The 953,108-nt window shown below is 39.3% G+C and overlaps 5 protein-coding genes across 11 annotated transcripts; 4 read left to right on the forward strand and 1 right to left on the reverse strand.

Moving 5' to 3' along the window:
* The first annotated feature begins 17,294 nt into the window (after positions 1-17,294).
* PLAU (plasminogen activator, urokinase) lies at positions 17,295-25,893 on the forward strand. The gene is made up of 11 exons (XM_036735775.1): positions 17,295-17,384; positions 17,734-17,834; positions 18,547-18,580; positions 18,735-18,839; positions 19,355-19,529; positions 20,855-20,946; positions 21,149-21,341; positions 21,621-21,769; positions 22,909-23,049; positions 23,412-23,560; positions 24,810-25,893. Exons 2-11 carry the CDS (start codon positions 17,781-17,783, stop codon positions 24,969-24,971), a joined length of 1,254 nt encoding a protein of 417 aa, XP_036591670.1. The 5' UTR covers positions 17,295-17,384; positions 17,734-17,780; the 3' UTR covers positions 24,972-25,893.
* An 81,797-nt stretch (positions 25,894-107,690) lies between these two features.
* VCL (vinculin) lies at positions 107,691-221,294 on the forward strand. 3 transcript variants are annotated; one of them, XM_036734651.1, is made up of 22 exons: positions 107,712-108,002; positions 152,017-152,087; positions 168,239-168,389; positions 169,079-169,187; positions 170,943-171,065; positions 178,375-178,535; positions 186,449-186,539; positions 188,451-188,598; positions 191,208-191,361; positions 192,083-192,258; positions 197,355-197,545; positions 201,792-201,991; positions 204,167-204,295; positions 205,976-206,125; positions 208,004-208,112; positions 209,239-209,541; positions 210,629-210,753; positions 212,319-212,504; positions 214,689-214,874; positions 217,049-217,252; positions 217,633-217,737; positions 218,929-221,294. In XM_036734651.1, exons 1-22 carry the CDS (start codon positions 107,835-107,837, stop codon positions 219,073-219,075), a joined length of 3,387 nt encoding a protein of 1,128 aa, XP_036590546.1. In that variant the 5' UTR covers positions 107,712-107,834; the 3' UTR covers positions 219,076-221,294. The 3 variants fall into 3 exon arrangements, with proteins under 3 accessions (XP_036590545.1, XP_036590546.1, XP_036590544.1); XM_036734650.1 differs by lacking the exon at positions 214,689-214,874 and having other exon boundaries at positions 107,691-108,002; positions 218,929-221,289; XM_036734649.1 differs by lacking the exon at positions 214,689-214,874 and having other exon boundaries at positions 107,713-108,002; positions 186,446-186,539.
* Positions 221,295-225,258: 3,964 nt separating this feature from the next.
* Positions 225,259-246,092, reverse strand: AP3M1 (adaptor related protein complex 3 subunit mu 1). 4 transcript variants are annotated; one of them, XM_036735184.1, is made up of 10 exons: positions 245,491-245,593; positions 238,373-238,431; positions 237,566-237,841; positions 236,694-236,865; positions 231,662-231,799; positions 230,881-230,966; positions 230,317-230,450; positions 229,284-229,491; positions 227,844-227,988; positions 225,259-227,332 (listed from the first exon to the last, which is right to left on the reverse strand). In XM_036735184.1, the coding sequence occupies exons 3-10, from the start codon at positions 237,836-237,838 to the stop codon at positions 227,232-227,234; spliced, it is 1,257 nt and encodes a 418-aa protein (XP_036591079.1). In that variant the 5' UTR covers positions 237,839-237,841; positions 238,373-238,431; positions 245,491-245,593; the 3' UTR covers positions 225,259-227,231. The 4 variants fall into 4 exon arrangements, with proteins under 4 accessions (XP_036591079.1, XP_036591081.1, XP_036591078.1 ...); XM_036735186.1 differs by having other exon boundaries at positions 238,326-238,431; XM_036735183.1 differs by lacking the exon at positions 238,373-238,431 and having other exon boundaries at positions 245,491-246,092.
* ADK (adenosine kinase) lies at positions 245,984-875,397 on the forward strand. 2 transcript variants are annotated; one of them, XM_036735188.1, is made up of 11 exons: positions 245,984-246,119; positions 319,820-319,894; positions 334,212-334,265; positions 477,597-477,675; positions 585,575-585,747; positions 591,511-591,619; positions 721,715-721,885; positions 808,201-808,236; positions 816,235-816,349; positions 854,727-854,813; positions 874,601-875,397. In XM_036735188.1, the coding sequence occupies exons 1-11, from the start codon at positions 246,055-246,057 to the stop codon at positions 874,723-874,725; spliced, it is 1,089 nt and encodes a 362-aa protein (XP_036591083.1). In that variant the 5' UTR covers positions 245,984-246,054; the 3' UTR covers positions 874,726-875,397. The 2 variants fall into 2 exon arrangements, with proteins under 2 accessions (XP_036591083.1, XP_036591084.1); XM_036735189.1 differs by lacking the exon at positions 245,984-246,119 and adding an exon at positions 307,924-308,083 and having other exon boundaries at positions 874,601-875,105.
* Positions 835,535-836,141, forward strand: LOC118828520 (actin-related protein 2/3 complex subunit 4-like). Its single transcript, XM_036735190.1, has one exon. The coding sequence runs from the start codon at positions 835,535-835,537 to the stop codon at positions 836,039-836,041; it is 507 nt and encodes a 168-aa protein (XP_036591085.1). The 3' UTR covers positions 836,042-836,141.
* Positions 875,398-953,108: the final 77,711 nt, after the last annotated feature.

Below are 953,108 nucleotides of genomic sequence, written 5' to 3' on the forward strand. Positions count from 1 at the left end.
TTTCTCCAAGAGGCATGCTGCTCAGGGAAATTCTCTCTTTTTTTTTTTTCTAGAAGATCTGATGCCCAAACTCTAGAGATTAAGGTTACACTCTAGCAAATCCCAAGCTGGTGCTGCCCAAGACCCTCTCTTCCTTTAGAAGACTAGATTCCAGAATCACATGACCTAGAAAAGCACAATTCTCCCTCCTTTTTACAGGAGGCTGGGGCTCAGGGGCATCGTTCATGAGCACCTGCCTTGGGCTTAGTGGTCAAACGCGACTGATTCTGCTTTGTATTTCTGCAAGGACCCTATCATCACCCCAGCTTCTGCCATCTCTTCGACTGGAAAATCCCCTGCCAGGTCTCCGGTCTCTGACTTAGGCTCAAAAAAGCTATAGGCAAATGTACGTCATTCTCACCTTCTTCTGCCTCATTTCCACCATTAATGGCTCCTGGGGGGAGAAGACAGCAAGCCCAGGTTTTCCCATCTGCCCACTTACAGACCACATCTCTATTCTCCTCCAGTTTATCTTCTAAATGGAAGAAAAGCGAAAAAGAAAACAAAATAAGAAAAAGGGTTGAGCATCTCCATTGACTCACTGTTATAGCCAGCTCAGAGGCAGGACTCCTTTAGACAAAGGTCCATCTTCCCTAGATTTCCAAATAGACAGTATGGCCTCCTGTCACTGGAAACCAATCAGGAGTTGTCTTTGTCCTCTCAACTAAGTGCCAATGGTCAAGTCCAATTCTATAGGCAAAGAGTTATGCTCATGTAGTCGTACTTTGGGCAGGTAGATAGCACAGTAGCTAGAGCGCTAGGTGGCGCAATGGATAGAGCACCGGGCATAGACTCAGGAAGACCTGAGTTCATATTCAGCGTTAGACACTTACAAGCTGTGGGCAAGTCACTAAACCCTGCTTGCCTCAGTTTCCTCATCTGTAAAATGAGTTGGAGAAGGAAATGGCAAACCATTCTAGTATCTGCCAAGAAAACCCCAAATGGGGTCATGAAGAGTCAGACATGATTGAAACAACTTAACAACAACACTCTTCCCTTACAGATGAAACAACAGATATAACTTTGGTAACTCTCTGGTCATGGATATCAAGAAAGGTTTTAAACAAGGAGACATATACTCACCAAAAAATGTTGGCCATTATCATGGAAGATGCCAAGTGAAAACTCCAAATAGAAAAAGGATTCCCTAGGGATGACAAGAGATTCCATATGCTCCTGATTTGCATATGATAATGCTATGGCATCAAGCCCTGTATATTATAAGACTCCTTAAATGATACTCATAATGAAAAAACAAATGGATAAAGAATGCCTAATTTTTAAATGAACAATCTGATCGTCCATCAGTTCATCTATCTTGGGCAAGCACTATGGATAGACAATGACATGGGTTAGAGGATGAGAAGAAGCTAGATTGCCTTTGGGAAACTTCAGTGTTTTGTTTTGCTTTTTACTAACTCCAAACTTTTCCCTGAAACAAATGTCTATCTTTTTCATTTCAGTGTCTTCTAGCGATGCCATATGTCTACGAGTTATGAATACCAGTCTCTGAAAACTGAAGTCGTGGTTGATCCAAAGGATCATGGAGAGGCTCAAGGGAAGCATAAGCAGGCTGTGACATATTAGCAATGAAGACTTGTAAGGAGAAGCAGCCTAAAGGATAGCATCAGAGGGATATATGACTGAAAGGAGGTGAGCTGATCACATAGTGAGAGTGAGGGATGACAGATGAATAGCTTTCATGTTCCACTGTTATCCACATAGTGTCAAGAGCTGGAGATAAAGTCCCCAGAACATTGGTGTAATGGAAGGAGTATTGGCTTTGGAATCAGACGGCCTGGGTTTGCGTATCAGCTCTGCCACCTAATAGTCCATAAAGTCATAAATGACTTTGGACAAATTGTTTCAGCTCTCTTGGATTTAGTTTCTTCATCTGTACCGTGTATGTTAGACAAAATGGCATCTTATGGCCTTCAGCTATAAGTCCATAAACTTATGAACCTATAAACACTGGATTGCCTTCTGCAGAAGATTTATGGGTGGATATGGACAAGAGTTCCAAAGGGTGGAAGTCGTGGATGGATTGGGATGTGCACCATTGAAGGGATTATATACATTAATGAGACCATGGAGCTATTGAAAGATCAAAGGAGAGTTTCCAAAAATGAGATGGGCTGCCTTACAAGACGATAGGTTCCCTCTACTCTGAAGCTGAGGTTTGAAGCCTGCCAATTTACAGGGTATATTATAGAAGAAGAAATTCCTGTTCAGATGTGGTTTGTGCTAGATGGTCACTGAGCTCATTTCTGACTCAGAGATTCTGACTCAGAGATTCAGTGCCTCCCTTTATAGTCTATAGTAAAATACAAACTCTTCTGTTCAGCATTTAAAAACTTTTGCAATCTGACTACAGCCCATTTCCAATTTTATTGAATCCTTTCATGCAATATACATTCTTCAAGCTAGAATATAAGCTCCTTGAGGGCAGGACCAATTTCTTTTTTTCCTTTGTATCCTCAGTGCCTAGTATGTAGTAGGTACTTAATAAATGCTTGTTGGATGAATGAATGATTAAATGAATTGTGTGATTTCCTAGGAAGTACCTGCTATTCCATAATCGCAGAAGTTCCACTCTCTCAGAATGGTCTGGAATTTTCCTGAGGTCCTGTCATAGGCTACCATCCCTTAATCAAAGACAAAACACAGCAGACACTCAGGCAATTACTATTAATGCCTACAGAAGTGATGAAACTTCATTGTATTGGCAAAATGAGGAATAGAAAGGGTCAGTAAGACAGGAGAGAGGGAATAGGAATGTGTCATGTTTCTCAAAACCTCAGAATTTGTCACCCCTTTACACTAAAAGCCATTTGCATTCCTGGAAGACAAACTTTAGTGACTCCTTTGCCTTTTTTGGCTTTTATTTTCCCTTCTGTGAAATGGAGAAGAAAGCTGTTGCTTCTGGCCTTTCGTAACAGCAGGCCACATTTATGAAGGGAGAGCGTAAGGTAATATAGGAAAGGCACTGGAACCAGAGTCTGGGGAGACCTGAGCTCCAGGGCAGGTCAGTTAACTTCCCTGACCTTGAGTTTTGTCATCTGTAAGATGGGAATAATCACACCTGTAGGCTCCGGCTCATCAAATTGTTGTGAGGCCCCAATGAGATCATGCATGTAGACCTAAGAGCTATGGAAAGGTCAGCTGTGATGGTGATGATGATGTTTCAAACAGAGGCAGCTAGTGGCAGAGCAGATAGAGTGCTAGACCTAGAATCAGGAAGACCAGAGTTCGAATTCTGCCTCAGACACTAGCTGCATGACCCTGGACAAGTCACTTAATTGCTGTCTGTCTCAGTTTCCTCATCTGTAAAATGGGGATAATAATAGCACCTACCTTTTAGGGTTCTTGTGATGATAAAGATTGTAAAGCACTTTGCAAACCTTAAAGTGCTATATAAATATTATACAAATATATAAAATACTAGTTATTTTACTTTACAATATTTTTTTTACTATTACGATTTTATCACTGTGAGGAACGTGTTCCAGCAATGAAGATTAACACTGTTTCTGCAACTTTTAAACTTCTAGACTTAAAAAAGGGATTTTTAACCTGAAGTCTCGTAACTTGGTTTTAAAAATATATTGATATTCACATCTGGCCTCAGACACTTACTAGCTGTGTGACCCTGGGCAAGTCACTTAACCCCATTGCCTCCTTAAAAAAATTGATAATTGTATTTCAATATATTGCTTTCCTTTGTAATCCTATGGATTTTATTTTATGCATTTAAAAATGTTATTCTGAAAGTGAATTGATAGGCTTCACTGATACTGCCAAAGGGGGTCAATGGCAAAAAAAAGTGAAGAATCTCAGACTTAAACCATTGCCTGGGGCAGTGATGGGTCAAGGCCCAGGATCACACAGCCAAGTATTCTTCAGAGGCCAGGCTTGAACCCAAGTCTTCATGACTCTGAGACCAGTTCTCCCTGCACTGCATTCTCATTACCATCATTATTAATAGAATCATCTAGAGCTTTAAGGTTTACAAAAGAACCCAGCTTGGGGGTGCCTCGAAGACAAAGACTATGGGAAACTCCCTGTTCTGTCAAGTCAGAGTCCCCTCAGCCAAAATTCCTGACTTCAGGATTTCAACACCTGGCTGTGCACGTCGTGCTCCAAAAATTCACCCAGATCCTATTTTAGGAAATCTCCAAGCTTCTCTTCTTACCGGACTTTACAGAAAGCACAATTCTGCTTTGTGGTGCGCCCCAGCTGTTTGTTCCACTGATTTTGTAGCTGCCAGCCTTCCTGCTGCCTACCAGCTCCCTGGCACAGCTATCGATTGATAGCTAGCCCATTAGTGTACTTTAGGAACTAGGCAGGGCTTTTGTTACCTCAGCTGGAGCCTGAAGAGGTTGGACTATGCCAGAGGTTTCCAAAGGGTGCCATCTTTTCATGGGGTCCATGAGATCACAACAATTTTTTATATAAATACTAAGATGTTCTCATTTCTAATATAGTAAATGTTTTATGTATATATATATATATATATACACACACACACACATATATATATATATATACCGTATATTACCACATGGAGTATATATTATACCTATGTATTGCTATATATATAGTATATACAATATAGTATATACAATAAATATACAATCCACATAAACAAAAGCTCTTTGGGGGATCCTCAATTTTTAAGAGTATGAAAGTCTTGAGGCCAAAAGTTTGAGAACCATTACACTAGGTAATCTTAAGGTCTTTTCTAATTGTAACAATGTATGAACCCTTCCTGGTCTGGAGGGAAATTTTGGGCCCAGAGCCTGGGCTTGGACCCTGGTCTGCATTGGGGAGACTTAGAAAGTGAAGATTAGATATTATTGACATATTTGTTACAAGGCTTTCTTTTTTTTTTTTTCTTTTTCCCAGGTTGGAAGATGAGGGAGCAGGGAAATGAGATGGGAAAAAAAAAAGAAGAAAAGAAAAGAAAGAGAAGAGAACCATGGAGGCACATTTTTTTTAAATGCAGAGAAGAGAATATAAGGAAGGCTGTTAAGAAGCACCAACCAGCAGGACAGCCATGAAAAACTGTGGTTTGAACTTCATATACATATTTACATTTTAAAAAAGCAAACTGTGCATGAGATCTGCCCTTCATGTCAATCCTCTTATTATATTCTGCTATGCATATGAAAATGCCCATTTTATTTGGTGTTTAAGTTCAGAATAAAAATAATTTTTTTATAAAAATATGTTCCTGGCTAATGTTGACTAGACATAGGTCAAATGATTTTTCAGTACGATTCTTGCAAAGGTTCAAATCCACCAGGTGCCCCTTACTTACCTGGGGTGAGGCTAAGTGAGATGCAAGCCTGAAGGAAGTCAAGTTTGGGGGCCAGGGGGAGAGGGGTTGTGGGTTTTTTGCTGCTCACTCTAACTAGGCTTGCAGCTGGATAGATATTGCCCATTGGCTCGTCACGCTCCATTGACAGCAGAGCATATAACTTCAAGGTTTGGGCCCCTCGGCCTTTCGCTTCCCATGAGTAATGACCCAAGCATGTAGCTTTACTTGGCTTCCCACACAGCCCTGGGGGGTTTGGGGGGGAGCGGTAGGGAGGGTAGCAGGGAGGCAAACCAACACCAGCCTCTCCCGGATCATGTTTCACTGGCTCTAAATGTGGTCTCCAGGTCCCAGCACAGCTTCAATCCGTCTTAACCATTTAGGGCTGCGTAAACAGGGAGAAGGAGACCCCCACTGCTCCCAAAACTTCAGAAGTTCGTGTCCCAGTCCTCTGAAGAGGGAAGGGACCAGTTTGTTTGTCATGTGTATGAGGGGAAGAAAAGCTTCTGGCTGAACCTTGAGCTCTGAACCACAAAACCATAAAAGGACAGAGAAGGGGGTGACCAGAGGGGAATGGTGCAATCTTCCCAGATGTGAATCTTTATTATCATCAGCTCCCAGCTGCAGATCCTTATCTTCACCCCCGCCAAAGAGCTGGGGAGACGTAGGCCAAGGACAGAGTATCCTTCCCGCTTCTTTGCTGGACGCAGCAGTCCTAGGGCTGGACGCTAAAGATGGTTCGATCTCTCTAAGTTTGGGACAAACGAGAACCTTTGTAAATATTTGTTAGTCACTTAGCACAGCACCTGGCACATAGTAGGCGTACTTATTCCCGTTCCTTTCCCATGACAGTCCCCCGCCCCCAACATGCTGATGGCCTTCACTGATTTCTATTAATATCACAAGAATACCAATGAAGCACTTGGGCTGTCCATCCGGTATCCCTCACCCTTCCCTGTGACCAGTTTATCTGTTTTTGCTTATGCCTTTCTTTGATAACATCCTTTACTCCAGTTCACCTTTGTAGTAATACCTGGTTTGTCATGTGTTCTAGCCAGCTCGTACCCACCATGTGTGTTGTGATGATCCTCTGGCTAGCTAATAATCATTTCTGTCTTGATCCTTAGGAGGTTACAATGTTCCTTGAGTTGTAGCCATATTTCACCAACATAAGATCATAAATTTAGAGCTGGAAGAGATCTCAGAGACCATCTAGTTAAATCCTCTCATTTTACAGATAAGGAATCCAAAGCCCAGACTGATTCAGTGATTTACTTGCCCAAGGTCACAGTGTTAGCAAATGTCCAAAATCAGGATTTGAACCCGGGTCCCAGAGCTGGCCTCTAAGGAAAGCTGAGCATCGCAGAATCAGCACTTTTGAATTGTGGTGCTAGAGAAGACTGAGAGTTCTTTGGACAACAAAGAGATCAAATCAGTCAACACTTAAAGAAATTAATTCGGGTTATTCACTGGAAGGTCAGATACTGAAGCTGAAGCTGTAATACTTTGGCCCTTAAGGAAAAGATAGAACTCATTGCAAAAGACCCTGATCTTGGGAAAGATTGAAGGCAAAAGGAGAAGGGGAAGGCAGAGAATGAGATGGATAGATGGCGTCATGGAAGCAACAAACATGAGTTTGGACAGACTTCGGGAGGTAGTGGAGGATAAGAGGGTCTAGTACACTGTGGTCCATGGGATCACAAAGAGTCGGACACAAGGGATTGACTGAACAACAAAACCTCTGACTTCCAAGGCAGTACTCTTTCCTCTCTACTATACTGCTTCTCATGAATAGAAGGATTATTATCAGTAACTTCCTGGTGAGGAGTTTCCCTTTGAGTTCTTGGTTTCAGGAGAAGAGTCTCTAGAAGCCCCACCCCCAACCCTATCACATGCATGCATACTGTGCCCTCTCTTTGGCAGCATGAGATCTAATGTCATGTCTCTTTCCCTTACAGACAGACATACCTCCCTCACCACAAGCTATGGAAATTCTGTTCTTTCCGCATAGATTGGGTTCTATTCTGCACTGCCACTGAATAGTCCTTAGTACATATAGATGGGTCTGCTAATGTGTCATAGTCCTTAAAAGCACCTGCTTGTCTAAGACACAAAGGACCTCTCCCATCTATCTCTGTTGTGGCTTATTCCCACAGCACCCAGAACTACGGGTATGGGCACTCAGATGGCAGAGGTAAGGTTCAGAGAAGGAGCCAGAAAGGTTCACACAGGGAATCAGGCACTGAACCCATCCCTTCATCCCCAGTCTATTGCTGAACCTCCAGAGTCCCTGTATTTGTCTAAATGGCTTCCCAAGAACTATTCCCCAAAGTCAAATGATCAAAAGATAGGAACAGTTTTCAAAAAAAAAGGACTGTGAGCCACAAATGATCACGTGAAAACATTGTCCAAATCACTTTTATAAAGAGAAACGCAAATTAAAACAATTTTAAAGTTTCCTCTTATGCCATGCAAAAGATGACAAGAGTTAATTTTACAGTACTTCTGAAGAAACAGGCACAGATACATTATTGTTTAAGCTGTGAAGTCATCAAACTGTTCTGTATTATAATTTGGAATAATGAAAAAAAAAGCAATGAAACTGTCCAGATCCTTTTACAAAATGACCCCATTTCTGCACATATACCTCAGGGAAGCAAAGACAGGGAATGGGTCCAATGCATACAGAAATATTTATACCAGTACTCTTTGTGGTACTAAAGAAATAGAAATAAAATCAGTACCCACAGATTGGGGAGCAGCTGAAAAATGATGGTATATGTAATGGGGGTGAACAGGGGAGCCTCCAGATCTGCTGGATTATGGCATTTTCCACAGAGCTGATCCTGCAGCCTGACCTCTTTCAGTGGGCCCCACACTTGGGTTGCTTCCAGTGACACATGTGCTCTGGCCTTATGCTAAAGGGCATTCAAAACCAGAGGCTCCTGTTGGTCCCTTGGTCCCCACGATGGAGGGGGGCGTAGGGCTTGGCTCTTAGAAGATTGACCACTAAGTCAGCAGAAGCCATTCGTGAAAAGACCTTGAGAGTGACTCTCTCTCTCTCTCTCTCTCTCTCTATCTCTCCCCCTCCCTCCCTTCATGTCTCTCTGTCTCCTTCCCCCTCACTCCCTCCTTCTCTCTCTCTCCCCCTCTGCCTCTCTCTCTCTCTCTCTCTCTCCTCTCTCCTCTCTTTCTCCCCCCCACTCACTCTCTCTCTCTCTCCTCCCCCCCCCCACATTTTTTCTCTCTTACTTCTCTTAGAGTACATCATTTGGGACTCAGGTACCCTCTCCCTCAGACTTCCAGTGAGATGGAGACGAGATCTCTCTCCTCCCCCCTTGGCAACAATAGCAGCAGCATGCATGTGGCAGAGCATTGCCTGGGCAAACATGGGTTTGAATCTCAAGTCCCTGGCTACCTCATGTGTTTTGCACTTCTTTTCCTCACTAAAGGTGACCAAACAGTAATCCTAAGATGGATGTTTCAAGCCTTAGCACTCTTAGGGCCACTACTTCGTGAGCTCAAGATTGCTGGAGATATTGAGAGGGCCTAGGCCTGGCAGCAGGTACTCCCTGAGGCTATGCCCTTTCTTGGAGGACATGGCCACTGACAGAAGCATGAGCCATTTGTGCCTTGCTGGCTAGAAGATGTGGACCTTGAATAACCCGCTGCCTGGGCAATGTTGATCTACATGAAGGTGAAATGCCAGTCCAGCAGTTCCACAAGCTTCCTAAGATTCATTACTACAACCCAAGAAAATATAAGAGGAATGATGAATCATTTTCTCCAATGAAGGAAATTTTCCCTTCTGCCAATTGACCTCCGCTCAGGGAACCAAGAGATCCTGACGTCTCTAACTCAGAAGGCCACTCCTAAGACTTGGAATTGCCTACCTCGGGATTGCCCACTATTTCATATTTTAAGTATTTACTGATGTATGCTTATGTCTTATTACACCATGAACCATAGTCATCATCTCTGTCACTGGCTTTGAGTAGTGTCAACTTACTCCCCTATGGCTCCCCTCACCAATACAGTAAATTTCTAAACTAAAGCATCATTCTCTGCAGACTCCTTTCCTAGGTTTATGTAAGAGCAACCACACTGGTATACCCAGGATGGCTGCTGGTGCGGGTTCTTTTAACTGCTTTACTAAGGAAAGCAACTTTAAAGGGGTCAATGATCTTCTTTAATTACATAAAATACAAACAGAGGAAATACAAAGAAGAGAAATAAAGACCAATAGACAGGGCTCTACTGCCTGAATCAAAACAATATTGCTATATATACTTTACATTCACCACTGGATGAAGAGAGACTTTACCTCTGAGCAGTCAGGGCGCTCTGAACAGATGGCTCGGCCAGGGAATCACAAGATTCTTATATATACATACATATATATATACATATATACATATATATATATACATATATATGTGTGTGTGTGTGTGTGTATATATATACTCTTTTGGCTAATAGGCTCAGAGCCAGAAGGCATCACAACCCTCCTGATTCATTGCCTAATTAGCTTGGTACCAAAAGGTGTGGAAGCCTTCCTACAAGCAAGGAAGCTTTCCTTAATGGGCTCCATTGAGGCCTATTGATGGGAGGGGAAGATCTTATTCCCCATTAACCTTACAGTTTGTTGTCTCTCCTATTAGAATATAAATTCACTGAGGGTAATGGGGGCTGTCTCTGCTTTTGTATTTGTACTCTCATCACTTAACACAGTACTTGGCACATAATAAGGACTTAATAAATGTTTTTAATTATTCTTGCAAAAAAAAAAGAAACCACCATGTGTGCTTATAAGTATTTTTCAAGCATTTTTAAGGTGAAGGAAATAAAGCTGACATATATATGCATATATACATATATATATATATATATATATATATATATATATATATATATATATGATATCTATTAAAGAACTCTGCTAATCCTTTTTGGAGAGATCCTAGATGAAAGTCAAACCTAAGGTTCATACAAGAGATTTTCCTCAGAGTTTAACAATGAGGTGAGGATAAATGAACCAGAGAGCTAAAGGAAAAGTCTGGTGTTCTCTTTTAGGGGTCAAGTTCTCCCCAGGGCTTAATCTGGTCTGGGTATAACCAGAGCTATTGTCATTGTTCTGAAGATTGCAGGTCATTGATAGTTAACAAAAGGATTGATAGCTTTAGCAGAAGGGTATTCGATGAGGATTTCATCAAGGACATCCTGAGTCGATTCAGCTACAGAGAGCTTCCCTGCTTCTGAGTTGCCCACCATGATCTGCCAACCAAGCATCAGATGCTTTCTGGGCTCCTAATGAATGTTTTATCCTTAAGAGAAAAGGAAGTGATATCAAAAAAGGCTGAGTCAATTAAGTCTTGAGGATGATTTTAAGACCCTTGAAGGAAAAACTAGTCTAAATTTTATGGGAATAGAGTTAGGGTATTACGCCTGTCATAGACCTCTAAGTGAAAACAGAATATTTTTGTACAGTAAGAAATGACAAATATGAGGAATTCAAAAAATGTGGAAATATTTGTATGAATTGAAATAGACTAAAACAAGAAGAACAATGAAAATAAACAGATCCAAGAGAACAGTTACACAATGATATCAACAATAAAAGGAAATCAAACTCTTCATAATTGAAAAAAGCTGTGAAAAAGATAATGAAACTTCCTCATGTCAGGGAGATAGAGGATAACAAATACAGAGTATTGTATACATTGAGTAAAATATGGTCTCTGTATTAAATGTTTTTTCTTTTCTTTCCTTATCCCTTCCCTTCCAATTTTCCTTCCCTTCCCCCCCCTTTTCAGATACTGGGTCTCCCCATCTTGCCCGGGCTAGAAATGCAATGGCTATTCATGGGCCCATCTCATGGCATGGAGGCTTTGACTTGCTTCCTTTCTGACCTGGGTTGGTTTGTCCCTCCTTAAGCAACCTGGTGCTGTTATAGAAAATAAAGACACAAAGTTACATCCAAACAATTTACTTAGCAAGGCACACGAGCGCAGAAATAAATTGGGTCCAAGGTTCTTGGTCAGTGAAAGGACTGCAGAGGCTCATGGCTCTTTGGCTATTATAACATTTTTACATAATATATCTTGGGGAACAGGAATACATCAGCAAGGCTGTGATTAGATCAAGTGTGTGCTGAGGTCTCATCAGAGGGGTTTTACAGAAAACATTTGAAGGACACAAAACTCAAAGTGAAACTTAAAGTCACAGAACAGAAGGCTAGTCACAAAATAGAGTCACTTTGGCTTAATAGTGACCACCCTACTACCATGGAGCTCACCATATTGGTGTCAGGCTTAGTTATTGTTGTTCAGTTGTATAAGACTCTTTGTGACCCCATTTGAGGTTTTCCTGGTAAAATAAAGAGTAGTTTGCCATTTCCTTCTCCAGTTCATTTTACAGATGAGAAAACTGAGGCAAGCAAGGTTAAGTGACTTGTCCAGGGTCACACAGCTAGTAAGTGTCTGAGGCTAGATTTGAACTCAGGAAGATGACCCAGCACTCTATCCACTGCTCCACCTAGCAGCCAGACTTTGTCTAGACACCTGATCAGCTTTAACCTCATCGAAGCTCAGAAATGTCCAACTCAATCTACTAGTCTCAGCCTCCTCAAGTAACAAATTATAGACACGCCACTACGTTGCGCAAGATGTTTTTCTTTTCTTTTTACATTTTTAGTAGTATTTTATTTTTTCCCAATTACATGTCAAGACAATTTTTAGCATTCATTTTTACAAGATTTTGAGCTCCAAATTTTTCTCCCTCCTTCTCTCCCTCCCCTCCCCTTTCCAAAAATGGTAGGCAAGTTGATATAGCTTATACATGTACTATCATATAAAACATATTTTCATATTAGTCACAGTTGCAAAAGAAGAAACAAGTCATCAGGACAAAAACCATGAAAAGGAATAAAGTAAGTGAAAAAAATGTGCTTCAATATGCATTCAGAGTGCATCAGTTCTTTCTCTGGATGCGGATAGCATTTTCCTTCATGAGTCCTTTGTACTCGCCTTGGATCATTGTGTTGCTGAGAAGAGCCGAGTCATTCATAGTTGATAAGACTTTTTTTTCTTATCGGGTTTTCTTTGTCACAAGGGAAAGTTCAATGTGTACTTAAAATCATAGACTTTTTAGTTGGAAAGAACATTGTAGAATAACTAGTCCAAATAAAAAACCTGAGATTCCGAGAGATAAGCGATTTGCCCGAAGTCATATTTGAAGGCAAAGACTGTGTCATCCTGCATAACAGCTAGCTCCATACCTTGCATGTAGTGATTCCTTAATAAATTCTTGCTGAGTGGTAATTTGTAACAGTCAGAAGGAGATGCCTTATTTTGCCCTCAGATTCACACCACTCTAGTGTATAATTCAGTCTTCAACCCAGGGCCTCTCAGTTACTTTCAGCCCATACCCGAAGACTTCTCTTTTCAGCAGGTAGAATTAAGGTGCTAGGAAAAAGAAAACTGCAAAAAAGATGAGAAATTCACCTCCTTCCTTTGTTTGGAGAGGTGGGGGACTATGTGTGTAGGATGTTGCATGAGTTGCCAGATGTATACAAAATGTCAGTGGTTCTTGCTTAAATTGTTTTCTTACACGGAAAGGTTCACTGTAGGGAAGGTAGTATAGCTAGAAATGATTATGATAAAAAAAGAATCGATAAAACACTAATTTTATAGAAGAGAGAAAAGAAACCTCCCCATTACCACGTCATAGGATCGTACATATATAGGTGGAGGAGACGTCAGAGGCATCTAGTCCAACTCCTCATTTTACAGATGAGGAAACTGAGGTTTAAGTTAAGTGATTTGCCCCAAATCACATAGGTAGTAAGCATCGAAGGAGGGAGTTGCTGAACCCAGGTCCACTAGATTCAGGAGTCCATTCACTTTCTCCTGTTTCATATGTCATCTCATCTTGAGCCCCTTTGGCCTCTGTCTTCAAATGGTTCTGAACAATTGCACTTCATTCTCTTTGTGTCAATTCCATAGAGGGCACCACCATGGTATGTTACCAGACTGGTGATCAAAAGACCCAGTTGCCACATCTAGCTTCATAACTTAAAATTATAGACTTTTAGAGATACTCTAGAACTTTCTCTACCCCTTCGTACTTAAAATTGACTCGTTCAACGTCACACAGTTCCTCAATGCAGAGAGATGTGGTCAGATATAGTTGTGAAAAGTATCATGAAACATGAGATGTTTTTTCTTAACTGTTTTTCTTTGCCAAGAGGGAGGATTAGTGTCAGAGTCAAGACTGTTCTTCAAATATCCACTGAGTGCAAGACTAGCTGCATGGCCTTGGGCAAGTTCCTCAACTCTAATGAGCTTTTGTTTCTTCAACTATAAAATGTCCTACCTAACTCATTAGCTTGTTATAAAGATAAAATGTGATAATGCATGTGAAAGTGCTTTAAAAAACGGTAAAGTGCTGCACAAATGTGGTTTGGCGATCTTTATGGAGGAGAAACAGTGGTACAGGGAGGGAAGTCGACCTCCCAGGGACCACAAGCAGCCCAGTGTCAGGGCAAGAGCACTACCAGTCCGCTGTCCATATTGATCCATTCTTCCATTTAGCAAGAATTTATTAAGGGATTACTACATGCAAGGCACGGTGCTAGTTGTTAGGCAGGATGACACGGTCTCTGCCTTCAAATAGCTCTCGATCCTAATACTGTGTTCCGCCCGATAAAAAGGGCTTGGAGACCTTAGGATGGACCAGAGATAACTGGAAGATGCAGACCACAAGGAGAGACTAGGAAAACCAAGGCGATTATTCAGACTTCTTGGAGAAGAGAGAGTAGAAGGGAGAGGGCTGGGAGGCCTACCATAACGGTCTCCATGTCTCTTCAACCAGGAGGAAATGAGCTCATTCCTTCTCTATAAAATCAACATGACAGCCTCCAGCCAAGTAATCTGGAGTCATGAAGGCTGTTAGGGGATCTTCATGAATCACTTTAGAGTTATAATTTCTCAGGCCCTTGGGAATTTCCTGAGAACCAGGTGCCACCAGAGTAGTTTCGGGCAAGTCCTGTTTACATTTTGATCATGTTAATTTACAATCAATCAGTGACAAGAGCCCTGTGACCACAATTTGATAAATACGTGAATGGAATTCAAACAGGAAATATACATTTTTTACATGAACTGGAAAGGAACTCACAATCTTAGGTCCTATTGCCCCTCAGATTTTGTCTGTCTTCCAGGGTTTCAAGATGGTCAAGTTAAGTAAGATTTTATCCAAAGGGCACCAGATCCTGTGCCTTGGGACTTGGAAGAATTTGTATATTTTTCTACCTTTTGGAGGGCCATTACTAATGGCCTGGCATCCTGGGAATTTATTATCCAAACTGCTCTTCAGAGTTCAGCATCATGTGGTGGACTGAGCACTGAAGTTGGGGTTAGAGAGCTTGGTTTCACGTCAGAGCTCAGTTCTTTCCTGTTTATGTCACCTTCCCAATGTTACAACTTCCATTGTAAAATGAGAGTTGGACTAGATCAAGGGTTCTTGGTCTTTTTGTTGGGCTATGAACCCCATTTGGGGCACTGTCTGGTGAAGTCTATGGGCCCCTCTCAGGACGATGTTTTAAACGCATCAAACAAGATACACAGAATCACAAAAGAAGACAATTATATTGAAATGCAGTTACCAAAACATATTTTTAGAAAAAAACAAGTTACCAGATCCCAAGTTAAGAATTCCTGGATTAAATGATCTACCAAGTTCCTTTAAATACTACTGAAAATAGCTTAGCATTGTAGGGTTTACAAAGGTCTTTACATAAGTTATTTGATCCTCACAACACACTTCTGAGGTTGGTACCATTACTATTCCCACTTAGTGCTAAATCTTCATTTTCCTTTTAAATCTATGATACCAATTCTTCTTGTGGCTAGAGGGGTAGAGTACCTCTTTCCCAGCCCCTTGCAGCGACTGGTGATCAAAACAGCATCCCCTTTGTCTTGTTCTCATCACTTCTGACCTTTTAGAAACTGAGTCAGATGTAGGGGCTCAGTTTTCCAAGGTCATCAAAGATTTGTGGGCACAACCAGGAGAAACGGTCAGAACCTAGGAAAATAAGGCCCAGTATGCCCGCTCCACAACTGATCACCATGAGTAAGACCTCAAATCACAATGATCCAGCCCTGATTGTTAAGAAGTCTATCCTATCACAGTGACTAGGGCTCTGAAACACTCCAGGGCAGGATGAAGGAGTACCCACACTAATGAGATGTCCTGTACTGACTTGTCACCTCTCACCTGGACTATTAATAGCCTACTAATTGGTCTCCCTCCTTACAGGTTCTCTACACTTCCATTTATCCTCCACACAACTGCCAGATAAATATTCTTAAGACATATGTTCAAACAGGCCACTCCTTGACTGAAAAAATCCTTAGTGGTTTGTCTAGGATAAAATACAAGCTCTTCCAGGTGACACTGAAAAGCCTCCATAATCTATCTCCTGCCCATCTTTTCAAACATTTCGCATCATTCCCCTTCGCTTACTCTGATTCAGCTAAAGGACTATTTGCTGCCCCCAAAACTGGACATGCCATTTCTTGTCTCTGTGTGTCTGCTCAGGTAGTCTCCCCAATGCCTAGAATGTTCTCTCTCCTCTCTGCAAACTCTTAGAATATTTCTCTTTCTTCAAGACAGCTCTGGTGTGTACCTCCTTCTGGAGCTTTTTGTGATTCTCCCCCGCTCCGACTTGTTAGGGCTCCATCCCTCTTGAAATTACTCTGCATTTATCTTTATTCATGTTATACCATCCTACCATAACTTGACTCTCAGGGGAATGGAGGCTCCTTGAGGGCAGGGATTGTTTTGTATCCAGCCTGGTACAGCAAAATAAGAGTCAAAAGTTGCTGTTCTGTAGTTGCATCTGACCTTCTGTGACTCCATTTGGGGTTTTCTGGGCAAAGATACTGGCATGGTGGTTTGCCATTTCCATCTCCTGCTCATTTTACAGATGGGGAAACTGAGGCAGTCAGAGTTAAGTGACTTGCCCAGGGTCACACAGCTAGTAAGTGTCTGAAGCCAGATTTGAACTAAGGAAGAGGAATCATCTTGACTCCAGGGCCAACACTCTCTCCGTGCCATCTGGCTGCCCTTTGGGTTCAAATCCGACTCTTTTGCTTACTAGGTGACCTTGGATAAATCACAACCTCAGCTTCCTGTAAAATGAGGAATTTGGAGCAGATAATCCCCAAGGTCCTTTCCAGTCTGTGATGACAACCCGCGTGTGTTGTACATATTATAGCTTAAAAAAAATTTGAGAAATTGTTTAGATCCCTAGGGACCTGCTGAACCGGCGCCAGGGAGGAATCAACTAACTCATTAAAAAAGACGGGGAAGAAAGTGGGGGAGGAGTCAAAGCCAGGCAATACTATGGTAACTCTTTCAGTCCATTAACCTGCAGCCCCTAACTTTTACCTGTGCAGCTAGGGGGATCACTCTCTCAACAAGGATGCATGATGAATAATAGCCTCTACCACTGTTTTGCTTAACAACACCGTATGATTTAAGTAGTTGGAGGGTTATTACAACCTCCCCTCCCCTTTTAGCACAGAGGAGGAAATTGAAGCAATGAAAATTTAACGTGACTCTCCCACGATTGCACAGTTAGTAAGCCAAGACTCAAACCCAAGCCTTCTGGCTCAAGATCTCCGTCTTCTCTAAACTTCCCTGCCTCTCTCTGGTTCTCAGGACTCCCTGCCCCCTGCCTTAGAGAAGAAACGCATCTCCGGAGCTAGGGGTTGTGCTCCCATTCTGCCCAACAGAGTTCTGGGAGCTGGGGCTCGCAGAGGGAGGGAACAAAAGAAGAAAGGAAGGAGGGGTGGAATGGGGGAAATCTTGGTCCAGGGGCGGGGCCAAGGGCAGGGTGGAATCGAATATAAGGCAGCGCTGCCTCGGCAGAGCTAGACACTGAGACTTGGACTTGATCATCACTTACAGACTCGCTCAGTGTGAACTTGAGTTTGACCCCCGAAACAGCCTGAGCCTCTGATCGGTGAGTCCACAGCCCTGGCTGGGCGCGCCAGGCCGAGATGCTCGAGTCGCGGCCAATCCAGCACCACCCCCTACCCCTCTTCACTGGCCTCTCCTGGCTCGGGCTGAGTCACTGCCCTCCAGTCGGTCCCCCCGCCCTGGCTTCTTTCCGCACCGAGGGACGTTGATGCCCTGAGGACCGGGAGAAGCAGCGGGAGCTGGTGGCAGTCTGGGCTATCTCCTGCTGCCTTTCGTGGAGGGGGTGGGGCGGTGAGGGCTCCAGCAGCAGGAACCTCCCCAGATTAGAGACTCTGCCCCCGGATGGCAGGGTCCCAATGCTCCTCTTAGCCTCACTCTTCGTTCCCTTACAGGACTGAGTACCTGGAGCAGAAGAAGCCACCTTCCCACCCAATCCACCATGAGAGTCCTGCTCGTTTCTCTACTTCTGTGTGTGCTGGCCCTGGGCTGCAGAGTGAGTGTCCCGCATTGGCCCACAGTGGGGGTTGGAGGTTGGGAAGTTTGGGTTTTTAGAGTCTCTGAGGGTAGGGGAGGGTTAGATTAGGGGAGGTCTGCAAAGAACTAGGGAGCTGGAGGAGGAAGGTCATGATTTACCCATTGAGGCAATGTAATATACCCAGTGACAAACGTGGTCAGATTCCCCCAGGGGGCAATGGGCCATGATTTCAAAATGGGCAGCACAGTGCCCTGTGCATAATAGGCACTTAATGCTTTTTGGATTGAATAGCATTTAGGGAGGGAAACAGAGTGGAAAAGAAATTCTCCCAGGGAACTGTTGCACATGAAAGAAGGGGCAATGATTGGGAAGGAAAAACAGGGGGTAAATCTCAGGTCTGCAATGTACGTGATGGGGCTTGGGAAGCGGAGAGGGAGTGGGGTGGATGAGCGTGTGTGTGCATGTGTTAAAAGTTGGAGCACACATTAAAACTAAAAGATGGCATGTAGTTAAATGCCAAATGATGTGCTACAGATTGCGTGATAGAGAAATTAAGGAGAGATAGAGCTATGGTGGGGGTGGTTTTGGGATTGTCAGGGAAAGCTTCTCGGAGGAGGAAGGATTCGACTCTAATCCAACTCATCTGGATCTCAGCATCCCAGTTTGAGAGGGGAAAGGGCAGAGAGCCCTTGGAGACCCCTCTTACCCTTCTCATTCCTTTTTCTCTTAGGCTCGGAGAAAATCGGCTCATGAATCTGATTCATGTGAGTAGCTACCCCCCTGCATAGCCCTCCGCTACATGGATGTCCAGGGGGAACCACTGGGAGGAGCCCTTCCCCACTTTCTCCCACAAAAGCCCCGCCCAGTGATTCTCCCCCTTCCCACTGCCTTCGCTGACCACATCTCTCCCATCCCCAGCGGATTGTGGCTGCTTGAATAATGGCGTGTGCATATCCTACAAGTACTTCAAGATTCGTCGCTGTTCCTGCCCAGAAAATTTCATTGGGGAGCATTGTGAGACAGGTATCTGAGTCCTGCCTGATCCTTGACCCCTGAGCCCTGGCAAAGGGGGGAGGCTGTCTTAGGGATTTCAGAAGGGGATTCTGATGGAGAAAGGGAATGGAAAGGGATGAAAGCTAGGCTTAAGGACTGGACTTGTCATTTCATTGGTATGGGGAACTCCCAGGTTCCCAAAGAGGAAATTCTCTCTAGCAATAATCGTTAATTTCTCTGCAACTTAGAGCCTTTCACTGACAGGGTAAGTGACTTTCTGAGGGTCATAAAGCCAATATGTGTCAGAGACAGGACTTGAACCCAGGTCTTCCAGTTTTTGAGGAAATGGCCTAGTAGCATTTCTACTACAAAGCTACAAATTCAGAGTAATAACTAGAGACAGGGCAAGGTTGGAGGAAGAGACCGCTTCCCAGTGTCCTATGTTTCCATCCTGAACTGGAAGCTTGATTAAATTGCTTGTACTACATCTTGTTTCTGCTGTCAAGATTATCTCAATATCCCCTTATATCCATTTCATCCCTCAGATATTTCACAAAAATGCTATGAAGGTAATGGTCACTCTTACCGAGGAATGGCCAGCCGGGACATCAGGGACAAGACTTGTTTGAAGTGGAACTCACCCCTCTTGGCCTCCCAAAAGTACAATGCTAACCATCCAGATGCAATTCAGCTGGGTTTGGGGAAGCACAATTACTGCAGGTGAGAAGGAAGTGACCACTAGCATCTCTTTCCCCCTTCCCCAATCTCCCCCCAATCCCACCCCATCTGCCTCAAACAGCCACCCAGGATGTGCTTTTTTTTTCAGTTTTGCAATCTTTATTCCTGCATACAATAAATCTTTTAGAGAGCAAATTTCTTTGTTTCCTCACTCACTACACAACTTTAAAATGTATCATCCGTATCCTCTTTGATGTGACTCCTTCAGGAAATTCCTCTTATAGCCTTTTATTTTTATAAGAATGTTGGTCATCTTAGCTCTACCACACCAGCTCTTTGCTGAGGAGCCTCAGGATAAGAGTTTTTGGGAAAATCCCAAGGGATGAGGGGCATAGAGAAGGGCTCTGGGTAGATTGCCGGCTAGAAGTTCACTTCTCTAGAGTGCCTTGGAGGACAGACTTCTGATTAGGAGCACACCAACTCCACCCCCCTCCCAACTTCCCTGTTTCTACTGAACATACCACTATCCTCCCAGTCACCCAGGTTCCCATCCTCTGAGTCATTCTTGACTCCTCTCTTCTCACCCCCCCATATCCCATATCCAATCAGTTGCCAAGTCCTGCTGATTCTGCCTTCACAATATTTCTCACATTTCCTTTCCCTCCACTCATGTAGCCAGCACCCAATCAGTTGGTCTGCTTGCTTCCATTCTCTCCCCTTCTTCAATCCATCCCTCATCCCACCTGCCAAAATAATCTTCCTGCTGCCTCTAAGGCTGACCCTGTCACTCCCCTGCTCAAAATCCTTGCTAGCTCCTCATTGCCTCTAGGAAAAAGAAAATGCAAACTCCTCTACCTGGATATTCAAAGCCTTCCCATATCCACATCCAACTTCCCCCCTCTAGACTTATTTGACATTGCCCCCTTTCAGGAAGGCTACACTCCAGACGAATAGCACTACTTCTTATTCCCCAAACCCAGCAATCCTATCTTCTGCTTCCATGGAGGCTTCCTTCTCACTAGCTGTCTCCCATGCCTACTCATCTTTTTCTTTCAGAATCCATAGCTTCCTTCCAGCTCCAGCTCAGCAGACCTTTTGAGGGGCCCTCCACTTCTTTATTCTATAGCTCTTTGTCTGATCTCTTTGTGCTTTTGCACCTTTACCCTGGAACTTATCTTTGTTCATTTTGTATCCCACCCCCCACTCCCTATCCCACTCATTGAAAAGTCAGATCTTTGAAGACAGGGATGATTTCACTTTCCTCTTTTCATTCCTAGGGTCTAGCCAATTTAAGGGTAAACACTTGAGTTTTTGTTGGGTTGAATGACCCCTCTCCTATACTTCCACTTCTTCCTATGTATTTCCAGAAACCCAGACAACCGGAAAAGGCCATGGTGTTTTGTGCAGGTCGGCAGGAGGGCATATATGCAGGACTGCAAGGTGCCACAGTGTCCCACTGGTGAGTGATGAGGACCTGAAACTGGACACTGACCCACTGTTCAGTCACTTTCACCCAAGAGAACGGGGGATGAGATTGGAGGGAAGTAGGATGTGTGTAGAGTACTGCCTGGCCCTTAGTGACCTAGGATTGACAGGGAGAAGAGAGGAAGAAGAGAGTGGGTATCCTGCTTGCCTCATGAAGCCCCTGTCCTTCCCCACAGAACAAGGATTCCAGTGTGGCCATAAATCAATGACGCCCCGCTTCAAGATTGTTGGGGGAAACAGAACACCCATAGAGAACCAGCCTTGGTTTGCTGCCATCTACAGGAGACATCTAGGGGGCAGCTCTTCCTTTAATTGTGGGGGTGCCCTCATCAGTTCTTGCTGGGTGATCAGTGCTGCACACTGCTTTCCGTAAGTCCTCCCTCTATTCCCCACCCCAGAGACTTTCATAGATTCATATTGCTTCCCTGAGCCATGATTCCAATGTCCCCTGGCTGCCCCCTCCCAAAAATCCTATCCCCCTTATCTCCAAGGACAATGGCAGGGCCCTTCCCCTATAGCCATGATTCCAGAATGATAATCACTGCCCTAAGAATAGACTGAGACCAGGTCACTGCTGAGGGCTGAAGGGAATGGGGTCCTCCATCGGTGATTACTGGGTCTTGACATTTTTCAACCCTGTCTCTACAGTAAACTTAAAATGGGAGAGAGCTACTTTCTGTACCTGGGCCAGTCAAAGCTTAACTCCGAGACCCTGGGAGAGACTCGGTTTGAAATTGAGGAGCTAATTTTACATGAAAACTTTAGCACTGGAGCCATCGCTTATCACAATGATATTGGTGAGTCCAAGGAGGGGGGCACTAAGGGAGAAGATGGTGGGGAAACACAGACATCCTCACCCGCTACCATGGCATGAGATAGATGGGCTTGGGTGGTGGTGATGGTGAGGAGTAAGATCCTGGAGCTACCTGAAGACCTTGACTTACAACATCAAAGGGGGCATCTGGGTGAAAATCACAGCAGAGGCAGCTCTCCAGAAGGGATCCTAGGTTCTTCAGAAGGACCAGAGTCCTCCGGCCTTCGTCTGGAGGGTGGGAGCAGAAGAAAGAGCTGTAGAAGGGAAATAGCCTGGTCAAGGCCCCCTGCCCTTTAAGCTGGCATGGCATGACTTGAATTCTAGCTGACTTCAGAAAGAATGTATATAATCCGACCTAGGTGAAGAAAGAGAACCTTCTGTCTTGATTGACACCCTTGGCTCTTGGAGGCAACATGATGTAATAAATAGGGAGAAAATTAGATCTTAACTCGGGGGAACTAGATTCTTATCCCAAATCCATTATGACTGCCTAGGGCCTTGGCCAAGTCAATAAGTCAACAAGTATTTTTTAAGCACCTACTATGTGCCAAGCACCATGCTAAGCTCTGGGCATACAAAAAAATGGCAAAAAAAAAACCAAAACCCCAAAACCCAACCCAGTCCCTGCCTTCAAGAAACTCATGTTTCTTGTCTAATGGGAGACAACATGCAAACAACTATGTAGACACAAGATATGTGCAGAATAAATTGGAGATAATCTCAGAGGGAAGAAATTGGTATTGAGGGTGACCAGGAAAGGCTTCGTGCAGAAAGTAAGATTTAAGCTGAGACTTCGGGGAAGTCAGAAGGCAGAATCACTTCTTCCTTTGTTGCAGCTTCTTTATCTGTAGTTGTGTGATTCCGAGGGGCAGGGAGGCCTCTACTTGATCATCCCCCTAGAGTCTGCCATTCATAGGATCATAAATTTAGATCTCCCCTATTTTAAAGAGGAAGAAATAAGACCGCTAGAGGTTAAGTGATTTAGGTACCCAGGGTTACAAATCTAGTTAGTGTCTGAGGCAGGATTTGAACCCAAGTTCTTGTGACTGCAAGACCAGGGACCTATTCACTATGTCATGCTGCCTCTCTGCTCATTCTCCCCCATTCCATGTTTTTCCACAGCCCTGCTAAAGATCCGTTCCAGAACTGGTAAATGTGCAGAGCCCTCCAGAACTGTACAGACCATTTGCCTCCCCCCAGCGTATGGAGACGTACCCATTGGCAGCGAGTGTGAGGTCACTGGCTTCGGATTTGAAGAACAGAGTGAGTGACACTTGGGGCAAAGGTGGTGGTGGTGGGAGATCCAGGAGCATCAGGTCAAGCCAGGCAAGCCGACCTGTGTAAGCCTGGGAGGGTTCTCAGCTCGGAGCAAGAGAAGGTCAAAAAGTCAGACACTGAGAGGTTGGGAGACCTGCGGGCTTTAGGGAGAGATATAGCATGTGGTCCTGGGAGCTATAGGACAATGGAAATAACCCAGGCCCATATAGCTGTTTTGGGGTTGAAGAGGAAATGAATGTTCTCCCTGACAGAGACAGTGAGTCCTGGCTTAGGGGGAAGAGAGGTCAGGAAAGGACAACAAGAAAGAAATATTTTAACTCAAGCCATTATCCTCATTTTCCTCCCAGATGACTATATCTATCCAGAGTACCTCAAAATGGCAGTTGTGAGGCCAATTTCATACAGGGAATGTCGACAACCTCACTACTATGGCTCTGAAGTCACCCCCCAGATGGTGTGTGCTGCCCATCCCGAGTGGACGTCAGATGCCTGCCAGGTGAGACCCGAAGTAGTCCTTGTCTCCTCCCCTTGTGTCTCACCAAGGCTTTCTCAGCATCTCTCCTACACCTATCCACAATGAGGAAGGGTTTTTCTCCTCCATATACTCAGACCTCCCTCCTCTGGTATCCTCCATGCCCAAGAAGCCAAGAATGGCAGCTAGAAGAAATACTGATGTTGGGGTTGGTGATCTATGAGAGGCCTTACAAGGTTTTCATCAACACTTATATATTTAGAGTAACTTCTATATTCTTGGTTCTGTGCCTGATACTGTGGGGATACAGAAGTATAAGACATGATCCCTGACCTCAGAAATTTATTATTTAGTTAGGGAGACAAGACTTCTACCCACAAAATGATGAAAGCTAGAAGAAAGAATAGAGTTAAATGCCGATAGCATATAAATGATAAAAGGATTGAGAGGAAGAGAAGCGCAGGGTAGTGTCATCAGAGGGGAAGGATTTGACCTTGGCTTTGATAAATAGGTATAGTTCAGATGAGGGTAAATCATCTCCTTGCAGGTAGGAATAATTTCATTTTTTATTTTTTCATCGCTGGCACATAACATAGTGCCTGGCACATAGTAGGTATTTAATAAATACTTTTTGAGTGATTAGTTGATAGTCAGGAGAGAGGAGGGGGCATTCTAAGTAGAGGAGAAGGACATGACTGGATCTTCGAAGGCAAGAATGAATGTTCTATAGTAGCGAGACACTGAGACCTTGGCCCAACTAGAACAGAGGATTCATGTTGGGGAGAAATGGCGAATAAGGATATACAGGTAGGGTAGGGATGGATTATGGAAACCTTGAAGGTGAGGACCAGAATGTCATAAAAGGCTTTTAACTCTAGAAAACTCCTCCATCTCTCTCCTTGTCTCTCCCTGAAAGAGAGACAGAAAAAGTGAAAATAATAGAAGAGTTGGAATAAGGCCCAAGTAAAGTTTGTAAATTATACCCCCTGTATATTGCAGTCCAGCAGATGCTTGGAGACTTCACTAAAACACATGGTATTTAATTACCATGAAGCAAATACCATCATGACATGAAAAAATGGACTTTTCAGCCATTAAAAATGTGTACTTTTATAAAAAGTGACCTTAAAGTGCCCCTTTGAGCCACCCGACCACCACCACTTCCAAGCCTCTTCGAAGGCTCTCTTTATTGCCTGCCCTCAGCCCTGTTCTAGGTAGCAACTCTGATTCTTTTCCCCAGGAACTCACCTTCTGTTTCTTGTCTGTTTCCCAGGGAGACTCAGGTGGGCCTCTGGTCTGCCCCACTGATGGCCGTATGACTTTGGTTGGCGTTGTGAGCTGGGGCCTTGGCTGTGCCGAAAAGAACAAGCCTGGTGTTTATGCTCGTGTCTCTCACTTCCTACCCTGGATCCGGGCCCACACAGGTCCCATCTGAGGAGACCTAGGGAGCCTAGGAAGGAGAAGGCCATGCTACTCCCTCTTGCCCTGATGTCACCATTTCTGCCACGGACTCATTTCTACCAGGCATAAGGACCCTAAGAAGATATCCTCTAGAGAGATGTTCTCTGTATGTGGACTTCCTGCCAGGGAATATGAAAACAGATTTAACATTCAGATTGAGGCATAGGCACTAGCTATCTAGGACCTCTTGGCCAAGATAGGTGGATGAAGGGGTAGTCACCAAGGTCAGAGGTAGGTGATTTCAAGTTTTCACAGAGATTTTAGGTTCTTAAGAACATCTGGTTACTTACTAATGGTGAATCCCAAACTGTCTGGAGAGGAAGAAGTCAGCTCTCCAGAGCAAACTGCCTTCACCATGGAGTCTAAGTCCAGATGTTTGCAAAATGCAATTATGAATTGACTCTGAGCTCAGGGCCCTTGGAGTTCATGGGACTATGGCCAGTGTAGAAATAGACATCAGGGATGGGGACCCTAGTGAGATAATGGGAGGGCTCCATGTACACACCATGGACTAGTCAGGAGATAGAATGTTTGTGTCCCTATGCATGTGGCTTTGAATGTGACTGTGAGCATTAGAATGTTCTTTGGTCTTGGGGTATGAACGTGCACTTGGGTGTTTCTCCTGGCGACAGTCCTGGTCTTACTCCTGCTCTCTCAAAGTGCCCTCCTCAGTCCTGTTATGAGTGGGGCCAGGATGACTGTGACCGACACTGAATGTCTAGGTTTCTCCCAAACCCTTAGTCCTCTTCAATAATTACCCTCCCTGCTTATCTAAATCTTACCATGTGACATGAGGGCCGGCCCCTTGGACTGGATATTTAATAATTATTTTTGTTATTTATTTTTATTTTTGTAGTATCACATGAGTATCATTAATAAAAACAATTCTTTCTTCTGAAAGGCTTTGGCTCTCTCTTGGGGAGGGAGAGGATGGAAAATGATAGCAGGTCCTAAAAGGAAACGAGTTACCTCATGAGGTAATGAGTTTCTCATTTCTGAGGTATTCAAGAAGAGGTTGTATGAATACTTGAAGGTATTCTAAAAGGAACGTGGCTGCATTGGACTAAACAAATTTTGAAATCCCTTCTAACACTAAGATTCTCTGATAGAGCTATTTCCATAAAAGGAATCATCGGAACAATCTATCAGCTTCAAAAATTAAAAGGAAGTGATACCAGCAGCTGCCACCATTATAGTTCAGCCCTAGCTGGAAGAGATCCTAACTCCCATTCTGAGCCCAGGCCTATGACCTCAGCTGCCGCATTTGTCCAGAATCACTATCCACGATTTAAAAGCCTTTTATTCCCTAAACAAGTAAAGAAGTCCAGGAAAGGAACTCAACTAACTCTACCCAGTACATTCTCCCCCTTTAACAGATGAGAATATTGAGACCCTTAATGCAAGCCACAGTGAAGCAGAGAGGGGACTCTGGGATCAGGCTGCCATCCCAGCTAAATACCAGCTTCTGATTCCCAGGTCTCTCAAAGGGCACCCAGGTTCACCTGGGGAAGCTGAGCAGACTTACCTTGGGCAGGTAGAAGGAGGGCCTGAGGCCAGGGAGTGAGTATTCAGCCAGAAGCTGGAGAGCTCCTGACCCTAGGGAGGGCTTGGATTTCCTTGACACCACAATTACCCCAGAATTCCAAGAGAGGAGGTTCTTGGATCAAAGCCTGAGCTCCCAGCTTGCGTCAGTCAATTAACAGTTAAGCACTGAGTTAAACACTGTCAATATTCCAGGTTCCTTTAGCCAGAGTCCCTGAAAACACAATTCTCTATATACCATACACCTGGTGCAGGGAGATATATCTTATCCATGATATTGATGGAAGGATATACCAACCTCTACCTCCTCCCTCCTGCACCCCCCCCCCCCAAGGGAGGGGATGCATGGGGATAGGATTATTAACTTTGAGGGATGGTGGTGAGTAAGAGGCTGACATGGTACCCATCTCTAAGTGAATCATGATTCTAGGGGTAAGTTGCAGGGGACTCAGTACCCTCTTCTGCTCCATGTTTTTAGATGGCTCACATGACTCCCACTAAACCACTTGGTTTCTTCCCTCTGGTGTGGGATTAGAGTTGGTTGGGTTTTTGTTGCTACTTCAAGAACTTGCTCAGGAAAGACCCAGGGAGCAACCAAGGAGCGCAGCCCATGCAGGGTGGCTTCTTCAAGCCTCTTCCTAGTCTGTCTTCCCAGGGGGCCAGGAACCATCCAGTCCAGGCAAGAGCAGCTTGGGTGCCAGGGCTTTGTAGAAACTAAAAACAGGAAATGTGAGCACCAGGGACAGGTTGAGCAATGAGGCAGTAAACACCCTTTGCAAGCTCTTTCCCAGCCTACCCTACTACTCTGTCCCAGCTGCTTCTAACATCTTGATTAGCAATTGCTAGAAGTCAGCCTCTTCCCAAAAGAACCATTTTCCAGGAACTCGCTTCCTTGCTTCAGATGAAGCTAGGGTTCATTTCCAGGCAGTGTTCTCCCAGTCCAGGCGGGGATGGGGAAAGCATTGCTTTGCCAAGTTGTCCTACCATAGGACTTCTGGGCTAAGGGTAGAGTTAATTGCGACTTCAAATAGTTCTCCACATATACCCCACCTCAAACCTGGATCTCTATTCTGCTTTGAGGGACTATCCCAAAAGGAGGCCACTTTGTGCCACTAAGTTCAGAATCTAACATCCCTCTTGTGCTAACTTCGATACCTTCTGCTGCAATCTGGATTCCACTGCAACGATTTCCTTTTTCAGTTTTGCTACATCCTGAAGACTCGGTGGCCTTCTCCCCTGGCTGGCCTCTGGTTTGGTCTCCATTCATGCTTCACTCTCCACCGTACACCCCCCTCCTCCAAAAGGATATATCTGGGAGCTGAGACGTTGGATTGTCCATTTGGATCAAACATAGGAGAGAGGCGTCGATGGAGTGGTTGAAGCCCAGACACAGAGTAAGAAGGGAATGTTGCTGTGTCACAGCAAATCTGGGGGGAATCATAGAAAAGGAAGGTGACAGAATGAATTGGGAGGGAATAACTGACCCTGAGAACTCTGGCTCTCAAATTTAAGGAGGAGGAGGTCAGCAGAGAGTGAACTCTCCTCTCTCAAAGTTTTCCAGAATACTTAGTCTCTATTTCTCCTTTGTGCCTATTGCATTCTACCTGGTGTTGTATGATCCTGGCTCTAGAGCTGGAAAGGACTTCAGGAGCCATCGAGGTCAATCTCCTCATCACACAGATGTGGAAACTGAGGAACACAAAGCTCAAGTGACTTGCTCAAGGTCACATGGGTACTAAGTGGAAGAGCCCACATTTTCCAGTGCCTTCGCTCTGTTAATTATTTCCTTTTTATCCTAGATACAGCTTGCTCTGTATATATGTGTTTGCATGTTGTCTCCCCATTAGATTGTAAGCATCATGAGGGCAAGAACTGTCTTTTACTTCTTTTTGTATCCCACATAGTAGGAGCTTAATAAATGTTAACTGAATGAATGAATGAATTTGAACCTCTGAGTTTAATCCTCTTTTTATAGTATCATTTTACTTCCTTTTGGACTTGTCATATTCTTCCTGCTCCCTCACACCCCACTAGAATGCCGTTCTTCAAGGGCAGAGATAGTTTTTATCTTATTGTCTCCAGCTCTAACACGTTACCTGGCACACACAGTAGGCATTTAGACACTTGTCCGCGTTGAACTGAATATGAATTTGGCTAGCAAGATCAGAGGAGAGTTGATAGTTGAAGGATTTAAAAAAAATGTTCAATGGTATGAACAACTCCTGGTGTGGAAACTCCAATCACTGACTAAGAATAGCAACTTTTTGATTAATTATGTTTTAGAGAGATGGCTGGGGACTTAAAGATCTTAATTTATTTGCCCAAGCTCATATAAATAGGGTCAGAATAGGACTTGAAAGCTTTCTAGCCACTGTCTCTCAACTACAGCCAGAGACAAATCTATGGAGTAACAGAAATTTGTCTTCACTGACCTCTTCCTTTTTGTAACTTTTCCTGTGTCTCTCCTCTGAGCAGAGGCCCAATGTCCTTCTTTTGTCCAGGACAAAAAAAAAATCTAATTAATTCATACTGTGGTGTTAATGACTTAATAGTTTATCCAAATGAATTATTAACCAAAGATGGAACATCAAGCATCAGTGCAGGAGAGATTTCCCTGGGCTCCCAAATCACCTCGTAACTTTACACCTCCTTGCAAGGTCAAACATCCGTGGCCCTGCCTAGCCTGGGGAGGAAGCTGCAAAGAGCTTTTCCGTACCCTTTACACCCATGTAAGGGTAAAGCCTCCACTGATGGTCACTCCAGTAACAACCTCAAGCCACTTCCAATCCTGTGACTGTGGTTCTGACTCTGACTTCTCCAAAATCTCCCCTACCTTGTGACACATTGTCATTAGTTTAGGGGAAGGAAATTTTTGTGGCTTGGGTAGTGTCTGTGGGAGAGAGAGAGAGAGAGAGAGAGAGAGAGAGAGAGAGAGAGAGAGAGAGAGGGAGAGAGAGAGAGAGAGAATGAATAGGTTTGGGTATATAATAACAATAGGTGGGAGCAGCTAAGTGATACTGCCTAGAGTGCTGGACCTGGAGTTGGAAAGAACTGAATTCAAATTCTGCCTTAGGCACTTAGTTGTGTGACTCTAGGCAAGTCATTTAACTGCTCCCAGCCTCAGTTTCCTCATCTGTAAAATAGGTTGTTGTGAGGATCAAATGAGATAATATTTGTAAAGCAATTTGCAAATCTTAAAGAGCTATGTAAATGCTAGCTTTTATTTTTGGTATAGCACTCTACAGTTTACAAAGTATAGCACAGGTATCTTCTCATTTGACTCATTATGTAATTTCTCTGAGCCTGTTTCTTCCTCTTCAAATAGGGATGATAATTATGTCACCAGAGGATTAAGTGAGCTAATGTATATAAGGGGTTTTTTTTTTTTTGCTTGTTTGTTTTGTTTTGCAGATCTAAAGGCATCTTGTAAGTGTGAGGTATTGTTACTTCTATAGGAGAGGCCACCTGCACATGGTCACTGTCAGGTTCTGATTCTGACACCACAAACTGCTAGAGGGTGACTAGGTCCTGAGTGTATGGATAGTCTTGGTGGGCACAGAACCTGATTCTTCCATATTCCTTTCTGGGATCCACTCTGAACTACTGTCTTCATCTAGGGGATCTATCCAAAATGCTGGAAGTCTTCCATTAGTCTTTTAACATTGTGGTTATGAGTACAATTCTCTCTCCTTTTCCCTTGGCCTAGTCATATGACCAATCCATTTCCTTTTCTAGTCATACACGACTTAGATATAATAGTGAACTAAAAAGGATTTGTGATTTCATTAGTGTGAGTACTCCTACACCAACACTTACTTCAACCCTTTTTTAACTTAGTGAATTGTCTTTGGGAGTTACTATAATGGAGATTTTATAAGGTCTCTCTTCCTTTAATTCCGCCCCCCCAACACAGCAATTAGCATTCTTCCCTTTTCATATATACCCAACTAAATGTTTCATAAGTTTTAACATTATGACAATCACCTCTAACAACTTAATAACTTCGCAGTATCCAAATCAAAAGGAGTTAAATTCCCCAATGACGCAATTTTATCATTCTTTTAACAGCATTTCTTATAGAATGAGGTTGGGGGTGTGGAGAGAATGCAAGAAAACTAAGGAACACAGTAATAACATTCACAATGTCATGAATTTAAAACAAAAAATAAAACTTAGTAGTAGTCAGATGACATCAAATCAGTCAAATGTATTTCCAAATTATCTTACATAGAAAATCATTCATCTTATGACCTTTGGCATTTTATATTAATCATGTCTAAAATCCAATATAGTTATACAGTAAGGAGAAAACACATATTTAATTAGAGAAATAACAGAAATCAACATTTACATAGTGCTTACAGAACAACCCATCTAGTTAAGCACTTCACAATCATGTGATTCTCAAAACAACCCTGGGAGGTGGGTGCTATTTTTATCCCCTTTATAGATTAGTAAACTGAGGTAAACAGAGATGAGATTACTTTCCTAAAGTTTCACAAGCAACAAATTTACAAAGATTGGATTTTTCATTCATATTTTCCTCTTATAGCATTTTGCCTTAATGCCTAACTGCACTATAATTTCATTTCAAGACAAACCTTTACCACGTCAAACCTGGATTATAATCACAAAATCAAAATCTCAATTTTCCCAAGGGCCATGCATCTTAACTTCACATTACAGATCCACATTATATATTCTAGTGCCAAAGATCTAAAGTTGTAGGATTGTACACCCATCCCCCTCCTTAGGGTCCATGAGGATTTTATAGTCCTTACATAACAGCTAAAATATACCCTTTTAATGATCCTCCAAGGACAGGATTTTAATATACTATCTTCAAATAATTTCATGTTACAAATATATTACTATATAAAAAGTACAAAGCAGAGAACAAAAGAAAACTCACAAGGAAACAAAAAAGATGGACAACTCTGAATACAATTTGTAATATTTATAGACTTTCTTGAAACAGAAATTTATTGCTGTATACTTTGAATCCTCTCTTATGTTCTGCTGTGCATGTGGCAATGCTCTTTTTCTTTTCTTATTTTTCATTTAAGTTTCAATATTTAATTTATAATATTTCTTTTTATTGTATATTTAAGCTTTAATTTTCAAAAAATTAATAAAAAATAAAAAACCCAAGTATATTACTATAGTGTCCATATCATAAAGAATAACCACATACTTATTTTTAAGTTACCCAAACAATTAAGTTCTGTTATATTCTTCACAGAAGTAATGCAAAGCTTTTTCTTCCAAATTAAATTTCACTTATATTCAAGTTGCTCCCTTAAATGAGCTTTTTTTTTGCAAGCAAGAAGCAAGACAGTTCTTAAAAATTCCAACTGTAAACTTGCTTTGAAATTTAGTTCAAACTGACTTCTCCTTCTTTAACCTGTGGTTACATGATATTGAGTAGCTCTCAGGGGTATAACCCACCTGAGGGTCAGGATGGAGAAGTTGGTTCGGACTTTCCCTTCCTTTGTCCTTTCTCTCATATACATCTATGGCTATGCTCCTAAGTTCGTCTATAACCTTCTAATGTGACCTAGACCAGAAAAGGTATACGTGCAACTTAATTCTCAGCAGGGATTGATTGACAAAAGCAGAGTTAATAATTTCTGTATCATATGGTTGGGTAGATCTAGCCCTGCCCAATGCTTCTACATAATCTATTATAAACATGAGTAGGAGTCTCATTTTCTTCTTGACAAATTGCTTGAAATTTACTCCAGTTAATAATCCTACCTAAATTGGGGGGGGTCTAATATAATTTACAGCAAAATTTCTAATTGCAAAACATATACCAATTCAAAAATTTCTTTCTAAATTAATTTGTACTTAACTTTAATTTGTAAAATTCCCAAGTATTTAGACGTACCCTTCTAGTAACATTTATTTACTTTTTAGTTGTTCCCTGATTTACTCAAACTTTTCCCTTTTCCGTGTACCCAGGAAGGAGTTAACAATTAAGTTCTTCATCTCAGGGTGGATGCCAGAATCTATTCTTATGCTTTGGCACTGAAACACACCAATGCAAAACCCTTGGAAGTGCCATTCCTGAAATTCTGAAACTCACCAAGGCTCACTTCTATGTTTTTATAAATGATGCCAATCTTTCACGGTTTGGACTTTGTATTCACATAGTTAAAGTATAGGTTTTGAATTAGATTTTTCATAAAATGAAGGCAATATAGAATGCAAAACAACAAGGATTAAGTCCTTAAGTGCCAAAGCTATTCAAACTATCAATTGCAACCTATTTTTTTTCCTTCATTTTGGAATTTCACTGATAATACTTTCAAACTTTTGTTGTTATTCGGTTGTATCTGACCCTTTATAATCCCATTTTGGGTTTTCTTGGCAAAGATACTGGAATGGCTTGCCATTTTCTTCTCCACCTCACTTTATAGACACAGCTAGTAAGTATCTGAGACTGGATTTGAACTCAGAAAGATGAATCTTCCTGACTCCAAACCCAGCATCTATCCATTGCACCACTTAGTGGCACTTTCAAACTAGTTTCTCTCTAATCAGTGAAATGACCATCCTCTCTTAGCTGTAAAACAATAAATCTGTCACTCTCTAGGAGAAGAGTGATTAAAGGTCCATGCAATATTCACAGTTACGTTCTTAATTTCCTTAGAGCAAATTCTAAAGAATGTTAACTAAAACTCACTAAAATATTCCAGCATTTACAAAAACATTCCAACCACAATTTGGAAACTCACAATAGAGAACCTACATTTTAGTCATAAACTCAGTTTCTAATTAGCTTACTATGTCATGAAATTATGTGGTCTGAGGGAAAAGATTCCCTTTCTTCTTATCTATCTTTCTCCCTGCACTCCCAAAACTTGGCCAGAGCTTAGAAATGTAGAGAGAAAGGGGAACTATGGTTCTCAAGACTTAGAGAGCTCCACAGAAAGGTTCACATTCTTTTTCCCAGGAAAAAGTCCACCTGCAGTGTTAAAGATAGTAGACCAGACTTCTTTGGATAACAAATCAGATATGCTTCAAGGGTAAGAGATTTACTTGACACAAGAATAGAACAGTGATTAATAAGAAAACTGGATTTCTAAACTTAACTCATTTCAAGACAGCTGAATTTCTGATTATTTCACTAACTTACAATTGCATTACCCTGGATCCGTTATACAGCAGTGGGCTTTTCCAAACTTTTGTAGGCTAGTCCTCAAATGAGAGACTTGAAGCCTATTGATCTTGATAGACCCTACCAGATTTTATGCCCCATTGGCAGAGCCACAGAAAATCCAAAGACACCTCCATGTCACAATGAGGCAACAGAACATGATTTTAGCAGTAATAGCAAGTCAAAAATCTCAATCTATATTACTAAATCAAGTATGGTACAATGGAAAGATCTCTGAATTTGGAGTCAGAAGATTTGGGATTGGATTGCAGCTCAGCTGCTTCCTACTCTCTCTCTCTCTCTCTCTTATCACCCATATCTATTCAATTACCATGTCTTCTAAATTCTACCTCCACAACATCACTGGCATCCCTCCCTTCTCTCCATTCATATGGCCACCATCCTCATCACCTCTTACCTAGAATCCATTAGCAAGAGGCTCCATTAGAATGTGAGATCCTTGAGAGCAGGGACTATCTTTTGCCTTTCTTTATATCTCAAGACCTTTGCACTGCACTTGGCATACAGTAGGTGCTTAATAAATGCTTGCTGACTGCCTGAATAATTGGTGTCACTGCCTCCAGTCTCTTCCCCTATCTAATCTGGTGTCACTGCCTCCAGTCTCTTCCCCTATCTAATCTATATTCCATGAAACTGTCAAAGTAATTACTCCGGTAGCATGGGTCATTATGTCATTACCGTAGGATCCAGTACAAACTCTTCTATCTAGCTTTTAGCAACAACAACCACCAACATTTATTTGCAAAGCACTTTATGAATGTTATTTCATTCGATCCTCACAACAACCCTGTGAAGTAGATGCTATTATTATTCCTATTTTACAGCTGGGGAAACCAAGGCTGAGAGCAATTATGTGACTCCCCCAGAGTCACACAGCTAGTAAATGTCTGAGGTAGGATTTGAACTCAGGTCTTCCTGACTCCATATCCAACACTCTATCCATGGTACCAGCTAGCTGCCCCCACAAGCTGGCTCCTATTTATCTTTCCAGACTTAGATCTTAGATCACCTGCTCTCACGCACCCCAAAGTCCAACCAAAAAGGCTTACTTGCTGTTCAGCACTGATGACATGACATCTTCTGTCTCCATATCTTTACACAGGTGATGTCCCCTATTGCCTGGAAGGTGCTCCCTCCTCTAAGAGAACCCCTAGCTTCCTTTAAACCTCAGCTCCAGAACTATCTCTTGAATGCATGATCCCCTTTCTGAAATTGCCTTATATTTATCTTTTACTTTGTATATAGTTTGTATTCCTCTCATATATGTATGTATGTTTTCTCATATATGTATATATTTTCTCATATATGTGTATATATGTACATGTATATACGTATGTGCATGTAGATAGAATGTCAACTCCCTGAAGGCATGGACTGTTTCAGTTTTTTTCCCCTTTGTGTCTCCAGTCTCTGGCACATAGTAGGTACTTTACTGATTGATCAATTCCTGTGTGACCTTGGGAAATCCACCCTGCTGCTTTCAGCTTCAGTTTCCTTGTCTATAAATAAGGAGATTAGAGCATATCATATTTTAGTTACCTTCTAGGCTTAATTATATGATCCCGCCAAAACACAAATGTCTAATCTTAGTGGAAAGTCTGTATGAATACATATGTCTAAATTGTTTATGGCCCAAACTAATCTGTACAAAAGTTCTTTTGTATCTACTAAGTAACTGATAAAAGGGATTAAGTCCTGCAAGTAGGCAAAAAGGCCATCTTATGATGCCATTAGCAACTGGACATCTGTGGGGATAAGGATTCTAATAGTCTACTATGCCCTGAAGCATCACTGGACGCTGAACCAAAAAGGAAGGAAGAAACATGGAGTTAAAAGGTATGTTCCTCAAATGTTCAAATCCAAATTGGCTTCTTACACTGTCACTGACTGTGACCCGGGACAAGTCACTTAGATCCACCTGTAAAATAAAGAAGGTGGATTAGATGATCTTTATGGTTTGTGCTGGCTCTAAATCCTGTGGTTCCAGGGTTCATTAGGGCGGGGAGGGAAGAGGGGAGGGAAGATCATTCTAAGTTAAGGAAATGAAAAAAGGGCTTGTGGGAGAGAAGGCCAGGAGAGAGTAATTAGGTTTACTTGACTGAAGTAACGCTTGATATGAGGAAGATCACCAGAGTTGAAGAGGCAATATTTGAAAGGGCTTTGGAGCCCAATCATAGACAATCTGTAAGTAGGAAGGTCTACAGGGAAGACATCAAAAGTCCTTGGTGCTGGTTTGATCTGATGGAGGCATCTCTCCTCCAACTCTTTGATTTCACATTTGCTCTGGTCACCTGGTGCTTGCATGATTGCCACTTCCACTAACTTCATCCAGTTCCTACACCTGCCTCTTGTCTTCTCCCTTCCCCTACACAAGTTCATACAGAGAGGGGACCCTTCCCAGAGACCTTCTGTTAGAAACTGCATTTTCTCTGAGATGCCGCCAGGGGCTGGACCCCTACCTGCGCATGTCTACCAACAAATAATAACTAAGGATCGAATAACAGTGTATATACGAAAATGAATGGTGTCTCTGTATGTTAGTATTGTTGAAGCTTTTTAATAGATCTTCTTTTGGTCATTTATTTCAGTCATGTCCAACTCTCCATGATCCCTTTTTTGGAGTTTTCTTGGCAGGGATACTGGAGTGGTTTGCCATTTCCTTCTCCAGCTCATTTTACAGATGAGGAAAACTGAGGCAGACGGGGTTAAGTGACTTGCCCAGGAAATGTCTGAGGCCAGATTTGAATTCATGAAGATGAGTCTTTCTGACATCAGACCTTGCACTCTATCCACTGAGCCACCTAGCTGCTCCCAACAGATCTTTAGTAACCAATATAAAGTACTTTTGAAAATCAGAATTCCATGTCGTTTGGTGATTTGCCCCAAACTTTCCCTTCTCTGACCTCAAATATTTACTAATTGTCAGAGCCTCACAATCTTTGATTGCCAGGGTCCCATGACCTCTGACACAAGCTCATGTAGGACAGGTTCAGGAGGTGTCATACACGGTGCTGTCACTGACCTAGTGACATGTTCTCTGAACCTCAAACCACAGGCAGCTCAGCCTGGTAAGAAAGACATCTCGAGGGATACATACAACACAGAGGAACAGAGACAGGTGCAGTGTGAGAGCCAACCAGCCACACCAGCCCACTGCTGCTCTACCTCTGTCTGTGACAACAAAGGGACCTCATCTTGGCTGACCAGCTCCTTCACAACCTCATGCTCCCTATCTCTCTTCCTCCCTCTGTCTTTTTTTCCTCTTCTGCTCTTTCTTTCTTCTTTCCTTCCTTCTTTCCTGCCTTCTTTTCTTCCTTCCTTCCATCCTTTCTTTGTTCCTTCCTTCCTTCCTTTCTTTCTTTCCTTCTTTCCTTCTTTCTTTCTTTCCTTCTTTCTTTCTTTTCTTCCTTCCTTCTTTCTTTCTTTCTTTCTTTCTTTCTTTCTTTCTTTCTTTCTTTCTTTCTTTCTTTTTCTTCCTTCCTTCCTTCCTTCCTTCCTTCCTGCCTTTCTTTCTTTCCTTCTAACTTCCTTCCTGCCTTCTTTTCTTTCTTTCTTCCTCCCTCTCTTCCTTCTTTTCTTTCTTCTTTCCTTCTTTCTTTCTCTCTCTTCCTTCCTTCCTTTCTTTCTTTCTTTCTCTCTTCCTTCCTTCCTTTCTTTCTCTCTCTTTCTCTTTCTTTCTTTCTTTTTCTTTCTACCTTCCTTCCTGCCTTTTCTTTCTTCCTTCCTCCCTCCTTCCCTTCCTTCTTTTCTTCCTTCCTTCTTTCTTTCTTTCTTTCTTTCTTTCTTTCTTTCTTTCTTTCTTTCTTTCTTTCTTCCTTCCTTCCTTCCTTCCTTCCTTCCCTCCTTCCTTCCTTTCTTTCCTTCCCTCTTTCTTTCTTTCTTTTTCTTTCTTCCTTCCTTCCTTCCTTCCTTTCTTTTTCTTTCTTTCTTTCTTTTTCTTTTTTTCTTTCTTTCTTTCTTTCTTTCTTTCTTTCTTTCTTTCTTTCTTTCTTTCTTTCTTTCTTTCTTTCTTTCTTTCTTTCTCTTCCTTTCCTTTTCTCTCTCCCTTCTTCCTCACCCTCATTTCTTCACCCTTCAAGAGCAATCAGTTCTAAGACAGGAGACCAAACCAATCACAGCAGTCAAGAAATTAAGCTTCTCCCTTCATATATCAACTGGTCTTTCTAGTCTCCCTGCTCAGCTCCCTTGCTTTTCACCACTGCAAAGGAGACACAGAAAAACAAATGAAAAGGATGCCGAGCAAACTGAGGCAACTGAGAGGGAGGAAATGATGAGAGTTGCTCAGGTTAATCAAGGAAGGGAGCTTTAATCAGAGTTGGAGGGAGGTAGGGACAAGCAGACAGCATTCTAGATTTGAATCCCTGCTACTACCTATGTGACCTTAGGTAAGTCATGGCCTTTCTGAGCCTCAGTTTCTTTACTTGTAATATGAAGAGTTGGGTTAGTTCAGAGGTTCTAACCTTTTTTAGTTCATGGGTCTCTTTGGCAGTTAATGAAGCCTATGAACCCCTTCCATAATAAGGCTTTTAAACACATAAAATAAAGCACATAGGATTACAAAAGAGGCCAATTATATTGAAATACAGCTTTCAAAATAGTAAAAAAAAAACAAACAAATTCATGCACCCCAGGTTAAGAAACTCTGGACAAAATAGCTGATCTCAAAGGCCTCTGCCAGGTCTAAATCCTATGATTTTAGGATTTAGTGGGGAGATGCTCCCAGATTCAGGAAATGGAAAAAGGCTTATAGGTGAGGAGGCTGAGAAAGAGTAACTAGACTGGTTTGACTGAACCAGAACTCAGGGTACCCTCAGAGGTTTTTAACCTGGGCTCTATGAGCTATATCTACATCTATAGCTACATCCCCTCCACCTCTCGACTTTCCCCGTTGCAGTTTTGATATATTGCGGGTTGGCATAAGAAATTAAACAGGAATTTGGGGGGAGATTTTGAGGAAGCTGCAGATGACATGAGAAGGCCGACTGATGACATGGAGCCTACGACCACATACTTAACCCAACTTTTACAATAATGTACTGTAAACACCCCATAAAAGAAAAAGAAAAAATTCAGACTTCTCTGATTTGAGGAGAGGGCCAAAACATTTTACATGGATTTTCCAGGTAGAAAGGGGTGCTGGGCCCTCTAACCCCTAAGATGTGGAAGGGATAATTGCATGTATATATGTATGTGTATATATTTATATATTAAATACTTTAAATTTATATATATAACCATATTAATATAATTGGTTTCTTTTGTAATCCTGCATATGTTATTATATGCACTTAAAAACATTATCCCGATAAAGGGTCCATAGGCTTCAACCAGAATGCCAAATGGATCCAAAATACGACAAAGGTTATGAACAGTTTCTATAGAGGAAAATCTGTACAACTGAAGACACAGTGTTTGGAGGTACCTTGAAACCTAAGTTCAGTTAGAGAATCTCTGATGAGGAGAGTCTCCAAGGAAGGCACCAAGAGTCCTCCGGGCTGGTCTGATATAGACATCTCTCCTCCAACTCTTTGATCTACCATCTGATGAGTGGCAGCTAGGTGTTAGAGTAGGTAAGTCTTTGGGCCAGGAGCCACAAGACCTGAGTTCAAATCTAGCCTCAGATACTTCCCAGTTGTATGCTCTTGGGCAAGTCACTTTAGCACAGTACCTGGCACATAGTAGGAACTACATAAAATGCTATTATTATTGTTATCCCCTGTTTGACTACCTGATGCTTCATTGAGTACTCTTGTGACTCCTGCTCCTCCCCACTGGCTTCCCAAACACACCTGTGAGGGCCTGGTGCACATGAGGAAGGGAGACAGAGTTAGAGAACCTTTGCTCTGAGGGTCAGGTTAACTAGAAGTCAAATAGGCATTGTCCAGGGTGTCCTGGGGTGCCTGGTGAAGGACAGGACTGGTTTTTTTTTTTTTTAAAGGCACCATACAAAGGAAGGAAGGGAAGGGTGGAGTTAAAAAGACAGTGGACAGAGATGGGGGAGGGGATGATTGGTCCTATGCCAAGAGACTTGGGTCCTTTGCCTGGGGCCTCCATGCTCAGTTATAAAGTTGTAGAATTTAAAAGCTAGGAAAAAATATTAGAAATTATTTAGTCCAATCCTAGGGTACAGTTTGGAGCCTCCATAGGCAGAGGGGGGAAGAAAGAGTTCCAGCCCACACCCTCAGGGTCCTCAACCTCTACCCCAGGGCAGATTGATGTGTAATGTCTTGGCTGGCTCTTCTTCCTCCCTCACACCTGTGTGGTGACTCAGGCCCTCCAGGTAGTGCCCAACCCAGAAGGGAAGTGACTAAACAGCTAAAATCTATTTGGACTGGGCTAAAGGAGGAGGGAAGTGAGGGAAGTGGAGTGGAGTGTTGGATTTGATCCTCTCCCTCTCTAAGGTTTCACTAGGAGCTGGGAGAAAGGGTGGGGCCATTTGCATGTGGTGATCTTCAAACTTTTTCTTCCCCCTTTCCCCCAACCCCAGCAGGGTGTTCCTTAGCTTCTAGTCTCCTTTTCTACCCTGGGAGTAGACAGGAAGAAGAGGAAGTATTTGAAGCAAGCTCCAGGGGGTTATGAAGGAAAGAAGGGAGAATACCAGACTACCCAAACACACCTCTCCCTCAGGCCTCCCTCATCTTATTAGATGAGTTATAGTTATACAGGGAAATAAGGTGTGTATGGGGGCTGGGGCTCATCTCAACTCCTCCAAAACCCATGAAAGTCCAGGATAGTTGAGGCAAAGAAGATTGGGTGATATTTGGGCAGAATCAGCAAGAACAGATGTCATTCTAGGGGATATGCCTGACCCTGTTAAAGTGAAGTTACCTTGGAAATGCAAATGTGCTCAGCTTTCCTGGAAAACCATTGGATGGCATGCAATGATTGCCACAAACCATAGGGGATCCATGAAAGAAGGAAAATAAGGAGGATAAACAGCAATTTGGAAAATCTATATGAAATCAGACAAAGTAGAAAAAATGAAACCAAAAATGCAACAGGCACATTGATGGCAACTATTTAAAATATCTGAATGAACAATCCTTCTTATTGTTTGTTCTTCTTGAAGAGGACCAATGACATCAGGAGGGTGATGTCTTGACTTGCAAGTGAATTGGATTTAAGTGAGGCATAGCTAAATGCACAATCATAAGGGTCAAACAAAGTCCTAGAGTTAATTATGGATTGTTGATTTGTTTTTCTATCTTGTCTGATTCTCCATGACCCCATTTGGGGTTTTCTTAACAAAGACACAGAAGTGGTTTGCCATTTCCTTCTCTAGCTCATTTTTTTTTTTTTTTTTTTACAGATGATGATACTGAGGCAAACATGGTTAAGTGACTTGCCCAGGGTCACAGAGCTAGTAAGTATCTGAAGCTATATTTGAACTGGAAGGTGAGTCTGCCTGACTCCAGTCCAGGAAAGGGGTGGGAGACTCTATGTACTGTGCCACCCAACTGCTAATAGTTTCTAATAGGTTTCTGTTAATTTCCCAATGTCTGTGACTGTAATTTTGACAGTATGGGCACCCACTCCGTAAACCTACATCTGCAATCCCTCTATACCTTAGTTCAGGGCTGTCCAAAATAGGGCTGGCAGTGCAATTTATGTGGCTCACCTACAAGCATAGAAATTTACACAAATGCTTTAGTAAGGGAAGCCAAGCTACCACAGAGCTCTCACTAAAATGGCAAATCAAAATATATTGTCTATTGTTTCAATAAAAACCTAAGGTTAGACAGCCCTAACTTAGTTGATGGGCTTTGAGACCTGCCATGGTCAAAAAATTCATCATTCTATAGCCAACTTGGTGATGAGATTCTTTGAACTTAGGTTGCTCTTTCAATGTACAGTTTATTACCAGATATGTATGATCTTTTTTTTGTTACAATTTTTTTAAATGTAGTACAGCAGAAGGAGCTTCACCAACTTGGTTAAGTTACTCATCTTCCACGGGACCAAGATCCTCATCTCTACAATGAAGGTGCAACTTGAACTAGATGGCATACAAAATCCTTTCTGGTTCCGTCAATGATCTTATTCTAATGTTGCAGAACTAATGCTAGACCTAGGGGAGCTTCAGCACTGTCAGTCATTGTTCAGCATCTAGGCATGGATCCTGGAGGGAGTTTGTCTCTAGGAGGATTAGGCTCCCCTTTCTCACATTCTTTGACTTTCTAAGTCCCCCACCCCAGAGGGGAAATTGCTTAAGGTTTAGATTATGGCTTGTGTCTAGGACTCTCCAAATCAGAGACTAAAAGAAGTACACATTGTGCAATGTGGATTAGGACGGGGACAGGTAATTTATTCCTATGCACAAAAGGACTATTAAACATGGAACACTCAAAAGGGAGCATAAATTAAGCAGGATTCAGTAATTTGACTTATGACTACTGTTACACTCTGCTAGGAGGTGGAAGCTGATACTTCACATAAAGAAATTTACAATAGTACTAATTAGATATTTTCCATTTCACCTCAGCTTGTCACTGTCTTTATAAAATAGCCAAGCTTGGACTAGTCATATTCATGTCAGTGCTTGCCCTTGACGATTAACGGAGTAGTTGTCAGAGACATCTCAAACTCCCCTTCCCCCAGCCTCCATTCAGCTCAGTCCTCCAAGGATAACTTTAAACCTCTCAAACTCACAAGGTCACCTCCTATCCTGAACATATCTACCTTAGGATATACGTTTATCTAGAAGAACACAAAAGGGGAAAAAGCATCCAAGGGCTTTGATGCAAGCTTTTCTAGTTGCAGGTCCCATGGGCCGACACAATACCAGGGTATAGAAGGAGGGTAGTCCTTCCCCGACCCTCAGTGGAGTCACATGATACTACCCTGAGACAGCCAGAAAGTTGAAAATTTTTCCTCATTTCCAAAAGGATCTCTCATGTCATTGATTGGATGTTCTCTTCAACAATGAAATCACAATCTGTCCAGTCTTCCTGTGCCACACTTGTCCATGCTTTCCTATAAATAATAATAGCTAATGAATAAAGTGAGAGTCATCTGTACAAGATGCACCAAGAAGTTCTTGCTTTAAGATTTGGAAAACACTTTGCTTATATTATCTCATTGGATCCCCATAACGACTCTATGCAGTAATTGCTATTATGATCCCCATTTTACGGATGAGGCTCAGAGAGATTAAGTGACATTCCTAGGATCACACAGATTGTGTCGAGGGCAGGATTTGAACTCATGTTTTCCTGACTCCAAGTCCAGCACCTATCGCCTATGACTCTCAACAATAAATTCACCACAATTCACCCAATACACTAGAGGCCATTCTCAATTTCTTCTGACATTGAGAGGATACCAGTGGAATGCTCAAGCTGTCCACCAGTTATGCCTAGTCATGACCTATGACTGGCCCATTTTCTTTTCCTAGCATACATTTTATTGACGACATCTTTTACTCCTGTTCTTTAAAGTTCCTTATTTGTTATGTTTATATATATATATGTATATCTACATGTACATATATATTTATATATATACATATACATATACATATATATATATATATATATATATATATATATATGGATCATGAACTCAGTATCAATCCTACTACATGTCATAATCTGGTGAATAAACATTTTTCATCTGCTTGGTTTTTTTCCTATGTGGATGGTTAGTACAAACTCTTTGAATCTCTGCAGTATTCCAAGATTTAAAGTAACCAGTACAATGTCATTGGCAAATAAGGACATCCTTTTGAATACTGACCATCCTATTGGGAATTCCTCTTCAACTTGGACCCTGCCCTAGATTTCTTCCATCACAGTGGCAAATATATTTAGCAACCATGGTATCCCTGTTTTATACCTCTCCTGATATTTATGATCAAAGAGTGACTGAACAAAGTTGTCTCTGTTGCTGTATCTTTCAAATAATCTTGAATGATTTTTATGTATGAATAGAGGAGAACTTTTAAGGAGGTATTTTGTTCTAGCAAATCAAATGCTTTTTTTAGGTTATATACATATGTAGTCATGTAAAACATATTTCCATATTAGTCATGTTGTGAAAGAAAACACAGACCAAAAAAAAGCAAGAAAAATAGAGAAAGGTAGAAAAAAGTATGCTTCAATCTGGATTCAGACACCACCAGTTATTTCTCTGGGAATGGATAACATTTTTCATCATAAGTCCTTCTAAGTTGTCTTGGATCGTTGTATTGCTGAGACTACTTAAGTCAGTCACAGGTGATCATCTTACAATATTGCTGTTACTTTGTTACATTTCCCTATGCATCAGATCATGTAAGTTCTTCCAGGTTTTTCTGAGAGGATCCTGCTCATCATTTCTTATAGCACAATAGTTTTCCATCACAATCACATAGCACAATTTGTTCAGCCATTCCCCAGTTGATGAGCATCCCCTCAATTTCCAATTCTTTGCCCCCAGAAAAGAGCTGCTATAAATATTTTTGTACACACAGGTCCTTTTCCTTTTTGGTTTTTTTAATCTCTTTTTGGATGCAGCCCTAGTAGTAGTGGTATTGCTAGGTCATAAAGTGGGCATGGTTTTATAGCCCTTTGGTCACAGTTCCAAATTGCGCTAAAGAATGGTTGAATCAGTTCATAACTCCACCAACAATGCATTAGTGTCTCATTTTCCCCACATCCCCTCCAACATTTTTCACTTTTCTTTCCTGTCCTATTAGCCAATCTGATATGAAGTAGTGCCTCAGAATTGTTTTAATTTGCATTTCTCTGATCAATAGTGATTTAGAGCATTTTTAAAAATATGGCTATAGATAGCTTTGATTACTTCATCTGGAAACATATCATATGGTCATTTATTAATTGGAGAATGGCTCTTATTTTTATAAATTTGACTCTATTTTCTATATATTTGAGAAATGAGGTCTTTATCAGAGAAACTTGCTTCAGAATTTATTTTCACAGTTATAATTGCTAAATGTATTTCCCTCCATTCTATCCCCCCCTTTATTCTATTCTCTCTCTCCTTTCACCCTATCCCTCCTCAAAAGTGTTTTGCTTCTGACTACCACTTTCCTCCATCTGCCCTTCCTGCTGTCACCTCCACTTCTCTTATCCCCTTCCCCTTCCCTTTCTACTTTCCTGTAGGGTAATATAGATTTCTATACTCAATGGAGTGTGTGTGTTATTTCCTCTTTGAGTCAATTCTGATGAGAGTAAGGTCCACTCCCTCCCTCCTCACCTCGTCCATCTTCCCCTCCACTGTAAAAGCTTTTTCTTACCTTTTTTATGTGATATAATTTACCCCATTCTATCCCTCCCTATCTCTTTCTCCCAGTGCATTCCTCTTTCACCCCTTAATTTTATTTTTTAGATATCATCCCTTCATATTCAACTCACATCTTTGCCCTCTGTCTATATATACTCCCTCTAACTACCTTAATAATGAGAAAGTTCTTATGAGTTACAAGTATCATCTTCCCATGTAGGTATGTAAACAGTTTAACCTTATTAAATCCCTTATGATTTCCCTTTCCTGTTTACCTTTTTACGTTTCTCTTGTATTTGCGAGTCAAATTTTCTATTCAGTTCTGGTCTTTTCAACAAGAATGCTTGAAAGTCCTCTATTTCATTGAATATCCATTTTCCCCCCTGCAGGATTATACTCAGTTTTGCTGGGTAGGTGATTCTTGGTTGTAATCCTACCTCTTTTGCCCTCCAGAATATCATATTCCAAGCCCTCCAATCTTTTAATGTAGAAGCTGCTAAATCTTGTGTTACCCTGATTGTGGCTCCACAATACTTGAAGAGTTTCTTTCTGGATGCTTGCAATACTCTCTCCTTGACCTGTAAGGTCTGAAATTTGGCTATAATATTCCTAGGAGTTTTCCTTTTGGGATCTCTTTCAGGATGTGATCAGTAGATTCTTTCAATTTCTATTTTACCCTCTGGTCCTAGAATATCAGGGCAGTTTTCCTTGATAATTTCTTGAAAGATGATGTCTAGGCTCTATTTTTGATTATCACTTTCAGGTGGTCCAATAACTTTTAAATTATCTCTCCTGGATCTATTTTCCAGGGCAGTTGTTTTTCAGTGAGGTATTTCATGTTGTCTCCTATTTTTCATTCTTTTGGTTTTGTTTTATTGTTTCTTGATTTCTCATAAAATCATTAGCTTCCATTTGTTCACTTCTAATTTTTAAGGAATTATTTTCTTCAGTGAGCTTTTGAACCTCCTTTTCCATTTGGCCAATTCTACTTTTTAAGAAGTTTTTTCCTTCATAGAATTTTTGTGCCTCTTTTTTCCATTTGGCCAATTTTGCTGTTTAAGGCATTCTTCTTCTCATTGGCTTTTTGGACTTCTTTTACTATTTGGTCTAGTCTGTTTTTAAGGTGTTATTTTCTTCAGTAATTTTTTGTGTCTCCTTTACCAAGCTGTTGACTCATTTTTCATGATTTTCTTACATCACTCTCACTTCTCTTCCCAATTTTTCCGCTACCTCTTTTACTTGATTTTCAAAATCCTTTTTGAGTTCTTCCATGGCCTGAGATCAATTCATATTTTTCTTGGAGGCTTTGGATGTAGGACCTTTAACTCTGTTGTCTTCTTCTGAGTGTGTGTTTTGATCTTCCTTGTCATTGTAGTAACTTTCTTTGGTCAGAATTTTTTTTTCTGTTTTTGCTCATTTCCCAGCCTACTTCTTGACTTAGCTCTTTGTTAGAATTGGTCTCTGCTTCCAGGGTGGAGGGTGAACTGTCCCAAGCCTCAGGGGTTTTGTGCAGCTGTTTTCAGAGATACTTCTAGGGACCTGTAAGTTTTCAGTTCTTCCAAGGTGGTATGATCTAAGGAGAGGTGTTTACTCGTCTCCTGGCCTGTGTTCTGGTCTGTGAGTGACCACAAGCACTCTTTTCTGCTCTGAAATTGTGACAAGAGTTCCCCTTCTTCTGCAGCCACAAGCTCTGGTGTGCTAGTGCTCTTCCTCACCCTGGGACTGCCACCCAGGACTGTGACTGAGTATGGGCAAAGCAACAGAGTCCTGCCCTCAATACCAGCAAAAAGTCCCCTGTAATCTCCTTCTGATCAGTTGTTCAACCCCCTTACCATCTTACTATGGGCTGAGAGTTCTGGAAGTAGCCGCTGCTGCCACTAATTCAATGGCTCCTAAGGACTGCTCCTGGTTGCTGGGGCCCAGTCTTCACTGGAGGGGCCTGCACTGGACTGTGCTCTACTCTCACCTCAGTACGACAGACCTTTCCTACTGACCTTCTAAGTTGTCTTTCGCCGGAAAATTATTTTACCCGTCCTTTTGTGGATTCTCCCACTCCAGGAATTGTTTTATGGCATTATTTAAAGGGGTTTAGAGGGATTTTGAGGAGAGCTCAGGCAAGTCACTGCCTTTTCTCTGCCATCTTTTCAAATGCTTTTTTATGATCAAACAATCAACGAACAGTAAGCATGTTGAGATCTTGTATTCTATGTATATTTTAGTAAATTTTGTGATGTTTATGATGTGGCTTACTAGAGAATATTGCTTAAGAAAACCTATCTGTTTCTTAATAACGCTCTCATCATGATCCACTTGGTGTATGTGCAGATGATTGTCATAAAAAGTGTTATATAGATGGGAAAGTAGGAATAGAGGTTATTATTAGTCATTGATGTTCTCTCAGTCATCTTTTTATGTATTAATAAAATGTGATTTAAAAAAACATACCTTTGCTATCTTCCAATTCTTCAGAAGCCTTACAAATAAATCCATCGACACCCTCATAATTGTATAACCTCCAGCCTGTATTCTTTCTGTCTGCTTTTCTTGTCTTTATTTTCTTTAGCACCATTTCTACTCCTCTATAAATACAATTTATCAGGTCAGAGTTCAATGTTAGAGATCAAATGAGACAATATTTATAATGTGCTTAGCACAGTATCTGACACATAATAGGTGCTACATAGTGTTTATTACCCTTTCCCTTCCCTTCCTTCTTCCCTCTAGAGTCTAAGATTGGTGACTCTACCGTTCTTGATGGTGAAAAGTTTGAGATATATATATATATATATATATATATATATATATATATATATATATATATATGTATGTATATGTATATATATGTATATATACTTTGCTATATATATGTATATATATGTATATATATATATATATATATATATATATATATATATATATATATATATATATATATACTTTGCCATATATATACTTTGAGATATACACACACACACACACGCACACACACACACTAGCTTCCTTGCCAGGGATATTTAAGGATGAAAATAGGACCACAGAAAGAAGACAATGGAGAGGGTAGAGCCAAGATGGTGACTGGAAAGCAGGGACTTGCTTAAGCTCTCCCCCTGGTCCCTCCAAACACCTGTAAACATGGCTCTGAACAAATTCTAGAGCTGTGGAACCCATGAAATAGCACAGGGAAGCAGGGCTCCAGCCTAGGACAGGCTGGATGGCCACTGGGAAGGGTCTATCGCATGGAGCTGGGAGCAGAGAGGAACACAGACCAGCATGGGCTGTGCCAGGATCAACCAGCCTGGGAGCCAAGCGAAACAAGCCATAGGACCCTGAATCATTGAGTTGTGGCAGTTACCAGACTTCTCAACCCACAAATGCCAAAGACAACAGAGCAGGTTAGTGGAAAAACAATTAGACTGGAGTGAGAAGAGTGTGCAACCCCATCCCTGGGGACTGTGGAGGTAGTGCAGCTCTGTGGCTGCTTCCAGAGCTTCAGCTGTGGTTGCTTCTGGCCCCAAACCCACCTGGTGGGAGGAAGTAAGTAGCAGATCAGAGCTGGAGTGCAGAGCCTGCTTTGCCCTGCTTGGATTTGGCTCGTGGTCCTTGTTGGCAGTTCTTGGGGAAAGAGGAGTGCTGGTGTGTCAGAGCATGTTGTATAGAAGTAGCTCTGAAAACAGCAGTGCAGCCCCTACAGCTTGGGGCAAAGTACTCTCTACTCTGCAAGCAGTCATACCCTGACAAAAAGCTCAAGGGTCAAGTAGTTGACTGGGAACATGAACAGGCAGCAAAAATGTTCTCAGATTCAGACTCAGACTTTAAAATCTTTTTTTGGTGACAAAAAAGATCAAAATGTACAGCCAGAAGAAGTCAACAAAGTCAAAGAGCCTACATCAAAAGCCACCAAGAAAAATATGAACTGGTCTCAGGCCATGGAAGAGCTCAAAAAGGATTTGGAAAAGCAAGTAAGAGAAAGTAAGGAAAAATTGGGAAGAGAAATGAGAGTGATGCAAGAAAACCATGAAAAACAAGTCAACAACTTGCTAAAGGAGACCCAAAAAAATACTGAAGAAAATAACACCTAAAAAAATAGACTAACTCAAATGGCAAAAGAGCTCCAAAAAGCCAACAAGGAGAAGAATGCCTTGAAAGGCAGAATCAGCCAAATGGAAAAGGAGGTCCAAAAGACCACTGAAGAAAATACTAGCTTAAAAATTTGATTGGAGCAAGTGGAAACTAGTGACTTTTTGAGAAACTAAGATATTATAAAACAGAACCAAAGGAATGAAAAAATGAAAGATAATGTGAAATATCTCACTGGAAAAACCACTGATCTGATCTGGAGAATAGATCCAGGAGAGATAATTTAAAAATTATTGGACTAGCTGAAAGCCATGATCAAAAAAAGAGCCTAGACATCATCTTTCAAGAAATTATCCAGGAAAACTGCCTTGATATTCTAGAGCTAGAGGGTAAAATAGAAATTGAAAGAATCCACCAATCATCTCTTGAAAAAGATCCCAAAAAGAAAACTCCTGGGAATATTGTCACTAAATTCCAGAGTTCCCAGATCAAGGAGAAAATATTGCAAGCAGCCAGAAAGAAACAATTTGAGTATTGTGGAAACACAATCAGGATAATACAAGATCTAGCAGCTTCTACATTAAGGGATCGAAGGGCTGGGATATGATATTCCGGAGGTTAATGGACCAAGAATCACCTACCCAGCAAAACTGAGTATCATGCTCCAAGGCAAAATATGGATTTTCAATAAAATAGAGGACTTTCAAGCTTTCTCAGTGAAAAGACCAGAGCTGAATAGAAAATTTGACTTTCAAACACGAGAATCAAGAGAAGCATGAAAAGGTAAATAAGAAAGAGAAATCATAAGGGACTTACTAAAGTTGAACTGTTTTGTTTACATTCCTACATGGAAAGATGATGTGTATAATTCATGAGACCTTTCTCAGTATTAGGGTAGCTGAAGGAAATATACATATATAGAGAGACAGAGGGCACAGAGTGAGTTGAATATGAAGGGATGATATCTAAAAATAAAATAAAATAAAGGGAGGAGAGAGGAATATATTGAGAGAGGGAGGTAGGGAGAGATAGAATGGTGTAAATTATCTTACAAAAAAGTGACAAGAAAAAGCAGTTCGTTGGAAGGGAGGAGGGGGCAGGTGAGGGGGAATGAGTGAATCTTGCTCTCATCAGATTGGTTTTGAGGAGGGAATAACATACACATTTAATTAGGTATCTTACCCCACAGGAAAGTAGGGGGAAGCGGATAAAAAAGGGGGGGATGATAGAAGGGAGAGCAGATAGGGGGAAGAAGTAATCAAAAGCAAATACTTTTGAAAAGGGACAGGGTCAAGGGAGAAAATTGAATAAAGGGGGACAGGATAGGATGAAGGGAAATATAGTTAGTCTTTCACAACATGAGTATTGTGGAAGTGTTTTACATAATCATACACATGTGGCCTATGTTGACTTGCTTGCCTTCTTAGGGAGGGTAGGTGGGGAGGGAAGAGGGGAGAAAATTTGGAACTCAAAGTTTTAAAAGCAGATGCTCAAAAAAAAAGTTGTTTTTGCATGCACCTGGGAAATAAGATATACAGGCAATGGGTCATAGAAATCTATCTTTCCCTACAAGAAAGTAAGGGGAAAGGGAATGGGGGGGAATGGGGTGACAGAAGGGAGGGCTGACTGGGGAACAGGGCAATCAGAATATATGCCATCTTGGAGTGGGGGGGAGGGTAGAAATGGGGAGAAAATTTGTAACTCAAAATCTTGTGGAAATCAATGCTGAAAACTAAAAAATATTAAATAATAAAATACGTAATTCAAAAAAAAGAAAGAAAGCAATGGAAAAAATCTACATATATATAATATTTAAATATGCATATATACATATATATATTTGCATCACTTTGCATCAGTTCATGAAAAATATCCGCAAATATATATGTGGATGTATCTATATGTACACATATACACATATATATTTGCAGATATTTTCCATTTTCCTCTTTTTGTGGTCCTGTTTTCATCCTTAAATAACTTTGGCAAGTAAATTAATGTTTATCAAATGAAGTACATTTTAGGGTCTTTTGGATGGTAGTTGATTTATATTGAGTAAAATTCTAAATGAAATTATTATGGTTGATGTTTAAGTCTTTTCTTCCATTGATTTATACATTTTTCATTATGAATAACTTATTTGAATAGATCATGATTGAATTATTTCTATTGGATGCCATATTTTCCTGAAGAGATGAGAAACTTACTACCCATTTTTGAACAACTGGAGTTTTTTTTCTTTATATCCAGTTAAAATTTGTTTTTCTTCATCTTATGCCCTTTGCTCTTAGAAGTTTACTCAGAAGAAATCTAATCCTTTTCCCACACTGCACCTATCAAGTCTTTGAGGTCACCTATCATGTCCTTCCTACATCTTCTCTCTTCTAAGCTCAATACCCCTTGTTCTTTCAACCAAACAACCAGCAAACACTTATTAAGCACCTTCTGTGTTCTAGACACTATGTTAGGCATGGGAAATACAAAAAAACAAATGAAACAGACTCCGCTTTTGAGGTGTTTAAATTCTATTTGGGGTAAAAACAACATCTACAAAAAAAGCTGTACAAAGAAATACAAGGTAATTCAGGAGGCAGGGCAGGAAGCAACAGCTGAGGGATCAGAAGAGACTTGTAGAAGGTAGCAGTGCTTCAAAGCTCAGAGGAAGCATTCTAAGCAGCAGAGGTGAGTATGGAAGGCATTCCAGGTGTGGGGCACAGCCAGAACAAAGGCATGGGAATGAGTAGAGTGTAAAGTACACTAAATTTGGAGTCAAGGCCTTGACTTATTTAAGGGACATGGTTTTGAATCACCTTACCATTCTGATTAAACTCTTTTGGATGTGCTATAGTTTTTTTAACATTTATCCTAGCGTTAGATTTGGGAGGAAATTGGAGAGTGTCCAGCACCGGCGTGGGGTCGCCAGATGCCATGGAAGAAACACTGAAAGAAGAGGTACTTCTAAGATAAACTTTGATTACTTTTAAATTGTGCTGTCAGAGGCCCTGAGTGTGAAAGGGAGAAGGGCATAGGCTTCAGAAATGCTGCAATGAAATCACCCCTTTCCCACCTCCAGAATTCAGGGGTATATTAAATACTACTGGTTTCTAAGGTTTCTTCTAGATCTAGGGAACAACCTAAGGAGATAAGGGAAAATAAAAAATCATTTCAAATGGAGGACGGATTCTTTGTTGTTTTTCAGTCATGCCCCACTCTTCATGACCTTTTTTAGGGCCACCTAGCTGCCCATGGGGTTCTTAGCAAACTTTAGAAAAGATATATTTTAATACTATTGTTCCGTTGTTTTCAGTCACGTCCAACTCTTCATGACTGCTTTTGGTCTTTGGGGTTTTCTTGGAAAAGATACTGGAGTGATTTGTCATTTCCTTCTCTAGCTCATTTTACAGATGAAGAAACTGAAGCAAACAGGATTAAGTGACTTGCCCAGGATCACACAGCTAGTAAGTATCTGAGGTCAGATTTGAATTCAGGAAGGAGTCTTCCTAACTTCAGGCCTGGCACTCTATCCACTATGCCACCTTGCTGCCCATGGGCTTCTTAGTGAACTTAAAAATATATAATTTCATACTATAGTTGGATATAGTTGTTTTCCTTTGTAATTTTAGGTACCTTATTTTATGCATTTAAAACCATTACTCCAAGAAGTCCATAGGCTTAGAATAGCTAAGTCACTTACAACTCTTCATCATACAATATGGCTGTTACTATGTATGATGTTCTCCTGGTTCTGCTCACTTCACTTTGCATCAGTTCATGTAAAATAAAATATTATTTCTTTAAAAAGAACTCTATGAGCTTCACCAGACTTCCAAAGGGGTCCATGATACAAGAAGCCCCATACTAGTTAACCTTCTCATTGCTAAGGTATTGCGGAAGGGGAGTCAGGGAGAAGGAAAGAGAAGCACCACCAAGACACTGTATTACATACACATCCCTTGGCTGAAAAAGGCTCTGATCTTTCTGACATATCATCACTGCCTCCAAACTCAAGGTTTTGAGCAATTTTTAGAGTTCAAAAAATTGTGACACCCGGAAACCAAGAAACCACAAACAAAAAGTTGACCCCAAGCTTTTCATATCCTCTTTCCTCCCAGGAATGCTGCAGTTTCTGTTTTCTCCAAATTTTCTAATTTTCCCTCCAATCAGTATCTGGAAGAAAAATGGAGGAGGAAGAAGAATTGAGTAGCTGTTTCCAGTATATGCCAGAAGTGGCCCCTATTTCTTCCTGTGCCTCCCTGGCCCCTGTCAAATTCAGTCATTTGTCTGCACCTGCAAAACCCAGGATTGTGTGCTGAACAGGAAACGTGTACAATCTCCTAGGTTGAGGCAAGGAGTTGCCACAGTGGTCGAGGCTGGCTTGATGCTGGCCCTTTGCCTCTGTTCTCCTACTTGCTCTTGAGCTCCTATGGCTCTCCTGGTTCCTGACTGGTTGCCTGGATTTTTAAGCCCTCACATTGTTCTGCAACTTTTATCATCCGCCACCGTTTTTACTGGCTTTTGTGCATCTGGTCAGTAATCGTTTATTATTAAGCATCTATTATGCAACAGGCACTATATTCTAGTGCTGGGATCACCAAAAAAAAAAAAAAGGCAAAAGACAGTTTCCACGCTCAAAGGTTTCAAAGTCTAATGGGGGAAGACAATTGCCAACAACTAGGTACAAATAAGCTATCTATAGGATAAGGTGGAAGTTTCAGGAAGCTGGGGATTCCAGTAGACAGATTAGGAGGGAGACAATTCCAGGCACAGGGACAGCCAATGGAAAGGCTGAGAGTCAGGAGATGGAGAGTCTTGTGTGAACAGCAAAAAGGAGAATGTGACTGGATCACAGAGTATGTGGAAGAGAGTAAACTATAAGAAGATGGAAAGATGGAGGAAGCCAGATTATGGAGGACTTTGAGTGCTAAACAGAGAATTTGATTTTTGATATCATGGGCATGGGGAGCCAGTTCAGTTGGTTAGGGGGAGAATGACTCCACGCCAGGCCTCAGTACTTGAGGACACGAGAATGCCCTAGCTTTAGTTTGCCAACTAGTTCTGGCTCAGACACTTAGAGCTCACAGGCCTTGTCTACTGATGGCTGAAGGCTGACCTCTGGGTCATTTTTACCGTTACAATTTTGTTCTTTCCTCTTATTCTGCAATCTCCCTTATCCTAGGTCACATTGTCTGAAATTCTACCCTTAGACATTAATTCCTTTGGATTAAATATTGCTATTCTCTTTTAAAATGTAAATCTTCTTGGGAGAAGGAACACATTAAACTATTATTAAGTCCCTCACATCTTAGGAATCAAAGTTTTGAAGCTGGATGACCACTTAGACTTACTACCATACTATTTCCTGTTTTTCTAGGCCTAGGTCTGTTTCCTGGGTTTGCATTGAGGTTTTTGTTCTAAGACAAAAGTCTTTCTAGAAAATCTCATTCTGTTGATGGGGGTGCACTAAATGACCTCACCTCTTCTGCTGCTTCCAACTAGGCAGTTTTATGATTTAAGGAAAAACAGTGTTGGATTAGGTTCTGTAGCATGAAAGCACCGAGTGCAAGGTGGGTGTATGGGTGTGGATGTGGGGGGGTGGGGTGCTAAGGATGAGGGACAAGAAACGAGATGTGAAAGAGTGCAGAAGACACATTTTGCCTACTTCACATATTTTCTATCTATGATCTCAGCCTAAGAAGTTGCTACTCTTGGCAGAACTGAAGGGAAGGGAGTAGAGTTCAGACGTTGAGCTTGCCCTTAAGTGAAGGACACCCAAGCCTTACCAAAGGTGCCCAGTTGCTCTGGCCTCTGGTTCTCCCCCAGCTCCCCCTCCAGCTCCACTGGGAAGGTGAGGGAAGAAAGGCCACCCAGACTCAATCTTGGATAGAAGCCCCAAAGGCCCAAGTTGAGCAGGCATGTAAGATTTTCTAGAAAGACTTTTGTCTTAGAAAAAAATCTCAACAGAAACCCAGGAAAGAGACCCAGGCCTAGAGAAACAGGAAATAGTATGGTAGTAAGTCTAAAATTTCCTTATCAGCTAATAGGGATAAAGAGTCAGGAATCTCAAAGAGCTGGCTAGCTAGCTAGGCCAGATCATTGTACCTAATCTAAAACAATAACATTTTGTAGAGTTAAATGTAAAGTCTTAATTTTTAAAAGTCACCTTCACTGGTATAGGATGGGGGAGGTGTATTTAGATAGCTGTTCATCTGAAAAAAAACCTCTGGGGATCTTAATGGGTTGAAAACTCAATATGAGTCAAGAGTATAAAATGTCAAGAAAAAATGTTAATGTGATCTTTGTTTGTATTAATGAGCCATAGTGCTCAGGGTTATGGGGATGAAAACATCACTGTAATTTCCCCCAACTTATCAGATCAATGAAGTACTCGGTTTCATGTGTCACGTTTTGGGAAGGGCAATGATAATCTGGGGAGCATTCAGAGGAGACAAACCGGGATTGTGAAAGGCCTTGAGTTAATATCAAAAAAGGATTGGTTGAGGGAAGTGGGGGATGGAAGATTTAAAAGTGATATAATAACCGTCCTAAAGTATTTGAAAGGCTGGCATAAAGGAAAAAGGAATAGAATTGTTCTGTCTGGCCCTATATGACAGGGCTAGGTGTAGTGGGTGCAAGTTTCTTTTCTTTTTTTCCAGAGGTAATTGGGGTTAAGTGACTTGCCCAGGGTCACTCAGGTAGAAAGCATTTGAGGCTAGATTTGAAGTCAGGTCCTCCTGACCCAATGACTGGTGCTCTATTCACAGTACCACCTAGCTGCCCCAGAAGTTTCAAAGAAGCAAATTTAGCTATCCATGCTTGCCCTACTCCCCCCCCCCCTCCCCACACACACCCCTTGACTCAAGCATAGCTAAGGAGTGCACACAGTCACACTAATAAGAGAGGAAAGTGGGATAGAGAATCTGAAAATTATATGGGAGTTTGAAAGCAGGGAAAGATTGAAATGACAGCTTCTTGTGGCCCTGGGTGTGTTCTCCTTTCTCACTGCCTTGGTGGGACTGTGATAGCCAGGAAGTTTTGTGCTGGGCAGGGGGGGCAGTGTTGAGGAGGAGGGGACTCACTAGGACTTAGAGAGTATTAAAGGGACAGAAATCAAGGGGAAATGGATAAGCCTGAGGAAGAGAGAGGGAAAACTGGAGGTTGGGGGAAGAGCCATGATTGCGTGGAAGCAAAAGCATGCTTCAATCTGACTTTAGTCTTCTACCACTTTGATTAAAGTGAGATGTAGCTGTGGCAGAGTGTAGACCACACAGTCAGGGTTCAAGTCCCACCATTGGTATACACACGCTGTGTAACCTTGGACAAAGCTCTTAATCTCTCAGCGCTCTAGACAATTCTCTATGACTATAAGCCATAGAAAGGTGTCAGCCTGGACTGGTCAAGGGAACTTCCACATTAGAAGATCGTCTTTCTACTAGTGTACGTCTTGTAAGTGACCTTAAATGAAACACACGAAGTATGGAATGAAGCGGGGAGACAATGCGATGGGAGCCTGCGCTATGAGATTTGATCGGGTAATTCAGACACAAACTCTACCTGAATTAATGAGAAACCGGCCAGGGCGGAGTGACAAACAGCTACTTTCAGAGCCTGAGAAAAGCACAAAAGGAAATATCCCAGCCCTCTCTGAAGCGGGATTGTATGTACCACCTGTGGTGGATCGGTGCCCCCTGGTGGCAACATTAGGAAAAACTTCTAATAGAGCTCTCCAAAAGTACAATGGGCTGTTCGCTTCTGAAGATGAACCTTTATTTGAATCGCGATAGCCTTTGAAGTCCCTCGCAACTCAAAGATCTTGTGACATAGATAGAGAGATAGATAGATGGATAGATAGAGAGAGAGAGAGAGATAGACAGATAGATATCAATATACAGATAGAGGTATGAATATAGATATAGATAGAGGTATAGATTTTGATTTTGATATAAGTATAGATATAGATATCAGTATAAAATAGATATAGATATAGCAATAGATATAAATAGATGAAGAAGAGGGAAAGACAAAAACAGAGCAGGACTGAGACAGAATGTAGGGAAAACTGAGACCCTCTCTCCTCATTGGATGAGAGCAGGAGGAGGGAAGGGAGGAAGAATTAACTCATAGTCTTGTAGGATCTAGGGCCAGAAGGGACCTGAGAGGATAGATACTTCAGCATCTCCCTTGCAACCTCTGACAGAAGCTCAGAATGTTCAAGCTGAAAAAGACCCTAAAGATCACCTAGTTCAACTTCCGCATTTTACAGATAGGGAAACTGAGGTTCAAGGAGATGCAGTAACTTCCCAAAGTCACAGAATAAGTACAGAGCCAGGACTCAAATCTAGATTTTCTGATCCTACATCCAGTGTTCTTTTCACTAGCACCAAACAGTAGGTCAATAGATATTTATTAAGTGCCTACTATGTGCCTGGCACTGTGCTAAGCACTGGGGATGCAAAAAGAGGCAAAAGACAGTCTCTGCCCTCAAGGAACTCACAATCTAATTAGGAGATAACAAGCAAACAAATATGTTCAAACAAGCTACTTACAGGAAAAATAGGGCTCCTGCTCCTCTTGTGATCAACCTCTACTTTATGCTTCTTTCCAGCCTAGAACTGTGACCCAGACTGTTTATGGGCAATAAAGTTGCCAAATAGAGCCAGGTCCTGCACCCAGTGCTAGAAAAGGATTCCCTATAATCTCTTTCTGACCAGTTGTCCAACCCCCTTACTGTCTCTGGGATGAGACTTCCCAAAGCTGCTGTTGCTTTCTGTTTGGGGGTTTCCAAGGTGCTCCTATTGTACTCAGTCCAGCCCCCACCACAGTGTCACAGACCTTTTCTGCTGATCTCCTAAATTGTCTTAGTCTAGAAAAAATACCTTACTCTGACCTTGTTTTGCCTCTGCTGCTCCAAAATATATTTGAAACAGAGAGGAGTGCTAGTACTTTTGGCTGTAGGAGAACAGAGGCTCTGGTCACAGTTCCAAAGTCAAGAGAAGCACCAATGCTTGCAGCTACAAGGGAACAGGGGCTCTTCCTGGGTAAAGACCAGAGTGAAGATCAAGGGAGCAATGACTACTCCTCTCCCTGGATCAAATCACTTTGAAAGCACATTGGAAGAAAATTTTCACACACTCCCAGAATTAGCTCTGAAAGCAGTAGCAAGAAAAAGAAATCTGAAGCTTGGGACAGTGCCCCTCCCCCCATGCAAGCAGAGCCCAACTTTTATACGAAGTTCAAAGTCAAGAAATAGACTGGAAAAATGAGCCAACAACAGCAAAAAGAACCTGACCACCAAAAACTACCGTGGTTACAGGGAAGACAAAGACATAAATTCAGAAGGAGACAACAATGTGAAAATACCTACAACCAAAGCCTCAAGGAAAAATGCTAAGTGGATCCAAGGCTAGCAAGAATTCCTGGAAATGTTAAAGATAAAAGTGGCACAGGAAAAAAATGGGAAAATAAATAGAGTGATGCAAGAAAATTATAAAAGGAAAATTAATAGCTTGGTAAAAGAGGCAGAAAAAACCCTAAAGAAAATAACACCTCAAAAAACAACTGATATAATGGTAAAAGAAGCACAAAATTATTGAAGAATAGAACGATTTAAAAAGCAGAATAGGTCAAATGGAAAAGGAGGCACAAAAGCTCATTGAAGAAAATAACTCCTTAAAAATTAGAATTGGGTAAATAGAAGCTCCATGAGATATCAAGAAACAATAGAACAAAGTCAAAAAATGAAACAATGGAAGAAAATGTAAAATTTCTCATTGGAAAAACAACTGATCTGGAAATTAGATTGAGGAGAGGTGATTTAAAAATTACTGGACTACCTTAAAACCATGATCAAAAAAAGAAGATAGACATCATATTTCAAGAAATTATAGAGGAAAACTGCCCCAATATCAGATTTCCAGAGGGTAAAATAGAGATTGAAAGAAACCACTGATCATCTCCTGTAAGAGATCCCAATGAAAACTCCCAGAAATGTTATAGCCAAATTCCAGAGTTCCCAGATCAAGGAGAAAATATTCAAGTGGTCAGAAAGAAACAATTCAAATATAGTGGAGCCACAGTCAGTTTCACACAAGATTTAGCTGCTTCCATCTTAAAGGAGTGGAAGGCTTGGAATATGATATTCTAGAAGGCAAAGGAGCTAGAATTGCAACAAAGAATAACCTAATCAGCAAAACTGAATATAAGCTTTCAGGGGAAAATGATTATTTAATAGAATAGAGGACTTTCAAGTATTCCTTGATGAAAACACCAGAGCTGACTAGAAAATTTTATATTCAAACACAAGACTCAAGAAATGTATAAAAAGGTAAACATGAAAGAGTAATCATAAGAGACTCAGTAAAGTTAAACAACGTACATTTTTCTATGGGAAGATGATACATGTAACTCCTAAGAATCTTATCATTATTAGGGAATTTAGAAGGAGCCTACATAGGCAGAGGGCACGAATTTGAGTTGATTATTTTGGGATGATCTTCCCCCAAAAATGAAGGAGTAAGAAAAAAGGGTACACTGGGAGAAGGGGAAAGGGAGAGGTAGAATAGGGAAATTTTCTCACATAAAAGTAGCACACAAGGAAGAGTTTTTACAGTGGCAGGGAAAATGGGGTGGGGGAGAGCATGGCAGGCTATGCTTGAATCTTACACTCATCAGAATTGGTTCAAAGAGGGAAGAATATATATACACACTCAGTTGGGTATAGAAATCTATCTTACCCAATGGGAAAATAGAAGGGGAAGGGGATAAGAGATATGGGGAGATGATAAAAGGGAAGCCAGGTTAAGGGAAGTGTGGTCAGAAGCAAAACAGACTTTTGAGGAGAGACAGAATAAAAAGAAAGAGAAAGATAAACAAAAGAAGATAGAGGGAAATGCACAGTAACCATAAGTGTGAGTATGAATGAGATGATTTCACCCATAAAACAGAAGCAGATAGAAGAATGGATTAGAATCCAGAATCCAACAATATGCTGTTTACAAGGGACACACAAACAGAAAGATATACACAGAATTAAAATAAAGGACTAGAGCAGAATCTATTATACTTCAGTTGAAGTAAAAAGGGCAGGAGTAGCAATCATGATCTCAGACAAAGCAAAAGAAAAATCAGATCCAAATGGAAAAGATAATCAGGGACACTACATTTTGCTAAAATGTACCATAGACAATGAAGTAATATCAAAAATTTTTTACAGCAAGTTTCTCTAATAAATATATAAGGAAATGAGTCAAATTTATAGAAAATAAAAGCCATTCCCTAATTGGTCAAAGGATATGAACAGGCAGTTTTCAAAAGAAGAAATCAAGGCTATCTATGGTCATATAAAAATGCTCTAAATCACCATTGATTAGGAAAACACAAATTAAAACAACTCTGAGGAACCACTTTACATCTATCAGAAATGGCAAATGCTGGAAGGGATGAGGGAAAATAGGTACTCTAATAAACTGTTGATGGAATTATGAACTGGCCCAACCCTTCTGGAGAATAATTTGGAATTATGCCCAAAGGGCAAGTGTACGCACCTGTGCATACACTTTGACCCAGCAATAGCACTACTAGCTCTGTACCCCCAATAAGATCATAAAAAGGAAAAAGGACCTATATGTGCAAAAATTTTACAGAGCTCTTCTCATGACAGCAAAGAATTGGAAACTGAGGAGATGCTCATTAATTGGGGAATGGCTGAAAAAGTTGTGGCATAGGATGGTGATGGAATATTATTGTGCTCTAAGAAATGATGAGGGGTGTAGTTTCAGAAAAAAACATGTCGAGACTGATATGAACTGATACAAAGTGAAGCCAAAAGAACCAGAAGATCATTGTGCACAGTAAAAGCAAAGATCAGTTTGGGAGTCATCCGTGTGAAGATAACTGAATCCATGAGAGAGGATGAGATCACCAAAGGAGAGAATGTCAAGAAAAGAGAAGAAGGCCTGGGACTGAGGCTTGGTAGCCACCCACACTTCAGGGTCTTCTGGTGGATGATGAGCCAGTACTCTTGTGGTTGGGAGTATGTAGAAATGAGGTGTAGAGAGGAAAACCACTTCCCAGTGGGTGCTAATAATTGGACACTCATAAATCATCACAAAGGGAGGAAGATAAGCAATTAAGTTTTGGAAGTAGCATAGCCCTGAACCCAAGGAACCAGGCTATCTCAAGGGTCAGGAAGGTCCAAGAGGCATGGTACCTAGAATTTAGCAAGGCATGAAACCCATGGGGCCAAAATAAAGAAGTTCCTTCAATTAGTCCTTAGGAGGGGAGGGAGTGTGCCAAGAATCTGGGTCAGTGAGGCTTGGACAGAATTTGGTCATTAGAGATAGGCAAGCTGAGTAAATGAGGCAGTGAAGAGAACATAGACTTTGGAGTCAGAAAGACCCAAGTTCAAATCCTGCCTTAGAAACATATTAGTTTTGTGACCTTGGGCAAGTCATTTAATTTTTCTGAGTCTTAATTATAAAGTGAATAGGCTGAACTCAATGATTGCTCTGAGGCCCCTTCTAGTTCCAAATCTATGCTCCTATGAATGGAGACAGAATGGCAGAAGAAAATCGGGTAAACCTGCTGCTCTAGAAAGAGGCAGGGCAAAAGGAAAAGAAGAAGTAGAACATGGAAGCCATTCTCTCTCTGAGACACTATCTAGTGTTCTCATCCATCCTAGAAATAAAAATGTTAAAAATTGTTTTAACATGTAATTGGGGGAAAAATAAAGTATATATATATATATATGTAACATTTTTAACATTTTTATTTAGAGTTTTGAGTTCCAAATTCTATCCCTCTCTCCCTTCCCTCCCTCCTCCCTGAGACAATAAGCAATCAGATATAGAAAATCACCGAACTCGTAAATAGACTACTGAATACCAATTCTTGGTAGCTGGAAAAATCCACAGGGCTGGCAGAGTCTGGGTTTGGTACTGAACCAGACCACAAACCCAGACCCACAAACCAGACCCACGAACTCTCAACAGTACCCTGTTGAGAGAAGATTTAAGAAAGACAGGAGGATCTCTATGGCCTTGCCCCACAAAGTAGCTTCTGGTTACAGAGTCTGATATACAATCTATGGAGCGTAAGGGTGCATCCTTCAGGCCTGACATGCCGGTCTTCCTGTCGACTTCACTATAGATGCTGACCTGACTGCAATTAAGATGGGACTACCCAGCTAGCTTAGCCCAGTGACCCAGCATAGTCCTTTCTAGCCTCAGACCCCTCCACTGACTCATAGGTTCTAATCTGGAATCAAGAGGTGAGTAACTATGATTTGGATATGAGAATACTTTGAGGATAGGCAGGCTCCAAACCCTGAGGAACAGATGGCCAAGAATGGGTGGACGAGGAGCAGCTAGGCGACGTGGTGGAGAAAGGACTGTCCCTGGAGTCAGGAGGACCTGAGTTCAAATCCAGCCTCAGTCACTTATTAGCTGTGTGGCCTCAAAAAGAAAAAGAGCTGGTGGACCAAGGGAACCTGGAGCCCACGTCATTGGGTAGGGGTACACTCAGCCTGTCTCAATCCTGTCTCTCTGCATCCTCAGGGAAAGTCCCCGGCTGAGTGACGCTCTGCAGTGTACTCTTGCTTGAATTTCTTTAAATGAATTGTTAAAAAATAATTTACATATAATTAGGAAATATTTAGTGAAATAAATAAAATATATTTAAAAAACAGAAGTTTTAAAAAGCTGGGCCACCAAACAGTACGTGAGAATTCCTGTAGGCTGCACATTGACTTAGAAAATGACATATCAGTATTATCTATGTTTTATTGTATTTTGTTTATTTTGTTAAGTATTTCCCAGTTTTATTTTAATTGGTTTGGCCCACTCCAGAGTAGTGGGGGGCCTGCGTGCTCGATTCCTCTGCTCCAGACAGCTCTCTAAGACTCCAAGTTGAAAAGAAGGAGCAGAAACACTGGTAAAGGGAATTTACCTAACCTAGGAATTTCCTGTTCCAGTGAAATCGTAATTCTCATTCCTATCCCTTTATTTTTGGAATAAAACATTATTATTCAGTAAGAAATGACAAATATGAGGAATTGAAAGAAACGGAATATTTGCACGAACTGATTCAGAATGAAACAAGCAGAACCCAGAGAACAACATAAACAACGGCAACCACAATATAAATGAAAACATCATTAAAAGGAAATGGACCTCTGAGTAATGGAAAAAGTCCTTTGTCACAAAGCGAGGCGGGGGCGGGGCTTAACAGGACACAGTGTTGTAGACGTTGTGAGATACGTGTTCTGTGTCCGATGTTGCTACCGAATTGCTTTTCTTGGCCACAAGAGGGCCTTCGATATGAAGGGATGGAGGAACGGTGAGATGGAAAGCGACTATGCTATGGAGACGTAATAGAAGGCGTTGATCCGATGTTCCTATAGCCTCTCAGAGTACAAAGTGCTTAGTCTGACCCTTAAGACCATCCTCAATCTGGCTCCAGCCTATTTTTCTGGCATTATCTCCCTGGAATTTTTGCGCCCCTGCCTCCATTCTGATGTTCCGGCAAACCTGGACTACTAGCTGTTCTCTGAACTCACCCGGCCTTTTCCCTTCTCCTTACATTCAAGTAGGCTGCCCCCACCCCTGTACCTCCTCATACCTTGTACCTCCTCACCTCTGCCTCCCTGGATCTTTGTCTTCCTTCAAGGCTCACATCAGGTTTCACTTTTTCCTCACCGCCCTCCTGGATCCCGCCAGTTAAGTTTTCTTTCCTTCCTCAATTTTCCTAGAGCACCTAGACTAGACCTAGGAAGATTTCCCCCACTTAGGGGATGGATTTCCCAGTATCCCCTACCCTGTATTGTCTTTATCTATGGTCATGTCATTGTCCTCCCAACCACCATCGGTAGAATGTAAACCTTTTGAAGGCAAGGGTTGTCATTTTAGAAATCTCTGCACTCCAGATCTTTGTATATATCCTTCAATACGTTAGTAACCCAGGGATCTTACCAATATGGATATGTAGTACCTCCAAAGGCACAAACTGCAACCCTTTCACATGCTTATCTGTATCCTGTCAGAAACCCTAGGTCTATCAGAGGCATCTAGACGGCTCATTGAACATAGTTCTGGGCCTGGAGTCAGGACAGGTCTGAATTCAAATTCAGCCTCAGTCATTTTCTAGGTGTGTGACCCTGAGTGAGTCACATAACTTCTGTCTGCCTCAGTTTCTTCAACTATAAAATGGGGATAATAAGAACACCTACCCCTTAAGGTTGTTGTAAAGATCAAATGTAATATTTGTAGAGTGCTTAGCACGATGCCTGGCATATAGTAGGTGCTTAATAAATGCTTGTTTCCTTCTTTTTAACACCCTGTGGACACTAGTGTAGTGCTTGGGCTGTCAGTGGTCCCTCACCCTAGTACATGACTGGAACATCTCTAGTCATGAAACTAGACATGAGTCAAGAGAACTGGTTTTGGAGACAGGAAAGAAATGGGTTTGAATCCCGTCTCTGGCACTTTTCCATCTTGGTGACCTTGAGCAAATGACTTAAGCTGAGTCTCAATGTCCTCATTTGTAAAACAGGGATAATATTATGTAATTGTCCACTTATAGAGTTATGAAGATAGTGGGATGCTTCCTGGGCCTGTGATTTCATTGCTATGGGGAACTCCCAGGTTGGTAGAGGAAAGTCCTTCTACCAGTACATGTTGTCACCTTCTCTGCAACTTAGAGACTTACCTAGAGCATTGAGAGGTGGAATGACTCACCCAGAGGCATACCGCCAGTGTGTGACAGAATATGAATCCAGGTCTTTCTGATCCACAAGCTGTGGGAGAGAGGGAGGAAGGCAGGAAAAGAGGAGGGAGGGAGGAAAAGAGAGAGCAGCAGGCCAAGTCATTCCCTTTTTAAAGGTCCACTGAGTTACTGACTCTTCCTTCAGAGTCACACATGACTGAAAGGACCACGGGCTTTGTCGTACCCAAAGTGCTCAGGTGCTGGGCTGGCACCCATGGATAGACAACAGCAGGGAAGGCTGTGAATGCCCTGCTACCTAAGGAAATCCTGAAAAATTCAACATAATCGAGAGTCAATGAATATTTATTAAATACTTATTATGTGTACACATATACACACATTCACATACATATGTATACATACATATTTACATACATATATACATATATACACACATATACCCATTTATACACATATATCTATATAAACACACATACACATTTATATACATATAGCATTCAATCTTCACCATAGCATACTAAGTCCATATCTGATTTACATTGTACATTAAGTATCTTTCTAACCCCCCTTTTTGGGAAGTCCCTAGACATGAGCTAAACCTAAGCCTTAAGTCATTTTTTTTTCATCGAAGTGTTGAGTTAAGTTGCAACGAACCAGAGTTTGAGAAAAGGAGTTGGCCTCTTCTTTTAGGAAGTCTAGCTTCCCTAAGACTAAACCTGCCCACTCTACATGGAATCCAGAGTAGATGGGATCCTTTAGTGAACAGGGAGAGGATGCAGTGTCCCAGCAACTTGGGTCCAGCAGTGGTTCAGATTGAGGCTTAGAAAGAGGGAGCATCATGCAATGGAAAGATCAATGAATGTGGGATAAAGGACCTGACTTCAAATCTTGGTTCTGCTACAGCTTCTCTGGGCCTGTTTTCTCATCTATAGAATAAGAGGAATGGATGAGATAATATTTCTGACTTAAATTCTTTGAGCCAATGATCCTAATACCTCAGAGGAATTCAATCAGTAGCTATTAAGTACCAACTCTTGCATGGGACTATTCTTGTTGTGGAGGATACAAAATAAATGTAATGGGACTCAATTCCAGAGATGTGTTGAACCAACTCGAACCAAGTAGATGCTTAAATTTCAGTGTCAGCAACCACTATAAATCAGGGCTTAATTTAATCTTTTGTTGATTTCTAGACTTAAGAGAGTGATGGAGATAAATGCTAATAATGCCAGTTAAAACTGAAATTGTGTTGTACACACAATTTGTTTTGGAGAGCTGGCTTTTAAGTATTTGCTAGTACTAGAGTCCTTGGTTCTCACCCTCAAAAGTTCATGATTAGAATCACAGTCTCAAGGAATTAGAAGAGGTCATCTGGTCCAACCCATACCTGAACAAGGATCTGCTCTACAGCATTCTAAACAAGAGGGCTCTTGGAGAGGCCTAAAGATGGGTGGCAGCATAGAGCGGTGGACAGAGGGCTGGATTTCATATTAGAATATCTGCGCTTGAACTCCAGCTCCACTACTAACTGGGATGTGGGACCTTGGCCAAATAACCTGTCTTATTGCCCTTCCTTCCCTCCTGGCTCAAGTTAAGAGTCACCTTTTCTATGAGGCCTTACCCGATCTTTCTTCCTTCTGTCCTCATCCCTAGCCCCGCGTCTGTGTGTGGTGCTGACCTTCATCCTGACTATTTCAGGGAGATGGTCTCAGGTAGGTAGAAAAGCCTGTATCCTCCTGGTAGGGTGTAATTAGTGTTCTTCTGTCGCCCTCTGCTGGGTGCAAGTGGGATAACTGTATGTAAGTTGTGCTTTTGGGATGAGGTTCCTCATTAGACTTTTAAGTCATAGGTTTAGAGGAGGAAGGAACACAGGAAGATCATTGAGCCCGACTCCATAATTTTACAAATGGGAAAACTGAGGCCAAGATTGGGGAAATGAATTGTCTAAGGTCACTCAGTGGCTAAGTAGTAGGACCAGTACAGAAACCCAGGTTCCCTGACTCCCAATTCAGTACTCTTGACGGTTCTGAGCATCGCCTTCCCACTCCCGACTCCCACACACACCTGTTTAGTTTCCCCACTCCCTTGGGCGGGGAAGAGTTAAAATATTTATCAGGTTAAGGAGAAAAAACATTCTCTAATAACGGTCACAGCTTATGAGGATCCAATGAGATAACATATGTAAAGTGTTTTGCAAACACTAGAGGGCTTTAAAAAATTCTACCTTAAAAGTGCTCTGGGGGCAGCTAGGTGGAGAAGTAAATAGAGCACCAGCCCTGGATTCAAGAGGACCTGAGTTTAAATCCAGTCTCAGACACTTGACACTTAGAGCTATGTGACCTTGGGCAAGTCATTTAACCCCAATTGCCTTGCCTTCCCCCCCCCCTCAAAAAAAGAAAAAGGTACCCTGCACCAGAATTATCCTTGGATGTTTGGCCTCCCATACCCTAGTTCACTGGCTGATTGCTGTGGCTTTGGGGAGTGGAAATGCCTGATTCTGCTCATCCGTACCTTTTTGCAGGGTGAGGAGTATATTAAGGGGGTCAGGCACAAAGGGTTCTTTGGGTCTAGTGACTTGATAACGGTAGCAAGGGCACTGATTTAGGGATCAGAGGACCAGCCTTTGTTCCTTACTGCCTGTGTCATCTTAGGTAGGTCACAACTTTTCTCTCCAAGGTACTTCCTGGCTCTAATCTATGATCTTTATGAGCCCAAGACTCCAGGTTCTTGTAAGGTATTCCTGGGAGATGCCTTAGCTGAATCTGGTCAACTCCAGGGAAACACCAGATTTCTTCTATCTTAACAGCATGTTGAAGGTTAGTTGCCTTAGATAATTCCTCCTATTTGTGAGTATCTTGTTATTTGAACTCCCAAATAACTTCAGCTTACCGTGTTTATTCTTACCAGCCATTTTCAGCTCTGTGTTCCGCTGAGCTGCTTGCCTGGAGAAAAGAGACCAGGCTTAGCCATCCAAGTGCTAAAAATTGAGGACCACTTTGATTTTGTGTATTAGAGTTGTAACTAGAGTGGGATGAGAAGGGCTTTTTCCCAGGGCAAGAAATTTAGGAAGATGCTAACAATTTCATTTTCAGGCATGAGTGGACCTCAGCTCCCAGGACTCTACCCCCCAACCTCATTGCCCACATCCCAGGTGAGACCACCCTCTGCTGTTCCAGGTACAAACATTATTAGTTATATTTCTGGTTACTTATGAGTACTTGTTACTGACTGCAGCTAGATGGCACGGTGGATAGAGTGCCAGGCCCGAAGTCAAGAAGACTCATCTTACTGAGTTCAAACCTAGCCTCAAACACTTATTAGCTGTGTGACCCTGGGCAAGTCATCTAATCCTGGTTGCCTCAGTTTCACCATCTGTAAAACAATCTAGAGAAGGAAATGGCAAACTACTCCAGTATCTTTTCAAAGAAAACCCAAAATAGAGGTCACAAAGAGTCAGAAATGACTCAAAAATGACTGAACAGCAACATTCAGAACATCTATGTGTGACTATATCATGTACATGAGCTGTGTGAAGGATAGTTCTGTGCGTAAACCAAAAAATGGAAGTATTCTCCACCAAACCTTTTATTTATTTATATCTGTGTATTCTTTCCTGGGTAAAGATAACTAGTAAGCGCTCCTTGAAGTTTAATTAAAAGGATTTTTAGGAAAGAAGGTACCAGCTCCTTTGTTGACAGATTTAAAGCTAATACCAAATTCACCTCTAAGCTCTGATCATCACCCCTCCAGCCCATCCCCCCCGCCAGCATCCCAGCATGTTTTTCCAATTTTAGGACTAAAGTATGAGTCAAATTTCCTGTTTCTGCAAAATCAATCTGTTCATGTAAAACAATCTGGTCATTTGCTTCAGTCAGCTCATGTTTCTTGAGGGCCTCTCTAGGGGTTCCAGAGATTCCTCCTTAAGCTAGACAGTAGACATGGAGATGCAGGTGTTGGTGTTAGGATGGGGGTGGGAGGAGGGAGAAAATAGGGAGGAAAGACAAGGAACACACAGTATCTGACTTTTTAAAAATTTTTTATTAATTTATTTTAAACTTAAATACTAAAACTTAAATACAAAATAAGAAAATAAAAAGAAATATTTTAAACTTAAATACAAAATGAGAAAAGAAAAAAAGGATTGTTGTGTGCACAGTAGAACATAAGAAAGGATTCAAAACATAAAGCAATAAATTTCCATTTCAAGAAAGCCTATATAATAAATACTATACATTGTGTTCAGAGCTGTCCATCTTTTCTTTGCTTCCTTATAAGTTTTCTTTTGTTCTCTGCTGTGCACTTTTTACTTTGTTCTTTTTCCCCCTTCCTCGCCCCCCCCGAAAGCTACAATTAAGCCCAGATACACACACATATACATATACATACATAGATATCTATAATCATACACATACATACACATATGTCCATACGCATCTATGCAAGAGTATACCATGCTCGTTTGTCCTCTGTTTCTCTGAAGGTGAATAACGTCTTCCTTCATAAGTTCATGTTTTTCCATATTTGTCCTAAATCTACCAACTCATCATTTCCTACAACACAGCAACATTCCATCCTTAGACTGTCTAGTTATTTTAAATAGTCTAAAATAATATTGATTAATATGGCTGACATATAATATAGTTTTCCTATTTTTCTCTTTTGATTAAATCTATCTTAGTTTTATGACAGTATGATTGTTACCCTTGCTTTTTTTACCTAATGAATTCTACTCCTGATCTTTATTTTATGTTTGTGTGTCTCTTATTTCCTATACCTCCTGACTCCTGTTTTACTTCGATCCATTACCTTGCCCTCCTACTACTTAACCTACCCCTCCAAAGATCCCTCCCTTATTATCTCCTCCACACCCTAAAATCCTTCCCTTATTCTCTCCCCACTCCCTATCACTTTAACCTTTTATTTCTTTCTGAATTTAGAAGACATTTATGCCCTTCTAGATATTACGTATTTTTCCTTCTTTAACCCAGTCCCGATGAGAGTAGGGTTCCAGAACTATCAGTCCTCTTCCCCCACCTAATTCTTCTGTGTTTGCTCTTCATCTTGCATTTGTATAAAATACTCTTTTTACTTTTCCTGACTTTTTTGTAAATTTTTAAATTTTACACTTAAATACAAAATGAGAAAAGAAAAAAAAAAGCATTGCCATGTACAGAACAGACAATAAGAGAGGATTCAATGAATTTCCATTTCAAGAAAATCTGTATAATAAATACTACACATTGTTTTCAAAGCTGCCCAGCTTTTCTCTGCTTCCTTATTGGTTTTCTTTTGTTCTCTGCTGGGCAATTTTTATTTTATTTTCCCCCTCCTCCCCAAGAAAGCTACAATTAAGCATATATATATACATATACATATATGTATATACATATACATTATAGATATCTATAAACATAGACATATCCACATTTATACTCATACATATACATGTAAGACCATACTATGCTTATTTCCTCCTATCATGTATTTCTCTGAAGGTGGATAGCATCTTCCTTCAGAAGTCCAAGTCTTTCCATGTTTTTCTAAAGCAGCCAGTTCATTATTTCCTATACCACAGCAATATTCCTTTCTGGATTCAAACAGCATCTTCCTTCATAGGCTCTTTGAGGTTAATTTAGGTATCTATAATAGAATGATTTAGTTGCTCAAAGTTGTTCTTAAAACAACACTGCTGCTACTGTATACAGTGTTCTCTTGGTTCTGCTCCTTTCACTCTTCATTATTTCGTGGATATCTCTCCATGCTTTTCTAAAATCACTGAGCTCATCATTTCTTAGAGCCAAGTAATATTCCATCATGAACATATACACAATTTGTTTAGTCATTCCCCAGTTGACAAGCATCTCCACAACTTCCAGTTCTTTGCCACCACAAAGAGAACTGCTATAAATATTTTAGAACATGTAGGTTCTTTTCCATTTTCCCTAATCCTCTTGGGAAACAGATCTAACAGTGGTATGGTTGGGTCAGAGGATATAAGCACTTTAATAACTCTTTGGGCATAATTCCAAGTCTCTCTCCAAAATGGTTGGATCAGCTCACAGATCCACCAACAAAGAATTAAGATCCCAATTTTTCCACATCCCCTCCAACATCTGTCACCTTCCCGTTCTATCATTTTAGCCAATCTGATAGATGTAATATGATATTGATGGAATCCTAATAAAGCTGCCCCAGCCCCAATATTCTAACTTCCTTATAGTCCCACTGAACAGCAGACCCACTGCACCTACCTAGCCACTCACACTGCCGCCACTCAGTATCCTAACTTCTCTATATATGCTTCACCGCTCATTAAAACAACAAGTGTGTCCATGAACTCATATTTCTCATAGAACAGCCAGCATGTCCACGTGATGGGATCCCAGCTACTGCCTCTAGCTAGCCACTGCCTCCAGACCTATTCCTCATATTTTCCATAGAAGCAGGTGTGTCCATGCATTCAACAACAACTACATCCATCTAGTCTCAGACAGGACCATAGTATTCAATCGGTCAGAAAGCAGCACCACCAGGATGCCCAAGCAGGATGTGGACCCCAAAACAATACAAGGGACTTTCCCTAAGTAGGCACCTGAGCAGTAATAGTAAAGAATTGTCCTAGAGTGAACTTAGGATGTACAGAGAGAATTATTGTAATATCCTTATCATACATGCATACCCCCTTAAATGGGTTTTTCTGTATGCATTGTGGGTAATCTCATGTGCTTTCTGCTTTCCTTCCACCACGGCTAGGACCCCTCTTCTATTTTATTCCTTTAACAAACCCCTCCTGCCTTTTTAATATTCATAATTTCTGTCATGTAATTGCATCTTTACTCTATAAAAATTCATCTTGCTTTCTCTGAAGTTGCTGGTTCCTCTTGGAACTTAGCCTGCTTCATGAGAAGTGTCAATCTCAATAAATGCCTATACTTGGATTAGAGGTGGTCTGACTCCGAATTCTTTGAGATGGTTCCACCACAACACATCATGAAATCTCAACAATATCTCAAGGTTGTTTTAATTTGCATTTCTCTAAGCAATAATGATTTGGGGCATTTTTTCATATGACTATAAACTTATCTGATTTCTTCATTGGAAAGCTGCCTGTTCATATCCTTTGACCATTTATCAATTGCGGAATGATTCACATTCTTATAGATTTGAAAAAGTTCTTTACATATTTGAGATATGAGGCCTTTATCTGAGGAACTGTCTATAAATATTTTTTCCTAGCTTTTTGCTTTCCTTCTGATCTTGGCTACATTTGTTTTATTTGTACAAAACCTTTTTAATTTGATGTAATCAAAATTATCCATTTTATATCTCACAACACTCTCTGTCTCTTATTTGTTCACAAATTGTTCACCTATCCATAAGTCTGATAGGTAATATGTTCCATGTTCTTTAAATTTTCTTGTAGTATCTCCTTTTGTATCTAGGTCATGTGTTCATTTTGACCTTATCTTGGTCGAATGTGTGAGATATGGGTCTACACCCAGTTTCTGCCAGACTGCTTTCCAGCTTTCCCAACAATTTTTACCAAATAATGAATTCTTATCCCAAAAACTTAAGTCTCTACATTTGTCCAACATTGGGTCCAACATTTGTCCAACATTCATTTGCTGCTGTAGATCTTATGTCAACTCTGTTCCATTGACCTTTCCATTTCTTAGCCAGTACCAGATAATTTTGATAATTATTGCCTCATAATAATTTAAGATCTAGTACTGCTAAACCTCCTTCCTTTACATTTTTTATTAGTTCCTTTGATATTCTTGACCTTTTGTTTTTCCAAATGAATTTGGTTATTATTTTTTTTAGCTCTGTAAAATATTTTTTGGTAATTTAATTGGGATGGCATTGAATATATAGATTAATTTTGATAAAATTATTGTTTTTATTATATTGACCCTGCCTATGCATGAACAATTAGTATTTCTCCATTTATTTAAATCTGATTTTATTTGTGTACAAAGTTTTTTAGATTTTGTTGATATAGATCCTGGGTTTGTTTTTGTGGGAGGGAGTACCATGGCAATGGAAAGCATAAGGAATTTCCAGAGAGTCATGAATGAAACCTGGAGAGAAGACATGGCTGATTCTGGTGTCCTCAAAATAGGGGTTCTAGGAGCAACCAGTCAATTAGAGAAAGAGCCTAGAGGAGCACAGGGTTCTTTCAGTGTGAGAAGCCCAAGGTGAAAAGGTCTTTGTGACATGGTAGAAAAAGTCAAGAGTCAAGAAAACAGCCCAAAGAGGAGGAAACTGGCAGAGAGAGATTAACCAACTTGTTCAAGCTTATAAACCAGGTCTCAGAGTCATAACTAGCAAATCTGGCACCTAGGGCAAGCACCATAACATGCTCCCTAGGGCAAACATTAGGAAATGTGCCTTCAAATACATTTTTTAAAGACAAATTCAGTTCCTAGGTTTTAGAGCTGGAAGAGACCTCAATCCATTTAGTTCCATCTCTAGGCTTATGATACTATGACAAATCAACCCCTTCACTTTGCAGGTGAAAAAAACTGAGGTTCATGGACTTTTAAGTGACTTGTACAAAGTAACACGGGAGATAAGTGGCAGAGCTGGGTTTTGAATTCAGGTCCTCTTTAATCCAGCAGTATTTTCATAGTACCAGCTTTTTGTCGTGGTTGTTGTTGTTTAGTTGTTTCTGTTGTATCTGACTTTGTGACCCCATTTGGGGTTTTCTTGGCAAAGATACTGGAGTGGTTTGCCATTTCCTTCTCCAGCTCATTTTACAGATGAGAAAACTGAGGCAAACAGGGTTAAGTGACTTGCTCAGGGTCACACAGCTAGTTAGCATCTGAGGCCAGATTTGAGCTCAAGGAGATGAGTCTTCCTGACTCTAGACCTGGCACTCTATCCACTATGTCTCACTTAGCTGTCCAACCAATTTATCTTGTTCCTTTCAATATCTTGAATAGTCTCACCCTTGAGAAAGATCTCAGACCTCCTAACACGAGGTCCTGTTGGGGTTAGCCCATAGAGGAGAAACAATGATGCTGAAATACCACAATGCCAGTGTTGGGGCTACCACCAAAGGGAGGGATCCAAGCAGGACTGGCCTGGGGAGTAGCTTCCACGGAGTATAGCCAATTCGGGAAGGAGTAGGAGGAAGTAGCTATCTATTAGCCAGCTCTCTTAACCAATTATTCTTTCTAAGTAGATTTAAAGCTCAGTCTTTTCTGCTCCCTGAAGAAGTATCATCAGTGCCTTGGGATAAAGCCCTGATCAACCCGCTCTAGCTTCAGTTCTTCTAAGGCCATGACCTAAGTTCAGGGCTCTTTCATTAGAGCCTACCACTGCCTCCTTGATTGGGATCAGGCTCAGAAGGAGGCCTAATATCCTGGCCAGGAATGGATTTTAAGGCTGAATTTTTAATATATTGTGACCTCACAGCCTGCACCCTTGGCATATCCCTGAGACGAGAAGCCACAGGAGAATTTCCTCTAAGTTGGTTTGTGGGTTGTTTTTGTTGTTTTGGCTTAATTCTTGGAACAATAATCAAATTGATGCTACCGTTGCTACTGGAAAGTATGTAACCATCTATGGCCTTATGGCTTCCCTCACAATCCCCTGTCACGGCCTAAGAAGGAAGTAAGGAAATAAGCATTTATTAAGTGCCTACTGCAAGCCAGGTACTGTGCTAAACACTACAAATACTACATCATTTGGTCCTCACAACCCTGGTAAGTAAGTAGGCACTATTATTATCCCCATCTTACAGATAAAGAAACTGAGGCAAAAAGAGGTTAATCGACTTGCCCAAGGTCACACAGGTAGTACATGTCTGAGGCTGGATTTGAATTCAAGTCTTCCTGACTCTAGGCCCATCTCTCTATCTGCTGGACCACCTAGCTGCTTAGGCCAAGACCCCCTTTGCCTGGCTGCCATTCTCTATGTGTTATACCCCTTTATAAGAATGTAAGCTACTTGAGGGTAAGGATTTTCATATTTTTGTATTTGTACCCCCAATGTCTAGGATAGTGCCTGGCACATGGTGTTTAATAAAGGTTTGCCATTTGATAGTGATTGGTTGATTTTTTTAGTAAATGGTATTTGCAAAGCCAGTCTGATAGAGGTTCCTCAGAAGCATAGACAGGGAAGAGGCAGATTTTTGCTAATACTGTACTGTCTTGCTGCCAGTGAAATGATGCCCAGACTGATTATTATTCCATCCAGAGCTCTGTCCCCATACCTGATGTCTGCCAATAAAGACCACAGAGAGTACTGGTCTCTAGAAACCTCAACCTAAACCATCAGTTCCACCTTCTCTGTTGTGTCCCAGAGCCACTAGTTATAGATGCATGCAGGACCCAGGTCAGAGACTGGCATTTTGATCCCTCTGCTGTCAAGGAGGCTGAATGTGCATGGGCTACCAGTGACTAGAAAAAAAATAGCTTCCCATTCTGAACAGGAAGCAGCCATGGCAGCTGATACTCTGTGGCCTGAAAATAACTAGCCATTATCTCCCTGTGGCTTCTTGTTACTGTGACAGGGGAAACGCCGCTCCCCCCACCACCCCCACCCCGCCCCAGCTTTCTTGTAGTTATTCTAAACACTTAGTTCCTTGTTTAGCTTGGGCAGGATAATGTTACCCCTGGGTACTCCAGTACTACAGGATATCGCCCCTCCTAGTCCTGTCTTTCACAGGGAGGTTGGGGATCAGCTCCACTTGGGTGGCCCTTCCAGAAGGAGGCAAGAAGAAAGAGACTAATGTTATCAACAGCCATTGTGAGGGTGGGAGCAGAGGAAGGGAAAAAAATAAACCACACATGCAGAACTAAACAGAAAAAGAAATGGAGCTGAACAAAACTCCTGCTTTTTGTTCCTCCTCATGAAACCAGCCAGACAGGGCTGATATTTCTGGGAACATGTCACCAGGTTCTTCTTTTCACTGGTCATTTCTAAACTACTTTTCTAAACCTCAGTCCTAGATTCCATCCGCCTGACCCAGGGAGGCCAAGACAGCTTTTATTCTCTTCAAAGATAAATCTCCCCCATCTAGCCAATTAGCCTAGCAGGCTATAAACAAACAAACCAACAAATAAACAAACGAATGAGTGGATGGATGGATGAATCCATGAATGAATTTGTGGGGCTATTTTTTAAGGAGGAAAAACCTGGGCCTGGGGTCCAGAAGAATCACTGGTTCCTAACCCTGAGGAACCCCTGAAATTATAAAGCAGGCAGTTTGTTTCTGAATGCCCTTTCCCCTACTTTTCATTATCTATAGACTCTCCTATTTGGCTCCAATATGGCTCCAACCTATCTTTCCAAAGTGATTTTACATGACTATTCCTGTTCCTATAATCCACATTCCAGCTAAACTATCCTAGATATTCCATCTCTTTCTCTGTGCCTTTGCCAATATAATCCCTTATACATGCCTGGAATGTGCCCCCTCATCACCTCCACCTCCTAGAATTCTTAGCCCCCTTCAAGACTCAGCTCCTCCCCTCCCCCCCACCCTTTAGTCCTCTGCTGCTTCCTTTACTTGGGAGTATTTCATTTTTGTCTTTGCAGCACAGTGCCTGGCACATAGTTGGTCCTCCTTCTTTCTCAAAGGGGACCAATGACCGCACAAGGGTGATGCCTTGACTTGCTTGTGAATTGGATTTAAGTGAGGCAGAACTAGACAAAGTCATCAGCCTCACTCTCTCCTCCAGAGTCATCAGAGTGATGGCCCAGGAAGGTGGTGATCTGCATAGGTAAAGGGCATTTCCTCTCCTGGGAGTTCTCTATACCAATGAAAGCATATGTACAGTCTATCTATAGTATGTGTCTATTTATTGTATATGTGGATATGTTGTCTCCTCTGATAGAATGCTTTGTAGGCACTAACTAAAGGCTTATTTTATTGGACTTGAATTAACTCCAACTCCATAGTCCAGAAGTTCAGATCCTACCATGTCACTAAGGGAAATCATTTGAGAAACTCCATTGCTTGTTTAGCACAGTGTCCCACACATAGTAGGGGCCTAAGGAATGCTATTTGACTTGGTAATTCTAAGATATAAACAAGTTCATATGCTATTTCTTCAAAGTTCAACACATTTAATAAGTATGTACTATGTGCAGAGTATTACATTAGCCACTGGGGCACATACAAAGAATAAATAAAATTGGGTTCTCTTGAAGTTCACAGTTCAGTAGAAGGCTATGACAGATACACAGATGACTTGACTTTGAGATGTGATGCTAAGGCCCCACTCCAGTGCCTTATTGTGGTGTGGCGGTGATTCTGGTTTCTTGAGGCTATGCCAAGGGATCGCATGCTCCAGTAGCTACCATCCAGCTGGAAAGAATTCAAATGTGGGTCTGGCAACAGACCATTTCTCAATCATTTGAGGACCAGCCCAGCTAAGTCTCACCAGAAGGTTGTCTGCTGGGTGATGACTTTTTTTTTAGACATAGAAACTCAGGAAGGTAATCTCCTAAGGTATGGGGGGTTATGATGTCTTTCTGTGGAGATGGGAAGGAACCTTCAGCACCAAAATGACAGCTCCTTGGTGCTCTGAATGAAGATACCTATCTGTTGTTTCAATGGAAAGCCTATTCCCTTTAATCAATTTTTTATGACTCCATGTGGGATTTTCTTGGCAAAGATACTGGAGTGGTTTGCCATTTCCTTCTCCAGCTCATTTTACAGATGAGGAAAATGTGGCAAACAGGATTAAGCGACTTGCCCAGGGTCACACAACTGGTACGTGTCTCAGGCTGGATTTGAACTCAGGAAGAGCAGACTTTCTGACTCCAGTCCCAGACCTCTATCCACTGCTCCATCGAGCTTTTCTTAAGTACTTTCTAAGTGTCAGAAACTGTATACAAAGAAAAAGGTGAGACAGTTCCTGCCTTCAAGGAGGAAGAGCTGTTCCAACTGGGGAGATAACACATACATATAATAATAGGATGTTGGAGACCAATGTCCGAAAAAGGGGAAGAAATCCTTTAACCTCAAGGAATGGTCCTGACCCAGTGATGGAGTGGGACATATAAGTTAGCCCCTTCCATTTCTAGGGAGCATGGGCAGTGAGATGTCTTGATGGATAGAGCACCGGACCTGGAGTCAGGAAGACCTGAGTTCAAATCTGACCTCAGACATGTACTAGTTGTGTGACCCTGGGCAAGTCACTTAACTTCTGTTTGCCTCCGTTTACTCATCCATAAAATGATCTGGAGAAGGGAATGGCCAACCACTCCAGTATCTTTGCCAAGAAAACCCCAAATGGGGTCAAGAAAAACAACAAAAATTCTTAAGGAAAATGGAGGGCAGACGAAGAGGAGAGCAGCAGAGGAGGCATAACCCAGGATGGAGGAGACTACTGTGATCAGCAGCTCTTCAGGTTGGCCCTGAGGACTGGCAGTGCCCCAGGAAATTATAGAGGGAGAGAATCAGCCATGCCTGGTTACAGGTCAGGGATCATCTGATGGAGTTGTCTATCTGTCAGAGTCACTGAATAGACACTGGGTTTTTTGAAAACTGTCCAAAAATCAAGGCTGATGATTCCTCACACTTCAACCCAAACAGTCAGAAAGACTGAAATAGACAGAGACAGAAAGATACAAAGAAAGAGATAGAAAGAAAAGACTGAGACAGAGAGAAAGAGACTGAAATAGAAACAGAAAAAGACTGCGAGATAGAGAGACAGACTGAAATCGACAGAGAAAGAAAAGACTGAGAGACAAAGAGACAGAGACTGAAATAGAGACAGAAAGAGACAAAGAAAGAGACAGAAAGAAAAGACAGAGAGACAGAGACTGAAATAAGACAGACAGAAAGAGACAAAGAAAGAGACAGAAAGAAAAGACAGAGAGAGACTGAAATAAGACAGACAGAGACAAAGAAAGACAGAAAGAAAAGACAGAGAAAGAGACTGAAATAGAGACAGAAAGAAAAGACTGAGAGACAGAGAGAAAGAGACAGAAAGAAACAGAAAGAGACAGAGATTTAACAAATACAATATGTTATAATATATGTTCACCAGAGAGAATTTTCACTGGGTTTGAAGCTTCAGCTGAACTAAAAAAAAGTTATTGATTTATTTTTGTAACTCCTCAGAGAAAGAAAACATGGACCTCTAATTTCTAGAGACCAATGAAAGTTGGGTGTGGGGATGTGGTAAGAGGCTGGGGTTGTTATGAGAGAAGGTGCTTTGGCCATTTTTCCTTTCCATTATCTTTCCATACCCAGTTTGAAAGGATAACCATTCTAAGGTTAGGGGAGGTGGGGTGGAGTTGAGGAAGAAATTAGAGAGAAAGTCATACTTGAAAGGACGAGCTGGGAAAGTAGCGCCACCCACACCAGGGTGGGGACCAGAAGGAAAAAGTGACTAGCCTTCCTCACCAACACCCCATCACTGACGTATGTGTGTATGTATACCTATATAATATATTTGTATATATGTATATGTATCTATACATACATACATCAGGATAGCCATAGGGACTGGATCTGTGATTTTATGTGTAAAAGAAACTCCCGGATGAGGAAACCCCTCAACCCATGCAGTTTGGCACCTTCTTTGTCACTTATGGTCTCAGAGGTTGCCCATAACACTGAGAGGTTAAGTGATTTGCCCAGGGTCACACAGCTAGTGTGAGTCAGAGGTGAGACTCAAATCCAGGCTTTGTGACTTTGAGGCCAGTTATCCATCTCCTGGGCAGCTAGGTGATGCCACAGTGCATAGAGTGCTAGGCCTAGAGTCAGGAAGACTCATCTTCCTGAATTCCAATCTGGCCTCAGATACTTACTAGCTGTGTGACCCTACATAAGTCCCTTAAACCAGTTTGCCTCAGTTTCCTCATCTGTAAAATGAACTGGAGAAGGAAATGGCAAACCACTCCAGTATCTTTGCTAAGAAAACCCTGAATGGGGTCATGAAGAGTTGGACACAACTGAAAAACAACAAACAACAACATCCACCCCCTACGCCTCTGTCCTGAGAAGGTATTAATTTGTGTTGGCAGAGGGACTTTCCTCACTGGTAATTCCCCAAACCATTGAATTCACAGATCTGGAACAAAAATAAAATTCTTCTTTTCTCTTTCTGGTTTTCCCCAGATTCACCTCAAAATTCTATTGGTAGAGGATTACTTCTCTGCCCGACTATCTTGGTGTCAAAGGTCAAGGGCCATCTCTGTCTCAGCTTCCTTTTCTTTTCTGGGTATTAAGTAGCTATGGCTGCCAAACAGAAAGGGGCCACAGATTGCATCTCAACAAATTCTGCTTCCTAGAATAATGGCGCCAGGGAATAAGCCGGAAGCAGGACCCATTTTCTTGGGTGGGGCATGGAGTGTGCTGCCACTCCTGCCCAAATGCGTGGACTCATTGGGCACTGGAAAAAAGATTATACATTGAAAGTACCAGCAATTAATATTTGTATATGGCCTCTTTCTTAGTACCTTCTGCCCCAATTTTTGCCATCCTGACACAATCACTGTGGAAACAGAAAAGGGTCACTGAAGCTTGAGGAGCATTTTGTATTTTAGTCATTGTGGTCAATCCAATCCATCACCTAATACCTATCCTTCTGATTATAGTGTCTCCCTGCTGGTTCTTGGATAGCCTATAGAGTCAGTCACTGTGAATATATACTCCCAGTCTCTCCAGCTTGGTCCTTCCCCTAAGCTGGATCTTTTGTTCTGTTATTATAAACTTTGAGAAACCAGAAGTTACTTCACACCAAGATGGAGCATCCAAATAGGACTTCTGTAGAGAATACAAGTAGTTTGTGGCGCATCTCCCCAGGAGTAAGGGCATTTTTGTCAAACTGCAGGCATCAGAAAGCAAAAATTTTGTAGGGAGAAAGAGGCCTAGAGACCCTCAAATTACCCCACTGGACACCTGCTGGCTCCATTTATTCAGCCCTGGTGACAGCTGCATTCCAGGACTTGAGTGGCAAAGAATCAGGTGACCTCAAGATTCTTTACAAGAAGCAAGGGAACTTTCCATGGAAATACACAGTGACTCCTTGGGGAGCTCAGTGAGTGTCACATAATAAGTGTTTAGTAAAAGCTTGAATCATTATTGAATTGTAGAGGGGGATTGTAGATACAGAATTTTGCTTACAAATTTCAGATGTGGCCACAGTGTTGATTGATTTTACTTAACTGTTTTCCTTTGTTAAAAAGAAATGCTCCCTATGGGTGTTGAGAAGGTATATCTAGAAATGGAAATGACTTTGTTATACAACTAAAAGTCACCCCAAAAGTGTTCATTTTTTAAAATTTTGTTTATTTATTTTTACAACATTCAGTTCCACAAGCTTTTGAGTTTTAAATTTTCTCCCCTCCTCCTTCCTCCCCCCTTCCTAAGATGGTGTGCAATCTTATATAGGCTCTACACATACATTCATATTAAAAAGATTTTCACATTAGTCATGTTGTAAAGAAGAATTATAACCAATGGAACGAACCCCAAGAAGAAACAAAACAAAACAAAAAAGAGAGAGCAAATAGTATGCTTCAATCTGCATTCAGACTCCATAATTCTTTCTCTGGATGTGGATAGCTTTTTCCATCATAAGCCTTTGGAGTTGTCTTAGAACTTTGCATTGCTGAGAAGAGCCAAGTCCAACAAAGTTAGTCATCATTTAATGTGGCTATAACTGCGTACAATGTTCTCCTGGTTCTGCTCCCCTCACTTAGCATCAGTTCATATAAGTCTTTCCAGGTTTTTCTGAAGTCCACCTGCTCATCATTTCTCATATAGCACAATAGCATTCCATTACATTCATATACCACAACTTGTTCAGCCATTCCCCAATTGATGGTCATCCCCTCAATTTCCAAATCTTGGCCACCACAAAAAGAGATGCTATAAATATTTTTGTACATGTGGGCCCTTTTCCCATTTGTATGATCTCTTTTGGATTCAGCCCTGGCAGTGGTATTGCTGGGTCAAAGGGTATGCACATTTTTATAGCCCTTTGGACATAGTTCCAAATTGCTCTCCGAAATGGTTGTATCAGTTCAAAAGTGTTCATTTTTTGAAAAAGAAAAAAGAAAAAAACCAGGGGAGGCAGAGCTTCTGAAATTATTGAAAGAAAGTGAGGAAATTGGGAAACAAGTTCCCAGAAGTTGAGTTTAACATGCCTCTGGGAGATTTCAGAGACTTCACAAGTCTCTAGAAGGGTGCTGTCCTCTACTGGACAAGTGACTTCAAGGCAGTCAGCTCCTTGATTCTTTGAAACTATGCTCTATGACAGGGAATGTCATCAAAGTAGAGGAGTCTTCTTTAAGCAAACAATTTCACGTACCCTTTGATAGAGCTAGGGGTGGGGAACAGCATTAAGAAAGAGGAAAATGACTTTTCTTGGCTTTTCTTCAAGCAATTGTATTTTTAGACAAACCCATTAGTCTTTTTAGACTTTAGTTTTTCATTCTATGAAATAGAAATAATAATATCTGTCCTGCCTATGTGCTACATGTCTCTTGTGAGGGTTTCATCTGCTATGGGGCCAGGAGCTTCTTAAATATTTGTTGAATTGGATTGAACCCTATGAACCCAGATAAACCAGCTCTCTCTCTCTCACCCCCATTATCCAATCTGTTGCCAAGTCCATGAATATAGATATTCAGGCAAAACATACATAATTGGGAAGTTTGGGAGAGGGTAGGGTTGGAGGGGAAAGGTAATGTTTCTGTTTTTGGACATATATATATATGTATATTATATATATGTATATTTTTATGGGACATCCAGTTTGAGATGTCCAATAGACCATTGGTAGCACTTGAATCTAATGGAATATTACCGGGCTATAAGTAATGGTGAATACGATAAAGATAAGCACAAAAAGACTTAGACGAACTGATAAAAAGTAAAATAAGCGGAGTCAGGGAAATACTATACACAACAACTACAAAATGTAAGGAGAAAGAACACTCACAAAACAAATGAAAATAAATGTATAATTACAAAGAACAAGCTTGACTCCAAAGGAGAGATTATGAGAAGATACTCCTCCTCCCACTTTTGCAGAGATGGGAGGTCCATGGGTGCAGAACATTGCATAATATATTGTCAGACTTTTTTTGTCGTACTGATCAACTTTGATGATTTTTTTTTCCTCTTCCTCTTTTTTCCTCTTAAAAAATTCTTTGTAATCTGGTAGGAGGAAGGGAGGAATGCAGCAACTTAGGCAACATAAAAACAAGAAATACCAATAGAATTTGATTTTGAGAAAGCATATAGATGACATATATTTATGTATGTGTGTGTATATATATAATTCATATTTCTATGGTGTATTAAAGTTCAGAAATCATTTTGCACACATTATTTCATTTGATCTTCACAACAACTTTGCAAAGTGGAGGTTATTCACTTCATTTTACAGATGAGGCCCATAAAGGTTAGGTGACTTGCACAAGGTCACGCAGGGAGTGTCAGATCCAGGATCTGAACCCAGCTACTCAGATTCCAGCTCACTATTTATTAGACCACATTGTGCCAAAACCTACCTTATTTTTAGCACTTTAAATTGTACAAAGCACTGTCACCTAATTTCATCCTCACTGAAAAAGCTGCTGTGAAATAGGTGAAGCAAACATTATTATCTGAGTCTTCTGTAGAGAGGCTGAATGGCCCCTAGTTCCCTGCTTTTTCCTAACTCTCCATTGGCTGACTGTAGATGACTCTCTAAACTTCTCTAAACTTCTGATTGAGGCACTAGTTGAAGATGTATGTAGACACTCCTTTGAATAACAGCAATGTAACAATGGAGGAGGGGGGACAGGGTTCCCACTAGGACACTTCCCTTATGCCTTTGTGTAATCACAGCCCCAAATATTGTTTTATTGCCAGAACCCAAGTAGAAGGGTATGATTAGAAGTGCCTTCAAAATAAATAAATTAAATAAAAAAAATAACTAAAAAAAAAAAAAAGAAGAAGTGCCTTCAGAAGGATTCTAGAAGCAGTAAGGTGAATACCATTAGCTCAAGTCAGGATAGGGGGTGTTGACAGGTCTGTGCTATTTAAATTAAGGCTTAAGAAACACGTCCTTCATGTAGCTCAGAAACCAAAACTGACATCGCCTTCTGAGTTGGGGAAGAGAAGCCCATATCAGTTTAACAGCTGTGCACAAATTTGGAGATATGAACAGACAAGAGAAACTATAGAACTGCTTATACCTAGCAATTTAACTAGAAAATTATTTGTTGAGCACCTATTGTATGCCTGATGAGGAAAATTCACTTGGAAGGCTAAGAATTGAGCAGCTTTCCTGGGCACAAAGCAGAAATGTTGTGGGGTTTTTAATTAATTTTTAGTTTTCAACATTCACTTTTATAAGATTTTGAGTTTTAAATTTTTCCCCTTCTCCTTCTCTCTCTCCAAGATGGCATGCAAACTGATGTAGGCTATACAAGTACAATCCTATTGAACATGTCCACACTATAGTCATGTTGTGAAAGAAGAATCAGAACAAAAGGGGAAACCTATTAGAAAGAAAAAAAAAGAGAAAATAATATACTTTGATCTGCATTCAGATTCCATAGTTCTTTCTTTGGATGTAGATAGCATTTTCCATCATGAATCTTTTGGAATTGTCTTACTTAGATCATTACATTGCTCAGAAGAACTAAGTGTAACAAAGCTGGTCATCCTACAACGTTGTTGTTACCATGCACAATGTTCTCCTGGTTCTGCTCACTTCACTTAACATCAGATCATGCAAGTCTTTCCAGGTTTTTCTGAAATCTGCCTGCTCGTCATTTCTTATGGAACTATAGTATTCCACTACATTCATATACCACAACTTGTTCAGCCATTCCCCAAAAGAGCTGCTATAAATGTTCTTGTGCATGTGGGTCCTTTTCCCTTTTATATGATCTCTTTGGGATATAAACCTAGTAGTGGTATTGCTGGATCAAAGGGTATGCACAGCTGTGTAGCCCTTTGGGCATAGTTCCAAATTGCTCTCCTGAATGGTTGGATCAGTTCACAACTCCACCAATAATAAATTAGTGTCCTAATTTTCCCACATCTCCTTCAACATTTATCATTTTCCTGTTTTGTCATGTTAGCCAATCCCAAAGCACAAACGTTAGGACGGGCTAACAGAACTAGTACAGTAGTTCCAAAGATGAGGCTATCCCTGAGAGAGTTTAAGCTCTAGGATAGATCACACTGTGTTCTCTCCTACTCCCTCTCCACCCTTCTCTGTCCTAATACTTTTAGCCCAAGGAAATTACATTTAAATGAACATCTGTGGTCACCCTGCAGTGAAAGAGGTCAGCAACAAGCAGCTATAGTCAATCAATAAACATTTAATAAGTACCTACTCTGTGTCAGGAACCATGTGAGATGCTGGGGTTACAAATGCAAAAATGAGCCAGTCCTGCCCTTCAGGAGCTGACAGTCTGCTAGAATGAGGAGAAGGTTTTGGGAAAAGGACTGAGGTTGTGTGGAAGGTGTTGGTAATGATGGTGGTGGTGGTGTCAGTGGGAATATGAATGCTTCTGTTTTATCTGTATGAGTCTTGGGTGGTTTCTAGCCACTTCCTTCTTCCTCCTATGCTGGATAGTTATGGAACAGAGCGGATCTTCTAAGCTCTAGGGAGGCCGTTAGGAGGAGAACTAGAAGAGAGATGACAATTGACCAGCCTGTTCTTCAATTCATTTCATACAAAGACAAAAAAGAAAAAAGATGAAATAGTCTGCCCTCAAGGAGCTTATATTCTAGGAGATACAACACGTCATCGGATAAACAGGATGGTTTGAGAACACTAACAACCAAGAAGATCAGGAAAGGTTCATTAGATTGTGAGTTCCTTGAGGACAGAAACTGTCTTTTGACTCTTTTTGTATCCCTAGCACTCAGCATAGTGGCCAGCATATAGTAGGTGTTTAATAAATGCTTATTGACTTGACTGACTTTATGAAATGGTCTCTAAGCATAGCCCTGAAGGAAGCTGAGGACAGTTCTGTCGCCTCTGTAGCTTTCACCCACCGCTGGCTTCAAGAGGCCTTCTACGTACCATTTGTTATGGCTTAGCCTATCCAACACAGTTGAGGAGTTTCCTTTGATCCTAACCTGAAGCCTTCTCATCCCCCTTTCTGGAAACTACCAAATGCAAAGTGGAGCCTCAGTTTTATTCTATAGGCTCACAGATATAAAGCTGGAAGGAGCCTCAGAGAGATTAAGCAGTAGAACTTGAACCCAGGTCCTCTGACTCCAGAGCCAGTGCTCTTTTCTCTATATCATACTGTTTTCCTGCTGTTGGCTTCAGGCTTGTTCTCAGGTAAAATGCATTTGATGCCATGATCTAGTTACAGAGCAGATTACAGTACAGGTATACCATCTTTGGACTACTAGCCTCATTTCCTTTTTTTTTTTTTGCATATGGCTAGGATCAGGCTGAATTTTGTTCTTAAAGCAGCAGGGTCATAGTGTACTCTGCTATGACCAGGATGGCAGCAGGCCTGCATGCTGTCCCTTTAAGTTCATGGTCATGTTCCAAGTTGGCCTCTTTGCTGTTGTTCTCAGAGCCTCAGGATACCCTGGGGTTTGCTTCTTGTCACACTGAGCATGTCTCCTGCAACCTCTGCTGGGCCCACATTCTCCCATATTTGGGAGTTAGTCTGAGACTTGGAAAACCCATGTGGGTTTCTGTTTAAAATTCCAAAGCCAGTGGGGCGTATATTATCGTTTTCCTTAAGCCCAGCCTCCAGAAAAAGCATGAGTCAGAGTGAGATAAGCTCTTTCCCTAGGGAAGCTAGGTCTGCTCATAAGTAAATGTAATTAAGTAGGTCTGTTGCTCTTTTGAATTAATCACAGTTTGGAGCAAAGGAAAAAAAAAATCTCATGTTTTATTTTTATAATATTCCTGCCAGGGAAGATCTCCAAGACTAGGGCTGGCCTCATGTGTAGGTCAAGTAGCTGGCTACCGTGAGATTCAAGAGAGACTCCAGAAGGCTCCCCTTCTGGATCCCCCGTATTACTCCTTAAGAGGACCTTAAATATCTTAATTGGGTTGTACTATGTTATCTGGGCAGGGGTGACATATAATCCAGTTAACACATTAGCAGGGATTGTGTTATCTGAATAACTGTGTCAGGTAGCTGAGAACACTCTAGGGACAGCTCTGTCCCCACTGTCTTCAAGAAACCTTCTACCAGACCTTTCCCCACCTTCCTTGCAGAGGTAGGGAACTCCTAGATGTGGGATGCTGAACATAATGTCAGACTTTTCCAATATTTCCTTTTTAATTTTTTTGTTATAATTATTTTGTTATAAGTTAACTTTTTGTTATAATTTTTTTTGACTCTCTGGAAAGCAGATGGAGAAAGATACAATGGGAATTACAGGTAATGAAAAAATAAAATATTTTTAAAATATATATACATATGTATATAGATGTATGTATGTATGTATATGTACACACATACATACATAAATTTTTTTACAGGCCTTCCATCTACAGCTTGTTCTGGGCCTGGAATAGCCAGGGAATAGCCCAGCCTGGCCAACTCAGCTCAGAAGCACTATCCCTTTAACTGTCTGAAGTAATTTTGTTGCCTTTTCCAAACTGTACTGCTTTAAGTACTATTTTTTTGTTTTGCTTTGTTTTTTTGGAGGGGGAAGGCAGGGCAAAGTGACTTGCCCAAGGTCACACAGTTAGTAAGTGTGTCAAGTGTCTGAGGCCAAATTTGAACTCAGGTCCTCCTGACTCCAGGGCTGCTGCTTTACTCACCATGCCACCTAGCTGCCCCTTGAGTACTATTTTTTTGAAGGCACAACAGGGTGCTATGGAAAGAACGTTGGGTTTTGTGGAAGAGGACTTGGGTTCACAGCTCTTCTACTTACTACTTTGTGTAACCTAGAGAGGGCCTCAGTATCCCCATGTATAAAATAAGGGATTTGGACTATGTGAGGTATCTTCCAGCTCTAAATCAATGATCTTAAAAGCCACCAGATGAGAAATATGGGCCTTGCCCTAGAACCACAAGGGACTGGGGACCTGAAACAAGTAAGATTTAAGAAGGGATGGGAGTGAGAAGCAGGGGGTGCTTTTCGGTCCTATGGGAGTGCTGCCAAAGAAGGGTGCTCAGCAGCCAGAGAACGGCATGAGGGCACATTTATATAGCCATTTAAGGTTTGCAAAGGGCCATCCTCAAAAGCCTGTGTGGAGGTCAATTATTATCCCCTTTCAACAGATGAGAAAACTGAGACTGTAAGTAAAAAAGGGGTTTGTCCAGGGTCACTTACATGGCCAGTGTGAGAAAGGGAGATCATTTAAACGTCTCCTGACTCTGGACTCAGCACTCCACAGTGCTGCCTCTGATGAAGAGATGCCCAGAGTTGCAAGGCAGCCTGGAAAAGGAGGGGTGGAGAGGCATCAAAGATAAACTTTGCTTATGTCAGTTTTGCCTGGGATCAGTTTTATCCATGATGTCAGGCCACTGGGCAGAGTTTCTGGAGAGTTTATTTACTGCTGTTCCTTCCTCCAACCAAACATAGAAGTGCAAGACTCAGAACTACTTCCCTGGCCCCCCAGGAAATACCAGATGGCCCTCTGCGGGCATACGACTTGGGATCATAGACACAGGTCAATAGGAATAATGTCAAATCAAGTGTAAGAGAACATATGTGCATATCACTCAGGCTTCAAATACAGCTCTGGATGCCTGGGGCAGTGCTGAAAAGGAATAGCCTTGAAGGCAGATGATATAGGTTCAAATACTGACCTTGCCTCTTGCATAACCTGTGTGGTTTAGGGCACTTAACCACCCTGGGTCTCAGTTCCCTCAACCGTAAAATGAGAACTTGAGGCTGCATAGCCTCTGAGCTGCCTTTTAGCTCGAAACCTGTGGTCCTAAATAGGATTTTTTTAAAACTTCTGATTAGTATTCTTGTTGTTGCTATCATTTTAATTTCACTTTTACCCAATGTATTGAGCAGAGAGCTAGAAAAAAGAAATCAGAATAGAATGTTTGCTTTCTGATACAGAAATAAGCAAAGAGGACCTCACTTCCACCTCGTCCCCTCCAAAAAAAAGAGGGAGCCAGTGAGAAATCCTTATAGAGCATTTCCAGGATTTGGGTATTGTAAAGGCCCTGCTGATTGAGGTCGGAGCATTTTGTTTTTCTTCAATTTTAGATTATGTCCTTTTTCCCAAATAGGATGGAAAAGACTTTCCCTAATAAGGACATTCTGCTGGGGAGTGTGTGGCCCAGACAGCTGGATTTCCTGTGGTCCTAACTTAGTCAAGACCAGAAGCTCCTCAGATTTGGAAGCATTTAGGTCCTTTAGAACAGACTGCTTCATGGGACTGACCCAGCAGCATGGAGGTGGTGCGGAGCAGAGATTTATAACATTGGTTAAGGATAACTGCTGACTTGGCATGAGGGTTTTTTTGTGTGTATCCTTCTACCTTCAGACTTCCCTCTCTTCTTTTTCTCCCTCAGAACCTTGGCTTCCCAAAGTTTCCCAGTTCAGTGCCCCACTGGCACATTCCACGCCCCAGAATTTCCTTGGCACCCCAATGATCAGTTCTGTCTTATGATCAAAAATCCCATTTTTTTTTTAGCACAACTCTTTGCAGGCAGGTGTTAGATCACTAAGCTAATTTGCATTAAGGTGCGAATGATTTCATTGCCAAAGAAGAGACTTATTAACCCAAAGGAATCTCTAATTGGTATGATAGTGTGTCCAAGTGAACTGATTTAATCTTGTAGAAGGTATTTGGGGTAAAGGTGTCAAATGAGGCAGATTCTTCAGCATGATGCTTAATTATTTAATTCATTGGCAAATACCAGGATTTAGAGATGGAAGGGGCCTTACAGAGCCTTTAGCCAAATCCTCTCGTTTTACAGATGAGGAAATTGAGACCTGGAAAAGTGAAGTGACTTGACCAAGGTAACAAAATCAATCAGCTAGTATTTATTAAGCACAAACTATGTGCCAGGCACTATACTAAGCAATGAGGATATAAAGAAAGCAAAAAAAAACCAGCCTCTGCTCTCAAAGAGCCCACAGTCTAATGGGAGAGACCACATACAACTATGAACAAACTGGATCTATACAGGTTACATTAGAGGTAATCTTAGAGGAAAAACTTTAGATTAATGAGGACCAGGAAAGGCTTCTTTCAGAAGGTGAGATTGTAGCTGAGACTTGAAAGAAGCCAAGTCAGGAGGTAGAGGGAGGAGATAAGGAAGGAAAGTATTCCAAGCATGGGGGGCAGTCAGTGAAAACATTTAGGATCTGGAGAAGCAGTGCCTTATTCAGGAGCAAGGAGTCACTGAATTGAAGAGTACATGGAAGGGAGCAAGGTATAAGGAGACTAGAAATGTAAGAGGGTGTCATTTTATGAAGAGTTTTTATATTTGATCCTGGAGGTAATAGAGATAGAGGACCACTGGAGTTTATTGAGTAGTGATATGATTTGGTCAGACTTATGTAGAAGATCAATATGACAGCTGAGTGGGGATTGGACTGTAGTGGAGAGACACGTGTAGGTAGTTAGAACAACCAACAGGGTACTGCAGTAGTCCAGGTGTGAGACAATGAGGGTCTGAACCAGGGTGACTGTAGTACGGGAGGAGAGAAAGGGCCTATTTGACTGATACTGGTATGAAAGTAGAAACAAGATTTGACAACTGATTAGATACACAAGATGAGAGCAAAGACACCTAAGTTGTGAGCCTGGATGACTAAGAAGATGGTGTCAAGATACTATCAGGAGACACCCTGTTTTTCAGAGCTAAGGCTCAGCAAGCAAACTGTGCCCTAAGCTTGGCATAACAACAATTCTTTGCACTCATCTTCTGGAACTGATGGCCCCTGAGCTCAGGCAAGCACCAACACAGACCCTGTCACTAGATAACCTTGCCTGACTGTTGTTGTTGTGTGTCACTACTGTTGCTACACTACACTGACTCTTTGGCCACAAATATATAAACCAAGGTTCAGCCACACTAAAGCGGGTCCCCCCTACTAGATGCAGGGCACATGTGTCTGATCTGCCTCCTTGTTTGCAAGCCATTTCCCTCACTTTGAAATTAACCTGTTTGATCCCTGATTCTCCTGTCTCTAGCCTGTTTTGTTTGGCTCCAGCCATCCATCTACAGGTTAGCCTGCAGGGGTGGGGAACCTGCGGCCTTGAGGCCACATGTGGCCTTTTATGTCCTTGGATGTGGCGTTTTAACTGAGTCCAAGTTTTACAGAACAAATCCTTTTATTTTGAGGATTTGTTCTGTGATGTTTAGATTCAATCAAAGGGCTACACTTGAGGACCTAGAAGGTCACATGTAGCCTTGAGGTTGCAGGTTCCCCATCCCTGGTTAGAGACCGGTTTGGTTCAGTTGACAATGGTAACACTCTTTTCTTTAAAATTTTTTTATTTATTTCATTAAATATTTTCCCAATTACATGTAAATTTTTTAAACAATCATTTTTAAAAATTTTGAATTCCAAATTCTCTCCCTTCCACCCCTCCCCACTCCTTGAGAAGGCTGGAAATATGATTTCATTTATAGATGTGGGGCTCATGCGAAACATGGCTCCATATTAGCCATGTTCCAGAAGAAAATGCAAATAAAATACTATAATAAAGCTAAAGAAAATTTTTAAATGTATACTTCAGTCTATATCCAGAATTCATCAGTTCTCTTTCTGGGGGTGGATAGAATTTTTCATCATGGGTCCTTTGGAATTGTCTTGGATCATTGTCTTAATCAGAGTAGCTAAGTTTTCCACAGTTGATTATCATTATAATATTTGCTGTTACTGTGTACAGTGTTCTCTTGGTTCTGCTCACTTCACTTTGCATGGGTTCATATAAGTCTTCCCAGGTTTTTCTGAAAAGAGGATGGTAATATTCTTGACAGTATTGGGAACTTAGGAAGAAAGAAGGGGGTGTGTGTGGAAGATGTCTAGTTTTGGACATGTTGAGTTAAGATGTCTAAGGGACATCCAGTTTAAGATGTCCAATAAGCAGGGGATATATGAGACTAGAGGTCAGAGTAGAGGTTAGGGTCGTTACAAGTAGCGGAGATGAGACTCAGACTGAGGTCCAAACTTCAAATACAGTGCTCCTTCCGCTACGCCATTCAAAAATAGATATAGAATTGTTTTACCCCAAAGACTGCACTTCCTAAGCAGAGAGTGATTAATAAAATAAGGAGGGCAAATCAATTTAAGGAAGAGCTAAGAAGATAAAAAAAAAAACCTTCAGCATCTGTTTTAAGAACAAGTCCTGAAAAAAAAAGAACATTTTGTCACTGTTCTAAAGTCTTATGTCTGAGAAAAATTTTTCAATTTGTTAAAATGAAAAATGATGATACTTTAGAGTATTGTGTTAATAATGCCAGTTCCTTTGGCAAACATAGATCTGAAAATTCAGACAGCAAATTGCTGTTGTGTCACTTTAACAGTGATTTGATGAATTATCACTACAATACCAATTTAAACACAATGTATTTAAATTGATGGGCACCCAGAATGAAGGTGAAAAGTCCAGCAGATTTGAATAATTATGTAGGAATACAGTGATTTTGGTTGATGATGAGAAATGTAGGGCAAATGTTGCCAGCTCTACCAACCTCATCTGGTTTTTTTTCAGCCTCACTCCCAAAGTTGATTTACATGGCAACCAGGAGTGGTCAAGAATTACCATACTCTTGAATGCTATCCAACTTCTTTGCAGTTTGGCTAAGTGAAGTTTCTAGGATGTCTTGAAGGGGACCCAGGCTTTAGACCCAGGATGAGGAGTTACAAGGAATTTCAGACCACAACTAAGGTAAGATTTTAGACTGAGGGAGGAGCAAGGGATGTTTAAAGAACCAATTTAAAATACTTCCAAGGCTTCTTGGATGGAGTCGTGGGCCTGGAGTAGCTGTGTGACCCTGGACAAGTCACTTAACCCTATTTGCCTCAGTTCTTCATTTGTAAAATGAGCTGAAGAAGGAAATGGTAAAACACTCCATTATCTTTGCAAAAAAAAAAAAAAAACAACAAAAAACTAACTCCAAATGGGGTCATGGAGAATTAGAATTGAAACTACTGAACCACAACAAAGGCTTCTCTGACTGGGTGTAGCTATCTAGAATCTCTATCAGAAAAAAATCTAATGATAGCTGTAGCATTAACTAGGTAGCTGCTATAACAGTTGAAATCCAGCAGAGGGCAGCAGAGGGTGGCTGAAGACCAGCAGATGGTAGCAGACAGCAGCTCAGTGGAAGTAACCAGCAGAGAATATAGCAATAGAGAGAACAGGTCAGCAAAGAACACAAGCTCAACAGAAAAAGTAGCTCATTTTCTTCCACCAGAGGGCCATCAGCGGTTGACTTCACTGGAGACACAAGTTGCCTTGGCCATGTGTTTGCCCTAGTCACATGTGTTTCTCACTTGAGTGAGAAACTCTTTGTATATTCTCTAGTCATGCCTATTTTCTTAGAGCCAGGGTAGGTATGCAGTAGCTAGTGTAGGGTTTAGAGTCAGGGAGACCAATCTGGCCTCAGACACTTATTAGTTGTGTGACCTGGGTAAGTCATTTAACCCCATTTGCCTCAGTTTCCTCATTTATAAAGTGAAGGAGTTGGACTTGAGAGCCTCTAAGGTCCCTTCTAGCTTGAAATTTGTGATGCTATGATGACAATGTCCCTCCCTTCCCCATTGGTGGTATGCTAATTTCTGGGAAAGTATACTTTCTCTATATATTGTATATGTGGGATGGGAATCTTTTATTTCCCTTATTCTGCTATGCTACATTAACAAGCAAGTCAACAAGAATTTATCAAGTCCTTACTAAGTGCCTGGCACCATGCTAAATGACTAACTGTCTTTGCTTTGGCCTAATGTGTCTCATAGATGGCCTCATAAAAGTTAATACATAAGTCAGGACTTACAAGCAATCGTTTCTGGTTGATGCTTTCCCATAAGGTTGCTAGAATCTGAGGAAACTTTCTGCAGACCCACAAATGAGGAAAAAAAGTTCCCACATGCTACAACTACATTCCTTGTTCCATGTCAGGTAAACGTTAATTTATCATAATAAAATGACCTTATAATAAAAACTCATCCATTTTTTTCAAGTAATTCTAGAGATTTTAAAAGTCGACAAACCATTCCTGTCAAAGCACTTAGTTTGAAATCCAAATACAACTTATGACAACAAGTAAAGGAAGCAGCTTTGACTAACCAGAAGAAATGATTGTCATGTCACTTACCAGCCATACTAGGGAGAGAAAAGTTAAGTTCTGTAGCACTTTTTTTTTCACCCATTTCATCTTGATCCATATTTGACTTTTAAAATCAATTATTTTACAATATTTTAAAATATAATATTACACTTATGAAAAGGACAAAAGTGAATTGGTCAGTGGTAGAGTAGTTGGGTTTTTTTCTTAATTTTTTAAATCATTCTAAACAGAGACTTAGGTTGGCAACTATAAACACATACAACAAATAACTATTTTAACCAGATAGAACAGACCATTCATTAAGTGGCAAAAGGCACAAGCAAAGCTGTTTACCAGTTCCATATGCTCTCCCCAAATGAGATTTTAGCAAGCCAGACTTTCATTCTGTAAGCTATTTGCTGTCAGGTTCCAAATCATTGTAGAGAAGATCATGTTCTAGAATGATTTTTTTCCTCTTATGAATTCATTATTACTGTGATAAGAATAAGGCATCTCATGCTTTTGGGTAGGCTTAAGGTTTAGAGTTTCTCTTCATTTGGAAGATAATGATAAAACTCCATGGGAAATAGCTTCCAATATAGGGTCACACATGTAGGGAAATGATAGTATAGATATATATATATAAGTAGTCAGTGATGAGTAAGAGGGTCCCTCACTCTACGAATAGCCTTACCTACCAGTAAATGACCGAAAAGGGAGGTAAGTATAAGGGAGCAGCAATGTGTACACCAACAGCAATGTTCAAAAGAAAATTGACACAGTCTACCCAGAAGGCAACTCCCCTTCTTCTCTCCCTTCCCACTCCATCACCATTTCATCTTAGGTTGCAGAATGACTAAACACTTTTGCGAGAAAAGGACTTTCGGGGAAGGAGTTATGAGTTACCCCTTTGCTATGTGTATTTTATACAAGGGTGTCTCATTGCTATTGAATTCTTAATTTGTGAGAGAATGTGATGCAAGTTTTGAGAGGTTTTGTACTGGCTACTTTTATTATATTAGTACCTTTTCTAAAATCTAATTGGGGCTACTATATGATTGTTAATGGAGAGTAGGGGCTCAGGAAATACAAATGTTTAGCTCCCCAGGATTATCCCTAGAACTGTGAGAGATTAAGTAGCAGCCATACCTGTGGGGACACCAAGTCATGGGTTCAAATACAGATTAAACAGTGATAAACAGTGATATAGCTAAGCGCTAATAATTAAACAAATTAGGAAAGGCTTCTTGAAGGAGGTGACATTTAAACTGAGCTTCACAAGGAGCTAGAATTTCAAAGAGGTAGAGATGAATAAGGAGTAGTACATTCCAGACTGTATAAAGACACAGAGCATTTCTAGACTTGCTGCTCCATGTACTCTATATTCCAGCCAAACTGGCCTACTTCCTGAATTAAGCATTCCATCTCTGGTCTCCATGCTTTTGCATAGGCTGTCCTTCTTTCTTGAAATATGCTCCCTTTTCATCTCTACTTTTTAGAATCTCTAGTTTCCTTTAAGGCTAAGCTTGGGTGCCACGGTCTACAGGGTATGTTTCCTGACTTCCCTGGTTGTTGCTGTTCTCTCTCTCAAATTATCTTACATTTACTTATCTGTTGACTGTGAATTTCTTGAGGGAAAACTATTATTTATCATTTTTTTGTCTCTGTATCCCTAGTGCCTAACATATAGTAGGGACTTAATAAATGTCTGAATTGAATTAAATTCTTGACTTTCATTGTAAAATTTCTGATGTGTTCTGTTGGACACATAATAAAATCATATTTAGAAATACAGCAATTAAAAAAAACAAAAACAAACAAAAAAAGAAATACAGTAATTTTTTTAAAAATCACACATTTGAAGGAAAAGCAATGGCTGTCTGGTAAAACATTAAAAAGAATAATCTATACAAGTTAGATAAGAGAGATCAGAAACAATGGAACTCAATAACCCAGTGTTTGATAAATTACTTAAGAAAGAACTCCCCATTAGATAAGACCTTCCAGGAAAACTAGAAAGCAGTTAGTCAGAAATTAGGCATAGACCAACATAGTATTTCACAACAAATTCAAAATGTATATGTGACCTTTCTATTAAGTATCATACCACAATAAATTTGAAAAGACACAGATTATACACCTTTCACAGCTATGCGTAAGAGATACATTCTTGATCACACTAGAGTTAATGACAAATTATAAAAGATAGAAGAGATAACTTTGATTACATGAAATTAAAAAGCTTTTGCATAAACAAAATGAATGCATCTGAGATAAGAAGGGAAGCAGTTGAATGGGAAAAAAACCCCAAATTTTGTATCAAATTTTTCGGATAAAAATTTGGCATCCAAGATATATAGACACCTTATAGAAATATATGATCAAAAGTCAAAGGATATTAAAAGAATTCTCAAAAGGAAGTTTTCACACTATTAACAACTATACAAAAGAATGATCCAAATCACTAATAATAAGAAAATGTAAATCAAAACTGTCTTGAATTTTCATCTCACACCCTGGCAAATTGGCAAAGATAACAAAAAAGATGAGAATTGTCATCTATACTGGAGGGAGTGTGGGAACATAGGCACAGAAACATTTTTGGTGGAGCTGTGAATTAGTACATCCACTTTGCAAAGCAATTTGGAATTATGCAAATAAAGTGACTAAAATATCCATACCCTTTGATCCTGGGATTCCACTAGTAGGTTCCTTCCCAAGAAGTGGTAATGATGAAAGGAAAGAATCCACATAATCCATAATACTTATAGTAACATATTTTTTTGTAGTGACAAAGAACTTGAAACAAAGTAGATGTTCATAGATTGAGGAATGGCTTATCAAATTATGATACACAAATGCAATGGACTTTTACTGTGCTATAAGAAATGATACAGAGAAGTATGGAAAGACTTCCACGAACTGTTGCAGAATAAAATAAGCAAAGCCAAGAAAACAAGATGTGACCATGTAAATGTATCGAAAAACCACTGCAAAACAATCAAAAGTAAATGTTGCAAAACTACAAAGCAAAGGCATAGCCTCAATTAAGAGATATCAGAAGATACTCCCCTCACTTCTTTGTAGAGGTGAAGGTCCACAGAAGTGGGACACTGCACATATTTTCAGACTTTTTCTATATATTTCTTTTCTTCCTCTTTTTCTTTACTTTATAAAAGTATTTTTTGTTCTATGAGATAACGTATACCTGGCTGTCTGGGAGAGTGAAAGGGGAGAAATACTGGGAGAAATTTAGATGTTGTAAAAGCAAAAGATATCAAAAAAATTTTAAAGAAAAAACAATTCAATCCTATTGTAATGATATTTGTAATAATTATAATTATGTAATTTGTAATTATAACAGGATCGTAGATTCAGAACTGGAAGGGAATTCAGAGATTGTATAGTTCATCCACCCCACCCCTTATTTTGCAGATGGGAAAATGAGGCCCTGGGAGAATTGACTTGCCCCCAGATCCCATGGTTTGGAAGTAAAGTAACTAGGATTCTAGTCTAGGTCATCAAACTCCAAATCCAGCACTATCTCCACAGTGTCATGCTACCTTCCTGTTCTCCTTGTCATTTCACAAAATAAAAAAAATAAAAAGTGAAAGCAGGAGCACCTGGTGCTAGAAGTGGCATTGGCATAAATAGAAGCAGTATTTCTCTCTTTTTCAGTTGATTTTAATTGTCCTACTTTTGGGCTGGTGCAAACTATTCTGGAGAACCTTCCCTTTCCCTCCCCTTTTCTTTTTCAATGCTTCCTATCTTCTAAATGATGGAGAAGATCAAGCTGGGGAACAAGGAGTTTTCAAGGCTAAGGTACTGGCCAGAACAGGGGGAATATGGTCATCATGAGGGATATGGGGAGAGAGGCCAAGACTACTACTATTACTATTTCTACTACTACTACTAGCTATCATTGCTATAGCAATTTATGGTTTGTGAAACACTATACAGGATATCTTATTCAATCCTTACAACAACCCTGTGAAATAGGTCCTATTTTTCTCATTCGACAGATGAGGAAACTGAGGCTAAGAGTTGCCCAAAGTCGGGATTTGAAGTCAGATCTTGTGGACTCTAACACTTTAACTAATCCAACCTAATAACCCACAGAGCTCCCCACTTCACTTCAAATCCTTACCCGATCTCCCATATCTTCTTTCTACTTTAAAAGGAACAATCCTTAAAATCATAGTGAGTTGGGCAAATTTTTCATTAATTTTTCAAATTACCTTACCTAAATTTCATTAATTTTTCAAATTGCCTAAACTTTCTTCAGGTATCTGAATTCCTATGTGAGGATTCTCCCTTCACCAGTGCAGATTACAACTCCTCTGTACGTCAGTAGGTGATCTTGGAAAGATGCTACGGGTGAAAAAATTCATCACCTTGCAGATAATCTGGTGATGGACCTTTTCACTCTTCAAGCTTAGTTAAGCTGGCCTTCAGATGACATTCATATAGCCTTCCAGCCCAGAAAGGCCTGCCAAAACTTTTGTTCCTCTGGTAAAGCTTTGAAAAACTCAGGCTCACCTCTGAATTGCAACGAAGTATCAGAGAAATAATTCGGTAGTGGTTCTAATACATTGTCCAAAGGAATTCTGGGGTTCCCCCTCCCCCTCCTACTCCCCGTCCCAATCCCCACCCCCCTTCTCTCTTTCTCTCCTTCTCTCCTTTTTTGCTTTTCACTGAATTTGAGCCACCTACTTTTTTTTCAGGCACTGTTGCCCAGTGACACCTTTATTGTTTGTTTCGATTTTCCTTGAACTAGGAATAGTAGCACTTTAGGCCAAAGCATGAAGGTCCTACTCTTTGTTCAGCAATGGAAACCTGTCCCAGTGTCTATTGAGACAAATTGGGAGATTGTACCCGTGTTGACCTTGATTATGCTTCTGTTTCCAAACTAATGGTATGTTTATTGGATTACTGGTTATTGATCACTGATGTCCTTATTAGTGGCTATTAGAACATCCAAAGGGTGTCTGTGGAGTTTGGCAAAGTGCTGAGTTGACAGATGTTAGACAAAGTTTGGATGTAGCAATAGTTTATACTATAAACTATAGTATAGTCAACACTGGTAGGTGGTGGGAACAGGATAAGAGGTCAGGCTTGAGATGATAGCAAATGCCTCTGAATTATCCTATGGTACTGCTCTTTAGAATGAATTTGTCACTTGATGCATGAATTCTTTAAGTTCAGGGAATGGGGTAAAGTGAATTTCTGTTAAATAAGGAATAACTGTATTATAAAATAATTGAAAATCCACACTATCCACATGAGTATTACAGTTATCTCTTCCATATCGAGACTTTCTCCATTGTGATTTCAATATATCACAGGGTGGCTTAAGAAATTAAATGGGAATTTTGGAGGAGTTTTGTGGAAGCTGCAGATGACACCCAAAGGCCAGCAGAAGATACAGAAAAAGTTCAGAAACTCAGAAATGCATAAAATATATGTATATTATTGTATAATATCAACCCAATTTTATAATAAGGTACTGTAAACACCCCACAAAAGAAAAAGAAAAAATTCAGATTTCTTCTACGGTATGAAGGGAGGGCCAAAATTTTATGTGGATTTTCTAGATTGCAGGGGCACCATGCCCCTAACCCCCCCTTCCCCACTCCCACTATGTAGAAGGGATAACGGTATTTTTACAGGGGAAGGGTATATCTGAAGTATGATAGGATTAGAGATAATTGCCCTATGGCTCCCTCTTATAACTGGAAAGAACTTAGAAGTCATTGAACCCAAACCCCTCATATACCCATATGGTATTCAGTGAGGTGGGGCCTATGAGAACTGAGGTCTTGGGTGTATATATATGTGCCAAAGGACCTCAGTGCCTGCCGAGTTTAACAGTAGCAATGGAAAACCTCAGTCATCATAAAGTTCAATCCCAAGCAAGACTGGCAATAGCTGCAAGCCATAGCTGCCTCTGTGCCAAGGTCCTCTCATTCAAAAAAAATGGCATCAGCTGCACCCCCTAGCCCACCCTGAGTAGCTTTTGTCTTGTTTTCCTCATTAGTGTCTGTCTTCCCAGCTTCAAAAGGGAAAAGTCCAAGAGTAGGATGTGTAAGTATATTTATGCATATATGCTCTAGAAAAGTATTAAGAATAATGGACATAGTTTCTCTCAATTGGCTTTGCTCCCGCATTAGCTTGAGCTGCAGCAAAAATCTCTTTTCCCCTTTTGGATTAAATTTTACCTTCTTAGTCCTGCTCTACTCAGTCATAGCAAATAAGACTCATTATCTACGGCCATCAAATTTCTAATAACAACTGCAAATAGTGTATCAATGAAACTCAGCAATTAAATGAATAAAACTTCCACACTGCAGACTTGGGTGCTTTGGTTGGCAGCCAAGAAGGGGGAACAAAGGACTTACATGCAGTTATACCCCTGGATGGGAAGGGAAAACAGGAAGATAGTGTTGGATGGATAAATGAAAATGTTCCCCGCTCCAGGGACAGAAGGAGTAGTGAATGGACCTGTCTCAGGTCATCACATCAACTGTAACTTAGTGTTTTGACCTAATAGTCTTTTTTTTCCTCTAGTTGGTTCTGGCTTATCTACCTCCCACTTGTATCAAGTCAACAACTCTTCTCTACTCCTGATCTGATCATCTTCATGGCCCCTGTTTATAGCTGTCAGGTGAGCAACCGACTTCTGGGTCATCATGCTACTCCAAGTTTCCCATGGTCTAGAATGGAATCCCAAAGGGTGCTCCATTATGATTTCCCATCAGTCTCTCATGACCACCACTTTTCTACAGAAATCCTTCAAGTTTAATGAGACTTCTGGACCATCACGCATATATAATAATATCTCTAAAGGATGGGCAATCTGCAACTAATCAATTTTCCCCAATGGAATATAGACATGAACATTGGTACTTTGCTGAGAGGACACAGATACCTCCTGGTTGGGCTTTAAGGATCGAGGCTGTCCCAAGATGATTGGCTGTCTGAGATTCAGGGGGATAGACTCTCTAGGAAGAGCTGTTCCTCTGGCCTTTCTATAAAAGACAACACAATCCTGCTTCCAACTCTTTTGTCATCTGCCTTTTCCCTGCTCAGAGGATAGATTGCAGTATAACAGAGCACATCTAGGTCCCAGGGTTAAGGGAAACTTCATATGTAGATGGTCTCTCATTCCCAGGAACCAGTAAAATTTGCCTTGTGGCAGTAGCCCATGGGAGTCACATGTTTGTCCACAACTTTCTGAGCACAGTCAAGACCAGAGACATGAATTTCTGCAGAAACACATTGCAGAAGCAGACATGTGCTTTCCCACTTGGCCAAGTGGGGAATTTGCTGGCAATGCATCCTGCTTGGAAAAAGAAAAGAGTATTGACTATACAGTTCCTGAACCTTGCCCTCAGTAGAGAAATTAGAGGATTATCAAATTGTTTCTGAACATGGTCCTTCTTAGAGAAAGAAAAGGATAATTGACATGACCCCTTGAAGTTGGAGTGAAGGTGACTTGTGACTTAGGGAAGCCAAAAACCTTTTTTACCTCCCAGTATTAAGTGAATGATTCAGACAGTGCAGATTCAATGGGAAATTATGCTACTTGTTCCCTTTGTTCAGCCATGTCCAATTAGTGACCCCATTTGGGGTTTTGTTGGAGTGGTTTGCTATTTCCTTCTCCAGTTCATTTTACAGATGAGGAAACTGAGGCAAACAGGGTTAAATGACTTGCCCAGGGTCACATAGCTAGTGTCTGAAGCTGAATGTAGGTCTTCTTGATTCCAGGCTTGGCGCTTTATCCACTGTAGCCCCTAGTTTCCCCTAATTGTTCACTAGCACAAAAATATCACTGGAGTTCATGAGTTACATTATATGTTTTTTGTCCCTATTTATGAGCTCCTATGAGTCCTTTCTGTCTTCTACATTTACAGTGGAGTAAAATAAAGACTGTCCCATACATGGTTTCATTTGCTACCTTGAGTGCTTGTATGGAAGCTGGGGAACTCTTTTGCCCAGTCTGGGGAAATCTTGACCTGAGCTACACCTAAACTGTAGTTGCCAAAGAAAGAAAATTACCCTTCATGGGTCAGTGCACAGAACTGGCTCTGATCTGTGTGAGCCCAGAGTCTTTGGAGGGGTGGGGGCCTTACTCCATTGCTTACATAAAGATGAGTAAATAGTAGTGCATAGTTCAGTGGAAAGAACCCTGGACTTGGGAGTTAATGGACCTGGGCTAATTCCACTTACTATATCACACATTAATTAACCCCTACTAGTATTCCTCCTGTGGTAGCTAGATGGCTCAGTGGTTAGAATGCTCACCTGGAGTCTGGAAGACCTGAGTTCAAATCTGGCCTCAGTTACTTACTAGCTATGTGACCCTGGGCAAGTCACTTAATCATTTTTACCTTGGTTCCTCATCTGTAAAATGAACCGGATAAGGAAAAGGCAAACCACTCCAGAATCTTTGTCAAGAAAATTCCCAAACAGGGTCATGAAGAGTCTGACAGGACTGAACAACAGCACTCTTCCAAGGAGAGAAGTCACTTCAAAAGGACCTGAATCAAGACAAAAAGCTAGACACAAAGCATATACTCAATTTCCCAATGATTGGAAAATGTCAGAACAGGTTAATGGAATGGATTACTATTTTGTCCTATAAAGAATTCAGAATAACATGGGAAGACTTGTATGGAATAATGCATGGTGGAGGGAATAGAGCTAAATATGACATACACAATGCCTAAAATGATATATGTTTTTTTGTGGGGAGAAGGCAGGGCAATTGGGGTTAAGTAAGTTGCTCAGGGTCACACACTAATAAGTGTGTCAAGTGTCTGAATCCAGATTTGAACTCAGCTCTTCCTGACTCCAGGGCCGGTGCTCTACTCCCTGCACCACAAAGCTGCCCCTAAAATAATATATGTTAACCTGGAAGGACAAGAAAATTTTGGACAAATAGAATTGTCCGTATTAGCGCCATATATTCAAAGTTAAAGGATATATCCCTTCTTTCTGATAATGATAGATAAACTGGGGGGGGGTGTCATATACTTTGCAAGGGTCTTTAGGCACTTGTTGGGAAGTGACTGTTGTGTTAAAATGAAATATACGAATACTTTTTTTAAGGTACTGATAAGAGTATGAAACTTTTGGGGAAACTAAAACCTATTTTTTTTTGCCATGGATCTCTTTGATAGTTTGGTGAAGCCTATAAATTTTTCTCAGAGTGATGTTTTAAAATGCAGAAAATGAGGAAACCAATTATTTTGAAATAAAGATGTATTTTTTTCCCATCTAAGTTTATGTTGAGGGAAAAAAAAAGTTCATGTTTTTGTTCAATCATTTTCAGTGACCGAATTTGGGGTTTTCTTGGAAGAGATACTGCAGTGGTTTGCCATTTTCTTCTCCAGTTCATTTTACAGATAAGGAACTGAGGTACATAGGGTTGAGTGACTTGCCCAGGGTCACAGGGCTAATAAGTATCTGAGGCTAGATTTGAACTCAGAAAGATGAATCTTTCTTACTTCAGTGCCAGCATTTTTTTTATTTAGATTTTTTTATTTTTAGTTTACAACACTCAGTTCTACATGTTCTTGAGTTTCAAATTTTCTTCCCTTCCCTCCCCTGCCCCCTTCCCCCCCAAGACGGCATGTAGTCTGATATAGATTCTACATAAAGCTTCGCATTAAACTTATTTACACAATAGTCAAGTTGTAAAGAAAAATTGTGACAAAACCAAAAAAGAAGAGAAAAAAAAAGAGAGTGAATAGTTTGCCTCAATCTGCATTCAGATGCCACAGTTCTTTCTCTGGATGTAGCTAGCTTTTTCCATCATGAGTCCTTTGGAGCTGTCTTTGAACCTTGCATTGCTGAGAAGAGCCAAGTCTATCAAAGTTAGTCATCACATAATCAATATGTCTGTGGTTGTATACAATGTTCTCCCAGTTCTGCTCCTCTCACTCAGCATCACACCATGTAGGTCTTTCCAGATTGTTGTGTAGTCCGTATCTTCCCCATTTCTTATAGCACAATAGTATTCCATTACATTCATATATACAACTTGTTCAGCCATTCCCCAATTGCTGGGCATCCCCTTGATTTCCAATTCTCTGCCACCACAAAAAGAGCTGCTGTAAATATTTTTGTACATACAGGTCCCTTTCCCACTTGTGTGATCTCTTTGGGATATAGCCCTAGGAGTGGTATTGCTGGGTCAAAGGATATGCACATTTTTATAGCCCTCAGTCCCAGCATTTTATCCACTGGGCCACCTACCTGTCTGTCTAAATCCATTGACCTCCTGAAATTTATCCAAAGACTCTTTTGGTCTATGAACCCCAGCCCTATCATGCTATTTATGCCTAGACTTTTGCAAACTCAGCCACAAATGTCAGTAAATAAACCTTTATTAAGCACCTATTATGTGTCAGGCACTGTGCTAAGTCCTGGGGACTTAGCAGCCAGCATAGAATGTGGCTTTAGCAGGAGCATAGAATGATAGGGGCAGAGCTGAAGAGATCCTCTCCACAACACAACCCCATTTCTGCCCTCCTTACCTTGCCTCCCTCTGTTCTCTACCATTTGCTGGGACATTTAGCCAGTCACTCAATCTCTCTGGAGCCTCACTTTTCTTTATCTGTGAAATGGAGACAATGAAGATCGCTATTTTGCCCAACCTACTCGGGGTTGTTGTAAAGGTCAATTTATTTTGACAAACTCAATAAATGTTGAGTCCTCTATGTACTAAGGTGCTATTAGGCTAAAAGGAGATAATGTTTGTAAAGGCAGTTTGTAAAATGTGAAAAAAATTATATAATTTTAAGTGAGCATTATTATTACTGTTAAGCGACTTGCCCAAGGGCCTATGGGTAATAAGTAGCATAGCCAGAACTCAGACTGGCCTTGAGAATCTCAGTCTGGTGAACATTCCATTACTCTGCCTCCTTGTGCACTCATTGGAGGCAGCTTTAGCTTTATTCATTGATGGATTAGGCAGCCACCCACCCAAGGGATATGATTTGGGGGAAATGGAAGACTCTTAGCCTCCCCAAATATTTCTTTTTTTCTACCACAGGGCTTGAAATTCCAACATTACTTCCTCATTAGAGTCTCACATTAAAGGCCAGTATTACACTGAAAGTGTAGTCTGAGAGGGAGAAGGGGGGGTAGGGCTAGGTTGCCCATTAAGATTTTATCATATTAAAACACATTTAAATGTCAATTAATTCACTAATCATTCAATTAATTATATTAATGCAATTAATATAACTTCATTAATATATTAATCATGCGACTAATTTAATTTAGCTTCTCTTAGTTGGGTCTTGAGGCTAAACTCACTGAGCTGGTAACATTTGATGGGTGCAAGAGCCTTAGGAAAAGGTAGGGACTCATCGGTCTGTTTCGAAATTTTCCTGTCTCCTAACCCAACAGGGATCTCCAAAGTCATTGTTAAAATGGTCAGGGAAGATTAAGAAGTTCGTCTGACCTATCAGGATGAACCTGTGGGAATTAAGAAATCATGAAGTTATTTACTCTCTGTAGAACGAAAAAAGGAACCATGACTTTCTGAAAACACTGAACTTTGAACGTTTGTCTTCCTTGTCCATTTTGAACAGTCAAAATGGCACATGTCAAGTTAGATAGTTGTATTTACAAATTATTTTTATAGAACTCCACTTAGTAAAATGAGGCAGGAGGATGGGGGGTGGGGTGGGGTTTAGGAGAAGAGGAGCAGAACATGACCTCATCTTTCAGGTTAAAAACCGTCTTTAAAGTGGAAGGGGAAGTGGTTTCTCTTGTAGCCACACCCAGGGCAAATGGTGTGGTTTCCTAGGGTGGGGAAAGGGGAGTGTGTGTCAGCATTTGTTGGAAGGGGGACAAGCGACAGGGGAGAAAAACCCGTTGTGGTGGGGAAGGTTGTCAGAGAAGGCAGAGTGAGTGAAAATACTTTTGTATGTTGAAGGCTTAATGGGGGCAAGAAATGTGGGCCAGTGTCTAGAGGTGTGTCTGTGTGGAGGAGTCCCTGGAAATATATCCGGCCTACAGATATCTCTATGCCAGAAATATATCTGGCATGACATTACATTGCACAACCCACAAACTGATAGAGGGAGGAGCATTGCAGAGCTCCTTAGAGAGAAGTTTAGAAGAGTCTTGGGTTCAAAGTCTACTTCCATTTTTGACTCCAGAGGAGAGCTTTGGTGAACCGATGCCCGGGCTGTGCTTCAACAGATGGGAGAATATCAGTAGCTACCTGGCCATGTGCCCACTTCCCTATTTCTATGAGAATCCTTTTAATAAGAGAATGGGGAGGCTTTTGCAAACAATTTTTTACATAGGATCATAGATTTAGAGCTGGGAAGGATCTTAGAGGTAATCTAATCCCAACTTGTTTATTTTACTAATGAGGAAACCGATATCTAATAAATTAAGTCCAAGGTCATACAGGTAAAAAGTGAAAAGAGATAAGACATCGACCTGACTGCTCTGACTTCAAATACTTTCCATTATTACAGTACATTACATACCACATCTTTATAAGGTATTGCCAATGCATGTGTTAAAAGCCAAGTGAAATCCTCTACAGATGAAGCAAGGGAGATAATTTTGTTCCATAACTTTCCCTCCAGGGATTAATATCAAGAGACTGAGACCAGGACAAAAAACAAAGAGATGTGTGCCTACCAGTGTTGCGGAAGATATCCATCCCAGAGTCAAACTGTATACGGGATTTCCTATAGATGGTGAGGTCCTCCAAATGCTGTTTGCAGAGAGCATCCTTAATTCTTGCAAAGTATCCTAAATGAGAACTATTATCACCAAAAGAGCTTCATCATTCACACAGGGAAAACAAAGTGGATGAGTCTTGTTCCTTGTGAGGGAGAACCTTAAGAAAAAGGGAGATTTGGAAGCTCTCTTTGTCATGTTTAGTTTGAGGTCATTAGAACTAGAAGGGGCTTTAGATATTACCGTATAGCATTTGATATTTCAAGTGCTAGTATTTTAAAGAGCCCGAAATACTTCATGTATGTTAACTCATTTGACTCTCGCAACAACCTTGTGAAGTGTTATTATTACCCCATTTATGGATGAGGAAACTGAGGCAAATGGAGGTTTAGTGATTTACTTGGGTAGTAAGTGTCTGAAGTACTCAGGTCTTCTTCACTCCAAGTTCCCAACTCTATCTGCTGCACCACCTAGCTGTTTTTACTGCAAGTATTATCCCTCTTTTACAGGAGAAGAAACTGAGGCAAGTGACTAGTCACAGATTTAAAAGAGGAGGAGGTCTAACGGGTCATTCAAACCCAGATGTCTCAAGCATTCTTATGCACCACACCAGGTTGACCAGTCACTTTATTTTACAGATTTGGAAACTGAGGCCTGAGTCTACGGGGAAGAACCGGTGGTGAACACTTTATTCAGTGGGAGAGGGCGTAGTCGGAGCAGATAGCGCGGTTTCCCGGGGCTGGTGCGGCTGCAGCTCTACTGCGCTCCTTCTAGGGAGGGGGCAGGGGGCTGGGCCTTTGGGGGGCGGGGCCAACAGTCTCCTTGGGCGCTCCGCTCCCACTATGCCCTTATAAGGCGCGCCCCCTCGCCAGAGCTCGGGAATCCAGCCTCAATCCCTGCGGCGCAGCCCCAATCCTCGGCTCCGCCCCGCCCCCATTCCCGAGGGCGGGGCCGAGGAGAGGGGCCGCGGCCGCGGCGGGAGGGAGGGCGGAGTTGCTCGGAAGAGGTCCAATGAGAGCGGCCACCCCGGTCTGCGCGGAGCCGCGATTGGGCGCGGCGACGCGAGGGGCGGGGCGGCCTCGAGGTGGGTTACGCCGAGGGAAGCCCGGAGTCGGCAGTCGCAGCCCAGCTAGCCGCCGCCGGCAGTAGTCGCAGCTCTGGTTTCTTGCCGCCCGCCGGCCGGTCTCCGTCTACCCTAGCCCGCGGCTCGCCGCCCCACCCGCCGCCACCATGCCGGTGTTCCACACGCGTACGATCGAGAGCATCCTGGAGCCGGTGGCGCAGCAGATCTCGCACCTGGTGATCATGCACGAGGAGGGCGAGGTGGACGGCAAAGCCATCCCTGACCTCACCGCGCCCGTGGCCGCCGTGCAGGCGGCCGTCAGCAACCTCGTCCGGGTGAGCGCCGGTCCGGGCGGGAGGGAGGGAGCGGGCGGCCCCTTGGTGCCCCGAGCCCCCGGCGCGCCCGGCCCCTCCTCTGCCCCTGCCCTGCCCCGCCGCCTCCGCCCGGCTCGCGCTCCTGCTCCTTAACCCTTCGGGTCCCGACCTCCCCTGCTCCGGGCCCCCGCGCGGACCCCGGCCTCTGTCCTGCCACCAAACTTACTGGGACGCCGCGTCCTCACACTGCACCCCCCGCAGCGGGTGCACGAGTCCTTCTGGATCCTTTGTCCAGCCTGCCTCACTTTCCCCTTTGTGCTGAACCACCTTCCCGGGGCCAACCCTGGTGTTCGCCGCTTCTCTTTCTTCCCACCCCAGGGCTCCCCCTTCCCTCCTCTTTTCCCCTTCCTCTCTTCCCCTTTCCCGTTTTCCTCCCCTCCCCTTCCCCCTCTCTTTTCCTTCCCTTTCTCCACTCCTCTCCCTCCCGTTTCTTCCTTCCCTCTCCCTCCCTTCCCTTTTCTCCCTCCCTTTCCCCTCCCCTCCGGTCCTCTTTCCCCTCACCTCTTCTCCCCCTTTCCTCCTCTTCCTTCTCTCCCCTCTTCTTCCCTTCCCTCTCCTCCTTCCCTTCCCCCCAACATCCCTGAGTCAGTTTCACCTCTCTTACCACTTCAGGCATGTGTGGATCCTGGTATTGAGTCAGTGTTGAGTATGGAGTCAGCCCCATCCCGAAGTTCCCCCCTGTATTTTAAAGCTTCTTGTCCAGGTTCCCTTTTACCTGCTGTCAGACTGCTTCCTCCCCTTCACTGGCCTTTCCCAGGCTCGGGTCCCTCCCACTGTTCCTCCTCCTCCTGGCAGGAAGCAAGATGGAGCTGCCTGGAGAGGCCTGTGGGATGACCAGCTAGATCCCTGAGAGCAGGAAGGAGGGGATCCCTTGGGTTCCAGCAGCCTTCCTGGGTGGGGGAGCAGTCCACCCTCTCAGCTAGCGATTTGGTTTTTCCAGATGCCGTGACTAATTCCCAAAGTAATCGCTGTGGGAGGCTGAGCGCCCTGAGGAAGGGGGAACAGGGGGAAAGCTGTTGGCTGGATGACACACAGGCACCAGTGACTGAAGAGACCAGGGTTCCATGACCAGTTTCACACTTTAGTGTCTCTAATGTCAGAGAGGGTAGTTTGCTTCCTGTGGAAAACCACTCTGGACAAAAATTAATACACCCTACAGAGGGGGTGTACGTTTGTGAACATATAAGTGCTGAGGGAGCTCAGGGAGAGCAGGCAGGTTGAGAAGCTTAGGATCTGGGTGGGGCTTTGATTACTTACTGTTGGGGGATGCTTACCCCCAGTTTGGGTCAAGACTGCCCCACGGCCCTTGATGCTGTTTTAGTTAGGGCTGGACTGTCCCCTTAGCTGCTGGAGTTCCTCCTCTGGCTATTCAGGTCAGTAAATATTAAGTGCCTACTATGTGTGAGGCATTTCATTGGTGATCCCTGAATGTAAACCATTCTACATAGCAGCATCGTAACTGGGAAGACTTAAGTGGTACCATATGTGTACTAAACTAGAGTTCCTGAGGTAAAATCCTTATTTAGACACAAACTCTTAGTATATCAATGAAATAAGAGTTCCAGCATTCTTTTAAAATGCTTAGCTTTATGTTCTCTATATATTTTATGGAGCCAATATTGATTATAATTTTAAGGACACAGAAATGAGTTCATTCTTAGGTAATCACAGGAACTTCAGAGGATACCTGACTTTAAATCAGTACACTTCATTATTTCATAGCATTACTCCAGGACTACATTTTGCAGCGGTGTGAAAGAATGTAAACAAGCTAAGAGGAGTTAATGTATTATTTTAAGGAATATAGTTGTTGGGTTTTATTTTAATTAGCCCAAACTTAGAATTTCTTTTACCGTCTGATTAGATCTTGGCCTGGGTAAATCTTTTAAGAGAGATTTCCCACACTGGTTGGTTTCTGGATGAGGAAGTAGAAAAGGGGCCTAATACTATAATTAGTTATTAAATATAAGAGAGAAATATTCATTTCTCACATTACCCCATTTGATTCTAATTGAGAGACAAAGTCTCCTCAATGAATCACTAACTGGTGTCACAAACACTTCATCAAGGGTTCTCAACTATGGGGTTTATGATGGGTAACAGTGTGAGGGGGCAAAGGGAAAGAGATGATTGAACTGAAAAAAGTCAAAGGGGGCAGTCCACTCTCTATTAAGTAAACCTTACAGGGAAAATGTAAACAGTAAAAAAAAAATTACCTATTTAAGACTCAGAAGTTGCACCTCCTACAGCTGCCTGATTTTTGGGACACTGTCTGATGCAGCTCTCTGCTCTGGGTGTGATCTCAGGGCATTTTCCAGCTGCCTGTCTTCTTAGACTCAGGTCTCTTGTAGGGATTCTCTTTCTCTGTTAAAAATCTCTTACAAAATTGGTCTTAGCACAATTTTAAATTTACTTTGACAGTGAGTGACCAGGTCAGATGCTGAAAATTAGCTCAAACCTTAATGTCTGTTCTGTTACTAGAAAATCAAATTCAGAACCTTTTAAACCAGGGAATTTACATTTTTAGGTTAGCCAATTCTCATGTTGAGATACATACATACATTCATACATACACACACATACACATATACATACATCTCTCTACACACACACACACACACACACACACACACATACACACACACGTATATATGAATGAAACTCAGATATAAACAGAACATTAGGACCTAATTTTTATGTTTGGGCATTATTCCATTAGAAGGGTGAGATTCTACTAAAGAATTAATAACAATACTTTTTATAAGAAGATGGCCTCTAATACAAAAATGAATTCATTTAAAAGTTGCAGTTGTAACAAAAGGTTCTGGGATGGGATATAGAAATACATTTAGTAATACATTTCAAAATAGTGTATATCAAGTAGGTTATTTATAATAAAACATTTTCAACTTCTAGTCATTCAGATGAATAATCCCTAACAAAAGTGGATGTCTCTTTTAAGTTATTTACAAGCTAGACCACAAGCCATTCTTCTAAGAGAACTAATTGTACTTGTATTCCTTTCATTAACACAGAACTGAAACAGTTATGATATTTACTAGATAACAGAATCATATTCTGGTTTCATAAATCTTTGCATCATTTTCCTACTTTTCCCTATACCATTATGAGAATTTAAAGGGTCTTAACTTACATAGGAATATATAAATAGTGACAGATGTCACGGCTAAATACTTGGTTGTTTGGAATATAGAAAGGACTAAAATTCTAGGCCAAATAACTCAAATCTTATACCTGCATTATCTTATAATAACTCAGAAATTCTCCAGTATTAGCCTATAAGATTGTATTCACACTGGTCATCTGACATGATTACAGAAATTTGCTGTAAAAGAAGAATAAGGACATAACTATAAGGGAATAATGCTTCCCTAACTTTAATGTCAGTTGCAGGCAAAAGTTATGTAGATAGCCAATTGCATTGAGTCAGGCTAAAAGTCAGCCAGGTGGGATATTTTCCTTTCAAGAAATTTGATATTGGAGAAATTGAGTCAGGAAAAGAATCCTATCTTCACCCATGCGAAAAGTTGTTCCCTCCAGCCTTTTCCAGGAGAAATCCACCTGTAATTCATGGATGTAACACCCCAGAGGACTGCTGGCATCATGGGTCATTGGCTCAGTAGTATGCCTTGATGATTGGACCTGGAGTCAGACTCAGAATAAATATCAGTTACATACATACATACATGCATGCATGCATGCATGCATGCAGTCTTCAATAGCAAATTCTAATGATCAGCTTTAGGTGGATTCAGCTCTCCAGGATCACATAGCCTAGATAACAAGTATTGACTATATAACATCACATTGGTAGCAGTAAAGAGAGTCATAAACAATCACATCTTGCTGTAACTAGCACTCGTGCTAGGTAGATGGTTTTGTCATTCCGAAGTTCAACATTTACACAAATGATTTTGCTTTAAGGTGCTTAATAGCCAACAACAAAAGACTTGGGGTGTGTAAACACAGCATTCCTAAATTGTATACAGAGAACAGCTGTCTATAGTAAAACATGTTCAGGAATATAGTGTTAAAACTATATGTTATTCAGAATAGAGATGGATCAGCTCCTAATTTATGACTGTAAGGGCTCCTTAGAAAAACTCATGTGAAGGCTGAGGTGTGTAGGAATTTACAGGCGTTGACTGAGCTCCTCTTCGCAGAGGAAGGCCTGGTGGTAGGGGAAGGTCGGCTATTGGGATCAAATGAGCTAATGAGCATAAAATGTTTTGTAAGCCTATAATTTGTTAACTGTTTAGTATTACAATCATGTATTGAGAGACTAGAGGATCTCTGTCCTGAGCTCTAGTGCTTGTGCTCTGACTCACTCACGTGTTATATTTGTGTGCACAACCTGTTTTCCAAACTAGATGGTAAGTTTTTGGACAGCAGGGACTATGTGTGTACTTCATATGACTTTGTATTGCCCTCAGCACCTCATCAATGCCTTGCACATGATAGGAGTTCACTGAGTATTTAATTATAGAATGAATGCCCTAAAGGCCGTGAGAACAGCTCTAGAAGCTTCGAAGAGTAATGAGGGCCTAGATGAGGATGGTGATGTGGAAACAGAAGAGGATTGGGTCAAACACTGTTGAAGAATTAGGGTTTGGTGATGAATTTGAGAGTGGGAAGGTGGAGTACTTAAGGTTTTTTAAGGAATAAAATGCAGGTGATTACTTAGAAAGTAGAGTTTTTTTCTTTGTTGTTGTTCAGACATGTCCCACTCTTTGTGACCCCATGTGGGTTTTTTTTTTTTTTTTGGCAGAAATGCTAAGTGGTTTGCCATTTCCTTCTCCAGCTCATTTTACACATGAGGAAACTGAGGCAAACAGGGTTAAGTGACTTGCCCAGGGTCACATACCTAGTAAATATCTGAAGCTGGATTTGAACTCAGATCCTCCTGACTCCAGGACCACCTTTTAAAAAAAAAGTAAATATGCCACAACTCCTTTATGCAAATGAGTATTTTTTTTTTTTTAAAGATTCACCTTGGGAGTATAAATATAGAAATGCTGCAAAAAGTTTTTGGAGTTCCTTTTTTAAAATTGCCTTTGAACCAGCTTATGAACCACACACACACACACACACACACAAAATTAGTCTTATTCCTTTATAGTTAAACCTAGTTTTTTTGTCCCAAAGGATTTAACTTAGCTTGATCACCCTCCTAATTAACCAGAATTGGCTTCAAAAGGCCTTTTGCTTGTTGATAGAAATCACATCCACTCTCAAAGGATGAAAAGTCCTCTGACTGGAATAGTGCTTATTTGGATATTTAAGCTTCTGGTACATCTGTTTAAAAAATCAGTCACATCATAGTAAAGGGTGTATCTTTTCTTGTGCCTTTGCATGAGAAAGCCTCTTGTTATTTCTCTTTGGTTCTTTGCTCTAGTGCTGGGGGATGAGTTGGAGGAGGAATATTTATTTACTCGTCCTTTTCCTCAATCCCTGTGCAGTTCAGTTTTAATTTTGGTAGTATTTCTAATGGAGCAGTATAAAATCGCAGAGGGAGGTGAGAATGTTCAGAGCAGGGTGGGTACCAAAGAATGGGTGCAGAAGCATGGGGAGGGACAGCAATGTTTCAAAGGGCTCAGTTGATAATTTACTACTGTGTTTTGCAGCATGGCATATATATTGCAGTTTTTTCTTTTTCCTCTGGGGAAAAAATCCTTTGCCATTAATCTCTGTTTTGACAGTTTTATTTCATAATTCAGAGGATGTAGAGCTGGATGAGGCATTCAGGGGTAGGTAGGTGGCACTGTGGATAAAGCTCCAGCCTGTAGTCAGGAAGACCCTGAGTTCAAATCCTTCTGAGACCCTGGCCAAGTCTTTGCCTCAGTTTCCTCATGTGTAAAAATGCAGATAATAATAGGACTTACCTTCAGCATTATATTTTATAGGCATTTTCATTTGCACGCTGGAGTTTTCTAGTGACGAGGCCAGCACACAAACATTTTAAGCTGGTATGCTGAATTTGACCCCCTTTAAAACTTTGTTCCACTCACATCAGATGTGTTGTGACTTTACAGACCAGGGAAGTTTCACCTGGAAACCTTTGGCCCAGAGATGTTAGAAGAGCTAGCTAGATGTGTACCCCATACTCTTTCATTAGCCAGAATTTACTTATGCGGATACTTATGGGAATTAGGTTCATTTAAAAGTTTTCTTCAAATTAAATGTGACTTTAAAAGTTTGTTCATATTGATTTTATATAATTATAATACTGTGCTCTCCTAAAGCTATTTCATTAGATCAACATCTCTCAAATGAATTTGGTCCCTGAATAATTTCAGACTCTTAGGTTGCGAGAACTTTTACTCCATGGCCTGGGTGCAGATTGCTTGCTCCTGTCATAAATAGGGCTTAGGAAAACTCTGGTGCAAAAGAGAAGACATGAAGCCTATTTTCAGTCCCAAGAATGACTTCATGTATTTTTGATATCCAAGTTCATATTGTAGTAGGAAAAAAATCACTTAACTTGACATTTTCTCACAAAGTCCCCTTCTTGTTGTATGACATACTGTAGGGAACTAGGAAGTACAGAGTCCAAAAAGATGAAATGCTTGGTGATGGGGCCCGGTGCCCTGGAGCAGAACCAATGAGTTGGAGGAGGCGCTGCTGCCAGCTACGTAGCAGCAGTGTTGTTGCCTATGTACATGAACCTGTACATGTCTGTTAATGGCAACTTCTTTATAATAAACTTTTGGAGCCCAGACATTTGATACGATCACATTGTAGCACAACTAAAACGTTTTGGATTTGACCCGTGAAACTACACATACACACACACACACACACACACACACACACACTCACACATTCACACTCACACATTCACACACACACATTCACACTCACACACACTCTCACATACTCTCATTCTCTCTCTCTCTCTCTCTCTGGTTGAGGGTCGGGTTGCCCAATGTTGAGGATTTTAAAAAAAAGAGTCCAGTCTGTTTGGAGTTGTGGTTCTTCATCTCACTTTTAATTCCAGCTCCAAGGGCCACTTACTAAATTAACCACAGGAGAGTATTTGGAAATGCAGGATTTTACATCTTCTTGCTACAAATATCTTTTTTAGTATAAAGAAATGTAAGCCAAGTTTTGACTAAAAAAAGACATTTGGAAGTCTATTGGTTATATAGTTTTATGCCTGTTTCAATATGACTAATGCATAACTTTAATAAAGACCTTGGACTCCTTGAATTTTGTGTCAGGAGACAAATAGGAAGATTGGTTTTTTTAATTCAGGTAAGGCATTCTAGCCAAACGTGGCCAAACTTACTCATTAATCTCTGTCAAGAGAATGATAGTTGGGTGAATTTTTGTGTAACATTTAGCATTAGAGCAATTTAAAAGACTTGGTAACATTCAGTGAAGCAAATACAGGCTTTGAGCTGACTGTGTACCTAGGTTTGTCCCTGGGATAATAACATATACTTGTAAGCCAAGTTTAAGGGCAGGAAGGAACCTGGAAAAGCCACGTAGGCAGTCACTGTACATTTAGGTAGGGGTCCCCGTAAACTAGACTAATAATACTAGCTGACTTTTATATAGTGCTTCATGGTTTGCCCTTTACATAAATCGATTAATTGGATCCTCTCCACAGGCTTGTGAGATAAATACTGTGGATATCATTATCCTTTTCTCAGTTAAGGAAACTGAGGCTTAGACAAATTAAATGGCTTTCTCCCCGTCAGACAGCTAGTTGGTGTGTGAGGTAGGATTCAAACTCAGGTTCAGTCTGATTCGCAGTGGAGCCCTCTTTGTATTATTCCATTGCGCCTCTCCCGCATAAAGACTTTTGAGGAAAGAGATTGCATAAATTTCCTTGCCAGTCCTTCCTAATGTTCAGCCAGCCTACGTACACTATTAGGAAATTCACTTGGCATTTAGTTCCAATCCTTCATCGTAGGCAGGCTGGAAGTACAGCATGAGACTGAAAACCTCTAGAAGAACATTGACTCAGATGGCTTTTTAGAAAGGAGGCAGAGGAGGAAAGTGCCACTTCCGTTTTAAGGCTGTACCTCTCAATCACTAGGACTTCTAGGGTGGCCTAGCAACTCCTAATCATGCAGGGGTACACGTGGTTTATCAGGCTGCTTTTCCTTTGATTGTTTTCAGTGCGTAAGGCCTTTGGAATGGAGCATGTCCATTCCATTGAGAGTGGGAAGGGAAAGGAAGGTTGCTTTTTTTCTTTACAGTTTCAGAAGAAAATTAAAACTAATAGTGAAAAGAGAACTGGATGGGGAATGAGAAGACCTGGTTCATTTCTTGGTTATACTACTTCGTGCCTTTAAGTAAGGCACTTTGTCTCTAGGGGTGTTAGTTTCATCATCTGAAATCATCTCCAACTCTCTCTACAGATCCCTCATAATCCTATGATTACATGTATATTTAAAAAAAAAACCCAAAAAGAAAACATTAAAATGTACTAAATGTGTACATTTCAAATAGCAATATCCATGTGCTATTAGGAGAATGTGAGTTATTTTTCTAGGAGTGCTGGCCATTATGTATTCTTAGCTGAACCTGTGTTGGACAGTACAGCCTTCTGGATATGGAATAGGCCTCAACAACTTTGTGCCCTCATCAGCACTGTGTTTTAACTCAGTAATATCCACTCTCAGGTTGTGAGCTTGCTGGGAGAGCAGATAGAATATTTATTACTTTACTTTTAGATTTCTAGTCATAAAGTTTATAAGTATGAAAATAAACACACACACACACACAACCACGAACAGACACCAACCTAACCTCCTCTTTCTGTTTAGAATCTCAAAAAACCCCACCCAAACCCAAAACCTCAAAACCAAAACTATTTCAGTGGCTTGGTCAAGAATTGACAAAGAGGAGTGGGGTTGTTACGCAGGCTGCTGTTACACATCAAGGTTATTTTTATGATGCGCGTCGGAGAGCCAGTGAAACACCAATTTGTTAGTGCCATACAGAGTGAATTAAAGAGACGTCTGTGCTCTCCTGGAGCTCCTAAACCATTTTGTTGTTCTAAGGTAGACATATTATCAAACTGATCCATCTTGAGCAACCACGAGCTTGTGCAATGAAGAGTATATACTTACAATAGAGGTAGGGAATGAAGATCCAAATAAGTGCTTAGACCTAGACCAGTTGAGACTGGGAACAGACTGTCGCTTCATTTCCAGTTACTTGGAGATTACCTCATGAAATAGGTTGACTTTTCCAACAAATACCAGACTAAAACTTCTGAGTGTGTACTTTCTCTGATAAATTATCCGGCTATTTAAAGTAGAAATATTTTTAAATCTGGGCAGTTATGATTACAATAATAACACCCCAGCATTCTGAAGGTGGGAGCCATAACGAATAATGTATGCTACCAGGAGACTTGAGCCAACATAAAAAAAATTTGGCTGGAGCTTCTAGACCATCTGCACCATGTTTCTGAGCTACTCTGTCAAGCAGCTTTGTTGTTGAGTCATTTCAGTCATGTCTGACTCTTCCGTGACCCCATGTAGGGTTTTCTTGGCAAAGATACTGGAGGGGTTTGCCATTTCCTTCTCCAGCTCATTTTATAGATGAGGAAACTGAGGCAAACAGGGTTAGGTGTCACACTTGTCAAGGGTCACACAGCTAGTAAGTGCCTGAGGCTGGAATGGAACTCAGGTCTTCCTGCCTCTGGGCCCAGCACTCCATCCACTCACCCACCTAGCTGCCTGTGGTCAAACAGCTAGCTATTGTATAATTGAGTATAGACTTGGGATTATTTCTGGAAGATGAGAGTAGCACACCTTGTAATGTTTACTCTCTTTTGCTGCCATGTTCAAATGTTGGGAGTAGAGGGTAATGGAAGAAAGGACCGAACTGGGTTGCCATAATAGCTGGCATTTATATAGTGCTTTAAGATTCACAGAGTGCCTTACAAACATTACATAATTTTGTCCTTATGATAACCCCTGGAGCTAGGGGCTGTTGTTATGCCCATTTCTTAGGTTGGGAAGATGAGGCAGACAGGTTAAGTAACTTGCCTAGAGTCACCCAGCTGGTGAATGACTGAGGCTGTATTTGAACCTGGGGCTTCCCGACTATAGGCTCAGCATGCTTTGCATTGCACCACCTTGCTGCCTTCTGCTATAAATTTGGTTTCTAGTCTAAGCTCTTCCACAATTTGGTTTCTTACCACCTTGGGTAAATCACTTTACCTCTGTGGGCCTGTTTGTTTCCTTGTATGCAAACGGAGGGTATTCTATTCGATGATCTGTAAGGTGTTTCATAGAGTAAAGATTCCATGTCCTAGTGTCCATTCTTGATACTCACAAAGGGAAACAACAGTCCACAGAGTTATTAGTTTAACTGAACTCCTGCTATGAAGAAAACATTTCTTTCAATGAAATAATCCTATTTTGTTTTTTATTTCTCTGAGCCTTTTAAAGTTTTAAATATACCTCCAACTATCTGCAGCAACAGTAGCTAACAAAGTGACCTGCAGGGTGGTGGGGAGGGGAAGAGAATGTTAGAACTTAAATGTTTTGTAAATCGTCAAATTGTAGGAAATGGAATCCATGGCTTACTGTATGGAGAATTTCCACCATTGTAGCTTTCCACTGAATGACTCAGTGCTAAAGTGGGGCTAAACTCTACTGTGGTGGTTACTAAGCCCAGCTGCCATAATCTAAGTCAAAGTCATAGACTCTCTTGAAATAAGCTTCAGTTGTTCTCATGAGTAGGGTTTAAATGGAAGAAGGGAAATGGCCCATATCATTTCTAAAAATGGAAGAATTCTTTTCTCTGACTTGCTGTCATTACTAGCTTCCCCTTTCATTTGAGGGAGCTGTCTTCTTCACTGAAGGCTGGACTCTGGGGAGATCCTTTAGGTAGTCTTAGCCAGATGCAATATTTAAAAAATGAATTTTTGGTCTCCCTCATTTCCCTCTGTATTTTACAGAAGAGTGAGTCCAGAGGAGTTAAGTGATTTGTTCATAGTTAGTGGTAGTCACTTTAATTATTCAGGGAGTCAAGACAGACTCAGCTCTCCTAACTGCCACTTCATATGGCTTTCTCCACTCTCTCTGTCTGTTGTTTTAAAATGAAATGAAATACATTTCTCTAATTGTAACTCCAGGGACAGAGGACTCTGGGTAATAAGTCACTTACCCAAACTCTTTTGGAGGCCAGAGTTGTCAAACACAGTAGGCAGGTCCCCAAACCAAATTAAAATGTAATTGGGAAATATATAATAAATTAGATAAAAATACACTAGAACATAGAGAGTATTAATGTGATAGATATCACTGCACAAGGCAACTCTTTCAGACTTCAAGTTGCAGAGGAGAGGCTAAACTACATTGGTAGAGGGAGTTTGCTCAGCTGGGAATTCCCTGCACCAATAAAAGAAACTAGTCCTTGTCTCCTATCCAGGGATATATTACTTAACTTAAGCAACCAGAATTGTCCAATGTAGTCATCTAGTCATGTGGTCCATCTGCTTACCCACTACAAAAATTCCCCTGGACAGCATCCCTCCCTCAATGATCTGACCTCCACTGGAACAACTACGTTGGTGAGGCAGTCTCCGGTTGTTGAGTATCTCTGATTGTTAGGAAGCTCTTTCTGTTGAACTGTAATTTGACATGAGGCTTTTACTAGCATTTGGTCATACTTTTGCCTGTTGAATCATCATAAATCTATTCCCTTGTCCATTTGAGAGACAGCTCTTCCAATAGTTGAATATGACCATACTATTCCTCTCTGATCTTCCCTTTTAACTTTTATGCAGTAAAGCAGTTTGCCAGTGGGAATTTTCAGTGAAGTGACGGATGCCAAGGGATAGCAGTGTAGAAAACACCATACAGCCTTTTTAGGTTTACTTCTTCTCTGTGTGGACCAGTGGAGGCAATGCCCACACCAGGGCTGATGCAGACCCAATGGAGTGTGGGCTATTCACAGGAAAACAAACTACATACAATTATATTGTTAGTGACTCATTTCTTTGGAGCAGTTTTAAGAAATATTTCCCCCAAAATGGCTGTTAGAATTTTTTCTTTTTGCAGTTTGGGGGCTGGGGTTGAAGCAGGGTTAGGATTTTTAAAATTCTTAACAGTCATTTATTTTTTGCTTCTTGTTATAGACCCATACCAAAGATAAGGATCAATAGGGAGCCCAATAAAAGAGCAAGAGCAGCCCAGCCTCTTAGTCTCTGGATGGAGGTATCGATCAAGAGAATATATTTGAAAACAATGCATTCATTTCTGGAGTCACCAAATTCATCCCAGTTCATTAATGGGTTTAAAATTGTTTAACTGTTCCCTCTGTACTAAGTGCTAGGGATAGCAAGATTTTAAAACATGACAATTTCTACCATCTAGGATCTTGCTTCTAACTCATTTATATAGAGCTTTATAGTCTAAAAGGTGCTTGCCTCCCCATAACCAGATGAAGTAGGTCATGGAGATGTGCCCTTTTCACAGATGACGTACCAAATCATAGAGGTTAGGTAGCTTGTCAAACATCTTGTAGCCACTAACTGTCAAACCTAGGACCTAATCTTAGGTTTCTGAGTTCCAAGTTCTGGTTACTTTTGACTATGTTGTATTGTATCTTTATCAATTAAATGCATCAGATGCTGATGAAACAAATTGGTTTAAAATTTAAATACATAGTGCCCTTTATCTCAAAAGTAGATCAATAAAAATATTGAGTGTTATTTATACAAAGTATACAAATTTAAATGCATAGTGCTTTTCGTCTCAAAAGTAGATCAATAAAACTAAATATATCTATTACAAAAATGTAAGTGTTATCTATACAAACTGTACAATGTTATCTATGAAAAAGTGTTATTTATATCAAAATGAGGATAGTAAAGAGCATAGAAATTACTGACATCTTACTGAACACTTATCTTAATTAAAGTTGTACCTACAACTTTTTGGTTATATATAGTTCAGGGAAAAGTTCCAAACTATAGTCAAATTGTGGTGGGTGCTCCTATGGCAGCATCTGAAGGAGACCCTGAAAAAAGAATATGCAGAAACAAGCCAGGAAAGAGCTCTAATGTTGTTCAGTTGTGGCTGACTTTTTGTGACCCCGTATGGGATTTTCTTGCCAAAGATATGGAATGGTTTTGCCATTTCCTTACCCAGTGCATCAAGACAGACAGAGGTTAAGCGACTTACCTAGGGTCACGTAGCTATTTAGTGTCTAAGGCTGGATTTGAACTCAGGTCTTCCTGACTCCAGGCGCAGCATTCTATCCCGAGCCACCTAGGTGCCTAAGAGCTCCAAAGAAAGGGGAAAAAATTCTCACTGATTCTAGAGAGAATGGATAAAGCAAGGAATCGGCATTTTCCTTGTTAGGTGAGGTCAGGTAGCAAGTTGTAGTGGGCTCATATATTATAGTGGGGTCACATATACTCATATAACAAGAGAGAGAGGAGAGGGAGAAAGGGCAGAAGAGGGGAGGAGAGAAATTTTCTTGCATTCTGTTCAGTGAGCATATACCCCAAAGTAATCATGAGTTGGGAGATTGGAGTCTGCTGTTCCTTCAGGTACTCATCCCTTGGAGTTGAGTGTGGTTCTCTAATCTCTTCCATTTGCACAGTCTAGTCATTGGAGCTAATAAAAGCCTTGGCCTTAGCTGGCTTTCTCAACCTTCCTGGTCATCTAGAAGGTCCCTCTGTGTTTCCTTTGGTGTCTTTATATCCTCTCTTTCCTTATGGGAAAGCAAGAAAAGAAACCATTATGTCATGATGTAATCGCCCTCTACTAGAAATCACCAGCTTTTTCAAGAGTATTTTTTTCCTCTAATCATCTGTCTTTGCCTGCTTTGAAAAGAATTTTTCTATTTGAATAGAAGTCATGGTTCCTGCCTCTTTTGACCAGTAGCTTAGCTGGGAATAGTAAAAATTAAAATTTACTTTCAGTTGTTTTCATAGTTATTATCTCACATCTATACAGACTGTTGTCTTTTAAAGCATCTGCCCTTCACCTTCTTCTAGTTATAACTATTTAAAGAAACTATACTTTGCCTGATGGATGATTTAAGAGATCTTAAGGGGACTACCCATAATTTTCTTCTTATTCTGACCTAGAACCTAATCTCTCCATAAGGTGTGACTCTACTATATTAGAAAAAGTCAGCTCTAGGTAATGCAAACTCTTCCAGAAATTGTGGTATTTCTCCACCTTAGATTTATATCCGGCTCCCTAGAACTTCCTGGTCTTCTTGGTGTCTATTTACAGGCTCATGGAATTAGAGAATCTCAGAGTTAGAAGTGACCTCTGAGGTCATCTAATTCAGCCCACACTAGGACAAGAATCCTTTCTGTGATATGTGGGCATCATACAATATGTGGTCATCTGCCCTTTGCTTCAAGAGTCCTCTAGTGAAGGGAATCCACCTACTCCCAAGGCAGCCCTTGCCATTTTTGGACACCTCTAAGACAAAGTTTTTCTTTCAAGTGGAGATGTACCTCTTTGTAATGTTGACTCGTTGTTCTTCCTTCTGAGGCCAAGTAGAAAGGCTTCATTCCTCTTCCACTCCAAGACAGCTGTTGTGTCTCTCTATTAAGGCCCTTTTTCCTCTAAGCAAAACATCTCCAGGTCATTGAAGGGATCCTTAGATGGCATGGTGTCAAGTCCCTTTGACAGCCTGGTTGCTCTTTTTTTTTTTGGATGTTCTTCAACCGGTTACAGTCCTTCCTTAAAAGTGGTTCCCAGGGCTGAAGACAGTATCTAAGGATGATCTAACCAGGGCAGAGTACACATGGAGTGGGACTGCCATCTTGCTATTCCTGAACATTATTCCTTGACTCCTTGTACTAGTGTTTTTTGGGCTGTTATATACTGCTGACTGGGTGATATGCCAATGTGTTAGCTGTCCCTTATGTCTTTGGACCTTTTGCAAATTGGATAAACATGCCCTCTATGCATTTATCCAAGTTAGTGATGAACAATTAAACAGCACAGGGCAAAGGAAAGGTTCGTGGGGCACTCTGCCATCCACCTTCTAGTTGACATTGAGTCTTCGATGACAGCTCTGGGTCCTTCTGGCCACACCATTCTGATTCCATATACCTGGGCTGTTTAGACTACATCACTTCCTTTTTTTCCCACAAGGCTAGCATGAGAGCTTTTGTCAAAAGCTTTCCTAAAATGTAGGTAAACCATTGGGTATTCCTCTGATCTGCCTGTTCTGTAAATGTCAAGAGAACAAATGAGTCTAGTCCAGTCTGGCTTGTTTTTGGAGCTAAGTTAGCTCTTCATGACTCCTGCTGCCTTAAAGCTGTCTCTTTAATAAGAGGCTTTTTTTTTTTTTCCGTGAATCAAAGTTAAGTTCACTGGCCTCTAGTTTACAGACTTCACTTTCTTCCCTTTTTTGAGAATTGGACTATTTTCCTCTCAGTTCCTCTAGCCCTTCTCCCGTCCTCTGTGATCTTTCAGAGATCACTGACAGCGGCTTAGCAGCAAAACTCACTCATTCTTTTATTTCCCTGAGATGTATGTTTGGGCCTGGTGACGTGAACTCCTCTGGGGAAAGTAGGTTCTTTTATTATCTTTCTGAGCCATATGTGCCCTTTCAAGTTCATATATCATTCTCTCTGGTAGAGAGAAGAGAAGCAAAATGAGTTGAATTGTGTCTGCTGTTCTTCTCTCACCTATTGTCATCATGCCATCCAGCCCAAGCAGTGCTACTATCTTTCCCTTATTTGGTCCTCTTCTCTGTAATAGAACCAAACTGCTTTTTCCTTTTTTTTTTTTAAGCCTTACTCAGCAACTGTAGCTCTAGTGGTCCTGACTCTGGCTTTGTAGGACTGTGCTGTGCTTTTGTGTTCACTTCCAGTTACTTGCCTTTCCTTTCATCTTCTATATAAGTCCTAAAACCAATCTGTGTTGGTTGAGTTCCGAGCATTTCCATATTTGTCTGTTTGCCTAGCTTCCCCTGCCCCTCCTGATCAGAGCTGGTTCTCTTTGGGTCTTCAGCATTTATGGGAGCTTCCCATCCATCTTGGGCTGATGCCCCTGAAGAATTTTAGGCCATGGGATCTAATAATAATAATAACAATAATTAGCACTTATGTAGTACTTATTGTGTGTGAGACACAAATATTATCTCATATGATCCTCCTAACAACTCTATGAGGTAGGTGCTGTTACTATCCCTATTTTACAGTTGAGGAAGCTGAGGCACACAGTGGTTAAGTGGTTTGCCTAAGGTTACACAGCTAGTGAGTGTATGAGATAACTGTTTCAAGGCATGCATTTGACCATGTACAGTGATAATAATAATGATAAAGAGGCCTTTCTCACTGCCCTCTTAATTCTAGTGCCTTCCCCTTGTTTTTCATTTCCTCTTTATCCCGTATCTTTGTATAGATTTGTTTGCATGTTGTCATCTCCTTAGATTGCGAGCTCCTTGAGGTCAGGGGACTGTCTTTTCCCTCTTTTTGAGACCCTGACACTTAGCACAGTGCCTGGTACGTAGTAGGAGCTTAATAAATGTTTATTGACTGATCGCTTACTATGTGTCATGCAGTGTGTTAAGTGCTTTACCATTATGCCATCTGATCTCGCAACAACCCAGGGAGGTGGGTACTGTTATTACTTCCATTTTACAGATGAGAAAACTGAGGCAAATAAAGGTGAAGTGACTTAACCAGGGTCACACAGCTAGTGAGTGTGGATTTGAACTTGGGTCTTCATGACTCCAGGCTTGATGCTCTATCCACTGTACCGTCTAGCTGCCCAGTGTATGTAACATACTCCTTCCATAATTCCCATCTTCATTTCTCAACAGTGGGAGGTGTGCTTTATTAACTGTTCTTGGTATTGGTTTTTCATGGTTACTTAGAGTTTGGCTTCCTTTAAGTGTTTTTAAAATTTATGTTGAAGTAATTGTGTATATTTTGCTTATTTTATTCTGCATCAGTTCAGACAGGTCTTGCATTGTTTCTTTAAATTCCTCTTATTCAGCCCTTATGTAGCAGCACTGACTTGATTCCTTCTCAAAATACCATCTGAATCACCAGAAGTGGGTAGTAGTCCTCAGTTTTGTCAGATTCTGGAGAGATGTCCCTGGAAGACAGCCGGCTGCTCTCTTGTTACTATTAAACGGATGCGTAGCAAGCAGGTGCTGGCCCCTGGCTGCTCTCCTTTCTCTGACCCTTTTTGGATAATTCCTCTCTTGAGGGCATCTGTGAATCCATAACATTGTTCTTTGGAATGCAGGCAGCTGCTTCCTTCTCTGAAGTCCTGGTTCTTTCCCCCATGAGAAGAGCTCCCTTGCTTTCGTTTATCTCCACATGTTCAGTGCTTCCTCTTCTTTCCCTTTCTCTTCTATGTTACATTTTTTCCTCATCCTCTAACCTCCTGATTTATGCTGAGATCCTTGTCTTGCTCCTTTCTTCCATTTCAAAAATGAGGAATGTTTGTCCCTGATAATCTGAAGAATGAAGAGGTATTCCTCCTGCCCGTATACCTTCTCTTGTTAGGTGGTAGACTGACCTCTTCTATCATAGATTGTACTTGATTTCTGTATTCTGATGGTATTGAGAATTCCAGTGTCCTAGTGGTAATTTGCAAACACCACAGTTTCTACTAGCAGTAGTAATCTGACAAGACAGGAAAAGTTAGGTATATATTCTGACTCATCGGCAGTAGGATTTTCAAATTCTAAGTAATAATATATGTTTCTAATTTTAGTATATGTGCTGCTGCCAGAGAAGGCACTGATCACTCTCTGCCTTCAGATGAGTATTTTTGCTATTTTGGGATAGCTACTGAAAATTTCCAAGGTAAAAAATAAGGCATGGTCAAAAATAGCCATTGTCTCTAAAACTGTCATTTCTTTTGTATGTCTGTAACAGAAACATAAATGGTGTAGGATAGGCATGAAGAAATTGATTCAAGTGAGTTCATTTTACTTACCAGGCAGATATTGAAGGGCTAAGTCCTTGGATTCATATTTCCAAGATAAGTGATCAGTGTTCCTTCTGTGATTCCTTTTCAGAAATTCAGAATCCAGTGATTTTGCTCAGGGTTGTTCTCCCTTCTTAGAATGTTCTCCTTCCTCATCTCTGCCTCATGGAAGTCCTCACTCCCTCTAAAGCTCCCCTCAGGTGCCATCTCCCATATGAGGCTTCTCCTTAACCCCACCCGTGCCTCCCCTAGTGGCTCCTGAAATTACTTCGTATTTACTTATCTTTGTATCATTGTCCTTCCCAATACTCTTCCATCCACCAGCCCCACCTCCCCTTTCTGCACTGCCCACCCCCCCATATGAAGGAGGCTGTATCTCTAATGTCTGGTCATTGCTTTGGGACACAGGAGGTGCCTAATACTTATTGAATTCAATTGATTGATTTGGTTTTTGTCTCTGTGTTCCTACATAGCCTAGGAGACAACCTGCAGTTTCGTTGAGGGCCGATGTCTGTAGTTAATAATACAGAGCAGTGGTTCTCAAACTTTTTAATCTTGGGATCCTTTTGTACTCTTAAAATTATTGAGGACCTCCTAAAAAGCTTTTGTTTAACTGGGTTATAGCTATTGATATTAGAAATGGAAGCATCTTAATATTTTTATGAAAATAGTTTTGATTTTTTCAGACCCCATGAAAGGATCTCAGGGGCCTCCAAGGTCCCTGGACCGTACTGTGAGAGCCACTGATACCACTGAGGCTCTGAGAAATTGTAACTTTTCTCATTGAAATCTGTTATGTGTCAGATGATGGGATTTGAACCTAGGTCCTTCAGGGTACATAACTCATTCTAGTGCCTAATTCTAGTGACTTAGCTGTAGTAGGCACCTAATAAACATTGGTTGAATTGAATAGCCATCAGATGTGAGCAGCAAACTTTGAAGGCTGAGCATATGTATTTTTGATTTATAATCAGATGATATTTATAACGAAATTTATCTGAAAATTTTAGTGAAATATATAATTATTATGTGGCATGGTGTTTAGAAATAAGTGGTATCAGTTCATGTCCATGACTAATTGATTTTATCACAATAAAATATTTCTAGAATCAACTGTAGGGAACTAATCTGATTGCTGTCTGAAAACCCTTGCATTTGTAACCTAGGCTTCTCATGCAAAGCCTTTCCATGCTCTGGGTGCTCTAGGAGCACTAACGACCAGGGGGATCAGGAAAGGTTTCAAGGAAGAGGTAGCATCTGAGAACTAAGCCTCAAAGGAAGACAAGGATTTTAAGATTAGGGGATGTTGCATAAAAGGCAAAGGCCATCAACTCTTCTTTCCCTCCCTTAGCCCAATATTTACTTACCTTACATGTAGGATTCCATTCTACATTATAAGGGAAAGCCCTGCTGTTGTTCCACATTTTTTGGTTCTGTCTGATTCTTTGGGATCCCATTTGGGGTTTTCTTGGCAGAGATTCTGGAGTGGCTTGCCATTTCCTTCTGTATATTGTTTCACAGATGAGGAAACTGAGGCAAACAGGGTGAAGTGACTGGCCCAGGCTCATTCAGCTGGTATGTATCTGAAGCCACATTTGAACTCAGGCCCCTTTGCCTTACCCCAGTTTTTTTTAGCATACTTTTATCAAATTATTTTCCTGTGGTCTGTCACTGAGTTGTGAATGGCTAGGAGCCATCGCACTGTCGCTTAGCTCTTCCTCTGGTGTTTACTTGTCAATCAGCTCTACCCTAACTGTAGGGATTTCAGGGAGCCAAGGAAGATAAAGCCAAGAATCGTCATCAATTTAGAACTACTAGGGGAACTTAGCTATAGTGTAGTTCACATCTTTTATTTTGCAGATGATGAAATGGAGACCCAGAGACATTGTGATTTGCCCAAGGTAAAACTGGTAATAAATAGCAGAGCCAGAATTTGAGCCTTTGGTACCACACTCTTTTTCCCTTGTGTGTATTTTTTATTTTGTTTATTTTATTTATTTACTTATTTGCATGCATTTTTAAGTTGAAAATAGCAACTGGTTTGGACTTTTGGAGAAGGTGACTGGGTTAGTTAGGTAAAATTGTGAAATTTGGTAAACTTACCATTTTATATGCTTCATTCTCTTGCCCTCCAAAATCCTGCTGCCTTCTGGCTATTCCTGATGCCCTTCTTGCAGCACTGTGTGGAGACCTGGCCTCCTCATGTGTCAGAAGAGCCCTGTTCTCGTTCCTTCTTCAATCAGCCAAAGCTCACTTTGTGTCAGTTATAGTAGATTCTTGGGGTAGTGGGTTTTAGAGGTTCCAGGAATAGTGAAATCCCTCAACGTGTTGATGAAGGAGGCGGAAGAGGCAGAACAGGCCCACAAATGTTTTCTCTTTCCTTATGTCCTTGTCTTTCTTGTCCTTTTTTCTCTTTCTTTCCATCAGCATGGAGATAGGACTGAATAGGGAGCAGTGGTATAGTAGAAAGAGCAAGGCGTTTATAGTCAGAAAGTCTCAGTTCAGATATCACCTCTGACACTGCGGAGGTAACCGTTGGAACAATTACTTCCCCTCTCTATGCCTCAGTTTCCTCATCTGTAAAATGTAGGGGTTGGCCCAGATAAAGGGCTCTTAATGTATCAAGGGTCTGTGGATAGATTGCTTGGCATCTGTGACTTTGGGTGAAAAAAAAATAAAGGTCTTTATTTCAATAGAATTGCCTTCTTTGTAACCTTGTGTTTTATTCTGTGTGTTCTGAAAAGGTGTCCATGGGGTTCATTAGACGCTGCCAGAGGGTCTGTACCCCAAAAGAGGTTAAGAATCCATTTCCTAGACGACATCAGAGGTCCCTCCCAGCTCCAAGTTCTGTATCCTATTCTGTTTGTGAGGGAGAGTCCAGGAGTGGGGACTTCCAAAATAGTCCTCAGTTCTTACCTCAATTCTGGCATAAACACCTACCTATAGGAACCTGTTGCCACTTTTCTATATCTTTCTGGAAACCCCCTTTTCTTCCTACCTCTTTTTCAGTAGTCCTTTTCTTGTACCCACTCCCCAGTCCAGGGCTGGTGTTAGGAGACTGCCTGATTAAAGTAATGCACAGTGATGTGTGAATAAAACTTCATTCTAGAAGTGTTAAAAAGAAGCTTGTAATTGGTAAATCTTAGTTGATTGGAGTGGGTGTGGAAGATTTTCCTGAGCTCTTCCTAGGCCCCAGTTTGCCTAGTTAGCCAAAGAGCAAATAGAGCAAAACTTTAACGCTTTGCCTCCACTTTCTTTTTAAAAATAAATTAGAAAAATTAGTTTTTGTTAATATCACCTGTTCTTACACTGCCTAGATTCCCCCTTGCATTCTTCTTCCTACTCCCTTCCAGAGATTTTTCTCTTATGACAAAGAATTTTGAAGAAAAGGAAGAGAAAAAGATTAAGCGAAACTGAAGAACATTTTGGAAAAATCTGACATACGTAATGTTTGTCACCATGGAACCCACCCTCTGCAAAGGAGGGAGGGGAGAGATGTCTTATATATCTTTTTGGGCGGCTAAGCTTGTTTTTTATAATTTTGCAGCATTAGGTTTTGATTATTTTGGGGTTCTTTATTTACATTATGTAAAATATGGTAATGAGTTCCAGCCCAGTGGAAATGCACAGAATGAACTGGAATAATTCAACCACTTAACAGGGATTCATTGTTTGCACTAAACTGGACCTAGCTCTATCTTGTTGTGATAGCGTAATAGTCATTGGGTATTTTCCTGACTCTACTTATTTTACTTTGCATTGATTCATGAAGGTTGATCCATGCTTGTCATTTCATACAGCACAGCAGTATTCCATTATGGTGCCACCATTTGTTTAGCCATTTCTCAGTTGGTGGAAATCTTTCTTTCCATTTCTTTGTTACCACAAAAAGTACTTCTATAAATACTTTGGTGAACATGGAGTTAAAAAAAATGATTGGTTCTTTTGTTTATTGCCTACCTTTCTCAATAAAAGGATTCTGATGGGATCCCTTGGGGCCATGTGAAAGCATACGTAAATGTGAATCACAGGTGAAGTTGACTTTCTTAGATCAGATTCCTGGAGTGGGTACAGTCAGGTGCTAAGAGAAGAAGGGGCATCTTGGGGCTACTCATTGCTGTAGTACTTAAGGGCAGGAAATGGTATTTTAGACTTTGGGTAAGTTCCTACCTTTACAAGAACTGTGCACTTGTCTTAAATCTACTATCTGTATATCCTTAGGAAATATTTCAGTAATGTAATCTCTTGAATGACAGACAAACTGCATTTGTTATTTGTCTGAGGACCAGCCTAGCTGTTAATAATAATAATATTCATTTTTATACCACCATAGATTATTTTATTTGATCATCCCAACAGCTTTGTGAGGTAGGACCTAGGCATTTTATTTCCATTTTACAGAAGTTGAGAATCAGAGTGTCTTGTCCATGGTCACGCAGAAGGCAGGATTTGAATTGAGGATTTCAAGACTGCCTAGTGAAGTTCAGAGAGGCTTATCACCAGGGTGGCCACATGTGGTTATGGTCACTCTAGGAGATTGTTAGCTCAATTACAGAGTGATTGGGATTTGTGCTTGTGGATCCAGTATTTACCTCAGTGAAACTGAATAATTTAACCTATAGTCCAATCCTGGTGATCTATAATTTCCTTTTCAAAGGACACTTGTTGAGTTGTACTGGGCACTAAAGTGATTAAAGAGTATGGGTGTGTGACTGTCTTCATTCCAAAGCTGTCAAATAATCCAAAATCGGATTACCCATATGAAAATCATCCTCTGCCTTCTCTGTTAGCATGAATAATTGAACATTGATTGTGTACTGCAGTTGAAAATTTTAAATTAAATTTCTATTTAGAGAAAAATGGAGTTAACTCAAAGTTTATTCTACCTTTGTGTACATCAGCAGTGATACTATAACTTCACATATAAATTATAGACATAGAAGGAATTTTGGAAAATAGTTGTCCTTTTGCCTTTTTACCTTCAGACAGAACTCTGTTCAAGCCAATAGAAGTTTCATAGCCTCCTTTAGTTATTACATTGTTTCATATCTTTTCTTTTTCTTTTTTTTGAAGGGGGGAAGGCAGGGCAATTGGGGTTAAGTAACTTGCTCAAGGTCACACAACCAGTAAGTGTGTCAAGTGTCTGAGGCCGAATTTGAACTCAAGGTCCTCTTGACTCCAGGTCCGGTGCTCTACTCACTGTGCCGCCTAGCTGCCCTGTTTCAGATCTTTTCACTTTAGGAAGTTTACTTAAAGGAAACATTGTACAGTTCTGTAGGATTAGTGGATTGTGACGGATTAACACAATACTGTTGAGTACTTTGGCATCACTGGAATTTAGCAAGGCATTTGACATGAACAAGATGAAGAGATAAAGTTTAGATGTTAAATTATGGGCTGTATTTAAGTGAAATCAAGATTGACTGAACACTTGAACTCAAGGAATGTTGATATAACCTCAGAGGAAAGTGCTGCAGGGCTCTGTCCTTGGTCCTGTTCTGATCAATGTTTTTGTCAGTGATTTACATGAAGATATGACTGCCATATTTATCAGCTTAACAAGTGATATTGAAGGTTGGATCTGAGAGCTACTGTATTGGACAACAGAATCATGATCTAAAAAAATCTCAACAGGCTAGATAAATGGACCCCATTTTCATACGATGAAATTTAATTAGGGATAAGGGTAAAGTCTTGTTTGGTTGCTCTATTATTTCAGTCAAGTCCGACTTCGTGACCTAATTTGTGGTTTTCTTGGCAAAGATACTGGAGTGGTTTGCTATTTCCTTCTCTAGCTCCTTTTACAGATGAGGAATCTGAGGAAAACAGGGTTAAGTGACTTGCCTAGAGTCATACACAGCTAGTAAGTATGTGAGTCCAGATTTGAACTCAGGAATATGAGTCTTCTTGCCTCTGGGCCGGGCACTCCATCCACTATGCCACACTTAGCTTCAAAAAAATCAAGTATCCAATGGTCAAGACATGCCTGGGTTCCTGGAAAAGAACTAAGGCTCTTGGAGGGATGCAGGCTGAGTAGGGATCAGCATTGTGACATGGGAGCCCAAAAAAACTCATGTGAACTTAGGCTGCATTCAGATAGGCCCATTGTTTGGAATGAAGAATGTCCTCTGCTTTGCTTATATAGAACCTGGGGTATTGTGTTCATTTTGGGTTGCCACATTTTAGTTAGGCCATTGTCAAGTTGGAACAAGTCCAAGGGAGAGTGATCAGCATGGTGAGGTGACTGGAGACATAAGTTGAGAGAACTAGGGATATTTAACTTGGAGAAGATATTTAAGGGAGACATGGTAGCTATTTTTAAGTATTTGAAGAGTTGTCATGGAAGAGGGATTAGATTTGTTCTTCTTGGCTTCTGAAAGCCAGAAAGCAATAGATGGAAATTACTAGGGGTAGATTTTGGCTCGATTTAAGGAAAAGATTTCTAATAATTGGAGCTTTCCAACAATAGCTTGGGCTGCCTCAGGAAGTAGTCAGTTCCATCATGTCTTCAAGTGGAAGTTACATGGCTGATTGCCTGGGACGTTGTAGCAGGAATTCTTGTCTAGACATTGGACCAGATGACCTTCTGCTGCTTTTAACCCTGATTCTGAGCCTCCAATTCCAAAGTCTTTCACAGAAGTATCTGAATTGCCCCTGGAGTAGGTGCCCATGGAGTAGGAGACCTGGGTGTAGCCAACACTTAATGTATTGACACTTATGACCAAAGCATAAAATCTTAATTAAACAAAGGCAGCACAGTGTGTGTGTGTGTGTGTGTGTGTGTGCGTGTGTGAGTGACAAAGAGCATAAAATTTAAAGTAGGAAAACTTTGAGTATTAATTCTTGAGTTTTAATAGGTAATTACTACTGCTGTGTCTCAGGTTCCTTATTAACAAAATGAGGACTAGTTGATCTCCATACTCCTTTATGATTCTAAAAGTCCCTTGGTTTTAGTTCTTTATTTTTGTTGGTCATTTAGACTCTGTCTTTATATGTCTCTTTTGTGTCATGACGTGGTATTTATGTCACTATCATGAATGGTGTTTTTCTGCCCCTTGTTAATGTTGTTAATACCTTAAAGGATCCTCCATCTCATTGATTTGGACACTCATGTCATTGGCAGAGATCACAGTGAAAGAAATGATTATTAATAACCAATGATTTGGGGAGATTCAGATTTCCCCCTTTTCTTTTATCCTTATTTCAAGACCTGTCTCTGAAGGTAGAGCCTGATCTCCTCTATCCAGACCCCACCCAGGTGGGGAGGCCATTGTGCTCTGCTCAGGCTTGGGTGGGGATAAATTCTTTGAAGAGATTGCCCTAGGCTGGGCCTAATTTAGAAGTAAATGACATAATCTGAATTTGGGTCCAACCCCTCATTCATTCTCTGTAGTAATCAGAGTTGATTGCCACCCTTGGGAAACTTCTGTCTTCCAGTGGGTATATAAGCTGTAAGCCCACCCTTCTCTGCCCCCCATGATTGTCTTTGGTCTGTGAGGCAAATGACCATCCTTTTACTAAAATGCTGGCATTATTTAAAAAAACGATTAACCAGAAATTGTCTCTCAATCCTTTTAAAGCACCACTGCAGCACATTCACACCTTTTGGATTTTGTGCAGTTCTTGCCCGTGTCTTTATATGTCTTCAACAGGGAATCTATTATAGAAGTCCTTGCCTTTTTTTTTTTTTTTTGCTTATAGTAACTATTTAGATCATTTTATAAATCTAATTTGAAGTCTAGGGATAAGGAATGGACCTATGATTTCTTTGATATAAGGGCACTTCGATAGGAGGAAACCCCCTCAACCAGTGAACTTTCTCTACAATTCATAATCTAAGGAACACATAGGGCACTGACAGGGGGTGTGCCCTGTCATGGGTAGTACTTGAGTCCAGGGATTCCTGGCCTTGAGGCTAGCTCTGTCTCAAGGCCTGGCTGCCTTGCCTCTAGATAAGCAGATGGATTTTCTTGATAGCTTACAGAGAAGTGAGCTGTACAGCTGTAATCATCATTGAATATATGGGCTTTCTACACTTCTGTATTAGGAATAAAATGATAGTTTGTGTTTGCTTATCAGTTTATGATCCCACTGTCCTTTCCCAAACATCATCTCATTTCTCAATGAAGTAAACAGTGCAGATATTCTTATCTTCTTTTTACAAATGAGGAGACTGAGGCACTCAGGCCATTGAGAGGACGTGCCTCCAGTCCTGTGGCTAGGGAGAGCTCCCTGATCATGAGTCACAGTTCCCTCTGGGCCTCCACATTGCAGCTCACCATCTATTGAAGATTCTCTTGCTTGGGTTTTGGGATTAAGTTTTTCCAGACTTGGATGTGCCAACGATCAGCTTTCACAGCTCTCAAAGGCATGTGCATACATTAACTTGCTATTACTTCCAAATGTTTGAGTGTGGTTTTTTCTCCTCTTGTAGAAGCAGACTGTTCATATGTAAAACATGGCCATTGCTCTTTTATTTGTTGTGAGTGAGCCAAGCAAAAGCTAACATGTTATTGACATCACCTTGCTTCACAGTAGATGGATGACCTGAGTGGCTTAGTAGATAGTTAACCTGTGCCACAAGCAGGGGGTTCAGGGATGCTTCGGATTTCTTTTGGGTTGATTTCTATCCCTTTCTCCTCTTCCTCAGAGCCTAGTTTTAGAGCTTCCATGACTGCATCAGTTTTTATATAAATAAGTCCTTTTTTTTCTTACTGATATTTTTCAAGTATAGTCCCAGATGGGTCAGAGAAGTTTCACTTTTATAACTGTTCTTATTATATTATTTACTAGCAGATTCTTCTCAAAAATATTTGCACCAGTCTGCAACCCCCGCCAAAAATCATACATGGCCCATTTTTCTACAGCCCCTGCCAAAAATATATTTTATCTTTGGTTTCTATTTTTGTCTATGAAGGTGGTTTTGTTTGGCTTTGCATTTCTCTGACTGTTAGAGAATTTGAACAGCTTTTTATGTGGTTATTAAGTATCTGTTTTTTCTTTTAAAATATTTTCCTGTCCTTCGAGGAGTACATATTACTCTAATAGGTGTAGACATCCCTCTTTTAAATTTTTTACAATTAGTTTTTATTCATATCTTGTTACTTACAATCATCATAGTTATTCCAAGTATCCCTCTCCCTCCCCCTCCCAGAGGGTCATCCCATATGACAAATAGTGTTTTCAAGGGAAGAAAAAGAATCAGTGCAGCTGATCAGTACTTTGAAGAAGTCCAAAAACATATGCAATGTGTAGCACGTGTGGACTTCCCACCTTCACTGACAGGTGGATTGGGGATATCCTTTCATACCTCTTCATTCAAGGCCTGCAAGATCTTTTAATTTTGTTACATTTACTTTTGATTTTTTTGGGTATGTCACTCTCTACATTTATGTTGTGGTTACTGTGTATATTGTCTTCTTGGCTCTGCTTACTTCACTCTGCATCAGTTCATAGAGATCCCTGCTTCTCTGTATTCATCACACACGTCATTTCTCACAGCACAGGAACATTCCATTACATTCTCATATCACAATTTGTTTAATTGATGGGCATCTCCTTTGTTTCCATTTCTTAGCTATCACAAAAAGTTCTGCTCTAAACATTTTGATGTCTGTGGGGACTTTTGTTTTTCTGGCCTCCTGGGGATATAAGCCCAGTAATTGAGCCTCTGGTTCAAAGGGCATGAAGGTATGTCCATCTCTTCTTTATCTACCTCATTTACTATAAATATTTTGCCACGTTCCCTTTCTTTTAAAGGTAATATATTTTCTTGTGCAAAATTCTTTTATTTTTATGTATTTTGTTTCTAATCGTTTCTTCCAGTTTCTTACTGGGTTTTTTTCTCCTTTCCATATTTGAGACAAACAAATATTCTTCCTCTTCCCCAGGTTTCTTTATAATTAAAAATTTTTTAGCTTGTTGATCTTTATAAACTTTGCTGCAGTAAATAGCATGATGTTGGGATCTCTTTGCAACAGAAAATTACAGACACATTTGCTGATCTGTAATGTTGGAGGGAAGTTCTGCATTGGGCATTCCCTACCACCAATAAGTTATAGGTCTAGACCCCCAAATAGTGTGAAACGTAGATCCTCCCCATACTTTTTTATGTGCTAAGGAAACTATCCACATTTCCTAATTTTAAAAAATTGAATTCCATTTCTCAGTTTCTTATGTCATATTCTGTTTTTCTGTTGAATTTAATGAGTATTGTCTGGTTCCTTTACATCTGCCCAACACCTGAGAAAATGCACCTGAGAAAACGAGTCCTAAGGAAAGAATTTAGATGTATGTTCTAATGAAGGTTGCCTAATTTTGTCATTTAAAAAAAAAACAGCCCTAGATATCTTTCTTGTTTAGAGGTGTTTATAGAAAGGCATCTGTTAAGGAATGGGTTTGAACTTCAAATTCATGAAGCAGCCACTGACAATGAAAGTTTATATTCTTTATGAGTCTCTCAAGATTCCCTACTGTTGTATCCTTCATCTGAGCTCCCATCTTAGAAAAGTTTTTCCATATGCGAACCAGTTATATAGCCTTTTGCTAGACAATCAGCCATCTGGAGTAGGCTAAGGAATAAAGATAAAAAAGGAATTTAGTCTGGTGAATAAATACTTTGCTGGTATTAGCTTTAGTATTTTTGAAATTTTTTTTTGCTTACTAAAGGCTTAATGGATTATCAGTTTTGGCTAATATTATTTTCCCTTCTGCGCAGCTGAGAATTGGTCATTCATTGGCCTTCACTAATGCATTTAGTTGTAGTTGGTACTCACTGTTCATCCTCCTTGATATTTTGTGATGATAAGTGAAAAAGAAAGGAAAAGCCCCACAGTTGTTTCTTCTGTGGGCAAAGGCTGGGTTTAATATTCAGGTGTTTCAGTGATACAGTCTAGTCAGTGTCAGGCTCAGACACAAGTTGTTTTGGCTGGGATGTCTGACAGCCTCTTTATTTGTACATGTCTGCCGGTTTGGGTTGTAAATGTCGCAGATGTTCTCTGATTTCACTTTCCAGCAGGTTTAGAGGTGGGTCTGCTTTCAGTCTAGTTGAGACACAGTGTATTTGTGCATGCAGTAATTGAAAAGGAAACAGTAAAGGTCTTAAAAATCGTTCCCATCTTCCTTCTAAACAGCATAATTAAAAGCAAAATTATTGGTTCAGCATTGGTTTAACAGACAGGAATCTATTTTCTGAGTGTGGGAAGGGTCATCGTAAATCTCTAATTCTGTGATTAATGATCTTTGCTCTGCATAGAAGGAAACGTTATGTAAACATTTAAAATATCTCCAGGAGCATTTTTTGGGAGCAGTTTGAGGTGGGGTGGGGATAATGATGGCGGCCTGTGGTTGTTGTTGATGTAATATAACAGGACCTAATTTCATGACAGGCTGTTTGTGAAAAGTGTTTGCTGGCATGAATCAGGAAACCAGTGCTAATAGTTAAGTATTTTTACTGGCGTGGACCTAGGTGATAGGTCAGGCTACTTGTTAAAGACTGGAGCCAAATGTACTTACCATATTGTGAAAGTGGCACTCAGTTCAGCCTCTAATTAGAAGTAAGGTGCTTCTAAAATTAGTAACAAGAGTTAAATTAAACAGGAATTTGATCCCCTCAGGCATTTAAAAAAATTCTTACCACACCTGTAGTTGAAGTGAACATGTGTTCTGTCATCTTGTGTCTGGTTGATTGGCTGTCCAGTGGACATGTGGATAAGAAACTTCATTCACAGCTCAAGTCTAGTACTCATATTAATTTAACAGCCATTTTTGCTGAGCTTGGTATAATAGAGCATTGTAGTTGGTGTCCAAAGATCTGAGGCCTTCCTCTGCTACTTATTCATTTTATTGTTGCATTTCAGTAATTTTATTGAAAGGTAAATTCCTTTATCTAAGCCTAGTATACTTTATTCCATTTCTTCTGCCACTTGGAAGTTGATATTGATGAATTGGACAGGGGATTCTTTGGTGAATCAGGTGTTTGAAACTAATAAAGGAGTTTGACTGCAAAGCATGTTTATCAAGAAGTTGGACACACCCTTTGTCCTTTGGCTTGTCTTTATAGGGAAGGTTTTCTTTCAAGAGATTTTGACTTGCTTAATAATAGCCAGCATTTATGTAGCACTTGAAGGTTTGCAGTGTAGTTTGTGTACATTCTCTCATTTGGCTTAATTGTAGTCATTTCAGAAGTTAAGTTGTACTGATGAACCATTTGTCTTTTTTTTTTTTTTTGAGGGGGAAAGGGAGGGCAATTGAGGTTAAGTGACTTACTTGCCCAAGGTCACACAGCTAGTAAGTGTGTCAAGTGTCTGAGGTCACATTTGAACTCAGGTCTTCCTGACTCCAGGGCTGGTGCTCTACTCACTGCGCCACCTAGCTGCCCCTCATTTGTAACTCTCTCAACCCTGTCAATAGAAGTTCCATCCTTAGATGTTCAGCTAGAGGCTGGTCTTCAACAATCAGTTGGCAAGCAGACATTTATTGATTGTTATTAGGTGTTGGTTACTGGGGGTACAAAACCCCCAATGGAATGGTCCTTGCCCTTGAAGAACTTAAATTCTCTTCAGAATTAGTAAAATTTTAAGTTACCCTTTACTTGAATTCAGGAAACCAGTGCCTACTTGGGCTGCTCTAGGTTATCTTTTGGTGTAGCAACATTAGTCTATGATGTCATACCCCATCTGTATTCCTTTAAATGTAAAGCTCTATATTGAAAGCTCATTTCATACCCATCCTTTTACAAAAGCTGTACTATTAATATTAGCTTTTGCTTCTTGGGCAGAGTGACATTTCATATTGGTAGGGTGACAGTTGCTTATACAATGTAGATTTTTTTTAAAGGGGTTAGAGATAGACCATATGAATTATTCCACATAAAACTTCGTTATTTTGATGGTGGTAAAAATCTTATTTCCTAGATACTGTTTGAGGATCACTTAAGTTGATTGAACAGACTGATTAACACCTCTTATAGGATCTTACAGTAAAATTTAAATGTCATGTGGTCCAACCAAAATAACTTACAAGCATCATTGGATGACTTAGAGCCATAGGATTTAATGAGGTACTTTATGCTATTTTAAGGACTCATAACCTCAACTTTATACTGAAGTATATTATTCCATTTTTCTGAAGTTGATCTGCTTTAAAGTAATCTTGCATCCCAATTCAAAAAACACCGAAGCTTGTCTAGTATCAGTTTTAAGTAGATCAGACTTTGCCTTCAAAGTCACCTATAATCTATATGCTCACTTAATGCAGATGTAAATTCACCATTGTTTTTCATCCTTTTCATCATATGTTAGAATTTCACATTTGTATTTTAGTTTTGACACATACTTCAGAGGATCATAATTTAGTTCTAACAGTGTGTTCAACTATAACATACTAGTTTCCTACTCTAGTCCTATAAGGCCGAAAACACCAGTATTCGCTTCCTTGCTGTGTTTTGGGCTTCACAGCCTAAGTGGAATCTGGTTCTTCACTGTCAGAATCCTATTAAGGCCCTGTTTCAAGAATTTCTGTAAGATGGGCTACTTTGTAACAGTTCATCAGCTTATTTGTAGTATGTCTAAACAATCTGTTTCAACTCCAAGCGATTGGCAGAGGAAGCTTGTTGAAGTATTGAGTTAGGCGCTTGTGACGAATTCCTGCCAGGAGCTGTTTCTGAAGACGTTCCTCATGTGATTTAATCAGTTTTTGCACTCGAATCTTCAGTTGTAAACAGTGCCAGCACAGGGCCATGAGGTGATGAGAAGGCAGCCTGCTTGGCCTCTGGACTGTCGTCTTCATTTTCAGTCCTTTTCAGTTGTGTCTGACTCTCTGTGATCCCATCAGGGGTTTTCTTGGCCAAGATACTGAAGTGGTTTGTCATTTCCTTCTCCAGCTCATTTTACAGATGAGGAGACTGAGGCAAACAGGGTTAAGTGACATACCCAGGGTCACACAGCTAAGAAGTGTTGATGCCAGGTTTGAACTCGGGAAGATGAGCCTTCCTGACTCCTGGTCTTGTAAACTCTGTCCACTCTACCACCTAGCCCTGCCCCAAGTAGTCGGTCCCCTGGATAAATACAGAGGTTGTAAGAGACCTACTTGCTTGTCCTTGGTGAGTTCAAAGCCCCTGGCTCAAATGAACCACCTCTTTGGATGTGGCAGATGTGATGGCTGAGCCACTGTCAGTGAGCACTGAAAGATGGAAAAGAACTGGGGAGATAACTCAGGATTGGAAAAGGCCAAATGTCTTGAGGTTTTTTTTTTAAAGGGAAATTGCAGATTTAAAGCTGCAAGAGACATCTAGTTCAACCCCCTCATTTTCTAGATAAAGAAATTGAGACCCAGGGAAGTATACCAGTTGCAAAGAGAAGAGGCAGAATTTGAACCCAGGTCATCTGACTTCCTATCTAGGGCTCTTTTCATTGTACCATTAGAATGGAGCCTATAAATCATAGGGCAATCAGCATGATATTGATTCTTGGCAAAATTTTAGAAATTATTAAATAGCTCTCGTTGGTGACATCTAGAAAAAGAAGCAGTGATTACAAATGGCCAGCTTGATGTCATAGATAGCTCCTTCCAGACTAGCCTTGTTTGCTTTTCTAATTACTAATAATTAATATTTTCTATCAAGGAAATGCTATAGGTCAGACACAAATTGTGGTCCATAAGGGGAATGCACACAAACCTGATTAAAATGGGAAATACTTAACAAAATAAGCAAAGATACAGTTGTACGTAGATAATGTTAGTATGTGATTGTCCAACACAAGAGGTACCACCCGGGGAATTCTCATGTGTGGGTGTGCTTCAGTGACCTTGTTCCTGTTAGAGTTTGACATTACTGCCACAAGTAACATTTAATTCGATTTTAGCAAAGTACTTGACGGAGTCATTTGATGCTTCTGGAAAAGATGAAGAGATGTAGGCTAGGGGATAGTCTGATTGGGTGGATTTGGAATTGTTTGGTGGGCCAGACTCAAGGAAGGGTCATCAATAATTTGATGTCAGCCTTGGAAAGAAGTCTTTAGGTGCAGTGTTACTAGTGATTGGTACTTGGCCCCGTGCTTTTTACCGTTTTTATTAAGTGAGTTAAATAATGGCAAAGATGGCATGCTGGATGGCATCCAGTCTACTGATGACCTGAAGATGAGAAGGATAGTTGTCACGTTGGATCATCAGAATTCAAAAAGATCTTGAAGGCTCAATTAATACGCCTACCTTGAGACTGGGGACTGTTTTCATTTGTGTATCTCCAGTGCCTAGCACAGTGTGGGGCACAGAGGTATTTCATAAATGCTTATCGGTCAATGCTTATTGAACTGCAGCTGAGCTGAAATTTAGTGGAGATTAACATAGTGTCTCAGTCTTTAGTTTTACAGAGTCAGTTTCACCAGGTCCAGATGGTGCAGGTTTGTTTGGGCGGCGGCAGCAGCAGCAGCAGCTCATTTGAAAAGATCTGGGGGCTCTAGGGAAGAACAAGATTGAAGGGCAACTGGGAAGGTGAAGGAATGTGTACGGGCTGATTCTGCCCTGCTGCTGTCCGAGTCACTTATATCTCTAGGCCTCAGCGTCCCGCTCTTTGAAATGAAAGGGTTGGACTGGGTGACCTTTCGGGGCCTCCCTCGATTCACAGTTAAGATTCTGTGACCCTGTGGCGAGGGAGCTTATGGTCCTGGTCAGACCACATCTAGGATGTTTGGCTCATTTCTGGGAGTCACATTTTAGGAAGGTCAAAGTGCATGGTGAACACCTCTCCTTTGGGCCATGTGGAAACCAACTGAAGGAACTAGAGATGTTTAGGTTGGAGAAAAGAAGATTTGAAGGGGTGTGGAGGGGAAGAACACGTGATAGCTGTCTTTAATACTTGAAGAGTTGTCCCATGTAAGAGACCTTGGTCTGCTCAGCCTCAGAAGACAGAATTAGAAGTAATGGATGGGAGATGCAAAGAGACAGATTTAGGCTTGATGTGAGGAAAAACCTCTTAACAGTGAGAACTATCCCTGAGTGCAGTGGGCAGCCTTGGGAGACATTTGATTCCCCTAGCTGGGGGGGCCCCAGTGGATAGAGCCCTGGGGCCTGGAGTCCCAAAGACCCAAGTTCAAAAGTGACCTCAGTCACTTAGTAGCTGTGTGATCTTGGGCAGGTCACTTACCTGCAGTTTGTCTTAGTTTCTTCAACTGTAAAATGGAGATAATAACATGCCCACCTGGCCAGGTTGTTCTGAGGACCAAATGAAATATGTGTAAAGTGCCTAGCACAGTGCACTAGCACACAGTAGGTGCTATGTAAATGCTTATTCCTTTCTTTTTTCCCCTCTTCTCCTCACTGGAAGCTTTAAGCAAAAGCTCTCTGGCCTTCTGTCCAAGAAGGAAGCTGGGCTAGATGATCTCCAAGTGTCCATGATAGCTTTGAGTCCTCTTGGCCTCCACTGCCTAGGGCTCCACCCACATCCCTGAGAGATGCAGAGAAAAGCTATGGCTCATGTCTACTGTCTTCTCAGAATAACAGGTTCAGGTTAGCTGGTTATTTCCCATCCATAGAAATTGTATAAGATCCGAGGTTCCTGGGAACAACTTCAGAATCCCCGAAAAACTGAGATAATGCTTGGTACTTCTGCTCCCATTGGAAAAGGACGATTTGGGGTGGGGTGGGGGGCTGAATAGAGATTTTGCATCTGCCAAGCAAGTCACAAGGCCTGTCAGCCAGGGCATTGCCAGTGTGAAGAGTGTTGTTGTGGAGATTTACACCCCCTTCTCTGACCCTGGGCAGCTGGCATCTGATTGAGGAACCTTTCCACCAACAAAGTAGCTATCAGGCCTGCAAAGGCATGTTTTTCAGGGCTGCTTATTGCTGACCTATGCTTAGGGAAGGAAACAAAAAGGCTGAAACAGGTGGCTGGGACCTGGTCTTTTCTAAGCAGGCACGTGCTCCTGTTCACCTGTACTTGGTCTACAGGCTGCCATTACCATTAGAAGGGAGGATGCCAAAGAGAAGGCTTCTCTCTCCCTCTCGCTAGAAGTCCAAGGAAGAGAAGCATACAGTGGGAGAGTGGTCCAAAAGAATAAGCAGTGCCATTCCCACTGTTTTTATAGCCTGATCAGAGTCTGGCCGCCTTCTGACTCTAGTGGCCCCTCATCTCTGCCCCATCAGCAAAGAGCCAGAGAAAGGGTGGCCATCACTACGTCTCCATGGGAGATGACCCTCTCTGACAAAGGACTGTGCCCTGTAATCTCATCAGGTGAATAGAGGGGACTCAGGTTCCCTTCTCCCCTTCCTGCCCCCCTCCCCTCCAGTAAATTTAGGGTGCTAAGTGCTACTGAAACATAACAAGAGCAGCCTTTGGGCTTTTGTGATGTCATAAGAATATGGTTGTTTTTTGTAGTCTTTTGGCTGTAATTGCAGATCAGTACCACAGCAGAGCTTGAAGCTGATGATAGATATGTTTGCCTAGGATGAAGTTGAAGTTTGAGGCTGAGAGTGCTGCAGCCTGTATTATCATGTGAGAGTGGAAGGCAGCACTTTAGCTTTTAGAATCCTAGAATGTTAGAGTTGAAAGAAATCTTAGCAGTCGTATTGTCTGACTTTCTCATTTTACAAATTAGGAAAACAAGGCCCTGAGAGATGAGGAGGCTCACCCCCAAAGTCACGTGGTAGAGTCAGAACTCAAACCCAGATCTTTGTGGAAAAGAAACCAAATTACTCTTCCTCATTAAATGAAATCTGGTAAAATAGAACTAAGAATTGTTTTAGAAATACGATCAGCAACAGAAAAGGCTTCTACATTGAATTTTGATGGTGAAGCCAAAATTATCAGGTGTTATTTCTAAAAGAGTTGGGGATCATTAGCTTAAGTTTAATCCATGCTCCTCACATTAGCTTATTTAATGAGAGGTCTTTTGTCAGCCGCTGAGTTAGCTTTGCACTTTCCACGATCACACACTCCACACCTAAATCTGGCCAGCTGCCTTGTAAATGGATGCTCTGGGAGCAAAGGTGGCCCAGTGAAAAATAATGGTAGCGAACATCAATCTGTCACATCACTGCTGCTCGTTAATAACTCAAGCACTAGTTCTGTTGCTGGTGAGGCAGTAAAACCATCTTCATGCACGAAAAAGGCATGCATTCCTGTTCTCAGATCACTCTCTGCTGGATATGGGAACAGTTTGTTTTTAGGGTAATTGATTTAGGGCCTGAGGTTTGATTGATCATTCTAATTGGTAATTGGCTTCATTCAGCTTTTGTTGTATCAGACTCTTGAGCCCAGAGCAGGAAGGTGATTTGCAGGCTCCTTTAGTCAGTCTGATGGCCTTGTAGCTTGCTAGTGATTGTACTTGGTTAATAGTGCCAGATTGAAGGCTTGTGAGTAGAATCCAATTCTGTTTTCTGAATATCTCAAGAAGTCTCCCCATGACCCTCCTGCATCTTTGTTCATCGTATCTCTCATTTTGGTCATGTACAATCTGATGATAACCGGTATTGTGCAGCTCTCTAACTTGAGCTGCTCCTTCTGCATTTTGTGTTACTTTTCTGTGTTCTGTGACTTAGGAAGACATCTACATTAGCATATTTTTTAGTCTGGGCAGAGGCTTAAACACAGCCAGACTTTGTTTGTTGGAAAGAAACCAAGTCACTCTTTATTACTGAATCAAATCCAGTAGATAGAGGTAAGGATCATGTTGGGAGAAGTGATAACAGCCACAGAAGACAAAAGGCCTCTCACATTGAATTTTGAACTAAAGTCACATGTTGAACAAAAACTATTTAAATGAACTGCTCAGCCAAGCCAGGGCCCCTCCAGAGAACCGTGGGTTCTTGCCAAGATGCCTCCAAACCTCTTAATCACTCGGTACCTTCTGGCCATTTTAATGTTTCTTTACAAGCAGCAGAAGGAACTCTGTGAGCCTAAGGACTTTTTTATTTCCCACATAAATCTCTTTTTAGGTCTCAGGAGTTCTGAAGGCAGTTCTTTGGAGGAAAGTGAAGCCACAACAATATATCTTTGATTTGGAAGTGCACAGAACCAGTAACTCTGCGTTTCTCTTGGCACTAGTGCAAAATTTAAATGCACATTTGCATTACAATTGATTGAATCCCTCAGAAAAGATTTCTTTTTACTTATTGTGATAAGTCTCTATTGCTTAACTTGGTTAGAACTTGTGTTACTAACTGACCTTCTTTCTTTTTTCTTATGGGCCCATTTCCCTCTTAACTCTTAGGTCTGCTGCCTGTGGGAATGGAAATGCTTTTTATGTCTTTCAGAGTTAAAGAATTAAATATCCAGAGGGTAGGTGATTTACATAATGACAGAATGCAGAGGAAATATACAGGAAATAAGAGTTATAACTGAATGTGGTGATATATTTCATTCTAAAGTTCTTTTAGGTTGCCCAACCTTCCAAATGGACTTTGGGATCACAAATTCATAGGCCTGGAAGGGAACTTTTAAATCACTTGGTCCAGCCTCATTTTTCAGATAAGGAAATTAATAAATCAAAGAAGTCATGTTAGGCTTTCCTAAATATTTGCTCATTAAATGAATGAATAAATGAATGAATGAATGATGTGACTGTGGTAAAATACTCTTCAGGAATAGCACTAGGGCTAGAAGTTCAATTTCTCTGTTCTTTCCTCTGTAAAGATTTTTTTTTAATTCTTGCATCTTTTCTTTTATTATTTAACATTTTCAGTTTTCAACATTGATTTCCACAAGATTTTGAGTTACAAATTTTCTTCCCATTTCTACCCTCCCCCCCGCCCCAAGATGGCATATTCTGATTGCCCCTTTCCTCAGTCTTCCCTCCCTTCTGTCACCCCACTCCCCTCCCCCCTTTATCCCTTTTCCCCTTACTTTCTTGTAGGGCAAGATAGATTTCTATACCCCATTGCCTGTATATCATATTTCCCAGTAGCATGAAAAAACAACTTTTTTTTTGAGCATTTGTTTTTAGAATTGTAAAGATATTTTAAAAGTATAATTTAACCAACTGAAGGCCTTGATCTAGAGGCCTGCACAGTGATAAGTATTTGTGAAAATAACTGTGGACCTGTTTCAACATAGGCCTGTATCTCATATTACAAATCATACTTCCTCCCGTCCCTTATGAAACTTACCTAATAAAATATTTTTACTGCCTGTCAACTATGATGACCTATGCTTGTTCATTCAGTTATCAAGCATTCAGACAATGAATTTCTCTAGGTTGTTTGCCACGTAGCCTTTTTTGTTTGGAAAAGAGGGCTGCTATAGAAACAGTATTTGTTTTGATTGTTTTGGAATAGGCATATCATATGTTTCCTGGCAGCTAATAACCAATTGGATTAGAAGCCTGAAGCCCTGCTTTGGGTGTCTTAAGACCTCTTTTGCCAGTCAGGAGTGGAGAGGAAATGGCCTTCCTGTTTTGTCGATCTCCTGAACTTAGCCCCTTTGGGAGTTTGTGACTTGGAATTTTAATGATAATACAAGATCAGAATTTTTTAGACTGCTGGTTCTTATAGCAAGTTAGCCAGTCATGTTCTCTTATAAATGGAAAGAGTAGCATATGCCAGGACCTGTAGAAATCTAGGCGTGCACACCTGCTGAAGACAGCATCTGATTTAGAATTTCTGTTTTAATAAGCACTCCTCAATTAAACAAGTTTTTTTCACTTTAGCAGAATTAGTTTTATTTACCTTCAAATAAGGAGGTCAGGTATCAGGATAGAACAAATATTATTTTGTGTTCTGCTTTTTTAGTGTGATATCTTTCTTGATCCATCAATCAATGGATTACTCCAGTTATTGGAAGAACAGAATCGCATCCAACATTTGTTCTTACTATATGCAAGGCATTATGCCAAGTGAGGAGGATGTAGCTAAGAAAATGGGGGTCCTGCTCCAAAGTCTTTGGGCTACTTCTTGTTTAGCCCAGAATTTAAACTTCACCCTGCATTTAAATCCTTTTCCAGTCTGGCCCCCACCAGCCGCACTTAACTCAGAGGGTTTGCCCTGATGTTCTACGCAAACGGATTCTCGTTGCTCCCTCACACTTGGACTTCCATCTCTTCCCTCCACTTTTGCACAGACTGTTTTTCCTACCCGTTAGACACTTCTTGTCATCTCTGACTCTTGGAATTACCACCACGAATGTTCAGGTGTGTTAAAAGGTCCTTTTGGCTACATGTGTAGGACAAGCCCAGGAATCAGCAGAAGAGCAGCAGCTTGATGATGGCACCCTGGCCTGGCAGTCGGGGACCTGCCACTGCCATTAACTCTGTGTCACCTTGGGCAGTTCACCCTCCCCATACCTCAGCCCAGGGTCTGCACCTTGGTTTTCTGCATGAAGTGTATTCACAGAACGTCAGAGAGTAATAATGCACATAAGACATGGTAATAAAGCAGAGTTTATAGTTTTATAGCAAATAATACATGTTAGTGGCGTAGAATAATAATGCCAATAAAACCAAAATAAGTAAGTGCCAAGGGAATAAGCAACTCTAGGAAATTATAATAACTCACTTTTTTGTTGTTCTTTACTGAGTCAATCAAAGCAAAGCAAATGCTATTAATTTTCTGCTCATGGTTAACAACTTTTGGGTAACTGAGTTGGGGAAATTCCTGGGTTTCTTGGAGACTGGCAGGGTCTTGGTCCAGTCCTCAAACCAGGTCATTCCAATCTAGATCCATCTAGGGGAACAAGGAGGGAATCTGAGACAACTTTTTAGACAAGGGAAATCTAGGAATCATGTATAAGTCCAGGGTCCTGAGAGACTAGCAATAAGCTGACCTGGAGTGGAAGAGGAGATGGGTTTGCCAAGGCTGGTGTGCCTTCATTGTTCCCTGGACTGCTACCATTCCCCAGGCTGCTTCTGTCTGTATGGAGCACCTCCTCTTCTCCCTTAGTGGACCGCTGCCGTGACATCTTTCAGTGTAGTCTCATCAATAAGGGTAGCAGGACAGGATTAATATGAAAACATATTTTGGAGATAGAAAAACTGGATTTTGAAGTAATATAATCACTTGAACTTTAACTGCTTGCAAATGAGTAACTTCACAAATACTGTGAATATTCCACCTTCAGTGGATCTTTTGATTTAGAAGATATGATTAGAAAAGCCATGGCCGATGTCATATAGCTAGAAAAAGAAAGGAAGGGGAGACGAAAGAGTGTGGGCAGCTAATGCCAAGCAAGGTACAGCTACTGCTGTGTAGAAGGAATAGCGGTAGAGATGCCCAGATATTCATAGGACAAAAAAATTTAAGAAAGAAGCCAATGACAAAACTCATGGCCAAAGATGGCTCCCAGATGGGTGATGAGCAAGATGGGCTAGAGATCTAATGCAGAGAAACACACTTAGCCTCATTGTACTGAGAATTATTATTGAGGTATTACTGAGACTTTGAGGGATGTGACCTTTGCCTTATTTACAAGTATTAGGATTGTTACCAGGGTTTTCTTTTTTCTTTGATATTGAAGGTGAGGAGTGGGGGAAGGAGAGAAAATAAATGCTTATTATTTCCCGTTAGATTGTGAACTCCTTGAAGGCAGGGATGGTCTTTTGCCTCTCTTTGTAACCCAAGTGCTTAGCAGGGTGCCTGGCATATAGTAGGCACTTACTAAAGGTTTATTGACTGATGAATTGAAAAGTTGAAATAAAAATTAAAACATGGTAAAATATGAGAAGATTGACTAGAGAGCCAAAAAGTCTATCAGAGACAGAGATCTGAACTTGGAGCAGAGAGACCTGGGTTCACATTTTGGCCCTTAACACATCCCGGCCATGTGACCCTGAGCAAGTCACTCAGCTTCTCTCTGCTCCAGGCATCACACTAAAACTTTTGTGGTACAGTAGGTGTTGATTTGAATTGATAGAGAGAATTTCATTAAGGGTTTCCTGGAAACCAATGAAATCACAGGTCCAAACTCCTAGACCAAAAAAAGGGAAAAGTTAAAGGAATTGGCATCATTTAATACTGTAGATCAAAAGGAGAGGAATGATGTCATGGTTTCAAGTGTTCCAAAGGCATTTGCACAGACATCACTTTTTTATATTTCTACTGTAGACTGATTATTAAGAGAAATTATTTGAACCATACTGAGAGGGATAATGCTGGTTAGATATAAAGAATAATTTTCTAATAGTCTAAATTATCAACTGGTGGAATGAGTTACCAGAGGAGGATGGAGAGTTTGCTTCTCTTCGTATCTTAAAAATGTACTAAGATCTAATTTGACTAGGGATTCTATTTGAAACTGGGAACAGAAATTCAATGACCTTCATGTCCCCCTCCTGGTTTTCTGATTTTTAGGAGTACTTTTTAGAATGACTCCATTTGATACACTCAATTTCCATCTGAGGGCCAAATATATTACAAAGTTTATTGAGCATTTTATAAGAGGCTTTGGAAATGGGGAGAGAGCAAGTGTGTGTGTGCGCGCGTGTGCTCCTGCACGTGTAGGTGTGTGAGAGAGAGAGGTTTCCTTTGGGAACAATAAAACCATTTAGGTGTAGAAGAAATGAAACAGAAGCTTGATAACTTACCCTAAAATGATATTGTGTTGCTTAAACCAGACACACTAATTTATGATTTTGCCAATATCCATTTTAAGATTTCAGAAGCTAATTATAAAATACAGATTAAGGAGTTGCAGGATTTGTTTTTCTTCCTTCCCTTGTACTAGTCTCTTGTCCTGGTAAAACAACATTTTTCACTCCAGCATGCTCCCATTTTAAGTGTGGCACTTGATAGCATCATTTATTTTATTTAATGTACTACTAGGCCAAATCTGTTAAGAATGGACAGACTTCTCTTTTCTATCACAGGCATTCTTAGAATGATTCAGTATCAATGGATTCTACAGCGTTTGCCTCAAATTTAGTGTTTGTCACTTGAGTTATTTTTTAAACAGCCTTCTAAATAAGTACCTTAGGTAATATAACCTCAAAATGTAGTCTTTATTCTTTCTCTTTCCCTGCCACACCCTGTTCCCAAAGACAGATAAATAATGAATTAAAATGTTCATAAGAATAACTCATTTATGTAGTGCTTGAAATTTTAAAAAGGATTTTCCTTATAACTACTCTGTGAGGGATAATTACATACTCCCATTCCCAGGATAATTAAATATTACAGATAGCATAAAGGACAGTGGAAAGACACCTGGCCTTGAGTAGGCTGAAGTATCTTAATAATGATAATCTGTGTGAGGAACATATGAGATACGGTTGAAGAAATTCAGATCTGGAAAAGGAGGCAGGTTGGTCATATAGTGAGAATGAGAGACGGCAAATTGGATAACCCCAGGAGTACATGGGTGAGTGGTACGAAAAGAACAAAAGGAAGAACGAGATGGGCGGCTAGCTCCTGTATGGCAAAGAGTCACGGGATGAGAGGGCATGGAAGAGTGGAGATGTGCACTAGTGGAGGGAGCACTCATACCACTGTGATAATGGATCCATCAAATCATGCATTTCTTCCCCATCCTGGGCCAGTAGCTCTTTGAAACACTTGTAAAAGAATCGACTTCAATATTTGTTACTTTGTTTTCTTAGTTTTTAAAGGTCCATACCTGTCAGTTCATTACTATAGGGAACTCTTCTACCTTGGAAGCCCCTGGTGAATGGGCAGCTTATCTGAGGCAGAATTTGATCTCAGGTCTTACTGACTCCCAAGGCTGCCCCCCTATCCAGTAGACCATTTTGCTTCTCAGTGCCATAATTTGTTAAAGATTTTTATCTTTATTATATTGGAGCTTTACTACTTATTTAATTAGTCAACAAATACTTGAGTGACTTGTGGGAGGAATTTTGAGATATACATATTCTTTCATGTAAAGGTCTGTTTACACACGTGTCTTTCTTGGCCTACTCTACTTACGAAGAACTGGTGATTGGTATAGTCCTTTATACTTTGTATGTGAAGTCAATACCCTTGCCTTCTTGAGTGTTTTATTTCAAGAAAACAGAGTGAACAATACATTTGGAAATAATTGTGTCATCTTTTGGTCTGGGCAACTCTGGAGAACCAGCTGTTGACTGGAAAGGCTTTTATTGTGATACAAAAGCTCTATTGTATATGGAAGCAATGGATATTACACAGTGGAATATGTGTTTCCCCTATCTATTTCTGAGCTGTTAACTTGGAAGAGAAAAGCTTGGATTCATTAACTTACACATGACTTCTGTTGCCCAAGAATTGATTATGAATGTTTTTAAGATAAGATTGCTTGTGCATTTAGAAATTTTGTTTTTCTTTTTTTTTTTTCCCCTCTTTAAAATCTTTAGTAGCCATATGGTTCAAATAGCAAATTTAAGGAGTATTTGCTTCAGGGATTAAGAACACCATAAGTCTCTGCATTAAAAAAAAGTTGTGTTCATACTTCACGTACGATATTTGTGTGTTGTAGTAATTTACTATTGTTGTACCAGTGCTTTGTATAGTTAATGATAGACTCTAGATCCTAAATGGATGTATCATAATATTCTTGAATAGAGTGAATTTATAGATACCATGTGTCTAACAAATATCACATTGTTGGGTTATTGTGACTTCTAATAGTTTGATTTTATTATTATCATCTATATTTATTGTTTATGGAATCAGTGGGTAGCCGATTTAAAATTCATACTGCCACCTTGTTTGGATAGTTGTACTTAGCTTGCAAGTGATAACTTAGCATATTTTTAAAATTAAATATCCATATGAAAATTTGGTTATGTGACATAATCAAAGATCATTGTTGAATCTGACTGACTCACTAATTTAGAGGTACGTGGGTCATATTTGGTTATTGGACTAGTAATAGACATTAAATGTTTCATTTAGTTACCTAAGTAACTGCAGTATCATTGCTTTTATACCACTCTCCACTCTCTCCCCATTTTTGTGCTGAGTTTACATGGGAAATATTTATAGCAGGAGGTTAACAATTTTAACCAGCTTTGTAGAAGTTTTCTCTGAATCAAGAGACATTCTAATGATAGAAAATTTTTATAGCACATAGAATATGTACATAGAGTCAGATTTTCTGAGGATTTAGAATTCTAGATCTAAAGTGTTAACCATCACTCTTTCTTTCCTTCTCTCAGGTTGGAAAGGAGACTGTTCAGACAACTGAGGATCAGATTTTAAAGAGAGACATGCCTCCAGCATTTATTAAGTAAGTGACTAAAAATTCTACTGTGGCTACTTTTGCTAAGCAGAAGCTTCAATCTTGGCATTCTTGGGAGGTAAAAATAATTGACCTAAGAAGCAAAAATTCCTTTCAATAAACCTTGTGTCAAAAATAGGAATCGTAACTTCTTTTGATTCTCATGTTTGATTTCGGTCATTAACATTTTTACCATTCATGAGTTCTTCTGAGTTTTGCTTTTTATATCTGACTATGCCAAAATCCCACTTGGCATCATGAGTGAACCTGAATGCTTTTGCACTAAATGTTTTTGCAGATAGTCTGCCTTGTTGTACATGTAGCTGGCAAAGCTGGCTGAAGTTTTGGAGACTGCACAAGAGCTTTATGTTGTTGGTTAAATCTGCCTTTTGGCTGTAGTTTGTAACATTCAGTTTGTCTGTTGTCCCACTGAAGTCAAGACTTAAAATCAAGAATGTACGTGTTTTCTACATTGTGGTCTTTAGTTCTGATTTCCATGGGCTGTGGAGACAATACATATTTTTCAGTAATAAATGAGGATTTCTTTTTATTTTTTTGAATGGGTGATTCTGTAATATTCTTAGGATATTTCATTTCTGCAAAAATTTTATTCTTCATGTGTCAGAAACTAAGATACAAAAATCATTTGTTTTTACTGGATTCTTTTGGCATATCTATGGTTGGTCTCTCTAAAGAGATCTCTTTTTGTCCTAAAATTCTGATTCAGTTTTTTTACATGCTGTTCTGTCAGCCTAGTAATTTAAAAAATGGTCGTTGGAGTCAAATATTTTGTACAATTTAATTCAGCTGAATAGATATTGATTGGCGCTAGGAGGAGGATCTGAAGATGAATAAGGCAGAGTTCCCTTTCCCAAGAAGTTTATAATTTAGAAATATATATACATAATTTAGAAATTACATGTGTACAGATAAGTCACAATACAAAGTAGAATGTGATCTCCTCTATAAGAGATGGAAGGAGGAGGGATGGCTAAATTTTGGCAAAGAAGGTGGGTTGAGGAGAGTGAGGTGTAAGATCAAAAAAAGCTTCATGAAGGAAGTGGCATTCATTTAGCGTCAGCTTGCCTTCTCGTCTTACCTGAGGGTGAATATGTTTTCATTTAAATGGCAAAACCTTATTTAAGAGACTTGCACTTTATCACCAAAATGTTAGAAATGAACAAGTTGTTCAGGAAACTGCATGTCCAGGGTCATTAGCCATTTGCAGGCCTTTTTGCACAGTTTTAAAATTGTTTTGTACCCTAAAAATTCTCTGTGAAATCCTTATGTATCTGTCTGATTACATCATGCCTTGAATCAAAAATCTCTGATGGCTCTTCTTGTCTGTGACATAAAGTTCAAACTCTTTCTTATTGGCATTGAAGGGCTTACTACGTTACTTCCAACCTAATAAATACCCAAAGATTGGAGATGAAAGTATCCCTTTGAGGCTGTCAGATGTGTATATATATGCCAGAGAAATGACAGAAGGGATTGTTTCAGAAACCTGGGGGACATGTATAAATTGATACAGAATGAAGTAAGCAAACTTGGGGAACAATTTATGCAATTACGATAACAACAGTGTAAAGACTTACAACTTGGAAAGATTTAAGAACTCTAATCAATGCAAAAAGACCAGCCATGTATATGCAAGGGGACTGATGATGAAGATGATGATGAAGAATGCTACTGACCTCCTGACAAAGAAGTGAGGGACTCAGGATGCAGAATGAGACACATTTTTGAACATGGCTCATGTGGGAATTTATTTTCCTTCATTATTCATAATTGTTGTAAGGGTTTTGTTCTTAATTTTTTCATTAGGGGGAGGTTGGAGGGAGAAAAAGTAAATCCTTGTTAATTGAAAGAAATAAAATTAATTGTGAGAAAAAAATTGCAAAGAGACCCTAACAGGGATAACAGAATTTTTTTAAAAAAAGAATCTGAAACTGATGTTATATGAGCTGTAGTATTTAGTAAGAAGCCCATGAGAAAATCTCTTTGGTAAAGAGATGACTTCTTGAGAAGAGCTACACTAATCTGATAGCGCATTCATGGTCAGATGTTCACATATCTAACCAAAGAGAGTCCAGGGTTTGCAGAATTTGTTTAAGATTGACATAACATTTGACTGCTAGAGTATGAGATAATATACAGTTTTTCCTGATAATTGCTATCGGAAAAGTGCTGCCTGTAAAAGCAGCTTCAGCTGTGCAGCAATCATGTGTTACTGAAATGCTGGGGTGTGCCCACCATGTAAGCGATGTATGTTCCTTAGGAGGGTGCCAACAAGGTTGCCAGCTGTTGTACTTATTAGGTGATTGCATTTTACTGATTATTATCACCCACAATTTAATGAAACACTGTTAAGCAAGTGTTTCATTGTTAATCCACCATTCCCTATTCCAAGCTATGAAACCTTAGGTCATATTTGTTCATTTGCATCAAATAGAGAGTCTGAAGAGAGCTCAGAAGCCACCCAGTCTCACCTGTATATAAATAAGAATCCCTTTTAGAATATCCCTAAAAATGATTATCTTGTTTCTGCTTCAGTCAGTCATTCAAGCATTTGTTAAGTGCTGTGTGCCAGGCCCTGTGCTGGGCATTAGGGTTACAGAGAAAAAAAAATGAAACAATCACTACACTCAGGGGGCTGACTTTCTGTTGGGGAGACAACATATACATAATGTACATATACTGAATATGCAAAATAAATATAGACATAGGGATTACGTTTGTGATTTCTTGGTATAGAGGGAATTCCTGGATGAGGAGACTTCCACCACCAATGCATGTAGATACCTTCTCTACACCTTAAGAGTCTAGAAAGTTGCTTAGAACCCTGAGAGGTTCAGTGACTTAGACCTAAGATCACACAGCCAATATGGAACTTGAACCCAAGTCTTCCTGGCTTGGAGGCCAGCTCTCTGTCTGGCATACCTCACTGCCGATCACCTGTCTTGGTCTTATCTGCACATAGATGATGATTCAATGCATAGGAGCTGATGAGGTCACTGAGAGAGTAGAGAGAAAAGAAGATGGCCCAGGACTGAGACCTTAAGTACATTCATGATGAGGGGCCATGATATGGATTGTGATTAAGCAAAGAAGACTGTGGAATGGTCAGATAGGAGGAGAACCAAGAAAGAGGAGGAGAGCATGATCAGCTGGCCACTGTAGCAGAGAGGTCAGGAAAGATGAAGACAGAGAAAAGATCATTGGCAACTTGTAATGAAGTCAGAAACCAGATTGCAAAGGGCTTTTAGAAGAGGTGAGCAAATAGAGACAGTAAGTATCGCCACCTCAACTTCCTCACAACTCACTTTTCAGCCCTTAATCAAAACAACTCTCTTCAAGGTTAGAAGTGATCTCTTAACTGCCAAATCCAAGGCCTCATCTTCCTTGGCTTCTCTACCGTTGGAATGTCAGCTCCTTGAGGACAGGGACTGTCTTTTGCCTTTATTTGTATTCCCAGTCCTTTATACTGTGCCTGGTACATAGTAAACGCTAAATATACACTTGTCAACTTGCCGATTGGCCATTTCCTCTTTCTGTACACTTTCTCCTCCTTTGACAGCTCTTTCTTGGTCCTCTGCTTACCTTTCTGACTGTTCTGTTCCTTTTCAGTCTCCTTTGCTAGAGCATCATCATCTTTCTCAGTGCTGCTCTGTCTTAGCCTCTTTTCTGTTTTCTTTCTGCACTCTCTCCCTTGATGATCCCAACGACTCCCATTGGTTCAGTTGTCATCTTTGCGGAGATGACTTCCAGATCTTTATATCCAATCCTGATTTCTCTCCTAACCTCTCGAATTACCAGCTGTGTGTTGGGCATATTTTGCTTGATGTCCCGTAGGCATCTCAAACTTAACATATCCAAAACAGAACACATTCTATTTTGCCCTAACCTCATCCTTCCTCCAGACTTCTCTACTTCTTTTAGGAGCACCCCCATTCTCCCAATCATTCTGGTGGGCAGTCTTCTTAAGTCCTTCCTGGCACCCTCTCCCCCAACAGTCAAACAAGTCTTTTCAGTTTGACCTCCATGATAGGTCTTATCAGTTTCCTTGTCTCTGCCTCTGTTAGTCAGATTTTTATAATGTCCTCTACCATGAGAGATTCCTGATCTTTCCTCTCCATTCCATCTTCTACATAACTGCTAATAAATAATCATCCTAGGATACAAGTTTGATCTGTGTAAACTATGACCTTTACTAAGGCTGCCTTAGGAAATTCTTCACATTGAGACTCAATCGCAAAGTTTTATTTTTTTAATCTTTTTTTCAGAGTGTGTCTCTAGCTTGTTTATCTGCATTTGATCAGTAATTAATAGATTTCTGTTAAAGCCCTTATTCAGACAAAAGCTGTCATCAGCTTTCTTGTAATCTTTGTAAGAATTTATTATCTCTTCTACCAACTACCTGCCAACAAAAGAAAAAAAAAAGAAAATCCTCCTAACAAATATAATTCAGCAAAACAAAGTCCTACATTGGCCATGTCCAAAAAAAGGTTTTGTCTATAATATTGTCATCATGTAAATTATTATCCTGGTTGTGTTCACTTCACTCTACATCAATTTATAGAGGCTTTTCCAAATTTCCTCTGATATTGTCCATTTCATTATTTCTTATGATTCAATAATATCTCCTTACATTCACATATCATTATTTATCCATTCGCCTGTAGGAGGGCAGCTCCTTAGTTTCCACTTTTTGCAGTCATGAAAAGAGCTGGTATGTGATTATTGTTAGAAATGGGGATTTTCCTCTTTTTTGGTCTCTTTCTTGTATGGACCTAGTCCTGGAATTGCTAGGTCAAAGGCTATTGAGCAGTTTACTGACTTTGGGGCACAGTTTCTAGTTACTTTTCAGAATGGCTGCATCAACTTAGAGCTCTAATAACACTGCGTTGATTTTCTTGTTTTCCCACAACCCCTCAGATATTTGTCATTTTTCTTTTTTGTCTGTCCTCTTTGCCAGTTACCAATGACAGTCTGGAGGGGATCAGGCAGAAATATGCCACTTCTTTTTACCTTTCCTCTCTGATTCTGACTTTATAGACCTCTTCCCATCTTGCTTCTCTGCTGCATTGCTTTATATTCCTTTGATATAATCAGTAATCAAGTCTTATTAATTCTACCTCTAATTTCTTTCACATCCTTTTCACCTTTTCTCCTTTCCCTTCTAATTGTCATGATCTTTGTTCAGATCTCTCTCTCCCTCTCTCTGTCTCTGTCTCCCTCTCCTTCTATTACTCCCTCCCTCTCCTCCCCTTTCCCCTCTACCCCTTCTCCCTCCTTCTCTTTCTCTCTCTCTTCTGTATTTACTTCTCTCCCTCCATCCTGCACATCTTTGCCAGAGTAATGAAGCTATGATCACATTTCCCCATATTCAGAGCTGTTCAATGGCTCCCATTAACTGTAGAATAAAGTGTAAATACCTCAGCTTTTAAGATTTTCCAATTTGGCTTCAACCAGATTCACAATTTATGTATCTCTGTGATTTCCACTGAAGGCTTTTAAGTTTTGCTTTTTGCTATGCAGTTTGACTTATCATAAAATAAATACTTTGACTGTTATAAAGTATATGCTTGCCATTAAGAAAAAAGTTTTGTGGCATTAAAAATAAAAAGAATCTGAGGAAGCATCACACTTCCCCTTGTGTGTTCCCTGAGCAGCATCCTGCCTTTAGCCCTGGCTCTAGTTGGAACTTGTAATTCCAGTTTATTTCCAACTACTTTCATTCACATTGATCTCATTCTTCCCCAAGCATGCCCTTTCCTTCAGCGTCTTCTTACTTGCTTTTGCTCATGGTGTTCTCTGGCCCTGAAATACCACTCCTATTAAAACTCTAAGACTCAGCTCAAAGTACTGTTTGGCTAGTAAATTATATTACTATTTTACACTGTAAAATATTTTCATTTTCAGCCTCGATATTCCTCTAAACAGTTTGAGTTGGTTCTATCTTGGATTGTTCTGTGTGTTTAATAATGGTTACATTTATAGAGTATGTTATTATTGAACGATGCCATACATTAACCAGATTTCCCGGTAACTGGCCTATTTCAGACTTTTAATTTTTGTTTATTTCTTAACACAATTACAATATAATCTTGAACTGTAGTACTTTCATTCTTCAGCTGTAACAGGATTAAAGCATGCTTGTTTTGGCTTTCTTTTCACTTGAAATAATAGCCAATTTTCACGTTTCTTAGGTCTTTAGCTCTTGTGATTATCTTTTTCTTCTTTCATTGAGATCATAGGCCCAAACCAAATAAACAGATCCTCTAAATACTTAAAATTGTTTGTGGTGTAATTCACATTTTCAAATTGTCTTGCAGGTTCTTTTGTAAAAGACAAGAGAAGTGTCTATTTAGAATTCATTCTCATGGCCGCCATAGGCCACACACTTAACTGTGTGCAAGAGGAATGTGCTGGACATGTGTGTGTTTTATGTGAATCTGGGACCTTTTCTGTTCCTGATATAATAAAAGATACTGTCCCCAGATTCCTGTGGCCAAGTTTTCCTTAAACATTCCTTCATGTTTGGCAGCTGCTTCTCTGCAGTTTTGACCTGGAGCAAGCTCTCAGGCTCTAAATAGTTCACCTTTGAGCTTTCTTTCCATATTGAGCCCTGTTGGATGCCATTGCTTTTCACAAACTTCCCCAAATAAAACAATTTGTGAAATCTTAAACGTGATCTTCCCTCTGGTGAACTCTAAGTGATCTTAACCACTAGGAGAACATTTCTAAGCAGCCTGCTGATGAAGAAATCATTCCGGGCTTATGTCTTTTACCCTTCACTGATGATTTTTAAATTTAATAATTAGGTTTCCAGAGCAAAAAGACCCAGAGACATTTGATTCCTATGCAATGTAAAAGGACTTGAAGGAAGCCTTCCAAGCTTATCAATTGATTGATAAGTGTAAAAAAAAAAAGAAACAAAAGTTGGAGAAAACTGTTTCTTATGAACTTAAAAGGATATCGATGAAAGCTTCCTGAACGTTGGGTAGATTTTCAGTGGAGGCTCTATGGGAAAACATGGACAAGAATCCACACCCAGTGATGTGTTGTGGGAAGAAATGTCCATGTCCATGAGAGCACAGATCTGTTGAAATATATTAATGTATTTAAAATGTCTATAGACTACAGTAGTTAAAAATCTTATTGCTGGATCCCATAGAACAGTGGTATCAAACTAAAATGGAAATAGGACCACTGAACTATAAGTCAGGGTCCCTGTTCACCCCATATTGACTTAGAAAACCACATATTAGCATTATCCAAGTTCTAGTGTATTTTTATGCTGTTCACTATTTCCAGGTTACATTTTAATCTGGTCCAGGCTGCACTTGGGCCACTGTATTTGACACCTCTCATACATGATTTGAAGTCATCCAAATCCATCTCTCTTGCTTTCAACAGTACTGACCTTGAAGATAATTGTTTACTTTTTCCTTAAATATCTTCAAAGATTGATGATAGTATTTAGAACTGTAAGGGGCCATTAGAAATCATCCATCCCCCTTGTTTTACAAATGAGGAAAATGAAACCCAGAGAGATCATGGGACTTGCCCAAGATCACCCAGTTTGGTAAGGACCAGAGCTAGATGCAATCCCTGCCCCTCTATTCTCACTTTAGGGCTTTCCCCAAGGATACCCTGCTGCCTTACCTATCAGACTCATTTGGCGTTATATTTGGGAGCCTTGAAGTTCTTAGGTTGTTTCTACACGTGCAAAATTAAGTAAAAAATAGATAGGCCATTATCCAGATCCCAGAGTATTTCCAAAAAAGATCCAAATGGCCAAGTAATTCTCCAAATATAAAAACTACAAAGAGCCATATATTCAAGGCAAAAATATTACTTAAATTATCTTCCTTTTTTGGGTGTGGAACTTTCTTATAATGGTTTATGTTTGATAGCACTTGACAAAGCAGTCTGTGTGTGCGGCTACACAAATATAATACATATGTGTGCATGTAAGTAAATATGCATATATTACATATGGGCGTGCATGTGTATGTATGTATATGTTCTGTTTTCATCTTTGTAACTCTTTGAGGTAGATAGTGTGGTTGGCCAGTGTTTCCATTTTGTAGATGGAGCAAACTGAGACACCAAGAAGCTCAGTGACTGGCTTATCGTCACTCAGTTTCTAAATGGCAAAGCTAGAGTTTGAATGTAGGTTTTCTGATCAAATCCAGTGTTTTCTCTACTGATTTCACAGATGAGTTTATATCATAGACTGGTGTTTCTTTTTGTTCCCATCTCTTTCAGCTTGTCAAGATCAAATGTCTCTCTGGTTGAAGCAGTTTCTCGTTTTTTTGTCCTTTCATTTTGGCTATTGAGTCATATTGGTTAGACTTAGGAAATGAGGAATTTACATATCAGTACCCATTTTTTTTTTATCATTTTCTATTTTCAGCACCAACAGCTTGTTTAGATCTTGTTAGAGTTGCCTCAGTTGCTTGCTATATATTCTAATTTTTTTTCTTATGGTTGGTTTTTATTTTGGTCACTTCTTTACCAAGTGAGTGGCTTATTTGTATATAGACAGTTGATTTGTTAATAATCTCAGCTGGACATTCTTGTGTGTTAGAATAAGATTACCTTGGCACAGCTAAGTGGCACAGTGAGTGGAGCAGCAGCCCTGGAATCAGGAGGACCTGAGTTCAAATCCAGCCTCAGACACTTGACACATTTACCAGCTGTGTGACCTTGGGCTAGTCACTTAACCCCAAATGCCTTGCTTGTGCCTCTCCAAAAACAAAACAAAACAGCAATAACAACAAAAAAGAATAAGATTACCTTGACTTTTTTGTGATGTTATTCCTTATTCAACGTGTCCAGTGTTTTCCAACTCTCCCTTTTCTCTACTCCCCAACTTTTTTTTTGGAGGGGGAATGGCAGGGCAGTTGGGGTTAAGTGACTTGCCCAAGGTCACACAGCTAGTAAGTGTGTCAAGTGTCTGAGGCCAGATTTGAACTTGCCCCTAAGTGAGTATTTAAAATATATGACAGGGAGTTTTCTGTGTAGACTATAGGCCTTTTTCCACTCTCCTTTCTTACTCTTGAACCATACTTTCACCAAATATATTTTTCAACATTTTCTCTTTGCATTGAAGTAATTAAGTATTCAAAAACATGTTGATTTAATTATGGAGGGTATGATCGAGTTCTTTCTAGCATTCCTCTACTTCTCCACCTTGAGAACAGATGTTTGTGCAGAAGCTACAATTATCTCCATGCTGGCCTTTTGCAAATACTTATCCTGAGCCCTGTACTATGTGATGTGCCTCCTGTTTCCTGTTGTCATGGGAAGCCCAATGAAACCATCCCTGCTAGCTCCTTTGTTTGGCCCTCCTTCTATTTAACTGCAACTTCCTTTTATGTTCTGATTTCATTAATAGTAAGAATGTCAAAATTGATAGAATTCATTCCCTCTAGTACTATGTGTGTTGGTTAATTACTAGACCAGGATTTCACATTGAGAGAGTTCCCAAAGTAAAGCAACCAAATGTTCATTCATAGTCTAAAAATGGTGTGATTCTTAGCACCTTCTGCCTTTCCTTTTCCACCACTGAAGAGGGTCACACAAGACTAAGATTCATTTTGTATTTTTTTTTTGTTTCATAGGTTGACATGGCCAAATAATTTATGACTGAGTGGTCAGTTTACTAAGGAAATGCCTCCCTTCTTATGCCTTACTTGACTTAAATAGAATCCTAAACCAGATCTGTCCTAAGAGTGTAAGAGTACATTCACGCTTGTCCCAGTTTAAAATAAAAACTGTACATTTACTCTTGTCCCAATTTAAAATAATTTAGAAAGCATTTGTGGGTTTTTTTTCAGTGGGTTTTGGTTTTTTTGTTTGTTTGGTTTTGATTATGTCTCTATCACCATGTACATGTCTTGGCAGAGAGGGATGAGTCCTTATGTGGTTTTGGATGCTTTCAGTATGACTCACTGGTTTTTAATTCTATTTCCAAGTGTACACATACAGGTCTTTCCACTATCACTGTTTGACATTAATAGAATGAAAAGGCCTCTTTACAGTGTGCCGTGCAGTTTGAAAAGATCAAGAAGAGACTCGCTGATGAAGCCAGTGGTATCTTTTAAGCTTGAGAGCAAGCAGGCTGGAACATTTTGTTTTGTTTTACACGTTACCGTCTATCCTGTTGATTCTTGTGTTGTACACTTGCTACGTGGTGAACTCGCTCAAAGCCTATCAAATGTACACACACCATGTTCCTAATAACATGTGGGCCTCATTTCTATAAATTATAACTGTGTTAGTGACTCTAACTCTCCAGCCACCATTTCTGGGAATCATAATTGTGGGGGTGGCTCTAGCTCAGATTTCCAGATGACTAATAGGCCAGGATCTTTGACCTTTCTCAGAATGGCATCTTCTTCTGGAGTCAAGTATCTTGGTTGGTACTATAACACCAACAGAACAATTTAAATATTTCTGTTAAAATAAAAAGATAAATACTAAATGGGAAGGATACAGTGTCAGAGGATTAGAATTTATATATTGTTTTGTTCACAGCAGTCCTGTGAGCTAGATCAGTGATCTTAAACTCAGAAAGAGGGCCACTAGACTGTTCCTAAGGTTCTCTGTCAACAGTGTATTGACTTAGAAAACCATCAATTAGCATTCTGTTGTATGTTTATTTTTGTCTTGACTTTTGTCCTGCCACTGGACTTTGGTGACTCAGGAAGAGAGAGTGAGACTGACAGCTTTTCCCAGCTCTGCTCCAATTCATTCACAAGTCAAGACATTATCTGTGATGTCACTGGTCCTCTTTGAAAACAAAGGAGGAACTACAAGGACGATTTTGTTAAGTGTTTTCCAGTTACCATTTAACCAGGTTGGGCCACCCTTAAACTTTTCCAAGCTGCTTTGTCCTTGGACTTTGAGTTTGACACCTGAGTTAGATAATAGAAGTTCTATTATCCCCATTTTATAGCTGAAGAAAACAAGATTCATAGCCAGGGTCCTACACTTAGTATCAGACTGAGAACACAGGATGACCGCAGCACCAATGTTTTTTTATTTTATGCTGCTTCTCAATGAGAGAATATAATTTTATATTCCAACTCCTGCTTTAGACTTTTAAAATATTTATGAGTATTATTTATTGCTTTATTTTCCTTAATTTAAGGGAGATGTAATTGGTCTCCTTGCCTTATCTTTCTGAAACCCTTATAAGCCATTCTCCATTCATCTGCTAAAGTGATTCTCCTAAAGCAGATGTGACCATGCTGCTACCCTATGAACTTTGCTGGATCCCACTTGCCTCTAGGATCAAATGTAAACCTTGTCACTTTAAACCCGCTACAGCCCAGCCCCAGCCTACATTTCTGGCCTTATTATCAGTGATTCTCCTAAAGCACAGATCTGACCATGCTGCTGCCCTATGAACTTCGCCGGATCCCACTTGCCTCTAGGATCAAATGTAAACCTTGTCACTTTAAACCCGTTACAGCCCAGCCCCAGCCTACACTTTTGGCCTTATTATCAATGATTCTCATTCGTGGTACTTTACATTCCAGCCAAACTGTCCTTGCTGTTCCTCATGCTGGACCTTTTTTCTTCTGTGTCCACATGCTGGGAAAGTTATCTCTTCATCTCAGCCTCTTAGAATCCTTTGGTGGTTTTTTGTTTTGTGTTTTCCTCTCCAAAACTCAGCCATCATTTCCATGAAACCATTCTTGTTCCTTCACATGCTGGTGGATTTCTCCTCCAAATTACAGTGTATTTTTTTGCATTTTTTTTTCTTACTTAAATATGTTCATGTCTCCCTTGAAAGACTAAGCTCATGGATGGCGGAGACAATTTCATTTTTGTCTCGGTAATCCCAGTGCCTGGTGCATAGGAGGTGCTTAATAAATGCTCCTTGGTTGATTGTAGAGTATGTATGAAATAGGGGTCGAGAGGCAATTTGATATAGTGTAAAGCGTGCTGGATTTGTAGTCACAGCACCTGGGTTCAAATCCTGGCTCTTTTGTTTACTGTCCATGAAAACCTTGGGTAAAACTTCTGAGCTTCACTTTGCTTATTTGTAAAATGAATGTATTGAATTAGATGATCTCTAAGATCTCTTCCAACTCAACTCTGTGATCCTAGGATCATTCTGAGTGGGAATAGGGTAATACATAGGTAACCACTCATGATTTGTTCGCAGAAAGACTACTTACCAGTTGTGGGGGTCTGAAAATCCATCAGTACTCCATTCCCACTACTTCATGCACTCTGTAAGGAGCAACATATTAAGCCTCATCAGTCATATATATATTTAGTGTGAATTAATTCCTCAGATCGTTTTCAAAACTTAGGCCCAGGTTTTGATAGAAAAGAAGATGGAAGGGGCAGCTGGATGGTGCAGTGGATAGAACACTGGCCCTGGAATCAGGAGGACCTCAGTTCAAATTCACCTCAGACACTTGACACATATTGTGTGACCCTGGGCAAATCACTTAACCCTGATTTCCTTGTGAAAAAAAAAGAAAGAAAAGAAAATAAGATGGAAACATATGTTTTCAGAGCAGGGAGGAGAAGACTGCAACAGGGGGAAAAGGGTCTCCTGAAAGAAGAGGTAGTGGGGCCTTGAAGACTAATCCACTTCACAGTTTTGCCAAGAATAGTCCTACTATGGTACTGGGGAAGTAATCAGAGTTGTTGCAGCAAGGAGTTGCTCATGCTAACCCGGTCCCTTCTTTTCTTCTTTTTCCCTCCTTTCTCCTTCACACTTTAATTCTGCCCTCCCCCCAACAAAGCCTTGCTTTTAATCAAAAACACTGTCTAAATGAGTAGTTTTGATTGTTATGATGATATAAAGGGATAAGTATGTACCCTGACAGAATCCTTGTAAAGAAGAGGTCCCAAAACATGAATACCTTTTGTGCCTCTGCAGTTAGGTATTTATAGTGTTTTTTCTCAGTAGCACTTTTATCGCTTACAAATATTTTTATGACATCATATGTAATCTAATTGGATAGAAAATAGACTGTCACTTACGACCTTCTTTTCCCCGATTCTTTCCCTCAGATGCCTCCAATGCTATCTCCTATTCTGTTCCTGTCTTGAAGGAAGAGGTTTCTTTTCTTGCCAAGACCCTCCCCCTATTTGTACTTTTGATTGGTGCTGGCACTACTCTACCCCAGTGTCACAGGAATCCCACCCTGGGTACCAGCTTCTCACCTACCCTAGCAGCTGGACCCATCCTTCCCCTCTTCTGCTCCTTCCTCTGCTCCCCACCTTCTCTCCTCCAGCTACATTGGCATCTTTTCTGCTCTGTACCATGGCCTCTTCAAACACTTTGGTCTCTCAGGGTTTTTTTTTTCCCCAGCCTCCTCAACTCTTATGAACCTCTGTCTCCAGTTTATCTCAACCATGGGCAGGTGGTCATCCATTAAATTCTCTTCTTTTCCTAGACAGCTCCCCATAGAGACACACTGAATTTGCACCAGGTGCCAGAATTCCCAGTTACGCTGTTGCTCTGGATCTGAAAAATCTTCATTGGTTTTCAGCCTCACAAACTGTTCCCATTTCTCTTTTGTAGCCAAATTCATTAAAAAAAAAATAACCATTCCCATAGAAATGGTTCTCTCAAAAAAAATAAAAAATAAAAAAAAAAGAAATGGTTCTCTCCTGGGGATAGAAAGAAAGGCAAGAACAGTCCCAGAGCTCAAGAACCATTATCAAAGCTTCAAGGATGATTCATAGTCCTGGGCAAAAAGGCAGTAGGACCTTAGCAAGATTCCGAATGCCAGAATGGAGACTCAGAGGCTGACAGAGGTGGAAGAAACCTCTGAAGGCACCAGTTTCTGTCTGTACGTGAAGAAGAACCCTCTCTATGTAGTAGCCTGTGATCATTTACCAGTATCTCAATGGCTAAGCATAGTGGCCTTTTCTTAGTCATCCTCCTTTTTGATCTCTGACTTTTCACACCGTTGACTTCTCTTCCCCGCTCCCCTTCCATATATCCCATCCTCTTTTCATTTTCACGACCAAGACTTCCTCTGGCTCTCTTGTCTGTCCGACTGCCCCTTCCTGGTGTCTCTTGCTGAGTGTTACTTGGGTCATCATCCATGTCCTGCCTCTCCCTTTGGCTGCCCCCTCAAGGCTTTGCCCTCTTCTCTCTCCCTTGATGGTTTTGCTGGCTCCCTTGGACTCAGTTGTCTTTGTGCAGATGACTTCCAAATCTCTGTATTCACCCGAGTCCCTTTCCTGAGCTCTAGTTCCATATGAACGGCCTGCTTGACCTCACCACATGGATGCCTCCGACGCCTCTCAAACGCCATGTGTCCAAACAGAATTCATTATGTTTCCCTCTGAACCTAGTCTGTCTAGGTTTAGTTTCTAGTCGTATCGGAGCACCCACCATCCTTCCAGTTTCCCAGGTTCACAGTCTTGGTCATCCTTGCAGCTGTTTGGTCGAGTCTGTCTCCACCTCCCCTCCATCTCTCTCTCTTCCTCCCCATAGCCAATGCCGTCCGTCAGGCCTTTATCTGTGGATCTTTAGCGGACTGCCGAAGTAGCCTCCTCATGGGTCTCTGCTGTGTTGGCATTTCCCCTTGCTAGTCTCCTCTTCCACACAGCATCCAGACTGATATTCCTAAAACCCGGGTCTGACTGTGTCATTTCCCCTACTCAGGCATCTTATATGGCTCCCCATGGATAAAAGCTCCTCTTAGGTTCGAGCTGCACTGTTAAGGATTTTAACTACCAGTCTTTGCTGTCTGTTTGCCCAGGTCATCCATGTGTTCTGTGTTCCAGCCCAACTCATCTCCTTGTTCTTGTCTCTGCATGTTGTTCCCTGTTGTCTTTTGTCCTCTGTGCAGGCCCAGAATCCTCTCTTTTATCAGCTCATTTCAGGTTCTCCCTTCTACATGAGACCTCTTCTGATTGGCCCAGCTGTTAGCTCTTTCCCAGAAATTACTTGCAATTACTTTGTTTCTTTGAAATACATTTTTATTGGTGTCTTTTTTTTTTAACATTAAGTGTGTTTCCCAATGTGTGCCTTCATCTTAGCCTTCCGAGATGGCCCAGTGGATAGAATGCTGGACTTGAAGTTGGGAAGACCTGAGTTCAAATCCAGCTCCAGATATTTACTAAGCTGTGTGACTCTGGGCAAGTCACCTAACCTCTGTCTGCCTAGTTTCCTCAGCTGTAAAGATAATAATAATAGCACCTACCTTCCAGGGTTTTGAGGATCAAATGAAATAATATTTGTGTTATCAGATAAATGTAATTCTGCTTTCAAAGGGCAGTCCTTTGAAGTAAAAAACAAGTCTCTTTGCAAAAGGATACTCCAGTGAATTCTTCACTAAATATAGTTCAAAGAATATCAGTTTCCGATTCTTTTAAAACATAGTTCTATTTTCTCTGGTATTATTTGCTATTCGTAGTTTAGCCCTGTAAGCCTTTTATTTTGCCCTTAGGAGGCATTCAGGAAATGTTTGTAGAATTAATAACTTGTTAAGCCAAAGAATATTGAAAAATTGATTTTCAGTTAATATGCTTTGAATTCCTCAACAGAACTAACTTGGTATTGATCCTCTGCCATTTGTGGATCTTGCCTAACTCATCTAGCTACTCATGATACTAGTCATTGCATTAATAAAACAGACTTACAGGACCTTTCTGAAATGTCCAGTTAGCCAGATTACTGGAGAATTTATGGTTCTAACCTCTTACTTTCCCCTTACTAGCTATACTTACTTGTTTGTTTTTTCCCCATACATGTAAGTATTAAATATCACTATGTTTTGGTCACCTCCTTCAGATTTCCTTATTTAAAAAATCTTGATCATATCCAGGACATGACTCATTTGTACTATATCTTTACCAGGTTGTATGGGGGGGGGTGGTGGTGGTGTGGTGGTGGTGGTGGTAGGAAAACACTTTTGAAAATCCAGTCAGTTATCTTCATTTTTTGCAGCTAACAGTCATTGCACCAGGGCTTAGCACAGCAGTGTGCTATAATAGATGGCACATGAGTAAATATTTGTTGAACGAATAAATAAGCAAAGGCTTGACTGTTAGACTTTTTTTTAGAAGTCTACAGTAAAAGAATGAATGATCATTTGCACATGTTCTTCCTTTTGGCATCAGTCAGGGAGCATCATTAAGTGCCATTCTACTCTCCACAGGGTTGAAAATGCTTGTACCAAGCTTGTCCAGGCAGCCCAGATGCTTCAGGCAGATCCCTACTCAGTGCCAGCTCGTGATTATCTGATTGATGGCTCAAGGGGTATACTTTCTGGGACATCTGACTTGCTCCTCACCTTTGATGAGGCTGAGGTAGGTATTGTATTCTTGAGAACATTGAGTGTCTTCTTCCTCCATAGCAGAAAGGGAGAATTATGAGTTTCCACAGCAGGGACTCAGTACCCCAATTAGAAATACTTAGGTCCTTTTCCCAGCTCCCTTATTAGCTGTTTGGGGGGCAAATCCCTTTCTTTTTGGCCTCTGATTTTCCAACAAAGCAGGGATTATGTTTGCCACCCACTTTCTGAGGTGTTGTGAGAATGAGCCAATTATACACACCCACTCCAAACTTGATCTTAAAGTTATTGGCTTCATTGTTAGGAAATTTAAGTTTATTTAACATGGTGATGAAGTGTTAATTTCTACATATCAGTATCATCACCTGCTTAACTTAATATATCTTTGCATAAATTAACACATTGAAATTTATTTGAAGGGCTCTCAGTTGAGATGGGGTTAGACTTGTTCTGATTGGTCATAGAGGAATAGCAGCGATGGAAAGGTGTTTCAGGGAGGCATATTTAGTTTTGCTATAGGGAGAAACTTTCTTATAGTTCCAGCTCTCCAAACATGCGGTGGATTGCTTTGGGAGGTAGTGCGTTCCCCTCTCTAGAATTTAAAAGGGAAAGCTCCATGGCCCCTTGTTTGGGATTTTGTAGATTTGAGGCCAGGTCCATGTTGAATTAGGTGGGTTTCTGAACATTCTCTGATTCTCTTTTTAGGTCCGCAAAATCATCCGTGTGTGCAAGGGCATTTTGGAATATCTAACAGTGGCAGAAGTGGTAGAGACGATGGAGGATTTGGTCACTTACACTAAGAATTTGGGACCAGGTTTGATTCTCATAGTTTTCTCTACATGATCTCTGTTTCATCAAGAAGATAGAAACTCTTTCCTTCCTTCTCAAGCTATTTGTGAAGATCACGAAAATGTAAAAAGCAGAAAACAAAGGTTGTATGTAGTTGAAATTCATTTGTATTCTGCTGGGTTTCCATATCTTCCTTCTTGGTGATGGGACCATTTAAGATGGTTCGCTGCGTCTGAATGCTAAATATACTTTTTAAAAAGTTCTGTTCCTGTTTGGTAAAGTTACATTAAACCAGACGTGGCAGACGTAGCTTGAGAATGTAGGAAATAGTTTTCCATTGCTGTAATGCTGAAGGCCACCCTGCATTTTGACCTCTCTACTCTACATTACACAGCATTCCTTCATTGTTTGCCAGCTGGCCCGTAGCCCTTTATGACTCTTAGCTTACTAATGAGTCCTCCTACCACTGATGGATTTTGGTAGCCCAAGATTGAATAATGAGACTTAAAGAGAACTATAATGCTGTGGTTGTCTAGGTTTGTAAAAAATTCCTTATGCAAATAAAAATTAAAATTTAGAATAATAATCAAGCCAAAGAGGAGGAAATTGCTTTAAAATTATAGCTTAGAAACTTGTAGTATGAATCCAGTTTTACTTTATGACAATGATTATAGCCTAGAGGAGAGACTGGGCCTGCTGAGGTCAGTTGTATTACACAGAACCATTCACATCTCAAACCCCAAATCTTGAAAACTGGAGATGACCGTGCTGTTGATGGGACGTTGTCTACAAACATTGTCATTTCAGCATAACTCTGCTCTTGGGATTCATGTTGTGTTGTAATGAGGTCCTTTTGACGCCTAAGTAACCAAACTTCCTTTTGTGCAGATAGATACACCCTAGACTGAATGTGCTTGTTAACAGTGTTACATTGAAGTTAAAGCGTTGTAATTATGGAAATTTGTGTCTGTGCTAGATTCTCATAAAAAGTACTTCTGATTTGAATTGTCTTGGAAGAGCATTGGGCAGAAATGACTTTCCCTAAGTTTCTCAGTGATTTAGAGAACCGAGTCATTCTTTTGACTTATACTACCAAAATGTAAAGTGTTAGAATATAGATGAAAAGATACAAGGTGTCTCCTGGTATTATCATTATTTAATCCTTAACACATTTATGTAAACTTCTAAAGTATTCTTGGATATTAGATTGTTGTGTGTAGTGTGGGCAGGGCTGTACCCACAGTGCAGCATATGTGGACTGGGTGTATCCAAGTACCAACTGAAAGTACTCCATAGGCTCCACATTAATATTAAATATTTATAAATTTTATACAAATGTATATTTTATATAATAATTATATACATTTATAAAAATTATTTAAATTTTATAAATATAAATCATTAAATTTTAAATAAATATTGAATATTCAGTAGCTATTTCTGGGGCTCCATTAGTACAAAATTCCTACCTATACTTTTCAGAATAGACTACATTCTATACATTAAGCTTTAAAGGATTATTTATGTTGGGTGTGTAGAAATTTTGTTATATTGAATCAGTGGGTCTTCCATGTTTGTAGAATTTATGTATTTGTATATTACGTATATATTTATGTAATGGATAGTTATGCACACACATATGTATACATCTGTATCTGTAGAGAGATTGTTTGATTCTCATTGTTATTGTATTACTTTAATGAGAGTAGACCTGAACCAAGAATATAAATCTAGGGTGCATCCTACCACTCATACAGATGGTTTGTTTTTTCTGAGCTAGGAATGACAAAAATGGCCAAAATGATTGATGAAAGACAACAGGAATTGACTCACCAGGAGCACAGAGTGATGTTGGTGAATTCAATGAACACTGTGAAAGAGTTATTGCCAGTCCTCATTTCAGGTATTTACTTAATATATTTTCATTAGAATGAATTTTACGTGTATCATCTGAGCCTTTAAGTCACTTTTTTTGTGATAGATTTTATATTTCCTTAACTGCATATCACTTGCTGTCTTCTTGTCTGTCCATTTGTGCAAAAGCAAGGAATGATTGATTTGGTAACTAGACGTTGTGTCCAGCCAAGTGGTGATAGATTCGATATCTATGGAGTATATCTGGAGATTCAGTTGGTTACTAGTTGGGGATTCAGTTGGCTACTAGTTTTCTCCTTTACCTCTCCCTCAGCTGTAACCTGAAATTTTCTCATCCTTTGGTCTAGAGATATTTTCCTACTCTCCATAAAGACTCTGTCCCTGGCAGCTGGTATCTCCCAGACTTACTAGTAAATATCAGATACCCTGGGCTCAGTTTTCAGGTTAGGATCTTTCCTTATTGACTTCATGGAAACACTTGTTTTATTAGAGATCTAGATTGAAAACTGTAGAGCAGTGTATGCTAATATACCCTCCTAGAATTCTTTTTTCTTCTTTTTTCCAATTAAAAACAATTCCAAACTTATCAATAAATTTTTAAAAATCCATATATGCAATAGAATTGAAAAAGAAAGTGTACACGAATCTTTCTTTCTTTTTTTGAGGCACTCGGGGTTAAGTGACTTGCCCAGAGTCATACAGGTAATAAGTGTTGGAGGACATATTTGAACTTAGGTACTCCTGACTCCGGTGCTGTATCCACTGTGCTACCTAGCTGCCCCAGTGAATTTCTCTTAAAAAATCAAATACTGCTTGCTTTTTCCTTTAAGTGTATAATAAATTCAGCAGGTAACTTTCAAAACTATTCTAGTTGTTGATGTTTCCTTTTGGCCTTCCATCTGTTTTCTTTGTACGTTAAAAAAAATTTCCGTAGCACATGATCTGGACCTCCCTGTCCAAACTCCTGTTTGAACTGGCAGGTAGAGTGTCCACAGCTTGGGTGGCTTTTTCTTGTCCCCTCATAGTCTAGGAGCATTAAAAGGATTGAAGGGTGGTTGCTACTACAAGTCCTTTTCTCCCTCTCCTGGAGTGCTCATGGAGTTCCCATTAGGTATAGGAGAGCTTTCCTGCTGGACTCCTTATAGAATCGTGAAGTTGCCTTTTCTCAGCACCACTAATTTATCCTCAGCTCCTGATGCAAATGTTACTGGCAATCACTGCCAGGATGCTGATGAAAAAGTCCAAATCTTCAGGTACCCCGACTTCATGAGGTCTTCCTCTGGTTGTAGTGGAGTGGATGAGAAAGTGAGGGATTGGAATGAGGGTAGATTTATCCTCTCTTCTGTCCCTCTCCCTCCAGTCAGTTCCTTTTTCTCGACTTGGCTGAAGGGCTTCCACTCCTAGCTTAGTGCCAGATGCTCAAGTTCCCTGGGTTCTAAATTGCCTTGCTATTTATTTTAAAAATAAAAAACTCACAGGGCATGACCAGTCTCCTCAAACAATCTGAACACAGTCCTGGGGCATAATTTCACTTCATCCAGTGGCTTTCAAGGACTTCTAAATTGGTGCAGGATTTTTCACAGTATTTAAAATGTCTTTGATTGGTTGATTCAACAGAGGTGTTCTCACCTGGCTAAGGAAAGGAGGCACAGGGTCTTGTCATTTGTTCTATATGGGGTGGGGTTGACAGGAATGACACTTCTTTGACCCTCTTTTCTGTGAAAATATAGATTTTTTTTGAGGGGGGAAGGCAGGGCAATTGGGGTTAAGTGACTTGCCCAAGGTCACACAGCTAGTGTGTCAAGTGTCTGAGATTGGATTTGAACTCAGGTCCTCCAGACCCTAGGGCCGGTGCTTTACTCACTGCGCCACCCAGCTGCCCCTTGTGAAAACTATTTTAAGTGGAGTTAATCCCTATCTATTGAAAACATTTGTTGTTAGGCTAGATTCGGAACAGACTTAATGTAGAACTTGTCAGCCAGGATCATACCTCTTGGTTGATCTAGACCCTAGAAATTCAAAATCAGTGGCTGCTTTGTTGCACAAAATGCATTTTAGTGGTATGAAGGGTTTTGGAATTGTGATCAAATTTGGGGGGAAGAGGAGGATTTTGAGAAGGAAAAGGAGGATTCAAGGGGAGGAGGAAAGGAACTTGAGCAGACAACTTAATGAAGAATCGAAATTGAAGGACTTGGAGAGAAGGGCTTGAGTTGAAGGAGAGGCACTCAAAGAGGGAGAAACAGGGGAAGAGGAGGACTCAGAGGAAAGCTGTTGTAAAAAATATCATCTGGAGAAGGGTCTCCAAGAACCAGAGCAGGGGAACATGGTGGGTGAGGGCCAAAGGAGGCAGAAACAGAAGTGATGCCATCGTTGTAACAAACTCTGGATCACTTAGACTGAACAAAGAAATCAGTGGCGAGTTCAGGAAATCACAGCAGAAGCCTGATGTCCTGATGTGTGATATAGAAGCAATGGGGATGTCCATTATCTGGACTTCTGCTGTGGCTTTCTCTCTGCCAGAAACAGAGTGGTTAAAAATATCTTGATGTTCTTTATTGATCATTTCATCTTTCAGGAGGTATAGGAACTAAAAAAAGAAAATTTTGAAGATTTCTCTCATTAGCTGGTTGCTGGGGTGGAAAATTTGGGAATTCTAGGGGAAAACGATCCTTCTATATTAAAGTTCATTATAGACTACAAAAGAAAAACCAGGAGTAGTCTGACATGTTGAGATGTTGAGAGAGCAGATTTCAAAGGGTTCAAAGAGATTATTGCATAGAGTCCCACAGTTTACAATTCTGCAGGGAAGTCATTCACTCAGAAGAGAGCATAGAATTATGGATTTAGAGCTGGAAGGGACCCTCTCACTTTACAGATGAGATAAATCAGGCCCAGGAAAGGTTAGGTTATATATCCGAAGTCACTCCAGTAATAAATGGCTGAGCCAGCTCTAAGTCCAGGGCTGTTTCCATTGTATCACTGTGCTGCTCTTCAAAAGAGGACTTCTCAAGATGCCCAGAGAGAAGACTCTGGTGAGAAGGAAAAGATGGTCATGGGAGGTTTGGCTGGAGGCCATATGAATTTATAGGGAAATCAGCAGCCAACTTTAATTTAAGAAAGATATCCAAAAAGTGGAAGCAGGGACAGGCAATGGGAGGAAAATACAGAAGCATGGCACAGTTGTATAGGAATAATGTTCATTACACTCAAGTTCAGAATAAGCTAAGGAAGACGAAGCATAACAAAAGTCTTGTTTTAAAGCTTTACTGGAGAAAATTTTTTGTGGTTTAGGAAAATATGAAAAAAGATTACAAAAAGAAGAAAAATGGAAAAAAAATTTTAAAAATCATTTTAACAAATTGTTTTCTTAAGAATAATGGAACCATCACACTTGTACCCTGACATCCCTGCCCCTGAGGTGCTTGCAAAGGAAGTAGTGATGATATTAGAGAGAACAAAGATCAGTAGCCTAATCTGGAACACGTATATAATGAGTCTGTAGAGGAGATCAGTGCTGGAGGTGATACCACTGTGAGGGCATTGAGGGACCAATTTACTACGTGTCTAAAGGAGTGGGAGCAAATGAAGCTGGAAGCAAAAGAAGAGTGAAAAGCAAAGAGTGGAAGGAAAAGATAGTGAAGGAGTAGAAAAAATCTTATACCTTATTGATGAAGAAAAGATTAACTATCAGAGAGAGAGAGAGAGAGTGTGTGTGTGTGTATTCATTCACACATTGTCTGTCTATACAAAATCTTTTTGAGGGTCATCTGTATAAAATTGAATTCATCCCTAATGAGAGCACACCAAGCAGGCTTTTGCCAATAGTATTCAACGATGGATTGCATCTTCACCATTTCATAATTATTAAAAGATGTAGAGAGCGTAAGTTCCCATTGTGTTTATTTTTTGTTGATAATTCAGAATCATTCAGCTTAGCAGAACAAAATGCTCCCTCAATAGGCTCTTTTACAAAGTTTCTACCATATGCTATCAAGATCATTAAGATTCCTTAGAAGATGGAACAGTTGAAATGGCCCTGTTCAGTAACCACCTGATAACAAGCATCAGGTAATGTTCACCTAAGGTATTCATCACTGTCATGGAGGATGATCTAGCACAGCGTCCAAGTCAAGGAAGGATTCCTAATGAATGCTCCCATTTGTGTATGGTGTTGTAGCGTTTGCATCAAGCTCCAAGACAGTGGAGATCCTCTTGGAAGAGCTCTGTAATCACTTGAAGAAGTTTTGTCTGTCCATCCTCACAGGAAAAACCAAATAAAGAATGTCTTTTTCCCAGATTTCAGCATGCATCTGAATGAACACCTTAAGGACATGTCAGTAATGTGTATATATATCTGGTACAGACGATACAGGTAGGCCCAACGTTGAAAAGGAGGAAGAAGAAGCTGAGTTGCTTTTGTGAATTTGCAAAGCAGTTTAACATACCCAAAAGTTTCCTATGACAGAAAAGTCACGTCTATTCAATATAAACATTTTCTTGGTGTTCTGTATGCCTGTGAGACCTGGAACACTACTGCATCCACAGAACTAAAAATGAACATTACACTGAGGGTGATAGAAATGTACCTGATGGGAATAAGCTGAAACAGTTGTATGAAGTTCAATGAGAAAATTGAAGGAAGGTGAAGAGTAAAGCGTGTCATCAGGGAATATGTGACAGGAGGGGAAGATGGATCAGCTCCACTGGGATCCTTTGGGATGCTGGAAGAAAGCAGGGAGGGCCTCCAGCATGCTGCTAGGTGAATCTTCTGGGCGGATATGCACAGTCTGGGAAGGCCTGGGAAGTCCTGAGTCACTGATACCACCATCTAAGGATTGGAGCAAAGAGGTCAAGAAAGGGAAAGGAAGGACAGATAATGCAAATATGCCCAGTTCTTAATATGCTTCTATCTTCTCTGCCAAAGAGAGTGACCTTCATCCTGGAGAGCACAGGCCAAAATACATAGAGAGTTGGTGTAATATGGGTTGTCTGTAATCTCATCAACTTGGGTCCCTCCAATGTTGCAGGGAGTGGATAGTTAGCTAAGTAAGGAGATAGTAAGGGCACCTTAGGATCAAGAAAATAGTATAAGAATGAGGAGAAAGAAGAGAGCATGAGGAGAAGAGATATAGGAAGAGTTCAGGTTACTTGGCTCAGATGAACTACAGCCTTAGGTTTAAAAGCAATCGGGGATCATTATCAGTGATAGCTGGAAGGTTGTGGAGAACGAGAGAGATACTACAGGATTGGAGAAGGGCAAGTGTTTTCCTGATTTTCAAAAAAGGGATAAGATAGGAACTTGCAATCTATATGCCAGTGAACTTGGTCTTTGATTTCTGACAGAATTCTAGAGCCTGTTGTTAAAGGGATTATTAGTGAATATCTAGAAAAGCAAGTGATAATCATAGAATATGCATAGGCATACCAGACTAACATTACCTTGGGGAGGTGGGCAGGGGGCAGTTTACTGTTCTGGTCCTGAGAGGGAATACTATAGGTATATTTTACCTAGATTTTAGTAAAACATTTGGCAAAAGTCTCTTGTGCTGACCTTCTGCAGAATATGGAGACATGTAAGCCAGATAAGGATCTAGTTAGGTGGGTTTGAAATAAACATAAAGTAGTCTGTAGTTCAGTGTCCATTTGGTGGGAAGTCTCCAGAGATGTGTTTCAGGAATATGTACTTAGCTCTATGTTAGTTATCTACTCAGATGAAAGTATAGATGACATACTTATCAGAAAGTTGGGGTAATCAGAATTCAGAAAGCTTTTGGCAGGTTAGAACATTGGAATGCTATCTAGGAAGATGAAACTTAGGTATAAATTCAGAGTATTACACTAAGGTTTAAAAAATGAGTTCGAGAAAGGGGAATCCAGGTGGCTGGACAGGAGTGCATTAAAAAAACATTTCAAGATTTTAGAGGGCTTAAAGTTTAAAATGGCCAACATCATGGTTGCCAAGAAAAGCAGTTTTGTCTAAGGGTATGTTAAGAGTGGCATAATGTCCAGGACTGAGTGGATGATGTGATTAATTTACTTTGGCCTGGTCAAACTATACCCGGAGTATTGTGTTCAGTATCACATTAGGAGGGTCTCTGGTAAGCTGCAGAGAATAAAGAGTGGGGATGGTTGCTTTGAGTTCATGTTATAAAGATTGGTTGAAGGAACAAGGATGTTTAGACTGGAGAAGATAAGGCTTGGCTGGGGGAGGGGAGAAATAATAATAGTTTTTAAAAATTTAGGTGAACTGCTGTGGAAGAGGGAACAGACTGGTTTTGCTTGGCTCCAAAAGAGCAGAAGGTAGAAGTTGCCAAGAGGCCAGTTTAGGCTTAATTTGCAAGGGAAAAAACTTCCTAATAATGACAGCACTCTGGAAGTGGACTGGGCTCCCACAGGAGGAGTGGAATCCCTCTCATTAGTGGGCATCAAGCAGAGACTGTTGGGTCTGTGGAAGAGGCCCTTCTTGGGTAGGTATGAGTTGGACCAAATGGCTTCTGAGGGTCTTTCTACCTCCGAGCATCTGAAAGTCCTTTTTTCACATTGACTTACTAGGGAGTGTGTTCTGAGTCTGACTACACCTCATTCCAGAAGTTTTCACAGTAGAAAAAGGCACAGGGATTGGAGGAAAGATCCTTTCTATTCTGAATGTTACAATGAAGTACTAATTATGATTTTTTTAAAATTATAAAATAAAAAAGTTCTTGTGGGACAAATTGTGTCTTTCCTGCTTATTCTACATTTTCGTGTTTTATTGTTTTTTTTGTTTTTTTTTTGGAGGGGGGAGGCAGGGCAGTTGGGGTTAAGTGACTTTCCCAAGGTCACACAGCTAGTAAATGTGTCAAGTGTCTGAGGTCAAATTTGAACTCAGGTCCTCCTGACTCCAGGGCTGGTGCTCTACTCACTGCGCCACCTAGCTGCCCCTGTTTTGATGTTTTTAAAGGGGTTGAGGAAGCCAGGGATTAGGGAATGGAGGAGAGATCTAGATTTTTAATCTCTACTATCTCATCTCTGCCATCATTCTACATGAAGCTCAACTGCGGTCTGGTCCATGTTCTTTGGCTCTCTGAGGAGGCCTGGGTACTTTGTGGCTGTGAGTTTTGGGGTTGTATATACCGAATTATTTTCTTAATTTATAAGTGGTTATAGTGACGTTTTGTGTGTTTAGTCTTCTTGTGATGAGAGATTTCCAGGCTGGAGATTTTTATTGACCCGACTTGTACTCCTTTTTAAGAAGATGATTGCACATGCTTAATGTCCTTTGTACATGGTATAGCTAATCTTAGACAATGAAATTGAATTTCAGGCATAATTTCCTAACTTCTAGCATGTTTTGACAGCTATGAAGATTTTTGTAACTACTAAAAACTCCAAAAACCAAGGTATTGAAGAAGCTTTGAAAAACCGCAACTTTACGGTGGAAAAGATGAGCGCAGAGATTAATGAGATCATCCGAGTGTTACAGCTTACTTCCTGGGATGAAGATGCTTGGGCTAGCAAGGTAAGTATGAATTTGGGAGAAAATGGATGACCAGTTCTCAGGAGGAGGGGAGGGGAGGGTTGGTTAATTTGTAATTTCTTATATACAATCTTGAAACATTTTTATTTGTAGCATAAGACTTGTCAGCTCTTTATTTAGGTAACTTCTTTCTTTTGGGACCAGCTACTTCCTGTTAACCAAGATAGAATGAATATACAGCCCAGAGTAATGTTCCATTTACATCAAGGCTTCAGGCCAAGGCTCTCTCTGGTGTCTTGGGTGGGAAGATGCTTTTATAATGGGTATTTCCTTTAGGGAAGGACGGATGAAAGAATCCTCTTGGCATTGGTTCTTATACCACTTTTTACTGGTAGCTTTTGCCATGAAGCTACCATGTTGAGCTCGGTAAAGGCCAACCTCGAATATAGGATGCCTCCCCAAAATGAGATCTCTTTGAAAGGAACCTTTTATATAGGTTTGCACTGAAACTAAACCTGATTATAGCTTCACTAGGGCTCCATATAAGTCAGATTTGGGGTGAAAGTATAGCTTGTATTTGAACCATCAGAATAAGTTAAATCAGGATGCATCCTATTCAGAAGTCTCATGGAAAACTTTTTCCTCCACTAACTTTTGATCTTGAGATAATAATGGAAAAATTTTGGCATGTGACCTTTGATCCTAGGAGAAAAGATGTAGAACTCAGCTGGGGAATTTGTTTTCATATGAACTCTAGTTTTAGGAGTTTTTCAGGGTCTCCTTTTTTTCCTTTTGTTTTCCACTGGTCCTTTGACTGTAGGTAGATTTTCCCCCATCTCTGCCAGCTGTGGCCTTGTGCTGCAGGTTGTCCTGTTTCTCCCTGTAGTGACTATGACAGAGGCATCTGGTCTGGGGACTCTAACAAATTTGTTTGCACTCCCAGTGCTTACTGCAGGACAGATGCTTTTGACCGGGGTCCTGTAGCCCACCAGTGGCTGAACTGAATCTAGACCATCATAGTCCACTTCCTAGGTGGAATTTCTAACATTTTTCCTATGGTGCCAATTCTTTCCTCTGCCAAGTGGGGGGCCTGGAATGGACTGCCTGCCCTCTCTCCGTCTGGTGGTTGGTTGCATGAAACAGTCGAGGCTAATTTTACCTGATGATTTGTCAAGGGAGGTGTTTACACAATTCTTAGTTAGATTGTATCTAATTTCCATATTGAAACCATTGACGTCTTTTAGAGTTAACTTATCTTTGCCTTGAAGTACTTTGCCACTCTGACTTCGCTGTTATGACTTCTTTCTGCCTTTTTTTGTTTTTGTTCTCGTGTTTGTTTTATTCTTTTCTCACGTTTAGAAGGTAAGCTTTCTCCTGCCATCTAGTCTATTTTGCATTTCTTTTTTTTTTTTTTTGCTAAAAGAGAAAAAAAAGCATGTCTGTGAGGATTTGTGTCTTGTGCTGGCTGTGTGCAGTGCTTCTTTCCATGTGCCAGTGTGTGACACTGTGCTCGAGTACGCTTTAGAATGCCATTTAATGAGGATCTTGGGGCTTGTGGAAATCTAGGCAGTTCTAATCTGTGTGTTCATTTCAAGTCACTCATTTAAGAAACAAAGAAAAAGCAACACTGTAGTAAATCAGACTTTCTGGGTTTGGTGGACATGTTTGGGGAAGATTCCAGCTTCCTATTTTGGCTTGGTCATTTCCACTCATTCATTTTGAGTGTACAGGCGAGAGCAGGAGAGACCAGGAGAGCAGGGTGACATTGGAGTTATCTGTGGACTTGCTGTTGTGAAAAATTCCTTTTGGTCATTTATGCTACTTCTTACTCTTAATTCCTCCGCTATCATTCTCTTCTGGAAGGTCTGGAATGTTGCTTTGCTCAAGGTCTGTCTTTATAGTTTTAAAATGTGATTGATGGGTACTAGAAGCAGCATGGTTGAGAGTTTAGAGTGGTAGGCTTGGAATCGGCAAGGCCAGGGTTCAAATATCAACCCTGAGACTTACTTGCTGGATGACTCTGGATAGGTTATTTAACCCAAGGCAATTCCTTATGACTTACCTACAAAGATAGGGTTTGGATGCTGCTAGATAAAAATCCTATACTCAGTTATAGAGTCTTGATGAACTTATGTTTTGAAGAATAAAACTGGTGATATCAGATGAGCATACAAAGCTCTGTTCTTAATGTTAGCCCGGGGGTTCAAAACTTTATAGTAATTGCATAGCAAAGAAAGGATGTTTCCAAACTTTAATTGAGCTGTGAACATCCTTTATGTCTACTGGAAGGAGGAGTCTAACCACCCATGGTATTCCCAAGCTCTCATTGTTAACTCTTCTTCGTTTCTTGTAGGTAGCAGATGTGGAGTAGACCTTTCGTTCTCTAGCTTTCCTTTTTTCCAAGTAGTAATAGAAAAGAATAACTCATTGTCCATGTATGGTGACAGTCTGGCCTTGTGCTGATGTAGAAGGAATCAGTGAAATTACCCAAGCTAATTGTGGTGGAGAAATGCAATGTGGAACAATAAAAAGTGAATTAGACCTACTGATCTAATTTATTGGTGTCATCATGGATAAAAATAGTTTAGAGACATTTTTCACCTTAATGTAGTTTATTGAAATTGAAAATGGTGAGTAGCAAATGTACATTTCCTACATTTGGTATCTCACATTCTTTCCCCCCAGACCAAAAATAATTAACCTCTCTTGCCATATTCGTTGCCTGCTTCTCCATTAGTGCAGGCTTCTCCTGGACATTGATGGTTCCTCCAGAAAGTGTAAAATATTATTGGGGGTAAAAGTACGTCTTGCCTAATGAACCCATTTTTAAGAAGACTTTACTAAGGTTAGTCATTGTGCTTTTGAATCTGAATTCCAGTGACAATGCTAAGAATTTTCAAATGATTTACCAGGCGTGTACCATCAGTCTTATTAAAACTCATCAGTCAACTCAGAAATTCTAGCCTCATTTACCAATAGCCTCTTGTTGAACACTCGTTAGTAAAATTGTTGGAATACCAGTCGAATCCATCTCTGAAAGTTTTCTGTGCCAGCCTCTCTCATGTTCGTAAGGAATCATCTGAGTGCTGCCAGTCTTTTGTCATCAGCTTAACTCCTGCTATGATTGGTGAGGATGTGGGAGGAGAGAAGAGTCAGGTACTCTGTGACCAGCAGCACTCACACCCCATAGGCCCTTCTGTCTTGTTATGGGGAATCTTCTGCTGTAGTGCTTTGTCATGCACTAGGATTGATACTGGCCCAAAGTAGTGACAAAGCTAGTGGTCCTGCCAGACTTCACTACATGTTACCAAAAGTGGAAATATCAGCTACAAACTGCATCACCAGAATACTTACCCTTGCTGCAGAGATTAAAGATCCGAGGGCCGAATTTTACATTCCACCCCCCAAATAGAGAAGTGTATAGATTTCTCCAAGTCACTTGGTATTTTTCATTAGAAACACCATTATGCGAGATTTGCCACTAGGAATTTGAGTTAACCATCCACTTCATTTGTTTGTTGTATTTTATCTCTAAAAGAAGAGAAAAAGTTCAAATGTTAGAGAAATTGGCTTTTCCCCTTGACCTGAATGAACTCTGAATATCTGATTGTATGGTCTTATTACTTACATGTTGGCTATTAAAAGAACTCAATCTAGCATGAGGATATTCTTTTCAATAAGTGTTTTTTTAGCCTCATTTTTTGAGTAAGGCTGGGTGGGAGGTGTGGGTCCAGGGCCAGGATGTGTGATGATGGGTGGCATGGGGAGGTAGAGTGGCAACAGGGGGTTTTCCTTTTGCCCATTTGTCAAATTGGCAGGCACCTTGGTTATTTTCGGGTGAAGCCATTTCTATTTAAAAACGTGCTGTGGCTGAAACTGAGTTTCATTGTTACTAGAAAGATATTTTAAAGGGTGTCTTTATGTCTTCTGCCTTTTGCTAAATGGGAACAATGCCAAATCAACACAGGCTTTCTTTTTTTTAGTACATCTTATACGTTCGCATAAGGAATTGTTGGTAAGGGGAAGAAAGGCCAGCTGAAAGGATCCTGAATTTCCCACTTATTTCAGCCTTCCTTTGAGAAGGTACTGACAGGAAGCTGAAGGGTGTAGGTGGAAGGTAATTGAGATCCACCTAGATTGTACCTAGATCCACCTTCTTGAGAGCATAGAATAATTATTCTCTTCTAACATTGCTTTTCTTCCATTGTATCTGAATTTTTACCTTATATCTAAATATAGCTATGTTGTGTACAATGCTGCTGTAACAAATGTCACACCATAAATGGAAGATGGGATTCTTGGGAGATTAAAACACCAAGACGTATAGATACTTTTATTTTTCATAGAAATTAACTTTTGAAAGTGTGTTCTTTTCAAGAGACTATGGTAAAAATTCTATGTAATCTCCAGACATCTGCCCTTTTGGAAGCTTTGTTAACTAAGTGAAATTTTCAGCTTCAAAGTAGTCTTCTTCCAAATTTGCCACATATTTATGTGAGGAAAAACAAGCTGCTTAATTTGAACATCTTGATGCTGCCATCTCTCCCACTCAGTTGTAAATTACTCATTTCAGGAGTATAACATTCTTTCCTTCCTTCTAACACATTCACTATCCTACTTTATTAGGGAGAAAAATGAAAGGTTTTGTGAGGGGACTGAATAGATCTCTGGTTGTTCCTTTGGGGTTCAGTTTTTTTAAAGGCAGTGGAGAGAGAAAGCTGTCATCTGTCTAGGTCATTGATGATCAAGTGGTGGAAATTTGACACATAGAGATGAATAATTCAGGGCAATGTTCTTATGTAGGTACGTGTTGGAAGCTGAAAATCAGCCTGATAGAAAATTGTTTTTGACTCTCATGCAAAATCAGTGTAAGCCCCAAGAATCCCCTGCCCTTCATTCCTCAAACTATGCACACTCCTAAGTCCTGATGGCCTGGAGTCCCTCAGTATAGTATATAATGTAGTATGTGGTACAATATGAGGCCGGGCACTAAATTTACTTAATTTTCACAATGTGATTTCAGCCTCCTGAAATACATTTAGATAGACATAGGTTTCTTACTGAATACATAAGGTTTTTTTAGTGAACAACTGTGTTTCTACATTTATAGAACTCTTGTCCTCTAGGGAGAATGGTTTCCAGATAAACTATTGTGAAGCTGTTTGATGGTGTAGAAAGAACATAGCACTTGGAGGCAGGACACTTTGCTTCAGGTCTCAGCTCTTCCATGATTGGGAGCTGGGGACAGGTCATTAATGTTCTGTGAGCCTGTTTCCTCATCTGGAGAATGAGTATGATGGTTATTTTTAGTTTTTATTTTCTGCTTTATTTCGTTACCTTCCTCATTGGGCTGCTTTGAGGAAGACACTTTGCAAACTAGATAAATTGTTCAGAAGGGAGCTTTATCATCAGTTTTGTTCTTGACTCGGCAATATCAGCCTTTCATAAAGTTGGAACAGTTGAATTTTTGAGCTGGAAACAACGTCCATTGTTCAGTTGTGTCTGACTTTTCATGATCTCGTGAACCATAGCAAGCCAGCACTGTCCGTGGAATTTTCTTGGCAAAGATACTGGAGTGGTTTGCCATTTCCTTCTCCAGTGGATTGAGGTAACAGAGGTTAAATGACTTGCCCAGGGTCACACAGCTGTTGTGATTGTCTGAGGCCAGATTTGAACCCAGGTCTTCCTGACTCCATGCCCAGTGTCCTATCTCCTGAGCCACCTAGCTGCCAAACAATTTTTTTATGATGAAGAAACTAAGACCAGTGGTCATAGAGATTAATGTGTTCTCTCCAGATCACGTGGTAAATTGATGACAGACCCCAGACCTAGGCCTCCTCCCTTTCAGTTAGTTGTGCTCTTTTCACTGCCTTGCTGTCTTCCCAAGCAGGAAAGGGCCTTCACAGCACCTCATATCACCACTGCAGGTTCTCATTAGGACCAGAATTTGTAACACAATTGAGGTGTAGTTACCTTTTAACTAGAAATGAAGGAGAGGGCTTGCTGTGTAAGTGAATTGTATAAACAAGATTAGAAGAGTGATATTTAAATTATTTAATAAAACAAGGTTTAAAGTCTTTCACTATCACCTATTTACTTCCCAGTAATGTCATAATTACTAATTAGTCTGTGAAGAAGATCTCTATTCAACCTCAGACCTCTGCCCGATGGCATTTGTTGGAATAACAGGTTCTTAAAGTAATGGCTGCTTTCAAAATTGTTTAATTCACTTTTGCTGTCACCAGCTCAGGCTATCTTGTCCTCTGTAATTAGTCTTGGGGAGTGAGACTCTGCTATGGATCATTACGGGGAGAAGTAAGTGATCTCCCTTTGTTGTCCAGTGCAGGAGGAGGGCACTATGTGCGGATAGCGGACTCGAGTTGTTCATTTGCCTGATTGAGATGTGCAGCGTCAGGCTTGGGGTTCCCTCACACAGGTCCGTGTAACGATGGCCTCTGTTGGGCAGCGCCGCCGTGTGGTCAGATCTGGGAGCGACAGGGACAGGGAAAGGACAGGAAACATTAAGGATTTTTGGCATTCTGTGGAGTGTCAAGGGCTCACTGGAGCTGCTCTGAGGGAGCTACCATAGTCAGGCCTCCTCCTCCAGCAGAAAAGAAGGTGGATCTTAGATGAGGAACAATACTTTTAGAGATACTGAAGATCGCTTTTAAAAGGTGATTTGTCAATATTCTTATAAAGTCGCCTGAAAGAGGAAGTCAAAAACGTCTAATGTTTGTTCATTCAGCCCAAGATTTCCTGCAGAAATGGAGGAGGATTTACTTCAGTACTTCAGGCATCTCTGATCGTGTCTGCGTGGATCCTCCTTTTCTTCATGTAGATTTGATCCGCTGTGCAGCCCCTAGGCCACTGGGCCAAGAAGCTCTGTTCGTATCCTGCCTCAGACACTTGCCTAGAGTCTAAGTGTCATTATTAATAACTGATATCAATAGTAATAGTAATATCAGCCTTTGTCTGGCACTGTCTGAGCACAGCGCTTTACAATTGTTATCTCATGTGGTCCGCACAACAGCTCGGGGAGGTCGGGGCTATCATTGACCCCATTTAATAGGTGAAGAAACTGAGGCAAAAAGAAGCGAAGCCGTCTGACCAGGGTCACATGGTTGGTAAATGATGCTGTATTGGAATTCGCATCTTACTGACTCCAGGCCTGGCACTCTGTCCGCTGCCCAACCTTGCCATGTAATTACACTCATATCACTTAGTGTGAATTCTAGTTGTGAGCGATACAGTGAAACCTTTTTGATCCTTTCCTGTTTGGGGGGTTAAGGGCAAGGAACTAGTGGTAGATGGGATTAGGGGATGAGGAAAAGGGGAGAGTATGTAAAAAATTTGGATCTTAAATATCCTTTCTCTTACATTCTTCTTCAATAACTTTTCGCTATAGTTCGACATTTTCTTTTGTAGAATTCTAAATAAATTGTGCAATTAATACTTTTAATTTTTAGGAACCATTCACCTAGAGTTCTTGTGGTTTCACTAAAGCACAATGAAGGTTATTATCAGTTTTTATGTGTTTTAAAAGGCAAGATGTAAAATAAAAGTGCCTGTGACCCAACATACTAATGAGTCTCCCTGTGATTGGGAGGGCTTCCACCACCAAGACTGTGCAAGATGAATGTTGTTGGGCGGAAAGACTATTAATGAGGATTGTGTCCGCGGGTTCTCTTTTTGACATAGAAATAAAAAATCTTTTGGCTCCAGGGATTTTAGCAGTAAGGGACAATAAGAACTTGAATGTAATTAACAGAAGATTTGCATGCAAGGTATGCTGCATTTTGAGGACTGAAGTAAGAGTTGTTGTGTGAGCAGTACCTTTAAAAACTAAAGCTAATGCGGGAGTCTCCTCGCTATGTTATGTTCCTGCTGCGTCTGTCTACTCTGTATTATACCAGCACAGTTTTGGCAAGAAAATCACTAGGAATTTCTCTTCCAAGGACACTGAAGCCATGAAGAGAGCCTTGGCCTCCATCGATTCGAAACTGAACCAGGCTAAAGGTTGGCTCCGTGATCCCTCTGCCTCACCAGGTAAGACTTTGGTTGTACTTTTGTAGCTTTGGCAGTCCTAGGTTAAAAAAACGAATCCTAATATTTGCACATTCCGGCCAAGATTCCCCACACCAGTAGAGGTGCCTAGGCAAATAGGTGGTGCAGTGTTAGAACTCCCAGTCTGGAGTCAGGAAGACCTGAGTTCAAATCCCATCTGGGTGACCCTGGGCAAGTCACTTAATCTCTCTCAGTCTCAGTTTCCTAACTGTGAAATGGGAATAAGAATAGGCACTACTTCCCAGGGTTGTTTTGAAGACCAAATGAGATAATAAGTTTAAAGTACCATGCAAGTGCTAGTTATTCTAGATACAGTGTTCCGTAGTAGAGCAGCTGGGTCTGAAAATTGATTGCATGGCAGCCAGTCTTTCCAAACCTTCCTACGCTGGTCCTCCAATAGTAGATATGGCCACTACTCTTAAGTCTGTCCAGTTTGGTAGGCCTAATCTAATTGTCACACAATGATCCCTCTCATCTAAAACGCAGTCTCACAGACTGCTAGAGCTAGTGTGGGCTTTAGAGATCACATGTTCATTTGTCTATGACAAAGCCATGGTCCGTACACAGCTGATGAGGGGTCGAGCTGTGCCCAGAGCTCAGGTATCCTTTTAAGCCCAGGATCCTCTCTCCCATGACACATGATTTCTTTCATTCACCTGAGACCTAGATTCATCCCTTCCTCAGTCTCCTTTTACAATAACTGACTCAAAGAGAGCATATAGGAAAGGAATCAAGCTAGTCTTATGCCTGAATCTCTTGATTGTGAGTCTGTATTGTATATAAAATTAAGGTTACTGATTTGATAATCTTATTCCCCAGCAACTTTTAGTCTTCCTGTACGGATAGCCAAATAAGAGGATGAAGCGACTATTAGAAGCAAACACCCTGATAGCAGCAAGAAGGGATGGCAGACATTGAGCGAGGAAACAGGAGATATACCAGCTAGGAAAGCCCAGTAGTGTGGCACTTTCTTTTTTTTTTTTTTTTTTGTCACTTTCTGATGTAAGAGTAAACTACACTGCAGACTTAAAGAGCCTCTGTGGACCTCATTGTATTAGAATATAGTAAAATAATTAGTGTTTATAATGATGTTATGGAGTCATCAAGAAAATATTCGGTATACTCTGTTTACTGAGGCAGGGAATTGTGTGTTTTAGAAAATGTTTCTGTAAACACTTTTGTTGCTTCAGTTGTCTGGAAGATTAATTTATTCAGAGCATTTGATTGCCTGATGATTCCAGAAAAATGAGACCTGATTCTACTTCAAACAAAACATTGAAATCTCATTAGTTTTTCTATCCAGTTCTCCCAGCTAACTCCTCCCTTTTTCCCCTATTCCCTTTAGGAAATGGATCACTCTACCTCTCAGACATAGAAAGAACCTTAGAAAGGTAGAGCAGGACTTTTCACACTTGGTGGTTCCCTGAACAGGGAAGTGATTATTTTGGTTTAAAAGACTTCATCCATCTTTCTTATGGTGAGAGTAAAGTAAGATTTCAAGTATGTCAACAGAGTCCTTAAGCAGAATAGTTGATGTTGGGAACAGCTGGTTGCGTTTTCTATAAAGTTAGCAACCGAATCAGCTATTGAGCTGGACTTCACGGATTCCTTAAACCAATCTTTATAAAGGAGATTGGTGTCCCTAGATATTCTTAAATGGTCACTCTGGTCTTATCAGCCATAGTCTTAGCATAGGCTTCTTTATATCTCCAAGTGCTTGCGGGAATTTCTGTGGTTACAGGGACACCATTTGACTATTAGGTATTGGATTGACTATCCTCTATCTCCTCGTTCCAGTGTTTAAAAATACAACAGCAAACATTTCGTCTCTCAGTGAATGAATGACTCATGACATCAGCATGTAAATATCGTATGTCTCTTAATTGCCCATAGGAGATGTTGGGGAGCAGGCGATCAGGCAGATCTTGGATGAAGCTGGCAAAGTTGGTGAACTCTGTGCTGGGAAAGAACGCAGGGAGATCCTGGGAACCTGCAAAATGTTAGGGCAGATGACCGACCAAGTGGCTGAACATCGAGCCAGGTAAACTGCTGCTGCTGCTTCTTTTTTTTTTTTGGCAGGGCAGTTGGGGTTAAGTGACCTGCCCAAGGTCACACAGCTAGTACATGTGTCAAGTGTCTGAGGCCAGATTTGAACTCAGGTCCTCCTGACTCCAGGGCTGGTGCTCTACTCACTGTGCCACCTAGCTGCCCCTGGGTAAACTGCTTCTGGTTTCAATGAGCAACTTCATGAAGTAGGCCAACAAGAACTCTTGGTTTATTTAGTTTCACGCTTTTCAGCATTATTGGAAGTAAAGTGAATTTCAGTAAGATTGCTAGAGAAAGATAATTTTCCATTGGCCAGATAACACATTAGCTCTATACATTGTAGACTCGTTCCACAGTAAAATAAAAGGGTTCAGAAAACAGTTGCCAGAGGGTTTATATACCATTAAAGTTAATGTGATTGTAGCTGAGCTTCCTCCTTAAAAAAAAAGTTTCTCAGCCTACAAATGCTCTGTAATGAAGTTGATATGCAGCTCTGACTTCTGCACCTCTAAATGCATCTTGGAACTGAGTTGACATTTGTTGGGACTTTTCAGTTTCTTAATGTAGATTTAGAACTTTTATAAAAAGGAAAAGCTGCAAAAGCCGGGGGAATGGGGATCTTGAGTCCCCCATTAGGAGGAAGGAAAGGGACCATAAAGACAAATGATATTAGAATTATTTTTCCTGGTAGTTCTTTCTAAACCAGTGTCCTGGTTACACTGATTGGCATTTTCTGATTCATCAATTCTCAGATGTTTTTTCTGGACCACACCTTGTCAGCTTTCTTTTGATTGTGTAACTGTCCCTTTCTGTTACTCTGTACTCTTGGCATTTAAGGAAAAAATTAGTATAAACCTGTATATAGCCCCATTTTCTGAAGAACAAAATTAATTGTAAAGCAGTTCTGTTTTGGAGCACATCCAAAGGGATATGTAGGTACTGAAGTACAGAAGGATTTTTCTTATAAGACAGTTTTATCCATTGGGCAGTAGCCTAGGGTGAAGCTGTAGTATAGGACAAGTTTAAACACTGATTTTGTTACCAGAATGTCCTGAAAGACAGCATAGAATGCCCCCAAATGGGGCCTAGGCACCATCCTAGGTATTGTACATAATTAGAAATATAGTTGTCACAAGACAATTCTTACTTCATTTACACTAGAACCACTCGTTCTGTACCTTAAAAAGGAAGGAAATGGAACATAAATATAACCTCAAAATCTTAACAAGCCGTTTTAAAAAAAAAATTACTTTTGTGTCAAGGGTATAAATGGAGCTTCATAGAAAGTTCGAAAGCAAGTTGTTTTTCAGTCCTGACAAGTGCTAAGGAGGTTTGGCAGAATTGTGGGTGCCACTTTCTTTCCTCATGCTAATATCCTGTCTCTGCAGACCTTTTATCTCCCCAAAAGAAGATTTTGATGTGGAGTTCTCAAAGGTGCCTTTTTGTGGTTAAATGGTTGTTTTGCTATTTCTCAATAAAAAGAGAGAGACTAAGAATATCGAGTGATCTGTTATAGGAGGAAAAATCGAAAATATCAAGGTTCTCTAACTTGGAAAGATGAAAACTTAAGAAGATTGATTTGAAGGATTGGAGTTTAAATTATAAAGACCATTCCCTCAATCCTGGAAAAGCAGAACAAACCTTACACGTCCTCAAGGTTTGAACGAAAGAAAGTACTATTTTACATAGTAGATAATAAATTTTTAGAACACACTACTCAGAAACTAATACAATGAAATATAGAAAGTTTTGATCATTCCATGAATGACAGATTCATAATAAATTATCAAGTTAAATCTGACTTGAAAATTTGCCTTTGACCTGCTAAGCCTGGCTGTTCTTTGCCCTGGTCTGTTGAAAAGAAATCCAATCAGAGGAGTATGAGGCCCTTTGGCATTTTCCTTGTTTTATCTAATGGTAAATGAGAGTTCTTATGACAAGAGCACCCCTGGGCTGTGAGAAAATATAGGTTGGATAATGGGTTTGTTAGGAGGCAACTATCTTAGTGGAATAGCCTAAAACCTATTTAATGTCTTCAGTTTCTCACAGACATGCTTAGTTTTCTTTAACCACATGTCTTCTGACTGGGCTTGCTTGGCATGAGTAGGTCACAGAGAAGCAGAGAGTGGAGATTTTCAAATGAAACTATTGACTACTCTATATATCAGAAAACTGAAGTACTCTGGAAATGTCCACTTGCTAATAATGTTTGAAAGTAGACATTTCTCAAGAGTGTGCCACTATGGTAACAAAGGCCAGTATAATTGGGAACACAGTTTTCTTTGGAGTTTAGGGTAGATTATGTAGTAATTGCCAAGAGAAATTATTTCCTAATGTTTCAGGGTTTTTTGAGATGATTCCTTTTGTAGTCCTGGTTTTCCAAGTGACTTTGCCTCTCCACTGAGCTAATGATGTGTTCTTAAAAGCAGCAGAGAAAGCAGATGCCTTGCTTTGTTTATGCCTATGTACTCTTCCAGATTTGTCAAAGAAGGGGAAGGATACAAGTACATGAACAAAAATGATTTGTACTTTTCTGTTGGGTGGAACGTTTTGCGACTGCGTATTTGCGGGGTCACAGTGACAGCCTCTCTCTCTCTTGAATAGAGGACAAGGAGCCACACCCATGGCCATGCAGAAAGCCCAGCAGGTGTCTCAGGGTCTAGATATGCTCACAGCAAAGGTGGAGAATGCAGCACGCAAACTGGAGGCCATGACTAATTCAAAACAAAGCATCGCGAAGAAGATCGATGCTGCCCAGGTACTACTGTTGGTTTGGGGTGGGGGTGAGGGCAGAGATGTGTTAAGTGAACATCCCAACCTGTCTTTTCTCTTTTCCTTGCAGTCAGGAGGGGAAAAATTTATCTTGTTGTCAGTCACGACTGGAGGGGTGTGTTCTTATCCAGTAACTGATTCTTAGCTTCTGAAGGTTAACTTCAAAAATCACACAGCTTTAGACTAATGCTTTAGAATCAGGATCTTTATTTTGAACAATTGATATCAAGCATAGTAATGGGCACAGAAAGAATATAGTTTTGATGTTGAATAGAGTGAACATACAATCTTTCATTCCAGGGATTGTAGCTGTATTTGTTCAGAGTAAGTGATTTTTAAAGAAGCACTTAGCAAGGGGAAGCAGATGTAAAATTTATGTGACTGCACTGACCCAAAGTCATGTTATCTCTTGTGAAAATACTCTTATTTTCTCTGAAGAGGAATGGTTCCATTTTTTTCTTAAAAAAATAGAGATTGACCGGCTCTTAGGCAAAGTACCCATGTAACATTGTGTAAAAACAGGTCAGTCTTTTAAAAAAATGACTATACTTGTAATTGTAGTTGAAATAGGTCTAGTAGCCTTGCTAGACAATGTTAACAAGGTATAGTAGTTGGTTCTTAAGATTCAGTAAGTAATTTACTGTCAACATCATTCATTCGTTCATTGTTTTGTTTGTTTGTTTGTTTTGCCATTTCTTTATATGAAGAATTGGCTTGCAGATCCAAATGGGGGCCCTGAAGGAGAAGAACAGATTCGAGGAGCTTTGGCTGAAGCTCGGAAAATTGCAGAATTGTGTGATGATCCTAAGGAAAGAGATGACATTTTGCGTTCCCTTGGAGAAATCTCTGCTCTGACTTCTAAGTTGTCAGATCTACGGAGACAGTAAGTAATGCTTTTTCATTTGAGGAAGAATTTAAGATTTAATTAATACATGTGTACAAGCTTTTTCAAAACTAAGTAATTTCCTCCCAAACAAAACCAATTATTCAATTAACAAAACAAAGTTACGTTAAAATATCCCCAGATCCTATAAACAATTAAGCAAAACACCTTGGAAAGTGGTTGTGAATGATTGTGCATGCAACTCTACCCTTCTGTTACTTACTGTTTGATAAATGAAGCCCACATGCATTAACTTTGAGGGTAGTGGCAGCCTTATTTCATTTGTTCCTTGCAGGAATTCTGTACATTGATCAAACTGCTCTCTTCATCCTGAGGCAGGACAGTCTGAGAAGTAGAGTGATGGGCTTAGACCTGGGCTCTTGTCCCAACTCAGACCCTTACTGGCTGTATGACCCTGCAAAAATCACTCATCTCTGAGTGCCAGTTTCCTTATCTGTAAAATGAAAGGCTTGCCTGATGGCCTCGTGATGGCTTACAGTCCAATGGGGAAAGCCTTGATGGCTTTCCCAGCAGTTTTTGTCACCTCTAAATCTGTGACCCAAGATAAAGCACTCTGTAACCTTAAAGTGCTGTATGAATGTTAGCTGCTATTATTAGCATCACCACCCCCATTTTGTGAATGGCAAAACTGAGTCACAGCAAGTTTAAGTGACTGTCCTGGAGTCAGAGTTAAGTTAGTTGTGGAATGGTACCATAACCCATGTCTAGAACCCTGGACACCTGATTCCTCCACAAGTTCTCTTTTATATAATTTGGGTTTCTACTGACCTTAACAAGCGTCAGAGAAAATGGGTATTTACATATTCCTAGTAGAACAGAAAGCATTTTTACATGAAACTGCAGATCTCTATTATATATAGCTTGCTGTTCTTTTTAATTCTAATAAGTTCAACCTGTAGTTTTCAAAGCCGTTCTAGCTGTACTTCTTTCTGCCTTTCCCACTCTTCTATTCATTTAAAAAAAAAAGATACTTTTGCCTTGTTGATTTTGGTTCAAGAAATAAAGAGTAAAAAAGTGGGGAAAAAAAGATACCTCATCAGTGCCATTTTCCTTGTTTTCTTTCTGTTTTTTTTTTCTTTTTTTGGTTATCCTATCTTTATCCTTTCTTCCCTATTTACTCTTCCTCCCCCCCGTTTAGGAAATAAAATGAAAAGAAAAAGCCCTTGTAAGAAATAAGTATAGTTAAGCACATGATTTCCCACGTTGACTATGTCCAATAGAGTTTGTGTTATTTTGCCTCTTAAATCCATTACCAACCAGTCTTATCAAGAGGCAGGAATGTACTTTATAAACAGTCCTCTGGAGGTAGTTGGTCTTTGCTTTGAACAGATTCTCAAATTTTTCAAAGTTGTTGGTTTCTATAATGTTGTTTTTGTATGAATTGTTCACCTAGTTGTTTTCACTTCACTCTCCCATCAGTCCAGGTTTCTTTGAAACTATCCTTTTCATCATTTCTTACAACTCAAACATATTCCATTACATTCATAAGTGATAATTTTTCTAGCCATTTCTTAATAGATGGGTGCTCCCTTTGTTTCCAGTTCTTTGGTGCCACTAAAAAAGCTGATAAATGTTTTTATACAAATGGGTCTGTTTCTTCTTTCTTCGAGGTCTTTGGTGTATAGGCCTAGAAGTGATATAACTGAGTCAAACAAAGGGTGTGCACAGTTTAGTATTTTGGGGCCTAGTCTGAATTACTTTCAGAATGCATGGATGAACTTACCACTCCACCAATGGTGCATTGGTGTACCTGTTTTCCTGTAGCCCCTTCCACAATTATAATTTTCCTTTTTAAAAAATCATCATTGATAATCTGATTGATGTGGGGCAGACCCTCTGAATTGCTTTAATTCACACCTTCCTAATTACTTCTAAAATGATTTGGAGCATTGTTTTTTTGGTTTTTTTTTTTTTTTTTTTGATGGGGAGCGTTGTTTTAATATATTTGTTGAAAGCTTTGGATTTCTTCCTTTGAGAATTGCCTGTTCATATCCTTGAACCATTTATCTATTGGCAATGGCTCTTGTCCTAATATACAGGGTGTTCCTAAAGTCTGGACACATAGGCAAATGCATATTTTCAAGAAATGAAATGAATGAAATTTTCAGCAACATTTCATTTAATTGGAATATTAACAAATGACATCTTCAATGTGATTTCCATCATGTGTGATGCAAAAGTTGATGCGCTTTGCAAGATCCACATGAACTCAGTGCAATAACTCCACTTTGCCTATATGTCCAGACTTTAGGGACACCCTGTATTTGAGTTAGTTCCTTATATATTTAGGATACTAGCCATTTCTCAGAGAAGCTTTCTGCAAAAATATTTTTTCCCTTGTTAACTCTTTTCTGTCGAATCTTGCTTTGTTTGTATAAAAACTTTTACATTTCACGGAATCAAAATTGTCTGTGTTTTCTTCCGTGATCCCCTTCCTCTATGCCTTGTTTGGCCTCCAGCTTTTTCCCTCTCCATTGGTCTGAAAGGTAATTTACTTGTTCCTTCAAGGTGTTTATGACACCACTCTTTATGCCTATGTTGTGTATTTATTTGGAGCTGGGGACACGATGTGAGCTGTTGGTCTGTACCTGATGTCTGCTAGATTGCTCACTGGCTTTCCCAGCAGTTTTTGTTAAATAGTGAGTTCTTGCTCCATGGCTTGGCATCTTTGGGTTTACTGAACCCTGTGCTACCATGATCGTTTATGCTTTTGTATGTTATTTCCCTTGAGATTCTTGACGTTTTATTTTTTTTCTAGATGAATTTAATTATTGATTTTTCTAGCTCCAAAAAGCAGCTTTTATGTAGCTTGATTGACATAGCACTAATAATAAATTTAGGCAGTGTTGCTTTTTTTATGCAGCTAGGTGGCATAATAATTCCATGAGGGTGGCAGGACCTGACTATCTCCACTTGGCAGAGGGGCAGAGGAAGGCCGAGATAGGCAGCTAAGTGTCCTAGAGTAAAGGGCACTGGATTTTGAGTAAGGAAGACCTGAGTTCAAATTCTACTGTAGTGGTTGTGTGAGCCTTGCAAATGACTTAACCCATCTCAGACTCCATTTCCTCATCTATATAAAGGAGATGACAGTAGCACCCACCTCACAGGGACTGTTGTGAGGATCATATGAGACAGCACAGGCAGAGGCTTTGCAGACCTTGACGAGCCATGTAAACGCCAGCTCTGTTGGCGTGGCTTCCCTCTGAGCAACAGTATTTCTCCAGCTATTTACGTCTGCATGTCTGTAAAGAGCATTTTGTAGTTGCATTTGTATAGTTCCTATGTGTCATGTTAGCTAGGCTCAGAAGTATTTTAAACATTGTCCAGTTATTTTGCAAGGATCATTTGCTTTTTTAAAAAAAATCACTGAAATTTATATGGTGCTTCAGATTTTGCAAAAAGCCCAAACAACTTTATGTAAGTTGTCTCATTTAATACGTAGGGACTAAAGGTATTTGTGTCAGAGGCAGAATTCAAGCCAGGCTCTTCCTTAATCCAAATCTCACACCTTTGCAGTAGATTATCTGTATTCTCAGCATCATGAGAAGAACGGAAGTTGTATGGACGCTCCTATTGGCCAGATGTAAGCAGAACCAGCCTCTCCTTCCTCACCATGCTATGTCCTTTGTTTCCCAGGTGATGTCTCTTGTAACAGCTTCACCATCTCAGTTTCCTCCCTTAAGGGACCCTGTTTCCCATAAATCTTTTTAGGACTGTCTAGAAAAAAGGTCCTGCTTTCGTTAATTTCTTGCACCCTTCCCTATTGGGTTACATCAGGTGTCCTTGCTCCTTCCCTGCTAAGAAGCCACTAATGCAGAGCAGCACCTTTTAGGCAGCTTAACTTAGGCCTTCTATCTCCTATGCCATGTTGCTTCTCCATCCCTGAATTAAAAAACAAAACAAAACATTAATCCCTGTTAATCCCATTCCTTTTAGGTTGTCAGCTTTGACTAACATAATGCTGTGCACATGTGGTCACACACAGTGCAGTGTTTTTAATCCTGACATTCTAGGCTTTTCATGCTCTGGGATCTGATCTGCCTTTCCAGCCTTGTATCTCAATATTCCTTTCCATAATTCGTTACTTCAGACCAGTGTTAATCATGTACATTCTCTCTTGTGGATCTTTGCTCTCCTTCTCCCCTTTCCTGAAGTGCTCTTCTCACCTTCTGTCCAGTTACAGACATTTTACTCATTCTTTAAGGCTGTGCCCAAATAACTGATCTCCTCAGCCCCCAGTGTTCTCTCCCTCTTCTGTACTCAAGAAACCCTTAGTATGTGCACCATCCTTGTGACGCTTCACAGATTCTCCTTCAGAGTGTTACTTATCCTTCCTTATGTTTATCTTCTTTGTCTTTTACTAGATTAGAGGCTCCTTTTAGGGTAAAGACCTGTTTGTATCTCCTCTTAAGTGCCTAGCATGGTTTCTTACATATAGGGGGCACTCATTAAATGTTTGCTGCTGCTGATAAAATTTTAAAGATAATATTGGTGACAGTAGGCTATCTGTTTATGATCAGTTAAGTGTATTCTTCACTGAGAGCTGGACTTGAGAACATAACCAAATACTTGGGGGCCAAGTGGGTGGGTTTCAGAGAATAAGATGAGAAACTTAGAGATTTCTAGCCTTCCAGTGAAGAAAGCTATAGAATTCTAAGTCTTAGTGACCTTACCAGGACCTCTAGGCCAGCCTTCTACCTTCAGGTATTTAAGGCATTATGCAGAGAGGACAACCACTGCAGAAATTGTGTCTTCCTAAGACTGACTTAGCTTTTGGTACGGAATTAGACTCTTCAAATGTGGTTAGAAATTCCTTCTGACTTTATTATGAATATTTTTATTCCCATATTGTTGAAATTCTTTAAGTAACGGTCCGAGGCTGCATGTAAATAGCTTATCCTGGGCTATATGATGCACATGATGGTAAGAATGAATTTAATTTCTCTGTCTTCTTGGGAACTCCCCTTTTTTGGGGGGACAATAATGTATGTATTATTTTAACTGTGGTCAGTAGTGATTCATTGTCTTAATTTAGCTGGAATTTGTGATTTCAGTAGCTACTCTTTTATCTTCAGGGGGAAAGGAGACTCTCCTGAGGCCCGGGCTTTGGCTAAGCAAATCGCCACAGCCCTGCAGAACCTGCAGACCAAAACCAACAGGGCTGTGGCCAATAGCAGACCTGCCAAAGCAGCTGTCCATCTGGAGGGCAAGATTGAGCAAGCTCAGAGGTGGATTGACAACCCCACAGTGGACGATAGGGGTGTAGGTAAGGGGTGATGTAGATTTTGTTTACACTGTATTGTACTAAGTGAAAATGAGCCCACTTTGTCCAGCATTCTTGTACCATTTGTCTTTCCAAAGCTTTTGGAAAGTCTTTGGTCAGTGTCATTAGACTTGGGCAAGTCATTAGTCTTAACCTCCTCTTGCTCCAGTTGAACTGGATAACTGGATAACTTGGCTGCATATAGGTCATCACAGTATGCTCAGCTCCTAATAGCCATTTTGGATTTGGGATCCCCACTTCTGAGCATTCTGGTTTTTACCTGTTTACTCTGTAGGTTCTTCATTCCTTTGTAAAGCATCCACTTAGGTATGATTTTGGTAAGTGAAGAACAGGCTTTTGTAAACTTCCCGGAAGTATCCTGAAGTGAGAAGTTAAAAGGACCTGTTCGTATCCCCCCTCAAAAACAGTAATCATAATGTCAAAATAGAAAGCAAAACTGTCAGAAACTCCTAAAAGTTTTTAAAAAGTTATTCTAAATGTAGTAAACACCAGCAAAAGTATTCAGTATTCACTTCTATATATAAGAATATACACTGCCATGTTTGTATCCTTTATAGTTTTAAAAATATATGTTAGGGGCATCTAGGTGGCACAGTGAATAGAGCCCTGGAGTCAGGAGGACCTGAGTTCAAATGTGGCCTCAGACACTTGATACTTACTAGCTGTGTCACATTGGGCAAGTCACTTAACCCCAACTGCCTTGCCTTCTCCTTTCAAAAAAAAAAAAAGAAGAAATAAAAGTATGTTAGCTTTAAAAAGATGGTAATGAAAACATCCTTGTTTGCCTCCATTGCCCCTTTTGAACTCTTTTATCTTCTGTGTACTTTCCCCAACTTTACTACTTTTATTCGTATACTTAGTGTTTACATTTTTGTTCTCATGCTGCTTTTTTCCCTCTCTTATTTAGTATGTTATTTTTCCCCAATTACATGTAAAAACTATTTTCAACATTTGTTTTTAAAACTTTGAGTTCCAAATTCTCTCTTTTCTTCCCCTCACCCAAGTGACAGCATGTTTTATGGAGGAATAAATAGAGAAGACTGTCAAGGAGAATAATGAGGAAAAAGAGGAAAGGGGTCTCCGACCTGCCACATCTAAGCTGATCTTGTAATGTAGTAATTATCAAAACTATCTGGTGCTGGATCAGAGGAGCAGAATAAACAATCTGAAAGTAGAATCAGAGGCATAAAATGGCCCAGAATCTGATAAATCCAAGATTGCAAAACCATAAAGAAGGGCCGTAACTTAGCTGTTTTTTACACCTAGGGAAAGTGCATCCATTACGTGGAGGGAGAGCATGACCTTCCTGAAGCTCACCTATTTTAACTAATCATGCTTGCTGATTGAGTGTTGAGCTCAGTTGTTTCTGTATTTCTGAGGGCCTGAAAGTTCTGTCATCACCCTTCTGATTCTGCCATCCTGGGGCAAAGCCCTAGTGGGCTCCATTGGAGTTTATTGCTCTTGGATGTGTTGCTTTTCAAAAACAAACAAAAACTATTGGCCAAGAGTATGGCAAAAAATGGCATTAGAGCCACAACTCATGCCAGATTCCATCATACCTGCCAAATGGATAAAATAAATATTTTTTTAAAAAAATCATTAAAAAGAAGGAAATGGAATGATAACTTTATTGAAGGTGTGGAGAGGACAGAATTTCTTTCCTATTCAACAAGTAGAAAAAAAATCATTGGTAACAGATTTTATTACACAAAGATTAAGTGTTTTGCACAATAAAAAGCAACATAGCCAGAATAAAATGGAAAGAAAGATTGGGGAAAAATTAGCCATAAATATTTTTCATGAAAATCTGAAATTGTAAAAAATCCATTCAGAATTATCATGTGTAAGAGCAAGAGCATTACTCAGTAGATATGAGTGGGTAAAGGATATGAACCAGGTAGCTCTTTAGAAAAATAAACATGAATTATTAATAACTGCCTGAAAAATTGTTTAAAACTTTTATAATCAGAGAAACATAAAATAAATCTGAGAGACCACCTTGCATCTTTTAGTTTGGTGAAGATAGTTAATAAAAGTTCATTTCTATTTCAACTGTAGCACAGTAGGCATACTATCGTACTTTTGGAGATGCTATGAATTGGTGAATTGTTTTGTAAAGCAATATGGAAGTATCCAATAAGATCTATAAAACTGTAACTCTTGGACTCAATGATCCCATTAATAGGCTCTTTACAAAAATATCTATTGCTGCATTAATCATACTATCTAAAAACTTGGAAACATTCCATGTATCCAGTAATTGGGGAATGGCTGAACAACCTGTAGCACATGAATGTATTAGAATATTATCGTGTCACAAAATGACAACTATCAAGAATGCAAAGAATATTTAGAATCTAGATAAAGAATGAGCAAAGCAAAGGAGAGCAGAAGTTATAAGAAGCAGAAATGAGAGACTGGCAGAAGTTGCCCTGAAGTCACAGTAGCTTCAAGGAGCAGCCAAGGGGAATTTTTTCAAGGTGCAATAAGTGAGATTATAATAATATCCTGAAAGGACTAGAAGAAGAAATGGCTTAGCCCTCCCTCCCCACTCCAAAAAAGAATAAAGAGTTGGAGTTAGCTAAAGATTTTAGAATAGAATAATGATGAAACTGTTAAAAGTTGAAATTTTTTAACTAAAGGATAGAATGGCAAAAGGAACAGTGAGAACAGAGAAACAATCCCAGACAATAATGCAGTTGGAAAAAGGATTTTGGGCAGAATGCAGATGAAAGGAAAAGATCTGGGCAAAGACAAGGAGGATAAATCTAAGGGTTATTGAAGAATAGAATCTTATCATTTTATCAGGTTTAATTGGGCCCACACATATTAAACAACTCCTGTGTTTAGGGCGTTAGACAAGCTAGAGATGCAAAGAAATAGCCCCTGCTCTTAAAGAGCTGACCTTCTCCTGAGAGATACCCCATGATCACGTGTCCGTATAAATCCATAGAGAATAATTTGAGGTGGGAGAGCATTAGTAACTGGGAAGAAGGTGGTGCCCAGGAAAGGCATGATGAAAGAGGTAGCAGTGAACTGAGAGGCAAAGATGACAAAGGAGTACAATCCACACATGGAATATGTTGTGTGTACATTTATTTAAGTGTGGGATTGGATATTGAGCAAGGGGAAAACTTGTTCACGTTTGTTGGAAAGAAGAATGTGTAAAAAGGAGGAGTGAAAGTGGGCTGGAAAGGTACGTGGGGAGGGCTTTAAATATCAGTCTGAGGAGCTTCAGTCTCACCCTAGAAACACAATGGGGATCACTGAAATTTGAGTCAGAGAGTGATAAGGTAACGCCTAGACCTTAGGAATATTACTGGGGCGGCTCTTTGAAGGCTGGATTAAAGAGAGCAGACTAGAGGCAGGAAGACTATGTAGGATATTATTTAAATAATCCAAGTAAGCTATGAAGGCCTGAGTTAGGATAGGGGCTGTATGAGTGGAGAGAAAGAAATACATGCAAGAGATATTATGGGGGTGTCTTGATATCAAGAGTTATTATGGAGGTATCTTGATATCACTTGATAAGTGAGTGAGTGAATATAGGGGTGAGAGATGGGGAATGAGGATGACTAATATAAATCTAGGTAACTGAGAGGGTGGTAGTTTCCCCAACAGAGACATGGAGGACTGGAAGAGAAAAAGGTTTATGGGGGGAAGCTAATGAATTCCATTTGGGACATGTTGGGTTTGAAAAGCTGACAAACATCCAGTTGGAGCTGTCCAGCAAGTAGTTGGCAGTGTGACATTAGAATACAGGAGAGGGATGTTGGTTGATTATATAGATTTGGAAATTGTTTTCATAGAGATGATAATTGAATCCACAGGTGCTGGTGAGATCACTAAGGGAAAGAATGGGAAGAGAGGAGATTTTGGGTGACAGAGAGCCTTGGGGAATAAGGACAGGAATGGCGCCTCTGAGAAGCCCATACTGACATGGAGCCCAATTCTACTGAGAGGCACCAATGCTCCTACCCTTTGAAGGTTCAGCTCTGGCTTAGGATAGTAATGAAAAAAACATTTTATTGGACTTTCTTGCTACAGCTATACTTGGGGGTAGGCAAGGCAATCAGGGTCACACAGCTACTACGTGTCAAGTGTCTGAGGCCAGATTTGAACTCTGGTCCTCCTGACTCCAGGGCCGGTGCTCTATCTACTATGCCACCTAGCTGCCCTGAACTCTTCCCGCTCTTGAAGAAAAGTTTATGTTTCTTTTTTGGTCCAGGTCAGGCTGCAATCCGTGGACTTGTGGCAGAAGGGCATCGTCTTGCCAATGTTATGATGGGTCCTTATCGCCAAGATCTTCTTGCAAAATGTGACCGAGTGGACCAGCTAACAGCCCAGCTGGCAGACCTGGCTGCAAGAGGGGAAGGAGAGAGTCCACAGGCAAGGGCTCTTGCTTCCCAGCTACAGGATTCCTTAAAAGTAAGACTTACAATTAATACACTATTAACTTAATTATTCAAAAGAGTAGGCATCTTATTATGTATAGCATTTTATTATTTATAGTTTACAGTATTTGATGTAAAAGACCATGACCACAGAGAAAAAGAAATCTGTGGCTAACAGAAAATTCTTGACTCTGGCAAGAAATTTGGAAAATTACATTACAAAATTAATATAAGACAGTACTGGATTAGGTGCTATAATTGTAAGAAATGATAGGATCAATCAGTGAATAAGAAATTGTTAAGCACCTGCTCTGTGCAGACACTCTCCTAGGCACTGGGGGTACTAAAACAAAAACAACATGGTTCCACCTTCAAGGAGCTTACATTCTGTTGAAGGAAAAGTAAATACAAAATATATACAAGGAAAATCCAAAGTAATTTTTTGGGTGTGGGAGAGTGGAAGCCTTAGTAGCTCGGAGGATCAGCAAAGGTTCCTATATGAGGTGAGGCTTGAGCTCATCTTTGAAGGGAAGGAGGGATTCTGTGAGGCAGAGATGAGCAGGGAAGGCCCTCCATGAGGAAACATACCCCAGGCAGAGGCCTGCAGATGGGAAATGGCATGTCATGTGAGGAACAGCAAGGAGACCAGCTCAACTGGACTAAAGAGTGAATAAAGGCAAGACATCTATATCTATCTATCTATCTATCTCTCTATCTCTCTATCTCTGGAAGTGTGGGCTGGAGCCAGATTGGGAAGGGCTTCAAAATGACAGACAGTGGAACTTGTCTAGAAGCAATAGTGAGCTACTGGAGCTCTTTGAGCAGGAGAGTTACACGGTCAGACCTTTGCTTTAGGAATATCACTTTGGCAGCTTGATCAAAGACAGGTTGAACAAAGGAGAAATTTGAAGCATGGAGACAAGTTAGAAGGCTGTTGCAGTAGTCCAAGCCAGAGGCAATTAGTGCTCGAACTAGGGTGGTGGTTGTGTGAGTGGAGAGAAGGTTGGCAGAGGCTAGTGATGTGGATATAGACCCAGCCAGACCTGGCAAGAGATGCTGGCGGTGGGTGAGAGTGAGGAATCAAGATCACTCCAAGGTTGCAGACCTGGGGCATTGACGATTGAGACAATGGAGGTATCCTAGACATAAACAGGAGGAGGTTTGGGGGTGAGGGTTACTATAAATTTTGTTTTGCACACGTTTGTAAGACATTTAGTTTTAAATTTCCGATAGCAGTTAGTGTTGTGGACCTTGAGCTCTACAGAGAGACTTGAGAATCATCTCCATAGAGTTAAGGGTCAGCTCCCATGGGAGCCAATGAGATCACGGATAGAGACCGTAGAGAGGAAAGAGGACAGGACCTAGGCCAGAGCCTTGGAGTATTCCCATCATTGGGAAGGGCGGCCATCGATGATGACTAGCAAAGGAGACTGAGAAGAAGCAGCCAGGCTGCAAGAGAGAGCAATGCCTCAAAACTTGAGTGAGGAGAGAGGGTTTGTTTGGAGGGTTGTTAGCAGTGTCACATGTTGCAGGTAGGCTAAGAAAGATGTGGATTTTTTAAAGGCCATTGAATTTGGCAGTTAATGAGTCATTGGTAACTTTGGAGAAAACGGAGTTGAGAGATGCAGTGAGAATCCAAATTACAAGGGGTTAAGGCTCTTTCGTTGACCTCCAAGAATCTGTGTCTTCATGCTTGAGATGGTAAATATAGAAACAGATGTTTCTGTAACCAATTTCTATTAGGTAAAGAAAATCTAACATAAAAATGTTTCCTTTAATAATAATAACGCCAGATATAACATTAGGAAAACCCATTAGACATCCTTCACTATTTCTGTAGTCATTAGCAAGCCTTATTCTGTAGCTAGAGCTATTATGAGGAACCTGCAGCCTTTACCTAGACTGATCTCAACTCTTTAATCTTCATGGATATGGCCAGCAGAAAAACAAGGCGTCTTGTTAAGCTGACCCAAGCTGTCAAGAGAATATACAGTTTCACCTGGTATGTCTTATGTATTTCTTTTATTGGACTGTAAGCTTCTAGAGGTTGGAAACCATGTTTTTTTAAGTATCCTTTGTAGTTCCTTGCATGTAACTAGGTGCTCAATAGATTGTTGAATGAATGGCACAAGAATCTTGATTTGACAGACATGCTTATGGTTGGATAATCCTGGGGGCATTTTCATTTGTAAAAAAAAATATTTTTAAGGATCTGAAAACAAAGATGCAAGAGGCCATGACTCAAGAAGTGTCAGATGTTTTTAGTGATACCACAACACCCATCAAGCTGTTGGCAGTGGCGGCCACTGCACCCCCTGATGCACCAAACAGGGATGAGGTGGGTATATCTATGGCTTTCTCTGTTCTTCTTGTGAGGTGCTAGGTCTGTATAGAGCCATCCTTCAAGGGAATGAAGGCCTGAGGGGAAATGGTGCTTTTCAGGAGAGGGAAGGAGAGAAGATCATCTCATTCTTGTCTAATACTTTGTAATGGGTTCATTGGGCTAAAATGCACATTAAAGGGCATTAGTGGGTGAGCAAAAGTGGAAATTGGTGTGGAAAGGTTTGCATGTGCTTGTCTTGGAGGAGTTATATGGCAATGCTAGTTTTGTTTGTTTTTGCTAATTACACTCGTCTGCTTTAGTCATGATTTCCTCTTCTGTCCTAAATTACTGACTGGGAAAGTCACTTTAGAGTCCTCCAAAATGGAGGAAGGACCTGTCAGTGGTAGTGATGCTGCTACTGCCGCTGCTGTCCTGTACTTGGGTGACACTTTGCCACTGTCTTTTGTGACCTTGGGTAAACCACATGCATAAAAGGAAGAGATTGGACTGCATGATGTTTAAGGGCTTTAAGCTCTAATATTGTATGATTCTATGAAAAATCAAGACAAAAAGAGGTCATAGTCTAAGCAGAAACATCTATGGAAGAAGTACAGGGCACCATAATAAAAATGGAACCGGACAGTTGACCTACAGGCCTGCTGAGGCTGTTTATGCTTCAAGCTCTTCCCTAGAAGGGGTGTGTGTGTGTGTGTGTGTGTGTGTGTGTGTGTGTGTGTGTGTGTGTGTGTGTGTGTGTGTGAGAGAGAGAGAGAGAGAGAGAGAGTGTGAGTGTGTGTGTGTGTGTGTGTGTGTGTGTGTGTGTGTGTGTGTGAGAGAGAGAGAGAGAGAGAGAGAGAGAGAGAGAGAGAGAGAGAGAGAGAATGTGTGAAAGCTAGTTGTAAATGGAGCTCAGGGAGAAGGGAGTTGTCCCAAGTCTGCAGCTAATAAAGAAATAGGCTTGGACCCATTTCTTAGGATTGGTCAGAGTCCACTGTGCTACTGCCTCTGAGAAGAAATAGGAGCTTTTGCTGTTCTCATTCTGTCAAACAACTTGTCTTTCACAGGCTGTGTGGCCTTGCATCCTGTCTGGATGCCTGTCTGGCTCTGCTAGACACAAGTTAACTTAGATTGGAGAGCTGCAGCTTTCAGCAAGATCTTATTGTTTATTGTTATCTCATTTAGCAGTTCAGCATTTGCATCCAGTAAAAACTCACTGATGTTTCAGGCATATGCATAAACACACCCTGTGATGAGCAACCATTAGTCAAATTTCTCTCACATTGTTATGGAGATTATTTGTGGTAGTGTTTTGTGTTTTGAAGACCCAAGCACAGTTCTGAAACTCCATGGACCCACACAACATGGAGGGTTTTATTGTTAAAATATATTACATCATGCATTTACTTCTTGAGAGTCTAGAGACTGTATCTTCTTCACATTCTTTTAAGTTCCCTGTAGTGCAAGGCACAACCCTGTGTCCTCTGTGTACTCAGGAAATTAGGATTGCTTTGAAAATCAAGGTGTGTGTGTGTGTGTGTGTGCGTGTGTGTGTGTGTGTGTGTGTGTGTGTGTGTGTGTGTGTGTGTGTGTGTGTTAGCGTTAGTCTTATTCACCCAGGTTTAGGGTGACTTTACATTGGGAATGAGTCCTCACTGGCCTAAAGAGATAAAGGGTCAGAATGGTTTTTCTCCTTAGGTGTTTGATGAGAGGGCAGCTAACTTCGAAAACCACTCTGGAAGGCTTGGGGCTACCGCAGAGAAGGCGGCTGCTGTTGGGACAGCTAATAAATCCACCGTGGAGGGTATTCAGGCATCGGTGAAGACAGCGAGGGAACTCACGCCCCAGGTTTGGTTTGATTTGTTTCTCATTTAAAAATTAGGACAAACTGTGAGGAGTCTTCAAATCCTAATGTCCTCTTGTTTCCCTCTTCTTCTTCTCCTGTAAACCTGTTAAGTTGGTGTTCTAAAAATTAACTATGTTTCATGCCTTCATTCACCTTTTTCATAATATTTTACTGTTCATCTGTTGGGTTATTTGGGAGGATTGGAGAAAGATACAAGTCAGGCAAGAGTTAAAGTCCTAAAATATGTCTGTGAACCATCAGTTAATATGATTTAATGTCTCAGGTCCAGGGGATATTTTCTAAGGTTTGGGCTTTTTCCTATTCTACCAAATTCAAGTCACTTGAACAAAATGTTCCTTAAATACCTATGGCATGCAGGTTACTATCCTTACCTTTGAGGACTTTATAGGTTAGCAGAAAATAAGGCATAAATAACTCCAATCACCAGCAAGCATTTATTACAAAATGTTACAGTAAAAAGTCCCCTGAATGAGGTGTTGACTGAGAGGCTGTGGAAAGTACCTGGAGTTGGGATTTAAAGCACAGATAAGCATCCAGTCAGCCAGTGGAACAGCATTTTCTGATATAGAGAACAATGTAAACCAATCCTTGGAAGTAGGAAAAAGAAAGGGGCAATTTGGTGTTACCTTGGAGTAAAGGTGAGTAAGGGGGCTGTGGAGAGTAATACCAGATGGAAGAGTTTGATCTTCCCTCTATGAGGAGAGTTAAGACGTGATATTGGTAGAGCGAAAATATGATTTGCTCTGTGCTGAGTCCACTAGTGTGGAGGATGGATCAGAGGAGGTAGAGAGGAGAGACTTGTCAGGAGGCTTCTGCAATAATCGAGGCAGGTGATGATGAGATACTGGCCTAGGACGATGTCAGTAGCAGAGGAGAAAAGAGGGGAAGATTTGAGGGCTATTTATTATAGAGGTGGAGTTCCTAGGAACAAGTTACTGGCTATGAGAGGTGAGGGAGAAAGAAGATCCCAAGGTCACAGCAAGGTTTCAGTCATGGAGCCTGACTGATTGATCATGCCACAGCAGAAACAAGGAAGGCGGAAGGGATCACGGGTATTGGGGGAAAGGTAATAGAAGTCGTCCTTCACACTCCAAACCAGAGCCTCGAATATTTGTTTTAGAGTGAAAGGGGATCAACACCCCTACTAACTGCTTGTAAGTAGTTGTCTTAACCTTTTAATAGGGTAAACCCCCTTTTCCCTGGCCCAGAACTGCCACCTTGTGTTTAGTCCTAGGTTTTTAGATCACTTAGAAAAGAGAACTCTGTCTCCGTGTTTGAGAGGAACTTCCTTACAATATACAGAATTTCCCTGCTCTTGACACAGTAGCTAATTATAAAATTAAAAATTGAAAGTTACATCTTATTAGAAGTTCACTTCATAAATCAGTCCCCAGTGATTTCTTTCTGTGAATAGTGCCTTTCATAAAACACATGATTGAGGGCAACAAGACTTCCTGCTGGAGTTTCAGTAGATATCAGTTTTCTCCTTTTTCCCTTTTCTTTTCAAGGGGCTCGTGTTGTGTAATTGACTGGAGCCTATCCCAAAAATAACGTTATATTTGTTGTTGGCATTTTTGTTATTAATTTTATCATTGTGTTATTATCGTTCTGTAAAACAGGAGTTTTGGGGCCTGACTGTAAAGTAGAATTGTGTGTATACACAAGGAAAAAGTTCGAATTCAGACAAACCATATGTGGTGTGACTCCTCAGTGCATGTTCGGGGGTTTTGGCTCAAAAGAGCAAACTTGGGGTGAAGAACAGTAGCCTAGTTCTCCCCAGGCATAAAGCCACGTATCCTTCATTTTGTTTCTGCGCATGGAGATTGCTTCAGCTTTAAACATGCCTTTGCTGTTGGCAGGTTGTCTCAGCTGCTCGCATCTTACTAAGAAATCCTGGAAATCAAGCTGCCTATGAACATTTTGAAACTATGAAGAACCAGTGGATTGATAACGTTGAAAAAATGACAGGTAAAGCTTGTGGAAGGTGGCGGCTGTGCTTTGCTCTGTCCCTTGGGGTTTTGAAGGTAGAGAGTGAGCTTTTGGAAACCTGAGCAGGAATGGAGATGTGTCCTGGCTGTAACTGGATGAGAGGGGAGTCATGTGCTGGGCCCTCGACTTGGCTGTGCTTGGAGCCACTGAGCAGCCGCCTCTCTTTCAGGCCTTCCCCCACCCCCCCACCCCCGCCCCGGGCTGAAGAGAGGCCCTTTGAGGCCCTGGCGGTGCGATGGCCATTGTGGATGCCCCTATCTTCTCTTTGAATAGTGTCCCTGCTTGCCTCCAGCCCGGATCTGGTTTCAGTGGATGTGAGGGAGCAGTTTGTGGCTCCATTGAGTGCTCCTGTCATTTTCAGGGATTCATGTTTCATGGAATTACAATAGCAACAATTCAGCACAACCCATCTCAGTGTTTCATCTTAGCTATGTAGTGGGGTTGTTGTGTTGTGTTTGGGTTTTTTTTTTAGTAACCACCAGCAAACCTGAGCCTGCTCAGTTGAAGTGGTACCTCCTAGTCTTCTTCATTCTGAGCTGAGGAAGGGACAGGAGAGAAGGGAGGAGATGTGGGCATGAAGGCCTTGGGTTTAGAGGCAGCACCTCCTGTGATAGGGTCCCGCAGTAGCCAGAGATGAAAGCAGAGCTCCTGAGGTGTTGGAAACAAGGTAACAGAAACAAGAAGCAGGCTCTCAAGGGTATTGGAGTGCTCCTCATGGCTCATCTCAGGCAGGGGCAGCTGCCAAGAAGCAACAGATGGCTGGGGAGTGAGGACAGAGAGACCACGATATTAGCAGATAGTGCAAAGGTATTGTGGTGATAGTCTCAGATGCATCCCTTGCTTCTTCTGGAGAGCAGCAAGTTGTAGCTGCCGACATGGAAGCTTGGAGGCCATGGGCAACCGCTCTTATAAAAGCTGTAAGTCAGTGTGGGCCCTTGGCACAGACTGCCCTTTTCAGAGGCTGTATTCACCTGGAAGCTTGCGATGGTTGGGAAGACTTCTGTGGAAAGAGAGAGTTCTGAGAGCTGAAACTTCAGTGAAAATTGGTGTGGCCCCTTGGACTTGGGAACTTCTATTCTCAGTATTGTTCCCCTTTCTCTGGCAGGGCTGGTGGATGAAGCCATAGATACCAAATCTCTGCTGGATGCTTCTGAGGAAGCGATTAAGAAAGACCTGGATAAGTGTAAAGTAGCTATGGCTAACATCCAACCTCAGATGCTCGTTGCTGGGGCAACCAGCATTGCTCGGCGAGCCAATCGGATCCTGTTAGTAGCCAAAAGGGAGGTGGAAAACTCTGAGGATCCCAAATTCCGGGAAGCTGTGAAGGCTGCTTCTGATGAACTGAGCAAAACCATTTCCCCCATGGTGATGGATGCAAAAGCTGTAGCTGGAAACATTTCTGATCCTGGTAAGCAATAAATAACTCATCTTGTTTCATTTATTAATTTCAAGTATTATTAGATTGGAGCTAGAATCCACTTGCCCCCACTTAACATAAGCTACAGATTCATCTTGAGAATAAAAGATTGCATTTTCTTGGTCCAGTATCTAGGATTATGTACTTTACCCTTCCCAGGCCCTCTTTGCTCATGGAATTGAAAAATGTTCTCTCTACTCTCAGAATACAGAGTGCCTTCAAACTGAGCAGCTCCTAGTACTCTGCAGTCTTGATTAACTTTGACCGCATTCCATCTCCAAGAGATACTTGGCTAAAGATTTCATTTGTCATATATTAAACTAGTATAACTAATTTGACTTCTCCTACTCTCCTTATCTAGTAAAATGTTTTAATCTACTTTGTACTCCTTTTCATGGAGTAATCTGGTAAACTTAAGATGGGGAGTTCATACAAGATGACTTTCCCCATAGGTGTATAATAGTTGTCCTTTGACACCAAATCACACCAAATCATGTGACTTTTCCTTAGATTGGATTTGATATTCCCACCTTCTGCACTACTAAAATGGATTTTAAAATATTCATAATGAGAACTGTACACTCATGGCTTAGATATGTCTGGGTTATTCTGAGATCACACATTTACAGTCTAGTCAAGTATGACTAGTAAGACATAGAGCCTAGTTAGTATTAGGGGCAGGGGCTGATGCCACAACCCCCCCTCCTTTCACCTGTCCTTGTCCCAGACTTCCAATGTTCTTGAATCTATCCACAGCCAGCTCTCCCTTCTGAGCATGCCCCGCTCTCAGCTGGAGCTGAGGGAAGCTTGATTTGGGCATCTCAGGAGAAGAAGTGACATGCCAAAAGCTAAGTAGAGCGGAGAGAGGGGGAAATGTGAGAAGGGTTCCAAGGCACATCTGGCTGATGTAAATCGGATGTCATGTGTCCCTAATCCCAGTGTCATTAGGCATGCTCTGCAATCAGGTTCACATCCTCCGACTTTTAGTAACACAAACCAGTTCCTCTTCAGTAGATAGGCTGAGAAGCTCAGGCTGCTGACCCACTTGTTGGAAAGTAAGAGTGCTTGTTGTCTTTAGGCCTGCAGAAAAGCTTCCTGGACTCGGGATATCGGATTCTGGGTGCTGTGGCCAAGGTCAGAGAAGCCTTCCAGCCTCAGGAGCCTGACTTCCCTCCTCCTCCCCCAGATCTCGAACAACTCCGGGTAAGTAAATTCCTTTTGGGGCCATGACACAGCAGAGAGTTTATGATTGCAGTGAAAGCAGGGAACATGTGTGCTGCGAGATGATTCTGGAGTGAGAGTAGCTGGTGGCAGATAGCAGCAGATGCTGGGGTCTGACAGTGGTTGAAGCATGTGGGATTTCCTGTGTAGTTGGGTGCCAGCTTGATGAGCCTGCTGAGCAAGACACTGGCTAGTGGGGGCCATTGTCTTTGGCAATCCTGATTTTGGTGAATGAACATTATGTGCCAGGGACCATGTTAATAGGGCTGGGCCTGAGGGTTTCCCATTGTCTAGTTTGTCTGTAGTTGTCAATAGCTCTCCTCAAACCTGTGCATAATCCTTCTCCTGGCCTAGTAGGTATTCCTGTGAGTTGACCTTGATGAGGAATGAGGAACTTTTTATTTCTCTTTATTCTTTTGATTGGAAGTTGTGGTACTTTACCCTGGCCTCCTGGACTTCTGAGATAGCTGTTTCAGACTAACTGATGGCCTTTTGATCACCTACTTGGGGTATCTAAAAATGTTTATGAGGACATAATTCAAAATTTGTAGCTGTTTTACTTTCTAACTGGAACCAAAAAAAAAAATTGATAAAGTGATTTATAGACAATTTGTTGAAGCCACCTAATAGACAGTGGAAACAGCATTCTGTACGTTATTAGTTCAGGATGGTGGTTGGACAGCAGTAACTTTTTAAGTGAGATAAAGAAATAAGTAGCATTATTATTTTTGTATACATAAATTCTGAAGAGCAGCTTCGGAAAAATCATCCACTTGGTTTTGGCCCAGCCGTAGAAAAATGATAATTTGGTCCCTGTCCAACCCCTGCATTTAATTTTGGCATAAAATATAAATTTGTAAACTGGCATAGATTATACTGGACCAGACTGAACTGTTTGCTGGCAGTGAGTCTCTAGGAATGTGCCACTTGTATCCTTCCAATTAGGCTTTTGTCAGGAAGAACTGGGAGAGAAAGGTATTCCTAAGTGGTGGCTCCTCCTAGAGTCGTAGAATTTTAGAGCAGAACAAATGCTTAGAGGTCATCCGGTCCAACTCCCTCCTTTTCCAGAGGTTTGTGAAACCCAGAGGGGTGAGGAGACTCATTCATTCCTTCATACAGCTCCCTTCGTGATGTGGCTGGCACTGGAACTCGGGGTCTCCTACTTTCAGTCTAGTGTTCTTGCTATCGGACAACCCAGGAAAGCATCCTTGTACCAGTGATGTTGGTTTGGCTTTAGCTGAGCTGAGCTGAACTAAAACAATTAGTGATGGAGTTTTTGCAGGGAAATGTGAAAGAAAATTTGCCTCTGGTCAGGCTGAGACACGTAGTGCTTTATATATGTGCATGAATGGCTCAGGATGCCTGGTTATGTGGACAGGTGCGAACAGAGCTGGTGATATGTATAGATGTGAGCGTGCATGGTGTTTGTGCAGTGGCTTTTTCTTTTTGTGGTGGGGGTGGTTATTCAGCCAGCTGGTGGAATTAGAGGAAGGAGAATGCTCTCCCTTGTGGCTGCAGTTATAACAGAGGGATTGTCTCTCGCCTAGTTGACAGATGAGCTTGCTCCTCCCAAACCTCCTCTGCCTGAGGGTGAGGTTCCACCACCCAGACCCCCTCCACCAGAGGAGAAGGATGAAGAGTTCCCTGAGCAGAAGGCCGGGGAGGTGATTAACCAGCCAATGATGATGGCTGCCAGGCAACTCCATGATGAAGCTCGAAAGTGGTCCAGCAAGGTAAGTGTTGAAGGCCTTTATCAGATACTTTTCTTGTGAGAATAAGGACAAAGAGCCAAGCTTCAGAGCTTAATAGAAAGGATCAACATTTTGTCATATTGACTTGCATAGTCATTTTTTCTCTCTGGTTCTTTTGGTCCTCGATGTGGCTGAATTAATTTGAGAGTCTTTAGTGGCTGTTGGTTTCTCTTTCATGTGCTGGAGTTAAAGAATGGGATGCATGGAATTTGAGGAGGGGCCTCCTTGGGGAGGACATTTGTCCTGATACTGGATAAATTAGGTCCTTCAGAAATCAAATATTTATAGCATTATTTTCCTCATGTGTATAGGATGTGTTTGGATTCACTTGCTAATTATTAATGCCCTGAAACATGAAACTATTTCTTGGGTTCTTCTGTTGTTGTTAAGATGGTTCCATTTTCTTTGGTAGATTGGGGTCAGAGAAACCTCTTTCTTCTACACCTTCTTGCATATATCAGCCAATCAGCTTTAGTTTAGCCTTGTCACGGCAAATGTGGAAATCCATGTTTTATGATGAGGCTCTTACTGTCCGGGGAACATTCCTGGTAATTAATTCTTGCCTGTTTCCCAAACTGTGAAAACTGAGTCACTTTTCTGGGTATGAAAACAAGGTATTATTTCCAGTTGCTGCAAAATGCATTTCTAACCCAAATGGCAAACATTAACATGTCTAACTTTGTTCCTTTATTTCTTGTCTTGAGGTTTTTCATTTTTATCCCTTTTTCACATACCTCCCTCTCAGAAATACTTTGAATTCTTAGGTTGTCCTGGGCCGTCCAGTTCATGCTTCTCAGTTGCTATTCTCCCAGGCTGAGGGAGTGACTCTGTTCTTTTGCTAAGTGTTTTCCTGAGCTCTTAGATAGGATGCCATTGTTGGAACAGGCTTCCTTTACACTGATCTCTTGGCGTCCCCAGTGCTGACTGTTGTCAGAGGTTTGGAAGGCAGGAATAGTTGACTTTGAGGTATCTGAATCCTAGTGCTGGTGCTACTTGCTGGTAGGGTATGTGGATGGCTGGAGAGGTGGGAGGGGGAAGGACGGATGTGATACCCAACCTGAGAGCCAGTACCATAGATTTAATTAATTAGTCTTCACAGTCCTTTCTTGAAAATGATTCAGTTCCTTTTTGTCCTTAGTTGTCATTTGTAGGCAATACCAGACATTTCCCTAGCCTACAACTTTCCCCAGACATTTTATTACTATTTTGGATTAGTGCCTACTCTAGTTTGGGGGGACCACAGGCTAAAGCTACCATTTTTGAACTCTGGAGGGCCCTGCTGGGACCTAAACTCATCTGTAGCCTGTTGTCAGGCTAATGCTTTGCTTTATTTTTGAACTAGAGAGACACGGTCTGGAAGAGTGACTTGTGTGTTTTGAACCAGAGATGATAGAATGCCTGTCCTTGGAAATCTTCTCTTGTATGACTTAAGTACAGTATGACTTGTGTACTTAGAAGTCCATAAAAGCCCGCTTGGAGTTGGGGGGCTCCTTGCAGTCCGTGGCAGGGGCATGCTGCTTGATGGGCTTCACTTTAAGTCCACCCACGCCATTGTTTCCTTTTCTGCTTTTTTGCCCATCAGGATTTGGTGTTTGGTACTGTCTGATGTGTCCATTCTTTGTGTTCTGGGCTTCTGTTAACTTCTGTCTTTATTCCTGAAGGAAACAGCGATCCGTGCCTGGCAGCCCGAGCTGACCTGTGCCCTTTCCTGGGCTCTAATGTATAACGGTGTCCACATGACCTGATTGAGGGCTCACCTGGTTCTGCTCAGAGAAGCTTGCTAACCAAGCTTAGCCTTCTGGGCGCACTCATTTCCTTCATCTAGGATTGTTTTTGAGTTACTGTTTGCCCCTCAGAATGTTCTGTCATGAGTGTTCCTTTTGGTCCATTTAACTAGCAATAAGTATCAGAAAGATGAATACTGTTTGCTTAACTACTTTTATAAAAAAATTTTACCTTTTGCATGGTTTTGTAGGATTGGATGCTGAACGCTCCCTTTCCATGAATCTCTTTGATTCATCCCCTGGAGATTGTGATATTTTCTTCCTGACTCAGTGGAACGTTGGTTACTAAACCAGCTGAGGCTCTGTTTCATACTAGGCTCTCAAGTCCTCCTGCTTATACTAACTCTGTCCCTGTTTCTCATCCTTCCTGCTACCCGAAAAGCCGGGTAAAGAAGCCTCGGAGAAAGGTGTAGATGTTGCTGATGAGGTTGGGTTTCCTCTCCCCTCTGACAATGAAGATGATTATGAGCCTGAGCTGCTGTTAATGCCGACCAATCAGCCGGTTAACCAGCCCATTCTGGCCGCTGCTCAGTCTTTACATCGAGAAGCAACCAAGTGGTCTAGTAAGGTACTCATTGGTGTCCCTCCCAGTGGGGGATTGCTCCAGTTGCATCCGGCCATGTTCAGCACTGACACATTGCATCACCTGTGATCTGCGAGAGCCCCAGGAATTTGGATGGGGTGGTCATCTGTCTGTCTGCACCTCATTGTCAGAACTGAGAGTGGCTTCACAAGTTTCTTAGGTCTGTCAGTGCCAGATTAATGAAGCTGCATTTGTGTTGGGGGTGGGAGAGACTAAGGAAAGAGACTGGGTCACTTTTGAAAGGCTTCCTTTCTCCTATTTTTGTCATTTTTACCCTGCTGACTTTGTAGCGCTAGTTAGCATTTTATAATGACTTGCAAAGCCATGGGTGAGTCTCTCAATGAGTTTCCAATCCAGAGCCATTGTAGACTACTGAAGAAGTCACTGGACTGAGTCTTGTGCTTTGTGCCTCTGCTCTTTTCATCCATGGCTCAGAGACCAGAGTGAATCTGGACAAGGAATGGCTTTGGCCGAGTCTTTGCTGCCTTGCATTTGGCTGTATTGCAAGTGCCTGGCCTTCACTGGAGGCCACCCTCCCTTCATTTGTCCACCTATTGATCACTCCAGGGGGAGGGGCTTGATTCTGCAGGGCAGAACCAGCAAAGCCTTGTACCTGGGGGACTACATGCAAATCTGCATTTGAGATTCTGGTCACCAACTGGTTTTGTTTTCTGTCCTTTGGAACTGTTATGCTACAAGGCGCAAGGTGTTTGGTATGTGATAACTAACACTTGGCTGCAACATTTCCTAACCAAAGTCATAAAATGCTAGGATGATCATGGGTCTGCATTTAAGAAGGGGCCCTTCTGGTGCTCATCTGGCACGTTTCCCTGGGGTAGAATCCATCTTCTCTGTGGTATGGGGAGTGTGTGTGTGTGTGTGTGTGTGAGAGAGTGTGTTTGTGTGTGCCCTCACACATGAACACTTCTTTAGCCACCATCATGTCTAAAGTGGCCCGCATCCTAACTTAGATGACCAGGCGTTGTTGGTCAGTAGCACTTGTGACCTCTTACATTGCACTTCCTCTTTTAGGACCCTGTAGTGACATGGCTTGGGTACACAAAACCCAACTTGAAGACTGAGGGGAAAATTACTAGACCTTGGCTTTTTAAAAGGAGGTTTTCAGCATTAACTGTTTCATTTTCACTGTTCTACTATTCATGGGCATCACTACTGAGGATTTAAAAGCATTAAGTGAATGATTGGGTGAAATCCAGCCCCATTTTTCCTGTTAGTATGTCTCACTGGGTTTTTAAGAAGGAAAAGGCCTAATCCAAGAACTTTGTGTTGAGCGGAGGGTGCTGGGGGATTCTTTTTTGGCAGATGGAAGGAGATCGCTGGGGTAGTTTTAACTCTCACTCATTCATCTATTTGGCCTGCCTGATGAATCTCCAACTCTGTTTTTGTCCAGCTTCAGTTTCCCTGCCTCCAACTGGACATTTTGCTTTTCCTTTCCTGAAGAAACAGTAGGATTGACTGTTGACCTTCTTGAATGTGGAAATTTAAAAATGTCCAGTTCCTTTAGACCCTGTGACTAGCCAGAAAGATGGGAGGCAGCAGGGTGAGAGTTTTGGTTATCTGTTCTGGAGGTGATCCCCTCCCTTTTGCACGATGCCACCCATTGAGGTTGCAGAGTTCTTTGGTTTTAGAACTTCTGGCATTGCAGGGAGAGCCCATAACTGTGGTCGCCAAGAGAGGGTTCAGCAGAGCAGCCTCTTGGGTGGATGCTGGCAGGGCTTGAGGCCAGCTGCTGAGTACTTTTCCCCTCAGGTCAGCTCCCCTGCTTTCTCCGTGTACCAGGGCAACATGCCCCTCTAACCAGCCACTCAGTCATCAGTGTGATTAACTCAGGGTGCTGATGTGCTTGTTAACAACCCTTGAGGGGAAGTCCTCACGTCAGACTAACACCTAGAACTCATCTCTTCTCAGCTGTAAAGCTGGTTCCTTTCCATTGCTGAGTGCTGGGGAGAGGACTCCATCTCACTAATCTCTTTGGTCCATTTCCCCAGTGCTGTGCATGTGGCTCTTGAAAGGTTGATTTCCTGTCCTCCTGTCCCCTCAAGCAACCGACTACATCTTCTTTCCTCCATGTACTCTGGTCTCCTTCCCTAGCCTTACCAGCTGGCTGAGCTTTACTCCATGGTTCTGCTTCTCCTTAGGGCAATGACATCATTGCAGCAGCCAAACGGATGGCCCTGCTGATGGCTGAGATGTCCCGGCTGGTGAGAGGAGGCAGTGGCACCAAACGGGCCCTGATCCAGTGTGCGAAGGACATCGCCAAAGCCTCTGATGAGGTGACGCGGTTGGCCAAGGAGGTGGCAAAGCAGTGTACTGACAAGCGGATCCGAACCAATCTCTTACAGGTGAGAGAGGAGGAACAGGGAGCACAGAACAGCATGGAGTCCGGGGGGAGGAGGAGATGTAAGAGGCCATGAGAAATTCTGCTAGAACATTGGAGAGATTGGAGGAAAAGGATCCATTGACTAGTTTATCTAACAAAGGAATTTAATTGAGCCTTTTCTGACCAAATGGACAAGTGTCCCAGGCTGAGGGAACAACGTGGGGGGACATGGGATCTTTTGCATTATATTTTATATTAACAAGAATCTCTGAACCAGCATGGGGTGCCACCAGCAGGGTTATCAGTGGGTAGGAATAGTCACTAGCTGTCACCACCAATACTCCTTTTAAATTTGGCTTATTACTGAACAGTTCAAGTCCGTGGTCATTTTTTTCTCTTCAGGTGTGTGAGCGAATTCCAACCATTAGCACCCAGCTCAAAATCCTGTCCACAGTCAAAGCCACCATGCTGGGCCGAACCAATATCAGTGATGAGGAATCGGAGCAGGTGAGTATTATATGGACCTCCAGAATGATGAGAGCTAGAATGTACTGCCACTATTTTACTACTAGGGAGGCAGGCAAATGAAACAATAAGGCAATAAACACAACATCAGCGATAATCGTGAATATGCCTATGTAGTTCTGAATCACAAAGTATGAGAGACTCTCCATAAAGAAGGCAAAAGAAGTATAACATTTATTCAGACACCAGAGAACCATATTCCATAACCAAATGTTCAGCTCCCACAGCCAGTCAGCCCACTTTATCATAACAGCAAGGAACTTAAAACACCATATAACAGCCTGGAGTCTCGCCATCCCAAAACCTCTCTGACCCCCTGCTTGGGTCTTCCCCAAAACAAATTCACAGTACAGCTAAATCAGCCCGTTCAGTTTTAACAATCACGAGGGCAGCCACTAGCAGCCAGGGGGAGGCAGGGCTCTGGGCCTTCTCCCCACCATGCTGTTTCTACCACACGCCAGGAATTGAGCGAGTTAATATAGAAAAAGATGCTTAGAGATTTGAAACATATAACCACCTTATTCAGTGACAGGGCATTTGTTGAGCTCGGTCTCAAAAGAAGAAAGCCCTGGCCTGTATGGTGGACACAGGAAGTGTGGCACAAAGCCTTTGTCATCAAGGAACTCACATTCTTAGTCAAAAGATATTTAATTACCTTATTATAAATTTTTCATGTGTATTAAAAAGCAGTTCATGAGGACTAAATGCTTCCCAGTTCAGACAAGGGCTGTAGGAATCCAGCACTTTCATTGAACAGCTTGGAGCCAGTCTTGGGTCTTTTCTTACGTAGTTCTTATTGCTGTTAGCCCCAACACCCCCACTGTAGCATAGTGACTTGAGTAGGCCAGCTATCACTATGTCTGGGAGGCTGGGCAGGGCTGTAAGGCTGAGGCTGGTGGTCACTTATGTAGTAAAACTAGCCCTAACATTGGTGAGCCATTGGGATTGGAGCCCTGTCTCGGAGGGGCCAGATGTGCCCATGCTTGTAAAGATGGAGAATGTTTTCCTAGCCAGTCAGCTTGTGATCAGGCCCTTCCAGCCTGGGTGAAACCCCCAGTCTCTGTCTCCATCTCCATTTCCCTATGTAATAACACCTGGAGCCTGTGCTGCCAGGCTGCCTCGGTGTCTCTTGGGGTATTCCTAGACTAAAGAGAAATGTCTTTTTTCTTTTAGGCCACAGAAATGCTGGTTCACAATGCCCAGAACCTGATGCAGTCTGTAAAGGAGACTGTCAGAGAAGCGGAAGCAGCTTCAATTAAGATTCGAACAGATGCTGGTTTCACTTTGCGTTGGGTTCGAAAAACTCCCTGGTACCAGTAGCTCCGAGGGCAGCCATCACTCCACCCGACTCTCCCCCACACCCCAGTACTCCCATGCCTGGCTCAGAGACTCTTTTCTAAGCAGCAACAACTGTGGCCCAAGGCCCTGGCTGCTGCGGGCGCAGGGGTGAGGGTCATTCCCCAGCCTGTTTCCTACAGAAACCCCCACATTTGGTCTTTCCATATTAGAAAATGTTTATATTCTCCTTTGCTTTGGGGGACTGTATGTAATGTCTCTCCCTAGAAAAGTCTGTATTTTATTCTCAAACAGCCTCATGTACTCTTCTCCCTATAACTGGTCTAGGACTAATTACATAAGCTCAGAATTCATGTAAGGAACACTACCCTTGCACCCCGCCTGGATAGCCTCTGGATAGGAACCTTCTTTAATTGCCTCCTACCCCCGTACCTCACTCACATGCTCCCCCTCTGAGCCTGGGAGGCTTACCAGGCTGCTCCCAAGAAGGCAGTCCCTCTGCCTCAGATAATGTGTTTGCTGCTCTGTAGACTGCTGGTGACCATATTCAGCCCTAAAGCTGGTGCTCTTGTCCTGCCTTCTGCAGGGTCACCAAGCCCTTCTAAAGGTGGCCTTGCTCTGCGGGGGAAGGCAAACCTGGGCCCCTGCAGTAACCCGAGGCGGATGGCCTTAGCATCACTACCTTCTTCCCCCACCTTTCCTTTGCTAGTTTCCAAAAGCACAAACCTGAAGACTTTTTTCTCTTCTAAGCAAACCATGAAATAACATGTCATGGTATGAATCATGCTCTAAAGTGACCCATCCATTCCAGGGAAGATCTTGGAGCCATTCAAGGGGGTGGGGGTGGGGGGTGCCCTGCCTCTTGCCTTGGCCTGCCTGCCCACTTGCTCGGGTAGGGTTTCCCCTCCCAAACACTGTGTGTCCTGGTGCTCTTGTCTCTGCTGTTTTGGGGGCAGAGCAGCCAGGGCGTTGTCCAGTGGGGCCATACCTGGGCAATGCATGCTTTGTCACTGACCCCCAGAGGACTTTGCTGAGGCCTTTAATGAAATGCTGCATTGGAGTGCTTGGCCTGATTGTATTCCCTCCACTAATTTCTCTCCCTCCTTGATGGATTTGGAGGACATTTAGGTGCTTCTTTGTTTCTTGAACTTTGAAATATTCTTCTTTTCTAACTCAGCCCCAGGCCGACAATTGTTCTTTTTTGCCCCAGTGTTGTTTAGTGCAAAAGAAAGGCCATCTCTGAGCTGGGGCCTCTCCAGCTTGAGGAGAGCTGAACCAGCAGACTTAAGATTTTTTTGGTCTGGCAGTACAGGAGGCTGACCGTGAATTATTGAGGGGAGTCTCTCACACCTAAAAATGACTGCTATGATTAAAGCTGGAATGAGTCTTCAAGAGGTGCCTTCGGTGCAGGTCAGGGGATGTAGCGAGAGTGAGTGTTCAGATGAAGGGTCAGCCTCTTCTACCTTCCCACCTTGCACTGCGGTCTGAAGAAAGGAGCTGAGTGGGGAATATTTCATTCATTGCCCATGTCACCTGTTTCTTGGGATCCCTGCTGAGTACTCGAAACTCCTGCGTGGTACAGGAGAGGAAATCTGATGGTGAAAAGGACTGAATGAGAGCTTTAACCCGAAGGTCCTTGGTTTTCTTCACTTGGGTTGGATCCCAGTGTTGAATGTGTAAAATCTGTCTTCAGTTAGTCCTGTACATTTTAGGCTTCCTCTTTTTTTCTTTTTAATGAATGATGAGTGTTCTTGAGGTCCTAAGAGTACTTAGTACTCTTAGCACAGTGCCTGGCACATAGTAGGCGCTTAATAAATGTTGATTGATTGATCGATTGATAACAGAACTTAAGAGTTGGGACCTCGAGTCATTTATCTAGTCCAATTCCATAACTTCTTTAGTTGCTTATGTGATATAAATGCAATATTAATGCCTTTAAAAATGAATCTATGCCAAAGATCACCTTTTGTTTTATTAAAGATTGCTTAAAGAAAATACGAGAAATCATGTTTGCCATTTCAGTTCCAGGGTTCTAGCCACGCTGCAAATACACTGTGCCGGTTGTGGTTTTCTCACCACCAGTGTTCCAGATTTGGTGAAGCAGATTCAGAAACATCCCCTGAATGTCAGTTAGAAATGTTACCACTAAAATAACTGTGTTTATAAACTAGGATTTGTTATATGCAAATATTTTCTGCCACCTCTTTTGTTCTCTTAAAAATAAAATGCATTTGTATAAATAACTGTTTGAATAGATGGTGTATTATTTTAGCAGTAGTAATTTTTAGGTAAGACATTTGGGAAATATATTCAGGTAACCTGTAAAGTATTAATATTGTAGGATGGACTTGAATTTATTTAATTCTAATACCTCATCACAGTATGTCTAAGCATGTCAAACAAGGCTTTGAACTAAAAACACTTAATACAGTGCCTGGTTGATTATAAAGGACAGTTCTTGAGTCTGTCAGACTCATGAAGTGTTTAGAAGAGGTGGAAATGATGGAGATTGGCAGCAGGGGGAAATCAGCTGGGAAAAATATAAAGCCAGTCTACTGAAGTCTGTTTTCTGTCCTGGAAGTTTGAAATCCCACGCTCTGTTGCTTCAGTTTTTACAAGGATTTGTGTTAAAGGTATCATGTAAAAGATTTCTGAAGTCAGTCTGCAACACCTGGGTTTGGAGCCTCAGTTCTGCCTTGTGAGCTGCATTAGTTGGGCAAATGTCAATCGGAACCTACTTTATTTGTTAAACAGGGATAGTAGCATTCGTACTATTTGCCTAGGGTTTTAATAAGATTCAAATGAAAGAAAAAATAAGATGTGAATCGGCTTTCAAAACTGCAGTGTTAGACACTTGTTTTTCACGAACCAGAAATGCTCATGGTCTCCAGATCTACATGAGATGGAAGGGAACTCAGCAGCCATACGGTCCAACTCATAACAGAAAGGGATTCCCACTTTAACATACCCCACAAGTGATCACCTGGCCCCTACCAGAAGACCTCCAAAATGGAGGAGTCACTGGTGGTCTGGGGACCACTACTGTACCCAAAGCAATTGGGTTCACAGTCCTAGACCATCTCCATCAGGATCTGAGGGAGGAGGTGGTCAAGAAACTTGTGACAGTTTGACCTGCCTGGCACATTCTTGTCTTGCCTTTGGAGTTGGCAGTTGATAGGGATGGCTAGTTAGTCCCTTTTCTAGAGGTTTTGCTTCTAGGTCAATGGCTGTGGGGGCTGGGCTGAAAGCAGGACCTATGTGTGATCTTGAGGTTGCTGCCATTCCCGGGGCTCTAGGGCTACCTGCCCATTGGTAGTTTGTTGAGCCAGGGAAGCAGGGCTAGTGGTTTTGGGGGGGGACACTGCTATCCTGAGGCTCTGGGGTTCAGAGTTCTGGGCTGTTTCCATTTGGGTCCAAGGGTAAGTGGTATTCCCAAGTCCTAAGAGTTCTGTACTGTCTCCACCAAGATCTAAGGGAGGTGATCAAAGTGGTGGTGGTGGTGGTGGTTTGATGTATCTGGCACCAGTACCACCCATCTCTAAGGGTGCCTGCTACTTCAATTAGGCTGACCTGCCTTATCTGTAGGTGACTTTAAGACAAGTCGTCATATTTTCTTGGTCCTTCCTGTCTTTTCTTCTTCAGATGAAATATACCAGATTCCTTCAGCTTATGCTCTATTATTCAAGGCACTTCATGGTCTTGGCTGCCCTCCTCTGGACAATGGATGCTTATGTATGTCATTCAGTCAGTAAGTCAACAAGTATTAGTTGATGTGTTACTGTGTGTCAGGCACTGGTGCTAAGCTCTGAAAATACAGATACAAAAAGAAGTCCCTCCCCTCACAGAGCTTGCCTTCTAAGGAGGGAAGACAACATATAAAAAGACGGGAGAGGGAGATGGTGCCAGGCCATGGTAGAGGAAAATGAGCGTAGCCTGGGGAAGGAGATATGGCTGGCCTGGCATCCTCCTTAAATGGAGGTCCTGGGAGAGGCAAAGAAACACAGGTACTTATAACATGTGGTGAATTCCTTGCCTGGAGTGAGGTGTAGGATAGGAAGGGAAGTCTGGAATGCAACCTGGAGAGGAATGTCTTTGAAATGTAGCACCCCAAAAATGAACAGGGCGCTGCAGCTGAGAGCTGATGGGCTGAGTCCAGTGGAATCATCACTTTATTCCTGTTAGCTGTTCCTTGATTAAAGAAACCCACGACTGCACTGTTTCTTGGATGCCACACCATACTGAAAACCCCTGTTGAACTCAGTTCACTAAAGCCTCAGATCTCCTTCTAAAAGTCAGTTTCACAAGTATAAGATGGAGGAGTTATAGCTAGCAATTGCAAGGAGATTGGGGGTTTTGTTCTGTTAAGTTTGGATTCAGTCAAAGGGCCACATTTGAGGACCATCATCCAAGGCTTTATCCATGTTGGGAAAAATGCTAAAAACACAGGATCCACTATGAATCACTGCGGTGCTCCACTGAAGATCTGCTGCCATGACTCCGAGCCATCAATGGCTGCTTTTTGAGTCTGGCCTTCCAACAAGTTTTGAATCCATTTAATTATATTATCTACTCTATATCTGTCTTCTCAAAAAGTACTGAGAATCAGATCTAGAACAGTTGGCCCCTCTACTTTGTGAAAGATGAAATTCTCATGCAAGTTAAGAAGTTGGCAGCCCTTATAATGGAAATTCTTCATCATTCCTCTCTCCTGCACCAGGCTTGTGATCTGTTTCTCAAACCCCTCTGTTTCCTTGCTATCCAGGTGTCCTGTGGTATACACAATGACAAAATTACTTTTTTTCCCCCTCTATTGACCATTTTCTCTGCCTTGTGCCATACTTTACTGCTCCTAGAATTTCTCCCACATCAGTACACTGTCTTGGTATACATCACTCCTCCCACCTCTTTTTAACCTAGCCTCTTTTGAGTAAAGTCTGCCTCCAGAGCCATATTCCTGTACTGTTTGATCCCACCAAATCTGCACTTCATAAGAGGTCAAATTTGCCTCTACATTGTGTATTGCTTTCCAGACTTGCCTGGGGCTGACAGGGCTGACCTCCAGCTTCCTCTAGGGTGTTTAGGCCATGGCTACTCTTTGAGGAATCCTCAGTTCCTTCTAAAACAGCAGCAACAACGCCCCCCCTTCCCCCTTAGAATAGTTGGGACTCCACAACTTTCACCAGAGTGCCTTTCCCACCGATGAGTCTAATTTTGAAAAGAGTGCCTGGAAAGGCTAGTCTAGGTTAGGCTCCAGATGATGAAGTGAGAAGGGTACCTTCCTGTGAGTTTGTTTCTGTCTTCTCTGCCTCCCATACTGACTCCTGCCATTTAGCCCTTTCTAAACTCCGGGCCTGAAGCTCATCTGGATGAGGCGTTGGACTAGGGGATCTTGAAGGCACCTTTCGTTTATTTCTAATTCTGTACCAACTCAGCTCAATGAAAGTAGAAAGGATTTCTTGGGGGCAGCTAGGTGGCGCAGTGAGTAGAAAACTGGCCCTGGAGTCAGGAGGACCTGAGTTTAAATCCAGCCTCAGACACTTGACACGTATACCAGCTGTCTAACCTTGGGCAAGTCACTTAACCCCAACTGCCCTGCCAAAAACCAAAAAAAAAAAAAAAAAAAAAGGATTTCTTTACTCTTACTCTGTACTTTTTGGGCTGGAGGTGTGATTTAGTTGCTTTGCTAAACCAATCAGGTGCCTGTAACCATCTAAGCAGAGCTGTCCAAATTACCCTAGAGCATCACAGGGGCATACACAGCAAACCAAGCTTTCTGGGAAGCTAACTGTAATCTGTTGCTATGAAGAGCCAACCCATGATCTGTTCTCAGGACACACTCCTTTCCAAATATCAGGAAATGGAATATTTTTGGCTTGGTTTGAACAATGTGCTTTAGAAATCTAAGTGCTATTATTAAGCTCTGAACAGAGCTTTGTGTTTTGTGGGAAGAGTGGCTTTAATTACCTTCCACTACTCAAATATCTGCGGTCAGAAAGGTGACACTTGTTTTTAGGAGAGATCACATGCATGGCTGTTGACATGTCCAGAACTGATATTGACTAATGAGAACTGGGCAGGAGGGGATGTGCAGTTCAGTCTGACAGCTCCTCTGAAGTGAATGGGAAATGTAATTGTGTTTAGAGCAGAGCTAGCCTTGAAGCCTCGCACATCTGAACATTCAATCAATGCAATCAGTCTGCACAGTCATCTTGGTGCTTTCATCTCTTTATTAATAGTGCAGCCAGTGCTGGCAAGATACGTAGGAATCAGATCCTCCACCTGAAGAGTTTTCTCTAATTCTACCAAATAATACAATAACTGAATAAAGCAAAAGAATCCACCGGGGAAAGCTTGGCAGAAGAAACTTCTAGAAGCAAGGAAACTGCTTGCATACCACGGGATTCTATGCAAGAGACATCATAGGAAGAAAAATGCCTAGTTCCAAGTTACAGAAGATGGAAACTGGTTGGAATGAAGAATTCCAATGGAAGAAAGGAGTCCAATTATGGGACTCTGCCAAGGGATAGAAAGAGTGCAGAGGGATCACTGGACAGAAAAGCCTGAAGAGGCAAATGAATTGAGGTAATCTTAGACACGGCAAGCAGATAATTACGGTTTGGCAGTACTGTGATCACCCTAGAAATTTAAAAGAAACGTAAAGATGTCTTAAGTTTGAACTAGCATTTATGTACCATTCCCTTTTCTATCTATCTACTTTTGGGTTGAAAGTCAGGTTGGTAATATGAACATACTTGCCCTAAAGGGCCCTGAAGACAAGGGGAAATAGCTGTGTGTTGCTGAATAGTATGAGTTAGTTCCATGAGTCAACTCCCATCCCTAAATGTTGACTGACAAAGTACTGTTATTAAAAAGGTGTAAGACTGTGGCGGATGGGTAAGGAAACAGGGCTGAGAGAGGAAAGAATCCAAAGTGAGGTGTGGCCTGATTATACAGTTTGACTGGCAACATGTGAAAAACAAGCAAGGAGACCATAGCCCCCAAAACTTGCTCTTCCTCACATTTACTGAAACAAAGCCACTATGGTTGGGTCTCTAAAACCCTCATTGGACAAAACTACTTGGCCTTTAGCAATCTGAGACCACATCAACCTATATATGTTACTGCAATCTCACCAAAACATGCTAAATAAACAGAATAAAGAAGTGTAACTTTTTCCGTAACAATTCCCATATTTTCAGGAAAGAATCTGATGTGGGACATGAGGCATTCAAGGTTAACTCTGGCGAAAGGGCTGTTCTGATAAGACTTAGGAAATATGCAGAGTGACAGACATTACGATTTGAATTCTCTGTTGCTATTTAGTTTTTAGTTCTTAGTTTGCTCAGAAGCTCAAAATCTTGTGCTTGCTTTAAGTAATATTCCCTTGGATTCTCACTAAAGCATTTGTCCCCTTTAATACAAATGATTTCTGCTGTGCTAAGAGCTGAATCTGTGGCCCATAATTCAGGTGGCATTTACTGCAGCAAGGTCCCTGGAAATCAAAGTCTGAGCTTTACATAAAAAGTTCCTTTATAAAAATACAAAACCCAGTATTGTGAAAATGAAGCGGTCGTGCTCCCCACCAGGGTTGTCTGGGAAGGGCCTTTGCTACCATGCTTGCTTAATGGCACAAGTGAAAAGCTGAGTAAGGCAAACACTTGAAGAGGCAGTCTGCTGTAAACTGTTTGGGGAGGGAAGAGACTGATTGGGGACGTTCAAGATCAGTGAGGACAACATTTGGCTACAGCTATCATGTGACAGCAGAGTCTGGCTACTGCCCTGGGATTCTCATGCCTCCAGCACACCAAGGTCAGGGCCAGAGGACAGAGAGGTCCAAGGATGACTGCCCGGCTGCGCTCTGCTGAGTGTAGCCTCCAACCGTTCTGTGCCGTGGAAACAAGCGCTGTTTGCTTGTTGGCTCCGAAACATTCCTTAATGACAAGTTTAAAAATAAGCTAAGTCATTAGAAAAGAGTTCCTTAGCTTAAAGCTGTTTAAGAAATCTATTCCAACCACTAAGCTACTTTTTTTTTTTTTAAGAGAAGGCGCTCTACACAAATGCTGTAAATAATGAGTATTTCCCACCCACTTGGTACCTAACAGCAACCTAAGTCACTAAGCAGCAGATTGTAATGACACTTGGAAAACAGACACTGATCTTGTGGGATGTATGGCCTCTTCTCATGTCCTCACTTGAAATTTTCCAGCTTTCGTGATGTATTTGACTCCTTTAAATGGCTTATATTTCTCTCCATACATGTCAAGGCGATTTACTTTCAAGCCTGTGTGAAGAGGAAGAAAGGAAGGGAAAGACAGGAAGTGACTATCACACCAGTGTTCCCACTGCATAAATGTGCAGCACAGAATAGATACCAAATAGTAGTTTTGGAGGCTAAACCAAACAAACTGCACCCCACAAAGATGATGCAGCCTCCACTGGGCATCTGCTGTTCACTCACAATGTAGATAGGATTTCAAGGAGTATATTATTTGCTTATTACATATTCTGCTTTTAGGTGCTTGAGCAACATGGGCAGAATTTAGGGTTAGGGTTAGATGCTTGGGCAACACGGACAGGTCAATTAATGCCATAGGCGTCCAAAGAAAAACTGCTTTGCTAATAGGGGTGTGGCTACTTATCAGTGGTACCTGAAAAATTACAGTATATAGTTTAACTTAAAGGAAAATTGAATGGTGACACTTTCTGGAGATAGCCATCTCAGCTACCATGAACTGAGTTCAGCACCTCTCACCTTCCCCAAAACAAAGGACGATCAAATGTAATATCCTCACCTGAAATAGCAAGTTGCTGAATCTTGAACTGAATGTTGAGGCTTGGGTTTTCTTCTGGTTTGGGGGCTCCAGACTGTAAATTCACCAATCCTTTAAGACTTGGGAGCTTCTGGGGAGTAATCTTCCCAACATCCCATGTTAACACCTTATTAAATAAAAACCAAAGTGCAATAGCCTCAGTGAAGCAGTGAGAGATATTCCGAAGTCAAAGTAATAATGCTAGAAGCCTCCTCTATATAAGGATGCTTATTCCCTGAAGTACAATGCAGGGGATGGAAAACTGGACTGGACCCCAGGAAACCTGGATTCTAGACCTGGCTTTGTCACAAGCAGCTAGAAGACTTGGCAAGTTCCAAGGTCTGGGGGCTAATTGGTTCATTTGTACAATGAGGAAATTGGCATCTGTGATCTTTAAGGACCTTCTAACTCACTCCTATCTTCAAGTCTGGCAGCTCAATGACTAAACTACTGAAAAGGACCAGACTCCTCATAAATAACATGGGGCAGTGAATCATTTTTATATTTCTTGTTACTCATATGAAAACCCTTCACTGAAAACACATTCATACAATGAGAAGGAGCTATATATCTTAGAAGGGAAGAAAGGCATATTCTGTGGAAAGTGATACAAAAAGAGACCATAATGAATACTACCTTATATTTACACAGAATTTTTACATCTTAAAAGTGTGGCTTTAGCATTCATTATTTTAATCTAGTGAAAGCTGGAAATCTGGGGAATCAAATGGCATTAAGTACAGGTATTCTGTCTAAGGACCAGCTCTGCTTCCTGATAAAGTTCAGCTGGACCTCTGCCCTTTCTTCTGCTCTGCACCTCAGGCTCCCCAATTCCTCTTTCTGCCAAGCAGCCTCATGACACAACATGTACTCTGGCCTTAAAGGAGGAATGATATGCTTCCTTATAGCTTTCAGGAACTGGGCATATTTGTAATTCTAAGCTACGATGGCTGTTGTAGCCAGAGATTCTTTTAGTGAAAAACTGGAATTGTAAGAAATCTCTTGAAAGAAGACACAGTCACATTGTCCTTTGCATTTACTAAGTCAGTTTTCATCAAGTAATAAAGGAATAAAATTCAAGTTGAATCTTGCTAATGATGACCAAGCTTTTTCCTCCTTTCTGTAAATAGTTTTTGTTATAAGCTCATGATCAGATTAGTAGATATTAACTACTTTGAAATTGGTCACAAATTCAAGCAACAATGCCCCAAAGAATAAACAAAGCATGGATTCCCCTCAGGTCCTCCAGAGTCCAGTCAGACAAGCGCCTTTTTTCCTGCTTGGAAGTTTTTGTGGACAGCGGCATTCTCAGCTTACACACTATTAATGAATGAGAAATTTAGGTTGGAAGAAGACCCTGTGCGTAGCAAACAACTGATTGCCCAGTCACTCTTGGCTATGAATTACAGAGAAGCGGCTTACCTTAGTGACAGGATCAAATGTGTAGCTGCCTTGTGTAGGAGTTAAGTTCATGTTCAGTACGACTTTGGGCATGTGAACAGTCACTGTGATGCCTTCAATGGTTTTCCCCATGTTCTGCTTTGGTCCAATTGTAATATCGAATCTGCCACAAGAGCTGTTCTCCTTAAAGCTGATGTTATGTTTCACGTACACTGGAATTGCCACTAAACTAGAGGCAGGAAAGGGGTGAGGGTAAGAGGGATTATATGGTTACATGAACACACACAAAAAGAGACCCTCCTCTGCCACCCACTGTAGGACCTCAATTTCCTCATCTACGAAATGGGATAGTTAGAATGGCAGCTGCTCTGGTATTGCAGTGCTGGCTACCATACTGGGAGATAAGAGCAAAGAAGCAAGCCCAGCAAGCTGGGACAATTCACACCCCCATTCCCCATGCCCCATACCCCATACCCCTCCAGTTTAAAGACATGGAGATTCCACAGTCAGCCTGTAGAATTTTAAAGGTAAAAGTTCTCCCCTTGTATAACAGGCAAGGCCCTGCTAGTAAGCTCTGTCCTGGTGTTTCTCAGCTCTCTTCTGCTACTTTCAGGGGAGGAATGAACAAATTAGCAAAAAACTTATCTCAAAATGTTTCATCTCAAACTCAGCACAGAGAAAAAGACTGTGAAGTCCGTTCACCAAAGGTTCTTTGGGGACACTTTGGGAATCCTCCATATTTCTGTTAGGCCACAGAATGGGGAAGGATGCTAAAGGACTGCGGGAAGACCCCCATGATCTCTCTTTTCCTGCTGTATAGTTAGAAATGCTGATGCTCAGCTACAGACTTTTAAAAAAGGCCTATCTTCTCTTGCTTTTGCTCTCAATAAAAACTCACCTTTCTGGGTTTTTTTTTTTGTCTTGCTGCCTGCTTACTCAAAAGGGATGGGTTAAAGGAATCTTTTAAGACAAAATATCAACCAGCAGACTGAAACAAAAATGAGTTCAACCCAGGCAAATCAGTATGCATATACTCCTTGTTAAAACAACATACTTTTGTGAGCTGACACGGTAGGAAATGAGTCGGAAGTTTCCATCTGGAGGAATAAATGACAGGACTCTTTCTGACTCCCAGCGTTTGAAACGAATACAGGGGTGGAAGCTGACATCATCTAGAAGCCTTGGGTTCTACAAGAAAAACAGAGATTTGTATCCATTAACTTTTATAGATGAAAGTACAAGGACACATCTTAGGGAGAAGTGAAAAAAGTAAGTGGTTTTAAGTAATTCAAAATGTTAAACATCTTTAATACGCAGTAAAGCAAAATCATTATTACATAGTGAAAAAGACACTAAAAAAATCCTTTGGGGCTGAGTGGCCAGCTTCAGCTATGTCTATAATTCCCAGAATCTTTTCCTTAGGAAGGCCTAGTAATCAGGCAAGGAACCACTTTCTGAGGAGCTGCTCCAGAATTGTTTCAGTAAGACGACATTTGTAATTACTGCTGCCAGGACCAGGACCTGGGAGCAACTCTCATCACTTCCCATGGTCATTCTGGATGCATTAGGACCGCCTGCCATGGACACAAGACTTTGGAGAAGGAGAAATAAAACTTACCATGAAGGAGAGGGAGAGATCAGGCATTCCAGAGAGTTTAATGCAAGCATCAATGACGCCTTGAATTTCTGCAAAGACTGTGGAACCTAAAGCAAGGGAAAGAGACTAAACAGCACAGTTTTGCTAAGATCCTTTGAATCTGGGTCAGTGCTGGGGACATCTATGTATCTAAAGAAACTGAAGATACCCTCTGGGTGTCAAGCTCGATGAAAGCTTCATACCTCAATAAACAGATCAATGAAAAGAAGATCCATTCCATGACCTCACCTTCCTGAATGCCGTGGCCTTTTCCCAACGTGTCTTGGAAGCTAATGTTTCTGAGGAATATCATACCTATCATTTTATTTCACCATCAAACAATTTGGAGGGCTGTTCTACACAGGGGTTACAAATTATCTTCACAACCCGTCTCCTAATAGAATGCGTTATGCTTCTATCACTTCATGACGCTAATGGTCATGACGTACAAAGGCATAATAAATAGCCCTTTGAAAAGATCTGAGCAATGTGGAAGAAAGACGTCAGGGAATACTATGGAGAAGGGGGAAGGAAAGGGTCATATTAAAACTAAAAAGGCTCACTCAATTACACGTGCTTGATAGTCTTTAACTATGGTTCACTAAAATTAAAGCAGAATTCTAACAAAATATGAATGGCTTTTCAAAAAAATTATTTAAATTGGGTCAATGCCTTTTACCACATAGCCTGGGGCATCTCAACTCTGTATTCCACTTTTATCAATTTCTTTATTCTCCCCCCAAATAAGTTCAGAGGCACTTACCTGATTTGTCTATAATTGCATCTATTTCTTCAATTACATCAAAATAAGCCTCATTGTTTGTGTATTTCACACCTGCACGCCGCCATGGGATGTTGGAAAGTTGTCCTGTGGGGAGTGTGTCCCCAACATTACTACTGCCTGGGGATAGGGAGAAGATTAAAAATACCTGCTTGGAACGGTCCTCAGAAAAACCTTTCTCTAGCTTAGTTCACAAAAAAAACTATTAATAGAACATGTACTTTAGTGTTTAATTCTTGGATATGTATGTGTGTGTTCATCATGCATGTGTGGCCTCATGAGCTGGGGAAGAAATGACAGTTTTCAAGATGATTGTTGAAACTTCCACAGTAGCATGATCAAGTTTTGAGAGAACAGAAAACAGGACACATGGTCCTCCTCCCTGTGCCAAACCAGGCTGTATTCCTTTACTTTATCTCCTGCTTCCTGAGTGTTAACAGTACACTAACCTGATTCCAGGAGCTAAACAAAACTTCAGCCTACTGCCATGGACAGAAGAAGGGGCTGGTTGTTTCAGCACTTTCTATAAAGATTGTCTTCACTGAGAATCAAGTGATAACTAGGTTCTTTGGTATTAAGGCCAATACTACAGGGATGCAGGCAGGCAGAGCCCCAGGCAAGGTCAAAAAAGAGTAACATTCTTTTGCTACCTTGCCTTAAAAGCAATCCAGTCACGAGTGTGAGGATATAGCTGTCCTTCAAGAAAGGCAGAGTGGTGGAATAGAAGGAATAGAAGGAGGACTAGGAATCAAGACACCTGGAGAAGAATCCCCGCCCCCCCCCCCCCCCCAACTAAGTTTACCAGCTTGCTTCTTGGCCTTAGTTTCCTCACCTACAAAATGGAAGTTGAAATAGAAGGTCTCTGAAAGTCATTAGCATTCGATGATTCTAAGTCAATCTCAGCCTTCAGTTCTACATTTGTAAAATGAATCTATTTGCATTTTATCTCTTGTTTGCAATCCTTTAAAGCCCTGGATAATTTTTTTTTGAAGGGGGGAAAGCAGGGCAATTGGGGTTAAGTGACTTGCCCAAGGTCACACAGCTAGTAAAGTGTGTCAAGTGTCCGAGGTTGCATTTGAACTCAGGTCCTCCTGACTCCAGGGCCGGTGCTCTAATCACCGCGCCACCTAGCTGCCTCAGCCCTCAGTAATTTTGATCCGGCAGCTAGGTGGTCCAGTAGATAGAGCACCAGACCCGGAGTCAGGAAGACATCTTCCTGAGTTCAAATCTGGCCTCAGACACTTAACTAGCTGCGTGACCCTGGGCAGGTCACTTAACCTTGTTTACCTCAGTTTCCTCATCTGTCAAATGAGCTGGAGAAGGAAATGGCAAACTGCTCCAGTATCTTTCCCAAGAAAAGCCCGAATGAATTCAATTAGAGCCTGACACGGCTGAAACAACTAAACGACAGCAACAATCCTGATAGGTTGAAGTGTTGTCGTTGGCAGCGTGACATTTAATCACTAGATGGCCTGGAGTCCGAGGTGTGTTTTCCTTTTCTTTTAGCTGTGGTGATTTGTAGAGGATCTTGATCAGGGCCATTTTCTGTGTGCATTCAGGAGTTGTAAATTGTAACTAAAGCTAATTGAGCTAGTTAGTTCACATTCAGCCTAACGCTAGTCAGCCGAGCTAGAGGAAATGCGTAATAGCCAATGTAGGCCCAAATATCAGAATACCCACTCTCCAGGTGTGAACTACTTAATGTTCAGTCATACAGAAACAAGCGACATCCAAGAACCAATATGTAATCATCTGTAATTTCTTACTGAAGTTCCTCTTGGCCTCATGCTAAACAAGGACCTTCAGCATTCTCTCTTAGCATCTCTTACATCTATTCCTTTTTTTTCCATCTCTTCTACTCCCACCCTTGTTCAGGCCATTATCATCCCCTCACACCAAGACCAAGGCTTTTGCTTCTTAACTCATCACCAGCCTTCAGTCTCCCCAAACTATTTCATACTACTGCCGGAAAACTACTCTGGTCATGAAATGTTTCTAAGTTGAAAAAAAAAATTCCAGTGGATCTATGCTGCATTTGGCCAGGGATCAACAACTTTATATGAAAGAAGAAGAGCCATTATTTATTACATTCTTAGACGAACCCTAACTTTGAGAAGAGTAGCTTTGTATATGTCATGTGGCACACAGCACGATCTGAAGGGGATGCTGGGTTCTCCAAGGAAGTGTCAGGATATCACAAACTCGGAAAGGGTCTTGCCAAGGTGGAAAGACTCCAAATGTGAACTTGGTGACAGACTATGTTTATTGTCTGAAGACCAGCCCAGGTAAGTCCAGAGAAGCTCATCCTCCACTTAGACGCAGGATGATATGGGGATTTTTTTGTCCTCAGCAACTCCAGAATAGTATTTACTGAATTGTAAAGAGATTATGATCTAAATTGGTAGGAGTATACAACACAAAATTACAGATCCTTGAAACACTGGAACAAAAGCATTTATTAATGTGTGCTTTTCCCCTTCAATTAATGCCAGAGGTATTTTATACTACTTGGTTCACACTTTTTAAAAAATTGTGCTTAATTTGTACACGTTAACGTACCAGATTACTAACATGTATGCTTCTGTGCATCATGAGGAGTAAAACACAGTAGAGAAGGGACAGGTTTTTAAAGGCCATTACCTATAGAGAATCACTAAGTCTCCAAAGTCACACGATGATAAGTATAAATTCTAAGATGTTGTTCTGTAATTGATTTTAAAAAAGAATTTGACCCAAAAGAGCAAACTGCCGCTGTGAAGAAGGTTCTCCTCAGACAAGGTCTATCTTATGGGAATATTCACATTATCACAGACTCTATCATGATCACAGTGCCAGTTTTGTTCAGCCCTCCTCTGAATACAGAGCTCATGGGTGGTGCTAGACAAGGAAGTGAGACAACAGTATTCCCCAAGGTCGTGGAAGATCCTACGTTCCTTCTGGTAGTGAGGGTCTCCAAATGCTCCTATTTGCCAATGACATTATAGTATTTACACTGTGAACTAAGAATCTACACTGGAGAAACAAAGATAAAAACTCATGCTGTTCAAACTGTGACATGCAACTGGACACAGCCTATTAAGTTAGTTTATCAATACATGTATCTGAGATAAGTACTACAGACGGATAATGAACTAGGCCTAGGATAGAGGAAGAAATGGTGCTGGATTACATCTGGGATAGTTTACACACACACACACACGTGTAGCTTTCAATGATTCCCAAACTGTACTACCAAGTTGTTTGTTGTTCAGTCATTTCAGCTGTATCTGACACTTTGTGATTTGAATTTGGGTTTTCTTGGCAGAGATACCAGAGTGGTTCACCATTTCCTTCTCCAGCTCATTTTACTGATGAGGAAATTGAGGCAAACGGGGTTAAGTGACTTGCCCAGGGTCACACAGCTAGTAAGAGTCTGAGGCCACATTTGAACGCACAAAGACAGTCTTCTTGACTATCCACTGTGCCATCTAGCTGCCCACACTACAAAGGTACACCTTTACACCTTTAGTGCCAATCAGTGATGCTATAAAAACGAACACCACAATCCTAGAATAATTAACATTATAGATAATCGAAAGGGCAATGGAAATATCCACTGTGGGTGTTAAGCTGGCTATGGAATTTACTAATCAATACATATGCTCAAAGTTAACAAGTGATATTACTCTAGGAAAAGGAGGTAGGTTGGTCATGTAGTAAAAATGAGACACAGAGAGAACAACTGGAGACATTTCTATTTTTATGTTAGCAGCATATAAGCTCCTTTTTGTATCTGTGTTGATGTATTTGTTTTGATTTATATTACATACATATGCATATACATATGGACATGTGTATGTATTCAAGTACTATGTTAAGGCTTAACAATAATAAAGGCTTTTTTCAATTCATTTATCCATTCTATTGTATTCTAAAAAAAATGCGTTTGTTTTGCTAATTAATTCTAACATGTTTATTATGTCTTGCCTATTAGATGTTAAACTCCTCTAGGTAAGAGATCACACCTTAAACTTCTTTGTTGACCCAAATACAGTGCCTTGCATATAGCGGGTCATTAATAAATATCTGCTGACTGATCAGGCCCAGATTTTTGAAAATAACAATAATTTTAGCTCAGGGTACCAAGGGTGCCAAGAATACTTTTTAAAAAAAGGACTTTCATAGTTGTGTAGCATATATGATATGCTGCTTTATGAAATCCTTGTAGAGGTATCTCAGTTTCAAAACCCTTTTCTGAAAATATTCCCAAGAAACTGAGGCAGACAGAGGTTAAGTGAGTTACATAGGGCAGATTTGGACTCAGGTCCGTCTTCCTGACTCCCAGGCGCAGATCTCTAACCTCTGTGCTACCTCAGTGGAAATGCATTATATGACATTTCTTCTAAGAAGTCACATACTATGACCCACATTATCCTCAAATGCAGCCTCTGAAGTCTCCCCAAAGGAGCCCTGATAAATGTAATGTATATAGCAGCGTATACTTTGCTTTTGGTGGATGAATTTAATGAACACAAATCCTTGTCTGAGGACAGTAATAGAGTGCAAACAGTAACAGTGTTGTGATATTGGAGGAGACTAGAATCGATAACATCTGACATTTCAAAAACTTTTATAAAGAAACAACAAAAATATTTGGTTGGTTGGAGAGTAAGCTCCTCACATACACAGACTGTTTGGATGCTGAACTATTTGTTCAATCAATACAGCACTACTGTTAACCACTGTCCCTTAAAAAGTATCTACATATGCTGCTGCATATACTGGACCCGTGGTCAAAATCTGTTTAGCTTTAATAATGTTGTATTTTTTTTAGGGGGGGAAGGCAGGGCAATTGGGGTTAAGTGACTTGGCCAAGGTCACACAGCTAGCAAGTGTGTGTCAAGTGTCTGAGGTCCTCAGGTCCTCCTGACTCCAAGGCTGGTGCTCTACTCACAGTGCCACCTAGCTGCCCCGTATGTTTCTTTATAAAACAGTATTTTCATTTTATAGCTTTCAGTAGAACACTTGACCATACCTGTAATAGAATTGACAACCGAGCGCAGAATTGTGGGTGGTTTAATCAGTTCTTTTAAGATGTTAGATTCAGTTGCCAGAGGAAATCCGTTGTCCAACATTTCTTCCAAGAGCTCATATACTATGACCACATTATCCTTAATTGCAGCTTCTGAACACTCCCCAAAGTAGTCCTAACAAAATGTATATAATAATGTATGAAGGAAAGTGAATTCATTTTATTTGTGATAGACAAACTTACTTGAATGAACAGAAATCCCTATCTAAGGGCTGCAATAAAGTACAAAACATAAGAAACACGTTTAGTTATGATTCTACGTATTGTTCTCATCACTAGTAACATCTTGGTAGTACTTTTCAGAAGAGTTAAGACAACTAATTTCCATTAAATCTCACCAATTTACGAAATAACACTTTATACATGAGCCAAGTCTTGCATATAAACAATGATTATGTTGGGGGGGGTTTGGGGAGGGCAGGGGGAGAGGGCATTAAAAAGCACATGTGTGAGCAGCCTTATTTGCAGTACTCTTTAATAGACAAGAGGGATGAGGCCTTGACCTGTGATTCCATTGGTGCATGGAACTCTTGGTGAGGACCCTGTCTACCAGTGCAGGTTGGCATCTTCTCTGCCAACTTAAGAGCTTTAGATAGTGGCCTAAATCATGGAAAGGTTAAGTGACTGGGATGGAACTCAAATCTTTGTGGGTTTACTACTCACTAAGCCTCTAACAGAAGGTATAAAGGTTAAACAAGACTTTAGAGCAGAGGCTTAACAACTTAAGAACATTATCAACACTTAGGTGTCTTTCTATCCTGTGTCTGTAAAATCTTTACTAAATCAATTTAAGACATAAATGATAAATAACCAACCTGAAAAGTGTCTGCGACTCGATGCAGAAACTCAATGACGAAGAGCGGTGGCACCTCTGTTTGTATGACGGACACAAAGAAGAGTTTGTCCCTATAGATGCTGATGAGGTAGTGGTGAGGTGTTGAGATGACAGGTGGCACATTCTCAACATCAGCAGCTTTTTCCTGGGCTTCAAAGAAATAGTCACAGACAGACTGGCTCACGACACTCTTCCAATGTTTTTCCAGGAAGATGTCCCCGGAACAGTTGATGAGAAACAGACTGTGGATCATGTTCTGGAGGAAGAAGGTTTAAAACTCTTCTCATCAACTAATATTTACTAAGGGTTTACTTTCTTTTTTGTAGTTGAAAAATGCCATTATTATAGACCCTTATCTTTTCTAGTTATTTTATGTGAAATTATCTACCTAGGAAACCACCTGAAATATCATGCAGGGGTCTCAGGAGGGTCTTAGGAATGGGCCAACAGTCTGATCATTTAGTAGAGCACTACTGAATGTTAAATCACAAAAAATTAACACTGGGAGGAACATTATGGATCTAGCTTAGCCCAGAGGCCTCAATATGTAGAATAAAACTATTCACATAAATTTTGTAGTGTTTAAACAATACTACTTTGTTTTTGTTGATCCCTATTCATGATTTCATTGCAAGAGGGAACTCCCCATGAAAATATCTTCTACCAATGAAGGTTGGCAACTGTTCTGCATCTTAGTCTTCAGAGTTTTCTGGAGACATTAAGACATTAAAACAGCTTACCCAAGGTCAGTCACACAGACAGTATATTTCAGAGGTAGAACACGAACCTTCTGACTCTAGGACCATTTCTATTCACTTTGCAGTGATTCCTCTTGAACGATATTGCCTAGAATATTTTGAATAGTTATCAAATAACACTCAACAGTACGATAAAAATCACAGTTTTGGTGACCATGGGATGTTAATACATAAGTATAATTGCAACGAATAGTTTAGAGGGCTTAGTCTTTAAGAATAGTAGGTAAAATGGCTTCAGAGTCTGCAGAATGGAAGAGATTAACATCAGCTACCTGCTAAAATTTTCTTCTTGATCCAATCAGAGGGTTTGTCTCTCAGACTTGCTTTCAGATACAGTCTTATACTTCTGTTTGGGTGTGGCTCTAGAATACATGGGCTTAATGCAGAAACTCATTAGTCAAAGAGTTTCTATCAAGAATAAAGGATTCATGGTTTATATTTTGTTTTTATTTTTTGGAAAATCTTTTGGAAACCTTGGCTGAAGATTACTACTTTTTGTTTCTTTAAAACAAATATTCTTGATGAAAGATACATTGGAATGATAAATTTTATAAAATCATTTGATGCAACACATGCTAAATCACACAACCATCAAGCTGGAAAGGACTTTGGAAGGCCCCTGGTCCAAATTTCTCATTTCATAGATAAAAAAACTGAGGCCCCAAGTAATTTATCCCGTGCATATTTTAAAACCATACAAGATTCCTTGAAAGATGTCATATGAGATAACTTTGACAATTCATTGATTATAAATATCAAGCCAGGCATAAAACAGATACGTGAGCTTGCAAATAGGATTTGCCAGCAGAGTCCAAGTGGAAGAGAGATGCTCTATAGAAGGTGAGGCCCACTACATATTCCTTATAGCAGATTATACTGGGTAGATGGAATGAAGACATAGAAAAATGCAGAGGATTTTAAATTAAATCATAATCACTCAAAATGAGCATCTAGCATAGCTAGATGATCTACCAGAAAAAATCAAGTGGATGAAGAATGTCTCTTTAAAAAAAAATTTTTTTTTTTATTTTGAGGGGGGAAGGCAGGGCAATTGGGATTAAGTGACTTGCCCAAGGTCACACAGCTAGCACATGTGTCAAATGTCTGAGGCCGCATTTGAACTCAGGTCCTCCTGACTCCAGGTCTACTCACTGCACCACCGAGCTGCCCGGAAGAATGTCTCTTGTTTGACTATGACACTATAGACAGCACAAATAAAGCCTAAATAAACTAGTCTGTCTGTTCATCTATCTATCTGTCTATCTCTTGAATAATTCAAATGGAGAATGAACTTGGCCTTAGAGAGGAAGAGAGGAGACCCGACTGTCTTTGGGAACCTGGAGTCATTAAAAGTACTGCTCAAGATAATAAGAACAAAAGATGGTCAACTGGCACCTTTTGTTCTTAAATCAGCCACATTTCCCAATCTGTTCCGCACCCTCCCCTCTGCTCTGGAGCCACCTCTTATAACAAAGAATAGAAAGAGAAATTCAAACAGCACAGCAAAACTAATCATTAAATCAGCCAAGTCTAACACTGTATGGAGTGTTCCTTAGACAAATTTACTCCCGTCTCCCCCAAGGCAGACAGAAGTAGGTTCTCATCTTGGGGCCAAGTTGGCTGTAACTTAGAATTTTTTATTGCTTGGTTTGTTATTATTATTGTTTCCCACACTTTTATAGTACTTGTATATGTTACAACCTGATCAAACACCAACATTCAAGTGATGTTATATGACTACAAAGCATGGGATATAGTATAGGAAGAATCAAAATTATGGTTCACTCAGAGATGCAATGGAGAAGTGGGTGTAAAAGGGCTGTGGCATACTAGCAATGAAGAAACGTACATAAGAAGCAGCATAAAAGACATTAAAGAGACATATGACTAGAAGAGGATATGCACTAGGCAGGTAGTGAGAGAAAGGAAAGGCTGATAGAGAACTTGTGTTCCACTAGCACCCATGCAATGAGTGATCCCAGAGCAAAGATTCTTAAACCTTCTCCATATCATGGACCCCCTTTGGCAATCTGGTGACACCTATGCAATTCTTCTCAGAATGAGTTTTTTTTAATTGAAGGGAAAGCTGAATTTCAATTGTAGGTTAATGAAAATAAAGAAATATGTTTTTCTTTTCCATCCATATTCATGGACTTCCTGAAATCTATCACTGGACCATCTGGAGGTCAACAGAGCCTGGTTAAGAACCTCTGTCCTAAAGGAAAGAACACCACCATGTTGAATATTGAAGCATGCCTAAGCTTTCTTGGTCCTAATGTGTCTGGAAAAAAAATAAACCCTCCTGAGGGTCAAAGAAGTTCAAATTTGGCTTTTATACTAAACAGCTGAGAAGCGTAAGAATGATGCTTTAAACTTAGTACTAAAGATAACAGTGATAAATCTGGACTATTTGGCTGTATTGTACTCTGCAGAGACCCTGAATAACTGCCAGTAAAAACAGCTTTTATGTTAGGAAGATTTTCCAGGATGGAATTCTTTGACTACAAAATTAAACTAAGAGAGAGATGATAGAGCTCTGACCCTAAATTGAGAAACTCCAGAGTTTCTTTAGTGCACTGTGGTAAAAGAAGCATGGATTCATTTGAAGACCATTGTTTGGTTTATGTTGAGTGGTTAAGCAGATACCCCATGTCAGATTTTGCAAATATAAAATGGAGAATGTATAAAAAGCCTAATAGAACACCAGAGGTTATGTTCAAAACCACCTGAACAACTGTAACACAGATTGTCATACATGTTAAAGTAAAATGGCCACAGTGAAGAGTATCTATGGTAACTGGTTATTTTTCACTCAGCTGATTTTTCTTCTGGTCTACATAACCAATGTAATATTCTGTGGAGAGCTAGGCTCCTCAAAGCCTACCCTGATCCCTTGTCATGGTGAAGAGGTAAACTTGGACTCTTGAGGGCTATGGTAATAAAGCACAAGCTTTGGCAGGTCCTACCAGGCTGGAAAGGTTTGGGGCCCAACAATGTGCTATATGTCCATGTGAAGATGAACCTAGCTAAGTCTGGAGTGGATCACCTCTAGAAGATTGGTAGGTCATGAATTTTTTCAGCTATAGAAACTCATGAAGATGATATAGTAAGGGGTAAGGGCTTACAATCTATGTTGGTAAATGGGAGTAAACACATCACAGAAATAAGATTCTTGAAGTACTAAAGGTATTATCACTTAATGGAAACAGCAGCTCCCAAGCCTCAACTGTCTATAAAGTTGAAATTTAGGTTTTCCACTCATTCTTCCAGGCAGTTATCTCTCGCTGGTGATAGTGAATATCCCATTCCAAAAGGGGAAAATGTTCAGACTATCAACTCATCTGATTTCGCCAAATCTCTCTACTGATTTCTTTTTTCACATGTTCTCCCAGGGGCTTAACTTTCCAAAGTTCTGTCATATATTTTACAGTATCACAAATAGGAGCTCACATGTATGGTGTTTTAGAGTTTAAAAACCAATTTTAGCCAATTTTCATGAACAGTTTCCGATAATAGTTTATAAGTTACATGAACTTGATGGAATACTTGCAATTTTTATCCTTGGAAATAATGCTGAACTTGGAGTCTGCCCGTTACTAACTTTAAGATCTAGGACAAGTCACCCAGATCCTAGGGGGGAAAAATCAACTAGTGGACACATAAATTAGAAACTGTACAATAACCTTGTGGAGATGACATGATACATCATTGTGCTGCATGAGATAAATATGAAGAATATGGAGGTCTTTAAGACGATTCAAACAAATAAGAGTTTAGAAAAAGCACACCCAAAGAAATAATATGCATTGACTATAACTGTATGAATGAAAAAATGGCAACAAAACTCAAGTTAGCCACAAGGGACAATGCTGATACTGTTTGTTAAAGCCTTCCTTTCTTTTCACAGATGGAGAATTATAAAGACGTATAATTGCTTTTTTTGCATTGTTTAGTTTAACAGTTTTTAGGTGTATGTATTTCTTTTTGTGCCTCTCTCTTTATTCTATTAAAATAGAGCATCAATAAAAAGATTTTAAAAATTCCTCTTGCACTGTCACTTAGCTCTTTTCTATTCCATCTGCTGCCATTTTTAAGTTCAAGACATTAGCCTCCCAAATAGTCTCCAAACCTCCCATCTCCCTACACAGCTATGAAAACATCACTGCAATGACTTCTCAATGCCCAATGCAGTGTGGGGCAGTACATAAAAACACTAGATCTGGAAGACGGGTTTAAATTTTATTTTTGACACTTATTAGTGTCTAGGTTTTTATACATTCTTCAGTAGGAATTATATTGGAAAATCTTCTAAAAAGTGTCTTCTAACATACAGCATTCTTGTGATCTTGCCTTTCCTATTTCTCCTCTGATCACTTCTCCAAACAGGGCTACTGGCACAACCTTATGCTTTCCCCTCTCTCCACCCAAGATTAGACCCTACCCTTGTTAAAATCCTACCCATACTTTAAAGGCTCCCTCTGAAATCACTTAATGGGGTTCATTCACACGGCTTACAGGACACCTAGCATGTCCTGCCTCAAACTACAAAAAAACCCAGCATTTTAAGCACTTGAGTGCAGAGCACTATGTACACAGTAGTGAAGATGTAAAGTTTCAATAAAGACAAAGCTTGGGCTTCAAGGAGTTTACAATCAAGGAGATAAAATAGTAACAGACATCTAGAATAGGTAATATAGTACAGTAGAAAGAATGCTGAACTCAGATGTAGGAGAAACCAGGGTCCATATCCTACCTTTGGCACTCACTTAACTTGTCCAAGCCTCAGTTTCCTCATTTGTAAAATGGGCATAATAATACTTCTACTTCTTTATAGAAGTGAAAATACACAAAGATATTTTGTAAAACACCATGTCATAATACTGCATTGGTGGCTAAGGTGGGACTTTTTTACTGGTTTAGAAGGCTAAATTGTCTTTGATTGAACCTTACTAGGTGCAAAGCCCCAAACCCCTAATTACTAGGTGCCAAGCCTATGTGGGTGTGAAGCCCTTAGGGTCCTAAGGGGAGTTGCTAAGACCAGTAGGTGCCTAAGTTCTGGTCACTCAGTTTGATGACATCCAAAGACTATAAAAAGAGAGGACAGAGCTATTTGCTTGAGGATCTTACTCCTGGAGGAGTGTTGGTGGGACTCTGGGCAGCAGCTGTAAGAGCCTCCCAGCTAGTAAACCCAGATGTTGATGGTTTCTTGGTAACTATGAATTGTATTTGGTCTTTTTATAATGAATGTTTGTAATTTGTTTGTATTTGCTCTGAAATTCAGGGTGCTGGCTTTTTCCCCTGAACTAAGTGAATGATATTTATGTGTTGGACTGAAATAAGACTGTTAACCCCTTAACATTACTTGCCTTAGTAAAGCAGATCAAAAGAACCTGTGCTGGCAGTGTCCTTCTTGTTGGGCTTGTGTTGCTTTCACCCCCACAATAGCTGCTAGCCGAATTGTTGTAACAAATACATAATTACATAATAATTTTGTGTAATGTTTGAGAACAAAGCATTTTTTATGGAAAGGCTTTTAAAAGAAAACTTTCTAAGTACTAGGAATACCCTGAACAAAGGTACAATATTTTAAGCGGGCAGGTGCCTTTGGGGGTGTGTGTGGTCCATCCTGGGGGGCCTTTGATGTGGAAGAGACTGAACTTTGGACTTCATAGGCAGATTTCTGAGAAGAATGAGTTCCAGCAGTCCTATTTTAGGTCCTGGGAAGGAGAAGGGGAGATCTGAAGGCCACTATTGCAATAGTTCGGGGCTTCACATCCATCCAAGCATCCAAAGAAAGCTCACCTGTAAGGGCATCTGGCCAACTCCCCTAGGGGCTGCCCTCATTCTCCCCATTAAGAGCAGAGACACTCCATTCCTCTGCTCCTCTGACCCCCCTCAGTTCTGGCACCCTCTCCTGGGGCTCGGCTGCTCTGCTTGGAGTCTAGACTCTATCCTGCCAGGTCACGATTCATATCTCACCGAGCCACCCTCCAAGAACTCCAGTCCTTCTTAGAGCTGGCATCCATCCTGCTGAAACCCTTTCCACCCTCCTTTCCAAAAGGCTGTTCCTAGGAGAACAATAATCCAATCCACACTGCCACTGCTATTGTCAAAGGCATGACAAATCAACTATCCTGTCCTTCGGTCAAGCATTTATCAAAGGCTTACTTTGTTCGGGAACCTGCTTTCAAGTGTAGTTCAATATAGTGCAATCCTAGGGGTATTTGTATGATGCTGAACAAGTGTGCTCCAGTGCCAGCTAACCTTCATGATAATTAAAGTGCCGCTTTTGAAACTAACTGTAAAATATTGAAAAAATGTAATGTGTATGTGGGGATTTTACATTATTTTGGGGGGGCCTGCTAGGGCAAGGAGCCCTTCACTGGACCAGAAGTTATGGGATCCTGGCAAGGGATACAAAGAAAAGCACACATGAGGGCTCCTCTTGAAGCCCCCAAACTACCACTCCCTTGGGGTCACTCCCCTCCAAGTGCTGTCACCTAGGTGCTGAGCCGAGAGATGGCGCTGGGGAGACAACGCCGGCCGGGATCCTGAGTTCAAATGCTCCAGTGACTCTGGGCAAGTCCCCGACCCTGCCCGTTTCCTCACCTGTAAAGTAAGGATTATAACGGTGCCTACCCCCCCCCCCCGGGTTGTGGGGCTTTAAAGTCCCGTAAGGAGGCTCCCTATGATGGTGGCGGGAATAATAATAGCAACAGTCATCATCACGGTCCCCCGTTGCACGCCTCTCATCTGTACCATTTTTGTGTCCCAGGCATACAGTTGGCGCTTAATAAGCGCTTGTAGATTGGTTTATTGAAGCACAGAGGTCGCTGGGACACGTCCTCTGACCGGGCGGGCCCGGAGGCCGCGTCAAGGGGCTGGAGCCCGGCAAGGCCCCGGCGCTGGCCAGGAGGAGCGGACCGCATCCGCTGCCTTTCTCCGAGACCCTCTCCCCTCACCTGCCCGGGGCACGGCCCTTCCCCGCAAAGCTGGGTCCCGCAGGAGCCGCCCCGCCCTTCCCCAGAGGCGCTAATGAGGGAGTGGCCGGGAGGGGCACCGCCCCCGTCTCCGAGACCACCCCCCCAGGCGCCCCCTCTACGTGACCCCGGCCCCTGCAGCCGCCCGGACTGCCCGCCTCACTTACCCCGAGGAGCCGGGCGGCCCGAACTCAGGCCCGGACCCGTTCCGGAAGGAGGCCGCCGGCTCAGAGGCTGCGGCGGCGGCGGCGAGGGCGGCGGGGACCTCACCGCCCGGGTGTCTTGCTCACTGCCTGAGGGAGGGCTTCGCTGCCGCCGCGCTCCGACCGCCTTCTGGACGGGATGCTTGAGCAGAGCAAAGGTCTCGGAGGGCCTAGGGCGCGCTCCATCCCGAGGCAGAGGCTTAGGGGCCGGTGGACGGGTGGCTCCCTGCCTTCAGGCACCCGGGGCTGCCCACCTGCATATTCCTGCCCCTGTCTCGCCAAGGCCCGGCTTGGGGGGCGGAGCGAAGAAGGCCGGGGAGGCCCCCTGACCCAGGGGCGGGGCGAGCTCGCGGGGCTGGGAAGGGAGGGGCTCACGCTCGTGCCTAGCTGGGAGCGAGGGCACCCGGGGCCGGCCCTCTGGAAGGCCGGGGGAGGAGGGAGGAAGGGGGCGTGGCTTGGGCGTGGCTTAGGGCGGGGGAGGGGCGCTTCTGTGGCTAGGGGCGCCAGAGTAGGGGAGGGAGCGCGAAGATGGCAGCGGCAGACGAGGAGCCGCAGGCTAAAAAGCCGAAGGTGGAGGCAAAGCCGCCGCTGAGGTGAGCGCCGCTGGGCGGGGAGGGGCTGCACGTGGGCCGGGAAGAGCCGGGCCGCGGGGCCGCCCCGCGAGGCCCCGGGCGGCTCGGAGCCAATCAGCGCGGCCGTGCGAGGGGAGGGGGCTAGGCCCGGCCCCACGTGGGCGCCCCCGCGCTGCGTTCAGTCCGGGCGCGGCAGAGCGGAGCGCGAGACGGGCTGGTCCTGGGTCCCGGGGGCAAAGGATGCCGAAGGGTGACCGGACGGTCCTGGCGTCCGCTAGGTCGGCGCGTGTGCAGACCCCGGCCGGCTCTCGAGTGCCTTTGGGGAGGAGCGAGCAGAACCAAGTCCATTTCAGTTCAGCTGCTGGAACCTGCGCCGCAGGTCCCTCTAGTTAAACATTAGTCTCTGCTGCAATCGTGCTCCCCATAAAAAAAAGTTACATATTCATCAGCTCCTAGATAATAAAGGGAATGCTTGCACCCTAAGGCTTATCGACTTCTCGCTGCCACGCGATGGCAGAGAGATTGGGAGCCAAAAACGGGCGTTTCCGACTATTGAGAACTAGCCAATCAAGGCCTCTGTGTGTGTGTGTGTGCGTGTCACACAAATGAATGAGAAGAGACTTTTTAGACGCCCCCTCCCCTTCTGTGCTCGGCATCCCCTTCCCCACCCATTCTATCTAAAGTTTGGAAGAGGCAAAACTGGGAACATGCAAACTTGTGGGCTTAGAATGTGCTTGCGAGCAAGGAGGGCTGTTCACACGTGTATTCTAGTCCCGACTCGGCACCGAGATCTTAGCAAGTAGCATACTGTTCCTGAGCTTCGGCATTCAGTGGCCACGAAACAGGAACGTGGCCCGCTTGCTTACCTCTCAGCGAGATAAATGTGAAAGCACTTGGAAACCATATGCCTTACAAATGTAATTGTTGTTCAGTCGTGTCTGAATCTTTGTGACCCCCATTTGGGGTTTTTTTGGCAAAGTTACTGGAATGGTTTGCAATTTCCTTCGCCAGCTCAGTTTTACAGATGAGGAAATTGAGGCAAACGGTAACTTGCCCAGGGTCACCCAGCGAGTGAGTTTCTGAAAGCTAGATTTGAATTCAGGAAGATGAGACTGCCTGACTCCAGGCGGGCCACTATATCGGCTTGAGCTAAAGGGGAAGGGGTAATGTTGAATGAATCATTTTTACAGGCTGAGAATGATTTTGAAAACTCAGCGCCTGTCCCATGGGAGGTGCTTAATAAATGCCCATTGACTGATTCAGTATAGGGTCATTGGAAAAGAGCACTGAACCTGGAGTTCTTCAAGTCCCCCGAATTGAATACTGGCTCTGCACTGAGCAAATCTTTTAACCTTTCTGGTCACAGTTTCCTCATCCACAAAATGAGGAGGGGTGGACTAGGTGACCTCTTATGGATCTTTCCAGTTTTAAGGCCCTCTGACCTTTTAATATTTTTTATCACCTTAAAGTTGGGTTCTTAACATTTTTTTTTTGTCATGAGCCTCTTTGGCAATCTGGTGAAACCTATGGACCCCTTCTTAGAATGATGTTTTTAAATGACTGGAAGCAAAAGCTGAATTACATTTGGAGGTTATTAAAAATAAAGACTTAGATTCCTTGCCCCCCTCCCCCATTCCAAGTTCACAGACTTCTTGAAATCTATCCGTGCAGCACTTAAGGTTGGGGGGTTTGTGGACCCTAAGTTAAGAACCCCTGCCTTAGATAGTGCCTTTGCCTAGCTTACACCCAGGAAGAAATTGCCACCATTCTGCAGTGGTTTTAAAAAAGGGTTTGGCCAAATACATATTCATAAATCTGATACATTCTAATTATATTAGGTTGTGGGTGGTCTGGTCTTTTTCATACTGTTCAGGGTAATACTTATATGCTTGTAAAGCCTTTTTGCACATGTGGCTAGCCCTTATTTTTTAGTTCTCATATCACATGCCTGGCAATGACACCAAATCCTTAAGACAGTTACAAGTAAATCCACCAGAGGAAGTTTACAAAGGCCATACCCTGGCTCCTGTGCTCAGCCCTTATCATGCAAAAATAAGAAACAAACTTTGAACCTGATTGTCCAAGTGCAGTTTGTCCTCACCACCCTTGTGTTCTCATTATGAAGGTAATAAAGAAATTTTTGTGTGGAAGTTCATCTTCAACTTGCTTTTTTTTTTCAAATCCACATCAGGATTTCCTCTTGTTGAGTTTTTTGAAGCCATTGTAGGGTGGAAGTTTGCAAATGGTGACAAAGAATCATTGCCTTGATTATACCGCCCCCTTTTGTAGGGTGGCTTCTCTGTATTGCTTCCTCCAAACTACCAGTGATCTCAGTATTCTTCTGACTCAGTGCCTTGGCACTGGCATGCTCTTCCCTCTCCACCTTTGCCTCCTGGCTTCCTACAAGATTGTGCAAAAATCTCACCTTCTGCAGGTGGCTTTTTCCATCTCTCCCCCAAACCTCCTTGTGCCTTTCCTCTGAGATTACTTCCAGCTGTCACCTATATGTCCTAGATGTTCCTGGTTGTTTGCATGTTGTCTCCTCAGAAGGTGCCCCCCTTGAGGGCAGAGACTTGTTTTTGTCTGTCTTTGTGCTTAGCAAAATTTCTGGCCCTTAGTGCTTAACAAATATTTGTTGACTGTTTATTGCCCAATAAAATGACCTCTTATTGATCCTCATTTTTCTTGACCTCTCTGTAGTATTTGACACTGGTAATTGACCATGTTCTGCTGAAGATTATTTCTTGTAGGTTTTTATGACTGTCTCTTTTGGTTCTTCCGTCTTTAAGATCCTTTCTTAGTCTCTTTTGCTTCGATCTTTATTATCCTCATCACACCCACTCTTCTTCTAGACCAGGGGTGTGAACTTTCAGCCTTGAAGCCACATGTGACCCCCTAGGTCCTCAAGTGCTTCCCTTGGACAGAATCCAAACTTCACGGAACAAATCTCCTTAATAAAATGATTTTTTCTGTAAAACTGGGACTCAGTCACAAGCACACAAGGACCTGGAAGACCATGTTCCCATGCTCCAGGTTCTGTCTTTCCTTGACCTATTCACTTTGCCAGGACTTGTTAATGCTGATCTCTTCCTTTTGTTCTTCATCTTCCCTTTATCTAGTATGAATCGTGTTTATTCAGAGTTGTTTGTATGTAGACTCCACCATTAGACTTGAGCTCCTGAAGAGCAGAACTGGTTTTGGCCTCTTCTTTGTATCTCCAGAGCATAGCCTGGCATAGGACATGCCTAATTTTCTTATTTTTCTCTCATTTGGTGATCTTATCAGCTCTTCGATGACATGTCCCAGATTGGAACTAAGTCTCTTTTCCTCTCACACCCCTCTCCCCACTTCCAAACTCCACTGTTACTGTCAAGGGCAGGTTCCTGACCTCAGCGCCCCAGCCTTGACTTCTCACTTTCACTTACCCTTCATAGCTAGGCAGTTGCCAGGTCTTGGCTCCACTTCTTTGTATCCCTAGAGCTTGGCACAGTGACAGGTACAATAGTAAGCACCTAATAAAACCTAGGTGTCGACGTGGATAGAGTACCAGGTCTGGAGTCAGGAAGATCTGAGTTCAAATCCAACCTCAGACACTTACTTGCCTGTGTGACCTTGGGCAAGTCACTGAACCTGGTTTGCCTCAGTTCCTTATCCATAAAATGAGAAGGCAATGACAAACCACTCCAATATCTTTGCCAAGAAAACCCCAGGTGGGGTCAGCGAAGAGTGGAGACAGGACTGAAAACAACTGAAGAACAAAATAAAAGCTTGTTGATTGATCGTCAAGATGACAATCTGCACCCTTTGCCTGCAAATTTTTCACTATATCCTAACTTGTTTCCCTTCCCTTATTGCCTGTTCTGCTTTCCACTCCGCTAAACTTAGTGTGTCAGTGTCTGGTCATGTCCTGTCTACTCCTGCCTCCCTGGAGTCTCCCAGATTCCCCTTCTGCTTGGAATGATCTCCTTGATTCACTGGCCAAATAAATCTTCTTTCTTTAAACAGGATTTTGAAATCCTAGCTCTTCCCCAGGGCATTTCCCATCTAATAATAAATAGATGCTAAGTGTGTATATGTCTTTGTGACCCTGGGGATATCCCTTAACCTCTAATTGTCCCTACCAACTTTAATACTCACAGTTGTAGAACAGTTTTTGATCTGCTTTGGTAGAGGGGATTTCTTCTTCAGAAGCTCACAATGTCAGTGAAATCATAGTTCTAGTCACAGACACACACACATCCAAGCAAATGTGTTTGCAAAGCGCTTTGTGTCCACTCTCATTTGGATCTCACAACCACCCCGTGAGATAGGCACCCTATTTTACAGAAGAAGAAATTGAAAATAAGAGTGGTTAAATGACTTGCCCAGAGTTAAGTGGCAGAGGTGGTTTTTTCTCCCAGGTATGTCACCTGGCCAGTCTAACACCCATTTTATTAAGTTGTGCTGCCTTTAATGAAAAGACAGGAATTTTGACTTCTCTCTTAAATTTGCGACTCCTAAACCTTCCTTGTGATTCTCTCTCTGCTTTTATGTAATACTTTAAAACTTAATTCAAGTGTGTTTATTTTTCCAATATCTTTTTACATGTCTTTCACTGTTCCAACTTAATTCATTTTCCACAACATGCCCCATAATTCCACGATGATGAAAATAGAAGGTTAGAATGATGTATTAAAGAAAAAAAAACCCTTTATTTAGAGGAGAGAACACATTGGCCAGTCCTCCTTCCATTTGGGTGAACTTGACATTTGATGGTAAGGAATTCTGAGAGAGCCCTCAGAAGACAATGGTTTATCAGTTGGCATCTTGTTTGACAGTTAAGCAGTGGCCCTGAGGCTTACATGAGTTTGAGAACAATGGTTCATAATGACAGAAGGCAGTTTAGCTGTTATGATCTTTTTTTTTAGCTGATAAATCCAGTATAGAACATGTGCAGATGAATTTACTAGGTATAAACATAACTGAGAAGGGAAGAATTTTATTATTTCGGCACTGGGTATGGCTGATTAATCTGAGCTGTGTAGGCAGGCAAGGCTAAGTACACTTACCAGGTTGTCCAAGTAACTTTCTTCTTGGTCACATTGCCCATTTAGACAGAGCAGAAGCTAAATTGCCTTGGAGAGAAAAGAAAGCTCTTGAAAGGGTACCGAAGAATTGATCATTTGAGAATCAAAGGACCAGGCAGTGGGCAGCGTGTCAAGGTGGATAGAATGGTGAATTTGAAGTCAGAAAGAGCTGGATTTAAATACATGCTCAAATAATAACTAAGCTGTGTGATTCTGGACAGATTTCTCAACCTTTTTTGAACCCCAACATCATCATCAGTGAAATGGAGATAATACTGTCTCACTAGTTTTATTTTTCTTTTCTGCAGTTTATTTTTAATTTTTTTAATAAATAGTACTTCATATTTTGCAATTACATGTAAAGATAGTTTTCAGCATTCATTTTTTGTAAGATTTTGAGTTCCAAATGTTTCTCCCTTCCACACTCCCCAAAATGGCAAGCAATCTGATATAGGTTCTACATGTGCAGACACGTTAAACATATTTCCACATTAGTCATCTTGTGAAAAAAGAAACAGAACAAAAGGGAAAAACCGTGAACAAAACAAAAATAGTGAAAATAGTATGCTTCAATCTACATTCAGACTCCGTAGTTCTTTTTCTGGATGTGGATAGCATTTCTGTCATGAGTCTTTTGTATTGCTAAGAAGAGCTAAGTCCGTCATAGTTGATCATGGCACAGTGTTGCTGTTACTGTGTCCAATGTTCTCCTGCTTCTGCTCACTTCACTCAGCATCAGTTCATGTAAGTCTTTCTAGGTTTTTCTGAAATCTCTGTTTATCATTTCTTGTAGCACAATCTAGGTTTTTGTAAGGATTAAATGAAATAACGTCTATAAAGCACTCAGTAAACCAGAAACCACTTAAAAATGTGAGTAAATATTTGGTACCTTTTATTAAATTATATAAACAATAATATTGATGTGGATCCCTAAGGATTAAAAATAATATTAAGGGTTGCTTTTTCAGTACCTTGTGAGGCCCCTCCAGAGCCTGAGGGCATCCTATAGTCTCTCCCCCTTATCTTGAGTTACCACATAACTTCCCCCTTATCCTGGACCATGGAGTTCCTTGCCTCCTACCCTACCTTGGGTCATAAAATTTTGGGTCTCCCTTATCTTGTGTCATTCATTACCCTTGTTAAACCTGAAAATTTGATTGAAGGAAACAACAGAGCTAGGTGATAGAAAAATCCATGTTGTTTATTATTTTCCCTTAAAGCATAGCTAAGCTAGCTTACTTGTACGTACAAGGAGTCAGAGCATAAGCTCTGGCTGTCTGAACAAAGGAATGAGAAAACTTATATATGTTATTTTAGCAGACCTAGCAAGCCTGTATTACCTCATTTTTTATGACCCCCATGTATGTTTAACCATGATACAAGAAGAGGATTTTCCTTAATTGAATAGAGTTGTAAAGGATGTTGACAAAAGTCAGTTGAAACTACAGCCCAGTGTCTCTGTGTCACATAATATATACCTGTAGAATATTAAGCAAGGTAATCTCTCCTGGGGTTAGGGTAATGTCCTTTAATGATCTGGCCTTGTTGACAGAGGTAAGGGTATTTCCTGAGCAAACTTTTAGAGAGAACAAAGAAGCCCAGGTCCTGGATCTTCATCCAGTTACTCATTAATTCAGGCTCTGGGTCTAGTTGAAATTAAAAATGATATAAAATAGTATAATATTTTCCACATTTCCTCCTTTTGTTCAAAGGCAAACTGAAAGTTTCGCCTCAAGACCAATTAAGGTATGGAAAAACCTCTATGTTCCTCAGGGGTAAAGTTCTAAAAATCCTTATCTAGGTGGATTCAGGGTTTTTTTTCTTTCTGTGGTTGGACATCCCCAGAGATGGACAGTAATTGTAAACTAATTGTAAACAAGCAGAGGGAGTAAGTTGCAAGGGGTATCAGTAGGGAGCATAATGGGGAAACTGGAGCACCTAAGTAAAATAAGCTAAAGACACCAAAGGTACAAGTAAACAGTCTTGGGAACGCAACGGACTCAGAAAGGGAAAGAGCAGTTCTTCGTTCAGGTTCTGGTCCGGGCTCTTGGGAAGGTTGCCCGAATCTGATGCTGTCACCTTCAGGCTCCTTTGAAACCGGAGGGCAAGGTCCCCTATGGGCTCAGATGTCCACTCAGGAGCACGGGCAATCATCAGATGTGACAGAAGGATCAAGGAGTCCATATCCACAAGTTGGCAGCTGTAGAAGTAGTCAGATCTGACAGGAGCTCCCAGAACACATATGATTTGATAATTGAGAGAAAAACAGCACAACATAGGTCCCAGCCACGCAGGGCTAAGTTCAAACAAATACAATAAATGGTTCAGTATCCCAGCCACGCAGGGCTGAGTTTAAACAATTACAATAAAGTTTTCTCACAATTCACAAAGCTGCACAGTTACATTAAGTATAGACCAACCCACTTAGATGGTTCACAATAGAGGGGGAAATTTGCATGTCACATGTTTTATATTTACACATTAGATAGCCAAAAAAACTTAAACATGAACCATACAAAGTAATGCAATCACTATTAACAATGTTGACTAACATCATAAACTTTAGTCATGCCATGTCTCTGATGACATTTACAAAATAATCCACAAACCATTCTTAACAAAGCCAAAAATGTTTCTGATTTAATTACAGCAATTAATTGCACAATTTTTATACAAAGTAGCTTTAAATCCCAGTTACATATTTCCAATGTCCATTTAAAGCAACAAAATTTTTTTTTTCAGATGCTTGATTGTAGTTATCTGGTTCCTAGATAGTAAAAGAGAGTTCTGCTTCTCTGGTTCAGATCTAGAAATTCTCAGACAATTCTAACTTAATATAACTTAGTACAATCACTTAAATTTGGCTCTCCTTTTTTAAACTTCAGAGTATTTCAGTTTGTATATCATTTACTGTTTCTAACCTTACCTAAATTTTGTACCTGGTATAAGAATCCTTTAAAATATAAAGGTCCAACCATAAACTGAATTCATCTTCCTTTTAAAATCATCAGACAGATACCTTAATAAAGGAGATACAATTTCACCTGTACCACTATCTTATACAACTTTATTGTACAAAAATCCACATTTAAGATCTTATTACCAAAACACACTTATTAGCTTGAATTTCCATGACTGATAAATTTTGGAGCCAATCATACACATCTGTATATAATTCTTAGAGGAATCAATCTGATCCTATTGCTTTTTCTCAACATTTGCTATCCTATTTAATTAGACATTTATCACATTACATCTTTGTCTTATTACTTTGTCTAATCATTTCCTCCTTTTGGAGGATGTTATCTCTATACTCCTTCTAATCTTTATTTGGTCATGAACATAGGTTAAAATTGTAAGCTATTCATTCCTGCATCCCGTTATAATAACTCAGAGATATTCCAATATTTATCTATTACCTAATAGATTTAGCGTTGTGCTTACAAAATTTCTTGATAATATAAATTTGCTATGAAGAAAAGAGGGACAATTTCATATATCTTAACAGAAGGAAAGAACTTCCTTACCTCTGTTTGATTCCAGGCACGAGTCATATCTGTTAGCCAATCATATAGTCACTAGATGCTGAAAGCAGGGCTTAGGAGTAATCAGGTGGGGATTTTCCTTTTCAGAAAGGAAATAGCAGAATTGGGAAATAGAGTCAGGAAGATCCTACCTAGGTTGTGTCCAAGGTCGTCTTCAAGACTTTTTCCCAGGCACAGACATCCACCTTTAAAAATTCTCAGCCTGTAATGCCTGCCATTCTACTACTGGCTTCATGTGACCTATCCCTGTAATCAGAGCTTAAAACAATATTAAATTGTAGTCCCATAAAATCTTAAATAGCAAATAAATATCCTTCAGATAGGATTGTCCCAAATTTCATTGAGCTAATAATTATCAAATCAAGCTACATAACTTTTCTGTCTTTTAAAATACTTTCTCACACTCTCAACTTAACTTAAACCATTTGAAACTAGTATTCCTTTGGGACAGGAGAGGCTTAGCTAACTCCTATTTGTCCCTAAACCTTCTTATCTGCCCAATCAAACCTTTATTTACCTTTCCAAATCTTTCAAACCCATTATTCAGTCTTCCTTTACATTTCAACCATAAGACAAAATAGCTCATAAATTAGGGATTTTTACTGACATAACTGTCTGTACTGGAATCCATTCCAGCTTAAACAAAGCAAAGAGGTTAATGACCAACCTCAAAGGTTGAGGAAAGGGACACTTCAGGAATCAAATCTTATACACATTGATAAGCTCTAACTTTTGCTTAATATCACAAAAACATTTTCCAAAACATTTCTAGAATTATTTCCCTTCCTTAAAAACAGTTTAAAATTTATTCTGTTGTTAAAAGGAATACTTCACTAAACTTTTCTGAAGAGAATTATTTAGAAGGTTTTAAAATGATAGACATCTCCTTCTTTTTCCTTACAGCAAATTAACCCTTAAACACTGGAATTCATTAACTAAGTTGGTGCCAAACGTCCTCATTCTCAAATATTGCACATAATTCCTAGATATTACAAAGTTCCTTAGTCAAAAAGTGTTATAATGTAGAGGACACTTAGTTTCTATAAGTTTACCCAATTAAATTAACCTTATCACAATAATAAGGTTTACCAGGACTTTAAAAGCTTTTTCCATAAGAATTCCTCTACATAGAAAACCGCACAAGATTGATAAGAATTCATGACTAGATGGTTTCAAAAGTTCTTGTTTCAGTTAATAACCTCAATTTCTTAATTAACTACAATTCTTAATCTAAGATTATAAGAGGAATTATTTTAATCACTAGTGGTAACATTTAAATTTCTAAGGCCCAATACTCTTAGCATTGTAAAAGATTACCACATTTTTCAATATTGCTGATACATCTGTTTGTCAAATTACACAATTTAGAAATGTAACAATGCCCTAAACATAATTATGCATTTCAAAACTTGAAACAACTCATTTATCAATTTAGGTGAACACATTTCTAAATCTCCATGCACAGAGAATCTTTCATCATTTGAAACTATAACTTTAAATCACCAGATATATTCTCATAATACAAAACTTTTTCACACAGAAAGTCTGTTCTCATGGTTAAATATCAGTATTATTAATTATTTACTTGTTATAACCACATATAACAGTTCCAAATTTTATCACATCCCTTTGAAAACCCAATTCACATATATCAAAATCAGCTTAAAATTGCTGTATCATTTCTTACCACACAATGGTCTTCTCAAATTTCACAATCTAAGAGAATTTTAGAAACAATGCAATTTTAGAAATACAGAAACAATAATTTTCAGATGACATCAATTGCATTTCCAGATTCGCATCACCACATATAGAAATTATTCAGCTTATTACTTTTGGTATCTAAAACCACTTCAAATTAACAATTACATTAAATTAGAGAGAGATAATAATAATGCCTTATCTAACATATACCAGACTTTATGTTAAGCATTTTACAGTCATTATGTTTCGATCTCATAACAGCCATCATTATTATTTTCCCTTTACAAATCAGGAAACAGATCAAACAGAGATTAAAATACAGTTTTGCAATTGGAACAAAGAAGTGTAAAGTTACCTAGAGCAGAAGCTAGTATCCCAGTGGTGACAATTCTGGGAGGCAGAAAGTCCAAATCCATCTACCTCACCCTTCCCCCACAACTTCAGAAGTTACTGAGCCTAGGGCAGTTTTGCAGCTGCTAGAACAGAGTGGGCAGAATGCATAGGACCTGGGTGACAGTTCCAAACTTTGCCAAAAAAGGATGGGCTACAAAGGTATCCATGGGGCACAGGACTGTCATGATACTGTCAGTCTGTGAATTTCTGTCCTTCTCCTTTTGCCAGGTGGGGAAGGGTGATTTAAGTTTTCCCTACAGTTCTCCTGCATTCTCTTCTCCTAATCTGATCTGGGATGAGAGAGGTTTGTTTTAACTGCTCTTTTACTACAGCCCTGGCTCGGTCAGAGACAAGACAACAATGGTGAAAGATCTTAATGATTTTAACTCAAGTAAACTTCACCTAAGTGATCAGCATTGGGAGGGTGTTTTAGCACCACTGAGAGCTCCTGGAGTGATCTATAGTCTCAGGAGTTCTGTCCCAAAATTCCAACTAATCAGTTTCCAAACTTTTTAATGATTAAATCCCAGAATCTGCTAAAATGTTTCAGCTCTGTTTTTTTCTTCAAGTCCGGTTGGCTAGACCATACATTGGAAAAGAAAAAAGAGTCTCTGTTTCCCTAACTGCAGCCTTAGAATTCTCTGGCTACCTGCGTTTCAGATTTTACATGATATTAGACATTTCACAGCACACACTCTCACACAGACAATTAACAGACAATTAACAAAACAAATACAGAACAAATACAGACTGAGCTCAGAGTTTAAACAACAGAGAATTAGAAGCTTTCATGAGTTAGCTATTAGCACCCCTATGGTCTTTGGGGAAGCCTTGGAGTTCCTGATTTTTCTGACTCTCCATATCCTATCCCTTAGGAAGGGGAAAAGGGGAGATGGAGGAGGACTAGGGCAGATAAGGGAAGGCTAGGAGTAAGGATAAAATGCATTTATCCTCCCCATAATCAGAACCTTTAAAGGAAGGAAGCAGGAATAGGGCAGAAGGCAAAAACAGAACCCTTAAGGGAAAGGGGGAAAGGGGGAGGGAAGGAAGAGAAGGCAATGGCAGCAGAACAGAGTTACCTCCCTCTGGATCAGAGCCTTTCCTGGGAGGCAGAGGGGGAGGGAAAAAGCACAGCAAAGTGCAGTTTTTCTCCCCTGAATCTGGGCCTCCAAGGGAAGGAAGGGAGGGAGGGAGTGAGGAATAGGGTGGAGGGAGTGGAGGAACGGTTGGACTTCTAATTCTAGTTTTTGACTGATCCATAGCTAATTTTCTAGATCAATCAGTGTTTCCAGGGGATCTATGTGCGTTTGCCTGCAGATCTGATCCCTGCCCCCAGAGCTAGCTTAAAGGGAATTTTCGGACTTCAGCCAATTTTGTGGGAGTCCTTTTTGGAAGCTGGGAAGAGAGACAACTTACCCCCACCTTGTCAAGGCCAAAATTCCAGGAAAAATTAATCCTATGGCGCCCAAAAGCATTGGCAAGGTTGGGCTGCATTGTCCCATTTCCATCATTTCCATCCAAGTTACGGCACCATAACTGTTAAACCTGAAAATTTGGTTGAAGGAAACAACAGAGCTAGGTGATAGAAAAATCCATGTTGTTTATTATTTTCCCTTAAAGCATAGCTAAGCTAGCTTACTTGTACGTACAAGGAGTCAGAGCATAAGCTCTGGCTGTCTGAACAAAGGAATGAGAAAACTTATATATGTTATTTTAGCAGACCTAGCAAGCCTGTATTACCTCATTTTTTATGACCCCCATGTATGTTTAACCATGATACAAGAAGAGGATTTTCCTTAATTGAATAGAGTTGTAAAGGATGTTGACAAAAGTCAGTTGAAACTACAGCCCAGCGTCTCTGTGTCTCATTCCATTCCATAACATAGTATATACCTGTAGAATATTAAGCAAGGTAATCTCTTTTGGGGTTAGGGTCACATCCTTTAATGATCTGGCCTTGTTGACAGTGGTAAGGGTATTTCCTGAGCAAACTTTTAGAGAGAACAAAGAAGCCCAGGTCCTGGATCTTCATCCAGTTACTCATTAATTCAGGCTCTGGGTCTAGTTGTAATTAAAAATGATATAAAATAGTATAATATTTTCCACACCTGTGTCCTTATCCTGTAAGACTTATCCTATCCCTAAATCTCCAATCCCCGTAAGAAACCCTAAAATCATCCTACAGGCTGTATAGCTTTTTGTCTATATAAAGTCTGGTCCCTTCCCTACATCAGTGCCTTTGTTTAACTCCTTGCTGAATCTCAGACGCGCTGCTTTTGCATCAATAAAGCTCCCAGTGGCTACAGAGAAGGTCTAAGTGAATTCTTTCACATTTGATGAACCAGCTCTCCCAACTCTGACCTCATCATTTTTATATCCATATGTAATGTTTCTGATCTGCCATCAGTAGGGAATATGCTACAGTAGGGTTTTTTTTTGTTGTTGTTGTTGATTTTTAAGTATTGGTGGATTTGTGCTGAGCTAGATATACTCTCTTGCTTGTATGACATGTATTTTATGAGATGATCTGACCGCTGGGATTGATGAGACAGTTTGTGTTCATGGATTGGTACAGAGCTAAATGAATCACATGGACATCAAAGTAGTATTCTTGGACTTTAGGACACTCTATACAACCAACTGAAATGAAATAGCTACAAAAATAATACCTTATATAAGTTAATCCCAAATTTTGATTTAACAGTTTGAGTACTCTTTGTAATAAGCTGGCAGGACTGAGTAGGACTGAGGCCTTTTAAACAAATAGGTTCACAACCTCACCATCAAGTACTGGGTTTTTGAAAAACAAGAATTATCCTTTGACTCCCTACTGAGGCTCAGAGAGCTTCAGTGATTTGCCCAAGTCACAGAGAGCCAGGATTTGGACCGCCAGAAATAATCACCTTACTAAAAAACTCCACATGGCCATCAGTGAATTAAGGAAAGATTTTATTTACCTTTTTCTTACCAGAGACAACCACAGCCTTGGTAACCCATAGGGAGACATGCCTTTTCAGATAATTACTGCCTTATCCGGATTAGAATTTTCCTTCCCTGTTCTCCATTGGCCCAGCATTTTGGGGTCTACAGCCTATCCAAAAACACCTAAAACCCACCCCCACGTGGGTTTCCACCCCTGCTTATGCCTCTCATTTCCACATTTCAATTCCCTTCCCCCTTTCATCCTCATTTTCTTTATACTTTATTTAGTAAAGGAATAACCAGCCATAAATACTTTTAATCTTATCCCAGGATGTCTGCATTACTCAGATAGTTCTAGATTCAACCCATAGTTCTAGATTCAATCCATAAGTAGATTCTCCTGGCTGGCCAGTTTTTGATACAGGAAAAAGGTATTCTCAGAGAACAAAGAAAGGGAGTCTGGGCTTAGAGATGCTGATGAGTGAAATGTTTAACATTCCCCCTCTGCTTTCTTCTGCTATCAAATTATCTTTTGCATTACCCATAAGTATGACTCCTTAGGTTTTGCAAATTATCTTTGTATGATGTCTGTGGAAACAAAATTCAGTCATCCCTTATAGAACAAAGTCCTATGACTCTAGATCCTTTGCTCTAGACATAAAACCATGTTACTTTTCAGTCCTACAGGATTTTTCTCATTTCTATTTGAACTCTGTTTCTCTGATCAGTCTTGAGGTACAAAGGCCCTCCCCCGGAGGATTCTCCAATGAGGGGAGCGTGTTAGATGTCAAACCACCTCCTTGAATACCCTAGTTAGGGCTTGAGTTCAGTATATAGAGGAAAAAGTCTTAGGCTTCTGTCTCTTTCCTTAGTTTATGGATTCAGATTGTGTATCTGTCTTCTCCTGTGCTGTCTGCCTGACTTAACAAGTCTTGTTACTGTAATAATAACTCATAATTTTCTAACACTTTAGGATAGGCACTTTTTTTTTTTTGCAACTATGTGAGGTGTGCAAAGTCACATGTTTGAAGAGCAGGAGAGCTAAAATTAGAACTCCTGGTCTCATGATTACTAATTGAGTACTTTTAAGAGGGAGCTTTAGTTAAAACATGATTTCATTAATTGGATCGATAACTCAGGCAACATGGTTTAGTGGTAAGCTCAGTTTTGAACTCAAGAGTCAGGACAGAAGTGAGTTTAAGTCCTATCTTTGACACTATGTAGGTGACCGATAAAAATCACTGAAACTTTTTGAACCTCAGTTTCGTCATCTGTATAATGGGAATAATACCTGAAGTACCTATTCTCCAGAGAGTTGTTGTGAGACCCAAATAAGATAATGTATGTAGAGTGCTTTGAAGGATAAAGGGCAATATAAATGTCAGCTGTGGCTAACTTATCCACTTCCTCAAGCTTGTCCCTTTTCACAACTTGCCTATTTTTAATGAGGTATTGTCAGCCATCTATCTACCCAAATTTGGATCTTCTGAGTCATCTTAGGTTCATTCTTTTCCTCTCAAATTCAGTAGCTCGCCAAGTCTTGTCAGTTGAATCTTGGCAGTACCTTTTCCATCCACACTCCCCTTTCTACTTATGTCACTAACACCTTAAATTCAGGTCTTCCCTGGACTGTTACAAGAATCTCCTAATTGGTCCCCCTGCCTCATTTCTCTTATCTTTTACATAGTTGCCAAAATTATATTCCTAATGTTCATCCATATTATATACCTAGTCAAAAACTTTCAGTGGCTCCCTATTACCTATAGGATAAATTACTGGTTCATTAGTCTTGTGTTTGAGGTCTACGTGGTCTGTCTTCAACTTAGCTTTCTGCGTTTCTCATTTATTTTCATCAGTGAGTAATTGTAGCCGAATCGGACTGCCAGCTATTCTCAGTCTAGTCCAGCCTTTTCCTTTGTGTAGTTGGTCAGGTCATCCCATATACTTGGAAAATCCTCCTTATATTTTGCCACTTTAAGTCAATTAGTATTTTATGTACCTACTATTTGTCAGGCACTGTGTAAACAGTGGGGTGTGGGTTATACAAAAAAATGCAAAAAATGTTCCCATCCACAAGAAGCTTGCATTTTAATGGTGACAACATGTACAACAACTAGGTATTTATAAGATGTATGTAGACTAGATGTAAGGTATTCTGAGAGGGGAAGGCATTGGCCACTGCGGGGAGCCAGGAAAGACCTCTTTTAGAAGGTGAGATTTGAGCTGACTTGAAGGAATCTCTAGGTGGAGGGGAGGGGACAAAATATTCCAGGTATGGAAGACCGGCAGTCCAAGGGTGTGGAGATAAGGAATGAAATGTTGTGTTTGTATGCAAGTATGCTGGCTTTGCTGAGTTGTAGAGTACCTGGAGGACGGTAGAAAAAAGTAGTAAGAGGCCAGATTCTGGAGAGATTTATTGACAAACAGAGGAGTTGGTCCTGGAGGTGATAGGGAGCCTTGGGAGCTCATTGAGCTGGGGAATAGAATCCTCTCCTTTTGAAGCCCAGCTCAGAAGTCACCAACTTTATGAAGCTACCCTGTCTCCTACTTCCCCAAATGGAAGTGATTTCTCGTTCATGTTCTTATACCACTGTGTCCCTCTCTTTTGCCCTCATCACAGCACCTTATTTGTGTCTTTGTGTCGTTTTTTCTGTAGAATTTCAGATCATCTAGTCTGACTGATCTATATCTGAGCAGGAATTCCCTTGGCAGTAGCCTTGACAAGTGGTCATCCAGTTTTCATTAGAAGACCTCCACCAATGAGGAACTCACTTACTTTTTAGGGAGCAGATTCTGCCTTTGACAGCTCTAATTCTCCCTGACAAAATTGCCTCCTTGTAACTTCTAGCCTTGGCTCCTAGCTATGCACTCTAGAGCAAAATAGAATGAATTTTAACTCCTCTCTACATGAGGCTTTTAGAAAGAGGAGCCACACAGTAACAAGTGTTGGAACCAGGATTTATAGTATGGGATTTCCACCTTCTAGGCTTCACTCTCTTCTGGGATCAGTATCGTTATCAGCCCTCTCATTTCCTCAGACAGGGGAGGGGGGACCTTCTCAATAGCCTGACGAGGTTGCAAGCAATAAATATGATCCCAGAATAGACTAGATTTGACCCAGAAGATGATTATAATAACAGTAACTAGCTTTTATTTGGCACCTACTGTGTGCCAAATAGTGTACTAAGCATTTTATTATCTCATTTGATTCTCAAAACAATCTTGTGAAGTAGGTACTATTGTTATCCCCATATTACAGTTAAGGAGAGTAAGGTAGACGGTGGCAAAATGACTTTCCCAGGGTCACACATCTAGTAAGTAAATGTCTGAAGCTGAATTTTAATTCACATCTTCGTGACTCTAGGCCCAGGGCTTGGTGCGTTATGGCTCCACCTAGTGAAGATCAGGTAAAAGGTCAGAGGCTGGGGAGTTGGTAACCTGGAGAGTATTCTAGACTGTGGCTCCCCTGCCCTGTTTCTCTCTGCCTTTGTAGTTTTGTTCTTTTGACTAAAGACAAGTCACTGATTTCTTCAGATTGGGTCTTCCTTTGGCAGAAGCTCTTCAGCTACCTCACTAATTATGATAGGATCATAGATTTAGATGTGGGAAGGACCCAAAATATCATTGAAGCTTGTGGCTCTCAAAACTTTTTGTTTTCATGATCCCTTTACACTCTTAAAATTTTTTGAGGACCCTAAAGAACTTTTGTTTATGTGGATTATGTCTAGGCATGCGCTGGAGTCATCTCATATCTGCTCTGATTGTTAAATTTTCAGTGTGAGCATTTACACCTCTGCAATTGGCAGACACTGCAAATGAGGGCTTGATTTATTGTTTTGTTGATTGTCTGGAATGAAAAAAGTGACAGAGAAAATGCTGATGATGCTAATTAAGCTAAAAAAAGTGTCATGCATAAATTCTTTTCCAGAGAGCTGGTTAAACATTTAGAAATTAAAATGATAAAATTTAAAAATATTTATTAATTCACTTAAAAATAACAGTAACTCCTTTCACGTTAACACGAATAACATTTTTATGAAAAACAACTGTAGTTTCAAAAGTAAAAAAATTTTAGATGAGTCACATTGTTTTACATGATTTTGCAAATTTCTGTGATGTCTAGCTTAATAGAAGACAGCTTCCCATATCTACTTCTGCATTCAATTTGCTGTGATATTTTTTTTGGTCTGAAGTATGTGAAGAAGGTCTGTCCTCGCATGGAAATGTGGTTGGAAAAGGGAGAAGTATTTTAATGGATCAGTCTTAGTATTATTATGAAAATAGTTTTGGTCTTGGGGACCCAAAAATTCTTAAGGTACAGATCTGACCACTGCACTCAATCTCAGTAAACTCCAGAGATAACCTATTACCTCTACAATCAGATATAAACTCTTTTGTTTGTCATTTAAAGTCTTTCACAACTAAGCCCTATCCTACCTTTCCAACCCTATTACATATCACTTTCCTTTACCTAGACTACGGTCCAGTCAATTTGGCCACTTACTTGTCCTTACCCATAGCATTGCATCTCCTGTCTCTGTGCTTTTGGTTTGGCTTTCTCCCGGACATGGAATGCATTCCCTCCTCATAGCCACCTGTTGTAATCCTTAGCTTCTTTCAAGTCTTAGCTCAAGGGACATGTGAAGCCTTTCCTGATCCCTCTAGTTTCTAATACCTTCCCCTTTAAATTATTGTGTATATAATTTACATGTTTTGTAAATATATATGTGTGTGTGTGTGTGTATGTATATATACACACATATATCCACACACAAATATATACACAAAACATGCTGTACCTGTTGGAGTTGATAACTCCATTGATGGACCAACATGGGTATGTTGTCTCCCCTCAGTAGATTTGTAAACTCAAGAGAGGGACTGTTTTAGTTTTATCTTTGTAGTTAGTGCTTTTTGATTAAAGTCAATAGGGATCAAGATTTTAAGTGCTTCTTACTTAGCAGTGTCAGGCACTGCTAAGTGCTGGGAATATAAATACCAACAAAAAGAGAGTTCTTACTCTTAAAGACCTTACATTCTAGTAGGGGAAGACAACACACAGAGTGGAGCTCAAGCGGGGCTGGGGGTGGGTAGGGAAGGTAACCAGGTTGGGACATGGGGAAGTCAAGAGTCCAGAATGGACTCTGGAGAGGAGTGAAGGAGTAAGCATGGGGCTGATCTAGGCACTTGCTCAAAATGGAGATTCTGGGAGGAACTCATAAAGAATGGGTCACAGAGTGAAGGCATCTTCCAGAGTGAGAAGGCGTCTTGCAGGGTGAGAGTGCTGCTGAAGAATGGAGAAGTCTGAGAGTGAGGCTGATTGAGTGAGGAAGAAGAGGGGAAGAGACTCACCTTAAATCACACAGATAATAGTGGTAGACCTGGGATTTAATATGGCAGGTCTTCTCATATGACAGAATCTGTGTTATTGTATTGTTCAGTTGTTCAGTCGTATCTGACTCTTCCTGACCCTGTGGACCATAGCACGCCAAAACTGTCCATGGTGTTTTCTTGGCCGTGGTTTGCCATTTCCTTCTCCATTGGATTAAGGCAAACAGAGATTAAGTGATTTGCCAAGGGTCCCACAGCTAGTAAGTGTCTAAGGCCAGATTTGAACTTGGGTCTTCCTGACTCCAGGCCCAGTGCTCTATCTATTGAGTCACCTAACTGCCAACTTTCATTGTACTGTTGCTGATTTGCCCAGATTTTGGCTCAGTGTCTGGGGATGGCCCTATCTTCCCTAGAAGCTGACTACCTGTTGTCAGTTTCCTTGTCTCTTCTCATTTTCAAACCTCTTATGGACCTGCCCAACAAGTTCCTATTGTTTGTCTGAGGTATTCCTTCAAATTGTAGCTTGTTAGCAGGGCAGAGACTCTGACCGGTGACTGAGCAGTCCTTAGCTGACAGAGGTGAGTAGCTTTGCCAGGCTCACTCTGGTGACCCCACAATCCTGTCTTGCAATTTCAACAGCTCTGGGTTTGACGAGATAGGTTTGGAAGGTGTTGCCAGTGAAGAGAAAAGAGTCTTCCCAGAAGATTTTTAAGGAAAGAAAAAAAATTGATCTGTCAATCATTTGTTGAAGGGCAGTGATCTTTTAATTTCTTTGTCTCTGGAAGAAGTAGTTAATCCGAATGGAGACAACACTGGATTTGGAGATTGGAGGACCAGCATTTGACTGTTGGCGCTGCCATTTATAATATGGGATATTGGGCAGGTCATGATAACCTCTCTAAGCCGTTTTCTCATCTGTGAAATAATGTTAGACTAGATGACCTCCGAGGTCTCTTCTAGGATGAACCTATGAATCTGTCTCTAGCACATAATAGGTGCTTATTAAGTGCCTTTTGAATTCAGTGGAATGTGGATTGAGCCCTCCTCCTTCACGTGCCCTGCCCTTTTATTCACTACCTTCCTGTTGGTCATCCTGGAGCAGTCAGTAATTACATCTCTCCTTTTCTTCCCATCTCTTGACTCCCCACTTCCTTTGACATAGTTCCAAGCATAGCTCCCACAAAAAGATAGCGAGGAAGAAGGAAAGAAGACCACAGAGACAACCCAGCTCTCTAACCCCAGGCTCCACTTCCTTCTCCCCATATATTGCTAAGAGACATGCTGCCTATGTAGATGCTGTTGACTGAGACAGTGCTCACGATGGCTGAAAATTGTAGATACAATTTTTTTATATTGAAGTATGCAGACTCAGCTTTTAAGAGATACACACTACAGAAAAAAAACAAAACAACCTGAGCTGGGGATTAAGATTTACAGCCCATAGATTGTGGCAGGTGCCTTGGTTTGGTGGCCCTAGCCAGCTATAAGGTACCTTCAGTTGACAGGTTAATGGAGATATTACACTTTTTTTGTTCCTTATCTTTGAAATCGTTTATTAAATATAGCAAAAATTATATAATATAGAATAGGACAAATTTTAAAAGAAGTCAATAGCCTTTTTTTTAACCAATATCAAACTGTTACTTTGTTTTATTTTCCAAAAATGTAGGAAAGGAGAGGGTAGGGACAAGGGGAGAAGGTGGTATTGTGGTCCTGAGAGGCCTATGATAGAAAGGGGGTGGCACGGATCTTGGGGACAACTTGGGCTGGAGGGCAAGTGTGTTTGGTCTGAGGAGGTGAGGGTTATTTTTGTATCCCTACCGTCTGGCACACTAGCTCATATAAAGTAGGTGCTTAAGAAGTATTTATTGAATTGAAGACAATACAGTGTCCTAAGCTCTATTTCAACAACAATCCAAAATATTTTTTGACCTCATTTTTAAAAATGTATTTTTTTTGTTACATTTTGAGGTCTGAGTTGTCTCCTTGGCTCCCTCCTAGCCCAGCATTAGAGAAGGCCAACATTTGATATAGCTATGTATATGGAACCATACAATACGTACTTCCATATATCAATTCTTTCTCTGGAGGTGGATAACATTTTCTTTCTGAAGTTTTATGTAGTTGATTTGAATGTTCATATTTCTCAGAATAGCCTAGTCATTCACAGTCATTCTTGGAACAATGTTATTGTTACTGTTACTGCTCGTTTCACTCTGCATTATTTTATGGAAGTCTTTCCATGTTTTTCTAAAATCAACCTACTTATCATTTCTTACAGCACAATAATATTCCATCACATTCATATACCACAATTTATTCAGCCATTCCATAATTAACGGATACCTCCTCAATTTCCAGTACTTTGCTACCACAAAGAGCTGCTATAAGTATTTTAGAACATATAGGTTCTTTTCCCTTTTCCCTGATCACTTTGGGAAACAGACCTAATAGTGGTATTGCTGGGTCAAAAGGTATACACAGCTTTATAATTTTTTTGGACATAATTCCGAATTGCTCTCCAGAATGGTTGGATCAGTTCACAATTCTACCTACACTATATTAGTGTCCCAATTTTTCTACATCTCCTCCAACATTTGTCATTTTGCCTTCTTTGTCATTTTAGCCACTCTGATAGGTGTGAGATGGTATCTCAAAGTTGTTTTAATTTGCATTTCTCTAATCAATGATGATTTAGACCTTTTTTTTTACACAACTACATATGGCTTTGATTTTTCTTCCAAAAACTTCCAGTTCATATCCTTTGATCATTTATCAATTGTGGAATGACTCTATTCTTATAAATTTGACTCAGTTCTCTAATATATTTGAGATATGAGGTCTTTATCAGAGAAACTATCTATAAACAACCCCCCCCTCCCAATTTTCTGCTTTCTTTCTGATCTTGTGTACATTAGTTTTATTTGTATGAAACCTTTTTAATTTAGTGTAATCAAAATTACCCATTTATATCCCATAATGCTCTCTGTCTCCTATATATAAATGTGGTAGGTAATACATTCCATGCTCTAATAATTTACTTATAATATCTCCCTTTATATCTAGGTCATGTCTCCATTTTGACCTTATCTTGGTAAATGGTATAAGATGTTGATAAGTAAGATATCGACCTAGTCTCTTCCAGACTGTGCCCCAGTTTTCCCAGCAATTTTTACTGAACAGTGGGTTACTTATCCTCAAATCTTAGATCTTTGTGTTTATCAAACACGAGTTTACTATAATCATTTTCCACTGTGTATTGTACACTTATTCTATTCCACTGATCCACCATTCTATTTCTTAGCTAGTTTTGATAATTACTGCCTTATGATATAGTTTAAGATCCAATACTGTTAGGTCTCCTTCCTTTACTTTTTCACACATTAATTCTTTTCATTTTCTTGACTTTTTGTTCTTTCAAATGAATTTTGGTATTATTTTTTTCTAGCACAATAAGATTTTTTTTTTGACATTTTAATTGGGATGGCACTAAATAAGTAAATTAGCTTAGGTAGAATTGTCATTTTTGTTTTCTTGGTTTAGCCCACTCATGAACAATTAATATTTTTTCAGTTATTTAAATCTGACTTTATTTATATAAAAAGTGTTTTATAATTATGTTCATATAGTTCCTGGGTTTGTCTTGGCAGGTATATTCCCAGGTATTTTATGTTGTCTATGATTATTTTAAGTGAAATATCTCTTACTATCTCTTCTTCCAGGGCTTTGTTGGTGATAGATAGAAATGCTGATGATTTATATGGGTTTATTTTATATCTTCTTACTTTGCTAAAATTATTGTTTCAACTTTTTTTTAGTTGAATCTCTAGGATTTTCCAAGTATACCATCAGGATACATCTGCAAAAAGAAAGAGTTTTATTTCCTCATTGCCCATTCTGATTCCTTCAATTTCTTTTTCTTTTCTTATTGCTATGGCTAGCATTTCTAGTACAATGTTGAATAATATTGGTGATAATGGGTATCCTTTAACTCTTGGTCTTATTGGAAAGGCTTCTAGCTTATTCCTGTTACAGATAATGCTTGCTGATGGTTTTAGGTAGATGTTTCTTATCATTTTAAGGAAAAATACTTTTATATCTGTGCTTTCATGTGTTTTCAATAGGAATGAGTGGTTGTATTCTTCAAAAGCTTTTTCTACATCTATTGAAATAATCATATGATTTTTGTTGATTTTGTTATTGGTGTAATCAGTTATGTTAATAGTTTTCCTTATTTTGAATGAGCCCTGCATTTTTGGCGTAGATCCCACTTGGTCATAATATTATAATTTTTGTGACACATTGCTGTAGTCTCCCAGCTAGTATTTTATTTAGGATTTTTACATCAAAATGTATTAGTGAAATTGGTTATTATTATTTTTCTCTGGTTTTGCTCTTCCTAGTTTAGGTATCAGCAGCATATTTGAGCAAGAAATAAGAAAGAGCAAATAATTGCTCTTATTTCATCTTCATTAGTGTAGTCACCCTTTTCATTTTTGATACCAGTGATTTGGTTTTCTTCTCTCTTTTTAAAAATCATATAAACAAATGGTTTACCTATTTTAGTAGTTTTTTCGTAAAACCAGGTCCTAGTTTTATTTATTAATTCAATTGTTTTCTTACCTTCAGTTTTATTAATCTCACCTTTAATTTTCAGAATTTCAAACTTTGTGTTTAATTGGGAGTTTAAAATTTGTTGTTTTTCTAGTTTTTTTTTTAATTACATACCCAATTCATTGATTTGCTCTTTCTTTATCTTTTGGTGTAGGTATTTAAAGATATAAATTTTCCTCTGATTACTGCTTTTGTCTTATTCTATAAGTTTTGGCATGTTGTCTTATTATCATTCTCTTTAATAAAATTATTTATTGTTTCTATAATTTGTTCTTTGGCCTGCTCATTCTTTAAGATTGGGTTATTTATTTTTTTAATTAATCTTTAATCTGTGTTTCCATAGTTCTTTAGTAAATGTAATTTTTATTGCATTATGATCTGAAAAGATGCATTTAATATTTCTGTTTTTCTGAATTTGACTATAAGGTTTTTATGCCCTAATATATAGTCAGTTTTTGTAAGGGTGCCATGTACCACTGAGAAAAAAGTATATTTCCTTCACTTCCCATTGAGTTCTCTCCAGGTGTCTGTCATATCTAGCTTATCTAAGATTCTATTCCATCTCCTTGACTTCTTTCTTATTTATTTTTTGGTTAGCTTTATCTGTTTCGGAGAGGAGAAGGTTGAAGTCCTCCACTATTACAGTTTTGCCATCCGTTTTCATCTGTAATTCATTTACCTCTCCTTTTATAAATTTGGATGTTGTAGCATTTGGTGCATATATGTTTAGTATTGACATTACTTTCATTACCTATAGTGACTTTTAACATGATGTAGTTTCCCTGCTTATCTCTTTTTATTATTATTATTATTTTTTTTTTGGAGGGGGAAGGCAGGGCAATTGGGGTTAAGTGACTTGCCCAAGGTCACACAGCTAGTAAATATGTCAAGTGTCTGAGGTAGGATTTGAACTCAGGTCCTCCTGACTCCAGGGCTGGTGCTCTACTCACTGAGCCACCTAGCTGCCCCTTTTTTAATTTTTTTTTATTTTTATTATTATTATTATTTTTTTTTGCTTATCTCTTTTAATTAAATCCATTTTAGCTTTTACTTTGTCGTAGATCATGATTGCTATCCCTGCTTTTTTTTACATCAGCTGAAGAAGCATAATGAATTCTATTCCAGCCCTTTATTTTGACTCTGTATATTTTTCTCATTTTTAAATGTGTTTCTTGTAAACAACATATTGTCAGGTTCTGGTTTTTAATTCATTCTGCTATCCATTTCTGTTTTATCGCTGAGTTCATCCAATTCACATTCAAAGTTATAATTACTAGTTGTGTATTTCCCACCATCCTATTTTCCCCACACAGTTTATCCTTCTCCTTTTTTTTTTACTCTATCCTTCCTTGAAAGTCTAATTTCCATTTTCTCTGAAATTTTTTCCTCTTAAATAATATTTTGTTTTTCCCCCAATTACATTTAAAAACAATTTTTAAGTTTTGAGTTCAAATTCTATACTTTCCTTCCTCTTGTCCCCCCTTCCTGAGATGGTAAGCAATCTGATATAAGTTATACATGTGCAATAAAATATATTTCTGTAGTGTAATTTACTTCTGACCATTGTCTCCTTAATCCACACACCTTTCTAAGTCCCCCCCCCACCATCCTATCCTTTTGCCATTCTGTTTCTCTGTAAGTTAATAAGAATTTTGTATCCAGTTATCTATCTATCCATATGTATGTATGCATATATGTTATTCCTTCTTTAACCCAGTTCTGATAAGTATAAGGTCAAGCTCATTTTAAAGCACACTCTTTCCAGTCACGGTAAGTTTCATTTTGAGATAATTCATCAGATTCAGATCTGAAAAGGATGAACATTCAAGACTACTTGGTACTAGCCACTCAGTGGACTGATAGAGCTAAGAGAAAGGGGAGTTACCTTTTCCAAAGTCACCCAAGTAGTAGGGGCATGGCTAGGTTATTCAATATAAAGCAACAGCATCGTTTACTTTCAGCTTAATTTTACTACAGTTGGTAGACAGACTGATTTGTTTATCAGAGTTAATTGAGGCAGATCTTGTAAAATCCGTGAGGTCAGCTATCTTCAGTTTAATAGTTTAACGTTTGTAGAGAATGTCTGTTCTCTTAGGTGAATAGTAACTATACTGAAGGAAGGAATTTTGTACTTTTGTTAAACTTTAAACGGTCAGTAGATTGTAGCTATTTGTTTTAGCAAGAAATATATTTTTTAACAAAGCAAGTATTTTAAAATGTCCAATCTATTAAAAAAACAAACAAAAATACTTTCAAGCAGGTCAACAGGAGAGACTTAAAATATTGGTTGTGCAACTTAATTTCAACCCTTCTCTTTCTGTGTATGTATAGGCCCAAAAAAGACAATGTAGCTTTTGACTCTAATAGCTTTTATAGAAAGAAAGGTTGTTTCTTCCTCCTTTGAAATAATTCCTTCTAAATTGAGGCAGTGTGGTCTAATGGGTAGAGTACCGAGCTTGGAGTCAGGAAGAACTGGCTTCAGATTGGGCCCCAGATGCTTGCTTGGTGGGTGACTGGTAAGTCTCTTCACTCCTGGCAGTCTCAGTCTCATCTGTGAAATGACAATGTTGGACTTGACGACTTCTGAGGCCTTTTCTAGCTCTCAATCTCTGAGCCTATGAGCTATCACCAAAGATTTTAAAAAGTAAATAAAGCTTGATCTGACCCTTCTTGGGTTAAGGAATCTAAATCAGGGGTTCCACAGATTTTAGGAGATCCATAAACCTTGATGGGGAAGGAAATCATACCATTATTTTCACTAACCTCTAACAGAAATTTGACATTTCCTTCAGTTAATGTAGGTTAAAAAAAAACCCTTTATAAAAAAACAAAAACAAAAACCCTTTATTCTGAGAAGGAGCACCTAGGCTTCACCAGACTGTCCAAGGTGTCTGTGACACAAACAGGTTAAGAAGTGATCTGGGTGCTCGACAGACTCTTTCTAGTTCATTAGAGTGAACTTTTAAAAATATCGTCAACATTCTTTGATTGGTTCATTCTTGACAATTGGCAGTAGTTGACATCGTGGGTAGAACTGTTAGATGGTGAATACCAATGTCAATTCAATGGATATGGATACACACTGTGTGGTGTAGATACTGTGTGCTAGATGCCGGGGTCCTCATTCCTTGTGCTCAAGGAGCTTATGTTCTTTGTGAGGGGATCTCCACTCTGCAGAACCTTCACGTTTGTAATTCTTACATACAAAAATATTTCCAGGGCTCTCTTTGGGAAAGGGAGTTTTTATTTTAATTAGCTACAGAGAGCAGAGCTAGGACCAATGTGTGAAAATTACAGAGACAGATTTTAGCCTAATCTAAGAAAACTTTCCAGTCGTTCAAACTATCCCCAAATGGTGTGTACTGCATTGTGAGGGAGAGAGAGCCTATCATTGGAAATGTTTAAGCAGGGCCTGGATGACTACTTGTTGTTGCAAAGACAATTTATTCATTGAACTTGATGACCTAAAGTTTCATCCTATTCTCAAAAAGACCCAAGAGAGATGAATACTTAGAAATGGAGGCGATTGGCTTTGAAGTAGAATGGGGAATGGGGTTAGAGGTTGAACAGATTACCCAACCATATTTTTCTACCAGTTTTCCAAGCTTCTTCCTAGAAAGAGAGGCAATATAGTAGAATGAGAACAGCAATCCATTCTGCTAGAAGAAAATTTGAAACTCATATTTGCTATTTGGGGGAATAGTTGAATAAATCATGGTATATGAATGTAATGGAATATTATTTGCTTTAAGAGATAGTGACAATGAAGAATTCAAAGAAATATGGGCAGATTTTTGTGAAGTGATACAGAATAAAGAAAAAAAAACCCAAAAGAATTTGTATGCCGGCTTTGTTGTTATTCAGTTGTTTCTGTTGTGTCTAACTCTTCATTACCCAGTTTGGGGTTTTTTTTTGGCAAAGATACTGGCGTAGTTTGCCATTTCCTTCTCCACCATACATACTGGCTACAGTCAGGTAAATAAAGACAACCTTAAATAGCCATGAAATCTGTCTTTGAAACATTAGGCAACTTGGTTAGCCTTGGATTCGAATCCTATCTGTGATGCACACTGGCTGTATGACCATGGGCAAGTCATTTATCTCTCAGTAATCTATGCACTATCTTTCTAAGACAGTAAGTTATAAATATTTTCCATCTGAACTGGTGGAGGGAGCATCCACATTGGGAGTTGCTGCCCACACAAATGAAATCACGGTCTAGACAAAGGAATTGTGATTAGTATTGTATTTGTTAAGATAGTTACAGTAGGCCTTCCCTCCTGACAAAACAGTAATTGAACAAAGTATGGTAAAATAATGGGATGATGCTGTGTCTCTTATAACTATGGAGAAATGGAAAATTCTTAGCTCTGCAACAAAGAGAAGAAATTAAATTTCAAAATTTCAAAAAGTAAGCAAATAAAATTAAAGAGATTATACACTGTGAGCAAATGCATACAAAATTAAAAGGAAAGAAAGAGACTGGGGAAAAAAATCAAGACTAAAAAGGTTTCTAGTAAATATCTTGACATTTAAAATGCATAAGGAACTGACAAATTTATTAAAATGTAATGCATTATCCAGTAATCAAAGGAGATGAGCTGAAAGGTAAATGATTAAGAACCACTTGAAAATGTTTTCCAAGCTCTTGATTAGAAGTGCAGATTGTAAATCTCTAATACCTCTGTGCACCCATTAAATTGGCAATGACTGCTAAATTGAAAAGTTTCAGTTTTGTCAGGGTTGTGGGGAAACAGGAGCACTATTAAACTTTTTGGTGTCCCTGTGAATTAGTGAGATCTTTTTGAAAAGCAATATGGCATAATTCAGGAAGCATTATAAAGCCTCATATCCAGTAATTCAACTCCTACCACTACATCTTAAACATGTTTTTGGCAGCAGGAAAAAGACCTCTCTGCACAAAAATATTCCCAGCATCATTCTTAACAGCAGCAAAGTGGAAACAATCCATATGCCCATTGATGGGAGAATGACTAAACAAATCATTATTTTATTTTTTAAAAGACTTACATAGCAATCCTTGCCCCAATAATTAAGGAAGCATAATTACGTTTACATAATCATATCATAGCTTAATCATTCTCTCAATTCGTTGGTTTCCTACGTAACCATGATGGATGCTGACATCCCAAATTAAGGTCTGTTTGTTCTCTAACAAAGCCAGGAGGGGGTCACTTGAGTACAAAAAATAGCACAGTACTTACCTCACATGCCCTCATGGTCTCTTTTGTCAGGTTTCTGAGGGTAAGCTGTATTGTACTGTATTGAAGTGGCTGTTAAAAGCTCTGTGTCTCTGGGTAAATAAATTGAATAAAAACAAAATGGTCTTTCCTAAAGGTAGAGCCAGGGAAATTTCATGTTCTTTATACAGCTTATTTAAAAAAGTTCTTCCTAAATAACGTGTGGATCTTATGTATCCTTTTCACCTTGTATTTGTTTTGCAGACTCAAGTTATTGAAAGAATAGATTTGTAATTTGTAAGATAGAAAATAGGTGATCATACGTGTGTATCCCTGTTTATTGCTTTATACTTTACCACAGTTTTAATGTACATTATCTATTTTGATCCTCACATTCCCGTGAGATAGATAATGCAAGTAGTAGTATCACTATTATACAAATGAGGAAACTGGCAAAGTAACTTATCCAAAGTCATACTGCTAAATAAGTGCCAAAAGCATAAGTTGAACCAGGTCCCTAAGTCCCAGTCCAAGGCTCTTCTCATTATTCTGCTGCTACCTCCCTAATGGCTTGTGTCTTGGACCCCTTTGGCAGTGTCTGGTGAAGCCTATGGATGCTTTCTCAGAATCATGTTTTTAATACATAAAACAAAATCATTAGGATTACAAAGGAAAAGATATTGAAATACTCATGAAAATATTGTTTTATTTTAAAATTTGTATTAAATATATTTATGTAAATATAATTGTTTAATATAAATATTATATTAAAACACAAAAAAAATTCATGGACCATAAGTTAAGAGCTGTAGAGGACTTGGATTTAAGTTCCAGATCTAGGGAATTGGGGGTCCCTTCTAACCCTAAATTCTGTGATATGATCATCTTGGCCATGTTGATATAACTAGTCCTTTATTCTGTTTTTGTTTTTTCACTTAGCATTTGTTCATCTTAACATATATAAATGGTTTGTTTGGATTTTTGTGAGAATATATTAGGTGATTAAATTAGAAGATAATACTAAATGTTTCCAATTTTTGCAGTGGCATTTGACTTACAAAAAGGGAAAACTATATCCTAATTAGCTAAAAAATTTTCTTATAAATTTAACTTTGGTGCATTCATTACTGTGTTTATATGTAAAGTGCTTAGCCCAGTGCCTAGCATGTTTGTTGTTGTTGTTGTTTAGTTGTTTTCAGTCCTGTCTAACCCTTTGTGACCCCTTTTTGGAGTTTTTTGGGCAAAGATACTATAGCGGTTTGCCATTTCCTTCTCCAGCTCATTTTACAGATGAGGAAACTGAGGCAAACGGAGTTAAGTTACTTGCCTAGGATCACACAGCTAGTAAGTGTCTAAGGCCAGATTTAAACAAAGGTCTTCTCTACTCCAGGCCTGACACACTATCTGCTGCCCCACCTAGCTGCCCCTATATCATCATCATCATCATCATCATCATCATCATCATCATCATCATCATCATCATCACCATCATCAACAACAACAACAACAATAACCAAAGGCTGTTTAAGATCCTTTTGAATGAGATGGTTAGTTGTAAACCATGTCGTCTAGTTCTGTCTCTGGTTGTTCGAGGCCCTGCCGTAGCATCCCTAAAACAGATGATCCTCTAGCCTGCACTAGGGCAAATTGAGACTATACACATTTAAGAGGCATGGAGCCCTCCATAGGGGATAGTATTGTTGGCTTTTTCTATTAGAAGAAAAAACAGAGGCAGCTAGGTGGCACAGTGAGTAGACCACCGGCCCTGGAGTCAGGAGGACCTGAGTTCAAATCCAGCCTCAGACACTCGACACACATTCTAGCTGTGTGACCTTGGGCAAGTCACTTAACCCCAATTGCCCTGCCTTCCCCTCTGCAAAAAAAGAAAAAAAAAGAAGAAAAAACACCTGCCTTCAAGAAATAAAGATAACTATAAAATTCAACAGAAACCTGTGATCTAAACCCCAACCAAAAGTTGGGAACCAAAACGCTGAGAGAGACTGCCAATGTTCTATGGCTGCCAAGTCAGAAATAAAATCCTTTCAATGTTTTATAATGTCAAAGAACCAATCTTGTGTGACTGGAGTTACTCAGCAGGCTGGAAATGACCTGACATCTCCCTATTGAGGAACTACGTTTGATTTCTCCGGAGTTTATAATCAAGATAGATTAGTGAAGGTGGGGAGATGCTGACAATGCAGGTTGGTGATGAGGGATGGGAAGGGGGTGTTGTTCAGGTTTTCATATTCCCTTGAGCCAAAGGGCAGCTGGAACTGCTTTAGACATTGACCAGGTAAAACTTTAAAATATCTTGGTAGATCATGAACTACCATTCAGTGTAGTTGAACAAGCATTCAGTGTCTTACTGTGTGCCAGGTACAGGTTCTGGGAATACAAAGACAAAAATAAAAATAGCCCTTTTCCTTAAGTACCTTACATTCTAAAGGGGATCTGTGACTTGGAGACGCTTGGACTAATGAACGTTATTTAAACTGTGGAAGTAGAAACATCAAGTTCTCTTTTATTCATTCAGAAAAAGTATTCCATTGATTATCTCTGTAAATGTCATCCCCCTCAAATTGTATAATTAAATTTGTTTAAATCATTTAAAACGACATGTGAAAGGATATACCTTGACAATTTTCAGGGGAAGGGAATAAGCATTTATATGATGCCTACTATGTGCCAGGTACTGTGCTTGCAAATGTCATTTCAGTTGATCCTCATAATAACCCTGAGAGGCAGGGACTATTTGTATCCTTATTTTAGAGTGATTTATTTACCCAGGGTCACATAGCTAGTATCTTAAGGGTGGATTTGAATTCAGGTCTTCCTACTCCAGGCCTAGTAGTCCACTGTACTACCTAGCATCCCTCAAGGGCAACTGAGTGAAGTCTTTGATAATTATAAATTGGGATTTTCTTCTGTCAGATTTGCTTTAAAATATTTCACATATGTATGTAATTTCTTCCTCTGAGAAGCCATCTGTCAGACTATATGTTCAGAGATGCTTTTAAATGAATTGCCTAATTGAAGTTGAGTTCTTAACAATTTAGTCTTCCCAAAGAATTTTAAATTTAGATAAAACATTTTCATTTTTCTTTGTGTCAAAAATGTTCCAAGCAAGGAAAAAGTACATAATTAAGTTAATGGATATTATTTACTATGTTGGTCTGTAATATTTCCCTAGCCCCATATTGTACAACAGAGGTGTTAAACACTGGGCCTGCCACCCTTCCTGGTGTGCCTGAACGATGTAATTAGGAAATATTTAACAAAAGAAATAAAAATACAATAGAACACAAATAATATTAATAAGTAGTGTTATAAGTCAGTGTGCTGCCAGCAGGGATTCTTATGTGGTTTAATGGTTTTAACACACTGCTCTACAAAACCCAAGTGTTGCATATGATGTCTAAGTCAGAGAGGGAGAGAACAGAAACTCAGTGAATGAAAGTTGAGAGTACAGTATCAGTGGGGAAAAAAGGAATAAAATATGTGTTTGAATTGAAAGAAATGTAAAATAAACTTTTGACATTGAATATATATGTATTTTATGTTGTGATGTAGGATAATTATGTTCAGTATATAATGTACTTTTTTTCTCTCAAAGAGAGAGTTTAAGGATTCAACCTGTATTCAGGGTCAGTCTATAGTTAAGTCAATATTGCAATTTTTGTCACTTCATTTTTATTTGATCCTCTCAACAACCCTGTGAGGTAGGGGCTATTATTATCACTAATTTTACTGTTGAGGAAACTGAGGCAAACAGAGGTTAAGTGATTTGCCCAGGGTCACTGAGCTAGTAAATGTCTGAGAATGGAGTTAAACTCAGGTCTTCCTGATGCCAAACGTAGTACTCTGTCCACTGCGTCACCCATCTGCCCCAATATAACCTCAGACCTTCCCTGTAACTGCATGGGTCTTGGCTTCTAAGAATTCAGGGCCACATCAGTTTATTCACTCAGGATAAAAAATGAAGCCTCTTCTTATGACTATAGATAATTTTAATTTCTTCATCTGAACACTGCCTGTTCATATCTTTTGACCATTTATCAATTGGGGGATGACTTGTATTCTTAAAAATTTGACTCTGTTCTCTGTATTTTAGAAACAAGGCCTTTATCAGAGATACTGGCTATAAAAATTGCTTCCCAGCTTTCTTTCTAATCTTGGTTGCATTGGCTTTGGTTATGCAAAAACTTTTTAATGTAATCAAAATTATCAATTTTGCATTTCAAAATATTCTCTGTCTCTTGTTTGGTCATAAATTCCTCCATTCTCCATAAATCTGACAGGTAAACTATTCCTTGCTCTCCTAATTTGCTTATGGTATCACCCTTTATGTCTAACTTATGGTACCCATTTTGACCTTATCTCGGTATATGGTGTAAGAGGTTGGTCTAAGCCTAGTTTCTGCCATGCTATTTTCTAGTTTTCCCAGCAGTTTTTGTTAAATAGTGCCTTCTTATCCCAGAAGCTGGAGTCTTTGGGTTTATCAAACAGTAGATTACTATAGTCCTTGCTTACTGTGTCTTGGGTATCTAATCTATTCCACTGATGCACCACTATATTTCTTAGGCAGTACCAAGTATTTTTGATGATTGCTGATGATAAGACAGTTTTAGATCTGGTATGGCTAGGCCACCTTCTCTTGCATTTCGTTTCATTAATTCCCTTGATATTCTGGACTCTTTGTTCTTCCAGATGAATTTTATTATTTTTTCTAGCTCTATAAAATATTTTTTTTTGGTAATTTGATCGATAGGTCACAGAAAAAAGTAAAATAATTTAGGTAGAATTGTCATTTTTATTATGTTAGCTCGGCGTACCCATGAGTAGCTGATATTTTCCCACTTATTTAGATCTGACTTTATTTGTGTGAAAACCATTTTGTAATTGTGTTCGTATAGTTCCTGGGTTTGTCTTGCAGGTAGACTCCCAAATATTTTGTACTGTCTCCAGTTATTTTAAATGGAATTTCTCTTTCTATTCCTTGCTGCTGGGCTTTGTTCATAATCTATAGAAATGCCAATGATTTATGTGGGTTTATTTTGTATCTTGCGACTTTGCTAAAGTTGTTAATTTTCTGAGTAATTTTTTATTTGATTCTTTAGGATTCTCTAAGCATACTGTCATATCATCTGCTAGGAGTGATAGCTTTGTTTCTTCTTTGCCTATTCTAATTCCTTCAATTTTTTTCTTCTCTCATTGCCAAAGCTAACATTTCTAGTATAATATTGAATAATAGTGGTGGATTATCCATATCTAATCCATATTGATTAGAGAAATGCAAATCAAAACAACTCTGAGGTACCACCTCACACCTATCAGATTGACCAATATGACAAAAAAGGAAAATGAGAAGTGTTGGAGAAGATGTGGGAAAATTGGAACAGTACTGCATTGTTGGTGGAGTTGTGAACTGAACCAACCATTCTGGAGAGCAATTTGAAACTATGCCCAAAGGGCTATAAAACTTTGCATGCTCTTTGATCCAGCAATACCACTACTAGGTATGTATCCCAGAGAGATCATTAAAAAAGGGGAAAAGGACCCACATGTACAAAAATATTTATAGCAATTCTTTTTTGTGGTGGCCAAGAACTGGAAATTGAGGGGATGCCCATTAATTGGGGAATGGCTGAACAAGTTGTGGTATATGTATGTAGTGGAATACTATTGTTCTATAAGAAATGGGGGGCAGGTAGATTTCCGAAAACCTGGAAAGACTTTCATGATCTGATGCTGAGTGAAGTGAGCAGAACCAGGAGAACCTTGTACATAGTTACAGTAACATTGTGTAATGACTGACTTTGTTAGATTTAGCTCTTCTCAGCAATACAAAGATCTAAGACAATTCTAAGACTCATGATAGAAAATGCTGTCCACATCTTGAGAAAGAACTATGGAATCTGAGTGCAGATTCAAGCATATTGTTTTCTCTTTTTTATTTTCTTTCTTGTGATTTTTCCCTTTTGTTCTGATTCTTCTTTCACAACATGACTAAAGTGGAAATATGTTTAATATGATTATACATGTATAGCCTATGTCAGATTGCTTGCCATCTTGACGAGGGGGGAGGGGAGAGAGAAAAAATTTTGGAACTCAAAATCTGATAAAAGTGAATTTTGAAAATTATCTGTACATGTAATTGGGAAAAAAGACTATTAAGTGGGGGAAAAAATAAAATATTTACTCGCAAACCCCCTCCCCCAAACAAAACAAAACAAAAAACCAAATGAAACTTCTTCCAAAGAAAATGTCATCCTTTGCACAAGTCAGTCAATTAAGCATCACTAAGTGCGTACTATGTGCCAGGCACTGTGCTAAGCTCCAATACCGTGGAGGTCAAAGGACAGTCCCTGTCCTCAAGGAGCTCACAGTCTCATGGGGGTGATGAGCAAACAAATACGTGTAACTATTTACAGTATAAGTAGGAAATATTCAATAGAAGGAAGGCACTGGAATTAAGGATTGGGACTTGAAAGTAACCAGGAAGCCAGGAGACAGAGATGAGGAGGGAGAGCATCTCAGGCCTGGGGGCCAGTTTCACCAAGAAAGAACTTTCTGCAGCTTCTGTCTTTTGTCTTCTTCTCCTCTCCAGCCTCGACAGGAAAACAATGTCTTCACTTTCTTTTTTTTTTTTCCCACTCAAAGTTGTTCTTTTATTTAAATTTATTTATTTAACATATTTGGTTTTCAGCATTGATTTTCACAGCAGTTTGAATTACAAATTTTCTCCCCTTTTCTACCCTCCCCCCCACTCCAAGATGGCATATATTCTGGTTGCCCTGTTCCCCAGTCAGCCCTCCCCTCTATCACCCCCCTCCCCTCTCATCCCCTTTTCCCTTCCTTTCTTGTAGGGCAAGACAAATTTCTACGCCCCATTGCCTGTGTATCTTATTTTTTAGTTGCATGCAAAAACTTTTTTTTTGTTGTTTTTGAACATCTGTTTTTAAAACTTTGAGTTCCAAATTCTCTCCCCTCTTCCCTTCCCACCCACCCTCCCCAAGAAGTCGAGCACTTCAACCTAGGCCACGCATGTATCATTATGTATAACCCTTCCACAACACTCATGTTGTGAAAGGCTAACTACATTTTGCAGCTTCCCAACCCATCCCGCTTTATTGAATTTTCTCCCTTGACCCTGTCCCCTTTCCAAAGTGTTTGTTTTGATTACCTCCACCCCCATCTGCCCTCCCCTCCATCATCCCCCCCTTTTATTTTTTTTTTTATCTTCCTCCCTCTTCTTTCCAGTCGGGTAAGATACCCAACTGAGTATGTATGGTATTCCCTCCTCAGGCCAAATCTGATGAGAGTAAGATTCACTCATTCCCCCCTCACCTGCCCTCTCCCCTCCTCCCACAGAACTGCTTCCTCTTGCCACCTTTATGCGAGATAATCCACCCCATTCTATCTCTCCCTATCTCCTTCTCTCAGTATGTTGCTCTCTCGTCCCTTAATTTCATTTTATTTCTTTTAGATATCTTCCCTTCATCTTCAACTCACCCTGTGTCTGCTCTCTCTCTTTTACATATATATGTATATATGTATATATATACATACACATGCATACATATACACATAGATACATACATACACATTCACTTATATATATACATAAACATATATATATATATATATATGCAAATTCCCTTCAACTACCCTAATACTGAGGTCTCATGAATCATACACCTCATCTTTCCATGTAGGAATGTAAACAAAACAGTTCAACTTTAGTATAAGTCCCTTGCAATTTCCGTTTCTTGATTACCTTTTCATGCTTCTCTTGATTCTTGTGTTTGAAAGTCAAATTTTCTATTCAGTTCTGGTCTTTTCACTGAGAAAGCTTGAAAGTCCTCTATTTTATTGAAAATCCATATTTTGCCTTGGAACATGATACTCAGTTTTGCCGGGTAGGTGATTCTAGGTTTTAATCCTAGCTCCATTGACCTCCGGAATATCGCATTCCAAGCCCTTCGATCTCTTAATGTAGAAGCTGCCAGATCTTGGGTTATTCTGATTGGGTTTCCACAATACTCAAATTGTTTCTTTCTGGCTGCTTGCAGTATTTTCTCCTTGACCTGGGAGCTCTGGAATTTGGCGACAATATTCCTAGGAGATTTCTTTTTGGGATCTATTTGAGGAGGTGATCGATGGATTCTTTCAATTTCTATTTTGCCCTGTGGCTTTAGAATATCAGGGCAGTTCTCCTTGATAATTTCTTGAAAGATGTTATCTAGGCTGTTTTTTTGATCATGGCTTTCAGGTAGTCCAATAATTTTTAAATTATCTCTCCTGGATCTATTTTCCAGGTCAGTGGTTTTTCCAAGGAGATATTTCACATTGTCTTCCATTTTTTCATTCCTTTGGTTCTGTTTTATAATATCCTGATTTCTCATAAAGTCACTAGCTTCCACTTGCTCCAATCTAATTTTTAAAGTAGTATTTTCTTCAGTGGTCTTTTGGACCTCCTTTTCCATTTGGCTAATTCTGCCTTTCAAGGCATTCTTCTCCTCATTGACTTTTTGGGGCTCTTTTGCCATTTGAGTTAAGTCTGTTTTTTAAGGTGTTGTTTTCTTCAGTGTATTTTTCAGTATTTTTTTGGGTCTCCTTTAGCAAGTCATTGACTTGTTTTTCATGGTTTTCTCGCATCCTTCTCATTTCTCTTCCCAATTTTTCCTCTACTTCTATAACTTGCTTTTCCAAATCTTTTTTGAGCTCTTCCATGGCCTGGGACCAGTTCCCGTTTTTCTTGGAGGTTTCTGTTGTAGGCTCTTTGACTTTATTAATTTCTTCTGTCTGTATGTTTTGGTCTTCTTTGTCAGCAAAGAAAGAATGCAAAGTCTGAGACTGAATCTGGGTGCGTTTTCGCTGCCTGGCCATATTCCCAGCCAACTAACTTGACCCTTGAGTTTTTCAGTGGGGTATGACTGCTTGTAGACTAAAGACTAAAGAGTTCTATGTTCCACGTTTGTGGGGGAGGTGCCAGCTCTGCCTCACCAGCACTGCTCCTTCTCCAAGAACCCCCAACCCGAACTGGGCTTAGATCTTCGGCAGGCTGTGCACCCCTGCTCTGATCCGCCACTTAATTCCTCCCACCAGGTGGGCCTGGAGCCAGAAGTAACAACAGCTGTAGCTGCCCCACCTCCGCTGCCCCCAGGGCTGGAAGCCGAACCGGGAACTCCTTCTACTCCCGCAGCTTTTCCCACTAACCTTCTCCGCAGTCTTTGGTGTTTGTGGGTTGAGAAGTCTCATAACTGCCGCAGCTCACTGAATCAGGGCGCTAGGGCCCCCTCCGCCTGGCTTTTGGTCTGGATGGTCCACGCCGCTCAGGCTGGCCTCTGCTCCACTCCGTTCCCAGCTCTCAGCTCCGAGCTCCGTGTGGGATAGACCTCACCCAGAGACCATCCAGGCTGTCCTGGGCTGGAGCCCTGCTTCCCTCTGCTGTTTTGTGGGTTCTGCCGTTCTAGAATTGGTTCAGAGCCATTTTTTATAAGTTTTTGGAGGGTCTCAGTACGCAGCTCACACTATTCACTGCTTACCAGCTGCCATCTTGGCTCCGCCCCCTCATGTCTTCACTTTCTCTCAGGCCTTCACACTTAAGAATCTTTCCAGATTCAATCATAGAATTTACGTTTCTTCATAAAAGAGCAGCTAAGACAGTTTTTAACAAGAAAGATGGTTTCCTTACTGTGGTTTGTCTCCTTCGTGGTAAGGGATCTGTGAGATCACTTAAACTCACACAGACGCACAGTCACGGTGACTCTGTGGGGAAAAGCACGTTATAACTATGTACTGTATACTATAGAACTCTAACTTCAGGCTTCCATATTCTTAAAGAAGCAGGAACGGGGCAGCTAGATGGTGCAGCGAGTAGAGCACTGGCCCTGGAGTCAGGAGGACCTGAGTTCAAATCCGGCCTCAGACAGTTGACGCAGGTACTAGCTGTGCGACCTTGGGCAAGTCACTTAACCCTAATTGCCCTGCCAAAAACAAAAACTAAAAAAAAAAAAATTTAAAAAAAAAGAGGCAGGAACAATTCCAGTACCCTCTGTAGCATTTTAGAAATGAAGGACCCGTTTCTCTTCGAAAGAAACAAAGGCACGCTGCCAACAGTAATGATAATTTAATTGGGTAAATACAATATACTAGTAGTAATACTAGTACTAATTTAATTATAATTGTTCTAATAGAAGAATAGTGAATGTTTAACATCAAAAAGTCCAAAACAACATATGGGATTCAGCAGTGGATTGCAGATGGCTGTAGGGGTAGCCACTTCAGCAAGAGCATAAGCTGAGCTCTTTATAAGTTGTAAGATGGATCTAATTCTCTTTTGATCGATTCACCTTTCTCTGTTCTAAGTTGTTTGATGTCGTAGGTGCCTTGTTGATGCTTTTCAATTCGATGACTCTAGGGCTAAGGTTCTAGGTTCTATATGTACCATATCTTGGTTCTGCGCCTCCTCTCCTCTGAGCAGAGATGAGCATCCCTCTGGCTGTCCCCTTTCCCTACTCAGCATCTGTTTTATTTGAAGCATTACCTTTGTCTGCGTTCTTTGTGCTTCCTGGGAAACAAACTTGGATTGTTTTAATGTAGCATTTTCCTTTAAAAAAAACTTTCAGTAGTTATTTTGTGTCAAGCAGATGGCTTGTTTGATTTCTTATAAAAGAAGGATTTTGTTCAGTCACATTTCTCCGTTTCCTTCTTCAGTTGAGATAGCTCACATTTAATAAACCTTTTTAATCTGCTTACTGAAACTGCATTTAATTTCTTTTTTAAATCTCTGTAATATTCTCTAAATACCAAAGTCATTTAGCAAAACTTTGTCATCTTGGTTTAATTCTTGAAAAGAAACTCAGACCTCATACTGTTGTTTGTTTCTGTCCTGGTGCTTGAGTATCAGCTCCCTGTGACTCCGGTAACAATTCTCCTTGAGTGCATTTGATGTATTTATGGTCAAGTCCATATTTTTCTAATAGTATCTTAATGTTGTTATTCTTATATTCAACTATGCGATCTAACTGATGTTGAGGTGATTCTTACTGTTTGGGGGATCCAGGAAGAACTCCATACCTAGCCAAAACTTTGTTTCTTATGTTGATTCTTTGGAATTTATCTTCTCAGACATCAATCTGGCATTCCTCTTTTTAATGCATCCATAAAAATAACGATGATGATGATAGCCAGCATTTACCTAGGACTTTAAGGTTTGCAAACTGCTTTATAAATACTGCTTCATTTGATCCTCACAACCCTGGGTGGTAGGTGCCATTATTATCCTCATTTTACAGATGGGGAAACTGAGACCAAGGGTGTTTAGGTGACTTGCCCAGGGCCACACAGCTAGTAAGTGTTTGAGGCCAGATTCAATTTCAGATCTTCCTGACTAGGCCTGTGGCTCAGTTCTCTGCACTGTGTAGCTCTAACTCCCCTGGGGCCACAGATTTAACACTATATTTCTGCTCCTTCTGTTCTGGCTCTGCTCTTGGGTCTTACTGTTCTAACCTTTGTTCTTTTGGTCATTTATCTTTCTAAATGGAACAATTTTGTCTACTATTCTGTCTTTCTACAAATTCTTTGTAAGTGTTTGCCTTCAAATCTGTGTCCTCAGTGTGATTCCCTTGTTGTACTTCTTTATGGCATACCTGAGAGGTGTTCTCCAGGTAGTTCCTATCCTACCTCAATAATCAGGTCCTTGTAGGTGGGCCCGTTGGGCTAGAAGAGGAGTTTGAGGGTCAGGACTAGGACTGGAGGCCTCAGCATCTGGTAGAGTTGCATCCTGTTCATGAAGGAAACTAATGTTGAAGATATCTGGGCAAGCTCTATCTCGAATGTACCATTTGCACTGAAGAACAGAGGCCCCCTGTACCTTACTCATCCTATTACAGGGACCATCATTTTGTATCACCCAGCCCAATTAAATCTAATTTATTTGTGAATCAAAAGACATCACTCATACTGTTTTACCATTTTTACCTACCTCAGAGCTGTGTGGCAACAGGCAAGTGACAAGCAATAGGTACAGATTCACAGGGACCTGTAATCCCAACCCTGCACATAGACAGCCCAGGCCAGGGTTGTCTTCTCATTGGGCTGAAGCAGTTGTGGAATTCAAAAGACCTCTGGGTGTCTGAGCAGACCTTTTTTAGCACTACATTGATCACCACCTGGTGAGGAAGGGGCTAGAAAAGATGTCCTAAAAATTGTGTGCTTTGACTATTTTCTTTTTTTGTTTTGTTTTATGTTTTCTTTCTAATGGTTACTCCCATTCGTTCTAATTCTTCTATACAACATGATTAATGTGAAAATATATTTAATAGGAATGTATATGTAGAGCCTATATTGGATTGCATGCCATCTTGGACAGGGAGAGGGGAGGGAAGGGGAGAAAATTTAAAACTTATGGAAGTGAATGTTGAAAACTAAAAATAAATAAATTAACTTATTTAAAAAAATTGTCTACTTCACCCAGACTAACTCTGGCCTGCTTACTGTGGTAGGCAGAGATCCTACCCTGCAGTTGAAACACAAAAAAAATACAAAAATTTTTGTGAAGATGATTCCACTCACTATTGGTACATGGAATGTGCACATGCTTATGGACAACATGAAATCCAGTAGACCTGAAAGATGAACAGCTCTTTTGGCAAAAGAACCTAGCAGACATTGCATCCAAATAGCAGCCCTGAGAGAAACAAGGCTGACAAATAAAGGCCAGCTTACTGAAGTCAGAGCTGAATACACATTTTTTTTTGGAGTGGCTGCAGTGAAAGAGAGTGCTGTGAAGCTGGTGTAGGTTTTACAGTAAAAACTAATCTAGTCAGCAGGCCTGTATGTTGGCCAAAAGGAGTGAACAATAGGCTCGTGACAATGTGATGGCCACTTGCAGGAAAGTGTCATGCCACCATTGTTAGTGTGTATGTTCCCACCATGACAAACCCTAATGAAGTCAAAGAAAAAACTTACGAAGACCTGGAGACCCCCATCCTCAACGTGCTGAAAGAGAACAAACTTATAATTCTGGGTGACTTTAATGCAAGAGTAGGCAGATTATCAGACATAGCAGGGAGTCCTTGGGAAGAATGGAGTTAGAAGTAGAAACAGCAACAATCACTACTGAAGACTTGTACATCTCATGAACTTCTCATCACCAACACTGTCTTCCATTTACCTAAACACGATAAAACTTTGTGGATGCGCTCTCACAGCAAACTTTGGCGTTTAATAGATTATGTTATCATAAGAAGAGACAGATACGATGTGAGAGTGACAGAGTGACAGAGATGACATGGGGCACAGAGTGCTGGACCAGTCATAGACTTATCCTGTCCAAGATAAACATTCTCATGCAGCAAAATTGGTGGCCCCAAGGCAAGGTTACTGCCAGAAGCCTTAGAGTCACAATAGAATGCTTCTTCATGTGTGAACAGTTTCTTGCTAACTTGGAGGGAAAGTTGAGCCAACACATGATTGGGAACAGTGGAGTAGAAAAGGAGTGGGCAGCTTTCAGAGAGTTGGTGTCCAGCACCTTTACTCATTTAGACCAGCACACTCACAAATATCAAGATTGTTTTGATGAAAATGATGGGAAAATTCAGAAGCTGCTAAGCAAAAAACAAGAACTCCATAAGGTTTACCAGCAGGACAGTCTGTCTCTCTCTAAAAAGGCAGAATCAAAAGTTAAGTGCTAATGAAGCTTGGAGAGATGCAGGATTCTTGGCTCAGTAAGAAGGTAGATGAAATTCAGTTTTATACTTATAGTTAGAAATTCAAAACACTTTTATAATGCCCTGAAGGCTATTTATGGGCCAAAGACCTATGGTGCATCTCATCTACTCAGTGCTGATAAAATCACATTAATTAGTGATAAAGACATGATCCTGGAGAGATGGGCTAGGCACTTCTTTAGTGCTCTCAAAAGAGTATCATCATCCAATGTTGAAGGCATTGACCACATACCTCAGGTTGAAGTCAGTGCCTCTCTAGCTGAATTTCCAACTGAAGAAGAGGTTTTGAATACTAGTAGGCTCCTCTCTTATGGCAAAGTGCCTGGTTCTGATTCTTTTCCAGTTGAGATTTACAAGACAAGGGGTCCACTGCTCATGCAAAAGGTGACTGAAATCTCTTGGGTTATATGGTAAGAGTAGGTTATCATAACCCCAGGAGTTGCAGGATGTTTACACTGTCCATCTCTGTAAAAGAAAAGGAAATAGGTTGTCCTGTGATGATCATAGTGGAGTCTCTCTTTTAGTCATTGCTGGCAAGATTCTTGCAAGAGCCCTCCTTAGTAGGCTGATCCTTCACCTGGAACATGGTCTTCTACCCAAGGCTAGTATGACTTTAGAAAGGACCAAGGAATGGTTGATATGGGGTTTGCTGCCCAACAACTCCAGGAGAAAATCCAGAAGCAGAATAGACATCTTACAGAACATCCATCAATCCGACCAAAGAGTTTGATCTAGTCAGTTGTGAGGACTTGTGGAAGATCATGGCAAAATTTGATTTCGCAGAGAAGTTCATCAGTACCATACGCCAGTTCCATGACGGCATATTTACGTGGGTTTTGGATAATGGAGGATGCTTTTGTGCCTTCCCAGGCACCAGTGGAGTGAATCAGGGCTGTATGCTAGCTCCCATGCTTTTTAGCTGAGATTTTCAGTGATTTTGTTGGATGCCTTCAACATGGACAAAAATGGCGTCAGGAGCAGCTACCACACTGATGGTAAATTATCTAACTTGAAAAGGCTACAAGCCAAGACTAAGGTGGAGGGAGAGTAGGTGCTCGATTTTTTTCTTCACAGATGATTGTACAGTCAATGAAGTCTCTGAGACTGAGGTGCAACAGAGTAGGGATCGATTCTCTGCTGCTTTTGCTAATTTTGGCCTGAAAACGCAAGTTCTCCACAGCTATCGGTTACAGCAAATGGAGAAATTTTTAATGCTGTGAATAAGTTCATTTACCTTGCCAATATACTTTCCAAGGATGTACACGTAGATGGTGAGGTTGATGCACGCATTGCTAGAGCTTGCTCACTGTTTGGGAGGCTGAAGGAAAGTGTGGGAGAGAAGAGATATTAGGCTGCCTACCATACTGAAGGTAGTGTGTTGACCTCATTGTTGTATGCCTGTGAAACCTGGACAGTGTTCCAGAACCATGCCAGGAAACTGAATCGCTTCCACTTGAATTGTCTTAGGAAGATTCTGAAAATCACCTGGCAGGATAAGGTACCAGACACTGAAGTGGTTTTTTTGAGCTGAACTGCTAAGCATTCAAACTCTGTTGTAGAGAGCGTAACTCTGAAGGGCTGGCCACCTTGTTTGAATGCAAAATGCACATTTGCCTAAAAGAGTGTTTTACAGAGAACTTACAGGAGGCAAGAGTGCACATGGAGGTTAGAAGAAGCGATACAAGAACACTCTCGAGGTCTCTCTGAAGAACTTCAGAATTGATTGTGAGACATGGGAGACATTGGCACAGGACCTCCCAGCATGGTGTGCCCTTATCAAAGAAGGTGCTATGCAAAGCAGAATTGCAGTAGCTCAAAAGAAACATGAGATGTGCAAATTTAGACATCTCCACTCAATGTTCATATGGACTGTTTGTGCCTGACCTGTGGGAGAGCCTTCCAAGCTCATATTGGCTTAATCAGTTTGGACGTCCTGTACCTTGACTCCAACATAGTGATGTCATTTTGGTCCTTTTCAAGTACAAAGGACAATAACCAATCTTTTCCCTTTCTTAGCTAAACCCCTTGGAAAAAAAATCCACTCTGCGTACCTCCCTTTCTTCTCTCACACTTTTCTAAATCTTCAGCAAGCAGTTCCTCCTGGAACCTGCAGTTTAAGGAAAGTGCCTGTTAGCCAAATTCATGTTCACTCCTTTGTTTCTCTCAGGGCTTCTTTCTTTGCCGTAAATAGAATCTTTATCTCTCCTTTTTTTTGTCACTTTCCTCCATTATAATGTAAATTCTTTGAGGGCCCTGACTATCTTTTAGACTGTATCTGTGTTTCCAGAGTTCAAACACAGTGCCTGGCACATATTAAACATTTAATAAATGCTTGTTGACTTAACTTGAATCTGGCTTCTGGCATCCTTACTCAACTGAAACTGCCTTCCCCAAAGTTGTCAGTGATTTCTTAACTGCCAAATTTAATTGGTTGAACTAGATACCTTCTCAGGTCCTTTGCAGCTCTGCATCTATGATCCTATGGTTTTATTTCCTCTTTGACTTAAAAATTAACCTGCCATAGTCTTCTTTCTGTACACACTCATATACTCTTAATGGGTGTTTGGCAGATTATATTGAATTTCATTAACCAAAGTTAATCAGTGAAGGGAAGGTATGGATGCTGTCATGGTTTAAGGAAAGTTATTATAATAAAGGAAAGGGGAAGGAGTGATTGAAGCTTCTGGAAGAGGGGTGATTGATAGAACAAGCTTCTGCAGCAGGTGGCTGAGGAGGTAACAGACACAGATGAAGGGGTTGCCCCTTGCAGGGAGATCAGCCTAAAAGTATAAGAAGGCAGAAAGAATTTCTGATTAGGATGCAGTCTTAAGAGGGGATGTTTAGAAGAGATTTAAATTATTTACTTGGCCTGAAGGTTTTATTTCTGGTTTTGATTTCTAGATTTTCAAGACACCATTTTTAAAAATGGAGAAGTACCATGTGGGTGTGCCTGGGAGAGAGGCTAACAATTCCTTACTAAATAAAGTTCAGTCAATCAAATGTTCCTTCCCTTGTCAAATCCTCTTTAGAAATAAACCATCAGATTCAATTTAAAAATTTCGTTCTCCGTTTGCATATTCAATGCTAAGGTGAAGAAAAAAATCACAGAAAATGCAGTTTTAATTAAAAATGAAATCAAGATTAGAGACTTACTGTTAGATCTTTGCCAAAAAGCATTCATAAATTTAGCAAAGGCTCTCCTTGCCCAAACTGAGAGCTGATTAAATTTGTATGATATGCAAACGGGGTAGCTCTGAAAAGGACATAGATAGGACGTAAAACAGAGCCAGAATGTATTTACTCTCCTAGTGTCAATTCATTATCTTAGGAAGAAAAGAATTACTAAAGTTTTGCTCAGAAAATCCAGGAAACCATACTTACTTACTAGTAAAAGGTGGTAGTAGATTGAAGCCCTGATTCTCAGCTCTACTAGCTGTGTGACCCTGGGCAGTTTACTTAACCCCTTAGTGCTCTCTGCAGCATCTCTCTAAGATTGTAAATTACCCACAAGTAGATGATCACTCTGAGGAGGGAGTTGGCCTACCAGGAATTCCACTCACTGATGAAATCACCAATCTGGAACCAAAAAGATGGCGCTGAGGGTGTGGGGTGTGTATTTGAGGAAGTCATAGTGAATCATCATCTCTAATATTTTACAGTGAAGTTTTTCTAAAATGTCAATTCTAATGTTCATTAAAAGAGGCCCTAAAAGATGTTGTCTTGCTAAAATAATTTGCAAAGTTATTTAATCTTCTGGAAAGGCTATATTTACCTTGAAAAATTGAAATTTTATAATTTCCCTCTTGAAGCCATGCAAGAAATGTTTCTACCCCTAATCTTCCATTTTACAGATGAAAGACTTGAAAGACAGAAAGGTCATTCCTTTGGTAATATCACCCACTCTCATTGGTCCAGTTTTATCCCTTGGTATTTATATAAGTAATTCCCCTTCTCCAAAAGTAAGGTCTCTGTTGGTTAGCACCAATAGAGAATGTAGCATTAATAAAATTAATTTTAGGATCATTACAGTCAAGAATACTTTTAACAAAAAGAAGGGGCATTGCAGAATATTAAATGGATTAGAGAAATTCAAGACAATTCAAGGTTACTGATTTCCAGCAAAATCCATTTATAAGTCAGTAGTCTGTCCTATGGACTTGGTCATTGTATTATTGATGAAATTATTTCTCTTGGGTACGTTGTGATATGTAGCATAGGGTAGTAGAAAGAGCCCTAGACTTGGAGTTTGGAAAGACCTGGGTACAAATCTTGTCTGTGAAACTTACAAATTTTGTGACTTTGGATAAATCACTTAATCTCTCTTGAGTGAACCTCAATTTCCTCATCTGTAAAATGGAGATAGATAATAGTACCAGGCACTATATCAGGTGCTGGGTGTACAAGGTCAGGATGAAAGACAGTCCCTGCCCTCGAGAACCTTAAAGTGATAAGTAAATGCCATTTACTATTACTTATTGTTAGAGGATGGGCTATGACAAAGGTGTTATTTTTGGCTTTGTTTCTTCATCACGAGTTCTATGGTGTCCCTTTTAATATGTGCTTAATATTCATCTGTGAACTGTAAGACTAGGGAGGGTAAAATGGCCTGATTTTCATGAAGAGGGAAGAAGATGTGTTCTCTATAATATTTATTTCGTAAACTGTGCTACAAGGAACCCTAAAACATAACAACTTGTTTTTTTAATGAATAATATATTGTTTGTGAAATAATGATTTTAGTAGATTTTACAATCAAGGTTTTGTCCAAGTTTTATTTAAATTGAAGGGGTTAAATTATTATTACAATTATTATTTAAATTGTTACGATGAAATAATAAATGACTGGCATTTATTTAGTGCTTTAAGGTTCTTGTCTTTGTTCTTTCTTCTTGTCTTTCTTCTTGTCTTTGTACACCCAGCCCTTGGCATAGTGCCTGGCACCTCTCAACAACCTTATAAGATAAGTATTTGAAGTGTTATTACCTCTATTTTGCAGATGAGGAAATTGAGGCTGACTCAGAGAGATTAAGTGACTTACCCAAACGAACACAGTACGTAAATGGCTGTGGAAAATTTTGAGAACCACTGCTTTTAACTATAATTTATGTGAAGTTGGATAGGCAGTGGAAGATGTAGGCACTGGCATTTGGGGGGAAATATTTGGGCAGGTTCTATGAATTTGGGAATCAGCTGAATAAAAGTAATAATTAAATCCATGGGACTGGGTGATATGACCATGGGAGAGGGTGTATGAAGAGGAAAGGGGACCTAGTACAGAGCCTTGGGGGATGCCTATGTTTGGGACACAAGAAAGACTGTGAACCTGTGAAGGATGCTGAGGCGTGGTCAGATAGGTAAGAGGCAAAGGGAAAAAATATTGGATGATAGAGACGTAGACTGGGTAAAGGGAAGGTTTTTTAAGGATACAGGATACATAAGTATATTTTTAGAAAGCAGGGATTGAGCCAGTTTATGTGGAAAGTTTGAAGATGAGAGAGGGGTGGTAGCAAGGGCAGGTTAAGGTGGTAGTTTTGGCAAGAGGAAGGGCCACTTTGTCCTGAGTCTTGAGCTAAGGAGAAAGGGATAAGTGAAGTGGTTTTGAGATGGGGAGGAGGGGAAGTGAGGAAGCTTATAAAGGATGCTCTCAGTTTTATCCTTTAGGTAGATGAGGTCATCTGCTGAGGGACAGGGTGAAGGTGGAGTAAGAGCTTGAGGGAATTTGGAATTACTATTGTGGAATAACTACTATGGGGAGTATAAGGAATGATCAGAAATGAACAAAAGAGTTAATGTAAAATGTAATTGATATGCAACCAGGAGGACATGGTTCATATTGTTTAACAGAGAAAGAAAAACTTCCTAAGAATTAGGGTTGTCAAAAATTCACTGTTTTGGGGTGTGTTAACTTTCCCATTACTGGAAGTCTTTTTTTTTTGTAAAGTTTTTATTCATTTTAAACTTAAATACAAAACAAGAAAAGAAAAAAAAGAACATTGCCATGTATACAGCAGAACATAAGAGAGAATTCAATACAAAACAATAAATTTCCATTTCAAGAAAACCTACATAATAAATACTGCATTGTTTTCAAAGCTCCTCAGCTTTTCTTTGCTTCCTTGTAGGTTTTCTTTTGTTCTATGCTGTGCACTTTTTACTTTATTTTTTTCCCCTCACTCTCCCCCCCAAAGGAGGCTACAATTGAACGTGGATATTGTGTGTGTGTATATATATATATGTGTGTGTGCGTGTGTGTGTGTGTATATGTATACATGTACACAAATACACGATACATATATATGTACATATGTACGTACGTACATATGTGTATATATGTGTATATATACGTAGATCTCTATAAACATACACACATATATACACATATACTCATGCACACACATATAAGGCCATACTATGCATATTTCTACTTGTCATGTCTCTGAAGGTGAATAGCATCTTTCTTCATAAGTCCAAACCAAGTCTTTCTATGTTTTTCAAAATCAGCCAGCTCATCATTTCCTACACCTCAGCAATATTCCAACACAGTCACACCCTATCTGAAAGATTGTCTATGGAAGTTTTCCCCCCAATTTTATGCATTCCTTCTGTTCTTGGCTATATTGGTTTTATTTATACAAGAAAAATTCTATTTTAAAATAATCAAAATTTTCCACTTTATACTTCAACAATGTTCTCGCCTTATAATATACTTTAAGGACTGATACTGCTGAATCTCATTCTTTTACATCTTTTCCCCCTGGTTTTTTGAAATTCCTGATGTTTTGTTCTTCCAAATGAATTTTGTTATTATTTTTTCTAACTCAGGTAATTTTTTAGTAGTTTAATTGGGATGGCATTGAATAAACAGATTAAGTAAAATTGTCATATTTTTTATCATATTGGCCTTACCTACCCATGAACAATAAATATTACGCCAGTTATTTATGTTTTATGTTTATGTTCATATAGTTCCTATATCTGTTTTCCCAGGTATACTCTCAGGCATTTTATACTGTCTAGTTATTTGAAATGTTCTAAAACAATATTGAATAATATTGCTGACACATACTGGAAGTCTTGTACAAGTAGTTGTTGGGGATTTTTCAGGGGACGTTGTTGTTCAGATGTTTGTTTGACTAGATCCCTTCTAATTCTGAGATTTTGTGATAGTAATATGTCACCCTCAGTTTTGATTGTGTAAGATTATAGATCATATAATTCTGTTCATCCTGCCTCAATTTAAGGAAGTTTAATGTACAAAAGTCTGGATTCAGAATAGCAAATTATGAGGCAATTATATAACAAAAAAATTCTTATTTTACAAAAGAATTTATGGCAGCATTTCTTTAGAAAGTGCTCCCTCATCCAATCACAATATTATTTTACTTACATATTTTCCTTAGAAATTATATTAAAATAAAGTGCATGTCTACATCAATATATGTAGTAGCTCGTAGCATTAGGAAAACATTAGCGTTTATATAGGAAAGTAGTGTACAGTAGTAGAAAAAACACTCTGAATTTATATCTTGCTTGTCATTATTATTACTTGTCGAGCCTTGGGCAAATCACTCATCCTGCTGGATCTTAATTAACTTACCCCTCCCAGCCTTATCTATGATACCGTTTGAAGAGAATGTTGCTGTTATTAAGACATTGTTATTAAGACATCTTTGGGAACAGCAGGGCAAATGCACTATTTCTACACCACTGTATTATTACTGAGTACTAGGGTTACAAAAAGAAAGTCTAGTCACTTTCTACTGTCAAAGAACTTGTTCTGTTTAACTGTACGAACTGAGGCAGCTAAGTGGTACAGTGGATAGAACACTGGACCTAGAGTCAGGAAAACCTGTGTTCAAATGCAGCCTCAGACACTTGTTAGCTGTATGACCCTGGTTGAGTCACTTAACTTCTGTCTGCCTCAGTTTCCTCATCTGTAACATGGAGATGATAACAGCATCTACTTCCCAGGGTTGTTGTGAGGATCAAATAAGATGATAATGGTAAAGTCCCTAGCCTAGTGCCTGGTACATAGTAAATGCTTTTCAAATGCTAGCTATTATTATTAAAGCTCTTAGCATAGTGCCTCACAAATACTGGGCACTTAATAAATGCTTTTTCCCTTCTTTTCCCTTCCCTTATAGACACAGGAGGGTTCAGCTTCATGTTTGATGGAAGGACCAAGTAGTTTTTAGGATATAGTGGCAAATGTAGCTACAATGGATTAATAACAGCAATAAAGTATAATTGATTTTTCAGTGGGAAAGAATGCTGGATTTGAAGCCAGAAGAAGTAGATTTGAATCCTGGCACTGGCACTGACTACCAGTTTGATCATGGTACTTGATCACTGTGGTCCTCAGTTTCCTTGTCTGGAATATGAATGAGATGACTGCCAAACTCTCCAATCTGTAACCTGCTAGCCCAGAATCTTGTAAAGACAGTTGCTTTGTTGTAATTGACCTGGATATCTTTTTGACATTGTTATTTTGATTTAATTATTGAATTAGAAGGACACTCAAGTTAAAATTTTGAAGAGATTCATTTTTCCCATATAGTACTTTGTCTAGTTGTGGAAGAATATTCCAGTTCTTATGAAAAGGACTGACTTTGAAGTGAATTATTGACTGAATAAAAAGTTGTTAAGTATTTTGATTAACTCAACAGGGGCAGAATGTATGTGTGTGGGGATGTGCATGGACACATAAAAGTGTATCACAGGAGTGGGGGTGTGTGGCAGAGTAGAAAGGGAGCCTTTCTTTACCTGGAAAAACAAATACTGTAGAATTGGATCTCTCTTTCTGCTATAAATCACATGTAAAAAACAGATTGACCAGAGATTTCCTCTTAAAACTTTCCTTTTACAAATTCTGAAATGACTAGCTCTTAAATCCACTCTAAGAAAAAATAAGCTTTTAAAAATTTCATGTAGACTAACGAAGAATATTTGTAGGAAGAGTATTTGAGCGCAGTGTATATGTGGGCGGGGTGGGGTTATTTTTTTCTGAGGGAAATAGCTTCAATTTGATAAATTCTTTGAATATTATGCACATGTATTCTCAGACTTAATGTTTATGTAAAACATAGCTTTTAAAGAGTACAGCTTCTCTTTGCCTTTTTCCAGCTCTGGTTGTTCAGGAGAAAGAGGCTATGCTTCTCATTATGGCAACACCCTGGTTCTCACTCACAGGAAATGGATTTTGTCATCCCCGCAAGAATAATGCTTAAAAAACTCCCAAGGAGTTGATTTATTATTAATTTATGATGGGATTAGAATTTATATTCTCTCTGTTGAATTTGTAATGTACCTTTACAGTGATTTAATGCTCATGGCCCCCATTTAGTGCATGGCTTTCTCAGTGTCAGAATATTTGGGGAAATTATTGTCTATATAGTCATACATATAAACTATGTATCATGTATGATATACATATAAATTATTATACATAAAATGGCATTTGTGCATATAAATGTAATTATTAATCATAAAATATGCTTAGTGAGCATGAAATCAGAATAAACAAAGTGGGATGGGCTTGAGGGTGGTTCATCCAGGCTATGGGTAGATCCTGGAGAATTATCCCCGGTTCAGTCAGTCAGCAAGAATTTATTAAGCACCTGCTATGTGCCAGGTACTGTGCTGAACACAAGGGATACCGAGCAAGGCAAAAGACAGTCCTGGATCTCAAGGAGCTCATGGTCTATGCAAACAGCTAGTAGACCCAAGAGGATGATCACTAGAGGGAAGCCACTAGCAGGAAAGGCTTCTCAGAGAAGAAGGGACGTTAGCTGAGACTTGAAGAAAGCCAGGAAGCAGAGGATGGAGGAGGAGGAGGAGGAGGAGGAGGAAGAGGAAGGAGAGTACCCCAGGAGTGGGGAACGACAGCCAGAAAAGATGCCTGGACAGGATCACAGAGTACATGGGAATCTGGATACCTGTCTCTGTCATGTAGATTTTCTCTGTTTCTTGAGTAATGCTGGATAAACACTAAAAAAAAGTCTTCCTCCTGTGTTCTTCCTCTTGGAGAATCTATCAGTTAGAGCACTGTGATTCTGGACAGTATGTACGATAAGCAGGGTGTGGATTCCTTACCACACTTAAACCTTTTCTGAGTCAGTCCTCTTGTTCTTCTTGCCTGAGTTTTGGAGGCTCTCTAATTGAGTAGGTCGGCATTTGTCAGTTACTCAAAAAACAATTTGATCTCAAGTTAAAATGGAGATCACATGTATTTTGCCCTTTGTATGCTTCAGAATGATCTCTCCTTGAGAATGAGAGGGAGAAAACTGTGGAAACGCCTTTAGTCCTAAGCTCAAACCCATTATTCCTGCAAGTATTTTGGGGGTCAGTTATTTCTGCATCTGGAAAATTTTAATTTATGCTCGGTTAAAAAAAAACCCATTTAAGTATTTGCTACACACAGAGTGCTGGACTTGGATGTGGGAAGACCTGAGTTCAAATTCTCTCTCAGACAGTTACTAGCTCTGTGACCTTGGGCAAGCCATTTAACCTATCTACCTCAGTGTTCTCATCTATAAAATAGGAATATTACTAATAAGCTATTAAGGGGCTTATAATCTGACTGGGGATATATACCATCTACACAGACTTATTTATTTGATAAATGGTAGAATGTGATAAAGGCAAAGAAATCATTTTCTCTAAGCTAGATCTTAAAGAAGAGGATTCAACAGGTAGGGATTTTGAGGAAATGAGCAGTCATGGAGAACAGCCTGCTTGAATGGATGGGTGGGATGCAAGAGTGCGAAGAGGAGTAATGAATGTAAAATTAATTAGAGGGGTAGGTTGGAGCCTGGTTGTGAAGTGCCTCCAAAACCAGACTAGGGAGCTTTTATTTTGTCCTAGAGGTGAGGGAGAGCCACTGACATTTGTAGCTGAGGATTGGGATGGTCAGATGTGTTTTAGGAAGATGTGAAGGAGGTGGGAGACCAACGGTAACCTCATCATCAGTTAAGAGGCTGTCATAATAGTCTGGTTTAGAGGTGATGAGAACATGAATTGTGGTGGATGAAGAGAGATTATAGAGATAAAATTGATAGATCTTGGCAAATAACAGGATGAGGGGAGTGAGGATGACCCCAAAGTTTTGAGCTGACTGGCTGGGCGAAGATGAAGAGGGAAAGCATTTCAGGCATTGAGGAAAGCCAGTGAAAATGCACATTTGGAAGAGTCTCTTGAATGAGAAATAGCAAAGAGAGTAGTGTTACTGGAGTGAGAAGAGCAGGAAGAAAGGAAGGAAGGAAGAGGCTAGATTATGAAGGGATTTAAAAACCAAACCAACGAGTTTATATTTGATCCTGGAGGTAACACAGAGTCATTGTAGTGCAGAGAGAGAGAGAGAGAGAGAGAGAGAGGGAGAGAAAGAGAAAGAGAGAGAGAGAGAGAGAGAGAGTGTGTGTGTGTGTGTGTGTGTGTGTGTTGGGGGTGACATGGTCAAATAAGTGCTTTAGGATTGCTTTGGTAGTGAGAAGAGGATAGATTAGAGTGAGGAGAGACTTGAGGCAGAGAGACTGAGCAGAAGACTGCTTCTATGGTTCAGGTGTGAAGTGATGAGGTACCACACCAGGGTCTTGCCAGTGGCAGAGGAGAGAAGGGGGTAATATACAAGAGAAGTTACAATAGAACCAACAGGACTTGGCTACTTGGCTATATGTGGGGGGGGGGGATGCTGTGAAGTGGTAAGAGAGTGGGGAATTCAGGATTGCACCTAGGATGTGAGTCTGAGGGACTAGGGGGATGTTGATGCTCTCAGTAGTAATAGGGAAAACCAGAATAGAGGAGGGTTTGGGGAAAAGATAAGGAGTTCAGTTTTGAATATGTTGAGTTTAAGATGTCTATGGGACATCCAGTATAAGATGTCCAATAGGCAATGTGAGTTTTGGTGGGAATAATGAAAGTACTAATCAAGGGAGGAGAGAGGAATTAGGGTCAGGAAATAGCTCTTGTAGGACAAGTGTCACTTGATCTGAGCCTCGAAGAGATCGAAGGATTTAAAGAGACATAGCATGCATTCCCAGTGTATGAGACAGCCAGTGCATAGGCACAAAGTAGGGGAACAGCATGTAGGAAACAAAGTTTGGTGTGCAGGGTATGTAAACAGGAATAATGTAAAAAATGAGGCTCATTTTGGAACTAGATTATGAATGGTTCCAGTGACGTTCTCTCCCTTACTTCAGCTGCTCACTGGCATGGTCACACTTCGTAACTAAACCACCTGTAGGAACCTTGACTTGGAAATTCTGCTGGTTGACCACAACTGTCTGGTTTTTGACCTCTCTTATTTTCACTAAACCTGCTTTTCAAGCTCATTATTTCACATCATTCCCGTTTGTGAACTTTACTTTCCAGCCAAACTAACCTACTTGCTGTACCCTGAAGTCAGCATTTGAATCTCCTGCCTCTGTATATATATTTAATATATATGTATGTGTATTTATATACATATAGATAGATAGGTGTTTTAATATCCCTTCCATTTCCAGACATCCTTCTTCCATCCAGAGAACCATCCCCTCATATTAAAGATTAAAAGAGAGACAAAGAGAAAGCAATTCAGTGAAATTAATCAAGACATCAGCTGTACCTGAGTGTGTACAATGTCTAAAATAAGTCTCTCACCTCTGCAAAGAAAGGAAAGAGGCATGGTCTCTTGTTTATTTTGGGGGAGGCCAGGTTTAGTCATTATAATTCTGTGGCTTTGTTGTTGTTCATTGTCATAGTCATCGTACATTTCCTTTTCCTGATTTTGTCTATTTCTCTTTTTATCATTTCATTTAAATCTTGGAATGCTTCTCTGTATGTTTCGTATTTGTATCACCTGTACCATCCTTAAAACAAAACAAAACATTTTAATAATTTTTTTTAACTTTATATTGGTCGTTTCACATCCTTCCCCTTGACAAAGAAAAGCACTGGAGCAAAAATACCTCATACCTAAGCCTTGTTTATTTTCTGTGCAGCTAGCTCCCTGCATCTCTATGGTGAGGGCATCACCATCCTTCCATTTCCTCAGGCTCACAACCCAGGAGTCATCCTGGACTTCTCCCTGTCACCCCTGCCTCCCAATCTGTTGCCCAGGCCCAGTGATTTCCCCTTTGCAATATCTCCCAAATATCCCCCCTTCTTTCCTCTGACACTGTCACCCCTCTAGTGCAGACCCTCTTCACCTCATGCCTTGATTACTACAATAGCCTGCTGGTGGGTCTGCCTATCTGGTCCAGTCTCACACTTTACTGCCTGACACTCTTCTGTTCAGTGACACTATCAGTGACAGGCCTCCTGGCTGGTACCCAAACAATGTATACCACCTCTTGGCTCCGGGTGTTTTCTCTAGCTGTTCCCTCTGCCCAAAATGCTTTCCCTCCTCCACTCTGACTACTAACTTCCCTGGAGTCCTTTAAGTCCTAACTAAAATCCTATTTTCTACAGGAAGTCTTCTCTAATTCCTCTTAATTCTTCCTATTTATCTTGTGTATAGCTTGTTTTTACATATTTGTTTGGCTTATTGTCTCGAACCCCATTTTATTGTGAGTTCCTTGAGGTCAGGGATCATCTTTTGCATCTTTTTGTATTTTCAGTGCTTAGCACAGTTTCTGGCACATAGTAGACACTTAACAAATGTTTACTGACTGACTGGTAAGAGAGAAATTGTTCCTTATCTCTTCTCCATGCCCTTAATTAGCTTTTCCATTACTCAGAGTTCAGTTTCCTTTTAGTGGTTTTTCATTGATGTCATTGTAATAATGGTGCATTTGTTCTTTTGTTTCTCCTATCCGTGCTAATGTTCTTAGAAAAAGTTACAAACAGAATTAATTTTGCTGTCAGTGAATTTATGGTTCTTACCGGAACCTTTGGGCCTTTATTACTTTATTACTGCTGCTTGGTACTCCTCTTAACAAGTCACAAACAGCTCTTACAGACTATCTCTTCTGTCCTCAAGACCCCCCTCTCACTATCACTGCAACTTCACAGTTGCAGTCTTAGACTTTATTAAGAAGACTAAGGCTTTCTGAATAGAGATCTCTGAATGTCTATCCCTCATCCCTTTCCCTTGTTCACAGAACTACCTTTTCTTAGAAAAGGTTAATCTTGCTATTTCTTTGATCTTCTTTTCTCCTCCATCCTGCATTCATCTTGCTTCCATCAGTCAACCCCTCACATGCATCTTTAATCTTTCACTCTTCTCAGGCTTCTTCCCATCTTTTTACAAACATGCTCAGGTCTCCCTGACCTTTAAAAGGCCTTCCTTTCACCTTCCTACCCTAACTAGCTAATGCTCCATCTTTCTTCTCCCCTTTACCACCAGACTGAAGAAGCTAGCTTTACTTGATACCTCTACTTTTCCACCACCCACTCTCTCCTCCACCATGTAAAGTTCAGCTAAATCCTTCCTATTTTCTCAAAGTCCCTGAATCTACCCAAACACAAATTGAAGAGCTCCCTTTGTGCATTGGTCCCTGTCCACATGAATCTTAATGGTGCGAGCATTCAGTTGTGCTGAAGACCTCTTCTTTCCTTCCTAAGTGTCAGAAATACCCCATACGTATTTTTCCTCTTTATGCTTCTTTTCTATATCCTTTGTTATCTTTGCCTCTTTTCCCTTTTTAGCTTCTGATAGTGAATCAGTTAACAAATGCCTTCATTTCTCTCTTCAGAATTTCTCTTGCACCTGGCCTCTCCTCTCTGAGCCACTGCTGGCTCATTACCATTTGCTTGGATTATTGCCATAGACTCCCTTCTCCTACCTAGCTTTCATATCTCTGCCAGATGAAGATTTTACAGAAATCTGGTTATGTCTCTTCTCTCCACAAAAATCTTCAGTGGTCCCTCTTTGCTCTTGCAATAAAGTTGAAATTCTCTTACTTAGCATTCAAGGTTCCCTTTCATATGGCACCGGTCTACCCTTCTAGTCTTTCTATCACATCAGCCTTCTCCACATACTGTAGGCTCCAGCCAAAGTATCCCCCATAATTTGTTCAGGAGGTATCCTACAGCTTGCATGGCTTCTTTTTTCTTTACTTGTTGACTTTTTAACTTTCTTTTGAGGTCCAATCCAATGGTCCCTCCTTCACGAAGGAAATCTTCCTTAATCTCCTTCACTCCAGCCATCATCCCCTCCTCCCCCCCAAGGACTCTTCCCTTGGAATTATCCTGAACTCCAGTAGTCTTATGCCTGGTCTCCAATTTTAAATGCTCCCCCTTGCTCCTCCTCCAGTTGCCATCTTTCAGTTCCCACCTATGGTTCTGGGATTCCAGTGGAAACTCCTTAAAAAGAGAGACCTATCTTGCTTATTTGTATCTGTATCCTGAATTCTTGGCACAATGCCAGGCATATGGTAAATGTTCAATACTATCTAATCACCCCACTAGATAATAACCTCTTCCCTCACCTAGCCCTTTGTTTTGCATCTCTCTCATGCACTGTTAAGAGGTAGCTAGATGGCTCAATGGGCGGGGAGTCAGGAAGACTTGAGTTCACATGTGGCCTCAGACATTTACTAGCTGTGTGACATTGGGCAACTCACTTACCCTCTGTTTGCCTTAAATCACTGGAGATGGAAATGGCAAATCACTCCAGTGTCTTTGCCAAGGAAACCTCATGGGCAGTATGGTCCATGGGATCATCAAAAGTCAGATATGACTGAACAACAGTGCACTATCAAGTATTTTAAAAATTATAATTCGGTGTATGCCAAATACTTATAGAATATAAACTCCTTGAAGGCAGAGGTCATCTGATGAATTTTTGTTTTTCCCCAAACAGCTATTGCTTAGTGTTTCTTGAGTTGAATTAAAATATCAGAAGTTCAGAGGGGAAGATTGGGGCTACATAAATTAATTAACCAATAAGTATTTCTTAAACTCCTACTATGTGCCAGTACTGGGATATCAAAATTACCAGAGTGGGTGACATGGTCAAGAGAGTGAACGTGAGCACAAAGTGGATTTGGAAGTCTTGGAAGATACCCACACTTAGTAAGCTAGTAGAACCATTGTCTTTAAGAAATGCTTATTGAATGAATAAGGACAGTTGAACCCAACAAAAAAAGAGAGAAGTGATCATGGAGGCCAGAGGATAAGAAGGTATCAAGAAAGAGGGGCGATACCTGAAGGGATCATAGTCTAATCTTTTCATTTTATAGCTGGGAAAGAAGAGACCCATAGAAGCCCAAGGTCACACGTGTAGCAACAAAGGCAGGATCTTCCGATTCCAAATCCAGTGTTTTTCTCTCTGCAAGGTCAAAGTGGATGAGATCTGAGAAGAGGTCACTGGTTCAGTTCTTTAAGATAAGGTCATTGTTTATCCTTGAGGGAGTAGTTTCAGCAGAGTAGCCACAATTTAGTGGGCTGTGGAACGTGGATAGGGAGAAAAATGGAAGCAAGACTTTAGATAACTGTTTTTAGTTTAGCAATGACTGGGAGGAGATGAAATTGTAGCTGGAGAAGGGGACAGGGTCAAGGGAAAATTTTCTAAGAATAACATTTTCCTGACCTTATTTCCAAATTCTAGGGGTACACCCTGGCTGGGCCTTGTAGCCCTTTGTACACTGTGATTCTTCAGTTCTATAATTAGCTGTTAAAATATCTTAAATCGCTGTGGGGAATGTTGGAACATGTGCAATGTCAGCCCAAATGCTTGCTCCATTTTTCTTGGGGTCAACTTTGTTAGTCTTTTGGTAAGTGAAATAGTATTTTCTATAGACTGGGTTTTTTTTTTAAAATCAGGCCTGATCATATTAAAAATTAACACTTTAAAAATGGTTCCCAAGGATTATTAAGTCAATACATTTTTATTAATGTGGATCCTACTTTAATATCACTCAGACTTAAGTTGGGAGCTTAACTGAATTACTTGGCACCTCTGCTTTAAACTGCTATTTGGTAGTTCTTCAGTTCTTGTGCCTTAGTTCAGAGGAAACAACTGGCTTATTCTGTTTGAGGACATCGTTCTCAAGTGTACACCATGCCCAGCAAGTCTAGCTCAGTGGATTCCTCCCCTTCCCCCTGCCCATGACTTCATTCTGGGTACATATTGATAATCATTTAATATCCATTTAGTAACTTAAGTAAGGGTCAGAGCCTGAACTAATACTCACTAGAAGAAAAGCCTGGACCTAAGCTTCTTTGTTCTCTGAGTTTACTCAGAGAATACCCCTTCCTATGTCAACAAGGCCAGATTGGGCTGACTTAAGAACATTCTTTCCTCTGGCCATTAAGGATGAGCCCCTTAACCCGAGACATTATCTTTAATAATGTGACTTCTTCTTTTACGGCCATATTCTATGTTATGTCAATGCTAATGGTAAATTAAACAGAAACGCTGGCTTGTAGTTTTAATTCACCCTTGTCAACTCTCTTATCTTGTATTTACTACCTATTCAATTTAGAAAATCCTTTCTTGTATCATGGTTAAACAAACATACATGGAGATCATAAAATTAAGTAATACAGACATGCTGAGTTGTGACTGTTCTAAAAATGTATTTAAACCTTCGCATTCTTCTGTTCGGGCAGTCAGATTTTTGTCTGGTTTCATACATGTATGTATCCCCTAGCTTTAAGCTTTAAATGAATAAGTAATGTAAAATTTCTATCACCTAGCTTGTTTGCCTCCTTTAACCAAACTTTCAGGTCGACAATATTTTCCAGAAGAAAGGTAAATAACTGTGTCCAAAGCAGCATTTTCTGAGGAAATTTAGAATGTTGGAATATAATGTAAAATGGATGCTTTAAATGGTTGGTTAACAGTGAACCACGGGGTACGAACAGCCTAAGACGGCTCTAACCAGACCGCTATTTGCAGTTTGCGAGACATGAGCATTGAGTTACAATTCCTTGGTAGTCTAGGAGTAGCTTTTTTGGAAATTAAAAGGAAATTCAGACTTTCTCATTTTAGGCAAGTTAAACATTTCGTTCCTTATGCCTAGAATTCTCTCCTCAGTTCTGCTTTGCCACCTCTGAAGGGGGCTGGCATTCAGAAGTCTCACTCCTCTAAACCCCATCCAAGTTGTTAGCTCTTCCCCTGGAAAATTACATTGTACTTTATAAGCATTTCGTATTTTGAACCAGCTGTGTACATATGGTTCTCCCTGCCCTCCATAGAGCATAAACTTCTAGAGGGCAGGGAATGATTGCCTAATTTTTTTTTTGGCTTTGCCCTTCCTCCTTTAGGGTCAGGCAGATGGTAGATGCTGGGGAAATATTTGTCTAATTGAATTAAGTGACTTGAATAGGCCATACCCGAGGGCAGGCATCAGGTGGTGCAATGAATAGTGCTGCACCCGGTGAGGTCAGGTCCTGCCTTGAACAGTAATTGGCCGTGTGACCCATGGCAAGTCACTTAACTCCTCCTTATCTCAGTGCCCTCATCTATAAAATAGGGAACTTGGCTTCTACATACTTTCTGAATGTTTCTTTGTACAACTATCCCTAGTGACTAGCACAGTGCCGGGTATACAGCAGGCGCTTAATAAATCGTGACTGATGGAAGATTCGGGGAGTCAGGATGTTCTAAGTGGGGTCAGTGCCCAGCGCCCAAGTCTTCTCCTTCAGCTGCCTGCTGGCCCGCAGATTAACTTTCTGAAGTTGGTTTTTGCCCCCCATGCCCCGCCCCGGGGTTGGAGGAGCCCCTGGCAGGAGGCTGGCGCCCCACGCCGGCTCCCTGTCCCCACCCTTCCCGGGTCCTGCTGGAGCGAGGTGCGCTTGCAGGTGTAGGACGAGGCCACGTGACCGGCGAGGCCGCTGCCCAATGGGGCGGCCATCTTTGAGAAGGGCACACACCTCAGGCCCTCCGTGCTAGGGGCTCCGAGAGGTTGGGGGTAGGAGGGCAAGCTCTTGCCAGCTTCCAAGATGGCTGCTGCTCGTGCTAGCCACCGGCTCGTCCGCGGGCGGCAGCCCTCGGTTGGCTCGGCGGCCAGCCCGGGCTCGCGGACTCCTGGAGCTGGGTAGTTGCGCTAGTCCAGGGGTGGGGAATTTGCGGCCTCGAGCCCACATGTGGCCCTCTAGGGCCTCCACCGCGGCCTTTTGACCGAATCCAAACTTCACAGAACAAATCCCTTTAATAAAAAGATTTGTTTTGTAAAACTTGGACTCTGTCAAAAAGCGGCACACAAGGAGCTAGAAGGCCACACGTGTCCTCGGGGCCGCAGGTTCCCCACCCCTGCTAGTCCCCTCTTCCCCTCCCTGACAGCCGCGGGACCGCCCCCTGCAGCCGCAGCCAATCAGCGCGCGGGGCTGGGCTCGACGGGGGCTGGCCGGGCGGCGGGCGGGCGCGAGCGTGTGTGAGCGCCAGTGTGTGTGTGAGCGTGTGTGTGTGCGCGTCGGTGGGCTGGGGACAAGCGCTCGGCCGAGAGTGCCTGAGGACGCGGCAGCGCGGGCGGGAGCCGGGAGCAGCGGGCCGGCCGCGGCGGGGCGCTGCGGCGCTGGGGGCCGAGGGGCAGCCATGCAGTCCGTCAGGTAGGTCGCTGGGTCGTCGGGCAGCCCTCGGGGGGCGCTTCTCGCAGGGGGCGGCTACGATCGCGTCCCCCACCCCCGCCCGGCCTGGGGCAGCCGCGGGGGGCGCCGGGGCCACGAGCCCACGTGTTTGGGTGCAGGGACAAACTTCGCGAGGGGCAGTCAGCCCGTCCGTCTGTCCGGGCGAAGTTGGTAGTGCGAGGCGGGAGCCCCTGCCCTGACCTAGTGCCCCCGGCGTGTCCGTCCCCACTCGTCGCACCCCCTTTTTAGCGGGGCGTCTAGGAACCAAGAGCGGGGAGCGGGGGGGAGGTCGTGGGGAAGCCAGAGAATGGATGCAAAGGATGGAGGGGGCATGTTCGGGGTCCGCCCCAGCTCCCGCGGGCATCGCCCCATTCAGACCCAGAATTTCTCCCCTGCCACTCTCAGAAGTCCGAGAAGGATGGGGCTGCAAGGTATCTAGTCCATCCGCCTCATTCTGCAGAGAGGAGAAACTGAGGCTTAGAGAAGTTACGCAACTTGCCTAAGCTGCCCTCGAAGCCTGCTCTAATCACTCTTGAACGGTGCCCTTGCCACTGGTGCCGTGCGTGAATGAATGGCTGTCTGTCAGTCTCTCTCTGGCAGACAGATGTTGGAAGGAACAGATCCGCCTTCCTCCCTTTTCCCTCTTCATCTGATTGCTTCTGCGGAGCACAAAATAGAAGCATTGAGAGGATGATTATGAACTTAGCGTACGTTTACATAATGGGGACGGATAAGGCTTGGCTCCTATGGTTCAAAACATGTTACTCCACGCTGGGGTTGACTCCTGCTGTCTCTTAACAGTAGGTGAGTTTCCCTCCCACTCCCAGCCCACTTCCAGTCACTGAAGCTGTGAATTCAGCTATTTATGGGGGAGAGAGGAGAGCTGGGAATAAATAGAATTTAGGCTAACGTGGTGATCTCTTGCCAGTTAGCCAGTGGGACAAGGTTCAGTTTATAGGTGGTTAGAGGTTAAAAGTTGGTTCTTAAAGAGGGAATTCAGTTCAGCTGGTAGGTAAACCTGCCTGAGTGTGTGTACATGGTTGGAGGTGGAGGGGTGGTGGTAGAATCTTAGCTCTTTCTTATGTGCTCTAGTCACAAAGCCACCTGTCCTTGTATAAACAGGTTGAAGGCCTTTTCTGTTTAAGAATCTGATAGAATGTGCTTTCTGTGTGGGTGGTTGCTGTTTTCTAAAGGCTTATTTAAAAGTTGAGAACTACCCTGTTTGACTTGTACCATTCAACAAACATTAAAGCATCTACTGTGTCTAAAGCGTTGTGCTGTCACAGTGAGGATACAAAGACAAAATTAAACACCTGCGGCCCCCAAGACCATACAAAGTGATTTTTGGGAGGAGGGCACCAACAAGTGGGAAGATCAGGAATGACTGAATAGAAGGTGGCACCTGAGCTCAGGGATTCTAAGGAGCCAGATGCCAGGGGGCGAGGCATTCCAGTTTGGGGGGACAGTCTATGTGAATACACAGAGGTAGGAGGTACTGAGAATCGCATGTAAGCTGGTTTGGCTGGGCTGGATTTCATGAAGGGGTAGATTGTGAAGTAAATCTGTCAAGTTAGGCTCCAGCTAGACTGTCAAGTGCTTCAGATATCAGATAGAGGAGTTGCTTTGTCGTGTTGCTGCTGTTCTTTTAGAGGCACATTGGTATGATTGATGGAGTTAGGACCCTGGGCAGATCACTTAACCTTTCTGAGTCTCAGTTCCCTCGTTTATGAAATGAGGGGGTTGGTCTAGATGACCTCAAAGGCCCTTCCAGCTCTAAAGCTACGTCCTGTGTGTTTGCATTTTTATCTTAGGGGCAATAGGGAACCACTGAAGCTTCTTGAGTAGGGAAATGATGCGGTTGGTCAGTATTTCAGAATATTATTGGCATCTGTGTGGAGAATGAATCGTTGAGCTGAGGAAGAGGAAGCAGGAAGAACAGCTGGGTTGCTATTCAGGCTTTGGGTGATGAGGATGTGGCCATGAATTTGGTGTGGTGGTAAGAGGGGGAGAGAGCAAAGTACTAGACAAGCCAAGTAAATGATAGAGATATTGTGGGGACAACTGACAAGACTTGAAGACTTGAGTGGGGAGAGAGCAAGCAATGGAGGGTCAATCCAGAGCAGTGAACCTGGGTGACCGGCAGGGTGGTAGAGCCCTTCGAAGAAATGGGGAAGTTAGGAGGAGGGGCAGTTTTAGGAGGAATTTAGGGACATGCTGAGAAACAGCCCACCCCTTGAGGAGCTTTCTTTCTACTTATTGTGAAAGCTTCAGTGTTTAAAGTTTTTATTCCTCCAGTTTTAGTTGTTTCATTTTTACATATGATTACCCTACAGTGATAGTCTGAATTTTAGCTTAGGGTCCATAGATCATAATTATAGATTTTAAGCTGGATGAGACTCTCAAAGATCAACCACCTCATTTTATTGGTGAAGAAACCAAAGCCAAGGCATAGAGATAAGAGAGCTGAGATTTGAACTTGGGCCCCTGATTGTAAATCCAATGCTATTTACTCTGTGTAATCGTAACTTCCGGCCATGGCATTGGAAAAGCTCATTTTGTTAAGTCTCCAAAGATATTCAGAAGACAGTCTTTTCCATAGATGCATTTAAAGTCCAGTTCCACAGCAGATCCAATGATGGCTTCTTAACCTTCCTTCCTGGTATGGGAGCATGAACGCACATTAAGCCAATTGACATACGCAAAGTGTAATTATAGGCTGCACTTAAATTTTATAAACCATGTTTGGAAAAGATTAGCCTATATTCAAATGAACACAGCGTAATAAATATATGCCCCCTCTATCCCCCCACTCCCCGCTTTTGCAGTCCTCCACAGCACCTGTTGCCTGGGAAGGAAGAAGTGATGAGAAATTTCTAATGGCTGAGCAAGCACTCTTTGATAACTGTTTTAGGAACTGTATCTTGATCATGTCATAAAATGTCACATTTCACAGTAAGGATTGAATTTCAGAGCATTTCCTTACATGTGAGAAGTACATTTTTTTCAGAGCATTTTCCTTAAAAAAATTAGCATTAAAAAAACCAGTGATTTGTAACTACAATAATGTACGTACTCCTTGTATGGAGTGAACACCAGCAGTGTAGATGGGAGAGGTGGAGCTCTTTTTTTTTTTAAAAGACCTTTCCTCAGTTTTCCAATTTGAGGCAGCATTGTATCAGCAGAAGGATCACTTGGTGGGATTTTTGTCTGTATTCTACCATTTCTAGTTTTGTTTTATAGGCAAGTCTCTGAGCCTCAGTTTTCTTATCTGTAAAATGGGGATAATAATCCTCTTCCCTATCTCATAGTATTTTGTGCTGATGAAATACAGCCCAATACAGATGTTATTCTGCTGAGTTGATATATCCTTTTCCCTTACTGTTTTAAAGGATTGTGGTTCAATGAAAGTATCTAAGCATTTAGAGAAAGATGTAATAAATAGAAATAACAGAATCATAGCTAGAACTTTGGAGCTGAAAAATTAGGGATCGTTTATTCATGTTACATATAGTTGTACGTGTTGCTTTCTCTCATATAGCACATAAGCTCTTTGAGGGCAGAGACTGTTTCATTTTGTCTTTGAACTTTCCATCACCCAGCACAGTGTCCAGCACAGGGGTGGGGAGCCTGCGGCCTCGAGGCCACATGTGGCCCTCTAGGTCCTCAAGTGTGGCCCTTTGACTGAATTCAAACTTCACAGAACAGATTCCCTTAATAAAAGGATTTGTTCTGTAAAACTTGGACTCAGTCAAAGGGCTGCACCCGAGGACCTAAAGAGCACATGTGGCCTTGAGGCTGCAGGTTCCCCATTCTTGATCTATTGTATAGCAGGTGCTTAATACATGCTTGTTGAACCAATGGATGTAGTCCAGTTCATGTTCTTCCTCTCTCCTCAGTTCTCTGCAATAGTGGTCATTAAACCTTTTTGATTGCATATTCTTGTCAATGGGGCAGCTAGGTAGCACAGTGGATATAGTGCTGGGCCTAGAATCAGGAAGACCTGAGTTCAAATCCAGCGTCAGATACTTCCTAGCTGTGTAACCCTGGTCAAGTCACTTAACCTTCTTTGCCTCAGTTTCCTCATCTGTAAAATGAGCTGAAGAATCTAGTATCTTTGTGAAGAAAACCCCAAAAAGGAGTCACGAAGAGTCAGACACAACTGAAAATGACTAAACAATAAACAACAACAAAGCCCTTATCAATAAATTTTTTTTGAGTGAATGCTCCAATATGTGTATACTTTAAAAAATAAAAGAAGGATGAGATAGAGGTGAATTAATACTTGATCTTAGAGACATTTGGGAGCCTCTGCAGTTCAGTGAGTGGGGGAGTGACATAGTTAGACCTGAGCTTTAGGAAAATCTTTTTGGGCATCTGGGTGGAGATGGATTAGAGGAGGGAGAAACTTGAGTCAGGGAGATCAATTAATTTAATAGTCTAGTCAATAGATGATGAAGGCCTGAGTTGAATTGGTGTCTGTGTGATTAGCGAGAATGTGACAGATTGAGAGGTGCTGTGGAAGCAGAAATGTTGGCGATGCCACTGATGGGATGTGTGGAGTGAGGGAGAAGTTGAGCATTGCACCAAGGTTATGAGCCTGGATGGTGGTGCCCTGGACAGGAATAGGTAAATTCAGAAGAGGAGTGAGTGGGGTTGGGGGAAGAAAATGTAAGGAATTGTGCTGTACACATCACATTACAAGCCATTCAGGCCTGCTCATCCTGTGCAACTCAACTCTGCACACACAAAATGAGAAGGTGTAGACTCCCTCATCTCCTGGTCCAGAGCAAAAGGACCAGCCAGGGGGCATTGAGCCAGCTGAAAGTTGTCTGCTGCAGCCACTCTGGGGTCTGAGGTGGGGGGTGGGCATGGGTGGGGAATACTCTGGGCTAGAGAGGATTTTCCCAAGGGCATGAAATTGAAAGTGTGCACAGCTGGTGAAGGGGGCCAAGTCGGATAGTGTTGGCTTGATAATGGACGAAGGGGGTGGTATGGCTGTGTTGGAGACAAATCCCGCTGAAGGGTAGGTTTCAAACCCTCTTCCTACCCACTAATTGGTTGATTGGATAGCTCTTGGAGTCATGCCACAATTCCCTAATGTGGAGGCAATTCTACTTTATGGATAAAGCAAGTTGATGCCTAGAGACAAGTATGAACCTATATTCACCTTGTCTGACGTTCTTGATAACATACCAGACTTCTATCCTTATGAATTTCCAAATGCTGATCGTAGTTCAAAATGTCATAGATTTACACCTTTAGAGGTCATCTAGTTCAGCCCCCTTGTTCTAAAAATCAGGTTGGGGAAGCACAGTCTAGTTTGAGAACACATGGGTAGTAACTGGTAGATGGGGGTTGAACCAAGTCCTCTAACTAAAAACAATATTATTTCTGCTGTGTCATCAACATTCCCTATTTAAAAAAAATTCTCTCACTTAAAATGGATTTGACTTAGAATTTTTAATTTTTGTTTGTGTGTGTGTGCGTGCGTGCGTGTGTGTGTATATGTGTGTGAGAGAGAGAATGTATTCTACTTCATATGATAGTTGCTGGAGGAAAGTCTAAAATCACAAACTTCATAATTAATTATCTTTCAAGAATCACTGTTTCATCCCTTTCTTTAATGTATACCATATCCCACCAGTGTCTTTAGGAATCCTAGCAAACAACTGTTCATGGAATTGAAGCTGTTATCGTTTGGCTAGGCAGAGTCAGACAATGAGAGAATCATCTGTGCACAAAAGGACTCTGAATGTTTCTTTGCTATTCCAACTCCATCTTGTAGTCTAGTGTGACTTTATGATCGTGAGGGCCATGGAAACTGGAAATATTTCCTTTGATCAGGTGTGGCCCTGGTGCTCCATTTAGTTATGTGGTAGGGCAGGACCAAAAGTAATCTTTGATCTCAGATATTCCAGACCCAAGACCTTATGCAGGAATTTTGTGGGGCTTATTAAAAAGTAGAGCTAGATGAATCCCTGTCCCTTTCCTTTTTTTCCCACCCGTACCCTGGTTTAGCTGTCAATTAACATCAGGCCATTCAGCAAGAGTATGAATTGGTCGTTAAGCCTTGATGACTTACACTGATGTTGATTAACAGGTCAACCAGTAAGTTGGTGGTTATGCTGGAATTTGAGAGGAAACAAATCTGTCTTCCTCCCTTTCTCTTCTACTGATTCAACACCAGCATTGGGTCCTTGGCAGATGTCTGAGGAAGCAGAGTATGGGCTGTTTCAAAAATGCTCCACGGAATACCATTGAATCTTCAGACCACTAATTAGCGTCAGTCTTACCACTTTGGAAGGAACTGGGTGGGGATAGACTCCCAGCTGTGGTCAAGGCATCTCCAAAAGGGACACTTTCCACAAATGTCCCACTGTGATTAGGGTTCTGTCTGGTATGGACTCTAACCTTCACTTGATTCTACTTTGTATGCTCTCCATGATGGAAGATGTGGTTAAGACCAGACTAGACTTTACAGTTAGTCAGAGTTCTTGGGTCCTGGCCACATCTGCATCTTAGGCCTAATTTGCAAGGTCTCTTTGGGTAGATGGGTGTGGTGCTATTGACTGGAATATGTTTCTCATAGCTCTTGAGGCTTTTAAGTTTTGACCAATCCATGATGATGGGGAATTAAAACATCGGGAAATTGGAATATTAAGACTGAATAATGAATGAACAAACAACTAGCATTTATAATCTTTAACATTTGCAAAGTGCTTTATGTTGATTATCTTTTGAGCCTTCCTGAAACCCTGAGAAGTAGGATCTACGGGTGGTATTACCTCTATTTTTCAGATGAGAAAATTGAATTTAAAGAGGCTAAGTGATTTGACCATGATTACATTGTAAGTGTCTGAGCAGGATTCAAAGCCAAGTCCTTTGACTCCTGAGCCTAGAAACTTTCTCTCTAGCTGAAATAGATAGGCAGATGTTCTTATGATAGGCAGACTTTTGAAGTTTGGGACTTTCAAGCTATGTTAGGACAGTTCTTTAATGAGACCTCTGTCACAGCAGTCACAGACATGTTGGGATGCCCTTTTACAAGTGAGGGAACTGAAGCACAGAGCGGTGAGTGACTTGCTTCTCCAAGGTCATACACCTGGTAAGGGTCAGGGGTTGGATTTGAACCTGGGTTTTCCTGACTCATGAATGATGGGGCGATGGGACCTGGATCCCTAAAAGGAGAAGAAGTCTTTGAAAGAAACCCCAAACCGCATCATCATCATTACACCACATCGTACCACTACTTTTTATAATATATGTCTGAAAAGTGAAGCAAATTAGGTTTTAGTGTGCACTGATTTTTAAAAATATTTCTGGACTGCCATAAAGTTCTAAATCTAGCAATCTTTCGTAGGATTATCATGCTGTTATTTAGCTGCTAATACTTACATTTACAAATAGGTCATTGCTGAGGAAGTCTCTTCTAGAACTCCAAATCTCATGAGTTATATCCATGTTTGCTCTTCTGCTACATTTAAGTAAAATTATTCTTAAGTCCTTTGGAATATCATGCTTATCACAGAATTGGTGTACTGGTCTAGATGAGACCTTTCAACAGAAATATATAAAACCTTGGTCAGGAAAGCTTTAAATCTGGAGTTTAAAAATTACAGCTTATTTTGGGGAGGGAGCCCTAATGCAAGCCAAGTTCATATATAGGGTGTCCCAAAAGTAAACTTTAAGAGCACTAAGACTTTTGGGACACTTTATGTATGAAACCCTCTCCAAAACTTGGTACATAAAACCCAGGAACATTTATTAGTGAATGAATAAATGAATAGCTTTTATTTAGCTCTTGCTATGTGCCAGGCCTTATGCTAAACTCTGGAACTACAAATATAAAATGAACACAGTTCCTACTTTGAAGCAGCTTTCTGATAGGGGGAAAGACTATGCACATGAGGGAGTGATAGTTAGAGAAGATTGTTTTGCTATGGGAAGATTAGGGATTGGCTAGTGCAACTAGGAGAATTAATTTACATGTCCTTAAGTGCCTACTAGTTCATTGAGTACTGTGTTGGATGCCTGCAAAAGATTAAAGTTGTTACTGCCTTAGTGGCTCATCTAAGGATAATTCAGTCTTTTACATTTTCAAAGGTACACTGTTGTCCTAGGATTTGACCTCTACTTGGATTGACAAAGGATTGTCCAAATCAGTAGGCTTTTGACTAAGCTTAGAAATCTTTTTTGTTCAGGGATTTTTGTTGTAGTCAGAATTGAATTATACACCCCATTCACCTTTTATTGAAAAATTGAGTCTTTTGAAGGGAGGGAGATTGCTGCTTAAAAGAACACTGTTGTGAAATGTTTTATAAATTGCCTGGTTATCTTTTTGAATGTATTTGGATTTCCATAAATGGAAAATAATGTGTGTTGCTGAAAATAATATTTTGGGCACCTATAAATTTTGATTGAACCTTATTTTCTTTTGACAAAATGAACACTTAAATTGACTTAATACTTTTAATGACTTACAAAGGTCATTAATTTTCCATAGCTAAAATCATTTGATTAAGGAGATTGATTAAGGAATGTTTTTAAATGGTTACTGCATTTCCCTATGTATAAGACGCACCTTAATTTTGGGGCCCGGAATTTGAAAAAAAAATGTATTACATGAAGTTATTGAACTCATTTTATTCATCATAAAATTCATACAATAATACGGTGGAATTCAAGGACCTTCTGCTCATAGCTTTCAGGCATCTTTTGGGCAAGTCTGGTGTGTGTACGCATGCTTAGTCCATTCCGTTTCATGAACCTGAAGTATCTGTTGTGTCCTCTGAAATCAGTAACTTCTTTGTCGCCTGCAGTTCTTCTTGCCTCATGCTGAACCATCTTTGTGAATGAAGGAATTCCAATTGCCCTTTGCTCTTCAAGCCATATTTTCAGTTCCCTCTCTAAATCAGGCCATTTTGCTGACTTGCCTCTCATGGCCTTCTTCTGTTGTGGCGTTTTCAGTAGGGTTTCTTCTTCCTGTAGCCAGTCTTGGATTGTTTTCTTTGTTGGAGGAGGACCAAACTTAACATTCAGCAGCACAATTTCCATTCACTTTTGCAAACTGGATCACTTTTAACTTGAATACTTGAATTTCTGAGCAGAATGTGGCAAAATATATCCTAATATACCAGTAACAAATTTGAAACAATGAGTGCAAAGACAATAAGCGTGAAAAATCAAGAAATGCAAGTAAAAAAAAAAACTACAACCACTGTATAAGACGCACCCAGTTTTTAGACCTCTTTCCCCTATTAGTAGGGGAAATATGGTATATTACTAGTTAATGCTTAGTTTGTAAATGCAAGATAAGTTTAGTTTCATCAATGAAATTTTAAACTTGTTCTCATGTATCTCATTGCATCTTAATGACAGCTAGACACCAAACTTATGTGGTATGGTGGAGGAACACTGAGTTTGGAATTGAGTACCTGGGGCCTTGAATATAAGTTCCCTATCTACCACTTAGTTATGGCCTCTGTGACTTTGGGCCAGTCCTTAACCTCATTGGACCACAGTTTGCTTATCTATAAAATGTGTGGGTTGAAATAGATGATCTTTATATTTACCTCCCAAATCCTGTTATTTCTTAAACTAGAATGTAAAAGTCCAAGGGAGATAATGTGTGTATTACAATCCAGTTGATTTTTAAAGTTATTTTGGGGTTAAAGACTTCATTTTCATTACAGATGGTTTTTGTTTTTCAGATCCTTCTTTCTGTAGGAGTCTTTTCCTGGTCAAACTTCCACTGCTAGTGCCTTTCATTTGAAATTGCTTGTGTACAATTTTTCGCATGTTTCCTCCTTTAGTATTTGAGCTTTTTGAGGGCAAGGACTATGTTTTTGACTTTCTCGGTACCATCAATGCTTAGTGTGGTGCCTGGTGTGTAGTGAGTAAGTGCTCAATAAATAAATGGTTGTTGACTGATTTATCTCTTTCTTCTTTGTATAGGAGTAGCAGGTTGTAGGAATTTAATATTTATTGGCACAGTACTCAGAAATTTTTAAAAAATTGTGACACTTGCATTTGTGTTTATGAGATTGTTGGTAAACTTTGTATTCATACAGCTCACTCGTAATTCACATATTGGCATTATGCACAGATAATTTTTATTCTTAAATCAGTTTTCCTCGTGTCATTGGACAATTCTGGGCCACTTGCTTTGATTTATTTTCTGTCCAGTATGTTTTCAGGGGTTCTAGAAACAGTTTTAGAAAGTCATGATTGGGATAGCAAGAGTTTTAAAAATCATTGACTTAAAGTCTGAAACTTGAGTTAAAGTGATCTTCACAAATGCAAGGTAGAAGTAAGTGGCTTGAAGACCTAGGTGACTGAAGTGGGTTCATTGTGAGTGTGATATGTTAGATCAAGAAACTACTAGCTTCTTTGAATTTCAGTAAAAGAGGTGTAGTTTATAGGGGAAAAAAAGAATAATTATTCACTGAGCTCTGGCCTGATCAGACAATAACTGGCATATTATATTCAGTTCTAGGTATCCTAAACAGTTTAGGACAGATACTGACACTCTGGGAGTGTCCATTTTAGGACCACTAGAAGGGTGAAGGGCTTTGAATTCATAATAGGTGAAGGCTTGTGAAAGGATCTAGGTATTTTTCTTGGCTAAAGATGGGAGAAGAAAAGACTCAGGGTGGACTATCTTCCAGCATTTGAAGGGCTGTCATGTTGGAGTGTGATTACATTTGTGCTGTTTGGCTCTTTAGGGTGGAACCAGGTGCATTGAGTAGAAGTTGGAAAGAGCAAAATTTAGGCTAGATTTCAAGAAAAACCCTCACACCCAGAACTGTTCAGAAATGGAATGCGGGAAGGGAGTAATTCCCCTTCTTGTCTTCAAGGAAAGGTTGGATAATCATTTAGTTATGTGGTTGTAGGAATTCTTTTTTGGGTAGCTTGGAACAGATGGCTACTAATATCTCTTCCAAGTCTGAAATTATGTGATTCGATGATATAATATGTCTCAGGGTTTCTCAGCCTCTTGTGTGTCAATGACCCTTTTGGCAATCTGGTGAAGCTTATGGACCCCTTCTGAGGATCATGTTTTTAAATGCATAAAGTACAGTAGGATCATAAGGGAAATCAAAGCTTAATGAAAATAAAGATGCAACTTTTTCCCCCATCAAAGTTTATGGACTCCCTGAAATCTATCCATAAATCCCAGATTAAGAACCCCTGGCATATTATAAAGCTAAGTATTAATGACTTTGATATACCCATGTTGCTTTCCTATTTGTAATTGCATATAATTGGGGTATTATGTGTTTTTTATGATGAATATTTTCTATGAGAAGCCATAATTCTTTTTACAGCAGCAAAAGCCTCAAATACAAGAGCATGACAATCCCAGTCCAGGATTACCTTCCCTTCCCAAACTCCTGGGTCTAGCCAAGGTCTTGTTTACTGTTTCTCACACATCTTTACTATCATCCAGTGTATTAGTTTTACCATTCCTTTGTGTCAAAGGCAGATTTGATAAGAATCCCAGTGACCACTGCATTGAAGCAATTGATAAAAATACAAAGCATCGCTAGGCCAAACATTGATCCCTACTGCACTCCACAGGAGACCTTCTTCTAAGTTGACCTTGAACCTTCAGTGATGACTACTTGGGACATTGAAGAACTTTCAACCACTTAACTGTTTTATTGTTAGATTAACTATGTTACAGAATTTTCTAATTTGTGACTGCTTTCTTTTCAGGGAAAATATTCTTTTTGGAATGGGAAATCCTCTTCTTGATATTTCTGCAGTTGTGGACAAAAATTTCCTTGATAAGTAAGTATCAAAAGCTTTGTATATGAGGGGGAAAACGGACTAGAGGAGGAATGTGATCAATATTTAGAATGGAATGTGCTATACAAACAACCAAGACCCCCTGCAGATTATGAGCCCTGGGCCTGGTGGCACTGGTGCTGTTTGACAGAGTGACTCAGTATTTGGTCCTCCTTCTTGCTGATGGAAAGCCTATGTACAATTTTATTCTAAATGAAATGAATGATTTCCTTAATGAATTATTTTCCACAAATTTGTTGCTGCCACTGACGAACTATGGTATTAACATGATCTCGAAATGGAATGCAGGTCAGAGTTTCTTGTTTGTGTTTGTTTTATATTGACTAATTTTACCTAATATTGGCTAGCCATTGTTTTATTTCTTTTGCTTCAATAAATATGTATCCAGTATAATCCTTGATGTTATTGCTTCATATTTCTGGAAATTAATGCAAAACAAACTACAGCCGACTTGGATGTCATTTGTTGAGCAACAATTTAGTGAGTTTCTTTTTTCTCCCTCCTTCCCTCTCTCTTAATTTATCTAGGTAGTACTTGACTAAGCTTTGTTTAAAATAGAGAATTTGGCCTAGGGGAAAATTTGTTAGTTTTGGGTAAAGTGCAAAAAAGCACTTGGGAAACAAGTGGGCAAAGAGAAGTGTGTAGAGACTAATTCTGCATAAATCTTTCTTAATGCTAAGAGTAAACTTATATCAACTTGTAAATTTTTACATATATCATTTTTATTTGTATACCCACTTACATGATATTTTTGGTAAATAAATCTCCCAGTTCTTTTTCAAGGTCACTTAGAATAATAGTCCGGTGATTGGTGGCCCGGCATCTCTGTATTGGCACAGTTGGGAGCTCCAAGCGGCTTCTTTGTCTGAGGCACAGCAGATCCCCAAAGGCTAGCTGAAGGGTTTTTAATTGTAAGCTGCCATAAAGCAGAGAATGGGTGATGCCAGTGGTGTGATGTTGTGGGCCAAAACTTGGCCATTGGAATAATGGGAGCAGGGTAAAAGAAACTGATTAAAGATGGAAGGCTTTAACCCTTCAGGATTTGGAGGGAAAAAATAAACTTTGGGGACTTTAGCTATGAAGAATAGGCATTTTTTTCTTAATTCTTAAAAATGTCTTTATAGTTGATTTTAAACTCCAGCTGAGTCCTGATTACTGTGAAAAATGAATCTCAAGAAATGGTTGATTTGTCAGAATTCGCACTGCATGTTTATACCGGGCTAGAGGAACAAATGATCATATTTTACATAATTATAACTCCAAATAGTGCAAATTCAAATACATTCTGCTACTTAGGGAATTCATTTTTTTGCGCTAATCGAGATCTGGCTGTACATTTACAATTTTTATCAGTTGAACTGCTTTAACTGGCTTTTTGGCTTGTCTTAAGGAATGTATAGCAGGATAGTGTGGAATTATAGCGTGCTTGATTTAGAGGCTTCAGATTTGGATCCCTTCTCTAACTCTTAATACCAGCTGTGTAACCAGGAAAAATCACTTAATGTCTTTGACCCTAAATTTCCTCATCTCCAAAATGGAAATAATACTTGCAGCATATACTTTACTTCAAATGAGCTAATGTCCTTAAAATATTTTGTAAATTTTAATGTGACATAAAAATGTTATTTGTTGTTATTATTAGACCTCTAGTGAACTCCTTGACAAGTGAATTGTGTGGTTAATACCATAACATATTGCTAAGAAATGATCAACTATTATCCATAAAACATTCAGAGATGTGTACTTAATGTTTAGGAGCTTGCACAGTGTTTATGACAAATAATTTTTGACAAAATAAGTACATCTTGAAAACATGCAAAACATTTGTACGGTAACAGGAAAAGCATGAAATATAGACTCAGAACTCTAGAATTGAATGCGCTTCCTTGTTTCTGAATCAAAGAAGTCAGAGCACAGCTCGGTTACTAGTCTTGCCCAGTGAGGAGGAGCTGGGAGAGAAGTAGTAGGAGGAAGGCTGAGCTGGGCTTAGATCCCTGGCCTCTTGATTTCTGACCCCAGGTTCTAGCCTGCCTCATTCTTTAGCCAAGTAACTCATTTAAATGTTTCTCCTTGTTAATATATTCCTACTCCTACTTAGGTTAAAGCTAGGTCTTTAAACATACGTTAGCAAATCCTCTAGCTCTTACCCTGTTCTTAAAGTAGCTCCAATTCTAATTATGCTTAGTCATTTCCTTAACATTTTATAGTTGAAACTGAATGTTACTAAGAAATGAGTGCCTTGTTTTCCCCTTCCTTATCACCTCGTTTTCTTCATTCCCATTTGCTCTTTTCTGCTCATTACCCTGTTATTTACAATGAAAATCGTTATTGTTCCTATTATCCTTATGATTAAGTATTCACCATATAAGAATCACCACATGACATTTATAAACATTGATGAAGAGAAAAAAACCAAGTTGGACAAAGCGTCCTTTCCTGTTTGCGGAAAGTTGATAGTAAATGCCTTGTGCACAGATGTCACAAGATCAAGAAGAAAAAAAAAATCAAATTTTTATTCTAAATTGTATGAAGTCTAGTAACACCCAGAAGTTGAGAAACACGTGGATTTTTTAAACTGATTTTTCCCCCCTTCAGTTGTGTGCCTTGTCTACACATCACCCAAGTGAGAGGGGAGTTAGGGTAGTTATTTACGCTTCCAAAACTGTCAGGAAGTTAGTTTGGTTCCTAGTAGACATAAATAAATTAGCCAGTCACTTTATTAGAATTTGGGAGATGCAGGAATTTACTTGTTTAATGAGGGTAGAAAACAAGGAGATCCTGAATTCTAAGAGGTTGGTTGGTTGCCTAGAGCTGGACAGGTTCCACAGTGGAAAGCATTGCCACAATGCAGCCGATCCGTTGAGTACGGAGTATTTGCCTCCAGAATCCAAGGCAGCTTGTTGTGGAGCATCCTCTTTTGTTTCCATGAAGATTGCCAAGACCAGTTACTACTTTGAAGAATAAAAATGAGGGGATTTCAATGAGAGCCAAAGTCTTTGAAAGAGACCCAAGTTGTGTGTAAGAGCGTATATGATTTTTAAGTTAGGTTAGGTGCAGTGAAGTGATTTGGAAAGTTTTCCTTCAGGATGTGGAAAAGACTTTTTACTTTCTTGGTTGCAGCGTTATTTTGTGAATGTCCACTTTTATTTTTGTTAATTAGGCCACTGCTTTGGCAATATTTCTGAGCCAGCCATTTCCTTTGGTCAAAACCCCACCATCAGAAGGTACCCAATATGATCTGCAAGGTTTAAGTCAGCATGCACCTTGAAAATCCTCATTGCTGACCAGAAAGGGAATACACTCTTCAAAGCAGTAGCTGATTGAAAATAGCAACTGTTGAGTATAGGTCAGTAGCTGTTTCTTTTGCTGAGTGGTAGGTACTGCAGAGTCTTTTGTACCTGTTAATGTAAGTTTTTGTTGATTGTTGACAGGGAAAAGGAAACAAAAATGGGTGTTATCTTTGTTTTACTTTGTCTTTTTTCTTAATACTTCCCTGCCTGGCAGCTGATCAATTACTTACATGGTCCACTTTGGCATTCCATTTTATGGCATAGTAATTGTGTAATTTCACCTATTCATGGTGCTTCTACCAAACTTTGTTCAGTAGAGGATTAAATATAGAGTGTTTTTAGTATTCTAAAATCAAATTGAAAACAGGTTTAAAACCACACAGTTCTGTAGGCCATAGTGAAGGATAACTTTTAATCAGTTTTCCCAATAGGAAAAGAAAAGGAGCTTCGATGATTTTTGTAAATACAGATACTTACCTACCATCTCTTGCTTTAACTTTTCTGACCACTAGTCACTGTATCTGGTCACCAGTGCCATGACTCTCTGTCATTCACAGAAAGGAAAAATGAGGTAAAGGGAAAAAGTGAAACGCTAAGTGGTGGCCCGAGGGAAAAAAATCCGCAGATTGGCATTCACCTTTTCCTTCAGCCTTCTTCCCAACTTCTGTAAGCCACTTTGCTTGTGCTCAGTATTACTCTGCAAAAACTCATATAGAACTGGTTTAGACCACAAGAAAATATATTTAATTCTCTACCACTGACCACTGGCATTTATGAGCTGGGGTGGGAGTGGGGGTGCAGGTGGGTTGGAGAGAAAGGGCTGTAGGGAGTGGAGCACTTTCTTAAGTTTATAGATTTTAAGAAGGTTTTATTACTTTTATGTAACTCAGGTTTTTCAGATAGTTGACTATTTGCTACTGACCCAGTGGTTAAGGAATAATGATATAGATCATAGAGTAGCCGAGCTGTATTGGAAATGTTGTATATTACCAATTAAGGTATTAGGGTGCTTTGGTTGCACTGACCAAGTGCCTGTAGGGATAGACCTGTGGTCTTCTTGGGGCAAAAACTTCCAGGATTTGCTAAAGGAATCTCCAGCGGCTTTACTACCCATCCCAGCATTGGTCTAGTAGTTAGACATTGGTGACTCCCTGTATCCAATAGGGGAAAATCAGGGATTGTACACTTAGGAAAGTCAATTGAAGTTACAGAATGTACCTGCCTAGTACATTCTGTACTAAGCTGGAATTTAAATGATTTTTAGCTATGGTGGGTATAGTTTTGTTATGTTGGGGTTATTTGATTAGAAATGATTGCCATAGTTCATCTAATGGTCTAAGGAAAGTGAAATACATTGTTTCCTGGAACCAAATTACTTAATTATATGATGTGAATGGCATTGCTTACCAGTATATTCTCTCTAATGAGATCATTTCACTCATAGGCAGGCAAATAATTTCCTAAGTAGAAGCATATGCCGTTCCATTACACTATTCGTAGAGCGAGTTGTTATTTTAAAATATAAACATTGCTGTTTAACTCCCCTTTCCCCTTCCTCTCCCCTTTTTAATATAGAAATTGGCATCATTAGATGCTTTAAATCTTGAGTAGCTCTCTAATTCTGGAGGGTCATGTCAAGGATGCAAGGAGAAGGAATATCTAGGGAGGAATGAGAGATGAAAGGAGAATCTGATTTTAAGTGTATTTTGATACTGATTGGGAAACTCTTTTAAAAAGGCCTGGCAAAATTAAAAATGCACGTGAGACAAAGGGCAAGGAAAACCACCATCAAAAGGCAAAGACTCAGATACTTTGTGGAGAAAAAGTAGAGTAACTGAGAGACTGGTAGTACTTGGAGGTCATGCCAGAAATAAGACTGTCCTTAAAAACAGAAGCTTTCATTTAATGGTATTGTTTTCTAAGTCTTCTAAGTGTAACTATGTGAGAGAGTAATCTTTGATAAGATCTATACCTTTGTTAGTTTGTGCTACCTTACTTTGTCATAGGAATTGGTTAGAAGTTTTTTTTTTTTTTTAACTTTTTTGAGGGGGGAAGGCAGGGCCATTGGGGTTAAGTGACTTGCCCAAGATCACACAGCTAGTAAGTGTGTCAAGTGTCTGAGGCTGGATTTGAACTCAGGTCCTCCTGACTCCAGGGCCCCTACTCTTTTCATTGCACCACCTAGCTGCTCGGGTTAGAAGTTTTAATGTCCGTTATTTAATGTTAGTATTTTTCAACACAGGAGAAGCATAACATGGTAAGGACCCTCCTTGGAATTAAGGAGATGTTGGATTGAGTCTTGTCTCCATAATATGCTAGCTGTGAGACTAGTGAGCTGTGAGACAAGTCACTTAACTTTTCAGTGTCTTAAGGCAAGCTTTCTAAGACATTAAATTATAGATGAATTAATAACCAGTTGTTAATTGTTCTTGTGAATGAAAAATGTACGTGGGTATAAGTTTATTAGGAAGGAAAATAGTCTTTAAGGTTGTGTCAAAATGGAAATTGAGAGTTGGGAGGTATGATTTCTCTAAGGTTCAAGACTAGAAGTGGTTTAAAATGAGCGAGCGTGGATTGTTTCATCACTTTTTAACTTAGCTAATTGTATTGAGCAGTTAGTATGTTATATGGCTGCAAATCATTGAACACCATTATCTCAGAAAAAACAGAATTTCAGTATACTTTTGCATGATGGTTATAAGTAGGTAACAGTAACATCTTATTAATGATGATTTGCATACTAGAAATGATGGGAAAGACATCATCAAAGACAGGAATGACTAGAGGAGGACATGGTCTAGTCATATATAAAGTGTGTTATGACTACAACTAGAGTATGCCCAGAAGTGGTGGTGGTGGGGAAAGTCTCAAGCAGTTGGTGAATGAGAAATGTAGCCTGGGCTGTGTTGGGGAGGCTTACCTGCAGCTCATGGGGGAAGTACCCTGCCTAGCTACAGAGCTGCACACAATCCCTAGAGGAAGACAGAATACAGTTATATACAGTGTACTATTCCTTTTCTCCCTTTCCAAGGGTTGATTTCCTAGGAATACTTTTGAGAAATCTTTATAATGTAGTTCTATATCCTTTCTGAACCCTGAAAATTTATCTAAACTTGAGTTTCTATAAGCCACTGAACAATCCAAAAGGCTACATAATAGCAGCTGTTCTATTACTATTGGCATTAGGGTTTACTCTTTCTCTTCCTTAAATCCCTCATTACATGCTATAACTTTATTCCCATGATGATGGGAGAATTACGTGGTTTAGCTGTGAATGAGTTGGCATTGCTTTTTGCCATAGTGCTGATTCATTTCTTGGTGCCAGCTGTGTGAAGGATAGCAGAGAGCCCAAATGTTGTACTGGTATCTCCAACACATTAAGAGGAAGCATAGACAGACTTCCAGTACCTGTAGGACCTCTTTGGAGTGTTTTCATAAAAACACGAGTAAGAACAGCACTGGACGAGAAGAGGGGTAAGATGACAGACCTAGGCAGGTGCCAGTGAGACTTCATTTCCTCGGGAAAAAAAAAAGGTGGGTACCCAACAACAGAAAGAATGAAGCAACCAGCCTTCGTTGGAACAACCAAAGGTTAAGGTCAGAAAAGATAAGTTATCTATCTTTACAAACAAAAAAGGCCTGGATTTTGTGAATGTGTTGGGGTAGAAAGAGTCCAGGTCTGTTTTTATTTTGAGTTATTTGCTAATCTTTGAACCGAAAATTTTTATTTTTTCTTTCCCATTTAATTTTTGTTTTAACCATTCTTCCAATTGATATTTGCCCACTAAATAGGTTACTAAGTGTTGGGGTATCATCAGTTTTTGAAAATGATGAATCACAAGTCTTCCAGGCATACACCTGGTGTGTGTATATATGTGCATACACATATGTGTATATACACGTGTATATATATGTGTGTGTGTATATATTACATATATACATATATAGAGTATTTATGCTATTTAAAAAAGTATGTCTTGAGGCTTATATCTCTGAGCCTCAATTTCCTATTTGTAAATTGTGGTTATCTTCCTTGACCTTTCTGCTGCATTTGTCTGTTGAATTGTTCCTCTTTTGGAGACTCACTTTATCGTTGGATTCTCTGACCTTGTAATCTCTTTATTCTCTTCTTTGCTAAAGTGTTCTTCCTTGGTTCTTCTTCCATCTGCCTCCTGAAAGACTGTATTTTTGGCCCTTTTCTATGTAGATAATCTCTCCCTTTTGCAGTCTCATCGTATATCTCTTCCTAAATGTATATCTCTATCTTGTTTTTTCCCTTTAGCTCTAGACTCCTGTTTCTAAATGCCCGCTCAATATTTCCACCAGAGTTCTGCCCTTCCTTCATATTTAATCTAAGGTATACATTGACCCCTTCCCGTTGCTTATAAGCATGACTAGATCTCCCCTAGCTTAAAAAACCCAACAAAAAACAAGAAAAACCTTCACTTAACAGCGATCTCCTAAGCTTTTGTCCTATATTTCTCCTCTCTTTCACAGTAAAACTTGTAGAAAAAGCTACAAATTTACTCTCATATTCTATACTCACTTAACTCCTTTATTGCTCAAGACCTTGAAATCTGGCTTCTGACCACCTGAACTCTCCAAGGGTACTGATAATTGACTACATTGCTAAATCCAGTGGCCTTTTCTCTGTCCTCATCTTTATTGACTTCTACTGGAGGTCAAACATTTGATACTGTTGACTACAGCCTCTTCTTAAATATTCTCTTCTTCCTGGGCATTTATAACTCTGCTCTCTCTTGGTTCTACCTGTTTGAATGCAACTCGTCCATGTCCTATCTCATAAATGGGTTTATATCAGGCCTCTATCTTGGCTTGCCTCCTAGCTTCTCTCTCTATTATCCCTTCCTAGCTGATTTTATCATTTCTCAGGGGTTCACTTATCTTTATGTGACTTCTAAATTTGTATATACCAGACCTAATTTGCCTCCTGAGATCCAGCCTGCACTGACAACTTAATTGCTGGATATTTGTACCTTGATATCTCATTAACATCTCAAGCTCAACATGACCAAAATTGAATGCATTATCTCCCTCTCCTCTTAATTTTTAGATTTCTGCTAAGGGCACCATTCTGCTCATAGTAACCAAGGTCCACAACCTTGGAGTCAGCCTTGACTTTACTTTGCCTTCCTGTCTCATACTCAGTCAGTGGTTATGTTTCCATAGGGCTGCCTCCCCACCATCTCTCTCACCTGCTCCCTTCTCTCTACTCATTGCCATCACCCTAGTTCAGGCTACCGTTGTCTGTTGCTTGGATGAGCTCTCACGTAATATTCCTATAGTATAAGCTGACCGTGACACTTCCCTAACTTAATTTATAGTGATTCACTCTGGCCTCTAGGATTAAAGTAAACACTCCATTGGTGTTTAAAATCTGGCCCCAGCCCACCTTTCCAGACCAAATGTCACATTATTCCACCTTAGATTCCCTACAATCCAGCCATAACTGCCTACTAGCTCTTGTCAAATCCAGCGTGCCATCTTCTGCTTCCCTCTTTCGTTCCATAGGCTGTGTCTTGTAATGCTCTTCTTTCTCCTCTTGGCCTTTCCTTAACATCTGGCTTCCTCCAGGGCTCAGCTGCATGCACTGCCTCTTGTGGGAAGTTAGAGACTGTGTGGCATATTTGCTAGAGAGCTGTCCTTAAAGCCCAGAAGACCTGGGTTCAAGTTCTGTCTCTGACACCTGCTAGCTGTGTGACACTGCGCAGGTCACTTAACCTCTCAGTGCTTTAGGCAATTCTCTAAGATTCCTCAGTTGCACAGAAGGTTCCTGTCTATACTGGTGGAGGAAGTTTCCCCCGAATCAGCAAAGTCACAGGTCCATTTCCTATCCCTATCCCTATCCCTATCTCTATGCCTATCCTGCTTGGTGTGTATTTTGTGTTTCATTATCTGTGCTTGGGTTGTATTCCTGCTGTGCAGTGTAAGTTTTGAGGCCAGAAGCTGTTTTGTTTTGCCATGGTGTTCCTAGAGGGTGTCCCATGGAGTTGATGCTTCATGGATTCAGTCAGTTGCCCAGCCCTATGAAGTCAAGAGCTATCCCATTTATCCGTCTTTCCATTTCCTTTGCCACCAACCTAGACCAGGCCCTGATCTGTTAAGTGGACTATTGTAATTGTCTCCTCGCTGTTCTTCCTGCCACTTATCTCTCCCTTTTCACTTCATCTTTCTTACAGCTGCCAAAATTATTGCACTAATGGATGAATCTCAGTGCATCATCTTCCTGTTCCTAAGACTTCAGCAATGGTTTCCCATTGCCTATTCTTTCATTCAATGCCTAACCCACTCTGGCTTCTTCCTGCCTTTCCAACTTTATTTTGTTTTACTGCCTGTTATGTCTTATCCATTCAAGCTAAATTAGACTAGGGTCATCTCTTAATCTTGTCTTGTTTCTACCTCCACACATTCACACAGCCATTCCCTCCTTCTCATCTCTTCCTGTTGAAATTCTTTTCTACCTTCAAGATCCTCTTTAGCAGCTACATCTTCCATGAAATCCTCTGAAAGCCTGGGCTGTGTCTTCATCCCATTCTCATTTGTATTATAATTGTTTGTGTCTAAATTTTAACCACTCATTAGAGTGTAAATTTGAGTGTAGAGGTGATTTCTCCTCTTTGTCACAAAACAGTGTGCCACACATACTAAGTGCTTAATAAATGTTCATTTAATTGAATAAGGCACTTAGTTCAGTTCAATTGAACAAGCATTTATTAAATGCCTGTCATATTCCTAGTATTATGATAATTGCTATGGTACTTTAACAGGTCTAGATTTTAATTTTTGTAAGTTTACTGAATTTCATAGTAGAACACTAAGGATAGATACATAATAGACATATATAGTTCTTAGAAGTAAACATGGTAATTGTTTTGTGGAATACTAATAATTTGAAGAGTAGCTGGCAATATATGTGTTAAAGAAGGAATAATGCGAATAATTAGAATTGTTAACAAATTTACAAAGGTTTTTGTACATTTCTTTTGTCAAGGTGAATAACTAATGCTTTTTTGCATGTTGGAGCACTTGAAAGTCGTGGTGAAACTTGTAATCTTAGTGTAGAAATCCAAACACTTAGCCATCTACTTACGGCAATTTAATAGCCCTAAGTAGATTGTGCTTCCGATTTAATTAATACAAACAGTTGTAAGACCAGGATTAATAAATTTATTAATTACTGTCACTGGATTACAAGTGTATTTTTCACAGACTGACTCCTAGCTGCCACTATCAAATGTAATGTCTGAAATATGAATAATAAGTATGTGAATTTTGTTCAGTGATTTTTTTCCCCCAGAATTTAGGAGTAAGGCTAATATAATGAAAAGAATGCCGAATTTAGGATTCCAGTCTTGGCTCTAGTATTAACTTCTGAGATAACAGTTTGCAGACTTTAAATGTCAGCTAATGTGATTAGTTTGGATCAATCCTTAGTTATTGAAGGATTGTTCTTCAGGGTGTTTATGTTCTTTCCATGAGAATTCTAAACTCTTGGAACTTGAAAACAAGTTGTACCACACTTAATTTTTTATATTGTATTACATTAATTAGCTTTCATTGCTTTAGGATTTGTAGAGTGCTTTATGTTTGTTAACTCATTAACATTACATATTAATTCGGATTCTTTCGTTCTGCCAGAACTTGTTTGAGTGAAAGCCTGGCCCAACCCTTCTCATTTTCTAGAGTGCTATACTTTGTGCTTCATAGCTCATTCATGTAACAGTTGTTGACAGAGATAATAAAGTAGGTACATGGTTTGGTAGTTGCTGATGCCTTCTCTGTTAGCTTTGTTTTCAAACAAAAGGTACATTATATTTGCACGTCAGTCAATTAGCAAGCATTTATTAAGCACCTACTGTTTGCTAGACACCTAGTAGAGAGACAAAGAAAAATGAAACAGCCTCTTCTCACCTTACATGTTGTTATTCCTGTAGAATGTAAGTTCTGAAAGTGCAGACACTATCTCATTTTTGTCTTCACCTTTCTAATCTCTAGCTTATTGCCATGCTATAGGTTGTTTTTCAATAGTTCATTGAGCACAAAGCTTCATCTGTTATAATTCACATACACATTGATTTGTGGTGGCCTGCTCCTAATAAAAACTAGGTGATCAGTAGGCCCTGAGGACTTAAGTATTCATTTTGATCGGCTACCTTGGAATTCCCAGAAAACACAGCAGCCCTTATTTGCTCTTGTAGGGCAAAGAAAGGTCATATGAGACCATAGTCATCATTATCTGGCTTGGTGCCCATGGTGGTCAAAGCAGATCCTGCAGTGTGTCTTTGACCCCATCGATTTGGTGGATGCTGTGATAATTACTTTAATATGCACAATGTTATATAACTTTCCCTTCAGCAAATTTTTATGGCTTGATATGTTCTTCCCACCCCCATAATTCGTTACCATTCAGGTATTTATTCATGCCTTCACATGATTGTGAAATTTAGATTATGAAATACCTTGGCAGTAATCATTCCAACCTCTCATTTTGCAGATGAGAAAGCTGAGATTGGGAGAGATGAAGTAACTTTTATCTAGGCCACAGTGGGGGCAACCAGGTAGCAACTGGTTAGTGCTAAGCCCCAGACTCATATAATTTATACTTTTGCGTTGGGCACATTGGATTTATGTTCAGTTGAACTGGACTTCATTATATTTATAGCTAATAATATTACACACTCAATGTTCGATATAAGTTTCAGTCACTCTCTATTACCTCTGAGTTTTTCATCTGTGGTGCGTTCTCTCCACGCCTTTTACACAACCTCTCTCCCATACATTCCTTCCTTACTTTGCCTGCCCCTTAGAATCCTCAGTTTTCTTCAAAGTTGAGTTTAAGTACCATCTTCTTCATGATGTCCCTAATTGCTAGTCCCCTGTCTTTGTCTTTCTGCCCTCCCCCCATCTTGATCTCTTGTATGTATTTTTATAGAGATAAAGACTGGATAGCTGGGTAGTGAACCCCCAGATGAGGAAGCTCTCTCCATCAATGCCTGCAGGGTGTTACCTTTTTGCAATTTATAGTCTTAGTTGCTTAGAGCGCTGAAAGGTTATTTTACATGTCCAGGGTCACACAGGTCTTCGTAGCTTCAACATCAGCTTTCCAAACTCTACGCCATGTTGCCTCATATATTTTTTATGTATGTATCTATGTACATGCATGTATATACCCACAAATACATATATGCTGTCTCCCCTGCGGTCAAGAACTACTTTCATGTTTAGCTTTGTATATCCCCAGTGTCTACCATTGTGCCTAGCACACAGGGGCTTAATAGCTGCTTGGGGATTGATCAGTGTGTTTAGGATTGTTCAAATAGAACCTCTTGCCGGTTTAAAAAAATAATTAACTTATTCAGCTTTACACACACACACACACACACACACACATACATACGCACGCACGCACGTGCGCGCGCAAGAGCCATTTTCCTGGAGACAGATGATCAAAGATAATGAACAGAGGAAAGGCAAGCTATCACTAGCTGTATCAAAAAACTACTCCAGAAGTACTAATAAAAAGAGATGCAAATTAAAACAAAGTGAATTTTCATCTTAATGGTAAATGTTGAAGGGCTTTTGGAAGATAGGTGTCCTCCTGTCCTGTGGTTCAAATTGTGCCTTGGTCCACTCCTTCTAGAAAACAATTTAGTTAGTATTATACCCCCAATGTTATTAAATTGCGAACATCTTTTTATTATTTTTTAATCTCACTACTGGGCTTGTCCCTCAAGAAAATAAAGAAGGAACATTCCTGTAGGTGGCCTATTGGATAGAGTGTTGGAGTCAGCAAGACCTGAGTTTAAATCTGGCTTTAGACACTAGCTCTGTGGCCTTGGGCAAGTCACTTAAATCTCTGTTTGCTCAGTTTCCTCTTCTGTAAAATTGGGATCATGATAGCACTTCCCTCAGAGGGTTGTTGTGAGGATCAGATGAGTTAATATTTTTAAAGTGTTTGGCGCATAGTAGGCACTTTATAAATACAAACAATTGTTATTAAAAAAACCAACCCTGTAGCAGTACTTTTTGCAATAAAAAATAAAGATATATGGAAATTAATTTCCAGGCAGATGTTTGCTAGTAGATAGCACACAGGGGCTTAATAGCTGCTTGGGGATTGATTAGTGTGTTTAGGATTTTTCAAATGGAACCTCTTGCTGGTCTAAAAAAATAATTAACAGAGGAGGGATCCATTATAGTCTTCTAAAGGAAATGGCAATTGATCTAAGCTTTGAAAGATTGGAAATTCTAAGAGGCACAGGTGAAGAGGGATTGTGTTCCAGGTTTGGCGGACAACCTATGTAGAAGCATGAAGATGGAACTTAGGTGCTTAATATATGTTTAGTGGCTGATATGACTGACTGACTAGATTCACAATATAGTACATGAAGAACTGTGAATTAGCCAGTTTGGTTCTTTATGAAGGGAGATAATAGGTAAAGAGTCTGTATTAAAATATATATATTTTAAACCCATATTCCATTTTTTCACCCCAACAGCTTTTTAAAGTAGTTAAAATTGCTTCAGTTCTATGCTTTGTTAATTTTGATTTTTGCTGTAACTAGCTGGTGACCTGACTGTATATAGACAGATGATTCACAAATGGCTTCCACATCAGTTACAACCCTTTGTTTCCTGTGGGTTAAAAATAATCAATTTTTCAGGGGGTCATTTGGTGTTCATGATATCTAGCACCTACCTTAATCTCTTCCGGTATAAAATATCCATGATATATATAGGCAGGGAGGCTTCTGTATGTCCTTGTAGCAGTGTAAGAGATCAGGTAGAGTATGCACCAGGAATTTTGTTAAACAAGGGACCGCTAAATCTGACTTAAAAAATTGGTTGGAGGACAATTGACTTGTCTAGGCCCTACAGCGAGATTTGTAAAATCCTATGATCTATCTTTATTTGAAGGCTTATTGGCTTGTCTGTTAAATATATTTGTGCATTTCTATGACTGGTATTTTTTTTTATGTCTGTTATAGGTACGGTCTGAAACCCAATGATCAAATTTTGGCAGAGGAGAAACACAAAGAACTGTAAGTATATGATAGAACATTATTACACTTGGCATTTTGTGCTTGTCTGTAATTGGTATCCTAACACACATGCTGATTTAATAATTATATATAGTGTTATCAACACGATAGATTTAATTCTATTGGAAATGAATGTAGGTCATTCACTGAAAACAGTTAATTTAACCTTGAATTGGAAATAATTGCTCTCACTGGTACATTGAAAAATAGTTGTCGTATGTAGTGAGATATTTAGTCATTCAGAGTAACAATGTGAATTGTCCAATTCATTTAGCTTCCTTTTTTCAGATAAAATGGAAAAATTGTCACCTTCAAAAATATTGATCTTTTTTGAATGACTACATTTTCTACCCTGCTCCTGAAGGAGTCCTACCTTGTTCATAATTAATTTACTAGTCTAATGGAATTGATGTGGAGAGGCAGTGTTGCCTATTGGGTAGAGAGCTGTCTTTGGAGTCAAGAAGATCTCTCTTCAAGTGTGGAGTTTAACACACACTGTGACTGGCTGAAGTGTAACTCTGTCAAACTATTTGCAGCTGGTGGCATGATAGAGTGGGAACCCCAGTTCAGATTCGGGTCATACACTGAGAAGCTATGGCAGGTTATTTAACCTTCGTCTTCCTCAGTTTCCTCATCTGTACAGTCGAGATAACAATGAACAACACCTTCCTCCCGAGGATCAAATAAGCAAGTATTGTAAAACGTTTTGCAAACTGCAGTTCTGGAGCAGTGTCTTGTTGTTATTGTCAACCTCTCAGTGCCCAAGCAAGTCTCGAAGACTATTATGTTGAAGAGCAGACACAGATCTATATTGGAAGAGGGAGTTCTTCGCTGAGAGTTCTGTCTACTGATGAAATTACTAGTCTGGTTAAAAAATTGCCAAAGGTCACCTAGTGTCACAGCTTTAGAGCTGGAAGGGACCTTAGAGGTCGTTGTGTCCAACCCCCTCCTTTTTACAGACGAAGAAACCAACGGACAGAGAGTTGAAGGGGCTTGTGTAGAGAAATATAACTAATGTATAGGCAGGATCGGCACACAGGTGCCGTATCTGTTACATGTTGGTAGGGAGCTGTTATATTTTTTAAAAGAATCATCATTATGAGTTTTAAAGCAAGTACTTTAAATGTCAATACAATTTATTTAAGATCTTACATTTAACTTTTATTAAAGAGAATCATTGATCATGTTCTGAAATTTCTCTATGACAGTTTTAAATATGATCGCTGATATTTAAAAGAAAGTTTCAGCTGTCTTGGCCTGAAGTTATAAAATGAAAAAATATCTACTGCTTGTGGTAGCTGATAAAAGCCCATCTAGTTGCTTGAAGTAGGAATTGAACTAGTTTATCTCAGAGGACCTTTCCAACTCTAGGTCCCCTTGGTTTATCATCCTTACTTTGCTTCTCTCTGTCCCAACTTTTGTATTGGAAAGGAAACATGTGAGAATGGATATATTTCAAAAACTGCCTAAAAATCAGAATTGGCCAAATGGAAAAAGGTGTACAAAATTCACTGAAGGAAAGAACTCCTTAAACAGTAGAATTGGCCAAATGGAAAAGAACATGCTGAAGAAAATATTCCTTCAAAATTAGAATTGGACAATGACTCCATGAGACATCAAGAAGCAATAAAACAAAATCACAACAATGAATGGAAGAAAATGTGAAATGTCCTATTGGAAAAACAACTGACCTGAAAAGTAGATCCAGGAGAGAGAATTTAAGAATTGTCAAACTACCTGAAAGCCATGACCACAAAGAGCCTTGATGTCATCTTTCAAGAAATTATCAAGGAAAATTGGCCTGATATCCCAGAACCAGAGAATAAAATAAAAACTGAAACAATCTACTGATCACCTCCTTGAAAGATATCCCAAAATAACAACTCCCAGGACTATTATAGCCAAATTCCAGAGCTCCAGGTCAAGGAGAAAATATTCAAATATTGTGGAGCCACAGTCAAGATAACACAAGTTTTAGCAACTTCTACAATAAAGGATTGTAGGGCTTGGAATATTGATAAATGGTCATAGGATGTGAATACACACTTTTCAGACAAAGTCAAAGCTGTCTATATAGTCATATGAAAAAATGTTCTAAATCACTATAGAGAAAGACAAATTTAAAAAGCCCTGAGGTATCACCTCGTACTTGTCAGATTGGCTAATATGACAGAAAAGGAAAATGACAGATATTGGGGGAGGGGATGTGGGAAAATTAGGACACTAAAGCACTATTGGTAGAGTTGTGAACTGATCCAGCCATTCTGGAGAGCAGTTTGGAACCGTGCACAAAGGGCTTTAAAATTATGCGTACACTTTGACCCAGCAATACCACTACTAGGTCTGTATCCCAAAGAGTTTTTTTTAAGAAGGAAAACGACCTATTTATTAAAAAATGTATGTAGCAGTTCTTTCTGTGATAGCCAAGAATTGTTTAGAGGATGTCTATCAATTGGGGAATGGCTGAACAAGTTGTAATATATGACTTTGATGGAATACTATTGTGCTTTAAGAAATGATGAAAAGGATGCTCTCAGAGAAACCTGGGGGAGCATAAACTGATACAAAGTGAGGCAAGCTGATGCTGAATAAAGTGAACAGAACCAGATCATTGTACACACTGAGAGCAATATTGTATGATCAAATATGAATGACTTAGCTATTCCCAGCAATACAGTGATCCAAGACAGTTTCTAAAGACTGGTGATGAAAAATGTTATCCACCTCCAGAGAAAGAACTGATGGAGTCTGAAAACAGATTGAAGCATTTTTTTTAAACTTTATTTTTTTCATGGTTTTCTTTTTTTGAGGGGGGAGGTTATGTTTTCTTTCACAACATAATATAAAAATATATTTTGTATGACTACACATGTATAACTTATCAAATTGCTTGCCTTCTCTGGGGCAGGGTAAGGAAGAAGGGAATTTGGAACTCAAAAGTTTTTAAAAATGCATGTTAAAAATGTTTTTGCATATAATTGAAAAAAAGTTTTCTTTTAAAAAGAATATTTTTCTCTCTGCCCCTCTTTTCTGGTTTTTGCCAAGGTGGAAAAAGAAAATCTTTGGTATATGATAGAGAATACTTTTTATGCCTTTGTACATAGACTCTTAGAACTGGAGATACCATGTAAGGTTATCTGTTTGCCTTTAGGAAAGGCCAAGTTTAAACAAGATCTGTCTCACTTGTAATGATTACAAAAAGTAAATTTCACACCCTTGCTTGGGAGCTTATTATAATGTTCTCTCCTCACTGTTAGAAATTTTTTTTTGCAGATATAGTTTAAATCTGTTCTTTAGATGGAAAATGGCAAGCAGCCCGTTTTTTATGGAACAATTCTTGAGTTACTTAAAGGCTATTATTATTGTGTTGGCCAGTTTGCTTTCTCCAGTCCTAACAGTCCTAGTTTTGTTTTGCCTTTCTTGTAGCTCTTAGTTTTCAACATTGCTCTTTCCCAAACGATTTCTGTGTTTGGTTCTTATGTTGAAGAAACCCTAACTAAATACAATCCCGTGTTTAGATACTTCGATGAGTCTGTCATTTGATTGATGTGGTTACTCCCTCCAGTAGAAGATAGAAATCTATTCCTGCTTTTTCATGTATGTGACTTGTGTCCACTTGTCACTAGTCCACAGTGGATTTCTCTAGAATCCCAGAATTCCTTGAGATCTCAACATTGCCTGGACACTAATAGCATGAAGGTTGTGCACAAGTTACTCTTAATTTTTGTTGTGTATCTATATATGTAGTTACAGACCATTTAATAAAGAATTAACCAATTGTAGAGTTATTTAATGGTTCTGAAATACCCTTCCAGGTCTTACACATTCTGGTCCACTTTGCATTTTTACGTGTCCTACTACATTGTTCACTCATTGCCAGATTTTGAGCTCTCTTGAGCCATAGATTTTTGTCAGGCTTATGCCCACTCTTTAGCAAATCCTTTAGTGTCCTTCTGATTCAGTGTTAGTCTGTCCTCTTCACTTGCCCTTTGCTCTAAGTCACCACATACACTGTTTGGCTCCTATCATCTTATTGACCCCTTGCATTTGACCTTGTTGCAGATTCTTAGAACTTTGCTCACGCTTCACATAATAGGATCATAAATCCAGAGCTGGAAGGAGCCTCAGAGGCCTTCTAGTGCAACCTGTTTATTTTACAGATGAAGAAACTGAGGCTCAAGGGGGTTAAGTCACTCGTCCAAGGTTACATGGGCAGGGTTAATGGTCAGTATTTGAACCCAGGTCCTTTTTTTTAGAGCCTCTGCTTTTACGTTATTGTTGTTACACTGTAGACTTTTAGCCTAGCTTTTGGTGTTCAGTTGGGTTCCATGTGTGTAGTTAGTGAGTCAACAAGTATTAAGTGCCTACTGTATGCCAGGCACTCTGCTTAGATATTGGGGTTACAAAGAATGAAACAACCTCTGTAAGGGAGGGGCTTACATTATAACAGGAGAGACAATACATTTATCAGTACATATAGCATAAACATAAAGTGAATAAATATAAATACATATTCAAAGCAGTTAAAACGAGGTAGTTTGGGAGAAAGGCAATGAGAGGATCAGGAAAGGCTTCATGATGAAGATGGTGCACTTACCTGATACACTTTACTGAACTTCACATTGTTCTGAACTCTTAAAATATATGAGATTCTTTGGTATGACCCTAGCCCTGCCAGATATTACCAATATGAGCTTGGGCAGTTGTCTCTTTCCTTGTTTGTAAAAGGAGGGGTTGGTGAGGTAGGTGATTGATAAGGACCCTTTTATGTCTTCAGACTATAGGATTTAAAACCAGCTGCAACTTTAGCTGATGTAAAACATGAGCCAAGGCCAGTTCAGTTTCTTCTTTAAAAGAGTTGTTGCTTAGCCATACGATAATATGTACCTTATCCCTACTAATCATGTCCAGATGTGTTTTCATTAGTTGTAGTGGACGGTATTTAGATAAGGTTAACCAAACTTCTCCCACCTATTAACAAAGTAATTCAAGGTATACATCCCAGTGGTTGATCATTGCTTCCCACTAAACTGCCATCATGGTTTAGTAATATATACTAGGGATAATGCATTGAACATAATACATGCTTGTCAACTTGAACATCGATCATAGAGCTAGAGGTGGGAGGGACCTTAGAGATAAGGAAACCCGAAACCCAACTAAGTTAGATGACTTGTCCAGTATCATACTGGTAGTAAAATGGCAGAGTATGAATATGAATCCAAGTCCTCTGACTGCCCTTTTTGCTGTTACACATGGCATGAAACTGTCAGGCAATATGACATCAGAAATGTTTCCCAAGTCAGAGAGTGTTTTGAACTAGGTTCTCTCATGTATGTCATTCCTTCAGGTACTTCAGACATAACAAACTGATTAATTGATTTTATTTAATTTAAACTGAGCTTGTTAATGGATGATGGAATTGAGTACAATGTCGATTGTTCCTTCAAGGGCCTGGGAACTTGATTCTTCAAATGCAATAACATTTTGTATTGAAAGGTCTTTTCAATGTTTCTGTATATTTCCAAGGAACTTAATTTCTTTGAATATGTGAAAAGGAAAAGTGCCACATAACTGGCTTACTTTGAAATATTTTTTATTTTCTGTAACAAAATAATCTTGAAATCTTAAAAAACATTTAACATTACACAAGATGAGATTTTCTTTATTTCTTTTTTTTTTTACAATTTTTAAACATTTTTATTTAAATTTTTGAGTTCCAAATTCTATCCCTCTGTCTCTCCCTCGCTCTCCTCCCCCCTCCCTGAAATAGTAAGCAATCAGATATAGGTTATACAGGTGCAATGACATAAAACATTTCCATATTAGTCATTTTTGTACGGGACAACTTGAATAAAAGAGAAAAAAATGAAAAAAAAGTGAAAAATAGTATGCTTCAGTCTGTATTCAATCAATATTAGTTCTTTCTTTGAAGGCAGATATTATGCTTCATCATTAGTCCTTTGGGATTACCTGGGAACATTGTATTGCTGAGAACACTTCTTCATTGAACAATATTGCTGTTGCTTTGTGCAACGTTCTCCTAGTTCTGTTCACTTGATTATGCATCAGTTCATGTAAGTCTTTCTAGGTTTTTCTGATATCATCCTGTTTGTCATTTCTTACAACACAATAATATTCCATTACAATCATATATGGCTTGTTTAGCCATTCCCCAATTGATGGGTGTCTGTATCGCCAATATGATACCCACAGCAGCTGCTGTGAATATGCAGGCATATTCCCAGGTTTGAATCACAAAATATAACATATTCTCTTGCTCAGAGATGAAACCAAGACATTTATTCAAACACCAGAAAGCCAAATCCATCATAGTAACAAAGAAGTCTATATACCTTACCAATGCAGGGGGCACCGCCATCCCCAAGCCTTCCCTCTGTCAGGCCTCCCCACAAACAAGCTCCCTTAGGCAAAATGTCCCTTTCTCACCCACTCTAGCTGCTTTGTTTCTCTGTCTCTGTCTCTCTCTCCTCCAGCTCTGACTGTTCCCACTCACGTCCTTCTCCACCCCTTCCTGCTCCACCTTTTGGCAAGCTCTTCCCATCACAGGCTCAGGTGGCTCAGGCTTCCTTGTGACCCAGGGGCTCAAAGCAGGTCACACAGGCCTATTAATGAATTGGAAAGATCTTCTCATTGCATTAACATTACGGCATCCCTTCGATGTCCAATTCTTAGCCACCACAAAAAGAGCTGCTACAAATATTTTTGTACAAATAGTCCTTTTCCCTTTTTTTTGGATATCTTTGGGATCTAGACCTAGCAGTGGTATTGCTGGGCAAAGGGTATGCACAATTTTATACCCCTTTGGGCGTAGTTACAAATTATTCTTTAGAGTGGTTAAACCAGTTCACAACTCTACCAACAATGCATTAGATCCTTATTTTTCCACATCCCTTCCAGCATTTGTCATTTTGTCATATTAGTCAGTCTGATAGATATAAGGTGGTACCTCTGAGATGTTTTAATAATGTTTTGCTAATCAGTAGTTATTTAGAGCATTTTTATATGATTATAGATAGCTTTTATTTCTTCTGCTGAAAACTGCCTGTTCATATCATGACCATTTAACAAGATGAGATTTTCGACCTCCTAGAAATACTTGGTAAGCTGTATTAGTGAACACAATGCAGTTGTCCTAAGGGTAGGTCCGGTTATTCTTTTGGAACCTTATCATAAGATGTGTGTACACAGCTTTTAAAAAAATTTTTCATTTAAGGTGAATATGTCACCTTCTTACAGAACCAGTGCGCATGGAATGTGTCATACGTCTGTTGTGTTGTCACTTGCCTCATTTTGGCATCAGTTCAAAATTTGCTCAACCCCTTGGACAGCTGGTTCTCTTTCTTATGGTTTGCTGCCCACATCCTGAAGGAAAGCTTTGGTAGGATATGTCAAAGTGAAAGCAGAGTATCCACTGCAGCTCCAGAGAGGTTTGATTTTAATTTAGCAGACATCTTAAATAGAAGGTTTTGAAGCATTGCCTCATATTGACCTTTTCCTTCAAATGACATATATCAGATATTTCTTTACTCATCTCATATCATAGGAGGGAACAATAGAGACCTAATTTAGCTTTAGAAATTGTCAAATGAACTATTTATTTATAATTATATTTATAATGTATAATATATAACAATACATTTTATTATATATATTTATATGTGTTATATATTATATAATACATATAACATATATGTTATATATAATATATAAATTTAATGAATTATATTTGTAACAATTGTACTGATTTGTTATATTAGAGATTATGTATTAAGCACAAATTCTCAAATGAGACCTTTTTTACTAAAGAGAATAGCTGTTTTACTCTGGTAATAATAGTTAACATTAAATAGCAGCTACTGTGTGCAAGACACTACGCTAAGTGTTTTACAAATATCTCATTTGATACTTACAGCAACCCTGGGAGGTAGGTATGCTATTATTATTATCCCCATTTCATAGATCAGGAAACTGAGGCAGACAGGTTAAATGACTTGCCTAGGGTCACATAGCTAGTAAGCGTCAGAGGCAGGATTTGAACTCAGGTCTAATTGATTCCAGGCTTAGCTGGTATTGGGTAAAGATTGTGTTGTGGTATTGTATAAATAAGCAAACTGGTACTATTAGTTGGTTTAATGTTCTAAATCCCTGTTTCTATAATTTTAGTGGTTTGCATTCCTTTCAAAGGTACAGACCTCACTGTCTCCTTGCCTTCTTCTGTTGTGCAATTCTTATTGCAGTTTTTCTGTACAACTTCCTTAAAGTATCCACACAGTGGGATGGAGATAGTGATATTGTTCTCTTAAAACTTGGGGATAATAGTACAGCACTTAGACTGTCCATTTGTTATCCTTTATTCTTAGCGGTGTGATCAGCCTCTTCTTATTTTGGTTTCTCTCTCTGCAGCTTGTGATAGTCCCTTTGATCCTCTCTTCTCCCTAGGTTTCTGGGACACTGCTTTTACTTGGTTCTCTTTCTGCCCATCTGGTCCCTCTTTCTCAATCTCCTTTGATGGATATTCTTTTAGGTCTCACCAGCTAATTGAGGGTATTGCCTAAGGCCCTGTCTTGGGCCCCCTTCTCTTCTCCCTCCCTCAAATATTTCTTTTGGTGAACTCATCATCTTCCCTGGATTCAATGATCATCTCTATGCAGGTGATTTTCAGGTTTATTCGTCCAAACCTGATCTCTATCCTGACCTTCAGTCCAACATTTCCAGATGCTTATTGGACATCTTCAATTCAGTGTCTCACAGAAATCTTAAACTCAGTATATCCAAAACTTGGCTTACTATCTTTCCCCTAAACCCTTCCTCACTTCTTAAATTCCTGATAGTATTTAGGGAACCACCATCCTCCAAGTCAGGTGTAATCCTCAACTTCTCACTCGTTTCTTCCATATCCAATCTGTTGACATGTCCTGTCTATTTTACTTCTGTAACATCTCATGTACACCCACTTCTCTCCATTGACACTGTCACTACTATGGTCTAGACCCTCATTACCTCATGCATGGACTATTGTCATAGTTCATTGCTGCATCTGCCTGCCTAAAGTCTCCCCTCTCCAGTCCACTCCATTCAGCAGTTATCTTGTCACTCCCCTAGGATCCCTCTAGAATCAAATGTGAAATCTTGTATTTGGCTTTTAAAGGCCTTCATAACCTGGCACGTTTCTACTTTTCCAGTCTTCTTACACATTACTGCCTTCTGCATATTCTAGGATACAGGAGCACTGGCCCCCTTGCTGTTCTTAGCATAAAACATCTCCCAACCTCAGGCACTTTTAGTGCCTGTCCCCCCGTCTGGAATTTTCTCCCTTCTCATCTCCATTTTTTTCTGTTTCCTGACTAATTCAAGTTTCAGATAAAGTCCCATCTTTTGCAAGAAGCCTTTCCCATTCCACCTGAATCTTAGTGCCATCCTTCTGAGATTTTCTTCAATTTATCCTTTACGTATCTTGTTTGTACATAGTTGTTTGCCAGTAGTGGGTCTTCCTGGAGAGCAAAGACTTTTTTTGTTTTTGGTTTTTGCCTTTCTTTGTATCCCTCCATGCCTGGCACATGGTAGGTGCTTCAAAAATTTTTGTTGCCTTGACTTGGTCATGTATGTTCTCTATAATATCTTACACCACTTTTTTTGTACAAGCCATCTTTTTTGATTTACTCTGTTGCTTGCTTATACCCACCATGAATCATTCCATTTCTTTTTGATTCAGTAGTAGTTCTGATTACTCGAAACTCATAGTTCCCATTATGCATGGCCGCATTACATCATTGGATGAATATCGATGGTAAAAGAGGGGAGCTTTTTGTAACAGTCTGCTGTTGAGGATTATTTAAAGCACTGAGCCATTTCCTAAATGTGATCCATTCAAATAACCTCTGCTTACTCAAATATGGGCTTAGATCTTTATTTCTTTGTAGAACCTTTTCCAAATGTGTTAATTTTAATTCGATATAGGTACATACACATACTACATCAATGGGCCGTCCATCCTACTGCCTATTACTGTTTGGAAAATAGGCATTTTAAAACTATCTGCACTGGAAGAACAATCTGTCACCTGTGTATTTCACTGAGGAGGCTATTGTAACATTCTGGGGTTCAGTGCAGCTAGTACAATGTCATCTACAAAGAGGAATGCTTGGAGAGCTTCACCATCAACATCATGTCATTCTTTTGTTCGTACTTGTGCAGGATGTTTTCCACAGTCATAGGATTGTAGAGTTAGATCTGCAAGGGGACCTTCAAAGCCATCTGGCATACTCTCTTCATTTTACAGATGACATAGTAATATGAGGCCCATAGAAGTGCCTTGCCCCAGGTCACTTGTAGGTAGTACATGACAGATACTGAGAAATACCTTAGGTGGGCATGTGTCAGTGGATTTTTTCCGTTTCTGTCTTACCCTCTGGCACTAGAATATCAGGGCAGTTCTCCCTGATAATTTCTTGAAAGGTGATATCTAGGCTCTTTTTTTGATTATGGCTTTCAGGTAGACCAATAATTTTTAAATTATCTCTCCTGGATCTATTTTCCAGGTCAGTGGTTTTTTCAATGAGATATTTCACATTGTCTTCCCTTTTTTCATTGCTTTGCTTCTGTTTTATAATATCTTGATTTCTTATAAAGTCACTAGCTTCTACTTGCTCCAGTCTAATTTTTAAGGTAGTATTTTCTTCAGTGGTCTTTTGGACTTCCTTTTCCATTTGGCTAATTTTGCCTTTCAAGGCATTCTTCTCCTCATTGGCTTTTTGGAGCTCTTTTGCCATTTGGGTTAGTCTATTTTTTAAGGTGTTATGTTCTTTAGTATTTTTTTGGGTTTCCTTGAGCAAGTCATTGACTTGTTTCTCACTCTCATTTCTCTTCCCAATTTTTCCTCTATTTCTCCAACTTGCTTTTCCAGATCCTTTTTGAGCTCTTCCAAGGCCTGAGATCAGTTCATGTTTTTCTTGGAGGCTTTTGATGTAGGCTCTTTGACTTTGTTGACTTCTTCTGGCTGTATGTTTTGGTCTTCTTTGTCACCAAAAAAAGATTCCAAAGTCTGAGTCTGAATCTGAGTGCATTTTCGCTGCCTGGCCATGTTCCCTGCCAACTACTTGACCCTTCTTTTAGAGCAGAGGGTACTTTGTTCTAAGCTTGAGGGACTGCTCTGTTGTTTTCAGAGCTATTTTTATACAGCCATCTCTGCCACACCAGTGCTCCTCCTCCCCCAAGAACCACCAACCCGGACTAGACTCGGATCTTAAGCAGGCTCTGCACTCCTGCTCTGATGCACCACATAATTCCTCCCCCCAGGTGGGCCTGGGGCCTCAAGCAACTGCAGCTGTAGCTCTGTAAGCTTGCCTCAGAGCAGCACCACCTCTGCTGCCCCAGGGGCGGTGGCCATACCACAAACTCCTTTTACTCTGTCCCTCGAAGCTTTTCCCACTAACCTGTTCTGTTGTCTTTGGTGTTTGTGGGTTGAGAAGTCTGGTAACTGCCACAGCTCACTGATTCAGGGCGCTAGGGCCTGTTCTGCCCGGCTCCTGGTCTGGATGGTTCGAGCACGGCCCACGCTGGTCTCTGCTCTGCCCCCCACCTAGTTCTGCGCGATAGATCTTACCCTGCGATCATCCAGGCTGTCCTGGGCTGGAGACCTGCTTCCCTCTGCTATTTCGTGGGTTCCACAGCTCTAGAATTTGTTCAGAGCCATTTTTATAGGTTTTTGGAGGGTCCTGGGGGAGAGCTTTTAGGCCAGTCCCTGCTTTCCAGCCACCATCTTGGCTCCCTATGGTTTCATTCTTGCTGGTGATTTAATCAACAAGCATCTAATAAACACCTGTTATATATCACTAGTCTTGAGATACAAATACAGATTTTCAAACAGTTCCTTCTCTCAAGGAGATACAACCAGGGAGAGACGATAAGCATATAGATAAATAAATACATAAGAAAGACAAAATAAATGTAAGGTAGTTGATTTTCTGGGTTAGCTAGGTGTTGATGTGGATAGAGCACTGGGCCTGGAGTCAGGAGGTTTAATCTTCATGTTTTCAAATCCAGCCTCAGACACTTACTTGCTGTGTGACCCTGAACAAGTCACTTAACCCAGTTTCTTCATCTGTAAAATGAGCTGGATGAGGAAATGGCAAATCACTCCAGTGTCTTTGCCAGGAAAACCTCAAATGGCGTCACAAAGTCAGACATGATTGACAACAACTGAACCATAACATTAACAACCAAAAACAACAAAAATTCATTTCCTGGGGTCATTTGTGTGAGATCATCTAATTCATCCGGAAACCTTTGTCTAATAACTAGAGTTTTCAGTATTCTTGGAGGATGCTGTGTGGGACGCAAGACAGAGAAGACAACGATCTAGCTTCCACTTCTACTTTACAAAGAGGTAGGTCGCAGCCGCTAGAGTGACCTATAAAAAATTGAGGGGTGGATCATTGCCTTAACGTCTAATCTATCAATGATCTGCCTTCACAGATTCAGGGAATTCTGAAATAAATGCTACATCTGAAACCAGTTATTGTTTGTCTATCAAAATGGGTGTTGGAAACAGTGCAAGGCTTGGGGTCCAGTTCACACATTGCCTCTTGCACTGGTACCTCAGTGACTCTCAGATTTCTCATCTGTTAAGTGGAATTCACAAGATGTCTAGTACATATCCCACAGCATAAAGATCATAGCAGAAGTGTTTTGCAAAATCTACAGCTCTTTATAAATGTCAGATACCATCACTGTTATCTGTTAACTTTATGATTTGTGTAGTGTTCGCCATAGCCATCTCTTTCCAACTTTCTTCTTGAAAAAAGTATTCATGATAAATAGGTTTGAGACTTTTCAGTGGTCCATAGCTTCTTTGATTTCATAAGATAGAGAGTGGGAAGGGATCCTAATCTAATATTAACCCAGTTCCTCATTTTGGTGGAAATTTAATCCCAAAGACACTGGGAGTTTTCCAGTGCTATCCAGTTATTAGAAGAGCTGGGATCTCAACCCAGACCCTTTTACTCCATGTGTAGTTCTCTTTAACCATGTGGCCTTTCATTTTCCAGTATATTCTTGCCGTGTTCCTTATTTGCATTTTCATGCTAGTCATCATATAAAAATGTATGTTAACTTAATTGGGAGGATCTTACCAAGGTTTTCACAGATTTTATGTATTTTGGATTTTGGCTATTTCATGGTGGCTATTTCAAATGCTCTGAAGTAAGCACTACAAAATGAGAGGACCAAATGTACCAAAAATTATTATTTCTTGTTATTTTGGGCCACAAATGAAACGGTTTCTTTTCTTCGTGTGTGTGTGTGTGTGTGTGTGTGTGTGTGTGTGTGTGTGTGTGTGTGTCTTTAAGGAGACTCAACTAGTTGGCCTTCATTGCAAACACAACTGCTTTTTCTTCTGGCTTCACTGATAGTAGAAATGTCAGGACAGGTGGCCTTTAGTCCTTCAGCAGTGGGTCAATTATTGGTCAGACTCTTAATGTTAAAAGTACTAGTCATTAAACAAAGGTTTGTAAACCTATAATTCTTAGCACTCTGTTGCTGCTGTTGCTATAAAGGGAGAATCACATGGGACTGAAGGCCGTTTAAAAAATTTCCTTAGTTTCATGTATCTTCATGCTTCAAATAATTCACCATCTGGTAGACGTCCTTCTGGTGATAAACATCCACATAATGAGTTAATTGAAAGGCAGCCTGGTATATTGGATGGAATGCTGGACTTGGGGAGTCAGGAAGACAGGGGGTTTACATCCTGCCTCTGACATGCACAACTGTGTGACTGTGGGCAAATCATGTGACGTCTCTGAGCCTCAGTTTTCCCATTTATGGGAATGGGAATAATGCGCATAGTGACTCCCTCCCAGCATTGTTGTGAGGCTCAGGGGAGATTGTGTATATTTGGGTTCTCAAACTTTAAACAGCTACTGTTATTCTTGTTGCTGCTGTTCTTGTAATGCTTAAGCTAATACTCGTGGCAAATACTGTAGTCAGGCTCATGCTTGGTTTTAAAGAGGTGCTCATTTTTTGTAGATGCCTTAGCTCTAGCTGGTGATGATACTGCTTTAATTATCTTGGTGTCCTTGAATGTGCCAAACATTAAATCCATTTTCATTAAAAAAATAAAAGTATTCAGTCCTTCACATCTGATGATTCAGTTTCCTCATAACCTTAGTCACTCACAATTCACAGCTCTCCTTGTTTTTCCTATATCTGTGGGTGGATGAATGTGGAACAAAACAGGAAAACTTTGGTCAGGAATGTCTGGTGATTTGGCCGGGGCTCTGTTTCTCCAAACACCAACATCTTTCTTCAAATTCCTGTTTTTCTTTCATTCTTTTCAAAAATCCATACGTACAGAATACTTTTTTGTAGACATTTTTTAAGTAGGGAAAACTTAACAATCAAGAAAAATTTTCTTTCTGTATATTTTCTCATCGGCTCCTCACAACCACCCCGTGAAGTAGTTGTGTTCTTATCTGCATTTGAAGATGAAGAAACTGCCACTCAGAGTGCTGAGGTGAAGGCTCCTGCAGCAGCTAAAGGGGTCTGAGGTAGAACCTCAAATGCTGCTTTCCCAGCCCTGCTGCTTCAACTCGTGCAGACTGTGTTGTGTCTATTTACGCTCTGTGGATTTTCAAATATTGAACCGAATGTTCACCTCTTACTTGCTGTCTGACATCTGTGTTAAATGCCAGTCAGTGTCTCACATTAAAGCAGCTTGATTTAGTAGATGAGAGGGCTCAATTTAGAAGCCCTGGTTTCAAATCCTGCCATGTGTATGGTACTTCCCAGGGGGGCTGTGATGGTCAAATGAGGTGGTAATGTACCTAAAGTGCTTTGCAAACTGCAAACTTTACAAAGTTTGCAAAAGGCCAGATGTCAATTATTATGACTTTCGAAGTGAACAGGTATTTTTAAATGGAATTATTTTAAATGTATGTCTGAGGCAGAATTTGAATCCTGAGTTGGGCACTCCTAATTTAAAGTTTTTAAGATTTGGCCTTGGGTAATTGAAAGAACACTGGATTTGGAGTCAAAGCTCTTGGCTTTGCTATTTATAGCCTCTGTGGCCTTCAGCAAGTCACTTAGCTTTTAGGTCAGAGTTTCTTCAACTGTTAAAAAAGAGAGTAAGACTAGGAAATTGTTACTGGTTGAATTGATAATACTGACATTTTTCTACCTGCACTTGTCAAAAATCAACCCCTAACATTTATCATCTCCTGCTGCCTGTCTGTGTACCCCAAGCCAAAGTGGACCTCTGACCTGTTGCTTGAATTCAGCACTCCTTTTCCAGATCTTTGCACAGGCTTTTCCCCTGTAGGGGCCTAAAGTGCATTTCCCCTTTATCTGCCCTCTCAGAATCCTTGGGTTCCATTTTACCCAGGTGTCACTTCTTTTTCTGGGAGCCCATTCTCATTCTCTACTTGTCAGTTCTCTCTCCTTCCTGTTAGACTTATTGTACATGTTCTGCTATGCTGAAAAGGTTTTTTTTTTTTTTTTGCAATCTTGGTATTAGATGATTTTTTTTTGTCTGTGGATTGGCCTTCTTAGTTCAGTGAAGTTTATCACTAGTAACTTTGGTCACAGTGATTAAGTAGAGAAAAATACAACATGTTTCCTACTATTATATAATTCCTTTTCACAGTACTGCCACAGTCACCAAAAGCACCAAGAATTGTGGTTTTTAGTTCATTTACAAACATTAGACAAGCAAAGTCAACACAAGTTTAAGTACTTCCTGTGCCAGACACTGTGATAAGCAGTGGGAATATAAATTTCCAGTGCTTAGGAGCGCACATTCTTGTGGGAGAAGGTGACACATGAAAGGAAGCTGAAAAGTACGGAGGTGAAGGTGGGAAGGGGGTAGAGAGGGTATCTGCTAGGGTACAGTGGAGAAAGAAGTCTAGTGAGCAAGAGTGTAGCTCAGAAACACGTTGGAGTAGTGAACATGACTGACCTGGTAGAATGGAGATTCTGGGGTGACTGACCAGTTAGAGGAAAAAACCAAAGGAACGGAGGGATCTTTAGAAGGTTGTTAGGCTATAGAGGACAAAGAAGCTCAGAAGGAATGAAAAGCTGAGCATTAATTTAGCTTGATGCACTTATCTGTCTCAGGTCAAAATTTCAGAATCTCAAATTTCAAAGGGATATGAACTCATTTAGTTTAAGTGAGTGGGAATTCCCATATTCAGTCTTTTCAACAAGTGGTCAATCTGTTTCTGCTTGAATCCTTCAAGTGGAGAACACAACTACTTACTTGGCCTACAATTTGTTATCAGAGCTCTGCACTTTATCTGCTCTTTTCTCACCTTTGTACAACCTGTTCCTTCTTCTTGAAATGTTCTTCCTCTTTACCTTTATATCTTCAACTCTTTTTTTTTTTTTTTTAGTAATGTGGATTTTGGGTTTGTTTTTTTTTTTTCAGGGGGTGGTGAGACAGTTGGGGTTAAGTGACTTGCCCACGGTCACACAACTAGTAAATGTCAAGTGTCTGAGGTTGGATTTGAACTCAGCTCTTCCTGACTCTAGGACTGGTGGTCTTTCTACTGCACCATCTAGCTGCCTCCCTTTAAAAAAATGTTTTTTAAAGTTAAAACCTAAATATGTAATAAGAAAAGAAAAACATTAATTATAAACTTCGATATAAAATAAGAAAAAAAATCATGTGCACAGCTGAATGTAGCAATAAATTTCCATTTCAAGAAAGCCTATATATTAAATGCTAAGTGTTGTGTTGAGAGCTGTCTAGCTTTTCTTTGCTTCCTTGTAGGTTTTCTTTTGTTCTCAGTTGTACACTTTTAACTTTGTTCTTTTTTCCCCCTTTCCCCCCTCCCCCCATTTCAATTAAGCATGGTTCTATTTCTCTCTATATATAATACATGTATATATATATATATATACACACATACATACATATATAAACATATGCTTCCCCAACAGATTCTACTCCTAATCTTTGTTTTCATGTTTATGTATGTATCTTATTTCCTATCCCTCTTACCTCCTCTACTTTACTTCTATTTGCTACCTTGCCCTCCCATTACCTGACCCCCCCCCCCAGGATCCCTCCATTATCCTCCCATTCCCATAAATCTAAAGATCCTTTTATACTTCCCTTTGACCTATACCCTCACCCTCCCCTCTAGAGATCCCTCCCTCATCCCCCCAAGGATCCATCACTAATGGTCTCATTCCCATTAATCTAAACACCTTTCTATATTCCCCTTTAAACTATTCCTCTCACCTTCCCCTCTAAAGATCCTCCTCTCATCCTCTCCTCCCTCCCTATCCCCTTAGTGTTTTCTAATTTAGAAGACTTGTTTCACGCATTGAATTGTTTGTATAATAGTTAACCCAGTTCTTAAAAAATACCCAAGTATAAGATGTAAGAGCTAGTTTCTTTTGAGAAGAATCAGGAGATGAGCTTAGGCCATAATTTTTGTTGTTCAGTTGTTTTGGTTGTGTCTGACTCTTTGTGACCCCATTTGGGTTTTTTTTGGTTGTTTTTGTTGTTTTTTTTTTTTGTGGGGGAAGATACTGGAGTATTTTGCCATTTCCTTCTCCGGCTCATTTTTGCTGATGAGGAAGCTGAGGCAAGCAAGGTTAAATGACTTGCCCAGGATCACACAGGTTGTACGTGTCTGAGGCCAGATTTGAACTCAGGAAAATGAGTCTCCCTGACTCCAGGCCTAGTTCTCTAGTGCCATCTAGCTACGCTAGGCCCCAATTAGTTGTAATTTTAAGAAACAATTTCCTTTAAGATTTTTTGGAAGAATGATGCTATTTAAAGTGAATGTGTTATTTTTATTGTCATTTTCTTTAATGTTTATAAAGACTTTCACAATTGATCACTGTTGAGTGTTTAATTTGGTTAATTGGAAATATGTAGTGGTTTGTTTATAAAATAGACTTTTCTTTCAGGTCAGTTAGTTATTGAAAGGGTAACATAAATATAGCATAGTGAAAAAAGCCATGAACTTTAGAGCCAGAGGAGTTGAATTTCAATACTAGCTTTGACATTTTCTAGTTTCTTCTGGCCCTCAGTTTCCTCATCTTCAAATGAGGTATTTGAAAGGCTAAGGACATAGTGGTACATAAATGTGATATGTGTAGTAAGAAATGAAGAATATGAGACATTCAGAGAAAGTTGGGAAGAATTATATGAACTGATGAAGTTTGAAATAAATGGAACCAAGAAAACAATATACACAATGTAAACTATATACCATGTAGAGACTGTCACAATGTAAACAAAAGAAAGATAAAGTGAAACTAAATGTTACATAATTATATTGGGCAATCTTGCCTCCAGAGAAGAGATGAGGAAATGGGAAATGTACCTACCCTCCTTTTTTGGGGAGGAGGCGGGGGACTAGGAATGTGGAATATTACATATACTATGAGGTGCATAGCTTGGTTTTGCTGAGCTTTTCCTCTATTTTGTGAAAAAGGAAGGCTCAGGGAGGAAGGGGAAATATATTTGGAAGTGAATGTGATATAAAAAACAAGACTTCAATAAAAATAAAATTTAAAAATTAAAAAAAAACTAATGAAGCATTTAGACTAAATGATATCTAAGGGCCCCCTTCTAGCATTTTATGATTCTATGAAATAGTCTTCATCTTGGTGAAAGACTAATTGAAGTGGTCTGTTTTTTTTTTTTTGGAAGTATTCTGTTCTTTAAATTTATTCTTTGATGGTAGCTCCCTCTGTAGAGCTTAGTTAACACTGCAGTTTGATTTTCCTTTGTTATCAGCCATACATTAATATTCTCTGATCTCTCTTTATCCCTCTCTCCTGTTTGGTCCAGAGCTGCAAGACCATAAGATCCAGCCATGTCCCTTTTCCTTTATGAGAGGAGTAGCACAGCAACAGTAGTCCTGTATTGGGAGGCTCTCTTAAGTGGCATGGAAAGCCAATGATTCCATTCTGCTTGCTCTCTTCTCCAGAGATTCTTTTGAAATAGGATGTGCCCTTTTCTTTTGATTAAAAAAGGCTCTGCTTAGAATGTGTAACTATTTTCTCTATCAGTTATGGGATGTTTCATTATAGTTCAGTTTTAAAATTGCAACATATTTTGCCATTTATGGGAGATAAAGAATTTTTTCCCACCGGAATGTGCCAGTCAACTCTAAACATTTATGAAGTGCTTACCATGTACCAGGCACTGTGCTAAATGCTGGGGATCCTAAGAAAAAGCAAAAAAAAAAGCCCCTGTTCTTATTCTAATGGGAGAGGCAGTATGTTTAATTAGAACAAAATAAATACAGAATGGGTGGAAGGAAACTTTAAGAGGGGATAACACCAGCAGCTGGTGGGGATGAGGAAAACTAAGAAAGCCCTCCTGGAGGAGGTGGCTCTTGAGCAGCCTTAAAGGGAGGCAGAGAACCTAAGCATTACAGGCATGGGGAACATCCAGTGTGAAGGAAGGCCCAGTGATGGGAGATGGTGCCGTGTAGAACACATAGGCCCGTGTAGTTGAATTGTAGAGAAGGTATTTTGCATTTGATCCCGAGAGGCAGTAAGGAGCTCCTGGAACTCATTGAACGGCAAGAAAGGTGACATGATCAGATCTACATTTTAGAAAAACCACTGTGGCAGCTGAATGGAGGAATGCCTGTAGTAGGAAGAGATGCGAGGTAAGGAGACCAACCAGAAGACTACATAGTCTAGGAGAAATGCTATGAGGGCCTGAACTAGGGCGATGGTTGTATGAGCAGAGAAAAGGGGACACATGCAAGAAATTACATGATTTAGCAAGTAATTGTGTATTATGTGAGTGAGAGAGGAATTGAGGATTGTACTGAGATTTCCAACCTGAGTGACTGGAAGGATAGTGGTACCTTTAGCAGTAATAGAAAAGTTCAGAACAAGGGAAGCGTTGAGGGTAAAGATGAGTTCTGTTTTGGGCATATCGAATTTAATATTTCTTTGGGGCCTCTTCTTTGAACTCTCCACTAAGCAGCTGGTGATGTGGGCCTGGAGCTCAGGAGAGAGAGTAGGGCTAGATAAGTAAATCTGAAATTCATCTAGGTAGAGATTATAATTAAACTTGTGGGAGCTAATGATATTACCAAGTGAGTATATAGAGAGAAGATTGGGGGCCTACGCCAGAGCCTTGGGAATGTGATGTGGATGAAGATCTAGTGGAAGAAATTGAGAAGGAACAGTTTCAAAGGAGTTAGGATACTCCTTGCTCCCCACTGCCTCTTCTAAGGTCTCTCCCTACCTCCATCACTCAATAGGCTCTCCTCCTAGGATAGGTTCATGCTATCTCTACTACTTAAACAATATCCTGATAGCTGTGGTTTATAGACTTGGAGGTCTTTCCTTGAGTTTGGTATCTGGTTCACAATTTTTCTCTTCTTCCCAATTACTGTCCTTATACTAGGACAATTCAACATACATGTTGAATCTCTTTGAAATAGTCTATTCAATTCCTTCATGTGCTGACTTTCCATTATCTACTCTTCCATCCCATCTCAGCCCCACAAAGGTGATTATACCCTTGATCTTTCCATCACCCACAAATGCTACCACCTTCTTGTTCAAGAATTCTAAAATCTCCTTATGACTGACATATTGCCTTTCCACCTTTTCCTTTGCCTTGCTTTACCAAACCCTATTCTTTTAAAACATTTTTTATAAGTTAATTTAAGTTTTCAATATTCACTTCCATAAGTTTTAAATTTTCTCCTCCGCCCTCTCTCCCATCTCCCCTCTCCAAAACCTCATGCAATCCAATATAGACTCTACATATACATTCCTACTAAACATATTTTCACATTAGTCATATTATATAGAAGAATTAGAATGAATGGGAGGAACCATAAGAAAGAAACAAACAAAACAAAAGAAAATAGTCTGCTTCGATCTGCATTCAGGCTCCATATTTCTTTCTCTGGGTGTAGATTAACAAACCCTATTCTGTGCACACTGATTTCCAGTCCCTTGACCCCTCAGTTCTCTCCCAAACCATCTTCCCTGCACTAACCACTCTCTCTTATTTCCCCCATCTTGACCAGCCACTTGAACTCTACACTGACCTCCTCTCTTGAGTCCCTAGCCTTCTCGTCATTTTGCTGATTTTGCCCTGCCAAGCCTCAGCTTTGGATCACTCCCATTATCTACTTGCCTTCATTGCTACACACATGCTGCTGAAGGAAGGTGAAGAAAATCATGCAGTCATTCTGACTGAGTCAACTACAAATTTATGTTATTTAACCTCAACTGGGTCCTCATTGCTACCAGGCAATCTGAACATACTCACTATCCCACTTTCTACAGTGGCTCTTCCAAATGTTTTCGTTCTTGCTTAAATCTCACATGAGAACCTTGCCTCATATATTACCAAAAAAATCGAGTCCATTCACCCTGAGCTCCCTCTTCCTCATTACTTATACTCTTGCTACTCTCTCCTCTTTCTCCCATCTCATACATGATGAAATAGACCTACTCCTTACCAAGGCTAACCCCTCTACCTGTTCAAGTGATCCCATTCCATCCCATCTCCCCTAGTAGATTGTTCCTTCTGTCATCCTCATGCTATCACTTATTTTTAGTCTTTCTCTTTACTGGTTCCTTTCCTGCTGCCTACAGCATACTCATGTCTCCCCGTCCTAAAAAAAAACCCCTTAGTTGATCCTTCCATCCCTGCTATCATCCGTCTGCGTCTTCTATTTCTTTGTGAATGAAGTTGAAAAGGCTGTCTACAGTAGGTGCCTCTTTTCACTTCTCTTTTTACTCCTCTTATGCCCTTACAATCGGCTTTTGACCTCATCATTCCACAAAAACTGCTCTTTCCAAAGTTACCAGTGAGCTCTTAGTTGACAGATTTAATGGGCTTTTCAGTCTGCAGCCTTTGACCCTTTTGATAACTGTCCTCCTTGATATTCTCTTCTCTTTAGAGTTTTTGGTAGGCCGCTCCCTCCTGGTTCTCCCATGTATGTGATCCATCTCAATTTCCTTTGCTGGATCCACATCCAGATCATGCCCTGTAACCATAGGTGTCCCACAGAGACCTGTTCTGGGTCCTCTTTTCTCTCATCAGCTCCCATGGTTTTAATTACCATCTCTATGCTGATGATTCTCAAATCTACCTACCCTGCCCACACCTCTCTTCTGACCTCCGTTCTTGTGTCTCTAACTGCCTTTCAGAAATCTTGAACTGGATATCTAGCAGACAATTTTAAACTCAACATATCTAGAACTGAAATCTTTCTTTTTCTCCTTAAAGCCTCCCTTCTCCTACTTTCCCTATTATTGTAGAGAGAATCACCATCCTTCTAGATCCTAATGCTTGATACCAACTCCTTACAATCTCTTACCCCTCTCCCTCCATATCCAATCTCTTGTCAAGGTCTGTAAATTTCACCTTTACAGTACCTTTCATATGCACCCCCTTCTCTCTCTGCCACCACTCTTAAGACAGGCCCTTATTACTTCAAGCCTGGGCTATTGCAATACCCTATTGCAGTAGGTCTACCTGCCTCAAGTCTCTTCCTACTCCAGTTCTTTCTCCATTTGGCCATCAAAGTGGTTTTCCTAAATCATAAGTCTGTATTCAGTAAACTCCAGTGATTCTCTTTTGCCTCCAAGATTGAATACAGAATCTTCAGTTTGGCATTCAAAGCTCTTCTTAACCTAATCCTTTCCTACTTTTCCTGTCTTCTTACTCCTTACTCCCTGCCACATAGTTTTTTATCAAGTGACACTGGCTTCCTTGCTGTTCCCCCAATAAGACACCCCATTTTTTGACTCTGGCCTTTTCTCTGGCTCTCTCCTTTGCTTGGAATGCTCTTTCCTCATCTCTGCTTACTGATTTCCCTGGCTTCCTCTAAGTTCCAGCTAAAATCCCACTTCCTAAAGGAAGCTTTTCCTAACCCCTCATAATTCAGATACCTTCCCTCTTTTAATCATTTCCTTTTTAGCCTGTATATAGCTTGTTTGTACAGTTTTTTTGAGGGAGTGGGACTTATTTTCTCTTTCATTTGATTGTGAGCTCCTCGAGGACAGGTACTGTCTTTTGCCTCTTTTTGTATCCCTCAGCTCTTAGTGCAGTGCTAGCACATAGTAGCTGCTCAAAAAATGTTTATTGACTGACTGACAATTAAAGAAAGAGGACTGCTGTGAAAGAGCTGTCATGAAAACCCAGAGAGCACAGAGTACCCGGGGTGGGGGGGGAAGAGATCCTCAGTGTGAAATGTTGCAAATAGTGATGAAGATTGAGAAGAAGTTATTCCCTCTTCATTTCTTCCTTATCTCAAGAGGGAATGGCTTCAATTTTTTTTTCTTATGAAGAGGGAAACTGGGAGGATAACAAGCATTTATTAAGTAACTGTTATATGCCAGGCACTGTTCTAAGCCCTTTTTCCTCATTCGAGCCTCACAGCCTTAGGGGACAGGTGCTTTTATTATCCCCATTTTAGAGTTGAGGAAACTGAGTCAGAAGTTTAGTGATTTACCCAAGAGTCACACAGCTAGTAAATGTCTGAGGTGGGATTTGAACTCTCGTCTTCCCGACTTCAGGTCCAGTGCACATAACCTCCACAATAGAAGGGTTGCTGTGATGAGTGAGATATGGAATCTTTTGGGAGCAGTAGTAGGATTGCCTTGCTGTAGTGAGGGTCCTGTTGAGATTAGCTAGGAAGACCTAGTTAGCATGGTTTCATGATTTCCTCCAGTTTCTAGGAGGGGAGGAGGTAGCTACGGCAAATAATCCAGGATTGGGGTTTTGCTAAGCATGATTTGTGATAGGACAAGGGGCAAGGTGTTGGAAAATAAAGGATAATGTAGAATTGAATTGCTTCAGCAAAGGCTCAAGACTGGAAAGGGAGGAGAGTGCAGGCAGAATAGGGGTGACGGCTGGCCTAGGAAAGCACTGAAGGCCAGAGGGGCCAGAGAGAACAGCAAGGACAAAGAATAGATTTAGAAGGAGTGAGGTATGGGGAGAGAGGGGAAGTTATCATAGTCAGTTATGATAGAGTTCTCAAGTGACATTTGTAGGTGATGAAAAACAAGATCAAGGATATCACCGCCCTCGCTACACAAAGTAGCTAAGGGGGAGTGGAGAAGGAGATTGTGGGAGGTTAGTATATAGAGAAACTGAGAACCTGGGGATTTGAGGTTGCCTGGATCTGTATGTTGAAGTCTCTTAGAATGAAGCGGGAGTTGGGATAGAGAAGAATACTTCGAATCAGGCTCTTGAACTCCTTGAGAGAGGAGGGAGAAAATCCTGGGTATGTGTAGACAACAGCTACCAGAATTTGGATTGGGTGATAAATTTGTACTGAATCATTTCAAAGGAGGAGAGGTTATTGAGTGATGGTATAGAGGGATATTCTGGCAATGGAAGTGGGAAGCTGAGAGCATGCTGACTCCTCCATGACAACCCGAGTCAGAGGGTATGAGTGGAGGTACAGGAGGACCGGAGAAGGCTGATGGGGAATGAGAGCTCTGTTTTGAACAGTGAGTTTGTGGTGCCATAAGGGCATCTCAGGAATTGTTGTTCAGGCCCAGGTTGGGCCTCTCAGTCCCTTCTGTGAAGCCTTCACTGGTCTTTTTCCACCTCCCTCCCTCCAGAGCTATTACTCAGGTTCTCTGCCTCAGACCTCATTGAGTGCTTTGATCACACATCTCTTTGGTACCTCCCTGAGTAGTTTGTAATTGGCCTCTTTGCTTCTGGGCTCTCGTCTAATCTGTCATCCACAGAGCTGCCAAGGTAATGTTCTGAAATAACAGGATTCACCGTGGCCTTTCACTACTTAAAAATCTTCAATGACTTTCAGACCCTTTCAGATAAAATACAAACTCAGCCTGGCATTTAAAGTCCTCCATAATTTGACTTACTTTTTCACACTTAACTTCACATACCTCCTCTTATATTCCAGTCATGTTGGCTTCCTAGCTGTTGCCCCAGCTTGAGATGTCCTTGCCTTTCTCTGTGCCTTGCTTGGCACAGGCTGTTTCCCATGCCTGGAATGCATTCTTGCCTTTCCCCTCTTAGTATTCCTAGCTTCCTTCAAGTTTCAGTCCTCCTTTCTGTCTCCCAAGGGAAGCCCTTTTTGATCTCCCAGTTTCTAGTGACCCCACTTTCTATTTCTTTTGCATATTTTTAACCTCCTTTAGTGGAATTTTTTTGTCTTTGTATCCCTAGTGCCTAGCATTGTTACATAGTAGGTCCTTAATAAATGCCCATTAAATGAGTTAGCATTGGCAAGGAGAAGGCCCACCCCTTTATAAGAAATTAGAGCCAAGGCATTGTGTGGTGGCAGGGCAATCAGAAGGGAGGGAGGGAGAAGAGGGAGCTCTAGGTAGAGAGCCTTTGCTGCGGGAGAGAGTGAGAGGGGAAGAGGTGGTGGCATGTAGGAAGTCTGAGGAGTGTATAGAAGGTACACGCTTTACCAGGTGACCATGATGATGCTACTTAATGTCTCAGTTTGCAGATTCTACCTTTAATAGAGTTTTTAATGACTTTTTAAAAAAGCTAAGACTTGCAGGCTGTAGTTCAGCTACCTTAGGTAAAAAGATTCCTTTGGGCCTCAGTTTCTCTAGCTATGAAATGAGGGAATTTAGATTAAATGGTCATGAAAGCTCTTTCTTGGCTAAAAATATAATTCGTAATTGAGATATAGATAAATATGCTTTAATTCTTCATTTAAAAATGAAAATGGATAAATATAACATGATTTTATATTTAAAGATTTTTTTGAGCAAATTTTGAAAGAAATTTAAGTCTGAAGATAGAATTGAGTATACTTTTTTTTTTTACCCTTCTTTAAAGTTATCAATTTATTCTTAGTCTTATTTTAGACTCAGATACTAATGAGGTTGCTTCTTTGTAATTCACTCTTTTCCTAGCTGGTAGCTATAATTCCTTCCGGGCTAGTCCTCAGACCTTCCAGCTGCTTGATGCTAAAATGCCTCTGGCTACTTATCTCTCTGGTGCCAGCCATGTGTATTTTGGTTTGGAATCATTCCCATATTGCCTTCTTTTATAGCTTGCTCTCTAAGTAATGCCCTATAGATTTTTAGATCCCTTCCCTTAGAGGTTTTCCATCTCTTCCATTCTGTGTGGTGGGAGATGGTGGGGAGGAGGGAGGTTGAGGGGTCACTTTTTTCCCTGAGGACTTGCATGTATTCTTCTCCATCCCCCTACCACCCCCACCCCTTGTTTTCCCTTACTTCTTCCTAATAGCAGGAAGTTTTTACACCAGAAAATCTTCTTAGAAGAAAGGAAAGACCCTTTCTCTTCTCTTTAGACTAGAGTTGTTTAATTTGTATGTAATTTACTGTAAAGTCTCGGTTAAATTGCCTTAAGAATATTAATCAACCTGAAGATACCCATGATAGATAACCTTTACAAACTGTCTCAGAAACTGTTCCCTGGGAGAGCCTTTTATTTCTTGTAACAGAATGTATTGGAAACAATTAAGACAAGTCTTTTGAACAGTGTCCATGACAATAGCCATGCTGGGTAAACATATGAAGCTGCCTAGACTGTTTTTAAAGCCCTAGAGCATTGTTTGACCCTGTGCATGCTGTGTCCTAGCTATTTTCTGCTGTGCCATCACAATGGACAATTGGCTAATGACTCCATGTACTCTTTAGATTCACTAACCACTAATGATAACTTTTAAAAGAATATCACTTGTGATCTCTAAATTGGGGAAAGTGTGAACAGTAAAGCCGTTGAAATGCAGTTTTATCCACTGCTTTGTCTCAGGCTTTGTAGTCTGAGAGATGATACTGACTCCCTCCAACTTAGACCCAGAAGACTCCTGAACAAGGGAGGTTGGAGAGAAATTAGTCTTGCTGCTCCATCTGACTTAGCTTTTTGTTTATTTCATTATTTGAAGTATTTTGAATCAGAAGCAGCATAATGGAATAGTAGAATTTTTGAGTTAAAAGGGACTTACTTTAGTGAGGGACTTAACTTTGCTTGGTCCAAACATTCCCTTCTAAAGAGGCCCAGAGAGATTAAGTAATTTATTATTCCATTATTTCATAGGTGGTTATAACTATATTAAAATGCAAGTGTAATAGTATTCCAAAAGCAAGTATAAATTATTTTTGCATTATTTGTCATTTGTTGAATACCTACCCACTTTGATCAATAAAAGTTTTTGACAAGTGCAATGCTTGACAAATGTATTTAATTTCCAGTACAACAAATGACATGGAAATGTAGTTGTTTTCACAATCTCTTTATTCAGGACCTAGGCAAAATAAATTCCTGTCTTCTGTTTAAAAAATGAAGAGTTAATTGTGATAAATTTTAATTTTTGTTAATTTTTAATTTGCTGTTTAAGTGAAGCAGCATTGTAAGTAGACAAGAGTTATAGATTTTCCTTAATGAAGAATATTTCTGCTGGAGATTCTGGCGTGTGTGTGTGTGTGTGTGTGTATACACACATATACATGTATGTATATATACACACACACATACATACACACATGTATGTTCACACACATTCATTTTGATGTGACTGCTTGTTCTTTCAATCTTCGTTTATCTTGTGGTTAATCCCCTAAATCAGGGGTTTTTAACCTTTTATTTGACTGGAGGCCTGCAGACTCCAGGTAAAGAATATCTGCCCTGTCCTATTTTAAGATAAGTAATTAGTATGTCCTAAATTTTTTAGAAACATCATTGTTCTAAAAGAAAGCATTTTATTATCTAATTGCTGACTTTAGCCCTAGAGTGAGAACTGCTAAATAGTCATGTTTCCTTTGTTGTACCCCAAATCTAATGATATTGTAAGCTAGGACTTAGGAGAAACACCAGTAGGTGTATTTATCTCTGGCATGGTGAAATAGCTTTATTAGCACATTTTTAAGCAGTGCCTTTTGAATGTGTGCATACATGTAGCAAATTAAATAAAGCACTTTAGAGCAGAGAAGAAACCTTTCTTGCTGTCGAGGTAACCAGTCTGTTGTAGATAATGACCTACATGTGGCTCTACAGTTCTCAGTACCTCAGTTGCTTGCAGTCATTTTGCATAAATAACATTTTGTGATAAAACTTGAAAATGCTTAATTGGACCAACTCAGAAGTTAAAGTTGTGTTATTATTAGATGTATCCATAAGGTGGCGCTTAATCTATGCCTTTCTGTAACAGCAAGGAGAATGCCTCTGGCACCTGAACTCTGAATCTGACCTGGAAAGGGGCCTTAGAATCACCTGTACCCATACCTCATTGTCTAGGGGAGGGGCCTTAGAATCATCTAGTCCTGTGCCCTCATTTTCTAGAGGAGAGCCTTAGAATATCCTGGTCCCATGCTTTCATTTTCTGGAGTTCGATACTTGCCCACTGTCACATGGCTAGTTAATGACATGGTGCGACAACCCAGGTTTTTGGACGTTTAATCTGATGCTCTTTTTGTCTTAACAGGTTTTATGCATTTTCTAAATTCCTGCTATGTCATATTGATTTTTGGGAAAACTTTTGGCATTTTAATCAGAGCCACAGAATTATTCACTGCTGGCAAACAGTGAATGTTCAAATATAAAACAGTATGCCTTAGGTGAATGTTGGACCCTTGCCTAGGGAGCAGGTGTTCTACGCTCTGTCCTAATGATGATCTCTAAGTCCTGTTGTCTCATGACATGAGTTATTTGTATTTTCTTCATTGGCATTGCCGGTGAAGTGACTTACTTAAGATCATGGAGCGAGTCTTTGTTAGACATGACTGCATAGTATTTGGGTTGTTTATTTGAGGTGATAACGCGTATCAATCTTGCATTCATGTGATACTTGTGATGTATAAGCTTCTGCCTTTTTCAATACCATATTTTTGCCTTCTTAAAAAAAGCATTACTTCATCATAGGTCTTGCATAATCTAAAATCATCTGATTTGCTAGAATTGTGTATTAAAAAAGGGAAAGATTTTGATGAAATAATAGACTATGATTTAAAAAATATGGTTACCTTTCAGTTGTCTACGGAAAAGTTTTAGTCCTGGTTGGGCTTTACTTGGCTGCATAGCTTGCTTCTAGACTAACGGTTCTTAACCTACAGTACATGAACTTGGTTTTTAAAAAAAATTAGTAACTATTTTAATATTCTTAGTTTCCTTTCAAATACTATGAATTTAAAAATGTTATTCTAAGAAGGGGTCCATGAGCTTCATCACACTGCCAAAGTAGTTCATTATGCAAAAAAGGTGAAGAACTGCTCTTCTAGACGGTGGAAACGGATTTTAGAAATATCCTATGTAAACACAATTTAGGGAGGTCATTTCACTATAATAATCACATGATGTGTTTCAAAGCCCAATAGCAATTATTTTTGGATTATCTACAACATAAATTCTGTTTGGTATCACAAAAAATTGACAATTAGTTATACATTCTCTAACCTTTCTGTGTTAGGTAGGACTTGCACCTTCCAGGTAAAGAAGACTTTGTTCAGAAACTTTAACCTTTTTTGGAAAATATGTTGAAGATTGTTTGGTAGGATGACACATTGCCAATTTGTAATAATGTCTAATTTCTAAATTACAAGGGTCAAATAAATTAGTCATAATTAATTTTATACTGTGAAATAGTGAATCTGTGATGTCATTGTGCCGCCTTTGAAGTGAAGAAAATGTTACCTCCTCACAGTTATATTTCTCTTTATATTGTTGAAGTATGAAGTTCATCCATACTTTCATTCTCATCCACCCATACCTTTGCAAGAAACTGAAAACATTAGGGGCATGGGTGCTATTTTCATGGTTGCTGTTGATCCATTGGCAAGGGTTTCAGAAGAGAAAGGCAAGTTTGGGAAGTGAATTGGTGATAAATTGATAATAGGAATTGGATTTCTCAACCACATTTTGAAGTATATGAATAATTATCTCTTGGCCAAGGTTAGAGGAGTGTACCTTGTAAGGACTGGAAAAAATATGTTTGCCTGAATTCCTGCAGAGTTAAAAGGGACTTTAAACAGGAAAAAAAAGGAAGGGAGAGGCAAATAACTGCTTTCATATATTTACTAAGCTAGATGCTATTCATAGTAATTATATTATAAGAAGAATAGCAGTAGCCTAGAAATTCATAGGAGACAAAAGCCAATAAAGAATCCAGTAATAAACTCGTGTTCATTTGTGTGTATTTGACTCTACACAAATGAACAGAGGTATAGGTAATAACAAGATGAACTGCGGATCACAGTGCAGTGAAGCAAATCATTGTCATTGGTATCACTGAAGCTTAGGGGCTTCTGCACTGTGGTCTGGAAGGGCATATTTCATTTAACAGAAACAGGAAAGGTAAAAATCAGGGCGGAGGAAGGGCAGAGTAGCATTGTATATTTTGCAAAGTAAATTGATGATGGAGAAACCAAAGGAAGGAAGCATGATAAGCATAAACAGAAGCTCTGTATCCCTATTACCTGGATAGAAAGAGGAACTAGATGGTACATTTTGGAAATGGATCATAAACCTGGTGCTGGGGAACAATACTGCTACAGTGCTGGTAGGATTCCATTATCAACTAAAATCCTCTCTGCCAAAGAACAGCCAATGATTATTTAGCTTCACCTTAATGGTAGTGTCATCTCATAAGGTGTCGAATTTCTATTCTGCGTCAAACTAAGAGAAACTAGTTGTAGAAAAGAAAAGATGGGAACCTTGTGGGAAAGTGACCATACCATTTTGTGATAGAAAAGGGGAAGAAGTTTAATTTGCTATCCACTGTAGGTTTTGGGTTCACATTTCAAAGGATTCAGAGAAAAGATAAAATATCCAATAGACCAAAATTCTGCCAGGAAAGTCAGCTAAGGAGAAACAGGAAGTCCTCAAGTATGAAATTCCAAAGACCCAAAGAGAAGCGATTGAATTGAGGATGTCAAAAGGGAATTGCCGGAGGAAATTGATATAGGTGTACAGGAAACTCCTCAGCTAACATAGATTGGGGGTAGATGTGCTCAGATGATGGAAGCGAGGCCAGGTAAGGGAGAATGAATAAAAAAGTGATCCTGTAAGAATAGCATTAGAAATGCAAATGCTCAGCACAAGCTAAATTTTGTGCTGGAAGTCTAAGGAGAGCAAGGGTTTTGTTTAATTTTTTATCTTAGTTATACTGGGGAAAGAAGAAAGTTCAAAGAAATGATTGGACTGATGTTTGGGGTGGGTGTGGTGATCATAACTGACAGTAAGAGAAAAACTAAGACATTCCAGTCTTACTTTGCTTCTGTTTTCTTTGCAAGGGTTAATGCTCCTTGGACTGCAAAAGATAGAACAAAAAATAGGAAATTGAAACCTGGGAGGAGGAAGAGAGAGTGAATCTAGCTACTCTGCATAAGTTAAAGTCAGCAAGCCCAGATGAATGACATCCTAGGGTGCCAAAGAACTGGTGGATATGACAGGAGCTGCTGTAGGGGATCTTTGAAAGGTAATTGAGAATGAGAGGAGTATCATGGGTTTGGAGAAGGGCAAATGTCCTCTTTTACACAGAAGGGAAGTGGTAAAATCTGCCAACTCTAGGACATTGAGCTTGGCTTTGATGCTTAACCCTAGAATTAAGGGGATGATGAGTGAACCTTTAGAAAAGGAAGTGGTCATAATAATAAAGAGCTGGCATATGACTTTGTTAAACATAGATCATGCCCAACTAACCTATTTTTTTTTTCTGACAGAGCTATTAGACTGTTAGGGGAATTGCTGTAGATGGAGTTTACCTAGGTTTTAGGAAAACCTTTTGGAAAGTGTATCTCATACTGTTCTTCTGGGCAAGGTAAAGAGAGGTGGGCAAGAGGATAATATTGTTAAATGTTTTCAGAATTGAGTGAATGATTAGATGTACAGAATAGTTTTTGATGCTTTTACACCATCATGGAAGGATGGCTACAGTGGGGGACTTTAGGGTTATGTGTTTATTTGACATTTTTTAAATGACTTGGATGAAGAGGTTTATGACATGCTTATCAAATTTTCTGACACTACAAAACTAAGAGGGGTAGCTAATATATGGGAAGATAGATTCAACATCCTAAAAGGTCTTCTTAGGCTTAAACATTGGGTTAAATTTAATTGTAAGATAGTTAAGAGGAATAAATGTAAAGCCTCACATATGGGTTCAGAGAAACTCCAACAAGTGTAAACATACAGATGGGGGAAGGTAGAACTTACATAGCAGTTTGAAAAACATATGGGAATTGTAGTACATTGTAAGCTTGGTATGTCAGCATGATATGGTAGCCCAAAAAGCCAGTCCCTTCTTGGGCTTCATTTAGGCATAGGACTAGGGAGGTCTTGCTGTCATTTGCCTGGGATCAGACCATCTTTAAACTTTGTCCAGTTCTGTTCAGAACGTACATTTGCCAGAATATAAGCTCCTTTAGAGTAGATTGTTGGGGCAGCTAGGTGGCGCAGTGCGTAGAGCAACCGGCCCTGGAGTCAGGAGGACCTGAGTTCAAATCCGGCCTGAGACACTTGGCACATGTACTAGCTGTGTGACCTTGGGCAAGTCACTTAACCCTAATTGCCCTGCGGCGCCGCCCCCCCCCAAGACAAGCAAGCATTGAGATTGTTCCAATTGTTGTATTTTTATTTCCATTGCTTAGCACAGTGCCTTGCACATAGTAGGTATGTTCAATAGTCTGACACGTAGTGGGTGTGTTCAACAAGCACTTTTTGATTGATTCTGGTTGCTGCAATTAAGGAAGGACCTAAAAGAGCTGGAGAACATCCAAAGCCCAGGACACTGGGATGTTGAAGGACCTTGCCATGTGAGAATTTGTTGAAAGAAATGGAAACGTTTAGCCTGAAGAAAAGGGACATCAGTTGTTCTCAGATATTTTAAGGGGTTAGATTTATTTTGCTTAGTCTTAGAGGGCACAAGTAGGAGCAAATGAATGGAAGATGCAAAGAGACAGATTTGTTTTTGAGGAAAGGAGAAATTCCTCAACAACTACAGCTATCCCAGAGCAGAACAGGCTGCCGTTGAGGTTGGGGATATGGGGGTTAGACTCCCCGTAACCAGGAGCAGTCTCCAAGTAAAGGTTGGATGGCTAACCATTTTGTCAGCTATGTAGAGCGATTTATTGTCCAACGCTGAGTTGGATGGAGGCTTCTGTGGTCCCTTCCAAGTCTGAGGTTTATCTCTCTCCTTTATTGAACATCCATTGAAAGTTTTGGATCCACATAAAACAGTCTGCATTGAGAGTTCACTTCTTCAATTTATGGTACTTATTTCACAGATGATACTCAGGGATGGTGTCACTTGCCCATGTTCACAGAGCTAATTGCTTTCTCTGGAGGCTTTGATATGTGTTCCTGTTACTCCTGTCCTAAGTGCCATTCTTCCTACCATATGCTGAATCTGTGGCTCTGTGAGTTACCTGATAGAGCTGTCGCATCTCAGCTTGTTAACAGCATAGCTGAGGACCAGGATATAAACAACAACAAATGATTTTTGAATAACCTTTAAAGTATAAGTGACAAAATTCGTGTCCTAAATGACATACGTGGGTAAGAAAGCCTGTTTACTGTTCCTTGATGTACCCTTCCATCACATTTCCAATAAAGCAGATTAATAAGATTAATAATCATGGGTGTGGAGAGGAGAAGGCTTCCCTGGGGGCTGGCACGTTGATAACAGTACATAGTGACAGTTGAGCTCTGGACCTAAAACGCTGTAAAAAAACAAGCAGAACTACTGAAACATGCCAGAAGGTCATGTTGTATGAAGGATGAATTGTTCTTCTGCACTTCTTCCACTGCTGCACAGTTTGGTGATAGATACTGGTTGCAATTATTATTACATCACAATAATAATAACATAGCAGGCCACGAAGGCATGTAAATATGAATAAAAAATAATTGATATTCAGTGATAACCCACATTTAGAAAAGATTAAATATTTTTTGAAAAGGCATGGAAGTGGGAATACATTTTCTAAATTTCCATTTTGAATGACTGTTAGAAACTTTTGGTGCTTAAAGGGGTGAATTACTTGGCCATGTACACTGCCTGAATCCAGCATCCTTGAGCATTCTGAGGAGCCTGGTTTTATACTGTACTTTACTCTTCAGTGTAAAGAGATACATCAAACTCTATGCCTACTTCCATTTGTAATAGTATAGTCATTTGTCTGAAAGATATATATTTAGTTGCATCATTTTCCATCCAAAGTTCCATTTTACATAGTATTTATCCTGGAACTAATGTCCTAATAGCAGTGACTGGTTCCATTTCTTGTAACATGGGTCTGTAATTTTGGAATTGCAGGTCTACATTTCCACATATCAACACTTCATAGTTTTGGCTTACAAGATTTTAATTTAAATTCCAAGAGTTCTTAATGTGAGGTCTCTGAGCTTGTTTTTTAAAAAATATTTTGATGATTATTTCAGCATAATTGGCTTCATTGGCAATCCTGTATATTTTATTTTATGCATTTAAAAATGTTATTCTGAGAAGGGGTGTATAGACTTCAAATTGCTAAAGGCTTCCATGACACGCAAAAAACCATCAAGAATCTCTTTTCCTCTGATTTAGAATGTCCTACCACCAGATGGTGCTGTTTCTCCTTTAAAAAAAATTCTGTAAACCTGCAATGGAAGGGGTGACAAATGACTTCTCTAAAATAGCAGTCTTGAGCTAAAGAAAGAACCGTGAATATTATCAGGCCACGAGACTATTGGAGGAAATGATGGAGCCTTGGGAATAGTCATTTTACGTAGCTCTGCTTCTTAAAGGCTGAATAGAATCCTATTTGAAGGCTATTGATTTGTAAGTTTGCCCAGATGAGATGTAAAGTCTAATTTTCTAACCATAACAATTTGGCAGGGAGCTTTCTTTGATCTAAAATAATTAAGTGGCTGCTTTTTCTTGGGCTGGCAGGTGGGCATATGTAAATCAGTCAGCCATATTAAAAAAATGAAAAAAATCCCTACATATTCATAAAAATGAATTATTTTCAAAAAGAGGTGCTGAGTTGCTGAAATTGTGATTTCTAATGCTTTTCTAACAAAGGTGCTATCCTTTCAAAACAGCAGGGGTTACATAGTTATCTATCATTACAGATAAATGTTTTGACTGTTTTATGTAGTTGTATGCATTACCCCATATAAAGGAAAGTCTAATTCCGCTTTGAAAAGTCATTTTATAAAGGCAAAAAGATGATTTTTCAGATATAAATTTGAATTTCTAGTAAGCAGTTGCCCTGACAGTCACTTAAAGACTGTAATGTAATAACAGTCTCAGTTGCAAGTTAAACGGCTTCTTGCATTATAAACTAAATATATCAAGGTGTGAGGTATTAAAAATTCATTGCACCCCTAAGATAAAAATGATTTAGCACATTTAAAGTACTTGCTTAGTCCTTTTCATATTTGAATATGGTCATTGGAACTGTTCTGTAAGATATATAGATGCTTCTATATGTATATACACAGTTGAATAGTTTGTTGCCAACAATGGCAAAGAATCAGCAGAGAAGCTTGCACTTTTAAATATTTCAGGCATTTCCCATCTCACAAGATGCAAGTATCAGAAGAGGCTTCTTGGTATATTGAATTCAGTCTCTAGTATTTAGAACACAGTTTCAAAATTATGTTTTTTACAGTAGGTTAGCAGACAAAAGTCTGCTGTGTGAGGGTATATTTTGATTTTTAAAAATAAAATGTTGCTCTTAGAAGTTTTTTCTTTGGGGCCTTGAGTCTGACTTCCTATTTTTGTTTGCCGTCAGACCAAATAGATGTTTGATAGATGTTTGTTAAATTTAATTGAATTCTATGACAATGGAATATTCCATAGTACCTCAGAGCCAGGAAGATCTGAGCTGGAACTCTGGGATCAAGTCTTGCCTTTTAAGGTCCTGCCCCTGACACATCCTGGTTATGAGAACCTGGCAAAGTAACTTTACCTCTCAGTGGCCCAGGCAACTTTCTGACACTAATGTGCAGAACAGGTGCTGCGCAGTTGGTAGGGGGAGTTTCCTAATTGGAGATTTCCTGTGTCAACTTAGTTGCTGGCCTAGTCTGAAAATTTAAAAAGCATCAACTTTTTTTCTTTGTGAACAAAATGATAGATTCTTCAAGGCCACGTTGTTAAATCATCCTGTTTTATAGATGGAGGATCCAAAGAACAGGAGTAAATGACCCGGTCAAGATTGCACAGATAGCCTGTTAGTTGTCTTAATACTTATCTTTTGAATGAAACTGGTCAGTATGTTGTTGTCCCTTCCTTCTCACAACTTTCATACCGAATTCTTTCTTCCACAAACTGCACTTTAGTTTGATGTAGTGGCTGTTAACTTTATTAAGTACATGAGTAAATTGAGAACCTAGCTTTTCAGCAACAGTAAAATGGTGATAGCTTCCAAGTCATAAAATGTCTAGCTACAGCCCAGCTATAAAGTATGAACTTTCTAGCAGGAATAGGGAATTGATACATGAAATAGGATAGCCCTGGTGTCAAAAAATAAAACTAGAGGCAAGAAGGCAGCCACTTATCCTTTGAAAATTCTTTTGATATCTCCTTTACTTGCTTAAAAAATCAGCAATAAAACAGTGGTCATAGGCTTTGGTGGACATTTACGTCTGGCCATTCATAGAAGTACAAGGTTGTAAACGTCTCAAGAATAAGTCAAGAGCACAGTAATTATGTAGTGCCCTTTGGTGGAAATGTTATTAAATACTGTCATTTTTGTATTGAAGCTGATAGGAAGAAATCTTTTAAGTGGATCCCCTTACTATCAATGTGGCTTTTGTGATTACTCACCTCCTTGCTGAGGTTCCCATTGAAAAAAAAATGTTAAATAACATCAGTCCGAATGTTTATTCTGTGAAGCAGTAGTTTTGTTCCTACTAGGTTGAGATTTTATTTTATTATTTTTTTGGGGGGGGGGGGCAGGGCAATTTGGGTTAAGTGACTTGCTGAAAGTCACTCAGTAGTACGTGTCCAGCGTCTGAGGCCAGATTGGAACTCAGGTGCTCCTGACTCCAGGGCAGGTGCTCCACTAGCTGCACCACCTGGCTGCCCCAGGTTGATATTTGATAAAACCGTGGTTCTGGATGACTTCTTTGCTAGGTGAATCATAGGCATAAAATTTGTGTTAGTGCCATTAGTGAATAATAGAAAATGAATAGAACAAAGAGTAAATTGCTGAAATTATCTTTACGGGAAGTATCTCGAATGACTAGTATACTCACTGAAAATCTGTTCAGATAAAATTTATAGGTAATCAGTTAAAATTCTTTTTAATCCAACAAGTGAATTTCATTAGAATTCAATGCAACATATATTTATTAAGCATCTACTATTTGCAAGGTACCATGTTAGGTACTGGAATAATGCAGTAATCAAAGTCACAGTTTTAGAGCTGGAAGGGACCTTCAAGGTCATCTAATCCAATACCCTCATTTTACTGAGACCTAGACAGGGTAAAAGTTACTCTGTTCTAGGTCACACAGGCAGTTAGTACCACACTTGGGATTTGAACCCAGGTTCTGACCGACTATGGATTCAACCCTCTTTCCACTGTACTGTACAACAACTGTCCTTTTTCTCAAGGAGCTTAATTTCTACAAGGGGGACACAAGAGGTAAGGAAATATGAAATATGCACAAAATAAGACAAAGTAATCTCAAGAGGATGTTAACAACTGGAGGAACGGGAGGTGTGACTTCCTTTCCAAGGCAATTGCTGAGCTTCTTGAAGAAGGCTGTGGAGGGAAAGAGGGAAGGCACTGTAGATTATCTAAAAAAAAAAGCTATGGGTTTGCTAGTGACAAACACTCTTATCTTCTATTCATCCATAAAAATGATAAAATATTCCTTGAAAGATAGCTTTAAAGATAATCACCTTCCTTTTCTCTGATCATTAATATTGTTGTTTGTCATTTTAATCATGTCCAACTCTTTGTGACCCCGTTTGGCGTTTTCTTGGGAAGGTCCTGGAGTGATTTGCCATTTTCTTCTTGAGCTCATTTTACAGATGAAGAAACTGAGGCAAACAGGGTTAAGTGACTTGCCAGGATCACACAGCTAGTAAGTGTCTGAAGATAGATTTGAGCTCAGGAAGGAGGAGGCTTCCTGACTTCAGACCTGGCACCCTGTCTATTGTGCCACCCAGCTGCCCTGACCATTGATCATTAATATTAGGTGAGACATAAAACCAAGAGATGTGTGCTTGTCAAAAGTGTTCACCAGTGTCGTGACTCCAAGTTAAGGAATTCTTAACCATTTTTGTGTCATGCATCCCTTTGGCAATCTGATGAAACCTTTGGATCCTTTCTCAGAATAATTTTTCAAATCAATTTATTTTTAGTTTTCAACATTCACTTCCATAAGTTTTAAATTTTCTCTGCCTCCTTCCCCTCCTCACTCCCAAAGATGGCATGCAATCTGATATAGGCTCTACATATCCATTCTTATTAAGCATATTTTCACATTAGTCATGTTGTATAGAAGAGTTATAACAAATGGGAGGAAACACAAGAAAGAAAAAAAACAAAACAAAAAAAGAGAGCAAATAGTATGCTTCAGTCTGCATTCAGACTCCATGGCATTTTCCATCATTAGTCTTTTGGAGTTGTTTTTAGGTCCTTGCATTGGTGAGAAGAGGTAAGTCTATCAAAGTCAGTGTGGCTGTTACTGTGTACAATGTTTTTCTGGTTCTGCTCACTTCACTCAGCATCAGTTCATGTAAGTCTTTCTAGGTTTTTCTGAAGTCTGCCTGCCCATCATTTCTTATAGCACAATAGTATTCCATTACATTATACCATAACTGGTTCAGCCATTCTCCAGTTGATGGGCTTCCCCTTAATTTCCAGGTCTTGGGCACCACAAAAAGAATTGCTATAAATATTTTTGTGCATGTGGGTCCTTTTTGCCATTTTTATGATCTCTTTGGATACAGCCCTAGAAGTGGTATTGCAAGGTCAAAGGTCACATTTTTATAGCCCTTGGGGTATAGTTCCAAATTGCTCTCCAGAATAGTTGGATCTGTTCATAATTCCACGAACAACGCACTAGTGTTCCAATTATGTCACATCTTCTCCAGCATTTATAATTTTCCTCTTTTGTCACACTAGCCAATCTGATAGAGGTGATGTGGTACCTAAGAGTTGTTTTTATTTGTATTTCTCTAATCAATATTGATTTAGAACTTTTTTTATATGGCTACAGGTAGCTTTCATTTCTTCCTCTGAAAACTACCTGTTCATATCATTTGACCATTTATCAATTGGGATATAAATTTGACTCACTTCTCTATTTAGAAATGAGGCCTTTATCAGAGATGCTGGTTATTAAAATTCTTTCCCAATTTTCTGCTTTCCTCCTAAACTTGATTGCATTGGCTTTGTTTGTGCAAAAATGTTTCAATTTGATGTAATCAAAGTTACCCATTTTGCGTTTCATAATGTCTGTCTCTTACTTGGTCATAAATTCTTCCCTTATTCATAAATCTGAGAGGTAAACTATTCCTTACTCTCCTGATTTGTTTATAGTGTCAGCCTTTATATCTAAATCATATACCCATTTGGACTTTATTTTGGTATACAGTGTGAGATGTTGGTCTATACCCATTTTCTGCCATGCTATTTTCCAGTTTTCCCAGCAGTTTTTGTCGAATAGTGAGTTCTTATCCCAGAAGCTGGGGTCTTTGGGTTTATCAAACAGCAGATTACTATAGTTATTGACTACTGTGTCTTGAATACCTAACCTATTCCAGTGATCTAACCACTCTATTCCCAGAATACTTTTTTTTAAAAAATTCTTAATTTAAAGGAATGCTAAATTTCATTTTGAGGTAAGTGAAAATAAAGATGTATTTTTTTTAAAAATCCAAGTTCATGGACTCTTTGAAATCTGTCCATGGATTGTAGGTTAAGAACCTTGTGCTGTAAATGTAGAAGTCCTCTAGATTCTCTTATTTGCATATGATGTAATTCTGATTTCAGCAAGCATTGGAACATTGTAGAGCCACCTAAATGAGATCCATAATCACTCAAAAGAATTTATTCTAAATGTTCACCTAGGAAAAATGAAGTTGGTGAAGAATGTCCGTTAAGGTTATGTTAGATATTCAAACCATACAGTGTTGTGTCTGTCTTGGACAGGCATTCTAAATGAGCAATGCATTGGGCCCAGAATTGAACAGGAGAAGGAGAGCGGACATTTAGGAAATTACAGAGTTCTTTTAGGGGGATCCCAGATGTCTCTCTTAAACAAAGGGCCTGTATACTAGTATTCTTCTAATGCTACACTTTTTGAAGAATTGCCAATGAGTTTCATCCAGAGGGCAGTTGAAAGATGTGTTGGGGACATGAGTAGGCTGCAATACGTTATAGAAAAAAAGAATTATGAAGAGAAACAGTAAAGGTTTTCATCAAAGACTATTAATAAAGAAGAAGATAAGCTTGAATAAGTGACAATTTAGGGTGAAAACAAGTGACAATTGATGGCAAGCCTATGTATTCTGTGATATTGTCATGATTTCAAGAGACAATGAAGAAGAGTTTGCAGCACTCCGGATTTGCTGCATGGTGAACTGATGGGGACAAGTGTTGCTCAGGATGGGAAGCCACTTTTGGGTTGAAGTCTGGATTGCTGGAGTGAACATGGGAGACCTTTTTTAGTAGGGAAGAATGGTCCTTTGTCAGTACTGCTCTCTCTGTTCTAGTCCAACTATCTCTGTTCTCCATGCCTTTGTACAGGTGGTCCCCTGGGTCTGGAATGTGCTGCCTCCTCATCTGAATTGGCCTCTTGGCAGATTCTACCATCCTGGTTCTTGCCTCTGCAGCCAACAGAACAAGTCTGATCTCTCTTCTCTAGGACAGTCTTTCAAGTACTTGAAACATCTTTATATCTTCTGTGCATCTTCTGTGCAATGGACTGAAAGCAGTTCCCCAGATGTGGTCGGGGTGGGGAGGGGGGAGAGCACAGCAGGTCTATGTCTTCTTTACTCCTGGATGCAGCTGGGTGGTACAGTGGATAGAACACTGGCCCTGGAGTCAGGAGGGCCCGAGTTCAAATGTGGCCTCAGACACTTCCTAGCTGCATGACCCTAGGCAAGACATTTAACCTCTGTCTGACTCAGTTATTCTACGGTAAAATGGGTATAATAAGAGCACCTGTCTTGCAGGGTTGTTGTAAAGCTCAAATGAGATAATATTTGTGAAGCATTTAGCACAGTGCCTGGCACATTCTAGGCATGGGGGCTCCTTATTCCTTTTCCTTTTCCTTCCTTTTCCTTCTTTCTCTCAATGAGTTCAAGACTAGATCCCTTCCCTTTCTCCCTTCCTCCCTTCCTCTGCTAACTCACTGACTAAAAATCCCAGTTTTCAGAAAAACCTGCTGTTTAACTGTGCCTTTCCTTTGTGAAATCGATTTCTTGAGCCCAGATGTAAGACCTTACATTTGTCCTTGCTAAATTTCGTCTTAATAACTGTAGCCTTATATCCTAGCTTGTCATGATCTTTTTTGAATCCTTATGTTGTCATTCAGTGTTAGCTGTGGTTCCTCTGCAGCTTGGATTAGGTTATGATCTGTGCCTTTACCAGTGCCATTAATGCAGGTATCAAACAGTACAGGGCCACATGGGGGCTTCCTTCTTTCCTCGTTAGCATAGAACCATTCATTAAGACTTCCATACCTTGACCATTCCACAGGTTGTGAATCTATAGTATTGTACTTTTGTCTGCCCTGCATATTTCTATGTCCATAGCACTCATTTGAGCTCTCAGTTAAGCAATCCTGTCCAAAAAGAAAATGAGCTTATTTTGGTGTGCTCTATTCTTGAAGAAGCAATGCTGTTGTTTGTGATCACTGCTTCTTTTTCTAGAGATTTATTCAATAGATGGTTATCTCTTTATAATACATTTTACATTTTTGCCAGAAATTAATATCATACCTACTTGCCTATATTGTGCTGATTATATGGTCTTCTCTTTTTTTTGAAGGATATGTACCCTTTGCCTCTCCTGGGGCACCTTTCCCATTCTTTGAGACCTTTCACATATTCTTGCCAGTTCTTTCAGGACTCCAGGATGTAGTTCATCTGTGCCCGATGACCTGAATTCATGAAAGGTGACAAGTGCTCCTTAGTTATCTTGGATATCATCTCTGGATTAACCTTTGTGCTGTCTTTGCCAAGGTCAAGGTCATTCTCTTTGCAAGAGAAAGGATACAGCATAAGGACTGCACCTGTAATTTAATGGACAATGCAGTTCCCTCCACCCATGCAGGTCAGCACCTTTTCCTCAGCTAACTGTCTTAGAAGGTTATGTACAGCACTGACAGGTTAAGTGACTTGCCTAGGAAAGTGTCAGATGTGGGAACTGAACTCAGGCCTTTCTGGTTACAGAAACCAGGTCTCTGTAATCCTTCATAATGTGCTGCCTCACTTGGAAGCAGAATAAGAATTGAGTTCTTCGCTGTTTTTGTTACCAGGTATCGCTGTCCCAGACACCATGGATCTGATTGTGTTCCCTCCTTCATTCTCTTTTTTTCCTCCAAACTTAGCTTAAACCTAAAAAAATTATTTTTATGGATAGCTTTCATTTTTATATCAAGCCTCTACTTCTTAAAATATCCTTTCTCTATGATAGAGAGCCATTTCTTAGAGCAAAGAATAAAAAGAGGGAGAAAAACAGCTCAGCAAAAGCAAGCAATATTGAAAAAGCCCGGCAGTATATGCGTTGTCCCATATCCACACTCTCCTGTGTCTGCAGAGAAGAAAGGGGTGGACCTTTCTGCGTTTCTTCTTTGGGGCCACACTTAGCCATTACAGTTTTGCAGCATTTGGTTTTGGTTGTTTTGTTAATTTTTGCATTTATATTTTTGTTTAGTCATTGTGTTGGATCTTTTCCTACCTTTGTTCCCTTCATTTTTTACCAGTTCATACGTCTTTCCGCAGTTCTCTGAACTTCTGCTCATCATTTCTTACAGTACCATAGCCTTACATTTCCTTCATGTACCGTCACGTATTTAGCTTTTCTCCACCCCAGTGGGTATCTCACATTCTCTCCAGTTCTTTGCAACTACGAAAAGTGATTGTTACACATATTTTTACCTCTCAGGGCCTTTTTTTGGGTCATTGGTCTCCTTGCAGTATATGCCTAGCAGTCCCTAGGTTAGAGGGTATGGGCATTTTAGTCACCTTCACATAATTCCAAATTGCTTTTTAGAATTGTTGGACCATTTCACAGCTCTACCATTAGTGTGCCCATCTTTCCACAACTCCAGGCATGACAACTCATTGTTTGCCATCATTGCCAATTTGCTCAGTGTGAAGTGAAAATTTAGAATTGTTTTGAAGTGTATTTCTTTTATTGGTATTGACTTAGCACATTTTTTTCATATAGCTATCGCTTTAAAACACTCTCTTTTTGTCTTGAGTTTTCATCGACAGCCCAACTCAGTCTGAGCATCAGTACTACTAACATTATTCTTATGATACCATGTCATCCTTTGTTACCTGCCCTTACTTCCATTTTCTGTATAATTTTTGAAAAACCTAAATTGGTCAGCAAGTTTTCGGAGCATCTTTGGGTCTTTTCAGATCACTCCCATTTTTTCTTTTTCCATCTTAAGAATTTTAATCCTTAGAGTTTCCCTGTCCCTCTTGCACCTCTTTTTCCTATAGAATTTTAGTCCATGGGATCCTACTTCTTCCTTCTTTTGAACCACTCTTCCCAAATTTAGAGTATGTGCAGGAGTGTGCTGGCATGGTACACATCTGGGCTTGAGTGATTATTTAGTTGTTTGTCCAGAATTAAGAAATGTTGGTGAAAAATGTTAATGATGCAGATTAAGCTTGAAGATGTTTCCTGCATTTTTGGAGAAGCAGTTGTTAAGCATTTACCAGCTTAGCAGTACTGGGGATACATCTCACTGGACCCAGCTTTCCTCTCAGAATTTTTCTATCATCAGCTCTAGGAAAGAGTGGTCACTTCTCTCCACGACTTCTGTGGTTTCCACTGTAGTAGACAGCTCCTCCTTTTCAGTGGAAATCAGTGCTAGAAGTGTCCCCCCTTGTTGGTTCCTCTACCTTTAAAGGATGAAATTGGCTCGTCTGTTTTTGGCATAGAGAGGGCTCCAGTGGATAGTTGTAGTTCTGTACAGCTATATAGCTTTACTTGAAAAAAACAACTTGTAAGATCTATTCCTGATTAAGTACAGATGTACACTGTAACCTAGAGCAATCTCTTCATCTTGAGGTCCCAGCAGTAATTTTCTAAGTAACTCTTTTATTATGTCATGATGCCATGGTCTTGACAGTTATTTAAAGCTTAGATTACTTTTGCTTCTAGTTTTTTATGATTTTATATTAGTCTCCCTAGCTCAACTCTGTCCTCCTTAAGGACAGTGACTAGTTCCTTTTCTTCCTCTTTTGTTTAATAATGTCTAAAATGTGTATAATTTTACATAAACAATTTGGACCTAAAAGCCTGATTGAAAACTGCATTACTACTTTGCATTGGTGTGTTTTTTAAGCTTAAATTCCTTCATGGTGAAAGCTTTTCCCTTTTGTATCTTGCTTTGTATTTTCAACCCTTCATTCCTCTTTATTTCTTTTTGTGATTTTATTACAACTTAGGGAGACATTCTTAGTACCGTCTCTCTAATTATGTAAAGAAAAGGAGTGAATTAATATGCTATACATAATTTTGCTTTCCAGACAGCATTTCAAGAGTGGTTTTATTCCATTCATAGTAGGTTAGATATGATGATGGAGATTCTTGAAAAAAAAACTTTTCAAATGACTTAAATATGTATTTAAATATTTGGAATCACATAGTACTAGGTCAGGCTTTCTTATACTTTTTTAATATCACTTCTTGAAGAATTAAAAGTGTTATTTGTCAGGTTTATAACCCTGTTTCTACTTTTGGCATTTATATGTGCGAGAGACAGAGTAGCTTACATTCATGCATGCATACATATATACATACATACATAGGTGGCAGGATTTCTGTTTAATTCTTGCTTGCTTCTGACACATAGCTCCCGATCATGGGTAAGTCAGTTAACTTTGAATGCCCCAGATAGCTTTCTAATAAATAACTAGTGTGTATCATTGGAGGGAGAGGCTACCCTGAGATTTCCCAGTCGTGATGAAGTCATAGTTCCTGACCAATTAAAAAGGCCAAATGTATATGAGCATACCTAAGAGGTGCTTAGAAATCTATTGATGTGTTAGTAGAGCAATAAGTTAGTAGAGCAATGACTTTGCTTAACAACAGAGATAATGTATTTATTCTGTACTGTCTAGGTGAGGATGTATAGTAAGAATAAACAGGCATATGGAATCCTCTGTTGCACTAGTTTGTCATAAATATTTTGAAAGTACTGTATTTCTAACACTTTTACAAATTGTTTTCCATAAAAGTTTTTGTCAGGCTCCAGAATTGAAATTTATTACTTGTTAGATAAAGGTAAATAATTTATTCTTATTCAGCAAATAAATTAATCTCTTTGCCTTATCTCTTATGTAAACTCTACTAATCCAGGGGTTCATAACCTTTATTATATGTTATAAATCCCTTTGACTATCTAGTGAAACTTCCAAACTTTTCAGCAGAGTGTAACTACATAAAATAAAATACAGAGGATTATAAAGGAAATCATTAATATTGATGTACAATTATCAGTATATTTAAAAAGAGACAATAAATTCATAGTAGACCCTAGGTAAAGAACACTTGCCCTAGTAGAATATTAGCTCTTGAAGGCAGAGAGTATTTCATTTTTTTATTTCTGGTTTCTGCCAAACCTATTTGGGGAAGAATCTCAACACTGTGAATATTTTTAAAGAAATGCATTTTTATAGTAATTTCTTTAAACTAAAATATCAAATAGTCACAAATAGTTGTTAAGCTCAGCAGACAAGCTAATAGATAAATGATTGTTTATTGATTGGAGGGTTCTACCACTGCCTCACTGTGTGACTTGAAATTTTTTGGTCCTTAGGTCCTTAATTTCTAATCTGCAAAATAGGGTGGTTAGGGTAGGTGGTCTCTATGGTCTCTTCTGGAGGATCTGATTCTTCTACTCAGGCCCGCTTTATATAAGGCTTTAAAAAAAAAAATCTAAGGCTCCCTGGCAACACCCCTACTAGGTTTGTATTCCAAAGAAATAAAAAACAAAAAGGAAAAGGACCTATATGTTAAAAAACTATTTATAGCAGCTCTTTCAGTAGTGGCAAAGAATTGGAAATTGAGGTGATGCCCGTCATTTGGGAAACAGCTGAACAAGTTGTGGTATTTGATTGTGATGGAATACTTTTGTGCCAGAAAAACCTGGAAAGACTTACATGAGCTGATGCAAAGTGAAGTGAACAGAACCAGGAGAACATTATACACTGTAATAGCAATATTATGATGATCAACTATGAATGACTTAGCTATTCTCAACTATACAGTGATCCAAGATAGTTCCAAAGGACTTGAAATGAAAAATGTCATTTAACTCCAGAGAAGGAACTAATGGAGTCTAAATGCAGAGCAAAGTACACTTTTTAAACACTTTCTTTATTTTTCCTGTGTTTTTTTTTTTTTGGAGAGGGGGCGTGGTATGTTTACCAGTTGCTTGAGAGTTTGAAGTGGGCTCCGAAGTCCACAGTAAGTGGAGGACCAGTTTGAGATTTGAGAAGTATTCATATGGAACTCCTCCTATAGATTAGGAAAATCGTAAGCAGCCTATAAACAAAGAAATGTGCTTTTAGGAAGAGACTGAAGCACAGTCTGATTCATCTTTAAATTAGGAATTGTATTCTTTGCTAAAGTCCTGTGACAACATATGTCCTGTCCCTGCATTGGGTTTTGTTTCATTGCGTAATGGATGTGACCCTGGTTCTCAGTGTTCTTCTGCCACAGTCAAACACAGACTCTGGCAGGTCCTACAAAATTAGAACGCTTTTAGTTACATCCTCAGCAGTGTACTCAGACATGGTATTTAAAGACTCCCCTTGCTAAAGCTGGATAGGCTCAGTAGCAGAAAGTTGTCTACCAGGTTACAAATTGCTGTGGCTGAAAAACTTCCTGAAGCCCATCTCTGAGAGGCAAAATGAGTACACTGAACTTGGTGTCAGGAAAACTGGGTTTGAATTCTGTCTCAGATCCTTACAGATTGTGTGACCCTGGCTGAGTCACTAAAACTTTCTGCCCTTTAATTGCCATTGGGCTGAATGATCTTGAAGGTCCCATCCAGCTCTAAATTCTATCATTACAGGCAGCTTGGTGGTATAGTGGACCTGGAATGAGGAAGCCCTAAGTTCAGATTCAGCTGTTACTGCCTGTGTGATCCTGGGCAAGTTACTTAACCTCTTTGTCTTCCTTAGTTTCCTCATCTCTAAAAATAGGGATAATGATAGCACCTTCTTCCCAGGGTTGTTATTAGGTGTGAGATGATGTTTGTATAGAGGTGTGCAAACCTTGAAGTGTATGTAAATGCTTATTATTGCTATCCCATGATACTAAGGTAAAAGCATTTTGATTTGTATTGGTGAAGGAAGTTCATTACTGTTGTGTCCCTGAAGTGTAAGAAATTTATATATAAGGAACTATAATTGATTTATTGTTGAGTTTACAAATATTGAGAATTTTGAAGAAAGTTCATGTGTGTTAATAAATTAGGACCATGTAATATTTATATTTATATAGTAAAATCCTGAAAATTTGAACCTGGTGTTTTTAAAGAAATGCATTTTTTAAAAAGTAATTTCTTCAAAGAAGATATTAGTCAACAAACATTTATGGAGAATTAACTCTGTATTGAACACTTAGGTAGTATGGTGCATTTGAAAGAATTGTAAAATATAACCCCTCTCATGTCTTATAATTTAGGTGAGTTTATAATAGCTTATAGTCACTATATATGTAACACATGTGACATGGACATATGTACACTATATAGTCGCTCATCGGTAGCCACAGTGAAAGTTTAATATAGCGTAAAACAATGAAACTGAAAAATAGGTTATATCTTCTGTGGTACATATGAAGTATGGTAGGAGGTCAATGAATACTAATGTAGTTAAGGGAAGGTATTGTAGACAAAGTGAAATTTGATGTAGAATTTAAAAAACTAATAGAGTCATAGTAGGTAAAGTCGTGTTGAGAGAGTTCTAAGCAAAAAGATATATGTGTAAGTTAAGTGTAAGAAGGGACATTATGGTATCTTGTTTTGCTCCCACAGAAGTTATTTAGAGACAATCAATAGCTGTGAGGAAACTTGCTTACTAAGACAATGGCCATCCTGGCTAGGTTGGGATAAACCAGTTGGACAAGAAAGACTAGGCTGGGACAACCAGTTCAAACCTGAGGAGTCATGCCCTGGTCAAGTACCCTCACTACCATGCCTTCATTATCTGCATAATCTGCATAAGTTAAGAAGGGAATGTAGGGAAATGAAGAATGTAAACTAATCCCAACTCAGGCAAGGAGGGTAGAACTGGTTAACCTTACTCCTGCTTCTGTATGCTCACTCACATGCCTGTGTAAACTATCTAAGTTAAGAAGAGAATGTAGGGAAATGAGAATGTAAACTAACCCTAACTCAGACAAGGGAGGTAGAACTGGTTATTCTCACTCCTGCTTCTGTATTGGTGTGGGTATTCCTAGTGAGTACCACACCAGCTCTCTCATGAGAGGTATAATAAACACCTTCCTCTGCCCACTCTGTTTTTTGGGTGAGAATGGGGTATTGCATGGATCTCCCTAAGGTTATGCAACCAAGAAAGCGATGAGCTGCGGAAGCACGTCTTGGTCTTACTCCCTGACCCTGCCTAGGGAGTCTTGTAATCCCCACAGCTGTGTTGAGGGGCTATCACGTGGATCTTCCTAAGGGTCTGACCCTACCTAGGAAGTCCTGTGATCCCCACAGACGTGTTTCTCACATTAATGAAAGCCAAATTCAAATATTATGTAACTATTTTTACCACACAAAAACCAATTACTGGACCTAGAAGTGACATTAAAGGAATTCTTAATTCTTTCAATATTCGTTTGAAAGGGCTTTGGGTTAGATTCTTCCTTTCTTGGAAGTTTAAAGTACTGAAAATTTTAGAGGAATAAATCAGGGCTTCTTAAACTTTTTTAACTTATGACCTCTTCAGTGCTTTCTAAACTATGGGGTTGTAACCCCCAGTTTAAGAAGTGCTGGATAAATTATGATAAAGCTTGTATTCAATAAGTAACGGATGTATTCCAGAAAAAAAGGAGGAAACTCTTTGTATCAAATTTCTCAGCTAAGGATTTGGTATTCAAGATACGCAGACAACTAACAGAAACATATATGACCAAAAAAAAAACAAAAACATTTTACCAGTAAGTAAAAGGTCAAAGGCTATGAACAAACAGTTCTCCAATGAATTGGTTAGGAAACTTTTAATAACCATATAAAAATGAAGAGAAATGCAAATAAAAACAACCTTGAAATTTCACTTCACATCCAGCAATTTGGCAAAGATGACGGAAGATGGGAATAATTAATGTTAAGGGATTGTGGAAAGACAGATATATTAGTGCACAGTTAGTAGAGCTCTGAATTCGTACCTCCATTCTGGAAAGAAATTTGGAATTAGGTGTATAAAGTGGCTAAAATAACCATACCCTTTGAACCCAGAGATACCATTGTGATGTATATACCCAAAGGAGCCCAGTGATAAAAAGAACCTCCATATACACCAAAATATACATAAGCAATACTTTTTTGTGGTAGCAGAGGAGTGGAAGTAAAATAGATGCTGTAGATTGGGGGAATGGCTCAACAAATTGTGTTTGCATGGATGTAATGAAATATTACTGTTTTATAAGAAATAAAATGAACGTGGAAAAGCTTGATGAATTGGTTAAATGTGAAAGTAAGCAGTCAAGGAAACAACGTACGTAATGATCGCAACAATATAAATGGACAGAACAGCAACCACAAAATTGATGCAAAATTACAAAGAACAAGCTTGACCCCAAAGAATAGATATGAGAAGATTACTCCCCCCGATTCCTTGCAGAGGTAGGGGGATCCATGGTGTGGAGCACTACATATATTATCAAATATTTTTGATGTGTTGATTTTTTTTCCTGTGTCTCTGATGGAGGAGTGTAGGCACACAGGAGGGATTTTGGTGATATAAAAACAAAAGGTATCAATTAACATTTTTTAAAAGCACTAATCTGTGCTCCATTGAGCTGAATTTTCTTCCTGATGGGTCACAAGGTGTGTGACCTTAAAAACTTCATTCAGTTTTTAGTCCTTACTGTCTTGTTTATATACAAGAGGTTGTATTAGAAAAGTCCAGATCTCTTTCAAGCCCAAATTTCAATGATTCTAAATAGATTTTGTCTTAATTCAATTTAATAAGCATTTATTATGTATCTAGCCAGGAAAATTTTATGTACAATGATGACAACAATGTAAATTGAAAGAACAAAAAAAGAAAAAGAAAAAAATCTGAATGTTTTGTAATCATAATGACCAGCCTTGGTCATGACAAAAACGCATCCCCTTCTTTGCTTTGCAGGACTTCCTGTTTAACTTTTAAGGCTTTTCACAGTATGACTCACATCAGTCATTTTTAGCATCGCGCCTCTCTCTCCCTTCCACACTCTGTATTCCAGTCAAATTGGGCTTTACCCTTTCCCTGCACAGTACTCCATTCCCTTTTATATGAAGCCTGGCTCAATCGCCCCCCTAATGTTAGTGTCTTTTTGCCAGCTACTTTGTATTTATACGTTTTGCATTTATTTCCATAGGCTTCTATATACTAGTCTCCCACATTAGGATGTGAACTCTTGGGGGTAGATTGTTTCACTTTTTCGTATTCGTATTCCCAGTGACTAGTACAATGCCTGGTGTGTAATAGGTACTTAATAAATGCTCATTGTTTTATCAATTATTTCTGTGGTCATTATCTACTCAGATACCACCTTCTGCAGGAAGCCTTGCTTGGTCCTGCCTGCCAGCTCCCCTCAATCTTTTCTTTGTTCAGATTCCTTTCATCTCCATTGTCTAATAACATGTCTTCTATAGTTATTTCCATGTTGTGCCCCCACCCCCATCCCCCTTAGAACATATGCTCCTTGAGGCTAGGAACTGTTTTTTGTCTTTCTTTCTGTTCCCAACTGTTAGCATGGGTCCAAGCACATAGTAAGTGATTTATAAATGCTTGTTGACTGACTTCTAGTCCATTACAGCTACATAGCTTATGATCAGTTTCCCTGGGGTTAAGAGTCAATACTATTTGAATTTGTTACGTTTTAATGACTATTTAACAAAGCCTCTAAGGAAATTTTTGTTAATTATACCCGTATTCCTTGTTATTGAATTGAAAGTCAAACTGTAGTTTATTTGACTGATCTATGTGTTTGTTGTTCGGTAATTTTTAACACTTGTATTGAAATGGAAATTTTAAATTCATTATTACTGAAGGATTGTCTATTATATCTCAGTTTTTTAACTTCAATTCTTATACATTTCACATCTCTTCCCCAATAAAGGAGTGAGGTGGAATAAATGCCTCCTTGAGTAGGAACCAGGCTGTTTCCAGTTTAATAATACCGCATTTCAATTTTCATTTGCTCTCTAGCTGTCCTCATCTGGGTTGTATCTGGTACATATGAAGGAATGGGGTTGGAAAAATAAGAGGCCAGGATGTACTCCCTCTCCTCTTCCTACACACATTACTGACTTTATTCTCCTTCAGATTGCTTGGTTTTCTGGTAGGTCACTGCTGATCAAGAGTAATGCCTTTTTGATAGCATGGGTCTGGTAATTATGAGAAATATTTCCTATTGCCATCATTTAAATGATCACATATTACTCTAAGATTGAACTTTGAGGGACTTTTTAGGTTTGCATCTTGGATGTAGGAAATCTCTTTCTAAAAAAAGATCAGAAGATTTGAATTTTTGGTGAATTGTTTTATATTTTTTCTTACTAATTATCAGATGAGTCAGTAAAATGATAAAATTTTCAGAAAATTGTAGTTAGATGTCAAAATGTCACAAAAAATCTTAAGCAGTAGCAAAGTGACCTACTTTCATGTAGCTAGAAAGATTGATAGTTTATTTAGATATCTGTGGCAAAGTATAGCATTTTGACCCTTACCGTTTTTGTTCCTTTTTAAGATTTCCTGAAGGTTCAGTTGTTTTTACTTTAAATCAGCATGTTCCAAACTGGTTTAAATTCTTGGTGTAATCATGGTGAGGTCAGTGAAAAGCTCATTTGTTCGTTTGTTATGGAAAGACAAGCTTATCGTAAATTACATGCATCAAATTGATTTGAAATTGGCCCATTTGTTACATTGATTTAAAGTGCCAGAAAATTGATATAAATTTCATAATTCAAGAATGGAACTAGTTTCTCTTACTTACAGAGGAATGATTTATTTAGAGCCTGACTAAAACAAATGATTTCTAAGGAAACAATGTATACACACAAAGGACTTATAAGTAGAATGAAGGGATTATGTTAATCATGGTATGTTTATAGAATTTATTTCTTATTTTCATTTTTTATAATTAATTGTTGTTGAAGCAGACCCCAGATATCTTTGCTTTTTGAGGGTGAGGGGGGCGTTTTTCAGAGTTACAGTTTTTAAATTATTGTTAGTCCTTAATATTATCTTTCTACTTGAGGAGGATTAAGTCAGTATTATTTTGAGTGAAACTCAGATACCCAGGGTCTTTCCTTATTTTTCCTGTTGTTATGGGAGCCCACTTTGTATTTACTCTTTCCATACTTTATATACAATTACCCATGTCACTGATAAGCTTTGTGATGGCTGGATGTGTGCCTTGCCTGGCGTACAGTTGGGACTTAATAAATGAAGTGAATTGTTCGTTACTTAGCATGAATTCTAAGGAAAATTGTAAGTAAAATATTCATATTTAATAAAGAATATGCAAAAATAATTTTATATAAATCTTTTTTTTTTTAATTTAAATTTATTTATTTAACATATTTGGTTTTCAGCACTGATTTTCACAACAGTTTGAATTACAAATTTTCTCCCCATTTCTACCCTCCCCCCCACTCCAAGATGGCATATATTCTGGTTGCCTTGTTCCCCAGTCAGCCCTCCCCTCTATCACCCCCCTTCCCTCTCATCCCCTTTTCCCTTCCTTTCTTGTAGGGCAAGATAAATTTCTACGCCCCATTGCCTGTGTATCTTATTTTTTAGTTGCATGCAAAAACTTTTTTTTTGTTGTTTTTGAACATCTGATTTTAAAACTTTGAGTTCCAAATTCTCTCCCCTCTTCCCTTCCCACCCACCCTCCCTAAGAAGTCGAGCACTTCAACCTAGGCCACGCATGTATCATTATGTATAACCCTTCCACAATACTCATGTTGTGAAAGGCTAACTACATTTTGCTCCTTCCCAACCCATCCCGCTTTATTGAATTTTCTCCCTTGACCCTGTCCCCTTTCCAAAGTGTTTGTTTTGATTACCTCCACCCCCATCTGCCCTCCCCTCCATCATCCCCTCCCCCTTTTATTTTTTTTTTTTATCTTCCTCCCTCTTCTTTCCTGTTGGGTAAGATACCCAACTGAGTATGTATGGTATTCCCTCCTCAGGCCAAATCTGATGAGAGCAAGGTTCACTCATTCCCCCCTCACCTGCCCTCTCCCCTCCTCCCACAGAACTGCTTCCTCTTGCCACCTTTATGCGAGATAATCCACTCCATTCTATCTCTCCCTATCTCCCTCTCTCAGTATGTTGCTCTCTCATCCCTTAATTTCATTTTATTTCTTTTAGATATCTTCCCTTCATCTTCAACTCACCCTGTGTCTGCTCTCTCTTTTACATATATATATATATACACATATGTATGTATGTATATAAGTATACATATACACATATAAAAACACACACATATATATACATACACACGCATGCATACATATACACATAGATACATACACACATACACATTCACCCATATATATACATAAACATATATATACATGCATATTCCCTTCAACTACCCTAATACTGAGGTCTCATGAATCATATACATCATCTTTCCATGTAGGAATGTAAACAAAACAGTTCAACTTTAGTAAGTCCCTTGCAATTTCCGTTTCTTGATTACCTTTTCATGCTTCTCTTGATTCTTGTGTTTGAAAGTCAAATTTTCTATTCAGTTCTGGTCTTTTCACTGAGAAAGCTTGAAAGTCCTCTATTTTATTGAAAATCCATATTTTTCCTTGGAACATGATACTCAGTTTTGCTGGGTAGGTGATTCTAGGTTTTAATCCTATCTCCATTGACCTCCGGAATAGCGTATTCCAAGCCCTTCGATCTCTTAATGTAGAAGCTGCCAGATCTTGGGTTATTCTGATTGGGTTTCCACAATACTCAAATTGTTTCTTTCTGGCTGCTTGAAGTATTTTCTCCTTGATCTGGGAGCTCTGGAATTTGGCGACAATATTCCTAGGAGATTTCTTTTTGGGATCTATTTGAGGAGGTGATCGATGGATTCTTTCAATTTCTATTTTGCCCTGTGGCTCTAGAATATCAGGGCAGTTCTCCTTGATAATTTCTTGAAAGATGGTATCTAGGCTCTTTTTTTGATCATGGCTTTCATGTAGTCCAATAATTTTTAAATTATCTCTCCTGGATCTATTTTCCAGGTCAGTGGTTTTTCCAAGGAGATATTTCACATTGTCTTCCATTTTTTCATTCCTTTGGTTCTGTTTTATAATATCCTGATTTCTCATAAAGTCACTAGCTTCCACTTGCTCCAATCTAATTTTTAAAGTAGTATTTTCTTCAGTGGTCTTTTGGACCTCCTTTTCCATTTGGCTAATTCTGCCTTTCAAGGCATTCTTCTCCTCATTGGCTTTTTGGAGCTCTTTTGCCATTTGAGTTAGTCTGTTTTTTAAGATGTTGTTTTCTTCAGTGTATTTTTCAGTATTTTTGGGGGTCTCCTTTAGCAAGTCATTGACTTGTTTTTCATGGTTTTCTCGCATCCTTCTCATTTCTCTTCCCAATTTTTCCTCTACTTCTCTAACTTGCTTTTCCAACTCCTTTTTGAGCTCTTTCATGGCCTGGGACCAGTTCCTGTTTTTCTTGAGGTTTCTGTTGTAGGCTCTTTGACTTTATTAATTTCTTCTGTCTGTATGTTTTGGTCTTCTTTGTCAGCAAAGAAAGAATGCAACGTCTGAGACTGAATCTGGGTGCGTTTTCGCTGCCTGGCCATATTCCCAGCCAACTAACTTGACCCTTGAGTTTTTCAGTGGGGTATGACTGCTTGTAGTTTACAGAGTTCTATGTTCCACATTTGGGGGGGAGGTGCCAGCTCTGCCACACCGGCACTGCTCCTTCCCCAAGAACCCCCAATCCGAACTGGGCTTAGATCTTCAGCAGGCTGTGCACCCCTGCTCTGATCCGCCACTTAATTCCTCCCACCAGGTGGGCCTGGAGCCGGAAGTAACAACAGCTGTAGCTGCCCCACCTCCGCTGCCCCCCGGGGCTGGAAGCCGAACCGCGAACTCCTTCCACTCCCGCAGCTTTTCCCACTAACCTTCTCCGCAGTCTTTGGTGTTTGTGGGTTGAGAAGTCTCATAACTGCCGCAGCTCACTGAATCAGGGCGCTAGGGCCCCCTCCGCCCTGCTTCTGGTCTGGATGGTCCACGCCGCTGAGGCTGGGCTCTGCTCCACTCCGTTCCCAGCTCCCAGCTCCGAGCTCCGTGTGGGATAGTCCTCACCCAGAGACCATCCAGGCTGTCCTGGGCTGGAGCCCTGCTTCCCTCTGCTGTTTTGTGGGTTCTGACGTTCTAGAATAGGTTCAGAGCCATTTTTTATAAGTTTTTGGAGGGTCTCGGTACGGAGCTTACACTATTCCCAGCTTACCAGCCGCCATCTTGGCTCCGCCCCCCCCAAGAACTTGTGATGAAGCGTATATAAATCTTTCAAAAGAGCATTTAGCTCAAAGATTAGCAGAGCATTTTAAGTAGACTCAGTGATGTGGGGGACTTTTTTTAGAAAGAGAATTAATTCTCCAAGTTTTTACTATTGATATATGAATTATAATGATGTACACTAAACCTAATGCAAACAGGCATACATTATGTATGTATTCTTCTTTGATCAGGAGGTGATTGCCATCAGGTTGATCAGTTCTTGTACTTTAATCTCTACAAGTAATTTTATGTAACTCCTAAATGGAGTTGATAATTAAAATTCCACACAATCGCTTTCTTGTTTCCTTGCTTCCTTCTCTCCCTTCCTTTTTCAATCCCTCCCTCGTTCCCTCCCTTTCTTCCTTTCCTTCCCTCCTTCCCTCAGAGGTTATGACTTTCCTGGAGTCACTCAGTTAACTAGTAGGTGTCTGAGGGAAGATTCCCACTTAGGTGTTTGTGGCTCCAAGTCTAGTATTCTATCCATTTGCATTTGGGGAACATGGATAATATTTTTTCTTTAATCAGATCTGAAGTCATGTTTAAAATGTCCTCTAATTTCATGTTTTTAAGCACCAAGAAATTCTCATATTTAAATATTGTATTCATTTTGGAGTATTTGACTGCCAAAATTTTCATTATTGAATTGGTAGTTAATCTTTATTCTTCTAATCTTTGGTTCAGGGTACAAGTCACTGCGCCTCCACACTTTCTCATCTTGTATAACATCTAGTGTGCTGTGAGCGTCCCTCTGCATGTGGAGGAAGAGCTATAGCTTCCATGGCTCAGTGCAAAGATCACTGGAGTTGGAGTCAGAAAGTTGAGTTTAAGTTCCAGTGCTAACACTATGAACTCTGTTAATAAATTGGACAAGTCACAATCTCTCTGAGTCTCAATTTTTTTCATCTGTAGAATGGTGATAATCTTATATTTCCTGAAAGAAAAGCGATGTGTTCTTATAGATAGAGATTGTGCTTTGGAGTCAAGGGCCCAGAATGCCCTGGGTTCGAGTGCTTCTCACATGCAATTAGTTATATCAACTTGGTCAAATCACTTGAATTTTCAGTATTTCAGTCAATTGAATTTTAATTTGTAGAGCAAATGCTGACCTGTACTGGTTGAGGCAGTTTCCTTTGTGGAAATTCTCTATGCCAGTGAAATCCAGGGTCTCACTCCCTTCCTCCCACCCCCCTTTACCTTTTAAGTTTGTGAAAAAACCATTTGTTTAAACCATAAGACAATGTAGAAATGTGAGATGGTATTATCTCATGCGTTTAAGTCCTTGTGTTAGGTATTAATTGCAGTCACAGCACTCTTCAGATATTTTTCCTTTTTGTCTGAATTTTTAAATTAAAATTTTCTTATTTATGTTAGCACTTGATGTGTTTTCCTTAACTTTTGTTTTGCATGAGGAAGCTTTCTTCTGTTGCCTTTTATGCTTAGTATCTAGTCTTGGGGCATGTTTTCAATGAAAGATTTCTGATTTCTGTAATTTTCATACTGTTTCTTATCATTCACATTATAACCCCTCTTAAAGACTCTTTATTGGAGCCAAAAATAATCACATTCATCCACCTTGACAATGAGCCTCTCTAGACCTTTAGACAACAGATACACCATAGTCTTCGAACATGTAGGGTTACTTCCATGAACCAGACATTGGAATAATCTTCCCTACCTGATTCCTGTATACAAGCAGTTGTCATATGCCTTCCTTCCCCTGCTAGCCAAAGTGTCATGGATGTAGCCTAGTGATAGGGTGGATGGTAAAATACCAAATGGGATTGGGAGTAACGTTTCCCACAGTTGTTTCTAGAAGAGGCTGAGTTTTGACCAAATCAGCTTTTTCTCTAGTCGCTTTTACTTCTGTATAAAATGCGCAATAAAATTGAATATTTTGGACCAAATAGTAGAGCATTAATAGTGGCTATAAAATAGCTTCACCAAATGTTCCCCAACTAGTCTCTTGCCATTCCAGTCCATCTTGTGCTCAGTTGCCAAAGTGCTAAAGTGCAAATCTGATCAGGTCAGTATATTCCACTGGCTCTCTTGCCTCCAGGATCAAATATAAAATCTTCCGTTTGGCATTCAAAATCCTTCATCATTCAGATGTTCCCTGCTTCCCCCTTCCACCTTTTTCTTACACTTCACATATGCCTATGTACTCTGCAGTCCAATGACACTGGCCTCCCCACTGCTTCTTGAACAATAAAGACCCTTTGAGATCTCCTGACTGGGTGTGTTCCCTGGATGTCTCTCTTTCTCTTGGAATTCTCTCATTTCTACCTCCTGGATTCCCCTTGTTCCCTTCAATTCAGCTAAAGTCTCACCTTCTACAGGAAGTCTTTCCCAGTCCCCCATTATTGTGGTGCCTTTTGTGTGTTCCAGTATATATATCTAAATATGTTCTGTACATAGTTGTTTTCATGTTGTCTTTAACTTGGACTGTTAGCTCCTTGAGAGCAGGGACTGTCTTCTATCTTTCTTTGTATTCCAGGCGTTCATACAGTTCCTGACATATTTGGCACTTAAATGTTTACTGGCTGACTGAAATTATTCTGGCTGTTCAGAGGTCTCTGTCTTGATTCAAAATCATGTTGGGATCAGAAAGTTTGCTGAAGCGCAGGATGGGCTTCTCAAGATTTTTAGTTTTGCTGTGGAGCATTCTTCCTCATTTTAGCCAAATGTTTATATGGAGCACATGACCTAATACTAGGCTTAGATCTTTTACATAGGCATGAACTAACAAAACTTAACATAGAAAAATCCTTCATTGTATAACATTCTCCAGCTTATGAATAACATCTCAATAAATTTCTTCCTTCCAGTTATTTTCTGCCATACTAATGAGTGGTTGTGTCTGTAATGTTTTCTCTCATTTAATAGGCTAGGTTTTCAAGGTAAGAACTTAAAAGGTTTTATTTTTTTTTTCCTTGGCCAAAAACAGCATAGAGGTTAACAGCTTCTAGTTAGGGCATATTGTTATCATGTGATAACAGTATGGTAATAGTTTTGCCTTGGTTATGGTTTTTTTTAACCAAAAACCTTTCTGTAGGCCTGAATAACTAAAAGAATTACGGTTGATTTTCTCTACTCAGGCTTTCTATTTTATAAACAATAAAACAGTTATTTTATGCATAAATAGATTGATTAGAGTTAGAAGAGCCCTCAGACTATAGCTAATGTAGCTCATACTTGTCCAGGAATTCTTTCTACCACATATCTGCTGTTTTGTTATCAGCTAAACGTTGCTAATGTCTGATTTTAAAACGTACTTAATGCAATATAGTATTATAAAAAAATACACTTGGGTGCAGGTAAACATCTTATGCTTTAGTCTTCTAACTCTTAACAATCTGTGCTTTAACAGATCTACATGGTCTCTTAAAATGGAATAGAAGGCTCTTTTTTTGGATTGATTCTTAATCTCTTCCCTTAAAGTTGGAACCTTCCTAAGGGACATCAATTGCCTTCAGGCTTCAGGGTAATTTAGTGAGATGGTACCCTTTGGAAAGGTGTAGCTTCTTTTCATTAATGAAGTCTTTCTTTATGTGGGCAAAGTCCATATAGCCTATTTGGCTAATGAAGCTAGTTAAATGAATGTCTTTATTGTTTCCTTTGCCTCACCTGTCTTTCAGCGCCCCCCCCCCCCCATTTTTTCACTCACAGGCATAAACAGGAAATGAAGGATCACAGTCAATAGTTATGTGTTTACCAGTGGTTTGTGGCAAATTTTTACTGATCCATAAAATATCTACCTCCATTCCTATTTGTACTTTAATGCTTGAGTAGTTCTCAATGGCATGACAGGTTTTTTTTTTTTAAAGCATTATTCCCACTCCAATGCCATTTCTGCTTTTTGAAATCCTACCTGTCTTTTATGGTCCGGTTCAAATGCCACTGTCTTTATGAAGCTTACCGTGATCTTCTTAGTCAGCAGTGATCTGTCCCTTCACGTAGCACCTCATTTTTTTGTGTCTCGTATGCATGTGTCTTTGATCATTTCATTACATTGACAGTGTTGCGTAGTGGATAGAGTCCTGGATTTTCTGTCAGACAGGTCTGTATTCGTATTCTGGCTCTGACGTTTATTGGTTTGTATAGCCAAGTGTGAGTCAATTAATCCTGCCAAGGTAGTTTATCTTTAAAAATACTTGTAGTGTAAATACCTGTAATGCCTCCCTCACAAGAGGATTAAAGGAAATAACAAATATAAAGTAAATCCTAAAGTGCTGAGTGTCAGCTTGTTATAATTTTTATTATTCATTCATTCATGTTATATCGTTCTTATCTTGTCCCATGACAAGTTGCTGTCTTGCCTTTTTATGTTTATAGTTCTTCTCTCTGTTGCTCAGGTGGATACAGTGACTTTTGTAATTGAATTAAAATATTGGAATTGAAGCTCGTCTTTGGGCTCACAGGCTCGCACCATCAAGCCAAGGCAGTTGCAGGCAGGTCAGCAGGGATAATCTTGCTTTGTTTTCCCACATTGCTTTGATCTCTTCTTAGGGCTCTGTATTTTGAAACTGTTTCAATTTAATGTAATTTGGAGAAAATGAGTATTTAGAGTGGCAACATCTATTAAAAGCATTATTCTCAAATTTTTATGGCTCAGTGTTATGTCTGGGTGATAATTTCTTGTGAGAATCATTTGTACATATACTGATGAGTAACTGCTAAGGTTACCTTGTGCTTGCTTTGTTTGTACCTTACGTGTAACATATATGGGCATGTTGTTTCTTCCTGTTGGAATACCTTTGCATCCTCATCTCTTAGAGTGCTTGGCACCATTCAGGTGCTTAAAATGTGTCTGTTGATTGATTTGTCTATATGTCCTGTCTCATTACCAGGCTGCAAACTCCATGAGGGCAGGAACTGTGTTGCACTTATTCTTTGATCTTCTCTTCACATAGCAGGGCCATCATAAATGTTCTTTGAAATTGAAGTTTTGTGCCTGCTATTGCCGGGAAGAATTAGGCAAACCATCTATTTCTCTTACACAGTTCGGGTTGTAATTATTTACTTTTCCATTTTGTGAAGTGAGGCAGCTTTCCTCCCTATAGTGCCATTGATTCGGGACATATGGTCCATTACTTCTTGTCTCTGGATAACAAGTGGGATAAAGAAGAGGGAAGTGGCTTAAATAATTTTTTTCTTTGCTATATTTTTAGCAAACCAAGGAAGAATTGATGTCTAATTTGAAATGTGAGCTTCTCAATGAGGATGATGATGATAGATTATAATGCCGGAACACTAGTGTTTTTCTTCTTCAAAGGACTTAACAAATATTACCTAATTCATCTTCATAACCCCCTAGTGAGGGAGATAAGATGCCTTAGTGAGTTACTGTTTTTTATGTCCAAGAGCTTACTTTGCCAGATGATTAATCTGAGGCCTGAGCCGAATCCCAAACTCCACTCTTGGGAAGGGGACATTGATGAAACACCAAATTGTGGAATTCCACAGCTGCACAAAAGGAAGTAAATTCCACATTGAATCAAGAAGCATTCCTGCAGCTGCAGAGTTTCCTGGGCCCTTAACCTGTGGATTTTCTCTTTCTGTATCAAATATTAAATTGTTTTGGATGCTGTGCTTAAATATACTGACACATCTAATGCTTCAGTTTTTGTTTTGGCCAGTTAATAGATTTTTTTAAAAAATTGCCTAATTTATAACTTTGATATTTTGTAGATTATATATTATCCTTATTTGGATCTTTGACATTAGAAGGGAACACCTGGATTAAAAAACTGTCTTCATAGTTTATTGCTATTTTAAAATTTAATGGAAGACTCTACCCTTTAACAATACCAACAATTTGTATGTAAAGAGAAACAATATTCATTCATTTCCCTCATGACTACCAGATGCATGTCATTTGGAATGCACCTGCATATTAAAACAATCTTTTCTTGGAGATAAAATGTTTTTCAAAGGCCTCATTGTAGAAACACAAAAAAAGAGTAATAGAAGATTTTTACGTGACTGATTTAGAGATATTGAGATCATGGTAATTCAGGTGCATGTTGACACAAAAATTGCAGTAATAGGTATAAGTTGTGAGATGAATTATGGCAGCTTTTCTCTAGAAACAATCATTTTTAAAAGGTTTGAAATTAATTCATCTCAAATTTGTTAACCTAAATCCAGAAACAGCATCGTGAAAACAGTATGAGAGGAGGTGACAATTGAAGACAACCACAACTTCACAGGTCATTTGATTTGAACTAAAATTTGTTAGATCAATTGATCAATCAAGGAGCACTTACTAAGTCCCTACTATGTGCCAGGAACTATGCTAAGACTATGGATACAAAGATAAAAACAAAATCTTACCTGCCCTGGAGGAACTTTCATTCCATTGTGGAAAAACAGTTAAACATTGATGTTAACACAAAACATATATAAAGTAAATCTAAGGTGATTTGAGTGGAGGGGTACCCCCAGCTTGCGGGTGAGAGAGAGAGAGAGAGAGAGAGAGGAAGGAATCACGTAGGAAGTGGTTCTTTTCCAAAGCTTTTAAGGAAGTCAGAGATTCTAACAGTAAGAGGAAAAGCGTTGCGGGCATGGGGACAGCCAGTCGATAGATCTGGAGCAGGAGAGGCCACATGTGGCCTTGAGGCCTTAGGTTCTCCACCCCTGAAGGTTGGATATTTGTTACATAAGTGTCTTCATCCTAAAGACCACAAGTAAATCAGTCAGTTATACTTGAATGTCAGATATTCCAAGTTGATACCTGTGTTTGCTTTTTTTTTTCAAAGAAAAATGATAGTGATTTTTAAAATTTTAGTAGTTTAGTAGTTAGAAAAATGCAGAAGTTGACAATGTAATTCGTGGCTTTTTCATATCAATTTTGTGTAATGAATTTATTTTGAAAAATAAATTTAAAGTAATTAGAACTTTTGTAGAAGACTTTGTTCCTGTAAAACAACTATGGTTTGGGCAAACTGATCTTCTCCAATTACATTTTTCAATATGAAAATTATACTATCAGTATGCAAGGCCATGTCTGGTTAACATTATTATCATTTACAGATATTAAATTAGACTTCTAACCTAAATAGTTCCTGTTTATTTATGTAGTAAATTTAAACTGTAGAAAAAATGCAGTGTAACTTGTACTGTAAATAAACTGTTAGCAATGAGCATCACAGTGAGACCTGGCAGTGTATGAATTATTCACTGCAAGCTTATTATCTCTGTGTCATTAGCATGCAAGATAATGAACCTAATTACTATGGTGTTATACTCATGGGAGCAACCAATTCGTGTGTCGAATGTTCTGGGCTGTTGTTACCACCCACAGGAGTACTGAGAAAGCTGCAGACACTGCTACAGTGTTTTGTGGCACGTACATTCTTTTCCCTTCTTTCCTTCTTTGTTAATATGTTGTTTCATTTTGCACTGTAATAAATTATATTTATTTCAAGGTGATTTTCTTCTATAGTTAGATCCTTAAAAATGAGTTACTGCAGCATGTTAAGTGTTGATTTGTGCTCATTTTAATGTGATTCAGTATTATGATTGGACAAAATGAAGGGAGTATGGTATTGTTTCATTTTGTAGACTTATCCACATAAGTATATAGCCTATTCTAGCAAATTGCCATAAATAGTCTAATTGCTTCAAAATCTAGGCTAAAAGGTTAATCATTGGTTTGCCCTTATTAAAGGACTTGGCCTGATATGATTTGCTCTTTAATTATTTGGCCAGACGTTAGAATGTAGTCCTTTTTAATCTATACGATTGTCGACCTGGTCTTAACTTAAGCTTTTGATGAACCTCTTGCTTCTATTTTCTGTTTTATATTATAGTGTAAATTATCTGTAATAAGCCATCCTAATTAGAGTTGGTAAATCTACAACTGCTTCAATTACACACTAATCAATTACACACTAATTTAATTCTACTTAGCAGGGTACAGTACATCATTAATCAGCTTTAGACTTAATACAACAGATTTAGTCATAATCAAAATTTGGGGGCAGTTACTTGATTAGAGAAAAAAATGAAGGGTTCATAATGTCAGATAATGCACACAAATATCTTATCCACCCTGATCCCCTTAAAGCTTTATCTTTAAAAGGAAAGCTCCACTGAAACCTATGCTTCTCCGTGTTGTGGGCTCAAAGTACTGATTTTGTAATGTGTTCTGATAGCTTGTAGTTCATATTCAGGGCACTCTTCTTAATTACCTGGTGTTGAGAATTGGTTTATTCTTAACATTATTCAAGTGAGCAATTGTAAATGAAATTTCACAGAGGTTACACTTTGGCTGCTGAGATGTGAAAGCTATTGGTCAGTTAGATTTTATAATACTCATTTTAATCAAGTACCCTCACCTTCATTTCCTCTTGCCTTTTCTAGGAATTTTGACACATGTCATATTTCTGGAATTTCAGAGTTGTCATCGCAGTATTGTAGGTTATCTAAATAGCTCTTTTTTAAAAAATAATTATGTATTTTTACTTTTCAACATTCACTTCCATAAGATTTTGAATTTTAAATTTCCTCCCCTTCTTTTCCGTTTCCTCTCTCCATGATGACATGAAATCTGATACAAGCTGTACACACACATTCATATTAAACATATTTCACATTAGTCATGTAAAGAAGAATTAGAACCAATGGGAGGAACCACAAGAAAGAAGAAACAAAACAACAACAAAAAAGAGCGAATAGTATGCTTCCATCTGCATGCGGACTCCATAGTTCTTTCTCTGGATGTGGATAGCATTTTCCAAGAGTCTTTTGGAGTTGTCTTTGATCTTTGCATTGCTGAGAAGAGCTAAGTCTGTCAAAGTCAGTCATTGCACAATGTGGCTGTTACTGTATACAATGGTCTGCTGGTGCTGATCATTTCACTCAGCATCAGTACATACAAGTCTTTCCAGGTTTTTCTGAAGTCTGCTTGCTCATCATTTCTTATAGCACAATAGTATTCCATTCCATTTATATACTACAACTTGTTCAGCCATTCCCCAACTGATGGGCATCCTCTCAATTTCCAGTTCTTGGAAAAAGAGCTTCTGTAAATATTTTCGTACATTGGGTCCTTTTCCCTTTTTTATTGTCACTTTGGGATACAGCCCTAGAAGTGGTATTGCTGGGTCAAAGGGTATGCACATTTTTATAGCCCTCTGGGCATAGTTCCAAATTGCTCTCTAGAATGGTTGGATCAGTTCACAATGATCAGTTCACAACTCTACCAACAATGAATGTGCTCTAATTTTCCCACATCTTCTCCATCATTTATCATTTTCCTGTTTTGTCATGTTAGCCAGTCTGATAGGTGTGATATGGTGCCTAAGAGTTGTTTTGTTTTGCATTCCTCTAATCACTAGTGATTTGGAACATTTTTTTCATTACTGTAGATAGCTTTAATTTCTTCCTCTAAAAACTGCGTGTTCATATCCTTTGACCATTTATCAGTTGGGGAATGACTTGTATTCTTGTAAATTTGACCAAGGTCTCTATATATTTTAGAAATGAGGCCTTTTTCAGAGACACTGGCTGCAAAAATTGTTTCCCAGCTTTCTGCTTCCCTTCTAAGCTTGGTTTCATTGGCTTTTTTTGTGCAAAAACTTTTCAATTTAATGTAATCAAAATCATCCATTTTGCATTTCATAATGTTATCTATCTCTTGTTTGGTCATAAATTCTTCCTTTCTCCATAAGTCTGACAGGTAAACTATTCCTTGCTCTCCTACTTTGCTTATAATATCAGCCTTTACATCTAAATCAAGCACCCATTTTTAAAAATTTTATTTTATTTATTTAATATATTTAGTTTTCAGCATTGATTTTCACAAGAGTTTGAATTATGAATTTTCTCCCCATTTCTACCCTCCTGCCCACTCCAAGATGCCGTATATTGTGGTTGCCCCGTTTCCCACTCAGCCTTCCCTTATGTCACCCCACTCCCCTCCCATCCCCCTTTCCCTTCTTCTGTTGTAGGGCAAGATAAATTTCTATGCCCCATTGCCTGTGTATCTTATTTCCTAGTTGCATGCAAAAACTTTTTTTGTTTTGTTTTGTTTTTGAATGTCTGTTTTTAAAACTTTGAGTTCCAAATTCTCTCCCCTCTTCCCTCCCCAACCACCCTACCTAAGAAGGCAAGCAATTCAACATAGGCCACATGCGTATCATTATGTAAAATCCTTCCGCAATACTCATTTTGTGAAAGACTAACTATATTTTGCTCCTTCCTAACCTATCCCTCTTTATCCAATTTTCTCCCTTGACCCTGTCCCTTTTCAAAAGTGTTTGTTTTTGATTACCTCCTCCCCCGTCTGCCCTCCCTTCTATCATCCCCCCTTTTTTGTATTCTTCCTCCTTCTTTCCTGTGGGGTAAGATACCCAATTGAGTGTGTATGGTATTCACTCTTCAGGTCAAATCTGATGAGAGCAAGATTTATTCATTCTTCCTCACCTGCCCCCTCTTCCCTTCCTATAGAACCACTGTTTCTTACCACTTTATGCAAGATAATTTACCCCATTCTACATCTCCCTTTCTCCCTCTGTCAGTATGTTCCTGTCCTATCCCTTAATTTATTTTTTTTTAGATATCATCTCTTCATATTCAACTCACCCTGTGCCCTCTGTCTATATATATATATATACACACACACACACATATATACATATATATACACATATATACATGTATATACACCTACATATATACATAGACACACACATATATATGCATATTCCTTTCAGATATATTCACACATATATATGCATATTCAAACTTTCAGCAGGTGTCATGAATCATACACATCATCTTTCCATGTAGGAATGAAAACAAAACAGTTCAACTTTAGTAAGTCCCTTATGATTTCTCTTTCTTGTTCACCTTTTCATGCTTCTCTTGATTCTTGTGTTTGAAAGTCAAATTTTCTATTCAGCTCTGGTCTTTTCACTGAGAAAGCTTGAAAGTCCTCTATTTTATTGAAAGTCTACATTTTGCCTTGGAGCATGACACTCAGTTTTGCTGGGTAGGTGATTCTTGGTTTTAATCCTAGCTCAATTGACCTCCGGAATATCGTATTCCAAGCCCTTCAGTCCCTTAATGTGGAAGCTGCTAGATCCTGTGTTATCATGATTGTGTTTCCACAATACTCAAATTGTTTCTTTCTGGCTGCCTGCAGTATTTTTTCCTTGACCTGGGAGCTCTGGAATTTGGCAACAATATTCCTAGGAGTTTTCTTTTTGGGATCTTTTTGAGGAGGTGATCTGTGGATTCTTTCAATTTTTGTTTTATCCTCTGGTTCTAGAATATCAGGGCAGTTCTCCTTGATAATTTCTTGAAAGATGATATCTAGGCTCTGTTTTTGATCATGCCTTTCAGGTAGTCCAATAATTTTTAAATTATCTCTCCTAGATCTATTTTCCAGGTCAGTGGTTTTTCCAAGGAGATATTTCACATTGTCTTCCACTTTTTCATTCCTTTGGTTCTGTTTTATAATGTCTTGATTACTCATAAAGTCACTAGCTTCCACTTGCTTCAGTCTCATTTTTAAGGTAGTATTTTCTTCAGTGGTCTTTTGGACCTCCTTTTCCATTTGGGTAATTCTGTCTTTCAAGGCATTCTTCTCCTCATTGGCTTTTTGGAGCTCTTTTGCCATTTGAGTTAGTCTATTTTTTAAGGTGTTGTTTTCTTCAGTATTTTTTTTAGTATTTTTTGGGTCTCCTTTAGCAAGTCATTGACTTGTTTTTCATGGTTTTCTTGCGTCCTTCTCATTTCTCTTCCCAATTTTTCCTCTACTTCTCTAACTTGCTTTTCCAAATCCTTTTTGAGCTCTTCCATGGCCTGAGACCAATTCATATATTTTTTGGGAGGCTTTTGATGTGGACTCTTTGACTTTGTTGACTTCTTCTGGCTGTATTTTTTGGTCTTCTTTGTGACCAAAGAAAGGTTCCAAAGTCTGAGTCTGAATCTGAGTGCATTTTCGCTACCTGGCCATGTTCCCAGCCAACTTACTTGACCCTTGAGTTTTTCTTCAGGGTACGACTGCTTGTAGAGTAAAGAGTACTTTGTTCCAAGCTTGATGGGATGCGCTGTTGATTTCAGAGCTATTTCTATACAGCCAGCTCTGCCACATTAGCACTCCTCCTTCCCCAAGAACCGCCAACCAGGACCTGATGCAAATCTTCAGCAGGCTCTGCACTCCTGCTCTGATCTGCCACTTAATTCCTCCCACCAGGTGGGCCTGGGGCCTGAAGCAGCTTCAGCTATAGTTCTGTAGCTGCATCACCCCTGTTGTCCCTGGGGCAGTGGCCAAACCCAGGAACTCTTTTTACTCTGTCCCCCACAGCTTTTCCCACTAACTTCTCTGTTGTCTTTGGTGTTTGTGGGTTGAGAAGTCAGGTAACTGCCACAGCTCACTGATTCAGGGCGCTAGGGCCTCTTCTGCCTGGCTTCTGGTCTGGGTGGTCCTGCCGCTGGCCACGCTGGGCTCTGCTCCCCTCCGCTCCTCTCCGCTCCCCTCTGCTCCTTTCCGCTCCTCTCAGCTCCCAGCTCTGTGCATGATAGACCTCACCCAGTGACCATCCAGGCTGTCCTGGGCTGGATCCCTGCTTCCCTCTGCTATTTTGTGGGTTCTGCAGTTCTAGAATTTGTTCAGAGCCATTTTTTAGTAGGTTTTTGGAGAGACCTGCCAGGGAGCTCACACAAGTCCCTGCTTTCCAGCTGCCATCTTGGCTCCGCCCCCCATGCACCTATTTTAACTTTATCTTGGTATATGGTGTTGGTCTATGCCTAGTTTCTGACATACTATTTTCCAGTTTTTGTTAAATAGTTTGTCAAATAGTGAGTTCTTATCCCAGAAGCTGGGGTCTTTGGGTTTATCAAACAGTAGATAACTATAGTCATTGACTATTGTATCTTGTGAACCTAAGATATTCCACTGATTCACCACTCTATTTCTTATCCAGTACCAAGTAGTTTTGATGATTGCTGCTTTATAATACAACTGAAGGTCTGATGTTGCTTGACCACCTTCCTTTGCATTTCTTTTCATTAATTCTCTTGATATTCTGGACCTTTTTTCTTCCAGATGACTTCTATTATTTTTTCTTAATAGATCTTTTTAATGCATTTTTTAGTGCTGCTAATGATGGAAGACAGCTAGGCATAAATTAGGAATGATTAAAATAAAAATGCTTATCAAGTGCCCTCTTCCTTTTCAGCTTCCTTTTGTATTTTGTTTTCCCCCATAAGTTTGTAAGCTTTTTGAGGGCAGTGACTGTTTTTCTTTTATTTGTTTTATTTTATATTCCCAGTGCTTAGCACATAGATGTACTTAATAAATATTTGTTGAATTGAATTGAAACTGGCTTCTTTGCTAATCTTCTTGCAGGCAACTTCATTTCTTTTTTCCATCTATTTTTTAAAAGATACAATTTTTATTTTAAAATTCTGAACTTAAATGCCAAGAAAAGTATAAGGATACATAATAGAACATGAAAATAAAAAAACCTGAATTTTCATTTCATACTTAAAAAAATCAAATTTCATACATTGCTTTCAAAAGAATCCCCTGTTCTCTATTGTGTATTTTTTTAAAAGTTACAGTGTCCCTGGTTTTGTTTTTTTTTTTTTAATCACTGTTGCCAATCCTTTCTTTTCTTAATCAAGGGAAGGGGGACAAATAAAACCTTGTAACAAAGGGCTTTGCAGTTGATGGTATCTGATTGGTCTGACATGCTATTCTCTGCTTACTAGCTTCTGGCTGGATTAAAATTTTCATTTTGATAGTTTAGGATTGGAGAAAACATTTGCTATTGTTCCTCATTGGGTTTCTTGATCTTTATTTAGTCTGGTGTGAATCTGAGGTTTTTGCTGGAGTAGGTGTATGAGAGTTGGGTGGTGAGCTTCCAGTTTCAGCAGCCTTCCTGGTGGGAAGGCCTGTGTGTTTGTCTCCACCCCCCCCACCCCCCCATTCTCTCCTTTCTCATCTCTGTCTCTTGGAATTTCTAATTCACTTCCTCCTCCACTGATCCTTTCTGATCCGTAGAGTTGTTAGTGCTCAGACTGTCTTTCCTCCCCTGTTGCTTAGTAAAAATTTTTATTTATCCATACATACATGTATGCGATATGTGTTTTCCCCCTAGCAGAGTGTAATTTTCTTGAAGGCAGGGATTTTTTTCGTTTTGGTCATTGTATCCCCAGGCCCTGATAAATGCTTGTTGAATTAAGTTCTGTACTGGGCATAAATATCACGTTGACTTGGTTTAGAGAAGCGAGGCTGAGTAGAGTTGTGGGTAGAGGTCTGGACTTGAATTTAAATTCTGCTGTGTGACCTCCCTGGGCTTCTGTTTACTCATATGTAAATTTGAGAGGGTTGGACTCCATACTCTCCAAAGTCCCTTCCAGCTCTATATCTGTAACCTATGGAAACTTCACAGGACTGCATTTTGGAGGATTGGTAGGATTTATTTGGGTGGTAGAGTGGTAGTGAAAAGAAGATAGAAAAAAACTAAACATCCATGCAGTAAAAAAATAAAAGCCATGGTCTAACTTTTCAGGAATATAAGAATCAAACATGAGGTTTGACTCTTGATGGAATTAATATATATAAGATTTCGTAGAGTGACAGACAATTTTGTGGTATACATCGTAGAGCAAAATAGGTCTCTTCACCACTGTGTTGTATATGTATATAGGGGTTTGTATATATTTGCTTTGGATCTATGTTTTTGTACATGTAGAGAATTCCTGGTGTGAAAACTGGGGATATTGAGAGATGAAGTGGTTCTCAGTATCACTTCCCTAATATGTCCTGATCCCCATCATTCAAGTGCCCCACATCCCTGTATTTATTTGCATTTCTTCTGTCTATACTCACATATGCACTTGATTTCTCTCCCAACAGAATATAAGCTTTTTTTCGGACAGACATTTTCATTCTAACTATTTCTACCCCTGGTGCCTGTCATGTTAGGTGCTTAATATTGGTTAATTGATTGGTGTGTCAGAGGCAGGGCTTGTACCTTGATATTAGTGCCTGTACCCATGCATATTGTATATGCGTAAGATAATAGCTAAAGACCAGACATTAGTTCGTATTCCATAGCAAGGAAGAAATAACAAAATAATGGGTCTTGATTAAGTTTATACTTATCTTTCCCAAATGTATTTCATTAAAAAAAAAACTTGTCTTCATTATAGCCAGTTAGTATGTGATTCATAGTCACTGATATGGGGTACAGGACTGGAGAAGTGTATCAACATTTTCATTTTATTTGTAAAGGTGCCTTTGTTCCTTGGACTTACGTCCTTTAGAAAATACATTTGTCTTTCAAATGTTAAAATGGCTTTAAGTTAGTTATAGTCTTCCTTCTCTCTGCTGCAGGATTGTGGACCCCCCCCCCCCCAAATTTGTTTGGAAACAAAAGAGGCATCTGCTCATTTGTTACCTGGATACGCTCATTTGGTACTTCTTTGGCTTCTCTGACTGCACTCATTTTGGACTTCTTTAAAAAAAACTTCTCCACCATGTGCCCAGTAATCACATGATTGAGAAGTCTCACCTTTCAACATCCAAACACTCTTGATGCTCATAGCTCATCAGTATCCTCTGCCCCTCTGATTAGAGGGTAGAACCTCCATCTAAGTAAGGGAGTCAGGAGAGATATCTCCTCAGGCCTCTACTCGTAATTTCCCATGTGGCTGCACACACTTTGGATTTCTTTGACCTCACCACTGTGCCCCCTGGGTCTTCCCTCATTGGATTGCAAGCTCCTTGATGGCAGGGCAGGGACCATCTTTCTTTTTTGTATTTGTATCCTTAGCACTTAGCACAATGACTGACAGCTGTTGGGAACCTAATAAATGTTAAATTGATTGGTGACTATAAGGTGGTATCAAGAGATAAAAGGATGGAAAATAACATCTTAAAATTTCCATGCTGTTTTGTGGTTTTAGTAATTCACATACTGTAAAACCCAACATACATAGCATTTATATTGATTCTACTGTGCTTTGGGTCAAATCATAACTATAAATAATTCAGCTATCACATTTAGTCTGAAGATTAGTCCTCTCTCCTAATTAGCTTTAAAGGGTTTCACCATAGTTTGTGAGATATGGATTGATTTTAGGCACCTTCTTTAAATTAGTTGTACCAGTTTTATATTTAGCATTAATCAGAGTTACTCCATCCTGTATATTGTTTTGTTTTTCAAATTAAGGCATTTGCCTTCTCTCTTCCTGTACATCCCATAATGTTTATTTTTGTATTTGTGTAGCTTTCTTGCCAGTAACAGTAAGCTCTAGCATTCTTTTTGTCTAACAGTTTCCCCCCTCCCAAGTGCTCATCTGCTTTTACATTGAATGTCTCTTCATCATGACCCTCATATAGTTTTTTTTTTTGCATCTGTTGGCTCAGATAGCCATCCTTTCTCTTGCTTCTCCACTTTTGCTTAACAGAATTGAAGAATATCTTAATATTATCCTTTTCTGTCTTTTTTGTAAGTCATTTCCTTTCGTATCTTTCCTAATAAAATCTGGGCAGAATTATAACCCCATAAGCATGCCTTCAAACAAAGAAACAAACAAACAAAAAAGAGGAGATAGTGAATTCTAGTCGAATGAAAGTTGTTTCTTGGGTACTCTGGCTGTTCTAGTAAACCCATTTGTTTCTGCTGACAAAAGATGTGCATGGTAATAAAATATTTTAGCAACCAATAGAAGGTATTTCAGAAGGAAATAATCAATCTGCGGTATTGAAAATTCAACGCAGATCATTTAGTCAGCAACCATTTTAAAAGTACCTTCTATGCGCATTTTAGCGTGCTAGGTGCTGGTGGTGATAACAGAGATGTCCCAAGGAGTTTCATGGTTGACTAGCAGGGATAGGATATGCAAAAATGGGCAGTGCTGACTATACAGTAATTATTTAAGAACTGTAGTGAATAATAGAGTGTTATTAAAGCATAGTAGAGTTCACCTCTGCTCTTTGAACGAAAGACTCCACACAAAGCTGTTCATACTTCATTTAACTCCCTCCTTTGTGGTCACTTCCTCCATAGTCTCCTCCCAGACAGCCTGGCTACTGGACTTTTCCCCTGCCCTCCCTTCTTCCTCTTTTGGAACTTGGAAGGAACCATGATCATTTCAACTCTGTTATTACTGAACAAGCATGTCAATCTACTTCCCTCTGACCCCACTCCTCACTGCACAAACTTTTTGGACCAAAGTTCCCCTCCCTGGATACAACTCTCCTGTAGTTTCGACTTCCCCACTTAGAATGTAAGCTACTTGAGGGCTAGGACCATCTTGGATTTTGTATTTGTATTCTTAGCTCCAAGCACCATGCTTGGTACATAGTGCTTAATAAACACTTTCTATTCTATTCACTCATTCATTCAGTCTTGAAGACAGTAGGTTCTTCATAGACTTTCCCAGAACCTCAGAGCTAGAAGGGATCTAAGAGACCATTGTATCCAACCCATATCTGAACAGTATTTTTTTTTCTACAATATACGTCCCCAAAATAGTTATCTAGCTTGTGATTGGAGATCTTTCTGGATAGTTTATGTTGCTTTTTGCGAAGATTTCCATTTTTTGGTTTTTGGCATAACACAGATTGGACAGTTTTGTTTCCATCTTGTTTTGTTCAGAAAGTGTTGCCATTGTGATGATATCCTATGAATCATGTTCAGCTTTTTATCTTCAAAACCCTTAAAAATCTCCCCTTAGTTGGGAATTGTTTCTTTAGTTTGTAGTATTTTAGTAGGTAATCCTTTGTATTCCATTTCAAGATATATATTTTCTTGTTTCACATTCACTTTAGCCCAGTAAGATCATGATTACGTTTGACATGTTTATGATACTTTAAGGTTTGCATAGTGCTTTATATACATTATTTCATTTGAATCTTAAGTATCATAATCCCCTTTTGACAGAAGAAGAGCTTGAGGCTCAGAGAGATCAAGTAGTCATAGAGCTGAGTAAAAATCAAAGACTAGATTTGTGCTCAGGTCTTCAAGGTAAGTGTTCTTTCCACTGTACTGTACACCCTCTTAGAATTGGAGTATAGCCCTTCTAGGTGCCAGCAATATACTAGACATGTTGATCAAGTGGGCTCTTATCTAGGCATTTCAAAACTTAACAATAGCCAATACTACAGAGGATGACAGCCAGGATGGTGAGAAAAGTGCTAGAGATGATGCCATTTGAGCATGGGTTGAAGCAATTGGGGGATGTTTAGTCTAAAGAGAGATTTAGTGAGGTTGTGATAGCTGCCTTGAGTCACTTAATAGGTTGTCACTTGGAAGAGGGATTAGAGTGAAGGGAATAGAGAATTGTTCTGTATTCTCCCCTAATCCTAGGCCCATAGCTGCCTATCACTTCTCACTTGTCTATAGATGCAGAGCTGTGTTGTGTCCATCACTCTTCCATCATCATAGAGAAATAAACCTCATAAGCTGCTACTGACATTCCACAGTGCAAGTTCAGAATGCCAGAAGAGTGGGTCAGGCCTCTAGCAGTTGCTTGGCAAGCTCCGAATCTAAAACTAGAAAAGCAGAAGAGGTCTTCACTGTATAGGCCACCTCATCAGCTGAATCGTTTTATTATCCTGTAATTCTGATACAGAGGAGCTTTCTTAGGAGGTTGAAGGGAGGGAGGTATTCTAGGACATTCTGGATTCCTGTTAACCTTGTAGCTACGTAACTTTGAAGCTACTCTCCAGAAAATGAGAGGGAGAATTTAAAAGGTAATTGAAAACTACCTCTCTTACTAATAGACTGAAGCTTTGAGTAGTAAGGAGGCTGCGTAAATTTACATCTTTTAGGAAAGAACATTCCTTTTTTTTTTTTTTTTTACCTTTTTGATTTCTAGACTTAGATACTTTTCTGTACATTTTAAAATTTCCTTTAATAGCTCTCATCTTTCTTCTTTTTTTAAAATTTATTTTTTACTTTTAGTTTACAACACCCAGTTCCATAATTTTTTGAGTTCCAGATTTTCTCTCCCTCCCTCTCTTCTCCCCTCTCCCCCAAGACAGCATGTAATCTGATATAAGTTCTACATATACCTTTCCATTGAACTTATTTACATAATAGTCCAGTTGTAAAGAAGTATTATAACCAATGAAATGAAACATGAGAAAGAAGAAATGAAACCAAAAAGGAAGGAAAAAAAACAGCAAACAGTTTGCCTCAATCTGCATTCAGACTCTGTAATTCTTTCTCTGGATGTACATAACTTTTTCTATCATGACTCTTTTGGAGCTGTCTTTGAACCTTGCATTGATGAGAAGATCCAAGTCTATCAAAGTTAGTCCTTACAGATACTGTGTATCTGTAATCATGTATGATGCTTTCGTGCTTCTGCTCACCTCACTCAGCTTCAGTTCATATAAGTCTTTCCAGGTTATAAAGAAGTCTATCTGCTCCTCATTTTTTATAGCACAGTAGTATTCCATTATATTCATGTACCATAATTTGTTTAGTCATTCTCCAATTGATGGGCATCCCCCATGATTTTCTATTCTTTGCCACCACAAAAAGAGCTGCTGTAGATATTTTTGTACATACTGGCCCATTTCCCACTTGTGTGATCTCTTTTGGATACAGCCCTAGAAGTGGTATTGCTGGATCAAATGGTATGTACATTGTTATAGCCCTTTGGGCATAGTTTCAAATTGCTCTCCAGAATGGCTGGATCAGTTCACAACTCCACTAATAATGTAACAATGTTCCAATTTTCCCACATCATCTTCAGTGTTTATCATTTTCCTGTTTAGTCATGTTAGCCAATCTGACAGGAGAGATGGGGTACCTGAGAGTTGTTTTGATTTGCATTTCTCTAATCAGTAGAGATTTAGAGCATTTTTCCATATGACTATAGATAGCTTTAATTTCTTCCTCTGAAAATTGCCTGTTCATATCCTTTGACCATTTCTCAATTGGGGAATGACTTGTATTCCTATAAATTTGACACTGTTCCCTGTATATTTTAGACATGAGGCCTTTATCAGAGACACTGGTTATAAGGAACACTCCTTTTGTTTATTGTGGTATGAGCAATATTTCCTAGGGCTCTGCCATGCTTACATGCTAGGCTAGTTCTTTTCTTTGAGAGGTATTAAAATTTTCCTTGAGACTTGATTGGCCAAGGGGATTGATTGGCTCAGATCGTTGACTTGGCTTTGGGTTGTCTTTGCATAAAAGTGGTGTCTATCAATAAATGTTAATGTTTCGAAATAAATCACAGGATAGGTTGTAGTTTAGTGAGTAAATTGGTAATGGAAGGCTTCAAAACAATGAAATAAATGACCTAAGAACATTAGGATATAGAATATTTTATTCTTAAAATGAACCTTGATATCCAATTTTTCCCCCCATGAACAAATTTGTTGCCTTTTTATTTTCAAAACCATAGTACAAGAAAAGTCGTGATGTTGTTTCACTGAAAACATGATATGTGGTTCTTGTTATTCCCTCAATTGTAGTAATATTTAAACATTTAATAAAGAGTTGGGAAAGGTTGGTTAAATGCTATTTAAAACTCATGATGGTCATTGCCTATATATGATTTAATCTATGGATTCTTAAAGTCACTGTCCTATGAATATTTTTATAGTGAAGATTTTTCCTTGCTGAAATGCTTAATTCTTTATTTTCTATCCTTCCGGTAATAGTAATCAGTATAAGTAATCAACTAGTTAGCTGTAAAAAGTGACAGTGAGAATCTCTCTTCTTCACTTCCCCCTGCCCTGTGGAGCTGTGATCATATTGATTTAGGTTCATCTGTCAGTGGTACAGATTTCAGCCATCTAGTTGACGTCATGCCCTGGAGGGTGTTCTGCTTTCATTTGGACTTTGCATTAGATAGGACACTAGACAGTTGCAAATGTCTTTTATATTTCCCATGCCTTACTTGCTAATGATAACCAGAGGGTCCACAAAGTTATCTCTGTGTTGGTAAAGCACTTACTGTATGCCCAGCATAATACTAAATCTTGAGGATACAAAGAAAGGCAAAAACTTCTTTCCTGCCTTCAAGGATCTGACAGTTTAATGGGGAAGACAACATGCAAATACCTGTAGGTACAAGATAATTACAGACTAAAGGGAAGGCACTAGCAGTTGGTGGGGGCAAAGGTGATCTGGAAAGACCTCTCACAGAAGGTGGAATTTTAGTGTTGTGCCCTGCTCCTCCCCGCTCCCCCCAGTTTATCCTCCATCTTGCCCCAGCTCACCCCACTGTTTGTGCTCCCATCTCCATGGACCTCACTGTTTGTGTTCCCTTCTCCACGGAAATAATCCTGCCCCAGCTTGTCCCACTGTTTGTGTTCCCATCTCCACAGAAATCAGTTTGTGTTTTTTGCCTTTAAATAATCTGACCCTACCCCTGCTCGGGGCTGCTCAATTTGTGTCTTTACTCTGAACAGTCATGCGTTTGAATAAATCCACATGAAAATTTATATCTGGATCTAGCTCATTTTTTCAGCACAACGTTAGCAGAGTCTTGATGAAAGCTGGGGACGCCATGAGGTAGAGATGGAGAGGGAGAGCATTCCAGACTTGAGGAACAGCCAGTGCAGAGGTGGGGAAATGGTAGTGTAGAGTTGTGTTTGAGCTGCAGCGGGTAGGCCATTGGGGCCAGGTCAAGTCTGTGAAGAGGAGCAAAGTGTAAGAAGGCCAGGAAGGGGCTGGGTTGGAAAGGGCTTTAAGTTCAAAACAGAAGCATTTATATCTGATCCTGGAGGCCCTAGGAAGCTCCTAGAGTTTATTGAGTTGGGGAAAGGCAGTGCTAATATGCAGGTCTATTTTTGTTTGACTAGTTAAAATGAAAATGAGGTTCAAGTGTCAGCTGCTGCCCTCACTCCCTCCTCTTTGTATAGATGTCCACTTGCTCATGGTGATTATGGAGTAATTTTCCCCAATCTTTTTTTCTCTTTTTTTTTTCTCTTTCCCCTCATTGTATTGCTTTCCCTCTCTTTCCATCATCAAGACATAAGAGAACCCCTCTTAGGCCTTACTTAATTAAACTTCCTCTATTTCCTGTGTGACCCCTCATGATGATAGCTTTCAGAGGGGGCACATGTATCAGCCTCCTGTAATTGAATGTAAGTAGTTTATCCTTGTTTATTATTATTATGTTTACCTTTTTATATTTCTCTTAATTCCAGAAATTCTGGTTGAATCTTGTGCCCAAGTTGTATTTTTCTTTCAGGCTTTGTTGTTTCAGGCTTAGATGTTTTAGAGTCATTTTCTCTTAAAATGACTCTAATGTCTTGAATGTCCCTGCTACCATAACTCTTTATGGTAGCATTCTTTTTTGTTTGCTCATTCTTCCAGCCTGCTTCCTAACTTCAGTCTTAGTGTTAAGGGTGGACTCTGCATACTTTTGGAGGGAGGGTCTGTTGGTTTTGTTTGTTTTCTTGGAATACTTAGTGTTGTATGGTTCCAGGATCCCAGGGGCAGACTGGGGATCTGCAGTTTTTCAGTGCTTCTAAAGTTATTTGATCCAGGGCAAAGGCTGATGGCTACCGCCCTGGTCTGAGTTCTGCAAGTTCCTGACCTGGATTTGGGATTGGGCAGCAGTAGACACTGCTGGACTCAGGCCCTATTAGCCAGTGAGGAACAGAATTGTAGTCTTCCCCTTGATTCCTGCCCTGGTTTTTCCTCTGCAAGCTTCATATGGGACTAGAACTGAGACCTAGCTCTGATCCCAGAGCTAGATCTGAGGTAGATCATTCCTCTTGCCTCTTGGCCTCACTGCCTAGGACCTCCCTACCAGGGATCACTCCCCCTGGGCATGGATCTCCTTCTCAGTCTGCCTTGGATCTGTGACCCAGAACTGAGTAGTGGGTTCTAAATCTTCCAGTTGTCACCTTTCCCCCCCCCTATATACCCTATACCCTGGTGTCATTCTGGACCTTCCTCTTACTGTGGCAGGAGAAAGATAAAAAGAATGAGGAAGCAAAGGTTTGAGCTTCTGAGCATTCTGATTTCTTAAGCAATGCATGCCAATTTCCTAACACATTGGGACTAGTAACCTTCCTCGGCTTTGTCACTGGACCCTGTGTATAAGGGGAGACAGACTTTTATATGTTAAAGGCAATTAATCAAATAAGATCAATTGGTTAAAAGAAAATAATTAATCAGGGTACATTAGGTAGTCTGAGTTCTAGTTGGAGGGAAGAGTAGGGAGGCATTGAGTGAATGGTGTAATTCCCTGAATTCAGTAAAAGAGGTGGACCACTCTCTCCAAGTGTCTATCAGTAATGAAAGGAACATGAAAACAGTAACTGATTAACCAACACAGAGCCAACTTTCAAGTAAGTCCTATGAGTTGTTTGAGATGCACAATGGTGAGAAAACCCCTTGCATCAATCTTTGAACCAGACTGAGTTTCTGGTGATCATAGCCTAGATCCTTATTCAAGGGTCTTCTAAAAGCAGGTAGAGGGAGTTCAGCTTCCCAGCCTTGCAGGGCTAGGTTCAAACAATACAATAGGGTTTTCTCCCAATTCTCACAATTAAATAAAGTTTTCTTGCAAGACAGAAATTGGACTAAACCCATAATTGAATAGAAAAGGAGCCCAGCTAGCTCAGAAATTTAGTCACAAGATGGAGTCATTGTGGTTCACTCAAATTTCCACTGTTAACCAGTTTTAATCCCCTCAATTTCTCCCTTTTGAGTCATGGGGAGTGGCAGCCCACTGCCCCTGGCAATCACTTATCTACAAGTCAAATCTTTAAGGGTTTTCATATATTTTAATCAGAATGATACAAGTCAGGTTACTTATCAAACTACCTAGAGGGCTCACAATGGACTATTTTTGAGGAGGGAGATTTACATGTCACCAAGGTAACCAAGAAAACTTAAACATAAACCCCATGAAACAAAAATCAAAGCAATACAATTATTATTAATAATAATTAACACCAATCTCTTTGTCTTCCTAGTAACCCCTCCCAATGTCCATTTAATCAGCAAATTTAGAGTCCCAGATGTCCCATGTTATCTTCTCTTGGACATTGTGGAATAGACCTCATTCTCAGGACAGGATATAAGTGGTTGGTTGCAAGGAAAGATAAGATATATAGGAATTTACCCAATATATAAATAGGTCACATGCTAATGTTTGCTGAATTTTATTTTCCCTTCATAAAAAAATGTGGTGTTTGGGTTCCCAGGCTAGTCCACAAAAACATACTTAACTTAAAAATATGGATGGATTATCGACCATTTGTTAGTGAAGTAGTTCAAGGAATCCAGTATTCATCAGGATGATTATAACTTCCACTAATGCACATCATAATTTTTCTAGGCTTTTGAAAATGGCCTTCCTGAAATGCTTTGGCCAAAAAAGTTAATCACCTGGTGATTAGTTCTTGTGAATTTATCCTCTTCTGAGTTATCCAGACTGGCAGGCATATAATTTATTTCTGGGCCTATTCTCTACCTTTTCCCTTTGTTATAACCTTCTAGAAATTCATCTCTATTTACCTTTATAGTCAGATGAAGCTTTGGTGTAGGAGTTTGCAATGAAAAATAGTAGAAAATTATATTTAATGTTAGTAATTGGGAAGAACTAAAAAAAAAGCACCAAATATAATTAAATTAGAAATATATTCTGTTTCTCCTAAAGCCTTCCCTCTCCCCATTTATCTTCAATGATTATGCTTAATAAAGAACAGGTTTAATTAGAGAACATTGGGGAGATAGAATAGAATCTTTTGTTAAAGTTCTGGACAGGATTTGGGGTACTTTCAAGGACATGAGGTGACTGATTATTGTGCCTAATTTCTTTTCAAACATGATGACTTCTTTGTAGCATCTTGATGCAAGTGGCTCACTACCTTTTGGCTCACAGATGGAGTGAAGAGAAGAGAAAACATAATGGATTGTCTCAAAAGTTAGAGGAGAGATACTTGTTAAGAAGATTGGTTTTTATAGGGGAGAAAATAAATTTTCTCGCATTGAATAATTGAATTATGACTTGTGAAAGAGGAAAGGAAGGGTCAGATAGGGTCTCCCTTGAGGGAGAGTAATGGGAAAAAGCCAGTAGGGTGGCTAGCTTCTTTCTTCAGTCACTAGGTGGTGCCACTGTCCCAGAGAGTGGGTGGTGGGAGCCTGGGCAACAGATTAGTTAATATTTTGAAATATGGGTAAATCAGTTATATATTACTTTGAAAGCATTAATATATTAAGGGATAATGAATCCACAGACCATAGCATTTAGCATTCTAAGATACCTTAAAGGTCATTAAGACACCTGCTTTCCAAGGATACTCAGGAAAGAAGTTGGGGTACCTTGTTTTATTTTACGGGTTGTGTTTGAAAATAATAGATTAACTATTAATCTCTTCAGAACTTATTAATATTATTTATGACAGTTGCATAGAGGTAGGTAGGAGACAGCTGAGTGGATGTTGTATGATTCAGCTGGATCATGTGGCATTTTTCTTAAACCTTCTGAAAGCAAATATTGGCAAAAATGAGAACCGCAGAGTTTCAGAATTGGAAGCTCCCTCAGAGGTCTTCTAGTTCAACCAGAGTTGAAGAACAAATCCTTTAACATACTCCCAAAGTGACAGTTATCTAGCTTTTGCTTGAATACTTTTATTGAGGAGAAATCCAATATTCCCTCCTTCCTACTCACCCTACTTTTGGTTAGTTTTAATTGTCAGAAAGTTTTTCCTTATATCAGGCCTAAATTTACTTTTTCACAGATTCCTCCATTGCTTCTAATTTTGTCGTCAGGCTTAAGCAGAATAATTCTAAGTCTTACCCTTTTTTTCACATGACTGCCCTTCAGATACTTAGGATCATAGATCTGGAGCTGGCACCTGGGAGTACAGCAGTGATCTTTTCTGCTAAGTCTTCTCTGTGCTTTCCTTTTCCTTCAGTGGATCCTCATAGCATGAGTTAGAAGACCTTAAAAATCCAGATTTTGCTTTCCATTTTAGTGTATCTTCTAAAACTTAGTGCACATGGCTGAACATGGTATTTTAGTTGTAGTTTCAATTTGAGTCTATTAGATCAGGATTATCAACTCCCCATTTCTGTATGCTGTGTCTCTCAATTCAGTGTAAGATTCCTTTAGTATTGTACTGCTAACTTGTTGAGCTGGTAATCCACTAAAACCCAAGGATCTTTTTCATATGAAATATTTAGACACATCTCTCTTGCTTTATACTTGTGAAGATTTGTTTTGAACCCAAATTTAAAGGCTTTACTTTTATTGCCATTAAAGTTCATTTTATTAGATTTGGCTCAATATTTTTACCTGTCCACATCTTTTTGGATCATGATTCTATCATCCAGTATCCTAGGTTTCTATCCTAGTTTTGTGTCCTTTGCGAATTTTATGCCATCTATACTTTTATCTACATAATTGATTAAAATGTTAAACGGTACAGGATCAAACATTGGGCTCTGGGCCTTTATGACCAAAGACCTCTTTGAAATTGACATTAAGTGTATTGGGTTCAATCATTTAATCACTTCTGAATCCCATTGATTACATTATATTGCCTAGAATGCATCTCTCCATGGTGTCCAAGAAATTGTAATTTCTTTTGTCTACATTTGTTAGAGTCAACAAAGGCTATCACTTCATAGAGTTATGTCTGGCTTATCTAGCTACTAAAAATAGATTTTTGATGATTTGTTTCATGTGTGCTGAAATAAGTCTTATAGCTGATTGAGTCCTATGAATTCTGACACCTGATGTTCATTGGGGCTCAAGAGGCATGTAAGTAACTTGGTGGGGTCTGTATGTGGCATCGAATATGTATGAATCAAGCATTCAATACTGGGCCTCAATAAAAACAGCATTTTCTAACTTTCACTGAAGACTTATAATAGAATCATAAAATTAGAGCTGTAAGCAACCTTAACAATTATCTGGTCCAACCATCTTAATTTATAGATGGAGACATTATGAAGTGCCTGAGCTCATACAGGTGCAAATAGTTAGTATCAAAGCCAGTCTTCTAACTTTAATTCCCATACTCCTTCCATGTTATCACATCAGCTTGCCAGGTCACTTTGACATTCTCTGTTAGGCTACCTCATAGCAAGGCCTGGTGCTCAAACAAGCTTCCAGGGAAAACACCCAAAGTCACTGGGTCCCCTGAACTGTGCGCACATGATGATTCTTTGTAAAAACCAAGTTCTCCCCTTATTCACCCCATGAATGGGACAGTGACATGCCGTGGAAAATACACTGCATTGGTCCTCAGAGGACCTGGCTCTGAATCCCTGCTCAGCCATTTACTATCTCTGACCTCAGAGAAATCACCTAACCTCTCTGAGCCTCAGTTTCTTACTTTACAAAATGAGAAGGTTAGAGATGGCTTCTAAAATCTCTTTCTGCTTTACATCTGGAATCCTGTGAACATCTGACACCACATATTCCAGGTGCTTTTCACTATCTCAGGTGGCTTGTTCCTCAAAGCTGTTTGTGGCAGTTGCTGCCTTGCTAACCTGTCCACCATCTCAGCTGTCTTGATTGACGTGCTGAGTTTACAGTAGTTTCTAGCAGAAATGAAAAACCAATTCTGTGGAAGTGTAAGACTTTGAGGTTTTGGAGGCTTCAGAAATTGTTGTAGGTTCTAAGAAATTACACTGACCTTTTCTATTTTCCCTGTAGTCCTTTCAAGAATCATTATTTATAAATTTAAAAGCAATAAGTTAGTTCTTAAGCTGGTCCTTTTGAATGGAGCTCATTTTGTTTGGCCAAAGGTGTGATTTAACAGTTATATTTACTAGGAAATAATTTTTACTGTGTTTTGTTGTTGATTCTTGGTTTTACATAAAATACCAATTTTGTTCCATCTTACTGGTATATCTTGCCATTTTAAACATAGTTATGAGAAACATAGTTTTGGATTTTATTGTTGTTAAATGTATATATAAGTATTGATGAATAATCTGTGATAAATGAAAATGGAAAGTTACAATGATTAGTTTAAAATTGTGCCTTTTTAAAAAATTGATTTCTATTTTCAGAGCTTTCCATGGATACTTGATGGATATCCAAACTTTTCTTGTCATAGCTGTATTTAGACTTGGCTGGAATGTGCAGATTTTGCTCATGCAAAATTTTCATAATTAATCTGTGTTTGGGAATATGAATTATCTTTAAAGGGTACCAATAAATATACTGAAATGATGATAAATGATTTCATTGTTTGGGGAAATAATATAAACTGCTTCATGTGCTTGTGAAGAATGGAAAAGAGTTGGCAGCAAACAAGAAAGATGAATGATTAAGTACAGTTTAAATTCCTTTTTTAATTAAAATACTTTATTGCTGTATATAATATTCAGTAGTGTATTTTAAATATAACATTAATTTTTCAATTACCATAAATCTTTATTAGAAAATATTGCATGTATTCATCATTAAAATGTGTTTTTCACTTACTAAAATCTGGCTTTTGTATGTGGTTTAGGCTGATATGTGGTTTCAAGAAAAACCATTACCCCAAATGGTATTTTCTAAAGTAGCAAATATTGCGTGTGCGTGCGTGCGTGCGTGCGTGCGTGCGTGTGTGTGTGTATGTATATATAAAATATTTTCTATAACTTATTTGTTGAAATTCACTTGAACCTTTTCTCTCCTGAGCAGCGTGCTGTTCATTGTGTGCTGTTGTAGTGGATAGAGCCCTGGAGATAAGTCTCCGGGGTTCACACCCTGCCTCAGATTTCCTTTTGCCATATAGTCATGGGCAAGTTAACTGACCTCTTAGAACTGCAGCTTTCTTATCTATAAAATGGGGCTAATAATACTTGCCCAACTTTACTTAAAGTGTTATCGAGAAGTTTAAGGTTTCCAGACCTTAAAATGTTATATAAATATGAGTTGTTGATAATATGATGATGATGACCTTTTGTGACCAGACTACCACCTTCCTTTAAGTCATCCATAATATGGATAGATGTGGTGTGTAACACGATTGGACTTATATAACCAAATCTGTGCCGTGATGGTAGTTGCAGTAATAGTAATGCTATGTTAGATTTTGCATAACACTATACAGTTGTAAAACATTTTCATTTATTTTCATTTTAGCCATGACAAGATGCTTTTAGGTAGGTTAAGGCAGGCACATTATTACGCATGTTACATAGTTTAGGAAATTGAGACTGAAAAAGCTTATGTGACTTCTGATGGTCATAAAGTTGAAAATTGGCATAGTTAAAACTAAAATTTACAGCCAGTATTATATCTTATATTAGAACTTTGTGCCCCAATATTTCTGACCTGTTACTTAGTCCTTGAGTCTCTTTATTTTAAAAGTTATCAAAAACAATTATTCTCAAAAGGTTCCAAGTTGGATAAAGTAGGATATATGCCATTCATCCATACAAGTATATTTTAAAGCTATTATCTTGCTTTTTTATAGCATTTTTTCTTCCTAATATTTAGATGGTACTAAAATTGTAGTTTGAGAACCACTTGACATCATGTCACCGTCTTGAGGAAACTATTGATTAACACCCCTCCCTTCACCGCCTCCCCAGATATTTGTTCAGAATAGAAACAAAGTGCATTGTATCCTTACTGAAATTAAATTACTTGCAAGTATTTAACATGTGAGGAGATTTTAATTATCCCAAATATATTTCTGTTGTGATGCAGAGATAATTTGTTTGCTGTACTTAATGTAATTCAGTTGAAATATATGTAGTTATTTGCATAAAGAAGTGTTACTAGTGTCTTTGGAAATTCTGAATGTTACATGTAAAATAAATTTTCCCCGTAATTGACTTGTTATGGAATTTTACAGAATCTGAGTTTGAAGTTCACCTTAGAGCCATTTACTTCAACATGTAATTTAACAAAAACTTCCTTTACAACATTCCCAAGAAGTCACACAGTCGCTCTTTTGGAAGGCAAGCCTACTACTTCTTGAAACAGCCCATTCCAATTTTGGACAGCTCTAATCTAAAGGAAGCTTTCCTTTACATCAAATGTAAATTTGTCTTTCATAATTTACACCACTTTGGGCCCAAGCAGATAAGTCTAGTTCCTCTGACAAACTTCAAGAGAACTTTTTTCCTCCCGAAGTCCTCTTTCTTTATGATTAACATTATCGAATAAGCATCATTCTTTTTCCATCCCTTCGATTGTCATCCCCCATGGCTTTCTCCCAGGCCTGCTCTCTTCTCCCTCTCCATTTTGTCCTCAGCCTTCATTGATTCAATTATCACATCTTCTGTTGACTTCAGAATCTATATATCCAGCCCTAATCTCTCTCCTGAACTACAATCCCACATTTTCAACTGCCTACTGGATGTCTTCCCCTGGGACCTCAAGTTATTTATGTCTAAATGCAATATATTTCTCTCTAAATCCATCCTACTCTAAATCTCTCTCCAGTGAATTATTAGCCTTCTGTTCACTTAAGTTTACATCCTCGGAATCAATCTTAATTTTTTCTTCTTCAGCCCTCATATCCAGTCTCTTTCCATATCATGGTGTTTTTTTTTTCCCTCTACACTCTCTCTTGCTTCCTCTCATATCACCACCATCCTAGTGTCGTTATGAGAAGGAGAGTTAGTTGCTAATATGATCCTGAAATAGTGGTTGCTAATCAGTTCATGATCCAAGTCATCTTCATGACTTCTTCCCTAGAGATAACAGATGGAGTAGGGACAAGAGTGATTGACCATGATTGTTGACTGAATCCAAACTCAACAGGATAACCTCCCTTAACAAAAGGATTTTTTCTGTAAAACTTGGACTCAGTCAAAAGGCTGAGAGCTCTAAATCCACTTCACCAATTTTCTTACTGGATATTCTGAACTAAATATCCCATGGACATCCTAAACTCTACATACCCCAAACAGAACACATTATCTATCCTCCCCAAACATTTCCCTTTCCTAAACTTCAGTGTATATATTTTTTTAAAAAATACTTCAATTACATTTAAAAAAGTTTTTAACTTTAATTTTTTAAAATCTGAGTTTTAAATTCTCTCCTTCCCTCCCCTCCCTCTTCCATGAGATAGCAAGCAATTTGATATAGGTTATCATATAAAACATATTTCCATGTTGGTCATGTTGTGAAAGAAAATACAGACCAAAAAAATCATGGAAAAAATAAAGTGAAAAATTGTATGCTGTGATCTGCATTCAGACTCCATCTGTTCTTTCTCTGGATGTGGGTAGCATTTTTCATCATGAATCCTTTGGAATTGTCTTGAATCATTGAGTTGCTGAGAATACCTGAGTCACTCACAGTTGATCCTCATACAGTATTGCTGTTACCATGTACAGTGGTCTCCTGGTTCTGTACACTTCACTCTGCATCAGTTCACAAGTCTTTCCAGATTTTTCTGAAAGCATCTTACTCTTCATTTCTTAGTGCACAATTGTATTCTATTACATTTATGCACCACAACTTGTTCACCCATTTCCTAATTGATGATCATCCCCTCAATTTCCAGTTCTTTGCCACCATAAAAAAAACTCCTATAAATATTTTTGTACAAATAAATCCTTTTCCTTTTCTTAAAAATTTCTTTGGGTGGTATAGTAGTGGTATAGTGGTATAAATTTAACAATTTTTTTTCTTTTTCTTTTTCCTTTGCTGGGGGGAAGGCAGGGCAATTGGGGTTAAGTGACTTGCCCTAGGTCACACAGCTAATAAGTGTGTCAAGTATCTGAGGCCAGATTTGAAATCAGATCCTCCTGACTCCAGGGCTGGTGCTCTACTCACTCTGCCACCTAGCTGCCCCCTAAACTTCACTATTTTTGTTAAAGGAACTTCCATCCTTCTAGTCATGAAGGTTCCCAATCGTAGGGTCATTCCCACTTCACTCACACTGTGTATCTATCCAGTTGTCAGATCTTGTTATTTCTGTTGCCAAAACATTTCTTTCCTTTGTTTTCTTTTCTCCACTCACTCATTCTTTTATACTCCAATTATTTAGTATGTTGAGGCATTTAAGCCGTTTGAGCCTCAATTTCTTTATAAAATGGGGGTAACAGTATCTGCCTTGCCTTATTTATAATTCTGTTTTTAGAAGAGTAATAAAAGTAATGTTGATATCTGATTTTGAGAAAGTAATAACTTCTATTTTCTCTGTAAATGAGTTGACTTACATAATTTCTAAGATCTCTCCTGGCTCTAAAATTATAATAATGATTAGAAGTATAAATGGATACCAAAGATTTTTCCAGTGCAAAGAGCTGGAAGTGTAAGGTATCATTTAGCAGCCTGAGAATTCTTAAGTAAGGTCCAGCCATTTCCCAAACAGGCTGCCCCAGCCCCTCCCCACCTTTGTTACCCTTTCTTCCTAGTGATTTCCTCAGGCCATTGGAGCAGTGGAGTGCATTGCCAATAATAAGAGGCAGGGGAGGGAACAAGAACAGATGAGAAAGAATGTAGTAGCAGTGTGAGTCAGAGTGTCCTGGAATTGTAAAGTGAGGAGACTGATTCTCTTGTATGCTCAGCAAATGGAAATTTCCCCCAAAATGGTTGATGAAGAGAAAAAGCAAAGCTCTGTTAACGTTTACAACCAGTTCCTATAAGGAAACATGTAGGCCTTGTGACTGAAGGGAATTCAATTCCACAAACATTCATTTGAAGACTTTTCATTTTGTGGATTTAGGATCAAACTCCAGTGTATGCTTTTGAGTTTGTTTACAAAAGTCTTGGAGGCATTTTGACATACGACAATTGGTGAATCAACAAAGGATAGAAAATTCAGAACAAGAGAGAGCTGGTTTATGTATTTTAAAGACCAGGTATGCCTTGGGTAAGAACACTATGCTGATGCTGATTCAGTGTTGACTCAAGAAAACAGAAGCCTTTCTGTTGGTGAAAGCCCACAGAATCTAAACGGTGTGTTTTCAAGAGCCTTGCTTATGGGAAAACTTAAGAGTATATAAAAAAGTCCTTGCCTTCAAGGAGCTTACCTGATACTTATATATTATAACCAGTCTACAGATGAGTAATCCAAGTTAATTGGAGAAATGAAAAAGAACAGAAGGAATCAGTAAAGACAGTGCTTAGGAAGTGGTGTCATTGGACTTGAGCTGTGAAGGACATTCAAGATTTTGAGAGGTGGAGGGAAGGAGAAGAGAGGGCAGTTCAGCTGTGTGAATGACCTATGTTCTGTCAGCTGGGCAGTTTTCTTTTTGTATTATAGCTCCCAAAGTCAAAACCCTTAACCTCATTTGTTCCAGTGAGAATAATATGAAATCCATGTTCTAAACCAGTTTATGCTTCTGAAGCTAAAAATAGTTAATTTAAGATAATTTTTCATTTTTATCATACATTAAGATCATTTTGTAAGTAGCTCAGTAGTTTACACATTACTTGAAACTTTTGAGTTTTGGCAGGATCATGGAAAAGGACCATAAAAACACACATGCAGCCTGGAAGGAACCTTATTGACCATCTAGTTTAACCCTCTCATTTTACAGAAGAGACAACTGAAGTTAAATGACTTAGCCTGGATCATGCAGTTAATAGGCTTTGGCTTCTAAGAGATTGTGTAATGATACTTTTATTTGGTACTGAGGCAAGGCCTTGCTACAAACTGTTTCAAACCAGTGAGGTCAATTAGGATAGACTTGCAACAGGAAGTGATTGTAGGTTTTTCCAACAGCAGATATCTAGGAGGGGTTACTGGGGCCCTAGAACCAAGGAGTCAGACATAAAGGGATTGCTTTATGAATGAACAATGTATAGATCAGGCAAAATTTTTGTTGCTGGTGTCCAATGATATGTAAACTGTTGTGCGTAGTCTGTCTTCTTTTACTCCTGTGACAGTGTGGCAGCGTTGGCCCAGACAAAGTCTCGTGTTAGGTTTATTGTAGCATCATTTTATTTTATTTTAATTTTTCTCCTAACCTGGCAAATCAAATTAATGATTTTATGGTTTAGAGCTAGAAGATACTTTAGAGAGGTTATGTATTTCAGCTCCGGTCCCCATTTTATTTTCAAAAATTCATTCTCTTGATGCTTTTTGTTTACCATAAATGAACATGATAAAAAAGAAACTACATCAAGAATATGTAATGATTTAGAAAACAGTTCTTTTAGAGATGAGGAAATTGAGGCCACAGGCTTATCCAATGTCTATTTGTTAAATTGAGGGGATGCCCATCAATTGGGGAATGTCTAAACAAGCTATGATACATGAATTTAATGGAATGGTATTGTGTGATAAGAAGTGATGAACAGGCAGATTTCAGGAAAATCTGGAAAGATTTATACAAACTGATGTAAAGTGAAATTCCCCAAAGCAGGAAAACATTGTACACAGTATCTGCAACATTAAGTGATGATCAACTATGAATGACTTGGCTGTCCTCAGCAACACAATGACCCAAAAATGCTATCCACATCCAGATAAAGAACTGATGGACTCGGAATGCAGATTGTAGCATTTTCCCCAACCACTTTATTCTTTTTTTTTTTTTTTTTTAGATTTTTTCTCTTTTGATCCACTTCTTTTTTCACAACTGCAAGTAGTATGGAAATATGTTTTACACCATAGCACATGTGTAGCCTATATCGGATTGCCTACCATTTAGGAAGAGGGGAAGGGAGGGAGGGAGAAAAATTTGGAACTAAAAATCTTGTAAAAATGAATGCTAACAATTGTTTTGACATGTAATTAGGGAAAAAAAAAGTCTATTTGTTATGACTTGGAGAACTTGGATTCAAATTTAGTTTCCTTGACTTCCAAAATGGTATGGTTTTTTTCCCCTTTTTTTCTTTTTTTAGTGTTTCCTTTCTCTGCCTTTCCTCATGAAGACTTTGAGAGTTGTTCAAGTGCTATGTCAAAGTGGTTTCTTCTCTTTGCCCAAGATGAGCATTTAAGAACATGAATTTCATTTGTCTCTTTCCCTCTATAAGAAGGCTTAAATTTACTAACAGATGTTGTGGAGAACTGGTTATTCTACAGTTAATTATAATTTAGCACTAGAAGAGATCATTTTCTAGTTTAATTTCCTCACAGAGCCCTGTGCATAGGCTGATAGCTTGATTCCAGGGAAGGGCGTCAAGGCTAACAAGATAACCAGTGCTTCCAAGATAGCGGGTACTTAATGAATGTTTGAGTTGAATTGAATTGAAGGCCCTGACCCGGGATCTAAGACTTTTTTTTTGTAGCTTAAGCCTTTTTCCTTTTGCATAGTCTTCCTGGAATTTGGAGCAAACAAGACCATGCTGTATATTTGAGATTTGAACCTTAGTGTTAAGAGGGCCCCCAGGGCCCATCTTATCCAACAAGAATATGGATTAGAATCCTCTTGACATCATGAGAGGTGATTGGTCCAACCTTTGAAGGCTTCTAGTGAAGGGAAACCTACTGCCTCTCCAGGCAGTGAATTGCACTTTTGGATTGCTTTGATTCTTAGGAAGTTTTTCCTTATGTCAAGGCTAAATTTACCTCTTTGCAGTTTTCACCTATTGCTCCTTGTTTTGCCTTCAGAGGTCAAGCAGAATAAGTTTAATCCACTTGAAGGCACATCCCTTGAAACACTTGAAGACAGCTACCATACCTTCTCTAAGACTTATCTTCAGGATGTACATTTGAAGTTCCTTTATCCAGGTCTCGTTTCGCTTTCTCTTAAGATCCTCCACCATCTTGTGTGTTGTCCATTTTATGTTCTTTAGCTTCTCAATGTTGAGATTAAATTGATACTGTATCATTTTTAATTGATCCTATTTACAGTTAATTTATTTTGCCCTATGACTGCCCAAGTCATAATTCTTTGTCTCTGAACTTAATGTAGAAATTTAGCTGTTCTGCAATGAGTTAAGTTTAGATATCCAGTTCTCCTGCTCATCACTGTTCTATTCTTACCTCAAGGAATTTTGCTCTCCTTGGGGATGCAGGTAGACATCAGGGAGTCTGGTCCAGTACAGTATGTTTACACCACCAAGCTATCCTTCAAGGATGTCTGGTTTGCTGCTGTCCAAAGAAATCTGGGCCACTATCCTTGAACTTTTAGGGTGAACTCAAACAATGAACATTTCTTAGGCGCAAGAGAGAAGAAGGGGGTTGTTGTTAACTGTTTAACCAATCATGTTGTCTTCAACCCCATGATGTCACCTATCCTGTTCTGTTCTTTGTTCTAACCTTATAAAAATGAGTTAAATCTTCATCTTCGGGTCTTTTGGCTAGCTGAGGCGAAGTTACTGACTCATTCTGTTGGCAGGTAGTGCCCCTTACAATAAAATGTTATTTTGCTTGGAAAAAGTATGCCTCAGCCTACCTTTGTTGAATTTGACGTCCATCTTAAAATGTGGACTGAATGTAATACTCCCAAGTGTGGTCTGACCAGGACAGAGGGAAGTAGGATTTCCATCTCCCTGTACCTGGAAACTGTGTCTTTCTTAATAAAACATTAGCTTTTTTGGTTGCTCTGTCATGTTACTGACTCATTTTCAGCTGATAATCTATGAATGCCCCCAGACCTTTTTCAGCTGATCATGCTTTTATCCCCATGCACAGTGAAGGGTGGTGCATCTCTTTGCTGCAGATTAATACAAACTCCTCAGTTTGACATTCAGAGCCCTTCAAAACCTGACTGTCATGTACTTTTAAAGCCTTGTTTTAGATTACTCCTTTTCATGTACTCTTTGTTTCTGCCAAATTGTACTTTTTGTTCCTGACATATGACAGTCTGTCTCATCTCCTGTTTTAGGTCTTTGACCAATAAGTGTATTTTGTGCCCTTTAGCGCCACCTTTTTCCCCAGATCTTTTACCTAAACCTTGTTTCCCTAGGTTCCAGAGAAGCGCATTAGGGTTGCAGGGTTGCAGTTGTAGGTACTCTGATGACAGCTAGTTGTCACAATGTGGGGAGGGGTGAATGAGCCTGGAGTCAGGTAGGCCTGAGTTCAAATTTGGCTTCAGACACTTACTGGCTGTGTGAACCTGGGCAAGTTACTTAACTCTTTTTGCCTCAGTTTCCCCCTCTTTAAAATGAGCTTTAGAAGGCAATGGCAAACCGCTCCAGTATCATTGCCAAGAAAACCCCATGAAGAGTCAGACATGACTGAAAATGACTAAAGAACAACAGTAACCAAGAAGGAGTTGACTTTAGCTCACCTCTCATATGAGAATGTATTTGGGTTCCGGTTCACTATGAACAAGATGGTTAATGAACAGTTAGGAAAGGAAGCAGTGGTTATAAAGACTTAATGTTGCCTCCTTCTTAGTAGATCAGGCTAGAATCATCTTAGTTTCTTTTTTTGGTCAGTGTCACTGAACTAGGAGGTCAGGGGCATGGTCCTAGCTATGCTTTATCTGCTTGTAGCAAAGCTTTTGATAAAGTATCTCTTGTGGTTTTTGAGGAAAAGGCAGAGATATAGACTAGGTGGTAATCGAATTAGATGGATTTGGAACTGGTTGACTGGCCAACTGACTGAACAACAGTCATGAGTGATTCATATCAACATTGTAGTAGATGGTGCTGGAATGCCTGAAGCATCTTTGTTTGGCTTTGTGGTGTTCAACATTTTCATCAGTGACTTGGGATGAAGGTGTAGATAGCATGCTCATCAGTGCTGATGGCTCCAGAACACTCTAGATGGTTAGGTCCAAAGATCAATTTCACAAGTACAAGATAAGAGAAGTGTTAATTAGATGGCAATGTGTCTGAAAAAGATCTGGGTGTCAGAGGAGACCACATGGTTAGTGCAAGTCAGCATTTTGATGTGGCACCCAAAAAAGTGAATGCAATCTTGGGCTGCATGGAGAGTAGTAGAGGTTCCAGCAATAGAGAGGTGATAGTCTTGTAGCCTCTGTTTGTCAGATCACAGAATACTGCATTAGGTTTTTGGTGCCATAGTATGATAAGGACATAAATAAGGCAGCAATGAGGAGGGTATAGGGCCTCATCTGTATGCACCAGTAAGTAGAAGGAAGAGCCTAGAAAAGAGAAGACCCTAGAGGACATATGATAGCTGTGTCCAAGTATTTGAATGACTTTCAGGTAGAAAATGGATTAAATTTGTTTTATTTTGATCCATCCATAGTGTCGAACCAGGAATACCGTGTAAAAATAGCAGAGAGACACATTAGGCATGAAGTCAGGGGAAGACAATTTCCTAACAATATGGGCTGTCCAAAAATAGAGTGGGCTGCCACAGTAGATTTCTCTTCATTGAAGGTCTTCAGAGAGTGAAGAACTACTTGAAAATATATTGAAGATTTCATTTCAGGGATGGTTGGCAAGCCCAGCCACTGAGGTCTCTTCCAACTATAAAAGATCTTGTGTTTATGTGATGAATGTAGGCAAGTTGACTTACTTTTCTAGACTCAGTTTTCTAATATGAAATTATAGGATTTTTTTATTTGGTTTTATAAAAAAGTACATTTTCAACTAAAGAATCATATATGAATAGCTAGAGTTGGGGAGCCAATAACATAATTCTTTATTCAAGGAGTGTGATGCTAAGACAGAGTAGAAATGAGAATGACTCATCCATGCTTGAGTGTGACTCCTTAGTTTTTAGCCTGAAGAAATGCTTTCAAGAATCTGTGTAAGTGGATGGATTGATAGATTGACAGGAATAGGCACTTTTACATTTTTAAAAACTTGCCTAAAATAGGTCATTAACAGCTTTGGCCTCTCTGAGTTTGCATGAACCACTTGAAAGTAGTAGCTACTTGAAGGAAGAGGCTTGATGTTTCCTTTGGGCTATTTATAGTACTTAACAGTAAGTGTGCTTAATAGAGGTTGAAAAGTAATCATACTAATCTAAGTGAAAATCTGCTGACTGCTATGTAACTCCATTAAGAATCTCAATTCTCTGCAGAGTAAAAATGCAGTAAATATTTTTGAGTGCACAATTATGTTCTTTGTGTTGCAACAATGATGCTGTTTCAGTTGGAGAAACTGAGGTTTAATTATATTGGTTTAATAGAAATTGTCTACTCTAGGGGAAAAAGTTAAATATATTTTGAACATTATGACTGTCCAATTTCGTTGGGTAACAATGATTTTTTAATTGCTAAATTTAATGGTTTTTTTTCCAGTCTCCTTCCTTCTCAGGCTTTCTGTAACATTGACCATCACCTCTTCCTATATACTTTCCCCTCCTTAGGTTTTCTTGACATTATTCCCCCAAGTATTGCTACTATTCATTTGCATTGATTGATTTTCAGCCACATGCCCCTTACATGTGCAGGGGTAGCCCAGGGCTCCTTCCTCTGCCTCTTTTACCTCTCTATTTTCTCTCTCTCTCTGTCTCTCTCTCTCTCTCTCTCTCTCTCTTTATATATAAATATATATATATGTATGTATATATAATATACACTTGTATAATGCAGATTTCACTCTTGCAGGAAGTTATTTTTAAATGCCTGCTATCTTCTGCCCTTTATGACATGCCCTAGGGGATACAAAGACAAAAAACAAATAATCATGACCCTCAAAGAGCTTTCATTTATTTTTCTTTCACAGTGAAAAAATTTGTACACTGACAGATGATATCACAAAGTAATATGAGGCAAGGAGGAGACCACCAAGTCTACATATCTAGCCATCATCTTTGGGAGAGGTCAAGTGATCCATCCTCCAGCTTTCTTTTATACAGGTCTGGATCTGGATTCTCCAGATCACTTTCCACTTTCCATGTGCATCTCGGTGTGGTTTTGATAAGATGCCCTTACATAGGGAACCTCCTGCTTTCCCAGTTACTCCACCTATTACTTTTAGTTTCCTTATGTATGTTGGCTTCCCCCATTAGATCGAAAGTTCCTTTGAGGGCAGGAACTTGCCCATGTGGGCAAGTCTCTTAATGTCTGTCTGCCTTAGTTTCCTCACTGTAAAAAGTAGCTAATAATATTTGCTGTTCAGTTGTTTCAGTGGTGTCTGACTCTTGACCACAGTTGAGGTTTTCTTGGCAAAGATATTGATGTCATTTGCCATTTCCTTCACCAACTTATTTTACAGATGAGAAAGCTGAGGCAAACAGGGTGACTTGCCCAGAGCCACGCAGCTAGGAAGTGTCTGAGGCCAGATATGGACTCAGGAAGATGAGTCTTCCTGACTTCCAGGCTGGCCCTCTATCCACTGCACCTAACCTCTCAAATGAAATAATATTTGTTAAGCACTTAGCACAGCATAGGTGCTTAATAAATGCTTCTTCCTTCCCTTTCCCTTCTAATATTTAAAATGTCAACAGTCTGGCTTCTTATCTCTTCAGATCTGTTTCTTCTTTGTGTATTTTGACATTTCAACCAAATTGGCCTGCTTCTTCGTTTCCTGTACATGGTATCTGATTTCTCACCTCTCTGTTTTTGCCCAGGTTGTCCAGCTTTGCCTGGAATGGCTCTCATAATTCAGTTCAGGCTGCTGCGAAGGCAGGGCCGAAGTAGATAGCTGCTGAAGGGGCCCTCTAACTCCAGATTTGTCATCCTATGGGCCTTTTCTCCTCTTTTAAGTTGTTAGTATTACTGCCCACCCTTGGAAATTAGTATTTATTTCTATTTAGCTTTTGTATTAACTCTTAGTGCATTTAGTCTCCTCTTGAGGGAATGAAGGTTAGGTGTAGGTTCCTTGAGGGCATGATTTCTCTTTGGTCTAGGTACCTCCAGGGCAACCTTGGGTAGAATGATATATCTTTGTAGAATTGAGTTTAATTTACATTTTAATTTAATTTCTTTAATGCTACTTGTCATCAAAGACACTATATTTAAGCCAAGCTGGTTGAGGTTGTGGGTGAGAATTCTTAATTCATATGTAATATTTTATTGTTTCAAACATTAGCTTCAATATTTTCATGCCAAGAAACTAGATATGTATCATGCATAGTTGTTGTGTTTGGTTCTTTTCAACAAGTATGTATTAAATTCCTGTTAGGTGTATAGCACTTTTATGCTATGGGGTGTGTGTGTAATGAATATTACCATTTAGTGTTTATTATCCTCCTTTAAATGGTGTGTAATATGCTAAATTCTAGCCCTGCAGTGGGCATGGGCATACAAGATGGTTGCCAGTTAAGCCAGCATCATACAATATCCATTTTAAAACACTTTGTGAATTGTTATTTATTTGTATTCATATAAGATTGATGTGCTATGGTAGAAAGTACACTAGATTGGGTGGCTGGAGAACCAAGTTCTTGGTGATAATTATAATATTAATATTCATAAAAACTCCTAGCTCTTCTCTGACACTCTAAGATTTGTCAAGCTCTTGTCAGTCCTGCTCCATCACTTTCTGCTGGTTGAGTAAGTCACTTGGCCTATTTGGTGTGTTCACTTTTCTCTCATCCTTGTGTTAGTTCATATAGATAATTTCTAGTGTTCCTGTCCCCTCTGCGATTTTAAGTGTTTTTAAAACCACAGCTTTTTTCCTTATTGTTTTCGTTATTTGGTTGTTTCAGCCACGTCTGACTCTTTGTGACCCCATTTAGGGTTTTCTTGGTAGAGAAACTGGAGTGGTTTGCCTCTAGCTCATTTTACAGATGAAAACCTGAGGCAAACAGAGTTAATTGACTTGTGTAAGGTCACACAGCTACTAAGTGTCTGAAGCCAGATTTGAACTCAAGAATATGAGTCTTCTGACTTCAGGCCTGGCATTCTATCCACCAGTATCTTCAATTAATTGTGCTTTTGAAATCTAAAGATTTTTACTGAAATGCACCATCTTCCCTCCACAATTAAATTTCAGTAACTCTCTTTTAAGAAACTCATATAAATTCAGCAGGTAGGCATAGAGCTGGGTATTTTTTCCCTAAATACTTTTTTTTTTTTTGCTATAATTTTCTGGCAGAGCCTATAAGAAGAGGTTCTAGAGAAAGCTATGTAATGGAAAAGTGAACCTTAAACTTCACCATCATTGTTTTTCTATCTATTCTTACTGTTGCCTCTTGCTCGTATAAATCTAATCATTGTTAATCTAATTATGACTGTGTATAGGATTGATTAATAGGATTCTAAAATAACTTAGTCTCCATATTTGTGTGGAAGTTATAACGTCTGTGCACTGTATTGCTTTTTAGGTCGTTTCAAAGAGAAGTTGAGACAGTTTACTTTGATCTGTATAACACTTTGTGGTTTAGGAGTTGGCTGTCTTAGAGATTGCATCTATCTTAATGAGCCTCTATGGTGGTTGAGAATCATCTGTTATATGTTAGGCTGGAAATCTTCTGTGGAGGGACCACAGCTTGGAGCTTGCTCCTGCTGGTCTAAAAGTCTGTTTCTGTTTTCTTCCACATCATAACACAGGGCCCATTTTTGCTTGGGCTCTTTTTTTTCATGGCTTGAGTGGCAATATTATGAGCCACTCCTACTGAGCATTGTGAATGAGCTCAAAGGGTGTTCTGCAACAAGCCTTTGCAGCATACACCAAAAAACATAGTTGTCTTACTGTAGGCAGGCAAAATCAATCTCTCTCTCTCTCTCTCTCTCTCTCTCTCTCTCTCTCTCTCTCTCTCTCTCTCTCTCTCCCTCTCTCCCCCCCTCCCTCCCTCCCCTCAGTTAGGTTATCTCCATCTGCCATAGTATGTGTTAGCATTTGTTTTTATGTTGAATTTCTTTTTATGGGGCTTTTAATGTTGTTTGTTCCAATCATGCTGTAATTGCTTATGTGCTGCTTTGGGGCACCTTGGGCATAGGGAGTCACTTCATAAATATTAGTTCCCTTAGGATACATTCATTTGCTATTCTGACTTATTATCTAGTAAGAGCTAAACTTTTTGTTCTCTCTGTGGTCACTGGAATAATCTGCCTCGTTGCTTTGAAATTTTTGCTTTAAAGTTTCTATTGTTCTTACATAGCTGGGCTACTTTCATTTCAGTTCCTTGAAATAAAGAAGTTCTGTATTTATCTAAAGACAAATATTTGCTGAATTGAATTGAAGATGCCCTGGGGCACCTTAACAATCTTGGTCTTGGTTTTATTTTTTGAAGGTTTTGCTTGAAGAAAATTCCCTTTTCCAAAATATTGATGGCTTTCGTAACTGGTACATTTATTGAAATAATTTAATACTAAGCATGGTGTTTTCATCGTTGCAGAAACTCTTTTATTAATAAAGGATTGAGTGAATATTTCACAAACTTTTCAGCTGATGAGCTTCTCAAGATTCCTATACCTTGCCAGATCTTGTATCAGCCCTCTAAAATAGATTAATAAATTAGCATTAGTTGATCTGGAGACCATTTCTTCAAAGTGAGAATTCAGACTGGCGTGACTGCAAGAAGGCGGGAAGGCTGCTTCTACCACACATTCTTCACTCTTTGTTTCATTACTATGTGGTGTGACTCCACAAATCTTCTGGGGTTTCCCTGGGATTCTTGATCTCTACATTTAAATAAAAAGGTTATATTGGATTAGATCCAATATTCTGTCTAGCCAGTGTCTAACAAGGGCACTACGAGATGTTCGGTTTATATGTCATCTCGTAGAATGAGGCTTTCTTGTCTTCAATAATAACCCCTCCTTGTGGGTGGTCTTTCTTGTATTTATCTAAAATCTTGAGATGGTGGCAAGGTATTATGAAAGTTGGCAGGCTCAGTAACTGCCCATTGCTTTCAAGCTTTGGTTGCTTTATTTCCATTAATAGTGAAGTACCTCAAGGTATTTTTTTTCTCACCAAAAATTTTGGAGCAATATATTAATAATTTGTACTACGAGTTAACAGAAATAAAGAAAGAAGAATAACAGCTAGAATGTATATAGCACTTTAAGATTTGCAAAGTGCTTTATATATGTCATCTCCTTCGAGCCCCACAACGGCCTTTTGAGGTAAGTGCTAATTATCCCCATTTGACAGATGAGAAAACCTAGTCTGAGAGAAATTAAGTGACTTCTCCAGACTCACATAGCTCAACGTATCTGAGGCTGGATTTGATCTCGCAGCTTCCTGACTCTGCGTCTAGTACTAAGCCACTATCTTACCTAGATATGTTTTTTACTAAATTTTAAAGACTTCTGCAAACCGAATAAGTTTTACAAGCTCTTTTAATTGAGTTGCCAGGCACTTAAACAGGTCCTGAGTCTTCCATCAAAGGCCCATTCTCTTGCCTTTACATAATTTAAATACGACCTTGAGTTCTATTTCGAGGGGAGAAAAGTTCTCAACAATTCTAGCAAGTTAGAAATGTCCTCTATGCCAATCTGGCGAAAGAGTAAAGTACTTTAAATGTTTCAGTTTCACTAAGTGTGGTTCATCTTCAGAAAACTTTTGATTGGTGTTTCATGTCAGAGTAACAAAGGAGTTCACTTGTTGGTTCCCCTTTCCACTTCCAAGTACAGTTTAGTGAGGGATAGGGATGGTGATGGTGAATTCCTAGGAAAGAGGCCATAGTGTTCACACTCTGCCTCTGTTACTTACTTTAGGGTAAGACTTTTGTGTTACTTCAAGGTTTACAAACTCCTTTTCCCACAGTTCTGTGTGGTAAGAAGAAGGGAAAAAGGACTTAGGACACACTCCTTCCTTCAGGGGCATCAGTGTAAAAGTGGAGAAGAGAAGGATAGTGAAAACTTTTTTGGAAAAGAGAGTTCTGGCCCTCTAGATGAACGAGTTCAAAGACTTACAAACTACTTAGAAACCTCATGCCTGTACCTCATGAATGCTTTTTGAAGAGAGGCAGAAAGCATTGGTTTTGGCAAGCACTAAACGATATAATAAAAAATGAGATTAAATGACTGTATCTTAACAGACGGGAAATGACTTATTAGAAACACATCAGTCTCTTCAGAGTTAACTCTTTGTATGAAGTCACATTGTTGGTTAGTGAAAAGATCAAAGCAAATGTCAAATTAAGAAAAAGGATAATGAGGAGGACATGCTTTGCTAGGTTATACACACACAGCTCCATTTCATTTTGCCTAAGCTGTGAGCTGTGGAAAAAAAGGGAAATGGATGAAAGTTAAGGCAATAACTTGATCACATTTCCTTAGAATTAACAGATATAGTCAACAAATTGCTGTAATACAGTGCCTTTAAAGAAGCCAGAAATTACTGCAGTGAGTGACTTCTATTTGCCAAACACTGTGACCAAGGACAACACTGCCACAGACAAGATCTTTTGCCCCCCACCTCCCAATGACAAAGAAGGATAATGGAAGATTATAAACTCTCTCTCTCTCTCTCTCTCTCTCTCTCTGTCTGTCTGTCTCTCTCTCTCTCTCTCTCTCTCTCTCTCTCTCTCCTTCTCTCCCTCTCTCCCTCTCTCCCTCTCTCCCTCTCCCTCTCTCCCTCCCTCTCCCCCTCCCCCCACCCTCCCCCCCCTTCCTATCTCCACCCCCATCTATTTCCCCCCCTGTCTATATCACTTTAAGGCTACCAGACTACTTGAGAGGGAGTTAAAATATTTTTTATCCTCATTTGGCAAATGAGAAAACTGAAGAGAGAGGTTCATTGACTTGCCCTGGGTCACATGTCTAATTAATCGTTGTTGGAAAAGGCACTTGAATCTAGCCTAATATGCCACTTCCTGTGCCTTTTTATACCATGTCTTTCCTCAGGCTGATAGGCTGTGTTATCTTTGTAGTAGCTTATAGTACAAAGGCTTCTGTTGTGCTGCAAAGCATCAGTGTTGTGATAATGTCCTTAGTATGGTGTCTGTTGGCTCCTTCATATTCCTTGAATTGACCAGATCCGAATTTGGAAGTCTCCTGAATCCCCCTAGAAATCACAGCCTTTGATTATATAGGTAAAGAGGAGTGCTCTTAGTTTTCCATAAAAGTCAACTCCCCCAAGTATATGTCCACATTATCCCTGATTCCTTTGCCAAACCAAAAAAAAAAAAACTAACCAAAAACTTTGTACTTTTATTATTTTATTGCTATTAAATTTCTTCATATTTTGTTTCTTTGTAACTATAAAAATTTGTAAGTGGGATTGGGTCTGGGCCTTCTCTGATTGGTAGAGGGAATTCTTTTGGCCAGAACCTCTCTCTAAACAAGTTGCTTGTAAAATAACAAATGTTTCTTACATTTATTTATAGTGAGAATGAAAGTTTAGATCAAGGTGGGGAACCTGCAGCCCTGAGGCCATATGTGGCCCTCTTGGTCCTCAGGTGCAGCCCTTTGAGTCTAAACTGCACAGAACAAATCCTCTTATTAAAAGGATTTGTCTGTAAAACTTGGACTCAATCAAAAGGCCATACCCAAGGACATGTGGCGTGGAGGTTGCAGGTTCCCCACCCCTGGTTTAGATCATTTTCTTCCACTTAAGTGGTTGAAGAAAATAAGTAACCCTCCAGAGAGCTAGGTGTGGGATCCCTATAGATCACAAAAAAACGCATTTGTGAATACAGCCAGAAAGATGACAACAAGCAGATGAGAAATGAAATGTGGTGTCCTCATTGATAAGAATATTTATACTACCATGTTTAGACTTTACCATCTCAGTGTCTCAACTGCTATGTGAGGAACTTGCAGTGAAGCTAACAGGAAATTAGGAATAGCAGCTGAATTTGATTAAATATACAGAAGATATTTCAAAAACTCTTTCATGCTATTTCCTGACTGCCTAAGAAGGAGCAGTCAGACAGGTAGGAGCAGGAGCAGAACCAGGAAAGAGCAGTGTCGCAGAAACCTAGAGAGGAGGGAATGTTCAGGAGAAGAGGGTAATCAATAGTGTCAGATGCTGCAGATTCAAGATGGATGAAGATTGAAAAAAGACTACTGGTTTTTGGCAATTAAGAAGTCATTCGAGAGAGTAGTTTCAGCTGAATGATGAGGTTGGAAGCCAGATTCAGAGAGTTTAGAATCCAGTAAAAGCAGAGGAAGTAGAGGTGCCATGTACAGATGGTTTTCTCAAGGACTTTTAACTGAGAAAGTGGGGAGAGGCATAGGAGGAGAGATTCCAGAACTTTAGCATCCAGTGAGGGTTTTTTAAATATGCAGGAGACATATTCCTAGATTTTCCTTGTAGAGAGAAATTTCCTGTGGAAAAACAGTGGCAAATCCAAGAATGTGTTTTGCCAAGTCAGGTCACTAAGCATTTAATAAGTTATCACTACATTCAAAGTGCTGTGTTAAGAGCTGCAGATAGAAACAAATGCACCAGTCCCTGCTCTCAGGGAGCTCTTAGTCCAGTGGCAAAGACAACAACATACTGAGACAGAAGACACTAGCATTAAGAAAGTGCAAAAAAGAATTACAAAAGGTGAGATTTTGGTTGAGACTTGGAGGAAGCCAGGAAGCATTGATGAGAGTGGAGAGAATTATAACCGTAGGAAGGGAAACACCCAAGACAGATAGATAGTTAGTCAAAATTTATGGAGGAAAATGGAGTCTTGTTCAAGGAACAGCAAGGAGGCTGGTACCACTGTATGTCAGAGTACATGGTGTGGAGAGAGTGGTGTAAAAAGATTGAAAATGTAAGAAGAGTCTTGCTTATAAGGGGTTTTCTCAAGAGAATGAATTGTAGTGGGGAGAGATTTTAAGCAGGAAGAACCAGTATCAGGTTATTGCAATATCCAGGTGTGAAGTGATGCGGACTTGTCACCATCATGGTGACAGTGACAGGGGAGAGAAGTGTGTGTATTTGAAAGATGTTACTAGAGTAGGATGGCCAAGATTTGGCAACACATTGGTGCTGAGAGACAAGGGAGAGTTTCAGGAGACACTAGCTTGTAACCTAGGATGACTGGGTTAGTAGTGATGTACCAAGCAGTAATAGGAAATGAAGAATGTGGAGAGTTTCCATTAAAGAGTATGCTAATCAGCTTGAACACAGTTGGACCTCCCCAACTCCTTCCAAAACCTCATCCTTTGTGTCTTCCTTTAATATATGGTTATATTTTAGCTATGCCACGTGCATTTTCTCTTGTAATCAGATTCCTTTCCTGTGTTTTATAAAACAACTCTCAAAGTGAATCATATAGTTTCTGTTTGCATAGAGTTGATGGGAATGTGAAAAGCACATCAAAGTATGGATTTTGCACTGAAAACTTGTGTTGATTAATTTCAAACTTTTTAAGAACGGACTTAAAAATAATTGAGTGAGGGATTTGTCTTACAGGAAAAAATCAGATACAAATTTTCATCCACTTTAAAGAACAGTGGTAATTATATTTGTAAATATTAATAGAGTTTTGCATATGAGGTTCCGTAACTAGGAATAATTACGCAGACTTAAGGAAAAACAGCCAATTAGTCAGAAAGTTAAACTGTATTGGAGTCCCACTTCTCCTGTGACTTTGATGGAACTCTGTTTTTTGGGCAGCCCAGAATCTAGGTAGCTGAACCTGGGCCCCTTTCAGAACAGGATCCATTCCAGACTGTTGACAATGCATTATACAACTTTTGATAATATGTCACCCTAATTTTCTTCTGTATATTTGAAATCATGTCACCTTACATTTTGGTTTATTTTTTTCAAAAGAAAAATGTAAAATTATTGCCTACTATTGTTGGTTTTTTGTGTGATTACGTATTAACTTACATTAGATTGGCGATTATTGAATATCCCTTTCCTTTGTACTCTTTTTTTTCTTTATAGTGATTTGGAAGTTTTAATCGTTTGTTTTCTTAGTGTCCATTTATTTCCACTTAAGTATTGTTAAATAACTACTGTATATCAGATTCTGCTGGGCATTAGAGGAAGTAAGGATGAGAAACCAAAATAGTCCTTGCTTTCATAGAAGTTAGATTTTTCTTGGAGGGATGGGCATGTGATAGATAACATGAATGCAGTCTTATTTATAGAAATGTGCACATTTTTTCGTATTTTTCTGTGACCTATATATTGTCTTTGTTGTTAGTAATTCCAAGACTGTAGGAAGTACACCTTTTGATTTTAAGTTTAACCTTTCCAATTAATTTTTAGATTTTAAAGTAGATGGTCTAATTTGAAAGATTGTTTTGCTTGCAGAATAGTCTTAAAAACAGCTTGCAGTTGGTTCCATTTGACAATAAAGGTTAATCTTATATGTTTTCTGTTAAAGTAATGTTACCAAAAAATCTCTTATTGAACTATTTGTGGTAAGCTTTTTAAAGATGTTTAAGATTTCACATGCAGTTTAACTGATCACAGATGAAGTTGTAAATTAATACCTCATGAGTGTATTTGACTGCAGGGCATTGTTTGTGATTCAGAACTGCTTTGTTTCTGCAAACTATGAGAAGGGAAGGTTCAGGCACATGGAGTAAAATTGAATAGTAATTCCAATATACTTATGAAATAAAGACACTCTACTTGGACCAGTTAAAATGTATTATGCTATTATGAATAGCCATAAAAATGTAATAATTCCCCCAAGCTTAAGCTCTTAAATATAGTGAAACTTAGTTTTATTTCTTTCTCAAGCTTAGCTTCTTTATGTTTTGTTGCTTTGTAAAGTTGAACATAGTTATAGATCTAACTGTTGAAATAATGAGTAGCAATCATATATTTCTCAAGTATTTATGGTTTTTCCAAACATCGCAGTGATTTTGTCACACTAGCTTCTCACACACATTCACTAGACTGATTTTATCATCAGGGAGTTTTGAATGTTTAATTCTTCCTTTGATATTTTCTACATACCATTAACAAGTTTGTGGAGATTGGCAGAGGCTTTGGACTTCTTTTTTTAAAGTAAGCACCTGTGATAATCCACATTGTAGAGAATTTATGTTTGTTGTCACGACAGTGCCTGTTAATTACTTAAAATATAGGAATAGGGAATAAAATGGTAGAGACAAAAGAGGTTGAAGATTGAGTAGCAGTTCAAAACTACACAGTGTAGAAGACTTCACCTGGGATCTGTTCCTTACATATTTACTGAGAGGTTGATTGTGCTCAAGAAATGTTGATGAGCAGCCATAGAATGGCCTATTCCAGCAAGGAGAGTTTGTTTTTCCACAGATGATAGAAACCTGCATCAAATATTTGTTCCTTTATAAGTCAGGTCTTTCATCTACCTTTCAGTACCTTTAGGCCCCTTCCTCAAATTTCAGATCTCTGGGCATACCCAGAAATTATATATTTTGGGTTTAATGTATAACAACTGCTTTAAGACTTAAGAAAATAAAATCCAAGATGTCTGTAGTGAAATGGTTACACCTCATGTGATGTAATTTCCTTTTATCATTTTATTTTTTCTTTCCTTAGGCCTTTGTTCTGTCTCTTTCAGTCATCATCATTGCCACTATGCCATACTTTGAGAAAATTATACCTACCATATAGGCAAACAGTAGAAATTAGATAAAAGTTAGGCGTGATTATTTTTATTATTCAAGGATTCTTCAGCTTACAAAAGTACTTTCCAGATACTTTTGTAATTCCTTTCCCTTAAGAGAAAAAGAAGAAAAATAATATTTTAAACATTGAGCCCCCTTCATGGATGTGGATGATTGGTTTTTGATCCTTAAAATTTTGATGAAAAAGACTTAGGGCCTCTAGTTTTATAGATAGGACTGGGAAAAGAAGGAGAGGATATAAACCTGAATTGTATAAATCTGTGAACAGTACATGGAATATGTGAGCAGTATATAGAATAGTAGGTATACTTTTTGTTCATAAACATTTTTGATTGACCTATAAATGTAAAGAAGTATGCTAACCAGAATGTTGTTAGTTTACAGATAGAGGTAAAGAAATTTACTTCTGGTAATCCACATTTAAATTCAACTGTTTGTATTCCTACTAACAGCTACTTAGCAAAGTTACTGGTGCCATTAGTCTGTTAAGCTGTGTGATATTTTTACATTGACGAATGTTAATGTTACAAGAACTATTGAACATAGTCATTTTACTGGATTACAAATTGTAGAAATTTTGATTGTAATCGGATCGAGAAAGCATTGGTGCTATGGGGAAGTCATAATAACAGCTAGTATATAGTGTAACATGTTAAGATTTGCAAAGCACTTTATGTCTGTTGTCTCACTTAATATTTGCACCACCTCTGAGCTAGTTGCTATTATCATCCTCATTTTATGGATGAGCTCCCTCTGGCAAGATTTGGAAATGTTCTCATTGAATATTTGTTGTAGAGGTTTGATTTAAATTTGGGGAAATGGAAGTATAGTCTAGTAATGCAGGAGTTTGGAATAGCCAATCTTACTCTTTCAGGTGGGATATTTAAAGTTTGTAATTGAATATGTACAATTTCCAGGTCCGTTAGCCTTTAAATGCTGTATTTCTAAAAATTGTTAGTTTGTTTTAGAGAGGAGCTCAAAGCTACTAGAAGAATTGACATATAAAAGAGTAATATATTTGCAAACATAAACTTAAGTTTGTCCAGGCAAAATTTTGTTCCAGCCAGCTGGTCTACCATTGTTATCTCCGGACAATTCTCTTTCTCATATCTGTGCTTCATATATGTCGCTTGAAGTGCCTTTCCTCTTCTATCCTGCTTATTAAAAATTTTATCCGTTGTTCTAGTCTCTGTTCAAATCCCTTCTTGTATGTTAAAATCAGTTTTGCAAACATTTATTAAATACCTGTTATATACAAGATGCTATATTATATTTATGCTGGAATTAAAAAAAAATACATAGTTTTTGACCTTGAGGGACTCAATCTAATGGGAATAGAGAAAACAGGTTCACAGAGAGAGATTGTGTAGTTGTAAAGGAGAACCAGAAAAAGTGCAATTAAATATTTGAGAGTGGTAAGGCTATTTTCAACTTGGAAAATAGGCAAGATTTCATGAAGAAGATCACGTGGCATCTGATCTCAGTCTTAGAAGGATTTAATAGCTAGAGATGTGCATAGAGTGCAGTCTATGTGACTATGTGACTCATTCCCTTAGGGAATGAGCTTTGTGGAAGGAAGAGACAACATGGTAGAATTAAAAAATAGCCAATAGGAATCCAAGTTAGTTGAACCTTAGAATGTGGTAAGGGAAGTTGAAGGAAATGATGCTGGAAAAGTTAAACAGGAGGCAGCTATGTGGAGGGTCTTGAATACCTGCATAAGGAGGTTATAATTTTCCTGTTTGAATTGGGAGAGCCACTGAAGGTTTTCAGCAAGGGTGTGAAATAGATACATTCTTTGGGAAACATAAACAGTAATGCCAATTAAGGAGGCTAGACAAGAAGTAATGAGGGCCTGGACTATGATGGTGGCAGTGTGAGTGTAGAGGAGAGGCAGATAGGAATGATATTGCTGAGGGAGAATCACAAAACTCATCAACTAATTAGATGGGGGTATAAAGGCAAGGATTTGATAGTTATAGGCAACTATATATATTTTTTTTTAAACTTAAATTCTGGCCAATTGGGAGGACGATGATGCTGTCAATGGAAATGGGGAAGTTGGGAAGAAGTTTAGGGAAAAATGTTATGAGTTTGGCTTGAGACCTGTTGAGTCTGAGAGGGCAGTGAGACACCCAGGTAGAGATATCTAGCACAGTTGAAAATTAGGGATTAGTGTTTAGGGGAGAGATTTGAGAGTCATATGCATAGAGGTGTTATTTTTGAAGACGGGCAGTGTGGTTGACGCAGCAGACAGCATTAGTTTTGGAATTAGAATCAGTATTTGTTATCTGTGTGACTATTGGTAAGTCATGTGTCTCTCTGGGATTTAGTTACCTCATCTAGAAAAGCAAGGGTACAAAATAGGTAATTTCTTAGTTAAGACTATGGTTAGGAGTCAGGGTCATTAGAAACACCAGTTGATAATGAAGAATCTCTGAATTATGGTTTTGATAAGTGGAAATGAGACTTGTGAAATTTGATTTATATGTGAGTTACAGAGCAAATATTTCATATGAAATGAAATATATTATGTGAAACATTTGTTGTTATTCATTTTTACCCACGTTGTAGTGTTAGGTGTTGGGTGAATAAAAACTCCATAGGTGCTTTAACCAATGTGTTTATCCGTCTCAACAGCACTCGAGCTTCTGTCATAAAGTGTGTCCACTATATACTTCTGTTAAGTAGCTTGGAATCAAATGGTCTAAAAATCTGGAGATATTTTTACATAAGAGGAAACTTTTTGATGATTATTTTGAACTTTCGTAGTCTTCCTGTCCGAAGAGTTCATTTTGCTTTGCCAACATGGGCAAAATTATAGATAACTCTTTTGAGTTCGGAAAATATACCAGAAGGATTCCTTCTCCTACCTCTGGGCTGGAACCTGATAGCTGTTTAACATAGTAGAATAGTTTTTCATGGCCTTTGAGGATAGAAAAACACAGTGCCTTTTCAAACTTGAAACTATAAGGGAGAATTAGGTCAGTTGACTGTAATTACTTAAATTGGAATTTGGCCAGCATCCTGTAGTTAAAGCTTCTCTAGTCTCTGCAATCTTCTTAGAAAACAATTGACCTTGATTTTATATCTTATTTGAAAAGGGGCATCTCTTCTCGTACCTACATGACTGCTTTTACTATGCAGGGTGGTTTGGTTCAAGACTGATTCAGAGGGAATTGGTAGTTAAATTGAATTGCCAGCTCTATTTTAACACCTTTGAAAGTCTCTTTTCCAGTTTTGCCTCTGCTTGATTTTGCTTAGCTAATGGGGTGCAAAGCTGGTGAAAGTCACAAGCAAATTGCTAAATAACTTTTTAATATCTATGTATGAAGAAACATAAAAAGAGACCATTTGACTTTTCTCTGAAAAGTAATAACAATTCTTTTTCCTTGTCTTAAGCACTAATCTCATACTTATTTAGAAAAACCGTTGATATCTTCCAATGATTTTAGTGATAGAAAATATGAAACTTTCCATAATTATTTGCCATGGGCAATTATAACTCTTTTTAGCTTTGCGTTTTTCCATGCCATTTAATACATAGTCTAAACGAGCCCTTGAGTAGATGGGAAAGTAAATGAATTTGATCCTAATCTAGGCCTTGCGATTATTGTTGTGAATGACCTTGTATAAGTCATACGCCCTCTCTGGTAGCTCAGTGTTTTCATAAATATAATAAGATCTCCCAAATGATTCTGAGACCTCTTCCAATTATAATGTGTCATGGTCTTTTTTGTAAGCAATAGAAAAAACAAATTCTTAAAGGAGGCCTCCCATGTTCCTCTCTAAACCCACCAACAAAAAAAAAAAGACCTCAAGTGGATTAATAAGGTGATGTTTGGGAATTTTCTTTGGTGGGGTTGGGGAGGTGGTATAAGATAAATAGTAGTATTCAACCTGAGGTCCAGTCAAGTTGTCAGCATGTATTTATTTAAAAAATTTTTTTTCAATTATCAAGCAATGATTTATTTTTTCTCCTTTTCATTCCTCTCACTCCCAAATGTAAAGCAAAGAAAAACAAACAAATGTAGTTGAGAAAATCAGATTCTCATTTTGGTAATGTTATTATTCACATTAGTCTATTACCTCTCTGTCCATGTGATATGTAGCATGCTTCATTATTAGTCGTCTGGAATCATAATTGATAATTGCTCAACAAGCCTTTATTAAATGTTTGCTATGGGCTAGGCACTTAAAATTTCTTCCTTCTTGATTTGAAAGAAGTTGCTGTATTCCTAGGATAGGAGGAAATTATGTCATTTAAAGCAATTGTACCGTTGACCTTTAAAAAAGTTTTCTTTGCTTTACAAATTTCATGGGAAGATAGTATCCCTTCTTCATTGTCTTTTTTTTGACTCTTTGTGGAAGGGAAACATGCTTTATATACCTTTGATGACTATTGAGTATGGGAATATTTTCATTATATATTTCGTAACCATTATAATTTTTGCAAGTTAAAGCAGCTAATTTTCTTGTGATTTTGAAAAGCATATCAGTACATAAGACATAGAAATATTCTCATTCAACGTCTCATGCAATAATCCAAAATTTTTTTCTGTCATTTTTGGCTTGAGATATAATATTGGTTTTCTGAATCCAGTCTGAACTCTTGTACCTCAAATTATCTTTTCTTTAATTTCATTGCTGTTTCACTCCAGTGGAGGGGAACAGTTTTAGATTATTCGAAATGATGGCAAAGCAAAAAAATTTATATTTGTAATTAGAATATGCTTTAGCATTTATGTTTTAGTATCTCTATGTTGAATATTTGAAGAATTGGGAGGGGGCAAGTTAATGAAGTCCTGATTATGAAGACATGACTGGAGAAGCTGGGAACCTGTCAAGTTTTGTTAATCTTTAATCCTTGAACAGGACTTTTCAGCAATCCATTCTATCCAGGAAAGAAACTATTTATCTTTCAAACTGATGTGAAATATCTGTAGATTAATAGTAGTAGTAGTAGTAATAATAGTAGTAATTTCTAGTTGTTGTACCTTTGTTTTTGAAGAGAACCAGTAACATCATGGGGTGGCATCTTGACTTTGTTATGAATTGGATTTAAGTGAGGCAGAATTGTACAAAGTCGTCAGCCTTACTCTTCAAACATATGCCATTTTGCCTACTCTTATGGATGTACATTAATTTACGTTATCTAATTATTAGTGATTTGGAGTATTTTTCTTAAGGTTCTCAATAGATTTAATTTCTTTTCCTGATAATTGCCTTTTCATAATCCTTAGACCATTTATCGATTGTGGAATGACTCTTATTTTTATTATTTGAATAAATTCCTTATATATCTTGGAATTGAGAGAAACTTGCTGCAAAGTTTTTTTTTTCCCCTCCCAGCTAATTGTTTTGTTTTTTCTAATTTTAGCCATATTGGATTTGTTTATGGGAAACTTATTTCATTTTGTGTCATCAAAGTTACTCATTTTACCTTCTGTGATTCTCTCTTGTCTCTTCTTTAGTCATACACTCTTCTATCATGTATCTGAAAGTGATTTTTTTGTTTATAATATGAACTTTTATATCTCAGTCACATATTCACATGTTGCTTCTCTTTGTAGAAGGTGTGAGATATTTAAAATTGGTTTTGCTTTGTGTTTGCCAAAAATAATTCCATTTTGGTGAAGAAGGGGCTAAGTTGAATGGTCATCCTTGTAGCGTGCTGGAAACAAATTCTCCCCAGGTTTCTTCTCCTCAGCTAACAGTCTTCTTTATGTTTTGAAGATTAGAAGGCAATGTGTAGCTTTTCCTAGCTATGATAGCCTCTATCCTCCTATTTTCTATTTGCCTTTTCTCTCTTTCTGTGTTTCAATACTCCCTAAGCCATAGCAGTTTCTTCCATTCCTGGGGAACCTGACTCTCCACTCACAGCTCTAAGAATTTCTCTTCCCTTTTGGTATTTAATACAGTTAATACAGTGACTTAACTAAACTTGTGGTTTCCAAAGAAGGTGTGTCAGTTGTGTGGGGAGAATGAGAGGAAACAGACCAGCCACCTTAGTGCTCCATTGTTATGAGACCTGGAGAAAGGCCTCCATTGTGTTGGGTGGATTCTCTCTGAGGAGGTTTCGTGGGAAGAAGTGGACAAGTTGATATGTTCACAGTTGGAGAGAATGCATTTTAGATGGAGATCACAGATTTAGGGAAGCCTTAATATGGACCACTGCTGGCAGCAGATGGTACCGAGTTCCTATCAGATGACTGCTTGAGAGAATCTCTTTAACATACCTTACAGATCTTCTGTCTGGTAATGCTGACCTTGTGTGATACTTCTTTGCATCCTCCCATTGATCCTTCACTGATAAATTGCCCCAGAGCTGTCACTGCCAAAAAATTATGTATGCCATATGAACATCTCTTAAATTTATAGCTTTTGGTTATACAAAAAATAGTTTACTTTATCATCTGAAATCCTAATCAAATTTTCTAAGAATTTGGGTAGGTTTTCATAATGAGATTACAAATGAAAGTGTTATAGTCTATTTTTTTAACCTCCATTTTCTATGTATTTTTATAGCCGAAATCTTTGGACCAGCAAGTGTTTATTGGTGATCAGATAGCAGAGGATTCCTGTTCTTTTTGAAATCTTTATGGATTAGTTTAAATGATGCCTCCTCCCTGAACCCTTCCCTGATCCCCTCTGTGAAAGTAATCCTTCTCTCTACTCATCTCTTAGGACACTTTGTTTTTATCTTTTCTGCATTCTTATCAGATTATGATTTGTATTGATTTGTAATAATTATTTCAGTACCTTTCATCTTCCTAACTACTTTGAAATATCATCGAAGGGCATTTAATGATATCATATTTTTATATCTAGCACAGTGCTGTTGTGCTCCTTAGTTCTGGGTTTGTTTGTTTGAGATGCTATCAGAAAAATAGCTGTTTGGATTACATGTCTTGATGGCATCATAGCAAATGGTCCTGTAGACCATTTTGTCCCTGTTTATTCTGAACTATTTCCATACACCTGATTAACTTGTGACTTTTTTGAGTTAAGTTTGTTGATAGATTTTATTTTGACCCAAGAATGCACACAAGCCCTCTTACAAAATTTATAAGATGACAACAAATCATTTCATCTCATCAGTTGACAGGAGGGATACATTCTTTAACTTTGACAGTACATTATTAAAATTTGTTACTGTCGTATTTGATTAGAGCTTTGTTGCCTTTCCTTGTTGACTTTATTTACAATGGATTACCCTTCATTTCCCATATGGGTTTTTATGCACATTTTGTGCACAACATTGAGCATTTAGAGCCAAGTTTCGTTTTCTTATTTGTAACATATTTTGTTATTTTTACACCTAAGGGCATTCGGTATTGTAGTGATGGCACTTAAACTTTATTTGTTTCATAACTAATATTTGTGGTGATTGTGTTTATTTTTCAAGGTAAAAACTTCTTTTAAAAGTAGGCAATTTGTTACTCAATAATGAAGAAAAAATGATCTTGGGGTTCTTATAATTTAGAAATTTAGCTTCTGCTCATTTTTTCTTATAGTTTATTTTCTTTTTCCTTTTATAGTTAGGGATTTTTATTCTCGCTTTTATCGAGTATGTTATATGTGTTTTGTAAAGGTGACCCTTTAAGATTACTCTTACAGAATAAAGAAATAAACTGAATTTTCTTGCATTGTGGGAGAAGTTATTTTTAGCCATTGGTATTTCGAGTTGGAACACTTCATTCTGCTCTGCGTGTTAATGAGTCATCTGGAGAAAATGGGCTGCCTCTTGCTTTTAGAAAGAGTCTGTAGCAAGTAATAATAAGCCAAACACTGTGGGAGAGTTTCTGTTAAATACCCAAAACTTCAAATAGGAAACTTTTATTTAAAATACTTTTTAATGCCTACATGTAAAAATATAAACAAGTAAAGTGAGGGGGTATGTGCATAGATATCTTTATCTAATGTCAAAAAACCTTTGTTGAAAAACACAGTGAATTTTTTAAAAGTATTTTTACAAGAGCATAATGGAAACCTATGGTATCAATTGCAAACATGTGAAAATAATAAGGCCCTTAATGTTAAAAGCTCTGTAAAATTACATTATTGGCAGCATTCAGACTAGAGTTCAAATTCTGATCATGAGTTTTATTAGTATGGCTATGGAGTTTTTATTCTAGCCTTTCAGTGGACTGGAAGAGTGTTCTGATAATTAACCTGATATTTTTCAAAGTGACTGTTTCCTGAAGAGATTGCTTTTTTTGAATATCTTATTTCACTTTAAATTTTGTACACACCTCAGTTAGGGATGCAAACTGATCTTTTCCAATCCAGTGTCCTCTGTTGAGTTTTCCAAATGTGCTGGCATATTGAGTGCCAGGCCTGGAGTCAGGAAGACCTGAGTTCAAATGCAGCCTCAGACACTTACTAGCTGTGTGACCCTTGGCAATTCATTTTAACAGTTTTCTCATCTCTAAAATGACCTGGAGAAGGAAATGGCCAACCTGTATTAACCAGTATCTTTGCCAAAAAAAAAAACCAAACAAACCAAAAAACACCAGATGGGGTAAGAGAGATTTGGAAATGATTTTACAACACCACATCTCTCATGTAAGTCCCGTTCACCTATAATATGACCACCCTGATTCAGACAGTCATTGCTTCTGGCCTGGAATATTTGCAGTAGCCTTCTGTTTGGTCTCCCTGTCTCAAGGCTCTCCCCAATGCAATCTACCCTGTATTCAGCTGCCATAGTGACTTTCTGAAAACCTAACCCTAAGCAGGCTCCTTCTCCAACTTAGCTCTCTTGGCTTCATGTTGCATCCATGATCAAATCCAAAATATTAAAACATTTATAGATCTTCTTAACCTGGCCTCCTCCTCCTTTTCACCCTTTCCCCCCTCATCCCCTGGCACTCTATACACAGTCCAGATAACCTGGTTTATTTGGTGCAACTGGATGACACTGTCAATAGAGCACTGGGTCTGGAGTCACAAAGGCTTGACTTCAAATCTAGCTTTAGACCCCAGCTACATGACTGTGCAAGTCACTGTTTGCCTCAGTTTCCTCATCTGAAAAATGAGAATAATAATAGCCTTCCTTCCTGCTCCCCAGGGTTGTTGTGAGAGTCAATTTTGATAATATTTGTAAAGCACTTAGCAAAACACCTGGCACACAGTAGGTACTAAATAAATATCATCTCTGATGATGATGGTAACAGCATGCTGTTCTTCTCGCAGAGCAGGCCACCTTCAGTGTTTGTACCTTTTCACTGGTTGGCAGCCATGCCTGCCATGTTTTGCCCCCTCATTTCTGACCCTTTGTTTTCCTGGGTTTAAAACTTAGCTCAAATTCTACCTTCTACTGGAGGCCTTTCCTGGTTCCTTCAACTGTTAACGACTTTCCCATTCCTGTTACAATAGTTGACTTTGTATATATCTTGTATAAATCCAATTAACTGGATGTTGTCTTCCCTCATAAGGTCATATATGATCCTTCATATCCCTCATAATGATCCTTTGGGCTGGGCCTGATTTTTTGCCTTCCTTTGTATTCTTATCTAGGGCTAAAATGAAGGTGCAAAAATTTCGATTTATGGACAAGCATCTTTGAAAGACTATTCAGAGTATATTTGGAATTAGAAGGTTTTGCCTTTTATTTATTCTGCTTTCATATTGGTCAGTATTCATTTCAAACATTGGTGATTTGTGTAATATGTTCTGCTTTTGAAGTTCAGTTTAAATCACAAATGATCATTTTCCAGACTATTCCAAATTTTTTATTTTATTCTTTTTTTTTTTTTTGAGGTATCCACTTTTCTGTCACAAAGTTGGTTTTGATAGTTTTTTTCATTTGAAATTCTGAGGGAAAGTTTTGGTAGATTCTGATATTTTCAGTGTTTCACAATTTTGCCAAACTTTTAATTAAATTTAAATTTTAATTAAAATAAATTTTCTCTTTATGATCTAAAGTAGCTTGATGTGTGTATCAACTGCAGACTAACAATGACCATTTACTATAAAATCATTGACAGTTTCTACTTGTTTGACATAGTGATCAGTGAAAATATGTCATGTGTTGGTTCATACTTATTACACCCCCAAAATTTTCTTTTTAGTTTCTCTAGATTTTTGAGGGGGCCATGGCATAGTACCTAATGGAAAGAATGCTTAATTCAGTCAGGAGAGTCAAGTTCAAATCTCACCTCAAAATTTTACTGGCCAGATGGCCATGAGCAAGTTGCTTCACCTTGGTAAGACTTTTCCTCATCAGGATCGTAAAATGTAGCTATTTAGCTTGCAGGGCCAGTGTGGGAAAATGCTTGGTAAACCTTAAAGCAGGCATGCACAACCTGTAGCCTATGCCAAAGGATTTGGGGGATGAGAATGGGGGCTGGGAAAAATGTAGAGGAAAACATCCTTTGTCTGTAGAGGAAATCCTTTGGCATTCTGTAAGCTACATAAGTGGCCAGTGGGCTGCAAGTTGTACAGGCCTGGCTGAAAGTATTTTACCAATGTAAGGTTAAAAAAAAGATGCATTTATTTTTTCTTAATCATTGTTGTCAGATAGAATTAAAACATTTCTGCTTTTCATACAGATACAAACCTTGTGCTGCAGGCCTTTCTTTAATATCTATCTTTGGAGGACCTGGGATATTCCTCAGATGTTTTAGACTTCAGAATATTTGTGGTTTCTTTCTTGGGGAGTTTTACCTTCTAGTATTAGAAAAGATGAAAGAAAATACCTATGCAATACTCAGGTTTTTTAATATGAGTTTTAGTGCATGTTGCCATAAGGACAAACATGACCAAAGCTGACAGACTTTCAGGACCTTGGAGTTGTAAGATGAGATATATCAAAAGTGAAAATTATGTTAACTTTAGTGGGGAAAGTTCAGATTGTATATAAAATTGCTGTGTGAATGGAGTCTAGTCAGTCAACTCACATTTATCAAGTGCCTGTTTTGTGCTTGTCACTGAGGATACAAAAAAAAAAAAAAACAACCAACCCAAATCCCAAATGAGATCAGGAAGTGTTGGACATGACTGAAATGACTCAACAACAGTGGAAAGCCAGACAGGATTTTCTAATTGGTCCTGGAAGTAATAGGGGGCCAGTGGAATTTATTGAATGGGATGGGTGTGTGCGGGTGTGCACACGTGAGATATGGTTGGATTTGTGTTTTAGAAAGACTACTTCAGTGGTTATTTAGAGCATGGATTGAAGTGGACAAAGATGAGACAGGGAGACCAAATCAAGAGGCTATTACAATTGTCCAGATTATAACGGTATAATGTGAAAAGAGAGAGAGGGACCTATGTGAGAGATGTTATACAGGTAGAAATGACAGAACTTGACAACTGTGAGGAATCCAGGGTAATGCCTAGGTTTCGAGCCTAGATGATTGTTATGATTTCATGTTTTGTGTGTTGTCTGAGTAGTAAACCAGTGTGTGAATATTTTCCAAATGTAGTGATAAAAATGGAGCTATAGGTTTCATAATATACTGTCCGTTTATATAATGTTTTTATGAAGCAGTTTGATTTTTTTTTTTTTTTTTGCACATCATGTGAGGGACGTGATAGAAGTTCTACACTGTATTGCTTTAAGAACCTGTGGTCAAATTCTCTGGTTTTGGCATCTTTGGAGTATGTAGCTAGTAGTGATATCACGGGGTCAAGAAGTATTATGCTTTACAGACTTTTCTAGTACTTTGAGAAATTCTGGAATTTTCTACCAGTAGAGCATTAGTATGCTGGCATTTCTAGCGTCCTTTCATCATTTACTTTTTTCACCTTTTCCAGTCTCATGGGTTCAAGGTTAAATGTAAGGTTATTTTTAAAAATCTAATCTTTATTATTTTTATGTGGCTATTGATAATTTGCATTTCTCATATTGAAAATTTCCTGTTAATATTATTTGACCACTTACCCTTTAAGGAATAACTTTTTATAAAAAAAATCAATTCGGTATATATATCGTGGACATCAGAACTTCCTTAGAGATATTTACTACAGATATGGTCACACTCAAAAGTTTCTCTTACTCTATTTGCATTGATTTTGTGTGTGTATACATGTGTTAAAAGTTTTAAAAATTTATTTAATTGGAATTTATGTTTTTTTCTTTTATGATCACTAATATCCTTTGGTTAAGAATTCTTCCCCTTGCCATACTTTACAAGGTGCTTTCTTCTTTTTTCATTCAAAAAAAAATTTTTTTTTTTAACAATGTGATCTATTACACTCAGGTTGTGCATCCAGTTGCAATTTATTCTGGTATAGGGTATAGTATATTGGTCTATCTTAAATTCTGCCAAACTATTTCCTAGTTTTCCCAGGAATTATTTTCCAATCCTTACTTACCTAATAGAGTGTGTTCTTGGGTTTAATGAGCTCTAAGCTACTATGTTAAATTTCTTTTAATTCCTGTTTGTCTGTTACATGGATTAGCTTTTCACTTTTTTCAAACCAATCCCAGAGTTTCAGTGATTTCTACTTTATAATATAATTTGAGATATGATAAAACCAGTATGATAAAATCATCATTCCTATTTTTTTTTAAAAAAGAATAATATTATATCCCTTGAGCTTTTCTTTCTCAGGATGAGTTTTGTTAATATTTTACTTAGTTCTATAAAAGAAACCCTCAGTAGTTTGATGTGTATGGTACTAGATTTATGCATTTATCTAGATAGTATCATCATTTTTATTATTGATGTGACCCAACTATGAGTAGTGATTAATCCTTCTACATGTACTACATCTCTCATTAGAATATGAGCTCCTTGAGACCAGACTGTCTTTTATTTGTATCCCTAATGCTAAGCACAATGCTTTGTACGTAAGAAAAGCTTAATAAATGCATTGTTCAGTCATTCAGTGAGTCTCCAGTTATTTGTTTCTGCAAGAATGTTTCTCAGTCATATACATGTAATTCTTGAGTTTGCCTTGATATGTGTTCACTCAGAGATATTTTGTGAATTTTGTAGTTATCTCATATGGTTTGGCGAGGTAGGGGATCTACTGTCCTGTACTAGAAATATATAGACAGCCTCATTTTGAGGGGCTCTTTCTTAACTTGTTACTTAAGTTATTGGAGTCTTTTTTAAAAAATTGAATCTCAAATATTTTCTAAGTGAAACATACTTTTGACAAATAAAAATAATTTTATCTTTTGTAGTTTTTTCTTCAATTTCTTTTTCTTTTATTCCTATAACTAGCCTTTCTATATCTATTTAAAATTTATTTATATTTAGAATAATAGTGTTGACAGTGGACATTCTTGCTTTACCATTGATCTTATTGGAAAGGCTTCTGTATAGAAGCTATAAGAATAATATACATACATCTATACTATAATATAAGCAAACTTAAAATAATGCTATATACATAGTAAAGTCGTCATTATTCCTAATATATATGATTATTATATTTTGTTGAAGGATTTTTTTGCATCTACTAATTTTTTGTTTTTATATTTGTAACATCTATTATTATTAATATGAAATATTTACAGTTTTTCTAATGTTGAACCATCTATGTATTCCTGGTATAAATCTAACCTGGTTAAAGTGAATATGTTGTTAATACATTATTTTAATCTCATTGCTAATATTTTATTCAAAAATTTTTTATTAATATCTGTTAGTAGTACTGGTTTATGATTTTTATGCTCTGCTTTATCTCTTTATTTTGAGTATCGGGAACACATTTTTCTTATAGAGTATAGTGTGGTATCTTTTAATTTTTTTATAAACACTTTATGTAAGATAAGATTTAATTGAGCTTTAAGTGTTTGATTAATTTTGTTTCTGTGACCATTGGTGAGTTTTTTCTTTGTGAATTCATTTATGAATTTATAAGTTCATGAATTCAACTGAGAGTTAATTTTCAATTTCTGTTTCTGAGATTTGAGTTATTTATATTTTACTCTTTAATTTTGGTACATTATTTCACATTAAGTTTTCAGGGTTTTTGCATATAACTTAAGTATACTATTCTAACAATGTTTATTTTTTATTTGTTGTGTTTTCCCTTTAATTTTTTATTTTTGAAAATTAAGTTCATATCAAATTAATGTATCTTATTAATAATTTAGCTATAACTTGTTTTTAATTATCCTTATAATCACTTTTGTATTCAATTTTATTTCCTTAACTTTCAGAATTTTGTTTTTATGTTTGTTCAGTTGTGTCTGATTCTTCACGATCCTATTGACCATAGTACACCAGGCCCTTCTATCCTCAATACCTCCTGACGTCTTTCCCAGACTCATGTTCATTGCTTCTGTGACACTGTCTATCCTCTGCCATCCCCTTTTCCTTTCGCCCTCAATCTTTCCCAGCATCGGGGTCTTTTGGAATTAATCCTGTCTTCTCATTATATGGCTAAAGTACTTAAACTTCAGCTTCAGTGTTTGTCTTTCCAATGAATAGTCTGAATTGATTTAAGTATTGACAGATTTGGCCTTCTTGCTATCCAAGGGACTCTAAAAAGTATTCTGCAGCTCTTGGCTTTCCTTATAATTTCAACTTTCACAGCCGTCATAGCTTTGACTATATGGACCTTTGTCAGCAAGGTGATGTCTCTGCTTTTTAGTGTGTTGTCTAGGTTTGCCAAAGCATTCCTGCTAAGGAGCAAGCATCTTTTAATTTCATGGCTGTTGTCACCGTCTGTAGTGCTCTTTGAGCCCAAGAATGTAAAAATCTGGCACTGCTTCCATTTCTTCTCCCTCTTTTTGCTAGGAAATGATAGAACTAGTTGCCATGATCTTAGTTTTTGTTATTTTTAATGGTGAGCTTCAAGCCAGCTTTTATACTTCATTCTTTCACCCTCATAAAGAGGCTTCTAAATTCTTCACTTTCTGCCAGTGTAGTGGTCACAACTACGTATATGAGATTTTTGTTATTTCTCCTGGCAACCTTAGTTTTGGCTTTTGATTTGCCCAGCCTTGCATTTCCCATGATGTACTCTGTTAAATAAATAAGGTGACAGTATACAGCCTTGTCTTACTCCTTTTCCCAATCTTAAATCAATCAGTTGTTCTGTGTTTGGTTCTAACTGCTGCTTGTTGACCTGCGTACAGGTTCCTTAGGAGACAAGTAAGAGCGTCTGGTGCTCACATTTCTTTGAGGAGTTCCTCATTTTGTTGTGATCGACACATCTAAAGCCTTTAGTGTAGTCGATGAAGCAGAAGTAGATGTTTTTCTGAAACTCCCTAGTTTCCGAACTAGAAGCTCTTTAGTTCCTCTGCCTCTTTGAAGAGCCAGCTTGTTCTTCTGGTAATTATAACCTTGCTGGTGTGTGAAATGTGCACAGTAGTTTGGTAATTTGAACATTCTTTGGCATTGCCCTTCTTTAGGATTGGGATGCCAACTGATCTTTTCCAGTCCAGTGTCCTCTGTTGAGTTTTCCAAATTTGCTAGCATGTTGAGTGAAGCACTTTAACAACATCATCTTTAGGGTTTTAAATAGCTTAGCTGGAATTCTGTCACCTCCCTTAGCCTTATTGTTAGCAATACTTCCAATGACCCACTTGATTTCAGTCTCCAAGATGTACTGCTCTAGATCAGTAACCACACTAGGGTTATTAATGTATTATTTTGTCATCCAGTGTATTCATGAGCTCTTCATTCAAGTGATACAGCTTGTTGCTAAGCATCTATGGCCTCTGATCTTACGTGGGTCTTGTTCACATCCTCCATACATGAATTATCCTTCCAACAGGAAAGAAGAAATCGAACATTTATTAAGTGTGTACTATGTGCCTGGCACTGTGCTAGTGGCAAGTTATGCTGGGTGATTCTGTTTTTCATTGTCTTGTAATTGAAAGGACACAAATGGAATACATAGTATTTCCATCAATTTTTATTGTCTCTCACTTTCACTATGTGACCAGACCTTTCTGGGGGAGTGTTATATTTCTCTTATGACATTAGTATTCATTCATTTTACCCACCCTTCATTCAGGTTTTGAGGTCAGACGTTAAGTTCTTTTACCTGTGAATACTATTCGTTTAGTATAACAAAGCTTAGTTGCGTGTGATATGCCTGTATTCTATTTAGTGAAGAAAAATAACAAACCTAATGCTTGTATTTTTTAAAAAAAATATTTAAGCAGAATTAATTTTCTTGTTTATCATCTAATTTTCTTTAGTGAATCTGATTACTATACATTAGAAAAAGTCAATATATCTTAGGGAATCAATAGGAAAAATGAAACTTTGGACAATTTGGAATAGCACAGATTTATCAGAGAACATATTCATAAAATTACTTTGCCAATGAAATTAAATGTAGACGTTCAAGTAATGTCTTTAAATCACCATCCTTAAAAGCTGATATTTTAACCTTAGTTTTGAATGACTGTTACTTTTCCATCTTGTTTTAATATACTTAAATATAAACACATGTGGGAAATGCTGTTTTGGCTTTTATCAAACTGACATTTAAGTGCATTTTTTCAACCTCACTAACATTTGTGGTAAAAGATTTCAAAGCTCTGAATCTTGCAATTTGCCTATGCATTTTCTTCTTTCCTATATTAACATTTGGTGTTCATAAGTATAACCTGTTTGGAATTACTGATTCTTTTTTCATATGCTGCTTGGTCAAGGAAGAACTTCATGTGGAATCCTCGTTTGCAGTAGTAAATACTTCGAAGAAGAACCATTATTTCCTCAGCTTCAATGGAAAGATTTAAATCAAGTGTATTGAGTAATACCATCTGCTATCTTTCTGAAATACTTAGAATTTTTTGTACTGTTTTGTATTCTGTATTGTGGCAATTTTTAGCACAATGCTAAACCTTTTGGTCCTTTTCTTTGAGCTTTGTGTGCTCGGAGCTTACATTTTTCCTGAGACCCATGAGGGAAGGAGTGATTTTTAGTTGCTTTTGAAGTGAAAAATGAATATGTCTCTAGCAAAGGCTAGGAATGATAGGATATCTTACATAAGGTTTAGCTCTCGTAATTCTCATGTTCCTCGGACTTTATTTTTGAGCACCTTCCTTACCTCCTCATCCCTTCCATTTCCTCCCATCAAGGAAGCATCAGTTATGTGAAGTTACAAGGTGATTTCAGATAATGAGAAAAAGCTCCAATGTAGTAATGAGAAATCACAGAATCATTTGTTTTCTTTCTATTCTAAGCATAAATTATATCCTCAAAAATAATATATTAGAATATTAATTCTTTATTACTCTTCTGTGCTGTAATTTCTTCTCTCATGCCCTGCCCCTTTTAAAATATTTGTATTGTAGAAGTTAATTGGCTTCAGATGTCTTGATCAAAAACTTCATTTGTTAATAACTAATTTTTTGTAGCTCTTTAAGATTTACAAAGCCTTACAATATATCAGTGATGTAGATAGTAAATATTTTACTTATTTCCAATTTATAGATGTTGAAATTCATCCTCTTACATGTTAAGTTACTTACTCAGGATCACATAACTAGTAAATGTCTGAAGAATGATTTGACTTATATTAGTGTTTAAACTGTCTCCTCCAAACTTTATCCTTTTCTTAAAATATTCTTTATTGTTTTGCATGTGATGTTTAGAGTTCTTCCTTATCAGTTAGGTTCCCTATTCTTCACTTTGCCTTTACATATTTGTGTCTTAATCATTTTGGGCAATAGATGTTTTTTCACTTATAAAATGAAGACATTTGTGACTATCAAATGCATTAATGAGAGAGAGACATACAGAGGAAGGGAGGGGCAGAGAGGAAGGGAGGGGGGACAGAGGAATGGAAAGGGAAGGGAGAGGGAGGGAGGAATAGAATGGGGGAGAGGGAGGGAGGGGGAAGAGAGAGAGAGGGAGAGATTATGAATCACTATTTCTTAGGTGCTTCCTATGTGCTAGGAATTAAGAGGGATACAGAAAGGCTTCCTATGGGAGGTGGAATTTAAACTGGGGTTTTAATGAAGCCAGGAGGCTGAGATAAGGAGGAACATTTTCTGCATGAAGTTTAGACAATGAAGATTCCAGGAGTCAGGAGATCAGCTTATATCATTTGAGGCCAGGAAGCCAGCACATACCGGAGCAGACATTTACTTCCTCTCTTGATCCAAGAAGAGAATCAGTGGTTGATGTTTCCTACCTCCAACTTCTAAAGAGATTGAGAAATTTTTCACTTTTTAAGCAGCATGACATGACAAAGGAAAGGAATTTTCTTAGGAGTCACCAGCTTTGGAAGTTTACGTAAGATTAACCCCAAGTATGACGATTTGGTGACCAAACCCTGTAGACAAAGAAAGAGATTTCCTAAGCATGGTACTTCTTAGACAAAGAAGATCACACTTTTATGTAGGCCAACTCTGAAAGAGCAGATCTAAACCATGTCACCCCCAGATATTACAGTGAGTTGTTTGGACAGTACAGTTCTGATAGGAATGTGGTAGAAGTGTATTTGCTTTCAGTGAGGGGTAGTCCAAACCCCAGAAAGCACTATGAGTCTTGGATGGGCTTTGTAGGATCATGTGGAAGAAATAAGGATTCACTGAAATACCAGAGTAGAGCCTTAATAACATTTACAATTTTGGTTCCATCTGAGAGAAAATGTGCGTTTTTTTATTTTTTGGTTGCATTTTTTGACTGTTTATGGCTTTCTGCAAATCCTTTGCATCTTCTACGTAATGAAATAATGCCTGTCTTACAGCTGATATTCATTTGTTACATAGAGCTATTTTATAGACACTAAGTACCTTGTTACCCACAATAGTTTATATTTGGTGGTTTTTGGGGAATAAACTCCCAAATGTAGTCAGTAAGTCCAAATGAAAAAATTATCCTTTTTCAGTCAACTCCCAAGAGTATCCCTAATTTTTGTGAACACAGAACCTTGGAGAACCCTGATCCTCAGGTTACATTAACTATATTTGTGTTTACCTAATTATTCACATGTTGTCTCATCTCAGTAAAATGTAAACTTCTTGAGGGCAAGAACTGTTTGTTATATTTTTTTTGTGTCTCTGACACCTCATGCTTTGTCTGATTAGGTGCTTAATAAAATGCTTATTGAATCAATTTAAAGCTCTTCCAAATACTTACTTTTGGGCTCAATTCTTTGTCCATCTTCAGTGTCAACCCTGTATGCTGCCTCTCTAGTGCACCTCTCTTTTATGTTTCTTACATAGCCAAGTATTTTTCTATGTATTTGCCAAGGATTTCACTGGGGAGGCTTTATAATTCTCCAAGTTTGATGGTATTAGTATGTATGAATGGACTATCATTATCAGTAGTGGGCCGTTTTCTTTTGAACTCTAATGAGATATCTTCCTTGACAAGGCCAAACACCTCAGGTGAGCATGGTGTAGACCTGTTCTTTTTCTTTGTTTAATGTCGGTGCTCAGATCATTGAACAAAGTGATCTGAAGTTGCATATGTTGTAAAAATCTTGTATAATTTTACTGCATGTTTTTGACAGTATTATTTTGAAGAAAGGCTTTAAGGTTTTGTTTTGTTAGTCCCAGTAAAATTCTTTTAAAGAAATCAACAAAAAATACATAGTAGTATTTTATATTCTTTACTTCTCTTAGTCGTTTGGGATATAAAGATATATCTGCTGTTGAAATATCTATGGACAAGGGTCCTGCTTCCCTTCTTGCACTTTCATCAAAGATTGCTGTTGATGCATGAAGGGAGAAGTTTCAAAAATTTTAAAGAGATGAGAAAATAGGCACATGGTTTGGTATCTTCTGTTTTGTTGTTTTCTCTAGCCTTGTCCTCCCTTCTCTTCTCCTTTTAACAAAAACTCTACTTCTTTATATTTGGTTTCTTGAAATCAATCCTTGTTTGACTTTCAAATTGTGTTCTCTCCTGTTCCTTCCCCTCATGGATTTCTTGATGTTTCTGAATCCATTCTTGCTACCTTAATCTTCTTTGGTGCCAGGAACTGCCACTACCTTGTTTAATTCAGTGAATACTGAGACAATGAGTTCAAATGTGGGCATTTCACTATCATAGTCAGTAAGAAGAGATCACTCTGTAGAAAAATGAGTACATTAGATCCCTTTTGAGTTGTTTTGGGTTTATCTTCAAATCTTCTGTTTTTTCTTGTTTTTTTTTTTTTTTTTCAGCAAATGTTTGTGGTATAATCCAATTTAGCCTGATCTCTTTGGCAGGCTTTCAGTCTCTTGGAGTGCATTTCATTATTTTGTGATCAGCCAAGTTTTGAAAAAAGATTTTTCTTTATTCCCAACTGAGTAGCCATTGACAAAAACAAATATTGAAGCATGCAAACAGTAATAAAAATATCCATACCTAGAATTGCTCACTTGTTTCATTTGTTGTAATGCTATACTGCTAGAGATTACACACTGCTTGGATTAAAAAACCTGCATTCAGTTTTATGTTACCTTGAGGAATCAGAGTAGAGGCTTTGTAGACATTTGATTTTATTAATATATTATCTTGTGTTATGCTATGTATCTAGAGAGAGGGACACACAGATGCAGAAAAAGTAAATTGCTTTATGTAGGGAAATTCCGCAATGAAATGATACAAATATGAAAAAGATGAGTAAGAAAGATAGGGCTCAAATACTCCAAAACTTAGTAAAATAAGTTATGGGACTTGTTTTACATCATTAAACTTTACATGCTAGTTTCTTTTATATATGGTGTCTGGGCCCTCAGGCCTTCTGGATTCCATTTATTACCCATCATTCCACTGTATATCACTTTGTCCTCAGTGTCTCCCTCTTTTCTGCTTAGAAGAGGTACAAGCTATTGGCACATTGAATAAATGAAATGAATGAAAACACTTGATTTTTATCAGGAGCTGAGTATTGGATGTTCAAATACAAGCATGCAGAACCTGAAAAGATATGCCACTATTCCCCTGTTATAATCTGTAGATTGAGAGGTATCCTGGTGTAGTGGATGAGTGACTTTGGAATTACAAAGATCAGTTTTCAAGTTCTGTGTCTCATATATATTGGTGGTGATCTGCAAAAGTTCTTTAAACTCTCAATGTCTCAGGCACTGTTCTAAGACACTGAATTGCAGAGAAGATGCTGAACAGCATTGTTAGAGGCTGTTTCTTCATTAGGAGTCCTCTACACCAATGAAATCATGGTTCCAGTCCCTTCTCCAATATATGTAGCATACAATAGAACCCAGGACAGCATCTCATTAGAAAAGCCCCCCAAAAATCTGCCCCCGAGAATCAGAAATAAAAATTCTTTTTGATTCTGTTAATATTGATGATGTACATAATGTGACATAGTTGCTCAGGATGAACAGTTTGATAAACTTATCAAGAAATTGAATCAATTTAATTTTCAAAGGCAAAAGAAAATGACAATCTGGTTAATTACTTGAATTGCCTTTTAGGTATGTAAGAAAATGAAAGTAGCTCTTGTTTTCAGAATTGCTTAATAAATTTCCCTAAGGGTACCCCCATTTATATACATTTCTCTTTCATTAATTTTGTGCCAACTGAGTAATTCCAGCAATTTATTTAGAATTCTTAAAGATTGGTTTTGAAAGCATGGAAGCAAACTGACTTTTGTCACAGGGTACAGTAAGTGCCTTATATGTATTTTCTCTTTTTTGACCCCTGTAAATTAATTAGGAGTTAGGTTTACTGATTTCCAGCAAATGGGCTGAGAATTACTTCTTTAGTGAGTGCCATAATGTACAGTCTTGGATAGTGCATGAGCCTGTGGTTGTATTTTTTAATTCTTTATGAACTTTCATGTACTGTGACTGGCAGATAATGTTTAGCTTTCCACACTGGGCATACACAGATCCCATGGAATGTTTGGTGTCAGTTTTATATTCTTGTATTTTCATTACTAACTTCTTCAGACTCATTGAAGGAGCATTGACCTTTCTTTCCTCACTGACTATAATCTGAAGAGTGATTGGAAGCATTATGAACTGTACAGTGTGTTTGAATGGCAAACAATAAATCTACCAACATTCCTCTTCAGTTTGGCATATTGCCCTGTTCATCAGTGTTCATCTTAATAACCTTAATTAGCCCATATGATAGTTAGAATAATTAAGGTTCTTTTAAAAATGTATCTCATGTTAAGAGTTACTCTTTGGCATTAATTTCAATTAGCAGTTTAGCCCTTGACAAGAAGTACTCAGAGCTCTTTTAAGGGAAGTTTATTTGTTACGTGTCCTTTATCTCACAGTTGAAAATGTATTTGTTAACAGGTCTATACTAGACAGAATTATTTTAATTATATTTGAGGTAGTGAAATGTTTCTTTTGTCTTGAAAAGAAATTTACCACATGTAATGCTTAGAAAGTTTTGAGGAGAACTTTAAAGTACAATATTTTATTATTTTAGAAAAATACTCATACCTAGTGATATGGAATAATAATGAGTCATTAATACTTTTTGGACAGCCCAGATTTGCTTTAACCCCAGGTAAGTGTTACTTTTAAGTGATCTATCTGGAAACACTGATTATCTTCATTGTCATTCTATGTAGAAAGAGCCTCTGCTTCCTCATTTGGAGGGGGAAGGTATGCAGGCTTAGGAGGAAAATTTGACCAGACAGATATCACTGAGATGAACCCATCGACTGGATCAGTTGCCTTTTTTGGGTAGCTTTCTATATTAATAGGAATACTCAGGCAAAGAAATCCCAGAACGGGATGAGAGACATAATGGAGAATATTTGGATGTAGGTCGATGGAGGAAGAAACAAAAATGACGTTTTTATTGTATTATTCCTTAGACCAACTTGTACTGAAAAGCAGTTGATGAGGTGTTTGGGAAAAGATCATAGGTGTTATTCAGAAGCATGACTGATAAGTATGAGATCAGGGTGATGCACATGGAACTCACCAATTAACTGAGATTTTAAAAAGAAATTACAGAAGATGAAGGCAAGGCTGGTTCACAGGGAATGAGTATGAGAGTGGCGTGGTCATCTAAAAAATGATCAGAATGATAGTCTCAAGAAGGGTTTTTTAAAAGCCATATTGGGACAAAAGGATGAGAGAAAGGACGGGTCCTCTGCTTGGGATGGATGTAATAAGGACGATTGACAACAAAGAGGAAGCAAATCTGCTCAATTCCAGTTTGATTTTGTGTCTCTGCAAATGAGAATGACCTTTACACCAAAAATGACTGATACCGAAGATAAGGAAGAAGGTAGTAAGAGATTACCAGGCTGCACTTGACATATTCAAATCGCCTTCCCAGAAGAACTAGGTCATCTAGTAGTGAAAGACTTGGAAGATACAGTTACTCTCCACTGTAAACAATATCTGCAAAAGCACAGAAAATAGGGGAGGGCTTAGTTTTCAAAAAGAAAAGAGAATAGACCCTGTAGACCCTAGGCTTGCCTTTAGTTCCTGGGGCTGTTTCAGGCAGTTAAAGATGTGCAGTGGATAGAATATTGGACCTGAAGCCACAAAGCTATTGTTGTCCAGTTGTTTCAGTCACGTCTGACTCTTCATGACCCCATTTGGGGTTTTCTTGGCAAAGATACTGGGGTGGTTTACCATTTTCTTCTCCAGTTCATTGTACAGATGAGGAAATTGAGGCAAATGGGGTTAAGTGACTTGTCCAGGGTCATACAGCTAGTAAGTGCCAGAGGCTGGATTTGAACTCAGGTCTTCCTCACTTCAGGCTGGGCACTCAGTCTGCTGTACCACTTAGCTGTCCTGGAGTCAGCAAAATTTGAGTTCGGATCCTCACTTTAGATACTTACTAATTGTGTGATTCTCGGGAAAGTCTTCTACCTGCCTCAGTTCCTCATTTGTAAAATGGAGATTACAACACCTATTTCCTAGCACTGTGCAAACCCTAAAGCATCACATGAATAGCAGCTGTCATTGTTATTGCTGTTATTTTAAGACAGATCATTAGAGACGTCTGGCACATATTTGTAAAGGAAAGTGATGTCTGCTGTATCTGTGACTTGGTTAAAGATGCAGATGGAATGCTGATCCAGTTTGTAGATGATACCACACTGGAAGACCCAGGATCCAGAAAACTTGACCAGCTGCAGTATTAGGCTGAATCTGTTACAATAAAATTCAGCAATGACATTAATTCAGTAGGTACTTGAGGATCAAAAAATTGGCCTCCTAAGTATAAGATGAGGGGAGATATGGTTAGACAGCAGTTGTTCTGAAAAAGATCTGGAGGTTTTTGTTAAATTGCAAGCTCAATCTCATGTAGCAGCCAAAAACCTGAGTCAGTCTGCTTAAAGAGGGAGCATAGCTTCCAGAAGTAGAGAAGGAGGGATCCCTTGGAACTTTGCCTTCATCAGACCTCATCTCTGTTATTGTGTTCTGTATCTTTAATTTTAACTTTAGTAACTTTAATTTCAGAAGGACATCAAAAAGTTTGGGAATGTCTACAGGAGGCCAACCAGGATGGTAAAGGGCCTTCATTTCATGGCATATGAAGATCAATTGAAAGAATTAAGGAATTTTAGCCTGCAGAAAAGAAAACTCTTGTGAAGGGGTCTTTACAATGGCTGTCTTCAAGTATTTAAAGGTCTATTATGTAAAGGAAAGATTATATGTGTTCTGTTTGGCCCTGGAACTCTGAGTGAGACAGAAGAATTGGATGAAAGCTGTAATGAGACAAACTTTGGTTTGATATGAGAAAAAAAATCTGAATGATTAGATCTCCTCAGAATTTGGATGTGGCAGCTTGAGAATTCTTAGAGTCTTCTCTCTTGAAGTGGAATGAATATGTTTTAAAAAGTATATATTGGACTAGATAGCCACTTGTGGTTTCTTCCAACTCTTAGATTATGTATCTCTTCCCTCTATATTCTATTAATCTTGTGGACTTCCCATATAAGGTAATTTTGAATGTTTTTTAAAAATATTTTTCTTGGACTTACATGTTTCTGTAATAGTAATTATCCAGTAATTGCTTTCTTCAGTAAAGGTAAATGTAAATGATTGCACAGTGTTTTTATAGATGCTTCATCGTCTGAGATAACTCAGTACTTATCACAAGCATTCCTTTTTTATGGGAAGAAATGCAGGGCTAAAGACCAATGTCCATAAATGCCAACTCAGACACATATTTATTTGTGTGACTGTTGACAAATCATTTTTCACTGGTCCCTAGTTTTTAACACAATTAAAATGAAGGGCTTGAACTAAGTGTTTTCTGAGGTTTTTTCCTACTCGAAAATTCTACCATATAAATATTTTGTTATTGTTATTAAACATTCCATGAATTTATTAAGGTCTTTATTTTATGCTTTCTTTTTATTTGTTGCATTTCCTTCAATGCTCAGAAAATAATTGATTTTTTTCTTTAAGTATAATTATACAATAAATTTTGACTAATTTAAGTGAGCTGAGAACATCACTGCTAATTGATAACCTGCTTAGTTAAGATATTATTTTTAGCTTTCTTGTTGCTCATATTTATATCCACTGAAGACTTAAAAGCAACGTATCACCTTTGGAGCCTGTGCTCTGAGAGCAGTATCTGGCTAGACTAAAAAATGTAAGCAAATAATTTTTGAGAATTTCCTCTATATTATTCATTCATTCTCTCTCTCTCTCTCTCACTCTCTCTCTTACTCTCATTAGAAGCAGCTGTCAGGAAATTTATTTTTACTAATATTTTCCCTCCTTTTAAAGCTAAGCTACTTGCCATCAATTGAGGTAAATTGTCTGACATCAACAAGGTAGATAATTAGTAGTGTGGATATCTGGGAAAAGCAGGTGGAGTAATTTTGTTCTTTTTTTCTTAATTGCCTTCCCAGGGATAGTGTACTATGGCAAGTTTTCATACATTAGCTAAAGTGCATTACAGAAATAAACATTCTCATATCTGTTCTTTCCTTTTCCAAGATAGTTAAAACCAGAATATGAATTTAACTGAATGGATTATGTGGTGGAGGTGCTAGTGACTACAAAGAAAGTTGTAGAAATTGACAGATTAAAGTGACACCTCATTAGGGGTGACAGCCTGCCTTTTACATATTTGAAATGCTTAGGAACAAGTATGTATATATGTCTTTCTATTATGGCTATAAAAAAAGCTGTCTGCACTCATTCTCCCCATTACCTCTACTCTCACATACTTTTCAGCCACTTCCAGTCTGGCTTACATCCTCATTACTCAACTGAATGTGCTGTCCCTATGATCCCCTCATTGCCATATCCTGAGGCCTTTTCTGAGATCTCATCCTTCTTGTATTTTCTGCAGGACTGGCCATTGCTGACCACCCCCTCCCCTCTACTCTTGAATTTTTCTCTCCTCTGGGAGCTTTTTATGGCATTACTTTTTCTTGTATTTTTGACTATTCTCTATCTCCTTTGTGGTACCATCAGTGTCCATATCCCATCTTCTAACATTTTCCTATCCCTCTGTGACTCTCTTCTTTCCCCTCCTCTCTTTTTTCCTTCCTTGCTTTGTCCTTTCCTCTTCCCTCCCCTTCTCTTCTTTCCTCTATCAGCTGTTATGGGTTTAATAATTATCTTTATCCAGATAGCTCCCAGATATTTGTATCTAGCCCTAATCTCCCTCCTGAGTTCTATCTAGTCCAGTATTGCCAGCTTCGTATTGGACATTTAGAATTGAATGTCCCATAGACATCCTAAATTCATCATGTCCAGTACAGAACTCATCTATTGCTCCGTAGCCCATCTCTTTTATTAACTTTCTTTTTATTGTTGGTATCATCCTTCACAGTAATTTAAGTTAGCGGACTCAGAATCCCCTTTGACTCCTCACTAGTATTTAGTCCATATGTTTGGTCAGTTGGCACGTTTTGTTGATTTTCCCTTGATAATATTTTTCATCCTGTTCTCTTTATTCACAAGGTAGCTATCGTTGCTAGCTGTGCTCTCCATGCCCTAGGGATAAGAGTATGATTTAAAAGTAGGTGTTTTAGTGATATAGTCTTTTCTATGGACATGACATTTAGTATGTGGCTGGTCTGTCATTCACCAAGTATTTATTAAGTGCTTACTATGGTCTAGGCCTACAGAGAAAACAAATAAAAGTAAAAAGAAAGACAGGTGTGCCGTTGAAGAGCTTACATTCTAATGGGAGGAGACAAGTAAAAAGAAACTGAAAGAGACTGGTGAAAAAGGAAGAAATGGCTAGCCTGGGGCACCCTCCTGTGATGGAGGTTCTTCCTGTTCCTTCAGCATACTCTCCTTGGTTTCCCTTTCAGGGACCATTCTGACTCACGCAGCTGGTCATGTGAAATCTCTTCACCATGCTGATTGCTGATTGATTAAGTTTTTGATGCTCATCGCTTGCCTTTCTCCTCTGGTCAGAGGGCTGGAGGGTAGAGTGTTAAACTTTTCTCCAAGCCTTGCTTTATAGAGGGTGCTGAACTTAGACAGCTTTTCAGGTGTCTCCATTTTTTATCAGCTGCTCTTTTTGCTTTTGACTCTGTGGAACATCATGCTTTCTGTCCTGCATGTTCCCTATGCGTCTATCTCTCTCCCCCGCTTCTCTCCTTCCCAGCATCATTTTGTACATTGTCTTCCCCTGTTCAACTGTAAAGGGTGGCTAGGTGGCGTAGTGAAAGTCTCATAGGAAGACTCATCTTGTGGTTATTCTTGTTCAGTTGTTCAGTGTCCAGCTCTTCCTGAGAAATGACATCTTACTGACTTCAGGCCCAGCACTCTATCCAGTTTGCCACCTAGCTTCCCTACAGTCTCATCTTCCTGAGTTCACATCTGGCCTCAGATACTTACTAGCTGTGTGACCCTGGGCAAGTCATTTAACCCTGTTTGCTTCAGTTCCCGAATCTGTAACATGAGCTGAAGAAGGAAATAGCAAGCCACTTCAGTACCTTTGCCAAGAAAACCCCAAATGAGGTCACAAAGTCAAGCATGACTGAGACAACTCAACAACAGCAACAAAAATTGGACTGTCTTTTTCTTTTATTTTCTTTTTAATATTTAATTTATTTATTTTCACTTTCAACATTGATTTCCATAAGTTTAAAATTTTTCTCCCCCTCCCTCCCCAAGATGGCATGCAATGCAATATGGGCTCTAATACATACATTCTGATAAAACACATTTTCACATTAGTCATGTTGTATAGAAGAATTATAACAAATGGGAGAAGCCATGAGAAAGAAAACAAAACAAAAGAGAAAAGAGTCTGCTTCACTCTGCATTCTGCCTCCACAGTTCTTTCTCTGGATGTGGATGACATTTTCCATCATGAGTCCTTTGGAAAAGTTTTAGGTCCTTGCATTGCTGAGAAGGGCTAAATCTATCAAAATCAGTCCTCACACACTGTGGCTGTAACTGTGTACAATATTCTCCTGGTTCTGCTCACTTCACTCATTATCAGTTCTTATAAGTCTTTCCAGGTTTTCCCAGAGTCCACCTGCTCATCAGTTGTTTTTCCCATGAGGTAGTTTATATTTTCTTCCATTTTTTCCTCCTTTTGAATTTGTTTGATTCATGATGTCTCATAGAGTAATTAGCTTCCACTTGAGCAATTCTAACTTTTAAGACTTCTGTACTCTCTTTTTCATTTGATCACTTTTACTCTTTAAGGAATTGTACTCTTCAGTAGATTTTTATAACTCATTTTCCATTTGGCCAGTTCTACTTTTTAAGCCATTTTCTAAGCTGTTGAGTCTTTTTTCATAATTCTCTTGCATAACTCTCATTTTCTTTTCCCACTCTTATATGATTTTTAAGCTACTTTTTGAGCTCTTCCATGAGTTATTTCTGGGCTTGAGACAACTTCCCATTTTTCTTTGGGGTTTTGCCCATAGATGTTTAGACATTGTTATCCTCTTCTGAATGTATGTCTTGACCCTGTCACCACAATAAGTTTCTGTGGTCAGATTCCTCTTTTTTGTTTTGTGCTCATCTTTTTTTTTTTTTTTTTTTTTTTGCCTTTTTCCTTTCTTTTAAATTTGATCTCTGCTTCCCAGGGTGGAAGGGGCACTGTCTCAGGCTTCTTGTGCCTGTGGCTGTGGGCCCTGGCTGTTTACCTGGTGATCTGCTGATGGAACCTTGTGTGTGGTGCTGTGTTGAGGGGATGGGATGGCCGGGTAGTTGGTGCTGCTGGAGGTTGTAGGGCTCTCGAACTTTACTTGGTGCTTAGCTCGAGTCCTAGTGGTGGTGTCTGGCATGATCCGAGGCCAGGTCGTGTTTTTTTGCGTTCCCCTGTGTTTACCACTGGAGCATGTGGTGCTTCTTGGAGCTGGCATCTCCTAGTTCCCTTCGCTATGCTAAGGCACATGGGGGATCCTTGTGTTGGTTTTTGCCTGCTCCACCACACTGGTCTCAGGATCTCCTGCTGATTTGCTGAGGCAGGGCTTGCTGGGATACTTCCTCTCTGGAATGCATTCCCGATTTACCCCAGTGAGATGGACCTTTTTTGCTGATCCTCCAAGTCTCCTCCAAGACTGCCCCACCCCGTGTCTCTGCTGGCTCTGCTGTTCCAGGATTTGTTCAGGGATGTTATTTTATGTTTGTTTGGAGGTGAATATGGGAGAGCTACAGCAATTTACTGCTTACTCTGTCATCTTGGCTCCCAGAAGTCCTTAGTGCCCTATTTTAAACAAGCTTTTAAAAGGCATTATTATGTTCAATCACATGGTATTTGTTATTAAATACTTAACAAATGTAAGCGCGTCATATAGCAAATTAAGCTATATCTACACAAAATTCACTTTGTTATTTAACCCGTATTAATGAAAATAGTCCAACTATTTGCCTTAAATTTTGAGTTTATGTTCTATAAAGATTTTTCTTTAACTTTTTCTCCTTATTTTGATTTTCTAAGTTTTTATGGATATATTTTGTTTTTACATTACCAAAATACTTCCCCAAATCCTTTTCTCTCCCTCCTTTTGGGAGTCATCCTGTATAACAAATGACATTTTTAAAAAGACAAAAGAGGTAGGGAAAAAAATCAGGAAGGTTATCAGTTCATTGAAAAAAATCTGAAAATAATGTATTTATTAAGTCCTTATTAATTATTTATAAAGCATTTACTATGTGTTAAACAGTATGCTAAGTGCTTTCTTTAAGAAATATTATTTCATTTGGTCCTTACAACAACCCTGGATTGTAGCTGTTATTATTATGTTTATTTTACAATTCAGGAAAAGGCAAGCAGATGTTATCTGACTTGCTTGCTCAAGGTTATACAGTAAGCCTTAGGTTTGATATGTACTCAGCCATTCCTGACTCAGGCAGAGCTCTCTGTCCACTGCACCACTTCTCTGGCTTTAATATAGATGTAGATATCGCTATCAGTAGAAATAGTTTTATATACCTGTGGATCTTCCCACCTCTTAGGATTGTCTTCTCATTTAGTTTCTTTGGGGACATGCTTGTTCTTTGTAATTTTGTAACATTTACTTTTTATTGTTCTGTGGTTTTTTTCTTTACTTTTATATTGTTGTAGTCATTGTGTATATTGTTTTCTTGGCTCTACTTTACTTTTCATCAACTCTTGTAAGGCTTTCCATGTTTCTGTGTATTACTCATATTTGTTACTTCTTTCAGTACAGTAACATGTCATTACACTCATGTATCACAGTTTGTTTAGCTTTCCTCTATTTTCACCTATTTTGTTTCTACCAAAAAGAGATATGTTTTGCTGCGTATAGGGACTTTCTTCTTAACAATGGTTGACTTTGCATATATACTTAATAGAAAAATCTGAGTCAATGGATTTAGACTTTATAGGCACTTTAATTGAATAATCCCAAAATACTTTCCAAAATACCAATACTGATTTACAGTTTCACCAATAATGTGCTAGTGCATATATTTTCCACCACCCTTCCAATTTTGACTGTTCCTATGTTTTTTTCTTTTGGCCAGTTTGTTGGCTTTCATTTGTAAAAAGATTGTCATTGTTAATTTAGTCTAGAATTATGTTGACTCATTTGATGTTGTGGAAGGATCTCAATATAAATGCACTAGATCTAAACAGTTTTTTTGCTGAAAAAATCATTCAGGAGAATTGAAAAGGACAAAAAGTTCCTGTTGCTCAGATTATCTAATGAAGCTTATTGAGTTAGTTCATCTGTTCCTTTGATTGGCATTTCATATAGATTAGGCCCTCAATTGAACAACAAAAAAAAATAAGGGAGGATTCTATTTGGCAAATTGTATAGTAGTATCGATATTACATTGCTTCCTGATAGATAAATCCTTTTTTTTCAACACCGTATCATCTTACTGATGCTACATGGCTGTGACTCCCTTTGAAGAATCAGAATTGTGGCTGATTCAAAGGAGAATGGTGAAATGCATGGTGAGCATCATGTAAGGTGAAGCATATTACTTTTTTGTACACAAGATAAAATATGCCCTTTAGTAAAACAGCTGTAACATCAGATATAGTAAGAGTGAGGAATAACAGATGAACAGCTTGAGTATTACTCTGTTACCCACAGAAAGATAAAGAGAAACACTTCGGATGCACTTGATGAATCCTTTGGAGGAATTATGGAAGGAAGTAGATAAAAAATCACTTGGAGGAGAGTGTGTGGATTGGTTGTAATTTGGTGGAAGGAGTGCCTATATTCATAAGTTTACTTTTCCAATGAAGGAACAATTTATTTCTTAATCTCTGTAGTATGTGATTTTCATTAGTGTATCTCCTAAAATATATTATTTTGTAACAGTTGAGAGATAAAAATGCAAAACAATTCCAAGAGAAAAAAAAATTTTAGTATGTTAATTTACAAGTCACTTTTTACTCCAATTTATTTTATTATTTATTTAATATTTTAGTTTTCAAGCATCGATTTCCACAAGATTTTGAGTTACAAATTTTCTCCCCATTTCTACCCCCCCCACTCCAAGATGGCGTATATTCTGATTGCCCCATTGCCCATTCCCCAGTCAGCCTTCCCTTCTGTTAACTCACTCCCCCCACCCCCATCCCCTTTCCCTTTACTTTCTTATGGGGCAAGACAGATTACTATGCCTTATTTCTCAGTTGCATGCAAAAAAGACGTTTTCTTTTGAACATTTGGTTTTAAAACTTTGAGTTCCAAATTCTCTCCCCTCTTCCCTTCCCACCCACCCTCCCTAAGAAGGAAAGCAATTCAACATAGGCCACGCATGTATCATTATGTCAAACACTTCCATAATAGTCATGTTGTGAAAGACTAACTATATTTCCCTCCATCCTATCCTGTCCCCCTTTATTCAGTTTTCTCCCTTGATCCTATCCCCTTTCAAAAGTGTTTGCTTTTGATTACCTCCTCCCCCTATCTGCCCTCCCTTCTATCATCCCCCCTTTTTTATCCCCTTCCCCCTACTTTCCTGTGGTGTAAGATACCCAATTCAGTGTGTATGTTATTCCGTCCTCCAGTCAAATTCAATGAGAGCAAGATTCACTCATTCCCCCTCACCTGCCCCCTCTTCCCTCCCCACGAACTGCTTTTTCTTGCCACTTTTATGTGAGATAATTTACCCCATTCTATCTCTCCCTTTCTCCCTCTCTCAATATATTCCTTTCTCATCCCTAAATTTGATTTTATTTTTTAAGATATCATCCCTTCATATTAAACTCACCCTGTGCCCTCTGTCCATATGTATGCATATTCCCTTCAACTACCCTAATGCTGAGAAAAGTCTTATGAATTATACACGTCATCTTTCCATGTAGGAATATAAACAAACAGTTCAATTTTAGTGACTCCCTTATGATTTTTCTTTCTTGTTTACCTTTTCATGCTTCTCTTGATTCTTGTGTTTGAAAGTCAAATTTTCTGTTCAGCTCTGGGCTTTTCACTGTGAGAAGACTTGAAAGTCCTCTATTTTATTGAAAGTCTATATTTTGCCTTGGAGCATGATACTCATTTTTGCTAGGTAGGTGATTCTTGGTTTTAATCCTAGCTCCATTGACCTCCAGAATATTGTATTCCAAGCCCTTCTATCCCTTAATATAGAAACTGCTAGATCTTGTGTTATTCTGATTGTGTTTCCACAATACTCAAATTGTTTCTTTCTGGCTGTTTGCAGTATTTTCTCCTTGATCTGGGAGCTCTGGAATTTGACAACGATATTCCTAGGAGTTTTCTTTTTGAGATCTTTTTCAGGAGGTTATCGGTGGATTCTTTCAATTTCTATTTTACCCTCTGCTTCTAAAATATCAGGGCAGTTTTCCTTGATAATTTTTTGAAAGATGATGTCTAGGCTCTTTTTTTGATCATGGCTACAAGTCACTTTTTAAATGAGACACCTAAGTAGATCAGGATTTTAGTACCAATGAATGTATTAGTGTTAGCATGTAAAGGAGAAACAGTGGGAAAAGTGTATTATATTTTAGGTCAATAGTCCTGATTTTGAATCTCAGCTTTGTTTTTTACTTGGCTTTTGGGACATGATTTTAACCTATTTATTTTTGACTGAATTTCCTCATCTTAAAATGAAGGTATGCAAATCATTGCCATGGTCTTTTCCAGTTTTAGACATTATGAACCCAGGAATTTTACTTTTTAACCATCTTGCTTTAAATACTATTTGACCCAGTTTTTAAGGTGTGTTCATCCTTCTTTAGTACTGCCGATCAGAATTGAAGATTGTGAAAATTTTTGTCGTATATTCTATATTGGTGATTTATTGGGAAACATTACAAATGATTCCAATAACAGAAATTTATAAAACTGAATAAAGGTTCAAGAAGCTTCTTTCTCAATATCATTCATTAAAAAATGGATCAGAGCATATTTGACTCTTTGAAAATGCTTTTTAAAAACTGTGATAATGTCTTCATGACCAAGTACAACAAACTGTTTTCTGACTTTAAAAGATTATATTGCATTGACTGGGATATTAAAGGTTGAAGTAAGGGATGACCATGCAAATGACACAAAATTTAAAAAATTTCATACATACACACACTACAAAAGTAATAGGAATTGAACTGACTTGCGAATTAAAGAATGTTATATGAATTTGATCATAAACATTTGAATGTCCCCAGTTGATGTCAGTTTTTCATGTAATTTATTACTTTATATTTAAAAGAAATTTTAAATAATAAACATTAGAGAAATATTTCTCTCAAACTTTCCTAATGATGCTACTACTATATAGATAGCTACTTGAATGCCAGTGGAGAAAAATTTGAAAAGCTTAGACTAGCTTTTGTCTAGCCCCAAATATGATTAAGAGTTAGAATGGACTAACATAAAAAATAAGGCAGAATTCAAACCATGTAATTAGTTGTTATTTATTGTGTCAAATTTAAACATATTAAATTCAATTTACAAATAAAGTAGAATCAGAAAAATTAGAATCATAATGGTTACTTTGATGTTCTCAAGCTATCTTACGGATTTTTATCAATATTTCCTAAAAATGTGTAACTATAATAAGAAATTGACTGTCTTCAAAACATAATACACACATTTTCCTATTTATACATTCTAAATTGGGTAGCCCACAGAAGCTGTTTGGTGATTTAACAAATGCTTTTGATGGTTTGGGAAACTTCCATTGTGAAATAGTAGAAATTTATCCAGTATACCTGGGAAATACTGCATCAGGAAGAGGCACTTTTAATGTTTCCAGAAATAAAATTAAATGAGATTTGTAAATAGATCCCATTTTCTCTTCTTCTGAGTACCTTGGAATAATACAGAACCTCTCCCCTTTATTTCAAAAGAAAGAACTTTTTTCAGCCTACTTAAATTGTGTGCAAAGAATAGTGACATAATTTGAATAGCCTAATTATGGTCCATGTCATCATGAAAATGGAGTAATCACCTCCTATCCTTGAATGGACTGTATCAAGATGTCTAATTCTCTAAATTGATTGAGAATCTTATGTTTTTCTTTTCATTCCTGTATAAACAAAACTTGATTCAGTGACTTGTCAAGTTACTGGAATAATGATTATTTTGAAACAAGGTAATATTTAATGGTCTCTGACAGTTCTTGATACGTTTGACTGGACAATAGGAAATCCTTGTGAGATTATAGAACCAGCACCATGGTGTTAGCTAAGCAGTTCAGATATTGTTTCAGATTGTTGTCATTACTGTTATATGTATAAGATATGTATTTGAAGTCTCTTATGAGTGTTAGGCCTTCATAGTTTTTAAAAAGGAGGAGGAACAAAGTGAGCTTCTAAATATAACTCAGGCTTCAGTGATGAAAGAAGGTCTCCAGTTTTAGGAATCTTGTCTGTACCATTTCCTTTATTGTGTATATTGAAATGATACTTGTGGGAAAATATATTCAAACCATAAATATGAAAAGTGAGTTTATGGGCTTTCCAGACAATTTGTGTGAATGGCTTATCAGTGAGGGAATTTGATTCCAAGTACTTGAGGAATCAGTGGTACTTGAGTTCCCAAACTACATGGCTTGCTCATGATGAAATAAGAAATAATGAAAGTACATATCTGATGAATTGTTTCTATTACTGCTGTTTTTTGTATATCATAAATGTCCATTTATGGAATTCTTTTCTATGCTCTTTAATGTTTAAAATCTAACTTTCATTTTGGTGGGCTTGTGAGATTCTTTTGGGTCTAATCTTTCGTAAAATCCTCAAAGTTAAAATATTTTCCCCCATCCTCAATTTTTTTAATCTATCCTATAAATAGATTTTTGGGGCAGCTAAGTGCCACAGTGGATAGAATGCTGGACCTGGGGTTAGGAATACTCATCTTCCTGAGTTCAAATCTGGTCTCAGATACTTGGTAGCTGTGAGAGCCTGGGTTTGACTCAGTTTCCTCATCTGTAAAATGAGCTGGAGAAGGAAATGGCAAACCTCTCCAGTATCTCTGTCAAGAACACCCAAATGGAGTAATGAAGAGTTGGACATGACTGAAAAACGACAGAATAACAAAAAATAATATATTTATTTTATTTTATTTTTTGTCCGTACCCATGATTTTTTAGTGAAGGCAGCTCCAAATGAAGAAACTCCTTCTCCTAATTTTGATCCATACTCACTCTGGGCACTAATAGGCCAGGTGAGCTGTCTGGATTCCCACAGTTAGACACAGAACTTAAACACAGGTCTTTCTGACTTTGAGGCTGGCCTTTTCTCCATGATTTGGTTGCCGATAAAGTTGCAGGTATTATATCAAATTATAGCAGTCTACCTAACAGATATTTAGCAAGCTGTATCCCAAGGAGATAGCATTGGTATTTACTAAATTGGTAAATTTAGTAAATTGGTATTTACTAGCACCTGGTATTTACTAAAGTCTTTTCTGTATTCACATTGATCTATATCTCTTACTGACTTTATGTCCCACTCCCATAACAGCTGTTCCAAACATTTACCTTAAGCTTATAACTCTCCCTCACCCACATGCAGCTTCCTCTCTTTACTCAGAAGTTTGATGTTATCCATTAGAAACTACTTCTAATCCTCTCAGTATTCTTCCTCTGTTTATTCCTTTTCCCCAGTTTCATGGGAAGTGTTTATTGTTCTCCTTGTGAAAGGCAACCCCCTTCACTCCTACCTGGGATTACCTTCCTTCCCCTTTCCTCAGTGATGTAGGTCCCTCAGTCATCTCTTTCATCTTATGCTTTTTTGTTCCTCTTCATGTGGCCTTGAGCTTTCCCTTTAGCCTAAAAAGATACTTAGGGTTATTATATCTTTAAAATATCAACAACTTAAAAGCGTACACAAACCTCCTTGGCTTTGCCACTCCCTCTTTCTGCCCTGTCACTGTCCAAACCTGGAAGAGTCTGTATGTATTCACTAGATGTATTTCTTAACCAGCTTCTCCCTCCTTAGTACCTGGCAATTTAGCTCTCTACTGAAATCGGTCATAAAAGACCTTCTCATTGCCAAATTCAGTGTCACTTTTCCCATCCTTATCCTGCTTTTATCTCTAGGGCAATAATTCTCAAACTTTAGTCTTAGGGCCCCTTTTACATTCTTAAATATATTGAAGACCTTCCTTCCTCAAAGAGGTTTAACTTGGGTTGGTTTTATGTTTAAATGTCTTCATATTGTTATGAAAATAGTTTTGACCTTTCAGGATTTCCTGAAGTGGTTTTGGGGACCCTCAGAGAGAACTCTAGATCTTGAGCACTAAATTGGCATTTATAATTCTTGCTTTTGATGCTGTCCTTCACTGCTTAATTTTGGCTTTCGAAAAGTACACCATCCCCATTAATCCTTTATTCTCAGATGTCAAATGGTACAAAAGCCAAGCTTGCATATCTTTGGGTCACCATGAGCAGTACATTAATGTGCAAACTGCACATGCTTAAGGCATTTTGATTATCTGTGTAAGTCAGAATCTGCTTATAGTGTTGAATCCCCATTATAATTTTATTATGAGCCTTTGTCAAACATGTGCCATGTCTTATAAACTTTCTGAACATGTTGACTGATAATATCCTGCCTACTAGCATTAAGATACCTTTCACTATGACATGATCTTGTTCATTTCTCATCCAGATATCTACTGTGATAATTTAAGGAACCTAACCTAAGTTTTTCCTTTGTGTTTTTTTAACAGGTTTGAAGAACTTGTTAAGAAGTTCAAAGTGGAATATCATGCTGGTGGTTCTACACAGAACTCTATTAAAGTGGCCCAGGTTAGTTAATCATTTAAATCATTCTAAAGAAAAGAAATGCAAACGAAAATGAGAATGTTAACTCTTTCACGTCACAGTTTTCATTGGAATAAATCTTGTCAGTGCACAATAGGTTCTTTCATCAGTCTTTAATTGGGAGTTTTAGTTTAAAGAAAAAAAAATCTTAAATGTCTTTCCTATAACAAATTTTTCTTGATGATTTACAGCCCAATTTTCACTTCACTGCTCATAATAAATTTAAGTTTTGACATGTAGTTTCTTAAGAGTTGATGCCTTGTCCACCTGATATTTCATCCTCACAGTTAGGCAGGTCCATTTTGGGGCTCTCCTCCAAAAAATCTACAAAGCCTTTAAGGGACCATATAGAACCTTTGATTTTCAGAGCTCAAAAGGGGCTTCAGAAGTTTTCAGTCCAACTACTCCTTGGACAATGTTCCATTCTGCAAAATATTTGATCATTGATTATTCAAAATTTGCTCGAATACCTCTTGTGAGATAGAAAGTATTAACCTCCAAGGCAGCCCATTATATTTTCAGATAGACACAACTGTTGTGCAGTATTTTTGTAATGATAATAGCTAATAGCAAACACATGTGGCAGCAACTGTGCTAAATGCTTTAAAATTATCTCATTTGATTCTCACAACCTTTTGAGATAGGTACTGTTATCCCCTTTTACAGATGAGGAAATAGGCAAACAGAGATTAAGTGACTGGGCTAGGGTTAGACAGCTAGTAAACGTCTGAGACTGGATTTGAACTCAGGTCCTCCTCACTCCAAATCTTGGGCCACCTAGCTGCCCCCTTATTAAGTCAATCCTAAATCTGCCTTTCTGTAGCTTCTACTCATCATTTCTATTTCTGCCCCTTCAGGCTTAATCCCTTGTCTACTTGATAAACCCTCCACTTCTTAAAAACAACTATACTGGGGGCAGCTAGGAGCCTCCAGTGAGTAGACCACTGGCCCTGAAGTCAGGAGGACCTGAGTTCAAATCCAGCCTCAAACACTTGACACATTCACAAACTGTGTGACCTTGGGCAAGTCACCCAAACCCAATTGCCCTGCCTTCCCCCCTCCAAAAAGAAAAAAAAAGTATTAAAAAACCAGCTATACTAAACATCTCCTATTTTTTCCAGTTCATCTGCAATATGAAGGGTTTGGATTAGGTGCCTTCTGGGGTCCTTTCTATCTCCAGAACCATAATTGTATGAACTAATTCTCATCTGGCTCTATCTTAAGGCCCATCAATATCCTAGTCATCCTGTTCTTCACTCTCTCCTACTTATCAACTACTACTAAATCGTGGTCTCTAGGAAGCATGTCGATAAGCTACTGATGTGCCAAGTGCTAGGCTACATATGCAATGACATACAATAAAAAAGGAAGTGTCTGCTCTCAGGGAGGTTACGTTTTAATGGGGGAAGACAACACTTAGAAAAAGGGGCTAAAAAGATTAGGGAGAGAGGAAGTAGAAGGCATGTAGAATAGGGCAGGATGGTGAATTCCACAGAGACAGTAGCACAGCTGAGAGAGGAATGAAGCTTGACTGATCTTGACCCATCCCTAAAATGGAAGTCCTCCATGGAATTCACTCATGGGAAAAGGGTGAGGACAAGGTGAAGTGATATTCCAGAGTGAAATGTTATAGGCACTGAAGGATTTTCTTCGATAAAAACACAGCTGAGTCATGATGGGAAAAATAGGATAAGGATAAATGGAAAGTAATTAACAGAGGGAAGGCACTGGAATTAAGAAGGGTTCAGGAAGTCTTCCTGTGGAAAGTGGGATTTCAATTGGCAATTGAAGGAAACCAATAAGGTTTCTATTTAGAGCAAGGGAGGGAAGAGAACACTTCAAGCATGGGGGACAGCTGACTAGAAGCACTGAGTTTACTATTTTAATTGTGGTCTGATCCAAGAGGAGTCTAGCAAGGACTTTGACTTTCCTAGTCAGGCACACTGTGCCTCAGTTAATATATGCTATATTGTGTTTTGATTGTTACACTATGAGTTGAGGATAATTGTATTCTATCATTAGACACTTGGAATTATCAGAGATTCTGGAAGTCCAATTCCTAAAAAATAACAGCTTATATATTTTTAATCAGCAGAGAATTGGCTAAAATTAATTATGCCATTCTCATTCAAGTAAATGGCTTGGGTAATGAAGGCAAGCAGTGTAATGAATTTTTTCTAATCTTGAGAATTTTGATGAACAAGGAAATAAGATCTCAATAAGGGATGGTGGTTTTCTCTGTCCTTTGAACATCTAAGACCAAATGGAAAAAGTTAGAGCCATCCCTTTTTTATTGTTATGATTTTGGAGTTGACGCAAACATCATAATCTGCTATTGCAGCAAAATCTGGGGTGCTTAAAAGATCATTATTTTATATTTACATTGATTATTGTTACCTTTTTATAATATGCTTAGCATGAACTAAAGAGTATTGACAGTTGTTACGCATCTTTTAAAATTTTCAAATAAATAACTCATTTAAGAGATAACCTTATACTTATTCCATTTACTTCTAATAGCAGTTCTGCTTCATAATGTCAAGGAATAATTTGTGCTTTTAAATATTAATTTTCTCATAATAAATTCAACGCAGATGCCTCAGTTTCAAGAATATATGTATTGTAATTATATCTTTAATGATCTCTATTCATTTTTTATACCATCCTGCTGTTGACTTTGTGAACTCAAGTTTTAAGGTATATTTAATAGTGTTTTTTAAAACAAAGTTTGTTTGTTATAAAGTGTTCCATATAAAAATCTCCAGAAGTCCTTCAGGAGGCTGTTAACTACAGGTTTTGGCAAATCTGTTCACATTCCATTCCTACCCTGCAAAGTTTTATGTTTTCTTCTTGTCACTGGACTATCCCAAGTAATCCATTAGTATATAAATAGAAAATGTGAATTATGTTTGGGGCAGTTTTGAAGAAAAGCTCTGGTGCATTAGATACTTTCACAGAAAAAGTTACTACCCAGTTGATAACTGTAATTTGATAGTATTCTACAATTCCTGGTGGTTTTGTTTCTTGATAAATATTTATTTTCTTGGACTGATTTCTTAGCTGAAACCCAGTTTTTTATCTAATTAACCCTAACCCTTAGGAATTGCATAAGATCAAACAAAAACATGTCAATGAATAAATGCTAACTATGTAATGATTAGTACGAAACTCATCATTGTGAAATCTCATTATTCTGCAAGATTGAATATGCCAAATAAGCTCATCTTGTCAGTATGCTCTGCTCCACTTATTGGACTCTGTGACTGAGGACAGGGCCATCTGTCCAAAGCCTTTGTTTTAGAAAGGGTTTCAGCCTGGTCTTCTCCTCATTTTCCATCGGCCACGCTGCTTTTGGACTTCTCCATAGGACTGTACCTGGGTATCTGTTCCTCTTTTCAACTTTCTTTTTTATTTGGTTTTTCCCAATTAGATTGTAAGTTGTTTGAGGGCAGGAATTGTCCTTTTTTTTAACTTATACCTGTATTTGAAGTACTCAGCACAGTGCCCAGTACATAGTAAACCCTTAATAAATGTTTATTGACTGAGTGACTAACAGTATTGAATACTAAAAGTATTATATTTAACTCTCTGTTCTTACCAAGCTTAGACTTTCATAAGCACTAAATTACCTAGAAAGCTACTATAGTTACACCTCAGTTATCTGGCATCGTTGTTGAATAAGCTTTTCCTTTTTTAGCTAATTTTGCGAATTGAAGCATTTATTTGTAAAAACCAAGAGCTCTTTTAGTTGTCATTATTTTGAATTATAGTATTTTATTTTTCCCCTACTCTGAAATTTGTCTGCTCATCATTTCTTATGGAATAATAGTATTCCATTACATTCAAATACCACAGCTAGTTTAGCCGTTGATGAACAGCCCCTCAATTTCCTCAATTTTTTTTTGTCATCATGGAAAGGTCTGCTACAAATATTTTTGCAAATGTAGGTCCTGTTGCCTTTTTCATAATCACTTTTGAATTATACAGACCTAGTAGTGGTATTGCTGGATCAATGATTGCCCTTTGGCCATAGTTCCGAATTGCTCTCTAAAATGTTTGGATCAGTTCACAGCTCCACCTAGCTATCATATTTTGATGGAAATCTTCTAAAATATAGTCTCTTCTTCCTTGACTTCTTATACAGTGCACATTGAACATACTTTTACTTTCATGTTGTCTTAGAATCTTCGGATTGTTTGTCTCCACACCCAGTCTCCTCAGGCAGCTTTTCCAGCTTCAGATTTTGTGCCTGCTCTTTCAACTTTTTCCATTTATTCTTTTGCTCTCAGGTTGTCCTGGTCACCTCTTGACTCTTTCACTATCCCTCTGTTTAGTCTCTGTTATCATTCTCATCTCCCTTTAACTCTTTAATCTTTTGTTAGCTTAGAAGTCAGCTGAGTAAGCTTGTTAGAATTGTCCCCAGATTAAGAGCTGTTAGAGAGGCGATTATATGTGAAGTGAGTAAAGTTCATAAGCTTTAAAAGATAATTTATGAATTTTATTTTTGAAGCTCTGTGACTTGGCCTATTTCTACATTATCTGCTATGTGCTAGGTTGTTGAGCTTTATATCTTCATTTAGAAAATGTGCTTATTCCTATAGCCATATTGGCTGTCTAGAGTCCCTTTGACAAGGTCAGAGTTGGGAGAGCAGGTTCAAATGTGAAAGAATTCACTTAGAACTTTTCTTTAGCCATTGGGAGCTTTATTGACACAAAAGTAGTGGGTAGCCCTGGAAGAATGACTAGCCAGGACTAGCAATTTACAGAGGGACCGAGGCTTGTTTTTATAAGGACAGGATAAGGGAGACAAAGGGAATTTTTATGACCCAGGGTGGGGGGAGACAAGGAATTCCATGGTCCCCAGGGTAAGGGAAAGTTTGGTGGTATTTCAAGATAAGAGAAGGAGACTTCAGGGCACTGGGGAGTGAGCAACTCATCCCTTAGGGCCCCTTTGTATCTAGAGACTTTAGAATATCTTCAGGTTAGAGGATAAACTAGGAAAAGGGCTCCTTTGTATCCACATGACCTTCAGTATAGTTCTCACTGAAAGTTTCACTTTTTGGAGAATTTTAATAATGTTAATGATGAGATAACCAAAAATTTACTTTTTCCCTATTTTAAAATGATGTTTCAATGGACTAAAATTTACCTTGTTTTTTTTTTCTAAGTACAGGGAGATAGGGAAGATTTTTCTCTGTAGCCAAAATTTTGCACCAAAGCCAAGAACTTTTCTCATCCTTCTTGACCTCTGTAGCCTGTGACACTGCCCATTACTCTCTTCTCTTTGAAATTCTCTTCTCTCTAGGTTTTGGGGCCACTACTATTTCCTGGCCTTCCTTCTACCTACCTGACTTCTTTTTCTCAGTCTTCTTTGCAGGATCCTCACTTAGGTCCTGCTGGTTAACTGTAGGTTTCCTCCAAGGCTCCATCGCTAGCCCCACAACTTTTTATGCTACTTCACTTGTTGAGCTTATTGGCTCCCATGGATTCAGCTCCCATATTTATGCAGATGGTTATCAGATTTCTTTTTCTACCCTCAACTAATCTTCTGTCCTTTAGTCTTGCATCTCCAGCTGCCTATTAGACATCTTAAACTAGATGTCTCCTTAGACATGTTATGGTCAGTGTGTCTAAAACTGAATTTACTTTCTGTTTAGTTGCCAAGACCTGAATATGAGTAGCAAGGACCTTGACTTTTTCACTTTCATTTTATATTGGCCCAAATATATTTACATAAAAGGCTAAGGGACTTTTGAGGATTTTCAACTCTAATTCATTTAGTTACCTGGGTAAAAGGACTCTGCTGCCAAGATGCATGTGTCAGTTGACAAAATTAATCTTTCCTGGAGGTCAAGGGAGACTACTGTCTGGCAGAAGACAACTAACTTGGCGTAGTAGACAAAATGTTGAATTTGGAGTCAAAAGACTTTGGTGTTCACATCCTTACTCTGCTTCTTCCTGTGTGTCTCTGGTGACATTATCTCTCTTGGCTGCAGTTCCAGCTCTAAATCTATATTAGTAAGTTCTTTTGTTAGCAGAGTGTGGTATCTCCAAGCCTCTGAGTAGACAAAGAGCTGTGAATCAGTCAGTCTTCATGAAGCACCTGTTTTGTGCTAGGCACTGTGTTAAATGCTGGGGATACAAAAGGAGGCAAAAGACAGTCTTTGCCCTTAAGGACCTTACAATCCAATGGGGAAAACTACATGAAAATAGATATCTACAAAACAAGCTATATATACAGGATAAATAGAAAATAGAGAGGGGGAGGGTTCACTGGAATTAAGAAGAGCTTGGAGGAGGCTTCCTGTGGAAGGTGGGATTTTAATTGGGATTTAAGGGAAGCCAGGGAGGTTGATATTTGGAGCAGGGGAAGTAGGGCATTCCAGGTGTGGGGGACAGACAGAGAAAATACCCAGAGCCAAGAGATAGATTGTCTTGTTTTTGGAGTAGCCTGGAGGCTAGTGTCACTGGATGGAAGGGAATGTGTTGGAGAATAAGATTGATGAAGACTGGAGAGGTAGCACAGAGCTAGGTCATGAAGGCCTTTGAATGCTAAGCAGAAGCATTTCTGTATTTGATCCTAAAGGCAGTAGAAAGCCACTCAAGTTTATCGAGTAGTGGAGTGACATGATTGGATCTGAGTTGGAAAATCACTTTGGTGGCTGAATGGGGAATGGATTGGAGTAGGGAGAACTGAGGCAGGTAGACCCACAAGCAGGCAATAGATAGCAAAAGACCAAGTTTGAGGTGATGAGGGTCTCCACTGCAGTGAGGGGATGGATGATGGCTACTGAAGAGAAAAAGAGACATATTTGAGATATGTTGAATAGGTGAAGTCGACAGGTCTTGGTAACAGATTGGATAGCCTTATCAGAGAGAGGCTTCCTAGTTACCAGAACCCTAAGAGATTGGAGCTAAGATGCATGATCCTGAAGAAATGCATCCTAGAAGCTGTTTACATTGAGTAATGGCCAGCAGTAGGGATGAGACCCACGGAGTGATTTGTCCAGATGAGAATGAGAGACACTGGAAATTGTATAGGCCCATCGGGGAGCCATGGAGCCAGATTTCAAGCTTAGCAGGGAGCAGGCTCAGCCAGAGTGGTCCAATGCATTGACACCCTAAGAAGACATTAGAGGCAGGAGATACTCTTCCAAAAGTGTACTGGCCACACATTCCTGCATACATGATTGCTACTTGTATCCATTCTTCCCATTGATAATGGGTATGTATTTTGGTGGGAGAGTGCCTCAGGTTTATTGGAGGAATTTCCCAATTCTATTTTTCTTGCTGTGCTTTGTTATTGTGTCCTCTAACTAGTGAATGTAAATTCCTTTGTCAAAGGCTTTAGAGAATGCATACCCTCAGAGCACCTTGATTCTGGGTTAGAGTATTTTGGCCCCAACATGTGGACATACTTCTTCTTGTTACTAATTCCCTATCAAGCCAAGCACTCATACCAGAGTCCATGAAATACTGGAAAAGAGCAGGCACAACTTTCCTTCTATAGTCTCATCCTCTGGGAAATAATTCTCTATTGGCTTCTTTTTTTCCTCTTCACCTGTTTTCCTTTCTGTTCTCCTACAGTGGTTGTCTTCTTCGTACATGTCGTAAGTTGAATGTTCTCATTTTGAAGATTGTGTGGTATGTATGTGTGTGTAATTGATTATATGGGTTATATATGAATTTTCTAAATTAATTTAGGATAGTTGGTTTAAAAGCAAATTTATGTACATTAGAGTACAGTTATGAAATGAAATACCATCATATTCTAAGTAGTGTCAAAAGGAATCTGGTGTATTAGAAATAACAGGCTAAGAGTCTCGTAGATTCCAACTGTATCCTGTCTTTACCATTAACTTGCTGTGTATGTAGCCCAAGCAATTTAACCTCTATTCTTTGTTTCCCCAATTTGTAGAAAAAGGATCAAATTTTTTGTTTACTTAAGTATGAACGTGCCCTGTATTTCATAATTTGCTAGTCTGATGGATTTTGTAATGAGACATAAATATATCATGCTGCGTTATATTGTTGCAAGAGGCTTGGATTTGAATTTAAATCTTGACCAAGGCCTTTATTCTCTCAAGCCTTAGTTACCTCAACTATTATGATATAGGGCACTCTCACAGTTAATTAAATGGTGTTATCTTTTCTCTGACTTAACTAACAAAGTGTTTTTGAGGCTCAGATCTGATAGTGTGTCTGTAACACTTTGTAAATCATGAAGCACATCATATTAGATGTAAATTTTAATAAAAATTAAACAGTGTCTTGTAATTTGCTTTATTATTAACATTTATGAGCCCATTTCTGTTGTAACTCAATTTATCTTTTACTTTACTAAAAAAAGTTGTCTAATACTGTGTCATCCAATGTAGAAGTGCATCCTATCGAAATTAATATTTAGATTTCCTAATAGAGTTTTGATTTTCAGCCCTGAGTTACCTTTCCTAAAATGTGCTTTGAAAAAGATTATATATGAATTTGTTATGAAAGACAGCAAGAAATGAAGAAGGAAAGGATTTTTGAGTGATTCAATGGTGATATTTTTAAATTTAGGATTTTTTCCCCCTTCCTGCTTAGGTTTCGGGCTTACACCTTCCTGGCTTTGGTGCAGGCTGGAGCTTACTTCACATGTAATTGACTTTGTATCTTCCTTCCCGGACTTTGGTACATTTGGGGACGATAGTATCCTGGCCTGCAGAGACAGGAAACAGACCTTGTTGGGAGCTTGGGGGCGGGGGGAGTGAGGGAGAAGGGAAAACAGCTTCTGGGCCTCCTTTCATTAACCCTTAATCTGTCAGATTCACCGTGCATTCTGTTCAGAGAATCCTCTCATGGCAGCAAGAGTTGCTATTTTAAAGTAGGGAGAAAAAGTAAGGGGAGAAGAAAAGGAGCATTCATTCTATTAACGGGAAAGTTATTTATTTCCTTCTCACAATGTACAATTTTTCTTCAATATTTAAATGAAATATTAAGATAATTGCAAGGGTTCTACCAAAATATGCAAAAACTAAACTTTATAACAAGCTATTGTCAATTTAATTTGTTTTACAAAATAAAATATGGGTTCTTTTTCAAATATAGCAGTTCAAATAAGTTGTATTATTTTATAGCAAATTGCATCCCCCCTAAAATAATTTTGGTAAGGATGATGTTAATAGTATCATTCCTTATACATATAATTTGTATGGATTCCAGTTACCATAAAAAGATGTAGCTCTAGAATATGTTTGGGAAAAGTATATGTTTATATACACATGTATATATGTATAAGTGTATGTATACATCAAGAAACATCTAAATTATTTTGTAGCCTTCTGGGGGCGTTGGGGGAGGGGAAAAAAGAACAAAGTTAAAAAGTGCACAGCAGAGAACAAAAGAAAACACAAGGAAGCAAAGAAAAGATGGACTATTCTCAACACAAGGTGTATTATTTGTCATACAGGCTTTCTTGAAATAAAAATTTATTGTTACATATTTTGAATCCTCTCCTATGTTCTGCTATGCACATGACATGCTTTTTTTTCTTTCTTACTTTATTTTTTTTTTTGACTTTCATTTTTTTTTATTTTTATTTTTTTTTAAAGGTGTTTTATTTATTTTTAGTTTACCACACACGGTTCTACATAGTTTTGAGTTCCAGTTTTTCTCCCCTCCCTCCCCCCTCCCTCCCCAAGACGGCATGAAGTCTCATATAACTGTCATGTATAACTTCGCATTGAATTAATTTATGCTCTAGTCAAGTCGTGGAGAAGAATTTTGACCAATGGAATGAATCACGAGAAAGAAGAAACAGAACCAAAAAAAAAAAAAAAACAAAACAAACAAGAAAAAAAAAACCCAAAAACAAAAACAAAAGAGAAGCAGAAAAGATGAGCATGTAGTGTGCCTCAGTCTGTATTCAAACTTCTCAGTTCTTTCTCTGAATGAAGATAGCATTCTCCATCGTGAGTCCCCTGGAATTGCCCTTGCCCCTTTAGGTTGCTGAAAGAAGCGCAGTATGTCAGGGTTGGTCCTCACGGAATCCACATATCTGTGGCTGTGCACAACGTTCTCCTGGCTCTGCTCCGCTCACTCAGCATTATGTCGTGTAGGTTTTTCCAGGTTGTTATGAAGTCTGCATCATCCCCATTTCTTATGGCACAATAGTATTCCATCACCTTCATATACCACAGCTTGTTCAGCCATTCCCCAATTGATGGGCATCCCTTTGCTTTCCAATTCTTGGCTACCACAAAGAGAGCTGCTATAAATATTCTTGTACATATGGGTCCTTTTCCCGCTTGCATGATTTCTTTGGGATACAACCCTAGAAGTGGTATTGCTGGGTCAAAGGGTATGAACATTTCTATAGCCCTTTGGGCACAGTTCCACACCGCCCTCCAAAATGGCTGGATCAGCTCACAACTCCACCAGCAATGCAACAATGTTCTGAGCTGGACAAAATAATAACAAAATTCATTTGGAAAAACAAGAGGTCTAGAGTATCTAGGATATTAATGAAAAGACATGCTAGAGATGGTGGTTTAGCCACACCAGATATTAAACTGTACTACACAGCAGCAGTCATCAAAACTGCCTGGTACTGGTTAAGAAACAGGGGTGTGGATCAGTGGAATAGGATAGGTACACAAGTAGGTGAAATCAACAAGTTTAGCAATCTACTCTTTGATAAACCCAAAGAAGCCAGTTTCTGGGCTAATAATTCACTATTTCACAAAAACTGTTGGGAAAATTGGAAAATGGTAGGGAAAAAACTGGGCATAGACCAATATCTTACACCATATACCAAAATAAAGTCAAAATGGGTTCATGATTTAGGAGTAAAAGTTGATACTCTAAATAATTTGGGAAAGCAAGGAATAGTTTACTTATCAGATTTGTGGAAAAGTAAAGAATTCATGACCCAACAAGAGATAGAGAGCATTACAAAATGCAAAATGGATAATTTTGATTATGTCAAATTGAAATGTTTTTGTACAAAAAAAAGCCAATGCAACAAGAATTAGGAGGGAAGCAGAAAATTGGGAGAAAATCTTTGCAACTAGTATCTCTGATAAAGGCCTCATCTCTAAAATATACAGGGAGCTAAGCCAAATATATAGGAATACAAGCCATTCTCCAATTGAGAAATGGTCAAAGGATATGAACAGGCAGTTTTCAGAGGAAGAAATTAAAGCTATCTACAGGCATATGAAAAAATGCTCTGGATCGCTGCTGATTAGAGAAATGCAAATCAAAACAACTCTTAGATACCACATCTCTCCTGTCAGATTGGCTAAAATAACAAATCAGGAGAATGATAAATGCTGGAAAGGATGTGGGGAAATCTTTCTTACTTTATATTTAAGTTTCAGTATTTAAGTTTATGATATGTTTTTGTTTCTTTTCTCTATTTTGTATTTGTGTTCTGGTAAAATAAAATAAAACACTGTAAAAGAAAAAAAAGATGTAGCTCTATTATTTTACCAGCCTCCTAAAAATAAAGAATACTGGAACGTGAAAATTAGGTTTACTCCGTCTAATAGCCCATTACCTCAGTGTTTGTTATCAGTTATGATTTGGTGGTGATATGGGCAAAAGTGCTTTTTAAATGTTTTAAACATCTTGTAACCCTTTAGCCTAATATAAGTTCTATGTAGCTTCTGCCTCTCTCTCTCTGTGTGTGTGTGTGTGTGTGTGTGTGTGTGTGTGTAAAACTTGTTTTCTCCTGCCATTTGTAGTTTTTTGTTTTAATTTCTGGTCACTTATATGTGAGTGAATTTTAAAGGGAAGCTAAAAATTTGTCTCTGAGGATGGTTCTCGTTTTGTTTGTGTTCATGTAACTCAAACATTTTTAGTAACAAGACTGACTTAAGAAATTGGTTGGTAATGTTTATAGTTTTGTGTTTTATTTTTGGGTTTGATCAATCTACATCTTTTTCCTGTATTATGAAATAAGAAGGAAGTGCTAGTTTGCTTATTACTTTGCTACACTTGAGCCATTGCTGTTCTCAATGACAAAGCTAGTATTTGCATTTCATGTTTTGACGGGAATCACCAGAAATAATTCTGTGGATTTTTACAAACTTTGAGTAATTGTCACTTACCTATTATTTTCTAGTGAAATTTTTTACCTATTCATTTGCCCAGAGGTCCACTGCTTTCTCTCTCCACCCCTTTTAAAACAGTATAGAGGTCTTTAAATTCTTTATTAGCTCTTTTGCATTTCCTCTAGGCAGCAACCAACAGAGGCACTTAGGGGGTACTAACTCAGCTTGACAGGTCAGAGGCGTTATGTCTTCCTGTGTTGCTCGATTTAATAGTCTCAGAGCCTTTATCAAAGAAAGTGCCCACCAACATTGCTCTGAGGCAAAGGAATTGTAAACATATACACGTGTGTTTGTGTGTTTCTTTATGTACAAACACATTTGGATATCTTTATTGGAATGAGTATATGTTAGAACCATAATTCAGACAAATTTCTTGTGAAATTGAACATGTTTATTTTACAAGATGCAACCAACCTAATTTTCTTTTAAAATAATATAATCAGTGGGTGGGAGATTCAAATCTCCCAAAAGATTATAATGATTTTGTTGTTTGGGTACAATGCAAGCAAATCTTTTTCTTGTAACCAGTCCATTAATAAATATATTAAACAGTTAAATAATTTATAATTTCTTTTAAATCTTATACAGACGTCTTTTGGCACAATTTCTGCCTAGGGTCAAGTCTGACCAGCCTGTAAGGGATTTCAAGTATATTCAATTAATTTTTATTTCTTAAATGACCAGATTTTACTTTTAGAGGCCTATTTTTTGGAACCACTTATCTCTGTGATTACAGATCCAATGAATATTGATAAGAAAGTTTAATTTGTCTCTTCCTTTTTGAAATTACTTTGTATTACTTGATATATACTTTGTATTTATTTAGACTGGACTTGTGTCTTCCTGGTAGAATATAAGGTACTTGGGGGCTGAGACTTTCTCTTTGTATCCCAAGTACCTTGGTAATGGTGAAGACTTAACTAATGCTTCTTAAATTGAATTAAGCTGAACCAATATAACTATAATTTTGTTATAATTTATCTGGCAGATAGATAAATGATTATATACTTTTAATAGCATATTACTTGGTTTAGTCCTGTGATAAATTTAGTATTTTGAATTGAATGTAACCTTTTTTGTTGATTCAGCATTATCATCATTAATAATAAATTACTATCATGCCCCCGGATTCTCAGTAGCAATTACAAATGTCTACAATTCTTAACCAACAGTACAATATTAATGATTATACCTTACATCTGTGTTGATTTACCATTTACAAAGGCCTATCAGATACATTCTATCATTTGAACTTGATAGTCAGGAGAGGTGGTATTATCCTCGTTTAGCATATGAGGAAACTAAGATTCCAAGATCAGTGGCTTGCCTCAGGTCCCATGGCTGTTAACCCAATCTCTTCATTATTAGCCCTGGTGTGCCTCACTTTTCTGTTTGGTTGTTCTTTTGGCTCTTCCTATATGATCAGCTGTGACTTCTCTATACCTTTTGGTTTATAGCAACTCCTTTTAGAAGAGAATTGTCATTTCTTTTATATTCTTTAGCAATAATTTGTTTTTTATACTTACGTTTTGGTTTGCACCAATGATTTCATTGGTATAAGGAATTCCTGTTGCGGAAACTCCCTCTTCCAATACAAAACTACAAATGTTACTCAGTTTATAATCTTGAGTACTCAGAGAGTGGAAGTAACTTTGTTTAGTATCACATAGCCAATATGTCAGAGGCTGTCCTTGAAGCCAGAATTTCCTTATGCTGAGGCCTCCTTTCCACCCACTATACAAAATTGATTCTCTAGTTGTAGCTTAAGAGGAACTAGAGGCTGCCCAAGAAGAGAAAAGCTAGGCTTTAACAGGGGGCAGCTAGGTGGCAGCTTGGTGGTGCAGTGAGTAGAGCGCCAACCTTGGAGTCTCAGGAGGACCTGAGTTCAAATAAGGCCTCAAACACTTGACACACTTTCTAGCTGTGTGACCTTGGGCAAGTCATTTAACCACAATTGCTCTGCCTTCCCCCCTGCAAAAAAAAAAAAAGGAAAAAAAAAAAGAAAACTAGGCTTAACAAATTACTTAGCTTATTTCATTTTTGTGTTCAGTGCTAATCAGATGACTTTCTGTTTCTCCTCAGGTAGCCTAGAAGAAAACCATTTTTTTTAGCCTTTTCTTCCCGATTTAAGACTGGTTTCCAAATGATTAATGTTTGTCATAAATATGACTGTCTGATATGTGGCAGGGGGGAGTTAATGTAATTTTTAAAATATTATCTAAGTGTTCTTGCTTTTACATTTCTTTGTAATTTATGTTTTGTAATGTATTACATATTTGCAAAACTCCCAACTGTATTCTCAGATTACCTATGTAAATTTTGAATAACTATGCAAAAATTTCAAAAGCATTTCCTTAATCTTTCTTAGTCAAAAAATGATAAACATATTTTCATTATAGATTTCTTCATGCTCTGATTTTTTTTTTCCTAAGGACACTTAGGTGGCAGAGTGGGCCTGGAGTCAAGAAGGCTTCAGTTCAGATCTGATTCAGACACTCAACTAACTGTTATCCTGTGCAAGTTACTTAACCTAATTTACCTCAGTTTCCTCATTTGTAAAACGAGCTGGAGAAGGAAATGGCAAACTGTTCCAGTATCTTTTCAAAAAGAGTTGGACAGAACTAAAATGACAACAACAGCAAATGCTTTCATTCTTTTAATGCCACACTTGCTAATAACACAAGCACTATGTTCATGGCACCCTGGCCTGTTTGCTGTTCCTCACATAAGATAGCACATGTCCATCTATATGCCTTTGAATTGACTTTTCCCCAGGCTTGAAATGTTCTCCTTGTTAACCATCCTTTGCAACAAACTTCTAGCTTCCCATCTCTTTAAGGAAGTTTTCGCTGGTCTCCTCCCCAAGCGGGTGCTACTGAATTCCCTTCTAAGGCAGCTTCTTTCCATTTTTTCTGCGTGTATCTTATGTATATCAATATGTACATGTTATCTCCCTCATATGAACTCCAGAACTTAGAATGTGAACTCCATGAGGGACAGAGACTGCTTTTGCTTTTTAACTCCAGGGCTTAGCACAGTGCCTTACACATAAGCGCCTAATAAATGCTTATTGACTGATTTATTGCTGTTCTAGCAGTTCTAGTCTGTTTCTCATTTCCTCTACCAGTACCTGTGGCCATGTCTTAAATAACAGTATAAACATTTTGCTATGTCTGAAACAATTTCTTCCTAGTAGAGAATATTTCTTCTACTGACTTGAAGAAAAGACATTGGGGCTAAGATTATACTTCTTTTAGAACTATAGTGCAAATAATTTCATGGAGAAGCTAGAATTTGTAGACATTTTCTCACATTTTCTTCTCTCCATTTCTCCTTATTTGATGAAGATGGCTTGCTTTTCCTACTAAAGATTTACTTCATTGACCATCTATCTAGTCTGAACAAATTGATTTAATTCATCATTCACATAAGCTCTGATAACCCAGTACTTTATCTTTAATGCTCAAATGTTTTATTTCTACTTTAGACATAGCCTGACTTAGATCTAATGTTTGTTTTTTTTTTTTTAACTTCCCTACCCCATCACATGCTCTTCCTTTTTGGCATACCAAACCATTAAACAAGGCAATCTTCTTTAGCTTCCATTATGAAGTTTTTCATTCGTTTCTTTTTACTGAATTTTGCACAAATGATTTGAAACCAGTATACAGTAATAATCAGGTTTTCATATAGCATCTTTGAAAGCTTTTTTTTCCCCATAATTTCTCCTGACTAAGTGGCATGGTAATACAAGGATGTAGTTTTGAGAATTATGTCTGAAGCTTTTTTTTTTTAACACAAAAATAAATTTTGCTACTGAAAAGCTGAGGAAAAAAAGATTACTTTAGGACAACAGGAAACTCGTTGAGTTAAAGTGAAGAGAACTGTGAATATGATAGAACATGAATAATTTATAACATCTAACTTCAGTCTGTTTTCTAAACAAGTAAAATTTTTAAAATTCCAAGTTCTCATAAATTCCTTTTAAAAATTGTTACAACACTTTTTGCTTGCTGTATCAAAATTCTTTTTTTAAAAAACAACAATGCTCACACCTGGTTATCTTTTGAGGTGATCGTACAGAAACTAGTTAGGGGTTAAAAAGTCTTTTTTACTAGGTGTTGTTCTGGGAACCTAGAAGCAGGCCAGATTTCCTTAGATCTAAAAAGAAGTAACACTAGAATGATCAAAGAGAATTATCTGTTCTAATGGCTCACACCTGGAGGAGTTGTAGAAATGTCAACAGCACAACTATATTTATAAATATCGAAGCAGTATGTGGCAGATGGGGATGCAGCACAGAGTTTACATCCTATCTTCCTGTCATTAAACAGAGTGTAATATTTGTAAGGTGCCTGTTAGTACCAATTTTAAAATTAATGAGTAGTTTTAAGCAACACCAGTTTCAGAAAATGAAGGCTAAAATAGACTGCTCCATTTCTGGTTTCTCCCTGAAGTTTAAGTAATTTGTGAATGTAAGAGTAAACACTGAAATGCTTTAGTTATGTTTTTCCTTTTTATGCTTAAATATTTGGATGGAAGAGATGAAGGTGACAACATCAGTGCATATTGTCTTAAATCATTTCCTATACTTGTATCATTGATTTTCTGAACCAAAATGTGCGATTTTACATTTAATCACATAATATACAATCTGCAGTTTTCAGTTGAGGGATCCTAGTTTCTTTATATGATGTGTGAACTTCTCCTGCCTGCTTGGTACGTTCTTCACATTCGAAGAAGATGCTGTTTGTGCTAAGGACTGGGTCAAGGACAGTACCCTTCAGCCCTGTATTAGAATTCACTCCAGTCTAGTTTATCGGCTACTTTTCTCCATGTTTGATGAGTTAAACAGTCCAGAATGTTTTAAGTTTTACATCTAGCCCATAGTCCATCATCTTGTCAGCAACAGTTTAGTGAGAGATTTTGCCAAATGCATCGCCAGAATCTAGCTGTGTTAGAAATGAGAGTTATTTCAGATACATGATTTTTGATGAATCTGTGACAGGCCACAGTGATCAGTCTTCCTTTTTCTAATTACTCAGGGCCCCTTTTTGAGGAACAGCGTGGCAAAAGGAGCTCCTGAATTGACCTCCTGTCCTGTGACACCCACTACCTTTCGGGCATTTCCAGTTAGATCCACTGCAGCACCTCATATTCAGCTTGTTGAAAATCATTATTCTATTTCCCCCAAGTTCCACCCCTTTCCCAGATTTCCCTTTCATTGTAAGGCACTCCCATCTTTCTAGTCACTAAAATTCAGTCTTGGTATCATTCCTAACTCTTCACTTACACTTAACCCCAATATCCAGTCATTTGTGAAATCTTCTCCTTTCTGCCTCCTCCTCATCTCTCTCCTTGTCCCCTTACTCCCAGGTCCAGCACCTTACTTCAGGCCCTCTTATACCTCACATGGACTATTGCAGGAGCCTCCTCATTTGTCTGCTACCTCAAGTCTTTTATGTCACATAGTTGCAAACATAGTTTTCTAAAAGCACAGTCTAAGTGTCAGTTAACTTTCTCTCTAAATTCTCCAAACTCCCTCTTACCTTTAGGACCAAATGTAAACTCCTCTTATTTTTTTTTTTGTCCTTTTACAACCCAGCCCAAACCTACCTTTCCTTCTATTTCTTGCACACTCTGGTCCAGTCAAACCATCTTTCTCGATGTTCTTCATACACACCACTCCATTTCCCATCTCTTTGCCTTTTCACTAGGCTTGTGGAATGCTCTTCTCTGTCAGTCAAGGTATGGCTTAAGTGCTAGCATCTGTGGGGCAGCCAGGTGGTGGCATAGATAGAGTGTTGGGCCTGAAGTCAGGAAGACTCATAATCCTGAATTCAAATCTGGTCTCAGACACTTGTGAGCTGGGTGACCCTGGGCAAGTTACTTAACCCTGTTTTTCTCAGTTCCTCATATATAAAATGAACTGGAGAAGGAGATGACAAACTACTCCATTATCTGCCAAGAAAATGACTGAACTAGAACAAAGCTAGCTTCTGTATGAGTACTTAACTAATCCCTGCAGCAGCTAGTGCCCTCCCCACCAAAATCATCTAGTGTAGGTATTTTGCATGCATATATATGTGTGCATGTGTGTGTGTGTATATACATACACACACACCCCTATGCTATATATGTGCATGTTGTCTCCCCTGTTAAAATGTGACCTCTTTGACAGCATGGACTGAATTCACTTTTGTCTTTTTTGTCTCATTGCCTATCATAATTCCTGGTACATAGACAATTCTTAAAAAATACTCAGTTATTGATAGTGGATAGAAGTGAGTAGGGAGTACCTTTCAGGCCTGTGTCTGCAAACATGGAGATATTAGCTGGAATATACATTTACAATGAAAAAAACTAGGAATGAATGAAAATGCATTCATTAAGCACATGCTATGTGTCAGGTATTGTGGGAATGCTGAGGATACAAATAGAAAAAGTCAGTCAGTCTCTGTGGTCATGGAGCTTACATTCTAATAGAGAAAGATAACACATATGGGAAGTTGAGGTCAGGGAGGATATTTTTATCTGCAAAGTTTTATAGATTGTGAGTGAAGTCATAGAGTAGGTGATTGACAGCCTTTCTAGAGTAGTCGTGTTGATTTGATTCCTTTTCCCAGATCCATATTTTCTACACACATAGCTTCATGACTGGAGCACATTCGTGGCATCTGGGAGCACCTAGATAAGGTGAACTCTTGACAATAAATAGTCCAGGGTGCAAGAGTGGAAGTTGGGTATGGTTGTAGCAAGTAGAGGATGGAGTACAGCAGCATAAGCAGAGGATCAGAATGTACCAGGTGGTTCTTTGGAAGCTTAAATATAGAGAACTTTATCCAGTCAGGACATGGGTGAGGAGCAGCAAGCCAACTAAGCTGGAATCAATAGTGTATGAGGGGAGTATTGTATATAGTAAGCCTGAAAAGATAACTGGGAGCCAGATTAAGAGGGGCTTTAAATAAAGAATACAAGACTTTGATCATAGACGCAAGAGAGAACTAGAAGTTTTTTGAGCACAGATAAAGTTGAGGTGGAGGAAAATCACATTGACAGCTGTGTCTAGGATGGGGAGAGGGCAGCAACTAAAGCTCATTGGAAGACCCATGAGGATGTTTTTGCCACATTCCCAGTCAGATGTTATGAGGCCCTGAATTCAGGTGTGTGAGTGGAGAGAGAGGCTTTTTTCATTACTTTTTAAAGGCTGCTGACAGTGGCTTAGTAGTCATACCCATAGGTTCTTTTAGAATCTTGGATTATTACTTCGTATTTATTGAGCAAAACTTGTTGTTCACTTGCTATTTCCTAATTGAGTTTCAATTCTCTGTTGACTGTTTTTGAGAAAAAAAAATTATCAATCCCTTCAGTGATTCTGTGTCTCTACCATATTACTACTGTGGAAAAATTTTTGCAGTGAATGAAAAGCCATAGTCAAGCCCACACAGGATGTGTCAGCTATGACTATAAGGAGTGAAGAACTTGGAATACCTACTGCATAAGAGAAAAAATATAGGATTACAACCAAGAATAAATTACCTATCAAAATAAAGTATGATCCTATAGGGGGAAAATGAACCTTTAATGAAATAGAGGAATGTCAAGCATTCCTGATGGAAAAACCAGAGCTGAGTAGAAATTGAAATAAAACATAGAAATTCAGAGAAATATAAAAAAAAATGGCAGCAAGGATTCAGTAAGGGATTATGCAAGAATGAAGCACGAACTTTCCGATTAAGGGAAAACAACAAGTATCCCCTCAGAATCCTAATACATCAGGGTTCATAGAAAGAATTATTTAATGCAGAAGGCATGGGAGTGTTTGGTTATGTTTTGATGAGGGTAAAAGGAATATACTGTGGAAGAAAAGTGAACTTAACTTTTTCATATAATTATGGTGCACAAGTTAAAGATTATACCAACAAGGAGGAAGGCATGTGGAGAGAGAGTATCACTTTACAATTAAAGAAGCTATGGCATGTAGAGGTAGGAGTAACTTGCCCACTGTCACAGAACTTGTAAGTGGAAGAAATCCAGTCTGTCAATGGCCATCTAGAAAAAATGCTCCAAATCATTAATATTTAAAGAAATACAAGTTAAGCACCTCTGAAGTTGCCCCTCACCCATCAGATGGACAGAGTTCACCAAACAAATCCAAAAGCAAATGCTGGATATGCTATGAGGAAATATGTACATTAATGTACTATTAATGGAATTGTGAACTGGTCCAGTCATTCTGGAAAGCAATTTGGAACTATGCCCCAAAAGTTGCCAAACTGTTCATATTGTTTGATGGGGCTGGAGCATTACTAGAACTGTACCCCAAAGAAGTCAAAGAATGAAGAAAGTATTCATGTACAAAAATAAATATTTTTATAAATATAGCATCTGTTTTTGTGGTAGCAAAGAACTGAAAACTAAAAGAGTGCCCATTAATTGTTTGTTTGTATGTATGTATGTATGTATGTGATGGAATACTTTTGGCCTGTAAGAAATCATTAAGGGGATTTGTATCTGGGAAGATTTGGAACAGAACTAGAACAATTTACACAGTAACAACAATATTATAAAGACAAGCAACTTAACCACAATTCCAGAGAACTCATGAAACATATTAACCACCTCCTGAAAGAGAGGTTAGGGTTTCATGGCGCAAATCAAGACACGTATTTTTAGATACGTCCAATGCAGGATTTTGTTTGTTAGACTATTCATATTTGTTTTTTTTTTCTTTTTCATTGGAGGAAAGGGGAGTTAAGAGGGTAGATTTTTGTTACTTGAAAACAATTTTTTTTTTTTAAAGAAAGGTCCATACCTATTTATTGGCACTTGGTAGCATATTTGCAAAAACTGACCATGTATTGTGGCATAAAAACTTCACAAACAAATGAAGAAAAGGAGAAATATTAAACATATCTTTACTGACTACAATAAAATAAGAATATATTCAGTAAGAGGGCAATAAAGAAAGGATTAAAAATTAAACAACTTAGTTCTAAGGAAGTGATGGTCAAAGGACATTGTAGAAACAAAACTTTTATCAGAGAAAATGACAGTGAGCAAATATACCAACATTTTTGGGATGCAGCCAAAGTAGTCCTTAAGGGAAAGTTTATAGTACTAAAAAAATTCAACAAAACAGAGAAAAAACAGTTCAATAAATTGGACATACAAGTTTTAAAAAAACGTAGAAAACGCCCAAAACTGCCCAAAAAAACCCCAAAACAATAAAATGGAAAATTTGAACATCAAAGATATAATTAAAATTGAAAGAAAAAAAATCCCTTTGAATTACTAAATAAAATTAGGCGGGTTTTAAGAAAGTGTAATTAGCTTGTTTGGACTTAAAAAAGAGGAAAACCAAATTCCCCCAAATAAAAATAAAAAAGAGAATTCACAATAAATAATATTGAAGGATTTCTCAACAACTCCTTTGATTTTATTTCAGCAAAACCAACAACCTAAGTGAAATGGATATTTACAAAAATATGAAATATCTAGATGAACAGAACAAGAAATAGAGAAGCTACATAATCCAGTCTGAGGGAAAAAAATACCTCATTCATAAACGTACTCCCAAAGGGGAAAAACACAGCACCAGATAGATTTATAAACACTGAGAGCAATTCCATTATATCATAGACTCTTTGCAAAAACAAGAAAAAATATATTCCTCACATACCTCCTATAATACAAATATGATCTTCATATATATATCAGAGAATCAAAACAGAGAAAGAAAAGAATAGACTTACTGCAAATGAATATTGACAAAAATTTTAATTGAAATATTAGTAAAGTGTCTCCAACAACTTATATATAAGATTTTACACTGTTAATAGGTCTGACTTATTCTAGTAATTCAGTGTTTATTTAGGATTGAGAAAACTAGAGAAATAGTAGGTCACATTAATAAAAAGAACAATAAAAATCATGTGCTTATATCAGCAATTGCAACAACATAGGAGTAAACTGACCTTTCATTAATTCAATAAGTAGAATTTATATCTAAAACTCAGAGCTAGCATTTAATGTAATGGGGATAAATTAGAGGCCTGTCCAAGAATATTAGGCATAAGAAAGGGTATTCATTATCACCACTATTCTTTGATATAGTGCTAGAAATGGTAACTATGGAAATAATACAGGAAAAAGCAATTGAGAGAATAAGCATAGGCAAAGAAGAAACAAAATTAATAGTTTTTGCCAGTGATGTGATAGTTTATTTAGAGAACCCTAGAGTCAGCTCAAAAAATATTTGAAAAATCACTTCAGCCAAGTTGCAGGATAGAGAGTAAATCCACATGAATCATAAACCTTTTTGTATAATTATATCAACAAAACCCAGTAGTAAGATACAGACAGCTCCTGTTTAAAATAGCCACAATATGTATAAAATGCTTAGACATCTATTTATCAAGAAATATTGGTACTTGAATACACCTTAAAATGAGATAACATGTAAAGCACTTTGCAAGCTTTAAAATACTACATAAATGTCAACTCTCATTATTATCAATTGCAACACATTCTTCATGTAAATACAGACTGTAATAATTAGAGAAATATTAATTGTTCATGGGAAGGTAGATCCAATTTTTAAAAAAGCACAATACTCTCTAAGTTAATTTGCTTATTCACCTCCATACCAAACTACCCAAGGATTTTTTTTATAGAATTTTAAAAAAATGAAATTCTTTTGAATTAAGAAGAGATCAAGAATCTCAAAGTAGTTGATGAGAAAACAGTAAAAACAAAGAAGAAGAATGCTACCCACCTCCTGCCAGAAAGGTGATGAACTTAATGTTGCATAATGGGACATATTTTTGTCATGGCCAATGTGATAACTTGCTTTGCTTGACTATCCATATTTGATATAAAGATTTTCTTTTGCCTTGCTTTTCTTCTCAGTAAGGAGAGGGTTTCAAAGAATTGGAAAAAAAATGCTTGTTAATCGAAGAAAAGAAAATTACAATAAATGTTATATTGAAAAAACATTTCTCCTTTCTAACATCATATCTTGGTTATTATTGATGAGTTGTAGTTCCTTTCCTGGAGTTAAGAAGACTCATCTTCCTGAGTTCAAATCTGACCTCAGACATTTAATAGCGATGTGATTTTGGGCAAGTCACTTAACCCTGTTTACCTCAGTTTCCTCATTGGTAAAATGAGTTAGAGAAGGAAATGGCTAACCATTCTAATAATGTTTGCCAAGAAAACCCCAAGTGGGGGTCATGAAGAGTCATACTCGACTGGAAATGACTCAACAACAACATACTCTTTTCATTTAAGGATTCCTAGTGTCCTTGCCATGGGCCTACATGGTTGAGTGAGAGTTCAATTTACAGGGTTAGTATAACTGCTTCTGATTTTTATGTTGGTAGTATATTGTAGCAAAATGAAATTTGAATGATTTGCCAGGCAAATATTGTTTCATTTTCTATTTTTTCGTTAAATCGTTCTTTAATTTGGAAATCACAGTAGTAAAAAGAACATTTTGTTTTTTTCTTAAAGTAGAAAAAGTAAAGAAGGGCACAGTGTGGTATAGTGTAAAGACCCCATGGCATCTATAGAAAATGGGCATGGGTTTGAATCTCAGCTATCTTCACCTGGCTATCTTGATTTTAAGGTCATTGTTCTCTGTTGTACACCATTAGAAAGCTGAAAATATTTAAGTAGTTCTCCTGTGTTCCTACAGCTAGCTAGTGTCAGAGAGGAGCTTTCTGGACCCTTTAGTTCAGTTCTCTTTCCATATTACCCCTTATTTCATAATGAATAACCGATGTTTATTATATAGACTCTATAAAGGGAGATGCAAACCCCCTCTCCCTCAGCGTTTTTGTTTAGCTCTATGTTTATTACATTGAATTATGGTAATAACACTAGAAATTTTTGCAATAAGTAACAAGAGTGAAGAAGGAAGGATGCATACACTCTCATTGAATGTTGTTATGGCACTGCTGACAATTACAAGAAGACAAGAAAAATTAAAGTTGTAAAAATTAACAAAGAGGCAATAAAATTATCTCTTTTTTTGTTGATGACATCATAGTTTACTTAGAAAATCCTAGTGAATTAGCAATGAAATTGTTGAGTCAATAGCTTTAGCAGAGTTGTAGATTACAAAATAACTCCACAAAATCAACAGTATTTCTTTATAATAAAGTACAAGAGATCATAAAATAAAAAGGGAAACCCTATTCAGAATACCTACAAAATTCATAATATATTTGGGGATTCAGTCCACCAAAGCACTTAATATTTGAATAGATGCATTTCAGTATGTTCTTTAAAGAATTTCTTAAATATCTGAAGTATTCAGTGTGCAATTTTGGGCTTTGCTAATATCAAAGTTAACTTATAGTTTTTCTCCTGTTCCAATCAAATTGTCAAAGGAATTCTTGACATAAATTAATAAAATAAGAAAATTAATTTGAAGAAACAAAAATACATAGAATATGAAGGAAGATAATTAAAATGTAGAAATGAAAGGAGAATAATTCATGTGGACCTTAAACTATATTTGAAAGCAGCAATACTGAAAACCATTTGCTCTTGATTAAAAAGCAGAAAAGCAGATCAGTGGAATAGAATAGATGAGAAAATCAGAAATATTGACACCCCATTACTCTTTATCTTCAATAAATTTGACAATATAAATTATTTAGGAAAAAAGCTCCTCATTTGATAAGAACTACTCAAAAACTGAAAAGCAATCTGGCAAAAATTTGGTTTAGAGCAGGGTTTCATAATCTGAGGTCCACGGACTCCCAAGGTGTCTCTGTTCAGAGAGTCTTTGAAATTGCTTTTGCAAAAATTAAATCTTTATTTTTACTAAATTTAAATTACTTTTATATCATTATGTATTTTATTTTATGCATTTAAATGTATTATTCTGAGAAGGGGGCCATATGTTGGTTGTTGAATAGGTCCATGACATAAAAGCAATTTAGAACCCCTGGCTTATACCAACAATTTAGACTATATTCCACAATAAAATCAAAATGGATACATGGTCTAAATAAGAAAAGTTTTATGTTATGTTTAAAAATTGAAAGAGAAGCAGATCCTATATCCTTCATGGCAATTGTATTCTTTTTTTAAAAAAATTTCCAGTTACCTACCCGTTAAAACAATTCTTAGCATTTATTTTTAAAATTTTGAATTCCAAATTCTCTCCCTCCCGCTTCTTTCCCCTCCTTGGGATGGCAAGCAGTTTGATGTAGGTAATACATGTACAGTCATGCACAACGTATTTCCATATTAAGCCAAATAACCACCCTACAAAATATAAAGTAAAAAATAATATGCTGCAATCTCCATTCAGACTTACATGTTTTCTTCTCCAGTAGATTGTACACTCTTTGGCAGCAGGGATTGATTTTTCCCTCTTTTGTACCTCTAACACTTGGCACAGTGCCTGGCACGTAGCAGGTGCTTAATAAATGTTTATTGGTTGATTGATTGACATTGGATAGAGTCTGTATGGTGAATCCATTCACGATAGAACATGGACCAGAATCATACAGGACAAAATTGATTGCCATCACTTCTGATATAATCAGTGTTTTTATTGATGAAGTTACAGGTTTTTTCAAGTGTGTGTGTGTGTGTGTGTGTGTGTGTGTATGTATGCATGTATATAGGTATGTTTGTATGTGTGTATATATATATATATATATATATATATATATATATGATTTTAAAAATTTAAATGCTTTAAAATATACAGTAGCTTATTCATAAAAATTTTAATATTAAATCCAATTACGCATCTCCCAACTAGTGTGAGGTAGCATGAAATTGGTGGCTTTTCTTTCAAAAGACCCAGGTTCTACTTCTGTCTTCTGAGTGGCAGTGGGAAAGTCACTTAACTTCTCTATCACTCAGTTTCCTCATCTCTAAAATGATGAGTTGGGTTCAATGTCCTCCAGTATCCCTTTATGATTTAACACTATGAGCCTAAGAGATTAAATAGCTTAATTTCTCCCTGGACAACTTCCTTCCATATTGATTGGGTGATTTTCCTCCCCCACGTTGTTTATACCAGTGGAATCACAGTTTCCTCCCTTCTCCCTAGAAGTATCATATTAATAAATCTCCGAAATTGTATTTTCAGTGAAATAATCTTTTAGGACTTTCAGATCCACAGTCTGTGAGAACAAGCTCCTGGCAGTCAGATAGGATGGGCAGCTAGGAGGTACAGTAGACAGTGATAGGCCTCGAAGGAAGACTGGAGTTAAGATCTGGCCTCAGATACTCACAAAAGCTGTGCGAGCCTGGGCAAGTCACTTAACCTTGTTTGCCTCATTTTCCTCATGTGTAAAATGAACTGGAGAAGGAAATGGCATCCACCCCAGTATCTTGCTAGAAAACCCCAAATGGAGCTATGAAGAGTTGGACACGACTGAAAAATTACTATGCAAGAACATGAGCCAGATAAAAGATTGAATCATCATTAATGTATTTGTACTGGAGTTTCTCTCTTCTATCTGTGGTCCCTGCAGCTGCTCTGGAGAGTGCTACCCTCCTGTGCTATCTTTATGCTAAGTGGCAGTAGGAGGACCTAATTTCATGGGTCAGGAAATATTAAGTGGGGCTCAGGATATTTCAAACTCATAGCCTTAGATGCACATAAATTTATTAAGAATTGACAACGGGAAAGGTAAACTATAGAACCTAGATCAGGGAGACAGACTTGATCTTAACTAGTTATTCATGTATTGCTGAAACTCAGCAGGATGGGAGCCATGATTGGAATTTGTCTCTTTTGGTATACATTATTTTAAAGTATAATGTTGCTAAACGGGTTGGGGGGTGAGTGTGTGTGTTTATTGGGGGAGGGGGATGAAGATTAAATATTTAAGAAGACATATTCATGTCAAGAAATCCAAAAGGTAAAGGAGGGAAGCATGATAAAGAATATTGAATGAAAATCAGTGAAGGCAGAAGTAGAACTGATGGGTCATTGGAAATCACTAAAAACTCCTTGGACAAAAAGAAGTAGAAGATGGGTTTGGGTAACACATTGCACTGAATGATATGAAAGCAATGAACCTTAATTATCTGGACATTTTCTAGAAGTCTGTTTTTGACTGTCATAATTAGCTATTAATGCCTATGCTGCTGTAATGATAATCTTATCCATCAGAAGTTAGAAGGAATGATAGAGACATTTATCCAAAATATGATTCTCATCAATTAAAAAAAAAAACCACTGTAGTTGCTGTTAATGATGGAAACTGTAAAGGAAACTGACTGCCATCTTCAGAACTTTTATAGAGGAGAGGAAGAATTGATACAGTTTGACATTACTTGCTAGATTTTAGGCAGTAGATTTTCAGTGCCTTAGAGGTGCCTTAGGTGAGATCCCTTGACTTAAGTTAGCCCAGGAAGGATGGGAAGGTCTTAAATAGAAAGTTTTATGATACAAAGAGATTCGTTTCCAATGAGCTGTGAATGAACATTAATTCATTGACCACCTTAGATTTTAAAAAGCCTTGTATGGGAAATAAAAGAAATTCCAGATAACAGAGGATGAACATAAAAAATCTTCCACATTCTTCAAAAACTATTGTCAAAAGGACAAAACAAAGCTTGGAAGGATCTGAGGCTATAATAAAACACTAAGATGTAATGATTTGTCTGGGGTAATAGAACATGGTATCATAGATTTAGAGCTAGAAGATAAAGTCATCCTCTCATTTATAGACTAGGAAACAGACCCAGAAATGTTGTACATTAGTCCAAGGTCACATAGCCAGCAGAGCTGAAATTCAAATCCAGGTCCTTGTACTCCAGATCTTCATCCTGCATTCAGGTGAAAAGGAATTCAGTTTGGTGTGGGTCAGACTAACTTGCTTTTGAGTTGTTTTCCAACTCTGAACTTAGGTATCCCTGTTCAATGAGTCTAATCCACTTAGTCATAAAACCATTTATTAAGCAGCTGTTTTTGTCAGGTTCCATTCATATGTACTCAGGATGCTGAGAATTGACTGAATTAGACTGAATTGGTATCTTCAAGGAGTTCCCATTCTTCAGGGGCTATAGGTTATATCACACAGGATTGAGGGGGACACTGGCACCCTTAGGAATCAGGAGATGCTCTATGTAGGAGGCAGTGATATACTTTGGAGATTGGAAAGGAACAAGCAATTCTAAGGCACAGAAGCAAGGAGTGAGTGCATTCTAGGCATGAGGAGTTACCAGTGCACGGGAACAGACCTAGGCAATGAAATGCTGTCTGAAGACCAACAGAAAGGCCAGTTTAGACTGCCAGATAAAAAGTGACGTGTGATGACTTTTGGAAGACAGGTTGGGGTCTGGTTGTACGAGGCTATAAACAACAAAAATGAAATGTGTGATCCTCAAGGCATTAGGGAGCCTTTGGAGTTTGTAAATTAGAAAATGACTCAGTCAGATCTATAGTTAAAGAAAATCGCTTAAGTAGCTATGTGGAGTATGAGTTAGACTGGGTAGATATTTGAGGCAGGTAGACAAAGTAGGAGATTATTGTGGTGCTGGTTAGGACTGACTGATGAGGACCTCCACCAAAGTGGCAGCCGTGTGAGGAGAGAGAAAGGGGAGTGAGTATGGGAGATGTTACAGAAGTGAAACCATAGGATTTGGCAACAGATTTCATATGTGGAGTGAAGAAAAGTGAGGAGTTGAGGATAATGCCAAAGGTATGAAATTGAGTAACTGGAAGAGATGTCTTTTTTTTTTTTTTTTTTTTTCAGAAAGAGGGATTCGGAAGATTGTCAAAAAAAGACAATGAGGTCTGATTTGGGTAGAAGTTTGAGATGTCTCTATGACATCAACTTTGGAATGTGAAATAGGTAGTAAGATGTATAACGAGTTCAGGGGAGAAATGGTGTAGGTGTGTGTGTAAAAAACTTTGTGATAAGTTTGATGTTAAGACACTAAGTTTTTTCCTGAAATGTTTTTTTTTTTAATTCTGAATTTGGAATGAAATCTTCCAGGTGTTTAAAATCCACATATTTAAAAGTTGTATACACATATGCATATATATTTAACTCTTAAATATGTGGATTTGTTTTTATTGAAATATTTTGTCAATAGGAGTCATCTGAATAGAGAATTCATGGATCTGGTGAAGTCACCAAGCGAAAATGTGGACAGAAATAAGGACCAGGATAGAACCTTACCCTTTACCCACAGATGGGGGGTATGATCAAGCTAATGATCCAGCAGAGAAAATTGAGAAAGAACAGTCAGAGAACTTGGAAGAGAATTATGAGAGAGCAGTGTCACAAAATCCCAGAGAAGAGAGAAAGAATATCCTTGGAAAAAGCTAGTAGAAAGCATAGTGAAATGCTGCGATGAGTTGAAGAAGGATAAAAATTGAGGAATAGCTGTCAGCTTTGGAAAGCAGTTATTGCAAACTCTTGACAGAGAAGTTTTGGTTTTGTGAAGTTCGAAGCTAGGTAACAGGACTGAGAAGGGAGGAAGTTGAAACAATAAGTCCAGACAGTTTTTTTAAAAGACTTTGAAAGGGAGAGCAGATGCAGAGTTTTAGCTTTGAGGGTATGATGTGTTTTAATGCTTTTAAGGGACACTTGAATATGTTTGTAGGCGATAGGTAAGGAACCAATAGATAATGAAAGATTACTAAAGGATCTAAAATGGAATTTGTAGCGTAGCTTAAAAGAGAAAGAAATGGTAATATGTAAAGGACATAACTAAATCAATGTGATGAAGAAAACAAAAAGGAAGGAGAACAAATCAAGAAGAGGAAAGAGAGCACGATATCCCCAGAGGGAAGGGGTAGCATCTTGCTTTGGCCTATCATTAGTGTACTGTGTTATAGATAACTGGTTTTGGAATTAGGACCCGGACTCAGGTTCTTCTTCTGCTGCTAACTGTATAGCAACCTTGGTCAAACCCTTTCCCCTCTGGGCCGTAGTTTCTTCACCAGTAAAATGAGCTGTTGTGCTGGATGGCCTCTGCGCTTCTTTGCAACTCTAGTGTTATGGCTTTATGAACTGTGATTTTATCCCATGTAGCCATTAGTTTTGAAAATTCATATTTGGAAACTCTCCCCTACTACAGCCTGGCAATTTATGCATTAGAATGTTGAAATTGTTGAGATACTGCAAAGTTAAGTGACTTGCTTGTGATCAGGCAGTATCCATTAGACACAGGGGTAGGGAACCTGCAGCCTTAGGGCTGTATGTGATCCTCTAGCTTCTCAAGTGCAGCCCTTTGACTAAATCCAAACTTTAGAGAATAAATCCTTTTGTTAAGGGGAATAGCTTCTGAATAATGTGCCTAGGTTAAGAAGGAACACAATTGAATGGGGAAAACTTTTTTTAAATCGATTTCCTATGATAATGATTCAGTATCCAAGGTATACAAGTGGTTAACATGCATGTATTAATGCATGCACACATACATATGTATGACCAGGTAGCATTCCTCAATAGATAGATGATCAAAGGATGTGAACAAAACGTTCCCCAATAGAATTGTAAACTATTAACAACCATGTGAAAGAAGGCTACAAGTCACTACTAATAATAAGATAAATGGAAATCAAAACAAGCCTGAAGTTTACTTCATACCCTTCAGATTGGCATCAGTGCTGATTTTTTCCCCATTTTTTAATGTCTTTTAAAAATACTATTTATTATATGGGATGCCAATCTGAGAGGGAAGGACAAAGGGGAATTATGGTGATGTTAAAAAAAAGACATAAAATTTATTTTTTAAAAATCTCTTTCAAAGTTTCCATCTACCTTTTAATTGTCTCTTCGTTAAACCCACTTTTCTTCAAGCTGCCAGCATTTAAAATGAATAGAAATTAGTCTTTATTAAATTTAATTGCATTTTTGTTTAATTAATGGTGTTGAAACTATATTTTATTCTACCTTTTCCTCCATTGTAATGAAGCAATATTTCAGATACTTTATAGCATCATGGTTTTTGTGAACTTTTCCTGGGAACATGACCATCACTCTTTTCTGTGGAAAAGCAGTCAAATTTTGTTGAAAAGTGAAGTGTTGCAACCTTTTTATGATTAGCAGAGTTCCTTTAATAGAATGAAAGTTTTTTCCCACAACTCTAAGAAAAATTATATTTTGATTTTACCTTTCATATTTCAGTTCTGTTCTCCTTATACATTGCTATTGATATGTATATGCATATATATATATTTTTGTTCTTTTTTCCAATTTTTAAAAACTTTTTATTTAAATTTTGAGGTCCAAATTCTCCGTTGGCATCTTAAATATGCCCTACTCATATAAGATGGACGTCTGTATTAGTGTTTAACTTCCCCTTTGATTATTTGAACAAAGCTTATTAATGTCTCTTGAAGAATTCAACACATTGGGGAAAAATGCTTACGGCAAGTATATAAAATATTTTTGATATTTTGAATAATCAGAAATAATCGCAGATATGAATTGGTTAATCATAGTTCTACCGTTTTGGTTTTCCTACCTACAAAAGTGGTTTGGTTATGACTGTCCTAGGTTTACCCTTCAGAAGAGTTTTAGGGTTCCATATTGATACAATATGTTATGTAAAGGCATGTCTGTCCTCTCAAGATGCCCTTTATTCATTTGAGATGGTTGATTAATAAGCATTCATTAAACAGTTATATGATAGGCAGTGTGCTAAGCCCTGGAAATACAAATGGAAGTAAAAAGAATGACAGTCCCCTGCCCTCAAGTTGATTACATACTAATTAGGGAAGATGACACATAAAGGAGAGGAGAAGGTATCCAAGCTTGGTATGCTGTTGTAGTCCAGAGACTCAGTACTTGGGCCAGGCAAAGAGTTATTGATGGCTAGCCTAGGTGCTTCCTCAAAATGGAAGTTCCAGGGAGAACTCACCAATGGGAGAAGAGGGCAGAGGGACCTTTCAGGGTGAGACTGCAGCTGTAACATGGTGGCTAAGACCAGAGAGAGATTCAGGAGGGAGACCAAAAAAGTGCTCCAATATTATAATAGTATCTTGTAGTTGAGCCTGCCATCCACAGCATAATGCTCAAGGGGTTGCTAGAATGTCTAGCAGCCTCTTTAGTTCTGGAATTCCCAACCTCCCTTAGGTTCTTACACAGTTCTCCTAACTGTACTATGGGATTTTTTTGGTTTTTTTTTTTTGTCATTTTACTGTTTTAGTGAACCCCAGATGAGGAAACTCTTTTTATCAAATCAGATGAATGGCTGTTATATAACCTATATTCTTAGAGGCTTCCCTGGAATGCTGAATAATTTAAATAAATATCCAAGGGTTCCACTGCCAGAAGGTGTCAGAGGCATAATTTCCACTTAAGTGTTCTGACTCCTGGTCCGTTCAGTATCTACACTACTCTGCTACTTGCATAATGGAATCATGACCTAGAATGAAAAGCCATATAGTCCAGTTATAGTCAGATGTCAGAGTGGATAAGGGACGACGCGATGCCTATCTTTTAACTTAAGGAGACTGTGAGGATTAGAACCTTACATGTTAAGACATCACAGTGAGGACCAATTGATCAAGGGATATTGATTTTTGATTAAGTACACGAAGAAATTATGTGATAGAACTATCAGAAATGAAGTGTGTTATCTTGACACCCTCAGTCATAGTTGCAGAAATATTTAAGGAAAATCTTCATGATCTCTAAGAGATATCGCAGATTCCTAAATTGGGTTGGAAGTTTGGCTGGGTGCCTCTGGAGGAATAGTATTTCTATATTCTGCTAGTTTATGTGACTCTGGAGTAAGCACTAGGGAGCATCCTTTGTTTTGAATCCAAACTTTCTGCCCTTTTTTCCCTTTTAAAAACCCATATTACAACTCTGTGTTTTTCTTTGTCTTTTTATCTCTTACTTCTTCTCACCTTGTAGTGTTTTTGATTCATGGCTGTGAGCTGTATGAGTTCTTATTTAATGCTCCCAAAAGTATATCATCATTATAACTTTTACCCTCTATTAAAATACAAGTAGACCTTCTTAAGATATAATTTAATTTTGTTTGTTAACTTTGAAGAAATTGTTTACTTAGTTTTTTGAAAGTGTTAACTAAATAGAATGATAAGTGATTATTTAAAAGTTATACTTCAACTAATGTAGCAGACTCAGAGCAATTTAGTTATGTCTTCATAAAACACAGCAAATAAGGTTCATATGGAGTTCTAAGAGAAGAGTTTGCATTTGTTTCTATATATTTAATTTGTAATTATTTGCATTCTTTTGTTATTTATCAGGCATTATAATTTCCTTTTGTAGTAATTATTTTAATAATATAAAAACATTGTTACATCCCATATGATTAGTAATTTTCTACCTGTTAATCTGGTTTTATGTTAAATAATGTGGTAATGACAATGATTTCAATTGCAGATATATAATGGAATTATGTTGTGAAAGACATTAGCATAATATGACATCTCATTTATTTACAAAATAAGTATAGATTTTATGTCCCTTAAAACCTTTTTATAGTAACATGGAACAAAGAACTGTGTTGCTGTTGGGAAGAGCAAGATAAAGGTTGTTTTGGATAGCACCTAAATTTGTCAGCTCTGGCTTCTTTGGAGAGCTGTGTAGGGGTGTTCAGGGAAGACTAGTGCCTCTGATAGGAAGGTTGCTGAGCCCTTTTCAGGGCTGCTTTCTACCTTTGATGTCCACCTGATTCACCCAACTCTCACCTTGCTTGCTAGAAGCTGTAACATGTGCAGCAGGCACACCATTTTGATAAACAGGGGTAACCAAGGAGTCTCAAACCCCTTGGTGAGTTACGTGGGGATCTGCCCTCAAGCATGTGAAGACTTTCCCTGGTGGAATGGGTAGATTAGAACAATTTGTCCCAATGGCCATGAAAATGACAGCAGTGGGTATTGTGAAGTGCTTGGAGCTTGGTTAGACATTGAAGACACCAAGATCATCTGCTGCATTCTGGGCCATTGCAAGTCATCTTGACACTGAATTCTGATGTCCCTGGAAGAGAGAGTGACACTGATGACTTTGTGCACCTCAGCTTCACTTAAACCCAGTTTTAGTGTGAGTCAAAAGACATTATCTGTACTACTTTACCATTTTTAATTCCTTCAAAGTCCTGTGGCATCAGGCAAGTGATGAGGCATCAGGTACAGGTATCCCAGATACACTGGGAGCTGTCACCACAACTTTGCAAATAGGCAGCCCAAACCACAGGATCATCTTACTGGACTGAAATAGCAGGACCACACTGCTCACCTCCTGGTGTGAGTAAGGGACTAGAAAAGGTCTCCTATTGTGTTTTTCATCTAACTGATAGTTAACAATTCAAAGAGTTTTTATGATGCACCCAAAACTGTTTATGGGCCAAAACCTATGGTGCATCTCAACCACTCAGTGCTGATGGGGCCACATTGATTAGCAATAAGGACATGGTCCTCAAGACACGGGCTTAACACTTCCATGGTGTCCTTAACAGACTATCATGAAGCAGTGCTAAAACCCCTGACCATACACCTCAGGTTGAAGTTGATCCTTCCCTGGCCAAACTTTCAACTGAAGAAGAGGTTTTGAATGCCCTTAGGCTCCTCTCTTATGGCAAAGTTCCTGGTTTTGATTCTATTCCAACTGAGATTTACAAGGCAAGAGGTCCAGTGCTCAGACAAAAGCTGACTGAAATATTCTGGGTTGTATGGCAAGAGGAGGTTGTCCCCCAAGAGTTTAAAAATACCTCCATTGTTTGTCTCTATAACAGAAAAGGTAACAGGTTGTCTTGTGACAGTCACAGTAGGGTCTCTGTCTTGGTCATTGTTGGCAAGATTCTTGCCAGATTCCTCCTTAATATACTGATGCTTTACCTGATAGATGGTGATCTACCCAAGAGCCAGTGTGCCTTCAGAAAGGGCCAAGGAAAGGTCAGTATGGTGTTTGCTGCAAACAACTCCAGGAGAAATGCCAGGAGCAGAACAGAAGTCTATATATAACATTCTTGGAACTGAACAAGGGCTTTGATACTGTCAGCCATGAAGGCTTGTGGAAAATCATGACAGTATTGTATGCCAGTTTCATAAAAGCATGCTTGCAATCTTTCTGGAGAATGTACAATGTTCTCATGTTTTCCTAGTCACCCATGTAGTTGAAGCAGAGCTATGTGCTTGCTCCCATGCTTTTTTTCAGCAGTGTTGTCAGATGCCTTCAACAAGGATGAAAATGGCATCACGGACAGCTGCCTCACTGATGGCAAATTATTCAACTGAAATGGTGGTAGAGTTGGTGCAGCACTTTGTTCACAGATGATTGAGCACTTAGCTCATCCTCTGAGGCTGAAATGCAACAGATTGATTCTCTGCCACTTGACCTAATTTTGGCCTGACAGCACCAAGAAAACAGGTTCTCCACTAGCCAGTACCACGTCATCCATATGTAGAATCATTGGTTACAGAAATTTCGAATGCTGTGGATAAGTTCACATACCTTGACAGTATGCCATTCAGTATACATGGATGCTGTGGTTGATTCACACATTACTCAGTGTTAGGGACACTCCAAAGGAAAGTTTGGGAGAGAAGAGGTATTACAGTGCCTCCCAAAGTGAAGGTCCTACAGAGGTGTTGTGCTTCCTTATTGTTGTATGCTTATGAAACCAAGACAGTATACCAGTGACATGCCAGGAAACTGAATTGCTTACATTTGAATTATCTTAGGATGATTTTGAAGATCATCTGGTGAGATAAGGCACAATGAGGACCTTTCTTGAATAGATCTGCCAAGATTCAAACTCCACTGGGCTGGTTGTATGGTTTCAGTGCCAAATGTTCATTTGCAGAGAGCTCACACAAGGCAAGCACTCATGTGGACGTCAGAAGAAGAGATACAAGGACACTGTTAAGGTCTCTCTGACAAACATTGGAATTGATTGTGAGACATGGGAGACACTGGCATAGGACCTTCCAGCATGGCATACCCTCATCAAAGAAGGTGCTGTGCTTTAAGAGCAAAGCACAGTTGCAATAGCTCAAAAAAAACATGAAATGCGCAAATTTGGAAATATCTCCTTCCCAAATGTTCACGTGGACTATTTGTACCCGACCTATGATAGAGCCTTCTGCATTCATATTGGTCTGATCAGCCAGTCAGAAACATTGTACTTTGATCTTGACATAATGATTTCATTTTGGTTCTTTTCAAGCACAAAGGACAACAAGAAACTTATCCAAGCAAAAGTTTTCAACACACACACACACACACTCTCACACTCTCTCTCTCTGTCTCTCTCTCTCTCTCTGTCTCTCTCTCTGTCTCTCTCTCTCTCTCTCTCTCTCTCTCTCTCTCTCTCTCATACAAGCATGAAATGATTGTTGGCAGAAAGTAAAAAATTCCATTGGTTTAAAACCTGTGTAGTTTGGATTTCTTTTTTGAGTGAAGTAAAGGAAATAGACTGAAGGCTAATTTAGAATCACCAACAATGATGTGCATTGAAAATACTTGTCTGAATAATTTTACAATGAACAAAGTATGGCCATTATCCTAGGACCAAATGATCATGGTAGACATAAAACAATCAATCCAATATAGTTATTCTCTTATTCCAGAAAATTATCTCAAATAAATATTGATATAAATCTAAGGAATAGAAAAGCCATCTTTTGAAAATTTATTTAAATTTGTTGTAATTGGTGTAATTTGGTGTAAGATACATTGTATGTTGAAAAAGTGCTAATAGAGTTAACCAATGAACAAAAAGCAATGCAGTGGAATGAAACTGTGTTTAATTTCTAACCACATTTTCACAATTTTTTAGGTGGGCTGTAGTCCCCTAAACAAATTTTAATATTACTATCTCCTCCCTGAACTCCCTGTCCCTTTGGGAAATCTAAGTAATGAACAGTGTTGTTTTTTTTTTTTTTTAAACACTCTTGGGTAAAGAATTTGAACTTATTTGTTAAGAAGGGAAAAAAAGTTTAAAATAAATTTCTTTCAGTTTTCCATCTTGAGGTTTATTTGGAAAAGGGCTCCTGATGGCGGGGGGTGGGGAGGGAGTGTGGTGATGAAGAAATAGCATGTGTTGAAAAAATATAAAATTGAAATCATTCATTCAGGTTCAGCAGTTTAAAAAAAATGTTGATAGGCAGGTTGGGAATTTATAGGAAGTTCCAAAAAGTACACGTAGCCGAGAATATTAAGTACACTTGTGGTTATAACAGAAGTATAGATATGTTACGTATAAAAATTATGGTCTCTGGTCTGTAGAGCAGGAAGGCGTGTTGACCCTCAGACAGAGCTGCTCTGGGGACGGAAACAGAGTAGTGCTTCTGAGAAGGCATGAGCATCAAGCATTCCGTCACAAGGGTAGAGTTTTGTGTCTCTCCAATAACATAAAACAGATGTTACATTACCATTAAAAACTCTTCTTCACTAAAATGGAATGTAAGTTCAGATCCCTGGTCAGTCAACTGACTATTAACAATCGCAATATTATATTTTTCGGGATTCAGCCTGCTTGTCAGTTCAGTTTTGGAGGGAAGGGGGCTGTTTTGGCTAATGTTTTTGCATTTTGGTTATCTTGATTCAGGGCCTTTAATATAAACAGTTGACTGTGTGAGCATTTCATTTATAGTGTTTTTATTCCTTTTCTTGAAAAATGTTCATGTAAGTCAGAAGTTCTTGAAATGTGAGTAAAATCATTGGTGTTGGCTCTTCACTTATGAAGTGGCTGTTTAAATGTATAATGTTTAATGAATTCACCTAACACGCTAGAAACAGAGATGATGCCAAAGAAATTATATGTGAAAGGGGCCACCCGGGAAGACATTGCAGGGTTCATGTGTTTGATTTTCTTCATGTTTGCTTTACTTATTTATTTTTCATTTTTCTCATTTTGGTGCCACTGGACATATTAATGAGGACATGCCAGATGTAAACCAATACTAACCATTCAAAACCTCTGCAGACAAATGCTGTAAGGAGTAACCCGAAGTTGTCATTGCAGCACACTTTTGTCTTAAGGCATACCTTGATCATAATTACATTCCAAGCCTGTGAAAATCATTGAAATGGAATGAAGTGAAAAATGTGGTTGAGGATAGCAGAAGGAGCCATGCTTCCAAGTCCTCATCTTCACTGCTTACCTCCAGGAGATTCCTGGGTGATTTTGTCAGAGGGTGCTTTGCGCCTTGCACTCCTCTCTTGAGTGTTTGGTGTAGCTTGGTTCAGTTAAGCTGAGTGTGACAGCTGTAAGGTCTGTGCACAGCAAAAGAACAAAGAAAAGTAGAATAGAAGGGGAGAGAGCAAAAGAGAGTCACAAAAGTGCCATGAGTAATTGTTCATATGACAGATTCATCATGGTATAAAAATGAAGGGAATTAGTTGAAGAATCATTATTGAATGAAAAAGCTATGAATAGCTTAACTACAGCTTAAATTTTGCTGTAAATGTTCTTTGAGAAATCACTTTGTAGATGTCTTATAATCAGAAACTTTTCATTGAAGATACTCACATTTGTTCAACTGTATGGAGGTTTTTTTAAAATGTAGAATTGATTTTAATCAGATAAATGATATACTTATGTAGAAGGGTGTAATACCTTTACCTAAGCCTGCTGGCCAAATAGATGTATACCAGCATCTTTACTTCCTTTTTATAAAAGGATTAAAAATATTTTAAGAAGATATCTTGGAGTTCTTTATTTTTATATATAATAATTTTCATTTGTCATGAACTTGAAAAATTCAGTTTAATGAAATAGGGTTTCGGATAGGGGTTTGTTGAAATGTTTGAGTAAAAATATATCTTAGAATTATATAATGTAATGTGGACCTCATGATCATTATATATTGGAAGTTTTTTTTTAATTACTGTCTTTTAAAATAATGCAAGTCACTATGTAAATAAATATATGCTGTCTGCCCAGCATTAGTGCAGAGATACAAAGAAATTAATTCTATTCTAGTTAAAAGCTAATGTATATACTCGTAGAGTTAGTTGTTTTAGAATTTCACTGATTCACTTAAATATTAGGATTTTTGTCACATTTTCTGTATTTACCTAGGTCAAAATCCTGCTTAATTGAAAAAAGGAAATTCACTGTGAGATATTGAACTATAACATCGTACTATAGTGGGCTGGATTGGGTTTTTCTTTAAAGCACACAGTAAGATGAAGTATTCTTTTCTCAGATTATCATTTATACTGACCCTAAATTAGATGACCAGCTATTATTTCCTGGTGTGAAATTATTTTTTATCTCCACAATATATTTTCATTTATGTTATCAGTAGATGAAACTGAGTGGTGTAAGGTCAAGGCTTTTTGGTTTGAAATGCTCAGTATAATGCCTGGCCCGTTAGGAGCTTCACAGTGCTTGATGACTGACTGAGTGATTGTCTGAAGCAACGCCACTTGGGCTGGCGTGGGAAGACTAGAACTCTGGGCTTATGGGAGTCCGTAAGGGCTCTTTAGGGTGGTTTATTACCATGTTAATCTTGACTTTGTAAAAAAAAATAATGTGTATACTTAATTTTAGAGTAAATTCAATCATTTTACTCTAGGCATAATATAAGCATGACTGCAGAGGAGAACTGAAGGATTTTTTAAAATAAAGAAGACATTGAAAACCATCTTAAGGAAAAGAAAAGCATCAAAGAATGGATGGGATCACTTCTTGAGTGAAGAGATGGGTTGTTCATAATTGAGAACAGAGAAAGGGCAGAACTGTTTCACTCGTATTTGCTTCTCTTTTTCTGTTGCTAGGGAGAATGAATGAACCTTGGAACAGAAAGGATGGGATCAGAGAGCCTAGTAGGGAGTTATTGGATGGAGAGATGAAACTCCTTTGAGTGCGTAGAGATCTCCTCCCACAGGTTTTTAAATGGCTTAGGGCTTTGATACATTCAAAACAATATCTTCCATAAACAAGGAGTATATGGAGGATGTCACTATCCACAGGGCTTGTACAGGGCTTTACTCTTGGTCTTTTCCATCACTACGATGGCTAGTTTTGGTGAACATACATCTCCTTGTTTTGTATCTCCCCTGATGTTTATTATCAGAGGACTATTGAAGAGAGTTATTTATATTGAACAGAGTTATTTTATATCTTCCCAGGAATCTTTCATTATTTTAGTATACTTTAGGAGGACCCTTGTAATATAGTTTGTAAGGCAGCATTTTGTTATACTGAGTCATGATTTTTCATAATCAACAAACCATGCAGTCACTGGGATATTATATTTTTCACATCTTTCAGTAAGATGGGAGATGATAAAGATGCCCATCATTGAATATCTCTTGTGAAATCCTACTTGCTCCCTCATCCATTCTGCCTTCAATTCACATATAGGTGACCTACGTTAAGGTTTTGTATTGATGGCGAAATAATCATGTAGGTCAGTAGTAGTTTATATTCTCTTGGTCACCTTTTTTTTTTTTTGCATTAATAAGGTTCAAGATTTTTTTCCCCCATTTCTTCTTGAATATTGATCCCTCATGCTCAAACAATTGTGTATACGCTTGATACAATCTGGATGCTTTTCCTATCTTTATTTCCTTTGGTGTTATTTCTACCTCCTCTATAACCACACCAGGGACTGTGATATTAGTGTCCAGATGTATCCATGATGTTTGTTTAACAGATTTTTGTTGTCTTTAAGTTTTCTTCTCCTACTTTTTTCACCCTTGAATGACCTTGATTAATTGGCTATCTTGTCAAGCTTTCTTTAGTCTTGTTTTACCCTCCACTACTTCTCTTTGCTTTATGAGATAGTAGTGGTCATGATTGCCTATCATCCTTCTTTGAAAAGTTTTATAGATGAACTGGTGCTGCCATCTCTCTCCATTTGGCAAGTAAGTCTCATTTGTTGATGAAGGTACTTTCTTGGTTCTCTAATTCTTCTTGATATAGCAGTTAATTTACATTGTCTTAACTTCTGGATGAAATTGTTATATTTGTTGTCCATGTTGTTTCTATTAACCATTTCCTGCTTTTTATTTTCTGTAGACTCTTGTAATAATTTAAGGCTAAATCTTAACTGTACATTGCATCTTCATCTCATTAATATTCTTTCTTCTTGTTTATTATAAATTCTGATATTAGATTTGATGAATCAGATGTCTGTGTCCAAACAGCCAACTCAGTGCTAACTTGTACATCAATATTAAGTCATTTATTGGCAGTTAAAATATAATCATATTTTTTCTTTGTAATTTGTAATGTTTTTTATGTCTTCTAGATCATTACCTGCCAATGCATCTCTGAAAAAATGTTTAAAATCACTAATATTCGGAAAAGTGTAGATTTTAATCAACCTTTACATTTTACTTGAAACCCATTAAAGGAGTAAAAATTAGGGAAAGTAATTAATGGAAGGGTTTTGGGGAAATTGTATGCTAATTTACTGTTGGTGAAACTGGTAGTTTGTTTCAACTATTCTGGAAAGCAGTTTGGAACAATGCAAGAAAAATTATTCAACTGTTTCATGTTCTTTAATCTAGACATTTCTTTTAATGGGGCTATTTTATAAGGTGGTTGTAGATAGCAAGAAACAATCCATATGTACAAAAATGTTTATAGTAGCATTATTTGTTATTAAAAGCTAGAAATCGAATACATTCCATTGCTAAAAAAAATTGGTTTATAGATTTCATCAAATATTACTGTGAATATTACAAAGAATTTTTAAAAACATGGAGTTACTGGAAGTGCTACCCTTTTGACTCCCAAGTCCAGTGCTATACTGTGCTGCCTATAAGAAATGAAAATAGGCCCTGAAACTGAGTTAGAAGAAAACTGATCATGAGTAGGGTTTGCCCTTAACCAACCTACCTTAGTTCTAATTTTTTTTTGTTGTGATGGTAGTTTCTGGGTGAGATTATTTAAGGAACAAATGAAAATTATGAAAGAAGAGTACCGGAAATAAAATATACCTTTAAAACCAAATTTCCTCAAAATTGATTCCACCAAATTTGGCTGCAATATAGAATCAGGTTTCTTTTTGAGGTAAGGAAATGAAAATCTCATATCTGTATGTGTTTCTAAAAGAGAAGTTTAAGTTTGCCATATATTAATATACGGTGAACTCCATAATAGTTATGTTTCCAGGACACCAACTTTAAAGTATAAATGTTACATTGTATTGAGATACAAAGGTGATCAGGAAATCTTGAATCAGTTAATAATCACAGTTCATTCACACATCATTGCTTTTTCTCCTTGGAAACTACAGGACAACCCCAACACATGTGCCACCATTTTATTTTTATATGGTGTTGCCATTCTAAGTTTCAGGCTTGAGTTTAAGAAAAGGATTGTTCCTTTTAGGGAAACAGTCATCTTCATTTATGAAGTCATTGATGGGGAACATCTGTTGTCCAGTATGGTAAGACCATGGAACTAAGAAACCAGAGTACTGAGTTCCAGCACCAGCTTTACCATTAAATGTTTGTCAACTTCTCAATTCTAGGTTTAGCATTGGTAAAGTACAGTTAGTAATACCCCTCTTTTGTAGTTCATTGACTGTTGTGATACAGTGAGATGATGTATAGAGTAGAATTTTCCAAACTATAGAGTGCTACACAGCTGTAAGATATTATTATGTAGCTTATACCAAATGTAACAATAGCTCTTGGGTAACATGGACAGTTCCGCCATGTGTGCTTAGAATATTGCATATTTGGAGAAGCTTTCAAGCAAATTTTATGCCCAGTGGTACATTTTGAATTCATTTGCAAGGTGAATGAAGCCAGGCAGCAAGTTGTGATGAGTAGAGAGGTAGCTGGGCTTAAGTTCAGCATTGAGGTAGGAGTAGAAGTTAGCAATGGTAACTGAAACTCAGGAGGAATAAAAACTGTCAGTAGACATATTGAAACTAGGTCAAATTCTAGTTTACTTTGTTCTATGAAAACATTTTGGCACCAACCCCCTCCATTTCTAGGATTCCCTTTAGAATTGCCTAACAAAACCAAATAATGCACAGGTTAAGCACATACCACATTCTTAAAGATTCTATGCCAATGCTCTAATACTAGCCATGTAAAGATTTAGAATATGACTTCCAAATTTTAAATGACTAGATTTATTTCTTATACTAGACCACCCAGTTCTATTCTAGTGATATTTAAGAGAAATATATCCTTAAATCTGGGAAGAATAATCACTCCCTAGATAAAAAAAATCAATTGGTGTTCATTTTACTCACATCAAGATGAATCACTCTGGCACATTTTGCAGACTACTTTTTTCCTTTCCTGAAAATTGATTTGTTCCACTAGAGGGTTTAAAAAAAATACCACTGACTGCTTACCTGCGCCATAATAGTGCTTCTGAGTTGTAGGCATGTCTCATGTCTGGTCTGTGTTACTGTTTTATAAAACTAGTTAATAACGTGACCTTCCATTTTGAAGGACTTACATTCCCATGATGTGTGGAGCATTACACTTAGCTACCATTGGCTTTAAGGAATTCTTTTTGCATAAATTGTCATTACATTTTTGGAAGCAGTACATTGATGCAAATTTATTTTGACCAAGTTTTAGGATTGAATTCCTTTGAACAGTGGAATAATCTCTGCACACAGGAGGGTAAGCATGGAATAAGTGAAGGCAATGGTGAGTTATTTTAGGTGATATTTGCATTTGATAGCTTTCACACACACACACACACACACACACACACACACACACACACACACACACACACACACACTCTTACACTTTCTTTTTAAATCCCTGCAAACTCTGGAAATTTAAAAGGATAGGACCCAATTGTCTTTGTATATAAATTATATGAGTTTGTTTATTTTTTCTGCATTTTCTTCCAGAGTCCTTTAATAGGCTTGCTGTTTCTATGTAGTACACTAGAAAAATTTTCAAAGAAATTGTATTGATGGTGCCCAATGTAGACACTCTCCCCAGCAGAACATTAGCTTGTTGAATGCAAGAACCTTTTTAATTCGTCCTTAACCCTCTAGCTCCTACTCTAGTGCCTGGCACTTAGGTGCTTAATAATACTTGTTGAAATGAATTGAATTAATTAAGATTCCAGTAATAGAGCTTGTAGACTAATTTTCAGCCAACTTTAATAGATGTATTTTCCTGCCATATAAAAATCATCTGATTTTAAAATTAGGGATCATGTGGCTAATTTGTTTTAATGTGCTTAAAGCAAATTAAACTTAAATTGAAACTAACTTTTTCTAGCAGTAGGTGTTAATTTTCATTCTTAAAGTTAAGGTAATGAAATCCTCTGAAACATTTAAGAAAAAGTGGGGGAAATTTTTGTGCTCTGACCGCCCAAGGCAAGAATTTAATGAGTTCCCTCAAGATACATGCAATTATTCCTGAGGCATTATAGGCTTTAAAACACAATTCTGATTGAGTTTGGTTGTTCCACAAATGATTATTTTAAGCCCAATCTTAACAAATATTTCACTTTGATTATGGGAAGGACACTATTCTGTGACATACCCTATTGTCCTGATTGAAAAAATACCTATTAATTTTTGACTTTAGTTACTAGCCTGTAGCTTTGTGAAAACTACTAGCACAATGTAGAAGAAAGAGTGTTGGAGTCGGAGATAGGAGAGAGAATTTAGGTTTGAACCTTGCTTTTGATATTTATTGTCCATGTGACTGTGGACAAATAATTAAAGCACCTCCTCTATAGTTACTGTATGTGTAATATGGTAACATCTATTTTGTTGTTGTTATTGTTGTTCAGTTGTTTCAGTTGTGTCCAACTCTTTGTGACCCCATTTAGAGTTTTCTGGGCAAAGATGCTCGAGTGGTTTGCCATTCCTTTCTCCAGCTCATTTTACATTTAGGAAACTGAAACAAACAGGGTTAAGTTATTTGCCTAGTAGGGTCACACAGCTAGTAAGTATCGGAGGCCGAATTTGAACTCAGATCTTTCTGACTCCAGGCCCAACACTATCCATTGTGCCATCTAGTTGTCCAATGCAGAATTGCAATATCTATAGTATCTCCTAATGTGGCATCATGACATAATGAATAACTGACCTTGGAGGACTCAGTAAGGCTTGGGTTCAAGTCCTGCTTTAGACAATCCTGGCTTTGTGATCCTCTTGGTACCCCCAAGAATGCACTCTCTTAAATTTCAGAGCATTGATAAAGTTTTCTCCATGGGAGTTCTTTCTACTAGTGACATTATAGCTTCAGTCCAAAAAAAAACAACTAATTTCACATAGTTGTTAGGGAAATCAAATGAATAAAGGCATGTAAAATGCTTTGTAAACCTAAAGAACTACATAAATGCCATATCACTATTAAGCTAAGATTGTTATGACAATTTTCTGCTTTTCTAATTGACCTTTCTTTTAGCTTATTGGGCAGGTATATTTTAAGCTTATACTAAGTTACTTTGTGAGTTGTGATGATTTTGTACATGTATTTAAAATTAGTTTTAATTTTATTGTATTTCTACCAAAGTTTCTTAACACTTGGCATAAGAAGAGGAAAATAGAATTTTAGATGACAGAGGCTTTAGACATTATCTAAACAGAGCTGGAGAAAATCACAAAACTGTGCTGAATGGGGCCACCACAGATTTATTTACATTGTGTCATCTCAACTGAGCTTTCCTGCATCTAGGCAATGCCATTTATCACAGGGTCTATTCGAGATCTGTTCATCCCTCTTCAAGCTTCCCATGGCATCTTCGTCCCACCTTAACAATGATGACCGTGGCGATACTTCACTGAAAAAAAAATTGTTGCATTCAGTGAAAGCTTGCTTTGATTCCTACTTCGCATCATTTAGATGTTTTACATCACTATCTCCTCTGTCATCCTATCTTACATGAAAACGTATCCTCCACATTGATGCAAATCCATCTAGATTCACCCTTGGTTCCATCATTTTGGCGTGTCCTTTTAAATCCTTAAAATTCTTTAAATCTTAAACTTTGAGCATGGAATATTACACATTATACTAGTTGTAATCACTATATCAGTCAATTTACTTAACTATTTAAACTTCCTTGTTGGTAAGAATTAGCTCCAGAAGAGAAATTCATTGGTTCCTCTGCCTTTGAAGGATTCAAGTATCATTAAGACAAATTAAGAAATTATGTCTTTCTGCTTTGGGCAGAGAGAGAATTCTAACAGATGTTCAGATAATTGAAAGTCCCTCACTACTTCTATATGGGTCCCAGCCTTAATCTTTCTTGAATTTCTTTGGTTAAGCATCTAGTCAAAGCATTATTGAGACCAATAGTCAGTGTTATTAGGACCATGTACTTCATTAAATATTCCAGCCATATTCATTTGTCGTCGTATTAGTTACCTTAAGGTAACATTTTTCTGTTCCATAAGCGTCTGTCAACATAGTAGTAGAATGAATAGAATTCTTTGTAGTTCTGATTTGTTTCTGCAACATAATCTGATTCAGACAATTACGTAGTACTTGCTTGTCTGGCAGGCATAACGTAGAGAAAGCACTGGACTTGGAGACCAGAGAACTGTATTAAAGGCGTGTCCTCACCACTTACTAACTGTGAGACGGGGGTCGTCATGTATTAGGAAAGACATTGGAAGTCAGTGAGGATCCTGGAGACCAGTCCCTGTAAGAATTGTTTGAAAGACCTAAGAATATTTTGTCTGTAGAATGGAAGGCTCATTAATAGGGTAGATGGTGGCTGTTTTCATGTATTTGAAGAGCTGTCATGCCAAAAAACAAAATGAGATTTATCCTGCTTGACCTCAGAGCATAATAAAAGTGTACTGGTTCGGAATTTCAGAGAGAGAAGTATCCTACATGTAAGACTGCATATCCAAAGGTGGAATGGTATACTTTGGGAGGTACTTAGTTCCTTGTTATCTGAAGTCCTCAGGCAAAGGATGACCACTTGTTAGATGGTGTAGAGAGGATTATTCTGTTTTGGAGTAGTTGGCTTCTGAGCTCCACTCTCTGTGATTCTGTTACCAAATATCTATATAGTTGTGATCTCAGATCTATCAGTAAATATACAACTTGATTTGAAGTTCCTTTTTTAAAAGAAAAAAATTGGTTTATTTCCCTTTTCTCTGGAAATATTACTGAATGTACTAGAATTTAATTTCATTTGAGATTTAAAGTATATGTATGTATTATTAATAATAGCAATAATGATAGCTAGCATTGGTAAAGTGCTTTAAAGTTTTCAAAGCATTTTACATGTAGTTTCTTTTGATCCCCACCAAAACCCCATGAGGTTGGTGTCATTATTATCCCAATTTTAGAGTTCATAAGACTGAGGCTAAGACAGGTTAAGTCACTTACAGGAGGTCATATAGTAAGTGTGTGAGACAAAGATTAAACTCAGATCTAATTGACTTCACGTGTAATATTCTATACAATAAGTCACTTAGCTGCCTCAAATAAATGTGTTTAACAAATGTTTGTTTGATGGATTGTCCTTTTTCAATTCTACTCAATTAAAGTTTTTGATCTCCATTATTTCATGCCTAGATTGTCTATCACAAGCAGGTTAAAAATAATCATTTGTGGTTTAATGACATAACTCTTTATTTAAATTTTGTTTACATATTCAGTTAATTATATGTCATTTTTGTTATAATTCTTCTAACCACTGAAACTGAGATTTATTAAACAAGACCATTAAATATTTTATTGAATTTTTTGCACATTTTGGAATTTTGCATTATTGTTTTATTTTACATATGTAAAAGTCTTCATAATATCTTAGCATTCTATTGGTAATACTGATCTAAAATAAATTTCTGAGTGATTTTACTTTTCTCATCAAACTTTTTTAATTAACATTTTTACATATTGTATCATTCTCCTTGGAAATTTGAAATAGATATGTTGAGACTTACAAATCAAGGATGAACTTAAGAGAAAAGCAATTTTTATAAAATTGGAGTAATTTACTTTCTTTTTTAGCCATATTCATGATTATATGACTTAGTGTTGAGTGGCCTTTACGCACCATCTAGTCTAACCCTTTATTTTATAGAAATGAAGAGATTGAGGCCCAAAATGTTTGTGACTTTCTCAAATTTGCATAGATTATGGATTTCAGAACTTGGATTCACATCCATCTTCTTTGATGACTAATTTAGGGATTTTTTTTTTACTTAGAGAAAAAAATAAACAAAGGTTTCAAAAATAATGAAAGCTAATAATAGTTAATATTTATAGAGAGTTTGTTATGTGCCAGGTTGTGTGTTAAGCATTTTAAAAGTATTAACTGATTTAATACCCACAGCAACCCTGGGAGGTAGGTGCTATTATTATCCTCATTTACAAAGGTAACTGAGGCAAATGGTAAGTGAGTTGCCCAAGTCACACAGCTAGTAAGTGTTTGAGATCAGATCGAGCTCAAGGCTTCCTGACTCGAGGCCTCTATTTGCTGTGCCACCCAGCTATTGTTTTTTTTTATTAGGGAAAAAAACATGACTAAGAAATATAAGTTTCAAAAATGATTTATATACATTTTCACAAAACAACATTTATTGAAAAAGTTTTTTAGAAAACATTTATTCCAAACAAACTTGGCTACTATTTAGGTCACTATATAGTTGCATTGAGAGGTGGAAGAGTGAACGTTAGAGTATGCAGAATAGGTCATTGATAGAGGTATGACAGTATCCTTCATCTTCTTATACGGTATATCACATTTTATGCTGTCCCCAGATGAATATTCACATGCTCTGCTTCATTGACTCTCTCATTAGGGAGCCACTTGTTTTTTTCTTTATTATTCCAATGTCTATATGAATTGATTGGTGTGTAAAAGTTGCTTTATAGTAGTGTTCATGATAGTTTTTGAAATGTGGAAAACCTAGTCACTGAAATCTACTTAAATTTTTATCGGGCATGAGATTATTTGTCATAAGTAGTCCTGAGATCCATGTTAAACTGATTATTGGTGTACATAATGTTTTAAAATTGTGAACACTTTTTATCTTCAAGAAGTAAATTTAGCAAAATAATAGGCTTCTGCTGTTTTCCAGCTTGGTAGAATCTCATTGCCTGTATCTTGCTTATTTTTCAATGCCATCCAGTTGTGTAGAGTTAGACCACAGGGAGATACTGGTAAAGACCCAAGATATTAGGAACAATTAGAGTGAGAGTAGTTGTTGTTTGTCCTTTGTTCTCAAGAGGGCCTATGACATAAAGAAGGTGATGTCTTGACGTGCACATGAATTGAAGTGAGTCAGGGCTGTGCAAAGTCATCAGCCTCACTCTCTCCTACAGGGTCCTGTACAGGGTCTCATCCCAGGCTCCTGGCAAGACACAGGTCAGGATGACTAAAGATGAACCCAGGTGCAGTGGGAGTATAATTGACCAGAATACTGGCCCAGGAATCAGGAGAGCTGAATTCCAACTGTGATTCTCCTACTTAGCATAGGTGGTATTAAAAAAGGCACTTAATTTACCTGGGCCTCAGTTTCCATAGATGTAGAATGAAGGGATTGGATTTAATGATTTGTTAGCTCCCAAATAATTTTTAAAATCTATGATGTTTTTAATGTAAGAGGAAAATTATTGTAGGGAAAACACCTATTATCATTTTAGTTATTTTACTTGAATTACCTATTACTGACTACTACTTTCTGTTGCTTAAAAGTGATTATGTTATACAAGTCTTATAGGGCAGAGTTTAAGTTCAGGGGTCTTTAGAAAAGTAAATTATCGTGGTAAAACCCTTTATAAAGCATTCATCCTCTATGTACTTTCTTGAATTCAGAGTCAATACTTGTATGCATTGAGGGACTTTAGAACATAATACCTGTTTGTTTTTGTTTTTTGGATTTTTAAACAATCAAGTATTCTAAGTAGCAATGGTTAAGCATTTGAGTTTAATGAGGTTTTTGAATTTTACCTGCTTTTTTATGGATTGTGTCTAAAACACCATGCTCTTCACTGCAGCTTTTAAAAAAAAAAACGATTACTAAGCATGCTTTAGTCTTTTATTAGTGAGTGAGATATCATTCTGAAGGAAAGTTATTTGGATGCATTGTAGATAAATGTGAGTGATGTGAGCATAGCTCTGAATGTAAGACATCAGAGACCATCAGGTACAGCACTGATGACTTCTTTTGGTTCCTATTCATGTCTCCCACTTACACACAGTTTAAAGGAGAGATTAAACCATTAAGGACAATGTAAGTAAGTCCCACTGGTTTCATCATTATTCTGTCTTCTGTCTCCTTTTTGCACTCTTATCATCATCTTGCCAATCCATTGTACCGCTAATTACCACCAGTATCTTCCTCTATGCTGTTTGTTCTTTTATTTCATGCTGTTCTTCTTTCTTGTAACTACTGCCTTCTGTTGTTTCTTCTGCACTTCTCACCTGGACTTTTAAAGATACCTGCTCACAGTCAAAATGTTCCTTTTCTTTCTTCTTTACTGCTGTTTCATCTAAAGGTATTTCCAGTGGTCCATTCTTAGCTCCCAGAGCTTTACTTCCTACTTTAACACAGAAAATAGAATATACCTGTATGTAGAGACCAGCTCTGTTACAATGAAAGGTTTATGCTAGCCACTTAGGCTCATTGTTCATAAAGAAGCGGTTGTTTGGATATGGTAGAAGTTTATTTGCCAAAATAAATTTTAGAACTTGAAAATCCCCTTGTGATCACTTTTCCAGGTTTCTGAAGTCGTATTCAGTACCTAGGCCTTCATATAACACTTATCCTAAAAGTCCTGCAACTCAAGCTGTTGAGACAACAATATGACGAGTTGCCTCTCTTTCTTTTCCATCCTGCTCATTCTTGTCTAATTATACCAGTCAGGAAGTAGAAAGGGAGAGCATCGTACAGATAGTAACAAGTAAGTTGTCCAACAGCCATAATTGTTGTGACCATAATTAGAATGTAGTCTTCTTTACTAAATTTTACTTCTGAAATTCTGCGGTATCTTCCAATAATACAGATGTAGTCTTGATACCTAAATAAGGGATAGACAAAGAGGTAGAAATCTACAGACCAATATCCCTAATAAACATTGAAGCAAATTTTTTTAAAAATAAAATGTGAGCAGATAGACTACAACAACATATTAGAAAGACTCTGTAATCCCCCATTACTTTTATTTCTTTTGTGTCTATTTTTATTTGTATTATTTTCCTCTAGTAGAATATACATCCCTTCTATCTTCAATGTCTGGCCCAGCCATTTGTATTGTGTGGTCTGTGGACCCCTGGCAGTCTCTGAGACCCTTTCAGGGGGTCCACAGAGTCAAAACTATTTTCATAACTAACAATCAAACTACAGCTGTTCAGACTTTGGTATTTGGCAGACATTTTAGAAAATGAATGAAGTAAGCTTGTCTTTTTAAGGAAAACAAATAACAGTATTTGTTGCCAATGATCAAATTCAAACTTCCAAGCAAAAATTAGAATTTTGGAAAACTTGTATCTGTCACTATGAATTTCACAGCTTCCCAGTACTTAAAGCCTTTTCTGATGAGATTGGTGGTGATATTAACGAATGTGATGTTTTGATATTGTATAATGAAATTGTCAGCATTTAGCAGTACCGCCTAAGTCACTGAACCAATGTATTTTAAATGACCAATGTATGATGATACAGAATCACGCATGAGTCAAAGATCATTTGCCTGAGTCAAATTTATAAAAATACAAGTCATTCTCCAGTTCATAAATGCTCAAAGATATGAACAGGCAGTTTTCAGACAAAGAAATCAAAGCTATCTATAGTCATAATATATGCTCTAAATCACTACTGATCAGAGAAATGCAAAATAAACAACTCTGAGGTACCACCTTACACCTATCACAGTGGTTAATATTACAAAAAAGGAAAATGTTGGATATTGGAGGGGATGCGGGAAAACTGGGACACAAATGCTCTGTTGGTGGAGTTGTGCACTGATCCAACCATTCTGGAGAGCGATTTGAAACTATGCCCAAAGGGCTATAAAACTGTGCATACCCTTTGACCCAGCAATACCACTTCTAGGGCTGTATCCCAAAGAGATCATAAAAAAGGGAAAAGGACCCACATGTACAAAAATAGCAGCTCTTTGTGGTGTCAAAGAATTGGAAATTGAGAGGATGCCAATCAATTGGGGAGCTGCTAAATATACTTTAGTATATGATTGTAATGGAATATTATTGTGGTATAAGAAATGACAAGCAGGATAATTTCAGAAGGACTTAGAAAGACTTAGATAAACTTACGCATAGTGAAGTAAACAGAACCAGGAGAACATTGTACACAGTACCAGCAATATCCTTCAATGAAGAACTGTGAATGACTTAGCTATTCTCAGCAATACAATGATCTGAGACAACCCCAAAGGACTATTAATGAAGCATATTATCTGCCTCCAGAGTAAGAACTAATATTGATTGAATACAGACTGAAGCATGCTATTTTTTACTTTCATTCTTTCATTTTTTCTTTTATTCTAGTCTTCTAGTACAAAATAACTAATATGGAAATGTTTTATGTAATTGCACATGTATAACTTATATATTGATTGCTTACCTTCTCAGAGAGAGTGGAGGGGAGAGGGAGAGGGAGGGATAGAATTTGGAAATCATAACTTTAAATAAAAATGTAAAAAAAAGATCCATTCAAATGGTAAGATAGACTAGGGGATTTTTACTGTAATAATGTATGAAATATCATTGGTATGGTTGCAACTTCTCCATTACAACCAACCTTTAAGAAGCTCTCACTTATTTTTTTTTTAATAAATTTCTTTATTTATTTTTAGTTTACCACGCACGGTTCTACATAGTTTTGAGTTCCAGTTTTTCTCCCCTCCCTCCCCCCTCCCTCCCCAAGACGGCATGAAGTCTCATATAACTGTCATGTATAACTTCTCATTGAATTAATTTATGCACTAGTCAAGTCGTGGAGAAGAATTTTGACCAATGGAATGAATCATGAGAAAGAAGAAACAGAACCAAAAAAAAAAAAAACCAAAAAAAAAACCCCAAAAACAAAAACAAAAGAGAAGCAGAAAAGGCGAGCATGTAGTGTGCCTCAGTCTGTATTCAAACTTCGCAGTTCTTTGTCTCGATGAAGATAGCATTCTCCATCGTGAGTCCCCTGGAGTTGTCCTTGCCCCTTAGGTTGCTGAGAAAAGCACAGTTTGTCAGGGTTGGTCCTCACAGAATCCGTATATCTGTGGCTGTGCACAACGTTCTCCTGGCTCTGCTCCGCTCACTCAGCATTATGTCGTGTAGGTTTTTCCAGGTTGTTATGAAGTCTGCATCATCCCCATTTCTTATGGCACAATAGTATTCCATTACCTTCATGTACCACAGTTTGTTCAGCCATTCCCCAATTGATGGGCATCCCTTTGATTTCCAATTCTTGGCTACCACAAAGAGAGCCGCTATAAATATTCTTGTGCATATGGGTCCTTTTCCCGCTTGCGTGATTCTTTTTATGACACAAATATGGTACTAATACCCAAACCAGGTAGAGTTAAAACAGAGAAAGAAAATTATAGACCAATTTCTCTAATGAATATTGATGCAAAAATTTTAAATAAAATATTAGCAAAAAGATTGCAGCAACTCATTACGAGAATAATACACCATGACCAGGTAGGATTTATTCCAGGAATGCAAGGATGGTTCAATATTAGGAAAACTATTAGCATAATTGACCATATCAACAACAAAACTAGCAGAAATCATATGATCATCTCAATAGACGCAGAAAAAGCCTTTGACAAAGTACAACACCCATTCCTATTAAAAACACTAGAAAGCATAGGAATAAGTGGAACCTTCCTCAAAATTATAAATAGCATCTACCTAAAACCATCAACAAGCATTATTTGTAATGGGGATAAACTAGATGCATTCCCAATAAGATCAGGGGTGAAACAAGGATGTCCATTATCACCCCTATTATTCAATTTGGTACTGGAAGCATTAGCTGTAGCAATAAGAGAAGAAAAAGAAATTGAAGGAATTAGAATAGGAAAAGAAGAAACTAAATTATCACTTTTTGCAGATGATATGATGATTTATCTAGAGAATCCTAGAGAATCAAGTAAAAAACTACTTGAAATAATAAACAACTTTAGCAAAGTTGCAGGATATAAAATAAACCCACATAAATCCTCAGCATTCCTATACATTACTGACAAAGCCCAACAGCAAGAGATAGAAAGAGACATTCCATTCAAAGTTACTGAAGGCACTATAAAATATTTGGGAGTCTATTTGCCAAGACAAACCCAGGGCCTATATGAACATAACTATGAAACACTTTTCACGCGAATAAAATCAGATCTAAATAAATGGAGAAATATCAGTTGCTCATGGTTAGGCCGAGCTAATATAATAAAAATGACAATTCTACCTAAATTAATCTATCTATTCAGTGCCATACCAATCGAACTACCAAAAATTTTTTTTACTGAGCTGGACAAAATAATAACAAAATTCATTTGGAAAAACAAGAGGTCTAGAGTATCTAGGATATCAGTGAAAAGACATGCTAGAGATGGTGGCTTAGCCACACCAGATATTAAACTGTACTACACAGCAGCAGTCATCAAAACTGCCTGGTACTGGTTAAGAAACAGGGGTGTGGATCAGTGGAATAGGATAGGTAAACAAATAGGTGAAATCAACAAGTTTAGCAATCTACTCTTTGATAAACCCAAAGAGGCCAGTTTTTGGGCTAATAATTCACTATTTCACAAAAACTGTTGGGAAAATTGGAAAATGGTAGGGCAAAAACTGGGCATAGACCAATATCTTACACCATATACCAAAATAAAGTCAAAATGGGTTCATGATTTAGGAGTAAAAGTTGATACTCTAAGTAATTTGGGAAAGCAAGGAATAGTTTACTTATCAGATTTGTGGAAAAGTAAAGAATTCATGACCCAACAAGAGATAGAGAGCATTACAAAATGCAAAATGGATAATTTTGATTATGTCAAATTGAAATGTTTTTGTACAAAAAAAGCCAATGCAACAAGAATTAGGAGGGAAGCAGAAAATTGGGAGAAAATCTTTGCAACTAGTATCTCTGATAAAGGCCTCATCTCTAAAATATACAGGGAGCTGAGCCAAATATATAGGAATACAAGCCATTCCCCAATTGAGAAATGGTCAAAGGATATGAACAGGCAGTTTTCAGAGGAAGAAATTAAAGCTATCTACAGGCATATGGAAAAATGCTCTGGATCGCTGCTGATTAGAGAAATGCAAATCAAAACAACTCTTAGATACCACATCTCTCCTGTCAGATTGGCTAAAATAACAAATCAGGAGAATGATAAATGCTGGAAAGGATGTGAGGAAATTGGAACATTGTTGCATTGCTGGTGGAGTTGTGAGCTGATCCAGCCATTTTGGAGGGCAGTGTGGAACTACGCCCAAAGGGCTATAGAAATGTTCATACCCTTTGACCCAGCAATTCCACTTCTAGGGTTGTATCCCAAAGAAGCTCTCACTTACTGAGTTTTGATATAGCATAAAAGAAAAGTATCCACAATTGTTTGAAAAGCCCTTTAAAATGCCCCTCCTTCTTCCAACTAATTATCTGCATAAGGCTGGATTTTATTTATATGCTTCTACCAAAATAGTGTATCACAGGAAATTGAATGTAGAAGTATATATGGAATTTCAGCTGTCTTCTATTAAGCCAGACATTAAAGAAATTTGCAAAAATGTAAAACAGTGCCACTCTTCTAACTAAATGTTTTTTGTTTTGGAAATATACCTTTCATCAAAATATTTGTCAACTTAATGTTGTAATTGTTATTTTTAAATGAGATAATAGATTTTTTATTTTTTTTTTTAAGGATCACTTTATCATAAAATAAAATATCCTTCTCATATAATAAATTACCTAAAAAAAGTCTTTTTTTCCATATTAGCCCAGGTTCTTTGCTACATTTATATGATAATAAACGCCTTTATTAAAATAGAATATTAAATTATAAAGAACTGCCTTTTTTTTTTTTTTTTTTTTTGCTATTTTTGTTTTCTCCTCTGTATTGGACATCTCTCTCACTTGCTCTCCCGCCTCTCCTGTTTTGTCTCTCTGTGTTTAAGTTTGTTTCTAGGTTTAGCTCGAGAAGTAGGTGGGCTGGATTGGGTTTTTCGAGCTCTCTAGATTAACAGTCTTCTGCCTTTATGGGATAAGGAATGGAAGGGGGCAAGGGGTGGAGACAGACAGCCCTTCTTCCCACCCCACCCCCAACCCCCACCCCCAATAACCGAGGGTCCCAATTTGGTTTTGGTTGCTATTGTACAGACGCATCTTGGGATGGCTCATGACAGTGAGAAGGATGGAAGTTATCACAGTATGGATTTTTTTTTTATGTATCTTATTCCTTTCCTTTCCCTGACTTGGGGAAGGAAAGGGGAGAGGAGGAAGAAGATTAGTTAATTCATGATAGGGGGAAGGGGAGAAAGGAGTTTCTCCCTGCCTCCCTGTCTTTCCACCTCCTTACAAAGCAGGAAGAATGGGATTCACATTCTCTCTAAGTGCTTAGAGATCACTCAATAGTCCCACCCCATTATATACAAGGGTCCCTGGGTTCACCTAGGACTCTCACTCTCCTGCCCCTTCCCCAGCCTGGCCAGCAGAACCAGGGGAGTGTCAAGAGGTCAACAGCAGCCCTGATGTGGGCAATGAGGGAGGGGAAAAGATGATGTATCAGAGATAATAGATTTTTAAAAATTAAATTATCATTTTTAACATCTAATATGGTTAAGTATCAATAGTTATATCCCATGTAAATAAAAGCTCTTTAGTGGCCTTGGTAATTTTTAAGATTGGAAAGGAGTCTTGGAACCAAAAACTTTGAGAATTGCTGCTACAGCCCAATGCCTGGCATGTAGTAGGTGCTTAGTGAGTATTTGTTGAATTGAACTGAACTGAATGCTAAACATAATGAAATCTGAAGATTAAAAAACAGCATCGTTCTTGCCCTCAAGATGCTCACAATAGATCAAGCATGTACAAACCGTATCAGCCCTTAAATAATTCAGAAATTGCTCTAGTTTCCTCATGGAGATGAGTTTCATTTCCTGACAGGTATGATGGGCAAATGTAAATGTTTTAAGTCAGGATTCTACATGTTGCAAGTAATGCCCCCTTATCTTCTGCCATTTCATCATATTCCTTCTCTTTGATCTTGATTTATTACTTCAGCAAACCTTAAGCTTGGCACTCTTGCTACCATTAAGTTTAAAGGCTGTGGACTTCAGAATTTCTAGAGAAGTTTCCAGTTGTCAGAAGATAAGACAAAAACATCTAATTTACTTGAAAGAAGATCCAATTTTTTTTTCTTTAAGTTACAAGTTTTTGCCCATCATAATAGTAATGATTTTTAAGCATTTGGACTAAATTGAAAACTAAATGTATAGTCACTTTGAACGAGTAAGCTAAATGGTTCATTAAATGATTCTGTTGAATGGCTCCCAAAATCTAGAGGGGAAATCAATTTACAGAATGGCTGAAGGTACCATTCTTCTCAACTAGCTAGGCACACAACTGACTAAATAAATGTGACTTCATTTGTAAGATTTATTTTAAACAACTTTCAGGGACTAAATCTAAATTTATCTTTTAATTGGGGCATGACAAAATTAGTGAAAGCTAATCTTTTTGCTTGTTATGTATCTGCCCTCATATTCATAAATACCGGTTTCAAGTGACAGTTATATTATGTAAAATTCTGGGGATTAAGGATCCTGATGGAGGCATCACTGTGTTTATTGGGTAATAAAATGTAAGTCACCCTCGTGGAACCTTTAGAGGAAATTCCTTAATTCATCATTAGCACGGGCTCATAAAACAAATTGTTGATATGGAAGGGTGGGAGGAAAATTGCATTCATTCTTTGATGGATGATTTAACTTAATCTGTGGTTAAGAAAAACTGAAGTATGATGAGAGTAATACATTCTTCTTTCAAAAAATCCAGTGAGCTTTGTAGAATGTAGTTCAAAATCTTACTAGGTAGCCTACATGGACATTAACGTTACTTATTTGTACTTTGATAAAATTATAGATTGTTTCCATTTTAGAAATCTAGAATGAAGAAGTGAGTATTAGGTAGGGTGTTGTCATCCCCTGGGCAGGAAGATAACAATCTCCCAAATGTATCTGCACAGAGTAGGTGTGGAGAGAGCAATATGACATACTTCCTTCAGCTAAACTTCCTTCTCCAGACTCCAGTGTTCCTCCACGTGCTGGGTTGAATGGAGAAGGCTCTGTGATGTGTATGGTTGAAACCATAATAGTAATAGCTGATATGCATAGGTCCCCTCCTAGTTTACTAAGTACTCTGTAAACCGCCTTCGCTGGGTCTCAAAACAACCATATGATGTGTAGTTGTTATCTAAATTTCACAACTAAAGAAAGTGACAGTAAAGTGTGCCTGCAGTATAATGAATGACGCCATCCCTCAAAGCAATACTCGCTGATGTTCATGTAGTGTTCCCTAGTGAAGCTACTTTGTATGGATTGCCTCATTGATCCTCACAGTAACCCTGTGAAAAAGGTAATGCTTTTAAAATAATTTTATGGAGGGGATCAGAGCAGGGGAGGAAAATCCTGTGTGTTTAAAAAATAATTTTTAAAAACAAGGAATTGAAGAGCCCATGTGCTATAAAGAGATAATAGGGAGCCTCCCTTAATGTTAGGAGGGCTTGGGTTCAAGTTTTGCATTTAACACATATTAGCTGTATGATTCTAGCAAAGTCACCTAAACCCAGTACCCCAAGCACTTCCCTAAGGCTATAAATTATAGAACAGTTTGCTGATCTGCTATGATAAAAAGGGCATCAATGGAATGCAGCTGGGCAGCTCAGTGGCTAGAGCCCTCAGCCTGAAATCAGGATCATCTGAGTTTAAATCCAGCCCCTAGATACCTACTAAATGTGGTGAGCAACCTGGGCAAATCACCTAACCTCTGATTCTTCATCTTTAAAGTGAAAATGATGATGGCCCCTCCTTCCCAGAGTTGTTTGAGGATAGTGCAAGATAACATTTTTAAGGTACCATGTAAAACTGCTAATAATCATTATTGTTACTGTTTGTTATTATTAATGAAGTCACAGGCCAGGTCCACTATATGTGTGTATGTCTGTGTGTACATGCATGTGCACACACTTTTACATGTACATAGTTAGACACATTTTCAAAGAATCTGTAGAATCTTTGTTGTATATTGATAAATACTATGCACATAGAGTATCGGAGCTGGAAGGGACCTAATCGATTATCTAGTTCAACACAATCATTTTACAGTTTAGATTCAAGAGCATTTTTAAAATGACCTCTATGTAGAAGGTTAGTGACATAAAAACTGAATGAAAGGAGTAACAGCCTCTGTCCTTACATTCCATTTGGGTAAACAACATTTTGACAGATAAATCAATACAATATAATTTGAGGGAGAGAGTACTAACAACCCAGGGCATCAGAAAAAGCTTCTCGTAGGAAGCAGTTCAGGAGGGAGGATTCTTTTAGGTAGAGATGAGAAGGGTAGCATCTGGGACACCTATGCAAAGGCACCAGGATTGGAAATGGAGTGCCCAACTTGGGGAATAGCTGAGGACGGAGGAACTAAAGCATGAAAACTTTCCTGGTTCCGTAATGATGTGTGTACGCTGGTGGGACCAGGACTGTAACGCACCACAAACCGGGGAAGAGTCATGAACACAATAGTTGACGCAATGTGGCCTCAAAGAGACTCACGGGAGGGACTTATTCAGAAAGAAAAGGTTTCTTAGAAAAGTGTTTGTTGTAGTCACTGTTCCTTTTTTGCATTACCCAGCATGGCATGTGAAAGAATGGTTGTGCGTGCAGTGTAACTATGTTTCACATTTTATTTGTATGGAATATGCCATCAAGTTGTTATCAAACATCTGTGTCCATTTAACTTTTGCTTCACACTTCGATGTTCTCTTTCCCCATTAGTGATACTGCTATGATTGCTATTCTACTCTTTGGGCAAGACTTGCTCTACAGCCTCTGCATTGTTGGGAGAGCAGCCACCAGGTCAAAATCTATTGGGAAGGGCTATAAAACAAGATAAATTAACATTATTTTTAATTTTCTGTAGGTTTCTTATTTTTATTTTATATACCTTTGAGTAATCAGTATTTACTTTGTCTCCTTTCTTATGGTACATGAAGGTTGTTCTAAAAACCATGGGGTTTTTTTCTTTGCCTTTACTGGAATTAATGTAGAGATCATAGTCTGGCTTCCTTAACTGCAAGTGTCAAAATAATGTAATATTTTCAGATAGATGGCTGTAATTAGTTATTGCCACTGTCATCATAAAATCTGAATGAATACACGCACACACACCCCCGTGGTGGTGAACACCCTATCATAAAAAACTGATGGGATAGTTTTGATATATGGTTTAAAAATAGAAAACAAACAAAAACAAACCAGGTATCTGGACCCTTTGGAGAAAGGTAGTTTAGAAAGTTGAGTGTTGAGAATTTTAACCATCAAAACTTTTTTAAATTTCAAATGATTTGGATAAAATTCCATTTTAAAATGTACCATATGGATGTGTATATACACATATATCTATCCCAATTAATTATGTATGTTTTCAATGAATTATTTTAATTCATAAATTTTGTTTCAACGTATACAAAATCTTGTACCCTACAGTGAATACCCTCCTAAATTATTAAGGAAAATGGTATAAAGAGTGATTTAAACACACATGTAGCTTTACTCTTAAAAGACAAGCTTGGTGTGTGCTTTTTCATACCATCATTGTTTAAATTGGCTTTCAATTATGTGGTAATTGTGTCTATTCTTCTTAGATCTACTTTGTTCCTCTCCATCACTTCATACAAGGTCTTGAGGGTAAGGAATATTTGCTTCATTTATGGCTTAGTATCCCCAATGTCTAGTCCAGTGTCTGGAACATAACAGGATTTCAGTGAATGTTTACTGATTGATTGATATTTTTTGTTGACAGCACAGAAATGCTTCCTTACAATTATATTTCCACAATTTGTTTGTCCCTCTACCAATCACCGGGCATGGTGTTTGTTTTCAGTTTTTTGCTATTATGAATTGTATTGCTATAAATAAAAAATAGGTATTTTCTTGTCAGTAATCTTCTTGGGGCACAAATTCCCATAGCAGTTTCACTGAGTTCAAGGGTATAAAAACTGAAAAATTTCTTGTATTATTCCTAATTTTTTTCCAAAACAGCTTGATGAGTTCAGGCTCAACCAGCAATGCTTTAATGTTCCTGTTTTTCAACAGCCTCTCCAACAAATCCGTCCATTTTTGCCATCTTGATGAATGTTAAGTGACAAACCCAGAATTGTTTAAACCTGTATTTCTCTGCCTCTAGCAATTTTGACCACCTTTTACATGGTTTTGTTTCTTTTTTGGAGAACTGTTTATTCATGTCTGTTGACCACATATTTATTTGGGCTGTAGTCCTTTATCTTATAACTTTGTGAGAATTCCCTGTAGATTATGACATTTGAACTTTGGTTAGATTTTTTTATGCAGAAAGGTATTAATGGTCTGTGTTTTTTATTATCGCACCTCTGTTTCCTGTATTTATGTAAAAGCTTTCTTGTTTTTATGTAACTGAAAAAGTCTATATGGTCTTTTTTGATACTCTCTATTTAGAGTCAGGCGATGAATTTAGTTCCATATCCAGAGTAGTGAGAATTTTGATTCACCTCTAACTTTTAATTACATTTAATTAAGTTCATTTCAAAAAATGCCTCTGTTCCAGGTATTGTAATTCTGAGGTGGGGAACCTGCTGCCTCAAGGCCACATGTGGCCTTCTAGGTCCTTGGGTGCAGCCTTTTGACCAAGTCCAAGTTTCACAGAACAAATCCTTTTATTAAGGGGATTTGTTTTGTGCAGTTTGGATTCAGTCAAAGGGCTGCACTTGAGGACCTAGAGGGTCACAGGTGGCCTTGAGGGTCACAGGTTCCCCACCCCTGTATAAGTGATGGGGATTAAAAGCACTAACATGAAATAGTCCTTGGCCTCATAAAGCATCTGTTCTGTTAGACTTGGGATCAGGAGTGGGATCATAGTATATGTCAGATGGGACTCAACATTGCCTCTCAAATATAAAATAGAGCAATTTGGAGGAGGTAATGAGGGCAAATACCTGGGAGAATCAGGAAAGGCTGAACTTGAGCTGAACCTTAAAGGGAATTAAGGGTTTCAAGATGGGGAGGAGAGGGAGGCAGCCAGGTTGTACAGTGCTGAAAACCTGAGTTTAGTTTTAGCTTCAGGCAGTCACTAGCTCTGTGACCCTCTGCCTGCCTCACTTTCTTTAGCTGTGAAATGGGAATAATATCAGCACTTATCTCCCAGTGTTGATGTGAAGACCAAATTAAATCCTCTTCGCAGACCTTAGAGCCCTTGTTATTCTCATCACCATTATTGGCATTGGGGTGGCGGCCTGGGCAAAGAAGGTTGGAGATAGAGTGCTCCTGATGCATACCATCCCAGAGGGGAATAGTGTGTAATCAGTACTGGAAAGGTAGAATATGTAGGCCTTTACATTTGCTTTATCCTGTGGTCAGCGGGGAACCCTATCATCAGACTTCTTTTTTTTCCTTCCAAGTGTTTAGAGGTTAGGTTGGGAAGGAGGGGAACTTGAGGCAGAGTGGCCAATAAAGACATTACTGTGAGCTTAAATAATGCGACTGGATACAAAAGCCATGCTGTGAAGGTGGAGTCATAGTAACAACCTGGCTGCCTCAGTTTCTCCAGCTTGAAAATTGGAACAACAGTAGTGCCTAATTCCTCGAGTTGTAGGGATCAAATGAGGTAGTGTTCGTAAAGCATTTAGCCCAGCGCTGATAGGAGTAATAGCTCACACACAGCTAAGCGCTGGGCAGGGAGCTTATTTGATCCTTGTAACCACCCTATGAAATACACGCTGTCATTATCTTCATTTTGCTGTTGAGGAAATGGAGGCGGACGGATGTTAGACAACATGTCTGAAGCTGGATTTGATACCGAGTCTTCATTCCCAGTGTCCACAGGGACCACTAGTTCCCCCTCTTCCCCCAGTCTTCACACCCCTCCACATTCTCTTTGATCTGGTGACACTGGCCTCCTTGATGTTCCTCCAACTGCCTCTGGGCATGTTCTCTGATTTCCCCTCATGCCTGGAATGCTTCCTGGCTTCCCTGGCTTCTTACGAGTCCTTGTTAAAATCCTTTTACAGGAAGACTTTCTTAACTGTCTTTATTAATGCCTCCTCTTTGTTTATTATTTCCTGTTATCTAGTCTATAGCTGGTTAGTATGTATTTGTTTGCTTATTATCTCCCTCATTGGATTGTGAGCTCCTCAAGAGGAGGGAGTGTCTTTTTGCCTTTTTTTTGTATCCCCAACACTTACTACAGTGCCTGGTACATATTATTCTCTGACTAGAGGGATGAGAGATGAAGGAGAGGAAAGTGAAAATGACACAGAGGTTATCGCTATAGAAATCAGGAAGTTAGGAAGAGGGGTGGGTTTATAAGGAAAGATAAGTGAACAAGCATTTATCAGATATTTACTATTTGTTAGCCACTGCTTTAAGTATTGGGGGGTCTAAAAAAATAAAAAGAAAAAAAAGTCTTATCTTGAGGGAACCTACATTCAAATGGGGCAGACATCACATTTTCTGTAGATCAGAGGAGGTACCCGCAGAGGGGTGTGATACGAAGATCTGGGTGCTGAGAAGTAGAGTTGGGAGAGCAGTAAGTCAGTAAGCAAGCATTTACTAAGCACCTACTATGTGCCAAGCATTGTGCTAAGCTCTAGGGATACAAAGAAAGGCAAAAAACCCACAAACCATTCCCTAGTCATAAGGAGCTCGCAGGCTCATAGTGAAGACAATATTGTAAACAACTATATACAAATAGGATTTATGTGTGTATATTTATGTACATATAAGATAAATTGGAGAGAATTTCAGAGGGAAGGTACTAATATTAAAGAGGCCTGTGAAAGGCTTCTTGCAAGGGCAAGACTTCAGATAAAATCTGAAGGAAGCCAGAGGGCATTCCATGGGGGGAGTGAGTGAAAATGGACTGAGTTGGGACATGTGGCTTGTGGAAGGAACAGTAAAGCCAGTGATAATGGATTGCAGGATTCATGGTGTAAGAAGACTGGAAAGATAGGACAGGGCTGTGTTACGGAGGACTTTAAAAGCCAAACACAGGATATTATATTTGATCTTCAAGGTAACCCAAGAGAACCCCTAAAGTTTATTGAATAAGAGACTGACATTGTCAGACCACCACTTTAGCAACATGACAGCTGAGTGGAGGATGGACTGGAAGGGGAAAAGATTTGAGACAGGGAGACTACCCAGCAGGCTGCTATCATAGTTTAGGTGACAGTCAATATGTTGACAATGCGAGAAGAGACAAAGGGGGTATATACTCTGATGACAGATTGGATACAGGCAGTGAGAGAAAGTAAGGGGTCCCTTGCCAGCCTGGATGAGTGGGAGAATGGTGGTGACTGTAATAGGGAAATCCGGAAGAGGTGAGGGTTTTTAGGATAAAAATAATGCATTCAGTTTTGGATATCTTTGTTGAGTTTATGATGTGTACAGGATATCCCATTTGAGAGAGATCCAATGGGCAGTTGGAGATGCAAGTCTGTAGATCAACAGAGAGGTTAAGGCTGGACAAATAGATTTGAGAATCATCTACACAGAGACAATTAAACCATAAAAGGTGATGAGTTCACCAAGCAAAATAGAGAAGAGGGTCTAGGACAGAGCCCTGGCATGCAAACTCCAATATCTCCCTTAACAGCCATGACTTGAATGAAAATTCAGCAAAGAAGACTGAGAAAGGGGAAGGCAGATAGGTAGGAAGAGAATAAAGGATGTCTGGTTGGGCCTTTATTCCAAAGGAAAGTTCTAGGAGGAACTCACTAGTAGGACGAGGGGGCTGATGTTCTAGGATGAGAAGGCCACAGGCATCATAAGGGCGTTCTCAGCTTGGGAAAGTGATGAATCCAGAGAGTCAGACACATAAGAGATATGATGTCTTGGACATTTAGAGAATTTCTAATGCTTATGGGATGTTCAGGAGGCAGTTACTGATGTAGTGCTGGCAACACTTACTAGCTATTCCTCCACCTCTTTAATTTTCGTTTTTGACCCTCACTTGAAGAGATATTATTTCACCTTGTCCTGTATCTCTTCCTTTTGTCTTCCAAATTACTCAGCTCTTTTTGTTTTCTTTCCTCAAATTTATAGTCTTCATGTTGTCAATTGTACTAGGGTGACTTAGAAACTATAGTGGCCAATTCATGGCCTACCTTTCCCATCAGTATATTTGCAGTGTCAAGAGAAAGAGAAGAAAGCACCAAGGCCATTATTACATGGAACCTCTCTTCTGAGCCCGGAGAGGGCTATTCTGAGGAGGGTTCTGTGATGAAGAACAAACAGCCCATGAATTGTCTGTCATATTTTAACTCTTCAAAGTCCTGGTTTTGGCTCCCTTGCTCATTTGTTGCAGCACGCTTGACAGATGGGGTCACCGAGAGCTTCCTTTGACATCATGGAGCTATTATTGTAGTCATTATCCTTTCTTTGCTCCTATATTTGTATCTGAAATTTTGTAGTTTCCAAATTTCTTAACTAATTATCTAATTCAACAGTTTTACTTTGTCTTTTTTTTTCTCTAGGAAACTTCCCCTAATTCACTTTTAACTTGAAATAATGCCTAAGGCTGAGCCCGAATTAACTCTAATTCTCTTTTAAAGGGTTTTGTCATATTTTTTACATACATTTACAATTACACATTTAAACTTGATACCATCCTTATCAAGCTACTATTAGTTAACTTCATTTTTCCTCTTTTCAGTGAATCATCTAGTACCTTTTGGAAGTTTCAGTAACTGGAACATTTCCATTTGGCATTTGTTCACACCCAAATACACTATTCTAAAGTGGGTGTAACTTCCTTTGTCAATCATATTAGCTGTCATAGCTGATTTTTTTTTTTTTAGTTCTGGCAGCTGTTTGCTTTTTTTGTTCATTTTTTTTTAAAAATGTAGATCCCTTTGCTTAGTTGTAGGACTTCCACAGCCATTTAGCAGGTTAAGGTGTCAGTTGCCTATCTATCAGCTATAAAAGTGTTCTTGGCTGTCTTTCAAAAAAAACTTTTCCTCTGAGTCTGTAAGGATACCAATTACACTCAATATCTTTAAATATTTCATATAGCTCATGGGAAGTAAAACTGTAAGACCTAAGTTAAGTATCAAAATGTTATGAAGCACTTAAAACCAGTTCGCCTATTAATTTGTGTAGCTGAATGGTCCCAAACGCCATTTACTTAGACCAAAAACAAAATCTTTTTAACTTGGACTGTACATTTGCTTACTATTTTATTCATAAGAATGTAGTTAGTTTTTTTTTTATTTTTTGATTTTGTATTACTGATCATTTTGTCAAAGACAAAAAAAATGTCTTTAGGAACCTTAGAAAACTAAGTATTCTTTACAGTAAATGGAGCTATGTTTTCTTGCATTAAGTCCTCTATTAGGCATACATTCTATACCTGTCACTTAGTGTTTGCTGGACAACCCTCAACATATATTTATTAAGCACCTACTCTTTGGGAGGCAGCAAGCACATCTATAAATATATCCAGCGAAAACTTAAAGTGAAAAGATAAGAAGTCGATACAAAGTAGTCATGAAGAAGGGCAGCTAGGTGGTGCCATAGTGCATAGAGCACCAGGCCTGAAGTCAGGAAGATTCATCTTCCCGAGTTCAAATCCAGCCTCAGACACTTCCTAGCTTTGTGACCCTGTGCAGGTCACTTCACCTGTTTCCCTCAGTTTCTTCATCCATAAAATGAGCTGGAGAAGGAAATGTCAAACCACTCCGGTTTCTTTGCTAAGAAAACCCCAAATGTGGTCACAAAGAGTCAGAATGACTGAAAACAACTGAACAACAAGAGAAGTTACGGAGAAGGTAACTTGGGAATGGGGAGGACACTAGCACCAGTAGAGACCTGTTGTGAATGACTTCAAGGAGAAGTTTCATCTTCAAGGATTCTGGAGACCTGTGAGGCAATGGTGAGAAGCAGCCAGCGATATACTGATGGCTATTTTAGAAAATTTCAGGATTTAAAAACGAGAGGCAGCTGGTTGTGCAGTGGTTAGAGCTGATGGGTCTAGAGTCATGAAGACCTGACTTCAAGTCCAACCTCAAACACTTAGCTGTGTGACCCTGGGCAAGACACTTAAACCTCTGTCTGCCTCAGTTTCCCCATCTGTAAAATGGGAGTATATCACCTACTTCTCAGGGCTGTTGTGAGGATCAAGTGAGATAACATTTATAAAGAGCTTTGCAAACATTAAAGCATTATACAAATGCTAGCCATAATTAAAACAGGCCATGTCAGGCCTTACAAAGTGCATTCCTTACAGCAGATCTGTGGGGTAACTTGTGCAAACGTTATTGACCCCATTTTATAGATGAGAAATCTGGCCCTCAAGATTTATGTAGTAAGTAGAAGACCTGGGATTTGAACCTATGCCTGTACTGTTTATTTTTCCAGTGTTCCTTCCATTATAGAGTGCTCTTCTCAAAACCAGGAACAATTAGGAAGTGCTGCTACAAAAGCTTCCTCGCAACCTTTAATCTCGAAATCGATGTGACTGCCTGTGGACTCAGTTACCTGGAGAGTTGTCTCAGGGCTGGGGGGATTTTCAAGATAAGGGTGGTCTCAAAGGGTCTGTTCTAACTCAAATAATCCTGATTATTTTTTTCTTGTAAGCATATTATAACGATAAAATATGGCAGTGCATTGTTCTGCGCTCACAGTTGCACACATCAGCTGCTTCCAGCACAATTCTGATCAGTGCTCTCTCAGTCAGGAAGTGTGCATCATGGTCACACTTTCCAGATCTGCCAGCACCCACTGCTGTTCTTGCTGCAAGCTTCTATCTGAAATATTCTTCCTCGTGGTCGTCCCGTACAATGGCAGGCAGAAGCTTGTCCAGGCTAAGGCTTACTGGCAGCCCTGGCTGCTGGGGGCTTGGGCCATTTTACAGAAGCTCTGACTAATGCTGTTATAGTTCAGAGGTCCAAATCAATTATGCAAATAAATACTTTCTTACCTACCCTAGGAACCAATCAAGTCTATGCTATGCCAATAATGTTTCAATGTTTACAGTCACTTGAATGTATTGTAACGATTGGGATTTGTATAACACACACCCAGATAAATTGATTGAACTTTTTCTGTATTGTATAAAAGGGCACCATTAGTAACTTTAAGAATTCCTGGAAAATTATGTTTATTGATAATGTCGAGTCAAACTTTCAATTAGCATGTGGGAAAGATGCGCAAGTATTGCCAGAGAAGCACTATTGGGAAATAGTGGAAAAGCTCCTTTCCTTCCAGATTCCTTGGCTTGACACTGATGATGTATCCCTAGTGTAGAGCATTGGCTTAAGTTGTAAGTATGTCTAATATTGGTCTGACCGTATCTTGGCTAAAGCATTAGCTCATCTGGATACTTCAAGATATTTTTTGACTTAAGGGTGACATTGTAGAGAACTTTGTTTTCTTCTTTACATGTTCCCCTACTTGTCTCCTCCTCTCCCCAGATTCTTTACAAGTACCAACGTCTTCTTTCATGCTCTTCCCCTGATACTAGGGACCAGAATTTGTCTAGTAGTTTTGGAGCTGTTGAAAAAGTATTTTAAATGAATAAATAATGGATAAATTAATAATTGATGTAAATAATATGTTTTCTAACCAATCAGTCAACAAATATTTATTTACCATCTCCTATGTGACAGGCATTGGGCTCATCTTTGGGAATAGAAAACAAGAGAGAAACAGGCCCTGAAGTTGAGGAGCTTTGCATTTTTACTGAGGGAAAAACTACATGTCTAATTACATATCACATAAATTCAGGACAGTGATGGAGTGCGAAGGCATGAAGTGCTAGGCACTGGGGTTTGTGAGCAGTCCAGGGATCTTGTCAAAAGGGCTCTGGAGTCGGCCTTGAAGGATGCCAGAGATTCTGTAAGGTGGACTGGACCTGGCAGTATGTCCCAGACTGGACCATTGTGTGTGAGAAAGAGTAAGAAGGTCAGCTTGACTGGATGTAGAGTGGATGTGTTATAAGACCGGAAGGGTTGGTTCAAGCCAGATTGTGAAGAGTTTTAAAATCGAAGCAGAGGAGTTTATATTCAATCCTAGGGGCAATTTGAAGCCATTAGAGTTGATTGAATTAATGGAATGACGCATTCAGACCTGTACTTTAGGAAAATCACTTTGGTAGTTATGCGGTGGGGTTTTTAGGATAGAGACCAGAGATAGGGAAAACAGAGGCTGTTCTAGTTGTCTGGGTTATGACTCCAACTATGTTGAAGTCCAAGGAATAACTGACCTTTGTACATAACTTTCAGGTTTTCAGAGCACTCTACATTAGAGAGTAGGGCTGAACTAGACGAAGTTGTAACTAGAAAATGTTTATGAAAATAAATAAAAATACAATGCAACATCAATAAAATTAATCTGTGGTGTTCTAAGCCAATATATGGCCCAAAGGGCTCTGTTTCTGTTTGCATTTGGCAACTTTGCTATACAAAACTCTGTGAAGTAGGTAATGGCAATGTTAGTATTCTCATCTTACAGATGAAGAAACTGAGATTCACTGAAGTTTAGTGTATCCCATGGACCTAGGAAGTTGTCAGAGACAGGACTTTTATTCATTCCAGCTCAGTACTATGCCCATTAAGCCATGCCAGGGGACTGTATCCATGTTGTTTTTCTGACATCTGTTTCCATTCTTTTCTGAAATGATAAAATATGAACTTAAATTAGATTTTTAGTGAATGCATTTGGGAAAGTAATGTGTTTATTTTAACTTATATACTAGAACAGCTGGAAGGTTATTCCATAATAGTCATGTAACATTTAGTACTGTAGCTTTGGAGAAAACTGTAACTTTCATTCCCATGAATATATTTTTTTAGCTCCTTAATGGAAGTATCAGTAGAGTCAGATATCACTACGGGCGATAGAATGATGTGTCAGTTAAGGAAAGGGATGAAATCACATGAATTGAGGCCAGCATGTGAGAGGTAGTATTTATACCATACATTGTTCTCTTTAGAGGGAATATATCAAGTCTTGTGTTCATTTCCGAGCACCATGTTTTAGGATGGACATTGATAAATTGTAGAGCCTCCAATGAAGAATGTCCTGAATGGTGAAAATACTAGATACTACATCATGAAGATTGTTCTGAGGACCTCATGACGTTAGCTTGAAAAAGAAAAGACATCAGGGAATAAAGTAGTTAGCACTCTTTAGAGCAGTCATGTGGAAGAAGGTTTATTTCAACAAACATTAAACATCAGTATGTACGGGGCACAGGCCTTGGCACCAAGAGTACAAAGGCATGAACAAAGCAGTCCTTGACTTCAAGGACTTTACTAATTAAATTAGAATTAGGATTGTCCTCCTTGAACCCAGAGGATAGTCATGGAAGTCATAAAGTGGCTCAACATAAATAAAAACTCCTAATGTGTCTTTTTAACAATCGTACTGCCTTTAGGCCAGAATTGGGGACCTGCAAAGGGAGGCCTGTGAGTAGAGCTTCTATCACTCCTCATTAGGAAGTTGTCAAGGACATTCCTGTTTAGGTAGTATTGGGTTAGGTCTTTCCTGAGGCTTCTTCTATCCCTGAAATTCTGTTATTGACAGCATTTCATGCTTTCCCAAGTATTAACAGAATGCAAGGAGGAACTAACCCTGATCTGCATAGTAAGACATTCATCTTCAGCTAGTTGAATCACCAGTTGAATGATTGATTTCAACTAATAGGGACCATCTTATTAACTGGAATCTATATTAAATGTATATTTTAAGCAAAGAAGTGGCAGAGGGGCTCTTAATAAACCTAACTCAAACAGTCTCAGTTACCTCTAAAGAAATAAGCTTGGTTTCAGCTTCTTGCCTGCCATCTGAACTCCACAGTCAAGTGCAACTTCTTTCTTTGTCATAATGTAAAGTGTTTACTACCATCTTTACCTGACAGTCATCCTCCCTGCCCTTCCTCTAGAGTTCATGGGGTACTTGTAGCCACAGGTTCTCGGTCATAGAGAGATAGATGTGAAGTAGAAAAGTCTGCAAAGAAGCAAAGAGAGGGAGGGGCCTCGGTAGGAGGTGGTGGGGAACTTAGTTGTGATGTTTCTTCCATTGGTTTAGATAAACTAATACATGACTGAAAGTAAGTAAACATTACTTGAGATATAGACATAGAAATATGCATGTGCATGTGCGCACACGCACACACACACAGACACATCAGTCTGTGTGTGTTTCACAATCTATACTCCGTAGGCCTGGGGTTCAATCAGTCAACAAACCTTTATTGAGCATATAGCAGACAATGAACAGCTATATGGAAGATGGATTGGTGAGGGGAGAAACTTGAGACAGGAAGACTAATTTGTAAGCTGTTACAGTCATCTGGGCCAGAAAAGTCAAATTTAGGTAATATTAATCTGTGGTTTTCCAAGTCTATATGTAACCTGCAGGGATCCTTATGTATATGTTAGTGACCCCCTATTCTATTGAATTACTGATTTAGGTCGTCGTTCTTCAAAGTGAGGGCTGTGACATGACCCCAGATTGTGTATGATCAATCATCAGGGATATGAGAAGTTGAATTACATCCACCTTAGCCAAGACCATCAGTCTTTGGCTTTATCTCTAAAATAACCACAATACCCCCTTCACTCATTATCTTGTCCCCAGCTCCTTTGGTTGCCTCCATTGTGCCCGTACTGTCCTCCCTGGATCACCTCATGACTGGCTCTGCACCCTCTCTCTGATTCTGAAGTCCTGGGCACTGGTCAGTGAGAAAGCTCTTAGTCACCCACTCTTCTTTCTAGGTCAGACAGATTAAGTTTCATAGATACACAGAGACAGATAGAGTTTGTCGTGAAGCATATGTTATTCTTCCCTATGCACCAGGCCTTGTGCTGTGTGCTGGGGATGCAGAGAAAGACAAAAACCATCCTTGCCTTCCAGGACCTCTCTTTCTAATGGAGGAGATTACATACAACCAACCGTGTACAAGATAATTTGCTAGGTAAATTGGAGATAATTTCCAAGAAAGGGCATTGACATTAAGAGAGAGGCTTCTTGCAAAAGATAGAATTTTATCTGAGACTTGAAGGCTCTGGGAAGCTGAGTAACCGGAGCAGAGGAGAGGTGATATTCTGGACATGAGAGGTAGCCAGTGAAAGTACACATAGGCTATCTCATTCAAGAAACAAGGAGACCAGTGGCACCGGATTATAATTATAGAGTATGTGGAGGGACATGAAGACTGGAAAGGGAGGATGGGGCCAGTGTGGATATATTGGTAAGCATCTAGGAGTTTATCCAGTGCCAGTTAGTGTGCTAGGGATAAAAATAGGAGCAAGCAAGATGGCCCCTGCCCTCAAGGAGCTTCCAGGGGGGTCAGAGCTAAGAATGGAGGGAAAACAGTGTTGGTAACATGGTTTGGAGCTGTTGACAGGGGAATGAGGTAAGATAGAGCTCATCAATCAGAGCCTGACCTGGGTAGGTCCAGGGCCATGGTTCAAGGTTTATGTGTTGAAGGATTGGACTGATGGCCAGAGTGCAGGATGGACAGATGTGGAGGGGTTGCCATTCTGGATTATGGATCACACTGTATCATCTTTTCCTGCAAATTCCCTGTCTTCTAAACTTCCCAGTAACTGTCAAGGGGGTCCATCCTTAGAGTCACTCAGGTTCACAACCTTGATGTCATCCTGTACTCCTAATTGTCACTCAATGCCCCTATACAGTTAATTGACACATTTTGTCATTTTCTACCTCTACGGCATCTCTTGCCTTTGTTCCCCTTTCTTTACTTACTTAGTCACCTCCCTAATGCAAAACTTCATCATCTCTCTCCTGGATGATTGCAATAGCCTCATCTCTGATCTCCCAGACTTGAGTGTCTCCTCTTCTTGAATCCATTGTCCATACTGCTGCAAAAGAGATTTTCCTGAAATTCAAGTTTAACCATTCCACTCCCCTACTCAGTAAACTCTGGTGGCTCCATGTGGACTCTTCAGATTCAATATTAATTCATTTTCATCTTATCCTTAAATAATTTTTATTTTCTGTGTGTATGTATGTGTATATATATGCATATATATACACATAATTATTTGTGTACTAGTACATTATGTAATATATAAGTAAATATGCATGTGTTATGGGTGCATGTTAAAAATTTTTTACTAATATAGTGTTAAGGCAATCAGACATTTACCTATTCTTCCCTTTTGGGATGCTAAGACTATCAGATCTCCCCTTTGTTTGAATTGGTGGGGAACCTTTTGCTGTCTTTGTTTTGGAATATTTCTGAGCACTGAGGCAATCAGGAGTCATTGACTTGTATATGATGTGATACTGGGGATGGGTAACTTTCACACACCCGACCTGGGTGAGGCCAGAGCCCTCAGGGCTCCAAACAGGATATAATTGAGGGGAACTTGGTGTTTGACTTTTGGGGCTCACTGGTGGAAGGAGTGTTGAGACTCCAGGCAAGCCATTGTGACTGACCCCTGGCGTTGCTAACCCAGACTCATTGGTTCTTTGGTAACTATGAATTGTGATTTGAATCAGACAAGGTCTGTCTGTTGATGTTTGTAATTTCTGTTTGTATTTGCCTTGAAGTTCAGGGGACTGATCTTAAATTTGACAAAATTTAAAAAAACTGTTGAGAGAACCATGGTCTAGATTAGAGGTGATGAGTATATAAATTTTGTTGGTGCTTATTTAGAGGCATCTAGGAAGAACAGTGGGTGGATAGCACTAGACTTTGAGTCAGGGTGACCTGAATTCAAATCCCACCTTAGGTACTTAGTAGCTTTGTGACCCTGTGTTGAGGTCAGAGTTGGGAGAGCTGGTTCAGATGTGAAAGAATTCACTTAGACCTTCTCTGTAGTCAAGGGGAGCTTTATTGACACAAAAGCACACAGACCTGAGATTTAGCAAGAAGCTAAATAAAAGGTACTGATACAGGGAAAGGATCAGACTTACATAGAAAGAAATGGCCTGCAGGTTGATTTTAGAGTTTCTTATGGGGGTTGGAGATTTAGGGATAGGATAAGCCTTACTGGGTAAGGACACAAGATAAGGGAGACTGGAATCTTGGAATTTATATGACTCCGGATGGGAGGGAGAGAAAGAATTCCTTGGTCCTGGATAACAGTAAGTTTGATGGTATTTCGAGATAAGGGGAGGGGACTTTGGGGCGCCAGGGAGAGAAACTTATCCCTTAGGGCACCTTTGTATCAAGATACATTAGGGCGTCTCCAGGTTAGAGGACAAACCAGGGAAAAGTCAACATAGTCCTTAGGGAACTGTTTGCACCCACATCACCAGGACAAGTCACTTAACCTTTATTTGCCTCAGTTTCCTCAGATATAAAATGGGACAGTAATAACATCTACTTTCCTGGGTTGTCATGAGGATCAAATGAAATGATACTTATATATAAAGTCCTCTGCAAACTTTAGCACACAATTTATTAATACTCCCTACTATGGTAATGCTGAAGTGAAGAGAAACAGAGACAAATGAGAAGTATTTGAGCTAAAGATGCATCCAGGGCTTCTGATAAGATAGGCCTGTTAGACTTGAATCTTTCTCTGTAACTTTTTTGTCATGTATTTTTATAAAACAATGTTGGCTAAAGATTAGAGGAAATAAATTCCTTGGAATATTAAAATCTATACAGCTGATTGTATTTTATCAACTTAACAGTTGATGGAGAGTTACCTTTTTTAAAAATTTTCCTATGCATGTTTATATTTTAAAAACCTATTTTGTCATATGTCCCCTAAAAGTTGTTATATACTAAATTCCAACAATATTTTTGTATTTTTTGTTAACAACCAATTTTCCTTCAAATCTTTCACACTTTGTTACTGTTGTATTTTTGATCTCCTCACTATAGTACTCCATCCATTATACGGGGGGAAACCTATTCATGCTATCTCATCCCTTGGGAACTTTGTCATACATCCATTGATAAATCCTCCACTGGGATTTACCCAGTGTGCCAATAGTCTTTCTTTAAATCTCTTCATATTTTATGATCACCAGTGGAGTTTGTAGGCTGTCCATCCTCTCTTCCTCCCTTTTAATCTGAAATTGGTCTGTGCTCTTGTTGCCAGTTATTGGGCATTTGAATTTTAAAACAGTTTCTACTTTCAGAGTACCCCACTTACCCTACATTCGTCAGGAGTAAGAAGCGGCCTTCTTTTGAATATCTTTAGTATTAATGTCAAAAATTTATGAGCATTCTGTCTTATAAAAATTATAAAGCATCAAATGAAAAAAATGTTGCCCCACTTCAGCATCGCCTTTATACAAATTTTAATTTTTACCTTTTTGATCAAATATCATTGAGGACACAATTTGTCCCAGTAATCACCATGCGTACTAAAAACAGGAAAACAGCATGGTGTAAAGAGACTTTGTCCTGTGTGTCAGCCTAATGAGCCAACAAGTCAGTGTCTGGGGTGGAATTACAAGGTGCTGGAAATAAGTCGCTCTACAAGAAAGATAGTTGCAAGGCTAGAGGTATTTATTGAAGGATATAGGGTCAAGTAATAACCAGGAGCCCTGTGGTACATCCTCATTAGCCCAGATTTGGCTTCCCCAAACAGCATAGTTGGCCCCAGGCTTCAGTTTTAAGTGTTCTGGGCTTTGAGTACCACAGACTTCAGTTATGCATAGGAGTATGCAGGATATGGTATCATGTTATATTATTGTGTTTCCTTTTGTTGTCCACCCCTTTTATAATTGCTATGGGGCAAAAAGTGTCCCTAAGGACATTGTCAGTTGTTGTAATTGGTAATTGATCAGTAATTGTAATATTCCCTGTTCTGAGCTGAGAGACCACTTTCTTACTGCAGCAGAACTGTGTCCACCTGAAGCCCTGTTCCTTGAACCAGTGAGTAGCGGTGGGCTTCTTTCTCCCCTTTTTTTTAGGTACTTGATAGGGGCATAAACCACTGTATGTTGCTATTACTAATTAAAACAAGGTGTGAACTCTAAGAAGGAGCAGTGATGTATGTTGCACTCTCCACCATCCCTAACAATTTCACTGGACATATAACAGCCAGACATGGCTTCCAACAGATCTGTCCCTAGTCTGATCACACCGGCGTCTTAGCAGGAGAGACTGTTTAGGAGCTCGGGGAAATGGAGGGACAATTCAGGAGCCAGGTCTCTTTTCATCCCAGAAAAGGGGAGGAGGAGGAGCTAGTAGACAGCAGTTCCTGAAGAATACACACCTAGAGAATACAATTGCTTAACATGATCTCTAAACTCAAGAATTCAGTAAAACATCTCTCTTCTCACTTGACCTTTCACGATTCCTGACTTCTTTTAAACTTCAACTCCAGTGTCGCCTCCTAGAGGGAAGAGTATCCTGATACCCTGGTCCCATCTGTTAGTGCCCTCCTCATCACCCCAAATTACTTTGCGTGTTTTTGTATTTGCTTATCTGTATATGTGTTGTCCTGTTGTTTCCCGCAATAGAGTGTAAGCCCTTTGGGAACAAGGACTTCTTTATTTTGTTTTTATACAGTGAACACCTAGCACTTAGTGGGTGCTTCATAAATTCTAGTTGACTTGAATTCCATAAATTACATGTGTGACCTTGATAGCCTACTTCACTTCTTTAGGATCCATTGTCCTCCTCTGTCAAATGACCACTGGTGTGTCTCCTGGTTCTAAACTCTTGTAATTTTTTTGAAACCGTTGTGTGAATAATAAAACAAAACATTTAATTTTCTCTCTGTACCTCTGTCTCTCTCTACTTATATCTGAATATGGTTTTGTTGGAAATTCACTTGGAGCTAAAATAACAAAGCCATGCTGCCTTTGGAATAGTTGGGCATCTGGCACATTTCACCATCCAGTCCTTTTCTTGCTTATGCAGCCCCCTCTGATACAAAGCCACAACTGGGCTCCCTCCACTCCCATCTTCCCTGGAGCAATCATATAATGGAGTGTTTGGAGTTCAAAGACTTTCCCTGATGAATAATGATGGAAGAACAAATAGAGAATATGACTTGTCAGTAAAACAAGTGATTAAGCCTAGCAGATGCTAACTTTTAATAGAGAGAGATTTCTACAAAATGAGTAATTAAGCAGAGTTTTCTAGGTGTCACCATTGAAGTGGAATGCAATATATGGATACTGAATCCAGGGTAACTCAATTATTAACGTTTCTCTTACAGAATATGGAAGTTTCATTACATCTCATGGTGATATATATAAACATTTTCAGTTTGGGTTGGTTTCCCCCAACTAGGAGAACTTGCAGCTTTATCTGGCTTGATCTCTAAAACAGTTTGCCCCTGGCAAAATCTCTCTCTTTATTTGGAGTGCAGCCTTCAGTGGCACCCCTTGCTGGGCTTTGATCTCTAGGAAAGGAAAAGTTCTCTCTAAGAAAAACTCTGGGAAAGCTAATACAAATGGTTTGAATCTATAGTTTGGAGGGATGTAGTAACAGCTTTGCATGAATAAAGTTTTATCTTTCTGTAGCACTCAGGTTGGGCCATAGAAGTCTGTTGGACCTAAATTACAGATCATTAGTGTAATAGATTTAGAGTTGAAAGGGATGACCTCAAGAGGGCGTCTATCCCACTCCTCCATTTCACAGATGCGGAGGCTGAATTTCTGTGAGGTAGTAAATGGCAGGTCTAGAGCTAAACCCAGGCCCTCTTACACCAGATCCAGCACTCTCTGCTTGATAGATGCTGCTGGGCAGTCACTGTTAATGAAGCTGGCAGAAAGACATATCCAAGAGTACCTTTGTAGAGTGTCCACTTGAACTTCTTTTTTTACATTATATTTCTTCCTGATTTCCACCTGTCAAAACAACAACCCCCTTTAATTCTTATTTCCCATTTCTCATTCCCAGTCACCTACTTCCTCCCCCAGCTTCCTTAATAGAAGCTGAAAGTAGGAATTTTTGAATTAAAATGTCCACCGGTTAACTGGATATGATCAGATCATTTATTTGATCAAGTAATCTGTTTTGTTTACCTATTTATTATAATGGTTATTTTAACCACTTTAAAGGTTTTTTTCTTCTGGTTATTTAACATTTGTACATCCAGGATCTTAAAGTGAAAGCAGATGTGCTTAATGGTTAATGAGTTCTGAGTGTTTAATGTAACTATCATTGAACTTATAAATCATTGTTTTGTTTGAATGAGAGCTATAGAACCACTCAGGATCACTTTATGAGTATCCTTAATGCTCTTGAAACTGTGCCAGAAAATTTCATTAACATTCCTGATGTTCCTCTTCCTCTGTAAACAAAAGAGATAACCCCCTTTTCACAGAAAAACTGCCTCCTTTGTTAATCTCTGGCTTCCTTTCCTCTTTAAAAAGATTCACTTTTAAAAAAATAGTTTCTTGCAGGTTTTTAGGAAGTTAAGAAATCTAATTGATCTGGGAGGTATATAACTTTAGCCCTGCAAGTATTACTGCCTCAACTTGGAAATGTGTTCGTTAATCACTTGAAATTAGTTAGCGATAAACAACCTTCATAAAAATTTGCAATAAAAATGCCAGCTTGTAAGAAAAGATAATGATGTGCAGTTTAGAAATGCCTAGAAACAAACTAGGAAAACAAAAAGGCCTGTTACTTTTTCTTTCTTTATTTTTGTAACTAAAGATTAATTTTCCAGGACTTTTAGCAGTAGTAATGTTAGTACTTTTATCTTTGTGGTTTTAGTAGTAGTAGGATTTATTGACAGGGCCTCCTGGTAATGCAGTTTAGAATGAAGTTGTGTTTTTTTTTTTTTTTTTTTAGATTTAAAAAATTGTTTGCATGTAGTGCCTAAAGCCACTTTAGAGATTCTGTTTTAAATAGCATTTACAAGTATTTCATGTTATATTGCAGAAATAAATTTGCATTAGCTGTCATTTCATCAACTTGTCAACTTCTTAATGTACTTTTGCCTCTATAGAAAATAAATAAGTGGAATTACATGTTGTTCTCTTTGGGAAATCATGTAACGATATAATTAGCATATTTATACGCTGTTTTACATGACTTCTGTATTTTTCTTTAATATAAAAATTAGAATTTCTTTAACTTCGTGTCCCTTCTCCTATAGGATTATAGAATTTCTCAATTGCCTTTTATTTTATTACTAGCTATTTCTTCTTAGCCTTCCCTGTTCCCTCACACCCTACCTGACACCTCAAGATTGAATTTTTTCCTTGTAATAGACAATCATTTAAGCATTCAACATCCTTCAACATCCATAGTCCTCATCCTTTTACTGAGAGGAGAAGGTGTGTTTGCTTGTCAGTTTTCCTGAACTGAATTTGTATCTAACAAGTTATCAGAGTTTACTTCTTCTAATTGTTGCCTTTTATAGCATTATTTATATTGTTCTCTTGGGTCTGCTTTCAATACTCTGCGTCTATTCATATAAGACTTCCCGTGCTTCTCTGAATTTCTCATATTATTATTTCTTGTGACATAGCATTCACACACCACAATTTATCCACCATTCCGACATTTCATTTCCATCTTTTAAAAATGTTTTTTCCATCATCAAAAAATAACTACCTAATTGCAAAGATTCTATAAGTTTCTCTTTTTTGTACAGATTTCCTTTATTAAACTCAGTTCTACAAGTTTTTTTTTTAATTTAGGAAATTGTTCTGCATTGAGTAAAAGATATGTTAACTGAGACTTTAGAACACAAGCAGTAAATAGAAGTCTTGATGAAGATATTTGCTTTTCCGTTGTCCACTCAGTTCTCTGGATCTCAGGTACCCTTGAAGCTATTCATAAAAACGCCCAGTCCTTGATTTAGTGCATTGAGTAGTTTGGATTCACTTTTCTGGTTATTCTTAACTTGGTGGATTATTATTTTTTTGGTTTTTTGTTTGCTCTTTCCTAATTCTCTTGCTATCTTCCTATTTCTTACTCTTCCTTTACCTCTGCACATCACTATCTAAATGTCCTACTAGCACCTGAAACATTCATGAAAGTGAATTAGCTTCTAATTACCTCCTTCCCCACCCCATCCCAATTTCACTGTTTTGGTTGATGGCCCTATCTTCCTCCTAGTCATGCTGGTCTAAAATAGCGATCATCACTCATTTTTCTGTCTTCCCCATCCTTGTATCTCCCCAACCCAGACACACTTTATCTAATCACTTGTCAAGTCTTATCAGCTCTGCTTCCAAATAAAGTCAAATCACCATTCATAAAGCACCTATCAGATGCAAAACAGAGCCCTTATGAAGCTTGTACACAGGACTGTTGGGTACTTGAACTGAAAGAGCCCTCTAGCTCTAGTAGATTAGGCAAGGCCTCATATGGGAAATGGCACTTCATCTGAGCTTTGAAGGAAGATAGCAATTCTCAGTTGTAGAGATATGGAGGGAGTGTGTTCTAGGCATGGGAGGACAGCTTGTATAAAGGCACCAAAGGTAGATGCCCTGTACAAGGAACAGCTAATACGCTATTGGTTCCTGTGTACAACAGGTCCCAATTAGTGTGAATAAGGAATCCCATGCAGTGGTTAAATTATTCAAATTTTCAATATTTGAAAATATTTTTCTATGCAAATTATGATAATTGATTCCAGTCCAATCAAAATGTGTAATGAAAATTTTAGAAAATAAGTTCTTCTATGTTTACTAAAATTATCATGGCAAAGGATAAAAAGATATATTCATGATTCAAATTTATTACACAGTAGTAGAGTAATTATAGAAAACAATTTAAACATTTTAAATTGTTGAATATCATAAGTAAAGCATATACTGATGATATGATGAAACTGTCATTGTGGTTGTTTAAAATATTTTAGCAGCATAGACTAAACTGTCTTCTCTTTTTAAAAATTTTCATTCATACCCTGGTAAGTGTAGAGAGTTTTTCCACATTTCAACTAATTTGCCTTCCTACATTCTTACACAATGAACCAGGTGTAGTTGACTGACCTGGGGCATTATCTAATAAGTAGTACTACTATTTTCAGCAGCTGGACTAATAACTTAAAAATAAGTCTTCAAAAACATCTTTAGTCACCCGTGCTTTCTTATTTGACCACCAAAGATGGATATAATTGATGGTTATTACCTCTCAGAGCACAAGGATTTTGAGGCCAATAAACAAGCAAGCAATGGTTTTAATTTAAAATCTTTTGCTTCACTTTCCAATAAATGTGTTAGGTGATATTTAACACACTTTAAATCCAGTTTGAGTTTTGGTTTTTTTTTTTTTTAATTAGAAATCTTAAGTTCTGGAGGGTATCAGTTCCCAGAATAAGCCTATTTCATCCACATTTTAAAAAATTGTTGATAAGTGTATCAACCATCTTCAGTTATTTTCTTCAAAACATCAGGATATTTAGCTTCTAGCTAGCTGCCTCACGTCAATTTAACATTATGCCATTGAACTGGAATTTTAAATCAGTTGAACCAACCAATGCCTACAATAAAAGTTTCTTCAGTATCATTTCGTTTCCATTTTCTTTTGCTGCTTTAACAAAATTTTATACTTTTGTCTGAATGTCCATTCTGCTAAGAGGAATGCATTTTTGATTGCAAACTTTAATCTGTAGAGCTAAAAGGCACTCCATTTCTATCACTGTAAGGGTTTTATTCCATTTAATTGTTTGCAGATCACAAAAAGCTGATGTAATTTTGCCTTTTTCTTTTATTTTGCCTGCATGTTTTGTAATATTCCACAGTATAGATTCAGGAGTACTGACATCTCGCCCTATTTTAGAGTTATATTATGACCACATTCATGCATTCAGTTACATCAAGTGTTTGTTCTGATGTAATGTTAAGCCTTTTCTTTTTTTGCACTAGCAATGTTTCCATTTGAAGAGTTCTTTTGTCCATTTTATTAAAGGCTCTTAAAAGAAAATAACATGACTTTTGGTAATATGATATGCAACAGCATACCATATTGCCATCCAACATGAGCATGGACTAATGTGAAATCAGCCTTGACTAGTCGCATTAATGGAATTTTGGCTCACCTAAAATGCAACCTGGTATCACTTTATAATTGTAACTCAATCAAATTTCACATTATTTGAACTAGATATTAGAGTGTCTGAAGGGGGATCATATGCGATACACTTGAGAAGATAGTTTGGCACCAGATGATGAGGAAGGGCTTTAAATACCTAACAGAAGAATTTGTGTTTTTTCCTAGAAGCAGCAGGATGGCCACTGGTACGCTTGGAGTATGTGACATGGTTAGGTCTTTGCCTTATGATTATCACTTGGTCAATGTGTATAAAATTAGATTATTATAACAGAGAGAGACTTGAGGCAGGAAGATCACTTAGCTGGCATTAGGGCTTAAACTAGGATGGGGTGTGTGTGTGTGTGTGTAGAAGGAGACATGGCAGAGATGTACAAATCTTAATTTAAAGGAGTTTCTTTTTTTCAGGATCAAAAGGACTTGAAGTCCACTAAACTTAAGTGAGAAAAAAAAATCTACAGTTTGATTTTTAACCAAACTGTGTGTTGCAATTTTGGATAGTATGTAATGACCAATTCACATTTACATAGCAGCAGATATCCATGGCAATAGCAAAGCAAAAGAGCAGCGAAGGGAGGAAGAGTAGAACTGGAATATAATGTTGGCCATAACTTACATACTGCTTTTCTTAAGCATAAGGTTAGACTGTTGTACACTCCTTAGACTATTCTTCAGAAGACATTTGTTGCTTATAGTGACTTAGTGTTTATAAGCATTCAGTAGGTATTAGTCGATAATAGTATTGATAGAGTTAAGCACCTGTTAAGCACCTTCTTACATGATCTGTGTCTATACTAATTTATTCGAGGCCTGGTTAATGTTTCAGGTTCAAAATTGGATGGAAATGATATACTTGTAGACCATCTAACAGTTGACAAAAGATGATTTGCTTAGCCATAACACAGAAGGGTATTTCACAATAATATAGCATCAGTAATAATATAACAGCCACAGCTTCCTTACCTCTGTGTTCGCCTTTCTAGCTTGAGGGAGGAGACCAACCTTTGCTGTCTGGTGGGTACCATGAAGTTAACTCAGCTGCTGGAACCTAGATCCTCTGAGGCAATGAAGTCTTGAAGATAATTTTAATACCTTTTAAGGAAAAACTCGCTTATATGGCAGGTAACTGATCCTGCAGTGCATATTTTTGATTAAAGTAACTTAACTGGAATGTGATAAAAAAAGGGGGGGGCGGGCCTCAGTAATTTCTCTCTATTAGTATCTAGACTCTACACTTTCATTGTTGGCATTTCAGTTAATAAGCATTTGTTTTTTTCATGCCAGGCACTGTGCTAGGCACTGGGTATGTTAAGAAAGGCAAAAACAAAACAAAACAAAAATCTCCCTTTAATCTGTGGATGTTCTAAAAGAGAAGACAGCATGCAAGCAAACGTACACATAGTATATGTATATAGAGTAGAAGGGAGGTAGTCTCAAATGGAAGGTGCCGTGGGCTTTGAGGTGAGTCTTGAAGGAAGCCTGAGAAGTCTGATTGAATTTCAGAATAGTCCCGTTTCTTTGGTATACTTTAAAAACCGTAGAATTTTAGAATTTTAGGGCCAGAAGGAATCTTAGCCCAACTAAGTTGATGTAAATAGGAAAGAGGAGCCAGGAATAGAGTAATGCTAAACTTTCTAAAGGCCAATGACTTCAGTTTTCACTGGTTTATCTTTTCTGCTGAGTTGTTTAATACAAGTTTCAGCAGGGAAAAAAAGAACAAAAACATTCATGAGACTTTAAAAAGCAAACAGGGTGTTGCTAGATATTGAAGGATACTGTCATATGTTAAAGTGTCACAGATACATTACAATAGGGTCTGTGTATTTGAAGCTGCTCATTCAGGTTAATTCAACATTTATTAAGCATCCTACTATATACAAAGAACCTCATCTAGGATAAGAGGATGAAAATGAGACAATCACTGTCCTCACATAGGCTGCATTGTCTTTTTGGATGAGAAGACCATAATAAATCCACAGATGAGTAAACACAAGATAATTTGAGGAGGGAGACAGCATTAACAACTGGTAAGTCAAGAAAGGCATAATGTGGGAGATGATGCTGGAATTGAGACTTGAAGCAAAGTAGGTATTCTTAAGAGGTAGAGGTATCATCAGTGAGTTTCATCTTCCCTCCTCTGACCATTCAGGAAATTATACTGCTAACTAGTCTTGACTCTTCATGTCCCTACTGAATTACGGAAAAATGTCTCTGGGATTCGCACAGATGGTAGCATGAAGTCTGCAGCTGATAGTCAAGTCGGCAGCACATTTGGTACACACATCAGACTGTCCTGAGCAAAAAACTGTCTACAAATACAATTTGTAATCCAATTTAAAACTTTTTACCCCTATGTTTAAAATTCTGATTGAGTTGTAAGTTATTATAAACATGTGTCACATTCTGGCAGTAACTTAACCTGACCTTAAGAAAAGAATTTTGAAAAAAGGAATAACTAAAGTACAAACAAAAAGTTGCAAGATATTTCCCCTCATATCTAGGAATAAACATATCACTTTGTAGAGAAACCAGCCTGTTATCTTAGCACTTCAAAAAAAAAAAAAGCAAAAACAAAAGACCCCACAACCTAACCTAAAAGGTGAATGTATTCAGCTGTTGTCCACCTGAATCGATGAAGAGTACAGAGGCTAAAATAGTAATCAGTGCATAGAAGAGGGAGGTGTTGTCTTGGTTGCTTGCACTATGAGGAAGGCTTATCTTCTCTTCTACCAGTTTCGGCAAAGGAAGGCGTGAAGCATTGCTGTTTCTGAAAAATTGAAGTAAATTCCTTGGTATTTTCCTTAGGTTACAATATTTTAATTTTAGAACCAATTGTCATTTGCAATCAGTTTTCCATTAATAAAAGACATTTAATAATTCTTCATTTGCTACCTTCCAATCTCAGTTTAGTTACATTTGACTATGATTTTGGAATAAAATTTAAATCTGTCTTTTGACAATAGGTTGACTTTTCTAAGTACCCCATTCTGTAATATTTGTAATATAGTGATGTACCACAGTTTTGTGAATTCTAAAGCCACCCAGAGGACATTCTTACCTGGTGATGAATCTTTGGGTTTACTAATTCATATCCTGGGCAGATCCCAGTCAAAAAGTAGAATAGGTGCTATTGGTTGACGAGGCTTGGTGTGTCATGAAAGTCCAAGAAGTGGTTTCGAATTAGAGATGAATGAAAGTAAGGGAACTGCTGGAGTTAGTAAGAAGTGTCATGCCAGCAGCTAGCATGGGTCTGACAAAGATACTCACAAAGAAGAGCTATAAAATGAGGGAAGTGGGGAAAGCAGATACCAGTGTAATGGATAACATTGATGGACAGGGTATTTTCATAAGTCTGTTTTGTATATGTTATAGTTCTTTAATTTGCCTTATACACTATATACACTGTATTATATACTAACACAAAATATTTTCCTCATAGCACTCTAATTTCCTTAAATTTCTCAGTTCTTCACAAAGTTCTGATTTAGGTTGTGTAAGAAGTATGTCCCTCATTTTCCAGCCAAGGAATTGAGGTTCAGAGAAATTAAGTGAATTGCCCATGATCACAAAGCCAATGAATTTGTTGTCTTGGCCGGGTCTTTTTTGAATAAAAAGCTGTTTTTCTTTCTTCCACACTTCATTCTCTCAGTCTTTTGTATTTCATTTTTTCTCATTTATTTGAAATTTTGATCTTTGGTTTCTATATTACCTACATTTCCTTTGTATCCCTTAAGATAATCATGTCTTCTAAAGAACAGTTAAAAAAAAAAAGAGGAAAAACAATGTTTGGCAAAACTAACCAACATATCAAAAGGGTCTGAAATTATTATGGGCAGTATTTCACACTCATATTGGTTTATGTCAGTTTGGTTTGTTATTAAAAGATTTTGGTTGACCTGTGCAAAATGATACTTTTAAAATTTTATTCTTTTGTTCTCTAGGATAGTTGTTTGAGATTATTTTCAAGTACTCCCTTTGGTGTAATGAGCCATTATTAATAAAGCTGAAAGATTAGGCTGAGGAAAAAGAAGTTGGATATCATAGTCTATTAAGTTCTTAATTGTTGGTTGACTTTAGCATCAACATATCTCTTCACATTAAGAAATGCAGGTGTATATTTTCTGTGTGTAGTTCATGTTGTAGTTTACATTAGTAAACATGGAGGTCTGGGTGAAATTCATAACATTCCAGATTATGGCACTGTAACTAGGAGATGGGAGAAAGGAACAAAAAGACAGGTGAAAGGATGTGAAATTTAGATTTGTTAAGAAAGATTACTAACTGGAAGGCTTATACACGCTAGCATAGACAGACATACAGGCACATGAGGATATACTCACAGAGCTTCATATGTATTCATGTATGTGTATAAACAATTGATGATTTGAAATGGGTCATGGGGGGCATTGATAAAATCTCTTTAACCACAGAAACCCATTTTAATGGATTCTTCTTTTTTTAAACAAGTTTCACAAATACAATAACATTTGTACAAAATAATAATAATATTCTTACAAAACAAATTTATTTATTTTTAGCACTCTATTAAAAAACTGAATTCCAATTTCTCTCCCTTCTGCACTTCCCCCACCCATGGAGAAGGCAAGAAATGCGATATCAATTATACATGTGAAATAATGCAAAACATATTTCCATATTAGCCATGGTGCCAGAAAAAGCAAGAAAAATAAAGAAAATGAAAAAAATATGCTTCAGTCTGCACTCAGACTTCATCAGTTCTCTCTCTGGAGGTAGATAGCATTTTTCATCATTAATCCTTTGAGATCGTCTTGGATCATTGTATTGATCAGAATAGCTAAGTCATTCATAGTTGATCATTGAACAGTATTGCTATTACTGTATACAGTGTTCTCCAAGAAGACTTACTTTTTGTATAAGATATTTACAATAATCTATTATTGGTTCTCTAGTGCAGTATTCATTTTAGTTCACTGTAAGCATGATTTCTCATGCCTCAGTTATTAAGCCCTTGCTTGTGACCCTGCCCAAAGCAGAGAATTGTTTTTGGAAAAATTAACCACCTTTTAAAGGGGCTTACAGGTATTACTCTGAAAAAGTAGCCCTGGGAGTCAGCAGACCTTTTTAGCCTAGGGTCTCTTCCCAAGCAACTTACTCATGGTGGAACAAGTGATGTAGTTTCTTGGAACTTAAAGTGGTGGATGGATGGATGGATGGATGGATGGATGGATGGATGGATGGATGGATAGATGGATGAAGAACATTTATTACACATAGGGTATGATGGTTTGAAAAGTCACAAGGATGATGACGGAACCTAAAAGTGTGTTGGGAGGGAAGAGTTGTCCAGCTGTCCATGATAGCTGGCCAGATTGTCTCCCTCAGAGGGTATTCTCATGGTTTTAGGAGGCACCATGTTCAAGAAGGGATTATAGCAAGGTGGATGGCAAGGAGATATTGAGGGTGAATATTTGCTTGGGTTTTGAACAGGGGCCCTCTAGATATGGTGAGCCTTCTGTATTGGAGGTGACTGATACCCCATTCAAGTCCGTATGGTTCCAGAGCAGTCTTTCCAAACCAGAATAGATTACAGCAAGTGATTTAAGGGCCTTTCTAATCCATTGTATTGGAAAGGAGGGATTTGCGTTGGTTTTGCTGTCTCTGTCACTTACTGTTTGTGTGACCATAGACAAATTATAACTTGGCTGATCCTGTTTGTTTATCCTCGTTTACACTGGCATTAGTGATTTCCCTACTACTCACTTGACTCAGGGCTGACTGGCGCTGGGACGGATCATGTAGAAGTCAAACCCCTCATTTCTCTGTGAGAAAACTCAGGATAGAGGATAAGTAGTTTGCTGAGGTCACATGGTAAGTTACAACCTGGCTTCTTTGGCCTCTTAGTGTTCTCACTAGAGCCAAGCAGGATAAATAGAACAAGCCATTTGTAGGTGGCTGTGAAGCCTTTGAGAACTTTTAGCCTTGATAACGCTGAGAAGGCAGAAGAGGTCAGCTTGGGCTCAGCTCGGGCTCAGCTCGGAAGTAGTTTGCTCTTTTTGTTTTGTCTTGAGCTGAAGGCAGAACCAACAGCCCTAATGGTTTGGAAGGATCCTCAGTGGACCTTCAGATTTGGCTAGGGCACATTTGGTCATGATGAAATCGACCAGGAGAGTGGACAGAGCTCTTGGACGTAACCTGGGTTCACATCTTTCCTCTGACACTGCTTTTGTGGCCATGGATGGGCAAGTTATATCATGTCTATCAGCCTTAATGTCCATGACTGTAAAATGGTGATACCAGTATCTATGTTACCTTCCCTGTTGGGCTCCTGTAGGGTTCATATGAGAAAATCTATATAAAGCACTTTGTAAACTTGAAGATGCAATATGAATATTAGGAGTTATCATTCTTACATATATTTAATGAAATTCTTAAATTATGTGCTAGGTTGACAGCCATGTATTCTAATCTAGATTGTTTCTCATTTCATTGCTTATTTTGATGATGGTAAGCAAACATTTCATATTTCTCATACTAAATTCTTCCTTATTTTTTGGAAGAATGCTTTTTCTTTGAAATTAAATTTAAGTAGTACTATGTAGGCCACTCTTTAAAATTCAGTAGATAATCTAGAGGCTGCATGGGTTCATTTCCAGAAGTATTGGACTGTTTTTCAAACTACAGTAGTACCCAGGCAGTGATCAATGGGTCACGTCACATTTTGGAGCCTTAGTTTCCTTAGCTTTAAAATGAGAGGGCTGGAATAGATGATCTCAAAGGTCCCTTTTATGTGATTCTACCTGAAAGAGAAATATGTTCTGGGAAATGAGAAAAAAATAGCTTTTAGAGACATCCCTCCCACCTAGGTTCTTATTTTTTTTTTCCTGTGAAGCTATTATCTTAAAGTGAGCAGGGGAAAAGAAAAGTCTGGGGTGTGAGTTCAGTTTTACTACTGTAAGGGTTTTAGATCAGCAACTTGTTGCCATGACAACAAATGCATGAATTTCAAGAAGAAAATTTTCAGCATATGGGATTGGTAAAATTGCAACCTCCCTGTTGTCTCCTTCCCTCTGGTTCAGGAGGATTACTCTTTGCCAACTTGAAAAAAAAATTTCTGCAAGGTCTTGCTAAAATTAATTTAACTTTTCTGTGATATTGTTTTTTAAATTTCATAATAACTTAAAAATTATAGTCAAGATGTTCCTTAATAGATCTGTCATACATCCACTTAAACATTTGATCTGACAACAAAAATTACTTTTTAGAGTCTGTTACTAGAGCTTTACTAAATGGTAAATAGTTTAATGTATTGGGATTTCTTGACAATAATAGATGAAGACCTGCCACTTTAAAGACTCCCTTGCCTTCAATGCTTTCTAACTCCTGTAGTGGAAGGCAGTTTAGCTTTAAGTGCTTTGTCATATTTGCAGGCTTTTATAGCCAGAGTCTACGGCAGTCAGCGATGATGATGGAAAACGGCGGCAGGTAGACTTAAAACACCATAAAGCACAGAGATGATTGTGTGGAATGCCTTGAATGGAATCCTTTTTGAATGAAAAATCAGCCATATGTGCCACCCTTATGGACCCTGTAAGAAGAAAAGAAATGTGCCCTAATGCTAACTGTGCATGAAATTGCAGTGTTAGGAGATATTGACCAGATGTTTCAATCTCAACAAATCGCTCGTCATGTGACTGAGTGAAAATCTCTTTGCTGCTTTGATCACATACACCTTGAAGGAAGAGGTAATTGAATAGAAGCTGTCAAAGTTCATCATTGTCAATAAACTTTGACTTGACCTTTGCCTTTTGTTTTTGATGTTGTTACTGATAGGTGTTGATGGGCAGATGTTTACTCCTTTGAGGGGTTTTGCTCTTTATAAATTTTCTACTATAAACAGCAAAAGACAAGGGCTTTTTGTCCTTCAAATTCTTCTATCATTTGAGGCTGTTAGGCAGAGTTTTAAGCTTGTTCAGCTTCTGTAGTTTTCAAGAAGGTAAATTAGACAGACATATTTTTGTTTAGTAAAAACTAAATGGTTTTCTAAGTTTGTAAAGAATTGGTTTTATTCTTTCCATATCAGTTTAATCTATCACAATAGATTTATATTCATATTTCTTCTAACTCTAGGGGCAATTATTGGTTATTCAGAGAATGTTAGAATTGGGAAGACCTCTAATTTCCTCCAATCCCAATTATTTTTGAGAGAGAAAACTGCCCCAGATGGGTGAAGAAGCTTTGCTCCTTAGAACTAGGCTTTAGCATCGCTATAGACAAGCTTCTTCATTACCTTGCTTCCTATTTTGTTCCTCAACAAAATAATCTTAACTGGGGTCCCCACCTTATATTGTCAGTGATATTTGTACCCCTGAGCTGCACAGTTATTTTTTATTTATTTTCTTTATGTTTTCAGAGTGATAGGATCATACACTTCGAGGTATAAGGGATATTAGAGATCACTTAGTCTAACCCATTCTTATTACAGATGAGGAACAAAGGCTCAGAAAAGTTAAATGACTTTCCCAAGTTCCATGCTTATAGAAGATAAGTATAACAACTCACATTTATATAACACTTTAAAGTTTTCCTGACACTTTACTTCAAAAGTGTCAAACTCACCCTGGCAAGTGGTCCACAAAACTCTGAGTGCCCCCAGTCCTGATTAAAGTGTGACTGACTGGGAAGTGTTTAACAAAATAAATAAAAACATACTACAACATAATATTAATTTATGATTTTCTAAGTCAACATGTGCCCTTCATGGATCTGTTTTTTGAGTTTGACAGCACTGCTTATGTCAGTCAGTGTTACGCTGCCACAGTGCTGTGTGGCAGGTGCTGCTGTTATCCTCATTTTATGGGTGAGGAAACTGAGGCAAAGAGAGATGAGGTGAGGGCTTGAAAATATCTGAACCCAAGTCTTCATGACTCTGAGGGCAGATTCAGGGTTTGCCATTCTCCTGTTTGACTCTTTCCACTACAATGGGAAGATTTTCACAAAGTCTGTCATTTTTTACAGAGTACAATAATAAACTTTTTTATTAGTTAAAAATGTAAGATTATGTACATAGGAATTTAATAATTTTGGTCGTAAAAATAAAAGCATGCTAAATATTTGTCTTTAGTGGAGTGGATTTTATCAAGTGAGCAATTAGGGAAAGCTTGTAGAAGATGGAACTGCCTCTCTTAAATGTATGAATTAATGAGTCTTCTCTAGAGCAGTTATCCCTTCTCCTCTCATTTAATTTGAAGTAGCTTGCGGATAGATAGTGCCATGTATTGGAGTGACATCACTTTTGCAAAAAGACTTTCCAGCTTCAATTAGTGATACAGAAATGTCAGTGTGGTTGTAGTTTCTCAAGGGCATTGGGACTGGGGGGAGATGGAGAGGTGGGGCCTTGTATTTCTTTGAGATTCTTTGTTTGTATTAATCCTATTCCTTTAGAGTAAGGATTCTTAATCTTTTTTTGTGTCATGACCTCTTTTGAGGGGAGTGAAATCTGTGGATCTCTTCTCAGATGTTTTTGAATGCATGAGGTAACATACATAAGATTACAAAGAAAACTAATTATATTGAGATATAAATATCCACATACCTCTAAAAAAGCAAGTTCACAGGCCCCAGCTAAAGAATCCCTGCTTATTGTCTTTTATATCCTGTGATTTTTAAGTACTGAGAAAGTAGGAACCAAAACTGCTCTGGTTTCACAATTTTAGGGAGGTTCATCGAAGTTGAAGTGACCCTCAAATTTACTGTGATCATATTTCTTAGGAGCTTCTGATCAAATACGTATAAAAAGCCTGAACTATATTGTGTATCTGAAAGCATTGTGTTTACATGGATACACTATAAATATTGTGGATGAAGGCTACATTTTTTTTTAAATTTCTAAGAGAAATTAAGCCAGTAAAAGTTGAATCTATGCAGTGGTATTAAATTTATCTTTCCTATGTAATGAATGGATTTTTGGAAATTGATCTATAAGGTCCTTTTAGGTTTTAAAAGCCTTTGAATGTGTGAATAATTCCATTTCCACATGTACTTCATGATGGTCATGCCCCTGCTCATGAAAGGTCAGTGGGTCCCTACAGAATAGATAACAAGAGCACAGATTTCTTAGCCTGGCATTCAAGGACTCCACAATTGGGCCCAATTAATATTCCAGTTTGATCTTCTCTTCCCATATGTCATGAGTCTCCTTATCAAATGACATCTCTCTCACTGATTTTCCGATAATGGCATGCTTGTTTTTATCACCTTAATTTTGAATACTCCATTTATTCAGTCAACAAACATCTGTTAAGTAGGTACTATGTTCTAGGCCTTGGAGTAAGTATAAAGACAAAAATGAACAGTCCCTATTCTCAAGTAACTTACTTTCTATTGGAAGAGATCATGTGTACATATTTGTTAAAATAAAAGGCAGTGGGAGAGGTGAAAAGGGGTAATACCAGGCCAAGGGTTCAGGAAAATTTGTATGTAGAAGATGGCAGTTAAGCTGAACTTTGAAAGAAACTGGAGTTTCTGACAGGCAGAAATGATGGTGGAATCCATTCCAGAAGGGGGGACAGCATGTGCAAGGCATGGGGAGGGGGGAAGAGAGTATTATGTGTGAGGAACAATAATAAGGCCAGGAGTAAGGCATAACAAGATTGACACGTGAAATAGATAAGAAATTAAAAATGCCTCTTTTTTGTGTAGTAAGCTCTAATTTCTGCTATGATTGTGACCGAGTGACCAAAAAGGGGGTGGAGGGAGCAGAAGATGGCAAAAATACACATTATTTAAGTTAGGTCATTTGGAAACATGAACTTGTGGAAAACTTAGGTTTTTATTGGTTTTTTGCTTTTTATATCAACTATATTTCTTTCTCCCCTTCCCTTTTCCCCCTCCATGATCCCTGTGGCTTATTAAAATGTATTTTTAAAGAAAATATAGAAAGAAAAAAAATCAGGAAAACTAATCAGCACATTAAAAAAAATACCTTGACATTATATACGATGTTCCACACCAGTGGACCGCTCAGGTTCTGCAAAAGAGTAGAGAGAGAGGTGTTATCTCATATTTCTTTTTGGGGGAGTCAAGCCTGTTCATAATTTTGCGTCATCCTCTTTGGATTTTTTTTTGTGGTGGTTATTTTGTTTGTTATTCAGTTGTTTCAGTCATTCAGTCATTCAGTTATTCAGTCATGCCTGACTCTTTGTGACCCCATTTGGAGGTTTTTTGGGCCAAGATACTGAAATTATTTGCCATTTTCTTCTTTAGCTCATTTTACAGATGAGGAAATTGAGGCAAACGAGGTTAAGTGACTTGCCCAGGGTTTCACAGCTAGTGTCTGAGGCCTAAGTGGAACACAGGAAGATGAATCTTGACTCCAATCCCAGCTCTCCTTCCACTGTGCCATCTAGCTGCCCTTATCTCTATTTACACAGTAATTATTGGGTGTGTTTTTTGTTATCAATTCATGTAAATCTTTCCATGCTTTCCTATATTCATCGTTTCAACTCTTAATGTAAAGTCTTTGTCCAGTGAACCCTAAACGTATTAGTTCACTACTGGAAGAACTGAATTACATCCACATTAATATTGTTCCCATGAATGAAATAAGAAGGCATAAAATAATTATAGTTAAATGTACCGAAGGCTCACAAATTCTCTTTGGGGAGATAAATCACAGCATTCATAAGGCTGGTTTCTACCAATTTCCAAAAGTAACATAAGCAATATTACCTCATGGGACACTTGGTTGTCTTACGTTGCAGATATTCATGGAGTCCAGGCAAACAGACCACAATAAATATAATTGTTTACAGATAACGTGCTAATATTTGCTCAAGAGGATGACAGATAGAAAAATTTCAGGAAGAAATTTACAAGGTCATCCAGACCGTACTCCTTGGAAAAGCTCGCCGTCAGAAAATCCATCATCCCTGAGATTTCATCAGTTTAGGTTCTTACACCTCACTGGTGTCCTCAGCCTCTGCCCCTCTGATTGGATAATTAGAGGATGGAGCAAAAACTTCCTCAACCTCCGTTTAATGAGGGCCCACAGCCTAGTCACTCCTCACCGGCTGTAGTCGCTGTATTCTTCTTGGCCGTCATCATGGCCTGTACTAGCTGCCTTCTCCTCCCTGCCTTGCCCTTCCTTTTCAGCTTTCTTTTGTATGTTGTCTTCCTCCATTCGATTATGAACTCCTTGAGGGGAGTGGATTTCTTTTCTCCTTTGTCTGCACTCTGCAGAGTGATGAGCACTTAAAAGAGCTTAATAAATGTTTATTGAATCGAACTGAAAAGCTGTGGCGATATACATTGATGCTTGGTCATTTCAATGTGAAATATGTAGGATTAAAAAACTGTATAAGGTTCATGATCAAAAAATAAGAGATCCAGTGTTTGTTTAATCTTTAAAAACCTCACCTATGCATCTGTAGCCAGTAGGGTGTTCCATATTGGGTGCAGACTGCATCATGTGAAATGCCAGGCTGGACGAATCAAAAACTGCATTCAAGGTTATCAGGAGAAATGTCAACAATCTCAGATATGCATGAAAGAATAGAGTGTAAAAGCTGGTTTGAAGCTTAACATCAAAAAACTGTACATCTTGGCAACTGATCACTTCCTGGCAAGTAGAAAAAAAAACAGTGTCAGAGTTTATCTTCTTGGGCTCAAAGATCACTGCAGACAGCACTGCAGCCTTGAGAGTCGGAGATGCTTGCTCCTTGACAGAAAAGCTAAGACAAATCTGCACAGCATACTAAAAAGCAGAGACATCACCTTACTGACAAAGGTCCATATAGGCAAAGCTATGGTTTTTCCAATAGTGGTGTATGGCTGTGAGAGTTAGACTATTGAGGAAATCCGAGTGCTGCAGAATCAAAGATTCAAGTAGAGATATTGGAGAAGACTTTTGAGAGAGTACCTTGGACAACAAGGAGATCAAATCAGTCAATACTTAAAGAAATTAATTCAGACTAGAATGTCAACTTGTTGAAGCTTTAATACTTTGGCCACATAATGAGAAGATAGCATTCATTCTCTACCACTCAGCCCAGCATCATCCATGTGTGGAACCATCGGTTATAGGAAATGGAGAAATTTTGAATGCCATGGATAAGTTCACTTACCTTGGTACTATGCTTTCCAGGAATGTGCATGTAGGTGATGAGATTGATGCATGCATTGCTAGATCTAGCTCACTGTTTGGGAAGTGTAGGAGAGAAGAGGTATTAGGCTGCCTACCAAACTGAAGGCCTATGGAACCATTGTGCTGACCTCGTTGTTGTATACCTGTGAAACCTGTGATCAGCCACAGTTGGACACACTGTACCTCAACCCTAACATAGTGATGTCATTTTGGTCTTATTCGAGAAGGAAGGACAACAACCAACCAACCAAGGCAGCAGCAACGAAAAGCTAATGCAGTATGGAACTGGAGCAGTTCACTGAATGGGGTTATTGTTCAGAGTATACATGGTGTATTGGGTTCAGTTCTAGGTGTCAGGTTTTAAGGAAGAAGATTGATTAGCTAGAGGAAATCCAGGAGACAACCAGGATGGTGAGGGGATTAATTACAGAGAGCACTACATAAGGATCTTAAGATATTTGCATGGATTAAACGATTTAGGGAAGGGATATGAAGGTAGCCTTCAAGTATTTAAAGGACTGTAGGGTAGGAAAAGGATTGTACTTGTTCTACTTAATTCGGAAGGCCTGATTCCAAGTTAAAAATTAATAATTAGTACTATGGGAAAGTAGAGTGAGCTAACTGAGGAAGTAACATATTCCTTTTCATTGGAAGTCTTTGATGACAGGCAGGATGGCTATTTGTCAGGGATATTGGAGAAGGGTACTTGTTCAAGTATGGATTGCATGAGAAAACCTCTGAAGACTCTTACACTTCTAAGGTCTCATGGTTTATTTGATATGACCTTTCTCAGATAAGTAGAATGAGAAATTTACCAGTCTCAACGATGTTTGACTGTTTTTTGAGGCAATATTACTTCTAATTTTCCTCTTCTGTGTTTTGCAAATCAGCTTATAATGAAAACCAGTTGTTGCAGAACTGCATTCCTCTGGCTTAGCCAAGGAATTTTTATTACTTGTGTATACAAGAGAAGAAGTAGACCATGGACATGCAAGCAGGTCTCAGCCATGTTTTTCAACTAAGTGGAATATGGCTGACCAATTTATAGTCTATCAAATGGAATGAGGAGAGAAAGAATAAATTAGGAGTGGTATAGAATTGAAAGATGAATGGGGGCAGGGCGCAATACAGTATAGGGAGAGGGAAGTATGTCGTTAGATCAGTCAAGGTAGGGTTAGTAAGACATGGTGACTGAGTTGTGATTGGAACATTTTAGGAAAAAGCATTTCAAATAATGCAGGTACCTTCCATTGTCCTACCTAAGGATAGTATTCTTTCCCATGGGAACACATTTTTTCATAGGTTTTATTTCAATGCTAAAATTCTGTAGGAGGACAACAAATTTGGACATACCCAGGGTCCTGATTCTATTCATTGCTACCCTTCACTCTATGGCTCTCCACATTGATAAAAAAAAAATATTTGTTGGACAAAGTTATTTCTGCAATATTTTGGGCTCCTGTGATGACTGTTATATATTTTAAACTTCTCTAAGAAATGTTTATGGTGTCAACATCTTTACTGCTGTCCATTTTCTATTTTTCGGAGTCAACACTTTATTCAAATAGGTCAGAGTGTAGCTGTTATAATCACAGACAGCATCTTGGTTTTTGCTGTTTCTTCTAATTTGACAGTGACTTTTGACATTTGCTCTATCCAATTGATGATCTAACTGTACAAAAATCTGATTTTACTGTTAAAGACATCATTTTCTGACAAGATACTTCCCAATCACTTTTTGTAATAGTGTTGGCCATATAGAATATATTCTAATACTTACTGAAAAAAATTATGACATACATAGATATTGTTGTTGTTTAGTCATTCAAGTTGTGTCCAACTATTTGTGACCCCATGTACCATGGGGCACACTAGGCCCTTCTGACCTCCACTATCTTTTGAATTTTGTCCAAGCACACGTCCTTTGTGTGCATGACACAGTCTATCTGTCTCATCCTCTACCATCCCCTTTTCTTTTTGTCTTCAATCTTTCCCAACATCAGGGTTTTTTCCTATAAGTCCTGTCTTCTCATTATGCAGGCGAAATATTTAAGTTTCAGCATCAGCATTTGACTTTCTAACGAATAGCCTAAATTAATTTCTTTAAGTACTGACTGATTTGATCTTGTTGTGTAAGGGCCTCTCTCAAAAGTCTTCTCCAGTATTATAATTCAAAAGCTTCGATTCTGCAGTGCTCAGCTTTCCTTATAGTCCAGCTCTCACAGCCATACATTGCTACTGGAAAAGCCATGGCTTTGACTATATGGACCTGTGTCCGTATATCTAATATCATCCAAGATATCTTTGCTTTCTTGGTGTTAATTGTTAGACCAAAATTAGTACAAATGCCTTATTGCTCTCTTGACTCGTTGATTTTATAATCTACTGAAACCCCCAGATCATCTGGCCTCATGGAGTTCATACTTGTGATTGGTTTATGTGGTATAGGACTTTATCCTTGAGGGAGTTTGGAACTGGGAAGATGGAGCTGGACTTGAAGTCCAGAAGATTATGTGATGTATTCCTGCCACTGACACCTACTTTAATAAGTTACCATGGACCATTCACTTTACCCTCTGAGAAATAGTTTCTCCATCTGTAAAACAGGAATTATGATGCCTTTGACTTCTACCTTATGGGTTGTTAGGAGGCTTAAATGTAGGGAATGCACCTGGCAAACCTTATAGTTTTATATAAATGCCAGATAACGTTATTGTTATTTCCTGTTTTATATTATTAATTTTGGTTGATTGTTCTAACCTAGCAGTTTTCAAAGTATGGTCTTTGCATTCTTCAAGGTTCCCAAGACCCTTTCAGGGGGTGCATGAGATCAAAACTATTTTCATAATAGCACTAAGAAAGACACTTTATTTGTGGCAAATATTAATAGCCATAATTCACATAAACAAAACCTTTCTGGAGAGCGTCAGATATTTTTAAGAGTGTAAATGCGTACCGAGATTTAAAAAAAAATTTGAGAACCCCTGTTTGAGCCTATAAAGATCTTTTTGGATTCTGACTCAGTTATTCAGTGTATGAGCTATCCCTCACAACTTTATGTTATCTACAAATTTGCCAAGCATGACATTTATGCCTTTATCCAAGTTACTGATAAAAGTGTCGAATAGAACGACACTCAGGACAAGGGTTTGGGGATAAGAACTGTCCAGTAGATGAAGAAAGAGAGGTTGTGCTGTACATAAACACATCACTTCCATGTACTAAGTTCGTGTTTAATAGTAGTATACCAGTCCCTGACGTAGCTAAGAAATGCAGTTGCCTGCCCAAATAGAATCTACCATCAAACTCCAGGCTTTGATCCAGCATCCAAGCAAGATCGTATTATAGTCTTAATATCTGCAGTCAGTTCTAGAAAAAGGGGTTCTGCCTAGGATAAGGGCAGAAAAATATATTGAGTCTTACTTCTTTGTATATTTATACACCCAAACTAGGGCTAAATATTCTTCTGAATGTTTATCATTTCCCCCTTAGTTTATTTCCCACAATTATTGAGATTTTAAGGGTCCAGAAGAGAGTTACGAACTCCTTTCAGATAACCATGTAGGAGAAAAGATAAATTCTTATGTCCCTATTTCGTAATTAAAGATATGTAAAGAAGAACCCCAGTAAAGAATAATGCTGGTGTCAGTGAGAAACCAGTAGGGGAAGTCAGTGAGCCAAGACCTGAGGCATGTTGTTGAAAGAGAAGTTAGTATCATCAGATATAGAACCCTAATGATTAAGTGCTATATGACTTAAGTGGTGTAAGTAGAGCCCTAATTAAGTTAGGTGACCAAAACTTTGCCCCAGTGTACTGAGATGGGCTGGGGGTAATGTATTTCCTCCTCACAGCTGTCTTGTATCATACTGTCCTAACACCATGTGGTCCAGTGTCTTGTGGTCCACCTCTGCACTATTAACATCTACATACTGCCAGAATTGACCTTCTTGAACCAATATCCCCACTTGTGCCTCCTTTTAGGTGTTTGAGGCTTAAGCACAGTTATCAACTTTGCTTTGGTGTTGCGGCCAGATTCCTTTCCTAGGTGATACTCATAATAATTCTCCTATATACAAAAAAGAAGCCTGGAGTCTGCGTCTCCCCTTCCACCCTCCACCACTGTCCCATGTTGAGCTTTGTGTCCTCAGGTCTGCTGGCCCCGCTCTCTCCCAAATAAATTTGCACTGAGTGCAAGAATTCTTGGTTAAAGCTCTGCCTACTTAACAGTAAATGACAAAGGCATTCTAGAGAGAATGAGATGACTGGATAGCCGTGGTTGGAGATGTTGGGACATCTGGGGAAATTGCCTGTCCTGTATCATTGTGAGTTGGTAGAATAACTAGTGGATTAAACTTCTTGACTCTATCCGTTGTTCTTTTCATCTAACTGTGATTTTTCTCATGTGAAACTGTTAGTAGTATTCTTTAGGGAGATGAAAAGTTTTGAAAATATTTGACCAGCAATCACATCTTAAATGACTGTGCATCTCTGATTTCTTCTTGTTTATTACCAGGACATTGTGTGTTACTGGTATTTTCCAGATTTAACATTTTTTTTCTTCCACTTCTGATATACTCCATGTAATTTCGCTTATTTATTTCCTCGTATATTACAGGGTCTCTCTTTACACCACCCTTGTTCTCCAGTTCAAAAACTTTTGTGGCCCACTCAAAACCATGCTTTCAGAATTCCCCACTGATGTTTCTTTTATCAAATCAACCAGAAGATTCAGTAATGTAAAGGAAAAGGCATTTAGTGGAACTAGATAGGAATAGAAATGACAAGTCTTCTTTTCTGCTCCGCCCCTCCTCCCTGCCTCCACATACACACATAGTAGGTGTAGTTTTCCACAGATATCCATGCCATGGCTGTGAGAGGAAAGCCACATAGTGAGAAGACATGTGGAAGAGACCACACACACACACACACACATACACACATGTGCGTGCGCGCAGAGAGGAAGTTAACATGTCCTAACCACTGTGCTAAGCACATTTTACAAATATTTTCTCATTTGAACCTCACGACAATCCTGGGAGGTAGGTACTGTTGTTACTCCCATTATCAGTTCAGGAACTGTGTCACAGAGCAACTGTCTGAGGCCTGATTTGAACTCAGGCCTTTCTGACCTCAGACCCAGTACGCTATCCATGGTACCATGGCTGTTATTTTTGTTTCATCATCCCAGGATCTCTTTCAGCCCAGGCTATATCATTGAAAGAAGCTCTTCTATATTAAGTTTATATTTTGAAAGCCCTTGATCTTAAGCTGCTATTCCCTGAGTTGGATCTGATTTTTTTACTTAGGATGAAAATTCATTTGACCTCCTTTCCATCACTAATCGTGGGCCGTTTAAATCATATCCCTGTCAAACTAGTTTAGCCCATTTGCCAAGACAAGTTTACCAGGATGTGGCTGCTGCACACGCTACAGCTTCTCAGAGCCATAGGTGAGAGTTGGGTTGCAGGTGAACACAAAACGTGTATGAGCAGCCCTGGAAAGGTCTTGGCCGGCCCTCACAGCAGAGGTGCTGGTCCTCCTGAACATGCCGTACACCCCAAACTTAGATGAGTTGGGGGATGTCTACACCAAGCACGTGAAGACTTCTCACAGCAGAATGGGCAGATGAGACCAGTTTGTTCCAGTGGCCATGAAGGCGGCTAAAGCAGGCACTTAGACTTAGTATTTTGAGCTTGCTTAGACTCTGAAGACACCAAGGTTGTCCACTGCACCCTGGGCCGGGCCATTGCCAGTCATTTTACCGTTATCTTGTCACTAAACTTATATGTCCCTGGAAGAGAGAGTAAGGCTAATGATTTTGTATACCTTTTTCTCACTTAAATACAGTTCACAAGCAAACCAAAACATCTCCTTGTGGTCTTATTGGTCTTTGAAAACAATGACAAACTACATCACTACCACCAACACAGCTACTTCTCTTTCCCCTATTTTTCTCTTAAAATTCAATGGGGCTAGATGCTGCTGGTAACCTTCCCCAGCCTCAACCCCCAATTTTTCTGCCAGTAACAAAGTTTTTGCCTTCCTTGTACTGGTTCAGAATTTTCTGCCTTAAGATAATTAATTGCATTTCGAGTACTGAACTGTCATCCATGGTCTTTTTCTTTTTACTCTATAACAGAGATTCTTAAGCTGGGCTCCAGTTTCCAAATTTTGTGAATAAAGTTCTTTCAGGGGGAATCATTAACTTAGTTGGGGAAAAAAAAATTACATCTCAATTTCAGTATAATTGGTTTTCTTTGTAATCCTCTGTATTTTATGTGTTATTCTGAGAAGCTATCCATTAGGTTTCACAAGACTTTTAAATGGGTTCATGGCAGGAAAAAAAAAAGGAACCTTTCTCAATAAGGAAGGCTAGGTTTGGAGTCAAGAAAATTGGTATTTGAGCTCACTGGGTAGTCAAATGGGAAATTCTGCAGGAAGACCCTCCAGCAACCATGGGAGCCCCCACCAACCTAGAAATCTTTCAGATATGAGGCCAAGGGGCCAGCTAGAACCCAGAGTCAAGCCCTAAGCACCACTTAAGTCTATATGACTAGCCTCCAAAGCTGTTTGTCAAGGTACTATCCTTCCAGGATCCCAAATACTGGTAAATACAGCCCTCAAAATTGCATCCATTCCTTTAGTCATCTCAGACTTGGAAACATGGTCATACTCAGTGAGGCCCAGTGAGTCTATTCTGCATGACCTGAACTGTCATAACCAATTAGCTTAACATTCTATCCAGGTGCAATGTGGGGACCATCCTGACCTATGTGCCTGCCCACTTATCATGGCCACCCTCATGTGCCTGGGGGAATCTAGCAAGCACACCACACTGCTCACCAGGCTATGTGAAGCCCCTGTGTCAATCTCTTGCAATTTCCTGAACTTGTCTTAAAACAATGTCCTAAAAAGTTCAGATTCCCCCCCTCCCCCCAGTCTTGCTGGCTATAGGTGCTCCCTATCAAAGAGCAATATCCACATGGCAATAGCTGAAGCAGTCACATAGAATTTTACCCAGTGCTGGCCATGCTATAACCAACTAAAATTTGATGAGGAAAATTTACTCCCACCACTGTCTCCCACACACCTAACCTCACTCAAGTTTTACTGGCAGATGAGGAAAAGACACCTTTCAGTTTTCAGATGCCATTGCCCAACTGTGCAGCGCTCTGTGGCATTCCTGACCACGCCAGTGGGCGTTGCAGATTGCTTAGGTTCTGCCCCCAAGGATGTCTCTAGATGAAGATATGTGCCCCTGAAAGTTAAACTTGGACTGAGTCAGTAGCCTTCAACACTGTAGTGGCCACCCGGATAAATCAAACCCAACTGGTAGTGCTAGAAGTAATATGGTGGGCATGTGCACCACCAGTTCCCTAGTACCTTATCTATACCCGTACACCAAAAACTTTCTTAATTTGACACACACCCTGGTTACCACGGGGCTGGGCCTCACATTCTCCCAAGATGCCCCAACACCACCCATCAAAACCCCTAGACATCCTGCATCATGGCTAGCATGGAGTGGGACCTGTCCTTAAAGACCTGTGGGCCCTTATTGGACTTTTACATTGGGGAATTATAGAGGAAGAAGTCCATAGGAAGCTGAGGGATACACAGATGGCTATTGAGAACAACTAAAAGCCCAAATTGAGGACATTGCCAAAGGATTTGACAAATCAGCTGAAGGACAGTGTACTTTGGGGCTGTGGTCATGGACCACTGACTGGCTTTGGACTTCCTGTTAGCCAACCAGGGAGGCGTTCATGATTTTCTACAGTCCTCCTTTTGCATGTGGATTGACCCCTCGAGAGAAATAGTCCTCATTATATTCTATCCGAGATACCAAGTAAAGACTGTTGGTGCCATCATCATAGCCACCAGGAACGTCTTGACAGGGTCTATGAGTCTTTTCACTGATCTTTTTCCTAGATTTTTTCAGGCAAAGGGGCAGGGTTCCTGTAGGGATCCTTTGAGGTTATAGTGATTATTGTGCTTTTTTTTTTTTTTTTTTTTTTTGGTTTAGATTAATCCATACGCATGGTGGTATGTGATGGTTGTCAGGGAACTGGGGGTGGATTGTGTTAAAATCGTATCTTGTTCTGGGCCCCCTGACCACACACCACTTCCTCCAGGCAGTCTAGTCAATGTGTTTGTAAGTGATCAGTATAAAGGGAGAATAGTGGAAAGCAAGATTGCAGAGGGGAACCTGGAAGTCACTCACAAGCTGTCCCAAAGTTCCAAGGGATGTAAGTTACAGGTTCTATTATTATATATTATTAGGAAAGCACATCCTAGTAATACTTGCTGAATCCAGGGAAAGCCTTTATGCCTTGCTGCTGTGGGTTTTTGGTCCTATGATATGTAAATCTGAGACAGGGTCCAGACCAGCAGAACACGAAATGGAGCTGATAACTCTGAGATGGTGTGGACTTGGAAGTTTTACTGATGACTTTGAGAGGCCATGGATATGTCCCTGAACTAACTACAGGATGGCATAGATAAGACTTAGTCTGTCTTCCACCAAAACTCTAGAAAAATGGGCCCCCAAACTCCTGCCCCTTAAGCATTCCTCCCATCTCCTAGGGGTTCATGCCACACAGTAATCCAGGGTCACATGAGTAATACTCTCTGCCTCTCCTCTTCCTCATGCTACCAGCCTTCTTTCGCTGTCCACACCTGTCAGGCCATCTGCCTCTGTACCTTTTCACTCCTTGTCTCTGCCCTACACCTTCTATGTCCTTATTAAAGTGTGATTGTAACCTGACTGCTTGTCACCATCGTGGTCTTTCCTGGAAGGTACCCAAAGAGCCAGGAGCACCTGTTGTCATTTCATATTCTATAAATTGATCAGTTCAGGGTTCATCTCCTTCTCAGACCCATACCACCCTTGACAGGCATAGAATCCAGTGAGATATGTCAAGCACCTTGTGAGTCTTCAAGCACTGTAGAAATGTGAGCCATTCTATCAGCAGTGGGACCTTTGTAAGTTCATCAACCGCTTATTGCCCCCAAATAATTATCTGTGACTTTGTGTTCTAGACTAGTAATTGATTTGCATTAGTGGAGGTAGTTTGTGGAGTAGGAGTTCCTTATGCTAGTGAAATCAGATGTCTATACTCTCCTTCCTACCCACCCCCCAAGAAACCTTTGACTTCAACAATAAGCAGAAGATAAGTAGCACAATGTATTTTACTCAATAAACATTGAATGAGCACTCACTAAGTACTTTGTTATTTAATTCTGATTTTAGTGATTATTTAATGAACAATTTCATATTCAAACATTCCTTTTTTTTTTTTGACTGAACTGGTTAACTCATAGTCTCCCACACCAAGTATATAAAGGGGGCCAGGGGCCAGTGTGTTCTGGCCCCAGACTCAGTATCTTTCCTTCATTCTTTGGCAGTATTATCTTCCTCTTCCTGATATGGCTCCCCTGTTTCCAGACTCTTGCCTTGACCAGGAGGTTGTATCTTCCTCTCCTACTTTAATCCTAGTACCCAGGGAGCGAGTAAAGGGGGGAGGGCATTTCTGTAGCACCTACTACATACCAGACAGTGTGTTGAGGACTTTACTATTATTTCATCCTCACAATTGCCTTATGAGGTAGGTTTAATTATTATCCCCATTTTGTACTTGAGGAAAATGAGGCAAACAGGTTAAGTGACTTGTCCAGGGTTGCACAGCTAGTAAATGTTTGAGGCAGGATTTAAACTCAGGCTTCATGATCCCAGGCCCAGCACTCTGTACACTAGGTCACTTAGCTTCCCGCCCCTTGGCTCACTTCTGACAATTGATAATTGCCTTGTCCTTTGGAGTCTCAGTCCTTTCTCCTATCCTGTAGAGGAGATACTTGTAGTCTCTGCTTTGAAAGTCTGGTCTGTCTTTGTAAGGAGATCTTTAACTGCCTTGCCCCTGGTCCTTAGGATTCCTTCTTTAGTTATTTAAGCAAGATACTACTATCCCAACTGACTTCTGACCCTCAGTAACCTGAGGAGGCATTACTCTGCTGTTGGACCTTTGCCCATCATGCAGTCATGTCTTGTATTTACCAGAGGAGCCAGTGCCCATCCCTTTCCTCTTAACTTTCCTGACCAACTGCCCTCACACTGTGGCCAGCCACATCCTCGTCTGATCTTACTATGATATCAGGAACACATGTGAATCAGGGTGTCCCTGTGTACTATATGAATGACAGAATTTAATTACAAATGTGCTGCATTGCCAAATTATTACATCTTTTTCATGTGTAATGAGATCATCTCTGCAAGTAGGTTGTAAACTTTTTGAGAGCCATGGCCGAGTCTCCCCTTTTTCCTGTTCCTTTTGCTTATCTCTGTACTGCCTAATAAAATACTCTGTATATATTCAGTACTTAATAAATATCATTAAGGAATAACTCCAACTTTAACCTCAAGCTCCTTGTTCAAAGGGAAACTCCATCAGCTTCCATCCCAGTGACAGTCTCTGCATTACCAGCAACAAAGGCAACATGGAGTCAGCTGGAAAGCTGAAGATTTCCATGAGTAAACAAGTTAGACTGGTTATCTGAGTGAAAGCTAATTTTCAGTTCTTCATTTGCTACATGCACCACCTTTTCTTGGAGTGTTCAGTTCAGTTAAACAAACATTTGCTCTTGACCCCTGGTCATGCGCTATACTAGATTCTGGAACCCCAAGACACAAAAGAGCTCAGTCCTCTGGGAGCTTTCATTCCCTGTGGAAGTAGAGATTGGGGTGGTACAAGGAATGCTGAGAAGGTGCAGAGTCTCCATCCCAGCTCTGAGGACAAGCTTTAGACAAGTTCATTCATTAATTATAAATTTGGAGAAGAGGCAGAGGTTCTGCAGCTATGTGGTGCAGTGTATAGAGCTCTGGACTTGGAATTTGGAAGATTCATCTTTATGAGTTCAAATCCAACCTCAGACACTTACTACCGGGTGACCCTGGGCAAGTCACTTAACCCCGTTTGCCTCAGTTCTTCATCCATGAAATGAGTTAAAGCAGCAAGTGGCAAACCACTGCAGTGTCTTTGCCACAAAAATCCCAAATAGGGTCATGAAGAATTGGACATGACCGGAAAATGACCAAACAGCAACAAACTCTAGGGGAAGGCAGCTGTGCTGCCTGCTAATAAGTAAGTAGTCACTAGCTAAAGTGAGTAGATTTTAAGTCCCCTCATTGGACCAAAGACCTTATAATTTTGAATAGATGTTAGTCAATTTTGAATGAATGAAAAGGGTGCATTTTAGGGCATTTATTTATTTATTTGTTTGTTTGTTTGTTTGTTTATTGGTTTTTGTCAGGGCAATTGGGGTTAAGTGACTTGCCCAAGGTCACACAGCTAGTACATGTGTCAGGTATCTGAGGCTGGATTTGAACTTAGGTCCTCCTGACTCCAGGGCCAGTGTTCTACTCACTGCGCCACCTAGTTGCCCCCATTTTAGGGTATTTAAAGAAAATTCAATTTTATTACCTTCTGGCGTAGCCCACAACTGAAACTAAGGAATGATGCTTACCTGGTACAGACTCTTTGGAAATCTTTCTTTAATAAAGAGATCCAAATACTTTATAATTAGCATATATGCTTGATATTTCCCAACAGTCTTGTTCAATGAAAAATGGATTTGCTAAGGAAACGTAACATGCCTAATCTCTACTGTACATCACAATGCTGTGGGCCAAGGTGTAGGAGTGATGCAGTTCTCCTATAGAAGTAAGGGCCTTGAGGGAGCTGCTAGAACGTGTCATCACAGTCATTGTTGACCTTTAGATTAAGCTTGAAAGGTTATTAACTGCTTTTAATACGTTGGATCCCACAGATAATACTTTTACACATTCGGCAACTCAGGCTCAGAGAGTTTGAGAGGTTGATGATCATAGAGGTAGGTAAGGTCCAAATCCAAGTTTCCTGAGGCTAAGTCCAGTATCCATAAGTCTACCCCGTTATATTATCCACTTAATGAATGTCAAATTTAATTGAAATAAAATCAGAGGCCATCTCTTCCTCGTTTTTCATTCATATATATGTGTGTGTGTGTGTGTATGTGTATATATATATATATATATATATATATATATATATATATATAGATATATATATATAGATATATATATATAGATATATATATATATATATATAGATATATATATATATATATAATGTGTTCTAGAGAATCTTGTTATTCCAATGAGTTGCATAAATTAAAAATAGTCATACTCAAGACAGTCAGATATACTAACAAATGATGGGAGTATTGGAGTCGGAGTTAGCAAGATCTGAGTTCAGTTCCTCCCTCAGATACTTAATAACTGTGTGACCCTAAATAAATTATTTAATTTCTTCAGTCTCAAATTTTTCATTAGAGAAATGAGGATTATCATAAGTACCTATCTCACAGGGTTGTTGTGAAGGTCATGGGAAATCCCCTATATGAAACATCTTTCACACCTTAAAATTCTATGTAAATGCTTGGTATCGTTTTAAGATGAGAGATGGTGAATGGAATCATAAGAAGAATACTTAGATTCTGTTTCTGACAGCATGGAAAGCATCTCCAGAAATGTCCTTTGACACCACCCTGCCAACCTTCAGAGAGAAGCTTCGCTATTTTAAGTGTGGAATTTCTTGTGTTTTTGTTTTCAGTGGATGATTCAAAAACCATTCAAAGCAGCAACATTCTTTGGCTGCATTGGCATGGATAAATTTGGTGAGATCCTGAAGAAGAAAGCTGCAGAAGCCCATGTGGACGCCCATTACTATGAACAGAATGAGCAGCCCACAGGAACTTGTGCCGCCTGCATCACCGGTGACAATAGGTCAGACCAGATTTCTTGTGAAAATAGTTAGAGAAATGTTGGTAAGACAGAAATTAGAATTTGGAATTGGAAATCTATGTATCTGACCTTTTAATATTATTGGGTGGATTATTGGGACAGCTAGATGGCCCAGTGGATAGAGCACTGAGCTTGCATTCAGGAAGATTTATTTTCCTGAGTTCAAATCCATCCTCAGACTCTTCCTAGTTGTGTGACCCTGGACAAGTCACTTAACCCTGTTTACCTCAGTTTCCTCATGTGTAAAATGAGCTGGAGAAGGAAATAATGAACCACTCTAGTATCTTTGCCAAGAAAACCCCAAAATGGTGTCATGGAGAGTCAGACATGACTGAAAATGACTGAACAACAAATAATCAGCCAAAAAGCTTTTTTTAAGTACTTACTATGCCTGAGGGGCTCTGAGGTTATAAAAAAAAAAGCCAAAATATTTACTGCTCTCGAGGAACTTGCCCTCTAATGAGAGAGACAGTATACACATAAACAGATATGTACAAGTTCCATGTAGAAAAGATGGAGACATCCTCATTGAGAAGATAGCCGCTGAGGGAAGGGGAACCGGTAAAGGCCTCCTACAAGAGGCTTAAACTGAGTCTTGAAGGAAATGTTTCAAAAGGCAGAGGAGAAAAGGAAGTGAGTGCTTTGTGTATAGCACAGAAAACATTTTAGTGAGCTCTATTTGGTGACAGGTTGAAATTTCTAGTAGTGTCATTTTTAGGGTTCAGAGTACTTTGTTGTACATTCGTACTCTTAGATCAGTTCATGGATTATTTAAAAAACAAACCCAAATCTTTAACTATTTTCTTTCCTCTATAATGTTATAAGCCTGGCCCTCGTTTCTGGTTTCTCTACTAAATCTTTTAAAATAGAGAGCTTCCTTCATTTGAGGATATTTTCACCAATGGGCAATATCATACTTGGCAGGCTGAATCCATCTTAATAAATTAACAATTTCATTTGAGACAGAGAGGCAACTAATGAGGACTTTCAAGCACATAAATATTTGGAGAAATTTCTAACTCAACCTAAAATATATAAATCTGTGAAAATGACTTCTATAAATTTTAATATATTTCTTAATAGTAACACCAATTGTATAAAACATACAACCATTCCTGTAAAGCAAATGAAATTGCATTATCTTTCCTGAACCCACTTGGTTCTAATTTGATGCAAAGCCATTGCAGCCTTCCTGATTCTTAACACAGGGAAAGGCAGAGCTAGCTTCCTGCTTTTTTGCCTGCAGATGTGTCTTCCAAGGGGGCCCCCGTTCCCCTCCTCCACAGAATTGCTCCCTGATTCTCAAAGAGAAAATAGAGAGGGAAGGGCCCTTAGAAAGCTATTTGCTCTCTTCTTTTGGTCTAGATAGAGCCTCCCTACAGATAAAGTAAAGGCTAGAGCATCTCTTTGCTCCTGGAGAAAAGAGAAAAGGAAGAAAAGGAGAAAAAAAATTACGTTCAAGATTCTTTTTCTGAATGAATTGGACAGGTGGCCACTGAGGTCAGTTCTGCTTCCCAAATTTTATGGTTCTCTGATTGAAAGAGCCCAGGGTACAGTGACCTCAAGACTGTCTTTAAGCCTTAGCCAACTTTTTCAGTTTACTTCACCTGCTCCATGGTCTGTGCCACTCCTCAGTTCCTCCTCCTAAAGAATGTAGGCAACAATACACATTCTGCATCAAAAGCTCTTTGCCAGGTCTTTTTGCACCCACCCGGCTCCCTTTTAGGCACACATCAATTCTGAGTTAAGGAGGTCTTCTCTTTTAATAACAGAAAGCTGCCTCTTCCATCCAACCACATGACTCATTAGGGGCCTCAATTTCCTGAGACCTATTCTGCCTCAAGCTCAGTGGGAAAGGGACAAATTACTGTGCCTCTCATTCCAAACAGCCACAAGGTAATTAGCTGTTAGTTGATTATTATGTTATTGCCAAGATGGTTAAGTAGGCAGGTTCCTAAAAAAAGTCTTGTAGATTCAGGTTGTACCTTGAGTTGCCTGGGTTCTTGGGCGCTGGAACATAAATGGTTGAATAATAATGGTTATGTCACAAGGTCACCAACATCTCTCCTATAGACAATACCTTTATAAGCCTTTCCTGTTCTCTTGGTTTTGAACATCTAGGACAAGTCCTGAGAATAGCTGAGGAAGTCAGTGAATATTTATTGTATCAATGAGTAAATGAATGAAATGAATAAATACTATTTTTAAGGACAGAAATGTATCAAATGCTACATCTAGAAGGAACATTGGAGATCTTTTATGTTTTGGAACAGCACTTTTCTGGCCAGTCCTTTTTATTCACTTAACATATATCCTTCTCCTTGCAAGAAATCTCTATGTGCTTCCTCTTTCTCTTTTCTCTAGCAAAAATCTCTATGCTAATCTTTCATAGTTCTTTAATTGTAAAATGTTGGTTTTATGTAAAAAAAAATATACATTTTCCAAGACCTTCTTGAATGTTAATAGCAAAACTTTTTCAAAATTCATATTTGGATTCCTGAGTGTATTTCTTGAAATACACTAATTAAAATACTGACATGAGATCTCTTTTCTTCATTGTGTGATTTCAGGAGCATTAATAAATTTGCTAGCTAAATGGTCTTATAAAAACTTTTTCTAAAAAGGAGTTTCTCTTTATTTTTTTCTGTCCTCCTCTGTGGGTCTTCTGTTCTCTTATTCTGTGCATTTCTGTCTTCTCCCCACTATTTTTTCTCCTCTCTTTCTCCTTATTCCAGATAATGTTCTTTCTTTGCCTCCCTCTACTGTCCTCTAGGAAGTTCAGGCGTCAATGACTTATTCAATCATAGCATCATAGAGTTGGACTGAGAAGAAAGAGACCTACCTATTAGAGGTGCTCTTTGCCAAGCCTTTCATTCTATATTTGTAGACTCTGAGTCCTAGAGAGGCAAGAAGATTTACTTAAAACAACTTATTTTCCTTGAAGTCACAGATTTGTGCAGATGTGCAGGTAGTTGGACATGACTTCACAAATTTGTATTAAGTACATGTTAGATACATGTAACAATATTTAAAGGCACAATTTGGAGCTTTAGAGAAATATGTAACATTAAAAACTGTTTACAGGGGGAAATTTTCTTAGTTTTTCCTGTACAGAGGCAGCTAGATGGCATAGGAAGACCTGAGTTCAAATTCTGCCTCAAACACTTTGCCATCTCTGTGACCTTAAGCAAGGCACTTAATCTTGCACTCCCTCAGTTTTTTTTATAAAATGATAGTAATGCTATCCCTTGCTTCTCAGGGCGTTGTGAGGATAAAATGAGATAACATTTCTAAAGTGCTTCACAAACTTTAAACACCATATAAATTTGACTGTTATTATTATTAAGTGGGCTGCTCATGGTTCAAGTGAAGAACAGCAAAATTGGTGCTCATGAATGGCTTGAAGAGATGTAGAGGAAGATCTCCAACTCCTTGGGCAGATTGTATTGAAGACCTTTGGAAAAAATAGACAAAATTGAGACACAAAGAAAAGACAGGAATGACTTGCAATCAAAGAATTCCCACATTGAGATCATAGATGTTTTGAAATATAAACATTCTCCGGAGCTGAGTGAACAGTTGGGAGCTTCCGAGAATGTTAGTAGGTCAGTGGTCATGCTGGATTTGGAATCAGAAGAACTTGACGAGAATTCTGGCTTTTCCACCTGTGCAGATTTGGTCAATACGCTTAACATTTCTTCCTCTGTTTCCTTATTTGTAAAATTAGAACATTGGACAACTTTCAGCCCGAAATCTTTGGACCATGAATTATGAACGAGCATTCTTGAGTGTTTCCCAGGACCTGTTTTATACTCATTTTAAAGGCAAAACATAAGTCTCTTTGGATGCCATATGGTCTAAGCTAATAAAAGGTTAAGGCCCTTTCCTCTTAGGCCTCTTTTTTCTTTAAATCCTTCTTCATTCAGTTATGATTTGTTAAAATGTTATCTATAGTGAATACTCATTTATTGAATAGTGGAGTCAATTTTCTGTGTTGGAGAACTGGAGTCATTTCACACATAATTAGTTCTAATGTTGATGATGTTGATCTCAAGCATTTAGGCCTTTACTGGAGTTCACTTTTCTTTTTTTTCTTTTTTTTTTTTTGGAGTTCACTTTTTAAGAGTGGTTGGTGCTTCCTTATCCAACCCTCTGTCCAAATTAAATGAATCATCTGTAAAAGATCGTTATGACTTTACAAATTTGTTTGTGAAGATTTCTGTTTGTAATTCTGTATCTCCACTGAATTGACATGATTTCTCCTCAGTGCTCCAGAAATGATATTTCTCCATTTCATACCATTTTTATAAAAATGGTGCATTTTTAAAGTGAGAAAGGCTCTGGTATTGACTCTTAGATAGAAATAACATTTCCAATACATTTTTAAAATATTTGTAATATTTGTGTTCCTTATAATATACATTAGGATATTTGTTTTATATAACAAAGGGGGAATGGTGTTATTATGGTTTTGATCAGATGGTATGGAAGCTGGGCAACCATCTTTCTTTAGAAGAAATTAGTCTACAGCTACTCCCACTAACTCTGGTTTCTCAATAAAAGTAGTTAAATACTCTGCTAAAAGTCTTTATCCTTTAGTACTTACGAGCCTTTTTTTTACACAATATCTCATTTATGATAGATAATTGTGAAAAGATTATGGGCAAGTGGCAAATTTTTTCTTGGCTAAAAATAATTACATTTGGGGCTATAGCATAATAATAGAGAAAGAATCAGAGAGAATGAGAGAGAGATCTATAATAAACCAATGGATGAATGAGTTGAAATGAATTTATTGAAAGAAATTCAATTTTTCTTTTTACAAAAAACTATATAGAACAGCCTGGTTAAGTGCCAAGACAATTACCTTTTTACTTGAAAAAGAAATAAAAATCACATTCTTTTTTGTCTCAGTTTCATTTCCCTTATGTAATTCTATGTTAGAAATGGAAAGAAGGTCACTGTATGAACCAGTGGACTTTAAAAAACATATAATCAATTTTATTTAATAAAATAATATAAAATATAATTTTATTCTATCTGGTTTGATCATTGGTCAATAATTAAAAGGTCTCTATAATAGTTTGGGCAAAATCTGTGCTGCTGAGTTGTGCTTAGGTTTTCCAGCTGTAACACCAGAGAAGCCCAGGGGCTTGGCAGCTGTGGAAACTAATTTTAATTGATTCCAGCCCTTAAAATGTAATGTTTTGCAAATTAATTCCCCATAGTAACTACAGAGTATGTAGTGAAGACATGTGTTGGAATATGAAATTAATCCTAGGTTTGATTTTTAGAGCATTTGGATAAATATACAAAATACAGTCTATCTGTAAATGTTTTATAAACAAAGACATTTTTGCAGTAATTAGGATTAAGCTTTTCATCATCCGCTTTTGCACATTAACATTCCAATATGTTCTTTTCTTTTTAGGTGAATTTTAACCTTTTAAAATGTGTCAGTCATGCATTTCAAATTGCCCAAAAACACTTTTCATTTTCTTTTTCTCAGCATATTTAAGTTAGTAGTTTTAAGTTTCTAGAATAAGAATTTCTCATCCTGATGAATGTCCTAAACATACTTTGTAACTTGACAATCTCACTTAAGTCCTCATGAGAAAATGAACCTTCTGTTCATGTTTGAAACAAAATGAATAACCCACAAAATATTGGGAATCAATGGTCTATAAAAGTATACAACCAGTTTTTCCAATAGTAAGGAAACCTGTTTTTGCTTGGCTATTTTAGGTCCCTTGTTGCCAATCTTGCTGCCGCCAATTGTTATAAAAAGGAAAAACATCTAGACTTGGAAAAAAACTGGAAGTTGGTAGAGAAAGCCAAAGTTTATTATATAGCAGTAAGTATGGATTATTTTACATTTGTGGTACTTATTGACATTAGAAATCATTATTGTCAGCTGTTGAACAGGTTAAATACTTTGCTGAATGTAACCTGCAAATCCCGAGTCAAAACACGGTAGTGTCATTTTTGCGAATGTTGAGGGAAAATGTATGTTTGTGTTGTCTGTTTTTTGGTTTCCATCTGTTTGGATCCATTCTAGATAGATACTTGCTTAAACTGAGCACAGGATGCTTTATTAAGCCAACCTTTTTCTTAAGAGCTCTTGTAATATTTGTTCAGCAAATTTACATTTCACATTTTTAAGGCAAATTGTTTTGAAGGATGCCCGGATTATGTAGAAAAACATTATTAGCATAATTATTCATTGCAAACAATTTGAGCTTATTTGCCTGAAAAATCTTAATTGCTATTTATTCCATAGTAATTACCATGACACCTTATAATTCAATATTTCAGTAACATTGATCATGACAAGAGTCTTGGATCTGGGCAGGGAGGCAGGCTATGATTTGAATTATTAAATCTTTAGGGCTATAGAGTATGTAAAAAAAAATTTCAAAAACTGCGTTTTTTTTTTACTTGAATAAAATCCTTCTGAATTAATCAACTACTCCTTTGGTATTGTTCAAATTCTGGGTAAGTAGAAAATTTGTTTCCATCTCAATGTGTGGTATCTGTGGTTGATCACAATTAGTAATTAAATATAAGCTTGTATGAAAGATTACAAACCCATAATGTGTATATAATCTATGGTTCTAGTATGACAGATGCTGCCATTCTGCTACCTGAACTGTGTGGGAACAGCTGGTAAAAAAAAGTGTAAAAAATTGATTATTCAGTAGGAACACATTCATTGAAAATATAGTTATTTCTTTCAGCTAGTATTAATGTCTCCTCCAGCCTGTTAGTGTGCAGTGCTGTAGGCTTTACATGGCTGTTATTGATTCTTGTGTAGAGCAGAGACTGCCCCTTTTTAACTGTCAAACAAATACTAACACTGAAGGTTATACAAAAGAGAGGCATCCCACAGCTCCTGCCACATGTTTGAAAAAACATTTCAGGAATTCATTGTTTTTCTTTTAATTTGTTTTTTTCTCCAGAATTATTCTAACTTTTAACTCAGGTTTTCATTTTCAAATAATGATACCTTTGGTGTTGAATTTCATTTCAGTCTGAACTGATGATTTTGTATACTCTTCCTTTGGGGGCTAAAATGCCATTTAGAGGTTTTATTTCATTTAAGGATTTTTATTTTTAAAAAACTAACAAACCTTGGGGTTTGAAGTTTGTTGTGATCTCTAGTGTACTTCTTACAATAGTTAAGATACATGACAGTGTTTTATATGCTAAAATAGCAAATGTTTCTCAGACAATTACCTGTATTTTAATTCTTCAACTTTATGAATTTTCATACAAAGAGATGGTCAGTCAGTTCAACACTCCTTACCTACCCCATTTTATGACTACCTTCTAACCCCACAAAACTCTTTTTACATAGTAATGAAGAAACTGTCAATATTGCCGGGTGGCCAGGCAGTCAATAAACACTTATTAAGCTCATACTATGTGCCAGGCCTATGTTAAGTGCTAGGGATACAAATAGGAAAAGAAAGGCTGACCCTGCCCTCTAGAAGTTTAAAACTGACTGGTGAGAAACAACACACAGAAGGAAGCTGAAAAGGGGGAAGGCAAGGGAAGGTACCAGGGTGTAATGGAGAAATCTCAAGGAATGCAACCAGGTCAGAACTGTGCCCTCCTTGAATGGGGGCATTGGGAGGAGCTCTTCTCTCTGCCTTTTAGTCAGAGGGTACTGATTACCTAAGCTGATTTGATCTAGCAGGACAACCAGGTTCCTGAAGAGAGGCCAGCCTGATCCCACTGCCCCTGGTGTCTCTCAGATACCTTCTGTGATTCTCTGCTTGTCTCCTGTCTTTTGCCACTCATGGCTCAGTTATTTCTACTTTGTGTGATTTCTTTATCACCCCTCCGTAGATAACATCTTTAAGGTTTTCTTCTTACCCTCTCCCAACCTTTTCCCTGTTAACTCAAGAAAATCATTCTTCTTCCCTTGTCTCTTTATATCTCTCTGTTCTATTTGTGTACAAAATGGAAGTGAACCCAATGTGATAAATAAGGAAGTAGGAATCTTGACAAACCCCTATCAAGGAAAAAGACAAGCATAAAATGAAATCAGATGTATTAAAGAACCAGTACCAATAATTTCAGAAGACCTTGAAAGTACTGAGAAATCTACCTTTCGAAATCTCTATAAAAATCTCTATCTCCATGTTCCTCCTCCTCCTGATCCTCTTCTTCCTCCTTTAAGTTCCTTGTAACCATTCTTGTTCCAGTGAAACTTTTTTTCTCAAGTAGCAACACTCAAGGTAAATTAGAAAATTGTTACAATGTTATTTTTATTGTGCTTAGTTACTTGTATTGTAATTGATTTGTCTAATACTTTTTCACCAACAGAATATTATAGTGATGTTAGAGATAAAATCAGCTTTTGTGGATTTATCCTGGGAAACTTAGCCACCATTAAATTTTTTCCCCTTTGGGAAAATACAGTCAGAATCCGAAACAACTGACTTTCAGTTAACACTTTAAACACAATCCATTTGTCCATTAGGCATGTTCCTTGTAAACTATTGTAAAGACCAGAGATTTAGAATATACTCAGAGATTGGGTTTGACTGAAGAATTTAGCACTCTGTTTTGTGAAATCTTATTTACAAAATTTGTATTATATTGAAAACTGAGCATGGCAAAAAGTAGATACTGATAAACAATTTAAATAAGTTGTTAGGATGTAGAGGTTCTTACTTAGTTTTCATGGGAAGAAAATGCTATTTAATTTTATTAAGCAGTTAAATGCCAGATTCTTCACAGTGAAGCGTTCTATGATGCCCCTACTTCTCTCCCTCTCAAGTACAACATAGGATTGTTTCTAGAGGAATTGTGCCTGCATAGATAGCACTGCTGAGCTACCACATAAGTGGGGATTTTTTTTTTTTACCATGGACTTTGAAGACGAAAACTATGAAGAAGGGATGACTCTACTTTGGAACCTTAAGGGAACAAAAAAAAACACCAAAAATACCTGTTTTGGATATCTCTTTGTTTTATTTGTTTGTAGACTTTTTTTAGACTAAACTTTTAGATTTTCCATTATTCCCCTAGTGTCCTTTGCTTACTTACCCTCTTTCTCCCAGTAACCTTCTTCCTCTGGAAACTTTCCCTGCTTTAGCCTTCTTTTTTTTTACCTTCCCTCAAGATGTCCCCTATCACATGACTCTACAGACTGTCTATGACATCAGTCTCTTTTTGCCATGCAGCTCCATCAGTTCCCTCTTTGGCATATTTACACCTTCATTCTCACCTTCACAATCTAGAATGACCATGGATGGACTAGAGTTCATATGTGAGTTGGGATTCTCATCTTTGGGGAGCAAGAGGTGCTTTGGAAGGAGCTGTACAATTTACGTGGGTAGATTGGACACCAAGATTCTTCTTATATCAGGCCATAGATTTAGAGGAAATAGAGATGGAATGGTTAGTAGGCAAGGAAGAGAAAGTGAGCATAAATTTAGCAAAAAGGGTGGTTAGTGTTATAGCGTTAGGGCAAAGGTGAACGAAAGGATGCTGCTCAGAGGTGACAGGCTGATCCAGTGCAGAATTCTCTTCCTTCTTTGTAATCTTCAAATTCTTCTGCTCAGTTATCCATGTCAATGCTAGTTGGTTTGGGTTTTTAAACTGAGAGTGTGTTATAGGCATTAACTAATTCTTAGAATTAGTTACTTTCATTGAATATTAAGAAACCATACACATGATATATCAACCTTCCAAAAACACGTAACTGGGATGCTTCATTCATGTCATGGAGGTTTACCCCTCCAAGTTTATGCTGGTAGGCTGAAAACTGACCATTCAGTTTAATTTGAAAAACATTTATTAAACATCTATCATATACTAGAACCTTTGCAGGGGCTATCCTCAAGGACGTCCTGTTTGAAGGTTGGTGTGGCAGGGAGGAGCAACATCTCTAACTAAAAACAAAATATACACCAATTAAGTAAAACAAATTGGGGGGGGACAGCTAGGTGGCTCAGTGAGTAGAGCATGGGCCCTGGAGTCAGGAGGACCTGAGCTCAAATCTGGCCTGAGACACTTGACACAGGTACTAGCTGTGTGACCTTGGGCAAGTCACTTAACCCCATTGCCCTCCCCCCCCCAAGAAAAAAACCAAATGGGATGGAGAGAAACTTATAGGGGTGAGGGTGGGGAGAGGATTGTCAGAAACCACTGGAATTTATTGACAGTCCCTTGTTTTGATTAGTATTCTTTTTTTAAAAAAAAAATTTAAATTTATTTTTAATTTTTAGTTTACAACACCCAGTTCCATAATTTTGAGTTCCAAATTTTCTGTCCCTCCCTCTCCTCCCCCATTCCCCCCAGGATGGCATGTAATCTGATATAGGTTCTACATATACCTTAGCATCGAACTTATTTACATAATAGTCCTTGTAAAAAAAAGATTATAACCGATGGAATGAATCATGAGAAAGTAGAAACAAAACCAAAAAAGAAGGGAAAAAAAAGAGAGCAAATAGTTTACCTCAGTCTGCATTCAGACTCTGTAATTCTTTCTCTGGATGTGCATAGTTTTTTCCATCATGAGTCTTTTGGAGCTATCTTTGAACCTTGCGTTGATGAGAAGAGCCAAGTCTATCAAAGTTAGTCCTTACAGATACTGTGTGTCTATAATCATGTATAATGCTCTCTGGGTTCTGCTCCCCTCACTCAGCATCAGTTCATATAAGTTTTTCCAGTTATAATGAAGAAATTAAAGATATCCATAGTCATATGAAAAAATCCTCTAAATCACTATTGATTAGAGAAATGCAAATCAAAACAACTCTTACGTACCACATCTCTCCTGTCAGATTGGCTAACATGACGAAACAGGAAAGTCATAAATGTTGGAGAGGATATGGGAAAATTGGAAAATTGTTACTTTGTTGGTGGAGTTGTGAACTGATCCAGCCATTCTGGAGAGCAGTTTGGAACTATGCCTAAAGTTGCTATAAAAATGTGCACACCCATTGACCCAGCAATACCACTTCTAGGGCTATATCCCAAAGAGATCACACAAGTGGGAAATGGACCTGTATGTACAAAAAGATCTATAGCAGCTCTTTTTGTGGTGGCAAAGAATCGAAAATCAAAGGGTTGCCCATCAATTGGAGAATGGCTAAACAAATTGTGGTGTATGAATGTAATGGAATACTATCGATTGTGTTCTTAAAGCAATAGGCAGAAGGGGATTAGGGGAAAAGAGGTACATAGTATATCAAGGGTATGGGCACAGCTAGATCTAGTGGGTTCTTACCAAAAAGGACAACATGGCCCCAGGGCAGGAGTTTGAAATCTAAATGTTTTAGCTTCTCTAGGCTATGGTCTCTGGGATTATGGTTTGGAAATGGTAGTAATAGAGTCATAGGGGCTGGAGATGGAATGTGTAAACTAGTCCATTTTGGCTTGAACATAGAATGTATGAAACAGAAGTGAGTCTAGAAAAAGAGGATGACTCCAGATGATGAAGGACTTTAAATGTCAAATAGCAGTTTGCTTTTTATCCTACAGGTCGTATTGAGTCCCTGAAGCTTCTTGAGCAGGTTGAGTATTATGGTCAGACTGTATCTTAGAAATACCAGTTTAACATCTGCAATGAAATATGGATTAGAGGAAGGAAGACTTGGAGCAAAGAGGCCAATTAGGAGTCTGTTGTAACAGTTCATGAAGAAGTAACAAATGTTTGAACCAGAGTCGTTACCATGTGAGTAGAGGGAAGGGGACAGAGACAGGTGATGCACAGTTCAGATCGACAAGACTTGACAATTTATTAGATATAGAAGTTCACCATGGAGGAGCAAGTAAAGGAGTTGGTAGAATTGCTTCCATCTTGTGCCTGAAAGCATCATTTCATTGAATGCTTGGTCACGTTTTCTTCCTGTGCCCATGATGAGTATAAACAGACTGGTGGCCACAACAGCATTTGTGGCTTGTGCACTAACATCTGTTGCAGAGGATGAAGGAAAGAGAGAAATTCTATCAACAACAAGATCTTTCAAAATAAGTCCATTGATGCTAGGTGACTTCTCTGCCCTCTGACTTCAGAGGGCAGCCAAAAAAAAAAAAGTTTAAAACTAAGAGAACATTAGTGACTTGTGCTTCTATATCATGAGTATTTTCTTCACAGAGAGAATTAGGAGGTTTTGCATATGGTAAACACCCAACAAAGTCATAAAAAATGAAATATACTGTGTCCTCATAGCCTAGACAGAATTGCTTATTGTGTTGGGAGTTGAGAATCATCTCTCTGGAAACAGTCAAATTAGAGAGAGTAAATGTTGAAATTTATATAAGAACAAAAGATAATAAATTTAAACTAATTAGTATGATTATAAAAATTTCAGCCTGGTATATTTCAGCAAACTGTTAAAACTAAAAAATGGGAATTGGATAAAAGCAAAGACATTGACTCTTTCCCCATTTCTTAGAGCAAGGTAACTCACACAAATGGTTCCAACAAGGAGGATGCCAGGGGAGCCCTGAAAAGGGCAGGATGGTTGAAAGTGAGGTTGGCTCTAAGCCCTGTTTCCTCATAAACCTCAAAACAGCAGAAATATCTTTAATTCCCCAGTTGCAATGGCTGTACTTGTTATTGTGGGGAGCCAGGTTATTCAAAAGTAGGCTCAACATCTTGTATGGTACAAAAGTAGTCATTTACACATGTAACACTGAGTATAATATCACATGCTCTCTTCTGTAAGATCCAGTTCTTGTGAGCCAACTTTCAGAGCTGACTGCCATAATTTGGGTGGAAAGAGGAGAGGATGAGTTTTTTTGAGCTGCTAGAATCACTTAAAGAATACACATAATATGCATTCAGATTTTATCTTCATCACTTGGTCCTAAGTTATTTGGTTTTAAAAAAAATCAGCCAAAAAACCTAATGCATACCTGCTATCATAAGAGAAAGATAGGTACCATAAGATAAATTTATTGTCTAAGAATAGGTATCCAAGCAGAAATATTTTGGAATGGGATAGTGGATACAGTGGGTAGATTATATAGTCTCAACATGATGCCACATAATGGAAGCTTAATACCAGGAATATGTAGTACCATTTAAATAAAAACCAGCTCCAGAATTGCTTTTTTTTGGTTTGTTTTTACTTCTTCGTGCTAATTTTTTTTAACAAAATTACTGTAAATAAGACCTTTTGTTCAGTGTCCTACTTAGATCGATGAGTCATGAAGTCACAGTATTTTCGATGCAGTGGTTAAATTCTAAGGCATACAACAGTCATATAATCCAGTGAGCTGGCATGGCACTATGTTTTGTAGGAAACTAGCAACATAATATGTGGAGATTGGCAGGAATGGGAATGTTCACTAACTGCTATGGGTTACATAGATGCCTCCATAACACTCAGCCTACTCTGAGGTATTTTAAATTATCATGTCCTGACAGCAATCCCCAAATCTGCCACTCTTGTAAAGCCATACTTCTGAGAACTGAAACAGGGCACCAGCCATCCATTTCTGACATGTCATGTTAATTTCCATATAACTATCATTCATGTAAAGGGTTATATTTCTAAGGCACACCAGTAAGTCCACAGGCATTTATTAAGTGTTTACTATGTGCCAGGCACTGTGCTAAGCACTGGGCTAACAAAGAAGGGCAAAAACAATCCCTGTCTTTAAGGAGCTCACATTTTTAATGGAGGAGATAAATGTGAAAATAATTAGGTGCATGCAACACACACACACACACACGGAGATAAAAATAGAAGTCAGAAGGTCGTCTGTGAAAAGACACTAAGGGGGGGAGGCTAGGAAAAGTCTTGGAGAAAGTGGCATTTGAGCTAAGTGGGTTTTTTTTTTTTTTGGCGGGGGGAAGGCAGGGCCATTGAGGTTAAGTGACCCATGGTCACACAGCTAGTAAGTGTATCAAGTGTCTGAGGTCTGATTTGAATTCAGGCCCTCCTGACTCCAGGACTGGTGTTCTACTCACTGAACCACTGACCTAAGTTTTAAAGAAAAACAGGGAACCTGAGAGACAGAGATAAGGAAGGAGGACATTCCAAGCATAGGGGTGGCCAGTACAAATGCAGAGGGACAAGTGATAGAATATCATGTGTAAGTTAGAGCAAGTAGACCAGTACAGCTTCATCCTAGACTGCACAGAAAGTGAAGCCTGGAAAAGTAGTCAGTAGCTAGAACATGAAGGACTTTAATGCCAAATTTATTGAGTACTGGTGTGGCCTGGTCAGGCATGTGCTGTAGGAGTCCAGAGTGGGAGAAACCTGAAACAAGGAGCCCAGTGAGAAGGTTATTGCAGCAGTCTTGACAGGGGAGGTGAGAGCCTGGACTAGGTTGGTAGCTGTCTGAATGAAGAGATAGGGAGATATAGGAGAGTTGTTGTGAAGGTAGAAGCAATCAGATCTGCCCTTGGATTAGATGTTGTTGTTGGTTCTTTGTTCTTGAAGATGACCAGTGACCTCAGGAGGGTGATATCTTGACTTGCAAGTGAATTGGATTTAAGTGAAGCAGAGCTGTGCAAAATCATCAGTTTTACTCTTTCCTCCAGAGTCCTCAGGGTCCAGTGGCAAGACATAGGTCAGGACAAGTGGCAATGGCCCAGGGTGCAGTGGGAGACCTAAAGGTCTTTTCCAGGTCTCAATTTGTCTGAGGCAACACCCATTCCATAATTAAAGGTTAAGTAAGAAATGAGGCAAAAGATGGCCTAGTTTGCCTTCACAGAAGAGAGGAGAATACCCTCAGAGACATGTAAGGTAATGGAGGTTGTAAGTTTGTTAAGGAGGTTGTAAGCTGGGGTGACTTGAGAAGTTGATGGTGCCTGTTTTGGGAAGAGGGTAGGACTGGAGGGGAAAGATAATGAGTTCTGTTTTGGATATGTTGAGCTTGAGATGCATTTGAGAAATCTCAGTGACACCACCAAGTACATTTCTAATCCCATGATTCACTTTTTAAATAAAATTATAGTCACAAATCTTGCTTTATTAAACATTTTCATTATAAAACATTTATCTAAATTTTTGAGTCATAATATATTGAATTAGACCCTATTTTTCACCTTATTGTGTCATATTCATGTTGTGAAGATGTATAGAATGAAACCTTATTCTGCCATCTCACAATATATTTACACATACAACTGTTTTAATCACTTCTACCCTAAGTGGGAAAAACAGCTGACAGATACATGAGTTAATTTACTTTCAGTGGTGATCAGTGACAACCAGTTCTTTGGAATCCTTGAGGCTATCTTGTGTAGACAAGATTGATAAAGAAGCATTTGAGGAATAGTGCCCTTCCCTTTCCCAAACAAATTTAAGTAGAAATGTGGCGACCTGAGAATAAAATATTTATTTGTAAATGTTAGCCTACCAATTATTGATGATGGAAGGGGCCCCTCCCCTCCTCTTCCTCAGCCCTTCCTCCCCTCACCCCCAGCCTTTAGATGGTAGATAAGCTTCCTCAGCACAGTAATTAATGGAGCTCAGTCCCAGCTCTCTGGATCATGTGATTTTTCAGAAGAATACATTATTAGAACCCTTGCACAGCCAGTCAAGCTACAGCAGCCCAGGCGGCAGCAGCAGTTCCATTTCTCACAAAGAAAATGTTGAACCCGAGCCAAATGTGTGGTGGCAGTCTGTTGCTAGGGAATCAGGGTCCTGAGGCGATTAATGACAAAGCAGGCAATAACAAGAAGGCAGAATTACAGATTTAAAAGAGAAAAAAGTGGTTGGTGTTATAATTACCCAAAGAAATCCGCACTCATTAAATTGGCTGTTTTTATGATTGACTTTAATTGGAGGTTAGCTCCGATATTTAGCTCCTTTCCCACCCCTTTAAACACACACAGGCACATAATCAGTAGAACTGCAGACTTGTTTTTCTAAGCATTGAGAGAAGCTTGCCCTGTAATTTGATCCCCACTGACAGATGCATTTTCTATGCTGCCATTTTGAATTAACCTATTGTGGAACAATTTTCTTCAACTCTGTTGAATAAAACATCCAGTCTGATTACCTCCTATGGATTTGATAGAGTAAAAGAATGTACTTCTGTTGAAGTACATTGTTTGCATGGAGTCCGCTGATTTCGACTCTATCAATAAGCACCCATAATTTATGATAGATTTTCAGATTTGTGGGTGAGACTACAGTGAGGACACCCTCGACCATCACCCCTTCTTTTTGGTAGTACAAAGTGCAGAGTACCTGATTCTGGGCTGCAGTAGTGTATGAGGCAGGGCAGCTCCCCCACGGGATTTTCAGATAAGGTGATTGAAATCTAAAGAGTCTGAATCTTTGTTTGGACTGTTAACATTTTGGATAGAGTTTTCTACTTATGCAAACCAAAATAAACATCTCTTCCTTCAACCTGTACTCCCACTCCTCTCCTTCTCCCCCCACGCCCCAAATGTTCAGACAGATTCAGTTGAAAGTTAAAAAGTTGAGTTAAAAACTCTCTGGGAAACAGAGAGTTTCTTATTAAATAGACATCTTTCAAGTCTGCTAATATTTTAAAAAATATTTTAAAGTCTTTCAGGTCATACGTTATTGGAGATAAATGGGTAGACAAACAGTTTTAATACCTAAATCTTTCAAGGTTCAATGAAGCACATTCATATCTTACATAGCAGTGGGGGAGCATCACAAACCATTTACCTCACGGAGAAGCCTGAATTATATAGTTACATGATGCCACTGCTCTCCAGATTTCTAATCAAACAGTGAAACAAAAGAGCCCAGCATATCCTATCCGACAATACACACACTGCTAATCAGATGCCAGTGCCAAGCTGTCTGCTTTGTTAAATACTCAGCTTCCTCCAGGCATGAAGACAGCTGCTATAACTATGATGAAATTTGGTAGCTCGGTCTACTTTTGCCGCCCTTGGGCTACCAAGATACTGTTCATTTAGACCACCCCAATTGGTACACATTAGGGAGTGTGGTTTGGGGTTTTTTTTTTTTGTTTCTGTTTTTGTTTGTAATTAAAATGATAAAACATCATTATTACAGTGAGGACCTTCCGTAAGTTTTTGCATTTGGCAGACGCCTCTTGTGATAGCCTCAGCATATAATTTTCAGTGATGTAATGGTCTTAATTGCATTTTGAAGAGAAGAGGAAACAGTGAAGAACCTATATTAGCTTTAAATCAGTTCAGATTTCTGCCTTGGCTACCTGTCATAGGCTCTTTCAGCTCTAAGATGTGAACAAGATAGTAAAAGATAGAAACTGATTATGAATAATTATCAGTCCCAACACTACCAACCATGGGAGGAAGCTCCAGATTTTAAATCCTCCCAGGATAGTACTGCCTGCAAGCATATTTTTCTGCAGAGGCCCATGTTCTTATCCTTTTCCCCCAGATGACGTTGCCTTTGGGGACATGATTCTCAAATTGCATGTAAAATCTGTGCTGATTTAGCATACTATTTAAATGTAAATTAAAATGGAAGTCTCCATACCCTGATCATTTTGGCAAGAAAGTTGAAAGAAACAACCTGAAGATATTTATTGCTTTCCTCTTGTTAGTCAGTTTTCTTAGGAATTAGCCTTCTGAGGAAGAAAGCTTTCAACTTGTGAGACTCTACTGCTATCATGTCCCATTTCCTCGGACAAGATAATCTAATAATTGCCTCAACAGAGTGAAATCAATCTCAAGACCGCTTTCTGGTTCATTGTTGCTGTAATGTATTTGTGTGTTTGGGCATTCCTCTAGTACACGATGGCTCTAAACATTTGAAGGTTTGTTCTTGGGCCTTTACTTGGGCAAAAGAGAGAGAATTCCTTTAGGGGAACTTTTTATTTAAAACAGAAAAGAAGGGCAACAGCAACTGCTAGTGTTTGTAGAGGTCAAAGCAAGGCTCAGGTTGTCATACTTCAAATGACGATAATGTAGGGAATCTCTACTGAGTGCTCATCCTTTGCTTAACAGGAATTGACCCCATGAGAGAGCACTCTTCATGTTTTGAGTCATAATGATCAATGATTTAAAGCTCAAAGGGAACTCGGCGGTTATCTGGTCCATCCACCTTCTTTTATAGATGAAGAAACTCTGGTGGACAAGTTGAAAAACCTGTAAGATTTGATATGACCTCACTCTAGATAGAGCTAATGGAACAGAAATTGTGCCTGAATTATGTTGTAACCACTTGCAAGTTCTGGTATTAGACCCATATAATATATGATCTACCTAAAATTACACATGTATTTTGTTCATGACCTGGCATTACGGATCTGGGGTCTGTTTTATTCATTTCATTTCGCTTTAATGAAGTGTTCTAAAAATCTACATTTATGTTATTCAGAGATATAAAACTATCAGGCTACAGATTTTTAAAATATGTACATAATATTGTCTGTCTCTCCTATTGCAGTCCAGGTACTTCATCAGGCATTATGTATGAAAAGTAGTTTATACATTTTCAAGACTTTACTTAGCATAGTTCTTTTTTTTTTTTCCTTAGCATAGTTCTTTAGTGTTTTCCCTGTGCCTTTTTACCCCCAGTGCTATGGAGTTAGCCTGGAAATTGGAGGTGAGGGCATAGATAGGTATAAGCTGAGGACAAAAAGACCAAGAGCCCTGAGCAGACATACTCCATAGTGTCCTAGTAAGCTAATAAGGAGACAGCTATTCTTCCTGCTTCTGGGTGTCACAAAGTGGTTTTAAGGCAGACCTTGTCTCCCAATTTCTAAAAGCACATAGAATGGTTAGGTGACTCAGTGAAGTTGTAGAGGACCATAGAGAGGAACATAATTCTATTGTCTCCAACCTAGGAAAATCCTATTTGTTCAGTTCTATATTACTTTTTAGGTATGAGCTTTCCTTAGACTTTCATTTATTCTGATAGTAGTAATAATAAAAACAGGTAAAATTTGTATAGCACTTACTATGTGTTAGGCACTGTGCTAAACACTAAAAAGTCCTTTAACTTTTAAAAGTCTTTTAAAAGGACTGCAAAGGCTAAGAGCTACACCCGAGAACACGTATCTATCTATGTGGAAGTTGGAAATCTTTATTACTCAGAAGTGAGCCTTGACGACCTCTTTTAATAAATAGAGATTGGCAAATGACAGGAAAAAAGCAAAACTGAAAATCTTACAATTATGGTATTGGTAAATTATTAATTTCTGATAATTTAGAGATATACTTATGTTCTGAGGAAAGTATGAATATAAACTCATATGATTAATTTCTATACTGCTTTTTGAGTTGGTTTCATTTCTTTGTGCCATGCCTTCTGTCATGTTAACTGATATTCCTCGTGAAGAAGTTTAGATTCTTCTTGCCTGAACAGCCTAGCAGTCAGAGATGCTGCGCCCAAGGGGAGCTTTATGAGGGTTCCACGGGGGGAAAGAGTTTTCAGGCCCAGCAGTACCAGAACTGTGTGAGTTGCCCTGGTCACACGTGCACTCTCCTGCCACTGTCCTCTAAGGTTGTGCCTGCTCTTCCCATACTCTGTGTATTTGTGAGAGAGCCCGCCCCTGGTTTATGGGGAGAATGTTTTGCAGCCACCTTCTTACTATATTGTCTCATTAAATGCTGTTTCTTTGAAAAAAAGAAAGAAATTTAGACTTTTCTCATTTGTTTAGCCTGTATTAATAATATAGTAGAATGTAACCACCTTGAGGGCAGGGATACATTCATATCTGTTTTTGTGCCCTCCCATTTAATAAAAGCGGGTTGTTTTATTGATCTATATGTATCAATATAGGAAATTGTTTAGAATTTAAGGTTCAGTAGACCAAACTTCTCTGAACTGTATATGCAGCAAAGCAAACCTATTCCCCCCTCCCCAATTCATGTTGGTCTGGTTCTCACAGTTAGGGATTCAAAGAAACAGATGTTTGAATTTTAGAGCTAGGAGCAACTTAGATGTCGTTTAGTCTAATCCTCTCATTTTATAAATGAGGAAACTGAGTCTCGAAGGAGGTAAAGTGATTTGCTGTTATGAGTGATTTAAGGTTCCCAAAGCATTTTACATACATTCTCATTTGATTTTCTCAAGAACACAACAAGGTAGGTGATATACTATTTTAAAAATGAGGGAACAGGTCACATTATTAGTGGCAGAACTGGTTCTACCCAGGTTCTCTGAATGCAAATCCAGCATTCATTTCACTATGCCAAAAAAATTCTCAGAACTCATCTATATATTATTTATAAGTAATTAATGTGTTTTCAAACTCAAGACTCTGTAGTCCTAGGCAAGGGATGTAACTTGGATGGATTTTGAGCTTTAAAAAAAAAAAAAAGGATTTTATTGCAAGGAGAAAGAGAACATACCTAATCTAAAGAAAAAAAAAACTTTATTTTGAGGGCAATACCTGAAGACTTGGTGGTTGACTGGATGAATTGAATCCCACTGATGGTGGGATCCCGCTGTGTTGTTTCTATAAGAACTCCTGGCTGTCTTCAAAGTCCAGGGTAAGCCCCACTCTCTTAAAAGAGCTGTTCCCAGTTCTCTCAGTACTTTCCCACTTACCCCCCCAAACACTTTTCTCTTAGCCCCTATATAGATCATATTTATATATTTGTGAATATATTATCCAGAACTGAATGTAAGAAGCTACCTGTGGTCCATATGGCTCCTTTTCCTTTCCCTTTGATGGTACAGACCTACTAGTGGTATCCCTAAATAGATGCTACATCTGCACAGTGGTACCCAAGAGTATGCACAGTTTAATAGTTTTTCGTGGCATAGTTCCAAATTGCATTGCAAAATGGTGCAAGTGGTTCCCATCTCCACATCAGTGTATTAATATCCCTGTTTTCCCATGGCTCTTCTACTTTTTGTCATTTTCCTTTTTTCCCCTCAGTTTTGCCAGTCAGGTGGATATGAGAGGTAAGTGAGAGTTGTTTTAATTGCAATCCTCTAAATAGCAATGATTTTGAGCATTTTTTCATATGGCTATTGATAGCTTAAATTTATAAAAAGTGGAATAAATTTTCTAGATAACTTATTTGTTTCTCCCCCTTTAAGTGCCAAAACTTTTAAAAAAATTTTTACGAAATGAAAACCTGCCTAAACAACATAATATATTTTCTCATGTTTCCCAAGTCTAGTGAACATAATCATTTTCGATGGCATAGGGTCATAATTATGAGCATGAGTTATATTATGCTGTAATTTCACTGAGGTATATATAGCTATTTGCTTTTATGTTAAATTGCCCCAGACTTCTATCCCATAGGTCTCTCACAGTGTTATAGAAATAGAGTAATCTGTTGTCATATTTTTGAGTCCTTATGTTTGCTTCCTACAGCGCTCCTATCTTTTTCCTTTTTATCAGCTGTCAGTGTGCCTACCTTTGACAACTGCTATTCTTTTAATTTGTCACTTGTATTTTGCTGTAGGCTGACAAACTGGGTAGCCTAGCTTTTGGAGATTCATTCCTTCATTTATTCATCTACCTATCTACCTCTCTAAAGATGGGGCCATCCCATCTTGTCCAGATTGAAAGTACAGCACTCATGGACCAATCTAACTCAAAGGAGCGTATGGGAGCTTTGACCGTTTCTGATCATTGCCACTCTTCTACCCCTTAGGCAAATCTGGCAGCCCCTTGCCTCCTCGAGACTAACTATATTAATGCCAAACTTATTTTGGACACCCAAATGGCTTAACCCACCAGAGCTCGGAATTCCTGAGCTCAAGCAATCTCCAGCCTCAGCCTCACTGGTAGCCTCTGCTACAGGCATACACCGTCATGCCAACATGGAGATTTTGTTTAAAATTGGAGTAAGTATGCCCTGTGTAAGAACTGTCCATATACTGCAATAATAATGATCATAACTCAAGAGAGAGTGCATATTGGATGGTCATTCAGACTTATTATTAGCAAAGTCTAGTTTCCTCTGACCTAACAGGAACACTAATAGCTAGCGTTTGTATAGTGCTTTAAATTTTTTAAAGTACTTTCCATGCATTATCTCATTTTATCTTTATAACGAAAGAAAGGGTAGGAGGAACAGAGAGAAGGAAGGGGGGAAAAGGGACACTAAATCTGTTATACTCTTATTCTCTGCCAGGCCCTGTGCTAAGCCTGTGGATATAAATGAAAGCAGGGCTGGGGGAGACAACATGACCCTTTCCCAGCCCTCCAGGAGGTTACTTTCTGTTGGGAGAAATCACACAAAGAGAATCTGAAAAAGACAGATGGGGGGGAGGGGCGGAGTTGAGGAAATGAAGGTATTGAAGGCATCTAGAAAGGAGCATGGCTTTGAAGTGTAGAAGATCAACAAGAGGGTCTGAAGGGGGACGGATGGGGTGTGGGCCATCCACATAATGGAGACCCCAAGAGGAACTCATCAAATGAGAGAAAAGGGTAGGTGGACCTTGCATTAGGCTATTCTGAGACAAGAGGGAAGTTCCCACATAAAACAGCAGCATATGCGTGATTTTGAAGTCCAGAACAAGTTGGGATAGGGACGTGGTAGTAGCTGTTATTATCGCTATTTTCCGCATGAGAAAACTGCGTGAGAGAGGTTGGGTGACTGGTCCAGGGTCACACAGACACTAAGTATTTGTGGCAAGATTTGAGCTGAGGATAGAGAATTAAGTCCAATTTATAAAAATACAAGTCATTCCCCAATTGATAAATGGTCAAAGGCTATGAATAGGCAGTTTTCAGATGAAGGAATTAAAGCTATCTGCAGTCTAATGAAAAAATGCTCTAAATCACTATTGATTAGAGAAATGCAATTTAAAACAACTCTGAGGTACTATACGCCTCATACCTTTCAGATCGGCTAATATGACAAAAAAGGAAAATGATAAGTATTGGAGGGGATCAGGGAAAACTGGGACCCTAGTGCACTATTAGAGTTGTGAATGGATCCAGCCATTCTGGGAGAGCAATTTGGAACTCTGCCCAAAGGGCTGTAAATCTGTGCATACCCTTTGATCCAGCAATACCACTGCTAGGGCGGCATCCCAAAGACACCCAAAAAGAAGGGGGGAGAGAGGACCTATTTGTACAAAAATATTTTAGCAGCTTGTTTTGGTGGCTAAAAATTAGAAATTGAAAGAAAGCCTATCAATTGGGGAATGGCTAAACAATATGACTGTAATGGAATATTATTGTGCTATGAGAAATGACAAGCATGATAATTTCATTTTATTTTTTTGTTTGTTTTTGAGGGGAGAAGGCAGGGCAATGGGGATTAAGTGACTTGCCCCAAGGTCACACAGCTAGTAAGTGTGTCAAGTGCCTGAGGCCGGATTTGAATTTAGGTCCTCTTGCCTCCAGGGCTGGTGCTCTACTCACTGTGCCACCTAGCAGGATAATTTCAGAAAAATCTGGAAAGCCTTACATGTACTGATATAAAGTGAAGTGAGCAGAACCAGGAAAACGTTATGCACAGTAACAGCAATATCCTATGATGAAGAATTGTGAATGACTTAGCTATTGTCAGCAATGCAATGATCCAAGACAATCCCAAAGGATCATCCCATGATGAAAAATGCTATCCACTTCCAGAGAAAGAACTGGTACTGTCTGAATACAGATTGATGCATGCTATTTTCCCTCCTTCTGTCCCTCTCTCCCTTCTTTCCTTCTTTCTTTCCTATCTTCCTGTATAGAAAGACTAATATGGAAATGTTTTACATGATTGCACATGTATAAACTATTGGATTGCTTACTGTCTTAGGAAGGGGAGTAAGGGTGAGAATTTGAAACTCAAAAAAAAAGTTGGTTTTTTTGGGGGAGTGGTAGGTGAGGCAATTGAGGTTAGGTGACTTGTCCAAGGTGACACAGCTAGTAAATGTCAAGTGTCTGAGGCCGGATTTGAACTCAGGTCCTTCTGAATCCAGGGCTGGTGTGCTATTTACTGCACCACCTAGCTGCCCCCCCCCCAAAATCATTTTAACATGTAATTGGGGGAAAATAAAATGTTATTTTTTAAAAAATAAAAGAGAGAAGGGCACATTTAAAAAAATAAAGAAGTGAGGTCATGGGAACATTACATTTAAAACAAAGATTTGAGCTGAGGTCTGAGTCCCTCTCCAGTGCTATTCCCTAGCTGCTGCCATTACAGTTGTGTGATGCTAGGGAAGCTACTTAGCCATTCAGTATACTGGGCAGCTTCCTAAGATCAAGTTCCTACATAAATGGAGAATTTTTTCCACACTAGAATTCCCTGTATCAATAAAATCGTGGGTCTGTACCAAAAATAATAATAATTCACTTTATGACAATATTTTTGAAGTTTGTTAAGTGCTTTCCTCACAATAATCCTGGAATTTTGCTGCAATCTTATTCTCGTTTTACAAAGGACTGATCTGAGTTTTATAGACGTGAAGTCACACAACTAGGGTCACAGCCAGAATTTCAACCCGGGCCCTACTTATTCAAAGTCCAGCATTTTTTTTTTCTGTAACACTCCTTATTTTAAAATTGCTTAGAAAAGTCAATAAACTATAGTGCACAAATTTTGTGACATCTATTAGGGTTACTCAAAGACCTCTTTTTTTCTCCATCCTTCTTTACTCATATGCTTCTATTAATTAAAGCTGATATATAATCAATAATCAATAGGTATTTATTAGGTATCCACTGTGATCCAGGCACTAGGCATAGAAATAGAAAAAAATGAAATAATTCCTGCTCACAAGAAACTTACATTCTAAGGAAGGAGATAAGAAATACACACACACACACACACCCCAAATAAATATAAAGAGAATAAGTGTAGTTTGGAGGGAAGAGCACCAACACATGAGAGGGTCCAGAAAGACCTCATCTAGGAGGTGTACTTGAGTTGTGCCCAAAGGGGAGAGAGGGATAAAGATGAGTCAGGGAGGGAGTGCCTTCCAGGAATTACCGGTATAACCAGGGAAAAGTTACTGAGATAGAGAGAGGACAGTGTGTCTGGAACTCAGAGTGTGGGAGAGGGAGTAATCTCCAATGAAGCTGAAAGACAGATTGGGGCCAGACTTCAAAAGGTTTGAAAAGCTAAACAGAGGAGTTTTTATTTAATCTTAGAGAAAATCAGTAGCTACTGAGTTTATTGAAGGGGCAGTGATATGGTCAGATCTCTGCTCAAAGAAAATCACTTTGGCAGAAGTGACTGGGGTAGACTGGAGTAGGGAGAGATTTGAAGTAGCGACACCAGTTAGGAGGCTATTGCAGTAATCTGGGTGAATGCTTGCAAAGGCTAGAATGATGGTGGTGGCTGTGTGAGTAAAGAGAAGGATGCAAGAGATGGGAAGGCAAAATTGTCAGGACTTGGCAACCAAAGGTATGCATGGGGTGAGGGAGAGGGAGGAGTCCAGGATAGTGTCAGTGAACTTTGGGACACTGATGGGTGGTGGTGCCTTTGGAAGAAGGCATTGAGTATGGGGCAAAAGAGAATGATTTGGTCATGCTGGTGATGGAGGACTGAAGCTCTGGGGAGAGTCTGGGGCTGGAGATAAAGATCTTGGGGTTAACTGCATAGTGGTAATAAGCCTGTAGAAACTTAAGCAGCTCCCAAGGGAGAGGAGCAGACGAAAGAAAAGAAGAGGAGGGGGCACCCACAATAATGTCCAAGTGGATGTGATATGGAGAGAAGTGACAGTCAGGGAAAGTCTTACTCTATGAAGTCTGAAATAGGTCATGTTTATCGTCTCATAGTGCTCCGAGTTCCAGCAGAAGCCAAATAAGAATTTTACAAAGACTTACAGCATTGCTGATAAAATTAGGACTGTATCGTACTCATATAGGTTGCAGTGAGTGTTGTAGGAGAAATAACGTACCAAGAATCTGATTACCTAATTGAATTAATAAATTTATGTATGAACTGAGTTTTAGTGTGTATTTATTGAAAGTCCATTTTTACACTGTTTTTGTTCAGAAACATTCAATAGCTGAATATTTAGAGAATTGAAAGTGTTCCTTTCCTTGGCCTTAATTCCATCCAGGGTTATTTTTTTATACTGCTCAGAATGGGCTGAAGAGAGATCTGCAAAGGGCTGTAGATACTTATCTGCCTAATTGAGCCATCATTTGTTGACATGAGGAAAGGCACGTGACTTGCCTTAATGCATTTCTTGGTAACAGCAGGAGGCTAGGATGTAGTCTATGTAAGGGTAATACCAGCAGGAATATTGCTAGACATATGAATGTAGCCTAGCATATAGAATAGTTTGGGGAAAAGAAGGAAAGTGATACAAAAAGAATACAATAATGATATAAATGGCCATGAATGTATTTTTGCACAGCCTGTGACTATTTTTAGCACAAGTAATTTTTTTTTTAATTTAGGACATTCATTCCATAAACATTTATTGAGCACCACAATATACTACAAGGCTCTGTTGGGCTCTTGGAAGGATACAGATGTATGAGACCTGATCCATGGACCACATGAACCTTCAGTCTAAAGGGAAAGATAACTACCACACAGAGGAGGATGTATAATGGGCCAAAAGTCATATACTGTACTTGGAGACAGTACCAGAATTTGCATTCTAGCTCTGTCACTATAATCTGTGTGACCCTGAGCAAGCCACTTGATCTTACCTATGAAAGAGAGGGAGCAGCTAGGTGGTACAGTGAATAGAGTGCCCAGTGTGGAGTTAGTAAGACCCGAGCTCAAATCTGGCCTCAGATATTTATTAGCTATGTAACCCTGGGCAAGTCACTTAATCCTGTTTGCCTCAGTTTCCTCATCTATAAAATGAGCTGGAGAAGAAAATGGCAGACTGCTGCCGTATCTTTGCCAAGAAAATCCCCACAAATGGGTCACAAAGGATTGGACATGACTGAAGAGCAACAACAAGAAAAGAAAGGAGGGGAAATATTAGAATAGATGATCTATAAAGCAATTTTCCTAAGTGTAGAAATGTATAAAATGTAAGTTATTAAGCAGGATTCACCTAGGTTGGAGAGGTCATATCTTGCTGGAGTGAATCAGGGAAGGATTCATGGAAAATATTTGATCTTGGCCTTAAAGGATAGGTACGTTTTTCCAGGTCATGATGGTTTGGTGGAAGGCATACTAAGGAGAAGGAATAAGATCCAAAGAAAAATGGGACACGTATTTAAATAGATGCTAAAAGTCCTTCGAGAAATGAAGCTAGAAGCTGGGCATTGGTACCAGGGGAAGGAGTTTGGACTTTATTTGATAGGCAGCAGAGAGATGGTGAATCATATTTGAGGAGCCATAGAGGATGCCAAGGACCTCTTTGATTCTGCTCTCAGTACCAGTGAATCAGTATTGATGACTATAATAAAACAGCGATAATTAATTTGTTTTGATCCCCAATATCATTGCTATGGGAACTTTGTGGGAGGAACCTCCCTCTACCAATGCAGAATGGCACCATTCTGCAACTTACTGTTTTAGAGACTTGTCCAGGGTTTCTTGTATATATGAGAGGCAGGGCATGATCTCAGGTTTTCTTGAATTGGAGGTCAGCTGTCTAGTCTCTCTGCCCCTCAATAAATCACATTTTTGTAGCAGTTGAAATTTTACTTAAACTACTATTCCAATGCTTCATCTTGGCCTTGAGGTGATTCTGGGTCGCTGAAGGCCATGTCCACAGAGCACAGATTCTGGCAGGTGCTACCAAATCCAAAAGATTCAAATAAAGGACAGTGATGGAGTTTACATTTGCTGTGCCAGGACCAGGAAGGCCAGTGCTCTCACACAGTCTTAACATGGTGCTGCTCTTTATTACGGGCTTGGGGAAGGTATGGGTAACAATCTAGACACTTAGTAAAATAATTCTGTTGTAGGGGGCCTATGTCTGGTCTACCTTGATAATGTTCCCTTTGTCTGCTCTCAGGTCATATCTCCTCTGACAGCTCTTTTTTCCCATTGTGGTGGCAAGCTTTATCTCCAGCAGCCTCTTGTCTTTCATCTTGTTTCCATGGGGAAGTGCCTGGGCACATTTACTGGTAAGCCCCCTGTGGGCCTGCATGCCACTTGTGTAGCCCTATGGCCCCTTTGCACAGCTGAGCCAGCCTGAGCTAGGTGCCAGCCTTGATGACTTGTATTACTTACAAGAACTGACATGGGAAAGAAGGGGACTCTGGGCAGGAGGTGAAGTGGGAAAGGCAAGACAGAAAGGATAAGAGGCATTTGCGTTAAATATGAGATGATTACCAGGCTAGTTTTTAGAAAATGAGAGAGTGTTGAACAATGGAAAGAACACAACTCTGGAGTAAGAGGACCTGAGATCAAATCCTGCCTCTGACACTTGCTACTTGTGTGACCTTGGGTAAGTCATGGAACCTCCCTGAACCTAGATTACCTCATCAGTAAAATGGGTTGGGTGCCCTTGAATGCCTCCAAGTTCCCTTCCTGCTCCACTTTAATCATCCTCTGATGAATAAATGAACAGATGATTGAAAATTTCATTTATTTATTTGTTTATTTGTTACTATGTGCTGTTCACTTACTATGTGCTATACACATTTATTTATTAATTACTATGTCCTATTCACTGTATTAAGCACTAGAATAAAAATAGAATAAAGCGATCCCTACTTTCAGCTAATGAGGGAAAATGACATATAAAAGCAGTGCATCTCTATGGTGGATGGATGGAAAGATCCATAAGTCTTGAAGCTTTAGCAAGGTGGATGGCACAACTCAGGATTCCTTAGGGTACGCCAGCAAGTCAGATTATAGTTCCCATGGGTCTTAAGGCAATAGTAGCAAGGAAGATAGTGAGGCCTGGTGGTCCTTCATCTTAGTAGAAATAGTGAGTAACTCATTTGTTGTTGACTTCCAGCTCGTACACGTGATATAAATAGTTGTGTCCTTCCTGCCTAGCTACCCCATTGGACTCTTTGAATGAAGGGAAAGCCAAAGGGAGGGGCACCCCACTATTGGTCCTTCATTTTAGGTTACCCCAGTGAGGTTTGAAAGGGAGGGGCAAAGCAAAGAACCTAAAACTGGAGTGTGGAAACTAAAACCCGGGGCATGAAGGAATCTTCCACAGTATAGTAACCTGTGCCTGGACGTAAGGGAATATGTGACTTCTCATGCAATCTAGTTGCCATGATCGATGCCCAAAACATCAAAGCAGGCTCCTCTCACCCCCACCACTGGCATATCAAGTCTTTTAGAAGGCCATTATAGACAGTGTCCCCCTACCATTAATATCCTGGTTGCCTCTATCCTCAGCAGTGTCCATTTCTGATGCTAGAGATTTCCTTACAAGATAATGTTTGGGGGAGGTAGTTTTCCTATCATAGGTTTGGTTCATCTGTATACTTCTTGGGTAGGTTATGGAGTAAATTCTTGTTCTAGAGTGAGTTTGGCTGGATGGCCTCTGAGGTCTCTCCCTTCACTGGGGTGTTCTGCATTTTATCCACATCAGTGTGGAGCATATATTCTGTGGAGACCATTTATTGCTTTATGTCAGTATCCAGAAATGACCTCTTGCACTTAACTGTTTACAGAAGAAAGAAATGTGCGAAGTAGGATAAACATGATTAGTAGTATTAACTAAGACCATAATTCTTTTGATGGATTGGGATTTACTATTCTAAAGTGATTTATAATTAAAACTGTCATCATTTATTTGCTAAATATACTTGAACCTCTGCCATGATAGTGCTTCAACCTCAGTCCAGCTCCTTGAACTTCTCTCCTCCTGTCTTGTAATCTATTTTTAACGAAGTTTTTTTTTTTTTTGAGGAAGACATAGTTGATAGAAAGTCTGTCAGCCCCATGGACCAAACAAGATAAAATGCCTGTTTCTGATCTCCTTGGAGAGTTCACATCCCATGTAGCCCTTGAATAGAGCCAATTTCTGTTTCAGTGCCCTGGAGATTTTATGCAGGACCTGTGGATTGTAGATCACTATCTTGACAGAAAGCTGAGCCCTTTCATGAAGTTTATAGCTCCTGGTTGAAATTGCATGAGAAAATCCAGCCATGTAATTTCAGATGTTCCTAATGAGGGAGGCATCTGAAAATACAGGGAGGCAGCTAAATGAATTCAAATGTTCAACCACACATGTACAAAAGATGGAAGCAAAGAGGCATCTTACTAAGGCTACAGTAAGGAGACCCAGATCTGTAGGAGTCATGTCAGAAAGGCTGACCCCAAGAAGGAGCTGAGATGTGCTCAAAGTGCTACCGGTGAGAAAAGAGTTGTTATACTCAGGACAAGTAGAACAAACAGTACCAGAGAGGCTTGGTGCTTGGGGCTGATCAGCCAGTATGAAAGAATGAGACATAAAGCACCACTTGCTAGCCCCTCATTTGTGTTTGTTTTCTTCTTCAAGGAGGAAATTTTCAGATTAAAAAGATAGAATAAACCAAGTTAAATGGATCTCGGAGCCTAAAGTAGATGGAAAGAGTGATGAGAGCTACTTGCTGCTCTTAATGAGTGCACAAGATTTCCACCTTGGCGTACTTCAGAATTTGCAGAAATGACCACTGAGCGACTGCTAGTGGGCTTTGAGAACTTGGGGGGAGGGCAGCTGTCCTAGAAGACGGCGGTTGGGTAAATACCCTCATTCTCAGAAAGGTGGTTCATGCATTGTGCCGGTGAGTTTAGTGTCAATCCATGCAAAACTCTGGAAAGAGATGATTGAGCCAATGGTTTGTGAACACTTAAAAATGGAATTGGCGGCTCTTACGAATCAGCATTTTTTCACTAAGGATAAAACTTGTGTAAGTAACCTCATTTCCTTTTTACCTGTTAGAAATAATGTTTACTGGTAGATAGTTTATCTTAGGATCCTAGGCATTGAACTCAAACTGAAAGGGACTTTATAAGTAAGGCTCCTTAGTCTATACATGAGAAAACCTAGGCCCAGAGAAGTTGTGATTTTACTAACATCTCACAAGTCCTCAGGAGCAGAGCTCTCATTTGAATCCAGGTCTTCTGATTCCAAAGTCTTCTCCATGATATCCTTTCTAAAAAGATAGAAAAAAAAAGTGAATCTAACTTGCTCTTTTACTTTTCTTTTAAACTGTTTTCTTTTACTTGAAGTTTTCTTGTTGGTTGTGTAACCGTACTTAAAGAGTCGTGATTAAGATAATACCAACTGAAAACAGATTTCTAGTGATGTGTCATAGTACTGCCATACCTGGTCTCATTCTCATGACCACTTTAGATCAGTGATTTCTTAGTTAGCTTGTAGGTGACCTGGAGCTGGGAGGGTTAGCTAATTTGTTGGATGCCAGAGTCAGAGACCAAAAAGTGCTCAGCAGGCTAAAACAAGGAACTAAACCTCACAAGAGCAGATTTAATAGGGATAAGTATAAACAGCTTAGTTTTTAAAACATTAGCTGTACACACATTGAATGTGGATAATGTGACTAGAAATGAGTTGAGTTGGAAAGACTTAGCAAAGTCTTAATTAATGGCAAGCTCAGAAATTATGTTATTTGGCTGCCAAAAGCTATAAATCTTAGGTTGATTTAATAAAAAGCAGACTTCCCAGAGCAAGGGTGACTGTAGCTTCACAGGGCAGCTCTCAGGACCAATCTAGAGGATGGCAGTTGGTCCTAGGCCTCATATTTTTAGAATATTGACATGCCTGAATCTATGCAGTTACGGGTGACTGGAATGGTGAGGGCATTTTGTGTTATTAAAATTATTGTTATTTCCTATTACTGTGATGCTAGGGAAAATAGAATAGATTTTCAGATATTTGAAGGTGTCACATAGAAGAGAAACTAGAAATTTAGTGGTTCCAGAAGATCAGTAGTACTAACAGGTAGAATCTGCAAGTCAATTCAAGGGGGAAAACGACTGATAATCAGTTACCTAAAATGGAATCAGGGTAGAGAATGAGCATTTATATAGCACCTCCTGTGTGCCAAGAACTGTGCTAAGTGCTTTGCATATTATCTCATTTGATCTTCATGTTATTTTCATATGAATTCAAGAAGCAATGAGTTGCAGAAAGTGCTCAAACATACAGGAACTCTAAATCTTCATTAGATACACAATAGGATTTGGATGTGCCAATTTGATGTGCCTTTGCTGATTAGTCCTAAACTTAGTATGTGATACAAAAGAGCCAATGAGATAATATTTGTAAAAGCACTTAGCCCCGTGCCTGGCACATAGTAGGTGTCTATAAGTGTTTATTCAATGCCTGGATGCCCTCTTCCCCCTGCCTCCCAAATGTCCCAGGCTGAATGGCCATTATGTTCAGAAGACTCTTATTCAAGTATGTGTTGGACTACATTGTGCCTGGGGTACCTTACGACTCAGAGTCCGTGACTTCTGAAGGCCTCTGGTGAGCTCGTGGGTTTGATTCATGCATAGGATGTGCTTTGGAGTGACTTCTAAGGCTTCTTCTGCCATGAGGATTCTTTGATTCTAGCATATTAAGTCTTATGGCCTGGCGCTTTCTCTCTCCTCAATATCAAATTAGCTTGTCATAAACTGTGCTAAGTCCTACAAACTACTAGAACTTTTTTGTGACCGTCACCTCTTCTCAGGGCTAGCCAGATATGTTTTTCATCCCACTGGCTTTAGCATAGTCAGTAAGAGGGCATTTAAAGAGTTGGCAAGACAACTCTTTGCCTGGGTTCCACCATCAGTAGAATAGGTATAATTTAGATAACTCTTTGGGGATTATGAAGAGTCAGACATGATTGAAATAACTGAGCAACAAAAAGATAGCTCTTAAAGGCTTACAGAGTGCTTTACAAATATTAACTCAATTTATTCTCACAATAACCCTTTAATGTTGGTTCTATTAAACCCCCTTCCTCCCCCCCCCTTTTTTTTTTTACAGATAAGGAAACTGAGGATGGGAGAGGTTTAGTAATTTATCCAGTATCTCACACAGCTAATAAGACAGGATTCAAACTTAGGTTTTATGACTCCAAATCTAACACTGTATACATTGTAGCACCCAGGTGCCCTTAAAATATTGCAACCTAAAGTAGGAAATAAGGAAAGGGCAATGAGGGGAAAGCATGGAATTATATTAAATTGGAATATGGAATATGGAATTATATGATCAGTATTTCCAAAATTGGAAATGTAAAGGTATTTTCTCTTTCCTACTGATTGGCAGAAGTCAATGAAGTCTAATGAAGAATTCTTGTATCTGTTCAAATGATACTCTGTGAACTATGAATTCTTTTTTATAAGGAAGTCATAATATTTACTTTGCAGCATGTACACATATCCAGGGTGATAGTGCTTTAGTTGATTACACCAATTGGTTGGAATAAGATGATAATTTGGCCTAGCATGTGGATTTGATTCTCAGGAAATCCTGTTAGCATGATGGAGGAAAGATTGTTCCTGAGACTTCCCTTTCAAGCGGAGACTGCAGTATCAAAATATTCTGTTACAAGGTAACAGTGTAGGTCAGGGGCTCATCTTTATCATTCATTTCATGTATTATGGAATGATAGAGTACTAGAAGGTTGTGCAAGCCATAGAACAAAAAGATGGCTTTAATCTTAACACATTCATAGAACACTCATACCTTTTTAAGGCACTTTTTCGTGTTTTTACATTATTTTATACTTATAACAGCACTAGGGCTAGGCATGACTGACGTTATCCCCATTTTTAAAAAATGTTAACAGTAACATAGATATACGGTTTTGCCTGAGGTCATACTGTGGCAGTGCCTGAACTAAAAACTTTCATTTTTCCCATTTCCCAAGGGTTTTGTTATTCCCAGCCCTGTATGTTTAAACAAGCAAACATAAACAAAACATAGTTACAGAGAAATCCACTAATATAGATCATTACTGATTGAGGTAGAATACTTTGCTGATGTTTTTGGAGCTGAAGGTATTCACAGTTATTTTCATTTTCAAACTGTAGTTCAGCTGACTGCTGCAAACTTTTGAAATTGTAATGTTTTTAATGAACAAGAAAAATAAAACTGATTATACTTCATTTTTTGTTGTTCCAGTTATTGGCGTGTGTGTAGTGTGTATTCTGTAGCTTGATGTATCTCCCCTTGAAGGGCAACAGTTGTCTGAAGCTAAATAAAAAGAAAAATCAGAATGATATTGTTAATTCTTTTTATCCTCTGCATTTATGCATTAATGATATTTTTATGGATATGCAATTAAATAGTTTTGGACTGCTGCTTTAATTCAGTAAAGACAATGGGCATTATAAATTGGACAGATTAATATGTATTCTTTCAAGATTTCATAGGGTAGTTGAACTTGCTTAAAAAAAAAGACCTTGGTTCAAGTTTTAAAATCTTCCTTGAAATTCATAAAATATTCATTAGCTTCAATATAAGTAATGTTTGCTGGGGAATATTCTGTCTTCACCAAGGTATTTGTTGAGTGCCACTTGAAAATAATTGCCCTGTAATTGTTGATGTTTCAGAAAATATGCTCGTGCATGTTAGAGAGTTATTATCTTCTTGATGTCTCCAAAGAATTTGTGCCCTAACCCCCTTGTTGCAGCAGCAAAGGAAAGCCTCAACAATATTCACGTGACCAAAGCAACAGGTCCATGGTATTTCTGCTGAGGAGCAACTAAGGGAGCTGGGGACATGTTGACAGTGGTTATCAAACAAGACATGGTTGCCTGCTTGTAGACTTTAATGAGGAAACATTTCTTCGTTGATAAGATATTTTTAAGGTAGTTTGCATCTGAGATGGTGACAAAGACAGAGCCAGCAATTCTGGATTTCTACAAAGTTAGTCTTTGTGCACAGTAAGTCCTCAATAAATATTCATTGATTATTGCTTAAAAATTGGAATGAAAATTGGTGTATTCTCACATTTCCATATCACTAATTGGAAAACAATATAAAATCACTTAGATTATATTTAGCTTTTGAGTATGATTCTTTACTAATAAATGTAGATGTGGATGTGTGTTGTTTTGTTTTGAGATTGATAATGTTTTTAACAAAATGATGCTTAACTTAAGATTTGTCTGGAAGGGAAGTGGGTCCTTGTCCAGTTTTCTCATCCTGATCCTCCTATGTTTAGCTCCCCTATGCTATTACTCCAATGTTGTTTAGAAATTCAGAGCCATAAAATCATAGAATTTTGAGGTCTGCAGGGGCCTTTTAAAGTTCACATTCTTCCCCTCTCACTTCTCTATCCACTGCTGATTTTATGAACTAAAAAACATTAAATAACTTGCCCAAGGTCACACAAATATCTAGTAATAGATTCAAGATTAGATCCCAGGTCTCCTGACTCTGGCCAGTGTTTTTTTCCTTTACCATACTCCTGTAACATTGGTCTGACTACTTTCCACATTGACACAAATCCCTAAAGGACTTTGGATCTAAGCTATTCCAGTGGTGTCAAACTCAATTAGAAATGAGGTCACTAAACCTTAAATAAGGATTCCTGCTGGCAGCATATTGATTTAGAAAACCACATATTAACATTATCTATGTCCTTTTGTATTATATATTTTGTTTAATAATTTTCCCTGTGGAATATTTGATGTCCTTGGTCTAGTCCTACACTCTCATTTTACAACTGAAAAAACTAAAGCTTAGAAATGGAATGTACAAAGTTTTCATAAGGTCACATTGCTAGTTATTAGCATGCTGAGATTACAACACAGGTCTCCATGAATGCATTTGTCATTAGGAATACTGCAATTGCATGTCCTCACTTAAATATGCAAAACCAAAATGCGCCCTTATGCATTTTAACACACTTTTAAAATGAATAATCATGATTGTAGAATTGAATAACTCATCAGGAACAGATGGCCTTTGAGTGCTACCAGCAGGAAAAAAAAGAAAGAAAAGAAAAGAAAGGACATCCTGATCTGGGAGTCATAGTCAAAATTGACCACACTATTTCTAAATTTGTCTGTTTCACTTTTTCTTCCCAAGCACATATTTGACTTTATTTTCTCTGAATAGATTTAAATTTGAGGAAGAAAAAAAAACCACCTGACTATCCCATAATGGTTTTTAATTTGTCGTGACTGTTGGTTCTATATAAAGTTATGTCTAGCCTTAAAAATAAAGCAGTAAAATAAGTTACATTTAGATGTTAGCTTAATTTCAATCAGTGGAGGTAGAATAAACTCACTATAGGTCTGTATTATAAAAGAAAGGCAGCTCAGAAGAAGGAAGACTAAGTCTAGAGACTTTTTTCAAAGACTACTACCTCAGCATGAGAGAGGCAATGCAAGAGAAAGGAGGTTTTTCAGAAGGCAAGCCAAGAGAAGGGAGCTTTCTCTCCAAAAGAGTGGTTTTCCTCTATTAGGGCTGCTATCTAAATCCTTAAGAAGAAGCTGACTGGGATATTTCTGGTCTAATGAACTGAAAAGGATTATTAACCTGCAATTATCAATGGAACCAACTGTGAATAGGCTGCGTGTGAGAGAGAATGGGTCAGACTATCAAATAAGAAAAGACAGTGTGCTCTAAGTACTTAGCATTGGGGGTAGGGGTGGTGTAGTTCTGTATTTTCTTATTATGCTAAGCATAGTGCCTAGCAGTGCTTTGTGCTTAGTAGTCATTTAATCATTGTTTGCTGCAATGAAGTGAATGTTTGATTCAATTATTGGCACATCAAATGAATTCCTTGGTAATTATAAGTCATTTATTTTTGTTACCAACAGTATATCATTTCTACAACTGTAAAGCCTAGACCTAAACCCTATGCTTTCTGCCCTGATGTAACAAGCAGCCCATTGGAGGAGGATGGGAGAAGATCTGGGCTAGAAATCAAGAGACTTGGATTCAAGTCCTGGCTTGCTTCTCCTTAGCCATGTGACCTTGGAATTGTCAGCTGAGCTCTGTAGGCCCTAGTTTCCTCATCTTCAAAGTAAGAGCTTTGGAAAGGTCTTTTCTATTTCTAACATTGTAATAGTGTTAGTGAGATGGAGGAATTTGGAGGAAGTAATTTTTCTGCAGCCATAAAGGCACAGCTCCTGGGAGCAATGCGCAAAAGACATTTAGCATACTGCAAAGGAGACCTAAAAAGTCTTCATACCTGTCTAGTTTTCACCTTTCCCCTATGCTCATGTAGACAGTTGATACAGGTGATAGAGTGCTGGGCTGGGAAGCAGGAAGAACTGAGTTCTGAGTTCAAATACTGCCTCAGACACTTATTAGCTGTGTGGTCAGGGGGTAAATCAAAGGTTACTGAACCCCACTTTCCCTGTTTGTAAAATAAGACTAACAATACCACTTGCTGGGATTGTTGTGAGGGTCAAATGAGGTAGGCCATAAAGTGCTTTTGCAAACCTTGCATGTTGCCTAGTGCTATTATTACCAAATAGTGGCAGAAATTCCACAAGGATTTTGAAATTTATCTTTAAGCTCTCTGGAAAGAAATTTATTTGCAATTTCTCCACAAGAGAAATGAGCTGTCTTTACAAGGTAACAGTTTCCCCTTCCATTTAGATTTTCAACTGATGACTAGCTAGCGTAGAGAATGTTGCGGGAGTCTCACTTATAATTAGGAGGACCTTTACGGACCCTGAATCTGTGAAATCACTCACTTATGAGAAGCAAAAAGAAACACCATGGCTTGTGTTTTCAGACTTCATGCAGAGACAGCATAAGATTGTAGACAGAGTCTCGTTGATCTTGGAGTCAAAAAGAGCTGGGTTCAAGTTCTGCTTCTGACATGTCTTGGCTGTGTGATTGAGAGAAAGTCACTTCACCTCTTAGTGCTGCAGGCAGTTCCCTAAAATTGTGAATTACTGTTGAGGTGCCAGTTTGTCTTACTGGAGGGAGTTCCTTGCCAGACATTCCCTACCCCACTGAAATCACATTACAAACTTCTTCCCCTCCCCTATTCAACCATTTATACTTCAATCATTTACAAAGCCTGCAAAGAGATTATCTAATACAAAGAGCTAATTGGCAACTTTTTATCATGCCTTAAGATGAGACTGACAACTTTTTTGTATTATGTTTGATTGTGGCTAAAAGTGTTTTACATAGATGACAATGTTGTCTATTATTTGACTAAAAGCTAAGCTTTACTTCTTGATAATTTTATGAATACTGACCATAGTTACTTCAAAATTGCATTTAAGCAGATACACAAGCATGAGCTACATTTGTCATATATTTGATTCGATTTTGAAATCTACTTAAATATTCATGAAATTTCTTTGTGTTTTCTTTAAAATACAATCATAGGGAGATTATTTTTCTGTTATTTTGTAAGAACTTACTATTGGATGTTTGGCAATAGATCAAGTAAAAACCAATGTAAGTTATCAGTGTTTCTGTAAACTTCATTTGTTCTTGTCATATTAATTTCATAATGGTATGTTAAGGTTACACACAACAAGCACGACAGCTAATGAATCAACTGATTATTTCAACTGGTTATTTTTTTCTATGAGATGCACCAATAGAAAAAGAGGATTTGTGGGTCTAAAATTGTAGTATTTCCCTATTACTTTGAGATTTATTTTGTTCTCATCGTTTTCATAAATATTTATATTCGTATGATATGTGATATTGATAATAAGAGTATATAGATCTGAACAGTTTGTTGGACTGATTTCTGTTTACCCCCTGAGCAAGTCACCTGCCTGCTAATCCAGGCACTACCCATTCCTAATCCCATTTGAAGTCACAAATACAGAAGAGGCAAGAATTGGTTAGGGATTGCAATTTCAGAGTGACACCTGGTCCTTAAAGAAACCACTGCTCTCTTGAGTTCTTAACCTTTTTTGTCTTCAATCCCTGTGGCAGTTTTGAACCTTATGGGTCCCTTTTCAGAACAATGTTTCAGATGCATTAAGTACAATATGATTACAAAGGAAATCAAAGGTTAGTAATAATAGGTAACTTTTTCCCCCATCCAAGTTCATTGACCCCCTGAAATCTGAACCTCAGGTTAAGAATCCCTGGTATATTGTAAAACTACTTATGATTTTGATATATCCATGTCATTTCCCTATCCATAATTGAGGATAATTGCAAAATTATGTCTTTTATGATAAATGTTTTCTGTTAGGTTCCATGGGTTCCATAACACTTTTTAATTCAGCTAAATTTTCAAATACAAGAGCATGACAGCCGAGTGGCTCGCGGCTGCTCTGTAAATTGCCTCTTTTCATGAGCTCAGTTGCATCATCAGTGAGAGTGTTTTTGTCTTATTGTTCCTTCAGTAGTTAGGAGGGTTTGCTGGTGTTAAGGCTCTATATGCAAGCTTTGGCTGTGAAACAGTAAAGTCAACTGATCCACAGAGGAATTGTTATTTTGTTAGAACAGCTCATAACTGTCAGTGTATTGAAATGGATCAAGGGAGAAGAATACGTTTACTGGAGAATATTTTTTATTTTCTAGTGGTTTTTTCAGAATGTCACATTCTTGACAATAGCTTTAGTTCTTTAGTTAGCATGAATTTGAGTGGTGCTGTAATTACAATTTACTAGATGCCCACATTATACCTGTGTCCAAGTATGCAGAAATTTGTACACATATGTACATATACATATGTACATGCACCTTCCCAGCAAAGGTTATTTGTGATATTTTCTAAACTGGTTGACTCTCACATTGCTAGCATCTAAGTGATCAGTCTTATTTATACTCCTGCAATATATTCCCATTTGTATTTTTTTTCCCAAACCTTTTCTCCTTTCTACAATGCTGTTAACTATAAGGTTACCCCAATTTGGACTGATTTCCTGCAATTTTTACTCATATCTTAATTGTTTCCCTGTGAAATTAGCCCTGAAGGTTAGAAGAAGAGGCATAGGGTATTATGCCAGTCTTCTAAGTGAAGGTGCTTGCTATGGGAGCATAGATAGTTTTGGAAGAATGTGGCTGAAATGAAAAATTTCCATGCCCCCCTCTAGATTTGCAACCCTTAATAAAAACGATAATGCTGCTATTTAATGTACCAATGCTACCAGCCACCCTCCCAGCCCTGAGAAACTTCTGGCTGAGGTCTTGGTGACTCCTGGCCAACTTCTTCCACTCCTGGCTCCAGTTATCTCTGGCCTTCTCCATCCCCTTATCAGCCGCCTTTTCCTCAGGTGGGTCCGTTTTTTACTTCCAGCTCCCCTTTTTTGTGTTTTTTGTCCTACATTAATATACAAGCTCCTTGAAGATAGGATTTGTCTTTATCTGTTTCTGTTTAGTGCTTAGCCCAGTGCCTCGCACACAGTAAGCGCTTAACAAATGCTCTATCAATCTGTTTACCTGTGTGCCCACCTTCACTGCCCCTGGAGCAAGGCAAATGCATGGAACTCTAGAGTACAAGAAGCTTGCATTTCTTCTGTGCTGCACGCTCAGAAATCTTCCTAAGACCGGGGGAAGAATTAAGAATAAACAGAGGGATTAAAGAACAGGAATCATCCTCTTTCCCCTCTGCCTTTCTGGGCATCAGATGGGGAAATGCCCACAGTGGGAGTATAGCAGTGGAGTAAGTGGTTAGACTTGGCCCCTACATCCTTTTCTTTGATCTCTCCACATGTTCCTGCAACTCCGCCCAGTGTTCTCTTCTTTTTCCCTTTCAGTGGTGTGGGAGCATGCAGGAGTGAAAAACTACACTCCTTTTTCATCATGCCCCTTGGAATAAATGCTCCCAAAGAATAAAGGTTATAAATAGTCATTAAGTTCCCAGACTAGCCCATTTGTAACTGAAATACTTTACATTTGTAATAGTATTGTTTTCAGCATTTTTTCATTGCAAATAAGTGTTTCAAGCTACATTTTGGCTTTGACTAGGGAAATCTAACTGCCATTTATAACTATGGGAAAGTGTGTTCTGGGTTGCTAACAAATTAATTTTTGGAACATAACCCATTTGGAAAATTGCTTTGTATTTATATATTTTTAATTCACCTAGATATGTATGTGTTGTTTTCCCTTCATCCTAATAGAATGAAAGCTCCTTGAGGGCATATAGACTTTTCAAAATCCCCAACATCTACCACATAGTGACTGGCACATAGTAGGCCCTTAAGTTCTTGTTGATTGATTGATAGCTGTATTTTTTTTTCTAGCAATCTCTTCTTTAAAAGCAAACTACCCTATTATCTTCTAGTCACTGCTCAGATTCTTAGATTGTCTTGAATTTTTTTTCCAGTGGACTATTACTGAAAACAAATTACTGTGGCATATGTGTGCACGCGCACACGCACACACATACACATATATGTATATATCCACATATATAATGTATACATGTATGCACATGTACAACTGAGAATTTTTTTGGAGTGGTATTTGTATCTTGTTAAAGTGGCTACTAATTTCTTTAGCCTTGATTGCTAACAGCAGACATGAATATCCCTGTGAGTACCTCTTGGAGGCTTCAGTCAGAGGAGTGGAAGAGAAGAAAAGGAAATCAAATGTTAAAATATCAGGAAGGAAGGTATTGAGAAAAAATGAAAATACTGGGGAGACAACTTTGAAAACTAACTATGACCAATACAATGACCATTTGTGATTCTAGGGGACTGATGATGAAACATACTATCTCCCTCCTGACAAAGAGGTAATAGCTTTAGGGTACAGACTGAGACATAGACAGTCAGTCAGTCAGATAGCTGATGAGGGAATTTATTTTTCTTAACTGTGTGTATTTGCTATAAGGACTTCTTTTCTTTTCTCTCTTTTTTTTTCTAGTGGAGTGAGGAGTGAGAGGGACAGAAAATAGAATTCTGTTCATTAAAAAACACTTTAAAAATAGTGAGGTCGTACAGTGCTACACATGTGGAATATTGCATGTGTTTTCACTTGAGATCACTGTATTGTTAGTTTTGCCAAATTGTTTTACTTTGTTACAAGAGAGAGTTCACAGGGTAGAGGGAGATGATCTGGAAATATTTGTAATGTAAAAAATGACCTATCGATTAAACTTTTAAAAATTAATAATAAAAATAGCCTAAAAAAAGAAAAGACATAGATATTGTCAGAATCATTAGTTGTGTGGTTATCTTCTTTTGTAATAGTCCCAACTATGTGACCATGCCAGGTTTTTGAAAGTTAGCTATTTTGTGGTTTGGACAGATGTGTTATTTATTATCCAAAGATTTAGTTGTAGTTGAAGTATATGATTCCTTAACACCTTCTGGTGATGTTTTGTTTCTCATTTTTTGTTTGTGTGCTTTATCTTCTTTGCCTCTTGGTTTTCATTATATTGTTAAATTTTTAGGTTGTGATTTATTTTATGAGGTAAAATCAGATCATACATCTCAAGGCCTAAGAACAGAAATCTTATAGCAATTGCTTTTCTTTACTCTCTCTTGGTAAAGGAACTACTCTTAATAAGAGACTAACTGATGGATGGGGAGGGAGTGGGGAAGGGGTAAGAGACACCAAGAAAGGACAGCTTTTTGGCAATGAGCTCTTGATACCTATTTTGTCCGTCTCTGAACTGTTATCTTTCAGATGATACTACCATTTCCTGTGTCAAGCATCCTTATTACATCATTCCGTGTAGAAAAACCCGCTTAAACTCCTTAGCTACCTAAAATAATGCACTCCTTTTTTTCATTTCTTCAAAGATCTGTGATTCCATATGGTCACTGCTTTCTTATGTACTGATCGCAGTCCTTCTGTGTCTTAGTATATGGTTTTGAACTTTGAACCAAAGAAATTTGTATGGTGGTAAGCCCATACTCCAAGCCTTTCTGTCTTGATGAAGAAATGCCAGAGCTTGTGTGTTGCATTCAAGAACCCAGGCTCCGCCATGAAGAATTCAGTGTCTACTGCCTTTCAGAGATCTGAATTGTCTTCAGACAACTGGATGTCCACTAGACATTTTTTTTTGTTTTTTTTGGGGGGTGGGGAGGGCAGGGCAATTGGGGTTAAGTGACTTGCCCAAGGTCACACAGGTAGTGTGTCAAGTGTCTGAGGCTGGATTTGAACTCAGGTCCTCCTGACTCCAGGGCCAGTGCTCTACCCACTGTGCCACCTAGCTGCCCCTCCACTAGACATCTTAAACTCAGCATGTCCCAAATGGAGCTCATTATCTTTCTGCCGAAGCCCCCTCCTCCCATCTTCCCTATCAATGCAACAGCATCCTCCCAGTCCCTCAGCCTTACAACCTAGGAGGCATCCTGGAGTCCTCACTGTATCTCACCTACCGCCCACCCCCCACCCCCCGCCTCCCAGTCAGTTGCCATATCCAATCTGTTACCAAGGCCTGTTGAATACACTCCCTTCTCTGACACTGCTGCTGCGCTAGTACTTATCCTCATCACTTTGTGCCTAGAATGTTTCAGTAGCCTCCTGGAGCCTCAAGTCTCTCCCCGCTACAGTCCACCCTCCATTTAGCCACCAGTGTGATTTTCCTAAAGCACAAGTGCAATCATGTCATTTTCCTACTCATTAAACTCCATTGGCTCTCTCTTTCCTCTAGGAGCAAATACAAAATGCTCTTTTTGGCATTTAAATCCCTTTATAACCTATCCCCTTTCTACCTTTCTAGTCTTACTCCCTACTCTGAAGGTTTTGATCCATTCATACTGGCCTTCCAGCTGTTCTACAAACAGGACATTCTCTTGACTCTGGACATTTTTTGCCAATGTCCCCCCTGCCAGGACTGCACTCCCTCCTGTGTTCCACCTAGAACTGTTTGACCTTTCTTCCTTTAAGTCCCAACTAAAATCCCACCTTTTCCAAGAAGCCTTTTTCAACCCCTCTTAATCCTAGTGCCTTTTCTCTCTTAATTAGTTCTTATTTAACCTGTATATAGCTTGCTTATACTTATTTGTTTGAATGTTATCTCCCCCATTAGATTGTATGCTTCTGGAGGGCAAGGACTCTCTTTTGCCTCTTTTGTATCCCCAGGCTTAGTACTGTGCTTGACATATAGTATGTGCTTAATAAATGTGCTTAATAAAACCTAAAAGCTTTGGAGAAAGGATTCTTTAGGCATGATAATATCCTAGTTTTTTTTATTATGTTCAAATTATGTATCAGTTCATTTTAGCTCTTTTTTGTTTAATTTCTAAAATATATGATTTAAGGAGGAAAAAGCTTTAAAACTTAACAGTTTGAAAAAAAAAGGAAAAACAAATGTACATGGAAAAGGAACAAAATCTTACCTAACACCAAATGTTTTAATGCGCATGATGTGCAAAAGTTATTAGACTCGTTCTCCTTGTCCACAAAGAAAAAAAGTAGGAATAAGGGTTGAAGTTGAAAATAGGTGGACAGGGAGATGTTTTACTCTAAGCCATTCCATAGGTAGATTGGATACTCAGGAGTTACTAGAGGTTGGTGAGCAAATGCTAGATGATGAATTGCCAAGCACATTACAGAGGGAATTCTCATTCAGGTGCAGGTTCTATCAGATGCTCTCTAGGTCCCTTCTCATTCATATTCTGGTTTCTGTGAAAGTTGAACCAAATAAAGTAACAACAAAGAAGCAGCAAAAATGTTTTTGTTCTGTCTCCTCCCAACTTTTTCCAAAGTCCTGTCACCTTTTCATGGATTTACCAGTTTCCTTTCCACCTTTTTTCCTGTGTGCTTTCCTTGCTTAGTCGTATTTTTATTTATAGTTTTGTTCTACTCATTTTACTTTGTCTTGCTTTGTATTGGTCTTTCCATGTTTCCATGTATGCCTCAGGTATATAATTTTTAGCATTGTTATTTTGTAATATTATTAAAACTAACTTACAGTGTAAGATGTACATAACATATCCATCTGGTGTGTATCTATGTACGTATACACATTTTTTGGTCATTTCAGTCATTTCATTCGTGCCTCACTCTTAATGACCCTTTTTGGGGTTTTCTTGGCAGAGATACTGGAAAGATTTGCCATTTTCTTCTCTAGCTCACTTTAGAGATGAGGAACTAAGGCCAACAGGGTGAAGTGATTCGACCTGGGGTCACAAAATTGAAAGTGTATGAGACCAGATTTGAACTAGGAAAGATGAATCTTCTTGACTTCAGACCCCACACTCTATCTACTGTACCACCTACCTGCCCAATATGTATACATACATACATATATACATGTATGTGCAAGGCACTGAATGTGTAAAGACAAAATTGAAACTATTTCTGCTGTTAATTTCACATTTTATTTTGAGGTTTACAATATGTACACTGATAAATAGACACATGGTAATTTGATAGGGAAAATAACTAATAATTGAGGGACCAGGAAAGGCTTCACAGTACTACCTTGAAGAGAAGAGTGAATACTTTATTGGAGAATGGGCTATACAAAGATGTGAAGGTGGAGATCACAATTCAAGTTTGGGAAGCATGTAGCTGGCCAGTTCAGTTGGCGTGTAGATAGAAGGGAGTAAACCTTGACAGTTCACTTCTAGGGCATAAATCTATGCCCCAGTTGTAAGAGAAATAGTTACTGAATTAAGTCTGATTCAGAACTCTCTTTGAAGAGAACAGTTTCTCATTTGCATATGACAAGCTTTAGCACATTGTTGTGAATTGAGAAAACTGTTGGCTTCGGTGATTTACATTTGAAGAACTGAAAAACTAGAGAATTTTTTGCTTCTTGGGAAATATGGATACTATAGCAGTTTACTTGTTATGAGTCAAATGTAATATACCTAGTTCTTGACAGAAGATGAAAATTTGGTTACCAACCCTAACCAAAGGTAGAATTGTTCACAAAGATCTAGTCTTAACTGAGAAATCTATAAAAATTGGCAGAGTGAAGGGAGTGAAAGGGCTTATTTTAGAAACTGTACCAGTAAATTCAAAGCTAGAAGTGATAGGGATTATAGTTGTTGTTGATGATGAATAAATCTAGCTGAGCAGAGAAATAGCTTAGAAGCAGAGAAAGAGAAGTCCTTCAGTGGATTAGCTGGTTTTTCAAGACACTGTGCCTAGTCTGATGTTAAGCCTGCTGTGCGTCAGCTTAGCTAGCAATGGAAGTATCTGTTCAATATAGAAGCTGTACTTGTGAAGGAACTTTTATTAATATTCCCAAAACTAGAAGAAGACATTAAAGTCTATAGTTCTGGAGTCTTGAGTTATATGAACTACCTTTGTTCCTTGCACGTATATTTTTCTGCTTTAGGTATGTGCCCACTGTCTCTACAGACGTTGTGTGCATTGCTAGGAAATCATAATTGAGGTTTGTGTGTGTGTTATATAAATGTTAGGTTTTTACTTTGCATTTTCACTAAATGTTTTGGTTAAGGTTGAGTATTAATCACTGATTTATTAATTGAAATACTCCAGTGGGAGCTAATGAGCTGTAGTGTTGGTGGAAATAGTCACTCAAAGGGGCTAAGGTCCTGAGAGTTCAAGTAGTAGCTGTGCATCCTAACCCATCAAAATAGGTGCAGATGAAGTGAGTGAGCCAGCCTCTGCAGAGGAAGAGAGAGCCTAGGGAGAGATGGAAGTCAGTGTTATGCCTAGGCCACATAGAGTTCAGGGAGGGCAAATAAAATGCAGTAAGTTTTAAAAGGTAGGCTGGGGATCAGATTGTTAGAGGGCCTTAAATTCCAGGTTATAGAGTTTGGATTTTAACCTGGAGGAAATTAAGAGCCACTAATATTTTTGAGCAGGAGATTGACATTTTAGACCAGTTGTAGGAAAATTAATTTTATGGCTCTGTGGAACATAGTTTAAAGAAGAGAGAGATTAGAGGCAGAAAGCTCAATTAATATATTGAGGCCATAGTTCAAGTGAGAGATGATGAGGACCTGAGTACTGGCTGTGTGATTCGAGAGAATGGGACCAATGAAAGAGTTGTCAAATCTACTTCCCCTACAAGAAATGGCAACTGATTGGCTATATGATGTTCAAGGAAGAGAAGAAAGTCAAGGATAACTCATAGGTTCCAAATCTCTGTGTCTGAAAAAATGGTAGTGTCCTCAACCAAAAACATATTGAGTTCCATTTTGGAACTGTTGAGTCTGAGAAGCTGATCCAGCAAGCAGTTGGCAATATGAGAGTGCAGTTGTAAAGAGAGACTAGGGTTGGCTGTATAGATCTGGGAGTTACCTGCATGAAAATATCAATTGACTACATGATGAAATTAGTGAAAGAATATAGAGAAAGAAGCGATTCTAGGACATAGTCTTGAGAAATAGCTATAATTGTTGAGTTGTAGATGGATAATGATTTAGAAAAGGAGGCCAAAAATACAAGTAACATGGGCCCAAGGAAAATCAGTAGAAAATAGTATTTCCGGTGCCAAGGGAAGAGAGAGTATCCAGGAGGAGAAATTGGTAAACTAAATCAAAATCAGCAATGAAGTTAGTCAATCCTTGAATCAGATTGACTGAAGACTAAGAAAAGGCCATTTGGTAAATCCAGGAGATGGAAAATGTACTAGATGAGGAGGGCTAGGATGAATAGGAGCTAAAACAGGCACATCGTAGGAGGCATCATGGGATAGGAGCAAAGAAAATGACATGAAAGAGCTTGGAGGTATCAGGGAGTAAGGGGGAAATGATTTTTGCCCCAGCAATTTGACTGTCTCAGAAGAATAAGGGGAACAAGGTGTGGGAGTTTGCCATCCAGAGCATGAAGGAAGAGCCACTTCAATCAAGCTGCATAGGAGTTGTAACTGAGAATAGTTTTGTTTTTGGCTTTTGTGGGGACAGGACAGAGTGAAGTGGTGTATCAGTTTTTATGGTTTCACTCTCAACACTGAGGAGCTGGGGAGTGAAGACAGTAGAAAAATAGCAGCATATATATGTATATATGTGTATGCAGATATAAATGTACATATAAAATGTATACACATATAAATATACATATCTGACATGGAAAATGGGAAAGAAGGGAGCATGGTCTGGTACAGTCTACAGATCTCTAAATATAGAAGGCTATTATGTGAATTGTGCTCACAAACTCTGATCTTAACCTCATAGCAGGAATTCGATAACTGAATGGATTATGTTTCTATAGGATGTGGTATGTGGAGCTCTGGTAGTTAAGAATATATGATAGCGGGCTGGATGATAATAGGTGATTCTTAGGACTTTGAGAATTCATCTTTCTTACATTTTAAAAGACTATAGTAGATGAGGAATGAGTCCTAGGACAGGTGTGTCATGGGATAATTTTCCCCTAAATTAGTGGCACAGCTACAGGGTATCCCTAAATTTTATTTTTATTTTCTAATTATAAATTTATTCTGTGGCCTTTCAAATAATACACTGCACCAGAACTTTCCAAGAAGAAAAATGTCAAACTAACAGGATAATATTTTTGACCAAACAGTACGGATAGGAAACTTTTCGGATCATCAGTGTGATTGCCAGAATGAGAGGGCCAGTTTTCTTCATGATAGCCCCAGTGGCTGAATGAGGTAGTTATGACAATAATTCGGTTCAATACTAAAGTTGTAGGAATGTTTATATTAAGAATCTGGGTCCTTAACCGTATACTATAGTGAAGAATTCCTGTATATATGTGTAGACATATATACATACAAATAAGAACACAGATACTCAGTGCCTGCTTTGTAAGTACTTAATAAGAACCTCTTGCTTTTTGACTTATACAAAGTAGCACAATATTCTCCATTAGTTTCATTCTATTCAGATACATTCAGTAGTATATTAACTTGTAATAGGAATACTATGCTTTTAAAATATTTACTATGTAAGTCATTTTAAAGACAGCATGAAAAAAATTTTGAATGTGATATACTTCTTTTATCTTGATGCTTTCTCAGGGTGGGGTTAGTGGTGACCATTTCTCTGAGTGTTTAACATCTTGTTTTGTACATTGTAGACACTCTAGTGATTTCAGAAAGAAGGAAAGAATTCCATTATCTTCATTTGATTTTTTTTAAAAAAATCTATTATCTGCTTGTTTATCTGCTGCACACAAACATAAACATACTCAGCTTGGTGTTATCCCAAGGTTTTCTCATTGAAGGAAAGATAGAAATCATAGATTTTAAACATTTTTGTAATATGTTTTATTGTTTTCAAGATGATAGTTATGCTGTTAGCAAAAGTTTCATATTTACAAACCCAATATTCAGAAGGAGTTTAGTTTTACTGTTTCTCTAAAGATGAAATTACATTGTTATTGACAATTGGTATCATAACACTTTTCTCTATCCTGACATTTTGATTATATATATCCTGACATTTTTTATTATTTACTTCTGGGTATAGTAGAAGCAAAACACTTAAATTGTCTTTACCAGCCCCACTATTTAGTTGTTTTTTTTTTTATATTCTTCAATTAAAATACATGTGATGCATAATGGGACTATAACTTTTATTTTTGTATCCACTAGTGGTTAGCATAGTTCTATGATCTCTGCTGTGAAAGGAAGGCTGTTTCTATGATCCTTTGAAAACTAAGGGGAAAAACATCATCAAACACTCAAATGCTTATATGGTGTTGGATTTTTTTCCCCCTCAGCTTTCAAAAGATCATTGATTTAGAGCTTAAAAGGGGTCCTTGAGGTCATTTTACAGATGAGGAAACTGAGGCCCAGAGCTAGGAATCAACTTCACAGGTAGTGTCAGAACTTGGATTGAACTCAATTCCTCTCACTTGAGATCCAGCCCCCTTTCCACAATGCCACACTTTTCAGCATTGATTTGCTCATTTTCAATCTTAGGTACATAATTACTGATTTTAAAAATTCTTGATTTTAAGTGACTTGTATTAAGACCAGTATAGAACACTTACTCCAGAATAAGTGGACCTGGGTTCAAATCCCATTTATGATATTACCTGTGTAACATTTGGCAAGATACTTCACCATTCTGGACCTCACTTCCCCATTTTTAAAATAAAAGAGCTGAACTAGATGTCCTTCAAGGTCTTTTCTGGTTCTTGATCTACGTCCTGTAAGATAACCACACTCTGGCAACTTCCCATTATGCTACCCTTAAGCCCTGTGCTCCTGATCCATCCCATAAGTGTTCACTTTATTTAGGTCTGGTCCCCACCCCATCACAGTATTTGCCACCTTGCCTCCCCACTTCTTTCTACTTAGTTCTCTAGGAATCATAGTCAAATTCACACTACTATCTCTGGAATTGAACGTGTCAATTAGTCACCCAGTACTTCCACTCACCATCCCTGTGATTTCTCCAACCAAAACACTTCTCCCTGTCCGCCACTCCACTATCTATCTTTTGTCTTCCTCTATTAGAAAATATGCTCCTTGGGGCAGCTTGGATGGCGCAGTGAGTAGAGCACCAGCCCTGGAGTCAGGAGTACCTGAGTTCAAATCCAGCCTTAGACACTTGACACATTTACTAGCTGTGTGACCTTGGGCAAGTCACTTAACTCCAATTGCCCTGCCCTCCCCCCCTGCAAAAAAAAAAAAGAGAGAGAAAATATGCCCCTTGAAGATAGAGGGTATCTTCCTTTTTATATTTGTGTCTCCACCGCATATCCTCCTGTAGAATCCCCAGAGCTTAACCGAGTGCTTGGCACATATTAGGCACTTGATAAATGCTTATGTATTGAATTATGCTAGTAAATGCTTATTTATTCATTTGTATGCTTCCTATGATCCTTTACTTGCTTTTTTGTATTGGAGTATATACCTGTGACAGAAGGCTTTTCTACTTAGTTCCGAAAATACTATCATTTTACACCTGGAAAAAACTTCAGTGATCATCTAATTTTATAGATGATAAAGATAAGGAAGCTGAGGTCTCAACCTGTGTCATGCCAAGCTGGGGCCAGAGCCAGGATTAGGATCCTAAGTTGTCTGACTTCTTCTTTCTCCCTGGTCTACATTCAAATTCACACCTACTATTGGCATTGAGTCTTTCCTTCATATTCCAAACAATCAATAGATGCCCCAAATTAAGTGTTCATACATGTAACATTCTCATAAAAATGCTTCCCGTTTCTTTTATTTACTTCCTTTCTCTCTAAAAGGGTATTTGGATTGAATAGTAAGGTGTCAACTGGATTTGCTGCCTAGAATCCACTTTCTTAGTTGAAATCTAATTCTAGAGCTTGGGGTCAGCAATTTTCAAAGTACACAGAACTGTAATCCTTTTAAAAAATATTGTACATAAAATAGCAAACTGTTTTGTATTTGCTAAAAGCTGAGAAAGTTATTACTTTAGCTTTTGCCAAGTAAGATTACTTAAAGAAAAAGTTTATTGAAAAGGATTACTGAAGAAATAGATTTATAGCAGCTGTCTGATACATACCCAGAATCCTCGTGTTCAACTAAACCAGATTTGCCCTAGGCCTTCTAGATCAGAATGCCCTTAGCAAGTAGCTTTCGACAGCTTTTTCAGGAAGCAATATTTTTCTTCAAAAAGCAGGTCACTCCACTGTTTTTGTCTTTCCTTCTCCTGTCTTATCTTTTGAGTTCAGGAAGTACTTTAAATTTACAGCCAGCTTTGAAGGCATGAAGCAAGTTCAGCCCCAGAAGTATTTCCTGTTATTGCATTAATCTAATGCCATGAAAGTAGAACTGATTTTTCATCTGTAAAGTAGATAAAGTGCCTGGAGCAGCAGACCATTACTCTGGGTTATCATGATAAAGAGGCTTAGTTTTGACACCAAAGTGTTTATCAGACTAACCAGTGGAAGATTTCATCTTTTTTGTTGAAAGAGATATTAATGGATTATAATCTGTCTTTACTTCATAAAGACAACTTTTGTTCATGTTGAATATCAACAAATACAATATCCATTTTGAAGTATAATATAATAAATCAAGTAAACCTACCTGGGGGAATCATCGTATAACTTAATTCTCCCCAAAATGATGAAACCAATTTTTATATTAAAATTGCTACGCCAATTTGAGATAATTTTTACAAATTAGCTTCAGAAATTTTCTTGGCTTTGATATTGACATCACCACATACCTAATGCTCTAGAAGCACTTGAGTCAAATTACCTATCTTCTCAAACATGTAAACTCTATTATTCTATCAGAGCATAGAATTAATCCTGACATGTCTATGTAATTATTTTGTGGTCAGTTGGCTAACATCAATCCATCTTTAACCTAGTACCTTGTAATAGCTGCAAGTCATTTTGTAATCTCCTGGAAGTTCAGAGTGCTATGGGAGACAAGGCACTGATTCTGCCTACCAAAGTGGCAACCTTTGCTCTCCTAGAGCCAGGGATTCTGAACCTTTTTTGATTCATGGACCCCTTTAGCAGTTTGATGGAACTTTGGGACCTATCAGATTAATGGTCTGAAATGCATAAAATCAAATACATAGCATTACAAAAGAAACAAATTATATTAAACCCCAGTTATCAAAAATGCTCAAAGGAAAAAAGTTCACAGCATCCAAATTTAATGAATTTTGGTCCCCCTCCCCCGACAAAAAAATCATCTCCTGATTTATTTCCACTGATCCGGGAATGGCAGGCACAAAATCCATCACCAGGCCTATTCTTGAAGTTTTTCCAGCTTGGTAGCACCAGCTCACACTTATGTTCTATTGGCCTAGCCTCCTTCAACCTTTTTTTTCCTGTTTCTATGCTGTGGAATAATGATATAGAAATCAAAGAATGAGTTGTATCCACTGCAGAAGCGTTATCTGACTTCAACTTAGTCCTCACTGTTCCTTGGTTCTCTTTTGTACTTTCTACAGAAACTAATCCAAACTTTCTCTTTTCTCCTCAATGCTATAACACCCTCTTCCCCTATTCTCACAATTCTTTATAAGGTGGATTAGCTGTCCCATGACATGCCCAAAGCAGAACTTCTACCCCAAACTCCCCTCTCTTCTGAACTCCTCTGTATTGACCAAGCATCCCGCCATCTTTCTGGGCTTGAAGGCAGGTGGTCTTCATGCTACCCTTAACTCTCCAATCTCTCTCACGCCACATTTCCAGTCATTTGCCAAATCCTTTCATTCCAAAAGAAATGTCTCAAATGTGTCCCTTTCTCTCCATTCACACAGCCACCACTTGAGTTCACAGCCCCATCATCTCTGGCCCAAACCGTTGTGACAGACTCCTGAGTGCTTTCCCTGCCTTTCTTCGCACCAGTCCATTCAGCACACTGTTGCCCAGCCCATCTTCCTTGATTGCGGATCTGACCATGTCTCTTTCCTACTCAGTAAACTCTAATTGCTCCCTTGTCCTAGTAGGAAACATGAATACCCATGGTTAGCTTTTCAGGCCCTCCACCAACTGGCTGTAGGCTGCCTTTCCAGCCTATCCTTCCTATCCTCCACAGTTCAGCCAAATGGGCCTTCTTTCTGTTTCCCAGGCATCATCCCATCTCCTGTCCCCAGTTGTCTAGAATGTTCTTCCTTCTCCCCTTGCTAACATAGAATATTTGACTTCTTTCAAGAATCAGCTCAAACTCCACCTTCTACATGAAATGTTGTCTTATCCTCCACGCTGCTAGTATAGTTAGGTGGAGCAGTGAGTAGAGTGCTGGGCCTGAAGTCAGGAGGACTTGAGTTCAAATCTGGCCTTAGAAACTTATTATCTGTGTGACCCTGGGTAGGTCACTTAACCCTGTTTGCCTCAGTTTCCTCATGTGTAAAATGAACTGCCAAGAAAACCCTGAATGGGGTCATGGAGAATTGTACACAACTGAAATGACTCAACAGAAACAGCTTATTTTATTTGTAGGACAGCAAGGTGTAGCAAATGGATAGAGTGCTATGTGTGGAGTCAGGACGGCTCATCTTCCTGAGTTCAGATCAGGCCTCAGACACTTACTAGCTGAGTGACCCTGGGCAAGTCACTTAACCCTGTTTGACTCAGTTCCTTGTCTGTTAAATGGGCTGGAGAAGGAAATGACCAACTACTCCGATATCTTTGCCAAGAAAACCCTAAATGGGGTCATGAAGAGTCAGACATGCCTGAAACAACTAGATAACAGTAAAGCGCTGCTGGTGCCCTTGTTCTAATTATAAAGTGGTTCCCTCACATGTATTTATAATTTATTCTGCGTATGATTGTGTGCGTGTGCTGTTGTCTTGTCTGTCTGTTCTCAGTGCCTACTACAGTGCTTGGCATATAATAATTACTTAAGAAATGATAACTGATTGATTCCAGAACCTAGGATCACCTGCAGTGGGGTGCCATAATAAGAATTGACTGGAGATTTATTAAAAGATTACAAGTAAATTGATTATTTTCCTCAGAAACAAATACAAATGTGTTTTTATTTATATTACATATTAATAATAAAGAAACATTCATGGGCCACCAGTTGTACTTAGACCACATTTTGAGATACTTTGGTCTAGTGCAGGTTTCTTAACTTTTTGTGTGTCATGGGCCCTTTGGGCAATCTTTTGAAGCCTTTAGACCCTTTCTCAGAATGAAGTTTTTAAATACATAAAATAAAATACTAAGAATTACAAAGGAAATCAATTATATTGAAATGGAGTTATTAAAAAATCTTTAACTTAAGAACCTCTGGTCTAACTGAAGAACCCTAGGATAGGAATGAGAATGCTGGGGTTATAGGATCAGTTCTGTCACTTACTCAGGCTATGATATAGAACATGTCACGTAGTCTATGTCTCTTTCCTTATCTAAAATAACAAAAGAATAAAAGCTCTGTTCTCTGGCCTCTTTCTTATATTTCAGGGTTTCTAGGGACTTGGGAATGGAACAAAGCTAACTGGAGCTATAAATTATTTTTATTGTTAATCAAAATCTATCTTATCTGTATATCAATATATCACATATTTCTGCACATCAATCAAAAAATGTAATACCTAGCCAATTTCTGCAAAAATACCCTAACAATAATAGAAGAAACTGAATAAGATCCATTGCTCAACAAATTGATAAAATCCATCAATTTGCCATGCCGAGTTTCTCTGTGGTGCAGCTAGTCTCTCCAAGGTAATAGCAACTGAATGTTAGCTTCTGAGATAGCTGCCTGGAACTCCTTTCTCTGAGAAATTGGCACTTAAAAAGAGCCTTTCACTTGGTTAGCCTGGCAGAGATAAACCCATGGAGGCCTAAGTCGGGAACAAACCCTTCAATTTAAAGGGCATAGGGGTTGAAAATGTTGTGAAATTGCAAGGTAGTCAAATTACCATTATTTGCCATTTTATGTTTACTATTTCTCACAAATTTGTGATTAATTTATATTCAACCTTATAGGGGTTTTTGTCCAAATAATCAATATTTAGAAAGTCATGATTTTTTCAGTGTGGGTAAACTATCTTCTAGTACACCTTATAAACCCTCTTTGTCAGTAGAAGTTCATGGAAAATTGCTGTGTGACTTAGAATTTCATTATCTTCAGAGTAACCTGATAAAACCCTTGTATCTTAGACATCCTGGTCAGTCCTTGGAGCACCCACATATAGTCCAACATCCAGAACATACTCCAATCCTTTCTATCTTGGTAGCATTTACTCTGATGGCATATTCTTTTTTTTTTTTTTTTTTTGCCCAATTATTTTTTTTCTTTATTTATTTTTAGTTTACCACACACGGTTCTAAATAGTTTTGAGTTCCAGTTTTTCTCCCCTCCCTCCCCCCTCCCTCCCCAAGATGGCATGAAGTCTCATATAACTGTCATGTATAACTTCGCGTTGAATTAATTTATGCTCTAGTCAAGTCGTGGAGAAGAATTTTGATCAATTGAATGAATCATGAGAAAGAAGAAACAGAACCAAAAAAAACCCAAAAAAACAAAAAACAAAAAAAAAAAACCCAAAAACAAAAACAAAAGAGAAGCAGAAAAGGCGAGCATGTAGTGTGCCTCAGTCTGTATTCAAACTTCGCAGTTCTTTCTCTGAATGAAGATAGCATTCTCCATCGTGAGTCCCCTGGAGTTGTCCTTGCCCCTTTAGGTTGCTGAGAGAAGCGCAGTATGTCAGGATTGGTCCTCATGGAATCCACATATCTGTGGCTGTGCACAACGTTCTCCTGGCTCTGCTCCGCTCACTCAGCATTATGTCGTGTAGGTTTTTCCAGGTTGTTATGACATAACAACCATAACAACCTGATGGCATATTCTTAAGAAAACAGAGTCACTGTCATGCCATGAAGCAACAACAGAATAGGACTTATTGGGACATGGGGGAACTATGTCAAAATATGATACATGAACCTATTGTTGGAATATAATATCAGTCAGTCTAGTTCATAAGAGCCCATAATATAGTTAAATTATAATAGTAAGAATATTAACCTATTCTAGTACTGTCTTATTGTAAAGTCTTATAAGTGGTTTGACCTATATTGTATAGCCAATTTGATTTTTTTCTTTTCTAAAATAATTTTAGTTATTTTAGTATAAAATTATTGAAAATCTTTTATACTGATTTTTCCTGTTAGAAAGTATTTCATTTCCCCCCTTCAGGGATATTTTCTGATGTTCATCAGAGTGAATATAATGATCTAAAGTTTTATAGAGTAAAAGCAACCAGAACAGACTGTCTTGAAGGGTGGGCCCTTCTTCCATGGAGGTAATCAAGCAAAGATGAATGGCATCCCATTACATTCTAGGATAGCTTTAATTGTTAGGATTTTTTCCCTATTATCAAGCCTGTTTGCCTGTTTAAAACTTCTGTCCATTGCTGCCTTTCTGTCTTTTGGGACCGAGCAAGATACCTGGCCTGCATCTCTCTGTCTTTTTCACAAGATTATCATGAAAAGGCTTTGTTGAATGGCCTACTCTAATCCCAGGCATCCTTCCTTATCTTGAGCATTCCCATGACCTCCCAGTTTAGTAAACTTCCTGGGTTTTTTTAAAAAGTACTAATTTAGAAATACAAATCATAATTATTTCAGTCAGAGATTTTAAACACTTTTTAAAATGAAATATTCTTAGTATTTGAGCATAGCGCTAGATATAAATCTCAACAGTTGCATGCATGGAGATGTTTTTGAGTTCTCATTTTCTCTCCCTACCATGGAATGAAGTTAAATGCGTGCCATCGTTCTGAGAAAATCCCCTGCCCTTTAGCTTGAAATAGCCATATGAGCATTTGTTGATTAAATAGCATTATTATGTCTATACTTAATCACAGTAGTATCTCTCAAGTTTTTTCAGATTTTGCTTAAAGAAATTTCATGTTTTTAATTAAGTGATTATAGTTACATCAATGTCATTCAGTTTACTCAACTGAATTGTTAACTATGTAAAAAGTGATTGTTTGAGTAGCCTCTATGAGGATTCAAATTTATATTGCTAATCTCTTGCAGCCTTGAGCTTATTTATACAGTTATGAATCAAGCTAACTTTTTTTCTTTTGCTTCTTTGAGTGAGCTGCTAAAGGAAACAACTAGGAATATGGGACCTCACTTACTGAAGTTATGTTTGCTTGAAGATATAAATTGCTTATGTCCATAGCCCCCTTAGTAGGACTGACCCTAATCTAATGTTTGAGGTTTAACTTGATTCAACTTGTTTTCATTATTAATAGATATAGATAGGTGAGGCTGGCCAGTCTTACCTTCATAACAGAATTATGTGTAAGCAATTATTCCTTTAGTATGCCACTGAGGGAAGATGCCAAATGTAATTGCTTCTTTCATCCTTTGAAATAATAATAATAAATTGCAGGTGAAATAATATAAGAAAATAATAAATACCATGGTATTCTCTTCATCTTACCTTGAAAACCTACTTAAATGCAAATGTTGTTTCATTTGATTATTTTGTGTTACTCCAGAAATCTTTGACACAAAGATTTAGATATATTGTCCTATATATTCCATATATCCTATATGCTGTGTAAGGTTCATAATAGGGATAGAGTCTGTACCTGTGCTTTGGTTTTCATTGGTATAGGGAAGTCCCAGGTGGGGCATCTACTTCTCTTAATGAATGTGGGCTCCTTCTCTACAACTTACTGTTTTAGAGTTCCCTAAGTGACATACCAAGATTCAAACAGACACTACAACTCAGAGACAGGACTTGAACTCTGATCCTGGCTGTCTGTTCATTATAGTCTGCTGCTTCATTGCTGAGGAAGGTAAATAACCAATAGATGAGTCTCCCAGTTTTAAAATGGTTTAGCCCAGTCTGGCTTTGTCTTGGTTTGTCTGGCATTAAACCTAAGTTCCCATCCTTAGTTGCTTTGCCTAGACCATAGGATTATAAAATATCAGGTCTGGGCTGGATGGTTAATTCTGTTCTCACCTTTGTAGGATAAAGAAATTGAGGCCCCCAGGAGATTAAGTGATTTGCCCAAGGATCATAAAAGTATAATGAATCTTTACAGTCACATGGAACAGAGATTCTTAACAAGAATTCTATGAACTTTGAAAAAAAAATTTTGATAATTATATTCCCAAATAATTGTTTTCCTTTGTAATCCCATGTATCTTATTTTATATGTTGAAAAATATTATTATGAGAAGTCGTCAATAGCCTTTACCACACTGCCAAATGGGGTCACAAAAAAAAGGTGAAGAGCCCCTGGTCTGGACCTTGTAATTGGAATAGTTACTTTTTTCTCTAGAGCAGGGCTGTCCAACCGTAGGTTATCTTAGGACCACATTAAAATACAATAATTATTCGAGGGCCGTACCCAGAATAAAAAATACAGTACACTAATAGAAAGTGGGGGAACGTGCATCATCAATACGACAGGCGAGGCACAAAAGCAAACACAAAACAACAAAGAAACATCACAACAGTATAAAGGTAGGTGCATACTGACTAGTCTGCATCATACAGATGGAACACATCCCACAGAGCTATTCAGAATTCTGTGTGATATATTCCGTCCATAATAATGCTTAAAAACACCAAAGAAAATCAACATCAACAAGATTATTTATTAGTGATAAAATTAAAAAATCTAATATGCATTCCATGCAAATTATTGTTTTGTTTTTTCACTCCTGAAAATTAAAACACACAGGCAGGCCACATAAAATCACACTGTAGGCCACATGCAGCCCGTGGGCCACATTTTGGACAGCCCTGCTCTAGACTATTATTGGTACCTACTGTTTTTTTACAGCACACTCGTTTCCTGAAATCATCCTCCTTTCCCCCATTGATTCTTTCCTGGTAACAAAGAAAAACAGTCAAAACTGACTCACAAAACATCCATACCTGAACAGTATATTCAATATCTTGTACCCATAATCTGCCTCTCTACCTAAAGGAAAGAAATGTGTTTCCTTTTCTGTTTTCTGGGACCAAGATTAGGCATTGCAATTTATGGTCATTCCTGAAGTCTATAATTATTAGTAATTCTTGTTATATCTTTGTCACCAACTGACTTGGCAACTTTGGTCAGGTCGATTTCTTTATGCCATAGATGTAAATATTGGATTTGACAATCCATTAGAGACCTGAGATTCTATAATTTCATGGTCCAGGCAAAGAAGCTAAGGACAGAATTTTATTCTTACGTCACACAAAGCCTGATAAAACCGGATTAGGTTATACCAGTTTGAACTTAGGAGAAAGAACTGTTATTTATTTCGTTCAAAAACTCATTGACATTCCCAGTGCAGATGGTTCCAGAGTTCGGACCCAATTATATTCTTTGCCAAGGAATCAGATCTAGCTTCCTTTCTAGACTGACCGGTTAGTGGAGATCATAAAGACTGCTTATGAGATAGGAAAGATAAGAAGAACAGTTTTAAAAGATAGTGTATTCCATTAAAAATGTCAAATTTTTCTTCCTTTCACTCAGCAAACTACTTTAGGTCCTTTGAGGTGATACAAAGATGAACAAGATACAACCCCCAAACCCTTAATTATCTTTGACTCCTCTCTCACTTCCCCTCTCCCACATCTAATCAGTTGCCAAATGCTGTGGACTCTCCCTCTCTGATATTTTGAATTTAAGCCCTCCATTCCATTACCACTTTTACCATTATAGCTCAGGTCTTCTTTACCTCTAACCCAGGTGATTTCAGTAGATTTTTAGCAACTAGTCACCCAGTCTGCAGTCTCTTTCTATTCTAGTCTGTCTTATATTCTACTGTCAGAGGAATCTTCATAATACAAAGGTGTGATCTCTCCTGCTCTTATGTTTTCAAGGGCTCCCCCTTCCCTTTTCCTTTTCCTTTGATTTCTTTAGGCTATGGGACTAGTATTCCTGGGTCAAAGTTGAAGTACAATTTAGTAACTTTTTGAGCATAATCCTAAATTATTTTCCAGAATGGCTTGACCAATTCATAGCTCCACAAGAGTGCATTAATGTGCCTGTTTCCCCTTAGTTTTGCCACCATTCCTTTTTTTGTCCAGTTTGCCAATCTGATAAGTGTGAGGTGGAACCTTTGAATTTATTTTAATTTGTAGTTCTCTAATTATTAGTGATTTGGATCATTTTTTCATATAGCTATTGATACAGTTTGAATTTTATCCTTAGAAAACTGCCTCTTCATATCTTTTGATCTCTTGTCAATTGGGAGATATTTCTCCAACCTCCCTAGCTTTAAAAAAAAAGTTGAAATGCCTTCCTTCCCGCTGTACCATATCTCTTTGTTCCTACACTCACATGAAGAATAAATGACATCTTTTCTGAGTTCTTCCCAGTTACTTCTATCTGAGGAATTTCACCCATCAGTTCAACTTTTCTGAAATTCTTCACAGCCTTCAGTAGTTGTGTGTGTTTGTTTCTTCTGTTATTTTGGTGGCATGCTTGTTTGGGAAGGGTGATGGGCAGGAGAGCCTCTTGTGAACAGAAAGCCAGGGCTTCTTTCTTTATAACTTCCCAATGGCTTTGTGCATAGGAAACACAGTGTAAATTTTGACTGGCTAATTAATAAATATATTTTTAGTTCTTTCATCCAAGCAAAACCAAAAATGGTTTGAAGTTGAAGTTCAGTCTGTGAATGAAATATTGGATACCACGCAGAGAGAAGAGTAAACTATGATAATAGGATATATTGGTACTGTAGCTTCTAATAAAATGAGGTAAGTTAATGGAAATGTACAATTCATAGTCAGCATATGCTGTGTCATGATGTTGTAGAAAGAGAAAGGTCATGATTATCCAGAATCTCAGAATTGTAAGGCAGCCCCTGAGTTGCCATCTGGTCTATCCCATGCCTGAAAAAGAATCCTCAGTTTAACATTCTTGGCAAGGGCTCATCCAGGTTTTCCTAGAATATTTCCACGAATGGGAAAGCCGGTACTTCTTGAGACATCCATCCCTTATATTTTTGTATAGCCTGATTGTTAGGAAGTTTTTTCTGACATCAAACCTAAATTTTCCTCTTTGTAACTGCCATCCCCAGCAGTTAATTTGGCCCTCTGGAGCCAAATCAAGCAAGTCTGACCCTCTTCCACGCCAGCTCATATTCAGAGTATTCTCAACTCCAAGTTAAACATTCCTAGCTCTTTCCATTGACTTCTCATATGGCATGAACTTAAGTACCCTCACCATGCTGGTTTCCCTCTGGATCCACTGCAGCCTATCATTGTATTTTGGTAAATGTCTTTCCTGGAACTGAACATAGTACTCCAAATGTGTTTTGATTGGCAGAGTACAGAGTGCCTGTCACCTCTTTACATCTAGAAGTATACCTATCAATGCAGCCCAAAGAGTATTACCTCTTGTTTTGAATTATTTTTTCACTATTAGAATATAGAATCTCTAAATTAGTCCTGTGAATTACGAGAGGCAGAATTAATAGAGCTGTTTTGCATTACATTTCTGAGTTTGAGAGGTTAAGAAGTAGAGAACAGATAAACCCTGAAAAACAGCATGGAGAGTAAATTTCAAATGTTTTCATTCTTAATTTCTCTATTTGGTAATATGTGCTCCTTCATGATTAATAAGAAAAGCACAAAATAGCTAAAGCTGACTGAGTCATAAGATAATAAGCTGACTTTCTCTACTGTCATTTTCAAGTTTTGGAAGTCTCTCTAATTGAAGCTCTCCCACTTTGTCTATGCAAAAATTTCTCTGCTTAGATGATATCCTTCATTGTGCCAGACATCATAATACCTCCTCTGTGGAAGAAGCCAAAGCAATTTAATATGCAGGATAATGTTTCCTTATTTTTACCCTACTAAGTACAAATATTTGTTTGGGGATTAGAGGTTTTTAAGATAAACAGTTCAAAGACTAATTGAGTATACTATCTTATTCCCTTCTTAACTTATCTTTAGGTCAATGGTCTGCAAATGCATGGAAATTGCTTTATTTCCCAGTGTGTTTCTATTTCTAATTAATCATGAAAAAAACATCCATAGAGTAACTGAATTTTCCTTATACTTTTTATAAGAAGGTAAGGTGGCACAGTAGTGAATAGTGTATTATTTGTCAGAGGACCTGGGTTCAGATTCTGACTATGGCATTTACTACCTAGGTGATTTCAGCCTACCTAAATCAGGTCATATTATTCAGATGTTTCCTCATTTGTAGAAAATGGACTAGATGACCCCTAAGGTAGCTTGCAGTTCAAAATCTATGATCCTTAACAAGTTATGATGCTACAGGTGTCATATCTCAACCTTGAATTTTTGCTCTTTACTCATTTTGTTCATACTAAATTTGGGGTGTATGTATGCCTCTTATGGGAAAACTAAAGCAGTAATGCCTTTGACTATTTGGTAGTTTTGCTCACTAATTATCCTGCTAATGATTATATCATGCAGCACAATGACACAGGAAAAGGTGTTTTGATCATAGGAAAGAAATGAGGTGGAGAGATACTTTGCAGTGATTATTTTTCTATGATTGTTATTACAGGAATAGAAATAGCTTTCTTATTTACTTTAGTCACTATCATTGGTTGTAAACTTAGATAACCTGATAAAAATAAAACAGTATTTTCTTTTTCCACTTCTTCCTGGAAAGACAATAAAAGTAATGTTCCCATTGGACCCATTTGCTAGTTATACTTTTTTCCTTAAGAATAGTGGTTTTAATCAAATGATTATGGTGGTCATGGATGATGCTAATGGTGAAAGATGAGCATCATTTCTGTTTCTTGAAATGAGACTTAGAATTTAGAAGCTCTTTGCTTTTCAAGGCATTATTTAGGTTTGCGGTTCATGTTCGCCAGCTAGCCTGATCTGCTTTTGTCAGACGTTCCTCCCCAAAAAGGGGGTTAATATATAGCATGGCTACCAAAGTGCTTATTTGAGGTTTCCATTCCATCTGTCAAAGCTTCATTCTGGGATTAAGTCTTTGGCACAAGTGGATGTTGTGCATTCTCCTTCCAGCAACAAAGTATGTGTACTGAGAACAAAACCACCCAGGACTGAAAGGAACAAAAAAGCCAGGCAGAGTGTGGGGGAAGAAGGGACCAACATCTTTTTTGTTAATTTTGTTTTGATGGTAATATTCCTCTTCCTTTAATATTACAGACTACATTGACCATCCCTTTTTTCATGGTGTTTAACATTTGGGGGTAGCAGGCTTGAGCAAACTACATCACAATCAATACGTTAAATTTGAAATGTCTCCGTTCCCTATTTGGGTTGCACACAGCAGAACAGCTGTAATTAATGGCTAAGAATATGGATATTCCATACACTGTAAAATTTAGCTACATATAATTAGGCATGACTGAGAAAGCTTTCCTCTTATCTTGAACAAATAATGCCAGTTATTTCCATAAATTTGTACCCCCAAATATGATTTCAGATCACAAATAAACTTGAATAGGTAAATGGATCCTTTTCAAATTAGAATAGACCTGTTTTTGTTTGTTTTTCAGCATACTATTTCTCTGGTGGGGAAAATCGTTTTTCATTCTGTACTTTATACCTCTGTTCTAACTCTAGCTGGGATAAAACTAAAACAGGGCAAAAGCTTTTAGGCCTCTTTTTGGACTCACAACTGGTTGAATTTTACTTTGGCAGGGGGCATATATAATTTCTGATTGAACACCCTTAATGTGAATTGGAAATAAGGGAAATTGAATGGAGGAAAATTATGTTAGATATGGCTTTGTGTGCGTGTTTGAACACAGTACAGTCTTTTAAATACAAAGCAGACAAGAAAATTACATTTCAGCATTATTTTAATACTAAAATCAATTATCTCAGATTTTGCCAGTGTTCAGATGGAATGCTTATTTTACTAGAAAAATAACAATACTTCCATGTATTCTGGTGTTATTTTTAAAGATGGCCATTTGTGAAAAATTTATAAGTATTGTACTGATTCTGACCTATGTCTGATTTTTCATTTGCAACCGCAATTAGTTTTATTACTCAAATTGCATTATGACTCTAGTAGCACCTTTTGTGAACTAGTAAAATCGTCATGTTTTTCCATCTACTGAACTTTTTTTTTTAATATTCTCTCCTACTTCTTGATCTTTGTATTAGCCAAAGGTCTTCATAGTAGGTCATAGTAAAATGGCCTTGTCCCCCCAAAAGGAAAATTTCTAGGCTATGCTAGAATAATGATAACAATAACCTGCATTTGTGTAGACATTGTTTGAAAAAAAAAACCTGCACATGCATAGGGGGACATGGGCTTATTTGTTTCATTGCCCTTTCATGTTGTAATCATCTTAGCTCCTGGCTCTTTCCTCTAGATAGAATTTAAACTAGGTGCTCTGCTGTGGGGAAATAAGCGTTCTTTGCATCTTGGATTCAGGCAAATCAACCAAAGGTCATTCCTAAGACAGTGTTTGAAATGGTCTCTTATTAAGGGTCAAGAAGGTATTATGATTTAAGTACAAATAGATGTATCTTCAGGATGCATTACAGAACTCTTTAGGAGAAAAACAACTACTAATGAATAGCTAATTCAGTCCAAGTTTAAAACAAAGATGCATTTCTGTAAGACTAAGGACATGCATCCCATCTCCTTGACAACATCTCTAATTACCTCAGCTTGGGCCGATCAATATTTGATCTTTTTCCCACCATGCAAACATGTCACTTTAACTCTGTCCCTTTTCTCTTGCTTTTGGATAATTTGCAGCCAAGTGAGAATGGTCCATTCTGTTTGTTCTCCCTGGCTAGAGGCCAAGGGTTCTCTCACTAGTATAATGCAGTTCATTGATGTGAATTTGTTGATCTCCTGGGTAGTTTTTCACAAATTTAAGGCAATTAAAAGCTTTTATTCAGCGTTACACTTGATGTTATTAGTGGTCTTTCAGTGATTTTGCTTTTAAAAATTACTTCATCACTTTATGATCAATTTTCCCCCAGCTATAAAATTTTAGAAGAAAGGATTGAAACAACCATTTCGTTTAGTGGTTTTATTACATATCTAACAACTTATAAACTTGTAATTTAATAACTCTTAATATTTTAATTAGTATAATTATTTTTAAAAGACTAATGAAATTTTTGGTTATGTTTTATAAGAGCTGCAATGTTTTAAGCCTCTGGACATACATGATAGAAATAGTAATGAATCCTAAGAACAATGGTGAGAATCTTATATAAAAGGGACTCAGTAATTGCCCCCAAATCTTAACAGAGCACACATTAAAACATTTTGTTCTGTGATAAAGTGCTTCCTTTCCAGCTTATTGGAGAGTCCAGACTGTAAGTAATTTGCCTTGCACCCATCTTGAAAATTTCTCTCAGGAAACTATTTAACACAAGATGGTAGACATCCTGGGTCCCTCATTATTCTAACGACTGAAAGATTTCTTTAAGACACTGGCAATTTTAAATAAACTCTTAGGAGTTCCCACATTGCTATATTATTGCCTAAAAACTGCTTTGACCAATGGGGTACACTGTGACAAAGGAAATCTGAATAATGAAGCAATCTCAGACCCTTTTCTCAAGTCCTCCTTATTTTAAGTAATATTTGAGGCATTTCGTCATTTACAAACATGAATAAAGACCTTGCCCTTAGGGAGCTTCCATTCTCATAATAAGCCTCACTGTTGGAATTCAGAGTAGAGTTTACTTCCATTTTTCAGCTGGGAGGGAGGGAAAGGTTTGGGTTTTATTAGGGGGAGGTGGCATTTCATCTGAGCTTTGAAGAATGGGAAAAAATATTATTTTGGCTAGGTGGCACTGTGGGAATGGCTTTCCCATCGGCTCCATTGTGGAGGACCTTGAATGTCAATAGGCCATGTGAAAGATTCGCTGAATCACATCTTTCCCCACCCTTAAACCAGCCCTTTGTCCACACTATTTCTGAGGATGACACTGTTATCTTCCCAGTAACTGAGGCCCCAAATGTGTGATTCCTCCTTTCTCTCTCTGGTCCCTTCAGTTACCAGATCTGGTCAATTCTACTTCTACAAAATGTCTCACATCTCTCCTCTTGTAAATAGTCACATTATCACTGCCCTAGCTCAGGCCTTTAGTGCTTCTTGCTTAGACTATTTAATAACCTCTGAAGTGGTCTAGATGCCTCCATCTGTTCCCTCTTCCAGCTACCTTTCAGATACCTAACAAAGCAATCTTCCTAATGTATCAGACTGAATATGTTGCTTCTTTATTTAAAAATAAAAAGCATTGGTGGTGTCCCACAGCTTATATGATAAAATGCAAGTTCTTTAGCCTGGCATGTAAAGCTTTCCACAGCCTGAATCCAGCCTCTGCCAGGTTTACTTCATAGAACTTACCATCATGCTCTTAGCATTTGTGTGGGATACAAGACCCTTACCAGTATAAAATTTTATAAAGCAAAGAGGCGTCTCAAGTTAGGAACAGAACAGAAAGTATTCAATTCTCACGAGAAAGGGGCGTCACCTCCACTAGGACTGACTAGTAGAAGGAGGCGAATTACAAAAGGCAAGGCACCAATATATATCCTAACAAGAGAAAATTCCTGCCCACCCCTATCTCTGCTCTCATTGGTTGGGAGGCAGGTTTATAATCTAGGCGGGAAAAGCTAGACAAAGAACCAGGAAATTAAGCATAGCCAAGCCAAACATATCTCCTTATTTAGCAACTAGCTGCTGATATGGCAGTAATATGGCTAAGGTAAAGAGGCGGGGGGGGGGGGTGGTCATCTTCCTGGAGCAGAAGACAAACAACTTGTATGTAGTCCATTATATCCTTATTTTGTAAAACTTTGTGCTAGCACTAAGGGAGAGAAGGGAGGGCGCTTACTGCCCCAAGCCCTGAATTCCTAGAAGTTGGATAACCGAATCCCTACAAGGTTAAATCCTGAGTCCATTTTATTTCTCCAAGACTCCACTTACTTTAAAAAGAAAATAATTCCTATATTCTCCCTCTGTGAAGTCTTCACAAAGTTATCTCCCACTCACATTCTAGCCAAACTGCATTACTAATTGAGCTCTCCACTGTACCTCATACCTTCCCCCTCTGGTGCCAGCCTGCACTATAAGGAGAGGAACTTTCTTCATCTGTCATTTCCCTATGCCCATACTGATCCTGATCACAGTCCTGTGAAATTATCCTCATTTTTCAAATGAGGACACTGAGGCTCAAAGAGGGTAATGTTACTTGCCTGAAGTTATAGAATTATTAAGTATCTGAAACAGGATTAGAACCTGGGATTCCCTGACATGTCAGTCCAGTACTCTCCCATTCTACCGTCCGTAATATGCCCTCCCATTCTCTCTCAGCCAGTAGCTTATAAGTTCCCTTAGGGAAGCTGTGGTAGCATTTTTATCTTTCTATGCATAGCATCTTGCACATAATAGCCACTTCATAGACATTTATTTACCTTGCTTTTGAAAATGTGGTCCATTCTTAATTAGATGACTACATTAGAAAAATATTTAAATCTTTTCTAACGAAGACTATTAATTGAGAACTATTTAAAATTAGATTTCACTGTTGATGGATTTTTATTTTATAATGATTAGGTCCACAAAATGAAATTATAGTCTAATGTAACATCTTTCTACAAAGGAGTTTGATCACCTGTTTTTTGTTTGTTTTTTTTTGAGGATAGAATTTGACCAAAGTCTTTAGCATATTAGTAGCACAATTGATCAGCCATGACAAGTTCCTTTAAAGATGTAGCAAATTTTTTTCTGAGATAGAATAGAACCCTTTTGCCCCTAGTGAGTCTTCAGGAAGTATATGAAATTTCAAATATATTTGTCCCATTCTCTGAGGAGCTATGCCATTCTGTGCTTCATTTTGACTAAACAGGAAGGTAGTGGTTGCTGAAGTAGAAATGAGGAGACTTTTGTCAAGAAGTGACTGTTCCATCTTAGAATTTGTGATGAAGTAGAAGTTGGGCCTCCTCTGCTGTCCCCCCTAGATTGTGGGAGAACAACCACTTTGCTAGAGTTGTTTAACCTTTCTTCATAGAAACCTTTGCCAAACTGGTGAAGCTACTTATCCCTTCCCAGAATAATATTTTTAAGTGTATGGAATAAAATGATTAGGATTACAAAGGAAACCAAGTATACAGAAATCATTATCTATCTATATTTTAAATTTTCACCACCCCTTGAAATCTCCCCATAGACTCCAGTTTGAGGACCCCTGCTCTAGGTAAACGGGCTCACCAAATGGATTCAATTCAATTAGGAGTTTTTTAGAGATGGTCAATGTGCTAGACATTGTGCCTGGTGGTACAAACACATAGGCAAAAGAAGGGGAAAAAAAGTCCCTGCCTTAAAGAGCTTACCTTCAATGGCAAAAACAATCTCAATGCTGGGAAGCAAATTAAAATAGCAAAATAACATTTTTAATCAATATTTTGAGGAGGAATCCAATCAACTGAGGATATCAGGAAAGGCCTTTTGTAGTGGCTGAGGAGACAGAAGGACTATAAGAAGGGGGAGGAAGGAGAGAGCATGTTCCAGGCTTGAGGTAGAGCTTGTGCTGATGCACACAGGTGGGAGGTAGAATCTCTCCTATGGGCAGCATCAAGCTTGGCAGCAAGAGAGGAAGGAACAAGCATTTATGGAGCATCTGCTGTGTGCCAGGCACTGTGCTCAGCTCTTTACCAGTATCATCTCATTTGATCTTCACAACAACCCTGGGAGGTGCTATTTTTATCCCCATTTTACAGGTGAGGAAACTGAGGCAAACACGTGCAATGACTTGCCCAGGGTCACACTGCTATTGTGTGTCTGAAGCTTAGCACACTATCAGGCACATAGTAGGTACTTGATAAGTCCTTTTTTCCTCTTCCCCTCCTCTCTCACCTACATATGTACCTCTTGTTTCCTCTGCTAGAATAGAAGTTTCTTGCATAAGAACTTTTGCTTTTGTCTTTCTATCTCCAGTGCTCATCAGAGGTAGAACCTGACACCCAAGAGCTGTTTAATAAATACTTGCTGGTTTGATTCATTGATAGTATTATAGGAACATAGATTTAGAGCCGGGCCCCCTCATTTTTCAGGTAAGTATTCTGAGGCCCAGAGAAGGGAAGGGACCTGTTCACCGTTGCACAGGGTCACCAGTCTAGGGGAGACAAACTGTCTATATTTTTTTCTGATCAGACACGGCTTTTCCCTAAATTGCTAGACCTTCTTAAGAGTACCTCAGACTTCTAGGCAGCTAGCCAGGGACTCGGGTAGCTGAGGGGTACCTTTTATTGACTTTTCTGTCTTTTGTTTCATTTCCCATGCCTCATGTCTCTTCCCTGAGTGGGAAGTACTGTGGCATGTTAGACAGCTACATAGGCATCAGAAGATCTGGGTTCTTCATCCCAGCTCAGGGACTTAACAGTTGTGGGAGGGTAGGTCACAGCCCCTTGCAGATCGTCAGTCCCTTCCTCTGTAAAATTGTGCTCACAACCCCAACCCCAACCATACAGAATCTGTCTCCTTGAGTTGTGGGGAGGAGGTGCTTTATTTTAGTTTCTTTGTTTGTTTGGTTTTCTTTGTGAGCGGGGTTAAGTGATTTGCCTAGTGTCACATAGCTAGTAAGTGTCAGTGTCCGCGGCCAAATTTGAACTCAGGTCCTCCTAACTTGAAGGCTGGTGCTCTGTCCACTGTGCCACCTAGCTGCCTCCAAGGAAAGTGCTTTATGAATCTTGAACTTAATATCTTTTGAGCTATTATTGTAATAACTGTCAGGCTCCAAGTTACAGAATTGTTTCTGCCCTTTTTGTACTAATTTTAAGCTTAGGAGAATCTAACCATAATTCCTTCTCCCCCACCCCCACTCCCCTTACTCCAGTCATCCCTTAATACACAGACATATGATGAAAATGACAGGGTATGGGCCCAAGCCGAGACCTTTGCCCCTTAACCCAAAAGAATTTGCGTCCCGTTTGTCTGCAGGCCCTGGGAAACCCCACCTTGAACTCTCCTTGAATTTCCTTCCCCACTTGATCTGCCATTAGCCTGAGGCTATGATCCCCTCAGCTGGCCTTTCCTTATGGCTGTGCCCAGTTATTCCTTACCCTTAACCTAGCCTAGCCCTCTATTGTCTGTCATCACCAGATTACTTTCAGCTACTTCCCACCCTTAATCCTATTTTAGTTCTTAGCTTCCAACCTCAATTCACTCCTGACTACTGGCCACTCCCCTCGAGATCCTCCTCAGACCCCTCCTCCAATCACCCTAGACTTCTTGGCCAGTCCTAGATCCTGCCCAGTCTTTCTGTATATAAAATCCATCTTGTTTCCATGAAAGTGCTCAGATTCCTTCACCGTCTATGCCAGTGTCTGACCCAATCCCAAGATTCCTCTAACCCTAACCCTAACAGTCTAACCCAATGCCAAGACTCCTTCAGAGGCTAGTCAATGTGGCAGATATTTAATAAACTTTGTTTTCCCTTGGCTAAAAGAAGGGTTGGGTCAAATTCATTTGGGCAGGACCCACTTGTCCCAGCAACCCTAAACCTCAACAAAAGGCCCTATTTTTCCTTTATTTCTGTAATTAGTTTTATCTGCTATTCTTTTAACTCTAATAAAGTCTACAAAATTATTAGAGATACTATTCCATTTGTTCTCATGATTGCTCTTCCAAAGAAGCAAATTTTTTAGATATCTTAAATTAATACGTTTTGTTTGGACATAAGGTACTTCCAAATACCCCAGTACTTCTCAAACACACCACGAGTACATTAACAGAAAACAGTTAAGCAAAATCGCCTAATAGAATGATTGCCTGGTGCATTCAGTAAATGCTTGTTGATTGATTAATTGCAACTGCTAATGATTCGCATCCCTCTTAGTAGTGCTGGACAATTATAGTTGTATGAGTGTAATTGGGCTCTCTGCATTCATCTTTCCTTGGCCTAATCCATCCTTTACACAGCTGCCAAATGAGCACTTTGGAAGGTTGGGTTGGCCACCTCACTCCCTTACTCAAGAAGCTTCAGTGACTCCCTGTTATTTTTAGGATAAAATTCCATCCTTTCATTATCATTTAGAATCTTTCCGAAAAGAGCTCTGGTTTCTGTTTCCAGGTTGCTCACATGTACTCCCTGTCACTCACAATGCTCTAGCCACATTTTCCTAATCCCTGCTCTGTCTCCTCTCTTTGCCTTTGTGTAGGCTGTCTACCACATCTGGAATACTCTCCTCTCCTCTCCTCCACTTCTAAGAACCCTTAATATTGATCCTTCGAGGCTCAGCTCAAGAGCCACTTACTTCAAAAAACCTTTCCTGATTCTGTTTTAGTGACCTTTCACTAGATTTTGTATGCATCCTTTAGAAGGCTGATGTCATGTCTGGAAAGCTGCCCTTTGAGCAGGAGGTCCATACTTGGCTGTGTGGCCCTGAGTAAGTCATTTCACTAAACTGTGCATTTGGAGAGACTTTCCTCATCCAGGAGCTCATTACACAGACAATGTCTCAGGTCCAGATTCTTTTTAATAGCCAGTCCTAATTTATCTGCATTAGGTTGTATTTCCCCAGCCGATGGCAAATAGACTTCTTGAGGGCAGGCACTGTCTCTGTTCATCCACCCTTCTTAATTCTTGTGGCTTCCTCTCCTTATTAATCCCTACGTGTCCTGTAAGTAGCTTGCTTTGTATGTCATCATCGCTCCCATTAGATTGTAAACTCCTTAAGAGCAGGGACTGTGTTTTGACTCTTTGTGTATCCTCAACACTTATCACAGTGCCTGGCACATAGTAGTCACTTAATAAATGTTTACTGATTGTTTTCCCCAGCATTTGGCATAGTGCCTGGCACATAGTAGGAACTTGATAAATGTTTGTGGATCGATTGACAGTATTTTTCAAAAATATTGAAAACTGGTGAAACCTAAAAGTTGGAGTCTATATAGACATTAATACCAAATCTGTGTTGTTTTTTTTTTAAACGAGGAGTCGTTCATATTCTAGAGCAGGTGGTTGTTTTCTAATCTTTCTGAACTGCATTCTTTACATAGCTGATCAAAGAGGCAAAGAGCAAGGTTACCCTTCTTGCTCTTCTTCATGTAGAGTTCAGGCTGCCCACAAACATCATCCTCTGCAAATAAATAGACCAGAACAGGGTATGTAACTGACAAGTCTCTCTGTGCTCTAGAATTCCCTTTGCAGAATGGCATGATATCCCAGTGATGTGACACTCTCATTCCTTGCATACAAACAGTGTCATAAAACATTTAAAGTAAAACTGTAATGATTAATCCCAGTAGCCTCCATTTTACTGAGACTTCCTTTGTCAGAAATTATGTCATCACAATGGACTTCTAGCCAGGAAGTTCTGTCTAGCAGATGAATGAACTAGGAGGACTGAGTTTGGAATGAAAGGCACCATTGTAATGTTGAAATACAGCTGATGGGGGGATGCCAATTTTCTGTCTTAAAACTTACAGGGCATCTTCTGTGTATAAAGCAAGGAATAATTGCTTAGCATAAACCAGAAACTTGAGAAAATAGCAATGGAAAATGACACTTCCCTTTAATATTGCTATTCAAGCCCTAACTTCCCTTGGTTCAACTGCTGGGCAGTATTTCTTTGCCTCAGAAGATGTAGCAGCTAACCGAGGGGATAACTTCCTGTTATTCATTTCACATTTGTCATCTTACCTACACATCGAGGTTTTTCCTGCATCTTCTTACCTTTCTAACCTATGTGACTTATAAAACAACATTCATGGGAATGTCAGAACATGACATTTCTGTTCTTCATCTTACCAAAACATTCTTTTAGGAAGGCCAGATTTGAGGCTATAGAAATTGAGATTTTGATTAAGTTGAAATAGATTTGTTAGTTGAATAAAGGAGGAAGTCTGGCCTCATTCTACCACAATTGGAGTCATTAGATGTCGGAGGTAGCATGGCACAGTAGAAAGTGCGTGAGATTTAGAGCCAGAAGCCTGGGTTCAAATCCCAGCACTGCCACTTAGTTAGTTGTGTGTCTTTGGTCAACTACATTCACCTAGCTTGCCTTTGGTTTAGGAGGGATTTGAACCAGATGATCTCTAAAGATCTTCCCAGTTCATTCTCATTTTCTCTTTCTCTTTCCTTCTTCTGTAATATATGTTTTCTGTTTATTCATGACAACTTTTACCATACATATTATGTGTAGAGTTTGGGGGCGGGGGCATTGCATGTAGAAGATATTGAATAAATGTATCTTGATGAAAAGTTTGTGTATTTTTAGGGCCACCATTTTAGAGACCATTCTCTTCCCTTTTAGAGCTGAAAATAAATGATGTAGTCAGCATATATCACAACAAATTATCTTACTTGTATCTATCATTCTTATTGCAAAAGTTAGTAAAAATATTTTGCCAGGGATCCTTCATGTTGCTAGAAACGTTAATTTCCTGACATCATGAAATATCTTCATATCAGATCTAAGATTGTGTGCATAATGGTTACATCATTTTCTTGCGCCAATAGTTTGTTAATTAAGAGTAAATGGGAATTTAAAGTGGAAAATGAAATTAGTCTGTTGCCTGAAATACCTTGACATAGTTTTTATTACAGGTTGCATATGGTATCCGTTAGAAATTTGAGCCTATGTTGGTTGTTGAATTATTGTGTGGATTAGCTGCAGCATTTGAAAGTTCTCAACTTTAAAAGCATGTGTCTGTTTTAAATCTTACATAAATTCCTTACAGTTTTTTAGAAGAGTCTGTAACCTTAATCCGGACTTTTTTTTTTTCTTTTTCTTTCTTCCTTTCTTCTTAACACTAGAATTCTGAGCTAGCAGCAGGAATAAATCTAAAGCATTGCTTTGAATAGTTTCATAATATCATTAAAAGATTTTCTTAATTGGGCAAATATTCTATCTTTTATTTTCCAACCATGTTACAGGACAGTGTTGGGGGGAAAATTTGATCACTTGAAAGAACACATGAAAAATTCTGCAGGGAATTAAATGGTAAAACTGTTATCCCAGTGTTCCCAGGAAAAATAAAAAATGTTGTAAAACGCATGGTTCTTAAAAGTACATTTTAAGTTTTGTTTTAAGAGCTTTCTAAAACTCTATGGATTTATCCCAGTAAGAAAAATTATAGACTGTGTGTTCTCTCCTAGGACCACTAAAGTTTCCAAAAGGAAGTTCAATCTGTAATATATCTTTCATATGTTATTTTAATAAAAAGCCAACTAGTTCTGGTGTTTCACTAACTAGAGCCCTATTGTTTGGTCACATTTCTTTATATCACCTACTCCAAATGAGACAAATAGAAGGCTGCTACTTCTAGGTAGGGCTGATTAGAATCCCTTTAAGAAAAAGTCACCAAAAACTTTATTTTTCCCCCAAAAATCAATACTACAAGTCAGGAAATTATTTAAAGCAAATAAACAGAAAATTATTAATATATAAGACCCAAATGAGCCATATAAAAATATTACAAGAAAAAAATCTCTAAAAGTGATTTTTTTAAAAAAAAATCAAAAGCAATGTCATTATGTGTCATATTTAAGGCACAGGTATATATTACTACTGATGACTTATAGATCTTCCAAATTATTTTTATTCAAAGTAAAGAAATCCTTCATGCAGTTGTTCACTGACATGATTGTGGTATAAATAATATTAAAGTCAATGCGGGTAAAAATAATTCTGTATATGCAGTTCCTTTCTTCTCCCTGCTTCCTGTTTTTTCCTTGACCGTCTTGGGTTAAAGAAGAATTTAGTGTGTTTTTTTAAGGCAAATACTTGTCTTCTGTTTGATAGTTAGATCTGTTATTGCATTGATGTAGGAAATCTCCAATGGTATAGATTGCAGCCATCCACCACTCATCCTATGCAACTCTCATCCATGTCGGCCCATAAATTCTCCACATGGGGTCTACCCAGCTTGCTAGGTGCCTTCCTTTAGAACTCCTAACGTTGTATGGATAGCAATGGAACATTCTGGCTATCCATCAGATGTCCTTTGCTTTCATTGCATGACTAGCCAACCTCCTTTTTCAGCCATAAATTTTTCTGATGTCATCCTTTACAATGCTTCTTCTGCACAGTTCTTCCCTGGTAATAGGTTGCAGTCTATTCATGCCCACCACAGGTCTTTTTGTTGCCCTTTGGATGACACAACTTTAATTCTTCAGTGCCTGTGGTATTCCATTACTTGCAGCTACATAGCATTTCTGGAAGACTATTCATGGGCCTTTGCTTCTGGAGGTAAAATTCAAAGTCATTAAAAACACAAGAGAGCTTCCCAAAGGCAGTCCACCTCGTTCTCTTTCTCCCCTTGTTTAATTCTGGGCCCATTCATTGTCAGTCTGTAGTATCTATTCAAGATGTATGGATTCAATGGACTAGCTCTTTGGATTGTTCTTCCAATCATACATCAAAGTCTGGACCACAGACAGACATTCTTCATCCCCGTATTTTTTCCTTTGTGGACAGTTTAGCCAAATTCTTTTTAGTGCTCATGGAGTTCATTGATAAGGCTTTGTCATATGCCAGGACTGGACGTAATCAGGACAATATCATACACAAATGAGAGCATCTAGAGGACATCACAACCTATAAGGAATCCTTCTTCAGTTTGGACTCTACACCAGATAGTGCCAATGACAATGGATATAAACACTTGGCAAACCTGTCTCCCATTTTTATGCCTTACTTTTGATGTTAACAGTCAAGGGCTCAATGAGCAAAGCTATCTCTGTTATAAAACTTTAAAGGATCTTCTGTGAATTTGACAGATGTATGTTGGAGGAGAGCCTTTAAGCTGGTGACTTTTTACTCTACCAAATCAACTGCTGTTCTATAACCAAAAAACAATAAGCACAATGGATTAACATTCTCTGTACCGTTCAGTCAGTTGCACCATAGTAAAGACGTAGTCTGTTGTAAAATATTGTTTACGAAAGCTTACCTGTCATGAAGGACACTCTTAATATATATGCATATTATAATCATGGAGATTTTGTGGAAATGTAAAAAAAAAAAGACTATGACTTGGTATTTTTTTGTCATTTCCTTTATGGGGAGTGGCTAATGTTAAGATCTGGCCTTTTTCCCCAACTTCTATCCCTCAGTACCCTCAAAATTATGTCATCTAGAACGTGGACCTCCCGAGTGTATCCTGGCTCATTCCAGCTTCTTTTCTTGTCTGAATTTTATATGCTGCAAGTTCAACTTTCCCATATAGTTATCAGAGACTAATGACAGTGGAGTCCAAATAGGCTTTCTCTATCATCATTAATGGAGAAAATGCTTCTTAGAAAAAAAGTCAGAAGATCTGTTAAATTTTATTTCTAATTGTTGCCAAGTCCACACATTTATTAAGCATCTACTCTCTGCTAGACATGGTACTAAACACTTGTCCTCCCTCTAGTCATAACAGTCATAAATGCCCTCATGATGTTTTCTCCTTCACTGCTTCTTTCTGGTTTTTTTTTTTAAGACAATATTGCTCATAATCTTCCTCCATTTTCCTCCTTAAGATTTTTTTAAATGAGTTTATTTTCTAAACAAATATAGCCATTGTCTGCTTATCAAAGTGATGGACTTTTTTTCAACTGAGGTGATTCTTAGATTCTTGATCACTTTGTTGTAGCATTTTATTTACAGCAGTTATACTTTCTTAGGAAAGTGTGATCATCTGTGTTCTCATGTCAACTATTAATTTGAATGGGTAAGGTTATAGTTGCTTCAGTGGTGCACCATATCTTTTTTCTTATTTTCATTTTTTTATTCTGATTTTATGTTGATTTTCCATCTTCTTCCAAAAAGTCAGTGGTCCGACTGCATAGTAAGCAGATTTGGGAATAACTCCCACATTAATAAGAGGTTTCCTCTCCATTAAAATATAATCAGTCTTGTTTTTTGCCATTTGTTGCTCACTATGTTCACTACCTTCTCTCTTCACTGAGAACATACTAAATACGTATATACATTTATACACACACACATAACTGGAGGCTTCTATATTGAGTTTAAGACTGTCATTTTTGCCATCTTCCTCTATGCCCACCTTTGCATTATTGACAGTTGTATAATTTATTAAATTATATGTTAATTTATCTAGTTCTTCATAGAATTGCTATAACCTTTTTGTCTTCTGCCACAGATTTTGACAAAGAACCTACAATTATCTTCATGGTGGTCTTTTTGCAGATGCTTATCATGAGCACTGTAGTGTGGTATGACCAAATATTCCATGAAATGATTGCTTTTGTTGTCTTTGTATACATAATAAAAACCAACATTGCCAACTCTTTTACATATCCAAGAAAAAGCTATAAACCATGTTTCCATTGTGATGCAATTTCCTGTAGTTTGTTGGCTGTATTGATAGTGAGATCAACAAGTTTGCTTCAGTTACTTCTTGTAGAAATGTCATATTTTTAATTTACAATTATCTTGCATTTAGAGTACCAACAGCAAATTAATGTTTACATATGACCTAAAAAGTTTTGTTTTTAGTCTTTGTTCTCTCCCCATCCCTCTTTTTACTGTCATTGTAGAAGCAGAAGGAGACCACCTAGTACTGAGTATTATTTTGTATTTTTATTTCTTTTATGGACTGCCACAGCCCCAAAATTCAAAACCAAATGGCCAACCTAATAGTGATGAGCTGGAACATATTTAATCAAGCTGTCCTTGGAAAACAAAACTAGTTCATTTCTGGGATGGAATTTGAAACCTTCCCAGCATGGTGGCCTAGCTTGGTCTCAACCAGATCAGTCCTCAAGAACTTCACAAACCCAGGCTTCCTCCATGCCCCAAAGAGATGTCAGAGTGGTACTTTCTGGGGGAAAAATATCCTTTTAACCCAGTTAAATGAAACTTCCCCCTCCTCCCCCACCAAAATCGCAGATTCATAAAATTATTTAACCAAAAAAGACTTTAGAGTCCAGTCTTCTCATTTTACAGGTATGCCAATTCAGACCCTGAGAGGTTAAATAGCTTGCCCAAGATTACACAGCTGGTGTAACTGTCAGAGCCAGAATCAAAACCTAGCTCTCATAACTTTGAGTTTATTTTTCTTTCCACATTTCCATGCTGGATTGAGGGACTTGGAGAGAGGAAGACAATAGCATTAGTGAAACTGGATGGGACTCATGGAAAATTTGCTGGGCTTACCTATTAGTATTTATAAAAATTATTTTAAAGGTGTACGTTACACATTATATTCCTCCCTGCATTCATTATCTATTAAGTAGTAATACTGGGAGGAATTATTACTAGCATAATGAAGATGTTTTGAATCTTAAACTATCACCCTAAAGCGTGAGTTTTAGCCACTTGGAACCAAATTTAGTGGCAAAAATCATTTAATCATTTTCTAGTAAAACTAGAGATGGAACAGATTCTGTAAAAAGAAAATGATTAGTGCGATAAAATAGGCATTTATTTGTATTTTCACTATTAATGTCCACATGGGTCTAGTTCTTGCTTAGGAAACCATAATAAACAGCTGGAACCTGTATTCTCTGTTTCCCTGGTGACTTGAATATTCTTTCAACTGGGATTATTTTTGTAACTAGAAAGAGTAGGGGTACAAATAGTACAAAAGTAATTTATAACCTTGGCTTTGAAAGCATGGTTGTACTTACATACAAATGTGCATGTGTCCTGGAATCATCCATATTTTCAAAAAATTACAAGGTAAAACTTTCAAAGAGCTAGGTGATGCAAAAGTTTGTAGAAGATTCACATCTATGTGATGAATACAGAGAAGCATGGAAAGAGCTATTCGAATGGATGCAGAGCAAAGTCAGCAGAGCCAAGGAAACAATATACACAATAACCACAACAATGTAAATGGCTTTCCATTTAAATAAATTTGTAGTTCTTTGACTACATGTACACACAAAAAAGTAAATGTAACAATATTATAGAAATCAAGCAGGACTAGAATAAAGATATATGAGAAGACAGCCCTAGCTCTCCTTTTGTGGAGGTGGAAGCTTTATAGATGTTATATATTGCATGTATTTTTACTCTTTTTCAATATATCAGTCACTTGCACTGACTTTTTTTCCTCCTAAAAAAAAAACCACTATTTTTTTTTTTATGAGATGGCCCTTTGGGAGGGCCAGGGAAAGGATACTAGGAATAACCATGATGGTGTAAGAAAGGGAAGACATCAAAAAAATTATTATTTTTTAAAATTGATTGAGATATCCAGGAAAGTTGACTATATAGCTTTGCCATCCATCTTTCCCACAAAAATTTCTTCCTATTTCCCCTTTTCCTGCTACAGTTAAATGCTGTCATCACCATCATTGTCACTCACACTTAAATACTTAAGGGATTGCAAAAGCTCTTTCCATACTTAATCTTACTTGATTTTCCAAACTGCTGTGAAGTAGTTGCTCTTATTTTCCCTATTTTACCTATGAGGAAACCAAGGCTTTGAGCAGTTAAAGTGACTTTGCTTTAGGGTCATTCGGTTAGTAAGTCTTCCAGTTTCCAAGGCCAGCACCATCCACAACAGCCCTTCCTATGCTTACCTCATTTCTCCCTCAACTAAATAGAAAATTCTATTTCATTCTGATGTATGAAAGAATATGTATGTTGGGGAAGAGAGGGGGAGTGATAATTTGTTTTCAATTGTAGCATTTTGAGAAAGGTAAGCTTTTTCTTTTTCAGTTTTAAGCTGTTCTTGGATAGATCTTGCCATCAGGAGTATAGAGATTTAGATTTTTGTTTCTCACACCCAAAACTTAGAACAAAATGATGAGAAATTTAAGGGAAGCAATAGGAACAAAAGTGTGTGTGTGGGGCGGGGGTTGTCAAGGGGTAAGTAAAAATACATGTACTAAATTTCTGTTAAGGTTGTAACTTCAGTAAAGTAAGGATCTGCTTATTGGGTCTTGGCATCTCATTGAATTTCTAGAGACACAGGGTTTACTGGCCATTCCTCAAAACTTCTGGTAGAGTTGGTGCAGGAAGTCTGGGTGTGCTGTTAAAGAATTGGAACTTTAAAACCAAAATAGAAAGTAACTCTAAAAGTCCACCGCAAAACTGGAACCCAGTCCTCACTGGTGCCCTAAGTCCCATTTCCCAACCACTTCCTAGTTTGTTTGGGTTTTTTTTTTCCTTAGGATTGTATGTGTTTATTGAAATGAATATTTTTCTATGGTAGGATCTTTAAGTAGGTCATTCCAAAGTATATTTGGTAATTCACTCTGGTGTGAAATCTGTCAAATGCTACCAGAATATGGCTCCCAGATGGAATGGAATAGGTTGCCCTTAGAGTTTGTTGGTTCCCCTTCATTGGCACTCTTAAGGCGAGCCTGGGTGATCGCTTATTGGGTATGTTGTAATGAAGAATTTCTTTTGGGAATGGGTTATACTGAATGGTTTCTGAGGTCTCTTCTGAATCTAAATTTTATGATCATGTGTGAAGCCATGAAGAATCCAGCATAAGAATGTAGGTGTAAAAAATGGACATTCTTGGAGTGTATAAAATTTTTATAAGATTATGGAGGGAGGAGGAAGTGAATCCTGTTTGAGATCACGACAAGATCCTTACCAGGTACTCCTTTGCTGTTGTGAACACTGAGAAGGACCAGTTCAGGTGCTTTGCTAACTACTTCACTGCCATCTTTACAGGACAGCCCCAAGCCTGAGGAGGCTGGCCATGAGGTCAGGGAGCCCACCAGGCCAGCCACCCAGGGAGAGCAGCTGCCCAAACCCAACATGCCATTCAGCATCTGCTGAAACTCCTGTTATATAGTGTGTCAGAGCTTCTTGTCATCAGAAACCATTCTATCCTTTGTTCCCTAAACTAGGTATTTATCAAAGTCTGCCCTGTCTTAGAGGCAGCTAGGTGGTGTGGTGGTTAGATCACTGGGCATGAAGTCAGGAAGACTTGAGTCCAAAACTAGCATCATATATTTTCTAGCTCTGTGGCACCAGGAAAATCACTTAAGCTCTTTCTGCCTCAGTTTCCTCAACTAAAAAATGGGGATAATAATCATACATATTTCCCATAGTTGTAAGGATCCAATAAGGTAACACTTGTGAGGTGCTTAGTACAGGGCTGGGCATGTAGTAGGTGCCTAATAAGTACTTGTTCCCTCCCTCTCTTCTTTCTATATAACGTTATATTCAGGTTTACCATCCTTTCTGTAACTTCCTACTCCAAAGCTAATTATGCTATTATAATCTCAATATTCCCTCCCCCTCTAGTATGATTCCTTCCATGTTGATCATTCATATTATTGTCAAAATCATTTTCCTTGCTCCCTCTCACCTAGATGTAAATAATTAGTGGCTGAGCCTTAGCTTTGGGACCCTCCATCTGGCTGCCCTACACTTGATCAATCTCTTTCTCCATTCTAACCCCAGTAATGTTTCTCACCTCCTTAAAATTCCCAGTGCCTGCCCAACTACTTTCTTTATCCCATTTCATCTGGTTAGTACATATCCCTTCTCACATGGTATCTTTTTTTAATAAGAATGCCTTAATTTCCACCTTCTTCATCATGCTTTTCCTGTCTACGTTGGCGTGAAGTTTTTAGTCTTTACCATCGTACTCTAAAGAGTATGCTTGATTTTGTATTTTGTTCCCTTCTAATCTGAAATTGTTTATTAAGTACTTATTATTTGCCAGATCCTCTGCTAGTTCCTTATTAATTGTTTATTAAGTACTTATTTGTCAGGTCCTCTGCTATTTTCTGGGAATGTTAAAGCAAAAAAAGAAAATTGTCCGTGTCCACAAGCAGATACATTCTCCTGGAGATCAGAAGGGGACATTTTGTGTATATATCTGTATAAAGGTGTTTTATTTATTTATCTGTGTCAGTGTTATTTATATGCATATATAAATGCACACAAAATAATTACGGGGACCAGGAAAAGTTAACAATGAGGGAGATCAGAGAAAAGGAGAAATGAGGGAAAGACCTCCCCTAGGAGGGGACACTGACATGCTGTACCTTGAGTGCTGTTGGTTAGACATTAGAAGAGGTAGCGGTTTCCAGGCCTGTACAGAGATAGTGGGAGCCCCTTCTTCAGCTTCCTGTCCTTTAGTCATTTATTATTCCGCGGTTATGGGCCTGTTCCAGCCTATTGTTTTATTGGTTCTGGAAAAATCACCATGTTGGGTGTGATGGCAACATGAGAGTGCAGTTAGTGCTAGAGGAAGATCACATGACATTACAGTGGAGGCTTCAAGACTTTTTGATGGATGTTATGATTGTGTATTACTATGCTAAGTGACTAATGAAAAATCACGTGCGGAGGAAAAGGCATTTTACGTTTTTTTTTGGATATCATACAATTTGGTCAAGGTCCTGTTTAGAATGTAAATTCCTGCAGGGGTAGGGCCTTTTCCTTGTAGTCTTTGTATCCCCAGTACATGGCACAGTGGAAAGAACACAGGAAAATTTGAGTTCAAATCTGGCCTCAGACACTTACTTGCCATGTGACCTTTGGCAAGTCACTTAACTTCTATTTGCCTTAGTTTCCTCAACTGTAAAATGGAAATAATATAATATTTACCTCCCAGGGTTCTTGTGAAGATCCACTGAGATAATATTTGTCAAGTACTTAACACAGTGTCTGATGCAGAGTGGGTGAGCTCTAAAAGCCGCCTGTTTAATTTATCACCATCATCCTCCTCTTCCTTTTCATTTTTGTTAGCATTTAACGCTTGTTGAAGGAATGGATGAATGAGTTGTGGGAACTTTTCTCAGGCTCCCCCAAGGTGCTGGGCCAGTCTCAGTGCTTTATCCACCATACTTGTTTGATAACTTCCTTTCTCTTTGATATCTGAGGGTGTGTGTGTGTGTGTGTGTGTGTGTGTGTGTGTGTGTGTGTGTGTGTGTTTAGAATCATTGAGTTAATTCATACTTTCCTGAAGATTATATATTATGTTTGTTGGTCTTGATTGTACATGTTTGTCATTACATTGAAAAACACATGAGAGAAAATGCCACTTAGGTTCTTTTTGCATGTAATTTTCTTTTTCTTTCCTCAGTAACATATTTTCCTTTTTTGATTGTTGGCAAACTTGTTTTAAAGTGCTGTGTTACACATTATGTCATGGGTATACTGAAACACATGTGTCCAACACAGTACATAAATGGAAGCAGCTGGCTTCCTCTGCACTTAAGAGAATGCATACACACAGCTGAGATCTTCCCATCTCTGTATTCCTTGGATTCAGTTCCTATCCTGTATAGGCATGCTGTGATTTCAATTAGTGTAAATGTGCAACAAGCCACCTTATTGGCTTAAAAAAAGAATTCTTTTGTTTCAACAGTGGAACCGCTAAATCTGGTTAATGTTACATTCCCTCACTCCACCTCCCCCGACTTCCACCCTCCCCCACAAAAAAATAACATTACACCTATAGTATTAGTCCTGTTCTTGGTATCTGAAATGGCCTTGGCAGGAGAAAAAAGTTATCATCTCGAAGGGAAAAGCTGAATTCATACACAGGAACTACAGGATTACTTTGACTTTTTACTAGTCCCTTGTAACACTAGCAAGTCCCATAAATGCCTAATGGAAAAACAGCAGAAAATGAGATCTGCAGCAGGCCTTTTGAGATCAAATTTATGTTGCTGAACATTTTTTTTCAGGTCGAGTGTAAAGGTCAAAAGAAAGTAGATAGATTAAACTTGCTGATTTTTGCAAACTTAAGGGTGCTTTTAAAGGTTTCTCTTTCTAAAGCAAGACAATTTCCAGATAAATGGCTTTTCTTCATTAGCTGAAATGTCATGTCTTCATTTAATTTCTGTTACCTGAGACATTTAGTGATTTAATAGTATTTACATGTCATAAGTACTTTAATCCCCCATCGGATGAAAAACCAAGATATAGAATCCATTTATGAAATTATGAGTCTTCCTGAAAGGGGCTTCTGGTTACTTGGTCTCCACTGTCTAATTTTTCAATTTGAGGTGGCTCTATCCATTTGCCACTTTGAATCTTTCTACATTTAGTGACTATTAAATTTGGATCTTAGTTATCCAGGGCAATTCCATTTATCTTGCAATATACCATAAAATTATCAAAAGAAAATTAATTTTAATCCATTCATATTTGCACATAAATGGATGATCAGCCATTGTACTGGACATTAGAAGACCTGGGTTAGATACATGCATGCATGTATATCATGTGTGAGTTTGGGCAAGACTTACGATTTTGTTAGTACAGGGAACTCCCTATAAGGAAATTCCTTCCAGTGCAGATCAAAATTATCTGCAACATATAGAGTCTTAGTGAGTTGCTGAGAACTCATATAAAAAGGGGTTTTGTAATATATTTTATTTAGTTAGTTAAATATTTCCCAATTACTTGTAAAAAATTTAGCATTAACTTTTTAAAATATTGAGTTGAAAATCCTTTCCCCTCTCTCCTACCCCTACCCTACCCCTTGAGAATGGAAGCAAAATTATATGGATTATGCATGTAAAGTCATGCCAAATATATTTCTGTATTAGTTATGTTGCAAAAGAAAACACACACACCCAAATAAGAAATACAAAGAAAGGTTTTTTTTAAAAGTGTACTTCAATCTTTACTCAAAGTTCATTAGTTCTCCCTCTGGAGATGGATAGCATTTTTCATCATGGTCCTTTGGAATTGGATCATCTTCTCGATCAGAGTAGCTAAGTGTTTCACAAGTGTTCATTGTCACCATATTGCTGTTACTGTGTACAATGTTTCGGTTCTGCTCACTTCACCTTGCATCAGTTTGTATTAAATCTTCCTGGGTTTTTCTGAAACCATCCCCCACACCATTTCTTTATAGCATAACAATATTTTGTCATAATCTTATACCACAACTTGATTGACAGCTTCCAATTCTTTACCACCACAAAAAGAATTGCTATAAATATTTTTGCACATATAAATCCTTTAACCTTTTAAGCTTTAGGTTGTAACTTTGTAGTGGTATTGCTGGGTTAAAGGGTACACACAGAGTTCCAAATTGTTCCCCAGAATGCTTGAACTAGTTTACAGTTCCACCAAAGGTGCTTTAGTATCCCAATTTTCTCATATCCTCTCCAGCATTTGTCATTTTTCTATCATGGTAGCCAATCTGATAGGTGTTAGGTGATATCTTAAGAGTTGTATGAAAAGATTTTTGTATAAATCTATGTTGTTAGTACTGAGCTTTTAATTTACTGATCCCTTTGACATGTTGACACTTCTTTTTTTTCAGTCATGCTCCTTAAAGTTGAAAGGGCCTCTGTAAAAAGAGCATTGACCACTTTCTTGTCACAATAGTATGCTATTGGCATGGCCTTTCTACCTTCTGATTGGACCTTTTGACTCCATACTTCTTCTCTAATTCTATTTCGAGGACTTTTCAAGTTTGTGTAATATTTAAATATAACATCACATTAAGAAGAGAGCATTACATTTGGGGTCAGGAAGACCTAGTGTTAAGTTCTCACTTTGCCACTTACTAGCTGTGTGGCTATAGGCAATTCACTAAATCTGTTTTTCTGTTTTCTCATATGTAAACGGGAGAAAACATATTTACACTGCCTGCCTCACAGGGTCATTGTGAGAAAAGGACTTTGAATACTGGGAAACTCTGTACAAAAAGAGTGATAATGGTAGGATGATGGATCTAGAGTTGGGAGCCGCTTCAGAAGCCATGCAGTACAACTCCATCATTTTACAGAGGAGAGATCTGAATCCCAAAAAGGCTGTCCTGTGTCATACAAGTAGTAAGCATAAGAGGTAGGATTTCAGCCCAGGTGCTCTGACTAAAGGGCCAATATTCTTTCCACTGTACCAGCCTGGACATTCTTGGTTAGCAGTGCATGGAACCTCACGGTGAGATGTTGGGCCCCAATCAAGTGGATGGGAAGCACTTCTGCTAGTCCCAGCTGTTAACACTCATAGGTCATCCAATCAACAAGTGTTTATTATGCACATGTTATGGCCAAGGTGTTATGATAAAAAGACGTCCCAGTCCTTGAAGAGTTTATATTTTCTTGGGGGAAACCATTATGTACTTAAATAAGAATATTTAGAATACATACTAAATAAATACAAATCTGTAGTTGCAGGGCCAGGGGTCACAGTTAATTCTGTTAAATGGTCTTTTCTACTGATGGCTTTCATATTCATCAGGAAAGGGAAAAAATTGTTGGAAATTTAAATTAATAGCACCTATTTAGTATTATCTACCTTGAGGTGCCTGAAAAATGCCATTACTTGAGGTTCTAAGCATTAACCATAAAAATACTTTTAAACACCTTTTTCGTGAAACATATTTACAAAACCTATAAATTAAGACCACCTTGCTGTTTTAGTAGAGGTGTTATACTCAGCATCCTTGAACCAAGGATGATTGAGGGTTTGATGGTGCCTTAGAATCATCTCTCAGAATACGATTTCTCATCGTTCAGGAGTGTGAGTCCCTGACTTACCGTTTCTGACTTAGCATTTCAGGCCTCTTTCTCATTAGTCTCTATAATTTCACTTGTCTATTAGCCTTGAAGAACACACCCATTAGAAGCAAGGAGGTGTCTTTGCTCACTACTGTTTTAAAAGGAAAACAAGCTATACCTTAAAGCTGATATGTAGAACCTCAGCCCTATTTGACTTGGACCCGCTTTTAACTCCCTTCGTCTCTACATGTATGTGCTTTGGGAGGCCCTTTTGTGATTTCTTTTGTCTGTTAAGATTTCCATCGATGGTTTTGAGGCAGAAAGAAGGCAAAAAAGATTGAATAATAATAATTGTTTTATTATTATGGCGCTTTAGATTTTATGAGCACTTTGTTCACTTCCTTTTTACAACCTTGTAAGAGAAAGTTTAAAGGTGATATTATCACTGTTTTACGGATGAGGAAAATGAGTTTCAGAGATTTGCCCTTCACTCTCTAGCTGGCCAGTAGCAAAGCTGAGACTTGAACCCAGATTTCCTGACTCCCGTGTCTTCACAATTCAGATCCTTCATTGTACAAACAAGTATTTATATGTGTAATTTCATTGGTAGAGATGTAAATTGTTGGTCCTCTATAATTTACTAAATGGTCTTTGAGTGGTGCTGTGGAGAAAAAGTCCATCGTACTCCTGTGATATTGAGCCCTCTCCAGACTTAGCTTCAGCTTCTTTATTTGGTCCCTTACTGATTTTTTACTCTGAAGTCTTTCTAGATTGGAAGGAGTTCTCAGAAAACATGCTCCATTGACATAGATCCCAGGGTCACCTCTATATAGTGAGATATAATAAAGAACTTTATATTTTTGTGGGGAAAAAGGGAAGAAAACAGGAAAAAAATTTTGTGTATTTATGCTTAAAGCAGAGAAACCTTTTTAAAAAGCATCTGTTTATACTTCCCTGGATAGCTTTTTTTTTTAATAGTATAGGCTATCTAAACTATGCTCCAAAGGCTTTCCATATTCCAAAAAGGCACACAGAATAATTGTTAAATGTTTAATGCTTATTATCACTGTGATTTTAGTTGAAATTTATGGTACTGTAAAGTTGCCTTTTTAATGTACTATATAACAATTCCATTATGCTTTATAGTCCTTTAATCAATGTAAACATGGGATTTATATGACTTTTTATCAAGGAGACAGTATGTGTAGTAGAATGAATTTTGGAATAGAAGACAGGAGATCTGGCTTCTCAGTTAATTCACATTTCTGAGTCTCAGCTTCCTCACCATTAAAATTAAATAGTTGGATTAGATCTTCTCTCAGTTCACTAATTCTATACCTTAAAGCTTACTTTATTATTTTAAATGACTGTAAAGTTTATTGTTAATTGGATCCTTGTTTTTGTGATATGTCACTTACCATACCTGGGTTATATTGGATGCCAAGTTCTTAATCAGAAATGCAACACAAAAAATATGACCATATTCTTATGGCAAAATATATCACACAGGACACGTTTTCTGAATCTAAATTTATGGCAAAAAGCAGGAACCGACTCCACTATAGACGTAAAAAGGGTATTGGATCTAATTTATACTGTTGCCAGGATATACCTTAGAATTTACTTTTTAAAAAACCTTATTTCTGGGAATGGTGATGCACTCCTGTAATTCCTGCTCCAGAGGAGGCTGAGGCTAGCACTTGTTTGAACTTGGAAGTTCTGAGCTATATTATGCTAAGCCACTTGGGTGTCTGCACTAATATATGAGTCTCCAAGAACAGAGGCCCACCAGGCTTCCCTAACAGAGAAGAGCAGGTCAAAGCTCCATTGGGATCACCAGGGGGATTAGGCCTGTAAGTCACCTCTCTACTTCCAGCATGGGCGAGATAAGAAGGCCTCCCCCACCCCAACTCCCCACAAGATTCTGTTATCTTTTGTCCCCTTCTCTTAAAAGTAGATAAAGGAGTAGTAGACTGGAGGGAGGGTAAGGATCTATTTTTTCAGCTTTCTGCTTAATAATAGAAATAAGTAATCTGTATGGCATTTTACAGTTTATTCAGAGAATCATAAAATAGAGCTGGACTAAATCTTAGAACCCATTCATCATTCAACTCACCCTTGAACAAGATTTCTGTCTATATCATACACAAGTTGTCATTAAGAATTTCTTTAAAGGCTGTTAGTGAGACAGAACTACAAAGTGCCCATTTCACTTTGGTATAACACTAATTGTCAGGAAATTTTTATTTGAACCAAGTTTCGATCTTCCTCTTTGTAAATTCCACTTGTTTCTCCCATTCCTATGTCCTTGAAGATAACTCTGTTTTCATGTTAAGTACCCTCAGGTCCTTCAGGCAGTATTCACGTGGGATAAATCTGCCTCCCTTCTGTGTACTGTTTAGTTTCTTTTGGACATTCTCCAGCAACTATGTACTTCCTAAAAGAGTGTGTCTTGAGCTGGGTACAGCACTCTAGATGTGGTCTTAGAAGGGCACCGGACAGCAGAGCTGTCACCTCTCTAGCCCTAGATGTGATGCCTCTTTCTTGGCTGCAGTAGTGAAGTATTGATTGCAGCCTACTAAAGTGCCTAGATCTTTTCCAGATGGGCTTCTCTCTGTTCATCCTTTTCCCATGCTGTCCTCAAGAAGTTGATTATTTTCAACCTAGGTGTAGGTGTTCACCTTTATCTGTATTAAATTTTCTTTATTCAATTCTATCCAAAATTCACGTCTGTCAGGAAATGTTTTTAATATTAACACCAGTTCCCAGTGGGTTAACTATCCCTCTCAGCTTTGGGTCATTTTCATATTTAGAGTATGCTTTTATTCTTTTTTTTTCTATAGGATTGCTTTATGAGAGGGAAGAAGTTTTCTCAGAATACTGGAAAAAATTTAGGCCATATGAAAACAAAAGATATTAATTAAAATTTATTTAAAATTTTTTTAAAGTAAAAATGTAGTGCTTTTCTCAAAACATGTCTATCATAAATAGTATAACTCTGATTATACCATTTTACAAATGAAAAAAAATTGAGAGTAATTGGTTAGCTGGTAAATTATGTTATGATTTTTTTCTGTAGATCATTGTTGTTGCATCACACTCCTCCTAGGGAGAGTTCATGAGAGATGGCTCTCCTACTTCCTTTCTACTCTGCCCTGTGGCCTCAAATCCATCAACCTCTTCAGCTTCCATGACTTGTATCTGTATATCACCAGCAAGGGGTGGCTATACTTCTGAGCTTATCACCATGATAAACTATGCCACCTCCATCTTGAGCTCTGAATTTCCCTCTTTTTAATTATAATCTCCCATCTTTCTTCCAGCCTAACTCTTCCTAAATATATTCTTTGACCTTGCCACAGGTTCATCACTTCTTTCCTTTCACGTTCTCCCAGGCCATCAGCCCTTTTCTGGCCTTACTTTTATTTTTCCTTCATAGTTTTGACGTTGTTATTGACCAGTTCAACTATATCTCGTCCTCTACCCTTGAATTCTATGCAAGTCAGCCAACAGGGATTTGTTATGCAGTTATTGTGTGCCAGGCTTGTGCTAGCATTGAAGATACACAATAAGAAAGAACTGGTCCCTTCTACTAATGAGCTTCCATTCTAATGGAGAAGAAAGCATGGACATGCAAGATTGAGAGAGAATAAATGGAAGATGATTTCAGAGGAGGGGAGGAGCTAGCTGCTAGAAAGATCAGGAAAGGTCTCCTGCAGAAGAAAAGATTTCAAGCAGAGTCTTTAAGAAAACTAAGGAAACTGGGAGGCCGAGTTGAGGAGGGAACATTCCAGGTATGGAGACAGTCAGTGGACAGCCATGGTTGTTGTGTGAAAATGATGGCAAGGGGGCCAGGGTGAATCTGGCTCCTAGAGTATAAGAAGAGGACTGACATGGAAGAATGCTAGAAAAGTAGGAAGGGGCCAGGCTGTGGGGAGCTTTAAATGCCAAACAGGGTTTTATATTTCATCCTGAAGGTAGTAGAGAACCACTAGAATTTATTGGTTGAGGAGCAGGGTGTGAGTCACATGGTGAGACCTGTGCTTTAGAAAAATCATACTGGCCGCTGAGTGGAGAATGGATTAGAGAGACTACAGGCAAGGATACCTGCTAGAAGGCTACTGTGATCACTCAGCTGTGAAGTGGGAAAGGCCCACACGAGGCTGGTAGCAGTTTTAGTGGAAGAAGGGGATGTGTGTGAGAGATGTGAAGGTCGATGTGACAAAATTTAGCACCAGATTGGATTCATAGGGTGAATGAATGAGAGTGAGGAGTTAAGAATAATACTGAGGTTCCAGGCCTCGGTGATTGGGAGAGTGGTGAAGCCCTCAACAGTGAGAGGCAAATGTTGAAGAGGGAAAATTTGTAAGGAAAAATAATGTTTTGTTTGGACCATGTTGAGTTTGAGATGCTTATGAGATACCTACTTTGAGATGCTCCAGAAGGCAGCTGGTGACACAGAACTGTAGCTCAGGAGGGAAACTAGGACTGGATATATAGTTTTGTGAATCCTCTCCATAGAGATGATAATTGAACCCATAAGAAAGTGAAACAATATAAAGGGCAAAAGAGAAGAAAGGCCTAGGACAGAGCCTTGAAGGAACACCCATGGTTAGTGGGCACAACATGGATGAAAAACCAGCAAAAGGATATTGAGGAGATTTCAGTCAGATAGACCCAAGAGACCAAGAGAGGAGAGAGTATTCAAGAGGAAAAAGTCAAAAGCTAAAAAGAAGTCAAGAAGGATTGAAAAAAAGTCTGTTAGATTTGACAATTTAGAGATCATTTGTGCCTTTGGAGAGGACAGTTTTAGTTGAATAAGGAGATCAGGAACCAAATCTCAGAGGTTTTAGAAGAGAGTAAAAGTATAGGAAGAGATGGCATCTAATATGGACAGATGGTTTTCAGAAGGGCTTTACATGAGGAGACGAGAATGGGTTAAATGAGGGTTTTTAATTAAATCCAAGATATTTGGATTTAATTTGGAGAGAGCATTAACAAATGGAGTTGTAATCCCAAAAGCTTTTGCATGGGACTTGACACCAACTGAGCACTAAAGGAAGTTAAGGATTGTAATGGTTAAAGAGAACACTAGATATCGGGGACAGCCTGTCCGAAAGCCCAGACGTGAGAGATGCCAACTTCAGACAAGCGCTTGGAGCTTAAGTGAGATATATGAAACAAACATGGAAAGGCATGGAAATCTCCTGATCTTGGAGAACTTTTAATGTAAGGCTGAGGAGTTTGTGTCTGGTCCAGAAGCAATCGGGAACTACTGGGAATTTTTGAACAGGAGTTGGGCCATGTTCAGACCTGCACCTGAGGAAGGTAGGTCATAGAAAAGAGATATTAGAAGCGAGGAGGCTGATTAGGAGGTGATGAGAATATATACCGTATGTAAAAATCTATACGTTTAGATGTGCTCCAAATTATGAAAACACGGTCTGTGAAAGATAATTGACTCAAACCTTAAAAACTAAACATTTTTACAGTATAGCACAGGAAGACTTTGACCAGCCAGCATTTACACTTCTGCTAGAGGTCATCAGAATCAGAGGAGCATTATTATCCTGGCTTGGTCTGCCTGTTCAGGACTTGCTCGAGAGCCCGTGGAAGGTGTTAGATATGCATTGTCTTTTCTTTTGTGTTTAATTTTAACATGTGTGGGGAGGGGGGTTTCCATTTAAGCAGGCATACATTTTGCATGTGTGTGTAGTTAGGGAGGGGAGAAGATTAAGCAGCACCAGAGAAATTCACTGCTGCTTAAAGTGTTAGCAGTAAGTTATGAAAACTATTGATTATGTTGTCTGCACTGACATATAAACAAAGTGACAACTGCTTACATCTGTACAGGTTGAAGAATGGCTGTGTCAGATGGTATGGAGATTAACTTGAGAATCTGACATCTTTAGTGAACATTTATAATTACTTTTGATGCCTTTGGTAGAGATTGGAAAAAAAAAAGGCAAAATTTCCATGAGTAATTTTTTTGTTTTTAATTCTTGTCAGTACTGACAAATGTTTAACTCTTCCTTTAGCAATAGCAGGCCTTAAGGACAACAGATTTTGTGGAAATCTATCATTCCAGGAGCACCCTCACTGTCTTCCATTATGATGTCTGTGCCCACATCAGAGAGAGTGTGCCATTGAAGGTTCGCCATTACCACGCTTTGCTCTTGGCCCCAGAGACTAGCTGAATCTTACTTGTGTGCTGCAAAGGTAGCATGATCATAGACTTGAACTCATCTGTTGCTGCTTATTTCCAACTGTGCATATCCTGCCCCAGTCTTTCCCCTGAGTTCTAGTTCTGTATCTCCAACTGCCTGCTAGACATATGTACCAGAATGGAATACTAACACCTTAAATTCAGTGGGTTGAAACAGAACTCATTCTTTCCTCCCCTTAAACCTTCCCATCTTCTCGACATCCGCTTTTCAATTGGTGATGATGCCATCTTCCCTGTAACTAAGGTTTGAAACCTTGGAATTGTGTTGTCTCTTGCCTTTCCCCCTTTCCTCACTCCATATCCAGTTATTAGGCAAATTTTGTGTATTCTACCTTTACAATATGCCATGCCTTTCTCTTTTCATTTGTTACGTGCTACAAACAGCCTAGCTCAAACTATTAGAACTTTTCTTTTAAACTATTGTAAATAGTATACTAATTGGTCTTCCTACAAAACTGCTATAGTAATCTTCCTAATGCACAAAAATATTGTCACACCTCTGCTCAGACACTATCAATGGCTCCCTCTTGTCTATAGAATGAAATTCAAATTTCTTACCATAGTATTGAGGCAGTTCATATTCTGGCTCCAATCTTCCTTTCCAGCTTTATTTTATATTCTTCCCCTTAAGCGCTTTAGAATGCAGCCAAATTAGAGTACTAGCTGGTTTCCGAACTCAGCATTCCTCTTCCATCTAATGTAATCTTGTGTTTCTGGAAGACATTCCTTCCTTGTCTATGCCTGTTGAAATGCTTCTCTTTCCTTTGTGTAGCTCAGGTACCGGCTCCTTCTTGAGCCTTCTCTGATCTCCGCATCTGAATGTTTTCTTACTCTTTGAAAGTTTTCCTAGACTTCCTTCCTGTGACTTTCCCTTATCTCTGTTATACCCTACCTCATTTATTTTATATACATATATACATAAGTGTGCGCATATATATACATATCTATATCTATATAAAAATATGTATGTCTTATGTCCCTAGTAGATTGACATGCTCCTGAGGGATAAGGACTTTCATTTTTAAAAATGTTTCTATCTTCAATGCTTAGGCACACTGACTTGCAAATATTCTGAACATAACAAATGTTTGTTAAGTTGAATTGATGACAGAGCCTATGCTGTCAAATCCTGATTTATCTCATTTCTGTCTTAGCTGTACAATCAATGAATGTCCATTCAGCTTTAGCTTACTTGAGGTTTATTGAGTTAGAACCATAGACAAAGATCAATTTACAGGGAAGTTAGAGCTGTGGGCTAGTACAGCATTCCAACAACACCAGAGTTGGACTCAGAACACCTCAGTTTGAGTACTCACTCGCACATTAACTATTCATTGGATGTGATGGAAAGAGCTCTGGGGGGCAGCTAGGTGGCACAGTGAGTAGAGCACTGGCCCTAGAGTTAGGAGGACCTGAGTTCAAATCCAGCCTCAGACATTTGACAGACTAGCTGTGTGACCTTGGGCAAGTCACCTAACCCCAATTGCCCTGCCTTCCCCCCTCCAAAAAAAAAAAAAAGAAAAGAAAGAGCTCTGTATTTAGTGTCAGAAGAAGGTGATAATAATATCTACCTCCCAAGATTTTTGTGCATTCTAATCCTATATAAAAGTCAAAGGGGTGTTATTTAACATCAGTTATCAATATTTTCATTTTTAATAATGAGGAAAAAGAACTGGCTGTGGGATGGTCTAGGTTTTAGAAATTAGATTTAAAGTAGGATATATGATTTAGGGACTTGTAGCCCTCAAATTACCAATCCAGCTGCCTATTTGTCCCACAAAGCAAAGTTTATTTTTAATAGTTCCTTCCATTTCCCAAATAGAATTAACAAATTTATTTAGCTTAGAAAGGAAAATATATTCCACTGTGAAATAGCCAAATTAATGTGTCTGTATTCATCATTTTGTAGGGTATGTGCATTTTAAATATAACAGTTCAATTTAACAAGTATTAAATGCCCAAGTACAAACCTGATGGAGAAAATATAAAATGTAGTTAATACATGGTTGGCTCTCAGCCATGTGGGGTTTGTTGGTGGCATTTAGCTTGTGCCATTAAGGATTTGTCAGAATTAAGCAGAAAAAGGGAGGGAAGAAAGACAGACTAGGTAAAGGGCATAGCTTGAACAAAGACATGGAATAAGAAATTTCTGTTTATGGCAAGGTCTTCTACATTCTTCTCTTTATCAATGATATTTTGTTGACCCATTTGCCTCAGTATATTGTACTAACTCTGGAACATTGCAGATCCTCCCAAATAACATACAGAAGCACTCAAGAGAGTTCTAATTAACTTCTGCCTAACTAAGCACATGTGAGAAACTAATTGGATAAAGAATATAATTGTCCTACTTATGATACAGTTATATAAAATCAGTCCATCGTGATAAAGAACTTGGATAGACAATGGATGATGAGTGAGGTCCAGAATTAAATAGGAGGGTGTGAGTGAGCTAAGTTGCTATTGGGAAGTTGTGATGCTTTTAGTAACTTCAAGCTTCTCCCCAAAAGAAAGGCCTGTTTTTAAAATATAAGTATTTTTCTGGTGATGATGAACGGCTTCAAGTCATAGAAATTCACAGTCTCTGAAGCATTATAGTGACAGTTACCCAGAGGGCAATAAGGAAGGTGACGGTGGGTATGGCTAGGCTGCAGCATGTTAATAGTGAATGATCGTGAAGGAGCAACAGCACAAGGGATGTCATCAGAAAGATGTACAAAGTGTGTCCAATGTGTAGCAAAAGTAAAGGATCGTAAATTGTGTGCTGCACTGTAGGACATTAATCACATTGGCTGGCCTCCCTTCCCCGTGGAAGAAAGAGACAAAAGCCACCCAGATGGAGAAGGAATAGATTGTCTGGTTTGTGAGTTGTTGGAAGGACTGCCTATAACAGTGTGATCAAAGATATACCCAATTTTGGAAAACGTCTACCTTCAGTTGTTGCCTTTTTCTATATTTATCTTGTTCCTTCAACTACATTGCTAGTTCTGTGTGAGCAGGGACTTTAATATCCCAAGAATTTGTACATTTGGAGTGCAGAGACATTAAAAGTGTTTATTTATGTTGATGGCAATCAATCCGTGCACCACAAGCCAAATGTTTGCAATATAATGTGTTTTAGCAATATTCTTGCCAGAAACTAAATTTTGAACATTAATACTACAAAACAAAACCAAAAACTCTCAGTGACCTCCCAGTATAGGCTCCAAAGTTATGAAAGTTGCAAAAGCATGAGAATTTAAAAGATATTTCTTGTCTTTAAAAATAAAGCAAAACCTATCATGAAAATCCATATTGCCACATTTGGTCAATTTTACAATGCCATTATTCATATTACAAATATTTTATAATATTCCGCACAGAAATTCATAATAACTTTGACTAATTCATTATAAAACTATTTGATTTTAAAAAACACTCAATTTGCTCTCTAATTTTTAACAAAACAGTTATTTTATATGTATGGTCTCTATTGATCATCAACAAAGCTTATTTTGGAAACTACCTTTGGGACAAAAATACCAAAGGAAGAGCCTTTTTTCCATTGTGAAACACTAAAGACACATCTCTCACAAGAGATATATTAAAGGAAAAAAGCCAAAACAACCAAACCCAGCTAGAAAGACAAACCAAATCAGCAGGTTTCTGTACCAAATAAGTCCCTGCAAACCTGAAAGGGCTTAAAACCACCTTTGTCCCTTCTTATCAAATGTGAGTTTATTTTTAAGTAATTATAAACACCATGGCTGTGGTTCACTATGTGTTTTCAGCTTAGTCAAAGACCACACTGAAAATTCATCAGGGCTGGCCCTGGAATTCAAACCAAGGGACAGGGTGAGAAAATGCGGGCTTTTTAGCCTCATCAGTTTCTGCCTTAAGGCTAACATGTCACAATTATAGGAGGGTGGATTTTGATTGATTATAAAGGAAAATTTTTTTAGCAGTTAGAGGTGTCCAGAAAGGAAATGGACTAGCTCCAAAGGCTCCTAACTTTCAAAAACCTGCCCACCCTGAACTTTGCAGAAATCTCCTAACAGGTTTTTTCACCTGCATTCTAGTTCCCTTGAATCTACTCTTCCATTCTGCTTTGAGAATGTTCTTCTCTTCTGTGTAGATCTGAACTTGTCACTGTTTTGTCCCCTCTTACCTACCAAGTAAAATGAAAATGTCTTTCTTTTCCTAGTATTCACAAAACTTAACCGTTGGGCACCACTCTATCGTTCCATGATGATCTCATATCATTCTATTCGACCTGCTTGATGTTCCAGCCAAATTTGGAATTATGCATCCTCCAAATATGTTCTTTCTCATTCAAACTTTAGGCAGGAGTTCTATGAACTACCACTTCTGTCAAGTCTTCAGTTCTCTCTAGTCATGTTTCCCTTTTTTTTTTCAATATGAGAAGTCTGATATTTCCTCTTTTCAGACTTTGCATTTTTGGTAGGTATGGTCCTTCATAAGTCTAACAAAGAAGCAACAAACATCCTTTTTGATAGGTCTGTTGAGCTTGACTTCAGGTCCTGGTAGAATTATAGGAGCATTTTGTCAAAGAACTTCTTGTGAACATTTAGAAAGAGAAGAAATGATTAGCAGAAACTTGCATGGCTTCATCAAGCACAAGTCACACTATAATTGTGTTTTGTTTCTGACAGTGTAACTAGTGTTTGTTTGGGGGGCTACAGTGAATATATGCCTGGATTTCAGAAGAGCATTTGACAGATGTAATGCCTTATCCCTTAAAGATTTTTTGCAGAGTTAAGCCAGCTCGCAGAAACCACTATTGCAAGAAAGCATTGCTGAGGGTTGAATTCGATTCAGGCTTCTCAGTTCCTCTTGCCACTGAGTTTTTAACATTAAAAAAACAACAATTATTATGCACTGCAGAGATGGACACCAGAAAAATTGTATAGTTTTGTTTCAGTCACTCAGCAGCATTTTCTGTGCAATTACTATGTGCCAAGCACTGTGCTAAGTGCTGTGAATACAAAGAAAGGCCAAAAAAAATTCTCCAGCCTCAAATAGCTTACATTCTGGGGTTCTGGGGAAGGGGTGGCAGAGAGAGAAGTAGAGAAAATTCAAGACACATGTAAAAAGAAGATCATTTCAGAAGGAAGCTCCTAGGGATGCAGGGTACCAGCAGGTTTCCAGAAGAAGTTGGGATTTGGGCTTAGTCTTGAAGGAACTCAGGTGGAAATGAGGAGACAGTGTTCTAGCCACGGAAGACAGTCACAGTCAGGATATGGAGTTTCATGTGGGATGAAGTGCAAGAAAGCCAGTGTTGCTGGGTTGTAGATGTGTGGAACTAGAAGCAAAGGATAAGAAGACTGGAAAAGTAGAAAGGGGCTAAGTTGGGAAGAGCTTTAAATGCCAAACAGCATTTTTTTTAACCCTGGAGGTAATTGGGAACCCCTGAAATTTATTGATTGGGGCTTCTTCATGAGGCCATGCAAATTTTAGCTAATCATTTCTTCTTTTTCTAAATGTTCACAAGCAATCCCTTGACAAAGATATTCCTGTAATTCTGCCAGGATCTGATGTCAAGCTCAATGGACTTACCAAAAAGGATCTTCTTTGTTAGATTTATGAAGGACCATACCTACCAAAAATGCAAAGCCTGAAAATAGGAAATATCAGACTTCTCATATTGAAAAAATAAAGGGAAGCATGACTAGAGAGAACTGAAGAGTTGACAGATGTGGTAGTTCATAGAACTCCTGTCTGAAGTTTGAATGAGGAAGAACATATTTGGGGGACACATAATCCCAAATTTGCCTGGAACACCAGTCAGGTTGCATAGAATGTTGACCTAATGGTCAATATTAGGAAAATTACTTTGGAGGTGGGAGAGTTTTGAGGCAAGGAGACCAGTTAGTAGTCTTTTGTTATTGTCCAGGTGAAGTGGACCTGGACTAGGCTGATGAGCTATGTGAGAGGAGAAGATATATATGCGAGATGTTGTAAAGGTAGAATGGACAAAATTTGGCAATGATTGGATATGAGTAAAAGTGAGTCATCAGAGATGACACCAAGACTGCAAACCTTGGTAACTAGGAGGGATGTTAGTGCCCTAGATTACAACAGGGAAGTTTGGAAGAAGGAAGGGATGGGTGGAGGGGAGTGAATGAGGTTTTTTTTTTTTTTGAGCAGTTATAAGTCATCTTATTGTAGTTAGAAGATGAGAATTCATAAGCTAATGTGGTATTGTTTACAGAAAGGATCCAGAATCTGAACCCATAAAAGATAAGGAGAGACAGAGGTGAAAGGACAGATTTCAAAACTGAATCACTTAAGTTTAAGGTGGGAGTAATAGACATCATAGTTGCTTTTCATGAGTAAATCTAGCTCAGCAGAAAAGCAGTGTAGACACAGAAATTTTGAAATCACTCATCAGGTCAACTAGTTTGGCTAAAATACTGTGCCTGGTGAGATGTTAGTCAAGCTCAGCGTTGTTCCACTCAGCATAGCGGTAGAAGCATCTGTTCAATGTAGATGCTACATCCATCATGGAACGCTCTATGGGCAGTTCCTAAGATAAAAAGACAGTGCTAAAGTTTACGTCTCTGAGTTGTGTGTGACCCTAGGCAGATGAGTTTCATTGGAGGTTTCTTTAAGTTTTGCCCATTCTTTTTTATAAAAAAACACTTGATGAGTGTATTGGTAGGAGAATGTGACCCACATTCACGTGTATATTATGATACATTTATTTTTCATGAACTTGTTTAAATATGCGTTATCTGTGATAAAGAAGCTAGCCCACAGAATAAATGTCCACATGACTTTATGAGATGAGAGGTATGAGATGCTGCTGTGTGGGTGGTCACCCATGCCCTTTTTTACACTATCCTTGAATGGAGTGATGTGGCTTGGATGATGTAGTAGTTAGGTGAGTAACTGGTGGTAATGGTCCTTCGCTAATTGAATGTATAATCATTAATTGGTAAATATCACCTTTATATAGAAGTCTCTAATGAGGTGCTTCAGGGATATCGCCTTGGCCAGGCTGTCATTTACATGGTTGTCAGTGACATTGATGAAAGCATACAATCCGAAAACATTTATTAAGCTCCTACTATGTGCCAGATACTACATTAAGGCAAATTTTTCAAATCTGCAAGTGATAGGAAGATAAACATTTCACATCCTTTAATTCTGGGCTAACCTAGTAAGGCTATATTTAAGAGATAAATACAACATATTATAAAAAGTAATCTGTGGCAGGGTGTTGGCTGTGTTCAGTCTGTGAAGGGCTGCCATATAGAAGAGGGGTTATACGTGTTCTCTCTGACCTTGAAAGACAGAGACTAGCCCAGTGAGTAGAAGCAGCAGAAAGGCAGGTGCAGACTTCGTGTAAGCAACAGTCCTTTGTGGGTTACTCTTCACTCAAGGTCTGAAAGTAGAAATCCCTCGTCCGTGCTGCCATGGACAGCCTAGGAGAAGACTTGAATTCAAATCCAGCTGCAGATAATTTCTAGCTACATAACCCTGGGAAAGTCATTTGACTTCTCTTGCCTCAGTTTCCTCAACTATGAAATGGGGATAATGATAGCACCTACCTCCGAGGGTCACTGTGAGGATCAGATGAGCAGTTTGTGAAGCACTTAGCGCACACTGTTTAGTGCCATACATAGCACATAGTCAGTGCTCTAGAAATGTTAGTCATTATTATTGTAGCATGAGTTAGCCTCAGATTTCCCTTCCAACTCAGATTTTTCGAATATGTAGCCAAAACAGCCTGCAGATTTTTTTTTTCTTTTTCCTCTTTATAAATTGCATTTTGATATGTGAAGGTTTGGAAAAAGGTGTCATGGTCTTAAATGACCAGACTTCAACAAGCTTTTAATTCCGCTTTGGAACCTGTGATAACTTAATCTGTGCAGATACTGCCTCCCCCAGTGCAGATGAAAAGCTCCCATGTGCTAATAGACAACTGCATGTATTAAAGTGGACGTTTCCACACCTGATTTGATGATCAGCCCCACTGAACTTAGTGAGACTTGTCCTCAGATGGCAGATAAGCCTTCCATTGCTGGACCCAGACTTGAACCTTTCCTTTCTCAGCAGAGTCAACCTGCATGCCTCATGAGGCCTTTAGTGGGAGCAGAATCGAAGTAAATGGGGGAAAAATTAAAAACTATGACAGAAAACCTTTATGAAATTAAATTGTCTTCACTTGTCAGTTTTCTCACAATTTCAAAGAGCCTTTAGGTGTTTAGTTATTATTGAAGTTTGCTCAGAAAGAGTATTTTCCTTAATTCTATGCAAATAGATAACAAAATAAAGAGCAGTTTGTAAAACAAAGAATAAAGATTTCAACATGAGGAATTAATTTAACCACTTTTAAAATACTATCTATTATAAATGCTACAGTTTTATCCCTTAAAAGAATCACTCTCTCTCCTTGAGACCCTGAGCCACAAATCAGGAAAATTCTTAATAGTAAATATTATATTTAGCATGAACAAGCAATTAGGTCCTAATCACTTGGATTAATTACCACAGCAGGGTTTATAATAAAACATTTATTGCTAACCCTTTTTCCACACTAAACTGCATTATTTAAAAGAACATTAATGATTTGGCTTGGGCTTTTAATTTTCATTATGCTATGACGACCCATGTTTCTACAGCCCCCTTCTGAAGATGCAGCAACAATAAGACACAAGGACTAAGCATGATCAAAAGGCCTCTCTGGATATGAACCCCACAAACATAACTTATGCCTGTGACCTAAAATAATGGGACTATGCTATACTTACTAAAGGGAATTCACTCCCACCACAACTTTTCCACTTTAGGTGCCATATATATTTCAAGACAGTGTACACAAACTTCAGTGCCAGATGTTGAAGTATTTCAGCACACAGCTGAAAAAGACAAATATTCATAAAGTTCACCATCAGCTTCTGTGCCCTTTGAAGAATGATCCCCTTGAAGGCTGGACATGCGTACTTCATTTTAGTCTTTGTCCTCAGAACTGGACATGGTGCCTTGCACAGAGTGGGTGTTTAAGAAACGCTTGTTTCATTGAGTGGAAAGGACGTGTCTCTGCCTTTGATTTTACTGATTTTCCACAAGAACCCAAATCCATTTTATGCCTAAAGCTCCCTATTGACCGGGAAGTCCCTACGCCTTCCAAGCTCACCCATTCTGCATTCACTTAGCTCTTTGTGTCACGATATGTTTCTCCACTCTAAGCCTAAATTTGCTTTTTTTGCACCCTAGTTCTGTCTCCTGGGACCAAACAGAACAAATCTCGTGCTTCTTCCAGGCAACAGGTTCAAGGCAACTACCATGTCCCTCAAGTCTTTCCTTCTGCGATTTAAATATCTCCAGGACTTTCATCATTTTCTTATATGACAACTAGTGCTGTCTTAGGACATATCCCTAAAGCCAGTTCTTGTGGTCATGTCACACGTTAGTACAAAAAAAAAGCTCACATTTCTAAGTATCATAGCATTCAAGCTGTGTATGAATTTAATTGTCCCATGTATTAAATAAATAAGTCTCTGTAAGAAACTGCACATATAGCAGAAAAACAATTAGCTTATTTTATGAATGGAAAACTTCCAGTTGAAAAATGATAAAAACAGCATGCTGAAAGTTAAAAGGAGGTTGAATAAGACTTACATTCAGTAATCCCTCTTTTTGTTGGAGTTATGGAGAGAGGAAGTAGGGTTAAATAAACAAGTGAAAAAGACTTTTTTTCCCCCAAAAATATCACATCTAACAACAAAGTACATTCCTGTAGATTGATGTAACCTTAATACATATTCTTCACCATAATCTTCTGTTCATTTATCTTCTTGAAACTTTTCCTAAAAGGTCACATCAATATATTTTCTCAAATGCTATAAAACAGAAATTTATAATTCACGTTCCATGATGATGTATCAGAATTCTGACCAATTTTATATTAAACTAGTTTCACATAGATGTTTTAACAGAAATTTTAAACCTAAAAAGCACAATTTGTTTTTAAAATCTGATTTGCTTTATTTTTTAAATGATGGCTTTATCTATCTTGATTGAATTCCATTCATTTCAGTTTACATTGTGTGATGTTGTATGATACTAACTTCTCTGGGCTTCGGTTTCCTTATCTCCAAAACAAACATATCTAAGGTCAGTAAGTCAAACTACAAGTGTTTTTAGAAGCACCCACTATGGGCTAGGTGCTGTGCTAAATGATGAGGATTCAAATAAAGGCAAAAGACAGTCCCTGCTCTCATGGAGCTCACTTTTGAATAGGGGAGACAACATGCAAACACTTACATACAAATAAGATATGTACAGGATAAAGTGGAGATAACCAAAAGAGGAAAGGCAATACTAGCCTTGAGGGAGGTCAGTGAAAGCTTCTTGTAGAATGTGGGACTTGGAAGAAGCCAGGCAGGAGAGGGAGATGAGGAAAGAGAATTCCAGGCTTAAGAGAGAGCCAGTGAAAATGCTCAGAATTGGGAGATGGTGTCTTCTTCAAAGAACAGCAAGGAGGTCAGTGTCACTGGGTCTCAGAGTCCATGGGAGCAAGATGTAAGAAAACTAGAAAGGTGACAAGGAACCAGATTATGGAGGGCTTCGAATGTCAAACAAAGTATTTTGTATTTTATATGATGTAAAATCCTAGCTTTAAATCTATGATTCTGTCTGTGGATATTTTACTAAATAATTAGGAAATTCTGATAAAAATTTATTTTTTAAAGAAATTAATGATCTATGTAAAGATAGGGGTATCTATCTAAATGGTCCATAAAGAAATCTCCCAGCCAGACAGGGCAATAGCATTCTTAGACGAAACCAGACAGAACACTGTAAGTCTGTTTCCTATATTCTGAAAGACATTTTTTAGTCTCTTTCTACCTAGTATGCTCCCTCAAGGAACCTACCCCTGTGCCTAGTAAGTAATAAATATTTGGAGAAAGTTGAATGACTGTTAATGAGACAGCCATATGGGAGCAGAAGTGATTATAATCAACACAATAATGTAAATCATCACATTTGTAAATGTCAGCGTTCCTTTCTACTGTTTCAGTTTCCCTTTTTTTGGAAGGTCTTTGTATCTACACTGAGGAGTATAGTGTCTGTCACTTAGTAGGCGTTTTAATAAATGCTTGTTGAATTGACTTAAATTGAGCTTTCAGAGTTTTGAACTTTAATTCTAAAATGAGCTAACAAGATGAGATGGAGGGAAAGTGGATGAAGTAAAGCAGACATCAGTGACAAATGGGTGGGTTTCAGAGAAACCTGGGAAGACTTGAATGAAATGAGCAGAGCAGTTAGAATGATTTATGCAATTATAACAACACTGTAAAGATAAACAATCATAAAAACTTTAAAACTCTAATTAGTCTAATGATCAACCACAGGGCCAGAGTACACATGATGAAGCATGGTGAATGACTCTGTCCTATGCTAGAGAGGCAGTGGACTCAAGACATAGGATGATATCAAGAGAGACAGACAGACAACCTATGTTAGAATTTGTGGGGGGTTTCTCAATTGTAAATGGGGAGGTGAAAAGAAGAGAAAATAATTGCTTGTAAATTGGAAAAAACAAACTAAAAGTTACATGAAAAAGTAAGGTTTAATGGATTATCCAACAATCAAGAAGAATTTATTAAATACCTACTCTGTGTTGGGTGCTGTCCTAGGTACAGGGGGTACTGTTCTTCAGATGTTAACAGGATGAGTTGTCCCCCTACTTAGAATTCTTAAATAGTACATGAATTGAAAGGGAAAAAATCTACCACTTTTGCTTATTGTAAAATAGAATGAAGCTGATGACTGCCTCTTTCCTCTCCCATCATGCCAGGATGAAATCATTGGAAGTAGGAGATTTTCTATCTTTCCTATAAAATCCTTATCTGGACCTAGTAGGGAGTTAGTATAAGAAAAGTCCACATCAGCTACTAATCAGTCAGCCATCTTAAAATCTATTTACGTTTTATCTGGTAGGCACTGCTTCTTTCACAGCCATGGTTTCAGAGTAGGGAAACTTGACCAGTTCTGTGAAGAAAACAGCCTTACTATGCATTGGATCAGACCCTGATCCTTCCTCTTCTTAGTCATCTGATTACAGGAAAGGTACACTGAGAAGCCTTTTGTTAAGCCATCAGACCCAAAACTCCATTGCTATTCTGGAAGCACCAGGTTGTCCTGCACTGCTGGGTAAGTATGAGAAACTCATCATCAGGAGACTGCCCACTAAGTGATCAATTCTAGGTAATAGATGATGATAATTTACGTTATTGCTTTATATGAAATATTTCATTTGCTGATCACTATAGTCCTGTGAAGGAGGGAGTATAATATATCATGCCCATTTTGCACACATTGAAACTAAAACTCAGGTTAAGGATACACAGTTAGTAGATTCCAGAGCTGGAATTTGAACCCAAATCTTTATGATTCCAGGCCCAGTGTTCTTTCCCTAGAACATACTTCTCCCTAAATATCATATATAACATATAAATTCTGTAAAATTTCAGAGGACAGGTAATTACTGTTAGATGTGGCATAGTCAAACGGAGCTTCATAGAAGAAGAGGCAACACTTGAGCTGAACTTTGAAAGCTAAATAAAACTTGGATAAATGAAGAGAAAGGACTTTGACCTTCTAAGCAAGGAGAATCACCAACACTTAGAGTTAGAAGGAACCTCAGAGGCCATCTAATCTCACCCACACCTGTATAGAATTCCTACCTATTTGGTCTCATCTAACCTTCCCTTGAAGACCTCCAGTGATGAGCAATCCATTACATTTTAAGGCAGCTCCACTTTGGGGTAGTTCTAATTATTAGGAAGCTTTTCTCTAGATTGAAGTGAAATTTGTGTCATGATTTTCCATATACAGGAATTCTGCCTTCTAGGGCCCAATACGAACACAAATCAGAAGTATACACATGCACATTGATAGAATAATAATGAGTAGCCCACCTGAATTATCTTGTCATCCCTAATTACTCATCCTTATTCCTGTTTGAATTATGTGCTTAACTTTGTAGTGCATTTGTCTGAATCCTTTCATTCAACTGTTTATTAGAGTAAAATATTTTATGTATTAGTTTTTTTATTTTCCTAGTACTCCCTTTGAGACCCTGATACTCCCTTTGAGACCCTGACACTCCTAGACCTGAAAGTACTGCCTTAGTTGGGATACAAACAAAGTAAAGTGGCTGTTTGTTTTCTAATTTTTCTTTAATTAACTGGTAGCCTAACTGTATACTATGACAGAATCTTTATTAACAGAATTAGACTAATCTCCATTTTTATCCATGTCCCAATTTAAAATGGAATTTTTTTCAAAACTCCAAGGCTTATTTTTACATTTAATTCATTGAAACCATCAAAGTGTCAGGAAGGAAAAATCTTGTGTATGCAGAAATAATATACTAGGGTTTGCAAATGCTTTCTTAGGAGATCTTTTAAAATCATGTAAAATGATCCAAGTTTTTACTAGGTTTTTTTTATATACATACAGCCAATAGTGATTTTATCTTGCAATATAATAATGTATAGGCCAGCTTTTGAAAAATATTAAAGCATTTATCCAGTATTTCTAAAAATGAACCATTTGGCTCATCATAAGCTATATAATTTAGTATTCCTTCTCTTCACTTCTTTTCAAGACCATGGTATCTGAGTCTGGAGTCATTTTTGAATAAGCTTATTTCTAAAATGTTCAGAAAAGAGCTTTCAAATTTGATAAAAACAATATTTCAAGCAAGAAAGGCTTCTTTATGCATTCGTGGCAATATTGATTTTTATCAGTGCTGTTCTGTAAATATGCTGTACGTACCCAAATTGAATGGATCCAACATATGGTATACATTATGTAATTAATGACAGTGCAGAATTATGCTAACCACAGAAAGAAAAAATTGCCAGTGCTACACCAACAGCATGAATTCAATTTAATCCTACAAAAGAAAGGAAATTACAGTTGAAATTCCAGGCTTCTACATGCTCTCATTGTACCTAGGTGATACCTCAGATATCGGATCCCTTTTGTACTCTTCTCAAATGTAAAGGTACAAACAGGGCCATACTTCAGAACCTCATTTGCACCTTAATGCAGAGTTATATTGTACAATCATGTTTTATTACTGTGTTTCTGATGCCTACCAGAAATCTTTTGGAGTCTCTTTTTTATTCATTCATTGACTCTCTGAATTATTTTGAGAGTTAAAGAATCTTGGTTTTAGTCCCAGCAAATCACTTCTTCTGTATGCCTCAGTTTCTGTATTTCCTTTGCTGGATCTTTATGCACTCACAGTGAGTATCCCCCAAGGATCTGTCTTGGGCCTACTCTTTTTTTCTCCTGGCAATTCTGAAACCTTTTTGATGTCCTGGACCCCTCTGGCAGTATGTGGTGAAACTGTTGGACTTCTCAGAGTAATGTTTTTAAATGTAAAGCAAAATAAAAAGCATTACAAAGAGAACCAAGCCTAGCCAAAAAAAAAAAAATTTTTTTATGTATCGTTATCTCTTCTTTTTTTTTTTTTAAATTCACAGACCTCTGCTGAAATCAAAGACCATCGTCCCTAGGTAAAAAGTCTCTGTCCCATATTAGCTCATCTGGTAATTTCAGTTATCATCTGTATGTAGATGATTCCCACATTTATATATCCAATATGAACCTCCTAAGCACCAGCTTTGTATCACAAACTGCCTCTTGGACCTCTCAAACTGGATATCCCATAGACATCTCAAACATACTCTCTTTCCCTCAAAGTCCCCTCCTCTTCCAAACTTCTCTGTTCTTGTTGAGGGCACCAACGTTCTTCCAGTCACCTAGGCTTACATTTCTAGCCTCACATCTCTCTCATATATTTCCCCTTCTCTCTATTCATGTGGTAACTGTCCTTTATGCAAGCTATCATCACCTCATGCCTGCATTATTTCAGTAGCCTTCTGGTTGGTTTCCCTGCCGTATGTTTCTCCCTACAACAGTCCACTCCCCATTTGCTGCTATTTCCTGAATCCTTACTTCCCTTTGCCTTGAATTCTCTCTCTCCTGACTTCTCTGACTTCCTTCAGGATTAGCCTAAATCCCACCTTCTCTCAGAGGTCTTTGCTAGCCCCTACCCTTTCCCCTTCTGTGCTTCCCCACCCTCTCCACCCTCTAACATTACCTTCTATTTACACCAAAAGTTCATAACGTGTCATGGATCCCTTTCACAGACTATTGAAGCCTATAGATTTCTTCTCACAGTAATGTTTTTAAATACACTAAATAAAACACGTACAAAGGAAACCACTTATATCAAAGTATAGTTATCAAAAATTTTTAGAAAGTTCATGACCTTCAGTTAATAACCCCTATTTGCATTGTATTTGACTAGTATATTCCTAGCATTTCATATATTTTCTGACTAAACTTAGTTTGACTAAAGTCCCGCTTTACTAATCCTAATACTACCTCCCATTACGAAAATAATGAAACATACATAATAATGCCATATTTTTGTTGTTCTTCACTCGTGTCTGACTCGTTGTGGCACCATGGGCCATAACTCGCCGGCTTCTTCTATCTTCCACTGTGTCCTGAAGTCTTTCCAAGTTTATGTTTGTTGCTTCCATGACTGTATCTATCCATCTCATCCTCTGTCATCCTTTTCCTTTTGCCTTTAATCTTTGCCAACATTAGGGTCTTTTCCATTGAGTTGTGTCTTCTCATTATTTAGCCAAACTATTTAAATTCCTGCTTCCCTATTTGACCTTCTAGTGAACAGTCTGAATCGATTTCAAGTATTGACTGATTTGATCTCCTTGCTATACAAGGGACTCTCAAAAGTCTTCCCCAGCATCACAATTGAAAAGTGTCGATTCTGTGGCACCCAGCTTTCCTTATAATCCAACTCTCACAGCCATACATTGCTACTGGAAAAACCATAGTTCTGACTATATGGACCTTTATTGACAAGGTGAAGGCTCTACTTTATAGCATGTTTTCTAGATTTGTCATAGCTTTCCTTCCAAGGAACAGGTATCTTTTAATTTCATGGCTGTAGTTACCATCTGCAGTCATCTTTGAACCCAAGAATATAAAATCTGACACTGGTTCCATTTCTTCTCCTGTTTTCCAGGAAGTGATGGAACCAATTACCAAGATCTTAGTGTTGTTGGGTTTTTTTTTATTCTAAGCTTCAAGCCAGCTTTTACACTCTCCTCTTTCACTCTCATCAAGAGACTTTTTAATTCTTTTTCACTTTCTGCCATCAGAATGGTCTCATCCTCATATGTGAGATTGTTGATATTCCTCCTTGTGGTCTTATTCTGGCTTTTGATTCATCACCCTCACATTTTGCATGATGTACTCTGCGTATAAATTAAGTAAAAAGGATGACAATATATGGCCTTGACATAGTCCTTTCCCAATGTTAAACCAATCAGTTGCTCCATGTTTGGTTATCACTGTTGCTTCTTGACCCACATACAGGTAACTCAGGAGACAAGTGAGATGGTCTGGTACTCCCATCTCTTTGAGAACTTGCTGAATTTTTTTTTGTTGTGATCCACACAAAGTCTTTAGTATAGTCAGTGAAGCAGGAGATATTTTTCTTTAACTCCCTTGATTTCTCCATAATTCAGTGAATGTTGGCAATTTGGTCTTTAGTTCCTTTGCCTCTTTGAAAACCAACTTGCTCTTCTAGTCATTTTCAGTTTATATGTTGCTGAAGTCTAGCTTGCAAAATCTTAAGCATAACCTTTATGGCATGTGAAACAAGCATCAGTGTTGAGTAATTTGAACATTCTTTTGTATAACACCTAACTATTGAGTATGCCTTTACAGAGCTGAGAGTTTTCATTCAAAAACGAGGTAAAATTATGACTCCCCAGAAATCACAAATGCTACAAGATTTTGGTGCTATGAAATTTGTTTTCCTAAATTACAGATCTGACTACATCAATCCTTGCTCAAGATGTTTTATTTGCTTCCTGTTGTCTCCACTAAAATACAAACTCCTCTGTTTGGCATTTAAAACCTTCACAGTTTATCCCCAGTCTATTCTTCTAGACTGATTTCACGTTATTTTTTTTTCACGAACTCGACTTTATAGTCAACTGACTTTCTTGCTGATCTCTGTATGTGATATTTCATCTTCTCCCAGTTTTCTTTGCCTGGAATGCTCTCCTTCTCTTCTTCTTGGATTTCCTACCTCCATTCAAGAGTCAGCTCAGTTGTTACCTTCTAAGTGATGCCTTTCTTCTGCCATCACAATGCCTGGTATACAGTTGGTGATTAATAAATACTTGTTCAATTAAATATCAAGAATTCCTCACTGAATTAAAATAATCAAATTATAATAAGGCATATGATGACATAATACTTGAAATTTTCCTATGTACTTTACATACAATAACCCATAGATATTATTATACCTATTCTGTAGATGAGAAAATGGAGGCAGAGAGGTGAGGTAGCTTATTCAGTTTCATGTATTGTCAGAGACAGAGTTCGAACTCAAATAATCTTACTGACTTCAGGACCAGGATTTTATCTCCTACATTAAGTTGTCTGTAAATTTGAAAGAAAAAATCAGCCTAAATGAAAAACATGATGCTTTCTTGACCACTCTGCTTACCTACTCTTAAGAACTATTCATGATTGACTGAATTATGCTATTTAAATTAAACCTCTTTCCTGGTCTACTACTTTATGGAGGAACTGTTACTAATCAGTAGCTAGGAAGGAAAAGATGATAATATCAAGAGGATAACCTTTTTGTTCATTTACAAAATGATAGTTTCTATTTTGGATTTGATTTTGATTGAATGAACTTGGGATTTCCCTTCAATTAAATTCAGCAAACATTTACTCATTAATTGTCTACTAAAGTATAAGGCAACATACCAGAGATATAAACCCCAAACCCCTCCACTCAGAGATTTGGGGCTGGGTCACTAACTTTAAAATGGCTAAATTTTACTGGCTAAATCAGAGCTTGTTCTTATTAATTTTATTGTGCTTTTAGTATTCTTCTGAACAAATCACCTTATTGCTAATATAGCAGTAAAAATCACAAATCAGCCAAGAAAAGGAACAAAAAAAAAAAAAAAAGAAAGGAGAACATCACAGCTCTCTTTGTGGCAGCAGAGAACTGGAAATTTCAAGGATGCCTGTCAGTTGGAGAATGCTGAACAAGTTATGGTATAAGATTGTGCTATGGAATACTATTGTGCTATAAGAAATGATGAGCTCAGTGATCTTAAAACAACATGGATAAACTTACACAAAAGAATGAATAGCGGAAATGTGGATAGACATACATGAAAGCATGAATAGCCAAATGAGCAGAACCAAGAGAACATTGTATAAAGTAACAGTATTGTTTAAAGAACAACTTTGACTATTATAAATACTCAAATTAACTACAAAGGATACATGAAGGAAGACACTATCTGCATCCAGAGAAAGAACTGATAAATAGGAGTATGGATAGAATAGTGTGTGTATGTATGTGTATGTGTGTGTGTGTGTGTGCGCATGTGTGTGTGTGCATACAAACACACACACACATACACATATTTGTGTCTAATGATAGCCATCTCTAGGGCAGGGTGGTGGGGAGGAAGGAAGGAAAATTAGGGAAAAGAAAAGAAAGTGACATGGTGATTCTATTATATATAACAGATTTGCAATTTCATGTACAATCTTTTTTTATTCTACTATGTTATGGAAATCTTGTTTTATTTCTTAAGTTCATAATAAAATAAACAGTGTTTAAAAGAGAACAAGCATTTGTTAAGCACTTGTTCTATGCTAAGTGCTTTACCAATATTTTCTCATTAAATTCTAAAACTGTACCAGAAATAACACATCACCACCATATTGTTCCTTTGACTCCTTCAGCAGTCATCAGAGAAGGTTAAATGTCATTAGTCTGTAATAAAGAACCACACAATGCCAGAGGTGGGAGGGACTGTAGTGGCCAGTTAGTCCAAACCTTAACCAGAAGGAATCACTTATCTCTAAGAGCCAGCCCTAGGGAAGGAGAGCCCAGTGTCTAGAGAGGAGGCCTTGCCCACTGCTGGACAGCTCCAAGTTTGAGAGGGTTTGTCTTCTTATTGGTCCCAGATATGCCTCTTTGTTACTTCCACCTCTTCTTGCTCCTAGTTCATCCCTCATGTACCAGAGAGAACACATTTGTTTTTCTCTACCACATCACAGCTCCTTAACTATTTAAAGATATCTGTCATTCTCTTGAGGCAGCTATCATGGCTCAGTGAATAGAGTACCCGGCCTGGAGTCAGGAAGACCTGAGTTCATATCCAGCCTCAGACACTTACTAGCTGTGTGTCCCTGCACAAGTCACTTAATCTTGTTTGTCTCATTTTCCTCATCTGTAAAATGAGCTGGAGAAGGAAATGGCCAAGAAAACTCCAAATGGGGTCATGAAGAGTTGGATGGGACTGAAAAATAGCCAAACATATATGGATTCTGTGATGACTAACCCTGATAGACTCAGCTCTTCTCAGCAATACAAAGTTCAAAGACAAAAACTTGCCTCTGCCAAGAAAACTCCAAATGGGGTCATGAAGAGTTGGATGGGACTGAAAAATAGCCAAACATATATGGATTCTGTGATGACTAACCCTGATAGACTCAGCTCTTCTCAGCAATACAAAGTTCAAAGACAACTCCAAAGGAGTCACAATGGACATTGCTGTCTACATCCAGAGAAGGAACTATGGAGTCTGAAAACAGATTGAGGCACACTTTATGCTTGCCTTTTTTTTTCCCTTTTTTTTCTCATTTGTTTTTGTTTGTGTTTTGGCGGGGTTTTTTGGTTCTGTTTCTTCTTTCTCATGATTCATTCCATTGGTCATAATTCTTCTTTACAACTTGACTATTGTGTAAATAAGTTCAATGTGAAGTTATATGTAGAAGATATGTTGAATTCCATGCTGTCTTGGGAGGGGGGGAAGGGGAGAAAGAAAATACAGAACTCAAAATTATGTAGAACCGAGTGTTGTAAACTAAAAATTACCCCCCCCCAAAAAAAATAACCGAACAACAAAAATGATTCCCTTCTCCACACTAAATATTTCCAGTTGCTTCAGCTGATCTTCATAGGGCATGCCCTTGAGGGCCTTCACCATTCTAGTTTACTATCCTCTGGATGCTCTCCAGTTTGTCAATGTCTTTTCTAAACTGTGGCACCCAGAGTGGCCACTTCTCCAGATGTAACCTGACCCAGGCAGAGTACAGAGAGCTCATTGGACTGTTGCCTCTCAATTTCTGGACAGTATGTCTCTCTTAATGCAGCTTGTGACATTAGCTTTTGACTGCCACATTATACTTTTAGATGAGGGTCTTACAGTCCAACCGAACCCTCAGATCTTTCTCAAAGTACTAATAATGCTTCTTCTGTATCGTACTGATGAAGCTGATTTTTGAAACCCAAGTATAGGAATGTATATTTATACATGTTGGATTTTATCTTTTTAAATTCAGCCCCGAGCTCTAAACTGTAAGGACCTTTTTGGATCCTCACTCTGCCATCCATCATGTTAGCTCTCTCCCCCCACTTTTTGCCTTCTGTAAATTTGATGAGCATGCTATCTTTGTCTTTATACAAGTCACTGATATAAATATTAAATAGCACAGGGACACGTAGAAGTAGATCCCTGAAAAACTCCACTGAAGACCTCCTGCCAAGCTATCATTGAACAACTAAGTAGAATACTCTTTGAGTATACCATTTGATCTTTATTTACAAAGATGTCTTCTTTATTGTATTAAGTTCAGTTCCAAGTCAATTCAACACCAATTAATTAGGTACTTGCAGTGCAATGACAAAGACCTAACTTAATCCATCCAAATATTTAATAGCATAGTTTACTTCTCTCCAGCTTTTTTATATGAATAAGTATGTGATATTTTATCAAATGCTTTGCTAAAAACCTAAATAAACTCTCTCTATATATCAGCATTTCTCTGATCTATTAGTAGAATAACCTTTTCAAAAAAAGAAATAAAGTTAGTCTGGCTTGACATGTTCCTCCCGATAACATGGGATCTTTATTTACCATGACATATTTTTTATTGTATTAAATTCATTTTAAATTCAACTCAACAAACATTAATTAAGCACTTTCTCTGTAGCAAAAGACCTGGATTTATATTCATCCTCTTATTTTATTTACAGGAATTTAAAGTCTTATTCTAAATATATTCCTACATCAAGACCAAGAAACTTAGAATTTAATAAAGTCATTGTAAATTACATCTTCATTAAGTGTAATGAGTAGTGGACTGGAGAGAGTTAATATGACCACTTACACTCACACAATTTCAACCCTGGGAACATTCAGTTTCTCTAATGTCCATCAGCAAGATTTCTTTCTTGCAAATAGATGAGTTAATAGTCATGAATGAGAATAGGAAATGAAGTCTTCTTTAACCTCTGACTTAAAAATCATTTAACCCATTTAATCAAGAGTTCTGGGATCAATAAGCTTGGGATGGACTGAGATGTAAAATACAAGATTTCAACTACAGCAGAATTATCACATACCATGGCAGAAATCACTCTCAGCATTTTATGGTAACATTAATGCTAACAATTTTTGTAGCATGTAACTTTCTGTTGCCCTCTTTAGTTTAGCATATGCAATGCAATGTCAGAGAGGGAGAATAGGCATTATGAATTCTGCCACTCAGTTGATTAATTTGATCTGTACAGCACCAAGTCAGAAGCATTAGTAGTGCATTTGCCACTTATTGCAAAATATTTCCACAGCTGTCAAATATTAAGAGTATATATTTGGTTGCAATAAAAAATGCTTCCCTCAAAAATTATTATATTGAATTATAAGTGACATTCAATCAAATACTCGATCTTTTAATTTATTATATGACTTTAGGTTTTAGTATATACCTAAAAAATTTAAAAATATATCTTTCTTCCTGCACTCTTGAGCTAACTATTGTCTAGTAAGTGACTTCCTTGGGTTTGCATGAAAACCCTGAGCCAGCTTTGGAAATATTTATTGTTTGCTCAGAACCAAAGAGTCTTTCTTAAATGAGTCTTAAATTAAGGTCTTTCCAACTCCAAGGTTCCATAAAAAATTTTTTGCAAATGAAGTTTGGCATTAGGTAGGGCAGTTAACTGGCATAGTAGATAGGGCACCAGGCCTTGAGTCAAACTGGCTCATACACTTATTGGCTATGTGATCCTGGGCAAGCCACTTAATGCTATTTGCCTCAATTTCCTCATCTATCAAATGAGCTAGAGATGAAAAAGGCAAACCATTCTGGTGTCTTTACCAAGAAAACCCCAAATGGGGTCACGAAAAGCTGGACATGATTGAAAAATGATTCGACAACAAAATTGACATTATTTAATTTAAATTTAAAATTATGTTGATTTTTTGGGTATTTTTTGTTTTATGAAACTAGTAATGCTGAATCCTGTTCCTTTCTTTTCTGTTTTCAAATTGTATTCACATCTTTACTGTATAAGGATGCACTTTTTCCCAAGTGTGATATAATTAACATAATTATAGATAAGAGACTCAGAATTAGGAAAATTAGAACCATAGTCTTAGAACTGGGATGGGACCTTAGGGGTCATCTAATCTAATTCCCAATGAGACCCTCAAAGAACAAGTGACTGCCCAGAGTCACACTGTAAGTGAGTGTCAGAGCCAGGCCTTGAATCAGTCTCTTTTGACTCCAAGCTGGATGTTCCTTTTTATTGGACCATTATACCTGCCAAAATCTTTTATGTCTTACCTTGACCTAGATAAGTAACAATAGAAAAAGGAAAGAAACTGCAGCAATCTCTTCTACTCATTCAATAAACACATATTAATCACCTATTGTGAGTCAGGTGGAACTATGCTAAGCACTGGGAATACAAAGAAAGGCAAAAGATAGTTCCTGCCCTCAAAGAGCTCACAATCTAATGGGATCAGCAACGTGTAAATAATGTTATGTACAAACAAGCTATATACGGCATAATAGGATGTCATCAACAGAGGGAAGGCAGTAGAATTAAGACTGTTCAGGACAGGCTTCCTGTAGAAGGGGTGATTTTTGCTGGGGCTTGAAACTGCCAGAGTAGCTAGGAGGTAGATATGAAGACAGGTGAGCATTCCATGCATGGAGGACAGTCAGTGAAAATGCCCAGGGTCAGGAGAAGGAGTATCTTGTTCAAGTACCAGCAGGGAGTCCATTGTCCCTGGACTGAAGAGTACATGGGAGAGAGAGAGTAATAAGGTATAAAAAGAGTAGAAAGGTAGGTTATTTAAGGGCTTTGAATGACAGAGGATTTTACAATTGATTCTGGAGGTGACAAGGAGCCACTTGAGGTTGTTGAGGGAGGAATGGGGAGTTATACTCACACCTGGTCTTTAGGAAGACCACTTTAACAGCTGAGTGGTGGATAGGAATGGGGAGAGATTTGTGGCATACAGACCAACCAGCAGGTTATTTTAAGAGTCCAGACATAAGGGTATACCTTAGGGTGGTGACAGTGGCAAAGGAAAGAGCAGGGCATATGCAAGAGATGTCACCAAGCTAAAATTGTCAGGCCTTGGCAACAAATTGAATATGGTGGGATGAGAGAGAGTGAGGAGTTAAGAATGACACCTTGCTTGTGAGTCTAGAAAATTGGGCAAATGGTGATTTCCTTGATAGCAATAGTGAAATTTGGAAGGACAAAGAGAAAGATAATGAGTTCACTTTTGGAAATGTTGAGATGTCTAATAAGCAGCTGGAGATTCAGGATTGGAAGTCAGTAGAAAGAATAGGAACTAGATTTGAGTATCATTGTCTAGGAGATGATAATTAAAGCCATGAGAGTTGATGAGATCACCAAGTGAAATAGAGAAGAGGGCCTAGTGCAGGGCCCTGTGGAATATCCATGGTTAATCTGCCTGACTTTGATGAAGACCCAGCAAAGGAGCCTGAGAAGGGGCAACCAGATAGGTAGAAAGAAAACCAGGAGCAATTAATTTCATGAATACCCAGAGAAGGGAGAGTGGAAAGGCAAAGAGGGTTATCAGCAGTGTTGAAGGCTGCAGAGGAGTCAAGAGTGATGAGAACAGACAAAAGGCCGTTAGATTGGCAGTAAGAAGGTGTCAGTAACTCTGGAGAGAGTAGTTTTCATTGAATGATGAGGCTGAAAATCAGACTGTAAAGAAGAATTTCACCACAAAAAGCAGGACAGATATGAGAGGATAGTTAGCAGGGATGAATGGATCATTTAAGGAAGGTGGGAGACATGGGCACATTTTTGGCAATAGAGAAGGATCCAGTAGACAGGGAGAGAGAGTGAAGATAAGTGAGAGAGTGGAGATGATACAGAAGGTAAGCTTTTCAAGAAAATGGGATGGAATGGGACCACTTGTGCATGTGCAATTTCATTATCTTCAAGTTTATTTATTAATTTATTATAATTTCAAGCACCTGTCTCATCCTGTTACATGAATCTTTGGCTTCAAATCTGTATTTGGATGTTTGCCTTTCCCAAACTGTTTAAACTTCATTTAATTAAGATTCTTCCCAAGAGTTGTTTCTTTTTATTTTTGAACAGGAAGATTCTTTTATTCTTTGTCCTTTGGAAACCCGTATCTTGGGTATGTATGTGAGGAGGGGTGACCTTACAGAAAGGCCTTGGGATTCCAAAGATTATAATTTGACTCTCTACTTCTGACTCACTGTCTTCAGCAGGTCATCTCATTATCCTAGGCTTCAGTTTTCTCACCTGTAAAATGAGATGGATGAGCTAGATGAACTCTGTGCTTCCTTTGCTCTCTAAAATTCTGGTTCTCTAATTGTATGGACAACACCTCATTTGTGATGCCGGCCCAGCAGTGAGACTAATCCGGGTTTTAGGTTTCTGGCCAGGCAGGTTATTAGAGCTGCCTCTTGGGAAGCCTATCACTACCTTTTGTTCTCTCACAGATTTCAGTCTGCAGAGCCTGGAGGAGCAGCCTAGCCTAGCCTAGCCCTCTTCATGAAGACTTTGAGGTTTTCTGGGATAGCTGAAAGTCACAGAGTGGCAGGGCTAATAGAAGGCAACTGACCCATCTTTTCACATCTCAATCTTAAATTCAGGTTTTAGTTCCACCCTTTTCTGGCTTAAGGAAGTGTTCTCAATATGTCCTTCTTAACTTAATGAAAGCCTGGAGTCTAACAATTAATGTCTGAATGATGCATGACTTACCTGGGAAATTGTTTTTAATTAGGATACAAAGTTTCAAATGTCAATGAAAGAATCGTGGGAAATGATTTTGTATTTAATGTCAAGGGCTGTACTTGCAGGTCTTCTTCTGCTACTGTTGTTATCCGCTCGATACTAATATGGCAGCAATCAGAGTTTGCTTCAGCAGCAACAACAACAAAAAAAGCCACTCGAGTCTGAAAGCAACGCTCTGCTTTTGACAGGCTGACAGCATCTTAGAAGAAAATGTCAGGGTCAATATAATCATATTTACTGACAGTTCAGCCTTTTTCCATGTTATAGAAAATGGTTTGAAAGTTGGCTTTTATCAAAAACAGAACTGTTGGCCACTTAGAATGATAAAACAATAGTAGAAAGCTTAGTCATTTTCCAGTTATAAAGTGATACTTTCATAAAAATAAACAATGCAAACTTCAGAGAGCCAAAACAATTACTCAGAGAAATAGTTGCATTTTTTCCATCCTTGTGCTCTGATTTAAAACAACTGTGTCCAGTTGGAACTGGGGAGAAATCAATGGTTTGTATTCTACTGAGTAACCCCTTCCTGATCCCTTCAAGACAAAATGTAGAAGAAAAGAATAAGCCTCCTGTAGACACTTAAAGATCACTTGGATTCTCTTTTACTTCGAAGTAATGATGGCACAAAGAGAATTCGTGTTTTGCGTACCAAATGAATTTATTCTTAAATCTTTAAAAAATGGTTGTTTATTTAATTTTATTAAAATTCTTAGAAAAAATTCGTAGATTTGTCATTTATCTTAGATTTATTTTACTTAACAGTTTATAACTTTCCTTGTCTCTTCCATTCCCTCACCTCTTCCAAGTAACTCTATAAAAACCTCAATTCACCAACATTCTTGGGAGAGGAGAAGCTACAAAAATTCAATTTTTGGTTTACTACAGATTATTAACAATTCATTTGTAAGCTTCTACAGGGCAGGAACCAATGTTCTGGGTGGCAGTTCCATATAGTCAAACATTCAGTGGACAAGCATTTAAGGGCTTACTATGTGCCAAGCTCTGTGAAAAGGCTCAAGCATATAAGAATGGCAAAAACATGGTTTCATCCCTTAAGGAGCTCATTCTTACTGGAGGAGACAACATGCAAATCACTATGTACATACAAAATATATGGAGGGAATATAAAGGAATAAGGGAAGATACAGTGGAGGGGTGGGGGCGGGGGGAGATCATTGAATTTGATGTAGAAAGCTAGAATTCAAATCCTGGCTTTTCCATCTGTATAGTAGAGAGAGTTCCTCTATTGTGGACAAGTCATTTACCATTGCTGGGCATCCATTTTCCTCTTTGTAAATTGAGATCGGATTAGATGACCTCTGAGGTCCCTTCCAAAGTGAAATCTATGATCCTATGATTTTCTCAAAACAGTTAGCATTGTCTTTTGTCCAGAGAAAGGACTCTATTATTGACTTTGCTAAATCACTGACCATAGGACATTTTTTGGTTCAATACTTGAAAAAAAAAACCAAAACCTCTTTCTGAGATATATTAATATAGTATCTTGTCTTAGTAGATTCAGTTTATTGATTAAAATTTAGGCTTCACTGATAGAAGACCAATAGGGAGTACTACAGATGCAAATGTAGAAATTCTGGGCCATTGCGTTGAATATATTCTAGCCTCAGGATATCTCTTGGAAGTTTTCTTTTTTGTCTTTTTTACATCTTTTCTTTTTTCCTAAATATAAGGGAAAAAGTAAGATGATGGTTAATTGAAGATTGAACAAGTTTTGATGTGATTTGTAAAAGCTTTCCGAAGTGATGAGACTTTAGATCCTACTTTGCCTAGCACCATTTTCCCTTTCCCATTTTACAGATGTAAAACCTGAGACCAAGAGAATTTGAGTGACTTGCCTACATTCACCAATCTCCCTAGCAAAGAGACACTATGTTATGATCAAAAGTGTGCTACACACTCATTCTCCATAAACTTGTAAAGCAAGGAAGAAACACCAGTGAGCAGCAGCAGCAGCAGAGGCAGGAGGAGCACTTAGGTCATTTATCCCCTGCCCTCGTCCTGACTGTCTTCTAGGTCTGGAAAGCTCTTCCCCCTCCACTTTCCACGTCTTATTTACCCTGGTTTTCCTTAAAGATTCAGTTCAAAACTTACCTATCAAGAAGGCTTTCTCTTCTTTTAGAATGTAGGTAAGGAGTATGTTTTGAGCTTTCTCTGTATCTCTAGGGCTTAGCATAGTATCTGGTACAGAGTAAGCTTCTAATAAATGCTTATTGACTTAACACATTCCACTACCTGATGCTGCTTTGTATCCTTTGGATGCATATTGATGTGTTAAATATAACTTAGATTTTACATGAGAATAAAGAAATCCAACTTTATTTGTGTCACTTTTATGGAGAGCAAGGATAGAGAGTGTTTATCGCGTCAGTATTGTTTTGCCAATAAACAATCCCATTCCTAAATTGAAAATAGCTTAATTCCTGTATTAAGTTGCCATTCTGACTAAGCAGGTACTCTGTATTTTACTTTCACTTCACATCTGGCTGGTTTATGAGCCCCAAACATCTCCCATGGTTGTGATTGAATTTTAAAAGCACAAAAACTTCAATCTTTATTATGCTTGGGGATTACTGTGTGCAGATAAATTTGTCAGCCGTTATCTAATCATTGGCACATTTCAGCAATCCACAATGAATTGTTTTTCCTCCTCAAAGACATATTATAATTATTATGTAGACTTTCCCCTTCTTGTAGGGCTCATGGTCCATAAGGTGAGCCTGAGCTCTTAGCAGCAACTAAGGAGGAGTACCAGTTTGTAAGAAGATAGATGAGGGCCTCTTGACTCCTGTACTTAGTAGACTCCTGGATTGAGATCTTAAATTCACCATTGATAATATGAGATTATTGTTAAATGCTCTCATACCAAGACAGAACATAACAAATGTGGTGAAATGCTTCACTTTTTTTTAATGCAGTTGGTGACTCTTGGCAGTTACTGTCATACTAAAGTTTGCTTCTTTCTCTCACACTTTACCTCCACCTAAAAGTTTATCCTTGTCTTCTCCCAGGTCCCCTATGCACAGCTACATATACTTTTAGAAATATATTTACACCATGCCTGTATTTATGCCTGTTGGTGTTCTTTAGTAATTAACCAAAACAGTTCTGCCACTGTTTTGTTTTCTTCCTATGGAGATGCCTTAAAACATCCGTTAATCGGGTTTGAGATGTGGTTGCTTTGTTGTCTCTAGCCTGCAACCCCCAAACACACACAAAGACTACATTGATATAATTACATTAATCATTTATATACTTCTGGTGTCTGGTTGGTCAAAATAATCTTGTTTTGCCATTGGAATTTAAATGTAGCCTTTGCTTAGTCATTATTAGTTTTCCAGTTCATTTATCTTCTGTAGAAGAAGCTTCTTCCCCATGATTAATTTGCATATCAGAGCCCCTACCTAGTCTTGACCTCCTTGTTGTTGTTTCAGTCCTGTCCCCATTTGGAGTTTTCTTGGCAAAGATACTGGAGGGTTTTGCCATTTCATTCCCTAACTCATTTTACAGATAAGGAATTGAGAGGCAGACGGGTCAAGTGACTTGCCCAGGGTCACACAGCTAGTCACACACCTGAGACCAGATTTGTACTCAGCAAGATGAGACCTTATGACTTCAGACCTAGCACTGTGTTCACTGTGCACCTAGCTGACCTCATCTTTTGGAATATCTGGAGCTTTTGTGGGGACCTAAAAGACAGTCTTTTCTTTTGGAAGAGCATTTTTAGACTTTCTGGGTAGCTAATGGGGTTGGGGTAGGGGGATATCCATTCTCCTTTGATTTGCAACACCCTGTGTATTATACGTCTTTTCATTAGAAATCATTGGCACCCCCCAGCACTCCACTATGAATTGTTTTTCCTCCTCAAAGATAGAAATTGTGATAATTACATAACTCACACCATCTTGTAGCTGTAGGGTATATCGTTCACAAAGTGAGTCGTAGCTCTAAACTGCAGCTATGGAAGACCATTTGTCTAAGAAAATAGATAAAGGAGTATCTTTATTTTGTTTTGTTTTTTTGGAGGGAAGAAGGGAAGGCAATTGGAGTTAAGTGACTTGCCCAAGGTTACCCAACTAGTAAGTGTGTCAAGTGTCTGAGATTGGATTTGAACTCAGGTCCTCCTGACTCCAGGGCCAGTGCTCAATTCACTGCACCACCTAGCTGCCCTAAGGACTATCTTTATAAGGCATCTGGGTGGTTTAGATTGGGTTCCAGGTCTGGAGTCCAGAAGACCTGACTTGAAATTTGGCCTTAGATACTTAATTAGCTGTCTGTCCCTGGGCAAGTAACTAAAACTCTGCCTCATTTTCTTCAACCATAAAATGGGGATAAGAACAGCACCTACCTCACAGGGCCATTATGTGAATCCAATGAGGTAATATTTGTAAAGTGCTTGGCACAGTTCCTCACACGTAGAAGGTTCTATATGAAATTTATTATTGTTATTTTTATTTTATTATTATTATTATTTGTGCTTAGACTTATAGATCTAGAGCTGGAAGGTATCCCAGAGACCATCTAGTTCAGTTCCTCCCCCAGGGTAATTAAGTGCCTTGTTCAAAGTCATATGAGAAGTGAGTCACCGGCCTTGGATTTGAACCAACGTTTTCTGACTCCAAATCCCAAATTTTTCAAATTAGTTATCTGAGGACAAAGAAGCTAAATTACTTTTCTAAGGTCACACAGGTTAGCAAGTAGCAAAGCAGGGACTTTGCAAATATAGGGTTCCATTCCGTCGTGCTCTGCTTCCTTGAGTAGAAAATCCTCACTTGGATTGTTGGGTTTTTTAGATAGGTGATGTACTTCCTCTTTGCAGTATGCAGCGTGACTGTACAATTGTAATGTCAGAGTTTGACAACAGTATGTCTGGGAGAGTTGAATCTGGAATTCAACCCTGGTTATATCATTTGTATTCTACCAGTCTGTAATCTGCCCCTTGATTCTTTAGGAATCAAGAAAGTATTCTCATTTTTTCTCATACTTTCTGAAATACATTATTCAAATTCTTTCTTAACATTTTTTCAGGAAGCTTATTTGGTGGTTTTAGAATACTTCACCAACTTTTATCCTACAATTCTATCTTTTTCAATGTTACCATTTTAAATTTATTTTGCTGATTATTCTGCTTCTTCTGTTTTCTCTTTTTCCTGTTAGCAGGTCATGTCTGTTTCCCATTGAAGAATTCCCATTTTTATGTCAATTATCCCTACACAATTCCAAATCAGTCAGTTAATAAATATTTATTGAACACTTACTATGTTTCAGCCAGTGTGCTAAGGCCCTGCAGATACAAAGAAAGTCAAAAGACAGTCCTAACTCCCAGGAAGCTCACAGTTTAATGGTGAAGACAACATACAAACAAACAGCTGTGTACAAGCTAGCTATTTACAGGATAAAGTAGAGATAATCAACAGAGGGAGAGCACTAGAATTAACGAGCCCACAATGTCAAAGATTAGTCCAACTCCATTATTTATTAGTTTTGTCTCGTCTTACCTTATTCCTTTTTTTCTTCTTCTATTTCCTTACTTATATTAGGGCCTTCATGATTTCCTTTGCAGTCATTGTTAATGTTAATTTATTATTCTTTCAGATGAATTATCTTTACTTTTACTTAATCCAAAATGTTTATTTATCATATTAGAGCATTTTTTTTCTTGCTCATTTCTCTGACTGGACCTTTTCCTTTAGTTTAGGATTTTTTATTTGGAGGTTTTGTTCTGATTTTGTTTGTTTTGATTTGTCCTTTTTCTTGGATGTGTGTATTTTTGTATTATATTTGTTTTATTTTGGGAGAGGGGGGAAGTTGGTGGGGTTGGACTCTATTTTGAATTCTTATTTCAACACTTATATGCTCAACTTTGCCAAAGAATTTTTGCCAAGCCATCCTTTATTTTCTGGTTCCATAATTATGGATTAATACGATACCATAAATCTTGAAGAACAATTTTTTTAAAAAAATTATACATCATATTCAGCACAGTCTGAGGTTATATGACTAAATTTCCAACCCAGAAATTTGAAATAAATAAAAATATAATTACTCCTTTGAATCAATTAAATAGATAGGACAGCATATTCATAAGGCTGGATAACAGTCCCAGTTCAGAACTGTTATGATGATCAATTGAATTTGGAAGACAGAGGAACAAATGACACTCCTTCAAGTTCTGCTGTTAGAAGGCACAATACATTGAATCAGATCAGAAATACTAATAATAGCCCAACTGCTAGAAATGCTTTAAGGCAAATGGCAGTGAACTCCATAGTGAGCAAACCATACGTACACATAAAATGAACTGATGGTAGGAGTGCTTTTGTAGTGCACCAGTACTATATGTATCATAACAAAATTGCAAACAAATCCAACCAGTTACAAGTAAGGGCTTCATTCTACTTTTTCTCAGTAATATTCTCAGCTCCAAGTTATATCACAACATATTACAGATCACTGTGGGGCAATAATAAGAAATAACGTCATACCCAGAATAGATCAAAATATATTGGGAATTGATGAGTTATCTAAATTTGAAGATGGAACAGCTAAAAAACTTGTAGGCATCAAAAATTTGTGCTTAACACAAAATACAGAAATGCTACCTACTAATGAAACGGGACAAAAATAATGCTGGTATCTCCTATGATTTTGAAGAGAATATGGGCATACTTAAAATGGATTTTTGAAAAGCCATTTTTGGGATCGGACTAACAGACCAGCTAAAGTAATTCAAACAAGCTGCTGTATGCTATAAACATTATTAACAAATCCATTTAACCACAATATTTCATGGAGTGTAAAAAATATTTCCAGTATTTTCAATAAGCATTTGCAGACTAAAGACATTGGAGGAAAGGTAGCATGTATAGAGATACTCTTAAAGATAGGTATAAAACACTTCCATGGCAGAAGTGATTTCTGAAGACTGTGGAAGATATGTAGGAACACAATGGAAGATTACATTATTATCTAGCCATTATTTGGAGCAGGAAATTTGAACAATTTATCCCTTGATTAAAGGCAACCAAACAACGAACTTGTAGAATGGATCCCAGAAATTCTTGATACCATTAATGGATAATTAAATGCGAAGGTCAAAAGGTTAAGGTTACATAAGGAGGCAAAGCAGTACACAGAAGAAAATGAACAATTCAGTATCAGTTTAAAACTATACCATGTTGCCTTTAAAAAAAATTAATGGACAGAAAACCCCTGAAGGAGGATATGGAAAATTTCTGATTGTCTAGATAGTTAAAAGAAATCTAACACATTGAAAATGTAACCTAGAACAAACATGAAACAGAAAGCTTGTGTTACCATTAATATAATGAATCACAGAAGAATTATGTCAAGAGAATGATTGAAATTCTAGCTTCTTTACAAATGAGAAATCAGCAGGTCAAGATAAGATTCATAATTATTTATTTATACCTCACAGTGGTGCATTAATTACTAGCAAAATACTTTGACAGATTACTTTGATTCAAGGCTGATCCCATCTTTCTTGACAGGAGTCATCACATATTTAATACTAAAAGATGAGAATATCATTGCCCATCAATCAGTTGTATATGTATGTGCCTTATATAAAGCATTCACAATTTGTATTGTCCAAAACAGTTTATATGCTGAAAAACATTGTATTTGCAAAAGAGCAAAAAGGGTGTGCTAAAAAGTATCAGGGATATAAAGCAATTCATTGTCGATTCAGTAATTGTTGAAGAAGCCACCCAAGAGTACCGTATGTTTTTGCTGGTGTTGTTCAGTCATTTTCAGTCACTCCAACTCTTCGTGACCCCATTTGGGGTTTTCTTGGCAGAGACACTGGAGTGGTTTGCCATTCCCTTCTCCAGCTCATTTTACAGATGAGGAAACTCAGGCAAACAAGGTTAGGTGACTTGCCCAGGGACACACAGCTAGTAAATGTCCGAGGCCAGATTTGAACTCAGCAGCATAAGTCTTCTTGACTCCATGTCTGTGACTATCCACTCAACCACCTACATTATTCCTTTTTTATTGATTACTCACAAAACCTTTTGACTCAGTACCCCACTCGTGGGTTGGGCCAGGTGGTTGCTGAGGTTTTTTCTAACTCTCAAAACTTGTGATCTTGTTTTTTCTGCTATTAATGGTTTTAGTCAAATACTCTTGGATATTTGAAGAGACACAAAAGCAAAGTGTTATTAAACCAAGACTTTGATGAGGAAACAAATGTCTATGAACCTGTGAATAAAAGATGAAAGTATTAATAATGGCCGTCCCCAAATTTATGGTTAACTTTTAGTGAGCCTAATGCTGAGGTGCCATATTTTTATGTTTTTTTTAATTAAGATTTTTTATTTTTTGTTCACAACACTCAGTTCCGCATGATCCTGAGTTCCAGATTTTCTTCCCCCCCTCCCCACCCCCAGACGACGTGGAATCTGATATATCTTCTACATATAACTTCACATTGAACTTATTTACACAATAGTCAAGCTGTAAAGAAGAATTATTACCAATGGAATGAACCATGAGAAAGAAGAAACAAAACAAAAACCAAAAAAAAAAAAAAAACAAAAGATAGAGAAAAAAAAGGAGAGCGAACAATTTGCCTCAATCTGCATTCAGTGTCCATAGTTCTTTCTCTGGATGTAGATATCTCTCTCCCTCTTGAGCCCGTTGGAGTTTTCTTTGAACCTTGCATTGCTGAGAAGAGCTGAGTCTATCAAGGTTAGTCATCACAGAATCCATATATCTTTGGTTGTGTATAATGTTCTCCTGGTTCTGCTCTGCTCACTCAGCATTATATCATGTAGGTTTCTCCAGGTTATTATGAATTCCATATCTTTCCTATTTCTTATAGCACAATAGTATTCCATTACCTTCATATACCACAACTTGTTCAGCCATTCCCCAATTGATGGGCATCCCCTTGATTTCCAATTCTTTGCTACCACAAAAAGAGCCGCTATAAATATTTTTGTACATACGGGTCCTTTTCCCATGTTTTTAAAAAGATGAATAATAATTCCAAAATCTAGGTCTTTGGTTTCAGCAAAAGTACAAAGTAGATATTGAAAACTTAAAAAGCACAATCCCTTGATTTCAAAAATAGAAAATATGAATCTTTATGATTCTGTGAACTAAAACCCAAGAAATAATGACTTAAGTTAATAAATTATAGGAGAAAATGAAAATTGTTGTTACACATTTTATAAGGTGACTTCTAATGTCTGGAGTTGTCCACAATTACGAAACTTTTATTGTTCAAAAATACCCATCTCCATAGGCAAGTTTGTTCATTGTATTGTTAGATTTGAAATAAGATTGACTCAGAAATATGTCTGCTTACTTACTTATTATATAAGCCTTGGTAAAGGTAAAGAAAGCATTCTTCTTACTTTATAGATTACAGAGAACAGAGAAGTTAACAGACTGGATGACAGAGTCAATTTCAAAGTAGATCTTGATAAATTAAGACATTTTACTTTAATTAGATGGAATTTCATGGGGACAAATGTGAAGTCTTACATCTGAATTCAGATGTATTAACTGGACAAGTCTAAGATTGGAGAGATGTGACTAGAAAACATTTCATTCTAAAAGATCTGAGAGTTTTAAGTGGACTGCAACATCAGTCAGCAGTGCAATATGGCAGTCAACAATGCTGATGCTCTCCTGTGGTAATAGTATTATCACATTCAGTCCTGATCAGCTCACATATGGATTTATCGTATGCAATTCTGGTTGCCAGAACTCTAAAAAGACAGTTATAAGCTGGAGAGATTCCAGAGGAGGGTTTACAGGATGCTGAAGGGCACTGAGTTCATACCACATGAAAATCTGTTATAAGAAATGCAAATGTTTAGCTTGAAGAAGAAGAGATTAAGCAGGGGATGGAGAGAAAGAAGCAATACTTGTCTTCAGACAGCTGACAGGCTATTACTTGTCAAAGGGATAACAGTTTTTTCTTTTTTTGGCTTGGCCACAGGGGCAGAACTAGAAGCATTGTGTGGCAGTCATAAAGGACAAGTTTAAACTTAGGATCCCAGGTCATAGATTTACTTGTTGTTAGGAACAATTACAGCTATCATAACAAAGGACACACCAGTTCCTCTCAGTAAGTCATGGATTCTCCTTCACAGCAAATCTCCTAGCAATGTCTGGGTCACCATTTATCTGGTAGAGGAACTTCTTATTTAGGTCTCAGGTAGGACTAGGTAACCTCTGAGGTCCCTTTCAACTTTATGATTCTGTGAAATTTTGTTTAAAGTGAATGTGGCTGCCATGTTCAAAAACTTTGAAAACACCTTCTTAAAAGGTTCATTCTCTACATAGGTCAATGAGTACTCAAATGAGGCAGATCCTACATAGGGAGGAAGATGTAAGTAGGGAAGTAGATTTTTTTTTCTATCCAAGTATTTATTTGCTTTAATCAGAAGCTAGATCCCTTTTTAAATACTCAAGACTACTTTGTCTTATATCCTTCACTTACTGCTTCTTTTGCTGCTTTTGGTATGGTGTTATGTATGGTAACACTCTAATTACAAATACTTTTCTGTTTCAAGTAAGTAGCTCTGTGTGTTACCATAATCATTTTTAAAGTAAGCCTTATTTTTCTTACAAACAGATATCATGCCTACACCTAGCCTAGATTTTATTTCCCCTTTCCTACAAGGAAATGTGTTTTTTCTACCCTGTGAAAGGCGGGGCCACAGGTTATCCATTCACAAAACAACATTTAGAGCACATTAAGAGGAAGACATGCAATGTGTGGTTGGGTTTATTATTCTTCCTTTGTTTCCTAATTTATTCCTCCTCTCAACCCCAGTCTCTGGCTAGTGTTACTATGGCACCTTAGTTGTGGCATGGAAAACAAGCTAATTAGTTTCTTTGGAACAGACAATAGTGGCACATCTTGAGGCATAAGCATCTGGCGCTCTCAGCCCCCATCCATGCCCGCCTGAGGAGGAGTGGGGCCCTGGGGTTGTCTCACAGTTTTCCAAATATTTTCCTGGTATGACACAGCCTTCTTTATGTTTCCCTTTGCTTCTATGAATGGTTATTTGTGTGGTTTTTCTTAAAAAATCACTAATCCCACACTCAGCTGGTCTTTTTCTGTCTTCTATCTCCACACAGTAGGCAGCGCAGAGTAATTTGGTGCTATTTCTGCCCTCTTACTTCTCTGACCAGAGTTCTTCACTCTCTGTAAGCAATGTTTATCTTCTTTATTTTAGTCAGAAATTTCTGGTTTTCAGAGAAAGAAGAATATTTTTCAGAACCAAAGGGCATCCCTTATCAACAGGCCTGATAGTTTGATTTCTTTCCTTCTTTTGACATGACTACATTTAGTAGGCACACATTATTTGTCATATCGCTGTTATCTGCCTATAATTGCTCATATAGCAGGAGATTTACTGCAAAGAGTTGTGATCACTAAAGCATCTATTTTTACACCTAATTTTCTTTTCTGAATGGGGAAGATACAGGGAGGTTAAGTCAGGACCTATGATTTTATTGACAAAAGACACTGTAGGTGAGGAAATTTCTACCAATAGATTTGTACCTGATAGTCTTTTTTTAAAATATATTTTTATTTATTTCATTAAATATTTCCAAATTATATGTAAAAAAAATTAACAATCATTTTTAAAATTTTGGGTTCCAAATTCTCTCTCCTTCCCTCCTTGAGAAGACAAGCAGTTTGATATGCATGTGAAGTCATACAAAATATGTTTCTCTGTTAACCCTGTTGCGAAAGAAAGACTAAAAAAGAAAAAGAAAGTTTGAAAAGTATGCTTCAATCTGCATTCAAAGCTCATCAGTTCTCTGTCTAGAGGAGTATGGCAGTTTCCATCATAGGTCCTTTGGAATTGTCTTGAAATATCATCTTGATCAGAGTAGTGAAGTCTTTCATAGATGATCATCCTTACAATATCTGTACCTGATAGCCTTAAAGAGTTTCCTTGATCACTTGAGTGTTTGTGACTTATTTGCAGTTGGACAGATAGCCATTATCAACGGAACATTTGAACCCACGTCTTCCTGACTTGGGAGACCAAATCTCTGCCCACTATCTCACATTAAGTGGATATTTGAAAATGTATCTAAGTATAACAAATACTGATCCAGATTAGCACAGAAGTGATCACACGTAAAATAAATTCTCAGTGAAATCTTTATTATTGCTATGATAGATGCCATTGGGGAATAAAGGACTTCTTTTTCTTTTATTGAATTATAATCATGGCAATCTAGGAAACTGCTCTGGGAAGTCCACGGAGAATGGTGTCCTATATGTACTTTGTCTTTCCTTGCTCTTAGCTGGGTTCTGGTGAAGTGACTTTTTGCAATGACTCACTTCACTGATAAACTAGAATTATATTTATATATAATCCATACTTACACTCAGCTGATGGAATCAGGCTTGCTTTTGTTTTCATCAGCGTTCCCAAAAGAGAGACATGGATGATTTTGTCTAGAGCCAAATCATTCCCCTTTGTTGACTATGTTGCCTAAGAATGTTCAGTTAGACAAAGTTCTTTTTCAAGTACTAAGGGGTGAGACCATTAATAGAGTCTTGTTTATTAAATTCATAAAGACTAGAATATGTTAGCCACAAACTTGGCACTTCTTTTTCCAATAATATTGAATGCCTTTTGTTGTTTTATTTTGAGTTTTCCTGTATTCTGGAACATACAGCTTAGTAAGACTAGATATATCAAAGAAAGATATGGCTGGCATCTGTTTTTAAAGTCTTTGCAATAAAATATAACACAAATCTTAAAATATTTAAATACTGAATGTTTACTTAAAAAAAAAACAAGACATAAGTCAAAAACAGGATGAATTTAAATCGTGAACTTGCTTCATTTTTTTTAAGCCTGTTGTTTTTGTAAGTTCGTGGCCTTCAGTACAGAGAACCAAAATGCATGTCATAATATCTGCATCATAATACCCTTGTGGCGCATTTTAAAGAAAAATACACACAGACACATATCTTGGAACTAGGCCAGTGTTACTCTCCAGGGGAATAATGTTCTGCACCTTAAATTACAATCAGATGGATTTTAGCACAGATCAAGTTTTCAGTCTAAAATTGGTGAGAAGCCTAATTATTTGACCAGGTTACTATTTATATAGACCACTCCACAGCTATCTGTGGTTTATCCACAGCTGGCAATGTGCTAGCTCTGGAAGGTTTTTATTTTATGCTGGAACTTTTTTTTTAAAGGAAAGAAAAGAAAAGAAAAAAGCTTTAAACTCTGCTCATTAGATGAAATACTAAAAGCCAGTACATATTACTATGGAGACAAGATGTTATATAAACTGTTCACTTTAATTCTACAAGTTACCAAAATAGCAAAGGAAGCAGCTTGTATGCTCCTTGTTTTCTAGTGACATGGTATTTGGTGGACTAGGGGATGAAAACATTTTTTAAATACTTTGCTTCCTGTGACCATTACTCTTTACTTTCAAGAACATCTAGACTTATTTTGGATAAATTATGGAATAGATCATGAATGTAATGATAAAATGATTTTATATACTATAGCAATAAAGAACTATTGTCTTAATGGTTATTAGAAATAATGTTAATGCTGTTACAGCTTGACTACTATTTCTGTTATAAAATCTGTTGTCAATTTCTTGGCATTTGTGAGACATTAAATCCTTCAAAGAATTGGCACAAATGACCTCTTCATATGAATGAACTCCTATAATGCAGAAAAATAAAGCTTCTAAACAGCAAAGTGAATCTCATTCTTCCTACTTCAGTACTTTGATCATCAATAGACTATTTTATTGACATTTTAAAAGAATTGTTCCCCCTCCTCCCACTGCTTTTGGTGTTTCCTTTTTTTTTGTTTTGATTTTGTGAACTTACTGGGTGTGTTTCAAAAAATGAAATAAACTCTGTCATAACAGAGAAGAAACCACTGGTCACTAATGTGCTTCTATCTTTATCACTCTATTATACCTAATCTCTCAAGTATTACAATGACCTCCTAATTTCCAAGCCTAATTGCCTCCCCCTCCCCACTTTGCTTTGAGGATTACATCATCCTTGACCTTTCTATAACTCAATTCCACCTTCTCCTACTAGTCGCTGCTGCTCTGGCCTCCGACGCAAAACCCTATATGGTTTCTCTTCTTACCTCTTCAACTGTTCCTTCTCCAACCATTTGCTAACTCTTCATTCTCTTCCCAGTTCATTAATGTTATCAGTTGTTCTTCAAGGATCTGTTCAGGTCCCTTTTTCTCTTTAAATTCCCCTTCCTTAGGAATTTTATTTACTCCTGTGGCTTCAGTGACCACCTCAACAGTCTCCCTCATCCTTATCTCCAGTCTTGACATCTCTTCTGAACTACATCCTCAAGTCAGTAACTGCCAGGAAGGGGAGTATCTCCACCTGCATGTCTGTACTAGCACCTCAGATTCGATATGTACCTAACCTAGCTCATCATCTTTCCTCTTAAACGTGCTCCTCCTGACTTTATCATTACTTTTTGTCACACTGCCAACCAACCTCTCTTTCAGTTTGTAAACGTCAATTTATCTTTGACTCCTCTCTCCTTCTTAAAAAAAATTAATTTTATCGATACCTTTTTGTTTTTACGTCACCTACATTTTCCAGTGTTTACCTTCCTCTTCCCAGAGAACCATTTTTAATGACATAGAATAAAAAAGGGGAAGACAGTTCAGTGTAACAGATACATTGAAGGTTTAACTTTATATGCAGTGTTCCACACCCATAGTCTGACACTTCTGTAAAGAAGCTGAAGGAGGTGCTTTTTCCTTCTTATTAATAATGATGATGGCAGTAGTCATATTTTAAATTTATATAGTACTTTAAAGTTTGCACAGTAATTTACATATATTGTCTCACTTGACCCCAAACAACAGGCAGATCAGTAAGTCTCACAGTTATTTTTTGCCCTATTTTATAGATAAGGAAATTGAGTCTTAAAGAGGTTATATGATTTCTGATGGTCATACCACTACCAATTTCCAGTGTAGGATATGAACCTAGGCTTTCCTGACCACATTTCCAGCACTATCCATTTTGTCACATTACCAAGACCTGCTAATTCTATCTCTGTAAAATTTCTCCTATCTTGCTACTGTTTTTTGTTCCCAGTGCCCCTGTCCTGCTACAGACCCTACTTTGTACCTATCTGGCTGCTTATAAATTTTCCTGCCTTGACTGCCCTGCCCCCTGTTACCTCTGCCCATTTGTCCTTCATACTACTTTCAGTTATGGTTACGTCATTATTTTGTTCATATATCTTCAAGAGCTCTGACTTGTTTACCAAGCAGTGCTAATACTCTTTTGCATGGTATGAAAGGCCTGCCATAATCTGACACCAACCATCTTTTCCAACTTACACATAAACTGTTGCCCGTGTACTCCATGCTCCAGCCAAACTGAACTACATTCTCCTCTCCCAAATACATTCTGAGCCCTCCTGCCTCTTTGCCTCTATTTTTGCTCTTCTATTTTCCAGGAATGCTCTCCCTACCAATCTTTCCCTATTTAATTCCCAGTCATAACCTACTTTAAAGATTTTTTTTTGGAGGTGGAATGCCATTGGGATTAAGTGACTTGCCCAAGGTCATACAGCCAGTAAGTGTGTCAAGTGTCTGAGGCTGAATTTGAACTCGGGGCCTCCTGACTCCAGGGCCAGTGTTCACTGTACCACCTAGCTGCCTGGAAATTTTTTTTTTTAATTAACAAAAGTCTACCTTTCTTCTACCTACCTCCTGATTGAAAAAAGAAAGAAAAACAAAACCTTTGTAATAAATACTCATAGTCGAAACTTCTGGGGGTGGAGTCAAGATGGCGGCTGAAAAGCAGGGACTTGCGTGAGCTCCCCATCACGTCCCTCCAAAAACTATAAAAAATGGCTCTGAACAAATTCTAGAACTGCAGAACCCACAAAATAGCAGAGGGAAGCAGGGATCCAGCCCAGGACAGCCTGGATGATCACTGGATGAGGTCTATCGCGCACAGAGCGGAGGGGAGTGTCATATCACTCTGTTATAGCTTCCTTTTCTTCTTCAAGTCAAGTGATGGACAGTGTTCTGGGGGTGGAGATAGATGCAGTGCCTCTGTTTAATTATTCATGGGTCTAATTGTCTAACTGCCTCTTGTGACTCCCAATTGGCCCAATTCTTCAACTGGTGGTGGGAGGGAAGAGGGGATGAGATTTCTCTGTCCTCTCCCTAAGTCTTCAATCTCTGCCCTCTCTCCCACCCATGGAGTCCATTTGATTTTTGCATTTTATGTTTCTTTAGTGGGTCAAAACCTGTGATCTTAAACGTATATTCTGCAAAGTACCTAGTATAGAGTGGTCACCCTACTGTACATAAAAAAGAGGTAACAATAAGAAAACTTTTGACTTACACAAAATTATAGCAGGCATTCATCTGACAAGTCAGGCTATAAACATGTAGCATGTAAATAACTGCTCATCTTGATAGGCTTTGGAGAACATGAGCCTAAGGATAATCACTGTTATTCATGTTAAGTTTCAGGTTTCATATGATCTGTTAGGTCCAAGAGAACCAGGTATTTCTTTTAAAATCACGAAGTAGACATTGGCAGACTGTCCCCAAATGTGGAATGAAAATTAATCAATGAGATGAAACAGTTAAGTAAAACTTTTTGTGTCCCAGTAGACTTGATTTAACATGAATTGAAATTTTTAAAAAAGTTTTAGAAAAATATATACTGCTAGTCAAGTAAAACATAATTCCTACATTGACCTCATCCAAAAAAATGTCTCAACTCTACACCCTGAGTCCATCTTTTCTCTGTTAGGGGCCAAGAGCAGCATAGCAGCATGCATCGTTCATCCCCTGGAATCATAAGCAGCCATTGTATTGATCAGAGCTTTAAGTCTTTCAGAGTTGTCTGTCTTTCAAATATTATTCTTTAATAAATTGTCCTCCAAATTCTCATTTACTCTGCATCAGTTCATACAAGTTGTCCCAAGTTTCTCTAAAAACATTCCCTTTACATTCTGATTGCACAAAAATATTCCATCACATTCATATACCATAATTTGTTCAGCCATTCCCCAATTGATGGGTATCCCATTAGTTTCCAGTTCCTTGCCACAAGAAAGAACTGCCATAAATATTTGTGAACCTGTGGGTCTTTTTATTCCTTCTTTGATTTCTTTGGAGTCTAGGCCTGGTTGTGGTATCTCTGGGTCACAGTTTAATAACTTTTTGCATATTGTTCCAGGTTCTTTCCAGAATGTTTATACCTGGTCACAGCTCCACCAACAGTGTATTAGTGTATGTGTTTACTCACAGCCTCTTCAGCATTTGTCATTTTCTCTTTTGTTTCAGCTCAGCTGATCTGATCCACCCATCATGTGCGCCAACCCAAACACGTCCAAAAGCTTCTTTAATCACATCACACATCACACAGACCGTTGTGTTGACATATTTCTTATGTAATATTTTCAGCTATAGCTTCAGGAGGACTGGAAACAAGCCACTTAGTAAATGTTTACTAAATTGAATTGAATCTTTACCATTGCATACTCTTGTGCTCTCTGCAAAGTAGGTACTTAATAAATGTTTTTTTAGTTATTTTTGTACCTGTGACTTCTCTGGTGCCTCTTTGGATTCAAGGCTATGTTGTGAAACAGAATGATGTTTATATCAAGTATTCACTGATTTAATCGTGTTTCTTAGAGTTCATTGTTGTATGATATTTTTTTCAAGAAGGTTGGAGCACACCTGTGATTTCATTGCTATAGGGACCTCCCAGTGAGGAAATTCCCTCTACCAGTGCATATCAGTAATTGTTCTTTACTTTTATTTTTAGTATGTTTCCTGGGGTACTGAGCGGTTAATGACTTGCCTCCAGTCACATAGCCAGTATAGTTGGCACAATATTCCTTATACCATATTGCCTCTCAAAATAATTGCCAGAGGACCTTTAATAAGAAGGAGGGTCTCCCATCTCTAGTTACTGACCCATAAAACAGTATGAAAAGCTGTGTCAAGTTTGGTTGACCCAGATGGTTGGCTCTATGACTTATACTTAGTATCTTTCTGACTTCAAAATTTGTAGATAATTCCTGCTTTAAATTGAACATTACAAAATTTTTATTTTTCTTGTATTTCAACCAAGCACTTCGGATTCCAATCACATTTTAACCAATATAGTAAAGAAGAAAGGTTTTATATTGTGAACTTTGATCATGGAAAGATTTTGCCCAAACAGTAGTGTGGTTTTAAAATGTTTTGTGTTTTGCATAGGCTATGAGTCTAATGATTCATTCATTTATTGGAAGTAGCCTTCTTGAAGCTGTGGTCTCTAACTTTTTTCCCTGTTTTTTTTTTTTAATCTACAGGGCTTTTTTCTTACCGTTTCACCAGAATCTATATTAAAAGTAGCTCGCCAAGCTTCTGAAACCAATAAGATCTTCATTTTGAATCTTTCTGCACCATTTATTAGTCAGTTCTTCAAGGAACCAATGATGAAAGTTATGCCTTATGTTGACATCCTATTTGGAAATGAAACCGTAAGTTATCTTTTTTTTTTAAGTGTCTTGGTTTGTTTTTTTTAAGTTGTCCTTTAAGATTCTTGGTGTGTTAATAAAGGCTAACTCGTTACAAAAAACGTAATTATAGTCTTAGGTATGCTGTGGCAAATTTACCTTAATTTAGTCTTTGCTGTTTCAAAATTTTCAACATTTTTAATGCTTTATAAATCCTTCTTCATCTATGGGGTGTGTATGTGTGTATAAATGCCCATTTAATTTGGTACTTGTTAAATTCAGAATGCCACAAAAAAAAACCCCAACCTTTTTTTCCCCCAGTTTATATAAAGTAATTTCAGTAGGGAGAAACACAAACAGCTATAAGGGAACAGGAAAAACCTCACACGGAGAGTGACCCTTGACCTCTGCATAGAAGGCAAACAGACATCCTATGAGTTAGAGGTGAGGAGAAGAGAGCATTTTAGACATGGGGGCCCAGCTGCCTGTGCAAAGGCACACAGTTGAAGGAAATGAAAAGCCAGGTAGAGGGAACATCTTACAAGCCAATCTGTCCAGTACAGAGGAAAGTAGGATGAGGTTGGAAACGTAGTTGGGAGCATGGCAGAGCTTTTTCTGTATTTCATCCTGGGGGCAATAGGCAACCACTGAAGATTTTTGAGAAGGCCTCTGAGGAGGTCAGGCCCATGTTTTAGCAGTGCCAGTTCTGTGGAAAATGGGCTAGAGAGCAGGAAGACCAGTAGAAGACTATTCCGAGACTTCAAGAAGGCAGTGATTAGGGCTTGAAATGGGTTAGAAGTGTAAGTGGAGACAAGAAGATGACTATGAGATGTCATTAAAGGAAAAACTAAAAAGATTTATCATGAATTTTCAGGAAATTCCTTGGGAGTGGGGTTCATGGAATCATAGGTTTATGATATATTTATGATATATAGGTTTATGTATATTTAGATATAGAAGTCAGTCCTCATCATTTTGTAGATGAGAAAACTGATGCCCAGAGACATTGTGACTTGTCCAAGGTAAAACAAGTGGTAAATATCAAAGCCAAGATTCAAACCCACATTCTTCAACTCTAAGTCCAACCCACTTTTCTGCTCAACTGCCACTTGAAATCATCTACCTCTAGGCTGAAATCTATTGGGTATTTATTTGTTTGCTGCTTTTTAATGTGAGGTTTTCCACCTTCTTAGTCTAGCCATTTTGGTTTTCTGTATGTTTGTAAATTAATTCAGCACTAGGAGAACCTAACAGCTTGTATCTTTGAGGCAGAACCTTCAGGAGCTCATGGTCCTGAGGAAGGTTTCTGGGAAGGTGGCGGAGTAGGTCAGAAAGTTCCAAGCTCTCAAGATTTTCCTGCACAACAGAGATAAAATAGTACCTCAGGGTGAACCTACAGGGGTAAAAATAAACAAGAGTAGGGGCAGAACAGGGATCCTCCTGGGACAGAGAACATTTGAAGAAAAATCCCAGGATGAGGTTTGGTCCCTGTGAAGAGCAAACACCTCTAGGGTAAGACCTCTTAAACAACAAGTGGCATGCCCTGGTGGTAGCTGGGTTGGGAGGTTGCCTCAGCCCTAGCCACAGGAACTTTTACCCCCGGGACAGGGAGGAGAGTTGCGTGTCCAAGCCAGGGAAGATCAAGGGAGCCTCTTCTGACAAGGAATGTGGCAGGGCTGAGAAGGAACCAGCACATACAGCAGTGGGGCAGGGATGTCATTGGCTTTGGGCACTGATAGGAGGGTGGAGTCCTTGGTTTCTGTTCGAGGCCAGAGGGGAGAACTGAAGGAGGATCTGAGGCCAAAGGCACCATCTCACATACCCTAGGACTAGAGGTGATTACAAAAACTATGCTACTACAAATAAAAAAAAATACACAGGCAAAGAAGAAAGAATCCAGCCATAAAGAGTTATTATGGCAATAAAGAAGACCAAGGTTCATCTTCAGAGGAGAATATTGAAGCAAAGAAACCCTTTTCTACCCCAAAGAGTAATGTCAAATGCTCACCTGCCCCAAAAGAATTCACAGAAGAACTTTAAAAAAAAAAAAACTTTAAAAACCAAATGAGAGATGTTGAGGAAATTCTAAAAAAAAAAGTAAAATCTAAGAAAAACAAAATTATGAAAAGAAAGTCAACCAATTAGAAAAGGAGATCGAGAATCTTAAGGAAGAAAACAACTCCTTGAAAATCAGAATTGGGCAAGGGGAAGCCAGTGAAGTTATAAGAGATTAAGAAATAATAAAATAAAACATAAAGAATGAAAAAACTAAAAGAGAATATGAAACATCTTATAAGAAAAACAACTGATCTGGAGAAGAGAAAACAAGAATAATCAGACGACCTCACCAAAAAACTAATTTGATACAATAATACAAGAAATAATTCAACAAAATTGTCTTGAAGCATTAGAACAAGAGGGGAAAGTAGAAATAGAAAAAATCCACCGATCACCACCTTAAAGAGATCCTATGAGGAAAACCCACAGGAATATTATATGGTCAAATTTCTGAAACTCCCAGCTCAAGGATAAAATATTATAAGCAGCAAGAAAAAAAACCAATTTAATGTTGGTGATGCCACAATTAGAATCACACAAGACCTAGCAGTGCGACACTAAAAAACCACAGGCCTTGGAACACTATATATCAAAGGGCAAAACAGCTGGGTTTCCAACCAAAAATATACCCAGCAGAGCAAAGTGTAATTCTGAATAAAAAAAAATTGACATTTAATGAATTGTCAGACTTTCAGGACTTTGTTAAAAAACAAACCTGAACTTAATATAAGAGCCAAGAGAAATATAAGGTACATACCAAAGACTAATTACAAGGGACTCAGTAAGGACAATCTATGTACTTTTTATGTTTGTAAAATATAAAACGTATGTCTAAAATTGTCATTCATAGTTGGGTAGTTTGTAAGACAGATTTGGGTAGACCTAAGTATGATATGATTTTGAAAAGTAAAACTATGTAGGAACAGCTAAAAAGAGTAATGTTATACAAATGAGGTGCAAAAGGAAGACCCAACACAGAGGAATTAGATGGGGGAGGAAGGCTATTAGTTCTGGAAACATACTTTCATCAGTAATGGGTTCAAGAGGGAGTCTATGTCTAGAAGAGCATATATATCTGGAAGAGTGCAAAAATCTTCTAAATTCAGAAATAAAATGCTTAGGGGATGTGGAGGAAGAAAGGATAAGGGAGATCTCTAGAGGGAAGGGTGAGGGAATAGGTTAAAGGAAGGTATAGATAGGTGTTTAGATTAATGGGAATGGGAAGATAAGGGAGGGATCCTTGGAGGGGCATTCGGTTAAGTTACAGGAGGGCAAGGTAGTGGGTAGAAGTAAAGTAAAGTATTCAAGAGGGATAGGAAATTAGAGATGTGCACAAATGAAAACAAAGATCAGGAGCAGAATTTGTTAGGGGAAGTATGTGTCTATAGGTATGTGTATATGTATGTATCTCTATATAAAAATATCCTTGCTTAATTGTATTTGGGAGGGGGTGGGGAGCAGAGGAAGATGAGGAAAAAAACAAAGTAAAAAGGAGACAGCAGAGAACAAAAGAAAACTTACAAGGAAGCAAACAAAAGATGGACAGCTCTCAACACAATGCATAGTATTTATTATATAGGCTTTCTTTTTTGTTGTTAATTATTTTCCTTTTTTTAGTTTTCAACACTTAGTTCCACAAGTTTTTGAGTTCCAAATTTTCTCCTCCTCCCCCCTCCAAGACAGCATGTGATCTGATATAGGTTCTACATAGACCTTCACATTAAACTTATTTTCCCAGTAATCAAGTTGTAAAGAAGAATTATGACCAACGAAATGAACCATGAGAAAGACGAAACAAAACCAAAAATCATATCAAATAAAATTTTTGAAAAAGAGAGAGAGCAAATAGTTTGCCTCTATCTGCGTTCAGACTCCATACTTCTTTCTCTGGATGTAGAGAGCCTTTTCCATCGTGAGTCTTTTGGAGCCGTCTTAGAACCTTGCATTGCTGAGAAGAGCCAAGGCTGTCAAAGTTAGTCATCACAGAAGGTGTGTGTCTGTGGTTGTGTACGATGTTCTCCTGGCCCTCCTCCCTTCACTCATCATCAGATCATGTAAATTTCTCCAGGTTCTTGTGAAGTCCATCTGCTCCTCATTTCTTATAGCACAATAGTATTCCATTACATTCATGTACCACAGTTTGTTTAGCCACCCCCCAATTGATGGGCAATTGATTTCCAATTCTTTGCCACCACAAAAAGAGCTGCTATAAATATTTTTGTACATACGGGTCCCTTTCCCACTTGTATGCTGTGATCTCTTTGTGATACAGCCCTAGAAGTGGTATTGCTGGGTCAAAGGGTATGCACATTTTTCTAGCCCTTTGGGCATAGTTCCAAATTGCTCTCCAGAATTGCTGGATTGGTTCACAACTCCACCAACAATGCAGTAGTGTTCCAATTTTCCCACTTCTTCTCCAACATTTATCATTTTCCTGTTTTGTCATGTTAGCCAATCTGACAGGGGAGATGTGGTACTTGAGAGTTGTTTCGATTTGCATTTCTCTAATCCATAGAGATTTAGAGCATTTTTTCATATGACTGTAGCTATCTTTAATTTCTTTCTCTGAAAACTGTGTATAGACTTTCTTGAAATGGAAATTTAGCACTATATATTTTGAATCCTCTCTTATGTTCTGCTTTTTTTTCTTATTTTGTATTTAAGTTTATATGTTTCTTTTTCTTTTCTCTGTTGTGTATTTACATCTAAAATAAAAAACAAAATGACAATTCGTCATCCCCCTCCACGTTTTGAAGAGGTCTCCATGTGAGACTCTGGGGAGTTTATGAGATGTTGACCTGTTTTGAATTCCCATTAAATTTCCTCATTTTGTTTATTAGTATACATTTGCACCAGAGTTTGAATACTCTATCTGAAAGCAATAAAACTGAATTTCTTTTCACACTGACTTTACTAAATCAGACTGGATCTTCTCTACTATTTCAGATAATAAGTGGGCAGTATGTATTTTATGTTTGTTTTAGAGTTCATTTTCACAGGTCTGTGTTGTGACCTGCCTGTGACCATTTTAAGCACTTGGTCTTACCTGATTTCTAAGAGTCCTTCTAGATTTAAAATACTATGATTATTAAATTTTTATCTTCCCTGCAATGTGTCATATCCAATTGATGTTTGTAAAAAATAATGGTTTGTTTTCCCTTTAGGGTTGTCTTAGATGCAACCTTAGAAGCCCCATTTTGGAATAAGTAGCATAATTATTCAAGGATTTGAGTTATGACAAAACTTGATATTTCCCTTCCCTTCATTGCTCTTCTTTCCCTCCTCCCTAGTTCTACTTCAGTCCCCCAGAACAATAAATACAAGTGGTCTGCTAGGCTTAGGCTGAGAGATATTGGGCATCATGAATTTATATCTTAAAAGAATGCTACAAAGTCCTACCAGCCTGGGAGAAGTGGTGGTAGGACATACTGATATTGCTAATTAGTGCAAATGATAAAAAAGTATCACTGGGCTTTGCTTTTTAGTTTACCTGATAACAGAGATGTTTTAGGCCAGTACCTGGGAATCAGATGTAAAGAGCAAATAAAGACCCAACCCTTTTTGTCTTAAGTTGTCAAATTCTCTTCCTAAGTTCTATATTATTATTGAAGCTACCGCCATCCTCCCAGTCCCCTAGGCTTGCAAGCTCAGTGTTACCCTCAGCTCCTAGCTCCCATTCCCCTCATATGTCCACTCTGTTGTCAGATCTGGTCTCTTCTGTCTGTACAGTATCTCCCATATAAGCCAGGCCCTCGTCACCTCTGGACTATTGCAGTGGCTACTGCTGGCTCTGCCTGCCTTAGGTCTCTCCCCACTCAAGTCCATGCTCCACTCAGCCATCACAGTGCCGCTCTGATCACATCACCCTCTACCCAGAATGGAATAGAAAGTTCTCTTTTTGTATGTAAAGACCTTCCCAGCTTGGCCCCTTCCCATGTTTCTAGTCTAACACTTCATCCCCCTCCCCACATGCCACAATCCAGCTTCGCTGGCCTCCTAGCTGATCTCCACTCACGATACTCTCCGTTTTTTGCACTGACTGTTCTTCATGGCTACCGGGCTCTCCTCCCCTTTTCAAGAATGAGCTCAGATTCTATCTACTGCCCAAGACCTGTTCCAATCTTTCCCGCTTCTGAGAACATTTTCCAATAGATTGTCAGCTGCTTAACAGCAGACCTTATCTAATCCTTCCTATACCCAGTATCTGGCACATACTAGTAGCACATTGACATTCACTTGGAATATGTTGTATAGAGTTATGTTTGTGCTGGCTCCTCCATTGCAATGTGGATTCCTTGAGGGCAGGGTCTGTGTTTTTTGCACTTCTTTGCATCCCTAGAGCTTAGCACAGTTTCTGGCATATTACAAGCACTTATAAAGTGCTTGTTGAGTGAATGAACAATTCCGTATAACTCTTCATTTTTATTTTATAACCTTGCAAATTGGTTTTCATTTTGTTTTGTTTAAAGGAGCTGCAGGGAGTAGGTATGTGTTGAGTTTTTTAAAAGCACCTCCAAAAATTGTTAAAATAGAGATGTGCCCATTTTTAATATTTTCAGAAATTCAGAGCAATCTTCTGTTGATTTCCACAAAAGATCTTTCTAATAAAATAATTAAATTTAAATTACAGGCTTACAGAGGTGGGAAGTAAACATGATATTGCACAAAGAACTTAGGTGACATGGATTCTAATCTGCCCCTAATTAATTGTGTAATTTTATGTGCATGCCTGTATTTAAACCTGTTTCCTCATCTGTGTAACATGACCTGAAATTATTTGCAACATTTAAAGTTCATCATGCTAAGTAATCATTTACTCAGAAAACCCAAGGCCTGGAAAATCATTGCTTCACCGTATTTTCTATTTATTGTTTTCTCATAGTCACTCCTTAGATCATTCTTTTGCATTGTTTTGTCTTCTCCTGCACTTTGAAGACGTTCACATAGCATCTACTTCCATACTACTTGTTTTTGCCAGCATCCCCCCTGTAATCTGTTTAGGTGGCCCAAGGTAGAAAAGCTGTCTTTCCTAAGGAACCTCAGAGCAGGGTTAGACTCTTTGCTGGTAATACTCTGAGTCAGATCTGAAGTAGCCCCAGGGAAAATAGATATTGAACTCTATTCTTTAATGTTCTATCAAATTTGAACATTTGCTGCATATAAATAGCTTACTGTTTAAATTCTATACGTCACCAAAAAAATCCAAGCACTGCAGTATGACCCAATCCATAAATTATTGTGCAAGAAAAACATGTGGGAAGCCATTGCCATAGTAGGTGCTTAATTGATGCCTGTCGAATTGAACCAAAGAGTGATGGTCACAGTCAGCCTCTGTTTTAATGATTTGTTATTCTGGATTAAGCTTTAGCTGTCATCATACTTGGACAAGGTACAAAGAGGAAGGAAAACAGACATAGGTTTTTGATTTGTGTCTTACATCTTTGTAATTTCCAGTCCAAATTTACTTAGCCACAAGTCACCCACTTCCTAGCTAAATGCCTATATAATAAATTTCCTGGAAGACATTCGGCACACCTACAGGGAATTATATTTCCATTGGTGCCAAGAAGGTAATGCAGCTATGCAGTCATTACCCAGTAATACATGACTAGAGAACTTGATTATTTTCCTTGCCTTTAATTTTTATTAAATTAAGAAGTTTTTTCAGGAGTCTCATTTTGTAAATGGTTCTTAGCAGTAATACCTTTCAAAGCACTGTAATCACTAGATAATTAACCTGCCTGGATTAAGTACACTCAACTTTGCCTCAGGATGCTTAAGTCTCAAATAAGGTCAATTATCTCATGATAATAACTGCTTTGTCACGAGTTAGTGCTTAATTCCTCAGTGAAAGTTCACCTTACAATGCACTTTTAAATAGTTTGACTAATAAAATATGGTTGAAATTGGAAAGAAGAATTAACTTTGAGTGTTCCAAGTAAATGGAGAATGATAGGTTATGTGGAAGCCCTCTTCTTACAGAGCTGGTACAATGAATTTCACAAATTAATCCATGTTGTAAAGATGATGTGTGGCCCTAGTTCATCTGTCCTTCTTCTGGCAGCATTCCCATTCACTTAATATGGGAAATTTTCTTGCAGAAAACCCATTAAAAGCCTTTTTAACCTCAAAAAAGGACCCAATATATAATATCCTCAGTAGTACTGTTCAAGGATACCAAAACGACTACATCCTTGAGTGATGCTTTCACTTTTCTTTAATGTATAGTTTATGAAGAAATTAATTAGGGCCCTGTGAACTGGCTTCTGCAATTACATTCAGTACAACACCAGTCTTATTGGGACAGTGATGCCATTTGTGTAGCAGCATGAGCTAAAAAGAAAGGAGGTTACTTGACAGATTGGTACATTTGAAAAAGCAGCAACAATGGCTCTAATAATGGCTCTGCCATCATGTATCTTGAGCTTTAATGAATGGGTGTCTCTGTCTGCAAATACAAAACAATCCTATATCATTTTTATTGTACCTAACAGTCATCCCAAGGTGGTAGAGTCTGCTTTAGATTTTACAGAGTATTAAATAACATTCTACAAAATAGGCTTCCCTAGTTTTCATAAAGTGGCCTGAAAGTCTTCATTTAAGTCTCTCTTTTAATAAGAAAGGAAGAAAGAAAGGAAAGAAAAAAGAAAGAACAAATCTCTCCTTCTTACTAATAGTTCCTTTTTCAATCTCTTCAATGATAAGACAAAAACTTCTAATTTGAAAACTATGACTAGCTTTTAGTTGTAATGACTGGTAGTCTCTCTCATTTGCTTAATTTCTGATTGGCTGGCCTTTATCAATGCATTCATTTCAACTGGTATTTATAGATATATTTTCCTGACATCTTTTAGTATAAAGCTAAGTAGAGTAAAAATCATGTATAAATAATTTTCTCGTAAAACTCAGTCATGAATGATTCTTCAAATAATTTTTGATACTATATTATGTCAGGAGCAGTTCACAATTTTAACTCATATCCTATCAAATATTAACCAAATATTTTTGACATGAAAATGTATAGAAACCAATCTGTAAGTTAAGATATATACATAATACAGTGGGCATTACCCGTAGACATATCCAGATAGAGGTAGTTCTTATTTGGTTCTTTGTGCATGCCTTTTTATTTACTAAGAATATGTTTTATTCCTATGTATTTAGTACTTAAACAGTGATGCTATATAGACACAAAACATCGAATTCCACAATCTCTGAAGAATTAAAGTTATAGTTTCCTGACATAGGCAGTGGAAGGACATCTGGTGGGCAGAAATGAACTCCAGTATATTTCTACTAAAGAATTGTTCAAGGGAATCAGAATGAAAGTCCAATCAAAGAGATGTCAGGGCAAGTGCTGCATTCAGACCTAGAGCAGAGACCTCACTCAGCACGTGGAGTGAATCCCTTGTGCTCTACAAAACAAGCTTCCCTGGTTTTCACAAAGTGGCCTGAAAGTCTTCATTTAAATCTCTCTTTTAATTTAAAAAAAAAAAAGGCAGACCTGAATAGAAGTCACATAGAATGACAAGACAAGGATGGGTAGGAATAGACACCTTTGAAGGGACTGTTTACTACTCATCATTGAGCTCACAGATCCATCTCTAGCAATTGGAGACAATTTATTCCTACTTATTAGAAATAGTTTTGGGTTATATGATGTATTAACATGTATGTGTTTGGGGGCTTTTCCCTCCTGAAACAACATATAACCCTCCAGTAGCCTAAGCTCTTTTGGTACCACTGGATAATGTGTACTTGGTTTAAATCATCTTTTCTTAGTGTCTGCTTTGTACCTAACAAATCATTGTAAATAATCTCCAGTATGCACAGTGACACAAGGCTGACACAGAGATCTATATTCTGCTACTTCAAGAGAGAAAGAGATGGTCTTTCCTCTTTGGTCACAATATAACAGCCTGTCTTTAAGGAGTAGGAGCAGGGGAGAACATTGGACTCAGAGGAAGAAGTTGTGCCCTTCTAAGCCTATTCCAAGGCCTTGTTTTGAACCTCTTCCATAAGTAAGAAGTTTGCCCAGAGACTAGATTTAAGGGTCTTATAAGATCAATTACCAAGTTTTTGCGAAGGGGAGAGTGTAGAGAATAGATTTCAATGTAATTTCGGGGAGGGGAAGGCTCAGCTAATGTAAAAACAACAACTTATGCCATCTCCCAAAATCTCAACCCATTTTCAGAATAGGATATTGAAATTTCAATTATAATACAACTATGGCATCACAATATTGCCGCTAAGCTCATGAAATTAACTTCCTCCTCAGGGCCTGACTATCTGATAAATTGTACTTGAATGAAAAAAATGAGTTTCACTGTAGCACAAGGGACGTTTTTAATGTCAGTGGTGTGTTGCAAAGATGTGTTGTAGGAAGGATTCAGAAATAGCTGAAGGCTATTTTAGCTACATGCTATGAGTGTCTTTTTCCTCTTCACCACCTCTCTGTCTCTCTCCCCCTTTCTCCCTCCTTTTTTCCTTTTGTAAGTTGCAATGGCTTTCTGGGGATGAAGTTCTTTAAGTCATTTCCTAGCTTTGCTTCCATCATGGGAAAACACCCTGTTGTTTGAAACTGAATTGCTATGGAGTTGATCAGACCTTACACTGTAACATTTTGGGGTGTGAATCATTGTTTCTCTCAGTCTTATGTGTCTACATTGTGTCAGCTGCTGCATTGCAAATTCATAAGTCATTGTTTTACTACTTGACTAGTATATTATGAATGGAAAGCATTTTTCTCAGTATTTTTAAATTTACCTTTCATTAAAATGGTCTAGGAGTATCAAGTTCACCTTGGAAATAAAAAATGTAATGCTTGAGTTCAAAATGTTGTTGAACATCTAAATTCCAATTGCTGCTCCTCCAACACGTATTAAGTTGTTTGCATGTTGTCTCCCCTATTAGAATGTGAGCTTCTTGAGGTCTGAGGCTGCACATTTGCCTTTCCTTGTGTCCCCCACTTAATACGGTGTGAGACACATAGTAGGTGCTTAATAAATGCTTGGTGATTGACTGATTGACAGTGACTAGCTCCGTCTTCCTAAGCAGGTCAGTTACCTTCTCTCTGTGCTTCAGGAGCAGGGATGTTATAAAAAAGTATGCCAGGCACCAAAGAGGGGCAAGTATAGTGACCACGGACTGCTTGAGGAATCATCCCCTAGGCATCTGCGCTTGTGGGGTCTTTAAGGATGGTCCTTAGAGGCATGTGGGTGAACAAGCCAATATAACTGTGCAATAACACGATGAAATCATAGGATTTGGAACTTTAGAGATCAGCCAGTCCTCCCCATTTTATAGATGGAAAACTGAGGGCAAAAAGAAAGATTAAACGATTTGCCCAAGTTCATTTAGATAGCAAGTGGCAAAATCGGAATTTGAACCTGTATCTCTTTGCTATTATTTCAGATTAATCATCAGACAGTTAAGTGTCTGATACTTGCCAGGTATCATGCTTGGCAATTGGAAGAGAAATACAAAATGAGATATTCCTTTCTCTGAAGGAGTTCACATTCCAGTAGGGAAATACAAGACGTAATAAAGGAAAGGGAGTCATGGCATTAAGCTGCCAGTGAGCAGTTGAGGGTTCCAACTTTTCCAGTATCAATGGTAGATTGGATTTGGATTCTTGTACAAGTTGTTAAGGGCAATGGGAAGGGGAGAGTAAGAGTAGGGTGGGGCAAATTTCAAAATGCCCACACTATAGGGGCCTTAGTTTTAGTATAGGCCTTAGCTTTCAGGGAAATAACTAGAACAGACATAGATAGATAGATGGATAGATAGATGGATAGATGGATGATAGATAATAGATAGATAGATAGATAGATAGATAGATAGATAGATAGATAGATAGATTATGTGTCCACAGCAATCAGCACACATGGTAGGTACTTATGTTTACTGATTGATTGGAGGCCCTTTTTCAAGGGTCTCCCTTGTTTGGAAGAAAAGGCTTGGGCCCAGCCAGCTATGTAGTGAGTTATGTGAGTTTTCACTCACCCACATACCAATCGGGATAGCTGAACTACAGGACAGAATGCCAAAGCAAAGTGAATTCAGTCTCCCAGAATTGGTTACAGGTAAGGGGAAAGTTTGGGGGTGGGGGCAGGGTTGATCATTCATTGATTCATTCATTTGCTTTATGAAACTAGTGAGGGGCAGAGCCAGGATCCAGAACTTGAGGTTTCCCAACTCCCAGAAGAAAGTGCTAGAGACTGTGAAACAGTATGTTATTGACTCAAACTAATTTGAATGAACATTGAATTCTCATGAGCCTATTGTTTATGGTTCACTATTGGTCAGATTTAATTCAATGGAATTCTGTATTTGCTAGCTAAAGGTTCTATCACTCCCAAGAGTCCCTTTTCCTTCTCTTTTTTTCACGTACAGTAATAAAACAGAAATTTTTTTTTTCACTCCCCACATAACTGGTTAACACTAGGGCTTGTTCATTTACCTTTGAATTTGGGTATTGTCACTGTGACTGATAAAAAAAAAACCAATGTTCTTAGCCAACAGGAATTTATTAAGTGCCTTCTATGAGCAAGGTACTATATACTATTCTAGGCACTAGAGATAGGAAGGCAAAACAAAAAGCCACTCTTAATGTCAAGGAATTTACATTCTTCTGGAAGCTTCATCTTTTGTAGTCAACAAACATTTATAAACACGTGGGATCCTGTTTCTCTATAACTTTTACTCAGTTCTGTGATCTTAAAGATATGATTTCCCATAGACTGACATTTGTGCAAATGTACTTGCTTCCTTAAGTCTTCATCAGATATGTTCTTGGGGCATTTCAGAGCAGTAGGACATGTTGGGATCTAGAAATGGAACCTCACTCTTTTACAGATGAGGAAACTGAAGCTTAGAGGTGTGACATGATTTACACACACACACACACACACACACACACATACACACAATAACACATAACACATGTCATGAAGAATTTGAATCCGTGTCTTCTGACTTCATATTCAGTGCTGTTTCTCCTGTACTACAGTCTGTGCCTAGATAGCCTAAAAAAAACCTGCCATTTCCAGCACAGACCTCCTCTAGGTATATGTAATTGGTCTAGTCCAACTATTCTTCTCATCATTATTCTCCATTATTAAACCTTAGAACACTACAACTTCAACTAAATGAGATTTCCCAGAAGAATTTATCCTGACTATTTATACTTGAAAAAACAAGTGGATGGAGAATGTCCATTGTCTAGATGTTGACATGCAAGTGAGATGGAAAACACTTAAAGTTGGTCTATCAGTGCATTTATGTTAGACAGACCTATACATGAAGAATGGAATTGGCCCCCAATTGAATAGGACAAAAAAAAGTTGCAGAATTGCCTCTGGGAAATTATGCAGTGATTTTAATGATCCTATACTTCTTTAAATAACAATATTTTCCCAGTAGTGTTATATGGCTACATATCATGGAATAGCACAGTCTCTAAATATTTAAAGTTATGGGTCACCCAAAGGACAATGAAGAGACAGACTGGTGGCTACTTGTTAGGAATTCTGTAAAAGAGACTTGAAGGATCAGATCCCTTTCAATGCTGCAGTCCTGGGATACCGTGTGTGCCTTCTCTCATGGAATTAACATCTGATAATAGCGAGGTTTGCCTTTGTTTTTTTGTTTTGTTTTTACAAATCGCTCCTCAGATGAGAATATATATATTTCAATTAATGCTTTGCAAACTTTTAAATGCTGCATGAATATCATCACTGTTACTAGGTTCAAATGGAATACCCTTAAGTATAGAATGTTGTATGTTGTATGTAGGAAGTAAATGGCATTAAATAGCTAAAAATGTGGCCTCCGACCCCTGCCATGTACACTAATCCCTCTCTTAGTAAAAAGACATTCTTTTTTCTTTACCTAGTAACTTTGAATGATTTCTGGTAAATTATATTTCTCATCCCCTACATGTCATTACAGTTCACTGAAAATAAAAATTGGAGTCAAAATTGCCTTCTTCTTCATTTTAAGCCTGAATCTAAACTGAGTTTTCTTACTTCTTTTATACCCCTTTTCCTCTCAAATATATTCTCTGTTGGCAATGAAATTTTTGTAGCACAACCCCAGAACATAGGTAACCCATGGTTAAATATGTGACTGTGATTCTGCCAGCTGAATCCCAACCTTCATTTTCCCCTCATAAAATTAGAGCTTTGGACATTACAGGCAGCTGCAGAAATATATCTCAACGACAACTATAAGAATTGTACCTTTTGCTACAAATCAAAAATTCGTGGGGGAGGGGGAGACTGGAAGATACCTACTCTTTTTCATAATGGCCTAAATTATAGACCTTCTCTCTAGCAAGTGGTACACTAAAGTAATGTATGGCGAGAGAAAAAGAGAGAGAGAGAGGGAGAGGAAACTTCATATTTTTTATAAGTATTTATTTTGGGTTTGAAGTTACGATTTTATGTGATCCACAGTGAATGGGTTGGTTGTCACTGTAATTAAACTCAGCTTGTGAGTAGACTTTCCAGTAGAGAGGATATGATTCCTAGAAGGTTTGGAATAGCAAGGGAGAGAGGTTTGACTGGGTGTTTAGCTATGGGACAAGACTAGATGAGGCAAAACCAAGGATGCTGTTATTACTATTATATATTGGCATAAGGGGGATGATTTAGCTCTAAAATGGAGACAAAGAAAAAAGGGCAGGGACTAGAACCTTGATTTCATTACTATGAGGAACTTCCAGGTGAGGAACCGCTTTGCCCCAGTTCAGATCTGTACCTTTTCTGCAACTTAGAGCTTCGAGAGCTGCCTAGAGCATTCAGTGGTTAAATGACTCGTGCTGGGTCACACAGCCAATGTGTGTCAGAAGTGAGAGTCGAACCCAAGTCTTCCTAACATCAAGGTCAGCTTTCTGTATACTGTGCCATGCTGCCTCTCCGGGGGAAAAACTGATCAAATACACACACACACACACACACACACACACACACAGTCATTTATACTCAACAAAAAATTTTACTCACGACATTTTGAAATAGACTGTCCAAATGTTTTTCCATTTTCTTTTTTTTTAAATTTATTTATTTAACATATTTAGTTTTCAGCATTGATTTTCAAGAGTTTGAATTACAAATTTTCTCCCCATTTCTACCCTCCCCGCCACTCCAAGATGATGTATATTCTGGTTGACCTGTTCCCCATTCAGCCCTCCCTTCCCCACTCCCCTCCCATCCCCTTTTCCCTTCCTTTCTTGTAGGGCAAGATAAATTTCTACGCCCCATTGCCTGTGTATCTTATTTTCTAGTTGCATGTGAAAACTTTTTTTTGTTTGTTTTTGAACATCTGTTTATAAAACTTTGAGTTCCAGATTCTCTCCCCTCTTCCCTTCCCACCCACCCTCCCTAAGAAGTCAAGCAATTCAACATAGGCCACATGTGTATCATTATGTATAACCCTTCCACAATACTCATGTTGTGAAAGACTAACTATATTTTGCTCCTTCCCAACCCATCCCCCTTTATTGAATTTTCTCCCTTGACCCTGTCCCCTTTCTAAAGTGTTTGTTCTTGATTACCTCCACCCCCATCTGCCCTCCCCTCCATCATCCCCTGCTTTTTTTTAATCTTCTTCCCTCTTCTTTCCTATGGGGTAAGATACCCAATTGAGTATGTATGGTATTCTCTCCTCAGGCCAAGTTTGATGAGAGCAATATTCACTCATTCCCCCCTCACCTGCCCTCTCCCCTCCTCCCCCAGAACTGCTTCCTCTTGCCACCTTTATGCAAGATAATCCACCCCATTCCATCTCTCCCTATCTCCTTCTCTCAATATATTCCTCTCTCATCCCTTAATTTGATTTTATTTCTTTTAGATATCTTCCCTTCATCTTCAACTCACCCTGTGTTCTCTCTCTCTCTCTCTCTGTGTATATATATATATATATATATATATGTATATATATATATATATATATACACACACACACATATACATACATGCACATTCACATATATATATACATAAACATATATATATGCATATTCCTTTCAGCTACTATGATATTGAGGTCTCATGAATCATACACATCATCTTTCTATGTAAGACTGTAAACAAAACAGTTCAACTTTAGTAAGTCCCTTATGATTTCTCTTTCTTGTTTACCTTTTCATGCTTCTCTTGATTCTTGTGTTTGAAAGCCAAATTTTCTATTCGGCTCTGGTCTTTTCACTGAGAAAGCTTGAAAGTTCTCTGTTTTGTTTAAAGTCCATATTTTGCCTTGGAGCATGATACTCAGTTTTGCTGGATAGGTGATTCTAGGTTTTAATCCTAGCTCCATTGACCTCCGGAATAGCGTATTCCAAGCCCTTCGATCTCTTAATGTAGAAGCTGCCAGATCTTAGATTATTCTGATTGTGTTTCCACAATACTCAAATTGTTTCTTTCTGGCTGCTTGCAGTATTTTCTCCTTGATCTGGGAGCTCTGGAATTTGGTGACAATATTCCTAGGAGATTTCTTTTTGGGATCTATTTGAGGAGGCGATCAGTGGATTCTTTCAATTTCTATTTTGCCCTGTGGCTCTAGAATATCAGAGCAGTTCTCCTTGATAATTTCTTGAAAGATGATATCTAGGCTCTTTTTTGGATCATGGCTTTCAGGTAGTCCAATAATTTTTAAATTATCTCTCCTGGATCTATTTTCCAGGTCAGTGATTTTTCCAGTGAGATATTTCACATTGTCTTCCATTTTTTCATTCCTGTGGTTCTATTTTATAATATCTTGATTTCTCATCAAGTCACTAGCTTCCACTTGCTCCAATCTTATTTTTAAGGTAGTATTTTCTTCAGTGGTCCATTGGACCTCCTTTTCCATTTGGCTAATTCTGCCTTTCAAGGCATTCTTCTCCTCATTGGCTTTTTGGAGCTCTTTTGCCATTTGAGTTAGTCTACTTTTTAAGGTGTTGTTTTCTTCAGTGTATTTTTCAGTATTTTTTGGGTCTCCTTTAGCAAGTCATTGACTTGTTTTTCATGGTTTTCTCGCATCCTTCTCATTTCTCTTCCCAATTTTTCCTCTACTTTTCTAACTTGCTTTTCCAAATCCTTTTTGAGCTCTTCCATGGCCTGGGACCAGTTCATGTTTTTCTTGGAGGCTTTTGGTGTAGGCTCTTGCACTTTGTTGGCTTCTTTAGGCTGTATGTTTTGGTCTTCTTTGTTACCAAAGAAAGAATCCAAAGTCTGAGACTGAATCTGGGTGTGTTTTTCCTGCCTGGCCATATTCCCAACCAACTAACTTGACCCTTGAGTTATTCAACAGGGTATGACTGCTTGTAGACTAAAGAGTTCTATGTTCCACGTTTGGGGGGGATGTGCCAGCTCTGCCACACCAGCACTCCTCCTTCCCCAAGAACCCCCAACCCGGACTGGGCTTAGATCTTCAGCAGGCTGTGCACGCCTGCTCTGATCCCCCACTTAATTCCTCCCACCAAGTGGGCCTGGGGCCAGAAGCAACAGCAGCTGTAGCTGCCCCACCTCCGCTGCCCCAGGGGAGGTGGCCAAACCTCGAACTCCTTCCACTCCCGCAGCTTTTCCCATTAACCTTCTCTGCTGTCTTTGTTGTTTGTGGGTTGAGAAGTCTGATAACTGCCGCAGCTCACTGATTCAGGGCGCTAGGGCCCGCTCCGCCCAGCTCCTGGTCTGGTTGGTCTGAGCTGCTCATGCTGGGCTCTGCTCTGCTCCGCTCCCAGCTCCGTGTGGGATAGACCTCACCCAGAGACCATCCAGGCTGTCCTGGGCTGGAGCCCTGCTTCCCTCTTCTGTTTGTTGGTTCTGCAGTTCTAGAATTGGTTCAGAGCCATTTTTTATAGGTTTTTGGAGGGACTCGGCAGGGAGCTCACGCTATTCCCTGCTTTCCAGCTGCCATCTTGGCCCCACCCCCCTATTTTTCCATTTTCATAAATAAAGAAGGGAAGCTCCCAGGCAGTAATAACTTGTCTAGAATCACTATTAAGGGGCAAAGTTAGGATTCAAATCCAGGGCTAATGATTATGTATTTGTCATCCTTTCTGCTACATCACACTGAAGATGTTATGGTGGAGAATGATGTATGCAGCAGGGGAAGAAAGGAAAGGAAAGCCAGCCATAAGCATTTATTAAATGCCTTCAGTGTCCCAGGCACTCTGCTGAGCATTGGAGATACAAATACAAGCAGAAGAAAGTCAAGGAGTTTCATCCTAATGATGAGAGATGACACAAAGAAGGGAGTTGAAAACAGTTGCAGCTTGAGGAGGCGTGATGTAGAAGCCTGAAAATTCAGAACCAGAGCCAGAGGGGAATGAAGTTTGGCCAGCCTGGGGTCCTCTCAAAATGGAGGCCCCAGGCAGAGCTCCACCTTGAGAGAAGGAGGCCAGCATGGCAGAAGTATGTGCCAAGGGTGAGGAGGCCCCAAGCGCACAAGGAAGTTCTGGCTGAGAGCACAGCTGAGCTCTGCTGGCAGGTCCAGATATTCAGAAAGAAAAGTTTCTGTAAGGTCCTTTTAAACTGGTTGGAACGTTGAGAGGTTCCTTGAATACATTTATAAAAACATGCATAAGTGGGGTAGAATTGAAAAATTCTGTTGATTCCATGATGATGGCACCAAGAGGAAAGTGTGTTTAAGTCTGGGGCCTTCATGTGCTTGACAAATCTATATAGAAACCACTGCTGTTGGTGGAGATCAGATTATGCAGTTTCCTCTAGCTCTACTAAGGATTCTTGGAGTTTTTCTTTCAAAAGATTAATTGCTTCATTACTTTTAGGTGTTCCTTCTACCAGCCAAAGCAAATCTCAACTCCTTTTCCACTTAGTAAATAAATGATTTTTAGGAGTTGCTATGGCTGGGCATAGAGGCAGACTGGTGGGTCATTTGAACACAAGGAGTTCTGAGCAGCTGTTTGCTAAACCAGTCAGGTGTTCACACTACCCCCAATGATGTGATCACCCAGTTCCTAGGGCCAGTGGGCTGCCTTAAGGAGTGGGAAAGAGAGGGTAGGTTAAAGCTTGAGTCCTTTGAGTGCCTGCAGCACTTCAGCCTGAGTGAGATGGGGAGACTCAGTCTCCTCCCCACCCTTCCCCACTCCCAAAAAAAAGAAAGAAAAAAGTTGCTACAGCTGAAACTCTTAGCAAGCCTAGTAACGAGTCTTGCAGAGCTTACCTAGGCTGGTTCTTAGGCCATATGCCTGAAATCCTTCCCAATTGGAAGTGTTTGTCCCATACTGAAAGGCTTTCCAGTTTGTTGTAGGATCTTCCTGAGTTTGTTCTTCATTAGATTAGGTAAAGAACCCTGATTTCTACTCCATGCCCATGTAAGGTGTCAGAGGAAGACCTCAGTGGGCCAGCTGTGTCTGCTTACACTACAAAAGTATTCTGCATGATTATCATTTGTGTTTAGATATATATAGTACTTTCTGTTGCCAACATTTCAGGTTGTGGAGAAGTTGAATATCTCGGCTCAATCCAGCCTTTCAGCCCACTATATTTCATCATGGATAATTGATTGGTTTTGCTGACTTTTGTTCTATTCCTACAGCTTCCTCACTTTTAGTGGGTATATGGTTATTGGTGCTCTGCCTTCCTTGTCAGAGATAGTCTTCAAAATACTGAAGGTGCTGGTCTCCAGATGTCTCAGAAATCTAAAGTCTCTGTCCAGCTCTTTCACTATCTTTGATAAGTCATCACTGCATCTCAGTGACCTCATCTCTGAAATGAGGACAAACTAGTTACTTAACTTTAGGACCAGGAGAAATGTATTTTGTAAACCTTAGAATACTATGTAAATGTGAATTAGGAAAATGGACCTCTAGGCTGAGTCAAGAGACCCTAAATGACATAATTTAACCTCTGCCCCTACTTTTTTTGATCCTTGATATCAGAATTAATACCTGTCCTGTCTATCTCAGAGCATTAAAGACCAAATGAGATAATGCATGTGGAAGTGCTTTGTAAGCATAAAGTGCTCTACAAGTGACTGATTCAACTAAATTAAAGATCGTGTTATTTTTATGCTGTTATCAGTTTACTTATTTTTTGAGGTGTAGACAGTACAAAGGACCCAGGAACTCTTCAAGAATGGTTGTCTGCTTCTAGAGAAGTCTTATCTGGTGGGATGCCATCCCAGTTTTCATTTTTCAATTTTATTTTAAGTAGCTTCTCTTCATACGTTTTTGTCTCAGCTATTGCCAAATATCATACTCTTCCCCATCCAGCATTGACCCCTCCACTTTGACCAAGGCAAACAAACTGCCAGCGGCTGTACCATATGCAGCACTCTGCATCATAATTTCTCCCCTTTTTGCCTGGGGTTTGTGGGCGGGGTGAGGGGGGTGATTATATCTGTGTCACTCATCTGTTCCTATCATTTGGAGTTTGGCTTCCGTTTAGTGTTCTTTTCCTTTACATTATGTTGTTTTGGGAGCTGGAGGAGAGAAGGTACAAGTGTGCATGCTTCTGGTCTGCTTGCTTTGTTCACTCTGCTTTATTTCATGGAATTCTTTCCATCTTTCTCTGAATTCTTCATATCCATCTTTTACTGCACAGTAACATTCCAGGCTTACGTTCCAGTTCATTGAGTCAGTCCTGATCAATGAGCGCCACTTTGTTTTCAGCTCTTTGTTACCATAAAAAGTGCTATTATGAAGAATTCAGTAAATGTGGGTCCTTTCTTTCTGTCTTACCTCCTTGGGGTACATGCCAAGAGCGAGATCGCTAGGACAAAGACCAGAGGTAGTTTAGTCACTTTTCTTAGTTATATCCAAATTGATTGCCAGAAAGTTTGAATCAGTCCACAGCTCCACCCATAGTGTGTTGTTCCTGTCTTCCCACAACCCGTCAGAAATTACCATTTTCATTATTTTTCTTTCATCTCTGTTTCTTGGATGTGATAGAATACCTCAGATTTATTTTATTTGCATTTCTTATTAGGAGTGAGTGCTTCAGAGCATTTTTACATGTTGCTTGCATTATTTTTTAACCTTCTATCATTTGAGCACTTATCTATTAGGGAATGAATCTCGGTCTTACATAGTATATATGGATATTCCTTATATATCTTGAGTGTTAGACTTTTGCCAATCTTGCCAAGTATTTTTAGTAATGATATAGATAAAGACAGATCATATGGTAGTCTCAAACTCAGTCTCAGACACTTATTAGCTGTGTAACCCTGTGCAAATTACTTTCTGTCTGCCTCAGTTTCTCCATCTGTAAAATGGTCAGTTAGGTGGTACAGTAGATAGAGTGCTAGGCCTGAAGTCAGGAAGGCTCATATGTGTGAGTTCCCATCTGGCCTCAGACACTTACTAGCTGTGTGTCCCTGGGTAAGTCTCTTTACCCAATTTTCCTTGGTTTCCTTATCTGTAAAATGAGCTAGAGAAGGAAATGGCAAACTGCTCCGGTATCTTTGGCAAGAAAACCCCAAATGAGGTCACAAAGAGTGGGCCTGACTGAAATGACTGAACAACAGCAAAAAAGGGGATAATTATAGCACTCACCTCCCAGCATTTTTAGGGAGATAAAATGAGATGTTGGTAACGTGCTTTGCAAACCTTAAAACTTGATATAAATGCTAGCTATTATTATCATGAGTCTAATTTGTATATGACAGAAAGCTGGAAGATAGAGCTCATAAGTTTTATGACATTATCAAAAGCTTCTGCAAAATGGGCCAGATTTCTTAAAAAGCTAATAGTACAAATACGGGTTATTGAAAGTATAACTAAAATAGTTCATGTGAAAAAGCCAGATCAAAGCCTTTATTGATCAAGATAAGAAAATGGTATAGCATGCCAACAACAACAACAAGAAATAATACAATGTCTTAGACTTTATTGATAGGCATAGTGTCCAGAGAAAAAGGGATGATAGTCCCATGGGACTTTAGAGCCAGAGCTAAAACCATTGGATAGAACTGATAGGGAGCCAGATTTCCATTCAGTATAAAGAAAAACTTCTTAATTACAACTGTACAGTCATGGAATGAGCTGCCTCAGGTAGAAAGGAGTTTGTCATTACTTAACATCTGTTTTGATACTAACATTCAGTGATATGAAGTATGTCATATTTTTTTTGCACATGAAACTTCAAGTGTGTTATGTACAACTTGGTTTTCCTTTTAAATATATGATGAAGTTAACAGATAATTTTCTTTTTTTTTTCCACCTCCCCCCCTAACATTAGACACAAATATGTGTATATCTATATGTAAGTCCATACTTTACATACATTTATCAATTCTTTCTCTGGATACAGATAACATCTTCCTTATAGGTGCTTTATAGCTAATTTGGGTATTTGTAATAGTCAAAATGACCCAGTTGCTCAAAATTTTTCTTAAAACAATATTGCTGTTGACATGCAATATTCTACTCTGTTATTTCTTTTTATTTAAATTAAATTTATTTAATTTTAAATTTATGGAATAAAATGAGCATTTCTATAATATAGTATAATAAAAGATGATTGCACATGAAGCTGCAAATCTATTATGTACAACTTACTATTACTTTTTTTTAGAATGTATTTTCTTATTTAATATTTTTAGTTTTTAGCATTGATTTTCACAAGATTTTGAATTAAAAATTTTCTCCCCATTTCTACCTTCCCCCTCCCCACTCCAAGACGGCATATATTCTGATTGTCCCATTCCCCAGTCAGCCCTGCCTTCTGTCACCCCACTCCCCCCATCCCCTTTTCCCTTACTTTCTTGTTGGGCAAGATAGATTTCTATGCCCCATTGCCTGTATATCTTATTTCCCAGTTGCATGCAAAAACAATTTTCTTTTTAACATCTGCTTTTAAAACTTTGAGCACCAAATTCTCTCCCCTCTTACCTCCCCACCCAGTCTCCCTAAGAAGGCATGCAATTCAACATAGGCCACGTGCGTATCATTATGTAAAACCTTTCCACAATACTCATGTTGTGAAAGACTGTTTCAACAATCCAGCTAGCAGCTTCTGTGGGGGTGTGAGATCCACCCACAGCCAGCACCCAGAAAGCTGCCAACAGCACAGGTTCTTTTGATCTGCCTTAATAAGGAAAGCCAGGTGAAGGGGTTGACAAGTTTACTTTAATCCAGCATACAGACAGCATTCACTTAGTTCAAGGGAAAAATCCAGCACCCTGAACTTCAGAACAAAATACAAACAAATTACAAATATCAACAGACAGACACAATACAATTCATAGTTACCAACATCTAGGTTCAGCCCGGGAGCTCGGAACAAGGGCTGGCCCAGAGTCACACTCACCGCCACTGCTGCAGGTAGAGCTCCCAAGAACAGACAGCCAACCCCTGGTTTTTGTATCTTTTTCAGCATCAGGGGTGAGTCACACATGTGACTTACCCATGTGACCTAGAATCGTCACAAAGAGGCGGACTTAAACCCATATGGTCTAAAAGCCTCTGCTCTCCCAGACGTGTAAACTAGGCCCTCCCTGGAGTTGGCCCCACCTTGGGCCCCACCTTAGTTGCCAATCCACACCCACTAAGGTTTTACACCTAACAGCGGTTTGGGCCTGGGGCTTAGCACCTAGTAAGACTCAATCAAAGACACTGAATTAATCAAAGGAAACAAAGGCCAAACTCTTCAAGGGCACTTGTTGAACTAAGTGCTAAGGAGCCTATTTTCATTACCAACACAAAGACTAACTATATTTTGCTACATCCTATTCTGTCTCCCTTTATTCAGTTTTCTCCCTTGACCCTGTCCCTTTTCGAAAGTATTTGCTTTTGGTTACCTCCTCCCCCTATCTGCCTTCCCTTCTGTCGTACTCCCTTTTTTATCCCCTTCCTCCTTCTTTCCTGTGGGGTAAGATACCCAGTTGAGTGTGTATGTTTTTCCCTTCTCAAGTCAAATCCGATGAGAGCATGATTCACTCATTCCCCCTCACCTGCCCCCTCTTCCCTTCCTACAGAACTGCTTTTTCTTGCTACTTTTATGGGAGATAATTTATCCCATTCCGTCTCTCCCTTTCTCCCTCTCTCAATATAGTCCTCTCTCATACCTTAATTTGGTATTTTTTTTAGATATCATCCCTTCACATTCAACTCACCGTGTCCTCCGTGTGTGTGTGTGTGTGTGTGTGTGTACACATATACATATACACACACACACACACACACACACACATACATATATATATGTATATTCTCTTCAGCTACCCTAATACTAAGGTCTCATGAATTACACACATCATCTTTCCATGTAGAAATATAAACAAAACAGTTCAACTTTAGTAAGTCCCTTATGATTTCTCTTTCTTGTTTACCTTTTCATGCTTCTCTTGATTCTTGTGTTTGAAAGTCACATTTTCTATTCAGCTCTGGTCTTTTCACTGAGAAAGCTGTAACCCCAGCCATACAAAGTCTCACCATCACCCACAAATGCTCCACTTCTATGTTTCTGGAGCTCTTACATTCCCTTGACTGATCACAACCTATTGTCATTCTACCTCTCCTTCTATATTGTAACCCCAGACCCAGTTCTTCAACCACACTGTGAGCTCTGATCCCTCGGCCCCTCGTTTCTCTCCCATGTCATCACCTCTTCACTCATCACATTCTCCTCTTCTCTCCATCTTGACTAGTTGGTGAACCAGTTCAGCTCTACACTGTCCTCTTCTCAAGTCCCTTTACTTCTTAGCCTTTTGTCAGTCTTGCCTTGCCAGTCCTCAGCCTTGGATTATTCCCACCCTCTGCTGATGCTGCTACTACACGTAGAGGTGGAGATTTATATTCCATAAATTACACCCTCTCTGCTGCAAGACAATCCCTTTTTTTTCTTCTTTCTGTGTGTTTTTAAAAAATTAATTAACTTTTAGTTTTCAACATTTGTTTCCACAAGATTTTGAGTTCCAAATTTTCTCCTGTCGCTCTACCCCATGCATTCTGATTACCCCTTCTCCCAGTCTGCCCTCCCTCCTATCACCGCCCGTTCTCCCCTTCCCCCCTGCTTTCTTGTAGGAGAAGATAGATTTCTGTACCCCATTGGCAAGGCAGTACTTTTACACTTTAACTCACGAAGCCCATTCCCTACAGCAGTTCTTCCAAACCTTTTCATCCCTATTCAGATCTCCCATCTCTCCTCTTTCCCATCCTCTCAGCTGATAACCTTGCCTTATGTTTTATTGAAAAAACAGAGGCCGTTTGCCAAGAGATCCTTCTTCTTTCCTCATCACACGTCACCCAGATGCCTTCTGCCACTAGCTCTTCCTTCACCCGTCTCCCAAGAGCTAGGCCTCCTCCATACCAAGGCAAACTTCTCCACATAAACAAGCGATCGCCTTCTATCCTATCTTCAGCAAATTGCCTCTCTTCCATCTCCCCTCATTTGTCTACAATCTCTACCTCTCTACTGCCTGCAAATATGGCCATATCTCCCCATTAAAAAACCTGCACTTGATCCATCCAGTCCTTGCTAACTAGCTTCTCTTCTGCCTTTTGTGACTAAACTCTCTGAAAGGGCCATCTTCATTACATGCCTCTACTTCCTCTCCTCTCACTCTTTTCTTAATTCTACATTCTGGCTTTTGACTTCATTATTTAATTGAGCTGCTCTCTCCAAAGTGACTAATGATCTTCTAATTGGAAAATTGAATAGCTTTTTCTCAGTCCTCATTCTTCTTGATTTCACTGCAGCTTTTTACTCTGTTGTTCTCCATCTCCCCCTTGATTCTCTATAGAAGTCTCATTCTGGTCCCTTTTGCCTAAAGTAGGGCCTTTGAACTTTGCTCACGTGTATTGGCAAATTTTGCATTCCTGTTTTTTTCCTTAATATTTTCCTCCTCTTCAGTATAAAAATCTGAGTGTTTTCTCATCTCTTCTCTGGTCAGGCATTTGGACTCCAACTAGTTTGAGTAATCCTGAATGTCTCAGCTTTCCAGTGTTACTTGGTTAATTTAGCAAGCCCAGGGAAGTCAGATGTGGTTTCCACCAAAAACACTTTGATCTCATTTAAATGTTTTTTCAAAGTGATTTTCATCTCTCTCTTACTTGCAGGAAGTGGATATTTCCTCCTTTGCACATTTCTGATGGTACAAAAATATTTTTAAATAGAAATCACTAAAAGGATTCATGTTTTGTCTCAGTTATACCTTGCAGAAAAGAGAATGCTTTCGGGCTCTTTTGATCTGTTTCAAAAAATAGAACTGACAATTTCCTTAGACTGGATACACCCACATTCTTATAGAGAATGAATTCCCCTCCTCAAGAAAAACATATGCATGGCTTTTTAAGTAAAATGTTTTGTCCATTTGTGCCATGTGCTTTCCTCAATAACTAAGTTTTCTCATTTTTCAAGCTTTGAAGATTAGAATCCAGAGTTTGGCTTCAAATACAACCTTTTGTGAACCTTCTCCATTTCAAAGGGCAAAGTTTAGCCTTCTCTGCACCCTTTATAAAGCCTTTCTCTGGCCTTCTGCTTTATTTCTTTGACCAACCAAAGGTAATCCAAGTACCAGTGACAGTCTTCACTGTCCCAGTATGGCCATTTAGCCCAGGGTCTACTGGAAAATAAGGCATTTTTATTTCTTAAAACTATGTTTCAAGTCTCATATTGATACCACCATAATCCAACCAGGGGTCCTTAGAGAGCTCTGCGCTCTGTCTGTCTGCGCCATTACACTCCCATGTTCTGATTCAGACAAACCATTTTAAAGAAATTCCAAGGAGTATCATTTTATATCACCAGAAAAATGCAAACAGGCTGTGCTTCATAAAAACTTCTTATGAAGTTTAGAACAATAGTAACTTAAGCAGTTAAAATTAATGTAGCATTTTGGATGTTACTGAGTAGAGAGAAGCCATGAATGTAAGGCAAATGCAGGACACAGGACACCAATAACTGCACAGTAGGCCATGGTATTGGCAGTTTTTCTATAAATTCCTGCAGGTTTCTGTGGTAGGGAATAGGATGTCGGGTACAACATTCATTCGTTGTTTTTCTAGACTCTTGTTAGTAGCAAATAACAACTTCTCTTTTGAAGCCTAGCAGCCCTCTTCCCCTCTGGTCTCATTCCAAGACTGAGAGAATGAAAAAACCAGGAGATTTGGCCTCCCCAGTATTGTAAAATTCTCTTTCCTAGGAAATGAAAGAATAGATTCACGATCCTTTACATACTCAACATAAGCATTCAGGAGTTGGGTGATTTCCCTACTTTCTAATTCCTCTCCCTTGCTGGCAGATTTAGAAGGGTGTTGTCTAGTTCTGGCTCAGAAAGAACCCTTCTCCCAGCATTTCCCTTCTGTTGAGTTGGTTTCAAGGCCAATTGGTATTCACACCATTAGTTTATAAGTGAATTACTCTTTCCTTTGAGTGTTAATTAATAGCGCAATGCATGGACAGATATTTATACATGCATATATGTATGCAAGATACACACAGATAACATATGGCTGCACATACATGTATTCATACATGTATGTGCATACGTGTTTATTACCTGGGCTCATTAAAACAGAAACCAGCCTTTGGTGTTAAGTATTTGCACTCATTTGTTCAATTTGGGATGGATTTTGGTGTTCATTGAAAAACTCTATATCACGCTAATGCGAACAGACAGTGGTATTCTATGTCCTTTTTTCCCTCATAGGGTAGATAATGTTTTTCTTTCAGACAGCATTGTATTAAGATCAAACTGACCAGTATAGTTTCTGCCTCCTCCAAGAAAGAGCACACTAGTTGGGAGATGAATTCAGTGACACCTTCTTAATCAAGGTTCAGAGCCATTATTCTTAAATCAGAGTTTCTCTTTCTTGTTATGTGGAACCTGGAAGCGAACTCCATGGAATCCTGCTCTGCAGCATAAATGAGCAGAGAGCCACCGCTGGCTGTAAGAGGTCATTTAGACCGTGGTGGAGGTGGGGGAAGGGAGAGAGGGCAGAAGTGTGTAATCACATCCAGCAGAATGCTACCACACTGGGAACATGCTTAATTTGGTGGGGAATTATGCAAGCATTCCTCTACTACTTTAAAAAATAATGAATAGAAGAAGCAGAAGATTCCTGAAGCTGGCCTCCCTTTAAAAAGAGAGTGATTTTAATGAGTTAAAAACTGCTGTGTGTGGTAGGGTCATGGTAAGGGATGGGCCACTTCTAGAAATAAATATTCTTACCTCCATCTTCCCAGTCCTTCTTACAGAGATTTTTTTTAAACGGGTTATGAATTTTTATTGCTCCTTTCAACCTAAACAATAGAAAAGACTACACAGGTGGGGCCCCTAGCTTATATCTTTTTAGCTTTCCTCTCAGGGTCTAGTGATTGAATTTTTCCTCTGAAGTAACTCTTGAGATGATGTTCTTCTCAGTCAAACCTCACGACTAGACCAATTCTAAGCTATCAAATCCTTCCAAATACTGTCCTTGTAAACCGTTTGAAGGCTCAGGAAGAAGGTGATGGGGGCCAGAGTAGGACAGAGAGGAAAAGGTGTATGTCTAGGGAAATGGAATTGGCACTTACTGCTGAATACCTGCCATCTGGAAAGAGAAAGATAAGAACAGGCTGAGGTGAAGGGAAATGTGAAAGCTGGAGGGAATTTATTTCCTGTAACCCAAAGAAATGCTGTAACTGGCATCCAAAGAACATTGGGAACCCAGAAGGGATCTGAGCCCAGATGTAGAACTTTTTCCTCCCCTTTCCTCTCTTAACTGTCTTTAGTGAATGCAGATTTTAAAGTACAGTAAAATCTTACTAAATTAGAATTTTTTATCTTTCAGATAATATTTAGCTGATTCATATTTTTAGAAAAGTATTTGAAGTCACTTCTTTCTCTACACATTTTGGGGGTATCAAGGATCAGTAGCTTTTTTAAACCAAGAAAGCAAGAAATTAAGACCCCTATCAATTTGCCTAGAGTTTCTGAGGGAGTTGCTCAATTAAGTATTCACTGTTTGCTTACTATATGTCCACCACTGTGCTAAGTATCACTGGGGACATACTTGGAGGAGTTGTTAATGTGGTGGATGCTTAGTGGATAAAGGGCCAGCAGAATGCAATAAGCATTTGTCAACTGCCTACCATATCCCAGGCACTGTGCTGACTGCTGGGGATACAGTCCATAACAAGAAAGACAGTCCCTGCCCTCAAGGAATGTATACTCTAATGGGGGAGAGAACATACAAAAGGAAGCCACAAAGGTGAAGGGGGAGAGAGACTTAGGAGTGTGTTGTTTCATGGAATTGAAAGCAGGCAGAACCGCAACTGCGGAGGGAGGGAGCTGAAGGGAGTCTTCTGCCCTCTATCAGGGAAGGCATTGGGAGGAGTTTGGTACTCCACCCTGTAGTCCCAGGGCAGAGCAGGCCGAGGGAGGTGGTGTCAGTCAAGGCTTGAGTTAGCTTCTGGCAGTGAGATTGGGGGTGATGAGCTTACCCTGGGAGTGGCGTCTTGTTCTAGGGAGTTGAAACCAGGCAATGCAGCAGATGCAGAGTTGGAGACACACATAACACACATACTCCTGTGTGTGTAAGTCATTTAGCTCTTCGCTGCCATTCTCAGCTCTCAAAAGATAGTAAGTTACACAGTAGTTGTTGACTTGCATTTTGTAGTGAATGTTTCCTTACCAGGAGTCCCCACTGCCAGTGAAATCATAGATCATTACATATAGACAGACATTAGAATTTGAGGAGTGTTTTCTCTTCCTTGCCTCCCCATACTGTATGGTTCATGAGGCCTGGGAATCTAACTTTTCTCTCCCGTCTATACCCTACCCACTCACACCTCCCCTTCCAGTGTTTCACACAAAGTGGTAATGATGGTTGCTGTAGGGTGGTACTGACTCTTAAGTGCCACTCAAGTCAGAAAAGGAAGAGGTCCTGGTAGGACAAGTGGATGGGAAAGTTGTACTTTGGACCCAGGCCTTGAAGGACCTGGCTAGGTGCAGGATAGAATGGTGGGATTAAGGGGATAGTGTGGTCCAGTGGGAGGTACACTGGACTAGAAGTAAGAAGACCTAGGTCTTGATTCTCAGCTCACATACTCACTGGCTTGGGGGCTATGAGCAAATCATTTAAACTTTCTAAACCTTAATTTTCTTATCTGGAAAACGGGAGGGTGATAATTCTATTTCTACAATCTGTCGCTTAGGATTATTGTGATAAAAATATTCTGTTGATCATAAAATGGAGTGGCTGCCTATCACCCCCAAGATCTAATACAAAATCCTTTGTTTGGTGTTCAAAGTCTTTCATAACGTGGCCTCTTCCTATTGGTCCAGTTTTCTTACACTTGACCCCCAGCCCCTCCCCACCCCACTCCCCATACTCTGTGATTTGGTGACACTGGCCTCTTTGCTGTTTCTTACCCACAGCCTTGTTCACTTTCCCTGATGATCTCTCTTGCCCGGTCCTTCTCTCACTCTTCATCTCCACCTCTTCCCTGGCTTCCTTCAAGTCTCAGCCAAAGACTCAACTTCAGAAGAAGCTTTTCCCAGTCTTCCTTAATCTTAGTGTCTTCCTTTTGAGACTGTCTTCCATTTATCCTCTCTATGTCTTATTTATATGTAGTTGTTTCCATGTTGTCTCCCCCTGTACATTCTGAGCTCCGGCAGACTATTTTTTCCCCTTTTTTTGTATCCTCAGCACTTAGCCCAGTGCCTGAAATAGATTAGGTGCTTAATACCAACCTGATTGACTAACTGCTCTGTAAATTATAATTTTTAAGTGTTTATGGATTCCTTTTCCTTTTAAATCACATTCACCTCCGAATCCACCCACCTACTCTACTATCCAGCAAGCATTCATTGTTAAGGGTCTCAATTAAATTGGGGGAAAGGGAGAGGTAAATTGAGCAGAGACATATGGACATGATGGATTCAATAGCTAGTTACTATTTTCTCTTCTCCCCTCTGCTCCGCATCCCCTTACTTTGTATGTATTTTGAATTGACATGGATTGTTTTCCCAAAGAGAATGTTAGGTCCCTCAAGGACCATTTTGTCTTTGTGTCCTCAGTGCTTAGTACAATGCCTGACATATTAAATGATTCACGAGTAAACGAATAAATTGGTAGTAGAGCGGAGTTGTCCAAATCCAGTAATTAACACTGTTAAAGGCAACTATGTGGCATGGTGGATAGTGCACTGGACCTGAAAGCAACATGGACCTGAATTCAGATCCACCCTCAGACACATACTGGCTCTGCAACCCTGGGCAAGTCACTTTACCTCTCTCTTCCTCGGTTTGCTCATCTGTAAAATGGGGTCAATACTCGCACCTACCTCTCAGGATTATTGAAATGGAAAAAAAGAGATAATATTTATGAAGTGCTTTGCACACTTTAAAGTTCAGTATAAATGCATTATATTACGGGTCTTTAGTTTCTGATACTTATCAATTTGAATTCATTTATAAGAACCCAGATGTTTATCTTAGCCCATAATTATATATCATTCTTAGTGGTAACACTGTCCTTATTTTAGAATTTTCCATCATTTAGTCTAATTCAGACCCTTTGTTTACAGGCCTTTTCCTGTCTCCTCTTCTCACTCCTATCCCTGAAACCCCTATAAGCCATAATTCTAAGCTAGGAGGTTTAACTGTAATTTACAGGCATCTAGATAAAGGGGCCATGACCACAAGTACTCTTGGAAAGAGGATGCTAATGATCCTGAAGAAGCTTGCTCAGGGTACCTGACGTTAGAGGTTATTAATGAAGATGACCAATTCGAACTCCTCCTCCTGGAGAAGCTAGATTAAATGTTGTATGCATAATAATAATAGTAGTCAGGTAGCCTAAGATTTAAGATCACATGAGAAAGTAACGAATGGCAAAATGCTTTGCAAACTGTAAAATGCCTTTTAAGTCCACGATATTATCATTATTAAGGCTGCCATGGAGAAGGAAATCTCTCTTGGTGGAGCAGCTGAAGTATCCTTCTATCAGTGTATGTTTCTATATTTTAAAAGAATAATCCTTAACAAATGCTCCTCACAGGGTGTATATTGATTGATAAGAATGTCCTTTTAGTCCCTAAATCTTCCAGATTCCTCAGGTACACATTCAAAGTATACTCTCTGGTCCACCTAAAGCTGCAACTGCTGTTACTTGGTTGATTTCTTGTTTTTATCAGTCAGTTAATCAACAGACATTGATTGAACACCTGCTGTATGCCAGGTATTGTGTAGACCCCAGGGATGCAAATACAAAATGTGGTCCCAATGAGCTCTACGAATAGCAGAGAGCAGTAGCCCGAATCTTATAAGATAATGGACAACCCCCAGATAATTTTTAGTAAGTTTTGAAATATGGTTAGACATTTAAATTGTCAGACTGTTAAATCTCATACTTCATATGAAGAAATTACCCTCGGCAGGAAGAAGAAACAGCAATCTCAGCTGAACCCCAGACCCATCTTTTCCATGGTTTTCCCTTCTCTCCAGTAGACCTGTATCTCAGAATTGTTTTTGAAACGACAGCAGTCTCTGCTCTTGTCACCAGTTCAAGCCCGGCCTCAGGGTATTCCAAATACCCCCATCTTGTACTTTAGCCCTAGACAAACCTATTCTGAAGTCACAGAATAATTGTTTAGTTGTTCAGATACAGGTGTTGGGGGTAGAGGAGTCCTTGCTAGCAGCCCTGGGGGAAAAGGTCCCATATGTGCAGAGACCCAGAGCTCAGAAACCCCATCCTGAGATAGCCACAATCTAACCAGACCTGACTGACAGCTTTCAGTGGGAAATACTGTTGAGTTCCCATCTACTTGCCATTTTGGTTTTCCCTTGTTGTATGACCCATCTTCTTACATTCCTGAAGAAGGTCTATACTAGCTACCTTCTTAGAGGCTCCAACCCATTGCCCCTTTCTCTTCTAGAATCAAAGCTGTCTCCCTACATATGTCCCTTTTTCCAGGTTCCAGGAGCAGGGCGCTTCTAGCTCACACCCCAACTCCATTTGTGAAGCCAAGAAGACTGATATCAGTCAGTCACACCCATCACAGGCCAGCTGCCATGGTGCCTACTTTTCTGTTCACAAACTGATGAGTCCTTTTGTCAGGTAGCCCACATTAGAAGTGTTCAGGCTGTCACTGGTTTGTTGAAAGTCTGCTCTTAGTGCAGTAACTGGAAATAAAAATATCTGATACCTATCCAGACCAGCTGGGCAAGACTGGATCTGATATCATAGCTTCATCATCACTTGCCCCTCAAAGTAGAATGTGCTGGGGTAGAGGAGAAAAATACCAAGTAGCAACAGCAGGTGTGACCTGGACTGACACACTCTTCCCCTGTTACAATGACTCCACACAGAAAGGAGAACCAAGGCCAAGGTGCATCTCCCTGTCTCTGCCTTCTTCCCAAACCTCCTAGCCTCAGTCAGTCTTTCTCCGCACATGCTTCTCACCAAGATGATCTGCTTATGCTAAATAATACACCCACCGCTTAACCACTCCTTCACAACCAAATAACAGCCAGTCTCCACCACTCCTACTACAGCAGCCATCACACCACTCTATCAGCCTTAAGAGAAAATGCTGGCATCAGCCAGAGCACAGAAAGGAACTGCCCTTGTCCCTTTCCTCCTGCCATCCTCCTGATACTGCTGACCCCAAGAATGGGCCTGTCCAGAACCTGCATTATTTGCAAAATCTCCTGAATAGTTACATTTTAATATCATTTCTAGTATATGTAAAGGGAAATTTCATTTCATCAGATTTACATTGCATTTTCTCAAAATGTAGGTATTAACTTCACAGCACCTTTAAAGGGGCATTTTTGATGAGGGGAGAGGGTACATTACCAAGCCCTTTAGTATTAAGGGTGAAGAATTGTCAGGATCCTTATCAGAATTATTAGAAATATTTAGGCATGTTTTTTATCCTGCAGGACAATTTTATCTGATATGATATTAAGAGTCGGAAATTCCACATTTGACTAAAGGCAGAAACAGTGCAGACCTCAGTTTGTCATGATTTCATGCTCTTTTACAGACTGCTTAGACATCTTTTTGTCGTATGTGCATATTTTTAGGGTTGTTGGTGGAAAACGAATAGCTTTTCCAAACCTGTTTTTGTTAATTTTATAATGAGCTATTAAATTGCCACTTTTACACTAATGGGCCTGTGAAATTTATTATCCTTTTCCAAACAAATGGTACAAAATTAGATTCACAGGCCTAGTAGTGAGGAGCAAAAGTTAGATAGTGATAGACCAGCATGGAAGGGAGCAGAAGACATATTACCATCCTTTTCATCAAGGAGGGTTTTTTCCTTTTCACTTGATACTTTTTGTAGCATGAAAAGGTGACTAGATGACATGTTCATCTGTATACACACACCTCACTCTTTAGAGGTTATTTCATTCTTTCACTCATGCATCATGCAGGTAGTACAGCAACAGACAGGAAACGAAACCATGGGGACTTGGGACTAAGATGAGCAGGAAGCCTGGCACACGAGAGGGAATACAGACAGCCTGAAGGAAGGATGAGAAGAGGACACAGGGAAATACGAAGAAAGACAAAAGCATGCTTCATGTGTTTGGATGCTCATGGTCCCAGATGCCTTGTGAAGGAAATGTTGGATTTAAGTTAGAAAGTAAACACTTACTGGCATCATTATTATCTAATGTGTCACTATGTATGCATAATTTCATAGCTTCGTAGAATTAGAGCTGAAAGGGACCATAGATGTCATATAATCCAAATCCTTCACTCCTCCATTTTATAAATGAGGAAATTAAGGCGCAGAAAGGTTAAATTACTATACTGAAGTCACACAGGTAGTAAACTGCAGCACTTGGATTTGGGCAGCCAGGTGGTGCAGTGGATAGAGCACCAGGTCTGTAGTCATGAAGACTCATCTTTATGAATTCAAATTCAACCTCAGATACTTCCTATCTTTGTGACCCTGGGCAAGTCATTTGACCCTGTTTGCCTCAGTTTCCTCATCTGTGAAATGAGATGGAGAAGGAAATGGTAAACCACTCTACTATCTTTGCCAAGGAAACATCAAATGGGGTTATGAAAAGTTGGGCACAACTGAAATGAGTCAGCAACAACAACAAAGGATTTAAACCTAGACCCTTTGATTCTTTGTCTCATGCTTTTCCCACCATAACTCCCTGCCTGTCTAAAGACATCCAAGTCCAGTATCTATGCAGATTAGTAAGAACACCCCCAAGGGAGAGAAAAAACAGTGAGAGGCCTTTTTTAAATCATCCTGCATGATGTTCAGGATGAAATTCCTGATGGAGCTTCCAAGAGTGACTTTATGGTGCCCTCTTTGTGCTGAGGCAGCGGCGTTTAAACACATCTTCTCTCCTCATCCCTACTTGTAGCTTCTGAGAAGAGGGCTGGCTTTAGCAAAGGTGACTAGGAAAGATACCATTAAAATTTTTTCCTTTAATTTTTAAAGGCATAACTGAATTTTTTTAAAAAAATTAGGATATTTATTATATTCTTATGACAGCTGCAGGATGGAAAGTTTTAACACACTAGAGTGAGATATATCTTGGACACATTCTTGGTATCTTAAGTTCAACATGCTCCATATGGTGCCACTGAACCAGTGATTTTAAAGGAAACACTCTAAGACTGCTGAAGCAGCATAAAGGACAAATTATTCTTCCTTCCATAAGTAAAAATCTACTGTCAATCTTTGTAGCTTACTTTCTGCATGGATACTTCTGAAGTATGTTTTGTAAAGGAAAGTACATATGCATATCTATAAATATACATATATAAACGTACTGTTTATAAATATTATATATACACATAGACATATGCTATGTATACATGAAAAGCAGTGTAACTTAGTGGATAGGGAGCTGGTCTCAGTCAGCCAGACCTAGGTTCTAGTCCTACTCTGATACATTCTGGCTATGTGACCTTGGACAGGTCACTTAACTTTTCAGTGCCCCAGAAGGTTCTTGAAGACTGTAACTTAACACAAAAGACATAAGAGCGAGTGATTTTATGTATTGGTGGAGTGTTTTCCTCAACAAGATCCTCCTAGAAATCACAGGTGTGATATTATATTTACACACATACACTTTACAATATCAGTACTTCAAGGAACTATATTTTTAGGAGTGTGAGTACTCCCTCCACTAAAGCAGATAGCAGTCCCTTTATAATTTGGTAGATGATCTTCAATAGTGTCCCTGGCTGAAAAATTTATCAGTATTAGCTAAGCCAGTAAACATATGGTCTATTGACAGGACCACACTCAAATTTAGGCCCAGAGGTAGCAAGGTGACACAGAGGGTAGAGCCCTGGACCTAGAATCAGAAGGTCCTAAGTTCAAATTTGGCCTTAGATACTTAACTAGCTATGTGACCCTGGGCAAGTCACTCAACCTCCATTTGTTTCAGTTTCCTCATTTACAAAATGGGGATAATAGTTATGCTAATACCTACCTCCAGTTTTGTTGTGAGGGTCAGATGAGAAAACGTGTGTAAAGCTCTTTGCTCTTAAAGCTCTCTATCAATACAGGTTCTTGTTGTTATCTAGTGTGTTCTCTGCTAGCGTAACCTTGAAGAACGCCAGATGAGTCCAGACCACAGTCACTCTGATGTAAGCGTGTAGTAGAGGACATCCCTCCAAATACAGTGTTGAATCATAAAGCACCCTTGCCATATCTGCAGACTGCAATGGCAGTCACAGCCCAGGGCCCAAATACAGAAGACTTAGAACAACACGGCCATGCACAGTTTGGGTACTAAACAGCGGGAGCTGTGGTGGTTCTGCTTTCACTAAAAACGTCGTCTGATTCGTTACTTGTTCTGATGTCATAATTTACTTTTCCTAAAGGACCTGGTTCATTCTGTAGAAACTTGCTGTTGTGTACAGGCAGATGGATCTTACTGCAAATCTGAAAATTGGATAGTTAAGTTAGTGTACAAGTTCAGGTTAATACAAACTTCAGATTTGATGATAGCTTTTTAGAAAGGTGACTTTAAGCTGACATTTTCTGAGAAAACTTTCAACTTGTCTTTTTTTTTAATGGTGACAATGAATCTTGGATCCATTCACCTATCACATTAGTTGGATAAATGGGGAGGGGGAAGAGAAAGCCCCACCAATTTCAGACAATAGGGATTCATTTACTTTTCTTGCTCTCTGCCAGAGGAGGCTGCCAAGTTCCTTCCTCCTATGTGATAACATGCAAAAATTGAACTGAATGCAAGAAAATTATAAATGTTCCATTGAAATACAGTATAACCAGAGGCTCTGTGCTTTTTTTATGAGTTCAGATGAGGGTGGTCCAGATTGCCTCAAGTCCATCCTACACTGGGTTTTAACTAGTCCCAAGTCATTCCTTTTCCACAGAGCACCTAGCTGATAGGGAAATGCATCTGGAACAAACAAGATATTCGAGTCTAATTGAAGGCAGACTATTGTCGAATTGAATTTGCCCTGCAAAGATCCTCAGACTCATAGGGAAGAGCTGGTGTCCCCATTCTTTGTCATGTGGGTATATAAACATTTTTTCAATACCCATGTATTGGTTTCTAGCAATACCAAGTCATCTTCATGTGGGAGGTATCTCATCTGCTGAATTGGGATGGTTCTTCTGCTGGTTATTAGTGAATTGAAGGGAGTATAAGGAGAGAGCTGGCAAACTGAGACCTTGATCGTTTGGGGTGGGGGGCAGGGTAGACCTGAACTGAGAGGCAATGTGGTGCAGAGATTTTAAAAAAAAGAAAGAAAAGAAAAAGCCTTCTGGATTCAGGGTCTAGAGATAGCTGCATTTGAATCTCAACTCTAACACAGTAGAACCTTGGTTTATGAATTTAATTCGTTTTGAGATTCTGTTTGTCATGCAATTTGTTAATATTGCAAAGAGAATTTTCCCATAGGAAATAATGTAAAGTCGGATGATTGGTACCACATCACCCAAAATAATAATATAAAAATAATTATTTATAATTTTAAGTAAGTTTTTTGTCCCTAATGCACCTGAAATATAATAGCAATGATTAGTACACAATATAAACCGAAAATAAAACACATAAACCTGCACTTTACCTTTGAGAAGAGTTGTGGCTGGCATGAGGGAGACAACTGGGAAGAGGAGGAGGAAGGATTGTTGCTTAGAAGGAGAATTTGCTTCCATGAGAATATTGGGGATTTCAATGTCTGGAGTGTTCGCTTTTATGCTACTTTTGCTAAAAGTAAGACTAACACTACTGTCTTCACTTATTTTTCATTTTTTTAAAATTACTTTCATGTTTTGACTCGCTGATTTTTTTTTCTTTACGTTCAGACCAGGAATATATCTAACAACACTTGTTTTTAACGTTTTTTTTCAGACTGTCACAGAAATGTGACATTGCATTGTGTAAGTGAACTTAACTCAGCCTATTCCACTGATGCAGCTAGAAAGCCCTGTCCCCATACCTTCATTTCCATTTTATAAGCGTTTACTGTGTTGGTTCCAACATCACTGTGTTGGTCCAGGGACTCAAAGACAGAAAGTAAACAGTCCCTCCCCATTTCACAAAGATGGGATTAACGGTCTCATTCTTTGAAGTTCTTGTTCATGTCATTTCCACAGTTCTCCTTGGAGGATCTACCAAATATACCAGAGACCTCCTTTGATTTTTTTTATTATCTTAAAGGTCCCATGGTTGGTACAAATCTTGGATACTCCTTTTGTCCATTGTTTTCCATTCTCATTAAATGCTTGGCCCTCTTTCTTAAAAAAAATAAATAAAGTCTCTTGCATCATTTCCTGCATTCAAGTCATCCTTAACAAAATGCTGCAGCTTGCTTGATCCCACCATGCTCAACCTATTTAATTATCTGTAATTTTTAAAAATTGATTTGTGTTCACATACCACTAAAAGAATACAATATTAAAGTTAGATAATTTCCTAACCACAAGCTATCTGGAATTACTGAAGATGCCAGTTTTTCCAAATATATTTTAGCTGAATTCTCATCTCTTGCTCAGTTTTGGATTCAGCTCATTTCCATTCCACAATGTACGCTGTGTCCAACCATCTGAAGAGGTGATTTTTTTATCCTGTCTGTTTTTCAAGTGTGGATGGTTAGATGAATCTTTTTTACTTTACATTAGATTTCCCTGAGGAGTTTTGGCAGTGTTTCGAGGCTCAAATTGCCATTAATTGTAATAACTAACATTTACATAGCTCTTTAGAATTTGCAGTGCACTTTGCATGTATTATCTCATTTTATCCACACAAGAACTGCTGTCACTATTCCTGATTCACAGATAGGGAAACTGAATTACGCAGAGGTTATGCAGTGACTCACCCAGCACCTTGCAGCCAGTAACTGCCTTAGTTGGGATTCAGATTCACCCACCTAGCTGCCTCACTCGAGGCATCATCTGTGAAGAAAATCATTTGTAGAATTTCTCCATTAACACCTAATCCTTTTATCCTTTTTGTGGTTGTTTAGACTTTGCACAGGATATTTTCCATGACACTGGTGAATACCTTATATGAATAAGTCAACTCGTTTGCTATTTCACTTGATGTAATACCTGGCTAATCGTTGGATAATATAATCTCTATTGTCAAAACTGACATATAGCTAGACTTGTGTAATTTTAATGTACATATGGGAGAAACCTTTTCTCCAAAGGGCCTTTGAGGCTACATTTTGTTCTACAAACTCAAATTCTTTTTAAAAAATCAATAAGATCAGCAGGATCTTATGTTTTCTCTATCTTTCAGGCAGTTGTGTCTAATATAGCTAATCACCTGCGAAAGCCAGCCTCTCCTCTCATATTATTGAGTCACTAATTTTTAGTTTCCCTGAATATATTTAATGACAGCTTTTTTTCTGCAAAATGTTTATGGGTATATTTCATTTTTCATAATATCGCTTTCTAATTGCCCACTTCTCTCTCTTTCATGGTATCCTCCATTACCAACCAACAAATAAATAGTTAAGCAAACTGTCCGAAACAATGACTGCTATTTACAGATTCTTGTCATTGTTTCACATATCACTTTCGGTCCAGAGTTGGAAGAGTTCAAATATAGTGAATCCTATAATCAAGGATGACAATAGATTGCTATTGAAATGCTGCCAGATCTGCCCCATTCCATGTCTCTTTGTGGTCCTCATGCATTTTGATCTAAAAATGCTTTGGGAATGATCCGGATTTCCCAGGTCTTATACAAACTTCCCTATCGACTCATTTCTTCTCGTTCCTGCTTTTTGCTGTTTGGAGGCAGATTGTTTCATCCTATCTTTTAACATGTGCTTCCATAATACTGTACAAATGAGTTTGTCCTCTGAATCGGGGTTGCCATTGCTTACCCAAGAGCAGGCTCTACTCATTGAGATTCTGTTTGTGGATTGCAGTCGTTTCTTGGATCTTAAAAAAATAAAAAAGAATTATTGATGATTGGTGGGGGAGGGGTTCCACACAATCACTTTCTAGTAAATTCCCTTCACCCATATGGTCATTGCTTTTGATTTGAATTCTATTGCCCTTTACTGTTGTCTTAAGTACTAATTTCATTTTACTTTTTTCGTCGTTGTATATGTTGTTCCCCTGGTTCTGTTTTCTTTTCTGTACATCAGTTCAAGAAGCCTGGCTGTGCTTCTTTGAATTCATCATCTTCATTGTTCATTATGGAATAATAATATTCATTTGCCACATTTTATTTAACCATTCTTGAATTTATGAACATATATTTTGTTCTCAGTTTTTACCAACTACAAAAAGTATCTGTAAACATTTGTATATAATAGAACCTTTCTGTCTTTGATCTCCTTGGGCACATAGTGGTTTGGAAAAGATACAACGTATTAACAGATTAGTGACATCTCTCACATAATGCCAAATTGGTTTTCAGAATGGTCAGACCAATTCACAGCTCTACCAACAATATATTAATATACCTTTCTTTCCATAACCCCTCCAGCATAGACTATTCCTGTTGTCAATTTGCTAGGTGTGAAGTAAAACCTTAAAGTTGATTTTATTGGCATTTCTCCTGTTACAAGTAATTTGGAACAATATTCCATATAGTTGTTAATAGTTTACAATTACTTTGAGAACTGTTTATTCACCTACTTTGTTAGTAGCTTAAGTATTGAATGTTCCTTCAGTGTTTGATAGAATTCACTTATAAATACATCCAGACCAGATCATACCTTTTTCCTTTAATAGTTCAGTTTTGCTTTATTTGATTTCCCTTTCTGAGATTAAGATTTTTTTTAGATTCCCTATTTCCTGTTTTATCACTTTGAGTGTTTATATTTTTGTAGCTATTCATATATTTCACTTAACTTTTCAGATTTCTTATATATAATTGTATATTAAATTTCTGATGATTCCCTTAATTTCCCATTCATTTTAAATTTGCCTTGGCTATCTTGTATTTTGACATTTTATTTTCTAGTTTATCCTTATAAATTTATCCATACGTGCTAGAGGAGTGGTTTAAAAAAAAACACAGTTGTTGGGTTGCTTTCCCTTTTTGTATTTCAGTTAACTTTTCTGTTAAGAATTTGGATATTGTAAAAGAAAGGATGGGAGAGCTGAGCCAAGATGGCGGCTAGAAAGCAGCGACTTGCTTAAGCTGCCTCCCAAATCCCTCCAAACACCTGTAAAAAATGACTCTGAATAAATTCTAGAGCTGCAGAAGCCACGAACTAGCAGAGAGAAACAGGTATCCAGCCCAAGAGAGCCTGGATGGTCGCCGGGAAGGGTCTGTCATGCAGTTCTGAGAGTGAAGGGCCACCCCGCGTGGGCCCTGTCAGGATAGACCAGACCCTGAGTCAGCCAGCCGAAACAGGCCTTGGGGCCACGAAACAGTGAGCTGTGGCAGTTACCAGACTTCTCAACCCACAAAAGCCAAAGAGCAGGTTAGGGGGAAATGGCAGGATCTAGTTCGGAGGGGTTCAGCTACCAACTCCTGGGGGTGGAGGAAGTGGTGCAGTGGTGGCCATAGCAGCAGCAGGAAGCTCCTGAGGCTGCCTCCAGATTGCCAGCGTCAGCGGCTTTCCGAGTCCCTGGCTCACATGGTGACAGGAATCTAGCAACAGATCATTGTGGGAGTACAAGGAGCGCTTTGTGGGCACAAAGGCAGATTCTCTTGCTTTGCCTGCTCAGATCTGAATTGCGGTCCTGGTTGGTGGTTCTTGGGGGAAGAGGAGCACTGCTGTGACAGAGCTCTGTGATAGAGCTGTGACTGGGGTGACAGTGGAATAGAAAACAGTAGTGCTTGGACCCTAAAGCTTGAGACAAAGTACTCTCTACTCTACAAGCAGTCATATGCTGACAAAAAAGCTCAAGTGTCAAGTAGTTGACTGGGAACATGAACAGGCAGCGAAAACGAACTCAGACTCAAACTCAAACTCTAGATTCCTTTTTTGGTGACAAAGAAGATCAAAACATACAGCCAGAAGAAGTCAACAAAGTCATAGAGCCTACATCAAAAGCTTGAAAGAAAAATACGAATTGGTCTCAGGCCATGGAAGAGCTCAAAAAGGATTTGCAAAAGCAAGTAAGAGAAGTAGAGGGAAAATTGGGATAAGAAATGAGGGTGATGCAAGAAAACCATGAAAAACAAGTCAATGACTTCCTAAAAGAGACCCCAAAAAATACTGAAGAAAACAGCACCTTAAAAAATAGACTAACTCAAATGTCAAAAGAGCTCCAAAAAGCCAATGAGGAGAAGAATGCCTTGAAAGGCAGAATTAGCCAAATGGAAAAGGAGGTCCAAAAGACCACTGAAGAAAATACCACCTTAAAAATTAGATTGGAGCAAGTGGAAGCTAGGGACTTTATGAGAAATCAAGATATTATAAAACAGAACCAAAGGAATGAAAAAGTGGAAGACAATGTGAAATATCTCATTGGAAAAACCACTGACCTAGAAAATAGATCCACGAGAGATAATTTAAAAATTATTGGACTACCTGAAAGCCATGATCAAAAAAGGGCCTAGACATCACCTTTCAAGAAATTATCAAGGAGAACTGCCCTAAAATTCTAGAACCAGAGAATAAAATAGAAATTGAAAGAATCCACCGATTGCCTCCTCCAAAAGATCCCAAAAAGAAAACTCCTAGGAATATTGTTGCCAAATTCCAGAGCTCCCAGGTCAAGGAGGAAATACTGCAAGCAGCCAGAAAGAAACAATTTGAATGTTGTGGAAACACAACCAGGATAACACAAAATCTAGCAGCTTCTACATTAAAGGATTGAAGGGCTTGGAATATGATATTCCAGAGGACAAAGGAGCTAGGATTAAAACCAAGAATCACCTACCCAGCAAAACTGAGAATCATGCTCCAAGGTAAAATATGGATTTTCAATAAAATAGAGGACTTTCAAGCTTTCTCAATGAACAGACCAGAGCTGAATAGAAAATTTGACTTTCAAATACAAGAATCAAGAGAAGCATGAAAAGGTAAACAAGACAGAAAATTCATAAGGGACTTACTAAAGTTGAACTGTTTTGTTTACATTCCTACATGGAAAGATGATGTGTGTAATTCATGAGACCTTTGTCAGTATTAGAGGAGTCGAAGGGAATATAAACAGAGGGAAGTTGAATATGAAGGGATGATATCTAGAAAAATGAAATAAATTTAAGGGGTGAGAGAGGAATATATTGAGAGGGAGAAAGGGAGAGATAGAAAGGGGTAAATTATCTCACATAAAAGTGGCAAGAAAAAGAAGTTCTGTTAGAAGGGAAGAGGGGGCAGGTGAGGGGGAATGAGTGAATCTTACTCTCATGAGATTTGACTTGAGGAGGGAATAACCTACACACTGAATTGGGTATCTTACTCCATAGGAAAGTAAGGGGAAGGGGATAAAAAAAGGGGGGGGGATGATAGAAGGGAGGGCGGATGGGGGAGGAGGTAATCAAAAGCAAACACTTTTGAAAAGGGACAGGGTCAAGGGAGAAAATTGAATAAAGGGGGACAGGATAGGATGGAAGGAAATACAGTTAGCCTTTCACAACATGAGCATTGTGGAAGTGTTTTACATAGTGATACCCGTGTGATCTATGTTGAATTGCTTGCCTTCCCAGGGAGGGTGGGTGGGAAGGGAAGAAGGGAGAGAATATGGAACTCAAAAGTTTTAAAAGTAGATGCTTAAAAAAAATTTTTTTTAAGTTTTTTTTTTTGCATGCAAAAAAAAAAAAGAACTTGGATATTGTGCCGCCGTTTGATAAACCTATAGACTTAGTAATGATAATGCTTCGTTGTCTATGATATCTTTAAGAATAATTTGTTTCTCTGTCTTATCTTTTTTAAACAATATCAAACTTCATTGTTTCTTTATCTGAAATTGTGATTGCAGCTCCTTTTTTGAGGATCTCCTAAAGCATAATAAATTTTGGTCCATTCCCTTATTCTCATTTTGTATGTGTCTTTATGTATTAAATACAGAAGGTTAGATGCAGCAGTGGATAGAGCACAGGACTTAGAATTAAGACGACCCAGGTTTGAATCCTGCCTGCTTCCTCATCTGTAAAATGGGGATAATAATAGCACTGACCTCACAGTGTTGTTTTGAAGATCAGATGAGTTAACATTTGCAAAAATATTTTGAAATATCGAAGTGTTATATTAATGATAACTGTCATCATTATTAACATTTTATATTCATGTGTATTTATCTTGCATGCAGAAAATTAATGGGATTCATTTTCTTGTCCATTCCATCATTCTGTCTCTCTCTCTCTCTCTCTCTCTCTCTGGTAATTTTGTCAATTTATAAGAAAGGTTAAAATTCTGTTTTCTTCTGTTAAATTTGGTTATGTTGTTTGCCTTTGTTTTTAAACTGTACTCGCTAGGTCCTTGAAATTTGTTTATGATTCCTATTTCATACCATACAGCTTCCCCAGCACCTTCCCATTCTCCTCAAATTACTTGAGGCTGCCTGTATTGTGTTCCCCTTCCATTCCCTGTTTCGGAATTCACATGGGAAAGAGTAAATAGATGAAGAAAGTCTGTTGCCCAGACTGACATGTTATTAGCTGGTCAGCTTATGGATCTTGTCTATCAATATTTATATCTGAAACACACAGTACATATGGACCGTGCATTGGGCCCAGACCTAAACAGGTGGACAAGAGCACACTAGATAGCCTTCAGGAAATTGCAGCTCTTTTAATAACCCAAAAATGTCTTCCAGAAACGAAGGACCATCTTTTTAACACCAATATTCTGCCAGTATTATATAGTAGCTCTGGAAAGGTAACAGCATCCTCTAGAGAACTGAAAATGAATGTTACACAGAGAAGTGTATGGTGGCTGTGAGCCAGCTGCCATATATAACCAGTGAGGGATGTGATAAGTGAACAAGAGTAACAGGGGTCATCAGGAAGTGTATAGTAGGAGAAGAAGGTGGGCTTGTCATGTGGCAAGGGCACAGGGTGACAGGCAGGCAGTGATATCCTCTCAATGTAAAAAGAAATCAGGGACTACCTGAGCACATTGGGTGAACCCTGTGGTGGACTTAGGAGAAGTGTCCTGAGAATTCAGCTCAGAGCACGTCCCAAGTTGTCATCTCCAGCACAGAGAATCAATCTATATGAATTTGTTCAGTTCCAAGCCCCTCTTCCTGATTTCATCTTGAGTGCTGTTGTCCCATTCTCACATCAGAGATTTGGTACTGCAGTGGCTCTAGGTTCCAAATTAATTTTAACTATGAGACATTTCCTAAATCAAAGCTATTCATGTGGAGAAAAGTGTAGAATGGTCTCAGGTTGCATATAAAGTCATTTTTTAGGAAATAGAGCTGTTGTCACTAATAAGAATAACTCCCTGTTAAAAAAAAAATCAGCAGGTCTGTTCCATCTGTTTTTGCATCTTTTTGTTGTCTCTTTTCTGTTTTTATCTGCAAATAACCTTGGGAGGATCCAACTTAGCTGCATTTCATCCCTAAGCTCCCTGCAGGCTTGTTTTCTCTTTAACTGCTTTGGATAATTTATGAAGTAAAACTACTCATAGGCTTCCATTATCCTCAGTGATGTTTGCAAATGAGCTTATTACACTCTAATAGAATTAACTGTTTGCTGTCTCAGGGTCTTTCTTCCTGGTCATTTCCAACCTTTGCCCTCTGTCTCCTGTCATTGTCCTCATCCTTCTCATCATGTTCCCAACAGCATTTTGGACTCTGCCTCTTGGACCACTTTGATCTCTGCTAGGTAAGATGCTGTCCTTTCTTTCCCAGACCTAGGCTTGTACCATATTGCCATCTGTGTATGTCATCTCCATCTCCATCTTTAGCTTTCCTTTATGTGTAGTCATCTCCCATTAGAATGTATGCTCCTTGAGGGCAGAAATTGCCTGCTTTACATATTCATATCCCTACACACTTACTAAAGTTTTATAATGAATTCATTGTAGGCTCTTTCTCCCCTCCTTGTGCGACAAGAATGTTCATTTTGCACTCTGCAGGGTTGATAGCTTGTTTAAACAGATCGGATTGGAGATATTGTAATTGTGCCCTCTATCATTCCTCATTAAAAACCTTTCTCCTAATTTGGTCTTTATTTTGACCTTTATAAATGTTTGAACGTCAAAGGTCAAAGCAGTGGCCTAAGTATCCCAGAGTGCTAAGGACCATTTTGTGGTTTTGACTCATAGACTTGCTATGGCTAAAAGTATCTATGTGTTTATCTTAATTTAAGAACAGAAAGCATAAATTGGTGCTAGGCTCTTTATCAAAGCCTTTTTTGTCTTCTCCATGCTACTGTCGCTTGCAGAATCCAGTGACACAGACTTCTAGAACCCCGGCATTCCCCCCAGGCATCAGAGGAGTCCTATACATGTTGTTAACCTTAGACAAGGAAAAACAAATTAGAGAGGAAAATAACCTTCATTCCAATTATTTATGCAGCGATTTAACTCTTAAAAGGTGGAGTGGAATGCAAGTTATTACAGCTCCTGGGCAGCAGTTACTTACACACAGACAACTTACCCATGTTTTACGGGCCAATTTGCTCCACTGTTCACTACTGAAGTGTAGTTACCATAGCAATGGACATATCACATGGTCCCTGTACTGGTTCTAAAATAGAGAACAGCAACATGCTGTATAAACTATGTTTATTTTCTACATAAGGACTACATATACAACTTGAGGCTGCTCCATACTCTTCTCAGCATGGATAGCCATCATTGATTTTAAAAACATTTCAAAATGAAAAGCACTTGGTGGGAGTAGATCTCTGTTCTCCAACTTCCCTTGTACTATGTGCTGTGAATTCCATGCCACTGAGCTAAAAGAACAGCTTCACTAGATCTGACCAGCAGGGACTCTGTGACTGTATATTTTACCAAATATCTTCCTTAGAATATCAGTGCCATTCAGGAGCCTACCCAGGGGGGATGGGAGAAAACGTGGACTGCATTCATAGAAACATTTTCTTGGTTATATTGACCAATTTTTAACCAATCCTAGATTTTCCTCCTACTGCCTTCCTTTGTGTATTAAAGAAAAAAAAATGCAGGCTTCTATTCTAAAAATTTAGGAGCGGTAGATGCCAGACACAGTTGGAGGCTTGCTATTAGTTCCCTTTTAGGACCATTACTGCTCTGTAAGACTTAAGCGTAGGCTGCACAACAGTCTGTCTGTAGGAGCCAGGCCTTCAGGTTTCTGTGATCATTGCTGTCAGGGCCCTATTCCTTCCCTATCCTTGTGTGTTTTCAAGAACGTAGCACATTGTCAACCCTCCAAAAACATCACAGGAACACACCCTTTTCTTTCGGCAGCTTCTATTAAACATATTCCCGAAACAGCCTAAACACTATGGCATGCGAAGAACTGCTACCCTATGACCATTTCAGAGAATATTTAAAATGCTCGACTGGTATCTGTCTTTTGTGGGGAAAAACCTGGGAATTCTGCCGCTTAACTCAAATTACTAGGATCACCTATATTACAATAGAGAAATCTGGTGGTTTGCTCCCCTACCCCCTTTTGGGATCTGGATTTGACACAATCACAGGTCAGTTACTTCTTTTCAGTCACAAGGCTGAGAAGTGAAATGCTCCCAGTAGGTGGGACATGTGGTTGGCTGCTATTGCTAGTGCCTTGGAGTTTGTGGCATCTGTAACCAGCCTTGGGTTATTTCGGTTTTTTCTTCTAATAGCATTTTAAAGAAATAAATTTGAGATAGATTTTAACCATTTGTAACAAAATTGAAAAAGTGGCTGGATAATGGATGTGGAGCTACCAGCTTGTGCTTCTTTTCTTAATATTTGAGCCTGTCTGCATAACTCTTACATAAGAAACTGTGCTTGCTGCCTGCAGAGCAGAAGCACAGAGTTGTCTTGTTTGCTGTAGTGGCAGTGGATACAATCTTTAGGGATTAGTAGCTGCTTCTAGATATCTCTGTCCAACGTTTTCTTCCTTTAATCTCTGAAGATATACTTGCTTTGAATAGATTAATTCAGGTCTCTTTCATACCTTTGAATTTGCTGCATTTTCACTCTTATGGTCAAAATGTACATATCTACAAGCCAATACCTAATCATTATTTTGAAAAGCCCAGCGTTATTCTGGTTTTTGCATGACTTGCCTGCCATGAGATAATGTATAGACAGCCCTCATTCACCACTGGTACCAAGGAAATGTCTGGAGATCTGGAAGAATGCTAGGTGGACTCCTGTAAAAGATTTTTAGGAGGAAATAGAAGTTGCACAGGATGAGAAGGCATGGACAGGTCGCCATCTCTACTCCTGGAGGGGGTGCCCAAATCAATCAAATTATAGATCCATCAAACTAATTTAGTGCTCATATCAGTTATGGAGCCTAGGATTCACATAGCAGGAAGTCAGACACTCTAACTTCAGTCCCCTTTCCTCACCTTAACTCTTATTAGTTATTAGTTCAAGAAATATCAGTCAGTCAGCAGATGACCATTAAGCACTTACTATGTGCCAGACACTGTGCTAGGAACTAGGGATGCAAGGACACAGAATGAAAACATTGATGCTTACAAGGAGCTTACATGTTAATGGGAAGGACAACAAAAACATGCAAGTATGTAGAGAATAAATATAAAGTGAATAGATTCAGAAGTCGCTTGGGAGAGAAAGCACTAGCAGTTGGGAAGAACAGAATTATCCAGAAGATGGTATTTGAGAAGTATCTTGAAGGAATAGAGAAGGACTGTATGAAGGCAGAGGTTAAGAGAGAGGGCATTCCATGTGGAGAGGAGAGGGGTCAGGGAGGATGGAGCTAATACCAAGACACAGAGACAAGGGATTGGAGTATTGTATGTCTGAGAAAAAGAAGGTTGATTTTTCTAGATCATAAAACATAGGTGGGAGAGTAAAATCTAATGAGGCTGAGATGGTTTGGGGCCAGGATATGAAAGATTTTCAAAGCTAAACTGAAGGGTTTATATTATATCCTAGAGGAAACTAAGCTACTGTTTGAGTAGGGTGTTCTCCTGATCAGGTCGACCCTTAAGGAAAATTACTTTGTTGTATGAAGTGGAGTGGTCAAAGACTAGTGTGAGGAAGGCAGGTTGGGAGGCTGCCACAGTAATTTAAGTAATAAGTTACGGGCTAAGGTACTAGTGAAATTTTTTTTAAGAATCAGGGGAGACTCAGGCACAGTTGAAGGCACTAGGGAAGGAACCAGTAGACAGGAAGAAGTTGAAAATTCTAAAGATAGAATGATTGAGGTTGCCATCTGTGGAGGAGGTGGGAGGGGTTGGAATCAAGTGTATATGTAAAAGGTTAGCCTGGGCAATACATGCTAAGGAGTTGTTTTTGTCAGACTGGGGGGAAGTAAAAGAATGAAAGATGATGTCAAAGAGTTTTGAAATAAAGAAAATGAAGAGAGAGAGCTCATGTTGAATGGCCTTGATTTTTCTCAGTAAAGAAATTGGCAGAGTCCTCCTTTTGTAGAAGAAGATGTACTATGAGCCCTGTGGAGAATTTCAAAGTACAGGACTTTTAGTCTCTACCTTCAAGGAGTTTGAGGTCTGTTTGATGAGACAAAGCATAAGTACCTGGAAAATTTAAAAATAAAGATGCCAATATGAGAGAAACTGTGAAAGTGGTTTTGTCTGTATAGTCTGTCTTGGCTGTCTAGCCAAAGAAGATGTGCATTGGTGTCAGAATCCTCTTACTGCTCACAGTACTTGATGGGCTTCATTCCTGATCCTTTTATAATCTGGAGAGATACTGTGTGGACAAGAACATAGAGGATCCCATCTGCAACCTAGAGCAAAGAACTTGATTTTCTGTTACTGGAAGAAGAAATTCTAGAGTCGAAGGTTCCCAAATACTGCAGCTTTCCCTAGCTAGGTATTAAGTGGGTTCATATTACTGCATGAGGAACTTTGTCTACCCTCAGTGTTTTCCTTTTGCCTTCTGAAAAAAATATAGTAGAATCTAGTGCAAAGAAATAATCATCATAGTCTTGTTAATTGTCTGTATATAGAGCCAGCCTTGTGAGAGAGTAGCCAATTACATGATGTGATTTCAAGATTACTGAAGTTGTACCCTAACCAAAAAGTACACTATTCCCATTCTCTCTCTATGCATGTGAGTGCCACCAATAGGAAGTTCTTCCTTTGGCTTCTGAGTTTTTCTTCCATAACATCTAAATGCCCCATTGAAGTGATATTAGGCCTTTGCGATCATTTATGCCATAGCACACATGAATTTGGTTTCCTTTCTTGACAGCAGATGTGAATTGGAGAGGAGGCAGCTGTGGATAGAAGAAAGTATAAGAGACAAGTACCAGCAAGACAGTGTTCTTGAAGAAACTCTAGATCTTTGCAGTAGTACTGACATTAAGGAACTAAGCAAATTGGGCACTTTAGGTAGTGAACAGGAGAGCATATATCACTAAGGAGGGAGAAAAGAAAACAGAAAAGGGAAGCTAGGAGACCAGGTGTCAGTTTGGTCTACTTCATGGTTTTCTCAAGGGCGAGCTCTATCCAACGTGTTACTCAAACCCAAAATTCCAAAATAAGGTAAAAAATATTGATATATAAAACAGTTCAATATTTCAAATCAAACTTTCAAATTTCAAAGATCTGTCTTTCAAGAGATATATCCCTTCTGCCCGACTTTGAGGAAAGCAGTTAGATGACACAGTGTAAGAAGTCAGGAAAGCCTGAATTCAAATCCAGCCTCCAAGATTTATTCACTGTGCGACCCTGAGGAAGGCACTTAACCTCTGTCCACTTCAATTTGTATAATGTGAGGATAATAATACTTATCTCTCAGGGTCATTGTGAGGGCAAAATAAAATAGTATTTGTAAAGCTCTTTGTAAACTTTAAAACATTACATAATTATCATATGCATGGGTATAATTATATACCATTGTCATCCTCTTCCTCCTCATCATTATTATCATCATCTGTGCAGCATATTGCCACTGTGGATTTGTTTGGCTTGACTATGTTTATTTGAGTACAAGGTAGCTCTTTTTTCTTTCCGATTTTTTTTTTAATTCAGGGAGTTTGGCTGGGGAGAGGGGAGGGTTAATAAAACTGATGCAAAAAAAAAAAAAGGCTACTGAAACATCTAAAAAATTCCCAGAAGGAAGCACAATCAAGACAGTTTTAAAAGTGTGTAGAATTTGTTAGGCATTTAAAAGATGGTATGAAAGTGAGATTCATACAAAAGAAGAAGCAGCAGAAAGGGAGCAGTAGTAGTGGTGGTGGTGGTGGTGGTGGAGGAGGAGGAGGAGGAGGAAGAGGAGGATGACAGTGAGAACACTGCCAACTACAGCCAAACACTCAGAGCTATCATTGAAAGTCATCTGGAAACAGCAGTCAAGTCAGCAGTAATTAGCCAAGCATCCTGATCGATTTAAGCAGATTAAGCTGGTACATTGGGCCTTAAGAAGCAGACAAACATGATTTACCCACAAAAAAATCAGCAAAGTAAAAGTGAATCTTAGTTTAACTGTAATCACTCTTCTCACAAAATCTAGTTTGCTCTCCCTTGTTGTAATGCCCATATTTTGTTTTCAGTTAATTATATTCCTCTATCCAACCCTACTTAAAGAAGAAGCTATATATCAGGACACAGGTCTTTGCACTGGTAGGGACGTTAAGAAATTACCTTGTGCCAACCTCTCATTTTACCAAAAAGGAAACTAAGGTTGAGAGAAGCTGTGACTTACCAAAGGTCACCTAGCGAGCTAAAAGCAGAACAGCCACTAAATGCAGGCTACAGCCCTCCCAGTCCAGTGTTATCTGCCTTGTACCACTCAGCTATGTCTAGGGCACAGGGTCATTCAGGGAGGAAGAGGTCAGCATGCCACTGTACGTGAGAACACAGATTGTCAAATACAGAAGAGAAATGTGTAGGATTCATTTTTATTTTATCGTTTCTTGGATGCCTCACCACCCTTTGTGTTTTTATTCATTCACACGTGGTTTAAAGGCAGAAGTGCTGACTGTGAAGTCAGCAGGCATGTATTCACATATCTGTGACCCAGTGGCTTTGCTTCCCTAGGCCCAGCTTTCCTCATCTATAAAATGAGGAGTTGACACTGGCTGACCCGTAAGGTCCCTCTAGCTCCAAATCTGTGATAGACTATTCTAGAAGGCAAAAGAAAAGTTGAAGATTTTATTTTATTTCTCGTTACTATTCATATGGATGCTGGAAAAGGAAAATAATTGTACAAGGCCCTCACCATGAATTGTGGCACAATTGAGTCCAAGTAATTAAATTAAATTAAATCTCAATTCATATGTACTTAGTGCCACCTTCATGCTTTTCTTTTATGGGTGAGTGAATATGGGAATGTGCTGCAGAGTGTGGGGATGTATAAGGCATGTTTAGGACTAGGGCCTGAATTAGAAGCAGTAAAACGAGGAAATTTATAGGCTTTGTAATAAAGTGATCTTCCTCTGTATACTTTCCTGTAAAGATGTCTTTTTTAGAGGCTGAGCTAGCTTAGGAACCAGGATGTGTTGCAGATTCATAACTAATAGGACTCTTAATATGCAGAGTATGAGTTGGGAGGGAATTATCTAATTTAATACCTAACCAAACAATGAATCCCCTCTACAGCACTCCACTCAAGTGGTCAGCCAGCCTCTACTTTAACACCTCCAATTAAGAAAACTCATTATGCCCTTGAGGCAGCCCATTACATTTTTGGATAGCTCTGATTCTTAAAGGGTTTTATTAGGTTTTCCCCTTCTCAAACCTAAACTTGCTCAGGTTCTTCATGTCCCCTTCCTATCCTGGTCTTCCTGCTCTGGGGCACAGGGTTCTCCAGTTTATCAGCGTCCCTTCTAAAATGCAGCACCCCAGACTGGAACCAGCACTCCATGTGTAACAGTATAGTAGTGAGATTATTTCCTTCTTCTTCTTCTTTGGAAACAATCATGAAGTTTTAAATGACAGCAGCTCTCTTGGCTACTTCCACACACAGCTGACTAAGCTGAACTTGTGGTCCACTAGGATGCCTAAGTATTTTTTTTCACCTTAATTCCCATCTAAACATGCTCTACTTTCTCCTCCCACCCGGCATCCTAGACTTGTGCAGTTAATTTTCTTCAAACTAAGATGGCAGCTGGAAAGCAGGGACTTGCATGAGCTCCCCACCAGGTCCCTCCAAAAACCTATAAAAAATGGCTCTGAACAAATTCTGGAACTGCAGAACCTACAAAATAGCAGAGGGAAGCAGGGATCCAGCCCAGGACAGCCTGGATTGTCGCTGGATGAGGTCTATTGCACACAGAGCAGAGGGGAGCGGAACTCAGCGTGGGCAGCAGCAGGACCAACCAGACCCAGAGCCGGGCGGAACAGGCCCTCGCGCCGTGAATCAGTGAGCTGTGGCAGTTACCAGACTTCTCAACCCACAAACACCAAAGACAACAGAACAGGTTAGTGGGAAAAGCTTCGAGGGACAGAGTTCTCGGTCCTTCAGCCACTGCCCCAGGGGCAGCGGGGGAGGTGCAGCTACAGAACTACAGCTGCAGTTACTTCGGGCCCCAGACCCACCTGGTGGGAGGAATTAAGTGGCTGATCAGAGGAGGAGTTCAGAGCCTGCTTAAGATCTGAGTCCACTTCGGGTTGGCGGTTCTTGGGGAAGGAGGAGTGCTGGTATGGCAGAGCTGGCTGTATAGAAATAGCTCTGAAATCAAAGGTGCATCCCCTCAAGCTTGGAACAAAGTACTCTTTGCTCTACAAGCAATCATACCCCACTGAAAAACTCAGGGGTCAAGTAAGTTGTCTGGGAACAGGGCCAGGCAGCGAAAACACACTCAGATTCAGTCTTAGACTTTGGATTCTTTCTTTGGTGACAAAGAAGACCAAAACATACAGCCAGAAGAAATCAACAAAGTCAACAAAAGCCTCCAAGAAAAACATGAACTGGTCTCAGGCCATGGAAGAGCTCAAAAAGGATTTGGAAAAGCAAGTTAGAGAAGTAGAGGAAAAATTGGGACGAGAAATGAGAAGGATGCAAGAAAACCATGAAAAACAAGTCAATGACTTGCTAAAGGAGACCCCCCAAAAAATACTGAAAAAAACATCGAAGAAAACAACACCTTAAAAAATAGACTAACTCAAATGGCAGAAGAGCTCCAAATAGCCAATGAGGAGAAGAATGCCTTGAAAGGCAGAATTAGTCAAATGGAAAAGGAGGTCCAAAAGACCACTGAAGAAAATACTACCTTAAAAATTAGATTGGAGCAAGTGGAAGCTAGTGACTTTAGGAGAAATCAAGATATTATAAAACAGAGCCAAAGGAATGAAAAAGTGGAAGACAATGTCAAATATCTCATTAGAAAAACCACTGACCTGGAAAATAGATCCAGGAGAGATAATTTAAAAATTATTGGACTACCTGAAAGCCATGATCAAAAAAAGAGCCTAGATATCGTCTTTCAAGAACTTGTCAAGGAGAACTGCCCTCATATTCTAGATCCAGAGGGTAAAATAGAAATTGAAAGAATCCACCAATTGCCTCCTCAAAAAGATCTCAAAAAGAAAACTCCTAGGAACATTGTTGCCAAATTCCAGAGCTCCCAGGTCAAGGAGAAAATACTGCAAGCAGCCAGAAAGAAACAATTTTGAGTATTGTGGAAATACAATCAGGATAACACAGGATCTGGCAGCTTCCACATTGAGGGACTGAAGGGCTTAGAATACGATATTCCAGAGGTCAATGGAGCTAGGATTAAAACCAAGAATCACCTACCCAGCAAAACTGAGTATCATGCTCCAAGGCAAAATATAGACTTTCGATAAAATAGAGGACTTTCAAGCTTTCTCAGTGAAAAAAGACCAGAGAGCTGAATAGAAAATTTGACTTTCAAACACAAGAATCAAGAGAAGCATGAAAAGGTAAACAAGAAAGAGAATTCATAAGGGACTTACTAAAGTTGAACTGTGTTATTTACATTCCTACATGGAAAGATGATGTGTGTAATTCATTAGACCTTTCTCAGTATTAGGATAGTTGAAGGGAATATACATATATATAGACAGGGCACAGGGTGAGTTGAATATGAAGGGATGATATCTAAAAAAATAAAATCAAATTAAGGGATAAGAGAGGAATATATTGAGAAAGGGAGAAAGGGAGAGATAGAATGGGGTAAATTATCTCGCATAAAAGTGGCAAGAAAAAGCCATTCTGTAGGAAGGGAAGAGGGGGCAGGTGAGGGGGAATGAGTAAATCTCGCTCTCATCGGATTTGACCTGAGGAGGGAATACCATACACACTCAATTGGGTATTTTACCCCACAGGAAAGGAGGAAGAAGATAAAAGGGGGGACGATAGAAGGGAGGGCAGACAGGGGGAGGACGTAATCAAAAACAAACACTTTCAAAAAGGGACAGGGTCAAGGGAGACAATTCAATAAAGGGGGATAGGTTAGGAAGGAGCAAAACATAGTTAATCTTTCACAACATGAGTATTGTGGAAGGGTTTTACATAATGATACGCACGTGGCCTATGTTGAATTGCTTGCCTTCTTAGAGAGGGTGGGTGGGGAGGGAAGAGGGGAGAGAATTTGGAACTCAAAGTTTTAAAAACAGATGTTCAAAAACAACAAAAAAAGTTATTGCATGCAACTAGGAAATAAGATACACAGGCAGTGGGGTGTAGAAATTTATCTTGCCCTACAAGAGAAGGGAAAGGGGGATGGGAGGGGAGTGACGTGACAGATGGGAGGGCTGACTGGGAAACGGGGCAACCAGAATATACACCATCTTGGAGTGGGCAGGAGGGTAGAAATGGGGAGAAAATTTGTAATTCAAACTCTTGTGAAAATCAGTGCTGAAAACTAAATATATTAAATAAATTAAATATTAAAAAAATTTTCTTCAAACCAAGTATACAATCCTGTGTTCATCTCAGTTCTTTTTTTTGAGGGCAGAGGGTGGTGTTAACTTCAGCTCATTGTTTCAACCTGTCAGAATTTCTTTGGATTCTGGTTCTGACATCTGACATTAACTGTCCTGCCTGACTTTGTGCCATATGCATATTTGATAAGTGTACCACCTCTGCCTTCATTCATAGAGTTCTTAAACAGGAACGGGGACTGAGTTGTGGAGTATTCTACAAGAGACCTTTGCAGGTTGACACTGAGGCAGTAATCACTAATCACTAATCAGCTTTAGAACTTTATGGTTTACAAAATGCTTCCTTCGTGGTAACCCTTTGAATTAGGAATTTTTATTATCCCAAATTCACAGGTAGCTACATAGGTTGTGGAGCTTTGATTCAGACCCCAGTGTTTTAATTCCAAGTTCAGTACATTTTCCACTGAATCACTCATTGTTTAGATTTGATCAATTAGCCAGCTCTAAAGCCACTTAACTTTTAAATGGCCCCGCTTAGAGCTCTCCATCTTGTTCAGAAAAATATCATGATAGATTTTGTTAAATGCCTTTCTATCATGTAGGTGTACCATGTCCGTGTTGTTCCAGTTACCCTTTTTGGAAAAATTGAGCTAGAGTGACATCAACCCATATCGACTCTTAGTGTTCACCTTTTTTTTCTAAATGTTCGTAAATATTCCCTTTAATCATTTGTTCTAGAGTGTTACAAATAAGTTAAAAAGTGCACAGATGCATTGTATAAAATAACTACCTTTCTCCATCTTTTTGAAAATAAGAAGGCTCGCCCATTTCCAGTCCTGAGACACCTCTTGGATTCACCAAGGATCAGTTTGAAGATTAGCAGTTCATCTACCATATCTAACAGTACTCTGACATGTAGTTATCGAAGCCAGGTGCCTTGAACTCTTTTAGATGATCTCTGACCATCTCCTCACTTATCTTGACTTTCAGCTCCTTGTTGAAACTTTTTGTTCCATTCTTTCTTTGGTAGAGAAAACAGAAGCAAAGGAAAAGATTTTTCTCTTTACCATATTCGTTAACATCTTCCTAACCCCATCAAGCAACATCCTTTCCCTTCCTTGATTTTCCTCTTATACCCTACATAGGTAAAGAAAACATTTTTTTCTTAAAATAACCCAAAGCACTTATTGCCTTTTGTATTTATGATAACTCTCTGCTTGTACTGGTCTTCATCATTCCTGGTATTTTTCTTATAGGACCTTTGGGAGAACAGCTGGCTAGTGCAGTAGATAGAGCACTGGGCCTGGAGTCAGAAAGAACTAAGTTGAGATTGTCCTGAGACACTTAATAGCTGTGTGACTATGGGCAAGTCACTTAACCTGTCAACTTCCTCAACTGTAAAGTGAGGAATTATAATATATACTTACTAACAATAATAATAATAATAATAATATGCTAATACCCACCTCCCAGGGTAGTTGTGAAGATCATGTGAGATAATATTTGTAAAATGCCTGGCACATAGTAGGTGTTTAATAAATACTTATTCACTTTCTCTTCTTTTACATTAAATTTAAGTTACTTGCCCTCATTTCTGTCTCTTATTTAAGTCCTTTTAATGTCTGGGTTCACCTATAAACTGTCTTTTTAGTAAATTCTCTCTATTGACGTACATGTCCAGAAATGCATGTAGAAAATGGATATATTTGTCATGTTTCTGGATGCCCTGCTATCCACCACAGATTTTCCCCTCTTCTTCCTTTAATACTTAGTGTCATGGATCCTTACAGTCTGCTATTCCAATATTGTATTCCAAGTTTTGATAGAAATACAGTTTGGTGATTGAGTCTTTGGTTTTTGTTTTTGACAAAATGAAAGTACAAAAAGATCCCAGCGGGTTAGAACTTTGGGCAGACTATAATAAGATGAAATTTAATAGGGATAAATATAAGATCTTATATTTGGGTTTAAGTTTTACAAGTACAAGATGGTGGAGATGTGACTATATAGCCTTGAACATTTTAGTGAACTGCCAGATCAATATGAATCAGCAGTATGATCTAATTTTACTCCTCAACTGCATTGATAAAAATGCTGTTCAGAGCAAAGGTGGTAAGAATCCCACTGTCTTTTCCCCTTAGTCTGGGATGCTCTTTAGTTCTAGGTGCCGCATTCTTAGGAAAGACTGTTAACAAACTATAATGTAACTCATGGAAGGCAGTCAGGATGATCAGGAAACGGGAGACCGTCCATTTGAGGATTCCTTGAAGGAACTGGGAATGTTTAGGCCTCAAAACACTTTGCTGGTAAAATATGAAAGCTATATCTTAAGGATGTCACCTGGAAGAGAGATTCTGTTTGTTCTGCCTGGCCCCATGCGAGTCTGCCAGGCAGCCACCAGCAGTGGTGCCTCTCCCCTCTTCCTTAACCCTTGCAGCCAGTCTAAGCCCATTCAGGGCAGCCTGGATGGTCAGCATGCCTGTTCACATCACTAGATGAGCTAGGAGTCCTTCCCACCTACCTTACTATTGAACCTTTAGGACATTGAGCTCTTTCCATCAGCACTCCAGCTGAACTTTCTTATGTTTATTGCCTTCCCCACCCCCTCCACAAATAGATATAGAGCTCCCTGAGAGTAAGGACTGTTTCCTTTTTTTTTAAGTGTATCCCCAATGCTTAGCATTTAATAAAATGTAAGTAAGCATTTAATAAAGTGCTTTTTTTATTTATCAAGAAGAACAGTAGGTACAAGTTGCAGAGACACATTTAAATTTGATGACTCTGTTAGTGTTGACAGTGGGTTTGAGGGTGGCACATTAATATGATAGGGCCATTTAAACTGGGTACACACACACACACACACCTCAGCATTTAGTACACTTTTACCTCATTGATTTTTGCTGCGTGTGTGTCAGCATTTACTTCATTTCCTTTTGATTTTCCTCTATTCCGGCCTTCCTTTGCACTAGTGCATCTCTGTACTAATCATGATTGCCAGCTATCGACTAAGTATGACACATTGATATAAATGACAGTAGAATGAGGTCCTTACGATGTTGCTGTTCCATTAACCCCAAGCTTCCAGATGAATGCTAGAAATATAAATTAGAATTGAATCTCTGGTCAAATCTGGCACATAAAATTTTAGGGTTATTCTTAATGTACCATATGTGCCTTGGATACATGCCATCTTTGAAAACACTCAGATCAATATTCTTGCTGGATAGCAACACTCATGATCTAACTTCCAAACGTTGCCCCTGTGTGCAGGGTCAAGGGCAAGATCACATTTGCTTCCTGTGTGCTTTCATTTTTTATACTTCCATTTCTTTGCCATTGGTACACATGGTCTTGTGACTAATACTCAAAGTGCTCCACACTTGCTTTAATGGTTGGGAAGCTGTTGCTATCAGCTCCATTTCCATTTCAGGGTCATCCACAGCCAATTTGTTGCCAGGCTCTGCCAACCCTTCCTCTGGAATTTCTATCTGTCTGTTCCTTGTTCCTTTACTGCCACTCTGCTACATCTCTGCGCTCCTAGAAGGTCTCTCTCTCTCTCTCTCTCTGTTCTGCTGAAACTTGGTCCTCTCCTATGCAGCATTTCCATACTGATTTTAAAAACACCATTTTTCTCATGGTGCTCCCTTGTTCCAGAATCTATGAGTACATGCCCTATTTCCTAGCAGTTTTCCAACCACAATATTATGAAATGCAATTTGTATTTGTCACAACACCTTGAGATTTTTTACCTCTCTCCTCAGCACTTCTCTCTATGTGGTACATTTCTAGCTTCTAACAATCGCTGTACTTACGTTCTTGTTTTCCTCAACTCCTGAACCTGAGCCCATTTGAAAAAAAAATAATTAAAATCAAATAAGACTAAAGATTAGGAGAGAGACCACTTGGTCTCCCACCCAGCACTGAGTCCCTACTTGAAGGTTTTCTCGTATAGTAGGATCTGTCATGACTTGTGCTCCAAGAACCCCAGGTCCCCTCCATGTCCTAAGGAGACATTAGTGGCAGAATAATAGTCATAGTTCACATAGTGCCTAAAAGTGTACATAACACATTTGCCTATATGTTGCTTTGAAATTACTATCTTGTTTTCAGATTCAAATATGAAGTTCTTGCTGGCAAGGGCTTTGTCCTTATATGCCTTTATATTCTTCCATAGCCCTTTTATAGAAATCTATAATGTAATTCAGACATGGCAATGGAAAATCCTGGGGTCCCAGAATATTCCCTCTTCCTGCCCACCCCCACCCCCTATGACCTACCCCAGTGTCTGAAATTCTGCCATTAGAAATTCATCATTTTAGGTTAAGGCATCGCATCTTTTCTTATATTTAATTTTTTTTCAAATAATTCAAATTTACCTTCTCTCCCTACTTCCTCTCCCTCCCCTTCCCCCCAAGCACCAAAAAAAAGAGAGAGAAAACAGATTCCTCTTAAAAAACCTGTATGGTATAGCCGTACAAATTGGCACATTGGCCATGTCCAAAAAATGTATGTCTCAATCTGTACTCTATCACCGCCCTTTCAGGAGGTGGGTAGCATGTTTCAGTTAGAGTCCCCTGGAATTGTGATTGGTCATTGTGTTGATCAGACTTCTTAAGTAAGGCGTGGTATCTTAAGGAATCTCCAATTTAAAGTAAATACCCATGGAAAGGTTAACATATTAGCTATTACAACCCTGTCACACTTTAGCATGCATTAGCTTATCATATCTGCCTGGGTCTTTGCCTAATAAAACCCAGAACTGGCAAATTTTACTGAAAGGAAGGGAAGAAGAATAGATTTAGAAGCAAAGGGGAATCTGATTTCAAAGTGCAGGCCTGGCAGAGAACTCCCATGGATACCCAGAACATCTTCACACTGGAGGCATTAGCACAGCCACTAGGCAGACTCAGTGAAAGTGGGGGAAGGATCCCATGTTGGGAAGGGACGAGCGTCTCAAAACAAATCACTCACCTCGTGTTTCTGTGTTGACTCAATGGTCTCGGTAGTACAGACTGCCACATGCTGGATGTTGTCTATTAATAAGTGCTTATTGAGTTGATGAAACCATATTTTCATAACAATTATAATAATAATAGACGGGCAGAATCAAGGCTTCAAACAAAGCTATTCTAATTGATGCTGCTTATAGCAAAAATGATTTTTTTAAACAAGTAGAGAAATATTTAGGGACAGAAATAAAACATAAGAGGCTGGGAAATTGAACGATCTAGGGTCCAACTTAAAAGAATGCTGTTTGTGAATTGCTAGATTTGATTACAAATAAGATAGGCCAGAAATATGAAAAGAGGAATAAATAAAATCCAGTCTAGTCGTAGAATGAAGGCCGCCCTTATTTTCAGGTAAGTGACAAGCATTTCCATATCACTTAGAGATATCCCAAACTTGTATATAAACTTTTCCTATACAAGTTTTTCTGACATAATTTTCTTCCTTTAAATAAGAAGCATCTCATATTATAGAATTAAAAATCCCAATAGGTTACAAAATACGTGGTCTTATAAGATAATTTAGCTTAACTATACCACCATTCATGTACAAAGAAATATAGCTACACAACATTCTATTTCACCTCCAGGCCTCCCTATGTCTCCACATATTAACACTCTTTCTTCCAGTTTAAAAAGCAGGTCATTTCTATGTCACATAGCTTTTGTTTTAAAGTAAGAATATATTTAAATTCTATGTGTAAAATCAGAAATTCTTATTGAACTGGAGTTTAATTTTAACTGGGTTTCAGCAGCCATTTGAAATAGCAACATAATTAGTAAATGTGGGTTTTTCTACCGGTGATGATTCACATTTTCCAAAGTCTATATTTTACAATTTGTTTTTCTTGGCAAGCGTTTGTTTTAAGTACCAGTGAATAAGGAGAAAGGTTTCTTAAATTCTGGCTTTTAGAAAGAAATGTTGAATCCTTTTCCCCAGTCTTCCCTGAAAAAACAAACTTTACTTTTCACATGCAAACACGTGAAACACAAACAAATGGCAATCCCTCACTATGAATTAGTCACTGCATTAATCTAGCGGACATTCATTTGCAAACATCGGAGGGATAGAGACCCTGAGTGGTTAAGTAGAGTGTAAGCTCCCCACGGGCAGGCGCTGGTTAGTTATCATCCTCGTCTTCATTTCCCAACACATCCCCTGTACATAGCAGGCACTTCATACACAGCTGTTCAGTTGAACTGAATTGAATTGTACTTTTGCTAAGTTATGTAGCCAGCTAATGGCATAGCCGAGAGATCTTTGGTCTCCTGACTTTGTCTAGTTCGGCCCCCCCTGCCCCCCCCTACTCCTTTACCTTCTAGAATATCTGCACCAAATCCCAAAATTGAAAGGAACCTCAGGAGCCGTGTTGTCCAACCAGGTGTCAGGTAGAGTGCTCACATCTGTTACATTTCACAAGAAATCAGGATGTTTAGAATGGAGAGAGACCTTCATGGTCGCAGAGCTTACCCACACATAAACTAGATCTCTCTACAGTATGCTCAGAAAGAAATCATCCAGCCTACCCTTGAAGACCTCCAGGAAGGGGGAGCCCACTACCTCCCAGGGCAGCTTATTCTACTGTTCAGTAGTTCTAGATTTTAGGAAGTTTTTCTTCCTCCTGGCGACTTCCACCCATTACTCTTGATTCAGCCCTCTGGGCCCAAGCAGAATAAAGGCAGATTGCCAAATATTGTTAGAGCTGTTGTGCTTCTGATAGGCTTTGTATTTTCTGCAGTGCTTTTCATCTCCTGCCTGGTATATAAACATTGTCTTAATTGCTAAAATTCAAGAAGTAGATGAAGTTCAGGTATGGGCAAAGAAGTCTGTCCAGGTCTTCCATTATCTCAAACAGGACATGGGAGGATATGATTCTGTGGGTTCCTAGTTTAATTTTGTCACAGCAAATGAAAATAGAGTCCTGGAGAGAGGCACTACTCACCATTACTCAAGCATAGTATTGAACCCCTGTAATGAAAATTAAGTAGCTGATGAGTGAGAAAAATAGGACTGAAACCTGGGTCTCCTTTTTTACCATGCCATCCTTTGGGTACGTAGTTGTTGGCACATTGTCTGCTTTATGAGATTGGGAACTTCTTGGGCAGGGACTGGCTTTTGCCTTGCTTTGTATTTCCAATGTTCAGTATAGTACCTGGCACCACAGCAAATGCTTAATAAATGCTGGTGTTGACTTGACACTACACTGCTTCTTGTTTTGTGGAATTTTTCCTCTCTCTTTTATGGAAGAAAAATAAATTGTAACTAGAGTCACAGCTGTATTATAGTCTACAGTAATGTGGAGCCATGATCAGTATTCTGTAGAAATGGAAAAGTTTTTTTTTTCAACAGTAACTTTTATCATAAAACCTAAAACCTCTCAGAAGTACCAATAAAAAAATCAACAAGAAAATAAGTGGGTGGGGATGGAGAACCCTAACCATTTGCATTTTGATAAAATAAAGCTTTATCATAATAATAACATCACTAATTTATCAGATGGAGGCAGCATGGCATAATGGATAGAGCTGGCCTTGGAACTTGGACTTCCTGGATCCATGTCTCACCTTTGATATATTCTGGCTGTGGAACCCTAGTCATCACTTCACCTCCCAGTTCCCTCTGGCAGGTACATTAGTAGAGTGAGGTCCTCACCCTGAGGGCCCTGTACCAATGAAATAACAGGTCTGGTTTTAGATGATGATGACGACGACAATAAATTATGCTCTTTTTGTATCTTTCTTTTCTGCGTCCTCATAGTTGTGTTGGTTTTATTTCATATGTAGCTAGTTGTAGCCATATAATTACATTTATTTATGATAGGCCAAAAAAAGGGGTAATTTTAAAATCCAGACGTGCAACACAGTAGATCATTGTTCATTACAAGCTGGTTTCAACTTACATTGATCCCCTACTCGCTGTAGTTTTACTTATTAAATTGTACGTCAGCAAAGTAAAATAGTAACTTGTCGTAAGTATGCTGTTGGTAACCTCCCAAGTCTTCATACTGAGTTGAGTCTCATTTGTTTACTGTCCTCATTTCATAAGCCAGTTTTGCTGCTGATGCTTCCCCTCCAAACCTTTTGGTTCTTAGCCTTTTCATGATGCCATATGTCCTCTTTAAAATTCAGTATTTGTCCGCAGTGTCCATTCTGCACACATCTGTGGAAACATTATTATAATAAAAATTCGGTGCAAAATATTTTTTATTGGAAAACTGTTATACTGATTATTTGCATGCTCTTTGAGAAACAAATGAATGTAACTTCTCTCTGGGATGACTGCACAGAGCAGGCTAATTATAAGCATAGACCCAGGCAGGAACAGATCAGAAACTTAGTTTAAAATTTTCTGTGAAGTTACAACCTTTCAGTTCAGGGATCTTATGCAAACCTCACGCACCACTGGCATTCATGTAGTGTCAAGAGATCAAAGTAGGGAGAGGCAGAACCAAGATGGCAGATTAGGGGGGCAGCCACCCAGCTGAACTTCCCAAGGTTCCCTTTCAAATAACTTTGAAATAACACCTCAAATCAAATTTTGGAGCAGCAGAGCCAACAAAAAGTCAGGGTGAGACATTTTCCCAGCCTAAGAAAACTTGCGAGGTTGGCAGGAGAATTCTGTGGCACTAGGATGGAGAACTGTCTGGAGCCCACACACGGCAGCAACAATGGCAGCAGTTTGGGGAGCTCCCAGCCCAGACGTGTTCTGTGTCACAGCTCCAGGGGGTCAGTCAAGGGACCCTGATCACAGCACCAAAGCAAAGAGTGCTGGTACTTGCAGCTGCACGGGACCTGGGTAAAGAGCAGTGTGTAGGCCAGTAGAGCAGTGAGCGTATCTCTCCCAGAATCACACCACCTTAGAAGTGCCAAAAACTTAAACCCCAGAAGCTCTGAAAAGAGCAGCACAAAAAAGCCTGAAGTTTGGGAGAGTGCCTCCCCATCCCTAGGTGAACAGAGCCCAACTTTAATATAAAGTTAAAAGTTAATTAGCAAACAGCAAAAAGAGTAGAGAGGTAGAGAGGATCAAGATATAAACTCAGAGGACAATAAGGTGAAAACAGCTACCAAAAAAGCATCCAAAAATGTTAATTAGGCCCAAACCCAACAAGAATTCCTAGAAGAATTAAGAGATAAAAATGGTAGAGGGAAAATTAGAAAAAGAAGTGATAGTGATGCAAAAAAATTGAGAAAAGAGAATTAACAACAACAAAAGCTCTGAACACAAATGTGTAGTATTTATTATATAGGCTTTCTTTGAAATGAAAATTTATTGCTATATATTTTGAATCTTCTCTTACACTCTGCTGTGCACATGGCAATGTTTTTTTTCTTATTTTATATTTAAGTTTACATGTTTCTTTTTCTTTTCTTATTGTGTATTTAAGTTTAAAATAAATTAATGAAAAAAGAAAAAAAGAATTCCTAGAAGAGTTAAAGAGATAAGAGTGGTAGAGGAAAAATTGGGAAAAGAAGTGAGAGTGATGCAAAATAAAAAATATATAAAAAGAGAATTAACAGCTTTGTAAAAGAGGCAGCAAGAAAAAAATGCTAAAGAAAACAGCACCTCAAAAAATGGAATTGGCCAAATGGTAAAAGAGGCACAAAAATTCTCTAAAGAGAACTCCCTAAAAAACAGAATTTGCCAAATGGAAAAGCAGGTACAAAATCTCACTGAAGAAAATTACTCCTAAAAAATTAGAGTTGGGCAAGTGAAAGCTAATGACTAAATGGAATATCAATAAACGATAAAAGTCAAATAAATAAAAAATGGAAGAAAATGTGAAATATATCGGTAGAAAATGAACTGACTTGGGAAACAGATTGAGGAGAGATAATTTAAGAGTTATTATGATGTGAAAGCCATGGTCAAAAAAAAAAAAGAGCCTAGATATCATATGTCAAGAAATTATCAAGGAAAACTGCCCTAATATCTTAGATCCAGAGAGTAGAATAGAAATTGAAAAAATCCATCAATCACCTCCTAAAACAGATCCCAAAATGAAAGCTGCCAGAAATATTATAGCCAAATTCCAGAGCTCCCAGGTCAAGGAGAAAATATTTCAAGTAACCAGAAAGAAACAATTCAAATAGCATGTATCCACAGTCAAGATCACACAAGATTTAGTGCCTTCCATGTTAAAGGAGTGGAGGGCTTTGAAAATGATATTCTGGAAGATAAAGGAGCTAGGATTACAAGCATGAATCATCTATGCAGCAAAATTGAGTGTAATCCTTGAGGGGGAAAAAATGAATATTTAATGAAATACAGAACTTTCAAGCATCCCTGATAGAAAAAATAGCTAAATAGAAAGTTTGACATTCAAACGCAAGACTCAAGAGAAGGATAAAAAGGTAAACATGGAAGAGTAATAATAAGGGAATAATAAGGGACTCAATAAAGTTAAACTGTTTACATCCCTATATGAGAACATGATACGTGTAACTCCTGAAAACTTTATAAAGGAGTTTACATAGACAGAGGGCATGGGTGTGAGTCAATTATGCTAGAATGATCTCCAAAAAAAGAAAAATTGAAATAGTTAGAAAGATGGGTGTACTGTGAGAAGGGGGAAGGGAGAGGTAAAGTGGGGAAATTTTTTCTCACATAAAAGAGATATACAAGGAAAAGCTTCTGCAATTGGGGGGGGGCAGACAATGCTTGAACTTCAGTTGCATTGGAATTGGTTCAAAAAGGGAAGAATATACACACTCAATTGTGTATAGAACTGCAACTTAGGGGCAGCTAGGTGGTGCAGTGAATAGAGCACCGGCCCTGGAGTCAGGAGGACCTGAATTCAAATCCGGCTTCAGACACTTGACACACTTACTAGCTGTGTGACCTTGGGCAAGTCACTTAATCCCAATTGCCCTGCCTTCCCCCCTCCAAATAAAAGAAAAAAATCCTGCAACTTACCCAGTAGGGAAATAGAGGGAAAGGGAATAGGAGAAGGGAGGGATGATAAAAGGGAGGGCAGATTTAGAGAGTCAGTGGTTAGAAGCAAAATAGACTTTTGAGGAGGGACAAGAGAGAGAGAGAAATACACAGTAATTGTAACTGTGAATGTGAATAGAATGAGCTCAGCCATAAAACAGAAGCAGATAGAAAAATGAATTAGAAACCAGAATCCAACAATTTATGTTGTTTACAAGGGAGACACACAAAACAGAAAGATACCACAGTTAAAATAAAGATCTGGAGCAGAGTCTAATGCTTTAGCTGAAAAAAAAAAAAGAGGCAAAGGTAGCAATCAAGATCTCAGATAAAGCAAAAGCAAAAATAGACCTTATTAAAAGAGATAATAAGGGAAACTAAATTATACTGAATGGTACCACAGGCAACGAAATAATATTTAAAAATTTGGGGGCAGCTAGGTGGTGCAGTGAGTAAAGTACCGGCCCTGGAGTCAGGAGGACCTGAGTTCAAATCTGACCTCAGACTCTTGACATACTTACTAGCTGTGTGACCTTGGGCAAGTCACTTAACCCCAATTGCCCTGCAAAAAAAAAAAAAATTTAAAGCAAGATAGAGGCCTCAGTTCTAAAATATATACTGAGTATGGGACTGTATCACATTTATCTAAGAGCCATTTCTCTATTGATAGATGGTAAAAGAATGTAAACAGGCGGTTTTCAGAAGAAAAAAAATCAAAACTATGTGTAGTCACAAAAATATTCCAAATCACTATTGATTAGAGAAATTTAAATTAAAAAAACAACTCTGAAGTACCACCTCATACCTAGCAGAAATGACAGATGCTGGAGGAAAGGATGGAAAAATACTGAACTGGTCCAGATATTCTCGAGAACAATTTGGAACTATGCCCAAAGGGCTATAAAACTGCATACTCCTTGATCCAGCAATACCACTATGAGGTCTGTATCCCAAAGAAAAAGGAAAAAAAATTGTGTACATATATATATTTCTAAGCTCTTTAATTTTATCACTTTTTCTTGCTTTTTTTGAAATATGGTTAATATGGAAATATATATAATTGATATATTGCTTGCCTTCTCAGTAAGAGGGTGAGGGGTGGTAGAGAAGGAGAGAATTTGGGACTCGAATTTTAAAAATAAAAGAATGCTAAAAATAAATTATAAATTGGAATGTTAAACAAATAAAAAAGGTCAAAGGAAGGTCCTCAGCTCATTGGGTGGATTCTTTGTTTAGGATATATAGGACAGCATGGATAGAGGTCTCACAGGATGGGAAACCATGGATAGATTATGAACTGAGTCATGGGAAATAGTCTGTATCACTGAGATTACAAATCGCTTCACAGCTTTTCCTGATAGTACAGCACAATGCTTTGTATAAGGTAGATACCTAAAAAGAATTTGTTAAATGACTGAGTCCTTGAAACCATTCTAGGAAGCCATCATGGTATTTGTACCATGCCTTAAGTTTGTTTTGAAAGATCATAGTTAAAAACTCAAAATGTGATGTAATATTAAAGAAACTGTAGAGAGAGCCAGCTGTGAGCCAGAGGTAAGTCTTGAATCCCCAAAGAGGTCATCAGACCATTGATTTAGGGAAGAAAGGAACCTTAGAAGTCATCAAGTCTAACAGAAGGGAAAGCTGAGGCCCAGAGAAGTAAGTGACTTGCCTGGGGCCACATAGGTAGGAATTGAACCACTGTCATCTACCAGGTAAAAACCTGTGATTCTGTTACTAATGCTCATGATGTCTTTTGTCTTGTTGTTCATTAAGGAAAATTTTCCTGAACATCTGCCTGCAATGTGCAAGGTACTTGTAATGGTTTTGCAAAATAGGAAGATAAATAAGTAGCCCTCCTCCTCACCCCTTGAAAAAGCTTATAATCTGAGAGAAGCTAAAATGTATATTCATTAAAATGGCAAGGTGTTAAGTAGTTAAGTATCATGAGACCAATAAAATGTAACCTATCCAAGGATGGAAACAATTTCATTTTTGTTTTTATGCTACCAGCTCCTTACACATAGCAGCTTGATAGATACCTGTTGATTGGAATGACAGCATGCTGCTGAAGCAGTTCAGAGGATTTTGAGAACCTTTTCAGCTAGGAAGAGGGGATCAGGTGAGGAATAATAGTGGTAGTATTTGACTGGATCTTGAAATACGTGCAGTTTAGACACGCAGAGAGATGGAAAACAAAGAAGTGCATTTCAGATGTGATGGAACAAGTATGTTGAAGGGAAAGAATAGGGTGTGTTTAGGAAACAGTGAGTGGTTCAGTTTGTTGCTGTCAGGGAAGCTGTAGGAAATACTCTGAACTAGATAGGAGAGGGCCCTAAATACTAAGACCAACAAATTTGGACTTTATTCAGTAGATACTGGAGAGTCATTGAGGTTTTTTTTTTTTAAATAAGATAGTATTTGATCAGAAAGTAATTGAGGGAATTCAGACTCCTGAGGAAACTAGCAGAAATGAGTAGTTGGTGTTATACAGTGGAGGAGCTTTTGATTTAAGAAACCCAGTAGAAAACACATACACGCAGGCATTACATATGTTTATAACTAGCCACAAATATGACTAATCTCTGTACACAACAACATATCTTTTATCCCTGTGTCTTTGTACTAGTGGTCCCCCTGTCTAGAATGTGCTGCCCCCTCATCTCCAAAGAGAATCCTGAACTTCCTTCAAGTGAAGCTCAGATGCCATCTCCTCCTGGCATGTTTTCATGATTTACCTAGTTGTCAATGCCGTGGACCTCCATAAACTATTTTTAGCTACTTACATAGATGTTTTGTTCCCGTCAATATAATTAGGCACCTTGAAGGCAAGGGCTTTTTTGTTCTTGTAGCCCTAGTGTCTGTCATGGTACCTAGCACATAATAGGCATTTAATAAATGCACTCTTAAATAAATTGAATGAAATCTTTCTTCCCTTCAAAGCATAGCTCGTATTTCATTGTTCTCTATATCCCCATTTCAGCCACAGTCTCTTTATAATGAAAAGATCTCTCTGCTCCTCTATTTAAAAGCTATTCTCCTTACAATAAAATTCCAATGCAACATAAGAATTGAAACTTTTTGTAAAGACAGTTTGCTTTTATTCTTCTCTCTGTCCTGTTCATACATTTAGTTAAAATTAGATATGGGACTGGTACCCGTGTTGGGTTAAATGCAGTGCTGAGCACACTGTTGGTGTCAAATAAGTGTTAATCATTTGTCAAGGAGAATACACAGTACAAATAGACATTAGGACAAGTGACTTTGGCTGGTTTGTATCATTCTGGTCTCAACAACTGTTCATTTTGACAACTGGATGGCCATTTAGATGTCATGTTGATTAGCCCTGTTTGCAGAGTCAGGCAGTGCAAAACCATGTGACCTCTTCTACCCATCTAGGATATTTAGCTTCTTCCAACGTATTTCTTTTTCACAAAAGAAATCATTTCATTCTTTTGATCAGTGTATTTCATAACTTTGTTAAAGTTGCCCAAATATTAGCCTCTAGATGCTTTCTTTTTCTTAAGCTCTACTGTTTCTCTTTTCAGCTTGTTCATGGAGATTTCTAATATAGATTTCTGTTCATTGCTGATTTCATATTTGACGTCCCCAATGCCTTTTGTTAAAATTCTGAGCTTCGCTGTGTCTGGCTTTGGCAATCTTTCTCAGTCAGCATCACAACATGTTGTGCACATTGAGGTGGGAGAACCAAGAGAGAATGACCTTGTTTTTCTAAAGAGCCTTGTACAAAGGGGTTACCTGCCATACTGGCTAAACATTCATTTATTCATTCTCTGAACGTTTACTGCCTGCCTGTTTATTAACTCTGGCTTTTTTCCTTTTGAATCAGGCTTTTCCCAGTAGATAAGTCCATGTAACTCAGAGTCTTCTTTGACTTCTGTATCCTAAGCAGGTGTCTATTAAACATACCTTCAGAGCTATAAAACCATGCATACCCTTTGACCTAGCAATACCACTACTTGGTCTGTATCCCAAAAGAGGTAAAAAACGAAAAGGACCTGTGTGTCTAAAAATATTCATAGCAGTTCTTTTCTGGGAGTAAAGAATTAGAAATTGAGGGGATGCACATCAATTGGGGAATGGCTGAATAAGTTGTGGTATGTAATTATGATGGAATACTATTGTACCATAAAAAATGATGAGCAGGATGCTCTCAGAAAAACCTAGGAAGACTTACATGGGTTGATGCAAAGTGAAATATAGTGGGTACAAAATAACAGCGATATTGTAGGATGATCAGCTATTCTCAGCAATACAATGATCCATGACAGCTCCAAAGGACTTAGCATTAAAAATGCTCTCCATCCCCAGGAGAGAATTGATGGTGTCTGAATACAGACTGAAGTAACTTTTGTTGTTGGTTTTTTCACTTTACTTTTCTTGAGTTTTTTTTTAATCTGTGTTTTCTTTCCCAACATGACTATTATGGATATGTTTTGCACAACTACACATATGTAACCTGTATGGAATTGCTTGCCTTCTCAATGGGAAGGGAGATAATGTGGAACTCAAACTTTTAAAAACAAATGTTAAAAATTGTTTTTACATGTAACTGGGGAAAAAATTAAATACTAAATAAAGAAATCAGAGAATCTAACATAAAAAAAAACACATAACCCTAAAGTCAAGTCAAATCAACAGGCATTTATTAAGTGCTTATTATGTGCCAAGCACTGTGCCAAGGGTTGGGAATACAATTCAAATACAAGTAAAAAGAAAACCAGGGGGCAGCTATGTGTTACAGTGAGTAGAGCACTGGCCCTAGAGTCAGGAAGACCCGAGTTCAAATGAGGCCTCAGACATTTGACACACTTACTAGCTATGTGACCTTGGGCAAGTCAGTTAACCCCAGTTGTCCTGCTTCCCCCCCCCCCCCCCCCCGCAAAGAAAAAAAGGAAAGAAAGAAAACCAGTTCTTCCCCTCAAGGAGCTTACATTCTAATGCAGGAAGATGACAATAAAAGGGAGCTGAAAAGGATGGGGAGGAAATAGGAAAGTTGTGGCACAGGAACATGGTAGAGAAAGTCTGTGAGTCAGTTGTGCAGCCTGGAGAGGAATAAAGACATGACTGACCTGGACCCCCTAGGAAGAATCAGCCAATCAGAAGGAAAGGCCCCATGGCAGAGGATGCTTCCAGTAGAAGTAACACAGAGGTGGAGTGAATTTCTAAGGTTAAGAGGGTTCTTGGGCATTATAGAAAAAGTCCAGGAGAATCAGGAGTGCTGCCTGGAGAGGACTATGGCAACAGGCTTTTTAGTGATGGTGGATAGGTGCGTTTTAAGAAGGACCGTCTAGGTTGTTCACCCATGATTTGAAGAAACATTTCAGGGAAAACAGGCCCCTTCCTACCTTTCCAGTCTTCTTGCACCTTCTTCCTTCCCACTTACTTTGTGATCCAGCTACACTCTTCCACTCCAAGGACACCACAACCCCCAACTCCATCCATGCATTTGTACCAGCTTTCCCACATGCCCAGAAAGCTCTCCCTCTTCACCTCCAGGCTTCCTTCAAGGCTTAGCTCAAGTCCCAACTTCTGCAGGAGGACTATCCTGGCCCTCAGTTCCACTGCTAGTCCCTACTCTCCCAGATTATCTCCCATTTACATTGTTTGTATCTAATATGTACATAGTTCCATGTTATTTCCTCTGTTCCTTGAAAACAGAAATCATGATTTCACTTTGTAGCACAGTGCCGGCACATTAGACTAAGTACTCAGTAAATGCATCTGGACTGACTGACATACTTTGAGTGTGCAAATGCCAGTGCTCAGGGCTAACCTGATAATGATCCCTTTCCCCAAAGCTTCTGTTTCCTAAGAACTGGTATAATCATATTTGCGTAGAGTTTTGCAAACCTAATCAAAAATGTTTTGAACTGAAAAAGGAAGAGAAAGAAGGAAAAGACTGCATAGATTTGACAAACCCAGTACCAGAGACAGTACAGCATTTGATAAGAAAAGCGGAAGAGAAGACCAGCAATAAAACCCCATTGCCTCAGCTGTCTATATACAAATGAGCAAACTATGGACCACAAAAAGGACCAACTAGAGATCTTAATATGTGGAGGTAAATTTGGTCTCATAAGTACCACCAAGACTTTGTAGGATTTTTCCTCTGGAAGGGTCTGTACCTTATCCAGTAGGAAGAGAAGAGATAAAATGAGTGGTGGAATAGTGTTGTGCATTAGGACTCCAGAGTCATGGGAGAACATCTGGAAAACAGGAAGAATATGGTGCAAAGCATTTGGTTAAGAATCAGCAAAGGAATAAAGAGAAGCAATGCAACAGAGATAGGCAGCAGACCACATGGACGGAAGGAGGAATTAGATGAGGAGTTTGGGAAATAAGTCATAAACCTGCACAAAATACTAGCTATAACTAACATTTATAGTTAAGTTTTGCAGAGAGCTTTACAACAATCATCTCATCCTCACAACAACCCTGAGAGGTAGGTGGTGTTATTATCCCCATTTCACAGTTGAAGAAACTGAGGTAAAGTGACTTGCCTAGGGTCACACAGTAGAAAGCATCTGAGGGTGGATTTAAACTCAGGTCTTTCTGACTCCAAGCCCAGTACTCAATCCACACAGCACCACCTACCTGCATACAAAAGCATGAAAGTATAACAGTGGGGAACTTTTAACCATCAGGAAATACACTGGTTCTTTATCTGCCAAAATCAGGGGTCATGACTACTTTCATGACTTGATTTAAAGAAAATTTCATCTTTCAATACTTGAAGGAAAAGATGAGGAAAAATGCTATTCTACCAGTAAGGCTTAGATAGTTGTGAAAGAGAAATGACGGAGTGGGGTGACAGAAGGGAGGGCTGACTGGGGAACAGGGCAACCATAATATATGCCATCTTGGAGTGGGGGGGAGGGTAGAAATGGGGAGAAAATTTGTAATTCAAACTCTTGTGAAAATCAATGCTGAAAACTAAATATATTAAATAAATAAAAGAAAAAGAAAAATCAATTGTGGTACACTGACATCTACAATTATATGTCAGCATCACAGTAAACATCGGCATTTAAAAGAACAAGGATGAGTAAAGGATCCCCCCAAAAAAATTTTTTTTTAAATTTAAAAAAAAAGAGAAATGACAAGAACCTTTGGGGCAAAGGTCATCATCCTCCAATAGAGTTGTTGACAGTGAAGGAGGAAAAAGTGGTGTCCGGTCTGACATACATCCTAGATCTAAGGAGAATAGATCCCAAAAGGTTTCAAGAGGATAGTCATGATTCAGTAACTTAGTATTATGAAAGGGGAAATTGACCCAGGAGGAATGAGGCATCCTCAAAAATCAAGTCCTAAAGACCCAAGTACAAAGTATTCCAGTGAGGAAGAAAAAAGAGAATTCTCTGAAAAGACTAATAAAGGTGCATAAGGAAATCATCAACAAGCTTAGATATTTAAAAGATACATCAAAGACAGAAGTGAATGTGGACTACTGAGGATAAATATAAATGCATAGCATTGACCCATAGGGACTTGGTTAGATATACAGAAGTCTACAGTGAGCCGAGTCTGTCAATGAATGTGAAGAATAAGGGGAAAATGTGCCTTTTTAGCTATCTAGAGATGAGGGTGGATTCTGTAAACAATAAAAAATTAAAATTGAATTCTAATCCAAGTAAAATTAGGCCGATGATAATGTGAGCCCAACTTGAGAGAAGGATGGGTTTTTAAGATGGTAGATCAGCCAGTCAATGGGGCTTATTGAGTGTCCTCCGTGCTGAGCCCTCTATTGGATGCTGTAGATGAATGCAAAAATAGATGAGATATGGTTACTTTCTGTCTAGATCTAGATTATAAGATAATTGGAGAACCAGACGACATTTGTGAAGATGCCTTTAGAATGCTTATAAAGCAACATGTCAGTTGTAAAATTATTTGCCATGTGAACAATATTAATAGCTCATAGAAGCCCCTTGAAGGATTATTTTATTTTCTGCTTTGGATCCCCAACACGAACACAGGGCTTGGCAAATAGGCTCTTGGTAAAGACCAATGGGATTTAACTCAATATATACCCCTTTAATTACAAAACTGTTAGGCAAAGAGGTCAAGTATTCATACCCCCTTTTTACTGATAAGGAAAGTAAGGCTCCACAAGTTTGTGACAACTTGTAAGTATTGGAGACGGGACTTCAAAGAATCACAGAGTCAAAAGGAAGCTCAAAGTTACCCAATCTAACCCATAATGGAACAGAGCCCCTATGAAATCTTCATCAGGTCTGTGCTAGAGAACTTCTAGTGAATAGGAACTCAAAACCTGCTAAGGCAGCTCATTCTTGCTCTTAGATAACTCTTAATTGTTAGGAAGATTATTCTCATGTCAGTCCTAAATTTGCTTTTTTGCTACTCCCTTTTCTGTTGCTCTACCTTTTTCTTAGGAGTCAAGTAGAACAAGTGAAATCCCTCTTCTCAAAATGTGATAATAACTCTTGAAATTCTTGAAGATAACTATCTTGCCCTCCCCAAGTACTCTCTTTTTAGTAATGATAGAGTCTTCAGTCCCCTGGTCTCCTGGTTGTTCTCCGGTTTGTCGGTGTGCCTTCTATGTTGTGTTGTTTGGACTTGAACTCACTACTGCAGAAATGAGCAGAACATTTGGACGCTAAGATATATAATCTATATTAAACCCTCAAGATTTTTTTCACAGAAACTATTGTCTCGCTTCACCTCCCTATCCTGTTTGTGAAATCAATTTTGAACTTAAATGGAGGAATTTATACTTCCTTTTATTAAATTACATCTAAATAGATTCAGGTCATCATTCCAGCCTGTCAAGTGTTTTATGGATAGAAATACTTTATTAAAATGTAGGTATACAAGATTACAGCAGTATATCACAAAGATCATACACTATGGCCAGGTGGGATTTATGCCAGGAATGCTGCAGGGCTTGTTCAATATTAGGAAAACTATCAGCATAATTAACCATATCAGTAACAGAAATCACATAATTAACTCAGTAGATATTGGAAAAGCTTTTGACAAAATACAACAATCATTCCTATTAAAAAAAAAAAACAACACTAAAGAGCACAGGAATAAATGGAACTTTCCTTAACTTTTTAAAACCATCAGCAAGCATTATCTGTAACAGGGATAAGCTAGAAGTCTTCCCAGTAAGATCAGGGGTGAAACAAGGATGTCCATTATCACCAGTATTAATCAATATTTTACTTGAAATGTTAGCTATAGTAATAAGACAAGAAAAGAAATTGAAGGAATTAGAATAGGCAAAGAGGAAACAAAACTATCACTCTTTGTAAACAATATGATGGTATAGTTAGAGAATCTTAGAAAATCAACTAAAGAACCAGTTGAAACAATTAACAACTTTAACAGAGTTGCAGGATATAAAATAAACCCACATAAATCATCAACATTTCTATATATTACCAACCAAGTCTAGCAGCAAGAGATAGAGCAATTCCATGTAAAATAACTACAGACAACATAAAATACTTGGAAGTCTGTTTGCCAAGACAAACCCAGGAACTATATGAACACAATTACAAAACACTTCTTACACAAATCAAAACAGATCTAAACAAAATTATGTTAATTGTACACAGGTAGACTGTCAATATAATAAAAATGATAATTCTGCCTAAATTAATTTACTTCTTCAGTGTCATACCAAACTACAAAAAAATTTTATAAAGCTAGAAAAAATAATAACAAAATGCATCTTGAAGAACAAAAGGTCAAGAATATAAAGGCAATTAATGAAAAGGAAGTGAAGAAAGGTGACCTACCAGTACCAGATTTCAGACTGCTTTACAATTTGGTAATCATCAAAACAATCTAATACTGGCTAAGAAATGGAGTGATAGATCAGTGCTTCTTTGACATTCTTTTTTTTCTTTTTCATCACTATCACAGCCCCCCACCCCCACCCTTACCTCACCCCACCCCCTGCAACATATTAAAGTCCTCCCTTTGCCAATAGGTGAGCTGTAGGCTTCATCCTTCATCATCTGGAGTAATACTTTGTCATTTCATTTATCAGAATTCTTAATTCTTTCAGGGGCGTTTTCCTTTATATTATTGTAGTTATCACATTTTTTTTCTAGCTCTGCTCATTTCACTGGGCTTACAGCATTCACAGTTCATACTGAGGAGGAACATGGTATAATGGACTTGAAATCAGGAAGACCTGGGTTTAGATGCCCCATTAAATATCAGATGCATGAACCTAGGAAGGGCATTTCACCCTTCTGTGGTCTCATTCTCCTAATCTGTAAAACAAGGGGCTTAGGCTCATTCACCTCTAAGGTTCCTTTCAGCTCCAAGTCTGTAATCCTGTGGTCCTATGCATGTCTGCCCATGACTCTCAGAAGTCATCCTTTTGTCATTTCTCATGGCACTATGATACTCTGTAACAGTCATACACTATGTTTTTTTAGCCTGCCTTCCTCCAGTCGATGGGCATCTAACTTGTTTCTGGTTCTTTGCTACAACAAAAAAAAAATGCCACTGTAGGTATTTTTATATATGCAAGTTAGTCTTCTCTGTCTTTGAACTCCATTGAGTATGTGCCTATTGGTGGTATCACTAGGTCAAAAAGCATGCATTTTAAAAACTTTTTGATTGTGATTTCAAGTTCTTTTCCAGAATGGTTGGATCATTTTCTAATTTAACACCAACAGTGTGTTAGTGTGCCTGTCTTTCCATGACTCCTCCAACAACTGTTACTATCCCTTTTACTCATCCTTGCTAATCTCATGAGTATGATTTAGAACCTCAGAATTGTTTTAATTTGTATTCTTATTGCTATTTATTTGATTTTTTTATACATGGCTCTTCATAGCTTGATATTTGAAAATTTCCTGTTCCTTTGTTTGAAATTTTTCCTATTCCTTGACCATTTCTCTATTGGGAAATGGCTCTTGTTCACATATGTATATGTATCACTTCCCTATATACCTTTAATATTAGACCTTGTTTGGAGATTTTTTTTTTTGCAAAGATTGTCCCCCATTTAACTGTTTTTCTTCTATTTCTAATTGCATTGATTTTGTTTGTGTAAAAACTTTTCATCTTATATAATAAAATTGACTATTTTATATTCTGTAATCCTTTCTGTCTCTTATTTAATCAATAACTTCCATATCCATAGTTGTGAATAGTATCTCTTTCTGTTCCCCTCTCTCTAATCCATTTATGATAAGATCTTCTATACTTAATTGTTTGTATCCATTTGGAACTTATTGTGGTATATGTTGTGAGATGGTCTAAACCTAGTTCCTTACTGATTGCTTTCCATTTTTCCCTAGCAGTTGTTGTCTAATAATAAGCCTGTATCTCAATAGTTGGTATCTCTGACTTATCAAGTATTTTGGTAATATGTTTGATATATGTTTATTTTTCTCTGTTCTACTGATCAATTTTTGAGGTTTTTTTTTAACCAGGATCAAGTAGTTTTGATCAGTATGTCTATGTTATATAATCTGAGATGTGGAACTGCTAGACACCCCTCCTATCCTTCTCACTTTCTTCTCATTTTTCTTTTGAGATTCTTGACCTTCTATTCCTTTAGGTAACTTTATTATTTTATTTAATTATATAAAGTATGACTTTGATCATTTAATTGGCATGACACTAAATCTACAAAATAATTTAAGTAGTATTGTCTTTTTCATTATATTAGCACAGCCCAACCATGAGCAATTAATATCTTTCTAGTTGTTTCAGTCTTCTTTTATTTCTGTAGAGAATGTTTTGTAGTTCTAGTCATATAATTCCTATGTGTATATTGGTAGGTGGCCTCCCAGATATTTTCTATCTCATAGGCACTTTAATGGAATTTCTTTTTTCTATCTTTTCTTGCTGGGTTTTGTTGCTAAATAAAAATAAGTGACAATTTTATCATTTTTAAATCCTGCTATTTTACTGATTATTTTTCCAATTAATTTCAATTGAATTTCTAGTGTTCTCCAATTAAACATTTATATCTATAAAATGCAATGATGTTGTCTCTTCTTTGCTTATGTTCCCTTCCTAAATTTCTTTGTCTTGTCTCATTGCAATAGTTAGCATTTCTAGAACCATACCAAAGAATAGTGATGATCAACTGAACTTTTAAAATCTTAGTTTTTTAATAAGTTCTATAAGCAGTCACATCTTTGTCTTTCATTTGTCTCCCCTTTCTTCATCATTGACACTGATGAAGACCCTAGGTGCCCCTGATTCAAAGATAGCATCATTTCCATTATACTGCACTAGCTTTCTGAAGGAGACATAGATGAAAAATGAGTCACAGCTGAGTGGGCTTAATCAGGGACCGTAATTGGCAGCGTTTTCATCCTGATGACTAAAGATGGAGAAAATTTAAGGTCTGGTTCAGCAGTCTCAATTCAAAGAGCTTCTAGAAAGATGAGGAAGCAGAGATAGGAAGTGCTTCAAGCTTTTCCAGACATCTAGTCAACTTGAATTTTCTATAACCAAGTTAATAGCCTCCTGATACTGGGTGTGATGGGTTCAGGCTTCTTACAAATAATAGAGTTATGTTGGCTTGATTTATGTTGCTGTTGTTTCAGCAGATTATAAAAGTTCATTTTAATGTGACTCATGTAAAGCAAGTGCCTACTGATACCCCAGACTGGGGTTAAATCACTGTTCACTTTGTACTGCTTTCTGGGTGATAACAAATGTAACCTTCTGCTTAAATAAATGATGAGCTCCAGAAACTTGATGTCCTTCAGTGACATCATTCATCCCTGTATCTGTTTTTTTGAGTTAACATGGCTTCAGCCATGACCAAGGAAAAAAATAGATCCAGAAAGATCTCCTTTCTTTTCAGCTAAAATCCGAAGCCAAAACTCTGAGTATCTCCTTTGTACACTGAATCACTTCTGTTTCCTGGAGAAGTTATATTGGATATGCTCAAACTCAATATAGTCAAGTAGTTCACATTTTGATAATGCACTTTCTCCAACATCTCATTCTTCTTCCACTTCCTCAAATGTGAAAAGTTAAAAAAAAAAATTAATAATTAAGTATGCTGTAGACCAAGCCTCACCTTTTGGTTTTGTGTCTTGGTTATCTGTATAATTGTTATTACAAACCTACTTTATTTACACCAGTGTCTTTATATCTATACATCAGTGAACACAGTTTTGGCACTCAATAAATGTTAAATAATATTTCTCTTTGGCATCGCTTAGACAGGAAATGTGGTAGTAAATGTCACAGTGCGAGATAAAAACCTCCAAAAAGCTCTCGATTACAAACATTGAAAAATGTAGTACAAACTTTTTTTATATACATGAAATTGTTAAAGGATTTTCCTGGGTTCTGTTTTTCTTCGAGCTTACTCTGGTCTTCGTTTATTTTGCTTGATTTTTAAGTTGAATTTTTTCCCTTAAAAAAAAAATAAAAGAAATGACATTATTGATGCATTCCCACTAGAAAGTGTATAAATTACGTGACATTTTGTATGACCAAAAGTTCATCCCAGCTGTGAAGTCCAGAATGAGAAAATGTGTTGAAGCCTAGACCACTTATTTCTTCCACTGTGATGTATGGATCAGTGAATGGAGATAATGTGATGGGGAGAAATTAACAGTAGGTAGTTTTCTTTATACATCATAAAATTTCAAAATGACCTAGAGGTATATCATTGCTGCAACTGTTGCAAAACTTGTTGGTAATAACATTAGACTTGGAGTCAGTGTTTCTGGAGGATTCTGACTGAAGCCTAAAACCACCGTCGTTTGAGATGAAGACCCACAGTATGCTGTACTTCAAACCTGAACTTGTTGCCAAAATAAAATTAAAAAGGCATAGCTCCAAAGGGAAATATTTCCTAATGAATAAAACTTCTGTGGAAAAGATGATTAACCACAATCAAGAATCCAAAAGCATAAAGATAGGGCAGTCATCTCTAAATTATCCTTAGGGTGGAAGGATTATCAGTGTGAAACCTTGTTTTCACATTCTGTTTTGACATAAAAAAAAGGGATGTCTTTACTGACACCTTCACTTTGTTTTTGTAAACAAAAATGTAGCCTGTCAGAGGGACTTTACAAATAAGGTCCTCAAATCCATAGTCTAGTCCATAGAAGGCATGAGACACAGATGGAACACGCTTAGAGAAAGAAAGGAGTAAAAATTGGAGTGATTACTCTGATTAGATTAGACCTTAGCTGAAGTCTTGAAGAGATGGTGCTCTATCTGTACTATGGATTGGGAAGCAAGGATGAATTCTGAAGAGGAGGAAAAGTGTTGACTTTCTGAGTCAGATCTTCAAGAAATAGCTCGGGAATCATTCCCAATACCTAAGACCTTAGATTTGTCTTCTGAATTGACTACAGAAACAAATTCAAAGGACAGAAAGAAATGACTTGGTGGGAAATATGCAAGTGCATATTGAAAGCCTGGAAAGTCTCTGATGATCATTCATCTATTCCAGGGTCTCCTCCATTAACACTAGTAGAGTTGATTGGGTTATCCCCCCAAGTATAGTATCTGACAGCTTCGCATAGTCTAGTCTTCTACTGTGAGATTTAAAATATGTGACCCATGTAGTAGTAGTAGTAGTAGTAGTAGTAGTAGTAGTAGTAGTAGTAGTAGTAGTAGTAGTAGTAACACATTCCTTCCAGGAAAAGGATAGTACTTATCTTCTTCAAGGATAAAACCAACCCCCACATTGTTCTCAGGAAATAACAATTGCTGAAAATAAGGACCACCAGTCATTTTGTATATTCCCAGGACTCAGGAAGTTGTTCAAGGTCTTGAACTGAATTGGTAAGCACCTCCTGACATTCAGGGCTGCTAGGGATAGTAAGCCCCAACCATCCTGTTATCCCTGAACTTTTGGCATTTGGAGAAGAGTATACATTGAAGTTGTAGCAGCTATTGGCAGCTTGTCTTATAGGAAGTTAGTTTTAATTTTATGCAATCTCTACACTCACTGGTAATATGTATGTTCCTTGGTGTTTTCTGGGGAATTTAAATCTTTACTTCCACCAAGGTGAACTGAAATTTCTAGAGGGATATTTCTAAGAGAAACATCAGATGGAATATATTCTAGGGACCTGGAATTTTCTCCAGGAGGGGATCTTGTCCCCTTAATTTACTTTCTTATAAGCTACTAGAAGTCAGAGATCCTGTCTTCTTTATCCTAATATGTGCCCCCAGCTGTAGTATAATTGGCACATTGCAGCTAGTTGGCACAGTGGATAGTGTGCTGAATTAGACAGAGTCCCTTCTCAGTCTCTTATTGTCTGTATGACCCTGTCCAAGTCATTCAAGCTCTCTCTCTGTCAATTTCCTCACCTATCCAATGAAGTGTCAGATTTAATGAACTCTAAGATTCCTTCTAGTTCTAAGTTTCTGATCCTATAAGCCAGAATTCAGAAAGTTAGATAATTGTAGGTCTCAACTTGATTCCCCAAAACAGCAATCCTTGTCTTATGGCAGTTTGTATTCCCTGCTTCCAACCAGCATTGCCAGGCTGGCATGACCATTATCAGGCATTGAGTCAGCTTCCCCTATCAGATCATAGACCATTTTCTTTGAACGTGTTTGCCTGTGCTTTCACTAGGAGGAGGAGGAGCTTCAGGTGATGAGCTTCTTCTGCCAAGGCCTATCAGGACCTTATCTGCAGTTTAGAGTTTTGAGTGACCTTGGGGCACTGAGAGTGACTTACCCAGGGTCACGCAGACAGCAGGTGTCAGAGGCTGGCCTTGAACCCAGGGCTTCCTGAGTCCCAGGCTAGTTTTCTATCCACTACTCTACACTTCATCTCTGGTGTTTGATTACCTAGCTTTAAAAAAACAAAAACCCTTTGACGTAGGAACACATTCACAGTCCAGAGCTGAATAGGCAGCTGAATAGGGTGAGCCTCATCCATGTCAGAGGTAATTCTGTTTTTTTGAAATGAGTACTGGAGTATTACCTGAAATGCATATAAAAGCAAAAGAGGTGGGTTTTTTTTTCCATTTTATACTAATGGAAGTTGTCTTTACATTTGTATATATACCCATATGTATATTACACACATATAACGAAACTATCTCCTCTACTCTGTAAACTAAAGTGTTATTCTTTAAAAGGATGCGTATTCTATTTGATAGTGGTGTGCTAATCCATTTAAAATAGCTTTTTATATGAGCATGCATACACAGTTTTCACTTACTATTAATTTTCACATATCCTGTTTAAGAAAACAACCCCAACAGCCACCACCTCAGTTTGGCTATTCGGAGCCTACGCTTTGTTGTTGGCTCCCCATTGCTATTTTCAGCCTGATCTCAGAGGCAGCAAACCTACTGTGCTGTATAAGTCCTAAATGGTATGGTATAGATGGGGATCTGAGGCATTAATTACATGTCATTTTATTCACAACAGCCAGTTCCAGAAAGGGAAAAATGTCTCTGCTGTTGTGAAAGACATATTATGGGGACAGAGCTCTTTGTAAACCCCAAATGATACTGTATTACAGCCTAAATGACAATGGGAGCTGATTCCGAAAATGTGACCTGCCTGTGAGAGATGAAATCATAGGGAAAGTTTTCAAAATGGAAAGGGGCATAAATGTGAAATCTAGCCCCCTAAGAAATTCTCTTCCTGGGCCTGCTTGGCTTTGCTGTTGTCACATGCCACGCATGGATGGAGCTGCTGCTCTCCCAGGGGAGCAAAAGCTTCTGGGAAGCTTGTTTATTTCCTTAATCCCTCCTCCTTTGTGATTTTTTTTTTTAATGTCTGATCCAAAATGGAAACCCTTTAAATATAATGATTATCACATGGATAATCACCTCCATTAGGAACCGCCCTGCTTCCCTCTCCTAACCTCAGCTATTCTCCACATGTCACGGCCACTCCAAGGTTGGATTTCGACCTGACTGCTTTATTAGATATGGGAACCTCAGTCTGTGGTGCCCCGGGCAGCACAGATGGGGACCGCTTGTTTCCCTCTCTCATTTTTACTATGAAAAGACACTGGAAAGCCCTCTTCATTATGATCTGGTTAATTCTCTTGGAAGCGCCCCTGATGTTTGGAACCTCTCTTACTTCTTTGCCCAAAGTTACAGCCCAACCCACACCTCCAATACTCTTTGGCCTTCAGTGCCCCAAGATTAGAATTCTGCTTAAAATTCTCACTGTGCCAAACTGTCCCAGTGTTGCTGAGTTTGATTAAAAGGGAAAAATAAAATAAATGTTGTTACTTCCCTAAGCCAAAAACACCTTCAGATCAGAGTTAGCTATGGGAAAGTCTGCAGTGATAGGAGCCATCTGCCTTCTCTAATGGAGTGATGAGGGCTCCAGACCCCAGATCAAAGGAAGATGGGAGGAAGTCAAAAGATAAGATCTTTTGAAGGCACAGAACAAGTGCTTAACCATTCTGATGACAGGGCCCATGGTCCTTGCCATTGTAGGGGATTCTGAGTTAGAAAATGTAATTAACCTTTTAAAAATACTTCCCTTCCCCAATGAGAGATACATTTGTATCACTGTTCCTTAGAATCTTTTGTTGTTACTATTATTCTAGCTTACCAATAGTTAAACAAAGCTACAAATGACTTGTTCTGATAGAACAGGTAATGCTGTGACACAACTGGTCTCTCACAACTTACCTGATTTTGTGTGACCTCTGTGTGATCCTTTCTTGTTGATTTACTTTTGAGCGTTATGTTTTATTACAGTTTTATCCCCTCCTGACTCCCCAAATTCCCTCTCTTACCCTTGTGTTTCAGTCTTCTGGAAGTCTTCCATCCCCATAATGAAGTTCTGTGTAAATAAATAATTCTAATGGGGCCTTTCAAGTTGTCTTTTTATATGAGAATGAGCTTAGCTAATCACATGGCAGCTTGGGAAAACATGGCATTGATAGAGTTTGATCCTTACACTCTTCCTTGACAGCTAGGCCAGCAAGTGTCATTGACTGTGTGATGTACAAGAAGGAATGCTATTGTAAATAAATTGTCCAAGTGGCTAACCTTGCCTGGACCCACTTGTCAAGGCCGTGATTCAATTTTTTTGGGGGGTGGGGGGTGGGGTAGAGAAATCAACATCGGCTTAGGCTAACCTGGTCAGCCTCATGTCTCTTCAGCAAGCAGCCTGAGGAGCTGTGCTTTTCAACTTATCACTTTGTATTAACTTCAACGTCCAGCTTTAATCATCCATTTTGCCCTTTCCGAATTCTCAAAATGGCCCTCCAGATCCAATCTGTATGATTCTGCTAGGGGGAAGGGGGTGTGCATGCACACACTCCCTCCCACTCAAGGTTTTGCTAGTGTGTTATCTAACACATAGGTAGTACTGAAAGTGGTGGTCTAAACCCAGACTCTCCTTTCTCCCTTACATGGTTTGGAGAAGCAGTTATTTCAGTCGCGTTGGATCTACTCACTACCCTGTTCGGCTCAAAGCCCATCCTTCTATTAATATCTCTTGGCAGAGATAATTTGGAGGAATGTAAGTTAAGATGTAAAGGCTCTTGACAGTTGTCTGCAATATTTTTTCATATTAAAGAGAGAAGCAGATTGGGAAGTGAAATTGCTACCATTTTTTATCAGCCTTGGATTTTAAAATATGGGCATGAAACAAACAGGTTTGATCAGTAATAAAAAGAAAGGGGGTTGAACTGCCTGGGTGGATTTCTGCCATTTGTTACATTGCTTTCACCTGTGATTAAGGCATTACATATTTTATAATGCCCCTTGGATTGTGCCATTAGCATTAAGATTTTTTTTAAACCCATGGGACCTCAGGTTATTTTTAGGTTTAACTTGTGGACATCTGAGGTCACATAGAAAGACCATGGTGGTAGTGTTTGTGATTAAAGGTGTAGCTGTCAGTCTGTTTCCCTGGTTTGAAGGGGTTGTCTTCACTGACTGAGGTCAGATCACCTGCACTTGATGTGGCATCCACATGAAAACACGTCCTGCATCTTCTTCATTTGAACTTGTGAAGTCCATGGCAGTTATGTTGCCTTGGCTGGGGGTGCGGGGGGCGGGGAGGGCAGATCTTTTCAATACCAGCATCAAAATGGCACTCTCTGGGTATATGGAGATAATTGTGTCAAAGGAAGACGGCTTGGCGCTTCAGCATGGGTTATTTCTTCATTATCTAGCACTTTATAATTAACTGTTCCTTTTTTTTTATTTCAGGAAGCCGCCACTTTTGCTAGAGAGCAAGGCTTCGAGGTGAGTTAACCCACAATTGCACACTAAACAGATCCTAAAGGTTTTTTCTTGCTGATAATGAAGTTCTTTTGGACAGTGATTGATGTGCTATTATACTCCCCGAGCTGCACCGCCGTTGCCATGGAAACCTGGCAGTCGTCATGGTTTCTTTGTTCTGCCAGCACAGTGTTATGACGCACTCTGCTAGGTCTGCACCCAACATCGCCTACAGATGTTATTTATTGAATTTTGAAAAGCCTCTTGGGAAGCCAAGAGGTTGGGCACGATTTCAAGCTGCCTCTGCAGATATGGGGCCTGTCAGTTGGCTCAGTTAAAAAGCTGCCTCATTAGCTGCATTACACTCCATGAAGATCCGCGGCTGCAGCAGTGGCGGGGCAAGACTAAAGCGTGGAATAGGACGCTGGTTAAATAACTTCAACCCTGCCACATACGCATTCTCATTATGCAAATTAATTTCAGAAAGGTTGTATTTAAAGTTGTTAGGAACTGATTAATTTAAACCCCCACTTACATAAACCGCCTGTTTGGGGTTTGAGGGAGGGGGTGGAGGTTACATAATATAAAATACACAGAAATAGGATCACCACTGCCACCCCAGTCATAGATTAACTGAAGTAAACACTGGAGCTCAGGAATGATGCACAAAGCCCCAATTCTTCTTTCCTGTGAGTTTTTAATCTTGACGAGATATTCCTTCAAGAGGCTCTGTGGAGTTGTTATTGACTCCAATCAGATTGCAGTCATTGCCAAATGATTAGCTATGGAATATAGCCTCACAATATGATGTTGGAAAACACAGTTCCTAATTTGAAGCCAGGTTAACTGAGGGGGAGGAAATCCATTCTGACTGTCAGATTGAGTGGGCAGGTCTATGTATAATTCTGTGTTCTGTACAATGCCTTAGTATGCCATTCAGCCCAAATGTTAAATAATAAAGAACTTGTTTAAATCTGAGCGGTGGGGGGAGAGTAGAGAAGGATACACAAACCCTCACCTTATATTCCTGCCACCCAAGGAGGCCAAGGGAGAGTAAGGGAGTGATATTAGCATAGCCCATTTTAAGCCTCTCAGAAGAAGGTGGTGTGCGAATTTGTAGTGATCTTGATATTAAAGGGTAGAAATGGCTAATCGTTTCCGTTCCTGGAAAGTGCACTCCAAGGAAGCATACATTTCACCCATCTCACTACTCTTGACAAACCAAAGCCGTTCACAGGTGAGGATGATGAGGCCTGGAGTGTAAGTAATCACGTAGATGCCAGAGGTCACACATTAGCACCCTAGAGAACTCCCTGGGGATTCTGCTTCCAAATCCTAGCCCCTGGCCCCCAGCCCCCAGAAGCTTGCCTTGTGATTACTGAGGTGCCAGTTTAGTAGGTGTTTGCATATTTGTTTCAAGGTAGTGTCCTTGATGGAGATGAGCATTCACTCATTTTTCTTCATATTTTGTTTCACTTTGTAATTTCTCAAACAGTAATAGGCCAGCAAGATTAATGCAGCCAAGAGAATGTTCATCTGAGTAGACAAATGTTTAGATCATAAGAATACAAATATTCCTGATTCATTTTTTAAAAGTTGAGATGATGGTGATGATAATGAAAAATTGTCATATTAAAAATACATGTCCTAGGTGGCTACATGTATCAGAAATCTTTAATAGATAGAAGCTTGTGGAATGCAAATCTGTATTTTCTATCAGGCTCCTTTTCTGTTGTATCTTATGTTTTTAAAAATGTACTTGGATTTGTTCTATCAAATAAAACAACATTTTATAGATGCTTAGAAATATAATGTGTAGCATAATAAATGAGTATGATCCCAAAGTAGCTAGACAATAAAAAAGAGGAAATAGTTTATTAAGCTTGCCCATTTTATATTTTTATTGCCCTCTTGAGCTCCAGTTCTGGATGTGCCTGGTTTAAATTCAGCTTTAGTGACACACTCTTCTTGCTGTTGTCTGCTAACCACCATCATATAGCTTTTCCATTAGTACTTAGAGATGCCAGTGTGGCTTTCTCTGGTCACCTTACGTCTGCCATATTTGATTACCGCATCTAGCAAAGTGCACAGTGATTATGATTCTTTACCTGATCAGCTCTTTATGGGGCAAAAACTGACCTGTCAGTTGTGTTGACAGTGATGTGTAAGATTGACAAATTTACGGCGTTATCAGTGACAATCTTGTCTCTCTCCCTGGGTTTCCAAAAAAGCAAGTTGTGTGAACATGAGCCACAAGTAGAATAACCTCAATTAGGCATTTCATTAATAGCAACACTTACTGCATATGGGAGGAGCTCCATGATTTTATAACCTCAGGTCCATCAAGCAGTAATGTGGAAGCATTAGCTTACGGGCTCAGTATTGCTGAGAAACAAGCAAGCACAGGCCACTTGAGCCAAACTATCTTAAATACTATGAGACCTTATCATGGGTCTTAAGCCTTCTGGGTCTCTGTGGATTCCCTGTCTGAACCTTCCTTCCCCTTTCCTCTGAATTTTGTCAGAGAGTAAAAAATTGTAACTTATAGACTCAAGAAGAAAGGGAAGAAGGAAAGCATTTATTCTTTTCAACACCACTGTCTCTGTATCTTCCTCTTCAATTATAATTTGTATTCACCAAGAATTGGTCCCCATTGGATCCCAAAGCTATTGAGTTTGGCTGCCACTGATCTATCTGCTGAGAGAGCCACTCAAATTAAAAAAAAAAAAATAACCGATGTTTAATCATCAGGAACTGTCCGGAGTGTTATTGTTCCTGACATTCTACTTAGCATCTTCGTAAATTTGGGATAATGCTTCTTTAAAAAAAAAATCTTCAATCTCTAAAATGGATTCAGTTATTTACAGTAAAAAAGAGACAGCTAGCAGGGTACTGGAGAATGAGATAAGAACGGGAGCTAGGCAGAGCAAAAAGCAGAAAAGAGAGGGTATTTTTATGGAAGTGATGGAAAATTGCTTGGTACCTGATTTAAATGACAGCCCTGCTAAGAATTTAAAATGACAATACTTGGGGATAAAGTTTCATAAGGCCTTTTATTATTCTAGAAACTCAGTTCAAATGGGAATGATTTTTAAAATATACCTTATTTTGAGGATGTGATGATTAAAGATTTATATTTTTAGAACTTACATCAAATAAAATTGGGCAATTTAAAAGTATGTTCCATTTATAAAAGCCCTTAAAATCTTTATTAAAAATTGTTTTAAATAAAATGAGTAGAGGAGAAAAGTCCACAAAAGCTCCAGTACAAAAGTACTTGATTTTATCATTGTCTGTGAACAGAGCATGTTTTGAGTGATTAAGAGAGGTCACATTTTCTCTTCTGGACAGTTTGTTTTCTCTTGCTCTGAGCCACATCTATCTGACTCAGTTGGTGGTAGTGGTCCTGTAAGAAATGGCAGCCTACTTTGTGGATCTCTGGAGTGTATTTTCATACTCAGCCCAGAGTCTGTAACCAGAAACCTTCCCACTTATCCACCTTCCTGTACACCTGAAAGAGTAAAGGTCAGGAGGAGCCAGAGAGAGTCCTAAAGCTCTGTGATTCAAAGAATCCTAGAGAATTCCTGAAAAAAAGTGTCTTGGCCTCCAAAAGTTCCCTCCATAAATAGCAGGAGAGGAATGGCCATGGAGGGTGATTCTACGCCTGTAGGATGATGAGTAAATCCTTCCAACCTCTTTCAAATCCGTGGAGTGTTTCTTCCCAGGCAGTTCCAGTAACCCCATTCTCATTCTCGGTTCTGCTCCATATTCCTTAACGAAAAAACAACCCAGGTCCTGCCAGCATTGGATCCTTAGGCCAGTTCTCATAGTGAAGAAGTATCTATCTGTTCAATTAAAAAAAAGTGAAAGGGATGTTTATTTGTTTGTTTTTTCTGATTCAATCTACATAAGATGCTCACTGATGTATCATGTTAATATCACACACTAAGTATCATGATTCATTGAGGCAGCATTTGGGAAACAGCATTCTGCTGGTGTTGGTTTTTGGCCCAGTGGTGTTAAGCTTTTGTATCTGTGACCAAAATAAAGGGATGAAAAGGACAATAAGTTTGCAGATGAAATAAAACATCAAAGTGCTTATCAGCATATTGCAAGAAGATACTAGACTTCAGAATGATCTCAATAAATTGGAGAACTATCTAGCACTCCAAAGAACCTTGCTCATTAGGAAATGTGCAGGCCAAGGCACTGACTTCATAAGAGCAAAATAAGGAATGACTTCTTAGATAGGATTATAACAATAAAATTAAAAGTCAGGACTGGTCACAAACCATCTCTGGGTAGTACTTCACCTTAAAAGAAAAGGGTGGAGGCAGCATGTTTCTAAGATGCATAAATTCATTTTGTTATACACATTCCATAGGCCAATTCTCAATATTCATTGCTAATGAGAAACCCTTTCCTCCGTAGAGTTTAGGTGCCAAGCTCTAGATGTGGAGAAATTGGGGAGAATTTAAGGAGAAGTTCTGCACCTATGTAAAGGTCTGAAGAAGAGTGTATATGAGGAAATATTTAATGAACTAGGATTTAGCCTGGAGAAGAGAAGGCTGCAGAGACCCTTGACAGTACCCTCTAGTTTTATGAAGACTTTTTATATGAGCATAAGTAATGACTGCTTTGTTTGGTTTTTATTCTGTTAAGTAGGAGTAGAGGAAATGTTCTGAAGCTTCATTGTGAGGAATATGAGTTAGGCACTTGTGACGGTTGACATTGTTAGGCCCCAGAATGACTGACTGACAGATGTAAGCATTTTTCTAAATGTCCCTATAAAACAGCAGAAAACTGCATGTGAATCTTTACATGTTGGCTTATCTACAGGCAGGGGAGCAGATTAAATGACCACAAACATTCTTCTAGCCTTGTAGTACCTTTATTCCCAGAATTGTTCTGAGTCCTTTACTGTGACCTAAGTGAAATGACTGTTGTTGAGAGAAGCCCACTGATATTGGAGTTTGGATAGACCCAAGGTCAAGGTCTGGCAATCATCTTCTAGCTTTCTGCCATGCCAGAGGCAAGTCACATGTGGTCTCTGAACCTCCACCGCCTCCCTCATCTGGAAATGGTGATCATAACACTTGCATTCTCTGCTTCTTGAGCTTGTTGGGAGGGAAGTGTTTTGTACACTTTTAAGCTCTGTAGAAATATTAGAGTATAAATTCCCTGAGGACAGGCACTCAGCATAAGTTCTCTCTACATTCCCAGGCAGCTCAGGCCACAGTGGATAGAGCACTGAGTTCAACCAGGTCTTCAGACACCAGCTGTGTGACCATGGGCAAGTCACTTAACCTCTCTGCCTCTGTTTCCTCACCTGTAAAATGAGGACCATAATAGCACCTATCCCCTAGAATTGATGTGAAGATAAAGTTAGATAATCTCTGGAAAGCCCTTTGTAAACCTAAAAGTGCTATGTAATATTATTATTAGGTGTTTAATCATTGTTTGTTGGACAAATGAATGAACTCCTCTAAGCTCCCTCATGACTTACAGTGCCGGGTTTGCTTTTTCCTCTCCTCCAAACTGTTGAGGTCCATCTTTCATCTAAAAAGAGCCTTAGTCCCTTAGCTGGGTAGTCTTTTCCCTGTCATCTCAAGCAGATGTTTCAAATGAGGATCAGAGAAAAATCCTCATATTCCAGAGATGAGATTTTTAAAATTTCAGTAGAAAAGTCTTCCCACCTACTGTGCAGGTATGTTCTCTGTCCTCATTTCATTACTGGGCCGCCATGGCATCCTTTTCCATTTATCCCTTGTTCCTCCATGCCGCGGCAATGGGAGTTAACCTTTCCCATTCTGTTAGCGTGGCATTGACTCGACTTTCAAGCACATGCCAAGAGACTCTGTGAGGACCGTGATATATCTCGACTGAGCATGCAGGCCAAAGTAGTAGCATCAGATTTTGTGCCATGTCCGCAGACTGTTGAGAAGATGGCAGGATTTGAATGGATAGCTTTGCATGGTCACTGCAGCTCTGGTTTTTGAAAGGAATACAATGAAGATGATGACCCTGATTCAGCCCAACACCTGCTCTCCAAAGAGCTGCAGGTTAAAGCTCCATGGCCTAGATGGCAACAGGAAGTGAAGCTGAGATGATGCCAAGGCCAGCAGGCCCTCACCACCTTCCCCGCCATCTCTCCCTCCCTCCCAGGATGAGGTGGCCTGCTTGGAACGGGGCAGGGGCCATAGCACAGCGTGGGTTGTGCATGTTCGTCATTCTGGGCACATCACCCCCACTTTCTTAAGTATCAATATGCAGACATTGCATCCAGTATTTCCTCCTGCCTTCATTGTCATTGATCCTCTGCAGAAATGAAGGATAAACAACAACATTAAGTGCCTCCTTCATGCTAGGCACTGTGCTAAACACTAGGGGTACAGAAACAAAAGGGGAATATGCCCTGTACACCTGTGTGCTGCACAGACCACTGGACCTGGAGTCCAGAAGACTTGAGTTCAAATCCAGCCTCAGATACTTACTAGCTAACTGTGTGACCCAGGGCAAGTCACTTAACCTCTATTGACCTGAGTTTCCTCATCTGTAAAATAGGGATAATGGGTCATTGTGAGGATAAAATCTGAAAATATTTGCAAAGCATTTTCCCCCAGCCCTGTGATCCCATAGGTGTTGGGGAGTTCTTGGTGAGGAAGTATGTAGCAGATCCAAGAACATTGCCTGAGGCACTGAGATATTCAGTGACTTCCCTAGGGTCACTTAGTATGCTTCTAGTCTTGAACCCAGGGCCTCCCGCCTCCAAGGCTGGCTCTCTATTCACTAAACCATGTTGTCTTTCAAAATGAAAAATAAATTCAAAGCAAATATGAAGTAAGATGGGGGAAGGGAAGCCTGGATTTGGAGTACACTAGAGACTAAGAGAATCAGGAAAGGTCGTGTGTAGGAGACAGTGCTTGAGGAGAACCTTGAAGGATGTTAGTGATTCTACCAAGCCAAGATGAGTAGAGAGTGCACTCCAAGAATGGGGGACTGCCTGTTCAAAGGTGGAAATGGGGGGTAAAATGTCTTGTGCCGGGTAACAGCAAGGAGGCCATTCACCTGGAGTGTAGTCTATGCATGAAGCCCACAGAGGAAGGCTGGGGCCAGATTGGGAAGGGCTTTAAAGAACAAACAGATGAGTGTGTATCTATCTTAGTAGCAACTAGGAGCCCTGAAGCTTCTTGAGCAGAGGAGTAACATGGTCAGACCTTAGCTTTAGAAATATCGGTGCTGATTTTTAGAGGACAGCTTGGTGAAGGGAGACACTGGAGGCAGCAAAACTGACTAAGAGGCTGTTAACCCAAGTATGCTTGCCCATTTTGCCTACTTTGCTCCTTCCCAGTCTTCTCATCTGTAAGTCATCTGCCTTTAATACCTCATTTTTTGTTGTTCAAATGAGGTGGTGGGACTGGGAGAGAGAGATAATAAACCCACATGAATAAATAAATAATTTTTTGAAATGGCTCCTTCCCTTAATTCCTGTTGTCCTTCTAACTTTGGTCCCCTCCTCTTCTAAATATGTCAGTCTCCTCATACCTAATGATAAGAAAATGTAAAACTAGTTCCTGCCCCCTGAAATTTCCAGGCCAACAGCCTTTGTGATGAAAAAGGATGCCTCCGTTGGGATGGAGTGGGGGGAGGGTGGTGGGAGTGGAAGGCTCTGGAGCTTTCCAGTTACATGTACAACTTTGGAAGGAACAAGGAACAGGCAGGACCAGCTGAAGTAGAAACCCTTCAGAAAAGACATTTCTTTATTTGACTGCAGATCTTCCATCTTCATATTAGAGCAGTTGGTTTAACTACAATGTTATTTGCAAAATTAAAGTTAATAGCATCATTATATTGTATAAACCTTTGAAAGAATAAAAGATTTCCCCCCCCCCTTTGCAAATCACCTTAATAGATGCCTAATCTATTGTATTTTCCTCATAGGCAGCAAAGTTCTTGATCTGTTAATAAAGTTCTATTCTCCTGTACCCGTTATAAGAATTTTCTTTTCATTTCTATTAATAGACTGAAGAAATTAAAGAGATAGCCCGGAAGGCACAAGCCCTGCCAAAGGAGAACTCGAAAAGGCAGCGAATTGTAATCTTCACCCAAGGGAAAAACGACACAATCATGGCTACAGGTACATACACGTATGGGCCTTGTGTGATATATACCATGGTATAGACATTAATCACATCTTTATCACTTGCCACAAATTCTTATTCTAACATAATATATTCAAAGTAATATGTCTACCTTAATATTTTTTTATTTTAATAATTAGATCTTGCCTTCTGTTTCTCAACAGCAAAGATTTTTTTTCTTACAGTCATATTTGCAGGGCCAATCCTAAAACTGTGATTTATTTCAATTTTTCTGATGTGAGATTTTTTTCATCCATCTAAATGTCTTTGCTGAGAACTAGAAACACCCTTTCCTGGTGAAGCAGTTGTTGCTTCTTTAGTGTGGTAAGTTTGAGTTTTTGTGAAAATGAAGGAGTGAAATCCAGGACTAAGTGAATTCCCAGGCTTCATGCTTTAGAGTCAAAATTCTCACTTGGAGTTTTCCTCCACTGTCTGTTTCACATTTTGTGGAAAAGTTGGAAAAAGTATTTTAGCCATCACAGCAGTCATTTTTACAGCACCAGGCAGTGAATACTAATGGCATTGTCTGTATGGTGGCTCTCCTTTTTCATTTGCATTTGATTAAGCATCTTGGTGAATGCCATCACTTTACCGAACATGGAGTAGGGCCTCAAGTGATAAGAATAGCTAGCGTTTACATAATGCTATACACTCTACAAGGAGCTATTCAAATGTTGTCTTATTTGATCCTCACAATGACCCTGGGAAGGAGGGCATTATTATCTCCAATTTATAAATGAGGAAACCAAGGCAGACAAAGGTTAAGTGATTTGCCTAACATCACCCAGCTGCTAAGTATCTAAGGCAGGATTTTAACTCGAGTCTTCCCGATTCCAAGTCCCATTACCTACCCATTATTCAAGGTGATACAGAACAAGTGGTTCCTGCCTTCAAGGAGGCTTCAGTCTAGTTGGGGAGGGGAGACTTTGGAGGCAGGAACGCTCATCAAGGGGCTATTACCTGTAATATAATGTAACGTAAACTTGCCCATCTTGCCTATTTTGCAAAACAAAGTTATGAACACTATAAGATACAAGTTTATAAATAAATGCTAAATGATATTCACCCACACTCAGGGTACAGAATGAGACATAAGTTGTTTAGACATATCCAATGCTGAGATTTGGTTTGTTTCATATGCATATATGTTACAAGAGGCCTTTTTTTCCTTCTTTTTTTTTTAAATAGGAGTTGGGGTAGGAAGGTAAGAAAATAACTTTTTGTTCATTTAAAAAAATAAAATTTCAATTTAAAAAATTATCTTCCCCCAAAGTGAGGGAGGCAGTAATCTAAGTGTCCCCTGCTTTGGTCAGATTCCTTTGGAGTATCATTTCTGTTTATGGATGCCAGATTTTAGTATTGACATTGACAGATGGGAGGGCAGCCAGGACAATGAAGGTGGGTCCTTGAAAACTGTGCCTTGTGAGGATCAATGAAAAGATCTGGGATGCTTGTCTAGAGAACAGAGGATTTGTGGAGGTGGACGGAATGAGATGGCTCTCTTCAGGTATTTCAAAGTTGTTTCATTTGTTGTGGCTGGCCCCAGGGGGCAGGAAGTGAGTGAAGACCCCACAGATCATGGTGAACAGTCTGACCTTCAGTGACCCTGACCTGGCCTCCCTCAGAAGAGGCCCAGCTCCTTTCTTCTATATTGGGGATCTTTTTCTTTCCACTTAAGAATTGGGCAGTTTCCATTTCATTGACTCAAAATCAAGGAAGGCTTATGAAAACTTGTTAAACAACGTGTGCTACATGTGAAAGTGTCCACCTTCACTTTTAGTTTTCCCTGTTTCAAGGATAAAATGAAAACTTTTCATTGGGTTTTAGAGTGACTTTTATGTTTTGGGTAGTTTGGGGATGGGAATTTGAAAGCTGTATACAATTTGTTGTTGATCTTGATCATAGCCCATGTTCCGCTTGAGTTATCACGATTGTTTATGAAAAGCATCTTTTAAAATGTTTGGGGGAAAAACCAACCAAGTTTGACAACGTGACAGAACCTTTCCTAATCATGGGCATGAACAACCATGGAGTGGACTGATTTTTCTACTAGAGGTGCAAGGTGATGTGTAGGTGATACATGGTTCACTTGGACTAGATGGCCTGGGAGATCTCTTCCAGCTCTGTAGCTCTCTGACTCTTAAGTGCTCTGGGGATTAAGAGAAGGGGAAGATCAATGAAGGCTTGAGTGGAGGAAGAAAGTGTAATAGAGGAAGTAAGACAAGCTGAGTAGGATGCAGTGGGCCAGGTGCAAGAGGAGAGGATGTTTCTGTGCAAGGAGAAGGGCATAAGCAAAGTCACAAGTGCCACATTTCCTTTTATCATTGCATGGGATAAAAACCCTTGTAGTCTGTTGATTTCTGCAATTGAAGAGGGAATTCATAGTGGAAGGCTGTCTATCCCTACTATGCTTACAGGTAGAACAATCTAAATTTTTCCCCTTTTCTCAAGTGGCTTACTCCAATTGTTCAATAACTACTGTTTTGAAAAGCAATAGCCCCTTCCTTGCCGAGCCCACCCTCCTCTGCCCCTCTCTTCCTCACCCGTCCAAGTCCACTCTCCATCTTACAAGAGCTATAGAAATAACTTTAAAGTCAGTAAAATGCTCTCTGGTTGATCTATATGAAGACATTCCTTTTACAGGCTTTGTGTACTTGAATGAGGCAGACCATGCTAACAGCAGCTTTTCCAGTGTGATTTTGCAAGTCCTTTCCAAAATTGAAACCTTTAAAATTTCACTCTTATCCAGCAATTGAATTTGCCTCATGCACTCATTTTATTCTTTAAACCGATCTTGTTAACAAATCTATTAATCCACCCTTGGAAATGTTTACAACCAGGAGCTTATTTGAAGGACATTTGCTAATCTTTGCTGTTCTTACCATATGAAAATGAACTTAAATTAGAGGCTGCACTATATCTGTGCTGCATGATAAATACAAGATGGATCGAGAATCTGTGCGGCAGTGTCAGCTACAAAAGCAAACATGATAAATGTTAATGCAGTTTTGAGCCCTGGGATAAGCTATTCAGTGCACAAGCAGAGCTGAATCTCTTTGCTATGTTGTTATTCATGGCAGCCAAATAAATGTCAATAATAAAAGAGAATTAAAGATTTTCATTTCCCAGAGGCAGTCCTCTAATACGGCTTGATCTTTCATTTCATTTGTAATTCGTTCTCATGTCAGGATGCAATCATTCGCCAGGCTCTGGGTGTCATGTTAAGTCATTTAATAATGATTAAGAACATAAAAATGCTTGGCCTGTGGGGCAATTCTCAGAAGAGATGCCAATTTGTTATTGTTTTCCCCTCCTCTCCTCCTGAATATGGATCAGCTTTTCCCCACCTCCTACCATTAAAACACTAATGAAAGAAGATGGGGGGGGGGGCAAAATGTCCCTTAATTTACCATACTGTGGTATTCTAGAATGGCACAGGGCACAGCCAACACACTTATTAAAACACTAATTAGTACTCATGCCTTAAACCTTACACTGCAGACTACGTAGAAATCAACGCTTAAGTTTACTATGCTTAGCAATAACAGTTCAGTCAATCTCTCCTCGTCCCCCATCCTGAATACCTAGCTCAGCACATCCAGAGTTGAACTAGATACCTTATGATTATATCCCAAGTAATCCTTTCTTAGGACAGAAAGTATTTAAAAATCATTTTTTCTAGCATTTCCATTCTAACCCCTCCCCCCATTCCAACCCAATTTAATCTATGTAAAACTAACCAAAAAAAAACACCAAAAAACCAAGCTATGTAAGTGTAAAGTCTGTAAGGTAGCCTGGCCATTTCACATGACAGGTGACACTCACTGGGAGTGGCAGAAGGACCTCAATAGATGTGGTGCTTGAGCCCAAGTAGGGGAAATGAAGGGCCCCTTTTTAAAGGTTTACTAGAGGTTTGAGAGGCCAGACTTCCAGAACTGTGGATGTTCTGGGATCCTGTCTGTGTTTGCTGCTTACACTCTGATTGGCATTCTGAGGCTTTTGTTGGAATTGAGCCCCCACCGTTCTGACTCCAAACTGTCCATTGCCTCTGGTTCCCAGAAGCTCACAGCTGTTCTAAACATTTGTGACTGCACGTCATTGGGGCCTTAAGGCATTTGTCCTGTCCGCCCTGTTTCATGTCAGCCCACTTCAACTCATGACACAGTAGTTGCCTGAGTATCCTACTGCCGCCCATCACCCAGTAAACCATACTTTAGTTCCAGCATGCTGGCCAAGGACCAGAAACTTTATGGGGATTGGAGGGAAAGAGGAAAAAAAGGGCTAGTAATTCTATTTTACTGTTTGTTATCACTCTTCAGTATTGAGCAGCCTGACTAGTCACATGGGGATATATTCAAAGAGATCCATCCAGTTCCTCCAAATGGAAAGTTAAGAAGGCCATAGTACTTTCCTAGCGTATAGAGCTTTCTCTACAACAGCTCTGTGAGGCAGGTGTTATCATCTCAACTTTACAAATGAGAAAATTCAAACATGTAGGTACTCTCTAGGTCTTCTGACTTTAAAGTTCAGTGCCCTTCCTACTAAAATTCACTGACTCTCAAGAATTAGAGTCTTGGCTTACTTAATTAATCTTTAGTTTAGGGCCATGGTGCTATTCAGTGAGCCTGATGTTCAGGGAGTTAAAATTTCTGTAACTTAACATGTAGCAAATGATTAACAAATGCTTTTTCATTCATTCATTTGTTCCTCTGCCTAGGCTGATTGAATTGTTGTTCTTATAAAAGACAGCCTATGGTCACAGCACTTTGTCCTCTTATTTGTCTGTGTATGTGTCTTATCTGCCATGTTAAGCTCTTAGAGAGTAGGAACAGAGTATTTATAGCTCTCTCAGTGTTTTGCACACAGTGGGCACTTAATAAATGTTTATAGAATGAATGAATGAGGGGATCTCAAGGGTTTAACTTCATTTCTTAGGAGAAGGAATCACAAAATGGCAGAAGAGCTTCATGAGTGTTGCTGAATCAGACAGTCAGTCAGAAAGTATTGAGCACCTACTTGCTCTGTGTGGTAATCTACAGGTCTTGCCAGATGGAAGTGATCCCTGACTTGGAGGAGCTTTATCCTTTGAGGCAGTTGATTTACCATAACCTCTGTTGTTTTAATAAAAATAAACAATGAGGATTTGGCTTGAGGTTCCTAGGCCCTCTGGGAAGCTTGCATCCCACTTACAAGTGAAGTTGTTACATTATGGGAAAAACCAAATACCAGCATGTTTTACAGGTCCTGGGAGATATAAAGCATAGGAAGCTCCCACCAGAAAATATAAGTCCTCAAAAAAAAGGGCTCAGTAGGTGGAAGAGTAATACCATCCTATCACAATGACTCCTGTTGCTACAGAATGTTATTATAAATCATTCTCAAATCACATCTACACCACAGTCAAACCAATTCTAAATGCTGTTCTTGCTGATAAAGATTGGTGGCAGTATGGGGGAAACCAAGTGGCATTCATCCCAGATGTCTGTGTTAAGCATTCATGGAAAAAAAACCCAACACACCCTTTATCAGGTGAGACTAGAGAAAAAACCTTCTTTACCTAGGATTCAATTATCAGCTCATGTTTCATTTCTTTAAATGTTCCCCCTCCAAAAAGGCAAAGCCCTTAATTGGCCAAGAGGCAGTAAATACAATGTATAGAAATGATACATTGTTGGATTGGTGAGCTTGGGAAAGGGACACTGGAGTTGGCATACCCAAAAGCTGGGCTAGAGAGTGGAGTCGGTCCTTTTGTCTTCCACCTGTGGGTTTCTAGCCGTGAGTGAAATGGGAGAGAAACTTCAGTGGGCAAATTCATTGTTATTATTAGCAATAATAATAGGCTACATTTATATGGAGGTATAGAGTTTGTGAAGTGCCTTCCTCACAGCAACTCCGAGATGGATAATATGGTACTATGGGAAAAGCCCTGACTCTAGAATCAGGTGATCAATACCATGGGGCCTTGTATGAGTTACTTCCCTAAGCCTCAGTTTCTTCATCTGTAAAATTAGGAAGTTGGATTACATGGTTTATGAGATCCTGTCCAGCTTACAACCTGTGATCCGCTAAATTGAGTAGTATTAATATTTGAAAAAGGTCCAGAACACCTTACCCCCTCAAAGAGATCCACAGCCAGAACATTTCAGCCAGATACTGCTTACAATGTTAGAGAGACTGAGACCAGAACAGAAATCTCAGTTGTGCCAACACGTGCATTTCTAGTACACAGATATAGCTCTAGTAAGAATGGTGCCATGAACTTTAAACTGGAACTATTTATGTTGGGCTAGCACCTACCTCTAGACTTGTGTTTGGGAGGAAGACAGGAAGGGCCTTACGGGGCTCACCACCAAAGAGGGTAATAGATCATTAGGGGACCTTGGAAATCGTTGAGTTCAACCAACTCCACCATCTTAGGGCTAGGAAACCAGGGCCCCGAGAGGTGAAATATTTTCATCAAAGCCGCCCTGGAAGCCAGTGACTGAGTCAGGACTAAATCCTTCATTTTCTCTGGCCAGTATTGTTTCCACTGAACCATGCTGCCTTCTCTACTCATTGTTCCTCAGGGTATATATTTAAAGGGAAGATGATGGCTTCAAATGTATAGCCTTGATGGAAGGGTGAACAAAGCCCCAGCTAAATAGGTAGAGGTGCTAGCAGAAATATGACTAAAAATCTCCCTTCCTGTAGAAAGACCCTGGAGAGTCCCACGAAGACTCTCCCCTCTACAGCCGATGAGCTAATGCCTCATATCCAGGCCAATGAACTTTTCCACTCTCAATATCTCAGAATGCCTTGGGTTTTGTGCCAAAGAGGTTTTTACAAGCTGAGGCTGCTCTGTAGTTAGACTTTCTAAGAATTTGAAAACTTTCTGGTGTCAAAGCATGTCTATGCCCCCATGCAGGCATGTGTGTGGAAAATTACATGCATCTACACATGCTTATAAATGTATACACACAGCCTAAATTATTCTTAGAGAATTCATTTATTCATTTCATTTTAAAACTCTAAATAATCAATTGCTGCAATTCAATAGCTCTTGAAATTATGGTTATAAATTGATATTTAATTAAAGTGGCACATTACTAACTTTTTGAGGATAATTACTGTTTGTGACTGGTGAGTGTTCCTTCTGCATTTCAATTAGTTGCTAAAATACATCTTTTTTTTTCAGAGATTTACAACTTGGCTGCAAATTTTTCTTTTGGCTGAAACATGGAGTGTTAAGTTTTCAGTCCAGATGAAAATCTTTGGGGGTGTGGTGGAAAAGTCTGATTCAGACAACTGAACAGCTAAAAATTTCCTCCATTTAAAGAAAAATAAAAGATACTGCCTACAGATTATTAAAATGAAACAACCTTGGCCCAGTGCAAACCGAACTTTTTGGTTTGGGCCTCAGTCACAACTGTTATCCATGCTCAGTGGCTTTAGCAGCTCAGATTATCTATCCGGCAGCTCACTGGGAGCCAGGATTCTAGGGTTTTTCCTTAACATGGCCAAGATTCCCCTAATTTATCGGCTTTTGTTAGCCAGTTTCTAAAGATCTTTATGGTGATAACCTTTTTGGACTCCCCAGTGAAGGGTGTTCAACTGGGCAGGATTTCATTATGACATTATAAGTCACATCTCATCGCAATCAACTCTAAAGGTCCGTCTGGGTTCTTTTTTGTTTTGTCACTATGCCAATAAGGTGAACAGAGCCTCTGGGACAGGGCAGCTTGTAATTGTGTGTAACCTGCATTGTTATTTATGTACTATTATTCCTAGGCATTTTTAGCCTTTGGTTTCTTAACCTCTAAAAATATAGGCATACTTGTCCAGGGATACAGGATTTTCTTGTGGATGTCCTAAAATCCTTGAAGCATTGATATAGGCTGGGAAGAACAGCTAACTCTCATTCTCCCCCAAAGTATTTCCTCCCTCTCCTTCCCACCCCTTTCCCTAAGATCATTCAGTGTGTGTGTCCCCAGACTCTTAAGTACTATAACAACCCAACAGCCACATTGGTACAAGACACCAAACATAATGGGACAAACTATTTGAAGAGCCCAAGCCACAGAAGGTTATTATTCACTCCTTATTCTTTCATTTATTCATTCATTTGTGCAACAAGCATTTACTGAGTATGAGAGACAGTGCCAGGCACTGCAGGGGATACAGAGATGAATTAAATACAGTCCTTGTCCTTGTGAAGCCCATGTGGGAAGAAGTTCACTGTGCCTTCTCCAACAAATAAAGGAGAAGAGTACACTTTATTTAGATTAAGGATGTAACCATGCACTCAGCCAAGATTTTGAGGACTCATCCTAATTGTAGAAGATATTCCATAAAGCTTCTTAGGTAAGAGCATAGACATGATTCCAGCATTTTCTCCAGTGTTTCCCAGAATGGGATATGAGAAATCCAGTGGCCCCCAAGGAGATCAGCAGTTGTTCCTAGGGTGGAAAAAAGAACCTCTGAAAAGGAAGTGGTCAGCAAGGACATCAGGTAGGGACTGAGAATGGCCCAGCAATTTGAGGGTGCAAAGAGGAGCAGCACCCCCTTCTACACCCACTTCCTGGTAAAAGGCTTAAAAATCAAGCTGAGCTGTCCTTTGTTGTAGTTAAACTGGACTTGCTCCAGGCTTTTCTGCTATTGGTCCTGGTTCTTTTATGGAGTTAGTGACCTCCTTGGTTATATCCCATCACACTTTATCAGTTACACCTTGGAACAGAACGTATATCTGTGTCATGCGGTCATCCCCAAGCTTGGGTTTTGTCTTTCCCTCCCAGCTCCTGCCCTCAGTCAGCACCTACTGTGGGTCAGGCAAGGTACTAAGAAGAGGCACACAAAACAAACAAGCCTCAGAACTTAGTAAATTGTAGATCCTCCTCCTCATTAGGACACAAGAATGGGGGCAGGGGTGGAAAACAAACGATTCAATTAACCATGCTGGTCTTTGAGCAGGAGTGTCCTTTGTATTTTTGGATCTGGAATGCTGTGTACTGAGCTCTTCTTTAGAAATAGAGTATCCAGTGGACTTTAGCCAAGGTGGTGAAAAAAAGAACTTGAAAAATCTCAGATGAGGAACAACTGAAAGGGAGACATAATCGTTCTCCCAAAGTACAGGAAAAGCTACCATGGAGAGGAGAGGAGAGACTTAGCGGGTGGGGGCCAGTCTGCTTCCTGAGGCATTAGAACGGTAGGGCAGGCACCCAGCACGGGTGAGGTGACTGCCTGTAACGGCTACTGCAGAAGGGACTAATGCATCCTCAGGGGTAAGGGTCAACTCAGTGACCTCTGAGGCCCCTTTCAACTCTTAAGAGTCTAGTTGCACAGCTGGCAAATGTTTGAGGAAGAATTTTAACTCAGGCCTTCCTTCTGACTTCAAGTCTGGCATTCTATATCCCACATAACATGGTTCTTGGTGTAGGATTAAGTTCTAGAATGAGGAGCATTTGTAAATTGCTTTAAGGATTGCAAATCCTTATCTGACCCTCACAACAGCATGGGGAAACCAGGTGCTCTTACTATCCCCACTTTACAGGTGGAAAAACTGAGGCAGGCAGCAGTTAAATGATTTTCCCACAGTCACCCAGCTAGTAAATATCTGAGGCTGGATTTGAACTCAAGTTGTCTTTAAACTCCAGGCCTAGCACTCTGCACTGTACCACCCAGCTGCCTTTATCTTCTTAGTACTTTGAACAGTAAGCATTATAAGAATTTAGAAGCGAGAGTGATCCTGTTTGGGCTGGAGTGTTCAGAGCATATTTCAGAGAGGAGGGAGCATTCGATCTGGGCCCGAATAAACACCCTGTCCAGGAACCTTAGAGATGTTGCCCACCTCCCTTCCTTTGACAGATAAACAAACCAAGGCCTTGAGAGGTAAAGAGTCACACGAGTAATAAGGGACAGTTAGAATTTGAACCCAGGTCCTTAGCCTCCAAATCTAACACTCTTTCCCCTACATCTCACTAACTATAATTCCAAAAAAGAAGTTATTCCATCTTGTTCTCCCTGGAGCAGCCCAAAATACCCTGACCCCCTATTCTCCCAGGAAGAGTCAGCAAAACTAGCAAATGTGGGAATAGGAATGTCATCTTTAAAGGAAAAAAGGAACAAATACCGGGATAAAGAGCCAGACTTTATACATTATTCTAAAAGATCATTAGCAGTAAACAACCCCATGGAGTTCCAGAGAAGATTTTACTAGGGTTAAAGAAATTGTAGGGAGAAAGAACTACACGTCTCTCAGTGAAAGAACTAGGGGCAACCCCTTGAAAGATTCAAGATTGGTTTGGTTTAAAGATGATAAATGGAGTAATGCAAAAGGCTAATGAATTCAGTTGAGAAGGAGGTTTGTAGCGCGGTGGCACAGAAGTCAGTGCCGGGTGGGATCTTATTAAGCGTCTTTTTTAATGATCAAGAAGAGGGAGTAAATAGCACATTAATGAAATTTGCAGATGATACTAAATTGGGAGATATTACAGTCACTGTTGAGAACACAGGAACACTACTAATGGGCCCGTAGAGGTTAGAAATAGTATTTAGAAAAAAACTGCTACCCGATCCAGGCTGTCAGTATGTGAAATCTGAAATGTGTATCTGTGGGGATGTAAATGTGTGTTTGAGTTAATCCACCTAGCTTTGGAACTTCTGCCCCGGGGGTGGGCTGTCTTGATTGGTGAGTTAGTAGACAGGGTTCTTTATATGTGACAATCCTCAAATTGGCTTTGCCTCACATCCCACCCAGCCACCCACCCCAACCCACTTTGCCGTCTCCCCTCTGCTCCCACTCTTTTGGTTTTCTACCTCTCACTCTAAGGAAAGAAACCAGCTTGGTACTACCACTCCTGCTACAAAGGGGATGTATGTGAGTCAGGTATCCTTTGGATCTGCTTCACCATCCCCGTGACTCTCCAACCAAAATACCCTTCCCTGGCCATCACTCTCCTATGTGCATATTGCCTCTCTCTTTAGAACATAAGGTTCTTGAGGACAAGGTCTTGCTTTTTGTATTCAGAGCTTGGCACAGAGTGCCTGGCACCTAGTAAACACATAATAAATGTTTTTCATTTATTTGTTCTTTGGGAGTAGAATTATCCCCACTTCTAAGACTCTAGAGCAGAGTGGGGAACCTGCTGCCTCTGGTTCTCAACCCTTTTGTTCTGTGAAGCTTGGATTCAGTCAAAGGGTAGCACTTGAGGACCCAGAAGACCACATAGGTGGCCTCAAGGCCACAGGTTCCCCACCCCTGCTCTAGAGTGTGGACTTCAGGAAGAAGAAAATGACAACAGCCGAGGGAGTATTTGCAGCCCAGCTAAATGGGATAAATGTGTCTGAGACAAGATCCTACCTTTGTATAATAATATATAATTAAGCCTTTGTGTCAGTTCCTTGTATCGACCCCCTGTGGCAGACTAAGGAGAGAACGCAGAGAAGGAATACACAAGCCAGGCAGGCATGGATGAGTTACAGTATGGCACAGGGGGTAAAGTGCCTGTTGTAGTGCGATCACTTGGTACCCTTGGAGTATTGGAGCAGTTGTTTAGAAAAAAATCTTTAGAGCAAGTAGTTTAGATTTCTTTGAAAAACTCTGTTCCTTTGAGAAATGGGAACTACAGAATTATTGGGAAGTTAACCTGTTTCCTGTCAATGCAGGGGAAACTGTACCAAAGGATACCGTATCTTGGGGGAAACTAGATATCCAGTGAGATGTAGGTTTCAGAACCCAGCTGCCTGGCAGTTAGTTGGATCCCTGTAGGGTTTTTCTTTGTGTATGACTATAGGTCTGTAGTCTAGCAGTGGTTTGATCAAGTTTGATTAATTGAGTACCCCCATCCACTCCAAAATTACAAATAAGCCCTTTTAAGGGCATCCAATTTTGAGCAGCTCATGTGCATTTTCCTGAGAGTCAGGAAATATGACTGTGGATTGGTAGACAGTGGATTTGCCCCAGGGTGTGGATTGTCTCAGTGCATTTTCTCTGCTCACTGATTTATACAGGCAAAAGGGAAAGATTGAGAGTTTAAAAATAGGGGAATCACCCAGTGAGTCAATCACCTTGAGGGAAGAAGCTCTTAGAGCTTCTAACAAGGGCACAGCAAAGTGGGGTGGGATTTTCTCCTCCCCTTCCCATCCTACCTTCAATTAACAATGGTGTCTTCCAGTAGAAGTATATAACCAACTATAGGGTACATGTTCTTGAATACAGCCTTAGAAGAGAATTGAAGGATATTGCTTCTGAACTCCATCCTTCTGAGTAGTCAAGAAGAGAGTGTGACACTTGGGCAGGCCTCAGAGCTGAGACTCCAAGGGGCAGACCTGCTCGTCCTAGGGCAGGGGGTCTGTGCTCTATCTGAAGAAGCCAAGACAAGGATTTTAGCTTGGTTGGAAGCTAAAAGCTCCAAACTGGCTAACTGGGGAGAACAGTGTGTCCAGCAGAGAGTAGACCCGATGAACCCATCCAAAGAATGCACCCACCAAGAAGCAGGATAAGGATATCATGAAAGGACAGCAAGGCTTTTATCACAGACGTCAGTTCCATGTGTGTTCTCCACTTGTGGGCCCCTCCTATGTAATCCTTCCTACTTGCTCACTCGTTCCATTAATAGGTTGTATTTTTGTGGGAGAGCATATAGCCTAAGTTTAATTGGAAGGTTGTTCTGTAAATCTTTTTCCTGTGCTATCCCATAAGTGCCTTTGCTCTAAGTTGTGTCCTTTGATTAATTATGGAAAGGTAAACAAACACCTAAGCTCTAGTTATAGGAGTGCAAGCCCACAGAGTCTCTTGAACCTGGGGTAGCTGTCCTCTAGAGAATCTGCCCTCATTGTGGAGAGGTAGCCCAAAGGACTGCTACATTGGAATAACTTGTTACTCTGAATGGGTGGAATAGCTTCTGGAAGGTAAACATGACTGTTATGTTTTATACCTCCTCTCAGTCCAGTGAGTGGTAAAGTCTTCTTGCCAATAGTTCAGCTCTTTATGCAGTTATTTGGAAGTAAGGAACAGAGTAGGCAATAATTTTTTGAGTCAGCTTTGCTCTGAGAGCTCTTAGTGATCTGGGACCTTACGCCCCTATGGCAAATCTCTAGGGATGTTTTGCAATTCTTGTGACTCTCTTATTTCAGGTTACTTTGAATCTTTGACAGCAAGGCATACATCAAAGAGTTTTCATCTAAAATGGATTGATATTTACCAGCTTGTCCGTATTCAATTTGGGACACATAAAAGTGCTCCATTTTTAAGTCAACTGAAAGGTACTTATGGTCTTGCTGCACATGAAGTAGTTCTTAGTGGGTATCATTAGGTTTTCTTTGACTGGTGATACCAAGCACACAGCCCAGGTAGCCACTTGTTAGTTTATCTATAAAACATAGAGGCATTTATCACTATTGGCAGCACTGACTTTTATTCCTCAATCTCTTCAAATTAAGACCACCAAATGTAGTCACACGTGGAAAACTGTATTCCACCTTCAGACCATTCCCATCTCTTTCCTCCTAGGTTTCTGGGTTTTACCTAATTTTTGATGTAGTTGGAGAAGCATATATTAATTAATTAACTAATCCATGTAAGCAATGAAATACCCTTGGTATTTTCTTGTGCTGTTCTGTGTACCAGTCTAGTCAAAAGCAAGATTTTGAAAGAGTTATTCTCTATTCTGTGGGAATTCATTCACTGCCTGCTCCACCGACATGGCAACCAGAATCCAGGAAGATACTCTACCCACAGATATTAGAGCCATCTCAAAGTTCCAAAGGAAAATAGAGAGAAACCTATAGATACTTTGAGAGGGAGAAATCAGTCAAGGGTGAAATACTCAGATTATTGGAGCTTAGGAGTTGCTTTTTTCCCTTAAATCACTTTACATTTCCACTTTTGTTCATTCAGCACATTTATTAACTGTTCCAGTTGCTATGGAGATACAAAGATGCATATGCCATGGCCCTTGTCCTCAAGAAACTTATAGTCTAATGGGAGACATAAGATAGGTTATGGCTCAGTACTACACAAAGAAGAATTAATGAGCCCCAGATGAGTGATACAAATGAGAATTCAGAGAAAGGAATCACTTCCAGCTGGGGGATAACAGAAGACTTTGTAATGTGGGGACCATCAGAGCTGAAATTTGTAAGGGAAGGGAAGCTTCCTATAAGTAGAAGGGGAGGAGAGAAGACTGCCCAGGACAGAGGCAGCAAAGTGTTTGGGAAATGGCAAGTGAGGAGTTTGCCTACAACTGGAGGGTTGTTAGAGGAGAGAAATTAATAAGAAGGCTGGAAAAGTCTCTTAGTGACAGATTATGAAGGACTTTGAATTCCAGGCAAAGGTGTTTGGACTTTATTCAGTGGGCAATGGGAATTCCTAGAAAGGTTCTGAGTAGGGAAGCCCAATCAAAGATTGACAGAGCTGTCAGCCTTTGCCGGGAGAGAAGATGGAAGGAGGCAGCCAAGCTGTTAAGAGCCTATTGCACATCATCCAGGATTTAGGTAATCTGAGCCTGAAATTGAGTAGTGACCATTAAAAAGGATGGATTCAAGAGATATTTCAGGGAAGGAATTAATAGGATTTGGCAACTGATTAGATGTGAGATTCAAGGAGAAAGTGAAGTCAAAGGTAGCTTTGAGGCTTTGACCCCAGGTGACTGGTGAGTCAAGAGAAAGGTATAAACAACTCAGGGCACAGTGAAAGCACCAATTTGATACCAGCAGCATCTAGGAAGCCACTTTGAATGTCTGTTTAGAGAGATACTGCCTTTCCAAACATTCCAATCTTTAACATTGACTCTTAAAACTAAAAACATTCCTATCATTAATTTCCAAGTACTAGGACAGTCTGGTTCAAGATTGGTATCCTCTGAAAGAAAAGCAAAGTCATCTGCATAAATATTTTTCTGATCTCAGCAGGAAAAAATTCTTGCACACATGTGGAACACTCAAGAGGCCTTGTTCTAATTATTTAAATTAATTTCTCTTTCAATTGTTTTAAAATACTGTTGTTTCGGGAACCACCAAGCATCAGCTAATGCCGAAAGTCTATAATTATGTGTTAATGAATGACAAGGCTGGCAGTCTCCACACAGGACTGGCATCCGCCAGAAAGCTCTTGGGCTGCTGCTGTTCCACTGAATCGCAAGTCCAGGAATTTTCCTAGAAAGTTCCCACTTTGTCAGGCCAAGGCTCCATCTCTTTACAGAGACCAGGAGCTTCAGTCAGTGATGCCTGATGATCAGGAAACTGATGGATTCATACTGTTAATTATAATAATTATAAATTCACAATCACCCTTAGGTTCAACAGAACCATACCTGAATCCTGACATCAGAGTGTATTAATAACTTATCCTCAATGACGCGCCTTCTTCCATTTGTACATAACACCAAACTTGGCTGTCTGGTTTCAGAATTTGGCACAAAAGTTGGTCCCTTTCCTTTCTCACTGATGTGGCAGCTGAGATCCACAGGCCAATTGATTTGGTGAGCCTGAGTTACTAATGATGTGCTAGAATCTAACAGTCACTCATGCTTGTTCCAGATCCCTTAACACAGAAAGAGACAATGTAGCCTGGAGTACTCTGTCTTTTAATCTTATCACCAGAGAATGGATGGGATGATATATGAGCAAGACCTCCCAGCTTTAGCCTCTAGTCTGTTAAATCCATTAAGACATACTACCTTCTTCTGCCACTTTCTAACTGGTGACTTTGAACAAGTCACATCACTTCCTGTGGCTTCATAAATTGGGTGTATTGGACAAGGTAATCTTTTAGGTACCTCATGGTTCCAAGATTCCATGAGTCTTTGATTCTCATTTCTGAGAAGCAAACACATCGATTTAGATTTGGTTTCATTTTGGGCGGCATAGGCCTTGTGCTGATGGCACAGTCTGGCAAACTGCCTCCCCAGCCAATTATTTCTGTGCCATATGTCAGGGGTCAATAAATCTCCCTAAGGCCGGTCAAAGGCAGCTCTCCTGTATTAGTGAGACTGTCACTTTGAAATGGAGTCATAGCAATGAGAATTCCCCAGGGGGGCTCCCTGTGAATAAGGACTCCTGACCAATCCAGTCACAGATGCATGGAACATCAGTTCCCCAAAGACCCTCTAGCACCTGGGTCACAAGCAATAGCGCAGATGTCAGTCCCAGCTGCTGCTGGGGAGCACAGCTGGTGGAAAGCCCCTCTCGGTCCTGCTCACTCCCCCTTCAAGGAGGCTCTCCACCTGCTACCCCAACAATTTACTAAATCAGAGACAGAGGATAAAACTAACTACACTCACCTACCATTTCTCTTGATGTGTCTGGTGCTTCCTGGCCCTCCAATACAGGAACATGGGCTCATCACTTTATAGCTGGAAAGGACTTTTCAGCTCCTCTAGAACAAGTGATTCGCCCAAGGTCATAGAGGTCAGAAATGAGAGTCCAAATTCAAACACCAACTTTCTCTGACTCCAGGTGCAAGATTCTTGAAACCCTCAAAGTTCACACCTATATGGAAACAGTGTAATATCTGTCAATTCCAGGCTAAGATCTGGGGTTTGCTGAACTGTGTTTGCAACAGCCCTCTTTAGCCCCTCTGATATCCCCAACGGCATATACTTAGGAGAAATGCCTTTGCTGCCTTAAAATTTAGCTCCTGGGATAAGACAGCAATCCAGAAGGCTTTTCTGAACCAAGAAGGCAATCCTGGTCCTTTGTGACTTTCTAGTGTTAAAGGCCCAAAGAGACTCCATATGTAGTCTCAATATCACACAACAGATAAATTTGAAACTACTACAATGCCACACTCTTTCTAAAGTAAGTAAACATCCCCTAATAGGGGAACCCTCTTTTCCATTTTGTGATATTCAGAACCCAAAGTGACCTTAATAAACATTACAGGAATACTCATCGATATTGTATCTCATTAAAAAAGGAAATCAGCCTGTGCACAGGTCTTCTAGATACATATGGTAGCAACATTTATATTAAGCCAAGCAATCTTTACAACGCTTTTCTTAAATAGCCTGGTGTATTTGAAAATAGTACATGGTTATTGGAGTTGTAGAGGAGATCCATGCTTTAGGTAAGAGTTGGAGCTAGGTGACCTCCAAGGACCCCTCCAATGGTGAGATTCTATGGCTCAGCTACTGAATGCTGAGATTGTACATACTGACTTGGATCAGACTTAATAAAATTAACTGACTTAATTCAGTCATATCTGTGTGTCTATGTATACACCAACACAGATAAGCATATGCATATGTATTTGTGTATCTGTAGATATTTACATAAAAGTCGTGTCTATACCAGTGCTATTTCTGGATGATTCTTATTCTTGAGGTTTGCTGCTTCTGAGTTGGCTATTGAGTAAGTTTCACAATAAATCAATACCATGTTAGTTTGAACATTTTTTTCCTTGTGAAGGATGCAAGAAAATCAATGTCTCTGGTGCCCCAGGTCATAATCAATACTTTTAATAAAACTTCCTTTTTTTTTTACCTTTGTACACTTTTGCTCTTATTAATGAGCTTTTCTTTTAGTTTCAGACCGTTAATGGCTTTCTGATAATGTCATCCTGGCCAAGGTGGAGAGACTAGTTATCTGTGATTGAATCTGTGGGTTGGGGTTGGGCTTGAACATGTTAGAAGGAAAAAGAATCAGAATACTTCATGGAACATTTTACACAGAAGTTCCAGGAGAGGTGAAAAGAGAAGAAGGAGGGGGAAAAAACTTTGAGGCAAGTGGCCAATTAGTGTTTTGGGGGAAGCTATCATCTGATATGGATAATGCCATCCAGGGGACAGGACAGAAGCCTAAGCCACATCTATCTAAAATTCAACTCAAACATCAAGAGCGTAGAGCTCTCCTCTGCCTGTAGGCCTAGCACATCAACTTCCTCATCTCCTCTTAAGGAAATTCTTCTCTGCCTCTTTCCACCCTTTCCCCCATTCAAAGGACCCTCTCTCACATTGTCCCAGAGGACTTTGTCCTCATCTAACCTTTGCTCCTCAGCATACTCTATGTTTAAGTAAATATTTTTGAATTAAATTGGTGATGATACTTTTGACAAATCTTAATTTCCAGAATTCATCCTCTTTTTCATCATGTAGGAAATGTAATTTTAACAATATTCTTTCTTGCCTAGGGTAAGTTTTCACCTTCTTATGTTTATGACACATTCCGAAAAGGGTCATACTTTTTATTGTTAAAGGCTGGTAATAATGTGATAATAATGGCTTACTGTCCATCCAAAGCTTCATAAGGAGGAGGGCAGAAGGCACTAGATTTTCACAATGTTTGTGCCTAAATTACCTGCAGTGGAATGAGCCCAGGGCCTCTGGAGGCAAGGAATGAAATGGATCCAGATAGGAATTTGTTTGAGCCCTTTGAAGCCACAGAGGCCTGTTCAGCACACTATTAAATGGCCTGAAAAAACTTGCATGCTAACTTTATCCCTATAGGAAAGAAATTGCATTCAGTATCAAATCCTTAGCCAGTCCGGCTTGAAAATAGCAATGCATTTTCCCCTTCTTATCCTCTGGCTAGAAAAGCAAATTGTTTTTCAACTCTTACAAAGGCCAGGTGAGCAACAATTGTGGATAATCCCCAAATCATTTATATTTACTGTTTTTATTTTATGTTTCTTTGAGGACCATGACACTTCATACAAGAGTAAGCAGAGTTTCAGATATCAGCATCTTGATCCCTATCCTCCATTCTGCATCAATATCTCCATCACTCAGTCAGTAGCACTTATTAAGTGTCTGTTCACCGCTACTGCTCAGCACTGAGCTCGGCCCTGTAGGGAGTATAAAAAAGTGTGACTCCTGGCCTCATAAAATTTGTCAAAGAGACAAAATTTACATATACAAAAAATGAGAACCAGTAAGGGTTAGACCATGTGATACCAATAAAAGTGCAGGTAGAATCTGGTGCAGCCTTCAGGTCAGAGAGAGGACTAGAAGTGCGGAGATGAGTGAAGAGGTAAAGAAGAAGGGGTAAGGAGTCAGTACAGAGGCAGGAAGGAGAAGGGCCTTTGTGGAGAGCGATGGATCAGCCTGACTCAGATCTGAAAATGTCTGTTGGGGAGCAGCAGGAAATAAGAAACAAAAAAGGTAATCGGGGGTGGGGAAAAGCAGTGGGCCAGGCATAACATAAAGACAGAACAAGAATTATGTGAATACTTTAAATTTTAAAAAAGAGAGAGGGGGCCAGCTCCAGCAATGACTGCCACTCTCCACCTCTACCTTAGTGCCGTTCGGGCCACACTGCAGGCCGCACTTTGCCTGAAGAATTTCTCCTCCCAGGTCGCGGAGAGGCACAACAAGCCAGAGGTAGAAGTGAGGAGTAGCAAAGAACTCCGGTTACAGCCTGTGACCATCAGCAGGAATGAGAAGGAAAAGGTTCGGATTGAGGGTTCCATCAACTCTGTTAGAGTCAGCATTGCTGTGAAACAGGCTGATGAGTTTGAGAAGATCCTTTGCCACAAGTTCATGCGCTTCATGATGATGAGAGCAGAGAACTTCTTCATCTTGCGTAGGAAGCCTATGGAAGGTTATGATATTAGTTTCCTGATTACAAACTTCCACACAGAGCAAATGTACAAACACAAAGTGGTGGACTTTGTGATCCACTTCATGGAGGAGATTGATAAGGAGATCAGTGAAATGAAGCTGTCAGTCAATGCTCGGGCTCGTATTGTGGGAGAGGAGTTCCTCAAGAATTTTTAGAGCATTTGACTGGATCTCTGGCTGCTCCCTCCTCTCATCCTCTCTCCTCTCTCTGCAAAGCTGCCCTACTGGAGCTCAGAAGAACCCTGGGGCAAGGGGAGGGACATGGCTTAGGGATGCAGGGCACAGGCTGGAGAGCTTGCTATTGAAAAGAAAACAGCAGTAGACCTGCAAGGCCACACCCAGTGGGTCAGCCTGGCCATCAATGTTCAGTCCCCTGGGCTGGGACAGGTTTTTTTTTAATGTCTTGAAATTTAAAACTCTGTGCTTGTAGGACACTGTAACCTTTTGTCTTTTTTTAAACCAATGTAACCACCTACAGTTGCTTTACTAATCGCTGTGGGTCTGGGCGGGCCTGGAACCAAAAGGTGACTGTGGCCTTCCTCCCCTCTCCCCTTCCTTCTCCCCCCAGATGTGCAGGGAAGAGAGGTTTCAGGCTACGCTTCTTCTTTTCCCTTTGTCCCCAAGGCCTCCTTGGTCCCATCAGAGGCCCCAGGGGCTTCTTCTTGGCTTTCTGAGATCTGCCTGAGGAACTGCTGTCTTAAGATGGCTTGAGGTAGGGGTAGAGTGTGGTAAGACAGTCCCTAATTGTGCCTAGGAGCCCTCAGTAGCTGGAGCCTGGAACAGAGGCAAGTTCTTGCTCTATCCTTGTGGATGTGTAGATCTGCTTCCTGGGGGTCCATTGCTGCCTGTGCTAGAGGTGGTGAATCCTTCCCTACTAGTTGCCCCTGCCAATCAGTGCACCCACCCTTTGCCTGCCCTTCATTATTCTGCTCTTGCACTCCATGTGACTTTTCTTAATCTGGTGACCTCACACCCCATTAAAATCTTTTCCTGCTCTCTGAAAAAAAAAAAAAGAGAGAGAGAGAGAGACCCAGAAGGCCTCCCTCATTGAGTAGATTGTCTGCTGAAGAATGTGGGCAGGAATCAGTCCCACTGGTGTGAGGATGTGGATGGGTGGTGCTCTATGTGCTGAAAGATGGCATGTCCATAATGAGATCATGAATCAGTTAACATACTACAGCATTAGGCAGTGTCAGGCCTTCCTTGAAAGTCAAGGTGAAGAATTTAGAAATAATAGGAAATAATGGAGGACCATTGTAGATTCTTCCCAAGCCAATAGCAGCCTGACCTTGCTGCCCCCTCTTTTTCTCTCTGGCTCATTCATAGTTTCCCTAGTGGGTGGAAGCAGTAATTAAGGGGGAGGTCTTAATTTAAAAGGCCTTTCCTGGTGACTGATCATGAGTGGTATGGAGAAATGAAGCTCCTTCTAGGTTCCATCAAGCTGCATTTGGAATCAGGTAGGTGGTCATGTTAAGAAAGAAATTAAAAACAAAGCAGTGCTCTCTGATATCCTACCCCATTCCTCAGTTTAAGTATTTCTTCACTTGTGGGTGCCCAAGTTTACTCTTGTCCTTACTACCTCCAGATATTCATGCATATTCTTCTGAATTGTTCTCCCTCTTAACTTCACAGCACTACTGGCTAAACACTAGGATGTCTTATTGAACTTACTAGTTTTTCTTTTGGGGGTTAACGTGGTTCATTTATAGAGTCAATGCTGGAAATGACTTCATAGGGCAACCTGTTCTGTATCTGAATTATCAGTAAGTTGGGGGAGGGGGAGTTTGATTGAACTGAACTCTTGAGTCACCATAATGTGCCCCCATTGGTCCTGGTGGTCTCTTCCAGAGCTGAAAAGGCTGGGTCTGATTCTTCTATTTCCTAAGAGCTCTTCAAAGACTAGAAAAGAGAACCAACCTGTTTCTCCCAAGACTTCTCTTGTGGGTAGTTATTTCAATGGTCTTGAGCTGTTGCTTATCCAAGCAGTACAGTTATTTCCCTTGGTGCTCATAAATCAGACTTTGTATTCCCTTAATGACAATTTTTTCTGTTGCTCATTTATCATAAGTTCCTGGTATTATGATTGCAAACTGTGCAGTGTGCCAGCTTACTTCTCAAGGAAGGGAGTTCTGGACTCCACCCTGGTCAAACACATACATTTCCTACAAGACCCCAAGTAGCACTGGCCTTCCTCCTCCTATGTCATAGGACTGTAGAAAGTTAGAGCCAGCCTAAGGGCCTTTGGGACCATCTAGTCCAGCATCTTCATTTGATGGAAGAAGAAATTGAGTCTCAGAAGAGTCACACGAATAAGTGTCTGAGGGAAGAGTTGATCTCTGGTCTTCTTGACTCCAAGCCCAGCAGCAGAAAGAAGACCACCTAATTGTACCTTTTTATTTTCTGTTACATCTGTTTCCTTTCACTTTCATCTGGTAATTTGGCAGTGGGGCAGATGGAAAGGGAAGGGGGCAAATTCATCCTTGGGCATTTTGTTTATGAGTCCATTTTCCTTGAAAAGTTTCTACATTTTCTCTTACCAAACTAGTTAGATGCTCCAGGGCATTCGTATAGCTTAGAATTGACCCTTTTTTCTCAAAGACTATCCCAGCAGAGCATACTCCTTGGCAAGTTTGCCCAAGCAGGAAGATCTTCAAGGTAATGGCTGATATATGAGAGCCCAGCTTTTAGTCCAGTTCTTGGGATTCTTATTACCAGAAGGTTGACCACCTCAGCATGATTGTTTTTTAACCCTCAGCAACTTATAAAGAAAATTAACTTTATCTTTTAGACTGGTTTCCAATCTACATTAATAGAGGAATAGATCACTAACTATCCCTGCACTGATAAAATCACAAATCCTTCAAGTTTCAAGGTTTACTATTATAGAACCAAAATGAAATGTTAATAGATCACATTTACAAATCGAAGTATATAGTGAACTGTGAACCAAAAACACAATATAAATAGCAGCATTTGGGGTTCAATTCAGTATACTTTTCCACAAACATTAAAAGTACCCCCAAAAAATACCCTTGAACCACCTAGTAAACCAGTTAAAAGTAATAAATCATTCTCCTTTCTTCCTTCTTTTGAATTTTAATTTCATTTCTGCCCATTTCAAGTCATCTGATATCTTTCTAGGTTTCACCATGTATGCCAGCCTCAGGAGTTTTCTAACCTAGATGTCACAGAGAAACTTGCTTCAGATAGGGTTAAGTTTGAACTACTGACTACCATAGAGGCCTGCTCATTTAAGTGTTCACTTTTTGCATAAACTAGGATGCATTCTCCCTTAATTACCTTTAACAGAAGCAGCTTCTACAAAGTCTTCTTTACAACTACATTTCCCAGATTTATTTTCCTAATATTTTTATTGAATGATTCTTATAAAGATAATCTATAATATCATCCACTTTAGAGTCTTAAATTCCACTTTCCCATTATATTGTACATGATCAGTCAACAAGGAAGAATTAAAAATGAGTTCTTCCCAGAAGAATAAGTCTTTAAAAAAAATCCACAAGAGGCAAACTATTGAAAGGCACATAGATCGTCAGTTGGGTTCACTGTATTAGATGGTTTTGTTGAATTTCTTTTAATAAAATGTTTTTAAAATCCTACATGAAAAAAATTCTACAAAGCTCTAAAATTAATATAGTTTTTTGGTTCATTATTAGTTATTTTCTTACATGGGGAAGTTGGAATAAAAGTTTTTAGTTTTTTTTATCATCGCTTTATTGTCTCACAAAAACTCCACAAGTGCATCCTCCATGCCTGTGTCTCTAGTGCTATCTGTCCACTCTGTACTTTGGTAGATAGCAAGTGATCACAGGAGTTCATCAAACTCCTGATTGTTGCCTTTAGAAACATACTGATGAGTAACGATAAAAGCTTCGAAGAAGTGATGCCCCCACCTGGGTGGCTCTTCGGCTAGTACTGTTTATCTCTCTCTTTGTCGTCAGTGACAACTGGAAAAGAATTTTTAGGAACAGTTGGCTATCTAATAATGGCAAATTTAAAGGCTATGCAAATTGTGCCTGTCCAGCCCAGCTCTTTTCTCTATTATCATATCAATCGAGTCAGCTCATAGCAGACAAAGCAAGGTTATGGGAACCACCTAGAGGATCATGCACCATTAAACATCAATACAGCTTACATGAACATCTGCAATGTCTATCTTATTAACAGAGGATAGAGTGGAAGGCAATAAACAGCTTTCTTCATCATTTAGTTGTAAAATTTTAATATCCTAAAGCATGCATTGTTTATCAACAGTGGCTTCATCAATGATTGTGTAATTATAGTTGGCTAGATTATAATATTCAATGAATATTATCTGTTATTACAGAGATCTGAATTTTAATCTGAGCTCAAGCATATGATTCTAGGCTAATGATACAAACCTCTTGTAATGTGACTTACAGAATTCGTATACTTTGTGTCTTTGGAGAGTCATATTTTCTAATTCTTCTGTCCCTAAGTGCTAACACAAGAATAGGATGGGTTCAATTTGGAAATTACTTTTGACTTTTCCCTAGGCTTTGAGTAGAAGGATGAGAAAAAATCAAGACATAGCGCCAGATGTGGACCCATGGTCCAAAAAAAGAGTACATTACATTTCTCAGAGTGAATCACAGATAAAAAGATGTTTACCCCTGGTCCAAGTAGGAGTGTAGCTCTTCCTAGTCACCTACCCCCAGGCCCTATGGAGGCACACACACCTTTGGAAGTTAGCAGTAAGAACAAAAATGAATGACTGAACGTGTAACTCTCTAAGGGAAGACTGTAAAAGTCAATGGAGGCACAATTAAGTAATCAAGTCTCAGAGATAAAGCCTGATCTCTCCACTCAGTCCTCACCTCCTCTTCTTCTTGGTCAAGGCCTGGCAAAGCCACAGCCCCTGATTCAGCATCACGTTAGCAGGAACACGGAGCAGCCAAGGGTCGGCTTGCTGCTTCTGCGCAGGGAAAGAAGTTGCTCTTGGCACACAGAGCAAAAACATCCAGGAAAAATATCCAGGAGGCTGCTGGGCAACCATACATAAGCTGTCTCAGTAACTGGTGTTGAGAATCATCTAACAGCAAGGAAAGAAAGAAAAAGAGAAAACAACCAATGAGTGTGTTTAAAGGAAATGTGGCAGGGGAGTTGTCTGAACTCTACATATGGCAAGCTAACATTCTTATTTGAATCTGGTTTACATTTAGGGGAAATTGTTAGCCCTATTCATAAAATTGCACTTGAAATATTTCAGCCTGTGGTTACAGTGTCTTTGAAAAGTTTTATTTTAACTGGGATAGTGAATGAGCCCCATTTGGATTGGATAGCTTCTTCCAAATTGATCGACATAGTCATTTCCCTTTTTTTTAAACTTTAAGGTAGGCATGTCTTTTCCTCAACACAGGTTCGAGACATCTGTATTTGTGCATTTAATAATACTCTATTTATGCTTTGACAGCAGATTTTGCTTCCCTTCTCTGACTTTTCATAATAAATTGCTAGCAGCTGTAGCAGAGAAGTATCCCCAGACTGGAGGAAGATGCTACAGGGTCTTTCCTTTCTATTGTGTTTCTTAGGCATAATGGGCACAGCTTGAGTTTTCTTAATATGATGGTTCAACTTTAATTTTCTCCATTTGGGTGATACTAAGAAAGGGATTATTAAAGGTAGCAATGTGTTAAATGTAAGATATAGTTAGTTCCTAGCAAGGGAAAAAAAGAGTCATTAAGATGACATCCTCCAACATAAGCTTGACAGAGTCCTAGCAGTGAGGAGCAAGAGGTCTTGGAGGGGCTTAGGCCTGTTGCCTGGGTATTGTGATTGCATAAGACAACCAATTTTTCTAGCCCAAGACTTGCCTATAAGTGGCAGTAACATGCACAGGCCTATCTGCTTCTCGTAAGGGTCTTCTATACAAACATGTGACTCAAGTACCTTTTAGTGGGAGCTGCCTGTCAGAAGTGTTATTCTAACAACTATGTCCTAATGAGTCATGGTCTCTGTTTAGGGAGTAATCGATAAACTACAAATTAATGTACCATAATTTACATTACAATGCACATGTAATTATTTTGGAGAGGTAAACCCTGTGCACTTAATTTACAACTGTAATTAAGTAAAATCATTTTATACTAATTAGGCCATCCTAAAAGGATCATAGGTTTGTGTAATTAATTATCAAAGGACAATCGGCAACTAATCTAGGAAAAGCTTCCCAATCTGGAGTTTATAAGCCATCTTAGCTCATGTTGGCATTTTACTTTCTTCTATATAAAATCTTATGTGCTCTTCAAAAAATACACTTGGTAAGCCAACTCTGCATTTTTAAACGCATATAAATTTCCAGTTTAGGATGAGCAGACAAATTTTATAACAAGGTACGGGAGGAAACAAAAACTCCTAAACATTTGCTTGGTAGCTAATTTAGAAATAGCTCCATAATCCCTTTAATCACTCAATAGGTAGTTATTAAGCTAGGGATTATACCAAACTTATCCCACTCTCAATGCCAAAAAGTTAACTACTTGGTTATTCTTTTTATATCTTCAGAGTAGAAATCCCCACTATTCAGAATAACTTGTGAGCCATGGAAATATAATGGATGAAGCCATCTCATTCCCAGGTGCTCTAGGCCAAGGTGTCCAGATGACCTGGACATCCTGGGACTTGCCTATACCATGACACTTATCCAAAGTCTACCTGCCCACATTTGGCTTTTGCTTAAAGCCAAGGCAGTTGAGTGTATCAGAGCAGAGGGCACCTGGGATGGGGGGAATCCTCCTATACTCACCATGTTTGGAATACCCTGACTCCAAAGTGGATACAAATAATGGGACTTTCAATGTTAAACAACTTGGTTCTGTAACTTTATTACTCCTTCCCTTCAGGTACTGACATAACCAGGCTTTTTCAGATCCAGGCTCACCAGAACACAGCCCCTCTTTTTCCTGACCATCATTCATTGTTTACAAAGGTTACAAAAAATGTAAAGTGGATAGAAAGATTAATGAATTAATAAATGAAGAAATAAATGAAGGCAGTAATCAGTTACCAAACATTTACTGGGTACCTACTATGCACTTAACAGAGTAGTGCTAGACAGTATCTTTTTTTCTTCACTTTATCTTATTTTTCAATTAACAAGCATTTTCTCCTCTCCTTCTCACTCCTAACTCCCCCCGAAGTTAAAAAGGAAAAAAGAAAAACAAAACCCTTACAGCACATAAGGATAGTCAAGCAAAACAAATTCCTACATTGGCCGTGTCCAAAAATACATGTCTCATTGTGCATCTTGAATCTGTTCTCTCTATCAGGAGGTGGGTAGTAGTCCTCTGGAATCATGGTTGATCATTACATTGGTTGGACATTATCAAAGAGAGCCTGGAGGAGTACTTTCTAAATTCATGTTTAGAAAAAGCAACTTTCTCCATCACAGACTAACCAGAGAAAGAAGTGTGTCCCCAAAGCCGCCTAGAACCATATATTCACTCTAGGGATAATGATGGCTCTTCAGTCTTCTTGCCTAGGTCATAAGGGACTATCGTTGTTGTTGTACAGTCATGTCTGACTTTTAATGACCCCATTTGAGGTTTTCTTCACAAAGATACTAGAGTTGGTTTGCCATTTCCTTCTCCAGCTCATTTTGCTCATGAGGAAACTGAGGCAAACAGGGTGAAGTAACTTGGCCAGGGTCACACAGCTAGTAAGTGCCTGAGGTCACATTTGAACTCAGGTCTTCCTGATTCCAGGCCCAGCACTCTATCCAGTGCTGTATCCACTGTGCCACCTAACTGCCCTAATTTTTTATCAAAAGTTTTTGGTTTTATGTCACCTTCATTTCCCACTAGATTTTTCCCCCCTTCTACTCAGAAAGGATCTTTTCCTAAAAGAATAAGCCCAACAATACATTCAATGTAAGCTTGCATTTTTCTTCATTTCACTCAAGCAAGCAAAGCAGCAAATAAACATGTATTAAGTTTTTACTCTGTGCCATGCCTTATGCCAATTGCTGGCCAAGCTTCTGCTTTGGGTGCACCCAGATTTTCAAATGGTATGTTAAATAACAACACGTCCTTTTAAATGCCCACCGTTTCTCCTATTGGTAGCCTTTCTCTTTGTGTCTCAGCCCAACAGTCTCCCTGCCTTTGAATGTGTCTCTGGCCTAGACAGAGATACACAAGGACCAAGGTAGACTAGGCTGAGAACACGGCAGAAAGTAGACCCCCGAAAGTACCATCTGAAAAAATTACTAACAAGTCAGATTTTTAGAAGTAGTATCTTAAATGTATCAGGATGGTTTGCTATTAAAAAGAACCCTAGGGATAGTCCAGATCTTCTGGAACTTAGAGAATTCTAAAACAAATAGTTACTCCCAATTTGATTTACAAGTTTATATTTTTGATCACAGTTTGTCAACTGCCCTAAAAGTTAAGCATAATTACATTTTGAGTACAGACTCCGCTGAGGAAACATTTTCACAACCCAAGAAGTTTATTGCTCGGCACAACCAGTTCTCCCATTCCTTCTTCCCATTTTGATTGTGTAATGATTGTCGCAGAGAAGAAATCCCATTTTTCCAGCCACATCGATGAAATTTCCTTCTGTTGCCCATGAATCCTAACCATATTTGGCTTTCAGGGTTATTTGGTTCACTGCTCCTTCTCCTTTGATTCAGGCCTAACCCTGGTTCTGAATGCTGCCTCCTAGCTCTGGTGGGCATGATGACTCAGAGCTGGGCCTCTCCCTGAAGTTCCTGGCATACGGGTAGGGCCCCAGAAGAGGCATCCCAGGACACAAATAATGAGACTCTGCTCAGCTGGGAGAAACTTGTCTATTGAAATGTACTGCAGTTTGAAATTTAAAGCATCTGACTTGTGTGTATGTGTATCTCTTTGTCTCAGTCAGCCTCATCTGTTTGTCTCTCTGACACACACACACACACACACACACACACACACACACACACACACACACACACACACACACACACACACACACACACCCCTTTTTGGTGGAGTCATATCAGTTTCCTTCTCTTAACAGTCTGTAAATCCAAGCTTAATGGCTTCTTTTCTTCTTCTCCATCTTATCTTTCAGACTAGTTGTGAAGCATAATTATTTTCTGATGCTCAAGACCCTGGTAAAGGATTCCTGGGCATGAAAAATCTGGATGTCAGGCCTCGAACTATCTGAATTCTTGTTTGTAAATTTGTGACCCTAGAGACAAAATGATCCCAAGCCCTTCAGACAAAAGGGAACCCCTTTTAGGTCTGGGAAAAACTTGAAGGTCCCCAAATACTGCTTGTATCTGTTCTCTGCTTATATTTATGACTTGTGAGAAGAACATTCTCTGGGGTATATAGCTCATCTTGGATATTCTTCTCAGATGCTTTCAATGTGTTTGACCTTGGCCTTCCTGCAATACTGAGATGAAAAGCACTGTGTGAATGCCAAGTATTATTAAAGTTTTATCAGTAAGTGACAAGGGACAGAGAGTAGATCTGTTGCTTAGCAAGCTGCTAGAATTCTCACTATAGTCACTGGGAAAGACTGAAATAGAATTCAGTACCTGAACTAATAGAGATGCCTTTAAAAATACATACGTAGTTACATAGTCAGCCACTGTAATATCATGTCCCTTGATAATCAAAGCGAGAAGCCAGAACAGTCAGAGGCTCTACTTGGGCTTTACTTGGGGTAGGACCAGGTCCTACCCTAACCTGACTGGGCCTTGCAACTGGTGAGTCTTGATTGCTGTGATGGGGAGAAAAGAAGGCCCCTATCCTTGAGAAATCTGGAACCAAGGGCTTCTGATGGTGTGATTGTGTTGGTAGCAAATCAGCATAGTCTTCAAGGACAATGGGGAAAAAGAAGAAAAACTCCAAAGAGGTTCAATTAATGGATTCCAATAGGAATTTTCCTCTTCCACAGGGTATATGAGTCCCATGAAAATTTTCTATGTACCAAACCTTTTTCCTTCCCCAGTCCAACTCAGTCGGTGGATGAGAACATTGAAAAAGGAAGGAAAAATGAAGCACCAGCTTTTGCTAGGGCTTAGGTTGCCTCCAGAGAATACTTTTTAGGCCACAGATGCCAAAGAATGCCCAGACCACCTTTGTCTTTCCAAAAGCAAGTTGTGAAATAGGGCTTCCAAGCATCTCTCCCACCAGGTGTGCCAGCTGCTGCAGCTTGTTAAGGGTTAAACCCCTCTTCTGAGGTAGTGATTATTCTGGGGGTTTTACTAAACCTCAGATAAATCCCATTAGGACACAGCTCCAAAGTACCCATCTCAGCTCCTGGGTAATCCTCATACTATTAATTTCTAAGACTCTTTTCTAACCTGATTCTGAGACTTGACTCTATTTACAAAGTATGCTAAGGAATATAACCAAGCTTTAAAAGCAACATGAAGTGTTGTACTTAAGAGTTTTGTTACAGGTAATTAACTGTAAGTTTACACATTTAATCTACTTTTAAGAGCAAGAGAGATTGGTAAATGACCCAGTAAAGACAAGTGCTCAGCCTAATTGGATGTAATGGTTGTTTGCTGGTGTTTATTATTGTACTCCAAGTAGACAAGTAGTCTGTGAATCCAATTTGCTTTATTGGACAATCTATAGCACTCATAACTACCATCAGTATTTGATTATATCAAGGAGCCTGATGAAATCGGCTCTTTTGGTTGGAGAACTTTCATTTCATTGCATAATACAGAACAAAGAGAAATACTACATTTCTGCCAGGGTTATTGGAAGGCATCACCTCCAGGAAGCATTCTGCCTACAAACCAAACGGGTTGCACTAAATATCAGTCGAGCTTTCAGCAAGTTGAGGGCAAAGTTTTACAACCATGCAAGCATACCAAACAGATGAGAATTTACTGCGGTGCTTTCTTGCTCTAAGGTCCCATCCGCTCCATAAAGAAGGAGCCGTGTTAGCCCCCTGGTGTCTAACGGCCCTTTTTTCAATACCAGTTCTAACTCATTTACCATCCCCACGATCAACAGCTCAAGCAGGAATGATGCTTAATAGCAGGAAGTCCAGCACTGGAAGTAGCATCAGCTGCAGCATCTTTGAGTACAAATGAGAACTTTGTGTCCATTGCAAAACCCATAGCTGTCACATCATGAATGAAAATGGCCATGTTCAAGTGAGGGATATTTTAACAAAACAACAATATAGAGGAAGAGAAAGGTAGGATATGCATAGTGATGGGTTGATAATGAGGGGAGTGGTCCCCACAGAAGGTTGGAAACTGGAAAGCTCAGCTACTGAAGCTTCTTTGTGGCCATTTGGAGGAGACTGCTTGACTTGACCACAAGCAATGACTATTTGGAATCAGTGTGGGTGTGATGGTGAATGCACATAATCCCTACTACTCAGAAGGCTGTGGCTGGAGGAACACTTGAGCTCAAGACTTCTGAGCTAAAGTAGTCCTAAAGGCGTGACTTTGTATAGCACCAATTTGGGGAGCTCCTGAGATCACCAGGTGAGGTCACAAATAGCAGGTTAAAATTGTCATGCTGACTAGCAGTGGGATTGGGCCTGTGAGTAGCCACTTTATTTCCAGCCTGGTCACAGTCAAGTTGCCAAATCCCTTTCCTCACCTGCTGACGTCCTTGGCCTTCTAGCTACCTACTTCCCATAATTCCAGTTTTGAGGACCAGAGGACAATAACGCCCTTTTCACATTGTAGATTTAAAGAAGAGGGCTTCCTACTTCGCTCAGAGATTAAACCTTTGCTTTGGTTTCACTAAGTGACCCCAATGGAGATACATTCAGTTTCAGGAAATGACCTCTTACAATGTTTGCAAAAGGTCATTGTAAGACCTGTTGTTATGTTTCCTAGCCTCCCCTCCCCTCACCATTCTTCTGATTCAGACCTGAGTACCAAAAACGAATTTTTAAAAACCCATGGTTTAGAAAATAGCAAAGATTAGCCTTTTCCAAATGTGGTCTTTCCCGCACACAAAAGGAAAAGACTAAAAGACTTCAGAACTCTGGTCACTGCAACAACCAATTGTGACCTCAAAGGACTCATGATAAAGAACGTTTGCCACCTCTCAACAGAGGAGTGCTAAATGGAGCATGTATTTTCAGAGATGGCCAGTGTGTTGATCTGTTCTGTTTGACTACTTCTGTGTTACAAAGGAAGGTTCAGTGGGGCCATGTTAGTCATTAGGAAGTGGCTATGATGCTGAGAGAGAAAAAGAGGAGAAGGAGAAAAAACAATCAGTCTTTGCTGGTCTTCTAATCCTTGAAACGAGCTGAAGTTCTTTCTCTGCCATTTACTGTTTTGGTGATGTTTAGCCAGTCATTTAATTTCTCTGAGCCTCAACTTCCCCATCCTTAAGGTGAGCATAATCATATCTGACTACCTGCTTCCATGAGGTCATTTTAAAGATGAGATCATTGATGTGAAACTAAGGTCATAGGCAAATGGTGGTGAGAGCTATATGACATCTGCTTTCTCATCAAACCAAAGAATATGAGAGTTGGAAGGGACCTTACAGATTTTCTAACCCCCTGAGGAAGAAACTGAGGCCCAGAGAAATTAGATGACCTATATATAAGGTCACAAGAGAGCTCTCATTTCCAACCCCACCTATGTCAGTGTGGCCCAACTGTCAGCCATATTCTTCTGGACTATACGTCTCGAAGGCTAAGTCCAAAGTTCAGGAAGGACTGTCCCCAGCTCTTCTGGAGTCCTAAAGATTTCTTCATAGTTATGATAAACTACTGTCATGCTGTAAGGCCTCTTTGAAATCACATTTCCATTATATTTCTCAGAATGTATATGTTTAGCACAGTTGCATCTAGAAATGTTTCCATGGAGGAGTGTACTAGGTTGGAATTTATTCACTTTGAAAATATTTGTTATCTAAAAATAGCAGCACAGTGGATTTCCTGCCCAAAAGAGCTGCTATCCGATTTTTCAAATACTTGCATAATGATTCATTCTCGCATAAGCTTTCAGAATGATAAATAAAATTCCAGCTGGCTCTGAAACAGCAAGTTCAATGACAACCAGGACCCTTGGCCTACTTGCTCCATTGGTTTTCAGGGTTGGGCGTGAGAGATTCATTTTACTGGCACTGTACCACACACAAACCACTTAAAGCAACATTCACTTCTCCAGGGTAGGAGACTTCAGCTAGGATTTCATTGTTTTTTCAAAGCCCTTAGACAATCAGGACCTGTGGTAAACATTAGGGGTCAGAGGAGTAGGTGGTCATGAGCTGTCATGTGACAAAGGCATCTGACTGTTACCTCTTTTGGTGGTTGAAACTGAAATTACAATATCATAATTATGCTATAATAAGTATAATATTTTTCAGGGTTTGGTAGTGATCAGGTTTTGAAAACATTTTATTTTTTTTAATTAATGCCTTATTCACTGACAACCTTTTTTTAAATATCATACTGATTTCTCAATATATCATCCATGACTAACCCAAAAAGGGAGTTTTTCCTCTTCAAAGAAAAATACTATGTCTGAAAGTATATGCAATGTTCTGTACTCACAGTGTCCCCTTGCCTATCCAAGGAATGGAAGGAAGATTACCTTATATCTTTGAGTAAACTTCAGAGATCTGGAACTGGAACTGGGAAAAGGCAATAACGTGTTTTTCAGAACTCCTTTTCTGTAAACTACCTTGTTGGAAGTAGCCCCATCGATTTGTAGTACTCTTCTATAGAAAACCTTGGAGTTATTTTTTTTGTTCTTCCTGCTCCATCCTCCATATCCAGTTTAATATAACATTGATTGAGCACCAAAAGAACAGGGCCTTGTAGGCATTAAATACACATTGAATTGAATAGAATTGTAAGCAGTTGTCCTAGAAGTTCAAAGATGCACAGTGCACAATTCGGCCTATATGGAACTTATAGTCTAGTAGGAGACAAGAGGCAAATCTGTAAGTCAGTGTCATCCTGAGCAGAATGTGATGTTCAGATAGATGAGTTCAGATGGATGAAGGAGAGATCCCATCTGGAAGAAAGAGTGCTTCATGAAGGAGCTGATATTGGAATTGGGTTAGGGAAAATGAGTAGGCTTTAGATGGTTAAAATGAGAGGGAAATTTATTCCAGACACAAAGATGTTAAAAGTGTGGGGCATATTTAGGGGAGATAACTCCAGTCTGGCCAAGTGTAGGGTTCACCTACCGAAGTAATTGGGAATGAAGTATGGGCCATATCATTGAGGGTTTTGAGTTCTAACCTAATTCCATAAGAAATGGGGGGGCAGCTTTTTTAGGGGGCATGAGGTTGAGGGAAGTTGTGCTTTAGGAATATTAACCTGCCATTTATATGATGAATTGGGCATGTCAGACTCAACATATCCAAAACAAAACTCATTACCTTCTCCCAAAAGATTATCGCTCTTCTAAACTTCTTTCAAGAGTACCACCATCCTTTCCCCCACTCCCTATCCTGAAGTCATCCTCAAGTCATCACTCTAACTCACTGCACATATTCATTCAGTTGCCAAATCTTGTTGAGTCCACCCCTACAGCATATCTTGCATTAGACCCATTTTCTCTGTTGGCAGCCACCACTTCTTCTTCACTTCTTATCTTAATTATTCCCATGGCTTCCCAGTTGGTTTCCCCAGCTCAGGCCTGTCCTCCACATAACTATCCCCTAGACCTTTGTTTGCCTGTTATCTCCCCCGTCAGATTGGGAGCTTCTTGAGGGCAGGGACTGTCTTTTGCCTCTTTTTGTATGCCCACTGCTTAGCACAGTGCCTGGCATAGAGTAGGCACTTAATAAATGCTTATTGACTGACTGCCCTAGAGTTTCTTTTCTCTCTATGCACTCTCTTGTTGATCACATCAGCTCTCCTAGTCTTTCTTATCTTCTCTAGACAAATGACTCCAAAATCTGTATTACTTCACCTCTCTCCTGAGTTTCAAGGCCACAACTCGCTTAACCCCTTAGTGCTCTGAACAACTCTTAAGACTTACAAGTGGTAGAAAAGGTGCGAACCTGCATTGGTAGAGGGAATTTCCTCTTCCAGAGAGTTCTGTCAGTGAAATCATAAGTCCAGTCCCTTTCCCTATGTGCAAGCCAACTGCTAGGAATACACAGACAAAAATGGAATAGAGACAAAAATTAAATATTCCTTGCCCTCCAGACCTTACTCTCTTTACTTAGGGGATACAACAAATACACAGATTAAATATCCGCTATTATGACATAGTGTCAGGCACTGTGCTAAGCATTGAAGATACAAATAAAGCAAATAAGACTGTCCATACTCTGAAGGAGCTTACACTTTAAGGGAAGAAGACAAAATATAAAGGTGTTCTGGATGTGGAAGGAGGGTTATACAAAGTAAGCTCCACAGAGAACCATGGTGGGGTAAGGCTAACTCCAGGGAGGGCCTAGTTTACATGTCTGGGATAGCAGAGGCTTTTTCCCTTGAACCAAATGAATGTTCTGAAGTTTGGGGTGCTGGTTTTTCCCCCTGAACTGACTAAATGCTGGGTTAAAGTGAGCTTGTCGGCCCCTTCACCTTGCTTCCCTTGATTAAGCAGATCAAAAGAACCTGTGCTTTCCTGGTCAACCCCTTCACCTTGCTTAAGCAGATTGAAAGAACCTTCTCCACAGAGAAGAAGTGCTAACAACCGGGAAATCATGAAAGGCCTTGCACTGCATAAGAGAGGGACCTTGAGCTATGCTTTGAAGTAAGACAGTTTTCCAACAGGAAGAGGGAAGAAGGGACCATTTACTAGTATCAGACTTCTGGTCTAATATGGTCTTCGTTCCCTAATATTTCTGTGTTTTGCCTGTTGCTGAGGGCACTTAGAATCCATTAGAAGCAAGTGGCAAAGGGTAGAATGGGTTACTGTTTTCTTCAGACTGACAGCCACCCTCTTGATCTGTGTTCTTAGACATTGCTGGAACACGGTGATCTGATCCAGATTTATGAATATAGCAGCACCACACCCTAGGAAAGGGGTGGGGGGGCGCTATCCTGTTCTTTGGCAGTGTGGCGTTTCTCCATGAGCAGCAGCTCTCTTCTCCTGGCAGTGAGAATATTCCAAGCCTGGAATACCCTATTATCTTGTAGTAAGGACAACCAAATGCATGGGGAAATCCCTTTGCTTAGTAGGTCATTACTATTACTTTTGTTTTTTACCACATCTTAAAGGAGCTAGGAAGCTGAGAATGAGTTCAGTTGTAACTGTCCCTTTTCACCAGTTGACAGATACTTTTAAAAAGAATAATGTTTGTCTCTTTCTAAACTAGTTAAGACACTCACCACTGATACAGAGAGCTATGACCAACCTGTAATTCTCTTTTCCTTATGGATATATTTTTCTTGCAGGAAAGTATCTAGTTCTTATTAATTGTATGTTTTAGATTCCCAGTGCTTTAACTTTATTTCTTGAAGTTAGAGATGTAATTATTAGGGAAGCAACGAGACTTAAGAGTCCGTACAAACATGATTTCCCCCTTTGTTTCTGTGTCTTTGATATATTCATTCCCCCTATCCCCCTCTAGGCGATTCCCATTATATGATCTTCTCTTTCTCTCTCATCTTTTGTTTCTTGTTATCTACTGGCTCCATCCTTCTGCTACCTAAAGACACATCTCCCATCCTTTAAAAAATCTTCTCTAAATCCTGTCATTTTCAAGCAGTTATTCTGTAATTTTCTTCTCTTTCATAGCTAAACCCTTGGAAGAAGCCATCTACACTCAGCATCCCTTCTTTCTCACTGGCCCACCATTTCTCAGCCTTCTAACCTTACCACTCAAATGAAATTTTCTAAGGCTAATAATAAGTAATAATTGCTAAATCTAGTGACATTTTTTCACTTATACCTCTTAGCTAACTCTTTGCTGATTTTTGCACTGTTGACAACCCTCTCCTCTCAAGTTTTCCTAACACTGTTCCCTCCTAGTTCTTCTGCCTGTTTAACCATTCCTTCTCAGCCTCACACCTTCTGCATGGGTGTACAAGGCTCTGTTCTGGACCCTCTCCTCCTTTCTCTATATTCCATCTCTCGGGGAACAAACACATCAGCTCTCGTGCTTTCTACCATCATCTCTGTGCAAATGATACTCATCTGTATTCCTGCGGTCATCTCTTTTCTAATTTCTAACACCACATTACCACCTGCCAACTGGATAGCTCTACCTGGATGTCTTCTACAGGTCTCAAGCTCAACTTGTCTCTTTCCCCTGATACTCATCCCTTTTCCTAACTTCCCTACTTCTGTTGAGGGCACCAGTATCCTTCCATTTACCTGAGTTCACAAATTTGGAATCATCCTCAACTCTTCCCTCACTCCCCTAATAGTAAGTTGCCAAATCTTGTTGTATCTACCTTGAAAACAACTGATAAGGACACCACCTTAGATCAGGCAGACCCTCACTGTCTCTTGCCTGGACTATTTCAATAGCTTCCTAATTGGTCTCCCTGCCTGTTCTAATGGGGCCTCTTCAATGCTACTAAAGTGATTTTCCTAAAGCACAGATCTGATTATTGTGTAAACTCCAGTGGCACTCTGTTACTTTTAGGATCAGATACGCCCCTGCGTGGCCCTGTCCTTATCCTGCCTTCTCAGCTTTGACTTGCCTCTGTTGTTCAGCAGGGCATTCTTCACACCTAATACACACCACGCCTGATACACACATCTATAGGCTTTTGTGGGGGCTGCCCCCAGGCATGAACAGACCTTCTTTCCTTGCCTCCATCTCATGGAATCACTAGTTTCCTTCAAAATGCAACTCAAAAGCCAATTTCTCCATTTGGCCTTTCAGTGTCCCCTCAGCTGCTAGCACTTCTCTCTCCAAGGTGATCTAGTTTCTGTTATGTATATGCATTTTGTCTCTGCCATTAGAATGGCATGATAGGAATTTTATCCCATTTGTCTTTGTATGCCTGGCACATAGTAGGTACTTAACATAAATGTTGATTATTGATTGAAGCAAAATCTGGTGAAATACAACAGGTTAGGGCCAGTTTTCACTCACTTGCACATCAAGACAGATCAGCCTTTAGGTAGAACCCCAAAGTTGAATAGGGCAGGAATGATTTATGGAGGTTCTGATCACTCAGGAGGGTTGCTATTCTTGATGAGGAGTGATGGGGTACCTTAGGGCAGATGGCAAGAAATCCACACTGGATAGACTCCATAGGGTTGGTGAGTCATTGCCTTGCCGATGTAATCAGGGCAGTGCCCGGAGTGGTGTCTTAAACTCCTCGGCATTTTTAAAGCTTTTCAGAATATGGCTCAAACATCTGTTGCCAGTCTTCATTCCATATTGTCCCCCCAGACACATACGCTAGCCAAGCTGATCTATCATTTCTATGCATGATATCACATCCCACACCTCCAGGTTTTTCCACAGGTTGTCCTCCATACCTGGAATTGGTTTCCTCACCTCTACTTCTTATAATCCCTAACTACCTAAAGGCTCAAGTCAGCAGCCACCTTCCACATGAGGCTATTCTGATCCCCACTCAACTGGCAGCACTTCTGGCCAAAATACTTTGTATTTTCTTTTTCTGTTTTGTGTTTATATGCTGTTCTCTCTCTGCAGCCCACCCCCAAGAGAATGTATGATCCTTGATTGAAAGAACAATTTCATCATTTTATATATTACCTTAGCTCCCAGCCCAGTGCCTTGCATGTTGTAGGTCCTTTATAAATGGTTGTTGAACTGCATTGAATTGGCATCTGTTCTGTAGAAGAGCGCTGCATGTAAACTGTTCTGCCTCTGATTTTGCTGTCTCTTCCCAATGTGTTAAAGGAGCTCTAACTTCCACTGGCTAGTTTTGTAGATTGTGTTACACAGGGAATTCACCTGCTTTTCTTTGGCTCCTTTTGCAGGGAATGAAGTCAGTGTTTTCCCTGTCCTGGATCAAGACCAGAGTGAAATAGTGGACACCAATGGAGCTGGAGATGCCTTTGTTGGAGGTACAGAATCATTGATTTTATGCTTATTTGGAATTTCAGTGTTTTCTTTAACCATCATCTCTATTGCATTCTAAGATTTATGAATTTAATGAATTTCAATTTCTTCTTTCAAGTAACTTTTAATGTTCTCACCATGCACTCGTGTCATTGTGGATTTTATGAGGTGCTTATTATTGCAGGGAAAATGTGTGGTATGACTTTAAAGATAATTTGCTATTATGCTCTACCCAGGTCATTTTCACGAGATTAATTGTATCTGTCAGAATGTTGCATAAACAAGCTGCATCAAATACAGTGTATGGCGTATTCAGATCCCTCCAGGCTTAAATGTTAACACACTGTTGTTCTTTAAAACAGGTTGTGGTGAATATTAAGCAGTATGCTAATAAGTGAGGGGGATGTCTTTTGATTATGTCATTTGGGTAGAACATCTGTTTCCAGCACAATGGTTTGGTGCTTACTCTACCACGAAGGGTTAAACTTTAGACTGATTCAGGCTTGATAAGAATTGGCAATGCTTACGAAGACTTAATTGTTTTTGAAAGAGTGTTTAGGGGGAAAAAAGAAAGACAGACTATTGGGAGATTTGGGTTTGATGAGTTAGATTAATCTACAATCTGGTTCAAAGGTTCTTGTGATGATTCTAACTTCTTTGTAGTTGAATACAGTGATATCTGGGAAGCTCCAGATTCCTAAGTAGTAGCCCTGAGGGGTCCATCCCGACCTTTGTTTCTGTCTTGTAGTATCAAAGAGGACCAGGCAAGCACAAAGCAAAAGAGATGTTTGAGCTGCAGCCTGCTGCTAGGCCATTAGAGGGCTAATTGTGTTCAGTCCTTGGCTAGTGACCACAGCCCTGGGCAGGAGGGAGGGACCACCTGCCTATACTACCTCTCATCTGCAGTTATAGCTTGTGGTAGGATTGCAGGGATGGGGGGGGTTGAGGAGGACTGCCATCATATACCACCCCCCCTTCACTTCTTAGGACCCTGAGGACATCCATTTGGATCGTGTCCATTTGGATCACATTTGAGATAATGGCCATGGGCTCCACCTCCTCCTAGCAGTGCTAATGGCCTTCTCTTCTCACCCTCCCCTTCTTAGCTTCTACCAGATACACCATTGGTGGGGGTAAGCAGTAGCTCAGCCATTCACTGCAGTGCTGTGCACCATCGAGGACTTTCATGTATCATTTAGAAGTAAATGTCCCAAATAAACAGAAATTGAGTCTGTCCTTCTATTCCAGTAGTCTAGGGACACTGACAGATCTCTCCAGCTTCTGCTGGTATTGCGTCCCCCTTAGAGACAGCTTAGATGTATTAGCCGTTTGACCCTGGCCAAGTCACTTAACCTCTGTCTGCCTCAGTTTCCTCGACAATAACGTGAGGATAATAGCATCTAAATCATAGGATCATTGTAAGAATCAAATGAAGTAGAATTTTTAAAAGCACTTAGCACAGTGCCTGGCACAGAGCAGCCACTAGATAAATGCTTATTTCTTCCCTTCTCTTTGGGGAATCAGCTCAGTGTTGTGGAAGGCTTGTCCTCTCTCCATCCCTGGACATCCTTCCCAATGAAGCCCCAGGGCTAGGAGGCTGCCCTGGGAAATGGAGACAATTCTATGATCTCCAACTAAACGTGATTTCCTAATTTCCCAGGTCAGAAGAAAATTCCTTCCTGTTGTCCTGCTGTGCTCTGTCACAGCAGGTCTGCCTTTTCATTTGGAACCCTCTTTGTCACTGCCATAGTAACAAATGAAAACATTGAGAACATTTTGTGACAGGCACTGTCATTGTTCCCTGTGAAATCTCTTCCTCTGTGTCTGCCCAGTAAATGAAACTGAAAAGAAAAATCATAACAAATAACAAGAAAAGGGCCCCAATCAATATGTTCCCACTGGGCTGTCAATATCAGCCTGTGTTAATCTAACAAGATTTAGTTGTACATTGTATGGCAGCAGTTGGGATGGGGACGAGAACTGCAAATCATCTTTCAAAGGGGAGTGAGTGAGGACGCCCCAGACAGACTGTGCCCAGCCCCACGCTTAGGGCCCAGAGAGAAAGGTCAAGGGGCCTCAGAGCACAGGGGCATTGCTAAGGTAAAGGCAGCTTCAGTGCAGGCCTCAGACCAGCTCCAAGCATTTTCCTGGGGTTGAGAGCAAAACAAGAGTCACCATCTCGAAATAGTGGTACTTTTCAAAATCCTCCCGATCCCTCTGCACTATAAAAATTACTCCAGAAAGCACCTTAGCATTTATAGCATAAATACTCTCCGTTTCTTACCCAAGTAAAAGCAGCATTCAGCTCCCTTTTGCTTAAGTGATCAGAACAAAATTTTGGAACAGAGTCTTCAATTTGGAGAATGAGGATGAGCCGTCCTTCTGGTAGACTGCTGGCCTGGGCCTCCAGGCATCATGGAAACAGCACACACAAGGCTGGCTTGTGCCTGGTGCTTCCACACTGGTATGCAAAGAGCTGGTGCAGAGTCCTCACACCTAAACAGATCTTCGGTTATGCTCACCCAGAAAAAGCCAGCTCCTTCACTGTGTTACCATGGAAAAAGCACCCACCCTGAAGTCAGAGGATGCAGGTTGAAATTCTTTGGTCCCATGATCCTATGAGGGGACTTAAAATCTACTCACTTTAGCCTGTGCCTAGCTCCCTTTCCCCAGACTTTGTTGCTGTTGAGTTGGTTTTTTTTTTGTTGTTGTATCCAATTCTTCATGACCCCATGTGGGGTTTTCTTGGCAAAGACACTGGAGTGGTTTGCCATTTCCTTCTCCAGCTCATTTTACAGATAAAGAAACTGAGGCAAACAGGGTTAACTGACTTGTCCAGGGTCACATAGCTAATAAGTGTCTGAGGCTGAGATTTGAACTGGCAATCCATCCACTGGGCTACGTATCTGCCTGGCAATCCATCCACTGGGCTACGTATCTGCCCCACTACCCCACACTAGGAGGAAACAAATTTGTATGAGTTTATCCCATTTCATTCTCAAGAATTTTCTTCCAGAGTGATAAGGTAGACATCTGTGCTGCATGAACAGGGCTTTACAGAGTGTTACAGGTTGCACTGATCGTCGAGAATGTGAAGGCCTGGCCCTCTGGAGCAGCATAGTCATCCCCAAACACCAGTAGAGGGAAGAGGGGGAAGGAGGACCCAGTGCCTTCACACTCAGAGCCTCTGGCTGTGCTGCTGGGGAGGTCCCAATAAACCAAAGCTAGACTAGGACCCAACTGCATAGGACTGGTTTAATCCTGCTCAGATCTCCACAAGCTTTTGCTAGCCTGGGAATTTAGATGGGGAGGGAACTAACATGGCCAATGAAAGAAGGTTCACTTTGGTTTCTATGAAGCCCAAGTTGGTTGGTGAGGAAACCCTAGTGCTTTTTTTTCCTCACTGCACCTCGGCAGGTCCAGCCTACTGGAAGGCTTCCATCAGAAGCAGCTGGACAGAATTAAGCAGGTGAGAGGACCTGCCCGACGTTGCAAGGGCCTGTGAAAGCACTGGAGGCCTGGCAAAGCCAGCTGGGATATCAGGGCCCAAAGAAGTCAAAGATAGATCCAAGTTTCCTGTGAAAAACACAACTGAAGAATATCATAACTTTGTCACCAGACTGACAAAGGTTGATTTTTATAAGATTGTGTTTAGTTATGTAACGAGATGAAATTCCATAAGTGGACTTCCTAAAGTTCACATGGTCTGAGTGGGATTGTGACATAAAGTAAAATTCATGTATTCTCATTCCCCAATTCAGATTATCTCTGAATGTTACTGAAGACTTAGTTCTAGACCTCTAAGGGTCTGAGATCTTGTAGCTCCCATAGTAACGGCACATCTTTTCTATTAATTAAATGTATGTTTTATCCATTGTACTTTTTTACTAAATGAATTTAGCTGGGCAAGTCACTGGAGTGGTGACTGCCTCCGTTTCCTTGTCTGTGAAATGAGGATAATAACCACACTTACCTCCCAGGGTTGCTGTGAAGATCAGATAATATTTGTAAAGCACTTTGCACACCCTAAAGCGCCATTGTTTTAATAGACAGACTAGATGGTGGTGGTGGTGGTTGTGATGGAGCAAGCCCACTGCCAGCCAGTATGTCCTCCATTTGTAGGACATTCCTGGCCAATAATTATCACAACTAATGCTACTGTTTTCATTATACTCCTTGTTCCTAAACACATTCCAACTTTGCTTTTATTTATGTCAGCCTACCTGTGTGGGGGGAACTCTTCTTAATTCGTTCCTCAGATCTCTGGTTTCTGCTTGATGCATCCTCCCTTTCCTTCAGGTCCCCACTCAAAGGCCTCAGTGAATAGTGAGTCTGAGGCTCCCATGAGGCTGACTCTAGGAAGAACTTGGAACATTATTTCTCTGTTAACTTGCAGTAGTATTAGCTCACATTAATATGGTTTTTTAAGGTTTGCAAGCTACTTGCCTCACAGTCACCCTGAGGTATAGGTATTGCAACTGTCTGTGTTCTCATATTGAAAATTTCTGACCAAACATAGTACAGAAAAGTAGGAAACTTTGAGTCTGGCAGCAGCTTCAGTACAGTAAGTCAAGGACTCCATCTGGGGCCTGCCACCTCCCTCTACCCTCATCCACTACAGCTCCTGCCCTGGGCCCCTTTATTCCTGCCTGGGGAGAGTTTTCCTGACCAGCCCACCTCTGAGCCACACACTCCTCTCCAGGGCATCCTCCAGCTCCTGCCTCGGTTTCTCTTCTCTCCCAGATCTGGGAACAGTAATGAGGCAGCCCTTTGGCCTCTCTCACCATCATTCTGACCTCCCACACCAAGACGTCCCTCCTTGAGCGCTATTCCCATGTATGCGTTTGTCTTCTCATGTTAGAATATAAGCTCCTTAAGGCCAGAGACTGTCTTGCTTTTTATTTTTATATTCCCAGTGCTTAGCACAATGCCTGGCACATAGGAAATAAATGATAAATAAATGCTTTTTCATTCATGCATTTATTCACACACAACTATATCATTAGCATATGTAAGAGGTATAAAATATTACCCCTGAGCTACACAGTACCAGCACAGAAATGTGCTTATCAGCTTTAAGAAGAACAAACAGAAATTAACAACATGCTCACTAAATTAACACCAGTAAAGACCAACAATTATTAACACTTCAGAGATGTGGGCTGTACCTCTTAAAGCTAGTAAATGAGAAAAGCATCTCAATTTGTTCTTCTCAGGGTTATCCAGCTAATGTTGACATAGGCAAAATTTGGATCAATACATTTTGTTTTCATCTCTAACATATAAATGGCAAGCGAACAACTGCTGCGTTAGCACCAGCCTGTTGGAAAGGCAGAACATGCTCCATGAGACATTGTGTGGTGTCCTTTTCCAGCTGCTCCTAGAAATCCATCAGTGCCTTAACATGACAAATTAGGAGCTGCTACCATGCAGTCTTTAGTACTGGGTCATGGTTATTATGCTCTGATAGCCTACATAAACCAAACCAGCACACTTACCATCACCTTTTTCTGTCTGCCAACACTTTGTAGTAGTACTTGTGTCCTTGCACTAACTACACACTGGGGCAGTGGACAGAGCACCCAGCCTGGTATCAGCAAGTTCAGAATCCAGCCTTAGACACTTACTATCTGTGTGACCCTGGGTAAGTCATTTAACCCTTCAGTCATTTGCCTCACTTTCCTCATCTGTAGGATGAGCTGGAGAAGGAAATGGCAAACCACTGCAGTATGTTTGCCAAGAAAACCCCAAGTGAGGTCACAAAGAGTTAGACATGACTGGAACAACTGAACAAAAATTTGTAATAAGCAATCTATCATGTTGGTGTCTGTAGTTTAAAAAAAAAAAAAGCCAAACACATCAAATGAGTAACAGAGGTGTGTTTTAAGAGACTGGAAGACAACCTGTCTTGTTCAGCTTCTTTTTCATGAATAGGAATGGTGGGTGTGGGTGTGTGTGTGTGTGTGTGTGTGTCTTATAAAGGGCCAGAAGTCTCATCCCCATAAATGAATGTTCCTTCCATACAACTTTGCAGTAAAAGACCAGTATGAGATTGTTTTTTTAAAGTTCCATTTATAGATACATCTTGAGCTATATTTGTGTCACATGTTGGCTTTCAGTTCTTAACCATAAAGGACAGGAAACTCTAAGTCACTGTTCTCACAGCCGTAGCCCAGACAACTTGCCCATCGCTGCTTATTTTGCACCAGAACGAACACCGATTTGCGGCCGAGCTGCGGTTTCTGAGGGAACCTTCACTCTGAATTGACTTCCTGCTCCCTATACGATCTCAGCCACTGTACCATCCAATCTGAGACCATTTAGGGTTTCGATTTCTCTGAGCATAAACCTTACCATGGCCGGCATTATCTTTTTTTTTTTTAAGTATGCTTGAATCTGCATTCAGACGCTGTCAGTTCTCTCCCTGGGGATGGATAGCATCTTTCATCCTAAGTCCTTCAGAGTTGTCTTGGATCATTGTATTGCTGATAATAGCTAAGTCATTCACAGCTGGTCATCCTACAATATTGCCGTTACTTGTACCCAGTATATTTCAGTTTGCATCAGCCCATGCAAGTCTTTCCAGGTTTTTCTGAGAGCATCCTGCTCATCTTTTCTTATAGTACATTAGTATTCCATCATAATCACATGCCACAACTTTGTTCAGCCATTCCCCAATTGATTCTTCTCAATTTCTAATTCTTTGTCCCCAGAAAAGAGTTGCTATAAATATTTTTGTACATATAGGTGCTTTTCCTTTTTGTTTTTTTTCTCTTTTGGGATACAGACCTAGTAGTGGTATTGCTAGGTCAAAGGGTAAAGTAAGGCATCATCTTTTAAGCTATTAAATTTAATGTTTATTAATTTCTTTTTCACTGAAAAAAAAAAGTTTTCCCACATATCTAAGTCACTAGCCCATATTAATGATTGGCCCACAGCTAAACTGACTGATCTCAAGAGAAAATAAAATTGTAAGAGATCTTATTAGGATACACAGAGAAAAGATGGAAAAAAACAAGAGTTGAGAAGAACAGAGATTTTTTTTCAGGGAACTAATCTACCAGTTCTCTATATCCAAATAGTCTAACCCAGGGGTTCTTAATATTTTGTGTGCCATAGACCCCTTGGGTAGTGTCTGGTGAAGCCTAGGCACCCCTTCTCAATTGTGGGATTATTTAGTGCATAAAACAAAATATATTATTTTACGAAGGAAACCAAGTATTTTTAAAATCAATTCATAGACTCCAGTCTAAGAACCCCTGGTCTAATCAGTAAACCAATCGACAAACATTCATACCAAGCCTGTGCTGTGTACTGGAGACCCAGAAACAAAAGTAAAGCAATCCCTGCTGTCCAAGAGCTTATTTCTCTTGAAGGAGACAAGGCGCACATCTGTAAACACCTCCAGCATAAATCCAGGGCACTTAGGGAGTGAGGACACTGGCATCACAGGGAATAAGACCAGCTTTGTAGGGAGGTGATGCTTGAACTGGGACTTGATTCCAAAGTCACCACAGCGGGGGAACAAAGGAGTCCCAAAAAGAGGGATATCTGGGACTGTTTGAGGGTGGGAGGTTATCATTTTGTGAACTGTTGACATAAATGTTGACCACAAACATCTGGCACATATTGGAGCTTGTTCAACCTCAGGTGTCGTGGGGCTGTTTGCTTTTAAAAGAAGGTTAAAACCTAAATTTGTGGAGAAAACCTCAGATTCCCATTTTTGTACGATAGGATTGATGCTCTGAAATGTCATGTTAAACATCCAGTGACGTCCTTAGGTTTCATTGTGGGAATGGGGAGGCTCCAAAATTAGGCACATGCAATGCAAGTGGCAAAAATTTTGATTCATTTATTTAAAAAAAAAAAAGATGTGACAGGATTACCATTGACTGAATCCAAACATCTTAAACCGTGATGTATGTGAGAATGATCCCAGACTCCAAGATGTTTGGCCTGCAGAAGCCTTAGTGAGAACTTGATCCCTGTCTCCAGATATTGCAGAAGAGCGAGCCTGCTGACTATGTTTGGTCCCAGAAGTTAGACAACTGGTAGCAAGGCAGACTTTGGCCCTAGTGGCTGCGCCTTCTACCTCTTTGCTCCCCTCAAGACTCAGCTCATATACTGTCTTCTACAAGGGGCCCTTTCAGGCTTTCCCATCCCCTCCCCCAGCTGCTTATGTCTTCTCCTTTCAGATTACCTTCCATTTAGCCTACCTACCTATGTATGTACCTGGTTACATGTTTTCTCCTCCATTAGAATGTATGCTCCTTGATGGCAGGGACTGGGGGTTTTGGTCTTTCTTTGCATCCCCTGTGATTAACACAATGACTGGCATATAGGAAGGGCTTAATATAAACACGTTGACCAGCTGTCTAGAAGACTTGCTTAAGAGGGCTCCCTCCAGAGGAGGTGAATTACCTCATCCACTCCTGGAGGAGTTGAGTCAGGGCAGCATGCCCATTGATTGGGGATATTGCCTTTAGGGATCCATAACATTAAGGAAAATGGATGCTCAGAATTAGCAGTTAAAAACCCAAGTGATTGGCACCAAGTGTGGCTTCCCTGGCTGGTGGGAACAGAGTCTGATTCTTATGGGTTATGCACCCATTGGAAACAAGAAACATTTTTCAATCGTGTAAAACAATAGGCTCACCAAAGCTCTCATTCATGATCTCACTGCTTTGTCATTCCTTGGAAGGAGAAATATTGACATTTACCCAGCTCCAGCTTTCTGATCTCCTGCAGTTTATTTTTATAACAACCTTATCGATGGGCCTCTTACCCAGCTCTCTAGGTTTAACTGAGTTGAGTCGATTTGTTACCACAGCTTCAAGTAGCTGTTACAGAACAAGCAAGACATCCTAATAAAGCTGTAAACGTGTTTACTCAAACACAGTATTGATTTTACTTGGAGAGGGAGAAGCGGGCGCTTAGCACGGTGTCAGGGTGGATGAATTTAACTGCAGTTTTTCATTGTCATCTGTCATGGTTGTGAAACACTAAGTAAAGCCACCGGAGGATAATTAGAAGTGCCAGAAATTTAGCCCCTAAAATCAGTTAACCACTTGAGACTTTTGTAGCTTAATTAGTTTTTATTAAAACTTTCCTCTAGTAATATTGTCAGGCACTTTTAACTGTGCTTTCAACTAGAGCAAGATTTCAAGGTTGTGACTTGTTAGGTGTATGAATTTAATGACTGTGGGTTTTTTCAGACTTTTTTCCTTCTCTGGTAATTAGGCTAGCACTAGAGCATAATTAGAATTAAGACTAATTTAAAAAGACAGCTATCAGTGCATGTTCCCATTGTAGAAATGTGGGACTTTTCTGAAAAGTCCATTTTAAGGAGGTATTGAAACTATTCCAGAAGGACAGAGATCCATTTGTAGTCTGAGTTTGGAATCCTGACCCTGCCACTTAATACCTGAGTGACCTCGGGCAGTCACCTGCCCTCTCAATTTCCTCCTCTGTCTGTGTAGGAGACTTGCACCAGATGACCTGGAACACCCTTCCCAGCTCAAAATAGATAATCTTGTTAGCTTGTTTGTTATACCATATTTTTGTGTGTGTCTTGGAAAGCAGGAAAATGTGTTCAGTCTGAATTTTTGTAGTACAAATTTAGCAGTCATATAAAACTAAAATCCTTTTAAACACTGCCCTTTTAAAAGGTCTAAAAGTTACCAGGCTAGGTCCTGTTTAGCCACCTGCTTCCCTGAGGCTGGGGGTACTCATTTCCACTTGATCTGTTGCCTCTGTTGGTCCACAGATCTGTACAATGGGCCTAGGTTAAGGCCATAGTGGGGGGGCGGAAGAGGGGGAAGTGCAGTGTACACAACTTCTGACTTCTTTTCCTTCTCTAGAAATTCATTCAAGCATTACATCTTATAGGGTAAGTTCTCTATATTTTACTCTGGAAACTTGGAAAAGTACAATATTTTTAGATGACAACCTCCAATCCCAACACAATGAGCATAAAAATGTGAATCCCTTTACCAGAAAAAGTTTAAATGAAATTCCTTGTCTTATCTCCAAAATGACTGAGCAAATGCCTCAAAATGTCTTCCAGACCCTCTCTGACTCCAGCCCAAACTGACCTCTCTGAGTAACGGGAATAGAGGTGGCTTAGCTATATAATGATAGTTTCTAACCATTTGGGATATCAGACCCTGGCTGTAAAGAAAAGTCATCAAAAATGCAAGTGTCTATAGCTTTTGAAATACCACATCAGGCTTTTAGTTGTGTTTTTTTGGTTGGTTGGTTTGGTACAGGGATGGGGAACCTGCAGCCTCGAGGCCACATGTGGCCCCCTAGGTCCTCAAGTGTGGCCCTTTGACTGAATCCAGACTTCACAGAACAAAGGGGTTGTTTGGATTGAAAGGGACACACTTGAGGACCTAGGGGGCCACATGTGGCCTCCAGGCCACAGGTTCCCCATCCCTGTGTTTGGGCCTTTTTTTTTAAACCGCTACAAATTGCAGCAAGTTCAGTCTTTAAGTCATGAATCTTTGAATTACTCAGCTAGTTGCAGGTTTAAGAGTGTGGGTTGCCAGGAAGGGCCCCATGAGCAATTTTCTCTAATTTTTCTGAAGGTGGAGGAGGAAATCAGCATGACACGGGTGTTGATGGGTTCTTCTGCTACAAGTGAAGTGCACAGAAGTCAGGTTTCTCACAATGGAAAAAGTGACATTGTGAAATTTTTTATGACAATACAACATTTTATTTAAAAAGTATATCATACAATTCAGAAGCCCCACAATGCATTATTTAAATGACTTGGTTCCATTCAGTATCACTGAAAGTAACAGGTACTTGAATAAGGAGTGATGAGATAGAGGAGAAAGAGGCAGTAGCAGGGTCAATCCATACCTACTTTAATTCCAAGTTAACTTGATATTCTGTGTCTACATGGCCAACCCAGCAGCCTGGCAAACTTGTTCACGGCCACCATTCACACTATGACCCAGAGGCAGATCAAGATAGGACAGAGGGGGTGGGAAGTAATCCACAATCACCAAAGGAGTAGGAGGCTCTGTGTTGAGGGATAGCAAGGAGGCCAGTGTCACTGGATTACAGAATGTTTAGGGGGTGAGTAAGATGTAAGAAGACCAGGTAGGTAGAAAAGTGCTTTGGTTATGAAGAGCTCTAAAAGAGAGGATTTTTTGTTTGATCCTGAAGATAACTGGCAGCCACTGGAGTTTACTGAATGTCGAAGTCACATGGTCAGACCTGCTTTTTAGATAGACTAATTTGATAGCTGAGTGGAAGATAAATTGAAGTGGAGAGACACTTGGGGTAGGGAGACCCATCAGCAGGCTAGGGCAATAGTCCAGGAATGAGGTGATGAGGGCCAGGGTGGCTTTAGTGTTAGAGAAGAAAAAGGAGCACATACAAGAAATGGTATAAAGGTAGAAATGACAGAATTTGACAGCTAATTGGATATGTAGGGAGGAGGCTTTGAGAGATAGAGAAAGTGAGGCATTGAGGACAACACCCAGTGTGTAAGCCTAGGTGACTGGGAAGATAGGGGTGTCCTCAGCAGCAAGAAAAAAACACCACCACCAACAACAACAAAGGGGTGCCTTTCCCATTTAGCCTTGTTGGAAATCTAAAGTGTATTAGTCCACTCTGCCTCCTTAGTAAGAATAATAGACTAAGAATGGTTAGATTTTTTACAGCTAAGAATCTTATCATGCCTCATTCTCATCATTCTGAAGATCAGCTCTTCTTGTTTCTATGTGGAGGGCATAAGTAGGGGCACTCCTAAGGACATCAGGGTCTGGTGGCTCCAGGTTAGTGACAACTCCCACCACTTCGCCACCTCTAGTGGGGAAGTGAATCCAGCCAAAAACAGTACCTTTCCCTTCACTCTCCCTTTTCCCCAGTGATCTCAATGTTTTTAGGAAAATGAAAAGTAGCTCCTCAATCTGCCTTCCCAGTCCTCAATCCCTTCCTTCTGAGATTACTTTCCATGCACTCTGTATCTTGCATGTACATAGTTACTGGATTGATATCTCCTTCGTTAGAATATGAACTCCTGGAAGGCAGGGACCAGTGTTTTTGTCTAGGCTGGGCATCCAGCCTAGGATTCAAAAAGAGCCTGTCACCTAAGCATCTCTTAATAAATTTTCGTTAACTGACTGATTCAGAAAAAAAGTTTGGGAACTCCTGGTATAGAAAACTTAAAAGTGAGTATAGACTGACCTCAAGACATAACTTAGAAATAAGTTGGGTTTTTTTTGTTTTTAACTAAATTCCTTCTGTAATCCTGCATTTTTGTCAGCTATCTCCATATAATAAAAGAAAATTCTATGAAGAATTCTAATTAGTTGAAGATTTTGATTAGAGTTTTGCTGTACTTTTAAGCTTCAACCCCCATCTATAGAAGTTAATGAAATTAGAGACAACAGAAGGAGCAGCTTACTTGTGCTATATGTTAGCCTGATAGGAGAAGTCAGCACAGATGGTTTGGAGCAAAAAGGTCAGACTCACAAGCCTGTACCACTGCCTTGCCCAAACCAGATTAAAAAAATTACTGAGAAATGTTTAACAAAATAAATAAGATTATGATACAGTATAGATAATGTTAATTTGTGGTTTTCTAAGTCAGTATGAAGCCAGCAAGTTTGACATCACTGGTTTAGAGGGCAAAGTGAAAGTAACTAATTTTAAAAAGGAAACAATCCATCCCATAAAAAAGGAAAAAACTAGAAATGATAAAGATTCAATAAAGAATTCAGATAGTAAAGTGATGACCTGAAAATGGACAAGAACAACTCTTAGGCTGCCCTCAGGATTTTATTGTCTTTAATGAAAAATAGCTAATATGGTTATTGTTAAGTAGGATGTGAGTTTTAATTAACATAATAATTCCTCTGAGGACAGTTATAATCACATGATACCTTAAATTCTTGTTCTCTTACTGTAGTGACAATTTAATTGCACATCTTATTGGGAGGTAAAGTTTTATATTATTAATGCATAATGAATTCCTCTTGCAGTACCTCATCCTGAAGTGAAGGTGACCCAAGGTTCTAGGAGGTGCAGTATCAGGGGAGTACAACAAGCAGGGCTGGGAAGAGCCTTGGCCATGGAGCCCAAAAGCCAGCTCTGTTACTATGTAAATAACCAGAGATAGGCAAAGCCACTTATTCTCTCTAGAAATTCATTTCTTTCTCTGCAAAATGACCAGATGACCTTTGAGATTCCTTTCAACTCTAAAGCTATGATGCAGCAATCTTTCTAGCAATAAATCTTATGCTTCTGAGCTTACCAAATCCAACCACCCTGGAAAGACCTTCACAGCAGGCCCCAGCCAGAGTTAGGCTATGTGTCAGCTCCCTGGGAACCAGCTTGGAAAAGTTATTTATTCGAAAGTTGGCTGTCATGGGATTATTCAGTCAGTAAGCATTTATGAAGCACTTACTGTGAGCCCAAAGAGAGGCAGGATACATTCTCTGCTCTCAAGGAGCTTTGGCCCCAACAACTCATAAAGTCCCTTGACTGAGGGATGGAGCAGTAATTATCTTGTAGAGGTCATACCCATGTGAGTAAAATCATGGCTCTTTGTGGTATTAAAAATAGGTACGTTTTAGAGATAATAGGGGAGAAATTATATGGTTATGGGAATTAGGGATGCACAAAAATTGATTATATTCAGCCCCCAAAGTCTGAATAAGAAAAACCATTAATGAACCAAAAATATGTAAAGTAAATCATTTTGAGGAGAATAAATATGAGGAATAAAATCACAGGCAGAAATAAAGGTCCAGTGTGCTCCAGTACTTTTGTAGCAGCAGTGAACTAGAAACAAGGTAGTTTCCCATCAATATAGTGAAACAAATGGTGACACATAAATGAGATGGGATGTTAGCGTGATGTAAGAATGCATATGAAGACTGCAGGGGCATGGAGAGACTTAGATGAACTGATGCAAAGTGAATTAAACAGAACCTGTAAAACAGTCTACACAGTGACTTCATCAATGTAAATGTAAATAAAGAGCAACAAAAATCAAAATTGAACCCTCTATTGGTCAGGCTTGGGCCCAAAGATTACTTCAGGATGCATCTTCTACCTGTCTTTGCATAGCTGGGGGACTATACAGGTAGAAAACTGTCAGACTTGATTATTGTGTGGGTTAGTTTTTCTAAAATGCTTCTTTTCTCTTTCTTTTTTATTCTTTGTTATAAGAGATGCTGGGGGGGGCAGGAGGGTAGCAGGATATATTGGGAAATGAAATTCATATAAAAGCAAAAGATTATCAATAAAAATGTTTTTAAAGCAAAGAAGGCAAAAGGTGACATCTCATTTCTCAGTCTCATCACTTATTATCATCTGCCTATGATTCCATTCCACACATCCTTCCACAGCCAGTTAATTTACTTCTTTATACTGGAGAGAACTGCAGAATCATCAGACAGTAGCCCCTCTATCTAGTTGTGGTTCATCGACAGATAAAGAGTTTTTGCCAAATTCTGACACCTAAGATTGCTTATGTTCTTCCCGGCAATACTGAGCAAAGTATTTGGATTTGTGCATCTCTGTCTCTAAGACAGCAGACTGATTTATGTCGTACTTAACCAGTATCTGAGAATTTCATTTGGAGCTGCAACCTCTGACCCAGGCACAATATAGAAAAGAGGTAAAAGGGACGGAGCCAACATGGAAGCTGGAAAGCAGGGACTAGAGTGAGCTCCCCTCCAAGTTCTTCCAAAATCCTATAAAAAATGGCTCTGAACCAATTCTAGAACTGCAGAACCCAGGAAATAGCAAAGGGAAGCAGGGCTCCAGCCCAGGACAGCCTGGATAGTGGCTGGGTGACGTCTATCATGCACGGAGCTGGGAGCGGAGTGGAGCAGAGCCCAGCGTGGGCCGTGCGAACCAACCAGACCAGGAGCTAGGCAGAGTGGGCCCTAGCGCCCTGAATCAGTGAGCTGCGGCAGTTACCAGACTTCTCAACCCACAAACACCAAAGACAGCAGAGGTTAGTGGGAAAAGCTGCTGGGGACAGGGTGATAGAGTTCGTGGTTCAGCCACCACCCCAAGGGCAGCGGAGGAGGTGCAGCTACAGAACTACAGCAGCAGTTGCTTCCGGCCCCTGGCCTACCTGGTGGGAGGAATTAAGTGGCGGGTCAGAGCAGGAGTGCAGAGCCTGCTGAAGATCTGAGTCCAGTCCGGGTTGGCGGTTCTTGGGGAAGGAGGAGTGCTGGTGTGGCAGAGCTGGCTGTATAGAAATAGCTCTGAAAACAATGGCGCATTCCCTCAAGCTTGGAACAAAGTACTCTTTACAAGCAGTCATACCCTGCTGAAATACTCAAGGGTCAAGTAAGTTGGCTGGGAACATGGCCAGGAAGCAAAAATGCACCCAGATTCAGTCTCAGACCTTGGAATCTTTCTTTGGTGACAAAGAAGACCAAAACATACAGCCAGAAGAAGTCAACAAAGTCAAAGAGCCTACATCAAAAGCCTCCAAGAAAAACATGAACTGGTCTCAGGCCATGGAAGAGCTCAAAAAGGATTTGGAAAAGCAAGTTAGAGAAGTAGAGGAAAAATTGGGAAGAGAAATGAGAAGGATGAGAGAAAATCATGAAAAACAAGTCAATGACTTGCTAAAGGAGACCAAAAAAAAAATACTGAAGAAAACAACACCTTAAAAAATAGACTAACTCAAATGGCAAAGGAGCTCCAAAAAGCCAATGAGGAGAAGAATGCCTTGAAAGGCAGAATTACCCAAATGGAAAAGGAGGTCCAAAAGACCACTGAAGAAAATACTACCTTAAAAATTAGATTGGAGCAAGTGGAAGCTAGTGACTTTAGGAGAAATCAAGATATTATAAAACAGAACCAAAGGAATGAAAAAGTGGAAGACAATGTCAAATATCTCATTAGAAAAACCACTGACCTGGAAAATAGATCCAGGAGAGATAATTTAAAAATTATTGGACTACCTGAAAGCCATGATCCAAAAAAGAACCTAGATATCATCTTTCAAGAAATTATCAAGGAGAACTGCCCTGATATTCTAGAGCCAGAGGGTAAAATAGAAATTGAAAGAATCCACAGATTGCCTCCTCAAATAGATCCCAAAAAGAAATCTCCTAGGAACATTGTCGCCAAATTCCAGAGCTCCCAGATCAAGGAGAAAATACTGCAGGCAGCCAGAAAGAAACAATTTGAGTATTGTGGAAACACAATCAGAATAACCCAAGATCTAGCAGCGTCTACATTAAGAGATTGAAGGGCTTGGAATACGATATTCCGGAGGTCAGTGGAGCTAGGATTAAAACCAAGAATCACCTACCCAGCAAAACTGAGTATCATGCTCCAAGGCAAAATATGGATTTTCAACAAAATAGAGGACTTTCAAGCTTTCTCAGTGAAAAGACCACAGCTGAATAGAAAATTTAACTTTGAAACACAAGAATCAAGAGAAGCATGAAAAGGTAATCAAGAAAAAGAACAAGAAAAAGAAATCGCAAGGGACTTACTAAAGTTGAACTGTTTTGTTTACATTCAAAGATGACGTATATGATTCATGAGACCTCAGTATTAGGGTAGCTGAAGGGAATATGCATCTATATGTGTGTGTGTGTGTGTGTATACATATTATATATATATATATATATTTATACATATATATATGTGTGTGTGTGTGTTTGTGTGTATGTATATATGTATATATATGTGTGTGTATATATATATAGAGAGAGAGAGGGCACAGGGTGAGTTGAATATGAAGGGATGATATCTAAAAGAAACAAAATCTAATTAAGGGATGAGAGAGGAATATATTGAGAGAGGGAGAAAGGGAGAGATAGAATGGGGTAAATTATCTTGCATAAAAGTGGCAAGAAAAAGCAGTTCTGTAGGAAGGGAAGAGAAGGCAGGTGAGGGGGAATGAGTGAATCTTGCTCTCATCAGATTTGACCTGAGGAGGGAATACCATACACACTCAATTGGGTATCTTACCCCACAGGAAAGGAGGAGGAAGAAGATAAAAAAAAAGGGGGGGGGGATGATAGAAGGGAGGGCAGATGGGGGAGGAGGTAATCAAATCGAAAAGGGACAGGGTCAAGGGAGAAAATTGGATAAAGGGGGATAGGTTATGAAGGAGCAAAATATAGTTAGTCTTTCACAACATGAGTATTGTGGAAGGGTTTTACATAATGATACGCATGTGGCCTATGTTGAATTGCTTGACTTCTTAGGGAGGGTGGGTGGGTAGGGAAGAGGGGAGAGAATTTGGAACTCCTTGGATTTGGAGTCCTTGGATTGCAAAGCGAGCACACCCTCCACTTTCCTGTCCCTCTGAGTTTCCCTACACTTTGAACTCCTTTCTGCCATCTCCATCTGTTCAAGTCCCACCCCCTCTTTTTAAGCCCCTCATTCAGTTCAACACACATTTATTACCCAGCTCAGATGCCAAACCCACCAAGTCAGAAACCAGCTTTCCTTCTTTTTCCTTCTTTGCCTTCTTCCTTAGCACTCTGGGCCTCCCTCGGCTGTTGTGCTGCAGTATTGTCATTTGTCTGTCTTTTCTTACTTGGTTAAAAATTCCATAAGGCCTTGGTGATGTCCTTTGGTGGCCTGTGTATGCCTCCCAAGCACATAGCAGCAATGCTGATGCTGTTGTCAAAGCACACCTTGCCTTTCCTTTTAGCAAGAGGAAAACTACTCCATGTTTACCAGGTTGCAGGTGCTCTTGGGTGCAGTGGGCTGCTGCTTGCAGAAATCGTACCTGGGTGGGAGAGAGTGCCTGAGGCTTTGTGAGCTTCATCCTTCTTGGCCGGAACTTTGCTATCTAGCTCTCATGTCAGCTCTCTAGCTGCTGCGCCAACCCCTGAGTCACCTTTTCTGTTCGCAGGTTCTTGGTTGGGGCTGCATGTAATTATGTGGCTCTTCTGCATTTCCTCTTGAGGTGAAGCAGATTTGCCTGTGATTGGTGATTACCAGCTTCTTCCCAATGCCCAGCTGCTCACAGGGGTGCCCTACCTGCAGACCCCTTTTTTTCCTCCTCTTTATCCTCAGTCCTCAGATTTGGAAGTCTCTGTCTCACAGCTCAGCTGCTGTGTCTGTGTCCATTGGCCCTCTAGCAAGGCATTATAAAAACAGGCTTCCAGAGTGAAAAGACCCGAGCCAAAGGAGCTATGTACACCAGTGACAGGCCCCATGTCACTCTGGTCTGGAAGCCAGTCTCAGAGTCCGGAGACCTGCACTGTACTCTTGCTTCTGGCCTATATTGGCTATGTGACAATGAGGCAAGTCTTTGCCCCCAGAAAACCCTCAAAGACTGGAAGTTACAAAACACTGACATGTCAGAATTGGTGAAGAGCTCTCTCCTCGGCCATGAGTGTCCATCGCTGCCAAGGTCAGCATCCAAGGATTCTGCCTTCTAGAAAGCAGGTGAATGTGCAGAGCGCATCATCTCCCACACCAGCTCTGCCCTTGGAGGGCAGGGAGATGACGTTGGCCTTTACTCCTCACAAAGGTCTTCTGTGAATATCAGTTTTTCTCATTTTTTCAATCAAAGGCCATGGCCAAGGGAAGGAACAAAAAAAGATACAAGAAAACCTGTTAATGTCCTTGTTCCCATTTCAGATTGAGCAGAATAGAACAGGCAGGGACAGAGGCTGCATAGTTTAATTCTCCCAGTTTGCAGAGGGCTGTGTGTTGACCTCTGGAATGTCACCTAGATCCTCCATGGCAAGCTCCTGTTATTACACCTTTTGAGGGAGGGATTTAAAAGTCTAGGAGAGTTTCCGCAAAATAAATGTCCATCCATAGAGCCTGCTGGTGTTATTCTTCAGTTGAGAGTGAGGATTAATTTTGTCTGATACAGAATGCTCCCCAAGTCTGACAGGGTCAAGCCTGGGGGGTTGGGGTGGCAGGAAATGAAAGGCTGTAAATCTCCCAGGGAGTGCTCCACAGGTCACTGGACTACTGCTTTTCCATTAACCTTCACCTCCTGGGCAGCACAGGGCCCAGGAAGAGGCAGAGAGTCAGGCTCCAAAACAGCTTCTCATTTGTCATCTGTTCTTGGCCAATCTCCCTATCTCAGATGATAGCAGCAGCTCCTACTTCCCAGATTCCTCAGTTCTTGACCCCTATTGTTCATGACTGCAATACTTCTCTCTACCTTCTCATATCTCCCTTGAGTGTGGGGCCAGACTATGGTTCCTGGCTTTAGAACCTCAGCATCACAATCTTGCTGATACCAGCAGTGAGAGAGAAGACTGAAGACCTTACACATTTCTCTCTCTCTCTCTCTCTCTCTCTCTCTCTCTCTCTCTCTCTCTCTCTCTCGCTCTCTCTCGCTCTCTCTCTCTCTCTTCCCCCCCCCTCTCCCTCCCTCCCTCCCTCTCTCAGAAAACAACATTAATGTAATCTGTAGGAATGGGGATAAGTAGCCCATCTTAAAGATCCCTAATGAAGCAACACTGAGGAATACAGAAGAATAGATCGGCATTGTTTCTGTTTCTCCTACTTCTGATCTCCCATAACTGGGTCTGGGGGCTTACGTTAGCTTGATGACAGTCTATCATATTCCAGACTGTAAGCAATACAACATTTAGCATAATTCAGTTCATTAGATGAATATTTAAAGGAAAGCATAGAATATATAGACTTAGCTTTTAAGGACATCATCCCAGGAGGGCATATCTTTGGCCACAAAAGCACCTTTTGTCTAAAATAGGAAGAGCAAGCCTAGTGGACCCCTGGTCTGACCCAGTGTGGTGGTATTTCTGATGTTCTTACATAACACTTACCACATTCCCTTTAATTTGTGCTCTAGGTTTTCTGTCCCAGCTGGTTGCTGACCGGCCCTTGACCGAATGCATCCGCGCAGGCCACTACGCTGCCAGCATCATCATTAAGCGCTCTGGCTGTACCTTTCCAGAGAAGCCAGACTTCCATTGATGAGCAAAAGGAAGAGCCCAGGTGAAAAGACAGTGCCCAGATTGGTTCCTGCTCATCTCCCGCATCATGGCTTCCATGCTCATATTACTAGAGAAGATCCTTTTCCTACTACAATGATACATACTCTTAATTTAGGGGTACGATGCTTAAGTAGAAGCTTTATTCTCTCATCAACTTGAAAAAGTGGTAATATTTACATAATTTGGTAGTCTCATTCAAATGTCAGTTACTTAAACAGTGTTATAACATTTCATCTTATTCATTTTCAATTACTTTGTAAATTCATATGTGTCTAGGAAACGGGCTAATTTTTTAAATTTCTGCTTTGAACAGAGACGGTTTCATAATTTCATAGATATAAAATGTATCAATCCTAACATCAATTTAAGCTTTTTATATGCATATATTTAATTTAGGAGCATATATATGTATGCAAGGCATATATATATATATTTAAAATTAAGGTACAGAAATATTTATGCTAAGCATCTTACCAAGATATGCCAAAATAGTCTCTTCAACGCACACTTCAAATATATAATGAACTTTGGGGTAATTTAACAATTTACCAAATTTTGGATTATATTAAAATATTCAAATCATAACCTGACACTTCCTGATGGTACTATGTAATTTGATACTGATAAAATAAACCTTGTCCCATATGAATTATGTCTTTCTTTCCTTGCCTTGCTGTCAACAGTTAAGGGGGGAAAGAGGATCATTTCACACTGGGGACTGCATTTGGTTCCTGAGCTTTGTATGGTCCATGAGGCATTATCACATCTTTAGGAACATAGTTTAAAGATCAAAGTTTCTAAAAAGGCCACTCTCTAACCACAAAAGAAAGGTACTGAGACGAGGCATGGATAGAAAGAAAGAAATACAGATCTATCCATGACATTGCTGATTCATGTTGAGGAAAGTGTCCACTGAAACCCACGGATCTTTTTCAGATGACTTCAACTTAAACTCAGCAACAAAAATTTATTAGACACCAACATTATGCATGGCACTATGCAGGGCAATGAGGATACAAAGATTAAAAAACTTACAAAGTCCAAAGACAGATGCTCTATGAAAATTTGAGGAGAGAGCAGCCAGAGTATACCAAGGAAGTCTTCATGGAAACAGTGACCTAGGGTGAGGATTTGCAAAAGGTGGGAATGGTAGAATGACAAAGCCCAAGAGATCCAAGATGGAGGATGACGGCCTGGTGCATTGGCAAACAGTTTTTATGATCACTAAACAAAGAATTTCAGAGTTGGAAGGAGTTGGTATTAGGGAAGACAAGTTATATTTAGTCCAACCCATACCCCAGAAAGAATCTCCACTATGACCTAATCCAACATACATGGTCACGAAGACCTCTTCATCAAGTATGAGTTTAGCCAACTCAACAGGCCATTGTCCTCAAGTGGCACCTTCTACATGAAACTTTCCCTGATCCCTCTGGATCCTAGCATCTCCCCCCCCCGCCCCCCAATGATGTTATTCTTTACATATTTCCTATATAAATGTACATGTATTTTCACACAACACACACATGCGCATACACCCTGAGGACAGGGACCATTTCATTTTTGTCTTTGTATCTCCAGTACTTAACTGTGCCTGTTTACAGTAGGCGCTTAACAAATGCTGATTGATAAATCACCTACTCAAGAATATCTTTCATCTGTGGCACGTGATTTGAACTCATTATAGCAACTCTTTAGTCACCGTGTGTTCTCTCCTTCCCAGTCTAAAGGTCGTCCTCCCTGGCAAAGAGGACAGAATTAAACTTAGAATTAACATTTTGTCCTTCTTTCTGTCCCATCCACTCTGAGCGCAGGCCTGTCAAGGCTGATTGGAACAGCCACATTGATCTCTTCAGACATTCTCGTTGTTTTTCTTCATCAAAATGGTTTCTTTTTGTGTCTTAAGAAATTCATTCTTGAGAGCTTCCTGTCTTTTGGGGGCTGACTTCCTCTCTCAAAGGTTAGTTCATAGGATCCTAGTTATCCTTCCTCTGAACCCTAAACCCTTGAAAATTTTTCCAAAATGTAGAATGCATATAATACTATTCTTGGCTTTTCTCTTGTCTGCCAATATCTCCAGAAGAGGGTTTCTGAACTTTTGTTCCGCCCTGGAGCCCTTAGGCTCAGTCTGGTGAAGCCCATGGGCCTCCTCCTCAGAATAATGTTGGGTTGGTTTTTCCCCAGTTCCACAAGCACTTACTAAGTGTCTCCAATGCTCCAGGCACTGAGGATACAAAGACAAATAAAACAGTCCCTACCTTCTGGGAGCTTAAGTTCTACCAGGTATTAATGGAGTCACTATGTGAGATCTGAAAAGATATACCACAGTCTTCCTTTAAGGAGTTTACAGTTTAATGGGAAGACAACATGCACCAGCCATCATGGAATCTATTGGATTCATTTTCCCACTTACCACCATGACTCCTCCAAACCTTTTCATTTCTCCTCAAACCTTGAATGGCAGCTGAAAAAAAAAACTGAAGCAATTCACCAAAAACTTCTTTTTCCTCCTCATCCCCCATCATTTATATGCCTTCCCCCATTGCTCTTCATCCATCCCATCTCACATGACCAGGGAGCCCTTCTTGCCACGGCCAACACCTCCACATGTGTACCTTTGATCACCTTCCACCCGATTTTCAGGAGATTGGCCCTTCATCACCTTTATTCTCTCACTAATCTTTCATTTCTCTCTATCTACTGGCTACTTCCCTGATGCCTATAAACACACCCATTCTTAAAAAAAAAAAAAACCAGAAACCTCTCCCTTGATCCACCCATCCCCATTAGCTGTTGTCCTGTGTCTTTCCTCCTTTTCATAGCTTAACTTGAGGAAGTCATCTATTGGTGCTTCCACTTCCTTTGCAATCATTCTCTTAACTTTCTGAAGTCTGGCTTCTGACCTCATCATTCCACTGAAATGGCTGTGTCCAGTTACTTGTGGTTCTGCCTAATCTAATGGTCTCTTCTTGACCTTCAACCTTCCTGACCTCTGTACCATCCTCTTCTCCTCCTTCATCTGCTCGTCTCTCAAGGTTTTCCTACACTCCCCTCTCCTCATTCTCCTCCTACCTGTCTAACCACTCAATCTTCCCAGAATACACCCACTAACCATGAGTATCTCCCATGGGTCTGTTCTGAGCCTCCTCCCTCTATACTTTCACTTGGTCATCTCATCAAGTCCTAAAGATACAAATCATCTCTATGCAGATGATTCTTAGATCCATTTATCCAGCCACATCCTCTCCTGACCTTCAATCTTGAATTTCTAACTGCCTGTTAGTGTCCAAAACTGAACTTCCTGTCTTTCTCCCCAAATTGTCCCCAGTTCTGTCCCCATGACAGTATCCTCCCAGTCTCCCCGGGCTGCAGCCCTCAGCCCCTCTCTCATATTCACCCCCCCTAGCCAATGTGTCACCAAGTTCCTTGCCTCAAGCTTCTCCCCACTCTTCATCCTCCACTGAGGGGCCAAAGTGATCTTCCTAAAGCATAGGCCTAGTCCCTACACCACCCCACTCAGTAAACTCCAGTTAACCTCCAGGGTCAAATACAGAACCCTCCAATTGACTTTAAAGCCCTTTACATCCTGGCCCCTTCCTACTTTTCCAGTCTTATACTTTACTTCTCTCCTCCAAGTACTCTGATGCAGTGACACTGGCCTTATCACACATGACACTCCAAGGATTTTCCTCTAACTGTCCCCCATACCTGGAATGCTCTTCCTCCTCATGTTTGCCTCCTGGCTTCCCTGGCTTCCCTCAGGTCTCAGCTCAAATCAGGCCTTTTCCAGTCGCCCTCAATGCTAGTGCCTCTACTCTGAGATTACTTCCAGTGTACCCAGTTTGTATCATGTATATAGAGTTGTTTTCATGTTATCATGAGCTTCTTGAAGCGAGGAGGGGTTTTTGCTTGTCTTTGTAACCCTAGCCCTTAGTATAGAGGCTGGCACACAGTAAGCACTTCTTGAATGCATATTGATGACAGAATCTCAGAGTTGGGTGAAGAATTTCAGGGAACCTCTAGCTCAGTCTCTGCTCAGATGGTAATCTCTTCCACACCATCCCCAACAAGTGGTCATCCAGCCTTCACTTGAAGAGCCCTGTCTTTTCATCTAATGTTATAATTTCCAAGTCTTTCTTAGGCCCTTCTAATGTGTTACTGGTGAAAAGAAAACAGAGCAGCATTAGTTCAGAGTAATGGTTTTAAATGAATAAAAGTACATAGAAATACAAAGGATATTAATTATTTGAAATGCAGTTCTCGGAAGCTATCAGGTATCAGAAGTTTCGTGGCACAGCAGAGAGAGGGGAAAAAACTAAGTATCCAGAATTCAAGCACCAAGGAGCCACAATCAGGGATTGAAGGATCTAGGGTTGTCCTGGGGTGATGGGAGGAGGGGTTTAGGGAGGGTCTTGAGGAGGAGTCTAAGGAGGAGCTTGATGAGATCGGGGTGAGGTCCACTCAGGAACAGAGAATGAGATTAAAGGTGGGAAGTAGCTGAAGGCTACCTGGAGATAGACTATGTAGGGCTAAGCTAGTTTAAGGGTAACAGATTTGGGCAGATACTTTGATAGGATCAAGGGTGGAAACTAGCCAGACAATGGAGGGCTAGACTAGGTGAAGAGTAGAGATTTGGGCCTAGCAATAATGAAAGGCTTATGGCCTCAGGCAAATGCCTCAACTAGTGGGAAGATTCCAGGGGGCCCCCCACAGTCCAAACTCCATCAGGTCCAGTGACCAGATATTCATCAGGATAATTGGAGATGACCCAGGATACAATGGGAGACCCTGGCCCTTTTAGGCTAAGACCTTTTCAAGTACTCACTTAGAGTGAGGTAACGCCCATTCAGTGAGTAGGCCTCTTTAAGAATTGAGTAAGAAGGGCCCATCTAATTAGAAAAAAAGAAATCAAGCTGGGAGGGGAAGCCCCACAAGGTTGCTGTTCAAAAGAGAAACTGTTAGCATTGACATTCACTGTAAGCCAGGAGGGCTCAAAATACAGCCATTAAGTTGAGCTTGGGCTGGGACCTATCGTGGTCCAATCTATGAGCTTCAGAGTGAAGGAATGGAAAGCTTGGAATTCGATACTCCAGAAGACAAAGCTGAGAACAACCTACCCAGCAAAAATAAGTATAATCCTATAAGGGGAAAAATGAATTTTTAATGAAATAGAGGGATTTCAAGCACTCTTGATGAAAAAACCAGAACTGAGTAGAAAATTTGACATACAAACACAGGATTCAAACATAAAATGGTAAACACGAGTGAGAAATCATAAGGGACTAAACAAGGTTAAACTTTATATATTCTTATATGGAAAGATATATGGGCCTCCTCAGAACTTTATCATCACCAAGGGTTTTAGAGAGAGTCTGATTAGACAGGTGCCATATCCAGATCTTTATGGTAGAACACCAACAACCTTTCTGGTCTTCCCTGGATGAGACTGAAGTGTAGCATATAAAGCTGGACATGGAGTCAAGAAAACCTACATGTGAATCTCACCTTTACCATTTATCTGCAGAAAGTCACTAAGTTACGTAAGCTCACTGTTCATGTCAAATAGCTATTTCATAGGGTGGTTGTAAGAGCCATATGAGAGAATATTTATTGAGTGCTTTTAAAGTACTATGTCAGTGTCAGCTAGTATTATTGGCTACCAATAGAAAATTATCCTCTTCTCTTTGAAGCATCAAACAACACTCTCATTCTGAGCAGAATTCTGAGTTTTGCTTTAAAGAAGAGAGAAGAATGGTAAGAGCAGTGGGCCTGAAAACAAAAGGAAGGGGGGAAATGGGTTTTTACAGCAAGGTTCTTACTACAAGTAGATGCCACCCAAGACCCTCCCTGCCCTGCACATGGTGGGGAGGGGGGCGTAGTTCAAGCTGCTGTGTAGGTACTCCTGAAGAGGTTTAAGAAAAATGATGATGGTAGGGAACCATAGGTTTTTAGGGGTGCTCAAGACCCCAAAATACCGACATGCCAGGTCCTGCCGAAAGAATTCAACTCAAGCCTTCTCAGTTAAGGAAAAAGACAGTTTATTAAGGATTAGCCATATTGGATTGTCTTAAGAAATCCCACCCTTTGTGACACTTGTTTTCACAAGCGGGCCAGATTCAATCTGAGCTGAGCTAGATTGAATCTGAGCACCTTCATGGAGACAGGATGAGACATTGTTTCAACAATCCGGCTAGCAGCTGCTGTGAGGGGTGTAAAACCAACAACAGCCAGCTCACAGAACGCTGCAAGCCCAGGTTCTTTTGATCTGCTTTACTAAGGAAAGCAATGTTAAGGGGTTAATCTTTAATCAAGCATACAAATATCATTCACTTAGTTCAGGGGGAAAAGCCAGCATCCTGAACTTCAGAGCAAATACAAACAAATTACAAACATCAACAGACAGACTTGTCTGATTCAAATCCCAGTATATAGTTACCAGAGTTTAACAAAGTCCCAACATCCAGGTTTACTAGCTGGAGGGCTCTTAGCTACAGCTGCCTGGAGTCTCCACATCAGTGCACCACCAAGAGTGAGAGCCCTAAGCAAATAGCTCTGTCTTCTTTTTTTTATACAGTTTGAGACATCATCTGAGGGACCAGAACTTAGGCTCCTTCAATTGGCTCTGGTGTTAGCACCTCCCTTCAGTGGCCCCACCTGGAGCCCTACCTTAGTTACCAATTCACACCCACATAGGCTTAGCACCTAATAGATAGGGGTTTGGGCCTGGGGCTTAGCACCTAGTAAGACTCAATCAGAGACACTGAATTAATCAAAGGAAACAAAGGCCAAACTCTTCAAGGATCCCCAATACACTTATATACACAAAGATTGTAGGAGGGATCTAGGGTGACCCTGGGGTGATGGGAGGAGGGGTTTAGGGAGGGTCTTGAGGAGGAGTCTAAGGAGGAGCTTAGTGGGACTGGGATGAGGTCAGATGCCAAGAACCAAGAGAATGGTATTAAGGGTGGGAAGTAGCTGAAGGCTACCAGGAAATAACAAGACAATGTAGGGCTAGGCTAGTTTAAGGGTAACAGATTTGGGCTGACATTTTGATGAGATCAAGGGTGGAAACTAGCCAGATCAAGTGGGAAGATTCAAGGAGAGTTCAAGGGGGTTCCCAGAGACTGTACCCTCATCATTCCCCCCTCAAACAAACAGGATCCAAATTCTTTTGGGGTACAAGGGGGTTCCCATAGTCTAAACCCCATCACTCCCACCCCCTATTTCCATCACCTTTACTGAAACCTTTGAGGATTTGAGTCTCTCCATAAAGGACAGGGTGGCAACCACAGGGGCAGAGCTACCTACATCAACACCTAATCCCCACATACATCATGTACCAACAGGCATCATAAGCTCAATAGACTGTGGCCCAGCAAACAGCCAAGAGGGATCTTTGGAGGATACTTGGGTCTTCTTTGGCCCTGGGGCAAAGAGAAGGACATCAAACTTCCATGCTCCCACTGTTGTAACAAACTCTGACCATCCTCTACACCCTGTATAAGTTTTTCTGATCACCAAATTCTGCCCAGAGATTTGGGGTCAGCCTGCCCCTTTCCCCCAACCTTATCAAATCCAAGCCCTATCAGTTTCCAGGGTACATATTGCCCAAGGTTGATCTCTTAAGAATAGCTAAGGTGCATATGTAGATCACATATCGTAAGTGAGGAAACAACCCACTGTGAATTCAGTTACTATCATACAAAATGCACATAAATGGCACTTAGGTTTTTCTGATACTTCTTTGCTGTGATAGAATTTAACTGGTTAAAAAAATAAAAAAGAAGGGGAAGAGAATTCATAGGAGAGCTTTAGGCTTCTGCTCTAATAGCTTTCAGTGTTACAGAATCATTGTTTAAAGGAAATAAGATGACTGCATTTTTCCCCAACATATTTTTATTCATTTCATAAAATATTCATCAATTACAGTTAAAAAAAATTTTAACATTCATTTTTTTTAAATTTTGAGTTTCAAATTCTCTCACTCAGTGCCTCCCTTCCCTTCCTCTTCCCTTCCTCATCTTTGAGAAGACAAACAATTTGATATAGATTATACATGTGAAATCATGCAAAACATAGTTACATTATTAATTAGCTTTGTTGCAAAAGAAAACACAGACCAAAAACAAAACAAAAATAAAGCTGAAAAAGTATGCTTCCATCTTCATTCAGACCCCATCAAGTTCTTTCTCTGGAGGCATTTAGCATTATTTGTCGTAAGTCCTTTGGAATTGTTTTGGGTCATTATATTGCTCAAAAGAGCTAAGTCATTCACAGTTGATCACCATATACTACTGCTGGGTATTCTGGTTCTGCTCACTTTGTATCAGTTCATGTAAGTCTCCCTAGCTTTTCCTGAAATCATCCTGCTTGCCATTTCTTACAGCACAATAGTATTCCATCACAATGATATTCCACAACTTGTTCAGCCATGCCCCAAATGATGAGCTTCTCCTTACCATCACAGAAAGAGCTTCTATAATTATTTTTGTACATGTAAGTCCTTTTCCTTTTATCCCCTTTGGTTATAGACCTAGTAGTGGTATTGCTGGGTCAAAGGGTATGCACAGTTTTATAACACTTTGGTCACAGTTCCAAATTACTCCACAATGGTTGGATAAGGTCACAACTCTGCTAACAGTGCATTAATGTCCCAATTTTTCCATAGCCCTTCTGACATGTCATTTCCCTTTTCTGTCATATTCAGTCAAAATGTTAGGTTTGGGGTGGCACCTTTGTTTTATTTTGCATTTCTCTTATCAAATGTTTTGAAGCATTTTTTTAATATGACTATAGATTGCATTGATTTCTTCTTGTGAGAACTTCTTGTTCATATCCTTTGGTCATTTGCCAATTGGGAAATTACTTGAATTCTTATAAATATGACTCAGTTCTCCATATTTTTAAGAAATGAGACCTTTATCAGAGAAATTTGCTGCAAAAAATGTTTCCGTTTCCTGCTTTCCTTCTAATGGCTTCATTGGTTTTGTTTGTGCAAAACTTTTTAATTTAATATAATCAAAATTATCCTTTTTACATCCCATAATGCTCTCTGTCTCTTGATTGGTCATAAATTCTTCCCTCATCCATAGATCTGAGAGGTAAAATTTTCCATGCTCCCCTGATTTGTTTATGTTATCACCCTTATGTCTAAATTATGTACCTATTTTGATTTTATCTTAGTAAATGGTGTGAGATGTTTGTCTATACCTAGTTTCTCACATTTCTTTCCAGTTTTTCCAGCAATTTTTGTCAAATAGTGAGGTCTTGTCCCAAAAGCATGGATCTTTCTTTAGGTTTATCAAACACTACATTACTATAGTCATTTACTATGGTGCATTGTGTACACCGTAAGAGGCAGCTAGGCTACTCAATGGATGGGCCTGGAGTCAGAAGGCCTAAGTTCAAATTTGGCCTGAGACAGTTACTAGCTGTGTAACCCTGGGCATGTGACTTAACCTCTGTTTGCTTTAATCCACTGGAGAAGGAAATGGCAAACCACTCCATTATCTTTGCCACAAAAACCCCATGGACAATGTTGGCAGGCTATGGTCCACAGGGTCAGGAAGAGCCAGAGGTGACTTAACAACTGAAAAACAACAAATTAGAGGGCCTAGATGCAATACCATTATGTTTAGATAATCAAAGAAGAAGAATGAAAGAATGAAGAAGAATGCACTGAGGGGAATAATGGGGAGAATTATCTCATGTAAATGATGTGCATAAGGAAGAGTTTATGTAACAGGACAGTGGAAGAGTGAGAGACACTAGAACTTCACTCTGATTAAAGGAGGGAAGAATACTTATACACACACAGTTAAGTATAGAAATTCATCTTACCCAAAAGGGAAGTAGGAGGAGAAGGGGGAAAGGAAGGAGTAAATAAGAGGGAGAATAGATTAAGGGTGGCATTAGTCAAGAGAAAAAGATTCTTAAAGAGGGAGCAGCAAAAAAAAAAAAAGTATGAGAATAGGATGGAAGGAAATTCAGTTAGCAATCATAACTCTGAATATGAATGGGATATACTCACTCATAAAATGGAAGAGAATAGCAAACTAGATTAGAAACCAGAATGCAACAATATGTTATTTAAATAGAAAACACTTGAAACAGAAAGATACACACTCAGAGTTAAAAGAAAGGGCTAGAGTAGAATCTGTTACACTTTTTCGGAAATAAAATTTTCAGGGATTGCTATCATGATCTGAGACAAACTAAAAGCAAAAACAGACCTAATTAAAAAGATAAACAGGGAAACCAGAAGGTCCATTAGATGATGAATTAATATCAATACCTAACACATATGCACCTGTGTTGGTAACCAAAAATGGGCTCCTTAGCACTTAGTCAACAAGTGCCCTTGACTAGTTTGGCTTTTTCCCCTGAACTGAATGCTGTTTGTATGTCAGATTGGAGTAAGCTTGTCAGCCCCTTCACCTTGCTTCCCTTGCTTAAGCTGATCGAAAGAACCTGTGCTTTCCTGGTCAACCCCTTCACCTTGCTTAAGCAGATTGAAAGAACCTGTGCTTTCCCCGGCGTATCTTACACCCCCGCAGAAGCTGGATGGTTAAAAACAGCTTCCGTTGGAGCCAGAGGCTGCTACAGCTACAGCCACAGCCGAAGCTGAAGCAGAAGCAGAAGCAGAAGCAGGAGCTGCCGGTAGCAGAGCTGACCTACGGGAGGAAGCTGAACAAGGACTTGAGGCCAGTGGGTAATCTTTTTACCATAGAGGGGAAGCATGTATATGATTTTGCTGTACACCATCATGCTTCTCTGTGGCCTCCTGGTTACTCTTGCGAGGCGGACTTATTGGGCCTGGAAGCTTTTGATCAATATGTCAAAATGGGGATGCTGGTTCATGGGTTGGTTACTGTGGATCCTAAATATATGCTTTGATTCTTCTGCCTCTTATCTTGAGAATTTCTTATATCCAGTGGTTCCGAACCTCTCAGACATATATATGATCCTCTTTGAGATTATAAACTCTGCCCTCCTAATACATTCAGTTCAGGGGGAAAAAGCCAAACTAGGCAAGGGCACTTGTTGACTAAGTGCTAAGGAGCCCATTTTTGGTTACCAACACAGCCCCAAATGCCATAGCATCCAAATTCTCAAAGGAAAAGTGAAGTGAGTTATAAGAAGAAATATACAGTAAAACTATAAGTTATTGTTGCTCAGTTGTTTCAGTCATGTCTGACTCTTCATGACCCCATTTAGGATTTTCTTGGCAGAGATACTGGAATGGTTTGTCATTTCCTTCTCCAGCTCATTTTACAGATGAGAAAACTGAGGCAAGTAGGGTTAAGTGACTTGCCCAGGGTCACATAGCTAGTGCCTAGAGCCATATTTGAACTCAGGGAGAGGAACAAATCTTCCTGACTCCAGGCCTGGCATTCTATTCATTGTGCCACCTAGCTGCCCCAAATATAATAGTGGAGGGCTTCAATTTATTCCTTTCCAACTTAAATGTAACAAAAAGACCAACAAGAATAAATTTAAAGAGACAAATAAAATTTTAGAAAACTTAGACATCATAGACCTTTGTAAAATAATGAATGGAAACAGAAAAGAGTATACCCATTTGTCAGCTGTGTATCACACTTTCACAAAAACTGGCCATTTATTACGGCATAAAAAAATCTTACAAATAAATGCAAAAAAAGCAGAAATATCAAATACATCTTTTTCTTATCATAATGCAACAAAAATTACATTCAAAAAAGGGTTTTTTTTGAAACATCCACTAAAAATTAATCAGACACTTATTACTTTAATCCCAAAGAATGGGTGGGTCAAAGAAAAAAATCATGAAAACCATTAACACTTAAATTATAGATAATGACAACAATGAGACCATATACCAAAATCCGTAGGATTCAGTCAAAGTAGTACTTAGGGAAAATTTTCTATCTCTAAACACATAGTAAAAGGGGAAAAACAGCAGATCAAAAAATGGGCATGTAACTAAAAAAAAAAACCCTAGAAAACCAACAAATAAATCTCCCCAATTAAAAATGAAAATAGGAATCCTTCAAATTAAAGGAGGGATTTAAAAAGTTTAATTTTTTTTTTAAAAAAATATGAACTAATAAATAAAATGAGCTGGTTTTTTGAAGAAAAATGAAACCAAGAAAACAGATAAGCCATTAGTTGCTTTTATTTTAAAAAAAAAGAAAACCAAATTACCAAGACCAATGATGAAGAAATAAAAGCAATTATTAGGTGTTACTCCACCCAACTATAGGCCAATAAAACTGACAATCTAAAATAAATGGATAAATATTTACAAAAATATAAATTGCCCAGGATAACAAAACAGGAAATAGAAAACTTGAATGACCTTATCTTAGAAAAAGATATTGAACAAGCCTTAAGTGAAACCTCAAAGGGGGTGGGGAAACCCTAGGATCAGATAGATTTATAAGACGTTCTTCTAAAGATTTAAAGAACAATTAATTCCAATACTACATAAACTATTTGAAAAAACAGGTTAAAAAAGAGGTCCTACCAGATTCCTTTTGTGACAGAAATATGGTCTTCATACTAAATAAGGGAGATTCAAAACAGAGAAAGAAAAGTATAGATTCATTTCCCAAATGAATAGTAATACAAAAATTTTAAATCAAATACTAGCAAGGAGATAGATTACAGAAATATGTCACAAAGATCATAAAATATAACCAGTCTGGATTTATACCAGGAATGCAAGACTGCTTTAGTATTAGGAAAACTAATAATTGACCATATTAATAACAAAAATAATAGTATTATTTCAAAAGATACAGAAAAAGCTTTTGACAAAATACAACATCCATACCAGTTTAAAAAAAAACCACTAGAAACCATAAGAAATGTGGAGCTTTCCTTAAACTGATAAGTAGTATCTATATAAAACTAAGCCAGAATCATTGTAATGAAATCAAGCTAGAAGCCTTTCCAATAGGATCAGTGTAAAGCCAATCAGGGCAGCACACCTGAAGACTGCTGCTATGAATAACTTTAAGGGTCTAATTGCATAGTATAATGAACTCTCTATTTATTCAGCAATGAACACTGTTTAAGAAATTGAAGCATAACATTCACAACAACATAACATAACTTATTAGTAAGGTGGCCACATAGACTTAAATAAAATATATCATTCAGTATATCTTATAGCATTTCTCAGAATATCCACACAGCATATATCATTGTTCAATAAACTAAACCATAACATTTATAGCAACATCCTTAAGGAAAACATCATTCAGTAGCATTCCCCAAAATACCTGTTTACACAAGGAGGGGGTCCCAAGCCAGGGTCTTCCCTATACAACATATCATCCTTAAGGGGTGGCAGAAAATAGAAACGCCATCCACCCTTAGGTCACAGCAAGTTACAATATCCTCAGTCAGTGTCCAAGCAAAGTCTTTTATCTTGATTTGAAGCTGACTTCAAAACCCCATGGTTCCTCCTCCAAGGGCCGACCACTCCCAGCTCTTGCCTGGATCCACACACAGGCAGCTCTCTGCTCCTGCTCCTTGTCTCAGCTCCACTTCAAGTTCTTCCTGCTCCTACCTGATAGCAGGCTCCAGGGGCTCCTACCCAAAGTTTCTGTTTCTGACAAAGCAAAGCTTAACAGGGCTACAACAATATTTGCACACATTACCAGCACCATCATCTCAATTCACTCATAAAGACCAACAGACAGGACTTCTGTCTGAGAAATTATCACAGACCAACAGGACTTCTGTCTGAGAAATTAACACAGACCAACAGACAGTGCCAGCATCACAAACATTCTCTCTGTTAGGCCTCCCCACAAGCAAGTTCCCCCAGCCCACTCACACTTGCTTCTCTCTCTCAGCTCTGCTTCCATCTTAACTTTTTTCTCTCCCTCCAAGCAATGCAGTAGATACTGTTGCCAATCAAAGACTCTTGATTTAATCAAAGACAAGACTCAATCAAAGGCACTTGATTGCCTTAGTGTTGAGAAGCTTGGAGGTCCGCACTTAAATAGATTAACCTTACATTAAGCACTTCATGTGTTACAGAAACATAACTCCAAAGAAAAAATAGCAAAAAATCCCACTTTGCTTGCCTTTACAATCAGGAGCAAAGCAAGGATATCCATTATCACTATTATTATTCAATATTGTACTAGAAATGGTGGCTATAGCAATTTGATGAGAAAATGAAATTAAAGGAACAAGCTTAGGCCAAAAGAAAACAAAACTATCACTTTTTTGCAAATGACACTTAGAGGACCCTAAAGAGTCAACTAAAAAACTGAAATAATTAACAACTTCAGCAAAGTTGCAGGATATAAGTAAACACACAAATCATCTTCATTTCTGTGTATTACAAACAAAATCCAGCAAGAAGAGACAGGAAGGTAAATTCCATTAAAATTATTAGAGACCATTTAAAATAACTGGGTATCTACCTACCAAGACATGCACAAGAACTTTATGAACACAATTATAAAACACTCTTTACACAAATAAAAGCTGATCTAAATAATTGGAAAAATATTAATTACTTATGAGTAAGCCAAGCTAGTATAATAAAAATAACAATATTACCTAAATCAATTAATTTATTTAATGCCATACCAAACAAACTACCAAAGGTCTACCTTATAGAGCTAGGGGGAAAAAATAAAATCATGTGGAGGAACAGAAGGTCAAGAATATAAAGGTAATTAGTGAAAAAAAAGTAGGGGCAGAGAGGAAAGGGACCTAACAGTACCCAATCTCAAACTGCAGTACAAATTTATAATTGTCAAAGCTATTTGGTACTGGATCATAAATATAGAGATTGGTGAGTGGAATAAACCAAGTATATCATATACAGAAACAAATCAGCAGAAAAACTTGGGAAAACTAGAAAACAGTCTGGCAGAATGTAGGTATAGGCCAACATTTCACACCATATATACCAGAATAACCTCCAAATGGGTACATGATTTAGACACTTAGGGTGACATCATGAGCATATTAGAGGAGCAAGAAAGAAATGATGAGTCAGATCCATGGAGAGGTTCATGACCAAACAAAAGCTATAAAGGTCCACAGCAAGTAAAATGGGCAATTTTGATTACATAAAAAGGTTTTGCACAAACAAAACCAAGACAGGTAAAATTAGAAGAAAAGCAGGAAACTGTGAAGAAAATCTTTGCAGCAAGTTCCTCTAATAAAAACATCATTTCAAAGATATGTAGGGAACTTACTCAAATTTATAAGAATAAGCACCATTCCCCAACTGATAAATGATCAAAGCGTATGAATAGTCAGTTTTCAGAGGAAGAAATCTAAGCTATCAATTGCCATGTGAAAAAATGCTCTAAAACACTAATAATTAGAGAAATGCAAATTAAAAAAACTCTGAAGCATTACCTCATACCTTTCTAGCTAGCCAAGTTGACAAAAAAGGAAAACGACAAATGCTAGAGGGGCTGTAGGAAAACAAGTGTACTGTCAGTGGAGCTATGAACTGGCCCCACCATTCTGGAAAGCAATTTGGAACTATGCCCCAAAAGCTATTAAACTAAATAATACCTTTCTACTCAGCAACACCACTAGTAGATCTATACTCCCAAAGAGATCATAAAAAGGGAAAAGATTCATATCTAGAAAAATATTTATAACCGCTCTTTTTGTGATGGTAAAGAATTGGAACGTGAGAGTGTGCCTATTAACTAAGGAATAGCTGCATAAGTTATGGTATATGAATTTGATAGATTATTATTGTGCTGTAACAAAGGATGAAGGGCATAGTTTCAGAAAAACCTGAGAAGATTTTTATGAAATGATACTGACTAAAGTGAGCAGAACCAGGGAAACAATTTATAAATAATATATAACAGCAATGTTGTAAGAACAATCAACAATCAACTCTAAAAGACTCAGACACTCTGATCAACACACTGACCAACTGTAATTTCAAAGAAATCACAATGAGGCACGCTGTCCACCTCCAGACAGAGAAGTGATAGACTCAGACTGCAAATCAAAACATATTTTCTTCTTCTTTCCTTCTTTCTTTCTTCCTTCCTTCCTTTGTTTGTGTGTGTGTGTGTGTGTGTGTGTGTGTGTGTGTGTGTGAGATAGAGAGAGACAGAGAGAGAACGGGTTAGGGGGCCATGCCTAATGTAGGAATTTATTTTGCATGACTACAGATATTTTAATAGACTTTATTCCATCTTTTTTTTATAAATTTATTTTTTATTTTTAGTTTTCAACACTCAGTTCCACAAGTTTTGGGGTTCCAAATTTTCTCTCCCTCCCTCTCCTCCCCCCTACCCCACAAGACAGCATGTAATCCAATATAGGTTCTACATACACCTTCACATTGAACTTATTTACAGAGTAGTTCAGTTGTAAAGAATTATAACCAATGGAATGAATCGTGAGAAAGAAGAAACGAAACCAAAAAAGAAGGGGGAAAAAAGAGAGCAGAAAAGTTTGCCTCAATCTGCATTCAGACTCCATACTTCTTTCTCTGGATGTGCATAGCTTTTTCCATCATGAGTCTTTTGGGGCTGTCTTTGAACCTTGCATTGACAAGAGGAGTCAAGTCTATCAAAGTTAGTCCTTACAGATACCGTGTGTCTGTAATAGTGTATAATGATCTCCTGGTTCTGCTCCCCTCACTCAGCATCAATTCATATGTCATTCCAGGTTATAATGAAGTAAGCCCATCTGTGCTTCATTTCTTATAGCACAATAATATTCCATTACATTCATATAGCACAATTTGTTTAGTCATTCCCCAATTGATGGGCATCCTCTTGATTTTCAATTCTTTGCCACCACAAAAAGAGCTGCTATAAATATTTTTGCACATACAGGTTCTTTTCCCATTTGTATGATCTCTTTGGGATATAACCCTAAAAGTGGTATTGCTGGGTCAAAGGGTATGCACATTTTTATAGCCCTTTGGGCACAGTTCCAAATTACTCTCCAGAATGGCTGGATCAGTTCACAACTCCATCAACAATGTAATAATGTTCCAATTTTCCCATATCCTCTCCAGCATTTATCATCCTCTTTTGTCATGTTAGCCAATCTGACAGGAGAGATGTGGTACCTAAGAGTTGTAATGGGCAGGGGCAAGGGGAGGGGGAGAATTTGGAACTGAAAATAAAGTAAAAATTCAATTATGTTCATTATTAACTGGTCTGCTTTGGGTAGAGAGAAAGCTCCAACAGATGCCTGGATAACTGCAGTCTGAACCATCATTACTATATCAAGCTCCTGTGCCAGATTTGGGACCTATTTCCCAAACTCTGCATCTATTTCCTTCTTCTGCACAGCAAAATTGCTACTTCTCCCTCCATTGATTTTTGCCCAAATGTTCTCTACCATACATCCTTCTTCTGGCCACTGAAGTTCCTCAAATGATGTCTTACTTTACTATATAAAGCTATCTCATCCCCAACCACTTTAACCTGTCTCTTAAATAAGATATATCCATCCTAAGCCGTAGTTCAGTCATGGGTTTCATCCTACTCTATGATACCAATGAGTTCAAATTAAATTCTCCGTGTTAGAACCTCTATTTTACCTTGGTCATTGTCTATACTTTGTGCACTTTTGTACAGACATCTGAAGCTGTGACTTCTTGAATTTCATCTCCCATGAATTTTTAGGTATAACTGTCTGGTAGAAATAATAAGTGGGCAGCTATTTTCTCCACCCCTCCCTTTTCAGTTTAAAGCCTTTCAAAATTAGATTTACAAGACACTAAGGAAATGCATCTTTTATTAGGTATAATCAACCCCTGGACAGAAATGGGGCAGCATGAGACAGTAGCTAAGACACTGCACTGGGAGTCAGAAAGACTTACATGTATGACCCCACGGAAATCCTTTCACTTATTCATGCTCCTCCTCTGAAAAATAAAGGAGTGAAGATGACTGCCACTAAGTTCTCTTGAAATTCTATGAATTTAGGAGTTAGAGGTCTTGGAAACAGCAGTCACCTTAACACCTGGAAATTGCTAGGCAGGAATAGCACATTCCCAAGTATAGTTTTTTAATGACTTCTGGAATGCTGACTAATCCTCAGAGAAATAAGTATTTGAGATCCATGCATTTCAATCCATAAACAGCAGCAATAAAGACTCGTATCTTCCCCTTTTTTCTTATCCCAAAGATGAGTTGGATCCTTTGGCAAGAGAGAAAATAGGAAAAAAAAATTAAGAGGTTTTATGTTTTCCTCTTGGCTTAAGTTTTTCCATCTATGGACAGAGAATGTTCCCAGAATCTAAAGCACTTTGCTGACAGTCAGATCAAGGTTCTAATCCCAAAGCTAGCACTATTAGTTGTACAGTATAGGACCTTGCTCAACCTCTCTAAGCTTTACTTCATTCATCTGCAAAATGAAGGGCTCAAACTAGAAAGACCCTACCAGCTTTGTAGTTTCATCCATCTCATTTTTGGCTCTTTGGATTAATTATTTGGAATAATAGCAACTAGAATTTTAATGGTGCTTTTAAGGTTTGTAAAGCAATTTACAAATATTGTCTTGTTTTATCTTCACAACAACGCTGGAAGGCAGGTGCTATCATTATCCTCATTTTATAAATGAGGAAACTGAGACACACTGAGGTTATGTTACTTGCCCCGAGTCACACAGCTAGTAAGAGTCTAAGGACAGATTTGAACTCAGGTCTTCCTGACTCCAGGTCCAGCATTCTCTCCATTGCATAAATAACATGATACAGTGGAAAGAAAACTAGATTTGGAGTCAGAGAACCTGAATTCACATGCCAACTCTGCCAAACACACACTAGCTTCATCATCTCAGGTGATTTAAGTTCTCTGGGTCTCAGTTTTTCCATCTATAAGACAAGTGAGTTGCATTAGATGACCTCCAAAGTGCCTCCCTTAATTCTTGATCTTTCCTTTAAATAGTAATCCAGGAGGAAAGAGAAGGATGCTTGTTTTCTCATAGTGAGCGGTTCCATCAGGCACCCTCACCTACCTTTAGATGTTGTACAGCCTAAAAACTAGTATCCACTTTCTCTGAAAGGATCTGAAGAAAATACTGATACACTACCCACTATTTATTTTTCTTGTTGGGTGGCCAAAGTCTGCCAATTGTGCCGTGTTATAGACTTTCATTCTCTGAATGATGTCCAAACAGACTTTGTTTACTTTAGTTCCACAAAAGCTGTTATTAGTGACAAGATGGAGAAGCAGGTAATGAGTTATATCTTTAACCCTTTTCAGAAAGGAATAGCATGTATCATTAAAATGCTGTGCAGAGCATTTCGATGCACACACATGCTAAGCCTTTATTTGGATAGCAATCTAGAAAATACTACCCGTAGGATAAGCATTAAAATATGTAAACCTTCCATGGATTCCTCTTCCTCTATCACCCTCAGTGCATTCTACCATTTGGTTCTTTTTCACTGGATAAAACTATTAGACTATAAATTTAAGTGATTTCCATAGCTAAAGAAAGAATGATAATTCAGTGATATGTGGCTACAACGGCCACATCCCAGTAAAACCTCAGTAGATGGGATAGACCAGGTTGAGAGTAACTGACAGGCCTCAAACCTGCCAGTGAATTAGGGGGACATCTCCCCCAAGCATGCAAAGACTTCCCCTGGAGAAATAGGCAGGTGAGAGCAATTTCTTCTAACAGCCATGAAGGTGGCTGAAACAAGTGCTGTGGAGCGCTTAGAGCTTGGTCAGCCATCAAAGACTCCAAGGCCATCCACTGCATCCTGGGCCCATCGCCAGTGGTCCTGACTTTTGTCTTGCCACTGGACTTTGATGACTGTGGAAGAGAGAGTGAGGCTGACAGCTTTGAGCAACTCTACCTCACTTAAATCCAATTTATGAGGGAGTCAGCACATCATCATGATATGGCTACTTCTAATTTCCCACAGTATTGGAGGTAAGAAAAAAGGGGCTAATTCAAAAGGGAAGATAAACATCTTTTCTAAGGTTTGGCTCTGAGATGAAACCATTGTTAGCTTCCCAACATCAAACGTAGCAAATGTTAGTCTTAGGAAAGGTCAGCAATGGTTATTCCATGCTATTTTTCCTCTTTAAAAGAGGGGATGGGAATCCCTAATTTCTTTGTATAATTCTACATAATCCTTGCCTCAAGTCCTCAGTTGAGAGCAATGATTTAGAAACTTGGGAGCTCTAGGGGCTTTCCACATTCATCAAAAAATTTAGTCCTCAGTGCAATTGCACTGTTTTGGACTGATATGATTTTGACCTTGCTCACATACCCTTTTCTGTGATTCACCCCAGCTCTGTTCTGAAGAGCTGCTACCCAACTGGGCAGTTAGGAAAAGGGGTAACCAGGTCAACATAAATGGGTCTTTCATAGTAAATTTGCTATGGGACCTTGACAAATCACTTAACTTCTCTGAGACCCTATTTCCTTGTTTGTAAGAAGAGTGTACTAATATCTTCCTTCCCCTCCTCAGGGGGTTATGGTATGGATAAAATAAGAAGTTTATGTGAAGGCACTTTGTAATGGTAAAGCTTGTTGATGTCAAGTACTTAAATGGATTTTCAAGTTCATTGATTTGGATGTTCCCTCTCCAAGGAATGATGTCTGCTCAATCTGTGTTACTCTTGACCATATTCTCCCACAAGTATGCCACTAGTGGGTAGAGCTCCAACCACCATGTTGAAGACATCTTCCTTGCTTTCTCCTGATATTGTAAGGATACCAGTAGAGGATATGGGCTTCCCATTGGTTATCTCTCTCACCACTTGACAAGCCAATCTTCTTTTCATGATAGCACATTTCCTTGATGGCCTCCTTTACTCTGATTCTTGTTTGTTTTAGGCTGCAGCCTGCTCACACTCTCTCCACTGCCCTCTGACAGTCATTTTGAATTCTTCAGAAAGGCACTCTTTATGTCTCAGAGCTTTCTAACAGTACTAATAGATTACTGGTATTCAGAAGACATACCTTTATTTCTGGGAGAAGCTTAGAGTCATTCCAGGAGCTTTACAAAGAAAAATTGAAAATGGCCCCTCATTTCTGTGTGTTCCCCTTCTGCTTTTTCAGTAGTCATGACAGTGGAAGAGGAAGAGATAGAGATAAGAATCATGGTCTTTAGACTGTCCATAAACTTTCATTTCTAGATCTAAACCATTTTTATTGTACTTAGAATGACATATGAATTGATGCTGAGTGAGGGGAGCAGAACCAGGAGATCATTATACACTATTACAGACACACGGTATCTGTAAGGACTAACTTTGATAGACTTGACTCCAAACTTTGTTTGGAGAAAGTGAAGTCTACGTTCTCAGTCTTGGTTACTGACAGAAATGGGGTAAGTGGAGACAACTGGGAGAAGGAAAGACATCACAGCTATAGAAAGAATCTAAGCACAGTTGACAAAATTAATACTGTATTCAATGACAATTTTGCAGAACATGCGGCAGTATAAAGAGTGCTGCATTTGGAGTTAAAAGATCTGGATTCAAATTGTGCTATCATTACCATCTTAGTGACCTTAAGGAAGTTGTCACTCACTCAGAGCCTCAGTCTTTTCATTTGTAGAAATCAGGGGACTGGACTATAGTCTTTTGTAGTTCTAAATCTATGATTCTATTCACGATTACAAATTTGGAGGTCCAGTGATATTTGAATGTTCTTCTATAGTAAAGATTTGAAATTACATGCCATCTTTCCCCAACTAACAACTGGATTATACAATACGATTCAGTTTGACAAATGTTAATGGAGCTACTACTATGTGCCATGCACTGTGCCAGGTGTTAGAGATACAAAGACAAAGGAAACAATCACTGTCCTGAGGAAGCTGACATTTTACATCAGCAATAGAACATGCACACAGGATCTGGAACTGGAGTCACAGATTTAAAAATAATTTTCAAGTCCAGGATAATGTCCATCCATAAGTATTCTCCTTACTGTGATCCCCCTGGCCTCCGTCTCCAAGGGATCCCATCCTCCTGTTCATTTCATCTTCTGACTGCTGCCTGGAGGAAGGAAGTGCAGACAAAAGCTCGCTTTCTAATCAAGTTCTACTTAAAGATTTGTCAATATTCATCATGACTTATTGCTTCAAATCCTTAATCTCCCCAAATGAAGTGAACTGTTCACATCAAACTCCAGTATCCTCAAGCCAAACAGTAGATGCTGGGAGGGAGCAGAGAGAGCAGAGTGTTAGAGAGAAGAGGACAGGAGTGATGCGAGCTCTTTGCTATTTGTTTATTAAAGATAGAAAACTGTTATTTCCTGTTTGCCCTCCTAAAATATCCTAAATGGATATTCAAAGATGAAACCTATTTGAAAGTGGCCAGTTCCAGAGCTGTGTGTAATTAGGAGATTTCAGCAGAAGATGCTTGAATTCCAAATTGAGATGGCATTATTTGAGGATTTAAGTAAAATCTTTCTGCAGAGGATTCTAGTAAATCCCAGAGCCAAGGTGTTGGGGTCACAGATCTGTTCTGATGCTGCTCTGCAGCAGGCATGTGATTGGCTTGCTAAATATAGCTACAGTTTAGCAAATTCAGAAACAGGCACATGAGAGAGAAGGTTGTGGCCCACGTAAAAACAAAAGTTAGAGGCATTGATACCCAAACCTTTTGACAGACAGATGCACTGAAGCCAGTGCCTGGCCTGCTTCTACCAATCACCAAACAGGAGGAGGTTATCTGCTTCTTGCTCAAGGTTCTAGAGGAAAGTCGTACAAACTGGGACTGACTGGGAGCCACTCCCTTTATGCTATGTGGGACTAGTACCCTCCACCACTTCTCCCACCCCTTCATTAGCCACCCTCTTGAAAGGGACACATTGGGGAAAGCTAGAACATGAGAGGTTGGGACAGAGATCTAAGAGATGGGTACATTTTCTTGGTGTGTTATATCAACAATGGATATAATCTAACCCCAATATGAACTGTGGGCTGGGTGGGTAGGAAATGTCATGGGTTTTTCAGGAAGTGTGGGAAATTTTGTGCCCCTAAGACCTAATTCCTTTCCACAGGTTTCTTGTCAATTAGTTGTTTGTTTTTAATATACAGACTTTTCTATTAATCTGCTCTCTGCCAACATGCCAGGGAATCCCTAAAACCCACACTTCCTAACCCACACTTCTGGGGCCACAGGCATCAAACTACTGCCTACTCTGTATGGCCAAGCTCAAGTCAAAATTCTGGTGGAGAGAGGACAAATGCCACAGAATGCTGCATGTTATGAAAGACAAAGCTAGAATACAAAATATGGCTAATTGCTGTGTTAATTATCTCACTAAAGTCTAAATGTTGTTTTTCAGCATTTACTTGTCCCCACCCCTTGAGTTGTTTACTTTTATCAGTTAGAAAATAAAAAAAAATCAATGTCGTGAAAAACATAATTATATTCATACTAATCCAAAGTGTTCTCTCATGGAAGGCCTGCAGCCGCATTCATCTCATCATTTTCCATCAGAAGATACTGTTTGAAATTGCCAGCTTAAAGCTTCCACTGACAGGCAGAGCCAAGCACACAACACACAAAAAGGCTCCAAACCAATCAACCCTTATTTCTAATGCCAAACAGAGCTTTGCAATTGGGCTTTAGACAGCACATGAATTGCTGGTGAATAATTGGTTCAACAGGATCGGCTCATTAAGGTCCAAAGGAGTAAACACACTCTTCCATGTGAATAATATGGCATGATTGTGTATGGATGAGCCCCATTAAAGGGTTGCCTTCAGCCGGCCAGGCAGAAGTTGACTCTTTCCTTGCTGAAGTGTGAAAACAGTTTGTAAACAGCTTGAACAGCTCCATGGTGTCAGACAACGGCACCACTGAACAACATGACTTGGAAGCACTCCCCATTTCCGGGGATTGTCTGGTGTTCCTCAGTAGTGCCCTGCTGCATTGTCCTGCTTTCTCCTTCTGCTGGTAAACGTACCATTCTCCTAAATGGCCCTGCTCCCGCTGTCGTTCTCCAGCTAACATTGGCACACCTTGCCCGCATCTGGGAAAGGTGCTCCTAGGTGCCCTGTAAGCAAACCAGCAGGAGGTTCCTTATTCCTTCTTCAACAATAAAACAAGGCCATCAAAAGGCAGAGGAGGTGACAGTATACTTTCCTCCAAAAAAATATAGTTGGATATGAAAGGAGGCAGGTTAAGAGGACAGGAAGCAAAGTCATCCAGAAATAGTGATGAGAGCTAGTACAGATTACAGAATACAGCCTTTTAATCTGGTGGTGATTTGCATATGAATACTTACCAAGCCACCCAATATAGTAGCAACATCCTTCCCACCCATGCCAGAATATTGTCTTAGTTCATTTTTATAAAACACTAACAGTTTTTGCAAAGCACTCTCCTCACCACTATTCTGTGAAGTAGGAAAGGCAAGGATTATTATTCATATTTTGTGGGTAAGAAAACTGAGGCTCATAAAGGCTCAGTGACTTTCCCTCAGGTGGCACTTGTGGTACCTGGTCACACCCCAACTCCCACAATGCACTCCCAGATTACTGCAGCCTCAAAGTATTCTGAGTCTGCTGAGTCCTCACCTATGTGCTCACTTCCAGTAATCGGCCAGAGGACACAATTTTTCACATCCTCCAAAGCACTTAATGAAATCAGAGTAAGAAAAATAGCCATGAAACATTTCCTCTATAAACCTAGGGCACATACCATCAGTGGGAGTGATGAATGTGCATAGAGTAGCACCTATGGCAACAAAGGTGCCCAAGCACATGTGTGGAAGGGTACACGCGTAGGAAACAAGCACACAGGAAGGTGGCTTGTGCCCTCAGCACTGCAGAGTTGCCAGCATCTTCTGGTGATGTCATCATAACACTCCTGCTTCATTTTTTCCTCACTGATCTTAAATAATATGCAGTCGGGGGCAGTTGGGTGGCACAGTGGATAGAGCACCTGCCCTGGAGTCAGGAGGACTTGGGTTCAAATGCAGCCTCAGACACTCACTAGCTGTGTGACCCTGGGCAAGCCATTTAACCCTGACTGCCTCCAAAATAACAATAACAATAATAATAATAAGCAGTCTCTCCCAGGTATATAATCTCTGTTGGGCACACTGGCACAGTATATGGATTCTGCTTGGCATTACTTCCTATTAGTCTCCAGTACTTATTGGTTGGTAGTGCTCTGTTGGTCCCATAGCCACTGCCAGGTGACTAAGCAAAAGGCTGCGATAGCTAGGTGGTATGGTGGATGGAGCGCTGAACTTGGAGTCAGAAAGATCTGAATTCAAATTTAGCCTCAGGCATTTACTGTGATGCGGGGCAAGTCACTTAACTTCTCTCAGACTCCATTTCCTCACTGGCTGTCTGGGGCTCCGAAGTGCTTGGCTCCTGAGTCAAAGAATCATATTTTTTACCCAGGGAGTGCCCTTTTGTGATTAAAGGCATCTGAACAGACAGATCCTCCTTCTGGGAAGGAGTAATAGCATCTACCTCACAGAGTTGGCTTTGAAAACCTTAAAGTGCTATAAAATGCTAGCTAGCTGTCACTATCATTATCAAGATTGTAAACCCTCTTTCTGCTTCCAGCTTCTGGGTTCTGGCTTTAGATGAAGTCCTCAGCTATTTCTTCCCCATAAGAGGAAAAATGGGCTTTGCCATCTTTCTTTTGACTTACAGACTAGTAGTTTTCAGTTATAGCTCTTTTAGAAAGGCAGGGCCTTCATACACCATTATTAGACCGGGGGCGGGGGGGAACCCTTAATGATGTTTCTTCCTAAAAGGAGGATCTGTCTGTTCTAAAAACTTTGATGATAAAAGGGCACTCCTGTAAAACACGATTTCCTGTCTCAGGAGTCAAGCTCTTTGGAACTCACAACAGCCAATTTCAACTAATGTTCAGAGGCTTAAGACTCCTTTTTTTTTTTTTTATAAACCTTAACTTCCTGCTCAAAAGGGTCAGAGTCTCTGTCAGAAACCCTGATCTGACTCAGGGTTATAAATTTCTTCGAACTCCCGGATTGATGTCTGATTCCTAAACTGCACCCAGTCAGCACTGGTTTTAGAGCAAGTGGCCAAGAGGTATCTGCATTCATGATCCCCTCAATAATTTTTCTATAAGAAGATTGTTTTGATCATCCATGCAAACAAATGGAAGGAAGAAAAGCCTGGGAATGAAACTCTAAGCTCTAGGGACAAGATCTTAGTCTTCCTCCAGCCTTTAATATGCATAGGTTGCAAGCTTAACTACCCCACACAGTCAGTCTACCAGCATTTACTAAGCACTTACTACTATGCTAAACACTGTAGCTAGAATTGGCAGAGCTGGGGCTTAAACCCCTAGTGTCTGACTCCAAAGCCTAGTGATCTTGCCAATCAATTAATTTTGTGACCTATGGTATGGTGGGGCAATATATCCTTCAACAAGGGGCATCTCTATAGACTGACATACAATCAGATCACCCTCTTTGAGGTGAGGCTTTGCTCTCTCCCTTCTCTGGCTCATTGCATCCTCATCATTACACTCTTTATAGTCATCCCCTCGCCAAAGGTTAACTTTTAGTGGAAGTGCTGAATACACATTTGACATTGATATTCACTTCAGACCTGCATTTCCCGAATAACTCAAAAGATTCAACTGGGGAATGGTTCTGGATTTCTTTTTAAAAATTATTTAATTTTACTTTTAAAAAGTGTTGTTATTACAAAATTTAACAAATATGTACATTTCCTTAAACAAAGAAGAGGGGGGAAAGGATTGTATGACACCATGAATCTTTATTATGTATTTGTAATGCATAGCTTGGTTGGTTTTTTAAAAGTAAATATGAAATTTAACTCGATAGCTCTAGCTACAAGCAGAGCTTGTCTATATCCCCTTCAGAACTTCATTTTCTGTGGATTATTACTGTGTCACTGACACTTTTCTTTTTTATTATTACCACCTTCCTGTTGAGGTTTAGAGGTGCTGGGACCCCGAAATAGCGACATACGGGTACAGCCCAAATGAATTTGACCCAACCCTTCTTTCAGCCAAAGAAAAACAAAGTTTATTAAAAATCCACTGTATTGGCCAGACTCTTAAAAAATCTCAGCATTGGCTAGACTCTTAAGAAATCCTGGCTTGTTTTGGCAAGTGAGCCAGACTGAATCTGAACACCTTCATGGAGGTGGAGATGGATCTTACATACAGAAAGATTGTGGGAGGGATCTAGGGTTGGCCATGTAGTCTGGGGTGATTGGAAGAAAGGTCTAGGAAGGATCTTGATAGAAGTGGCCTGTAGGGTGGGATGACTAGAGGTCAGAGGCCAGGAACCAGGATAAGATTAAAGGTGGGAAGTGGCCAAAGTCGATCTAGAGATAACTGACCCAGGAGGGCTAGGCTAGGTTTAGAGGAGAACTGGGTTTAGCTCTAACGAAAAGCTTATAGCCTCAGGCAAATGCCAGATCAAGTGGGGAAATTGAATGAGAGTTCAAGGTGGGGTTTTCCAGGGTCTGTAGGCTAATGGGACCCAAATTCTTTTGGGGATAGGGGAAAAAGTCTTGGCTTGGGCTCATACCCCGTCATTCCCATTTCCCAAAGAAAACAAATAAAAGCCTTCCCTTGTAAAAAAAAGAAGTATATTCAAACAACACAAATTTTATTTCATTCTGTACCTCTGGTGCATCATCTCACTGATGGGAAAGAGAGATGGGAAGTATGATTCGCCTCATCACTTTTCTCCAGCCACTGCATTGCATTATTAGAGTTCTTAAATCTTTCCGGGCTTATTTTCCTTTACAATGTTACTGTATAAATTATTCTCCTGATTTTGCTCACTTTACTCTGTTTCAATTCATATAAATCTTCCCATATTTCTCTGAATCTAAGTCTTCAGTCATTTCTTACAGCACCGTAACATCCCAGTACATCCATATGCCATAATTTGTTCAGCCATTTCTCAGTTAATAGGCACTCACTTCTGTTGCCGGTTATTTGCTACAACAACAACAATAATAATAATAATGGCTGCCACAGAAGTTGCTTTGGGGGCCGTGGTTCCAAACTGCTTTCCAAAATGGTTGGATCCGTTCGTGGTTCGACCAAATATGCCAGTGGTCCCACAGACCAGGCAGTAGACACAGATTTATCAAGTGCTTGCTGTCATTTTCCCTTTTTGTCATCTTGGCCAACCTGAGGGGTGTGAGCTTAGGACTTTAGAATTTGTTCAGTTTTTCATTTCTCTTATTATTGATGATTTGGAGCATTTTTCCCCACACATTATCACTGATAGCTTGCCTTTCTCCTTTTGATAAATGCATTTTCATATCCTTTGACCATTTATCTATTGGGGCTTGGATTGCTTTAATCATTCGAATATAGGATGTGAAGATTTCATCCATCTGGGCTGATTCTAGAACTCTGGAAATCCTAACCCTTAAGGTTATTGCAATGGCTAGAAAAGTCAACTCTTCAGCATCATTAATCACTAGCTTATGCTCAGGAAAAAAAAAATAGCAGAGCAGAAGAAAGCTATTAGAATCTCACTCTCCCCTAGCAGATGAGAGAACCTCCTGGACACTGAAAAGAGAAAAAAATATTAGAAGGCTCTACCAGAGAAGGAGCTGGAAGTGAGGTGATACATTCCTCCCTTTCCTCTAATAGACCAAGAATGAGCAGCTCTGCCTTACTCAGTTGCCAATAATCTTATACATAACCCTCCAGTCACAGAAATTAATATAAAAATTCAAAGTCACTCCATCACCCCAGCCTCCCTGGTCACCCTTTCTAGTAGGGCTGCACTTTCACTCATTCCCCTCATATCACTAGTCAAAGCAGGGAGATGGAATACTCCTTCCTCCCTATTGCCATATATACTTCTCCCCTACCTCTATCATTCAGTAGATCAGATTGCCAGCAAAGTGCTTTACCCTAAATCCCTGAAAATGCAGTCTACAATAGGTGCCTCCACTTTTTCTCCTCTCACTTCTTAATCCTTTATAATCCAGCTTCCTACCTCATCATTCCACTAAAACTACTCTCTCCAGCTTTCAATGATCCCTTAAATGACAAATCCAGTGACCTGTTCTCAATCCTCATTTTCCTTGCCCTCTCTGCAGCCTTCAACACCACTGATCACCCTCTTCTCCTTGATACTCTCTTCTCTCTAGGTTTTCAGAACTTCACTTTTTCCTGCTTCTCCTCCTATCAAACTGCTCCTTCTCAGTCTAGATCCTCATCTAGATCATGTCCTCTAACTATAGGTGTCCCATAGGGTTCTGTCCTGGGCCTTCTTCTCTTCTCCTTCTATACTATTTCACTTGACTCCCATGGATTTAATTGCCATCTCTATGCTGATGATTCTCAAATTTACCTGTGCAGCCCTAATCTCTCTGTTGACCTCCAATTCTGTATCTCTGACTGCCTCTCAGACATCTTTAACTAGATGTCCAGTAGACATCTTAAATTCTATATGGCCAAAACGAAACTCATTATCTTTCCCCCAACGCTCCCTTTCTCCTAAATTCCCTACACTTTAGAGGGCAATATCACTCTCCCAGTCCCTGAGGGTTTTAACCTAGATGTCACCCCTAACTCCTCACTATCTTTCCCACCCTCCCCCATATCCAATCTGTTGCCAAGGCCTACCAATTTCACCTTTGCAATATCTTTCAAATATGCCTCCTTCTCTGCTCTGAGACTGCCACCGCTGTAGTATATATAGGCCCTCATTATCTCACACCTGTACTACTGCAACAGCTGTTGGTGGGTCTGCCTGCCTCCAGTCTCTCCTCAATCTAGTCCATTCTCCATTCAGCCACCAAAGTGATTTTCCAAAACATGTCTGACCATGTCACTCCCCTACTCAATAAACTCTAGTAGCTCCCTATCACCTCTAAGATCAAATACAAAATCCACTATTTGGTGTTCAAAGTTCTTCATAACTTAGTGCCCCCCCCCCACTTCTAGTCTTTTTATACCTTACTTCCTATTATATTCTCTTTTTTTAAAAAAAATTATTTAATTTTAGTTTTCAACCTTCACTTTCATAAGATTTTGAGTTCTAAAATTTCCTCCCTCCTTCCCCTTCCACCTCCCCAAGAAGGCAGGCAATCTGATATAGGTTATACATATACAATCATATTAAACATATTTCCAGATGAATCATGTTGTAAAAGAAGAATCAGAACAAAAGGGAAAAACCATGAGGAAGAAAAAAAAGAGAACATAGTTTGTTTCCATCTGCATTCAGACTCCATAGTTCTTGCTCTGGGTGCTGACAGCATTTTCCATCATGTCTTTTGGAATTGTCTTAGATTATTACATTGCTGAGAAAAGCTAAGTCAATCATGATTGATCATTACACAATGTTGCTGTTTTGGGGAGGGCAGGGTTTGAGGGGGGAAGGCAGGGCAATTGGGGTTAAGTGACTTACCCCAGGTTACACAGCTAGTGTGTCAAGTGTCTGAGGCCAGATTTGAACTCAGGTCCTCCTGACTTCAGGGCTGGTGTTCTACTCACTGAGCCACCTAAGTGCCCCTGACAATGTTGTTACTGTGTACAGTGTACAGTGTTCTCCTGGTTCTGCTCACTTTACTTAGCATCAGTCTTTCCAGGTTTTTCTGAAATCTGCCTACTCATCATCATTTCTCATGGAACAACAGTATTCCATTACATTCATATACCACAACTTGTTCAGCCATTCTCCAATCAATGCGTATCTCCTCAATTTCTGATTCTTTGCCACCACAAAGAGCTCCTATAAATATTTTTGTACATGTGGGTCCTTTTTCCTTTTTTATGATCTCTTTGGTTTTGCTGGGTCAAAGGGCATGCACAGATTTATAGCCCTTTGGGCATAGTTCCAAATTGCTCTCCAGAATGGTTGGATCATGTTTTAACAATCTGGCTAGCAGCTGTTGTGGGGGGTGAAAGACCAACACAAACCCAACAACAAGCACGCTACCAGCACGCTGCAAAGGCCCAGGTTCTTTCGATCTGCTTTAGTAAGGAAAGCAACGTTAAGGGGTTGACAAGCTTACTTTAATTCAGCATACAAATACCTTTCACTTAGTTCAGGGGAAAAAGCCAGCACCCTGAACTTCAGAGCAAATACAAACAAATTACAAACATCAACAGACAGACTGTGTCTGATTCAAATTCCAATACATAGTTACCAGAGTTTAAGAAAGTCCCAGCATCTGGGTTTACGCACTGGAGGGCTCTTAGCTACAGCTGCCTGGAGTCTCCACATCAGTGCACCACCAAGAGTGAGAGCCCTGTGCAAATGGCTCTGTCTTCTCTTCTTATACCATTTTAGACGTCATCAAATGTCATCTAAATTACCAGAACTTAGGCTCCTGTGATTGGCTCTTGAGTTAGCCCCTCTCCTTAGTACCCTAGGAGCTTCACACCCACATAGGCTTAGCACCTAATAGGGGTTTGGGCCTGGGGCTTAGCACCTAGTAAGACTCAGTGAAATACACTGAATTAATCAAAGGAAACAAAAGCCAAACTCTTCAAGGGCACTTGGTTGAACTGAATGCTAAGAACCCATTTTGCTTACCAACACAGATCAGTTCACAATTCCACCAACAATGCATTAGTGTTCCAATTTTCCCACATCTTTGCCAACATTAATCATCTTCCTATTTTGTCATGTTAGCCAATCTGATAGGTATGATGTGGTACCTCAGAGTTCTTTTAATTTGAATTTCTCTAATCAATAGTGATTTAGAGCATTTTTTCATATGACTATAGATAGCTTTAATTTCTTCTTCTGAAAACTGCCTGTTCATATCCTTTGACCATTTATCAATTGGGAAATGACTTGTATTTTTGTAAATTTGATTCAGTCCTCTATATATTTTAGAAATGAGGCCTTTATCAGAAACACTGGCTGTAAAAATGTTTCCCAGTTTTCTGCTTCCATTCTAATTTTGGTTGCACTGGCTTTGTTTGTGCAAAACCTTTTTAATTTAATGTAATCGGGGCGGAGCCAAGATGGTGGCTGGAAAGAATGGACTTGCGTTAGCTCCCCGCCAGGTCCCTCCAAAAAACCTATAAAAAATGGCTCTGAACAAATTCTAGACCTGCAGAACCCACAAAATAACAGAGGGAAGCAGGGCTCCAGCCCAGGCCAGCCTGGTGGGTTGCTGGGTAAAGTCTGTTGCACACGGAGCTAGGAGCCAAGTAGAGCAGAGCCCAGCGTGGGCTGCAGTGGGACCAACCAGACCTGGGAGCTGGGTGGAACAGGCCCTAGCACCCTGAAACAGTGAGCTGTGACAGTTACCAGACTTCTTAACCCACAAACACCAAAGACAACAGAGAAGATTAGTGGGAAAAGTTGCAGGGATGGGTGTTTGCGGTTGGCCACCACCTTGGGGGGCAGCAGGAGTGGTACAGCTACAGAACTACAGCTGCAGTTGCTTCTGGCCCCAGGCCCACCTGGTGGGAGGAATTAAGTGGCAGATCAGAGCAGGAATGCAGAGCCTGCTTAAGATCTGAGTCCAGTCCAGGTTGGCAGTTCTTGGAGGAGGAGGAGCGCTGCTGTGGCACAGCTAGCTGTATAGAAATAGCTCTGAAAACAACAGCACATCCCCTCAAGCTTGTAACAAAGTACTCTCTACTCTACAAGCAGTCATACCCCAGTGAAAAACTCAAAGGTCAAGTAGCTGGCTGGGAACATGGCCAGGCAGCAAAAACAGACTCAGATTCAGTCTCAGACTTTGGAATCTTTCTTTGGTGACAAAGAAGACCAAAACATACAGCCAGAAGAAGTCAACAAAGTCAAAGAGCCTACATCAAAAGCCTCCAAGAAAAACATGAACTGGTCTCAGGCCATGAAAGAGCTCAAAAAGGATTTGGAAAAGCAAGTTAGAGAAGTAGAGGAAAAACTGGGAAGAGAAATGAGAAGGATGTGAGAAAACCATGAAAAAAAGTCAATGACTTGCTAAAGGAGACCAAAAAAAATACTGAAGAAAACAACACCTTAAAAAATAGACTAACTCCAAAGGCAAAAGAACTCCAAAAAGCCAATGAGGAGAAGAATGCCTTGAAAGGCAGAATTATGCAAATGGAAAAGGAGGTCCAAAAGGCCACTGTAGAAAATACTACCTTAAAAATGAGATTGGAGCAAGTGGAAGCTAGTGACTTGATGAAAAATCAAGATATTATAAAACAGAAGCAAAGGAATGAAAAAATGGAAGACAATGTGAAATATCTCATTGGAAAAACCATTGACCTGGAAAATAAATCCAGGAGAGATAATTTAAAAATTATTGGACTACCTGAAAGCCATGATCAAAAAAAGAGCCTAGATATCATCTTTCAAGAAATTATCAAAGAGAACTGCCCTGATATTCTAGAACCAGAGGGTAAAATAGAAATTGAAAGAATCCACAGATCGCCTCCTGAAAAAGATCCCAAAAAGAAAACTCCTAGGAATATTGTTCCCAAATTCCAGAGCTCCCAGATCAAGGAGAAAATACTGCAAGCAGCCAGAAAGAAACAATTTGAGTATTGTGGAAACCCAATCAGAATAATCCAAGATCTAGCAGCTTCTACATTAAGGGATCAAAGGGCTTGGAATAGGATATTCTGGAGGTCAGTGGAGCTAGGATTAAAACCAAGAATCACCTACCCAGCAAAACTGAGTATCATGCTCCAAGGCAAATGGACTTTCAATATAACAGAGGACTTTCAAGCTTTCTCAGTGAAAAGACCAGAGCTGAATAGAAAATCTGACTTTGAAACACAATAATCAAGAGAAGCATGAAAAGGTAAACAAGAAAGAGAAATCATAAGGGACTTACTACCTTCAGCTATTAGGTTGAACCGTTTGGTTTACATTCCTACATGGAAAGATGATGTGTATAATTCATGAGACCTCAGTATTAGGGTAGCTGAAGGGAATATACATGTATAAAGAGACAGAGGGCACAGGGTGAATTAAATATGAAGGGATGATATCTAAAAAAATAAAATATATTGAGGAGGGAGAAAGGGAGAGATAGAATGGGGTAAATTATCTCACATAAAAGTGGCAAGAAATAGCAGTTCTGTTGGGAGGGAAGAGGGGGCAGGTGAGGGGGAATGAGTGAATCTTGCTCTCACTGGAATTGACCTGAGGAGGGAATAACATACACACTCTTGGTTATCTTACCCCACAGGAAAGAAAGATAAAGGAGATAAAAAAGGGGGGATGATAGAAGGGAGGGCAGATAGGGGGAGGAGGTAATCAAAAGCAAAAACTTTTGAAAAGGGACAGGGTCAAGGGACAAAACTGGATAAAGGGGGATTCGATAGGAAGGAGCAAAATATAGTTAGTCTTTCACAACATGAGTATTGTGGAAGTGTTTTGTATAATAATACATGTGTGGCCTAGGTTGAATTGCTTGCCTTCTTAGGGAGCGTGGGTGGGGAGGGAAAAGGGGAGAGAATTTGGAACTCAAAGTTTAAAAAGAAGATGTTCAAAAAAAAAGTTTTTGTATGCAACTAGGAAATAAGATATACAGGCAATGGGGCATAAACATCTATCTTGCCCTACAAGAAAGTAAGGGAAAAGGGGATGGGGGGAAGTGAGGTGACAGAAAGGAGGGCTGACTGGGGAATGGGGCAATCAGAATATATGCCCTCTTGGAGTGGGGGGAAGGGTAGAAATGGGGAGAAAATTTGTAATTCAAACTCTTGTGAAAATTAATGCTGAAAACTAAAAATATTAAATAAATAAACAATGATTTAAACTCAAAAAAAATTTAATGTAATCAAAATTAATGTTCTCTACCTCTTGTTTGGTCATAAATTCTTCTGATTTCTATACATCTGACAGGTAAACTATTCCTTGCTCTCCTAATTTGCTTATAGCATCACCCTTTATATCTAAATCGTGTACTCATCTTGACTTTTATCTTGGTGTAGGGTGTATGCCCGGTTTCTGCCAGACTATTTTCCAGTTTTCCCAGAAGTTTTTGTCAAATAGTGAGTTCTTATCTCCAAAGTTGGAGTCTTTGGGTTTATCAAATAGTAGATTACTATAGTCATTGGCTACTGTGAATTGTTTACCTAACCTAGTTCACTGATCCACTACTCTATTTCTTAGCCAATACCAAGTAGTTTTGATGATTGCTACTTTATAGTACAATTTTAGATCTGGGATGGCTAGGCTAGTTTCCCTTGAATTTCTTTTCATTAATTCCCTTGAAATTTTGGAACTTATGTTCTTCCATTTTGTTGTAATTTTTTCTAGTTCTACAAAATAATTTTTGGTAGTTTGATTGGTACGGCACTGAAAAAGTAAATTAATTTAAGTAGAATTGTCTTCTTTATTATATTAGCTCAGTCTACCCATGAGCAACTGATATTTTTCCAGTTATTTAGATCTGACTTTACTTATGTGAAAAATGTTTTGTAACTGTGTTCATATAGTTCCTGGGTTTGTCTTGGCAAATAGACTCCCAAATATTTTATATTGTCTACAGTTAATTTAAATGGAATTTCTCTTTCTATCTCCTGTTGCTGGGCTCTGTTAGTAATATTGATTTATATGGATTTATTTTATATCCTGAAACTTAGGTAATGCTGTTTGTTATTTCAAGTAGTTTTTTAGTTGTTTCTCTAGGATTCTCTAAGTATATCACCATATCATCTGCAAAGTGTGATAGTTTTGTTTCTTTATTGCACATTCTAATTTCCTTAATGTATTTTTCTTTTCTTATTGCTAAAGCAAAAATTTTTAGTATAATGTTGAATAACAGTTGTGATAATGGACATCCTTGTTTCACCCCTGATCTTACTGGAAATGCTTCTAGCTTATTCCCATTACATACAATGCTTGCTGAAGGTTTTAGATAGATGCTACTTATAACTTTAAGGAAAACTCTATTTATTCCTATACTCTCTAGTGTTTTTAATAGGAATGGGTATTGTATTTTGTCAAAAGCTTTTTCTGCATTTATTGGGATAATCATATGATTTCTGTTAATCTTGTTATTGATATGGTCAATTATGCTGATAGTTTTCCCAATATTGAACCAGCCCTGTATTCCTGGTATAAATCCCACCTGGTCATAGCATATTATCCTTGTGATTAGTTGCTGTAATCTCTTTGCTAATATTTTGTTTAAAATTTTTGCCATCTATATTCATTAGGGAAATTGGTCTATAATTTTCTTTCTCTGTTTTGGCTCTTCCCAGAGTACCATGGAATACTCTTCAATCCAATGACACTGACCTCCTTGCTGTTCCATCTCTTGGCTCTGGACCATTTTTCTGACTATCCCCCATGACTGAAATACTCTCCTTCTTCATCTCTACCTATTACCTTCCCTGGCTTCCTTCAAGTCTCACCTAAAATCCTATCTTTTACAGGAAGCCTTTCTCAACCCCTCTTAATTCTGGTGCCTTCCTCCTGTAAATCAATTCCTACTTATCCTGTATATAGTATGTTTGTACATAACTGTTTGCTTGTTATGTCCTCCACTAGGTTGTGAGTTCTTGAGTGCAGTGACTATCTGCTTACTCTTTGTGTAGCCCCAGTGTTTGCACAGTGCCTGGCACATTGTAGGTGCTTAATGTTCATTGATTGACTTTATTAGCTAACTGATCCACACAGAATACCTCAAGGGGAGGAATACATAATAAAACTAGAAAGGCAGGCCATCTAATCTCTAAGAATCCTAGAAGAGTTGGCTGTGAACGCCTGTTTAAAGCTGAGCCTTTAAATGCCAAAGAGAGGAGCTGGTATTTTATCCTAGAATCAATAGGGATCCACTCACTAGGGCTCACTAGGAGAAGAGTGACATACTTAGATCTGTACTTTCGGACTATTGCTTGGGTAGCTGGGAAAGAGGTACATTAGAGAAAGGAAGAACCTGAGGCAAGAAGACCAGTTAGGAAGCTAGTCTAGGTGATAGGTGATGAGGTCTTGAGCTAGAGAGGTTGTGGTCTAAGAGGAAAGAACGGGAGTAGTGCAAAAGATGCTGTAGAAATCATGCATTAAAAACCTGTTCTCCCTTCATCAATCTCCTGACCTGCATCCTCCCTAAAAAGACTAAATGTTTGCAGATGCAAATGCAAAAGCCACTGAAATACTTTCTGTCTTAGTGAATTTTGCAAAGTCACAAAGAATTCTAATCTGAATCATGAAACATTTTGAAAGGGATATTTTACTAACACCTTCATGTATAAATAACTGGTAAAGTGCTGCCAAGTATATGGCATTAGAATTACATTAGAATTACATTAGAATTACAGTCAGAGAATACTGGACCTGACAATGCCCAGAGAGGTCATTTAGTCTTGATCTCTCACTTTACAGATGAGGAGGCTGTGGCTCCAAGAGGGGGAGACAGCCCAGGGGTGGAAGTCTGGGGGCTCGTGTGGAAGTGCCTTCCTCTCTGGAGGCCTTTGTTTCCTTATCTGAAAGCTGAGTTAGAGTAGACCAGCTCCAGGGTTTCCTTTGGGTTTTCCTCTGTGATCCCCCACATAGTTGGTAAGGGGAGTAGCAGCCAGGACTAGAACTCAGGCATCCCGACTCACAGGTCAAGGATTCTTTTGGCTACCCCCAGTCCATCTACTTCGTTGCTCTCATCAGGGCTTACTGCTGCTTTCAGCTTGAAAACAGTTTGTTCTTTTAAGTAGGTTAACTACTCCCTTGACAATCTTCTTCAGGCCTTTAATTTGTCTCACACACTCACTCTTGAGAGACAGTGCAAAGGTCAACTTCAGCCCAAACTGCATCTGATGTACCACAAATTCTGAATGAGTGTGGTCTAAAATAATGAGCTCTTGCTGGAAAGATATTCCTAGACTTTGGAGAAGTTAGTAGCAAGCATTCAGAAGAGTTTCTTAATAACCTCTGTTTCAATAGCGTTTCATATTCCTTCATAATTAATTGTATTCCTTTTTTAAGGAAAGATGATTTCACCTCTAAACCTGGACCATATGGGACCTATTTTCACAACCTTAACATTTAAATGAAACTGAATGCACCAAATTATTTTCACCTGATGAGGAAAGTTTCATTTAGTTAAGGTAGCCCATCCCCCCCAAAAAAAGGTTTTTATTTTATTCAGAGGAAGTGGCACATTTCCTAAGTATTCTTAAGTCCACATGCTCAAAGGGGGAAAAAAGTTGAACAGTTTTTTGTAAATATGTAAGTTAGGGATTAAAGAGGGAAATGAGTTATTTTTGGTTAAATCCCAGGCCCATCAGGTAGCCCTGGCTGCTTCAGGGTAACACCTCCTCCCCCCAGGCTGTCACCAGAGCAGCTGCTGCATAAGACTGAGACAATGACATCTGTCCTGCTGCTCCAAGTCCAAGTGGCAACAGAAAGATGCAGGTATAATGTCATGTTTGGTTTGGTTTTGGCAAGGGAGGGAAAAAATGTTCTAACTGGCAAGAAAGAACTTCAACTCCTAATGAAGAGCTGCATAAAATCTCCCTCTGGGGATCAGTTAGGATTTCAGGGGACAGAAGAAAGCTTCCCTTGTGATTTCTAGCTCCCCATTTCTCTGGCAGCTCCCCACACAAGCAGAGGGACATTCTGTAATCACAGGAAGGGCAAAGTCCTGCCCAAAAATGAGAGGTCAGAGAATACATCCTCAAGTTGCACCTTTTCCATGAAACCCAGACCATGGCATTCTCTTCTTTTTCCAACTGTCTTAGAGCAGGGGTTCTTTCTTTTTTTTAAATAATTTGATAACCATGTTTCAGTATAATTTGTTTTCTATATAATCCTATGTATTTTATACATTTAAAAGCATTCTGAAAAGGGGTTGATAGGCTTCACCAGACAGCCAAAGGCATCCATAACATAAAAAAAAAAGATTAAGAACTCCTGCTTTAGAATATTTAACATTAACAACGTTAATTGTTATCTTGTATTGTTCACTGTTGTTTAATTAAATGTTAGTCTTGTGTCACTGATGAAATTGTAATCTCTTTGAGGGCAAATTCTGTGTTTAATGCATTTCTGATCCTCTTAAGTATGTAACAAGCAGCTCCATGGCACAGTGGATAGAGTGCCAAGCCTGGAGTCAGGAAGACCTGGGTTCATATATGGCCTAAGACACTTCCTAGCTGTGTGACCCTGGGCAAGTCACTTAACCTTGCTTGCTTCAGTTTCTCATCTGTAAAATGAGCTGGAGTAGGAAATGGCAAACCATTCCAGTATCTTTGCCAAGAAAACCCCAAATGGGGTCATGGAGAGTTGGAGAGGACTGAACTAGCCCATAGCATGGAGCTGGGTATACAGTCAAAGACAATATAAGTTGGATTCCAAGCTTTGCTAATTTATTTCCTATGAACTCAGACCAGTCATTTATCTTCTCAGTCTCACATTCTTCATCTATAAAACTGAATTGGACTAGATGATCTCCAAAGTCCCTTCTAGCTTTAAATCCTCTGATCCTATGATTACTGTGCAATTAATTTTAAAATTCAGATTAAAATAACCTTTTACTGCTACTCATTTTCATATGGGGGGCCCACACACAAAGTCTCATTTTGGACCAAAGTATGACTAATCATATGAGTCAGGGCATAAATAAAATGTTAAATGAATGGCAGAGTTGTGTGTCATATAGTTCAGAAAGTGAAGAAATTGGCGGACTGCAATGGCCAGTGATGATTTCATGGAAAGAATGGAATAGAGCCCTCTTGTGGCACAAGTGCCTGAACCCTATAAGGTACAAGTTCAGCCTCTGGCATCACAGTGTTGTTGAATCATGTGATTAAGACAGCCAAGTCTCAGGCCAGCTTATTAAAACAACATCAAGTTAGGAAGCTAACCAAACAGGAATGTTAAATCTGCAAGATTAACTGTGGGAACTGGCCAGGAGATGGTGCTGGTAGTGACTGGCTAGACTGTTAAGGGCTTTCTAACTTATGAGCTCATTAAAAATATTCGGGTATATTCAGCCATATGGTAGTAACTGTGGAGAGAAGCTTGTGAGCAGATTCCTGTCTATGAGTGGAGGGGGCAGTTCCACATGCAAAGCTCACAACGTGAGGCAGTGTATTATAATAAGCATCAGAGGAATGGTAGAGATAACAAGTATTATGAGTTCAGAAGAAGAAAGGAAATCGCCTAGCTTGAAGGAAGGCTTCATGGAGAAGGTGAGACTCGAGCTGGGTCTGATAGGATGGGTTTAAATAACTAGAGAGGGAAAAGAAGTATTTGGGATGAGAAACATGAGCCAAGCTGTAGAATGGGAACAAAGACAGCATACCTGGGGCAACAGGTGAGTCTGGCTTGGGGCAAAGGGTCTGTGTGGAAGACTGGTGGGAAATAAGGCTAGAGAGGTAGATTATGTCCATATTATGGAAACATGGGTTCTAAAAGCACATAATTACTCATATTACTATAATGCTTTAAAGTTAACAAAGTAGTCTACCTGTAATGATCCTATGAGATCACTATGGACTTGTGTAGAACCCCCTTTGTGCCACTCCTTCAACTGTGCCGTCCCATTCATATGCTGGGGTCCCTAGAGGGCACCTGATGATTATTATTATTCTCAGAGTCCTAGGGTAATCCTGAGAGTCTGTGAGATTTCTAGTACTATCACTCATAAGCCCTCACTAGTGTATTCCCCATTATCAGTTAGTCAACCAATTGAACTCCATTAGCTTCTTTTATGAAAGGGATAAGCAAAAGCAGCTGGCATAAAACATCTCTCTCCTCCCTCAGCCAGGGGGCACGGTCTCCCCCTGCACACACAAGGTACCTGGGAAAAGCAGGCTTGAATTTCAAGTACAATTGCAGACAGGTACCCACATAAAGACCACATATGGCAAAGGGGTTTCCTCCAACTCCTGACCCTCGAAGTCCTTTGTTCCCTATGTGGAGTCTTCATGAATTTCATTGTGAAGCGGTGTTGGTGATGAACAAATTGCTCTATTGCTCAGCTGGGCTGGCTCCTTAGAGGGCACAGTGCTTCCACTGGACAGGTGGCTCAGCTTTTCATAGGGTGTGGGCTGAGTCAGGCAGGTCACTCATCTGCTGTACTGGTTCCTCACAAGACTTGGCCAGGCCACTCAGGTGCTACACTGTTATTCTGCCAGACTGTGTAATGCTCACCTGGGCACACTTATCTCATGATTGCTGGCTGGTCACTTTCCACTGTCTCTACTTTTATTGGCATCAATGGACTCTGCTACTAACTCTAGTTGCTAGAACCTTATGATCCCCTGAACTTCCATGATCTCTTGGTCACTTCTCTCTTTCAGTATTCACTCACCTCACTACGAACAAGAAAGAACAAAGAGAGATACAGGCACCATGTGCTCGTGGACACATGGAAGCTACATGGAAAAATCTCACCACCTGCCTCTCCCCTGGCAGGGTAACTCACTCCCAGGAAGGAAAGAGGGTGAGGGATGGGCAGGTCACACCTTTGTAAGCGCACTCAGCTTCAGCTCATCCCCTCCTGCTCATCAGCTCCTGAGTCATCAGTTCTTTTGGCTTCCCAGCCAGGTGAAGATTTGTCATCACCTATTACCAACACTGGAGTCACTCATGGCCAGGATCCAGCTCCCCAAAGTTTCCATATGGGTGGATTAGCAGCAGGCAGAAAATACCCATACATGTCATAATGACTGGTCCCTGTAACAGCAAGGCAATAATAACAATGTAGATGATAACTGTCCAAATGCCTCTGTGGTTCTGTATCGCAAAGTATACAAGACTCTCCACATAGAAGGTAGAAGAGGTAAACCATTTATTCAGACACCAGAGAACCACCTCCCACAAGCCATTTATCCAGTCTATCACAGCAGTAATACACACACAATATTAACAGCCTGGAAGCTCACCATCCCCAAACCTCTCCAACTCCCTGCTGAGATCTTCCCCAAAACAAACTCAGAGTACAGGTAAGTCAGCCTGTTCAGCTCTGACAATCAAGAGGGTGGCCATTAGCAGCCATAACTGCTGGCTCTCTCATGCTCTCGCTCTCTCTCTATCTCTCTCTCTCTCTCTCTCTCTCAGCATTTCCTGTGACATAGCTCCCTTTTCCTGTCAGGAAGCTCCTCCCACCACATGTAACTTAGGTTTTCTATTATGTAAGCAGGTCACATGGCCTATTAATGGGTGGGAAAGATCTTCAAATCTAAATTGCTACTACAATCCCTCACTGGCCAAACCCCTCATTACATTTGCACTGACAGGTATTATAAACCCTACTTTACAGATGAGGAAATTGAAACTCAAAAAGGTGAAGCGATGTATTCAAAGTCACAAGCTGGCAATTATTAAAGCCAAACTCTGAACCTGTCCCTGGATTCTGAGACTCTTCCTTCTCTGTCATATTGCCATAGAATATTGACATCTGGGGTTTCATTCAGAGGAAGAAAGGAATCACTTGTGTCTCAGCCAAGCAGAAAGAGAATTGTACTTCACATGATCACTGTTGACGTAGATCCACGGAAGACATGTTCTTGCTGAAACACACACAGCTTGATATAATAGAGTGAATATGTGAATGAAAAAAGTATTTATTAAGCATTTACCATGTGCCAAATATTGTGCTAAGCACTGATGATATAAACACAAAATGCTCTCATGGAGTTGACATTCTACTGGGAGACACAGCATACAGGGGATAGCCGTGGTAGGGGAGATACCCTTTGGTTTGGAGTGTTACAGAGATGGCAAATGGCACTACAGGGGGTCAGATTAACACACCTTATGTAGGAACAATGACAGAATAGATTTGTTCATGCTTCAGCTTCCAGAATGGAGGATGGGGGAAAGGGCATGTGCACCAGAATAAAGAACTAAACAGCAACTGTGCCTGTAGCCATCTAGCTGCTTCTTCCTGCACTGTAGGTACCCTAAGGAAAGGGGGAAAATGGGTGGTCATCATGAAACTGCTGGACTTTTCTAAGATTTAACCCTGTGGGCTTCAACTACAGATCTGGAACTGCAATGGACCTCAGAAGTAATCGATTTTAACCCCTTAATTTTATAGATGAGGAACCTGAGGCCCAGAGATATTGTTACTTGTCCAAAATCACAACCCAATAAGTGTCAAAGTTGGGATTTGAATCCATGTTTTCAACACCAAATCCAGGAGTCTTTCCACTATACCACCTTCCAACAAGTTAATCTGAATAGGATTTTAAACATAATTCCCTTTCTGCTTGTCTAGCAGCATCAGTGACTTATCTCTCACTTTTGAGGAAAAATGGACAGAACACTGGGCTAGGAAGCAGAAGGTCCAAGTTCTAATCCTAGCTCTGGTCACTTAACATCCCTGAGTAACAGTATTTTCATCTGTCAGATGAGAAGTTTGGACTGTCCAGATATCTCAGGTTCTATTTAGCTCTTGCATTCTAGCTCTTGCATTAAAAAATCACATGATATTTGCCTGTTGATTTCTCTTTTGTTTCAGGATAAACTCCGGCGCAAATATTTACAAATGAGTAACAACCAATTCAGCCATGATTTAATGAAGTGACAGGCTGAATGATCCACTTGGGTATCTTAAGGTCTTAAGACAAATTAAGTATGAACCAAGTGTTTTTGTTTATTGATTATGAAAAAACATTTGATTTGGCAAGATCCAAAGTCACCTTAAAGATTCTTTGACAACAAAGTATTGCCCAACATACATCAAAATAATTCAAGATTTCTTTTTTTTTTTAGAGGGGGCAAGGCAGGGCAATTGGAGTTAAGTGACTTGCCCAAGGTCACATAGCTAGTAAGTGTGTGAAGTGTCTGAGGCCATATTTGAACTCAGATCCTCCTGACTCCAGGGCCAGTGCTATACTCACTGTGCCACCTAGTTGCCCCCAAGATTTCGTGAAAGATAAAACAGAATAACATTCAGTCACCTTATAATGCTGACACCAAGTCAAGACATAAAACTATAGGCTGTACGCTCATCCAAGGTATGTGACAGAAGAGTCGCTGCAAAACACAAGTTGAAGAGGATCCCCCACAAACAAGGTCCTCCTGATATTCCTGTTGTATGTGGGACATTATGCTGGTTGTGTCAAATTACAGAATGTGGCAGAACCTCCTGGAGAAGAATTCAGTCTGATAATCCACAGAGAAAATATGGCTGAAGTGGGTGAAGACTGTCTGTTGCCTAGATGATGACATGCAGTTGGATGGGTGACTTCTAGAGTATGAGTGGTTGATGAGTTGGGCCCAGAATTAAACAGGAGCAAAGGGCTAGATTGCCTTTAGGAAACTGCAAAGCTCCTTTAATGACCCTACATTTCTCCCAGAAACAAAGGCTCATTTTTTAAAATACCAGTATTCCACTGGTGATGTGAATAGCTCTGACAATGGAATACAACAATTTCCCCCAAATTAAAAATCAGTATCATGAAGAAGTCAATAGAGAAGTATATGGGATAGATAGATAGATAGGAGCAGGCTGTAACACAGAAGCCATAAAGAACTTTGTGGAAGAACAGGAATAAAAGATTTCAAAGAGAAAATGAAAGACAAGAGGAGAAGATAGGCTGGTTATTTAGAGAAGGGAGTAGATAGTCTGAGCTGAATGTTCCACTGAAAAAAGTCCCCAGCACATTAGATGGACCCCTTGTGGTGAACTCAAAGGAGGGCATCTACAAGAGTCAAACAGAATGAGCAGATATGGTTGAATGGTGATCAGCATCATTGGAAGGTGCTCTAAAATTGAAGACAATACAAGTTCATTTATTGGAGTGCACCAAGGACCCCTTGAAACACACCAAGAATTCAGGGGAAGGACACAAGAGAAAGCTCAAGTCACTGCACCGAACCCCACCTAGAATCCCTCACACTAGTCTGCTAATGGCAAAGGCTGTCTCATGCCAGGACACTTAACTGATCAGCCCAGGCCCTGGCAGGCTGCTGGGCAAGACTGCGGAGACCCCCAATCCCAGGTAAGACATTCATCACAAGGAACTCTGTTATCAACTTTGCAAGCACAAATTAGCATCACTTCCTAAAAATCTAACTGCTGCTGTTCACTTGAGTGACCTCCTACACTTCATTCAGGTCCCTAGTTTTCCAACAGGCAAAACATACATTTCAGAAGTCGTGAATTCTGGTTTTCGAGGTGGCTATCCACATGAAGGAAAGTGTGTCTACTAAACTTCATCTTGTAAAATCCACAGCTGTGGGTGGCAGAAAAACTAAAAAGTGTCTGAACCCATTTCCAAAATGTAGTTTTTGGAATCAGAAACCCTCCTTGATCTAAATAAAGTAACTTAACAAGTTTTCACTTTATTTAGAGAGAGAATTTGCATCCAATCCAACAACTTACCTGCCAAGTAGCAGTTTTATGGGAACTAAAACAGACGACTTATGAACCACTCAGCATACTTGTTTATAATGGAAATTGCAAATAAGAAGAAATGATATAATTATGAAGTATATTTCACATGAAAGATTTTGACTTGAATGTTTTAGAGATACTTTGTGTTCTACAGGATAAGATACTGATCCTGAACTAATTAGGAACAATTTAATTGCATAATGTAACTAATAATACATGCTTCCCTTTTCAGATAGGTTCAAGCTGTTAACTGGGCCTTTCTAACACCTGTTGTTGTGTTTGAATAACAAGATTTGTAAATCATAAAATCCAACGCTTTGTGTTCACAGGCAAGTCCTAGACTTATTCACCCCAAATGCCTGAGCTAGGAGAAACTGGAAAAGGAAGATGTGTGTATAAAACTCTAGAGGAAGCAAAAGGCCCAGCAGCACATTTCAGCGCCCAAAGCATTTTTTGTCTACCAAATGCCACACACTGTACTAGGCACTGGAAATGTGAAGGCAAAAATTAAATAGTCCCTGCCTTCGTGGAGCAGGGACCATTCATTTTCTCTCTTGAAAAGAAACAATGTGTATATAGATAGTACGTGAAACATAAAGAAATGGAAACACATTTTGAATGGGAGGGCATTAGCTGTATGTGAAAGGTGGCACTTGAGCTGAGCCTTGAAGAAACCTAGGGATTTTAAGAAGTATAGAAGGTGAGGAAGGAACGCATGGCAGGCACAGTGACCCAGAGGTGGGTGATAAAATGTCTTGAATGGCCAACAGAGAACAGGCAGTGACCTGGAACCATCCTAGAAAGAAGGCTGGAGTTAGATTATGAAAGGCTTTCATTTCAACGGCAAAGAGAACATCTTACATTTGATCCCAGAGACAGTAGGTAGCCATTGGAGCTTCTTGAGCAAGGGAGTCACTGGTTAGACCTGTGTTTTAGGAATATGAGGATGATGGATAGAAGAGAAGAGAACTTTGAGTCAGGGAGACCAATTAGGAGCCACTGCAATAGTACAGGTAGTAAGGTCCTGAACTAGGATGATGATTGTGTGTGCAGAGAAGGAAATGAATGTGGTTACGATGTAGGGGGTAATGAAAAGGGAAGAACCAAGGCTGACTCCAAGATCCCTGCCCCCAAGAAGCTTACATTACAGTAAGGGAACACAATCCATACAGGGTAGTAGTACCCAGGAAGCATTGTTTTGGTGGTGTTGATTTGATTACCATTCCCAGAGCTCTGGTAGGCAGCAGGGTGGTACACTTGCAATGAAAATGACTGGGGAGTGTGGTGGTCTGGGTCCAGGCAATAAATGGTAAATGCTCACCCATCAGGAGCCCAGGGTCCCAGGCTGACATCCAATTAAGGGTAGAAGCTGGACTCCAGCACAGCAACATGAAGATGGCTCAGGAATCTGTTCTTTACTGCCCTTGTTACATGCATTCCACATCTAGTCAAAAGTCCATCATTCTGAGATTTTAAGCCCTCTTCCCCAAATCCAAACTGCATTCTGATACTATTTTTTTACCCAAGTATTCATTCCCAAATCCTTTTCATTTCAAGATTCCGATCTTCAATCAGTGGCAGTAGTGAATGCATGAATGAATAAATGAATGAATTCTGTGCCAGACTCTGTGCTAAGTACTAGGGATGTAACTATAAACAAGAAGAAAAGTCTCTGCCCTTGGGGAGCCACCTTCTAACTAAAAGAAGAAAAAAAAACACATTAAAAAGGCCGAGGAGAAGAGGAGGGAGGGGATACAGGCACAGTCACATGGTTTGGGAATAGCCAGGAAGTGGGGTGGCCTCTCTCAGTGCCCAGGGTCTCACTAATTATTATTAGTGAATAATAATGGTGACATTTACATGGGTGTTATGGTTTGCAAAGCACTTTACATATATTATCCCATTTGATCCTCACAAAAACACTCTAATGTGGACACAAGTATTCTTATCCCATTTTACAGAGAGAGAAACTAAGACTTAGAGAGATTAAATGACTTGCCCCTGGCCATTTAACTAATAAATATCAGAAGCAGGATTTAAATGACTCTTCCTGATATCAGGTACAAAGCTCTTTCTATTTGGACAACACTGATTTTCCACTCTGAGGAAAATGCCACCTGTGCTCCTGTCTTCAGCACCTTAGTCAGACTTCCTAGTTCCTAGAGATGTTTTCTAGCTTCTTTCTATGTATAATCCTTTGTCCATACGTAAATTGCCAAAAACCGTCCATAGATTTGGAGTGGAATCTCAGAGACCGTCTGGTCCAACCCTCTCCCCCACCCCCCAACTCTCCACCCCACCATGTTAAAAGTGGAAAATGAGGTCTGCAGAGGTTAAATGACTTGCCTGACTCCAAAGGCAGGATTTGAACCTAGGTCTCCTGGCTCCAGAACCAATGTCCTTTGCACCCTTGCCACTGCCTCATTCTGCTGAGTGTCTTTCAATTCATCTCCTGTCGGGTCAGCAGAGGCATGGCAGTAGAGAGCGCCTTGGCTCTGTACTCTGAAGGCCTCAGTGTGAATCTTGACTCTGTTTCATGTAAGAGCTCAGGCTCTTCATCTGTGAAATGAGGGAGGGGCACAAAATGACTTCTAAAGGTGCTAAAAACTCTCGGATTCCACTGTCTTTGCCTCAGGAGCCCTCAGCTGGGAGTCACCAACTCCTCACCCTTCCAGGGATGGGGAACCTGCGGCCTCAAGGCTACATGTGGCCTTCTAGGTCCTCGGGTACTAAAGGGATTTGTTGTGTGAAGTTTGGGTCTAGAGGGCCACATGTAGCCTCGAGGCCCCAGGTTCCTCGCCCCTGCAGGCCGCTTCTTCTTCCTTAAATCATCTTTGCCTGATCTCTCTCCTGGCAGTGCAGGTTCCCACCCCCTGGTTTAGAGCTTTGCTCTTTTTCACCTATTTCCCAAACTGATTTAGGAGAATTCTGGGCAGGTGCCTAGGGCATGCAAGCTTTAGAAATTGCTAAAGTCTGGACCAATGGGTATAGCTGAATTGAATAATTCCACCCACAGGACAGTAAATAGGGGAACAACTGGAATACCCTTTCAGATTCAGAACCCATAGGGAATATTCCTTTTTGGAGGTACTGTCCTACCCCAAATCCTGAGGAAATTGGAGGTTAGAATGAGATTTCATCTCCCTGTATTTAAAAAGGGTCCGTGATCCTCTCTCCTCCTCACCCCAACAGGCATGGCCCCCAAGGCCTGACAATGTTTTCTGCTCCTGGGCAAGGCTCTATGAGCAGACTGTAGTCATAAATGGGTAGACAAAATAGATTAGCCTCAATAATAGAAAATGCCCTGATGGGGATGTTATCTGAACCCCATCACCTCCTCTTTTGTTGCTAGAGTTACAAATTCTGTAGAAAAGACCTGTAGCCACCGGCTAGGCCTTTTCTTACTAGTTCAAGAACATCTCTGCGTGGCTTAAAAAAGACACCATTTAAGCAGCTAGGGTCAGCACTACAGCGATGTCAATGGAGAATGCATGGACTCCTTTGGAGGAAGTGGATTCCACTCTGCTCCGACCCCCCCCCCCCCCATCCCCCAGAGGACACTATTATGAGCATTGGGAATGTGAGTGAATACAGGAAATACACACTGTGGGATTTTTTATATTTCTTTTTTGTTTTTTGGCAGGGCAATTGGGGTTAAGTGACTTGCCCAAGGTCACACAGCTAGTAAATGTGTCAAGTGTCTGAGGATGGATCTGAACTCAGGTCCTCCTGACTCCAGGGCCTTTGCTCTACTCACTACGCCACCTAGCTGCCCCAGATTTTTTATATTTCAATTGTGAACTACATTTGTTGGTTTTCTAGGCTTTCAGTAAAACTTTCCTTTTGTACATCATAGACAATTCACATGGAAGTGTGGAATCATGGCCAACCTTTTGGACCATCATGTGGAAGATTTTCCCAAGTTTCTGGGGATGGTGGTATCTTGAGCTCAATGAAATGTAGTATTCCCCACAAAAGGCAATCTAGGTGCTTTCTGGTACAGGTACCCCTGGTGCAATGTTTAGATGTGCACTGTGCAGACACAACTGAAATACATTTGTTACTAGCTGGCAAGGGAATGCTTTGAGAGGCAGCGTGCTGTAGTGGATGGTGGGTCTGCCTTTGCCTCCTGTCGTCTATGTGACTCTAGTCAAGTCATTTGTCATCTCCCAGTGCCTCAGGAAACTCTCTTGGACTATACACTTTCAAGACAGTTCATAGGATCATAGACTTGGAGCTGGAAGAGATCATACTGGTTATCCAAGCCTCTCAATCAGTAAACAGTAGTTAAGTGCCTCTATTTGCCAGGCACTGGGAATATAAAGAAAAAAATGAAACACTTCTTGCTTCCAAGTTTAAGTTCTGTTAGAGAAACAACATGAACTCCTAGAAGTAGATACAAAATATAAACAAAGAAAATGTGACTTGGAGGAGGGAGTCAGCAGGAGGACTGGTGAGGTATGAGGATGGAGGAGCTCACACTTAGGCCCAGCTCTGAAGAAAGTAAGGGGTTCTAGGAGGCTGAGGTGAGGAGGGGAGGGCATGCCATGCCTAGGGAACAGTCTGGGCAAAGGCAAGGAGATGGAGTGATATGTTTGAGGAACAGCAATCAATCAATGAACAATCTTTTTTAAAATAAATGTTATTGATATATTTTTTCATGCCTCCTCATTGACCCTCGCATAGGGCCATTTATTATTACAAAGGCCTTTTTTTCAAAGAAAAAGAAGAAGTGGTCAATAAGTAATTATTAAGCACCTACCACGTGCCAAGCCCTGTGTTAGGTGCTGGTAATACAAAAACTATGAATGAAGCAGTACTTGAAAGAAGCTAAGAAGGCCTGTCTGGAACACAGAGTTCATGAAGGAGAGAAATACAGAAAGTAACAAGCTTGGGAAGGCATGTGGAACCAGGTTGTGAAACGTTTGAAATGCCAAGGAGGAGTTTGTATATAATCTTAGGCAAGGGGAGTGACTAGACCCTGGGGGGGGTGCGGGGAATGGGCCCACCTGTATTATAGGACTGTTGCTTTAGCAACTGCTTGAAGTAGGGATTGGAGAGGAGTAAAATGACTTGCCCAAGGTTATACATGTCAAAAATAACAGACGTTGGCTACTAATCTGCACAATGGTGAGTCTTCTCCCTGGGGGTGCCATGCACAAATGAAATCACAAGTTCAGACCTAAAATAAGGATAATTTTACAACAATGCAAATCTTGGGCTATTTTCATATTTTAAAAGTAATTATCCCCTTCATATAAAATAACATGTAAATTCATGTCTGAGTCTTAGTAAAGGGATGATTTTCTGTTCACATGTAAAAACAAGCAGAAATAGAAATTTAGTGTATAATTCCTATTCCCAAAATGTGGCTTTCACTCTGCAAATATTATTGATGGGGGAAAGGTGCTGCATTCAAATGGGAAAGATATCAGGAAGGAAGACCTGAAGCTTTTCTTAAAACAATTCACATTAAACTATGTTTAGTCAGTCACTGGAATTAGCATTTTCTTCTTTTTGATTATTAATACCTGGCTTGTAAAGGAACAGGGGATCCCCAGACTGAGGGGCACTAGAGAGTTAGGAGTTATCAGTGCAGAACTGAGCTACGCCTTGAAACTAAGGGCAACGTACTACCTACTTATTCCGAGGACTTTCTACTTTCTCCCCCTTCCAAGGTTGTTTTACTGGGGTTCCCTTTTCTGTGAGATTTAATCCCTTCTTAGAGGGGGAAATGGTAGTACTGTATTTTGGATGTTCTTGTCTGTCAACTGGAATGAGTGCAGGATCCTATGGGAATTCTGCCAGATTCTTGGTGTCAGCTTATACCTGCCAGGGAGCCCAAGAGCTATGCAGAGGTGCCAGTCATCTCTCTCGGAAATAAAGGAAGTTTCCAGTTGCATCCCACCACACTCAATAGCAATACCTTGCTGGTGGTGATACAGGAGGAGCCCAAGTCCTGCCCTAGAAGGGAGCTGGCAGCTCTCAATAGAACAAACATTTAAACAAGTAGGAAAAATGGTGGTCCCAAGTCCTGGACATTCTGTAAACTCATTCGTAGGGTGACTGAAGCAGGCTAGGAGGCAGAAAGGAAACTCTGGTATGATTAACCAGGGCATCAGGGAGGGGAAAAAATGAGAAGGGACCCTCTGTAAAAGCCTAATTCATTGGGAGAGTTTTGTGTGCCTGACAGCAGCCCTTCTGCAAGGTGAATTCTTTCATAAAGGGCCTCATTCACAGTCTGCCAAGACATCCATGACCTATTCTCGAATTCACACAAAAATTAAAAGAAAAACAACAGCCTGGCTAATTTAGCGACTTGCAAGATGCAGCTGGTGCTACTGTTTGCACAAAAATTGGCCTGCTCCTTCCCACCCCCACCCCCACCAGTCCAATTGCCTGCACCTCCCCACCCCCAACCTTTTCGATATGTTTTTCTTAGTTATTTTGTATCCTACAGCACCAGCATGATTGTGACAACTGACTGACTAAGCTGGCACTGTGGGATACAGAATAACAAAGGCGTAATGTATCAGGATGGCAAGGGACCCGGGCCTGTATGGGAAATGCACACAGAACAGCAACAGGGTTGGCCGAGTCCAGCCGCGAGATCAGCTGAGAGATTTGGAACATTTAAAAATAATAATAATTTTAGCACTAGCTAAATGAAAGGCTTCTGTAGGCCTGGATGCATTTCTTCTTAGTATCCTGGTGGGTTGGCTGCTTTGCACCTGCCAGTGGCAGAGAGCTCTTTGGAGCCTAGGCTTGGCTGTCTCACTGGGCTGCTCTCTGGAATGGTATGAGATACAAAGTCCTGTTTATGACAGTTACCTTCAAGTAACTTTCAGCACTGGGATTACAAAATCTTATTTAGGATCACTACCTTCACCAACTTTTCTAGGCACCTCCTTGGGGAGGATATGCAGTACCTTCTGTTTGACCATCAAACAGCTGTGTTTCCCTCCCACTAGGAGATGGGGCCTCCTGGGTACTACTTTCACCTCCACAACAGACTTTCTGACGGGCTGGTCTGCACTGCTTTATTCCTTACGGTGGTCACCCATGAATGGCAGTTCAGCCTGCCTAGCTATCTTTATAGCAAGAGCTGTGTTGATAACTGAATGAATATGCACTGGCTGCTTTGGGACGGGGAAAGGGCAGAGGGCATGTGCTTCAATTACATGGCTTATTTTGTCTCTCTCTTTACAAACTCATCTTCTGTGGAGCTGGGCCCATGGCTGGCAGCTTCTGCAGCTTTTAAACTTACTTAGCAGCTGCCTGACTGCCCTATCAACAAGCTTGGTAGGGCCAAATTCGGTTATACTCAAAACTGCCTGGCCATGAGCCCGATATACAGAAACTGACATGTAGTTTGTCAGCCAAATCCAACCCCTACTCTTCCCTACCTTTACTCAGGATTTGACTTTTCCTTAAATGACTGTAAAGGTAAATAAGTGGGTTGTGGTGCTTACCAGGGCCAGATCTTAGCGAAGTTGACCAAGGTCGGCAATTATGACCATAGTGCCTTTGTCCTGTCCCCATCCAGGCTTCACCCTGCAGAACACGAAGCCTCTCCTATTATCATCATCCAAGTTGTCGAAGGAAGGCAGATGCAGCCTAGAGAAAGGCAGCTGTAAGGAGATCTGCTTGTGGTCAGGTCTGGAGAAAAAAGTAAATGCAACATCTACTTGTTCATAAACAAATTCCAGTCTGATCTTTTCTCCGAGATCAGGCAATAGGGTTTAGAAGCTGGGAAACAGGATTTGTTTGGACTCTGGGCAGAACTCTCTCCTCTTGAGAAGAACTGACAACTCGATATGCCCAAAGGAAACAGCAGAGGGAAACTTGAACCTAGAAAAAAAAAAGTCAACTGATAATGAAGGGAGAGTTAATTACTTGGAAGCTAATAAGGCCAAGTTGAGATGTTCAAATGGCTCTGGCTTCCATTCTCCTCTCCTTTCAGTTGAAAAACCCAGCAGGGCTCTAGCTAGATTCTTAGATGCATGTACTGTTCCCAGATTATAGAAGCTCTTATTTGCTTGGAGAAACTGATCCCCACTCATTTTCAGTCCCATTCTTTTCCTCATGAGTGGCTTTTAGCACAGTATTATTTATGGTTAGTGTTTAAAAAAAAGTAAAGGAAGAGGGAACTAGAGCTAATGTTGATGACAGATTTACATAATATCCCCAAGTCCCAAAGCCTCACATTTCCTAGAATTAAAACTCAGGTCATGGGCAAATTCAGCTATAGTACTTACAGGAAAGATATAAATATAATTGTTTTTACCAAGATATCTCTAGCCTTCCCCAAAAATTGCCTTCCATTTACTATGCATATATTTTATATGTACCAAATTATTTACACATTATCTCCCCAATTAGAAAGTACATTCCCCCCCCCCACAACACAGAGCACACACCTAACAACTTATAAACTAGCTAAAATTTTGTACAGCTCAACAGTGATATCTAAAAATTGCAAATTAATACTGGCTACCCAGTGATGAGCACAGTATGCAGTAAAATAGAAAAATCACTGGATATGGAATCAAAGGACCTGTTTAAATCTTGCCTCTATTACATACTACCTGTATGACCTTGGACAAGTCACTTAACCACTCTAAGCCTCAGTTTCCTCATCCTTAAAATGAAGGGCTAGATGGATTCTGTTTTAGGCAGGTAAGTGGTACAGTGGATGGAAAAATGGGACTGGAGTCAGCAAGACTTAGGTTCAAATCCAGCCTCAGCAACTTACTAGCTGTGAGATCCCAGGCAAGTCTCTTAACCTCTCAACCTCAGATTCCTCATCTATAAAATGGGATAATAGTACCTACCTTGCAAGGTTGTTGTTAGGATCAATTGAGATAGTGCTTGTTAAAGTGCTTAGAACAGTGCTTGACACATGGTAGGAACTATTAAAATGTTTATCCCCTTCCTTTATGCCCCTTCTAGCTTTATGATCCTATGACTTTTTTTCTTTTTTTTTTTTGTTTTATTTTTTTCCCATGCTCTACCGAGATCCTATGACTTTTAAAACTTCTCATTAGCACAATGAGAAAATTAAAATGGAAAAAAGGATTTAAACCTGACCAAATATACCCAGAGAAGGTTCAATGGAGGTAAAAAGATTTGGGGACATTGAGGATTCAATTCTTTTAAAAAATGAGAGTAGATTAAATTAAAGCAACTAAATTAGATTAAATTAAATAATTTTTTAAAAAAACAGTCATTATTACTACCAAAAAAAGGGCAGCTGTGAGTATATCGTCAATCAGTCAATAGTCAATAAACATTTATGTCAGACACTATGCTAAGTACTAGAGATACAAAGAGGCAAAAGACAGCCCCTGCTTTCAAAGGAGCCCACAACATAATGTGGGAGACAACATACAAATAAGCTATACACAGGATAATCAACTGAGAGAAGGCACTAGAATTAAGAGGGACTGGGAAAGGATTCCTATAGAAGGTAGGATTTCATCTGGGACTTCAAGGAAAGTCAGGGAAGCCAAGAAGTGGAGATGAAGAGGGGGAGAATTCTAGGTACAGGGAGGCAATCAGCAAAAATGCCCCAAGTCTAGAGATGGAGTGTCTTTCTGAAGAACAGCAAGGAGGCCAATATCAGTGGATCAAAGAGTATGTAGGGGAGTATAAGGTGTAAGAAGACTGGAAAGGTGAGGTTGGGCGGAGGGTGGGAGTGGGGCATAGGTTATACATGGCTCTGAATGACAAACATAGGATCGATATGATTAGACAATAATCTAGTCATATGGATTCAGAACTGGTTGGATAGCCAGATTCAAGGAGGAGTTGTGAATGGTTCACTGTCAATGTGTCAGGAGCCTTCCACTGGAGCATGCTAAGCTCTCTACTATTGAAGATTTTTATCAATGACTTCAATAAGGGTCATCAAATTTGCAGATCTCACCATGCTGGGAGGGATAGGTAACATAAAGGATCCAACACAGAAGCAGGATCACAAGGATCTTGTCAAACTAGAGCATTGTGCTGAATCTAAAAAGATGAAATTCAATAGGGTAAATTTAAAGTCTTGCACTTATGTGTAAAAGCATCCTCTCCACTGGTCAGTTCACTTAACCCTGTCAGCCTTAGTTTCATCATCTCTAAAATGGGCATAATAATAGTATCTACAGCACAGGGTTATTGTGCATACCAAATGAGTTACCATTGTAAAGCACTTAAAACTCTAAGTAAATATTATCTACTACTATAGTAAGCACTTAATAAATGCTAACTAAATGAGTGAATACCTTAAAAAAGCCTGACTATCCACACAGCACAAACCAAATGAGTAGAGAATGCCTACTGTCTAGAGTATGGTTTGCACCTGGAGAGGGATTTCATAGAACTGGTCATCAGTGGAGAGACACCCTACAGTCAATGAACAGAGATCAGAACTGGAGGAAGTAAGTTGGATTGCATTTGGGAAATGGTGCAGAATTTTCAATGACCCTAAGTGTCTTTTTTGGGGGGGGAGGGGAGAATCAGATCTATAGTTTCATTGGTATTGGGAGCTCCTGATAAAGAACTCCGTCTCCTAATGCAGGTCAGCATTCACTCTGCAATCTAGATTTTAGAGTGCTCTGCAGCACAGAGACTGTGACTTGCCCAGGGTTGCATGCCCAAGAGGGAGCAGAGGTGGGAAGTAAAGCCAAGTACGGAAAACTTTCCATCCACTACAGATCCTGAGTTGTGCCAACAATGAATCCTCTGTATCTTATGTTGCTTCTCTGCCTAAAAAACAAAAATCTATCCCTTTAAAACTGATATTCTTTTAGTAATTCTAGTTGGCTGCAATCATGGACTGTTATTGTCTCTGAGGAATCAAAATGGCAAGTTCACTCACAGGGCAGTGGAAAGATGCATGAGACATATAAGATGACTGTAGCATATTATCAGCGATGAATTTTTGTGTACAAAAATGGCATCAAAGATACCAATGAGTCACATGACTGGAAAAAAGGGCTGCCTATGTATTCTCCTATGATCAAAGAGCTACAAATGCATTGTAATAATGCATCTTGTGATATGCTAGTATCTGTGTAATTTTTTAAAGTAAGAGGATTAAAGAATTTTTGAAGAAATTCAAACTTCTGTTTTACTAAATATAATTTCTAAAAACTACCACTTGTTAGTAACTTATTTAAGTTTCTTTGTAATCAACCTTCTCTTTAGTAATTTTTGCTTTTCCTTCACTGCCATTTCTGGTTACTCTTTGCAACTTGGTAGTACTTTCCAGTGAAGAAGTTCTTCAGTGTGTGGAGTGAGTAGAAGCCTTGTGAAATAACAGTTCTCTAATTTTTTGGTCTCAGGACCTCCTTACAGTTTTTGTTTATATGAGCTATGTCTATCAATATTTTCCATTTTAGATATTAAAATGGATAAATTTAAAAATATTTATTCATTTAAAACATCAATAATAAATTGATTACATGTTAGCATGTAAATAACATATTTTTATGAAAAAGATTTTCCAAAACAAAGAAATTAGTGAGAAGTGGCATTATTTTACATATTTTTACAAAACTCTTTAATGTCTGGCTTAATAGAAGACAGCTGGATTCTTATATATGCTTCTGCATTCAATCTGTTGTGATATGTTGTTTTGGTTGAAGTATATGAAGAAAATCTGGCCTCACACAAATATGTAGTTGGAAAAGGGAGGCCTATTTTAATAGGCAAATAACATCTCAGTACTATTATGAAAATTGTTTTGACCTTACGGACTTCCTGAGAGGGTTTTAGGAAGGGAGGCAAGGGTCTGTGGAACAAACTATAAGAACTACTGTTGGGAGATATATGAGAGGACAAAAAAGGACAAGGTGATAAGGACATGCATTGGTGAAAGGAGCATCCACGTAGATCAGATCACAACTAATGAAGTAGTGAGGTAACTAACTCAGTGTTTAAGACATCGAGGAGGATAGGAATATTCACTGGTGAAGAGAGTATCAACTTTGATAAGTTCACAGATATTTGAAGTATTTTTATGTGTGTATACACACTCTGCACATATATACATGCATACACACAATTTCCATTTCCACTGAGGACCAAACAAGAGGAAATTAGATTCAATATAATGAAAACAATTAAAAAAATTTTTTTGGAGGGGGGAAGGCAGGGCAGTTAGGGTTAAGTGACTTGCCCAAGGTCACACAGCTAGTAAATGTGTCATGTCTGAGGCTGGATTTGAACTCAGGTCCTCCTGACTCTAGGGCTAGTGCTCTACTCACTGTGCCACCTAGCTGCCCCAAAAACAATTTTTTAAAATAGATTTTTGTTTTTAACATCACCTAGATTTATCTTTGTATTCTACCCTCTACTCTGTCTGAGACAACCATGTCTTATAACAAAGTTTTGTGCTTTTTTTAAAGAGAAAATCACCAAAACAAACACATCAAAAACAAATTCTGATGTCATCTGTAATGTTCTGAATTTGTGGACCCCCATCTCTCAAAGCAGGACAGTAGGTGTGTATTTATGTGGGGTGGATTTTGTTGAAGACAATAGTGATGGAGTAACATTAAACAGGCAGCCTACCCTTTCTTACTAAGAAGAGAGTGAACTGTCAGTATAATAGGCAGATGCTCATGTTTTCTCAGAGACAGTCTAATCTGGTAACAAACACTAGTTGCCCATAGGTTCTTATGATTGAGTTATCATATGCCAAACAGGCTTCTGCAACTCTCGAAAGAGCTATAGCCAATTACTAACTAGTTTTCAGACTCATGTCATTCTCCCATCCCCTTCTGTTAAACATGAGTAGTTTCTCCCAACTGCTGCCAATGAATTTTTCTTTAGATACTGGGAAGGGGTGAGGATCTAATACATCCTTTATCTAGAGAGTTACACATTTATCATATTGACTGAATGACAAGGCAGCTAGGTGGTGCAGCAGATTGAGTGCAGGACTTGGAGTCAGAGACCTGTCTTCAAATTATCTCAGACACTTCTGTGTGGCCCTGGGCAAGTCACTTAACCTTTCTCAGTTGCTATAAGGATCAAATGAAATAGCACATAGAAAAGACTTGGCAAACCTTCAAGTACTGTATGTAAATGCTGCTATGATTACTATCAATTGGTCAGTTCAATAAAATAGCAAGCTTGTGGGACTTTTCCCCTTGAACTGACTGTAACGAGCAGCCATTTTGGTGACTTTGCTACCTGATAGAACTAACTAGCCATACCACTTTGACTTGTTACAGACACAGCCTTGTGATGTGGAACTTAAGACAGGAGTATGCACAAAACTCCTTTAAATAACTAGTTGAACCTGGTCAAATATTATCGTGTCCTCTAGCACAGCACCGTGCTAAGCACTATTAAACACCAATTTAAAGATAGGCCCCCTGGCTTTTTAATAAGGTTCGTATGGACTATTTGTGCCCAACCTGTGGTAGAGCCTTCCGAGCTTGAACTGGTATGATCAGCCACAGCCAACATACTGTACATTGACTCTGCACTGTGATGTCATTTTGGTCCTCTTCAAGAACAAAGGATAAACAACAGTCTGGTCACTCTAGTGACAGATTCTCTATTTAGGGAGATGGCAAACTGTGGATTTGTTGATGCTGCGATATTTATCAGATGGTTCTATGCCTAACACATCCCAAAGCAAATAAATCTAAACAGAAAAGATTAAATCATCACCATTTCCTCAGGAGACTACTTCATTTTCTTCAATGTATTCTGTTTACTACTCAGGTCTCTGGTACCAAGATAATATACCTAGAGTGAGATGAGAACTTACTTCAGGGCCCCTTGATCTTGTTGCTGTGGGCACTTGTTCCACAGACTGAGGCTCAAGTGTGAGTAGGATGGACTTTGAGAAGTCTTCATCCTGCCCCAATCTGCTAAGGCTTGCTTTGAACTTGACTGGGCTGGTCCCTTGAATAACAATCCTCGAGTCCAAAACGTGAAAGGAGACTTTTCAAGTTGCTAGGGTGTACCAGAACTTGCCCAACACTGGCCTTTAAGAACCCAGGGGTCATTTTTATGCCAGAGTGAGGTATCAGAGTAGAAAAAGAAATTTTCCATTGACTGGGTTGAGTAACCCAAGTTATAGATCTGATATTAAGAATATAAAGGGAACAAGCTCAGAACAGGATAGACTTCTGGTCTTAATCTGGAGGTGGGGGGTGGGAGGCTTAGGATTTCAGAGAACTTGTAGGTCTTGAACCATATTTTAGCTTTTTATTTTGAGGTTTCTTATGCTAACTTCCTAATTATGTTTTTGAGCTCAGCAAAAGAGCTGAGATACAGCTGATAAGCAAGGGGCCCTACAAAATAAAGTGGCAGCATCCTGCATGTCTCTTAGATTCTTTTCTTATCCTACTTATCTGCTGAGCCAGTGGAGCCATTTTTAAATGGCAACTAACCCTGAGTTTGTGACAAAGTAACATTCTTTTTCCTTGCCACACCCCTGATGGAAGAACATTGTAACAGAGGAAATACATCTATCCGGGTGAAGAGAATAGCCCAATGCTCATATCTAGATGAAGAATAATGGTACATTCATGCTAGTATGGTCCATTTTCTCTAAGGTGTCTATTTGCTCTTGATGCAATAGGAATTCAAGCTGGTAACTTATCAGTGATAGTGAGTGTTAGATGCACACAGATCCCTGCAATGGTTTTGGTGGCTTCTTTAAAACGCTTTAGCTTGAAATTTACAGATGTTAGGATTGAGCATTTTGTTTTTAATGAAGATGCTCTTTACTTTTATTGACAAATAAAATTCAGTCTGGGATGGGGGGGGGGTGGGATAATTCCTAAAGTAAACTGTATCCAAGAAATCCAGAAAAGAGAGAGGAAGGAAATGTAATGTTAAGGCCCACGATTCAGTCAGGATGTAAGTTTACTGAAGTGACCTCTTGTAGTATTAAACATTCTAGCACCTGCACTATGAAAAAAACCTCCCAACGACCTTGTAAATACCTTTGTCTTTGAAATATCTAAATGAATTAGCTGGAGTTATGAACTAATAGCTTGTGACACTTCACCTTAAGCAAAATACTAGAGATATGAAATATAAAAGGAGTTGGAGGCAAATATCTGAGGGCATCAAACCTATTTGTTTTTATCACTCATGTAACTCAAAAGTAGTCTAGCAGATTGTTAAGCTTTTCCACAATGTTTTGTTTTCCAGACAGCCCTTGAATACCAAGTTTCAATCTAAAGAACTGTTTTTTTTTAAACCAGTAACCAAGTAATAAACTGCCTATAAAGGGAAGGGAAGGTTTATAATGGAAATTGTGACAACATTGAGTATAGTATTACAGCTCTTACACCACCTCCTCCCTCTTTCTACACACCCTCACTCTTCTCACTCTTACTACGATTTTTTTCCCTCCTTTGTAACACCTTTCTCATCTTGCTTGGTAGTATGGAAGAAATAGCATTTTAAAAATAAAAAAATAAGACTTTTTAAAAGGTAATTTGTGTATGTAGTATGTATTCTGCCTTGCTTTTCTCTCCCTCTGCTGAGAGTTTGAGAGGTGAAGCCTCATAATAAAGACAATTTGGTCATGAATTGACAAAACAATCAAGTTTCTTCGATAGCAGAAACTGTGATCTTTTTCAGGACATGAAAACTTATCAAAGGCCAACTAGAGATCTGCCGCATTTTTCTCACCATCTCGTCCACATCTAGATTACCACACCGACTCGGGATTCACCATGACATACGAGCTTCAACTTCGATCTTCCATCAACAGGTGGCATTCCATCTACATAACCTTTCTTAACTCACCCCCCACGCCCCTTTTCACTAACCCTATCTTGATGATGCATACTCGAGACTTGACCAAAGTTCTGTAAGACATTTTTTGGGGGGGAGAAAACCCTTTCTGAATCTCCTGTTTTCCCCTCTCAGAAAGCAATCCCATTCCTGAAAACACCTGGGAAAAATCAGTGCCGGAGTGAGCTCCTCGGAATAGTAAAGGCGGGCCAGGAAGGAGAGGGAAGTAATGTGGGCACAGTGGAGAATGACCTTTTCCCACTTGTCACAGAAAACCTTATTCTCTTCATTGTGTGCAGGGCTTCAAGTTTATGTGAGGGGGACCATAGCAAACCTTGACTTCTTAACCGGCCTCCTTGCAGGTCCCGGATTGGAAAGCGAGCGAGGGGCATAAAGGGGCCCCACAGCTGCACAGTTCACCCCAAGCCCAGTCAGATCAGCCTTTCCCCCTCAACAGTGCCCCTTCGGTAAAGCTCATTCCAAACTAAGAGCATCTGGAGCGGAGGTGGGGCGGGAAGGGGAGAGGGGCTCCCCAGCCTCTAACAATCCCAAGAATAACAGGGCCAGAGTCTTTGGGTTGGAGTTGGGGGCGTGTATTGGGTGGGGGGTGTCTCCGTGCAGCCCCAGATTAATTTGCACCGCCCCCCCCCCCACGGCAGGAGATGCCGCCGGGGCGCCCTTTCCGCAGTTGCTACATGTCATTGCTCCCTCCCCCGCCTGTCAAAGCAGACCCGGCGCCCCAGCTCCCCCGGCGCCCCCAAATGCCAGTAGCTCCCCCCTCCGAAGTTTTGGGCGCGAGGGCCGCTGGGGGTGGGTGGGGACGGCTTCTGTCACAGCTCTGGCCCGGCCGACCAGCACGTTCACCTCTCTCTCGGTGGCTCTGGGTGTCCGCATCCTCCCGCTGGCACCAGCCACCCTCCCTCTCCTTCCCTCCCTCCTTCCCCTCCCCCCGCAGGCCGGCCCAGCTCCCCGAGGCACAGGAGTGAGCGGAGCCCCCGGGGTGGGGAGGAGCGGCCGCAGGTACCCTGGGGCGGGCGGGGACGGGGAGCGGGGCGGGCGGGGTCCGGGCTGCGCCCCCAGCCCGGCCGGGCGGGGGGAGCGGGGCTGGGCGGCGCTGCCTCGGGCTCTGTGCGCTGCAGCCCGAAGCCGAGGAGCAGGAGGAGCAGGAGGAGGAGGAGGAAAAAGAGGAGGAGGAGGAGGAGGAGGAGGCGGCGGGTCCCGGGTGGGGGGAGTGCAGCGCTGCGGACCCGGGCGGCTGGTAAAGGACGAGGCGGAGGCTGAGGAAGGAAGCAGGGAGACCCGGCTACAGCAACAAAGGGCAGCGAGCGATTGGCCGGGGCCGGAGGCGAGGTCAGCTGGGGGCTGGGGTGGCCAGAGCCCGCGATGGCGATTGCACGTGCTTGCAGACACGGGCGAGTGCCGAGCTGGAGGTGCACGCCCGGAGGGGTAGGGGGGCGCGCCCCCTCGGGAGGGGACGTGGAGAGGGTAGTGACATCGCTCTGCCAGCACCCAGCCCGGGGATAGCAGCTCAGAGGGTGTGTGTGGGGGGGGAAGGATGCGAGCCCAGAGGCGGGCGAGTGATCGCCCAGGACCGGAGGGGGGAACTGAAAGGGGGGGTGGTGGTGGCGAGTATAGAAGGGGGCGGGTTGGAGCGTTCCGGAAGGCACGCCCGTCCACGCGCTCCACCGCAGAAGCTGGCGCCCGAGAACCTCGAATTTTAACTTCTCGTCCCCGCCCGCGCGCGCGCGCCCGCCCGCACCCACCCCTAAATCCTGCGGCCGCCGCCAGCGATCAGCTCTCACACAAACTTTAGCTGCGGGCTAGGGGGATTGTAGGCGAGCTGGAGGGGGTAGGGTGTAGGGGGGAAATGGGGAGGTGTTGGTGGAGGTGATGGTGATTGACGTCTCCAGCACCCAATAAGGTCAAGCACTCCTCCTAAACGATGGCCTAATCTGTTTCTAGCGTTACAAGGGGCGGGGAGATGAAGGCGGAGGTGGTGCGGTGGCTGGGCAAAAGAAAGAGGTTCGGCCAATAGGTGCGGGCAAGAGTGGCCTAAGTATGCTGCTGATTGGTGGTGGCAGCGGATCCTCCCTGGGGGCGGTGCCCAAGGAGGGGGGGAACGATGGGTCGAAGGGCGTGCCTATGCGGAGAACAGATGACCGGCAGGAGCCTGCCCCAATGGGCTGCAGGTTGTTTAGTGGGCGGGTGATAGACAGGCACGTAGGCCAACGGGTGGTCTCGGGAGTCAATGGTATTGTCCAATGGAGCGACAGTGGGGCGGGGCGGCGGCGCGGGTTTAATGAGACTCCATTGGGCTGTAATCAGTGTCATGTCGGATTCATGTCAACGACAACAACAGGGGGACACAAAATGGCGGCGGCTTAGCTCCTACCCCTGGCGGCGTCGGCAGCGGTGGCGGCGGCATTGGCACTTCCCTCAGGCAGCAGCCGCGGCTTCTTCCTTAGGCAGGGGCAGCGCCCCCGGCAGGCGTGGTGGTGGCGGCGGCGGCAGCAGGCGGCCAGGTCTGTCACCCGCCCCCCACTCCAGCGCGCCCCCAGGGGGAGGAGACTGGGGGGGAGGGAGAGGGCGCGCGATGCCCCTCCCACAGGCCCCTGCGCGAGGGTCACCGCGGGGCCGCTTGAGGTCAGGCTGTCCCCGAGCGTGACGGTAGGGGGCGGGAGGAGTGGGGAGGGAGAGACCCCGCCCTCTTGCACGAGCCTCAGGGGCGGGGCGTGACCCTCGGGGGGGCGGAGCGAGAGCCTCAGAAGGGCGGGGCGAGAGCAGGGGGCGGGGTTCTGGAGTCCAGGAGGCTGGAGCTGCTGCCCTGGGAGGGTTTTTTGAAGAGGAGCGTGACGGGGTGTTTGGGGGACAATCCGCGGGGCTAAAGGCTGGGAGTGGGGGCTACGAATGTATGTGGGGAAGGGTGAGATGTGTGAGAGATGCTTATTATTACTCTGCCAGGGCGTATCTAGCCAGGTTATCCCAGGGCTGTGTGGGGAAATGATCGAGAGGAGTTAGCTGGAAAAATTCTCGTGGGGAGCAGGGTGGCAATAATAATATTAAATCAGAATAATTATAGCTCTAATATTGGTTTAGTGCATTAGGGTTTGCAAAGCGTTTTGCATGTGCTATCTCATTTAGTCCCCACAACCACCCTGTGGAGGGAGGTCTTATCCCCATTTTACAGATGAGGAAATGGAGACTGAGATAAGCGAAGACACACACACACACCCAATCACGCAGCCACTAATTAGTGTCTGAGGCAGGGGACAGAAACCCGAGCCCACGATTGCCATCTAGCTAGGTGCTTACACTTAGGAAGGATGGCATCCCGGTACAGGGGAAAGAACGCATCTGGAACCCTGGATGGGAATAACTCAGAATGGGAATGAATGAATGTCAGCCACTGACACTTGTGTCTCCCTAGTTAGACAGTAAAGTCCTTGAAGGCAGGGTCTGTTTCATTTTTGTCTTAGTATCTCCAGCACTCTAGCATAAGTAGGTGCTTAATAAGGTCTTATTGGTTGATTGATTGCTTTCAGACCTGGAGGAGGTCCTAGATCAGAGATATAGAAGGGGAAGGGCTTAGATGCCTTCTCTCTATGACCAAGGAATTAAATTCTGTGTGGTCCATAGAATTTAAGTAACTTGGCCAGGGTCACACAGGTAGTTAGGTGCCTGGAATTAGAACCTAGGTCCTTGTTCTTAACCCCCCTGAGTTTCAGTTTTCTTATCTAAAATAAAGGTACTGAACTTATATTACCAAGTAAATGTTATCGTAAAGGTAATTCATTGTTAGGACGAAGTTCTTGTGATGAAGTTGAAGCTAAGGAGCAGAGATGGGGCGTACCAAAAAGATTTGTACCTACTAGAATGGGAGAGCCAGGTGAGGCAGTGAGAGTTGTCCTGGGCTGAGGTTGTGGTTTAGATGGGATGGTTAGGACACATGAAGTATTTCTAGAGTGAAGAAATTTCTGGATTGTAGCTAGTAAGATAGGGAGACATAGAAGTTAGTTTTGAGGGACTTTAACAAACATTTGTTAAATCCCTAGCCACTGTGTGCCTAGAGAAACAGTAGAGGAGACAAGGTGGGAAATCAGGATGCCTAGATTTTCTGACTATCCCATTGACTAGTTTGATTTTGCAAAAGTCACTTCAGGTTGCTGAGTTATAACTTCTTCCTCTGGTTTGCCCTAGGAGAGGGTAAGACTCCTTCCACTATTCTACACTGGTGTGTGTGACAATACATTTTCCCCAAAAAACATGTAGGGGAGGTTGACAGGCTAACTGTGTCTTGGTGGAAAAAGTAGAGATTCAGAGCAGGAAAAATTGATATGTGCATCCTGGGAGAGAGACAAGATGGGGTAAGTAAGCTGAATTTGCTGCTGGGGATGATTTAGTTCTGTGGAGAACTAAGGGTAAGAGTTGGGATAATAGGGTTTTTATAAATAGGATAAAGAAGGATGGACACTTCAGCTTTCTGTAGTGGATAGAGGGCCGGACTTCAAATCAGGAAGCAGGGGATCTAAATCTTGTCCTAGACATTGAATCATTCAGTGACCTGGGGCTCAAGTCCCTTCGTTTCTCTGGCCTGAGTTTCTTCATCTGTAAAATGAGGCGATTGGACTCATAACCGCTAAGGTCTTGGGTCTTGATGGTAATAATAACACTTCATAAATATATAGTACCTTAAAGCTTATAAAGTGCTTTATACACCTTCTTATTTGATCCTCATCACTGGTACCCTGTGATACAAGTGCTGTCGTTTTCATTATCCTCACTTTACAGATGAGGCACCTGAAACTGAGTGAGATGAAGAGCATGGCCCAGGGTCACACAGTCCATCAACAAACATTTATTAAGTACTTACTGTGTGAAAGACACAATGCCAGGCACTGGGGATACCAAGATAAGCGGAGGAAGGCATTCAGATGAGGGAGATGACATGTAAATAAATAAATCCACGTGTAGCCAGTGAAGCAGCATTTGAATATGGGTCTTCCAGACTCAAAGTCTAACAACACTCTAAGCAGTATTTAGTGCTGCTTTTCATGTATGTGACTTGAGGAAAAGTGGAGCATTGGCGATTGGATTGGAGAAGACAGCATTTATGAGGCACCTTTTATGTGTAGAGAGTCCTGTGCTGGTCTCTGGGCTATAGTGAGATGTGTAACATGGCCCTTGATGGGCTTAGAGTGTCATGACAGAGTTCTGTGCCTGTGTGTATGTTGGGGGCAGAGAAATACAGCACAGATACAAATGATATAAAATGGAACATGTTAATTGTACAAGAGAGGCATATGCCAAAAGGACTGGAAAGATAATTTCTGAAGTGGGGTAAAGAGAGGCATTCGATTGGGAAAGGCCTTGTGGAAGAACAGGTGATATTTGAGCCGGATCTTGGAAGATGGTCAGATTTCACCAGGTGATGTTGTGTTGAGGTCATTCCAGATGGGGAAGAGTCACAGAGGATGGAGAAGATGCAATGTGTCTCAGAGGCATGGACCAGTCCAGTTCTGCAGGATCATACAGTTCATAAAGATTAGGTTAGAAAGATAGGATGGTGGGAATGGCATTTTGCTGTGTAGTAGCCACAGATATGGGAACTGTAGACAATGAAAGTGTGTCTTGAAGTTTGTATGTGGGGACGAGATGATTGGTGAGTAGGTGGACAGCTCAGGGTAAAAATGTTGGCAAAAATATTAGGGTAACTGAGGGCTCTTGAATCTAGATTAAGCGAGCTAGAGGCAGCACGGTTTAGTGGATTGTACACTGAATTCAGTTACAATAAAGAAGACCTGGGTTTGAATTATGCCTCAAACACCCATTTGCTATGGGATATTGGACAAGTCGCTTAGTTTCTCTGGGCCTCAAGTTTTCTAATTGGTGGGCTTGATTGTCTGCCTCGAAAACATTTATCAACTTGAAATTTAAGACCTTATGTCAAAAGCCGGAGGTGGATTGATACGGGGTGATTACATGTTGTTGTAGTGTTTGGGGATGGGGAATTAGATTAATAGGTCTCTAATTTTTAAAAGAACTTCCTCTTCCTTCTCCTTTGTCCTATATCATTCTTCCGGGGGAAAAGGGGAAGCATTTTCATATTTGGAAGAAGAGTTAACGTCTTTGTCCGTTAAAAAACTGAGAAGTGTATTATTAATATGGCCAGGGACAAGAATTTTTGCTAATAAACCAGAATTTGCATTTGAGGGCACAGATTTGTTGATCTCTCTGAGTGTTCCTCTCTCTGAAGTCACCCAATTCACACATGCTGTGATGTAGACATGAGAAGGTGAAAGGTGGTCCTCACAGGAGGGGTAGAGTTGGAAGAAACAGTCCATATTGAATAAGGGGAAATTTCCCCTTCCCATTGATGCACTTCAGAAACTGTCACCTGTCTTTGCTATCCCAATGGGAACAAGAAGTACCTAACTAGGGCGGCTATGCATCTCTTGCAGATGTTTTAGGGAATCTTTTGGGACTGCTAGGATAAGTCCAAGGCCATCCCACAATAAGGTTTTTTTTAATTGCCCTTTTTTTGTCAAGAGAAAAATAATCCCGTGAAACCTGCTTGAAGTGAAGAAGTGATGGTCAAACCTATAAATAACCAGTCTGCTTAAAAAGTATTAAATGATAGCTTTAAATGATAGGGAAGTATGAATTTTTTAAAAAGTTAGCATTTCTGTAAAACCTTTCAAGTAGTTTATCTTCCAATAGTAGTCATCTTGTAGCAAATACAGTGTCCTATGTAATTGTGAACAGCCAATGAATCAGCAAGCAAGTGCCTACTATGTGCCAAGCATCATGCCTGACTGGCGCATACAAAGATGTAAATGAAACAGTTTCTGCCCCAAGGAGCTTCTGTCCCATCATGTGAAACAATATTTACACATATAGGTTAACATGAAATATATACAAGATAATTACGAGATAAATCTGTTGTTGAGGAGTCACTAGCAGTGAGGGGGATCAGTAATGTCTCCTGAGACCCTCCTACAGCAGGGACTATTTTTACTTCTTTCCATTCTATTTCCTCAATCCTGATTCTTCTTTAGCCCTGGAAGAGCCAGGTGTTGTCTGCTCTTGCCTTTTAGATAATGGTGAGCTATATTAAAAGGAATTCTTTTAAATAGAAAAATCATACTTTGCAGCTCACCTGTAGTTATATGTACTGTCTTCTCATTCATTAGATTTTTTTTGGAATCTTGCTCTTAATATATACACCAATGCTAATTTTGTAGCCATCTACACACACTAGTATGAACACACTTCTTTCTACACATATTCTAGCATGAATTATAATTGAGCAAATTTAACGAGTATTTATTAGACACCTATTATGTGCAAGGCAGTCTGCTAGATTCTGGGAATAAAAAGATTTTTAAAAAAATGAACAGTTTTTAATCTGGATTCGTAGGGTCGTAAGTCTGAAGCTGGAATTTGTTGTTCAGTTGTGTTCATCTCTTTGTGACCCCATTTGGGGTTTTCTTGATACCAGATACTGGAGTGGTTTGCCATTTCCTTCTCTACCTCATTTTACAGAGGAGAAACTGAGGCAAATGACCTTAAGTGACTAGCCCAGGGTCACATGGCTAGTAAGTGTCTGGGGCTGGATTTGAACTCAGAAAAGAGGAGTCTTCCTGACTTCAGGCCTGATGCTTTATCCATTGTACTGCCAAGCTGGAATTGTCCTTTAGAATTCACCCAGTCGAATGCCTCATTCTACAGATGAGGAAACTGAGACCCAGAAATGTTTAGTGATGTATCTAAGATCTCACAGGTGTTAAGTGTCTGAATCAGGAACTGAAGACATGTGCTCCGACTACAGAGCTAGTATTCTTTCTGCTATGTTAAGCTGCCTCTTTACTAAACAACTCAAGATTCTGCCGGGCTTTCAGTATACAACATGAACCAAAAATAATTGCAAGATAGTTTCAGGAAGAAGAGAACATCAGGTTGGGAAACAGAAAAGGCTTTGAGCATCTCGGAGGTGGCATTTGAGCTGAGGCAGTCTTTAGAGATTGTAAGATGTGAAGGTGAGAATGGATTGGAACAGGCAGGGAGAACAGTAGGAGGCTAATCCTGGTGAGAGAGGATAAGGGTTTAAAATGGGGAAGCACATGCATGAATGGAAAGAAGGAAATGTGGAGGTAGACTTGGAAGTTGATTGGATGTGGGATGGTGAAGGAGATGGAAGAGGTTGTGAAGCTGGATGATCGGAAGGGTAGTGCATCCTAAATAGAAATAAAGAAATTGGGAATTTTAATCCTAATAGCTGTTAAAATCATACACTATGAATGGTATTATCTTTTTTCTTCCCAACTCTTAGAGAAACCTTTATTTCTGAAGATACTGTATTGAAAATAGTAACTAGTTACAAATTAGAAATGATAAGTATTTTCAGAATCATCTTTTTAAAAATTTAGATGTTGGTTTATCTTGGGTCTTTTGTTCCGATTGTCAAGTGCTAGCTAATCAAAGATGGAGTAGATAATTTCACCTTCCCAAAACAATATGCTTTACACTTAGTAGATTATTTCTAAAGTGAAAGTGCTTAGTAGGAATATCATCTTGGTAATCATGTACCTAGTCTCCAAAGTTCTGATGACTTCAAATGAATTTTCATCTTGTCTCTAAAATACTGTTTTAGAAGGGATCAAATTTCTTACAATATTCATAGAAGCATGATTACATTTTAGAGACCCACAATTTGTGAATACTTAAACGCAGGGATGATTAACGGGAAAGTGGTGGAACAAGACTGGACTTAAGAGTCAGGAGAACTGAGTTCAAATCAGTTAAATTGCAATTATTTGATAATGGACAGTTACCTCTCTGAACTTGAATTTCTTCATCTATAAAATTGGGGTAATAATTTTTGTACTATCCACCTTGAAGTTAGTTGTATGAGTATCATCCTTAAAACAGTATATAAAGGTGAATCATTAACTCATGGGAATCATCAGAAGTACGATGGACACAAACTGGCTCTGTGACAAGTCATTGAGCCTCTCAATGCCCCACTTAACTCTAAAACTATAAGTTTTCAGAGTAGATGCTAACTGCATTGGTAAAAGGAGTTGGACTGTCAGTAAACTTTTTTAAAGTGTTTACTCTGTGCTTGGCTAAGTGCTAGGTATGCAAAGGAGGCAAACGACAGTCCTTACTCTCCAGGAGCTCCCAACTGATGAGGGAGGATAGCATGCAAACAGCGAAGTACAAACAAGCCATGTGAAGGATAAATTGGAAATGATCTACAGAACTTAGTTCTTTGCATCAATAAAACGACAGTTCAAAATAAAATCACCAGTAGATTTATGAATATCACTCCTAATGTAAGCTATCTAAAATCATCTTTGCTAGGGATTATAGAAATTATAAGATTATTGATGGTTTGGTTTTGTTTATTGAAGTAGATTCATACAATTATGGTTTAATGACATAACAAGGAAATTGTCAATTATAAAAACATTTCATAATAAAATTAAATTCCCAATTTACATAATATTGTATCCTAGCTGAAGTATTTTTCATGGTAGTTTAGGTTTAGAATTGGTAAGGAAATTGTATTAGCATGTGACTTTAAAAACTTTAGTATGAATAGTGTTAAAATTACTATTTTTTTAAAACTCTGCTTTGAAAAGATTTTGAATTAAATTTCCTTTTTGAATGTAAAAATGTATTGTTGTAGAGTTGCTGAGAGACTGATGGCTACTGCCCGGTTTTCCTACCTAAAATTTTTCTGTTCCCCAATCCATACTGCAAACCGTTGCGAGACTTATCTTCCTGAAACAATATTTTTCATGTTTGCTTTAGGACACTTTCATTCTATCACTCCCCTGCTCAAGAAATGACAGCAGCTTTTTACCACACATCAGGTCCAAACTCTTCAAACATATCTACCTTTATTTTCAGCTACTCCCTTTTATATACCACTGCCTCAGTGAGCTAAATATAATATCATCTTTCTAGAGAGTTTTATACATTTATATAGAGCTCTGTAGTTTATTTTCATTTATAGTTCATCTGATTCTCAGGGCAGGAGGTGATCACACAGATATGAAAACTGACATTCAGAGAAGTTTATATGAATTCTCTATAGCGATCTATCTGGTAGAGTGAAGACTTGAACCCAGGTCTTTTGAGTCTTAGTTGCTAAATCTTTCTAATAATTATACTGCTTTTTTTCCTGTCCACATGTTAAACCTCCCACCAAAGACACCTTGCTGCAGCATCCTTGGCCAGGCCTTTTCTAAGTTCTGTTTCCTGTGAGAAGTTCATGACTTCATGGGGGTGAAGAGGTTATTGTAAATGATGACTGTAGGGGAACCATACGTTTCTAGGGGTGCTCGAGACCCCAAAATACCTACAGGCCGGGTCCTGCCGAAAGAGTTCGACTCAAGCCCTCTCAGCCAAGGGAAAGGAGAAAGTTTATTAGGGATTCACCATAATGAGCTGTCTTAAGAAATCCCACAAGCTTCCACAAGCGGGCCAGATTCAACCTAATGAATTAGATTAAATCTGAGCACCTTCATGGAGGCAAAATGGAGATTATATACACAAAGATTGTAGGTGGGATTGAGGGGTGGTCTGGGGTGACTAGAGGAGGGGTTTAGGGAGGGTCTTGAGGGGAAGTCTAAGAGGGACCAGGTGAGGTCAGTCCAGGAACCAAGAGAATGGAATTAAGGGCAGGAAGTTCCTGAAGGCATGGATACTGATAATATCAAGGTTGGGAAGTAACTGAAGGCATGCATATCTATAGTTAACAATAGAGGGCAAGGTTTAGGCCTAATGATAATGTGAGGCTATATAGTCTCTGGGGAAGGCCAGATCTAGTTGGAAGATTCAAGGACAGTTCAAGGGGGCTCCCAGAGACTGTATTCCAGATTCAAGGGGGTTCCCAGAGACTGTACCCTCATCAGGGGAATCTTTCCACTTTTAGTGTCACACATTTTTTGTAAGTCATCCTGCCTTGGATTCCTAGTCTGCAGAAAACTAGGTCACAAATAGCATCCACCTTATTCAATTCGTCAAGCATTTATTAAGCTCTCACTGTTAACTACTATATACAACACTGAGGTAAAAACAAGAGTCCCTGCCCTCAAGGAACTTGGATTCTTTCAGGAAGAAACTACAGGTATATAGAAAGTTTAATGTAAGATGTAACACATCCAGGGACCAAGATAGACTTCTTGTGGGACGGACTGCTTGAGTTCAACTCTGAAGAAAATTAAGAATTCATCGTATGAGGTGAGGTGAGGTAAGGATGGCGTGCATTCCCAGAGTGGGGGACGACTTGTACAAAGAAATAGCAACAGAAGGTGAAACTGCAAAAAGTCCAGTTTGGCTGCACTGTAGGGTGTGTGCAGAGCAGTGTGAAGTAAATCTGGAAAGGGACACTAATGCCGACTTGCTCTTGAAGAGAATTAAACGTCGCAGATTAGTTCCTATGTGATTCTAGAGGCAGGAGGAGAAGAAGAGTGACACAGTCAGATCTATGCTGTAAGAATTTCAGTTTGGCAGCTGTGTGGGGGTTGGGATTGTAGGGAAGGCGATTAGGAGACTGTTGCAATAGCCAAGTAAAAGGTGATGCGGACTCGAATTAGGGTGGGCAGCCATATGAGTAAAGAGAAGGGACTAATGGGAAAATTGATTGTAGAGATAGAGACAGAGGAGTCGGCAAATAATTGGCTTAATTGTTCTTAACCAGGGTTGATGAACTTGTTTTTAAAAACTTTTAATAACTACAATTATTTTCCGTTGTAATCCTATGTATTTTATGCATTTAAAAACATTATTTTGAAAAGGGTTTCACTAGACTGCCAAAGGACTCCATGACAAAAAAGGTTAAGAACCCCTGGTCTAGGATGACTCTAAGGTTCTACGAGAGTTGGGAAGGGATGTTGCTATCCTCATCAGAAACAGAACTTAGGAAATGGAGACTGTCGAGGGCAATGATAAGGAGTTCAGTTTTAGACATGTTGATTTTGAGTTGGAGGTGTCTAGTAGGTAGTTGGTGATGTGGAACTGGAGTTTGGCAGAGATAAGGGGAGGAAGAAAGAGAAACAGAGACAGGAGAGGGAGGGTTTCAGGATCGGGGAAGAGACAGGAGGAAGAGGGAAAGAGAAAAATTAGGAAGAGAGAGGGGCATGGGGAAAGGGGGGGAAAAGGAAATGATGTTAAGTTTGTGTCTAGGGCAGTGGTTCTGGGGTACATCCATATAAGGAGATGATTAGGAATATGCAGGAAAGGCACCTGAGAAAGAGCAGCCAGACTGGGAGGAGAACCAAAAGTATCTTAAAAACCCAGGGATGAGATAGAACTGGGTTAGCAGTGTTAGATGCTGCAGAGGGGTACATGAGAATGAAAACTGGGAAAGGACATTCATTGCATTTGACAATTAAGACATCACTGGTGGCTTTTGGGCAGCACAGTTTTAGTTGAGTGAGGCATTTGGAAGCCAGAATGCATGCAGTTGAAATGTGAGCAGAGAGAAGTTGCATGGCTTTGTGACATAGGAGGGTAATTTGAGGAATGCATAGAGTCAGGGGAAGATTTTTTAAAGATGGGGGATGTTTACAAGCAGTAGGGAAGGAACCAATGGCAAGGAGAGATTGAAAACCATACTTGGCTTTTTTTTTTTTTAAACAATTTGGAACAGTACTCTAGAGTAAAAATACCATCTTGTTCCCTCATCCCATCACTTACCTTAATGGAAATATCTTGGAAAAAATTTTTGTTTTTACGTTCTATGTTTAACTGGAAACCTCATAGTGAAGAGGTAAAAGGTTGAGAGGTGCTTGACACCCCAAAATATTGACGCACCGGGTCCTGCCGAAAGAATTCGACTCAAGCCTTCTCAGCCAAGGGAAAAGAGAAAGTTTATTAGGGATTCACCACAACGGGCTGTTTTAAGAAATCTCCCCACCTTGTGACGCCTGTTTCCACAAGCAGGCCAGATTCAACCTACTGAATTAGATTGAATCTGAGCACCTTCATGGAGGCAAGATGGAGATTATATACACAAAGATTGTAGGAGGGATTGAGGGGTGGTCTGGGGTGACTAGAGGAGGGGTTTAGGGAGGGTCTTGAGGGGAAATCCAAGGAGGGCAAGGTGAGGTAATGGGATTAAGGGTGGGAAGTAGCTGAACAACAAAGGGCGAGGCTAGGTAGAGATTTGGGCCTAATGATAATGTGAGGCTTGTGGCCTTAGGGGAAGGCCAGATCCAGTTAGAAGATTCAAGGACAGTTCAAGGGGGCTCCCAGAGACTGTATTCCAGATTCAAGGGGGTTCCCAGAGACTGGGCCCTCATCAATAGGTTATTTTAATAGATTGCTACCAGTAGTATCTGCTATTATGATCAGCATTGCTACATTAAGATAGACATTACTTCGTGCACTTGAGCTGCAAAATTCAGTTCACATAAAAGTAAAAATTACTACATAAAATTACATACGATAATGTAAAATAATTGAAGTAGATAAAAGATGAGGCTTTCAAAATGACAAGGATGTTACCAAGACAGATTTCCAAAGTTATTAATGCCATATTTAAAAAGCTAAAATAATTGAAGGAATCCTTAGCCAGTTGTGAAATTTTATATGACTGACATTTAAATGTTGTCTTCCCATTAATTCTTAATCATCCAAATTAAGGGAGGACAAAATAGATGATTTAAATTCACAATTTTTTTTAAAGAATGATAAATTTTCATTTTCTATCAATAACAATCCACTAGAGTAAGTAACCAAAGTGACTAATTTTAGTTCCATTTGCTCTCTTGATTTCTTCTGCAGGTCTTCTCAGACAATCCATAACTTTATCAGGTGCTGGAGTAGTTGTGATTTAGAAAATAGAGATCTGGAGATTCCCCCCTATTTACCTTCTACACCTCTTCCTCCCCTTCCCCATCTCCCCACATAATCCTCTTCCAGGTGTTTCCTGTATCTTTGTTTTTTGTCTGCTCAGATGGTAGACTTTTTGAGGACAGAGACTATTTCTTGGTTTTCTATCTCCCACCAAGAAGGAGCTCAAGAAATGCTTCTTCGTTGATTAATATCTTCGAATTTACTTCTCTCAGGTCTTAAGACAAGAGGTCTTTAGAGGGAAGTAGCTTGTAAGGGAGGATATGAAAGTTCACTATTCAGGTAGTTTTTATGTCTGCCAACAAGCATTTAATTGTATGCAGAGTCTTCTACCAGGAGGACTGAAAAAGGAAGAAGGGACCTTCCCTTCTGAAGCTCCCCAGAAATTAGAAAGATGTTGGGATAAGGTTTTGTCAATCCTCATTTGGCCAAATAACAAACTTTGAAAGGCCAAGTAAGTATAAAATAAAGGAAAAAATATTTCTCTATTATTATGCACTTAGGGGCAGCTACATGGCACAGTGGATAGAGTGCCCGACTTGGAGTCAGAAAGACTCCTCTTAGTTCAAATATGGCTGACACTTACTAGCTGTGTGACCCTGGGCAAGTCACTTAACCCCATTTGCCCCAGTTTCCTGATCTGTAAAATGATCTGGAGAAGGAAATGGGAAAATATCACAAGGGTCTCTGCCAAGAAAACCCCAAGTTGGGTCGTGAAGAAAAGCAACTGAACAACAGAGTAAGCACTCCATGGGTATCTACCAAGTGCCAGGCTCTATAGGAGGTGATGGAAATACAGATGAAGATGAAACAATCTCTGGAAAGTAAAACTCAAAATAAGAAAAGAACAGCCTCTTTTTGAATGAATTTTGATTTCTTTGCCACTATTTTTGATGTAACCATATTCTCATGACCCTAAAGTTAAAAAACATTGACATGATGTAATATTCCAATAAATGCCTAGAGGAGATCCCCTGTAGAATTTTGGCCAGCTTCTTCTGAGGTGGACTTTTCTGCTAAGAATAGTGGTGATGCTTATGTAAGACTTAGCATGCTGAAAACTTAGACCAAGCATTTCTGTAGAACTATTTAGAGTAGTTTGTTAAATTGATGCAAATAGGGATTGTTAGAGCCATGAAAAAATCTGCTACAAGCACATAGCTATTGATATGATTTTGCAATAAAAAATTAAGAACTTTTTTTTTCTTTTCACAGTTTTTCTTTAAAACCTCATAAAGCAATACAGTTTATTTTGGCTTGTTACAAATCCACAAAATTAACATGAATGCCCTACTCGTCTTTGATGCCCTTTTGGTTCAAGTTTTAAGTTAAAGTGTTAAGAAAAACTTCCAAATGCAAGAAGACCTAGAATTGGAAAATGCAAAGAGTGTACGATTTGTTTTTTTTTAAACTCTGAATTTTGGAAGTGTTGTCATTTCATTCTCATCCTTAATATTGAAAAATTTCATTTTAGAAAGAACTATAGAATTCAGGCCCTTGTTTTCCCCCCTTTGCTTGGACTGTTGAAGTAGCTTGCTCTCTGAGCTCCTTGCCTCACGTTCCTGCCTACTCCATTCCATCCTTCACACAGCTGCCAAAGGGATCTCCCTAGAATGCAGGGCTGATAGTGTCCCACCCCTTCTCCTAACCTTCAGTGGTCCTCTGTTACCTCTAAGATCAGATGTTTGGCATTTAAAGCTCTTCACAGTCTGACCCCTTCCTACCTTTCAAGTCTTGCATTTTTCTCCGCTTCAGCACACTCTGGCCTTTCTGTTTCCCATACACACACAGCTCGCTGCCCTCACTCTTTTTACCTGGCTGTCCCCCATCTGCCACCTGTATGCCTCTTGGAATCTCTGGCTTCCTTTGAGGAAGGCTTCCTTTTCTATATCTGGCCTTTATCATCCCCCAGTTCAGGGACTGTTAACCTTTTTTTGGGCCATGGACCTCCGGCAGACCCGGGAAAACCATGAACCCCTTCTCAGCATGATGTTTTACATACAGAAGATTACAAATAAAGCTAGCTACATTGAAATACAGTTATCAGAATATTTTCTAAGAAAAGTTCATGGACCCCAGCTTAGGGACTTCTGCCCTAACTAGTAGTGCCCTCCCTCCCAAACTTGTATTTTTTTCCTGTATATTCTGTATCTAGAAATGCATATGTGGATTTCTGTTAGAATGTAAGCTCCTTGAAGTCAGGGAATATTTCATCAGCTTTCTGTTTCTACCTCAACACAGCTCTTGACGGGTAAAAAGTTCTTAAAAATGCTTGTTGGGGCAGCTAGGTGGCGCAGTGAGTAGAGAGCACTGGCTCTGGAGTCAGGAAGACCTGAGTTCAAATGCGGCCTCAGATACTTGACACACTTACTAGCTGTGTGACCTTGGGCAAGTCAGTTAACCCTAGTTGCCCTGCCTTTTCCCTTCCAAAAAAAGAAGAAATGTTTATCAAATGACTTAAAGTGATATTTTTATTTTGTAAACACTTTGAGCCTCAGGTGAAACGTAAATTCTCAATATTCCAAAGGAAATCAGAGGAATGGGTAACACTAAAAAGAAAAAAAAAACACCTAAATTTCATCTATTTGCAACTTTGCATTCTATGCCCCATTTTTTACTGCAGACACTTTTCCATCTTTTACATTGCTTAGGCTAACCTTAAAATTAGTTTGTATTAACATTTCCTAATCATAAACCATCTAATGTTGGTGGAAGGTGGAAGAGAATCCAGGAGCACATTACATTACATTAAAAAACTTGCCTGAGATTAAAAATTTGTCATGGTCACACTGTAGTGTGGCTACTAATAAGCACTCCTATAATTGAGAGTTGTTTAGAGGTGATTTTTCTTTCTCCTATTTATATGTTTTTCATACAGTGATTCCACCAGTAGCAGAGAGCTGCCGAGTTACATCTGCTCCTGCCTAATTAACTCTTCTGGTTGGTGTCAGATGAGAGCTAATTTTGAGATTAAATTGGGTGGGGGGGGTGTGGAGAGTGAGAGAGAGAGACTGACTGAGTGAGTGAGAGTGTGTGTGTAGGAGTTACAGTTGCATGGTGGTTTTATGCAGGACCAAAATGCAGTTTGCAATAATCATTTAATTAGTACTTTTGAGAAAACAATCACTTTTTACTGAAATGTGGCCAGTGTGAATATGCCTTATTTACAAACAGCTGTAGTTTTGAATAAAAGATTTTGTACATACTTTTCCTAGATTCAGAATCTGTGGCTTATTTTTATGGCCCAATAAATGCTTGCATACAGACAGCCTTTGGGACCATGTCTTTTATATGGAGCAAAATAAAGGAGCCTCCTTGAAAGTTAACGATCACTTTATTTGGCAAAACTCCTTGACCTTCTCTGGCGAAAGCATTATATTCATTTAAAATAAAGGGTCTTGAATAAAAATTGAAGTTTCGCTGATGACCTTTCTTCTTCTTAATTCCTGTCTTTTAACTCTAACCGATTTTATCCAGTTGTATCTGTTCTTTTTTTTTTTTACAGAGGATAGCAGGGATGGAGGGGAGTGAGTGTATGGAAAACCGAGAAAATG

This window comes from Trichosurus vulpecula, chromosome 8 (assembly GCF_011100635.1).
Source record: "Trichosurus vulpecula isolate mTriVul1 chromosome 8, mTriVul1.pri, whole genome shotgun sequence".
Classification (NCBI taxonomy): domain Eukaryota; kingdom Metazoa; phylum Chordata; class Mammalia; order Diprotodontia; family Phalangeridae; genus Trichosurus; species Trichosurus vulpecula.

Excerpts from the sequence above, each read along its gene's own strand:
- PLAU (XM_036735775.1), top strand. The coding sequence starts at position 17,781 with ATGAGAGTCCTGCTCGTTTCTCTACTTCTGTGTGTGCTGGCCCTGGGC. Across the intron at positions 18,840-19,354 it reads TGGGGAGCATTGTGAGACAG|ATATTTCACAAAAATGCTAT; the intron begins GTATCTGAGTCC and ends TTCATCCCTCAG. Across the intron at positions 19,530-20,854 it reads GGGAAGCACAATTACTGCAG|AAACCCAGACAACCGGAAAA; the intron begins GTGAGAAGGAAG and ends ATGTATTTCCAG.
- VCL (XM_036734651.1), top strand. The coding sequence starts at position 107,835 with ATGCCGGTGTTCCACACGCGTACGATCGAGAGCATCCTGGAGCCGGTG. Across the intron at positions 168,390-169,078 it reads TCACCTTTGATGAGGCTGAG|GTCCGCAAAATCATCCGTGT; the intron begins GTAGGTATTGTA and ends TTCTCTTTTTAG. Across the intron at positions 178,536-186,448 it reads AAGATGCTTGGGCTAGCAAG|GACACTGAAGCCATGAAGAG; the intron begins GTAAGTATGAAT and ends TTCTCTTCCAAG.
- AP3M1 (XM_036735183.1), bottom strand. The coding sequence starts at position 237,838 with ATGATCCACAGTCTGTTTCTCATCAACTGTTCCGGGGACATCTTCCTG. Across the intron at positions 236,866-237,565 it reads GAGTCGCAGACACTTTTCAG|GACTACTTTGGGGAGTGTTC; the intron begins GTTGGTTATTTA and ends ACATTTTGTTAG. Across the intron at positions 230,967-231,661 it reads TGCAATTATAGACAAATCAG|GTTCCACAGTCTTTGCAGAA; the intron begins GTAAGTGCCTCT and ends CCCTTGCTTTAG.
- ADK (XM_036735188.1), top strand. The coding sequence starts at position 246,055 with ATGGCAGCGGCAGACGAGGAGCCGCAGGCTAAAAAGCCGAAGGTGGAG. Across the intron at positions 246,120-319,819 it reads GAGGCAAAGCCGCCGCTGAG|GGAAAATATTCTTTTTGGAA; the intron begins GTGAGCGCCGCT and ends CTTTCTTTTCAG. Across the intron at positions 319,895-334,211 it reads GACAAAAATTTCCTTGATAA|GTACGGTCTGAAACCCAATG; the intron begins GTAAGTATCAAA and ends TGTCTGTTATAG.
- LOC118828520 (XM_036735190.1), top strand. The coding sequence starts at position 835,535 with ATGACTGCCACTCTCCACCTCTACCTTAGTGCCGTTCGGGCCACACTG.